This window comes from Bufo gargarizans, chromosome 8 (genome assembly GCF_014858855.1).
Source record: "Bufo gargarizans isolate SCDJY-AF-19 chromosome 8, ASM1485885v1, whole genome shotgun sequence".
Taxonomy (NCBI): Eukaryota; Metazoa; Chordata; class Amphibia; order Anura; family Bufonidae; genus Bufo; species Bufo gargarizans.
In genome coordinates, this window is record NC_058087.1 from 112979722 (window position 1) to 114133154 (window position 1153433).

General features: G+C 44.3%; 2 protein-coding genes across 3 annotated transcripts; one reads left to right on the forward strand and one right to left on the reverse strand.

Moving 5' to 3' along the window:
- The first annotated feature begins 3449 nt into the window (after positions 1-3449).
- On the forward strand, positions 3450-686049 carry LOC122944578 (GPI inositol-deacylase-like). Its single transcript, XM_044303000.1, has 17 exons — positions 3450-3478; positions 16018-16095; positions 52468-52543; positions 75910-75983; positions 76067-76118; positions 91233-91299; positions 108514-108622; positions 242382-242420; positions 320839-320932; positions 474196-474286; positions 504051-504248; positions 535127-535265; positions 650137-650187; positions 651618-651862; positions 676944-677009; positions 678296-678400; positions 685488-686049. The coding sequence occupies exons 6-17, from the start codon at positions 91235-91237 to the stop codon at positions 685624-685626; spliced, it is 1341 nt and encodes a 446-aa protein (XP_044158935.1). The 5' UTR covers positions 3450-3478; positions 16018-16095; positions 52468-52543; positions 75910-75983; positions 76067-76118; positions 91233-91234; the 3' UTR covers positions 685627-686049.
- A 269393-nt stretch (positions 686050-955442) lies between these two features.
- Positions 955443-1040076, reverse strand: FSCN1 (fascin actin-bundling protein 1). 2 transcript variants are annotated; one of them, XM_044304134.1, is made up of 5 exons: positions 1039190-1040076; positions 1005585-1005741; positions 1002144-1002265; positions 961573-961737; positions 955443-957034 (listed from the first exon to the last, which is right to left on the reverse strand). In XM_044304134.1, the coding sequence occupies exons 1-5, from the start codon at positions 1039992-1039994 to the stop codon at positions 956832-956834; spliced, it is 1452 nt and encodes a 483-aa protein (XP_044160069.1). In that variant the 5' UTR covers positions 1039995-1040076; the 3' UTR covers positions 955443-956831. The 2 variants fall into 2 exon arrangements, with proteins under 2 accessions (XP_044160069.1, XP_044160068.1); XM_044304133.1 differs by having other exon boundaries at positions 961573-961740.
- Between the last annotated feature and the right edge of the window lie 113357 nt (positions 1040077-1153433).

Here is a 1153433-nt window from a genome sequence, read left to right on the forward strand (position 1 = left end):
CCCTGAAGGAAGCTGCAAATGAAAATTAATAATTAAAAGCTATCGCTGGGTGAAATGACGTGGTGAAGATTGACAGGTAGAGGGGAATAGTATCCCTAGTTATGCCCTAAGTGGGGGTTACTGCTCTGGCCCTGCTAACTAATGAAAATGTAGCAGCCTAACAGCAGAGCACCCGCCCTGATAAGGACAACCCTGTCAGGAACTTTCCCTGAGATAAAAAGCCCTAGTAAGCCCTGCTCCAAACTGTCCCTACATGCATGTTTCACCTTCCGAGGAAGGACTCGTCAGGGGAAACATGGGGAGCTGAGCACAAAGTGAAATTGAGGTCCCTGCTGAGAGCCGTAATGCACTGGTCCCCAACAGACGGATCCCAAATGGTGTCAGAGCTATATCCAGATATGGAATCAGCTCAAAATGGGCAACAAGGCCTTATCTCCTGCGCTACCAGGCCCCTAGTCTAGGCAGCTTGTGACTATTGTCAAACGCCACCATATTGCCTGATTGTTGCCCATTTTGAGCTGATTCCATATCTGGATATAGCTCTGACACCATTTGGGATCCGTCTGTTGGGGGCCAGTGCATTACGGCTCTCAGCAGGGACCTAAATTTCACTTTGTGCTCAGCTCCCCATGTTTCCCCTGACGAGTCCTTCTTCGGAAGGTGAAACATGCATGTAGGGACAGTTTGGAGCAGGGCTTACTAGGGCTTTTTATCTCAGGGAAAGGTTCCTGACAGGGTCGTCCTCATCAGGGCGAGTGCTCTGCTATTAGGCTGCTACATTTTCATTAGTTAGCAGGGCCAGAGTAGTACCCCCCACTTAGGGTGTAACTAGGGATATTATTCCCCTCTACCTGTCAATCTTCACCACGTCATTTCACCCAGGGATAGCTTTTAATTATTATTTTTCATTTGCAGCTTCCTTCAGGGGACCGTGGTACATTGGAACCCTCCAGGTTGTGGTAGGACATTTGGTTACCTAGGTGTCGCCGTGCACCAATTTCTTTACTACAACCTTTATGTAATGTTTTTGTAAATCATTTATTTTCAGGGACACATTATATTAGTAATATGTATTAAAAGTTATGTTTTAATTCATACATACTCCAACTGATCGCCTCTACAAACCTTCTTTCCTCTTGCCTTGTTCAAAGGAGCCTAGAACTGTACACAGTACTCCTTGTACGCCAAGTTACAGGACTATGTTCTCATCATGGGCATCTATGCCCCTTTTGATGCAACCCATTATTTTATTGATACCACAAAAAATATGTAAGCCAATAGAAAACGTAAAGTGTGAGCCAATGCTCCCATATGTAAACACCATGTAGGAAAATTTCTACATATGCCTATGGTATAGCGCACTACAAATAGCTGGAAAAAAAAAAAATCACCCCCAGATGAAGGTTCGCTGAAACAAGCGTCGAGCCTGGCGCCATCCCAGAGGAAGCACATAATGGGTAATGGATTTTGTGTTATACATGTTTGATATTTTTGGCACTAGGCACTTGCACTGAGCAGTATTTACACCCATTTCAAGATGGTATCAAGAAGTGGGGTGCAGTGGGAATCTAGTGCTGTCAGAACTGCTGTTGCTGGGGATTGGTGAGATGAGTAGAAGTTTTTATATAATTTTTTACAGCATATGCAGCCCCCGGGACAGGATTTTTTCTCGCACTTGAATATCCCTTTAAATATTAGCATATAAACCATCTTTTTATATTTTAAGGTCCACATTGTACCAAATAATGAAAAAATATATTATGAGGCCTAATATACAAGTAGGAACTAGACATAGCTTTGTAAGGAGCAATTTAGTAAGTTTATTAATATGCTCTATATTTATTTCCCAAATCAAAAAGGACATTTTAGAAGCAACAAGGGGTAAAGGGACTTTGGTCAAAAAGAGGGACTGTCCCTTCAATAGAGGGACACATGGGAAGTATGCACAAGCACAGCTCAATTCCTGTACTTTTGTCTCCTAATACAGACCCTAAAGACTCTTCTCTCTCTTCTGTAGGCATGTTGTAATGATGCTGAGGAACATGTTGATATTACTCTCTTCCTGCAGGTCTGTGGTGGGCCCCCTTTCTCACTACACAGCCTGTGTGATTTCTCCCCTTACAGATTCTGAGTCCTCTCTGTTCTGGCAGAGAACAGATTGCTGGAATTCTCCAGATCCAGCACTGCCGGATGCGAACAGAATGTCCACCAGCCTCATTAAAGGGGTTATCCTATGATTAATGTAAAAAATAAAAATCAGACACCATATAGTACATGACAATCTCGTTCTAGCAAAGCTATAACCAGCCCTGTACCTCACATGGATCCAGGGATCTCCCCATTTATTGATCTGCTAGATTTATATCAAGCTGACAGCACAAGAGGAGTGTCTTTTCTGCTGCAGCTCAGATGGCGTGTCCATGCTCTCCCTATCACAGCTCAGGAGGCAGTAAAAGATTAAATTGAGCATGTGCGACCCTCTCTGTGAGCAGGTCGAAACAAGGTTAGTATGTGGTGTTTATTTATTTTTTTACATTCTGTGAGGGGCACAATGTGTGCATATTACTGGGGGGAACAATGTGGGCATATTACTAGGTGCCACAAAGTGGGTATATTACTAGGGGGCACAATGTGGGAATATTACTGGGGGCACAATGTGGGAATATTACTGGGGGCACAATGTGGGAATATTACTGGGGGCACTATGTGGGAATATTACTGGGGGCACTATGTGGGCATATTACTGGGGGGGACAATGTGGGCATATTACTGTGGGCACAGCTGGGAATAATACTGGGGGGACAGCTGGGCATAATACTGGGGGCACATAACTGGGCATATTACGGGGGGCAAATAACTGGGCATATTACTGGGGGCACACCGGGGCATAATTCTGTGAAGGAGGCACAACGTGGGCATAAATACTGTGCGGTGGCATGAAGGGGGAATAATTACTATGTGGGGCATTAAGGAGACTTGGTGGGACTAGGTGTATGTTTTGGGCCGAGTTAGAGGCGTGGCCTAGTGGGGAACAAATTTGTGTTTACAAAGTCGGGAGGTATGCATCCAGCATCACAACTGATGCGCTGAATGTATGTAAATGATCCCATAGAAAACTATGGGATCAGTTCTAGCTCAGTTCCCCTCAGGCATTTTCTGCTTCATGCTGGAGATGAGCCGGATAACCAGGCAAATGTGCAGTGGGCCTTAGAAAATGTATCAATTTTGCATTTAGTCAAATGTCTGTAAAGAATATTCTGACACAATAATTAAATATGGTATTTTCTTTGTTGTTTGTTATTTTCATGTTGTTTAAAAAAAATTGTATATGGATCATTTAAAAATAAAGCCTCCAATATTTTGTTTTCAACTTTCTAAGCAAATTCGGTCTAGTCCTCTGTTTTGATTCAGTTTTATTTATTTTAGTCTAGAGATTGAAGATTTATCCTGGAGAGCAGAGCTGCTACCTACTGCAAAAGTAAGACCAACTTTATAAAATTATCAAATACAGTGCAGAAATGCTTTTATCGGTTTAGTTGTTCATTCATATCAGGTTAATTTCAAACAGCTGCCTTTTAGCATCCACATAAGAGTTCAAATGTTGCAGGAATATATATTCCCTAAAACAGTGGTCCCCAGCCATTCATGCCCGAAGAGCCACATTCAGTACTGAGATATGGTCACAAGCTGTATTAAATACGACCAACATGCAAATGTCCTAGTGTAATTAATAGGACCTCCACACAACACTTGCTGGACATTGGTTAGTTACCTCAACAACTGTCACATTTGGCATCCAGTAGAATTTCTCAATGTCTCAATGCCTCAAACCTCTCATTCAACTGTGCTTGTGCAGCCCCTGGATGTGCAAAAAAATAGTGTTGATACTGTGCATTTTAGTAGAAGGCACTAATGGTGGTTCATGTTCTATGCCCCTGCATCAGTAGCTATTTTCAAGAACATAGGTGTCATTTATTATACTGAAATGCGCCTAAATTAGACAGACATATAGCGGCGCAACTGACTGAGGGTTTAAGGCCCTATTTTGCATTTAACCCCTTCAAGACCCTGCCATTTTTCACCTTAAAGGGACACTGACAGGCCCAATAAGCATATTTAGCTATATATATATGACTGCGCAGGTCTTCTAAAGTGTATTAAAATCATATTATACCCCTGTCCACCTTATAAATACAGTAAACTGATGTTTTATAACTTGGTAGAATCGTCTTCTTTCTTCCCAAGGGGCGGCGTTTCAGCTACACTTCCGCCCAGCCAGCCGGCCCCAACCGCCGTTTTGAAACGCCGCCCAGCTCATCAATATTCACTTCGCTGGGCGGCTTCTGCTGTCCCCGCTCTGAAACGCTGCTCTGAAGAGTGCCCGGCGCAGGCGCAGAACGCAGAGGCTGAAGCGGCCTCGAAGAAGCAGAGGGGATGCAGGCGCGATGTGATCCCAGCCAGTGAGGGTGTCGGGCGCATGCACTGAAGATGCCCATAGCTTTGTATTGGGCATGCGCCGGATCTTGTAAAGTCGGGGACAGCAGAAGCCGCCCAGCGAAGTGAATATTGATGAGCTGGGCGGCACTTCAAAACGGTGGTTGGGGGTGGCTGGCTGGGCGCAAGTGTAGCTGAAACGCCGCCCCTTGGGCAGAAAGAAGACGATTTTACCAGGTTACAAAACATCAGTTTACTTTATTTATAAGGTGGACAGGGGGTATACTTATATGATTTTAATACACTTTAGAAGACCTGTGCAGTTATATATATATATATATATATATATATATATATAAATATGCTTATTGGGCCTGTCAGTGTCCCTTTAACCACTTAAACCCCCCTAGCTGAAACACCCTTAAGGACCAGGCCACTTTTTACACTTCTGCACTACACTATTTTCACCGTTTATTGCTCGGTCATGCAACTTACCACCCAAATGAATTTTACCTCCTTTTCTTCTCACTAATAGAGCTTTCATTTGGTGGTATTTCATTGCTGCTGACATTTTTACTTTTTTGTTATTAATCGTAATTTAACGATTTTTTGGCAAAAAAATGACATATTTCACTTTCAGTTGTTAAATTTTGCAAAAAAAAAAAAACTGACATCCATATATAAATTTTTTGCTAAATTTATTGTTCTGCATGTCTTTGATAAAAAAAAAAATGTTTGAGCAAAAAAAATAAAATAAATGGTTTGGGTAAAAGTTATAGCGTTTACAAACTATGGTTCAAAAATGTGAATTTCCGCTTTTTGAAGCAGCTCTGACTTTCTGAGCACCTGCCATGTTTCCTGAGGTTCTACAATGCCCAGACAGTACAAACACCCCACAAATGACCCCATTTCGGAAAGTAGACACCCTAAGGTATTCGCTGATGGCCATAGTGAGTTCATAGAACTTTTTTTTTTTTTTACAAAGTCTCATATTCCACTAACTTGTGACAAAAAATAAAAACTTCCATGAACTCGCTATTCCCATCACGAAATACCTTGGGGTGTCTTCTTTCCAAAATGGGGTCACTTGTGGGGTAGTTATACTGCACTGGCATTTTAGGGGCCCAGATGCGTGAGAAGAAGTTTGAAATCAAAATCTGTAAAAAATGACCGGTGAAATCCGAAAGGTGCTCTTTGGAATGTGTGCCCCTTTGCCCACCTAGGCTGCAAAAAAGTGTCACACATCTGGTATCGCCGTACTCAGGAGAAGTTGGGGAATGTGTTTTGGGGTGTCATTTTACATATACCCATGCTGGGTGAGAGAAATATCTTGTCAAAAGACAACATTTCCCATTTTTTTTATACAAAGTTGGCAATTGACCAAGATATTTATCTCACCCAGCATGGGTATATGTAAAATGACACCCCAAAACACATTCCCCAACTTCTCCTGAGTACGGCAATACCACACGTGTGACACTTTTTTGCAGCCAAGGTGGGCAAAGGGGCACACATTCCAAAGAGCACCTTTCGGATTTCACAGGCCATTTTTTTTACACATTTTGATTGCAAACTACTGCTTACGCATATGGGCCCCTAAAATGCCAGGGCAGTATAACTATCCCACAAGTGACCCAATTTTGGAAAGAAGACACCCCAAGGTATTCCGCGAGGGGCATGGCGAGTTCCTAGATTTTTTTATTTTTTGTCACAAGTTAGTGGAATATGAGACTTTGTAAGAAAAAATAAATTTAAAAAAATCATCATTTTCTGCTAACTTGTGACAAAAAAATAAAATTCTAGGAACTCGCCTTTTAGGAGGGCATTTTTAGACATGTGGATCCCAGACTTCTTCTCACGCTTTAGGACCCATAAAAATCCAGGGCAGTATAAATACCCATACATGTGACCACATTTTGGAAAGAAGACACCCCAAGATTTTCAATGAGGGGCGAGTTTAATAGAATTTTTTTTTTTGGGCACAAGTTAACGGAAATTGATTTTTTTTTTCACAAAGTCTCCCTTTCCGCTAACTTGGGACAAAAATTTAAATCTTTCATGGACTCAATATGCCCCTCACGGAATACCTTGGGGTGTCTTCTTTCCGAAATGGGGTCACATGTGGGGTATTTATACTGCCCTGAAATTTTAGGGGCCCTAAAGCGTGAGAAGAAGTCTGGAATATAAATGTCTAAAAAAATGTATGCATTTGGATTCCGTGAGGGGTATGGTGAGTTTCATGTAAGATTTTATTTTTTGACACAAGTTAGTGGAATATGAGACTTTATAAGAAAAAAAATAATAATAATTTACGCTAACTTGGGCCCAAAAAATGTCTGAATGGAGCCTTACAGGGGGGTGATCAATGACAGGGGGGTGATCAGGGAGTCTATATGGGGTGATCACCCCCCCTGTCATTGATCACCCCCCTGTAAGGCTCCATTCAGACGTCCGTATGTGTTTTGCGGATCCGATCCATGTATCCGTGGATCCGTAAAAATCATACGGACGTCTGAATGGAGCCTTACAGGTGGGTGATCAATGACAGGGGGGTGATCAGGGAGTCTATATGGGTGATCACCCCCCTGAAATTTATCACCCCCCTGTCATTGATCACCCCCCTGTAAGGCTCCATTTAGATGTCCGTATGTGTTTTGCGGATCCGATCCATGTATCCGTGGATCCATAAAAAACATACGGACGTCTGAATGGAGCCTTACAGGGGGGTGATCAGGGAGTCTATATGGGGTGATTAGGGGTTCATAAGGGGTTGATAAGTGACGGGGGGTGTAGTGTAGTGTATTGGTGTTTGGTGGTACTTTACTGAGCTACCTGTGTCCTCTGGTGGTCGATCCAAGCAAAAAGGACCACCAGAGGACCAGGTAGCAGATATATTAGACGCTGTTATCAAAACAGCGTCTAATATACCTGTTAGGGGTTACAAAAATCGCATCTCCTGCCGAACAATCGCCGCTGACAGGCTGGAGATCTACTCGCTTACCTTCCGTTCCTCTGAAAGCGCTCGCCTGTGTGTGCACGTTCACAGGAAATCTCGCCTCCCGCGAGATGACGCACGGATGCGTCCAGGAGGAATTAAATCGACCGCCTCCCGGACGCATCCGTGCGTTCAGCGGTCGGGAGGCAGTTAAGGACCAGGCAATTTTTGGGGAAATTTGACAAGTGTCACTTTATGTGCTAATAACTTTGGAACGCTTTTACTTATCCAAGCCATTCTGAGATTTTCTCGTGACACGTTGTACTTCATGATGGTAGTACATTTCAGTCTATTTTTCATTTTTATTTTTTTTAAATTCCAAATCTACCCCAAAATTATACCTCATACCAGGGCAAGCACAGTGGCTCGGTGGTTAGCACAACATCTGCATGGAGTTTGTATGTTCTCCCCGTGTTTGCGTGGGTTTCCTCCGGGTACTCCCACACTCTAAAGACATACTGATAGGGACCTTAGATTGTGAGCCTCACTGGGGACAGTTGGATGCTAATTTCTATTTTTTATTTTTTTACAATTTAATGTTCTATTTTTGGATTTTTTTTTTTTTTTTTACTTTTTATTTTGGTCCCACTCTGGGACTTTAACTTCTGCAGTCTGATCCCCTCTGCAATGCATTACAATACATCCAGTATTGTAATGTATTGCCTGTCAGCCTTTACACTGGCAGCCAGCCTGTGAGACCCAGCCTAATGGGCTGGATCTCACAGGCTTCCGTAGAAGGCAAGCCCTGATGCCTATGAAATGCATCAGGCTGCCTTCTCTGCCATCAGGTCCTCATCACTGCAGCGTGGGGACCCAATGGAGATGTGGAGGGCACCCGTACCCTCTGCAAACCCTCAGCTTTGACCGCGGCATACAAGGAGTTAATATGCCGGCATCGGTACATGTTCTTAAGTCACGTCCACCAGCGCCGTACAGTACATGTACGGCGAGGGTCCTCTACGGTTTAAGCAGAAAATAAACAATAAAAAATGTCTGGCAAATTGGTAAATAATATCCTGACATAATAACTAACTTTTTTGGTCACCTTGCCTCACAAAAAGTTTAATACCAAGCAATAAAAAAGCCGTATGTACCCCAAAATGGTATCAATCAAATCGTCATCTCATCCCACAAAAAATGAGACCCTATGTAAGACGATCACTCAAAAAATAAATAAAATATAGCTCTAAGAAAATGGCAACACAAAAACAAGCTATTTTTCTTTTCAAAAATGCTTTTACTGTGTAAAACCTAATGTGTCTATTTTTTTTTTTTTTACAACAACCTGCTCTATAAAAATATCACATGATATGCCCCCTCAGGTGAACGCAATAATAAAAAACAAAAACTATGCCAGAACAGTTATTTTTTGACAACTCTCCTTACAAAATGCATAATATTGAGTGATCAAAAATTCATATATACCCAAAAATTGTGCCAATGAAAACGTCTCCTCACCCCACAAAAAATGAACCCCCGCATAATAAAATTACTCAAAAAATAAAAACCAATGGCACCCATAAACTAATCCATCAAAATCTGCACTGTCAAAGGCATATGGCGCTCCTTCCTTTCTGAGTCCTGCCATGTATCCCCACAGCAGTTTACCACAACATATGGGTTGTGACCGTATTCAGGAGAAAATGGGTAACAAATTATGGGGTGCTTTTTTCCTGTTATCCTTGTGAAAATGAATCATTTGTTGCTAAAGCAACATGTGATCCACTGGTTGGGGATAACTGTCATAAAACATGTCCAAGTAAGAGTACTATTTAAAGGGATTGCCTAGGGGCTGGGGGGGGGGGGAGTAAAAAAAAAAACAAAAAAAAAAACCTCTTACCCCTTTATTCCCCCATTAATCCTGCAAATGTGTTGATGCCAGTAGTAAGGCACATTAGAGCAGAGGACCTTGATTGGCTGTAGCAGTCCTGTGCCAGACCGCTTACAGCTTTCAAACAAAGAGTGATTGGGGAACGCCAGAGCAGCTGTGCTGGATTGCTGGGGGATTGCAAGGGGAAGTACTGTTTTTTCTATTGTTTTTTTTTGTTGTTGTTAACTTCTACATTAAACATTTGCAGCCTTTTTCACAACAACCAAACAACTCTTTTAACCCATTTCATACCAGACCATTCTTAACCAGTTAAGAAAATCCATTTTCATACTCTACTAGAGAAGTTAATAGATGGCCAGAATGAAGGTTAACTACAAAGAGTGTTTCTTGCTTTGTAGGACTTGTTCTATCCTAAATAACATAGACAACCCATTGGTTTGAATGTACACTGTGTATTGCTGTGTATCAACATTATCCATATACAGTATGTGTGGTGGATTTTGGGCTTTTAAAGATAAAGCAAGGCTCAGGAGCTGAGCGAGCACCATACCTGACTTGACTACTGAGCTACACATCAGACGCCCATGAGCAGTGTCTGCAAATAGAAGCAATGGCATCTCGGGATTCATTTACTGGGAGCAGATTAACTTTTCCACCCCTTTCCCTACCTCCTTCCCCTGATGATATTGCGGTAGCCATTCTGCTGCTATGGCTATTGAACTTAATGGGGCTAAATTCTAACACTACTACTAAATCTCCCAGACCTGCCATAGTGAATTCCTATTAAACTCAATAGGGCTGAATAGGAACAGAGAGAGCAGTCTTCACATAAACAGTCTATGGTGGAAGTCCTATTATGATCACATGTTCAAATCACTTATACATTCCCCAAAATCAGTAAATAAAAAACTACAGATCACCCCCACAGAAGAAGAGCCCTTACTCAGCTCTGTAGAAGGAAATATAACAGTTATTGATGTCAAAACAAAAATGGAAGTAATGATGTAGTATTGGCTAACCCGGTACCATACTTTTTCTTTTTTCTGTCAACCAAAATATGGTGATACACAGATGTTTTTTCCAAGTTTATTATTTTAAAATATTAAAACATAACAAAACTATATCAATTTGATATCACTGTGATAGTACTGACCCGCAGAATAAAGATAATTTTGCACACAGTGAACGCCGTAAAAAAATAAGCTCATTAAAACAATAGTTCAGTCGCATCTTTTCCAGTTCCACCCCATTAATAATTTATTTTGGCTTCCCAGTGCAGCTTATGGAATATTAGAAAGTATATTAGAAAGTACAACTTGTTCTGCAAAAAAAAACTCATAATGTGATGGTAGCATAAAGCTGAGAAAGTTATGGAAGGCAGGGAGTAAAAAAATGAACACAAAAAATGAAAATTGTTTACGATGGGAAGTGGTTAATTTCACTTGTGGTGGCACTTCGTGAATATTTTGTACTTTGCTTGTTATGAAGGGAAGCAAGTAGGGATTACCCAAGGAAGCAACATCTTAAAAGCGTCATTAGTACCGGAGAACCAAGAAGCAGTGAAGGCTCTGTACTCATTGCTTCCTGGTCCTCTGCTGTCGTGAGGATGCTATGTGACCTCACGCTGTGAGGTCACAGCACAACCGAGGCAGGAGGAACAAGATTGGGTTGGAGGTGAGGAGTGGTGGCGTCCGGAGTAGGAGAGGTAAGTGTTTTTATTTTATGTCATCTGAGGCTGGGGACTGATCAAAAGAGGCATGGGGGCTGATATGAGGCTGGGAATTTATCCAAATGAGGCATAGGGGCTTATATGAGGCTGGGGGCTGATCAAAAGTGGTATGGGGTCTGATCAAATGAGACATGGGGCTGATCAAATGAGGCATGGGTCTGATCAAATGAGACATGGGGGCTAATCACATGAGGCATGGGGGTTTGATCAAATGAGGCATGGGGGTTTGATCAAATGAGGCATGGGGGTCTGATCAAATAAGGCATGGAGGCTGATATGAGGCTTGGGACTGATCAAATTGAGGCATGGGGGGCTGATCAGATAAGGCATGGGGGCTAATATGAGGCTGGGAACTGGTCCAAATGAGGCATAGCGGCTTATATGAGGCTGGAGCCTGATCAAAAGTGGTATGGAGACTGATATTAGGCATGGGGTCTGATCAAATGAGACATGGGGGCTGATCAAATGAGGCATGGAGGCTGATATGAGGCTGGGGACTGATCCATATGAGGCAGGGGCTGATCAAAAGAGGTATGGGGGCTGGTCAAAAGATGCATGGGGGCTGATGGAATGAGGCATGGTTGCTGATGAAATGAGGCATGGGGGTGATAAAATGAGGCGAGAGGGCTGATAAAATGAGGCATGGAGGGATAATATGAGGCTGAGGATGATATGAGGCATAGGGGAACGCTGTATGGAAAAGGTTAACAGCTCAGGGAGAACCCTCCCTCTCCCATCAGGGGGCTGCTGTGCCTTTGCAGCCCCCCGATGGGAGAGGCAGAGAGCCCCCAGACAGCCCCCCGAGAGCCCTTTCCTTACCCTTCCCCGTCTGCACAGTTGTGGCTACAACTGAGCAGACGGGGAAGGTTCCCATGGTAACAGGATGCCTTCTCAGGCATCCTGCTGTCCATGGTGCTGAAAAGATCTATGCTAAAGGCATAGATCTGTTCAGACAAAGTGTAAGTAAAATATAGTACAGTACCCTATATGGTATACTGTACTGTATTATACAGACATCAGACCCACTGGATCTTCAAGAACCAAGTGGGTCTGGGTCAAAAAAATGTAAAAAAAAAAATAGTGAAAAAAGTTAAGATAAAAAAACACATTTATCACTGAATAAAAAATAAATAAAAAATACACTACACATATTAGTTATCCCCGCTTCCGTAACGACCTGATCTATAAAACAGTCATGTTACTTTCCCCGCACGGTGAACGCCATAAAAATAACAAAATAAAAACTATGAGAAAATTTAAATTTTGCCCACCTTACTTTCCAAAAAAGATAATAAATGTGATCAAAAAAGTCGCATGTACGCCAAAATATTACCAATCAAACCGTCATCTCATCCCGCAAAAATCATACCCTACCCAAGATAATCGCCCAAAAACTGAAAAAAAAACTATGGCTCTTAGACTATGGAAACACTAAAACATGATTTTTTTTTTTTTGTTTCAAAGATGAAATCATTGTGTAAAACTTAAATTAAAAAAGTATACATATTAGGTATCGCCGCGTCCGTATCGACCGGCTCTATAAAAATATCACATGACCTAACCCCTCAGGTGACCCCCGTAAAAAAAAAAAAAAAAAACGGTGTAAAAAAAGCAATTTTTTTGTCATCGTACGTCACAAAAAGTGTAATAGCAAGCGATCAAAAAGTACAAAATCATATGCACCCCAAAATAGTGCCAATAAAACCGTCATCTCATCACACAAAAAATGAGACCCTACTTAAGATAATCACCCAAAAACTGAAAAAACAATGGCTCTTAGACTATGGAGACATTAAAACTTTTTTTTTGTTTTAAAAATGAAGTCATTGTGTAAAACTTACATAAATAAAAATTGTATACATATTAGGTATCACGTGACAACCTGCTCTACAGGGAGTGCAGAATTATTAGGCAAATGAGTATTTTGACCACATCATCCTCTTTATGCATGTTGTCTTACTCCAAGCTGTATAGGCTCGAAAGCCTACTACCAATTAAGCATATTAGGTGATGTGCATCTCTGTAATGAGAAGGGGTGTGGTCTGACATCAACACCCTATATCAGGTGTGCATAATTATTAGGCAACTTCCTTTCCTTTGGCAAAATGGCTCAAAAGAAGGACTTGACAGGCTCAGAAAAGTCAATAATAGTGAGATATCTTGCAGTGGGATGCGGCACTCTTAAAATTGCAAAGCTTCTGAAGCGTGATCATCGAACAATCAAGCGTTTCATTCAAAATAGTCAACAGGGTCGCAAGAAGCGTGTGGAAAAACCAAAGCGCAAAATAACTGCCCATGAACTGAGAAAAGTAAAGCGTGCAGCTGCTAAGATGCCACTTGACACCAGTTTGGCCATATTTCAGAGCTGCAACATCACTGGAGTGCCCAAAAGCACAAGGTGTGCAATACTCATAGACATGGCCAAGGTAAGAAAGGCTGAAAGACGACCACCACTGAACAAGACACACAAGCTGAAACGTCAAGACTGGGCCAAGAAATATCTCAAGACTGATTTTTCTAAGGTTTTATGGACTGATGAAATGAGAGTGAGTCTTGATGGGCCAGATGGATGGGCCCGTGGCTGGATTGGTAAAGGGCAGAGAGCTCCAGTCCGACTCAGACGCCAGCAAGGTGGAGGTGGAGTACTGGTTTGGGCTGGTATAATCAAAGATGAGCTTGTGGGGCCTTTTCGGGTTGAGGATGGAGTCAAGCTCAACTCCCAGTCCTACTGCCAGTTTCTGGAAGACACCTTCTTCCAGCAGTGGTACAGGAAGAAGTCTGCATCCTTCAAGAAAAACATGATTTTCATGCAGGACAATGCTCCATCACACGCGTCCAAGTACTCCACAGCGTGGCTGGCAAGAAAGGGTATAAAAGAAGAAAATCTAATGACATGGCCTCCTTGTTCACCTGATCTGAACCCCATTGAGAACCTGTGGTCCATCATCAAATGGGAGATTTACAAGGAGGGAAAACAGTACACCTCTCTGAACAGTGTCTGGGAGGCTGTGGTTGCTGCTGGACGCAATGTTGATGGTGAACAGATCAAAACACTGACAGAATCCATGGATGGCAGGCTTTTGAGTGTCCTTGCAAAGAAAGGTGGCTATATTGGTCACTGATTTGTTTTTGTTTTGTTTTTGAATGTCAGAAATGTATATTTGTGTATGTTGAGATGTTATATTGGTTTCACTGGTAAAAATAAATAATTGAAATGGGTATATATTTGTTTTTTGTTAAGTTGCCTAATAATTATGCACAGTAATAGTCACCTGCACACACAGATATCCCCCTAAAATAGCTAAAACTAAAAACAAACTAGAAACTACTTCCAAAAATATTCAGCTTTGATATTAATGAGTTATTTGGGTTCATTGAGAACATGGTTGTTGTTCAATAATAAAATTAATCCTCAAAAATACAACTTGCCTAATAATTCTGCACTCCCTGTATAAAATTACCACATGATCTAACCTGTCAGATGAATGTTGTAAATAACAACAAAAAACGTGCCAAAAAGCTATTTCTTGTTACCTTGCCAACCAAAAATCATATGCACCCTAAACTTGTACCAAAAAAACTGCCACCCTATCCCGTAGTTTCTAAAATGGGGTCACTTTTTTGGAGTTTCTACTCTAGAGGTGCATCAGGGGGGATTCAAATGGGGCATGGTGTCAAAAAAACAGTCCAGCAAAATCTGCCTTCCAAAAACCGTGTGGCATTCCTTTCCTTCTGCGCCCTGCCGTGTGACCGTACAGCAGTTTACGACTACATATGGGGTGTTTCTGTAAACTACAGAATCAGGGCCATAAATAATGAGTTTTGTTTGGCTGTTAACCCTTGCTTTGAACCTGGAAAAAAATATTAAAATGGAAAATCTGCCAAAAAAGTGAAATTTGGAAATTGTATCTCTATTTTCCATTAAATCTTGTGCAACACCTAAAGGGTTAACAAAGTTTGTAAAATCAGTTTTGAATACTTTGAGGGGTGTAGTTTCTTAGATGGGGTTACTTTTATGGAGTTTCTACTCTAGGGGTGCATCAGGGGGGCTTCAAATGGGTCATGGTGTCAAAAAAACAGTCCAGCAAAATCTGGCTTCCAAAAATCATACGGCGCAACTTTCCCTCTACGCCCCGCTGTGTGGCCGTACAGTAATTTACGGCCACATATGGGGTGTTTCTGTAAACAGCAGAGTCAGGGCAATAAAGATACAGTCTTGTTTGGCTGTTAACCCTTGCTTTGTTAGTGGAAAAAATTGGTTAAAATGGAAAATTAGGCAAAAAAATGAAATTCTCAAATTTCATCCCCATTTGCCAATAACTCTTGTGCAACACCTAAAGGGTTAAGGGAGTTTGTAAAATCAGTTTTGAATACCTTGAGGGGTGTAGAATGGGGTCATTTTTGGGTGTTTTCTATCATGTAAGCCTCGCAAAGTGACTTCAGACCTGTAGTTGTCCCTAAAAATTGGGTTTTTGTAAATTTCTGAAAAATTTCAAGATTTGCTTCTAAACTTCTAAACCTTGTAACATCCCCAAAAAATTAAATATCATTCCCAAAATAATTCAAACATGAAGTAGACATATGGGGAATGCAAAGTCATTGCAATTTTGGGGGTATTACAGAAGTAGAGAAAATGAAACTTTGAAATTTGCAAACTTTTCCAAATTATTGGTAAATTAGGTATTTTTTTGTGCAAAGAAATATTTTTTTTAACTACATTTTACCAGTGTCATGAAGTACAATATGTGACGAAAAAACAATCTCAGAATTCCCTGGATAAGTCAAAGTGTTTTAAAGTTATCAGCACTTAAAGGGACACTGGTCAGACTTGCAAAAAATGGCTAAGTCCTTAAGTTGAAATAGGGCTGAGTCCTTAAGGGGTTAAACTGTATTATTTTTGTTTTTAGTGGCACAGTTTAACTGATCCTCGCATTTTACTGCTGAATTATTGACACTGGTTATATTATTTTTGTAGAAGCTCTTATATAAAAGTAATAGTATTTTTTTATATATTTTTTTCCAATACAGGCTGTAACCTTAACACTTGAAGATTTTTTTAACACTTCCCATTTTGTTCTTTATCTGCCTGCAACAAATAACAGCAAGGTAAATCATTCAATGTAGACAATTTAGACGCGATGTCATTGCTGTATTAGTTTCTTTCCTCTGTGCCCGATTCACTTCCAAATATATTCAATGTTATTGAGCACGTGTCAGCAGTATCAGCCTTATTAAACCAGGTATATTGCCTAATAAAGTAGAGCCTGCCAATTTAAAATATCTGTCTTGTGAAGTTCAGTTGTGGCAACTTTAATGTTCTTATACACAAGCGAGTTTTCCATATGGATGTGGTGCGTGTTGTGAACAGGTAGCATCCAGACTCAATACTGACCCATTCATTTCAATGGGTATGTGCACATGATCATTCTTTATCACTGATCATCTCTGCATTCAGGAAAAATTGCAGCATATTCTACGCTACTTTCGGGTTAAATGATGACTCATGCTGTTCACAAGCCGATTTATTGTCTGCTGAAACATGGCATTCCACTCTTCTTAAAGGTCGGCCCTCGGGTCATGGAGGTTCTGGGGTACAGAGATAGGCTACTTTCACACTAGCATTTTGGCTTTCTGTTTGTGAGATCCGTTCAGGGCTCTCACAAGCGGTCCAAAATGGATCAGTTTTGCCCTAATGCATTCTGAATGGAAAAGGATACGCTCACAATGCATCAGTTTGCCTGTGTTCAGTCACCATTCCGCTCTGGAGGCAGACACCAAAACACTGCCTGCAGTGTTTTGCTGTCCGCCTGACGAAGCAGAGCCAAACGGTTCCGTCCTGGCACAAAATGTAAGTCATTGGGGACGGATCCATTTTCTCTGACACAATCTGGCACAATAGAAAACGCCATGGCTGTAGAAGACATAATACAACCGAATCAGTTCATGACTGATGCATGCGGTTGTATTATTGTAATGCAGGGGTGTCCAAACTTTTTTCGAGGAGGGCCAGATTTGAGGAAGTGAACATGTGCGAGGGCCGACCATTTTGCCCAACATTCTTTGAACCATTAAAATTACATGCAAATTAACTATTTTATGAAAATGTTATTGCAAACAGCATACCTTTCATTTTGTGACTTGGATGACAAATCTAAACAGGTGTTAAATCACTCTGCCTTCAATATAAAAAACAGGAGGCAGAAATATGTCGAAAACAGTACATTACAAGGTTGTCTGTTAACTTTTGAATTCCAAAAATGTGAACAGGAACAGAACACCAAGTATACACATATGTTCAAATATATTTATAACTGATTGACAAACTGACATTAAAGGGAACCTGTCATCAACTTTATTCCGCCCATACTATTCTAAAGGCAGAATAAAGTAGAGACAGGTGAATTGATTTCAGCACTCTGTCATTTATAAGTTAAAAGTAAGTGGTTGCCGAGAACCAACATTACAATCATTGCAGACTGGGCCTGGAAAAGAGTCACGGCCACCTGAGAAGAGTCATGGTTATTCATAGATTCCTGCTCTCCCGCCCTCCTGCTGATGACTGACAGTCTTCTACCAAGTTCCCTTTCTCTCTAGGAGAGAACTGCCAATCATCAGCAGATGGGCAGGGAGAGCAGGAGATTAGGAATAACCATAACTCTTCTCAGGTAGATTTGTCTCTTTTCAAGGCCTTGTCTGCAATGATTATGATGGTGGTTCTCAGCAACCACTTACTTTTAGCTCAGGAGGGGCACACTGCTGAAATCAGCATTTATGTTACTAATTTATGCTGCCCTCAGTGAGATTAGCATAAATTTGATGACAGGTTCCCTTTAACTGAGATTTTACAACATATTCATCTCAACTGAAAAAAATCTTGCCTGCACTAATGTAAAGGGTGAAACTGAGATCTGGACTGCAGCAGATATGCTAGATCTGGTTCAAAGGCTGTGGTTTTGATGCGCAAAATATCACGCAAGTGAGAGTCACTTAGTCTTGTCCGCATGTGATTCTTGTTAAGGTTCATAACAGAGAATGTCTTCTCACACAAATATGTTGAGCCAAACAAGCTCAGCATTTTCTTTGCCAATGTTCGAATCTCTTCGGCTCTTATCCAGTTGGCTGTAAAATTTCACAAGAGAGAGCTGTTGGTGCCGACTGCGTAACTCACTGTCACAATGCAGGTCAATGAGCTTGAGCTGCAGCTGATCTGGAGCATTGTCGGGGTCAACAGAGAATGGAGAGGAGAAAAGGATGATCTCCTTTTCAATAGCTGCAAAATCTTGAAAGTGCCGTCTAAACTCCGCAGCAAGAGATAATATGTCTGCTGCATACCTGCTAGTTTGCACACTGATATCATCCTGTGGAAAACTGTTCATTATTTACTGCAACGCTGAAAAATGAATGGTATTGGGCGGTGTTTGTGACAACTGCTTTTGGAAAAGTTGCAGCTTTGTTCCAAAGGCTTTGAGGTGTGAATAAATCTGGTTCACTGCTGCATCTTTGCCCTGAAGACTCGTGTTCAGTACATTCAGATGCTTTGTTATGTCAGCTAGAAACCCTAAATCAGCCAGCCAAATAGGATCAGATAGTTCTTGCATCGGTTGTCCCTTTGTTTCCAAGAATTCTCCAATTTCTTTTCTGAGAGAGTAGAAACGCTGCAGTGCAGACCCTCAACTGAGCCATTTTACATCGTTATGATATCAAACATCTTTGTATTCAGCCTGGATATCCAGTAGAAACTGTTTAAACTGGCGGTGGCAAAGGGCTCTAAAGTGAATAAAATGAATGCTCTTTAGCACCGGTTTCATAACATGGTCATATTTGAGATGTTTAGCACAGAGAACTTGTTGATGGATGATACAATGCAGTTTAATAGCTTTGCCTCCTTCTTCGATCACCTTGTTACAGATTAGGGTTGATAATCCACTTCGTTCACCAGCCATGGCAGGTGATCCATCAGTAATTATCCCAGTAACTTTGTTTCAAGGCAGTTTCATGTCATCTATGGCAGAACTAACAGAAACAAATACATATGTTCCTCTTGTTTGGTCCTTAAGGCTCTGGGGGTCAAGTAGCTCTTCAGTCACATTCAACTGAGCTGTGTCGGAGAGGTACATGCTTTCATCACAGTCAAAATCAACTCCTTTTGACGTTAACTGTCTCTTAATATCTGATGAAAATTCTTCTACTTTCCGTGCTACAGTGTTACGAGCCAGGCAAATGTTGGAAAACTCTGACTTTTTTTTTATTGACAATTTTTATTGTTTTTCATTTTCATGGGATAAACATTGTCAAGTACATAACATTAAAAAGCTTTGTACAAAGTACATGTCATGAAGTAAGAAATCTTAAGTACAAAAGGCCTCTAAGTAGCATTGGAGGGTGATAAAGAGGCTTATTAGGCCACATAGATCATGGATAAATGAACACAAACATTCAAATAAGGTAACAATGTGACAGGTATATTGTGACAAGATTTGTGTGACATGAGGTGGAGGGTAATAAGTTTGGGGGAGCCCAGACCCTTAAGGACTAGTCTATGGGTGCTGGGGGATGAAAGCTTAGGAGAAGCCCCTATAGGACCTTCATAGGGACCAGATCTGGAGAAAAACATGTCTAGTGCGTGACTCCCAGTGCGAGATCTCCTCCATTCTGTAAATTTGGTCCACTTTATTAACCCAATGTTCAGTACTAGGGATCTCAGGAGATAGCCAGTGAGTAGGTAGGAGTAGTCTAGCTGCTGCTACTAAGAGAGAAAAGAGTGAAGACTTAAAGGGGCCCACTCCATTTATGCCTAGTGATAACAGAGTAAGATCTGGCGTGCAGAGAAAGGAAGTCTGGCAGATCTGATTGCACAAGGAAATAATATTGTGCCACCATGGGTTGATTAGCTCACATGACCACCAGATGTGTAAAAAGGAGCCTTTGGCCTTATTACATCTCCAGCAGGTGTCGAGGGCATTGGGATTGTAAAGACACGTCTTATCTGGGGCTCTATACCATCTCATGAGGACCTTGTAGCTGTTTTCCTGAATGCGCACACATCTAGATAATCTGTGTGGAGAGATCAAGGTTTTAGGTGATAAGGTACGGTGAAGGTCTTTTTCCCACATACCGATTATAGCAGGCTTAAGTGTTGGAGAGGGAGATATCAAGTGTTTGTATATTGTAGAAATGGTTTTGCGTGGGTATTTCTTGCTGCTTAGCGTTTCTTCAAACCAGCTAGCGACACAGGGAGGGGAAGTTTTCTTTGCAAGAAGGAGGGATTCAGATTTAAGGAATCGCAAAAGAATAGGGTTGAGAGTCTGTATGTCCAGTGCTTTAAAAAGTTCAGAGTCAGGGAGTACACAACCATCCTGACCTAGAATCTGTGTAATAGCCGACTCCGAGGACCTCAGAGCAAGAGGGCAGCTATCTCTAAAATCTCTGGGGGCCAAGCTAATAACATCTTTTATCCACAGCATAGGGGAAGATAGGGTTAGGGCCCCAGAGCGGGACGAGAAACATCTCCAGATTTTTAAGGTGTTGCGAATGAGGGGGTTGGGGATAGAGCTTGGCACAGGAGGTGGTCTGTCAGCCAGCAGAAGGGCCCTGATGGGGGTAGGTAAAAAGGCATTCTCCACTATAATCCAGGATTTATGGATCGGGGTTCTAATCCAATCTACAACTCTAGAAAGTTGTACTGCCTTAAGGTATGTCTCTGGGTCAGGGAGCCCAATTCCCCCTTTAGCTTTAGGTCTAGTCAGGGTGCTAAAAGAAATGCGGGGGTGTTTACCTTGCCAGATAAATTTGCGTATTAGTTTATTTAGAGAGAAGAAATAGGATTTAGGGATTTCAATGGGGAGCACCTGCATCAAAAAAGTGAGTCTGGGAAAGATTAGGGACATAAGTAAATTTTTTCTCCCAAACCAGGAGAGGTATGGGAAGTCCAATGAGTCCAATTGAGTCTGAATGGATGCTAGGAGGGGTTTATAGTTTAATCTAAACAAATCCGGCAAATGGGGGGAGATCTTTACTCCTAGGTACGTTAGTTGTTGGGTTTGCCAATTGAATGGGGAGTTTGCCTGGAGGGATGAAAGACTTGGGGGAGAGAGACCAACATGTAGGATTTGGGATTTTGAGGGGTTAACTTTAAAGTTAGATAAAGAGCCGAATAGGTTGAGTTTTGAGACTATTTTGGGCATGGATCTAAGGGGGTTGGTGGTCAGAATCAGTAGATCATCTGCAAAAGCAGCCAGCTTAAATTCATGACCTCCTACCATCAATCCTCTAATCTCACTATCTTGCCTAAGGGATTGCAGCAGTGACTCCATCACTAGGACAAATATAAGAGGTGATAGTGGGCAGCCCTGCCTCGTGCCATTTCTTATTGGGAAGCGGGAGGACATAAGGCCATTAACTGACACGGATGCTGAAGAATGCGTATACATGGAGAACATTGCATTGATAAACTGTTCAGGTAGCTGGAATTTAGAGAGAACCTGACGGATATATGCCTAGTCCACTCTGTCAAATGCTTTTTCAGCATCCGTGCCAATCATGACTAGAGGGGTGGTTTTGTAAGAAGCGTAATGTAGAACATCTTAATATCTTAGTGGTATTGTCCTTCCCCTCCCGTCCCCTAACAAAACCCACCTGATCTGGGTGGATCAAATCAGGGAGTAGATTCTGCAATCTTGTGGCCAGCATTTTTGCTAAGAGCTTGAGATCCACATTGAGCAGGGAAATGGGCCGATAGTTGGAGCAAGAAGCGGGGTCTTTACCTTCTTTAGGTATAATTGTAATCGAGGCATTCGTCATATCAGCAGAGAGTGAGTGACCTACTAGTGCACGGTTACAAATAGGGAGCAGAAATGGCACTAATAGTTCCCCAAAGGCCGCATAAGATATGGGAAGGCCGTCGGGGCCGGGGCTTTTCCCTTTAGGGGTTGATTTAATGGCAGTTTCAAGCTCTAAGGGGGTGAATGGTTTGGACAAAAATTCCTGCTGTGATGATGTTAGGGATGGAAGGGTAAGGGTGTCCAGAAAGGATTTGATGTTGGCCTCTCTTCCCAGAGAAGGGTTTGGTAGGTCAGAGGGCGGGAGGTTATATAGGGATTCATAGAACAACCTAAATTGCTCAGCAATCTCCTCTGCTTTGAACAGATGAGTGCCCTGAGGGTATTTGATGCATTGTACATATCAGGAATCTCTTCTCTGCTTTATTCTTCGCATCATATATATCAAGGCTTTGTTGCCACGAGCGAAGGTTTTTTGTTGAGCGGACAGAAAAAACTTGGCTGAACGTTCGTTCAACAAATTCTTTAGTTGAGTTCTGAGAGAGGAGAGTTCCGATAATTGACTAGCCAGTAGAGATTGTTTATGGGCCTTTTCCGCCAAATGAATTTTTGCTAATAATGTAGTGAGCTTCTTTTCCGACTCCTTCTTCAAGAAGGAACAAAGGCTAATCAGTCGGCCTCTAATGTATGGTTTATGGGCATCCCAGAGGGTCTGAGGGGATATCTCAGGGGTATTGTTAATTAAAAAATACTCCTCCAGAAAGGAAGCTATTTGTGATTTATGCTTAGTATTGCCCAAAAGGGACTCGTTGAACCTCCAGTTGAAGTGTCTATCAGACTTTAAGTCCGGGCGTATGGTGCAATAAACGGGGGAGTGGTCGGATAAGATGATGTCACCTATAAGGGAGGATGAGCAGAATTGAAGCTTTTCCTTGGGTAGAAGGAAGTAGTCTATCCTGCTATAAGAGGTGTTTGCTGCGGAGTAGAAGGAATAATCTATTGTCTCAGGATTAAGGCAGCGCCATATATCCACCATCCCCAAGTTATAGAGTTTAGTGTGGAACAGTTTGAGGGCTCTCATTGATATGGGAGATTTCCTTTATGAAGTGTCTACAAGGGGGTTAAAAGTCAAATTAAATTCACCAGCTATGATTAAAAATCCCTCCCTATGGGCCTCCACCAAGGAAAGAGTATCAGTAAGCCATTTAACCTGGTCTGTGTTAGGGGCATATAACTTCACAAACGTGAATAAGGATTGTCCCACCTGCCCTTTTGAATTAGGTATCTGCCCTCTGGATCCTGGAAATGGGATTTGTATTGAAAGGGAAGATTCCTGTGAAAGCCAATACTTACGCCCCTCGAGGCAGCACCCCCCGCTCCACAGTGATACCAACTAGAGAATTTAGAGTGGGTGAGGTTAGGATATTTGTCATGCTTGAAGTGGGTTTCTTGAAGGAAAACCACCAAGTATTTTTCCTTATTTAGCATAGAAAAGATCTGACATCGTTTAGAGGAGGATCTCAGCCCCTTGACATTATAAGAAACCAATTTAAGATCAGCCATAATTAGGCATGCGGGGGGATGGATTATGGTCTCTAAATAATATTCTAAAGAAGAGCTGAGTAGCCTATATGGGGAGGAAAAGGAGGGGGCTACCTTGAGGAGAGCATTCCCACGGCCAATTCCCCTGGACGTTCCAGAGACTCCTCCCACTCCGCACTGCCCCAAGTCACATACTGGAAAAGTCGCCAATGGAGTTTTTGAGTACCTGTCAAAACAATAAAGGTAAGATACATAGAACATAACAAATAACAATAACCAAGTGTGATTGTTTAGTCGCAGTGTATAATGGGACCTAACAGATGTAGTACCCTGAATGGGTGGCATAGGTAGGGGGAAAAGTACCTAGTAGTAGCGACTCCCTCTAAGGAGTGAGTAATACTGGAAGTTGCTGGTAGTAATGGGAAACCCTGGGAATTATTGTAGAGTAGGGGGTCATTTTCTTATTCAGGATTATAGTAGTATGGGATGGAGGGGGCGAGGGAGGGAGGCAGGGGGGATATTCTGGCCTTACAAGAGAAGAAATGTTGAGATCTCGCGATGTCCGAGATCTCGTGACGTCAGAGATCTCGTGACATCTGAGATTTGGGCTTTCCTTCTCCCTGAGCCCAAATCCCGCGAGATCTCGGACGTTGTGAGATCTCGGCTTTCCTTCTCTGTGAAGGCAAAGACCAAATCTCGCGTGATCTCGGACGTTGCTGCGAGATTTGGCCTTTGCTGATGCAGCCTCTTCCTGTGAAGCTGTGGGCTCCCAGTGAGTAGCTGGCGGTGACCGGTGAGAGAAGCCAGGGGCCGGATTACCCATGATTTAATCAACCCTCTGGGGAGCCGTTTTATTCCGGACCGCCGGCCGCAATTGGCCCGCGGGCCGGACTTTGGACATGCCTATTGTAACTAAAGCGTTTTTGCAGATCCATGATGGATCCGCAAAAAACTCTATTGTGAAAGTAGCCTTGCAAGCCTCTACATGGCGACTCAGCTGATCCCATGGGTTTTTAATGGGATTCAGGTGTGAAGAAAGACCACTCCATTTGAGGTATCCCATTCTCCAGCAGCCGTTCCCTAATGATGCGATCTCGATGAGCTGGCACATTGTCACCCATGAAGATGAAATTAGGCCTGTGTTGTTCATGCAGAGGCACAAAGACTTGATTAATGATGTTGAGATCGTCTTTTTATTCGGGGGTCATTCTCACAGACTTCTTCCAAACAAAAGCCTTAGTGTCCAAACAGTGCATTTATGTGGCAGTCTTCGTGAACAAACAACAACTAAAACATAAATCAAATCCTCAGCCGTCTGGCCACTGACTAAACAGTATAGTCCCTCTCTAGCAGGATCCGGGTCTACCACCCAGCTCCCCAAAACACTGCAGTGCTTACCCCACACAGGGTCAGAGGGTCCTGGCTCCCACAGACTTTAGCACAGCCTGCTCCTTCCTCAGACTGAGAGCCCCACCCAAGTCCAGGAACAGGATCAAATAGCATCCCTGGACATGGGCATATTCTGAAATCCCGGACTGGAGCATGGGGAACAGGCACCCACCCAACACATTGCCTTTTCCCAGTAAAAGCCAGCCTCTCGACTATCTGAAGCCAGCTAATCTAAGTAGCTTGGTGTCCACCAACTAGCTTAGTGGACACCTATATCTAGGGCCTTTACTACACCAAGGCCAGGCCCTTTGGTGACACACACTCCTGGTGCAAACAACACCCCCTTTTCCGTAGGACTTTTCTCCAGGGTCAAATATCGATAAACATCTATCACAAACTGTACCACCGCACACTCATAACCTCAACTTTGTTGTCATTACAGGCAATCTGGTCTACATTGCTTGCAACATCAGTGACCGGGAGACACATTACATCTGCACCCACCGGACTAATTTTCCCATCCCTTTTGGTGGCTTCCCTCTCAACCTGGGACTGAGTGAGTTCTGCGAGGGTCTCCACTTCTACATTCCACTCACGTCCTGCAAGGGGCAGCATTTCTACTAAACACCCATCTCTGTCATAGACGTCCTCCGTGACATTGTTATACATCAGGTTACTACCAACAACTGACACTTGTAAGGAATTTCCCACAACTATCTCTGGCTCCGGCACATGCTCCTCATGTCCTTTCTTGGACTGCTGCAGCTCTTTACTGAACTGTTTGCAAAGTTTCTCCCAGTCATGGTTATGTTCAGACCCCTTCTCCTTGGCTTTGCGGTGCTCCTTCAGCAGAGCATGCTTGCCCCCGCTCACTTTTTCAGCAGTGTTTTTTTCCGATTTGGTCTCAGTTTCAGGATCTTCTGCTTCTTCAGTGGCTCCCCCCACTTCGGCAGACCCCTCTTCAGCCTTATCCTTGGTCTCTGGAGCATCCGAGGATTTCTCTCATTCCATCTCATCGGCCTTATCTTCTTCAGCCTTTGAGTCCCCTTTGGAGTCTTCATTTACTTTGTTAGCCTTCTCAGACACTGCATCATATACTTCCATTCTGTACTCCTCCTCCGCTTTCTCATCAAGGTTGGAGGTACTGAGGACACCGGGATCTTCACCAGACTCATCGTCTTCTGGCAATCCCTCCAGAGGCTCACCCATTCGTTTAGGCTCTAGGAGAGCCATCTCACAGTCATCTTGCTCCGTAAGCACTTCTGCAAGGGATTGAGCCCAGGAGAGGGCCTCCTCTTGACTCTACTCTGCTGCAGACGATGTAGTAGTATCACCATTCTCTTTTAGACACCCTGTGAGGGTTCCTGAAAGGGATTTTTCATAATCTTAATTTTTGATACATCACAGATTAGAGATATATTATACAAGCCTCATCTCTTGTGGAATTCAGTACCTCGCATTAACATATCTCACACCCTCTGCCAGTCCTGGACACAATAGCAGCCTTCCTGACCAAAAGGCTATTTAACATCTCACCTCACATACATTGACAGGAACCTGTGATTTCCTTTTTAACTTGTTAGCATGGAGAGAAAAACCTGTTCAATTTAAAATAACCCTTTCATGTATTGTGAAAGGGCTGTGTACTGGCTTGTACACACTATGATACCTTTTGGCGCAAAACCACAATAGCAAATGTCGTCTTTTAAGAGATATTTATTTGTTCAGATGACAACGCGTTTCGGAGTGACAATACTCCTTTATCAAGTCTAAAAGAAACAGTGGTGGTCCCAGGGGATAAAGCATAAAGGGAAAGATAAAAGACTGTAGGTGCATATGTAAGGTTCATGATGATAATAAGTCAATAGATATAGGATAAAAAATGGGAGGTAAAAAATATATATATATACCTCCCATTTTTTATCCTATATCTATTGACTTATTATCATCATGAACCTTACATATGCACCTACAGTCTTTTATCTTTCCCTTTATGCTTTATCCCCTGGGACCACCACTGTTTCTTTTAGACTTGATAAAGGAGTATTGTCACTCCGAAACGCGTTGTCATCTGAACAAATAAATATCTCTTAAAAGACGACATTTGCTATTGTGGTTTTGCGCCAAAAGGTATCATAGTGTGTACAAGCCAGTACACAGCCCTTTCACAGTATTCTACATCACTCCTTTGGAGTACTGGCAACTCCTAGGATTGAGAAAGATACCGGCAGCACACCTCATCCGGATTGTACCCCTATTCCTCCCGCCTTTGCAAGTGCTGTGCTTATATAAGCATAGCACCAGAAGGTGAGTACAACTACTGATACAGCACTCTCTCTAAAACGTTTTACCAAACAATACTACCCTATGAGCGCCTTGTCTCTCGTTTATCCCGCCAAAATTGCTGCCTTTCATGTATTGTATATAGCAGATGTCAGCATTGTTTAGCAAAGTTTCAACTGTATATTGACAAACACATGTTTCCCAAGGCCTGCTGAGAACTACCAGGATTGTTGCAGTTGGATCTTGAGGGACATTATGTTCCCACCCCCAATAAGCTCTATAACTATGTGCTGGGAAATAAAGATTTCAGATATTGACAACCTATGTTGAGTCTGGGTGTCTTATCTCTCTGATCAGAAGCAAACCGGATATTCGTTGCACAGGGAAATATTCATGGGTTGGAGGTCTGATGCCTCATTATATAAACCATCATAAACCTGCCAGTGAAAAACCGCTAAGGCTGCATTCACACGGGCGAGATTTCCGCGCGGGTGCAATGCAGTAGGTGAATGTATTGCACCCGCACTGAATCCTGACCCATTCATTTCAATGGGGCTGTGCACATGAGCATTTTTTTTTTTCACGCATCACTTCTGCAATGCTTTAAAATCACAGCATGTTCTATATTCTGCGTTTTTCACGCAGCCCTGGCTCCATAGAAGTGAATGGGGCTGCGTGAATAACGCATTGCATCCGCAAGCAAGTGTGGGTGCGATGCGTTTTTCACTGATGGTTGCTAAGAGATGTTGTTTGTAAACCTTCAGTTTTTTATCACGCGCATGAAAAACGCATCAAAACGCATTGCACCCGTGCGGAAAAAACTGAACAACTAAACGCAATCGCAGACAAAACTGACTGAAATTGCTTGCAAAATGGTGCGAGTTTAACTGAACGCACCCTGAACGCATCCGGACCTAATCTGTCACGCTCGTGTGAACTCAGCCTAACAGTTCCACTCAGGGTCCCTTTAAGCACTTTATGTCTACTGCAGTCTTCTTTGGTGACTCTGTGAAGACAGCTAGTCCCTTCTCTATTATATCTAGGGACAGTGTGAAGAGAGAGAAATCTTCAGGGTTGAAACTGTACTGACGTGTCGGGTCATTTACCCCTGCCTGGATATGGGTCTCAGACAGTATGCTGCCGTCTCCCCACTCAGCTCTCGTCACGTCAGGTATAACTGTCGTCTGGTCGCTACTAGTGACTACCTAAATTTCGCAGGGTCTTGACATGGTAGCCTCACTCTCTGAGTTGCTATAAGTCACAGCACATATGTCACATATACTGCTCATGTCATTATTAATCCTGACCTCTAGGGGCACACATGAGCTAATCCCCACCTTGGACATTTCCCCAGCAACCATAGAACCCTGTGGATACTGCATATCCACTTCTGGTATGGGTGGTACATACTCTAGCCCCACCACATTGTCTACAGTGGGTTCTCTCAGCTGTATGCCCTCAACATTTATCAGCATTTCTACATCATTACATTTTTACCAACAGGGGGAGCTTCTCCCCCCATCACAACCTGCTGCGGAAAAAGCACGTCATTATTATCACATATTTCATATGACATTACATTTTCATTATACAGTTCTGTAAACTTGGTACAATCACCTTACACCTTATCTGCACCATTGTTTCCAATGGTCATTTCACTCACACCACTGTGTGCAATGTGTATCTCCGTCACACTCTCATTTAAAGGGATAGGTTCAGGTTCTGCAGGTGTGTTTCCCTTTCCCCAGAACAACAGGAAATTACGGCTGAACATTCCCTTAGGCATGAGAGTATTTTTAACATCAAATTCATAAGTCCCAGTTGTCACTGAAGTTTCTCCCTCAGTGCGAACCACAGGAAAGTCCTTGCTATCCCTGTCCATGTCCATCACATGGTCCCCAGCTACCAAGCTGGCACGTACCAGGTTCACCTGGCACCTTGCTTCCAACAACGCCTGCACTGAACTGTCATTCACTACAATGTTGCACATTTTTGGAGAAGTCTCTAGTCCCGGTGTCTCCACACCTCCCGGCCCAGCAGGTAGCAACTGCGGCCGGCTCACTGTCACATTATCTGCTATACAAGCAATACCTGGAACGCTCTTACCCATTGTCGTCACAGGTTCAGCACTATCAAGTGCTATAGTGTCACCACCAGACATCTGAGAAGCTCTGACAGACGTCCTTTAGAACCTCCTCCTTGAGGTTCCTTTTGTTTTGCTTTCATTTTCTCATCTAGTTAGCCTCTCTCAGCTGTCATGTAGTTGCACTGATTGCATCCCTTTAAATCCCTTCCCATACTGCATCACTTTGCGGTTTATACAACTTCCTTGAGTGTGAGCATGCTGATGCTACTACTGAGTCTTCTACAGCTAAGTTTTGTTCATTCATTTGTGTTTTCCTGTTTGCTGGATCCCAGGTGACCCTGACTCTCTCCGTATCAAGTGTAGGGAGCCGGTGGTTGTGTCCTCTCACTATTATAGGGTGTTCAGGTGTTATACAGTCGAGGTACAAGGATATGCGATCATCTACCATTGAGATTTTTGCATAGGCTGAGCAGTTAGGGAGAGAGCCAGGTCTGTTGCAGGGCTCTCCCTCTTGTTCCTTAGTTTTGGATCCAGTCAGTCGGATCTTCATTTTGTGTCTTCTAGTTTTCTGTACACCTTCCGTGACATATACGCACAGCTCCCCAGCCGTCACCATCCTTCTTCTTGATGTTAGGAATCTGCAGCCTTTGATTCCTGGTCACCTGACCCTTGACCATAGGACAATCAGGTGCACACTTTCCCACTTGACAACATCTCCAGCAGCACTCTCTCTGTTGTGGGACAGCTGCATGCTGTTGTGGTTGGTCGCTCCCAGCAACGGTCTTATGGCACTTCCTCTCTGGGACTTGGTACACACTGGCCGTAAACACTGGAACTCTTGAGAGCCGCACCGCTCTCCATCTCACTCTCTTCCCATCGGTTGCCCTTGGCAACGGCACACCTCTTGGCCACGAGATCACTAGCCAGTTCCTCAGCACCACTGTTACCGTGGGAAACGCCTTGGGATAGGACTTCTCTTTGTCTGTCCAACTTCTTCATGAGTTTTTTATGCTCCTGTTGCCACTTTACTTGCTCTTGTTTAGCCTCCTCCCTGAGCTTTTCATGCTCCAGATTGGCTTGCACCAGCTGCCATCATCTATCCACCCCATAGCAGCAGACTTTCTCAGCAAATAAGTCCACTTTAATTTGAGACCACAGTCTCCAGGTTTCTCTCTTTCATGGGCCTCTGGCCCTTTAAATCTCCACACAGCAACTTCTTGCAAACACAGTAGAAGTGTCCAGATTAGCAGCACCTGCTGTCTCGTTGTTGCCCCTAGCAACCTGCTGTTGCTGCCTTTTTTCCTGGACAACCGACACCATATGTAAGTGATCGTCTTTTTATTCGGGGGTCATTCTCACAGACTTCTTCCAGACAAAGGCATTAGTGTCCAAACAGTGCATTTATTTGGCAGTCTTCGTGCACAAACAGCAACCAAAACATAAATCAAAACAAATCCTCAGCCGTCTGGCCACTGACTAAACAGTATAGTCCCTCTGTAGCAGGATCCGGGTCTACCACCCAGCATCCCAAAACACAGCAGTGCTTACCCCACACAGGGTCAGAGGGTCCCGGCTCCCACAGGCTTCAGCACAGCCTGCTCCTTCCTCAGACTGAGAGCCCCAACCAAGTCCAGCAACAGGATTAAATAGCATCCCTGCACATGGGCATATTCTTAAATCCCGGAGTGGAACATGGGGAACAGGCACCCACCCAACACATTACCTGTTCCCAGTAAAAGCCTACCCTGGACTAGCTGGAGCCAGCTAAGCTAAGTAGCTTGGTGTCCACCAACTAGCTAAGTGGCCACCTATATCTAGGGCCTTTACTCCACCAAGGCCGAACCTCTTGGTGACACACTCCTGGTGCCAACAACACCCCCTTTACATGCTTTGCCGGGACTTTTCTGTTCTCACCCAGGCTCCTCTGGGTGAGATACACCCTTACAATGGCCGTCATATGGCCCTCTGGCAGCTCCACTGCCACACCACCAAAGGCTCATCTATTGACAACAGTGGCTGATGCATAGCGCTCTCCTTGATGTCTCAGACATTGTTGGCGGCCATCATTTCTGCTCAGCGTAGATGATCCCTGGTCCATGCAAGACGATGATGTCTGTGGGCAGGTACCCTTGTAGGTCGTCTAGCAAATGTAAATGGTTTTGAGTGGTCTGAAGTGACATCTGGGTGTCTCTCAACTCTCCTAAATGTGCCTGGATTTGTGTGAAATTCATCATCCGGTTCCGCAGCACATTGTTCACAATGAAGCGGTCATTAGTTTGGGATGTGGCCAAATGACTTCCATTTCTATGCCTTTCTGTAACTTTTCCAGTCTTTCTGAGTCTCTAAGACACCAAAAAAGAGAAAATAGGGCTCGCACTAAATAGTATTATGAATATATAAATTTTATTAGTGTCTCCATACGAGACAAATCACAATTAAAACACATAGGAAACAATGGATGGTGAAAAATGAGCACACAGAATGACATGGAGCACGACCAAATTACTAAGAATGGCAAATAGATACAAAAATGAGTATATAAATATAGCACAAAGTGTGCATGTAAATCAAATAGAATGTTAGTAATACATGTAATCAGGCAAGGCTATACAGGCTAGGTAATGATATCATACATAGTAAAACCAAAGTCTGCATGTAAAGTGACCAGTGCAAATAGTCAGAATAGATATATAGCCAACACTGAGTAAATCACTATAACGCCATAAACCAACTACCTGTATAGTGCTCCAGGGGTTGCACGGGTACTCACTTTTGTGAGTCATTTTGGTGCTTATTTTCTGAGTCTCTGTTGCAACCTGCTGATGACACTCTGAGACACTCTAAACTCAGGGAACACTTCCGTCTGAGAACATTCTGCTTGAAGCCTCACAATGGCGAAGTACTGTTGATCAATTGTTAGGTGTCGTCTAAGGCCTCATGCACACGACCGTTTTTGTGGTCCGCATCCGAACTGCATTTTTTGCGGCTCGGGTGCGGACCCATTCACTTCAATGTGGCCACAAAAGATGCCGACAGCCCTCCGTATGCTGCCCGCATCCGTTGCACCGTTCCGCGGGCCCGGCAAAAAAATAAAGCATGTCCTATACTTGTCCGTTTTGCGGACAAGAATATGCATTTCTACAATGGGCAAATTTCAGAAGGCAGACGGGCGGCTTCCGTTTTTTGCGGACTGCAAAAAACAGAACGGTCGTGTGCATGAGGCCTTAGTCTTATGATATCGACATGTTAACAGCATGATGAGGAGGAGTGTTTAAATAGCAATTCTAATTGAACTAGGAAATTTATTGGGCGATTCATGGATCAAACACCTGGTGTGAATTTTACCATTAAGCTCCTTGTTAGAGAACAGCAAGTAAAAAGTACTAAAACATTGAACATTTGGACATGTGCATTCAAAAGTTTAGAGAAGGTCGCAATAAGTTGATCTGTAAAGGTTAGAGTGCATTTTAGGTTCATCCTGAAATTTCATCCACAAGGCAAATAACCCTAGCTGTTTGTGTGTAGTGTATAATGTGTGTTTTTCTCGTAGCCCTGGATTAGAAATAAATGGGGCTTGCGTGAAAAATAGAATACATCCAGATGCAAAGAAGATGATTGTGCAAAAACGCATCAAAAACTGATTGCATTCACGCGGAAAGAAATGAAACACTGAATTCAATCACAGACAAAACTGATAAAAGTTTTTCCCTAAACAGATCCTATCTTATTCCGTATATCTAGTGTGAAATAAGTATTTAAAGCAAATGAGGTATTTAGTGCATCAAGGGAAGTGACAGCACTGGGAAAAGGTGCATTCAGTGGCTAGGCCCCGACCCTAATTTGCCATAAGCATAAAAGTTGTTTGTTTTTCATCTCTGAAACGCTAACAAACCATTTTCATGGATCAGCCCTACTTGGCAGTCTTTTTGGTTTAATAGTATTGAACCTGCCAACAGGCATTCAATAACCATGCAGTACATGAGTTGAGCTAAGTGAACTAAAAGCAGATTAAAGGCGTTATCAGAGTCTGGAAATGCCTCTACAAATTACTGGGCCCCTTACACTGATTCTACTTACCTGGCTCCCGCATCGCTCCTGGTCCCCACGCGGCCGCCGCTGCTTCTCCCCATGTGCGGACAAAAATATCCGGTGTTGGGGAGGGGGCAGCCAATGGCTGACTGGGACGGGCCTCCCTAGCGTCACCCGCGATACTAGGGAGGCTCGTCCCTGTCACCACCTGCCATTGACTGCCCCCCAACACCGGATGTGGTAAAGGAACAGAAGATGTAATTTCGTACCTTTGTGCTGTTTATTTTAAGTCATCTGGTCTAAATTGCCAACCTGATTATTATTTTTTTTCCCTTTTTCTATATAACCTATCAAAAAACATGTTCAGCTAATAGATCTCTCACCAGATATGATTTTACCAGGATGGAGGAGTTTAGGACGGAGATATGCAGGAGGACAGCCATGTACTGTGTCCTGGAGACATCTCTTTCCCAGGCTGCTTTGCCCTCCCACAAAGCTTTGCACCACCCACAATACAGCAGTCTTTGAAACAAGAAAAACAAGGTGCAATACAATTTAACACCGCTAGATGGTGCTATTGCAGCCAGCCAGTCGCAGGGGCAACACGTGAGGTGCACGGTGGACCGATGAGGGGCCAAATGATATAAAACACAGTTCATCAGTTTACTCACGGTTAGCAGATAGCCTCCCTGGGCTGACAGCACAGTATCCTCCGGGGCCAGCTCTGTAGTAGGTTGAGGTGCCCTTGATGTTAGGGGTGCTTAGGGTGCTTGTTGCGACTGAGTCCCTTGATGGTTTTTGTCGTGACGCCAGTACCGTTAATGGTGGTACAACCATAGGTAGTAATAATAAGGTAGACAGTGGTAAGATGCAACTCACAACTTTTACTTTGGATGTCTTTTGGTTGCAGCAGTACAAATATGCAGTCTTTAGATGGTACAGAGTTAATTCTGCAAATCCACTGTTTTAGGCTCTTTAGGTTTTGTGGCTTTGGAGCAGTGGGTTAGGTGTACCTGGTTCCTTTAGATGTGCTGGATCCTATTACTTGTCTTTTCCTACAAGCTGAATATTTTGGACAGGAAAACTCAACTGTCTCTTAGAAGTTTGGTGTGGCTGCCTGAAGCTATAAAACCTCCACCATGCAAAGGTGTCTGTGGCTCTCAAATATGGCTCTTACCACTGATGAATTCCTAGGAATGCTTGTTTATTTTCCAGGGAGGCAAACTCTTCTGCTACTGGTCAGGGATGCAAGTCTATAGTCCGGCCACAGAAGGAAAACGCTCTTCTGCGCCTCACATCTGAATATCACCTCCTAGCGAAGTTGGCTCCACTCACTAATCTGTGTCATGAAGTCTTCACTCTATCTTTCCTCCCACTAATCTGATCTGACTACCTCAGATATGCTCTTTTCTGAACTACATTTTCTTATCTGACTAATCTCAACTCTCTCCTGGTCTGAACTCATCTCCCTCTCTAGGCCTGACCTGGATATATATATATATATATATATATATATATATATATATATATATATATATATACCTAATAGGCCCGTTAACAGGGATTTTACAGATAAATACATACAAAATTATACATTACAACCTAGTGCTTTTAATACTGTAAAAAGTGCTTTTAAGCAGTGCCCACACACACGTAGTGGGACACTGCACTATTGCCACATTAATCACCACAGGAATACTAAAATCTGGCTGACGTGAAATAGAATTAAATTCAAACCCTGCTGGTCAGAGCACTCCCCGTCTGGTGTCAACAGATGCCACCACAGAATCCTCCTTTCTTATCAACCCGTTTGGTAAATGATGGGATCAAGCTTCTTTAAAACACTATCCTTGGAGACAGTTTGACCTTTGCTGAGGTAGTCTATTTCCTTAGCATAACATTTTTGTTGTATTAGTGCGAATTATCATGTTTTTGGCCTTTTCTAAATTAGCAGCGGTAAAGGCGTGTTTGCAATGATGCCAACCTTTGCACAGCTTCTGGCTTACAGGTAATGTCGATTTGTAAGACTGAGCTATATGAACTAGACAGGCTATAGCATGAACAAGCGACATCCAGGTGGAGAACCTGTCAAAACGATGAGATTTGAGTTGTTGGTCCGAAATCACCGTACGTAGAATAGATAGTTCAGGTTGGATTTCTTCATCTGCATTTTGGTCTACCTATTCAAACGTGTCGGCTATGGTACTGCAAGACATTGAACAATGCAAGAATGCAGGACCCGTAAACCAGGTTGTGTCTTTAAGGTGGCTCGCTGCAACAGATCTAGTCACGTGGTCCGCAGGATTATGCTGTGTAGGCACGTAGTGCCACTGTTTATGACAAGCGGATTTCCTGATCCTTAGCACCCGATTGCTGACATAGACTTAAAAGCGTCTGGTTCAGTTGCAAATATATCCTAGGACTACCTTGCTGTCCGTATAAAACTCGACTTTCAACTTTGAATTTCCATGGTTCATTCCTGTTGGTATAAGTTCAGCCAACTCTACAAGCACAGCAGCGCAGAGCTCCTGTCCTGGTATTGTGTGTTCGCGGAGTGGCGCCAGTTTGATATGGCTCATGACAAATCCTATGTGGCATTGTTCTTTGATGTCAATGATCTTTAGGTATGCTACGGCTGCAACTGCTTTGACTGATGCATCGCAGAAGATATATAGTCTTTGCATCTTGACTTCAGTAGATGACATGAGAGCATAAGGTTGTGTCACGTGAAGGCTGGTCCTTTTTCTCCTCAGGAAGCGGGTCATCCCAATCAGACGTCTCTGTGGTAAAGTCCCTTAGCATCATTTTACCTTGGATGGTAACAGGCGCTACGAATCCCAGAGGATCATATAAGCTGTTTATGGTGGACAGGACTCCTCTGCGTGTGAAGTGTTTTTCTTCCTTGCTGATTTGGAAGGTGAATGTGTCTGCCCTTAAATTCCAGAGCAAACCGACATGTCGTTTATATTGTATACAATTTTTTAATGTGTTTGTCTTTTGGTGCGATTCAATAAACTTTATATTTTTATCCATGATTACTTTTGGATGTGCATTCATAGAGTGGTTCTTTTGACTCGTTCTTAGGTCTGTTTTTCCTTGATTATTTTAACCACCCACTTGCACTCCCTGGATTATTTGTACCCATCAGTGTGCCCCCTTCTTTTGTTTTTCATACTTGGGTATCTTTGTCGGTGTCTATCTGCCTTACATCATGCTCCCCTGCTTGGGATGATACCTGAGAGGGTCGTCCAGGGTGTAAAGACGTGTTGTGTTCTGTGCTATCATATTCTGTGCATGTCACACTGATCTTACAGTTCCTAGCAAAGTGCAATGTTGTAGTGCAGCACCTGAAGCAGATGTTTTCTTTGATTATTTTTTTACGGTCTTCTAAAGATTTTTCCCTGAAGGCTATGCATTTTAGTAGAGAATGTGGTTTCTTGTGCAGGGGGCATTTTTTGGTAAGATCTTTGAGTTTGTTCTCTTCTTGAGAAGATTCAAATGGCCTGTAAGGAGAACCTGTGGAGGCAACATTAGTTTTGTGGCCTGCCACTGGTGTTTTATGAGGTTTGACACCAGGGGTAGTGGGACATGACAATGTAAAATCAAAACTGGGATCATTCCTAATCCTCGCCTGTTCAGTAACAAAGTCTACAAACACCACGAAGGGGGGAAATGTTACATTATGAAACCGTTTGCAGGTTATAAGGGAGTTTTTGGACAATCGGATTGACACCACTGGCAGTGTCCAGGAATGCTAGCCTCGGCAGATCTTCTTCTGCCTGAGCAACCTGTACCTCTATCAGCAAGTCACTGAGTTCCCTGAGCTTCTGGTAACCCCTGCCGACCATTCTGGGAAAATTATCTTTCTATTTTCTATAGCTTCTATTGACCCATAGCACATTAAGTCTTTCCCACACTATCTTTAGGCCTTTGTCTGGATAGTTTATGTTAATGTCTCTGATTCTTTTGGCGTGTTCAGCAGACTCACTTTCAAGCCACTTTTCCAAGAGATCTAACTCCTCACTATAGGAAAGATCTAAGTCTCTTATGGCGTTCTGGAAGAAGGCTCGCCATGCCCTGTAGTTCTTGGGGTGATCGGTGAACTTTATAAGTCCTTTGGTAACCATCTCCCGTTTAGCAAAGAATTTAGCGAAGTCCATGTCGCTAACAGTGTGGTGGTGTTATGCTGCATGTGTGGTGTATCACCATACCTTTTAGGTCTTTCTGGCTTAGGGACTGTAGAATACAGTTCTAAAGTGACGGGACAACCCCTTTAGGTCGAAGTGAAGTTTGTAGCTTCTGTTCTGTAGGGCGGTAGTTGTGGTTGGCTGTGTTTCTCAGATTCGGGGAACGCCAAGGCTTCTAGGAACTCTGCTTTGGCCACTGCGGCTGCTGTTTTTTTCTCTTTGGCAGGTTTTTCCAGTGATGCTTGCAGGCATGGTATTTATTTTCCCTTTGACGCTTGCAGGCGTGCTGTCTCTTCTTCCAGTGACGCTTGCATCCGCACTCTCTCTCTTTTTTATTAGATGCTTGCAGGCGTGATCTCTCTTTCTTTAGTTGCATCTCTTATGCAGCAAAGGAAGACCTTACTTTTGCAGCTTCAGCACAGGCGAGAGCCACCTTTTCTTTTATTGAGGATTTTCTAGAGCAGCTTGCTTGTGACCTGGTCCTGTATGATGATGCCTGGCTGGCGGACATTATGTGCCTTTTTCTGGCTGCTTAATGTCTCTGTGCGGACTCGGTCTATGTAGAAACTGACTTCAGCGTGGTCTGGATCGTGCTGCGCTTGCTGGGGGCTGCACTCTCGCTTCTTGTGACCGCATGGCAGCCACTGCAATCTTATCTGCAGGACCTCGCGTGATGGCGGCTCTGTGTAGTTAGATCCACTATCGCTGGTGACTAGCATCTGTTTTACTGTTTTGTCTTCATATATGTTCACACAGTGTGCAGTCTGACATTCAGAATAAACCATTCCTGTCTTCCAAATAAGAGGACTGTTCTTTTTAGATTAACTTGTTTATTGGCAAAACAGGAGTATTTGAGATTGGTAAATCTATAAGAATACACATAACATGTATAAATACAGAGTATAGATAGCATGTACTGTAACATTTGCATAACACTGAAGAACATGGTAAAATGGCTGCCTATATATAAGATTACATGTCTAGCTAACAGAATTAACAACTTCCCTGAGAAAAAAATACAACTGACTGAAGGGCTCTGCATAACATAATGTCACTAAAATAAAGATAGATCTCTCACCAGATATGCTTTTACCAGTATGGAGGAGTTTAAAATGGAGATATGTAGGAGGACAGTTCTGTACTGTGTCCTGGAGACGTCTCTTTCCCAGGCTGCGTTGCCCTCCCACAAAGCTTTGCACCACCCACAATACCACAGTCTTTGAAACAAGAAAAACAAGGTGCAATGCAATTTAACACTGCTAGATGGTGCTATTACCACATTAATCACCACAGGAATACTAAAACCTGGCTGACGTGAAATATAATAAATTCAAACCCTGCTTGTCAGAACAAGGTTTGCCCGGAAAAATATATATTTTTTTTTCACATGACACTAAACTGCGTAAGTATTTAACACGAAAAAGGACTGCTGCAGATGGATCTGGATAGATTGGATCTGGGTCTGATAAATGTAGGGTTATGCACATGGGAAGAAAAAATACATGTTACCAGTACATACTAAATGGTAAAACACTGAGTAACACTGACATGGAAAAGGACTTAGGAATTTTATTGGAAAGCAAACTTAACTGTAGAAACCAGCGTCAGGCAGCTACTGCCAAGGCAATAAGATAATGGGTTGCGGGGGGCGTGGCTAGCTGCTAACCGGGATAGACGTCCATCTCAGCAGCTCTGGCAGAGTAGTTCTATTCTAACCCCATCCGTCGCTTATATAAAGTTTTTTAGCCTCATTTGGGCTCTCAGGAGACGCGGCTTAACATCTACCCCATTTTGAGACCTTTCTGGGGCCAAAAGACCGCTCCGATCCGGAGCTTTGAGAGAGGCCTAGCGGAAAAGGAATCCCCGGCCTAGATTTGAGGCAGCGTGGGGCCGTTTACAGCTCTTTTCCTCCACTCCAGCGGGCAAGAATAACTCTGCCGCAATCCCAGTGCATGTTCGCTGGTGCTGCCGAATAACACCTGCCCCTTATTGGAGATCTGCCTGGGATCTACAGACTGCATCGATCCGGAGGGAGTGAGGCCTAGCGGTGTGGAAGTCCTCGGCCTGGACTTGTGGTGGAGCGGAGCCTACTGCAGAGCGCCCTGGCGGCGCCGGTCGGCAAGAGGAGTCGGTACTGCACGCCTGGGACAAGGTAATCATATATACACATCGTGCCTACCTCAACCCAGCAGCATTAAGACTATAGCACCGCGCTACGGCTGTCTCACTGAGCGGGCGCCATCTTAGATACCCGGCCATAGCGATCATATGAACTGTCACCAGCGATTGCTATATCCCTCAGGACAACATAAAAAACGTACCGGTCAGCCAGTGTGAGATCGCTATTGAAGAAGTCTGACTGTCATAAGCGCTGCTGGTCACCTAGCTGTTTTGATTGCAGTCAGCTGCAGTCTTTTTCTACATATTACAGCTTCCCAAAGCCCACAGTGCTTGCTAAGTGTTGGACCTGAGTGATCTTACAGTACAACAGATCCTCCTGAAGATTGGGGCCAAAACTGGATGAATGTCTGATGGTAAAGATTGCCTTTACTGCTTATGCTCATTTAAAGAGACAGTACCCCATCAGTAGCAGCTTGTGAGAACTCTTCAGAACGGCCACTCTCTCTGGCAGCACTGCAAGGAACTTTATACTGTTGATATACATATTACTTTAGCACTGCAGCCAATTGAAGGGTGACTACCTAAAGGAGAGAGGAGGAGAGAAGAGAGAAAAGCTAATTTCAGCTCCCCTTGCTTAGAGTCGCTCCCTCCTGTAGAACCCGTACTGGTGTTAAATGATTATGTGAAGTGCTAGCAACTCCCTCACAGCTCCCTTTTATTAGCAAACCGGACCTGAAGATGGTCAAGATCGGAGGCCAAAAACCCACTGACCAGGCTGGTCCCAACAGATCGCTGAGCCAATCCGGCGAAATGGAGAAATTTATTAAGAAGGCGGCGGCTGTGGCAGTGAGCAAAGAATCCAAAGTGACTCCTGGAACACCTCGCTCCGGCTACAAGCAAGCAACAACTACAGGCGCCGATAAAATAGAAGATGACTCCGGTGACACAGATCGCCTACCCATCTCCAGAGCTTTCCTTAAAGAAGCCCTAGCCGATGCGTTAGGACCCCTCAGCCTGGACCTCTCTTCCATTAAAGAAGATATGCACCATATAGGCCGCAGAGTGGAGGTGTTGGAAGACACCCAGGCCACAGTTTTGCAACACCAGAACCACATCAACATCCTGTACACTGCAATTGAAGATCAGGAGAACAGGGGCAGGAGAAACAATCTCCGCTTTAGAGGCATTCCGGAATCTATTTCTGCATTGGAAGTTCCTGAAACAGTTGTCCAGATCTGTCTTAAACTCCTGGGTCCTGACTCTGCGCACGAGGTTCTAATTGAAAGAGCTCATAGAGCGCTGCGCCCCAAGCCACAAGCCGGTGAGCCCCCTAGAGATGTGATCTGCAGATTTCTGAATTTTCCGGTGAAGGAAGCAATCCTGGCTGGATCTAGGAACTCTGATACTGTGGACTGGGAGGGCAACCCCATTTCTATTTATCAAGACCTGGCTCAAACCACCCTGAAGAAACGAAAGATGTTGAAGCCACTTACTGATCTACTGCGACATTGTAGGATCTTATACAGATGGACATTTCCATTTGGACTTTCCTTTCTCCATGATGGGCGTCGTGTCCACATCGCTTCCTACAGTGACTTGAGTAGAGCCTACGATCTTCTCCAGATTCTGCCGCTGCCTATAGAAAACTGGGACTTGGCCCAAAACTTGTCAACTTTACCAAACCTCCCTACGGTGACTCCGTGGGAACCTCTCCGCACCCCTAAATCTCAAAGATCTAGAAGGGGGAATGCTGCTTCTACTCCTAAACGCCTGTCTTTACCAGATAATTGATACCCTTCTGATCTCTCTTCCTCTACCTTTCTTTATCCCTCCTTCCCCTTTAAATGAGATCACTTAGGTCTCAGCCCTTGAATTTTGATATTTTTGATATTATAATATTATTCTCCACACTACTTGGCTCTAACCCCTGAGTGGTGATCTAGGAATTTGTTAATTTACTGCCCTTGTTGTTACCTTTTCTCCACTCAGGGTGCAAGGGATATACAGTAGGGACTTCCGTCCCATCTGTCTGAAAGCTATTATAGCTTTATTTCTGATTAATAGTTTGTGCTTTACCAGATAACATATCATGTCCCTTCCCTCCCTTCCACTTTCTCTTTCTCATCTATTCCCCCCCCCCCCCCCTCCCCGCATATGCTCACAAAGTTGAAAGCCTAATACTACTGTTGTCTTCTGGCTTGACACAATTCTTAAGTCACTCCGAATTAACCCTCCGGTTCTACTAAATCCTTAGAGGGATTTGCTACCCAATGATATTCTTCCATATTTCCCTCCCCCCCTACATCACATCACTCTTACAGGGAACTATAGTTGTCATGTTCCCTCTCTCTAACTACCTAATTAACCATTTAAGATTGCTTTTTATGGTTTTGTTTTTTATGTTTGGTTTATGTTGTTTTGACAGGTGCTCAAGGTTTTCATTGATTGCTCCCCTCACGAGCGGTTTCGACATGGTGTTGGTTGAGAAGACATGGTCCTGGAATGGCTTGAGATGGTGGTCTCGTATATGCTTCTCTTCTGGTGGTACCCTCCTCCCCCTCCTGTGATCAGCTGGTATCCCCCTAGCTGGTATGCCATTTGGGTTCTGCTCCATTCTTTTCTCCTTACTCAAAAATGTCTGACCTTAAATTGGTATCCTATAATGTTAAGGGCTTAAGATCTCCCGCCAAGAGAAGCCAAATCTTCTCCATGTTGCATAAAGAGAAATGTTCCGTGGTCTTTCTACAGGAGACCCACTTTAAGCATGATAGATACCCCGATCTCTCCTTTTCCAAATTTCCCTGCTGGTACCATTGTGGAGCTGGGGGTGCCGCCTCAAGAGGAGTCAGTATAGGTTTCCGTAGAGGACTCCCTTTCCAGTATATGTCCCATATGCAAGACCCAGATGGTAGATATCTTATTCTCAAAGGCAAAATAGGGCAAGACTTGTACACTTTTGTTAATATTTATGCCCCCAATTCGGACCAGGTCAGTTGGCTCTCTAGTATCTTGTCCCTCGCAGATTCACAAGGAGAAGGATTCATGATCATTGCAGGAGATTTTAACCTGGCCTTTAACCCCCTTATTCACACTTCGTCAAAGAAATCATCTACTTCTACAAAAGCCCTCAGTCTACTGCACACTAAATTATTCAACATGGGTATGGTTGATGTATGGCGATGTCATAATCCTGACTCAGTGGACTTCTCCTTTTACTCCTCGGCCAACTCCTCGTACAGCAGGATCGATTATATTTTAGCCCCAAAAGAGAAACTTCAGCTCTGCTCCTCGGCCCGAATTGGGGACATTACATTGTCTGACCACTCCCCTATCTATTGTTCTATACATCCTGAGGTTAAAAGCAATAGGTACACAAACTGGAGATTTAATGAGTCCTTGTTGGGAAACTCCAAGCATAAGGCACAAATATTATCCTTTCTTGAGGAATATTTCAGATTGAACAATACCCCTGATATATCCCCCCAGATCCTCTGGGATGCCCACAAGCCCTATATCAGAGGCAGGCTGATCAGCCTCTGTTCTTTTTTAAAGAGAGAGTCTGAGAAGTAGTTTAATGCATTACTGGCCAAAATCCATACATTGGAAAAAGTGCATAAGCGGTCCTTGCTCGACCATCAGCTAACGGAACTCTCTTCTCTTAGGACGCAATTAAAGAATTTGCTAAATGAGCGCTCTGCCAAGTTTTACTTGTCGGCGCAACAAAAAACTTTCGCTCATGGAAATAAAGCGTCAAAATTCATGATGCGAAGAATAAAACAGAGAAGAGATTCCCGTTATGTGCAAAGCATTAAATCTCCTCAGGGTACTCAGCTTTTCAAAGCTGAGGATATTGCAGAACAGTTTAAACTGTTCTACGAATCATTATATAATCTCCCTCCTTCTGCCCTTCCGAACTCTTCTTTAGATAGAGAGGCCAATATCAAGTCCTTTCTGGACACTCTCAATCTCCCGTCACTAACCATTACACAGCAGGAATCCCTGTCCAAACCATTTACCCCTCTTGAATTAACATCGGCCATCAAGTCTACCCCTAAAGGGAAAAGCCCCGGCCCCGACGGTCTCCCTATATCATATTACTCTGCCTTTGGGGAATTATTACTCCCTTTTATGCTTCCCATCTGCAACCGTACATTAATGGGTCACCCTCTTTCTTCTGACATGACAAAAGCCACAATCACAATAATCCCTAAAGAGGGCAAAGACCTCACATCATGCTCCAACTACCGTCCCATATCCTTACTCAATGTAGACCTCAAACTCATCGCAAAAATGCTTGCTACGAGACTGCAAAACTTTCTCCCCCAACTGATCCACTCTGATCAAGTGGGATTTGTCAGAGGCCGGGAAGGGAAGGATAATACTGCTAAAATCCTCAATGCTCTGTTCTATGCCTCCCATAAAGCCATCCCTCTGGTCATGATTGGCACGTATGCCGAAAAGGCATTCGATAGAATAGACTGGACATACATCAGGATGACCCTCTCAAAATTCTGTCTGCCTATACAATATATAAATGCCGTGTTTTCTATGTATGAGCATTCTTCGGCATCCGGGTCAGTCAATGGGCTTATGTCTTCCCAGTTCCCAATAAGAAATGGCACGAGACAAGGCTGCCCACTTTCCCCCCTTATATTCGTTCTAATAATGGAATCCCTCCTACAGGCTCTCCGGCAAGACAAGGAAGTCAAGGGTTTGTTGGTTGGGCACCATGAGTTTAAACTAGCAGCCTTTGCAGACGACCTACTGATCCTAACCACCAACCCCCTCACCTCCATGCCCAGAATTATATCGAAACTCTCCTTATTCGGTTCTTTATCCAACTTCAAGGTTAACCCTTCAAAGTCTCAAATTCTCCATATGGGTTTATCTCCCCTAACTCTTTCATCCCTCCGTATAAACTCTCCATTTAATTGGCATACCCAACTATTAACTTACCTGGGAGTCAGGATCTCCCCTCACCTGTCGGAACTATTCAGCTTGAATTTCAAACCTCTCCTAGCATCTATACAAACCCAAATAGACTCGTTAGATTTTCCATACCTATCTTGGTTTGGAAGAAAAAATATTTTAATGTCCCTAATTATCCCCAGACTCACCTACTTAATGCAAGTACTCCCTATAGAAATTCCCAAATCTTTCTTTGCTACTCTAAATAAGCTTATAAGAAAATTTATTTGGAGCGGTAAACACCCACGCATCTCATTCCTTACATTAACTAAACCTAAAGCTAGGGGCGGTATTGGACTTCCCGACCCAGAGACATACATGAAAGCTATACAGCTTTCTCGGGTTGTTGACTGGATTAGACATCCCCCTCATAAATCCTGGCTCATACTGGAAAATGCCTTCTTATCCTCCCCCATTAGGGCTCTTGTACTAGCTGACAAACTACTCCCCTCTCTTGGCTCCATTTCGAATCCTCTTACTCGAAATACATTAAAAGTTTGGAAAAATTTCTCACTCTCGTCTAAGGTTTTAAATTTGCCCTCTCCCCTTCTCCAGATAAGAGATCTTGTTAATTTAGCTCCTAAGGACTTGAGAGATAGCAGCCCCCTGGCTATACGTTCCCTAGACGCTCCTGTGTCTCAGCTCCTGGACCCAAACGGGTGTGTACTCTCAGACTTGGAAATTGGTCAAGTCTTAGGCACTCAGATCCACAACCCTGTCCTTATGAGCTTCATTAAAACCGAATCTCTCCTCCTTGCAAAAAAGACCTCCTCTTCCGACAATATCTGTTGGTTCGAAGAATTGATCAGTAACAAGAAATACCCTCCTAAAATTGTGTCTACAATCTATAGACACCTGATGTCCCCCTCCTCTGCTCCCAAACCTGCGATAATTGGTTTGTGGGAAAAAGACCTCCAAAGAACCCTGACACCTCTTGAAATAGCCAAAGCTCTAAATGCCCCACATAAGCTCTCCAGGTGTGTGCGTATCCAGGAAAACAGTTATAAAATCCTTATGAGGTGGTACAAGACTCCTGATAAGACTTGCCTATACAACCCTACTGCCTCAGATAGATGCTGGCGATGCTGCAAAACCAAAGGGTCGTTTCTACACATCTGGTGGTCTTGCGAGCTGATCAACCCGTGGTGGCTTACCTTGATCGGATTGTGCAACCAGATCTGTCAGACTTCCTTCCCCTGCTCACCGGATATGGCTCTATTATCCCTAGGGCTAGGGGGGGGGGTTAACTCACGTAAGTTCACTCTCTTTTCGCTTTTGATAGCTGCGGCCAGATTAATTTTACCAACTTTCTGGCTGTCCTCTGAAGTTCCTAGTGTGGAACAATGGTCAAATAGAGTTGACCAGATCTACAGAATGGAGGAGATCTCCCATTGGGAATCCCGCACCAGACACACCTTTCTCCAGATCTGGTCCCCTTGGAAAGCCTATAGGAACTTCCCTTAACTCTTCTCCTCTGCCCCCTAGTTCCTGGACCACTGTCTCATTCCAATGTCGCGTTACAATGCCTCAATACCTTGTCTTCTTACTAATGGCTCTCGTTCCTGCACCGTGTCGATATAACCCTCAATAATGTTATTGTCAATACTATTGTCAACACTATTACCTTACCATCCTGTCACAAAGTTTGGTTAACTTAAATTTATTGTTTATCTTTATTTGGCATCTGCTCTTATGCGGCCTCCCAGGCCTTTCTTCGTGTGTGCAAAAGCACAATGTATTTTTTGCATTTTGGAACGTCAATACCACAACTTTCGATATTGTATACTAATCAATGCTCTCTGTTATTATTATAACTATGAAAATATAAAAACAATAAAAATTGTTAATTAAAAAAAAAAAAAGATAATGGGTTGCATGAAAGAAAACAAAAAACTTATGGCAGCACAATATTTAACATACAAACAATACATCTGAGAACTAACGATCATTCTAACTTAAAGTGGTATTATACCTACTATAAATGAAAAAAATAGAAGCTCTTTGCGCGCATTTTTGATCATATGTGTGTCGAGCCCATCTACCAGGCGTCAAGGTGGCTTTTGCAGATGGGTACCTAATACTAACAGAACTGCCTCTCCTGAGCGTGACTAAGCCTACAATATTCAGGGCAGTGTAGAAACCATATATATATATATATATATATATATACATTCTGCTCAAAAGCCCCAGGCAGATGGGTGAGGAGTGCTCAATCTAAAAGAGGCAGATACCCTCAGTATTGCATGTAAAGGGGCATAGATGCTCGTGAGGAGAACATAGTCTTGCCAGTTTTCAAATCGCTAGTCAGACCACACATGGAGTATTGTGTACAGTTCTGGGCTCCTGTGCACAGACATATCAGAACTAGTTACGGTAGGTTCAGAGGAGGGCAACCAAAGTAATAACAGGAATTGGTAGACTACATAATCCAGAAATGTTTCAAAATTAGATTTATTTAGCTTATGAAAAAGAAGACTGAGGGGAGATCTAATATCCATGTATAAATACTCTATAGCAGGTGTTAGTACAGAGATCTCTCTCATGCGCATGACTTTGATGAAGGGACGTCCTCTACATCTAGAGAAAAGAAGGTTTCTATACAAACATAGAAGAGGATTATTATTATTATTTTTTATTTATTTTTTTACTGTAAGAGCAGTGAGAGCCTGGATGCATTTCTGGAGTGGTAATATAGTGGTTATAGATACTAGTTATTCTGACTGCCTGACTGGAGTCAAGAAGGAATTTTTTCTCCTAAAATGAGGAAAATTGGCTTCTACCTCGTGAGGGTTTCTTGCCTTCCTCTGGATAAACTTGCAGGATATCTGGCTGAAATGGATGGACGGATGTCTTTTTTAAAGCTTTAGTTACTATGTTTCTATAAATGTGTATGTATCTGTGTGTTTCTGCATAGAAATTTATGTTTGTCTGTATATAAAAGGGTGTATAAATGTAAATGTATCTGTGTGTGTCTATGTGTTTACATAAATATATATGTATCTGCAGGGGCATAGCTATAGGGGTCTTAGCAGTCTCAATTTAGACCGGTTTCCTAAGTCAGGGGAGCCCAAATGCCCCACTTGTCAGTCGTGCACCAACAATTATGTATCATCGTCGGTGATACAGTTAGGTGCTGCAGCATGGCAAAGGAGCGATGTCTCCTTGCCTCACCTTTTCCTTTAATAGGCTTTAGGAGTGCCTGTAGCTTATTGGAGCCCTGCACAGTCGACAAAATGATGTAATAATCATTGCACCCCCTGAGCCAGGCAGCGTGCAGCTTAGGAAAAAAGCTAGAAAAGGCCTGCACTTCATTGCTTACAGTGGCATGCAGGTGAGTATTTGAGTTTATTGTATTTTCATTTGGCACCATGCTATTGGGCCACCATGGATGGGAGGAAACAGTCTGAGGGCATCTACTGGAGGAGCTATGGCACACATTGTAAGGGGGGATTTATTTATGCTAATGTACTAGTGCACACTAAAAGGAGATTTTTTTTTTGTACTAGCGCACATTGTAAGGGAGTATTTTTGGCACTTTATGCGGAACCATTCACTTCAACGGGTTCGCAAAAAACAGAAAGGACTGTGTGTGCATTCCATGTCCGCTTAGCCACGCTGCAAAAATAATAGATCATGTTCTATTAATGTCCGCATTACAGACAAAGATTGTACTGTTTTATTAGGGGCTTACCATTCTGTAAAATGTGGAATGCATACGGATGGTAACAGTGTTTTGTGGATCCTCAATGGTCCAATAGTTATCCAGTGGTTGTGTGCATGACCCCTAAGTTTCTTTTTTTGTTTTTTTTTGCCCTGGCGCACATTATAAAGGGGTAGTTTTTGTACTGGCACACATTGTAAAGTGGTATTTTTTGTACTGGCACACATATGGGGGTATTTTTGTACTGGCACACATTAGGGGGCATTTTAAGGAGAATTTGGGTTATTATTATATAGGCACTATCGGGCACAATGGGGGATATTATTACTATTGGGGTCATTTTTAACTCTATGTGCACTCTGTTAAATATATATTTTTTTTGGGTGGACTTTGAGGGGGGCCCTGGCACAGTATCAGCTTAGCTCAATTATTTTTGGGGGACATTACGTTTATAATATTTGTGTTAGAGACACTATTTGCTGGGCTCAGTTATTTCTTTATGGAACTGTGTTCCAATAGTAAGTTTAGGGGACACTACCTGCACGTATTTTCAGGGGGACTTTCAGTACCCTGAAAGATTATCAAAATTAGGGTTATTCACTTTAGAAAAAAAACGACTGAGAGGAGATCTAATTAATATGTATAAATATATCAGGGGTCAGTACAGAGATCTATCCCATCATCTATTTATCCCGAGGACTGTGACTGTGACGAGGGGACATCCTCTGCGTCTGGAGGAAAGAAGGTTTGTACACAAACATAGAAGAGGATTCTTTATGGTAAGAGCAGTGAGATTATGGAACTCTCTGCCTGAGAAGGTGGTGATGGTGAGTACAATAATGGAATTCAAGAGGGGCCTGGATGTATTTCTGGAGTGTAATAATATTACAGGATATAGCGACTAGAGAGAGAGCGTTGATCCAGGGAGTTATTCTGATTGCCTGATTGGAGTCGGGAAGGAATTTTTTATTCCCCTAAAGTGAGGAAAATTGGCTTCTACCTCACAGGTTTTTTTTTTGCCTTCCTCTGGATCAACTTGCTGGATGACAGGCCGAACTGGATGGACAAATGTCTTTTTTCGGCCTTATGTACTATGTTACTACTATGTTACTGTTTCTGCAGTATAGTGTTAGGGAGCACAGTGGGTACAGTGTGGCAGGATGATGGAAAAGTAGGAAACAAAGATTTCAGTCAAACTCTGTGGAGACAAGAGATGGTTGAAAGAAATCATCACAGAGAATGTCTACATCAGGGATGCAAGAGGTATGTGGCACTGTATTACGCTTACCCTGTAGCACTGTATGTAATGTTTTCCAAGTATTCTATGTCTTTAAGGCCTCATTTACACGAACATATTTTCTTTCTGTGTGCGTTCCGTTTTTTTTTTTTTTTTTTGTGGGCCATATATGGAACCATTCATTTCAATGGGTCCGCAAAAAAACTGAAGTTACTCCGTGAGCATTCTTTTTCCGTATTTCCGTATAGCAAAAAAAAATAGAACATGTCCTATTATTGTCTGCATTTTACGAACAAGGATAGTACTGTTCCGTTCCGCAAATTACGGAATGCACACGGACGTCATCCATATTTTTTGCGGACCGCAAAATACATACGGTTGTGTGCATGAGGTCTAACAGGCTGGAAGGAAGTGGGAATTTGGCCTGTGGGGGTTGCCATTTCAATTTTTGCCTCAGGCAGCAGAAAAGCTAGCTATTTCCCTGCCCCTTACCACACACCACTGAGGGAAAAGGGGCCCAAGCTGAACTCTTGCACAAGAGCCTATGAGCTATGCCACTGTGTATCCATATGTCAGCTTAGAAATGTATGTCTGTGTGTGTCCGGATATAAATGTGTGTATAAATGTGCCGGTAAATGTATCTGTGTCTGAATATAAATGTATATACTGTATTAATGTGTCTGTATATAAATGTATGTTTGTGTGTGTCTGTATATAAATGTATGTATGTGTGTTTATAAAAGTGTGTGTCAGCACAGAAATGTATGTGTCTGTCTGTATAAACGTATCTGTATGTATATAGATAAATATGTATGTGCTTGTCTGTATATAAATGTATGTCTGTGTCTTGTAGCAATTTAGGACAAGTCCCAAACTAGTGGGCTTTACTTTGCTTGTTCGTGGGATTCAAATTAGTTATTGGTCTTCCCCTGTGCCAAGAATTAAAGAATAAGACAACTTTCTTGTGTAATGGATTCTCTGCCTGGTGTAACCCATGGAACTCTTTTATTAGCTGTAACCTGTGAGGCCTACTTCCCCACTAATTTCAATACAGCAAATTAGAAGCATTTATTAAAGAGTAACTAAACTTTTGAATACAATTTTAATACCCAAAGCGCACCGTTCCCTGTGCGCTTAAAATTCACTTCTCTATACAACGCTGACAGTTCTTGCCCGTGCCCCACAGAGGTTTACTAACTCCTGGCATAGCACATGGGTACCCTGTACTTATGTGTTATGTCAGGATTAGCTGAACGGAGCGGCTCCTGCCTGTGCCTGCTTCACTAAGCTAAGAGCTCACATGCAGGACTCTTAGCATAGCGGAGTCGTCAGGAGCCGCTCCGCTCAGCTAATCCTGGCATAGCACATGGGTACAGGGTACAAAAATACATTTAGACATTACTTGCAGGCGTACATATGAGGCATTGCAAAAACATATTTTCTAAATGTAATTATACTCTATCTTGCTATCTGAGTAGTTCCTCTATTTGCAAATACAGCAAAATTAAAGTTCCTTATAACTGATATTTGCGAAACACAGTGTCTGTGTGTGTGTCTATATAAATATGTGTGTGTTTGTATGTAAATGTTTCTGTGTTTAAATGTTGCTCCTGGAGGCACATTTGCATATTATAATACATCAATTTTCTCAAGAATGTTCAACTATCAAGTCTCAGGTGATCTAGTTTTATTATGACATATGTGATGCCAGAACCCGTTCAGATGACAATGTTAATTAGACCCCCATTCAGACCTCAGACCAGACCCCCAATGTTAAGAACCCTATTCAGACCTCAGATTAGACCCACAATCAGACCTCAGATCATCCCCTCATGTTAAGCAGACCTTAGATCAGAAAAAAAATCAACTCACCTCTCCTGCTTTGGACAATAGCATCACTTCTGAGATCCAGCACTCTTTCTACTGCAATGTTCTGTGAGCTGACATCGCACAGCATAAGATTGGAGTGCATACCGAAGTCATTATGCTGTGCGCAGGTCACAGCACAACGTGTGGAGCCCTGAAGGAGATGACCAGGAAGTTGTCAGTACAAAGCACGTACAGGGAGCGCTGCATTCACAGCTTTCCAGCCCTGCTGTACTAATGACCGCTTCCATAATTAAAGCATTCATTAGTATTCATCCCATAAAATGCACTGATATCCACCCCCCCCCCCCTACTTTAGGTGAAAATAAGTGCGTCTTATAGAGCGAAAAATATGATAAATAACATTTTTCCCATAATAAAAAAAATAAAGATCAAATGCACTGCCATGTCCCCATATGCCCAAACTATAAAAATATAAATATATTTATTTTATGTGGTGAACATCATAGAAAAAAAATAACCAAAATGGGCAGTTTGCTGTTATGTCATCACTTTACCTCCCCCCAAAAATTAATAAAGAGCGATCACAAGCCCCCACCCAAAAATAAATAAAAATTGTATCAGTCCGTAGACATAAATATAATGTTGAAAAAAAATATTTTTTAAGTATTAAATCAGAAGAAAAACTATATAAATGTGGTATTGCTGTAATTGTACCGTCCCAGAGAATCAATTAAATAGGTAACTTATCACATAGGGAACAATGTAAAAATGAAACACAAAAATCTATGGTGCAATTGTGTTTTTTTTCCAATTCAACCCCATTTAGATTTTTTTTTACAGCTTTTTGCTACCTCATATGCAACATTAAATGACTTTAGAAAGGACTTTAGAAACTGCAACTTGTCCTGCATAAAAAAATAAATAAACACGCCCTCTTACATCTCTAAAAACAGAAAAATAAAAAGTTATGGCTGTGGGAAGGCAGGGAACAAAAATAGCTGGCTTAAGAAATGAATATGTACATTCAATAAAGTTTAACTACATGTTGGCTGTCATGCACCGTGTTTTCTTAGGTGGGTTGCATTGACGTTTCATAAGTGCAGCCAGTTATGTATTTTTTTTTTACATACACAGATGTTAACATTGGCAGAAATGCACTAATATGGGGATATAGGGTTGCCATTTTAGGTGGAGATTTTTTTTCAAGTTAATTTTCATTGTATAAAATAGCACACAGTATCATAAAATTCTGTTGTGGTGAACTGCTGTATTTTTGTATAGCTGGTATAGACTTTGGCACAATTATATATTTGTGGGTGTGCATGCTTTGCTAGATTTAATATTTTAAAACATTTTTGTTTCATTAGTTTTCAGTGGAATGTGAATTCCTAAATGAAGAACTGAGAACCACACAGTTGCCTCTTCCATATGCATTTCCATTTGGTATGTACAAGTTATCAAGATTTTAGCATAAATAAGTGCTTGCTAGCAACAAAGGAAAATTGTCCAAGACAATTAAAAATTTCGGACACGCCCTGCAATAGGCTAAAATAAAACTGCAGTGGGGATGTGCCACTATATGGCTGCAGCAATAAGTTCCATACATCAGCATGTCATTGTATCATGTATTTTATATTACTAAAAAGGCTTGTCCGAGATTTTTCATTATCTCAGACAACCCCTTTGAGTACCTTTTACAGAGTTTTCCCAGACTTACATTATTTGTGATCTGATTGGCTGGAGTCCTACACCCAGCACCCCTGCCAATTTAGAGATCTTTGAGGTAGCACAGAAAACGCTGGTTCGTTTACTGCTGCTTCGTCATCTCCTCCTTTGTCCTCCTCTTTCGCAGCTTCTGAACCAACGTGCAATAGTTGGTCACACCTTTTTAAAAAAAAAAGTGTCAACAAAGCACAGACCCGCATATAAATATGTTCCAAATACTTTAATTATACTCACAAGATCGTAGTCTTTGAACATTGTATAAAACATATAGTGCCCGACCCAGGTTTCGCTCATGCGTCAGTTGGGGCATTTTAGTTTCACTTTCAGATATGGGCGTCATTTATCTTCCCATCATAACCTCCCACGCAAAGATAAATACCGCCCATATCTGAAAGTGAAACTAAAACGCCCCAGACGAAGCATGATCGAAACTTGGGTCGGGCATTACCATATGTTTTATACAATGTTCAAGACTATGATCTTGTGAGTATAATAAAAGTATTTGGAACCTATTTGTGGGTCTGTGCTATATCGACACTTTTCTTTAAAGGTGTGAGAAGCAAATCTACTATTGCAAATTTGGTTCAGAGACTTAGAAGCTACAAAGGAGGAGATAAGAGGAAGCAGCAATATAAAAAAACCAGCATTTTCTGTGTTACCTCAAAGACCTCTTGATTATAGTGTGGCCCCCTAACCCCTCTATTTACTGTATTTAGACTAAAGGAGTTTGGGACCACAGCTCACACTAGCACCCATTTAGATGCACTAAATAATTTTTTATAATTGTAATTTTAGATAGGTACACTTCATCTGGGATTATTCAGAGATTTTTGGACATCTATATATAATTTATTTGAGCACCACTTATATGTGGCTTAGCACAGCTGAGTGCATATTTTCATAAAACCAAAAGTATACAACTTATATATCTTTAAAAAAAAAACATATAAAACCATAAGCCGAAAAAAATATATGATATAAAATCTTAAAGACGACATCCTATTCTTCTGTTGTCTGTCAAACACCCACTTTTCGGTTGTTTGTATATATTGTGTGTGTGGCGGACACCTGAACAGCAACTTTGTCTCAATATTGTGGCTTGCTGTTATGAAGATTCCATCAACATGTTTGACAGTGCCCAGAGTCTCTCGAAGTGTCCGTCTTTACAGCTTTTTCTTTTTGTCTTTATTTTTATTCTTTGTTATAGAAATCAAATGTCTATGGATATTTCATCTCCTTTGGCATGGAAGGCAGCCCAATGCCTTCCGGTAGAGAGCCTGTATTGGAATACATTGTAAATGGGATCAGACCCCCCCAAAATTCAAGTCCCAAAGTGGGACAAAAAAATAAAGTGAAAAAAAAGTTGAAAAAAATAAAGTTTCCCCCCCAAAAAAATTAAAAGTTTCAAGTAACATAGTACATAAGGCCGAAAAAATACATTTGTCCATCCAGTTCGGCCTGTCATCTTGTAAGTTGATCCAGAGAAAGGCAAAAAAAAAAACCTTGGGGTAGAAGCCAATTTTTCCCACTTTAGGGGAATTAAAAATTCCTTCCCGGCTCCAATCAGGCAATCAGAATAACTCCCTGGATCAATCACCCCTCTCTAGTAGCTATTGCCTGTAATCTTATTACACTCCAGAAATACATCCAGGCCCCTCTTGAATTCCATTATTGTACTCACTATCACCACCTCCTCAGACAGAGAGTTCCATAGTCTCACTGCTCTTACCCTAAAGAATCCTCTTCTATGTTTGTGTACAAACCTTCTTTCCTCCAGACGCAGAGGTTGTTCCCTCGTCACAGTCCTGAGGATAAATAGATGATGGGATAGATCTCTGTACTGACCCCTAATGTATTTATACATGGAAAAGGATCTAGGAATTTTAATAAACAGCAAACTAAGCTGCAAAAACCAGTGTCAGGCAGCTGCTGCCAATGCCATTAAGATAATGGGTTGCATCAAAAGGGGCATAGATGCCCGTGATGAGAACATAGTCCTACCACTTTACAAATCATTAGTCAGACCACACATGGAGTACTGTGTACAGTTCTGGGCTCCAGTGAACAAAGCAGACATAGCAGAGCTGGAGAGGGTCCAGAGGAGGGCAACTAAAGTAATAACTGGAATGGGGAAACTACAGTACCCTGAAAGATTATCAAAAATAGGGTTATTGGGGGCCGGAGCTAGCGCCGGACAGGAATGGACGTGCGTGTCTGAGCTCTGCAACTCAGACCCGGCTTCACAGCAGCTAACTTTGGCAATTTGGCTCAGAAAATGGGTAAAATAGGCCAGCAAAGAACGGGAGATTCGTCTCTATCACACAAGCAGACTACAAACAGCGGGGACATGGACAAGTTTGTCAAAAAGGCGGCGGCAATATGCGCGGCAAGGGAAGCAAAGATGGTGCCGGATCCCCACAAAGAAACTGAGGAGAGCAATTCAGAGCTCCTAGCTGATGGCAGCGATGCGGAGGATCAGAGACATCGTAAACACCTCCCAATTTCCAGAAAATATCTGGACTCAGCCTTACAAAGAGCAATGGAACCTCTGGTGAGCGAGCTATCTTCCCTCAGACAGGACGTTCAGCGTGTGGGTGGCAGGGTAGAAGCCCTTGAATCTAATCAGGCCGCAATCCTGGACTTTCAGATGGCCACTACTAAAAGCCTACAAAACTGCCAAACGCACCTTAACAATGTATTCAGCGCTCTGGAGGACCAAGAAAACTGGGGGAGAAGGAATAACCTCCGTTTTAGAGGGGTCCCTGAGACGGAAACCCCACAGGACTCTGCTGAAATAGTCAAGGAGATCTGTGTAGGTCTCCTAGGCCCAGAAAGATCCGCCTCAATTATCATTGAAAGGGCTCACCGGGCTCTGTGCCCAATACTTAAAGGCAATGAGCCCCCTCGAGATATTATATGCCGCTTTCTCCATTTCCAAGACAAGGAGGCCATAATCAACAAAGCAAGATTACCGAATGGAGTGAAACATAATGGGGTGCCAATAAGCATTTTTCAAGATTTGGCCCCAATGATCCTCCAGAAAAGGAGGACCCTCAAGCCTCTCACAGATTGGCTCAGAAACCATAAGATTTTATATCGCTGGCAGTTTCCATTTGGATTAGCCTTCTCCTTCCAAGGCAGAAAGATATCTATCAAATCTCACCAAGACCTGGGTCCTGCATTCGACATCCTGGATATTGCTCCCATAGAAATCGAGGACTGGGCCACAGTACAAGACCTCACATTGTTACCGGAGCTTCCTAGGATCCTGCCCTTTGAATTGAGAGGCACACCTAAAGCACAAAGACAAAAGGAGAAGAAGAGGAATCAACCTCTCACCCCAAGATGTATATCTACAGATGTCGCCTGAAACACAAACAGAAAACTTCTCTCATATCTCCGTTCCATATGCTGAGTATATGATGCAAAACTCTCTACTTCTGTATCTCTCCTTCCTACCCCCTTACTTACACCCTTTAGTACTCTGTTTAATTTCTCTCTTCCTTCTATTTCCTTGTATATGTACTTAGCAGTCTCTATTGGTGCTCCTGGCTACACATTGCCTCTGTACTTACCTATGTAGGCGAAGATTTAGTGTATAGCCGGCGGCAAAATATCATTCCTATTCACATTCCCTGGGCTGTATTCCTTATGTACCCAGAGGCCTTAATATTATATGCATGCTATCTTTGCAATCATCTACAAATACTATTTTCGGAACAAGGTAGTTCTGACTGGTATTCAAAGATCCTTGGCGTTACTCCCGACCTCACAGTGCCTCTGTGCTTATATACGTATGCGATGATCCAGTGTGAGGCCGGCAGTATATTATTACAATTATTCGCACAGCCTAGAATGTTGTATTTTATCTTCGTATCCAGCGGCCTTAAGATTATGCGCATGTCATTTCTGCAACCTCTTACAGATACTACTTTCGTGACTAGGTAGTTCTGACTGGTACTCAAGGGTCCTCGGCGGTACTCCCGGCCTCACAGTGCCTCTGTGCTTGCCTACCTACGCGAGGAGCCAGTGTGAGACCGGCAGTTTACTATCATACATATTGTACCCAGCGGCCTTACGCTTATATGTATGACATATTTGGAAACCACATACAGACACTTTTCCTAGAGCAATGTAGTTCTAACATGCAATCAGTGGTCCCTGACGGCGCTCCCAGCTGTGCACTGTCTCTGTGCTTTCATATACATGCGATGATTCAGTGGGCAGCCGGCAGCGTAAGGTCATACCTATTCACGTTGCAGGTGCTCCTTTCAATCTGTTCTCAGCGGCCTTAAGCTTATATTTAAACCATGATTAAACTCACCTATGGGCTATGCAATCAGCAGACATTAACAGTGCTCCCGGCTACACATTGTCTCTGTGCTCTCTATCTATGCGATGATTCCGTTTCAATATATTAGGAATAAGATTCTCAAATATCCCCATTTAATGAGGTTTTAGCTTGTACTTCATAACCACCGGTGATAATACCGACTACACATCATCTTCATGCTCTCCTTTTCTGCGAGGATTTCATGTGTAGTTAGTAACATAATAAGTCATTATCTCATTAACACTTGAGTTCTGTTCTATTTTTATGTATCCAGCGGCCCCAAGCTTCATTTTGAAATTCCTGAATTAATCCTAGGTGCTATGGATACAACCTTTGTTATCCTATTTTCCCTTAATGATAATTGGCTTAACTCTCTGGCTAAGCTGACAGCTATAATTGTGAACCGGGTCTATAAATGGCATTTGCCACTTCCCCCCACTTGATAAGTCATTCAAGACCAGTTTAGTATGATCCTAATAGTTTCTTTTTTGTTCAATTTATATTTGTTCTATTTTGTTCTGCACAAGTCTCTCATTATCCAGCGGGGCATCCATCCGTGGCGGTCCATCCTACCTCTGAGACAATGGCTTTTAATTCATACGTCTCACTCAAAAGCTAAGTACCCTGAGCAACTCACGTTCTTTAAACGCTTCCTCAAGTGTCGGGCACGTCGCTCTGCCACTCCTCGTCACCCCCATAATGGCTATTAGTATTGCCTCTTATAATGTTAAGGGTTGCAATTTGCCTTCTAAGCGGAGCCAGTTCTTTGGGGTGTTGAGGAGAGACAAAGCGAACTTAATCTTCTTACAAGAAACACATTTTAAATTTCAGCACTTCCCCAACTTATCCTTCTCATTTTACCCTACTTGGTTTCATTGTGGTTCCCCCAAGTCAAATTCCAAAGGAGTTAGTATCGGCTTCCCGAGTAAGATACCCTTCTTCTTAGATGACCAGCTATGTGACCCTGAGGGTCGTTTCATTATGATCAAAGGCAAGATAGGCCAACACCTATACACCTTTGTAAATGTCTACGCCCGAAATAGTCGCCAGATTCCCTGGCTAAAGTCAATCCTACTAAAAATAGAATCTTTTAGAGATGGCATCACGGTAGTTGGGGGGGACTTAAACCTGGTCCTAAACCCTTTCATTGACTCCTCATCGCACAAATCAGCCCAATCTCAAAAGGGCATTCGCTCTTTATTGAGGTCACTAGCCAAAGCTCACCTAATAGATGTCTGGCGTACCATACATCCAGATTCTAGAGACTATACTTTCTACTCATCACTACACAGATCGTATCAACGCCTAGACTATTTATTTATCTCAAAGGAACATCTTCACTTGTGTGCTAGAGCTGAAATAGGTTCCATAATCTTATCTGATCATGCTCCCATATTTTTACATATGAATTCCCCCCTTAACCATAAACCCTCTAGTCATTGGAGATTTAATGAGCAACTCACCAATCTACCAACCACTAAATCTAAACTGAAAGACCTTCTTGAAGAATATTTCAACACGAACTGTACCCCCGAGGTATCGCCACAAATAATTTGGGATGCCCACAAAGCATTTATTAGGGGCCACTGTATTAGTTTAGGGGCTCATCATAAAAAAGAAAGACAAAAACAGTTAGACGCCCTCTATGATAAAATTAGTCAGCTGGAGGGTGCCCATAAAAAACCCCAATTGGAATCACACCTAATAGAACTCTCTGCATGTAGGGCTGCCATCAAAAATCTATTAAATACGGCCTCTGCTAAACTATATCTACATTCTCAATATAAAATATTTGCTCATGGAAATAAAGCTTCTCGATATATGATGTCCAGACTAAAACGTAGGAAACTAAATAATTATATACATAAACTAAAGACCCCAGAAGGTGCGCTAACCTTCGAACCAAGTAAAATTGCTTCCCTATTTAGAGACTATTACGAATCTCTCTACAATTTTAACTCGACGCAACCTCCCTCAGGCAATACGGTTGTCCCTCCACCCCTTACTTCATATTTCAGCGGCTTGTCCCTCTCCTCTCTCTCGGAACAGGATAAAGTTTACTTAGCCTCCACATTTTCTTCAGAAGAACTCCTACAAGCTATTAAAAACTCCCGGAAAGGGAAATGCCCAGGCCCAGATGGGTTCCCTATTCCCTACTACTTGTCTTTCCATGAAATACTAATCCCGCACCTTATTCCAGTATACAATAACGCCTTACAAGGTATTCCACTATCGACGGATATGACCAAAGCCCACATTACCCTAATTCCCAAGGAAGGCAAAGACCATTCTTTATGTCCCAACTACAGACCTATCTCTCTTCTTAATATTGATTTAAAACTATTAGCTAAAATGCTCGCAAACAGGTTATCAAAGTTTCTCCCCGCATTAGTCCATAGAGATCAAGTGGGATTCGTGAAAAATAGGGAAGGGAAAGACAACACGGCCCGTATTCTTAACATTATACATTATGCTAAGAGGAAAGGCCTTCCTCTGGTCCTTCTCAGCACAGATGCTGAGAAGGCATTCGACAGAGTCAATTGGCTCTTCATGTATACGGCGTTGCAATCTCGTAACTTCCCCCTCCCCTTTATAGCAGCAATTAAAGCAATGTATCAGCATGCCTCAGCCTCAATAAGGGTCAATGATACCTTATCAAAGCCATTTAGGATTAGCAATGGCACCCGGCAAGGCTACTCCCTATCACCCCTCCTGTTTGTCCTCGCCTTAGAAACCCTTCTACAGACTATTCGGATGGATTCTGACATCTTGGGAATAACTCTAGGTGACCAACAACATAAAATAGCCGCTTTCGCGGATGATCTGCTCTTAATAATAAGTTAATGAAATAATGATAGCTCTCCCAAAAAGTTTATGGCCATTTAGAAACATATGGCTCACTTTCTAATTTCAAGGTGAATCTTAATAAATCACTAATAATTTCCACAGGACTTAAAAAATCTTTGAAGACCCATCTAGAAGCAGATTCGCCATTTAACTGGTCGTCCCCTTTCCTAACCTACCTAGGTATCAAAATGAGTACAGATCTCGATCAACTCTTTAATCTGAACTATATTCCTCTTCAAAATAAATTGGCAGAAGATTTAACTTCCCTTGATATCCCCACACTCTCGTGGTTTGGGAGGAAAAACATATTCATGTCACTTATTATCCCTAAACTTACTTACCTCCAACAAACGTTACCAATTCCCGTCCCCTACATTTACTACTCTAAACTTAAGTCCATGTTCCGCTCCTTTATATAGAATAAGAAAAAGGCCAGAACAGAATGTCATATGTCTTTGTCTTACCCGAGAGAGAGGGGAGGAATAGCGTTACCAGACCCTGAACTCTACGGTAGAGCTATTTTACTCACTAGAGTGATGGACTGGTTGACGGCCCCCAAGCAAAAATCTTGGGTCCCAATGGAGGAGACGCTACTAGGACTTGCGTTCAGAGCGGCTTTACTGGGACGCATGTCTCCACTGCCCCCCCATCCTGATATCACCCCGGTTATGAAAGCCACTTTAAATGCATGGTACACCTTACAAAAATCACCCTTGTGCTCCCCACTCCCATCTCCGATCCTTAAAATAGAGGACATTTTTCATTTAGCCCCCCAGGCCTTACAGAACAGCATACCCACTGAAATTGCTTGGTCTAATTTGAAACTGACGGATCTTTACATAGATGGCAAACTACTTACCGTAAATGAAATGGGCGATCTCTTAAAGAGCTCACGCTCCAGCTTTACTGGGCTCCATTTCTTAAGAGCATACATGTCTCAAAACATACAATTACATACGTCCTATTACTTGGTTTGAACACATCATGAACACATCATCTGCCGAGATCCTACCCCACATAAGCTGATCTCACAATGGTACAACAGATTAAGAACTCCTCCTCCGCCCTAACGCCGGCGTTTATAAGACTTTGGGAAAAAGACCTAAACAAAAATCTCTCTTCGGAGGATACCTGCATCATCTATAACTCTTCACATAAATCCTCAAGATGTGTCAGGGTTCAGGAGAATAACTATAAAATCATCAAGATGGTATAAAACCCCTGACAAGACATGCCTATACTCAGCTACAGCTTCTGACACTTGTTGGAGATGCTCAAAAGAAAGGGGCTCTTTTATCCACATATGGTGGTCTTGTCCAATTTTACTCAGTTGGTGGGAAAAGGTTTTCCAAATCTGTAATAAGATTTGCAATACCAACATCACCCGTCTCCGGAAGTTGCTCTCCTGAATCTTTACCCTCGCAACCCCTTTCCCCCTAATCTACTTCTTCTCAAACATCTAGTGAACGCCGCAAAATTGCTGATTCCTATATTATGGTTGTCAACCGAGGTTCCCTCTATGGATCAATGGTACCAGAAGATTGACCACATTTTCCGACTGGAAGAGCTATTCTCATGGGAACTGAGATCCCATCATAAATTCCTAAAGATCTGGAGCCAATGGATTTCTTTTAGAGGATATTAGATGGAAGTTAGCACAAATAGCATGATCCCTGGTGTTACAGCATTAAGGACCCATATCAGCTAGCTTCCCACCTTCTACTCCTTTCCTGACCCCCCTCACATTATTTAACGTTGAGTTGCTCAGACGGTAATGTTGCTCCTGCTTTGGGCTGTCCCGGATGGATCGTAACACTTAGATTTAAGGTAATTAGCGGATATCTTTATGACAATACTTGCTACCTGGTTATTAAGCATGCTTTTATAAAGTATACCCTTTATCAGAGGCTTTTTCTGCTGATTATCCTTTGAGATTTTGTCTTATCTTACTTGGTGTATAATTAATATCTGACACTGTACTCTGTTTCTCTTGTATGTAAGAGCAAAGGAGTATGTTACTTCTCTTCCGCTCTATTTTTGTATTGTATTGATTTATTCAATAAAATAAAAAAAAAAAAAAAATATCTAAAATTTTTTGGGGGTTATTCACTTTAGAAAAAAGATGACTGAGGGAGATCTAATTAATATGTATAAATATATCAGGGGTCAGTACAGAGATCTATCCCATCATCTATTCATTCCCAGGACTGTGACTGTGACGAGGGGACATCCTCTGCGTCTGGAGGAACGAAGGTTTGTACACAAACATAGAAGAGGATTCTTTACGGTAAGAGCAGTGAGACTATGGAACTCTCTGCCTGAGGAGGTGGTCATGGTGAGTACAATAAAGGAATTCAAGATGGGCCTGGATGTATTTCTGGAGTTTAATAATATTACAGGCTATGGCTACTAGAGAGGGGTCGTTGATCCAGGGAGTTATTCTGATTGCCTGATTGGAGTCGGGAAGGAATTTTTTATTCCCCTAAAGTGGGGAAAATTTGCTTTTTTTGCCTTCCTCTGGATCAACTTGCAGGAAGACAGGCCGAACTGGATGGACAAATGTCTTTTTTCGGCCTTATGTACTATGTTAACCACTTCAATCTCCCTAGCTGAAAGACCCTTAATGACCAGGCCACTTTTTACACTTCTGCACTACACTACTTTCACCGTTTATTGCTCGGTCATGCAACTTACCACCCAAATTAATTTTACCTCCTTTTCTTCTCACTAATAGAGCTTTCATTTGGTGGTATTTCATTGCTGCTGACATTTTAAATTTTTTTGTTATTAATCAAAATTTAACAATTTTTTTGCAAAAAAAAATGTAATTTTTCACTTTCAGTTGTAAAATTTTGCAAAAAAAAAACGACATCCATATATAAATTTTTCACTAAATTTATTGTTCTACATGTCTTTGATAAAAAAAAAAAAATGTTTGGGCAAAAAAAAAAAATGGTTTGGGTAAAAGTTATAGCGTTTACAAACTATGGTACAAAAATGTGAATTTCCGCTTTTTGAAGCAGCTCTGACTTTCTGAGCACCTGTCATGTTTCCTGAGGTTCTACAATGCCCAGACAGTACAAACACCCCACAAATGACCCCATTTCGGAAAGTAGACACCCTAAGGTATTCGCTGATGGGCATAGTGAGTTCATAGAACTTTTTATTTTTTGTCACAAGTTAGTGGAAAATGATGATTTTTTTTTTCTTACAAAGTCTCATATTCCACTAGCTTGTGACAAGAAATAAAAACTTCCATGAACTCACTATGCCCATCACAAAATACCTTGGGGTGTCTTTTTTTTCCAAAATGGGGTCACTTGTGGGGTAGTTATACTGCCCTGGCATTTTAGGGGCCCAGATGCGTGAGAAGTAGTTTGTAATAAAAATCTGTAAAAAATGACCGGTGAAATCCGAAAGGTGCTCTTTGGAATGTGTGCCCCTTTGCCCACCTAGGCTGCAAAAAAGTGTCACACATCTGGTATCGCCATACTCAGGAGAAGTTGGGGAATGTGTTTTGGCGTGTCATTTTACATATACCCATGCTGGGTGAGAGAAATATCTTGGCAAAAGACAACATTTCCCTTTTTTTTTTTTATACAAAGTTGGCATTTGACCAAGATACACGGAGTGCAGAATTATTAGGCAAGTTGTATTTTTGAGGATTAATTTTATTATTGAACAACAACCATGTTCTCAATGAACCCAAAAAACTCATTAATATTGTCGGGTTGTAATAATTCAATTAAGAATTATTAATTATGGTCATAAAAATAATTAACCATAAAAAAAAAAATATTTATAAAATTTGTCATAAATTCTTAAAATCATGACCTGGTGAATCGTAGACAACCTAATTGATACAATTCACATCTGAGGCCGACTATTTCCCCAGATAAATAAGTTATTTTTGACGTGAGATGACGTTAATGATAAAACATGTAGTTCTGCATTATACAATAATACACAGGTTTATAAAAATATGCAGATTTATTGGTTACAAGGTTACAAACATATATAAGTAAATAAACACAATGATACATGCAAATGAATATATATAGCATTGATATAAAGCATTACAAGCTTAACAATACATGTGAGTGGAAATAACTTGTCACGTTATAACCAAGCTATTATTAGGTTAGGATATCAAAGTAGGAACATAAGTTATATACATTACCACTGTTCAGAGAAAGCCTCATGATATCAGGACGGGCATGTCTAATCCTAGACATCAATATGGAATGCTAAATACATTCTTCCCCCTTCTAACCAACTACACATCACATGACTTCAGGCATGGGCAGATCCATTTAAGGATATAACTTAGAAGAGATAACTGTATCCTTCCGCCCCATCCTGGACTATTTTCACATATATAACGTTGGTAAGACTATTAAGACAAATAACAGGGATATAGGATCTTTTCTAGACCATATCTTAAATGGGAAGGACTTGAAATAAGTCTTTCCTGTGGGTATCCATCACTTAGCTTGGCGAAGAATGTTCTATCAATATATATATATATATTTGTGGTCAGGGCTAGGATGGTGGAAGTGGGAAAGGGGAAACCCTTAACCCTGAACCTAGAGGCTGGGGTGTGCCGGGAGCCACGGTCGCGGGTACGCCAAGAAAAGGGGGCATACCCAAGGTGAGAGTGGAGAAAAGGGGAGGGAGGGAGGGGCACGCCGCTGGAACGTCAGGCTGGAGAGGAGGTGAGTGCCGGCCTAAGTACTGCATGCCCCTCCCACAATTACAGGCTGCGCTGCAGCCTTAACTATTTGTGGTCAGGGCTAGGATGGTGGAAGTGGGAAAGGGGAAACCCTTAACCCTGAACCTAGAGGCTGGGGTGTGCCGGGAGCCACGGTCGCGGGTACGCCAAGAAAAGGGGCCAAAGACTCTGAATAGGTGACATAGTTTTATTGAATATCACAAAGCCAGTGTACGGAAGGCCTGAGAGATTTCTGCCTGGGGATTTGGTGTATAGCGGGCGAAACAGGACGAACGCCAACAGCCCCATGCAGCGGATGACATGTGCGGGGACCTGATGCTTGGATGCTGCCGACGCAGCCCTAACGCGGAAGGAATGACCTGAAATGGTACTGGGGTCGTGACCCAACCCCTGCATCAGGGACCGGACGAGGGACATGAATTTTGATGTGGTGAGTGGCTGACCCACGCAAGGCAGAAGAGGGGAGTCTGGTGGAGAGACCGTGAAGCAGTACGATAATTGCTACAGAACCTTGACCGGGCACCAACGGTTACCTGAAGGGAAGAACTTAATCTCCGTGGGAGGACCAGACTGGTGGTTTTGGAGGACGGGAGATGGAGGACAAAATGGTCTGTGGACCAGACTGGGTGGCGTTTCTGGAGGAAGCTATGACGCCCGGAGCCCGACGTAAATTCACCAGGCCTGAGGAAGCCGTAGAACCCGAGGTAAATAGCCGCCTTCAGAACCGTGCTGAGAGAGGGCCCAAAAGGACTGCCGTCTAAGGCCGAGGATAGGGCTCTGAACAATTCCCCCGACACCGGCAGTCTACGGGTGCGCGGACACTTTCTCTTCTTCTGCAGACCCCTGAGTGTTGCCTTGACGGCTTGTGAAGCAAGTATGGAACCCCCATCTGGCTTGGCGATCATGCGATAATGCTGGAGCCCTGCTAAATATAGCTTGATGGTGTTGTGCGACAAGGAGAGGCGAGTGTGGCAAAAATGCAATGAACGCCAAGACATATGAGGCTTCCTCCAGCTGACCCCTTGGGAATTCTCGAGCAAACTTGCTAAAAGCTGTGAAGCCGGCCCGATAATTCCTGGCTGTGCTGAGGGAAAGAGAACCCTTGACCAGTCTCTCTGCCTGGACCACCAGGGATGCTAATCCAGGATGAATGAGCTTAGTGGAGGAACCTGCGTACCGGGATGATCTGCTTCGGGCATTTCCTGAAAGAAAGTGGAAAAACAGAAACGGGAGATGGCGTCAGCGGCAGTATTGGAATCCCCTGGAATGTGAGCACGACGGACGTGGAAGTTGTGGGTGAAGGATATCCACACTAATTTCCGCAGTAGAGCTATGACCCGGAGAGATCTGGACCTGCCGGAATTGATAATAACGACCAGGGACTGGTTGTCCGTGACAAACAAGACTGGCAAGTTGGACCAGGAGCTGCCCCAGACTAAGGCGGCAGCCACGATGGGATATAATTCCAGGAAAGGAGAAGACATGGCAGCTGGGTCTGCTTGGATTTCCGGGGGCCACCTGGCCACCAGCCAGTGGGACCTGAAGATGGCGGCAAAGCCGATGGAACCGGCTGCGTCCGGGAAAATAATCGGGGAAGCCGAGTCCCAACGGGGAACGAAGAGGGAATGCCGTTCCATTCTGAAAGGAAGGTGTTCCACATGGCAAGATCCGAGATGGCGTGGCGGTCGAGGTGGACAACAGAATCCTGGTCACGAACTGTGGAAAGAAGATGCAACAGGCTGGCCAGAAAAGACCGGCCCTGGGGCATGATCCTCGAGGCGTGATTCAGCAGACCCAGTAAGGACTGAAGCTTCCGCCTTGGTCAGGGACAGAGCGCTGACCGCCCGGGAGATGGCAGAGCGGATCCTGGTCAACTTTTCAGGTGGCAGACTGGCCTCCATCTTGACGGAATCTAATGTGATGCCCAGAAGATCACCCTGGTGGCAGGTGTAGCGGGAATTGAAGGGACCGGACGAGGATTCTCAATGAGCAAGAAATCGTCCAGGTAATGAATTACCATGGGAAGACCTCCATGATGCACCAGGATCCAATGGAGAGCCCTGGCAAACTGGTCGAACAGCCAGGGGCTGCTCTTGGACCCAAAGGTTAAGCGGTTGGCAAAATAACCCTGTCCGACCAATTGATACCATAGTACCTCCAAAGATGCGGGTGGACCGGGAGAAGCTTGAAGGCATCAGCTTTGTCTATCTTGGCAAGCCAGGACCCAACCTCCGACTGGAGAATGAGCTGAAAGGCTTCCTCAACTGACGAGTATTGCATGGAATACTCCTCAGAGGGGATAAGGGAATTCAGGCTTGGGATGGATGACATATGAGGCGCTGACGGGTCGTAGATGAGGCGTTTTAATTGGAGGATTGTTTCACAACCAGCCCGATGGGGTTGATCCGCCAGGAATGAAACGGAATGTGGAGAAAGGGACCGATGATGAAACCCTTTTCCACTTCGGATCAAAGGAGGGCATCCACGGCCTCCGGGTCACCGACCTGCGGAAGAATGTAAATGAGAGGAAAAACGAAGCTGCGGACACGAAGGAGCAGCCGAAAATGAAGATGAAAAGCGAGGGAAACGAAACTATTTAAAATACTTACCAGAAGACGCCCAAGACCAAGGAAAAGGAGATCTGAATCCGAACCGGTAAGCTAAAGAAAAATCCAGACCTGCAGACGAGAAGAGGAAAACAAACAAAAAATACGGTCCTCAGAGGGACCGAACAAGACCTGAACTTACCTGAGGAAAGATTTTAAAAACCTTTGACTGACGCGAGCCGAAAAAAAAAACGGACCGAACCTGCGATCTGAAGATAACGCATCTGAGGACCAGATGAGCGACAGCTGGGAAGCGAGATGGGAGGCGAACCCCCAAAGGAAGCGAAGACAGGTAAGACGCCAGAAGAGGAGCAGTCGACCAGACTGGCCCAGGAGATGGGAGAGCCTGAGACAGGACCCAGGGGTACAACGGACAGCCGACTGGAAGCAAGAAGCATGGACAACCCACACCCGTGAATAGCAGAGAGACCAGGTAACCGAGAACTGAAAAACAGAGCTGGGCGATCCAGGAGGAAGGAGGAACCCCGGGCGAACTAGGGTAGAGACCTGGGCGATCCAGGAGAAAGAAAAAGAACCCCAGGCGAACCAGGGTAGAAACCTGGGCGATCCAGGAGAAAGAAGAACCCCAGGCGAACTAGGGAAGAGACCTGGGCGATCCAGGAGAAAGAAGAACCCCAGGCGAACTAGGGAAGGGACCTGGGCGATCCAGGAGACAAACACGCGAACCGGGCGAACCGGAAAAGAGACGACCCTGGGCGATCCAAGGCTTGAGACAGGACGAACACCGCGAGGGAGAGAGCCCGGGGACCCGGGAAGAATAAGCCACGACAGAAAATAAGGCGAGAATGCTGTGATGCGGAACACTCGGAGAGACCGAGGGCCGTGGTGTGATAGAAAAAGGACAACCAGAGATGAGGCCCAGAGACGTGAACTAGCGACTGCGGAAGCCGACATACTCGGAGCATGGAACAAGACTCCGCAGTGGCTGGAGGAAACACATGCTGCAGCTGGGGGACGGCCCGATGGGTTAGGACCTGAGCATTCATGTTGTGTTCTGTAGGCGCAAGCCGCAGGCGTCCAACAGGTGCAGCCTCAGAACAAGCGTGCGTTTATTGTTGTGCGCCCCACCAGACTATGGGAACGCGCGACAATAGCCCCAGAAACACGCAAGTACCTCCAGGGAAGCAGAGAAAAGACCAAGCCCCAGTGGACAGAGGGGGGCAGACAGAAAAGATGAGGAAAGGTAAGGGACAGGCATTCAGACCAGGCAGACGCGGGAAGCGAGTAGTGATGAGCGGCAGGGGCAATATTCGAATTCGCGAGATTTTGTGAATATTTTGGACGAATATTCGCCATGTATTCGAGAATTTGCGAATTCATGATCTCCAGGCATTATCCTCTTGATTGCGAAAATTCGCATAAAATTCGCATACAAATTTTCGCATAAAAATTCGCATGAACTAGTATTTTCGCAAAAAATCGATTATTCGCAAATGCGAATATTTTTTACGATAATCTAAATATTCGCGAATTCTCGAAGTGCCGATATTCGCGAGTAAAATCCGCAACTCGAATATTCGTGAACAACACTAGAAGCGAGACCCTGGCGGCCGATTCACCCAGGCAGCGTGAGGTGGCAGGCAGGAGCTGCGCTAGACATACCTTGAGATGCCGGGAGCGAAAGAAGGCCGACGCCGGAGACGCAGCAGGAGGAAGCTGAGGGGCAGACCTGGAAGTGAGGAGGCCACAGCTGAGGACCGGAGCACACTGCACGTGTGGTGTCCTTGACGCCGGGAGCTGAGGAGAGCCGAACGCTGGAGAAGCAGCAGGAGGAAGCTGAGGGGCGGACCCGGAAGTGAGGAGGCCACAGCTGAGGACCGGAGCGCACTGCACGTGTGGTGTCCTTGACGCCGGGAGCTGAGGAGAGCCGAACGCTGGAGAAGCAGCAGGAGGAAGCTGAGGGGCGGACCCGGAAGTGAGGAGGCCACAGCTGAGGACCGGACTGTACTGCACGCCGCTGGAACGTCAGGCTGGAGAGGAGGTGAGTGCCGGCCTAAGTACTGCATGCCCCTCCCACAATTACAGGCTGCGCTGCAGCCTTAACTATATATATATATATATATATATATATATATATATAAGCAATTATTTAATGCTTTGCTAGATTATGAGTCTTGATTCTTCTGCAGGTAGAATGAAGCCTCACAATATCCTAAAACTACATCTCAATATGGAGATGATCAATTAATTAATGTATTTATTCGCCAATCTAGATGGTATAATGTCACCCACACTATCAAATTAGTCTTAATAAAATGAAATATAATTTTCTGTGTCTCTTACCAAGTCCTAGTAGAAATCTCACTTCTGCTCCTAGGAAAGCTGGGTGGTCCATCATAGCGCATGTAACCATGGCTTTCATCCTGATAGACACCTCTAGAGAGCTTAACTTCTCTTTCCTCTCTTTCTTTCTTGTGTGTCTCTCTCCCCTGTGTATGGTTTATGAACACAAACTTATCAGTTAGACACACCGTCCTAGTTTGGAAGTTTCCAATCATAATCGGATGGGCGTGACTATTGATAAGAAATGACATAACCTTACCCAGAATGCACTTTTGCTACTGTTGTAATGTCACCTACTCATACCTAGGTGGCACTGCTGTGTAAGCTATTTGCATCCTAGTATAAAGGGTTAACTTCTGTAAGTCTGAATAAAGGTATAATATACATTTTGACCTTAAAAGCTTTAATTCAAGGCTATAGGGATTAGATTTGACACTTGTAGCAATTAGAGACAGACCTCTAGGCGTCTCTCTGAATGTTTCTCACATTGTTTATTTGTTGATCGTAAATAACTTTAATGGCTTTGTTTTCTCAGGGATATCAGTACCTCCTCTCATACCAAAGAGGTGAATAATTGTTACAAAACACACATCTTCACAGACACTCTTTTAGAGACAAGGATTCTCCTAATGAGAAATATATATAATATACTGGATACATGTTGTCTTCATAAACTTATAACAGTATAATATATATTATATGTTCTACTGATTGTCTTATGCTAAGGACTAAGGCTCATTAAATGAATACATACATATTATATATTTGCTTCATTGATAAATGCCTAATTGTATAGGTAATTATCACCAGCTGCATAGAGCTTATCTTTGCCTCCCGTCATAAATTTATCAGTAGATAAGGATGCCTCTTCTCAGACTGGTACACTCATGAGAAGAATAACACTAAAGAGCAGAAACCTTTGTATGACCTTACTTTGGCCTTCTCAAGACATACAAAATTGTAACTATAGTTGAGCATGGCTCTTAAAGGTAATGAACATTCATCTTGACTAAAATAATTGGATATCAATGCATTTACCTATGAAAAGGCACAACAATATCAAAGCTGAATATTTTTGGAAGTAGTTTTTAGTTTGTTTTTAGTTTTAGCTATTTTAGGGGGATATCTGTGTGTGCAGGTGACTATTACTGTGCATAATTATGCAACTTAACAAAAAACAAATATATATCCATTTCAATTATTTATTTTTACCAGTGAACACAAATATACATTTCTGACATTCAAAAACAAAACAAAAACAAATCAGTGACCAATATAGCCGCCTTTCTTTGCAAGGACACTCAAAAGCCTGCCATCCATGGATTCTGTCAGTGTTTTGATCTGTTCACCATCAACATTGCGTCCAGCAGCAACACTGTTCAGCCTCCCAGACACTGTTCAGAGAGGTGTACTGTTTTCCCTCCTTGTAAATCTCACATTTGATGATGGACCACAGGTTCTCAATGGGGTCCAGATCAGGTGAACAAGGAGGCCATGTCATTAGATTTGCTTCTTGCCAGCCATGCTGTGGAGTACTTGGACACGTGTGATGGAGCATTGTCCTGCATGAAAATCATGTTTTTCTTGAAGGATGCAGACTTCTTCCTGTACCACTGCTTGAAGAAGGTGTCTTCCAGAAACTGGCAGTAGGACTAGGAGTTGAGCTTGACTCCATCTTCAACCCGAAAAGGCCCCACAAGCTCATCTTTGATGATACCAGCCCAAACCAGTACTCCACCTCCACCTTGCTGGCGTCTGAGTCAGACTGGAGCTCTCTGCCCTTTAACAATCCAGCCACGGGCCCATCCATCTGGCCCATCAAGACTCACTCTCATTTCATCAGTCCATAAAACCTTAGAAAAATCATCAGTCTTGAGATATTTCTTGGCCCAGTCTTGACGTTTCAGCTTGTGTGTCTTGTTCAGTGGTGGTTGTCTTTCAGCCTTTCTTACCTTGGCCATGTCTCTGAGTATTGCACACCTTGTGCTTTTGGGCACTCCAGTGATGTTGCAGCTCTGAAATATGGCCAAACTGGTGGCAAGTGGCATCTTGGCAGCTGCACGCTTGACTTTTCTCAGTTCATGGGCAGTTATTTTGCGCCTTGGTTTTTCCACACGCTTCTTGCGACCCTGTTGACTATTTTGAATGAAACGCTTGATTGTTCGATGATCACGCTTCAGAAGCTTTGCAATTTTAAGAGTGCTGCATACCTCTGCAAGATATCTCACTATTTTTGACTTTTCTGAGCCTGTCAAGTCCTTCTTTTGACCCATTTTGCCAAAGGAAAGGAAGTTGCCTAATAATTATGCACACCTGATATAGGGTGTTGATGTCATTAGACCACATCCCTTCTCATTACAGAGATGCACATCACCTAATATGCTTAATTGGTAGTAGGCTTTCGAGCCTATACAGCTTGGAGTAAGACAACATGCATAAAGAGCATGATGTGGTCAAATATCTCATTTGCCTAATAATTCTGCACTCCCTGTATTTATCTCACCCAGCATGGGTATATGTAAAATGACACCCCAAAACACATTCCCCAACTTCTCCTGAGTACGGCGATATCACATGTGTGACACTTTTTTGCAGCCAAGGTGGGCAAAGGGGCACACATTCCAAAGAGCACCTTTCGGATTTCACAGGCCATTTTATTACACATTTTGATTGCAAACTACTTCTCACGCATATGGGCCCCTAAAATGCCAGGGCAGTATAACTACCCCACAAGTGACCCGATTTTGGAAAGAAGACACCCCAAGGTATTCCGTGAGGGGCATGTCGAGTTCCTAGAATTTTTTATTTTTTGTCACAAGTTAGTGGAATATGAGACTTTGTAAGAAAAAAAAAGAAAGAAAAAAATCATAATTTTCCGCTAACTTGTGACCAAAAAAAAATTCTAGGAACTCGCCATGTGACACTTTTTTGCAGCCTAGATGCGCAAAGCGGCCCAAATTCCTTTTAGAAGGGCATTTTTAGACATTTGGATCCCAGACTTCTTCTCATGCTTTAGGACCCCTAAAAAGCCAGGGCAGTATAAATACCCCACATGTGACCCCATTTTGGAAAGAAGACACCCCAAGGTATTCAATGAGGGGCATGGCGAGTTCATAAATTATTTTATTTTTTTTGGCACAAGTTAGCGGAATTAGATTTTTTATTTTTATTTTCCCTCACAAAGTCTCCCTTTCCGCTAACTTGGGACAAAAATTTAAATCTATCATGGACTCAATCTTTCCGAAATGGGGTCACATGTGGGGTATTTATACTGCCCTGGCATTTTAGGGGCCCTAAAGCGTGAGAAGTCTAGAATCTAAATGTCTAAAAAATTTGACGCATTTGGATTCCGTGAGGGGTATGGTGAGTTCATGTAAGAATTTATTTTTTGACACAAGTTAGTGGAATATGAGACTTTGTAAGAAAAAGATAAAATAAAAAATTCTGCTAACTTGGGCCAAAAAAATGTCTGAATGGAGCCTGACAGGGGGGTGATCAGGGAGTCTATATGGGGTGATCACACCCCTGTCATTGATCACCCCCCTGTAAGGCTCCATTCACACGTCCGTATGTGTTTTGCGGATCCGATCCATGTATCCGTGGATCCGTAAAAATCATACGGACGTCTGAATGGAGCCTGACAGGGGGGTGATCAATGACAGGTGGTGATCAGGGAGTCTATATGGGGTAATCATGGGTGATCAGGGGTTCATAAGGGGTTAATAAGTGACAGGGGGGGTGTAGTGTAGTGTAGTGGTGTTTTGTGGTACTTTACTGAGCTACCTGTGTCCTCTGGTGGTCGATCCAAGCAAAAGGGACCACCAGAGGACCAGGTACAGGTATATTAGACGCTGTTATCAAAACAGCGTCTAATATACCTGTTAGGGGTTAAAAAAAAATCGCATCTCCAGCCTGCCAGCGAACGATCGCCGCTGGCAGGCTGGAGATCCTGTCTCTTACCTTCCGATCCTGTGAACGCGCGCGCCTTCACAGGAAATCTTGCCTCTCGCGAGATGACGCACGGATGCATCCAGGAGGAATAAATCAACCGCCTCCCTGACGCAACCGTGCGTACAGCGGTCGGGAGGCGGTTAAGGAGGCACAGGGAGGCACGCGACGCACGGTGCCAAATAATACCAAACCTTCAGGTCTTGCTGGAGGCAAAGTAGAAAGGATCAGGAAGGGCCAAAAGAAACCCACCATCCCATCGGTCCAGGGAACGCTGGTCCAGGAGCGCAACACCTCCACTCAGCATTGGGTTGTCCAGGCCTCGGGGCAACACATCCAGCTCTCAAAGCAGCTCCGTCACATCAAGGAGCTGGAGCTCTGCATGGTGTGGCAGGAGGAGATGGGGAATGCGCGATGCAGCTCTTCCCTACATCATCATATACAGCTTAATAAGGGTAATTAATGGGCGTTATGGGGTTTGTTTTTACTGTTTTCCCTATGTGTTATAACTGACCTCTTACCTTCATTCTGCAGGTTAGTATGACCTCAGCAATGCCAATTTTGTAAATATCTTCTTTTTTTTTTATATTCATGTCCATGGAGCTGTTTGAGGGCTCATGTTTTGCAGAATAAACAGCAGTTTTTATTGATTGGCAACAGAGAGCAGACCATGGTTACAATTGGCGTTCATGGACATTTCTTCTGAGCAGGCACCATGTTTAAACCAAGGACTTATGCTGTACATGTGTGACTGAGCTCATTAAGGGATTAAATTCCACCCGTAATTGTAAAAATGTTTGTATTTGCACTTATTTCTGGAATATTTGGTGATATAAGATTGTATACATTTTTTACGTCTCTAGGTATTCCAGGAATAATGTTAGTATAGCACTACCTATTTATATTGAGCAGTCCTTCTGTGTCCACCTTGGTAAATATGTCAAGGTGGACAAACATACTTACTCTTGCCTCTCTATGCCACACCAAGAGTTTCTATTGGATTATGGTGATTAATATCACTTTGGTGGCCCTATTTCAACTTTTCACTGTGTATTCAATTGCCGCTTAATTCCACATTTTTGTTCCCTGTGCTGCCTATTTTTACCTGTGCTTAAAATAGGGTTGCTAGGCATGGTCCGTCTATCTGTTGATAGACTGAGCACGCAGAAGCATGCTGCGTGCAGGCTTACATTACTGACAGACAGGGACTGTAAGTAAATGATTAAAGCCAGGTCCTCCCCAGCAGATGATAACAGTGCCTGGGCTGTGTGCACTTCTCCCTGTCCCTGCGCTTGGCAGACGCTCCCTCATTAAGCAGAGTTGAAGAATGCAGAGTTGGAGCAGCACACACCAGGGAAGGCAGATCTGCCATCTGCTCATTTTATAAATGAAATCAACATGTGGTAAGAGGACCCCTTTGTGCTGCAGGAGATTAACCCTTTAGGGGGGAGGGCTCTGGTTACTGACACTTTTGGGGGGCTATTGTTACTGGCTAAAGCAGTGATGGTGAACCTTTTAGATACTGAGTGCCCAAACTTCAACCCAAAGCCCACTTATTTATCGCAAAGTGCCAGCACGGTAATTTAACCTGAATTCTACAGTCAAACATAGTATATCTTCCATGTACTCTATCATTTAGCTATAATAGCCTGCTACACTCAGTGCGCTGCCTGTGCTGTTCATAGCGAGCCCTGTGCTGATGAAGGGCAGGAAAAATCTAAGTCATATTAGTGTGCCATAGACTTTTTCCAGGGTGCTGTTGCCCACAGAGAGGGCTCCGAGTGCCGCCTCTGGCACCCATGCCATAGGTTCGCCAACACTGGGCTAAAGCATATGAGGAGCTCAATGCATTGTGGGTAGTGAGGGCAGGTGGGATTAGCCTCAGGGTGAGGGTAGGGTGGTGGCCATCTTAACTGAATAGTGAAATTGAAGTTTTATGCAGACTGGTTGCTAAGGGATGAGTCTTATAAAATATGGGGTAAGTCAGTCTGATTCTGGAATATCATGTAATTAGTAACTACATATATGATAATTGAAATTAGGGTCTAAATCTGACAGTTATCCTTTAAAGATTGATTGCAGGCAATTCATTGTTTCAAATATTTCATACATAAGTCAAACTTTTAATTGAGTATTTCACATAAGACAGACTATTTTTGTTATGTAAAATGGTGTTCACTAATGCCAGTTTAGCTCCGGAACTACTTTCTGGCACAAATATAATCATCTCATATGATACAGGTTCAGATTTGTGTAGTTGAGTTTAAATGTTATTTCGGATTGGTGTAACTGTTATTAAATATTATTATTTCAGGACTGTCATTAAGTCACATCAAGATTAATTCTTCTGGACTCATTAATGTTTTAAATCTTCAAGGGTTCAATAAGGTACAGTAAGTAATGTAGTTATTGGATATATTTTGAGAAATAATTTTATTGCACGTTATCATTCCAATTTTAATTTCTTGCAGATATACCAGGCTTTTAACATCATAATCAAGAGAAATTGTACTCAATCAATAGGCAAGTAAAGTACAAAAATAAATATGATCATGTTGTTTTCATTTTCTAAACCTAATTGTAATAGAAATGGAAATTGTATTAAGCTTTATGGATTCTACCAGATTTTCAAGCCTTGTGCACTAATGGGGAACAATAAATTGAAATGTTGGAGCATGCTGCTTCATTAGAATTGTTGCTGCATGTTTCAGCACAAAAAAACTGTGTTTGAATCTAAGGCTGGGTTTCCACGTGGAAAAACTGTGATGCAGCAACCACAAACTAATCTTTCCACGCTATTCAATATCAGAACAAATTTGAAGGTAATGTCTCCCTTAAAAGGGCACTAAACCCCTCAAAAAATAAATGTATAAAAATGACCCATGGTCAGTTACAAAAAAAAAAAACTGATATTTGAACAGACTTATGAAAAACAATGAGTGCATGTGCTGTCCGCAGATAACGTGGACAGCACATGTTGGTGAAAACCAGAAATGTGAATTTCCCAGAATGTTTTTTTTTTTGTAGAATATTCCTATACAATGTAAGCAGTATAGAGTGAAAAGATTAGCCACAACACTAATCTTACATTTCATTTGCTGTTAGTTTGTACAAAGCCTGAGTAGGACCTTTTATCCAGAGCGCATTATTTCAGACCCCGCTGGTGGATGTGACTTAAGGACCAGCGCCACATGTACGGCGGTCTGATGAGCTGGGTGCAGAGATTTTGCAGTGTCATTACTGTGCTCTGTGCTATACTGTTTAATTGCATTACATAGTTAGATAGCTTATACATATAATACAGATAGTTAGTGGGAGATAGTGTAGGTTAGATAGTGATATAATGTAGCTGATAGGTTCCAGTGCAGGGTGTTAGGTAGTTCTGCTACAGTCACAAGTTCAAAACAGTACTTAGTGCACCAATCAGTAATATGTGGTCAGACCTGCTAAAATGTGAAGTTGCACGTATTGAGCAAAAATATGTGCATCATTAATTGCCAATTTGCGCAATCGCAAATATATTGGATCACTCTTTTTGCATATAAAGCTATTGTAATTCCGTGCAAACCATTTTCTCTGAAAACTTCTAGCAACTTGAAAAATGTAGCAAGTGACCCTCGTCTGTGTTGCACGCACAATATGCACATATTACCTTGCCGATTTTTGCAATCAAGAAAAAAATTGTGATTTCTTAAATTCGCTAATATATGACGAAGATTTGCCTAAATATTCGCAAAATATTGCAAATTTGAATATTGCCCCTGCCACTCATCACTAATTGCCGCATCTGTAATGACTGGCTCTATAAAATATCACATGATCCACCCCCTCACCTGAACGCAGTAGAAAAACTGCAAATAAAAACTGTGCTAAAACAAAAAATTTTTTGTCACCTTACATCACAAAAAGTGCAACACTAAGCGATCAAAATGGCGTATGCCCCCCAAAATAGTACCAATCAAACTCATCCCGCAAAAAATGAGCCCCTACATAAAACAATTGGCCCAAAAAAAAAAAAAACTATGGCTCTTTTAGAATCTGGAGACACTAAAACATGATTTTTTTTTGTTTCAAAAATGCTTTTATTGTGTTAAAGGTGAAAAAAAAAAGTAGACCTATAAGGTATCGCCATGACCCCAGCAATCAGGTCTATTAACCCTTTCACGCATTTGTACGTTACTGTATGTCCAAATTGCAAGTGACTTATTGCATTTGGACGTACAGTGACTTCCAAACTGCTTATCGGGGCTGTGACACTAATGTGTCCGCTCTATCCTCTGCAGAAACCAATCGGAGCGCAGCACTATAAAAAATGCCGGTTTCAGGCTGCCATCTCCACTCTGGAGATCACAGCCTGAAATAGGGTAAGTGTGCAGCGTTACCCCTGATGATTTCTGTGCCCCCTGGAGTGTCCTCTCAGTGCCCCAAGATGCCGTTATTTCCCCCTTCCCCCTCCTTCTCTGTGCCGGCTGTGGTGGCAGCGGCTCAGGAACGGAGCTGCCGCCATCAGCAGAGGGTGTTAGCTGGAACTTACAACTAACACTCTGCTGCAACAGCCGAAATCGGTGCTGGCACCGATCTTAGACGTTTAACTCCAGAGATGCAGCTACTGACCACGGCATCTATGGGGTTAGCTGGGGTTAATTCACTTGCCAGCAACGATTTTGGCTGTTGCAACAGAGTGTTAGCTGAAAGTTACAGCTAACACTTTCTGCTGATGGCGTCAGCTCCGTTCCTGAGCAGCTTGGGCCGATGGTTACTATTGCAAAGGTGTTCAGGCTCCCATGTATCTAAGGCTGATTATACCCTGAGGGTCTGATCAGCCTTAGGGCTCATGCACACGACCGTTTTTTCAGTGTTTTGCGGGCCATTTTTAACGGATCTTTTTTTTTTTTTTCAGTAGTGTTTCCGGTTACATTCCGTTTTTCCGTATGGCATATACAGTAATTACATAGAAATTGGGCTGGGTATAAAATTTCCAATAGATGGTTCCGCAAATATGGAACGGATATGGAAGACATACGGAGTACATTCCATATGTGTTCCGTTTTTTTTTGGTGACCCATTGACTTGAATGGAGCCACGGAATGTGATTAGCGGGCAATAATAGGACATGTTCTATCTTTGAATGGAACGGAAATACGGAAACGGAATGCACACCAAGACATTTCTGTTTTCTTTGCTGACCCATTAAAAGTACAGCATAGTGAACGCAAAAAACATTCATGTGCATGAGCCCTTAGTGTAGGTGTAGCACTGACTATACAGTGCATTGCAATAAATGACTATTGGAATGCACTGTATAGTGATCAGGCCTACTGGATCTTCAAGATCCAGATGGGTCTTCATAAATAAATAGAAAAAAAAAGTTGAAATAAAAAAAAATATACTACACATAATGGGTATCGCCATGTTCGTAAAGACCTGATCTATCAAAGTATCATATTATGAATCTCGCACGGTGAACGTAAAAAATGATGTAGAAAAAATGACGTAATTGATTGCTGTTTTTGTCACCTTATGTCCACAAAAAAATAAATAACAAGTGATGAAAAAGACATATGTACCCCAAAATGATACCAATAGAAACTACAGCTTGTCCCGCAAAAAAAACAAGCCCCTATACAGCTATACAGCTACATTGGTGAAAACATAAAAATGTTTTGGACTTTAGTATATGACGATGCAAAATCGAATTTATTTTTAACACATAAGGGATTTTATGCTGAAAAAGTAGTAAAAAACATAAAATAAACTATATAAATTTGGTATCGGCATAACCGTATCAACTTCTCCTGTAACCCCCTTGTGAAAATGAAAAATTTGGGGCTAAGGCAACTTTATATTGGAAATAAAAGTTAATTTTTCATTTTTACAGCCATGTGTTTCTAAATTTTATAAAGCATATGTTGGTTCAAAGCATTCAGTTCACCCCTAGATTTATTCCTTGAGGAGTGTAGTTTCTAAAATGGGGTCACTTTTTGACATTTTTGTGGTCTCTTCAAATGTGACATGCCACCTAAAAACAATACCAGCAAAATCTGCCCTTGTTTAACCATACTGCTCTCCTTTCCCTCTGCACCCTGTCATGCGCCCATACTGCAGGTTACAACCACATATGCAGTGTTTTCTGTAAACTGCCGAATCAGGGTAATAAATATTGAGGTTTCTTTTACTTTTAACCCTTGATGTGTCACAGGAAAATTGGAGTTAAAGGGAACCTGTCATCAACTTTATGCTGACCGTACTGATTGCAGCATAAATTAGTGACAGAAATGCTGATTTCAGCGGTGTGTCACTCATGAACTAATAGCAAGTGGTTGCTGAGAACCAGCATCATAATCATTGCAACCCAGGCCTTGAAAAGAGTCAAATGAAGGAGAAAACTAGGTAGAAGACAATCAGTCATCAGCAAGTTGGCAGGGAGAACAGGAATTCATGAATAACCATGACTCTTCTCAGGTGGAAGTGACTCTATTCCAGGCCTAGTCTGCAATGTTTGTGATGTTGGTTCTCAGCAACAACTTACTTTAACTTATAAATGACAGACCACTGAAATCAACTCACCTCTCTCTACTTTATGCTTCCATTAGTATGGGCAGCATAAAGTTTATGACAAGTTCTCTTTAATTGGAAAATATGAACGAAAAAATGAAATTTTCAATTTTTTCCTCCAATTTGCTTTAATTCTTGTGGAACACCTAAAGGGTTAATAAGGTTTGTAAAAATCAGTTTTGAATACCTCGAGGGATTTAGTTTCTAAAACTAGGTAATTCATGGGTGCTTTCTACTATGTAAGTTTCACAAAGTGACTCCATATCTGGATTGATCCTTTAAAAAAGGTTTTGTAAATTTGCTTAAAATTTAAAAAATTAGCTTCTAAACATCAAAGCCTTCTAACTTTCTGAAAAAATAAAATGACATTTAAAAGGGATGCCAACATAAAGTAGACATATGGGAAATGTAAAGTAATAACTATTATATAAGGTATCACTATCTGTTTTAGGCCCCATGCACACGGCCGTTGTTCACGGCCGTGTGCGGGCCGTGGAACCGCGGCCTGGATCCCTTCCTGTGAGCTGGAGCGCACGGCGTCACTGGTTGCTATGACGCCGTGCGCTCCCTGCTGCCGCCACAATACAGTACTACACTGGTATGATCTATACCAGTGTATTACTGTACTGTGCCGGCAGCAGGGGGCGCACGGCGTCATAGCAACCAGTGACGCCGTGCGCTCCAGCTCACAGGAAGGGATCCAGGCCGCGGTTCCACGGCCCGCACACGGCCGTGAACAACGGCCGTGTGCATGGGGCCTTAACCCCTTAAGGACCTATTTCATCTTAAGGACCAGGCCATTATTTGCAAATCTGACCAGTGTCACTTTAAGTGGTGATAACTTTAAAACGCTTTGACTTATCCAGGCCATTCTGAGATAGTTTTTTCGTCACATATTGTACTTCATGACACTGGTAAAATTAAGTAAAAAAAAATAAAATCATTTTTATTTGTAAAAAAATACCAAATTTACCAAAAATTTGTAAAAAATAGCAAATTTATAAGTTTCAATTTCTCTACTTCTATAATACATAGTAATACCTCCAAAAATAGTTATTATTTTGCATTCCCCATATGTCTACTTCATGTTTGGATCATTTTGGTAATGATATTTTATTTTGTGGGGATGTTACAAGGCTTAGCAGTTTAGAAGCAAATCTTGAAATGTTTAAGAAATTTTCAAAAGCCCAATTTTTAGGGACCAGTTCAGGTCTGAAGTCACTTTGCGAGGCTTACATAATAGAAACCACCCAGAAATGACCCTATTCTATAAACTACACCCCTCAAGGTATTCAAAACTGATTTTACAAACAGATTTTACAAACTTTGTTAAACCTTTAGGTGTTCCACAAGAATTAATGGAAAATAATTTAATTTTTTTATGGTTACAAAGCAAGGGTTATCAGCCAAACCAAACTCCATATTTATGGCCTTGATTCTGTAGTTTACAGAAACACCCCATATATGGTTGTAAACCGCTGTATGGGCACACGGCATTGCGCAGAAGGAAAGGAATGCCATACGGTTTTTGGAAGGCAGGTTTTGCTGGACTTTTTTTTTGACACCATGTCCCATTTGAAGCCCCCTGATGCACCCCTAGAGTAGAAACTCCAAAAAAGTGGCCCCATTTTAGAAACTATGGTATAGGGTGGCAGTATTGTTGGTACTATTTTAGGGTACATATGCTTTTTGGTTATATTACACTTTTTGTGAGGCAAGATAACAAGAAATAGCTGTTTTGGCACTGTTTTTATTTTTTGTTATTTACAACATTCATCTCACAGGTTAGATCATGTGATATTTTTATAGACCAGGTTGTCACGGATGCGGCGATACCTAATATGTAGCCTTTTTTATTTATTTATTTTTAAACAAAAAAAAAATCATGTTTTAGTATCTCCATATTCTGAGAGCCATAGTTTTTTCAGTTTTTGGGCGATTATCTTAGGTAGGTTATCATTTTTTGCGGGATGAGATGACGGTTTGATTGGCACTATTTTGGGGTGCATATGACTTTTTGATCGCTTGCTATTACACTTTTTGTGATGTAAGGTGACAAAAAACGGTTTTATTTTTTACGGTGTTCATCTGAGAGGTTAGGTCATGTGATATTTTTATAGAGCCGGTCGATACGAACACGGCGATACCAAATATGTATACTTTTTATTTATTAATGTAAGTTCTACACAATAACAGCTTTTTTCAAACCAAATTTTTTTTTGTGTCTCCATATTCTGAGCCATAGTTTATTTATTTTATTTTTTGGGCAATTGTCTCAGGTAGGGGCTTATTTTTTGCGGGATGAGGTGACTGTTAGATTGGCACTATTTTGGTGGGCAAACACCTTTTTCATTGCTTGCTGTTGTACTTTTTGTGATGTAAGGTGACAAAAAAAATTGTTTATTTAGCACAGTTTTTATTTTCTACGGTGTTCCTCTGAGGGATTAGTTCATGTGATATGTTTATAGAGCCAGTCAATATGAACGCGGCGATACCTAATATGTATATTTTTTTTTACTTTATTTTTGTTTATTTTTACTTGAAACTTAATTTTTGGGGGGGAAAACTCTATTTTTTTCTCAATTTTTTTTGTTTCACTTTGAGACTTGAACTTTTGGGAGTATATTCCTTTACAATGCATTCCAATACTTCTGTATTGGAATGCATTGGCTGTATGAGTAATACAGTGTATTACTCATACAGCTTCCGGGGCCTATGAGATCCAGGCGGCTGCATCTCACAGGCTCTTCACCGGAAGGCAGCAGAAATGCCTCAGGAATGCATCGCACTGCCTTCCATGCCATCTGGTCCCCCCCCACAGCTTGGGGTTTGCGGCGATCGCCGACATGGATGGGTCACGGGACCCCCCCCCCCCCCCCCGTGCATTTAGCCGAGGTGCCTGCTCAATGATTTGAACAGGCACCTGGTTCCGAACACCGGTCGGCAGTGATCGGAACAACACATGACGTATCGGTACGTCATGTGTCCTTAAAGAGGACCTTTCACTACTGTATAAACTAAAAACTAACTAGATCAGTGGGCAGAGTGGCGCCCAGGGGTCCCCCTGCACTTACTAGTATGCCTGGGCGCCGCTCCGTTCGCCCGGTATAGGCTGCGGTGTCTGCGCTCCCTCTGACTGATTTTTGTAGGAGGCGTGTCCCTTGCTGCAGTGCTGGCCAATCGCAGCGCACAGCTCATAGCCTGGCTATGAGCTGTGCGCTGCGATTGGCCAGCAGTGCAGCAAGGGACACGCCTCCTACAAGAAATCAGTCAGAGGGAGCGCAGACACTGGAGCCTATACCAGGCGAACGGAGCGGCGCCCAGGCATACTAGTAAGTGCAGGGGGACCCCTGGGCGCCGCTCTGCCCACTGATCTAGTTAGTTTTTAGTTTATACAGTAGTGAAAGGTCCTCTTTAAGGACTCGGGAAACATGCCGTACCGGTACGTCATGTGTCCGTAAGGGGTTAAAAGCAGAGAATTCGAAATTTGGAAAGTTGTAAATTTTCCCAATTGCTTTTTAAATTTGGTATTTTCTTTTTTTAAATAAAAATGAAAAATATTGACTGAAATTTACCATGGTCATGAAGTACAATGTGTCACGAGAAAACAGTCTCGGAATGGATTGGATAAGTAAAAGCATTCCAAAGTTATTACCACATAAAGTGACATTTCAAATTTCCAAAAAACGGCCTGGTCCTAAAGGGGTTAAACATACTGAAAGATTGCAGGAGTAAATCATATTTCTCCAAAGTTCGGGTCCCCATTCACTTCAATGGGGTTTTGATTCGGGGTCAAGTTCGGGTCCCAAACTCTAACTTTTTTGCAAAATTCGGCTGAACCCGTCGAACCCGAACTTCCAGGTGTCTGCTCAACTCTACTAACTAGGCCTCAGCCCAGGAAAAAATCCCTGATGGTGGAATTTCCCTGTCCTCGTACCTACCCTGTCTAACCCTAGGAGGCCCTACAAGGTAAAAACTCCCCCGGGGTAGAGGATTGATAGAAAAGATAGTGTGTAAATGTCAGTAAAATAGCGTATTGGTGGTCAATAAGGGGTTAATGTCACCCAGCAATATAACAGACGAATTTGTGAAATTTATTCCCCTGTCCGCTATGTAGAGCAGGGGTATATCACAGCCAAAAATTTGTGAATGTCACTCAACAATGTAACAAACAAATTAGTGAAATTTATTTCCCTGTCCGCTATGTAGAGCAGGGGTATATCACAGCCAAAAATTGGTGAATGTCATCCAACAATGTAACAGATGAATTAGTGAAAATTTTATTTCCCTGTCTGCAATGTAGAGCAGGGGTATATCACAGCCAAGTATGCAAATATGTCAACCCCTGAACTCGGAGATGGATTAACTATATTATTGTCCCTGGCACATATAGGTGCAGGTGTACTTTGCAACAACAATTGTTTTGTCCCCCACTTTACTAACAGACAGATTAAGTATTAAATTATTAATATTTATTTTACATGTTGCATAGCGCCCACCAAAAATATGCTGTAGGAAGGTCAGCAACAAATTGAACATACAGATAAATTATCTTTGTGTCACGGGTGTAAACATGGTGTATTGCACATGTGCTCTGGCTGTACAATTGTGTACCTGGCCTATGTTGGTGCAGGAACCCACCATCCAAGCCACTTTTGAATGACTGGCCTGATAACCGTGGAAATGTTACCCAACACGCAAACAGGTGGATTTGCTGAATTTATTGGCCTGGCTGTCACATATGCAGTGCAGGCCGCAGGGTTAGTTGAAAGACCAAACTGTGAATATGTCACCCCACACGCAAACAGATGAATTTAGTGTATTTATTTTCCTGGCAGTCAAACATGCAGCACAGGCCGCAAAGGTATTTTCTGGCCAAAGAATATATATATGAATTTTTTCACCAACAATGAAACAGATGGTTTTAACCGATTTTCTTTTACCAACACAAATACAGCACAGGCCGCAAAGTTTTTTTTTTTTTTGTTTTTTTTTTTTGTTGTTTTTTTTTTGTTTTTTTTTTTGTTTTGTTTTTTCTCCACAAACAATGTCAAAGTTGTAGTTACTGATTATATTTCACTGCAAAAGGCAGCAAAATGTGATTAAGAGCACGGCAAGTGCTCAGCAAACAAATATGGATAGTGAAATGACTTAAAATAACATAAAATATGTAAAAATAATAAACTTGATCTAGGAGGTGGAGGTCCATATGGAGTAGGCAGTTGAGGAGTCGTTAGACGTGGCTGTGTAGGTGGAAGCGGAGGAGGTAACCAACCCTGATAGCCTGTTTTTTTTTTTTTGTTTAAATTAGGGTACACCCCAAAACATTGGAAAATATAAAAAATAAAACAATGAGAAAGTGCGCTGGAGTATAAAAAAGGCTGGGTGAGGCCGGTATACATGACTATTCTGCACAGCACAAAGTACGGACAAGTCCTGTAGGATCCATGCCTGGTTTATTTTAAAAAACGTGAACTTGTCCACATTGGCTGTGGACAGGCGGCTGTGCTAGTTTGTGATAATGCCCCCTGCCGTGCTGTTAAGACAATACACTGGCTGCAGGGCAGGCCAGCACCTCCAACGCGTAAAGTGCAAGCTCAGGCCATGTGCCCAATTTGGAAAACCAGAAGTTGAAGGGGGCAGACCCATCAGACAGTACATGTAGGCGTGTGCACACATACTGCTCCACCATGTTGCTGAAATGCTGCCTCCTGGTAAGACGTTCCATATCAGCTGGTGGTGCTGGTTGTTGTGGCGTGCTGACAAAGCTTTTCCACATTTCGGCCATGCTAACTCTGCCTTCTGAGGTGCTGGCGGTGCCCCAGCTGCGTTGGTGACCTCCTCCTCTGCATTCGCCTTGTGCTTCCACTGTGCCCCCACTGTCAAGTGGGAATGCCATCAGCAGTGCGTCTACCAGTGTGTCCTTGTAGTCGCGCATCTTTAGATCATGCTCCAGTGATGGAATTAAAGGGAACCTGTCACCGGGATTTGGGGTATAGAGCTGAGGACATGGGTTGCTAGATTGCCGCTAGCACATCTGCAATACCCAGTCCACATAGCTCTGTGTGCTTTTATTGTGTAAAAAAAAATTATTTGATACATATGCAAATTAACCTGAGATGAGTCAGAGCTTGAAAATATGACTCTTCTCTGGTCACACAAGTAAGATATGACTCTTATGTTAATTTGCATATGTATCAAATAGTTTTTTTTTTTACACAATAAAAGCACACAGCGCTATAGGGACTGGGTATTGCGGATCTGCTATTGGCCATCCAGCAACCCATGTCTTCAGCTCTATACACAATATCCTGATGACCGGTTCCCTTTAAGGATGGTACGTTGTCCTTGTAATGGGGATATAGCAGCGTGGCCACCCAGTAATCAGCACAAGTTAGAATGTGGCCAACATTCTAGAATGTGGCCAACATCGGCGGTCGTTGCGGAGACACTGCAGCATGTAATCACTCGTGTGCCAGGCTGCCCAGAGGCAACGACAAGCTGTCCTCTGTGGGAGATGTATCGTCTGTGTCCTCTGTATCCCCCCAGCCACGCACCAGTGATGCCCATGAGCTGGTTTGGGTGCCACCCTGTTGTGAACATGGTTCCTCCTCCTCCTCCATATCCTCATCCTCCACCTCGTCATCCTCCAGAACTGTGCCCTGTCTGGACTATTGTGTACCTGGCGTATGTTGGTGCAGGAACCCACCCTCTGAGCCACTTGTGAATGATTGGCCTGGAACCCTTGTAAAGGATCCCTTTTCCTCCTCCTCCTATGCCACATCCTCTTCCATCATCGCCCGAAGCGTTTTTTCAAGGAGACATAGAAGTGGAATAGTAACGCTGAGAACGCCGTCATCGGCACAGGCCATGTTGGTGGAGTACTCGAAACAATGCAGCAAGGCACACAGGTATCGCATGGAGGCCCACCCACTCATTGGTGGTGAAATGGTGCTGTTCTGCAGAGCGACTCACCCGTGCGTGCTGCAGCTGAAACTCCACTATCACCTGCTGCTGCTCGCACAGTCGGGCCAACATGTGCAAGGTGGAGTTCCACCTTGTGGGCACGTCGCATATGAGAGCAGCAGCAGGGTGAGAACGCCGAAAGGACGCACAGACGGCCCGTACTTTATGCAGCAGCTCTGATATATTGGGGTAATTTTTCAGGAATTTCTGCACCACCAAGGGATGATGCGTCAAACCGGCTAGGCCCAGAGCTGCTATGAGATTTCGCCCATTATCGCACACCACCAGGCCAGGCTTGAGGCTCACTGGCACCAACCACTCATCAGTCTGTTGTTCCATGCCCGTCCCAAGCTCCTGCGCGGTGTGGGGCTTGTCCCCCAAACAGATAAGCTTTAAAACTGCCTGCTGTCGTTTACCCCTGGCTGTGCTGAAGTTGGTGGTGAAGGTGTTACGCTGACCGGATGAGGAGGCGGTAGAGGATGAGGAAGCGGAGTTGGAGGAGGAAGCAACAGGAGGCAAAATAAAGTGCCCCGAAATCCTCGGTGGTGGAAGGACATGCGCCAAACTGCTGTCCGGCCCAGCTGCCACTGCATTTACCCATTGTGCTGTTAGGGAGATATAACGTCTCTGACCGTGCTTACTGGTCTACGTATCCATAGTTAGATGGACCTTGCCACAGATGGCGTTGCGCAGTGCACACCTGCTTTTGTCCCCCACTTGGTTGTGCAGGGAAGGGGTGGCGGCTGGGCACAACGTACTGTGGGACAGCCACCGCCATCAGATTCTTGAAACTGTCCGTGTCCACCAGACCGAATGACAGCATTTCAAGGGCCAGGAATTTGGAAATGCTGGCATTCAGGGCAAGAGATTGTGGGTGGGTAGGGGGATACTTCCTCTTTTGCTCCAATTGTTTGGGAGATAGAGAACTGAACTCTTCCATGGGACATTGTGTAGATGCTTGGTGACCCAGGTGGTGGTGTTGCTGGCAGATCCTCTGTTTGCGGGGTGGCAGGTGCCACTGTCACTCCAGATGTGGATGAATAGTCAGAGACTGCAGCAGAAGAGGAAGCAGGAGGAGCCATAGACCTTCCTTAGTTTTTGAGGTGTCTACTCCACTGCAGCTCGTGCTTTGCACTTAAATGCCTGGTCATGCAGGTTGTGCTCAGGTTGAGAACGTTTATGCCTCGCTTCAGGCTCTGATTGCACAGCGTGCAAACCACTCTTGTCTTGTTGTCAGCACATTGTCTGAAGAACAGCCACGCCAGGAAACTCCTTGGAGCTGGCTTTGGTGTGCTCGGTCCCTTGCTGCGTTAGGCAGTAACAGGCGTACTGTCTAGGGGACTGCCGCTCTGATTTTGCACCCTGCTCCCTCTTCTGCTGTGCTGGTGGCTCTGTGCGCCCACCGCCTCTTCCTCCCAACTACACAGGTCACTCGCATGACCTTGATTTCATGTGGGCTCGAGGACCTCATCGTCCTCCACATCATCTTCCACCCAGTCTTGACCCCTGCCCTCCTTTTCGGTCTTCACACTGCAGAAAGCCACAGCAGTTGGCACATGTGTTTCGTCATCATCCAAGACGTGCTGTGGTGGTCCTCCCATGCACTCATCCTGAAACATAAGTGGTTGGGCATCTCTTCCACTTCTGGGGCAGGGCTATGTGGATGGCCATGGGAAACCCTGCCAGCAAAGTCATCAAAAATCAGAAGAGGCTGCTGCATGACTTGGGGCTCAGACTGCTTGGATGATTTGCAAGGGTTGAGGTGAAAGACTGATGGCCATAGGCTGCAGGTGCCAACTCTGATCTTTCAGCAGGGGACTGGGTGGGAGACAATGTGAAGGAACTGGAGGCACTGTTAGCCACCCAATCTACTATCGCCTGTACTTGTTCTGGCCTCACCATTCGTAGAGCCGCATTCGGCCCTACCAAATAACGCTGAAGGTTCTGTCACCTACTTGCAAGAGGAAAGTGTTTCACTTGGGCGTGTAGCTGGCACAGATCGACCATTTCCTCTCCCTGCAACAGGAGCTCCAGCAGCACCACGGCCAGGGCCACTTCCTTGTTTGGTGCTCTCGTCATTTTTTACGGTCACCCACCGAAGTAACAGATATTTTTACTAAATTAAGTTCCTTGTGAACAATGCAGAGCAGGTATTTTTTGATGGCCAAAATGGGTTAATGTCACCCAACAATGGAACAGACAAATTTTAGAAATTTAGATCCCTGTCACCTAGGCAGAGCAGTGGTTTTTGAATGGGAAAAATGGGTTAATGCCACCCAACAATGGAACAGACAAGTTTTTTTTTTTTTTTACTTATTGCGTCTGCTATGCAGTGCAGGCAGCAAAGGTACTTTATTGACAAATTTTTTTTTTCTCACACAATGAAACAGATGGATTTAACTGTATTTCTTTAACTACAGGGCAAAAAGGTACTTTATTTTCCCCTCCCCAATTTTTTTTTTTTTTTTGTTTTACCCTAAATGAAACAGATGGATTTAATTGAGATTATATTTCAATCTCGCAAATTAGGTACAGGTTTTTTTGTACAGGTTTTTTTTTTTTACTTTGTAGGTTATGGTCACCCTACAATGGAACAGATGGATTTAACTGATTATATTTCACTCTCAGAAATGCAGCACAGGGGTACTTTACAGAAAAAAATGGGGATATGTCACACCCTGGGTCCCTGAAGTCACAGACTGTATTATTTTCCCTTCCCCTGGCACATATGCAGTGCAGGTGCGCTTTAAAAATGGGTATATGTCGGCCACTGAACTACAAGAACAGGATTAAATGATTGTCCCTGGCACATATGCAATGCTGGTGCACAGCTGTTGCACAAAATGGCCGCCAACGCCCACCTAACTAACGGATGGATTAAAACTTTTTTTCAGTTTCACTGGGCTCAAGGCAGGGTACAAAAATGTTGCATTGCACCCCCAAAACAAAAAACGCTATATCCTACATTCCTAGATTCCATACACAACACATCAATTTGGAATGTTACTTGCTGCTGTTTATGTTAGCCTGCAGACATGGTGAGTAATATCTGCAGTTACATAGGATGAATCTAAGGCCCTTTCACACAAGCATGACAGATTTCCACCATTTTGCAAGCAAGTTTAGTCAGTTTTGTCTGCGATTGCGTTCAGTTGTTCAGTTTTTTTTGCACAGGTGCAATGCATCTTGATACCTTTTTCACGCACGTGATAAAAAACTGAAGGTTTACAAACAAAATCTCCTAGCAACCATCAGTGAAAAACGCATTTCATCTGCACTTGTCCGGATGCAATGCGTTTTTCACTGAAGCGAGCCCCATTCACGTCTATGGGACCAGGGCTGCGTGAAATACGCAGAATATAGAACATGCTGCGATTTTCACGCAACGCAGAAGTGATGCGAGAAAAACAACGCTCATGTACACAGATCCATTGAAATGAGTGCGGGTGCATTGCGTTTACCTCATGCATTGCACCTGCACGTAAAACTCGCTCGTGTGAAAGGGCCCTAATATGTAACAACAACAAAAATAGTTCACCCCTAATTTGCAGAATAGTACAAATATTGGCCGGTATTACCCTTAAAAAAAAAATTGAGGCACTGTCCTGGTTCCTCTCTTCTGCTATCTGATAGAAAGGAGGGTTAGAGCAGAGGGAGCCGCCTGATCTATATCAGTTTCAGTAGCCCAACTACTCACACTGTAATCCTTCTTCTCACAATAGATGGTTAGGAGTGTCATAATTCTGAGAAAAACTTTGAAGGATCTGTGCTATATCAGCTACACTCTATGGAGCTTCCAGCAGTTATATATTGGGAAGGTCTCTTTAACACAGAAACTGCTATTTCTTCAAAGCATTTATAACAGAAATTTCATAATGTATCTTTGTTTAATTATCTGTTTCCTGTTTTATGCTATTAGAGATTATTCCCAACTGACAGAATTTATGAACAATAGAATGCATGACTAAAAGAATTGCATAATATTTCTTTCTTATAATTTGTACAAATACAGTATTAGTATGTATAGAGATTTAAAAAGATAAAGTAATTACTATTTTTACCAGTGTGCTATGTTTTCATGGATAAGCATTGCTAATGTGTAGTTACTCTTTGCAGAAATGAAATCTACTATTTACAGATTACATGTGCCATGGTCACATGAGGATGTCATTAGAGTACCAAGGTAATTTATTTTCTATTAAGTATATTAACATAATTACAAATCACATATTTAAAGTATTGGAAACTATAGGGCAGTAAGTCTAACATCTTTTGTAGGTAAGCTGATGGTTCCCTAAGAGATACTACCCTGTATCAATGAAAATAAGTGTCTAACACCGTATCGGTGCGGGTTTATGAGGGATCGGTCCTGTCAAACTTATCAAATAAGTTACTGTGAGGAGGTACCTTTTAGACTGATTTGGGATGAGTTTCATAAAGATGAATCAGGCGTGGATCAACCCGGATCTCCAGACGCCTGTGCCTGATGCAAGAGTTGAGCGAATCGAAGCTGATGAAGTGGAATTCGATCAGAATTTCAGGATAAATTCGATTTGCACTGAAGCCGAATTTCCTTGTGATTCGTGGTAACGAATCACATTTTTTCCTAAAATGGCTGCTGCACGTGTGAGGACATGAAGCAAGGAACTCTGGAGGGGCAGGAGCACCCATAATGCCATTCATGTAGCACTGTGATGTCACGGTCCTATAAATAGTCTCAGCCATCTTGGATTCTGCCATTTTCCTGTGTACTTATGGCAGGGAGAGACGTCAGCAGGCGCTAGGGACAGTGCTAGAAAAAACTTCATTGTGCTAAAAAGACGATTTACAAGTACAGGAAAAGATTATTCAAGGTGTAGGGAAAGCATAGGGAGGAATCATTCCACAGCATTTATGTTGAACAGGGTTCAGTAGAGGAGATAATAGGAACAATCCTATTACACCTTGCTGCACTGACTGGGCACCCAAATTGCCATTATACAGCTCTGTAATTCCAGCAAACCGTTCTTATTAGAACGTGCTGTTTGATACAGGCATTAACAGGATTTATTGCAAGAAAATATTTCTACGTCTTATTTGCCCTTGTGTGGTGCAGTTACAGTGTGAAAAAAGGAATTTTTAGCCGTTGTGTTGGTGAAGTGAGAAAATTACAGACTTTTTTGGGGTGTTTTAATTTCCTTTTTATTTATTTATTTGATCTAACAGTATGTCAGATGGAGAAGTGCCAGGCCCTGTACAGAGGAACGGCAGAGGCCTAAATGTTTCTGGCGGAGGCAGAGGTCGCAGCAGAGTAAGGGGCCCTGGCAGCAGGGGTCACTTCGAGAGGCCTGAGCCACCAGTGTCAGTTAGCGGTTGTGTCTTGACCAACAACCCAGCGGTTCTTGAATGGTTGACTCGGCCATCTCTGTTTTGGATCCACTCCTGTTTTTTTGGGGGCATTAGCAATACTGATGGATTACTGACCAAATGCTGACCGAGTGAAGGCGGATGCTCCACAGATAGGATCCGTTTTTTGTGGGTTATTGTACTGACGGATCAGACGAAGGGCAAAATAATCAGTGACGTCAACACAAACTTACTGCTGACACCCTCTCCACTCTGTCAGGGGCTCTACTTGTATGAGCGTTTAATAGAACAGGTTCTGTTGACATCTATGTGGAATCAGCTGACGACGGTGTAAATAGAGTGTGGCTCTTGGCGCTCACATCGACCTGTAAGCCTGAGTTCATACTTGAGTTTTTTGGTCACTTTTGGCCCCGTGACTGCCCAAATAAGTGAAGCGTGCAGTGAATCTAAGAGCGACGCCTGTCATCTGCATGTTATACTGACTCAGAGTATAATTTCACTACCACAGCAGATTCCCTATGCGTGTTACTGCAAGGCACCATGTTCTACACCACCATAAAGGCTCTTTGCAGCCAGGAATATTTTTTTTTTAACGCGATTTGTCACAAAAAAAGTTGGATCAAACCAATTTTTTTTCGGAAAACTTGGCGACCCGGCCGAATCGAATTTTTTAAATAAATTAGCTAATCCCTACCTGATGCAACAGAAATCATTCTGCCACTAAAGATCATACTGTAGTGTGCTGCCATACCTGAACCCAATATTATCCAAATTGGGCTGTTGCCACCATTCTAATACTGCCACCTGCCTGCTGCCTCTACTGCTATTCCTACAATAGGCCTACTGATATGTACATGTTAAATTTTTTAAAGGATATGAATGTTGCTGGGCCTTACTATCACACTGCTGTTTTTGGGTTCTGTTACTACTCTGATCTGCCACCATCTTGTGCTGTATACCACTGCTGCTGTCCCCCTTGGCCACTCTGTCATGGGGCCACTATTGTCCCTGTTAATGCTGCCACCCTCCCATTTGTCATGGGGCCATTACTTGGATCTTGGGGCACTGCATAGTTAAGTCCACCACAGTAAATTAGTCCTCACGGTAACAGTGACATGTAAAAGGGATTGCCAGAACATGCATTAAAAGAACATTTTTTTCTGCACTACTTTTATTGACGCTGCCTCCATTTTTTATTTTTTTTTATTCCACTAAGGAGCCATGTGAACACAGCTCCTGCAAAGGCGCACACAGGTTTTTGGCTTTACTGTACTCTAGGCTTCTAACAGGCATTGGCTATGACTCTTGGTGCACTGCACAGTGATGTAGACGGCGTTAAATTACACCTGTAATACTGTCGGCTAAGTACCTACAGAATGGTTTAACTATGGATGTGGGTGCACTACAATGTAATGCACTTGTCAGTACACTCTCCCTGCAGTTTAAGTTCCAAGGCTTCACACTGAGATTGGGCCACCAAGTGGCATGAATATGATTAGGCAGAGTGGCCTGGAAATGCCTGTTTTATCGCAATTCGTGAAAAATTTATTCATAACAAATCAAATTTATTGTTGAATTTTGGCGAATCGGCCGTATCTATTTTTTCAAAGCTTCACTCATCTCTAGTTAGAAGTATTGATTTACTCTATTGTTATTAAGAGTTTGATTAAAGTGGGGGCAGAGCCTGCGCCCGTTTGACATGGCCACACTTTGCTGAGCTCCTGCACTACAGCCGTCTATATCACTTGCTACCAGAAGCTATCAGCCTCAATATGGTGAAGATTGGTAACCCTAAGCTCGGTGAACATCCGAATCTTCAAAAGACCCTTCCAGTGAGTGGCGAAATGGACAAGTTTGTTAAGAAAGCGGCATCTTTGTTCGTGGTGCGGGAATCTTAGATGGCGCCGACTCGGCCTGCACAGCCTCACAGAGCCAGCGCACAGGAGAAGTCCGATGAGGACAGTGACGCTGACGAGCCGCAAGGTAAAGGGACTCTCCCTAATGGATTCCCTCTCTAATGTCCCAACATGTTTCGTCCCACTATCTGGGGACTCATCAGGGGAGATATTCGATCTTAGAGGGTTAACTAAAGTAAAGAATAAATGGGAAAATATACACCAAGAACAGTCACAATTTGTCCTGATTGTATAAGAAAAAAGGGGGATCACAGTAAATTGATCCAGTATTTACTAACCGCCTCAGTAGTTGTTCTGTTGAACGCGGAAGGTGTCGGATGTATCGACAGATCCGATTTTCAGAGACACTAAAAAGACAGTGGTCCGTGTCCTGATAAGATGCGGGGAAGTGTCACCGGCATCTATGTCTCACCGCCTGTATTTTCTTTTGTCTCAGGAGAGTGGCGCTTGGTATCGCGACGGTTTCCCTATTTAAATCCCCCGCTCTGGTACAGCCCAGCGGCCTTTCCACTCCCACTTCCTGTGCGCTGGAACGCACGTGGAACGCACGCTAGTAACGCGTGCCCGGAAGTGAGAGGGAGGAGCGGCCAACTAACAGTGGGGCAGGTCGGAGGTTCGTGACATTACGAGTGCGCGTCTCTCGTTGCATAGCAACCGGGTGACGCACAACACGCAGTCTAGTCAGATGACTTGACTTATTCTACATCTGAGCATCGTTGTTCGAACCAGGATTTCTTTGACAGGTTTCAGAAGACCAGTACAATTATTCATTTATTTTAGTCCTAGGTGGGGGAGTTTAATATTATTTTAATTTTATTTTATTTTACTGGAACTTGACCTTTACGCATGGGCTCTAATGGTCATATCACATTTGCATCCAGTGCCTACATGTGTCACAATGAGGCTCAAATAAAAGGGCCATAGTTCAGTTGGTCATTAAGGCCGTTAGGGTATACTGTCTGCATATAAAATAATCATTTGGCCTCACATTGCAAAATCTTTTTGTCCCAGTTTCCTCTTCTGCCGGTTTGTTTTATTAGGTCAATTCCCATAAACTCCAGGGAGTCCAGTCTTCTGTCATGTTCAAATCTGACATGCCGGGAGACTGATGTTTCTCTCTCATGTGTAATATCTCCAATATGTTCGCCTATTCTGCGCCTGAACTCTCTTTTGGTCTTGCCGATATACTCTTTTCCGCATTTACAGTTGATTTTGTAGATGACACCCTTTGATTTGCAATTTATCATGTCTCTGATAGTATATACCCTGCCTGTTACATTACTCATGAACGTTTTGCCACGGCGTACATATTTGCAAGAGACGCATGTACCACATTTGTAACAGCCCGTGACCGGTTTGTCTAACCACGTTCTGGGTGCAGGAGGCCCTACAAAGTGGCTTTTCACAACTTTGTCCCGTATACTCATTCCCCTCCTGTAGGTTATACTGGGGTATTCTATAATTACACTCCTTGCATCTGAGTCCATTCTTAAGATGTGCCAGTACTTGGAGATAATATTTTTCACATTTGGGGCTGCCTGGTCAAATGTTCTGATCAGGCGGATTTCCTTTGTATCCTTATTCTCAACCTTTGTACCAGCTTCCAATGCCCTTTCCTTTTTGGTTTTTAAAAGTAATGCCCGGTCTTGGCTATGTGCAAACTGGAAGGCTGGTTTAAGGGTATGTAAGGGATAGCCTCGGTCATGAAATCTATTTTTCAGGTCAGCGACCTGTTTCAGAAAGTCTGATTTCTGTGAACCATTCCTTTTGATCCGAAGGCATTGTCCACAAGGAATACCCTTTCTAAGGGGATATGGGTGACTACTCTCCCATCTCAGGAGAGAGTTTTTGGAAGTTGGCTTCCTGTAAATTGTGGTGTCTAGGGAGCCATTCAAATTTTTGATTATATAGATGTCCAGAAAGGGAAGTTTTGTTTTATCACATTCCGATGTAAACCGTAGGCCAACAGAGTTGTTGTTAAGGCCCTAGGTCCAGGTGGTAAATGTCTCTAAATCACCCTTCCATATCACGAAAATATCGTCTATGAATCTAGACCATATTTGAATGTTCTCACTGCCCTTTGGGGTGTCATCCCCAAACACATGGGTATCTTCCCACCAGCCCAGGAACAGATTTGCGTATGATGGGGCACAAGAACTCCCCATCGCGGTGCCCCTGAGCTGGTGGTAGTATTTTCCATTGAAAAGAAAATAATTTTTGGTTAGAGAGAATTCCAAGAGCTGCAACACCAACTGATTATGTGGAGAGAATTGGCAGCCCCGTGTGGATAGAAAGTACTCCACTGCCAGAAGACCAAACTTGTGGGGGATCGATGAGTATAAGGCTTCCACGTCGATGCTACCCAAAATGGATCCTTCCTCCAAATGGGTCCCCTCCAACTGTCCAATAAGGTCTCCCGTGTCACGCACATGAGACGGGAGAGCTGTGACAAAGGGTGATAAAATTTTGTCCACGTATATTCCCAGGTTTTGTCCTAGGCTTCCAATCCCGGATACAATGGGGCGTCCTTTTATCGGGCTAGTCCCCTTATGTACCTTTGGGAGGGAGTGAAATGTTGCTACCTGAGGGTATTGAGGAAGCAAGAAGTCATGTTCATTCTGGTCAATTAAGTTCTTGGCTTTTGCATTGTCCAGAATGAACTTGAGTTCCCTTCTATATTGGTCTGTTGAGTCATCATGTAAGACTTCGTAACAATCTCAAGATGCTAGTAGTTCCTCACACATAATTTTATAGTCAAGTGTATCTTGGATCACAATATTTCCGCCTTTGTCTGACAGTTTTATTGTTAAGTTTCTATCCTGTTCTAGGTCTTTCAGGGCTGCCAATTCCTCTTTTGTACAATTTGTCGAGGTAAACTTCATTGGCATGCCTTTCAGGTCCCTAGTTACCAAGTTCAAAAATACGTCAATACAATTAGTATCACCACATGGTGGATATTTACTACTTTTATTTTTGAGTGACGTAAAGGGGCCTTCCCCTTCTTGGTAAGGCGAGATTGTGAAGCATCCTGACGTCTTCTAGCATCTCAGTAGGAATTCCTAGCTCATGACTTTGTTTTTTGTCTATGTTCTTGAAGTGTTTAACCCATCTCAGCTCGCGTGCAAACAAATTCAGATCCACTATTGTTTTGAACAGATTAAATCTAGCGGTCGGTACAAATGAAAGGCCTTTTTCAAGAATACCCATCTCAAATTTGTTTAGAGGGCAGGTTGACAGGTTCATTATTTTTGGGCCGGAACTGATGTTGCTGGCGGTTGTGCTCGATTCCGTAAAGGGTATGTCGGAGCTTGGTATAAATAACTTTTATTACCCCTGTTTTGTTGGTTACCCCTGTAATTTCCTCTGCCTCTACCTCTTCCACGTATTGGGTTCTTATTCCTGTTCTGTTCTCGGTCTGAATCTGACTCTTCTGTTTCAGTGGAAGGTATGTCTGTGTCTGGTGTTACAAACCTATTTCCAGTCACTAAGGTGTACACTTTATTCTCCCTAAAATCTGCCAGGTCTCTGATAAATTGTTTATGTTTTCTGTCTTTTAAGTGATATTGGAAACGTTCCAATGTAGCCTGGAGTTGTTTTTCTTTATTATTAAATTCACCTTCTGATACAAAGGATTGAGTAATGTTAATCTGTTCTTTTAATTTGGTGTTTAGCTCCTCTAAGGTAACACGTTCCTGTTCTAATAGGATTTGCATAAGGCGCAGGGAACTACTAGTTGCCTCTTGCTCCCATTTTGTCATTAGAGAAGCGTTTTTGCACCTAGCTGCTGGGGTCAGAGAGATTCTTAGTCCCCTTGGGACAATGCTGTGTTTCAGATAGTTTTCCAGACTCTGCACCTCCCACCAAGATATAATTTGTTCTTTGTATGTCTTTGTTAATTCTTTGAATGCCGCCTTGAAGGACGGTGTATATCTTTTTTGGGAGAATGCTTTGTCTGAAAACACATCCTGCGCTTCTGACAACCAGCTATCTGAATTGAATCCAGTACTTAAAAAACCTGCCATATCCATCTTATATACTATTAATACAAGAACTTTGAGGTGTTGTATATTAATTGAAATACAACTAGTAGGCCTCAGCACAATTATATCACAAGGGTATTCCTCGTGGACAATACCTTCGGATCAAAAGGAATTGTTCACAGAAATCATACTTTCTGAAACAGGCCGCTGACCTGAAAAATAGATTTCATGACCGAGGCTATCCCTTACATACCCTTAAACCAGCCTTCCAGTTTGCACATAGCCAAGACCGGGCATTACTTTTAAAAAACAGAAAGGGAAGGGCATTGGAATCTGGTACAAAGGTTGAGAGTAAGGATACAAAGGAAATCCGCCTAATCAGAACATTTGACCAGGCAGCCCCAAATGTGAAAAATATTATCTCCAAGTACTGGCACATCTTAAGAATGGACTCAGATATAAGGAGTGTAATTATAGAATACCCCAGTATAACCTACAGTAGGGGAATGAGTATACGGGACAAAGTTGTGAAAGGCCACTTTGTAGGGCCTCCTGCACCCAGAACGTGGTTAGACAAACCGGTCACGGGCTGTTACAAATGTGGTACATGCGTCTCTTGTAAACATGTATGCCGTGGTAAAACGTTCATGAGTAATGTAACAGGCAGGGTATATACTATCAGAGACATGATACATTGCAAATCAAAGGGTGTCATCTACAAAATCAACTGTAAATGCAGAAAAGAGTATATCGGCAAGACCAAAAGAGAGTTCAGGCGCAGAATAGGCGAACATATTGGAGATATTACACATGATAGATAAACATCAGTCTCCCGGCATGTCAGATTTGAACATGACAGAAGACTGGACTCCCTGGAGTTTATGGGAATTGACCTAATAAAACAAACCGGCAGAAGAGGAAACTGGGACAAAAAGATTTTGCAATGTGAGGCCAAATGGATATTTTATATGCAGACAGTATACCCTAACGGCCTTAATGACCAACTGAACTATGGCCCTTTTATTTGAGCCTCATTGTGACACATGTAGGCACTGGATGCAAATGTGATATGACCATTAGAGCCCATGCGTAAGGCCAAGTTCCAGTAAAATGAAATAAAATAAAATTAAAATAATATTAAACTCCCCCACCTAGGACTAAAATAAATGAATAATTGTACTGGTCTTCTGAAACCTGTCAAAGAAATCCTGGTTCGAGAAACAATGCTCAGATGTAGAATAAGTCAAGTTATCTGACTAGACTGCGCGTTGCGCGTCACCCGGTTGCTATGCAACGAGAGACGCGCACTCGTAATGTCACGAACCTCCGACCTGCCCCACTGTTAGTTGGCCGCTCCTCCCTCTCACTTCCAGGCACGCGTTACTAGCGTGCGTTCCAGTGCACAGGAAGTGGGACTGAAAAGGCCGCTGGGCTGTACCAGAGCGGGGGATTTAAATAGGGGAACCGGCGCGACACCAAGCGCCACCCTCCTGAGACAAAAAAATAATACAGGCGGTGAGACATAGATGCCGGTGACACTTCCCCGCAACTTATCAGGACACGGACCACTGTCTTTTTAGTGTCTCTGAAAATCGGATCTGTCGATACATCCGACACCTTCCGCGTTCAACAGAACAACTACTGAAGCGGTTAGTAAATACTGGATCACTTACTGTGATCCCCCTTTTTTCTTATACAATCGGGACAAATTGTGACTGTTCTTGGTGTATATTTTCCCTTTTATTCTTTACTTTAGTTAACCCTCCAAGATCGAATATCTCCCCTGATAAGTCCCCAGATAGTGGGACGAAACATGTTGGGACATTAGAGAGGGAATCCATTAGGGATTTAGACCCCTTACAGGGAAAGGTTCCTGACGGGGCGGGTGCTCTGTATTTCTGACAGGCAGGGCCTAATAGCCCCTACCCCAATACATCCATTAGGATTAGATTTAGGGCTAGGTAGGACCCTGTCGCATGGAAGACTCCATTCAGCAAATACAAACCTAACTGCGTACCTAAACCGCTTGGACCCATACATACGGGTGTAGTTCGGACAGAATCGTATCCCCTGATCTGGTAAGAATATTCCATATCATTATAGGGACTGTCCATCCACAGGTACAACAATCTATCACTGATCTGTCACTGTTAATTTTTGAATATAGATAGTGTTTCCCCATTATTTTTAGAACAAACTTAGTAAAAGTTATGTTTTAACCACTTCAGCCCCACTAGCTGAAACCCCCTTCATGACCAGAGCACTTTTTACACTTCGGCACTACACTCCTTTCACCATTTATCGCTCGGTCATGCAACTTACCACCCAAATGAATTTTACCTCCTTTTCTTCTCACTAATAGAGCTTTCATTTGGTGGTATTTTATTGCTGCTGACATTTTTACTTTTTTGTTATTAATCAAAATGTAACGATTTTTTTGCAAAAAAATTACATTTTTCACTTTCAGCTGTAAAATTTTGCAAAAAAAACGACATCCATATATAAATTTTTCACCAAATTTATTGTTCTACATGTCTTTGATAAAAAAAAAAATGTTTGGGCAAAAAAAAATGGTTTGGGTAAAAGTTATAGCGTTTACACACTATGGTACAAAAATGTGAATTTCCGCTTTTTGAAACAGCTCTGATTTTCTGAGCACCTGTCATGATTCCTGAGGTTCTACAATGCCCAAACAGTAGAAAAACCCCACAAATGACCCCATTTCGGAAAGTAGACACCCTAAGGTATTCGCTGATGGGCATAGTCAGTTCATAGAACTTTTTTTTTTTGTCACAAGTTAGCGGAAAATGATGATGTTTTTATTTTTAATTTTTATCTTACAAAGTCTTATATTCCACTAACTTGCGACAAAAAAAAAAAAAAATTCTAGGAACTCGCCATGCCTCTCACGGAATACCTTGGGGTGTCTTCTTTCCAAAATGGGGTCACTTGTGGGGTAGTTATACTGCCCTGGCAATTTAGGGGCCCAAATGTGTGAGAAGAACTTTGCAATCAAAATGTGTAAAAAATGACCGGTGAAATCCGAAAGGTGCACTTTGGAATATGTGCCCCTTTGCCCACATTGGCAGCAAAAAAGTGTCACACATCTGGTATCGCCGTACTCAGGAGAAGTTGGGGAATTTGTTTTGGGGTGTCATTTTACATATACCCATGCTGGGTGAGAGAAATATCCTGGCAAAAGACAACTTGTCCAATTTTTTTATACAAAGTTGGCATTTGATCAAGATGTTTATCTCACCCAGCATGGGTATATGTAAAATGACACCCCAAAACACATTCCCCAACTTCTCCTGAGTACAGCGATACCAGATGTGTGACACTTTTTTGCAGCCTAGATGCGCAAAGGTGCCCAAATTCCTTTTAGGAGGGCATTTTTAGACATTTGGATCCTAGACTTCTTCTCACGCTTTAGGGCCCCTAAAAAGCCAGGGCAGTATAAATACCCCGCATGTGACCCCACTTTGGAAATAAGACACCCCAAGGTATCCAATGAGGGGCCTGGCAAGTTCATAGAATTTTATTTTATTTTTTTCGCATAAGTTAGCGGAATTTTATTTTTATTTTATTTTTCTCACAAAGTCTCACTTTCCGCTAACTTAGGACAAAAATTTAAATCTTTCATGGACTCAATATGCCCCTCAGCAAATACCTTGGGGTGTCTTCTTTCCAAAATGGGGTCAGTTGTGGGGTGTTTGTACTGCCCTGGCATTTGAGGGTCTCCGCAATCATTACATGTATGGCCAGCTTTTGGAGTTTCTGCTATTCTCATTATATTGAGCATACAGGTAATGAGATTTTTTTTTTCCGTTCAGCCTCTGGGCTGAAAGAAAAAAATGAACGGCACAGATTTCTTCATTCGCATCGATCAATGTGGATGAAAAAATCTCTGCCAAAAAAAAAAAAATGGAGGGGAAAGGCGTCTGCCAGGACATAGGAGCTCCGCCCTACATCCATACCCACTTAGCTCGTATGCCCTGGCAAACCAGATTTCTCCATTCACATCAATCGATGTGGATGAATAAATCATTGCCGGGATTTTTTTTTTTTTTTTTTTTTTTACCTTTATAGAACAAACCTCTCCTTCCCCATGGGTCAATGTGCAAAGCGCAAATCGCCCAAAGATGTGGCGAAGTGCGTTATGCACTTTGTCCCATGTGAAAGGAGACGTTTGCAGCAGCTGTGTGAGTGAATGGGCCCTAATAGCCCTGTGTGCCTGTCCTGGTGAGATGATCCCTATGCTAATAGTGTACCTGTGAGTGGTACTTCCGAAACACTCTCTAAAGCATAGGGCAGGGTGGTCAGGACAGTCAGGACAGAAATAGCGGGTGTCACACCTTATTCCACTCCTGCTACAGACACGACATCTTTTTCGGGGTGACGGTTGGGTTGAGGTACCAGGAACGACATTGGGGAAATGTCGCTCGTGTAGACTGCTAACTACACTGGTGGATGGGGCCACGGAACCTCCTGGGTACAGGAGGTTCTTGATGATCTCTTCCTGAAATTTGAGGAAGGATCCAGTTCTCCCAGCCTTACTGTAGAGAACAAAACTATTATACAGAGCCAATTGAATTAAATATACAGACACCTTCTTATACCAGCGTCTGGTTCTGCGGGAAACTAAATACGGAGACAACATCTGGTCATTGAAGTCCACCCCTCCCATGAGCAAATTATAGTCGTGGACTGAGAGGGGCTTTTCAATGACACGGGTTGCTCGCTCAATTTGTATTGTCGTGTCTGCGTGAATGGAGGAGAGCATGTAAACGTCACGCTTGTCTCTCCATTTCACCGCGAGCAGTTCTTCGTTACACAGTGCGGCCCTCTGCCCCCTTGCAAGACGGGTGGTAACGAGCCGTTGGGGGAAGCCCGCGCGACTAGTTTGCGCGGTACCACAGGTACCTAAAGAGGGCCACACTTGTGTAAAAATTGTCCACATAAAGATGGTACCCCTTGCCGAATAAGGGTGACACCAAGTCCCAAACTGTCTTCCCACTGCTCCCCAGGTAGTCAGGGCAACCGACCGGCTCCAGGGTCTGATCTTTTCCCTCATAGATCCGAAATTTGTGGGTATAGCCTGTGGCCCTTTCACAGAGCTTATACAAATTGACCCCATACCGGGCGCGCTTGCTTGGGATGTATTGTTTGAAGCCAAGGCGCCCGGTAAAATGTATCAGGGACTCGTCTACGCAGATGTTTTGCTCTGGGGTATACAAATCTGCAAATTTCTGGTTGAAATGGTCTATGAGGGGCCGAATTTTGTGGAGCCGGTCAAAAGCAAGGTGGCCTCTGGGACGGGAGGCGGTGTTGTCACTAAAGTGCAGGAAACGCAGGATGGCCTCAAAATGTGCCCAGGACATAGCAGCAGAGAACATGGGCATGTGATGAATCGGGTTCGTGGACCAATATGACCGCAATTCATGCTTTTTTGTCAGGCCCATGTTGAGGAGGTTTTTAAAAGGCAGATTTTGCTGGACTGGTTTATTTACACCATGTCCTATTTAAATCCCCCCCTGATGCACCCCTACAGTAGAAACTCCCAAAAAGTGACCAGGTCATTACGGACATGGTGATATCAAACATGTGTAGTGTATTTAATGTTTTTAATTTTTAATCAGTGATAAATGTTTTTTTTTTTTTTTTTTTTTACTTGTTTTTCACTTGTTTTTATTTATTCTTTACCCAGACCCACTTGGTTCTTGAAGATCTAGTGGGTCTGATGTCTGTATAATACAATCCATTACACTATATATTGTACTGTACTGTATTTTTACTTTACACTTTAGCAGAAGTCTGATCAGACTTAGCCTTACCATGGCAAGCCAGAAGCCTGTGAAGGCGTCCGGTTGCTATGATAATCATCACCCGCTGCCACAACAGAGCAGCGGGTAAAAGGACCGCGGCATGGAATGTGTTAAACGGCTGACATCTGTGCCTGCACAGATGTCAGCCGTTTCAAGCAGTGTGTCAGCAATGTGCTGATACTCTACTAACTGCTCGTCCATCCTGGAAATGAGAGAGGGTGGGCGGATGATCGAGCTCCTGCACTGCCTGCACATTCCCCCCTTCCGCACAGCCCGCCGACACATAACAATGAGGGCTGCAGGGGATGGAGTTAAAAATGAAAAGATGTGTCATTTTGAAGTTTCTGATTCCCGCAGTCACGGACCGCGGGGATCATAAAATTCTGAAAGCGCTGACAGGGTCATCTGTCGTGGAGACTGTGAATGGCGAACAATGTATTGTCTTCCGGGTGCTCGGCTTTGGCATATTGCAGATCGGATAAACAGATTGATAGGTGGGGCTGGGGATAACCCTGTCAACCCCGGTCATTGTTGTAGAAGATCACACTAGGGGTGATACTTAGTTGAATCTTATCATTTCTAACAATGCAGAGCTTGTTGGAAATGTTACTGTTCATGAAACAGTAGACAATAGTGATCACAATATAATTATATTCCACCTGAACTATAAAAAGCAAACTCTGGCTGGGTGAGAAAAAAGACAGAATTTTTAAAAGGCTGATTTCCCCAGGTCGAGGGCAGCATTTCAGGGCATAGACTGGGAGCAGATACTATCATAATAGTATTGAGGATAAATGGGATTGCTTTAAATCCATATTGGGTAATTACACTGCAAAATGTATTCCTGTAGGTAACAAGTATAAAAGGCCAAAAAAAATAAACCCCACATGGCTTACAGCTACTGTTAAAAGGGCAATAAATTGGGCATTTAAAAATACAGATCTGAAGTGTCAGCTGTAGCCCCTTTGACATTTACAAAGAGCTCAATAAAATTTGTAAAAAAAAAAAAAGTTAAAATCTTCACAACACAGCAGGTGGCAAAAGAGGGCAAAATAAATGCCCCAAAAATAAATATATAACTGCTAAAAAGCTCAGAGCAGGTAGGTCCCGTAAAAACTGGTAAAAAAGTAGGGGGGGGGGGTCATGAATATAAAGAAAAGGCAGGTTTACTAAATGTTTTTTTTTTTAGCCATGTATCTACAAAAGAAGAGAAAGGAGCTGGTATTGGTGGTGCCAGTGCTGATAATACTGTTAGTATAGTTCAGCAATATACTGTATTGTTCGCCTTATTAGACACACTTTTTTTTTTTTTTCGTCATTGCATTTTATGGGGCAAATACTATGGTGGTCATTATTAGAGGAGGATCAGGAAACGATTAATGCAGTGTTCCCTAGGCTATTTACTCACTGCTTCCTGGTCTTCCTCGGGTGACTGCTATGCTGTGTCCTGCGTACAGAGTCATGGCAAGAAGAACAGGAAGAGCAGGAGATGGGTCTCAGGAGCTGCAGTGTTGAGAGCAGGCGTGGTAAGTTGGTTTATTTTATTTTTTCTTTGATCTGAGCGCTAATTAATATGGGAGTCATTAACATGGAGATCTGATTAATATGGGGGCTTATTAACATTTGATGTCTGTTCTAAGCTCTGATTAACATTGGGAGTCTGAGCTATTTTGTTTCTTATTTTTTATCCTCTAAAACCTAGGTGCGTCTTATGGTGAAAAAATACGGTACTCAATTGGCTAACTGTAGATATGTAGAAGTTAAGTTAAATGTGATCAAGGCTCCAGGTCCAAATAGATTACACTGAAGAGTTCTTAAAGAAGTTAATTTCTTGCTATACCCCTGTTCATAATTTTTATAGATTCTCTAGGGACTGGTAAAGCGCCAAGTGACTGGCACAAGGCAAATGTGGTGCCTATATTCAAAAAGGGCTCTAGGTCCTCCACAGGTAATTGTAGACCATTAAGCTTATCTTGTTGTGGGAAAAATGTTTGAAGGACTCTTAATAAACCATGTACAGGAGTATGTGACTGGTAATAATATCATACATGATAACCAGCATGGGTTTACGAAGAACAGAAGAAGTCAGACTAACCTGATTTGCTTTTCTGAAGAGGTGAGTAAAAGCCTGGACAGAGTGGTGGCTGTGATTTAGTAGTGTTGGATTTTGCAAAGGCATTTGATACTGTCCCTCACAGATGTTTAATTGGTTAAATTAAGTCTATAGGCTTAGAAAGTATAGTTTGCAATTGGATTGAAAACTGGCTGAAGGACCGTGTCCAGAAACTTGTCAACAATGGTTCCTATTCTGAATGGTCCTGTGTTATAAGTGGTGTACCCCAAAGTTCAGTGCTGGATCCCCTATTGTTAAATATATTTATTAATTATATCGAGGAAGGGATTAATAGCACTGTTTTGATTTATGCAGATGACACCAAGTAGTACTGTGGAATCTATGGAAGATGTCCAAAAACTGCAGGCTGACATGGACACTCTGAGTGTTTGGGCATCAACTTGGCAAATGAGGTTCCATGTGGATAAATGTAAAGTTATGCATCTGGGTGGTCGTAATCTACATGCATCATATGCCCCAAGGGAGGTAAAGCCTCATGCACACGTCCGTGGAACATGGACCGTGAGATGCCGGCCTGGATTCCTGCTGAGTGCAGGAGCGCACGGCATCATTGGTTGCTAATGAGGCCGTGCGCTCCTGCACTCAGCAGGAATCCAGGCTGGTATCTCACGGTCCGTTTTCCACGGACGTGTGCATGAGGCTTAACACTGGGAGAGTCACTTGTAATAAAGGATTTGGGTGTACTTGTAGATCATAGAATAAATAACAGCATACAATGTCAGTTAGCTGATTCTAAGGCTAGCAGGATATTGTCATGTATTAAATGAGGCATGGGACACATAGGACAGTTTTTCCGCATATGTTGCCATAAAAACAAAAGCCAAAAACTGTTGCAGATTTGAATTATTTTTTCTAATTTCACCCCATTTGAATTTTTTTTCTAGCTTCCTACTACATTGTATGCAATACTGTATAGTGGAATTAGAAAGTACAACTTGTCCCACAAAATAAAAGCCCTCATACAGCTATGTGAAGTGAAAAGTAAAAAAAAAAAAAAGTTTTGGCCCAGGAAAAGCAAGGACTGAAAAACGAAAACACAGAAATGAAAAAACTAAACAAAAAAAACTCAGGTGGTGAAAGAGTTAAGGGTGTTATCTAAGAATTCATAATGTTGACTATCCTAAGGAAGTAAATGGTTTAAAGCTAAGGACAGTAATAATTAACCATTTAAAAAAAAAAAATAATAGTAGCATATTTTATCTTTTCACTTAACTTTTTTCTTCCTGATGGTTCCCCACTCTAACCAAGGGAGTTTTGTATATGTCGTATGGCTATCACCTGCACCAGTCTGGTCCCATTGATGCCTGTTTGAAAGACTTTTACTGTACATAGCTATTTTGGTCTGCGTGGATACAAACAGCATTGTCAATCTAAGGGTTCTTTCACATTTGTGTTGTTCTTTTCCGGCATAGAGTTCCGTCGTCGGGGCTCTATGCCGGAAAAATCCTGATCAGGATTATCCCCATGCATTCTGAATGGAGAGAAATCCGTTCAGGATGTCTTCAGTTCAGGACCGGAACGTTTTTTGGCCGGAGAAAATACTGCAGCATGCTGCGCTTTTTGCTCCGGCCAAAAATCCTGAACACTTGCCGCAAGGCCGGATCCGGAATTAATGCCCATTGAAAGGCATTAATCCGGATCCGGCCTTAAGCTAAACGTTTAGCTTTTTCTGAATGGTTACCATGGCTGCCAGGACGCTAAAGTCCTGTTTGCCATGGTAAAGTGTAGTGGGGAGCGGGGGAGCAGTATACTTACCGTCCGTGCGGCTCCCGGGGCGCTTCAGAGTGACGTCAGGGCGCCCCACGCGCATGGATGACGTGATCGCATGGATCATCCATGCGCATGGGGCGCTCTGACGTCATTCTGGAGCGCCCCGGGAGCCGCACGAGCGGTAAGTATACTGCTCCTCCGCTCCCCACTACTACTATGGCAACCAGGATTTAATAGCGTCCTGGCTGCCATAGTAACACTGAACGCATTTTGAAGACTGATCTCAGTTCACTTGCGTTTTTCCGGATCCGGCGTGTAATTCCGGCAAATGGAGTACACGACGGATCCGGACAACGCAAGTGTGAAAGAGCCCTAAGATGTTTTCAGTATTAGACCTGTGTGTTTTTTCATTTTAGCAGTTAAAATATATACATATTATATATGCATTGATTTAACTTTTTAATTGTTTTAAATTCTTTCTCTAAGTGATGAACTACCACTTCAGCTGTCTGCCAAGTTGCATGTTCCTCAACCCCAAAATGACAGTAGGATGGTAAAATTAACTCTGTACACATCTAAAGATTGCCATTATGAGGTAAGGAGTGTCCTGTAATTTACAACTTTTCTTCCATTTAAAATGTATCCAAAAATTTCACATATTTTTCATGTTTTTTCTTATATTCCAAACCTATTTAATATTTGCAAGCAGTTCTGTTGAGCTGCGGCACTTGAATTAACAGCTCGATATTGACATGTTTGTTGAGAAGTTATCTTTGCAGAACAGGAAGTGTCATCTTTATAGCAGGGAAGGGTGGCACTCCACTTCTTTAAGCCTCTTGCTCACGACTGTGGTTTGGTTCTGCATCCGAGCCGCATTTTTTTGCGACTTGGGTGCGAACCCATTCACTTAAATGGGGCCACAAAAGATGTGGACAGCACTCCTTGTGCTGCCCGCATCCGTTGCTCCATTCCGTAGCCCCACAAAAATTATAGATCATGTCCTATTCTTGTCCATTTTGCGGACAAGAATAGGCATTTCTATAATGGCCTATTCTGTTCCATTCCGCAAATTGCGGAAGGCACACGGGTGGCATCCGTGTTTTGTAGATCCGCAATTTGCAAAAGGGTAAAAACCCAGTAGACTAAGAATGTAGAGATTCACGGCACTCGAAATTATAATAAAATACTTATTATTCCATCCTTAAGATGCACATACAGAGATTACGGCCAACGTTTCAGTTAGTGACAGACCTTGTTCATGGCCTTAATAGTAGGGAGCAATGAAGTAGTCAGATGGTGTCCTAGGGACGCCATCTGACTACTTCATTGCTCCCTGCTATTTAGATCCGTGATGTACTGAAACATTGGCCATGATCTTTATAGATAAGACATGGATGATTGGAAAAAAAAAAATTACAAAAAAAAATTGTCAACAGTATATATAGTTTTCTGAATATACAGTACATTCTTTTTAAAGTGGACCTATCACACCAAATGCAGCAGGCACCTGGCTGCAGTGACGGAATGGTAAACACGCTGTAATTTAACCCCTCAGGTGCTGCGATCAAAAGTGATTGTGGCATCTGTGAGGTAAGGCAGAGGGATGTGGCTCCCTCTGCTTTCCAATTGTAGCCCCTGCAGTGTCATCGTGGGGCTCCGATCAGTTACCATGACAGCCTTCTGAGGTTTCCCAGGGCTGTCAAAGTAATCTTCCTGCTGAGCTATGTACAAGGCATACCGTAGCTCAGCAGATAGAGTGGCAGAATGCTATTCACCCTAATATATCTCTTTTAGCGTGAATGGGACAAGGGACCAAAAGATCATTGATCAATCCCCCCTCTTTCCCAATTTAACATATAAAAACAAATAATACAAAATTTAGATATTACCGCTTCTGAAAATGTCTGAACTATTAAAACCTCATACAGCTCCATGGATGGAAATTTTAAAAAGTTATGACAGAAAATGGCGATTCAAAGACATTTTGTTTTATTTAAAAGATTTTTATTTATTTAAAAGTAGTCAATAGGGCTGAGCGAACTCAAACTTTACAGGTTCGGATTCAGCGTTCGGGCAGTGGAGGAATCCCGTTATGCCCTTATAATGGAATATATAAGGAATTCTATGACAGAATGCAAAACGGAAGCCTTTAAGAGGCATTCCATTTTGATCTGTCATAATAGAAGTCTATGGCCAAGCATAGCGGATCCGTCTGGTTTCCGTTATGCAGAACGAAAAACAAAGTCTTGCATAATCGAAGATCCATTATGGTTGGCCATAGACTTTTATTCTAATGGGTCAAAACGGAATGCCTCTTAAAGGCTTCCGTTTTGCATTCCGTCATAGAATTCTGTTATATTCTGTTATAACGAAATCCATAACTGGATTCCTCTACTGCCCGAACACCGAACCTGTAAAGTTCGGGTTCGCTCATCCCTAGTAGTGAAATAAAAGAAAAACTATAGAAGTTTGGTATCACCGTAATCATTTTGACCCACAGAATAAGGACGTCATTTTAGCGCACAGTGAATGCCGTAATGTCATAACCTAAAAAACCTTGTTGCAATTTTTTTTTCTTTCAATTTCACACCACAAAAATTTGTATACCGTTTTCCAATACATGACATGATAAATTAACCCCTTCAAGACCAATCCAGTTTATACCATCTGGACCAAGCCACATTTTGCAAATCTGACGTTTTATTTTAGGTTATAATAACTTTTACTTATCCAAGCCATTCTGAGATTGTTTTCTCGTGACACATTGTACTTCATGTTAGTGATGAATGCGAGTCAATATATTTTACCTTTATTTATAAAAAAATCCCAAATGTACAGAATTTTTTGAAAAATTAGCAATTTTCTAAATTTGAATATGTTTGGTTTTCTGACAGATAGTGGTAACTCACAAAATAGTTATTACTTTATATTTACCATATGTCTGCTTCATGTTTGCATCATTTTGTTGAAAGAAAAAGGAAAAAGTCTGGTACCGTGTTAGCCAATAGAAAAATGGTTTAGTGCTCTCATTAAGACAAACAAAATAAGAGTATTGCAGGTTTGATACCTTTTAATGGCTAACAAAAATAGAAGTAATGATGTTACATAGCGAGCTTTCGAGACATCACCAGTCTCTTCATCAGGCGTACTACAAAAATATATGAAGAAACAGCAATATATATACAATAAGAACAGAGGCATGGGGGTAATGAATGGACATTTGAGAGAGAAAAAATAAATAAATAAAAAAAATAAAAAATGAACAACATATTAAAGATCTAGAGAATGAGACCTTAATTATCTTACAGATAAGGGGTGTGAAAGTTTTATGGTCTCTAAGCATTTCTGTAGCCCAGGACACAATGTAGAACATATGAAAGTTCTCATATTAAAAGGTAACTTCAAATCCCAAAAAGCTAGAAGAATTTGGGAATACAAATTTATAACACTGCTTGACACTTTGAATACTGGACTGAATTTGTCCCCGGGATTTATGACACACTACAAGATCTAAAGAGTCTTCTGAAGACATAGTTGGGGCACCAGGTCTCTGAGATAACATCAATTTAGAGACCATAAAACTTTCACACCCCTTATCTGTAAGATAATTAAGGTCTCATTCTCTAGATCTTTAATATGTTGTTCATTTTTTATTTTTTTTATTTATTTATTTTTTCTCTCTCAAATGTCCATTCATTACCCCCATGCCTCTGTTCTTATTGTATATATATTGCTGTTTCTTCATATATTTTTGTAGTACGCCTGATGAAGAGACTGGTGATGTCTCGAAAGCTCGCTATGTAACATCATTACTTCTATTTTTGTTAGCCATTAAAAGGTATCAAACCTGCAATACTCTTATTTTGTTTCTCTTAATGAGAGCACTAAACCATGCATCATTTTGTAAATGTTTTTTTTTTGGACATTAGAAAGCTTAGAAGTTAGAAGGAAATTTAAAAAAAAATTCTGAACGTTTCCAAAACCCACTTTTTATGGACCAGTTTAGGTCTGAAGTCACTTAGTGGGGCTTATATAATAGAAACCACCCAAAAATGCCTTTTAAGTGTTCCACCAGAATTAAATGGAAAATGGAGGTGAATTTTTAAAATTTCACTTTTTTGGAAGATTTTTCCATTTAGATCCATTTTTCCTGCAACCCAGCATGGGTTAACAGCAAAATAAACCTTAATATTTGTTACCCTGATTCTTAAGTTTACAGAAGCACCCCATATGTGGTCATAAAGGGCTATATGAGTGCACAGCGGGGCTCAGAATGGGAAGAACACTGTGTGGCTTTTAGAAGGCATATTTTGCTGGAATAATTTTCAGACACCATGTCACATTTGATGACACCCTGAGGCACCCCAACAGTGAAAAAACCCCAAAAGCAACTCCATTATGGATAATGCACCCACCAAGGAATTTTTCAAGGGGTTCACTGAGCACTTTGGTCCAATAGCAGTTTCATAGAATTTAGAAAGACTTGGCAGTGAAATTGAAAAATGTCATATTTTACAATAATATAATATACAATAATATACAATTTATAATAAAATTTTAATTTTAACAAGGAGTATCAGGAGAAAATGCACCCCATAATCTGTTAAACATTTACTCCTGAATATGCCAACACCTCATATGTGGTTGTAAAGTGCCGTATGAGCACATAGCGGGGCTCAGAATGGGAGGAACACCGTGTGGCTTTTGGAAGGCAGATTTTGCTGGAATAATTTTCAGGCACCATGTCGCATTTGAAGACACCCTGAGGCACCCCAACAGTGAAAACGCCAAAACCGAGGCTCTAGGGGTGCCAGAACATATAAGGAAATTGAAGAAATGCTTCATTTAATAAAATGACACTTTTCAATGTATTCTTCTAGGGGTATAATGGGAATTTTTAAGTAAAAATATATATATATACATATATATATATATATATATATATATATATTTTTTATTTTTATTTTTTTTATTTTTTTGTTTGGGGGGGGGGGGGGGAGCTATTATTGGATAGCCAAATGGAAAATGCTAAACTGAAAAGGTCTTCCCATGGATTAATTAAGAAATTAATGAAATGGACTTAATGGATATCAGTGGAGGTGTGATAAACTTGAAAGCACTCTCCAATGCAGAGGCCCGGTTTAGAGGGGGTAGGTCTGACAGTAGTGAGTGGTGTCTGTCTCAGCTGTGAGGGAGGAGGGGCTGGGGGCCGGCATCTGCTTTTATAATAACAGCGGGCCTCGTGCAGTGACTGTATTCTACTACACGGCACCGCTCACTGTATAATCGTATCTTTAATAGTTAATTATTAGGTATATAATCGCATAATCAGAGCCTGTATACGGTACTTACAACTACAAGCGCTCGGTAGGTAGCAGAGAGAAAGGAGGAGGCAGGCCGGGAGAACGGGCGCCGGCAGCGTGAGTCACTACGTCACACGCCTGCGCCGCCCACTTTATGAATGAAGCAGGCGGCGTGGGCGCATGACGTAGTGACTCACGCTGCCAGTGCCCCGTCCTCCCGGCCGGCCTTCTCCCTCCTCTCTGCTACCTACCGAGCGCTTGTAGTTGTAAGTACCGTATACAGGTGCTGATTATGCGATTATATACATAACAATTAACTGTTACAGATACAATTATACAGTGAGCGGGGCCCGTGTAGTAGAATACAGTCACTGCACGGGTCCCGCGGTCATTATAAAAGCAGATGTGACCCCCACCCCCTGTATTGAGGGTCATTCACTACAGGGACACTGTTATGGAGGGGATCTGTGGATGACACATATCATAAGATGCTATATATGTGCCATCCACAGATCCCCCCCATAAATGTCAAACACAGATCCCCCATAACAGTGCGTCACCCACAGATCCCCCATAACAGTGCGTCACCCACAGATCCCCCATAACAGTGCGCCATCCACAGACCACAATTAGTTCAAAACCCAGCAAAAGCACACCTTTTGGTTCAAAATATTTTTTTTTCTTATTTTCCTCCTCAAAAACCTAGGTGCATCTTATGGGCCGGTGCGTCTTATAGGGTGAAAAATGTGGTACTTCAGGGAAATGCTGCCCATGAAACCCCAGAAGCACTGAAAAAACTGCCCTCTCCTTTTTGAACACCAAAAATCAATTTTTTTAATTATTTTTTTTTCTGAAATTCCAAGAGGGTCCCCCATGACCAGCTGTTCTGTGGATGACAAAGGCATTATATAGTGACACTTGGGTTAGGTATATAGCAATTTTTTGTACCACACCTTAGATTTTCTTAATAGAAAAAGGGAATATCCCACAGCGCAAAAACCACCCAGTGGTTGGATTGATGAGGGTTCTTTTTATTTAAGCAAGCGGTACATCGCGTTTCGGGGATATACCCCTTCTTCAGGTACAATTGACTTGCATACACAAAAGTAAAATTACATACATTTAAATACAATGTAAAAAAACGCCAAAAACAAAGGAGGCGGGTCAGAGCTCAGCAAAGAGGGGGGGGGGGGGAATTGTTAGCTGACTTGGAAAATAGCTTTTAATCAGTCCTCTTTGAGTCCTTATTCTAAAGATCGACCATCACAGTGGTGCGATCTCTGATTCTAAGTAAAACGTAAGGGTGATGATTCCGGGGAGCCTGTGTGGGCGCAGGACCTTGGGGAGTCATGTGATACGATCACATGACCTGTAGCAGCGAGCGCAGTGGCAGTGCGGCCGCATAAGGAGACGGCCGGTCACATGGTCCTGCGGCCGGTCACGTTGTCTGGCGGCTGCGTACGTCACACCCCGTCTCTCAGCAACCAAAAGCTGATGCCACGTCAGAGAGGGGGAGTGTGAGACCGGCTGGCAGGAGGACAGTCCGTTCGTTCATATCATGTAGTTGAAGAGAGAGCTGGATAAAGGAGACTTATTTTATACTGTAATAACCCTGTTGGTGCGATAAAATAAAGTATAAAACAAACGGTACTGGTGTTAGGCTATTTCAAGAAATCCTTGTTAAAATAAAATGTTTTGGGTGCAATACTTGAAAAACAGAATGAAATGTTTGCATATAGCTGTTGCGAATGATAAGGTGATCCTTATGCATAGTGGAGGGTATAAACATGTAGGTACAGTGTGTTATGGCAATAAAACGTGGGTAAAAAAAAAAAAAAAAAAAAAAAAAAAAATATATATATATATATATATATATATGGTGTGATGAAATACAATAATTAGTTTATTAAAACTGGACCAATATCAAAAAGAGACACTTAAAAGGGTAAAATGGGAATGTGTAGAGGATTAATGGATAAAGAGGGATATGTAGAGTATGGTTAAAAATTTAGAATATGGTTAAAAATTTTGCTATAATTCAGTGACCCAATTGGTGCCAGATAGACGTAAACTATATATATTGTTTGATGAAGTACATCGGTTTATTTACTAAAACTGGATCAATATCAATAAGAGACACTAAAAGGGTATGATGGCAATGTAAAAAGGATAATTGGAATAAAAAGAGTATGTTGAATGTGATTAAAACGTCGCTATAATAACGTGGTTCACTTGGTGCCGGATAGAGGTAAACTATATATATGAAATAGCTTACTGAATAATTAATAGATCCTTGGGTAAGTGTCTTGGGTCAGACAGAGGAGGGGGAAGGTATATGGAATTTCATGTGTGCTCGTGGTGACATGAAAAAGAGAGAATTTGGTGAGGGCATAAAGCAAAGGAGGAATTGATTATTGGGCGTGGGTAGTAACGGGGGGGGGGGGCTTCATAAATTGATTTCAAAGGCTTCATTTAGGCCATATGGATTAACCACTTCAACCCCCCTAGCTGAAACACCCTTAATGACCAGGCCACTTTTTACACTTCTGCACTACACTACTTTCACCGTTTATTGCTCGGTCATGCAACTTACCACCCCAATGAATTTTACCTCCTTTTCTAATCACTAATAGAGCTTTCATTTGGTGGTATTTCATTGCTGCTGAAATTTTTACATTTTTTGTTATTTTCAAAATGTAACGATTTTTTTTGCAAAAAAAAATGTAAATTTTCACTTTCAGTTGTAAAATTTTGCAAAAAAAAAACCTCCATAAATAAATTATTCGCTAAATTTATTGTTCTACATGTCTTTGATAAAAAAAAAAATGTTTGGGTAAAAAAATAAATAAAAATGGTTTGGGTAAAAGTTATAGCGTTTACAAACTATGGTACAAAAATGTGAATTTCTGCTTTTTGAAGCAGCTCTGACTTTCTGAGCACCTTTCATGTTTCCTGAGGTTCTACAATGCCCAGACCCCATTTCGGAAAGTAGACACCCTAAGGTATTACACTGATGGGCATAGTGAGTTCATAGAACTTTTTATTTTTTGTCACAAGTTAGCGGAAAATGATGATTTTTATTTTTATTTTTCTTACAAAGTCTCATATTCCACTAACTTGTGACAAAAAAATAAAAACTTCCATGAACTCACTATGCCCATCACAAAATACCTTAAGGTGTCTTCTTTCCAAAATGGGGTCACTTGTGAAGTAGTTATGCTGCCCTGGCATTTTAGGGGCCCATATGCGTGAGAAGTAGTTTGAAATCAAAATGTGTAAAAAATGACCTGTAAAATCCTAAAGGTGCTCTTTGGAATGTGTACCCCTTTGCCCACCTAGGCGGCAAAAAAGTGTCACACATCTGGTATTGCCGTACTCAGGAGAAGTTGGGAAATGTGTTTTGGGGTGTCATTTTACATATACCCATGCTGGGTGAGAGAAATATCTTGGCAAAAGACAACTTTTCCCATTTTTTTTTTATACAAAGTTGGCATTTGACCAAAATATTTATCTCACCCAGCATGGGTATATGTAAGATGACACCCCAAAACACATTGCCCAACTTCTCCTGAGTACGGCGATACCACATGTGTGACACTTTTTTGCAGCCTAGGTGCGCAAAGCGGCCCAAATTCCTTTTAGGAGGGCATTTTTAGACATTTGGATCCCAGACTTCTTCTCACGCTTTCGGGCCCCTAAAATGCCAGGGCAGGATAAATACCCCACATGTTCATAGAAATGTTTTTTTTGGCACAAGTTAGCAGAAATTTTTTATTTTTTTTGTATTTTCTCACAAAGTCTCCCTTTCCGCTAACTTGGGACAAAAATTTCAATCTTTCATGGACTCAATATGCCCCTCACGGAATACCTTGGGGTGTTTTCTTTCCGAAATGGGGTTACATGTGGGGTATTTATACTGCCCTGGCATTTTAGGGGCCCTAAAGCGTGAGAAGAAGTCTGGAATATAAATGTCAAAAAAAATTTACGCATTTGGATTCCGTGAGGGGTATGGTGAGTTTATGTGAGAATTTATTTTTTGACACAAGTGGAATATGAGACTTTGTAAGAAAAATAAAATAAAAATAAAATATCTATTTCCGCTAACTTGTGCCCAAAAAAATGTCTACATGGAGCCTTACAGGGGGTGATCAATGACAGGGGGGTGATCAGGGAGTCTGTATGGGGTGATCACCCCCCTGTCATTGATCACCCCCTGTAAGGCTCCATTCAGACGTCCGTATGTGTTTTGCGGATCTGATCCATGTATCCGTGGATCCGTATCACACGGACATCTGAATGGAGCCTTACAGGGGGGTGATCAATGAGAGGGGGGTGATCAGGGAGTCTATATGGGTGATCACCCACCTGTCATTGATCACCCCCCTGTAAGGCTCCATTCAGTCGTCCGTATGTGTTTTGCAGATCCGATCCATGTATCCGTGGATCCGTAAAAATCATACGGACGTCTGAATGGAGCCTTACAGGGGGGTGATCAATGACAGGGGTGATCAGGGAGTCTATATGGGGTGATCATGGGTGATCAGGGGTTCCTAAGGGGTTAATAAGTGACGGGGGGGTGTAGTGTAGTGGTGTTTGGTGGTACTTTACACAGCTACCTGTGTCCTCTGGTGGTCAATCCAAACAAAAGGGACCACCAGAGGACCAGGTAGCAGGTATATTAGACACTGTTATCAAAACAGCGTCTAATATACCTGTTAGGGGTTAAAAAAAAACGCATCTCCAGCCTGCCAGCGAACGATCGCTGCTGGCAGGCTGGAGATCCTGTCTCTTACCTTCCGTTCCTGTGAACGCGCGCGCCTCTGTGCACGTGTTCACAGGAAGTCTCGGCTCTAGCGAGATGACGCGCCGATGCATCACTCCGCGCAGAGCTACCGCCTCCGGACCGCGGATCTGCGTTAGGCGGTCCGAAGGCGGTTAAGGCAATTCAATTTGTATATCCAGAACATCTTGCGTTTCCTCAGTCTGGATGATATTATATCTGTTTGATCGAACTTGTTCAATCGGAGTGACCGTGAATCCCAGAAAAGATCCTTGATGGTGGACAGTGGCATGGCTAGAGATGCTGTGTTGGAGGAATTTCTTCTTCACATTGGATCTGTGCTTATTGAGCCGATTGCGCAAGGTTTGTATAGTGCGACCCACATAGCGGAGATTACAAGGGCATGTGATGAGATAAATGATGTTTGATGATCCGCAATTCAATTCATCCTTAATTATAAAAGATTCGTTATTTCGGCCCAAAACAGATGTGGTGATGTTTAGAGATCTGCAGCAAAGGCATCTTGATTGATTACACCTATAGCTCTCCGGTGTCCTGGTGCTGACTGGTCTGGCCACTTGTTCCCGTCTATTCTTCAATTTGCTTGGGGCTAACATATTTTTCAGTGATCTTGCTCTTCTAAACACTAAAGAAGGTTGTTTAGTTATTTCTGTGTTCAGAAAGGGGTCCTTTTTTTAGAATATACCAGTGTCTGAGCAGGACTCTCTGGATATCTGTATGGTTACTGTTATAGGTAGTTAAAAAGTTAGTGATATTGCGTTTCGTGTCATTTAGTTTTTTGGTTCATACCAGACATTCTGATTGTGTCAATGATTTAGCTTTATTGAAGGCTGTATCTATAATATCTGTTGAATAGCCCTTTTGTATGAACCTAGACCGAATGACACTACTTTGTGTGATGAAGTCATCATCCCTGGAGCAGTTGCGCCTAGTCCGCTTGAATTGGCTATACGGGATGTTTTTCTTCCATTTTTTAAAATGTTCGCTTGAATAATCCAGGTAACTATTGCAGTCAACTTTTTTTTTTTTTTAAATGTTCATGTGTTGACTGTTCCATTGTTTATTCTTAATTCCAGATCAAAATATTCAGCTGTAGACTTGTCACTTGTGCCTGAAATAGTTAGGCCCCAGTTGGTAGAATTGAGGTGTTCAATAAAACTATTTATTGTTAAAAGATCCCCCTCCCAAATCAGGATCAGATCGTCAATATGACGACGGTAAAAAATGATGTTTCATGCCCAATATTTTGATTTGTAAATAAAAGTATCCTCAAAAGCCCCCATAAAAAGATTAGCGAAACTGGGCGTGAAACACGTACCCATTGTGGCCCCTTTTGTCTGTAGATACAAAGAGTCTTCAAACTTATAAATATTATGAGTAAGAATAAAATGGATACTTCTTAAAATAAAATCATTTTGTTCTGATGGTAATTGGTCGTCAATATCTAAAAAACCTTTTACACAGTTGATTCCCAAATCGTGCTGGATATTTGAGTAAAGGGATGTGACATCTAAGGTCAACCAGTGGTATGTTTCTTTCCATTCAATGTTCTGTAGAAGCTGTATTAGGGTAGTAGAATCTCTGAGATAATATGGTAGTTGTACTACATATTTTTGTAAAAAAAGGTCAACGTAATGGGATAGGTTGCACGTGAGTGATGAAATACCTGACATGATAGGGCGGCCAGGAGGATTGGAAATGATCTTGTGGATTTTTGGTAAGTGATAAAAGGTGGCAATAACTTCTGTAACATGGATGTAATTATATTCCTTTTTGCTCAGAATGTGGGATGCTGAGTTGATGAGGGCCTTGAATGACTGCTGGTGTTCCTTGAAAGGGTTTTCTGCCAGCTGTTGGTAATATTCAGTGTCAGACAGTATCCGTATTGCCTCCTTAATGTAGTTAATCCTATCCTGTAGAACAATGCCACCTCCTTTGTCCGCGTTGTGGATTAATAGATTCGGGGTATCCTGTAGTGGTTTGATAGCCAACTTTTCTTTAGCGCTGAGATTATGTTTCTCGATTTGTATTTTATCAATCGATCTAAAATCATCTAAAACCAGATCATAAAAGGTTTCTATAAAGTTCCCCCTATGATGTAGGGGGTAAAAGTTGGATCGTGGCCTCAGATCAGTATTGATGAACTGTTCTTTAGGTATGGAATCTGCCAGTACTTCCGGTGGGTCCGCCTCTTTTTTATGATTCGCTATGATGTTAAAATGTCTCTTTAGAGTGAGATTTCTGATGAAGTTGTGTAAATCAAGGAAGAGGTTGAATCCATCAACTTTCGCAGATGGACAGAATGAGAGGCCTTTGGATAAAACCTTTGTTTCTTCTTGGTTCAATAGCTAACTAGAAAGGTTGAAGATCTTTATCTCTTTCTTCTGGTTGCGTGCTGACTTCAAATTCTTCTTTTGGGCTTGGCCCCCCTACTACCTCTCCTACATTTTTGCTTTTTAAATTTCTGGTTCCCAGCGGACGGAAATAGTTGGTTATCGTGACCGTGGTTGGGCTTTTTAATATTGGGTACGCTGAGACCGGTGTGAGTAGGGGGGGTAATGATAAAAAAGAAAGCTGGCCTTTTGTCATCTGTAATGAGAGGTCAGAGAGAGCAGTGGTTCCAAGGTCCAGTTCTGTAGCTGAACAGGTTTGGCCTGATGGTGGAGTGATAACTTCTGCAGGAATGGTGCAGAATTGGGTGGGGGACTCAGTGTGTATTGTGAGGAGTGAGTCCAATTCTACCGATGTAGACGGGGATACTGGAGTAGTGGATTGCATGGGCAACGATTTGTGTGTGGAGCTTTTGATGAAATAGGTAGGAGGTAAATTTAAGTGTGCGCATTCGGAAAGCACTTCCTGGCTGAAACAACCCAAGGTTGGGATGGGTGTAGGGGAAGGAAAACCTCCCATATCAATTGTAGTGGAAGGGTGAGCGATCCTGGGGGATAACTCAATGACGGTGGATGGGGTAGCAACTGTAATGTTTGAATGTACAGTATCAGGTGGAGCAGGCGAATAGAGCATGTTGGATGTGTGTTGACTAACGACGGTGGTGCTTCACTGGGTGGGCTTGATACCTGGTAGAGTCTTGCTTCCTAGAGGGTGGGACATGTCTACTACTATGGGTGTACGTGCTTCTATGCTGGGGTTTGGAGCCGCCATGGTGGGCAGTATTAGGTGGATCTCTCGTATTGGGAACTGTAGCCCTTTGGTGAGTGGTGGGTCTCTGGATATTGTCTGGAGGTTGGTTATTAATCCCATAGGGTTTTGTCCAGAATTTGATGTTATCCATCTCAAATTCAGTTCTATCCCTTGACAGTTTGCCTGCCTTTTTGTTCAAAATATCTTTTTCTATCGCCATAGCTTGTGCTGTGATTGATCTCTCATATTTGGTGAAGAGATCGATCACAGAGATCGATCACAGCACAAGCTCTGGCTATAGAAAAATATATTTTGAGCAAAAGGCAGGCAAACTGTCAAGGGATAGAACTGATTTTGAGACGGATAACATCAAATTCTAGACAAAACCCTATGGGATTAATAACCAACCTCCAGACAATATCCAGAGACCCACCACTCACCAAAGGGCTACAGTTCCCAATACGAGAGATCCACCTAATACTGCCCACCATGGCGGCTCCAGACCCCAGCATAGAAGCATGTACACCCATAGTAGTAGACATGTCCCACCCTCTAGGAAGCAAGACTCTACCAGGTATCAAGCCCACCCAGTGAAGCACCACCGTCGTTTCAGTCAACATACATCCAACATACACTATTCGCCTGCTCCACCTGATACTGTACATTCAAACATTACAGTTGCTACCCCATCCACCGTCATTGAGTTATCCCCCAGGATCACTCACCCTTCCACTACGATTGATATGGGAGGTTCTCCTTCCCCTACACCCATCCCAACCTTGAGTTGTTTCAGCCAGGAAGTGCTTTCCAAGTGCGCACCCTTAAATTTACCTCCTACCTCTTTCATCAAAAGCTCCACACACAAATCGTTGCCCAGGCAATCCACTACTCCAGTATCCCCGTCTACATTGGTAGAATTGGACTCACTCCTCACAATACACACTGAGTCCCCTACCCAATCCTGCACCATTCCTGCAGAAATTATCACTCCACCATCAGGCCAAACCTGTTCAGCTACAGAACTGGACCTTGGAACCACTGCTCTCTCTGACCTCTCATTACAGATGACAAAAGGCCAGCTTTCTTTTTTATCATTACCCCCCCTACTCACACCGGTCTCAGCGTACCCAATATTAAAAAGCCCAACCACGGTCACGATAACCAACTATTTCCGTCTGCTGGGAACCAGAAATTTAAAAAGCAAAAATGTAGGAGAGGAAGAATTTGAAGTCAGCACGCAACCAGAAGAAAGAGATAAAGATCTTCAACATTTCTAGTTATCTATTGAACCAAGAAGAAACAAAGGTTTTATCCAAAGGCCCCTCATTCTGTCCATCTGCGAAAGTTGATGGATTCAACCCTCTTCCTTCATTTACACAACTTCATCAGAAATCTCACTCTAAAGAGACATTTTAACATCATAGCGAATCATAAAAAAGAGGCGGACCCACCGGAAGTACTGGCAGATTCCATACCTAAAGAACAGTTCATCAATACTGATCTGAGGCCACGATCCAACTTTTACCCCCTACATCATAGGGGGAACTTTATAGAAACCTTTTATGATCTGGTTTTAGATGATTTTAGATCAATTGATAAAATACAAATCGAGAAACATAATCTCAGCGCTAAAGAAAAGTTGGCTATCAAACAACTACAGGATAACCCAGATCTAATAATCCACAACGCGGACAAAGGAGGTGGCATTTTTCTACAGGATAGGAACGACTACATTAAGGAGGAGATACGGATACTGTCTGACACTGAATATTACCAACAGCTGGCCGAAAACCCTCTCAAGGAGCACCAGCAGTCATTCAAGGCCCTCATCAACTCAGCATCCCACATTCTGAGCAAAAAGGAATATAATTACATCCATGTTACAGATCCAGTTATTGCCACCTATTATCACTTGCCAAAAATCCACAAGAGCATTTCCAATCCTCCTGGCCGCCCTATCATTTCAGGCATTTTATCACTCACGTGCAACCTATCCCATTACGTTGACATTTTTTTGCAAAAATATGTAGTACAGCTACCATCTTATCTCAGAGATTCTACTACCCTAATACAGCTTCTACAGAACATTGAATGAAAAGAAACATACTACTGGTTGACCTTAGATGTCACATCCCTTTACTCAAATATCCAGCACGATTTGGGCATCAACTGTGTAAAAGTTTTTTTTTAGATATTGATGACCAATTACCATCAGAACAAAATGATTTTATTTTAAGAAGTATCCATTTTATTCTTACTCATAATATTTTTAAGCTTGAAGACTCTTTGTATCTACAGACAAAAGGGACCATGATGAGTACAGGTTTTGTGCCCAGTTTCTCTAATCTTTTTATGGGGGCTTTTGAGGATACTTTTATTTACAAATCAAAATATTGGGCACGAAACATAATTTTTTACCGTCGTTATATTGACGATCTGATCCTGATTTGGGAGGGGGATCTTTTAACAATAAATAGTTTTATGGAACACCTCAATTCTACCAACTGGGGCCTAACTTTTTCAGGCACAAGTGACAAGTCTACAGCTGAATATCTTGATCTGTAATTAGGACCAAACAATGGAACAGTCAAAACACAATATTTTTTTTAAAAAGTTGACTGCAATAGTTACCTGGATTATTCAAGCAAACATTTAAAAAAATGGAAGAAAAACATCCTGTATAGCCAATTCAAGCGGATTAGGCACAACTGCTCCAGGGATGATGACTTCATCACACAAAGTAGTGTCATTCGGTCTAGGTTCCTACAAAAGGGCTATTCAACAGATATTATAGATATAGCCTTCAATAAAGCTAAATCATTGACACAATCAGAATGTCTGGTAGAAACCAAAAAACTAAATGACACGAAACGCAATAATACTAACTTTTTAACTGCCTATAACAGTAACCATACAGATATCCGGAGAGTCCTGTCCAGACACTGGTATATTCTAAAAAAGGACCCCTTTCTGAAAACAGAAATAACTAAACAACCTTCTTTAGTGTTTAGAAGAGCAAGATCACAGAAAAATATGTTAGCCCCAAGCAAATTGAAGAATAGACGGGAACAAGTGGCCAGACCAGTCAGCACCAGGACACCGGAGAGCTATAGGTGTAATCAATCAAGATGCCTTTGCTGCAGATCTCTAAACATCACCACATCTGTTTTGGGCCGAAATAACGAATCTTTTATAATTAAAGATGAATTGAATTGCGGATCATCAAACATCATTTATCTCATCACATGCCCTTGTAATCTCCGCTATGTGGGGCGCACTATACAAACCTTGCGCAATCGGCTCAATAAGCACAGATCCAATGTGAAGAAGAAATTCCTCCAACACAGCATCTCTAGACATGCCACTGTCCACCATCAAGGCTCTTTTCTGGGATTCACGGTCACTCCGATTGAACAAGTTTGATCAAACGGATATAATATCATCCAGACTCTGAGGAAACGCAAGATGTTCTGGATATACAAATTGAATTACCTTAATCCATATGGCCTAAATGAAGCCTTTGAAATCAATTTATGAATTCCCCCCATCGCCCCCCTGTTACTACCCACGCCCCAATAATCAATTCCTCCTTTGCTTTATGCCCTCACCACATTCTCTCTTTTTCATGTCACCACGAGCACACATGAAATTCCATATACCTTCCCCCTCATCTGTCTGACCCAAGACACTTACCCAAGGATCTATTAATTATTCAGTAAGCTATTTCATATATAGTTTACCTCTATCCGGCACCAAGTGAACCACATAATTATAGCGACGTTTTAATCACATTCCACACACTCTTTTTATTCCAATTATCCTTTTTACATTGCCATCATACCCTTTTAGTGTCTCTTATTGATATTGATCCCGTTTTAGTAAATAAACCGATGCACTTCATCAAACAATATATATAGTTTACGTCTATCCGGCACCAATTGCATCACTGAATGATAGCGACATTTTTAACCATATGCTAAATACACATTCCCATTTTACCCTTTTAAGTGTCTCTTTTTGATATTGGTCCAGTTTTAATAAACTAATTATTGCATTTCATCACACTATATATATATATATATATATATATATATATATATATATTTTACCCACGTTTTATTGCCATAACACACTGTACCTACATATTTATACCCTCCATTATGCATAAGGATCACCTTATCATTTGCAATAGCTATATGCAAACATTTAATTCTGTTTTTCAAGTATTGCACTCAATTTATCTGCGCCCAAAACATTTTATTATAACAAGGATTTCTTGAAATAGCCTAACACCAGTACCGTTTGTTTTATACTTTATTTTATAGCACCAACAGGGTTATTACAGTATAAAATAAGTCTCCTTTATCCAGCTCTCTCTCCAACTGCATGATATGAACGAACGGACTGTCCTCCTGCCAGACGGTCTCACACTCCCCCTCTCTGACGTGGCATCAGCTTTTGGTTGCCGAGAGACGGGGTGTGACGTACGCAGCCGCCAGACCACGTGACCGGCCGCTGGACGATGTGACCGGCCGTCTCCTTATGCGGCCGCACTGCCACTGTGCTCGCTGCTTCCATCTGACTGTGGTCACATGCTACAGGTCATGTGATCGTATCACATGACTCCCCAAGGTGATGGTCGCACCACTGTGATGGTTGATCTTAAGAATAAGGACTCAAAGAGGACTGATTAAAAGCAATTTTGCAAGTCAGCTAACAATTCCCCCCCCCCCCCTTTGCTGAGCTCTGAGAGCTCACCCAGCACTGCCCACTGACCCGCCCCCTTCCTGTCCCCCTTTGTTTTTGGCATTTTTTTACATTGTATTTAAATTAAATGTATGTAATTTTACTTTTGTGTATGCAAGTCAATTGTACCTGAAGAAGGGGTATATCCCCGAAACGCGTTGAACCGCTTGCTGAAATAAAAAGAACACTCATCAATCCAACCACTTTTTTGCGCCGTGGGATATTCCCTTCTTCTATTTAACTACTGGCTTTCTGAGGGATTCCAGGCATCCTTGAACAGAAGTACCCATCCCGGGCTGCATACCATCCGTTGTGAGGGGCTTATGCCAACTTGATACATGTCTACATTAGAGTTGTGCCTAATCTAGCACAACTCTACCAGGTGAGCCTCCATTTATTGGAGATACTACTTTGTATCTTTTTAAACGTTATTACCCTATGGTGCACCATTTTTTTGTTCTACAGCGGAACGAAGCCTGCTTTTAATATTAGATTTTCTTAAGACACTGTAGTGCTGTAGTACCTGGTTTGAAAGATCCACTCCACCCATGAACTTGCAATCCTGGATACACACAGGCTTGATGTTCTGCTCTGTGGTTCCTCGGACTGGGGTGGACTGATATGCATGGATGGTAGTTAACACTAGAACATCCTGTTTGTCCTTGTATTTTAGAAGCATCAAATTTTCTGAGCTAACAGCCCTGCTTTCCCCACAACTCCCTGCCTGGTCTATAAAATATTTAGGGAGCCCTTTTTGATTTCTTCTAATTGTGCCACATGTGCCTATGCCTCTGGCAGCAAGGCACTTCAGGAGAGGGACACTATTGTAAAAGTTGCCCAAATATAGATGGTATCTGTGGTCCAGCAGGGGGTGGACTAAATCCCATACTATTTTCCCACTTATACCCAGAACCGGGGGACAATCGGGTTGCTCAATTTTGGTAAATACGAAAGCGCAGTGTATACCCGGATACACTTTCACAGGCCTTATACAACTTTACGCCACAACTAACCCTTTTATTGGGCAGGTACTGGCGGAAATGTAATCGGCCTTTGAAGTGGACCAATGATTTATCCACTGAGAGGCATTTTTTGGGGGTATATACTTGACCAAATTTAGAATTGGAGTGGTCAACCACTGGCCTAATTTTAAAGAGTCTGTCATAACTGGGGTCGCTTGGAGGTGGGCAGTCATTATTATTGCTGAAGTGTAGAAATCTATGAAGAGCTTCAAAACGGGCCCGGGGCACGGCAAGTCAGGGTGTGATAAAGAATATCTTTGTTCCAATACGAGCGTATTGTTGTTGTTTTTTTTTATAATGCCCATGCTTAGGAGAAGTCCCCAAAACCTTTGCATTTCAGTCGTATTAGTAGGGGTCCATTTGTGGATCCTTGCCATATAACTATCTGGATTGGAGGCTCTGCATATTAGGGCTGCACAATATGGGAATTTTGTGAGATTGCGATTAGGGCCTTAAAAATTGTGATAACGATATGCGATGCGATCTTTTAAGGGAATTGTGCTAGAGGTCTATTTTCTTGGATTTTCAAGGCAAAAGCACACAGAAATTACTGATAATGCTGAAATTTAGTTATGCTTAACTCAAGAACTGAAATGCAGTGTTTTTCAAAATAAAACATATTTTGCTAAATTAAATAACATTTGCATTATTGCAAAAGTACAAAATACAAAACTTGCCATTTTCTTAATAGCACTGCACAGAACAGATAAATAAATAAAATAGAATAAATAGAAGAACATGTGTTCATTAAAATAACGACTTGCCTCCAGCACCTCCTCCCTCCCCGCACAGTAACTGATGTATCGCCGGCCGCGCTGTATAGCATAGCGGTCGGCGATACATCCGTGTCAGCCACGTAAAAAGTCGACCATCGCTTTATAAGACGCACTGCCATTTCACCCTGTAAGGGATCGCCTCTTATTTGGGGGTCATTCTCACAGATACGACTTTAGGACACCAGGTTTCAGGTACAAACCGTGCATTTATTGTTCACACTCCAACCAATACAGGTTATCATGAAGTCGCAGCTTTACCTAACACATGTGACATCCACATAAAATAATAAACACTTGCACGGCTAGGCTCTAACTAACACAGAGTTTCCTGACTCACCTAAGTCCATGTTCACACCCTGTGAACACGTGCTGCTTTCTGAGCCAATGTCCCACAGCCTCCTAGCTGTACAGAGCACAGTAAGCCCACTGTCTCCAGTCCAGTGTCTCTTGGGGAATCGTGGTCACTCAGCCCTCCTGGCTTGGACCACACTGACAGAGCCTCCAGGCCTCTGTCCACAGGTACCACACTCCCCCCTTTCTGACACTCTGGGAGGTGCCTTATGCCAGGCTGATTACCTCCAGCTTCTCTCACCTGTGGTGGAACAGGGCTGTGGACCGCACTATCCAACCCTTCCTCACCCCCAACCTGCGTGAGACCTGTCACTGTCTCACACCCCCCAAAAAAGTTTGTCTTATAAAGCGAAAAATATGGTAATACAATTGCAGCATTTTTAGGTCGGCCAATTGGCGATTGCGATATGGCGATTGCTTTGGCGATATATTGTGCAGGCCTACAGTAATTAACTTGATGGTGGAACAAACAAATATATATGCAGTAGCATATATATTTGTTTGTTCCACCATCAAGTTAATTACTGTAGGTCATCAGTGAAGAATAATTGGAAAATATAAATTTTACTGAAATCTGTAATATCTACATTGATGCCTGGAGTGCCTGTAAATTCAGGGACCTGGGGCACATAGTTATCTGTGGGGATCCATGAAGAGTCACTTGTACAGGGTTACGACTGCGCACTACCTCTAGGACGCCTACAAGGGGGTTCATCATTAGATGAATCATCTGAGGAAGATGAAACTAAAAATGTCACTTCATCTCCACTGTTGGAGTCAGTGTCCTCAAAAAGCATGGCATATGCCTTTTCGACAGTGAAAAGCTGTTTAGTCATTTTAAACTGTAAACTGATGTAGATAATTTTTTTTTTTTTTTTTTATAGAACAGCAAACTAAAATACTTTATATCCTATAGGATAGGATAAAAACTCCTCGAGTCACTTGGCAGTTATTGACTGGTGTCACAGGTAGCACAGATGGCTGGCGATGAGCCAGGGGTCTAGTATGGAGAACAGAGTAGTGCCAATATTCTTACTGGGGCAGGAAAGGGGTTAATTAATGTATTTTTTTTTTTTACAATTATAGTTGGCACAAATCCACATAGGGCATAAGAGACTTGTATTTTAAAGATTGGTGCCACTCAAGCACCAGACCCAAGTATGTTCACACAGGAGGATGGCACACGTAGTGACAGGGTTATTTATTTTTCATGTAACTGGTGTCTTGACGGACGGACAGGTTGGTGTGACAGGTGACTTGACGAACGAACAGGCTGGTGTGACAGGTGTCTTGATGGACAGACAGGCTGGAGTCACAGGTGTCTTGATGGACGGACAGGCTGAAGTCACAGGTGTCTTGATGGCTGGACAGACTGGAGTGACAGGTGTCTTCATGGACAGACAGAGTGGACTGACAGGTGTCTTTATAGATGGACAGGCTGGAGTGACAGGTGTCTTGACAAATGGACAGGCTGAAGTGACACATGTTTTGACGGACAGACAGGCTGTAGTGACAGGTGTCTGTATGAGGTGATGATGACAGGACTGATCTGTCACTGACTGGGGCAAATCAGGCACAGCAGAGTGGCAAATCGGCACTGAAGGGGTTAATTAGGGGTTAATTTTGTATGAAGCAGGAGATGAGGCACAGAACTGATCTGTGTCACTGATAGGGGCACATAGTCCCCCCCCAACCCTCCCAACCTGTCCCTATGCGCTGCAATTGGTCCCTTTGCAGTAATGGACCAATCACGGTGATCTTGGCCAGGTCAGCGCTCCAATTCCGTTCCCGCCGGCGTCACTGGTTACCTAGCAACCCCAGCACGCTAGCTTTATTGAACTGTTAGCGCACGCTCCGTGCGCTGACAGTGAAACCCGATCACGTACATGCACATGGGGATGTGTTAATGCACCACATTCCCCCACGTACATGTAGGTGATATTGCGGGAAGAGGTTAAATGGTGTCACAAAAAAAATACATCTTGTTTGCAAAAAAAAAAGCCCTCATATGGCTATGTGAACAGAAAATTTAAAAGTAATGGATTTTTGGAATGTGGAGAGGGAAAAATTAATTTTAAATTAAATTAGGCTTGGTCTTGAAGAGGTTAAGTACAGAAGGAGCAGAGGTTTAAATGTATTAAAGACTGTATTTCCCAGAATATAAGATGTACTTTTTACCCTCCATCCCAAAAGAATAAATAGTGTGAAGGTGTCTTTAAACAGATGTTTCTTCTGTCTTCTATTAAGTGACAGAGGCTTACAGGAAGGGTTTTATGCAGCTCCGCAGTGTTCGGGAATGTCTTACGAGGAATTCATAATCCTTCTCTCTGTGCTGGAGGGCAGGTTAGCTCTCCTTCTGCATTGTGTGTGCAGTGAGGTTGGTTGGGGATGAAGTAAGGAGGAATTAGGGCTGTATTAGACCTGCCGATGGTCAGCTAGATCATCGCTATCAAGCGTTTGCAGGAATGCCCGTTAGCGATTATCTGGCTGTGTAGTACAGCCCTAAGACTGCCACGGATTACCCAATGAACGAGCACCTGTTCATCAGAAAATTGCTATTTTTGCTGGCAGCAGATCATGCCGCCTAATCACTGTCTGCTGCCAGCAAATAATGATTTTGTATGGGGACAAGAGATGGTGTTAGCTGTCGCTCCTCTCCATACCATGGAGGAAATCACTGCATGTAATATCAGTGGTCTCCTCCACTGACGAGCAGGTGTTTGCCGAGAAGGAATGCTTCCTTCCTGGCGATCTCCTGCAAAATCTGCCGGTCTATTACAGCACTTTCTCTCCACTCTATGGCCAGCAGTCAGATTTGTTGTGAAAGCATGTCACAGCCAGCTCCAGTGTCAACCAGCTTGCTGCCCCATCCCTGTTATCTGCAGGTTCTAGGAACTCCAGATGTAATACATAGAGAAGCAGTGATGGGCTCTGTTCTCTATTCATTAAAATACAATAAAAGCAACAGGATTCGACGACCTGTAGTGTTCATTGATTGGCCGACCTGCCTGTCTACATACTGGAGGCAGCCATTACAGTAAAGTTGTCCTGATCACATACATAATAGATAGGCAGAGAACAAGAATTATATGCTATCAAGTTCCAAATGCCCATCATGACAGACTGCTGTTGACTAGAGTTGAGCGAACCCGAACTGTAAAGTTCGAGTTCGTACCGGACTTTAGGGTTTTTGGCACCCGAACATTTACGTAAAAGTTTGGGTTCAGTGATTTTTATGGTGCTTTTTGAAAGGCTGCAAAGCAGCCAATCAACAAGCGTCATACTACTTGCCCCAAAAGGCCATCACAGCCATGCCTACTATTGGCAGGTCTGTAATTGGCCAACTGCAGCATGTGACCCAGCCTCTATTTATGCTGGAGTCATGGAGCGCCGCCCGTCACTCGGCTCGGATTAGTGTAGGGAGAGGCTGCAGCTGCTGGGAGGGAGAGATCAGGGAGAAATCTGATCAAGAACTGGTTTATGTACTCTGCGATCTACAGAAAAAGTGTTTTGTGGGTGCAGTGCACAATTTTTTTAAGCCTGTCCTGAGCAAACTACTGCTGAAAACAATGTTTTTTTTCTTCAGTTAGTCAATATCAATACATGATTGGCAGCCATTTTATGCAACGATAGTGCACCAACATAGGCTATCTGCAAGTCCAGAAATACAGCTTTGGCAGACTGGGGTGAAAAAACACTCTAATATACTGCACATCTGGGATTAGACAAGCATAAGTGACTGTCACATTTAGGACAGAAATACAGCTTTTTGGTTAGGGTGAAAAAACCCTCTAATATACTGCACATCTGGTATTAGACAAGCATAAGTGACTGTCACATTTAGGGCATAAATATGGCTTTTTGGTTACTGGGGTGAAAAAAGCCTCTAATATATTGCACATCTGGCATCACACGTGCATAAGTGACTGTCACATTTAGGACAGAAATACAGCTTTTTGGTTAGGGTGAAAAAAACCTCGAATATACTGCACATCTGGGATTAGACAAGCATAAGTGACTGTCACATTTAGGCCAGAAATACAGCTTTTTGGTTACTGGGGTGAAAAAAGCCTCTGATATACTGCACATCTAGGATTAGACGTGCATAAGTGACTGTCACATTTAGGCCATAAATACAGCTTTTTGGTTACTGGGGTGAAAAAAGCCTCTAATATATTGCACATCTGGTATTACACGTGCATAAGTGACTCACATTAAGGCCATAAATACGGCTTTGGAATGCTGCGGTTAAAAAGCCTCTCATATACTGCACATCTGGGCAGTGGCGTTGCTAGGGCTAGTGTCACCCGGTGCGGTAGAAAATTGTGTCACCCCCCCCCCCCCCCCCCGAAGCAATATTTTTTTAGCCATATATGGGGGCTATGGTGGTGCTACTGCCTTCGGGGGCATCCGTTAGCTCAGCAGACCCCCCTAGCAGTCAGAGCCTGGTCTTGGGAGGGGCACTTGCAGATTATTTTCTGTCCGCCGCCACAAAACAATGTGTAGAGGTATACTGTATATTGTGTGGCACAGTGTATGTTATATGTGTATAACATAAACATATTTCATATGAAAACTTACAATTACTTGGCCCTTGGGGATCTCGGACACCACTTCCACACTTTGGCCGGGGGCTCGGCGGATTTCATAATAAGGATTTGGAGAAGAGGCAGAGGAATAGCAGAGCAGAGAGAGGCTGGTGCTGCTACTAGGGGGTCATACCATGTTGGAGTAATAAAGCCCACCATAATGCCCCCCCCCCTAGTAGAAATAATTCTCCTTTTAATGTGACAGTGCAAAAAAATACCCCCTTGTAATACCCCCAGTTGAGCTAATGTCCCCATAGTGCCCCCATAATGTCCCAGTATAAAATACCCCAATATAGTGCCCCCAGTAAATTCCCCCATAGTGCTCCTCTCCCTGCTTCTTGCTAGTGCCCCCCATAATGTACCAGTATAAAATGCCCCATATATAGTCCCCCAGTAGATGCCCTCAGTGTCCGGCCTCTAATAGGCTGCCGGCCTAGTGTCCCCCATAATGCCCCCCAATAATGTGCCAGTAAGTGTCCCCATAGATGCCCATGTGCCAGTATCAAGTGCCTCATTCCTCCCCCCTACTTGTCCCAGCATCATAGTGCCACCCCCCCAATGTGCCAGTATCAAGTGCCTCTCTCCTTCCCACCCCCATGTGCCAGTATCATAGTGCCAAGCCCCCCCCTGTTGCCAGTATCAAGTGCCTCTCTCTTTTCCCTCCATGCCCCGGTATCATAGTGCCATCTCCCCCCCCCCCAAAAAAAAAGTGCCAGTATCAAGTGCCTCTCTCCCCCATGTGCCAGTATCATAGTGCCAAACCCACCCATGTGCCAGTATTAAGTGCCAACCCCCCCCCACATGCCAGTATCAAGTGCCTCTCTCCTCCCCCCCATGTCCCAGTATCATAGTGTTATCTCCCCCCCCAAAAAAGTGCCAGTATCAAGTGCCTCTCTCCTGCCCCCCATGTCCAAGTATCATAGTGCCATCTCCCCTTCCCCAAAAAACATGCCAGTATCAAGTACCTCTCTTCCCCCCATGTCCCAGTATCATAGTGCCCCCCCCCAAAAAAAAAAGTGCTAGTATCAAGTGCCTCTCACCTTCCCCCATGTGCCAGTATCATAGTGCCAACCCCCCTCCCCATGTGCCATTATCAGGTGCCAACCCCCCCCCCCCATGTGCCAGTATCAGGTGCCTCCCGCTCCCCCAACAGTCAGGTATTAAAAAAAAAGCACTTATACCTACCTCCATGTCAGCCTCTTCCTGTATGTCCATATATGGAGTCAGTGCTTGTGTATTCTAATTTAGCCCGTATTTCAGAAACGTTTGGGATCTGCTGGGATTTGAACCCACGATCTTGTGTATCAGAGGCAAAGCACCTAACCACACGGCCATAAGAGCTGCCTTGCCATGACTGAAAAAATATGAGACTTCTACTGTTATAGCTGGCTAAGTGTACATCTATACACATGACTGTTGCCCTAACACACCCAGCACTGCTATATCTCTATATGACAGCTGTCCCAGCACACTCAGCTCTGCTATATCTCTATATATGATGGCTGCCCCAGCACACCCAGCTGGGCGGGACACAGGAAGAGGTTGTGGGTTCGAATTCCAGACACATCTTGCCCTCTCCTGAGGTCGGCAATACACCCCCCCTTGCAACGCCACTGCATCTGTGATTACACGTACATAAGTGACTGTCACATTTAGGCCACAAATACGGCTTTTATGGTTATTGGGGTGAAAAAAGCCTCTGATATACTGCACATCTGTAATAAGACGTGCATAAGTGAGTGTCACATTTAGGCCATAAATACCGCTGTCATATAGAGTTAAAAAAAATTATATATAGGGCAATACCCTACATCAGGGTTTATATTTGTGGTTAATTATTTTTAACATACTTAACCACTTTTTACTTTGCTTTGTGAACGCTAACAATGAGGCAAACATCTAATAAGGGACGCGGTCGTGGTGGTGGTGTTGGTGGAGCCTTTGGTGCAGGGAGAGGATGTGGCCGTTCTGCCACAGCTACACGTCCTACTGAACATACTACCTCAGGTCCCAGTAGCCCCCAGAATCTACAGCGATGTTTGGTCGGGCCTAATGCCGTTCTAAAGATGAAAAGGCCTGAGCAAGTACAGGTGCTAGTCAATTGGGTGGCCGACAGTGTATCCAGCACGTTTACATTATCTCCCACCCAGTCTTCTGCAGAAAGCGCACAGGTGGTGCCTGAAACCCATGCCCATCAGTCTGTCACATCACCCCCGTGCATATCAGGGAACCTGCCTGAGCCTCAAGTCATGCAACAGTCTCCTATGCTGTTTGAAGACTCTGCTGGCAGGGTTTCCCAAGGGCATCCACCTACCCCAGGGGTGGAAGACATAGAATGCACTGACGCACAACCACTTATGTTTCCTGATGAGGATATGGGAATGCCACCTCAGCACGTCTCTGATGATGACGAAACTGAGGTGCCAACTGCTGCGTTTTTCTGCAGTGTGCAGACAGAAAATGAGGTCAGGGAGGAAGACTGGGTGGAAGATGATGCAGGGGACAATGAGGTCCTAGACCCCACATGGAATGAAGGTTGTGCCACTGACTTTCAGAGTCCGGAGGAAGAGGCAGTGGTGAGACCGAGCCAACAGCATAGCAAAAGCGGGAGCAGGGTGCAAAAGCAGAGCAGCCGTCGCCATTCGCCTGCTACTGGCCACCGTCGCCAGGGACCGAGCACACCAAAGGCAGCTTCAAGGAGTTCCCTGGCATGGCACTTCTTCACACAGGCGTTCTGAACCTTAGCACAACCTGCATGACCAGGCATCTACATGCGAGACACGGGCTACAGTGGAGTAAGCGCCTTCAAAAACAAGAAAGGGCTCAGGCCCCTCCTGCTCCCTCTTCTGCTGCTGCCTCGGCCTCTTCCTCCGCCTCTGGAGGAACGTTTGCACCTGCTGCCCAGCAAACAGAGGATGTGCCACCAATAACACCACCTCCGTCACCAAGCATCACCACCATGTCACACGGAAGCGTTCAGCTCTCCATCTCACAAACCTTTGAGAGAAAGCGTAAAATTCCCACCTAGCCACCCTCGATCCCTGGCCCTGAATGCCAGCATTTCTAAACTGCTGGCCTTTGAAATGCTGTCATTCAGGCTGGTGGAGGTGGACAGCTTCAAACAGCTTATGTCGCTTGCTGTCCCACAGTACGTCGTTCCCAGCCGCCACTACTTCTCCAGGAGAGCCGTGCCCTCCCTGCACAACCAAGTATCGGATAAATTCAAGTGTGCACTGCGCAACGCCATCTGTGGCAAGGTCCACCTAACCACAGATACGTGGACCAGTAAGCAGGGCCAGGGACGCTATATCTTGCTAACTGCACACTGGGTAAATGTAGTGGCGGCTGGGCCCCAGGCGGAGAGCTGTTTGGTGCACGTCTTTGCCTCCTGTTGCCTCCTCTTCCTACTCGGCTTCCTCCTCCTCTTCTACCACCTCCTCATCCGGTCAGTGACAGACCTTCAACACCAACTTCAGCACAGCCAGGGGTAAACGTCAGCAGGCCATTCTGAAACTAATGTGTTTGGGGGACAGGCCCCACACCGCGCAGGAGTTGTGGCGGGATATAGAACAACAGACGGCGAGTGGTTGCTGCCAGTGGGCCTCAAGCCCGGCCTGGTGGTGTGCGTTAATTGGGCGAAATCTTGTTGCAGCTATGGGACTAGCCGGTTTGACGCACATCCCTTGCCTTGCGCATGTGCTGAATTTGGTGGTGCAGAAATTCATTCACAGCTACCCCGACATGTCTGAGCTGCTGCATAAAGTGTGGGACGTCTGTGCCCGCTTCCGGCGTTCTCATCCTGCCACCACTCGGCTGTCTGCTCTATAGCGTAACTTTGGCCTTCCCGCTCACCGCCTCATATGCAACGTGCCCACCAGGTGGAACTCTACATTGCACATGCTGGAGAGACTGTGCAAGCAGCAGCAGGCTATAATGGAGTTTCAGCTGCAGAACACACGGGCAAGTCGTACTGTGGAACAGCACCACTTCACCACCAATGACTGGGCCTCCATGCGAGCCCTGTGTGCCCTGTTGCGCTGTTTCGAGTACTCCACCAACATGGCCAGTGGCGATGATGCCGTTAACAGCGTTACAATACCACTTCTATGTCTCCTTGAGAAAACACTTAGGGCGATGATGGAAGAGGATGTGGCCCAGGACGAGGAGGAGGTCATCTCTAACACTTTCAGGCCAGTCTTTTAGAAGTGTCTCAGAAAGAGGATTTTTGCAACAGCAGAGGCCAGGTACAAATTTGGCCAGCCAGGGCCCACTACTGGAGGACGAGAAGGAGGAGGATGGGGATGAAGCATGTTCACAGCGGGGTGGTATCCAACGCAGCTCGGGCCCATCACTGGTGTGTGGCTGGGGGGATACAGAGGATTCAGACGATACGCCTCCCACAGAGGACAGCTTGTCCTTACCTCTGGGCAGCCTGGCACACATGAGCGACTACAAGCTGCAGTGGCTGCGCAACGACTGCAGAGTTGCCCACATTTTAACGTGTGCTGACTACTGGGTTGCCACCCTGCTGGATCCCCGTTACAAAGACAATGTGCCGTCCTTAATTCCCTCACTGGAGCGTGATCGAAAGATGTGCGACTACAGGCGCACGCTGGTAGACGCGCTCCTGAGAGCATTCCCGACTGACGCCGGGGACAAGTGGAAGCACAAGGCAAAGGCAGGGGAGGAGGAAGAGGTCGCCAACGTAGCTGTGTCAGCGCCAGCACCTCAGAAGGCAGGGTTAGCATGGCCGACATGTGGAAAAGCTTTGTCACCTCGCCGCAACAACCGGCCCCAACTGCTGATATGACATTTTACAAACCCCTGCTGTGACATGATCCCCCTTTTGCCGTGAATGAACCCCTGTCGTGCCTGTGTGACAGGGGCCTAAATCTCTCAAAATCCTCTGTTCTATTGCTGGGTGACATGAACCCCCTTTTGCCGTGAATGAACCCCTGCTGTGCCTCGGTGACAGGGGCCTAAATCTCTCAAAATTGTCTGTTCTATTGCTGGGTAACATGACCCCCCTTTTGCCGTGAAGGAACGCCTGCTCTGCATTGCTGACAGGGAACTAAATTTAGTGAAAACATCTGTTACTGATCGGAAGATGCGCGACTTCAAGCGCATGCTAATGATAGCATTCCCACCTGACAGCGGGGGCACAGTGGAAGCACAAGGCGAAGGCACAGGAGGAGCAAGAGGTCGCCAACGCAGCTGGGGCACCACCAGCACCTGAGAAGGCAGGGTTAGAATGGCCAAAATGTGGAAAAGCTTTGTCAGCCTTGGGGGTGCTGACCTGCCCTGCAGCCAGTGTATAGTGTGAACGTGTGTTTAGCACGGCAGAGAGCATTATCACAGGCCGCAGCCAATGTGGATAAGCTTACATTTATTAAAATTAAAATGAACCAGGCATGGTTCCCACAGGACTTGTCCATACCTTGTGCAGAATAGACTTTTCTACCAGCCTCAACCATCCATTCTTGTACTCAAGTGCACTTATTCTTTGTTTTATTTTGTTATATGTCCCAATATTTTGGGGGATACCCCAAATTAAAAATTACACAAATCAGTGTTGCCTACCTATTCCTCCTTAACCGCCGCTTCCACCTACACCGCCACGTCAACCTACCCCGCCAGATCCACCCATCCACCGCCTCCTCAACCTCCTAGATCCAGATTGTTATTTTGAATTTTTCAGTATTTTATGTTATTTTAAGTAATTTCCCTATCCACATTTGTTTGCAAAACAGTTGTCATGCTCTTAAGCACATTTCAATGCCTTTTTGCAGCCCTCTAGCCCTTTCCAGGACTATTTTAGAGCCATTTTAGTGCCCAAAAGTTTGGGTCCCCATTGACTTTAATGGGGTTCGGGGTCAAAATCGGGTCCCGAACCCAAACTTTGGGTGTCTCCCAATAGATAATAAGATGATGTACAAGAGGCATTATTGTGGAAAAAATACATTTCTCAGCTTTTATTTGCATTTGACCAAAAAGTGTCCAGTCCAAAATTATTCATACCCTTCTCAATAATCAATAGAAATGCCTTTATTGGCTATTACAGCAATCAAACGCTTCCTATAATTGCAGACTAGCTTTTTGCATGTCTCTACATATATTTTTTCCCATTTATCTTTAGCAATGAGCTCCAAATCTTTCAGGTTTGAGGGTCTTCTTGCCATCACCCTGATCTTTAGCTCCCTCCTCAGATTCTCAATTGGATTCAAGTCTGGACTCTGGCTGTTGTCTGCTAGCCATTTCTTCACCACTTTTGTCATGCTGAAATATCCACTGGTGCCAAAGGCCAAGTTTCTCTGCAGACTGCCTGGTGTTGTCATTGAGAATCCTCATGTATTGCTCTTTTTTGATGGTGCCGTTTACTGTGATTAGGTTCCATGGTCTATTGGCTGAAAAACACCCCCAATGCATTAGGTTCCCACCACCATGTTTGATAGTGGGGATGGTGTTCTTTGGGTTGAAGGCTTCTCCTTTTTTACTCCAAATGAAGGAAACATCATTGTGAACAATTCAATTTTTGTTTCATCTGACCATAACACAGAAAACCAGAAGTCGTCTTCTTTGTCCAGATGAGCTTTTGCAAAGGCCAAGCAAGCTTTTGTGCGCCTAAGGCTGCTTTCACACTAGCGTTTGCTGGTCCGCTCGTGAGCTCCGTTTGAAGGAGCTCACGAGCGGACCCGAACGAAGCCGTCCAGCCCTGATGCAGTCTGAATGGAGGCGGATCCGCTCAGACTGCAGCGTTCGGGTGTCCGCCTGGCCGTGCGGAGGCGTGCGGATCCGTGCGGATCCGTCCAGACTTTCAATGTAAGTCAATGGGGACGGATCCGTTTGAAGATGCCACAATGTGGCTCAATCTTCAAGCGGATCCGTCCCCCATTGACTTTACATTGAAAGTCTGGACGGATCCGTACTAGGCTATTTTCACACTTAGCTGTTCTATGCTAAAAATAATGCAGACGGATCCGTTCTGAACGGAGCCTCCGTCTGCATTATTATGAGCGGATCCGTTCAGAACGGATCCGCCCGAACGCTAGTGTGAAAGTAGCCTTATCTGGAGAAGTGGCGTCCTCCTTGGTCTGCATTGTGCAGATTCACCAGGATGTCCATGGTGGTGATCCTTGGATTATTTTTTCACCTCTCTAACTATCCTCCTGGCCAGCACAGGTGTCACTTTTGGCTTCCAACCACATCCTCTGAGATTTTCCACAGTGTGGAACATCTTGTATTTTTTGCTCAAATGTAAATAAAAGCTGAGAAATGTTCTTTTTTTCCCCACAATAATGCCTCTTGTACATCGTCTTATTTTCCTTTCCCGTCAAAAAATTACTTGTTGGTTGAATAAAAGTAACTTTAAGTCAAAATTTGCCTGGGGTATGAATAATTATGGGCAACACTGTAACTATATTTTACTCTGCTCTACTCTATAACATGCTGCCTTTATGATTGCATTGTTTTTTTGTGATACAGTAAGTCCTCGTTAACAAGTGTGCAAGACTAGATAGACCACTAAAGAAACAGCAAAGCATTTATATTTGGGAGATAAAGATGAAATCAATCTCTATTCTTGATTTTCTCCATCCTTCTGCACTGTGGGGTTATAAACGGATGTGCAGCTATCAAGAAACTGTAGCTGAGAAAAATAAACAGTCAAAGAGAATACAATTTGCACCAGAACATTGAAACAACACTATATAGTAAAGTTGTTTTATAGATTTTTCTATAATAAAAAAAATAATTGAGATCATTTATGTATGGCACATGGAGATCAGACAATAAAAGGCTCTGATCTGACTTCATTAAAGGGGTTGGCCACCTTATGCATAAAAAAAAATAAAAATAAAAAAAAAATAAAAAAAAATGGCTCCAGATAATAACTAAAGCCAAGATATATTAGTGTAATGATAGATATACTGTGTATGTATAATTGTTCTAATGTGTTCAGCATAGTATGCTCCCATAGATGAGAGGCTGTGTGGGCGGAGCAGCTACAAAGTGAAAGTAAAAATCCCAGCATGCATCACAGCAAGCATCTTCAGAGGAGTGGTCACATGACATCCCTGGCCAACTGTAATACCATAGTAACAACAGCACCTCAGGTGTCATTTCATCAAGTCTGCATCTGTCTGTCTATTTATCTATCTTCTATCTATTTCATATATATCTATCTCATATCTATCTATCTCACAGCTAACAATTTAATTTTTTGGATACTATCTTATGTAAGGGCTCTTTTATTTTTTGAACAATTGTCTTATGTAGGGTCTCATTTTTTGAGGGATGAGATGGCAGTTTAATTGGAACAATTTGGGGGGGGGGGCATATGCCTTTTTGATAGCTTTGTATTACACTTTTTGTGATGTAAGATGACCAAAAATGGCTCATTTTACACAGTTTTCATTTTTCATTTTTTTTTGCAGCGTTCATCTGAGGGGTTAGGTCATGTGATATTTTTATAGAGCAGGTTTTTACAGACGCGGCGATTCCTAATATGTTTTTGTTTTCTACTTTAACATAATAATAGCATTTTATAAAAATAAAAAAAAGTTTTGGTGTCTCCATAGTCTGAGAGTTATTTTTTATTTATTTTTTGGCCGCTGATTCTTTTATTTGTCTCATGTAGGGCTCATTTTTTGCAGGATGTGGTGACTGTTTGGTTGGTACCATTTTGGCGTACATACGACTTTTTTTACCACTTTTATTGCCTTTTTGGGAGTGAGGTGGGCAAACTTTTTATTTCATCATATTTTTTTTATATTTTTTTTATGGCATTCTGGGAAAGTAACATGACTCTTTCATAGATCAGGTTGTTACGGACACGGTGATAAATATGCGGCTATAAGAAGATTTTTTTTTTATTATTTTTATTTTTTATTACTTTTATTCCCTTTTTTTTTTTTTTGACCCAGACCCACTTGGTTCTTGTAGATCCAGTGGGTCTGATGCCTATATAATACACTACAGTACATTATGTAGTGTACTGTGACTTTACACACAGGCTGATCAAGCTGCTGCTGCCTTTATCAGAAGCCTGATCCAGCTTAGCTATACCATGGCAAGCCGAAAGCCTGTGAAGGCGTCAGGTTGCCATGATAACCATCAGCGGCTGCCATAACAGAGCAGCCGCTGATGGGTAAGGGAGGGAGGGGCCCTCCCTCTGTGATTTTGTCAAGTATCGGGCGGCTGCAAAAGCACAGCAGCACCCAATGGGAGAGGGAGGGAGCTCCCTCACTGTTAACCCTTTTCATACGGCTCGGCCATCCTGAAAATTAGAGAGGGAGAGGAGGGGGAGGATTTGGGAATTTTCCCCTAAGTAAATAAAAAAAGGGGGCACATTGAAGGCTGCAGGGGGTAGGATCGGGAAATCACGTGTAGAACTGGTGCAAGGAGTTTTGCCACCCTAGGCAAAAGCTAATTTTGCCACCCCTCTTGACTCCGCCTATTGACCACGCCATTTGACCCGCCACTTTTTTGTCGGCCACCTATTTATACAGACTCTACCCTCCATTGTGGTAAGGCCACGTTTTCTCCCTCCAGCTACATACCATGTCATCCACAGATCCCCCATAAGTGTCATCCACAGATCCCCCATAAGTGTCATCCACAGATCCCCCATAAGTGTCATCCACAGATCCCCCATAAGTGTCATCCACAGATCCCCCATAAGTGTCATCCACAAATCCCCCATAAGTGTCATCCACCACAGATTCCCCTAAGCAGGGGCGTACATAGAAATCATTGGGCCCCATAGCAAGAATTTAGATTGGACCCCCATGCCCGTTTCTAGTCTCCCCCACTATACACCCTGGTTCCTCTCACTACCCTCCCTAACTTCTCGACCTGCCCCATCTCATGCAGCAGTATTTTGTTCTACAAAATGGCAGTACTCATGCCGGAACCCAACAGACCCATTATAGTGAATGTGATCTGGTAGGTTCCGGCGGTGTTCAGCATATTTTAACAAGAATCTGGGTCATTACATGATGTAATACCACCCAACTTTCCTGCTGTCCAGCATGGCACATGTGCAGAGACATGAGAAAAGTTTGAGGAAGTGAGTGCCCCCCTTCCCGTATTGTCTGTGTCATGCAGGACAGCTGGGAGACAGTGACATTACTCGCTATCCTGCATGACACATGTGCAAAGACATGAGTCTCTGGGAAAGCTGAGTGAACCCCTCCACCTGCCTTTCCATGTTCTTATTATCTGCATTTATGCCTTGCAGAAAATCAGCGTGACAGGGGTGTACATACAGGGGTCGCAGTTGCGACCGGGCCCGGCACTCCAGGGGGCCCGGCCACCTGTGGACCCCTGGCCCCGCCCTGCAGTAGTGCTGTGCCTGCCTGTATAATCCCGACGGCTGACCTGGGGCCCGCCACCCAGTGTTGCGTTTCTGCACTGCAGTGCCAGGCCAGGCCAGCCCTACCCTCCTTGAGTGAGAGTCTCCTCCCCCTGATTCTCCTCCCCGTGCGGGTGTGGCGGTGCGATGTGCCTCGTCATTTCCTGTTGGGCGGCCGTATCGGACATGACGTTTCCCTTGGCTGGGCAGGCGCACAACAACGCCGAGACGCAGCAGGGAGAAGGCGCCGGAAAAGCTTTCGGGAGGGCATGAAGAAGCCGGCGCCGGTCCGGAAGTGCAGATAAGATTTGTAAAAAAAAATAGAATAAAAGGTCTTCATAATTGCTCACCACATTTATGGTCAGTGAGTTCAGAGTAGACTCAGAGTAGGGTCTGATAGGGGCTGGCTTTATAACTAACTCTGCTATATTTCTGTAGCCTGCAACCTCTGACTGCCCAGTTGGGCTGAAACTACTACACCCAACAAGTTCTGGCAGTAATAGTAAATGGATATTGGTGCAATTCTGAGCTACTAGTCTATATAATACATAATGTATTATATAGACTAGTATCTCAGAATTGCACCAATATCCATTTGCTATTACTGCCAGAACATGTTGGGTGTAGTAGTTTCAGCCCAACTGGGCAGTCAGTGGTTGCAGGCTACATAAATATAGCAGAGTTAGGCCTCATGCACACAACTGTTTTTTTTTTTCTTTTAAGGTCCGCAAAAACGGGGTCCGTAGGTCTGTGATCCGTGTCCGTTTTTTCTTCCGTGGGTCTTCCTTGATTTTTGGAGGATCCAAAGACATGAAGAAAAAATCTTTTTGGTGTCCGCCTGGCCGTGCGGACCCAAACGGATCCGTCCTGACTTACAATGCAAGTCAATGGGGACGGATCCGTTTGACGTTGACACAATATGGTGCAATTGCAAACGGATCCGTACCCCATTGACTTTCAATGTAAAGTCAGGAGTCCCTATTATACCATCGGATCTGAGTTTTCTCCAATACGATGGTATATTTTAACTTGAAGCTTCCCCATTACCATGGAAACGCCTCTATGTTAGAATATACTGTCGGATCTGAGTTTTCACGAAGTGAAAACTCAGCTCTGAAAAAGCTTTTATGCAGACGGATCTTCGGATCCGTCTGTATGAAAGTAGCCTACGGCCACGGACGCGAATGCCAATCTTGTGTGCATCCGTGTTCTTTCACGGACCCATTGACTTGAATGGGTCCGTGAACCATTGTCCGTCCAAAAAAATAGGACAGGTCATATTTTTTTGACGGACAGGAAACACGGATCATGGCCGCTGATGAACAACGGTGCATTTTCTGAGTTTTCAACTGACCTATTGAAAGTCAATGGGTCCGCAGAAAATCACGGAAAACGGAACAACGGCCAGGGATGCACACAACGGTCGTGTGCATAAGGCCTAAGGCTACTTTCACACCTGCGTTAGGAGCGGATCCGTCTGGTATCTGCACAGACAGATCCGCACCTATAATGCAAATGCTTGCATCCGTTCAGAACGGATCCGTTTGCATTACCACGAAAAAAAAAAAAAGATAATGCAAACTGATCCCTTTTAACTTACACTAAAAGTCAATGGGAGGCGGATCCGTTTTCAATTGCACCATATTCTGTCAGTGAAAATGGATCCGTCCCCATTGACTTACATTGTAAGTCAGGACGGATCAGTTTGGCTCCGCATTGCCAGGCGGACACCAAAACAAATCTGCACAGACGGATCCGCACCTATAATGCAAATGCTTGTATCCGCTCAGAATGCATCAGTATGGCTCCGTTCAGCCTCCATTCCGCTCTTGAGGCTGACACCAAAACGCTGCTTGCAGCCAAACGGATCCGTTCTGAACGGATACAAGCATTTGCATTATAGGTGCGGATCCGTCTGTGCAGATTTGTTTTGGTGTCCGCCTGGCAATGCGGAGCCAAATTGATCCGTCCTGACTTACAATGTAAGTCAATGGGGACGGATCCGTTTTCACTGACAGAATATGGTGCAATTGAAAATGGATCCGCCTCCCATTGACTTTTAGTGTAAGTTAAAACGGATCCGTTTGCATTATCTTTTTTTTTTTTTTGTTCGTGGTAATGCAAACGGATCCGTTCAGAACAGATACAAGCGTTTGCATTATAGCTGCTGATCCGTCTGTGCAGATACCAGACGGATCCGCACCTTACACAGGTGTGAAAGTAGCCTAACTCTGCTGCTGGTGGAGGGGGGGGGGGGGGGACGATGGGGAGGGGGGCCCCATGGTTCAGTTTTGCACCCGGGCCCCATGGATTGTGTGTACGCCACTACAGAGTGACATTCCATGATGTAATAGCACCCAGCTTTTCTGCTGTCCTGCATGGCACATGTGGAGAGACATGAGAATAGTCTGAGAAAGCTGAGTAACACAACTCCCACCTCCCCTCATATCTTCTCATGCCTCTGCACTTGTACCATGCAGGACATCAGGAAAGCTGAGTCACATTACATAATAGCACCCAGCTTTCCTCCTGTTCTGAAGGGCATATGTGAAGAGGAATAGCCTGGGAAAGCTAGGAGGCGGCGCCGGGGGCCGGGTATGGAGGCACATTGAGGGCTGCAGGGTGAGGATCGGGGAATTGCGCGCCCGGTAAAGAAAATGAGGGAGCACATTAAAGGCTGCAGGAGGGGAAAGGACATTATATCTACATTTTAGAAGGTTCTGATCTCCACAGTCATGAACTGTTGAGATCAGAACCTTTCCTTCGTGCACTCTGTGGCAAGCTAGGCATGCTATGGCAGGGGCAGACTGGGCATGCACTGCATTGCGATGTGGAAAAGCAGCGCATGCTCATTTACACAGTAGGCATGGACGGAGCTTCTCCATGTCGCTTGCAGCCATGGACGGACTGGCTGCACATCAGAGCGAGGCTCAGGGTGTGCGGCTTCAGATTGTTTAAAAACTAGGCATATCTACTTAAAGACATATATTAGGAAATATCCTTTTTCCCTGCCTCCCACACAGTTACAGAAAATACCTGGAGAGTGGCCAACCCCTTTAAGGAATTACATAGGTTTTTATAACATAACTGCAACATGTCACAAAAGCTCAAGAACTTGTTTGAGCGTCGGGCGATGTACAGCGCGATCGTACGCGCTGTAAAACGCCCAGGTGAGAACCATTCCCATAGGGAAGCATTGGTTTGTCCTTGTTGAGCGTTTTACAGCGCGTAGGAACGCGCTGTAAAACGCTCAGGTGTAAACTTAGGGTTAATTTAGTATGGAAACACATTTTGATTCACCTGTGGAAAATCACAAATGAGAATCACCTGTGATAAATTGTCGGTGCCGTATGACATAAATTAGCCAATTAATGATAACTTCAGTGTTTAAAAAAGTCCCATGTTAGGCTCTTTTCCTTTGTCACAATGGTGAAGACAAAGGAACTGTCTGAGGATATCAGACCTGCTATTATTAGCAAACACAAGATTTCCAAAGGCCATCTCCAGTGACCTAGGTATCCCAATTTCAGTACGCAATGTTATTAAGAAGTTTGCCAAGCAAGAACCTCCCTGGACGTGCGGGAAAGAAGAAAATTGACAAGAAATGTATTCTAAGGTTGGTGCGAATGGTGGAAAAAACACCACGTCAAACATCCAAAGACCTGAAGGCCAACCTGGAAAAGCCTGGGGTCATGGTTTCAACAACTACCATACGCTGCACACTAAACCAAGCAGAGCTTTATGGGCGAAGGCCAAGGAAGAAACCATTGCTGAAGAAAATACATAAAAAGGAACGACTGATCTTTGCCAAACCACAATCCTTCTGGGAAAATGTTCTGTGGACAGATTAAACAAAAATCAAGCTTTTTGGCAATGCAAAGCAACAGTTTATTTACAGGCGACATAATGACGCTTATAAGGAAAAGAACACCCTACAAACAGTTAAGCGTGGTAGAGGATCCATAATGCTGTGGGGTTGCTTTGCTGAGTCTGGTACTGGAGGCCTTAACCGTATCACAGGAATCATGAAATCAGAGAATTATCAAGAGATTTTAGAGCTAAATGTCCTACCATGATCTTCGACTCAAACCAAGTTTTCTTACACTGGGTACAGTGTAAGAAAACTTGGTTTGAGTCGAAGATCATGGATCCTCCAGCAAGACAAGGACCCAAAGCACACATCCAAAAGTACACAGGGATGGTTGAAATAGAAAAAATAGACTTTTTAAAAATGGACAGCAATGGGTCCTAACCTCAATCCCATTGACAATCTTTGGGGTGAGCTAAATTCTGCCATTGGGAAAAAGAACCCTGCAAACATTCAAGAGCTTGAACAAACTGCAAAGGAAGAGTGGGATAAAACACCAGATGAGAAATGTTTGGAGGCTGTCATCAATGCCAAAGGGTGTGCACCAAGTATTAATTAGGGGTGCCTATTGCTGCACATGCTGTTTATTCTGTTTCTTCTTTGAAATTACAACATGTAAGTTGAAAAACAATATTTTATTGTTGTATTATTTTGGACCACTAATTAAAAAATCACGAGGATATAACTTTGGTACGTTTCCATTTACTTCTGAAGATATTGTGGAGTCTATGAAAGAAATGAATGGGTGCCAATAATGGGATGCAGTGAGAATTTTCTGGGTATTTTGGTACTTTTTTTGGTAGAAAAAGAAAAGTTAAAAAAATAAAACATATTTTTTTTCAAATATGTGTCCTTTGTGGGGGTTCGATCTGATAGGCAGGTTAGCGGACGCAGTATAGAGGCAAAGACTAGTTTATAACTCAAAAACTTCAGTGTTTATTCACACTTGTTGCAAGTACACAGTATGGCAGTTCAATTGCAGTATTGGTGTTCATTCACACCCAGACAGTTCCAAAAGCAAAAACAGTCACCTTTTATCCTGGGTGTTAATCCACACCCATTCGGCATAGCACAGGACAGATCAGTCCTTCCTGGTTCAGGCCTCCATACTGGCACAAGGCTCAGATCCCAGAGAGATTGCCAGAGCTCCAATGTCAGAGAGAGATCATCACCACCACCTGACACTGCTGGCTGTTTTTTAGGCCTCTCAAAACCAGGCCTGGAACGTGGGGAGTAGTCACCCACCCAGCACTTTGACTACTCCCAGTAAAAGCCGTCCCAGATCAGCTATTTACAGCCATACTAGATAGCAAGGTGTCAAACAGAAACTGCTGCTGACACATGAAAACTGGTCAGGAACCTCAGTGTCACGTACTTATCATCCACAATGATTCCATGTACCTTCTTACACCTTTTTTTTTTTTAAATCAGATCATTTTTATTGTACGAAAATACAACAATGCGGCATTGTTACAAATATACGCATATCAAGTCCCACAATGTGACATATAAATTAACACCACTGATGATTATGAGACAACAAGCAGCCATATAATGACAGTGTAACCGCAACATACCCTTCCCACCCCCCCCCACCCCTCCCAACTCCCACTTCAGCACTCAATGGACCTCACCTTTTAATCAGCTCTATACCTCCAACGCCCCCACAATTTCTCAAATTTTTGCGGACATCCTCTCTTCTTAAACACCATTTTCTCATATGCTAGCATCGTGTTTACTTTCCTTCTAAATTCCTCAATAACTGGAGGGCTTGATTGAATCCAGTGTAGGGCAATCAACTTTCTTGCCACATACAATAGTCTACTCGCTACAATCCTATCAGTCCCCTCTTCCCCAATATCTGCCACATATCCCAAGACACACACTTTTGGTTCCCTAGGTATCCGCAGTGAGAAGATATCCTGAATCATTGCCAACACATCTGACCAGAAGCCATCTAGTTGTGAACATTGCCACAGCATATGCAGTAGATCCGCCGATTCTGCCTGACATCTTGGACACTTTGCATCTGCTCTGATGCCAATGCGGTGTAAAAAGACTGGTGTTTTATAGACTCTGTGAATAATGAAAAGTTGAGACAACTTCCCACCTTCACTTAAAGATATTGTTGGTATGGCTTCTAATATATCCTCCCACTGCTCCTGAGATATCTCCCCTATATCTTTTTCCCACCCCTTCATTCTAGAAAGAGGAAACGCTTCCAGATATTTATTCAGTAACATTTGGTATATCAATGAAATAATCCCTTTTTTATCCCCTTTCTCCACTATTAAACCTAAAGCTGCGTCTTTATGTATCCTGGTATTGTCGTTCCTACACATTTCAGTAAATGCGTGCCTTATCTGTAAAAACTGGTAAAAGCAATGCTTGGGTATACCGTACTCCTCCTGTAATTTATCAAACGTTTTTAATCCCTCCTTCTCCATTATATCCCCAAATTTGGTCACACCCCTATCCCGCCAATGTTTGGTAAATCCTCTGAGATGTAAGAATTCAGGTACATTGCGATTATTCCATAAAGGTGTAAGTACTGTAGTACCAACTGCACCCCTCAACTGTTTAACCTTTTCCCAAACCTTCCTCATCAAATTCACCAAATGCGACCGGGTATCTACAAAGGAAATTCCTGCCCCTTCCAATATCCACAATAGCTCCTTACCCCCCAATGCATGCTTCAATATTTGCCCTGTCATGTCCGTCGTGTCACTATTCATCCATCCCTTAAAGTGCTGACTTTGTGCCGCCAAGTAGTATAACCATGGATTAGGCACCGCCAGACCCCCTGCCTCTTTCGAATACTGCAAGGTCTCCAATTTAATTCTAGATTGGCCTTTTTTCCATATCAGGTCCCTAAATATAGAATTGATTTTCCGAAATCGATCAAGTGGTATCCATGTTGGGGCATTGTGTAGTATATACAACAATTGGGGCATCATAACCATCTTGATCAGATTAACCCTACCTATCACTGATAAAAACAGTTTGCACCAAGCCTTGGAGCGAATCCTAAACTTTGTTAGCATTGGGGACAGATTTAGCTCCACAAAGTCCGTCAGTTTGGGTGATATGTTAATCCCTAAGTATTTAATAGTTTTAACACAGGGGATATTGTTTAACGTAGCTATTGTCGAGGATGCCTGTCCGTCTAAGAACATAAGAGCCGATTTGTGCCAATTTATAGTCAGGCCTGATAACCTTCCAAAGCGACCAAGCAGCGTCATAGTCTCGGCCAGGGATGTCGACGTGTCTCCCAGAAACAACAAGGTGTCATCAGCGTACATGGCCACCTTATTGTGCACAGGACCATATTTAAATCCCACTATCGCTTGTGAGCACCTGATCGCAGCCGCAAGGGGCTCAATTGCAAGCGCGAACAACAAAGGAGACAGTGGACATCCCTGCCGTGTCCCCCTAAACAGCTTGAAGCTTGATGACAATTCTCCGTTTACTCTAATACGCGCCCTTGGTGCCGAGTATAGCGTTTGTGCCCACTTAATAAAGCATTCCCCAAAACCCATCGTCCGCAGCGTACACCATAGATATCCCCATTCTATACTATCAAACGCCTTGGCCGCGTCTAGTGATAAAATCGCCCTGTCACCCTCATTATCAGCCGTACACTGTATACTAGCAAAGACTCTTCTTATGTTAATAGAAGTGGATTTTTGGGGCATGAAGCCAGTCTGATCAGGGTGCACTATTGTCAGTATTACCTTTGATAACCTCATCGCTAAAACTTTGGCCAGTATTTTAACGTCCGCCGCTAGCAGTGAGATGGGCCTATAAGAGTCAGGGAACTTGGGGTCCTTTCCTGGTTTAGGCAGTACCACTATAAGAGCATCTTGCATTGTGTCTGGAAGAGTACCCGCTTCTAAGGCCTGCTGGAGAACCTTTAATAACTCCGGAAGTAAAACATCCCTAAATTTCTTGTAAATCTCCGCAGGGAGCCCATCTGAGCCCGGAGCCTTGTCATTTGCCATGGAACCCAGTGCTACATCTAGTTCCTCCAAACTAATAGGAGCATCTAGCATTAAACTATTCTCAGACGACAACTTAGGGAGGTCAATGTCATGCAGGAAATCCATCATCTCCGACTCCACACATCTAGTCTTGGATGTGTAAAGCTCGGAGTAGAAGTCCTCCATAACCTTTAGAATTTCCCCAGTAGTCCGCTTACTCTGACCCTGCACATTAACTAATTCTGTTATACACGTCGAACCCTGTTGATTTTTTGACATAATCGAGAGTAGATGCCCTACACTTTCCCCTTCTGCAAAAAACTGCTGTTTGTAGAACTGTCTCTTCCTATCTGCCACCTGAAGCAAATGACATCTCAGGTCCTCCTGTACTAGCTTTAAATTCCGGCTCGTTACCTCTGACGGATCTAATACATATGCCGCTTCCGCATCCTTGACAGCTGCATGCATACGAACATCAGTCTCCCTGGAGCGAGATTTATGCCTGTTAATCTGTTGAATTAGTACCCCTCGCAGAAACCCCTTCATGGCATCCCAAACTACGTGCAAAGGGGCCGTACCCGTGTTGAAAGAAAAATACTCCCTCAATGCCCCTTTCACATCATCCAACTCTCCCAGCGTCTGCAACCAAAAGGCATTACATTTCCACAATCTGGATCCCATTCTAGCGTCCCTTACTAAAGCTAACTCTATTTTAAGAGGAGAGTGGTCTGAGAGAGATCTGGAGAGATACTCTGTGGAGTGAACCAGAGGAAACGCAGCTGCATTAATCAAGGCTAAGTCTATTCTCGATAATGATGCAAAAGTGGAGGAATTACAAGAATAACTGCGAGACCCTGGGTGTTGTATCCTCCAGATGTCCAACAGTCCCACCTCTGTCATTATATTATTCAGAGGAGACACTCTTTGACACCTACCAACATCATGCACTCTGCATCTGTCCATTCGCTCATCCGGGACATTATTGAAATCCCCAATTATCAACCAAGGGACACTAGAATATTGCGCTAAGATATCTAATATTTTCCTCAAAGGGACCACTGAAAATGGAGGAGGAAAGTAAACTGATACCAGGACCATGCGTACCCCATCTATTTCGCAGAATACACATATAAACCTGCCCTCTTCATCTACATATTCCTGTAAACATAAAAAACGTATACTCCTATGGACCATTATGCTCACTCCCCTGGAATGTGAGGAGAACACCGCGTGCGACGAAAAGCCTGCCCAGGCCTTACTCACAGTGTGCAGTGATTGTTTAGTCAAATGAGTTTCCTGCAAGCAGTATATAGCCGGGTGGGACCGCATCATATAACCAAACACACTTTGACGTTTCGTCGCATCAGCTAGTCCCCGCACATTCCAGCTAATTATTTTAGTCATTGGAGCCATTGACAGTTATGTTCCTAGCAATATGCCACACATTTATTTGAGCATGTAATTTCCCTAACGTTTCTCCTCGCCTCCACCGCCATTTAGTGCTGAAGTATGAGAACCCCTCCCTTCCCCCCCCATTAACTCCCCAATGTAACAACAGGAAAATTGATTCCATATACATAACAACATTTCCCACCCTAGATGGGCAGCTATAGTAACCGCTGCCTAGCTTGCAATACGGCATAGTCTAGCACCGTGTTAACTCCACACAGGCCAGAGTCCTTAGTAAGGTGAAGCACGCTGCTCGCGCTCCTGCAATCAAAGTGACTTCGTCACCAGACGAATAACTGAAAATGAACAGTAAAACTAAACATAGTCCGCACTCCTAGATACCAGAGTTCTCACTCCCATGTTATCAAAAAAGCACAGTAGATAAGGAAAGAATTGCTTCCAAGCCTCACGGGAAAAACAAAACGAGGCCTGCCAGAAGACTGTCCACCCCCTATCAAATGCGGGATCCCGGCCCGCAAGATAACCAGGAGTGCAAACAAAAGAGAAAAAAGGGGATTTCTCTGGGGGACAACGTTACCACCAGCATTGTCCTCTTCAAGTGTCCGGTTCTTTATGCTTCAGACGCTTTTCATGTAGATCCAGCCACTTTAGCGCGTCCTCCGGGTTTTCAAAGAAATGAGTGGCTCCCATGGCCGCCACCCTCAGTTTCGCTGGGAACAACATAGAGTATGGTACTTGGAGGTTCCTCAGCCTCCGCTTGATATCCAGGAAACGCGCCCTGCGCTTCTGAACTTCGGAAGAGTAGTCCGGGTATATTGAGATCGTCGCTCCATTAATGGATAGCTCCGGAAGGTCACGCGCTTTTTTCAAAATAGTGTCTCTGTCTTTGTAGTGCAAGATCTTGGCTAAGATCGGACGTGGGGGCCTCCCCGGAGGAAGCGGTCTAGTGGGCACTCTGTGCGCTCTTTCCACAGCATATAATGGAGACAGCCCTTTATCTTGAAAGTTTTCCAGCAGCCACTTTTCAATAAAATCAGTGGAGTTAGCTCCCTCAGCTTTTTCAGGGATACCCACTATTCTAATATTGTTGCGCCGCGACCTATTTTCAAGGTCGTCCGTTTTAGCAAACAGTTGTGCAATGTCCCGTCCAGACGTCTTGGCAGCCATTTTAAGGGGTGTCATTTCATCCTCCAGGCCAGACACTCTTTTTTCCACCTCAGTGGTTCTTTCAGAGATCTTATGCAGGTCATTTCTGATAATCACCAAATCCTCTCTAAGCCCCCCCACTTGCAATGTCAGGGACTTGAGGGTGCTGCTGCACTGTGTCACTGCTTTCATGACATCCTGGAGTGTTGGCTCTTTATCATGAGGCACTTTTCCCCCCTCAGCTGCATGGCCCTGCTTGCCCGATCTCACTGAAGCCCGGGCTCCCTCCAGACCGCTCTCCCCCTCCACTGAGGAGTCCCCCTCCCCTTCTGAAGATACCTCTGCCTCCTCACAGTCTTTCAGACCCGCTCGCGCTGCTCCCGAATCGCGGGCATATTTGCTGAGCCGCGCCGCTACTTTCCGGCTCATCTCCTCCTGTGGGTCCTCTCCCTCATCCTCATCGGCGCCATATTGCTGCCGTTCCTCCCGCTCCTCTCTCAAACTCATCCGGCTCCCTCTTGACATTTTCGCCGATTTCTGCGAACTCCGGACCATATTCTCCACCTCCAGGCAGCTTTTTCACCACAGCAGGAGTACGGTAAGTGTCCCGGTGACTATATATCAGGATAACCGGCAGGAGCTCTTCACATGTGCGCCTTACTCCATGCCGCGCTAGGCCACGCCCCCCCTTCTTACACCTTTTAAAGACATATTTTTTTGTACAGTGCACATAAAAATGAAAAAAATGTGCCCCATATTTTATCACCCTACTTCTCACATTTTCAGAAATATTCCCGTTTTGGCCTGAATCCTGTGTCAGGGCACATGGCGGGGGCTCAAAAGAAATAGTGCACCCAGTTTCTCTCAGGGCACAAATTTTGCTTAAAAATATTTCAGGCCCCATTGCACACTGGTACAGGCAAAGAGCTGCTAAAACTAAAACAAAAAAAAACAAACATAAACTATCCCATTTTGGAAACTATACCACTCATATTATTCAAAACTATATTTGCAAACGTTAACCTTTTGGATGTTTCATATGAATTAAACAAAATAGAGGCAACATTTTTATTTATTTTTTGCATGTTTTCCATTTTAATCATTTTTCCTGTAACCAAGCAAGGGTTAACAGCAAGGAACCTCGGTGACACATACCTATCATCCACAATGATTCCTTGTACCTTCTTACATACCTCCCCCCTTTGTTCAACTCTGAGGGGGTGAACACATGCCATACATTATACTCGGGACAGGGCATCCACGTTTCCCTGCAACCGCCTGTCCTGTGTTCTACGGAGAACTTAAAGTTTTGTAAGGACAGGAACCACCTGGTGACTCGGGCATTTCTCTCTTTGGCCTGGCTCATCCACTTGAGGGGAGTGGTCAGTCACCAGGCGGAATGTTCTCCCCAACAAATAATAGTGAACAGACTCAAGTGCCCACTTGATAGCCAGAGGCACTCTCTCCACTATACTATACCGGGTCTCGGCTGGTATGAACTTACAGCTGAGGAAGACAACGGGATGCTCCTCCACATTGACTTCCTGAGACAGTACAGCACTTTGGAGGCATCGGTCTGTAGTATAAACTCCCTTTTGAAGTTGGGCGTCACCAAAACCGGGGACCAGCACAGGGCCTTCTTCAAAGCAGAGAAAGCTTCTTCCGCCCGATCATCCCAGCGAACTATCACTGACTTGTGTCCTTTCAGTGGCGCGGCCACCATAGCAAAGTGGGGGGACAAACCACATGTAATAGCCCACCATTCCCAGAAATGACTTTACTTGCCTAGTAGTGACAATTTGGTTCCAATTTCGTTTTGCCTCTATTTTGTTTACTTGGGGTTTGATGACCCCACGCCCAATGACATACCCCAGGTACTTAGTCTCCTCTAAGCCTATCGCACATTTTTTGGGGGTTAGCGGTTAGTCCCGCCTTCCGAAGGGAGTCCAGTACAGCCTGCACTTTGGGTAGGTGACTTTTCCAGTCGGTACTGTGGATGACAATATCGTCCAGGTAAGCTAAAGGGTACCAAAGATGTGGATGCAGCACAATGTCCATGTGCCGTTGAAAAGTGGCGGGGGCCCCATGCAGACCAAAAGTTTGCACCTTGTACTGATACAGCCCTTCAGGTGTGATGAAGGCAGTTTTCTCTTTGGCAGCCTAAATTAAGGGCACTTGCTAGTACCCTTTCGTGAGGTCCAAAACAGAAAAATACTGGGCTTGTCCTAATCTCTCGATAAGCTGATCCACGCGGGGCATGGGATACGCATCAAATTTGGAAATCTCGTTCATACGAAAACCGCAACGTCCCGTTTGGCTTGGGTATTAAGACTATAAGAGTTGCCCACTCACTTTTGGACTCCTCAATGACATCTAGTTGCAGCATTAACTGCACTTCCTCCAACATGGCTTGTCACCGAGCCTCGGGTACCCGGTGTGGTTTTAACCAGACTTTGGCCTGAGGTTCCGTGACAATGTCATGCTGGATTGTGGAAGTGCGTCTAGGGAGGTCCGAGAACACATCTGTGTTCCGACTAACGAACTCCCTGGCCTCCTGAGCCTGTTTAGAGGATAGGCTGTCAGCAACTTTTACAGTAGCAAACGCTTCCCTTGCATCAGACAAGGGGCCCATAACTTCTTCCCCTAGAAAACCCTGATGCATGCAGTCTTCCGTAGAGGTCTTCCTATCCTTCCACGGCTTAAGTAAATTAACATGGTAGATCTGTTCCGGCTTTCGCCGCCCTGGCTGGTGTACCTTGTAGTTCACATCTCCAACTTTCTCGAGTACTTCGTAGGGCCCCTGCCACCTAGCCAGGAACTTACTGCCCACGGTCGGTACCAGAACCAAAACCCGTTCACCCGGGTTAAAGATCCGGACCCGAGCCTGCCAATTATAGACCCGACTCTGGGCTAGCTGAGCTGCCTCCATATGCTCCCTAACAAGAGGCAACACTGGCTCTATCCGATCTTGCATCTGGGTCATGTACTCAATTACACTTTTATAGGGTGTCTGCCATATAGCAGTTTGAAGGGCGAGATTTCAGTAGAGGCCTGGGGTAGCTAACATGAGAGAGAGCAGAAGAAGGTCGCAGTCCTTCCCATCTTTAGCCACCACCCTTTTCAACATATTTTTTAATGTTTGGTTAAACCTTTCTACCCGTTTGTTTGCAGATTGTAAACGGATGTCCGTAGTTGTTTTATGTGCAGCAACTTACAGAGTTCCCTCATCACCTTGGACATAAAAGGGGTCCCCTTATCCATTAGCTCCTTAACTATCAGTTTAGCCGATGTATGTCGCAGTGGCACCGCCTCCGGGTACCGAGTGGCGTAGTCTAGGACGACTAAGATGTGTTGGTGTCCTCTAGCGGACATCGTTACTGGGCCTACGAGGTCCATAGCGATACGCTCAAACGGTACGTCGATGAACGGGAAAGGTACCAAGAGACTACAGAAAAGGTGCTGGGGGCTAGTTGCCTGGTACCTCCCTAAACACATTGGGCCAGTAAAACAGTTGTAGAATCTGGTCCTGTGTTTTCTGCATTCCCAGATTACCCCCGAGAACATGTTGGTGGGCTAACTCTAACACGAGTTTGCAATAAGCGTGTGGCACCACCAACTGTTCATTAGGTCACCCGCAGCTGCTTTACTCAATACAACATATCCTGCTGAACCACAAAATGGGGGAACACCGACTCTGCCCCAGATTGTTGTGGTTCACCATTTACTATTAATATATTTTCCCAGGCTCGGGATAAGGTGGGGTCCCGGTGTTGTGCAGTACCAAAATTATCCCTGGAGACATTGAAGTCTGCCAGCTCAGGCCCCGGCGGCAAGTCCTCCATGTCTCCGACCATTACACTCAGTGGGCTTGGCTCCCCCTCTACCACCAAAGTGGCGGTCACCCCTACGCTGGCAACTTCGGCCTCGGGTTCCCAGGGTTCTGGCCTCCTCCCGGAGAAAGGCCACTCTGCTGTAGTTAACCCCTGTGTCATGGGTATCCTTCACTTTTGTAGCAGGCCACAGTGACGGGAAACCAGGGAAGTCTCTCCCTATTTAAAGTTCGTAGTGTAAGTTTGTGGCAACCGCCACTTTGTGAGTCCAGCTGCCGACCTCCATAGTTAGAGACACCAGGGTGGTGGGATAGTCTTTAAAGTCCCCATGGATGCACATGAACCCCAAAACTTTACGGCCAGTATACTCAGCGGACCGCGGCACTTACTAGGGACACCAGACTCCTTGAGTCCAGCAGGGCCTCTGCTGGAGTGTCTCCCACTTGGCACACGTGATTTAGAGTTTCTTGGGTACCTGCTGCAGACAGCTTCCTGGCATATAACGACTGACAAAAGCCATAGTTCGTGTCCATGGGTTCCACCTTGTGAGGAATATGGATTAATATTTACTGTAGGTCTAGAACCATGAGCCCTAATCGGTTCTGTGGCTCATGTGGTGCCAGCCGAACAGAGGGGGTTAGACCCCTCACATCAGGCCATGTGTTTAGAGGGACCTGCAACCTGCTGACATCACTGCCCTCCATGTGAACATGTGAATACAGCTAACAACTCATCACAACCCAAACGGACTCCTCCTTCTAGTAAAATGACATTTGTTCTGCTTAGCCCTGTTTGTACTGTACCACTTGTATTTGTAACCTCAGACCACTGTATATATTCCTTGTGTGTATAGTGTTATTTCTAGTGAGCCCTTAAGGCGATTAAATATATAATTTAATCTTGTGCTGCCTTGTATCTCGAATTCCCACGTCCGTTTTTTGGCCTAGTAATATGCTACCACAGGTTAGTTTCTTACCCTGTATAATCCCATTAGCAGACCAGGCTTATATCAAACAACAAACTGGTGGCAGCCTTCCCGGGCTGAGAATGTGCTGTTTCACTGAGGCAGTGAAAAGGCTCTCTCTGCTTGTTGCCTCTATGTGGCCGTGTGCACAGTAGGAGTCTGTGAAAACTGTACCAAGACTGACCTTACCCTTTCCTCCAGGAGGGCGTAACGTCAAGCCTTGGTAGCCAGTGACCATACCATATCTTGTGAGCTCGACGTAGTTGACGTCTGATGTCAAGCAAGCACGAGGTGTGGTATTTGTAACACACTTGATGGGGACAGTCAGCTCTTACATGGCCAGGCTCCCGACACCGCCTACAGACAATCAGAGCCGGGTCCATAGGGGATACATCCCAGGCGGTTGGCACCCAGTTTTGGTTGGCATAAGTCTCCGGTTCTGGGGTGGAGATTTATGGGGTTTTACTGCCCACTCCCAAAAGAACCCTCCTTCAGATTCATAGTAGCATCGTAGCACTCCACCAAGTCCACCGTCTCCAGGGCATTTCCAAGAGATACCTGGACGATACAGTGCTGGAGAGTGCCCTCCAAAAGATATCGGCCAATAGTCTATCCAGCATAGCCGTGGGACTCAGCACATCAGGCTGTAGCCAGTTTTGCAAAAGGTGGAGTAAGTCATAATATTGGGGTCTCGTGGGCTCAGCTGGCTCCAACCCCCCGCTGGGCCCGGACCAACACATTCACCCCCAGTCTGGCCAAAATGTCACCCTTTACTTTCCACTTGATCGTCCGGCAAGTTGAAATATACCCGCTGGGAATCGGATACCAGGAATGGAGCGACGACCTCAGCCCACTGGTCGCGGGGTAGCTTCTTCCTTGTTGCCACTTTCTCATACATCGCCAGGTAGGTTTTCTATGTCATCTCTGGGTGTCATCTTTAGGAATCGCTGCACGGACTTCCTTCCGGGCATCGTGGACGCTCGGGGTTGCTCCTACTGTCTGCAAAGCCATCACATGTTGTAGCAGCAACTGGTTGGTCTCTTGCTGATGCTTATTAGCCTCGCGTTGATGCAGGATGGTCTCCCACTGCTGTAGATTAGCCTTCAGGAGGGTCTTAACGACAGCCTCCATTTTGTCGTGGGGCATGAGTTGTAATACAGCTGGTTTAATGTACAACATACAACCGTGCCTGAAAAAATGCAGAAACCAAAAATATTGGGGTTCATGCCAGCCTCACTGCTCGCACACGCATGCTCCACCAATTGTGGGGGTTCGCTCTGATAGGCAGGTTAGCAGACGCAGTATAGAGACACTTCAGTGTTCACACTTGTTGCAAGTACACAGTATGACAGTTCAATTGCAGTATTGGTGTTCATTCACACCCAGACAGTTCATAAATCAAAAACAGTCACCTTTTATCCTGAATGTTAATCCACACCCATTCGGCATAGCACAGGACAGAGCAGTGCTCCCGGGTTCAGGCCTCCAGCCTGGCACAAGGCTCAGATCCCATAGAGGTTGCCAGAGATCCAATGTCAGAGAGAAATCATCACCACCACCTGATACTACTGGCTGTTTTTTATAGGCCTCTCAAAACCCAGCCTGGAACGTGGGGAGTAGTCACCCACCCAGTACTTTGACTACTCCCAGTAAGAGCCTTCCCGGATCAGCTATGTACAGCCATACAAGATAGCAAGGTGTCAAACAGCATGTCATGGTCTTACCTCCTTGCTGTTCTCCTTCGTTTGACATGTGCTGGCGGCCATCTTGGTTTCTGGGTTTCTTGTAGCCTCCCACCCTGCGGCTCCTCCTTCCCACTGGGAGGAGCTGGATGCCTAGCTCATATATATAGGAGGTCTGTGGCTTCAGTTCCCTGCTTGGTCCTCCTGTGCTCACATGCTTCTAAGACTGCTGCTGCTTCTGGTTCCTGATCCTGGCTTCGTCTGACTACCCTGCTGATTCCTGATCCTGGCTTCGTCTGACTACCCTGTTGGTTCCTGATCCTGGCTTCATCTGACTACCCTTCTGGTTCCTGATCTCTGGTTTCGCAAGACCCTGCTTCGGTTTAGCCATCCGTTTGGACTTTTGCCTTACAGCTTTATTTTCAATAAAGCCTTCTTATTTCCACTCATCTCTTGTTGTACGTCTGGTTCATGGTTCCATGACATTAGGACCAAGCCATGAATTCTGACGGTACAGGGCCATCCTCGCTACCTACGCTGGTTGCCAGACTTGATCAGCAGGATCACCTGTTGGGTCGGTTCGCTGTGGCGTTGCAAACCCTGCTTGAACGCACGGCTCATTTAGCTTCCGTTGCCGATGGGTCGGTTGTCGCTCCTGGGCCCGCTCCTACTGCCGCTCCGGTTGTTGCGCCAGAGTCTACCCCGACACCTGTTGCTGCGCCTGCGGTGTTTCGGGGTATGACCGGTTCTGCCCCCCCACAGCGCTTTGGGGGAGAGCCAACTCAGTGCCGAGGTTTCCTTAACCAGGTGGGCATTTACTTCGAGTTGCTGCCACATGCCTTTCCTACTGAGAGATCAAAGGTGGGCTTCTTGATCTCGCTGCTCTCGGACAAGGCCTTGGCCTGGGCCAGCCCTTTATGGGAGAACAACAATCCGGTGGTTGCCGAGTTTTCCGGTTTTGTTGCTTCTCTTCGGAAGGTATTCGATGTGCCGGCTCGTGCTGCCTCTGCTGCGAAGCTCCTTATGTCCATCAGACAGGGTTCACGATCCGTAGCTGAATACGCCATTGAGTTTCGTACCCTGGCAGCAGAGGTGGGCTGGAATAATGAGGCTCTGGTCGCTGCTTTCTCTCATGGTCTCTCGGATGCCTTGAAGGATGAGGTTGCAGCTAAGGACCTACCTGTGGAGCTCGAGTCTCTTATTTCTTTCCTGATTTTGATTGACACCAGACTCAGGGAGAGACCTTCCTTTCAGGAGATCCTGCGGAGGCCTTCTAACAGATTGGCGCCTACGTTTGCTGTCCCACCCGTGCCTCCCTCTCCTCCCACGCCTCCTGGGGATGACTTGTCTGGGGGTGAACCCATGCAGCTGGGGTTTGCTCGCCTGTCCGAGGGGGAGAGGGTACTCCGGAGACGCGAGGGCCGATGCATGTACTGTGGTCTCGGTGGGCATTTTCGGTTGGCATGCCCGAACCGTCCGGGAAACGCTCGCACCTGAGATCCTGTCAGGGGCAGATCTTGGGTGGAGTCTCCTCGTCCCCGGTTTCCCGTGTTGACAAACCACTGATTACTGTTGTCCTCTCCTGGGTCGGGGGCTCGGTGACGACCCAGGCGTTGGTGGACTCTGGTGCTGGTGGTTTGTTCATTGATAGTGTGTTCGCTGCCGCCAATTCCATTCCTCTGCAGCCTCGAGGTTCCCCACTGGCTCTTGAGGCGATAGACGGCAGACCCCTTCTGCCGCCACACGTGACTCATGAGACCCTTCCAGTGGGGATGGCCATTGGTGCCGTTCACAGAGAGTCGCTCTGTCTCCAGGTTATTTCATCTCCACACTACTCGGTGGTCTTGGGGTACCCCTGGCTCCAGAAGCATAATCCGACTTTCGATTGGAGATCGGCCGAGATCCTCTCGTGGTCACCGCAGTGTGGGGCTAGTTGCATCCATGGGCCTGTCAAGTTGCTGTGTACTTCCTCGGACTCTCTGTTGCCTCCTGAATACGAGGAGTACCGGGATGTATTCGATAAGGTGCGTGCGGTTGCCCTACCTCCGCACCGCCCATACGATTGTGCCATAGAGTTACAATCTGGTGCCGTTCCTCCTCGTGGCAAAGTCTATCCACTGTCGGTAGCGGAGAATGAGGCCATGGAGGAGTACGTGAGGGAGGCGCTTTCACGCGGACACATTCGCAAATCCTCGTCCCCGGCAGGGGCTGGATTTTTCTTTGTGAAAAAGAAGGGCGGTGAGTTGAGGCCTTGCATCGATTACAGGGGTCTCAATCGCATCACGATCAAGAACGCTTACCCGATACCCTTGATTTCCGAGCTGTTCGATCGCCTCAAAGGGGCCACGGTCTTTACCAAACTCGACCTGAGGGCGGCATATAACCTGATAAGGATCAAGGCGGGCGATGAGTGGAAGACCGCGTTTAACACCAGGACCGGTCATTATGAATCCTTGGTTATGCCCTTTGGGTTGTGCAATGCGCCCGCAGTCTTCCAGGAATTCATCAACGATGTTTTCCGTGACCTGTTGCAGCAGTGTGTGGTGGTCTATTTGGATGACATCTTGGTATATTCTGAATCCATGGAGGCCCACATTCTGGATGTCAGACGAGTGTTGCAACGGTTACGAGAGAACAAGCTGTTCGGTAAGCTTGAGAAATGCGAATTTCACCGATCCCAGGTAACCTTCTTAGGTTACATCATTTCCGCTGAGGGGTTCTCCATGGATCCTGAGAAGGTTTCGGCTGTCTTACAGTGGCCCCAGCCCAGTGGTCTTGGTGCCCTGCAGCGCTTTTTGGGCTTCGCCAATTATTATCGGAAGTTCATCAGGGACTTTTCCATGCTAGCCAAGCCTCTCACGGATCTGACCAGGAAGGGCAGTAATCCCCAGGTCTGGTCGCCTGAGGCCATCCGAGCTTTTGAGGCTCTAAAGTCCGCCTTTGTGTCGGCTCCGATTCTGTCGCATCCCAACCCTGGGTTGCCGTTTGTCCTCGAGGTGGACGCGTCTGAGACGGGAGTAGGCGCCCTCCTGTCTCAGCGTAGAACACCAGAGGGTCCTCTGCTTCCTTGTGGGTTTTACTCCCGGAAACTGTCTTCCGCGGAGTGCAACTATCAGATTGGTGACAGGGAGTTATTGGCCATCGTGCAGGCCCTTAAAGAATGGAGGCACTTGCTCGAGGGCTCGGTGGTTCCGGTTCTCATCCTGACGGACCACAAGAATCTGACCTACCTCTCTGAGGCCAAGAGATTGACACCACGTCAGGCCAGATGGGCTCTGTTCTTGTCACGTTTTAATTACGTGGTCTCCTACCTACCCGGTTCCAAGAACATCAGAGCGGATGCCTTATCACGGCAGTACTCCGAGCTGTCCGGGGAGGAGTCGATTCCGACTTCGGTCATACCTCCGAATCAGATCCTGGCCGCCATTCGCACCAGCCTGACCTCTCCCCTGGGTGAGCAGATTTTGGCGGCTCAATCTGGTGCTCCCTCTGGGAGACCCAATGGCAGGTGTTTTGTGCCTGAGGAGTTGCGCACTCGGTTGTTGCGAACCTACCATAACTCCAAGGCCGCGGGGCATCCTGGAAAGAATCAGCTGTCCTGGGCTGTTTCACGTCTGTTCTGGTGGCCTTCCCTACGTTCCGACATCGCCGCATATGTAGCGGCATGCTCCGTTTGTGCCCAGAGTAAGTCCCCTCAGCACCTTCCGTTGGGCCTTTTGCAACCCATAGCCACCGGGGAGCGTCCATGGTCACACCTGGGGATGGATTTCATTGTGGACCTCCCTGCATCCCGAGGCCATACGGTCATTCTCATGATAGTGGATCGGTTTTCCAAAATGTGCCACTGTGTTCCTCTCAAGAAGTTACCCTCTGCACAAGAGTTGGCCTCGATTTTTGCCAGGGAGGTCTTCCGGTTGCACGGTTTGCCCAAGGAGATTGTGTCGGATCGGGGGAGTCAGTTTGTGTCCAGGTTCTGGCGCGCCTTTTGCTCCCAGTTGGGGATTCATCTCTCTTTCTCCTCGGCCTACCACCCTCAGTCCAATGGGGCCGCAGAACGATCCAATCAGGCCTTGGAGCAATTCCTTTGTTGCTATGTCTCCGATCACCAAGACAATTGGGTTGACCTCCTGCCTTGGGCTGAGTTTGCCAGGAACACGGCGGTGAACTCTTCCTTTGGGACGTCTCCCTTCATGGCCAATTATGGGTTCCAACCTGCCGTGTTACCGGAGGTATTCTCTCCCCAGGATATTCCAGCTGTGGAGGATCACCTTTCCGTCCTACGTGCTTCTTGGGTACAGATCCAGAGGTCCCTTGAGGTCTCTGCGCAGCGCCAGAGACTCCAGGCTGATCGCAGACGAGCGCCCGCTTCTTCTTACCAGGTCGGAGACCGCGTATGGTTGTCCACCCGCAACCTCAACCTTCGAGTGCCCACTCCCAAGCTGGCGCCTCGCTTTGTTGGTCCCTTCCGAGTGCTTCGCAGGGTAAACCCGGTAGCCTATGCCCTTGCGCTTCCTCCTGGCATGCGGATCTCCAACGTGTTTCATGTCTCCCTGTTGAAGCCACTGGTGTGTAATCGTTTCACTTCCTCGATTCCTCGGCCTCGTCCGATCCAAGTGGGCAATCGTGAGGAGTATGAGGTGAGCAATATCCTGGACTCACGCCTGGTCCGCGGCCGGGTGCAGTTTTTGGTCCATTGGCGTGGTTATGGTCCAGAGGAGCGTTCCTGGGTTCCCTCCGCAGATGTCCATGCTCCTGTCTTGCTCCGAGCCTTCCACGCACGCTTCCCTCAGAAACCGTTCCTTACTCCGCGGAGGAGGGGCCCTTGAGGGGGAGGTACTGTCATGGTCTTACCTCCTTGATGTTCCCTTTGTTTGACATGTGCTGGCGGCCATCTTGGTTTCTGGGTTTTCTTGTAGCCTCCCACCCTGCGGCTCCTCCTTCCCACTGGGAGGAGCTGGATGCCTAGCTCATATATATATAGGAGGTCTGTGGCTTCAGTTCCTTGCTTGGTCCTCCTGTGTTCACATGCTTCCAAGACTGCTGCTGCTTCTGGTTCCTGATCCTGGCCTCGTCTGACTACCCCGTTGGTTCCTGATCCTGGGTTCGTCTGACTACCCCGTTGGTTCCTGATCCTGGCTTCGTCTGACTACCCTTCTGGTTCCTGACCTCTGTCTCCGCAAGACCCTGCTTCGGTTTAGCCATCCGTTTGGACTTTGCTTACGGCTTGCTCTTCAATAAAACCTTCTTATTTTCCACTTATCTCTTGTTGTACGTCTGGTTCATGGTTCCATGACACACTCACGCATCTTACGATCACACTCCAGTGACAGAATTAAGGATGGTACGTTTTCCTTGTAACGGGGATCCAGCAGCGTGGCCACCCAGTAATCAGCACAAGTTAGAACGTGGGCAACTCGGCCGTCGTTGCGGAGACACTGCAGCATGTAATCGCTCATGTGTGCCAGGCTGCCCGGAGGCAACAAAAAGCTGTCCTCTGTGGGAGGTGTATCATCTTTGTCCTATGTATCCCCCCATCAACGCACCAGTGATGGCCATGAGCTGGTCTGGATGCCACTCTGCTGTGAACATGGTTCCTCCTCCTCCATCTCATCCTCCACCTCCTCATCCTCCAGAACTGTGCCCTGGCTGGACAATTGTGTACCTTGGGTTTGTGGGTGCAGGAACCTACCCTTGGAGCCACTTGGGAATGACTGGCCGGAAACCCTTCGAAATTATCCCTTTTGCCCCTCCTTCTGTGCCACATCCTCTTCCATCATCGCCAGGAGGCATAGAAGTGGGATAGTAACGCTGAGAACGGCGTTATCGGCACCGGCCATGTTGGTGAAGTACTCAAAACAGCGCAACAAGGAGCACAGGTCTTTCATGGAGGCCCAGTCATTGGTGGGGAAGTGGTGCTGTTCCGCTGAGTGACTCACCTGTGCGTGCTGCAGCTGAAACTCCTCTATCGCCTGCGGCTGCTCACACAGTCTGGCCAGCATGTGCAAGGTGGAGGCCGAAGTTACGCTGCAGCGCTGACAGGCGAGCAGCAGCAGGGTGAGAACGCCGAATGCGCTCAAAGTCGGCCCGCACTTTACCCAGCAGCTCTGAGATATCGGGGCAATTTTAAAGGAATCTGTGCACCACCAAATTCCGCACATGCGCCAGGCAAGGGATGTGCGTCAAACCGGCTAGTCCCAGAGCTGCTACGAGATTTCGCCCATTATCGCACACTACCAGGCCGGGCTTGAGGCTCACTGGCACCAACAACTCATCGGTCTGTTGTTAAAGGCCCGTCTACAGCTCCTGCGCGGTGTGGGGTTTGTCCCCTAAACAGATACGTTTTAAAACTGCCTGCTGTTGTTTACACCTGGCTGTGCTGAAGTTGGTGGTGAAGGTGTTACGCTGACCGGATGAGGAAGGAAGCAGAGTAGGAGGAGTAAGCAAAAGGAGGCAAACTGAAGCTCCCTGCAATCTGGGTGGTGAAAGGACATGCACCAAACTTCTATCTGCCCCAGGCCCAGCCAGCACTGCATTTACCCAGTGTGCTGTTATGTCAGGTGCACCTTGCCACAGATGGCGTTGAGCAGTGCACACCGATTTTGTCCCCCCACTTGGTTGTGCAGGGAAGGGACGGCTCGCCTTGAAAAGTAGTGGCGGCTGGGCACGACGTACTGTGGGACAGCCACTGCCATAAGGCTTTTATAAAGTTCCGTCTCCACGAGACGGAATTACAGCATTTCAATGGCAAGTAATTTAGAAATGTTGGCATTCAGGGCTAGGGATCGTGGGTGGGTAGGGGGGTACAGTCATGTGAAAAAATTAGGACACCCTTTGAAAGCATGTGGTTTTTTGTAACATTTTTAATAAAAGGTTATTTCATCTCCGTTTCAACAATACAGAGAGATTAAAGTAATCCAACTAAACAAAGAAAACTGAAGAAAAGTCTTTTCAAGATCTTCTGTAAATGTCATTCTACAAAAATGCCTATTCTAACTGAGGAAAAAGATAGGACACCCTCACATGTATTCCCTCTTAAATTGGCTCAGATCTCACACAGGTATATCACACCAGGTGCACATAATTAGTAGATCGTTACTCTGCATGTTGAATGAGGCTTGCCCTATTTAAACCTCAGACATTTAGTTTGGTGTGCTCCTGACTGTTGAAGTGAGAGTGAGCACCATGGTGAGAGCAAAAGAGCTGTCAGAGGACTTCAGAAAAAAGATTGTAGCAGCCTATGAGTCTGGGAAGGGATTTAAAAAGATCTCAAAAGATTTTGAAATCAGCCATTCCACTGTCCGGAAGATAGTCTACAAGTGGAGGGCTTTCAAAACAACTGCCAACATGCCCAGGACTGGTCGCCCCAGCAAGTTCACCCCAAGAGCAGACCGCAAGATGCTAAAAGAGGTCTCCAAAAACCCTAAAGTGTCATCTCGAGAACTACAGCAGGCTCTGGCTACTGTTGATGTAGAAGTACATGCCTCTACAATCAGAAAGAGACTGTACAAGTTTAACTTGCATGGGAGGTATGCAAGGAGGAAACCTTTGCTTTCCAAGAGAAACATCGAGGCCAGACTGACATTTGCCAGAGATAAAGTTGACAAAGACCAGGACTTCTGGAATAATGTTCTTTGGACAGATGAGTCCAAAATTGAATTATTTGGACACAACAGCAGAGGACATGTTTGGCGTAAACCAAACACAGCATTCCAAGAAAAGAACCTCATACCAACTGTGAAGCATGGAGGTGGAAGTGTCATGGTTTGGGGCTGCTTTGCTGCAGCAGGACCTGGTCAGCTCACCATCATAGAATCCACGATGAATTCTACTGTGTATCAGAAGGTGCTTGAAGAACATGTGAGACCATCAGTTAGAAAATTAAAGCTGAAGCGGAACTGGACCATGCAACATGACAATGACCCAAAACATACTAGTAAATCAACCAAAGATTGGCTGAAAAAGAAGAAATGGAGAGTCCTGGAATGGCCAAGTCAAAGTCCAGATTTGAATCCCATTGAGATGCTGTGGGGTGACTTGAAAAGGGCTGTACGTGCAAGAAACCCCTCAAACATCTCACAGCTGAAAAAGTTCTGCATTGAGGAGTGGGGTAAAATTTCCTCAGACCGATGTCGAAGACTGGTAGATGGCTACAAGAACCGTCTCACTGCAGTTATTTCAGCCAAAGGAGGTAACACTCGCTATTAGGGGCAAGGGTGTCCTATCTTTTTCCTCAGTTAGAATAGGCATTTTTGTAGAATGACATTTACAGAAGATCTTGAAAAGACTTTTCTTCAGTTTTCTTTGTTTAGTTGGATTACTTTAATCTCTCTGTATTGTTGAAACGGAGATGAAATAGCCTTTTATTAAAAATGTTACAAAAAACCACATGCTTTCAAAGGGTGTCCTAATTTTTTCACATGACTGTACTTCCTCTTCCTCTCTAGCGTTTGGGAGATGAAGAGCTGAATGCTTACTTGGCACATTGTGGAGATGCTTGGTGACCCAGGTGTTGCTGGCATATCCTCTGTTTGCGGGGTGGCACTGTCACTCCAGAGGTGGATGAAGAGGCCGAGACTGCAGCAGAAGAGTAAGCAGGAGGAGCCAGAGACCTTTCTTGGTTTTTGAGCTGTCTTCTCCACTGCAGCTAGTGCTTTGCACTTAAATGCCTGGTCATGCAGGTTGTGCTCAGGTTGAGAACGTTTATGCCTCGCTTCAGGCTCTGATTGCACAGCGTGGGATCTCCTTGGAGCTGGCTTTGTTGTGCTCGGTCCCTTGTTGCGGTGGGCAGTAGCAGGTGTACTGTCTAGAGGACGGCAGCTCCGCTTTTGCACCCTGCTCCCTCTCCTGGTGTGCTGGTGGCTCTGTGCGACCACCGCCTCTTCCTCCGAACTACATAGGTCACTCGCATGACCTTGATTCCATGTGGGGTCGAGGACCTCATCGTCCTCCACATCATCTTCCACCCAGTCTTCACCCCTTCCTTCCTTGTCGGTCTGCACACTTTCAAAAGCCCCAGCAGTTGGCACATGTGTTGTTATCATCATCAGAGATGTGCTGCCATGGTCCTCCCATGTACTCATCTTGAAAGATAAGTGGTTGGACATCCGTGCACTCAATCTCTTCCACTTCTGGGGCAGGGCTAGGTGGATGGCCCTGGGAAACCCTGTAACAGAGTCATCAAAAAGAAGAGGAGACTGCTGCATGACTTGGGGCTCAGATGCTTGGCTGATTTGCAAGGGGGTGAGGTGAAAAACTGATGAAGATCGGCTGCAGGTGCCAACTGTGGTCATTCAGCAGGAGACCGGCTTTGGAGATAATGTGAAGGTACTGGATCCACTGTCAACAACCCAATCTACTATCGCCTGTACTTGTTCAGGCCTCACCATTCGTAGAGCAGCATTAAGCCGGACCAAATACCGCTGCTGGTTTTGTCGCCTACTTGCACCTGAGGAAGGGGTTTCACTTATGCGTTTAGCTGGCACAGATCGACCACGTCCTCTCCCTGCAACAGCGTCCCTTATTTGACGCTCTCCTCATATTTTTCGAATTTAAGATCTTGCCCTAAATAGGTGTTTGTTTAATAGTTGAATAGAACGACCGTATGTAAAGGGTGCATCTCACACGGTCTGAACCAGTGTAGGTCTCAATTAAAAGTTTCTTTGCACAAAATGGCTGTATTTCAAATGCTTGAATCACACCCCTGTATGTAGAGGATGTCTCTCACACGCACTGAACCAGTGCAGGCCTGAATTAAAGATTTCTTTGCACAAGATGGCTGTATTTCAAATGCCTGAATCAAACCCCTGTATGTAGAGGGTGTATCTCAAATGGCCTGCATCAGTGTTGGCCTGAATTAAAGATTTCTTTGCACAAAATGGCTGTATTTTAAATGCCTGAATCAAACACCTGTATGTAGAGGGTGTATCTCACACGGTCTGAACCAGTGTAGGCCTGAATCAAATATGTATTTGCCCAAAATGGCTGTATTTCAAATGCCTGAATCAAACCCCTGTATGTAGAGGGTGTATCTCACAGGGTCTGAACCAGTGTAGGCCTAAATTAAATATTTATTTGCCCAAAGTGGCTGTATTTCAAATGCCTGAATCAAACCCCTGTATGTAGAGGGTGTATCTCAAACGGCCTGAACCATTGTAGGGCTTAATTCATTATTGGTGCACCAAATTCTCTGAATCTAACCCAAATGTATTAAGGGTGTATCTCACAATGACCTCTGCATCAAAGGCTGCCAACTAAATTTTTAACAACTGAATTTGACAGCAGTATATAAGCCTGTAATTTCACATGTGCTGATGCTGCAAGGCCTGAAAATAGTGTTTTTTGTCAAAAAGTGTGTTCTTAAAACCCCAGAAAATGATGGGTGTTTTTCTAGCTTAAATTTCACACTGACTAATCCAGATGTTGTAGATTGCCCACAAAGTGTTTTTTTTGTTACAGAATATGAAAGCTGTATATATTAAACTTGAATGTAACACTTGAAGATCAGGAAAATACAGTTTTTGACAAAAAAGTGTGTTTTTAAAACCCCAGAAAATAATGGGTGTATTTCTAGCTTAAATTGCACACTGACTAATCCAGATGTTGTAGATTGCCAAAAAAGTGTTTGTTTTTTTTGTAACAGAACATGAAAGCTGTATATATTAAACTTGAATTTAACACTTGCAGATCAGGAAAAAAGTGTGCTTTTAAAACCCCAGGATATGATTGGTGTATTTCTACCTTAAATTGCACACTGACTAATCCAGATGTTGTAGTTTGCCCCAAAAAATTGTATTTTGCAATGTCCCAAAAGCTCAGATGCAGCGCTAGTGCACTGAGCTTGCATAAAATGGCAGCCGCCCACCTAACTGACAGAATTATAAAAGTTAGTTTTTTTTGGTCAATGAGCTCATGGCAGGGTAAAACGATTGTGCCCTGCACCCACACAACTATTTCTCTGTAGATCGCTGAGTTAGATTCTCTCCTATTCTCTCCCTGAAATCACAAGTCCAGCAGCATCCTCTCCCTACACTTGTAACAGCAGAGTGACGTGCAGCACTACGTGACTCAAGCTTATATAGAGCCTGGGTCACATGCTGCTCTGGCCAAGCACAGCCATGCCATTAGTAGGCATGGCTGTGATGGCTTCTAAGGTCAGACAGTTAACCGCTTGTTGATTGGCTACTCTGCAGCCTTTCAAAAAGTGCCAAGAAAGCGCTGAACCCGAACTTTTACTGAAATGTTCTGGTTCGGGTCTAAAAATCCTAAAGTTCGGTACGAACCTGAACTTTACAGTTCGGGTTTGCTCAACCCTACTGGTGACACATGAAAACTGTCTTTTACTCCACAGATACCAGGAACCTCGTTGTCACATACCTATCAGCCACTGTGATTCCTTTTACCTTCTTACACCTTTTAAAGACATATTTCTTTTGTACAGTGCACATAAAAATGAAAAAATGTGCCCCATATTTTATCACCCCACTTCTCCCATTTTCAGAAATATTCCCGTTGTGGCCTAATCCTGTGTCAGGGCACATAGCGGAGGGGGGGGGGGGGGGGGGGGGTTAAAAGAAATGCGCCCAGTTTCTCTCAGGGCACAAATTTTGCTTGAAAATATTTTAGGCCCCATTGCACACTAGAACAGGCATAGAGCTGCTAAAACAAACATAAACTATCCCATTTTAGAAACTACATCCCTCATATTATCCAAAACTATTTTTACAAACTTTAACCTTTTAGATGTTTCATATGAATTAAACAAAATGGAGGCGAAGTGTTTTTTCTTTAGTTTTTTTCAGGTTTTCCATTTTAATTGACATTACATTACAATTATGAATTACAATTACAACATGTCTATAGTGCAGGTTGGATCTAACTACCGTATTTTTCGCCGTAGAAGACGCACTCCCCCCCCCCCCCCAAAAGTGGGGGGGAAATAGCAGTGTGTCTTATACGGCGAATGCTGCTGATTTTGCAGAGTTTTCAATGATACACCCGCCGCGATGCCGTGCGGCGGGTGTATCAGCTGTGAGGGAGGAGGGGCTGGGGGCCGGCATCTGCTTTTATAATGACAGCGGGGCCCGTGCAGTGACTGTATTCTACTACACGGACCCCGCTCACTGTGTAATACACTGTATCTTTAATAGTTAATTGTAATTGTATGTAATCGCATAAGGAGCGCTGTGTATTACCGGTACTTACAACTACAAGCGCTCGCCGTTCAGTAGGTAGCAGAGAGGAGGGAGGAGGCAGGCCGGGAGGACGGACGCTGGCAGCGTGAGTCATACGTCACGTGCCTGCACCGCCCACTTTATGAATGAAGCAGGCGGCGTGGGCGCATGACGTATGACTCACGCTGCCAGCGCCCATCCTCCCGGTGTCACAACCAGACAGCTGAGAAGCTCTGACAGAAGCCTTTCAGAACCCCCTCCTTGAGTTCTCTTTGTTGTGCTGTTCAGTTCCTCATCTCGTTAGCCTCTCTCAGCTGTCATGTAGTTGGACTAATTGCTTCCCTTTAAATTCCGCCCCATAATGCATTACTGGGCGGCTTATACTACTTCCTGGAGTGTGTGTGCATGCTAATCTTGTTTTCCAGTCTGCTACAAAGTTAAGTGCTGAACATTTATCTGTTATTTTCTTTTTGCTGGATCCCAGGTAACCCTGACTCCCTCCGTGTCTGGTGTAAGGAGCCGGTGGTCGTGTCCCCTCACTATTGTAGGGTGTTCAGGGGTTATATAGTCGAGGTACGTGGATATGCAACCATCCACCTCTGGGATCTTTGCATAGGCTGAGCAGCCAGGGAAAGTCTCAGGTCTTGTGCAGGGGTCTCCCTTTTGGTTCTTTAGCTTTGGATCCACTCAGTCATATATGCATGTTGCTTTGTCTTGTTTCCTGTACACCGTCCGTGACATTATAAGCCGCCAAAACCGTCTCATGGATCCGGTTTCACTTTTGGCTGAACGCCTTCAGGGTCTTTCATTGGAGGTAGCTGATCTCCGCAGGACTTTTTCTCAGCTTCAAGTGACCGGTTCAGCTGGCGTTCATGGAGTTTGTTCTGAGCCTAAGATCTCGCTCCCGGATACGTTTTCCGGGGGTAGTTAGAATTTTGTGCGTTTTAGAGAGGCTTGCAAACTCCATTTTCGCCTTCTTCCCCATTCCTCTGGTGATGAGGAACGGAGGGTGGGGATCATTATATCGCTGCTCAGGGGTAACGCTCAGTCCTGGGCCTTTTTGCTGCCGGAGGGGGCACGGCCTCTCCGTTCAGTGGATGAATTCTTTTTAGCCCTGGGTCAGATATATGATGATCCGGATCGTATTACTCTGGCTGAGTCTAGACTACGTCTATTATGCCAGGGTAAACAATCCGCAGAAATATACTGCTCAGAATTTCGGAGATGGGCAGCTGATACTGGTTGGAATGATGCTGCACTCCGAAGTCAATTTTGCCATGGTCTTTCAGAGGGATTGAAAGATGCATTTGCCTTTCATGAGAGGCCTATTTCTTTGGACTCTGCTATGTCTCAGGCCGTTCGTATTGACAGGCGTCTTAGAGAGAGAGGAGAGATGTCCCCTTCCTGTCATGCTCAGTCCCAGGACAGTGCAGCGGTCCCGTTCCTGTGCGCAGGGGTCTCTGTCAGCCCCTTCTGAGCAGGAGCCCATGCAGCTGGGGTTGATTGCTTCTGACAATAGAAGATTCAGCTCGCATGGGAGGGTTTGTTTTTGTTGTGGAGGTATAAATCATTTGGCAAATATTTGTCCCTCTAGGAGATTCAGGCAGTTTTCTGGGAGTAATAAAGAAACAAACAGGAAAAAATCTTTTAAAAATGTTCCGTCTGTTACTATTGGCAGGGTTGAGGCGGAAATTGATGGTTTTCCGTTTGCTTGTAGTTCCCGTTTTGTCCTGCCGGCTAGGGTGGCGCTAGAGAGCAAGAACATTTTTTGTGAGATTTTTGTGGATAGTGGAGCAGCAGTCAATCTCATTGATAATCAATTTGCAATAACTCATGGTTTCCAGGTGCGCACTTTGGGAAAGGATATTCCAGTTTTTGCTGTTGATTCCGCTCCACTTTCTCAGAAATCATTAAAGGGCATAGTTCACAATATCCGTTTAATTGTGAGTGATGCTCATGTTGAGGATGTGTCATGTTTCGTCCTTAGCGGTTTGCCTACCCCTCTAGTGTTGGGGCTACCCTGGCTCACTAAACATAACCCCACCATTGATTGGCAAGAGAGGCAAATAAATGGTTGGAGTGACTTTTGCAGAGAGAATTGCCTCACGACATCTGTTTCTGAGGTTGCTACTAAGACTGTACCATCTTTTCTCTCTGAATTTTCGGATATCTTCTCTGAGAGTGGAGTTCAGGATTTGCCCCCGCACAGGGAGTACGATTGCCCTATTAATCTCATCCCAGGCGCCAAACTGCCTAAATCTCGTTTATACAATCTTTCCCAACCTGAGAGGATTGCTATGCGTGCTTATATCTCCAAGAGTCTGAGAAAAGGACACATACGACCCTCGAAGTCACCTGTTGCCGCTGGTTTTTTCTTTGTTAAGAAAAAAGATGGTTCTTTAAGACCTTGTCTGGATTTCAGGGAGCTGAACAGTATCACAATTCGTGACCCTTATCCGCTTCCTCTGATCCCGGACCTGTTTAACCAGGTTGTTGGGGCTAAAGTTTTTTCCAAATTAGATCTAAGAGGGGCATACAACCTGGTCAGGGTCAGAGAAGGAGACGAATGGAAGACGGCCTTCAATACCCTGAGGGCCATTTTGAGAATTTGGTTTGATGAATGCCCCAGCCGTTTTTCAGCATTTCGTGAACAGCATTTTTTATCATTTGATGGGAAAATTTGTATTAGTGTATTTGGATGACATTTTGATTTTTTCTCCTGATTTCAAAACTCATGAGGAACATTTACGTCAGGTCTTGCTCATCCTGCGGGAGAATAAATTATATGCTAAACTGGAAAAATGTGTGTTTGAGATAAAAGAAATTCAATTTCTGGGGTTTCTTCTCTCCGCTTCTGGTTTTCGCATGGACCCCGAGAAGGTCCGCGCTGTGCTTGAGTGGGAGCTTCCTGAGAATCAGAAGGCGCTGATGCGTTTTTTGGGCTTTGCCAATTATTACAGGAAGTTTATTTTGAATTATTCCTCTATTGTTAAACCACTCACTGATATGACCAGAAAGGGGGTAGATTTTTCTTCTTGGTCAGTAGCCTCTACTGCGTAATCGTAAGGCTTTTTCTAATATCAAGGAGAGTTTTGCTTCCGCTCCCATCTTGGTGCAACCTGATATTTCTTTACCCTTCATAGTTGAGGTTGATGCTTCTGAGGTGGGTAAGGGGGCGGTCTTGTCTCAGGGTTCCTCTCCTGCCAAATGGCGACCGTGTGCTTTTTTCTCGAAAAAACTCTCCTCCGCAGAGAGAAATTACGATGTGGGAGATAGGGAATTGTTGGGTATCAAGTTGGCTTTTGAGGAATGGCGCCATTGGCTAGAGGGAGCCAGACACCCTATTACCGTATTTACTGACCATAAAAATCTGGCCTACTTGGAGTCAGCCAAGCGTCTGAACCCGAGACAGGCCAGATGGTCTTTGTTCTTTTTTAGGTTTAATTTTGCTGCCACATTCCGCCCTGGAGTTAAGAATGTGAAGGCAGATGCCCTGTCACGTTGTTTTCCGGGAGGTGGGAATTTTGAAGACCCGGGTCCCATTTTGGCTGAAGGTGTTGGTGGTCTCTGCTCTTTTTTCTGAATTGGAGGCAGAGGTGCAGGCAGCCCAGTCAGAGGCTCCTGATCTTTGTCCTCCTGGGAGGTTGTTTGTGCCTCTCGCTTTAAGACACAAGATTTTTAAGGAACACCACGATACGGTCCTTGCTAGGCACCCGGGGGCAAGAGCCACACTGGATCTCATCGCTCAGAGATTCTGGTGGCCTGCGCTTCGTAAGTCGGTTGAGGGTTTTGTTGAGGGTTTTGTGGCAGCCTGCGAGACTTGCGCTCGTGTCAAAGTCCCTCATTCACGGCCATCAGGTCCTCTCCTTCCCTTACCCATTCCTTCCCGTCCTTTGACACATCTGTCCATGGACTTTATAAAGGACCTGCCTCGTTCCTCGGGGAAGACTGTGATTCTGGTGGTTGTGGACCGTTTTAGCAAAATGGTGCATTTCATCCCTTTTCCTGGTTTGCCCAATGCTAAGACGCTGGCGCAGGCATTTATTGATCACATTGTCAAATTGCACGGTATTCCTTCAGACATAGTCTCTGATAGGGGCATGCAGTTTGTTTCCAGATTCTGGAAGGCTTTCTGTTCTCGCTTGGGTTTTCGGTTGTCATTCTCTTCTGCTTTCCACCCGCAGTCGAATGGCCAGACTGAGCGCGTCAATCAGAATCTGGAGACATATCTGCGCTGTTTTGTGGCGGAGAATCAAGAGGATTGGTGTTCTTTTTTGTCCTTTGCTGAGTTTGCTTTAAATAACCGTCATCAGGAGTCCTCTGATAAGTCACCATTTTTTGGTGCATATGGGTTTCATCTGCAGTTTGGGACTTTCTCGGGAGAGGGGTCTTCTGGTTTACCTGATGAGGACAGATTCTCCTCGTCTTTGTCATCTATTTGGCAAAAGATTCAGGATAATCTAAAGAGCATGAGTGAGAGATATAAGCGTGTGGCAGATAAGAGACGTGTGCTTGGTCTGGACCTGAATGTTGGTGATCTGGTGTGGTTGTCTACCAAGAATATCAAATTGAAGGTTCCCTCCTGGAAGTTGGGTCCTAGGTTTATTGGGCCTTACAAAATCCTGTCTGTCATCAATCCTGTTGCCTACCGTCTTGATCTTCCTCAGACTTGGAAGATCCATAATGTTTTTCATAAGTCCTTATTGAAACCTTATGTTCAACCCATTGTACCCTCGCCTTTGCCTCCTCCTCCGATTATGGTTGATGGGAATCTTGAATTTCAGGTCTCTAGGATTGTGGATTCTCGTCTTGTCCGCGGTTCTCTTCAGTACCTTGTTCATTGGGAGGGTTATGGTCCTGAGGAGAGGATGTGGGTCCCAGTGATGGACATTAAGGCCTCTCGTCTCATCAGGGCTTTCCATAGGCCCCATCCTGAGAAGGTGGGCTCTGAGTGTCCGGAGTCCACTCGTAGAGGGAGGGGTACTGTCACAACCAGACAGCTGAGAAGCTCTGACAGAAGCCTTTCAGAACCTCCTCCTTGATTTCTCTTTGTTGTGCTGTTCAGTTCCTCATCTCGTTAGCCTCTCTCAGCTGTCATGTAGTTGAACTAATTGCTTCCCTTTAAATTCCGCCCCATAATGCATTACTGGGCGGCTTATACTACTTCCTGGAGTGTGTGTGCATGCTGATCTTGTTTTCCAGTCTGCTACAAAGTTAAGTGCTGAACATTTATCTGTTATTTTCTGTTTGCTGGATCCCAGGTGACCCTGACCCCCGCCGTGTCTGGTGTAAGGAGCCGGTGGTCGTGTCCCCTCACTATTGTAGGGTGTACAGGGGTTATATAGTTGAGGTACGTGGATATGCAACCATCCACCTCTGGGATCTTTGCATAGGCTGAGCAGCCAGGGAAAGTCTCAGGCCTTGTGCAGGGGTCTCCCTTTTGGTTCCTTAGCTTTGGATCCACTCAGTCATATATGCATGTTGCTTTGTCTTGTTTTCTGTACACCGTCCGTGACACCCGGCCTGCCTCCTCCCTCCTCTCTGCTACCTACCGAGCGGCGAGCGCTTGTAGTTGTAAGTACCTGTAATACACAACGCTCCTTATGCGATTACATACAATTACAATTAACTATTAGAGATATGATTCTACAGTGAGCAGGGCCCATGTAGTAGAATACAGTCATTGCACGGGCCCCGCTGTCATTATAAAAGCAGATGCCGGCCCCCAGCGTGTATTGAGGGTCATTCACTACAGGGACACTCATGGAGGGAATCAGTGGATGACACATAGCATAAGATGCTATGTGTCATCCACAGATCCCCCCCATAACTGTCATACACAGATTCTCATAACAGTGCCATCCAGAGACCCCAATAAGAGCCACCCACAGATCCCCCATAAGTGTCACCCAGAGATACCCCATAAGTGTCACCCACAGATCCCCCATAAGTGTCACCCACAGATCCCCCATAAGTGTCACCCACAGATCCCCCATAAGTGTCACCCACAGATCCCCCATAACAGTGTGTCACCCACAGATCCCCATAACAGTGCGTCACCCACAGATCCCCATAACAGTGCGTCACCCACAGATCCCCCATAAGCGTCACCCACAGATCCCCCATAACAGTGTGCCATCCACAGATCCTCCATAACAGTGTGCCATCCACAGATCCCCCATAACAGTGCCATCCACAGACCACAATTAGTTCAAAACCCACCAAAAGCACACCTTTTGGTTCAAAATTTTTTTTTCTTATTTTCCTCCTCAAAAACCTAGGTGCGTCTTATGGGCCAGTAATAAAAATACGGTAATACCATAGGTAGGACTGATTTATTTTGTGCACATATATATAGAGAATAGACAAGTCGCCCGGGGAAGTGATCCATATTGCGATTCTATTACAGCTGAGGCCCCAGAATTCCCTGATGTGATAAAGGAAGGATATATAAGGAAAAGTGAACATAGCTGTCATTACCGCTGAGGAAGGGGCTAGATCCCCGAAACGCGTCGGGTTCATGACAGCAATAATCATCTGTAACAGAAATCCAAGGTGCCGTTATTAATAGGCAGCTACCAGGACCTGAGTTGTGCGATCACAAAGCATACAGTCTGGACTTGGAGACTGAACTCATCCAGCAGTTCCCCAAAGAGCCGTGCCTATTACGTACGACACACTCTTGGTCACGTGGGACACCGCGTTGAGACCTGCAGACCACGCGGGGTGCCGATGTGTGTCGAACAGATTGAATAAGGACTTCTATACGGCAATACAAGAGGGGTAACGTACTCTGCCCCAAGGGGCTGCATTGATTCATGATATTCGTTATACCTGGCGATCGAACACACTTCTATTATATACCATGTTTGGCGATCATAGGCGGCAATAATACCGTACAAAGGGACCGTACATTGATATTGCAGTTATAATCGGATTTTCTAACAGAATCGAATATATTATCCGAACATACCCCGATGCTAATACTCGCATGTGTACACTTTTCTTATAGTGTTGATGTGAATTGTGCATGCGATTATTTTATGTGTATTTTCATGCGAATATTTATGTGAATATTTTTAGCGATTATGTTATGAGTATTAAATTGGTTTATTGACACCCTGTCTGATGTGGTCATGAATAATTGAGTGCCTTCTAACAATTGTTTCTTTTTAGAGTAAATCATTTTTATTGGCATTTTAGTAAAGCATAAAGAATAAGCCATATTTCAAAAAATTATTGACTGAAATAGCATTGTAAATGTTTATACAATAGGCTTGCTCATAGAACAGCGTAATACGTAGATGATTTGCATAGTAAGAACAAAGTACATTAAGGTCTGCAACAAAAAGACCATAACAATCAAGGCAAACGGGGGGGAGGGGGAGAGGGAAGGAAGGGCCTTAAAGTAATATTTGGTATTGTCCAACAGCGTTGAGTAGTACATAGTACATATCCTAAAATTTAGGGTGAGTAATTAGGATTGTGGAGCCAGTGACCCCAGGTAAGTTGCTTGGATTTAAGAGAAATAGTCGTGTATGGTATTGAATGTTCATACCTACAAGACGTGTTAACCTCTTGTATGACCTCAGCTAAGGTCGGTGAGGCTGGTTGTTTACAATGACGTGTAATAATTAGCTTAGCACTAAGTAAAACATGTCCTGTGATATCCCTACATACTGGGTGATAGTGTGTATACCCAGGAACAAGAGAGCCAGCTCAGGGAGAGGTTTTATACTCTGGGCTGCCAACCCTGAGATCAAGTCGAAAACACTGTGCCAATAGGGGGTGAGTATTGCGCAATCCCACAAAATTGAAGTAGCCTTTAGCACTGCATCCTCGCCAACAATGTGGGGAGGATGAGGGGTAAATTATGTTTAGTCTCTGTGGAGTAAGGTACCACTGTAATAGGGTCTTAAGCCCTGCTTCGTAATGGGTGATACATTTTAAAATTAGAAGCCAGAAACCTAATAGCTAGAGTCCAGTCCTCATCTAAGAAGGTTTTCCCCAGCTCTCGTTCCCATTTTTTTATGGGTAAGGTCTTGGTGAACGTGGCATCATGTGGTGTGTCTTTTGAAGAGGGATGGGAATTGAAACAGTCTTAGTATGCAAGAGTTTATTGAAGGTGGAGATTGGATAATTTTTGCAATGAAATGCCGTATTCGCAGATAGTTATAAAATTCTGTGTGTGGCAATGTGAATAAGCTGTGAAGTGAGTGAAAGGGGAGGAGGCGGCCATCTGGCATTATTTGGGATACAGAGGTGATCCTTTTTTCACCCCAATTTGTCAGGTTAATGTCAGTGATGCTGAGTTCCAATGCGCTTATGTCTGCCTGAGGTAAGAGGGTGGAGTTGGAGTCTGTCTGCGTTCTGTGAATTGTGGACCATATATTGCAAACATGCTGTATTGTTAGTAATTCATTGTGCGATTGGGAAGGGTTCCATAACGAATGGATCAGATAATCTTTCAAAGTAGCTAGTTTGATTGTATGGGACTCAATCTGGTTCCAGGCTTTGATATTGTCAGGGATCCACCATTCCCGAGCAAATGAGAGTGTTATGGCTCGAAAGTAGTCTTTAATGCCAGGGAGGCCTAATCCTCCAACATGTTTTTTCTTAGTCAATAATGCTCGAGCTACTCTGGGTTTGGTCGGACCCCAGACATATTTGCCCAAAATTGACTGTGCCTTTTTGAAGAATGTTGCAGGGATCGGGATTGGTAGGGCACAAAATATATATATGAGCTTGGGGAGGGTCATCATCTGGAAAGATGCTACTCTACCCACCCAGGACAATGCCTTCATGGCGAAGCTAGTCAAGTCACGTGACAGAGTGGCTAGAAGGGGATGATAGTTCCTATCATAAAGAAGGGAGCAAGGTGAAGTAATCTTTACTCCTAGATATGGGATTTCTGACGTTTGCCAGTCTAGTTCATGAAAAGATTGTAGAGTGGCCCTTTCCTTCGGGGGTATGTTAATGGACAATGCTTGGGATTTAGTGTTATTGATCTTATAGTAGGAGAGGGAACCGTAATGTGAGATCATTCTAAGGGCAGTGTTTAGTGAGTTGATGGGGTCAGTTAGAGTGAGAATGATGTCATCCGCATAAAGTGTGAGCTTCCCCCTATCTCCACCCCAGCTATTGAAGGTGAGTTTCTTATAGTCTGTGCTAGGGGTTCTAATGCTAAGATAAATAATAGAGGCGATAGGGGGCATCCCTGTCTAGATCCATTGGTAATTCCAAACGAATCTGACAGTACTCCATTGACCCACACTTTCGCGGAGGGAGAGAAATATAGGCAGTGGATGGCCTGTAGTATTTGTCCTGAGAAGCCCATATGACGGAGTGTCAAAAATGCGTAGTCCCAATGCAGGCGATCAAACGCTTTTTTTCTGCATCTAATGTGATCGCGAGCATTGGGAGACAACGCACCTCAGCATAAATGAATAAGTCCACGATTCGTCTGGTATTGTCAGAAGCTTGTCGGCCAGGCACAAACCCGGTTTGGTCCGGGTGGATCAGTGATGGGAGGAGTGGAGCTAATCTGTTAGCAATGACTTTGGCAAAAAAAATTATGTCAGAATTAAGCAGTGAGATAGGTCAGAAGTTCTGGGGTATATCACATGCTTTGCCAGGTTTTGGGATAGTGACAATTAGTGCCTCTAGCATGTCTGGGGGAAAGAAGTGTCCCTCCTGTATTGCATTAAACATTTCCAACATGTAAGGAGCAAGGATATGCTGGAAGTGGCGAAAGTATTCATTAGAAAGCCCGTTGGGGCCTGGGGATTTGCCTATTGGGAGTGATGTGATCACTTTCTTGATTTCTGTGATTGAAAATGGAGCATTAAGTGACTGTAATTGTGACTGGGAAAGAGTAGGAAGGGACTCTTGCGAGAGGAACTCCTCTTCTAAGGCCTCATGCACACGACCGTTGTGTGCATCCGTGGCCGTTGTGCCGTATACCGTTTTTTTTGCGGGCCCATTGACTTTCAATGGGTCCGTGGAAAAATCGGAAAATGCACCGTTTTGCAGCCGAGACCGTGATCCGTGTATCCTGTCCATCAAAAAAATATGACCTGTCCTATTTTTTTAACGGACAACGGTTCACGGACCCATTCAAGTCAATGGGTCCGTGAAAGAACACGGATGCACACAAGATTGGCATCCGTGTCCGTGATCCGTGGCCGTAGGTTACTTTCATACAGATGGATCCGAAGATCTGTCTGCATAAAAGCTTTTTCAGAGCTGAGTTTTCACTTCGTGAACTACAGGGGAGGGGGGGGGGGCCCACTGGCCACCAATGAGTTAACTACAGGGGAGGGAGGGGCTGGCCACCAACGAGTTAACTACAGGGGAGGGAGGGGGGGGGGCTGTCCGTGGATCCTCCAAAAATCAAGGAAGACCCACGGACGAAAAAACGGTCACGGATCACGGCCCTACGGACCTCGTTTTTGCGGACCGTGAAAAAATACTGTCGTGTGCTTGAGGCCTAAGGTAGAGTAGTTCTCAGGTAGTGGAGTGTCATCTCTTAGGTTGTATAGTGCTTGATAGTATGTTTTGAATTGGTTGGCAATGTCTTTGGGATCAATTAATTTCGTCTTAGTTGTAGGATGTACCAGATGTGGGATTTTAGACTTCGACTGTTGGGCTTTTAGCTGTTGCGCCAAAAGTCTGCCCGCTTTGTTTCCTTGGGAGTAGAATTTGGATTGGAGCCTTAGAAGGGATTTGTGGTAGTTTTGGAGTAGTAGGCTACTAAGTTTATTCTGTGCAAGTTCATTAGAAGTCTAAGGGGTGGGGGAGGGTTTATTTATGGCTTCTAGGTCAGCAATGTGTTCTAAGGTTTGTGTAATATCCCACTCTCTGAGTTTCTTTACTGTGGAGTTCAGCTTAATCATAGATCCCTGTATAAACGCTTTGTGGGCTTGCCACAAGACAAACTGGTTTGAAACTGATCCACTATTAAAATGAAAGTATTTATTCAAGTGTGTGTAAAGTTCCAAAACATGCTTCGGGTTATTATAGAGAAATGCATTATTCCTCCAAATAGGGGCTCTTGAAGATTGAAACCGTTCCTCAAGGGCGATAACGATCGGGGCGTGGTTTGACCATTTGATAAGACCAATCTCAGTGGAGAGTGTGTGGAGTAGGGTGGGATGGTCCACCATAAACATGTGTATCCTTGAGTATGTCATATGTACCATGCAGAAGAAGGTATAGTCCCTCTCCAGGCTATGTTGAGCCCTCCATATGTCCGTTAGGCCTTCAGAACACAAGAAGGTAAAGCGGTGTTAAAATCTCCACAGAGGATTACTTTCCCCTGTTTGAGCTTATTCACATTGCGCATCAGTTTATGTAGAAAGGCCAATTGTCGGGAGTAGGGGGGCATACAAGTTAACTAGTGTATATGTAATGTTATTGATGGAGCAAACTAGAATAATGTAGCGACCTTTTGGGTCAAGTTTGGTTTTGATGGGAGTATAGGCAACAGTGTTTTTGACAGCGATCAGGGTACCTCTCTTCTTCCTGTCACAGTGGGAATGCAGAATATTAGGAAACAGGCGGTGACGTACTCTATCGGTGTCTGCTTGTAGTAGATGAGTTTCCTGTATACACAAAACATCAACATTAGCTATTAAAGCTTCTTTCCACATGTGAGATCTTTTCTGAGGACAATTAAGGCCTTTAACATTTAGGGACATAATCTTGAGACCCATGATGTTAAAAGAATATAATTATCCTAGCCCCTGCAAAAATGAAGAAAACACAGTAATAGTATGCAATATCAATACGCAAGATTACAATTACTAAGGCACTATTGAGGGTAAGAGAGGGAGGAAAGAGGGAGGGTGGGAAAAACAACAAACAAGACAGATAAGACGGAGATAGCCATCCAAATCTCAGTAGGCAATAAACGAGACAGTGGTAACCATCTAAGTATAGGTAAGGCGAGAGTTTGGTGCTAGAATCAAAATAAACTGAGCAGAAAAGAGGTATCAGAGGGCCTGCACCATAACATCTGGATTCTTTTAAGACGCCCAAGTAGGATGTCACAGAAAAACCTAGGGGGGAAGAGTAATCAGAGTTTCACCCTTGTGGAAGTCCTGATGTATAGGATGTCATCTGTTGTGGAGGTATCCAGGGCATCAGCCCTCCACTGCAAGGGCAACACTGGAGGTCATGGAGGCAGGGTCAGTATCCGCTTTACTTGAAGGCAGCGGAATTTGCCACAGCTGAAGCAGATGTTTCCCTTCTTCTAGGGTCTTGATGGCATGAGTCTGTCCATTTTTTGGGATAAGAATCTTCAGGGGGTAACCCCATTTGTAGGGGAAATCATTGTCCCGGAGGGCCATCGTAATGGGCAGCAGTGCTTTGCGCCGGCGAAGGGTGATCTGTGAAAAGTTTAATTTTCTAGTAGGGAGCAGGTAGTGGGTTCTTGTTGCGCGCCGCAGCCATAAGTGCTTCTTTAGTGTGGAAGAAATGAATACCCAGGTGTGGGGGGTTTAGGAAGCCTGTGGGCCCTGTCAATAATCATGTCCGGCGTTGGAATCTGTGGTAGGGGCGCTTTTATTAATCCCTTTAAATAGGTTTGCAGCTCTTGGGGGGCAACTTCTTCAGGAATGCCACTGAACTTTACATTATTATGCCTGGAACAGTCTTCTAGGTCTGCCATTTTTAACTTGACAGCTTCCAGCTCATCAGCCAAAGTGTTGTGGGCATCGATGATAGCATTCTGGGACAAGGCAAAATCGCCCATCTTTGTTTCCACATGTTGGATTTTATCTTCTGTTGTCTGCAGTCTAGCAGAGAGAGAGGGTTAATCAACCCTGCAATGTCCGTCTGCAAAGAGGATTTTAAAGCTAGCAGCAGAGGTGGGGAGCAGTTGGAAGGGATCCGGGGTGGCACTATTACATGAGGTGTACTCACTCAGCTGGGTTCTGCTTCCGGTGTGCCCCGAAATCAATTGAGGGTGAGGAAATCTAGGCAGCTGGTCCCGCTGAGCAGGAGGACGGGCGCCATCTTGGATCCTATGGTGAGCTTGTCCTGCAGCCCTGGCCTCCTCCGGTGTTGGTGGAAAGGACGGAGGTGATTGATGTAAGAGGTCAGTGCTGTCGGAGATGTCCGGTGGGGAGAGCGACCGAGCAGTATGTGCTGGAGACATTGCACTTATAGGCGATCTCAGTGCCACTCTGTCTGTATCGTCTGCGCCATCTTTAAGCTTTCCCCAGTCGAAGTAGCTCTCCAGGTTGCTGTCTTGCAGCTTCTGCAGATGCTTTCTTGTTTTCCCCATGATGTCGCCAGGGGTGTTGTGCATCTGTCGGAGCAGTTAGGTCTCTCTGCAGTATGATTGAAGGCAGCAGGCAGGATTATAGTCGCTGAGGTGCAGGAGCTCTTCACTCAGACAGCCATCTTGTTCAGCAGCCTAACCACGCACCCCAATTGTTTCTTTTTTTAAAATTATGTTTTAGTTTCTCCATATTCTGAGAGCCATATTTTATTTTTTGGACGATTGTCTTTTGTAGGGGCTCATTTTTTGTGGGATGAGGTGACGGTTTGATTTGTACTATTTTGGGGTGCATACAACTTTTTGATTACTTGGTGTTGCACCTTTTGTGATGTAAGATGACATAAATTGCTTTTTTTGACACAGTTTTTATTTTTTTATGGTGTTTATCTGATGGGGTAGATTATGTGATATATTTATACAGCCAGTCATTATGGACACAGTGATATCTAATTTGTGTTGTTTTATTTATTTATTATAAGATCAGGGGAAAGGGACAGTTTTCTTTTTTTTCTTACAGTCATGGCCGTAAATGTTGGCACCCCGTAAATTTTTCAAGAAAATTAAGTATTTCTCACAGAAAAGTATTGCAGTAACACATGTTTTATTATACACATTCCCTTTGTGTGTATTGGAACAAAACCAAAAAAGGGAGGGAAAAAAGCTAATTGTACATAATGTCACACCAAACTCCAAAAATGGGCTGGACAAAATTATTGGCACCCTTTCAAAATTGTGGATGAATAAGATTGTTTCAAGCATGTGATGCTCCTTTAAACTCACCTGGGGCAAGAAACAGGTGTGGACAATATAAAAATCACACATTAAAGCCGATAAAAAGTAGAGAAGTTCACTTAGTCTTTGCATTGTGTGTCTGTGTGCGCCACACTAAGCATGGACAACAGAAAGAGGAGAATAGAACTGTCTGAGGACTTGAGAACCAAAATTGTGGAAAAATATCAACTATCTCAATGTTACAAGTCCATCCCTAGAGATCTAGATTTGCCTTTGTCCACAGTGCGCAACATTATCAAGAAGTTTGCAACCCATGGCACTGTAGCTAATCTCCCTGGGCGTGGATGGAAGAGCAAAATTGATGAAAGGTGTCAACACAGGATAGTCCGGATGGTGGATAAGCAGCCCCAAACAAGTTCCAAAGATATTCAAGCTGTCCTGCAGGCTCAGGGAGCATCAGTGTCAGCGCGAACTATCTGTCGACATTTAAATGAAATGAAACGCTATGGCAGGAGACCCAGGAGGACCCCACTGCTGACACAGAGACATAAAAAAGCAAGACTACATTTTGCCAAAATTTATTTGAGTAAGCCAAAATCCTGGAAAAACGTCTTGAGGACAGATGAGACCAAGATAGAACTTTTTGGTAAAGCACATCATTCTACTGTTTACTGAAAACAGAATGAGGCCTACAAAGAAAAGAACACAGTACCTACAGTGAAATATGGTGGTGTCTCCGCTGGCCCTGGGAGAGATCTTAGAAGTTCAGACGGAAGATGTAACATTATCAGCCGCCGAATACCGTTACTGTTTCCCCTGCTCTGTGTTGTCATGGATCCTGTCTCTGCACTGGTGGATCGCATGCAGTGGTTTTTGCTGGAGGTAGCAGACCTCTGTGAATCTGTTGCAAGGTGTCAGCTGTCTGTCTCTGCCAGTGGGGTCCAGACCTGCTCTGAACCTAAGAATACCCTCCCGGACCGATTTGCCGGAGGAAGTGACAACTTTGTTTGGTTCAGGGAGGCTTGTAAACTTTATTTTCGCTTACGCCCGCACTCCTCTGAAGACAAGAGTCAAAAGGTGGGGATCGTTATTTCTTTATTCAAAAATGATGCTCAATCCAGGGCCTTTTCTTTGCCGACCGGATCCCAATCCCTCCAGTCGGTGGATGATTTTTTCAGAGCCCTGGGACTTATTTATGACGACCCAGACCGAGTTTCTCTGGCTGAATCTATGTTGCACGGCTTGCAACAGGAAAATCGGTCTGCTGAGTCCTATTGGTCTGAATTCAGGAGGTGGGCAACTGATTCTGAGTGGAATAACCCTGTTCTCCGGAGTCAGTTCTGTCAGGGGCTACCACTCCATGAAAATCCTGTTATATTAGAAGCTTCCATTTCTCTTGCGGTACAAATTGATAGACGTCTGAGGGAAAGGTGCAAAACTCAGTTATCTCTGGATGTATTACCTGAAGGGAGGTCGGTCCCCTCTGACACTCGGAGTACTGAGACACCTGAGTCCATGTTTAGAGATGAATCTATGCAATTTTTTTATGGTAAAGGGGGTCATTTTGTTAATGTTTTTCCCTATGTAAAATATCAATGCAAGAATAAAAAAATTTAAAAAAAGGAGTTACCAATAAGTTTTGTTCTCTAACTCTTGGCAGAGTAGTTGGGGAATCTGAGAACATGCTCTTGTCTTTTACTGGTAGTACCTGTTTTCTCCTGCCTGCCAGGGTGGTGCTAGATTCCAAAAGTATTGATGTGGAGGTATTTTTGGACAGCGAGGCAGGGGTTAACCTTGTGGATTACCAGTTTGTCCTGATGCATGGTTTTAAATCTAACGCACTGGACAAAGAGATCTCAGTGTTCGCTATTCTTCTCCCCTTTGTCAAAAATCTTTCACATGGTGCAGGATATCCATTTATCGGTGGGGGATTCTCATGTTGAGGGTATTTCTTGTTTTATAATGAAAGGTCTGCTGTCTCCTCTGGTGCTAGGGTTGCCATGGTTGACCAAACATAATCCTATCATTAATTTGCAAGCAAGGCAGATCAAGGGCTGGAAGGATTTCTGTATGGACAACTGTCTCATCACATCTCTTGCTGGGGTATCCACTAAGATGTTACCCCCGTTTCTCTCTTATTTCTCCGATGTGTTCACTGCGAGTGTGGATCAGGAGTTGCCCCCTCATAGAGAATATGATTGCTCTGTCAATCTGATTCCCGGAGTTAAGTTGCCAAAGTCTCGGTTGTATAACCTTTCTGAACGCGAGAGTTATTTTTTGTAAAGAAAAAAGATGGGACATTGAGACCGTGTCTAGATTTCCGAGAGTTGAATCGCATCACTATCCGTGATCCTTATCCCCTTCCCCTGATTCGAGATTTGTTCAACCAGATTGTTGGAGCTAAGGTGTTTTCTAAATTAGACCTTAGAGGGGCATATAATCTGTTAAGAATCAGAATAAATGGAAGACAGATTTTAATACTCCTGTGGGTCATTTTGAGAACTTGGTCATGCCTTTTGGTTTGACCAATGCCTCAGCAGTATTTCAACATTTCATAATGGCATTTTTCATCATTTGGTGGGAAGGTTTGTTGTCGTATACCTGGATGACATATTGATTTACTCGCCCGAGATGGAGAGTCATCAAGATCATTTGAGACAAGTCTTGCTGATCCTCCGGGAGAATAAGTTATATACCAAGCTAGAAAAATGTGTGTTTGCTGTTCAAGAAATTCCTTTTCTGGGTTACCTGCTTTCCGCTTTAGGCTTTCGCATGGATCCTAACAAAGTCTGTGCAGTCTTGGAATGGGATCTGCCCGAAAATCAGAAAGCGCTTATGAGGTTTTTGTGGTTTACCAATTACTACAGAAAATGTATCTTGAATTATTCCACTGTTGTCAAACCTCTGACTGACCTGACTAAGAAAGGGGTGGATTTCTCTGTCTGGTCGGAAGAAGCGTTACATGCTTTTGTCACTATAAAGAAATGTTTTTCTTCTGCTCCCATTTTGGTGCAGCCAGATGTGTCTTAGCCATTTATTGTCGAGGTGGACGCATCAGAAGTGGGAGTTGGTGCAGTTCTGTCACAGGGTCCTTCTCCTGGCAAATGATGCCCTTGTGCTTTTTTCTTCAAAAAAAAACTCTCCTCTGCCGAGATAAATTATGATGTGGGCAATAGAGAGTAGCTGGCCTTTAAGTTGGCCTTTGAGGAATGGCATCATTGGTTAGAAGGAGCGATTCATCCCATTACTGTATTTACCGATCATAAAAATCTGGCCTACCTGGAGTCTGCTAAATGTTTGAACCCAAGGCAGGCCAGATGGTCTTTGTTTTTTACCAGATTTAATTTCATTGTCACTTTTCCCCCTGGGGTCAAGAATGTCAAGGCGGATGCCTTGTCGCATAGTTTCCCTGGGGTGGGAGGGGGGGGTGGGGTGATACTGGGGATCTTGGTCCGATTTTGGCTGATGGGGTGGTTGTATCCACCCTCTATCCTGAACTGGAGGCGGAGGTGTTGGAAGTTCAGGGAGAGGCACCTAATTCCTGTCCCCCACAGAGGTTGTTTGTTCCTTCTGAGCTTCATCACAAGATGTTTAAGGACACACTGGGAGCAGATCCACTGTTGATCTTATTTCTCAGAGATTCTGGTGGCCGGGTTTACGTAAGAGTGTTAAGGGCTATGTGGCAGCTTTTGAGACCTGCGTACGTGCCAAGGTGACTCGTACTCGGCCCTCAGGATCTCTTCTTCCTTTGTCCATCCCATCCCTTGACGCATTTGTCCTTGAACTTTATCACCGATTTGCCCAGTTCTTCGGGGATGACAGTGATTTTGGTGGTGGTCGACCGCTTCAGTAAGATGGCACACTTCATTCCATTTTCTGGTTTACCCGATGCCAAAACTCTGGCTTGGACATTTGTTGATAACATTGTGAAATTACACCGCATTCCCTCTGATGTGGTGCCTGATAGAGGGACTCAATTTGTGTCCAGATGCTCTAAGGCTTTCTGTACTCGCCTGGGGATTTGTTTGCCCTTCTCTTTGGCTTTTCACCCTCAGTCGAACGGACAAACTGAATGCACTAACCAGAATTTGGAGACATATTTGAGGTGTTTTATCACTGAGAATCAGGAGGAGTGGTCCTCATTTTTGTCTTTGGCTGAATTTGCTTTGAATAACTGTCGTCAGGAGTCCACTGATAAGTCACCATTTTTTGGTGCATATGGGTTTCACCCTCAGTTTGGTACGTTCTCTGGGAATAGTTCCTCTGGTATACCTGATGAGGAGAGATTTGCTTCTTCCTTGTCATCTATCTGGTGAAAAATTCAAATCAATTTTAAAAAGATGGGAGATAGGTATAAACATATGGCTGTCAAGAAACATGTCTGGTCTGGACCTGAATAGGGGGGGATTTGGAGTGGTTGTCCACCAAGAACATTAAGTAAAAGGTGCCATCCTGGAAGTCAGGTCCAAGATTTATTGGTCCATACAAGATATCTGCCATTATTAATCTGGTTTATTTTTGCCTTGAACTTCAGCAGGCTTGGAAGATCCATAATGTCTTCCTTAAATCTTTGTTAAAGAGTTTTGTGGAACATGCTGTACCATCTTCCTTGCCACCTCCAGCTGTCATGGTTGACGGCAATCCGGAGTTTCACATTTCCAGAGTTGTTGACTCTCGTGTCCTTTGGGGTTCCCTTCAATACCTCGTTCATTGGAAGGGTTACGGTCCGGAGGAGAGAATGTATGTCCCGGCAACTGATGTGAATGCCAGTCGTCTTCTTAAGGCCTTTCACAGAGCCGACCCTGATAAAGTTGGTCCTGGGTGCCCGGAGGTCACCCGTAGAAGGGGGTTACTGTCACTGCCAGCCCTGGGACAGATCTTAGAAGTTCAGATAGACGGAAGACTCAGGAGTCTATCTGACAGATCTCTCTTGTTTTCATTGTTGCTGACAAGTTTCCACCCCTTCGCAGATGCTGCTCATTATCAGTCAGGTGGCTCTTTATATGTTTCGCCTCTCACTTGTTTCCCTGCGGCTGATAGTTCTTCTGTGGAGTGCTATGCGTGTGTGGTGGGTCTCCTGTTCCAGTTACATCTCAAGCTAGGTCCTTTTCCCTTTACTTGGTGTGTCTGTTCTGACTAGGCTTCAGGGAGACACTAGCTCCTTCCATTTGGAAGAAGCCGGTTGCCTCTTTCCCTGTTCCCTAAGCTGAGGGTTTGGTGCAGTGTTTCAGCAGTCTCAGGTTCCTGTGCATGTGCATTTCTACCTTTTGAGATTTACACATGCTGATAGCAGCTTAGGGAGAGTATCAGGGATTGCTAGGAGGTGTCCTCTTTGTTCCCTAGGTTTGGGGCCTAGTCTGTTGTTGTTTAGTTGTGGTTCCCTTTGGTTGTCTTTCCTTCCCCGTACTTCCCGTGACAGGTGGAGGTTCATTGATGTTTTGGGGTTGTTTTGCTGCCTCTGGCACTGGGTGCCTTGGATGTCTGCAAGGCATCATGAAATCTGAGGATTACCAACGGATTTTGGGTCACACTGTAGAGCCCAGTGTCCAAAAAATGGGTTTGCGGCCGAGATCTTCGGTCTTCCAACAGGACAATGACCCCAAACATATGTCAAAAAGCACCTAGAAATGGATGGCAACAAAGCCCTGGAGGGTTCTGAAGTGGCCAGCAATGAGTCCAGATCTAAATCCCATTAACACCTGTGGAGAGATCTTAAAATTGCTGTTGGGAAATGGCGCCCTTCCAATAAGAGAGACCTGGCGCAGTTTGCTAAGGAAGAGTGGTCCAAAATTCCAGGTGAGAGGTGTCAGAAGCTTATTGATGGTTATAGGAAGCGACTGATTTCAGTTATTTTTTCCGAAGGGTGTGCAACCAAATATTAAGTTAAGGGTGCCAATAATTTTGTCCAGCCCATTTTTGGAGTTTGGTGTGACATTATGTCCAATTTGCTTTTTTCCCTCCCTTTTTTGGTTTTGTTCCAATACACACAAAAGGAATAAACATGTGTATAGCAAAACATGTGTTGCTGCAATACTTTTCTGTGAGAAATGCTTCATTTTCTTGAAAAATTTCAGGGGTGCCAACATTTACGGCCATGACTGTATTTTTATTATTAAAACCTTTTTTTTTTAATTACTTTATTTCTGTCCCACTCTGGGACTTCAACTTTTGGGGGTCTGATCCCCCAAGCAATGCATTACAATACATCTTTATTGTAATGCATTGCCTGTTAGTGTATTACTCAGTGTAATACACTTACAGTTGCCTCAGGCTGCCTTCTCATCTATCTTGTTCCTGTCACTGCAGCATGGGGACCCCATGGAGATCCTCTCTGACCCCAAACACCTTCTATCCTGCGGTCAGCGCTGGCATCAGCCTTTACAGCGACGCCGACAGATACAGCAGTTGCCTGGCTATCAGTGACTGCCAGGCCCCTGCACTGATCAAGCAGACACCGGAGTGGTGCCTGCTCGATCAGCATAACGTAATAGTAGGTCAAATTGCGGGAAGTCACCTGCCTCTATTATATATTATTATGTCATTGGTCGGGAAGGGGTTAAAAAAAACAACAGACTTTAATTTATAAGTAATAATATGAAGGGGAAGAAGACAAAATGGATGTCTGTTAAAGTACAACTGTGTTCAACTCAGACCAATTTCTTTCACAATGACCCAACTGTGAAATAGAATATACAGTTGCAAGAAAAAGTATGTGAACCCTTTGGAATGATATGGATTTCTGCAAAAATTGGTCATAAAATGTGATCTGATCTTCATCTAAGTCACAACAATAGACAATCACAGTCTGCTTAAACTAATAACACACAAAGAATTAAATGTTACCATGTATTTATTGAACACACCATGTAAACATTCACAGTGCAGATGGAAAAAGTATGTGAACCCCTAGACAAATGACATCTCCAAGAGCTAATTGGAGTTAGGTGTCAGCCAATTGGAGTCCAATCAATAAGATAAGATTGGAGTTGTTGGTCACAGTTTCCCTGCCCTATAAAAAACACACACCAGTTCTGGGTTTGCTTTTCACAAGAAGCATTGCCTGATGTGAATGATGCCTTGCACAAAAGAGCTCTCAGAAGACCTACAATTAAGAATTGTTGACTTGCATAAAGCTGGAAAGGGTTATAAAAGTATCTCCAAAAGCCTTGCTGTTCATCAGTCCACGGTAAGACAAATTGTCTATAGCTGGAGAAAGTCCAGCACTGCTGCTACTCTCCCTAGGAGCGGCCGTCCTCTAAAGATGACTGCAAGAGCACAGCGCAGACTGCTCAATGAGGTGAAGAAGAATCCTAGAGTGTCAGACGTCTCTGGCATATGCTAGCATCCCTGTTAGTGAATCTACGATATGTAAAACACTAAACAAGAATCAATTTCATGGGAGGATACCACAAAGGAAGCCACTGCTGTCCCAAAAAAACATTGCTGCACGTTTACAGTTTGCACAAGATCACCTGGATGTTCTACAGCAGTACTGGCAAAATATTCTGTGGACAGATGAAACCAAAGTTGAGTTGTTTGGAAGACATACAAAACACTATGTGTGGAGAAAAAGAGAAACAGCACACCAACATCGAAACCTCATCCCAACTGTGAAGTATGGTGGTGGGGGCATCATGGTTTCGGGCTGCTTTGCTGCGTCAGGGTCTGGACGGATTGCTATAATCGAAGGAAAAATGAATTCCCAAGTTTATTAAGGCATTTTGCAGGAGAACTTAAGGCCATCTGTCCACCAGTGAAGCTCAACAGAGGATGGTTATTGCAACAGGACAACGACCCAAAGCATAGAAGTAAATCAACAACAGAATGGCTTAAACAGAAGAAAATACACCTTCTGGAGGGGCCCAGTCAGAGTCCTGACCTCAACCCAATTGAGATGCTGTGGCATTACCTCTAGAAAGCGATTCACACCAGACATCCCAAGAATATTGCTGAACTGAAACAGTTCTGTAAAGAGGAATGGTCAAGAATGACTCCTGTCCGTTGTGCACGTCTGATCTGCAACTACAGGAAACGTTTGGCTGAAGTTATTGCTGCCAAAGGAGGTTCAACCAGTTATTAAATCCAAGGGTTCACATACTTTTTCCAACTGCACTGTGAATGTTTACATGGTGTGTTCAATAAAAACATGGTAACATTTAATTCTTTCTGTGTTATTAGTTTAAGCAGACTGTGATTGTCTATTGTTGTGACTTAGATGAAGATCAGATCACATTTTATGAATAATTTGTCCAGAAATCCATATCATTCCAAAGGGTTCACATACTTTTTATTGCAACTGTAGATACACTGGGCCATGAAAATAAAAATAATTCTTTTTTTCAATAAAATGTTGCTTTAGCAATATTTATTTTCAGTTTTATAAAGGGCATTATGAAAAAAAGCACCCCACAATTTCTTGCCTACATTCTTGTGAATACAACACCCTATATGTGCTTGTACACCGTTGTATGGGTGCACAGCAGGGCTCAGGAGCGCCATATGGCTTTTGGTGGGAAGATTTCCCTGGAAAAGTTTTCAGGTGCCATGTCGCATTTGACCCTGAGGTTCCCCTACAGTGGAAACAACCAAAATTTCACATTTCATTTCATTTCAGTTTGTAAACTACACTTTTTCAAGATGTAGTAAGCACTTTGACCACACATGTGTTTCATCGATTTTTTTTATTTTTTATTTTTTTATGGGAACATGACATGAAATGAAATGAAAAATTACATTGCATATCAATTATATGTAGTTTTAGCTTCAAATGTTTTTATTTTCACCAGTGGTAGTAATAGCAGTCCAAATTTTGTTACATAATTCCTAGAACGACAATACCCCCTACGTGGTCAGAAACTGATGCTTGGGCACACTGGAGGGTTCAGAAGACAAAGCACCATGTGCATTTGAGGCCTAGTTTTGTAATACAGCACTGACCGACAACTGTAGACGCTCAGAGGTGAAGTGAAAAAATAGAAACTCCCAAGAAGTGACTCTATTTTAGAAACTACACCCCTGACAGAATTTATCGAGGGGTTTTGTGAGCATTTTGACCACACAGGTTATTTACCAGGGCTGTGGAGTCGGTAGATAAATGCTCCGACTCCGACTCCTCAGTTTTTTGTACTTCCGACTCCGACTCCCCGACTCCGACTCCTCTGTATTTAATATGCAAATGTATTTTATACATTCCTTGAAGGAAAGAAAGAAGTTCTTCTAAGCTCTTCTAGCACAGAGAGGTAGTTGGGCAGAAGCTGCTACCTTCTCCTTTGTGTGCTGATCTTCTGCTGAAGATAGGGCAGTGGGAGGATCCAGGAAGGGACATTTATTTTAAAACATGATTTCCCTAGAAGAATCCCATAGTCATGTTTAAAGTTTAAGATAACATTCTGAGTTTACACGTTTTATAGCCTTAGGCCCCATGCACACGGCCGTGTGCGGGCCGTGGAACCGCGGCCTGGATCCCTCCTGAGAGCAGGAGCGCACGGCGTCACTGGTTGCTATGACGCCGTGCGCTCCCTGCTGCCGGCACAGTACAGTAATACACTGGTATAGATCATACCAGTGTATTACTGTACTGTGCCGGCAGCAGGGATCGCACGGCGTCATAGCAACCAGTGACGCCGTGCGCTCCTGCTCTCAGGAGGGATCCAGGCCGCGGTTCCACGGCCCGCACACGGCCGTGTGCATGGGGCCTTAGCTGAATGACAGCAGTTTTTCCAATGGTTTACAGCTTCAGTCTTGAACTATTGACCCTCCATTCCCTTCACTTATACAAGTGTCTCTAGTCCTGCAAAACACATTTACTTAATCCCTTATCAGTGAGAGGCTAGGTAAACCATGGGCATTGTGTTCCCTGTAACATCAGAACACAACACAATGGAAAGTATATGTATTGCCACTCCAAATTGTGCATTGCGTGCCATATAGTGAAGCATATGAAAAGCATGCTTCTTCACATCACTGAACGCGTTTGTTTTGCGGTTACGTGAGGCATGCATTGGCCTTTATTCTTACAGTAGAGAAGTCATTAATTATAACTGTTTATGAATTCGGACATTTAAACTTGCTTTTTTTTTTTTTTTATTCCAATTTAAATTTAGTAGGAGTCGGAGTCGGAGTCGGTTCATTTTTTGCCGACTCCGACTCCGACTCCAGGTACCCAAAATTGACTCCGACTCCGACTCCGACTCCACAGCCCTGTTATTTACAGAAATGAATGCACAGCAGACGGTACTACCACATTTTTTAAGATGCACCTGCCCATACGACGCACCTAGGTTTTAGAGGAGGAAAATAAGAAAACAAATATTTTGCATCAGACCTTAGTCCAGACCCGCATTGTTAATCAGATCACAGATCACAGCCCCAATCAGACCCCAATGTTAACCAGTCCTCAGAACAGAGCCCCAGTATTAATAAGTCCCCAAATCAGACCTCAGATCAGACCTACGTACTGTCTTCTAATCAGACCTCAGATCAGGCCTACATATTAATAAGTCTCCCAATTAGACTTCAGATCAGGCCTACATATTAATAAGTCTCCCAATTAGACTTCAGATCAGGCCTACATATTAATACGTCTCCCAATTAGACTTCAGATCAGGCCTACATATTAATAAGTCTCCCAATTAGACTTCAGATCAGGCCTACATATTAATAAGTCCCCCAATCAGACCTTAGATCAGACCTCCATGTGACTAACCCCCAATCAGACCTTAGATTAGATCTCATTAAGTCCCTCAATTAGACCCCCATTCATACCTGAGGTCAGACCTCGATAAGTCCCCCAATCACACCTCAGATTAGACCTCCATGTAAATGACCCCCAATCAGACCTCCACAAGTCCTCCTATCAGACATCTATGTGAATGATCCATGCTCCTGTCACCCAGCTCCCATATTCTTGCTGGGTGCTGTGCTGTGACCCAACGCATACAGCGTGAGGTCACAGATCGTCAACGTCCTCACTCTATGCGCAGTCACAGCACAGTGAGAGGCTGAGGAAGACCAGAAAGCAGTGAGTACAGAGCCTGGAAAGCACTGCATTCGCCACTTTCCGATCCTCCTGTACTAATGAGCGCTTCCATAATGGAGAAGCTCATTAGTTTTTGCCCCATAATACACACTGATGTTTCCCCCCCTACTTTGGGCAGAAAAAAGTGCATTATATAGTACGTATGCCCAGTGTGAAAAGTCAGCCCTTTTATTATTATGCTGTGTTTCCTGATTTTATAAAAACCCTAGGTGGGGCCCTAATGTTTTGCCTGGATATTCAACAGGGCTCAGGAGTAAAACAACACAATTTGCATTTTGAGGCCCAATGGGGTGAAATAATAAATCGAACCCTGAGAAGTGACCCCATTTTGCAAACTTCAACCCTCAGGGTATTAAGGAGTAGAGTCAGCCTTTTGACACCACAGGTATTTTGCAGAAATGAATGCGCAGTGGACTATACAAAATGAACATTCCTATTTTTCCACAGACATTGCATTTCAGTGCCCAATATTCTGTGTCCAGCATGTGCCATCTGAGACAAATCACGCCCCTTAATTGTTAGCGTAGGATCTAATGGGTACAAAAATGCCTTAAAGGGTTAATCCCATCTCAGACATTGGCGGCATATCGCTAGGATATGCCCCCAATGTCTGATAAGTGCGGGTCCTACCTCTGAGACCTGCAGCTATGCTTAGAATGGAACCCGTAAAGTCCTAGAGGGCACACTGTGCATGTGCGGCCACCCTCTATTCATTCCTTTGATAGCGCTGGCTCTGCTATTTCTGTCAGTCCCTTGGAAGTGAATGAAGCGGTGGTTGGCTTTTTTCGGCGCTCCCATAGGAATGAATAGAAGGCAGCCACGCATGTGTGGTGCGCCCTCCAGGACTTTAAGTTCTAAGCATAGCTGCAGGTCCCAAAGGTTAAACCCACACTTGTGGACATTCATGAGTGGCTGTATTTGACTGTATTGTACACTGGGACTGCTCTGCAAGCTTCATTGTGCTGTGATAACACATTTTTTTTTCCTTCTCCAGGGGTTGCACAGGTGAGTAATTATGGTGTGGCTGTTTAATTAGGAGACTATAAAAAGTCAGCAGTGAGGGCAGCACAGCCTTTTTGAATCCAGAGGGCAAACAAACCAGGCTGGTGTAGTGAGCTTTATTTATATTTATATAAGCAGATATATAACGCGAGTTTGACTGCGACGCGTGGTTGATTAAGTGTGTGGTTGTGTAAGTGTGTGACTTAAGATTAAGTGACTTTAGATTCAGGGACTTCAGTGGGGGACTGCAATTAGCCAGTTTCTTATTACTACATTATATTGTATTTTTCGCTTTTGTGGTGTAATCCCCATTTAGTATGTTTTGCACAATTGACAACACAGTCCAGTGCACATCTTGCATGATGTACGCAGTCCGGGAACAGCCATTCGAGGGTGTATATCTTTGTTCAAGATGTGATCAAATTACCCGTTTGGAATCGCAAATCGAGTCTCTAAACGGGCAAGTTGCAACACTGAGAGGCATTGACAATTTGCAAAAGAGTTTGCTTCTCACTGAGCAAGCACTCTTTGGGGTAGATGACGGGGAGGGTGACAGAGAGGAGGCTGAGGAAAGTGAGGTAGCTAGCTGGGTAACATTTAGAAAGCGGGGTAGAGAGAAGAGTGCCAGGGAGGCTAGCCCTGATCTGACACACCCCAACAGGTTTGCACGTTTGCTGTGTTGGGGGAAAGATGGCTAGAAGGTTGGAGGAGTGTTTAAACTAGGGACTGGGGGGGAGGGAAATTACATTATAGGAGGGAAAGATAGTGCAGATAGAGACCAGGGGCAAGGTAGTGGGACTGGGGGAGAAATGGAAGGAGGGACTAGAACAGTTCAGAAGGAAAGGTGTAGGGTAAAAAATATACATAAACCTCTCAAATGTATGTATACTAATGCCAGAAGCCTGACTAATAAAACTGGGGAACTGGAATTAGTAATGTGTGAGGAGGACTATGACATAGTGGGAATAACGAAAACATGGCTGGATGATAGCTATGACTGGGCAGTTAATGTACAAGGTTACAGTCTGTTTATAAAGGATCGCCAAAACTGGAGAAGAGGAGGGGTCGGCCTTTATGTAAAGTCCTGTCTAAAGCCCACAGTCCGAGAAGATATAAGTGTGGGACAGGAACATGTGGAGTCGCTGTGGCTAGAGATACATGGAGCAAAAACGATAATAAATTACTAATAGGAGTTTACTATAAACCACCTAATATAGAGGAGTCCACAGAAAATATACTACTAAACAACGGCAAATCATAATGAGGTGGTTTTTCTGGGGGACTTCAACTACCCAGTTATAGACTGGGAAACTGAAACTTGGATATCTCATAAAGAAAACAGGTTCTTGGCAATAACCAAAGACAATTACCTCTCCCAACTGGTTCAGGACCCGACTAGAGGGACACCCATACTGGGCTTAGTATTAACCAATAGGCCCGACAGAACAACAGACGTGCAGTTTGGGGGACACCTGGGAAATAGTGACCATAAAGTAATAACCTTCCAATTATCATTCAAAAGAGCTTTTCTACAGGGAGGAACACAAATACCAAACTTCAAAAAAAAAAAAATTTTGCCAACTAAGAGAGGCCATAGGCCTAACTAACTGGGACAAAGTCCTCAAAAGTAAAAATACAGCCACAAAATGGGATATCTTTAAAATCATCCTAAAATCTCATGTTGAGAGGTACATACCGTATGGGAATAAAAGTTTATGGAACAAAAAGAAACCAATGTGGATAAATAGAACTGTATAGAAAGCAATAAATGGCAAAAAGAAAGCATATAAATCACTAAAACAGGAGGGTAGCACGGAAGCACTGAAAAACTATAAGGAAAAAAATTGAACATGTAAAAAATAAAATAAAAGCGGCCAAAGTAGAGACTGAGAGATTAATTGCCAAAGAGAGTAAAACTAACCCTAAAATGTTCTTCAATTATATAAATGTTAAAAAGTATAAATCTGAAGGTGTCGGCCCTTTAAAGAGTAATGAGGGGGGAGTTTCAGAGAGCGACGAGGAGAAAGCAAATTTATTCACTGAGGAAAATAAACTGTCAGATGAAATGCTTAATGTAAAAATAAATTACCCATTAAAAGTGCCCTGTCTGACCCAGGAAGAAGTACAACAGTGACTTAAAAAGATTAAAATAGGCAAATCGCCAGGACTGGATGGCATACACCCCCGTATCCTAAGGGAATTAAGTAACGTCATAGCCAGACCCTTATTTCTGATATTTGCAGATTCTATATTGACAGGGAATGTCCCACAGAATTGGCACATAGAAAATGTGGTGCCAATATTCAAAAAGGGTCCAAAAACAGAACCTGGAGACTATAGGCCGGTAAGTTTAACATCTGTTGTGGGTAAACTGTTTGAAGGTTTTCTGAGAGATGCTATCTTAGAGCATCTCAACGGACATAAGCAAAAAACGCCATGTCAGCATGGCTTCATGAGGGATCGGTCATGACAAACTAATTGAATCAGTTTCTATGAGGAGGTAAGCTGTAGACTTGACAGCGGCGAATCAATGAATGTTGTGTATCTGGACTTCTCCAAAGTATTTGACACTGTACCACATAAAAGGTTAGTATATAAAATGAGAATGCTCGGACTGGAAGAAAATGTCTGTATGTGGGTAAGTAACTGGCTGAGTGATAGAAAACAGAGGGTGGTTATTAACGGTACAGACTCAGATTGGGTCACTGTCACTAGTGGGGTACCTCAGGGGTCAGTATTGGGCCCCATTCTCTTCAATATATTTATTAATGATCTTGTAGAATGCTTGCATTGTAAAATATAAATTTTCACAGATGACACTAAACTGTGTAATGTAATTTACACTGAAGAGGACAGTATACTACTACAGAGGGATCTGGATAGATTGTAGGCTTGGGCAGATAAGTGGCAGATGAGGTTTAACACTGACAAATGTAAAGTTATGCACATGGGAAGGAATAATGCAAGTCACCTGTACATATTAAATGGTAAAACACTTGGTAACACTGACATGGAAAAGGATCTAGGAATTTTAATAAACAGCAAACTAAGCTGCAAAAACGAGTGTCAGGCAGTTGCTGCCAAGGCCAAAAAGATAATGGGTTGCATCAAAAGGGGCATAGATGCCCGTGATAAGAACATAGTCCTACAACTTTACAAATCACTAATCAGACCACCCATGAAGTACTGTGTACAGTTCTGGGCTCCTGTGAACAAGGCGAAAGAGCTGTAGAGGGTCCAGAGGAGGGCAACTAAAGTAATAACTGGAATGGGGCAACTACAGTACCCTAAAAGATTATCAAAATTAGAGTTATTCACGTTAGAAAAAAGACGACTGAGGGGAGATCTAATTGCTATGTATAAATATATCAAGGGTCAGTTCAGAGATCTATCCCATCATCTATTTATCCCCAGGACTGTGACTGTGACGAGGGGACATCCTCTGCGTCTGGAGGAAAGAAGGTTTGTATACAAACATAGAAGAGGATTCTTTACGGTAAGAGCACAGAGACTATGGAACTCTCTGTCTGAGGAGGTGGTGATGGTGAGTACAATAAAGGAATTCAAGAGGGGCCTGGATGTATTTCTGGAGTGTAATAATATTACAGGCTATAGCTACTAGAGAGGGGTCGTTGATCCAGGGAGTTATTCTGATTGCCTTATTGGAGTCAGGAAGGAATTTTTTAGTCCCCTAAAGTGGGGAAAATTGGCTTTTACCTCACAGTTTGTTTGTTTTTTTGCCTTCCTCTGGATCAACTTGCAGGATGACAGGCCGAACTGGATGGACAAATGTCTTTTTTTTTGGCCTTCTGTACTATGTTACTATGTTACTTATCAGACATTGGGGGCATATCCTAACGATATGCCCCCAATGTGCAAGATGAGAATAACCCTTTAAATATGGTTGTAAACTGCTGTATGGACATACAGCAGGGCTCAGAAGGAAAGGAGTACCATTTGGCTTTTGAAATGCAGATTTTGATGGATTGGTTTACAGCACCATTTGCTATTGAACATTGGGGTACAAGTACTGTTCTGGTTCTGATCAATGGTCAGGTAGGTTTTTTTCACTGCTCCAAATTAGATAGATAGATATGTTCATGCTTGGCAAGAGAAATAACCCTAAATAAGTTCAAAGCAGAACTCTAATTTATTAGGTGGGGGCTTTACATTATTTACCCTCCATATTAGTAGGAGGAGTGGGCTCACATGATTGGTCTTTTAGCAAGAAGGAATGTAAACAGGAAATAAGTTTAAGGGCTCTTTCACACTTGCGTTCTTTTGTTCCGGCATAGAGTTCCATCGTCGGGGCTCTATGCTGGAAGAATCCTGATCAGTTTTATCCTAATGCATTCTGAATGGAGAGAAATCCATTCAGGATGCATCAGGATGTCTTCAGTTCAGGACCGGAACGTTTTTGGGCCGTAGAAAATACCGCAGCGAGCTGCGCTTTTTGCTCCGGCCAAAAATCCTGAACACTTGCCGCAAGGCCGGATCCGGAATTAATGCCCATTGAAAGGCATTAATCCGGATCCGGCCTTAAGCTAAACGTCGTTTCGGCGCATTACCGGATCCGACGTTTAGCTTTTTCTGACTGGTTACCATGGCTGCCAGGACGCTAAAGTAGACTCCTGACAGTTTCAAGTGTTTGCTGCAAATAGTTTCAATAATAGAATGCATACTGGGGGTTGTCTCTCGGACAGACACCATTTTGTAAGTGACAAGCAAATATTCCATAACAGTACAGCTGTAACCATACATTTTATTTTTTTCTCAATGGAACTTGTGTGGGGGCTTATATTTTGTGGGATGAGTTGCCACTATCACTGGTTTTTGTTTAGGGTACATACGATTGTATTGTATTTTGAGTTTGTTATTCCAGCATAAAGCATTCAGGAACAATGACATGCTTACATTATTCTGTTGATCAGTACGATTACAGAGATACCAATTTTACCTTTAAAAAAAAAAAAACATGTTTTTTGCTTTGCCATTTTTGAGAGCCATATATTTATAATTTTTCTGATAATGGTCTTGTGCGAAGTACTCGCAACTTTTTTTTTAAATTTTTCAGTAACATTTCGGGGTACATGCAACTTTTTGATTTCTTGATATTATGCTTTTTGTGATGAAAAGATGACTTTTCTCTCACCATTTATAAATATTTTTTACGTCATTCATCTGACGGGGTAGATCATGTGATATTTTGATAGAGCCGGTCGTTATGGACAAAAGCAATACCCAATATGTCTTCTTTTTTTTTTGTACAAACCGGATTCCCAAAAAGTTGGGACACTAAACAGATGGCAAATGTCAATATTTTATTTGCAATAGAACGTAGATGACAGATGAAACGTTTAATCCGAGTAAATGTATAATTTTAAAGGAAAAATACGTTGATTAAAATTTTCACTGTGTCAACAAATCCCCAAAAAGTTGGGACAAGTAGCAATAAGAGGCTGGAAAAAGTAAATTTGAGCATAACGAAGAGCTGGAAGACCAATTAACACTAATTAGGTCAATTGGCAACATGATTGGGTATAAAAAGAGCTTCTTCCCACAATGTTGCGCAGAAAGATAGTGGAGCAATATCAGAAAGGTGTTACCCAGTGAAAAATTGCAAAGACTTTGCATCTATCATCATTCACTGTGAATAACATCATCCGAAGATTCAGAGAATCTGGAACAATTTTTGTCCGTAAGGGTCAAGGCCGTGAAAACATACTGGATGATCTCCGGGCCCTTAAACTACACTGCACCACAAACAGGAATGCTACTGTAAAGGAAATCACAGAAAGGGCTCAGGAATACTTCCAGAAACCCATGTCAGTGAACACAATCCACCGTGCCATCCGCCGTTGCCAGCTGAAACTCTACAGTGCCAAGAAGAAGCCATTTCTAAGCAAGATCCACAAGCTCAGGCGTTTTCACTGGGCGAGGGATCATTTAAAATGGAGTGTGGCAAAATGGAAGACTGTTCTGTGGTCAGTCGATATTTGGATATCTGGGACGCCATGTCATCCGGACCAAAGAGGACAAGGACAACCCAAGTTGTTATCAATGCTCAGTTCAGAAGCCTGCATCTCTGATGGTATGGGGTTGCGTGTGGCATGGGCAGCTTGCATGTCTGGAAAGGCACCATCAATGCAGAAAAATATATTAAGGTTCTAGAACAACATATGCTCCCATCCAGACGTCATCTCTTTCAGGGAAGACCCTGCATTTTTCAACAAGATAATGCTAGACCACATTCTGCATCAATCACAACATCATGGCTGCGTAGGAGAAGGATCCGGGTACTGAAATGTCCAGTCTGCAGTCTAGATCTTTCACCTATAGAGAACATTTGGCGCATCATAAAGAGGAAGGTGCAACAAAGAAGGCTCAAGACGATTGAACAGTTAGAGGCCTGTATTAGACAAGAATGGGAGAGCATTGAGAAACTGTTCTCCTCGGTCCCCAGACGTCTGTTGAGTGTTGTAAGAAGAAGGGGAGATGCCACACAGTGGTGAAAATGGTCTTGTCCCAACTTTTTGGGGATTTGTTGACACCATGAAATTCTGATTCGACATATTTTTCCCTTAACCACCTCCCGACCGCTGTACGCGTATATGCGTCCGGGAGGTGGTTGCTTTATTCCTCCTGGACGCATATACGCGTCTTCTCGCGAGACGCGAGATTTCCTCACAGGAACGGAAGGTAAGCGAGTGGATCTCCAGCCTGCCAGCGGCGATCGCTAGCTGGCAGGCTGGAGTTCCGATTTTTTTTAACCCCTAACAGGTATATGAGACGCTGTTTTCATAACAGCGTCTAATATACCTCCTACCTGGTCCTCTGGTGGTCCCTTTTGTTAGGATCGACCACCAGAGGACTCAGGTAGGTCAGTACAGTTGCACCAAACACCACACTACACTACACTACACCCCCCCGTTACTTATTAACCCCTGATCACCCATGATCACCCCATATAAACTCCCTGATCACCCCCCTGTCATTGATCACCGCCCTGTCATTGATCACCCCCCTGTCAGGCTCCGTTCAGACGTCCGTATGATTTTTACGGATACATGGATACATGGATCGGATCCACAAAAAGCATACGGACGTCTGAATGGAGCCTTACAGGGGGGTGATCACCCATATACACTCCCTGATCACCCCCTGTCATTGATCACCCCCCTGTCATTGATAACCCCCCTGTAAGGCTCCATTCAGACGTCCGCATGATTTTTACGGATCCGATCCATGTATCCATGGATCCGTAAAAAATCATGCGGATGTCTGAATGGAGCCTTACAGGGGGGGTGATCAGTGACAGGGGGGTGATCACCCTGATCATCCCCTGTCATTGATAACCCCCTGTAAGGCTCCATTCAGACGTCCGCATGCGTTTTGTGGATCCGATCCATGTATCCATGGATCCGTAAAAAATCATGCGGATGTCTGAATGGAGCCTTACAGGGGGGGTGATCAGTGACAGGGGGGTGATCACCCTGATCATCCCCTGTCATTGATAACCCCCTGTAAGGCTCCATTCAGACATCCGCATGCGTTTTGTGGATCCGATCCATGTATCCATGGATCCGTAAAAAATCATGCGGATGTCTGAATGGAACCTTACAGGGGGGGGTGATCATTGACAGGGGGGTGATCACCCTGATCATCCCCTGTCATTGATAACCCCCCTGTAAGGCTCCATTCAGACGTCCGCATGCGTTTTGTGGATCCGATCCATGTATCCATGGATCCGTAAAAAATCATGCGGATGTCTGAATGGAGCCTTACAGGGGGGGGTGATCATTGACAGGGGGGTGATCACCCTGATCATCCCCTGTCATTGATAACCCCCCTGTAAGGCTCCATTCAGACGTCCGCATGCGTTTTGTGGATCCGATCCATGTATCCATGGATCCGTAAAAAATCATGCGGATGTCTGAATGGAACCTTACAGGGGGGGTGATCATTGACAGGGGGGTGATCACCCTGATCATCCCCTGTCATTGATAACCCCCCTGTAAGGCTCCATTCAGACGTCCGCATGCGTTTTGTGGATCCGATCCATGTATCCATGTATCCGTAAAAAATCATGCGGATGTCTGAATGGAGCCTTACAGGGGGGGTGATCATTGACAGGGGGGTGATCACCCTGATTACCCCCTGTCATTGATAACCCCCCTGTAAGGCTCCATTCAGACGTCCGCATGCGTTTTGTGGATCCGATCCATGGATCCGTAAAAAATCATGCGGATGTCTGAATGGAGCCTTACAGGGGGGTTGATCAGTGACAGGGGGGTGATCACTCTGATCATCCCCTGTCATTGATAACCCCCCTGTAAGGCTCCATTCAGACGTCCGCATGCGTTTTGTGGATCCGATACATGTATCCATGGATCCGTAAAAAATCATGCGGATGTCTGAATGGAGCCTTACAGGGGGGGTGATCAGTGACAGGGGGGTGATCACCCTGATCACCCCCTGTCATTGATAACCCCCCTGTAAGGCTCCATTCAGACGTCCGCATGCGTTTTGTGGATCCGATCCATGTATCCGTAAAAAATCATGCGGATGTCTGAATGGAACCTTACAGGGGGGGTGATCATTGACAGGGGGGTGATCACCCTGATCACCCCCTGTCATTGATAAACCCCCTGTAAGGCTCCATTCAGACGTCCGCATGTGTTTTGTGGATCCGATCCATGTATCCATGGATCCGTAAAAATCATGCGGATGTCTGAATGGAGCCTTACAGGGGGGTGATCAATGACAGGGGGGTGATCAGGGAGTCTATATGGGTGATAACCCCCCCCCCCCCTGGTAAGGCTCCATTCAGACATTTTTTTGGGCACAAGTTAGCGGAAATTTTTTGTTTGTTTTTGTTTTTTCTTACAAAGTCTCATATTCTACTAACTTGTGTCAAAAAATAAAATCTCACATGAACGCACCATACCCCTCACGGAATCCAAATGCGTAAACATTTTTAGACATTTATATTCCAGACTTCTTCTCACGCTTTAGGGCCCCTAAAAAGCCAGGGCAGTATAAATACCCCACATGTGACCCCATTTCGGAAAGAAGACACCCCAAGGTATTCCGTGAGGGGCATATTGAGTCCATGAAAGATTGAAATTTTTGTCCTAAGTTAGCGGAAAGTGAGACTTTGTGAGAAAAAAACAAAAAAAAATAATCAATATCCGCTAACTTATGCAAAAAAAAAAAAAAATTCTAGGAACTCGCCATGCCCCTCATTGAATACCTTGGGGTGTCTTCTTTCCAAAGTGGGGTCACATGTGGGGTATTTATACTGCTCTGGCTTTTTAGGGGCCCGAAAGTGTGAGAAGAAGTCTGGGATCCAAATGTCTAAAAATGCCCTCCTAAAAGGAAGTTGGGCCCCTTTGCGCATCTAGGCTGCAAAAAAGTGTCACACATGTGGTATCGCCGTACTCAGGAGAAGTTGGGGAATGTGTTTTGGGGTGTCATTTTACATATACCCATGCTGGGTGAGATAAATATCTTGGTCAAATACCAACTTTGTATAACAAAATAGGAAAAGTTGTCTTTTGCCAAGATATTTCTCTCACCCAGCATGGGTATAAGTAAAATGACACCCCAAAACACATTGCCCAACTTCTCCTGAGTACGGCGATACAACATGTGTGACACTTTTTTGCAGCCAAGGTGGGCAAAGGGGCACCTTTCGGATTTCGCAGGCCATTTTTTACACATTTTGATTGCAAGGTACTTCTTACACATTTGGGCCCCTAAATTGCCAGGGCAGTATAACTACGCCACAAGTGACCCCATTTTGGAAAGAAGACACCCCAAGGTATTCCGTGGGGGGCACGGCGAGTTCCTAGAATTTTTTATTTTTTTGTCACAATTTAGCGGAAAATGATGATTTTTATTTTTTCCTTACAAAGTCTCATATTCCACTAACTTGCGACAAAAAATAAAAAAATTCTAGGAACTCGCCATGCCCCTCACGGAATACCTTGGGGTGTCTTCTTTCCAAAATGGGGTCACTTGTGGGGTAGTTATACTGCCCTGGCAATTTAGGGGCCCAAATGTGTGAGAAGAACTTTGCAATCAAAATGTGTAAAAAATGCCCTGCAAAATCCGAAAGGTGCACTTTGGAATATGTGCCCCTTTGCCCACCTTGGCAGCAAAAAAGTGTGACACATCTAGTATCGCCGTACTCAGGAGAAGTTGGGCAATGTGTTTTGGGGTGTCATTTTACATATACCCATGCTGGGTGAGAAAAATATCTTGGTCAAATGCCAACTTTGTATAAGAAATTGGGAAAAGTTGTCTTTTGCCAAGATATTTCTCTCACCCAGCATGGGTATATGTAAAATGACACCCCAAATCACATTCCCCAACTTCTCCTGAGTACGGCGATACCAGATGTGTGACACTTTTTTTATGCCAAGGTGGGCAAAGGGGCGCATATTCCAAAGTGCACCTTTCGGATTTCACCGGTCATTTTTTACAGATTTTGATTGCAAGGTACTTCTCACACATATGGGCCCCTTAATTGCCAGGGCAGTATAACTACGCCACAGGTGACCCCATTTTGGAAAGAAGACACCCCAAGGTATTCCGTGAGGGGCATGGCGAGTTCCTAGAATTTTTTATTTTTTGTCGCAAGTTAGTGGAATATGAGACTTTGTAAGGAAAAAAGAGAAAAAAAAAAATCATCATTTTCCGCTAACTTGTGACAAAAAAAAAAAATTCTAGGAACTCGCCGTGCCCCTCACGGAATAGCTTGGGGTGTCTTCTTTCCAAAATGGGGTCACTTGTGGCGTAGTTATACTGCCCTGGCAATTTAGGGGCCCAAATGTGTGAGAAGTACCTTGCAATCAAAATGTGTAAAAAATGGCCTGCAAAATCTGAAAGGTGCACTTTGGGATATGTGCCCCTTTGCCCACCTTGGCTGCAAAAAAGTGTGACACATCTGGTATCGCCGTACTCAGGAGAAGTTGGGGAATGTGTTTTGGGGTGTCATTTTACATATACCCATGCTGGATGAGAGAAATATCTTGGCAAAAGACAACTTTTCCCATTTTTTTATACAAAGTTGGCATTTGACCAAGATATTTTTCTCACCCAGCATGGGTATATGTAAAATGACACCCCAAAACACATTCCCCAACTTCTCCTGAGTACGGCGATACCAGATGTGTCACACTTTTTTGCTGCCAAGGTGGGCAAAGGGGCGCATATTCCAAAGTGCACCTTTTGGATTTCACCGGTCATTTTTTACACATTTTGATTGCAAAGTTCTTCTCACACATTTGGGCCCCTAAATTGCCAGGGCAGTATAACTACCCCACAAGTGACCCCATTTTGGAAAGAAGACACCCCAAGGTATTCTGTGAGGGGCATGGTGAGTTCCTAGAATTTTTTATTTTTTGTCGCAAGTTAGTGGAATATGAGACTTTGTAAGAAAAAATAAAAAAAATAAAATCATCATCATTTTCCGCTAACTTGTGACAAAAAATAAAAAGTTCTATGAACTCACTATGCCCATCAGCGAATACCTTAGGGTGTCTACTTTCCGAAATGGGGTCATTTGTGGGGTTTTTCTACTGTTTGGGCATTGTAGAACCTCAGGAAACATGACAGGTGCTCAGAAAGTCAGAGCTGTTTCAAAAAGCGGAAATTCACATTTGTGTACCATAGTTTGTAAATGCTATAACTTTTACCCAAACCATTTTTTTTTGCCCAAACATTTTTTTTTTATCAAAGACATGTAGAACAATAAATTTGGCGAAAAATTTATATATGGATGTCGTTTTTTTTGCAAAATTTTACAGCTGAAAGTGAAAAATGTCATTTTTTGGCAAAAAAATCGTTACATTTTGATTAATAACAAAAAAAAGTAAAAATGCCAGCAGCAATGAAATACCACCAATTGAAAGCTCTATTAGTGAGAAGAAAAGGAGGTAAAATTAATTTGTATGGTAAGTTGCATGACCGAGCGATAAACGGTGAAAGTAGTGTAGTGCCGAAGTGTAAAAAGTGCTCTGGTCATGAAGGGGGTTTCACCTAGCGGGGCTGAAGTGGTTAAAATGGTATTTTCTCAGTTTAAACTTTTGTTCTGTGATTTATGTTCTATTCTGAATAAAATATTAGAAGTTGGCACCTCCACATCATTGCATTCAGTTTTTATTCACGATTTGTATAGTGTCCCAACTTTTTTGGAATCCGGTTTGTAATTTGTTGATGAGGGGAAGAGACACTTTTTTTTTTTCTTGAAACTTTATTTTTATAAAACACTTTTTTATAAATATTTTTTACTTTTTATTTGTTTCCTTATGGAAGTCTGATCCCTTTTACAATGCAGTACAATACATATTGTATTGATTATAACAGCACTGACCACCAGTGGCTAATCCACTAACATCTAAATTTTTACCGATGCCAGTGGTTACAGCAGGGGCCCGGCTGCCTCATGCGCGGCTTTACAGGCAGTGTACCATAACAGGCCTGGGATCCTTCAGCAGGCCCCAGGCTGTCATAGTAACCTGTCTGAGACTCCCAATTTTGCTGCAAAGGCTCCGATCGGAGGGCTGTGGGAGCCCACAGATGCCACGATCGCTATTGACTGCAGCATCTGAGGTGGTTAAATAACCAGAGTCATTGTGGCTGGGTGCCTGCTGTATTATACATCTGGCACTCCGCTCCATAAAGTGTCTTACACATTATAATGTACGTGTATGTCATAATGTGTGAAGGAGTTAAAATGTGTAAAGTGTTCTTGTAACTTTGTGGCATACTTTTACTAAGTGTCAAAGCCCAAAGAAGTTAAAAAAACTAAGTCCGTGTGCTCCCCTAGTCGTGGTACATAATGACTATCAGGGGCGGAATGCAGGGAAATTTCCCAGTGGGGCAATACCCTGTGGGAAGCCGGCTAGGTATGTAATGATCTTATTCTCTAAGCGTTAATTAACTGCGTAAGGACACAGCCTTATTTCACCTTAAGGACCAGGCCACTTTTTGCAAATCTGACCAGTATCACTTTAAGTGGTGATTACTTTAAAACACTTTAATTTATCCAGGCCATTCTGAGATTGTTTTCTCATCACATATTGTACTTCATGACACAGGTACAATGGAGTAAAAAAAAATAACATTTTTATTTATAAAAAAAATACTAAATTTGCCAAAAATTTGGAACAATTAGCAAATTTCCAAGTTTCAATTTCTCTACTTCGATAATACATATTAATACCTACAAAAATTGTTATTACTTTACATTTACCATATGTCTACTTCATGTTGGGATCATTTTGGGAATGAATTGTTTTTTTGGGGGGGGGACATTACAAGGCTTAGAAATTTTCAAAAACCAACTTTTTAAGGACCAGGTCAGGTCTGAAGTCACTTTGTGAGGCTTACATAATAGAAATCACCCAAAAATGACCCCATTCTAGAAACTACACCCTTCAAGGTATTCAAAACTGATTTTACAAATGTCGTTAACCCTTTAGGTGTTCCACAAGAATTATTGGAAAGTAGAGATACAATTTCAAAATTTCACTTTTTTGGCAGATTTTCCATTGAAATTTATTTTTTTACTGTTACAAAGCAAGGGTTAACAGCCAAACCAAACTCAATATTCATGGCCCTGATACTGTAGTTTACAGAAACACCCCATATGTGGTTGTAAACTGCTGTACGGGCACACGGCAGGGCGCTGAAGGAAAGGAATGCCATACGGTTTTTGGAAGGCAGATTTTGCTGGACTGGTTTTTTGACACCATATCCCATTTAAAGTGACCCCATTTTAGAAATTACGGGATTGCCTAATATGTATACAATTATTTTATTTATGTAAGTTTTACACAATGATTTAAATTTTTAAACAAAAAAAAATCATGTTTTAGTGTCTCCATAGTGTCTAAGAGCCATAGTTTTTTTCAGTTTTTGGCCGATTATCTTAGGTAGGGTCTCATTATTTGCGGGATGAGATGACTGATTGGCACTACTGCTATGGGGGAGATCCTTGGATGACACGTATAGCATAAGATGCTATATAGTGTCATTTATAGATCCTCCCATAGCATGGTCACCCACAGGTCCCCCTCCCCTTAACAGTGTCATCCAAAGATCCCCTCCATAACGTAGAAAGGCGCGGCGGCATGACTTAGGAAGCGTGAGTGCAGCGGTCCTCCCCGCCCCCCAACGCCGGCCCCGGCACTAGCCCTGGACGCAGCACGGGTAATGCCGCTTTGGGCCCCCTGAGACGCCACTCCGACACTGTCATACTCACCGTCATACTCACCGTCTGAAGCTGCTAAGATACGCTGGCTTCTTAGGAACAGCCCCCTGACATTCTGGGCTCTGTCGCTCCTCCAGAGACACTGACCTAGACGCCAATGCCCCTGCTGCCGGGCTCTCTGGATCAGCCCTCTGTCATCTAGGGCATTGCCGTTTTGCCCGAAGTTTGAAGCTGGCTGTCCGGGGTCTATGCCTGCTCGATTTGCACCACACTTTAACTTCGGAACTGCATGGTGAGTGGACTTTTTGCTCCCCCTCAGCTCTCCCTTTTTGCCTGGCTGACAGGGTCGTGCTGAAGTTGCCATTTTGAAGAGGGGAGGGGGGGCGTCGGATCAAGGAAGTGGCACCTGGTCTCTACCACCGTTTCCACCTTATGTCTCCACTCTATGTCCCACTCTATGTCCCACCCTATGCCTCTCCATTTGCCTGCGGCTCTATATGACTAATACGTGGAGTCGTTTGGATAGCTGTGGGCATAGCCTTGGATGCTGCTCCAGCAGTGTTAGCCAGAATCGGTACTGCCTCCATTTGGACATTGTGATCGTGCTTAAATGCTAAACTTTGTTTCTTTGTCCTTTTGGGCTATGGCCCCCTGAGTTTGTAAGCTTCAGGCAGCTGTTGCGGTCCACTTCTCAGTGAGTGGGTGATCACCGTCGAATAACGTCGGCAGGGGGAAGTGCGACTGAGCGGTGAAGGTGGATCGTGCCGAGGACATCAAGAGAACCCTACTACGAGCCTCCTCAAAATCCAGAAAATTCGGGACTTAAGAAGGAAGAAGGAGAGCGAGGATACGTAAGACTCCCTGACTGTTACTCTGTGTTACAGGAAATCCATGACATTTAATTTAGAAACACACAGATCTTAATAATAGCATCACCTTCCAAATCAGCCTCATACAAGGAAGAAAAGGAGGAGAGAAAAGTAAGAAAAAGGACAGGAGGGGGAGGGGGAAAAAAAATGGCCCCCAAACTACTTAACAGAAAGTCCATTGGTACATCTTCACCCAAAGGGGGCACCGCAAGGACACAGTTAGATAAATATCTTAAATCCCCACCCCCATCAGCTAAAACAAGGAGTAATCAGAAACCAATATCACAAATGGAGGATTGTGAAGAGAATGAAAACCTTGTAAATAGGGCAAGAGAGAACCCGTTATCGGAAGCAGATAACCAGATGAGCAATATCGATCGTAAATTAGCGGGTATACTGGAGGCAGTTCGAACAACCAATCAATCGTGAAGCACACTGGCAACCACAGTAGCAGCAGTGCAGACTGATATATCATTAATTCGAGATGATCTAAACAAAATGAGGCAACGTGTCAAAGAGTATGAAATGCTAACCACAGAATTGCAAAAAGAATCTAGGCAGATTAAAAAAAGGTTGGAAACAGTAGAAAGCGATAATAAAGCACTAAAAGAAAAAATGGCAGACCTGGTGTCACGAGGGTATCGAGAACCACGCCTGACTCCGTTATACCCGGGGTCAGGAAGTCGCAGAAGTTGGCTGCACGCTCTATTTAAGATAGGGTTGTTTTCCTTATGGTAGCTTTCTGAGTTTGCTTTGCAAACCCTTTTGGCTCACTAAGGGATCCGTAGCTCCTTCTCCTCAGCTGTTCCTTGTCCAGCACTCCCAAACCTCCTTATATTCCCCTCTCACACTTTTCTGGTTGCCAGAGATAGAGCTTCCTGCCTGGACATCTATCCTGACCCACTGGAGATGTGTTGCTGCGTTCTCTGACTGTTGATTCAGAACGCTACCCTCCAGATCCCAGTTGGACCTTTGTGGACTGCTGTGGTCGTCCACCTGGGTGTTGTGTTTGTCTGTCCTCTCGCTGGTGTTTCCCTCTTAGTGCAGTGGTGCGGACTAGCGATCCCACCGGCCCGTTCACTATCTAGGGCTCATTTCAGGGAAAGCCAGGGTTTAGGCACGTGATCGCTGCACGGGTGAGGAACCCGTCTAGGGACGTCAGGGCAGTCAGGTGCCAGCCGCAAGGTGAGTTAGGGGTCACCACCTTTCCCTCTCCCTTGGGCAGGGCTTTCCCTGTTTTCCTCCCTGTGCGTGACACCGGTCATTACATTATCTCTGGCCCTTATTTTGTGTAGGTTAAAAAAAAAAAATATAATAATAATTTTTTACCTACTTAGAATCCAGTATGGATCAAATTGCTGCTCTGTCCAAACAATTTCATGGCCTGTCTCTGAAGGTGGTAGGATTGAAGGCGTCGGTCCTCCAGCAACAGCAGCAATTACAACTGACCGCAAGCCCTGCCCAGGTTGTTGCGGAACCCAAGGTCCCTCTCCCTGACAGATTTTCTGGGGGAAGGGACAAGTTTTTGACATTCCGTGAGGCCTGTAAGTTATATTTTAAACTGCGCCCTTACTCCTCTGGTAATGAAGATCAGCGGGTGGGGGTTGTTATTTCCCTGCTGCAGGGGGACCCGCAGTCCTGGGCGTTCTCTTTACCTACTGATTCCCAGGCTCTTCGGTCAGTGGATGAGTTTTTCGGGGCCTTGGGTCTCATATATGACGACCCTGACCGAGTAGCACTGGCTGAATCAAGATTACGGAGACTCTTACAAGGAGAACGGCAGGTAGAGGAGTATTGCTCTGAATTCCGTAGGTGGGCTACGGATACCCAATGGAACGACCCGGCTCTCAGGAGTCAGTTCTGCTCTGGGTTATCCGAAAGGGTTAAGGATGCGCTTGCATTATATGAGACCCCCGTTTCCCTTGATGCGGTTATGTCCCTTTCTATCCGTATAGAGAGAAACCTTAGGGACAGGTTGAAAGAACCGGAGAAATTGGTAACTCCTCCCAAGCAGCAGTTAGTCTGTACGGACTTAGACGAGCCTATGCAGCTAGGAGGAACTACTCGTCAGGTCCGTCCTCCTGAGGCTCGCCGTAGGCGTGGGGTTTGTTTTTTTTGTGGGGAGAGGGGTCATTTCATTAATGTCTGTCCTTCTTTCCTCAGAAACAAAAGACCGTCGGAAAAACTACTAACCCCAGGCTGTGTGGAGGATGTCAGCCGGGGGGTATACGTCTCCTCCATACGTACATCGCAATTTGTGTTGCCAGCGGTTATTATTTTTGGTGATAAGACGGAGACTATTTCTTTCTTTTTAGACAGTGGAGCAGGGGTAAATTTGATAGATGCCCATTTTGCCCGCACTTTGGATTTGTCTCTCTGTACGTTACAGAGACCCATTCCCATATTCGCTATTGATTCTGCTCCCCTGTCTCAGAGAAACCTCACCCACATTGTTCATAATTTACACCTTCGGGTAGGGGACCACCATAACGAGATGCTTTCAGGTTATGTTCTGGAGGGGCTTCCCACTCCGGTGGTGCTGGGTCTTCCCTGGTTGGTAGTGCACAATCCAGTAGTGGATTGGCAGGCCAGGGAGATATTGGAGTGGAGTGAGCAGTGCAGAGAAAATTGCTTAAATAGCAATTGCTTAGTCGCCTCCATAACTACCCTACCTACATTTATTTCTGATTTTGAGGATGTTTTTTCTGAAAAGGGTTGTCAGAAGTTACTACCTCATCGTCCTTATGATTGCCCGGTTAACCTTATTCCTGGCGCAAAATTACCCAAGACCAGGTTATATAATCTTTCGGGTCCAGAGAGACAAGCCATGAAAGATTATATCTCCGAGAGCTTGGCTAAGGGACACATCAGGCCCTCTTCTTCACACGTGGCTGCAGGGTTTTTCTTTGTTAAAAAGAAAGATGGGGGCCTGCGTCCTTGCTTGGATTTTCGCGAATTAAATCGGATAACCATCCGAGACCCATACCCTCTTCCTCTCATTCCTGAACTGTTTAATCAGATTGCGGGTGCTAGATGGTTCTCCAAACTTGATCTTAGGGGGGCCTACAATCTGATTCGTATTAAGGAGGGGGGTGAGTGGAAGACAGCGTTTAACACCCCTGAGGGGCATTATGAAAATCTAGTTATGCCTTTCGGTCTGACCAATGCTCCTGCCGTCTTTCAACATTTCGTTAATGACATTTTTAGTCATCTCGGCAGGTTTGTGGTAATATACCTAGATGATATTTTAATTTATTCGTCTGATCTGAAAACACATGAGGTGCATGTCAGACAAGTACTGCAGGTCCTACGGACGAATGAATTATATGCTAAGATTGAAAAATGTGTCTTCGCCGTTCAGGAAATACAATTCCTGGGTTATTTTTTATCTGCTTCAGGTTTCCGTATGGATCCTAGGAAGGTCCAGGCAATTTTAGATTGGGATCTTCCTGAGAACCTCAAAGCACTACAACGGTTCTTGGGCTTCGTGAATTTCTATAGGAAATTCATTAAAAATTATGGAAGGGGTCTGATTTTTCTAAATGGTCTGACGCCGCTAAAGTTGCTTTTTCCTCTCTAAAAGAGAGGTTTACCTCAGCACCTGTACTAGTTCAACCTGATGTCTCTCAGCCTTTTATTGTTGAAGTCGATGCGTCAGAGGTGGGAGTGGGGGTGGTGCTGTCTCAGGGTCCGTCTCCTGGCAAATGGCGTCCATGTGCTTTCTTTTCGAAAAAACTATCTGCAGCAGAAAAGAACTACGATATTGGCAATAGGGAACTATTAGCTATTAAACTTGCGTTTGAGGAGTGGCGTCACTTCTTTGAGGGGGGAGTCCACCCCGTCACTGTGATTACGGACCACAAAAATCTCCTGTACCTCGAGTCAGCTAAGCGTCTCACCCCTAGACAGGCTAGGTGGTCGCTATTTTTTACCAGGTTTAACTTTGTGATTACCTATCGTCCTGGGGCAAAGAACACCAAGGCTGATGCACTATCTCGTTGTTTCCCTGGAGGGGGTAATGTGAGTGATCCGGTGCCCATTCTACAAAGAGGAGTGGTTGTCTCTGCGGTACACTCTGTTTTGGAGGGGAAGGTGTTAGAGGCCCAGGGGGACGCCCCGGTCTCTTGCCCCTCAGTGAAATTGTTTGTACCGTTGAACCTACGTTTCGAATTATTAAAGGAACATCATAATTCGGCACTTGCTGGGCACCCGGGTAGTAAAGCAACCTTGGAGCTATTGTCTCATCGTTTTTGGTGGCCAAGGTTGCGTCAGGATGTATTGGATTTTGTGGCTTCTTGTTCTACCTGTGCGCGCGCAAAAGTTTCACATACACGTCCTGCAGGGTCTCTATTACCACTCGTCATTCCCAATAGACCGTGGACACATCTGTCAATGGATTTTATCACTGACTTACCTTTGTCTGCGGGTAAAACAGTTATTTTGGTAGTAGTGGACAGGTTTAGCAAAATGGTACACTTCATTTCGTTACCCGCACTACCTAATGCTAAGACTCTTGCTCAGGTATTCGTCAGTGAAATCATGAAGCTTCACGGGGTCCCCTCCGATGTTGTTTCGGATCGGGGTACCCAGTTTATTTCTAAATTTTGGAAAGCTTTTTGTTCCCGTTTGGGGGTACACTTGTCCTTTTCCTCAGCTTTCCATCCTCAGTCGAATGGACAGACTGAGCGTACCAACCAAAACCTTGAGACATATCTAAGATGTTTTGTGTCTGAAAACCAAGAGTTGTGGTCATCATATTTACCGTTAGCTGAGTTTGCCATAAATAATAGTCGTCAGGAATCCACTGGCAAGTCACCATTTCTTGGTGCATATGGTTTTCATCCCCAATTCTGTACTTTCAAAGAGGGGGGGGTCTTCTGGGGTTCCCGAAGAGGAACGTTTTTCGTCATCTCTTTCATCGGTATGGCAGAAGGTGCAAGCTAACTTGAAAAATATGGGAGGTAAATACAAATGCATGGCTGATAAGAGACGGTCGCCAGGTCCGGACCTAGGAGTGAATGACTATGTGTGGTTGTCTACTAGGAATATTAAATTGAAGGTTCCCTCTTGGAAACTGGGTCCTAGGTTTATTGGCCCTTACAAAATTGTAGCCATCATCAACCCCGTGGCTTTTCGCCTAGAGTTACCTCAGACTTTTAAAATTCATAATGTTTTTCATAAGTCGTTACTCTAAAAATATGTTCCACCTCTAGAACCATCACCGCTGCCACCCCCTCCTGTTGTCGTGGATGGTAATCTAGAATTTCAGAGATCCAAAATTGTTAATTCTCGTCGGGTCCGCCGCTCTCTTCAATATCTGGTGCATTGGAGAGGTTACGGTCCCGAGGAAAGAATGTAGGTTCCTGCGTCTGAGGTAAACGCCGACAGGTTAGTTCGGGTTTTTCATGCCTCTCATCCTGAGAGACCTGGTCCTGAGTGTCCGGAGGCCCCTCGTAGAGAAGGGTGTACTGTCACGAGGGTATCGAGAACCACGCCTGACTCCGTTATACCCGGGGTCAGGAAGTTGCAGCGGTTGGCTGCACGCTCTATTTAAGATAGGGCTTTTTTCCTTATGGTAGCTTTCTGAGTTTGCTTTGCAAACCCTTTTGGCTCACTCAGGGATCCGTAGCTTCTTCTCCTCAGCTGTTCCTTGTCCAGCACTCCCAAACCTCCTTATATTCCCCTCTCACACTTCTCTGGTTGCCAGAGATAGAGCTTCCTGCCTGGACATCTATCCTGACCCACTGGAGCTGTGTTGCTGCATTCTCTGACTGTTGATTCAGAACGCTACCCTCCGGATCCCAGTTGGACCTTTGTGGACTGCTGTGGTCGTCCACCTGGGTGTTGTGTTTGTCTGTCCTCTCCCTGGTGTTTCCCTCTTAGTGCAGTGGTGCGGACTAGCGATCCCACCGGCCCGTTCACTATCTAGGGCTCATTTCAGGGAAAGCCAGGGTTTAGGCACGTGATCGCCGCACGGGTGAGGAACCCGTCTAGGGACGTCAGGGCAGTCAGGTGCCAGCCGCAAGGTGAGTTAGGGGTCACCACCTTTCCCTCTCCCTTGGGCAGGGCTTTCCCTGTTTTCCTCCCTGTGCGTGACACCGGTCATTACACCTGGAAGACAGATCCCGGAGAGATAATCTCAAATTAGTGGGCTTCCCAGAAGGAGCAGAAAAAGATGACCCCATAGGCTTTATCCAAAAATGGTTGACATACAACGTTAAAACCGCAGAGGCAGCTATAACACCCGTAGTGGAGATAGCACATCGTATTTCAACAAGAAAACTTCCACCAAGGTCAGCACCAAGGCCATTGTTAATTAAAATGACTTCCTCAAGAGATCGGGACTATATCCTTATAAAAAAGCGCAGAACATAATGTTCTTCTCGGGGTTGAGAACTTTTAGTGAGTCCGGGAAACCAAGTAGACTGGTATCTATGATAGTAGAAAATCAAAGGGGGAGTAATAACATAACTGGAATTAAAACTGATGTGGGAACCATTCTACGAGACCCCGACGATATTCTAAAGGAGTTTTCCCGATATTTCTCGATGCTATATGAAGCTGGGCCCCAAAATCAGAGAGGGAAAATAGATCAATATCTAGATAATATCAAGATCCCTGAATTTGATCAACAAGATATCGATTGGCTGAATAGACCTATTCAACTGACTGAGTTACAAATTACGTTGCTATCCATTAAGGGCAATACCTCCCCAGGGGTGGACGGCTTCCCATTCGAAATATACCGAAAACATGAGGGAATTATCCTGCCCTAAATGTTGGAGGAACTAAATCAATCTTGGATAATGGGTTCCCTTCCCCCCTCATGGATGGAAGCAACCATTACATTAATTCTCAAAAAAGGGAAAGATCCGTTGTCAGTCACATCTTATCACCCCATCTGTCTGTTGAACACAGATTATAAAATCTTGGCCAAACTGCTTGCGAACAGATTAAAAACTGTTATCCACGAAGTCGTCCACGTGGACCAAACCGGGTTCATCCCGAAAAGGAATATACAGGACAATATAAGGAGGGCCTTTCTTAATGTTCAGATGGGGGACGGGGAGGACTGCTCCATCCTGTCTTTAGATGCCGCTAAGGCCTTTGACAGGGTGGAGTGGTCCTTCCTTTGGAGAGTGATGTCTCGGGTCAAAATTGGTGAATACTTCTCTAGATGGGTTTGCATTTTGTATCAAAATCCAGTATCTAGGGTCCGAATTAATGGCGTATACTCTGCCCCTTTCCCCTTGACACGTGGAACACGCCAGGGCTGTCCCCTTTCACCCTTGCTCTTCTCGCTGTTCCTGGAGCCAATGGCGTGTAAGATTTGAGCAGATGGGGAAATATCGGGATTTGGGTGTGAGGGAGAGGATGACAAAATTAGTCTCTATGCAGACGACATGTTATTATTCCTGGGGAGAGGATATATGAACCTGCCCAGGGTTATGGATAGTCTGGATGAATTTGGGTGTCTCTCTGGATATGAGATCAACTGGGAGAAATCCAACTTCCTCCCATTAAAACGTCCGGTTCTGCCCGGTCATAATCTCCGAGTCAGTATACTGAACCCAGCAGATTCCCTAACATATCTGGGTATCCAGATAGGGACTAAATTGGAACACTATACGAAACTGAACATACTCCCAATAATACATAGAGTTAAGGAAAACATGGCTTAAATTTCCCCTGTCACAAATCAATCGCATAGCCCTTATCAAAATGACGTTGCTTCCAATGTTACTATATGTATTTAATGCTAGCCCAATAATGATAGAAGACAAATTTTTCAATAAGCTAGAGTCCCTCTTCAATGAACTAATATGGGGGCGCAAATGAGTCAGAATTAAGTTACAATATCTGTACAAAGATGAGGGTGGACTCTCTATCCCTTTTTTAAAAGGATATTATATAGCCGCCCAACTGAGATGGTGTGTCAGGAATCGAAAGAATAAATGCATCCGGCTTATCTACGGGGAGCACTGTAGACCCTGGGAGGATCTCTTTCACATTCTCGAAACCGGCACGGTGGAGAAGAAAATAATAATGAACCCTTTCGGTAGGATGCTCGGGTATATTTGGCAACAAATTAGATACATGGTTGGAGTAACCCAGGCAGTTCAGTACACCCCACTGTGGGGAAATGCACATCTACCACAAGTTAGGTTACTGGGCGATGTGGAATATTGGGAAAAATATGGGATACGCTTTATTGCACAAGTTTTTCATAAAGGACAGCTTGAGCCATTAAATAAAATCCTTCCAGATATTACATTAGGATTTATTGATAAATTTAGATATGAACAATTACGACACGCTATTCACTACACGGAGAATAAGAACTATTTAAAAATTGTAAGGAACACTTTTTTAGATTTTTGTTATGATATGACTTTTAACACTTCTATATCACACATCTATGCTAAATTAAAATATGAATACACTAAAACAATCACATTTAGAAGTAAGGCTAAATGGGAAAAGGACCTGCGGACTGGGGAACCTATCCCGTGGAACGCTGTCTACAGAAATATTAAAAGATCGACCCATGCCCATGCATGGATCCTTTTGAAAATTATACTCCATCTCTATTATACACCAGCTCTTTTACATATTATTTACAACAATAGAAAACAGAACTGCTACAAATGTAGTAAAGATAGAGGAGACTATATACATCTACTGTGGGAATGCCCAGGGATTAAAGAGTATTGGACTAAAATATTCCGGAAATTGCGGGATAGCTCCCCCATGAAATACGAGGCTTGCATTAATTATGTTATCCTGGGTGTATTCCCAGAGATAGACAAAAATAAAAGTAGATACTCTGGCTTCGGGGTATTTCACTGGCCAAAATATTAATTATTAAATACTGGGGCACTCCGGAATACCCTAATTTTCAGGAGTGGATGGAACGGATGAAAAGGGTTAAGCAATATGAATACATTCTCGCCCAAACAGCAAGAAAAAAGGTAACTTGGATGCGGATATGGGGCAACCTGAAATGATAATATTAGGTGTAAAGACAGTAGCTCCGCGGAAAAAAGGGGGTTGGAGGGAGGGAAGGGGGGGGGTTAGAAAATAAAAGGGAAACTTTGTATATGATGATATTATGTACCATTGTATTATTGTATTGTGACACCAAAATCTAATACTGTAGATTCACTATTTGTAAAATAAAATATTATAAAAAAATAAAAAAAGATCCCCTCCATAACAGTGCCACCCACAGATTCCCTCCATAACAGTGCCACCCACAGATCCCCTCCATAACAGTGCCATCCACAGATCCCCTCCATAACAGTGCCATCCACAGATCCCCCATAACAGTGCCATCCACAGATCCCCCATAACAGTGCCATCCACAGATCCCCCCAATAGCCGTGTCATCCACAGATCCCCCAATAGCCGTGTCATCCACAGATCCCCCATAACAGTGTCATCCACAGATCCCCCATAACAGTGCCATCCACAGATCCCCCATAACAGTGCCATTCACAGATCCCCCATAACAGTGCCATTCACAGATCCCCCATAACAGTGCCATTCACAGATCCCCCATAACAGTGCCATTCACAGATCCCCCATAATAGTGCCATTCACAGATCCCCCATAACAGTGCCATCCACAGATCCTCCATAACAGTACCATCCACAATTTGTTTTAATATGGCCTTTGAACATAATTTTTTAAGTAAAATCATATAAACCCCTTTTTTTTGTCATTTTGGTGTTTTTTCCAGATTAATCGATTAATCAATGAAATTATCAAAACTAATCGATTATTTAAATAATCGTTAGCTGCAGCCCTAATATTTTTTCTTATAATGTGACAGTAGAAAAATGCCCTCTTAAAGTGAGCGCCAATACAAAAAATCCCCGCTTATAATGTATGCCAGTGCAGAAAAATGCCCCCTACTGATGTGATTTAGTACAAAAATGCCCCTGTTCAGTGTGCCAGTACAAAAAAAAAGCCCTCTTAGTATTCCTAGTTGAGCTAATTTCCCTATAATGCCCCCATAATATTTGTCAGTTTAAAATACCCCTATATAATGCCCCATAGTGCTCCTCTCCCCTCTTCCCCATAGTGCCCCCATAATGTGACAGTATAAGATACCCATATATAATGCTCCCATAGTGCTCCTCCCCCTCACTTCTCCATAGTGCCCCCATAATGTGCCAGCATAAAACGCCCCTATATAATTCCCCCAAGTAAATGCCCCATAGTGCTCCTCTCTCTTTCCCCATAGTGCCCCAATAATGTCCCAGTATACAATGCCCCTATACAGAGCCCCCAGTAGATGCCCTCATAGTGTCCCCAATAATTTGCCAGTATAAAATACCCCTTCTTAGTGCCCCCTTTAGATGCCCACATAGTGTTCCTCTCCCCCCTTTCCTATAGTGGCCTCCATAATGTGCCAGTCTAAAATACCCTTTCTTAGTGCCCTAAATTAATGCCCCCATAGTGCCCCCCATCATGTGCCAGCAAAAAAACTACCCTTCTCAGTGTCCTTAGATACCCCCCTAGTGCTCCTTTTCTGCATTGTGTCAAATAAAAAAATATATTTTTACTTCTCATATGCATACAGCATACAGTATACACGTATGCTGCCCGGATCATGCAGCTTGATGATAACGACAGCCAGTGCCAGCCTCTGATAGTCTTCAGACCTATCAGAGGAACGAGGAAGGGAGACGCCTCTCCCCTGCTCTGATGCAGCATCCAAGTGTATCGCTATCCTGAGGACGGCAATACAGTTGGATATAGAGAGATGAGTGTTTCTTCAATAGAAGTGCTAATTTTCCACAGCCCTGCTTCTCCCGCCACCCCCTAATTACCTCCAGGGCTGCGCCGACTGAGGTGATCGCTTCACCTCCCCTAATTGGCAGTGCCTGGGTGTCTTGTATTTTTCCTTCCCGTGTACGTGACCTTACATTTGTCAGCGTTAAACCTCATCTGCCACTTCTCTTTCCCAACCTCCAACCTGTCAAGATCCATCTGTAGCAGTAGACGGTCCTTTTTGTGTAAATTACTTTACACAGTTTGTCATCTGCAAAACTGATATTTTACAGTGCATCCCCTCTACAAGACAAATAGCAGATAAATTTAACTGACTAGGGCCCAATACTGACCCCTGAGGTACCTCACTAGTGACTGTCACCCAAACTGAATATGTATCGTTAATAACCACGCTATGTTTTCTTTCACTGAACCAGTTACTTGCCCAAATACACACATTTTTTGCCCAGTCCAAACATTCTCTTTTTTATATACTAACCTTTTATATTGGCACGGTATAAGATGCTTTGGAGAAGTCAAGATATATGACATCCATTGACTCGCTGAGGTCAAGTCTAGAAATTAGGCTACTTTCACACCTGCGCTTTCCTTTTCCGTTATTGAGATCTGTCATAGGATCTCAATACATATTATCTCAATACCAGAGGAAACCTCTTCCGTTTTGTCCCCATTCATTTGTCAATGGGGACAAAACAGAACTGAAGGGAACGGAGTGCACCAGAATGCATTCAATTCCGTTTCATTGCGTTCCCATGACGCACACAAAAGTGCAGCAAGCAGCGTTTTTGAGTGTGTCCTAGGATGAGGAGCAAGATGGATCCGCCATGACTCGCAATTTAAGTCAATGGTGATGGTTTCTCTGACACAAAAGAAAACGGATCTATCACCTATTGACTTACAATGGTTTTAGAGACGGATCCGTCATGGCTATTTTAGAGATAATACAACAGGATCCATTCATAACAGATGCAGAAGCATTTTTGCTGATCCATGATAGATCCAGCAAAAATTACAGATGTTAAAGTAGCCTTATCTCCTCATAAAAACGGATTCAATTAGTTTGACAGGACCGACCCCTCATGAAGCCACGGTGATACGTCATTATTTTCTTATTTTCATTGAGAAATTCCAGAACAGCATCTCTTAGGAAACCCTCAAACATTTTACCCATGACAGATGTTAGATTTTTTTAACCCCTTTATGAACATTGGCACCACATTTGCATTGTGCCCTGTTATTATAGAGTCCTTAAATATCAGAAATAATGGTTTGTATAATACATCACTCATATCTCTTAGAGTACAGTGGGGTTTGCCCTCTGGACCCTGTGATTTGTCTATTTTAATCTTAAGATGTTGCTTTACTTCTAGTTTGGACAAGCCACATTTGTGGGGGGTTTACTTTGACACTCTGCATTCCATTTGACATTAAATTTTCCTCAGTGAATAGAGAGAAGAAAAAAGTGTTTAATAAATTAGCTTTTCCCTGATTGCTTTCTGCAATTCCTCCCTCATCATTCCTTAAAGGGCCAACACTTTAAGGTTTAAAGTGTAACTGCCATTTCACCACCAAAAATGAAATTCCTAACACATGTGATGCTAAAGGGAAGAGATTCATGAAGCTGCATTTTTCAGCTAATTCTACCTTTCTGATGTCTGTGTTCAGCTCTTAGCAACCATATTTCTCTGTGCCTATATTTCAGCTTCTTCCTAAAATGGCATCTGCTGCACTTCCTGTGGTGATGTTTGCCCTTTCTTGAGGCCGTCCTGTATTTCCCTCACTTCCCATAAGCCCTTGCTCTCCTAGCATGCACTAGCACACAAGCAGGACCAATCAGAATGCAGACAACCTTCTCCACTACCCAAGAGCAGTGTATATCCTGTCACATACAGCTAACCAGAGACTAGCCCTGCATTACATGTAATCAGTAAGCAATTGTTTTTTATAGTCTGCTATTCTAACCTGTGCTGCTTTTTCCACTGCTGCTTTTACTTTACTGACCCTATCTACAGCATGATCCTATTTTTGCAGCCAGGTGTTCCCTAGATCCTATTTTTGCATTCAGTGCTCCCAGACTATATTTTTGCAGCCAGGTGCCCACTATACTTTAGTAACACAGCCAAATAATCACCTAGTACCTCCAGCTGCGCGATGTACACTGTCAGATTGCGCTGCTGTGAAGGAATAGAAGCGCACCGCTGATTCCCTCCAGCAGCGCGATGTACACTTATACATCACACTGCTGTGAAGGAAAAAAGCATTGCTGATTCCCTCCAGCAGCGCAACGTGTATAATGCATTTTCACTTAGGCTATGTTATTAATATGCCATACCTCTTTAAAATAAAATATAGGGGTAGGCATCACAGACTCCTTGCAGGCATTAAGGCTGGAAGGAGTAGCCAGTGCCCTACAACACTATGAACGCGCATCCAGTGCTGAGCTGCTCCTCCCAGAGCTGATCCGTCTCTTGTTTTGAAGATACAAAAGACGGACTGCACATGGCAACGCACTGAGGAGAGGATAGTAAAGTGGCACACATTTGTGGGAGTTTTTATCATGTAATACATAAAAAATTAAACGGCAGTTACACTTTAAATTTTTACCATTTATATAACTGAATAGGGTCTGGTGATGTGAACTGTAAAATGCATGGGAAAGTCCCGGAAAGGGGGTATATCTCTCCCAGGTTCCTCAACTGGCTGAGGTGTGTGAAATCCAGAATGACGCTGGCTTCACTAAATATAATTGGTGGAGCTATTTTATTTATTTATTCAGAGCTGGATTTTACTTGGATTGGGATGGTAGGTTTTTGGCAGTGGGACCTCCCAATCCACCCCCCCCCAGTCCGGGGCAAGTTTTTCCTTAGCAGGAAGGTGATCGCAGGTGAGGCCAGCATAAAGCACCTCCCACGGTGTCAGTCTGAGGAGGGAGAGTGTCTGTGATACTGGAGGCTCTGTGTGTGGTCTCAGTCAGGAGGACTGAGGGGCCACAAGGCTATGTGAAGCCTGATCTCTCCCCTGTGTGGACTGACGCTTGACGAGTGGAACCTGCTAAGGTTTGGAGCCTGAGACCCTGACACTAAGCGGTACTTAGAGATGAGTCACGAAAACCTCTGTTTTTAGGTAGAGCCCTGACGGGCAAAAGTTTATGTTGTATAACTGTCTATGTTTACGCTGACGTGCCACAATAAAACACAGTTTTTGCCCTTAAATCCTGGTGTTTATGACGATATCTGTGAGTGTGACCCGCTGAAAGAGAGCTACCCCTTACAAGGGTTAGTTTTATTCTTTCTGCCTCCACCTTGGTTGCCTTTATTTGTCTTTTATATGTTCTGTTTTTCTCTTTGTGGTTTTTTAGCTTTATGTCGCTACAGTCCTGTTTAAGTAATTTAAAAGCTTTCTTTTTATCATTTATTGCACCCTTTACATTTGTATTTATCCAAATATTTTTTTTTCCTTCCTGACCCTTTTATTCCCATAGGGTATGTATCTCTCGCAATGAGAGTTTAGGATGCTTTTAAAAATATCCCAAGTTACGGCAATATTTTTGTTTTTGAGGACATTGTCCCAGTTAGTGAGGCTAATGGATTGTCTAATCTGGTCAAATTTTGGATTTCGGAAGTTCAGTGTTTTTGTTTGTCAGTTCTACCCAGTGTTTCACCATTTAGTATGTATGGAACTCTTGCATTAACACCACACAACAACAAAAAACTTTTCGTCTGCTACTGGGCAAAAACCATTTGTCCTATGCTAAATCGAGTGTGCAGATTACAAATCCGAAGTCAGAATTGTTGTAACACATCACAAAATTTTAAAAGAGAGAAATAAGGCGGCTCGACTGCTCAATAGAATGGCTGAGGTGCTGAGCTGCTGGTTTGACTCACCCAGTCAAAGAAAAGAGCAGTTTAAAGTAAGGAAGTAGCAGGCACACTCAAAAATGGGATTAAATATGGTAGTTTTTTTTTTAAAATACTTAATTAAAAATACTTAATTAAAATCAGGTAGCGTTTTTTGGGGCATAAGGTGAGTGAGTAAGGGAGTCTCGGCACTTGTGGTGGGTGCCAGATAAGGGGTGGCTGGTACCAGGTTTTTTTAGGATGTATCCGTGGAAAAAATGGGTGATTCTAGTCCATTGGGATAAGTGGTAGACAAAGTGATGGTAAAAATTAAGACATAAAAATCTATAAAAATGAATGGTGAAAAAACATATAATTTGTGGAATGAAAAAAGTTGGAAAAATAGATAGAATGTAGTATTGGTGCTATTGACCACGTAGTAAGTATTTTCTGGTGGACTCCTGTAGATAATATAGCCTTTCCCAGTAGTTTGTGATCAGTCTGTGTCCCTTTATAAATGGGTGGGTATATAGGGCTGCGCTAAAAGGGAAGAAAGTGTTGCACAGTCCTGTAAAATATAGTCATGTACAATATGGTCCCATATGGGACTTTTGCTTGTAAATATATAAGGTTGTGCTGAAAAAGAAAGAATAGCACTATTCACAGTGTATCATGTACAATATGGTCCCAGGTGAAGCTTTAGCTTGTGGAGAAAAATAACCTGTGGGGGAATTGGTGTTTCTGAACCTCGGTACGGCGTCCCGTACTGTCTTAGGTTCAGAAATCACTTACCCACCACGCGGTGATGTCCTCCTTCAATGCTCCAACCCGATGTTGCTTGCGATTCTGTTCTCCGGCTGTCGACGTCCCACGTGGTATCCGAGCGTGCGCGTCTGTTGTTAGTATGTGGCTTGCACGTGACCTAGTGTTGGTCTCGTGATTGGGATCCGCCGGGCCGGTTTGAGAGAGGCAATAGAGTTAGGGGAGCGCTTCTGCTTCCCGTTTTTTCTTTGTATGCTGTTACTGTACATCACAAAATTTTGCTATGCATAAGTATGCCTAAAGGAATTAAGCACTTGGAAAGCATTGAATAATTTTCACCAGAACGAGTTTTGCTCCAACAATTACCTGATCTACATCAAAGCTTGCATAGTAAACAGTGTATGAAAATGCTTACAAGATGTGTATGAAAATGGAATGGAATAACAAAATTTCAAAAAGTCTTGTTTTTCAGTTTAAAAGTCTTACTTGAGCAAGACCCAGTACTGTTAAAAGTGCTTCAGGCATCTGCTTTTGCGTTTGTGAACGGTCATATTTTCCTGTTGCAAAAAACAGCAGTAGTCCCCCATCATCTTGAGATTCCAGCGGCCTTGATACCTGTTCTCCATTGTAGAAATATCTTTATGGAACTGCTCTCCATGTTCGTCACTTATGTGTCCCAAATTGAGTGGGAAAAAAGTCAAGATGGGAATGTAAGAAACACACTTTCAATGACATTCGGCAGCCAAGTTGTTCATATGCTGTAAGCATGTTGTCTACTAATACAGCATAGTTTGCAGCTTGTCTGTTCCCAAGGAAGTTCTGCACTACTAGCACAAATGCATCCCCAAGCTGCACTCACTTTGTTAGATTCTTTCGCTGATCGTAAGTAGTATATTTGCCACATATGTAGCAGAAATTGTCTGGATCGTTAACACATTTACGTTTATCCATCTTAAGTTTCAAAACTGATAGCACTATAACAGATCACTTTATCAAAATCTGTCCAGGTTGCCTTATATACTTACTGCTGACATCAGCCTGAGTGCATCCGAACAGGTCTGGACATGTCCATTGGAATATCTCCAATATAATGCATTTACATTATAACTGAATAGGCTTTGCATGTATAACGTAACCCTTGAACGGCCTCCGCCATACGTGACCCCAAACATGGCGCCTGCTCGCACGTGCAGTGGACGCCATAGCCACCGGGTTTCTACTATTTTAAATAGCAGATACCCACGGCACATGTATGCGATCAGCTGAGATCGGGGAATCTGTTACATTGATCTAATGATTGCCAGTTATTGTCACCCAAGGTGACTTAAAAAAAAGTAAAAAAAAAAAAATTGTTTTTTGCAAATAAAAAAAAAAAAAGTTCAAATCACCCCCCTTTCCTTAAAATTAAAATACTTAAACAATAAACAAATAAACATCATAGGCATCGCCGCGTGCGAAAATGACCATACTATTAACATAAAAATATTAGTGGCATAACGGAAAAAAAAAAAAAATAACACCCAATTTACAATTTTTTGTCTCACTGAAAAGAACAGATCGTCCTGCAAAAAATGAGCCCTCACACAGCCCCGTACACATGACTACAAAAAAGTTATAGGGGTCAAAATATGGTTATAAAAAAAATATATATTTTTCAGTATTAGGCTACATGCACATGACCGTTGTGTGTTTTGCGGTCCAAAAATCGTGGATTCGCAAAACACGGATGGCGTCCGTGTGTGTTGCGCAATTTACAGAACAGCACTGACAGCTTTTAATATAACTGCTATTCTTGTCCGCAAAGCGCAGACAAGAATAGGACATTTTATATATTTTTTTGCGGACCACGGAACGGAGCATCTTTTGCGGCCCCATTGAAGTAAATTGGTCCGCATCCGAGCCGCCAAAACTGTAGCTTGGATGTGGACCAAAACAACGGCCGTGTGCATGAGGCCTAAAAACGCAAGAAAAATTATACAAGTATGGTATTGTTGTGACCGTACTGACCTGGAGAATGAAGATAACAGGCCGCATAGTGTACCATGTGAAAAATAAAAACCTTTATCAGAATTGCAATTTTCCCCCAATTCTACCCCATTTGTTTTTTTTTTCCCACTTCCTACTACATGATATGCAACTGTAAATGGTGCCATTAGAAAGTACAACTTGTCCCACAAAAAATAAGCCCTCATAAGGCTATGTGAATGGAAAAATAAAAACGTTAGGACTATGGGAATGCGGGAAGTGAAAAACAAAAACGCAAAAATGGAAAATCCCAGGGTCCCTAAGGGGTTAAAATCTAGACGTGTCAGGCAAATTCCGAATTCATATTTGGAATCAGCACGCTCATTTTAGTATAAATCACATGTTTTTCTCTCAGTAGCAAAGTCATTGTTACGCAGTGAATTATTCCTTTCCATTTGCATAACATTACATTTCTCAGTGTTCCCTTTCTGCCCCACCCTCCAATCTATCCAGATCCAGCAGTATACAGTCCTCTTCTGTGTTAATTACTTTACACAGTTTTGTGTCATCTGCAAAAGTTGATATGTAACTTATCTACAAGATCATAGATAAATATATTGAAGAGAATAGGGCCCAACACTGACCACAGCAACTGACTCCTCCAAGTGTTAGCCATCTTCTCCCCCAGAACGGCTGCACTTTCTCCATTGTGGTGCAGCTTATCCCTATGATAGAGCCTGTAGCCAACAGAGAAGTCGGCCTAGTTCTCTAGGAACCCAAAATCCTCCATCCCGTCCCTCCTATTCTCCCGATGCCTTTCTGGTGTGGCCGTGGTGTAGATAGTATTTTAGAAAATACTACCTTTGAAGTCCTTGCCCTGAGCTTGCAACCTAAGTCTCTGAAATATTGTTTAAGGACCCTCCGTGTACCTCTAACTAACCCAGTAAACTAGCAACCCGATCCACGATATGTTGAACTCGAGTGCAAGGAAAACAACACACCTTTTGACAGTCCTGATCTGTGACAGTTCGCCCTATCTGTATCTCTAATAATAGAATCTCCCACTACTGGCACCTGTCTGACCTGCCTACCCCTGGTCCCCTCTTTGCTGGACCTGTCATTTTCCTGACTGGCAGAGAGAATGTCTTGCTGCAGATCCCTGATCCGCTCATCTGTCAACTTTTTGGGGTGTGTTAGGTCAGTGCTAGCCTCCCTGGCTGATATCCAGCTAGCTACCAAACTTTCTTGCTCCTCCATAGTACCACTCTCCCCCTCAACTAAAACAGCGAGTGTCTGCTCAGTGAGCAACAAACTCTTTTCCATATTGCCAAGATATCTGTGTTGAAATTCTCTCACTTAGTGCAAACGTGCAATTTGATCATATTTTGCAAAACAATATGCATCCTTAAGTGGCTGTTCCAACACTGCATACTTTACAAAAGATGTACACTGGACTGCATTTTCAATCATGGAACATATACTTGCTAATGGTGATTACACCAGAAAAGGGGGAAAAAGTAGATTATATAGTACATTGCAGTGAAAGTGGAAAAACAAACAAATGAATAAGTACTTCTCTCCTAAAGTCACGTAAACTCAAACAGACACTTGGGACCAGGGGAGCACCCAGGAATTTTGTCTGGGGGGGGGGGGGGGGGGGGTCCAGAAGGCAAAAAATGTGGCACGTGTAGTGCGCTGTGCTAATTCTTTTTCCCGCCCATTTTTCAAAGCCCCCTTCATATTTAAAAATGCAGAAAAAATAATTGTGCTAAAATGACTGTGCCAGGGTGCCCCCCAAAGTAACAGTCCTCCCCAAAATCCCACCAATAGAAAAAATTATCTCCCAGAGCACACTTAGTAGTAATAATGCCCCTATATTGCCCATACCAGTAATCATGTTTCTCATAGCCCCTGTAGGAAAGTGCAAGGGGCTGCCATTGACGGAAGATATGTGTCACCAAAGTTCTTGGCCTCCGGTAATTTTAAGTGTCAGCGGCAGCTAGGAAAGACTGACAATATTGATTGTTTAGTGTGGCTGTAAAGCCGATCCGGGCTGGCTCTTACTGGGAGCAGTCAAAGTGCAGGGTGGGTGGCTGTTCCCCACGTTCCAGGCCGGGTTTTGGTTTGGGATAAAAACCCAGCCAGCAGTCTCAGCTGTGTGGATTATCCTCCATCTGATACTGGAGCTTTGTCAGTCTGGGTGTTGGAGCCTGAGAGTTTGGGCCGGGAATAAGGCCTGCTATATTGTTTGTGAAAAAGCACGTGGACTTTTGCTTCACCCAAGGACTTATGTGATGCAGCCTGGTGTGAACAAACACCAGACTCAAGGTGACTGTTTTTCCTTGAAACTGCCTTTTTGTTGTCACTTATGTGTGAATAAAATATTGCACTGTTTAAGTTAAAGACATTGTCATTGCCTCTCTACTGCGTCTGCAAGCCTGTCTACCAGAGCAAATCCCCACACCCCCCAGTGGTAATAAAGCTCCCCATAATACCCCCTAGTAGTAGTAGTAATTCTCCTTAGATTATGACAGTACATGAAATACCCCTGCTTAGCGCCCGCAGTTGAGCTAATATCCCCATAATGTATGCCAGTATAAAATACCCCTATATAGTGCCCCAGTAAATTTCATCATAGTGCTCCTCTCCCCCTTCCCTATAGTGTCCCCCATAATATGCCAGTAAAAAAATGCCCCTTCCTAGTGCCCCCAGCAGATGCCCCTATAGTGCTCCTCTCCCCCATAATGTGCCAGTAAAAAATGCCCGTTCTTAGTGACTCCAGATGCCCCAATAGTGCTCCACTCCCCCATAGTGCCCCCAAATAATGCCCCATAGTGCTGCTCTCCCCTATAGTGCCTCCCATAATGTGCCAGTAAAAAATGCCCCATTAGTGCCACCAGATGCCATAGTGCTCCCATAATGTGCCAATAAAAGGCCAGTTTAGAGCCCCCACTTCCCCATAGTGCCGCTCTCCCCCATGGTACTCCCCATTATGGGCAAGAAATAAATGCCCTCAGAGTGCCACCCCCAAAAAAATGGGGCTATAAGAAATGCCAGATGCCCCCATAGTGCCAGCCCCCCCCCCCCTTCCCTTCATTAGCAGTGATGCGATGCAGGCCTGTGTCTGCTGCCCGGCTCAGGCGGCGCGATGATAATGACGTCATTGTGCCGTCTGAGCCGGCCTCAAATAGGCCGTAGGCATTAGTGCCTGCGGCCTATCAGAAGAACAGGGAAGGGAGACGCCTCTCCCTCCCCTGCCCCGCCGCAGCACAGCCATTTGTTTGGCTGTCCTGAAGACGGCGATACAAATGTATATGGAGATGAGAGCTTCCACAGTAGAAGTGCTCATCTCCTACTGCCCCCCCACCGCCGTCGGCAACTAGAACCCGAGCTGTGCCGCCTGTGGTGATCGGCGGTGCGGCACTGAGGGATAAAAAAAATAATTCACTGTTTGTTCTGGGGGGGGGCTGGGAACAAGACCCGCTGGACCACCCCTGTCGGTGCGCCACTGCTTGGGACCAAAATGCGCTTGCACACTTGCCTCTGAGTCTGCTTTATAAAGCTGCTACTCCCAATCAGCTGCAATAAACGTAGATTTTTTTCCTCTGGATTCAAAAGTTTAATATTAATTTGCTTAGACCTTTCTGTTCCGCATACTGCATGCAGATAACACTGAATTTCATGGTGACAGGATCTCTTTAACCACCTCAGCCCCCCTAGCTTAAACACCCTTAATGACCAGACCACTTTTTACAATTCTGCACTACACTACTTTCACCGTTTATTGCTCGGTCATGCAACTTACCATCCTAATGAATTTTACCTCCTTTTCTTCTCACTAATAGAGCTTTCATTTGGTGGTATTTTATTGCTGCTGACATTTTAACTTTTTTTGTTATTAATAGAAATTTAACGAAATTTTTGCAAAAAAATGACATTTTTCACTTTCAGTTGTATTATTTTTTTTTAAAAAACAACATCCGTATATAATTTTTTTGCTAAATTTATTGTTCTACATGTCTTTGATTAAAAAAATATATGTTTGGGTAAAATAAAAAAATAGTTTGGGTAAAAGTTATAGCGTTTACAAACTATGGTACAAAAATGTGAATTTCCGCTTTTTGAAGCAGCTCTGACTTTCTGAGCACCTGTCATTTTTCCTGAGGTTCTACAATGCCCAGACAGTATAAAAAACCCACAAATGACCCCATTTCGGAAAGTAGACACGCTAAGGTATTCGCTGATGGGCATAGTGAGTTCATAGAACTTTTTATTTTTTGTCACAAGTTAGCGGAAAATGATGATTTTTTTTATTATTATTTTTTCCTTACAAAGTCTCATATTCCACTAACTTGTGACAAAAAATAAAACCTTCCATGAACTCACTATGCCCATCATGAAATACCTTGAGGTGTCTTCTTTCCAAAATGGGGTCACTTGTCGGGTAGTTATACTGCCCTGGCATTCTAGGGGCCCAGATACATGAGAAGTAGTTTGAAATCAAAATCTGTAAAAAATGACCGGTGAAATCCGAAAGGTGCTCTTTGGCATGTGGGCCCCTTTGCCCACCTAGGCTGCAAAAAAGAGTGTCACACATGTGGTATCACCATACTCAGGAGAAGTTGGGGAATGCGTTTTGGGGTGTCTTTTTACATATACCCATGCTGGGTGAGAGAAATATATTGGCAAAAGACAACTTTCCCCATTTTTTTTTATACAAAGTTGGCATTTGACCAAGATATTTATCTCACCCAGCATGGTTATATGTAAAATGACACCCCAAAACACATTTCCCAACTTTTCCTGAGTACGGCGATACCACATGTGTGACACTTTTTTGCAGCCTAGATGCGCAAAGGTGCCCAAATTCCTTTTAGGGGGGCATTTTTAGACATTTGGATCCCAGACTTCTTCTCACGTTTTGGGGCCCCTAAAGAGCCAGGGCAGTATAAATACCCCACATGTGACCCCATTTTGGAAAGAAGACACCCCAAGGTATTAAATGAGGGGCATGGCGAGTTCTTAGAATTTTTTTTTGGGCACAAGTTAGTGGAAATTGATTTTTTTTGTTGTTTTTTTCTCACAAAGCCTCCCTTTTCGCTAACTTGAGACAAAAATGTAAATCTTTCATGGACTCAATATGCCCCTCAGCGAATACCTTGGGGTGTCTTCTTTCCAAAATAGGGTCATTTGTGGGGTGTTTGTACTGCCCTGGCATTTGAGGGTCTCCGCAATCATTACATGTATTAATGTACCAGCATTAGGAGTTTCTGCTATTCTCCAAAAAAAAAAAAAAAAAAGAGGGGAAAGGCGTCTGCCAGGACATAGGAGCTCCGCCCAACATCCATACCCACTTAGCTCGTATGCCCTGGCAAACCCGATTTCTCCATTCACATCAATCGATATGGATGAATAAATCATTGCTAGGATTTTATTTATTTTTATATACAAAGTGTTTTCCAAAGCATATGAACACCGCTGCCTCCTCAGCTCATATGCCTCGGCAAACGTATCTTTTACTGCAGAGGAGAAATCTCGTCTTGCAGCGCCGCATACACCGACTTTTGTGTAATCTGACAGCAGCGCAATGCTGCTGTCAGAATGCACATCAGTGCTGCAGCTAGTCGATCGGTTGGTCCACCTGGAAGGTAAAAAAAAACTAAACAAAAAAGAAAAAACCAGGCCGCAATGCAATAAATTTATTAACTTTATAATAACATTTGAACGGAACATATAAACTTAATTTAACTTTTTGAACAGAACAGTTAACTTTTTTGCTTACTGGTGATTTATTTATTTTTTTACCTTTATAGGACAAACCTCTCCTTCCCCATGGGACAATGTGCAAAGCGCAAATCGCCCAAAGATGTGGCGAAGTACATTATGCACTTTGTCCCAGGTGAAAAGAGAGGTTTGGAGTAGCTCTTTTTGAATGGGCCCTAACAGCCCTGTGTGCCTGTCCTGTGTAACGTAATCCCTATGCTAATAGTATACCTGTGTGTGGTACTTCCGGAAACACTCCCCTAAGCATAGGGCAGGGTGGTCAGGGCAGTCAGGACAGAAATAGCGGATGTCACGCCTTATTCCACTCCTGCTACAGACACAACATCTTTTTCGGGGTGACGGTTGGATTGAGGTACCAGCAACGACATTGGGGAAATGTCGCTCGTGTAGACGGCTCACTACACTGGTGGATGGGGCCACGGAACCTCTTGGATACAGGAGGTTCTCGATTATCTGTTCCTGAAATTTGAGGAAGGATCCTGTTCTCCCAGCCTTACTGTAGAGAACAAAACTATTATATGCAGCCAATTGAATTAAATATACATACACCTTCTTATACCAGCATCTGGTGCGTCAAGAAACTAAATACGGAGCAAACATCTGGTCATTGAAGTCCACCCCTCCCATGAGCGAATTATAGTCGTGGACACAGAGGGGCTTTTCAATAACACCGGTTGCTTGTTCAATTTGTATTGTTGTGTCTGCGTGAATGGAGGAGAGCATGTAAACGTCATGCTTGTCTCTCCATTTCACCGCGAGCAGTTCTTCATTGCACAAGGCAGCCCTCTCCCCCCTTACAAGACGGGTCGTAACAAGCCGTTGGGGGAAGCCCCTGCAACTAGGTCGCGCGGTGCCACAGCAGCCAATCTGTTCTAGGAACAAATGCCTGAAGAGGGGCACACTTGTGTAGAAATTGTCCACATAAAGATGGTACCCCTTCCAAATAAGGGTGACACCAAGTCCCAGATTGTCTTCCCAATGCTCCCCAGGTAGTCAGGGCAACCGACCGGCTCCAGGGTCTGATCTTTACCCTCCTAGATCCGAAATTTGTGGGTATAGCCTGTGGCCCTTTCACAGAGCTTATACAATTTGACCCCATACCGGGCGTGCTTGCTTGGGATGTATTGTTTGAAGGCGCCTGGTAAAATATATAAGGGACTCGTCTACGCAGATGTTTTTCTCAGGGGTATACAAATCTGCAAATTTGAGTTGAAGTGGTCTATGAGGGGCCGAATTTTGTGGAGCCGGTCGAAAGCTGGGTGGCCTCTGGGACGGGAGGTGGTGTTATCGCTAAAGTGCAGGAAACGCAGGATGGCCTCAAATCGTGCCCTGGACATGGCAGCAGAGAACATGGGCATGTGATGAATTGGGTTCGTGGACCAATATGACCGCAATTCATGCTTTTTGGTTAGACCCATGTTGAGGAGAAGGCCCAGAAAATGTTTTAATTCGAAAACTTCGGAAAGGCTGGGCATAATAGCTTCCCGGGTTGGCGGCTATAAATTGAGTGGCGTACCGATTTGTTTCTGCCACGACTATGTCCAAGAGCTCCGCAGTCAAGAACAGCTCAAAAAATCCCAGTGCCGAACCGATCTTAGCTGTCTCAACCCGAACTCCAGACTGGGCGGTGAAAGGGGGAACTAATGGTGCGGCTGAAGTTGGGGACTGCCAATCAGGGTTTGCCAGCACCTCAGGGACTCTAGGGGGTCTACGGGCCTGTCTGTGTGGTGGCTGCGATGGGGTAACTATTGCACATACCACCGTACCAGCTTCAACTGCCCTTCTGGTGCTCGCCACTTGCACATACCACCGTACCAGCTTCAACTGCCCTTCTGGTGCTCGCCACTTCACCATGTTGTATGTTAGTGCTGGTACTAGGTCGAGGGAGGGCTGCGCTGCTGGTGTATGCCTCACCACGTAATCCGACAGCACCAGCCCCATACTGCTGCCATTGAAGCGGATCCTGCGCAACCTGTGGTCTAGCAACACTGGGCCAAGTACACCTGGTGCTATCAGGGACCTCAACCTCCTCGTCCGAACTTTGGGTCAGACTCCCACTGCTTTCTACAGGTTCATATTCTGACCCGCTAGATTCGTCAGATGAGGGTTCCCATTCCTCATCCGACTGGGTCAGAATCCTGTAGGCCTCTTCAGAAGAATACCCCTTGGTTGACATTTGGACTACTAAATTTAGGGGGTATTCCCTGAGACTACCCAAGAAAAAAGCAAGCATGTCTTACAAATGGGAGGCTAGCGAAGTACCGGATTGATAAAAAAAATCTCATTCTCAATCTTTTATCGCCGCAGCGCTTGGAAAGTGATTGTGCAGTGATCAAAAAAAAAAAATATGTTGTCACTGCAGCGGGGCGGGCTTGGGTGAACGCACGTGTAGGCGACCGATCAGGCCTGATCGGGCAAACACCGCGTTTTGGGTGGTGGGCGCGCTAAGGTGACACTAATACTATTATAGATCTGACTGTGATCAGTTTTGATCACTTACAGATACTATAAAAGTACAAATGCTGATTAGCGATGCGCTAATCAGCGAATCAGTGACTGCGGTGGGCTGGGCGCTAACCGATTGCTAACTACCTAACCAAGGGGCCTAAACTATCCTAAACCTAACAGTCAATACCAGTGGGAAAAAAAGTCACAGTTTACACTGATCACTTTTTCCCTTTCACTAGGTGATTGACAGGGGTGATCAAGGGTTTAATTGGGGTGATGGAGGGTGATCTGGGGGCTAAGTGAAGTGTTTGGTGTACTCACTGTGAACTGTGCTCCTCTGCTGAGACCAACCGACGAAAAGAATCAGCAGAGGAGCACAGCAGCCATTTAACACCTTATATTTATAAATATAAGGTGTTAAATTGCCTGTGATTCGTGTTTTTTAAAAAATCATCAGCCTGCCAGCGATGATCATTGGCTGGCAGGCTGATGATGCAACCCACCCTCTAACTTTTTCCGGCCCGCGATGCGCATGCACGGGCCAGCTGTGAGCGAGCGTCATTTTGCGTCTCCCGAGATGACGCGTATATGCGTGATTCTGCCTGAGACTGCCGCCTCCGGACCGCGATCCTGCATTTGGTGGTCCGGAGGCGGTTAAAGGCTATGTACACCTTAGAGGGCAATTTTTTTATGATTGCATTTTACTCATTTTGTGTTAAAAATCATTTTTTAAATTGGCGTTTTTTTTTAAATATTGAGCTGTTCTGTCACAAAAGGTTAACAGTTTTTCTAGCTGTGTGAATGGTACTTTCACTTTGTGTCATCGAATAACCACGATCTTTAAATTACTAAGAGTTTATAAACACTTATTTAAGCCACATTCTTATCAGTAAGCTAAACACTGAGGGGGGTAATTTACTAACAGATATACAACACTTTTTGGCCTTTATCTATTGCAGATTGCGGCGCAAAGGTTATTTGGGCCACAATCTGCAACTTTTTCCCTCTCAAGCCAGGTCTAAAAAAAGGGACTTGGTGCAGGTGGAGAAGGGGGTGGGCCAGCAGGCCTGTCTCATTTATCATTTTCCACTTCTATTGTACACATAGAAAATGGTCTAAATTTATGCTAGCAAGGAAGCTGGCGTACATGAAGACAGGCGGAGGATACGCCGAAGTTATGTAGAGTCTGATGCCCATCTAAAGGGATATTAAGACCAGTAGGTGAGCTGGCTGACTGAGCAGAGACAAAATTCAGAGCTTGCTACTAGAGAATGTCAGCCCTGTGCAGACAATTTAGAATTTTTAGAGACCAATTGAAAAAATGTTATTTTTTTTAACCCCCAAAGGTGTACATTGCTTTTAAATTAAAAGCGAAGCAACTCTTTAAAATGTGTTTCTACAGCCTCTGTGTAGTCTCAAACAACATATTCTGTGTAGTCCGATACTGAAATGATATTTTCTTCTATTTATCCCCTTCTTCAGGCTGACTTACCATATGTATATATGTTAATTCACTTAAGAGGACAAATGGAAAAAAGTATGAGTCTGCGTGAAAACAAATTACACTACACTAGCATGTAGTGTTAGAAATTAAAGTGGACCTGTCGCTTCTCCTGACATGTCTGCTTTGTAACTGCTTGCATTTTCCATGTAATAAATATTGAGGATCTTTGCCCATAACTGTGTTGTACCATTCCTCTATCCTTGTCTCTAGAAATTTATGAATGTATTGCCAGCAGTTGGGAATAAAGGTACATTTGGACCAGTTGGGTATGTGTCCCTGCACAGTCTGTCAGTATTCTAATAGTGCTGCCAGTGTCAGACTGAGTTGGGACTTGATAGATTCTCTTCATCTATAGAATTTTTTAACCCCTTAATGACCGCCAATACGTGTATATACTGTGGTCATTAATGGGCTTTATACTATGACATCTAAAATAAGAGCTGCACAGGTCCCCTGTGCAGCGGCGAGTTGGAGTTCTGCTCTCATATGACAGCTGGACTCCTGTTCTAACGCCTCGGCTGGTAGAAATGCCGATCCAGTCCGTTTAACCACTTAGATGTTGCAGTAAAAAGCAATCGCAGCATCTAAGTGGTTTAGAGGCAGGGAGCTCCCTCTCTTGGGCATTGGCACACCGCAAATTAGATTGTGGTGTGCCACTTATTTTGCATGGCAGCTGTGAATGAAGGGCCCTCAGTCTATGGCAGTGAGGCTGCACTCCTCTGGCTCAGCCTAATGGATGGTGTCTTTCAATATAACACTGGCAGTATAGTACACTCTACTGCATAAACAGTACAGTGTACTATAGAAGCAATCAAAAGAACATCCATCAAGATCCCCTTGTGGGACTAGTAAAAAGTAAAAAAAAAAAAATATATATATATATATATATATATATATATATAGGGGAAGGTTGAATTGAGACCTTTTATTTCAGATGAAAGTTATATATATGTCTGCCCATATTTTGTATAGTGTAATAGTATTAAAGGGGTTTTCTGATAATCATATATTGACAACCTATCCTCAGGATGAGTGGTGGTCTGACTCCGAGACCCCCAGCCTTTTCAAAAATTGTCAGGTGCAAGGTATTGATGATCTATCCTGTGAATAGGTAATCAATTTAGGAGTCCCATAAAACCCCTTTAAAATATTAAAACTAAACAATTTTTTTTTTTGAAAGAAACCTATCAGTGGTTTTGACCACTAAATGGCAGATGGGGAGAACAGTAAACCATTTGTGAAGTTTTCTCTTAATTCTGCCAGATTTGACTCCTGCATGTGCCCAAAGTAGGAATTCACTGTGAATTCTTCATTGAGCTCCTTCACAGCCTCTTTCATTTGCTCTAACTGACAACCAGGAGACTCCTACATATGACACTCAGAGTAGAGGAAACTTCATAGTAAGGGCTCATGCATATGGCCGTTGGTAGGCCGTTCCATTCACTGGGGACCGCAATTTGCGGGCACGGCCAGGCAACAGCCATGTGCTTGAGCCCTAAAGCTGTGCACCCTGGAAACTTGCAGGAGCAGAATCTGGCAGAATAAATTCATATTCAAAAATAATGATGAGAGAGGCTCCACAGAAGGTATGGTTGTACTGTTCTCCCCAGTCTCTACTCCTGTTAGCAGTTAATGGTAAACTGTGGTCAGACTCCCTTTAAATGCTATTCGAAATATTATTTTATTTTGTCATAATAATATGTCTTATGACGCGTTTTGGCTGTTGAGCCGAAACGCGTCATAAGACATATTATTATGACAATAAAAGAATATTTCGAATAGCAATTGACGGCTGCCGGGATCTTCTCTTGAATTACACGTGGAGTTTCACTCCTTCCCGCTGCAACACGAACGCTGTGGTCGAGTGCCGGCAGATTCCTACTATAAGACTCCCTTTAAAGACTGTTAAACTTTGTGTTTTTGAGCTTTTTTTTATTCTTTGAGCTTTTATCTATGGTATCCTTTATTTTTGTTGTAGGTAACCATTTATACATCATTAGTACAAATGCTCGGACAGGTAAGTTTAAGTTGGAGTTAAACTTTCCTGCATATGTAACGATTGCAAAACATAAAATGTATTATGTTTATTATGGTATATTAAAAGGGAAAGTATACTATTTATCATCAAATGGCTGTATTGTAGACATATTTTACCAGCTGTATTATGGCTACAGTACCTGGAAATCCATTAGTACAATTGCACCTGACTTAAATCACCACAGCATTTTAAATCCAGTTCATTGAAATTGTGGAGAGTTACAGGTGTTGTGGTCATAATACAGACACTAAAGACATAGACAAGTGCTAGTAAAACAAAAATCTAAAGTAAGATGTTAAGCCATAATTTTGAATATATAGTATTTTAAGTTTAAATTTCATACTAATTTAAAACCATTTATTTATGTTAAGCTACACCTTTGTGGGTTTTTTTCTTATTTAATTTCACATAATGTATATTTGTTGTATCATCTCATTACACCTTGTTTAGAAGTAAAACATGTATCTCTTCCAAGGATTATTTTATGCACTTATATAGCCCTGATGTATTCCACAGCACTTTATAGACATTAGCATCAAGCTGTCTCCAAAGGGGCTCACAATCTAAGTTCCCTATCAGTATGTTTTTGAATGTGGGAGAAAACCAGAGTACCCATAGGAAACCCATGCAAACACGGGGAGAACATACAAACTCCATGCAGATGTTGTCTTTGAATTTGAACCTAGGACCCCAGCGCTGCAAGGCACCAGTGCTAACCACTGAGCCATCGTGCTGCCACCTTTCAGTTCTGATGTTTGAACAAACTTCTGATAGGGCTATTTGTCTGTCTATTTCACTGGCCCAACCAATAATGTATTATTATCTGCCATTTTCAATAATGGTCCTTATAAATGGTCCTATAAAGGAGCAGAAGAACGTTAATAAGTAGCGCTGATGTGAATGCATTAAACTTGTCTTTGATCAGTTGCTGTTTAACCTCTTACCAAGCCTGTTTGGGCCTTAATGACCAAGCCAGATGTTGGAAATCTGGTATGTCACTTTAGACGAGAATAACTACGTAAAGGTTTTGCACATTCAAGTAATTCTGACCGTTTTTTTCATCACATATTGTACTTTACATAGGTGGTAAAACGTAACCGATACGATTTGCGTATATTTATTAAAAATTCAAAAATCTATGAAATTTTTAAAAAATTTTTAATTTTCTTGTAAAAATTGTCATTTTAAACTGCAGTATTTCACATACACAACGTTCAAATTTATTATGCAAATTCAATTTGTGTCATAAAGATGTAATATTTTGGTTTTTCAATTAAGCTCATGGGTGGTATTGTCTCAGGGCTATTTAATTCCCTGAAGTAAATCTCAAACACCTGTGATAATTAACCCCTTAAGGACACAGCCTTATTTCACCTTAAGGACCAGGCCATTTTTTGCAAATCTGACCACTGTCACTTTAAGTGCTGATAACTTTAAAACGCTTTGACTTATCCAGGCCATTCTGAGATTGTTTTTTCATCACATATTGTACTTCATGACACTGGCAAAATGAAGTCAAAAAAATAATTTTTTTTGCACAAAATAATACCTAATTTACTAAAAAAAATTGCAAAAATTAGCAAATTTCAAAGTTTCAGTTTCTCTACTTCTGTAATACATAGTAATACCCCCAAAAATTGTGATGACTTTACATTCCCCATATGTCTACTTCATGTTTGGATCATTTTGGGAATGATATTTTATTTTTTGGGGATGTTACAAGGCTTAGAAGTTTAGAAGCAAATCTTGACATTTTTACGAAATTTTCAAAAACCCAATTTTTAAGGACAACTACAGGTCTGAAGTCACTTTGCGAGGCTTACATAATAGAAACCACCCAAAAATGACCCCATTCTATAAACTACACCCCTCAAGGTATTCAAAACCGATTTTACAAACTTTGTTAACCCTTTAGGTGCTGCACAAGAGTTATTGGCAAATGGGGATGAAATTTGAGAATTTCTTTTTTTAGCTAAATTTTCCATTTTAACCCATTTTTTTCCACTAACAAAGCAAGGGTTAACAGCCAAACAAGACTGTATATTTATTGCCCTGACTCTGCCGTTTACAGAAACACCCCATATGTGGCCGTAAACTACTGTACGGCCACACAGCGGGGCGTAGAGTGAAAGGTGCGCCATATGGTTTTTAGAAGGCAGATTTTGCTGGACTGGTTTATTTACACCATGTCCCATTTGAAGCCCCCCTGATGCACCCCTAGAGTAGAAACTCCCTAAAAGTGACCCCATCTAAGAAACTACACCCCTCAAGGTATTCAAAACTGAATTTACATACGTCGTTAACCCTTTAGGTGTTGCACAAGAGTTATTGGCAAGTTGGGGATGAAATTTGAGAATTAAATTTTTTAGCCAAATTTTCCCTTTTAACCCATTTTTTCCACTAATAAAGCAAGGGTTAACAGCCAAACAAGACTGTATCTTTATTGCCCTGACTCTGCCGTTTACAGAAACACCCCATATGTGGCCGTAAACTACTGTACGGGCACACAGTAGGGCGTAGAGGGAAAGGTGCTCCATATGGTTTTTGGAAGGCAGATTTTGCTGGACTGGTTTATTTACACCATGTCCCATTTGAAGCCCCCCTGATGCACCCCTAGAGTAGAAACTCCCTGAAAGTGACCCCATCTAAGAAACTACACCCCTCAAGGTATTCAAAACTGATTTTACATACGTCGTTAACCCTTTAGGTGTTGCACAAGAGTTATTGGCAAGTTGGGGATGAAATTTGAGAATTAAATTTTTTAGCCAAATTTTCCCTTTTAACCCATTTTTTCCACTAATAAAGCAAGGGTTAACAGCCAAACAAGACTGTATCTTTATTGCCCTGACTCTGCAGTTTACAGAAACACCCCATATGTGGCCGTAAACTACTGTACGGCCACACAGTAGGGCGTAGAGGGAAAGGTGCGCCATATGGTTTTTGGAAGGCAGATTTTGCTGGACTGGTTTATTTACACCATGTCCCATTTGAAGCCCCCCTGATGCACCCCTGGAGTAGAAACTCCCTAAAAGTGACCCCATTTTGGAAACTAGACTGGTCAAGGAGTTTTTCAAGGTGTGTATTGCGCACTTTGACCCATCAGGCGTTTCACAGAATTAGGAAACACTTGGCTCTGAAAATGAAAAAACCCACATTTTTTACTTTCACAAGGGGTAACAGGACAAAATGCACCCCAATTTTTTTTAAATCAATTTTCCACTGAATATGGCAACACCCAATATGTGCTCAAAAACTGATGTATGGGCGTAAGGCAGGGTTCAGAAGGGAAGGAGTGCCATATTCTTTTTGGAGGACAGATGTTGCTGGAATGTTTCATTTAGGCTCCATTCACACGTCCGCAAGTGTTTTGCGGATCCGCAAAACATGGACATCGGCGATGTGCGTTCCGCAATTTGCGGACCGGACATCGGCGATGTGCGTTCCGCAATTTGCGGACCACACATCGCCGCCGCTATATAGAAAATGCCTTTCTATGTTCTATTTTTTTCGGGAACGCGATTGCGGACCCAGAAATGCAGATCCGCAATTGCGGACCCGGGCGGGACATCGTCTGTCCCCATTGAAATTAATGGGTGCGCATTTCCGTTCCGCAAGATGCAGAACAGAATTGCGGACGTGTGAATGGAGCAGGCTCCATTCACACGTCCGCAATTCTGTTCCGCATTTTGGAGCAGGCTCCATTTACACGGCCGCAATTCTGTTGCGCATTTTGCGGAACGGAATTGCGGACCCATTAATTTCAATGGGGACAGACTATGTCCCACCGGGTCCGCAATTATGGATCCGCACTTCTGGGTCCACAATTGCGTTCCAATAGAACATGTCCTTTTCTATATAGTGCCGGCGATGTGCGGTCCGCAAATTGTGGAACACACAACGCCGATGTCCGTGTTTTACGGATCTGTGGATCCGCAAAACACTTGCGGACGTGTGAATGGAGCCTTAAATAGATCCTGAGGTACTCCTACAGTGGAAACCCTCAATAAGTGACCACATTTTGGAAACTACTCATCTAAAGGTATAGTGGGTTTTTAGTTTCCTTATAATTTTTACAGTAAATTTAGTTGGAATAATTTAGAGAAGGTGGACTAAGATGTTTTCTAAAATATAAATTCTCATTTGGCAATAGGAAAGGATAAAAAGGGTTTCATGAAAGTAAAAGTATAAAATTATACATCAAAAGTAGTATGGTAAATTTTGAAGCATCTTTTCATACAAAGGCCAGGTTTTGATGGACATGTTTCACATTGATAGCTGGTTTCCTTTCTTATACCATTTTTGTAACATACACGGCAGCGTTTTAGCGGCTTGCTCTTTTTAGCAGTGGGAGAAATTTCACTGGGGAAGTGCTGTCCTGGCACTATCCTTGTTTCCGCACATGTAGAAGTGGTACTGGGGCCTGCCTCCTCCCGGTCCCAATATATGAGCGCCTTTATTACATTTTCTTGAAATTCAAGAAAAGTTCCCTCTTGGCCAGCATTTCTGTAAAGCACAAATGCATTATATAATGCAACCTGTGTAAGGTGCACCACAAGTTTTTTATACCATATCCTGGATTTTCGCATGGCACTGTAGGGTTTGAGTACCTGGTCTGACAGGTCTACCCCACCCATAAATTTATTATATTCTTGAATGCACACTGGTTTAGGGGTTTCAGTGCCAGTACCTCTAACAGGCACAAGGGTGCTGATGTCACAATGTATTGTGGTTAACATAAGTACATCTCTTTTGTCTTTATATTTAACACACAATATATTTTCGTTACAAAGTGCTCTGCTCTCTCCCACCCTAAGCATTTGCCCCAGCAGCGTTTTTGGGAGGCCTTTTTGGTTCTTTCTTATTGTGCCACATGCCACCGTACTTCTGTTAGCAAGGCACTTAAAAAGTGATATATTGGAATAAAAGTTGTCAAGGTACAGGTGGTATCCTTGATCCAGCAATGGGTGAACCAAATCCCATACAATTTTTCCGCTTATTCCAAGGGTAGGGGGACATTCTGGGGGTTCTATTTTAGAATCCTTCCCCTCATATATTTTAAAGCGATGTGTGTAGCCAGTTTCACTTTCACACAATTTATACAGCTTGATGCCATATCTTGCCCTCTTGTTTGGCAAGTACTGTCGAAAATGCAGCCTTCCTTTGAAGTTCACTAGGGATTCGTCAACAACAATATGTTTATCAGGGGTATATAGTTCTGCAAACCTAGAATTGAAATGGGTGATTATGGGCCTTAATTTATACAATCTATCAAAATTGGGATCATCTTGGGATGGGCATCTGGTATTGTCATTGTAGTGTATAAATTTCATTATGGCTTCAAATCTCATTCTAGACATGGCTGCACGATACATTGGATTGTGGTAAAGTATGTCTGTACTCCAGTATGCTCTTATAGATGGTTTTTTTACCAGGCCCATACTTAATACAATGCCCCAAAATGTACGCATCTCCCCAGCGTCGGTAGGGGTCCATTTCTGGGCATGAAATGTTGTAGGATTCATGGCAATAAATTGGTTTGCGTACAAATTGGTTTGCACAACCATCAATGAAATTAAATTATCAGTAAAGAAAAGCTTGAAAAAATCAATTTCTCTAAACCCAGTCGTATTAACATGTGTACCCGCATCAGCAGTAAAGTTGGGTACCTGGGCCACATAGTTATCTGGGTGTGCCCAAATAGATGCATTTGACTGATCATCAACCCTTTGGCGCCTTCTTGGGGGTTCATCAGATTCATTTGAAGATGATGATGCAATAAAATTCATGTCACCTTCACTTGCAGACTCAGTGTCTGAACAAATCATGGCGTACACCTGCTCTGCAGTAAACCGCCTGCCATGCGCCATATTTGAATTTTAGTAAACAGTCCAGTAACTGTAGAAGATAAAACAGTATTTTTTTTTTTCGAATGGTACTGAAATATTTTATATGTGGATGTCAACGGGAAGGAGGGCCTCTAGAAAATATGTAGTTCTGGGTGCGACTGGGTCAGGGCCGCTAACAAAGTTATAAAACTAAACGGCCACTAAATGGGTAAAAAAAAATATCTGCTCTGAAAAAAAAAGTAATGGGTGGATGAGAAGTGTATAGTGATTGTGCAACTTGACAGGAGCTCTGAGTGACAATAACCCTCTCTGATCAACTCTCTGAGAGAACTGAGGTGATCAGAGGGGGTGAAGTCACCTACCAAGAATCCTGTCCTCTGATTGGCCAACCTAGGACCATCTTGATTGGTCCTGGGTTGGCAAACTGTGACTGGTAGCTAATGCCAAAGCTGTCACCATGGCGACAGGTTCGCATCTACAGTGTGGCGAGAGTAGCGATCCTCGATGCCTTTGCCTGTGCCTTTCTGCTCTGATCGGTGCATTTGCGGGACCGATCAGAGCACACCGCTCTGCAATATACTTTGGGTGGCTGTCGGAGCGCCGCTGCAGTCTCCGTTACAGCCCACCCCCCTCAAAACGTGCGCACTAATAACAACTGCGCTGATTGGTCCATGAGACTTCACGGACCAATCACAGCGATCGCCGACGGGGGTGTGCTCTCACAGCTACCAGGCCGGCTAGCTGTGATACTTAGCGGTCCGTGACAGCTGTCATCAGAGCGCTATCACTATATAGTAAAAAATTGTGACAGTTTCTAGCGATGACGGGTATACACGTCATGTAGCGCAAAAGAGCTATGTTTCATGACGTGTATACTCGTCAACGAGCGTTAAGGGGTTAATTTGCCAGGTAAGCCTAATTAAAGTGCTCTTTAAGAAGAACATTCCACATTATTAAGCAGGCCACAGATTTCAAGCAATATGTGAAAGAAAAAGGATCTCTTTACTGCCAAAAAGTGTCAAATAGTGCAATGCCTTGGACAAGGTATGAAAACATTAGATATTTCACAAAAACTTTTTAAGCATGATCACCTTACTGTTATGAGATTTTCCGGCTGATTCAGAGCACAGATGGGTTCATACTTATAAAGTTGCGAAGGTTTCTGTCAGACAATTTCATTGGATTAAGAGAGCAGCTGCAAACTGGTATTTGAAGGTGCTGGTGCCTCTGAATTCCCATGATCCTCAAGGTGTAGGATCCTGGGACTTCTGGGATGTGGTGCAGCGCTCTTAAACGAGCTCCAGACTCACCGCTCAGAGAAGGCTGCCCCACGCTTTCCCCACCGGGTACAGAAGGCGGCCACTGTCCAGATAAGGATAAGGACAAGGGTGAGAACCACTTAGCCCGGCTTTCCTACATCCTTGGAAGCCCCAGAGACACCTTCACTACTGCGGCCTGCGCTGACCCGCCCGCTATTACCTCCATACTTATCATCCAGCGCTGCTGCACTTTCACAACTACATGACTGCTGCCGCCCTCTGGCTGTGCCACAGGACTGGGTGAGATTGAGGGGTATCACAGGGGTCAATAACGCCTCCACTAGCTGGATGGGAATACTGGCAGGCGCACCCCTACTTTTGCACCATTAATATTAGAGCGTGGTCAGGAAGGACTGTTTCTACTCCAGTAGAGTTGGTCTCTGCCTTATATTTTCTGATTTATAGCCACAGGCTGCTTGTTGCCCACGTTGTACTGGCATTATATTAGCAGAGTCTGCACTACCACTATCTACCACTGAACTAGGAGGGAGCTGTATGAAATCCCTCTGATTGTTCAATAGGGCATATATACCTGCATATTGCTGGTCTACCATTTGTACCCAAGTATACGTGACCTAATAAGGGCCCTTGCACACGACCGTATGCCCTCTGAGACATACTGTCTGTGAGCGGGCCATATGTCCTGGAGCAGAATTGATCATGCTCACTGGAGCACACAGCATTATACATGGTGGGCCATTTATATGGATACACCTTAATAAAATGGGAATGGTTGGTGATATTAACTTCCTGTTTGTGGCACATTAGTATATGTGAGGGGGGGAAACTTTTCAAGATGGGTGGTGACCATGGTGGCCATTTTGAAGTCGGCCATTTTGAATCCAACTTTTGTTTTTTCAATAGGAAGAGGGTCATGTGACACATCAAACTTATTGGGAATTTCACAAGAAAAACAGTGCTTGGTTTTAATGTCACTTTATTCTTTCATGAGTTATTTACAAGTTTCTGACCACTGTTCAATGTGCTGCCCATTGTGTTGGATTATCAATGCAACCCTCTTCTCCCACTCTTCATACACTGATAGGAACACCGCAGGAGAAATGCTAGCACAGGCTTCCAGTATCCTTAGTTTCAGCTGCTGCACATCTCGCAATTGTCTATGCTGTGAAGATACGAGATGTGCAGCACCTGAAACTACGGATACTGGAAGCCTGTGCTAGCATTTCTCCCGTGGTGTTGCTATCAGTGTGTGAAGCGTGGGAGAAGAGGGTTGCATTGACAATCCAACACAATGGGCAGCACATTGAACACATTTTATAAGTGGTCAGAAACTTGTAAATAACTCATGAAAGAATAAAGTTACGTTAAAACCAAGCACACCATTGTTTTTCTTGTGAAATTCCCAATAAGTTTAATGTGTCACATGACCCTCTTCCTATTGAAAAAACAAAAGTTGGATTCAAAATGGCCAACTTCAAAATGGCCACCATGGTCACCACCCATCTTGAAAAGTTTCCCCCCTCACATGTACTAATGTGCCACAAACAGGAAGTTAATATCACCAACCATTCCCATTTTATTAAGGTGTATCCATATAAATGGCCCACCCTGTAGATTACAATGATGCTGTGCACGTCGGGCCGCCCGCGGCACTATTGTCCCGCACTCATAAGATCATATGAGTCCGGAACAATAGTCCTGCGGGCGTTCCCGACGTGCACCGCATCATTGTAATCTATCATGCGATATGCTCCCATGCGCACGATCAATGCGGCTCTGGGACATAGGATCCACTCACGGACCGTATGTCTCGGAGGGCATATGGTCGTGTGCAAGAGCCCTTACATTGCCCACCACTGGATCTGCATATCGAGGAACTTAATTCGTATGTGCTATAAGTGTCATATATTCAGCACCTCAGTACTTCTCTTTAGTTGCTTTTGTTTGCGTCTTATTGGAGTTCAAGAATCTGTCCGTCTCAATGAACTCTTAAGGTTCACCTCTAAATGGCTACCTCAGGAACTAAAGTTGAGAGACTCCTCATATAAAATACTGGTGGAACGCACCCACGGAGTGGGCCCCCCACACACTGACAGCTCCTCTAAACCGAGACCTCTTATTTTTCGGATCCTCAACTATCAGGATAAACTCAGAATCTTGACTGCCTTTCGCCAAGCCTCTGCAGTCAACTACGAGAATTCCAAGCTCCTACTATTCCAGGACTTCTCTTCAACAGTGGCGGAAAAACGTAGAGCATTTAAACCTGTCTGTAAGCTTCTACTGGACAAATCAGTCCGATTTCATCTTTAATATCCCACCACCCTCTGATTCTTCATGGGCGACAAAACGTGGTTGTTCAACTATCCCCAGAAGGCTCTAGCCCATTTTCATACTTCAGGTCGAGCTACACCCACCCCTCCTACCGCACCTACTTGAAAGCGGGGTCACTTATGACTTTTGGTGTAAAGTTACTACTTTGCTTGCTTTGATTTGTTTGCCTAATCTGAACTCTGGTCATGGAGTTTGCATTACATTATGTTCTGTTTTATGTTACCATCGTGCTGCTCTCAGGTGCTGACAGGCAGCATGGTGATAACTTGTTATTTTTTGATTGTTCACATAAAGGGAGGGATGCCTGCTCGCTGGGGTGGGTTTTCTTCCCAATCCTTTTCTTCGCATTCATATCAATTTTGGCTGCTTAGTGGTATTGGTTAAATGGCGAGTACTACCAACGTTACTATGTCCACCATCTCCATCTCAACATGGTGTACCTGGAATGTTAACGCCCTTAATACTCCAGTTAAACGTAAAAATGTGTTGAACCATCTGCATAAACTTAAATCACACATTGTTTTTTACCCACTGAGTCAAAGGAAATCATTCTTATTTATGTAGCAAAAGGTTCCCAACCTGTGTTGAAGCTTCATTTTCTAGGAAAATGAGGGGTGTAGCTATCTTGTTTAGCTCACTGATCCAACATGAAATATTGCAGACTTTTGAGGACCCAGCAGGCAGGTATCTCTTGGTGAAGGTTAATATTGAAGGTGCAGTTTATTGTCTAGTAAATGTGTATGCTCCTAATGCTTCCAATATGATCTTCTTTGCATTGCTTCTGATGGCTATAGCCAGCTGGTATGTAAGCAATGTCATAGTGGGGGGGGACTTTAATGATGTTCATGATATGCTACTAGATAGAGCTCAACAGCGTGCATCTTCTCCCATTACTGTAGCAAACGCTATTTAAACACTTATTGATCACCTAGATCTAGTTGATCCCTGGCGATTGTTGCATCCCACAGATTCTAATTACACACATTGCTCACAATTCTCATGCGAGGATAATGGCTGATCCCACATAGCTCCATTCACCTTCGGAAATCATCCCTAATCATGGATATTTTTATCTCAGACCATGCACCTGTTATTTTTGAGTTTACCCTATTCCTCTAAGAGATGGCATTTCCCTTCATACTTATTCCACTCCGAAGATTTTAAAACTATGCTTTCTGATTTCTGGTTGACATATGCCTCTAACAATGGGGCAAGAAAATCAAGAGCAAACAGGCGCCCCCGCCTCCGCCCGACGATTCTGAAACATCAAACATAGCGCTGAGCCTGCAGGGAGAAGCAGAGCCTAAAACACTTTCTTTGGCTCCAGATATGATTGAAGCTTACCGGTGGAACATTCCCAGCTATCACCTGCCACCCATCTGGACTACAAAAAACTTGCCATTGAGGTGGCCACTAATTTGGCCTCTGTTCTGCAGAAAACCCTAGCCGCACTGGTTACTAACGACATGCAGCAAATACAGCATACATTTCCTACACATTGAAGCAGTGGAGGAGAGGATCCAAGTGGTGGAAGATACCACAGAATCTATTTTACACAAGCTACAAGCCACCTTGGAAGACAACAAAAGGCTTTGGGACTGACTTGAGGACTTAGAGAACAGATCCTGCTATAACAGGCATCCTCAAAGTGCGGCCCTCCAGCTGTTGTAAAACTACAACTCCCACAATGCCCTGCTGTAGGCTGATACCTGTAGGCTGTTAGGGCATGCTGGGAGTTGTAGTTTTGCAACAGCTGGAGGGCCGCAGTTTGAGGATGCCTGCGCTATAACAACCTAAGGTTAGTAGGTCTTCAGGAATCCATCCCTCCAGGGGGACTGCTCAAACTATGTGAACAGGAGCTGCCACGTGCACTGGGACTTTCGCTCCATTGTAAAGTGGAGCACACACACAGAGTTGGTTCTGATCTTCGTATCTCAGAAAGATCATCAATTTGACCAAGACAAGTTATAGTACGCTTCCTTGACTATACGGACAAAGAGGCTGTGCTTAGTGTTACAGGGACTGAAGATCCTCTTGTTTGGAGACTTCTTGGCAGAGGTCACTAGAAAACGCAAAATCTATCTGTTCTCAATAATATCGCAAGAACACCAGATTTACTTTACTATATCCAGCTACCCTTAGAATCTTTAACCCAGTAGGTTCGTGGACGATGTACACCAACCCGGAACAGGCATCTAAAGCACTGGGGGATGACCGCATGTAAGGTGCGTCACGAAAAGCCGGAGACCAGACAAACTACCAGTCTTTCCCATCGGGTGGAGTTCGAAATCAGGAGAGAGGGACAAAGGGAGCCACGAACCAATGGAACAAAGGTAGATGAAGATGCATCCCAGGCATCATTGATGTGGCACACTAGGCTGTCCTGCCTAATCTCCCTAAGGGAGATGCTGAAGCCCCTAGATTACACCAGTAACACTGGGCTACAGGATTGGACTTTGTTCAGATTGGTCTGAGGTGAGGCAACTCTATATTGATGTTCGGGGTCTCCTAACAGAATCCTCGACAAGTTAATAGCCTAATTTGGTAAAACGGGAAGTGGGACCGGAGTGGTGGTAGAGGGTCCCTCACTGAATTCTAATCACTTAACTGTTAATTGGTTTACTGGGCGATAGCTAACTCAACATATATCACCTATCATAAAAATGTGTATGCCCAGATCATGAAATAGTCAAAACCAAGTATATAGTTAAAAAATATATATCTTTATTAATATCACATGAAAGTATTAAAAAAACATTTAGAAATCCACACCGTAGATGAAGCAGGGACAACTGGTAAGGGGCTGGCCAAATTTCATACTCTGTACAGTCTTTGCCAAAAGTTTTCAGAATTAGATAAATATTAGAAATTGGAAAAGTTGCTGCTTAAGCTTTTATAATGGCAATTTGCATATACTCCAGAATGTTATGAAGAGTATTCAGATGAATTGCATAGTCCTTCTTTGCCATGAAAATTAACTTAATCCCCAAAAAACCTTTCCACTGCATTTCATTGCTGTCATTAAAGGACCTGTTGAGATAACTTCAGTAATCGTCTTGTTAACTCAGGTGAAAATGTTGACAAGCACAAGGCTGGAGATCATTATGTCAGGCTGATTGGGTTAAAATGGCAGACTTGACCTGTTAAAAGGAGGGTGATGCTTGAAATCATTGTTCTTCCATTGTTAACCATGGTGACTTGCAAAGAAACGCGTGCAGCCATCATTGCGTTGCATAGTTGCATAAAAATGGCTTCACAGGCAAGGATATTGTGGCTACTAAGATTGCACCTCAATCAACAATTTATAGGATGATCAAGAACTTCAATGAAAGAGGTTAAATTATTGTTAAGAAGGCTTCAGGGCGTCCAAGAAAGTCCAGCAAGCGCCAGGATCATCTCCTAAAGAGGATTCAGCTGCGGGTTCGGAGTGCCACCAGTGCAGAGCTTGCTCAGGAATGGCAGCAGACAGGTGTGAGCGCATCTGCACGCACAGTGAGGCGCAGACTTTTGGAAGATGGCCTGGTATCAAGAAGGGCAGCAAAGAAGCCACTTCTCTCCAAAAAAAACACCAGGGACAGATTGATCTTCTGCAGAAAATATGGTGAATGGACTGCTGGGGCAAAGTCATATTCTCTGATGAAGCCTCTTTCCAATTGTTTGGGGCATCAGGAAAAAGGCTTGTCCGGAGAAGAAAAGGTGAGCTCTACCATCAGTCCTGTGTCATGCCAACAGTAAAGCATCCTGAGACCATTCATGTGTGGGGTTGCTTCTCATCCAAGAGAGTGGGCACACTCACAATTTTGCCCACAAACACAGCCATGAATAAAGAATGGTACCAAAACACCCTCCAACAACAACTTCCAACAATCCAACAACAGTTTGGTGAAGAACAATGCATTTTCCAGCACGATGGCACACCGTGCCATAGGGCAAAAGTGATAACTAAGTGGCTCGGGGACCAAAACATTGACATTTTGGGTCCATGGCCTGGAAACTTCCCAGATCTTAATCCCATTGAGAACTTGTGGTCAATCCTCAAGAGGCGGGTGGACAAACAAAAACCCACTAATTCTGACAAACTCCAAGAAGTGATTATGAAAGAATGGGTTGCTATCAGTCAGGAATTGTCCGAGAAGTTTATTGAGAGCATGCCCAGTCGAATTGCAGAGGTCCTGAAAAAGAAGGACCAACACTGCAAATACTGACTCTTTGCATAAATGTCATCTAATTGTCGATAAAAGCCTTTGAAACGTATGAAGTGCGTGTAATTATATTTCACTACATCACAGAAACAACTAAAACAAAGATCTAAAAGCAGTTTAGCAGCAAACTTTGTGGAAACTAATATTTGTGTCATTCTCAAAACTTTTGGCCCCGACTGTACATATCAGTAGTCATTTCCTCTATTGGTGACATAACATTATATAGGTAGTACAGGGCATTTATATCAGGGGTATAGCATACATATCGTGAGTACAAAAGCACAAATACCGTAGCTATAGTATACTTGTCGGACCACCTGAGTATAAAAAATAAAAAAAAGTCCAATTAACCACAAGAGGTAAGTATCGATTACATAAAATGCATTATATTAATGATACAGGGCATTTGTATCAGTGTTATAACATACATATCATAAGTACAAGAGCATAGATAGCTAAAGTATCAAATCTCCTATAAAAAAAAAAGCCCATTCACCACAAAAGGGAAGTACACATTACATAAAGTGCAGGTACATATCCAGCCTTAGGGATACCAAGATCCACCCGACTGTCTCCCATCCCAGTGTCCCTCACCTACCCAACGGGTTTTGCCGAATGGCTTTGTCAAGGGAAAGTGAGTGAGAGTGGGGTGATTGCCAAATTATACAGATAGATAATTTCTAATAACATAAATCACCTGTATGGCGTGCAGTATCCCACAATGTCCCGCGTTCCCGGGTTTCACTAAGCCCACCCCTGATCCTCCTATGTATCCTATCACATCAGAGCCATTTTGTATATTCATTGAAGCATTGGGTATTGCTCACAGTATCACAGGATCGTATATGGGGCAAACACCACTATCCAAAATGGCCCCCGTTCCTGTTAGTGCATGCTCCGTTACCTGACCATCACATGTGTAAGTCACGTGACCGCTATCTTCATACCGGATGACAATCCTTTGAAATATATAACAAAGGAGGCACATAGGGGATGGAAAACTATTACTACCAGAGGACATCATTACTAAACATAATTTTAGATTATATTGAGGTCACCCAATTATTGTAGCCCTATTTCAAAACCATGTCACATGATGCTGTCATGTGATCCTCACTAATGCAGATACCATGTGTTCAAACCACATCATATGACACAGTCATGTGATCTTCAGTAATACAGACACCATATATTATACCCTAAGGGATACTGTAGGGATATTTTAACGCCACACAGGTTTATCCAAACAAATATATCCTATATAAAGTCGGGTCCGACGGCTTAATACATATTTCTAGATGGTAAGAAACTAAACAAGAACCATTATTCCATGGATAGCAAAAAAAGTCATCAATTATGTTGACATATTATCAATAATTATAATATTCCTAAAGTTATAAACCATTGTGACGCAAAACATAATACATATATAAGTTTAATAATTAATCAAAGAATGAAAATGTGAACAAAATCTTTAGGCATGCATACATGCAAATAACCATATGTGCACATATGCATAGCCCCAACTACTTTAAATCAATAGTGAAAAGTGATAAATGTCTGACAAAATAAGTATAAACACGAATACCCATATATCTATTATATTAATTATATACCATGAATGTATACTTAAAATAAAGCAGGATGTAGTGAAAAATAAATAAATAGGTAAATAAATTCATAAAATAAAAAAGTGCATGTTATCTTGCATATATAAAATATTATGTATAATAAATTGCAATTATCCCAAAACAATTGTTTCTTATTATTTATATGTAGCTGTCCATGTATCATAGATTAAAAAAAGTCCTCATAGATTAATCCCATCCATGCCACCAGATTACTACCTATATACCTTTAAAAATACAAAAGACAAAAGAAGAAAATTACTTATATATTATAATAATAAAAAATAAAAAAATACATAACTTAATATGAATAAATAATAAGATAACTAGATAATTGAAACAGACCACCTGAATCGTATAGCAGAAGTGGAGAGATAATCAATTTAAAACTTAACCTTTATTGATAATGCAATAAGAAAAATTGGTTACAATATTAAAGATACTACAATTGTAGGTTCAAAATACACCTATGGAGCGTCAATAGGAAGACCCTTGATTAGTAATAACACTGGGTAGCCCAAAACACTCCAGATGCAAAAATAAAGTGCTTGTGGCACCTAAAAGTGTAACCATTGGTCTACCACTCCAGTATATACGTTTCTTGTACAGCAATAGCCTCACCGTTAGTAGATGATAACAGTCCTCCGAAGCTACAAAGGATGACAAGGAAGGGTTAGGAGAGCTAGCTACCTTGTCCTAAGAATACCCTCCAAGGTCCTACACTAGCCCTGATCACCTAGTCATGGATCCACGCGACCAGGTGCTACAGGAATCTAACCCTGAAATTGGTGCACCCTACTGAGTCCTCTCCTGCCTTATCCCTACATGCAGGTTTTGCTTTATGATGAGTTAAAAGCTCATCAGGGTAAACGCAAGGGAGCTGCGGGCTATTTGGTAACCGGGGCGCATGGAAATAGATACCAGCCGTGCCACTCTGATACCAAAAAAGTTGTCCAAAGCCAGGATAAGGCTTCAATTGGACATAATAGCAATAATACAAGAGAAGGACAATTGATAAGAGTCTCCTTCCTCCTTAAAGAGCAATAGCGCATAGACTTGATATTGTCTAAAATGCCAACCTCATAACGAGGCGTGGCTAGTGCCCCGCCCCTACCACATTGCGCTGGTCGGATATTTCAGCATGACTGAAGGGCGAAGCGCAAGGCGGACGACGGTGAGTATAGTGACATCACCACGTCCGATCCCGCCGATTCAAGCGAGATCCGAATGACCTGTTTGCCGGGCGACCGGGACGCTCTACCCGGCTCCTGTCATAGGCACGGCCGCTGATATGCAATTGCGCCCCCTATGTAAATGGAATTTATAGCAAAATAGATATAATTAGGGTTAGTTGAATATGTTGGCCCAATAGAGCCACATCGAGCGAGATACAGGGCAGGAATAGAAACCACCAGAGGTGCCATAACATTGCAGAGCAGTCATGTTACATCAATACATGTATGCCAAGCAGAGAATGGCACAAGATGGCATCATGTGTGAGAGGGAAGAGGGGAGGATAGGAGACAGAGGTTCAAATAACGGTAGAATCCATCTAAATAAAGCAGCTGAAACTGAGCTGCTCGTTCAGGCCCATGGGTGAAACTGTGCGTAATGTAAAAATTCTGCGGGCTTTCTGCTGGAGTAAAATACAATCCCAGTCCCTGCCATGAAATGGGCGTCCAACTTTTTCAATTCCCATGGCCTCCACTTCTGCTATATGATTCAGTTGGTCTGTTTCAGTTATCAAGTTATCTTATTTTTTATTCATATTTGATTAGTCTTGGTATGGCTGGTTTTTTGGCTGTTGGCCTGAACACAGAGTCATGGTTGGATGAGGCGAGGGAGGTGTTCTCTGAAAAGTCTTATGTGCAGAAAAGGTTCACCCCACCTTTAAAACCGCATTTAAAGAATTAAACAAACTGTAGAAGGAACATCTGTCGAGCTCGTGGGAGGTACAAAGTTTGGGCAACTATATTAAACATGGTATTGTCTCTAGGGGCCTAAGAATTTCATTTAGGAGCCGCAGCTTTGGTAATCGGTGGGAACAACTAGCCACTAGCTCACTAAAATTTATGACATTATTGCTTGAAGAGGAGAGAATTAATCTTGAAAGTCTGGGGGAGAAACTGAAAGCCCAGATTGAGGTTACTAAAACTTTCTCCCAGGATCCTGACTTCATCAAAAAGGAAAAGCAATTACAGACATCTATTGAGAAATACCAATACTATCTGAGAGAAAGTAAGCACAGACAATTTACCAAGGACCTGGCGGAATTTAAGGAGAATAAGGCTTATACCATATTTAAAGGAGAAGGCTACTATAAGAGAGGTTATATCTGAATTGTCTTCTACTGAGACTGACCTCTCAGATAGTGAATGTGAACAAACAGGCACATCTATCAGGAGAAACAAAAATCCATACAGAAGGGGTAGGGGAAGAGGTGGAAGGGGACGAGGTCAATCGCAGAATTTTTTAGACCAAGCGGTCACATACTCTTTAAGAAATCGATCCAAAACGCGGGACCAACAGGCCCTGAAGTAGTAAACCTTTCCCATAGGACATTTATACAGAAATGGCCGTTCTTAGTAAAGGTTTATCATTTGTCCCGACACGCTGCTTTGATGCATTTATTTGGACTAAAGACTTACATCTATTTGTCTTTAAATTAAGATGGCACAAGTTCTTTACAAATAAGGACGAGCGGCTGTGTCAGGAGTTAGGTATCCCGACTAATATGTTGCTTGATGTTAGGCTGCCACACGGTTTGGAGGAGGTTGACAACAGTCTGACAGGTGAGGGTCCGTTTACCTCACTCAGAAATAAGATTACCAAGATGCCAACCTCTAGTGAAATATCTTGTCTGGATGTCTACCTCCAACTCATGACAGCAGACCTTTCCATCTTCTGTAACAGCTAATTGTACCAAGGAAGAATGGGAGGCAATCACTGCCCTGAAGGATGATACCTCAATCACTGTGAAACCTTCCGATAAATTAGGTCACACAGTGATCATGAACTCTGAGGATTACAAAAAAATGTGTGAGCAGATATTACAGGATAGTAACAGTTATGAGTTGCTAACATCAAATCCAACTGAATCACACTTGATAGAACTCAGAGCTATCCTCCAGGAGGCCAAAGTAAAAAGACTCCTCTCCCATGAGTAATATGATTTCCTATACCCTAAAAGTCCACATTTTACAGCCTGCCCAAAATTCACTAAGGGACTAACCCACTAAAAGGTAGGCTGATTGTCTCCAGAATTGGCAGTATCAGCCAGAATCTAGGGGTTTATATAGACAAAATCCTAATGCCTTTCATGGTGTCCCTTCCATCATATGTTAGGCACACCATGGATTTGCTAAGGAGACTAGACGGCATAACCATAGAACGACAGGCTAGCCTAGGGAGTATTCATGTTCAGGCGTTATACTCCCACATGCAGCTGGTCTAAGAGCAGTTGGGTAGTATTTAAGCATGAGGGGACGTTAGTATTCTTCACACAATGACTTCATCATAAGGCTCCTTGCTTACCCATAACTTCTTTTTCGATAAGAAGCTTTACCACCAGCTCAGGGGCACAGCAATGGATAGTTCATGGGCGCCAGCCTATTCTAATTTGCCCCAGCGCTGGTGGGAAGCAACCAGGGTCTTTACAAATACAATGTCGTCAAGTACCGAGCCCGTAACATTGTGGACCCGTTACATTGATGATGTATTTGTCATTTGGAACGATAACAAACTTTCCTTCTCAAATTGTGTGGAGAATCTAAATAATAACGACATCGGCCTGAGGTTTACACAGGGGTGTAGCACAGACAATCTTACAATCTTCCCTTTTTGGATATATCTATTTCCAGAAAGGGGACAGACAAACTGTCAACCACAATTTTTAGGAAGCCGACTTCCACCAACTCCGTCCTACTTTGGGGTAGTAGCCACCCCACCCCTCTTAAGAGGGGCATTCCATGTGGACAATATTTGCGCCTAAAGCGCAACTGCTCCGAGAGGGCGGAGTTTAGGAGACAAGCTCAGGGCCAGGTTTCGTAGTAGAGGATATCCGAACTATGTACTTAGGAATGCCTACCATAGGGGCCGCCACGACAGCTCGCTCAGACCTATTGGTACCAAAAGAGAAAGCTGCAGATGACAAAAAGATTTGGTTGATTGCTACATTTGACGGCTGTGCTGACCGTACAAGAGGGATCCTTATGAAGCATTGACCCATTCTCCTAATGGACCCGGATATACATGAGTATCCGCAGATTACATTTAGGAGGGGTAATAGCTTGAGAGACGTTCTTGTCCACATCCATTTCACCTCCACTCCTCAGCAGGGAACATGGCTGGATCGTAGACCGATTGGCTTTTTTAGATGCAGTGGCTGCATAGTTTGCATTATGGTACGGACAAATAAAACATTCTACAGTTCTAACTTAAAACAAACATTCCTTAGGGACTTTATCAGCTGCAGGACTCAAGGAGTAATTTATAAAATCAGCTGCGAGTGTGGTATTGAATACATAGGGAAGACCAGACGGGAACTTTGTAGCCGACTGGGCGAGCACCTTGGTGACATCGAGAACAGAAGGGACACGGTGGTGTCCAGACATGTCCACAATTGTCACCAGGGTAATCCAAGGTTCCTAAAGGCCATGGGAATTGAAAAAGTTAGACACCCATTCCATGGCGGGGACTGGGATCGTATTTTACTCCAGCACGAATCCCGCTGGATTTTTTAATTACGCACAGTTTCACCCATGGGACTGAACGAGCAGCTCAATTTCAGCTGCTTTATTTAGATGGATTCTACCGTTATTTGAACCTCTGTCTCCTATCCTCCCCTCCTCCCTCTCCTCATGGTGCCACCTTGTGCCACTCTCTGCTTGGCATACATGTATTGATGTAACATGACTGCCTTGCAATAGTTTGGCACCTCTGGTGGTTTCTATTCTTGCTCCATATCTCCCTTCATGTGGCTCTATTGGGCCAACATATTCAACTAACCCTAATTATATCTATTTTGCTATAAATTCCATTTACATAGGAGGCGCGACTGCATATCAGCGGCCGCGCCTATGACGAGGAGAGCGTCCCGGTCGCCCGGCAACTAAGTCATTCGCATCTCACGTGAATCGATGGGATCGGACGTGATGATGTCACTATACTCACCGTCATCCACCCAGCGCTTCGCCCTTCAGTCATGCTGAAATATCCGACCGCGCATGCGCCGGCATGACACGCAGCGTTATGCGGTAGAGGTGGGGCACTAGCCAAGCCTCGTTATGAGGTTTGCGTTTTAAAATGGTGGCGGGACTCACCGCCGCCGTAGACAATATCAAGTCTATGCGCAATTGCTCTTTAAGGCGGAAGGAGACTCTTATCAATTGTCCTCCTCCTGTATTATTGCTATTATGTCCAATTGAAGACTTATCTTGGCTTTGGACAACTTTTTTGGTATCAGGGTGGCACGGCTGGTATCTATTTCCATGTGCCCCGATTACCAAATAGCCCACAGCTCCCTTGCGTGTCCCCTGATGAGCTTTTTACTCATCATAAAGCAAAACGTGCATGTAGGGATAAGGCAGGAGAGGGCTCAGTAGGGCGCACCAATTCCAGGGTTAGATTCCTGTAACACATGGTCAGGTGGATCCGTGAATAGGTGATCAGGGCTAGTGTAGGACCTTGCAGGGTATTCTTAGGGCAAGGTAGCTAGCTCTCCTAACCCTTCCTTCTCATCCTTTGTAGCTTCGGAAGACTGTTATCTACTAACGGCAAGGCTATTGCTGTACAAGGAACGTATCTACTGGAGAGGTAGGACCAATGGTTACACTTTTAGGTGCCGCCGAGCACTTTATTTTTGTATCTGGAGTGTTTTTGGCTACCCAGTGTTATTACTAATCAAGGGTCTTCCTATTGACGCTCCATAGGTGTATTTTGAAACTACAATTGTAGTATCATTAATATTGGGACCTATTTTTCTAAATACATAACTTAACCAGAAGGGATTATTACTCCAAAACAACTAAAAAGGGTACATAGCTGTTATATTCATTAAATTCTTGAGGAAATAAAGTACCTAATTTATGAATCCACATGGTTTCCTTCTGTGCGAGGGTCTTCTTGCAATTTCCACCCCTAATTGTCTGGTATGCCCAATCTATTGCTCTAATCTTCAACCCACTTGAATCGCTGTTATTTTTCAATTTGAAGTGTCTCAGCAGTGGTTTGAGGTGAAATTAACTCCTCATCCGCTGCAGAAGCAATATCCCGGACATGTTCACGTACTCTTCTTTTAAATTCCCTTGTAGTCATTCCAATATATATTCTCCCACATGGGCATGTGGCATGGTATATCACACCAATGGTAGAACAATATATCTTGTGAGTGATTTTGTAAGTCGTTTTTCCCATAGCATCCTGGAAAGAATCACACTTTATTATATTTGAGCATGCAACACATCGCCCACATGAGGAGCATCCCCATTTCGGGCCCTTGGAACTAAAGGCTTTCCCAGGCTTCTCACCTCTGTGATAACTCCGGACCAACGTATCCCTCAGACTTTTTGGATCTTCTGTAGGTTATTGCCGGTTGTGCAGATAAATATTTTCTCAAACACCTATCGGATAGAAGGATCGACCAATATTTCTTCAAGATTTCTCGTATCTGTTCAGATCTAGAATTAAAGGTGGTAGTAAATCTTATCACTTCAAATTGTGTCATGGGTTTCTTCACATGTAATAACTCATCCCGATTAGCACGTGTTGGTCGAATTTGGGCTCTCCTGTTTGCCTTCTTACCATAACCCCTATCCTGAAACCTAATAGATAACTCCTCTGCTTGTCTCCTGAAAGTATGTTCCTCCGAACAGATACGTCTTGGACGTAAGAATTGTCCCACAGGGATGTTATTGATAAGATGTTGTGGGTGAGCTGAACTGGCATGTAGCAATGTATTTGTCGCTGTAGGCTTCCTGAACAGATCTGTCTGAATATGTCCATTTGTATCAATCGTCAACTCGACATCCAAAAAATCTATCTTATTATTACTTTGTTTATGGGTATGTTGATGTTATATGAATTCTGGTTTATTCCCATAATGAATTTTTCCAATTTTCCAACAGAACCCTGCCATATTAAAAGGAGATCATCAATGTATCTTGTCCAAAAATGGACCTTCTCAATGTTTTTAGCAGGGGTTGCCATAAAAATCTCTTTCCCAGTATCCTAGAAAGAGATTGGCATAGGATGGCGCCAAGGCCTCCCCCATGGCAGTCCCTTGTAGCTGGAGATAAAATGTTTAAAAAAAAAATATATATGGGTCAGGGCAAATCTAATAGCTCTTACCAGAAATTTGCAAATCTTAGTATCCAGGTTGCTCATCAGCAAAAATCTTGATACTGCCATGCCATGTTTGTGTCTGATGTGTACAAAGATTCAACATCACATGTTACTAGTAGCATGTCAGATTGAACATGGATTCCATTAATCTTCCCCAACAGATCTGAACTGTCCCGTGTGTAAGACTTACTTTTTCCACCTGCACTGTGAATGTTTACATGGTTTGTTCAAAAAAACATGGTAACATTTGATTCTTTGTGTGTTATTAGTTTAAGCAGACTGTCGTCTGTTGTTGTGACTTAGATGAAGATCAGATTACATTTTATGACCAATTTGTGCAGAAATCCATATCATTTCAAAGGGTTCACATACTTTTTCTTGCAACTAAAGATCTACAGAGATGGAAGAACCTCCCACTGCCCCTTACGGGTAGATGTCATCTACTCAAGATGGTGTGTTTCCCAAATTTACTCTATCGTCTTCAGATGCTACCAATGTTGTTAAAGCACTCTGATATTAAGCCGCTTCAATCCGCTTTTTCAGGCTTTTTTGTGGTTAGGGAAAAGACCACGGATAGCTTTGACTAAACTTATGCTACCTAGAAGCAAGGGGGGACTAAATGTGCCAACCTGAGATTATACAATACAGTATAACCTATTTATTCAGACACTGCATCGACTGTATACATCATACCCATTCCTATTCTAACTACTCTATTGGAACAACGGTGAGCGTCCCCATTGCCATTGTTAAATCTGCTACACACGAGGAGATCTGCTATACCAACCCATTTAAAATCCTTGACAATTATTAAAGATACTATGATAGCTTGGAGAGAGGTACATAAATACATGGGATTGGGATGCCTTTTCTAGCTTTGAGGGTGATAAGTCTCTGGAAACATCCAGAATCTCCCCAAGGGGTGCAGGATAAATTAATAAGTTAAGGAAGCAGTTATCACTAAAGCCTGTCATTTTGGTAAAGTGACCTGGGACAGCCACGATATACAAATCTTCCAGGATCTGGCCCAATCTACTCTGGATAAAAGAAGGGCTTTGGGCCTGCTGACAAGATGGCTCAGAGATCATAGGATTCCCTACAGATGGACATTTCCTTTTGGTCATCATTTATGTATGAAGGCCACATACTTTCAGTCTCCAACTATGCAGACCTGGGCTCAGTCTACGATCATTTACAGATTGAACCCCTGGAGATAGAAAATTGGGATCCCATCCAGGACTTATCCGACATTCCTGACATTCCACAACTAGGCATCTGGGAGCGTCAACGCACCCCGAAACGACAAAAGAGTCCCAGGAACTCCAGAAGAACCTCGTCCAGAAGACTACCTATGGACAATTGAACACCCTCCTTACAAGTTCAACCAGATCTGCCAGATCTTTAACAATATGGTGATTTCTAACATGTTTTCTTCTCATATAGTGACCATGCCTGTCACTATACTGTTTACATTAGCTATACTACTTTCTAGTTTTACTGTTAACCCCTTTGTTTCAGGATGTATAATGACCTGAGGTCCCTTTAAACACTCCGCAGTAAGGGAAAATGTTATGTATTTGTCCGTAATCTCCTTCAAATTTGAGATTGGTGCCCCTGGAGGTGGGGGAGCCCCATTCTGTTTTTAACATAATATGGCAGACATACAAGTCACCTCCTATAATGTAAAATGCTTTAACACCCCTTCCAAACGCTGCCAAATTCTTTCAGAATTAAGGAAAATGGGGTGCTCCGTGCTCCTCCTCCAAGAGACGCACTTCAGGGTAAATCACTTCCCGAACTTATCTCACTCTTGTTTCCCCACATGGTTTCACTGTGGTACTAGCTCGTCCGACTCCAGAGGGGTCAGTATAGGCTTTAGTAAGAATACTCCTTTTACATACATAGATCATATACTGGACCCTGAGGGCAGATTTATTTTCTTAAAAGGTTGCATAGCAAATCAGACATACACATTTATTAATGTGTATGCTCCAAATGTCAACCAGGTTTCATGGCTGCACAATACTCTCCAAACAATTGATCATTTCAGAGAAGGAGTGACCGTTATGGGGGGCGACCTCAATCTCACTCTGGTTCCCTCAGTAGATTCTTCTTCCCAAAAATCTGCTATCTCAAATAAAGCCCTAAGCAAACTGAGGAAGTCTCTCGCCTGGTTGACATCTGGAGGACCTTAAACCCTACAGTTAGGGATTTAACATTTTGTTCACACCCACACTGTTCATATCAATGCTTAGATTATTTTCAGATTTCATCCGACCATATTCAACTATGCTCTAAGGCCCAGATTGGTTCTATTAGCATATCCGACCATGCTCCCATATGGATTAATATTCTCACACCTGATAGACCCATTAACTCATGCAGTTGGAGACTTAATGAGATGTTGATCCAATCCCCTGAAAACAAAGAAAAGGTCCTTAAATGGCTGAGAGACTTTTTCTCTTCTAACAATACCCCAGGTTTCCACCCATATACCCTATGGGACACCCATAAAGTGTATATCTGAGGTCAGCTCATAAGCTTAGGTTCCTATACAAAAAAATTAAGACTTGCCCGCCATGACTTTTTACATACCCAATACAAATATTTTGCCCACAGAGATAAGGTGACCAAATTCATGATGTCCAGAATTAAAAAGAGAAAGGCCCAAAATTTAATCTGCAAAATTCACAATAATGAAGGCGATTTGCTTTCTAATACTGAAGACATAGCCCGGAGGTTCTCTGAGTTCTATCGCTCCCTCTATAACCTTTCTACCCAGAATAATACTTCCACAGACGTCTCACATCAGGATTCAATAAAACTCTTCCTCCGCTCCATTGACGTACCCCGAATGACCGACACCCACATCAAAACCCTAAATTCCCCATTTACTAGGGGGGAACTTCTCTTGGCTATAAAACAACTCCCAAAAGGTAAGGCCCCCGGCCCTGACGGGTTCCCTGCTCTATATTACCGCTCTTTTCAATTAGTCATAGCACCACACCTACTTAATGTCTGCAACCATACCCTACAGGGCGACCCTCTCTCCCATGAAATGGCTAAGGCTAACATCACCATTATCCCCAAAGAGGGAAAAGATCCCACGGATTGTGGCAACTATCGCCCTATCTCTTTATTAAATCTAGATTTATAACTGTTAGCTAAATTGTTAGCTAATCGTCTTGCCCCATTCTCCCTCAACTTATTCACAGAGACCAAACAGGCTTTATAAAGGGTAGAGAGGGAAAAGACAATACCGCCAGAGTCCTGAACGCATTGTTACACGCCTCAAAACACCACCTCCCCCTGGTCTTGGTCATCACCGATGTCGAAAAAGCGTTTGACTGTGTGCATTGGAATTATATGCATCGCACCATGGAACATTTTGGAATTCCTAATACCTTCATAAGCTCTGTCCAAGCCATGTACACTAATGCCTCGGCATCGGTGCTGATCAACAACACTATCTCTCATCCCTTTCCCATAAGAAATGGGACTAGACAGGGGTGCCCCCTGTCCCCCTTAATTTTCGTCTTAGTCCTAGAACCCCTTCTTTCTCTCATACGTAGTAATGATACTATTAAAAGCCCAATATTGGGTGACCAGGAGCATAAAATTGCAGCCTTCGCCGATGACCTCCTTATTATGTCCTCTAATCCCGACAAATCTTTGCAATCTATTTATTCCATTTGGGAAAAATTTAGCTTCCTTTCCAACTTCAAAATAAATATGAAAAAATCCCACATTTTGAGTATAGGGCTCAGTCAGAAACATAAAACTGAATTAGCCCTCTCCTCCCCCTTCAATTGGGATTCACCCCATATATCATATCTGGGAGTCAAGATCCACCCTGATATTACATCACTGTTTAAACTAAATTATACCCCCCTGATTAGGCCTCTTTCACACTTGCGTTGTCCGGATCCGGCATGTACTCCACTTGCCGGAATTGCACGCCGGATCCGGAAAAACGCAAGTGTACTGAAAGTATTTGAAGACGGATCCGTCTTCAAAATGCTTTCAGTGTTACTATGGCAGCCAGGACGCTATTAAAGTCCTGGTTGCCATAGTAGGAGCGGGGAGCGGGGGAGTGGTATACTTACAGTCCGCGCGGCTCCCGGGGCGCTCCAGAGTGACGTCAGAGAGCCCCCGTGCGCATACGATCACGTCATCCATGCGCGTGGGGCACCCTGACGTCACTCTGGAGCGCCCCGGGAGCCGCACGGACGGTAAGTATGCTGCTCCCCCGCTCCCTGCTACACTTTACAATGGCTGCCAGGACTTTAGCGTCCCGGCAGCCATGGTAACCATTCAGAAAAAGCTAAACGTCGGATCTGGCAATGAGCCGAAACAACGTTTAGCTTAAGGCCGGATCCGGATCAATGCCTTTCAATGGGATCCGGCCTTGCGGCAAGTCTTCAGGATTTTTGTCCGGTGCAAAAAGCGCAGCATGCTGCGGTATTTTCTCTGGCCAAAAAACGTTCCGTTCCGGAACTGAAGAGATCCTGATGCATCTTGAACGGATTTCACTCTATTCAGAATGCATTAGGATAAAACTGATCAGGATTCTTCCGGCATAGAGTCCCGGCGACGGAACTTTTTGCCGGAAGAAAAGAACGCAGGTGTGAAAGAGCCCTTACCTCTATTAAATGCCAACTAGAAGATCTAAATCCCCCTTTACTTTCTTGGTTTGGACGTAAAAATATGGTCATGTCCCTCATCCTACCTAGATTAACATACCTCCTCCAGGTCCTCCCCATCCCTTTACCCAACTCCTTTTTTCAATCACTGGGACAATCCATACGTTCCTTCATATGGAATGGTAAAAAGGCAAGGATCAATATTAACACCCTCCAGAGACCCAGAACACAAGGGGGCATAGGTCTTCCCAATCCCCTATTGTATAATAAAGCTATACTTCTCTCCAGAGCCCTGGACTGGTTTAGAAGCCCTGAACATAAATCTTGGGTGGGTATGGAGACCACACCATTTGTTCTCATCCCTTAAGCACAACTTACTGGCGTCATCTACCCTTGAGGCATGGAAATGGTTTCAAAACTCGAAATGGAGTTTTCCATCTCCTTCCCCTCTTGCCCAAGTCAGAGATGTAATAAGTTTAGCCCCTTTGGAGCTTAGACAAAGTGTCCTTAAAAGCCTACGCTCCTCTGATATACCTATAATCATCATTTTATTAAGGAACGGGGAGGGTCCAGTTAACCGAGAAACTCTCATCTCATCTCTTCCTGAGATCAAATCCCATCCTCATATGCTCTCTTTCCTGATGACATACATTAACAAACACATTCCAATGAGTTCCCTTACCAGACCTCTCACATGGTTTGAGAGCCTAATCCACAGTCCTTCTCCCCCGAGGAAAACTATATCCCTCCTATCTAAATATCTTAATACAGTGATCTTGCCTCCCAAACCCAGTTTTATAACCCTATGGGAAAGGGACTTGAATACTCACTTCTCATCTGAGGAACAACACCTTCTTTTTAAAATACCACACACATCCTCAAGATGTACCAGAATCCAGGAAAATGGATATAAAGTGTTGACTAGATGGTACAAAACACCTGACGTCACTTGCCGTTTCAGCAGCAATGGCTCTGACGCTTGTTGGAGATGTGGAGTAAAACGGGGTACAATGTTCCATATTTGGTGGACTTGTCCCCTGATCTTAGACTGGTGGAATAGTATTTTAAAAAAATGCAACGAAGTATTCAAATCAAATGTCACTATTTAAGATCTTAATTGTAGCCGCCCGACTCCTAATACCTAGACATTGGCTATCATCAAATATCCCCCAGCGTTTCTACAGGAAGGAACAAAAATACCAGACTTCAAAAAAGCTAAATTTAGACAACTAAGAGAGGCCATAGGCCTAACTAACTGGGACAAAGTCCTCAAAAATAAAAATGCAGCCACAAAATGGGATATCTTTAAAAGCATCCTAAAATCTCATTGTGAGAGGTACATACCGTATGGGAATAAAAGGTTAAGGACACCAATGTGGATAAATAGAACTGTAAATAAAGCAATAAATGACAAAAAGAAAGCATATAAATCACTAAAACAGGAGGGTAGCATGGAAGCACTGAAAAACTATAAGGAAAAAAAATAAAACATGTAAAAAACAAATAAAAGCGGCCAAACTAGAGACCGAGAGATTAATTGCCAAAGAGAGTAAAACTAACCCTAAAATGTTTTTCAATTAAATAAATGTTAAAAAGTATAAATCTGGTGTTGGCCATTTAAAGAATAATGAGGGGGGAGTTGCAGAGAGCGATGAGGAGAAAGCAAAGCTGTTAAATATTTTTTTCTCTAATGTATTCACTGAGAAAAATTAACTGTCAGATGACATGCAGAATGTAAAAATAAATTCCCCATTACAAGTGTCCTGTCTGACCCAGGATGAAGTACAATAGCGACTTAATAGATAAATCGCCAGGACCGGATGGCATACACCCCTGTATCCTAAGGGAATTAAGTAATGTCAAAGCCAGACCCTTTTTTCTGATATTTTCAGACTCTATACTGACATGGAATGTCCCACAGGTTTGGCGCATGGCAAATGTGGTGCCAATATTCAAAAAGGGTCCAAAAACAGAGCCTGGAAACTATAGGCCGGCAAGTTTAACATCTGTTGTGGGTAAACTGTTTGAAGCTATCTTAGAGCATCTCAACGGAAATAAGCAAATAACGCCATATCAGCATGGCTTCATGAGGGATCGGTCATGTCAAACTACACTCGGTAACACAAAAAGGATCTAGGAATTTTAATAAACAGCAAACTAAGCTGCAAAAAACTGTGTCAGGCAGCTGCTGCCAAGGCCGATAAGATAATGGGTTGCATGAAAAGGGGCATAGATGCCCGTGAAGAGGATTCTTTATGGTAAGAGCAGTGAGACTATGGAACTCTCTGCCTGAGGAGGTGGTGATGGTGAGTACCATAAAGGAATTCAAGAGGGGCCTGGATGTATTTCTGGAGCGTAATAATATTACAGGCTATAGCTACTAGAGAGCAGTGGCATCGCCAGAGGGGGCTACGAAGAGGCCTGCATCACATCGCTGACATGAAGGTAAGTATAATTTTTTATTTTTTTTTACAATCTTGTGACTGGCACAATAAGGGGGGCCTTGTTACTGGCACAATAAGGGGGACTTGTTACTGACACAATAAGGGGGGACTTGTTACTGGCACAATAAGGGGGACTTGTTACTCACACAATAAGGGGGGACTTGTTACTGGCACAATAAGGGGGGACTTGTTACTGGCACAATAAGGGGGACTTGTTACTGGCACAATAAGGGGGACCTGTTTTGGCACAATAAGGGGGGACTTGTTACTGGCACAATAAGGGGGGACTTGTTACTGGCACAATAAGGGGGGACTTGTTACTGGCACAATAAGGGGGGGACTTGTTACTGGCACAATAAGGGGGGGGACTTGTTACTGGCACAATAAGGGGGGGACTTGTTACTGGCACAATAAGGGGGGGACTTGTTACTGGCACATGATGGAGGGCTTATTACAGGCACATGATGGGGGGCTTATTACAGGCACATGATGGGGGGATTATTACAGGCACATGATGGGGGGATTATTACAGGCACATGATGGGGGGATTATTACAGGCACATGATGGGGGGATTATTACTGGCACATGATGGGGGGTTTATTACTGGCACATGATGGGGGTTTATTACTGGCACATGATGGGGGGCTCTTGTTACTGGACCATTGGGGGCTCTTATTACTGGCACGTGATGGGGGATGGGTCTTGTTACTGGCACGTTATGGGGGGCTCTTGTTACTGGCATGTGATTGGGGGCTCTTGTTACTGGCACGTTATTGAGGGCACTTGTTACTGGCACGTTATTGGTGGGCACTATAGGGGCATCTACTGAAGCCACAAAGAAGGGGTATTTTATATGAGGGGCTCTGTACAGTAGCATTTTATACTTGGACACATGGTGGGTACTATGGGGAAGGGGGGAGAGGAGTACTATGGAGTCATCTACGGGGGGCACTAAGAAGGGGTATTTTATACTTGCAAATTATGGGGGACACTGAGGGCATCTACTGGGGCACGATATATGGGGTATTTTATACTAGTACATTATAGGGGGCACTAGGAGGAAGGGGGGAGAGGAGCACTATGGGGGCATTTACTGGGGGCACTATATAGGAGTATTTTATACTGGCACATTACGGGGGCACTATGGGGCATTGGCTCAACTGGGGGCATTATAAGGGGGTATTTTTGGCATTGTCACATTATAAGGAGAATTATTTCTACTGGGGGGGCATTATGGTGGGCTTTATTACTCCCCCATGGTATGACCCCCTAGTAGCAGCACCAGCCTCTCCCTGCTCTGTGACCCCTCTGCCCCTTTGCCAAATCCTTATTATGAAATCTGTCTCATTAGGAGAAAGCACAACATCAGCTCCACGAGCCCCCGGCCAAAGTGTTGAAGTGGCGTCCGAGATGCCCAAGGGCCAAGCCAAGTAACTGTAAGTTTTCTTGTGAAATATGTTTATGTTATACACATATAGCATACACTGTGCCACACAATGTACAGTATGCCTCTACACTGTGCCACACAATGTACAGTATACCTCTACAATGTGCCACACAATGTACAGTATACCTCTACACTGTGCCACACAATGTACAGTATACCTCTACACTGTGTAGTCTGTTCTATAAGCACCCTTGTTCTGTGGCGGCGGACAGAAAATAATCTGGAAGTGCCCCTCCCGAGACCAGGCTCTGGATCTGCCACAGTTTAGAAATGTCAAATGTACACTCCTGTGAGAGGCGAGGAGGGAGATCTATGGATGACACTGTTATGGAGGGGGAAATGGGGATGACACTGTCATGGGGTGGATCTATGGATGACACATATAGCATAAGATGCTATATACGGTATGTGGCATCCACAGATTCCCCCCCCCCCCCATAGCAGTGTAATCCACAGATCCCCCTCCCTATAAAAGTGTCATCCACAGGCAGCTAGGACATGTTGAAATCTGAGTGATTATTTTTATTTTTTTTAAACCACAGACAGCAGGACTTTTCTTCCCTCTTGTGGTTTTAGGTATTGGGTAAAGTATTGCAGCATTTCCAAGCGTACTTGTGTAAATATATCGTTGTTATAGCTGCCCCCCCCCCCCCCTACTCTAGAGATGCCACTGCTAGAGAGGGGACGTTGATCCAGGGAGTTATTCTGATTGGAGTCGGGAAGGATTTTTTACTCCCCTAAAGTGGGGAAAATTGGCTTCTACCTCACAGTTTTTTTTTTCCTTGCAGGATGACAGGTCGAACTGGATGGACAAATGTCTTTTTTCGGCCTTATGTACTATGTTACTATGTTATTAAACATAGCCCTGAGTTCTCCTGTTGTTTTTCTTCAATTTGATTTCACCAAACGTTTAAGTGATTGCCGATCGCGATCATTTAGGATTTTTTTTCCAGCCACATTTTTTCCTCGAATACAATGGGTCCCCACTATCCTTACAGGTTTTAATAATGCGTTTGACAGTTCTTAACCCAATTTTAGTAGTTTCTGCAATCTCCTTAGATGTTTTATCTGCTTCATGCCTGCCAATGATTTGACCCTTCTCAAACAAACTAACTTCTTTTCCGCGAACATGAGATGTGTCTTTCGATATGGTTGTTTAAGAAATGAGAAGCAACTCGTTGCACCAGTTGGGGTTAAATAACTTGTTGCCAGCTGAAAGGTAATCGCACCTGCAGTAATTATCCAAATTCTTTGCTTAGTTAAATCCAGCTGGTGATTTTTTTGGACAGGCAGTGTATAACAGTTATTCAGCCAGTTAATTGAGTTGGTGTGACCTACCTCTTTTTTTGTTTAAAATACACTCTACTTGCCACCGTCGAAGGGAATATATAATAGTTATTCAGCCAGTTAATTGGGTCGGTGTGACCTACCTATATTTTGGGTTTAAAATACCTAGTACTTGCCACTGTCAAAGGGAATATATAATAGTTATTCAGCTGGTTAATTGGGTCAGTGTGACCTACCTTTTTATTTTTGTTTAAAATAAACTGTAATTGCCACTGTCAAAGGGATATATAACAGTTATTCAGCCAGTTAATTGGGTCGGTGTGACCTACTTTTTTTGGTTTAAAATACACTGTACTTGCCACCGTCAAAAGGAATACAGTGGAGGAAATAATTATTTGACCCCTCACTGATTTTGTAAGTTTGTCCAATGACAAAGAAATGAAAAGTCTCAGAACAGTATCATTTCAATGGTAGGTTTATTGTAACAGTGGCAGATAGCACATCAAAAGGAAAATCGAAAAAATAACTTTAAATAAAAGATAGCAACTGATTTGCATTTTATTGAGTGAAATAAGTATTTGAACCCCTACCAACCATTAAGAGTTCTGGCTCCCACAGAGTGGTTAGACACTTCTACTCAATTAGTCACCCTCATTAAGGACACCTGTCTTAACTAGTCACCTGTATAAAAGACACCTGTCCACAGAATCAATCAATCAAGCAGACTCCAAACTCTCCAACATGGGAAAGACCAAAGAGCTGTCCAAGGATGTCAGAGACAAAATTGTAGACCTGCACAAGGCTGGAATGGGCTACAAAACCATTAGCAAGAAGCTGGGAGAGAAGGTGACAACTGTTGGAGCGATTGTTCGAAAATGGAAGGAGCACAAAATGACCATCAATCGACCTCGCTCTGGGGCTCCACGCAAGATCTCACCTCGTGGGGTGTCAATGGTTCTGAGAAAGGTGAAAAAGCATCCTAGAACTACACGGGAGGAGTTAGTTAATGACCTCAAATTAGCAGGGACCACAGTCACCAAGAAAACCATTGGAAACACATTACACCGCAATGGATTAAAATCCTGCAGGGCTCGCAAGGTCCCCCTGCTCAGGAAGGCACATGTGCAGGCCCGTCTGAAGTTTGCCAATGAACACCTGAATGATTCAGAGAGTGACTGGGAGAAGGTGCTGTGGTCTGATGAGACCAAAATAGAGCTCTTTGGCATTAACTCAACTCGCTGTGTTTGGAGGAAGAAAAATGCTGCCTATGACCCCCAAAACACCGTCCCCACCGTGAAGCATGGGGGTGGAAACATTTTGCTTTGGGGGTGTTTTTCTGCTAAGGGCACAGGACAACTTATTCGCATAAACGGGAAAATGGACGGAGCCATGTATTGTGAAATCATGAGCGACAACCTCCTTCCCTCTGCCAGGAAACTGAAAATGGGTCGTGGATGGGTGTTCCAGCACGACAATGACCCAAAACATACAGCAAAGGCAACAAAGGAGTGGCTCAAGAAGAAGCACATTAAGGTCATGGAGTGGCCTAGTCAGTCTCCGGACCTTAATCCAATCGAAAACCTATGGAGGGAGCTCAAGCTCAGAGTTGCACAGAGACAGCCTCGAAACCTTAGGGATTTAGAGATGATCTGCAAAGAGGAGTGGACCAACATTCCTCCTAAAATGTGCGCAAACTTGGTCATCAATTACAAGAAACGTTTGACCTCTGTGCTTGCAAACAAGGGTTTTTCCACCAAGTATTAAGTCTTTTTTTGTTAGAGGGTTCAAATACTTATTTCACTCAATGAAATGCAAATCAGTTGCTATCTTTTATTTAAAGTTATTTTTTCGATTTTCCTTTTGATGTGCTATCTGCCACTGTTACAATAAACCTACCATTGAAATGATACTGTTCTGAGACTTTTCATTTCTTTGTCATTGGACAAACTTAGAAAATCAGTGAGGGGTCAAATAATTATTTCCTCCACTGTATATAACAGTTATTTAGCTGGTTAATTGGGTCAGTGTGACCTACCTTTTTATTTTTGTTTAAAATAAACTGTAATTGCCACTGTCAAAGGGATATATAACAGTTATTCACTCAGTAAATTAGGTCAATGTGTCCTACTTTTTATTTATTTTTTGTTTAAAATACACTCTACTTGCCACCGTCAAAAGGAATATATAATAGTTATTCAGCCAGTTAATTGGGTCTGTGTGTCCTACCAGATACACAATTGTTTGTCTGTCAGGCAATTTTTTGGCTGACTGTAAAAAAATTAGGAGAGCATGGTCGTTATGTTGCTGGTGTTTGTGTTGGTGGAGCTCCTGCTTCAGGGAGAGGACGTTGTCGATCTGTGCCAGCTACACGCCCAAATGAAACACCTTCCTCTGGTGCATGCAGGTGACAGGACATTATGCAACATTTTGTAGCCCCAAATACTGCTCTGAGAATGGTGAGGCCAGAACAACTAGAGGCGGTAGTAGATTGGATGGCTGAGAGTGCCTCCAGTCCCATCGCATTGTCTTCCACCTGGTCCACTGCTGAAAGCGCAGAGTTGGCACCAGTGGCCCATGGGCCTCTGTCTTCCACCTCAACCCCTTGCATATCAGCCACACAGTCTGAGCCCCAAGTCATGCAGCAGTCACTTATGCTTTTTGATGACTGCTGGTGGGATTTTCGTGGGCCATCCACCTAGCCCTGCCCCAGAAGTGGAAGAGATTGAATGCACTGATGCCCAACCACTTATGTTTGAGGATGAGGACATGGGAGAACCACTGCAGCATGTCTCTGATAAAACACAGGTGTTAACTGTTGGGGCTTTCTGTAGTGTGCAGACTGACCAGGAGAAGCAGGGATGAGGAGTGGGTGGAAGATGATGTGGAGGATGATCAGATCCTAGACCTCACATGGCATCCAGGTTATGCCAGTGACGTGTGCACTTCGGAGGAAGAGGAGGGGGGCATGGAGCACCAGCTGCACAGCAAAAGAGGGAGCAGGGTGCAAAAGCGGAGTGGTCGTCAACCAGCCAGTACGCCTACTACTGCCCAATGCGCGAAGAGACATAGTACACCAAATCTGACTTAAAGGAGTTCCCTGATTTGGCAGTTCTTCAGGCAGTGTGCTGATGACAGGACACGGGTGGTTTGCACGCTGTGCAGTCAGAGCCTGAAGCGAGGCATAAATGTTCTCAACCTGAGCAACACTTGCATGATCGAGCATCTAACTGCAAAGCACGAGCTGCAATGGAGTATACACCTGTAGAACCATGAAAAATACGAGACTCCTGTCATGCCCCACTCTGACGATGTGCGGAGGTCGGCCAGGATAGCAGCACGAGTTTAGTATTTGTTTTGGTGCCGTGCTGGATCCGTCTCTCATCAGGTGCACTGGGTGGAGTCATTAGTTTAAATGGCCTCCAGCTAAGTGCTCTGAGCGGATTATATTGATCATTGTGGTCTGGGAAGCTTGGAGGGAAGGTTGGCTGTCAGTTCCTGCTCTCAAAGATAAGTGTCATTTCTAGTTTGGTTGTTTGTGTCATCTATCCCATCCAGGTTCTGTGCGAGCAGGCTGCTCCCACTACACCATCTCAGGGAGTTCAGGGTTTTGTCAGCCCAGGCTGGAGGACCCATCACACCTACCTTCAAGGTCTGCATGTGGGCTGAGCAGTGCAGGGAAAGAGGTCAGGGATAAGCTAGGAGGTGACCCTTCCCCTGTCTCTCGTCCAGAGCCTGGTTGGTGCGTTATCTTTTATACTGAGTGCACGTCCGCCGTGACAGCTCCTCCTGCTCCCTCTTCTGCTCCGGCCTCCTCATCCCCCTCTGGAGCGACAGGGCCACCTGCCACCCTGCAAACAGACAATGTGGCAGCCACACCAGCAGCACCACCACAGTCACCCAGCATGTCCACACTGTTCCATGGAAGTGTTCAGCTGTCCATCCCACAAACACTGGAGAGAAAGAGGAAGTACCCCCTTCCCATGAGCCCTGGGCTTGAATGCCAGCATGCTGACATTCCTTCTGGTGGAGGTGGACAGTTTTAAAAATGTAATTACGGCAGTTGTCCCACAGTACGTGGTTTTCAGCGGGCACAACTACTTTTCAAGGCGGGCTATTCTTGCCCTGCACAAACAAGTGGTGGAAAAAATCTGGTGGGCGCTGCGTAACAGCATCAGTGGAAGGGTTTACATAACCACTGACACATGGACCAGGAAGTACCGGCAGGGACCTTATATCTCCCTAACTGCCTACTGGTTAAATGTAGTGGCGGCTGGGCCTGAGGCAGACAGTGGTTTGGTGCTTGTCCTACCACCACCGAGGATTCCTTGACGTTTCTTGGGGCCTCGTTTTGCGTCCTCCTCTGCTTTCTCCTCCGGTTCCTCCTCTACCGCCTTCTCATCACATCAGAGCAACACCTGCACCAGGACTGGTGGTGTGAGACAACAGGTGAAATCTCGTAGCAGCTCTGGGGCTAGCCAGTTTGGCGCAAATCCCTTGCCTGGCGCATGTGCTGAACTTGGTGGTGCAGAGGTTCCTCAAGAATTACCCAGATAATATGTGAGAGCTACTGTAGAAAGTGAGGGCTGTCTGTGTGCGCTTTTGGCATTCTTAATCTGCTGCTGCTCGCCTGTCTGGGCTGCAGTGTAACTTCGGCCTTCCCGCTCACCGCCTTATATGCGATGTACTGACAAGGTGGAAAACCACCTTGCACATGTTGTAAAAACTGTGCGAGCAGCAGCAAGCGATAGTGCAGTTTCAGCTGCAGCACGCACTGGTGAGTCACTGTGGAACAGCAACATTTCATCACCAACGAGTAGGCCTCCATGCGGGACTTGTGTGCCGTGTTACACTGCTTTGAGTATTCCACCAACATGGCCAGTGGTGATGACTCAGTCATCAGCCTTATTATCCCACTTCTATGTCTTCTTGAAAAAATGCTTCAGTTGCTGATGGATGAGGATGTGGCACAGGAGGAGGAGGAACAGGGATCATTCCAGAGGTTATCAGGCCTGTCATCCACATGTGGCTCTGAAGGTCGGTTCGTGCACCAACAGCGTCCAGGTACCGAACTGTCCAGCCAGGGCACAGTTTTGGAAGATGAGGAGGATGATGATGAGGAGGAGGAGGATCCCCATTCACCACAGGGTAGCACCCAAATTAGCTCACGACATCTTGTCGTTGCTTCTGGGCAGCCTAGCACACATGAGCAACTACATGCAGCAGTGCCTGGGCAAGGACAGTCGAGTTGCCCACATTCTAACCAGTGCTGATTAATGGGTGGGCACCCTGCTGGATCCCCACTACAAGGACAATGTGCCGTCCTTACTTCCGTCACTGTAGTGTGAACGAAAGATGTGCGAGTACAAGCGAATACTGTTAGAGGCGCTGCTGATAGCATTCCCACCTGACATCAGTGGCTCAGTGGAAGCACGAGGCAGAGACGGTGGAGGAGAAAGTCACCAACGCAGCAGGGGCACCGTCAGCACCTCAGAAGGTAGGGTTAGCATGGTCGAAATGTGGAAAAGCTTTGTCTGCACGCTGCAATATACAGCACCACCATCTGATACAGATATCCTTAGCAGGAGGCAGCATTTCAGCAACATGGTGGAACAATACATGTCCACACGTCTGCACGTACTGACTGATGTGTCTGCCCCATTTAACTTTTGGGTCTCCAAATTGGCTTGCCCTTTATGCCTTGGAGGTGCTGGCCTTCCTTGCGGCAAGTGTATTGTCCGAATGCATGTTTAGCACGGCGGGGGGGTGATCACGGACAGGAAAATCTACCTGTCCGCAGAAAACCTGGATAAGCTCACGTTCATTAAAATGAACCAGGCATGGATCCTACAGGAGTTGTCCGTACCTTGGCCAGAGTAGAGAGGTATTCCAGGCCCAAGCCATTGTTGTACTCCAGTGCAGTTTGTGCATTCTCTTTGCTATTTCACAATGTTTTGGGGCCTCCACAAATAAAAAATAAAAATAAATAAATAAAAATAAAAAAAAGGTTGTGACCTCCTCTGCCACATCAGCCTCTTTCGCCTGCACCGCCTTCGGTGGTCATACTGTTTGCTATTATCCAATATTTTGGAACATCCACAAACCCCCCAAAAAAGTCTGCACCGCTACGCCCGCCTCCTCCATCTGCACCCCAACGTCCGCCTCCAGGCTCAAGATTGTTACGTCTTCTATTGCCCTGAGTAGAGAAGTATACTGGGCGCACCTAGTCATTGTTCTACTCCAGATCAAGATCCAAATCAAGTTCTCTTTGCTTTCACAATGTTTTGGGGCCTCCACAAATCACAAATCAAATCAAAAATTAGGTTGGTGATCTCGTCTGCCTCTTCCGCCTGCACCGCCCCATCTGCCTATTTCGCCTGCACCTCCTCCGGTAGTCGTACTCTGGCACAGTTTGTGCATTCTCTTTGCTATTATCCAATGTTTTGGGGAATCCACACACACCACCAAAAAATAAAATGATAAGATCGGTGACCTCCTCTGCCTCTTCGCCTGCGCTGCCACGTCCGCCTCCACCATCTGCACGCCACGTCCACCTCCTCCATCTGCACCCCAACGTCCTCCTCCACTTGGACCTCCGCCTCCAGGCTCAAGATTGTTATGTGTTATATTGCCAGAGTAAAGAGATATACTGGGCGCACCTAGCTATTGTTGTACTCCAGCGCAAGTTTGTGCGTTCTCTTTGCCATCTCCTAATGTTTGGTGGTCGACCGTTACCAAAAATGAAGACTACTAATAAGATGACCCATTTTGAATCTATCCAAATGGGAGAGGAAATTATTCTTTGTAGCGTGTCTGTGAAAGTCATGATTTTTTTTATTTATTAGTAACACCCCTTTATCCAGCTTAACTGTTCTACTGTTGTAGGAGAGTAAATTCTTCTGTTGAGTATGTCTGTGACACTGGCAATTTTTGAAAATTTAGAACACCCCTTTGGCAGCAGTCTTATTCTAGTAGGAGAAAAAATAATTTTGAAATATTGTTCCCAGATAGGGGACGTGCGAGATCTATAACCGAGACAACATTTTTTACCCAGTTTTAATCCATGACATACAAGTACTACACCATGGCTATTAGCATCCTGACAGAATTGATGGACACGTGTAAAAAACAAAAACAGTATTGACTTCCTCTCGCACCTTCGCCGCCTCTTCCACCTACACTGCCATGCACAGCCTCCTCAAGTTCCTACTCCATTTGGACCTCCACCTCTTGGTTCAAGATTGTCATTTTAAATATTTACGTATTTTATGTCATTTTTAGTCATTCCTCTTTTGTTTGCAGGACAATTGTACTGCTTTTCCGCACACTTTAGAGCATTCTAGCCCTTTCTATAACTTTTTTAGAGCCATTTTAATGACCCAAAGTTCAGGTCCCTATTGACTTCAATGGGATTCGTTGTTTGGGGTCAAGTTCGGATCCTGAATTAAACTTTGAAACGAAGTTCTGTCAAACTCATTGAACCAGACATCCAGTAGTCTGCTCACCCCTATTGAGAACCTTTGGAGTATTCTCAAGCAAAATATCTATGTGGGTGGGAGCCAATTGACCTCAAAACAGCAGCTCTGGTAGGGCATTCTGACATCCTGCACAAAAATTCAAGCTGGAACGCTCCTGCAAATTCAACAAATAACCATTTTCAGTTCTTTACAAAAATGTTTTGAAACCCTTGTGCATAATAATTTGGACCATGTGCATTTTAAGTTTTTTAATTGTTGAAAAAAATATCATCATTGGGAGGTTTGATGAATTCAAAATTATACTGACTGTCATTTGCGTCGACAATTTATGACTACTAAGAAATGACTAAGCAGGTGAAAAAATTTAAGTGTAAATTTAAAGACTTTTGTTTTGTACAGAGCACATGAAAATTGAGGAGTACACCCCAAAATCTATCACCTTGTTTTTCCTGTCTACAGGAATATCCCTATTGTAGTCCTAATTTTATGTCTTGACACACGGTAGGGCCAAAACATAAAGAATCACCCAGTGGCTTTCAGAACACAAAATTTGCTTGAAAATGTTTCAGGCCCCATTGCATACTTCTAATGGCGTTGCTGCCAAAATGACACAAAATCCCCATAAATGACAAATGATAGAACAACTAAAGGGCTATTAAAGTTAGTGAAAACAGTTTTTAATAACTTGAGGTATGTAAATTCTAAAACGGGGTAACTTTTGGGTGGTTTGTCACGTAAGCCACCACAAAGTGACCACGTAACTGAATTGGTCCTTAAAGGGGTTAATGGGCAGATAAAAGTTTTGCTGACACATTTCTTTTAAAAACAGAGAGGTGCAATTAAATGACCTTCCATTTCTACAATCAAATTGAAGACACTGCTATTGACAATTTACTTTGGGAATAATACAGTAGTTTAGCACTATGTAGTACTGGACTAGTGCTAGTCTGGTGATGGATGCCATATACCGAGCCAACAAGAGAGCCAAACCAATAACCCCAAAAGAAAATAGGGAAAGCACACATATAAAATATATATCATTTATTGAGACATAATCAAATAACACAAAATATATAACATAAGGCACAAAGGTAGAGGAGCGAAGGGAGACCTCGGGTTTGGGGGTCATCTACAATCTCCCTCACAGAACCCAGCTGACAAGGAAAAGGGTCACAGCCCTGGGTATAGAGCAGCATAGATAGTGAGAACTGTAAGTTCTCTCAAAGTAACATATAGTGCTATATATGCTGCATGCATACAAGGAATACATATGGCACATGGCAGACTAGCCCACCCAGGATAACTGGGATGACCACATACAAGTAGCCAATAGACTGTAATACAGACAGTGCAAGTGAGCCAAGTGCAAGCAATGAGATGAAATAACAAGCTATCCAAGCGTAAAAACAAAATGGAGATTACCCATGATATGCTGGACCCAGAGCAAGTGACCGGAGCTGCACCTCGACGCACATTTCGCCTATAGACGGCTTTGTGTGCTTTCCCTATTTTCTTTTGGGGTTATTGGTTTGGCTCTCTTGTTGGCTCGGTATATAATTATACTAGACCCCAGTGTTATTCATACACTGTATGTTAGTAAGTTTTTCTTGTATAGGTTGGTCTAGATGGATGCCATATAACCTCACCTCAAGCAGTGTCTATAGACAAGTGGACAAATTTGTTGGTACCCTTCCTTTTAAGAAAGAAAACCAACAGTGTTTACTTAACCACTTAAGGACCACAGGTTTATACCCCCCTAGTGACCAGGCCCTTTTTTACAAATCGGCACTTCACAACTTTAACGGTTTATTGCTCGGTCATGCAACTTGGCACCCAAATGAATTTTACCTCCTTTTCTTCCCACAAATACAGCTTTCTTTTAATGGTATTTGATTGCTGCTGACATTTTTAGTTTTTCTGATATTAATCAAAATAGACCGCAATTTTCTAAAAAAAAAAAAAAGTGTATTTTTTACTTTCTCTGGTAAAATTGTTCAAATATAATTACATTTCTATACAAGTTTGTGTCAGAATTTATTGTGCTACATGACTTTGATTAAAAAAAATCCAATAAGTGTATATTTATTGGTTTGCGCAAAAGTTATGGCGTTTACAAACTATGGTACAAAAATTTGAAATTCTGCATTTTTAACGCAGAATTTAACGCAGATGTGCGGTCCGGAGGCGCAGCCCTGCACAGAGTGACGCATATACGCGTCATCTCGCGAGGGCCGAGATTTCCTGTGAACGCGCGCACACAGGCGCTGAAGGTAAGCGAGTGGATCTCCAGCCTGCCAGCGGCGATTGCTCGCTGGCAGGCTGGAGATGTGTTTTTTTTTTAACCCCTAACAGGTATATTAGATGCTGTTTTGATAACAGCGTCTAATATACCTGCTACCTGGTCCTCTGGTGGTCCCTTTTGTTTGGATCGACCACCAGAGGACACAGGTAGCTCAGTAAAGTCGCACCAAACACCACACTACACTACACCCCCCCCCCCTGTCACTTATTAACCCCTTATGAACCCCTGATCACCCCATATAAACTCCCTGATCACCCCCCTGTCATTGATCACCCCCCTGTCAGGCTCCGTTCAGACGTCCCTATGATTTTTACGGATCCACGGATACATGGATCGGCTCTGCAAAACACATACGGAAGTCTGAATGGAGCCTTACAGGGGGGTGATAAATGACAGGCGGGTGATCACCCATATAGATTCCCTGATCACCCCCTGTCATTGATCACCCCCCTGTCATTGATCACCCCCCTGTAAGGCTCCATTCAGATGTCCGTATGATTTTTACGGATCCACGGATACATGGATCGGATCCGCAAAACGCATACGGACGTCTGAATGCAGCCTTACAGGGGGGTGATCAATGACAGGCGGGTGATCACCCATATAGATTCCCTGATCACCCCCTGTCATTGATCACCCCCCTGTCATTGATCACCCCCCTCTAAGGCTCCATTCAGACGTCCGTATGATTTTTACGGATACATGGATCGGATCCGCAAAACGCATACGGACGTCTGAATGCAGCCTTACAGGGGGGTGATCAATGACAAGGGGGTGATCACGCATATAGACTTCCTGATCACTTCCCTGTCATTGATCACCCCCCTGTCATTGATCACCCCCCTGTAAGGCTCCATTCAAACGTTCGTATGATTTTTACGGATCCACGGATACATGGATCGGATCCGCAAAACACATACGGACGTCTGAATGCAGCCTTACAGGGGGGGTGATCAATGACAGGTGGGTGATCACCCATATAGATTCCCTGATCACCCCCTGTCATTGATCACCCCCCTGTAAGGCTGCATTCAGACGTCCGTATGCGTTTTGCGGATCCGATCCATGTATCCGTGGATCCGTAAAAATCATACAGACGTCTGAATGGAGCCTTACAAGGGGGGTGATCAATGACAGGTGGGTGATCACCCATATAGATTCCCTGATCACCCCCTGTCATTGATCACCCCCCTGTAAGGCTCCATTCAGACGTCCGTATGCGTTTTGCGGATCCACGGATACATGGATCGGATCCGCAAAACGCATACGGACGTCTGAATGCAGCCTTACAGGGGGGTGATCAATGACAGGTGGGTGATCACCCATATAGATTCCCTGATCACCCCCTGTCATTGATCACCCCCCTGTAAGGCTCCATTCAGATGTCCGTATGATTTTTACGGATCCACGGATACATGGATCGGATCCGCAAAACGCATACGGATGTCTGAATGCAGCCTTACAGGGGGGTGATCAATGACAGGCGGGTGATCACCCATATAGATTCCCTGATCACCCCCTGTCATTGATCACCCCCATGTCATTGATCACCCCCCTCTAAGGCTCCATTCAGACGTCCGTATGATTTTTACGGATACATGGATCGGATCCGCAAAACGCATACGGACGTCTGAATGCAGCCTTACAGGGGGGTGATCAATGACAAGGGGGTGATCACGCATATAGACTTCCTGATCACTTCCCTGTCATTGATCACCCCCCTGTCATTGATCACCCCCCTGTAAGGCTCCATTCAAACGTCCGTATGATTTTTACGGATCCACGGATACATGGATCGGATCCGCAAAACGCATACGGACGTCTGAATGCAGCCTTACAGGGGGGGTGATCAATGACAGGTGGGTGATCACCCATATAGATTCCCTGATCACCCCCTGTCATTGATCACCCCCCTGTAAGGCTCCATTCAGACGTCCGTATGCGTTTTGCGGATCCGATCCATGTATCCGTGGATCCGTAAAAATCATACAGACGTCTGAATGGAGCCTTACAAGGGGGGTGATCAATGACAGGTGGGTGATCACCCCATATAGACTCCCTGATCACCCCCCTGTCATTGATCACCCCCTGTAAGGCTCCATTCAGACATTTTTTTTGGCCCAAGTTAGCGGAATTTTTATTTTATTTTTCTTACTAAGTCTCATATTCCACTAACTTGTGTCAAAAAATAAAATCTCACATGAACTCACCATACCCCTCACGGAATCCAAATGCGTAAAATTTTTTAGACATTTATATTCCAGACTTCTCACGCTTTCGGGCCCCTAAAATGCCAGGGCAGTATAAATACCCCACAAGTGACCCCATTTCGGAAAGAAGACACCCCAAGGTATACCGTGAGGGGCATATTGAGTCCATGAAAGATTGAAATTTTTGTCCCAAGTTAGCGGAAAGGGAGACTTTGTGAGAAAATACAAAAAAAAGATCAATTTCCGCTAACTTGTGCCCAAAAAAAAAAATTCTATGAACTCTCCATGCCCCTCATTGAATACCTTGGGTGTCTTCTTTCCAAAATGGGGTCACATGTGGGGTATTTATACTGCCCTGGCTTTTTAGGGGCCCGAAAGCGTGAGAAGAAGTCTGGGATCTAAATGTCTAAAAATGCCCTCCTAAAAGGAATTTGGGCCGCTTTGCGCATCTAGGCTGCAAAAAAGTGTCACACATGTGGTATCGCCGTACTCAGGAGAAGTTGGGGAATGTGTTTTGGGGTGTCATTTTACATATACCCATGCTGGGTGAGATAAATATCTTGGTCAAATACCAACTTTGTATAAAAAAATGGGAAAAGTTGTCTTTTGCCAAGATATTTCTCTCACCCAGCATGGGTATAAGTAAAATGACACCCCAAAACACATTCCCCAACTTCTCCTGAGTACGGCGATACCAGATGTGTGACACTTTTTTGCCGCCTAGGTTCCACAAAGACATGTAGAACAATAAATTTAGCGAAAAATTTATATATGGATAATATATTCGTTTTTTTTGTAAAATTTTACAGCTGAAAGTGAAAAATGTCATTTTTTGGCAAAAAAATCGTTACATTTCGATTAATAACAAAAAAAGTAAAAATGTCAGCAGCAATGAAATACCACCAAATGAAAGCTCTATTAGTGAGAAGAAAGGGAGGTAAAATTCATTTGGGTGGTAAGTTGCATGACCGAGCGATAAACGGTGAAAGTAGTGTAGTGCAGAAGTGCAAAAAGTGGCCTGGTCATTAAAGGGGTTTCAGCTAGCGGGGTTGAAGTGGTTAAGCAGCTCAGAATTTCTGAGCACCTGTCATGTTACCCCCCAAATGACCCCATTTTAGAAAGAAGACACCCCAAAGTATTCACGGAGGGGCATGGTGAGTTCATGTATGATTTAATTTTTTTTCACAAGTTAGCGGAAAATGACACTTTCAGAGGAAAAAAAATATATATATAAAGTTTCCATTTCTGCTAACTTCTGGCAAAAAAAATTACATCTCCCACGGACTCACTATGCCCCTCAGTGAATACCTTGGGGTGTCTACTTTCCGAAATGGGGTCATTTGCGGGGTGTGTTTACTGTTCTGGCATTTTGGGTGGGGCTAAATTGTGAGCACCCCTGTAAAGCCTAAAGGTACTCGTTGGACTTTCGGCCCCTTTCCGCACCTAGGCTGCAAAAAAGTGTCACACATGTGGTATCGCCGTACTCAGAAGAAGTAGGGAAATGTGTTTTGGGGTGTATTTTTACACATACCCATGCTGGGTGAGAGAAATATCTCTGTAAATTGACAACTTTGTATACATGTTTTTTTAAAGTTGTCATTTACAGAGATATTTCTCACACACAGTATAAATCCACCCCAAAACACATTGCCCTACTTCTTCTGAGTACAGCGATACCACATGTGTGACACTTTTTTGCAGCCTAGGGCATTTTTGCTCATTTGGATTCCAAACTACTTCTCATACTTTAGGGCCCCTAAAATGCCAGGGCAGTATAAATACCCCACAAGTGACCCCATTTTGGAAAGAAGACACCCCAAGGTATTCAGTGAGGCGCATGGCGAGTTCATAGAAGTTTTTTTTTTGGCACAAGTTAGCGGAAAATGATTTTTTTTTTATATTTTTTTTCCTTACAAAGTCTCATATTCCACTACCTTGTGACAAAAAATAAAATTTTACATGAACTCGCCATGCCCCTCACAGAATACCTTGGGGTGTCTTCTTTTCAAAATGGGGTCACTTGTGGGGTATTTATACTGCCCTGGAATTTTAGGGGCCCTAAAGCGTGAGAAGAAGTCTGGAATCCAAATGTCTAAAAATGCCCTCCTAAAAGTACTCATTGGAATTTGGGCCCCTTTGCGCACCTAGGCTGCAAAAAAGTGTCACACATGTGGTATCGCCGTACTCAGGAGAAGTAGGGCAATGTGTTTTGGGGTGTATTTTTACATATACCCATGCTGGGTGAGAGAAATATATCTGTAAATGACAACTTTTTCCATTTTTTATACAAAATTGTCAATTTACAGAGATATTTCTCTCATCCAGCATGGGTATATGTAAAAATACCCCCCAAAACACATTGCCCTACATCTCCTGAGTACGGCGATACCACATGAGTGACACTTTTTTGCAGCCAAGATGCGCAAAGAGGCCCAAATTCCAACGAGTACCTTTAGGACTTTACAGGGCATTTTTACGCATTTGGATTCCGTGAGGGGTATGGTGAGTTCATGTAAGATTTTATTTTTTGGCACAAGTTAGTGGAATATGAGACTTCGTAAGAAAAAACAAACAAAAAAAAAAATATATCAATTTCCTCTAACTTGTGGCAAAAAGTAGCTAACTAATTGGCGGTGATAAGGGACCCTTAGGCCCCATTCACACGTCCGCAATTCTGTTCCGCATTTTGCGGAACGGAATTGCAGACCCATTCATTTCTATGGGGACAGACTTTGTCCCACTCGGATCCGGAATTGCGGATCTGCACTTCCGGGTCCGCACTTCCGTTCTGCAAAAATATAGAACATGTCCTATTCTTGTCCGCAATTTCGGACAAGAAAAGGCATTTTCTATATAGTTCTGGCAATGTGAGGAGCCGCAAATACGGAAAGCACATTGTTGGTGTCCGTGTTTTGCGGATCCACAAAACACATATGGACGTCTGAATGGAGCCTTACAGGGGGGTGATCAGGGGTTAATAAGTGACAGGGGGTGTAGTGTAGTGTGGTGATTGGTGCTACTTACAGAGCTGCCTGTGTCCTCTGGTGGTCGATCCAAGCAAAAGGGACCACCAGAAGACCAGGTAACAGGTATATCAGACGCTCTTAACAAAACAGCGTCTGATATACCTTTCTGATGCGATTATTTTAACATCTACAGCCTGCCAGCGAATGATCATCGCTGGCAGGCTGTAGTATAACTTCCGAGCAGTGTGCCTTTCGGCGTTAGTGTGACCTGAGAGAGCCGCCGCACTGACGCCTTTCGGCGTTAGTGTGACGGCAAGTGGTTAAATAACTTAAAACGGACAACAGTAATAATACATTTTAAAAAAAACTGAATAATAATAATAAATAAAAAAAACAACAACAAACTAATTAAACTGTCCTGGACAAAAATGATGGTGCCCCTAGAAAAGATTGAAAATAATTTGACCATAGGGACATGTTCAAACTAAGGTATTTCTTGTAATTAGCATCATAGGTGTCTTCAAACCTGTAATCACATAGTCTATTTAAATGGTACTTGCTTTTATAGTGAGTACAACATGGACCAAAAAAAACTAGGGAGTGAGTTTTCTCAGGATATTAGAAAGAAAATTTTGGTGTAGAAGTATCATTGAGAGTTACAGAAATTGCTTGATTTCATTGAGTACCTCAAAAAGGTTGTGCAACAAAATATTAAGTTACTGTAAAGGTACCATAATTTTTTTCTAGTCCAGTTTCATTAGTTTGTTTTATAAATTAGTCTGTTGAAGCACAATTCAAAAGCAAAAACACAAAATGCAATCGCACACTGCAACCAGCACTCTGCCCTGCCTTTATGCTGGATGTTGAATAAGGCATCCAGAGACATCCAGCATAAAGGCAGGGCAGAGTGCTGGTTGCAGTGTGCGATTGCATTTTGTGTTTTTACATTTATATCTCTATTTCGCCATAGCAATCTGCACCTGCTAGGGGTTGTGCGGGCTGAAATTTTCCACAATTCAAAAGCAATGTCTGATTTTCAGTAACATTTTATATATTATTGCTTTTGTCAGTTTCAAGTTACTTTGGTGACCATTATGGGTTGTTCTTTCTTTATTAGCCATGGAGCATCAGGAACAGGTAGCAGTAAAAACAGACCAGGCGGTTTGTTCCTGGAGATTTTATTTTGAGCACAGACGGTGCAGGCAGAGACATAATCACGCACATCCTTGGATAATGTGGGCCACCGGTATTGGTGAGATACCAGTTCTGTGGTCTTGCTAATACCTGGGTGACCGGCCAGTTTGGAGTTGTGGCCCCACATTAGGATACGTTTCCTTCTGGCAGATGGCATGAATGTACTCCCGGGAGGAATATCTCTTACCAGGACAGGAGCCACTGTTATCAGGCAAGCAGGATCTACACTGAATTGGGGCTCCTACTGCTGGTTTGCAGAATCAAATGACCTAGACAGAGCATCCGCCTTGATGTTTTTCTGAGCCGGGCGAAAGTGCCACTCAAAATTAAAACGAGAGAAGATGAGAGCCCACCTGGCTTGGCAAGGGTTCAGATGCTGGGCTGTATGCAGATATATGAGGTTCTTGTGATCCGTGAATATTATCACCAGATGCTGGGCTCTTCAAAGACCAGCCAGAAGGTAGCCAGGAAAGACTGCAGATTAGTGGTCTCTGGACCTCCATCTTCCCAAACACTGTACCACTAACTGGCTATAGTCTGGATGGACATGTCTAAGCAGCTGCCTGGTTTTCACTAGAGCCTCAGATGGTGAGGATAGACTAGAGCCGTTAGTGTAGTTGCCAGGAGCTACTTCAGAGCAATCACAGAGTCAGTAGCAGCTGGTCCAGGCAGACTAGGAGATACCTGGGTAGGTACCAGAAATACAAGAGTAGTCAGTCAGGCGGGTCGTTACCAGGAGCAACAGTGCAGTACCGAAGGATAAGGCAGAGGCATAGTCAGACAGGCAAAAGGTCAGGGCAGGCAGCACAGGTACAGGTTAGGCAATCTGGGTCGGCAGCAAGAGAGACAAGGCAAGCAGGCAAGGATCAAACAATAGAGTCCAGGAACGAAGTATAAATCAGGAGCACACGAGAGTATCGGGAACCTGCAAACTCAAGGACCTTGACACTGAGGCATCTGGGAAGAGGGCTGAGCCACTTAAATACCTGCAGGAGAGCCAGGGTTTGTCAGCAAGGTCACCTGACCTAACCCACACAGCCCAGGAAGTGATGCGCTCCACCTTTAGAGCAGTATACCATGAACCAGCCGAACTCCTGCTGTGTCCAAGGCTGAGTGGAAGCTGTGGAGGGGTATCCTCAAAAGCAATGCCAGCTACAGAAACAGAGCCCAGGACCGCAGAGGTGAAATGGAAAGCACCCTCCGACCACAGGTCACCACTGAGCGCAATGCCTGGGACAGCGGCGTACAAGTCATCTTAGCTCTTTTTAAAACTGCCCACTGTTTCTGCTATGAACCTGCTATGATGTCCTGACATAGACTATTTCACAGATTTACAGTTCTTACAGTAAAGAAGTCTTGACCCCTCTGGAGAACTTTTTTTTCTCTAGAGGCAGTTTTATGGGGATCTTACATGGAACAGCGTTTTACCAAATTGTTTTTTTATGGCCCATTTATATATTTGTATAGGTTAATCATGTTACCCTATCCCCCCTCCCTTCAGACAAAGAGCTGTGTTACACCAAAAGATTATCTTCCAGGTTTTCTGACCAATCATTGGTCAAATGGTTGTTCACGCATACCGATCTTTTGTTATACACATCAACTATTGGTCTGATGGACAGAAATTGGTCCGATAATCTGTTGGTGTAATACAGTCATCAAAATAATGTAATTCTTTTAATCTTTCCTCATAACATAGACCCTCCGTGCCCCTTATCAGTTTAGTTGCTCTCCTTTGTACTTTTTCCAGCATCCTTTCTGTGTACTGGTGTCCAGAACTGAACTGCATTTCCCAGATGAGACTGCACCAAAGCTTTTTTAAAGTGGTACTATATCAAGTTCATGTCTTGTTTAATACATGACAATATCCTGCTATCCTTAGAAGCAGCTGTGCGCTTTTATTTAATCTATGATCTACAAGTACACCTGTTCTGTCTTCATACACGTTCACAACACAGCGCGCAGTCTGACATTCAGCATAAACCTGTCACGGCGGACATACACCCAGTATCAAAGAAAACACACCAACCAGGCTCTGTACGAGAGACAGGGGAAGGGTCACCTCCTAGCTTATCCCTGACCCCTTTCCCTGCACTGCTCAGCCCACAGTAGACCTTGAAGGTAGGTGTACTAGTGTCCTCCAGCCTGGGCTAACAAAAACCCTGAACTCCCTAAGATGGTGAAGTGGGGAGAAAGGAGCAGTCTGCTCGCACAGAACCTGGATGGACAAGAAGACACAAACAACCGAACAAGCAATGACACTTATCTCTGAGAGCAGGAACAGACAGCCAACCTTCTCTCCAAACTTCCCAGACAGAATGAACAGTATAATCCGCTCAGGGCACTGGGCAGTGTGCTATTTAACCTAAAGACCCCACCCAGTGCACCTGAGAGAGGCGGATCCAGCACGGCTCCAAAGCAATCACTAAACTCGTGCTGCTATCCTGGCTGACCTCCGCACATGGTCAGAGTGGGGCATGACAAAACCATTCCTGTCTTCCAAACAAGAGGACTGCTCTTTGTAGTCTAACTTGTTTGTTGGAAAAACAGAAGTATTTCAGGTAAAACTGTAAGAATACAAATAACATCAATAAGTACATAGCATAGCATGTACTGTAAGTAAAATGGCTGCCTAACATAAGATTTCATGTCTAACATCTAGCAGCAATAAAAACTACCCTGAGTAACAACAATACTAGCTGAACAGCTCTGTATAACATAATGTCCCTGAAACAAAGCTAGATCTCTCACCAGATATGCTTTTACCAGGATGGAGGAGTTTAAGAAGGAGATATGCAGGAGGACAGCTCTGCACTGTGTCCTGGAGACTTCTCTTTGCCAGGATGCTTTTCACTCCCACAATGCTTTGCACTACCAACAATACAGCAGTCTTTGAAACAAGAAAAACAAGGTTCAATACAATTTAACACTTCTAGATGGTGCTATTCACATATTAATCACCACAGAAATAGCAAAACTAAAGCAGACGTGAAATAGAATTAAATTCCAACCCTGCTAAGAACAACACCCAAATCCTTCTCTACAAGTGACTTTTCCAGTGCTACCCCCTCCCCACAGGACATTTGATGCAAGTAGATTATTTCTACCCAGATGCATAACATTTCATTAATCCACATTGAACCTAATCTGCCAAGTTGATACTCAAAAACTCAGGGGGTCATTTATTAAGGCCGGTGTTTTAGACGCTGGTCTTAATAAACCCTATCCGTGGCGGTGGATCCGCCGGAGTTATGAAGAGTGGCGTTGGAGCCTATCCCACTTCTAAATGTAAGATAGCTTCCTAGCAAGTGCAATACATAGTATAACTTGCGGTGAAATGCTTAAACAACATTCCATTACAATAAAAAAAAAAGAGAATAACATTACATCAAAAACATAGTAAATGTCTCAGGATTGTTTAGCTACCAGACGCCCGTTTATTTATTTATCTGTCCCTCTATAATGTTCTCATTCAGCATCCGAATGGTTTGCATGAAGAAACTCTTCCTCATTCTCTCAGTGTTAGCTTTAAAAATGCGGTAATGTTTCCAGACTTTAGCAGACGAAACAGACCATTTGGGTGTCTGTGGTCTTTCACCACCTTCATGGTCATGGTCAAGCACCTCTCATTATAAACAAGATGCAAATCAGGAAGATCAGTGCGGATCATTCGCTCGGCCTAGCACACCATCCTATGAAGTGCCCTCATGTCCTGTTTTTTGCTACTACCGAACCAGGCTTTAATGTTTCCTGTTGGGATACTCAATGACACAGGTGTAGAAGTTCTTTAGTATCCTAAGGGGTAGTTTGAAATCCCTCTGGCGTCTGAGATGATAAAGACGCTGACGAGTCTTCTTTACCAACAAGTTAATATGACTAGCCTAAGATAATTATTGTGTAATATGTACAACCAGGTATTTAAAATTGGCCACACACTCCACTATATTCCCATTAATCCTGATGGGATGATGGATCCTCTTTCGCTTCTTGCTGAACGCCACCACCACCTCCTTTGTTTTGCTGACATTCAGACAGAGATGGTTATCTCAGTTGTTATCGGAAATCAGACCTACCACATCAGTGTCATCAGAAAACGTAATAATTATGGAGGAAATGGAGGTGGCCACACAAACATAAGTATATAACGAGTAGAGCAATGGGCAGTACACAGCCTTGTGGGGTGCCAACATTCAAGATGAGGAGGGATGAAACATGTTTGCCCACACATACTATTTGAGATCTACCTGACAGAAAGTTAGTGATTTACTGACACAGTGATCGGTTTAGACCTAGATTTAGGACCCAACTTAGTAGCCAGTATAGAGGAATTATGGTGTTGAAAGATGAGCTATAGTCTATACAAACAGGATTCTAACATAATTCCCTTTCTTAGTGTCCAGATGAGTCAGTACTGTGTGCAATAGATAATTAATAGCATCGTCTGTAAAATTGTAATGGATCCAGGTTCACAGGAAGTGAAGAGATGATAGTCTCTGACCAGCCTTTCAAAGCACTTCATCACAATTGAGGTCAATGCTACAGGGCAATAATCATTCAAACAGGTTGGTTGTGGTTTCTTTGGGACAGGGACGATAATGGCCTTTTTGAAGCATGCTGGGACAGCAGACACTTGCAAAGATTGATTAAATATTGTGGTGAACACTGGGACTAGCTGATTAGCACAAGATCCAAGGACTTGACCAGAGATAGCATCTGGACCTGCTGCCTTCCTTATGTTCAACATCTTAAAAGTCCACCTCACCTCATATTCTGTGATAATAGGGTAGGAACACTGTCTGATCTAGTTGGCTTCCCGACCATCCTACAATTAACAGGTAGGAGATAATTGGCAGTATTAACATGGGCTTCACTATCAAAGCGAACATAGAAAGATTTTAACTCCTCTGCCAGAAATATGTCCGCATGCTCAGTGCTGTTAGTGGATGATTTAAAGTCAGTTATCATTCTTAGCCCATGCCATAGACTATTTGCACCATTTTGTTGAAATTGTATCTCTAACCTCCTCCCATAACAGCATTTTGCTTCCTTAACCGCTCTCTGGACATTATATGATGCAGCCTTATTTCCAGTGATAATCCTACTGTTGAAAGCTGATGAAGGGAGTGACAAAGCATCCTGGATGGTTTTATCTATCCACGGCTTCCGATTCGGGAATAATTTTATGGCATGTTTTTGGACTGTATAATCCAAACCCCACAACTGCGTACCTCTGTGAGCATATTAATGTCATAAGAGCTCTGCCTAAACATATCCCAGTCAACATTATACAGGGCATCTTGCAGAGCAGCCTTTGATCGATCCGTCCACCGCATGACCTCTTTCCTTAACGGAGCTCCCTGTTTGAGTTTTCGTTTATAATTTGGCATAAGAAAAATAGCAGCATAATCGGTTTTGCCAAGTGGTGACTGAAGCTGTGCCTTATACCCCTCTTTAAATGGTGTGTAACAATGTTCTAATATCCTGTAGCCTCTGCTAGGGCATGTTATGTGCTGATACAATGTGTACAGCATCACTGTGTTGCCTCTGATATTGGGAGAGAGCAACATCATTGTTAGTCTGCGATGGAATATAGACAGCGCTAACTACTGTATAACAGAAGTGAACTCCTACGGAAGGTAAGAGGGCTGACATTTGATTGTCAACATCTCCAAGTTAAGTGAGTAGGACCATGTAAGACTTCTCATTGCACAATCTCCTATTCACCGTTAGACTCACTCCTCCTGCTCTAGATTTCCTCGACTCCATCGTTCTGTCCATTCGATAGACGGAGAAAAACCTGGCCAGTTGGATAGCACAGTCTAGAATTGTTGAACTCCACCATGTTTCACTGAAGCAGTAGAGGTTACAGTCCTGGATATCTCTCTGGAACTTAATCCTAGTACGAAGGTTGTCCCGATTTTTCTCTAATAACTGCATGTTAGCCAGGAAAATACTGGGGAGAGGAGGGCGGTGTGCACATACACACAGTCTGTTCTTGACACCGCTCATTTCCCCATATGTGTGAAGGCAGTTTGCCTGGATTTGTGGGAGGGGCTGAGGTCCGCCTCCAGCCTATTTAGGGCACCCCCTTTACCTGGCTCCTGCACCGTCCGAGGTCTGAGCTTTGAAGGAGGAAGTCGCTGGTGGAGTTACTGGAGAGTTACCTGCGAGTTGCTGAGTCTTGGAAGTTGCGTTACTCGGTTCACTGTGGGTCACGTTTGCCCGGTATACTATGAGTCATCCATACGGTACAGCTGGGGCCTCACGGTTGCCCCCTGTACCGGCTCATTTCATTTCACCAAACTTTGCACTCATGTCACAAATTCTCGTTACAAGTCACTATCATTTCATGTCTGCGGTACAGCACAGGGCCTCACGGTTGCCCCCTGTACTAGCTCAATTCATTTCACTATTTTCATTTCAACCATGTCACAGTTTCACTCCAAGTCACGGTTTTCATGTCTGCCTCCATTTCCGGTCATGCATGCACGCGTACCACACCGCATCCCCACGCCTAGCACCACCAGCACGTGTACCAGGTTCCCATGGCGGCCACCAATGCCGTTTCCCCTCCTCACCAACATCTCTCTCACACAAATTCAGGTCACAATTTTCGTCACAAGTCACCATCATTTCATGTCTAGCAGGCATGTTCACATGAAGATTGGTCACACCACACCACCACTCCGGTCTGTACCCCTGCAGCAAGCAGGCAGGTTGTCTCCTGGGCTCACCCCCCCCCCCCCCATTCCTGCTCATTTCACATCATGCCTCCCCTCGTTCATCACAGCGGCATGTTCACAAACACTCACACTTGCCCACAGGTTGGCTCGTTCCAGCAACACCACACATTCTCCCCCTCCACATTCAGCGCTGCTGCTACGGACTTCCTCGTTCTCCCCACCGCTGCACCGGCCCGTCCCGCTGCTTCTCCTGCCGCGCTGCCGATGGCGGCCGCCCGCGTCCCGGTCCCTGGTCTGCGCACGCGCGGCCGGGGTACTGCGCATGCGCGGCGGCGTCGGCGCGTGCGCGGTATCCCGACGGCCGTCCGCTGGTGCGGCTGGTGTGTGGGGAGGGGGCCGCCACAGGTCTGCTCGGCCCCGGTCCAACCACGATACTCTGCCCCAGGCTGCAGCCACTGCCCCCCTCCCACAGGCGGCGCAACCCAGGAGGGGCTCAGACTGTTCCCCATCACACCTACACCCCCCACCACACCAGGCCACAGCCCCCTTCATTATAAAACCCGCCACATCACCCGCGTACCCCGATAAAGGAAAAATAAAAATTATGTAATTAAAGCTCCATAGTGTCATAGGGAGGAAACCCGCCATGTAGTCCCAAAAAAAAATTTAAAAAAATTTCCCTCAGGGTCATAGAAGAGAAACCCGCCATATAGTCCTGGCACAAAAAAAAACAAAAAAAAAAACACACGGTCTGCGAATCACACCTTCCTCCACGTCACGGGGGCTCATTTTGCACCACAATAAAAATCCACACCATTCAAAACGCATCACACAATCACCAAAGAAACCCGCCATATGGAAAAAAAAAAAAAAAAAACGCCATATGGAAGGAAAAAAAAAAAGAAAACAAACCCCCCATAGAAAAAAATTGAAAAAAATAAATAAATAAATAAACCCGCCATATGAAAAGAAAAAAAAAGAAAAAAACCCGCCACATCACCCTCGTGCTCCATGGTCCAAAAAAATAAATAAATAAATAAATAATAATAATAAAAAAAAAAAAATAAATAAATAAATAAACAAAAAAATAAATAAATAAATCAATACATAAAAAAAATAATTTTTTTTTTTTTTTTCTGCCATTAGTCGCCCACGCATGGCTTCTCCGTTTAGTTTCACTCAGAGCACTCCGCCATTTGGTCTCCCACGCGTGTCTTCTCCGGTTTAAGCACGCACCCACGACTCCACCATTAGTCTCCCACGCATGGTTTCTCCGGTTCAGTTGCATACATACGACCCCGCTATTTGAGTCTCACGCCTGGCTCCGCCATTAGAGTCTCTCGCGCATGGCTTTCTCCATTTTAGCGTTTCACATACAAATCCGCCATTAGTCTCACACATGGCTTCTCCGTTTCAGTGTTTCACACATAACTCCGCCATTAGAGTCCCTCACGCATTACTTCGCCGGTTAGTTTCACACACATTTCTCCGCCATTACAGACTCTCACGCATTACTTCGCCGTTTAGTTTCACACACATTTCTCCGCCATTACAGACTCTCACGCATTACTTCGCCGTTTAGTTTCACACACATTTCTCCGCCATTACAGACTCTCACGCATTACTTCGCCGTTTAGTTTCACACACATTTTCTCCACCATTACAGACTCTCACGCATTACTTCGCCGTTTTAGTTTCACACACATTTCTCCGCCATTACAGACTCTCACGCATTACTTCGCCGTTTAGTTTCACACACATTTCTCCGCCATTACAGACTCTCACGCATTACTTCGCCGTTTTAGTCTACACACAATTCTCCGCCATTACAGACTCTCACGCATTACTTCGCCGTTTAGTTTTACACACATTTCTCCGCCATTATAGACTCTCATGCATTACTTTGTCGTTTAGTTTTACACACATTTCTCCGCCATTATAGACTCTCATGCATTACTTCGTCGTTTAGGTCACACTTACAACTCCGCCATTAGAGTCTCACGCATCACTTCGTCGTTGGTTTCACACAATAACTCCGCCATTAGAGTCTCTAACATATGACTCCGCCATTAGAGTCTCTCACGTATGGCTTCTCCGTTTAGTGTCACACACATGACTCCGCATTAGTCTCACGCATGGCTTCTCCGTTCAGTGTTACATACATAACTCCGCCATTAGAGTCTCTCACGCATCACTTTGCCGTGTTAGTTTACACATATGACTCTGCCATTAGTCTCACGCATGGCTTCTCCGTTTGGTGTCACACATATGGCTTCGCCAGTAGAATCTCTCACGCACGGCTCTGCCATTAGAGTCTCTCACGCATGGCTTCTCCGCATTTTACACATATGGCTCCGCCATTAGTCTCTCACGCATGGCTCCGCCATTAAAGTCTCACGCATGGCTTCTCCGTATAAATTTCACACACATGACCCCGCCATTAGAGACTCTCACGCATGGCTTCTCCGTATTATTTTACACGAATGGCTCCGCCATTAGCGTCTCTCACGCATGGCTTCTCCGTATTAATGTTCATACATATGGCTCCGCCATTAGAGTCTCACGCATTGGCTTCTCCGCATATATCTCATACACATGACCCCGCCATTAGAGTCTCTCACGCATGGCTCCGCCATTAGAGTCTCTCACGCATGGCTTCTCCATATTATTTTACACACACGACCCCGCCATTAGAGTCTCTCACGCATGGCTCCGCCATTAGAGTCTCTCACGCATGGCTTCTCCGTATTTAATTTCACACACACGACCCCGCCATTAGAGTCTCTCACGCATGGCTTCTCTGTCAACTTTCACACATATGGCTCTGCCATTAGAGTCTCAAGTATCGCTTCCCCATTCAAATTTCCACACACATAACTCCGCCAGTCGAGGCCGGCTGCGTGGTCCCACAACCAGCAGGTTCCATGTCTTTTCTGCCTTCAGACCCGCTCGCATGGCTCGGTCATCTGTGGCTTGCAATACATTATCTTGTGGTGACTCGCACGCATGGCTTGCGCCATTAGAGTCTCTCTCACGTTATCATTTTCTCTGACTTTTAATTTCTAGGTTGTCAGATTCCTCCTGGGGCACAACATCACGCCCCCTTTTGTCATGTCTTCTCTTCTGGGGTTGCTTCTTTTTGCCACCTTAAACTCAAATGTCATACAACGCCATCATACTCCATCTCACTGGCATTTTACACCACATGCAAATCTTACACCCTAATAACATCAGTTGCGTGGCCTCTCACCAGATCAAAACCATACTCAGAGGTATTCGGAAGCGGAACCCGCACGTCCTGCCCAGAGGCTACCCGTTAACAATCATATTTTCGAGGCATTATCTGAATTACTAGACGCCAAGCCTTCTGAAGCAGATACCATCTCCATCCTCAAAACAGAAATTTACTTGGCCTTTTACGGTTCCTGAGGCCCGGGGAATTCACTACAACTTACACGACCCAAGCCACACCTTGTCTTCTTGTCTCCCACTTGGCAAAACACATGGATCATTACGTCCTGACCTTACCTCACTCCAAGAGTAGTCAGCACTTACCCGTCAACATTTCATATCACCCCACGCACAACAGATGGTGTCCAGTCAGGGTTCTGGATGCTTACAGACAACGTCACAAGTTCTACCCTCTCAACCGCTACTTCACTACATGGTTCGGTACTCACCACCACCACCTTCATGACCCTTGTCAGGTCATCCCTCACACAACTGGGCCTCACGCAGCCAACTACTCAGGGCACTCCTTTCGCTTTGGAGCCGCATCCACGGCCTCCAGTGCCAACGCCCCTACTCATGTCATCGGGAATTGGGGCGCTGGAAGTCATCCGCTTACTCGCGATACATTCCCAATCCAACACAAGAGTTAAGAGATACTTTCCAAAACATGTCGGGTTGAGCTATTCATGTATATTTGACTACAATAACTGGTTATTTCATTTTTGCCCTCTTCTTTCTCAGGCCTACCTCATCCTCGGTTTCGGCACACCACAACCGACTACGCTTATTCCCTGATTTCCTAGGGTTCTTCACTGTACTACCGTAAGCGCCTCACACAAGTGTGAAGGCAGTTTGCCTGGATTTGTGGGAGGGGCTGAGGTCCGCCTCCAGCCTATTTAGGGCACCCCCTTTACCTGGCTCCTGCACCGTCCGAGGTCTGAGCTTTGACCCTCCCACCACTCCACTCATTTACAACTCATTTCTTCCATATCTCTATCCTTGGGTGGGCCCTCTTCTTTCTCAGGCCTACCTCATCCTCGGTTTCGGCACACCACAACCGACTACGCTTATTCCCTGATTTCCTAGGGTTCTTCACTGTACTACCGTAAGCGCCTCACACAAATATATATATATATATATATATATATATAGATAGATATAGATATATACTGTAGATATATACAGTACAGACCAAAAGTTTGGACACACCTTCTCATTCAAAGAGTTTTCTTTATGTTCATGACTATGAAGGCATCAAAACTATGAATTAACACGGGTGGAATTATATACATAACAAACAAGTGTGAAACAACTGAAAATAAATCATATTCTAGGTTCTTCAAAGTAGCCACCTTTTGCTTTGATTGCTGCTTTGCACAATCTTGGCATTCTCTTGAAGGAGTTCCCAGAGATGCTTAGCACTTGTTGGCCCTTTTGCCTTCACTCTGCGGTCCAGCTCACCCCAAACCATCTCGATTGGGAGGGGGGTGGAGCCTGCACCAGAGTCGGATGGTTGTGTGAGGTGCAGCTCTCCTGCTAGCTTATCCCTCATAGCTCTTTATCTTAAGCTAACTGGACTTCAAAATGGTAAAAATTGGTGGCCAAAAACCCGCCTATCAGACTGGTTACGTCCGTTCCCTGAGCCAGACCGGAGAAATTAATTAAAAAGGCGGCAGTGGCTGCTGTAAACAGAGAATCCAAGATGGCGCCCGGGACACCTTGCTCCAGCCACAAGCCAGCTGCAGCTGCAGGCTCCGATAAGGTAGGGGATGATCCCAGTGACACAGACTGTCTACCTATCTCCAGGGCTTTTCTCAAGGAAGCCCTGGCAGACGCCCTGGGTCCCATTTAGCCTAGATCTCTCCTCAATAAAAGAGGATGTACGCCACATAGGCCGGAGGGTGGAAGTATTAGAAAACACCCAGGTCGCAATCCTACAAACCCAGAGCGGGGTGTCCTCCAGCCTGGCCTTAGCTCAGAATCACATTAACTCCTTGTATACCGCTATGGAAGATCAGGAGAATAGGAGTAGGCGGAACAACCTCTGCTTCAGAGGCATCCCTGAGACGATTGCAGCAGTGGATATTCCAGAAACAGTTATTCAGATCTGCCTTAAACTACTGGGCCCGGACTCTGTGCATGAAGTCTTATTAGAAAGGGCGCATAGAGCACTTCGCCCTAAGCCACAGGCTAACGAACCTCCCAGAAATGTGATATGCAAATGTTTGCACTTTCCAGTGAAAGAAGCTATATTGGCTAGCTCCAGGAACTCCAACTCTGTGGAATGGGAGGGCAATTCCATCACCATCTTCCAAGACTTAGCCCAATCAACCCTCAGGAAAAGGAAGGCGATGAAGCCACTCAGGATTTCCTGCGTCAGCACAAGATTATATATAGATGGACATTCCCGTTTGGTCTCTCCTTTCTTCACGCTGGTCGCCGTATCCATATTGCCAACTTTAGTGACTTGGATAAAGCCTATGACCTCCTTCAGATCTCGCCGTTACCCATTGAAATCTGGGACGCGATCCAGAACATGACCACCTTATCTGACCTGCCTTCAGTGATACCCTGGGAACCGCTTCACACCCCAAAACCCCAAAGGTCCAGAAGGGGGAACTTTTCAACCACCCCTAAGCGCTTAGCCCTGGTAGATAAGTAATCTGCTCCCAATCTCTCCCCCTGTGAATGGGGATTCACAGGACTTACTTTATAGGTCTTTTCTATCAACACTACTATATTTAATTGGTCTATGCCACAAAAATCTGCTTTCTATACTGAGTGGTGAAATAGGTACTCACACTTCCATTACACTTTATTATGCCTTTTTTCCACTCAGTATTGGAGGAAGAGACAGTAGAGATTTCTTCCCATCTGTATGTAGGCTAAAATGGTTTTATAGATGAATAGTAGTATATGAGATACACGTGCTACTGCCTATATCCTGACTCCCTCCTCTCCATCCCCCCCTCGTCTCCCCTCTTCTCCTCCATTCTCCGCTATTGCAGTTCTGAATAAGTGAATGCTCCCTGATCTAACACAATCCCCAGGGTTTCCCATTACTGCTATTACTCCAGTAATATTTACTTCTTAGAGGGAGTCGCTACTTCTAAGTACTTTTACCTTTCCCCTCTCTTTATGCCACCCACTCAGGGTACTACAATCGTTAGGTTCCATCATACATGGCGATTAATTATTCGCATATGGTTATTGTTACTTGTTATGTTCTATGTGTCTTATCTTTATTGTTTTGACAGGTACTAACAATCTTCATTGGTGAAGTTCTGGAACGGTCAGGGGAAATGGCCTCTGGAATACTCTCCTCGAGGTAGCACCCTCTTTTTCCTCCTTATGCCGGCTGGTCAGTCCCCTTTTAGTATGCTATTTAGAGAAGACGATACACCCTCTCACATACCTAAATATGTCTGATCTCAAATTGGTATGTTATAATGTTAAGGGACTGAGATCCCCCTCTAAATGATGCCAGATTTTTTTCTCTGTTAAATAAGGAGAAATGCTCAGTGGTTTTCCTCCAAGAAACCCATTTCAAGCATGATAAATATCCTAATCTCACTCTAAATTCCCCAGCTGGTATCATTGTGGGGCTGGGGGTGCTGCCTCAAAAGGCGTTAGTATAGGCTTCCACAGGAGTCTTCCCTTCCAATATAAATCCCACTTACAAGATCCAGATGGCAGATATCTCATCCTCAAGGGCCAGGTGGGACAATCCTTATTCACATTTGTGAACGTATATGCCCCCAACTCAGACCAGGTTATCTGGCTTATTAATATCTTTACCTTAGTGGAAGTTCATAGGGAAGGTTTCCTGATCATAGCTGGAGACTTTAACTTAGCATTCAACCCACTTATCGACACTTCATCAAGGAAATCACCCATACCACTGAGAGCCCTTAAACTGCTTCACACTAAGCTCTACAACCTGGGTGTGGCGTTGCCTTAATCCTGAGACAATAAACTACTCCTTTTACTCCCCAGCAAACACCTCTTATAGCAGGATAGACTATATTCTACTACCCAAAGAAAAGCTACAATTCGGTTCATCCTCCCTTGTAGGCGACATTACCTTATCCGATCACTCCCCCATATATTGTATCATACGCCTGGATTTCAAAGCTGATAAACACTTAAATTGGAGGTTCAATGAGTCTCTGCTGGGCAATACCAAACATAAATTACAAATAGATAAAAAAGTAGAAGTGGGGCACTCACTAAAAGTATAGGGATCTTGTGTTTATTAAGGTAATGACAATAACAATAACGTAATAAAATATCATATGTCGATATTACATTGAAGTATCAGAGTAATCATAAAAGTGGAGCAAATAAAATATGGTACTATCGACAATAAGCAATAAAATGTAGCTGTATAAAAATGCAGTGAAAAAAGGGTTAAATACAGTACTAAGATATATAAATTAATATGGATCCCGATAAATATGGTTAAAAGTTGTGAGTTCATATGTCAGCCATAGGGACATTCACTGATTGAATCCTGAGGAATAGTTCCATGTAAGGTGATCCGTTCCGACAACCAGTCTTTCAAGGGTGCTCTCAAGCAAATAGGTCAGAGTCCCAAGCGTATGCAGCTAAAGAGGTTTTACTGTGTGTCAGTTTAGCTGCTAATACGCACAGCGGCGTCCCGCTGTAAATGCGATCGCTTGTAAGTGGGGTATACAAGTGCTTACCCGAGGCTTCTGGGTAACGATTCCTCGACACGGTGCGTTGGTGTACGGCTCCGGTCTCAAGGATAGATGTCCTGTTTCAAAATTGGCTCCAGTTGAAATGTTTGTTGCACGCGGTATGAGTAACCTGCGTAGTACAACACCGATGGTTCCGGTAATGGCTCTGGCGCACAGGTGATGACTTCCAGGCTTCTCGGACTTGTAGACCCACTTGTCCTGGTGGGGGGGGGGGGGGGGATACCAGACGCGTTTCGGGGATTTACAAGGCAGACCCCTTCTTCAGTGGTTGACAACCCCCTGTTCATGTTCCGTTTTTATAGGGCATGAGAGACAAGAAAGAGCTGGTTCGGAATCCGAATTTTAAGGATTAGGATCAGTTGGAACTGACTGTCACTTTATGTTCAGCTTATCGTCAGATATATCATTCACATAATCAGGTAAATAATGTTAGTTCATCATATAAATAGAAGATATCGAAACAAAGTAAAAATATCAATATAGATCCATATAGACATATGTACAATTACGGGATCTCCATCTATAAAAAACCTACATAGCTTGTTAAAATGCACACTATGACAGTTTCTCTAAAAACACATCAAATAAAATCAAATCAGAACAGTGTCGTTCTTGCAAATAAATCCGTGCGGTTCTGTTGCGTCTTAATGTGCTACTAGGTGTTCTATAGGAAAAAAGTGTGGTCCTTTCAGTATGTGTTAATTATTTAGATACATTCAATACTGATCTGGTTACAGAGGAAAGCGATATCTAAACATAACAGTCTCAGATTTCAAAGGTTACATTGTGGTTACATATAGTCTTTGTAATAATAAAATTCTCATTGAGGGCACATAAAATCATCCAAAGGACCATGTGGAATGTCTGTAAAAAGACAGCAGAATGATTATAGGCAGTTTCCATATATATACAGAGCTGTCATATAAAGTTCCAATATTAATTTTGCAATCTTATCGTATAAAAAGCGCACCAATAGTCGCACATGTTTTTAAGCGTCTATGGTGCGTTTTTTAATATGGCATTTTTATTTTTTTTATTTTTATTTATTAGAAAAGATTTTTTATAAAAAGGTTTTTTATGAGGTTCCTCAAGGTAGGTCCCTTATTCTTCACTAATATGCCATTATGTTCAAAACTGTCTTCAAAACGGTTTATGATGGTATAATGGATGGGGACCAACTGTAGAGGAGGAACAGCACGACTTCAAATATCATGCTGTTGGTCATCGACAGATGGCACCCATCCTATAGGAAACCAAACAATTCGAAATCAGCATTTAGGCCTGACGGTTGTAGTGTGTTTAACTCAAAAATTTGTTTGGTTTCTAAACGTGACATTTTTTCCACGTGATTACCTCCTCTCCAGTCTTTATGTACCTTATCAATCGCTGAAAAAGTCATGCAAGAGGGATCTTGATTGTGTGTGGTTTTAAAATGATATGACAGGGAAAGGGGTTTCAAAACCCTTCTTTATATTGCCAATATGTTCTGCGATACGTTTTTTTTAAAGTTCTTTTGGTTCTTCCTACGTATTGGAGCTTACAGGGGCATTCTATTACGTAAATTACATCCTCTGTGCTGCATGTAAGAAATTCATTTATTTTGTGGCAATGTTTGTTTGTCGTTGATCTAATTTCCGTTGTTTTTTTAGGGAACGAAGTTAATTTGCAATTGCCACATTTACCGCAGCGATAGAAGCCTTGAATATTCGCCCAAGATTGGATATTTGAGGTACGGTTTTTCTTATTCTGAATCGTTGGTGCAATTTTAATACTCAAATTGGGGGCCTTGGTAAAAACAATTTTAGGTTTTACTGGTATCACAGTGTTTAATGTCTTATCGTTTTTCAGTAGATGCCAATGTTTGTTAACAATATTTTGGATTTTCCTAAACTCCCCATTAAATGGTAAAATCAGGCGTAAGTTAAAATCCGTAGGTTCAACCTTTTTATTTATAACCTTCTTATCTATAAAAAATTCTTCCCTGTTCATTTCTTTGACTTTATTAAGTGCCACATTTAAGATCTCCATCGGGTAATCCTTGGCTAAAAATTGGTCTGTCATAATTTTAGCTTTTTTTAGCCAAGGATTACCCGATGGAGATCTTAAATGTGGCACTTAATAAAGTCAAAGAAATGAACAGGGAAGAATTTTTATAGATAAGAAGGTTATAAATAAAAAGGTTGAACCTACGGATTTTAACTTACGCCTGATTTTACCATTTAATGGGGAGTTTAGGAAAATCCAAAATATTGTTAACAAACATTGGCATCTACTGAAAAACGATAAGACATTAAACACTGTGATACCAGTAAAACCTAAAATTGTTTTTACCAAGGCCCCCAATTTGAGTATTAAAATTGCACCAACGATTCAGAATAAGAAAAACCGTACCTCAAATATCCAATCTTGGGCGAATATTCAAGGCTTCTATCGCTGCGGTAAATGTGGCAATTGCAAATTAACTTCGTTCCCTAAAAAAACTACGGAAATTAGATCAACGACAAACAAACATTGCCACAAAATAAATGAATTTCTTACATGCAGCACAGAGGATGTAATTTACGTAATAGAATGCCCCTGTAAGCTCCAATACGTAGGAAGAACCAAAAGAACTTTAAAAAAAACGTATCGCAGAACATATTGGCAATATAAAGAAGGGTTTTGAAACCCCTTTCCCTGTCATATCATTTTAAAACCACACACAATCAAGATCCCTCTTGCATGACTTTTTCAGCGATTGATAAGGTACATAAAGACTGGAGAGGAGGTAATCACGTGGAAAAAATGTCACGTTTAGAAACCAAACAAATTTTTGAGTTAAACACACTACAACCGTCAGGCCTAAATGCTGATTTCGAATTGTTTGGTTTCCTATAGGATGGGTGCCATCTGTCGATGACCAACAGCATGATATTTGAAGTCGTGCTGTTCCTCCTCTACAGTTGGTCCCCATCCATTATACCATCATAAACCGTTTTGAAGACAGTTTTGAACATAATGGCATATTAGTGAAGAATAAGGGACCTACCTTGAGGAACCTCATAAAAAACCTTTTTATAAAAAATCTTTTCTAATAAATAAAAATAAAAAAAATAAAAATGCCATATTAAAAAACGCACCATAGACGCTTAAAAACATGTGCGACTATTGGTGCGCTTTTTATACGATAAGATTGCAAAATTAATATTGGAACTTTATATGACAGCTCTGTATATATATGGAAACTGCCTATAATCATTCTGCTGTCTTTTTACAGACATTCCACATGGTCCTTTGGATGATTTTATGTGCCCTCAATGAGAATTTTATTATTACAAAGACTATATGTAACCACAATGTAACCTTTGAAATCTGAGACTGTTATGTTTAGATATCGCTTTCCTCTGTAACCAGATCAGTATTGAATGTATCTAAATAATTAACACATACTGAAAGGACCACACTTTTTTCCTATAGAACACCTAGTAGCACATTAAGACGCAACAGAACCGCACGGATTTATTTGCAAGAACGACACTGTTCTGATTTGATTTTATTTGATGTGTTTTTAGAGAAACTGTCATAGTGTGCATTTTAACAAGCTATGTAGGTTTTTTATAGATGGAGATCCCGTAATTGTACATATGTCTATATGGATCTATATTGATATTTTTACTTTGTTTCGATATCTTCTATTTATATGATGAACTAACATTATTTACCTGATTATGTGAATGATATATCTGACGATAAGCTGAACATAAAGTGACAGTCAGTTCCAACTGATCCTAATCCTTAAAATTCGGATTCCGAACCAGCTCTTTCTTGTCTCTCATGCCCTATAAAAACGGAACATGAACAGGGGGTTGTCAACCACTGAAGAAGGGGTCTGCCTTGTAAATCCCCGAAACGCGTCTGGTATCCCCCCCCCCCCCCACCAGGACAAGTGGGTCTACAAGTCCGAGAAGCCTGGAAGTCATCACCTGTGCGCCAGAGCCATTACCGGAACCATCGGTGTTGTACTACGCAGGTTACTCATACCGCGTGCAACAAACATTTCAACTGGAGCCAATTTTGAAACAGGACATCTATCCTTGAGACCGGAGCCGTACACCAACGCACCGTGTCGAGGAATCGTTACCCAGAAGCCTCGGGTAAGCACTTGTATACCCCACTTACAAGCGATCGCATTTACAGCGGGACGCCGCTGTGCGTATTAGCAGCTAAACTGACACACAGTAAAACCTCTTTAGCTGCATACGCTTGGGACTCTGACCTATTTGCTTGAGAGCACCCTTGAAAGACTGGTTGTCGGAACGGATCACCTTACATGGAACTATTCCTCAGGATTCAATCAGTGAATGTCCCTATGGCTGACATATGAACTCACAACTTTTAACCATATTTATCGGGATCCATATTAATTTATATATCTTAGTACTGTATTTAACCCTTTTTTCACTGCATTTTTATACAGCTACATTTTATTGCTTATTGTCGATAGTACCATATTTTATTTGCTCCACTTTTATGATTACTCTGATACTTCAATGTAATATCGACATATGATATTTTATTACGTTATTGTTATTGTCATTACCTTAATAAACACAAGATCCCTATACTTTTAGTGAGTGCCCCACTTCTACTTTTTTATCTACTTATCTCTATCAGACTGGGTGCTGTCTGTTAGTGGGTGCACCTCTTCTTGGATCCCCTTCTCATCTTGGTGCGACATTTCCCTTGAAATAAATTACAAATAGCTTCTTTCCTAGAGGAGTACTTTTTCATTAAAAATACCCCTGAGATATCCCCCCAGATTCTCTGGGATGCCCATAAGCCATACATTAGAGGCAGATTGATTAGTCTCTGCTCCTTTCTAAAGAAAGAGTCGGAAAAAAAGCTTACTACATTACTATCAAGAATTCATGTAGTGGAAAAGGCCCATAAGCAATTCCTACTCACCCATCAACTATTGGAACTCTCCTCTTTCAGAACTGAACTGAAACATGTATTGAACGAGCGTTCAGCCAAGTTCTTTCTGTCTGCTCAACAAAAAAACCTTCGCTCATGGCAACAAAGCCTCAAAATATATGACGCGTAGAATAAAGCAGAGAAGAGACTCCCGATATGTGCAAAGCATCAAATCCCCTCAGGGCACTCAACTATTCAAAGCAGAGGAGATTGCAGAACAATTTAGGTTGTTCTATGAATTACCTATATAACCTTCCACCCTCTGATCTCCAAAACCCTTCCTTGGGAAGAGAGGCCAACATCAAATCCTTCTTGTACACCCTCAACCTTCCGTCTCTAACTCCATCGCAACAGGAATCTTTGTCCAAGCCACCTCCTTAGAACTGGCAACTGCCATTAAATCAACCCCTAAAGGGAAAAGCCCCGGCCCCGACGGCCTTCCTATATCTTATTATTCGGCCTTTGGAGACCTATTACTGCCATTTATGCTCCCTATTTGTAACCGTGCATTAGACGGTCACTCACTCTCCTCAGATATGACGAATGCCTCAATCACAATTATAAAGAGGGTAAAGACCCCACATCCTGTTCCAACTACCGACCCATATCCTTGCTCAATGTGGACCTCAAACTTTTAGCAAAAATGTTGGCCACAATATTGCAAAATCTACTCCCCGATTTGGTCCACCCAGATCAGGTGGGTTTTGTTAAGGGACGTGAGGGGAAGGATAATACTACCAAGATATTAGATGCTCTATACTACGCTTCCCATAAAGCCACCCCCCTAGTCATGATTGGCGCAGATGCTGAAAAAGCATTTGACAGAGTGGACTGGACATATATTAGGCAGGTCCTCTCAAAATTCCAGCTACCTGAACAGTTCATTAATGCAATATTCTCTATGTATACACATTCTTCAGCATCCGTGTCGGTAAATGGCCTTATGTCCTCTCACTTCCCAATAAGAAATGGTACGAGGCAAGGCTGCACACTGTCACCTCTTTTATTTGTCTTAGTGATGGAGTCACTGTTGCAATCTCTTAGGCAAGACAGGGAGATTGGAGGATTGATTGTCGGAGGTCATGAACTTAAACTGGCGGCTTTCGCAGACGATCTATTGATCCTGACTACCAACCCCCTTAAATCCATGCCCAAAATAGTCTCAAAGCTCAACCTATTTGGTTCTTTATCCAACTTTAAAGTTAACCCCTCGAAATCTCAAATCTTACATGTTGGTCTCTCTCCTCCAAGTCTCTCTTCCCTCCAGGCAAACTCCCCATTCAATTGGCAAACCCAACAACTAACTGTTGGGTAAGGATCTCCCCCCGCCTGCCACATTTGTTTCGACTGAACTATAAACCCCTCCTAGCATCCATTCAGACCCAGTTGGACTCAGACTCATTGGACTTCCCATACCTTTCCTGATTTGGGAGAAAAAACATACTTAAGTCTCTAATCCTACCCAGACTCACTTACTTGATGCAGGTGCTCCCCATTGAAATCCCTAAATCCTACTTCATCTCCCTGAATAAACTAATACGCAAATGTATTTGTCAAGGCAAACATCCTCGCATCTCATTTAGCACCCTGACTAGACCTACAGCTAAAGGGGGAATTGGGCTTCCTGATCCAGAGACGTACCTGAAGGCCATACAACTCTATAGAGTCGTAGATTGGATTAGAAACCCAACCCATAAATCCTGTCTCATAGTAGAAAATGCCTTTTTACCCTCTGCCAACAGGGCCCTCCTGCTGGCCAACAGACCACCTCCTGTACCAAGCTCTATCCTCAACTCCCTCATTCGGAACACATTAAAGGTCTGGAGGTGTTTCTCGTCCTGCTCCAGGGCCCTAACCCTGCCTTCCCCCCACTGCGGATAAAAGATGTTATCAATCTGGCCCCTAGAGATCTGAGAGATAGCTGCCCTATCGCCTGAGGTCCTCGGAGACCGCTATTTCACAGATCCTAGATCAGGATGGTTGCTTACTCCCTGATTTTGAAATCTGCAAAATACTGGACGCACAGACTCTCAATCCTATCCTTTTGCGTTTCCTTAAATCAGAATCCCTCCTTCTCACAAAGAAAACTTCCCCTACCAATGTTGCTAGCTGGTTTGAAGAGATGTTAAGCAGCAAGAAATACCCACACAAAACCATCTGTGTACGTATTCAAGAAAATAGTTACAAGGTCCTTATGAGATGGTACAGGACCCCAGATAAGACGTGTCTATATAATCCCAATGCCCCTTGATACCTGCTGGAGATGCAATAAGGCCAAAGGCTCCTTTTTACACATCTGGTGGTCATGTGAGCTAATCAACCCTGGTGGCACAATATAATCAACTTGAGCAATCAGATCTGCCAGACTTCCTTCCTCTGCTCCCCGGGACTAACTTTGTTATCATTAGGTATAGGTGGAGTAGGCCCCTTTTAATTCCTCACTCTTCTCTCTCTTAGTAGCAGCAGCTAGACTACTCCTACCGACTCACTGGCTATCCCCCGTGGTCCCTAGTACTGAACACTGGATTAACAAAGTGGACCAGATATATAGAATGGAGGAGATCTCACATTGGGAGTCATGCTCCAGACCCACTTTCCTCCAGATTTGGTCCCCCTGGAAATCTTATAGAAACTTCTCCTAGCTCCCACCCCTCAACATCCACTGACCAGTTCCTAAAATCTAGGATTTTCCTATGCTAGTTACTCTTCACCTCATGTCACACTAATCTTGCCTCAGTATACCTGTCATACTGTTAACTCAATTGAGTGTTTGTGTTCACTCTTCCTTGACACCTGTCTTTTTGTGGCCTTGTAGGCCTTCTTATACATTTTCAAATGCTATTTGTACCTACGACTGTTACTCCCAGGCATTTATTTTGTAAAAGTTTACATATTATGTACTTGACAATACTTAATCCTATGAAAATGAAAAACAATAAAAATTGTCAATAAAAAAACAAAAAAAATCTCGATTGGGTTCAGGTCCGGTGACTGTGGAGGCCAGGTCATCTGCCGCAGCACCCCATCACTCTCCTTCATGGTCAAATAGCCCTTACTTTCAAAGTTTTTACCAATTTCTCAGCTGACTGACTGACCTTCATTTCTTAAAGTAATGATGGCCACTCGTTTTTCTTTACTTAACTGCTTTTTTATTGCCATAATACAAATTCTAACAGTCTATTCAGTAGGACTATCAGCTGTGTATCCACTTGACTTTTCCTCAACGCAACTGATGGTCCCAACCCCATTTATAAGGCAAGAAATCCCACTTATTAAACCTGACAGGGCACACCTGTGAAGTGAAAACCATTTCAGGTGACTACCTCTTGAAGCTCATCAAGAGAATGCCAAGAGTGTGCAAAGCAGGAATCAAAGCAAAAGGTGGCTACTTTGAAGAACCTAGAATATGACATATTTTCAGTTGTTTCAGTTTGTTATGTATATAATTCCACATGTGTTATTTCATAGTTTTGATGCCTTCATAGTCATGAAAATAAAGAAAACTCTTTGAATGAGAAGGTGTGTCCAAACTTTTGGTCCGTACTGTATGTAAAATGGAATCAATATAAAAAATAGATAAAAGCTAATAAATAGTAGATAGGAGCCCCTTACTAAAATAAAGGAGGGGGCGTTGCAATGCTCAGTAATCATATAATAAAGCCATAAAACAGCTGTTGTATAATATCAGATGAAACACATAAAAACATATAAAAGGTGGTAAACACCGAAACGCACTTCACCAGGGAGGGGTGTAAAGGGATAAAACTCAAGACACCCAAAAAACCCACCTCCCTTGCCTGGCTCGCTTGTTGAATATTTGGAAGATACGGCAGTCCACAACTAGGAACTTCTGGTATAATCCTTTAATAGATAAATAGGTCAGGTGGGCTCAACGCGTTTCGGGGATAGACAAACCCCTTCCTCAGGAGCAGAGCAAGTAATAGGCTTATACAAGGTATTAGAACAAACAAACATCTAGATATAGCAGATCCAAATAAAAAAAGGGGGGGCGTGTTTGGCGCCAAAAAGATTGTCAGTGTCATTTCCGGAAGTGACATCACTAGTTACATATAGAGAACCTAAATACAATTAGATACAAAAGAAGCAAAACACACTGTACAGTATACATTAATTATACAGCTGTATAGTCCTAAATTTGCCCTAATTTGAATGGTATAGGGGCCAAAAGGGATATCGGGCTGGATATGAATGAGCGGAGAATGGACTTCCGGTCTGTGGAACGCACCTATTTAGTACTTTGGTATCCCTTTATATATATATATATATATATATATATATATATATATATATTTATTTATTTTTTTTCCACTGATAATTTATAATTTTTCCCCACTGTTAGGGCTTTCTATGGATGCCTGCTTGGCCTTCTACTGTATTTATTTACTAATTTACCTACTTTTTTACATATTCTTATTATACTATATTGTCCTTTTATTATTTACTGTTGCTCATATTTATTCTTTTGTGATTCTTTCATCTTTCATTGATGCCCAGTATCGATTTGTCCTATTTTATATATTATTTTCTCTTTTGTCTTTATATGGAAATGTTCTTATATCTGCCGTTAGATTTTTTTTTCATTTTTTACTTTTCCCTTCCAGATTGTATTATTGTCACTCCAGGAGCTTCTACTCCAAGCATGTCCAAACTGCAGCCCTCCAGCTGTTGCAAAACTACAACTCCCAGCATGCCCTAATAGCTGTAAGCTATCCAGGCATGCTGGGAGTTGTAGTTTTGGAACAGCTGGAGGGCCGCAGTTTGGACATGCCTGTTCTACTCACTCCAACATATCCCTTTTTGTTTTCATTTGTATTTGCGTCCCATTCATATTATTTCCCATCCCACCACCTTCTTCTATTTGCGGCCCAAACTGTTGGAAATCACGATTAGTTTAGGTGGAACGCATTGCCGACCGATGCGTTCCATATACCGGAACTTCCGGCTAATGCGTTCCATATATCGGAACCATTATTATCGTTCTTATTACAATTGATATCAGTCCCCCCTCCGGCCTTTAGGATTCCATATGCTTATTACCACTTCCATTCACCTACAATTCCCTGACATCACCAGCTCCCTCTGTTCACTCTGTGACCGTGATTTGGAATGCACTTCCAGTTGGTGCGTTCCACAGACCGGAAGTCCATTCTCCGCCTATTCATATCCAGCCCGATATCGCTTTTGGCCCCTATACCATTCAAATTAGGGCTAATTTAGGACTATACAGATGTATAATTAATGTATACTGTACTGTGTGTTTGGCTTCTTTTGTATCTAATTGTATTTAGGTTCTCTATAATGTAACTAGTGACGTCCCGTCCGGAAATGACACTGACGATCTTTTTGGCGCCAAACACGCCCCCCTTCTTTTATTTGGATCTGCTATACCTAGATGTTTGTCTGTTCTAATACCTTGTATAAGCCTAATACTTGCTCTTCTCCTGAGGAAGGGGTTTGTTTATCCCCGAAAACGCAATGAGCCCACCTGACCTATTTATCTATTAAAGGATTATACCAGAAGTTCCTAGTTGTGGACTGCCGTATCTTCCAACCATTCAACATGCGAGCCAGGCGAGGGAGATGGTTGTTTTGGGTGTCTTGAGTTTTATCCCTTTACACCCCTCCCTGGTGAAGTGAGTTTCGGTGTTTACCACCTTTTATATGTTTTTATGTGTTTCATCTGATATTATACACCAGCTGTTTTATGGCTTTATTATATGATTACTAAGCATTGCAACGCCCCCCTTCTTTATTTTAGTAAGGGGCTCCTATCTACTATTTATTAGCTTTTATCTATTTTTTATACCGATTCCATTTTACATATATATATATATATATATATATATAGATATATATGTATCTATAACCTCTATTATTGGTGTACATCTTATTTAAGTATATACAATATCTTATTAGCATATTGGCGCCACGTGGTGATTTTTTCCTTTTTATTCACTCCAGTATTACTATATCGCATTCCTGCATATAGTCCACCACCTAGGCTGCCCTGCTTTGGGTCTATTACCTCACTGTTCAGTGCAACCTGAACTCTATCCTACCTTCTCCTCCACTTTGGTCTTTACCTCTGGCGCCCTGTGTGTTTATCCCATATTTCCTATCTCAGGAGTTCAGGATTGACCCTCTTTTTTTCATCGCTTACCTCGATTCGTTAGTGTTGAGCAAAGTAAAAAAAAAATTGATTTGTCTGCTTTGCCAAATTTCACAAAGAAAATCGCTTTGGAGGATTTCTTTGTAGGCAGCGGGCGCAATGATGGGGATCGGCTATTGCACCGCCTCCCGTCATTGAACCCCTTAGATGCCGCCTACATCGCTGATCGCAGCATCTGAGATTAAAATGAGGGCTTTCATGGGTTATTCGGTTAAAAAAAATACTACTACTCACCTGCTATCGTGGCCATCTTGAACTGCTCGAAATCTCGTCATACGTCACTGCGCACAAGATTTTGCTTGGGATCTTCAATCAAGATGGCTGCTGCGACCACTCCAAGCTCAAATGGATGAGGTGAGTATGATTTTTTGTTTTTTAATGCCATTTCAGGGAAAATGGATTTGTTACCACAAAGCACAAGGAAATTTAGCTTCGCCACAAATCTAATTTGCCCTGAAATTCAGATCAAAGTCCACTTTGGATACTTTGATTCACTCAACCCTACTTCCCATCCATATACTACATGTAGATATGGCCAAATAAGCAATATACATAGCAATTTAATATATAACATAACTTTTTACACTTGTAGTGCCCCAGGTCTGGGTACTACACTTAACTTAACCTCCCTGTACGTTCAAAACAGTGCCAACTGTGCCCTCTGTCAGTTCTTGTAACTACTTCTTTTCATCCACCGCACCAAAGGTCTTGGCTTGTGTGGCCACCTAATCTTGATGCTCTGTCAACTATTCTCTCCACTGCTCACTTGGTCAGTCTGGTTTATAAGCACTAGAACAGCAGGCAGATCTTCTTAGCGTCTGGTTTCCAAGGATACTGCTGCGGTTCTGAAAGGGAGGGCAGTTCCAAGCAGCAGCAAATCCCCACACTTCACTGAGCTTGTGAGAGAAGAAACATGGATGGACACACACAAGGAAGAAGAGAGACAAGACCAGGCAGCCACACACAAGGAGTAGTGTGTTCATTACACAGGACAGGGAACACAGGAAAGACACATACATTCAAGCTCATGACCGAACTGATGGAAAGCAGATCAGAATTGACATCTATCCTGTTAATGAGTGCAGTCTCTTGACCACAGTCATTCAATCTTTCTGCCATAGGTGCTGGGATAGCCATGTCCCATTTCAGCTGAACTGACTATATTCCCTTATTGATCCCATGCACTGTTACTGACTGATCACTCACTGGGCCCAGTTATGATAACTGAGCAGGTGTGTTGAGCTAAAGATTGAAGGCCATGCGCAATTACTTTTATACCTCTTTATATACACTACTTTATATACACATACTATGGATTGGTTTTGCATGTGAGCACAATTAGCCTGCTAGTTCAGATATTACTCATAAAAAAGTAAGGGATATTTGGCTTGTGGGTGAGATTTCAGGATGAACTTAAAATGTACTCTAACCTTTATAGGTGAACTTAGTGTGACCTTCTATAAACGTTTGAATGCACATGTCCAACTGTTCAGTGTTTCAGTACTTTTTGCACAACTTGCTGTTCTCTAACAAGGAGCTTAAAAGCAAAATTCACAACAGGTATTTGATCCCTGAATCACCCAATAAATTTCCTGGTTCAATTAAAAGTGTTTATTAAACAGTCCTCCTCATCATGCTGTTCACATTTTGACATCATGAGACCAAGATGACACCTAAAAATTGATCAACAGTATCTTGCAATTGCATGGCTTTGAGCAGGATGTTATTAGACGAAAGTGGCCATTGAGCTTAGAGTGTCACAGAGTGTCATCAGCAGGTTGCAACAGAGATACAGAGAGAATGCAAGAGTCACAGAAAGACATATAAGTGGACGTCCTTTGGCCACATCCCACACTGATGACCACTTTGTTGTGAGCAAGTCCCTGTGGAACCAGATGATGAATGCTTTTATATATACATTTAGTCATAGACTACTGATTGCCTGCTCTTGACATGTGCACTTGTATTTATTGGTTTAAAATTTAACTTTTATTTGTGTATTGTTAATAAATGATGAACTTTTTATCTAACCTACTTAATAAAACTATCTCTGGACATCTAGAGTATGCTTGATATTTTATTATTTCTTTTGACACTGTGGCTGCAGTAGTGGTGATTGATTTGCAGTTGCTGTTATATGGTTAGCCTTTATTTGTATATACTGTTAGCTATTTGGATACTTTGTTTGTACCCTTAATCTGATTAAGTATAATCAGTTTTTTGCTGATGTTAGATACTTTGTATCTGCTAACTCTGCTGTCTGTTGTCTCACTACTACCGGCTAATTACTATAGCCGTATATTGCAACATTCACTGCCTTGGATGACCTATAGCTAATTTTGTAATGCTGATGATGAATGCCACACAATTCCAGGCACATTCAAGGGAGGTGAGAGGTACCTAAGTGTCACGTCAGACCATTTGAAACCGTTTACATCAGCGTGGTCTGCGTGCTAGGTGACCTGCAAGGGTACCTGACCCCCACAGCACCAGGCACAGGCGTGATCATCTTGCATGGACCAGGGAGCATCTACGCTAGATGAGGGGCCAGTGGGCCTCAGTGCTGTTCACTGATGAAAGTCGATTCATGCTGAGCAGAAATGATGTCCGCCGATGATGGAGACATCAAGAAAAGCGCTAACTGTTGTCACCAGATAAGCCTTTAGTGTTGGTGGCGTACATGTAGAGACTCGTGACTCTGTACCCCAAGCTGTAATTGATGCTCAAGGCCACATGACAAGTTATTGCGACATTTACATGTTTTGTGGCGGTATACCCACCACTGTTCTTGGCTTTGTTTCAATAAATAGTTTGAGATGAGGAAATTACCATTGCATGCTGTTACTTAAATGCCCTACTTTAATGATATAAAATCAGTGGAGCGTGAACTTTTTTAGTTTTCCATAAATTTCACCCGAAAGCCAAATATCCCTAACTTTTTGTGAGTAGTGTATAGTATTTGTAATTACACATGTAGCGAGCATGTTTGGCCAAAGTACAGTGTTTGGATTTTTTGCCAACAAATACAGCAAAAAAGCGTGCAGATTTACAGATGACTGCATGTCTGCACAGGTTCAAAGTGCAGCAGAGCCGCACGTATGCTGATGCTTCATCTGACTTTACCCTGTTGTTGTTTTTATAGTTTGATTTTTATTTCATTTTGCACTTGCAAAATACATTTTAAAATAGAAACTGTTTCACTATTCATGAGATTTGATTCTTTTTCGTAACCCTTTTGTTTTTAAAGGGGCTTTAGAGATAATTGTAGGGCTTGTCCGAGAATTCTAATTATCTCAAATAAAAATAAAAATCACGTCATACTTATCACAGTGACGTGCAGGTGTGCAGCTTGTAACTACTGCAATCAATCATTGACGTCAGCATTAGACCACTGAGGACAGTAGTTTGCTGCAGCAGTCATTTGGTACATACCAGCACATCACCACTGCAGCAGGAGGACTGAATTAGCACTACAGAGAAAGGTGCTAAAGAAATGGGTGAGTGTGACATGATTTTTTTCAGATCCACTATGTTAAAGTCACATAGATATGCTATGCCAGGCTTTAGCGGTGTTGGCTCCAACAGGAGCAGCAGTGAGCTATGCAAAGCTCCTGTCTGCACCTGCTCGCTCTGCTCTGCTAAAAGCAGGAGCTCTGCATTGTACTATGCTGATGTTCTTGCCTTTGTCCAAAACTTGGCATAGCACATCTATGTGGCTTTAGCAGAGCAGAGCTTGCACAGGCAGGAGCAGAGAAGCGTGCTCCTTCCGATACATTATTCATTGCGGCCGGTATGGAAACCATACACCAGTACACCACTGAGATGTCAGCGGAATATGAATGTACGGATTCCAAAGCACGATAGGCACCTGAACACAAAGTGTCTGTTTTAGGTTAAAGGGGAAAAAGAGGAAAGCAGAATAATGGATGTTAGAATTGCTTAAAAATGTATAATTTTATTATTGAAAACCTATTTTTACATTTTTTTCTAAAATTATCTTATTTTTTATGTTTTGTTTGCAGATCATCAGATGTCATTGGCCATCACTTCATGTTTATATTGTTTCTAACCTGCTTCTTGCGTTTGGTGCACAACTGTATACAATATCCAACAAAGGTAACACAACAACACCAGCTTTTAGCAGGCCTATGGTACATTGTTTGACTCTGTTGAATAACCAGGTCAGTCTTATTAATTTCACAATAGCACGGATTTCGTTTAACACTGGCTTTGGTGTGGAAATCCAGAGTATTGACTAGATACAAATATTCCTGATATCTCTTTATTACAGTATGTTAACATTGTGAAATGTATTATTACTAACACAGTCTAAGTACAAAAGGGGTATTCCTACAATGCACATTGATCACTTATTCACAGGATAGGTGATAAATCTGATTGCAAGTGCCCCTTCCCCTGGAACCTCAACTGATCACTAGAATGGGGGTCCTGAGATCCTTGTTCCTCCACTTGCACAACTGTAATGAGGAGGAATTTTAACAGAGCTTAAGGCCTCTTTCAGACGGGAAAATGTGCGGGTGCGTTACGCTAACACCCGCGATTTTTCTGTACAAGTGCAAAACATTGTAATGTGCTTTGCACTCGAGTTAGAAAAATTGCGCGGTGTTCGGGCTTGGGATCAGTATTCTGTATATTGTATTATTTTCCCTTATAACATTCTGAATACAGAATGCATAGTCAAATAGCGGTGGAGGGCTTCTCGTCTGTCTCCTTTGCTGAACAGGACCTGTGGTGAGCATTCATAGCAGGAATAGGACCTGTGGTGATGTCACTCTGGTCATCACATGATCTATCACATGATCCATCACCATGGTAAAAGATCATGTGATGACCGGAGTGACGTCACCACAGGTCCTATTCCTGCTATGAATGCTCAACACAGGTCCTGTTCAGAAAAGGAGACAGACGAGAAGTCGGGCTGAGCGATCAACTGGACTAAGGTGAGTTAAATTATTTTCTATTTTTTTTAACCCCTCCAGCGCTATTTGACTATGCATTCTGTATTCAGAATGCTATTATTTTCCCTTATAACCATGTTATAAGGGAAAACAATAATGATCGGGTCTCCATCCCGATCGTCTCCTAAAAAACCGTGCTTGAAAATCGCACCTCATCCGCACTTGCTTGCGGATGCTTGCGATTTTCACGCAACCCCATTCATTTCTATGGGGCCTGCGTTACGTGAAAAACGCACAAAGAGGAGCATGCTGCGATTTTCACTCAACGCACAAGTGATGCGTGAAAATCACCGCTCATGTGAACAACCCCATAGAAATGAATGGGTCGGTATTCAGTGTGGGTGCAATGCGTTCACCTCCCGCATTGCACCCGCGCTGAATACTCCCCCCGTGTGAAAGGGGCCTAACAGTAGTCAAGCATTCACACCGTCACTCCATCCAAATTAGACTTGCAAAGATAGCTCACAGCACTGAGCTTGGCATCTTAAGGCCGCTTTCACACGAGCGTAATGGATTGGCTCTTCGGGGTGTGCTCAGTGAAAATCGCACCATTTTGCAAACAAGTTCAGTCAGTTTCATCTGCAATTGCTATTAGTTCAGTTTTTTCCTCACGGGTTCAATGCGTTTTGATACGTTTTTCACGTGTGTGATACAAAACGGAAGGTTTACAAACAACATCTCTTGGCAACCATCAGTGAAAAAATGGGGCTTCAGTTAAATACGCATTGCATCCGCAAGCAAGTGCAGATGCAATACGTTTTTCACTGAAGCCCCATTCACTTCTATGGGAAGGGTGAAAAACACAGAATATAGAACATGCTGTGTTTTTCAAACAATGCAGAACTGATGTATGAAAAAAAATGATCATGTACACCAGGCATGTCCAAACTGCGGCCCTCCAGCTGTTGCAAAACTACAACTCCCAGCATGCCTGGATAGCTTACAGCTTTTAGGGCATGCTGGGAGTTGCAGTTTTGTAACAGCTGGAGGGCCGCAGTTTGGACATGCCTGATGTACACAGACCCATTGAAATGAATGTGTCCGGATTCAGTGCGGGTGCTATGCGTTCACGTAACTCATTGCACTGTGCAGAAAACTCGCTCATGTTTAGAGAGCAAGGGGACTATCTTTGTCAACCCATTTGTTCCCCCCAACATTGCAACTGAGGGGTGCCATTGCCGTTGCAGCTGGAGTACTCAATGTGAGCCCTAGGTTTGTCATGTGCGTAAGCCTATTAGGTCCTGTCAGAGGCAGGGCTTAAAGGGAGTCTGTCAGCAGATTTACCCCTTTTTAACAGTTGCCATTATGCTGTAGCCGCAAAACAGACGATTAACACGGTACCTTTATATGCTTTGGTGGACTTTTAAATCTGCCAAAAACGAACTTTGATGAGGGCTCGCAAGTGCCCAGGGCGGAGTCCACCGGGTTGGAGCCCAGGCAGCTCTGCCTCTTCGGCTCTTATCCCCGCCCAGCCTCCTCCTCTGCTCGCCTATCTGTTGTCTCTCCCCCTCAGCGAGATCCCGCGCCGACGCGATAACTTCCTTGGCCGGGGCATGCGCACTGCAATGCCCATTGCTGGCACGGCATCGCAGTAGCTTATGCGCATGCCCCGACCAAGGAAGTCATCGCGTCGGCGCGGGATCTCGCTGAGGGGGAGAGGCAACAGATAGGCGAGCAGAGGAGGAGGCTGGGCGGGGATAAGAGCCGAAGAGGCAGAGCTGCCTGGGCTCCAACACGGTGGACTCCGCCCTGGGCACTTGCGAGCCCTCATCAAAGTTCGTTTTTGGCAGATTTAAAAGTCCACCAAAGCGTATAAAGGTACCGTGTTAATCGTCTGTTTTGCGGCTACAGCATAATGGCAACTGTTAAAAAGGGGTAAATCTGCTGACAGACTCCCTTTAATAGACTTCCTGTCAGTGTAACACTCAGAGGCACAATAAGCTACATTGCAGGAGTTTAACAATCAGAGTATTGCATGGTCATAAAAAGAAAATATCAGCATCCTTAAAGGGCTTCTGTCACCCCACTAAACTCTTTTTTTTTTTTTGGGTACTTATATGATGATCTTTTATAATATGCTAATTACCCGTCTACCAGCAAGTAGGGCGTCTACTTGCTGGTAGCAGCATCAAAAAAACGCCCCTCCTCCTGTTGATTGACAGGGCCAGCCGCGATCTCCTCCTCCAGCTGGCCCTGTCAGCATTTCAAAAAACGCGCGCCTGTCTTGATTCGGCGCAGGCGCTCTGAGAGAAGGAGGCTCGCCTCCTCAGCACTCCCTTAGTGTGCCTGTGTCGATGACGTCTTCTCTTTCGGTGACGTCATCGGCGCACTGAGGGAGTGCTGAGTAGGCGAGCCTCCTTCTCTGAGCGCCTGCGCCGAATCAAGACAGGTGCGCGATTTTTGAAATGCAGACAGGGCCAGCCAGAGGAGGAGATCGCGGCTGGCCCTGTCAATCAACAGGAGGAGGGGGCTGTTTTTCGCGGCTGCTACCAGCAAGTAGACGCCCTACTTGCTAGTAGACAGGTAATTAGCATATTATAAAAGTTTGTTTTTTGCTTTATCTACAGAACGAAAATGATAATAACATAATGAATAGATATATCGCAGGATAGGGATTATAAGTACCCAACATTTTTTTAAAAAAAGAGTTTAGTTGGGTGACAGAAGCCCTTTAAAGGTGTTGTCTCACTTAAGCAAACAGCATTTATTATGTAAAATAAGTTAATACAATGTACTTACAGAATGTTATTGTCCATTGTTCGTCCTTTGCTGGCTGAAATTTTTTTTTCATCACGTTATGCACTGCCCGTTTCCATGGTTATGACCACCTTGCAATCCAACAGTGGTGGTGGTGCTTGCACACTATAAGAAAAAGCACTAGCCTTTGTGCAGTCCCATGGTCCCAGCCGCAAGAAAGGCTGGTGTTTTTTCCTATAGTGTGCAAGTACGGCCACCTCTGATGGATTGTAGGGTGGGCATAACCAGAGGAAACGAGCTGTGCATAATGTGATGGAAAAATGAATCCAGCCAGCAAAAAAAGCAATATGGTCAATCATAATACATTAGTAAGTGTCTTCTGTTAACTTTCTCTACATGATAAATGCTATTTACTGAAGTGAGACAACCCCTTTAAGCCCCAAATTAGGCCACATCTTTAAGAAGTTAATTCTTGCTTGAAAAGTCTGGAAACACCAAGCCGGATAATTTACTTTATAATACAAGAATTTAAACCATACCTTCAATATTTTTATCTTTACTTGTATACAAGTAACCCTCTTTAAACTTGTTGAACAAGAGTATTTTTTATTAATATTGCCAGTTACTAAAGTGGTAATATAAACCATAATGTCATCCTTGCTACGTTCCCCTTTATTTATTTTTTTGCCAAAACTTGCCATGTAATTGTGCATTCAATCACCAGATCAACATAGCAGTTACCGTGTATGCTGGTACCTTAACAAATTTCCCTGTGCTACCTTAATAATCCCCCTTCCTAAGTTTGTCTTTTTTTTTTTTTTTTTGTCTTTTCTGAGATCTGATAAAGATTGGGGGTCTTATCTGAGGTCTGATGAAGATCACGGGTCAGATTTGGAGATCTGATCTGAGGAGTGATGAAGATTGGGGGTCTGATGTGAAGTCTGATTAAGGCCTCTTTCACACTACCATTTTTTTTTCAGTTTTGCGGGCCGTTTTTTTTTTTTTAACTCGTTTTATTGCAAAGTAACATGACAAGCATGGCACATAGAAAATCACAGTGACCCTCGCAGGGGCCATTCATAAATGCAAATGCAGTGCACAGTGAAGACTACGGACACATTTGATCAACTGTGGTCGTCAGAGCACAATATGCAGAATATCAACACAGACTGTATTGTCGAGGTACAGAGACATGCGGGTATATAACAAAGATAGGCCAACACTGTGAGCCTAAGAAGGTCAGACAGAGCTGTCTCTCAAGCCCAAGTGCATGCCCATAGAGAGGCTATCAAGAACCGTCGGCCACCAGGTACCGGCTCGAGTCGTGCATGGTGAGTGAGGACGAGCACCAGGCCCCCCATACCCTGTCAAACTTTTGCGGGCATCCCCTATGCTTGTAGACTATATTCTCCATAGATACCGCGGCGTTCACTAGGGAAAGCCATTGACCCCTGGAGGGGGGAATGTCCCCCATCCAAAGCAGGGCGATTGCCTTTCTGGCCATAAACAGTGTTCTTTCCAAGAAGATCTTATGATAGTGTGACCAAGATTCTTCTGCCATCCTGCCCATCTTGTGAAGCCTGGTGGGAGTTAAATAGCTGTAATGCAAAATGAAGAGCTGCGTCATCCTGTTGTTAATAGAGGGAGACACTCTAGTTGGTGCCAATAAAGCCTCCTCCCACTCCTCAGAGGTCAAGGAGGGTATGAGCCTCTTCCACCTATCCTCTACAGCCAGCGGGGTCACCAGCATACGGCAGTCAAGCAAGTGAGTATAGAGGGCCGACACAATCCCCCTAGGGCCTTGAGACCTCAGTATTCCGATGATGGGATACTTGGATATACTTCTACCACCGCCTCTAAACTGGGTCTGAAGTGCATGTCGCAACTGGAGGTACCTATAAAACAGGGTGCTTGGTACTAGGAATTTGTCCTGATTCGCGAGAATGCGAGTAGCTTACTATCCTCATATATGTCCCCCAACGCTTGAATCCCATGTCGTCTCCACTCCCCTGCCCCCTCTAATCCCAACAGGTGAGGAAACATACAGTTATCCCAGATGGGGATGTCGCAAGGGAGATCTTTATATGCATTCAGCTTGGAGGCCTGCCATGTCTGATGGGCTAGCTTGTGTAGCGGGAGAGTAGCTTTTTGTAGGCCCCCATCCCTTCCAGCACAGGCCATAATGTAGTAACCTGCATATACTCATGCAGATAATATTCCGCATTGGGCCTTGAGGTCTCAGTAACCCAGCTCCTCAGAAATCTCAGCTGACTGGCGATAAAATAGAGAAAGAAATCAGGCAGGGCGGCGCCACCTTGCAACTTCGACCTCTGAAGGACCGGGAGCGAGAGCTTCCTTCTAGCCTTCCCCCAGACAAAAGCAGTGACCAAGGAATGTATGCGTTTAAAGAAGCTCTGGGGAATCGGTGTACAGGCGTGAGACAATACATATAAACCTTTAGGTAACAGAACCATTTTCACCAAGTTCAGCCTGCCCATAACAGACAATGGGAGGGACTCCCATGTTTTCATTTTATCCTGAAAAAGAGTTTCCAGGGGCTCGACATTCAGATCATAGGAGAGTTGCGGTGCTCTAGTGATCACCACCCCAAGATATTTGAATCTATCAACTACCGGAAGGTTTTTATGGTAATCCGCCCAGTCGTGATCCCACAGAGGCATGATGGCAGACTTACCCCAGTTTATGTGTAGTCCGGAATAACGTCCAAACAGCGCAATTACCTCAATCGCCCTTGGCAGGGACACCTCCGGACTAGACATAAATAGTATCAGGTCATCCGCGTACAGCCCTATTCTCTCCTCCCTACAACCCATTGACACCCCTGCGTACACTGGATCTTGCCTGATTCTGATTGCCAGGTGTTCTATCGCAATTGCAAACAAAAGAGGTGAGAGCGGGCAGCCCTGCCTCGTACCCCTACGCAGAGAGATCTTTTCGGAGTGAGAGCCATTGAGCTGAATACTTGCAGAGGGGTTATTATAGAGTATAGTGATCCATTTAGTAAACTTGGGGCCAAATCCAAAGCTCCTCAGCACAGCTATCAAGAAGGGCCATTCCAGGGAATCAAAAGCTTTGGCCGTGTCCATTGAGGCCAAGGCCCACCTTTCCTTCCCTGCAGAGCCTATTTGCGCAACCACCTGCGTTCTCCTGATATTATCCGAAGTGGATCTTCCCGGCATAAATCCTGATTGATCAGAGTGAATCACCGAGGTTATCGCCTTATTGAGTCTGTTGGCTAATATCCTAGTCAGGATTTTATAATCCAAGTTCAGTAGCGAGATTGGACGATAAGATCCACAGTCCAGCGGGTCCTTGCCAGGCTTCAAAATCAAAACAATGGAAGCATCATACATAGAATCTGGCAATGATCCGCCGGAGTGTACCTCCCCATATAACCTCACCAACCGTGGCGCCAGTACCTCCTTATACCTAGCGTACACTTCCACCGGGATGCCATCAGGACCCGGAGCCTTCCCCGAGGGGAGGTCCGAAATGGCTCTCTCCACTTCCTCCAAAGTAATGTCCTCTTCCATAATACCCCTATCCAGATCGCTAAGTCGGGGATAGGTGACCTCAGTGAGGTACGCCTCCAGGTCCTGCTCGGTATAATTTGATGCAGACTTATATAGGTCCGCATAGAAAGCGTGAAGACATTTTAATATATCACGAACCGTTTCCACTATGCGACCATCAGTCTCCCTAAGATGGAGTACTGGTGGAGCCATACTGTTAGCCCGCGCTATATGGACCAGCAACTTCCCTGCCTGATTGCCCGCCTCAAACGCCTGCTGCTTAAGGAAAAAGAGTTTCCTTTTGCTCTTCTCCTCCAAATGCATGGTATATTGTCTACCTTTGGTCATCCACTCCCCTCTATGTTCTTCCGTGGGGGACTCAACAAATATCCTCTCTGCTTCCTTACAGCTCGCAAGTAATTCTTCCTCTTTACGCTGCGCTTCCCTCTTGACATATGAAATGGAAGACTTAAGGCAACCTCTGAGGTATGCCTTCAGCGTCTCCCAAAGTATTAAGGGATCAGTGGAGGCATCCTGAGCTTCAAATAGAGTGAGCCAGAGAGTGAGCCAGAAAGGGTGGATGCGCAGTTTACTGCCTATTCCGGGAGAGTTAGAGGGTTCCAGCTCAGCCAATACCGGAGCATGATCGGAGGGGCCTTGCGGTCCATGCCGGATGTCTACCAAATCAGTGTAGGCTGTGGGATTGCCGAATAGGTAATCAATTCTAGAGAGGGCACCCCGAGAGGGCGTGAAACAGGAGTATTCTCTGAGATTTGGGTTCCTAACCCTCCACATGTCTATCCACCCCATCTCCTGAGAAATCCTAGCAAGGGGCGTATCTTCACTACCCATCCCCAGGCTATCAGACCTGCGTCTAAATCTGTCCATGTCCTCGCTCATGACCTGGTTAAAATCCCCCATACATAATAATCGAGCATTGGGATAGTGAGTTACAAAGCCCACAACTGACTGCAATAGAGAGACAGAGGCAGGGTTGAGTTATACAGGTTGACAATCACATATGGGACACAGTCGACATGAGCACATAAGAAAATGTATTGACCTCCTGGGTCAATCATGGAGTGGTGAATCTCACATCTCAAGCTCCTATGGAACAAGAGCGCCACTCCCCTAGAATGCATGCTACCATAGGCGTTAAATAGATGCTGGGCCCAGGGTTTTTTAAGCCTATGTCCCGTTTCCGGGGTAAGATGGGTCTCCTGAAGTCCTAGAATGTGAGGACTAAAAGACCGTATCTGAGAGAACACTGCAATCCTCTTCTTTGGGTCTCCCAGTCCCCTGACATTCCACAACATAACTCTCAAGGGGGCCATAAGGGCGTAGCAGCTATATCCAGGACAAGTAACCCCTCATTCACTCCGCGCCTCAACATAGTGTGCATCTGCTTGCGACAATACAACAACCCTACTGCAGGGAGGTGATAGACATTTGGCCATGCTTGATACGAGTGTACATGAGCGTGCAATAAAAAAACGTGTAACATTAACATGAAAGACCTGAGTGTGTCAGGTACAGGACCAACAAACAAAGTGGTCCTAAACTCGGGGACCTGTATGGCGTAAATAGTTGGTAATACCACACAGGTGCTGCTCCAACCCTCATTACAAAATAATCGTGAAAACTGCTGCCATTTGTTTAATGGAGCAGAGCTCAATAACGCAGTGTCCTGTCATGCGGTCATAGAGCCCCCCCTCTAGGAGGGAAACTAACTTATAAGGTCCAGAACGTCATGGAATGCATAACACGTCACTGTAGCAGGATTACTTGCCAAAACGTCATTAAGCTCTAATATCGTCCCTCTCAAATGGGGGAACAGATAATACTTGCTGTGTCCCTGGGAGCCATCTCAACGCAGGGGCGGACGAGCAGCCGCTCTCGAGACCCAGTCCTCAGCCTCTTTGGGATCGTTGAAAAAAACGGTCTTCTCACCATCTATCACTCTAAGGCGGGCAGGGTATGCCATAGAGTATTGCAGATTCAGCTCCCGGAGACGACGCTTGACCGCCACGAATGTAGCCCTTCTCTTCTGGAGATCCGCCGAGAAATCCAGAAATAAAGAGATCGTCACGTTGTCATGCCTGATGTCTTGCTTGTGTCTGGCTTGACTGAGGAGTAGGTCACGGTCCCTCCAGTTCAGGAGACGCGCCAGAAGTGGCCTCGGAGGAGCTCCTGGTGGCGGCGGCCTAGCAGGGACACGATGAGCCCTCTCCACTGCATAGGCCGATGTGAACGGCGCTTCAGGAAACTGCTCCTTGAACCAGGCCTCCAGGAATGCTGCCGGATCTCTTCCCTCAGCCTTCTCAGGTAGGCCCAGGATCCTCACGTTGTTGCGGCGCGATCTGTTTTCTAAGTCGTCGCATTTCTGCTGCCACTGACCCACCGCTCTCTCCAGGTCCTGCACTCTCCCCTCGATTGGTCTTGTTAGGTCTTCTAGGGCCGAGACGCGATCCTCAGTGGTTTTGACCCGGTCACGCAGCTGCTGCATATCATGGCGGAGTAAGCTGACATCCACTCTCACCTCCTCCAGCTTCCCGGTCAGCGAGGACTGGCACGAGGAAATCGCCACTAATAGCTGGTCATAAGCTGCCTTGAGGGTAAACTCCGGTTCGGTTGGTTCATCCGCCTCAGCTTGTTGAGCAGCCTGTCCCCTAGTGACCGCCGCGCGCGATGGTGATGCGATCGCGGCGCCATTCTCGGCCTCAGACCTGGCAAATTCTTTTAGCCTCTCTGCCGCATTCTGAGCTTTGCTGGGCCCCATCGTCGGTGTGCGGGGTCTTCTCTTGCGTCTGCACACCCTCCAGTCAGTGCCTGGGGTTGGCAGTTTGTCAGGATGGAGCAGGATTATAGAGGGTTAGCGGAGCTTCTCTCAAACGCGTGCTCTCATGCCGGCAGTTGGCCACGCCCCCCCTTGCGTTCCGTATACGGAACCATTCATTTCAATGGGTCTGCAAAAAAAAAACTGAATGTACTCTGTATGCATTACGTTTCCGTATCTCCGTTCCGTGCAAAGATAGAACATGTCCTATATTTGGCCGCAAATCACGTTCCGTGGCTCCATTAAAGTCAATGGGTCCGCAAAAAAAATGAATGCATACGGAAATGCATCTGTATGTCTTCCGTATCCGTTCTGTTTTTTTCGGAACCATCTATTGAAAATGTTATGCCCAGCCCAATGTGTTCTATGCAATTACTGTATACTGTATCTGCCATACGGAAAAACGGAACCGAAACAGAAACAAAAAAATGGAACAACGGATCCGTAAAAAACGGACCGTAAAACACTGAAATAGCCATACGGTAGTGTGAAAGAGGCCGAAGGTTGAGGCTCTTATCTGAGGTCTGGTGAAGGTTAGAGGTCTGATCTGAGGTCTTATAAAGATTTGGAGTCTCATTTGGGAGTCTGATCTGAGGTCTGATGAAGATTAGGGGTCTGATCTGAAGTCTGAGGATAATTGGAATTCTGATCAAAACCGTAATTAGACTTACCGGTCATTCTGTTTCCTTGAATGAACCATGATGGCTACGGATGAGAGATTGACCTATGTAGGGGCAGGAATACACAAAGATAGAGAGTTTAAAAGCCCCCACCCACTCTCACCCTTCTGTGTTTACGAATTACCAAAGTGGGTGTTATTAAGTATACTACTATATATACACTAAAGAGAAATATACAGTATATGTATATATGGGAAGGAATATACGAGCCGTCATGGTGGATTCGAGGAAACAGAATTACTGGTAAGTCTAATTACGGTTTTCCATTTCATCCACCACGACGGCAACGGATGAGAACTAACAGATTACACTGGGGGTGAGGGGTCTACTGCTTGCAGAACTTTTTGGCCAAAGGCCAAATCTGTAGAAGCAGAGATATTTAGATGATAATCTTTAATAAATGTATTGATACTAGACCAAGTGTCTGCCTTACATATCTGACACCCCAGCTTTCTCTGCCACGAATAAGACATAGCTTTAGTGGAGTGGGATTTTATTCCAGTAGGACAAGTGTGACCCATTAGGGAGTAGCAGCATGAAATAGTAGATTTTATCCAGTGACCTATGGATGCTTTGGAGAGTTTTTTCCCTTATTGTAGCCTGCAAACAGGATTAATAAATTATCATCTTTCATAAAAACTTCTGTGGCCCTCAGGTAAGAGATTAAATTGTTCTTCTGTGTTTTTTTGGGGGTCACTACAGAAGGATGGTAAGACAATTTCCGGGTCTCTATGGAAGTTTGAAACCACCTTAGAAAGGAATCCTGGGTCTAATTTTAATACTATCCTGTCAGGAAAGCGGGTCCCGGGAGCTTCAGGAGCTTACATGTTACTGGAGTCAGGGGAGACTGTTTTCTGAATCGCCGCGCTTCTTTTCATCTGTAGTGGCATCTGATGTCATCAGCCCGTATCCCCAGCATGACGACGCGTCTCCCCACATGACTCCAAGCTCTGCCCCCTCCGGACCTCGCTGGGAATCCGAGCTGTGCATCTGGCTACGCCCCCCATTCGGTGTGTGGCTCTGGCAGGTCTGCTTTCTCACCAAAGGGAAGGGAGACCGTACAGCAATATGTGATAACAAGCCCCCAACACAGGGACGAGAATCACGCTGATCTCCTCTGCCCAGCTTTAGCAGTGGAGAAGATTGGTAAGCCAATCTCAGTTTTCTTATAACGGAAAAAGATTCTTGGGGGGACGTGGCTTGCTGCCGAACAGGGAAGACTGCTTCTAGCCTGGCTCTGCACATAGGAGAAGAATCCTTTCCCATCCTATCGTCATTTTGGGTTCCAGACCCTTGGAATCCTGCCTAAATACCTCCTCTCCCCTCAAGCTACAGTTTAAGCCAAATCTGGGACTTTACGTCAACTAAGACCCTAGTTCCTAATTGTGGTTTACAAAGTACTCAAGATCCCCGACCTCAATTATGGGTCCCGGCTCATCCCGGAAGCGGAACTTTTCCATCTTCACAAAGATTGACGATTGTGGACACTCCGCCAACCTCCTAAGGACCCAGAGCCGCGAGAGATAGACCCGATAATTTGTGGGTAAGTCATCGATACCCATCGAGATCTGACGGGGAACGTGAGGCTCCGGCTGTCTTCCTGAGCGACGGTGAGGGTGGCAGAACGATCATCGGGTGGAGGGTCTGGATTACCTCGGATACCTTCATCACCCGAACGTTGCCCTTATGCTGTGCGGACCACGTCGAGTTCTGAAAACATAGCCTGATCTGTGAAAGCACTGAACAATTAGTCTCCACAACCCGATCCGTGACTGATCACACACCGGAGTACACAATCCTGACTAGCGATCCCGCCCGGCCCTGCATAAGTTTGCGAACCTGCAGTGCAATAAATGCTCCATCTGACCCGTCTGTCCCTCCACCTGAAGACCTATATCACTGCAGTCTGGCCACATGGCAACTGGCGTCCACAAATCCTACACACCCTGAGCCGGAAACCATCATTACAAACCAAAGGGCAACTCCGCTTTTAGATATACCTGAAGCACATCCTTAAAATCCTCTGGAATCTTCCCGGGGCTCCTCCCGAACTCTATCATAAAATAACCTCTACCTGGTATAGAGGAATACCGCCACACACTACCTTATTTCCTTCTCTGAACTGAGCGGCATCACCCAGACCTTCAACGACTCGTCCAAAGCACACACAGGGTCAGTATAAAGTGGAGGAGGCATAATGATGCTGTAAACCACCATCCCAGCCGACAAGGGTCACAAGCCGAGGGGTCATCTACACTACCCTCACCCTATTATCTGCTCCTGCTAAGGAAAAAAATAAATAAAAAAAGGCTAAAAAAACTTCTCGTCTCTCTCGCTATGGTTTCCAGAGATGAGAAGTTTTTTTAGCCTTTTTTTTTGGCCCTGGCAAGTCAAGGTCCTCATCTACCACACGTATTGCAGGCTCCTTAAATTCCTTCGTACAGAAGAAACAAGCAGCTGCATCGGCCAAACTAAATCAATCACACAGATCTCCACAGACCGAAGAAACAGAACGTGAATCTCCACCTCACGGACTCCCGGAGATGGAGACTGACCTAGAATACGCACAGGAGGAACGTAGCCTCCCAATTTTGAGAGGCTTTTTAGGCAAGGCCCTCTCCAAAGCTCTTGAACCAGTAATTAAAGAGCTACAAGATATCAAACAAGATGTGAGGAATATTGGAGGTAGAGTGGAACAGCTTGAAAATGTACAGACACAGCTTGTCTCGTACACAGAAGCCTCATCCTCCACCTTTGCTTTGTGCCAAAGCCACATGAACAATATGGTCAACTGGATGGAGGACCAAGAGAACCGAGCCAGACGTAACAATCTGCGCCTCAAAGGTATTCCAGAATCCATCTCCCCTGAGGCTCTTCCTGACACAGCTAAACAGATCTTCTCTGGAGTCTTAAGAGAAAACTACCATCTTGAAATAGTCACAGGTCTCTAAGAGCTAAACCATCACCAAAAGAGCCTCCTAGAGACGTTATATGCCGACTTTTCCATTCAAGGGTGAGACACGACGTCTTACGCGCACAAATCATCCTGCCAAACTAGAAGGCTCGACGATATCAATATTCCAGGACTTAGCGAGAGTTACTTTATCCAAGAGAAACATTCTGAGACCCCTGACCGAGGTCCTGAAGAAAAGAAACATCCCATATAAATGGCTATTCGTGTTTGGGCTATCGTTCTCCTCAGAAGGGAAAAGATACTGTCATGGTCTTACCTTCTTGCTGTTCTCCTTCGTTTGACATGTGCTGGTGGCCATCTTGGTTTCTGGGTTCTTGTAGCCTCCCACCCTGTGGCTTCTCCTTCCCACTGGGAGGAGCTGGATGCCTAGCTCATATATATAGGAGGTCTGTGGCTTCAGTTCCTTGCTTGGTCCTCCTGTGTTCACATGCTTCTAAGACTGCTGCTGCTTCTGGTTCCTGATCCTGGCTTCGTCTGACTATCCTGCTGGTTCCTGATCCAGGCTTCGTCTGACTACCCTGCTGGTTCCTGATCCAGGCTTCGTCTGACTACCCTTCCGGTTCCTGACCTCTGGCTTCGCAAGACCCTGCTTCGGTTTAGCCATCCGTTTGGACTTTTGCCTTACAGCTTGATTTTCAATAAAGCCTTCTTATTTCCACTTACCTCTTGTTGTACGTCTGGTTCATGGTTCCTTGACATTAGGACCAAGCCATGAATTCTGACGGTACAGGGCCATCCTCGCTACCTACGCTGGTTGCCAGACTTGATCAGCAGGATCACTTGTTGGGTCGGTTCGCTGTGGCGTTGCAAACCCTGCTTGAACGAACGGCTCATTTAGCTTCCGTTGCCGATGGGTCGGTTGTCGCTCCTGGGCCCGCTCCTACTGCCGCTCCGGTTGTTGCGCCAGAGTCTACCCCGACACCTGTTGCTGCGCCTGCGGTGTTTCGGGGTATGACCGGTTCTGCCCCCCTTCCACAGCGCTTTGGGGGAGAGCCAACTCAGTGCCGAGGTTTCCTTAACCAGGTGGGCATTTATTTCGAGTTGCTGCCACATGCCTTTCCTACTGAGAGATCAAAGGTGGGCTTCTTGATCTCGCTGCTCTCGGACAAGGCCTTGGCCTGGGCCAGCCCTTTATGGGAGAACAACAATCCGGTGGTTGCCGAGTTTTCCGGTTTTGTTGCTTCTCTTCGGAGGGTATTCCATGTGCCGGCTCGTGCTGCCTCTGCTGCGAAGCTCCTTATGTCCATCAGACAGGGTTCACGATCCGTAGCTGAATACGCCATTGAGTTTCGTACCCTGGCAGCAGAGGTGGGCTGGAATAATGAGGCTCTGGTCGCTGCTTTCTCTCATGGTCTCTCGGATGCCTTGAAGGATGAGGTTGCAGCTAAGGACCTACCAGTGGAGCTCGAGTCTCTTATTTCTTTCCTGATTTTGATTGACACCAGACTCAGGGAGAGACCTTCCTTTAAGGAGAGCCTGCGGAGGTCTTCTAACAGATTGGCACCTACGTTTGCTGTCCCACCCGTGCCTCCCTCTCCTCCCACGCCTCCTGGGGATGACTTGTCTGGGGGTGAACCCATGCAGCTGGGGTTTGCTCGCCTGTCCGAGGGGGAGAGGGTACTCCGGAGACGCGAGGGCCGATGCATGTACTGTGGTCTCGGTGGGCATTTTCGGTTGGCATGCCCGAACCGTCCGGGAAACGCTCGCACCTGAGATCCTGTCGGGGGCAGATCTTGGGTGGAGTCTCCTCGTCCCCGGTTTCCCGTGTTGACAGACCACTGATTACTGTTGTCCTCTCCTGGGTCGGGGGCTCGGTGACGACCCAGGCGTTGGTGGACTCTGGTGCTGGTGGTTTGTTCATTGATAGTGTGTTCGCTGCCGCCAATTCCATTCCTCTGCAGCCTCGAGGTTCCCCACTGGCTCTTGAGGCGATAGACGGCAGACCCCTTCTGCCGCCACACGTGACTCATGAGACCCTTCCAGTGGGGATGGCCATTGGTGCCGTTCACAGAGAGTCGCTCTGTCTCCAGGTTATTTCATCTCCACACTACTCGGTGGTCTTGGGGTACCCCTGGCTCAAGAAGCATAATCCGACTTTCGATTGGAGATCGGCCGAGATCCTCTCGTGGTCACCGCAGTGTGGGGCTAGTTGCATCCATGGGCCTGTCAAGTTGCTGTGTACTTCCTCGGACTCTCTGTTGCCTCCTGAATACGAGGAGTACCGGGATGTATTCGATAAGGTGCGTGCGGTTGCCCTACCTCCGCACCGCCCATACGATTGTGCCATAGAGTTACAATCTGGTGCCGTTCCTCCTCGTGGCAAAGTCTATCCACTGTCGGTAGCGGAGAATGAGGCCATGGAGGAGTACGTGAGGGAGGCGCTTTCACGCGGACACATTCGCAAATCCTCGTCCCCGGCAGGGGCTGGATTTTTCTTTGTGAAAAAGAAGGGCGGTGAGTTGAGGCCTTGCATCGATTACAGGGGTCTCAATTGCATCACGATCAAGAACGCTTACCCGATACCCTTGATTTCCGAGCTGTTCGATCGCCTCAAAGGGGCCACGGTCTTTACCAAACTCGACCTGAGGGCGGCATATAAGCTGGTAAGGATCAAGGCGGGCGATGAGTGGAAGACCGCGTTTAACACCAGGACCGGTCATTATGAATCCTTGGTTATGCCCTTTGGGTTGTGCAATGCGCCCGCAGTCTTCCAGGAATTCATCAACGATGTTTTCCGTGACCTGTTGCAGCAGTGTGTGGTGGTCTATTTGGATGACATCTTGGTATATTCTGAATCCATGGAGGCCCAGATTCTGGATGTCAGACGAGTGTTGCAACGGTTACGAGAGAACAAGCTGTTCGGTAAGCTTGAGAAATGCGAATTTCACCGATCCCAGGTAACCTTCTTAGGTTACATCATTTCCGCTGAGGGGTTCTCCATGGATCCTGAGAAGGTTTCGGCTGTCTTACAGTGGCCCCAGCCCAGTGGTCTTCGTGCCCTGCAGCGCTTTTTGGGCTTCGCCAATTATTATCGGAAGTTCATCAGGGACTTTTCCATGCTAGCCAAGCCTCTCACGGATCTGACCAGGAAGGGCAGTAATCCCCAGGTCTGGCCGCTCGAGGCCATCCGAGCTTTTGAGGCTCTAAAGTCCGCCTTTGTGTCGGCTCCGATTCTGTCGCATCCCAACCCTGGGTTGCCTTTTGTCCTCGAGGTGGACGCGTCTGAGACGGGAGTAGGCGCCCTTCTGTCTCAGCGTAGAACACCAGAGGGTCCTCTGCTTCCTTGTGGGTTTTACTCCCGGAAACTGTCTTCCGCGGAGTGCAACTATCAGATTGGTGACAGGGAGTTATTGGCCATCGTGCAGGCCCTTAAAGAATGGAGGCACTTGCTCGAGGGCTCGGTGGTTCCGGTTCTCATCCTGACGGACCACAAGAATCTGACCTACCTCTCTGAGGCCAAGAGATTGACACCACGTCAGGCCAGATGGGCTCTGTTCTTGTCACGTTTTAATTACGTGGTCTCCTATCTACCCGGTTCCAAGAACATCAGAGCGGATGCCTTATCACGGCAGTACTCCGAGCTGTCCGGGGAGGAGTCGATTCCGACTTCGGTCATACCTCCGAATCAGATCCTGGCCGCCATTCGCACCAGCCTGACCTCTCCCCTGGGTGAGCAGATTTTGGCGGCTCAATCTGGTGCTCCCTCTGGGAGACCCAACGGCAGATGTTTTGTGCCTGAGGAGTTGCGCACTCGGTTGTTGCGAACCTACCATAACTCCAAGGCCGCGGGGCATCCTGGAAAGAATCAGCTGTCCTGGGCTGTTTCACGTCTGTTCTGGTGGCCTTCTCTACGTTCCGACATCGCCGCATATGTAGCGGCATGCTCCGTTTGTGCCCAGAGTAAGTCCCCTCGGCACCTTCCGTTGGGCCTTTTGCAACCCATAGCCACCGGGGAGCGTCCATGGTCACACCTGGAGAGGGATTTCATTGTGGACCTCCCTGCATCCCGAGGCCATACGGTCATTCTCATGATTGTGGATCGGTTTTCCAAAATGTGCCACTGTGTTCCTCTCAAGAAGTTACCCTCTGCACAAGAGTTGGCCACGATTTTTGCCAGGGAGGTCTTCCGGTTGCACGGTTTGCCCAAGGAGATTGTGTCGGATCGGGGGAGTCAGTTTGTGTCCAGGTTCTGGCGCGCCTTTTGCTCCCAGTTGGGGATTCATCTCTCTTTCTCCTCGGCCTACCACCCTCAGTCCAATGGGGCCGCAGAACGATCCAATCAGGCCTTGGAGCAATTCCTTCGTTGCTATGTCTCCGATCACCAAGACAATTGGGTTGACCTCCTGCCTTGGGCTGAGTTTGCCAGGAACACGGCGGTGAACTCTTCCTCTGGGACGTCTCCCTTCATGGCCAATTATGGGTTCCAACCTGCCGTGTTACCGGAGGTATTCTCTCCCCAGGATATTCTGGCTGTGTAGGATCACCTTTCCGTCCTACGTGCTTCTAGGGTACAGATCCAGAGGTCCCTTGAGGTCTCTGCGCAGCGCTAGAGACTTCAGGCTGATCGCAGACGAGCGCCCTCTCCTCCCTACCAGGTCGGAGACCGCGTATGGTTGTCCACCCGCAACCTCAACCTTCGAGTGCCCACTCCCAAGCTGGCGCCTCGCTTTGTTGGTCCCTTCCGAGTGCTTCGCAGGGTAAACCCGGTAGCCTATGCCCTTGCGCTTCCTCCTGGCATGCGGATCTCCAACGTGTTTCATGTCTCCCTGTTGAAGCCACTGGTGTGTAATCGTTTCACTTCCTCGGTTCCTCTGCCTCGTCCGGTCCAAGTGGGCAATCGTGAGGAGTATGAGGTGAGCAATATCCTGGACTCACGCCTGGTCCGCGGTCGGGTGCAGTTTTTGGTCCATTGGCGTGGTTATGGTCCAGAGGAGCGTTCCTGGGTTCCCTCCGCAGATGTCCATGCGCCTGCCTTGCTCCGAGCCTTCCACGCACGCTTCCCTCAGAAACCGTTCTTTACTCCGCGGAGGAGGGGCCCTTGAGGGGGAGGTACTGTCATGGTCTTACCTTCTTGCTGTTCTCCTTCGTTTGACATGTGCTGGCGGCCATCTTGGTTTCTGGGTTCTTGTAGCCTCTCACCCTGTGGCTTCTCCTTCCCACTGGGAGGAGCTGGATGCCTAGCTCATATATATAGGAGGTCTGTGGCTTCAGTTCCTTGCTTGGTCCTCCTGTGTTCACATGCTTCTAAGACTGCTGCTGCTTCTGGTTCCTGATCCTGGCTTCGTCTGACTACCCTGCTGGTTCCTGATCCAGGCTTCGTCTGACTACCCTGCTGGTTCCTGATCCAGGCTTCGTCTGACTACCCTTCCGGTTCCTGACCTCTGGCTTCGCAAGACCCTGCTTCGGTTTAGCCATCCGTTTGGACTTTTGCCTTACAGCTTGATTTTCAATAAAGCCTTCTTATTTCCACTTACCTCTTGTTGTACGTCTGGTTCATGGTTCCTTGACAGATACGTCTTATGTGACCATATTGAGCTACCAGATATCCTAGCTTCACTTCAAATCTCAGACTTGGATATCCCTGATTGGTCCCCAATACAAGATCTAACGGGACTCACGGCGATCCCACCGCCTACACCTTGGGAAACAGTCGGCTCCGAGAAACGCAACCGTAACCGAAGACGTCAGGGGAAGATGACTCCTAGAAGAATTGATGTGAACCCACTTGAAGATTGCAGAGACAGGGTGATAAAAGACTCTGTTGTGATCACTATGTCTAACTGTTAGGATGTTTTAAGTTTTGTTTTGCTTAGAGTCAATTGTGATTCACATAGATTGCTGGTGGGTTGAGCCATGATGCATGGAGTCCCACTGCTTTCATATACAGCAGTTCCATCCTCATTCCAACACCCCCTCTGATCTTAGGGGTGTGGCCGTGCGTTCTGGTTCTCCCCGTCTTTCCCTCTTCACTCCAACAAGGAGTGATTACATCACTCTTTGTTTGACAAACAGGCTGAATTTTTTTTTTCAGCACTACTCTCTACTTACATCCCGCATTTTGCTGAGAAACAGCCCTTAAGACTGTCGGTTCATGATGGTTACACCGTTTTTTAGGATGTGTTTATTAACTGATGGTTCTCACCAGTCCTTACACTTGTGCAATGTTACCTTCTGCACTTTTTAAAACATGTATCGTTCGAACTTAACCATATACAGAAAGATGAAGATAGTAGAATATTGATTCTCGTTGGTAAACTGAATAGTAACTTAGTCACACTAGCTAACTTCTATGCCCCCAATACTCAACAAACCCCCTGGATCTGCGACAAAATATCATTACTGAATGGTATTACGCAGGGCGAGTTATTGGTTGGAGGAGACTTCAATGTGGTTTTAGACCCACTCCTAGATACATCTACCGGCAGATCCGCTCTTTCATACAGAGCGCTTAGACATATTAAGTATTCTCTAAAACTTCTGACACTGAGAGATGTTTGGCGCTTTGTACACCCCTCAGGGAAGGATTATACAGTATTCTTTGCCCCACATAACTCGTACCACAGGATTGATTATTTCTTCCTACAACACTCCTCCCTTCACAAAATTCGATCTGTGACTATCGGCCCTAGCATCCACTCGGATCACTTTCCACTGGAATTGGTCCTGCAATTATCGGATTCCGCCCCAACTAAATCACCTTGGAGATTAAATGAGACTCTTTTGTCTATCCCTTAGATGCATACTTTCAACAAAATGTAAACAATGGCGTCTTTGTTCCAATGGTCTGGCCCACAAAGCCACAATAAGGGGCAAATTTATATAGGCAGGCACATATAAAAAACAAAGGGAATTACAAACACTGTTATTACAAGATGAGATCTTACGATTAGAGAAGCTCCACAAAAAATCGTTAATCGCATCCTACCTTCAACAACTCACTGAAGCCCGCCTCCAATTAAAAGACATTCTAAACAAATCCTCTGCTAAGATTTTCATGTCGGCCAAACACTCATTCTATACGCACTGCGACAAAGCCTCAAAATTAATGATGTTCCTCATTAAAAGGAAAAAACCCTGAACGCACATCACTGAGATCAAGTCAAGTACAAGTACCATCACATCACTCCTGGTAGAGATTGAAAATGAGTTCATAAAATTCTACTCTTCTCTTTATCAAATACATCACCCTGACCGAAAATCAGATTCGCCAGAACACCTCTCGACAGTCTCAGACTTTCTAACACAAGCAAATCTCCCAAAAACTGCATCCTGAAACATATCCTTCCCTATTGAAGCCATTTTCATTAGATGAGGTCTGATCTGCCTCGGGCCCAGGCGGCCTTCCATGCTCATATTATGAGACTTTCTCATCGATTCTCCTCCCTCAACTGGCAGACACATATAATGCTTATCTGTCAGGCTCTGAATTGCCACAGCAATCACTGGAGGCGTATAGCACCCTCATTCATAAAGAGGGTAAAGACCCCGCTCAATGTGGCAGCTACAGACCTATTTTGCTATTAAACGTAGATTTGAAGATATATACGCTAGTCTCCTCGTGGATAGACTTAAACCTTTAATTCCTAAATTAATCCCTCCGGATTAGGTGGGGTTTGTGTCTGGCAGAGAGGGAAAGGACAACACTATGAGGGTCTTGTCTCTGATAGAAATTGTGTCATGCAGCAAATTACCGTTGGTGTTGCTGGGGACAGACGCAGAAAAGGCCTTCGACAGGGTAGATTGGACTAAACTTCGGCTTCCCACAAACTTTTATAGATGCCATTTTTATCATGTTCTCACGTCCCACGGCTAGACTACGTATAAATCAATCCCTATCAGCCCCTTTTTAGATTAAAAAAAATGGTACCTGTCAGGGATGCCCAGTTTCACCGATCTTATTTGTTCTCTCTTTAGAACCCCTCTTAGCCTCGATCAGAGTTCACCCAGACCCATCACCTGGTTTGATGATGGAAAATACATACACAGTTTTATGGTGTCCTAACTAAGGGCAACATAAATGACTGATTCTCTTATCAAAATGCTGGGTCACTTTCTTTAATTGACCCAGTCAATCTGCCAACATCTTGTATTGAAAAGCTCCAGCTAAAAATGAATATTCATGAGCTCCTGCCTCTCCCCGCCTACCTGCTGCTGATTGACAAGTTATTTTCCATATGAATCAGCAGCAGGTGCGCAGGGGAGTGGCTATAGCTGTTAATTAAATAAACGCTGGACTCAATGACATCACGCTGGACTCAAATCAGCTCATTGGCTTGCGGCATGTGGCCTCCTTGTGTGTATATTATGAGGTAACCATCTGTCAAACCAGTAAGTTTGACACATGACAGGTTCCCTTTAAACTCAGCCCTGTCTGGAATGAACTGTACTCCCTTAACTATGCCCCTATCCCACAGATATTCAAACGAATGCTAGAATCCTGGTCCTTCCCCTTTTTATCTTGGATGGGACGGAAGAATCTCATAAAAGCAATACTACTCCCCAAATTGCTATATCTATTTCAAACTCTCCCAATCTCCCTCCCGGCTCAATTTTTTACAAATGTTAGGAGATTAATAAGCAACTTTCTTTGGCACGGCGGCATACCTAGACAATGTCATAACCTCCTGGTTCAACACAAACGGAGGGGTGGTATGTCTTTGCCAGACTGGAAACAATATTATGAGGCAGTCCATTTGTCAAGAGTAATTTACTGGCTAAGTAAAGATACTAACACTAGAGGAACACTTAGCGAAATGCCCACTGAGTTCTCTCCTATGGCAAAAAGACCAAATGGATCGTAAATCTCCTGCCCACCTTACACAAAATGCCATCACTCAAACCACATTGAAGATTTGGCACACATATGCAGAAAATATTAGCCCTAACCTCTTTCCTCTAATGTCGATAGCTGATATACCACAACTATACCAAAGAAAATCACCAGAAATTAGCCTCAATATCCAAGATATGAAATCCATTTTACTATACTCCTTTTTGAGCATTGACACATTGGATGACCCTCTAACAAATACCACTTTCCACTTTTTACAAAGGGCACACATACGCTCGTTAGTACTGCCTTACTTATCTCAAGGAAATGTCCCTAGGTATCTCACAGCCTTTGAAAAATGGTAGCTTCAAAGAACATCCCTAAACATATACTCTCAAAAGTCTACGGAATCTTACAAATGATTAAATCACCTTTAGACAGGGGATATGTTTCAGAATGGGGTAAGGACTTTGGGACTACTTGGACACCACTAGAGGTTAAACAAATATATTTGGAATGAGAAGTAATAGGAATAGCTACTATGTGACAGGGACCAGGTGCTCTAGGCCAAAAACTGTATTACCCGTACAAAGAAAATTATTGGAAATAAATAGATAAAATGGACTGGCACTCTGTATGTGGGGTAAAATATAGATAATAAAAAATAATATGCAATATAAAGTGATCACACAGTTTTAATATACAAAACTCAAATTACAATAAAATCACCAAAAATATAGACCAAAATACATAACAAAATACGTGACTTGTTGGCGTTTGTTTGAACAACGCGGGATCACACACGCAACAGCGGATCTAAAGTCGGGTATGTCATACCACCATATGCATTGAACTGCAACTTACCTAGGTTAAGGTAAGATCCAGATATTCCTCCTTTTAGTGCACACTAGCACTCTATCCATCAACATCTATAATTAATCGGGTCTGGACAGACTCTATAAAGAAAATCTTGGGAGTTCATATCTCCACTAAGTTCTCTCAACTTGCGGACATTATTGATGACCATATAATTAAGTGGTATTCACACATATACTTTTTGAGCGGAATGATACTAAAGTCAGTTTTATTTCTGCATGAAAGGAACCCTATATAAAAGGGAACTTTTATTTGATTCACTCGATAGAAGGAACTCAATATTATTGGTGCATCATTTCCTATAAAGTATCCCATACCATTGTCGCGTTTTACCAGCTTGTTTCAAAGTTTATCTTTTACATTTAGGTTTTATAACTATGTATTTTGGTCTATATTTTTGGTGATTTTATTGCAATTTGAGTTTTGTATATTAAAACTGTGTGATCACTTTATATTGCATATTATTTTTTATTATCTATATTTTACTACACATGCAGAGTGCCAGTCCATTTTATCTATTTATAAACAAATATATACAGCAAATCTCACGGTATATCCCGATGAACCCGTCTCCAAGAAAATTCATTTAAACTAACTTCCAGGTGGTACCGCACACCAATGAGGCTTAAACAGATGAACTGTCTCAGCTCTGATATATGTTGGAAGTGCCGGCTTTCCCAAGGCTCTTATTTCCACATGTGGTGGTCCTGTCCCGTGCTGACACCCTTTTGGTCGGATGTGATAAAGCTAACCAAGAGAGTATGCTCTTTAGACAAAGATCCCTCCCCTATCTCTATCTTACTAAACATAAGATTACAAGATATACCGTGCACAAAATGGATATTATTCCAACATCTCACGGCAGCTGCGATATCTCTAATCCCGCTGCGATGGAATCAGCAGAGCCTTCCCAGTATTTCTAAATGGCTACAAAAGGTCAACTATATGGAAAGATTGGGTTATCTTCCGCTCAACCTCATTTGCCCTCCAACAATTAGCTGATGAACCTCAGGATAAAACCGATTAACTATTCTAAGATCTCTATTCATTATGAGCCCCCTCTCCCCTCCCCCCCTCCCAAGCTGTCCTCTTCCCACCTCTCCTATTAGCACCCCCCCTTCACCCACAACATCTATTACCTTTAACATTTTGGTACAATATGTCTATTATATCTGTGTGCATTGTCAACATACTTAGATACATGATGTCTTTGTTACTCCTGCCACCTGTCCATCCTGGAAACAATGTAATAAAATCAATAAAAAGAGAATTGAAAAAAAAAAAAAAGGAAAAACATACTTGAAGAAAAAAAAAAAACACTCTTCACCTACCCTTAGGGAGGCCTCACTGTGCAATGTCCCTGTAGGGACAGGAAAACATTGAATTGTAAGAGTGGGTGGGGGCTTTTAAACTCTCTATCTCTGTGTATTCCTGCCTCTACAGAGGTCAAAGGGTCAATCTCTCATCGTAGCCGTCATGGTGGCTGTCAGAAATAAGGACCACTTTATTCCTAGTTATTATAATATTTTCTGTGATAATATATGTTTTATGGTTATGTGTTGTGGTGTAACATGTTCTGGTGTGATGATTCACATATATATACAGTATGTATTTAAGTATTTTTGTTGCCAGGCCAGCAGCCATTGATGAATTAGTTTAACCCCTTAAGGACTCGACCCTATTTCACATTCTGGACTTGGCCATTTTTTGCAAATGTGACCAGTGTCACTTTAAGTGCTGATAACTTTAAAACGCTTTGACTTATACAGGCCATTCTGAGATTGTTTTTTCGTCTCATATTGTACTTCATGACACTGGAAAAATGAAGTAAAAAAATTCATTTTTATTTATAAAAAAAATACCAAATTTACCCAAAAATTGAAAAAAATTGCAAATTTCCAAGTTTCAATTTCTCTACTTCTATAATACATAGTAATACCTCCAAAAATAGTTATTACATTCTCCATATATCTACTTCATGTTTGGATGATTTTGGGAATGATATTTTATTTTTTGGAGGCTTAGAAGTTTAGAAGCAAATCTTGAAATTTTTCAGACATTTTCAAAAACCCAATTTTTAGGGACCAGTTGAGGTCTGAAGTCACTTTGCTAGGCTTACATAATAAAAACCTCCCAGAAATGACCCCATTCTCGAAGCTACACCCCTCAAGGTATTCAAAACTGATTTTACAAACTTTGTCAACCCTTTAGGTGTTCCACAAGAATTCATGGAAAATAGAGATACAATTTCAAAATTTCCCTTTCTTGGCAGATTTTCCATTTTAATAATTTTTTTTTCTAGTTACAAAGCAAGTGTTAACAGCCAAACCAAACTCAATATTTATAGCACTGATTCTGTAGTTTGCAGAAACACCCCATATGTGGTCATAAACTACTGTACGGGCACACGGCAGGGCGCAGGAGGAAAGGAATGCCATATGGTTTTTGGAGGGCAGATTTTGCTGGACTGGTTTTTTTGACACCATGTCCCATTTGAAGCCCCCCTGATGCACCCCTAGAGTAGAAACTCCAAAAAAGTGGCCCCATTTTAGAAACTACGGGATAGGGTGGCAGTATTGTTGGTACTAGTTTAGGGTGCATATGATTTTTGGTTGCTCTATATTACACTTTTTGTGAGGCAAGATAACAAGAAATAGCTGTTTTGGCACCATTTTTATGAATTATTTACAACATTCATCTGACAGGTTAGATCATGTTATATTTTTATAGACCAGGTTGTCACGGATGCGGCGATACCTAATATGTATACTTTTTTTTATTTATGTAAGTTTTACACAATGATGATGTTTTAGTGTTTCCAAAGTCTGAGAGCCATAATTGTTTCAGTTTTTGGGCGATTACCTTGGGTAGGGTATGATTTTTGCGGGATGAGATGACGGTTTTATTGGCACTATTTTGGGGTGCATATGACTTTTTAATCGCTTGCTATTAACCGCCTCCGGACCGCCTAACGCAGATGTGCGGTCCGGAGGCGGCAGCGCTGCGCACAACGACGCATATACGCATCATCACGCAAGACGCGATATGCGGCCCGCGCATGCGCAGTTCGCGCCGGCATTTCGTCAGGGACCATTTCGTCATCAGCTTGCCAGCCAATGATCGCGGCTGGCAAGCTGATGATTTTCAAAAAAGCCAATCACAAAGCCATATATCAGATCACATTTGTAAATATGATCTGTTATATGGCTGCCTGCTCCTCTGCTGGTTTTTTTCGTTGGTTGGATCCAGCAGAGGAGCAGGCTTCACAGTGAGTACACTAAGCAGCACACTTTAGCTTTTCACTGTCACTTTTTTTTTTCACTGGTATTGACCGTTAGGTTTTAGGTATAGTTTAGGCCCCTTGGTTAGGTAGTTAGCGATCAGTTAGCGCCCAGCCCACCGCACCGCAGTCCGTTATTCGCTGATTAGCGTATCGCTAATCAGCATTTGTACTTTTATAGTATCTGGAAGTGATCAAAACTCCACCCAAAACGCAGTGTTTGCCCGATCAGGCCTGATCGGTCGCCCACACGTGCGTTCGCCCACACCCGCTCCACCGCAGTGACAAAAAATGTTTTTTTTTGGATCACTGCACAATCACTTTACACGCACTGCGGCGATAAAAAAATCAGTTTTGATAGTTTTTATCAACCGCAGCAGCCTCTGGTACTTCGCTAGCCTCCCCTTTGTAAGACAGGCTTGCTTTTTTTTTCTTGGGTAGTCTCAGGGAATACCACATGTCTAACAGGGGGTATTCGTCTGAAGAGGCCTACAGGCTTCTGACCCAGTCGGATGAGGAGTGGGAACCCTCATCTGATGAATCCAGCGGGTCAGAATACGAACCTGTAGAAAGCAGTGGCTCTCTGACCCAAAGTTCGGACGAGAAGGCTGAGGTCCCTGATACCACCAGGCGTACCCGGCCCTGTGTCGCTAGACCACAGGTTGTGCAGGATCCGCTTCAAGAGCAGCAGAGTGGGGCTGGTGCTGTCGGATTACGTGGTGAGGCATACACCAGCAGCCCAGCCCTCCCTGGACCTAGTACCAGCACTGCCGTACAACCTGGTGAAGTAGCGAGCACCAGAAGGGCAGTTGAAGCTGGTACGGTGGCAAGTGCAGTAGTGACCCCGTCGCAGCCACCGCAAAGACGTGCCCGTAGAGCCCCTAGAATCCCAGAGGTGCTGGCAAACCCTGATTGGCAGTCCCCAACTTCAGCCGCACCTGTAGTTTTCCCTTTCACTGCCCAGTCTGGAGTTCGGGTTGAGACAGCTCAGATCGGTTCGGCCCTGGGATTTCTTAAGCTGTTCTTGACTGCGGAGCTTTAAGACATAGTTGTGGCCGAAACAAACAGGTATGCCACACAATTTATCACCGCTAACCCGGGAAGCTTTTATGCCCAGCCTTTCCGGTGGAAACCAGTCCAAGTTTACGACATTAAAACTTTTCTGGGCCTCCTCCTCAACATGGGCCTGACAAAAAAGCATGAATTGCGGTCATATTGGTCCACGAACCCGATTCATCACATGCCCATGTTCTCTGCTGCTATGTCCAGGGAACGTTTTGAGGCCATCCTGCGTTTCCTGCACTTTAGTGACAACACCGCCTCCCGTCCCAGGGGCCACCCTGCTTTTGACCGGCTCCACAAAATTCGGCCCCTCATAGACCATTTCAAACAGAAATTTGCAGATATTTATACCCCTGAGCAAAACATCTGCGTAGACGAGTCCCTGATACATTTTACCGGGCGCCTTGGCTTCAAACAATACATCCCAAGCAAGCGCGCCTGGTATGGGGTCAAATTGTATAAGCTCTGTGAAAGGGCCACAGGCTATACCCACAAATTTCGGATCTATGAGGGAAAAGATCAGACCCTGGAGCCGGTCGGTTGCCCTGACTACCTGGGGAGCAGTGGGAAGACAGTTTGGGACTTGGTGTCACCCTTATTCGGCAAGGGGTACCATCTTTATGTGGACAATTTTTACACAAGTGTGGCCCTCTTTAGGCATTTGTTTCTAGAACGGATTGGCGCCTGTGGTACCGCGCGAACTAGTCGCGCTGGCTTCCCCCAACGGCTCGTTACCACCCGTCTTGCAAGGGGGCAGAGGGCCGCACTGTGTAACGAAGAACTGCTCGCGGTGAAATGGAGAGACAAGCGTGACGTTTACATGCTCTCCTCCATTCACGCAGACACGACAATACAAATTGAGCGAGCAACCCGTGTGATTGAAAAGCCCCTCTCAGTCCACGACTATAATTTGCTCATGGGAGGGGTGGACTTCAATGACCAGATGTTGTCTCCGTATTTAGTTTCCCGCAGAACCAGATGCTGGTATAAGAAGGTGTCTGTATATTTAATTCAATTGGCTCTGTACAATAGTTTTGTTCTGTACAGTAAGGCTGGGAGAACTGAATCCTTCCTCAAATTTCAGGAAGAGATCATCGAGAACCTCCTGTACCCAGGAGGTTCCGTGGCCCCATCCACCAGTGTAGTTAGCCGTCTACACAAGCAACATTTCCCCAATGTCGTTCCTGGTACCTCAACCCAACCATCACCCCGAAAAAGATGTAGTGTCTGTAGCAGGAGTGGAATAAGGCGTGACACCCGTTATTTCTGTCCTTTCTGTCCTGACCACCCTGCCCTATGCTTTGGAGAGTGTTTCCGGAAGTACCACTCACAGGTACACTATTAGCATAGGGATCATCTCACCAGGATAGGCACACAAGGCTATTAGGGCCCATTCACTCACTGCTGCTGCAAACGTCTCCTTTCACCTGGGACAAAGTGCATAACGCACTTCGCCACATCTTTGGGCGATTTGCGCTTTGCACATTGACCCATGGGGAAGGAGAGGTTTGTTCTATAAACGTAAAAAAAAAAAAAAAAACACACCAGTAAGCAAAAAGGTTAATGTTCAGTTAAAAAAGTTAAAGTTACATGTTCTGTTGCAAAGTTAATAAAATTATTGCGTTGCGGCCTGTTTTTTTTTTTTTTTGTCTTTTTACCTTCCAGGTGGACCAACCGATCGACCAGCTGCAGCACCGATGTGCATTCTGACAGAAGCATTGCGCTGCTGTCAGATTACACGCAAGTCGGTGTATGCGGCGCTGCAAGACGGGATTTTCTCCTCTGCAGTAATAGATATGTTTGCCGATGCATACGAGCTGAGGAGGAGGCGGCGTTCCTATGCCTATCGATTGATGTGAATGGAGAAATCTGGTTTGCCAGGGCATATACGAGCTAAGTGGGTATGGATGTAGGGCGGAGCTCCTATGTCCAGGCAGACGCCTTTCCCCTCCCTTTTATTTTTTTGGCAGAGATTTTTTCATCCACATTGATCGATGCGAATGAAGAAATCTGTGTCGTTCATTTTTTTCTTTCAGCCCAGAGGCTGAACGGAAAAAAAAAATCTCATTACCTGTATGCTCAATATAAGGAGAATAGCAGAAACTCCTAATGCTGGCCATACATGTAATGATTGCGGAGACCCTCAAATGCCAGGGCAGTACAAACACCCCACAACTGACCCCATTTTGGAAAGAAGACACCCCAAGGTATTTGCTGAGGGGCATATTGAGTCCATGAAAGATTTAAATTTTTGTCCTAAGTTAGCGGAAAGTGAGACTTTGTGAGAAAAAACAAAAAAATAATAAATTTCCGCTAACTTATGCGGAATTTTTTTTTTCTATGAACTCGCCAGGCCCCTCATTGGATACCTTGGGGTGTCTTCTTTCCAAAGTGGGGTCACATGTGGGGTATTTATACTGCCCTGGCTTTTTAGGGGCCCTAAAGCGTGAGAAGAAGCCTGGGATCCAAATGTCTAAAAATGCCCTCCTAAAAGGAATTTGGGCACCTTTGCGCATCTTGGCTGCAAAAAAGTGTGACACATCTGGTATCGCCGTACTCAGGAGAAGTTGGGGAATGTGTTTTGGGGTGTCATTTTACATATACCCATGCTGGGTGACAGAAATATCCTGGCAAAAGACAACTTTTCCAATTTTTTTATACAAAGTTGGCATTTGACCAAGATGTTTATCTCACCCAGCATGGGTATATGTAAAATGACACCCCAAAACACATTCCCCAACTTCTCCTGAGTACGGCGATACCAGATGTGTCACACTTTTTTGCTGCCAAGGTGGGCAAAGGGGCACATATTCCAAAGTGCACCTTTCGGATTTCACCGGTCATTTTTTACAGATTTTGATTGCAAAGTACTTCTCACACATATGGGCCCCTAAATTGCCAGGGCAGTATAACTACCCCACAAGTGACCCCATTTTGGAAAGAAGACACCCCAAGGTATTCCGTGAGGGGCATGGCGAGTTCCCAAATTTTTTTATTTTTTGTCGCAAGTTAGTGGAATATGAGACTTTGTAAGGAAAAAAAAGAAAAAAAAATCATCATTTTCCGCTAACTTGTGACAAAAAAAAATAAATTCTAGGAATTCGCAGTGCCCCTCACGGAATACCTTGGTGTGTCTTCTTTCCAAAATGGGGTCACTTGTGGCGTAGTTATACTGCCCTGGCAATTTAGGGGCCCAAATGTGTGAGAAGTACCTTGCAATCAAAATGTGTAAAAAATGGCCTGCAAAATCTGAAAGGTGCACTTTGGAATATGTGCCCCTTTGCCCACCTTGGCAGCAAAAAAGTGTGACACATCTGGTATCGCCGTACTCAGGAGAAGTTGGGGAATGTGTTTTGGGGTGTCATTTTACATATACCCATGCTGGGTGAGAGAAATATCTTGGCAAAAGACAACTTTTCCCATTTTTTTATACAAAGTTGGCATTTGACCAAGATATTTTTCTCACCCAGCATGGGTATATGTAAAATGACACCCCAAAACACATTCCCCAACTTCTCCTGAGTACGGTGATACCAGATGTGTGACACTTTTTTGCTGCCAAGGTGGGCAAAGGGGCACATATTCCAAAGTGCACCTTTCGGATTTCACCGGTTATTTTTTACACATTTTGATTGCAAAGTTCTTCTCACACATTTGGGCCCCTAAATTGCCAGGGCAGTATAACTACCCCACAAGTGACCCCATTTTGGAAAGAAAACACCCCAAGGTATTCTTTGAGGGGCATGGTGAGTTCCTAGAATTTTTTTATTTTTTGTCGCAAGTTAGTGGAATATGAGACTTTGTAAGAAAAAAATAAAATAAAATAAATTATCATCATTTTCCGCTAACTTGTGACAAAAAATAAAAAGTTCTATGAACTCACTATGCCCATCAGCGAATACCTTAGGGTGTCTACTTTCTGAAATGGGGTCATTTGTGAGGGTTTTCTACTGTCTGGGCATTGTAGAACCTCAGGAATCATGAGAGGTGCTCAGAAAGTCAGAGCTGTTTCAAAAAGCGGAAATTCACATTTTTGTACCATAGTTTGTAAATGCTATAACTTTTACCCAAACCATTTTTTTTTGCCCAAACATTTTTTTTTATCAAAGACATGTAGAACAATAAATTTGGCGAAAAATTTATATATGGATGTCTTTTTTTTATAAAATTTTACAGCTGAAAGTGAAAAATGTCATTTTTTTGCAAAAAAATCGTTACATTTTGATTAATAACAAAAAAAGTAAAAATGTCAGCAGCAATAAAATACCACCAAATGAAAGCTCCATTAGTGAGAAGAAAAGGAGGTAAAATTCATTTGGGTGGTAAGTTGCATGACCGAGCGATAAACGGTGAAAGGAGTGTAGTGCCGAAGTGTAAAAAATGCTCTGGTCATGAAGGGGGTTTCAGCTAGCGGGGCTGAAGTGGTTAAACTTTTTGTGATGTAAGGTGTCAGAAAAAGGTTAATTTTGCACAGTTTTTATTTTTTATTTTTTACAGTGTTCATCTGAGGGGTTAAGTCACGTGATATTTTTATAGAGCTGGTCGATACGAACGCGGCAAATACCAAATATGTGTACTTTTTTTAAATTTATTTAAGTGTTACACAATAACTGCTTTTTTAAAACAAAAAATGTTTTAGTGTCTCCATATTCTGAGCCATAGTTTTTTTTTAGTTTTTGGGCGATGAGCCCCTCAGGTAGGGGCTCATTTTTTGCGGGATGAGGTGACGGATAGATTGGTACTATTTTGGTGGGCAAACGCCTTTTTGATTGCTTGCTGTTGTACATTTTGTGATGTAAGGTGACAAAAAATTGTTTATTTAGCACAGTTTTTATTTTTTACTTTTTACAGTGTTCATCTAAGGGGTTATGTCATGTGATATGTTTATAAAGCTGTTTGTATTTTTACCTCCTATTCAGTGAGCTGGATCTCACAGACTCTTCACCGGAAGGCATCGCGCTGCCTTCCATGCCATCGGTTCCCCCCCACAGCCCCATGGGGACCCGATGGCACCACCGCTGCCGCCGCACCAGGTAGCAGTCGCAAACCACAGGTCTGAATTGAGGATTCAGACCTGAATTGAGGATTCACAGAACCCCCCCACATTTAACCGAGGTGCCTGCTCAATGGCGTGAGTTGAAATGACCTGAAGGGCTTGGGCAACCCTTGTCACGTGACGCGGTGGACCGGTCTGGTCCCCGGTATGTGACAGTGGATGAAATGGAAAAATGTTTGTTTCATATTTTCCTCCTCTAAAACCCTAGATATGTCATATGGTGCAGGAAATATGGTACTGTAAGCTTGATTGTGTTTATTTTTGTCCAATATATTAAGTTATTGAGGACCATTTTCACTAGGCTATTAGCATTATGATTACTGTTGAGTGAATTGAAGTTGACAATGTGGAATTAGATCCAAATTTCAGGAAGAATTAGATTAGTCACAAAGCCAAATTTTTGGGAGCTTCATGGTAATGAATCAGATTTTTTCTAAAATGGCTGCTGCACATGTTACAAAGAGAAAGTAAGAAGCCTGTGAATGAGGCTGTGCAGCCAGCCAATTAGCAAATAGCCAGCCCCTGTGATTTCACAGCCCTATAAAAAGCCTCATCCTGCCTGCCTGTATTGGGCACATAATTGAAGCGGAGCCTACGGACCCCATAGACTATACTGCATGCTTTTGTCTCCGTTCCAAAATCATCTTCTGAGCGTAAACCTAACAGACCCCATTATAGTCTATGGGGTCCGTAGGCTCCGCTCGGCTCAGTTATGTGCTCAATCCGTCCTTTCCGTTCTCCTGCTCCTATAATGGAGCAGAACAGAAAGGCTGAACGCTGGTGTGAACGAAGCCTTAGAGATAGTGTAGGGATATAATAGGAAGGCATAATCCACATTATTTGGAGAGATCAGGGGCCAATTGAACAGTGTAAAGCTTGTCAAAAAGAGAAGCTATTCTGGCACAGAGGGTGAGAAACCATCGACTCCTATGTCAAATGTATGCAAGACTGCAGCCAAGGACAAAAAAGATAAAGTGAAGTCTCAAAGGAAGCAGCTGTTGCTGGGTGATTCAATCATAAGAAGTGTGGAGCTTAAAGAAAATGGTTTTGTGAGATGTCTCCCTGGGGCTACTGCTAGAAGAGATAGAAGACGTATTATCAATATTGTTAAGCAAGCAAAGCAGGAAGGGGACGTGGATGTTCTTGTCCATCTAGGGACAAATGACCTGGCTTGCAATGAAGTGTCAGAGGTGAAAAAATCTTTTATCACACTTGGTAATGACGTACAGGATTTTGCATCCACCATTTCATTTTCTGAAGTTCTGCCTGTGCATAATGTTCAGAATGATAGGCAGAGGCGCATAAAGGAGTTCAACATATGGCTTGGTAAATGGTGTCAAGAGCAAGTATTTGGCTTTGTTTCTCATGATAGCTCTACTTGGAATAGAAAGGAACTGTACAAGAAAGATGGTTTGCATCTTTCTCTCAAAGGAACAAATGTACTTAGTGAACAACTCCAAGAATTTGCGAAAGAGTATTTAAACTAGGAGGGGGGGGGGGGCAAAAGAGTGAAAATAAAAGAGTCCAATTGCCCCCCAAAACAATGCCAGAACAGGTTAGAAGCACAGAGGTTAAGAAATGATAAGCTCAGAGTCCTTTCTACAAATGCTCGCAGTTTAGGTAAAAAAATAAATGAACTTGGGTCAATAATGGCATCTGAGAATGTAGATTTAGTGGCTGTTACGGAGCCATGGTTTAATGAAAGAAATGACTGGGACATAACCATACCAGGGTACTCTTTATACAGAAGAGACAGAGAAGGCAAGAAAGGAGGAGGAGTGGCCCTGTATGTGAAAGATAGCATTAAATCTAACCTAATACAAGTTAGTGAGGCCAACATAGAGTCAGTTTGGGTTACGTTGCAGTTTGCTAATTATGCAGTAACTCGTGTAGGTGTGATATATAGACCACCTGGTCAAGTTAAAGAACTAGATGATCTACTAGTTGAAGAAATAGCTAAAATGACAATGAAAGGAGAAGTTATCATTATGGGAGATTTCAATCTTCCAGATATAAACTGGAAAACCAAAATAGCAAGTTCTACCAGGAGTACAGATATTCTAAATTCCCTACTGGGGTTATCCCTACAACAAATGGTTGAGGAGCCAACCCGGAGGGAGGCCATTTTGGATTTGGTATTCACAAATGGGGATTCGGTATATGATGTCATTGTAGGCGAAACCTTGGGATCTAGTGATCACCAGTCAGTGTGGTTTAATATAAGAACTGTGAAAGAGTCCCACCACACAAAAACAAAAGTTTTAGATTTTAGAAAAACAGACTTTTCAAAAATGAAATTAGTCATAAATGAGTCCTTATCAGACTGGAACGGATTACATGGAGTCCAGGAGAAATGGGACTACTTAAAAGGTGCATTATTGAAGGCAACAGAAAATTGCATTAGACTTGTCAGTAAAAGCAAAAAAAGGAAGAGACCACTGTGGTACTCAGCAGAAGTGGCCCAAATCATTAAAAATAAAAAGCTAGCATTTTGTAATTATAAAAAAAAACAGAGCAATGAAGATAAGGAAATCTACAAGATTAGGCAGAAAGAGGCCAAGCAAGTTATAAGAACTTCTAAAGCGCAGGCAGAAGAAAAACTAGCTCAGTCTATGAAAAAAGGAGATAACACATTCTTCAGATATATAAATGAAAAAAGGAAATTAAAACAAGGAATAACTAAATTAAAAACAAAGGACGGAAGGTATGTAGAAGAGAATAAAGGGCTAGCCAACTGCCTTAATGAATACTTCTGTTCAGTTTTTACAGAAGAAAAAGCAGAAGGACCTCCACTAGAAAGGATGACTAATAAATCGTTTGATGCATGTGTCTTTACAGAGGAAGATGTTCTAAGTTTGCTGTCTAAAGTGAAGACAAATAAGTCACAGGGGCCTGATGAGATACACCCAAAATTATTAAAAGAGCTTAGTGGTGAGCTGGCAAAACCGTTAGCAGATTTATTTAACCAATCATTAGTAACAGGAGTCGTCCCGGAAGATTGGAAATTGGCAAATGTCGTGCCCATTCACAAGAAAGGTAGTAGGGAGGAATCGAGCAACTATAGACCAGTGAGTCTGACATCAATAGTAGGCAAATTAATGGAAACCCTATTAAAGGATAGGATTGTGGAACATCTAAAATCCCATGGATTGCAAGATGAAAAACAACATGGGTTTACTTCAGGGAGATCATGTCAAACTAATCTTATAGATTTTTTTGACTGGGTGACTAAAATAATAGACGGTGGAGGTGCAGTAGACATCACATATCTAGATTTTAGTAAGGCTTTTGACACTGTCCCACACAGAAGACTTATCAATAAACTGCAGTCATTGAGCATGGACTCCCATATTGTTGAGTGGATTAGGCAGTGGCTGAGTGACAGACAACAGAGGGTTGTAGTCAATGGAGAACATTCAAAACAAGGTCATGTTACCAGTGGGGTTCCACAGGGATCTGTACTGGGACCAATTTTGTTTAATATCTTCATAAGTGATATTGCAAAAGGCTTCGATGGTAAGGTTTGTCTTTTTGCTGATGACACAAAGATATGTAACAGGGTTGATGTTCCTGGAGGGAAATGCCAAATGGAAAAGGATTTAGGAAAACTAGAAGAATGGTCAGAACTCTGGCAACTGAAATTTAATGTGGATAAGTGCAAGATAATGCACCTGGGGCGTAAAAACCCAAGGGCAGAATATAGAATATTTGACACAGTCCTGACCGCAGTATCTGAGGAAAGGGATTTAGGAGTAATTATTTCAGAAGACTTAAAGGTGGGAAGACAATGTAATAGAGCAGCACGAAATGCCAGCAGAATGCTTGGATGTATAGGGAGAGGTATAAGCAGTAGAAAGAGTGAAGTGCTTATGCCACTGTACAGAACACTGGTGAGACCTCACTTGGAGTATTGTGCGCAGTACTGGAGGCCATATCTCCAGAAGGATATAGATACTCTAGAGAGAGTTCAGAGAAGAGCTACTAAACTAGTACATGGATTGCAGGATAAAACTTACCAGGAAAGGTTAAAGGACCTTAATATGTATAGCTTGGAAGAAAGAAGAGACAGAGGGGATATGATAGAAACTTTTAAATACATAAAGGGAATCAACTCGGTAAAGAAGGAGAGCATTTTTAAAAGAAGAAAAACTACCACAAGAGGACACAGTTTTAAATTAGAGGGGCAAAGGTTTAAAAGTAATATAAGGAAGTATTACTTCACTGAGAGAGTAGTGGATGCATGGAATAACCTTCCTGCAGAAGTGGTAGCTGCAAATACAGTGAAGGAGTTTAAGCATGCATGGGATAGGCATAAGGCTATCCTTCATATAAGATAGAACCAGGGACTATTCATAGGATTCAGATATATTGGGCAGACTAGATGGGCCAAATGGTTCTTATCTGCCGACACATTCTATGTTTCTATATTACACCTTGCTGCAATAATTGGGGTAAAAAAGTGTTCTAATACTACTGATTTTAGGTTGTTTGCATTCTTTTATACATAACTAATTCCATTAATCATTGATGCTTATTGGGGTGAAATTGCAGTCTGATACTACTAATTTTGCTGGGTTCATGTTCTTTTATACATAAATGAATTTGTTAATCCTTTGTGTAATTAGAGTAAAATTGCTGCCTGATACTACAGACTTTGGGGGGTTCCCGATCTTTTGTCTATAAGTAAATCTGTTAATCCTTGAGTATGTAATTGGGGCAGTGGCGTGCCTAGGGTGTTTGGCAGCCGGGCGGGTTCTTTCTCCGCCCCCCCCCCCCCCCAATACTTAACAAAATATCGTACCCCCTCACAGTAGTATTACCCTCATTATACAACCTTCACAGTAGTTTTGTACAGCTGTGTGCCCCCTCACAATAGTTATTCCCTCTCTTAACCCTTTCACAGTTGTAATGCCCTCTTTGTGCCCCCTTTACAGTAATAATCCCCATTGCGCCCCCTTCACAGTAATAATCCCCATTGTGCCCCTTCACAGTAATAATTCCCATTGTGCCCCCTTCACAGTAATAATCCCCATTGTGCCCCCTTCACAGTAATAATCCCCATTGTGCCCCCTTCACAGTAATTATCCCCATTGTGCCCCCTTCACAGTAATAATCCCCATTGTGCCCCTTTCACAGTAATAATCCCCATTGTGCACCTTTCACAGTAATAATCCCCATTGTGCCCCCTTCACAGTAATAATCCCCATTGTGCCCCCTTCACAGTAATAATCCCCATTGTGCCCCCTTTACAGTAATAATGCCCACTGTGCCTTCTTCACAGTAATAATGCCCACTGTGCCCCCTTCACAGTAATAATGTCCGCTCTGCCCCTTCACAGTAATAATGCCCACTGTGTCCCCTTCACAGTAATAATGCCCACTGTGTCCCCTTCATTGTAGTAATGCCCTCTGGCTCTGTGCCCCCGCCATAGTAATAAACTCCTCTGTGCCCCCTCCATAGTATCGCTTAATTGAATATTGGATTGTCTAAAAAATATATCTTTAATGATATCAATTTAAAATGATAGGCTCAACAACAAATGTATATATATCACAAACCTCTCATGGAGGTAAAAAATCCCTGCCAACTACAGTGAACTGGTCGGATTTGAAAAAATGTGAAGCCAGGAGGTGTGTACACTGGCCCACTCGGAGGAGTGAGTTAGGAAGACAACAGGGATAGAAAAAGAGAGAGGGAGACAGATACTGGGTCTCAACCCCTACACATATCCCTGTGTTCTATCATAAGGTGAAACTCCATCTATCTGACCGTAGATGGCCCTTAGACCTATTTTTTGACTGCCCAGCTTCGTCGGAAGTAAAAGGACCAGTCACCTCTAAGGAAGTCAGATGCAAAAAAGAAAAACAAAAAACTGTGTCCCTACGCGTTTCACTGGCAAGCGCCAGATCATCAGGGGACTCAAATATCATCAGGACCAAAGGCAGATAATGACAGGCAGTGTGTGCCTATCTCAGCATACCATATAAAGCTGAGGCAGTCATAAACACAATCCAAGACAAAGTGTGAGGATGTACTTAACTTGCTTAGTCCTCTGCTCGGGTCCAGGGTCCGCACCTATCCTGCGTGCCGCATCACTCAAAGGTGATTGGTCACGCGGTATGAGGGGGCGGGTCTTTGGGTTAGACTAGTGGCGATGCGGAGATAAACCAGTCCCATTGCCCACCAAAAACCCATATTCCTGGCTAATCTAGCCAGATGGAGGTGCGTCGCTCCTTAATATCGTAGGAGGTGCTACCTAGGATATTAAAAGGCAAGTTTAGAAGCTTACAGACTGAATGGCCATATATAGGTGGTGTAGAGATGATGACCAAAAGATTATACTATATGTAAACATACAGTATGGACTAAATAGTTAATGACTATGTATATACATTAAACAGCCATACATCTGTAGTCATAGACTACAGCAGTTAATGTCTATGCATATACATACTCAGTATAGTAATACAGAAGGAGGGATCTCTGGTGACAATTGCAGATATGTCAGTGGGAATATATATATATAGTGGAGGATGCCAATGCAGTGGACCTCGTAGCATAGTATAATCATCATTACACTCAATAGACATGATGGATTTAAAACGGTCAGCATGGGTCTGTGAGTCACTTGGGAAGTGGGAGATAGTTGGAGCTAGTGCGTGGATCTTGATTCCTCAATAAACGAGCTAAATGTATGTTTACATATAGTATAATCTTTTGGTCATCATCTCTACACCACCTATATATGGCCATTCAATCTGTAAGCTTCTAAACTTGCCTTTTAATATCCTAGGTAGCGCCTCCTAGGATATTAAGGAGCGACGCACCTCCATCTGGCTAGATTAGCCAGGAATATGGGTTTTTGGTGGGGAATGGGACTGGCTCATCTCCGCATCGCCACTAGTCTAACCCAAAGACCCGCCCCCTCATACCGCGTGACCAATCACCTTTGAGTGATGCGGCAGAATTAGCATGGACGGCCTAAGACCGCCCTCGATCATGTGACGGTAGTGAGTGACGCGATCCGATACGTCACATGACCGATCACATGGTACGGGGGGAGGAGCCTAAATGACGCGCGTGGTTTAAAAAGGACACCAGCGCGAATAATCTGCTCCCACTGCCACACGCAGGATAGGTGCGGACCCTGGACCCGAGCAGAGGACTAAGCAAGTTAAGTACATCCTCACACTTTGTCTTGGATTGTGTTTATGACTACCTCAGCTTTATATGGTATGCTGAGATAGGCACACACTGCCTGTCATTATCTGCCTGTGGTCCTGGTGATATTTGAGTCCCCTGATGATCTGGCGCTTGCCAGTGAAACGCGTCGGGACACAGTTTTTTGTTTTTCTTTTTTCTTTTTTGCATCTGACTTCCTTAGAGGTGACTGGTCCTTTTACTTCCGACGAAGCTGGGCAGTCAAAAAATAGGTCTGAGGGCCATCTAGGGTCAGATAGATGGAGTTTCACCTTATGATAGAACACAGGGATATGTGTAGGGGTTGAGACCCAGTATCTGTCTCCCTCTCTCTTTTTCTATCCCTGTTGTCTTCCTAACTCACTCCTCCCAGTGGGCCAGTGTACACACCTCCTGGCTTCACATTTTTTCAAATCCGACCAGTTCACTGTAGTTGGCAGGGATTGTTTACCTCCATGAGAGGTTTGTGATATATATATACATTTGTTGTTAAGCCTATCATTTTAAATTGATATCATTAAAGATATATTTTTTTAGACAATCCAATATTCAATTAAGCGATTATATACTTTGGGCGTCATTGTATTTAAGTGTGACCAGCTTTCTACTTAGGTTGTGTTCATATACCCCCTCCATAGTAATAAACTCCTCTGTGCCCCCTCCATAGTAATAAACTCCTCTGTCCCCCCTCCATAGTAATAAACTCCTATGTGCTCCTCCATAGTAATAAACTCCTCTGTACCAGCTCTGCATTAAAAAAAAAAAAAAAAACACAGTAACTACTGACCTTGTCCAGTTCCTGAAGCTCACATTCCTCTCTTTCCTGCAGGCACAGATCAATCTCCAGCACTGTGTGGGTGGAGCTTATGCAGATTGCCAGGCTACAGGCTCCACCCATACATGGCAGCAGCGCGATCCGTGCTTGCAGACGGAATGGTGGAGCAGGGAGAAGTCTTCCTGCTTCACCATTCTGTACTCCACCAGCCTGAAGGGAGCTGAGCGCTAGGAGCTGAGCGGTGAGTGACAGGACCCAGATCCCAACGCTCCAGCAATGATCGCTTCCATCTGTATTGATGGAAGCACTCATTGCTTCTGGCACCCCCCTGAGAGCCGGCACCCAGCGCTGACTACCCCCCCCCCCCCCCCCCTTAGTACACCACTGAATTGGGGTGAAATTGCATCCTGATACTACAAATTTTGGGGGTTCTATGGACTTTTATACATACCTTAAGTAAATTCATTCATCCTTGATTTTGGGGTGAATTTACAGCCTTATAATAGAGATTTTGGGGGTCGCACATTATTATTTTAAATAAATATTTCCATTCATCCTTGATTGTGTAATTGGGGTAAAATTGCATTAATTTTGGGGGTGAAATTACAGCCTGATACCACAGTTTTTTTTTTTTTACAGCTACTGTTATGTTACAGTACAGTATGTCCGACATACAGGTGTCTGGAGCTGGCAGAAGTAACAGCAGAAGAAGTGGGAGGGGGAGGTGGTAGCAGCAGTTGCAGCTACCAATAACCCAGCTGTCCTTGAATGGTTGAATCAGTCTTAACCATTATCTCAACTGACATCAGACACCCCCATCCGGGAGTCAGTGGGTTCCTCTGACGCCACGCTTAGTTGGCATGGCCCAGGAACAAGTTCTGTGCTCCCACCTGTCCCAAACCTGCCTCTTTTATTTTCTGTTCCTTCTGCTCAGAAAGTATTTTATTCTGTCGGCTCTGCTCCGCTTTTCAGCGAGGACGAGCTTATTGAGGACAGTCAATGGCTACTGCCCAGCCAAGATTTGGAAGAGAGGTCCGCTGCTTCCTCTGGTAGGCGGGCAAGTAGCGACAATGAGAGTTGCATTGGAGCAGGTATTAAGAGCGGTCAGGCACGCGGCCCTGAGACTGGTAAGGGTGACATCAGTGACGTGCACAGTAGTGGATGATGATGTAGCTGATCACACGTGGGAGCTGGGTGAAGAGGGGACTTCATAATCAGGGGTTGAGGGTGGCAGTTTGCACATGAGACAGCGGCTGAGCCAGCATGGTGGTAGGCTGGCAGTGACTCGGACACAGGCCTCTCACCCAGTTAAGCCAGTACTCTCTGCTCTGCACCGATGAGGGGCAATCACCCCGAAACAGCGGTCTGCAGATGAAGTGCTGGCTTATTTAATATCCAAGTCATGTCTCAAGGCTTATTTTAAATGCTGAAAGGCTCCAAAGAAAGGAATATACTTCTGCTCATGCGCATGCGCCCAAACACTTCGGTGGATGAAGAGAAGAGTTAGACGTCTTTTGAACAGCCAGCGGAGGACATGGGCAAGTATTATTTGTAAATGCCCCACCAATCAAGAGCATCATCAATGGGGGCATTTTTCTTCTTAGGGGCACTAATGGGGGCATTATTTTTCCTGGGGGCACAACTGGAGGCATTATTCTTACTGGGGGGCACTAATGGGGGCATTATTTTGCCTGGGGGCACAACTAGAGGCATTATTCTTACTGGGGGGCACTAATGGGGGCATTATTTTCCCTGGGGGCACTAATTGGGCAGTATTCTTCTTAGGGGCACTAAAGGGGCATTATTCTTCTTAGGGGCACTAATGGGGGTATTATTCTTCCTGGGGGCACAACTGGAGGCATTATTTTTGTTGAAGGGGCACTAATGGGGGCATTATTCTTCCTGGGGGCACAACTGGAGGCATTATTCTTACTGGGGGGACACTAATGGGGGCATTATTTTTCCCAGGGGCACTAATGGGGCAGTATTCTTCTTAGTGGCACTAATGGGGGCATTATTCATCTTGGGGGCACTAATGGGGGCATTATTCTTCCTGGGGCAAAACTGAAGGCATTATTTTTAATGGGGGGGGGGGCACTAGTGGGGCATTATTTTTCCTGGGGGCAATAATGGGGCAGTATTCTTCTTTTGTAGCACTAATGGGGGCATTATTCTTCATGGGGGCATTATTCTTCTTGGGGGCACTAATGGGGGCATTATTCCTCTTGGGGGCACTAATGGGGGCATTATTCTTCCTGGGGGCACAAATGGGGGCATTATTCTTCCTGGGGGCAAGAATGGGGGGAATTATTCTTCCTGGAGACACTAATGGGGGCATTATTTTTCTTAGGGGCACTAATGGGGGCATTACTCTTCCTGGGGGCACAACTGGAGGCATTGTTCTTACTGGGGGCACAACTGGAGGCATTATTCTTACTGGGGGCACTAATGGGGCAGTATTCTTCTTAGTGACACTAATGGGGGCACTAATGGGGCAGTATTCTTCTTAGTGGCACTAATGGGGGCACGATTGGGGGCATTCTTCCTGGGGACACTAATGGGGGTATTATTTTTCCTGGGGCACTAATGGGGCAGTATTCTTCTTAGTGGCACTAATGGGGGCATTATTCTTCCTGGGGGCACTAATGGGGGCATTATTCTTCCTGGGGGCACTAATGGGGCAGTATTCTTCTTAGTGGCACTAATGGGGGCATTATTCTTCTTGAGGGCACTAATGGGGACATTATTCTTCCTGGGGGCACATTTCTGGCAATAAATACTGTGAGGGGGCACATTTCTGGCAATAATTTCTGTGTGGGGGCTCATATCTGGCGCAAACTAATTTTAGGTGGCACATAGATGGCAATAAATGCTAGTGCTGGAGGGTGAGACAGATGTAGCAATGCTGTATAAGAAGTTGATCAGCCACAGTGCTAGTGGTGGAGACCGATGTAGTAGAGCTGTATAGGAAGCTTTTCACCCAAAATTCTAGTCGTGGAGGGGGAGACAGATGTAGCAAAGCTGTATAAAAAGTTGTTCAGCAACAGTGCAAGTGTGAAATTGACTGTATAGATGTAGCAGAGCTGTATAAGCGGATGGTCAGCCTCCGTGATGGTGGAATAAAGAGTTGTAGCAGAGCTTTATATACGGACCGTCAACCTCAAGGATGGTGGGAGAGTATAATAAAGATGTAGCTGAGCTGTATAGGAAGCCCTTGAGCCAAACTTATGATAGGAGACTGGAGAAGAAACATGTTTCTGAGCTATATATGCATCTATACATATACATAGTGTAAGGTTTATACACAATTGTAGTACAGCTGTGATAGAAAGATATCTGCATCAGTGCTGGTGGGTGGGGGATGGTCATGTTTTATGGGAATCAAATGCACAGATTATAAGTCTACTGGCTGACAATCTTTAGAGCTAATGTATAATATGGAATTATAGTGTTTGCTGCACTGAATGGGTTTGTAAAAGATCAGACTGAGATTGTGTGTAAAACTGTGTATGACAGCCACATGTTACTGCACACTGAGCTCACTTATCACAGCTCTCTGAGGATTCCCCAGCAGGGGGGAGCAGCCTCACAGACACTGCAGGCTGCCAGACGGATGACTCATTCTGTTCACATGAACTAGCACGCAAGGACTGAGTTGTCAGTGTGATGTCATAAGGAGGCGTGGCTGGACTGCATTTAAACTGCCTAAGCCTGCCCAGCCTTAGCAGCAGAAAACCAGGAAGTGAACAACAGAGTGACTGCAGGTAAGGATGAATAAGCAAGATGCGAGTACCCCTTTAAGAGCTCATTTGCATCCCTTCCATCCTTTATACCTGACAATAACATTAACCTGTAAGGCTGAGTTCACATTTCAGTTATTTTGTTAGTTTTGACCCTGTAACTGACTAAATAAGTGGATTGTGAACTGCTTCTAATAGTGACACTGCCTACTGACGTACAGTAACTGTTTCACTACCTCAGCGGACTAGCTGTGCATGTTTCTGCAATGCACAGTCAGTAATGTACAATGATGTACAGTCTTTCTGCAGCTGGGAAATAGCAGATTTTTAACGTGCTTTTTCGCAATCTAATTCATACCGAATCAAGTTCAATCAATTATGATCCATTTATTTGCAAGAAATGATAATGCTTATTGACCAATGTAAATTAAGATAAGAATAAGCCATACATCATACTTATTTGTAGTTGATAGTGAATGCTTAAACCACCATAAAATAATTAGGTAAACGTTAATGCTGCCTATGGTGACATTTAACCCCTTAGTAACCAAACCGATCTTGGGTCTTAAGTAGTGTTGAGCAAATCTAGGTTAACAAGTTGGAATTCGATCAGAATTAAAAAAAAAAAAAAAAAAAAAAAAAGATTCGCTATGAAGCTGAATTTCCTTGCGCTTTGTGGTAACAAATCAGATTTTTTCCAAAAACAGCTGCTGCACATGTTACAAAGTGAAAGTAGGAAGCCTGGGAATGAGGGATAACCCATAATGCTGTGCAGCCAGCCAATCAGCAGATAGCCAGCCCTTGTGATGTCACAGCCCTATAAAAAGCCTCATCCTGCCCGGTCTCCACCATTTTCCAGTGAACCGAGCATAGGGACAGATGTGACAAGTGCTAAGGAAAGTTATTTTACAGCTGGGTGACAGCGTGCCGATGAGCCAGCAGGGTTGAAGCAGTGTGAGATCTGGAGCCAAACGTGCCTGGGGTATACCGTTGGCTACTCAGGAGCTACCTGTCTGGAAACAACCAGTGGTTCATGGCTTGATAGACGCAGCAGCAGGCAGTCTGCATGGGGGTAAAATGCTGAAGTCACTGGTGTGGGAATTTTTCATCAAGTCGCTTGAGAACGTCAGAGTGGCCATATGTAGGATCTGTGGGCAAAAGGTGAAGAGTGGCCAGGGTGCCTTCTGATCTGTCAGAAGAACTGAAAAATGAAAAACACAATGGATCCTGTGTTTGGAGCATCCATAAGGCCTCTATCACACAGTCAGTATTTTGCATCTGGATTTGATGATGATTTGGAAGCCAAAAGCAGGAGAGGGTTAAAATCACAGAACACGTGCAAATATTAACATCAAGTGTCATAATTATTTTTTTTTTTTTTTAGCCTTACCAATACTGATCAAATACTGACCGTGTGAATGCAGATGCTCAAAAGGCAGGATCCCTTTTTTTTGCAGGGGGGGGGGGGTTTCTGAGGGACCAAAAGAAGGAGAAAAATTGACATGAACACAAGCATTTTTTGTTTATACGTTTTCATTTTTCTTCCCTATCTTCCTTGAGCCTTAACTTTTATATATTTCCGTTTACATAGCTGTATGAGGGCTTATTTTTTGCAGGACAAGTTGTACTTTCTAATGCCACCATTAATTATGGCATACAATGAATTGGGAAGTTGTAAAAAACATTCCAAATGGGAAGGTTTTGTTCGCACAGCGTTCCGTTTGTGGCAAAACTGACCCATGCCCTACATTCTCTGGGTCAGTATGATTACAACGATACCCAATAGTTGGTGTATAAATAAATGTAAACTTTGAAAAAAAAAGATTTATTTTTTTATATTACAATATTCTGACCCCCATAACATTTTAATAGTTACCGTATTTTTCTTCTCATAAGACGCAATTCCCCGCCCCAGAGTGGGCGAATACTTATAAAGTGCAAAGTGGGCGAATACTAATAAAGCGCAAATTGGGCATTTAGACCCTTTTTTCCTTTGCGCCATTTGCCATATTGGAGAAATATTTTTATATTTTAATAGTATGGGCGTTTTCACTCACGGTGATACCCATGATGTTTATATTTTTTGTTATTTAGGTATTTATTTTTTTATTATATGGAAAGGGGGCGATTTATATTTTTTAAAATAAATTATATTTTTTTAAGTTTATTTTTATTTTTTTATGATTTTGAAGCTCATATATGAGCATATAAAATGCATTTTAATTTTTTTAATTTTGAACAATCATAGATTTTTAAACTGGAATTATTACTGAGAATTCCTCATTTGTGGCAGTTGGCAGTTGAATTGCAGTAGCGAGGCTGAGCACATTCAAACCAATTTCCCCAAGTACCAGCATCCCCTGCCGCCCCTTTGGCGCGAGCTTCGGGGTTTTTGCGCATTTAGATGCCGTGATCTCACTTGACCACGGCATCTAACGGCTTTAACTCCTTAATGACTCAGCCCTATTTCACCTAAGGCCCCATGCACACGGCCGTTGTTCACGGCTGTGTGCGGGCCGTGGAACCGCGGCCTGGATCCCTCCTGAGAGCAGGAGCGCACGGCGTCACTGGTTGCTATGACGCTGTGCGCTCCCTGCTGCCGGCACAGTACAGTAATACACTGGTATAGATCATACCAGTGTATTACTGTATTGCGACGGCAGCAGGGAGCGCACGGCGTCATAGCAACCAGTGACGCCGTGCGCTCCTGCTCTCAGGAGGGATCCAGGCCGCGGTTCCACGGCCCGCACACGGCCGTGAACAACGGCCGTGTGCATGGGGCCTTAAGGACTTGGCCATTTTTTGCAAATCTGACCAGTGTCACTTTAAGTGCTCATGACTTTAAAACACGTTTATTTATGCAGGCCATTCTGAGATTGTTTTTCCGTCACATATTGTACTTCATGACACTGGTAAAATGAAGTAAAAAAAATAAATAAAAAATACCAAATTTACCCAAAATTTTGAAAGATTTTCAAATTTCAAAGTTTCTCTACTTCTGTAATACATAGTAATACCCGCAAAATTGTGATGACTTTACATTCCCCATATGTCTACTTCATGTTTGAATTATTTTGGGAATTATATTTTATTTTTGGGGGATGTTACAAGGCTTAGAAGTTTAGAAGCAAATCTTGAAATTTTTCAGAAATTTACAAAAACCCAATTTTTAGGGACCACTACAGGTCTGAAGTCACTTTGCGAGGCTTACATAATAGAAACCGCCCAAAAATGACTACATTCTATAAACTACACCCTCAAGGTATTCAAAACTGATTTTACAAACTTGGTTAACCCTTTAGGTGTTGCACAAATGGGGATGACATTTGAGAATTTAATTTTTTTGCCTAATTTTCCATTTTAACCCATTTTTTCCACTAACAAAGCAAGGGTTAACAGACAAACACGACTGTATCTTTATTGCCCTCACTCTGCCGTTTTTAGAAACACCCGATATGTGGCCGTAAACTACTGTACGGCCACATAGCGGGGCGTAGAGTGAAAGGTTTTTGGAAGCCAGATTATGCTGGACTGTTTTTTTTACACCATGTCCCATTTGAAGCCCTCCTGATGCACCCCTAGAGTAGAAACTCCATAAAAGTGACCCCATTTTAGAAACTACGGGATAGGGTGGCAGTTTTGTTGGTACTATTTTAGGGTACATATGATTTTTGGTGGCTCTATATTACACTTTTTGTGCTGCAAGGTAACAAGAAATAGCTGTTTTGGCACGTTATTTCTTTTGTTATTTACAACATTCATCTGACAGGTTAGATCATGTGGTAATTTTATAGAGCAGGTTGTCACTGACGCGGTGATACCTAATATGTATACAATTTTTTTTAATTTATGTAAGTTTTATACAATGACTTAATTTTTAAAACCCAAAAAATGTTTTAGTGTCTCCATAGTCTAAGAGCCATAGTTTTTTTTCAGTTTTTGGGCGATTATCTTAAGTCGGGTCTCATTTTATGCGGGATGAGATGACGTTTTGATTGGCACTATTTTGGGGTGCATATGACTTTTTGATCGCTTGCTATTACACTTTTTGTGACGTAAGATGACAAAAAATTGCTTTTTTTACACCGTTTTTTTTTTTTTTTATGGTGGTCACCTGAGGTCATGTGATATTTTTATAGAGCCGGTCGATACGGACGCGGCGATACCTAATATGTATACTTTATTTTTATTTTTGTAAGTTTTACACAATGATTTCACTTTTAAAACAAAAAAATCATGTTTTAGTGTTTCCATAGTCTACGAGCCATAGTTTTTTAAGTTTTTGGGTGATTATCTTGGGTAGGGTATGATTTTTGCGGGATGAGATGACGGTTTGATTGGTACTATTTTGGCGTACATGCTACTTTTTTTATCACTTTCATTAACTTTTTTGGGAAGTAAGGTGGGCAAAATTAAAATTTTCTCGTAGTTTTTATTTTTTTATTTTTATGGCGTTCACCGTGCGGGGAAAGTAACATTACTGTTTTATAGATCAGGTCATTACGGACGTGGCGATACCTAATGTGTAGTGTATTTTATTTTTTATTCATTGATAAATGTGTTTTTTTTTTAAATCTTTTTTCACTTTTATTTTTATTTTTTTGACCAGACCCACTTGGTTCTTGAAGATCCAGTGGGTCTGATGTCTGTATAATACCGTACAGTACACTATATAGTGTTTTGTACTGTATTTTACTTACACTTTGTCTGAACAGATCTATGCCTTTAGCACAGATCTGTTCAGCACCATGGACAGCAGGATGCCTGAGAAGGTGTCCTGTTGCCATGGGAACCTTCCCCGTCTCTCAGTTGTGGCCACAACTTCGCAGACGGGGAAGGGTAAGGAGGGGGGCTCCCTACTTCTGTCACCCCATCCTGTCTGGGGGCTGCAAAGGCACAGCAGCCCCCCGATGGGAGAGGGAGGTAGCTCCCTGACCCTGACAGTTAACCTTTTCCATACAGCGGTCCGTACAGACCGCGGTATGGATAGGGTTAAACGGCTGACATTTGCACAGATGTCACCCGTTTATACCAGAGTGTCGGCACCAATGAATTTTCAAGAAGAGGCGGACGGGGGATCGCAATCCCGCCTGCCGCACCGCCCCCACCGCCCACAACCCCCCCCTACCTGCACCACCCACCGGTATAAAATCATGCAGGGGTGCAAAATCGATATTTTAGGCACACTAAAGTTTCTGATCCCCGCAGTCAGGGAACGCGAGGATCAGAAACTGCAGAAAGCGCAGCAAACCGCAGGTCTGAATTGACCTGCGAATTGCATCGATCGCTGATACGGGGGGGGGGGGGGCAGTTGCTAAACTAGTGAAAAATATTTTAATTTTTTTACACAAAAATTCAGTTTTAAAGTTCTTTTTTTTTTTTATAGAGCACATGAAATTGAAGTACACCTCCAAATGTATCACTCCATTTCTTCTGTCTTCAGAAATATCCCAATTGTTACACTAATCTTATGTCTAAACGGCAGGGCCCAAACATAAAGGAGCACCCATTGGCTTTCAGAACATAAATGTCTCAGGTCTCATTGCATATTTTAAAACCTGAATAAATGCGTTAATAGTGGTTGTATAAAGAATAATCTATCACAGTGAACAACCGCCTAAAAAATAACTTTTATTAGAAAATATTAAAAATTACCATAAATCCCTCACGTGGGGAAAAAAATAGAAAGACAAATAAACATACAAACACAATTGGGCTGGATCAGTGGCCAGTACGAAGGATAGTATAACAGGGAAAATGACAGGCAAGAAGGGTCCCTAGTATAACCCTAAGGTATCCCTTCCTGGTGCTCAGCCCAGAGATACACCCTGATGGTGGGAGCACTCCGTCCCCGTACCTACCCTATCTGTCCTTAAACCAGCCCTACCACACACAATAGACCCTTATGGATGCCCGGGTTATATGATACAATAGGATATAAATACCAGAATGATTGTAAAATTCAATTAAGGCTTCTCGTCTCTACGCGTTTCCCCATTTGACTTGGTTCGTCAGGAGACAACTAGAGAGAAACCAACGCAGTGCATATACACCGCTATGTCTATACAAATACAATTTAAACTACAATTCAAACAAGGGATATAAACCAAAATACTGGAGCACCAAAGGAATTCCCCTTCAAACCGCCCGACACACGGCCAAAAATACAAGGACAAAGCAACACACAGGATGATGTAAATCCGAGGCATGCGGTAAAAGAGTACAATAATCCAACAGTAAATTAGTCAACGGTGCTGTAAAAGTCAAATAAGCAGAGCATGCGGCGGAAGAATGCACTTATGAACTCCGAAAAAGAGAAAGAAAAAGTTGTGCTGTACTTATCTTTGTGAAGTGTGTCCAGGCGGTTTGAGGTGCTCCAGGGGGCACTAAGATGAGGCTCCAGAGTGTGTATCCGTGCCATTGCTTTTAAACCCATTTCCCCCCTCTCCCCCCTTTTTATTACTGAATGGTACTGTCTTTGAGATTTGGTCCTATTTAATAATATTGGTATTCGTGGGAATGGTCATCCAATTAGTATTACTGTATTTTGAACATCTACATATTCCCTAGATATCCTCAAGAAGAAGAAATAGAATGAACCTTTTTGATGGTGCTGTCAGCAGGAGTCAGAAACAGGTAGGTATTGTTAACACAATACTTTTTTATTTTCAGTCAACGCGTTTCAGGGGCGAAGAGCCCCCTTCATCAGGACAATATACAGCATAAAACAGCATTCACATGTGGCAGTTATTTAAACTGAAAAAAGGCGCGTGGGGCCAAACGAGCGTGGAGCAGGGGGAGGAGAAGAAGGCGGGGGATGAGTCTGTGTCTTAAAGTTATGGAAGGCTATCATCTGGTATTCAGTCACTTATTCAGTCCCTTATTGGTCCCTTTAAAATTATATATAGTGTGGACCTGATTCATTTTAGAAAGAGGGAAATAAATAAGATAAAATGGTTATATATGGATATAGCTGCAATGGTTGGATTTAGCCATATTTTGGAAAGGTTGTAGTTGGATTGATCTAATGTCAGAAAAAAAAAAAAAAAAAGTGTAAAGCATTGTGGTGATTTGGTGGGTTGATTTTGAAATTGAAAAATTTGTAAAATGATAGATAATACATGGGACTGTAAATTAATAGTAAAAGGTGTGGAGAATGGTATAAAGTTTGGTAGTTGTATTGGTTAGGGATAAAGGATTTTTTGAAAAATTATATAAAAAATATAAAATACATATATATATATATATATATATATATATATGCAGATAGATAGAATAATAATAATATATATATATATATATATATATATATATATACATACAGTGAGGAAAAGAAGTATATGAACACCCTGCGATTTTGCAAGTTCTCCTACTTAGAAATCATGGAGGGGTCTTAAATTCACATTGTAGGTGCATTCCCACTCTGAGAGACAGAATAAAAAAAATAAAAATCAGGAAATCACATTGTATGATTTTTAAAGAATTTATTTGTCTTGCACTGCTGAACATAAGTATTTGAACATCTGAGAAACAGCAAAAATTCGGGCTCTCAAAGACCTGTTACTGTGCCTTTAAAAAGTACACTTCTACTCTACTCATTAATCTAATTTAGTAGAACCTGTCTGAGCTTTTTAAAGACACCTGTCCACCCCACAGTCAGTCATACACCAACTACTACCACGGTCAAGACAAAAGAGCTGTCAAAAGATACCAGAGACAAAATTGGGCACTTCCACAAGTCTGGAAAGGGCTACGGGGCAATTGCCAAGCAGATTGGTGAAAATAGATCAACTGTTGGAGCAATTGTTAGAAAATGGAAGAGGCTAAAGATGACTGTCAGTCTCCCTCGGACTGGGGCTCCATGCCAGATATCACCTCATGGGGTACTGATGATAAAAAAAAGGTGAGGAATCAGCCCAGAACTACAAGGGAGGAGCTGGACAATGGCATGAAGAGAGCTGGGACCACAGTTTCAAAGGTCAATGTCGGTAGAACACTACGCCGTCATGGTTTCAAATCATGCATTGCACGCAAGGTTCCCCTGCTCAAATCATCACATGTCCAGGCCTGTATGAAGTTTGCCAATGACCATCTGGATGATTCAGAGGAGGCATGGGAGAAAGTCATGTGGTCAGATGAGACCAAAGTAGAACTTTTTGGTCTCAACTTCACTTGTCGTGTTTGGAGGAACAAGAAGGATGAGTTGCATCCCAAGAACGGCATCCCTACTGTGAAGCATGGGGGTGGTAACATCATGCTTTGAGGGTGCTTTTCTGCAAAGGGGACAGGACGACTGCACTGTATTAAGGAGAGTATGAATGGGGCCATTTATTATGAGATTTTGAGCAACAACCTCCTTCCCTCAGTCAGAGCATTGTAGATGGGTCGTGGCTGGGTCTTCCAACATGACAACGACCTGAAGCACACAGCCAGGATAACCAAGGAGTGGCTCTGTAAGAAGCATATCAAGGTTCTAGAGTGGTCTAGCCAGTCTCCAGACCTAAATCCAATAGAACATCTTTGGAGGGAGCTGAAACTCTGTGTTGCTCAGCGACAGCCCCGAAACCTGACAGATCTAGAGGAGACCTGTGTGGAGGAGTGGGCCACAATCCCTGTTGCAATGTGTGCAAACCTGGTCAAGAACTACAGGAAACGTTTGACCTCTGTAATTGCAAACAAAGGCTTCTGTACCAAATATTAACACTGATTTTCTCAGGTGTTCAAATACTTATGTTCAGCAGTGCAAGACAAATACATTCTTTAAAAATCATACAATGTGATTTCCTGCATTTTTTTTAACGTTCTGTCTCTCAGAGTGGGAATGCACCTACAATGTGAATGTCAGACCCCTCCATGATTTCGAAGTGGGAGAACTTGCAAAATCACAGGGTGTTCAAATACTTCTGTTCCTCACTGTATATATACAGACGTGGACAAAATTGTTGGTACCCTTTGGTCAATGAAAGAAAAAGTCACAATGGTCACAGAAATAACTTTAATCTGACAAAAGTAATAATAAATTAAAATTCTATAAATGTTAACCAATGAAAGTCAGACATTGTTTTTCAACCATGCTTCAACAGAATTATGTAAAAAAATAAACTCATGAAACAGGCATGGACAAAAATGATGGTACCCCTAGAAAACACAGAACATAATGTGACCAAAGGGACATGTTAATTCAAGGTGTGTCCACTAATTAGCATCACAGGTGTCTACAACCTTGTAATCAGCCATTGGGCCTATATATATGGCTCCAGGTAATCACTGTGTTGTTTGGTGATATGGTGTGTACCACACTCGACATGGACCAGAGGAAGCAAAGGAAAGAGCTGTCTCAAGAGATCAGAAAGAAAATTATAGACAAGCATGTTAAAGGTAAAGGCTATAAGACCATCTCCAAGCAACTAGATGTTCCTGTGAGTACAGTTGCACATATTATTCATAAGTTTAAGATCCATGGGACTGTAGCCAACCTCCCTGGACGTGGCCGCAGGAGGAAAATTGATGACAAATCTAAGAGACGGATAATCCGAATGGTAACAAAAGAGCCTAGAAAGACTTCTAAAGAGATTCAAGGTGAACTTCATGCTCAAGGAACATCAGTGTCAGATCGCACCATCCGTCGTTGTTTGAGCCAAAGTGGACTACATGGGAGACGACCAAGGAGGACACCATTGTTGAAAACGAATCATAAAAAAGCAAGACTGGAATATGCCAAACTACATGTTGACAAGCCACAAAGCTTCTGGGAGAATGTCCTGTGGACAGATGAGACAAAAATCGAAGTTTTTGCCAAGGCACATCAGCTGTATGTTCACAGACGAAAAAATGAAGCATATCAAGAAAAGAACACTGTCCCTACTGTGAAACATGGAGGAGGCTCTGTTATGTTCTGGGGCTGCTTTGCTGCGTCTGGCACAGGGTGTCTTGAATCTGTGCAGGGTACAATGAAATCTCAAGACTATCAAGGAATTCTAGAGAGAAATGTACTAGCCAGTGTCAGAAAGCTTGGTCTCAGTCGCAGGTCATGGGTCTTGCAACAGGACAATGACCCAAAACACACCGCTAAAAACACCCAAGAATGGCTAAGAGGAAAAAATTGGACTATTCTAAAGTGGCCTTCTATGAGCCCTGACCTCAATCCTATTGAGCATCTTTGGAAGGAGCTGAAACATGCAGTCTGGAAAAGGCACCCTTCAAACCGGACACAACTGGAGCAGTTTGCTCATGAGGAGTGGGCCAAAATACCTGCTGAGAGGTGCAGATGTCTCATTGACAGTTACAGGAAGCGTTTGATTGCAGTGATTGCCTCAAAAGGTTGCGCAACAAAATATTAAGTTAGGGGTACCATCATTTTTGTCCATGCCTGTTTCATGAGTTTATTTTTTTACATAATTCTGTTGAAGCATGGTTGAAAAACAATGTCTGACTTTCATTGGTTAACATTTATAGAATTTTAATTTATTATTACTTTTGTCAGATTAAAGTTATTTCTGTGACCATTGTGACTTTTTCTTTCATTGACCAAAGGGTACCAACAATTTTGTCCACGTCTGTATATATATATATATGTGTGCGTGTGCACATACATATACATAACATTTAGATATATGTACACCCATATGTCTCTTCTTACACGTGCAATTGTACCGTAATTTATATGAATGGATGATTTTTCGTGGGGGAGGATAGGAGAGAGCAACCACAAAAAGTTAACATATTTAAGATACAAGGTTAGTGGCTGTTGATACAATGTTATAGTTGTTTTGTAAAGCTGTATCAATTGTGAATCATAGACACTGTTTTGCAAGTATAGCTAGCAGAGTGTTCTTAAACAATAGTGTGGGAATGCAGAGGTTTGTTACATGAGGATGGTATTGGGACTATAACGGTGGGGCCACCCTATTCTGTTGCATGGGCCCCTTGGGGGAAAAAACAAACAAACCAAAAACAAAAAGGACATTACAAATTCTTGAATGTCAGGCGACACAAATGTTTGGTGTCCTTTCGAGAAGTTTACATTAGAAGATGGTCTCATTAATTTCATTTAGCCCATGGGGCGCAAGAGTATCCAATTGGTACATCCAGTAAACTTCTCGTCGCTGTAGAGTACAGAACCGGTTGTATGGGTTTTCTGGTATAAAATCAATTGGTGTAATTCTGATTGGATGTTTTTGTTTCTCTGGTGTGGAGGCACAATGTCTGGAAAGGCTATGTTTTTGGTAATATTTTTGGATGTTGTGCCTATGTTGGTTTAGCCTACAGTGTAACTCCTGGGTGGTGCGCCCTACGTATTGAAGCCCACAGCTACACTCAATTAAGTAGATTACATAACTGGATTGACGTGTCAAATGATGCTTTATCATGAAGGTGGACCTGTTTTTGTTGGACGAAAAATGTGTACTTTTATTAGTTATAGTATTGCAGCATAAACACCGGCTCTTTCCACATTTGTAGCTTCCTAGTTTTTTAGATGGTAAAAATGGGCCAACATAACTGGTTTTCTTATTATGTTGTTTCGGCTTGCTAGGGGCAAGAAGGTTCTTAAATGTTGGGGCTCTCCTGTAAATTATTCTAGGCTTGAGCGGTAAGAGTTTTGCAAGGTATGGATCTTGGAGTAGAATATACCAGTATTTTGAAAGAATTGTACGTATACTGTTGTTGGATATATTGAACTGTGTAACGAAGTTCATATTCATTTCTATGTTTGTCCCTTGTCTGTTTTTGGGCTGTAGGCAGGTTTCCTGTGTATCAGTGATGGTTCTACCGTAAGCGTTTTTTATAAGTTTCCTCGGATAGCCTTTCTCGAAAAATCGTTTTTTGAGGATTTTTGCCTGATTTTTAAAGTCACTATCAAGGGTACAGTTTCGTTCGTCGGATCCGTTTGTATTGTACTCTTGAGAGTGACTTTAAAAATCAGGCACTTCCTTTTTTTTTTTTTCTGACATTAGATCAATCCAACTACAACCTTTCCAAAATATGGCTAAATCCAACCATTGCAGCTATATCCATATATAACCATTTTATCTTATTTATTTCCCTCTTTCTAAAATGAATCAGGTCCACACTATATATAAATACCAGATGATAGCCTTTCACAACTTTAAGACACAGACTCATCCCCCGCCTTCTTCTCCTCCCCCTGCTCCACCCTCGTTTGTCCCCACGCGCCTTTTTTCAGTTTAAATAACTGCCACATGTGAATGCTGTTTTATGCTGTATATTATCCTGATGAAGTGGGCTCTTCGCCCCTGAAACGCGTTGACTGAAAAAAAAAAGTATTGTGTTAACAATACCTACCTGTTTCTGACTCCTGCTGACAGCGCCATCAAAAAGGTTCATTCTATTTCTTCTTCTGCAAACGATGCCTCTCCCCGACGATTGCTTTCAAGGCACGGGGCTGGAACCTAGGCAGCAGTGCAGGCACCCCACATGCTGATCGGGCAAATCAGCACAAGCTACATATAGGTGTTGTGACTAGAGTTGAGCGGACACCTGGATGTTCGGGTTCGAGAAGTTCGGCCGAACTTCCCGGAAATGTTCGGGTCCGGGATCCGAACCCGATCCGAACTTCGTCCCGAACCCGAACCCCATTGAAGTCAATGGGGACCCGAACTTTTCGGCACTAAAAAGGCTGTAAAACAGCCCAGGAAAGGGCTAGAGGCGTGCAAAAGGCAGCAACATGTAGGTAAATCCCCTGCAAACAAATGTGGATAGGGAAATGAATAAAAATAAAATAAATAAAAAATAACCAATATCAATTGGAGAGAGGTCCCATAGCAGAGAATCTGGCTTCACGTCACCCACCACTGGTACAGTCCATTCTCAGATATTTAGGCCCCGGCACCCAGGCAGAGGAGAGAGGTCCCGTAACAGAGAATCTGTCTTCATGTCAGCAGACAATCAGTCTGCATGTCATAGCAGAGAATCAGGCTTCACGTCAGCCACCACTGTAACAGTCCATTGTCATAAATTTAGGCCCTGGCACCCAGGCAGATGAGAGAGGTCCCATAACACAGAATCTGGCTTCATGTCAGCAGATAATCAGTCTTCATATCATAGCAGAGAATCAGGCTTCACGTCACCCACCACTGTAACAGTCTATTATCATAAATTTAGGCCCCGGCACCCAGGCAGAGGAGAGGTCCCATAACACAGAATCTGGCTTCATGTCAGCAGATAATCAGTCTTCATATCATAGCAGAGAACCAGGCTTCACGTCACCCACCACTGTAACAGTCCATTATCATAAATTTAGGCCCCGGCACCCAGGCAGAGGAGAGAGGTCCCATAACACAGAATCTGGCTTCATGTCACCAGAGAATCAGTCTGCATGTCATAGCAGAGAATCAGGCTTCACGTCAGCCACCACTGCAACAGTCCATTGTCAGATATTTAGGCCCAGCACCCAGGCAGAGAGAGGTCCCATAACACAGAATCTGTCTTCATGTCAGCAGAGAATCAGTCTGCATGTCATAGCAGAGAATCAGGCTTCACGTCAGCCACCACTGCAACAGTCCATTGTCAGATATTTAGGCCCAGCACCCAGGCAGAGGAGAGAGGTCCCATAACACAGAATCTGTCTTCATGTCAGCAGAGAATCAGTCTGCATGTCATAGCAGAGAATCAGGCTTCACGTCAGCCACCACTGCAACAGTCCATTGTCAGATATTTAGGCCCAGCACCCAGGCAGAGGAGAGAGGTCCCATAACACAGAATCTGGCTTCATGTCACCAGAGAATCAGTCTTCATGTCATAGCAGAGAATCAGGCTTCACGTCAGCCACCACTGCAACAGTCCATTGTCATATATTTAGGCCCAGCACACAGGCAGAGGAGAGAGGTCCCGTAACATAGAATCTGTCTTCATGTCAGCAGAGAATTAGTCTGCATGTCATAGCAGAGAATCAGGCTTCACGTCAGCCACCACTGCAACAGTCCATTGGCATATATTTAGGCCCAGCACCCAGGCAGAGGAGAGAGGTCCCGTAACAGAGAATTTGTCTTCATGTCAGCAGAGAATCAGTCTGCATGTCATAGCAGAGAATCAGGCTTCACGTCACCCAACATTGGAACAGTCCATTGGCATATATTTAGGCCCCGGCACCCAGACAGAGGAGAGGTTCATTCAACTTTGGGTAGCCTCGCAATATAATGGTAAAATGAAAATAAAAATAGGATTGAATGAGGAAGTGCCCTGGAGTACAATAATATATGGTTAAGGGGAGGTAGTTAATGTCTAATCTGCACAAGGGATGGACAGGTCCTGTGGGATCCATGCCTGGTTCATTTTTATGAACGTCAGCTTGTCCACATTGGCTGTAGACAGGCGGCTGCGTTTGTCTGTAATGACGCCCCCTGCCGTGCTGAATACACATTCAGACAAAACGCTGGCCGCCGGGCAGGCCAGCACCTCCAAGTCATAAAAGGCTAGCTCTGGCCACGTGGACAATTTAGAGACTCAGAAGTTGAATGGGGCCGAACCATCAGTCAGTACGTGGAGGGGTGTGCACACGTACTGTTCCACCATGTTAGTGAAATGTTGCCTCCTGCTAACACGTTGCGTATCAGGTGGTGGTGCAGTTAGCTGTGGCGTGTTGACAAAAGTTTTCCACATCTCTGCCATGCTAACCCTGCCCTCAGAGGAGCTGGCCGTGACACAGCTGCCTTGGCGACCTCTTGCTCCTCCTCTGCCTTGGCCTTGGGCTTCCACTTGTTCCCCTGTGACATTTGGGAATGCTCTCAGTAGCGCGTCTACCAACGTGCGCTTGTACTCGCGCATCTTCCTATCACACTCCAGTGCAGGAAGTAAGGTGGGCACATTGTCTTTGTACCGTGGATCCAGCAGGGTGGCAACCCAGTAGTTCGCACACGTTAAAATGTGGGCAACTCTGCTGTCGTTGCGCAGGCACTGCAGCATGTAGTCGCTCATGTGTGCCAGGCTGCCCAGGGGTAAGGACAAGCTGTCCTCTGTGGGAGGCGTATCGTCATCGTCCTGCCTTTCCCCCAGCCACACACCAGTGATGGGCCCGAGCTGCGTTGGGTGCCACCCCGCTGTGACCATGCTTCATCCTCATCCTCCTCCACCTCATCCTCATCCTCATCCTCCAGTAGTGAGCCCTGGCTGGCCACACTTGTACCTGGCCTCTGCTGTTGCAAAAAACCTCCCTCTGAGTCACTTCGAAGAGACTGGACTGAAAGTGCTAAAAATGACCCCTCTTCCTCCTCCTCCTCCTCCTGGGCCACCTCCTCTTCCATCATCGCCCTAATTGTTTTCTCAAGGAGACATAGAAGTGGTATTGTAACGCTGATAATGGCGTCATCGCCACTGGCCATGTTGGTGGAGTACTCGAAACAGCGCAACAGGGCACACAGGTCTCGCATGGAGGCCCAGTCATTGGTGGTGAAGTGGTGCTGTTCCGCAGTGCGACTGACCCGTGCGTGCTGCAGCTGAAACTCCACTATGGCCTGCTGCTGCTCGCACAGTCTGTCCAGCATGTGCAAGGTGGAGTTCCACCTGGTGGGCACGTCGCATATGAGGCGGTGAGCGGGAAGGCCGAAGTTACGCTGTAGCGCAGACAGGGCGAGCAGCGGCAGGATGTGAACGCCGGAAGCGCGAACAGACGGCCCGCACTTTATGCAGCAGCTCTGACATGTCAGGGTAGTTGTGAATGAACTTCTGCACCACCAAATTCAGCACATGCGCCAGGCAAGGAATGTGCGTCAAACCGGCTAGTCCCAGAGCTGCAACGAGATTTCGCCCATTATCGCACACCACCAGGCCGGGCTTGAGGCTCACCGGCAGCAACCACTCGTCGGTCTGTTGTTCTATACCATGCCACAACTCCTGTGCGGTGTGGGGCCAGTCCCCCAAACATATGAGTTTCAGAATGGCCTGCTGACGTTTACCCCGGGCTGTGCTGAAGTTGGTGGTGAAGGTGTGTGGCTGACTGGATGAGCAGGTGGAAGAAGAGGAGGAGGAAGCCGAGAAGGAGGAGGTGGCAACAGGAGGCAAAGAATGTTGCCCTGCGATCCTTGGTGGCGGAAGGACGTGCGCCAAACAGCTCTCCGCCTGGGGCCCAGCTGCCACTACATTTACCCAGTGTGCAGTTAGGGAGATATAGCGTCCCTGGCCGTGCTTACTGGTCCACGTATCTGTGGTTAGGTGGACCTTGCTACAGATGGCGTTGCGCAGTGCACACTTGATTTTATCGGATATTTGGTTGTGCAGGGAAGGCACGGCTCTCTTGGAGAAGTAGTGGCGGCTGGGAACAACATACTGTGGGACAGCAAGCGACATGAGCTGTTTGAAGCTGTCTGTGTCCACCAGCCTAAATGACAGCATTTCATAGGCCAGTAGTTTAGAAATGCTGGCATTCAGGGCCAGGGATCGAGGGTGGCTAGGTGGGAATTTATGCTTTCTCTCAAATGTTTGTGAGATGGAGAGCTGAACGCTGCCGTGTGACATGGTTGAGATGCTTGGTGACGGAGGTGGTGGTGGTGTTGGTGGTACATCCCCTGTTTGCTGGGCGGCAGGTGCCAACGTTCCTCCAGAGGTGGAGGAAGAGGCCGAGGCGGCAGCAGCAGAAGAGGTGACTTCCTTGGTTTTAAGGTGTTTACTCCACTGCAGTTCATGCTTTGTGCCTGGTCATGCAGGTTGTGCTAAGGTTCAGAACGTTAATGCCTCGCTTCAGGCTCTGATGGCACAGCGTGCAAACCACTCGGGTCTTGTCGTCAGCACATTGTTTGAAGAATTGCCATGCCAGGGAACTCCTTGAAGCTGCCTTTGGGGTGCTCGGTCCCAGATGGCGGCGGTCAGTAGCAGGCGGAGTCTCTTGGCGGTGGGTGTTCTGCTTTTGCCCACTGCTCCCTCTTTTGCTACGCTGTTGGCTCGGTCTCACCACTGCCTCTTCCTCCAAACTGTGAAAGTCAGTGGCACGACCTTCATTCCATGTGGGGTCTAGGACCTCATCGTCCCCTGCATCGTCTTCCACCCAGTCTTGATCCCTGACCTCCTGTTCAGTCTGCACACTGCAGAAAGACACAGCAGTTGGCAACTGTGTTTCATCATCATCAGAGACTTGCTGAGGTGGTATTCCCATGTCCTCATCATCAGGAAACATAAGTGGTTGTGCGTCAGTGCATTCTATGTCTTCCACCACTGGGGAAGGGCTAGGTGGATGCCCTTGGGAAACCCTGCCAGCAGAGTCTTCAAACAGCATAAGAGAGTGCTGCATAACTTGAGGCTCAGACAGTTTCCCTGATATGCATGGGGGTGATGTGACAGACTGATGGGGTTGGTTTTCAGGCGCCATCTGTGCGCTTTCTGCAGAAGACTGGGTGGGAGATAATGTGAACGTGCTGGATCCACTGTCGGCCACCCAATTGACTAATGCCTGTACCTGCTCAGGCCTTACCATCCTTAGAATGGCATTGGGCCCCACCATATATCGCTGTAAATTCTGGCGGCTACTGGGACCTGAGGTAGTTGGTACACTAGGACGTGTGGATGTGGCAGAACGGCCACGTCCTCTCCCAGCGCCAGAGGGTCCACTAACACCACCACGACCATGTCCACGTCCGCGTCCCTTACTAGATGTTTTCCTCATTGTTATCGTTCACCACAACAACAAAAATATTATTTGGCCCAATGTATTGAATTCAAATTCAGGCCTTTTTTTACAGACACCTAACACTATCTGGCTATCTATTTAGGTACCGTATTACACTAATACAGGCACAGCAGTAACCACCGATTTAGCTGACTATGAATTTGAGGCCTAGTATTTAGGCGCTGGGTGACAGGTATACGTTTTACGGACAGAATTAGACTTGGAAATGCACAGTAGCGTGTGTGTGAAGTTATTCAGAATGACCCTATGTGCACCTTGAATATTATATACCCTTTTAGGGATGTATTTAAAGTTGGCCTGATACAGCAGAAACCACTAAATTAGGAAATTGCTAAATTGGGAATTGTATTTCAACCCAGAACAAAAAATGTGCTTTGACGGACACTAAATAACTTGCCCAGCCACAACAGTACAGCAGTAACGACAGATTTAGCAGGATATAAATTTGAGGCCTAGTATTTAGGCGCTGGGTGACAGGTATAGGTTTACTGACAGAATTAGACTTGGAAATGCACAGTAGCGTGTGTGTGAAGTTATTCAGAATGACCCTATGTGCACCTTGAATATTATGAACCCTTTTAGGGATAGATTTCAAATAGCTCTGATACAGCAGAAACCACTAAATTAGAAAATTGCTAAATTGGGAATTGTATTTCAACCCAGAACAAAAAATGTGCTTTGATTGACACTAAATAACTTGCCCAGCCACAACAGTACAGCAGTAATGACAGATTTAGCAGGATATAAATTTGAGGCCTAGTATTTATGCGCTGGGTGACAGGTATAGGTTTACTGACAGAATTAGACTTGGAAATGCACAGTAGCGGGTGTGTGAAGTTATTATGACCCTATGTGCACCTTGAATATTATATACCCTTTTAGGGATAGATTTCAAATAGCTCTGATACAGCAGAAACCACTAAATTATGACATTTCTAAATTGGGAATTGTATTTCAACCCAGAACAAAAACTGTGCTTTGACGGACACTAAATAACTTGACCAGCTACAGCAGTAACAACAGATTTAGCTGGATATAAATTTGAGGCCTAGTATTTAGGCGCTGGGTGACAGGTATAGGTTTACTGACAGAATTAGACTGGGATATGGCCAAAAAATAACCACACTATTGCTGGTTAAATGCACTTGGTGTGACAGCTTGACCAACCACACTACTGAGGGTTAAATGCACTTGGTGACAAGCGCAGCTTGCCCCTGATGTAGTATATGGCCAAAAAATAAACAGACTATTGCTGGTTAAATGCACTTGGTGTGACAGCTTCACCCTGATGTAGGATTTAGCCAAAAAACAACCACACCATTGAGGGTTAAATGCACATGGTGACAGCTTGCCCCTGATGTAGTATATGGCCAAAAAATAACCAGACTATTGTTGGTTAAATGCACTTGGTGTGACAGCTTCACACTGATGTAGGAATTTGCCAACAAACAACCACACCATTAAGGGTTAAATGCACTTGGTGGCAGCTTGTGCTGCCACACCACAAGACACAAAATGGCCGCCGATCACCCCAGAAAAAAGTGACTGACAAACGGTCTGGGCAGCCTAAAAACAGTGAGCAATTGAGTATCAGCAGCTCAATGATCCACAGCTGTAGATCGATCAATTAAGTCCTTTGGAGGAGTTAATCTGCCTAATCTCGCCCTACTATCGCAGCCGCAACCTCTCCCTATGCTGATCAGAGCAGAGTGACGGGCGGTGCTATGTGACTCCAGCTTAAATAGAGGCTGGGTCACATGGTGCTCTGGCCAATCACAGCCATGCCAATAGTAGGCATGGCTGTGATGGCCTCTTGGGGCAAGTAGTATGACGCTTGTTGATTGGCTGCTTTGCAGCCTTTCAAAAAGCGTCAAGAAAGCGACAAACACCAAACCCGAACCCGGACTTTTACGAAAATGTCCGGGTTCGGGTCCGTGTCATGGACACCCCAAAATTCGGTACGAACCCGAACTATACAGTTCGGGTTCGCTCATCCCTATATGTGACTCATCACAACATCATCCGGTAAGAGTTTCCACTTACTTTTTTTTATCAATCATTTTACTACACCACACATGAGGCGCTGCCTCCTATCTCTCTTTTATCTAGATATCCTCAAGGCATCCCCTCCGGTTTCAGGGTGGTTAGGGAGTGCCCATATATGCCCATATACCCACCTACTGGTACGCCTCTGCCCAGGCACACTAACACTGTGCTTTGGGCAGATTCAGCACAGTGGAACGCATGGCAATATTGGACCTCGGCGTGCGTTCCACACGTCATACTAACGCGGACGGACCACTAATTACCACATCGGCAGGTCCATGGTGGAACGCATGGCCATCTTTGACACTTGGCGTGCGTTCCACCTGGACATTCTATTCAATAGTAAGTTTACATCCTTGTTTTTGCCCCACTAATGCCTGCCCTATACTATATCTATCAACCTGGGGGACCCATCTACTACCAACCCATATTAAATAAAGTTATATCACACCAACTCTACCTACTGGATATATATATGTGGGGCATATCATGTGACTTAGCCTTCACTGTGATTGGGGGAAGCGCCTACAGGAACCTCTTACTCAGGGTTTAAAAGCAATGGCACGGATACACACTCTGGAGCCTCATCTTAGTGCCCCCTGGAGCACCTCAAACCGCCTGGACACACTTCACAAAGATAAGTACAGCACAACTTTTTCTTTCTCTTTTTCGGAGTTGATAAGTGCATTCTTCCGCCGCATGCTCTGCTTATTTGACTTTTACAGCACCGTTGACTAATTTACTGTTGGATTATTGTACTCTTTTACTGCATGCCTCGGATTTACATCATCCTGTGTGTTGCTTTGTCCTTGTATTTTTGGCCATGTGTCGGGCGGTTTGAAGGTGAATTCCTTTGGTGCTCCAATATTTTGGTTTATATCCCTTGTTTGAATTGTAGTTTAAATTGTATTTGTATAGACATAGCGGTGTATATGCACTGCGTTGGTTTCTCTCTAGTTGTCTCCTGACGAACCAAATCAAATGGGGAAACGCGTTGAGACGAGAATCCTTAATTGAATTTTTACAATCATTCTGGTATTTATATCCTATTGTATCATATGACCCGGGCATCCATAAGGGTCTATTGTGTGTGGTAGGGCTGGTTTAAGGACAGATAGGGTAGGTACGGGGACGGAGTGCTCCCACCATCAGGGTGCATCTCTGGGCTGAGCACCAGGAAGGGATACCTTAGGGTTATACTAGGGACCCTTTTTTTTTTTAGAAATGTGTAACTCTGTTACTTAGAAATATGCCACCATCTTATCTTTGTGGGACATAAAGTGGGATGTGAAAGTTTGGGCAACCTTGTTAATCGTCATGATTTTCCTGTATAAATCGTTGGTTGTTACGATAAAAAATGTCTGTTAAATATATCATCTAGGAGACACACACAGTGATATTTGAGAAGTGAAATGAAGTTTATTGGATTTACAGAAAGTGTGCTATAATTGTTTAAACAAAATTAGGCAGGTGCACAAATTTGGGCACTGTTGTCATTTTATTGATTCCAAAACCTTTAGAACTAATTATTGGAACTCAAATTGACTTGGTAATCTCAGTGACCCCTGACCAGTGGCGTACCTACCATATAGGCAGACCACGCTGCTGCTATGGAGCCCATGGCATGGGGGGGTCCCGGAGTGCATGGAAGGCCCCGCCCCCTACATCTGCAGACAGTTTATCGGGCATTGAGGAAGCACGCCCACTTGTCCTCCGTTCAGTCCTGGCCGGGCCCTGCTTGCTTCCTCTATGCTCAGAGCCCCCACCGAACCTCTCCCCCCCAATCTGTACACAATAGAGCACACTCTGCTGATGTCCCGACCCTCCGTGTGAGGCTCAAGCAGACAGAACTTCACCGACCACGCCCACATCCATAAAGCCACGCCCTGTCTCGTGAAGCCATGCCCCAACGCCAGTCGCAAAAAAATACTGCAGCAGTAAAGAATCTCAGGTAGGACACTAGCTGTTTGCCACCTCCCTCTATCCTGCTGTTACCTATTATCTCCCTCCTGACCCCCACAGAACCTCCCTTGTATGCCCCTCTACTACTGTGCCCACAGAATAGCTGCATCCATCTGTGGCCTCCAGCCACTATCATCTCCTATGTTCCCTGAAGTCCCCAGAGACTCCTTTGCCTTCTGTGACCAAAAGAACATGTACAAGCTTCTGTGCCCCCTTCTCATAACAGAGCCCCTGCCACTTTTTGTATTCCTTGTCACCACCACCCACTCACAAAGCCCATGGAACCCTCTGGCCTTCTCCAATCTGTGTCTGTCCACTCATCAGTAACTGAACCCCTATCACCTATTGGACTTGATGTGCCCAATCCCTTAGCACAAAGCCCTTGTCAACTTCTGCCCCCTGATCTATCAGAGTCCATGCCACCTGCTTCTTTCCCCTTTCATATAAAAGAGCCCATGCCAGCTGCTGCTACCCTCCCTCTATTAACAGATCTCCATCACCTTTAGTCTTTTATGTTCAGAATACTATACCTTATCAGAATGCTATACCCTTGTCACTTCCGGTGACGCGGCCGCACCTGAAGTGACGAGAATCAGTTCGAGGAGGGGGTGTGCGGCGCTGCGCAAGCGCAGATCCACGGTCAAGTCAAAAGAAGAAGTGCCCGCTTAATGTGCATGCGCGAAACCAGCCGGGACACACTGCATCTGGAGCCACGGCTGGGTAGGAGATGGTGCGCACGTGCGGCTATATACTCCGGTCCAAATTTACCTACCCCTGAGTGCGCACGCGTGGTGTAATCCTGATGTGTGTGGCCGACGGGAGTATATAGCCGCACGTGCACACCCTCTCCTACCCAGCCGTGGCTCTGAGCGCAGGCGCAGTGTGTCCTGGCCGGTTTTGCGCATGTGCATTAAGTGGTACCTGATCAGGTATAGTATTCTGACAGAACACACTCCCCTCATAGAGCCTCTAGCAGCTTCTAATCTCCCACCCACTGCAGTGTCCCTGACATCTGCCACCTCTAACAGTGCCTAGTGGCACTGGCTCTGTGGCAATTATGGGACAAAAAATTGCTAATAGCTGCCCTATCCCACTGTCTGCAGGATATGGTGGCTTTATCTGTGCACATTGTATAAGGGTCCATTCAGACGTCTGTTGAATGGGTCCGTATCCGTTTTTCGCAATTATGTGGAACGGATGCAGACCCATTCATTTTCAATTCAGCTGGAAAAGATGCGGACAGCACATAGTGTGCTGTCCGCATCCGCATTTCCTGTCCACTGCCCCGAACTTCCGGTCCGCGGCTCCGGAAAAAATTAGAGCATGTCCTATTCTTGTCCGCAGCTGCGGACAAGAATAGGAATAATCTATTAAGTGCCGGTGATGTGCGGTGTCAGTGTTTTGCGGTCCGCAATTTGTAGACCGCAAAACACTATAGACGTCTGAATGGACCCTTAACAGGATTATTTATCTGCATAGCATATTATGTTATTATTTGTGCATAGTGTATGGTAGAGGCACTACAATGGGAACGAGCCTCCTTAGCATCATGGGTGACGCTAGGTAGGCTCATTTCCTTCACGGCCTGCTATTGGCAGCACTCCCCCCACCCCCCCCCCCCCGAGCATAAGTATTACCTGTATGCAGTGGCCAAGCATTTTGGGGGCATAATAGGGGTTGGATAACCCATTTAACAGGATACCAGAGGTTTTTTTCTTTTTTTCTTTTTCATTTTTCTTCCCTATCTTCCTTGAGCCATCATTTTTTTATTTTTCCGGTCACATATCCATATGAGGGCTTATTTTTTTCGGTACAAGTTGTACTTTCTAATGCCACCATTTAGTATGGCATACAATGTAGTGGGAAGCGGGCAAAAAATTCCAAATTGGGTGGAATTGGAAGAAAAAAAAACTGGGTTTTGTTCCTACAGCATTTCCTTTGCGGTGAAACTGACCTGTGCCTTTTATTCTCTGGGTCAGTAGGAATACAATGGGGGTGTGGCAGGGGAGGAGCCAGGGTAGGTAGTGGGATGGGCCAGGGGTGGGTATTGGGCGGAGTTAGGGGGCCCAATTCAGATTCTTGCTATGGGGCCCAATGATTCCTATGTATGCCCCTGCCCCTGACCTACATACACAGGTGAATCAAATTATGAGAAAGAGTATTTAAGGGGGTCAATTGTAAGTTTCCCGCCTCTTTTAATTTTCTCTGAAGAGTAACAACATGGAAGTCTCAAATGACCTGAAGACAAAGATTGTTCACCATCATGGTTTAGGGGAAGGATACAGAAAGCTGTCTCAGAGATTTCAGCTGTCTGTTTCCACAGTTAGGAACATATTGAAGAAATGGAAGACCACAGGCTCAGTTCAAGTTAAGGCTCGAAGTGGCAGACCAAGAAAAATCTCGGATAGACAGAAGCGACGAATGGTGAGAACAGTCAGAGTCAACCCACAGACCAGCATCAAAGACCTACAACATCATCTTGCTGCAGATGGAGTCACTGTGAAACGTTCAACCATTCGGGGCACTATACACAAGGAGATGCTGTATGCGAGAGTGATGCAGAGGAAGCCTTTTCTCCGCCCACAGCACAAAAAGTGCCTCTTGAGGTGGGCTAAAGCACATTTGGACAAGCCAGCTTCATATTGGAATAAGGTGCTGTGGACTAATGAAACTAAAATTTAGTTATTTGGCCATAACAAGGGGTGTTATGCATGGAGGAAAAAGAACACAACATTCCAAGAAAAACACCTGCTACCTACAGTAAAATATGGTGGTGGTTCCATCACGCTGTGGGGCTGTGTGGCCAGTGCAGGGACTGGGAATCTTGTCAAAGTTGAGGGACGCATGGATTCCACTCAGTATCAGCAGATTCTGGAGACCAATGTCCAGGAATCAGTGACAAAGCTGAAGCTGCGCCTGGGATCTTTTAACAAGACAACGACCCTAAACACTGCTCAAAATCCACTAAGGCATTTATGCAGAGGAACCAGTACAACGTTCTGGAAAGGCCATCTCAGTCCCCAGACCTGAATATAATTTAAAATCTATGGTGTGACTCAAAGAGAGCTGTCCATGCTCGGAAGCCATCAAACCTGAATGAACTAAAGACGTTTTGTAAAGAGGAATGGTCCAAAATACCTTCAACCTGTATCCAGACTCTCATTGGAACCTACAGGAAGCGTTTAGCAGCTGTAATTTCTGCAAAAGGAGGATCTACAAAATATTGATTTCATTTCTTTTTTGTGGTGCCCAAATTTGTGCACCTGCTTAATTTTGTTTAAACAATTATAGCACACTTTCTGTAAATCCAATAAACTTCATTTCACTTCTCAAATATGTGTGTGTGTTTCCTATATGATATATTTAACTGACATTTTTTATCGTAACAACCAACGATTTATACAGGAAAATCATGATGATTAACAAGGTTGCCCAAACTTTCGCATCCCACTGTATATATATGTGAAGCTGTGTACTGTACTTATAAAGGAGGCAGATTTCTAACAAGGGATTTGCCTGTACATACGGTATGACTATGTATTGTAAAAAAAAGCAGTTATACCACATTTCTGATGCCGTTTTAACCCTTTCGCTGCCAGTGCCGTACATGTATTGCGCTGGTAGCGCTGTGCAAGCATGACGCCCGCTCGCGCGTGCAGCGGACATCATGGCCGGCAAGTCTCTGCTGTTTCAAACCAAGAATCTGCCTCCATCGGGGCACACAAATAACTCAGTGCCCGTATTTAAAAGGGGACATACCCCCTGAGGCACCTATGGTAGGAGAACGCCACCTGACATCACCCCAGGGTCCGTGGCTGTAAGCCACATGACCTATATGTAGGCTGCTGGAAGGTGCGGCTGAGGCCTACTTTCTCTCCCTGACGCCGGCTCCCTTCACACAGCTCGGCATCTGGCCAGCAGCAGCACACAGACCTGCCCAACAATACCCAGCAGGAGAATCCACACAGGGAGAAAAGCACACAGTTGCAGCAGCCATAAAACAACAGGGATGCCTAGAACTGCACTCTCACCACCGAAGGCCCTCACCCCCTCCTACTCTGTACCACAAGTAGTATGGCTAAGACAAGCCTGCCAGCAGCATCAACGATCCAACGCTGACCCCCTCACCCCCTTCCATGTTGTGGGGAGTAAAGCAAGATTGCTAGCTGAGGCAGTAGGGTGAATATAATTATAGCAAGCACATAGAAAATACTGACCAAGCAGCTATAGTATACCGTACAGCAACACCACCGGTCCACTCCCCAATGCACGTTTCGTCTACAGCTTTTTCAAGGGGTACTCAAACCCCTTGAAAAAGCAGTACGCGAAACGTGCGTTGGGGAGTGGACCGGTGGTGTTGCTGTACGGTATACTATAACTGCTTGGTAAAAATTATGTAAATAAAAAAAAAGTATACATATTAGGTATCACCGCATCCATAAGAACCTGCTCTAAAAAATATCACAGGACCTAACCGCTCAGGTGAATACCGTAATAAAATAAACATAAAAACTGTGTAAAAAAAGCAATTTTTTGTCACCTTACATCACAAAAAGTTTAATAGCAAGCGATCAAAAAGTCATCAGGTCCCAATATTCAGAGGTTTGGATGCTGTCTTATCTGTAGACAGCTCTCCATAATGCAGCAGGAAATAGCATTTTTGAAATCTGAGATTTGTAAATTAACTGTTAAACAAACTCAGGCTGAGAACCTTGCAATGCCACTGCCACAGAGGCCTCCTAGAAATGGAAGATGGGCTATAGCAGGTTCTGGTAGAGTTGTTGATAGAAGACATGTCCCACAGTCTGTGGCTCTCCATAATTCATTTGCAGCACTTTCAGAGTGCAAGAGCAACATGGAGGATGGCTCAAGCACAGTGGGTGAGAAACAATCATCTCCCATGCCTAAAGTATGCAAGACTGCAGCCAAAGACAAAAAGGAGATGAGGACTGATAGTAAGCAGCTGTTGGTGGGCGATTCCATCATAAGAAGTGTGAAGTTTGAGGAAAATGGTCTTGTGAGATGTCTCCCTGGTGCTACCGCTAGTGTGGATAGACGGCGTATCCTTAATATTGTTAGGCAAGCAAAGCAGGAAAGGGAGGTGGATGTCATTGTCCATCCAAATGATCTGGCTTGCAATGAGGTTTCAAAGGTGAAGGAAGCTTTTCACACACTTGGAAATTATATACGAGAGGTTGCATCAACTGTTTCATTCGCTGCAGTTTTGCCTGTGCATAACCTTCAGCTTGACAGGAACATGCGCATTAACGAATTCAATGTATGGCTTGGTGAATGGTGTCTGAACCAAGGGTTTAGCTTTGTGTCTTATGTTAGCTCTCGTTGGAATGGAAAAGAACTGTACAAGAAAGATGGTTTGCATCTTTTTCTCAAGGGAACGAATGTCCTCAGTGAACAGTTCAAAGTATTTGCTAAGGAGCATTTAAACTTAGGAAAGGGGGGCAAAAGTGTTACAATCCAGCAGTCTGACTGCCCCCCAGAACAATGCCAGAAGATGCCAGTAGCACATAGGTTAAGAAATGACAAGCTCAGAGTCGTGTCTACAAATGCTTGCAGTTTAGGGAATAAGATCAAGGAACTTGAGGCTATAATGGCATCTGAGAATAAAGATTTAGTGGCTGTTACTGAGACGTGGTTCAATGGAAGTAATGACTGGGATATGACAATACCAGGGTTCTCTCTATATAGGAAATACAGAGAAGGCAAGAAAGGTGAAGGGTTGGCCTTGTATGTGAAAGATGGCATGTAATCGAGTTTAACACAAGTTAGCAAGACCAATTTAGAGTCAGTTTGGGTTACCTTTCAGCTTGATAATCATAAGGTAACTCGTGTAGGTGGGATATATAGACCACCTAGCCAAGTCAAAGAGTTGGATGATCTACTAGTTGAGGAAAAAACTTCCCCTTTCAATGTCATTTTAGCTATCATTATGGGAGACTTTAATCTTCCTGATGTAAACTGGAAAACCAAAATAGCTAGTTCTGCCAGGAGTACAGATATTCTAAATTCCTTACTGGGACTATCTCTACAGCAAGTAGTTGAGGAGCCAACCCAGAAGGAGGCCATTTTAGATTTAGTATTTACAAATGGGAATTTGGTATCTGATATTACTGTAGGGGAAAGCTTGCGATCTAGTGATCACCAGTCAGTGTGGTTTATTATAAGTACAGTGACTGATTCACACCACACAAAAACAAAAGTTTTAGATTTGAGAAAAACTGACTTTTCTAAAATTACATTAGTGGTATACGAGTCCCTATCAGATTGGAACAGTTTCATTGAAGTTCAGGAGAAATGGGACTACTTAAAAGTAGCACTATTGAAGGCAACAGAAAATTGCCTTAGGCTTGTCAGTAAAAGCAAAAAAAAAGGAAGAGACCACTGTGGTACTCAGCAGAAGTGGCCAAAATCATTAAAAACAAAAAGATAGCATTTACTAATTATATTTAAAAAAAAAAAGAGGATGACAGGCTTATCAATAAATTAAAATCTTTGGGCTTGGACTCCCATATTGTTGAATGGATTAGGCAGTTGCTGAGGGACAGACAACAGAGGGTTGTAGTCAATGGAGTATATTCAAACCATGGTCTTGTTACCAGTGGGGTACCTCAGGGATCAGTTCTGGGACCCATATTGCTTAATATCTTTATCATCAAAATTGCAGAAGGCCTCGATGGTAAGGGTCTTTTTGCTGATGACACAAAGATTTGTAACGGGGTTGATGTTCCTGGAGGGATACACCAAATGGAAAAGGATTTAGGAAAACTAGAGGAATGGTCAAAAATCTGGCAACTAAAATTTAATGTTTATAAGTGCAAGATAAAAGCAGAATATAAAATCAGTGATACAGTCCTAACATCAGTATCTGAGGAAAGGGATTTAGTGGTCATTATTTCAGAAGACTTAAAGGTAGGCAAACAATGTCATAGAGCAGCAGGAAATTCTAGCAGAATGCTTTGGTGTATAGGGAGAGGCATTACCAGTAGAAAGAGGGAGGTGCTCATGTCGCTCTACAGAGCACTAGTGAGACCTCATTTGGAGTATTGTGCGCAGTACTGGAGACCATATCTCCAGAAGGATATTGATACTTTGGAGAGAGTTCAGAGAAGAGCTACTAAACTAGTACCTGGATTGCAGGATAAAACTTACCAGAAAAGATTAAAGGACCTTAACATGTATAGCTTGGAAGAAAGACGAGACATAGGGGATATGATAGAAACTTTTAAATTTATAAAGGGAATCAACAAGGTAAAAGAGGAGAGAATTTTTAAAAGAAGAAAAACTGATACAAGAGGACATAGTTTTAAATTAGAGGGGCAAAGGTTTAAAAGTAATATCAGGAAGTATTATTTTACTGAGAGAGTAGTGGATGCATGTAATAGCGTTCCTGTAGAAGTGGAAACTGCAAATACAGTGAATGAGTTTAAGAATGCATGGGATAGGCATGAGGCCATTCTTCATATAAGATAGGGCCAAGGGTATTCATAGTATTCAGTATATTGGGCAGACTAGATGGGCCAAATGGTTCTTATCTGCCATCACATTCTATGTTTCTATACGCACCCCAAAATAGCGCCAATCAAACTGTCATCTCATCACACAAAAATCTTACCCTACCTAAAATAATCGCCCAAAAACTGAAAAACTATGGCTCTTAGACTATGGAGACACTAAAACATGATTTATTTATTTTTTGTTTCAAAAATGAAATCCTTGTGTAAAACGTACATAAAAAAAGTTGATATATTATGTATCGCCGCGTCCGTAATAACCTGCTCTATAAAAATAACCAACACGACCTAACCCCTCGGGTGAATACCGTAATTTTAAAAAAATAAAAACGATGTAAAAAAGCCATTTTTTGTTACCTTACATCACAAAAAGTGTAATAGCAAGCGATCAAAATGTCATACGCACCACTAAATAGTACCAATCAAACCGACATCTCATCCCGAAAAAAATTAGCCCCTACACAAGACTAATTAATAAAATTAATAAAACTACGGCTTTGAGAATGTGGAGACAAAAATGCTTTGTTATGTAAAACTGAAACAAACATATTTGATATTGTCGCGTCTGTGAAAACCTGCTCTATAAAAATACCACATAATCTAACCTGTCAGATGAATGTTGTAAATAACAAAAAAAAAAAACGGTGTCACGGGTAATTAAGGTAGAGAGGAAGTGCACCCCCTGAACTGCCACCCTCAACCTTGTGCCTGCCTACTTGCACCACCCGCCCTAGGTGATGGAGCGCAACTGGGCGACGGTCCCTGACCTACGTAAGTGTAGAGCAGAGCGAACAGATAAAGAGATGAACAGACAGCCAAGGCAGAAGGCAGTCCACAAGACTAAGGCAAACGGATAGACAGGGAGGTAGATAAGACAACAGTACCCAGTGATGGAAAAGGCAATGACGGGTCAACTAGCCGAGGTCGGTCTGGGAGGTCACGTCAATACAAGGGATGAGGCAGGAGACGAAATCCGAGAACGAGCCGAGGTCAAATCCGAGAGATAGCATAGGAACCAAGGGAGCGGGCAAAGCGAGGTCAGAAAACAAACAAGGTCGATACCAGAGGTCAAGTAGGAAGCAATAATAATAGTACACACAGCCCTAGAGACGAAAATCACAGGCAACCAGTAGCCAGCAGACCGCCTGTATTTATAGTGGGGAGTGAGGGTCATGTGACATGGCCAACGTCACATGACCGACGGACAAGTTGAGCACCGAGTGATCAGCTCGACGCTCAAGGCAGACCTAGAAGCAGGGAGCCTCCCAGCTAGCAAAGCTGTTCTGGTAACTGCAAACCGGATTCCAAAAAAGTTGGGACACTATACAAATCGTGAATAAAAACTGAATGCAATGATGTGGAGGTGCCAACTTCTAATATTTTATTCAGAATAGAACATAAATCACTGAGCAAAAGTTTAAACTGAGAAAATGTACAATTTTAAGGGAAAAATATGTTGAATCAGAATTTCATGTTGTCAACAAATCCCCAAAAAGTTGGGACAAGGCCATTTTCACCACTGTGTGGCATCTCCCCTTCTTCTTGCAACACTCAACAGGCGTCTGGGGACCGAGGAGACCAGTTTCTCAAGTTTAGAAATAGGAATGCTCTCCCATTCTTGTATAATACAGGCCTCTAACTGTTCAATCGTCTTGGGTCTTCTTTGTTGCACCTTCCTCTTTATGATGCGCCAAATGTTCTCTATAGGTGAAAGATCTGGATTGCAGACTGGCCATTTCAGTACCTGGATCCTTTTCCTACGCAGCCATGATGTTGTGATTGATGCAGAATGTGGTCTGGCATTATCTTGTTGAAAAATGCAGGGTCTTCCCTGAAAAAGATGACGTCTGGATGGGAGCATATGTTGTTCTAGAACCTGAATATATTTTTCTGCAGTGATGGTGCCTTTCCAGACATGCAAGCTGCCCATGCCACATGCACTCATGCAACCCCATACTATCAGAGATGCAGGTGTCACGGACGGTGTACAGGAAACAAGACAATGTAACATGCATATATGACTCACTGAATCCAAAGCTAAGGAACCAAAAGGGAGACCCCTGCACAAGACCTGGCACTTTCCTGGCTGCTCAGCCTATGCAAAAATCCCAAAAGTGGATGGTTGCATATCCACGTACCTCGACTATATAACACCTGAACACCCTACATTAGTGAGGGGACACGACCACCGGCTCCCTACACCAGACACAGAGGGAGTCAGGGTCACCTGGGATCCAGCAAACAGAAAATAACAGATAAATGTACAGCACTTAACTTAGTAGCAGACTGGAAAATAGGATCAGCATGCACACACACTCCAGGAAGGAGTATAAGCCGCCCAGTAATGCATTATGGGGAGGAATTTAAAGGGAAGCAATCAGTCCACCTACATGACAGCTGAGAGAGGCCAACGAGATGAGGAACTGAACACCACAACAAAGAAAACTCAAGGAGGAGGTTCTGAAAGGCTTCTGTCAGAGCTTCTCAGCTGTCTGGTTGTGACAGTACCCCTCCCTCTACGAGTGGACTCCGGACACTCAGAGCCCACCTTCTCAGGATGGGACCTATGGAAAGCCCTGATGAGACGAGAGGCCTTAATGTCCGTCACTGGGACCCACAGGCAGATGATGGCTGGCAGAAACCTCTTCATCCACTAAAGGATAGCATACCTTTTGACCCTCTCACGGAGCCCTCTCACAAAGGACCCTAACCATCTAACCGAGGGGGAGGGAAAAAAAAAGGTTTCTTTCTCCACGTCCCCCCCACCCACATCCCCTATATACCCTCCCATCTAAATAGTCCCCCCCTTCTGCTGGTCGGCAGTTCGGGCGACTCCATAACTTAGCATATTGGCTCCTATCGCCTCCTCCCCCCCCCCAGCCTCAAAGGCCCTCCCCATCCGCCCATTCGCTAACTTCCTCCGGAGTCTGAAAAAAGGCAAACTTGCCATTATATTCCACCCTTAGTTTTGCCGGAAAAAATAGGCTGTACTTTATACCTGCCTCCCTTAATCTTTTTTTGACCGATATAAACTCTCTTCTTTGTGCGTTAGTACTAAATGAATAATCTGGAAAAAGTTTAATCTTTACACCCTGTATATGGTATTTTTCTGAGATTCTAGCGTCGGCTAATATTCCATCTCGGTTCTTAGATAATAGGCATTTCACCAATATCGGTCTAGGGTAATCCCCTGGCACCCTATTTTTGTGGGGACCCTATGTGCTCTTTCGATAGAAAACAAGGGGGAAAGAGTACCTTTCTCTACTATTCTCCCTTAACCATCTCTCCATAAATTCAGTACAGTTTTCTCCCTCCGCTCGCTCTGGGATCCCCACGCATCTTATATTTGACCTTCTTGATCTATCCTCCTGGTCTACCAATTTTTGTTCCATCTTGACATTTATCTGTTTTAGGAGTGTCACCTCCTTCTCTAATTTCTGGACGGATTTCTTTAGGGTAGGAATCCTTTTTTCCATCTCTTGCAACCGCTGCCTTACTTTTTCCATCTCAGCTCGTATAACCATAACATCCGTCTGCACTGCCCCGAGCTGGGTTACCAAATTACCCATTAGGTTTTCCATCCGTGAAACCGTACCAAGTATATCCTGCACCATTTTTACGTCTGTTTCTGTATATGTCACTGGGGTTCCCCCTTCAACTGACGTCTCATGTGTCAGACCCTGCAGTCTGGCATCCACAGTTTTTTCTTTTTGTGGGGATCTAGGCCCGGGTGAATTCGGGAACAAATACTTTTTTAGACCCGATTGTTTTTACCCACTTTCCAACCCTACTCCTGATCGCCTGGCGGTGCTCCCCGTAGGGCCGCGCTGTTCCTCCCTTTTTTTAGACTGCATTTTGAGTTCTCCACTCTTTTCCTTTTTTTTTTTTTTTTTTTCCTTTCCTTTTCTCTTCTCCGCCTTTTTTCTTTTTTTTTCTTTTTTTTTTTTTTTCCTTTTCCTTTCCTCCTTCCTTTCCTTCTTCTTTTTCCCTTTTTCCCCCCTTTTTCTCCTTTTGTTTCTCTCCTTCTCTCTTTCCCTTCCCCCCTTCTCTCCCCCCCCCCCCTCAGTACGGGGACAGCTTATAAATCCAGCAAAACCAAATATAGTCCCCTTTTTAAATTAGTCACAAACAATCAAATACAAACAGTGAATTATATCCACATTTAAACACAGAAGTCAGTTCAAAGGGGAAAAAAGAAAGTTAATGATGTTAGTCAGGACCTTGACCCGAAAAGATAAATTCCTTAAAGAATTATGACTAACAAGCAATTAGTTAGTTAATTCAGAGAAGTATGATGCTGTTAATTTAAGACCTGAGGGCGGAAAGGATTGTCTCAAACGGGGTTGTTAGGGGTTATGCTCCAGGATCCAGACCCCCCCACTCTTTTCTCTCCACATTCAATTAACTGTGGTACCATCCACGCTCAATAGCTGCCTCTAATTCCAACCAAGTGTCTCAAGGCAGATATCATTTATCCTTTAGTCTGCAATGGCCTCAAACTGTATACCCGTAGTCACAACCACAGTCACAGTGGCGAACAGACCCTCTGTCAGCTGCCATCTCCGGGATATTACCCCTACTATTACCCATCTTCACAGTGGGAGCAGACATATGGACAGGAGCTGAACGTGGGTCACAATAAGAGACAGAACCAGCTGCACCCCCAGAATTAATCACCTCTACCGATCTCAAATCCAAAAGCCTAAGGGACCCGTCCTTCAGATGGGCATTCTGTAGGGTCCATAATCGGTGGTGTTCTGTAGTTCACAGTGTAATACATCGGAAAACCATGTCTGTAGGGCAGATTCCAGCAATCTGGGCCCAAAAGCCTAAGGGACCCGTTCTTCAGATGCTACGGACGGGGTCGGCCTCTCCAACAGGGGTCAGCAAGGATCCACAGAGCAAGACTTCAGGAGCAAACGGCAGCACCCCCAAACACCATTTCTGTGAGATCGAACATCCAGCCCATAACAGGCAACGGTCAGCCGGTGCTCTCCCTTAACACTAATGATTAGTGCACATGCCAAGCACACGTCTCTTATCTGCCACACGCTTATATCTCTCACCCATGCTCTTTAGATTATCCTGAATCTTTTGCCAAATAGATGACAAAGACGAGGAGAATCTGTCTTCATCAGGTAAACCAGAAGACCCCTCTCCCGAGAAAGTCCCAAACTGCGGATGAAACCCATATGCACCAAAAAATGGTGACTTATCAGAGGACTCCTGACGACGGTTATTTAAAGCAAACTCAGCAAGGGACAAAAAAGAACACCAATCCTCTTGATTCTCCGCCACAAAACAGCGCAGATATGTCTCCAGATTCTGATTGGCACGCTCTGTCTGGCCATTCGACTGCGGGTGGAAAGCAGAAGAGAATGACAACCGAACCCCCAAGCAAGAACAGAAAGCCTTCCAGAATCTGGAAACAAACTGCGTACCCCTATCAGAGACTATGTCTGAAGGAATACCGTGCAATTTGACAATGTGATCAATAAATGCCTGCGCCAGCGTCTTAGCATTGGGAAACCAGGAAAAGGGATTAAATGCACCATTTTGCTAAAACGGTCCACCACCACCAGAATCACAGTCTTCCCAGAGGAACGAGGCAGGTCCGTTATGAAGTCCATGGACAGATGTGTCCAAGGACGGGAAGGAATGTGTAAGGGAAGGAGAGGACCTGATGGCCGTGAATGAGGGACTTTGGCAACGAGCGCAAGTCTCGCAGGCTGCCACAAAACCCTCAACCGACTTACGAAGCGCAGGCCACCAGAATCTCCGAGCGATGAGATCCACTGTGGCTCTTGCCCCCTGGTGCCCAGCAAGGACCGTATCGTGGTGTTCCTTAAAAATCTTGTGTCTTAAAGCGAGAGGCACAAACAACCTCCCAGGAGGACAAAGATCAGGAGCCTCTGACTGGGCTGCCTGCACCTCTGCCTCCAATTCAGAAAAAAGAGCAGAGACCACCACACCTTCAGCCAAAATGGGACCCGGGTCTTCAAAATTCCCGCCTCCTGGAAAACAACGTGACAGGGCATCTGCCTTCACATTCTTAACTCCAGGGCGGAACGTGACTACAAAATTAAACCTAGAAAAGAACAAAGACCATCTGGCCTGTCTCGGGTTCAGACGCTTGGCTAACTCCAAGTAGGCCAGATTTTTATGGTCAGTAAATACGGTAATAGGGTGTCTGGCTCCCTCTAGCCAATGGCGCCATTCCTCAAAAGCTAACTTGATGGCCAACAATTCCCTATCTCCCACATCGTAATTTCTCTCTGCGGAGGAGAGTTTTTTTCAAGAAAAAGGCACACAGTCGCCATTTGGCAGGAGAGGAACCCTGAGACAAGACCGCCCCCACACCCACCTCAGAAGCATCAACCTCAACTATGAAGGGTAAAGAAATATCAGGTTGCACCAAGATGGGAGCGGAAGCAAAACTCTCCTTGATATTAGAAAAAGCCTTACGCGCCTCTACTGGCCAAGAAGAAAAATCTACTCCCTTTCTGGTCATATCAGTGAGTGGTTTAACAATAGAGGAATAATTCAAAATAAACTTCCTGTAATAATTGGCAAAGCCCAAAAAACGCATCAGCGCCTTCTGATTCTCAGGAAGCTCCCACTCAAGCACAGCGTGGACCTTCTCGGGGTCCATGCGAAAACCAGAAGTGGAGAGAAGAAACCCCAGAAATTGAATTTCTGGAACCGCAAACACACATTTTTCCAGTTTCGCATATAATTTATTCTCCCGCAGGATGAGCAAGACCTGACGTAAATGTTCCTTATGAGTTTTGAAATCAGGAGAAAAAATCAAAATGTCATCCAAATACACTAATACAAATTTTCCCATCAAATGATAAAAAATGCTGTTCACGAAATGCTAAAAAAACGGCTGGGGCATTCATCAAACTAAAAGGCATAACCAAATTCTCAAAATGGCCCTCAGGGGTATTGAAGGCCGTCTTCCATTCGTCTCCTTTTCTGACCCTGACCAGGTTGTATGCCCCTCTTAGATCTAATTTGGAAAAGACTTTAGCCCCAACAACCTGGTTAAACAGGTCCGGGATCAGAGGAAGCGGATAAAGGTCACGAATAGTGATACTGTTCAGCTCCCTGAAATCCAGACAAGGTCTTAAAGAACCATCTTTTTTCTTAACAAAGAAAAAACCAGCGGCAACAGGTGACTTCGAGGGTCGTATGTGTCCTTTTCTCAGACTCTTGGAGATATAAGCACGCATAGCAATCCTCTCAGGTTGGGAAAGATTGTATAAACGAGATTTAGGCAGCTTGGCGCCTGGGATGAGATTAATAGGGCAATCGTACTCCCTGTGCGGGGGCAAATCCTGAACTCCACTCTCAGAGAAGACATCCAAAAATTCAGAGAAAAAAGATGGTACAGTCTTAGTAGCAACCTCAGAAACAGATGTCATCAGGCAATTCTCTCCCTGCAAAAGTCACTCCAACCATTTATTTGCCTTGCTTGCCAATCAATGGTGGGGTTATGTTTAGTGAGCCAGGGTAGCCCCAACACTAGAGGAGTAGGCAAACCGCTAAGGACGAACCATGACACATCCTCAACATGAGCATCACTCACAATTAAACGGATATTGTGAACTATGCCCTTTAATGATTTCTGAGAAAGTGGAGCGGAATCAACAGCAAAAACAGGAATATCCTTTCCCAAAGTGCGCACCTGGAAACCATGAGTTATTGCAAATTGATTATCAATGAGATTGACAGCTGCTCCACTATCCACAAAAAATGCTCTTGCTCTCTAGCGCCACCCTAGCAGGCAGGACAAAACGGGAACTACAAGCAAATGGAAAACCTTCAATTTCCGCCTCAACCCTGCCAATAGTAGCAGACTGAACATTTTTAAAAGATTTTTTCCTGTTTGTTTCTTTATTACTCCCAGAAAACTGCCTGAATCTCCTAGAGGGACAAACATTTGCCAAATGGTTTATACCTCCACAACAAAAACAAACCCTCCCATGCGAGCTGAATCTTCTATTGTCAGAAGCAATCAACCCCAGCTGCATGGGCTCCTGCTCAGAAGGGGCTGACAGCGACCGAGACCCCTGCGCACAGAATGAGACCGCTGCACTGTCCTGGGACTGAGTATGACAGGAAGGAGATATCTCTCCTCTCTCTCTAAGACGCCTGTCAATACGAACGGCTTGAGACATAGCAGAGTCCAAGGAAATAGGCCTCTCATGAAAGGCAAATGCATCTTTCAATCCCTCTGAAAGACCATGGCAAAATTGACTTCGGAGTGCAGCATCATTCCAACCAGTATCAGCTGCCCATCTCCGAAATTCTGAGCAGTATATCTCTGCAGATTGTTTACCCTGGCATAATAGACGTAGTCTAGACTCAGCCAGAGCAATACGATCCGGATCATCATATATCTAACCCAGGGCTAAAAAGAATTTATCCACTGAACGGAGAGGCCGTGCCCCCTCCGGCAGCGAAAAGGCCCAAGACTGAACGTTACCCCTGAGCAGCGATATAATGATCCCCACCCTCCGTTCCTCATCACCAGAGGAATGGGGAAGAAGGCAAAAATGGAGTTTGCAAGCCTCTCTAAAATGCACAAAATTCTCACTACCCCCGGAGAACGTATCCGGGAGCGAGATCTTAGGCTCAGAACAAACTCCATGAACGCAAGCTGAACCGGTCATTTGAAGCTGAGAAAAAGTCTTACGGAGATCAGCTATCTCCAATGAAAGACCCTGGAAGCGTTCAGCCAAAAGTGAAACCAGATCCATGCTTGAGACGGTTTTGGCGGCTTATAATGTCATGGACGGTGTACAGGAAACAAGACAATGCAACATGCATATATGACTCACTGGATACAAAGCTAAGGAACCAAAAGGGAGACCCTGCACAAGACCTGGCACTTTCCCTGGCTGCTCAGCCTATGCAAAAATCCCAAAGGTGGATGGTTGCATATCCACGTACCTCGACTATATAACACCTGAACACCCTACAATAGTGAGGGGACACGACGACCGGCTCCCTACACCAGACTCGGAGGGAGTCAGGGTCACCTGGGATCCAGCAAACAGAAAATAACAGATAAATGTACAGCACTTAACTTAGTAGCAGACTGGGAAATAGGATCAGCATGCACACACACTCCAGGAAGAAGTATAAGCCGCCCAGTAATGCATTATGGGGAGGAATTTAAAGGGAAGCAATCAGTCCAACTACATGACAGCTCAGAGAGGCTAACGAGATGAGGAACTGAACACCACAACAAAGAAAACTCAAGGAGGAGGTTCTGAAAGGCTTCTGTCAGAGCTTCTCAGCTGTCTGGTTGTGACAGCAGGCTTCTGAACTGAGCGTTGATAACAACTTGGGTTGTCCTTGTCCTCTTTGGTCTGGATGATATGACGACCACAGACCAGTCTTCCATTTTGCCACACTCCATTTTAAATGATCCCTGGCCCAGTGAAAACGCCTGAGCTTGTGGATCTTGCTTAGAAATGGCTTCTTCTTTGCACTGTAGAGTTACAGCTGGCAACGGCGGATGGCACGGTGGATTGTGTTCATTGACAATGGTTTCTGGAAGTATTCCTGAGGCCATTCTGTGATTTCCTTTACAGTAGCATTCCTGTTTGTGGTGCAGTGTCGTTTAAGGGCCCGGAGATCACAGGCATCCAGTATGGTTTTACGGCCTTGACCCTTACGCACAGAGAATGTTCCAGATTCTCTGAATCTTCGGATGATGTTATGCACAGTTGATGATGATAGATGCAAAGTCTTTGCAATTTTTCGCTGGGTAACACCTTTCTGATATTGCTCCCCTATCTTTCTGCGCAACATTGTGTGAATTGGTGATCCTCTACCCATCTTGGCTTCTGAGAGACACTGCCACTCTGAGAAGCTCTTTTTATACCCAATCATGTTGCCAATTGACCTAATTAGTGTTAATTGGTCTTCCAGCTCTTCGTTATGCTCAAATTTACTTTTTCCAGCCTCTTATTGCTACTTGTCCCAACTTTTTGGGGATTTGTTGACACCGTGAAAATTTTAATCAACGTATTTTTCCTTTAAAATGATACATTTACTCGGATTAAACGTTTCATCTGTCATCTACGTTCTATTACAAATAAAATATTGTCATTTGCCATCTCCACATCATTGCCTTCAGTTTTTATTCACAATTTGTTTAGTGTCCCAACTTTTTGGGAATCCGGTTTGTAGGCCAAACACAGATCCTCGCTCCCGAAGCTAAGCAGCAGATCTGCGGCTGATTGGAGACCGAGTGCGCCTTCGGCGCCCTGTTACATACTGTGCCAAAACAGCTATTTCTTGTTACCTTGCCTCACAAAAAGTGTAATATAGAGCAACAAAAAATCATATGTACCATAAAATAGTACCAACAAAACTGCTACCTTTTCCCATAGTTTCCAAAATGGGGTCATTTTTTTTTATTTTCTACTCTAGCAATGCATCAGGGGGGCTTCAAATGGGACATGGTGACAAAAAACCAGTCCAGCAAAATCTGCCTTCCAAAAACCGCATGGCGTTCCTTTCCTTCTGCGCCCTGCCGTGTGCCCGTACAGCAGTTTACAACCACATATGGGGTGTTTCTGTAAACTACTGAATAAGGGCCGTAAATATTGAGTTTTGTTTGGCTGTTGGATTCAAATGGAAAATCTGCCCAAAAAGTCCCCAACGTCATAAAGCTAGAGCGCCGTAACCTTGCGATGCGTGAGCTAGCGCATGCGCAGTGTTGGCATAGTGTTCCTTCTCTGTGTTGACATCAGCCCCAGGGAATGAACTGCACATGCGCTAGCTCGCACATCGCGAGATTACGGCGCTCTAGTTTGTGACCTCGGGGAGCAAGGAGGAGAATGCTAGGCGGCGCTGGGCTCCTTCACTCTGGACTCATCTCATCGACAGACTATACGTCTAAAGCCAGAGGGATGGCCATATTATTTCGTAGAGGTTTAGGGGTAACAGTAGAGGAGGAGTTGGAGGATAGAGGGGGCAGATATTTACTGCTGCGAACACAAATAGCGTGGAAGTCATATACACTTTTAAACATATACGCCCCTAATCAAACGAACACAGATTTATTTGTTAGGCTCCATGCCCTACTCTTATCCAGGTCAGATCCTAACCTAATCATTGGGGGCGATTTTAACACCACTATATATCCACGTTTTAATAACTCTGTTTTACAAACATGAGCTATAACATCCTCTAGAGATCTCACTAATCAAATGGAAGCGGTCTCCTTATGTGACCCATGGAGAATCCAACATACAACCGCCCGAGTATGTACTTTCTATTCGCAGCACATGCTAGCTTTTCAAGACTCAACTATCTATTAACATCAGCATCCCTTTTTCACTCTTTTACTGACACCTTGATCATAGCAATTGCAATTTTGGATCATGCAACCATCACCATGATTATACAAGGCTTAGAACCACAAATCAGAACTAGGTTATGGAAATTTCCCACATATCTACAAGTCAGATGAGTTCCATGAATACCTCAGAATACACTGGGCCAATTTTGTGGACGATAATATTGAACACTTAGATAACCTGCCACTTTTATGGGCAACCTTTAAGGCGATCATCAGAGGTCATATCATCAACTACAAACTCCTGAAACACAAAAAGGCGGTTGAAAATTTTTCCTTCCTACATAGAGATCTACTTAATAATTTATACATTCCCCTTCCTCTTACACTAAACGAGTATATGAAGAAACCAAACTGGTACTAGAATCATTTGTCCAAAGCCAGACAGTTTGGCTGACTCGGCTGGATCAGAATAGATATTACAGAGAAGCAAACAGGCCGGGAAGTCTCCTGGGACGTCTAGCCTAAAACCGTTTTAAACATGTACATATTCACTCCCTGTATGACCCTACCTTTGTACCACCACTGAGATGATAATTTCACTCGTACTATGAGGATCTTTACAGGGCTGCCCCAACAGATCCGGACAAACTAGCCTCCTTTCTCGATTCTCTTGACCTTTCCACTGTTACTGAGGACTAAAGGGCAGCCCTAGACGTAGCTATCACAGAAACTGAGGTGCAAAATGTGATCTTCTCCTCACCCAATAACAATGCCCCAGGCTCTGTAATGAATATTACAAAATGCTCAACCCTGAGATCATCCCTATACTGACTCAGCTGTATAAAGCCATACAGTATATACACAACATGCCATGGAGGACTTGTTTCCAGACTCCAGAACAATTCTGATTCCCAAGCCCAACAAGGACGTATCACTACCACAGTCTTACAATAGCGATGACAAATTCTTGGCGAAAATTCTATCTAACAGACCACAAAACATTCTCCCCAGAATCATACACCGCTCCCAGAGAGGATTCATTAAATCTAGACAATCTGTTAAAAACATCACCCTTGAGACACAAGATAATAACGGCCCCCTCATCCTGCTACTAAGTCTAGATGCCAAAAAGGCATTCAACAAGGTGTCATGGCCCTTTTTTAACACTGCTTTATCTCTCAGACTGTTTGGCCGTGTGTTTTCTGACTTTATCTGTTATCTTCAATCAGATGTCCACACCACACTCACAATAAACGGCTACAACACCCCCTATCTAGACATTTTTAGGGGTACCAGGCTCGGATGCCCTCTTTCCCCTCTACTTTTTAATATCTCTTTAGACCCTCTTCTACATTATCTACAACCACTCAACACCATCTTCCAGCCCTGGCCGCATTTGCCGACGATATACTGTTAATCGTTAAAAACACCCAGAAACCATACTCCCACAAACACTACAAGACCTTATGGATATTGGACAGCCTTTTGTTTACACCCTTAACCTGGATCAATCCGAAGCTCTGCTCCTTAAAAGGGCCCACAAGACCGAGATGGACTGCTCCTTTCCCCTTTCAGCACTCTATATCATACTTGGGGGTAGCGATCACTAAATCACCTGGTAACCTATCTAATGCAAATATTGCACCCTATGTGCAAATGCTGGAGGACATGCTAGCAGGCTGGCGACATCTTTCTTTGTCCTAATTGGGGTGGGCGGGCACCCCTCTGGACTATGGTACGGGTGAATGGACAATAGCTAAATGGCTCAAGGACATCCCACAGTTAACGATGTCCACCCTATATCAGGCTCTGGAACGCAATCTTCGTTGCTTGCCATCCAGCCACTACAGGGAGATGAACCTACAGGTTTATTACCGGGGATATATATCTCCAGTTCGGGGCCACTGTATGGGCATCTTCGAATCTGACAGCTGCTTTCAGTGTAAAGACATTTTCCACGGTTTGTGGCTGTGCCCGGTGATACAATCTTTCTGGCATAAAATCCACACGTTAACCACCACCCATTTTACGACAGCAGCACCGCTGGACCCTATATGGGCCATCTTTGAATACATTGACCCAACCAGTACACGATGCACCCCAGGTAGTAGGAAATGATTATGTCTGATAGCAGCAGTAGGAATCAAGACTATCCTCCACACGTGAATCGACCCCACACCCCCATTGTTTAAGCTATTTCTTGAGAAATTCTCCTTAATGAAGATGGACTGGGTAGAGGTGTCTTCCAGGAAGGAGATCCATGTGCAGCAATTCTTCTCGTGCTGGGTGAGCTTCATAGATATACTGCCCCTCCAGGTTAGAAGATGCATCCAGGAATGTTTTCAACTCACTTTCTGGTATCAGACGCGTGTCTTGCTAAACGATCCACCAATCTCAGGAATATGATCCTATTTGAGGATTCAGTGGGGGTCCCTGCGTGCCACGTGCTTGGATTCCAACTCCACTATCTGTGGAGCAGAGGTGAACATGTTGGGCTACTGTTATGTTATATTCACCTTGCGGTTTGCAAGGAGTCAAGTTATGGTTTCTGTACTACTAATCCCCCATAACTCATCTTTTCCCCTCCCCCTCTCCTTTCTCCCTCACCCACCTTCTAAAAACCGACTGATGTCGGAAGGTTCATGTAATAGCGCCTATATACTACTCTGATTGTCTATGTTGGGACCTTTACCAAAGACTTGCTGTAAACGATGCTGTAAAGTACTACTTATCACATCACACTGTATGTACTTTATTATGTCAACCTGAAATAAAAACATTTGAAAATATAAAAAATGAAATAAGGAAAATTAGGAAAAAATCATGAAAGGTAAAATTTGTTTCAATGTCTGAAAAAATATGCTTCATAGCCCATCTCAAATGGATTTCTCCCTTCCTAGAAAGCCACAAACTCAACATAAAATGAGAATAAATTGACTTCCCCACCATTTTTGGTATTAAAGGCTATGTACACGTTTGTGGGTAATTTTTTTATGATTGCATTGTACTCATTTTTAGCTAAAAAAAAACATTTTAAATTGTTCTTTACATAGTAACATAGTACATAAGGCCGAAAAAAGACATCTGTCCATCCAGTTCGGCCTGTTATCCTGCAAGTTGATCCAGAGGAAGGCAAAAAAAAAAAAAAAAAACCCTGTGAGGTAGAAGCCAATTTTCTCCACTTTGGAACCCTTTTTTCCCTGGCACCTCCCCAAAGGAACTGAAAGGAGGCTGTCCCCTCCCCTGTACAGGAAACAACACTGGAGCTCCAGATTAAAAAAAGGTCTCCTCTCCTTACCTAAACCAGTGTTGTTTCCTGTACACGGACAGCGCGGATGCTCCTCCCAATACTGTGAAGATTCCTCACGGCCTTGCTGTTTTCCCCTGTATTGGGACGGCCGCTGCAGAATTCGGGGGCTCCAGGGATGCAGTGGCTTCCTTCTCCAATCTTCGGCATAAACCCTTCTGTGGAAGGCAGCCCCGGGATGTAGACCTCTCCTCTTTTACAAGTGCACTTATAGGTGTCTGGTAAATTTATTATTTTGAGGCAGAGAAACCTCCACTACCAGGACACAGGGTGGGGACTCAAGACGCCATAAGTGTGCTATATGCAGGAAGTCTCAAAATCAAAGAAACTATCAAAAGAGTCTCCCTCCTTTCTGGACTCAATGAGGGACATGATTAGAGAGGAAGTAAATGCGTGGGGAAATCTAGGCTACCTTCTTTAGCTCCACAATCTTCCACCACTCAAAGATCCCATAGCTCCCAATTATACGAAATTGAGGATGAAGGGGAGATCCTTGATGACAGCTTTGTCTCCTCGGAAGATGGCTAAGTGAGACCGTTATTCCTTCCAGAGAAATCGCAGAGTCTTCTAAAAACAATCTAGGCTACTATGGATATAGAAGACCCTAAAGAAAGCCAGTCAGTACAGGATCAAATGTTCCAGGGTCTGGGGAAGAGAGGAAGACACGTATTCTCAGTACATAATAGTCCGTATATCAAAGAAATCCTCCCTTCCGTTTGAGGATAAGGGCTTACTACGTGACCCCATGGATAAGAAATGCGAGAACCTGCTTAAAAAAGCATGGGAGATCAATCCTGCGATTCTTAGACCCATTATTTCTTCCCCCTGCACGGTTAGATCCTTGTTGGTATGGCTAGGAAAATTGGAAGATCACCTGGCAGCTGGAACTCTAGAGAGGACATCCTAGCATCTATACTGAAGTTGAAACAAGCAACACATTTTTTAGCCAATGCTTCAGCTAATTTAGTAAGACTGTTGGCTATATCAGCCGCCTTCTCCAATGCGACTAGAAGAGCCATCTGGCTCCGTTCCTGGTCAGGGGATACGGCATAAAAAAAATTGCCTATGTTCTATCCCCTGTGACGGAGACCATCTTTTTTGGATCATTCCTTGACGAAATCCTTGAAAAGGCCTGATAGGAAAAAAGGATTCCCTACAGAGAGTAGATTTTTTTCCAGCAGAGGCGGTCCTTTCGAAAAGCAGAGAAACAGACAGAAGACGGATCAGAAAAGGAAGGATTGCTCAGGCAATTGGCAGTCCTCAAGAGGAAGAGGGAAAGGATTCCTCCTTAATACAGACCGGACAAGCTGGCAAAATCTACTCAATGACACCAAAAGCCCGATTGGAGCAAGGTTAAAAACTTTTGCTCTAGAGTGGGAAAAAATTGTTACCTCCCCTTGGGTTCAAAATGCCATCCAAAAAGCCTAGAGTTCGATACCTGTCCAGAAGATTACTATGTAATCAACAAGCCACTGCCTCCGAGAGAGAAACAACTATCCCTGGAGGCAGAAATATCCGTCCTTCTCCAGAAGCAAGTATTGATTCGCTTTCCAAACAACCAACAAAAAAGGGGATTCTATTCTCCTGTATTTCTAATCAAGAAACCAGAGAGTTCATTCAGACTTATTATAAATCTAAGGAAGTTGAACAGATATTTAACTTAGAAAAAATTCTAAATGAAAACCATCAAGTTCACAATAAACCTCCTTCCTCAGAGTTGTTATATGGTAACTATGGATTTACAAGATGCCTATTATCACATGCCAATCCTCAAAAATCACCAGAAATATCTGAGAATCGCTGTCCATATAGGAACTCGCCTGTGTCATTTTTAGTTCCAGGCCCTTAGCTTTGGGCTATCCTCTGCTCCAAGGATATTCGCAAAGATAATATCTAAAGTAATAAGTTACCTCCATCTAAAGGGTATTCTCATAATACCCTATCTGGACGACTTCGTAATTTCAGCCAAAACAGAAAACGAGCTGCTGTTTCATCTAGAACAAGTAAAAGAAGTCTTCCTTTCTTTAGGATAGATTGTAAATCACAAAAAATCTGATTTCGTCCCAAGTCAATGAAAGATCTTCTTAGAAGTTCTACTGGATTCATGTTTTCAGATGTCCTTCCTCCTAGAAGAGAAGCAGTTGACCATATATTAAAAGATCTCTCAATTCTGCAATCAGAAACATCATGGCGGTTTTAGGGTACCTAACATCCTCGATACCTGCAGTCAGATGGGCACAGAGCCATACGGGTTCTACAATCATTTCTTCTAGATTCCTGGGATGGTACTCAAACCTACTTAGAAAGGAAGGTAGGCCTTCCATCAAGAATATTACAGTCCCTAGCCTGGTGGAAAATATGAAACAAATTGCAGACAGGAGTCTTCTGGCATCATTAAAATCTATCAGTAGTCACTACAGATGCCAGCAGCAGAGGCTGGGCTGGTCATGCGGCAGTCCTGATGGTTTAGGGAGTTTGGAACAACTCAATGGCAACTGCCTCGTCAAATCAAAGAGAGCTTTTGGCAGTTTTCAAGGTTCTTCTAGCACTACTTTAACGATGACTCTGCGCCATGTAAAGATCTTATCCGACAACACAAACACGGTTGCATACATAAACAGACAAGATGACAAGTTTCTAGCCGCCATCACAAAGAAGATTTTTATATGGGTAGAGAGACATCTGACTTCCTTATCAGCAGTCCATTTAAAAGGAAGCAAGAATCAAGTGGCCGATTTCTTGAGCAGGCAGAAGATAAGAGAAGGAGATTGGGCCTTGAAATCCTGAAATATCCTAATTGATTACTGCAAAATGGGGCGTTCCAATCCTGGACTTATTTGCAAACCGGAGCAACAGGTACAAAAGGTACAAAAATTCTGTTCTCTGTCCCCGCAGGACCAGCCAGAGTTTCTAGATGCCCTGTCTCTCCCTTGGCCAAAGAGGGCTGCTATATGCGTTCCCCCCCACCCCCCTCTCCTTCAGTTTAATTCAGAGGATCCTAATGAAGGTAGTGGAAGAAGAGGTGCAGGTAATTATGATTGCTCCTTATTGGCCAAGAAGAGCCTGGTTTTCCCTGCTTCTCAATCTGTCAGGAGGAGATTAATGGACTCTCCCAGCATTGCCAGATCTTTTATTCCAGGGTCCAATTCACCATTCAAGAGTCTATCAACTCAGACTGATGGCTTAGAGATTGAATGCCTAGCTATAAAAGGAAAGGGCCTTTTAGATCCAGTAATCTCCACTATTCTAAAGGGTAGGAAAACCGTGACATCGTAAATGCAAGGAAGGCCTTCCAGGTCCTAAGATTTATTTTTGAAGAACAGAAATTGTCAATAATCCCTGCTAAATCTGCCCATTTTTTGGGATTTCCTACAGTTGGGGTTGAACCACGGTCTCAAACCCTCTACCCTCAAAATTGGCAGAGCAACCTTTAGTCAAGCAATTTTTTAAAGGTGCTGTCAGAATCTCACCAACTGTACGATCTACCATTCCAACATGGGACTTAAATTTAGTTCTTACAGTTTTAATGGAGTCGCCATTCGAACCCATTGATAGCATCACCATGAAGCTTTTATCACTAACAACATAACAACTGCTAGAAGGGTGGGTGAGATCCAGGCATTCTCTTGCCATGCACCGTATCTGAAAATTTTAGATGACCATTGTAATCTGAAAGTTGTTCCGCCGTCCTTCTGTGATTCTTCTACCATGGTCCAAGAGATGAAGTTCCACAATCCTGATGTAAGATGTTGCCTACTTTGTTATCTGGAGAGAACAAAGCCGTTCAGACAGACAGACCACCTCTGTGTGCAGTTCCAGGGTCCAAATACGGGTCTAGCAGCCAGGAAGCCTATGATCGCTCGGTGGATAAGAGACGCTATATCTCTGTTATTCCAACAGGAATCTTGTTCCCCCAGCAGGACTCAAGGCCCACTCAACTCGGGCTATGTCAGCCTCCTGGGCAGAAAACACAGCAAAGCGTTCTGCAAACAGATCTGCAAAGCGGCTGCCTGGGCTAATCCTATGACCTTTTTTAAGCACTACATGTGACCCATAATCAGGACTTGTCCTTTGGGTTTTAGAATTCTTTCTGCAGTAGTCCCTCCCTAAAATATGTTCTTTCTCTGTTAATCATCCTGTCAGTGCCATTGGGGAAGCGACTGGGAAAAGGGTAAATTACTCTTACCGGTAATTGGATTTCCATTAGCCTCCCCAATGGCATTGGGAGTTTTTCCCACCCTTATTTGTTGTTTTTGGTAAGAGTATAATTACCTTGGTGGATTGTATTATGTTGAATTAATAATAGTAATATTTTCCTGCATCATTTTCCATGTCCTTGGTTATTATTTGGCTTAGTTAAGGAGGGGAGGCCTTTTTAATCTGGAGCTCCAGTATTGTTTTCTGTCCAGGGGTGGGGATACCCTCCTGTCAGTGCCATTGGGGAGGCTAATGGAAATCCGATTACTGGTAAGACCCTTTTCTGTACATAACTGAGATGATGTGATAGAGAGATATGAATTTTCTCTCTGCTCCATTAGCCAGCTAATCTGACGGGCCCCTTCTCTTTGATCTCTGACCTTATAAACACTCATTATAGCTCAATTCTTATCTTAGTGATAACAATGTGGCTTAAATAAGTTTTTATGACCCATTAGTAAATTAGAGATAAGGGTTATTAGATGACCTGGCACAAAGTGAAAGTAAAAAAGTACAATTCACACAGCTAGACAAACTGTTAACCCTTTGTGACAGAATGGCTCAATATTTTTTTTAGTAAAGACTAATTGAAAAAATATATATTTTTAGGCCAAAACGAGTAACATGCCTCTGAAGGTGTAGATAGCTTTTAAATAAAATTAACAATTGGAAAAGATATGGTATGTTTCAAAACATGTGAAATTGCAAAGGCCTGGGTGTGATGGGCAACTCTGGCAGTAAAAACATGTTTCCCTCCTCCTTCCATGCCATACCTGACATTGTTTCTGAGGAAGGAAGTGGAAGTAAAGGAAGTGCTATTCTGATAGCCTTCGCACATCCTCAGATTTAAAGGCTTGTCCAGGTGCGGGGGACTCAAACAGGAGTTTGAGTCCCCACACCTGTGCTCTGCTTGGCTGGAGAACCTTGATCACATGACACTGACATCATGAAAGGTCCTGCAGCTTCTGCTTGCTGTAGATGTGGAGCTGTGCCTCGTCTTCTGCATGTAGAGGCATCCAGTGCGGGAGAGGGGAGCTATAGAAGGAGAAATTTATGTAGTGCACAGCAACACAGAAAACAGGCTGTCATGTTGAGGCAGCAGTTTTATCTCTCACCTGACAGCCTGCTGTCTGCAGAAAGCATATGTGCTGTGGCACCACCTTCACAGCCAGGAGTGATTTGCCCTGTGCGATTGCACAGGTCGCGTAGCCCTAAGGACGGCCCTGTGTGCATAAGCCCTAACTTGGAGAGGGGAGGCATAAGGGGCATGCTTGCTGCAGATAAAAAGGGAAAGGAAAGTGCTGACAGATATACACTACGTGCAGAATTATTAGGCAAATGAGTATTTTGACCACATCATCCTCTTTATGCATGTTGTCTTACTCCAAGCTGTATAGGCTCGAAAGCCTACTACCAATTAAGCATATTAGGTGATGTGCATCTCTGTAATGAGAAGGGGTGTGGTCTAATGACATCAACACCCTATATCAGGTGTGCATAATTATTAGGCAACTTCCTTTCCTTTGGCAAAATGGGTCAAAAGAAGGACTTGACAGGCTCAGAAAAGTCAAAAATAGTGAGATATCTTGCAGAGGTATGCAGCACTCTTAAAATTGCAAAGCTTCTGAAGCGTGATCATCGAACAATCAAGCGTTTCATTCAAAATAGTCAACAGGGTCGCAAGAAGCGTGTGGAAAAACCAAGGCGCAAAATAACTGCCCATGAACTGAGAAAAGTCAAGCGTGCAGCTGCCAAGATGCCACTTGCCACCAGTTTGGCCATATTTCAGAGCTGCAACATCACTGGAGTGCCCAAAAGAACAAGGTGTGCAATACTCAGAGACATGGCCAAGGTAAGAAAGGCTGAAAGACGACCACCACTGAACAAGACACACAAGCTGAAACGTCAAGACTGGGCCAAGAAATATCTCAAGACTGATTTTTCTAAGGTTTTATGGACTGATGAAATGAGAGTGAGTCTTGATGGGCCAGATGGCTGGATTAGTAAAGGGCAGAGAGCTCCAGTCCGACTCAGACGCCAGCAAGGTGGAGGTGGAGTACTGGTTTGGGCTGGTATCATCAAAGATGAGCTTGTGGGGCCTTTTTGGGTTGAGGATGGAGTCAAGCTCAACTCCCAGTCCTACTGCCAGTTTCTGGAAGACACCTTCTTCAAGCAGTGGTACAGGAAGAAGTCTGCATGGTAAGAAAAACATGATTTTCATGCAGGACAATGCTCCATCACACGCGTCCAAGTACTCCACAACGTGGCTGGCAAGAAAGGGTATAAAAGAAGAAAATCTAATGACATGGCCTCGTTGTTCACCTGATCTCAACCCCATTGAGAACCTGTGGTCCATCATCAAATGTGAGATTTACAAGGAGGGAAAACAGTCCACCTCTCTGAACAGTGTCTGGGAGGCTGTGGTTGCTGCTGCACGCAATGTTGATGGTGAACAGATCAAAACACTGACAGAATCCATGGATGGCAGGCTTTTGAGTGTCCTTGCAAAGAAAGGTGGCTATATTGGTCACTGATTTGTTTTTGTTTTGTTTTTGAATGTCAGAAATGTATATTTGTGAATGTTGAGATGTTATATTGGTTTCACTGGTAAAAATAAATAATTGAAATGGGTACATATTTGTTTTTTGTTAAGTTGCCTAATAATTATGTACAGTAATAGTCACCTGCACACACATATATCCCCCTAAAATAGCTAAAACTAAAAACTACTTCCAAAAATATTCAGCTTTGATATTAATGAGTTTTTTGGGTTCATTGAGAATATGGTTGTTGTTCAATAATAAAATTAATCCTCAAAAATACAACTTGCCTAATAATTCTGCACTCCCTGTATGGGCAAAAATATGCAGTGTCTGTGCAGATAAAAAATAAATTAATTCATTAGTAAACCAGTGTACCCCATAAAAGGGGTTGTCTCATCTTGTTGTTACTAGGGCGGGATGAGACACAGGCCTAACCACTTCCTTGCCAGGAAACATTAGAACGCTCATTTCCGTGCATGTAGCACAACAAGCTATGCTGTTTCTGAGTTCGAGAGACAGCATAGGTTGCTGTGCTACGTTATTTCCGTAGCTCTCATGCATGACAATGATACCGAAAAAGCAGAGTGCCAGAGCTGTTTTCCAGCCGGGAGGTGTTCAGGACTGTGTCTCATCTCTCCTTAGTACAGGTGAGATAAGACAACCCCTTTAAATAGGTTAATAGCCCCTTTTATATCAAGAACCTTACATCCTACCAAATCAAATTCAGTTCTCCAATTCTTCTTTCCCATTGCAAGGCCATGAACTAGATAGCTCTAAGCCTTCTCATTTGGTAGTTCATTTGTTGTGTAGTTGCTCAATATCTCTTTCTTGCTTTGAAGGGAATCTGTCAGCAGATTTGTACCTATAAAACTGGCTGACCTGCTGCCATATATGCCTGCAGTGCTAAAAAAACAACAACAATGTTTTACTATATGCAGGGGCATGGCTATTACTCGTAAAGGTTCTTGCCGCACCATCTTCACTTTGGTTTACAGGAACAAGTGTTCTGTTTTCTGTTACTGGCTCTGTCAATCAAAGTGGGGAGGGCACACCAGTTGCAGAGAGAGAGCGGAACCACTAGGTGTAACGGCAATGCCCCAGTTGCTCCTAGAGGCTCATTTCCATATTTTAAAATATATTTTTTCACAGCCATACAGGCACATAAGAACATGGGACCAACATAGATGCATTCAGTTGCCAAACACACATGTAACAGGTCAGCCAGTTTCATAGGTACAAATACGCTGACTGATGCCTTTTAACCGCCTCCGGATCGCCTAATGCAGATCTGCGGTCCGAAGGCGGCAGCTCTGCGCAGAGTGACGCATATACGCGTCATCTCGCGAGAGCCGTGAAGGTAAGAGACAGGATCTCCAGCCTGCCAGCGGCGATCGTTCGCTGGCAGGCTGGAGATGTGATTTTTTTAACCCCTAACAGGTATATTAGACGCTGTTTTGATAACAGCGTCTAATATACCTGCTACCTGGTCCTCTGGTGGTCCCTTTTGCTTGGATCGACCACCAGAGGACACAGGTAGCTCAGTAAAGTACCACAAAACACCACTACACTACACTACACCCCCCCTGTCACGTATTAACCCCTTATGAACCCCTGATCACCCATGATCACCACATATAGACTCCCTGATCACCCCCCTGTCATTGATCACCCCCCTGTAAGGCTCCATTCAGACGTCACTTTGATTTTTACGGATCGACGGATACAAGGATCGGATCTGCAAAACACATACGGACGTCTGAATGGAGCCTTACAGGGGGGTGATCAATGACAGGGGGGTGATCACCCATATAGACTCCCTGATCACCCCCTGTCATTGATCACCCCCCTATAAGGCTCCATTCAGACGGCCGTATGTGTTTTGCGAATCCGATCCATGTATCCGTGGATCCGTAAAAATCATACGGACATCTGAATGGAGCCTTACAGGGCGGTGATCAATGACAGGGAGGTGATCAATAACAGGGGGGTGATCAGGGAGTCTATATAGGTGATCACCCCCCTGTCATTGATCACCCCCCTGTAAGGTTTTTGCCCAAGTTAGCGGAAATTGTTTTTTTTTTTTTGTTTTTTTTTTTCTTAAAAACTCTCATATTCCACTAACTTGTGTCAAAAAATAAAATCTCACATGAACTCGCCATACCCCTCACGGAATCCAAATGCGTAAATTTTTTTAGACATTTATATTCCAGACTTCTTCTCACGCTTTAGGGCCCCTAAAATGCCAGTGCAGTTTAAATACCCCACATGTGACCCCATTTCGGAAAGAAAACACCCCAAGCTATTCAATGAGGGGCATATTGAGTCCATGAAAGATTTAAATTTTTGTCCCAAGTTAGCGGAAAGGGAGACTTTGTGAGAAAATACAAACAAAAATAAAATAAAAATTTCCGCTAACTTGTGGCAAAAAAAATAAATTTGATGAACTCGCCATGCCCCTCATTGAATACCTTGGGGTGTCTTCTTTCCAAAATAGGGTCACATGTGGAGTATTTATAATGCCCTGGCATTTTAGGGGCCTGAAAGCGTGAGAAGAAGTCTAGGATCCAAATGTCTAAAAATGCCCTCCTAAAAGGAATTTGGGCCGCTTTGCGCATCTAGGCTGCAAACAAGTGTCACACATGTGGTATCGCCGTACTCAGGAGAAGTTGGGGAATGTGTTTTGGGGTGTCATTTCACATATACCCATGCTGGGTGAGATAATATCTTGGTCAAATGCCAACTTTGTATAAAAAAATGGGAAAAGTTGTCTTTTGCCAAGATATTTCTCTCACCCAGCATGGGTATATGTAAAATGACACCCCAAAACAAATTCCCCAACTTCTCCTGAGTACGGCGATACCAGATGTGTGACACTTTATTGCAGCCTAGCTGGGCAAAGGGGCACACATTCCAAAGAGCACCTTTAGGATTTTACAGGTCATTTTTTACACATTTTGATTTCAAACTACTTTGCACACATTAGGGCCCCTAGAATGCCAGGGCAGTATAACTACCCCACAAGTGACCCCATTTTGGAAAGAAGACACCCCAAGGTATTCCGTGAGGGGCATGGCGAGTTCCTAGAATTTTTTATTTTTGTCACAAGTTAGCGGAAAATGATGATTTTTATGACAAAAAATAAAAAATTCTAGGAACTCGCCATGGCCCTCACGGAATACCCTGGGATGTCTTCTTTCCAAAATGGGTTCACTTGTGGGGTAGTTATACTGCCCTGGCATTTTAGGGGCCCATATGCGTGAGAAGTAGTTTGCAATCAAAATCTGTAAAAAAATGAACGGTGAAATACGAAAGGTGCTCTTTGGAATGTGTGCCCCTTTGCCCACCTAGGCTGCAATAAAGTGTCACACATCTGGTATCGCAGTACTCAGGAGAAGTTGGGGAATGTGTTTTGGGGTGTCATTTTACATATACCCATGCTGGGTGAGAGAAATATCTTGGCAAAAGACAACATTTCCCTTTTTTTTTTATACAAAGTTGGCATTTGACCAAGATATTTCTCACCCAGCATGGGTATATGTAAAATGACACCCCAAAACACATTCCCCAACTTCTCCTGAGTATGGCGATACCACATGTGTGACACTTTTTTGCAGCCTAGATGCGATAAGGTGCCCAAATTCCTTTTAGGAGGGCATTTTTAGACATTTGGATCCCAGACTTCTTCTCACGCATATGGGCCTCTAAAATGCCAGGGCAGTATAACTACCCCACAAGTGACCCCATTTTGGAAAGAAGACACCCCAAGGTATTCCGTGAGGGGCATGGCGAGTTCCTAGAATTTTTATTTTTTGTCACAAGTTAGTGGAATATGAGACTTTGTAAGGAAAAAAAAAAAAAAAGAATCATTATTTTCCACTAACTTGTGACAAAAAAAAATTCTAGGAACTCGCCATGCCCCTCACGGAATACCTTGGGGTGTCTTCTTTCCAAAATGGGGTCACTTGTGGGGTAGTTATACTGCCCTGGCATTTTAGGGGCCCATATGCGTGAGAAGTAGTTTGCAATCAAAATCTGTAAAAAATGACAGGTGAAATCCGAAAGGTGCTCTTTGGAATGTGTGCCCCTTTGCCCACCTAGGCTGCAATAAAGTGTCACACATCTGGTATCGCCGTTCTCAGGAGAAGTTGGGAAATGTGTTTTGGGGTGTCATTTTACATATACCCATGCCCTGGCAAACCAGATTTCTCCATTCACATCAATCGATGTGGATGAATAAATCATTGCCGGGATTATTTTTTTATATACAAAGTGTTTCCCAAAGCATAGGAACACCGCCTCCTCCTCAGCTCATATGCCTCAGCAAACGTATCTTTTACTGCAGAGGAGAAATCTCGTCTTGCAGCGCCTCATACACCGACTTGTGTGTAATCTGACAGCAGCACAATGCTTCTGTCAGAATGCACATCAGTGCTGCAGCTAGTCGATCGGTTGATCCACCTGACCAAAAACAAAACAAAAAAGAAAAAACCAGGCCGCAACGCAATAATTTTATTAACTTTTGAACAGAACATATAAACTTTAACTATTTGAACTGAACATTAACCTTTTTGCTTACTGGTGATTTTATTTATTTTTTTACCTTTATAGGACAAACCTCTCCTTCCCCATGGGACAATGTGCAAAGCGCAAATCGCCCAAAGATGTGGCGAAGTGCGTTATGCACTTTGTCCCAGGTGAAAGGAGAGGTTTGCAGCAGCTCTGTGTGAATGGGCCCTAATAGCCCTGTGTCCCTGTCCTGGTGAGATGTGATCCCTATGCTAGGTGTACCTGTGTTGTACTTCTGGAAACACTCCCCTAAGCATAGGGCAGGGTGGTCAGGGCAGTCAGGACAGAAATAGCGGGTGTCACGCCTTATTCCACTCCTGCTACAGACACAACATCTTTTTCGGGGTGACAGTTGGGTTGAGGTACCGGCAACGACATTGGGGAAATGTCGCTCGTGTAGACGGCTAACTACACTGGTGGATGGGGCCACGGAACCTCCTGGGTACAGGAGGTTCTCGATGATCTCTTCCTGAAATTTGAGGAAGGATCCTGTTCTCCCAGCCTTACTGTAGAGAACAAAACTATTATACAGAGCCAATTAAATAAAATATACAGACACCTTCTTATACCAGCGTCTGGTGCGTCGGGACACTAAATACGGAGACAACATCTGGTCATTGAAGTCCACCCCTCCCATGTGAAGTTTATAGTCGTGGACTGAGAGGGGCTTTTCAATTACACGGGTTGCTCGCTCAATTTGGATTGTCGTGTCTGCGTGAGCATGTAAACGTCACGCTTGTCTCTCCATTTCACCGCGAGCAGTACTTGGTTACACAAGGCAGCCCTCTCCCCCCTTGCAAGACGGGCGGTAACGAGCCGTTGGGGGAAGCCCGCGCGACTAGTTTGCGCGGTGCCACAGCAGCCAATCTGTTCTAGAAACAAATGCCTGAAGAGGGCCACACTTGTGTAGAAATTGTCCACATAAAGATGGTACCCCTTGCCGAATAAGGGTGACACCAAGTCCCAGACTATCTTCCCACTGCTCCCCAGGTAGTCAGGGCAACCGACCGGCTCCAGGGTCTGATCTTTTCCCTCGTAGACACGAAATTTGTGGGTATAGCCTGTGGCCCTTTCACAGAGCTTATACAATTTGACCCTATACCGGGCGCGCTTGCTTGGGATGTATTGTTTGAAGCCAAGGCGCCCGGTAAAATGTATTAGGGACTCGTCTACGCAGATGTTTTGCTCTGGGGTATACAAATCTGCAAATTTCTGGTTGAAGTGGTCTATGAGGGGCCGAATTTTGGGGGGCCCGTTAAAAGCTGGGTGGCCTCTGGGACGGGAGGTGGTGTTGTCGCTAAAGTGCAGGATGGTCTCAAATCGTGTCCTGGACATAGCAGCAGAGAACATGGGCATGTGATGAATTGGGTTCGTGGACCAATATGACCGCAATTCATGCTTTTTAGTTAGACCCATGTTGAGGAGCAGGCCCAGAAAAATTTTAATTTCGCAAACTTGGACTGGTTTCCACCGGAAAGGCTGGGCATAAAAGCTTCCCGGGTTGGCGGTTATTAATTGTGTGGAATACCGATTTGTTTCTGCCACAACTAAGTCTAAGAGCTCCGCAGTCAAGAACAGCTCAAAAAATCCCAGGGCCGAACCGATCTGAGCTGTCTCAACGGTGAAAGGGGAAACTACAGGTGCGGCTGAAGTTGGGGACTGCCAATCAGGGTTTGCCAGCACCTCAGGGATTCTAGGGGCTCTACGGGCCTGTCTGTGCGGTGGCTCCGACGGGGTAACTACTGCACGTGCCACCATACCAGCTTCAACTGCCCTTCTGGTGCTCGCCACTTCACCATGTTGTACGGCAGTGCTGGTACTAGGTCCAGGATGGGCTGCGTTGCTGGTGTATGCCTCACCACGTAATCCGACAGCGCCAGCCCCACTCTGCTGCCCTTGAAGCGGATCCTGCGCAACCTGTGGTCTAGCGACACGGGGCCGGGTACGCCTGGTGCTATCAGGGACCTCAGCCCGAGGAGCCCGAACTTTGAGTCAGACTGCCACTGCTTTCTACAGGTTCATATTCTCACCCGCTAGATTCATCAGATGAGGGTTCCCATTCCTCATCCGACTGGGTCAGAAGCCTGTAGGCCTCTTCATAAGAATACCCCCTGTTTGACATTTGGGCAACTAAATTTAGGGGTATTCCCTGAGACTACCCAAGAAAAAAAGCAAGCCTGTCTTACAAATGGGAGGCTAGCGAAGTGCCGGAGGCCGCTGCGGTTGATAAAAAATATCAAAACTTTATCGCCGCAGCGCTTGTGAAGTGAATGTGCAGTGATAAAAAAAAAAAAATGCACGTGTGGGCGACCGATCAGGCCTGATCGGGCAAACACTGCGTTTTGGGTGGATGGCGAACTAAGGTGACACTAATACTATTATAGATCTGACTGTGATCAGTTTTAATCACTTACAGATACTATAAAAGTACAAATGCTGATTAGCGATACGCTAATCAGTGAATCAGTGACTGCGGTGCGGTGGGCTGGGCGCTAACCGATCGCTAAACTACCTAACCAAGGGGCCTAAACTATCCTAAAGCCTAACGGTCAATACCAGTGAAAAAAAAAGTGACAGTTTACACTGATCACTTTTTTCCTTTCACTAGTGATTGACAGGGGCGATCAAGGGGTGATCAAAGGGTTAATTGGAGTGCAGGGGGTGATCTGGGGCTAAAGTGTAGTGTTTTGGTGTACTCACTGTGAAGCCTGCTCCTCTGCTGGAACCAACCGACCTACAGGACCAGCAGAGGAGCAGGGAAGCAATATAACACATCATATTTACTAATATGATGTGTTATATGGCTTCTGATTCAACATTTTAAAAATTGCCAGCCTTCCAGCCACGATCATTGGCTGGCAGGCTGGTGACAAAATGGTGCTTGTAATTTTGCCGGCCCGCGATGCGCATGCACGGCCGGCTCAGTCCGAAATCTCGCGTCTCGCGAGATGACGCACGGATGCGTCCAGGAGGAATAAATCAATCGCCTCCCGGACACGTCCGTGCGTTACATGGTCGGGAAGCGGTTAAATATTTGATGGATAAATGGGCGTATATGTCCCTTAAAAAAAATTGGGAAGCTTCTACTTCAGCTTTCAAAGTTATCATTGCTACCACATCAGTTGTGAGGTAATTAAAAATCTACTTAGGTTAACTTCAGTCACACATAATTAATAAGACCGCAAGAGATCAATTATTGATGGCTATGCCAGCAATGTATAAAGTGGTGGACTTTATATTTGATGCTTCTGCTGATGCTCTAAGACTGAGCTATAAGAGCGCTGTGGGTAAAGAGCTGGTAGTGTGATGTGGCTTTAAAATCCAAGCTTTGTGCTTTACCGTGTGAGGGGCAATTTATTTTTGGAACATCTTTGGACGACATACTGGAAAAGGCATATGATAAAAAGAAAGGTTTTCCAGTAACAACATTTCACAGACAGAATAGGTATTTTTGTCAAAGAGAAAAGAAAGAGGAGTTTAGGAATTACAATAAAAATAGAGAGTGGAAAAGAAATAGCAAAGCTAAAGGATTTCTTTTTAAGACCAAGTCAAAAGCTGGAAAAACTGCACAGCAATGACGCGAGACCCCAGGTGGGGGTTGCCCTACTCTTTTCTTTCAGGTCTGGGAAGAAATCTCCGCAAGTTACTGGGTCAAAAGTATAATAAAAGAAGGATAAAGATTAGACTTCAAGGACCCCCACCAAGAAGATTGAAAATCACGGATTTTAAGTCGGACACAAAAAAGTCTGCAGCTTTATAAAAAAAAAAGTAGAAAACCTTATTTTCAAGAAGATTTCGGTTCTGGTGCCGGAAAAAGAGTGGGAGGAAGGTTACTATTCAAAGCCAAACAGAACCTTTCGCACAATCCTAAATCTAAAGGACTTAAATACCTGTCCTATCAGAAGTTCTGAGAGGATTCCATAAATTAAACAATCCAGTACCTGTTTCACAACTGTGTAATGGCATCAATAGATATGAAGGACACATACTACCAGTCCACCAATCCTCCTAAAAACATTTCATTAACAATTCAAATAGCAGACTCAATTCATAATTTCCAATATCAAGCCCTTTCATTCGGTGTGTCTCAAGGCCCTAGGGTCTTTACAAAACTGATGGCAGAATAATGGCACATGTCAGAAGATAATACATAATAATTGTGCCATACTTGGACGATCTCCTCTTAGTGGAGCATTTAAAACGCGCTAAACACCCAGATTCAGGAGGTCCTAAAGATACTGTTTTCCCTGGTGTAGGAAGTAAATTGGGAGAAGTCAAACCTATTCCCGAGTTACCAGTGTATTTTTCTGGGGGTTTGTCTGAATTCTGTAACTCAGACCTGTTTTCTCCCAGAGGGCAAAAGGGATCTAATCTTATTCAAAGTGAGAGAGTTTTCTCAGTTAAAAAGGGTAACAGTGAGGCAGGCAATGTCTATATTAGGGAAAATGACTTCTTGCATTCCGGCAGTAAAAGTGGTCACAGTTCCATTTCAGGGTTCTTCCGAACCATGTACTGGCTTGTTGGGACAGTTCCCCCACTTCACTAGACAGGAAAATTTGAATACCACAGTCAGTGATAGATTGGGGAGTGGAATAGTAAAAAGAAAACTCACTTACTACAACGACAGATGCGAGTCCCCAAGGTTGGGGGGCTCACTCGATCCTGGGATATGTTCAAGGATGTTGACCTCTAATTTTCTCCCTAAGTTCTCAAAATGCCAGGGAACTAACGGGGGCGTTGCAAGTGCTTCAGTCTTAGGTCCCTCAGATAGAGGGGAGGCACATAGGGATTCTGTCAGACAATCACACTGTTGTAATATATTTAAGCAAACAGCTAGCAACCAGGTCAGAGTCTCTGATGACAATTTCTCCGGAGATTCTGGAATTTGTAGAAAACAGTTGTCTGTCCCTTTTAGCTGTACATCCAAAAGGGACAAAGAATGTATGTGCGGACTTCCTGAGTCAATCAGTCAAGCAGAATAGTGTTTAAACCAGGAGGTTTTCAATCAGATAGTAATGTTGTGGGGAGTGCCCAAAATAGACCTCTTAGCGAATCAAAAAAACAGGAAATGCAGAAGGTTTTTCTCCCTGAATTCCAAAGATCACCCTTCAGGAGTAAATGCTCTATCCCAAGATTGGTGAGAGGAGCTATGTCATGCTTTTCCTCCACTTTGTCTCCTCCCCAGGGTGATTCAGATGATTCTGCAGGAGACCAGTCATCTTGATTGCCCCATTTTGGCCAGAGAGGATATTGTTCACCTGGCTCAGGATCTTGTCACAGGCAGACCTATGGGTTCTGCCAGACAGAAAGGATTTGTTGTTTCAGGGTCCTTTTTTCCATCCAGAGGTGGAGAAATTACATCTTACGGCATGGCTATTGAGAAGCAGTTTTTGATATCTAGAGGCCTTTCAGAGAAGGTAGTTTCTACCCTTTAGAAGAATAAGATTTATGTGAGTGTTTGGAAAACATTCCTGGATTTTATTGGTAAACCGGTAGATATTTCTAGCCCACCAGAAATTCCAGTAGTCATAGATTTTCTCCAAAGAGGTTTAAATAAAAATCTTAAACCTAGTACTTTGAAAGTGCAAGTTTCATCCCTTAGTGCCCTTTTTGATTATAGATTAGCCGATCATGCTTGGATTAAGAGATGTATTACTGCCGCTGTCAGAAAGCATCCCTTTTTGAAGATTAGAACTCCACCTTGGGATCTAAATTTGATTTTATCCAACCTTTCTCAAGCCCCGTTTGAGCCTCTGGATTCTATTCCTATCAGGCTTCTGTTATGCAAAACAGTGTTCTTAGTGGCTATTATGTCGGCAAGGAGAGTGGGTGAAATTGCTGCATTATACAGGTCCTTCTCAAAAAATTTGCATATTGTAATAAAGTTCATTATTTTCTGTAATGTACTGATAAACATTAGACTTTCATATATTTTAGATTCATTACACACCAACTGAAGTAGTTCAAGCCTTTTATTGTTTTAATATTGATGATTTTGGCATACAGCTCATGAAAACCCAAATTTCCTATCTAAAAAAAATAGCATATTTCATCCGACCAATAAAAGAAAAGTGTTTTTAATACACAAAAAGTCAACCTTCAAATAATTATGTTCAGTTATGCACTCAATACTTGGTCGGGAATCCTTTTGCAGAAATGACTGCTTCAATGCGGCGTGGCATGGAGGCAATCAGCCTGTGGCACTGCTGAGGTGTTATGGAGGCCCAGGATGCTTCGATAGCGGCCTTAAGCTTATCCAGAGTGTTGGGTCTTGCGTCTCTCAACTTTCTCTTCCCAATATCCCACAGATTCTCTATGGGGTTCAGGTCAGGAGAGTTGGCAGGCCAATTGAGCAGAGTAATACCATGGTCAGTAAACCATTTACCAGTGGTTTTAGCACTGTGAGCAGGTGCCAGGTCGTGCTGAAAAATGAAATCTTCATCTCCATAAAGCTTTTCAGCAGATGGAAGCATGAAGTGCTCCAAAATCTCCTGATAGCTAGCTGCATTGACCCTGCCCTTGATAAAACACAGTGGACCCACACCAGCAGCTGACATGGCACCCCAGACCATCACTGACTGTGGGTACTTGACACTGGACTTCAGGCATTTTGGCATTTCCCTCATCCCAGTCTTCCTCCAGACTCTGGCACCTTGATTTCCGAATGACATGCAAAATTTGCTTTCATCCGAAAAAAGTACTTTGGACCACTGAGCAACAGTCCAGTGCTGCTTCTCTGTAGCCCAGGTCAGGCGCTTCTGCCGCTGTTTCTGGTTCAAAAGTGGCTTGACCTGGGGAATGCGGCATCTGTAGCCCATTTCCTGCACACACCTGTACACAGTAACTCAGTCCACTGCTTCCGCAGGTCCCCCAAGGTCTGGAATCGGTCCTTCTCCACAATCTTCCTCAGGGTCCGGTCACCTCTTCTCGTTGTGCAGCGTTTTCTGCCACACTTTTTCCTTCCCACAGACTTGCCACTGAGGTGCCTTGATACAGCACTCTGGGAACAGCCTATTCGTTCAGAAATTTCGTTCTGTGTCTTACCCTCTTGCTTGAGGGTGTCAATGATGGCCTTCTGGACAGCAGTCAGGTCGGCAGTCTTACCCATGATTGCGGTTTTGAGTAATGAACCAGGCTGGGAGTTTTTAAAAGCCTCAGGAATCTTTTGCAGGTGTTTAGAGTTAATTAGTGTATTCAGATTATTAGGTTAATAGCTTGTTTAGAGAACCTTTTCATGATATGCTAATTTTTTGAGATAGGAATTTGGGGTTTTCATGAGCTGTATGCCAAAATCATCAATATTAAAACAATAAAAGGCTTGAACTACTTCAGTTGGTGTGTAATGAATCTAAAATATATGAAAGTCTAATGTTTATCAGTACATTACAGAAAATAATAAATTTTATCACAATATGCTCATTTTTTTTAGAAGGACCTGTATGCTGTTCCTCCTTATATATCTATTTTAGAGGATAGGGTAGTAATAAAACCAGGCCCTGGCTGGTTCTCACTTCATTCTTGGATTCGCGTCCCTGCCTATCCCTTGGTTGAACTTGATGGACTTATGTATTTTTTTCAACCGTATCAACTACATATATTTTATGAATTTTTCATCAGTCTCAAGAGATTATTTTGCCTTCCTTTTGTCAAAATCCATCCAATTAGAAGGAAAGAGCTTTTCACAATTTACATGTCAGAAGATGCCTTATTAGATAGCCTTGGAGATTAGATTCTCAATTATTTGTTCACTTTCAAAGAAATAGCAAAGGTAAAAAGATTACTAGTCGCATATTCTTCCAAAAATATTCAAATTCCTGAAGGATTGTCAGCACACTCCACTAGGGCTATGTCCACCTCCTGGGCTGAGAAATCTTCAGCTTCGATTGAGCAGATTTGCAAGGCAGCCACATGGAGCTTTCCTAACTAGAGTTGAGCGGACACCTGGATGTTCGGGTTTGACGGATTCGGCCAAACTTCAGAAAAAAGTTCAAGTTCGGTACCCGAACTTAACCACGAACCCGAACCCCATTGAAGTGATAGGGGACCCTAACTTTTGAGCACTAAAATGGCTGTAAAAATGTCATGGAAAGGGCTAGAGGGCTGCAAATGTTGTCAAAATGTGGTTAAGAGCATGGCAAGTGCTCAGCAAACAAATGTGGATAGGGAAATGACTTAAAATAACATAAAATACATAAAAATAAAAAATAATAATCTTGATCTAGGAGGACCAGGTCCATATGGAGTAGGAGGTTGAGGAGGTGGTGGAAGTGGCGGTGGAGGAGGAGGAGGTAGCCTACACTGCTTTTTAAATTAGGGTACACCCCAAAACATTGGGAAATATAACCCTCCAGTCGTGCTAAACACACGTTCAGACAATACACTGGCTGCAGTGCAGGCCAGCACGTCCAAGGGGTAAAGGGTAAGCTCAGGCCAAATGCCCAATTTGGAGACCCAGAAGTTGCAGGGGCTGGCCCCTGTCAGTCAGTTCATGTAGGTGTGTGCATACTTACTACCCCACCATGTTGCACGTCCCCGTGATGTTCACGATCCAATTTGATATCTGCTCTATCAACTTTCGATGTTTTATGCGTCTATCATGGTGATCACAGGTGGTGGGGAATCAGGGTTCCAGGCCGGAGAGGGAGCGTGAGAAAAAGAGACCAAATTTAAGTGAGATAAATTTATTTTAAAAAATTGTGATCAAGCAGAAATGTGGGAAAAGCTATTGAGGCGCAAATGTTGTATAAATTACAGAAGCCCAAATATGGGCCAAAATAGTCAAGCGGACATGTGGGAAAAGCTATTGAGGCACAAATGTTGTACAAATTACAGAAGCCCAAATGTGGGCCAAAATAGTCAAGCGGAAATGTGGGAAAAGCTATTGAGGTGCAAATGTTGTACAAATTACAGAAGCCCAAATGTGGGCCTAAAGAGTCAAGCGAAAATGTGGGAAAAGCTATTGAGGAGCAAATGTTGGCCATAAGAGTATAGCGGAAATGTGCGGCACATTATTGAAGTGCAAATGTGGTACAACTTGTTAAAGTTTAAGCATTGAATCAAAGGAGGTGGCTCGCATCAATTAAAGAAGCATTTCAGAAATGTTATTCCCTGTCACCTATGCAAAGCAGGGGTTTATTCCCTTCTAAAAATGTATAATGTCAACCCAAGAATGTAACAGAAAAATTGCAAAAATGTATTAACCTGAAAATGTAAATGACAATTTTTTTATATTTTTTTAACCTGTCTACTAGGTATAGCAGTGGTACTATACACCCAAAAATTGGTGAATTTCACCAGAAAATGTAACTGACAAAGTAGTGACATAATATGAAATAAAATACGTAAAAATTGGAAAAATAATATTTGATTTATGAGGTGGAGTTCCATATGGAGTAGGAGTTTGAGGAGGCGATGGATGTAGCGGTGTAGGTGGAAGCGGCGGTGGAGGAGGACGAGGTAGCTAACACAGGATTTTGGTTTTGTGCTGTTATGGAGATATAACGTCCCTGACCATCCTTACTGGTCCACATATACGTAGTGAGGGGCACCTTGCCACAGATGGCGTTGCACAGTGCACACCTCATTTTGTCCCCTACTTGGTTGTGCAGGGAAGGGATGGCTGGGCACGACGTACTGTGGGACGGCCACCGCCATAAGGCCTTTAAAACTATCCGTCTCCACCAGACGGAATGACAGCATTTTAAATGTCAGTAATTTAGAAATGCTGGCATTCAGGGCTAGGGATCGCGGGGTGGGTAGGGGGGTACTTCCTCTTCCACTCCAGCGTTTGGGAGATGGAGAACTGAACGCTTCTGTGGGACATTGTAGAGATTCTTGGTGACCCAGGTGTTGCTGGCAGATCCTCTGTTTGCGGGGTGGCAGGTGGCACTGTCACTCCAGAGGTAGATGAAGAGGCTGAGACTGCAGAAGAAGAGGAAGCAGGAGGAGCCAGAAACCTTTCTTGGTTTTTGAGGGGTCTACTCCACTGCAGCTTGTGCTTTGCACTTAAAGGGAGTCTGTCACCAGCATTTCACTTTTGTAACCTTTCCCACTGCTCCCTAGCATGCTTACAATTAATCAAAATGTTACCTCTGGCATCTTTCCTGCTGTTATAAATCCATCAAAACGATCTTTATAAGATATGCAAATGAGGGCTCGCAAGTACCCAGAGGTGACGTTACTCTCTTAAGTGCCCTGCTTGCCCAGCGGCGGAATAACAAGCTATGAGAAAGGCGGTCAGAGGGAAAGGATAGGCGGGCGGGGGGATGCAATGAAAAGCCTGGGCAAGCAGGGCACCTAAGAGCGTAACGCCGCCCCTGGGTACTTGCGAGCCCTCATTTGCATATCTTAAAAAGATCGTTTTTGATGGATTTATAACAGCAGGAAAGATGCCAGAGGTAACGTTTTGATTAACTGTAAACATGCTAGGGAACTGTGGGAAGGGTTAAAAAAGTGAAATGCTGGTGACAGACTCCCTTTAAATGCCTGGTCATGCAGGTTGTGCTCAGGTTGAGAACATTTATGCCTCGCTTCAGGCTCTGATTGCAGAGCGTGCAAACCACCCGTGTGTTGTAGTCAGCACATTGTCTGAAGAACTGCCACACCATGGAACTCCGTGGAGCTGGCTTTGGTGTGCTCGGTCCCTTGCTGTGGTGGGCAGTAGCAGGCGTACTGTCTAGAGGACGGCCGCTCCGCTTTTGCTCCCTCTTCTGCTGTGCTGGTGGCTTTGTGCGACCACCGCCTCTTCCTCCGAACTACATAGGTCACTCGCATGACCTTGATTCCATGTGGGGTTGAGGACCTCATTGTCCTCCGCATCATCTTCCACCCAGTCTTCACCCCTACCTTCCTTGTCGGTCTGCACACTTTCAAAAGCAGTTGGCACCTGTGTTTAGTCATCATCCGAGACTTGCTGTGATGGTCCTCCCATGTACTTATATTGAAAGATAAGTGGTTGGGCATCCGTGCATTCAATCTCTTTTACTTCTGGGGCAGGGCTAGGTGGATGGCCCTGGGAAACCCTGCTTACAGAGTCATCAAAAAGCAGAAGAGACTGCTGCATGACTTGGGGCTCAGACTGCTTGGCTGATTTTCAAGGGGGTGAGGTGATTTGTTTGCCCAAAATGGCTGTATTTCAAAAACCTGAATCAAACCCCTGTATTTAAAGGGTGTATCTTACACGGCCTGAACCAGACTAGGCCTCAATTAAAGATTTGTTTGCCCAAAATGGCTGTATTTCAAATACCTGAATCAAACCCCTGTATTTAAAGGGTGTATCTCACACAGCCTGACCCACAGTAATCCTGAATTAAAGATTTGTGCACCAAATGGTATTTCAAATATCTGAATATAAGCCAAATGTATAAAGGGTGTATCTCACAATGACAAAGGCTGCCAACTAATTTTTGTTTCTCCAAACGGGTGTTTGTTTAATAACTGAATTTGACAGCAGTATATAACCCTGGAATTTCACACGTGCTGATGCTACAAGCCCTGAAAAATAGTGGAATCTGGCAAAAAAGTGTGTTTTTAAAACCCCTGAAAATGATGGCTGTATTTCTAGCTTAAATTGCGCACTGACTAATCCAGATGTTGTATGTTGTCAAAAAAGTGTTTTTTTGTTAACAGAATATGAAAGCTGTATATATTAAACTTAAATTTAACACTTGCAGATCAGGAAAATAGTGTTTTCTGGCAAAAAAATTTGTTTTTAAAAACCCAGAAAATGATGGCTGTATTTCTAGCTTAAATTGCACACTGACTATGCCTGCAAATGCACCAGATGTTGTAAATTGCCCCAAAAAATTGGGATTTTCAATGTCCCAAAAGCTCAGATGCAGTGCTAGTGCACTGAGCTTGCATAAAATGGCCGCCGCCTCCCACCTAACTGACTTATTAAAGTTTTTTTTTTTTCGGTCACTGGGCCCTGCACTCACAAAACACAATGTATGTAGATCGCTGAGTTAGATTCAGATTTTGAGCAACGATTCAGTCCTATTCTCTCCCTAATTTTACCAGCAGCATCCTCTCCCTACACTAAGCACAGCAGAGTGACGTGCAGCGCTATGTGACTCCAGCTCATATAGTGGCTAGGTCACATGTTACACTGGCCAATCACAGCCATGCCATTTGTAGGCATGGCTTTGATGGCTTCTAAGGTCAGACAGTTAACCGCTTGTTGATTGGCTGCTCTGCAGCCTTTCAAAAAGTTCCAAGAAAGCGCCGAACACCAAACCCAAACTTTTACTGAAATGTTCAGGTTCGGGTCCGGGGTCCAAAAATCCTAAAGTTCCGTACGAACCCGAACTTTACAGTTCGGGTTCGCTCAACTCTACTCCTAACACTTTCTTTAAACATTATAGACTGGCTTTGTCTTTTGACAATGACTTATCCTTTGGTCGTAAGGTGCTACGACCAAAGGTCCCACCCTGATCGTTTCTAGTCAAATGTCTTACAGGTGCTATCATTGGTTGAAAGGGAAATACCAAGATTACTTACCGATAATCGGTTTTCCATGAACCCATGACAGCACCTCAATCCCCCCAAAAAAAACAAAACAAAAACAAATATAAATGTGTAAGGCGCTTACGGTAGTACAGTGAAGAAACCTAGGAAATCAGGAAATAAGCGTAGTCGGTTGTGGTGTGCCGAAACCGAGGATGAGGTAGGCCTGAGAAAGAAGAGGGCCCACCCAAGGAAAGAGATGTGGAAGAAATGAGTTATAAATGAGTGGAGTGGTGGGAGGGTCAAGCTCAGACCTCGGACGGTGAAGGAGCCAGGTAGAGGGGTGCCCTAAATCGGCTGGAGGCGGACCTCAGCCCCTCCCACAAATCCAGGCAAAAGCCTTCACACTTGTGTAAGGCGCTTACGGTAGTACAGTGAAGAATCCTAGGAAATCAGGGAATAAGCGTAGTCGGTTGTGGTGTGCCGAAACCGAGGGTGAGGTAGGCCTGAGAAAGAAGAGGGCAAAAATGAAATAAACAGTTTATTGTATTCAATATACATGAAAGCTCAACCCGACATGTTTTGGAAAGCATCTATTAACTCCCGTGTTGGATTGGGGATGTAACGTGAGTAAGCGGATGACTTCCAGCGCCCCAATTTCTTGATGACATGAGCCGGGATGTTGGCACTGGAGGCCGTGGACGCGGCCCCAATGCGAAAGGAGTGCCCTGAGTAGTTGGCTGCGTTGAGGCCCAGTTGTGTGAGGGATGACCTGACATAGGTCATAAAGGTGGTGGTGATGAGTACAGACCCATGCAGTTGAAGTAGCGGTTGAGAGGGTAGGAACTTGTGACGCTGTTTGTAAGCTTCCAGAACCCCGACTGGGCACCAGCTGTTGTGCGTGGGGTAATATGGAATGTTCACGGGTGAGAGCTGACTGCTTTTGGAGTGAGGTAAGGTCAGGATATAATGATCCACGTGTTTTGTCAAGTGGGAGACAAGAAGACAAGGTGTGGCTTGGGTTGGTCGTGCGGGTTCTGTCTTCTGAATACCTTTGAGTATGGTTTTGATCTGGTGCGAGGCCATGAAACTGATGTTGTTGGGGTGTATGATTAGCATATGATGTTGAATGCCGGTGAGATAGAGTTTGATGGTGTTGTATGACATTTTGAGTTTAAGGTGGCAAAAGGAAGCAAACCCCAGCAGAGAAGTCATGACAAATGGGTGCGTGATGTTGTGCTCCAACAGGAACCTGTTGAATAGCGCGAACGCTCTGTTGTACGACCTGCGTGTGTTGTCTGATAGTGCCAAATGGGACAATGACTGGCTATGGCGCATGATGACATCTAATCCAGGATGAGCTGATGAAATGACGGGGCGATGGAGGCCGTGGGTGTCGCTGACGGGAGAGCCTGATGAAATGCCTGAAATTTGAAGCGAGACAGATTGTCAGCTGCCATATTGCACCTCCCTGGGACATGGAAGCAGTGTAAGAAGAAATTATTGCAACTGCCAACCAAGTAAGCCTTCGCAGGAACCTCATGATTGTGATGGATTTGGACCGACCCTTGTTGATGATCTGGCAGGTCGCCTTGTTGTCTGAATAGCATCGGACCGACATGTTTGCCCATGAATGACCCCACGCCACGGCAGCTGCCACGATGGGGTAGATTTCGAAAAGAGCTGAGGTAGTGGAAAATCCTTCCAAATCCCGGACCGCAGGAGGCCAGCTACCCCACAGCCAATCGTTCCCGAAAATGGCCGTGAAACCTGTGGTAGATGCCGCATCTGACCAGATAGAGGGGGAAGAGTCTGATAGCTGAGGGAGGAACATGCTCCTGCCATTCCAGGTGGACAGAAATCTCCTCCACATACCTAGATCTGCAGTGGCGTGGGCATCCAGGGGCAGCCTGTGAGAGTCGTGAAGAAAAAGAGGGAAGAGGTGCAGAAGCCGTGAAATGAACGAGCGACCCTGGGGAATAATGCGCATGGCAAAGTTCAGGGAACCCAGCAGGGACTGTAGTTCTTTGCGGTTGCATGTGCCGAGTTGAAGGTAGTTGTCTATGTGGCCGAGAATAACCTGGATCTTCCCGGATGGCAAACTGGCTTGCATTAAGGCTAAATCCAACTGAATGCCCAAGAAGGTGATGACCGTGTCCGGCCCCTCTGTTTTCTTAGTGGAGATGGGTACCCCAAGTTCCCTGAACAGCTTGATGGTGGCTCTGAGGCTGGCGGGAGGGGAGGTGTTTTCTTCCACGAGTAGAAAATCATCAAGGTAATGCAATACCATCGGGCATCTTGCTACGTTTAAGAGCAACCAGCATAGTGCCTCCGCAAATGTGTCAAAAATGGCCGGGCTACTCTTGGATCCAAAGGTCAACCGGGAGAAAAAATAATAGTTTCCGGACCACTTGATGCCATGAAGGTGCCACAGCGACGGGTGAATTGGTAGCAATTTGAACGCGTTGGCGATGACGGTTTTGCTGAGCCATGCTCCGACCCCTGCTTGCATGATGGCGTGATCTATGGTGGTGTATTGTAGTGAGAATTCCTCCGAGGGAATGAGGGAGTTGAGACTGGGGTTGGCTGAACCGTGTGGTGCCGACAAGTCGATGATTAGCCTCTGTTTCTGGGAAGATTTCCCAGTGACGATACCAATGGGATTGGTGCGCCATGTGGCGAATGGGGGGGGTTTTGAAAGGTCCTAGCACGAAGCCCTCTGCAACTTCCTGGGCTATGAGGGCGTCAATTGCGGTGGGGTTGCATTGGGCGGATAGGAGATTAGGACACTTCAGGGTGCCTGTTGGCATGTGCAGGATGCCCGTGTGGAAGCCTTCTGTCAGCCCTGCCATGAGGAAATCCGTGAGATGCCTGGATGGGTGCTGTGACATGAATGCTATAAAAACTGGCATATTGACGGTCGATAGATACGGCTTCGCAAACATTTTATTTGGACACATGGATTTGGCATGTGCCCGGAAACATCTTTTTTTTTTTTTTTTGGGACTATATGGCGGGTTTCTTCCTGTGACACTATTGGAGCCATTGAAAGTTTTTTTTTAGTTTTTTTTTGGGACTATATGGCGGGTTTCTTCCTGTGACACTATTGGAACCATTGAAAGTTTTTTTTTTTTTACAGTATGGCGGGTTTATTCCCTAATGACACTATGAAACAGTTTTTTTTAATCTTTTTTGACTATATGGCGGGTTTATTCCCTATGATACTATGAACTATGTATTTTTTTTTTTCGGGCACGCGGGTGGTGTGGCGGGTTTATGATGCCGGGTCTTTTGGCCCGGCGTGGTGGGGGGTGTTGGTTTGAAAAAAGGATGGGGGGGAGGGGAACGTCTGCGCCCCTCCTGAATTGTGCCGCCTGATGGAGGGGGGCAGTGGCTGGAACCCTAGGGCGGGACACTGTGATGCCTGGAGCCGAGCAGACCATGGCGGCCCCAGCGGACGGCCGCCGGGATACTGCACACGCGCCGATGCCGCTGCGCATGCGCAGTACCCCGGCCGCGGTGCGTAGGCCAGGTACCGGGATGCGGGCGGCCGCCATCGGCAGCGCGGCAGGAGGACGGAGGGACGGGCCGGTGCAGCAGTGGGGAGAATGAGAAAAACTGCAGCAGCAGCGCTGACTGTGGAGGGGGAGTGTGTGTGGAGTGGCCGGAATGAGCCAGGCGTGTGGCGGATGTGAGAGTGCGGGCATGCCACTGAGCTGGACCCGGGGGTTGGGGGGGGGGACATGTGTGAGAGAGGTGCCGTGGTGATGGAGGGAAAACTGAAATGGTGGCAGCCATGGGAAATAGTACCCGTGCTGGCAGGTGACATGGAGTGGGGATGCAGTGCAGTCGTGTACTTGCATGAGCCGAAGTATGACAGACATGAAACCAGTCACTTGTGAGCGACAAAATAGCGTGACATGAGTGAAATGAAATGGAGAAATTAATTGAGCTAGTACAGGGGACAACCGTGAGGCACCGTGCTGTACCGTATGGATGACTCACAGTTTAACGGGCAAACGCGACCCGCAGAGAACCAGGTGAAGCCGGACGGATAGAACCGGAATGCTCCAAATCCTGGACCCGATAGCAACGAACTTCAGAAACTCTGCAACTCGTAAGTAACTCTCCAGTTAACTCCACAAGCGACTCTCTCTCTCAAGCTCAGACCTCGGACGGTACAGGAGCCAGGTAGAGGGGGTGCCCTAAATAGGCTGGAGGCGGACCTCAGCCCCTCCCACAAATCCAGGCCTTCACACACATATATATGTAGATAAGGCTGCCGTGCAGCCTGAATTTGTGGGAGGGGCAGAGGCCCCGCCCCTTTGCCATATATATTCCTCGGTTCACAAGGGACGGGACGTGCAGCCAGGTACTTCCGGTTACGTCTGGTTCCTGCACGTCCCGCACCTTTAAGCCAGGGTTTGGGTGAGTATCAGGACAGGTCGGCGTCCAGCGGCTCGTGCGGTCTCAGGTAAGTTAGGAAGCCGGTGCCGGGCAGCGGCAGCAGAGGCGGGCGCGCGGCTCGTGTTGTACCTACCCCGGTGCGGTGGAAGCTGATGTCCGTTGGGGGGAGTGCCTTGGCCGGCTCACATCCATGTCGGGCGGCGCTGGCCAGTCTCGTGCAGGCGCATGTTCAGGGGGCGGCCGCGAGTGCCGGTTGCTAGGCACGCGCGGCGGCCCCGCCCCCCGGCAACACACGCGCCGTACCAGTGGGCCCCTCCTGCAGCCGGGGGAGCCGCTGTCATTCATGGTCATACGCATTGAGCTACCACATTCACAGTATGATCTCCTACAAGGCGTGATCAGGGGGGTCCGGTTGCATCATTGTCCTATTTAACTCTCGCTTGGCCGTGCTCCATTCAGTTTTTCTTTCAGCAGCACGGGTGTCCCCGCATGACAGGTCATCACCCTGCTTCATACGGCAGGGCATATGCACAGGCTCCTTTCACGGCGCACATTAGGTTCCTGGCCAGGGAGGCAGCATCCTGGTGCATCGCACGGCCTTTTTTGGTGGCATAGTATTAGGTATGTGCGCAAAAAAAAAAAAAAAAAAGTGTACATTCGCCACTACGGTTCCACTGTCCAACTATACCACTTAGATCTGCTTCTACGGTACTTAACCAGCGGCCTCACTGAGCTGTGATTGTCAGATATGAAGACCCCAAGCTTCTATATATTTTTACTTTACCTGCTCTAGAGTGGTGTTGTGGGGCTCTCCGTGCGGGAACAGCAAGGCCGGCGTTCTGTGGAAAGCTTGGTTGGAGCCAAAAAAAAAATATATATATATATTTATTGTTGTCATGCTTCATCATATTGCAGTGTCTGCCTCTGGTCAGTTATCTGACGCTCCACTTCATGCCTAGGATTCCTTACTTGCAGTAGGTGGTACGTCCTGATTTCCATACGGGTATGGTAGGGTCACGGGGGTTTGGCCGCAGGCACGTTCACACGTCCCATATGTGATGTCCGCCGCACCAGTGGCAGGTGGTCCCTCTTGGCATGTTCAGGTTGTCATACCCGTCTCTCTCTCGTTGCTCGTCTGCTTGAAACGTTCAGGCACTATTCTGTCGGCCACCCCGGTGACGCATGATTCTGCCTGGGACGTCCAGGTTGTCACTTGTCTATTGTGGTACGTCTGCTTGAAGCGTTCAGGCATTGTTGCGTCCGCCACGCCGGTGGCATGTAGTCCTGCCTGGAACCCCAGGTTGTCATTTTGTTTATTGTGGTGCGTCTGCTTGAAGCGGTCAGGCAATGTTACGTCCGCCACTCCAGTGGCACATTGTCCTGCCTGGATCATCTGGGGCAGTGATGGCGAACCGTTTACAGACCGAGTGCCCAAACTGCAACCCAAAACCCACTTATTTATCACAAAGTGCCAACACAGCAATTTACCCTGGATACCCATATAGTGTATCTTCTATGTACTTTATCATTTAGCTATAATATCCGGTCTACATTCAATGCACAGCCGGTTCTGTTCATAGTGCACCCTGTGCTGATGAATGCAGGAAAACTGTAAGGCATATTGGTAGACCATAGACCTTTTCCAGGGTGCGGGTGCCCACAGAGAGGGCTCTGAGTGCCGCCTCTGGCACCCGTGCCATAGGTTCGCCACCACTGATCTAGGGTGTCTTTTCGTCTCATGTGGTACGTCCGCTTGAAGCGTTCAGGCGTTATTATGTTGGTCACTCCGGTGACGCGTGGTCCTGCCTGGAACGTCCAGGTTGTCATACTCGTCTCCTGTTGCACGTCTGCTTGAAGCGTTCAGGCAAAGTATGTCTGCCACGCCGGTGGCACGTGGTCCTGCCTGGAACATCCAGGTTGTCATACTCGTCTCCTGTTGCACGTCTGCTTGAAGCGTTCAGGCAAAGTATGTCTGCCACGCCGGTGGCACGTGGTCCTGCCTGGAACGTCCAGGTTGTCATTTTCATCTCCTGTTGCACGTCTGCTTGAAACGTTCAGGCAAATGTTACGTCCGCCACCCCGGTGGCACGTGGTCCTGTCTGGTACGTCCAGGTTGTCTTACTCGTCTGTTGTTACACGTCTGTCTGAAGCGTTCAGGCAATGTCACGTCAGCCGCCCCGGCGGCATGGTGTCCGGTCTAAGTACGTCCAAGGGGTCTTTTTCACCAATCTTGGCACACATCCGCCCATAGCAGCATGCATGACCTAGCAGCACGCCCGGGGGGGGGGGGGGCATGTCATCCTGGTTTGTTGGCTCATCATTGTTTTGCCTGAAGCATTTAGGCCATGTTTTCTTTTACCCTTGGGGGCAGACTGTACGGCTTGACACAACCAGGTTGGTAATATTCCCAGTGCATTTAGATTTTCATACATTGTTCTTTGTTTGTACAGCAGCACGTTGGAGGGTCTCAGTGCCTTCGGCCTTCCATAAACAAGGCCTCCACCTCGGTCGGTGGTGCCAGCCTCCAGTATGGTATCTATTCAAGTTTCATCAAATTCCATAACCAGGTGAGTATCAATTTCTGGTCCGTCAGGCCCGGCCATAGTCTAGGGTCGGGCTTACCTGCCCGTCCGTGATGCCACTTCCGGTTTTGCGTCCTCGTGGAATCCAGACCGCGGCGCCTCCGGTAAGTGGTCCCGGCTGGGTAGCCGAGCCCAATTGCAGTGCTGACGCACCGCCACTTCTCTCCCTGCAGACTAGAGCAAGTCCGGTCGGGGGACCCGCACAGCGTCTCCTGCGCCCCCCCCCCTCCGTCAGGTGATGGGCTTCACTGGTACGGGGGGGGGTCGGTACGGGGGCACTAGTCGACGCCGCGGTCCTCAGGTGAGGGACATGTTCTCTGTGGATATGGCCTCCTAACTATCCCGTCAGGGTCCCGGTCACCCCCTGTCTTCCTGGGCTTGCGCCGCTCCTGCTGGCCATGCCTGGTCCTCCAACGAGCACCCCAGCTGTCCCTGCCACCGAGGGTCAGCATGGGGGGGGCAGGCTGTTCCCGGGGAGCTTGGGGTGGCTAGCAAGCGGGAAGTGCCCGGTGTCCCCAGGCACTGAGGTCGCCAAATTGTGCAAGGGTGCGTTTTGTGTTTTATTCCAGGGTTCTTTCGGTATGCGCATTCCTGGAATCAGTCAGGGGCCATACGTCCCCTGAACCGCTCAGGCGCTTGTGTTTTTGTTTGCGGTATTTCTTGAAGCACGCCGGTGGTCTGGCTTCCCTGAATCACTCAGGTTTTTGTTCCTTGTTTCGCTCAGGTGTCATGTTTCTCCGAATCACAGGTTTCACGTCCCCAAGAATCGCATGTGTCATGTCGTCCCTGAATCGCTCAGGTTATGTTTTCTCCAAATCACAGGTGTCATGTCCCCAAGAATCGCAGATGTCAAGTATTCCCTGAATCGCTCAGGTTATGTTTTCTCCAAATCACAGGTGTCTTGTCCCCAAGAATCGCAGATGTCAAGTATTCCCTGAATCGCGCAGGGTTATGTTTCTCCATTCACAGGCGTCATGTTCCCAAAATCGCATGTGTCATGTCTTCCCTGAATCGCTCAGGTTATGTTTTCTCCAAATCGCAGGTGTCATGTTCCCAAGAATCGCATGTGTCATGTCTTCCCTGAATCGCTCAGGTTATGTTTTCTCCAAATCACAGGTGTCTTGTCCCCAAGAATCGCAGATGTCAAGTATTCCCTGAATCGCTCAGGGATATGTTTCTACATTCACAGGTGTCATGTTCCCAAAATCGCATGTGTCATGTCTCCCCTGAATCGCTCAGGGTAACGTTTATCTCCAAATCGCAGGTGTCATGTCTTCCCTGAATCACTCAGGGTTGTGTTTTCTCCAATTCACAGGTGTCATGTTCCCAAAATCGCATGTGTCATGTCTTCCCTCAGTGGCTCAGGGTTCAGGTTCCCTGAATCACTCTGGCGTCTGCCTCCCCTTAGTCACTTAGGGGTAACGTTCCAGGTCTGGGGTGTTCCCTGAATCGCTCGGGTCTGGTGTATTCCCTGAATCGCTCAGGTCTAGTGTATTCCCTAAATCGCTCAGGTCTGGTGTGTTCCCTGAATCGCTCAGGTCTGGTGTGTTCCCTGAATCGCTCAGGTCTGGTGTGTTCCCTGAATCGCTTAGGTCTGGTGTGTTCCCTGAATCGCTCAGGTCTGGTGTGTTCCCTGAATCGCTCAGGTCTGGTGTGTTCCCTGAATCGCTCAGGTCTGGTGTGTTCCCTGAATCGCTCAGGTCTGGTGTGTTCCCTGAATCGCTCAGGTCTGGTGTGTTCCCTGAATCGCTCAGGTCTGGTGTGTTCCCTGAATCGCTCAGGTCTGGTGTGTTCCCTGAATCGCTCAGGTCTGGTGTGTTCCCTGGATCGCTCAGGTCTGGTGTGTTCCCTGATTCGCTCGGGTGTTGTGTTCCTGTTTTGCTCAGGTGTGGTGTTCCTCCCACATTCAGGGTTCCAAGAATACTACTGCTGATGCGCTGTCCCGGTTTAACGTTGATATCTTCTTTCTGAACATGCCACTCGCAGACGCAGGGGGGCAGGCGTTCCGGCATACAGCGACCTGGTGGGGGACTAACATCATTGTTCAGCTGAGCAAAGGACCTGTCGCACCAGAGCCTGTCTGAAATACAGTCAGGAACTATCATACGGGCTGGAATCTGTATAGAAAAATTTGCCGAGAGGCATCCACAGGGCAACGTGGATGACGTGTCATTCATTATGGCCTTCATCATGCATTGCCATGCCAACCTCGGACTCGCTCACAATGCCATCCGCCTGTAGTTGGCGGGGGTGCAACATCAGTTCACGTTGGACAATCCGGCCCGGATCTCTTTCTTTACATCGCAGGCCATCAAGGCCACGCTCCGGGGCATTGAGAAAGCCGGTGCAAGTAGGCTGGTGGTCCGGCAACCCATGTCCGGCTCCTGGTTCAGGCAGTTGTCCTTGGCTCTGGATGGTGATCTTTTTGGGCCCTTGGTTAGCACCATCATTGAAGCCGCCCTTTACCTAGGGTGTTACGGGTTCCTTCGTCCGGGGGAATTCACCGCCTCCGTCCGGAACGTCCGTCGTCTCCAAAAGCAGCACTTGACCTGGCATCAGGACCTGTTTGTGCTGAGCATTCCATCTACCAAGACTGCTCAGACAGGGCCTCCAACCCTGGTTTCTTTCTACCCCTCGCATAACGCCTGGTGCCCGGTCAAGGTGCTGCGTTGGTTGTCTGTGGCCCTGCAGGCAGCAGCAGCAGATAGTACCCCTACTCCCCTTCAAAGGAGGGCCGTGGTCCACGCCTCAGTTCATGTCACATGTACGCTCATTAGGGGCAGGGTTAGGTCAAGACCCGAAGGCAGCTCGGGACACTCCTTTCGTATTGGGGCAGCATCAAGGCACCAGATACCTCCTCATGTCATCAGGTGCATGGGGCGCTGGGTGTCGTCATGTTTTGCTAGGTACGTTCCGAATCCCCAATCAGAAATCCGTAATGCTTTCTGTTCTCTTGCCCTGTAACGGTACAATAAGTATCTGTCTGTACAATGGTGTCTCCTTTTTGGCCCCTTTTAGGCCTATCCTCGTTACAGGCTTCCAGCATTCACCAGCCAGAGGTCGGCGCTAGCTCCTTCTTCCAGGGACCGTCGCCCTGACCACAAGTAGATAAGGCTGCCGTGCAGCCTGAATTTGTGGGAGGGGCAGAGGCCCCGCCCCTTTGCCATATATATTCCTCGGTTCACAAGGGACGGGACATGCAGCCAGGTACCCCTCCCTCCCTTCCCCTTTTCATAGCTCTTCCTTTAGGATAGGCCCCCTTTTAGGCCTATCCTCGTTACAGGCTTCCGGCATTCACCAGCCAGAGGTCGGCGCTAGCTCCTTCTTCTAGGGACCGTCGCCCTGACCACAAATATATATATATTATTATATATAATATAATAGAGGTTTGGTCTGGGAAAACAGGTATTTTCCTCCCAGCATGTGCTGCTGGGCTGATTTACAGCCAGGTGAGGTCAAATACCGGACCGGATTTTAAATGGCGGTCCGGGTTTTGGCAGCAGCTGGCTGTTCTTAAATAGGCAGCTGGGCTCAGAAGTGAGGTCTCTGTGTTTGGATCTGGGTGCCTTGTGTCTGAATGAAGACTTGCTACCTGTTTGGCGCGAAAACAGGTGGGTGCTGCTATGCTCAAGGACTCTTTGAGGCAGAATTGCCGCATTGTGTGAATTACCCCCAACACCGCAAGGTCACTTTTTGCTTGTTTATGACTGCTTGTTTTGTCACTTGTCTAAAGTGTGAATAAAACACTGAACTGTTTGATTCAAAGAACTTGTCGTTGCCACGATGTGCTCTGTGCATGGTTCCAGGAGGCGGGACGGCCAAGGCGCGCTCGCGTCATCATATGAAGGTCTTGCTGGTGGCCCACCCTATTTAAGGATGTCAAGTCCTATGTGTCAGCCTGCGAGTTGTGTGCCAGGTCTAAAACCCCTAGAACTCGCCCTGCTGGTGAGTTGCGACCCCTACCCATTCCCAGTAGACCCTGGTCTCATATTTCTATGGATTTCATTATGGACCTGCCACCTGCAGAGTGTAAAACTGTGGTTTGGGTAGTGGTCGATAGGTTCAGTAAGATGGTACATTTTGTTCCTCTTGCTAAGCTTCCTAATGCTAAGACCCTGGCCTCTGTATTTGTAGAGCAAATTGTACATTTGCATGGTATTCCCGAGAACATTGTATCTGATAGGGGTGTCCAGTTTTTGTCTAGATTTTTTATTTGTGAGGACTTTATCCCATTTAGTTAGGCCTATGGCCTCTCTTAGTTGGCTAAATTTAGCTTTTTTGAAGTTTGGTATTTTTGTTCCTCCCTGTAGAAACGCTCTTTTGAATGATAATTGGAAGGTTATTACTTTGTGATCACTATTTCCCAGGTGTCCCCCAACCTGCACGTCTGTTGTTCTGTCAGGCCTATTGGTTAATACTAAGTCCAGTATGGCCGTCCCTCTAGTCGGGTCCTGAACCAGTTGGGAGAGGTAATTGTCTTTGGTTATTGCCAAGAACCTGTTTCCTTTATCAGATATACAAGTTTCAGTTTCCCAGTCTATATCTGGGTAGTTGAAGTCCCCCATAATAACCACCTCATTATGATTTGCCGCCTCGTCTATCTCGTTTAGTAGTAGATTTTCTGTGGACTCTGGTATATTAGGTTGTTTATAGTAAACTCCTATTAGTAATTTATTACTGTGTAAGGGCTATTTGACCATGAAGGAGAGTGATGGGGTGTTGCACCAGATGACCTGGCCTCCACAGTCACCGGACCTGAACCCAATCGAGATGGTTTGGGGTGAGCTGGACCGCAGAGTAAAGGCAAAAGGGCCAACAAGTGCTAAGCATCTCTGGGAACTCCTTCAAGACTGTTGGAAGACCATTTCAGGTGACTACCTCTTGAAGCTCATCAAGAGAATGCCAAGAGTGTGCAAAGCAGTAATCAAAGCAAAAGGTGGCTACTTTGAACCTAGAATATGACATATTTTCAGTTGTTTCACACTTTTTTGTTATGTATATAATTCCACATGTGTTAATTCATAGTTTTGATGCCTTCAGTGTGAATCTACAATTTTCATAGTCATGAAAATAAAGAAAACTCTTTGAATGAGAAGGTGTGTCCAAACTTTTGGTCTGTACTGTATATGTATATGTATATGTATATATATATATATATATATATATATATATAAAATATATTTTGATTTAGGAATTAGGAACTGTACTGATTACACAGGGTCTAGAGACAATACACTTTATTTCCTTTGAAATGCAGGGTTCAAGAGTGCTCTTAAATACAGCATGCAAACACATCCCACACCCTACCAGATATTGACACTACAAAAAGACAGACAGGCATCACTTGAAAATATACTAGCACCTCTCCATTACCCTCTGAACAGGGTTATTAGAGATTACAGCACATAACTAAGATGAAAGGAACCTCACATACATGATTGCAAACTGTAACAAAGTAATTAACTTAGCTGATATGTAAAATAATCCTTTCATGTATACAAACAGATTGTATATAGCAAAAAACAGTATTGTCTAAAGGAGCTGTTTTACTGTTTCGAATAACACATGTGACTCATTCCAGTTTCATCTGGAATTTCCCACCATGATGTCTCGTAAATACATGTACTGTTGAATAAAGAAATCAGATGTTTGTCCATTCAGGCTTCAGTGCAGAGTGGTTGCATATCTCCCAGCTGGAAGAGAAAATATTCACTACAAGGGAGTGAAAATTCAAGGGTGGAGGTCTGGGATCTCAGTGTGTAACTATCTCAAAGCCACCTTGGAGCTGAACAAGCTTTCAAGAGGCAACAAGCATTATTTAAGAGCAGTAAGGGCTGTGAATCTCTCGAATAGCCTGCCGCAAGAGCTGATCACAGCAAATGATGGTTTCAAAAAAGGTTTAGATTACTTTAATTCAAAATAACATTAGGGCTTATGACAATGTATAGAAATCATGTTCTACACATCCTTTCCTGTTGGCTGAACCCTTTTTTAAAAGAAGGATGTACATTGATCCAGGGATTTGTTCCGCAGATCAATATAGCCGGATTACAGGTTGGACTTAATGGACTTTTGTCTTTTTCCAACCTTAACAACTATGTAACTATGTAAATACTAATGCAAAATACTGACCGTGTGAAAGAGGCCGCCTTCTCAATTTGAATCTGTTTTGGCCATTTTTGTGTGAAATCAGTTGTTTTTTTTAACAAGGAAAAAAAGTTCTGCATGCAGGACTTTAACCTCTTAAGAACCCTGCCATATTTCACCTTAAGGACTAGGCAATGTTTTGCAAATCTGACATGTGTCACTTTATGTGGTGATAACATTAAAACGCTTTTATTATCCAGGCCATTCTGAGATTGTTTTCTCGTCACATATTGTACTTCATGACAGTGGTAAAATTAAATAAAAAAAAACTGTATTTTTATTTATAAAAAACATACCAAATTTACCAAAAATTTGGAAACATTAGCAAATTTCCAAATTTCAATTTCTCTACTTTTATAATAGATAGTAATACCTCCAAAATAGTTATTATTTCACATTCCCCATATGTCTACTTCATGTTTGGATCATTTTGTGAATATCATTTTATTTTTTAAGGATGTTAGAAGGCTTAGAAGTTTAGAAGCAAATCTTGAAATTTTTATGAAAATTTCCAAAACCCACTTTTTAAGGACCACTTTTTTTTCCCACTAACAAAGCAAGGGTTAACAACCAAAAAAACTCAATATTTATTGCCCTGATTCTGTAGTTTATAGAAACACCCAATATGTGGTACGGGCACATCGCATTGTGCAGAAGGAAAGGAATGCCATATGGTTTTTGGAAAGCAGATTTCACTGGGATAATTTTAAGCTGCCATGTCACATTTGAAGACCCCCCCTAATACACCCCTAGAGTAGAAACTCCAAAAAAGTGACCCCATTTTAGAAACGACACCCCTCAAGGTATACAAAACAGATTTTTACAAACTTTGTTGACCCTTTAAGTGTTCCACAAGAATTAATGGAAAATGGAGATGAAATTTCAGAATTTCCTTTTTTTGGCAGATTTCCCATTTTAATCAATTTTTTCCCACTAACAAAGCTAGGGTTAACAGCCCAAAAAAACTCAATATTTATTGCACTGATTCTGGGCGATTGTCTTAGGTAGGGGCTCATTTTTTGTGGGATGAGGTGACGGTTAGATTGGTACTATTTTGGGGGGTATACGCCTTTTTTATCGCTTGGTGTTGCATTTTTAGTGATGTAAGGTGACAAAAAAATTGGACAGTTTTTATTAAATTTTTTTGACGGTGTTCACCTGAGAGGTTAGGTCATGTGATATTTTTATAGAGACTGACGCGGTGATACCTAATATGTCTACTTTCAATTTTTTTCCCTATTTAAAAAAAAATATGTAATCCCTTTATTTTGCCAAAAGGATATGTTTTATTTGTTTTTTTTCTTAATTTTTTTTTATTGTAACTATTTTTTTCACTTTTTTTTTTTGTCCCACTCTGTGACTTTAACTTTTGGGGGTCTGATCCCATTTACAATGCATCGCAATAATTCTAATGTACCTTGACGCACATGAAGTTCTCTGGTCCTTAAAGGGTTTATGTCTGCCTGCGGCGTCCTTTTTAGTATTCAGCGCAGGCGCAGTGAGTGAAGGACACGCTCCTGCTGCCGGCTTCCTCACTGCACCTGCGCCAAAGGATGGAAGCCGGCAGCAGGAGCGCGTCCTTCACTCACTGCACTGTGCCGAATACTAAATGGGACGGCGCAGGCGTGGGATTTACGAGACACTGAGGGGAACTCGAAAGTCAATCAACTGGACCTGGGAGTGCCAAAGGGTGCGTAGACCGAGCTTCTAGGTGCTGAAGCAACGCCTTAATAGCACCTAGAGGCTCATTAGCCTGTTTTAAAAGTCTTTATTTTAAGAGAACGGCGGCAGGCAGGGAGTTATAAAGCATACTGTTATGTACTGATGACATTAGCACATCGCTAATGTCAGTCAGCTACATAACGTTATTTCTCATGACAGAAACCCTTTAAGTCACGGCCAGAGATGACGTACATGTATGTCATGGGTCCTTAAGGGGTTAATAGCCTCTTTCACACCATCAGTATTTTGCATCAGTATTTGTTAGCCAAAAACAGGAGTGGGCCCAAAACATATAAAATGTAATGGAAATATATGCATCCCATCTGTGTTTTGGATGCACTCCTGCTTTTAGCTTGCAAATACTGACTGTATAAAAGAGGCCTTACTGATGCTCAAAATACAGAATCCTTATTTTTTTCTTTGTTCTTCTGACATATCAGAGGAACAAAACATAAACAGTGATTTCAACACAGACAAACAGGGACAATAGTGGCCCCATAATAGAGTGGGCATGGGGGCTGACAGTAGAGATGAGCTTATCGAAGTTGACAAAGTGGAATTCGATCTGAATTTTTAGGAAAAATTTGATTTGCAACGAATGCGAATTTCCTTGCGCTTCGTGGTAACAAAATTTTCCCAAAATGGCTGCTACAGGGGTGAGGATATGGGGCAAGCAACTCTGGGAAGGCGGGATGACCCATAATGCCATGCATGCAGCCAATCAGCAGCCAGCCAGCCCTGTATACTAACAGGGAGTGTTCAACAGGATTCAAGCATGGCAAATGTGGTGGCAATATTCAAAAAGGGTCCGAAAACTGAGCCCGGAAAACTATAGGCCGGTAAGTTTAACATCTGTCGTGGGTAAACAGTTTGAAGGTTTTCTAAGATATGCTATCTTGGAGTACCTCAATGAAAATAAGCAAATAACGCCATATCAGCATGGCTTCATGAGGGATCAGTCATGTCAAACTAATTTAATCAATGAGGAGGACTATGACATAGTGGGAATAACGGAAACATGGCTGGATGATGGCTATGACTGGGCAGTTCATGTACAAGGTTATAGTCTGTTTAGAAAGGATCGTCAAAACTGGAGAGTGGGTGGGTATGCCTTTATGTAAAGTCCTGTCTAAAGACCACACTCCGGGAAAATATAAGTGAGGGACATGAACATGTGGAGACACTGTGGTTGTAGAGATACATGGAGCTAAAAACAATAATAAATTACTAATAGGAGTTTACTATAAACCACCTAATATACCAGAGTCCACAGAAAATCTACTACTAAACGAGATAGACAAGGTGGCAAATCATAGTGAGGTGGTTATTATGGGGGACTTCAACTACCCAGATATAGACTGGGAAACTGAAACTTGTATATCTCATAAAGGAAACAGGTTCTTGGCAATAACCAAAGACAATTACCTCTCCCAACTGGTTCAGGACCCGACTGGAGGGATGGCCATACTGGACTTAGTATTAACCAATAGGCCTGACAGAACAACAGACGTGCAGGTTGGGGGGGACACCTGGGAAATAGTGACCATAAAGTAATAACCAGATAGGAGGGTAGCACGGAAAAACTATAAGGAAAAAAATAGAACATGTATAAAACAAATAAAATTGGCCAAACTAGAGACCTAGAGATTAATTGCCAAAGAGAGTAAAACTAACCCTAAAATGTTCTTCAATTATATAAATGTTAAAAAGTATAAATCTGAAGGTGTTGGACCTTTAAAGAGTAATGAGGGGGGAGTTGCAGAGAGCGACGAGGAGAAAGCAAAGTGGTTAAATATTTTTTTCTCCAATGTATTCACTGAGGAAAATAAACTGTCAGATGAAATGCTGAATGTAAAAATAAATTCCCCATTAAAAATGTCTTGTCTGACCCAGGAAGAAGTACAACAACGACTTAAAAAGATTAAAATAGAGAAATTGCCAGGATTGAATGGCATACACCCCCGTATCCTAATGGAATTAAGTAATGTCCTAGCCAGAACCTTATTTCTGATATTTGCAGACTCTATACTGACAGGGAATGTCCCACGGAATTGGCACATAGCAAATGTGGTGCCAATATTCAAAAAGGGTCCAAAAACAGAGCCTGGAAACTATAGGCCCGTAAGTTTAACATCTGTTATGGGTAAACTGCTTGAAGGTTTTCTAAGAGATGCTATCTTAGAGCATCTCAACGGAAATAAGTAAATAACGCCATATCAGCATGGCTTCATGAGGGAACAGTCATGTCAAACTAATTGAATCAGTTTCTATGAGGAGGTAAGTTCTAAACTTGAGAGCGGCGAATCAATGTATGTCGTATATCTGGACTTCTCCAAAGCATTTGACACTGTACCACATAAAAGGTTAATATATAAAATGAGAATGCTTGGACTGGAAGAAAATGTCTGTATGTGGGTAAGTAACTGGCTGAGTGATAGAAAACAGAGGATGGTTATTAACGGTACATACTCGGATTGGGTCACTGTCACTAGTGGGGTACCTCAGGGGTCAGTATTGGGCCCTATTCTCTTCAATATATTTATTAATAATCTTGTAGAAGGCTTGCATAGTAAAGTATACATTTTCACAGATTACACTAAACTGTGTAAAGTAATGTACACAGAAGAGGACAATATACCACTACAGATGGGTCTGGATAGATAGGAGGCTTGGGCAGATGAGTGGCAGATGAGGTTTAACACTGACAAATGTAAAATTATGCACATGGGAAGGAATAATGCAAGTCACCTGTACATACTAAATGGTAAAACACTCGGTAACACTGACATGGAAAAGGATCTAGGAATTTTAATAGGCAGCAAACTAAGCTGCAAAAACCAGTGTCAGGCAGCTGCTGCCAAGGCCAATAAGATAATGGGTTGCATCAAAAGGGGCATAGATGCCCGTGATAAGAACATAGTCCTACCACTTTACAAATCGCTAGTCAGACCACACATGGAGTACTTTGTACAGTTCTGAGCTCCTGTGAACAAGTCAGACATAGCAGAGCTGGAGAGGGTCCAGAGGAGGGCAACTAAAGTAATAACTGGAATGGGGCAACTACAGTACCCAGAAAGATTATCAAAATTAGGGTTATTCACTTTAGAAAAAAGACGACTGAGGGGAGATCTAATTACGATGTATAAATATATCAGGGATCAGTACAGAGATCTATGCCATCGTCTATTTATCCCCAGGACTGTGACTGTGATGAGGGGAAAAGAATGTTGGATAGGTTGGTGGAGCGCCCAAGGTCAAGGAAATGTAGGCTTTGCCAATTCAAATTCAATTGGTTGGATGACAGGTACAATGAAACTGTGACACAATGCAGGTATCTAACTCGCCAAACCAATGTGCAAAGAGTGGCTTGTGGTCTGTCGACGGTTATGCGGTCCTTCAACCAACAAAAATAAAACAAGATATCCTGTGCATTGGAAGGATGATCACAGTGAACAATTTTATGTGCTATTCACGTCACTAGGGGGGGGGGGGGGTTTGGCGCAAGATACCCACAAGACACTTGACGCCAAACAAGACCCCCCCCCCCCTCGCCGAGGTCGCCTGTAGTATGGTAGTCTCCTCATGTTCTCAGTTAAGGATGACCCGCTGGACTGCTCATGTATTACAGTAAGACTTTAATATAAAAGAGCTTGACGCGTTTCAGGGTATCAGCAGTGACCCCTTCCTCGGGAGCATTGCATGATACAATAAATCAACAATATATATAGCTTCATAACAGAACAGATAATGATTTCCTTCACCTGAAGCATGCGCTTTCCGAACCATGGTACCCGGAACTGGAAGTGTCCCCCCCCCCCGTGGAGTCCAGAAATAGAACACAGCTCAGGTACTTAAAAAAAAAAAATCATTTTTATAAACTCTGGTGTCCATAAGTGGACCTCTGTGTACTTATAACGGCATCTGTCAAAAGGAGAAACATTTTAGTCCCACCAGCTACATTACTATCGCGCCGGTATATTCACTTCCGGTTCTCCACCGGAAGTTGGGAATGCATTCCACCCGTGGAGCGCACGCTGAAAATTTTCGACGGAAGTTGAAGATGCGTTCCAGTCGTGGAACGCACACTGGAATGATGGGTAGTGATAAACCCGCTAAGACATATTTCCGATGTGGTGTCAAAGGCCAGATATGCGCTTCACCCTGGAACGCATCGGCACTAATGGGACTTCCGGTTATCGATGCTGAAGATACAGTAGAAACAGGATTATATTGAATTCTGAGAACATGGGCCTTATTGGAAAACGCCCTACTTCCCAGAGTATAGTTCATAATACGTAGCAAGTAGTGACATGCAGTTTCACATAAAACAATATCTGTACAAGTATAAATATATATAAAAACAAAAACAAATTATCCATATAAATAAATAAAAATGGATAGATCACTCAATGGAAGTACATATAAAATTAATACATAAGTGGATCAATACATAAATATATTATAAATATAAATAAAAATGCATATTCGTTAAAAATTCTATCAAAGTGCGAAACTATAAGCTGATGCCTACAGACACATCGACCGTGAATATCCCAATGCAATCAATAACTATATATGTCATGATTGATCAATGAATCAATTATATAACACAATTCAATTGATAACTGTATATGTTATACGTAATGATCAGATAAATAAATAATCAATAATCACTCAATGATCAACTTGATAAAGAATAAAAGGGTAAGCCTAAGTTCCTTTCAATCATTGGTCACTATATTCCTTGGAAACATAAATAAATTAATAGGACTATATTGTATTAATGGAATTATATGCGTGTCTGTATGGCCAAAATAATTCCCTGTGTCTCATCTGTGGATCTTGATAGGGGAAAATGGTAACGGGCGAAGGTGGAAAAGTGTATTTTGTATACTGTGTACTGACAGTTATGTACAGTGGATACTTCATTATACTGAATTGAAATATCAGACTTATACCGACCCCACACCCCCTCATTGTGGAGAGAGAAAAAAAAAATATATAGTGTTTATGTATATTTTTATTTTATTAAATTTATTATCTATTTCACTATTTATTTGTTCACGGGCCCCCATTTTGTTGATGTCAATGAAATATTTTGTCAATGATATTTTTCTGGGGTGCACCGGATTGCTCATTATTCACAATGAAAAAGGGCAATCCGGTGCACCCCAGAAAAATATCATTGACAAAAAATGTCATTGACATCAACAAAATGGGGGCCCGTGAACAAATAAATAGTGAAATAGATAATAAATTAAATAAAATAATAATATATATAAACACTATATATTTTTTTTCTCTCTCTCCACAATGAGGGGGTGTGGGGTCCAATCACACGTCCGCAGAATGGGTCCGCATCCGTTCCGCAATTTTTGCGGAACTGGTGCGGACCCATTCATTCTCTATGGGGACGGAATGGATGCAGACAGCACACAGTGTGCTGTCTGCATCCGCAATTGCGGAGCGCATCCCTGATCTTCGGGTCCGCAGCTCCGCAAAAGATAGAACATGTCATATTCTCGTCCGCAGCTTGCGGACAAGAATAGGCATTTCTATGGGGGTGCCGGGCTGGTGTGTTGCGGACCCGCAATTTGCAGGTCCGCAACACATCACGGACGTGTGAATGGAGCCTAAGGCCCCATGCACACGGCCGTTGTTCACAGCCGTGTGCGGGCCGTGGAACCGTGGCCTGGATCCCTCCTGAGAGCAGGAGCGCACGGCGTCACTGGTTGCTATGACGCCGTGCGCTCCCTGCTGCCGCCGCAATACAGTAATACACTGGTATGATCTATACCAGTGTATTACTGTACTGTGCCGGCAGCAGGGAGCGCACGGCGTCATAGCAACCAGTGACGCCGTGCGCTCCTGCTCTCAGGAGGGATCCAGGCCGCGGTTCCACGGCCCGCACACGGCTGTGAACAACGGCCGTGTGCATGGGGCCTAAGTCTGATATTTCCATTCAGTAAAATGAAGTATCCACTGTACACAACTGTCAGTACACAGTATACAAAATACACTTTCCCACCTTCGCCCGTTTCTATTTTCCCCTATCAAGATCCACAGATGAGACACAGGAAATTATTTTGGCCATACAGACATAATTCCATTAATACAATATAGTCCTATTTATTTATTTATGTATCCAATGAATATAGTGACCAATGATTGAGAGGCACTTAGGCTTACCCTTTTATTCTTTATCAAGTTGATCATTGAGTGATTATTGATTATTTATTTATCTGATCATTAAGTATAACGTATACAGTTATCAATTGAATTGTGTTATATAATTGATTAATTGATTAATCATGACATATATAGTTATTGATTGAATTGGGATATTCGCGGTCGATGTGTCTGTAGGCATCAGCTTACAGTTTCGTACTTTGATAAAAATTTTAACGAATATGCATTTTTATTTATATTTATAATTATATTTATAATATATATATATATATGTATTGATCCATTTATGTATTAATTTTATATTTACTTCCATTGAGGGATCTATCTATTTTTATTTATTTATATGGATAATTTGTTTTTTTAATATATATATATATTTATACTTGTACATATTTTGTTTTATGTGAAACTGCATGTCACTACTTGCTACGTATTATGAATAGAGTTGAGCGAACACCTGGATGTTCGGGTTCGAGAAGTTCGGCCGAACATCCCGGAAATGTTCGGGTTCGGGATCCGAACCCGATCCGAACTTCGTCCCGAACCCGAACCCCATTGAAGTCAATGGGGACCCGAACTTTTCGGCACTAAAACGGCTGTAAAACAGCCCAGGAAAGGGCTAGAGGGCTGCAAAAGGCAGCAACATGTAGGTAAATCCCCTGCAAACAAATGTGGATAGGGAAATGAATTAAAATAAAATTTAAATAAATAAAAATTAACCAAAATCAATTGGAGAGAGGTTCCATAGCAGAGAATCTGGCTTCCCGTCACCCACCACTGGAACAGTCCATTCTCAGATATTTAGGCCCCGGCACCCAGGCAGAGGAGAGAGGTCCCGTAACAGACAATCTGGCTTCATGTCAGCAGAGAATCAGTCTTCATGTCATAGCAGAGAATCAGGCTTCACGTCACCCACCACTGTAAGAGTCCATTTTCATAAATTTAGGCCCAGCACCCAGGCAGAGGAGAGAGGTCCCGTAACAGACAATCTGGCTTCATGTCAGCAGAGAATCAGTCTTCATATCATAGCAGAGAATCAGGCTTCACGTCAGCCACCAATGCAACAGTCCATTGTCAGATATTTAGGCCCAGCACCCAGGCAGAGGAGAGAGGTCCCGTAACAGAGGATCTGGCTTCATGTCAGCAGAGAATCAGTCTTCATGTCATAGCAGAGAATCAGGCTTCACGTCACCCACCACTGTAAGAGTCCATTTTCATAAATTTAGGCCCAGCACCCAGGCAGAGGAGAGAGGTCCCGTAACAGAGGATCTGGCTTCATGTCAGCAGAGAATCAGTCTGCATGTCATAGCAGAGAATCAGGCTTCACGTCAGCCACCACTGCAACAGTCCATTGTCATAAATTTAGGCCCAGCACCCAGGCAGAGGAGAGAGGTCCCATAACAGACAATCTGGCTTCATGTCAGCAGAGAATTAGTCTGCATGTCATAGCAGAGAATCAGGCTTCACGTCAGCCACCACTGCAACAGTCCATTGTCATAAATTCAGGCCCAGCACCCAGGCAGAGGAGAGAGGTCCCGTAACAGACAATCTGGCTTCATGTCACCAGAGAATCAGTCTGCATGTCATAGCAGAGAATCAGGCTTCACGTCAGCCACCACTGCAACAATCCATTGGCATATATTTAGGCCTAGCACACAGGCAGAGGAGAGAGGTCCCGTAACAGACAATCTGGCTTCATGTCAGCAGAGAATCAGTCTTCATATCATAGCAGAGAATCAGGCTTCACGTCAGCCACCAATGCAACAGTCCATTGTCAGATATTTAGGCCCAGCACCCAGGCAGAGGAGAGAGGTCCCGTAACAGAGGATCTGGCTTCATGTCAGCAGAGAATCAGTCTTCATGTCATAGCAGAGAATCAGGCTTCATGTCACCCACCACTGTAAGAGTCCATTTTCATAAATTTAGGCCCAGCACCCAGGCAGAGGAGAGAGGTCCCGTAACAGACAATCTGGCTTCATGTCAGCAGAGAATTAGTCTGCATGTCATAGCAGAGAATCAGGCTTCACGTCAGCCACCACTGCAACAGTCCATTGTCATAAATTCAGGCCCAGCACCCAGGCAGAGGAGAGAGGTCCCGTAACAGACAATCTGGCTTCATGTCACCAGAGAATCAGTCTGCATGTCATAGCAGAGAATCAGGCTTCACGTCAGCCACCACTGCAACAATCCATTGGCATATATTTAGGCCTAGCACACAGGCAGAGGAGAGAGGTCCCGTAACAGACAATCTGGCTTCATGTCAGCAGAGAATTAGTCTTCATATCATAGCAGAGAATCAGGCTTCACGTCACCCACCACTGTAAGAGTCCATTTTCATAAATTTAGGCCCAGCACCCAGGCAGAGGAGAGAGGTCCCGTAACAGAGGATCTGGCTTCATGTCAGCAGAGAATCAGTCTGCATGTCATAGCAGAGAATCAGGCTTCACGTCAGCCACCACTGCAACAGTCCATTGTCATAAATTTAGGCCCAGCACCCAGGCAGAGGAGAGAGGTCCCGTAACAGACAATCTGGCTTCATGTCAGCAGAGAATTAGTCTGCATGTCATAGCAGAGAATCAGGCTTCACGTCAGCCACCACTGCAACAGTCCATTGTCATAAATTCAGGCCCAGCACCCAGGCAGAGGAGAGAGGTCCCGTAACAGACAATCTGGCTTCATGTCACCAGAGAATCAGTCTGCATGTCATAGCAGAGAATCAGGCTTCACGTCAGCCACCACTGCAACAATCCATTGGCATATATTTAGGCCTAGCACACAGGCAGAGGAGAGAGGTCCCGTAACAGACAATCTGGCTTCATGTCAGCAGAGAATCAGTCTTCATATCATAGCAGAGAATCAGGCTTCACGTCAGCCACCAATGCAACAGTCCATTGTCAGATATTTAGGCCCAGCACCCAGGCAGAGGAGAGAGGTCCCGTAACAGAGGATCTGGCTTCATGTCAGCAGAGAATCAGTCTTCATGTCATAGCAGAGAATCAGGCTTCACGTCACCCACCACTGTAAGAGTCCATTTTCATAAATTTAGGCCCAGCACCCAGGCAGAGGAGAGAGGTCCCGTAACAGACAATCTGGCTTCATGTCAGCAGAGAATTAGTCTGCATGTCATAGCAGAGAATCAGGCTTCACGTCAGCCACCACTGCAACAGTCCATTGTCATAAATTCAGGCCCAGCACCCAGGCAGAGGAGAGAGGTCCCGTAACAGACAATCTGGCTTCATGTCACCAGAGAATCAGTCTGCATGTCATAGCAGAGAATCAGGCTTCACGTCAGCCACCACTGCAACAATCCATTGGCATATATTTAGGCCTAGCACACAGGCAGAGGAGAGAGGTCCCGTAACAGACAATCTGGCTTCATGTCAGCAGAGAATCAGTCTGCATGTCATAGCAGAGAATGAGGCTTCACGTCAGCCACCACTGCAACAATCCATTGGCATATATTTAGGCCTAGCACACAGGCAGAGGAGAGAGGTCCCGTAACAGAGGATCTGGCTTCATGTCAGCAGAGAATCAGTCTGCATGTCAAAGCAGAGAATCAGGCTTCACGTCAGCCACCACTGCAACAGTCCATTGTCATAAATTTAGGCCCAGCACCCAGGCAGAGGAGAGAGGTCCCGTAACAGACAATCTGGCTTCATGTCAGCAGAGAATTAGTCTGCATGTCATAGCAGAGAATCAGGCTTCACGTCAGCCACCACTGCAACAGTCCATTGTCATAAATTCAGGCCCAGCACCCAGGCAGAGGAGAGAGGTCCCGTAACACAATCTGGCTTCATGTCACCAGAGAATCAGTCTGCATGTCATAGCAGAGAATCAGGCTTCACGTCAGCCACCACTGCAACAGTCCATTGTCATAAATTCAGGCCCAGCACCCAGGCAGAGGAGAGAGGTCCCGTAACAGACAATCTGGCTTCATGTCACCAGAGAATCAGTCTGCATGTCATAGCAGAGAATCAGGCTTCACGTCAGCCACCACTGCAACAATCCATTGGCATATATTTAGGCCTAGCACACAGGCAGAGGAGAGAGGTCCCGTAACAGACAATCTGGCTTCATGTCAGCAGAGAATTAGTCTGCATGTCATAGCAGAGAATCAGGCTTCACGTCAGCCACCACTGCAACAGTCCATTGGCATATATTTAGGCCCTGGCACCCAGACAGAGGAGAGGTTCATTCAACTTTGGGTAGCCTTGCAATATAATGGTAAAATGAAAATAAAAATAGGATTGAATGAGGAAGTGCCCTGGAGTCCAATAATATATGGTTATGGGGAGGTAGTTAATGTCTAATCTGGACAAGGGACGGACAGGTCCTGTGGGATCCATGCCTGGTTCATTTTTATGAACGTCAGCTTGTCCACATTGGCTGTAGACAGGCGGCTGCGTTTGTCTGTAATGACGCCCCCTGCCGTGCTGAATACACGTTCAGACAAAACGCTGGCTGCCGGGCAGGCCAGCACCTCCAAGGCATAAAAGGCTAGCTCTGGCCACGTGGACAATTTAGAGACCCAGAAGTTGAATGGGGCCGAACCATCAGTCAGTACGTGGAGGGGTGTGCACACGTACTGTTCCACCATGTTAGTGAAATGTTGCCTCCTGCTAACACGTTGCGTATCAGGTGGTGGTGCAGTTAGCTGTGGCGTGTTGACAAAAGTTTTCCACATCTCTGCCATGCTAACCCTGCCCTCAGAGGAGCTGGCCGTGACACAGCTGCCTTGGCGACCTCTTGCTCCTCCTCTGCCTTGGCCTTGGGCTTCCACTTGTTCCCCTGTGACATTTGGGAATGCTCTCAGTAGCGCGTCTACCAACGTGCGCTTGTACTCGCGCATCTTCCTATCACGCTCCAGTGCAGGAAGTAAGGTGGGCACATTGTCTTTGTAGCGTGGATCCAGCAGGGTGGCAACCCAGTAGTCCGCACAGGTTAAAATGTGGGCAACTCTGCTGTCGTTGCGCAGGCACTGCAGCATGTAGTCGCTCATGTGTGCCAGGCTGCCCAGGGGTAAGGACAAGCTGTCCTCTGTGGGAGGCGTATCGTCATTGTCCTGCCTTTCCCCCCAGCCACGCACCAGTGATGGACCCGAGCTGCGTTGGGTGCCACCCCGCTGTGACCATGCTTCATCCTCATCCTCCTCCACCTCCTCTTCATCCTCGTCCTCCTCGTCCTCCAGTAGTGGGCCCTGGCTGGCCACATTTGTACCTGGCCTCTGCTGTTGCAAAAAACCTCCCTCTGAGTCACTTCGAAGAGACTGGCCTGAAAGTGCTAAAAATGACCCCTCTTCCTCCTCCTCCTCCTGGGCCACCTCCTCTTCCATCATCGCCCTAAGTGTTTTCTCAAGGAGACATAGAAGTGGTATTGTAACGCTGATAACGGTGTCATCGCCACTGGCCATGTTGGTGGAGTACTCAAAACAGCGCAACAGGGCACACAGGTCTCGCATGGAGGCCCAGTCATTGGTGGTGAAGTGGTGCTGTTCTGTAGTGCGACTGACCCGTGCGTGCTGCAGCTGAAACTCCACTATGGCCTGCTGCTGCTCGCACAGTCTGTCCAGCATGTGCAAGGTGGAGTTCCACCTGGTGGGCACGTCGCATATGAGGCGGTGAGCGGGAAGGCCGAAGTTACGCTGTAGCGCAGACAGGCGAGCAGCAGCAGGATGTGAACGCCGGAAGCGCGAACAGACGGCCCGCACTTTATGCAGCAGCTCTGACATGTCGGGGTAGTTGTGAATGAACTTCTGCACCACCAAATTCAGCACATGCGCCAAGCAAGGGATGTGCGTCAAATTGGCTAGTCCCAGAGCTGCAACGAGATTTCGCCCATTATCACACACCACCAGGCCGGGCTTGAGGCTCACCGGCAGCAACCACTCGTCGGTCTGTTGTTCAATACCCCGCCACAACTCCTGCGCGGTGTGGGGCCTGTCCCCCAAACATATGAGTTTCAGAATGGCCTGCTGACGTTTACCCCGGGCTGTGCTGAAGTTGGTGGTGAAGGTGTGTGGCTGACTGGATGAGCAGGTGGAAGAAGAGGAGGAGGAAGCCGAGAAGGAGGAGGTGGCAACAGGAGGCAAAGAATGTTGCCCTGCGATCCTTGGCGGCGGAAGGACGTGCGCCAAACAGCTCTCCGCCTGGGGCCCAGCTGCCACTACATTTACCCAGTGTGCAGTTAGGGAGATATAGCGTCCCTGGCCGTGCTTACTGGTCCACGTATCTGTGGTTAGGTGGACCTTGCTACAGATGGCGTTGCGCAGTGTACACTTGATTTTATCGGATACTTGGTTGTGCAGGGAAGGCACGGCTCTCTTGGAGAAGTAGTGCCGGCTGGGAACAACATACTGTGGGACAGCAAGCGACATGAGCTGTTTGAAGCTGTCTGTGTCCACCAGCCTAAATGACAGCATTTCATAGGCCAGTAGTTTAGAAATGCTGGCATTCAGGGCCAGGGATCGAGGGTGGCTAGGTGGGAATTTACGCTTTCTATCAAATGTTTGTGAGATGGAGAGCTGAACGCTGGCGTGTGACATGGTTGAGACGCTTGGTGACGGAGGTGGTGGTGGTGGTGTTGGTGGTACATCCCCTGTTTGCTGGGCGGCAGGTGCCAACGTTCCTCCAGAGGCGGAGGAAGAGGCCGAGGCGGCAGCAGCAGAATAGGCCGAGGCGGCAGCAGCAGAAGAGGTAGCAGGGGGAGCCTGAGTGACTTCCTTGGTTTTAAGGTGTTTACTCCACTGCAGTTCATGCTTTGCATGCAGGTGCCTGGTCATGCAGGTTGTGCTCAGGTTCAGAACGTTAATGCCTCGCTTCAGGCTCTGATGGCACAGCGTGCAAACCACTCGGGTCTTGTCGTCAGCACATTGTTTGAAGAAGTGCCATGCCAGGGAACTCCTTGAAGCTGCCTTTGGGGTGCTCGGTCCCAGATGGCGGCGGTCAGTAGCAGGCGGAGTCTCTTGGCGGCGGGTGTTCTGCTTTTGCCCACTGCTCCCTCTTTTGCTACGCTGTTGGCTCGGTCTCACCACTGCCTCTTCCTCCGAACTGTGAAAGTCAGTGGCACGACCTTCATTCCATGTGGGGTCTAGGACCTCATCGTCCCCTGCATCGTCTTCCACCCAGTCTTGATCCCTGACCTCCTGTTCAGTCTGCACACTGCAGAAAGACGCAGCAGTTGGCACCTGTGTTTCGTCATCATCAGAGACATGCTGAGGTGGTATTCCCATGTCCTCATCATCAGGAAACATAAGTGGTTGTGCGTCAGTGCATTCTATGTCTTTCACCGCTGGGGAAGGGCTAGGTGGATGCCCTTGGGAAACCCTGCCAGCGGAGTCTTCAAACAGCATAAGAGACTGCTGCATAACTTGAGGCTGAGACAGTTTCCCTGGTATGCATGGGGGTGATGTGACAGACTGATGGGGTTGGTTTTTAGGCGCCATCTGTGCGCTTTCTGCAGAAGACTGGGTGGGAGATAATGTGAACGTGCTGGATCCACTGTCGGCCACCCAATTGACTAATGCCTGTACCTGCTCAGGCCTTACCATCCTTAGAACGGCATTGGGCCCCACCATATATCGCTGTAAATTCTGGCGGCTACTGGGACCTGAGGTAGTTGGTACACTAGGACGTGTGGATGTGGCAGAACGGCCACGTCCTCTCCCAGCACCAGAGGGTCCACTAACACCACCACGACCATGTCCACGTCCGCGTCCCTTACTAGATGTTTTTCTCATTGTTATGGTTCACCACAACAACAAATATATTATTTGGCCCAATGTATTGTATTCAAATTCAGCGGGATATAAATTTGAGGCCTAGTATTTAGGCGCTGGGTGACCGGTATGGATTTACTAACAGAATTAGACTTGGAAATGCACAGTAGCGTGTGTGTGAAGTTATTCTGAATGACCCTATGTGCACCTTGATCGATCAGTTAATCAAGTCCTTTGGAGGAGTTAATCTGCCTAATCTCGCCCTACTGTCGCAGCTGCAACCTCTCCCTACGCTAATCAGAGCAGAGTGACGGGCGGCGCTATGTGACTCCAGCTTAAATAGAGGCTGGGTCACATGGTGCTCTGGCCAATCACAGCCATGCCAATAGTAGGCATGGCTGTGACGGCCTCTTGGGGCAAGTAGTATGACGCTTGTTGATTGGCTGCTTTGCAGCCTTTCAAAAAGCGCCAAGAAAGCGTCACAAAAGCGCCAAGAAAGCGACGAACACCGAACCCGAACCCGGACTTTTACGAAAATGTCCGGGTTCGGGTCCGTGTCACGGACACCCCAAAATTCGGTACGAACCCGAACTATACAGTTCGAGTTCGCTCATCCCTAATTATGAACTATACTCTGGGAAGTAGGGCGTTTTCCAATAAGGCCCATGTTCTCAGAATTCAATATATTCCTGTTTCTACTGTATTTTCAGCATCAATAACCGGAAGTCCCTTTAGTGCCGATGCGTTCCAGGGTGAAACGCATATCTGGCCTTTGACACCACATCAGAAATCCGTCTTAGCGGGTTTATCACTACCCATCATTCCAGTGTGCATTCCATGACTGGAATGCATCTTCAACTTCCGTCGAAAATTTTCAGCGTGCGCTCCACGGGAGGAACGCATTCCCAACTTCCTGTGGAGAACCAGAAGTGAATATACCTGCGCGATAGTAATGCAGCCGGTGGGACTTAAATGTTTCTCCTTTTGACAGAAGCCGTTATATTAAGTACACAGAAGTCCACTTATGGACACCAGAGTTTATAAGAATTTTTTTTTTTAAAGTATCTGAGCTGTGTTCTAATTCTGGACTCCATTCGCTCATCCCTAGTAAAAATCGTGCACAGACATCTTTGGGTAGGGGTATGCAGCCCCCTCTGCCATGTAAAAACACCTGGATTTATAAATGGCACATGGTACAGATTTTACATTAGATCCCAGGAGATTAGGTTACACCTCTGACTTCACTCATTGCTTTTGACGTCCATCCCCACCCTCTACAGCAAAGAAACCACCTATACAGCTGCCCTTTTAACATGCCCATCCTGTAGCTTCCACCAATAATGTGCCCGCTTCTGCCCTGTGGGCCCACATTATTGTACTGACAGTGTTGCCTTAAGCCCCCAATTACTGCACTACCGGTCCCCAAAATTAATACAGACCTTCTAACAGACCCTAAAATTAATACACACCCCAAGTAAATCACAAATTCATACACCAGATAAGACCCCAAATTTATACAAATTCATACAGACCCTAGGATCATGTGGCCCCCTATAAACTTTCCCTTAAATGCAGACCTCAGATCAGACCCCAAATTTATGTGGCTCCCTATAACCTCCACCCCACCATCCCTTAAAGGGTATCTGATCTTAGATCAGAACCTAAATTCATGTGCCCCCTTAGATGTGTGCAGACCTCAGATCAGACCCCAATACTCACGTGCCCCCCTTAGATCTGTGCAGTCCTAAGATCAGACAGCATTATTCATGTGCTTCCTCCTCTCCTCCATCAGATCTCTGCAGACCTCAGATCAGACCAAAAATGAAATAAAACAACTTACCTTTCCAGCTCTGGATAGCTCCTCCACTCCTCTTGCCGCTCTGCACTATGACCTGAAGTCTGCACAGCGTCAGATCAGAGGGCACGTCTGTGTCTGACCTGGCTCTGTACAATGTCAGGACATGGTGTGGCTGCCAGAAGAAGAATAAGGAGAGGTGAGTGATAACAGACACACTCGTGGATCCCAGGCTTGCAGCTGCAGTGTGCTAATGAGTGCTTCCACAACAGAAGTGCCCATTAGTAACGATCTGAAAGTTAGTTCTTTTCACTGTCAACTTGCCCCCCCCCCCCCCCCCCAGTGTCAGTAGCAAGGTGGTGCCCTAGGTGAACACCTACCTTCGACTGTTTGTCATCCTGTCCCTGTCAGGCATCATCAGAGTGGTGGCAGCAGCATCTGGCCAGAAGTAAGAGGCCATTTTGAACAATATTCCAGTGTGGCAGGACAATACAGTATGATCATTAGTGGCAGAATGATCTATTCTGTTGCATCAGGCACCTGTGTCTGGAAATCCTGGTTGATTCACGTCTGATTCATCTATGTAGGTTAGTCTCTCAACATTTTGGAAGGAAAGGTGAGTTCTCTTAGGGGTAACTATGCCACCGCCGCACTCAATACCCGTTCTGATGAGCCACACTTCAATTTTGCATGCCCAGTAGGCATGGGAATCTTGGATCATGGGTGACAAGGTGAAGTCCAACTATGCCACCACTTGCTTTTTGAGGTTCTGCTGGATGTCCAGCTGCTGCTGGATAGTTTCTTCAGTAGGTGGCTGAAGAATACTGCTCATCATAGACTCCAGACTGAAGTTCCTGCATATGAAGCTGGTGGTGCTCCTGCTTGCCCCTTCCCCCACTATTCATGGCAGTGGACCGGGAGCACAGAGTATTCCCCCGGTCAGACCTTCCTAAGGACATGCAAAGACGCTTATAGGCAGCAACCAACTGACTACACAGCATCTCTCTATAGTAGTCAATTTTTGCATCCCTCTCAGAAGGTCTAAAAAAATGCCCCCATTTTTCACTGGCAGCAAGTGTCTAACAATGTGGAAAGCTATTAGTCATCCCTGTGCTGAAACCTGACCATGTGGCTGTCACTACACAAACATGACAGCATGCATCTGACTATTTGCGCAAGGGCCTCCCTGCCTCCACTGCATACTGTCTGTCGGGATCATCTGCGTTGTTTTTGTTGTCTCCCTCCAGCTTCTGATGATTGGGTGGATAAAACACCTAGTTGTGTATAGAATTCTTGAGCGTTTATGTCCTCCTCTTCCTTTTGTCAGTTCATCCTCCTCAGGGCTCAGGTGGCCATGAGATGTAGGTTCCACGTCTTCTATCCCCTTGCCAATCAGACTTGTCGGCATCCCTTCCAGGATGTGAAGGAGTGGAATGACATCATTCATCTCCTAGTTCTGACAACTGACAAATAAAGTGGCTTTCTCAAAGGGCTTCACTAGCTGCCACTGGCTAACGTTACATCAGGGGGTAGACCTGTCCATCTGCTGCATTAAAAAATCGATGACCACCTTTCACTGTTTGAAAAGGCGATCATAATATGGATCATGGAGTTCCAATGGGTGGAAACGTTGCATATTAGGTGATGTTGGGGAAGAGCATTTTGCCTTTGCAGCTCAAGAGCAAAGGGTACCTCAAAATTGTGACTTTGTGGTTTCATAAGCTATAAGCCATAATCATCCAAATTATAACAAATAAAGACTTGAAATATCTCGCTTTGCATGTAATGAGGCTATCTCATATGTTAGTTTCACCTTTTAAGTTGCATTACTGAAATAAATTAACTTTGCACAATATTCTAATTTTTCGAGTTTCACCTGTGCCATAGTCAGGAGGAAGCCAGTGGTCAATGCACGAGATGGAGCATCCGTATTTGCAGCAGAGCAGAAGAGACTAGCTTTATTACAGGCTGAGAGCACAATACAGTGATACCTCGGTTCACAAACTTAATTTGTGAACTGACTCTGGTCGCGAACCGAGGCACATTTTCCCATAGGGTTCAATGTAAATCCGGTTAATCCGTGCTGACCTTTTTTGGGGTTTTTTTGAAGCACAAAAATATGAAACTAATTACAATACACATTGTCACTTGCATTTCCACTTTGCACATTGTCACTTGCATTTCCACTTTGCACATTGTCACTTGCATTTCCACTTTGCACATTGTCACTTGCATTTCCACTTTGCACATTGTCACCTGCATTGCTGTTCTTGTCACCTTCATTGCTGCTCCGCACTTTCTTCTTTCCACTATGCTTCTTGGGAGCCATATTGGGTATCCAGTGAACTGTACAATACAGTAAGTACAGTATTGTAGTACAGTACTGTATGTGCTAAAAAGCACACCAAAAATAAAAAAAATCACTTAAAATGTTTGCAGAGTACTCACAGTACTTCTTTCTGTGTCTCTTCTTCTCTCCACGGTCTTCCTACAGGAAGTCACGACCATGTGACAGCCTGGAAATAGCATTAAAATGGCCGCGGCTCCTGTTCGTGAACCGGAGCATATTTTTATGAACTTTTCTGTTCGTGAACCGAGTTGTTCGTGAACAGAAGCGTTCGTGAACCGAGGTATCACTGTAATCTTGCAAGGCTGGCTAAATAGGATGTTCAATCAGGGAACAGAGTGGAGTAAACCAGGGAGGCGGGAACTGAAACTAGAGGCACAGGGAACTAGGCCTCAGTTCAGCACAAGAGCTGTCCAGAAAGCGGAATAGCTCAGTTGGAAGAGCTGCGGCCTGGGACACAGGTGTCTTTGGTTTCAAGTCCTGACAGTAGTCCCCTCCTTTCAGGATGGCTTCTGGACATCTTAGGAACTGGTTTCTCTGGATGTCTGTGATGAAAAGGTCTTGTAAGTCTAGGGGCGTGAACATTGTTTTCTGGTTCCCATGAATTCTCTTCTGGTCAATTACCCTACCATTGCACCAGATATTGCGCTCGACCCCTGAAAATTCTGAGTCCAAAATTTTTTCAACAATGTATTCTTCCTCCCCTTTGACTTTTACAGGTGCAGGAGGTGGCTGATTTCTCCCTGGAAAGGGGTTTTCATTGAATGGCTTGAGCAATGACACGTGGAACACAGGGTGTATTTTCAATCTGTGAGGAAGTTTAAGATGGAAGGCAACTTGGCTAACTTGTGCAGAAATCTGGAAAGTTCCTATGAATTTTTGGCTCCATTTTGGAAATGGAACATGTGTTTTCAGATTTCTAGTACATAGCCAAACCTTATCACCAACTTTAAAGGTAGGAGGAGCTTTGCGATGTTTATCAGCTGCTTTCTTATAGTCTTCTTGGGCTTCTTGTAGCATCTCTATTAGTTTCTTCTGGGTTTCTTGCAATTTCATTAGTCTGTGAGTTACAGCAGGAAAAGGTGTACTAAGAGGGAGGTTAGAAATAAATACTGGATGTAAGCCAGAGTTAGCAAAAAATGGACTTTCAGATGTAGAACTGTTTTGAGTTGTTGTAAGCAAATTCTGCTGTTGGTAAATACTACACCCAATCATCCTTAAGGTAGGAAATAAATCAGCGGAGGTATTGTTCAAGAGTTTGGTTTGTCCTTTCTGTCTGGCCATTGGACTGAGGATGAAAAGCAGAAGACAAATTAACTGTAATTCCTAAGGCTGTACAGAAGTTCTTCAAAAATATTGATGTGAATTGAACACCTCTATCTGAAATTCCATGCAACCTAAATATCTCCTTAATCATTCATTCTGCAGTTCGTTCTGCAGTAGGAATTCCTCGAAATGGAATGCAATGGGCCATCTTTGTGAGTCGGTCCACAACAACAAGGATGGTAGTCATGTCTTTAAAAGGAGGATGGTCCACAATAAAATCCATGGACATTGATCCTCAAGGCCTAGATGGAACTGGATGTGGTTGAAGAAGAAACAGGAGAAAACACTTTTCTTACATCGTTCTTACAATTTGGACATATATTCTGTTTTCCTGCTTCCAAAAACCTTCTTTAACGGATAGGCCCACATCCTTTAGAAGGATGGTTGAGAAAAGAGTCATTCTGGTATCCCTCTTTGAGCATGGTTACAAGTTCTTTAAAATCCAGTATTCCTACAAAATTTTAGACTCTTTTTTTTTTTTTTAGACCCCTCCTGTGGTTCAGCAAGATTCCTGGACAAAGCATCAGCCTTGCCATTTCTTGAACCTGGCCGATAAGAAATAATAATTAAGGACTGAAATATGAGGGTCCAAAACGCGTAGACTGTATTCTTGCTTATGAGGATTGGAAAGTTTTTACTGCATCAATAAAGTGTCTCCTGTTGTTAAATTGTTTTCACTAGTTTGCAGCAACAGCCGTGTCAAGGCTGGTGTCTGTGCTTACAACAGGTGCAACAGGTGAGAGCTGCTATTTTCTAATATATTGATTGTTTCTGGCCTTTAAGAAAGAATGAAATTAAATTTAGAGAAAAAAAAGGCCCATTTTGCTTGTTTTGCAGACAGTCTCTTAGCTGTACGGATGAACTTTAAATTTTTGTGGTCAGTAAGGACAGTCACTGGATGATTCACTCCTTCAAAACAGACATCTCCATTAGGAGAAAGCAACTTTAATGGCCAACAGTTCTTTGTTTCCTATGTCGTAATTTCTTTCTGCCGATGAAAGCGGAATAGCTCAGTACCGTTTGACACGCCGAAACGCTCGTCGGGGTAACGCCATCCCAGCTATCCAGGTCAAATTCATTTTTGGTGAGTCCTTTTTCTTGTACTATCCAACTTTTGGTCTGGCCCTCTGTTACACAGATACGACACAGGTCCAGTTAGGCCACACCATCGCCTGGTGCACGGGCTGAATGTGTGTGTGGATTATCCTCTGGTCACTGTCCATATCATTTTTATAGTTTAACCTTAACCTATACTTGGACTCATATGTAATTCTATCAATGTTCAATTTAACTGTGATTTTCCATGTCGACACTGGAATGGCGTCTGTGCTCCTTATTTCCCCTGTTTTTATGGCATTTTTATGATTCACTGACTGAATATTCAATAAAGTATATATCTTTTTCACTATTGGACGTTTAAGAGCTTTTAGTTCTTAGTTTTTTCTTGCATGTACAAAGCTTGTCCAGTTACATTGGGACATTGGGTAGTCTCTCTTTATGAAGCCGCACCATTGTGTGTATATATAATTGGCCATTGACACCCTCGGTTGTGTTTTTGTTTTTTTGTTTTTTATTGGTAAAAATGTTAGCGGAGCACAGTCTTTCCAGCAACACAGGAATTAGGGGAAGAGCGTAACGATTTTTAATAATAATCTTATTTAGTTCTCTGTAGTCAATACATGGTCTCAATGTTGAGTCTTTCTTTTCTACAAAAAACAAAGGTGCCCTCGCTGGGGGTGAGGAGGGTCAAATCAAACCTTTCTTTAAATTTTCATCCAAGTATTCTCTGAGCATTACGACAATCGTAAGGATGATGAGGAGGTAGATGATCAGCTTTTTTCTTGCTGTAGACATCACTGAACTGTTGATACTGAGGTGGCAAAATATCATAACTCTGATGAGGAATTTTAGAAACTTTTATTTGTTTTTGGATGGATAAACTTATATGACAATTGTCCTTGCAGTATTCAGAAGGAAAAATAACAGTCCTTTATTCCCAGTTGATAGGATTATGGATAGCAAACCATGGAGTTCCTAAAATGACTGAAAACTTGGGAGAAGAAATCAGATGAAAACTAATAGTTTAATGATGATCAGGTTCAATACAGATTCCAAGTTCAATTGTCTTGTGAGTTGCAGGTCCAGATGATAAAGGTGATCCATTAACAGTTTCCATATCAATTGGCATGGATTTTATTCTACCCACAATGTTATTATCAAGTGCAAATTGTAAGTCCATGAAATTTCCCTCTGCACCAGAATCTAACATGACAGAGCATTGTAGTTTATGGCTCCCAACAATGACCTGTATCGGAATGACAAAATGAGAAGATAATTAATAAATTTTGTTTTGGGTTACAGATGAGATGGTCTGCATAACTGAATCCGGCAGTTCAGAAAGTTCAAAATTGCTATCTGCCTTAGCACTAGTGCTGGCTATAGACCTTTGAAACTTGTTAGGACAGTTAATGGCATAATGTCCTGAGCCCCTATAATAGAGGTATAGATTTTCTTTGTCTACCGCACTATGAGGAGGTGAGTAGTAGCCAGAGGGGCGTCTGTGGATGTAGTGTTTCTGGATTTTGCAAAGGCTTTTGATACTGTCCCTTATAGACGCTTAATAGGTAAAGTAAGGTCTAGAGGCTTGGAAATTATAGTTTGTAATTGGATTGAAAACTCGCTGAAGGATCGTGATTCCTATTCAGAATGGTCCCAGGATATAAGTGGTGTACCCCAAGGTTCAGTGCTGGGCCCTTTATTATTTAATGTATTTATTAATGATATTGAGGGGGGGGGGGATTGATAGCACCATATCTATTTTTGCAGATGACACTAAGCTGTGTAGAACTGTACAGTCTATGGAAGATGTCCATAAACTTCAAGCTGACTTGAACACTCTGAGTGATTGGGCATCAACTTGGCAAATGAGGTTCAATGTGGACAAATGTAAAGTCATGCATTTTGATAGTAATAATCTCTGTGCTTTATACGTCCTAGGTGATGTAGCGCTGAGAGAGTCACTTATAGAGAAGGATTTGGGTGTCCTTGTGGATGGTAGATTAAATGACAGTATACAATGTCAATCAGCTGCTTCTAAGGCCACCAGGATATTGTCATGCATTAAACGAGGCATGTACTTGCGGGCAGAGATGTAATATTACTATTTACAAAGCATTGGTGCGGGCTCATCTGGAATATGCAGTTCAGTTCTGGGCACCAGTACATAGAAAGGATGCACTGCAGCTGGAAAAAGTGCAGAGGAGAACGACTAAACTGATGAGGGGAATGGAGGGTCTTAGTTATGACGAAAGATTAAAATAATTGAATTTATTTAGTCTTGAGAAGAGACGTCTAAGGGGGGACATGATTAACCTATACAAATATATAAATGGGCCATACAAAAAATACAGTGAAAAGCTGTTCCATGTAAAATGCGCTCAAAAGACAAAGGGGCACTGCCCCCGACTGGAGTAGAAACAGTTCAGTCTCTGGAAGCATCAAAGCTTCTTTACTGTAAGAACTGTGAAGCTGTGGAATAGACTTCCTCAGGACGTGGTCACAGCAGGAACAGTAGACAGTTTCAAAAATAGTTTAGACAAATTCTTAAAAGTAAAAAACATTATTGCTTATGAAAACGTGTAGAAGTCTCACTTCCTTTTGGGATTCGCGTCCCCACCTATCCCTTGGTTGAACTTGATGGACGTATGTCTTTTTTCAGCCGTGTTAACTATGTAACTATGAGGTTTTTTGGATGACATCAATCTGCATAGATTCTGGTAAGGATTCAGTCTTTTGCTGTGTGTTCAATGCTGATTGACTGAAGGAGTAGGTAAGTTTATTTCAAAATATCCGCAGTCTCGCTTTTCTACATTCAGTAAGTCTCTGATCAATTTGGATGCACAGTTGTATAAAATCCTCCAAATTATCAAGAGCCCCAACTCTGGCAAGCTCATCCTTCACTAGCTCTTTCATCGAAATTGACTCCTTTGGACTGCTAGATTTCATGTGGTGTTAGAAACCCAATGACGAAATTCTGCTGTGTATTCAGCAACTGAGCATCGTCCTTGTTGAAGATTATGCAATTTGGTCTCAGCTGTAGCACAAAAACTAGGGTCATCAAAAACTTCCATAGCAGTGATAAAGTTATCTAAATCATTGAGGAGGTCATGGTTCTTTTCCACATAAGGGGAGGCCCATGCAAGAGCTTCATTTGTCAGAAGATTTGTGATAAATAGCACTTTTTTTTTGGAAATATATGCAGCATTGATTAAGGAATCCTCAGTAATCGTGACGATCCCCACTGAACTTTGATGGCAGAGGCATACTGGTATTTCAATCTGAGCCTGAGTTGCGCATATCCAGAAACTGTTTTGGCAGTTCAATTATTTTATTTTATTGTTGATCCAGCACCAGGGTTTGTAACTTAGAAAATGTTTCTTGGTAAGTTGCACCAAATTCTTGAAGCTCAGCCATTTGTTGCCTCAAGGTGGTCATAATAGACTAAATTTTTGGAGGAGAGACTAGCTTGATTATAGGCTAAGAGCACAATATCTTGCAAGGAAGGAAGTGCAAGGCTGGGCTTAAATAGGGTTTTCAATCAGGGAACAGGGTGGAGTAAACCAGAGAGGCGGAAACTGATACTAGAGGCACAGGGAACTAGACTTCAGTTTAGCACAGGGAGCTGTCCAGAAAGCTTAATAGCTGAGTTGGAAGAGCTGCAGACTGGGAAACACAAGTCCCTGGGTTCAAGTCCTGACAATAACAGATTAACTATTAATGTGACAGCAGTTGAACAAGATGCATGTGGTGATATATTAGACTGTCCTTTAATCCGTAGTCTGATGCACAATAAGGCTTCATTCATACGACCATATGAATGGTTTCACATCCATTCCAGAAATTTGCGGAACGGGTGCAAACCCATTCATTTCAGTGGGGCCACAAAGTATGCGGACAGCACACAGTGCCCTGGGAAAGCATGTCCTATTCTTGTCCACAATCTAGGACAGGAATAGGCATTTTCTATAAGCACCAGCCCTGTGCGTTCCGCGAATTGCAGAACACAAACGGCCAGTATCCATGTTTTGCGGATCCGCATTTTAGCAATTTGCAGACTGCAAAACATGGCACAGTCGTGTGAATGTAGCCTAAGTCTATGTATAAAATAACAGATTAAATATGAATGTGGAAGCAATTGAACAAGATACATGTGGTGATATATTAGACCGCACAGTCTGACACACAGTAAGTCTATGTATAAAATAACAGATTAACTAGGAGTTCCACAGCAGTTGAACAAGATGCACATGAAGATTACATTTAACCTGCAGTGTCCCTGCTGTCGCCCTATGCTCTCCCTACAGTCTCAAAAAACTTTCCCTACGATCTCCCTGCACTGTCCCTGCACTATCACTATTCAATATTCTTTGTTAAATAGTTTTCTGCAACACTGTCCTTAGTGCATAAGCGTTTGTCACATTTCTCCCTATTCTCAGTTAGCAGTGAAATGGCGTAGACTGCGCTGGATGTGGCTTTTATAAGGCTTTGACATCACAGGGAATGGTTATCTGCAGATTGGCTGGCTGCAAGACAGTATGGGTAATTTTGCATTCCTGGGCTTCGTACTTTCACTTTGCAACACATGCAGATGTCATTTTACATAATAAACAATTCGTTAATACGAAGCACAAGGAAATTCAGCTACGTGACAAATCAAGTTTTTCCAAATCTTTGGATCAAATTCCACATCGGATGCCTTGATTCAACTCAACACTAGTCATCAGTATCTGATCGGTGGGGGTCCATCTCCCAGGACCCCTGCTGATCAGCTGTTTGAGAAGGCACCAGCTCTCCTGTGAGCGGCCTTCTCCATGCTTACCAAGCACAGTGTATAGTGGCTGTGCTTGGTATTGCAGTTCAGCCCAAATCACTTGAATGGGACTTAGCTGCACCTAGACTACGTGACTGATGAACGTGTGGTCACTGGTCTAGGGAAAGTAGAAAGAATGCTGGTGCGTTATTGCGAGAGCTGCCTTCTCAAACAGCTGATCATCAGGGGTCCCAGGTGTTTCGCACCAATCAGATATTGAAGACCTACAGTATCCTGAGGATAGGTCATCAGTAAAAAAAAATAATAATTCAGAAAAGCCCCTTAAGGCACCTCACAGTCATTCTTTCTTTTCACCACACTGTATTAACACTTATCTCCATTAAATCCAGTTTTACGCATACAAATTCTATACTATAAAATATTATTTAATTTTTATATGCTGAAAAATATTAAAGATTTTCTATTATCTATAATGTTAATATTAATCGAAAATATGTTTTTTGCTGCATTATTCACAGTAAATGAGTTTCTGGGAATATTTCACTATTTACTGTTGGCCCCTAGTCTGCATTTCCTGTTGACAGATTTATACTTACCTGTTCCCCATCGCTCCAGCCCTGTGTGCTTCCTCCTGTTCATCCATCTTCCTCTCCCTGGTATGTTTTCATCCAGACACCATGTGCTCAGCTGCAGCCGACGATTGGCATCAGTGATGATGTGCCTTACTATGGGGCTACTGTACTGTACTCACATAATGCCATTAGTACCTGTGGTCTGTGAGTTCAGGTCAGAGGAACAGTGTTTGGTCCAGGAAATAAAGCCAGTGTCTTTCCTGAAGCAAATACAGTCATGTGAAATTAGCCTAAAAGAGGTTTTGTAACACCCAGCTATTAGACCTTTCCAGAAGAATTACAACACAGCGTTCTAAAAAAGCATGGTCCAGAATTCAGGATACTGACTGGTGAATTTATATTTTCTCTTTTTATGCACAAAAATCCATAGCGGAATACAGTACCAGCCATATTGGTGAGATTTTATCAAATCATATCTACATCTTATGGAGATTTTTCACAGAGTAGATTTTCACAGAGAATATCACCACCTTCAGTTGAAAATTGTGAAATCCATAGCAAAATCTGCATGTTATATATGTGAATTTTGCTGCACATTTTCTGCTGATTTGTGGTGAAAACATCTGCCACATGTGTAGGTGACTAAAGAGGTTTAAATAAGTAAATACAGTTTGGCAGCTGACAGAAATACTGTAGACTCATTCTGCTCTATTTTAAGTTTTCACTATTTCTTTCCAGGGTGCAGTTTAGAATTTGATGCATCATTGGATGTTGCTGCTAAACCATACAAGGTTGATCCTGTTGTCAATATTTGTCGAATTCTTCTCAGGTAAATTGTTCATGTTTCGTTTTTATAGAGTGTGTGTGTGCGCATGCATGCAAGTGTATTGGTCGGACCCATTTAGATATATGTATACTTCACAAACACTTTGTGAATCTGTCAGTACTGCAGGCATGGAAATTTAAAGGGGTTTTCCAGGATTTTCATGTTGATGACCTATCTTCAGGATAGATCATCAATATCAGATTGGAGGGGGTCCGACAGCTGGTTGAATATAAGGCATGGGCCGTGCCAGAGCTGCCTTCCATTTATTCTTTACCTGCTCGCCATCGACATTGGAGTGGCAAGCAGGTGTAGTTACAAGAAGCTGTCCCATTCACTTCTATGGGATGGCTCTGTAGTATTCAATTGTATGGGAAGGAGCCGTCCTATAGTAGTAAATGGGACGGACGGCTTCTTGTAATTACACCTGCTCAATGCTATGATGTCTACGGCGAGCAGTTAAACAATGAATGGTAGGCAGCTGTTGCACCAGCACAACCTTCTCTTCAAGCAGCTGATCGACAGGGGTGTTAGACCCTATCTTGAAGATAGGTCATCAATATAAAATTCTCAGAAAACCACTTTTCTTCCTTTCAAATATAAAAAGCAATAATTCATAGTATACAGCCAACGTAGCATACAGTTAAGGCTAACTTCACACTTACGGCAAAGCCATCTGGCAGTTTGTCCCAGCAGGGAGCAGCCTTCCAGTGTTCTCTGGGTTTAGTATAGCCAGATAGTGCCGTGTGCCCACCGGACCCCACTGACTATAATGAGATCCGGTGTGGATCCAGCTGCCCCATTACAGTCAATGAGGTGTGGCAGACACGCGGCACTATCCGTCCATGCCGGATCGGGAGAACACCGGCAGGCTGTTTACTGCTGAAACTGCCTGCTTGATAGCTTTGCTGCAGGTGTAAGGCTACTTTCACATTAGCATTTAAGTTTTCCGATATTGAGTTCCGTCACAGGGGCTCAATACCAGAAAAAAACGCTTCAGTTTTGTCTTCATTCATTGTCAATGGGGACAAAACTGAACTGAACAGAACAGAATGGTCCAAAATGCATTCCATTCCGTTTAGTTGCGCTCCTAGACCGGAGAGCAGACCGCAACATGTTGTAGCTTGCTTTCCGTCCTGGGATGCAGAGCAAGACGGATCCGTCATGACACAATCTGACACAATAGAAAACGGATTCCTCCCCCATTGACTTTCAATGGAGTTCATGACGGATCCGTCTTGGCAATGTTAAAGATAATACAACCGGATCCGTTCATAACGGAAGCAGAAGGTTTTATTATCAGCTACCAGAGTTTTTTTTTTTTTGCTGAACCCTTCCGGATCCAGCAAAAACGCTAGTGTGAAAGTAGCCTTAGTCTATAAGTATTTGGACATTGACCAAAGTAGCAATAATTATTAGAATTCAAAGTAATAATTCATAGATGGTATACAGCCAAAAGTAGCATACAGTTAAAGGGGTTGTCTCACTTAAGCAAGTGACATTTATCATGTAGAGAAAGTTAATACAATCGACTTACTAATGTATTGTGATTGTTCATATTGCTTCCTTTGCTGGCTGGATTCATTTTTCCATCACATTATACACTGATAGATTGCAGGGTGCTCGTAACCATGGAAACAATCAGTGGTGGTCGTGCTTGCACTCTGTAGGAAAAGTGTCTGCCTCTCTGGTGGCCAGGACTGCGGGAGCACAGTTAGGCTAGTGTTTTGTCCTATAGTGTGCAAGCACAACCACCAGTGGATTGCAGGGTGGTCTGTAACCATGGAAATAAGCAATGTATAATGTGATGGAAAAATGAATCCAGCCAGCAAAGGAGTCAATATTGACATTCACAAAACATTAGTAAGTGCCTAGTGAGACAATCCTTTTAAGGCTAAATTCACACTTGTGACAAAGCTATCTGGCAGGTTGTGCTGGCAGGGAGCAACCATCCAGTTTTCTCCCGGTCTCGTATAGCCAGATAGGCAGAAAGAAAAAATGTAGGCGTGCTCAAACCCTGTCACACCGAGCACGGACCATGCCAGGAACCACGGCGTTACTTGAGTAAAAAGAGAAAAGGGTCCAGCTCGATTAAAATGTTACCTTTATTTTTCAGTGCAAATAAAAGCCAGTTACACTCCAGTCAACTGGAGTGTAACTGGCTTTTATTTGCACTGAAAAATAAAGGTAACATTTTAATCGAGATGGACCCTTTTCTCTTTTTACTCACATATAGCCAGATAGTGCTGTGTTGCCACCGAACCCCACTGACTATAATGGGATCCAGCTGCTCCCTGCATACAGCGTTTTTATCCGACTGAATCCTGGCATATATGCCAACGAGTGACCGGATCCCATTATAGTCAATAGGGTCCTGCGGACATACGGCACTATCTGGCTATGCTGGATCTGGAGAACACCCCCAGCCTATTCACTGGCAAAACAGCCTGCTGGATAGCTTTGATGCAAATATAAAGTTAGCCTAAGTCTTTGGACATTGACCAGATTTTTATTTCAGTTATCACAAAATATTGGAGCTGAACCCTGCCATATTTCACCTTAAAAGGGTTTATCCAACTTCCCCCCCCATGTGCTCGGCCCATCACAGGGTATATACTTACCCTGCTCCACAAAAAGTCATATGTACCCTAAAATACTACCAAACTGCCACCTCATCCTGCAAAAATTGAGCCACTACATGAGACAATTGCCCGAAAACATATTTTTCTAAAATACTTTTATTGTGTAAAACTAAAATAACTAAAGACATATTGGGTATCGCTGCATCTGTAATTACCTGCTCTATAAAAATATCACATGATAAAAAAATGCCAACACAAAAACAAAAAATTGGGGTCAAAAAGTGTAATATTGAATGATCAAAAAAATATCATAAGTACCCAAAAATGGTACCAATAAAACAATTAACTTTTCCCACATAAAATGAGCTTTTTGTGATGTAATGTGATGACAAAAAAATGGCAAAGGTTTTAGCACAGTTTTTATTTTTTTACGGCGTTCAGGTGACTGGGTGGCTCATGTAATATTTTTATATTTTTATAGAGCAGGTTGTTACGGATGTGGCAATTACTAATGTGTCTTTTTTAATTTTTTTTATTTCAGTTTTGCACAATAAAATCTTTTTGGACAAATATGTCTTCATATTCTGAATGCCATGTTTTTTTTTAATTTTGGGCGATTGTCTTATGTCGGGGCTCATTTTTTTGCAGGATGAGGTTACAGTTTGATTGGTACTATTTTGGGGTACATATGACTGTTTGATCACTTAGTATTACACTCTTTGTGATGTAAAGTGACAAAAAAAAATTGTTTTAGCACAGTTTTTATTTTATTTGTTTTACGGCATTCAGGTGACAGGGTAGATCGTGTGATATTTTTATAGAGCCAGTCATTACAGACGGCAATACCCAATATGTCTTTATTTATTTATTTTTACTTTTCTTAACTTTATGTTTTTGTCCCACTCGGGTACTTCAACTTCTGAGGGTCGAAATTAGACATTACAACAGTGGGACACTTCCTTAACCACTTTAACCCCGCTAGCTGAAACCCCCTTAATGACCAGAGCACTTTTTACACTTCTGCACTACTCTACTTTCACCGTTTATTGCTCGGTCATGCAACTTAACACCCAAAGGAATTTTACCTCCTTTTCTTCTCACTAATAGAGCTTTCATTTGGTGGTATTTCATTGCTGCTGACATTTTTACTTTTTTTGTTATTAATCGAAATTTAAAGATTTTTTTGCAAAAAAATGACATTTTTCACTTTCAGCTGTAAAATTTTGCAAAAAAACGACATCCATATATAAATTTTTAGCTAAATTTATTGTTCTACATGTTTTTGATAAAAAAAAATGTTTGGGCAAAAAAAAAAATGGTTTGGGTAAAAGTTATAGCGTTTACAAACTATGGTACAAAAATGTGAATTTCCGCTTTTTGAAGTAGCTCTGACTTTCTGAGCACCTGTCATGTTTCCTGAGGTTCTACAATGCCCAGACAGTAGAAAACCCCCACAAATGACCCCATTTCGGAAAGTAGACACCCTAAGGTATTCGCTGATGGGCATAGTGAGTTCATAGAACTTTTTATTTTTTGTCACAAGTTAGCGGAAAATGATGATTTTTTTTATTTATTTTTTTCTTACAAAGTCTCATATTCCACTAACTTGCAACAAAAAATAAAAAATTCTAGGAACTCGCCATGCCCCTCACGGAATACCTTGGGGTGTCTTCTTTCCAAAATGGGGTCACTTGTGGGGTAGTTATACTGCCCTGGCAATTTAGGGGCCCAAATGTGTGAGAAGTACTTTGCAATCAAAATGTGTAAAAAATGTCCTGCGAAATCTGAAAGGTGCACTTTGGAATATGTGCCCCTTTGCCCACCTTGGCTGCAAAAAAGTGTCACAGATCTGGTATCGCCGTACTCAGGAGAAGTTGGGGAATGTGTTTTGGGGTGTCATTTTACATATACCCATGCTGGGTGAGAGAAATATCTTGGCAAAAGACAACTTTTCCCATTTTTTTATACAAAGTTGGCATTTGACCAAGATATTTTTCTCACCCAGCATGGGTATATGTAAAATGACACCCCAAAACACATTCCCCAACTTCTCCTGAGTATGGCGATACCAGATGTGTGACACTTTTTTGCAGCCAAGGTGGGCAAAGGGGCACATATTCCAAAGTGCACCTTTCGGATTTCGCAGGCCATTTTTTACACATTTTGATTGCAAAGTACTTCTCACACATTTGGGCCCCTAAATTGCCAGGGCAGTATAACTACGCCACAAGTGACCCCATTTTGGAAAGAAGACACCACAAGGTATTCCGTGAGGGGCACGGCGAGTTCCTAGAATTTTTTATTTTTTGTCACAAGTTAGCGGAAAAATTATGATTTTTTTTTCTTTTTTCCTTACAAAGTCTCATATTCCACTAACTTGCGACAAAAAATGAAAAAATCTAGGAACTCGCCATGCCCCTCACGGAATACCTTGGGGTGTTTTCTTTCCAAAATGGGGTCACTTGTGGCGTAGTTCTACTGCCCTGGCAATTTAGGGGCCCATATGTGTGAGAAGTAGTTTGCAATCAAAATCTGTAAAAAATGACCGGTGAAATCCGAAAGGTGCACTTTGGAATGTGGGTCCCTTTGCCCACCTAGGCTGCAAAAAAGTGTCACACATCTGGTATCGCCGTACTCAGGAGAAGTTGGGGAATGTGTTTTGGGGTGTCATTTTACATATACCCATGCTGGGTGAGAGAAATATCTTGGCAAAAGACAACTTTTCCAATTTTTTTATACAAAGTTGGCATTTGACCAAGATATTTTTCTCACCCAGCATGGGTATGTAAAATGACACCCCAAAACACATTCCCCAACTTCTCCTGAGTACGGCGATACCACATGTGTGACACTTTTTTGCAGCCTAGATGCGTAAAGGTGCCCAAATTCCTTTTAGGAGGGCATTTTTAGACATTTGGATCCCAGACTTCTTCTGACACTTTAGGGCCCCTAAAAAGCCAGGGCAGTATAAATACCCCACATGTGACCCCACTTTGGAAAGAAGACACCCCAAGGTATTCAATGAGGGGCCTGGCGAGTTCATAGATTTTTTTTGGCATAAGTTAGCGGAAATTGATTTTTTTTTTGTTTTTTCTCTTAAAGTCTCACTTTCCGCTAACTTAGGACAAAAATTTCAATCTTTCATGGACTCAGTATGGGCCTTCTCTTCACTTTTTCCTTCACCCCTGCGTATTCTATCTACTAGTTTATATTACAAGTAATGTATAAACTTACATTTATGTATACATTCATATGTAATTTGCTAGTAAATATTCCAAATAATGTATAGACCTCCACTTATTTATACATTTCTTAACTGTTAACTGTGGAAGGCTTCTCCATAATTTCGGACTACTTTTTCTTCTTGGTGTGAGGAGACTTATAGGCCATACATGCTCCTCTGGATTTCTTGGAAGAAGGGATGCAAATGAGCTCTTAAAAACCTCTGTGTCTAATGCCACCTGATGTAAGGCACTTATCCAAAAAAAATCTATGTTCAACCCTTTAAATAGGCCTTGAGACATGACTTGGATAATAAATAAGCCAGCACCTCATCTACAGCCAGCTGTTTTGGGGTGATTGCCCTTCATCAGTGCAGTACTGGCCAGTTGAGGGGCAATCACCCCAAATCAACTGTCTGCAGATGATGGTCAAATATTGACTTATAGGATAGCTGCCTTAAATCTAGTGGCATTAGAGGCAGAGCTTACCAAGAGCTCATTTGCATCCCTTCTTCCTATGCTTCTCCATGGTGACACTGCTTCAGCAGTCTTCTTTTATCAACTTTATTATAAGACAAATGAGCTGCTTGATGATCCCTATTAGTACCTGTGACATGCTGTCACTGAGCAGGGTGGACCACTGGAAAATAAGTATTGGGGTGTATCTATCCTCAGAGCAGTCTCATGTTCTGTGAGACACACCTCCAATCTCCAATTTACCCTCAGTGGAAGCACCCACTCTGAGGATGGACGCACCCCTATAAAAATGATCTACGGCCAGCAGGTGTGCTGCTGCCATATTAGCATCGGTGATCTGGCTTTATGCCATCACTGCAGCCAGCGTCCTGATTAATCTGCTGTACAAGGAGAAAGTGATATTTAGCAGTCTGGCACCTGGATAAGACACTCAAGCAATAGCACTGAATTTAGATTTGCAGTGCCTGGAACTTGAACTTGATATTGAGTGCAAAGACGTGAGATAGTTAGTATGGAAGAATTTGCTACCTTTGCTATTACAAAGCAGCCCTGAATCCCATCTGCCTGGTTTGATAAATCACTACAGGATGGTTGTTCGACTTTTTATATAGCAAAAACAGTGGCAGCACTGGACAAAAAACTATGTAATAAAAAAAGAGAAAAGCAGTGGTGCAAGCCCATGGGGTCCGAACCTGACCCAAAGTACAAAAAAATATAAAGCAGGCAGCACACTCACATGAAAAAAGTGTTTATTCACCCATGCTGGAAGCGCGACGTTTCGGATCTATACTACATCCTTTCTCATATATATATATATATATATATAATTATAAAGATTTTCATTTGAGGCAGTGATTGTGAGCTACATGGTTACTTTGAAATTGAGGCTTTGAATGTCATATGACACTGTGACGATCATGGCACGTGGAGTTTAGACACTACCAATTACAAGGCAGGGGAATGGTGAAGCAGGGAGCTGAGGGGTTGACAGCTGTTTGCAGCTGCATTTGGGAGGAGGGGTCTGCCAGTTGGGTACTCCTGCTCTATACCTGCTCTATACCTGTCTAGCCCTGCCTGTACTACCATCCCCTACCTACTTGCTAGACTGTCCTTCCGGGTCTTAGGGGCAGTAGTGGCAGCTATGGCTGCCATTTCTAAAACGGACACCCTTGCATTATCCCACAACTTGACAATGTTACTTGGGCGCAAAGAAACAGAGGTGCTTTTCTACTCCCCCTGACTACATTAGCTCAGATACTTGCCTGCGTTTCCTGACCCATATCACCAACCTCCATTTCTACCTAGGTATTCATTTTAGCTATATTTAGTATAACAGGGTTTTATTTATCCCTAAAATGTACAAACGCACGCATTTTTTTTTTCTCTTAAAAAGTAAAATGAATTAAAAAAATATTCCAGTCTAAATTTATATAGCGCCTCTACATAACTTTGGCAGATCTACCACCAGCTATATGGGGTATTAAGACCGACATCTAAAACATTTTGGATGCCAGTCTTAATAAATGATCCCCTTATTTATTTATTTTTAACTTAACTTAGGCTAGTTTGTCATCTTTAAATGATCTGTTTAAAACTGATCCGTTAAAGAAAACAAGAAAAGTATTCTGCCAGAAAGCTCAGTTGGTATCTTACTGATAAGAGTGTGACTTAAATAAGTGTTTATGGCCTCTTAGTAATTTAGAGGTAAGGTTTATTAGATGATGGCACAAAGTGAAAGCGAAAGTACCCGTCACACAGTTAGAAAAACAGTTAACCCTTTTTTGACAGAATAGTTCAATATTTTTATTAAAGGCCAATTAAAAAAATTATTTTTAGCCAAAAATGAGTAACATTCAATCATAAAAACAATTGCCTCCAAAGGTGTACATAGCCTTTGAGAGCTTGGACTTTTATAGTATTGTTCATTCCTGCTCTTTGTTTGAGATCAGATAATGCACTCAGCGTCGATGGAAGATACCTAGTCGCTGTTATTTTTTTTTTTTTAAATCATCCCTGCATTGTACTGAATGTGGTGGAGAACATGGGCCACTCCTTGCAGTTGTTTTTTTGTGGTATAGTGCTCACCATCATGGACACCTGGAGCAGCGTTTACAGGCAGGGACTATAAACATCTTTCACAGACCCCTGGGTCAATGTTTTTTGTGGCAGCAGTGACACAGCACCAGAGCAACTGGGTCAGGTCAGATCGACATTCTCCATGTTTGTCTCAACCTGGTTCCCACACCGGTCACTTATCTGCCTCCTTCACATCCTTTTCAATGGACATCCTCCCATCCACAACAGAAACAGGGCAGTTCCCCTCCCTCCTATTGTCAGGGCAGTTCCCCTCCCTCCTATTGTATGTATTAAGTGAAGTTTTGCCATGCTGTGTTAAAGCTGATCAGTCTAGGCTAGGCAAGAGTAGCTACACAGCCGATCAGTTGCTAAAGTGCATCACGCATCAAATATCCACTGGCTTTCTTCCTGCCAGCTCCAATGGGGTAAGATGGTCAACGATAATGCAGGAACATCTTAGCTGTGCTACATTTGGGGGGAAACAACACAGAATCCTTGCATGGCGCACATGACAGATTTAGTGGTGCAATGTGTTTTGAAAAAGTACCGTGGCTTGCAGAAGGTGCTGGTCATGTCCAGGAGACTGTCCTTGTATTTCAGTCATTCTTATGTGCCAAGGAACTCCCTCTTGGTCTTGCCGTGACAGAACGGTCTGTCATTGATCCTCAATATTCCAACTTGAAATTCTACCTTGCATATGCTGGAGTGTCTGTATGAGCAGCATAAAGTGGTGAATTATTTCATCATGCAGCAGACCACCTCAGCAGGGAGTATAGGTAATTTCGAGGTCAGGCAGTGGCAGCTCTTCAGAAAGTCGCGTACTGAGGCCCCTCGAAGAGGTCACCAGATTTGTCAGTAGGGACAACTGCGGCATCAACAATGTCATCCTGCAAATATTTATATTAGTGCAAATGCTCAGCAGAGAGCAAGGTATTGAAAGATATACGTCCCTATAATTAATATCAGAACAAATATTTGATGGAAAGGACGTTAAAATGGAGCAAAAATAATAAATTATTTATTAGTGCTAATCGTGGAAAATTGAGTGGGGGTGAAAAACCTACAATTATTATAACAAGGCACTATGCCCTAAGGGTACCTAATCCTGTAAAGACTGTGACCTTCACAACTATGGTGTATTAGAGGAACACTGTGGGTACCAATTAAAGATAAAACGGACTAATAAATATATGTACACAAAACCACCGCACTAGTGGTCGGTTACGGTACTCCGAAAGGCAGGGTTCTGCCTAATAACTAAATATGTGCTGGTGGAATGGATACTGAAAGTGTGGTATATCCTCTGGGAGATATAACTATATTTGAATTCCCAGAAACAATGAAGGAGATACCACACGCAGCATACAAACTAACTGACCAGTGCCAGGCGTATCACTGGACAGTGACGGCTAGTGAGAGGAGCGGCAGTGCACTATGCCGTCCCTCACACACTAGCCCCCATGTAGGTGCATAGACAACGCAGGTCAATGCTGGTGTCAGTGATAGTGCATTCCAACACACAGCCGACCTGAACACACTAAGCTACGGCTACATAAGGATTTTGCTAAGGCTACTTTCACACTAGCGTTCGGGCGGATCCGTTCTGAACGGATCCGCTCATAATAATGCAGACGGAGGCTCCGTTCAGAACGGATCCATCTGCATTATTTTTAGCATAGAACAGCTAAGTGTGAAAATAGCCTAGTACGGATCCGTCCAGACTTTCAATGTAAAGTCAATGGGGGACGGATCCGCTTGAAGATTGAGCCACATTGTGGCATCTTCAAACGGATCCGTCCCCATTGACTTACATTGAAAGTCTGGACGGATCCGCACGGATCCGCACGGCCAGGCGGACACCCGAACGCTGCAAGCAGCGTTCAGCTGTCCGCCTGTCCGTGCGGAGGCGAGCGGAGCGGAGGCTGAACGCCGCCAGACTGATGCAGTCTGAGCGGATCCGCCTCCATTCAGACTGCATCAGGGCTGGACGGCTGCGTTCGGGTCCGCTCGTGAGCTCCTTCAAACGGAGCTCACGAGCGGACCAGCGAACGCTAGTGTGAAAGCAGCCTAAGTTGCACCGAATCCTGGTGTGGGAGACGGTGTGCTGCTTTACACAAACATAGCCCCGGCACTGTGATGGCCGTGAAGCGGCCAGCCAGACGCCGTGATTTAAAGGGCAAACACCACCCCCTCTTGAACACGCCTCCTATCAGCAGCCAATCCACCACATGAATTCTTCATACTGGGCTGGTCAGCTGACGACAAAGGAAGGACAAGGGTGTGTTCCGGAGGTCAGCGCACTAGCGCTGCATCGTAACAGTGTAGCAGGGAATTAAAACAGCGACCTTATATATAAATCGTATGAAGAAAAAAGAGGGATTTTGTCCAGCTTGTAGTTGTGGTAATCCAAAGGTTTTTATTCAATAATCACGTGAGTATAAAATCCAGGTACAAGAAAGCAGGTCTACATGTTTCGGGCACAATTCAATTTTAGCCCTTACTACTGAGTAAGGGCTAAAATTGAATTGTGCCCGAAACATGTAGACCTGCTTTCTTGTACCTGGATTTTATACTCACGTGATTTTTGAATAAAAGCCTTTGGATTACCACAACTACAAGCTGGACAAAATCCCTCTTTTTTTCTTCATACTTCGTATTTCTCCTGATTCGGGTGAAGGAGTTGTTCCGTGCTACACAGTGGAATCCTCGGCAGGTGAGAGCTGCTCAAATCTTTGACGTTTTTTTAATATATAAATCGGCAGCAGTGATAAAAGAGCAAAAGGGGGATCATGAAACTTCAGCAATCTGCACCAGTGACAAAGACAATGTGGAGGTGGCAGATGGTAAAATATAGACTTATGACCTTCTGGGTCATAAGTAAACTATCATGAGATAATACAGTCACTATTTATATACCATTAATGGAAAGAGAATGTCTACATTTACCCATATAGAGCAAATTAGGTAGCCTCTCCAAAATAATTATATCTATATAAGTACACGGGAGAAACAGTAGCGTATAAAGCTTCTCCAGATAATGAACAACACTTCACACTTGTCAATATCATCTACCAAAGAAAGATAAGGAGAAGTATACTGATGGTACCGAGGAGCAAGGGGTAGCAATAGTGTTCTTGAATGGATAAAAGACGCATCAAATAAACGGAACAAAGGAAATGATATCATTGAGACCATTGGGTTTAATGGTCCCAAGCCTAAAGATCCATTTAGCCTCCTTTTGTAGGAGAATGCGGTCTAAATCCCCTCCTCGCAGTGTTCTCTTCACCATATCAATGCCCTGAAATTTGATAGAGGAAGCATTTCCACTGTGGCAACGTGAGCATGGTGAGCGATCGGTGTATCCTGGGATTTATTGATATCAGACACGTGTTCCCCTATACGTCATCTTAGCTCCCGTATCGTTTTCCCAAATAGACCACGCCAGTCGATTTACAGTTCACAAATGGTCTGATAAAGAAAGTTTTGTCAGATACGTTTCCGGTAAATGATTTGTTCTTATTAATGTAACCACAGAACTTACACGTCCCACAGGGAAAGGTACCTGAGACAGGGTTATGTAACCAGGTATGTTGTTTCGGACTCTGATACATACTGTGAACTAAGATGTCACGTAAGTTCTGGCTCTGACGGAAACTGATTCCTGGTTTATCAGGGATTAGGTGACCAATATCCATGTTGGATCTGAGAATATCCCAATGTTCTGATAGTACATGACGTACTTGATCATGGGCACTATCAAATGTCCCAATGATCCGCACATTATCAACCCCTTGTGGATTTTGTTTGGGGGATAATAGCGAATCTCTATTCAAGCTCAAGGAATGTTGGTTGGCTTGTTTAAGTAGTTTGGAAGGATATCCTCGAGATAGGAATCTGTCCTGCAAGTCAGCAGCAGCTTTTCTAAAATCCGACAGTTGGGAGCAATTCCTACGGGCTCTTAAATATTGCCCCTTAGGAATACCTCTTTTGAGAGCTTTAGGATGACCACTTTCCCATCTCAATAAACTGTCTAAACTAAAGACTTGTCTTTAGCAGAAAGTGAACGAAAGGAGAACATCGAAGTAGTTAGAAAATTCAACAGTCACTCTGATTTTGTAAAAAAGGAAGCCCTCCTTCAGTCATCTATTGAAAAATATACTGCCCAACTTAAGGAGAAAAAACATTCTCTTTTCAATAGAGACACAAAAGATTTTAGAGAGGGCAACGTTTTTGATTACAGTGTCAAGCACTCAGATGCATTAGAACTGGACACTGATATATCATCATCAGAGTGCGAGACTGAACAGGAGACATCAGTCAGGGGTAACTCCACTCAATTCTACAGGAGGCAAGGAGGTGGTTGGGGTAGAGGTAGAGGTAGAGGATGAAGAGGTAGGGGAAGCAACACTGGTGGTAGGGGTGTTTTTTTAGACAATACTCCTCCGGTGTCTCAATACCTACTTTGAAACAAAAATTCTGCATAAATCAGTCCTTAGCCTTACCTCATACTTCCTCCTCCATAAATATGGAAGAATTGCAAGTTACTAATCTTTCACCCCGCCCCCTTACTACTTTGGAAATTCAAGTGCTTCACAAGGGACTGTCCTTTGTGCCCATCCGCAGATTTCATCTGTTTGGTTGGGTGAAGGATTTGCACCTTTTCGCTCGTAAGTTGAAATGGTGAAAATTCTTTGCTACTCACGATCGACATAAATGTGAAGAATTAGGGATAGATCTGAATGATCTCCCGGATGTGCAAATTCTGACACATCTATACTCTGAAGCCTTGCGTAACCCGGATGAGGGCCCATTTACGGATGTCAGGAAGCAGGGGGTGTTACCCCTACTCTGGGACCACGGGCACGGCGCAGGGCACGGGTTCCCCTTCAGCTCGGTAGAACACCTGGTGCCCGAGGTGCGGGTGCACGGCGTGTGCGCAGTACACAGGCTGCTCGCACATTTCCGGGTGCATAGAGTTCCTGCATTATCCGGCTGTCGGGTGTGAGCCTTGCTGAGGGAGATTCCCAGTACACACCTTCCACCTTCCTCGCCTGCCATTGGTTCCTGGGGAGGGTGGTTCCTACCTTCCCTGGCTATAAAGCCCTGGCCTGAGCTCTGGTTCATTGCTGAGTTATTCCACCTTATGGTGAACACCTAGCCTCCCTGCAGATCCTTCTATTGCCTGTTGTTTCTTTGTATCCTTCCCGGCTACTGACCCCTGGACTGTCTTCCGCCTTGAACCTTCGCTGCCTGCCTCGACCCGGATTGGACATTGACTACCCCTCTTGGATTATCCCTAAACTTGTACTGCATTCTGGGCTGTCAGCTGCTTACTGCCAGTGGGTTCCTCATCCCACTACTGGCTCCCTGGGAGATTCTGACATAATAACTCAGCCTTCACCATGGAACCCGCAAAAGCAGTGGATCCCATGACGGCCATGACCCAGCAACTTAACCTCATGACGCAGGCCTTTCAGGAGATGCAAGCGAGTCATGAGCACCTGCTGCAGAGGGTTGCCACACAGGAGCAGCGCATCGCAGAGCGCACCGCGCTACCACCCTCGCCTCCCCCTACGCGCACCCTGATAGTGGTCTCTAGCGAGCCGTCAGTCAGCCTCCCTGAGCGGTTTTCAGGAGATCGGAGGAAGTACCGCTCCTTCATCATCTCCTGCGAGCTGTTGTGTTCCCTGAAGCCACGTACATATGCCACGGACTTCGTCAAGGTACGCACGGCAATTTCCTTGCTCTCAGGGCCTCCCCAGACCTGGGCGCACCAACTCCTACTAGCCGATGACCCAGTGCTGGCATCTTGGAAGTCCTTTGCCGCAGCTATGCAAAGACTTTATGATGACCCCCTGCGTTCTTCAACCGCCAGGGGTACCTTGCGCACCCTCCGCCAGGGCAGACGTCCAGTGGAGGATTACATCATGGAATTCCGTGAGGTAGCCCCGGATACGGGCTTGAACGAGGTGGCCTTGATTGACCAATTCCGCATCGGTTTGTCCGAGCAGCTCAAGGATGAGCTCGCCCGCATTGGGGTGCCGGGCTCCTTGGGGGGCCTGATGGACTCAGTAACCCACCTGGATCGCCGCTTCCGGGAAAGACGACAGGAGCGACAACAGACCCCGCCTCTAACGGAGCGCCGGTCGGAACCCTTAAGGCTTCCTGTTCCTGTGGCAGCAGACGGTAACCAGGAGGAGCCGATGCAGATCGGGGCTGTTCGGGGTCCCCTGTCCACGGTGGAGAGAACCAGGAGAAGAACCTTGCATCTGTGTTTATATTGCGCAAAAGCGGGCCATTTCCTGAAGGACTGTCCCATCAAACCTCCCGAAGGTAGGCCGGAGACACCCACGGTATGCATTAACCTACCTATGTATAACAACTCGTCTCATCTCACCATCCCTGTTTCCCTGCAGCTGGGCAACAACAATATTGATCTCTCTGCCATCATTGATTCGGGCGCAAGCAGCTGTTTTATGGACAAGGATCTGGCTTCCCAACTAGGCATCCCGTTGCGCCCTAAGAAGAACCCATCCCAGCTGCATCTGGTGGATGGCAGCACCCTAAAGACGGGACCTATCGCCATGGAATCACATCCCTTGTTCCTCCGCATCGGCCTTTACCATTCCGAGAAGATCGTGTGGGACATCGTGCCTTCCCCCTTGTTTCCAGTCATTTTAGGCATCCCCTGGCTTAGGAGACACAACCCCACGATTAACTGGACCTCTGGCTCCATCACCTTCACGCCTCCCTCCGGTTCTCCTGTTCACGCGTCTCCGGCTCCAAGCCCTCCTGCGGTTCTGGGCACCGTTGAACACAGACTACCTGACAAATATCGGGAATATGCAGACGTTTTTGAAAAAAAAGGAGCAGACGCCTTGCCGCCACACAGGCCTTATGATTGCCCCATTGACCTGCTCCCTGGAGCCCCACTGCCGTACGGGCGCTTGTACAATCTGTCCGAACCCGAGACCAGGGCCCTGAAGGACTACATAGAGGAGAGCCTAGCGAAGGGGTTCATCCGTCCCTCGACCTCTCCAGTTGGGGCCGGCATCTTCTTTGTGGGGAAAAAAGATGGGGGTCTCCGGCCCTGTGTCGATTACCGGGCCCTGAACGACATCACCAAGAAAAACCGGTACCCACTCCCTCTCATTCCCGACTTGCTGGACAGAGTCAAGGATGCCCGTTTCTTCACCAAGATCGACCTCCGTGGGGCCTACAATCTGATTCGTGTCAGGGAGGGGGATGAGTGGAAGACAGCATTCCGCTCACGGTTTGGGCACTACGAGTACCTTGTCATGCCCTTCGGGCTCTGTAACGCCCCTGCCACATTTCAGTGCTTCATCAATGACGTCTTCCGTGACCTGTTGGATACCCATGTTGTGGTATATCTGGACGATATCCTTGTCTTCTCCAGATCACTGCCACAACACGAACGGCATGTCAAATCGGTGCTCCAGCGTCTGCGGACCCACAGTCTCTATGGCAAGCTTGAAAAAAGCACCTTCGAAGTCCGTCCATTGAGTTCCTGGGCTACATCCTATCCCCAGGTCGAGTGGAGATGGACCCCAGGAAGATCCAGGCCGTCCAGAATTGGCCTGTCCCCCGCAATCGGCGGATGGTGCAGCAGTTCATTGGTTTTGCCAATTTTTACCGCCGATTCATTCGGAACTTTTCAGCGATCTGCGCTCCCATCACTGCTCTGACCAGGAGCAACACCCTGTTTGAATGGACCCCGAAGGTCCAACAGGCATTCCAGCACCTTAAGAGGCTGTTCACACAGGCACCTATACTAGTACAACCGGACGCCTCTTGCCCGTTTTTTCTGGAGACCGATGCCTCCGAGGGGGCTATCGGGGCTGTTCTCTCCCAGGTCCAAGGGGAGAAGCAGCTTCTCCATCCCGTTGCCTTTTATTCCCGCAAACTCACCGGGGCCGAACGCAACTATGATGTGGGTGAGAGGGAGCTGCTCGCTATCAAGGACGCCCTGGAGGAATGGAGACATTTGCTGGAAGGAGCCGAAAACCCTGTGGTGGTGTACACCGACCATCGCAACCTCGAATATCTCCGCAGTGCCAAGCGACTGCGTCCTCGACAAGCCAGGTGGGCTCTCTTTTTCTCCCGTTTTCGCCTCCAGATTACCTATCAACCGGGATCCAAGAACGGCAAGGCTGATGCCTTGTCCCGTATGTGCTCCTCCGAGGCCGATCCTGCACCTCCGGAACCGATCCTGCCAGCCGCATACTTTCTAGCCACCCAACACTCCTTGATCGAGAGGATCCGACGGGCCAGCATGCCAGCTCCAGAGGAGGCAGCCCATCTGCCAATGAAGCAGGGGCTTTGTTACCACCAACAGTGGATCTACGTCCCAGTCTCCCAGCGACTGCCTGTACTACAGCATCACCATGACCACCCCACAGCAGGCCACCGAGGTAGGCGCAACACCATGGAATGCATCCTACGTCAGTTTTGGTGGCCCTCTTTGGCAGCCGACGTACGCTCCTTCATAGAGTCTTGTTCCGTGTGTGCACTCTACAAACGTCCCACCTCAAAACCTGTTGGGTTATTACAGCCTCTGCCAGTGCCAACCCTTCCATGGCGCAACATAGCCATGGATTTCATTGTGGACTTACCGCCTTCACAAGCCTGTACCACCATCATGGTGGTGGTGGACAGATGTACCAAGATGTCCCACTTCATTCCGACCTCCGGTCTCCCGACGGCCCAAAAAACCTCAGAGTTGTTCCTCCAACACGTGTTCCGGTTGCACGGGCTCCCTGATTCCATCGTCTCAGACCGGGGCTCACAATTCACCTCCCGCTTTTGGACCCAGTTTTGCCGTAGCCTTCATATCACTCGCAGCCTGTCTTCTGCCTATCACCCCCAGTCCAATGGACAGACCGAAAGGACCAACCAAACTCTCGAACAGTTCCTTCGCTGTTACACATCCCATCTACAAGACGACTGGGTGAGCCATCTCCCCTTCGCGGAATTTTCCTTCAACAATCAGCTTCATTCCTCCACCGGGCTCTCACCATTCTATGCCAACTATGGCTATCATCCCGCAACTCTCCCGGATCTCCCCCTTGATGTCCCAGTGCCTGAAGTGGCTCAACGGCTCCGGCTCCTACGAGAACTGAGGCGGACCCTAACGCAACAACTCCAGGCCGCTCAGCAGCGGCACAAGACGCAGGCAGACCATAGACGCACAGAATTCCCCAGGTACAAAGACGGGGACAAGGTGTGGCTTTCCACACAGCACCTCAAGCTGTCCTGTCCCTCCCGAAAACTGGGACCCCGTTACATTGGTCCCTTTGAGATCGTGAGTATGGTCAACAACGTTGCAGCCAAGCTCCAGTTGCCTACTTCCCTGGGAATCCACCCGGTATTCCACGTGTCCTTGTTGAAACCACACCGTGCCAACCCATTCCCGGACCGGGCACCTGCTCCACCACCTCCCATCCAGGTGAATAACGATGATGAGTATGAAGTCCAGGAGATCCTGGACTCCCGCCGCCGGCGTGGGGTCCTGGAGTATCTCATCCACTGGAAGGGGTACGGTCCCGAGGAGCGTTCCTGGGAGCCCTTGGGGAATGTCCATGCGGCCGCCAAGGTGCGGGCGTTCCATCGGGCTCACCCCGAGAGGCCTTCCCAGGGTCGCGTCCGGAGGCCGCTCCTTGGTGGGGGGCTCTGTCAGGAAGCAGGGGGTGTTACCCCTACTCTGGGACCACGGGCACGGCGCAGGGCACGGGTTCCCCTTCAGCTCGGTAGAACACCTGGTGCCCGAGGTGCGGGTGCACGGCGTGTGCGCAGTACACAGGCTGCTCGCACATTTCCGGGTGCATAGAGTTCCTGCATTATCCGGCTGTCGGGTGTGAGCCTTGCTGAGGGAGATTCCCAGTACACACCTTCCACCTTCCTCGCCTGCCATTGGTTCCTGGGGAGGGTGGTTCCTACCTTCCCTGGCTATAAAGCCCTGGCCTGAGCTCTGGTTCATTGCTGAGTTATTCCACCTTATGGTGAACACCTAGCCTCCCTGCAGATCCTTCTATTGCCTGTTGTTTCTTTGTATCCTTCCCGGCTACTGACCCCTGGACTGTCTTCCGCCTTGAACCTTCGCTGCCTGCCTCGACCCGGATTGGACATTGACTACCCCTCTTGGATTATCCCTAAACTTGTACCGCATTCTGGGCTGTCAGCTGCTTACTGCCAGTGGGTTCCTCATCCCACTACTGGCTCCCTGGGAGATTCTGACAACGGACTTGCACCCTCCCGCAAAAAAGATGCCTTCTTTAAATGACAATACACCTATTGACATTTTTGTGTCCGTGGTGACCAACAAGCTCCGGCATTTGGACACACATCAGGGTGGTGCTGAGAACTTGGATGGCCAGAAAGGGAAGCGTTGAAAAAACTACAGATGGATAATGAACTGGTTATCAAACCATCTGATAAAGGGAGGAATATTGTGGTGTTAGGACATGAGAAATATCATAAGATGTGTTTGAACATCCTTAGTGATGAATCCACATATAGAAAACTCCCCTCAGATCCTACAGTGGGGTTCAGACTCGAACTACGAGACATCCTAACGAGGACTTTGATCAATACATTTATTGACAAAGCTGAATTTGCTTTTATGCTCCCTGACCATCCGGTTCTGGCTACTTTTTACAGCCTACCCAAAATACAAAAGGGCTATGACCCATTGAAAGATATGCCAATTGTATCCGGTACAGGCAGTCTTACTGCAAATATCAGCACATATGTGGATGCCATTTTGAGACCGTTTGTTATCAACTTGCCGTCCTATGTTAGAGATACCATGGACGTGCTAGCAAGGTTAAATAGTATCCAATGTGATAAAGGTACACAGCTGGCCAGTTTAGATGTTGAGGCCCTCTACAGCTCTATTCCTCACCATCTGGGCTGTAGAGCGGTTCTCTCATTCCTACAACAATGGGTGAACATCTGCTGGGTCATAATGCATTCATTATGGAGCTTCTTGAGTTCATTTTGACACATAATGTGTTCTTATTTGACGGGAAGATCTTCCACCAGCTCAGGGGAGTCGCAATGGGTAGTCCGTGTGCCCCTACTTTTGCGACTCTCTTCCTGGGCTGGTGGGAGAGGGAATAGGTTTTTTTTGGACGATATGGAGCATTTTACGGTAGCTATCCCCCTGTGGATTAGGTACATTGATGATGTGCTGATCCTCTGGGGGGCTAGCACTACTTTGTTCCAGGAATTTGTGGCTGCTTTGAACAACAACGAGTTGGGCCTATTTTTTACCTCTGAAATCAATGAGAGTCAGATCTCTTTCCTTGATTTGACCATTGCGCTCAATACTTCTGAGGATATTGTAACCAGTATGTATAGAAAATCAACTGCTACAAACAGTTTATTGAGATGGGAAAGTAGTTATCCTAAAGCTCTTAAAAGAGGTATTCCTAAGGGGCAATATTTAAGAACCCGTAGAAATTGCTCCCAACTGTCGGATTTTAGAAAAGCTGCTGCTGACTTGCAGGACAGATTCCTATCTCGAGGATATCCTTCCAAACTACTTAAACAAGCCTATCAACATTCCTTGAGCTTGAATAGAGATTTGCTATTATCCCCCAAACAAAATCCACAAGGGGTTGATAATGTGCGGATCATTGGTCTATTTGATGACATGTAAATGTGGCCTGAAATACGTTGGGAAAACGATATGGGAGCTAAGACGACGTATAGGGGAACACGTGTCTGATATCAATAAATCCCAGGATATACCGATCGCTCGCCATGTGGTTGAATGCCACACTGGAAATGCTTCCTTGATCAAATTTCAGGGCATTGATAGAACACCGCGAGGAGGGGATTTAGACCGCATTCTCCTACAAAAGGAGGCACAATGGATCTTTAGGCTTGGGACCATTAAACCCAATGGTCTCAAAGATGCCATTTCCTTTGTTCCGTTTATTTGATGCGTATTTTATCCATTCAAGAACACTATTGCTACCCCTTGCTCCTCAGTACCATCAGTATACTTCTCCTTATCTTTCTTTGGTAGATGATATTGACAAGTGTGAAGTGTTGTTCATTATCTGGAGAAGCTGTATACGCTACTGTTTCTCCCGTGTACTTATATAGATATAATTATTTTGGAGAGGCTACCTAATTTGCTCTATATGGGTAAATGTAGACATTCTCTTTCCATTAATGGGATATAAATATTGACTGTATTATCTCATGATCGTTTACATTCTGGTCATAAGTCTATATTTTACCATCTGCCACCTCCACATTGTCTTTGTCACTGGTGTTTTGCTACAGATTGCTGAAGTTTCATGATCCCCTTTTGCTCTTTTATCACTGCTGCCGATTTATATATAAGGTCGCTGTTTTAATTCCCTGCTACACTGTTACGATGTAGCGCTAGTGCGCTGACCTCCGGAACACACCCTTGTCCCTCCTTTGTCGTCAGCTGACCAGCCCAGTATGAAAATTTAATTAGTTGGATTGGCTGCTGATAGGAGGTGTGTTCAAGGGGGCGTGGTGTTTCCCCTTTAAATCACGGCGTCTGGCTGGCCGCTTCACCACCATCACAGTGCCGGGGCTATGTTTGTGTAAAGCAGCACACTGTCTCCCACACCAGGATTCGGTGCTACTTAGCAAAATCCTTATGTAGCACGCCGATTCCCAGTTTAGGGTGTCGACCTAGGCAGTTGGGTGCAGTAGCTACGTTGGCTCCTGATGAAGTGCACCAACCAGTTGCACGGAAACGCGTAGAGCCGTAGATTAGTGTGTTCAGGTCGGCTGTGTGTTGGAATGCACTATCACCGACACCAGCATTGACCTGCGTTGTCTATGCACCTACATGGGGGCTAGTGTGTGAGGGACGGCATAGTGCACTGCCGCTCCTCTCACTAACCGTCACTGTCCAGTGATACGCCTGGCACTGGTCAGTTAGTTTGTATGCTGCGTGTGGTATCTCCTTCATTGTTTCTGGGAATTCAAATATAGTTATATCTCCCAGAAGATATACCACACTTTCAGTATCCATTCCACCAGCAGGTATTTAGTTATTAGGCAGCACCCTGCCTTTCGGAGTACCGTATCCGACCACTAGTGCGGTGGTTTTGTGTACATATATTTATTAGTCCGTTTTATCTTTAATTGGTACCCACAGTGTTCCTCTAATACACCATAGTTGTGAAGGTCACAGTCTTTACAGGATTAAGTGCCCTATTTTGGATAGACAGCACGGGCATAGTGCCTTGTTATAATAATTGTAGGTTTTTCACCCCCACTCAATTTTCCACGATTAGCACCAATAAATAATTTAACGTCCTTGCCATCAAATATTTGTTCAAATGCTCAGCAGATCCAAAAAGGGATGGTGGATGAAGAACAGATTCCACAGCTTGCTCGCCACATCCTCTGCATCATTTTGGCCCATAGCAAGAATCTGAATTGGGCTCCCTTGCCCTGCCCCCTCCTACTACCTGCCCTGGCTATGCTGGAACAGAAAATCAGAATCTGATCGTAAGTGGGCACCCACCCGTTAAACCGCACCTTCTGTTTTTTATGTAGTGTGCAATCCTTCCCCATGGAGTTTGGCAACTGATGATTATTATATAGTGTGCCATACACCCCATGAACTATGCCTACTGCTGTTTCTCCCCCAACCCCCACCTCCCTAATGCTGACTTACTGTTTTTGCTGCTGTAGCTTGCAGCCACTGTGGCAGAGTGCAGTCAGGGCCTGTGACAGACCTTCACAGTGCTGGACTGGAATTTGGACTGGTGCCATTGTTGGATCATGTCAGGTCTGGACAGTCAGGTCACAGTACGACGTGCTGGCAGAGGAACAGTGTCAGGACAAGGTATTTTGGTGTCTCAGGCAGAATAAGAAAATAGCTCCCTCTTTTTAATGTTGAAACATTTTATACGGTGCAGACAGAATAATAAAATATTTAAACTGATGTTTCTCTGCTGCAGAAAACATCATGATACATATCATATCTGCTGCAGAACCTCATAATACAGACCTCAACAGCTGCAGAACATCATAATACACACCTCATCTACTACAGAACCTCATAATACACACTTCAAATGGTGCAGAACATGATATTCTGATGCTACAGAAAACACAAGGCTTTGATCAGATCTGTTTTAGGGGCCTCAGTCGCAGATCAGGTCATAAATGCTGGACCCAATTTTGCACCCTGCCAGGCTCCATGATGGAAACCCATCAGATCTCATCATAGTTTGCAGGATCCATCAGGTGTTGTCATACATGATGTACCAGATCAGGCACCTCCATGATTTTTGTTGTTCTCCTCCTATGACACAGTGAAACCGCGAAAGTCACTAGTGCAGATGTGAACAAAACCTAATACACACCTCAGGTGCTGCAAAATATCATGATAGTGAAAAGAGAACTACAAGTCTCGTCATGACCTGATTATTATTGGAAATCAGAGGACAATACATGGAGGGGTAAAAGATGAGATAACTACAACTCTCATCATGTCCAGGCTGTTATTATTGGATATAAGTGGACATTACAGGGACAGGGTATAAGAGGAGGGAACTACAAGTCCTAGAATGTTTAGATTGTTATTATAGGGTTAAAACCCTATAGATGAGAGAACTGTAACCCCCAACATGTCCATACTATTATTATTGGGCATCAATATTTATTTATTATTTAGGGAGAGGGGTATAAGAGGAGAGAACTACAACTCCCATCATGTCCAGACTGTTATTATGGGCCTCTGTAGACATGATAAAGAGAGGGGTATAAGAGAACAGAGTAGGGCATCAGTTGAAATAACACAAAAAGGCATATAATAAGACAGAACTACAACTCACAGCTTTTCTAGTATGTTATTATGGGTTATCCCAGGATACCCCTAACCTCTCCTCCATGCACAGCACAGGAGCTTTGCCCCCTCACATCAACATCCTACAGGTCTAGGATGTATATTCTGTTCTACAGGTCATTTTCTCTGCACTGGTTATCTAATGATGACATCACAGGTTCCTCAAACGTATCCTCTGCACTGCGATGTTCTGGCTTCCTGCACTTGTCACATGGTAATGACATCATCAAAGGTCCTACTCCATATCCCATTTTCTCTTCTGCACTGGGAGCTATTGAAGTGTAATTAGGGGACTGGTATTTCTCCAATCGGCCCCATAGCAGCTGCTTGCTTTGCCTCCATTGGGGGTACGCTACTGCTTTTAGACCCCCGCTATCAAAGCAAAATGGGAGAATAATTTTCTGTTGCCAAGAGAGAGGTAAGATTGCTATATTATCAGGGTACATTTTGTACATAGCTTGTCACAGCTTTTGATGAGCAGATGAAAGGCACCTGTGTATCTGTTCAGGAGGCCTCAAATACCACAAGTAGCAAAAATCACAGCAGCAGCCATTTCAGCTTCATGAATGTTATAGAGCAGTTTTTTAAGATGTCACTGACTCAAATTAGGAAATGGAGACATACCACCTGAACAACCAGGTTCAGTCCTACCTGGACTGTGGCCTTTCTCCGACACTTACCATGTTCCCTGACTCTATGGCCATCTGGGTAGGCAGTGGCCTGAACTGGCCCAGTTTGCACTCGCTGTACTGTTTTGTCCAGCCTCTGGTGTCATATCAAAGCAGGTTTTCAGCACAGCAGGTGGCGCTGTCGCACCCAAATGGACAAAGTTTTCCTCTACGAGTGTACAAAACACATTTATCAAAATGAATAAGGCATGGATCTGTGAGGATTTTCACACACTTCTAGTTGAGGCTGATAAATAGATCTGCCCTATCATGCCGCTGTCTGCCTACCCTCCATCATGTTCCATAATGTATGGCTGCTGGTGCTGCTTTAACTGTTACCTCTCCTACTGCCCCTACTATTACCCCTACACACCTCCCACCACTACTGCCACCCTACATAGCCACACACATAGAATTCTACTGCCTTGTTTCATGCTGTGCTGCTACTGTTGCTGCTACTATTGCTGTCACATGCCTTACCCTTTCCATATCCACATTGTATTGCTGCTGCCTCCAAATAAAAGGGAGAATTTTTCCAGGCTTGCTCAGAACCAGCCATTGTTTTTATTATGTTTTTGTGTAAAACTGGGATAGGTATCTGCCTTGGTTAAGGCATAATTTTTGAATGCTTATGTTTTTCTGACATTACCCTGTGTGTGTGTATAAACACAGGAAAGCACCTGCCCCTGTTAAAGCATAATGTTTCTCAGACAGCAGAGGCTCAGTGCTAATGTCGCAGACACTTATCCCTTTAGATGACGTGGTCAAATGTGAACATGGCATCTAAATGCTGAAAACCTGTAAGCTTGCACTTCTGTGCCAGGAACCGCTCCCACATGGTGCAATCTGGGGAGCTGTTCCTTCTCCCTGATCTGCTGGGTTTCTGTGAATAGACCTAGAGTATCAGAGCTGTAATTTCTATGGAGGCCTGCAAGTGGCAGTACTTTATAGGATAACCGCAACCAGGCTTACATTGTAGTTCTATTGAACTACAATGTAAGCTAAAAGCGATCTGAAGATTGCATATTCTGCCCTCCTAGGGGGCTAAAATAAAAAAAAATTCTAATCACCCCCTTTCCCCAGAATATTTTTTTTGCCATCTCTTCACCTACCGAAAAATTTAATAAAATGTGATTGAAAAGTCATACATACTCCAAAACGGTATCAATTTAAAAAACACATAGCTCCAAGGACAAATGGTAAATATATTTAAAAAAAAGTTATGGGTGTCAAAATATGGTATTATTTTTGGTATTTAGTATTTATGGTATATATTTTTTTCAGTATTAACACAAATAAAAAACTATATACAGTGGCTATAAAAGGTCTACACACCCCTGTTAAAATGTCAGGTTTCTGTGCTGTAAAAAAAAATGAGACAAAGATAAATCATTTCAGAACTTTTTCCACTTTTAATGTGACCTATAAACTGTACCACTCAATTGAAAAACTTAAATCTTTTAGGTGGAGGGAAGAAAACAAACAAAAATAAATAAATAATGTGGTTGCATAACTGGATGTAGCTGTGTTCAGAATTAAGCAATCACATACAAAATTATGTTAAATAGGAGTAAGCATACACCTGCCATCATTTAAAGTGCCTCTGATTAACCCCAAATAAAGTTCAGCATCTCTAGTTGGTCTTTCCTGAAATTTTCTTAGTCGCATCCCACAGCAAAAGCCATGGTCCACAGAGAGCTTTCAAAGCATCAAATTCTTTTGTACCCTTCTCCTGACTGATACCTTTTGACAATGAGATCCCATTGTCAAAAGGTATCAGTCAGGAGAAGGGTACAAAAGAATTTCTAAGGCATTAGATATACCATGGAACACAGTGAAGAAAGTCATCATCAAGTGGAGAAAATATGGCACAACAGTGACATTGCCAAGAACTGTGGACGTCCCTCCAAATTTGATGAAAAGACGAGAAGAAAACTGGTCTGGGAGGCTACCAAGAGGCCTACAGCAACATTAAAGGACCTGCAGGAATATCTGGCAAGTACTGGCTGTGTGGTATATGTGACAACAATCTACCGTATTCTTCATATGTCTGGGCTATGGGGTAGAGTGGCAAGACGAAAGCCTTTTCTTATGAAGAAAAACATCCAAGCCAGGCTACATTTTGCAAAAACACATCTGAAGTCTCCCAAAAGCATGTGGGAAAAGGTGTTGTGGTCTGATGAAACCAAGGTTAAACTTTTTGGCCATAATTCCAAAAGATATGTTTGGCGCAAAAACAACACTGCACATCACCAAAAGAACACCATACCCACAGTGAAGCATGATGGCGGCAGCATCATGCTTTGGGTCTGTTTTTCTTCAGCTGGAACTGGGGCCTTAGTTAAGCTAGAGCGAATTATGAACCGTTCCAAATACCAGTCAATATTGGCACAAAACCTTGAGGCTTCTGCTAGAAAGCTGGACATAAAAAGGAACTTCATCTTTCAGCATGACAACAACCCAAAGCATACATCCAAATCAACAAAGGAATGGCTTCACCAGAAGAAGATTAAAGTTTTGGAATGGCCCAGCCAAAGCCCAGACCTGAATCCGAGGGCTGTACACAGGAGATGTCCTCGCAATCTGACAGATTTTTACTGTTTTTGCAAAGAGTGGGCAAATCTTGCCAAGTCAAAATATGCCATGCTGATAGACTAATGCCCCAAAAGATTGCGTGCTGTAATAAAACCAAAAGGTACTTCAACAAAATATTAGTTTAAGGGTGTGCACATTTATGCAACTATATTATTTTATTTTTATATTTTTTCTTCCCTCCACCTAAAAGGTTTCAGTTTGTTTTTCAATTGCGTTGTACAGTTTATAGGTCACATTAAAGGTGGAAAAATTTCTGAAATTATTTAGCTTTGTCTAATTTTTTTTTTACATCACAGAATACTGACATTTTAACAGGGGTGTGTAGACTTTTTACATCCACTGTAAATATGGGTTTGTTGCAATTGCTCTTACCCAGAGAATGAAGGTAAATGGTCAGTTTTACCGCATAGTAAAACTGTATTGGAATTGCATTTTTTAAATTTTATTTTACCCCATCTGGTATATTTTTCATGCTTCCCACTACATCATATGAAATATTAAGTGGTGCCTTTAGAAAGTACAGCTTGTCCCGCAAAATACAAGCCCTAATACGGCTATGTAAGTAGAAAAGTAAAAAAAAAGTTATGGCTCTGGGAAAGCAAGAAGGAAAAAAAAAATATTCTGTGGGAGAGGTAAACTGATGACCTATCCTTTAGATAGCTTACCAAAATCTGATTGGTGGAGGTCCGATACCTGAGACCCCATCCGATAAGCTGATTGAGAAGGGACTGACGCTTGCAGTAGCACCGATGCCTTCTTGCAGCTTTGCCTAGGACATGTGATGTCATGTTCATCAATCACATGGCCTAGACACAGCTTAGGTTGCAAAAATAATGACAGATTTGCTGCTTTTTGCTTATTCGCCACCAAAAAAAATAGAATAAAAAGCAATCAAAAGTCTCCCGATCTGACCCCCTTAGACTTTTATCTTTGGGGTCATCTGAAGGCAATTGTCTATGCTGTGAAGATACGAGATGTGCAGCACCTGAAACTACGGATACTGGAAGCCTGTGCTAGCATTTCTCCTGCAGTGTTGCTATCAGTGTGTGAAGAGTGGGAGAAGAGGGTTGCATTGACAATCCAACACAATAAGCCGCACATTAAACACATTTTATAAGTGGTCAGAAACTTGTAAATAACTCATGAAAGAATAAAGTTACGTTAAAACTAAGCACACCATTGTTTTTCTTGTGAAAATCCCAATAAGTTTGATGTGTCACATGACCCTCTTCCTATTGAAAAAACTAAAGTTGGATTCAAAATGGCCGACTTCAAAATGGCCGCCATGGTCACCACCCATCTTGAAAAGTTTTGCCCCTCACATATACTAATGTGCCACAAACAGGAAGTTAATATCACCAACCATTCCCATTTTATTAAGGTGTATCCATATAAATGGCCCACGCTGTATATGTATTTGGTATCGCTGTAATCATACTGATCCAGAGAATCACATTATCCTGTTATTTATGCTGTAAAATCAAATAAAAATTTAGAACGTAATAAATTAGTATCAGTATTGCAGTTTTTTTCCTATACCCCTCCCAGAAAGAGTTAGTAAAAGTTAAGCAGTAAGTTATGTGTACCCCAAAATAGCTCAAACTACAACTTGTTCTGCAAAATACAAGTCCTCATACAGCTACATAGACAGAAAAATAAAAAAGTTATAGCTCTTGGAAGGCAACAATGAAAAAAATAAAAAAAATCGCTTGGTCAGTAAGGCATACAAAAGGCTGGTCAATAAGGGGATAAAAAGTCTGATTGTTAACACAATCAGCCATGCTTTTACCTATAGCTAGCTATATGTGACATTATTTACTATTTCTGTCATTATGTTAAAGCCTCATTCACAGGTCAGTGTTTGGTCAGTGATTTCCATCAGTGATTGTGAGCCAAAACTAGGACTTGGTGCCTCAACAAACATAAGGTAAAGATGTGCTCCTGTTCTTTGTTTAGAGACGTACCTGGTTTTGGCTCACAATCACTGGTGGAAATCTCTGACCGAACACTGACTGTGTGAATGCGTATGAACTTGTGCTGCCCGTTGCCATATTGCAGACCCGCAATACACGGGCTCCGTTCCGTTCACGGATGCAGACTCATTCACTTCAATGGGTCCGCAAATCCGGAGATGCAGAATGAAAGCACGGAACGGAACCCTACGGAAGCACTACGGAGTGCTACCGTGGGGTTTCGTCCCATACTTCGGTTTGGCAAAAAGATAGAACATGTCCTATGGGCGGATCGTGGACCCATTGAAGTGAATGGGTCCGTGATCTGCTGCAGCCGGCCTACGGTCGGTGTTCGTGCATTGCGGGCCACAGCATGGCCACAGGTTGTACACGTTCGTGTGCAGGAGGCCTAACGGAAATGTGTCTCTAAAATTTAGCTAGCAACACATGCTTTTTTTTACAACTCTGTTTTAATTTTCTGATGGCATATTCCTTTTTTATATTTCTTAAATATGATTGTGAGGGCTGCCATCTTGCCTGAGCAGAATTAAGAAAGCATTTCAAAAATGGTTTCACTTCAGCCCCATGGTCCATAGAAACAGTGGTCAGGAGGTGACATCATTGACTTCTATGGGAGAGTTTTCCAGGCATCCTGTGACCTGTAGTAGGGTCAGGAGAAAGATGATAAGCTGTGATATCACCTATTGTGAATGCTGGTTCCTCTGTTATCTGCACACAGAGGTGCTATAATGAGGCTGCAATGATAAGAGCAGTAAAGTGATCTGTACAGATCAAGAAGTACTGCCTATTATTAGGCTTAGTGGCCTCAGTGAAAACAGTATTTTTTGTAGGATTTATGGTTTTTGTTTAAATATAGATATTGACATGTAAAGTTAAAAATAACATCACCAAAAACTTGTTTAGGTCATTTTCTGATGACATTTCTTTTTTTTAAAGAGGTTGGGGAGCAAGAGCAAAGATTAGAAAAAAATAAAAGAATAAAAGAAAAGGGGAGAAAGGAGGTATGGGTCCTAACAGACTTTAGAGCAGGCATCCTCAAACTGCGGCCCTCCAGCTGTTGCAAAACTACAACTCCCAGCATGCCCGAACAGCCTACAGGTATCTGCCTACAGCAGGGCATTGAGGGAGTTGTAGTTTTACAACAGCTGGAGGGCCGGAGTTTGAGGATGCCTGCTTTAGAGTGTCATATACCAATTTTCTGGTCAATTGGAGCATCATTGATTTAGAGTCTGTTCACTTGCATGAACTATAGTTAGGAAAAAAATGTTGTGTGTAGCTACAGTAATTGTCTTACTTTTTTATTCAGTTATGATTGGCTCAGAGATATCTGGGATAGCTTATTGCTTCCACGTCTTGATTCATCAGAGTTATATTCCATGAATCTTCTGTTTCCTCTGGGATCTGTATTCCTTTTCATGCTTGGTACTGGTATAGCATATTGGAGTGGAATATTGTTAAAGTCAACAATTGGAATACTTTCATCAACGTGGAACACATTGAAAAGGTTTGATGCAATTTTACTCTTATTTACTGTACTTAGAACTATTTAAAGAGGATATTTCACCAAAAAAATGCAATCTGACAGCACCATGTTATAGAGCAGAAGAAGCTGAGCAGATTGATGTATAGTTTTGTGGGAAAAGATTCAGGGAAACCTGTAATTTTTGCATTTATAGTTCTGCTTTTTCTACCTTCTGTAAACAGCTTATCAGTACAGGAGGGAGGAGTTATCAGTGATTGATATCATTGTGTTTATAGAGAGATAGCTGTCAGTGACTGATAAGACCTCCTCCCTGTACCAATAGCACTTTACAGGGCTGAATAGATATGCTGAATCTTTTTCCAAGCTATATATCAATCTGCCCAGCTTCCTCTTTTATAACGTACTGCCTGCAGATTACCGTGCATTGTCCTGGCACAAGGGTTCTCTTTAAGCTCGACATAGCCTATCTTTGCCAGGCTTTAGGAGAACAGTGCTGGCAGTAGCAGCAATGTGATATGGAGCTCCTGCCTGTACAGTGCTCAGTATGGACTTACAGCAATGTACAGGAGTATAGATGCTAATGTATAATAGGCACACAAACTTCTGGTAGCTATTTTGCTAAGAAAAGTAAAAGTTCAATTTTTTTTTGTGTGTGTGTGTAATTTGTAGGTGCAGTGATGTTAACTATTTTTGTAATATACTTTAATTACTGAAATTATACATTTCTATTAGAAAAATAGCTCTAAAGTGGCCCATTTTGAGCCTCAGCAACACCCGTCTGTCTTCTGTTTACATAAGGCCAAATGCGAGTGTAATACTGTAGTACAGTGGCGGCTTGAAGCGCACAGCGTCATAGCAACCAGTGACACCGTGCGCTCCTGCTCGCAGCCGGAATCCAGGCCGTGTTGCCGTGTGCATTCGGCCTAACAGTGAAGACTTGCTAACACTGACTGTGTTATGTAAACAGAAGACAGAGGAGCGTTGCTACGGCTCAAAATGGGCCACTTTAGAGCTATTTTTCTAATATAAATGAATGTTTTTAGTAATTAAAGTATATCACAAAAATGGTCAGTATCACTAACCCTATAGATTACACAAATAAAAATAGAACGGAAGTTATACTTTAAAGAGTAACTAAACTTTTCTAAAACCTTTTTTTAAATGTTCTAAATAGCCTAAAATGATTTTTGTAATGTACTGTATGATCAATAATACTGTTTTTCTAATCAAATAGGCACTAAGACTATCAGATCTTAAAATCATTATCCTAGTACAGTGCTGACATGTCAGCACTGTACTGGTGTACGGATTTCACTGGACTGCGCAGGCTGAAGCACATATTGCTACTTCTGCCTGTGCTCTCCTCAAGCTTAACTAAATTCTGGCACAGCACATCAGTACCCCACTCCGCATAGCTCAAGGCTGTCTATAGTACATTCAGAGGTAAAAAAGAAAGAAGAGGCAGTAATGTCTGTAAAATTAGATGGGTCAGTATGGTAGTTTGTGTTATTCATCATTGGTCAATGACATGTTTCTGAACCGTACTGGGCCCTTCCTCAGATTATAACGAAGTTAAAGAGGTCTCCAAATACACTTATTTAAAATACAGATACTCGCTCTAATTTTGTTACAGGGGGCGTGTCTACCTGTCATGTGAAATTCATTCATAAAAAGCAGATAGTGACGCTGAGAGTATAATAAAAAGTCTGTGGTAATATCCAAATATAAAAATATACAAACATTTGTTTAGAGGAGGACAATAAGCAAAATATATTTTTCATTACACCTCAGGTCAGACCACCAATCAGACCTCAGCTGACAGCTTCAATCAAACTCCCAATGTTAATAAGACCTCAGATCAGACCCCCAATCAGACGTCAGCTCAGACCTCAATGTAAATGACCTCCAATCAGAGCCCCATGCGTTTTATTAGCCTCCATGCCTCTCATCAGCCCCCATATCAGCCCCCATGCCCTCTCATCAGCCCCATTATCAGCCCCATGCATCTCATCACCCTCATATCAGCTCTTATGTCTCTCATTAGCCCCCATTATCATCACTTATGCCTCTTATTAGCCCCCATTATCAGCCATTAGGCCTCTCATCACCCTCATATCAGCTCTTATGGCTCTCATCAGCCTCTATGCCTCTCATCAGCCCCCATATCAGTCCTTATGCCTCTCATCAACCTCATATCAGCCCTTATGTCTCTCATTAGCCCCCATTATCACCACTTATGCCTCTTATTAGCCCCCATTATCAGCCATTAGGCCTCTCATCAGACCCTATCAGCCATTATGCCTCTCATCACCACATTACTTCAGATCAGCCCCAAGAAGCCTCATGTCTTATAAAATAAAAAAGCTATTAACTCTCCTGCTGCTGGACGCCGTAAATCCTCACCGCCCACGATCTTCTTCCTCCTGCTGTCGGCTGTGCTGTGAACTGTTGCACAGCATGAGGTCACAGAGCGCTTTCATGCTGTGCTCAGCCACTGCACAGCCGACAGCCGAGGACCAGGAAGCGGTGAGTACAGAGCCTTCACCGCTTCCTGGTCCTCCAGTACTAATGAGTGCTTCCATAATGGAAGCGCTTGTAACGGCACCATTTCTGCAGACAAGGGGTTAAAATCCGTTTAGGCGATATGCCCCTTTCCGAGAGACAGGCACAGCTACTGCAGAACACCAACCTCCCGAACTGGATACAAAATAGCACTCCAAACTGGAACCTCGCAAGTAGCTGTCAGCAGACGAACAGGAAAAGCGTATCCGTCAGCTTACACTCCTGGCAATCAGTCTCTAACAGCATACATGGAATCCCCCCAATAACGAGACAAGGCTCCGTGTTGAGGGTCAAGCAGTGATCTGACGCGCTGGCACAACCAGCCCGGCCCTCACTAGCCTTGCAAATACAGAACAGACACAACACATCCCCACAATGCATCACGGTCTCCTCCTCTCTGTCCGGGAGACAACCGATGGCAATCCAACCATCCCCCAGGACAAAGGGGAGAGCACCAACACACACGTGGAGACAACAGGACAGGAACCACCACCCAAACACACAACGGCACACCCCCACAGCAAACACAGACATCCAACACATCCCCAGATAGCTCAAGTCTGAGTGCACATCACTAGGCGAATGGCACCCAGAACACACGAATACAACAATACCAGCCATCTGGGTGCCCCCACACAACACACAATCCAACCGAACGCACAACAACACAAAATACAATTCTACAGACAGACCCAAGCTGCGCGGCCGGTCCGTCCCCTCCCCCACAGTCACCATGGGCCACAATCCCGAGGCAAGAGGCCTCCAAACAGCCCTCTCCAAAACCCAGTGGCGAGGCCGGCCCCGCCACACATCTCCCCCCCCCCAGGGAAGACTAACCAGATACCTGACCTCACGCCGGTCGGTACCTGAGTTAGTCTGGCAGCCCACCCACAACCCAATACTGGACCTGCTGAATTTCGTAGCCTGTCTCTGTCCAGTAAGTCCACCAAGGTGATGTTGGAAGCTGGTACTCCCGGTCTCTGTGTTGCTCCCTGGCTTGGAGTGGAGGTTGCTTTGTGGGCAGGGATCAGCGGTACTCAGCCCTGGTGCCAGCGCTACCACGGAAGAAGCCTGGTTGGAGCCTGGTTGTTGGAGGGGGAGACTGACTGTCTCTACCCCCTGTGCTGTAAGTGCAGAGACCACGGTCCCATCTGCACAGTTGTGGGGCTTACTGTCTCCCCCTGGTGCGTTAAGCTGCCGCTGGGGAGAGGGGGTAACAAGCTCCTCTCCCATACATACTTCCAGCCGCTGGGGAGGGCGACCGACCGCCTCCGCTCCCAATACAGTGTCCTGCTGCTGGGGAAAGGAGACTGGGCTCTCTATTCCCTGTAGGACACTCTGCCACTGGGGGACAGGACCGACTGTCTCTGCCCCCTGTAACTCCGTCTGCCGCTGGGGAATGGAGACTCGGCTCCCAATTCCCAAAAAATCATGCTGCCGCTGGGGGGCAGGAACAGCTACCTCTGCCCCCTGTAACTCAGCCTGCCGCTGGGGAGGGAGGCCGCTGCTCTCCTCTCCCTGCACTTCACACTGCCGCTGGGGAATGGAGACTGGGCTCCCACTGTCCCGCAACCGTAACTTCTGATGGAGGTCCACCCAACGTGGCAGCTGACCGTCACCTTCTGCCCGGTATAGTAGGGTCTTAGACACTAGATTCCTCACGAACTTCACGTATTTCTCAGCTGGATTGGGTCCGAAGAAGTTCAGCCGCAACCACATCATACGGTCAAATTCCTCCACAGAGTATCTGTACTCCACTGCTGGTTCCATCCTGGTGCTTTTAGGGTCACTGTACTGAGACATGCGTTGCCCTTAAATTGTAGAATCCACAGAAATGGTGTCTCCTGTAGCTGTCCTTCTGGCTGTAGGAACGATCCCGCTGCTTGCCACCAATGTAACGGACCGTTTCAGCAGACAAGGGGTTAAAATCCGTTTAGGCGATATGCCCCTTTCCGAGAGACAGGCACAGCTACTGCAGAACACCAACCTCCCGAACTGGATACAAAATAGCACTTCAAACTGGAACCTCGCAAGTAGCTGCCGGCAGACGAACAGGAAAAGCGTACAGTCAGCTTACACTCCTGGCAATCAGTCTCCAACAGCATACAGGGAGTCCCCCCAATAACGAGACAAGGCTCCGTCTTGAAGGTCAAACAGTGCTCTGAAGTGCTGGCACAACCAGCCCGGCCCTCACTAGCCTTGCAAATACAGAACAGACACAACACATCCCCACAATGCATCACGGTCTCCTCCTCTCTGTCCGGGAGACAACCGATGGCAATCCAACCATCCCCCAGGACAAAGGGGAGACCACCAACACACACGTGGAGACAACAGGACAGGAACCACCACCCAAACACACAACGGCACACCCCCACAGCAAACACAGACAGAGTGCACATCACTAGGCGAATGGCACCCAGAACACACGAATACAACAATACCAGCCATCTGGGTGCCCCCACACAACACACAATCCAACCGAACGCACAACAACACAAAATACAATTCTACAGACAGACCCAAGCTGCGCGGCCGGTCCGTCCCCTCCCCCACAGTCACCATGGGCCACAATCCCGAGGCAAGAGGCCTCCAAACAGCCCTCTCCAAAACCCAGTGGCGAGGCCGGCCCCGCCACAGCGCTCATTAGTATTTGCCGCAGGATGCATTTTTCCCCACTTTTGGGAGGAAAAAAATGTGTCTTATGGGATGGAAAATACAGTATGTAGTTTTGTGGGAAAGGATTCAGTATATATTTATAGTGTATCTCAGCTTTGATTCTACCTTCTGTGAGCAACATCAGTACAGGAGGGAGCTGTTATCAGTGAATGATAGCATTTTGTGTATGTGTGTGCATATAGAGATAGCTCTCAGTCACTGATAACACATCCCTCCTGTACCTATAGCACTTCAGAGGGCTGCAGATGTAAATGTAAACGTTTTACTGAATTTCCCACGTAAATTTATATATATAGGGGAGGAACACTAGAATGACAACAGAAGGAAAATTACCAGGAACTTGGCCTCAAGGCTAGGGAAAGGGAAACGGTAACAACCTATGAAAACCCTAAACCTAGCCCTGACTCCTGTCAGTATAAATAGACCCTGAAGGTGGGAATATTCATACACCGGAAACCTAGACCCTACTAACCCTTAATAGCCCTAGGAGTAGTGACAGGGATTGAGACTATTCGTTAGTTCCCAGATGAACGAACAAGTGTCTCCCTGAGGCCTAGTTATTCAACGAGCAAATGGGAACAACACAATACCAAGAGAAGTAACATAGTAACATAGTACATAAGGCCGAAAAAAGACATTTGTCCATCCAGTTTGGCCTGTTATCCCGCAAGTTGATCCAGAGGAAGGCAAAAAAAAAACCCTGTGAGGTAGAAGCCAATTTTCTCCACTTTAGGGGAATATAAACTTCCTTCCCGACTCCAATCAGGCAATCAGAATAACTCCCTGGATCAACGACCCCTCTCTAGTAGCTATAGCCTGTAATATTATTAAGCTCAAGAAATACGTCCAGGCCCCTCTTGAATTCCTTTATTGTACTCACCATCACCACCTCCTCAGGCAGAGAGTTCCATATTCTCACTGCTCTTACCGTAAAGAATCCTTTTCTATGTTTGTGTACAAACCTTCTTTCCTCCAGACGCAGAGGATGTCCCCTCGTCACAGTCACAGTCACAGTCCTGGGGATAAATAGCTGATGGGATAGATCTCTGTACTGACCCCTGATATATTTATACATATTAATTAGATCTCCCCTCAGTCGTCTTTTTTCTAAAGTGAATAACCCTAATTTTGATAATCTTTCAGGGTACTGTAGTTGCCCCATTCCAGTTATTACTTTAGATGCCCTCCTCTGGACCTTCTCCAGCTCTGCTATGTCTGCCTTGTTTACAGGAGCCCAGAACTGTACACAGTACTCCATGTGGTCTGACTAGCGATTTGTAAAGTGGTAGGACTATGTTCTTATCACGGGAATCTATGCCCCTTCTGATGCAACCCATTATCTTGTTGGCCTTGGCAGCAGCTGCCTGACACTGGTTTTTGCAGCTTAGTTTGCTGTTTATTAAAATTCCTAGATCCTTTTCCATGTCAGTGTTACCGAGTGTTTTACCATTTAGTATGTACGGGTGACTTGCATTTTTCCTTCCCATGTGCATAACTTTACATTTATCAGTGTTAAACCCCATCTGCCACTTATCTGCCCAAGCCTCCAATCTATCCAGATCCCTCTGTAGTAGTATACTGTCCTCATCAGTGTAAATTACTTTACACAGTTTAGTGTCATCTGCAAAAATTGATACTTTACTATGCAAGCCTTCTACAAGATCATTAATAAATATATTGAAGAGAATAGGGCCCAATACTGACCCCTGAGGTACCCCACTAGTGACAGTGACCCAATCTGAGTGTGTACCGTTAATAACCACCCTCTGTTTTCTATCACTGAGCCAGTTACTTACCCACATACAGATGTTTTCTCCCAGTCCGAGCATTCTCATTTTATATACTAACCTTTTATGTGGTACAGTGTCAAATGCTTTGGAGAAGTCCAGATATACGACATCCATTGATTCGCCGCTGTCAAGTATAGAACTTACCTCCTCATAGAAACTGATTAAATTAGTCTGACATGACCGATCCCTCACAAAGCCATGCTGATATGGCGTTATTTGCTTATTTCTGTTGAGATGCTCTAATATAGCATTTCTCAGAAAACCTTCAAACAGTTTACCCACAACAGATGTTAAACTTACCGGCCTATAGTTTCCAGGCTCTGTTTTTGGCCCCTTTTTGAATATTGGCACCACATATGCCATGTGCCAATCCTGTGGGACATTCCCTGTCAGTATAGAGTCTGCAAATATCAGAAATAAGGGTCTGGCTATGACATTACTTAATTCCTTTAGGATACGGGGGTGTATGTCATCCGGTCCTGGTAATTTGTCTATTTTAATCTTTTTAAGTCGCTGATGTACTTCTTCCTGGGTCAGACAGGACACTTTTAATGGGGAATTTATTTTGGCATTCTGCATGTCATCTGACAATTTATTTTCCTCAGTGAATACATTGGAGAAAAAAATATTTAACAGCTTTGCTTTCTCCTCATCGCTCTCTGCGACTTCTCCCTCATTACTCTTTAAAGGGCCGACACCTTCAGATTTATACTTTTTAACATTTATATAATTGAAGAACATTTTAGGGTTAGTTTTACTCTCTTTGGCAATTAATCTCTCGGTCTCTAGTTTGGCCGCTTTTATTTGTTTTTTACATGTTCTATTTTTTTCCTTATAGTTTTTCAGTGCTTCCGTGCTCCCCTCCTGTTTCAGTGAATGGTATGCTTTCTTTTTGTCATTTATTGCTTTCTTTACAGTTCTATTTATCCACATTGGTTTCTTTTTGTTCCTTAACCTTTTATTACCATACGGTATGCACCTCTCACAATGAGATTTTAGGATGTTTTTAAAGATATCCCATTTTGTGGCTGTATTTTTATTTTTGAGGACTTTGTCCCAGTTAGTTTGGCCTATGGCCTCTCTTAGTTGGCTAAATTTAGCTTTTTTGAAGTTTGGTATTTTTGTTCCTCCCTGTAGAAATGCTCTTTTGAATGATAATTGGAAGGTTATTACTTTGTGGTCACTATTTCCCAGGTGTCCCCCAACCTGCACGTCTGTTGTTCTGTCCGGCCTATTGGTTAATACTAAGTCCAGTATGGCCGTCCCTCTAGTCTAGTCCTGAACCAATTGGGAGAGGTAATTGTCTTTGGTTATTGCCAAGAACCTGTTTCCTTTATGAGCTATACAAGTTTCAGTTTCCCAGTCTATATCTGGGTAGTTGAAGTCCCCCATAATAACCACCTCATTATGATTTGCTGCCTCGTCTATCTCGTTTAGTAGTAGAGTACACTTATCTTCAATAGAAAATGGATGAGCAGGAACGCAGATGAGGACCACACATAAGCTCTTCCAATTCTAGGCAGAGAATATCAACTGCATTGTATGAACTGTGAGTCCAGAATAAATAGAGGAGCAGTAATGACCACAAGCTGCACCTGAGACGAGAGGTGTGGTCGTTACCAACAACACTGCAACAAGTGAAAACAGAGAGATTGTCAGATAACTTCACGTGCGGCCAGTCTCTCAGAACTTCTAACCTCTTTCATGGGAGGGACCATAACAGTACCTTTTATGGGTGGCTTCCTGACACCCACGACCGATCTTATCCGGATGAGCCCTGTGAAAGGCTTTCACAAGGTGACTAGCATTAACATCGGCCGCTGAAACCCGCATTCTATCTTCTGGACCATAACCCTTCCAGTGAACGAGATACTGAAGGGATCTACAGAGAATTTGGGGGTCCACTATCCTGGCGATCTGAAATTCAAGATTACCGTCCACCATGACAGGAGCGGGAGGCAAGGAGGATGGTTCAGCAGGTTCGACATATCTCTTCAGCAATGATTTGTGGAAAACATTATGAATTTTTAAAGCCCGTGGAAGTTCAAGACGAAACGCTACCAGGTTAATAATGGCAGAAATCTTATATGGACCAATAAACCTTGGACCCAACTTCCAAGAAGGTACCTTCAACTTAATGTTTCTTGTGGACAGCCACACAGAATCACCCACTCTCAGGTCTGGACCACTCATACGTCTCTTGTCAGCCATACGTTTATACTTTTTAAAAAAAATTATTTAGAATTTTCTGCCAAATAGATGACAAAGAAGAGGAAAATATTTCCTCTTCAGCTATACCAGAAGTCTCAGTACCAGAAAATGTGTCAAACTGCGGATGTAACCCATATGCCCCAAAAAACGGTGACTTTAGCAGTGAACTCCTGCCTACAGTTGTTTATGGCAAACTCGGCCAAAGCCAAAAATGAAGACCACTCTTCTTCATTCTGTGAAACAAAACATCTCAAATAAGTCTCCAGATTCTGGTTAGTGCGTTCAGTCTGTCGTTTCGACCGAGGATGAAAGGTTGAAGAGAAGGATAATTGTACCCCCAATTGAATACAGAATGCCTTCCAGAATTTGCAAACAAATTGAGTCCCCCTATCAAACACCACATCAGAGGGAATACCATGTAGCTTTACAATGTTATCGACAAATACTTGAGTTTTAGCATTAGGTAGACCTGATATTGCTATAAAGTGTGACATCTTGCTGAAGCGATCAACAACCACCAGAATCAGTGTTTCCTGAGGAATTCGATAAATTCCATTGATAAATGAGTCCAAGGTCAGGATGGGATAGACAACTGAAGTAGAGATCCTGAAGGCCGAGTATGTGTAACCTTGGTACGTACACAAGTCTCACAAGCTGTCACATAGCCCTCAACACGTTTATGCCAGCCTGAGCCACCACAACAACTTCCCCGGAGGACAGGAATCCCACCCCTTCAGCTAATATCGGTCCAGGGTCTTCCAAATCACCCCCAGGATAGTTGACAACGAAATTTAATCTGGTAAAAAACAACAACCATCTGGCCGTGGGTTCGGATGTTTAACTGAATCCAGGTAAGCCAGATTTTTGTGATCGGTAATTACTGTAATGGGATGAATCGCTCCTTCCAACCAATGACACCATTTCTCAAAAGCCAACTTAATGCCCAGCAACTCTCTATTACCTACTTCATAATTTTTTTCAGCAGTTGAGCGCTTCATAGAGAAGATAGCACATGGGCGCCATTTACTAGTTGAAGGACCCTGCGACAAGACTGCTCCTACCCCCACATCGGATGCGTCAGCAGAAGCAAAACATTTCTTCACAGCTCAAAAGTCTTGAAATGCCACATCAGACCAGACTGAGATATCCAAACCTTTCCTAGTCATGTCTGTTAAAGGTTTAACAACAGTCGAGTAGGTCAAAATACATTTATGGTAGTGAACCCCAAAAATCGCAAGAACGCTTTCAGATTTTAGGGTCGATCCCAGTCGAACACAGCATGGACGTTATCAGGATCCAAGCGAAAACCTGAAGATGAGAGTAGGTAACCCAGGAATTGCACTCCTGGAACTGCAAATACACACTTCTCCATCTTAGCATAGTATATTCTCTCTTAGGATCTGTAACACTTGTCTGACGTGATCCTGATGCGTATCCATGTCAGGATAATAAATTAGAATATCATCCAGATACACCACAACAAACCTGCCCACCAGATGATGAAAGATGTAATTGATGAAATGTTGAAAAAACGCAGGAGCATTGGTTAACCCAAAAGGCATGACCATATTCTCAAAATGACCTTCAAGGGGATTAAAGGCTGTCTTCTATTCGTTCCCCTCCTTGATCCTTACCAGATGATATGCCCCCCTCAAATCCAACTTAGAGAACACCTTGGCACCGACAATCTGTTTGAACAAATCTGGGATCAAAGGAAGGGGATAAGGATCACGGACAGTAATGTGATTAAGCACACAGAAGTCCAAACATGGCCTAAGAGTTCCTTCATTTTTCTTAACAAAGAAGAACCCTGCATCCACTGGGGATTTGGATGGTCTAATATGACCTTTAGCCAAACTCTCGGTGATATGTTCTTGTTCTCGAATGGCTGCTCTTTCGGGTTCAGATAGATTATACAACCGAGACTTGGGCAACCTAGCTCCAGGAACAAGGTTGATGGGGCAATCATACTCCCGAGGTGGAGGTAACTCCTGGTCTCCACTTTCAGAGAATACATCAGAAAAATCTGAAATAAGCGAAGTTACAACTTTAGTGGTTACAACAGAAAGCGATGTGCTAAGACAGTTGTCTATGCAATAATCACTCCAATCAAGAATCTGTCTCACTTGCCAATCGATGATAGGCTTATGTTTGCTTTACCATGGTAAACCTACCACCAAGGAAGCAGGCAAACCCTCCAGCACAAAACACGAAATGGATTCTTGATGAAAATCACCCACCTTTAAACAGATGTCCTGCACTATTTGTGACAAACATTTCTGCGTGAGTGGAGTGGAATCAATTGCAAACACCAAAATATTTTTGTCTAATGCACTTGTCAACCCATGCATACGGACGAACTGGCCATCAACTAGGTTAACCTCTGCCCCACTGTCAATAAACACTTCAATTCCCACAGTTTTGGAATCTAGCACCACATCGGCAGACAGGAGAAATCAGGTACTACCGGCAAATGACAAAAGTAAATTCTTAGATTCCCCACTCACACCACCAAGAGTGAGATGAGGACTAAACATCTTTTTTTCTTTTTCACCTTGACGCTGAACATAAGGACATACGTTAACAAAATGTCCACAGAAAAAGCAGAGTCTTTTATTAAGCCTAAAGTTCTTATCACCAGGTCCAGGGGTAGCCCCCCCAGCTGCATTGGCTCATCACCAGATATGAACTCAAGTGTCTCTCTACCCAAAGTGTCAGAGGAGGAGGCCGGTACCCCTTATGATAGTACGTCCTGAGTGTGAGGAACCTTAGATCTCTCCTTCAGTCGTCTATCAATACGTACAGCAAGAGACATGGCCGCTTCCAATGACTCAGGATATTTGTGAAACACCAACTCGTCCTTCAGTCTCTCGGATAAACCTTGACAGAATTGACTACGGAGAGCTGGGTCATTCCACTCCGTATCTGTAGCCCATCTCCTAAATTCAGAGCAATAAGTCTCCGCAGAACGCTCTACCTGCCGTAAGCCACGCAACTTATTCTCGGCCAGGGAGATCTGATCTGGGTCATCGAAGATAAGACCTAGAGCTCTGAAAAAATCATTTACCGACTGGAGGGACTGTGATCCGAAAAAGCCCAAGACTGAGCGTCACCTTTTAGTAATAAAATGATTATACCCACACTCTGACTCTCGTCTCCAAAAGAGTTAGGACGTAGTTTAAAATATAATTTGCACGACTCCCTGAACCAAATAAAGTTGTCACTTCCCTGGGAAAATCTATCCGGGAGAGCGACCTTAGGTTCAGAACAGGCCTGGTTCCCACTGCCGGAACCAGCCGCCTGTAGTCTCTGGATCTGTGAGACAGTCGTGCGGAGGTCAGCTATCTGGAAAGACAGCCCTGCAGTTGTCCAACCAGTGCAGAAATAGTATCCATCGCTTCAGTGACACAAACAAAATGGCGTTTTTTTTTGGGTGGTTCATAATGTCGCGGTGTAAGGGGAGCGGAGGAACACCAGAATGACAACAGAAGGAAAATGACCAAGAACTAGGCCTCAAGGCTAGTGAAAGGGAAACAGTAACCACCTATGAAAATCCTAAACCTAGCCCTGACTTATAGTTAAGGCTGCATGCAGCCTGTAATTGTGGGAGGGGCCGGGTCCCCTTCTTAAACCCCCTGCTCCCTGACCTCGATGCCGCGTTCGCTCCTCCGTTGGTTTCGTCACTTCCGGTAGGTGTCACTCTCTGGTAAGTATGCCGGCCGCCTCGCACCGCGTCTCCCTGGTCATCCGCTCCCCCCCTCCTCAGGCTCGCCATCTCGGGTCGTCGGCGCCCAGCCTCGCACACCGCCCCGTTCCCGCGGGCTCCCGTCCGACCGCATCCTCGCGAGAGGTCGGGCCTGCCGCGGTCGGGTCCCGAGCACAGCGGCCGGCGCCGTTCCCTGCGCCGGCGGCGGGGAGGTGGAGAGGGGGGGCGGGGAGAGCGGAGGAGGAGCCCCGACCGCTGCCATGACTACCATGACTCCCGTACACAGCGGGCGGCACGCCAGCCGCCCACGCCGCCCCAGAGACAGCGTGCAGCCTGCACCAGGCCTTCATCCCCATGCGGCACCACCTGCTCACTCAAGTCCCACTGTAGGAACACCTTCTACTCCCATGCTGTCATGTACATCGTCATACTATACTCCCACTACTCACCTCATTGTCCTGGTCCATGGCATCACCCGCCATGCCATCCGGACGAGGGCGTCCTGCGAGCAGGCGCCATGCCACATGCCGTCGGGGTGGTATGTTGGGGGGCCAGTTCACTTCTCACCCGCAGGCCACCCCGTGCATGCCATCTCATTCCCCTCATCCCATCCGCACACGTGCCAGTTGCATGGGCCCATTCGTTCCCCATGTCCAACATCTCCTAACCTTGGTTCCCAGCACCGTCCATGCACGGCGCTGGCCGAGTCTCCATCGTGGCACTTGCCCGCGCGCACGGGGGCCAGCATAGCCAGCGGTCCTCAGGTGGTCCCTGCGAGCCTGCGACCGGCCATGCTGCCATGCACGGACGCTCGGGGTACTCGATGGAGGCAGGACGGCACTCTCCACGTGCCTCGGCTCCACCGTCCACTCATCCATGCCCCCCGCACCGGCCAGGCAAGCGGCACACACCCACCGCCATGCCTCCCAGGTCCGGCCTTGGCCTCCCAGGCCTTCCACGCCCCAGCCGGCCTCGCTCCTTCCCTGCACCCCACGACCTTACGGCCGGGTCTCACGGGACCCCCGGTCATCGCCGCCCCCATCCTCACATCTTCTTTTCTTTTTAGGTACCAGTAGCGTGCGTGGTTCCCGCCGTGTCTTGTCGCAGCATTCTGACAGCAGGTTTAGGTATTAGGCGGGGGTATTGTGGTCACACAAAAAAATAAAAAAATAAAAATAAAAAAAAGGAAAGTGTTTATCTTTCAACAGGTTGCAGAAGGTTGCTACCAACCACTCGCGGGAGTTCGTTAGTGCAAAGGTTCCGGTAAGTATTTACGGCTGTACCGTCCACCATAGCCTGAAACGTTCAGGTGTCTTCTCTGTCCTCCTTAGCCTGAAGCGTTCAGGTGTCTTCTCTGTCCACCTCAGCCTGAAGCGTTCAGGTGTCTTCTCTGTCCACCTTAGCCTGAAGCGTTCAGGCGTCTTCTCTGTCCACCTTAGCCTGAAGCGTTCAGGTGTCCTCTCTGTCCACCTTAGCCTGAAGCGTTCAGATGTCTTCTCTGTCCACCTTAGCCTGAAGCGTTCAGGCGTCTTCTCTGTCCTCCTTAGCCTGAGGCGTTCGGGTGTCTTCTCCGGCCACCTTAGCCTGAAGCGTGCAGGTGTCTTCTCTGTCCATTTAGCCTGAGGCGTTCAGGTGTCTTCTGTGTCCAGGTTCCGGCAGCTGCAGGTGTCTTCTCTGTTGTCCTTCCACCCTGAAACGTCTTTTTAGGTACCAGTAGCGTGCGTGGTTCCCGCCGTGTCTTGTCGCAGCATTCTGACAGCAGGTTTAGGTATTAGGCGGGGGTATTGTGGTCACACAAAAAAATAAAAAAATAAAAATAAAAAAAAGGAAAGTGTTTATCTTTCAACAGGTTGCAGAAGGTTGCTACCAACCACTCGCGGGAGTTCGTTAGTGCAAAGGTTCCGGTAAGTATTTACGGCTGTACCGTCCACCATAGCCTGAGGCGTTCGGGTGTCTTCTCCGGCCACCTTAGCCTGAAGCGTGCAGGTGTCTTCTCTGTCCATTTAGCCTGAGGCGTTCAGGTGTCTTCTCTGTCCACCTCAGCCTGAAGCGTTCAGGTGTCTTCTCTGTCCTTTAGCCTGAGGCGTTCAGGTGTCTTCTGTGTCCAGGTTCCGGCAGCTGCAGGTGTCTTCTCTGTCCTTCCACCCTGAAACGTTCAGGGATTTTCTTTGGCCAGGTGCCCCGGGGCCCAAGGGTACCCTCCGTCCCCCGTTGCCAACACCGTCGGGGTCTCGTCTTGGTTGCTTCTGCCTACTGCTCACAACCCTTATGACGGTCGCAACCAAGACGTCAGGTATCCTCCGGGTCCACGTTCCTGGCAGCTCCCAGGCAACCCTGCTTGCGCTCCCGTCCCGGAACATCCAGGTCACTCCTCACCACCAACCCCGGTACCTTCAGGCCGCCTCCTTTCCGCTGTCATCAACTCCGTCTCCGGGCTCACCCGTCATTCCTCCGTTCCTTCAGTGTTCTTTCTCACCCCACTGTGTCCAGCCTTGAGCTGGCACAGTGGCGGGTCCGTCCGCATATGCTTTGCTTTCGTGTCCACCCCGCTACTTTCTCACGTCGCTCCTAACTTTTCCAGTCCTCAGGGCAAGCCGGGTCGTTCTCGTGGTTCCTTAGACGGTAAGGCAAGGGTCTCGAATCCCAAGCTTTCAGGTACGTCATCCATACGTTCACCCTCGTCTGCAGCAGCCACGGTACTCGGTCCCCTTATCCGTTCCAGCGGCCATATTGTTGTCTCTAATTCCAGGTCTCGCTTAAGTCTCGTCCGGCGGCGAAACCATGTCTCAAGTCTCAGATGTGGACGACGCGTTGTCCCTCCCGGGTACTTCGGTCTCTGGCCAAGGTGCGCCCGAGTCCCTCCGTAGATGGACCGTACCGAGGCTGGTGGCAGAATTAAGCAGAAGGGGCATCAGGCACCCAGCCTCAGCCAGAAAGGCGGAGCTGTACAGGTTGTTGATGACGGAATCCGGTCCTCCTGAGAGAGAAGATCCGACCCCGTCCATCCAGCAAGCCTTGGTGCAATTGCAGGCCTCAATGGATTCTCTGGTCTCATCCGTGGCCGACATCAGGTCCAGGGTGGTGGACTTGGAGGCCAGGGCGCCGGCTCCATCTCAGGCAATGGTCCCTCTTAGCGATCCCCCGCTGTACCAGCTACCAGCTCCAGGTACGACCCCTGCCGCTCCCGTGGTGGCTCCGGCACACTTCGTGCCGGACAACATCAGGAAGGACATTTTGGCGGGCAAGGACGTGAACCTCGCGTCCATCCTGATCGCGTCCCACGATGCGGCGGACAACAAGACCTTCGACTGCGGGGAGATCTCGGTGGTCCTCCGGGCTAAAGATGGGCGCCTCAACCGCAAACTCACGGTGCCTGAGTTTGTCTTGGCCTTCAGCCTGTATAGGGATGTGATCTGCTCCGCGTACCCAGCTCGCCGGGAGGAGCTGGACACATACCTATACAGGGTCACCGATCTGGGGCACAAGTATCAGCTGGGCCACCTTGGACATGGAATTGTTCTGCCGACACTTCGCCGGTCTCCGGGCCCCCGCGTGCTCAACATGCCAGTCAATATTCCATGCCACCGAGTGGTGTCCCCAAACGGTCACGACCCAGCCTGACAGGGCCATCCCAGGCCCCTCCGGGGCTTCCCGCAGCCCCTCCGCCACCGATAAACTGGGCAGACCCATCGTATATCTTGGCAACAGTCAAGTATGCAATAACTTCAACTACGGGTCATGTCTGTTCAGCGGGTGCAGGGCCCTGCACATCTGCTCCATTTGCTTCAGGGCTCACCCCAGGTCCACTTGTCCCAAGAAGGCATCAAAGCGCCTATGACTGGCCGACTGCAACATCGACCTCCTGGCCCTCCTGTTACGGGAGCATCCGGTGCCGGGTTTTGCGGATTTCCTGATCGCGGGCCTCTGCTTTGGTTTCGACACAGGGTTGGTGGCGCTCCCCCATTCCAACTGGGAGTGCGACAATCTGCAGTCGGCCAGAGCAGATCCTGCCTCGGTTCAGGAACTCCTGAACTCGGAGGTAGAGAAGGGGTTCCTCCTGGGCCCTTTCAGCCAAATTCCCTTCTCTCGCTGGTGGATCAGCCCCATAGGCATTGTGTCCAAAAAGGACTCAAATAAAAAACGTTTGATTTATGACCTCTCCGCCCCCCATGGTTCTGTCATCCCCAGCATCAACTCGCTGATTCCTTCTGAGGAGTTTTCAATGTCTTATGCCTCCATTGACGAGGCCATCGCCCTCATCCTCAGCGCTGGGAGGGGCGCCTGGCTGTCCAAAGCTGACATAGCGGACGCTTTCAAACTGCTGCCTATCGCCCCGCACCTATGGCAGTTTTATGGTATCCAGTGGGAGGGCAGGTTCTACTTCGCCAACCGGTTGACCTTTGGCGCCAAAAGCAGCCCGTGGCTGTTTGACCGGTTGGCGCAGGCCTTACATTGGATCCTGCTTCAGCACGGCAGCACCCCGGCGGTCATCCACTACCTGGACGACTTCCTCCTCATAGAACCTCCGCTATGTCAGCCAGCCGGGCTGCGCTCCCTCCTGGACCTGTTTTCCGGCCTTTGCATTCCCATCTCGCAGGGGAAAACCGCGGGGCCTGTCACGTCCATCACCTTCCTGGGCATCGTCCTGGACTCCGACCGGATGGAGGCCAGGCTGCCAGAGGCAAAGCTGTCCCAGATCCGGGAAGTCATGGCAGGGGCCATCACCTCGTCCCAGGTAACAAAGGTCGAGCTCCAGTCCATCCTGGGCCGGCTGAACTTTGCCTTAAGGGTGATGCCCCAGGGCAGGGCCTTCATCTCCCGCCTGCTCTCTCTTCTTCCGGCGGCCTCTGAACCCAGCAGCATCATCCACCTGGACAGAGCTGCCATGGCTGACTTGCGCATGTGGGACAGCTTTCTCTCCACCTGGAACGGGGTCAGCCTGTTTGTGTCCCCGTGGTCCCAGTCGTCCACCAGGGTGTTCTCTGATGCCGCGGGGTTTCGCGGCCATCTGCGAATCCCGATGGTTGGCTGGGCCATGGCCGCCTCAGGTCAGTGCTGATCCTCAGTCCCTCAGGTCATCCCCGTTCCTGGAATGTTACCCCATCGTGGCAGCCGCATCGGTTTGGGGTCATCTCTGGGCCAACACCAGCGTAATGTTTGTCACCGACAGTCAGGACTTGGTGGACATCGTTTCCAAAGGCCGAGCCAAATCCGCCAGGGTCATGTCCTTGCTGCGAAAAGTAGTCTGGCTGGCCATGGTCAATAATTTCCATTTTACTTGTGCCCATATTCCAGGTGTCAGCAACACGGCGGCCGATGCTTTGTCCAGGTTCAACTTTCAAACCTTCTTTCAGGTATGTCCCGATGCAGACCAGACCGGGGCCCGGATTCCCGGTTTCCACGACCTGATGTTGGATTGAGGTCCCTGCTGGCTACCGCCAGGGTACTCATGCACCGATCCCTCTCGTTCAACACGGCCCGGAATTACAACACGGGTTGGAACCTGTACCAAAAGTTTTCAAAAGATCATCCGCAGCAAGATACCACCTTCGTGTCATATATCATGGCTTTCATGGCCCATTGCCATGTCAATCTCAAACTGGCACCCAGCACCATCCGTTTGTATCTGGCCAGGGCTCAACATTTCTTGGTTCTACGGAATCCTGAAGTTCGCACAGCTTTCACTTCCCAAGCCGTCAAGGCCACTCTCAGGGGTATCGAAAAGAGCAGCAAGGAATCAGGTCCTTCCCGTCGACCGGTCTCAGGCGAACTTTTCAGGCAACTATCCGCATCCCTAGATGGTAACCCTTTTGGCCCTTCCGTTAGCCTTGTCATCAAGGCCGCGATGTACCTGAGCTTCTACGGATTCCTGCGCCCAGGTGAATTCTCCGTCTCTTCCCAGAAGTCGACCTTCCTGAAGAGAAAACAGCTGTCCTGGAACCAGGACCATCTGGTGTTAAGTCTTCCATCCACCAAGACGTCGCAAACTGGTCCTCCCACTCGGATCCGCTTCTTCAAATCCAGTAACGCCTGGTGCCCTGTGGTAGTACTCCAGGGTCTCATCGATTCCACGCCTTCTCCAAACCCCGAGGCTCCGTTGCTCTCCTGCCAAGGGAAACCCCTATCCACGCCACAGTTTGTGCCTTACATCCGGTCCCTGGTCGCTGAGTTAGGGGTGGACCCCAAAACCATATCAGGTCATTCCTTCCGCATTGGGGCGGCCTCCGCAGCCTCCAAGCACGGGACACCTCCGCACGTCATTCGCCACGTGGGTAGGTGGAGATCTGCCTGTTTTTCCCGGTACATTCCGGATCCGCTGACTGAAACCCGCCAGGTATTCCGTTCCTTGGTTTTGTAATCTGTGTTGCACGCATTAAACAGCACCTTCCCTACCCTGTGTCTTTTGGCCCTCTTTTAGGCAGGCCCACGTCCCGTGGCTCCAGGCACACACCAGCCACCGTTAGGACCCCCTCCTGTCACACCTCTGACCGTGGCCGCGGCCACAACTGTCAGTATGAATAGACCCTGAAGGTGGGAATATTCATACACCTGAAACCTAGGTCCTAGTAACCCAGAATAGTCCTACAGGGTCTGAGACTACTCGTTCCTTCCCAGATGAACGAATCAGTGTCTCCCTGAGGCCTAACAATGAGCAAATGGGAACATCACAATACAAAGAGAAGTACACTTATCTTCATTAGAAAATGGATGAGCAGGAACTCAGATGAGGACTACACACCAGCTCTTCCAACTCTAGGCAGAGAATATCAACCGCATGGTATATAAGTGTGAGTCCAGACTAAATAGAGGAGCAGTAATGACCACAAGCTGCACCTGAGACAAGAGGTGTGGTCATCACCAACAACAACAACACTGCAACAAGTGAAACAGAGAGACTGTCAGACAACCTCACGTGTAGCCAGTCTCTCAGATCTTCTAACCTCTGTCATGGGAGGGACCGTGACAAAAAAAAAATATATTGTAAGAAGGAACAAGGAGCCGTCATTGATGGAAGATACGTGTCAACGAGGTTCCTGGCCTCGGTGAGGTAAGAACCAGATTTTTTTCCTGAAGTGTCAGGTCTGTTGTGCAATCTGACACTTTAACTGTTAGAATGGCTGTAAAGCCAATCCGGGCCGGTTGTTATTGGGAGCAGCCAAAGAGCAGGGTGGGTGGCTGTTCCCCACGGTTCCAGGCCGGGTTTTGGCTGGAATATAAAAACCCAGCCAGCATGTTCAGGTGGTGTGGATTATCCTCCATGACAGAGGAGCCGTGGAGTCTGTGGTTTGAGACACTGAGGCATCTATTTGTGAGAGCCATTACCTGGGGGAAACAGGCCACTTAAGCCTGCTGCGGACTGTGGGTGAAAATCATCTGCTGACCAGGTGAAGTCTTTTTGCACTGTGAACTTTGTGTGGTGTGAACAGGCACCAAAACTGAACACTTACTTTTGGCTTGTTTTCTTGCTATGTGTGAATAAACACTGAACTTTGATATACAACCTTGTTTTTTGCCTCTGTACTGCGTCCGCTTACCCTGCCTACCAGAGCGAATCCCCACAATATATATATATATATATATATATATATATATAATAAATAAAAAAAATCAACCTAGGAAGTATCCCCATTGTGACCAGTAGGTGGTAGGAAAAACATCAATTAAACTTGTTTCAAATGTATTATACATTGTAACTTTTATAATACCCTCGCTACTAATGTTTCTATTACAGAATACTGTAGTTTCAGTAATCTCATTCAAGCAATTCGGATTTATAGTGTTTAATTTATAAATAAAAAACTTCTATTCTGGGGGCGTGGCCTGACCACTGATGGCGCCGACTGTATGAAGTGTGAGCTCCGTCTGAGGAACATATCTTAAGCGGCTAAAAGCAACTATTCTGACTGGAATCAGTGCTGGGTAGAGTCCCAATCACGATGCCTCCTGGTAAAGTGGTCGTGCGGGGCCCCAACTTCTGGGCCTTCTTCTGCTCCAGATCCTCTACACCTATGACCACTTGCGCAGCCCTCTTCCTCTTCGTGCGGAGACTGTGCTGAGCAATCTTCTGAGACATCGGATGGTGAGTCGCCTGAGTGCTCCCTCACTAGACAAACCATTGAATTTATGCTGAACTCCGTGTGTGCCTCCCTATTAGTGAACTTTAAATCCATGCTTAACAAACTAAATCGGGAGATATCAGACCTGGGAGACCGCACCACTCACATGGAATCTAAGATGGTTGAGTACTCTGCATCACATAACGCTGTGATAGATGCGCATTATGAGTTGTCAGAAGATATTTCCCGCATGAAAAACAAGTTATATGACCTGAAAGATGGGTCTAGAAGGAACAATATACATATTTGAGGGATCCCAGAAAACATTCAGGACTCTCAATTGAGAGAAATTTTCCATGGGTTCCTTTATGGGAACCTGTCATCACCTTTCTGCTGACCTCATTGAGGGCAGAATAAAATAGTGACAGATATGCTGATGTCAGCGCTGTGTCACTCATCAGCTAAAAGTCTGTGGTTGCCGAGAACCAGCATCATAATCATTGCAGCCCAGGCCTTGAGAAGAGTCCCATCCGCCTGAGAAGAGTCCTAGTTATTATAATCTCTTGCTCTCCCACCCATCTGCTGATGATTGGCAGTTGTCTCCGAGAGAGAAAGGGAGATAACTATATAGAAGTATTAATCTAGAGTTTTGGACCCTTTAAAATATAGCTTTTATTGGTTCAATTAAAAAGTAGAATACTGTGATAATTGGGTGACCTAAAAAGTATCAGGACAGGATGTCGCCCAGCTACCACCGTGAATTGGTGAAATTAATACCATGTAGATAGTGCAAATTCCACAAGGGCACTTGTGATGTTGGTGATAGGTATAGGTTAGGGCACTTTGATAAGTGCTGGGGATGATTCTCTCCCTGTACCCGCCCTAGGTTAACCTTTGCCCAGGGAGGCTCCCCGATGGTGGGATCTCCCTGATCCCCATACCTACCCTGTCTGTCCCTGTACAGCCCTGTACGTTGGGAATATCACACAGGTAATGATGTCAGTAATTTTTTTAACCCCAACGCATTTCCCCAGGTTCATCAGGGGGTCGGTTGGAGGAAGATAATTATTGTAAATAACATCAAGGATCAAAGCAGGATAAATAGATAAAACATGTACTATGTCCTGGATGAAACAGTGAGGCAGACCATGCTCAGGGCTGGATAAATCACTCAGGCGCACAGATTGGTGAAGTGGGATGTCACCTGGAAATGAATAACAAAAATGTGTATTTGCTTACTGGATTGCCAAAATCTTGGCGTCCCACAGGTGATAAAAACTTACTGGTGATGTGCCCCAACGATGTCCGGACTGCCACCTGCCATATTTGGTTAGGCATTGGGGTTTCGCTGCGCTGTCTCTGTTTAAATAAGCAGTCCAGCGCGCGTTCCCACTCTCGGGAGGTTGATATCCGGTGAGTGGAACGCACGCCGGGCCGTCCACATCGACAGTTGCGCCTGTGCATTTGCGTCCCTTTATCCCTCCTACTACATCCTCACCCTCTTTTTTTAGGACAGGGACAACTCCCCTACCAATTACTGGGGAGACCCAAGTAAATATAATGACCGAAAAAAGAAGATCTGGAGGTCATAAATCTCTCCGCATGGAATCGAAATACTTTGGAGATCTCGGTATTGAAAAAGGGACTATCATTTGTCCCCACAACCGAGTTTAGGATTTTTACTTGGGTCAAGGATCTTGACCTATTCTGTAGGAATCTTAGATGGAGGAAGTACTTTGATATCTCAGACCAACAATCGTATGACAGACTAGGGATACAAGAAAGTGACCTAACAGATCTCGCAATCTTGATGGATTTATGGGAGGAGGGCTCAAGAAAACCGGGGGAAGGCCCCTTCACAAAACCCAAAAGCACTAAAATGCACCCACTATCGAACTAAGAAAATATCAACATTTTTCAGCAATTGGTAATTTCTGAATTGGAACAACTAAAAATGTCCCCCTCATACCCTAGAAACCTAACCAGATGAGAATCTGAGGCCTTGAGGACACTGGTAAAAGACGACTCCATTGTTTTCAAGCCATCGGACAAGGGTGGAAACCTGGTGATCATGAATAACGACATGTACAAAAAAATGTGTATTGATCTCCTGAGGGGCAAAAGTGGCTATCAGATCTTACCTGGTGACCCCACTGATCTGTATCTAACAGAACTCCAGCAAATCCTGAGGGCAGGAGTGGAGAGTAGGGTCATCGGTAAGTCAGAATACCACTTTTTACTACCCAGTACACAACAAATTGCAACTTTTTACGGGCTTCCCAAGGTCCACAAAGGGACAACTCCCTTAAAAGGTTGCCCTATAGCAGTGATGGCGAACCTATGGCACGGGTGCCAGAGGCGGCACTCAGAGCCCTCTCTGTGGGCACCCGCGCCTTGGGAAAAGTCTATGGCGTACCAATATGCCTTAGACTTTTCCTGCCATTTATCAGCACAGGATGCACTATGAACAGCACAGGCAGCACACTGAATGTAGGCTATTAAGCTATTATAGCTAAATGATAAAGTACATGGAAGATATACTATATTGGTATTCAGGTTAAATTGCTGTGTTGGCACTTTGCGATAAATAAGTGGGTATTTGGTTGCAGTTTGGGCACTCGGTCTCTAAAAGGTTCACCATCACTGCCCTATAGTATCTGGCATGAATTCTATCATGCAAAATTGTGAACTATATCTTGACCAAGTACTGAAAGAGTTTGTGCAATCTCTAGAATCATATACAAGGGACACCATGGATTTTCTGGAAAAAAAAAAAAAAAAAAAAAAAAAAAAAAGATCAGTTTTATAGTGTTTTTTTTTTCCTCGTTTGCATCTTCTTTGTCTCTTTTTACCTACTAACGACCTCTTTAACTTGTGCTGTGATGGCTAACCTCTGGCATTCCATCTGTGGTAAAACTACGACTCCCAAGATTCCCCCTTGCTTGCTGCTCTCAGAACTCCATATAAATGAATGGAGCATGCTAGGAGTCGTAGTTTCACCACAGCTGGAGTGCCGGAGGTTAGCCATCACTATTCTAGTGCAACCAGTCAAGCTCAGCACCCTAACTGTGGCATCCATCTCCTAAATCAATTAGTACTACCAATGCACGTTCCTTTATTCTTTCTTTATTGCACATTAGTACTGCTGTAGCTCAGGCAGGAGCCAGCTCCACTCGGCTACATCCTGGGACAGCACATCTATACAGGGTACTGATGTGCTGTGCCAGAATTTAGCCAAGCTTAAGGGAAGCACAAGCAGGAGCAGCAATCTGTGCTCTGGTCTGTGCAGCAATCCCTGTGGCCCCCAGTGAAATCCGTGCACCGGTACAATGCTGTACTAGTGCAAGGATTTTAAGACGCGATAGCACTCAGGACTTTTGTTGCCTATTTCATTAGGAAAACCGTATTATTGATTAACTCTTTCCCGACCGCCCAACATAAATTTACATTGACGGCCGGGCAAATGGGGCCTGCTGGTGAATGCCTAAACAACAAGCACCCAACAGTAGCGGACATTTAACACTTCAGATGCTGTCTTCAAATCTGGCCACGTCAATTTGGATTCGCTAATACACGGAAGCGTGTGCTTCAAACCCCCCCTTCGCCCTGGTAGATAGGCGGAGCCAGATGCATTGTGCGGCAGCTGTTGTCCTGAAGCGGACGCACATTAGTTCCTATGAAGCCCCTGTCTGTGGCAGGGCTCCATAAGCACATATGGGGTCATTTATCAAACTGGTGTAAAGTAGAACTAGCTTAGTTTTCCATAGCAACCAATCAGATTCCACCTTTAATTTTCCAAAGGAGCTGTCACAAATGAATGGTGGAATCTGATTGGTTGCTATGGGCAACTAAGCCAGTTCTACTTTACACCAGTTTGATAAATAACACCAATAGTGTATTTCTCATACATTCCAATGCTTATGCATTGGAGTGTATGAGAGAAGCAATCTAATGATTGCTTGTTCTAGTTCCCTATGGTAACTATTAAAAAGTGTATAAAAATATTTAAAAAATAAAAACAATATAAAAATTCAAATCACACACCTCTTTCCCCAAAATGTAAATAAAAATATCTAAGCAATAAAAAAAAATGCACATCATGGGCATCGTCTGTACTATTGAAATATAAAGATCGTTTTCCCATATGGCAAACCGCGAAACAGAAAGTCAAAATAATAGACCATTTGCAGTTTTTTTGTCAATTCATCTCACACAATTTTTTTTATAAAAAGTGATCAAAAAGTCATACACTGAAAAGTACAGATTGCCCCTCAAAAAATGAGCCCTCACACAGCTCCGTACACATAACTACAAAAGATATATAGGTCAGAATAGTGCGATGAAAAGAAAAAACATTTTATTTTAAAAGTTTTTTTTATTCAGTATTAACCGCCTCCGGACCGCCTAACGCAGATGTGCGGTCCGGAGGCGGCAGCCCTGCGCTCAACGACGCATATACGCGTCATCTCGCGAGGGCCGGGATTTCCTGTGAACGCGCGCACACAGGCGCGCGCCGCTCACAGGAACGGAAGGTAAGCGAGTGGATCTCCAGCCTGCCAGCGGCGATCGCTCGCTGGCAGGCTGGAGAGCCGAATTTTTTAACCCCTAACAGGTATATTAGACGCTGTTTTGATAACAGTGTCTAATATACCTCCTACCTGGTCCTCTGGTGGTCCCTTTTGTTAGGATCGACCACCAGAGGACACAGGTAGGTCAGTAAAGTCGCACCAAACACTACACTACACTACACCCCCCCCCCCCGTCACTTATTAACCCTTTATAAACCCCTGATCACCCATGATCACCCCATATTAACTCCCTGATCACCCCCCTGTCATTGATCACCCCCCTGTCATTGATCACCCCCCTGTCAGGCTCCGTTCAGACGTCCGTATGATTTTTACGGATCCACGGATACATGGATCGGATCCGCAAAACACATGCGGACGTCTGAATGGAGCCTTACAGGGGGTGATCAATGACAGGCGGGTGATCACCCATATACACTCCCTGATCACCCCCCTGTCATTGATCACCCCCCTGTAAGGCTCCATTCAGACGTCCGCATGTGTTTTGTGGATCCGATCCAAGTATCCATGGATCCGTAAAAATCATGCGGACGTCTGAATGGAGCCTTACAGGGGGGTGATCAATGACAGGCGGGTGATCACCCATATACACTCCCTGATCACCCCCTGTCATTGATCACCCCCCTGATCACCACCCTGTAAGGCTCCATTCAGACGTCCGCATGTGTTTTGTGGATCCGATCCATGTATCCATGGATCCGTAAAAATCATGCGGACGTCTGAATGGAGCCTTAAAGGGGGGGTGATCAGTGACAGGGGGGTGATCACCCTGATCACCCCCTGTCATTGATAACCCCCCTGTAAGGCTCCATTCAGACGTCCGCATGTGTTTTGCGGATCCGATCCCTGTATCCATGGATCCGTAAAAATAATGCGGACGTCTGAATGGAGCCTTACAGGGTGGGTGATCAGTGACAGGGGGGTGATCACCCTGATCACCCCCTGTCATTGATAACCCCCCTGTAAGGCTCCATTCAGACGTCCGCATGTGTTTTGCGGATCCGATCCATGGATCCGTAAAAATTATACGGACGTCTGAATGGAGCCTTACCAGGGGGGTGATCAATGACAGGGGGGTGATCAGGGAGTCTATATGGGTGATCACCCCCCTGTCATTGATCACCCCCCTGTCATTGATCACCCCCCTGTAAAGCTCCATTCAGACATTTTTTTGGGCACAAGTTAGCGGAAATTTTTTGTTTGTTTTTGTTTTTGTTTTTTCTTACTAAGTCTCATATTCCACTAACTTGTGTCAAAAAATAAAATCTCACATGAACTCACCATACCCCTCACGGAATCCAAATGCGTAAACATTTTTAGACATTTATATTCCAGACTTCTTCTCACGCTTTAGGGCCCCTAAAAAGCCAGGGCAGTATAAATACCCCACATGTGACCCCATTTCGGAAAGAAGACACCCCAAGGTATTCCGTGAGGGGCATATTGAGTCCATGAAAGATTGAAATTTTTGTCCTAAGTTAGCGGAAAGTGAGACTTTGTGAGAAAAAAACAAAAAAAATCAATATCCGCTAACTTATGCAAAAAAAAAAAAAAATGTCTAGGAACTCGCCAGGCCCCTCATTGAATACCTTGGGGTGTCTTCTTTCCAAAGTGGGGTCACATGTGGGGTATTTATACTGCCCTGGCTTTTTAGGGGCCCGAAAGTGTGAGAAGAAGTCTGGGATCCAAATGTCTAAAAATGCCCTCCTAAAAGGAATTTGGGCCCCTTTGCGCATCTAGGCTGCAAAAAAGTGTCACACATGTGGTATCGCCGTACTCAGGAGAAGTTGGGCAATGTGTTTTGGGGTGTCATTTTACATATACCCATGCTGGGTGAGAAAAATATCTTGGTCAAATGCCAACTTTGTATAAAAAAATGGGAAAAGTTGTCTTTTGCCAAGATATTTCTCTCACCCAGCATGGTTATATGTAAAATGACACCCCAAAACACATTCCCCAACTTCTTCTGAGTACGGCGATACCAGATGTGTGACAGTTTTTTGCAGCCAAGGTGGGCAAAGGGGCACATATTCCAAAGAGCACCTTTTGGATTTCGCAGGCCATTTTTTACAGATTTTGATTGCAAGGTACTTCTTACACATTTGGGCCCCTAAATTGCCAGGGCAGTATAACTACGCCACAAGTGACCCCATTTTGGAAAGAAGACACCCCAAGGCATTCCGTGAGGGGCGCGGCGAGTTCCTAGAATTTTTTATTTTTTGTCACAAGTTAGCGGAAAATGATGATTTTTCTTTTTTTTTCTTTTTTCCTTACAAAGTCTCATATTCCACTAACTTGCGACAAAAAATAAAAAATTCTAGGAACTCGCCGTGCCCCTCACGGAATACCTTGGGGTGTCTTCTTTCCAAAATGGGGTCACTTGTGGCGTAGTTATACTGCCCTGGCAATTTAGGGGCCCAAATGTGTAAGAAGTACCTTGCAATCAAAATGTGTAAAAAATGGCCTGCGAAATCCGAAAGGTGCACTTTGGAATATGTGCCCCTTTGCCCACCTTGGCTGCAAAAAAGTGCCACACATGTGGTATCGCCATACTCAGGAGAAGTTGGACAATGTGTTTTGGGGTGTCATTTTACATATACCCATGCTGGGTGAGAAAAATATCTTGGTCAAATGCCAACTTTGTATAAAAAAATTGGAAAAGTTGTCTTTTGCCAAGATATTTCTCTCACCCAGCATGGGTATATGTAAAATGACACCCCAAAACACATTCCCCAACTTCTCCTGAGTACGGCGATACCAGATGTGTGACACTTTTTTGCAGCCAAGGTGGGCAAAGGGGCACATATTCCAAAGTGCACCTTTCGGATTCCACCGGTCATTTTTTACACATTTCGATTGCAAAGTTCTTCTTACACATTTGGGCCCCTAAATTGCCAGGGCAGTATAACTACCCCACAAGTGACCCCATTTTGGAAAGAAGACACCCCAAGGTATTCCGTGAGGGGCATGGCGAGTTCCTAGAATTTTTTTTTTTTGTCGCAAGTTAGTGGAATATGAGACTTTGTAAGAAAAAAATAAAAATAAAAAATCATCATCATTTTCCGCTAACTTGTGACAAAAAATAAAAAGTTCTATGAACTCACTATGCCCATCAGCGAATACCTTAGGGTGTCTGCTTTCCGAAATGGGGTCATTTGTGGGGTTTTTCTACTGTCTGGGCATTGTAGAACCTCAGGAATCATGACAGGTGCTCAGAAAGTCAGAGATGCTTCAAAAAGCGGAAATTCACATTTTTGTACCATAGTTTGTAAACGCTATAACTTTTGCCCAAACATTTTTTTTTTATCAAAGACATGTAGAACTATAAATTCAGCGAAAAATTTATATATGGATGTCGTTTTTTTTGCAAAATTTTACAGCTGAAAGTGAAAAATGTCATTTTTTTGCAAAAAAATCGTTACATTTCGATTAATAACAAAAAAAGTAAAAATGTCAGCAGCAATAAAATACCACCAAATGAAAGCTCCATTAGTGAGAAGAAAAGGAGGTAAAATTCATTTGGGTGGTAAGTTGCATGACCGAGCGATAAATGGTGAAAGGAGTGTAGTGCCGAAGTGTAAAAAGTGCTCTGGTCATGAAGGGGGTTTCAGCTAGCGGGGCTTGAAGTGGTTAAAAAGCAAGAAAAACTATACATATGTGATATTGCCGTAATCGTAGTGACCTGTAGAATAAAAGTAACAATCTGTTGTACTGCATAGCAAATAGTGTAAAAAGTACAAATAAAAACTATGGTGCAATTTGAAATCCTTCAAATAGCAAGCCCTCAGACAGCTATGTGAATGAAAAATGTCAAAAGTTAGGCCCCATGCACACGGCCGTGTTTTCACAGCCGTGTGCGGGCCGTGGAACCGCGGCCTGGATCCCTCCTGAGAGCAGGAGAGCACGGCGTCATTGGTTGCTATGACGCCGTGCGCTCCCTGCTGCCGCCGCAATACAGTAATACACTGGTATGATCTATACCAGTGTATTACTGTACTGTGCCGGCAGCAGGGAGCGCACGGCGTCATAGCAACCAGTGACGCCGTGCGCTCCTGCTCTCAGGAGGGATCCAGGCTGCGGTTCCACGGCCCGCACACGGCCATGAACAACGGCCGTGTGCATGGGGCCTTATGTCTTTGGGACGGCTGGGAGTAAAAAAATAAATAAAAGGAAAATCCTTTTTAGGCTATTTAGAACATTTTAAAAGAAGGTTTTAGAAAAGTTCAGTTACATTTCAATAAAAAAAACATATTGCGAAAATTAATTTAGTCACATTTAGCATTGGTTTCCATAAAGTAAATTTGTGTTTAGGTACACTTTAAGTATGATTATGTTATAAGTCTGGTATTAATATTATAGCTTCCATTATAAATTTTTCCCTAATTATTTAGACTTTATGATAGGTGAAGTTTGAAACATTTGAAGGAGTTCCTCATGTATTTATATCTAACATGAAATATAACTGTACAACTTAACTGTATACAGATATTTTTTTGCTAACAAATTTAATACTTCAATAGGCTCATGCCCAGTATACATGTCCTAGTACAGACAAACACCGAACAAAAAGACGATTCTCAATTGTCCAATTATGGTTAAATAATACAATTTATTATATCAATAAGGCTGTGTTCAAAGTGTCTTCATGGCTTGTGTTTTTTCAATAGTCATATTTTGTGAGGGATCTATTTTTCAACATAAAGAGTTATTGCAATGAAATTGTATATTTTTGAAGGCCACAGCACTCATCAATTATATACAGTATATGACATTCACCAGGTGCTCGTCTTATTCTGACCCTCTCTCCACCCCGGGTCCATTTCTTCTAGATATACAATATATAGTCAGCACTCCAGCATTCAATGATATAGTGAAGACTTTATTCAGCCAGACATAGTCGTGCACATCAATATAATTATAGCAACGTTTCGGGCTATTTGAAGCCCTTCATCAAGCCCAATTGAGTTACGTATGTGTGGACTCTGGCCTTGATGAAGGGCTTCAAATAGTCCAACACATTGCTATAATTATACTAATGTGCACAACCATGTCTGGCTGAATAAAGTCTTCACTATGTTATTGAATACTAGAGTGCTGTCTATATATTATTGCAATGGTGCATGACTATCAGGTTTCTTTCCTGATTTTAAGGAAATAATTATGCAGTAGCTTATGACATTCTGGTTGGTAGAGAACTATGTAAACCTAACATAACAGACCCTAATTCTAGTAAGACCATATGTAAGCACTTTAAACACAGTAATGTTTCTGATTGATATTTTGCTGATTTTTTTATATTTATCAGCAGAAGCACTCATTTTCCGAAAGAGACCAAAATTTGGACAAACAAGCTGCTTGCAGAAGCTTTGGTCTTCTCATTTGTTGCTTGGAGGACCTGTGGTGCATTTGCTATTTTATTTTTGTTTCTTCGTTATATGATTAAGGTAAGATTTCAATTGTTTGACTTACATGTGAAAATACTATTCCAATTTTGGGACATTCATTAAACTTGCTATAACTAGCTTAAATGCTACTAGATTTGGCATTACTTCTTGTCTTGGTTGGGGGTATTTCAGCCCTTTGTCCATGGCAATATTTTAGCTTGTGGATTGTGCAGTCACATTTCAGTTGGAGGCTCCATGCTATGACAATTTGACAAAGCAAAAAAAAATTAATTTTAATATGTGAACAGAAACTTAAAGGGGTTATGTAATCTAGGACTTTGATAGTATATCACCAAAATATTCTAATAAAGTCACACTGATCTCTAAAATGGGACTCTGAAAGTGCATGCGCGGCGTGCTCTCCATTAATATCTATGGGAGTTCCAAAAAAAAACTGAGCGAGCGAGCTTGGCTTTTTTAAGAAGTCCCATAGAAATGAATGAAGAGCATCCACCTCTCCATTCACTTTTATGGCACTTCCGGAAATAATTGAGCCAGTGCTCGGCTATTTTCGGAACTCTGATAAAATTCAACGGAGGGCAGCCTGAGCTCTCCGCTCACTTCTGGGGATACGATCTGGAGACAAGTGCAGGTCCCATGCTGTGGATACCTTTTCGGGACAATTTTTAGCATTGCATTTTACTCATTCAGTGCTAAAATCATTTGTCTTTATTAAATATTTTTGATGGTTTCTGTTCTACAGACTTGACTTCAGTTGTTTTTGCAGACTATGTTGTTTTCTGTTTTACAAAGAATTTGTCAGGCAGCTGCTCTGACAGTTCCATGTGAGTAGTCTTTATCTCTGAACTCCTGACAGCTCATAAACACTCATATAAGCCATATTTCTCCATTCACATGGTTCCCTGTCTCTAGGTAACATAGTATATAAGGCTGAAAAAAGACATTTGTCCATCCAGTTCGGCCTGTTATCTGCAAGTTGATCCAGAGGAAGGCAACAAAAACCCCTGTGAAGTAGAAGCCAATTTTCCCCACTTAAGGGGAAAAAAATTCCTTCCCGACTTCAATCAGGCAATTCGAATAACTCCCTTGATCAATTACCCATCTCTAGTAGCTATAGCTTGAATATTATTACACTACAGAAATACATTCAGGCCCCTCTTGAACTCTTTCAATAAACTCATCATCGCCACCTCCTCAGGCAGAGAGTTCCATAGTCTCACTGCTCTTATCGTAAATGAACCTTCTTTCCTCCAAACGCAGAGGGTGTCCCCTCGTCACAGTCACAGTACTGGGGATAAATAGATGATGGGAGAGATCTTTGTACTGACCCCTGATATAATTATACATAGTAATTAGATCTCCCCCTTTTTTTCTAAAGTGAATAACCCTAATTTTGATAATCTTTCAGGGTTTTGTAGTTCCCTAATGGGTGGTCTGACCAGTGATTTGTAAAGTGGTAGGATTATGTTCTCATCAAGGGCATCTATGCCCCTTTTGATGCAACCCATTATCTTATTGGCCTTGACGGCAGCTGCCTGACACTGGTTTTTACAGCTTTTTTTTTATTTTATATATTTTTTATTTTTCACATAAATTATCCTTTACATTACAATAGCCATTTACAATATTTTTCAATCAAACATTTTATTTTTCCCATCCCCACCCAACCTCCCCTTAACCTCATCAGAAAGGAATAGAGGGAGAATACAGAGAAGAGAAAAAAAATAAAATGAATTGGTACCTTCCTCTCCTCCTCCCCCGGCCCCACCCCACTTCTCCGACGCCAATCACTCCATCCACTTCTTCCAAATATCTCTTTTTTACTGTGGGAACCAATGCTGTATTCACACTTAACCATACATTTAACTTGATTTTCCCATTCTTTTAGTGAGGGGACTCTTTTGTTTACCCAGTATTTAATTATAGTGCATCTGACTATCATGATCGGCGTAACTGTCACATACGTGACACGGAGGGAGGAAAAGAGGGAGGCCCTGCCCTAGTGAGAGGGAAGGTGGTGACCCCTGACTCACCTTGCGACTGGCGCCTGGCTGCCCTGTCGTCCCTAGACGGGTTCCTCACCCGTACGCCGATCACGTGCCTAAAACCCTGGCTTTCCCTAGGATGAGCCCTAGATAGTGAACAGGGCGGTGGGAACACTAGTCCGCACCACTAGCTCTAAAGGAAAACACCAAGGGGAGGACAGACAATACAAACTAAACATATAATTCCAGGAGGGCAACAACAGGAGACAACAAAAGCCCAACAGGGATCCGGAGGGTAGCACTCTGGAACAACAACCAGATTCTCAGCTCCAGTGGGTCAGCATAGATGTCCAGGCAGGAAGCTCTATAACTGGCAACAAGAGAAGTGTGAGAGGAGAATATAAGGAGTTTGGGAGTGGCAGACAAGAAACAGCTGAGGAGGAGAAGCTACGGATCCCTGAGTGAGACAAAAAGGATAGCAAGGCAAACACAGAAAACAAACACTAAGAAACACCGTGATCTTTAGACATAGAGCGCGCAGCCACCCGCTGCGACTTCCTGACCCCGGGTATAACGGAATCAGACGTGGCTCTTGACACCCTCGTGACAGTACCCCCCCTTTCACGAGGGGCCTCCGGACACTTAGGACCAGGTCTCTCCGGATGAGAGACATGGAAAGCCTGAATCAACCTGTTGGCGTTTACCTCTGACGCTGGAACCCACATTCTTTCCTCGGGACCGTAACCCCTCCAATGCACCAGATACTGAAGAGAGCGGCGGACCCGACGAGAATCAACAATTCTGGATATTTGAAACTCCAGATTACCATCCACAACAACAGGAGGAGGTGGCAGCGGTGATGGTTCTAGAGGTGGAACATACTTCTTGAGCAGCGACTTATGGAAGACGTTATGGATCTTAAAAGTCTGAGGTAGCTCCAGGCGAAAAGCCACAGGGTTAATGACGGCTACAATTTTATAAGGACCAATGAACCTAGGACCCAGTTTCCAAGAGGGAACCTTCAACTTAATATTCCTAGTAGACAACCACACATAGTCATTCACTCCTAGGTCCGGACCTGGCGACCGTTTCTTATCGGCCATGCATTTGTATTTACCACTCATATTTTTCAAGTTAGCTTGTACCTTCTGCCATACCGATGAAAGAGATTAAGAAAACCGTTCCTCTTCGGGAACCCCAGAAGACCCCCCCTCTTTGAAAGTACAAAATTGGGGATGAAAACCGTATGCACCAAGAAATGGTGACTTGCCAGTGGATTCCTGACGGCGATTATTTATGGCAAACTCGGCTAACGGTAAATATGATGACCACACCTCTTGGTTTTCAGACGCAAAACACCTTAAATATGTTTCTAGGTTTTGGTTGGTACGCTCAGTCTGTCCATTTGACTGAGGATGGAAAGCTGAGGAAAAGGATAAGTGTACCCCTAAACGGGTACAAAAAGCTTTCCAAAACTTAGAAATAAACTGGGTTCCCCGATCCAAAACCACATCGGAAGGGACCCTGTGAAGCTTCACGATTTCACTGATAAACACCTGAGCAAGAGTCTTAGCATTAGGAAGTGCGGGTAGCGCAATAAAGTGTACCATTTTGCTAAACCTGTCTACTACTACCAAGATAACTGTTTTACCCGCAGACAAAGGTAAGTCAGTGATGAAATCCATTGATAGATGTGTCCATGGTCTATTGGGGATGAAAAGTGGCAATAAAGACCCTGCTGGACGTGTATGAGAGACTTTCGCGCGTGCACAAGTAGAACAAGTAGACACGAAATCTATTACATCCTGACGCAACCTTGGCCACCAAAAACGACGAGACAATAGCTCCAAGGTTGCTTTACTACCCGGGTGCCCAGCAAGTGCCGAATTATGATGTTCCTTCAATAACTCCAGACGCAGGTTTAACGGTACAAACAATTTCTCTGAGGGGCAAGAGGCCGGGGCGTCCCCCTGGGCCTCTAACACCTTTCCCTCTAGAACAGAGTGTACAGCAGAGACAACCACTTCTCTTTGTAAAATAGGTACCGGATCACTAACATTACCCCCTCCAGGGAAACTACGAGACAATGCGTCTGCCTTGGTATTTTTTGCCCCAGGACGATAGGTGATTACAAAGTTAAATCTGGTAAAGAATAGCGACCACCTAGCTTGTCTAGGGGTGAGACGCTTAGCCGATTCTAGGTACAGAAGGTTTTTGTGATCCGTAATTACCGTGACGGGGTGGATTGCTCCCTCTAAAAAGTGACGCCATTCTTCAAACGCCAGTTTAATCGCCAACAGTTCCCTATTTCCAATATCATAGTTCTTTTCTGCTGCAGATAATTTTTTGGAAAAGAAAGCGCAAGGACGCCATTTGCCAGGAGACGGACCCTGAGACAATACAGCCCCCACTCCCACCTCCGACGCATCAACTTCAACAATAAAAGGCTGGGAGACATCAGGTTGAATTAGGACAGGTGCCGAGGTAAATCTCTCTTTTAGAGAGGAAAATGCAATTTTAGCGGCGTCAGACCATTTAGAAAAATCAGTCCCCTTCCTAGTCATGTCAGTAAGGGGTTTAACGATCACTGAATAATTTTTAATAAACTTTCTGTAGAAATTTGCGAAACCCAAAAACCGTTGTAGAGCTTTAAGGTTCTCAGGAAGATCCCAATCTAAAATTGCCTGGACCTTCCCAGGATCCATACGGAAACCTGAAGCAGATAATAGATATCCCAGGAATTGTATTTCCTGAACGGCGAAGACACATTTTTCAATTTTCGCATATAATTTATTCGTTCGTAGGACCTGCAGTACTTGCCTGACATGTACTTCATGTGTTTTCAGATCAGCCGAATAAATTAAGATATCATCTAGGTATATGACTACAAACCTGCCGATGAGATGACTAAAAATATCATTAACGAAATGTTGGAAGACAGCAGGGGCATTGGTCAGACCGAAAGGCATGACTAAATTTTCGTAATGCCCCTCAGGGGTGTTAAAAGCTGTCTTCCACTCATCCCCTTCCTTGATACGAATCAGATTGTAGGCCCCCCTAAGATCAAGTTTGGAGAACCACCTAGCACCCGCAATCTGATTAAAAAGGTCAGGAATGAGAGGAAGAGGGTATGGGTCTCGGACGGTTATCCGGTTTAGCTCACGGAAATCTAGGCAAGGACGCAGGCCCCCATCTTTCTTTTTAACAAAGAAAAACCCTGCAGCCACGGGTGAAGAAGAGGGTCTGATGTGTCCCTTGGCCAGACTCTCGGAGATATAATCTTTCATGGCTTGTCTCTCGGGACCCGAAAGATTATACAACCTGGACTTGGGTAATTTTGCACCGGGAATCAGGTTAACCGGGCAATCATAAGGACGATGAGGTGGTAGCTTCTGACAACCCTTTTCAGAAAAAACGTCCTCAAAGTCCGAAATAAATGTAGGTAGGGAAGCTATGGAGGCGATTAAGCAATTGTTATTTAAGCAATTCTCTCTGCAATGCTCACTCCACTCCAATATCTCCCTGGCCTGCCAATCCACCACTGGATTGTGCGCTACCAACCAGGGAAGACCCAATACCACAGGAGAGGGAAGGCCCTCCAGAACGTAACATGAAAGACGCTCCTTATGGTGGTCCCCTACCCGAAGATGTAAGTTATGGACAACGTGAGTGAGGTTTCTCTGAGACAGAGGAGCAGAGTCAATAGCGAATATGGGAATGGGTCTCTGCAGCGTACAGAGAGACAAACCCATAGTGCGGGCAAAATGGGCATCTATCAAATTTACCCCTGCACCACTGTCTAGAAAAAAAGAAATAGACTCCGTCTTAACACCAAAAACAATAACCGGGGGGCGTGGCTAGCGGCCGACATGAGCGGTCGCACATGATCTGAGCTCCGGCTCCCGTATACCATCCTGAGCCATCCTGAGTGCTAGAGCAGCTTTGTATTCCATCTGAAGCGGCAGGCGACAGCTCGGATCCTTCTTACAGTCCGTGATGGGCCCCAGCAAAGCGCAAGCCGCCGCGGACCGGCTGAAAGAATTTGCGCGCCAGGACACCCAACATGGCGCCGCGACGAGCGGAACGCCCCGATCTCAGCACACCCGAGGTCAGGCGGCATTGCAGGCGGCTGCGGACGAGCCAGAGGCGGTGGAACTTACCCCAAAAGAGGCGCATAACCAGCTAATGGCCGCGATATTGGTGTGCCAGACCTCCCTCACGACTAAGATAGAGGAGGTGCATGTGGATGTGGGCCTCCTCAGGCATGATGTCCAGCAACTGAGGGACAGAGTGAGAGGGACGGAGGATAGAATCTCCGAGCTGGAGGATTTTACACGCCCGCTACCTGCCAGGATCCAAGCTCTGGAGGGTTCAGTCTCTTTATGGCAGCAAAAGTGCGACGACCTGGAGAACAGGGCCAGGCGGAACAACGTGCGCATACTGGGCCTGCCTGAGAGGACGGAGGGGCAGGATCCTGCGGCATTTCTGGAGGCCTGGTTTAAATCGACCTTTCCTGAGGCGGCGTTTTCTATGGCGTATGCAGTTGAGAGGGCCCACAGGGTACCGGCGCGTCCGCCGCCTCCGGGAGCCCCGCCTAGACCGCTCCTGGCCCGCATGCTGAATTGGAAAGACCGGGATTTGATCCTTACCCACGCCAGGAAAAAGCAGACCGTCATGCACGAGAATGCCAAGGTGTCTTTGTTCCCTGATTTTTCCGCTGACCTGCAGAAGAGGAGGGCGACCTTCGTTGCTGTGAAAAGGAGACTTCGGGACATGAACTTACCATATTCTATGGCATACCCCACCAGGCTGCGGGTGGTTGATGGCGACAGATCAATCTTTTTTACGGATCCCAAGGAGGCGGATGACTGGGTCGCAAGGAAGAGGCGAAGATCACCGCCGCCGCCATGAAGCAAAGCAGCACTTCAGCAACCCACCTTTGCTGTACCCAAGGGACCTTAAGGGTCGGCCGGGACGTATTCTATACATACAGGTGGTGCTTAGCTGCCCAAACGAGGCATCGGGCTGACATTATGATATTGGCGTGAGTTATGCTGGTCCACTGTTTATATGCATATGATGTTAGCTGCAAGCACGACCATATCGTGCTAAGGGAGTTGGTCAGATACCGGCATGTTCTGTTTTCCACCTCGTGACATGCTGGTCCCTGAACACGTAGCCACACAGGAGATATTACCTGTCTTTTGGCATTATACATTGTTTTTCAATGCTAGTTTATGGCATGGTTGGTTCACACTTATGTTGTTTTATTGTGTATGGGCACTGTATGGTATGACATTGCTAGTGGGTGGCAAGATATATGTATGTAACATGATGGGGAGGAGTTTGCACAGAGGTCCCTGGAGGGTAGACAGCCTTGTTTGTAGCCGGATGACACAGGAGAAATGGCTGCCTTTATGTTGATGTCGTGGAATGTGAGGGGTCTGGGAGCTCCGGGTAAGAGGATGTCCGTGTTTGCACATGTCTGTAGATATAACCCACATTTGCTTGGCTTACAAGAGACCCACCTCACGGCCGAAACGGCGTCTAGATTACAGAAACCCTGGGTCCAATGGGCTAGTCACTCTTTTGGTACTTCCCATTCAAGAGGAGTGTCCCTGCTTGTTAACCGTTCTATTAGGTGGGAACCGCATGTAGTTGAGTCTGATGCAGAGGGCAGGTATATTTTTGTCCATGCGCATGTGAATAATATGCCGTTTGTGATTTTAAACATCTATTGCCCCCCACCTGCTAACATGTCACTTCTGCAGACCGCGGCTATTTTTGTAGCTCAGTATCCGCATGCTGGGCTGCTGTGTATGGGGGATTTGAACATGGTTATGGACCTGCGGTTGGATCGTCTTCATGCTAATCTGGCTTCCCCGCCATCTGGTGCGCCGAGTTTATTGGCGTCTTGGATTGCGGAGATGGGATGGTTGGACCTGTGGAGGGAGAGACATCCGGACTCCATAGAGTATTCATGTTTCACTCCTTCCGCCGGTGCAATGTCTAGGATAGACTACGTGTTTGGTTCCCCTGAGGTGTGCCTGGGATTGTCGGATATTTCTTATGGTCCCAGGAGCGTCTCGGATCATGCACCAATACTAGTTAGGCTGAATGATTCACGGGAGAGGAGGCCGGGGACGAAGCTGAGAATTCACCCTTTCTGGCTCACGCTCCTGAAGGATCAGGACAGGATTCCTGATCAGTTGCGTGTGTTTCTGGAGGTGCAGGATGTGGAAACGAATCCGTTATTATTGTGGGATACCCTTAAAGCATACCTTAGGGGATGTCTTAAATCTTCTATATCTTATATCAAGAGGGAGACCAGGGAGAAGGAGGATTCCTTTAACATATGTGTTAGGGAGGCTGAAGCGAGATTTGCAGCGGATCCCTCTGAGGTGAACAGGCAGGACTGGTTGCAGAAGGGCAGGATGTATCTGGTACACTTGCATGAAAAGAGTAGTCGGAAGATGTTCTTTTATAAACAGCAGGCTTTCGAGGTGGGGGATAGGGCTGGGAGAGTATTAGCGCAGATTGTCCATAGGAATTCGGCAGCCCCGCCGGTTCTGCGTATTAAGGCCACGGATGGCGATGTGAGGGACTCCGTGCCAGATATCCTATCGAGTTTTGCTGACTTTTATCGCGATCTATACAGGTCACGAGCGGAGCACTCGGAGGTAGAATTGGAGGCTTATTTAGCTGAGATAGACCATCCGACTTTATCAGTGGAGGATAGCCAGGTGTTAGAGGAGGACATAACTGTTGAGGAGATACAGGAAGCTATAGCAGACCTGGCAAATGGGAAGGCCCCTGGCCCTGATGGCCTGCCATTAGAGATTTATGCTAAATATGTAGATATACTTGGGCCTCAACTTAAGGTGATGTTCCAGGAGGCGTGGAGGTTGGGTAGGCTACCTGATTCGTTGTATGAAGCGACTATAGTAGTGCTTTTGAAGCCGGATAAGGATCCAGTGGAATGTGCCTATCGGCCGATATCTTTGCTGAACCTTGACTATAAGATTCTGACAAAGATCTTCGCCAATAGGTTGAACAAGATGATAGCCAGCATAATACATAGTGATCAGACTGGGTTTATACCTGGACGCTCGACCTCTAGCAATATACGTAGGACTCAGGTCGTAGCCCAAATTGGTACTCAGGATGGCAGGCAGTGGGCCTTGGCTTCGCTTGATACCGCGAAGGCATTCGATTCGCTAGAATGGCCCTATCTGATGAAGGTAATGGAGAAGTTTGGCTTCGGTCCTGGGTTTCTGCAGTGGATTCGAGTATTGTATAAAAGTCCCAGAGCCAATGTCTTGGTGAATGGTACCACCTCAGCTTATTTTGATTTACAAAGGGGGACGAGGCAGGGTTGCCCTCTTTCCCCTCTCCTGTTTGCAATAGCCATTGAACATCTGGCTCTTCGCATTCGACGGGATCAAATATATGAGGGTGTAGAGCTGGGGGGGAGGGAGGACAGAGTGGGCCTATACGCAGACGATCTCATATTGTTCATCAGCAGGCTGGAGGTGTCTTTGCCGCGGGCGATCAGTATTATAGAGACGTTTGGGCGGTATTCGGGTTTGCATATCAATTGGACCAAGTCGGCACTCATGCCTTTATGGAGCGCAGACTGGCCCAATGATTATCATAATCTGAAGATTGTAGATCATTTTAAATACTTGGGGATTTTCATTACCAAGGAGCCGAGGGAGTCGTATGCCAGAAATATTGCCCCTTTGGAATCTGTTTTTTCTAGCAAGTTTGCAGTCTGGAAAATGTTGCCTATATCTATTATGGGTCGGATTAACTTGATAAAGATGATCCTATTACCCAAGGGGTTATATTTATTGGAACATGCCTGCACTCCAATACCTAGGAATTTTTTTGACAGGCTTCACTCCTTAATGGTGCAGTTTATCTGGGGCAAGGCCAGACATAAATTAGCCTTACACACGTTACAGCGGTCCAGGTTGTCGGGAGGCGCTGCTCTCCCGGATTTTCACTTGTACTTCTTAGCGGGTCAATTGAAATTTTTAGCCGGTTGGGTTAATGGGCAGCCTCTTGTGAATATGGAATATTACCTGCAGCAGTACTTGGGGTTGTCCAGTTTATGGCCAGTGTTGGAAGGGGCAGGGTCGATATCGGGGAAACTATCGGGGAAACTATTGCAGATTCACAAGCTGGCACATCAAGTATGGTGGCTGTATGCTAGCAGAATCTGGGGCTCTGCTAACCCAAACAAGCCGGTTGCTAGGGAACTGAGGCGCAGGCTGAGCCCAGCGGACCGGTCCGCTCCACCTGAAGCGCCGTGGGTGCCGGTCCCGCCGAACCCCCACTGCGGACAAGAAAACACACCTGTAGTGAGGAGGCTCCCCCGGAGCTGGAGGGGAGAGGAAGACTGGCCGGGCCCGGCCGGGGGGCGGACGAACGCTGCCCCCAGCTGAGGAAGCCTAGAGCGCCGAGACTTACCCGGAAGTGACGTGGCCGTGAACCGGAAGTGACGGGCTGGACCAAGAAAGAGCAGCATGAAGCGACCGTCCTCAGGGGGAGGTCGTGTGAAAAGATATAGCCAGCAGCCCCGCCCACAAATACAGGCTGTAACCAGCCTTAATACATGTTGCACCGTAGTTATCTGACTCCTACCAGGCTACATAAGATGGGGAGGATGCCTCAGCCTAACTGCCTTAGATGCTTACAGACTAACGCGGACTTCTGGCACATGATGTGGGAATGCTCCCATATCAGATTATACTGGCAGGATATCCTTAGAGTTTTGTCGTCACTGGGTATGGGCCCGATTCCGCTGTGTCCCAAGGTATGTCTGCTGGGTATATTTGACAATGACGGGTGGTCGCACTACAATAAAATACTACTCAGTGAATCCCTGTTTATGGCCCGCAAAGTGATTGCCCTTAAGTGGATGGCGGAGGATCTTCCTACTGTGGGTATTTGGAAAAGGCTAGTTAATCAGATCGTCCCGTACGAGAAAGTACTATATGTGAATAGGAAGTGCCCTGACAAATTTCAGAAAGTTTGGGGTTTATGGTGCGATTCTTCTTTAACCATTTCGCCCAATTCTGTAAGGTCAGACAACCCCTGAGCGGGGTATAGCGCCTCTGAGTGTTCTCCCATATACTTTGATTGTCCACACTGTGCTCATGAAGGAAATAACGACATCTGTATGACTGTATACTCTTTATTTATTGTACTGTACTGTATACTACTCCGGTATGTCTGCATTATTCTTGCTGTAACCTACTGCATGTGATCTTACGATATGCATATGTCTATGCCATGTATGTGCCTTGTTACTCTTTTTCAATAAAACGAGTTTAAAAAAAAAAAACAATAACCGCTGGCAACACAAATTGAGATGTTCGTATGGAGGAAACGTATACCCTCCGGCTGACATCCTCCGCACAGCCTGGGGTTAGTAGTTTTCCGACGGTCTTTTGTTTTTGGGAAAAGGAGGGACAGACATTAATGAAATGACCCTTCCCCCCACAGAAAAAACAAGCCCCCCACCTACGGCGAACCTCAGGAGGACGGACCTGACGAGAAGTTCCTACTAGCTGCATAGGCTCATCCAAGTCAGTACAGACTAACTGCTGCTTGGGAGAGGTTACCGATTGCTCAGGAATTTTCAATCTCTCCCTAAGACGTCTATCTATCCTGATAGAGAGGGACATAACAGCATCAAGGGAAAGGGGGGTCTCATACAGCGCCAGCGCATCCTTAACCCTTTCAGATAACCCAGAGCAGAACTGACTCCTGAGAGCCGGGTCGTTCCACTGAGTATCCGTAGCCCACCTGCGGAACTCTGAGCAATATTCCTCTGCTGGCCGATCTCCCTGTAGGAGTCTCCGTAACTTCGACTCAGCCAGGGCGACACGGTCAGGGTCATCATATATGAGACCCAAAGCCCCAAAAAATCCCTCCACTGACCGGAGAGCCTGGGAACCAGGGGGTAACGAGAACGCCCAGGATTGCGGGTCCCCCTGAAGCAGGGAAATAACAATCCCCACCCGCTGTTCTTCATTACCTGAGGAGTAAGGGCGCAGCTTAAAATATAATTTGCAGGCCTCACGGAACAACACAAATTTGTCCCTTCCCCCAGAGAAACTGTCAGGAAGAACAACCTTGGGTTCTGTAACAACCTGGTTACCCATAGCAACCGCTGGGCTTACGGTCTGCTGCATTTGCTGCTGCTGTTGGAGGACAGACGCCTTCAATCCCGCCACCTCCAAAGACAGGCCTTGAAGCTGTTTTGCCAAAGCAGCAATAGGATCCATATTGGATTCTAAGTAGAGAAAAAAAAAAATTTATATATTTTTTTTTTATTTTTTATTTTTTTATTTTTTTTCCTAAAAAAAAAATAAGGGCCAGTTATAATATCATGATCGGCGTAACTGTCACATACGTGACACGGAGGGAGGAAAAGAGGGAGGCCCTGCCCTAGTGAGAGGGAAGGTGGTGACCCCTGACTCACCTTGCGATGAGCCCTAGATAGTGAACAGGGCGGTGGGAACACTAGTCCGCACCACTAGCTCTAAAGGAAAACACCAAGGGGAGGACAGACAATACAAACTAAACATATAATCCCAGGAGGGCAACAACAGGAGACAACAAAAGCCCAACAGGGATCCGGAGGGTAGCACTCTGGAACAACAACCAGATTCTCAGCTCCAGTGGGTCAGCATAGATGTCCAGGCAGGAAGCTCTATAACTGGCAACAAGAGAAGTGTGAGAGGAGAATATAAGGAGTTTGGGAGTGGCAGACAAGAAACAGCTGAGGAGGAGAAGCTACGGATCCCTGAGTGAGACAAAAAGGATAGCAAGGCAAACACAGAAAACAAACACTAAGAAACACCGTGATCTTTAGACATAGAGCGCGCAGCCACCCGCTGCGACTTCCTGACCCCGGGTATAACGGAATCAGACGTGGCTCTTGACACCCTCGTGACACTGACCTGGAATAATAATTTAGCGACAATCTCCTGAGTGAAGCTATCGCCCTGTTCTCCTATCACTCCCAAGATACATGATGCTATATTTCTAGGGATTTTAACTGGGTAGTCTTTCTCTATCCGTAAGATCACCTTCTCCCAAAATGCCTGTATCAGAGTACACTCCCATAGGATATGTACATCGTCTACTCCAGTTTTACCACATTTGTGACATTTAAATTCTTTATTTTTATAAAACCTCATAAGCTTTTTGGGCGAATAGTATAATTGATGCAGCACAAAAAATTGAGTCGTTCTGTGGGATGGGTTTCTTAAAGTTCTTCTTCTGTCCCCTATTATAGGCTCCCATTTTTCTTCGGTCATTTGAGCCACTATTGTCTCCCAATTACGCTTTACATTTAAAATCCCTATTTCTTTTGATCTTTGGGCTATTAATATGTTATACACTTTTGAGATCTGCTTCTTCTCTATTGTTAAATTTATTATTCTTATTAGTATTTGGGGTAACCATTTAAATTCCCCTGTCCCTATTAACTTATTCAGAGCGTGTCTCAGCTGGAGATGGTAGATAACTTCGCTATCCAGAAATCCATACTTTTCTTTAATCTCCTGGTAGTTTATCATCTGCCCATTTTTCCAGATCTGACCTAATCTAAGAACACATTTCAACCAGATATTTTCTGGGTTGTACCATAATAGTGTATCATCATGTATCTCGCTCTTTTCCCATAGGGATTTTATCTTTGCCAGCCTTTTACCATTACTTTTGTTGTTAAAACTTCTGAGAACTGTTGCTTCTGTAATACCCCTGCCTCAATATTAAGCACATTTTACATTCTAATAGATTTTTATTTACCTTTATCATATTGTAATGACTGGCGTCACGCAAAGGGAGGGAAAAGGGAAGGCCCTGCCTAAGGGAGAGGGAAAGGTGGTGACCCCTGACTCACCCTGCGGCTGGCACCTGACTGCCCTGACGTCCCTAGACGGGTTCCTCACCCGTACGCCGATCACGTGCCTAAACCCCGGCTTTCCCTAAGATGAGCCCTAGATAGTGAACACTAGTCCGCACCACTGACACTAAGAGGAAAACACCAAGGAGAGGACAGACAATACAGACAAACATATAATGCCAGGTGGGCGACAACAGCAGACCACAAAGGCCCAACAGGGATCCGGAGGGTAACGTTCTGGAACAACAACCAGGGAACGCAGCAACACAGCTCCAGTGGGTCAGTATAGAAGTCCAGGCAGGAAGCTCTATATCTGGCAACCAGAGAAGTGGGAGAGGGGAATATAAGGAGGTTGGGAGTGCTGGACAAGGAACAGCTGAGGAGAAGGAGCTACGGATCCCTGAGTGAGCCAAAAAGGGTTGAAAAGCAAACCCAGAAAGCTACCATAAAGAAACAGCCCTATCTTTCTATTAGAGCGTGCAGCCAACCGCTGCGACTTCCTGACCCCGGGTATAACGGAGTCAGCCGTGGTTCTTGACACCCTCGTGACAGTACCCCCCTCTCTACGAGGGGCCTCCGGACACTCAGGACCAGTTCTCTCAGGATGAGAGGCATGAAAAGCCCGAACTAGCCTGTCGGCGTTTACCTCAGACGCAGGAACCCAAATTCTTTCCTCGGGACCGTAACCTCTCCAATGCACCAGATGTTGAAGAGAGAGGCGGACCCGACTAGAATTAACAATTTTGGATATCTGAAACTCTAGATTACCATCCACAACAACAGGAGGGGGTGGCAGCGGTGACGGTTTTAGAGGTGGAACATATTTCTTGAGTAACGACTTATGAAAGATGTTATGGATTTTAAAAGTCTGGGGTAACTCCAGGCGAAAAGCCACGGGGTTAATGATGGCTACAATTTTGTAAGGGCCAATGAACCTAGGACCCAGTTTCCAAGAGGGAACCTTTAATTTAATATTCCTAGTAGACAACCACACATAGTCATTCACTCCTAGTTCCGGACCTGGCGACCGTCTCTTATCAGCCATGCATTTGTATTTACCTCCCATATTTTTCAAGTTAGCTTGCACCTTCTGCAATACCGATGAAAGAGATGACGAAAACCGTTCCTCTTCGGGAACCCCAGAAGACCCCCCCTCTTTGAAAGTGCAGAATTGGGGATGAAAACCATATGCACCAAGAAATGGTGACTTGCCAGTGGATTCCTGACAACGATTATTTATGGCAAACTCAGCTAACGGTAAATATGATGACCACAACTCTTGGTTTTCAGACACAAAACATCTTAGATATGTCTCAAGGTTTTGTTTGGTACGCTCAGTCTGTCCATTCGACTGAGGATGGAAAGCTGAGGAAAATGACAAGTGTACCCCCAAACGGGAACAAAAAGCTTTCCAAAATTTAGAAATAAACTGGGTACCTCGATCCGAAACAACATCGGAAGGGAACCCGCGAAGCTTCACGATTTCACTGATGAATACCTGAGCAAGAGTCTTAGCATTAGGTAGTGCGGGTAACGCAATGAAGTGTACCATTTTGCTAAACCTATCCACTACTACCAAAATAACTGTTTTATCTGCAAAGGTAAGTCAGTGATAAAATCCATTGACAGATGTGTCCATTGTGAATGACAAGTGGTAATAAAGACCCTGCAGGACGTGTATGAGAGACTTTCGCGCGCACACAAGTAGAACAAGAAGACACAAAATCCATTACATCCTGACGCAACCTTGGCCACCAAAAACGACGAGACAATAGCTCCAAGGTTGCTTTACTACCCGGATGCCCAGCAAGTGCCGAATTATGATGTTCCTTTAATAATTCGAAACGCAGGTTCAACGGTACAAACAATTTCTCTGAGGGGCAAGAGACCGGGGTGTCCCCCTGGGCCTCTAACACCTTACCCTCCAGAGCAGAGTGTACCGCAGAGACAACCACTCCTCTTTGTAGAATGGGTACCGGATCGCTCACATTACCCCATCCAGGGAAACAACAAGATAATGCATCAGCCTTGGTATTTTTTGCCCCAGGACAATAGGTAATAACAAAGTTAAACCTGGTAAAAAATAGCGACCACCTAGCTTGTCTAGGGGTGAGACACTTAGCTGATTCGAGGTACAGAAGGTTTTTGTGGTCTGTAATCACAGTGACGGGGTGGATTGCCCCCTCTAAAAAGTGACGCCATTCTTCAAACGCTAGTTTAATAGCTAATAGGTCCCTATTGCCAATATCATAGTTCTTTTCTGCTGCAGATAGTTTTTTAGAAAAGAAAGCACAAGGACGCCATTTGCCAGGAGACGGACCCTGAGACAGCACAGCCCCCACTCCCACCTCTGACGCATCGACTTCAACAATAAAAGGCTGGGAGACATCAGGTTGGACTAGTACAGGTGCCGAGGTAAACCTATCTTTTAGAGAGGAAAAAGCAATTTTAGCGGCGTCAGACCATTTAGAAAAATCAGTCCCCTTCCTAGTCATGTCAGTAAGGGGTTTTACAATAACTAAATAATTTTTAATGAATTTCCTATAGAAATTCGCGAAGCCCAAGAACCGTTGCAGGGCTTTGAGGTTTTCAGGAAGATCCCAATCTAAAATTGCCTGGACCTTCCTAGGATCCATACGGAAACCTGAAGCAGATAATAAATAACCTAGGAATTGTATCTCCTGAACGGAGAAGACACACTTTTCAATTTTAGCATATAATTTATTTGTCTGTAGGACCTGCAGTACTTGTCTGACATGCACCTCATGTGTTTTCAGATCAGACGAATAAATTGAAATATCATCTAGGTATATTACCACAAACCTGCCGATAAGATGACTAAAAATGTAATTAACGAAATGTTGGAAGACAGCAGGAGCATTGGTCAGACCGAAAGGCATGACTAGATTTTCATAATGCCCCTCAGGGGTGTTAAAAGCTGTCTTCCACTCATCCCCCTCCTTGATACGAATCAGATTGTAGGCCCCCCTAAGATCAAGTTTGGAGAACCACCTAGCACCCGCAATCTGATTAAACAGGTCAGGAATGAGAGGAAGAGGGTATGGGTCTTGGATGGTTATCCGGTTTAATTCGTGAAAATCTAGGCAAGGACACAGGCCCCCATCTTTCTTTTTAACGAAGAAAAACCCTGCAGCCACGGGTGAAGAGGAGGGTCTGATGTGTCCCTTAGCCAAGCTCTCGGAGATATAATCTTTCATGGCTTGTCTCTCCGGACCCGAAAGATTATATAACCTGGCCTTGGGTAATTTTGCGCCGGGAATAAGGTTAACCGGGCAATCATAAGGACGGTGAGGTGGTAACTTCTGACAACCCTTTTCAGAAAAAATGTCCTCAAAGTCCGAAACAAATGTAGGTAGGGTAGCTATGGAGGCGACTAAGCAATTGCTATTTAAGCAATTTTCTCTGCAATGCTCACTCCACTCCAATATCTCCCTGGCCTGCCAATCCACCACTGGATTGTGCGCTACCAACCAGGGAAGGCCCAGCACCACCGGAGTGGGAAGCCCCTCCAGAACATAACATGAAAGCATCTCGTTATGGTGGTCTCCTACCCCAAGGTGTAATTTATGGACAACGTGGGTGAGGTTTCTCTGAGACAGAGGAGCAGAATCAATAGCGAAAATGAGAATAGGTCTCTGTAGCGTACAGAGAGACAAACCCATAGTGTGGGCAAAATGGGCATCTATCAAATTTACTCCTGCTCTACTGTCTAGAAAAAAAGAAATAGTCTCCGTCTTAGCGCCAAAAACAACAACCGCTGGCAACACAAATTGCGATGTTCGTATGGAGGAAACATATACCCCTGACATCCTCCACACAGCCTGGGGTTAGTAGTTTTCCGACGGTCTTTTGTTTTTGAGGAAAGAAGGACAGACATTAATGAAATGACCCCTCTCCCCACAGAAAAAACAAACCCCACGCCTACGGCGAACCTCCGGAGGATGGACCTGACGAGTAGTTCCTCCTTGCTGCATAGGCTCGTCTAGGTCCGTACAGACTAACTGCTGCTTGGGAGGGGTTACCAATTGCTCCGGGTCTTTCAATCTGTCCCTAAGACGTCTATCTAAGCGAATAGAAAGGGACATAACCGCATCAAGGGAAAAGGAGGTCTCATATAGCGCAAGCGCATCCTTAACCCTTTCAGATAACCCAGAGCAGAACTGACTCCTGAGAGCCGGGTCATTCCACTGGGTATCCGTAGCCCAGCAATAGAGGAACTGGCCGCTCTCCCTGTAGGAGTCTCCGTAATTTTGATTCAGCCAGTGCAACTCGGCCAGGGTCGTCATAAATGAGACCCAAGGCCCCAAAAAATTCATCCACTGACCGGAGAGCCTGGGAATCAGTGGGTAAAGAGAACGCCCAGGATTGCGGGTCCCCCTGCAGCAGGGAAATAACAACCCCCACCCGCTGTTCTTCATTACCAGAGGAGTAAGGGCGCAGCTTAAAATATAATTTACAGGCCTCACGGAATGTCACAAACTTGTCCCTTGCCCCAGAAAATCTGTCAGGGAGAGCAACCTTGGGTTCCGCAACAACCTGGTTACCTGTAGCAACCGCTGGGCTTGCGGTCAGTTGTAATTGCTGCTGTTGCTGAAGGCCTGATGCCTTCAATCCTGCCACCTCCAAAGACAGGCCATGAAATTGCTTTGACAAAGCAGCAATTGGATCCATACTGGATTCTAAGTAGGTAAAAAAAAGAATTTTATTTTTATTTTTTTACCTACACAAAATAAGGGCCAGATATAATGTAATGACCGGCATCACGCAAAGGGAGGGAAAAGGGAAGGCCCTGCCCAAGGGAGAGGGAAAGGTGGTGACCCCTGACTCACCTTGCGGCTGGCACTTGACTGCCCTGACGTCCCTAGACGGGTTCCTCACCTGTACTCCGATCACATGCCTAAACCCTGGCTTTCCCTAAGATGAGCCCTAGGTAGTGAACGGGGCGGTGGGATCACTAGTCCGCACTACTGACACTAAGAGGAAAACACCAAGGAGAGGACAGACAATACAGACAAACATATAATCCCAGGTGGGCGACAACAGCAGGCCACAAAGGCCCAACAGGGATCCGGAGGGTAACGTTCTGGAACAACAACCAGGGAACGCAGCAACACAGCTCCAGTGGGTCAGTATAGAAGTCCAGGCAGGAAGCTCTATATCTGGCAACCAGAGAAGTGGGAGAGGGGAATATAAGGAGGTTGGGAGTGCTGGACAAGGAACAGCTGAGGAGAAGGAGCTACGGATCCCTGAGTGAGCCAAAAAGGGTTGAAAAGCAAACCCAGAAAGCTACCATAAAGAAACAGCGCTATCTTTCTACATAGAGCGCGCAGCCAACCGCTGCGACTTCCTGACCCCGGGTATAACGGAGTCAGGAGTGGTTCTTGACACCCTCGTGACACATATTTGATCCGTAAATCTGAAGAGTATTGAGGGTCTGGATCTTTTTTTTATCTGTGCTGCTAAATAATACAGTCTTAGATCTGGGACTGACATACCCCCTTTTCCGTCTGGACACTGCAATATCTGTCTCTTAATTCTAGGTATCCGTCCCCTCCATATTAGTTCGCTCAGCAATTCCTCTATTATCTTAAAGACACTTAGAAACATAGAAACATAGAATGTGTCGGCAGATAAGAACCATTTGGCCCATCTAGTCTGCCCAATATATCTGAATCCTATGAATAGTCCCTGGCCCTATCTTATATGAAGGATAGCCTTATGCCTATCCCATGCATGCTTAAACTCCTTCACTGTATTTGCCGCTACCACTTCTGCAGGAAGGCTATTCCATGCATCCACTACTCTCTCAGTAAAGTAATACTTCCTTATATTACTTTTAAACCTTTGCCCCTCTAATTTAAATATGTGTCCTCTTGTGGTAGTTTTTCTTCTTTTAAATATTCTCTCCTCCTTTACCGAGTTGATTCCCTTTATGTATTTAAAAGTTTCTATCATATCCCCTCGGTCTCTTCTTTCTTCCAAGCTATACATATTAAGGTCTTTTAACCTTTCCTGGTAAGTTTTATCCTGCAATCCATGGACCAGTTTAGTAGCTCTTCTCTGAACGCTCTCTAGAGTATCTATATCCTTCTGGAGATATGGCCTCCAGTACTGCGCACAATACTCCAAGTGAGGTCTCACCAGTGATCTGTACAGCGGCATAAGCACTTCATTCTTTCTACTGCTTATACCTCTCCCTATACATCCAAGCATTCTGCTGGCATTTCGTGCTGCTCTATTACATTGTCTTCCCACCTTTAAGTCTTCTGAAATAATTACTCCTAAATCCCTTTCCTCAGATACTGAGGTCAGGACTGTGTCAAATATTCTATATTCTGCCCTTGGGTTTTTACGCCCCAGGTGCATTATCTTGCACCTATCCACATTAAATTTCAGTTGCCAGAGTTCTGACCATTCTTCTAGTTTTCCTAAATCCTTTTCCATTTGGCATTTCCAAATGGCGTTTCCCTCCAGGAACATCAACCCTGTTACATATCTTCCACTTCTTGGAATTTCTATTGGGGAGTTCCAGAGGACATAATTTATCATCGGTAATAAACACATTTTAATCAGAGAGATCCTCCCGGCCATGGAGAGAGAGATTCCTTTCCATACCTTAATCTTGCTTTTGACTTTAGCTATAAGCGGGATAACATTTAGTCGATTGTAATCCTGTGTTTTAGCGGAGATATTTATACCAAGGTATTTTATGCTCCCACCTTCTTCCTTTATTTCTAATGGTCCTGGTATAAAACTACTGTTTTTTACAGCTTAGTTTGCTGTTCACTAAAATTCCTAGGTCCTTTTCCATGTCAGTGTCTCCCAGTGTTTTACCATTTAGTATGTAAAGGTGACTTGCATTATTCCTTCCCATGTACATAACCTTACATTTGTCAGTTTTAAACATCATCTGCCACTTCTCTGCCCAAGCCTCCAATCTATCCAGATCCATCTGTAGCAGTTTACTTTCCTCTTCCGTATCAATTACTTTACACAGTTTAGTGTAATCTGCAAAAATTTATATTTTACTGTGCAAGCTTTCTACAAGATCATTAATAAATATATTGAAGAGGATAGGGCCCAATACTGACCTCTGAGGGAACTCCGCTAGTGACAGTGTGAGTATGTACTGATAACCACCCTCTGTTTTCTATTACTGACCCAGTTACTTACCCACATGCAGACAATTTCTCCCAGTCAAGGTGATGTTGTAAAATGAATGTATGATTCTAGGTAATGTTTAAAATGGCTGTCTGTCTCTAATCAATGTTGTCATGTTGTTAATAAAGTTAAAGAGGACCTTTCACCTAAAAAAAAAAAAAATTAAACTAAGACCATAGCTTAACTTACATGCCCCCATGAAGTCTTGATCGTTTTTTCTTTTTTCAAACTGTGCCCCCGTTTGTCCGCTATGCCCCCCGGAATAAATTCCGCTGTCTATGCTAATGAGCCAGCCTCAAATGGGCTGGCTTTAAAAGTTCTCCTCGGCGTGCCTTCCATCTTCTCCCTGGCACGGAGAGCATCCAATCAGCGCGCTCCGCTCTTAGCCGGATAGACGAAATCGCTCCAGTTCTCTGAAGTCTCGCGAGAACTGGAGCGTCTTCTCCCTGGCTAAGAGCGGAGCGCGCTGATTGGATGCGCTCCGTGCCAGGGAGAAGATAGAAGGCACGCCGAGGAGAACTTTTAAAGCCAGCCCATTTGAGGCTGGCTCATTAGCATAGACGGCGGGAATTATTCCGGAGGGCATATCGGACAAACGGGGGCACAGTTTGAAAAAAGAAAAAACGATCAAGACTTCATGGGGGCATGTAAGTTAAGCTATGGTCTTAGTTTAATTTTTTTTTTTAGGTGAAAGGTCCTCTTTAACAGAATGTGTTCACATGACGTGTGGGGGCTCACATGGCTGATGCAATGTTTAGTATTATTCAGCTCTCCTAAGGAAGTATTTCACAGGACTAAAATGGGCCGTACCATTTTTTTTCTATTTCAAAATTTTTGGGAAAGTGTGCAAGTACACATAGAAATAAACAAGATAGAAAATACAAACATCTCTCCCGTTGATACAGAGACACAGCATACACAATGTTGACAAAGGTTTAACCAAACTTATCCAACGTCCATCTGTGGCTATACAGAATAGAACTGAAAAGAAAACATCTTAATGCCACTGACACTCATTGCTTATAGTACAAAATTAGTGTGGCCAGGAGATCAAACACAAGCATAAAACAAACGGTGGTATGAACAGAAGCACAACAATGCCATGGTCTTATACAATGTGATAGGAACTCTTTTTTTGTGTCATTTTCAGGTACACACAACTTTCTGATTAACTTTTATTAACTCTTTCTGGGAGGGAGATAGTAGAAAACAGCAATACTGCCACTGAGTTTTTACAATATAAATTTTACGGCTTTAATTTTTCGGTATAAATAACATAATATCTTTATTCTTTGGGTCAGTATGATTACAACGATACCAAATAAATATAATCTTTTTTACGTTTTACTACTTCTGTTCATCGCCGCTTCTCAGGATCTATAACTTTATTATTTTTCTTTCTATGGAGTTGAGTAAGGGCTTAATTTTTGTGGGCCGACTTGTAGTTTTTATTCGTATAATTCTGGGGTAAATTGCGCTTTTTGATCGCTTGTTATTTTAAAAATTTCGGTGGCAACTAAGAATAAATTAGCAATTATGCCATTTTTATTTTTTTTACAGTGTTCACCGTAGGGGATAATTTTTATGATATTTGTGTAGTGTTTGTTGTCCTGATACACCGCTACCAAACGTGGGGAAGATTTTATTTTTGCACATTTTTTTTCATTGAAGGGCGTATTTTCAATGAAAAGAAAGCATTTTTAGCACTTAATAGTCCCACAAGGGGACTATACCAGCCAATATTTAGATTTATTTTAAAATACAATGCGCTATCCCTATAGTACATTGCGTTTTAATGTCAGTGCTATACTAACGTTGACCACCAGACTGTGCTAGAGAAACACAGCCTGCTGGAAAACACTCAAGGCAGGCTTGGGGCCTACCAGGCCACAGTCAGCCTTTACACACATCAGCACCCCACAATCGCATTTGCAGGGTGCCGATTGGAGAAAGAAGGTGTCTGCTCCCACTTACATGTGGCGGGCGCCTTTGCAATAGCCATCTCTCATCCTCATACTGTGAAGGAAATCACTACATGTAAATGCAGCTGTCTTCTTCACTTAACGAACAGTCGACTGTCGGGAAGGAACACTTCCTTCCTATCGGCTGTAACACTGTGCGGTGTAAACCTGCCTTTACTTTTTATACAAACCCTTTATTCAACCCCCAACTGCGTACATTAAGTCACGTACAGATACCCGGCCCCTATTAACATTTATTGAGGCACACATCTGGGATGCCCCCTTTCTCCTGTCCCTTTTGCTATTGAACCGTGTCCATTATGATTCGTACCAAACCACTGAATATTAAATTGGGTCACGCAAATATAAAGTAAATCTTTTTGCAGATGATATGCTTCTTACAATCATGAGACCTTTAATGACATTGTCTAATGTAGTGATTCGTTTGTCCATGTTTGGTTACATTTCTGGCCTATGGATCAGTACTTCTAAATCACAGATTTTATATTGCACTTCCTCCTATTCAGATAATTGTGTATAATTTTAGTTTCAAAATCTGTGACTATTACCTTCCCTATTAAGAGAGTAATTTTTAAATGGAATTATGCCTGACTAATCCCAAAACTCTGCCAGGAATTGATTACCTGGAACTTCCCTACCCTTTCGTGGATAGAAAGACTACACACTATTAAAATGGTCACATTATCTCGAATGCTGTATTATTTTGGTTGCTTCCCGTGGCAATCATGGGCTCAGCTCTCAAGTCTCTACAGAATAACATTTTTAGGTTGGTGCGGGCGTATAAACAACCCTAAATATACAAGTCTATAATACATTTACATAAAAGGGTGGGTGGTCTTTCAGTGCCTCATTTATATAAATATTATTTAGCAGGTCGGCTATCCCAATTAGTATCTATCCGCAGTGGGTTATACAGGGAGTGCAGAATTATTAGGCAAATTAGTATTTTGACCACATCATCCTCTTTATGCATGTTGTCTTACTCCCAAGCTGTATAGGCTCGAAAGCCTACTACCAATTAAGCATATTAGGTGATGTGCATCTCTGTAATGAGAAGGGGTGTGGTCTGATTACATCAACACCCTATATCAGGTGTACATAATTAATAGGCAACTTCCTTTCCTTTGGCAAAATGGGTCAAAAGAAGGACTTGACAAGCTCAGAAAAGTCAAAAATAGTGAGATATCTTGCAGAGGGATGCAGCACTCTTAAAATTGCAAAGCTTCTGAAGCGTGATCATCGAACAATCAAGCGTTTCATTCAAAATAGTCAACAGGGTCGTCAACATCACTGGAGTGCCCAAAAGCACAAGGTGTGCAATACTCAGAGACATGGCCAAGGTAAGAAAGGCTGAAAGACGACCACCACTGAACAAGACACACAAGCTGAAACGTCAAGACTGGGCCAAGAAATATCTCAAGACTGATTTTTCTAAGGTTTTATGGACTGATGAAATGAGAGTGAGTCTTGATGGGCCAGATGGATGGGCCCGTGGCTGGATTGGTAAAGGGCAGAGAGCTCCTGTCCGACTCAGACGCCAGCAAGGTGGAGGTGGAGTACTGGTTTGGGCTGGTATCCTCAAAGATGAGCTTGTGGGGCCTTTTCGGGTTGAGGATGGAGTCAAGCTCAACTCCCAGTCCTACTGCCAGTTTCTGGAAGACACCTTCTTCAAGCAGTGGTACAGGAAGAAGTCTGCATCCTTCAAGAAAAACATGATTTTCATGCAGGACAATGCTCCAACACACGCGTCCAAGTACTCCACAGCGTGGCTGGCAAGAAAGGGTATAAAAGAAGAAAATCTAATGACATGGCCTCCTTGTTCACCTGATCTGAACCCCATTGAGAACCTGTGGTCCATCATCAAATGTGAGATTTACAAGGAGGGAAAACAGTACACCTCTCTGAACAGTGTCTGGGAGGCTGTGGTTGCTGCTGCACGCAATGTTGATGGTGAACAGATGAAAACACTGACAGAATCCATGGATGGCAGGCTTTTGAATGTCCTTGCAAAGAAAGGTGGCTATATTGGTCACTGATTTGTTTTTGTTTTGTTTTTGAATGTCAGAAATGTATATTTGTGAATGTTGAGATGTTATATTGGTTTCACTGGTAAAAATAAATAATTGAAATGGGCATATATTTGTTTTTTGTTAAGTTGCCTAATAATTATGCACAGTAATAGTCACCTGCACACACAGATACCCCCCTAAAATAGCTAAAACTAAAAACAAACTAAAAACTACTTCCAAAAATATTCAGCTTTGATATTAATGAGTTTTTTGGGTTCATTGAGAACATGGTTGTTGTTCAATAATAAAATTAATCCTCAAAAATACAACTTGCCTAATAATTCTGCACTCCCTGTACTTCTGTTGACACCAGTGACTCCATTAGCTTTAATTTGGTCCTGATGCATCGTTAGTAGAGATGAGCGAATTTCTCAAAGATTCGGTCGGTTCGACAAATTTTACGGAAAGATTTGATTTGATCCGAATTTATTTGTGGCGAATCGCGTTGAAAAACAGCTATTTTCTGGATGCAGAGAGCCTGTATAGTGGTGTAGATCACTGTGCCTTGCAGTAACACGCATAGGGAGTCTGCTGTGGTAGTGAAACAATACTATGATTCAGTATGACACACAGATGACAGGCATCACTCTTAGAATTGATGCATACTTCACTTATTTGGGCAGTTATGGGGCCAAAACTCAACAAATAAATCAAGTGTGAGCTTACAGGTCGATGTTATAGTCAAGAAGAAGCGCACTCTTTTTACACGGTTGTCAGCTGATTCCACATAGATGTCTACAGAACCTGTTCTATTAAACACTTCTACAAGTAGAGCCCCCCCAACAGAGTGGAGAAGGTGTCAGCAGTAAGTTTGTGTTGACATCACAGATTATTTTGCCCTTCCTCTGATTCGTCAGAACAATAAGCCCCAAAAAACGGATTCTTTCTGTGAAGCATCTGCCTTCACTTAGTCAGCATTTGGTCAGTAATCCATCAATATTGCTAAAGCCCCCCAAAAAACTGGAGTGGATCCAAAACAGAGATGACACGTGAATGGAATCTTTGCATGTCTCCTGCTTTTGGCTTCAAAATCATAAGCCAATTCTGATGCAAAATAGGGACCATGTCATATAGGCCTTACAGCCATTACATAGACAGGATCCGTCGTGCGTCTCATTTTTCCTTCCTTCTGACCAAACAGAAGAAGGATCAAATAAATGATAATGTCAACCAGGCCAAAAAGGAAAAATAGTGGCCCAGTCATGGAGTGGGGAGGGTGGGAAGAACATGAGAAGTCCACAGGGTGGCCCAATGACAGAGTGGTGAGGTGGCAGCAGCATTAGGAGACCACAGAGTGGCCCAGTGACATAGTGTTGAGGTGGCAGCAGCATTAGGAGACCACAGAGTGGCCCAGTGACATAGTGGTGATGTGGCAGCACCATAAGGAGACCACAGAGTGGTGAAGTTGCAGCAGAATGAGGAAATCACAAAGTGGCCCAGTGACATAGTGTGGAAGTGGCAACAGCATGAGGAGACTACAGAGTGGCCCAGTGACATAGTGGGAAGGTGGCAGCAGCATGAGGAGTCCACAGAGTAGTCATATGGCAGCAGCATGAGGACACCACAGTGTGGTGAGGTGGAGGCAGCATGAGGAGACCACAGAGTGGCCCAGTGACAGTGGGGGGCAATACCAGTACCAGCTAAAGATGGTGGCTGGCAGTAGGAGCACCTGGCAGCAGGTGTGACATCAGGCAAGTGGCAGCATCAGAATATTAGCTTAAGCAGATAGCCAGGATGGATGATCTAGTCTGATGCATCAGGCAACGGTGTTTGAAAATCCTGGCTGATCCACGCCTGATTCATCTTCACAAAGGTCAGTTTCTCCACATTTTGGGTGGAAAGCTTGTCCAGGGAAAACTCGGCCAGTTGCGGCCACAAATTGAGTTTGGCTGCCCAGTAGTCCAGGGGATCTTCGATGTGGGGTGGCAGGGTGCACTCCAAGTATGCCACAACCTGCTGGTTCAGGTTCTGCTCTGTGTCTATCTGCTGCTGCTGGTGAGTAGTTTCTTCAGTAGGCAGGTGAAGAAAACTTGCTCATCAGTGATTCTAGACTTTTGTTGTTGCTGATGGAGGTGGTACTGCTCCTACCTCCCCCCCCCCCCCCCCAGCAGCCATGGCAGTGGAACATGAGTGCAGAGGGCCACCCGTTCAGATCTGCTTGAGGATGGGCCATGGCGCACATAGGCAGTGGCCAACTAAATACATAGGATGTTTAGATAGTAGTTCAGTTTGTCCTCCCTCTCAGCGGTTGTAAAAATGACCCTCATTTTGGACCGGTAAAGAGGGTCTAAGATGGTGGAGAGCCAGTAGTCATTCCTTTGCCGAATGGTGACAATTCGGCTGTCACTAAGCAAGCAAGTGAGCATGCATAGGGTGATTTGCGCAAGTGACTCGGAGGGACTCCCTGCCTCCATCTCCATACTGCCAAGCCATGCCACAGTGTGTCTGGGTCCTCTGCTTCATCTTCCTCATCACCCTGTAGCTCCCCTGGCTGGTCCTGCTCCTCCCACCTGTGTAGAAAAAACACCCATTTCTCTACACATTGCTTGTGCTCGAATGTCCTCCTCCTCTAGTTCAGCCCCCACAGGGCTCATGTAGCCATGAGATGTGGTCGCCACATCTATCCCTTGGCCAGACAAACTTAGCAGCATCTGTTCCAGGACATGAATCAGTGGAATGACATTGTTCATCCCATAGTCCTTTCGACTGACAAATAAAGTGGCCTCCTCAAAGGGCCCAAGCAAATGGCAGGTGTCACGCATGAGCTGCCACTGACTAACATCGAAGTTACACAGGGGTGTACCCCTCTCCGCCTGTATGATCAAGAAATCGTTTATGGCCTTTCTCTGTTAATACAATCAGTCCAACATATGGAGGGTGGAATTTGAATGGGTGGAAACATCGCAAATCAGCTTATGTTGGGGGATGCCGTTCTGCCGCTGCAAGGAGGGTGTGCTTTGTGGTGCACGAGTGGCTGAAGTGCATGCAAAGTTTCCTGGCCATTTTCAGGATGTCTTGCAGATGGGATGAAGACTTCAGGAACCGCTTTACAACTAGATTGAATGTGTATGCGCCATGCAGGTCGCATGGCTTAGCCCTCCTTGACGCAGCATCGACACCATGTTCTTCATCTTGTCGGTCACCATGGTTCCAATTTTGAATTGTCGAGGAGAAAGCCAGCATTCGATTTTTTTTTATTAAGAACGGGGAGCAGTTCCTCCCCTGTGTGATTCCGTTTGCCCAGTCAAACTAGGTGCAGAACAGCGTGACATCGCCGTGGCCTGCACATGTGATATGCTGGAGGGGCACTGTGAACTGGCACAGCAGTTGAGGCTAAGGACACGGTGCAGGATGAGGAGGCAGAGCCGTACATTGTCGCATGACCAACAGCGTGAGAACGTGGAGGCGGAAGCGGCGTCACCTGGCTAAGTTGCTGGTGTGACTGGGCAGGAACCACATTTACCCATTGGGCCGTAAAGGACATATATTGTCCCTGACCGTAATAACAGCTCCACGCGTCGGCACTGCCGCGCACTTTGGCAGACACCAACAGGCTCAAGGACTGGCCCACCTTCTGTTCTACATATGTGTGCAGGGCTGGTACTACCTTTTTGGTAAATAAATGACGGCTTGGGAGACTCCACCTCAGCTCGGCACAAGCCATCAATTCTCTTAAAGGTGCAGAGTCCACCACTTAGTAACATAGTACATAACATAGTACATAAGGCAGAAAAAAATACATTTGTCCATCCAGTTCGGCCTGTTATCCTACAATTTGATCCAGAGGAAGGCAAAAAAAAAAAAACTGCGAGGTAGAAGCCAATTTCCCCACTTTAGGGGAATAAAAAATTCATTCACGACTCCAATCAGGCAATCAGACTAACTCCCTGGATCAATGACCCCTCTCTAGTAGCTACAGCCTGTAATATTATTACGCTCCAGAAATATATCCAGGCCCCTCTTGAATTCCTTTATTGTACTCACCATCACCACCTCCTCAGGCGGAGAGTTCAATAGTCTCACTGCTCTTACCGTAAAGAATCCTATTCTATGTTTGTGTACAAACCTTCTTTCCTCCAGACGCAGAGGATGTCCCCTCGTCACAGTCCTGGGGATAAATAGATGATGGGATAGATCTCTGTACTGACCTCTGATATACTGTATGTATACATTTTAATTAGATCTCCCCTCGGTCATCTTTTTTCTAAAGTAAATAACCCTAATTTTGATCATATTTCAGGGTACTGTAGTTACCCCATTCCAGTTATTACTTTAGTTGCCCTCCTCTGGACCCTCTCCAGCTCTGCTATGTCTGCCTTGTTTACAGGAGCCCAGAACTGTACCCAGTACTCCATGTGTGGCCTGACTAGCGATTTGTAAAGTGGTAGGACTATGTTCTTATCACGGGCATCTATGCCCCTTCTGATGCAACCCATTATCTTATTGGCCTTGGCAGCAGCTGCCTGACACTGGTTTTTGCAGCTTAGTTTGCTGTTTATTAAAATTCCTAGACCCTTTTCCATGTCAGTGTTACCGAGGGTTTGACCATTTAGTATGTATGGGTGACTTGCATTATTCCTTCCCATGTGCATAACTGTACATTTGTCAGTGTTAAACCTCATCTGCGACTTATCTGCCCAGGCCTCCAATCTATCCAGATCCCTCTGTAGTAGTATACTGTCCTCTTCAGTGTTAATTACTTTACACAGTTTAGTGTCATCTGCGAAAATTTATACTTTACTATGCAAGCCTTCTACAAGATCATTAATAAATATATGGTAGATAATAGGGCCCAATACTGACCTCTGAGGTACCCCACTAGTGACAGTGACCCAATCTGAGTGTTTTCCCCTTAATAACCACCCTCTGTTTTCTATCATTGAGCCAGTTGCTTACCCACATACAGACGTTTTCTCCCAGTCCGAGCATTCTCATTTTATATTGTGGTAATGTAAACAGTGCTTGAAGATGTTTTGTCCCACTTTAGGTACCTCAGCAACCCAGAGCAGAGATAGAGGATCTCATGAGCTCAAACGATGATGTTGGGAAGAACGTCTATGAGTTGGAGAAGACTAAGCTTGACGGGTTAGAGGCAAGAGCTTCTCGAGATGACAGGTTGGCTCAATCAAAGGAAAATGAGAAACCTGAAGAGGAGCAGCCTCTGAAAGATTCCAAGAAGTTAGATCCTGTTAACAATGGGCCTGAAGATGGTGGTACTGCACTGCCGGCCGAGGCAGATAAGATGGAGGAAGTTTCTTCTGAACAAGTTGATGAAGCTGATGTGGAGGCAGAAGTCAAGAGACTCATGGCAATGAGTAGCCAGGACCGGGTCATGAAAGATGTCCCCTCTGCCGTCAATGCCTTCCAGAAAGCCAGCGGTCTGCTGGGGAAGAAATATGAGGAGACAGACGGCCGGCATACAAATGTTGTCTACTACTGTGAGATGGCTCTCCTAGAGCTGCCCGAAACGAGAACAATATCTTGGGTGACCCTCTGGAGGGAATGCCAGAAGATGAAGAGTCTGATGAGGACCCTGGTGTCTCCAGTACCTCCAACCTTGATGAGAGAGAGGAGGAGGGATTAAGAATGCAAGTATATGCTGTGTCCGAGAAAGATGAGAAGGCCAACAAAGGGAATGAAGACTCCAAAGAAGACTCAAAGGCTGAAGAAGCTAAGGCCGATGAGTTGGAGTGGGAGAAATTCTCAGATGTACCAACGACCAAATATAAGGTTGAAGAAGAGTCTGCCGAAGTGGGCAGAGCTACTGAAGAAGCAGAAGACTCTAAAACTGAAGCTAAACCTGAGCTAAACCCTGTGATGAGTAAAGAAAAAAGAGAAGTGTTATCTGTTGATAGACGAAAGAAACAAAGCGAGTGTGAACACCAGGTGACATCAGAGCGGCTAAAGGGTGGTATAAAACTGACCAGCCGGATCTCCAACAAAAGGAGGAGGCGGGAGCTCCTCATGGAAAACACGGCTGTAAAGATTGTGGAAGTTAGAGGTTGTGGACCTAAGAAGAAATCTGGAAAAGGAGCAAGCCAGAAAGCTAAGAAAAAGTTCTCCAGCGGAGAAGCAGGAGTCCCTTAGACACTGTCTGTTAGGTAGAAAGTCAGTGTTTATGAAAAACCAAGCTCTGCTAGCCTGGGGGTGGCAGAATAGAGAGAAATATGTGACACTGACCATATCTTCCAGAGGGCATGGTACGATGTGGGAAAATCCCCAGACCTCCGGTCTGAAGAAGTGGGGGGGGGGATATATGGTAATGTGAACAGTGCTGGAAGGTGTGTTGTCCCACTTCAGGTACTTCAGATGGGTGAGACAGATAAAATCCAGAGAGTGGCAGTAGTCTCAGCAAGGCATACTTTGCTGAGACATTTTTGTATACATTTTCTGGGCTGGATTTTACTTGGACTGGTGGCTAGGCTTGGTAGAGGGAGTTGCCAGTCCACACCCTTCCAGTACGGGTTTTCCTTTCTACCTGAGGTGATCGCAGGTTAGGCCTGCTGTAATCAGGCTGGCATAAAGCGCCTGAGAGTAGGTCAGTCTGGGGAGGGAGAGCGAGACTGTTTTGTGAAGCAGAGGCTCTGTGTGTGGTCTCAGTCAGGAGGACTGAGGGGCCACAAGGCTTTGAATAGCCTGAGGTTTGGAGGACCTAGCGTCACCTAGGGAACGAGGGTTGCACGCCCAGCTTTTGGAGGACTACTGGGCCACACTCCCCCGAAAGGTACTGGAGTTGCCACAGCCTGGAGGCTGCAGTATTGATGTTGGCTGAGGAAAGCTGCATATAATGTCCATGCGTGAACTGTGCTCTATGAGTGAGGTAGGGGCGTATTTTGTTTAGGTAGTGCCTAGACGGGCAGGAATTTATTTGTGTTTTAAGTGATGTATAACTGGACCATCCATTATAAGAATACTGTCGAAATAAATGCACAGTTTGGACATGAAAATCCGTTGTCTGGTGAGATATCTGTGCGTGTGACCCCCTGAAAAGAGACGATTTCTTACATATGGTGTCAGATGCGGGCAAGTTGTCCATGAGAGAAGGGCAATGGTCAGTTGCTAGGGGCAACAACAAGAGAAAGAGCAGGTGCTGCTGAATCCTGCCGTGCTGCAGTTTAAAGGGCTGGAAGCCTGTTTATTCAGTGGAGCAAGGGCTGCTCATGCTTTTGTGGACTATTTTTGATGTGGTGCAGAGATTTAAAGGGCCAGAAGACCAGAAAAGAGATTGACTTTTTTTTTTCTTTCCCTTTTGCTGTGTTGCTAGAGAGGACTATCTGTTGCTATGGGGTGGATGTATGATTTCACCAAGCAGCTGATGTGGGCCAATCTGAAGGTTAGCCAAAGGCAAATGATGTGGCAACAGGAGCAGGAAAAGCTCATGTGCGGGTTGGACAAACCAAGAGACGTCCTAACCCAAGGCGTCTTCCATGGTAACCGCTGTGCAGAGGAACTGGGCAGTGACCTTGTGACCAGGAGCCAAGAACTACAGGTTCTCAGGATGCAGTTGGATGCAGAGGTGGTGTCTGTAGTTGCCAAGGGCAACCGACGGGAAGAGAGTGAGATGGAGAGCAGTGCGGCTTTCAAGAGTTCAAGTGTTTTCTGCCAAGGTTTACAGAGTCCTAGAGAGGATGTGCGACGATGCCGTAATGCTGTTGCTAAGAGCAACCAACCTCGACAGCCTGCAGCTGTCCGGCAACAGAGAGAGTGCTGCTGGAGATGTCGCCAAGTGGGAAGGTGTGCACCTGGTTGTCCTATGACCAGGAATCAAAGATGCGAGGTTCCCGACTACCTGGAAAAGGATGATGTCTACTGTGGAGATGGACGTATCGCACGTGAGAGGGACGAACCCGAGGCGACAATGGGTCAGATCGTTCCTGTAATTGCTGTTGTAGCAGACCACGTGACGGTGAGCACGGCTCTGGAGGTTGGGCATGTGACTGACCAGGGCCCTGGTAACCTCAGGGACCGTGAACTGTGGTGTGAGCCGGTGGCAGTTGCTATATGCTGGGCCAGGAGGTGTTGAGACACGGGGACTAGAGACTGCGCCGTAAAATCTTCAGCATTGTGGTGAATGGCAGTTCAGTCCAGGCGTTGTTGGACACAAGGTGCCAGGTGAGCCTGGTACATGCCAACTTGGTAGCTGGGGACTATGAGCGGAACAATCATGCAGATAGTAAGGACCATCTGGTGGCTCTCACTGAGTGTGAGACTCCAGTGGGAACTGGGACTTATAAGTTTGGGGTTACAAACAAGCTTGCGCATGATGTAGTTTGGGGCCGTGATTTCCCCTTCTTTTGGGAGTTGTAGAGTAATGGAAACACTTCTGCAGAGAGTGCAAAAACTCCTGCAGAACTTGTACCTGTCTGTCACGGCGGACAGGATCTCAGATACACAGAAAAACCAACCAACAAGTTTCTAGGCGAGAAGCTGGGGATAAGGTCACCTCCTAGCAAATACTTAACAGCTCTCCCTATACTGCTAAGCCCACATTCAGACCCTAAAGGTGGGAATAATGTCTCCTCGTACCTTGGCTGAAAATACCCTAGAATCCCTGAGATGGTGAAAGGGGAATAGGGCAGCCTGCTCCCTCAGAACCTGGAGGGGACAGACGTAACACAAACAGCCTACACAGCAAACCACAAAAAACTGAAACCAAACTTATCTGAGCCGGAACAGACAATCCTTCCTTCCTTGCTTCCAAGGCCAGACTGATTTCTATAACCCGCACGGAACACTGGGAGCGAGTGTAATTCAAACCAATGACCCCACCCAGTGCACCTGAAGGGAGGCAGATCTAGCACAACTCCAAAACAAAAAAATTAAACACGTGCTGCTAGTCTGGCCGTCCTCCGCACATAGTCAGAGCAGGGCATGACGGGTGACCTCCGGACATCCCGGACCAACCTTATCCAGGTGGGATCTGTGAAAAGCCCTCACCAGTCGGCTGGCACTGACATCCAGCGCCGGAACCCACATCCTCTCCTTAGGGCCGTATCCCCTCCAGTGTACCAGGTACTGAAGGGAACCCCGAATAACTCTAGAGTCGAGAACCCTGGAGATCTCAAACTCTAAATTTCCATTGACCAGAACAGGAGGAGGGGGCAATGGCGATGGTTCCACCGGTTTCACGTATTTTTTCAGTAACAACCTGTGGAGCACATCATGGATACTCCAAGTCTGCGGAAGATCCAGCCGAAACGCTACTGGATTGATCACCGCAGATATTTTGTACGGACCAATAAATCTTGGACCCAGTTCCCAACTGGCACTCTCAGTTTAATATTTTTAGTGGACAACCACACCAGATCATCCACACACAGGTCCGAACCAGTCACACGTCTCTTGTCAGCCATTCGCATATACCTCTTACCCATCTTCTCCAAATTTACTTGGATCCTCCGCCAGATAGAAGACAAGGCAGAAAAAAATCTCTCCTCCTCTGGCATCCCAGAGGAACTAGTCCCAGAAAAGGTACCAAACTGAGGATGAAAACCGTATGCACCAAAAAATGGCGACTTACCCGTGGACTCCTGCCTACGGTTATTCAAAGCAAATTCTGCTAGGGACAAGAATGAGGACCAGTCCTCCTGATTCTCAGCCACAAAGCACCTCAAGTAGGTCTCCAGGTTTTGATTAGTATGCTCTGTCTATCCATTCGACTGCGGATTAAAAGCCGAAGAGAACGAAAGTTGAATGCCAAGCCGAGAGCAGAACGCCCTCTAAAACCTGGATACAAACTGCGTGCCCCTATCAGAGACCACATCCGAAGGAATACCATGCAATTTCACAATATTATCAACAAAAATCTGCGCAAGAGTCTTGGCATTAGGCAGACCAGTTAATGATATAAAGTGAGCCATTTTACAAAAACTGTCAACTACCACCAAAATTACTGTTCTCCTGGAGGAACTCGGCAGATACGTAATAAAGTCCATGGACAAGTGCGTCCAAGGACGAGACGGAATAGACAAAGGAAGAAGTGAACCAGCCTTTCGGGTATGAGCAACCTTTGACCGAGCACACACAAGCTGCCATGTAATCCTCAATGCTCTTATGTAACCCTGGCCATCAGAACCTCCGGGACACCAGGTCACAGGTGGACTTACCACCAGGATGTCCAGCAAGGACAGTATCGTGATGTTCCTTGAATACCTTGTATCGCAGACCTTCAGGAACAAACAAGCTCCCTGGGGGACAAGAACCAGGAGCCCCCTCCTGGGCTCCCAACACCTCCATCTCCATTTTGGGGTAAAAAGCGAGGCCACCACCGTATCAGCTAAAATCGGAGCAGGATCCTCTGAATCACCTCCCCCAGGAAAGCTGCGAGACAAGGCATCTGCCTTGACGTTTTTAACCCCCGGGCGAAAGGTAACCACAAAATTGAACCTGGTAAAAAACAGTGACCATCTGGCCTGTCTAGGGTTCAGACGCTTGGCAGATTGCAGGTAAACCAAATTCTTATGATCTGTATATACTGTAACAGGACGCCATTCCTCAAAGGCCAACTTGATGGCCAGCAACTCTCTATCTCTTACATCATAATTCTTCTTGGCGACCGATAGCTTCTTGGAGAAAAAAAAGCACACGGGACCCATTTGACAGGAACCCTGCGACAGCACCGCTCCAACCCCGACTTCTGATGCATCAACCATCAACCTCCACAACGAATGGCTGAGACAAATCGGGCTGCACCAGAATGGGAGCAGACACAAAACACTCCTTAATAGCCGAAAAGGCCTGCAATGCTTCATCCGACCAGACAGAGATGTCGGCGGCATTCTTAGTCATATCAGTGAGAGGTCTTCCAATGGTAGAATAGTTCAAAATAAATTTTCTATAATAATTAGTAAACCCCAAAAACCGCATCAAAGCTTTCTGATTCTCTGGTCGGTCCCATTCCAGAACCGCCCGGACCTTTTCGGGGTCCATACGAAAACCAGAGTCAGAAAGCAGATATCCCAAAAACGGAAGCTCCTGCACCAAAAACACACATTTCTCCAATTTGGCATATAATTTATTCTCCTGAAGGATCATCAAAACCTGTCTCACATGATCCTGATGGGTCTTCAGATCAGGAGAGTAAATTAAAATGTCATCCAAATAAACCACCATGAACCTCCCCACCAAATGATGGAAAATGTCATTGATGAATCGCTGAAATACTGCTGGCGCGTTCGTCAACCCAAAAGGCATAACCAGATTTTTAAAATGACTCTTGTGCATATTGAAGGCCGTTTTCCACTCATCCCCTTCCCCGATTCTGATCAGATTGTAGGCCCCTCTCAAATCCAACTTGGAGAACACCTTGGCTCCAACAATCTGATCAAAAAGGTCAGAGATCAAAGGTAGGGGATACGGATCCCGGACCGTAATACGGTTCAATTCCCGGAAATCCAAACAAGGTCTCAGTGATCCATCCTTCTTTTTTTACAAAGAACAAACCTACTGCCACCGGAGACTTAGATGGCTTAATATGACTTTTTGCCAATCTCTCGGCGATATACTTCTGCATGACCTCTCTTTCGGGTTGAGAAAGATTGTAAAGCCGAGACTTTGGCAACTTAGCCCCTGGGATGAGATTAACTGGACAATCATAGTCACGAAGAGGGGGCAATTCCTGAGCCCTACCCTCTGAAAAGACATCCGCAAAATCTGAGAGATACTGAGGTAAAGCCATAGTGGACACACCAGAGATAGCTGTGCCAAGACAATTATCCGAACAAAATTCACTCCAACCAATGATTTGTCTTGCTTGCCAATCTATAATTGGGTTATGCTTAGTCAACCATGGTAACCCCAAAACTATAGGAGACGGCAAATCCTTCATGAAAAACAAGACAAAATCTCAACATGTGAATCACCCACCCTTAAAGGGTTTCTACCACTTCGTTTTCACATAATTAGCTTTCAGACACTAGCGATCCGCTAGTGTCTGCTCTACCAAACAATCCTAATATAATAGCTTTTTGTGCAGCCGTTTCGCTAAAAAAACGAACTTATATTGATATGCTAATGAGCCTCTAGGTGCTATGTGGGCGTCTTTTCAGCACCTAGAGGCTCGGTCTACCTTCACAAAATGCCGCCCAGCGCGTCCCTCCAGCCCGCCCATCTCCTCTGGAATGCGATCCTTCCTCTGAGCCAGCAGACGAAATCTCGCGCCTGCGCCGTACGCGTCTGTATTCGGCGCAGGCACTGTGACTGTCTGAACGCTCCCTGCGCTGGCATCTCCACTGCAGTGGAGATGTATGAGCAGGGAGCGTTCAGACAGTCACTGCACCTGCGCCAAATACAGATATGCACGGCGCAGGCGCGAGATTTCGTCCGCTGGCTCAGAGGGAGGATCGCATTCCAGAGGAGATGGGCGGGCTGGAGGGACGCGCTGGGCGGCATTTTGTGAGGTAGACCGAGCCTCTAGGTGCTGAAAAGACACCCGCATAGCACCTAGAGGCTCATTTGCACATCAATATAAGTTTGTTTTGTTAGCGAAATGGCTGCACAAAAAGCTATTATATTAGGATTGTTTGGTAGAGCAGACACTAGCGGATCGCTAGTGTCTGAAAGCTAATTATGTGAAAACAAAGTGGTAGAAACCCTTTAAGTGAATACCATGAGCAATATGAGTGAGACTCCTTTGAGAAAGAGGGGAAGAATCAATTGCAAAAACCGGAGTCTCTCTTTCTAAAGTGCAAGTACTTAGACCCAGATTTTGAAGAAAAAGAAAGTCAATAAGGTTTACCCCAGCACCACAGTCAAGGAATACTTCAACAAAAAATTTTTTGGGAGTCTAGCGCCACCGTAGCTGGAAGGAGAAAATGGGTATTACAGAGAGCTTGCATACCTGCTTGCTCCACCACGCCATTCACGCTACCAAGAGTCAGGAAAGTTTTTTATTTTTTTTTTTTTTATTTTTTTTTTCATCAACATTCGGTTTCACAAAAGGACATGCAAAAATAAAATGACCACTTTTCCCACAGTAGTAACATAGTTTATGCAATTTCCTAAAGTCTCTACTACCAGAACGGAAAGAAACCTGACCCAGCTGCATGGGTTCCTCCCCTACCCCAGAGTTACCTGTAACATCAACCTGGGAAGCAGTAGAGACGAAACCACTCACAGAAGGGATCCCTTGCGTGGTGGGAGCCCTACACCTCTCTCTAATACGTCTATCTAACCATACTGCCAAAGACATAGCATTCTCCAAAGAATCTGGGTACTGATGAAAAGCAAGGGCATCTTTCAATCTCTCAGATAACCCCTGACAAAACTGACTGCGTAACGCGGGATCATTCCACTCTGACTCAGTAGCCCATCTCCTAAACTCAACACAGTAAGCCTCTGCAGTATTTTCACCCTGTAATAATACGTAATTTCGATTCCGCCATCAAGACCCGATCTGGGTCATCGTAGATTAATCCCAGGGCCTTAAAAAATTCTTCCACCGACCGGATTGGCGCATCGGTGCCCCTAGTGGTCAGAACTGATAATGATGACACGAGTAATATAAGTGACGCATGTGTCGTAGCCGATAGCAACTCAGAGATAGAGGCTGCCATGTCGAGGTCTTGCCAAATTGACATAGTTACGGGTAGAAACCAGACGATAGTTGTACCTGACGTGACTAGAGTTGAGTGGGGAGATGTCAGCCTAGTGACTGAGACCTACACTCACCTAAATAATTATTAGGAACACCATACTAATACGGTGTTGGACCACCTTTTGCCTTCAGAACTGCCTTAATTCTACGTGGCATTGATTCAACAAGGTGCTGATAGCATTCTTTAGAAATGTTGGCCCATATTGATAGGATAGCATCTTGCAGTTGATGGAGATTTGAGGGATGCACATCCAGGGCACGAAGCTCCCGTTCCACCACATCCCAAAGATGCTCTATGGGTTGAGATCTGGTGACTGTGGGGGCCATTTTAGTACAGTGAACTCATTGTCATGTTCAAGAAACCAATTTGAAATGATTCGAGCTTTGTGACATAGTGCATTATCCTGCTGGAAGTAGCCATCAGAGGATGGGTACATGGTGGTCATGAAGGGATGGACATGGTCAGAAACAATGCTCAGGTAGCCCGTGGCATTTAACTGATGGCCAATTGGCACTAAGGGGCCTAAAGTGTGTCCAGAAAACATCCCCCACACCATTATACCACCACCAACAGCCTGCATAGTGGTAACAAGGCATGATGGATACATGTTCTCATTCTGTTTACGCCAAATTCAGACTCTACCATTTGAATGTCTCAACAGAAATCGAGACTCATCAGACCAGGCAACATTTTTCTAATCTTCAACAGTCCTATTTTGGTGAGCTCGTGCAAATTGTAGCCTCTTTTTCCTATTTGTAGTGGAGATGAGTGGTACTCGGTGGGGTCTTCTGCTGTTGTAGCCCATGCGCCTCAACGTTGTGCGTGTTGTGGCTTCACAAATGTTTTGCTGCATACCTCGGTTGTAACGAGTGGTTATTTCAGTCAACGTTGCTCTTCTATCAGCTTGAATCAGTCGGCCCATTCTCCTCTGACCTCTAGCATCAACAAGGCATTTTCGCCCACAGGACTGCCGCATACTGGATGTTTTTCCCTTTTCACACTATTCTTTGTAAACCCTAGAAATGGTTGTGCATGAAAATCCCAGTAACTGAGCAGATTGTGAAATACTCAGACCATGCCATGCCACGTTCAAAATTGCTTAAATCACCTTTCTTTCCTATTCTGACATTCAGTTTGGAGTTCAGGAGATTGTCTTGACCAGGACCACAACCCTAAATGCATTGAAGCAACTGCCATGTGATTGGTTGACTAGATAATCGCATTAATGACAAATAGAACAGGTGTTCCTAATAATTCTTTAGGTGAGTGTATACCCAGGCAGTGGTAGATGACCAGAAGTGTCAGTACAGCTAAAATCAGAAAGAGATGAGTGAGCTGAAGGATCTACTGCCTGATATACAGGTGAAGAGTAAAGACTGCAAGGAAACACAGAAAACTGAAGTAAACATGGACAATGTGCTTAAAGAGACTCTGGGTAGAACTTCCACAGGGTGTCCAAAAGAGAATAGTGGTACTCCTACATCTGCTGCTGCACCAGAGCAAAGCGGGGAGCAGCAGGAACAGGAAGCCAAAGAGCGGGGCGCTTCCATAACGTTTGTGCGCAAAACCAAGAACAAACTTCAGCTAGAATTGGATGATCTGATGGTGGACCTGGACCACCAGAGGCAAATTATGTCTCATATAGAGAAATACGGCTCGGCCCGATATGCCGGAGAATATGACCAATATGAGGCTAATGCTCGGGAGAAGGAGACCAAGGCCCTCTCCTTGGTTAGAGCCCTTGAAGAAGCTTGAGGAGTGAGGTGAATGTGAGAGGCTGAATAAGCAAACCAGAGCAGAGATGGAGGATCTCATGAGCTCAAACGATGACGTCGGGAAGAACGTCTATGAGTTGGAGAAGACTAAGCTTGACGAGTTAGAGGCAAGAGCTTCTCGAGATGACAGGTTGGCTCAATCAAAGGAAAATGAGAAACCTGAGGAGGAGCAGCCTCTGAAAGTTGCCAAGAAGTCAGAGCCTGTTAACAATGGGCCTGAAGATGGTGGTACTGCACTGCCGGCCGAGGCAGATAAGATGGAGGAAGTTTCTTCTGAACAATTTGATGAAGCGGATGTGGAGGCAGAAGTCAAGCCAGCGATCTGCTGGGGAAGAAATATGAGGAGACAGACGGCCGGCATACAGATGTTGTCTACTACTGTGAGATGGCTCTCCTGGAGCCTGCCCGAAACGAGAACAATATCCTGGGTGACCCTCTGGAGGGAATGCCAGAAGATGAAGAGTCTGATGAGGACCCTGGTGTCTCCAGTACCTCCAACCTTGATGAGAGAGAGGAGGAGGGATTAAGAATGCAAGTATATGCCGTGTCCGAGAAAGATGAGAAGGCCAACAACGGGAATGAAGACTCCAAAGGAGACTCAAAGGCTGAAGAAGCTAAGGCCGATGAGTTGGAGTGGGAGAAATTCTCAGATGTACCAACAACCAAATATAAGGCTGAAGAAGAGTCTGCCGAAGTGGGCAGAGCTACTGAAGAAGCAGAAGACTCTAAAACTGAAGCTAAACCTGAGCTAAACCCTGTGATGAGTAAAGAAAAAAAGAGAAGTGTTATCTGTTGATAGACGAAAGAAACAAAGCGAGTGTGAGCACCAGGTGACATCAGAGCGGCTAAAGGGTGGTATAAAACTGACCAGCCGGATCTCCAACAAAAGGAGGAGGCGGGAGCTCCTCATGGAAAACACGGCTGTAAGGATTGCGGAAGTTAGAGGTCGTTGACCTAAGAAGAAATCTGGAAAAGGAGCAAGCCAGAAAGCTAAGAAAAAGTTCTCCAGCGGAGAAGCAGGAGTCCCTTAGACACTGTCTGTTAGGTAGAAAGTCAGTGTTTATAAAAAACCAAGCTCTGCTAGCCTGGGGGTGGCAGAATAGAGAGAAATATGTGACACTGACCACATCTTCCACAGGACATGGTACGATGTGGGAAAATCCCCAGACCTCCGGTCTGAAGAAGGGAGGGGGGATATATGGTAATGTGTAAACAGTGCTGGAAGGTGTGTTGTCCCACTTCAGGTACTTCAGATGGGTGAGACAGATAAAATCCAGAGAGTGGCAGTAGTCTCAGCAAGGCATACTTTGCTGAGACATTTTTGTATACATTTTCTGGGCTGGATTTTACTTGGACTGGTGGCTAGGCTTGGTAGAGGGAGTTGCCAGTCCATACCCTTCCAGTTCCTTTCTACCTGAGGTGATCGCAGGTGAGGCCTGCTGTAATCAGGCTGGCATAAAGCCCCTGAGTATAGGTCAGTCTGAGGAGGAAGAGCGAGACTGTTTTGTGAAGCAGAGGCTCTGTGCGTGGTCTCAGTCAGGAGGACTGAGGGGCCACAAGGCTTTGAATAGCCTGAGGTTTGGAGGACCTAGTGACTCCTAGAGAACAAGGGTTGCACGCCCAGCATCTGGAGGACTACTGGGCCACACTCCCCCGAAAGGTACTGGAGTTGCCACAGCCTGGAGGCTCCAGTATTGATGTTGGCTGAGGAAAGCCGCATATAATGTCCATGTGTAAACTGTGCTCTATGAGTGAGGTAGGGACGTATTTTATTTAGGTAGCGCCTAGACGGGCAGGAGTTTATTTGTGTTTTAAGTGTTGGCGGTGCGGGAACCTCACCCCACCCAGTGATGTATAACTGGACTATCCTTTATAAGAAGACTGTCAAAATAAAGGCACAGTTTGGACATAAAAATCCATTGTCTAGTGAGATATCAGTGAGTGTGACCCCCTGAAAAGAGGCGATTCCTTACAATATACTAACTTTTTATGTGGTACAGTGTCAAATGCTTTGGAGAAGTCCAGATATACGACATCTATTGATTTGCCGCTGTCAAGTCTAGAACTTACCTCCTCATAGAAACTGATTAAATTAGTTTGGTATGACCGATCCCTCACTAAGCCATGCTGATTTGGCGTTATTTGCTTATTTCCATTGAGATGCTCTAAGATAGCATCTCTCAGAAAACCTTCAAACAGTTTACCCACAACAGATGTTAAACTTATCGGCCTATAGTTTCCAGGCTCTGTTTTTGGACCCTTTTTGAATATTGCACCTCATTTTCCATGCGCCAATTCTGTGGGACATTCCCTGTCAGTATAGAGTCAGCAAATATCAGAAATAAGGGTCTGGCTATGACATTACTTAATTCCCTTAGGATGCAGGGGTGTACCCTAAGGGAAATTGGCCAGGAGCAGATGAGTGCACGCATACTGTTATCTCTTGGCAATCGCTACGCTGATTGATTGCTGACAGAATGACTGATGAGTAGTAGGGGGAGGAGGAGTAGGAGCATCAGGACCAGCAGATGATGGGAAGGACGGGCAGATCCCTTCGGCTGAGGTGGTGGAGCCTTGACTGCATGAAATTGGGTGATGTAGAGATTGCGGCGGTAGGCTGGACCACCACATCAAAGCCACGGTTCCCCCCAACTCTGCTTTGACTGCCTGCTACCGCTGCCTTCATGAACCCCTGCACCGCGACTTTCCAGGCGGGTAGCATCCTTGAAGCGGGTGGTATATTCCGGGCATGTTTGGCTCCCGACCTCTCACTGCTGCCACCCTGCTGACTCCCGGCCACGCTAGTGACTGGCTGGCTCTGCCGCTGCCTCACGGGCAAGCTGCCACCCTCTTCTCCCAATGATGACGAAGCCCCTAATTCACCAGGCTCCCAAGTGCAATCAGCTACATCATCATCATCGAGTACTGTCTGCACGTCACTAATGTCCCCCTCAACGGTCGCAGGGCCAGGAGCCTGACTGCTCACAATACCTGCTCCCACAGATTTTCATCATCACTGCTTTCCCGTCTACCAGAGGAAGTGGCGGATGTCTCCTCCAGATCTTGGCTGGACAGTAGCTGCTGATTGTCCTCTAGTAGCTCGTCCTTGCTAAAAAGTGGAGCTGGGCCTACGGCATATAATACTTCTTGCGCTGAGGGAACTGAAAATGACAGAGGAAGGTTCAGGACAGTTGGGGGCACAGGGCCTGCTCCCGGGCCATGCCAACTAGGTGTTGTGTCAGAGGAACCCACCGAATCTTGCCTGGGGGTGTCTGATGTCACTTGCAACAAAGTTGAAGACCGAGTCAACCATTCAAGCACTGCTGGGTTGCTGGTCAAGACACGACCGCTAGATGACATCGGGGGCTCAGTCCTCTCGCTGTGACTCCTGCTTCCACCCCACCCCCCTTCTTCTGCTGCCTGCAACAGAAAATTTTTGCCCACTTCCCGTTTCCTTTGAAGGGCCTGTCACCTGTCTGACATACTGTATAATAAAAAAAGTTTTAATTAAAATAATACCCTCCAAAAAAGGCTGAATAGCAAGTAAGACATATATTAAGATTAAAAAACTCCCCCCCCCCAAAAAAAAAATCAAGAATAATCACAATTCACTGCAGAAGGTCAATTATGACATTCTTTTTCCTCTAACTACACCCCAAAAAAAGAAATATAACAATTACAATTCACTGCAGAATGGCTAATGGGGTGTAGGTATATTTACTTTTTCTACACCATGTAAATGGCTCTAGTACAATGTAACTTCCCTTCTGAACGGCAATTAACATAGAAACATAGAATGTGTCGGCAGATAAGAACCATTTGGCCCATCTAGTCTGCCCAATATACTGAATACTATGGATAGCCCCTGGCCCTATCTTATTTGAAGGATGGCCTTATGCCTACCCCATGCTTGCTTAAACTCCTTCACTGTATTTGCAGCTACCACTCCTGCAGGAAGGCTATTCCATGCATCCACTACTCTCTCAGTAAAGTAATACTTCCTGATATTACTTTTAAACCTTTGCCCCTCTAATTTAAAACTATGTTTTCTTGTAGCAGTTTTTCTTCTTTTAAATATTCTCTCCTCTTTTACCTTGTTGATTCCCTTTATGTATTTAAAAGTTTCTATCATATCCCCTCTGTCTCGTTTTTCTTCCAAGCTATACAGGTTAAGGTCCTTTAATCTTTCCTGGTAAGTTTTATCCTGCAATCCATGTACCAGTTTAGTAGCTCTTCTCTGAACTCTCTCCAAAGTATCTATATCCTTCTGGAGATAAGGTCTCCAGTACTGAGCACAATACTCCAAATGAGGTCTCACTAGTGCTCTGTAGAGCGGCATGAGCACCTTCCTCTTTCTACTGGTAATTCCTCTCCCTATACACCCAAGCATTATGCTAGCATTTCCTGCTGCTATATGACATTGTCTGCCTACCTTTAAGTCTTCTGAAATAATGATCCCTAAATCCCTTTCCTCAAACACTGAGGTTAGGACTGTATCACTGATTTTATATTCTGCTCTTGGGTTTTTACGCCCCAGGTGCATTATCTTGCACTTATCAACATTAAATTTTAGTTGCCAGATTTTTGACCATTCCTCTAGTTTTCCTAAATCCTTTTCCATTTGGTGTATCCCTCCAGGAACATCAACCCTGTTACAAATCTTTGTGTCATTAGCAAAAAGACACACCTTATCCCTGAGGTACCCCACTGGTAACAAGACCTTGGTCTGAATATACTCCATTGACTACAACTAGTGGTGTCACATATATTTTGTGCATAATATTAAATTGTACAACAGTGTGGTTAAAATTATGCAAAACCAAATTTAAACTTTCCTCTATATTCTCCCAATCTGGAGGGCCCACCTCTAAAAGTAAGGTAGACCAAGATCTCTGTCCTGGAGAGAGAACTTCCCCCCAAAAAAATTTCATTAAGTGTCTATAACAATGTGATACTTTACCTTTCATACCACCTTTCTTACAAATTAAATTGTGTAAAAATTCAGGAGTGTCTACAGTAAATAAGTGACTATTAGAAGTGCTAACCTCAATTGAAAATATGCGTACCAAGCCACCTCACCTACATTTTCCTTTTGCTTTAGCTCCATAAGGGACAGAATTTGTCCACCTCTTGGTCCTCCAATATTGCCGACAATTTGGATCATCTAGATTCAAAAGCTTTGAATTGTACCATAATGGGGTGCACATAAGTGATGCCTTAACTTTAAACCAACTCCTTATAACCAGCCAAGCTTTTGTAGCCATTCTGCGGAAAAATTTATAACCAGTCTGTATATTTAATAAATAATCAGACTCTAATACGGTAAAAAAAATCCAAGAAACCTGAGTCTTTCACCAGTTTTCTACAGAGATGGCTATTTTCCCAATCATTAAAAAGGCAAAGCTGGGAGGCCATAAAGTAACCCCTAAAATAGGGGAGGTTAAGACCTCCCCGATTATAGGGCATAGAAAAATAAAGAACCTTTAATCTCACGCGCTTCCTCCCCCATAATAAATCATTAAGCATCCGCTCTATCAATCTAAAATATAGAGTTGCGCAGGACATAAAGAACCTGGGGCAGCACTACCATTTTTATTAACGAAACTCTGTCCACTCTTGCAGGCAGGATTTTTTGCCATATCTTAGTTTTAGCTCTCAACTTTATCAACAAAGGAATCAAGTTGAGTTGTAGATATTCTTGAGTTTTGGCGGAAACTGTTATCCCCAGGTGCTTTATTGAGTCAGAGATCAATAGCTGGTTATTCCAATCTCCTCGCAACTTGTCTATAGGGTGGAGAACAGTCTTCTCCGAGTTAACCTCCAGGCCAGACGAGTCGGAAAAAAGACTAACCAGCTCCATTATACGAGGAAGAGTATTTTCTGTTTGATGAATAAAGAACAGGATATCATCTGCATAGAGGGATCAGGATCATGCTTCCCCATTATACCAAAACCAGCCACTCTCGAGTACTGCCTTATGCTGGCTGCTAGGGGTTCAATATAAATGTTAAATAAAAGAGGGGAAAGAGGACAGCCTTGAAGGGTGCCTCTTCCTAGTACAAAACTCTCTGTCATCATATCGTTAATCCTGATCCTAGCAGCTGGAGAATTATATAACAACTGAACCATCGCCATGAACCTGGGGCCAAAACCCATTTTTTTATCACCTCCCAGAGAAAAGTCCACTCCACCCTGTTGAAGGCTTTAGTGGCATCCTACGACAGGATGGAGCGGGCGTCACACCCAGGAGACTGAATATTCGTAAATACCCTATGCAGATTGTGATGAGTGCCCCTTTTTGGCATAAAGCCATTTTGATCTGGATGGATAATGAAAGATATAACCCGAGAGAGCCTCCTAGCCAGAACTTTTGATAATAACTTAACATCAGTATTTAGTAGGGAAATTGGTCTGTAAGAACTCAATTCTAACAGATCTTTATCTTTTTTTGGAATTAGGACTTTCAAGGCCTCCATCATGGGATGTGGTAAACCCCCTCCCTGTAATGCTTGAGAAAAAACTTCTAGCATATGAGGATGGATCACATCACTGTACTTTCATCACTAAAATTCGTATGGAAGGCCATCTAGCCCTGGCGATGAGTTCCCAGAGATAGACCTCAAAGCCTCCTGGAGCTCCAAAAGAGACAAATCCTCTTCCAAGTATTTTATTTGAGCTTCCTTTAAGGTCGGAAGTGGAATTTTCTCCAGAAACCGCCTCGCCAGGTCAGGTGGCAAACCGGGAGAGGCTCCATATATCTAAGCAAAGTATTGTAGAAAAGTATCTCTAATTCCCTCTGGATCTGATATAATTTCCCCATCTAAATTGCAAATCAAGGTAATAGATTTATTTTTCTTATCTTGTTGTGTAATTATTCTGGCTAAGAGCTTGCCAGGGCGTCCAGACTCCCAAAAATACTTTTGTCCCTTAAAAAATACTCGCTCCGTTGTAAATGTGACAGTCTTAACCAGTTCCTCCTGTTTTTTCTTAAATGTTCTCCTTACTGCAGCAATATCACTTATAAAGACCCCCCTCAGATATGCTTTCAGGGCATCCCAGGGCATCCCATACTGAGTTGATGTTAGCAGAGGGGAGATTCACCTCCCAAAAGGAGGATATGAGTGATTTAGTAGACTGGTGGTTGTCCATAATGGTAAGCCAATATGGATTCAACTTGAATCCTAACCTCCTATTATCCTTATTCTCCCCAGTGCGAACCTCAATTGATACGGGTGAGTGGTCTGAGACTGTTCTTACTCCATATTGTATCCTTCTAAAATTCTTCAAATTGCTCTCATTAGTGAATGCTAAATCGATCCTAGACATTGCTCTACCACCCCTGCTAACACAGGAATATACTCTCTTTCCTCCACCAAGATGTTCCTATATATCCACCACTCCAACCTCTCAACAGAATTGGGGCAATGGGGAATTGCAAAAATTCCTCCCCAAGTCTGAATCTAATGTCAATCTGTCTTTTTTAGGATCCATAACAGCGTTAAAATCCCCCATCAGAACAAGCCGACATTCTGGTCTCTTTTCCAAAAAAAAGCAGTAGCTGGATAAGTGGATACATCGAAAATGGCGGAGGTATATAAAAAAAAAGCGAGAATATAGCTATAGCCATGGAGCTTACCATACCATACAAAAAATAATAATCTGCCCTGATCATCTATATGGGATTCTATCAAGATAAAATCTACAGAATTATGGTTCAGGACTGAAACGCCCCTAGAGGCACTACTGAAGGTCGAGTAGTAAGATTGAGAGTGCCATACCGTTATCAAACGGGTCACGGTCTCTTTGGTAAGGTGAGTTTCTACTATGCAAATAATTGCAGGAAGATATCTTTTTAGTGCATCCATAATAGCTTGCCTTTTAACCCTTTCCCCAAGACCTCTAACATTCCAAGAAACGATTCTAATGGACATCAATTAAAACAAAGAAAAAAAAAAAAAAACATTCCTGCAAGGTGGATTCCCCCTCCCCCCCTCTCCGTTGGTCCACCCGATCTAGTCAGCGAACCTCTACCCTCCGGCCATTCTCCCCCCACTAGCCCCACCTCCCCTCCATCCCCTCGATCATAATGTTACAAAATTTCAAATGCCCAGTTGCTCCATCCAATCCAGCGCTTGTTGTGGTTTTTCAAAAAATTGGGAAGTCCCATTATAAATCACTCTTAGTTTTGCTGGATACTGTAGGGAGTATTTAATATCCTTAGACGCCAAGGGTTTCTTTATCTCTATAAAATTTCTTCTTTTTGCTTGGGTCTGCCGAGCAAAATCAGGGAAAAAAAGCAATTTAATGCCCTGAAGAGCAAGAGGTGTACATTATCTTGCTCTTCTCAGTATCATGTCTCTGTCCATGGACAATAACAGTTTCATTAGGATTGCTCACGGTGGCCTCCCTGGAATAGGTTTCCCTCCTAGGATTCGGTGGGCTTTTTCTATTTGAAACATAGAAGAGAAATGTTCGCTGCCAAGATGTTTCAAAATCACATCCTTAAGTTGTTCCACTAACTGTCGGCCTTCAACTCCTTCTGGAAATCCAAATATGGCAATATTATTCCACCTTGATCTGTTTTCCAAATCCTCCAACTTATTTTGTAATAATTGGTTTTCTGAAGCAAGAGACAGAGTCTTAGATTTTAACATGTCCGTATCAGATTGCAGAGAGTCGACTGTCCTTTCCACATTGAGGACTCGATCATGGATTTTTGCCAAATCTTCTCTTATTACAGATATGTCACTCTGCACTGACCCCAATTGAGTGGACATCCCTTGCACTAGAGTGCCATTATTTTCCAGGGCACACAGGATTTTCCAGAACTAAAGGGTCATGTTCAATTCCTGTTTGTGCCAGGAGACCTATCTCTCCTGCTTCCTGGCCTGCCTCTGTTGATCCATCCTCATTTTTTGTCAATTTTACTCTCTGGAGTCTTAGACCCCAACTTTGTTCCAGAGGAGTCCACTGACCGTCGCTTTGGGGCCATTCCCTTCCCCCTTTTTTTTTTCCTTCCCTCTCCTTTTCCTTTATTTCCCCTCTATCCCCCTTTCTTTAGACACCACATGTATGCTGGAAAAAACACAACGGTGCAGAGGGGAAACTGAGAAAATGACAACAGTACAGTCACAGATTTGCAGTTCTCTCACGTGTTCGGCGTCCTCACTGGTCACCAGCAGAGGGCAGACGGTCCAACACAAGCAGCCGAGGTCCAAGCACACGCCGCCAAACAGAAGCAGGAGGATCGAGGCCAACAGAGGGAGAAAGGAAGGAGTCTTCAGACCAGTCCAAAGCCGGAGCAGGAGAGCAAGGAGCAAAAGGGAGCACACCACAGACGCGACAGCGGGCACCAACCAGGAGGAGGGAAGCGACCAGGCCGGCAGGAGGCCACAGGGGATCAAGCACTCCGCTCCCAAGACTACAGGAGGGGGTGAGATTCAGCATTGCGGCGCTCAAAGCGTCAGCTGCTCAGATGGAGCAGGGGAGCACAGAAGGGAGGAGGAGGACGGGAGGGGGAGAGCGAGACGTGACGTGTTCACGTCATCACGCCGTCACTGCAGCCAATCCATGGGATTTTAGATGTTCCACCATCCTCTCCTTAAGTATGGTTTCCATTAATTTTCCCACTATTAATGTCAGGCTTTCTGGCCTATAGTTGCCTGATTCCTCTCTACTACCTTTCTTGTGAATGGGCATAACATTTGCTAATTTCCAATCTTCTGGGACGACTCCTGTTGCCAGGGATTGGTTAAATAAATCTGTTAATGGTTTTGCTAGTTCACCGCTGAGCTCTTTTATTAGCTTTAGGTGTATCCCATCAGGCCCCTGTGACTTATTTGTATTAATTTTAGACAGCTGAGTTAGAACCTCTTCCTCTGTAAAGACACGTGCATCAAAGATTCATTAGTTTTCTTTCCTAACTGAGGTCCTTTTCCTTCATTTTCCTTTGTAAAAACTGAACAGAAGTATTCATTGAGACATATATATTTTTTTTCTGATTAATAAATTCCCCCCCCCCAAAAAAAAAAAAAAAGAAAAATCACTATTCACCGCAGAAAGGCAGTTAAGACATATTCTTTTTCCTATTTCTACACCCCCATATAAGAAATATAACAATCACAATTCACTGCAGAACGGCTAATGGGACATACGTATATTTCCTTTTAATACACCACGCAAATGGCTGTAGTACAATGTAACTTCACCGCTGAACAGCAATTATGACATATATTTTTCCCTTTTTTTCCCTATTAATACACCCAAAAAAGCAACAATGTAAAATCAATGCAGAAAGGCTTATGGGACATAATTATCTTTCCTATTAATACACCCCTTCAATGGCTGTAGTACAATGTAACTTCACCACCGAACGTCACAATTTTTTTCTTTTTCCTATTAGTACACCCCCCAAAAAAAGTAATACAATGTAAAATCAATGCAGGACGACTAATAGGACATATGTATCTATCCTATTACTACACCCTATAAATGGCTGTAGTATAGTGTAACTTCACCGCTGAACGGATGACATGTATGTTTTTCCTATTAATACACCCCCAAAATAAAATATAAAAAATGTAAAATCAACGCTGAATGGCTAATAGGATGTACGTATCTTTCCTATTAATACACCCTATAAATGGCTGTATTACATAGAACTTGCACACCAATCTTGTGATTGGGGTGCAAAGCAGGAAGGTTTGCTGGAATTAGTGATGTATCATATAGTGCAAACAACCTAAAAGCAGCAGTATAACACCAATTTGGATCCCCAATTAGTGTAGCAAGGTGTAATAGAATCGCTCCTATTACCCAGGCTGTACACTCTCCTATTGCAGCCTGTTCTCCTTTTATAGTGTAGATGATGCCTCCCTATCCTTTCCCTTTTTCTAAATCGTTTTTTCAGCACAATGAAGTCTTTCCTAGCACTGTCTTTAGTACCAGCTGTTGTCTCTCACTGCACTAGGCACACTGGAAAATGGCAGAATCCAAAATGGCTGAGGTTATTCATAGGGTTGTGACATCACAGGGCTTGCTGCTGATTGGCTGCATGCATGGCATTGTGGTTGATCCCTCGTTCCCAGTGTTCTTTGTGCCATGTCCTAACACGTGCAGCAGCCATTTAAGGAAAAAATTTGATTCGTTACCACAGAACGTGAGGAAATTCGGATTCGGTGCAAATCTAATTTTTCCAGAAATTCGGATCGAATTCCACTTGTTCGACTTTGATTTGCTCATCTCTAATCTTTAGGGGTCATTGACCTGGCAGAAATACCCTACTACTATAGAATGAAAGTTCACTTTAAAAAAATCTCACCTATTCTAACTATATTTAGAAACTCATATAAATTATGAAAAGAGGGGGCACACTGATAAATGCAGATAATCCAAGGAGTGCAAGGGGGTAGTTGAAATAATACAGAGCAAGCCAGACCCAAGAAGTAGTCAAAAGAACCACCCTATTAATGTATGCAATATAAACAGCGTGTCCGTAACAGAATAAAACCGACACATACAGAATCCACTGAACGTCCCCTGATAAGGACATGCAATCTACACCAGCTATACCAGCTGACATTTTTGTATAGCTGGTATAGATTGCATGTCCTTATCAGGGGACGTTCAGTGGATTCTGTATGTGTCGGTTTTATTCTGGTACCGACACGCTGTTCATATTGTATACAATTTTCTAATGTGTCTGTCTGTTGGTGTTGTTTAATAAACTTTATATTTTATTTTTTTATCTATGGACATTGTTGGATGTGCATTAAAAGGGTGGTTCTTTTGACTCCTTCTTGGGTCTGGCTTGCTCTATATTTAGAAACTCCCTTTTCTGACCTGGGGTGTCACCAACCTTGTTCGTTTGGTGAAAACATTCAAAGCTATGCCAAGATGGTGACTTCCTGTTAATTCCAAGTTCATGTCCAGGGCATATTTTCCTTCTAGCTTTTGATCTCCAACAGCTGAACTCTTTAAAGTTACCCAAGTCTTCCATTTTTTTTTTACCTCCACTAACTCTGAAAGATGTCAAATACACAATGCTTGAACACTCTGCAAATACAGAGCCTTAGAGAAGAGTGTCCTCTCCCTTATTTATAAAATTTTAAACTCACCCCTTTCTGATACTAAGTTAGCTTTTATGCATGGCTGGTAATTAGATTTGGGGAAGAACCTTACTCTGGTACAATGGCATTAGTGTTGTACAGAAATCAGCAAGTGGAGCTGGCAAGTAATTAATGGAAGCTTCTTTAAAAGTACTTCATAGAGTATAGATAGTGCTTTCCAGACTACACCTTATTTATTCAATAGTTTCCCTTTTATGTTTTAGGGGCTGCCAGGAGGTTAGTAATACCCTCCATTTATGGTGGACCTGTGCCATAGTAAGACAGTCTTGGACCAACATTCAGAGAGGACTATTTAAAGTATTTGGGAGAGATCTTCTCTTTTCAGCACTGCTGGGGCTTAAACCACCAGAGTTTAATAATGCACCCTATAGGCTAATACAATATATCCTGATGTCCACAAGAATACATATTGCTTCAAGATGGAAATCTGTTGGGATTTAATATTATTACAACTATTCCTGTCCTCTAAGTCTTTTAGCTTGACCTGAATTGCCTCATATTTGTAATCTTAAGAGTTTTGAGAGTCCACTAACTCATTATGAGCCAATGCAAATATCTCCATCTTGTTTTCCACATGAGATACACGATCTCCTATTACGGAGGTGTTTGAAATGGCTCCACTAATTTGGAAAAGTGTAGAGAGCTGCAGACGGCTGACAATGTCTTCTGCCGAGTGTTTTCAGACACCTCCTTGTCCAATGTCTGAAAGTGCACAAATAGATCAGGTGTTTCCAGTGTGTCCTCTTCACAAGCCTGAGCCCCACGATTGCCCCACATCAGCATTGGCATGTTTGGTTTGTTTCTTGGGGCCCCCCAAATGAGACCATACTGCATCTGAAGTCCTCTCAAGACACAGAATGTCCTGTATTTCTCAGTAGGTAATTACGTTGTCCCAGGTTCAGAATGTCTGGATTCTCTGAATTCTGCATATTCGGTGCCATCTCATTAGCAAAGTGAGAGATGCTATCTTTAGTGTGTACCATGTCAGCTGCAAAGAAGTGGCAAAACAGCTTGTCTGCCGTGTCCTTGGCTGTTTTGCTCCTGCCCATGCTTAGCAGTAGCAGAAACAATTTAGCTTTAGTGAGAGATTACTGTACAGATTAGGGATGAACGAACTTGTGTTTGAAGTTTGGTGTACAAAGTTCGGGTTATCTAAGAGTTCCGTTATGGATTCCGCTACCACAGACCATAGTTATAGTCCGTGGTAGCGGAATCCATAACGGAATTCTTAGATAACCTGAACCTTGCACAGTGAAAATGAAACACAAGTTCACTCATCCCTAGCACAGATATAAATAGATGTATATTATAAAATAGTTCAATGTCCTGTTCTCCGACAAACAGATTCAATAATTAAAACCAGAATACCTCTTTAGTTTCTTAAAAAACAATACATTTTAAGGGCTCAGGCAATCACACGTGTATTACTGTGGATTATGTGTGATATTGAAAGAGGCAATATTAATGCTCAAACAGAACTGACTTGATTATCAATAAAATTGTTTAATAAAAAAAATATCAGATATAATTATTTAAATAGCCTAGACAAAAATAATCTACTCAGTACAAGTAATAAAGTGGGAGGTCATACTAATAAGGGGGTAGATAGTGTAGATAGAGAGTGGGTTATAGAAGGGGACAGTGGGGATTTAGTGAGGGCTGGGGTTAGCGAGGAAAATAGGGAGAAGACTGGGCATAACTATACATTTGTGGAAAATAGAACTGCTGGTAACAAGAACCTGTTACATACAAAAATCAACCAAGGTAACTAGAAAATCCTGCATATTCACTTTACAGGTAATAGTAATTTAAAATGTATTTTCACAAATTCCAGAAGTATAGCTAGAAAAATGGGGGAGCTGCAGGCTATGGTACTAGAAGAACACATAGATGTTATTGGTGTGGCTGAGACATAGTTGGACTCTTCGCATGACTGGGCTGTTAATATTGAGGGTTTTACACTATTTAGGAAAGACCAGGTCAATAGAAAAGGTGGTGGTGTGTGCCTGTATGTGAAGAGTGATCTGAAGACAAGTGTGAAAGAGGCAATTGTGGGTGCAGATGGTGAGGATGTGAAAACCTTATGAGTGGAAGTTCAAAGGAATATAAACACTAAAAAAATAATACTTGGTGTAATCTATTGACCCCCTAACATCACAGAAGAGATAGAAACGCAACTGTGTAACCAAGTAGAACGGCACAGGCTGGTACAGTGGTCATAATGGGAGATTTTAACTTTCCAGATATTGACTGGGGTCATGGTTCTGCCTCAACTGCAAAGGGGAGAAAATTCCTCAACTTGCTGCAGGACCACTTTATGGGCCAGTTTGTAGAAGCTCCCACTAGGGGCGATGCTCTGTTGGATCTGGTAATTTCTATGCAGAGCTTGTTGGTAATGTTACTGTTTGAGAAACACTAGGTAATAGTGACCACAATATAATTATATTCCCCCTAAACTATAAAAAGCAAACTCTGTTAGGCAGAGCAAAGAAACATAATTTCCCTGGGTTGAGGTCAGCATTTCATGGCATAGACTGGGAGCAGCTACTGTCACAAAATAACACTGGGGATAAATGTGAGAGCTTCAAATCCACATTGAGTAATTGCACTAAAAAATGTATCCCTTTAGGTAACAGAATATTTCAAGAGAGGAATATTTAGGTATTCCTCTCTTGAGTGGCTCTGGGGGCCAGCTCGTCCAGTGTAAATAGTTTGTAGAAGTTGGCTTCCTGTGTACCTCCGTGTTAAGGCGTCCATTCTCCATAATCCTAATTTTTAGGTCCAGGAAGATTATCTCTCGCTCCTGAATTTTGTATGTATATTTCATCCCTATATTGTTATTGTTTAAAACTTGAGTGAATTCTCTAAATAGTGAATTCAAGTCCGAGTGCATGCGTCCGGGAAATATGAGCTTGAAAAGTCAAGCTTCTATAATGCCTTGGCTGCCATTGAAAGAGAAATTGAAGTGTTAACACATGCACTCTATAATAGAATATACAAACCGGATTCCAAAAAATTTGGGACACTAAACAAATTGTGAATAAAAACTGAATGCAATTATGTGGAGATGGCAAATGTCAATATTTTATTTGTAATAGAACGTAGATGACAGATCAAACGTTTAATCCGAGTAAATGTATTATTTTAAAGGAAAAATTCGTTGATTCAAATTTTCACGGTGTCAACAAATCCCCAAAAAGTTGGGACAAGTAGCAATAAGAGGCTGGAAAAAGTAAATTTGAGCATAACGAAGAGCTGGAAGACCAATTAACACTAATTAGGTCAATTGGCAACATGATTGGGTATAAAAAGAGCTTCTCAGAGTGGCAGTGTCTCTCAGAAGCCAAGATGGGTAGAGGATCACCAATTCCCCCAATGTTGCGCAGAAAGATAGTGGAGCAATATCAGAAAGGTGTTACCCAGCGGAAAATTGCAAAGACTTTGCATCTATCATCATCAACTGTGCATAACATCATCCGAAGATTCAGAGAATCTGGAACATTCTCTGTGCGTAAGGGTCAAGGCCATAAAACCATACTGGATGCCCGTGATCTCCGGGCCCTTAAACGACACTGCACCACAAACAGGAATGCTACTGTAAAGGAAATCACAGAATGGGCTCAGGAATACTTCCAGAAACCATTGGTAGTGAACACAATCCACCGTGCCATCTGCCGTTGCCAGCTGAAACTCTACAGTGCAACGAAGAAACCATTTCTAAGCAAGATCCACAAGCTCAGGCATTTTCACTGGGCCAGGGATCATTTAAAATGGAGTGTGGCAAAATGGAAGACTGTTCTGTGGTCAGACGAGTCACGATTCAAAGTTCTTTTTGGAAATCTGGGACGCCATGTCATCCAGACCAAAGAGGACAAGGACAACCCAAGTTGTTATCAACGCTCAGTTCAGAAGCCTGCATCTCTGATGGTATGGGGTTGCATGAGTGCATGTGGCATAGGCAGCTTGCATGTCTGGAAAGGCACCATCAATGCAGAAAAATATATTCAGGTTCTAGAACAACATATGTTCCCATCCAGACGTCATCTCTTTCATTGAAGACCCTGCATTTTTCAACAAGATAATGCCAGACCACATTCTGCATCAATCACAACATCATGGCTGCGTAGGAAAAGGATCCGGGTACTGAAATGGCCAGTCTGCAGTCCAGATCTTTCATCTATAGAGAACATTTGGCGCATCATAAAGAGGAAGGTGCAACAAAGAAGGCCCAAGACAATTGAACAGTTAGAGGCCTGTATTAGACAAGAATGAGAGAGCATTCCTATTTCTAAACTTGAGAAACTGGTCTCCTCGGTCCCCAGACGTCTGTTGTGTGTTGTAAGAAGAAAGGGAGATGCCACACAGGTGAAAATGGCCATGTCCCAACTTTTTGGGGATTTGTTGACACCATGAAATTCTGATTCAACATATTTTTCCCTTAAAATGGTACATTTTCTCAGTTTAAACTTTTGTTCCGTGATTTATGTTCTATTCTGAATAAAATATTAGAAGTTGGCACCTCAACATCATTGCATTCAGTTTTTATTCACGATTTGTATAGTGTCCCAACTTTTTTGGAATCCGGTTTGTACTATCTATGTGGAGTGCCGGAATTAAAAGTATTAACATATGCGCATATGAATGCGGGATACAGATAGACCTAAAGATAAGTATGAGTACAGTGCGCCAATAGAGGAAAGGAGGAGAAGGGTCCAAGTTGGGACGGAGTCCATACGATATTGATGGATCCAAATCGTTTTGAAGATCTAAGTCCCGGCGCATGCCCTGTGGACTTTTGCAGCGAAAAAATTCCTAGCGCACGAGCATGAGACTGAGTAAGAAGGATGGCCTTTTGGTTTTAAGTCCCAGCACATGCGTACATTACGGAGGAGACGGACCTGAGAAATAATCTAAGTCTCTAAGCATGCGCATTAAAGGTGCTGACCCGGAAGTTATTCTCGGATACCAGATGCAAACGCAAGTTCTCCCCTCAATAAGATGGATGTGATTGGTCCTATTAGGACATCAATCAACACGGGGAAGTACGATGATAGGTAAGCCACAATGTGAGACTCACCTTTCTAAAATAAAGCTTTTGAGACAGGAAGCACTCGTGTTGATAGTAGCTCCATCCCCCTGAAGACGCTGCATCGCGGTGAAACATGTTGGGGGAGCTGTGTCTTTAACGTTTTAATGATTATGGTAGGGCTAAGAAAGGACTAGGGATAGGTGACCTGCAGGCGCCGAGCCCACTGAGGGTCAGTTAGGATAGGAGAGCACAAGTAGTGCAGAGACTGAGAGATTATCAGTTAGGGATACATGTATATAACAAAAGGAAGCCCTTTAGGAGAGTGTGTAGCCAAATAAAGGTGCCGCTTAGATGAATAACGCCGGCTGACACTAAGGATAATAAAAGTGTAACAACACAGGGTAGATACAAGTGTATCAAAACAGATAGATACAAATAGTCTGCACTTGGCCTTTAGTGATACATATCCCTGTATCTAGAAATTAGAGGAACTGCCTTCAAAAGTCCAGCCCTCCATATGTATTTTTAATAATACACTTTATGTTTTTTGTGGTATATTGTTTATTAAAAATAAAGGTTATATTTTAAACACAATACCAGAAACAGGACTTGTAGTCGGCAGACTATTGAAATATTCAATTTGATCTCCTGGGTTAGCGGGTCATTTTAAATGTTGTACCTTAAGGTAACACGTATAAACGGCTTAAATTAAACCCCCCATGGCTTACAGCTACTGTAAAAAGGACAAAAAGAGCATTTAAAAAATAAAAATCTGAGGGGTCAGCTGTAGTGTTTGAAGATTACAAAGGGCTTAATAAAATCTGTAGAAAGGAGATAAAATTAGCGAAAATACTAAATGAACAGCAGGTATCAAAAGAGAGCAAAACAAATCCCCAAAAATTATTTAAATATATAAATGCTAGAAAATCTAGGTCCGAGCAGGTAGGTCCACTAAATAATGGTAAAGGGGGGTAGTCACTGAAGATAATGAAAAGAGTTACTAAATTGGTTTTTAGCTCTGTATATACAAAATAAGAGAATGAAGCTGATATCTGTGACACCAGGGCTGTTAGTTCAGTATGGTCCCAGGTTATAAGTGGTGTACCCCAAGGTTCAGTGCTGGGCCCTTTATTATTTAATGTATTTATTAATGATATTAAGGAGGGGATTAATAGCACTATATCTATTTTTGCAGATTACACTAAGCTGTGTAGAACTGTACAGTCTATGGAAGATGTCCATAAACTTCAAGCTGACTTGAACACTTTGAGTGATTGAGCATCAACTTGGCAAATGAGGTTCAATGTGGACAAATTTAAAGTTTTGCATCTTGGTAGTAATAATCTATGTGCTTCAAATGTCCTAGGTAATGTAGCACTGGGAGAGTCACTTATAGAGAAGGATTTGGGTGTCCTTTTGGATGGCAGATTAAATTACAGCATATAATGTCAATCAGCTGCTTCTAAGGCCACCAGAATATTGTCGTGCATTAAACAAGGCATGGACTCATGGGGCAGGAATGTAATATTACCACTTTACAAAGCGTTGGTGTGGCCTCATCTGGAATATGCAGTTAAGTTCTGGGCACCAGTACATAGAAAGGACGCACTGCAGCTGGAAAAAGTACAGAGGAGAGTGACTAAACTGATTAGGGGAAAGGATGGTCTTAGTTATGAAGAAAGATTAAAAGAATTGAATTTAGTTAGTCTTGAAAAGAGACATCTAAGGGGAGACATGATTAACCTATGCAAATATATAAATGGGCCATACAAAAAATACAGTGAAAGCTGTTCCATGTAAAATGCGCTCAAAAGACAAGGGGGCACTGCCTCCAGTTGGAGAGGAAAGAGTTCAGTCTCTGGAAGCGTCAAAGCTTCTTTACAGTAAGAACTGTGAAGCTGTGGAATAGATTTCCTCAGGACATGGTCACAGACAGTTGACAGTTTCAGAAAGGTTTAAGATGAATTCTTAAAAGTAAAAAACATTAATGCTTATAAAAATGCGTAGAAATCTGAGTCTCAATTCCTTTCGGCATTCGCATCCCCACCTATCCCTTGGTTGAACTTGATGGACATATGTCTTTTTTTCAACCGCATTAACTATGTAAATATATTTCATCTATATCATTTAATGTTTGTGTGTCTCGTTAAAAGATATCGACCGTATGCCTTATAACAGTGACATCTACAGTACCCCACCCCCTTAACAGTGACCTTCACAGCCCCACCCCTTAACACTGACCCTGCCACAGTGCCCTGCCTCCTTAACCACTTCAGCCCCCCTAGCTTAAACACCCTTATTGACTAGACCACTTTTTACAATTCTGCACTACACTACTTTCACCGTTTATTGCTCGGTCATGCAACTTACCACCCAAATGAATTTTACCTCCTTTTCTTCTCATTAATAGAGCTTTCATTTGGTGGTATTTCATTGCTGCTGACATTTTTGCTTTTTTTATTAATCGAAATTCAACAAAATGTTTGCAAAAAAATGACATTTTTCACTTTCAGTTGTCAAAAATGACATCTATATATAAATTTTTCTCTAAATTTATTGTTCTACATGTCTTTGATAAAAAAAAAATGTTTGGGTAAAAAAAAAATGGTTTGGGTAAAAGTTATAGCGTTTACAAACTATGGTACAAAAATGTGAATTTCCGCTTTTTGAAGCAGCTCTGACTTTCTGAGCACCTGTCATGTTTCCTGAGGTTCTACAATGCCCAGACAGTAGAAAAAACCCACAAATAACCCCATTTCGGAAAGTAGACACCCTAAAGTATTCGCTGATGGGCATAGTGAATTCATAGAACTTTTTCTTTTTTGTCTCAAGTTAGCGGAAAATGATGAATTTTTATTTTTTATTTTTTTACTTACAAAGTCTCATATTCCACTAACTTGTGACAAAAAATAAAAACTTCCATGAACTCACTATGCCCATCATGAAATACCTTGGGGTGTCTTCTTTCCAAAATAGGGTCACTTGTGGGGTAGTTATACTGCCCTGGCATTTTAGGGCCCCAAATGCGTGAGAAGTAGTTTGAAATCAAAATCTGTAAAAAATGCCCTGTGAAATCCGAAAGGTGCTCTTTGGAATGTGGGCCCCTTTGCCCACCTAGGCTGAAAAAAGTGTCACACATGTGGTATCGCTGTACTCAGGAGAAGTTGGGGAATGTGTTTTGGGGTGTCATTTTACATATACTCATGCTGGGTGAGAGAAATATCCCCGCAAAAGACAACTTTTACCATTTTTTTTATACAAAGTTGGCATTTGACCAAGATATTTATCTCACCCAGCATGGGTATATGTAAAATGACACCCCAAAACACATTCACCAACTTCTCCTGAGTACGGCGATACCACATGTGTGACACTTTTTTGCAGCCTAGATGTGCAAAGGGGCCCAAATTCCTTTTAGAAGGGCATTTTTAGACATTTGGATCCCAGACTTCTTTTCACGCTTTAGGGCCCCTAAAAAGCCAGGGCAGTATAAATACCCCACATGTGACCACATTTTAGAAAGAAGACACCCCAAGGTATTCAATAAGGGGTATGGCGAGTTCATAGAAAAAAATATTTTTGCCACAAGTTAGCGGAAATTGATTTTTGGGGGGTTTTTTCTCCCAAAATCTCCCTTTCCACTAAGGCCTCATGCACACGACCGTTGTGTGCACCCGTGGCCGTTGTGCCGTTAGACGTTTTTTTCTGCGGCTCCATTTACTTTCAATGGGGCCGTTGAAAACTCGGCTTGTGCACCGTTTTTACACCGCGCCCGTGACCCGTGTTTCTAGGCCGTGAAAAAAATATGACCTGTCCTATTTTTTTCATGGCCAACGGTTCACGGGCCCATTCAAGTCAATGGGTCCGTTAAAATCACGGATGCACCCAAGATTGTCATCCGTGTCCGTGATCCGTGTCCGTTTTTTCCTATCATTTCAATGGCAAACTTGACTTAGAATTTTATTTTATTTTTCATGTCCGTGGATCCTCCAAAAATCACGGCAGACCCACGGAAGAAAAAACGGGCACGGATGACGGTACAACGGAACCACGTTTTGCGGGACGTTAAAAAATACGGTCGTGTGCATGAGGCCTAACTTGGGACAAAAATTTAAATCTTTCATGGACTCAATATGCCCCTCACGGAATACCTTGGGGTGTGTTCTTTCCGAAATGGGGTCACATGTGGGGTATTTATACTGCCCTGGCATTTTAGGGGCCCTAAAGCGTGAGAAGAAGTCTGGAATATAAATGTCTGAAAAATTTTACGCATTTTTATTCCGTGAGGTTCATGTGAGATTTTATTTTTTGACACAAGTTAGTAGAATATGAGACTTTGTGAGGAAAAAAAAATATATCAATTTCCGCTTGTGCCAAAAAAATGTCTGAATGGAGCCTTACAGGGGGGTGATCAGGGAGTCTATATGGGGTGATCACCAACCTGTCATTGATCACCCCCCTGTCAGGCTCCATTCAGACGTCTGTATGTGTTTTGTGGATCCATGGATCGGATCCGCAAAACACATACAGACGTCTGAATATATCAATGACAGGGGGGTGATCAGGGAGTCTATATGGGGTGATCACCACCTTGTCATTGATCACCCCCCTGTAAGGCTCCATTCAGGCGTCCGTATGTGTTTTGCGGATCCGATACATGGATGCGTGGATCCGTAAAACACATACGGACGTCTGAATGGAGCCTTACAGGGGGGTGATCAATGACAGGGGTATGATCAGGGAGTGTATATGGGGTTATCACCCCCCTGTAAGGCTCCATTCAGACGTCCATATGTGTTTTGCGGATCCGATCCATGGATGCGTGGATCCGTAAAACACATACGGGCGTCTGAATGGAGCCTTACAGGGGGGTGATCAATGACAGGGGGGTGATCAGGGAGTCTATATGGGGTGAACAGGGGTTCAGAAGGGGTTAATAAGTGACAGGGGGGGTGTAGTGTAGTGTGGTGCTTGGTGCTACTTTACAGAGCTACCTGTGTCCTCTGGTGGTCGATCCAAGCAAAAGGGACCACCAGAGGACCAGGTAGCAGGTATATTAGACGCTGTTATCAAAACAGCGTCTAATATACCTGTTAGGGGTTAGAAAAAAATCACATCTACAGCCTGCCAGCGAACGATCGCCGCTAGCAGGCTGTAGATCCAGTCTCTTACCTTCCGATCCTGTGAACAAGCGCGCCTGTGTGTGCACGTTCACAGGAAATCTCGCCTCTCGCGAGATGACGCACGGATGCATCCGGGAGGAATTAATCGACCGCCTCCAGGACGCATCCGTGAGTTAGGTGGTCCTGGAGCGGGTAAAATGGGACCTCCACAGCATCCCACCCTCTTAACTTTGACCTTCACAGCAGCCCTGCCCCTTTAACCTGTTACGGACACAGAGCGTACAGGTGCGCCCTGATGTCCTGGTACTTAAGGACACATGGCATATCTGTATGCCCTGTGTAGTTCCGATCACCGCGGGCGTTGATCGGAACTGGGTGCCGGCTGAAATCAATCAGCAGGCACCCTGGGTCAATGTATCCGTATCGGCGATCGCTGCAAACCGTAGGTCAATTCAGACCTGCGGTTTGCAGTGCTTTCGGAAGTTTCTGATCCCCGCGGTCAGTGACCGCAGGGATCAGAAACTTCAAAATGCATTTTTTTTTTATGTTTAACCCCCCCATGCACATTGCTGACACTCTGCTTGAAACGGCTGACATCACCACACACGTCAGCCATTTAACCCCTTACATGCTGCGGTCCGTAGGGTCACTTTTTTTGGAGTCTCTACTCTAGGGGTGCATAAGGGGGCTTCAAATGGGACATGGGGCCAGATTTATCATTAGCTCGTCAGAATAATGGAGTGAAAAAGTCGAAAATTTTTGCGCAATCACTGAAACTGCGCAAAAATGTGCGACTTTTTTCTGCTCTGCACTATGCTCGCCAGTTTTCTGAAAGTGGGCGTGTTTTCTTATGTAAATTAATCTCTAGACAGATTTACTATTGAGACTATTTAAAAAATTGCAAAAAAGTCGCAAAAAATTGCGCAATTTCACTCCAGTGAGGACCATGCTTATCTTATGAGACTTTTTAATAGAATATGCGACTTTTTCGTAAAGACGTGCAATTTTTTCGTAAAGATGTGCGACTTTTGTAAAGCTGCTTACTGACGGATAAACTGCTACCGTCAAACCACATTTATTACAGTCTTAAAGGGCCGTTCATAAATCTGACTTGGCTAAAACTGACTTTAGCCATATGTTAAAGTGGAGTGAGCTGTCAGAGTCGTGATAAATCTGGCCCATGGTGTCTAAAAACCAATCCAGCAAAATCTGCCTTTCAAAAACGAAATGGCGTTCCTTTCCTTCTACGCCCACATATGGGGTGTTTCTGTAAACTGCAGAATCAGAGTAATAAATGTTGAGTTTTGTTTGGCTGTTAACCGTTGCTTTGTTATTGGAAAAAAATTATTAAAATGGAAAATCTGCCAAACAAGTGAAATTTGGAAATTCTATCTCCATTTTCCATTAAATCTTATGGAACACCTAAAGGGTTAATAAAGCTTGTAAAATCAGTTTTGAATACCTTGAGGGGTTACGTTTCTTAGATGTGGTCACTTTTATAGAATTTCTACTCTAGGGGTGCATCAGGGGTTCTTCAAATGGGACATGGTGTCAAAAAAAAAGGCCATCAAAATCTGCCTTCCAGAAACCATATGGCGTTCCTTTAATTGTGCGCCCTTCTGTTTGGTCATACAGGAGTTTACGACCACATATGGGGTGTTTCTGTAAACTACAGAATCAGGGCCATAAATAATGAGTTTTGTTTGGCTGTTAACCATTGCTTTGTTACTGGAAAAAATTAATTAAAATGGAAAATTTGCCCAAAAATCTTAATTCTGAAATTTTATCTCCATTTGCCAATAACTCTTATGGAACACCTAAAGGGTTAACAACGTTTGTAAAATCAGTTTTGAATACTTTGAGGAGTGTAGTTTCTAGAATGGGGTCATTTTTCGGAGGTTTCTATTATATAAGCCTCACAAAGTGACTTCAGACCTGAACTGATCCTTAAAAAGTGGGTTTTTGAAAATTTCTGAAAACGTTCAAGATTTGCTTCTAAACTTCTAAGCCTTGTAACGTCCCTAAAAAATGAAATGTAATTCCCAAAATGATCCACACATGAAGTAGACATATGGGGAATGTAAAGTAATAACTATTTTTGTAGGTATTGCTATGTATTATAGAAGTAGAGAAATTGAAACTTGGAAATTTGCACCCATCCGTTAACACTGACCATAGGTTACAGTCCCCTTAACTGTGGCCTCCACCATTCCTGGCCCTCTTAGTAGAGACCTCCACAGTGACTGCCACAGTACCCCACTCCCTTAACAGTGACCTCCACTGTACCCCACCCCCTTAACAGTGACCTCACAGTCCCCCACTGCCTCTTTAATAGTGGCCTTCACAGTCCCCTCCTTCCTTAACAGTGACCTCAACAGTGCCCGCCCCTTTAACAGTGACCCCCACACCGGCTGCCCCTTTATTAGTGACCTCCACAGTACCCTGTCTCCTTAACAGTGATTTTAACAATAGCCTGCCCCCTTAACAGTGACCTCCACAGCAGCTGCCCCTTAACGCTGACTTCTACAGCAGCCTGCCCCCTTAACTGTGACCTCCACAGCACTTTGCTCCCTTAACAGTGTTATCCACAGTCCCCTGCCTCTTTAAACTATAGCAGTGAAGAAAAATTACTGGGTTGTTATAGTAACCTGGTATAAAACTGTGTGTATGTGAAAGACTAAGGTTTCTATTGGCTGATAAGGGTCACGTAACCGTGTGTATGGCAGTTGGGATATGAGGAGTATAAAGGGGGAATATTAATTACCAATATTTATGCAAATATCAGTAATTAATATTCATAAATAAGAGGAACTGACTACCGATGACTCTGCCTATTTATACCTTAAATAAAGAATAATACTTTCACTTTGCCTTATGCTTATCACTAAGCTAGCTGCAAGCGCCTAAGGCTACTTTCACACTTGCGTTCGGGGTTCCGCTTGTGAATTCCGTTTGAAGGCTCTCACAAGCGGCCCTGAACGGATCCGTACAGCCCCAATGCATTCTGAGTGGAAAAGGATCTGCTCAGAATGCATCAGTTTGGCTCCGTTCCGCCTCCATTCCGCTCAGGAGGCGGACACCCAAACGCTGCTTTGGTGTCAACAAATCCCCCAAAAGTTGGGACAAGGCCATTTTCACCACTGTGTGGCATTTCCCCTTCTTCTTACAACACTCAACAGATGTCTGGGGACCGAGGAGACCAGTTTCTCAAGTTTAGAAATAGGAATGCTCTCCCATTCTTGTCTAATACAGGCCTCTAACTGTTCAATTGTCTTGGGCCTTCTTTGTTGCACCTTCCTCTTTACGATGCGCCAAATGTTCTCTATAGGTGAAAGATCTGGACTGCAGACTGGCCATTTCAGTACCTGGATCCTTCTCCTACGCAGCCATGATGTTGTGATTGATGCAGAATGTGGTCTGGCATTATCTTGTTGAAAAATGCAGGGTCTTTCCTGAAAGAGATGACATCTGGATGGGAGCATATGTTGTTCTAGAACCTGAATATATTTTTCTGCATTCATGGGGCCTTTCCAGACATGCTAGCTGCCCATGCCACATGCACTCATGCAACCCCATACCATCTGAACTGAGCGTTGATAACAACTTGGGTTGTCCTTGTCCTCTTTGGTCCGGATAACATGGCGTCCCAGATTTCCAAAAAGAACTTCGAATCGTGACTCGTCTGACCACAGAACAGTCTTTCATTTTGCCACACTCCATTTTAAATGATCCCTGGCCCAGTGAAAACGCCTGAGCTTGTGGATCTTGCTTAGAAATGGCTTCTTCTTTGCACTGTAGAGTTTCAGCTGGCAACGGCGGATGGCACGGTGGATTGTGATCACTGACAACGGTTTCTGGAAGTATTCCTGAGCCCATTCTGTGATTTCCTTTACAGTAGCATTCCTGTTTGTGGTGCAGTGTCGTTTAAGGGCCCGGAGATCACGGGCATCCAGTATGGTTTTACGGCCTTGACCCTTACGCACAGAGATTGTTCCAGATTCTCTGAATCTTCGGATGATGTTATGCACAGTTGATGATGATAGATGTAAAGTCTTTGCAATTTTTCGCTGGGTAACACCTTTCTGATATTGCTCCACTATCTTTCTGAGCAACATTGTGGGAATTGGTGATCCTCTACCCATCTTGGCTTCTGAGAGACACTGCCACTCTGAGAAGCTCTTTTTATACCCAATCATGTTGCCAATTGACCTAATTAGTGTTAATTGGTCTTCCAGCTCTTCGTTATGCTCAAATTTACTTTTTCCCGCCTCTTATTGCTACTTGTCCCAACTTTTTGGGGATGTGTTGACACTGAAAATTTGAATCAACGTATTTTTCCTTTAAAATGATACATTTACTCGGATTAAACGCTTGATCTGTCATCTACGTTCTATTACAAATAAAGTATTGACATTTACCATCTCCACATCATTGCATTCAGTTTTTATTCACAATTTGTTTAGTGTCCCAACTTTTTGGGAATCCGGTTTGTACATTAGCAGCCCACCCAACCTGGCTCTAAACTATCCCTATGTGGTAGAAAGGGTATGTAGCCATGAGTACAGGTTCAGGGAATACAGGTTCAATACAGCCCAGCAATGCAAGGGTTAAAGCGGGGCTGTAAACCACACAACCCCTGCAATGTAGGGATAATCACAGTGCAGGGGATGATAGACATAAAGGGGTTAACCCAGGGTTGGACATCCGGGGTTACCTGGACAGGGGTATTGGGGCTATTACAGAGGACCAGGATATCAAGGGTAAATACAGCCCAGCAAGGGTATGCTGGGGCTGCACACAGGGAATGCAGGAGAACTGGGGTGCAGTGATTTCAGGGGTTAAAAATATGGGCAGAAGGGGTTAGCAGGGGTAAAAGACCTGCAGGACAGTGCAATAGGGGTTAATGATACTTAGCCAGTGCTCGTCTCTAGGGAGTTACTCTCGTCCCAGGAGAGTTCCTCGCCTGCATATTTTCCTGGGAATGGCTCTCCCTCATCCATCAGGCTGCATGCATTCCACTTCTGTTCCCTCTACCAAATGTCTCTCTCTCTTTATCACCAAATCCCAAGAGTCCTTCCCCCTAGTCCCAAAATGCTGGAAGTAGGGGGATGGAGTTTAGCCATGGGGCAAAGGTGTGGAAACAGGTTCATGATGTCTCTGGTTAGAATGCCCCCTGACAAACGGTGCCAGAGAGTCTGCAATCTCAATTTCCTGAAGTGACCAGCAAACAAGACCATCCTACTGTTATCTTACAGGCCATCAGCACAAGTTTTCTCTAAACATGGGGGATGAACTGTTGATATGAGTTGATAGGGAATATTTAATCCACTTCCCTCTACATATACAGTCCTGATCAAAAGTTTAAGACCACTTGAAAAATCGCAAAAAATCCTATTTAGCATGGCTGGATCTTAACAAGGTTCCAAGAAGAGCTTCAACATGCAACAAGAAAAAATGGGAGTGAGAAAAAAACATTTTTTGAGCATTCAATTTAATGAAAACAGCGAATAAACTGAAACAGGCAGTTTTTCAGCTGATCAAGTTTAGGACCACATGCCTTTAAAAGGCCAAATCTGTGCAAAGATGTGCATTCATTGTCATTTTCTGTCAGGTAGTCACATGTTGTGATGGCAAAGGCAAAACAAACTCCCCCTTTTTTAACATGGTCGGGTTGTTGAACTGCATAAGCAGGGTCTCTCACGGCGCGCCATAAATTCTTATATGATCCTGAGGGTTATGGAACAAAAAAGTCAAGTGGAAGACACAAAATTTTTTCTTCAGAACTGAGCCGGAGGATCCAATTCGCTGTCCATCAAGACACTAGACGATCCTCGACCCAAATTAAGACCCTTACTGGTGCCGACTGCAGCCGCATAACCATCAGACGGCATCTGAAACTAAAGGGCTTCAAAAACAAAAAACGTCTTCAAAGACCTCGTCTCCTGGAACGCCACAGAACTGCTCGTTTGGACTTTGCAAGAGAGCACCAAACATGGGACATTCAAAGATGGAAGAAAGTTTTATTCTCTGATGAGAAAAAATTTAACCTCGATGGTCCTGATGGTTTCCAACGTTGCTGGCATGACAAGCAGATCCCACCTGAGATGTTTTCTACACGCCACAGTGGAGGGGGCGCCATAATGGTCTGTGGTGCTTTTTCCTTCAGTGGAACACTGGAGCTTCAGGAAGTGCAGGGGCGTCAAATGGCCGCTGGCTATGTCCAGATGTTGCAGAGAGCATTCCTCATGACTGAGGGCCCTCGTCTGTCTGGTAACAACTGGGTTTTTAAACAGGACAACGCTACAGTACACAATGCCCGCAGAACAAGGGACTTCTTCCAGGAGAATAACATAACTCTTTTGGCCCATCCTGCGTGTTCCCCTGATCTAAATCCAATTGAGAACCTTTGGGGGTGGATGGCAAGGGAAGTTTACAAAAATGGACAACAGTTCCAGACAGTAGATGGCCTTCGTGCGACCGTCTTCACCACTTGGAGAAATGTTCCCACTCACCTCATGGAAACGCTTGCATCAAGCATGCCGAAATGAATTTTTGAAGTGATAAATAATAACTGGGGAGCTACTCATTACTGAGTTCATGTTTGGAAGTTGGATTTCTGTTTTGGGGTTTGTTTGTTTTTTGGAGCTGTGGTCCTAAACTTTTGATCAGCTGAAAAACAGCCTGTTTCAGTTTATTCGTTGTTTTCATTAAATTGTATGCTCAAAAATGTTTTGTCTCACTCCCATTTCTTCTTGTTGCATATTGAAGCTCTACTTGGAACATTGTTAAGATCCAGCCATGATAAATAGCTAAATATGATTTTATAGTGCATTCCGTTTCATTCAGTTCATTTTTGTCCCCATTTACAATGAATGGGGACAAAACTGAAGCGTTTTCTTCCTCCACTATTGAGATCCTATGACGGATCTCAATAGCAGAATTAAAAATGCTAGTGTAAAAGTAGCCTAAGGTGAGAAGACGGCAATCCTGGAGAGCTAAAGGACCCTGAGTTGTCACATACAGTCGAGGATGCAGGCATGAAAATGGCAAATGAAGCTGGGTGCTACAGAGCTTAAAGGGCCAGAAGCCTAATGTGAAAAAGCTGTGTTTGGAAGGAATTGCTGTGAGGGAGCTTAAAGGGCCAGAAGCCCAATTTAAAGAGACTGTGACCTCTGCTAAGACTGTGATGTCTGCGGTGCCAAAGAAACGTGTATGTTGAGTTTGTCTCTAAAGTGAGAGAGACACCTGGAGGCTGTGATCTCTGATTAAGTGGACTTGCTTGCTGAAAGGACATTACCATGGGTCTCATGGAGGAATATGCCAGGTGGTTGTGGCAGATAAAACGGCGGGAAACCCTGGCCAAACAGATGGGTTATACCCAAAGTAAAATGGTGTGCTTTGATGCAGAGCGGGAGGCTTTGAAGGTGCAACTGCAGTCGGCCCTGGACAGAAAGTCTTCAACACTGAGTGGACACTTTGTAAAGGTCCAAGGTGTCGGTGATGTACCTGGAGGGCCAGAAAAAAAGATGTTGGCCATTGTTAAGGGCAACCAACAGGAGAAAAATGAGATGGATAGAGGTTCGGCTCTCAGGAGTTCATGTGTTCCCTGCAAATGTGTACAGAGTCCTAGACAGGATGTGTTGAGGTGCCGTAATGCCGTTGCTAGGAGCAACCAACTACTACAGAATGCAGCTGTCCAGCAACAGAGGCAGTGCTGTTGGAGATGCTGTCTCGTGGGAAAGTATGCACCAGATTGTCCTTTGGTCAGGAGGCCAGATGAATTGGGTTGAGCTGGATTGTCGCCAAAGAGTGTCATGGTTACTTCCAGAGGTACTGTTATTCCTTAAGACGGGTCCAGAGACTGGTAAGACTGCATTTCTCACTTTTTTGACTGATTATGGAAATGTACAACATGAACTGTTAAAGTGTGCTGAGCTTAGAGCCGAGTTCAGACTGGGCAGCGACTTCCCATGTTTCTGGCAGTTGTGGCATGGGGAAAAGTCTCCTGCAGAGCATGCTGTTCAGCTACCTAAAAGGGAAAACCCAGAGTAGTCTCAGCCAAAAGACCGTAAGGTGATGGTGGCTGGAGTCTTACTGGCGGTTGTGGATAACACTGTTAACAATCTGAATTGTGACCAGACAAAAGTGCAACCAGAGAAGTTGCAAGGAAAGAGTCCTGACCGTGGTGAGACCATGCTGGTTTCTGTGTGTTGAGACTGTGCAACATGGACTTAAAAGGTCTAATGGACTCATAGACAACAATGGGGTAAATGAGAAGGTGTCTGATGGAAAAGAGACCGTTATGTGGAAACAGTAATGTGATGTTACATACTATGTATAAGGGTACTTTCACACTAGTCTTGGGGTAATTTGATTCCAGCTCACCCGCCTTCTCTTTGAAAGGTGCACGGAAAGAAAGGATGAAGCCTTGTTGTAGTAATTTTGTAAGAAGGAAATCCGGCACTCAAATTGATGGAGTCGTGGGTTCCTTTATTTGGTCATGCGTTATAACAGGTACAGAAGTACAAAGTCATTTATAACCAGTGATGCCCTTGTCAGTCTACGTGTTTCAAACGACAACGTTCTTATTCATGACTGAGGAGTATTCTGAAGTTGCCACTTTTATAGGAAAAGAAAAGAAAGCATCGGCCTCCACCCCTGGCCGCTCCCATAGGAGTGGGTTAACAGGTGCGGGGGTGATCACACATCATTGTTTATGGCAACAAATTAAAAACTCCGAGGTCTTGATTTTAACCCAATACATTGCAAATTTTACTTTCTATTTGGATAAAAAACAAAAAAATTAAAATTTATTGTCGCAGTAAAAATCCAAATAAAAATAAAAAAATGAAACGTAAAAAAAAATTATATAAATTTAATAAAAAAAATATATAGACTGGGCGGCAGAACCCCAACTGTTCTATATATTGAGAGAGAGAGAGATGTGTGTCTGGGCATCGTAAGGTACTCTATATGCCCAGTGAAACAAACCGACACAATTAACCACTTCAGCCCCGCTAGCTGAAACCCCCTTCATGACCAGAGCACTTTTTACACTTCTGCACTACACTACTTTCACCGTTTATCGCTCGGTCATGCAACTTACCACCCAAATGAATTTTACCTCCTTTTCTTCTCACTAATAGAGCTTTCATTGCTGCTGACATTTTTACTTTTTTTGTTATTAATCGAAATTTAACGATTTTTTTGCAAAAAATGACATTTTTCACTTTTAGCTGTAAAACTTTGCAAAAAAAAACGACATCCATATATAAATTTTTCACTAAATTTATAGTTCTACATGTCTTTGATATAAAAAAAATGTTTGGGCAAAAAAAAATGGTTTGGGTAAAAGTTATAGCGTTTACAAACTATGGTACAAAAATGTGAATTTCCGCTTTTTGAAGCAGCTCTGACTTTCTGAGCACCTGTCATGTTTCCTGAGGTTCTACAATGCCCAAACAGTAGAAAAACCCCACAAATGACCCCATTTCGGAAAGTAGACACCCTAAGGTATTCGCTGATGGGCATAATGAGTTCATAGAACTTTTTATTTTTTGTCACAAGTTAGCGGAAAATGATGATGATTTTTTATTTTTATTTTTTTCTTACAAAGTCTCATATTCCACTAACTTGCGACAAAAAATTCTAGGAACTCGCCATGCCCCTCACGGAATACCTTGGGGTGTCTTCTTTCCAAAATGGGGTCACTTGTGGCGTAGTTATACTGCCCTGGCAATTTAGGGGCCCAAATGTGTAAGAAGTACCTTGCAATCAAAATCTGTAAAAAATGGCCTGTGAAATCCGAATGGTGCTCTTTGGAATATGTGCCCCTTTGCCCACCTTGGCTGCAAAAAAGTGTCACACATCTGGTATCGCCGTACTCAGGAGAAGTTGGGGAATGTGTTTTGGGGTGTCATTTTACATATGACCATGCTGGGTGAGAGAAATATCTTGGCAAAAGATAACTTTTTCAATTTTTTTTATACAAAGTTGGCATTTGACCAATATATTTTTCTCACCCAGCATGGGTATATGTAAAATGACACCCCAAAATACATTGCCCAACTTCTCCTGAGTACAGCGATACCAGATGTGTGACACTTTTTTGCAGCCTAGATGCGCAAAGGTGCCCAAATTCCTTTTAGGAGGGCATTTTTAGACATTTGGATCCCAGACTTCTTCTCACACTTTCGGGCCCCTAAAAAGCCAGGGCAGTATAAAGACCCCACTTTGGAAAGAAGACACCCCGAGGTATTCAATGAGGGGCCTGGCGAGTTCATAGAATTTTTTTTTTTTTGCATAAGTTAGCGGATATTGATTTTTTTTTTGTTTTTTTCTCACAAAGTCTCACTTTCCGCTAACTTAGGACAAAAATTTGGACTCATTATGCCCCTCATGGAATACCTTGGGGTGTCTTCTTTCCGAAATGGGGTCACATGTGGGGTATTTATACTGCCCTGGCTTTTTAGGGGCCCTAAAGCGTGAGAAGAAGTCTGGAATATAAATGTCTAAAAATGTTTACGCATTTGGATTCCGTGAGGGGTATGGTGAGTTCATGTGAGATTATATTTTTTGACACAAGTTAGTGGAATATGAGACTTAGTAAGAAAAAACAAAAACAAACAAAAAATTTCCGCTAACTTGGGCCAAAAAAATGTCTGAATGGAGCCTTACGGGGGGGGGGGGGGTGATCAATGACAGGGGGGTGATCAATGACGGGGGTGATCACCCATATAGACTCCCGGATCACCCCCCTGTCATTGATCACCCCCCTGGTAAGGCTCCATTCAGACGTCCGTATGATTTTTACGGATCCATGGATCGGATCCGCAAAACACATGCGGACGTCTGAATGGAGCCTTACAGGGGGGTGATCAATGACAGGGGGGTGATCACCCATATAGACTCCCTGATCACCCCCCTGTCATTGATCACCCCCCTGTAAGGCTCCATTCAGACGTCCGTATGATTTTTACGGATCCATGGATACATGGATCGGATCCGCAAAACACATGCGGACGTCTGAATGGAGCCTTACAGGGGAGTTATCAATGACAGGGGGTGATCAGGGTGATCAGCCCCCTGTCACTGATCACCCCCCCTGTAAGGCTCCATTCAGACGTCCGTATGATTTTTACGGATCCATGGATACATGGATCGGATCCGCAAAACACATGCGGACATCTGAATGGAGCCATACAGGGGGGTTATCAATGACAGGGGGTGATCACCCCCCTGTCACTGATCACCCCCCCCTGTAAGGCTCCATTCAGACGTCCGTATGATTTTTACGGATCCATGGATACATGGATCGGATCCGCAAAACACATGCGGACGTCTGAATGGAGCCTTACAGGGGGGTTATCAATGACAGGGGGTGATCACCCCCCTGTCACCGATCACCCCCCCTGTAAGGCTCCATTCAGACGTCCGTATGATTTTTACGGATCCATGGATACATGGATCGGATCCGCAAAACACATGCGGACGTCTGAATGGAGCCTTACAGGGGGGTGATCAATGACAGGCGGGTGATCAATGACAGGGGGTGATCAGGGAGTGTATATGGGTGATCACCCGCCTGTCATTGATCACCCCCCTGTAAGGTTCCATTCAGACGTCCGCATGTGTTTTGCGGATCCGATACATGTATCCATGGATCCGTAAAAAATCATGCGGACGTCTGAATGGAGCCTTACAGGGGGGTGATCAATGACAGGGGGTGATCAGGGAGTGTATATAGGTGATCACCCGCCTTTCATTGATCACCCCCCTGTAAGGCTCCATTCAGACGTACGCATGTGTTTTGCGGATCCAATCCATGTATCCGTGGATCCGTAAAAATCATACGGACGTCTGAACGGAGCCTGACAGGGGGGGTGATCAATGACAGGGGGGTGATCAATGACAGGGAGGTGATCAGGGAGTTTATATGGGGTGATCATGGGTGATCAGGGGTTCATAAAGGGTTAATAAGTGACCGGGGGGTGTAGTGTAGTGTTTCGGTGCGACTTTACTGACCTACCTGTGTCCTCTGGTGGTCGATCCTAACAAAAGGGACCACCAGAGGACCAGGTAGCAGGTATATTAGACGCTGTTATCAAAACAGCGTCTAATATACCTGTTAGGGGTTAAAAAAATCAGATCTCCAGCCTGCCAGCGAGCGATCGCCGCTGGCAGGCTGGAGATCCACTCGCTTACCTTCCGTTCCTGTGAGCGCGCGCGCCTGTGTGCGCGCGTTCACAGGAAATCCCGGCCCTCGTGAGATGACGCGTATATGCGTCGTTGAGCGCAGGGCTGCCGCCTCCGGACCGCACATCTGCGTTAGGCGGTCCGGAGGCGGTTAAATAAAATTCATATGTGTGTTGGCTATCATGGTTAAATAACCGCTAGGTCTGCTTACCAGTCCATATATAAAAGAGTTATATAAAATCAAGTATTGACAAAAAAAATGTGGCATATAGAGACTCTATTTGAACCACTTTGTACCGCTGTACCTGTTATAACGCATGACCAAATAAAGGAACCCACGACTCCATCAATTTGAGTGGCGGATTTCCTTTTTACAAAATTAATACAACAAGGCTTCATCCTTTCTTTCCGTGCACCTTTCAAAGAGAAAGCAGGGGAGCTGGAATCAAATTACCCCAAGACTATACACGTGAAGTTTTTCCATTGTCTCCCCATGAATAACATTTGGAAGCCGGTTCTGGTGGTCGGGTACAGGTGCGTACTTACTATCATTCACTTACCAGTGACTGTTCCCTTTGGCATCATTAAATGGCTTATGCATTAAATCCAGACTGAAAAACCAAAGCGAACAAGGTCTTTTCAATAGATGATGTTTCATCACAGGACATTTTTCACCTGAAGGATAAAATACATAAATTAGAGACCCTAATGACTAACGAAATACGAGTCTGGTGGGATCATACTACCCTTACTAAGTATCTAGAGAATACGATGATACCTAGGGGGCTTAGACTGAAAAAAATACCCAACACAATATTTTCAGACTCATTTGTTACACGCTGGAATTAGATCCTTTCAGCCAGCTCAATGAAACTAATGGCTCTCATCATAGAGGAAGAAGCACTGAAACTCGCCGAGCTGCAATCACAGATTGACGTAGTCAAGTGCAGCATCAGCCAATATGAAGGTACTTTAGATCATGAGACTTTGTACAATAAAATTACTGCTACAATCACCGCTTTAGAGGAAAAAATTATTGATATTAACCCATTAAGGACTCAGCCCTATTTCACCTTAAGGACTTGGCCATTTTTTGCAAATCTGACCAGTGTCCCTTTAAGTGCTGATAACTTTAAAACACTTTGACTTATCCAGGCCATTCTGAGGCCATTGTTTTTTTGTCACATATTGTACTTCATGACACTGGTAAAATGAAGTAAAAAATATATTTTTTTTTTTGCATAAAAAAATACAAAATTTTCCAGAAATTTGGAAAAATTTGCAAATTTCAAAGTTTCAGTTTCTCTACTTCTGTAATACATAGTACTACCCCCAAAAATTGCGATGACTTAACATTCCTCATGTGTCTACTTCATGTTTGAATTATTTTGGGAATGATATTTTATTTTTTGGGGATGTTACAAGGCTTAGAAGTTTAGAAGCAAATCTTGAACTTTTTCAGAAATTTACAAAAACCCAATTTTTAGGGACCACTACAGGTCTGAAGTCACTTTGTGAGGCTTACATGATAGAAACCGCCCCAAAATGACCCCATTCTATAAACGACACCCCTCAAGGTATTCAAAACTGATTTTACAAACTTCGCTAACCCTTTAGGTGTTGCACAAGAGTTATTGGCAAATGGGGATGAAATTTGAGAATTTCATTTTTTTGCCTAATTTTCCATTTTAACCCATTTTTTCCACTAACAAAGCAAGGGTTACCAGCCAAACAAGACTGTATCTTTATTGCCCTGACTCTGCTGTTTACAGAAACACCCCATATGTGGCCGTAAACTACTGTACGGCCACATAGCGAGGCGTAGAGGGAAAAGTGCGCCATATGGTTTTTGGAAGCCAGATTTTGCTGGACTGGTTGTTTGACACCATGTCCCATTTGAAGCCCCCCTGATGCACCCCTAGAGTAGAAACTCCATAAAAGTGACCCCATCTAAGAAACTACACCCCTCAAGGTATTCAAAACTGATTTTACAAACTTTCAAAATTTCACTTTTTTGGCAGATTTTCCATTTTATTTTATTTTTTTCCAGTTACAAAGCAAGGGTTAACAGCCATACAAAACTCAGTATTTATCGCCCTGATTCTGTAGTTTATAGAAACACCCCATATGTGGTCGTAAACTGCTGCACGGGCACACGGCAGGGTGCAGAAGGAAATGAATGCCATACGGTTTTTGGAAGGCAGATTTTGCTGGACTGGTTTTTTCGACACCATGTCCTATTTGAAGCCCCCCTGATGCACCTCTAGAGTAGAAACTCCCAAAAAGTGACCCCATTTTAGAAACTACGGGATAGGGTGGCAGTTTTTTTTGGTACTAGTTTAGGGTACATATGATTTTTGGTTGCTCTATATTACACTTTTTGTGCTGCAAGGTAACAAGAAGTAGCTTTTTTGGCACGTTTTTTTTTGTTATTTACAACATTCATCTGACAGGTTAGATCATGTGGTAATTTTATAGAGCAGGTTGTCATGGACATGGCGATACTTAACCCCTTAAGGACACAGCCCTATTTCACCTTAAGGACCAGGCCATTTTTTGCAAATCTGACCACTGTCACTTTAAGTGCTCATAACTTTAAAATGCTTTGACTTACCCAGGCCGTTCTGAGATTGTTTTTTCGTCGCATATTGTACTTCATGACACTGCTAAAATTGGGTCAAAAAAGTTAATTTTTTTTGCATAAAAAATACCATATTTACCAAAAATTTTGAAAAATTTGCAAATTTCAAAGTTTCAGTTTCTCTACTTCTGTAATACATAGTAATACCCCCAAAAATTGTGATGACTTTACATTCCCCATATGTCTACTTCATGTTTGTAGCATTTTGGGAATGATATTTTATTTTTTGGGGATGTTACAAGGCTTAGAAGTTTAGAAGCAAATTTTGAAATTTTCAGAAATCTTCAAAATCCCACTTTTTATGGACCAGTTCAGGTTTGAAGTCACTTTGTGAGGCTTACATAATAGAAACCACCCAAAAATGACCCCATTCTAGAAACTACACCCCTCAAGGTATTCAAAACTGTTTTTACAAACTTTGTTAACCCTTTAGGTCTTCCCCAACACTTCATGGCAAATGGACATACATTTTTAGAATTTAGATTTTTTGGAAAATTTTCCAATATAATCAATTTTTTCCTGGAAAAAAACAAGGGTTAACTGCCAAACAAAACTCAAAATGGGTTGCCCTGATTCTGTAGTTTGCAGAAACACCCCATATGTGGTCGTAAACTACTGTTTGGCCGAACGGGAGGACATAGAAGGAGGGGAACGCCATATGGGTTTTGGAAGGCAGATTTTGCAGGACTGGTTTTGTTTATACCATGTCCCATTTGAAGCCCCCTGTTGCACCCCTAGAATAGAAATTTCAAAAAAGTGACTCCATCTAAGAAAGTACACCCCTCAAGGTATTCAAAACTGGGTTCACAAACTTTGTTAACCCTCTAGGTGTTCCACAAGAGTTATTGGCAGATGGAGAAACAATTTCGAAATTTCTATTTTTTGGAAAATTTTCCAATATAATCAATTTTTTCCAGGAGTAAAACAAAGGTTAACTGCCAAACAAAACTCAAAATGGGTTGCCCTGATTCTGTAGTTTACAAAAACACCCCATATGTGGTCGTAAACTACTGTTTGGCCGAACGGGAGGACATAGAAGGAGGGGAACACCATATGGGTTTTGGAAGGCAGATTTGGCAGGACTGGTTTTGTTTATACCATGTCCCATTTGAAGCCCCCTGTTGCACCCCTAGAATAGAAATTTCAAAAAAGTGACTCCATCTAAGAAAGTACACCCCTCAAGGTATTCAAAACTGGGTTTACAAACTTTGTTAACCCTTTAGGTGTTCCACAAGAGTTATTGGCAGATGGAGAAACAATTTAGAAATTTCTATTTTTTGGAAAATTTTCCAATATAATCAATTTTTTCCAGGAGTAAAACAAGGGTTAACTGCCAAACAAAACTCAAAATGGGTTGCCCTGATTCTGTAGTTTGCAAAAACACCCCATATGTGGTCGTAAACTACTGTTTGGCCGAACGGGAGGACATAGAAGGAGGGGAACACCATATGGGTTTTGGAAGGCAGATTTGGCAGGACTGGTTTTGTTTATACCATGTCCCATTTGAAGCCCCCTGTTGTACCCCTAGAATAAAAATTTCAAAAAAGTGACTCCATCTAAGAAAGTACACCCCTCAAGGTATTCAAAACTGGGTTTACAAACTTTGTTAACCCTTTAGGTGTTCCACAAGAGTTAATGGCAGATGGAGAAACAATTTAGAAATTTCTATTTTTTGGAAAATTTTCCATTTTAACCCATTTTTTCCAGCAATAAAGTAAGGGTTAACAGCCAAACAAAACTCAATATGGGTTGCCCTGATTCTGTAGTTTGCAAAAACACCCCATATGTGGTCGTAAACTACTGTTTGGCCAAACGGGAGCACGTAGAAAGAGGGGAACGCCATATGGGTTTTGGAAGGCAGATTTTGCAGGACTGGTTTTGTTTATACCATGTCCCATTTGAAGCCCCCTGTTGCACCCCTAGAATAGAAATTTCAAAAAAGTGACTCCATCTAAGTAAGTACACCCCTCAAGGTATTCAAAACTGGGTTTACAAACTTTGTTAACCCTTTAGGTGTTCCACAAGAGTTAATGGCAGATGGAGAAACAATTTAGAAATTTCTATTTTTTGGAAAATTTTCCATTTTAACCCTTACTTTATTACTGAAAAAATGGGTTAACAGCCAAACAAAACTCAAAATGGGTTGCCCTGATTCTGTAGTTTGCAGAAACACCCCAAATGTGGTCGTAAACTACTATTTGGCTAAACGGCAGGACATAGAAGAAGGGGAACGCCATACGGTTTTTGGAAGGCAGATTTTGCTGGACTGGTTTATTTACACCATGTACCCTTTCAAGCCCCCTGATGCACCCCTAGAGTAGAAACTCCATAAAAGTGACCCCATCTAGGAAACTATGGGATAAGGTGGTTGTTGTTTTGGTACTATTTTAGGGGTAAATATGATTTTTGGTTGCTCTATATTACACTTTTTTGAGGCAAGGTAACAAAAAAATAAAATTCTAAAATTTTTCTACATTTGCTATTTAGTTTTGTGGAACACCTAAAGGGTTAACAAAGTTTATAAAGTAACTTTTGAATACCTTGAGGGGTGTAGTTTCTTAGATGGGGTCACTTTTTTGGAGTTTCTAGTCTAGGCTACATCAGGGGGGGCTTCTAATGGGACATGGTGTCAAAAAAAAAACTGTCCATCAAAATCTGCCTTCCAGAAACCATATGGAGTTCTATGCCCTGCCGTGCGGCTATATAGCCATTTACGACCACATATGGGGTGTTTCTGCAAACTACAGAATCAGGGCCATAAATATTAAGTTTTTTTTGGCTGTTAACCCTTGCTTTATTACTGGAAAAAAAGGATTCAAATGGAAATTTGGCACCGTTTTTATTTTATATTTTTAACACCGTTCATCCGAGGGGTTTGGTCAAATGTTATTTTTATAGCGACGACTTTTACGCACGCGACGATGCCCAATATGTATGGCTCTCAGACTTTGGAGACACTAAGCAGGCATCCTAAAACTGCGGCCCTCCAGATGTTGTAAAACTACAATTCCCACCATGCCCTGCTGATGGCTGTAGGTTGTCTGGGCATGCTGGGAGTTATAGTTTTACAACATCTGGAGGGCCGCAGTTTGAGGATGCCTGCACTAAAACTAATATTTTTTGGGGGAAAAAAATTGTTTCTGTGTCTCCAAAGTCTGAGAGACATAGTGTTTTATGTTCTCTAGGGGACTGTTGGAGATTATAAAAATTTAGTACTCCATGGAAGTGTGATACTCCCTGAAGCAATCGATAACGCAGAGGCCCGGATGATCGGGGCAAGTGTCACACTGAGTAGTGGTGTCCTTCCGTATCCCCCTCTTGTGACACACTCTGCATCTTTTTTGGGTTCGTCCCTTCTTTCCAGTATGGGGGACCACACCTGGAAAGTGTTGGCCAGGGACAATCCGGGCGCCTCCAGTTCCCGAGGTACTCCGGCCTGCTCTTTCCCGGTCCGAAAAGATCAGGTCTTTGAGGACTGCCTCATAGAATTGGAGGAATGTCCCTGTGCTGCCAGCGCTTCGGGATAGTACAAAAGAGTTGTACATGGCAACCTGCACCATGTAGACCGCAACTTTTTTGTACCCCCGGGTTTTGCGCATGGCATTATATGGCTTGAGGACTTGATCAGAGAGATCAACTCCTCCCATATACCGATTGTAGGCGACGATACAATCGGGCTTGAGGACCGTTGCCGTGGTACCTCGCACAGAGACTGGGGTGGTGCTGTTACCGTGGATTGTGGACAGCATAAGGACATCCCTCTTGTCCTTATACCTGACCAGCAACAGGTTTCCACTGGTAAGTGCACGGGTCTCACCCCTGGGGATAGGTACCTGGAGGGGGTGGGCAGGGAGGCCGCGTTGATTTTTCCGCACGGTCCCACAAGCGAACGTGGATCTGGCGGCAAGGGACCTGAACAAGGGAATGCTGGTATAAAAGTTGTCCACGTACAAGTGGTAACCCTTATCCAGCAGTGGGTACATAAGGTCCCACACGAGTTTCCCGGTAACACCCAGAGTGGGGGGACATTCTGGTGGTGGTTGCGGGGGGGGCAAGTGGCAGGGGGGTCTGGGGTCTGGTAGCTGGAAAAAAAAAGTTTGGAATAAATGTGCTTTTTTTTTTTTTGCTTTTTTTTCTAACTTTTCCCTTCTATCCCTGCCTAAAGGTGCCTCTCCCTCACTGACCCTAACCTACCTGGGTGGCGATGGGTGCAGGAGGGTGATGGATGGCGATTAGGGGGACACAGGAGCTGGTGCTGGACGATGCTGCACGGTCAGGGTGCTGGACAGGAAGAGGAGGGGAGAGAGGAGCGCAGGAAGTTTGAATCTCGCGCCTCTCTCCCCTGCACCAATCAGCACCCTGGACAGCGGCGTTCAGCACCAGGGCCAGCTCTGCCTCTGCAAATCCTCGGACTGCGATTGGTGGTGTAAAATTACGCCACCGATCGCAGTCTTTTTCCGGTTCATCGGGTCACAGGACACCCGAATGGACCGGAAACACAGAAAACCGCAGGTCTGAATTGACCTGCGGTTTTCTGCGATCGTCGATGCGGGGGGGTCAAATGACCCCCCCCTGCATTGTTACAGGATGCCGGCTGAATGATTTCAGCCGGCATCCCGTTCCGATTAACCCCCGCGGCGCCGGCATCGCTATTTAAAGCCATGACGTACCGGTACGTCATGTGTCCTTAAGGACTCGGGAAACATGCCGTAGCGGTACGTCATGTGTCCTTAAGGGGTTAATATGTATAAAAAATGTTTTATTTATGTAAGTTTTACACAATGATTTCATTTTTAAAACAAAAAAAAATGTTTTAGTGTCTCCATAGTCTAAGAGCCATATTTTTTTCAGTTTTTGGGCGATTATCTTAAGTAGGTCTCATTTTTTGCGGGATGAGATGATGGTTTGATTGGCACTATTTTGGGGTGCATATGACTTTTTGATCGCTTGCTATTACACTTTTTGTGACGCAAGATGACAAAAAATAGCTTTTTTTACACAGTTTTTATTTTAATTTTTTTACGGTGGTCACCTGAGGGGTTAGGTCATGTGATATTTTTATAGATACGGTCGATACAGACGCGTCGATACCTAATATGTATACTTTTTTTTATTTATTTAAGTTTTACACAATGATTTCATTTTTGAAACAAAAAAAATCATGTTTTAGTGTTTCCATAGTCTAAGAGACATAGTTTTTTTAGTTTTTGGGCGATTATATTGGGTAGGGTATGATTTTTGCGGGATGAGATGACGGTTTGATTGGTACTATTTTGGTGTACATGCAACTTTTTTGATCACTTTTATTACCTTTTTGGGGAAGTAAGGTGGGCAAAATTTCAATTTTCTCATAGTTCTTATTTTTTTATTTTTATGGCGTTCATCGTGCGGGGAAAGTAACATGACCATTTTATAGATCAGGTCGTTATGGACGCGGAGATACCTAATATGTGTAGTGTATTTTTTTAATTTATTTTTTATTCATTGATAAATGTTTTTTTTTTTATCTTACCTTTTTTCACTTTTTTTTACTTTTTTTGACCCAGACCCACTTGGTTCTTGAAGATCCAGTGGGTCTGATGTCTGTATAATAAAGTACATCATACTATATAGGGTACTGTACTGTATTTTACTTACACTTTTTCTGAACAGATCTATGCCTTTAGCATAGATCTGTTCAGCACCATACATAGTACATAAGGCCGAAAAAAGACATTTGTCCATCCAGTTCCGCCTGTTATCCTGCAAGTTGATCCAGAGGAAGGCAAACAAAAAAAAAAACCCTGTGAGGTAGAAGCCAATTTTCTCCACTTTAGGGGAATATAAACTTCCTTCCCAACTCCAATCAGGCAATCAGAATAACTCCCTGGATCAACGACCCCTCTCTAGTAGATATAGCCTGTAATATTATTAAGCTCCAGAAATACGTCCAGGCCCCTCTTGAATTCCTTTATTGTACTCACCATCACCACCTCCTCAGGCAAAGAGTTCCATAGTCTCACTGCTCTTACCATAAAGAATCCTTTTCTATGTTTGTGTACAAACCTTCTTTCCTCCAGACGCAGAGGATGTCCCCCTCGTCACAGTCCTGGGGATAAATAGCTGATGGGATAGATCTCTGTACCTACCCCTGATATATTTATACATATTAATTAGATCTCCCCTCAGTCGTCTTTTTTCTAAAGTGAATAACCCTAATTTTGATAATCTTTCAGGGTACTGTAGTTGCCCCATTCCAGTTATTACTTTAGATGCCCTCCTCTGGACCTTCTCCAGCTCTGCTATGTCTGCCTTGTTTACAGGAGCCCAGAACTGTACACAGTACTCCATGTGTAGTCTGACTAGCGATTTGTAAAGTGGTAGGACTATGTTCTTATCACGGGAATCTATGCCCCTTCTGATGCAACCCATTATCTTGTTGGCCATGGCAGCAGCTGCCTGACACTGGTTTTTGCAGCTTAGTTTGCTGTTTATTAAAATTCCTAGATCCTTTTCCATGTCAGTGTTACCGAGTGTTTTATCATTTAGTATGTACGGTTGACTTGCATTTTTCCTTGCTATGTGCATAACTGTACATTTATCAGTGTTAAACCTCATCTGCCACTTATCTGCCCAAGCCTCCAATCTATCCAGATCCCTCTGTAGTAGTATACTGTCCTCAACAGTGTAAATTACTTTACACAGTTTAGTGTCATCTGCGAAAATTGATACTTTACTATGCAAGCCTTCTACAAGATCATTAATAAATATATTGAAGAGAATAGGGCCCAATACTGACCCCTGAGGTACCGCACTAGTGACAGTGACCCAATCTGAGTGTGTACCGTTAATAACCACCCTCTGTTTTCTATCACTGAGCCAGTTACTTACCCACATACAGATGTTTTCTCCCAGTCCGAGCATTCTCATTTTATATACTAACCTTTTATGTGGTACAGTGTCAAATGCTTTGGAGAAGTCCAGATATACGACATCCATTGATTCGCCGCTGTCAAGTCTAGAACTTACCTCCTCATAGAAACTGATTAAATTAGTCTGACATGACCGATCCCTCACGAAGCCATGCTGATATGGCGTTATTTGCTTATTTCTGTTGAGATGCTCTAATATAGCATCTCTCAGAAAACCTTCAAACAGTTTACCCACAACAGATGTTAAACTTACCGGCCTATAGTTTCCAGGCTTTGTTTTTGGCCCCTTTTTGAATATTGGCACCACATATGCCATGCGCCAATCCTGTGGGACATTCCCTGTCAGTATAGAGTCTGCAAATATCAGAAATAAGGGTCTGGCTATGACATTACTTAATTCCTTTAGGATACGGGGGTGTATGTCATCCGGTCCTGGCGATTTGTCTATTTTAATCTTTTTAAGTCGCTGATGTACTTCTTCCTGGGTCAGACAGGACAATTTAATGGGGAATTTATTTTTGCATTCTGCATGTCATCTGACAATTTATTTTCCTCAGTGAATACATTGGAGAAAAAAATATTTAACAGCTTTGCTTTCTCCTCACTTTCAGATTTATACTTTTTAACATTTATATAATTGAAGAACATTTTAGGGTTAGTTTTACTCTCTTTGGCAATTAATCTCTCGGTCTCTAGTTTGGCCGCTTTTATTTGTCTTTTACATGTTCTATTTTTTTCCTTATAGTTTTTCAGTGCTTCCGTGCTCCCCTCCTGTTTCAGTGAATGATATGCTTTCTTTTTGTCATTTATTGCTTTCTTTACAGTTCTATTTATCCACATTGGTTTCTTTTTGTTCCTTAACCTTTTATTACCATACAGTATGTACCTCTCACAATGAGATTTTAGGATGTTTTTAAAGATATCCCATTTTGTAGCTGTATTTTTATTTTTGAGGACAGCAGGATGCCTGAGAAGGCGTCCTGTTGCCATGGGAACCTTCCCCGTCTGCTCAGTTGTAGCCACAACTGCGCAGACGGGGAAGGGTAAGGACGGGGCTGTCGGGGGGCTCTCTCCCTCTCCATCGGGGGGCTGCAAAGGCACAGCAGCCCCCCGATCTGAGAGGGAGGGAGCTCCCTGAGCTGTTATCCTTTTCCATACAGCGGTCCGTACGGACCGCTGTATGGAAAGGGTTAAACAGCTGACATCGCATCACCGATGTCAGGCGTTTATACCAGGGTGTCAGCAATGTGCTGACACCCTGGTATAACCACTGTCCACCAACGATTATTCAAGGGGAGACGGGCGGGGGATCGCGATCCCGCCTGCCACACCGCCCGCCTCCCGCACCGCCTGCGACCCCCCCCCCCCCCCCGCACCACCCGCCCACATAATTTCATTCAGGGGTGCAGGGGGGTTAATAAAACGTTATTTGGGGCATTTTAAAGTTTGATCCACGCAGTCAGAGATTAGAATCGGCTAAAAGCGCAGCAAACCGCAGGTCTTAATTGACCTGCGGTTTGCTGCGATCGCCGATACGGGGGGGTCACATGACCCCCCCCCGGCGTTGTGACAGGATGCCGGCTGAATGATTTCAGCCGGCATCCCATTCGAATTAACCCCCGGGGCGCTGCAGTCTTATTTTATACTCATGACGTACCAGTACGTCATGGGTCCTTAAGGACTCGGGAAACATGCCGTACCGGTACGTCATGCGTCCCTAAGGGGTTAAACACACTAAGTTCAAAAGGGATGTTTTTGATTACAAGCAAGATCAAGTGTATGAGTGGGGAAGAAGAGAGAGACAACAACGTACTCCAGAAAACAAAGAAAAAAGGAATACACCAAAATCCAGAACACGAGTCAGCTTTTCTTCAGATTCAGATGTGTCGCAAGCTCACACAGATCATCAGGATTATATGGGACAGGGATCTTCTACGGATCAGGACTGTGATTTAATCCCTAATAGAAGATCCTATTATAAAAAAGGGAAAAATACTAAAATAAAATAGAAGCATTCTAAATGAGCAGTCAAAAAACGACCAAGACGGCGGGGAGGTCGTAAACATTAAAAAAACGCACATTAAAAAAACGCACAAGATGGACACACGATATCAGAAGAAATAGATTTTTCTGCACAGTCGGTTTTTGATGTAATTCATTTAACAGAATCCAATCGATTTGCTCAGTCTAGGTCTAAATTTTGCCCCTACTTATGAGTCTGATCTGTTTTCCACTTTGATGTACGTTAATAAATTCATCAGAGATCTCACTGTGTACAAGCATTTCTGGCAGGTGGAGAACAGTTCAGACTCTGCAGTTCCTGTCCCTTCTGTTTCTCCTGTCCAGAATGAATACAATAATTTGTCCTATCTTGAACAGTTAACAGTGGTAAATTTAAAGGAATTGCAAACAGTGACAGATGATACAGGCGTGGACTCTGCAGGCATACAGCCTTTGAGGTTGTGAAATCCACGCTTTTATACACTCAAATCAGTTCTTGAAAAACAACTTCTTGCAATGTATGATGTGAGTGCTGGGACAGCTCAGAAACACAATCTGAATTATGAATAAAGGGTGGCTTTGAAAGAATTGAAATATAATGAGGAAATTGTTGTGAGGATGGAGGACAGTGGTGGTTATGACTAAATCAAGTTATCAAAAACAAATTTTGGAACTGATAACAGACGAGTCCACTTATAAAAGATTGATGTGTAACCCAAGCTAGAATTTCCAGACCCAATATCTGGATCTTCTTTGCCAAGGTCGGGATCAAGAGTTCTTTAACCACAGATAATTTACATATCTCAATATACATTTGGACACGTCTGTTATTCCCATTATACATGCCTTGCCTAAAGTGCATAAAGGCACTAATCCACCACCCCCATTGTGTCTGGTCTGGGCTCCTTAACAGAAAAATTAGGAGAGTGGCTAGATGGAATCTTGCAACTGATGGTTAAACGTACACCAGGGTATTTGAGGGATACAGGAGACGTCCTAAGGAATATGCATAACAAAAAATGGTTACCAGGATTTACTTGGTTAACCATGGACGTTGTCGCCCTGTATCCCTCAATACCACATAGAGTTGCACTGTTGGCACTGGAGTTTCACTTACATAAATATAGTCCACATGCAACAGAATTCATACAGTATATTTTGATTGTTACCAGTTTTTTACTGACACATAATTTTTTATGTTTGACCTTAAATTTTATTTACAAATACGAGGCGTATCGATGGGAGCAAAGTTCTCCCCCTCCCTTGCAAATCTGGTTATGTCATACTGGGAGGAAGCGTATATTTATATGGTTGATAACCCCTTTTTGCGGGATATAGAGTGGTATGGCAGATACATCGAAGACCTGCTGATCATCTGGTCGGGTGATGTGTCTGCCATACCACTTTTCCAGGACTATCTTAATGCCAACTCCTACAATTTAAAATTTACTGGCAATTGTGATGTTTCCATGATCCACCTCTTGGATTTAACCCTGACTGGAGCGATAGATAAAACAATAAATACAGCAACATATCGCAAACAAATATCGGGCAACACATTGTTGCGAGCAAACAGTTATCATCCGTTACATACGGTGAAATCTATACCAGTAGGGAAATTACATTATAGGAGGGGAAGATAGGGCAGATAGAGACCCGGGGCAATGTAGTGGGACTGGGGGAGGAATGGAAGGAGGGACTAGAACAGTTCAGAAGGAAAGGTGTAGGGTAAAAAATATACGTAAACCTTTCAAATGTGTGTATACCAATGCCAGAAGCCTGAATAATAAAACTGGGGAGCTTGAATTAGTGATAACTGAGACATGGCTGGATGATAGCTATGACTGGGCAGTTAATGTACAAGGTTACAGTCTGTTTAGAAAGGATCGTCAAAACCGGAGAGGGGGAGGAGTTTGCCTTTATGTAAAGTCTTGTCTAAAGCCCACACTCCGTGAAGATGTAAGTGAGGGAGATGAACATGTGGAGTCACTGTGGGTACATGGAGATAAAAACAACAATAAATTACAAATAGGAGTTTATTATAAACCACCTAATATACAAGAGTCCACAAAAAATCTACTACTAAATGAGATAGACGAGGCGGCAAATCATAATGAGGTGGTTATTATGGGGGACTTCAACTACCCAGATACAGACTGGGAAACTAATACTTGTATATCTCATAAGGGAAACAGGTTCTTGGCAATAACCAAAGACAATTACCTCTCCCAACTGGTTCAGGAGCCGACTAGAGAGACGCCCATACTGGACTTAGTCTGAACCAATAGGCCTGACAGAACAACAGACGTGCAGGTTGAGGGACACCAGGGAAATAGTGACCATAAAGTAATAACCTTATTTCACTTTAGAAAAAAGATGACTGAGGGGAAATCTAATTAATATGTATAAATATATCAGGGGTCAGTACAGAGATCTATCCGATCATCTATTTATCCCCAGGACTGTGACTGTGACGATGGGACATCCTCTGCGTCTGGAGGAAAGAAGGTTTGTACACAAACATAGAAAAGGATTCTTTACGGTAAGAGCAGTGAGACTATGATACTCTCTGCATGAGGAGGTGGTGATGGTGAGTACAATAAAGGAATTGAAGAGGGGCCTGAATGTATTTCTGGAGCGCAATAATATTATAGGCTATGGCTACTAGAGAGGGGTAGTTGATCCAGGGAGTTATTCTGATTGCCTGATTGGAGTCGGGAAGGAATTTTTTATTCCCCTAAAGTGGGGAAAATTGGCTTCTACCTCACATGTTTTTTTTTTGCCTTCCTCTGGATCAACTTGCAGGATAACAGGCCGAACTGGATGGACAAATGTCTTTTTTCGGCCTTATGTACTATGTTACTATGTAGTAGGGGAGCTTACCCGAGCTAAAATAAATTGTAGTGATATGGTAAGCTATAACAATGAAAAATAAATTATTGATATGCGATTGTTGGCTAGGGGTTACCCAAGGTGGATGGTGCAAAGAGCGAAAAATATAGTTGATAAAAAAAAAAACGTGAAGAATTGTTGTTTGGACTTAGGACCAGACAACCACACGGTTGTCAATTGACAACAATGGATAGGAAAAAAGATCAAAGTAAAATCCCAACGCTTATACTTACCTACAGTAAACCGTTTCAACAGGTGAAACGAGCTGTGGCAGAGTGTATTTCTATCCTCTATGAGGATGAGGACCGCTACAAATTGTTGGAGGGAGGTTATAGGGTTGTACTAAAAAAATATACTTTGTACCTCTGTACCTGTTATAACGCATGACCAAATAAAGGAACCCACGACTCCATCAATTTGAGTGGCGGATTTCCTTCTTACAAAATTACTTTCACACTAGCGTTGTTAGAATCCGGCACGCAGTTCCGGCAATGGATCTGGCAAACCGTATACAAACTGATAGTTTTTTTTTTCCGGTATTTACATTTTTTTAGAGATCAAAAGCGAAAGTAGCTCCTCCTATATCCTGGCGCATGCGCAGACTGGAAAACCGGATCCAGCGATGCAGCAATTTCCGAAACACTTTGTACCGGATCTGGCATTAATACATCTCTATGGAAATGAATGCCGGATCCAGCAAGTGCTGTATTGTTCCGGGATTTGGGCCGGTCAAATACCATTCAAGGGGTGTAAGGGAAGACATCCTGATGCTGTCACGTACGTTCCCATGGCAGGTACCAGGAGATCAGAGAGCCTGGCAACATGTGGGTTAAATTGACAAGTTCCTTGTGGATCTTATTGTGTCTGTGTTTTGGTGAATGCCACACCCCTTGCTTCAAGTGTTGCTTGTTGGTAATTTACCTTCCCCATAAGAAGCCGCTTCTCACAGGTGTGGTTTATAGATTTTCTTCCTGTCTTCTTACTAGCTGGTTGGTTGTACTCTGTGGTGCTTCTGGAGTTGCCAGTTTTCTACTTTAAGCTAAGTCTTGTCTTTTCCTATTGTATTGTGTATGTTATTTTCCCTGTTGTTTTAATCTGGGCCTGAGACAGAGACTTCCATTCGTCCATCTAGGGAGGAATGGGTTGTCTCTGGTCCTAACCTTATTCCAGAGTCTTATAGGGAAATAAGGGCCTAGGTATACAGCATATGAATATTCCTACCTTCAAGGTCTATTCATAATGATAGGTAGTTAGGGCCCGGATTAGGGTTGTTTAGGAGGTGACCTCTAGTTTACATTCCCAGTAACTGTTCCCCTTCCCTCCTGTGTTCAGTGTGGAGTTTTCCCCCCACACGGACTGTGACAAATGCATTCTGAACGGATTGCTTTGCATTCAGAATGCATTAGAACAACATTTTTTTCCCCAGTATTGAGACCCTTTACCGGATTTTAAGACCAGGAAATAATAACACTAGTGTGAAATTACCCTAACCTGCCCTTTCAGGAAATAGGCACAAAACCTGCAGTGTGTGAACTGGCAGGTAAGCCAGCTGAGATGTCTCCCCCTCACAGGTGGCTGCAGGAGAGATATTCACTGCTTTACCTGAATTGACAGTTACAAGAGGTAACTTTGGGATGGCTAAACTCAGGGATCCTATGTTAACCTGTGTAAGAGGCAGTAGAATAGCGAAACCTGAGGTTTACAAAACTATTGTAAAATCTGAAGCAGATGTGGTTACTGAGGAAATGTCCAATGTGGGGATTAGCTCATGTGTGCCCCTAGAGTAGATGCTTGTGCTGTGACTGTTAGCAGCTCAGAGAGTGATGCTGCTAGGTCAGTTTCCTGTGAAACTAAGGTTGTTGCTAGTGGCAACCAGAAGTCTGTTGTACCTGACGAGATGAGTATCAAGTCGGTGAGCTTTATGTGGGAAGAGAAAATATCTGGTAGTGACTGTATGCTGGAATGGTGTACAGAACCAGCGTTGGATCATGGAGGGACCTATGTACTTGGAGGCCACTGATAAAGTGACTGTGTGCAGCAGGAATAAATGCTGAAAAGGGACTGGATTCTCTCTTGGATAATGGTGAAGAGATGTGTGATGCTGAACACTATATGTCGGGTGCTGTGCTATGTACTGACACTTCAGAACTAATTCAGTCAAGCAGTGATATGCTGCAGGATATAGAGGATCAAACTGGAGTGAATGTAGCTCAAGATAATACATTTGAGTGCCTTGATGATAAAATCAGTAAGTTCTGCACACTGATGGATGTGGTGTTGTTCGCTGGTAATGAGCCAGAGATATTTGTGGAAAATTCAGCTGTCAGTTGTTGGTAGTAACCTGGAGTATAACACCACCAAGGAGGGTGTCTATGGTAGAGAAGTGTGTTTAGTAGAAATTCTGCCCCCTGCAGTTCGTGCATGGAATGTAGAAGCTGAGACCCCCGCAGAGCTCACTCATTCCTAGGTTGAGAGGGAAGCCACCGAAGGGGATGGCAAGACTGGTCCTGTGGGTGCAGATGTAATGTGTGTCCTGGTCACTGATGTTACAAGTGATGTAGACCAGGTTGCCTGTGGTAACAACGAAGATTAGGTTATGAAGAGTGATGTGGTACAGGTTGTGATGGATGCCCCAAAATATGAGCTTGAATGGGATGACCCTCAGATTTTAGAACTCGGGGTGAGTCTTACTGAGTGTAAAGAGCCAAGTGAGGATAGAGGCTCAGCATTGTCAGTGGTCAAAGAGTTAACTACTGAATGTCTGTTTGCAATTGCTGAAGTAGCACTTTCACAAACCCAGGGTGATGAGCTGTGCGATAATGATGGAGAGAGAATAGATGACAGACCTTCCAGAGAGAAAGTTGAACAACCTCAGGTAGAGGAGATGCTCATAGATGGTGATATACATGATATGCTTACTGCTGAGGTGACCCCAGATGTTTCCAAACGTAGGACCCTTGACCCTGGAGAAGGTTTATGTAATGTTAAAAGTCCTGCGGCCTTTATCAGGGGAGGGGATATCTCAGGAATGGTATGTGCTGGAGAGCTGAGACCCAGTCTAAAACCTTCCTGGACACCTGATGTACCTGTGTGCCAAATTTCGTGAGTGTAATTGTGACCGTGTGGATTCCTTTAACTGACATACATACTGTGGCAGTGGAGCTGCCAGAGGTCCATTAAAATAGTGTTTTTTTTACTCTTTGTGCAGCAGCTAGGCTGGTAAGTAAGATAATTAGCAGCCAGCTGAGGAGCTCAGGTAAATGTGGGCTGAGCTTCTCAATCAGGGCTTCCAGTCTGGGGAAGAAACAGGGTGCGCCAAGGCTTGCGGGAGCCGGAACCCTCTAAGGGTCCATTCACACAACTGCAACTGTTTTGTGGCCCGCAAATTTCTGATCCACAAAACACGGACACCGGTCATGTGCGTTCTGCATTTTGCGGACCGCACATGGCCTGCACTATAATAGAAGTGCCTTTTCTTGTCCGTGGCTGTGGACAAGAATAGGACATGTTCTTTTTTTTTTGCGGGGCCGCGGAACATAGGTGCGTAACGGATGCGGACCCATAATGCGGACGTGTGGATGGACCCTAATCCTGGGTAGGGTAAGCACTGTGTTGTGTTTTGAGGAGTTGGGTGGTAGAAATACTGTGTTGTCAGTGGCCAGACACCCTAGGATTTGTGTTTATGATTTATTTTTGGTCTGCTGTAAAAGTGACAATAAAGCTGGTTGTGTCCAGTTTGAAGCGAAGTCTGCAGTGTTGAAGTGGCTTCTTGAGGTGTGCCAACCGTCTAAGCTGAGAAGACGGTGATCCTGGAGAGCTGAAGGACCCCAAGTTGTCACAATTAGAGTTGAGCGAACACCTGGATGTTCGGGTTCGAGAAGTTCGGCCGAACTTCCCGGAAATGTTCGGGTTCGGGATCCGAACCCGATCCGAACTTCGTCCCGAACCCGAACCCCATTGAAGTCAATGGGGACCCAAACTTTTCGGCACTAAAAAGGCTGTAAAACAGCCCAGGAAAGGGCTAGAGGGCTGCAAAAGGCAGCAACATGTAGGTAAATCCCCTGCAAACAAATGTGGATAGGTAAATGAATTAAAATAAAAATTAAATAAATAAATAAAAATTAACCAAAATCAATTGGAGAGAGGTCCCATAGCAAAGAATCTGGCTTCCCGTCACCCACCACTGGAACAATCCATTCTCAGATATTTAGGCCCCGGAACCCAGGCAGAGGAGAGAGGTCCCGTAACAGAGAATCTGGCTTCATGTCAGCAGAGAATTAGTCTGCATGTCATAGCAGAGAATGAGGCTTCACGTCAGCCACCACTGCAACAGTCCATTGGCATATATTTAGGCCCAGCACACAGGCAGAGGAGAGAGGTCCCGTAACAGACAATCTGGCTTCATGTCAGCAGAGAATCAGTCTTCATGTCATAGCAGAGAATCAGGCTTCACGTCAGCCACCACTGCAACAGTCCATTGGCATATATTTAGGCCCAGCACCCAGGCAGAGGAGAGAGGTCCCGTAACAGACAATCTGGCTTCATGTCAGCAGAGAATTAGTCTGCATGTCATAGCAGAGAATGAGGCTTCACGTCAGCCACCACTGCAACAGTCCATTGGCATATATTTAGGCCCAGCACACAGGCAGAGGAGAGAGGTCCCGTAACAGACAATCTGGCTTCATGTCAGCAGAGAATTAGTTTGCATGTCATAGCAGAGAATGAGGCTTCACGTCAGCCACCACTGCAACAGTCTATTGGCATATATTTAGGCCCAGCACACAGGCAGAGGAGAGAGGTCCCGTAACAGACAATCTGGCTTCATGTCAGCAGAGAATTAGTTTGCATGTCATAGCAGAGAATGAGGCTTCACGTCAGCCACCACTGCAACAGTCCATTGGCATATATTTAGGCCCAGCACACAGGCAGAGGAGAGAGGTCCCGTAACAGACAATCTGGCTTTATGTCAGCAGAGAATTAGTTTGCATGTCATAGCAGAGAATGAGGCTTCACGTCAGCCACCACTGCAACAGTCCATTGGCATATATTTAGGCCCAGCACACAGGCAGAGGAGAGAGGTCCCGTAACAGACAATCTGGCTTCATGTCAGCAGAGAATTAGTCTGCATGTCATAGCAGAGAATGAGGCTTCACGTCAGCCACCACTGCAACAGTCCATTGTCAGATATTTAGGCCCAGCACACAGGCAGAGGAGAGAGGTCCCGTAACAGACAATCTGGCTTCATGTCAGCAGAGAATTAGTCTGCATGTCATAGCAGAGAATGAGGCTTCACGTCAGCCACCACTGCAACAGTCCATTGGCATATATTTAGGCCCAGCACACAGGCAGAGGAGAGAGGTCCCGTAACAGACAATCTGGCTTCATGTCAGCAGAGAATTAGTTTGCATGTCATAGCAGAGAATGAGGCTTCACGTCAGCCACCACTGCAACAGTCCATTGGCATATATTTAGGCCCAGCACACAGGCAGAGGAGAGAGGTCCCGTAACAGACAATCTGGCTTCATGTCAGCAGAGAATTAGTCTGCATGTCATAGCAGAGAATGAGGCTTCACGTCAGCCACCACTGCAACAGTCCATTGGCATATATTTAGGCCCAGCACACAGGCAGAGGAGAGAGGTCCCGTAACAGACAATCTGGCTTCATGTCAGCAGAGAATTAGTTTGCATGTCATAGCAGAGAATGAGGCTTCACGTCAGCCACCACTGCAACAGTCCATTGGCATATATTTAGGCCCAGCACACAGGCAGAGGAGAGAGGTCCCGTAACAGACAATCTGGCTTCATGTCAGCAGAGAATTAGTTTGCATGTCATAGCAGAGAATGAGGCTTCACGTCAGCCACCACTGCAACAGTCCATTGGCATATATTTAGGCCCAGCACACAGGCAGAGGAGAGAGGTCCCGTAACAGACAATCTGGCTTCATGTCAGCAGAGAATTAGTCTGCATGTCATAGCAGAGAATGAGGCTTCACGTCAGCCACCACTGCAACAGTCCATTGGCATATATTTAGGCCCAGCACACAGGCAGAGGAGAGAGGTCCCGTAACAGACAATCTGGCTTCATGTCAGCAGAGAATTAGTCTGCATGTCATAGCAGAGAATGAGGCTTCACGTCAGCCACCACTGCAACAGTCCATTGGCATATATTTAGGCCCAGCACACAGGCAGAGGAGAGAGGTCCCGTAACAGACAATCTGGCTTCATGTCAGCAGAGAATCAGTCTGCATGTCATAGCAGAGAATCAGGCTTCACGTCACCCAACATTGGAACAGTCCATTGGCATATATTTAGGCCCCGGCACCCAGACAGAGGAGAGGTTCATTCAACTTTGGGTAGCCTCGCAATATAATGGTAAAATGAAAATAAAAATAGGATTGAATGAGGAAGTGCCCTGGAGTCCAATAATATATGGTTAAGGCGAGGTAGTTAATGTCTAATCTGGACAAGGGACGGACAGATCCTGTGGGATCCATGCCTGGTTCATTTTTATGAACGTCAGCTTGTCCACATTGGCTGTAGACAGGCGGCTGCGTTTGTCTGTAATGACGCCCCCTGCCGTGCTGAATACACGTTCAGACAAAACGCTGGCCGCCGGGCAGGCCAGCACCTCCAAGGCATAAAAGGCTAGCTCTGGCCACGTGGACAATTTAGAGACCCAGAAGTTGAATGGGGCCGAACCATCAGTCAGTACGTGGAGGGGTGTGCACATGTACTGTTCCACCATGTTAGTGAAATGTTGCCTCCTGCTAACACGTTGCGTATCAGGTGGTGGTGCAGTTAGCTGTGGCGTGTTGACAAAAGTTTTCCACATCTCTGCCATGCTAACCCTGCCCTCAAAGGAGCTGGCATTGACACAGCTGCCTTGGCGACCTCTTGCTCCTCCTCTGCCTTGGCCTTGGGCTTCCACTTGTTCCCCTGTGACATTTGGGAATGCTCTCAGTAGCGCGTCTACCAACGTGCGCTTGTACTCGCGCATCTTCCTATCACGCTCCAGTGCAGGAAGTAAGGTGGTCACATTGTCTTTGTAGCGTGGATCCAGCAGGGTGGCAACCCAGTAGTCCGCACAGGTTAAAATGTGGGCAACTCTGCTGTCGTTGCGCAGGCACTGCAGCATGTAGTCGCTCATGTGTGCCAGGCTGCCCAGGGGTAAGGACAAGCTGTCCTCTGTGGGAGGCGTATCGTCATCGTCCTGCCTTTCCCCCCAGCCACGCACCAGTGATGGGCCCGAGCTGCGTTGGGTGCCACCCCGCTGTGACCATGCTTCATCCTCATCCTCCTCCACCTCCTCCTCATCCTCGTCCTCCAGTAGTGGGCCCTGTCTGGCCACATTTGTACCTGGCCTCTGCTGTTGCCAAAAACCTCCCTCTGAGTCACTTCGAAGAGACTGGCCTGAAAGTGCTAAAAATGACCCCTCTTCCTCCTCCTCCTCCTCCTCCTCCTCCTGGGCCACCTCCTCTTGCATCATCGCCCTAAGTGTTTTCTCAAGGAGACATAGAAGTGGTATTGTAACGCTGATAACGGCGTCATCGCCACTGGCCATGTTGGTGGAGTACTCGAAACAGCGCAACAGGGCACACAGGTCTCGCATGGAGGCCCAGTCATTGGTGGTGAAGTGGTGCTGTTCTGTAGTGCGACTGACCCGTGCGTGCTGCAGCTGAAACTCCACTATGGCCTGCTGCTGCTCGCACAGTCTGTCCAGCATGTGCAAGGTGGAGTTCCACCTGGTGGGCACGTCTCATATGAGGCGGTGAGCGGGAAGGCCGAAGTTACGCTGTAGCGCAGACAGGCGAGCAGCAGCAGGATGTGAACGCCGGAAGCGCGAACAGACGGCCCGCACTTTATGCAGCAGCTCTGACATGTCGGGGTAGTTGTGTATGAACTTCTGCACCACCAAATTCAGCACATGCGCCAAGCAAGGGATGTGCGTCAAATTGGCTAGTCCCAGAGCTGCAACGAGATTTCGCCCATTATCACACACCACCAGGCCGGGCTTGAGGCTCACCGGCAGCAACCACTCGTCGGTCTGTTGTTCTATACCCCGCCACAACTCCTGTGCGGTGTGGGGCCTGTCCCCCAAACATATGAGTTTCAGAATGGCCTCCTGACGTTTACCCCGGGCTGTGCTGAAGTTGGTGGTGAAGGTGTGTGGCTGACTGGATGAGCAGGTGGAAGAAGAGGAGGAGGAAGCCGAGAAGGAGGAGGTGGCAACAGGAGGCAAAGAATGTTGCCCTGCGATCCTTGGCGGCGGAAGGACGTGCGCCAAACAGCTCTCCGCCTGGGGCCCAGCTGCCACTACATTTACCCAGTGTGCAGTTAGGAAGATATAGCGTCCCTGGCCGTGCTTACTGGTCCACGTATCTGTGGTTAGGTGGACCTTGCTACAGATGGCGTTGCGCAGTGCACACTTGATTTTATCGGATACTTGGTTGTGCAGGGAAGGCACGGCTCTCTTGGAGAAGTAGTGGCGGCTGGGAACAACATACTGTGGGACAGCAAGCGACATGAGCTGTTTGAAGCTGTCTGTGTCCACCAGCCTAAATGACAGCATTTCATAGGCCAGTAGTTTAGAAATGCTGGCATTCAGGGCCAGGGATCGAGGGTGGCTAGGTGGGAATTTACGCTTTCTCTCAAATGTTTGTGAGATGGAGAGCTGAACGCTGCCGTGTGACATGGTTGAGACGCTTGGTGACGGAGGTGGTGGTGGTGGTGGTGTTGGTGGTACATCCCCTGTTTGCTGGGCGGCAGGTGCCAACGTTCCTCCAGAGGTGGAGGAAGAGGCCGAGGCGGCAGCAGCAGAAGAGGTAGCAGGGGGGAGCCTGAGTGACTTCCTTGGTTTTAAGGTGTTTACTCCACTGCAGTTCATGCTTTGCATGCAGGTGCCTGGTCATGCAGGTTGTGCTCAGGTTCAGAACGTTAATGCCTCGCTTCAGGCTCTGATGGCACAGCGTGCAAACCACTTGGGTCTTGTCGTCAGCACATTGTTTGAAGAAGTGCCATGCCAGGGAACTCCTTGAAGCTGCCTTTGGGGTGCTCGGTCCCAGATGGCGGCGGTCAGTAGCAGGCGGAGTCTCTGCTTTTGCCCACTGCTCCCTCTTTTGCTACGCTGTTGGCTCGGTCTCACCACTGCCTCTTCCTCCGAACTGTGAAAGTCAGTGGCACGACCTTCATTCCATGTGGGGTCTAGGACCTCATCGTCCCCTGCATCGTCTTCCACCCAGTCTTGATCCCTGACCTCCTGTTCAGTCTGCACACTGCAGAAAGACGCAGCAGTTGGCACCTGTGTTTCGTCATCATCAGAGACATGCTGAGGTGGTATTCCCATGTCCTCATCATCAGGAAACATAAGTGGTTGTGCGTCAGTGCATTCTATGTCTTTCACCGCTGGGGAAGGGCTAGGTGGATGCCCTTGGGAAACCCTGCCAGCGGAGTCTTCAAACAGCATAAGAGACTGCCCAATTGTATTGTATTTGGCCCAATGTATTGTATTCAAATTCAGCGGGATATAAATTTGAGGCCTAGTATTTAGGTGCTGGGTGACCGGTATGGATTTACTGACAGAATTAGACTTGGAAATGCACAGTAGCGTGTGTGTGAAGTTATTCTGAATGACCCTATGTGCACCTTGAATATTATATACCCTTTTAGGGATAGATTTCAAATAGCTCTGATATAGCAGAAACCACTAAATTATGAAATTGCTAAATTGGGAATTGTATTTCAACCCAGAACAAAAAATGTGCTTTGACAGACGCTAAATAACTTTCCCAGCCACAACAGGACAGCGGTAACGAGAGATTTAGCTGAATATAAATTTGAGGCCTACTATTTAGGCGCTGGGTGACCGGTATGGATTTAGTGACAGAATTAGACTGGGATATGCACAGTAGCGTGTGTGTGAAGTTATTCTGAATGACCCTATGTGCACCTTGAATATTATATACCCTTTTAGGGATAGATTTCAAATAGCTCTGATATAGCAGAAACCACTAAATTATGAAATTGCTAAATTGGGAATTGTATTTCAACCCAGAACAAAAAATGTGCTTTGACGGACACTAAATAACTTGCCCAGCAACAACAGTACAGCGGTAACGACAGATTTAGCGGGATATAAATTTGAGGCCTACTATTTAGGCGCTGGGTGACCGGTATGGATTTAGTGACAGAATTAGACTGGGATATGCACAGTAGCGTGTGTGTGTGAAGTTATTCTGAATGACCCTATGTGCACCTTGAATATTATATACCCTTTTAGGGATAGATTTCAAATAGCTCTGATATAGCAGAAACCACTAAATTATGAAATTGCTAAATTGGGAATTGTATTTCAACCCAGAACAAAAAATGTGCTTTGACGGACACTAAATAACTTGCCCAGCAACAACAGTACAGCGGTAACGACAGATTTAGCGGGATATAAATTTGAGGCCTAGTATTTAGGCGCTGGGTGACCGGTATGGATTTAGTGACAGAATTAGACTGGGATATGCACAGTAGCGGGTGTGTGAAGTTATTCTGAATGACCCTATGTGCACCTTCAATATGATCTACCCTTTTAGGGATAGATTTCAAATAGCTCTGATACAGCAGAAACCACTAAATTTTTAAATTGCTAAATTGGGAATTGTATTTCAACCCAGAACAAAAAATGTGCTTTGACGGACACTAAATAACTTTCCCAGCCACAACAGGACAGCGGTAACGAGAGATTTAGCGGGATATAAATTTGAGGCCTTGTATTTAGGCGCTCGGTGACCGGTATGGATTTAGTGACAGAATTAGACTGGGATATGGCCAAAAAATAACCACACTATTGCTGGTTAAATGCACTTGGTGACGGGCGCAGCTTGCCCCTGATGTAGTATATGGCCAAAAAATGAACAGACTATTGCTGGTTAAATGCACTTGGTGTCACAGCTTGACCAACCACACTACTGAGGGTTAAGTGCACTTGGTGACGGGCGCAGCTTGCCCCTGATGTAGTATATGGCCAAAAAATGAACAGACTATTGCTGGTGAAATGCACTTGGTGTCACAGCTTGACCAACCACACTACTGAGGGTTAAATGCACTTGGTGACGGGCGCAGCTTGCCCCTGATGTAGTATATGGCCAAAAAATGAACAGACTATTGCTGGTTAAATGCACTTGGTGTGATAGCTTGACCAACCACACTACTGAGGGTTAAATGCACTTGGTGACGAGCGCAGCTTGCCCCTGATGTAGTATATGGCCAAAAAATAAACAGACTATTGCTGGTTAAATGCACTTGGTGTGACAGCTTCACCCTGATGTAGGCTTTAGCCAAAAAACAAACGCACCATTGAGGGTTAAATGCACTTGGTGACAGGCGCAGCTTGCCTCTGATGTAGTATATGGCCAAAAAATAAACAGACTATTACTGGTTAAATGCACTTGGTGTGACAGCTTCACCCTGATGTAGGCTTTAGCCAAAAAACAAACGCACCATTGAGGGTTAAATGCACTTGGTGACAGGCGCAGCTTGCCCCTGATGTAGTATATGGCCAAAAAATAAACAGACTATTGCTGGTTAAATGCACTTGGTGTGACAGCTTCACCCTGATGTAGGCTTTAGCCAAAAAACAACCACACCATTGAGGGTTAAATGCACTTGGTCGCAGCTTGTGCTGGCGCACCACAAGACACAAAATGGCCGCCGATCACCCCAGAAAAATGTGACTGACAAACGGTCTGGGCAGCCTAAAAACAGTGAGCAATTGAGGATCAGCAGCTCAATGATCCACAGCTGCAGATCGATCAGTTAATCAAGTCCTTTGGAGGAGTTAATCTGCCTAATCTCGCCCTACTGTCGCAGCCGCAACCTCTCCCTACGCTAATCAGAGCAGAGTGACGGGCGGCGCTATGTGACTCCAGCTTAAATAGAGGCTGGGTCACATGGTGCTCTGGCCAATCACAGCCATGCCAATAGTAGGCATGGCTGTGATGGCCTCTTGGGGCAAGTAGTATGACGCTTGTTGATTGGCTGCTTTGCAGCCTTTCAAAAAGCGCCAAGAAAGCGTCACAAAAGCGCCAAGAAAGCGACGAACACCGAACCCGAACCCGGACTTTTACGAAAATGTCCGGGTTCGGGTCCGTGTCACGGACACCCCAAAATTCGGTACAAACCCGAACTATACAGTTCGAGTTCGCTCATCCCTAGTCACAATACATACACTTGGCTTTATATATTAGATAATTAGGAACCTCCTGCATAGTGAGCCATATCAGAAATCACAGATAACAGTATAATAGAACAAAAATACTTAGCTAAGTTTTTCTTCTTAATTCTGTTATTCCGGGGAGCCAGAACAGAATAGCAATGGTAAAGCACCAGATGTAGACTCTTTCATGCTCTAAAATGAACTCAAAATGGCGGTGGGAGGGAGGCTTATTAGTAATTATCTGCCGAAAAATCTGCAAGTGTACTATACAGTAGGCTTTGGAATAGGTTTAGTAAATTCTGCAATAGATAGATTGACATACAAAATGGAAGGATATATACATACACTACAACAATTCACATTCATGGACATGAAAATAATCAAAACACAGTATTAGTTGTTGCCGTAAAAACATAGGTAGAAAAGAAGAATGATTCTTGTTTGTAAACACAAATGATGCTTGTTTGTAAACGGTCAGTTGATAAACAGGACTTGTTCATATTCCATGTATGAGTGTTGGTAGATTACAATAAACAAAAGAGAATGAGCCTCAGTGGGTGAGAGCTCCGGCCCCATGGTAGGCTAGTTTCACACTAGCAGTAAAGAGATCTGACCGGCTATTTCGGCAGGGTACAGCCTGCCAGAGCTGTCTGGATCCATCATTGCCAAATGCTACCTGAATGCCCACCAGCCCTGCAGCAGTATTCGTCCGGCCAATTCTCTGCATATTTGCTGGATTGCGGTTGGCCAGTCTCTGCATATTTGCAGATAGGGATGAGCGAACCCGTGAATGTTCGGCTTTGACCCAAACTTGACCCCGAACCCCATTGAATTCAATGGGGACCCAAACTTTATGGCTGTAAAATAGTTGCAGAAAGGCCTAGAGGGCTGCAAAAAGAAGCAAAATGGGGGTAAGAGCAGGAAAATTGCCCTGCAAACAAATGTGGGTAGGGAAATTATTAAAAATAAAATAGAATACATTAAAAAAAATTATAATCTTGAACCAGGAGGTGGAGGTCCAAGTAGAGTAGGAGTTTGCGGTGGACGTGGTGCTTTAGGTTAAAGAGGCGGAGGAGGAAGCAAACACTGTTTTTGTGTTTGTTTTTGGGGAGATTTGTCTGTTAATTTTGTGTTTGACCTTTAGCCATTTTTTTGGGGGTGCGGCTGGTATATTTCTCTACTCTGCCAATATAACAAATAATAATCTTGAACCAGGTGGTGGTGGACATGGCAGTGTAGGTGGAAGAGGCGGAGGAGGTAGCCAACACGTATTATTTTTTTTGAATTTATATATATATTTTTTTCTTTATATTTTTTTCTTGGTTTGCGGAGGTTCCAAAACATTGGGAAATGACAAACATAATGCACAAACTGTGCTGGAGTAGAACAGTGGCTGGGTGGAGGCGGTATACTTCTCTGCTCTTCCCAAGGTATGGACAAGTCCTGTGGGACCATGCCTGGTTCATTTTAATGAACATGAGCTTGTCCATGTTGCCTGTCCATGATCACTCCCCCTGCCGTGCTAAACACACATTCGGATAATACACTTGCCACAGGGCAGGCCAGCAACTCCAAGGCGCAAAGGGCAAGCTCAGGCAATGTGTCCAATTTGGAGACCCAGAAGATTAATGGGGCAGACACATCAATCAGTACGTGCTGACATGTGCACACTTACTGTTCCACCATGTTGCAGAAACACTGCCTCCTGCTAAGACGGTCCATATCAGATTGTGGTTCTGGATGTTGTGGCATGTTGACAAAGCTTTTCCATATTTCGGCCATGCTAACCCTCCCTTCCGAGGTGGTGGCGGTGCACCAGCTGTGTTGGCTACTTCTTCCTCCCCCTCATGCTTCCACTGAGTCCTCACTGTCAGATGGGAATGCTGTCAGTAGTGTGTCTACCAGGGTGCGAATGTGTTCACGCATCTTTCAATCATGCTCCAGTCACGGAAGTAAGGACGGCATGTTGTCCTTGTAATAAGGATTCCAACATGGTGGCCACCATGGTAACATAGTAACATAAGGCCGAAAAAAGACATTTGTACATCCAGTTCGGCCTGTCATCCTGCAAGTTGATCCAGAGGAAGGCAAAAAAAAAAACTGTGAGGTAGAAGCCAATTTTCCTCACTTTAGGGGAATAAAAAATTCTTTCCCGACTCCAATCACTCAATCAGAATAACTCCCTGGATCAACGACCCCTCTCTAGTTGCTATATCCTGTAATATTATTGCACTCCAGAAATACATCCAGGCCCCTCTTAAATTCCTTTATTGTACTCACCATCACCACCTCCTCAGGCAGAGAGTTCCATAGTCTCACTGCTCTTAACGTAAAGAATCCTCTTCTATGTTTGTGTACAAACCTTCTTTCCTCCAGACGCAGAGGATGTCCCCTCGTCACAGTCACAGTCCTGGGAATGAATAGATGATGGGATAGATCTCTGTACTGTCCCCTGATATATTTATAAGTACAGCAGGCTGGATTTCCAGCCTGCATTTGTGGGAGGGGCATAAGGTACTTATCCTGCCGCACGGCCTCTCCAGGCTGTCGGCATCGCGTTGTGCATCTCGTGTTGCGGTGACGTCATCCGGGTGCGACTTCCGGTTCCGGCCTTCCCTGTATCGACGAGCAGCGGCGGCGGCAGCGGTACTCCTCTCCTGCTCAGCGATTATTGGTAAGCTAAAATCGGACTCGTTCGCTCTGCCACCTGTCGGCATGTCCGGGCGGCCGCCGCCAGCCTCACGGTCCCTTCAGTTCATCCATGCTCACTGCGCTCCCTCCGCACGCCACGTGCATAGCGGCTCCTGCTGATTCCCGAGTTGGTCCCACACACATATACGGCAGTGGCCAGCAGCTGGGTATTCAGGGGCCGCGGGCAGCAGCACGCGTTTGTTCAGGCAGCAGCACGCTGCGGAGACATCCACCGGTGAACACAGGCCGCTTCTCCCAGCCCAACGCTACTTGCAGGGGGCGCTGCGCGGTCTCCTCCTCCCTCCTGCAGTTCTCATTGCCGCTGTCGGAGGCAGAGACAGCAGCAGACGGGGACGCGGAGAACTGCGCTTCCAACCTGTGAATAGATCGGGACACTGCCATAGCATAGGCACAGCTCTTCTAATGTGCAAAGCAGTCTCCTGCAGTGTTAGTGCCTGCTGGAGCACGCCATTACTCTACAGAGGAGCTTCCCTTTACCCACCTCTGGGGGCTGAACTCAGACACAGCATGCGTGAGAGTGTGGTGCCAGGGTCCTCTGCTCGGGGCAGGTCCGCTCTGCCGCAGCTCCCCCAGGTCTTGGTAAATTTCGATCATTTAACCGATCCTGTGCCGGAGCTGTGGTGGGGGGAGCTCGTGAGATTGTGAGGCAGGTCAAGGCCCATTCCTGGCTCCTGGCCCGCTGCACGGTGCAGGCATGTCATTCACTCTTCACCAGCTCCCCCCCCCCCCCTCGTCTGTTTCTAGATTTTCCTTGTATTCTATTGCCTGATCCGTCATGGTTTTCTCCTTCCGGGTACGTTCAATTTGTCTTCATTTCCTGTTTTGCACTGATACGTGCGTTTTTTTTTGTGTCCTGTTGCCTGATACGTTCAGGTTCTCTTCGTGTCCTGTTGCCTGATACGTTCAGGTTCTCTTCGTGTCCTGTTGCCTGATACGTTCAGATTTTCTTCGTGTTCTGTTGCCTGATACGTTCAGGTTTTCGTCATGTCCTCTTGTTTGTTACGTTCAGTTTTCTTCATGTCCTCCCTCCTGATACGTTCAGTTTTTCGTGTCCCATTTGCCTGGCACGTCCAGGGTCACTCCGTGTCTTCTTGCCTGTCACGTTCAGGTTTTCGTCATGTCCTGGTCCTGAGACTCAGGCCCTCTTTTGTCCTGTTTGTCTGATCTGCTAGTTTTTCATTTATCATTCCAAATCCTTTTCTTTGTCTACTCACGCCACTCACGTCGAACTCCTCTCCTACTGTCCTGTCACACTTCTTGTCTTCTTGCCTCATAAGTGTACCTATCACGGTCAGTTCATGCTTCTTTACCTGTCACGCTGGGGTCCTGTTGCTCTCCGTTGCCGTCACACGCGGGTCATGTCACCTCACTGCCTGCCACACTGGTAAATTCCACGCTGGCATCCAGTAGGGGCTTCGTCACCAGATGAGTCTCAGCCCTCGGTCTTGTTTACAAGGCCCAACGTTTCAAAATCACCTGTCACGCCAGGTCATGTTCATTCACTACCTGATACACTCAGGCCACATTGTTTTTCCCTGATTCCTTCAGGTCTTGTCCTTCCGTCGCCTGATACCATTCAGGTTATTCCACGTTTCTTCTGCCTGACACGTTCAGGTCAGTTTCGTTGGCCCTGGGCATACTTTCTGTCCACTCATCACGGCACCTGGCATGTGCCTCTCGTCTACACAGCACCATCTTTCATCTCCTTCAGAACCAACTCCTGGCGCACCCTGGGTCTCCAATCCGATCATTCTGCACAGTCTATTAATTTTTCGTAATTTCCTGACACGCTCAGGTTGTCATTTCTTTTCTCCTTATTCAGGTTTCGTTCTTCCTGATCATCATCTACTTAAGTTCTGTTTCAGAATATTTTTGGTGTACCTCTTCACGCAGGTACCATTTAAGTTTCTTCCTCACTTACCAATCCCAGGTTCGCGGGGTGTGAAGTTTTCACCCTCTTCGCGGACATACCCGGGCATTTCGATTGCGCCCAGTGTTCCATTTAAATTCCATCCTAACCCTTCTTGGCTCCAGGTAATTTTCAAAAATAAAATAAAAAATAAATCTTGCATGGGGTTTGTCATTTCACTTCAGATACTCCCAACAGGGTCCGGCTCGAACGGTGTGCCCATATTCAGCGGTATCATGTCCCACATATCCGACATAGAAGACTCGATGTCTATCCCGGAGTCAGCGATCTCCGAAGCAGCCAGCCGCGCTTCATACAGACATTGGACCATCCCCAGGTTGATCACTGAACTCAAAAAGAAGGGGATCCGCCACTCTGCATCAGCGCTAAAGGCCGAGCTATACCGTCTGCTCTTTCCCGAATTGCCCAGGGCTCCCGAACCACCCAGAGCCTCCGAAGACCTGGTCTCCATGTCTACTATTCAACTATCCCTGACCCAACTCCACGCAACCATCAACAATTTAGCGTCATCAATTTCAGACATCGATTCCAGGATCCAGGCCATCGAGAACAAGGGTTCCACGTCTCCTCCTTCCCCAGAACCCGAAGCCGTTCCTTCCACTTCCCGATCCAACACCCCAGGTACAAGTCTTGGCACTCCCGACATCGCCCCCGCTTTCTTCGTGCCAGAAAATATCAGGCGTGATATTCGGGCAGGAAAGGACATCAACTTAGCCGCCATCCAGATCTCCACCCACGACACAGTCAAAAACGGACAATTGCCTGCGGTGATGTATCGGTGGTGCTCAGGTCTAAAGATGTCCGCTTCAATAGGAAGCTTACCATCCCCGAATTCATGCTGACCTTCAGCCTATACCGTGACATTGTGTGCTCCGTGCATCCCCACCGCAGGGAGGAACTAGATACGTACCTGTACAGGATCACCGAGTTAGGGTACAAATACGGCGGCTCCGCCTTCTATGAATACCACCGGTCATTTTCCGCAAAGGCAGCAGCTGCGCTCCTCCAATATCAGCACCTCACCAACTGGGCTGTCTTGGACATGGAGCTCTTTTGCAGGCATTTTGCCGGCCAGAAAGCCCCAGCTTGTTCCGGTTGTCAATCAGTCCTCTATTCTTCCGATTGGTGCCCCCAAGTCTCCAACCTACCCCGTGCCAGGCCAATAATCCACAACGGAGCGCAAAAATCCAACCCCTTCATGGACAAACTCGGCCGTCCCATCACCTTCTTAGGGAAGAATCAAATATGCAATAATTTCAACTTGGGCTTCTGCAGTTATAACAAGTGCAAAGCATTACACATTTGCTCCATCTGTTTTAGGGCCCACCCTCAGTCCTCCTGTTCCCAACGAACGGCCAAACGCTCCTGACTAGGCGGGGTCAACATTGACCTGTTACTCTCCCTCCTCCAACAGCACCATGACCCCAATTTCGTCCTGTTTCTCAAACAGGGTTTTTCCCAGGGTTTCCATACAGGGTTAGTCACCCTTCCACAGGTCACTCATGAATGCCCCAACCTTCTCTCATCTTTGGCGGACCCCGTGGCGGTGGACGAATTGTTGGAGGCTGAATTGCAGAAAGGCTTCATGATTGGTCCATTTGCCGAATCTCCTTTCCTTGTGTACCGGGTCAGCCCCATAGGCTTAGTTGTTAAGAAATCCTCAAATAAAAAAAGATTAATCTACGACTTGTCTGCTCCTCATGCATCCAGCACCCCCAGCCTAAATTCTCTGGTCCCGTCAGACGAATTCTCCATGCAGTATTCTTCTCTGGATGAGGCCATAGAACTCATCTTACAGGTCGGAGCAGGAGCTTGGTTGTCGAAGGCTGACATTTCAGATGCCTTCAAGTTGCTGCCAATTCTGCCTCACCTGTGGAAGTTCTATGGCATCAAATGGAGAGCAAAGTATTATTTTGCCACCCGCTTGACGTTCGGGTCAAAGAGAAGCCCCTGGCTCTTTGACCAGTTCGCCCAAGCACTTCACTGGATTCTGGTCAACCATGCCCATTGTCCTAGGGTGATCCATTACTTGGACGACTTCTTGCTCATCGAGCAGGCCGAACACGTCCCGGACAGGCTGGACAGCCTCCTCAGCCTGTTCAGTCACCTGAACGTCCCAGTGGCCCCATCAAAGGTCGAGGGCCCCTCCAGGGTAATCACCTTTTTAGGTATCACCCTGGATACCATCAAAAAGGAGGCCAGCCTTCTCCTGGACAAGTTAATTAGGCTAAAGGACACAGTGGCCAGGCTTGTGGGTACCCGCACGGTGTCAAAGTTGGAACTCCAATCGTTGCTGGGGTCTTTCAACTTTGCCGCCAAGATCATGCCCCAGGGCAGATCGTTCACCTCCGGCCTACTCAGACTCCTCCCAACAGCCTCAGATCAGCATGCCCTCATCCACCTCGGACGCAATGCATTGGCGGATCTGGCCATGTGGTCAGTTTTTTTGTCCAGCTGGAACGGCATCTCCCTCTTTGTTCCCCAGTGGAACGATGCCTCCCCCTTGGTGTTTTCCGATGCTGCCGCATCCCTCGGTTTCGGAGCCATCTGCGGGGACCAGTGGTTTGCAGGTCCTTGGCCCGCGCAGGTCTCTTCAGACCAGGAGGCCGCCAAGTCCTCTCCCCTGCTCGAGGTATACCCCATCGTAGCAGCAGCTCTTGTCTAGGGGCAGTCATGGAGAAACAGGCCGGTATGCTTCATGACGGACAACCAAGCGGTTGTCGACATCCTCGCTAGGGGTAGGTCCAGCTCCCCCAAGGACATGCGTCTAGTTCGCAAACTCACCTGGCTATCTTTGCAACACAACTTCCACGTCATCTGCAGGCACATAGAGGGCAAAAAGAACACAGCAGCCGATGCCCTGTCCCGATTAAACTTTAATTTATTTTTTCAGGTCATGCCAGGAGCTCGGAAAGTCGGACTCAACCCTCCAGGGTTCGAAGCCCTGATCATGGACTAGATAAGTACATTTCCGCAGCCCACGGTCTCATCCGCAAGTCGCTCTCGGCTAATTCTGCCCGGAACTATCTAACGGGGTGGAACACCTTCAGACGGTTTTCACGCCTTCATCCTAGGGGGGACAGGGATAAGGTCTCCTTCCTGGAGCTCCGGTTATCCCACAACACCATCAGACTTTACCTAGCAGACATCCAGCATCACCACATGATCAATCATCCCAGTCATATCTCCTTCTTTTCTTCCCAGGCGGTCAAGGCAGTCTTGAGAGGCATCCAGAAGCTCTCCTCTCCGTCCACTCCCACCAGACAACCCGTCACAGGGGATTTATTTTAAAAAAAATTCTGCCGCCCTAGATGGTAGTCCTTTTGGCCCATTCAAAAGTTTGATCCTCAAAGCTGCCCTCTACCACAGCTTCTATGGGTTCCTCAGGCCAGGGAAGTTCTGCTGCACCTCAGCCCAAAACTTGGGGCCAGCAATTAGTCAGCTCCACCGTAGTCTCGACCGTTATATTTTCCTCCTACCTTCCTCTAAAACTTCCCAAGTTGGTCCACCGGTTCAGATCGAGTACTTCAATTCCTTCAATCCTTGGTGCCCAGTGGCAGTGTTCAACCAACTGCTCTCAACTCTCCGTGACAGAAATCCCGACAGTCCCTTACTGCCATTTCCCGTGCTCTCACTGACTTCTGCGCAGTTCATCAGACACATTCACACTCTAGCTTCGGGTCTAGGGTTTCACGCTGCCTCCATATCCGGGCATTTCTTCCGAATCGGGGCCGCGTCCGCAGCTTCCAAACATGGCGTCCCAGCTCACATTATACGGAAGATGGGACGGTGGCAATCTTCATGTTTTTCCCGTTACATCCCACATCCATGGGTCGAGATCGCCAAAGCTTTTTCTAGTTTGGTTCTGTAATTTCTCAATCAATAAACTGCCTAAATTCATGTTTTGCCCCCTGTTCTGGCTTACCCGTGTACATGGCTAAAGGCACACCATTAGCCAAGTTAGGTTCAACCGTGTCCAGTTTCTCTCACCTTCATCCAGCGCTCCCCCCGGAGCCTTGACCACAAGTACAGCAGGCTGGATTTCCAGCCTGCATTTGTGGGAGGGGCATATGGTACTTATCCTGCCGCACGGCCTCTCCAGGCTGTCGGCATCGCGTGGTGCCCCACCCTACCCTCCCTCATTTCCAGTCTCGCTTCAAGCTCAGACTTCTTGGGTTTGCCCCCCTTTTCTGGCTTACCCGCGTACATGGCTAAAGGCACACCACTAGCCAAGTTAGGTTCAATTGTGTCCAGTTTCTCTAACCTTCATCCAGCGCTCCCCCCGGAGCCTTGACCACAAATATTAATTAGATCTCCTCTCAGTCATCTTTTTTCTAAAGTGAATAACCCTAATTTTGATAATGTTTCAGGGTACTGTAGTTGCCCCATTCCAGTTATTACTTTAGTAGCACAGGCACTGCAGCATCTACTCACTCATGTGTGCCAGGCTGCCAAGAGGCAAAGACAAACGGTCTCGGTAGGAGGTGTATTGTCTGTGTCCTTTGTGTCCCCCAGCCATGCTCCATTGATGCCCATGAGCTGATTTGGGTGCCACCCTGCTGTGAACACTGTTCCTCCTTCTCATCATCATCATCATCCTCATCCTCCAAAACTGTGCCCTGGCTGGACAGTTGTGTACCTGGCCACTGTTGGTGCAGGAACCCACCCTCCGAGCCACCTGTGGACGACTGTCCTGATAACCATGGGAATTATCCCTTTTCCTCTTTCTCCTGTGCCACTTCCTCAGCCATTAAAGATAATTACAAACAGTAAGATCCCACAGGAGGTTGCCACGCTATAAATTACAGGAGAAGAGAAAAAATTATTATGTGGTCACTTGTGGTCAGCGTGTTTCTGCTGCAACCTCTCTGATAATATTGTTTAAAATTAACTCTTTATTATAATCACTTTAAAACACATATAGCCACTAGGGATCAAAGGTTAAAACTCTCAGGAAGGTGAGTTCAGGGATATAATATCTTGTGCTGATATGTGTTTCACATGTTAATCCATGTCCTACCCCAAAGGGTTAACTGCACTCTGGATACTTGATTTTCTATATTATAGATACCCTGTCTAAACTTCCTGCCTAAAATCTGAAGCCTGTTTCCCTACATGTTTCGCCGAACGATTCGGCGTCTTCAGGGGATACTGTAAGATCCTCACCTGCTTTGCACTCCAGGGAAACCAAGAGGGGTCCTCGTGGAGTTGCGGGACAGGTTATGCGTGTCTCTGATGCACCAGCGCTGACCCCTTTGCGAGCCAGTGCGGAGATGCGTTCGCGTGGACATCGGAGGGGAGGACCGTCGGAGTCCCGGGGACAGAGTGGCCAGGCGAGTGACAAGACGCCGCGGCCAGGGTTGTCTCCGGTGTCTCCTGCGACTTCCGTTTCCGCATCTGGGTCCACGCGCTCGCATACTCGCGCTGAGTCAATCATGCGTCCGTGCGTACGCACGAGGGCAGGTTCGCAAAGGGATACACGGTCGCGAGTACGCGCTTCTTATGCACTTCGTCGACCAGTGGCGCATATTATACTGACTCACAAGAGCAAAGTGGATTAGGGAGCCAGCCATGGGTTAATCAACTTGTGATTGCCTTAGGCCTTGTACTCAGGTGCAGGGCAATTTGTTCACCTATGGTAGTGGACACTTGGCACCCTGGGATTGGTCAGCAGGCATTTAAAAGGAGGTCTCTCAGGGTGATCAGTGCCCACTGTTATTTTCCCTCAACCAGGTATAGGTCACAACTCCTAGTGACTGAAGACTGCCAGGAACTTTGTCCTTACAGCGGACCCAAGATCTGGAGTGACTCGACTGCCAAGTGCACAGCATCATTCAGCACTGGTTGGGACTATTCCTGGAATCTCCTTGCCTGTTTTTTTGTTATTATTCCTTGTTACCAGCAAGTGTCCTGGACGTTTATGTTTCTGGTGAATAAACACCTTTTTGCTTTCATCACTGGTCTGTTTGTTGGTGCCTTGCATTACAGATACTACACACTTCCTCAGCCATTATCGCCTAAAGCATTTTTTCACAGAGGCATAAAAGTGAGCTAGTAACACTAAGGATGGCGTGATCAGCGCTTGCCATGTTGGTGGAGTACTTGAAACAGCGCAACATGGCACACACATCCCGCATGGAGGCCCACTTGGTGGTGGTGAAGTGGTGCTCTTAAGTAGAGAGACTCACCCGTACGTGCTGCAGCTCCACTATCGCCTGCTGCTGGCACAGTCTCTCCAGCATGTGCAAGGTGGAATTTCACCTTGTGGTTACATCGCATATGAGGCGTTGAGCGGGAAGGCAGAATTACGCTGCAGTGTAGACAGGCGATCAGCAGCAGGCTGAGAATGCAGAAAGCGTCCACAGATGGCAGTGTTTGGAACCTCAAAAAATGGCTTTACATGTATATCACCGACACAATTAACAGACTGATTAACTCTCCTGTTACAGTAAGACGGATGCAAAGGTGTAGTTTGGAACCCAATACAATGTATTTATGTCACTGACTTAATTAACAGATTGATTAACTATTGTATTACAGTAAGACTGATGAAAAGGCGGAGTTTGGAACCCCAAAAATGGCTCTGTTATCAAGACAATTAACAGACTGATTATCTATTCCAGGCATGCTCAACCTGCGGCCCTCCAGCTGTTGTAAAACTACAACTCCCACAATGCCCTGCTGTAGGCTGATTGCTGTAGACTGTTCGGTCATGCTGGGAGTTGTAGTTTTGAAACAGCAGGAGGGCCGCAGGTTGAGCATGGCTGATCTATTCTATTACAGTAAGACAGAGGATGCATCTAGCCTTTCTGCTCCCTGAGGCGTAAACTTAAACAGCCCCCCCCCACTCCCATACCAAATTCTTAACCTTACCCCTCCTAACATTATGTATATCACTATATATAAACATACAGGGTAATACAGCGCCACATACCTCTTACATCCAGTGACGTCTCTTCTGATGTAGATGTTTTCTTTCCTCATCTTCTTCTTTTAGACCAGACCACCATGATGATTTTTAAGCCACCTCTTATCTCCGCAGTTTGACGGGGAAAAAATCTTAGTTTACAACTTCTCCATCATCCTTCCATCTTCTGGAGAAATCATCCTACCTCCCCCCTAATATTGTGCTGCTGTGCTCCCCAATACTTTACTGCAGAAACAGATTACCTCCCTGATAGTACTAGTACCACGCAGATAGTGCCCTTTAATAATTATTGGCACACAGTGTCCTAAAATAATTGTGCCCAGCAAATAGTGTCCCTGACACTAATAGTGTAAACATAATGTCCCCCAAAAATAACTGTGCTAAGCTGATACTGTGCCTGGGGCCCCCCCACAGTTATAGTGTTCCCCAAAGTCCCACCAATGGTAATAATTCTCTGCTAGAGCACACTTGATAGTAATAGTGCTCCTAAAGTGCCAACATGTCCCCACTGTGCTCCAGAAGTAATAATGCTCCCATTGTGCCCATACTAGTAATCATGTTCCCCATAGTCCCCCAGTAGTAATAAAGCCCACATAATGCCCCCCAGTAGTAATAATTCTCCTTCTAATGTGACACTAGGAAAATGCCCCCTTATAATGTATGCCAGTACAAAAATCCCCCCTTTTAGTGCTCCCAGTTGAGCTAATGTCCCCATAATGTGTGCCAGTATAAAATACCCCTATATAATGCCCCCAAGTCAATGCCCCTATAGTGCCCCATAATGTGCCACTGTAAAATGCCCCTATATAGTGCCCCAGTAGATGTCCTCAGTGTCCCCATAATTTATCTTTACAAAATACCCCTTTTTAGTGCCCCCAATAATGTGCCATTAAGTGCCCCACAATATGCCAGTAAGAAGTGCCCCCATAGATGCCCCCCAATAATGTTCCAGTAAGACGGGCTCCATAGTGCCCCCCAATAATGTGCCAGTAAGTGCCCCCCAATAATATTCCAGTAAGTGCCCCATAGATGCCCCCCAAGAATGTGCCAGTAAGAAGTGCCCCCATAGAGACCCCCAATAATGTGCCAGTAAGTTTCCTCATAGATGCCCCAATAATGCCCCCCAATAATGTGCCAGTAAAAAGTGCCCCCATAGCACTCCTCTCCCGCATTGTGTGCCAGATAAAAAAATAAACACATATACTATCTTTCATGAAGCTGTCAGAGATGCAATGGAAGCCTCTTCCAGCCTGTGTCCTGGACAGTACAGCTCAGGCAGTGCGATTACGTCATCCCACCGCCTGCACTGGCCTCTGGTAAGCTGTTGGCCTAGTGCTGGCCTAGTCAGAAGAACAGGGAAGGGAGACTCCTCTACCTTCCCCGACGCACCATTCATCTGTATCGCTGTCCTTGGAACCGAACCCGAATTCAGGAAATGTTTATTTTTACAGTACAAACTAATTTATGAAGATATTCTCGCGAGACTTTGCAAAGCAATAACTTCGGCTCATCGGAGACAATACATTCTAATACTGTACAGAGCTCCTGCTCCGTAAAGTATTGGAACAAAGTTTTCTGCGAATCGACTTTGGATGTTTCATCTGAAGTCGATTCGCTCATTCTTGCACACTATAGAAAAAAGCACCATCAATGTATGAACTTCAATGTAGTTTTATAAATAAAATATGCTTTGTTTATTTGTAGGTTGTCAAGTTGCAGTCTAATCTGTGGAGACTACTAAATTCTGAAAATGTTGTAAGTATCATGTAACCACTGTCAGCTATACAGGCAGTATTCTACCTATCGCTATTTCCACACACAGTGCTATACAACATGTGCCCAAACCATCAGCAGCGATTATATCAATCCAGGCCATTTAAAAGAGTTCTTCACCTTTGCTATCTTGATGACCTATTCTCAGGATAGGTCAAGATCATCATTAGTTTTGTTTTGTTTGTTTTTTCCGTTCACATAAACATATGAAGCTATTTTATTTTTTTTGCTGGAAAAATGTACTTTCTAATGTTGCCATTTTATATTGCATACAGTATAGTGGGAAGCTGGAAACAAATTCCAAATGGGGTAAAATTGAAAAAAAAATAATGCAATTGTGCCATAGTTTTTTTTATTTTTTGGGGGGAGGGGGTGCTTTTATGGTTTTCCCTATGCAGCAAAACGAACCTGTACCCTTCATTCTCCAGGTCAGTATTATTACAGCAATACCACATTTATATAGTTTTTCTTGTGTTTTAATACAGAAAAAAAAACATTGGAATTTTTTATTTATTTTTTTGCATTGCCATATTCTGATCCACCCATATATTTTTTTTTAATTTAATTTCCATCTATGAAGCTGTGGCAATCTTTAGTTTTTATTGATACCACTTTCGAGTGTGTGACTTTTTGAGAACTTTTAATAAAAAAATTTGGGAAGCAATAAAAAAAAACCCAGCAAATTGGTCATTATTTTTATTTTTTTTCCTTTACAGCATTCAATAAGCAATCTTTAGATCTTTAGTCCCTTGCACTGCAGTGAATTGATTTGTATTGTATGGTACAGTAAAAAAAAAAAAAAAAAGCATAAAAAAATGCATACCTGCGTTTATGGTGTTTTTCCTTCCAGCAGATTGACTAAAGCAAATCACACAAAGCAAAACCAAATTATATTAATTACAAAACTGAGTTACACTAATGTAATTTAAGTCTGCTGTGTGTTTTCACTTGCTGGAAGAAAACACATCATAACAGCAGATATGTTGTGTATGAGGCTTTTGAAAACCGCATGTGCTTTTTAATGCATTTTTTTTTGCATCTAAAATGCAACACAGCTGCAACATATGGCAGCACCCTCACATATAGCCCCAGAGATACATATAGTATGTTGTGCTTCTAGAATTTTCTTCTCTGCGGTCTATAGAGAGAGATAGCTGCATGAGTTTAGAAGTAGGGATGAATAATAGAAAGGTGTCTGGACCACATTTTTATAAGATCACTATGCTGGTAGTGAGGAGATGAATTGGGCAGGGAAGCTACTGAGCATGTTAGCCAACCACTAAATGCAGCAGCATGTGGACCAAAAGGATACTAGTAAAAGATTCTTGTATGGCAAATGAATTATGCTGCTTTGACTTTGGAAAGGAAAATAACATCATTTGATTAAGATATGGTATGCTTTTTTTTTGCAGGCTACAAGTCATATGTCTGCCAGCAAACCCACAATTTCCCGAATTAAGGAGAGTTCTAATACAGCAGAAAATGTTGTTGAATCAATCCTTAGTCCACAGAAAGAAGCACTAGATGTTCCACTTCATACTTCTGATTTAAACACAGCTTCTGAAACCATAAAGATGCACGTTTCAGTCTTGAACTTACTGTTATGGCTAACCCTATTGACTTTACCTTGCTTTATTTACTGGTTCAAGAATTTAAGGTATGTTTTTGCGTGAAACAATAATTAATAGCATTATTGCATTTTGGTTACTTGTTAGGCATGAAAAAGGAAACAAGAAACAATACTGTCTCAGAAAGAATAGCTATTACTAAATGTCACCAAATATAGCACAAATTCCTATAGTATCCAAAGCATATAATAAAAAATACAAATGCCACTATATAAATAATGAGGGTCTTTCATAAAAGGACCTGCAACTATTTTAGTTGTAAAAATAGTTGCAAGTCCCCTTTTTGACTGGCTGGTATCGAAAAGTTTTCAACAGTTGGGCAGAACGGGGGAACACAAACATTTTCGGAGCCATGTTGGGGCTGGAATTCTAGCCCTGGCAAATTTACTAACATGTACATCTGGAAACAGTTGTATTTGTTTGCGAACAACGATGGCAGCACGGACTACCACAGAATAGATTAGCTTCAGTTTTGACGCACAAGGCACACGCCTCATCCTAAATTAGGCTAATCCTCTGGCAGCACAAGGGGAACAAGACACTTCTCTTTGTAAATGTGCTCAATATATTTATGAATGTTTTTTTTTTTTAAAGAAAGGCAGGGAGAATGTTAAAATAATTTCAATGAAATTAAAATTATGCTCTCCATCCGAAAGCCCCTCCATTGCAATGATGCACTCTGTCCTCTGGAGTGTAGCAATGATGTGCCTGTATACCACATGCGACAGTTGTAGCCAAAATTTTACATCATGACCGCAGAAGTGGGGAGGTGAGGAGGAGTGGCATTGGGATGAAGGGGTTTCGGGATGGTGAGTATAATTTTTTATTATTATTGTTACCTACCTTTTTTATAAAAAAAAAAAGAGCCCCTTTAATTCAAACTAATAATACTACTCATCACAGCCTAATGCTCCTTTCAGACGAGCCAGTTCCACGCATTGGACTCAGTGTGACATGCTTTCAGTGTTATCCAATACATTCCATAACTGTAAGAGTTACATAGCATCATAAATCAATATAATGCTATGAGACCCCATCAGTGCTGCAAGGTCAGGACGGGAGTTGCCGCATACTCACTCTGCAAGTCCAATGCATAGAAATCGCTTGTGTGAAAGGTGCTTAAAACATTTAAAAGACCATAAAACCAAGCACCATGGTTGTGGGCGGCAACTGTCACGTGATCAGTGCAGGAGGGGGCAGATCTAAGCAGTGGAAAGGACAAATGGTGATGACCACATACTTATCAAGTTTCAGTTGGTAAAATCGTTGCATCTAAGCCTCACCCCCCTGGGAACACCCACTTATGGGCGATGTTTGTATTAGCCCCACCAATTTTCAGCCCAGGACGAATTTGCTGGGACTGTCTTTGAAAATTGGGGACCGTCGCTCCAAATTTGGTACCGTTGGCAACTATGGACCTGTGATGATGTCATATAACATGAGGGGGCTGAACTTGTGTGGAGAAGAACGTGGTGAAGCATGGATTCAGTGTAGGAGCCAGGGATATGCTGGGAGTAGAAGTCCTCTCCTCTTATACCTCCTCCTTGTAGTGACCTCTGATATGACATAATAACTGCCTTAACATGCTGGTGGTTTTAATGCTCTCCTGTATCTCCTACCTGTAATGTCCAATAGCAAACATTTGGAGGCGGCGGGGAAAGAACAATTTATTGTTTAGATTTCTAGTTTCATTTAGTTGATGCCGTTATATAGGTTATTGGGATCATTTATAAAACTGGGGTAAAGTAGAACTGGCTTAGTTGCCCATAGCAACCAATCAAATTCCACCTTTTATTTTTGACGATGCAGTCTAAAGTTCTACTTTAGACTAGTTTGATAAATTACTCCATATGTTTCCATTCTACGTATCTTAGTATTGTGCCCAACTGTCCAGGGTGTAATGTTCTTTTTGGTGGTGTGATGTCTTCCTTTTTAGAATTCTGCCAGTACAACGTAAAAATTATTACTGTGTCTGATTACTGTGGGTGTCTGTCATCTATTATGGCTGGGGCCTCATTTTAAACCATACTCCAGCAGACGCAATGCAGTGACATAGTAGCATAGTTTGTAAGGCTCATATGCCCATTCAGTTCAGCCTGTTATCCTACAAGTTGATCAAGAGCAAGGCAAAAAAAAAACGTGAAGTAGAACCCAATTTTCCTCATTTTATGGGAAAGAATTCCTTCCTGACACCAATCGGGCAATCAGAATAACTCCCTGGATCAATGACCCTTCTCCAGAAATCTAATAACCATAACCTGCAATATTATCACCCTCCATAAACACATCAAGAACTCTTTTAAACTGTTTTGGTGAGTTCACCATCACCATCTCCTCTGGCAGAGAAAGGGGTGCACCTGGCCTTTCTACTGCCTGAGACACAAATTGGAACAGGACCCCCCATTCTCAACCTAACTTCTTCCCTCCAGTCCTACTGTTAAAGACATACTTGGAAAACATTACATACAGAGCTAGAAAATATACAGGGTAAGGCCTCATGCACACAGGCCTCTGTGTCCGTTCCGTTTTTTTGTGGACCGTATGCAGAACCATTCACTTTAATGGGTCCGCAAAAAAAGAAGTTACTCCGTGTGCATTCCGTTTCCGTATGTCCCTATTTCCGTTCCGCAAAAAACTAGAGCATGTCCTATTATTATCTGTATTACGGACTAGGATAGTACTGTTCTATTAGGGGCCAGCTGTTCCATTCCGCAAAATAAGGAATGCACACGAACGTCATCTGCATTTTTTGCAGATCCCTTTTTTTCGGACCGCAAAATATTTACGGTCGTGTGCATGAGCCCTAATACAGCACCACATATCTCTTACATCCAGTGATGTCTCCGCTGATGTAGACATTTTCTTTCCTCATCTTGACAACATTGTCATCCTGCTGCTACCCTCAATACTGTATCCGCTGTTTCTCCAATGCGCCCAATTACTGTGCAGAAATGATACTTACATACAGATAGTCCCCCTCCTCCCAGTTCTCTCAGACTGCTATAGTAATGGTGCCACCTACACCTATAGTACATTCTGTAGTGATAATGCTCCCCAAGAGCACCCCCAGTAGTATCAAAGCCCTTGATAATAGTTTAGGCATTTTGGGACACGGCTAAGGCTACTTTCACACTAGCGTTCAGGGCTCCGCTTGTGAGTTCCGTTTAAAGGCTCTCACAAGCGGCCCCGAACGCATCCGTCCAGCCCTAATGAATTCTGAGTGGATGCGGATCCGCTCAGAATGCATCAGTCTGGCAGCGTTTGGCCTCCGCTCCGCTCAGCAGGCGGACACCTGAACGCTGCTTGCAGCGTTCGGGTATCCGCCTGGCCGTGCGGAGGCAAACAGATCCGTCCAGACTTACAATGGAAGTCAATGGGGACGGATCTGTTTGAATTTGACACTATATGGCTCAATTTTCAAACTGATCCGTCCCCCATTGACTTTGAATGTAAAGTCTGGACGGATCCGTCTGAAGCTACTTTCACACTTAGATTTTTTTTTTACAATATAATGCAGATGGATCCGTTCTGAACGGATCCATCGTCTGCATTATATGAGCGGATCCGTCTCAGACGGATCCGCTCTGAACGCAAGTGTGAAAGTAGCCTAATACCAATGTGCTTTATTTTTTATTTTTAATATTGGGAAAAGGGCTGAATTAAAAAAAAAAAACTTTTTTAAACATATTTTATGTCCCCCTAGGAGACACTAACATGCTATCATCTGATCATGTGATTTAACATTACAGCCTATGGGAGATTATTCACTGTGTTGCTATCTGCCACAGGCAGGGCTCCATAGGAACAGAGATGTGGCACGCCTCAGATCCTTCAGAAGGCCTAAGGCTGCCATAACAATCTAACGGCTCCCTCAATTTTGGCGCAGGGGAGCCTTTTGATTTTCAGAGAAAGATTACTCAGATGCTGTGGTCCAATTTGACCATGGCACCTGAGGGGTTAAATGTCCAGAAATTGCCTCTGGGTGTATGCTCTGTAAAAAAAAAAAAAAAAAAAAGATCAGGTGTGTGCAATGCTCAGTTTCTGAGTAGGTGCAATGTTTAACCACCTCAGCTCCCCTAGCTTAAACACCCTTAATGATTAGACCACTTTTTACAATTCTGCACTACACTATTTTCACCGTTTATTGCTCGGTCATGCAACTTACCACCCGAATGAATTTTACCTCCTTTTCTTCTCACTAATAGAGCTTTATTTTGGTGGTATTTCATTGCTGCTGACATTTTTACTTTTTTTGTTATTAATCAAAATTTACCGAAATTTTTCCCAAAAAATGAAATTTTTCACTTTCAGTTGTATTTTTTTTAAAAAAAAAACGACATCAATATATACATTTTTCTCAAAATTTATTGTTCTACATGTCTTTGATAATAAAAAATGTTTGGGTAAAAGTTATAGCGTTTACAAACTAAGGTACAAAAATGTGAATTTCCGCTTTTTGAAGCAGCTCTGACTTTTGAGCACCTGTCATGTTTCCTGAGGTTCTACAATGCCCAGACAGTAGAAAAACCCCACAAATGACCCCATTTCAGAAAGTAGACACCCTAAGGTATTCGTTGATGGGCATAGTGAGTTCATAGAACTTTTTATTTTTTGTCACAAGTTAGTGGAAAATGATGATTTATATTATTTTTATTTTTTTCCTTACAAAGTCTTATATTAACTTGTGACAAAAAATAAAAACTTCCATGAACTCACTATGCCCATCACGAAATACCTTGAGGTGTCTTCTTTCCAAAATAGGGTCATTTGTGGGGTAGTTATACTGCCCTGGCATTTTAGGGGCCCTAATGCCTGAGAAGTAGTTTGAAATTCAATGTGTAAAAAATGCCTTGTGAAATCCTAAAGGTGCTCTTTGGAATGTGGGCCCCTTTGCCCACCTAGGCTGCAAAAAAGTGTCACACATGTGGTATCGCCGTACTCAGAAGAAGTAGGGCAATGTGTTTTGGGGTGTATTTTTACATATACCCATGCTGGGTGAGAGAAATATCTCTCTAAAAGTCACCTTTTCCCATCTTTTTATACAAAGTTGTCATTATAGAGAGATATTTCTCTCACCCAGCATGGGTATATGTAATGAAAAACAAAACAAAAAAAAAACACATTGCCCTACTTTTCCTGAGTACGGCGATACCGCATGTGTGACACTTTTTTGCAGCCTAGATGCGCAAAGGGGCCCAAATTCCTTTTAGGAGAGCATTTTTAGACAATTGGATTCCAGACTTCTTCTCACGCTTTAGAGCCCCTAAAATGCCAGGGCAGTATAAATACCCCACATGTGATCCCATTTTGGAAAGAAGACATCCCAAGGTATTCAATGAGGGGCATGGTAAAATCATAGATTTTTTTTGGGCACAAGTTAGCGGAAATTTTTTTCTTTTTTTTTCTCACAAAGTCTCCCTTTCCGCTAACTTGGGACAAAAAGTTCAATCTTTCATGGACTCAATATGCCCCTCAGCGAATACCTTGGGGTGTCTTCTTTCTGAAATGGGATCACATGTGGGCTATTTATACTGCCCTGGCATTTTAGGGGCCCTAAAGCGTGATAAGAAGTCTGGAATATAAATGTCTAAAAAAATTTATGCATTTGGATTCCGTAAGGGGTATGGTGAGTTCATGTGAGATTTTATTTTTTGACACAAGATAGTGGAATATGAGACTTTGTAGGAAAAACAAAAAAAACTAAAAAAATCAATTTCCGTAAACTTGTGCCCAAAAAATTTCTGAATGGAGCCTTACAGGGGGGTGATCAATGACAGGGGGGTGATCACCACCCTATCATTGATCACTTCCCCTGTAAGGCTCCATTCAGACGTCCGTATGTGTTTTGCGGATCCGCAGTGTCCGTGTTTTGCGGATCCACGGATACGGACGTCTGAATGGAGCCTTACAGGGGGTGATCAATGACAGCATATAGACTCCCTGATCACCCCCCTGTCATTGATCACCCCCCTGTAAGGCTCCATTCAGAGGTCCGTATGTGTTTTGCGGATCCATGGATCAGATCCGCAAAACACATATGGACGTCTGAATGAAGCCTTACAGGGGGGTGATCAATGACAGGGGGGTGACCAGGGAGTCTATATGGGGTGATCAGGGGTTAATAAGTGACGGGGGGGGGTGTAGTGTAGTGTGGTGCTTGGTGCTACTTATTACAGAGCTGCCTGTGTCCTCTGGTGGTCGATCGAAGCAAAAGGGACCACTAGAGGACCAGGTAGTAGGTATATTAGACGCTGTTATCAAAACAGTGCCTAATATACCTGTTAGGAGTTAAAAAAAATCGCATCTACAGCCTGCCAGCGAACGATCGCCACTGGCAGGCTGTAGATCCACTCGCTTACCGGACGATCCTGTGAACGCGCGCGCCTGTGTGCGCACGTTCACAGGAAATCTCGCGTCTCGCGAGATGACGTGCCAATGCGTGACTCTGCCTGAGACAGCCGCCTCCAGAACGCCATCCTGTGTTAGGCGGTCCGGAGGCGGTTAAGGGGAATCTGTCAGCACATTTGTACCTATGAAACTGGCCGACTGGTTGCATGTGCGCTTGACAGCTGAAGGCATCTACGTTGTTCCCTTGTTCATTTTTGCATGCATTGCTGAGAAAAATTATTACTGACCCTGTCAATCAAAGTACAGAGGACTCTGCAGAGAGAGCAGAGCCTCTAGGTGTAACAACAACACGCCTGTTGCTCCAAGAGGATCATTTGCATATATAAAAGCATAATTTTACTCAGATGCCTTCAGCTGTCATGCACACATGCAACAGGTCCCATGAAGGGATTAAAGCACTTTGCACTAGTTTCACCCTGCTTTTTAGCCATCTGCCAGATGGAAAGCCCTGAGGAAGGCTAAAAACTATTTGTGAAGACACAAATGAACTACACCAACAGGAAGAAATGAAACCACCATTAGAGACGGCCTTGCGGTTCGCCCGGCAGTCGTTTTGCGGCGAACTTTGCTCGTTCGTGGTTCGTCGAACGGGCGAACATATGGCGATGTCCGCCGGCGCCATATTCTTTTACATTGTGAAGAACTTTGACCCGTGACACATCCATCAGGTGGTACAATTGAGATGTTTCAGCACATGGACATACCCCCTACCTTAAAAATAAACCTGATCTGGCCACCATTTTATATTCAGTCTTTTGCCAGTGTAGAGAAAGGTTGCTGTGTGGAGCAGGGACAGACTGTTAGGGACACCAAACGCTAGCTAATAGGGCCACAATAGTCCTTTTTAGGACTGATTTAGGTGTGCTAATGATAGGTGTGACTTACTGAGGGGTGTAATATACTTATAATATACTTTCTAATATAGAAAGTATATTATAGTGCATTTGTATTGTGCAGCAGTTGTGTGCGGTTCTGCTGCGATACTGCAGCTACACAGAGTGCCAAAAGCTATTGGAACAATTAATTTCTACTACTGGTGTGATATACCAGTTGCCCCCCAAAAAAACTGTCACGCCCTGCCCTTTGGGTGTTCTGAGGAGATCTGTCAGAGTTGCTGCACATGACTCGATCTGAGAGTTTGTTTTGTTGTGGGTTTGAACAGAATCCCACCTCCTCCCAGGTGGTGTTCTTTAGGTAATTGGTGAGGCTATTTATTCCTCCCTCTCCCTATAGCCTTTGCGGGTTATAGTTCTGCCTCGTGTGAGCTCTGCAAGTTTGGTGGATAGTCTGCTCCAACAAACACATCTCTAGATTAGTCCTTTTCCCTTTTTCCTTCTGTGTCTGTTTTTACTAGGCCTCTAGGGTGTCACTAGCTCCTTCGGGTGTCTTTTTCCCTCTTCCCTACAGCTGAGGGGTTTGGTTCAGTGTGTTATAGTCTTAGGTACATGGACATGTGCATATCTACCATCGAGATTTGCATATGGGCAAAGCAGCTTAGGCAAAGTGTTTTAGGGATTGCTAGGAGGTGACCTTTTTGTTCTCTAGCATTTGGGGCCTAGTCAGTTGTTGTTTGCTTTGCCGTGTTCTGTTTCCTTCCCTTATCTTACCTACCGTGACAAAAACTGATTGAGGCAGGGGTGTTATATACCAATAATATAGTTTCTATATAGTGCATTTAGGTAGTGCAGCATTTGTTTGTGGTTTTGCTGCGTTACCTCCGCTACAGATAGTGACAAACGACATTGGAACAAATAATTTCTACTGGTGTGATATACCAGTTGCCCCCCCAAAAAAAACTGATTGAGGCAGTGGTGTTATATAACTATTATATACTTTCTATTTTGTGCATTTTGGTAGTGCAGCATTTGTTTGCAGTTTATCTGCATTACCTCAACAACAGATAGTGACAAACGACTTTGGAACAAATCATTTCTACTGGTGTTCTGTTTCCTTCCCTTATCTTACCTACCGTGACAAAAACTGATTGAGGCAGGGGTGTTATATACCAATAATATAGTTTCTATATAGTGCATTTAGGTAGTGCAGCATTTGTTTGTGGTTTTGCTGCGTTACCTCCGCTACAGATAGTGACAAACGACATTGGAACAAATAATTTCTACTGGTGTGATATACCAGTTGCCCCCCCAAAAAAAAACTGATCGAGGCAGTGGTGTTATATAACTATTATATACTTTCTATTTAGTGCATTTTGGTAGTGCAGCATTTGTTTGCAGTTTAGCTGCATTACCTCAACTACAGATAGTGACAAACGACTTTGGAACAAATCATTTCTACTGGTGTGATATACCAAGTGCCCCCCCCCCCCCTCCAAAAAAAAAGTGATTGAAGCAGCAGTGTGATATACCTTCTTTCACAAATACTCCTCTTCTATAGGGAATTTTGTCACAGGGTCATTTTGAAAATGACAGGCAGAGGAAGAGGCAGGCCATTCCCCAGGGGTGCTAGGGGTCGGGCAGGTGCACCAGGCCGGAGCCTAAGTGGGAAGTTGCAGAAGATGCGTGTGATTACGTCAAAGGAGGCACCAGACTTGGTTGAGTGGCTCACTCAGCCTTCCGCTTCTTCACCCTCCTCATCCTCGCTATCTGCACCCTCTTCACTCTCTGCTGTGTCCACCCCCAAAGACACCACCACCATAGTCAGAGGAATTATTTTCCCATTCATTACAAGACCTTACCGATGTACAGCCATTCTTGGCATAGGATCAGGAAGAGGAGGTATCAACGGTCGCCACCGAGCAGTCTGATGACAGTACCCAGATCAGCCCAAATAGGGTGGTCCCCACTGTTGCTACCTACTCCGAGATCTCTGATGTCAGTGGTGGTGAAGGGGACGATGATGATGTGTCTATGGACGTCACATGGGTGCCCACAAGAGAGGAAGTTGAGTTCAGCGGGAGAGATGGAGCAGCATATAGGATGTCTTGGAGATGGGTGGAAGACTTCAGGAACCGCTTGACAACCAGATTGACCACGTGTGTCATGCAGGGTGCATGGCACAGCCCTCCTTGACGCAGTGCCGACACCATGTTCTTCCCCTTGTCGTCACCATGGTTCAGATTTTTTATTTGTTGCGGAGAAAGCCAGGATTCAATTTCTTGATGAAGGACACGGAGCAGTTTCTCCCCTGTGAGACTCCGTTTGCCCAGGCAAACGAGGTGTGGAATAGCATGACACCGCCATGCCCTGCACATGTGGTATGCTGGAGGGGCACTGTGAATTGTCCCTGCAGTGCAGGCTGAGGACACGGTGGAGGATTAGGAGGCAGGGGCGGACATTGTCGCTGGACCAACGACGTGAGAACGTAGAGGCGGAAGTCACCTGGCCAAGTTGCTGGTGTGGCTGTGCTGAACCACATTCACCCAGGGGCCGTAAAGGACATGTATTGTCCCTCACCGTAGTTACAGCTCCACACATCGGCACTGCCTTGCACTTTAGCAGATACCGACAAGCTCAAGGACTGGCCCACCTACATACGTGTGCAGGGCTGGTACTGCCTTTTTGTCAAAGAAATGATGGCTTGGGACTCTCCACCTTGGCTCGGCACAAGCCATCAGTTCTCTGTAAGGTGCAGAGTCCACCACTTGGACAGGCAGGGACTGCAGCACCAGAAACTTGGCCAGGAGCACATTCAGCTTCTGTGGCGTTGGATGAGAGCATGCATACTGTTGTCTCTTGGCAATTGTTTCGTTGATCGATTGCTGACGGAATGACTGACAAAGAGGAGGAGCAGGAGCATCAGGACCAGCAGATGATGGGAAGGGCAGACAGCTCCCTTTGACTGAGGTGGTGGAGCCTTGACTGCCTGAAATCAGGTGCGTCAGGTGCATCAACATATTAAGCGTCACCATAAAGTGGCCTGGGAGAACCGGGGCTCCGATGTGGAGGTCCAGCCTGCCGCAGCAACCGCTGCATCACCCAGTGGCACACTGGCTCGAGCATCGCTATGCTCGGCATATGGCGGTACTCGGCCGAGTACCACATCTGCTCGAACGCCATGCTCGAGTCTTCTCCCCGCACGTTTCGCGGCTGCTAAGCAGCCAATAAACGCGCAGGTAAGTACTGCCATCACTGTAATGCCAGTAGCCACGTTGGCTGCTGGATTACAGTGATTGGCTAGCCGGAACGCGTCATCGGGTGCTATATAGCACCCGATGACGCGGGTTCGGCTCATTGAGAGTCAATGAGAGAGCTGCTCTTAGGAAGGGACAGATAGTGTAGGGAGTTTGTGATCACAATTTATTCAATTTAAAACATTTTTAAAAGCCCCAAAAGACTATTATGTGTGGCGGCAGCAATTTAATAGTGCAAAGTTGTACTTGAATTATTATAATTTTTTTATACTTTTCGAAATTTTGCTATATAGAAGGTGTCTGCAGTGACTTATGAAATCTGTGCAGCAATACCTTCTGTGTGTCAAGGGGCAGATATAAGAAAAATATTAGTGAAAATAATATACATTTTTTTTTCCCATAATCCACATTTTTGCTGTCAATAATGCAATCCTTTAATTGTGTGATCTGCGCTTCAATACATTGTGTGGTTGTCAGGCCGAGATATAGGGAAAAAAACTTAAATACAGAAAACAATTTTTCTCCCATAATCTATCCACATTTTTGCTGTCAACGGTGTAATCCGTGAATTGTGTGATCTGCGCATTGTGTGGTTGTCAGGCCCAGATATAGGGGAGAAATTATAATACAGAAAACAAAAATATAAATATAAACTACATCAGAAAACAGTGCCTGTACCGCAGATTCCAATAATCTGGGCCAAAAATAGTGTCCATATTCTGTGTGTTTCTGTGGCATATACTGTTCTGCATCCAAAAACTGAGTTTGTTTTGCAAATTCCAAAATTCTGGGCCTAATCTAGTGTCCATATACTGTGTGTTTCTGTGACATATACTGTCCTACATCCGAAAACTGAGTTTGTTTTGCAAATTCCAAAAATCTGGACCTAATCTAGTGTACATATTCTGTGTGTTTCTGTGACATATACTGTCCTGCATCCAAACAGTTTTTTTAGGGCAAATTCCCAAAATCTGGGCCTAATCAAGTGTCCATATTCTTTGTGTTTCTGTGACATGTACTGTCCTGCATCCGAAAACTGTTTCTTTAGTTCAAATTCCAATAATCTGGGCCTAATCCAGTGTCTATATTATGTATGCTTCTGTGACATATACTGTTCTGCATCCAAAAATCTGGGCCTAATCTAGTGTCCATATTCTGTGTGTTTCTGTGGCATATACTGTTCTGCATCCAAAAACGGAGTTTGTTTTGCAAATTCCAAAAATCTGGGCCTAATCTAGTGTCCATATTCTGCGTGTTTCTGTGACATATACTGTCCTGCATCCGAAAAACTGTTTCTTTAGGGCAAATTAGAAAAATCTGGGCCTAATCTAGTGTCTATATTCTGTGTTTCTGTGACAGATACTGTCCTGCATCCAAAAACTGAGTTTGTTTTGCAAATTCCAAAAATCTGGGCCTAATCTAGTGTCCATATTCTGTGTGTTTATGTGACATATACTGTCCTGCATCTGAAAACTGTTTCTTTAGGTCAAATTCCAATAATCTGGGCCTATTCTAGTGTCCATATTCTGTGTGTTTCTGTGACATATACTGTTCTGCATCCAAAAACTATTTCTTTAGGGCAAATTCCAAAAATCTGGGCCTAATCTAGTGTCCATATTCTGTGTGTTTCTTGGCATATACTGTTCTGCATCCAAAAACTGAGTTTGTTTTGCAAATTACTAAAATCTGGGCCTAATCTAGTGTCCATATTCTGTGTGTTTCTGTGACACATACTGTCCTGCATCCGAAAACTGTTTCTTTTGGGCAAATTCCAAAAATCTGGGCCTAATCTAGTGTCCATATTCTGTGTGTTTCTGTGGCATATACTGTCCTGCATCCAAAAACTGAGTTTGTTTTGCAAATTCAAAAGATCTGGGCCTAATCTAGTGTCCATATTCTGTGTGTTTCTGTGACATATACTGTCCTGCATCCAAAAACTGAGTTTGTTTTGCAAATTCCAAAATCTGGGCCTAATTTAGTGTGTGTTTCTGTTACATATACTGTGCAGCATCCCAAAACTTTTTTAGGGCAAATTCCAAAAATCTGGGCCTAATCTAGTGTCCATATTCTTTGTGTTTCTGTGACATGTACTGTCCTGCATCCGAAAACTGTTTCTTTAGTTCAAATTCCAATAATCTGGGCCTAATCCAGTGTCTATATTATGTATGTTTCTGTGACATATACTATCCTGCATCCAAAAACTGAGTTTTTTTTTGCAAATTCCAAAAATCTGGGCCTAATCTAGTGTCCATATTCTGTGTGTTTCTGTGACATATACTGTCCTGCATCCAAAAACTGTTTCTTTAGGGCAAATTACAAAAATCTGGGCCCAATCTAGTGTCTATATTCTGTGTGTTTCTGTGAATTATACTGTCCTTCATCAGAAAACTGTGTCTTTAGCGGACTGTAAAACAATCTGCACCACATCTAGTGACAAAACCATTAATATGATGAAGGCAAGCACTAAGAGACGGGGAAGTGGGCGTGATGCTGATGGTGCACGCAGAGGCTGTGGCCATGGGCGCAATGAAACTGTGCCTGCTGCCAGTGCACAAGAAGAAAACAAAAACATCCACCGTACCCAGCTTCATGTCAAACTTAGCTGGGCAGCGCAGGACAACACTTTCTAAGTCGGACCAGTGCGAACAGTTGGTCGGTTGGATTGCTTAAGATAATGCTTCCAGTCAGTTAAGCACCACCCTCTCTTCCACCAAGTCCAGTCTCTGTAGCAAAGAGTCTGGTCAACCAAATGCTCTCTGTGATCATCCTTCCTCCCACCATGGAGGGGCTTGCCAAACGAGTGATCCCACACTCGGATATTCCGAGGAGCTCTATCCAGCGCCACTATGACATTTGGCCCTCGCGCCCAGCACGCTCTAAGAGGGACCTGAGATATTGTGCCCTGATTCTCAACCTCTTGAGCCTTCACAGTCTCAAGAAGATGATGGTGGCGAACGGCAATCATTCATTCACAAGGTGGATGATGATGACACACAGTTACCAATCACTGAGGTTGTGGTTAGGTCAAGTCAGGAGGATGAGCAGAGTCAGGAAGTGGAAGAGGAGGTGGTTGACAATGAGGTCACTGACCCAACATGGGAAGATGAAAAGCCGAGCAAGGACAGCAGTACCGAGGGGGAGGGATCCCCAACAGGCTGGAAGAGGCAGTGGGGTTGGAAAAGGGAGAAGTCGGCCCACCCCAAACAGGCCCATAACCATTACACCAAGCACCCCCATGCGTAAATCTACCTTGGCAAGGGGTAGATGTTCTGCAGTATTGCGCTTTTTTGAGGAAAGTGCAGACGACAAAAGAGTGGTAGTTTGCAACCTGTGCCGTACCAAAATGACACGGGGCGTGAACACCACCACCAGCATGATCCACCACATGGCATTCAAGCACCCTAACAAGTGGGCCGAACACCTGGGTCCACAATCTGGGTCTGCGGGTTAAACCACTGCCTCCTCTTCCTCTGTGTTAAGCACTGCTGTCCAATCCCCTGACAAAGGCACAGGCACAGGCACGGATGCCCCTCGCCCTGCACCTGCACCTGCACCTTTGCATGAACCATCAGCAACAACATCCACTTCCCTGACCCAGCGCAGCATTCAAATGTCCATAACACAGTCATTTGAACACAAGTGCAAATAACCACCCACCCACAGGCCATAGCACTAAATGCGCAACTTTCGAAATTACTGGCCGTTGAAATTTTGCAATTTAGGCTTATGGACACTGAGGCCTTCCGCAGCCTGATGTTGGCGGCCGTCCCTCAGTACGCAGTCCCCAGCTGCCACTATTTTTCACTGTGTGCCGTGCCCGCCTTACACCAGCATGTGTCCCAGAACATCACCTGTACCCTGACCAATGCAGTGACTGGGAAGGTCCACTTAACCACGGACACATGGACAAGTGCTGGTCGCCAGGGACGCTGGATTGGGGGCCCTACGTCCATCAGGGTCTCCGCCAGCAGCTATCTTACTGGCTCCATCCCCTACTTCTCCTCCTCTGCCACCTCCTCCTCCACTTCCACTTCCAGCAGCAGTCAGCCATCAGTCACTAGCTGGAAGCAGTGTAGCACTTCTGTGGGTAAGCGCCAACAGGCCGTGCTGAAGTTGATCTGTTTAGGGGACAAACAGCACACTGCTGCAGAGCTGTGGCAGGGTATAAGGGACCAAACCGAGCTGTGGCTCTCTCCCCTCAACCTACAACCAGGCATGGTTGTGTCTGACAGTGGCCGTAAATTGGTGGTGCCTTTGGAGCTCGCCAACCTGACACACATCCCATGCCTAGCCCACCTCTTAAACTTAGTGGTTCACCAGTTTATCAAAGCCTACCCCAATTTGCCAGAGCTACTAGTGAAGGCCGGGTGTGTGCCCATTTCCACAAGTCGTCCACCGCTTCAGCCGGTCTGTCAATGCTGCAGCAGTGCTTGCGGCTTCCAGCTTACCGACTGTTGTGTGACGTGAGCACGTGCTGGAACTCTACATTACACATGTTGGCCAGGCTTTGTGAGCAGCAGAGGGCAGTTGTGGAATACCAGCTGCAACATGGTCGTCGCCTTTCGAGTCAATTGCCACTATTCACAAGCGAGGAGTGGGCATTGATGTCAGTCCTCTGTGAGGTTTTAGATGGTTAGTGGCAATGACACTATTATCAGCATAACCATCCCACTGCTGTGTCTACTCAAATGATCGCTGCTCACAATTAAGGAGGATGCTCTGAATGTGGCAGATGAGGAAATGGGGTGGACATTACACAGGGTGATAGCCGGTCACAACTGCAGCAGACACCACCACACTGGGTCTTGCCACACAGTGCGCTAACAGCCACTCTTGACCGCAGCCGCAAACGAAGCGTAGTCAAGGTCTGACTTATATGAACACGCAGCCCCGTGTCCCCTGAAGAATCTTGGGGCTCTAAACTGAAGAAACGCGTCGGGACTATATAGGTATGCACTCACTCTGATCTCTTACATTCAGGTGGTGTCATACCCCTTTTTCTTTATTGTATTGTGTTCACTTGTACCCTTCAGTATCCCAAAGTGGGAACTCCACCTATTTTTTCTGGCACTGCTCTAATAGGGCTTTACCAGGGAATTGTATCTAGGAACAGAGTTCCTGTCTGGGCCACCCCTTGCGGGGTTTTTTGGACCCCGTCACTCGGATACTTATAGGGTGTCACAGGTCAAGCAGGGAGGTACTAGGGCTAGTGGTCTGTGTTTACCTTTCCGCCGCCCGTCTATCAACACACCCCCCCCTGCCTGTTTTACCAGTGGCATTTTTTGTTCGGTGCTTATACCCACCGGGCACGTCTTAATCGTTGTTTGTCTAGTAGGGGCTTTTTTATCTCCTGATGTATTAAAAGTAAAGTTTTATTTAGTCTACTGCCCCTTCAGTTCTTTTGTTTGCATTTTTGAGCAGTATACCGGGAGGCCTTAACGGCCCTTCCTGCTAAGACCACCATTTATTGTGATAGCCAGCCCACCCTTAGTTTGTCTTCTCAGCGTGAATTGGACCATGAAGAGGAGGAGGGGGAGGAGCTGGAGACAGTTGCCTCTGCTACAGAGGGTAGTACCCACGGAACTTTAATTCCATCTGTTTGGCGTGGATGGGCAGAAGAGGAGGAGGAGATGGAGAGTCATCCTGATTTCGACATCAACGTCTTGCCTGTTGGTACTCTGGCACACATCGCTGACTCTATGCTTACTTTCCAGCGATCCCTTGCGTTATACACATTTTAGATAACACAGGTTACTGGGTGTTCACCCTTCTCGAACCCCGCTACAAAGAGAACTTCTCATCTCTCATTCCTCTGGTGGAGAGGACAAGCAAAATGGTGCAATACCAGAAAATCCTTGTTGGAAAATTGCTCCAAAATTTTCCATCTGACAATGCTGGTGGCAGAGTTCGTACTTCCTTAGGCAACCGAGGAAGGGAGACAAGGGGAACACACAGCAGTTCCAACAAAGGCAGGGCAACACTCTCCAAGGCATTGGACACTTTTTTTTGACACCCCACCAGCAACCTCGCCCTGAAGCACGGCCTAGTGGTACAAGGAGGGAAAAGTTTGGGAAGATGGTGAAGGAATACATAGCAGACCATGTCAGCGTCCTAAATGATCCCTTAGTTCCTTAAAACTACTGGGTGTCCAAGCTGGACACATGGCACAAACTTGCACTCTACGCCTTGGAGGTGCTGGCCTGACCTGCCTCCAGCGTTTTGTCTGAGCGTGTATTTAGTGCTGCTGTTGGCATTATAACAGATAAGCGTATCTGCTTGTCCACTGGCAATGCTGACAGGTTGACTCAGATAAAAATGAACAAGGCCTGGATTGCCCCTGACTTCTCAACTCCACCAGAGAAGAGCTGAGCTGATGATGAACATAAAGGCAATTTCAATATATCATTTATAATGTACTCAATCTACTGTAGTGTATTCCCATGCACCTTTTCCACCACAAAAAAAAGAGTATATGTTTGAATCTTGTTTTCTCCTCCTCCTCATCCAGATTGTCTATATTCCCTCCACTCTAATAGTTTTAATAGGGTCAGCTCAACTGCAGGCCCTCAACTCACATTTTTTATAGGGTCAGCTCACCAGCAGACCCTCGCCCCTAATGTTTTAGAAGGTCAGCTCAGCAGCAGGCCCTTGCCCCTAATGTTTTACAGGGTCAGTTCAACAGCAGGCCCTCACCCCTAATGTTTTAAAGGGTCAGCTCAGCAGCAGGCCCTTGCCCCTAATGTTTTAGAGCGTCAGCTCACCAGCAGGCCCTCGCATATAATGTTTTAGAGGGTCAGTTCAGCAGCAGGCCCTCACCCCTAATGTTTTAGAGGGTCAGTTCAGCAGCAGGTCCTCGCCCCTAAGGTTTTAGAGGGTCAGTTCAGCAGCAGGTTCTTGCCCCTAAGGTTTTAGAGGGGCAGCTTAGCAGCAGGCCCTCGCCCCTAATGTTTTAGAGGGTCAGCTCAGCAGCAGGCCCCCGCATATAATGTTTTAGAGCGTCAGCTCAGCAGCAGGCTCTCGCCCCTAATGTTTTAGAGGGTCAGTTCTGCAGCAGGCCCTCGTGCCTAATGTTTTAGAGGGTCAGCTTAGCAGCAGGCACTCGCCCCTAATGTTTTAGAGTGTCAGCTCACCAGCAGGCCTTCGCCACTAATGTTTTAGAGGGTCAGCTCAGCAGTAGGCCCTCGCCCATAATGTTTTATAGGGTAAGCTCAGCAGCAGGCCATTGCATATAATGTTTTACAGGGTCAGCTTACCAGCAGACCCTGCCCTAATGTTTTAGAGAGTCAGCTCACCAGCAGGCCCTCACATATCATTTTTAAGAGCATCAGCTCACCGGCAGGCCCTCGCCCCTAATGTTTTAGAGGGTCAGCTCAGCAGCAGGCCCTCGCCCATAATGTTTTAGAGGGTCAGCTCAGCAGCAGGCCATCGCATATAATGTTTTACAGGGTAAGCTGACCTGCAGGCCCGCAACTCAAATCTTTTACAGTGTCAGATCACCTGCAGGCCTGCAACTCAATGTGAATGAGGCCCTCCTTTATGTGATATACAGGTTGTATCGGAATGCCTCTTCATTGTAAATATACAGGAAAGAATGTTTTCAATCAATTTTTCCTATAAAATCGTTTTTTTTACTTTGGTTTTGTGCGTAAAACCTTAATTAGTTTGTGGGCCTGGTGATCACTTTATGCCCTTTTAAGCTGCATCAGCAGCAGCATGGTGATAACAAATGAGTGGCAAGGTGACATGGTGTGGAGATGGCAGCATGAGGAGGCCACATAGTGGCACAATAACTGAGTCTGGATAAAAGACTAAGGCCACAGATTGCTTAGAAGATGCAGATGGTAACAATCTGTGGAGCTGTATCACCGTCACCTGCAGAATAATGCAGCCATCAAATTCAAGTTGGGTTTGTCGGTTCCACCTCAGCTCACCAGCAGGCCCGCACCTAAAATCTTTTAATGGTTCAGCTCACCTGCAGGTCTGCAACTCAATGTGAATGAGGTTGTATTGGAATGCCTCTTCATTGTAATTTTTGGCAGGACTTGCACTTTATATACAAATAAATATACAGGAAAGAATGTTTACCATAAATTTTTCCTATAAAATTGATTTTTTACTTTGGTTTTGTGCGTAAAACCTTAATTAGTTTGTGGGCCTGGTGATCACTTTAAGCCCTTTTAAGCAGCATCAGCAGCAGCATGGTGATAAAAATGAGTGGCAAGGTGACTTGGTGTAGAGATGGCAGCATGAGGAGGCCACATAGTGGCACAATGACAGAGTCTGGATAAAAGACTGAGGCCACAGATTGCTTCTATCTGCATCTTTCTAAACAATCTGTGGAGCTGTATCACCGTCACCTGCAGATTAATGCAGACCAGGGCCGTAGCTATAGGGGAAGCAGGGGAAGCTGCAGCTTTGGGGCCCTGAACCAGAAGGGGCCCATCCAGAAGGAGGAGGACTAAAGGATTTGGTCAGGATTTCCTCAACAGTATTACACAATGAAATTAGATACAGTAACAGTATAGGCAGTGTATAAAACTGATGGAACAGCTGCTGGCCCTGGTCTGAGAGAGTGATCTTTACTAGCCACAGGAATGGGGGCGGCATGAAAGGAAGGGGTCACAAAAAAATTACTGTGGGATGGAGCCCCATTCAAAATTTGCTGTGGGGCCCAGTCAATTCTAGCTACGCCACTGATGCAGCCCACAAAAGCAAGTTGGGTTTGTCGATTACAAAACCTTAATTAAATTGTGGGCCTGGTGATCAGTTTAAGGCCTTTTAAGCAGCATCAGCGGTGATAAAAATGAGTGGCAAGGTGACATGGTGTGGAGATGGCAGCATGAGGAGGCCACATAGTGGCGCAATGACTGAGTCTGGATAAAAGACTAAGGCCACAGGTTGCATAGAAAGATGCAGATGGTAACAATCTGTGGAGCTGTATCACCGTCACCTGCAGAATAATGCAGCCATCAAATTCAAGTTGGGTTTGTCGGTTCCACCTCAGCTCACCAGCAGGCCCGCACCTAAAATCTTTTACTGGTTCAGCTCACCTGCAGGCCCACAACTCAATTCTTTTCCTGGGTCAGCTCACATGCAGGCCTGCGACTTAAATCTTTTACAGGGTCATCTTACATGCAGGCCAGCAACTCATGCTTCCTTGCTTTGAATTAGTAGCCATAGCCGTTTATCAGGCTCCCTCTCCCAAATTGAACAATGATTCCCCGTTACCGGTGGTCACAATGTTAGGCGCATAAAAGAACATCGAAAGTTGATAGGGAAGACATTTTTTGTCAGTCTGTAAAAGTGGCATACAACTCGGACAACATGGTTTCCAGCAGCGACCTGGGAGTCTAAGATGCATCCAGACATCGTCCCCATGGTGTTCCCGATCCATTTCGGTGGTGTTTCTGTCACTTTCTGACCATTTCTAATGGACCAGGCACCCTCCCCTCTTCAGAGCAGGGGGTGCCTGGATTGCTCCCATTGACCATTATACTCGGGTGCTCGGCCGAACACACAAATATAGCAATGTGTTCGGGTCGAACACCCAAATACTTTAGTGCTCAATCATCATTAGTCCCCACCTGACCCTCGTCTCACAGATATAAACCACAGTTTGTATTCCTGGGTCTGGTAAGATCTTTTCATTTATTATCCAGCAGTCTTTGCTATCCAGGTGCATATGAGATTATTATGTATATTGTATTATATATCTTTCTCTCACCTTATTATTTGAGCACATTTTGCATTTTCTCAATTTTTATTCTTAACAACTAAAAGTTACATTTAAGTATATCGGGCGCACCTAGCTATTGTTGTACTCCAGCGCAGTTTGTGCATTCTCTTTGCTATTTCCCAATGTTTTGGGGCCTCCATAAAGCAAAAAACATAACCAAAAATTAAAAAAATAAGTTAAAAAACGGTGCCTCCGCCGCCACGACCACCTCTTCCGCCGCGTCTGCCTCGCATCTTCCGCCTGCACCACCACCTCCTCCTCCTCCAGGCTCAAGATTATTATGTCTTATATTGGCAGAGTAGAAAAGTATGTCCGGCGCACTTAACCATTGCTGTACTCCAGCGCATTTGGTGCGTTTTCTTTGCCATCTCCCAATCACCCAATGTTTGGTGGTCGACAGGTACCAACCCCCCCCCCCCCCCCCCATTAAATCCAGATTTTTTTTAATTAACACCCCCTTCATCTGTCTAACTGTTGTAGGGGAGGAAATACTTCTGTGGAGTGTGTGTGTGTGTACGACATTAATTATTTTAAAACATCCGTCTAACTATTGTGGGAGAGTATATTCTTCTGTGTATGTGACACTCTGGCAATTTTTTAAAATTAAGAACACCCCTTTGGCATCCATCTTACTGTAGTATATATAATATATAGTCCCCAGATAGGGGACGTGTGAGATCTATAACTGAGACAAAATTTTTTACCCTGTTTTAACCCAAGACATAGAAGCACAAAACTGTAACGCCGTGGCCCTTAGCAAACTGACACAGAATTCACGGAGACATGAAAAAAAATAAAAACAGAAACAGTGTTGGCTTCCTCCTTTGCCTCTTCCCCCTAACCCTCCACATCCTCCTCCTCCTCCGCTCAGACCTCCATCTCCTGGGTTAAGATTATTATGTCTTATATTGGCAGAGTAGAGAAATATAGCGGCCACACTCCCAAAAATGGCTAAAGGTCACACACAGAATTGATACACATTTAAAGAAAACGAAATAAAAGTGTTGGCTTCTTCCTCTACCTCCTCCGCCTCTTCCATCTACACCACCACATCCACAGCCTCCTCAGCTTCTCACTCCACTAGGACCTCCGCCTTCTTGTTCAAGATGGTTATTTTTTATTTATTTTATTTTTGCTCTTACACCCACTTTGGAGCCGTTTGCTGCCCTTTCTATGGCTTTTTTTTTAGCCATTTTAGTGCCCCAAAGTTCTGGTCCCCATTGACTTCAATGGGGTTTGTTGTTTAGGGTCAAGTTTGGAACCCAAATCGAACCTTGAAACAACGTTGGGCCGAACCCCTTGAACCCAGACATCCAGAGGTCTGCTCATCCCTAGATGAGATTTTCAGATATCATCAACACCTAAGGATTTCACCATTTGCAACACCATTACCATACAATATTTATTAATACATGTGGGTTTTGCTGTTTTTTTTTTTGTAGTTTTTATTGCTGAACTGCAGTAGAAACTGCAGTTCACTTTTTCACTGTATTTTCAGTCACATGATGACGTAGCCTAAAGGCATCTAATACTAAGTGGTATGAAAACACATCATCAAAGCATGTTCTGACTTTATGCAGCAGCTGATTGGCGTGTTGGATCTTCAGCAGCAGTTAAGAAGTCTATAATGAGGTTTTACATTGATTTCTATGTGTTTTATAAGCTTTTCCATCAGCTGCAAGTTGTATTATGAGGTTCCCAAGTATATGACATATGTCTTTTAAGGTTCTGCAGCAGCTGAGGTGTGCATTATGCATTTTTGAAGAAGCAGCAGAGGTCTATGATGTTCTGCAGCAGCTGAAATATATATTATGAGGTTCTGCCACAACAGACATCTAATAATTTGTGCAGCAATTCCGCAATAATCTGCAGGGAAATCTTTGTGTGGTTGGTTGGGACTGATTTGCTTGCAGTTTTCAGCTGCACACCTGTAGACCAGAGAGAAATATTTTTTTAAAAAGCTTGATTCCCCTGGCACCCATGTCTGATCCCATGTGAGTATCAGTAGAACCTTATCTCCTTGGGATCGCATCTCATCGTAGCGGTTGCATGGGACAAGAAGTTGGCCCAGGAGACCAGTTTCTATATAGTTCATTTGATATCTTAGAAATCACCAATATTGGTACAATGGGGGTCATTTATCAAACTGGTGTAAAGTAAAACTGGCTTAGTTGCCCATAGTAACCAATCAGATTCCTCCTTTCTTTTCCCAAAGGAGCTGTCCAAAATGAAAGGAGGAATCTAATTGGTTGCTATTGGCTACTAAGCCAGTTCTACATTACACTAGTTTGATAAATGACCCCCAATGTCTTGCCGAAAAGTCATTTTTACTAGATTTCTCCTTTAAATGTCGATCTCATTTTACATAATTTTATATTTCTATTTTTTTCTTTTTAAATAAAATGTGATTTAAAAAGATGATCCTACGCAACAAAAAAACTTTTCGTCTGCTACTGGGCAAAAACCACTTGTCCTATACTAAGGCCTCATGCACACAACCATTTTTTTTAAGGTCCGCAAAAACGGGGTCCATAGGTCCGTGATCTGTTTTTTCGTCCGTGGGTCTTCCTTGATTTTTGGAGGATCCACGCACATGAAAAATGAAAAAAAAAAAATATAAGTCAAGTTTGCCATTGAAATGATAGGAAAAAACTGACACGGATCACGGACGCGGATGACAATCTTGTGTGCATTCGTGATTTTTCACGGACCCATTGACTTGAATAGGTCCGTGAACCATTGGCCGTGAAAAAAATAAAACAGGTCATATTTTTTTCACGGCCAGGAAACACGGATCACGGATGCGGCTGCCAAACGGTGCATTTTCCGATTTTTCCACGGACCCATTGAAAGTCAATGGGTCCGTGAAAAAAAAAGGAAAACGGCACAACGGCCATGGATGCACACAACAGTCGTGTGCATGAGGCCTAAATCGTCAGAATTGTTGTAACACATCACAAAAGTTTGCTATGCATAAGTATGCCTTAAGCACTTGGAAAGCATTGAATAAGTTTGAACAGAACGAGTTTTTTTTTTTTTTTAAATATCTTTTTATTAAGTTTCGTGAGATTCCATACAATGTCAAAACAACAGCATGACAATAAGCAAACAGGAAGTGTTACATTTTCTTCCATTCAGTATTGCAATAAATCAAATAAAGCAATGATAAAGCAAATCACATATTACAGTTGGAATCTCATTTTCTATTTTCACCCCCCCCCCTTCAATCACCCTTTCCCGGAAACTGATATACCCCCCCTTCTCCCCCCCCCCCCCCCACTTATGTTGCTTATTGCCCCATAAATTTCCAGAGGAACATGTGTCCAATAGAGGTGTCATCCCCTAGGCAAGAGAAAAGAACAAAGTGTTATCTCCTGTCAGTACTTCCGACTTCTAATGATACCTACTGGGCCTCACCCGGATACTTTAAAAGGCCCCAAATCTCCCTTCAGGTCCTCCTTAAGATACCACTCCGTCAACCTAAATGGGCTAATTATTTTTGTGTATTCTGAACTTGGCACATACGATAATGTAAACAGTTTCCAATTTTGAAAAAAACGCCGACCCAGTGCCTCCTTGCAGTTCAACGCTTCCAGCCATTCCAAATGAAATAGATTACGCATTTGTGCCACTACCATATCCCTAGTGGGGACCTCAGTTGACAACCACAGTTTCAGTAAGCATCTTTTAGCAGCCATTATCAGTTTATGACCCACCAATGATACCTTGGATAAGTCATCTCCTTTCTCCTCTGAACTCTGATTGGCAACTTGGTTACCCACATCACAGTGTAGTATTGCCAGCGATGGTGTAATTGCAGTGCGCACTCCACTAATCTTTCTTAATATCTGGCTGATCTCATTCCAATACCTGTTTAGTTTCTGACAGGCCCATAGACCATGATATAAGTCAGTCCTGGGAGTGTCGCATTTGGGGCATGCTGTTATTCTCTCTAGATTGGTTGGAGTAGTAGGTATGTCAAATCCGTAAACGGCATGATGTAAAATCTTCACATGTGTTTCCCTCCAAGTTTCATTAATTATGGCCTTGCGCAAACAGAACGAGTTTTACTCCAACAATTACCTGATCTAAGTTTGCGTAATAAACAGTGTATCAAAATGTAATGGAATAGCACAATTTCAAAAAGTCTGGTTTTTCAGTTTAAAAGTCTTATTTGAGCAAGGCCCAGTACTGTTAAAAGTGCTTCAGGCATCTGCATTTGCGTTTGTGAACGGTCATATTTTCCTGTTGCAAAAACCAGCAGTAGTCCCCCATCATCTTTGAGATTCCAGCGGCCTTGATACCTGTTCTCCATTGTAGAAATATCTTTATGGAACCGCTCTCCATGTTCGTCACTTATGTGTCCCAAATTGAGTGGGAAAAAAGTCAAGATGGGAATGTAAGAAACGCACTTTCAATGACATTCGGCAGCCAAGTTGTTCATATGCTGTAAGCATGTTGTCTACTAATTCAGCATAGTTTGCAGCTCGTCTGTTCCCAAGGAAGTTCTGCACTACTAGCACAAATGCATCCCCAAGCTGCAAGTTCCAGAGGGTTGAGTTTTGTTCTGAATGTGTCAATGTATTAGTTTGTTGATTTTTGGGGCCAATAAAAATTCCCGTCTTTATTTTAGCTTCAGTTTTCTGTGTGCTTAACTTCTCCTTCAAATACTGGAAACCATTTCCATCACGATCAAGTGCAATTACCAAATTTTTCATTAAATCAAGTTTCATGTGAAGTGAAGTGGTGGAAGATAAACTTGAAGTGGATCGACCAGTGATTTGTGTTGTACATTGTACTGACCAACTGTGTGCTCGACTTTGAGAGGCCGCTGTCTCATTTTGTAATGATTGTTGTCATCACAATTGTTCCATAGGCACAAGAAACACATATGCTTTCTGTACCCTAACTGTAGGCCAAGCAGCAATGCTACTACTTTCAGGTCAGCACAAATTTTCCATTTATGTTCTGAGTGTTTGATCATTTTCAAAATTAACTCCATAAAAGCATGGGTCTCTTTCATTCCAACCGCATGAGCGAATGGAACAGATGGTTTTTCGTTACCATTGTGCAACAAGACCGCTTTCAAACTTGCTTTGCTAGAGTCTATGAAAAGCCTCTATTCATTGGGAACATGTTTACCATCTAACTCCATAATAAGACCATTTACATCAGTACAGAAACAGACATCACTTTCCATTGCATAGTATGCAGCTAACATGTGTGTCGATGACTAAAGTGTGAAGTTGTGGTGCCTCGTTGTAGCAAATTCCTGAAATCTGGAAGCTAGCAGTCCTGATTTTTCTTTAGATAATGACAGATCTCTTACCAGAGATCATCTAAATCTGATTGGCTCAGCAAGTGCAGCTGACCCTCCAGTTTTTCTGGATCAGGAAATACATTGTGACAATCAACATCTTCATCATCAGAACCGTCTGTTTCAATTGCCGTTCCTGCTGTGGGAGGGGCAGGCACTGAATTCTCTACATCGTCTGGTACTGGTTTAAGAGCAGACTCACAGTCAGGATACACAATTTGTGACTTAATTCTCTTTGAATATCCGGCAATTTTAGTCATGCAAAAGTAACAGTCTGAATGGTGATTCTTCTGCTCACGCGAAACCAAAGGCACTGCAAAAGCCGTTCCTTTCCTTTTACCATTCAACCACTGTGTTGGCCCAGAGTAACACACAGTGCAACAAACATGAAGTGCCCAGCTTTTATCTTGATCTCCAATTTTACAGTCAAAGTAATACTTGTAAGCAAGACGCACTCGCTTTGTCAGATTCTTGCGCTGATCATAAGTAGTGTATTTGCCACATATGTAGCAGAAATTGTCTGGATCGTTAACACATTTGCGTTTATCCATCTTAAGTTTCAAAACTGATAGCACTATAGCAGATCACTTTATCAAAATCTGTCCAGCTTGCCTTATATACTTACTGCTGACATCAGCCTGAGTGTGTCCAGGCAGGTCTGGACATGTCTATTGGAATATTTCCAATATAATGCATTTATATTATAACTGAATAGTCTTTGCATGTATAACTTAAAATCTAGACGTGTTCAGGCAAATTCCGAGTTCATATTTGGAATCAGCGTCCTCATTTTAGTATAAATCACATGTTTTTCTCTCAGTAGCAAAATCATTGTTGCACGGTGTGTTTTGGTGGTATTTCTGTAGGTGACTGTTTTTATTTTATATTTTTTGGTGTTTCTGATCTTCTAGAAATAATATTCAACTGGACCCTGATCCTTTGAGAATTTTGGCAATAATACTCATCTTTACAGTACAGATTTTGATGAACTCCACGTTATTTTCAATAAAATCCAGGTATGCATATTTATGTGAAATGCAAGTTATATTTAAATTTGTATACTAATTGTATTTTTAAATATATGTAATATACTGTTTGTATTTATAATATGTTTTGTGGAAAAAACACCATAAGAATCTAATGTGTTGGAAACCATGCAATAAGCCACCGATGTACAGTATATTTATTAGAGAGAAACAGCCAAGGGGACATGAATCTGTATTTACTACATTAATGGCCAAAGGTTTTGAGACTGACAAACTTTGGTTCTCACAAAGTTTGCTGCTTCAATGTGTTTATATCTTTTTGTTAGATGTTTCTATGATATACTGAAGTACAATTATAAGCATTTTAAAGGTTTAATTGACAAATTCATTATGATTATGCAAAGACTCAATATTTACAAGACTTCTGCAATTCATCCTGGCATGCAGGTTATCAGCTTCTGGTGCAAATACTGTCTAATAGCAATCCATTCTTGCTTAAGTGCTTGGAGTTTTTCACAATTTCAGTGTTTTAGTTTGTCGTCGTCGCCCCTCCCCCCCCCCCCCCCCCTTTCATCACCAAATTGCTCCTGGGTCATTGGGAGAAGTTTATTTTGGAAGATGTTTTGATACCATTCTTTATTCTTAGCATTCTTAGGCAAAATTGAATAAAAGAGAAGCAACTCCACACATGAATGGTCTCTGGATGCTTTAAAGGGAACCTGTCATGTGGATATTTGATTATAATCTAACTAATTATATGCAATCATTAACTACTAAAAAGTACCTTAGATGTATTCACTTACTGGTGTAACAGATGGTTACTTCATAATATACACACAAAGATGCCGCATGCTAATGAGCTGATTTGAGTCCAGGGAGAGTCAGGAGCTCATGAATATTCAGGACTCATCATTATCAGCTGGAGCTTTTCAATACAAGATGTTGGCAGATTAAATGGGTCATTTAAAGAAAGTGACCCAGCATTTTGCTAAGAGAATCAGTCACTTATTTATGTTGCCCTTAGTTAGGACACCATAAAACTGGTGACAGTTGGGGCAGGAGCAACCCCAATAGATTGGCCTTGCCCAGGGGTGAAACCGGAACCTGAGACCTAAGGGCTAGCAGTAAGGGTGGCCGCCACTGCTTGGGAAGGGGGGGAGCCAACCCCACTGAATGTAATGGTGGGAGAAGTGGAGGATTTGCCGCCGGGTCCATAATTGGCAGACCTCAACGTGTTTGGAGACAATTTTGGTACAGCACAGCACCAGGACCGGACTCTATCTCGGGCCTGAGAAAATTTGGTAGTAATTGACAGGGAGCCAGAACAAACGGGAGCCGGGTCTATCTTCCCCCGTTTTGTGGTTCAACAAGAGATGCTGTCCGGGTAAATCAACTATGGGGTGAGCATATTGAACAGCTGGTGGTACCCAAGGCGTATAGCAAGCTCGTGTTGGAGTTAGCCCACCAACATGTTCTTGGGGGACACCTGGGCCAGCAGAAAATGCAGGACAGGATTCTACAGCGGTTTTACTGGCCCAGTGTGTTCAGAGAGGTGGAGGAGTTTTGCAAGTCTTGCCCAACCTGCCAGATAACCAGCCCCCAGCCACTTTTCTGTAGCCCCGTGGCCCCCCTCACGATTATTGAGGTTCCATTCGAGTGGATCGCTATGGATCTCATAGGCCCAATACCCAAGTCTGCTAGAGGGCACCAACACATCATGGTAGTCCTGGACTATGCCACTCGGTACCCAGAGATGGTGCCTCTGCAATATACAGTACAGACCAAAAGTTTGGACACACCTTCTCATTCAAAGAGTTTTCTTTATTTTCATGACTATGAAAATTGTAGATTCACACTGAAGGCATCAAAACTATGAATTAACACATGTGGAATTATATACATATTTTGAATAAATCCCCAACAGTGTCACCAGCAAAGCACCCCCACACCTCCTCCTCCATGCTTCACGGTGGGAACCAGGCATGTAGAGTCCATCCGTTCACCTTTTCTGCGTCGCACAAAGACACGGTGGTTGGAACCAAAGATCTCAAATTTGGACTCATCAGACCAAAGCACAGATTTCCACTGGTCTAATGTCCATTCCTTGTGTTTTTTAGCCCAAACAAGTCTCTTCTGCTTGTTGCCTGTCCTTAGCAGTGGTTTCCTAGCAGATATTCTACCATGAAGGCCTGATTCACACAGTCTCCTCCTAACAGTTGTTCTAGAAATGTGTCTGCTGCTAGAACTCTGTGTGGCATTGACCTGGTCTCTGAGCTGCTGTTAACCTGCGATTTCTGAGGCTGGTGATTTGGATGAACTTATCCTCCGCAACAGAGGTGACTCTTGATCTTCCTTTCCTGGGGCGGTCCGCATGTGAACCAGTTTTTTTTTTTTGTAGCGCTTGATGGTTTTTGTGACTGCACTTGGGGACACTTTCAACGTTTTCCCAATTTTTCGGACTGACTGACCTTCATTTCTTAAAGTAATGATGGCCACTTGTTTTTCTTTACTTAGCTGCTTTTTTTTTTGCCATAATACAAATTCTAACAATCTATTCAGTAGGATGATCAGCTGTGTATCCACCTGACCTCTCCACAACGCAACTGATGGTCCCAACCCCATTTATAAGGCAAGAAATCCCACTTATTAAACCTGACAGGGCACACCTGTGAAGTGAAAACTAATTCAGGTGACTACCTCTTGAAGCTCATCAAGAGAATGCCAAGAGTGTGCAAAGCAGTAATCAAAGCAAAAGGTAGCTACTTTGAAGAACCTAGAATATGACATATTTTCAGTTGTTTCACACTTTTTTTGTTATGTATATAATTACACATGTGTTAATTCATAGTTTTGATGCCTTCAGTGTGAATCTACAATTTTCATAGTCATGAAAATAAAGAAAACTCTTTGAATGAGAATGTGTGTCCAAACTTTTGGTCTGTACTGTACCTCAGCCAAACTCATAGCCAAAGAGTTAGTGGAGATGTTTTCCCGAGTGGGCCTATCGAGAGAGATTCTGAACGACCAGGGGACCTTGGTAAACTACTACAGATCAAACAGTTATGGACGTCCATCTATTACCCACAAAACGGACGTCCTGGTAGAAAGGTTTAATCAAACCTTGAAAAACATGTTAAAGCGGGTGGTATCTTCTACTGCCCTCTCTCATGTTTGCAGTGCAAGAGGTACCCCTCTACTGGGTTCTCGCCCTTCGAACTACTGTATGTCCGACATCCGCATGGTTTGTTGGACATAGCCAAAAGGCGTGGGAACAACAACCCACACCGCATAAAAGTGTGATTGAGTATGTCACTCGGATACAAGAACGGATGGAGACAGTATTGCCGCTGGTTAAGGAACATATAGAGGCAGCCCAGCGAGCCCAGGGTAGGGTCTATAATCGCCAGCCTCTGGTTCTGAATTTTATCCCGGGAGATCGCTTTTTGGTTCTGGTGCAGACGGTGGACAGTAAGTTCTTGGATAGGTGGCAGGGTCCCTACGAAGTGCTTGAAAAAGTTGGGGAGGTAACTTAAATGGTACTCCAGCCCAGGCGGAGAAAGCCGGCGCAGGTGTACCATGTAAACTTACTGAAACCGTGGATAGATAGGGAGACCAGTACGGACAACAGCCCCCGGACGGGTTTTCTAGGGGTAGAGTTTCCAGTCCCACGGCCTGATATGAGGGAAGCAGTTGCCGCAGTAAAGATCGCTGACAACCTTTCCTCTTAATAGACTCAGGAGGCCAGGGAGTTCATCAGCAGGAACATGGATGTGTTTTCGGACCTCCCTGGATGCACTTCTATCATCCGACATGACATTGTCACTGAGCATCAGGCCAGAATCTGGTTGAAACCATACACAGCGACAAGCCATCTGAGAAGAAGTGCAGCTGATGTTTCAGCTGGGTGTCATCAAGAAGTCAAAAAGTGAATGGGCCAGTCCGAAAGTCTTAATACACAAGCCGGACGGGACGTTACGATTCTGTAACGACTTCCGCAAACTTAATGAGGTTTCCAAGTTTGATGCATATCCCATGCCTCGAGTGGATGAGCTTATTGAGAAGTTAGGCCAAGCCCAGTATTTTTCTGTTTTGGACCTCGCCAAAGGGTACTGGCAGGTATCCTTGACGGAGGCTGCCAAGGAGAAAACGGCTTTCATGACACCAAAAGGGCGTATCAGTACAAGGTATTACCCTTTGGTCTACATGGAGCTCCCACCACGTTTCAAAGGCTAATGGACATTGTACTCCGTCCACATCATTGGTACGCTTCGGAATACCTGGATGATATCGTTATCCACAGTACCAACTGGGAAAGTCACCTACCTAAAGTACAGGCTGTAGTGGACTCCCTTAGGAAGGCTGGCTTAAACGCTAACCCAAAAAGTGTGCGATAGGGTTAGAAGAAACCAAGTACCTAGGGTATGTAATTGGGCACGAAGTTATCAAACCTCAGGTGAACAGAATTGAGGCAATTCGGAATTGGCCTTGACCTGTCACTACTCGCTCGGCAAGTAAAGTTGTTCCTGGGTATGATGGGATACTATATGAGGTTTGTCCCCCACTTTGCCACAATGGCCGCACCATTGACAGGCCATTTAAAGGAACGCAAGTCAGTGACGGTCCACTGGAATGAGCAGGCGGAAAAGGCTTTCTCCGCTTTGAAGTCGGCCCTGTGTGGGTCCCCGGTTTTGGTGATGCCCAACTTCGAAAAGGGAATTTATAGTACACACCGATGCCTCCGAGGTGGCTCTCGGTGCTGTACTGTCTCAGGAGGTCAACAGGGAGGAGCATCCCATTGTCTTCCTCAGCCAGAAGCTTACCTCAGCTGAGACCAGGTATAGTATAGTGGAGAGAGAGAGTGCCTGGCTATTAAGAGTCTCTCCACTATTATTTGTTGGGGAGAACGTTTTGTCTGGTGACCAACCACTCCCCTCTCAGATGTATGAGCAAGGCCAAGGACAGAATGCCCGGGTCACCCGATGGTTTCTGTCTTTGCTAAATTTTCGTTGGAACACAGGGCGGGCCGGTTACTAGGAAATGCAGAAGCCCTCCACTGTTTAATGTGTGTCCACCCCCTCAGGGTTGAACAAAGGAGGGAGTTTTGTAGAAAGGAACAAGGGGCCTTCATTGATGGTTAGTACGTGTCACTGAGTTCCCTGGTCTCGCTGAGGTAAGAGACATTTTTTTTTCCCCTGAAGGATCATTATTGCAGATTGCAGTCTGACACTTCAGCTGTTTAGTATGGCTGTAAAGCTGATCCAGGACGGCTCTTTCTGGGAGTAGCCAAAGTGCTGGTTGCAGGCTGGGTTTTGGCAGGCTTATAAAACCAGTCAGCACAGCATCAGGTGGTGTGGATTTTCCTCCATTGGACAGTGAAGCTGTGGAGTCCTCTAGGCTGAAGACTGCAAACAGGCGTGCAGGCCGCCTGGAAGCCTGTCAGTGAACTATTCTGTGGCTGAGCAGTCAGCCAGGTGTGAACTGACACCTTGGATTCCAGGTGAAGATTGTTTTGTTTTTGCTGAGTGTGAATAAAACACTGAAGTTTGATTTACAACCTGTTTCCATGCCTCTATATTGCGTCCGCTAACCGGTCTACCAGAGCAAATCCCCACACCATATATTGAACCGTTCTGTCACAAAAGGTTAATAAATATTTACACTTTCTTAGAAATAAAAAAAATATATAAAAAAGTAAAAAATGGTATGCATGTATCCAGGGGTGTTCAAGTATATCATAGAAAAACTCAGTAAGGGCCTACAGTAATATTTCTGATAAACTTACAAAACATTTATTTATGTTTGAATCTTTTATCAGTAATTAAAATAAAAAGTCTTGCTTTTGCCCACTTAACCTAATTTCTATGTCGCTAAAAGTAGAACAGGTACTTTGATAAGACATTGATTTTGAACTCAATATTTCTTTATGTATTTATACAAAAGACTTTAGATAAATACAGTGATACATCTTACCAATATGTAGCTCTAAATCCTCTGCCTCCCTTCATACATTATATTATAAATCTGGCAGCTTGTGGTCTCAGGGTAGCTCTGCCTAGGAATTTATATAATTTCAATTAAATGCAATGAAAACTGTAAAGTTCTCTATGGATTGAGCTCCCCTGGCTGAGGATAAATGTTTTACTATATGCTAGGAAGCGTTAGGAAGAGTTCAACACCAGGCCTTCCCTCAACACAGAAGTGGAGTTGGCCTGCCTCCATGGAAATTATACCACTGCATATTTTTTATTTTAGCATAAAGTTCGATGATATAAGTAAAACAAGGCATCCTTGACATATTTCATAAAAACATTAAAAAAAGGAAAAAGTATAGGGAAACAATGTGGTATCAAAGAGGCTTAAATGATGAATAGACCTACTGTAGATAAGATATACAATTAGATCTGGCTTCAGCTAGCCTTGAGTGCCATAAAAGAGTTAATATATTGTATACTAGGACAGTCTTATCAGAAGAAAATCATTTATTTTTATGTTTAGAGTTTGAAATTAAATAACAAAAAAAAATTGTCATTATCATATTGTTTGGCCATATTTTGTCTTCTGGCTTTGAGAGGATCCAGATTTCCAATAATACTGATTTAAAAAAATCTATATACAAAATTCTCACATGCTAAACATGCTGCTCTATAAGGGCTCATTCAGACGGCCGTAAGAATGAGTCTGCATCCGTTCCACAATTTTGCGGAATGGGTGCGGACCCATTCATTTCAATGGGCTGCAAAAGATGTGGACGGCACGCTGTGTGCTGTCCGCATTCGTGGTTCCGTTCCACGGATAAAGCATGTCTTTTTCTTGTCCACACTCACAGTATCTGTGTTTTGCAGATGCGCATAACACTACGGTCGTGCAAATGTGCCCTAACTCTATCCCCAAGAAATAAGCAATATGAACACACAGGAAAACCCTTGTACATTTTATGCAATTTAGTGGGGCATCTAACTTTCACTCAGAACACTAATTACTGAATGTTGAATGCATACTTTTACTTGCACGTACAAGTAAAATGAATGGCCAGAAATGATGCACAAATACTATGATTTGTCATTTATCCATTCTGTAGTTTATTTTTTCCCATAATCTTTTTTTTTTTTTTCTGCAGCAAACTCTTGAAGATTACAGCTCGGCTTCAACTCCCCTTTTCAGTATTAGCTGTGGCATTTGGACAGCTGCATTTATACAGAGTACCTTATTTTATTACTTTATCGCTTTTTCTACATTCATTGTCATGCTTTATATAATAGAGATGCTGTTTGAGTCTAAGCTTAAATTTTTGCAATATGTTAAATAAATTTACCATAGAACTACCGGTATATAATTTCTATTTCAATTTTCCAATTTTCCTAGGATTTCGTATTTGTATATTAATAATTTAGGAAAATACTATATAAAATATTCTGTTGAAAACTAAATAATCTCTTTGAGGTTTACACAATTTGTATACAGAATGTTTTAATTGCATTTTGTAGCACTGTTTATTGTACACATAAGGGTTCATATTGTGGTGTACTTTTGTCGCATATTCAGTCGCAAAGGAGATTTGTGGCTCAATCTGCGACTTTTCCCTGTTCGGGTGGCTGAGGTGGCGGAAATGTGGCTGGGTAAGGACATGTTATTTATCATTTTCTACACCCATTTTTGGTGTAGAAAATTACTTAAAGGGATTGTCTAACTTCAGTTAGTAGCATTTATCATGTAGAGAAAGTTAATGCAAGGGACTTTCCAATGTATTGTTATTATCCATATTGCCTCCTTTTCTGGCTGGATTCATTTTTCCATTACATGATACACTGCTCGTTTCCATGGTTACAGACCACCCTGCAATCCATCAGTGGTGGTCGTGCTTGCACAATATAGAAAAAAACACTGGCCTATGTGCACTACCATGGTCCCAGCCACCAGAGAGGCTGATTATTTCCTTTAGAGTGCAAGCATGACCACCACTGATGGATTGCAGGGTGGTCTGTAACAATGGAAGCAATATGGATAATAAAAATACATCAGTAAGTGTCTTGAATTAACTTTCTCTACATGATAAATGCCACTTACTTAAGTAAGACAACCCCTTTAAAGAGGACCTTTCACCAGAATTAAACTTCTAAAGTAACTATACAGGCATGTAGAGTGGTGCCCAGGGACCCCCCCTGCACTTACTGTTATACCTGGGCGCTGCTCCGTTCTCCCGTTATTGCCTCCAGTATCTTCACAGTTAGGCTCCACCCAGGGGAACCTGCCGGCGCCTCCTTCTCCCATGCTGCAGCGCTGGCCAATCACAGCACTCATCTCATAGCCTGAGAGGCTTTTTTCTCTCTCAGGCTATGAGCTGAGCGCTGTGATTGGCCAGCGCTGCAGCATGGGTGAATGAGCCGACGGCAGGTTCCACTGGGTGGAGCCTAACTGTAAAGATACCGGAGGCAATTACGGGAGAACGGAGCGGCGTCCAGGTATAACAGTAAGTGCAGGGGGGTCCCTGGGCGCCGCTCTACATGCCTGTATAGTTACTTTAGAAGTTTAATTCTGGTGAAAGGTCCTCTTTAAATCTACTCCAACATGGGATCTGGCATAGATTTAAGCAAGTCGCATGGCCAGCACCTAAGTTATGTAGAGGCCGTGGCCATCCAGCCCAGCAGACATTGACTAAGACCGGTGTCTTAATCGCCGGTCTTAGTAAATGTTCCCCATAATGTTTTCACTTAATCTGAATGCAACAATGTGTTATTTGCAACTTTCTTGTGATACTTTTGCTCAAAACCTGAAAACACTGTAAGCAAGTCCATAAATGCTAAACCTTTGGTGCCTTAAAAAAGAACTGTCAGCTCCCCTGGCATGTTGCTTTTAGTAAATACTAGTATCCTCACGAATAAATCCTTTCCCAACCCTGGTATTTTCCGTTTTTGAGCTTTCGTTTTTCGCTTCCTGCCTTGTCAAAACCATAGCGTTTTTATTTATCCTTTCACATAGCCGTATGATATATATTTTTTTTTTTGAGGAAGTTGTACTTCCATTTAATATTGAATACAATGTGGGAAGCTGGATAAAATTCAAAATGGGGTGAAATAAAACACAATGAGGCTGAGCAGTAATATTACATACAACCTGTGGACGGATGTGGTGCTGTTTTTTTTGTTTTGTTTTAAGAAGGCTGACATCTTTTTGTAATCCTGGAGAACTCCTTTACAGGGGTTTTCTGGGATTTTAATATTGATGACCTATTTTTTTATTTTGGCAATTAAACAAATTATTCCATGTAAATGGAGATCAAATAATGCCTTGATCAGGATGTCCTGGGTAGTGGCAGTTGATACAGTTAAACGCATATAGGAACTCAAAGCCATAGGTCATAACCCAACCTCAGCCTTTCTCTAGGTTTGGATTCTCGGTCTTAGTTTAGACACTCCTCAGTGTTCCTTGATTGGTTCAAAAAGGGTAGTCTCCCCACTCCTGAATCATTTATGTCTAGTCCTTGTCAGTCTTTTCTAGATATTCCTTAGGTTGTTTTTTTTTTACTTACAAATGTATGTGATATTGTTTGCTCTCTGACTTATTCTTATATGACTTAACATTGTATTGCCAACTCTGGTGTAAAATACATGTTGGAGTTTATCTGATGTGTTAAATAAAAACTGTTTGAAACATAAAGTGTACCTCCAAATATTTCCCTAATACTTCAGATACCCGTATCAGACTAGGAAACTTCAGTGCTCTATATTTCCACTCAATACCCAGCCCTGTGTGATGCTGGAGACAGATGCAATACAACTAGTAGATGGAGGGAAAGGCATCTCCTCCCTGCACAGTTCTGATTGGCTGTGTATACTAAAAAGAGTGTGTTTATTGTGGAAGCAGGAGATACTATAGCTCCTTATGGAGAGTGCCTTAATCATCATGAAGAGTCTTATAGGTCATGCACGCTCATCTGAAATTATGAGAAGATGGTATGCAAATGGAATGAACTGTTAGCAGGCTCTGCATCTGATACCACCAAAATTGAGGTACATATGTAGCCGCGCTAGCGATCACAGTGGAATCGCATGAGCGCAGAGCCATATCCTGGTTCATTAGATACGAAGTGCGTAAAAAGAATAGTAAGAAAATTCAGGGTACAATTTGGATTTGTAACCAGCAGATGGTGCATGGAACTGCAGTTTCAAAAGGTAGTATTTGTATGTAATGAGGTAATGAATGAATGGCCCCTGTGACTTCCCCATCTGAAGCTATCCGTAGTTGATCAACATAAAAATGAAAAACAGAAATATATAAAAGGAGTAATAAAATCTTTTAAAAAATTAGAATAAAAACAAGAAATTGTAAAACTGGCGTTATTCAGTGGGAATAAATAAAATATCTAAGAGCTACAGTATAACATAGATGTATACTAAACATATCGCCGGCTGAAAGGTTCTGATCCCCGCAGTCCGTGACTGTGGGGATCAGAACCTTGTTAAATATGTATATATATATATATGTATAAGGCCCTATTTCAGAGTGATCCAACGCCCCCCCCCCCCCCCCGTCCCTTCCCCCATTTTCAGGATGGCCGGAGCGGTTAGCAGAGTGTCAACATACAGCTGATACTCTGCTTGAAACAGCGGACTACAGTGCTGGCACTAATGGCAGCTGTTTACCCCTTCCATGCCGCGGTCCATAGGGACCGCTGTATGGAAAGGGTTGACAGGGAGGGAGCTCCCTCCCTTTCCTATCAGGCCCTGCGCTTCACAGGCTTCCAGCTTGCCATGGAATAGCTAGCCTGATCTGGCTAAGTGTAAAGTCACAATACACTGCAGTACACTATATAGTGTACTGTGGTGTATTATGGAGGTATCAGACCCACTGGATCTTCAAGAACCAAGTGGGTCTGGGTAAAAAAATTATAATAAATATATATTAATAAAAATTGTAAAATGAAAATGCATCACACTTTCTCGGTTGGGTGCAAAATCAGGCCAATATGAACCAGCACCAAGGTCCCATTCAATAAGACGGAAGAAGCCAGCATCAAACCATTAAGATAAAAAAAACACGTGCGGTTTATTCACCCAGTGTCATGTAGCAGTGACGTTTCAACCGCTTGTTACAGTCTTTCTCAAGCTATGTGCACATGTGTTACAACCACAATATATATAGGTGTATCAATTCATAATACAAAAAAATGAATTAACAATAAAAGTGAAAAATTTCATAATAAATCATATTTAAAAAGTATAAAAATTCATCCATATCAATGTGAAAAATACATAATTGGAATAAAGTGACAATGCCTTGTGAATAATACATAATTATACAGTGACAATGCATAGTAGGGTATAATTGATAATTACAAAATACAGGTGTACCCATTGCAAAATGTGTATTAAAAACTCACACAATCAGCTGATAGACTGCGCACGCCGAGCATAGTGGTCTTAATACTAAAACACGGGGGGCACACCAATAGTCATTTTAACAGAGTGCTGGCCTGGTATATATATGACATGAAGACAACCAGAAAAAGAAATACCATATAATGGCCGCACATCAAGAAGAAAATAGAGAATATTTTATTTAAATATCAAAGTTAAAAACAACAAGTACATGGGGCAAACCCCAAGGATGGTTCAGTAAGAATTATCACAATGATTATATCAGCATATAATAATGTCCCACAAAGAAGACAATAAATAAGCGGGAAAACCATAAAATCACTATCAAAATTATATCCCTCAATCCTGTAGTGGAAACATGATCAGTGGTAACACACAAGGCATACAAAACCCATCCAGGAGGAGTGCACTGAAGCCTAACGCGTATCGCTGGTTCCTAGACCAGCTTCCTCAGAGGTCCATGTGCATTGTGATCCTAAAATCTCATCTTATATAGTCAATGTCGTTAATTGAATAAATATTATATAAATTGTAATCATACCTGTTGAAAAGAAGCTAATGTTAGGTGGAGGGGCCGACAGGTATCACCTGAATGTGTCCCGGTGCATGGTCCACGTGCACCCGTGGACGCCAGCCAAGCCGGCGTGTTGACATCGCGGGTGCGCATGCGCAAAATGGCTCCCGGAAGAGACCCCAGCCCCACGATGCGCTCCAAACAGCGGAAGCGCAGCGAGGAGCCCGACGTCACATCCGCGAGCCACATCGCAACTTAATCCCCACGAAACGCAAAGCGCAAGCGAAAACATCCACAGCAAAAATATTAATACAAGAAACATATGTAATATTCTTAATCATGATTAAATCCTTAATATACATAATAATAAAACAATATATAGGAAAAAGTACATTTCCAGATTTGCCTCCTAATTATATGATTGTTATATGCCACAATAGATATACAGTAGTGCAGAAGTACATTAAAAATATATTATGTGACCCCCAAAACCTCAAAATCCTGACCAATAATAATGTAATTTATAAAGCCAAATTCATAAATTTTTAGGATATCGCATATCATACATGATTGGAGGAAAAAATCACAATTCATAATCATGATGTCTAAACACATGAAAATATATATATATATCTCACATAGCATACATGATTAGAGAAGAGAACCATAATTCATATCCATAATATCCGAACGTCCAGTCTCTATCCAACCACAATGTAATAAATAAAAACTAATTCATAAGTTGAAAATATAGACATTTCATAACATACATGAAATAAGAAAATCACAATCCATATCCATAATATCCATTGGCATATTATAATCCACTAAAATACTAAATCAAAAAGCTGAATCCGAGGGGATTGTGGACCATGCACCGGGACAAAAAGGCCAGACGAGCGCAAGCGCATATATGAGCAAAAAAAGGGCAAACCTGGAGCACTCATAAAAGGACGAATAGTACATGTCTCAATTAATAATTATAGGTCCCACTATTTTTATATCAAAAACCAACTTATCAGCAGTACATACAGCATATAGATGAAGATATATGATACAAATAAGAACCCGGTTAATCACCAGGAACGGGTTAAAAATGAGGATATTGTGTGTACAACAAAGAAATGTGACCTAGGGTCTTTGGAGTCGCACGAGAACCTAACAAGTCCAAAGATCCGGGGTCAGTGAAAATATTAGAAGTGTCCTTTTGATAGGTCATCCCTCTGTTGTAGGGTCAGTTAGACGAAAAAAATCCAGAGGAGAAGAGTATTCGTGTTACGGTGAGTCCTGTGTTGCAGTGAGCTTTAATCCTGTGATCCTAAATATAAAAAAATAGAAACTATTCAATAAAGTGAAAAGAAAAAAGAGGAAAAGCAGACAAAGTAATATATAGACCCATGAAATAGAAGGATGGGTCTACATATAAAAGCCAGTGAAAGTGAGTTCCTCATTGAGCCCCCTGGCGATTGTGAACCAAGGTTGTATATCCATCTTGCTTCAGACCGGAGCAAACACCTAGAGATATGTGTACCCCTAATGTTGCCCCGGATCAAGTCCAATCCCACCACCCGTAGGTCATCATAGCTACCATTGTGGTGGTCCAAAAAATGAGCTGCCACTGATGTAAGTGGTTTCTCGCCCTTGCTTCTATCTCTTGCTGCCAGTCGAATATTTGATGTATGTTGTTGCACTCTTTTCCTCAATTCCTGCATTGTCTGGCCCACATAGATCTTCTCACAGGGGCACAAAAGAGCATATACTACGTTCCTAGAACGGCAATTAATATACTGTTTTAAGTACACTCTAGAGTTGTCCCCATGGGAGAAAATATTTGAGTTCAGCATTAGTTGACATGTATTACAGTTCCCACAGGAATATGTACCTTTCAGGGCAGTACCCCTGCCCGTAGATGTTACCGGGCGTTGAAAATGGCTGGATACTAACGTGTCTTTTAGGTTAGTTGCCCTTCGTGCTATGATCTTAGGTTTATCATCAACATATGCCGCCAATTTATCATCTGATTGGAGTAAAAACCAGTGGGTGTTCAAGATTTTATAGAGGTCCGACCATTGATTGTTGTATTTAGTAATTAGCCGTACCTTGCTATCCCTTGGTTTAAGTCTGGGTACAAATAGATCCTCACGTGTTGATCCTTTTGCATTCTCAAATGCCCGTGATATGACTTTTTTTGGGTAACCCCTCTCATGAAGTCTCATGGATAAATCTTCTGATGCCATCTTAAAATCATTCATTTCCGTGCAATTACGCCGTAAGCGTAGGAACTGGCCCCCAGGTATACCCATCTTTAGATGTTTAGGATGGAAGCTTGAGAAATGCAATATATTATTGGTTGCTGTGTGCTTTCGAAAAAGAGAGGTTACCAATCTGCCATCATTTACCTTGATTTGAAGATCCAGGAAGTCAACTTTAGACTCCGAAATATTAGCTGTCAAGGTTATGTTTTATTGGTTGTCATTAAGTTGGTTGATGAAATCTTCACATTCTTGTCTTGAACCCTGCCAAAAAAACAAAATATCATCTATAAAGCGATACCAGCCCACCACATGGTCCCTGAAGCCGTCCATTGGGTAGACTCGTGTGGCCTCCCACCAACCTAGGAATAGGTTGGCATAGGAGGGCGCACAACGTGCCCCCATGGCCGTGCCCGAGACCTGCCTGTAAAACACCCGGTCAAAAACAAAATAATTGTGAGAAAGAACAAATTCCAATAAACTCACCAGGAAGGTGTGGTGGGCTGGATCGCCTGTAGTAGAGCAGGACAAGAAAAATTCAACGGCAGTGATCCCATGGTTATGGGAGATATTAGAGTATAGCGACTCAACGTCGCATGTAACCAATAGAATATCTGATGGCAAGGTAATCTGCTTAAGTTGTTGGATAAGGTGCATAGAGTCACGAATGTAAGATTTCAATCCCAGGACGAACAGCTACAAGAAGAAATCTAAATAAATAGATGCTTGCTCACATAGTCCCCCAATCCCCGCCACAATTGGCCGACCTGGTGGGTCCTCTAGGTTTTTATGCACCTTGGGTAGCATATAGAAAGTTGGTGTTATGGGACAACTCACCTCCAAAAAATGGAGTTCCCGTTTTGTTATGATTCTCATGTCAAGGGCCCTTTTTAGGAGTTGGTCCAATTTTTTCTTAAAGGTGGTCTTGGTAGCGTCCACATTCGGTTACTGCGCACATGTGTGCATGCTTACGCAATAGAGGCCACCCACAAATAGAACCAAATAAACAAAACAATAAGGATGTACGGATCTGGGCGGCAGAATACAGGTCAGGATCGCACAAACGGCCCAAGGTTCCCCAATGATCAGCGGTGAAACCGCTGCCATGGAAACCCAAGGTCAGGCGTCCTACTAGACTTCCTACCGCTATACAGACCCATTCATGAAATACACAATGTGGGAAAGGAAAGTGTCTCACAGTCAGGACCAACTGGATCAGCAGTAAAGTCATCACTTCAATAGGGCAACAGTGGCGTCGACACAGGTCACCGTGTCAAACCGCCACTGCATCCCATGAGACACTGAACAAATCCACACACGTGTCCTACATAAATGGAACCAAAACTGGCGTATCCCTTTAGCAAAAAAAGGGGAGCAACACCTTTTTAGATATAACCTAATGCAAAAACATTCAATGTGCAAGTGGACCTAAAATTGCCATATGCAACGCGTCACATGTGTGGCACAATACAGACATGGCCATCATAAAGGTTGTTTAGCAAAATATATAAAACAGAATGTGGATAGCCAATGGGGACAGAGATGCTCTTGTCTTCATGCAGAGTATCAGCCGTGATCGTGATTAGTAGCCAAATCTAAAATTAATACAAATAAAAAGAAAATATTAAAAACTATTTATATTTCAGCTTGGTTGTATTATACACATGTTCACTATACACAATATCAGGGAATGTGGACAACACAGTACACGGGGAGAGACACCACTAATCCACCCTGAAGTCAACATTTAAACCATTTGGCCTGAGGGTCTTCAAGGTAAAAATCCAAAATAGCTCTCGCTTTTTAGGGAGAGCCTTAAAGTATTTAATTTCCCTACTCTTTCAGGGAGGGAGCCTGGAGCAGGACACCCAGGGTCAACTTAAAAAATAAAAAATATTACAAATGAGAAGGGCTCACCATGTTATGTACAGACTCATCTTACGAGTGGCGATTTTATATGTTATGTGTAGACTGGTATAAGTGGTGGTGGTATTACAGTACTGTATATGTTATGTTACTGCCCCCTCCTCCATCAACGCTTATATGTATATGTGCACTATATCATTATAAGTGTATGCGCACTATATCATTAGCACAGGATTGTCCCCTACAAGAACGGCTATCTGCTAAATTACAGCAACTGTTATATGCCATTCATGTAATTTGGCATGTAGCCTTTTATGTAGTGGACAATTTTGTGAAGTTAATAATATAATGTAATGCACATATCTATATATATGTGGGAATGGCTCAAGTTCGGCCATTCATATACTGTAATTTCACAGATAGCCGTTCTTGTGGTGGACAAATCTGTGCACATATAAATATAATATGCACATATAAATATTGGAATGGCTCAAGTTCAGAGTGTACATACAGTATATCTATATGTATGTGTGTGTATATATATATATATATATTGTGTATATATGTATATATATATATATATATATATACATACAGTGGCGCACCGACAGGAGTGGTCCAGCGCACCGCCGATCACCAAAGGCAGCGCGGCCCTGGTTCTACTTGCCGACAGCAGTGGGTGGGCGGTAGGAGATGAGCACTTCCATTGTGCAAGAGCTCATCTCCATATTAATTTGTATCGCCATCCTCAGGACAGCGATACAGATGGCGGTGCAGGGGAGGGAGAGGCGTCTCCCTCCCCTGTTTTTCTGATAGGCCACAGGCACTAATGCCTGCGGCCTATCAGAGGCCGGCTCAGGCGGCTCAATGACGTCATTATCATTGCGCCGCCTGAGTCGGGCAGCACACAGTGGGGGACACAGGCCGGAAGAGGCCTATATCGCATCACTGCTGATGAAGGTAAGTATTAGTGTTTTTGTTTTTTTTTGGTGTGGAGCTGGCCTATCAGGGGGCATGTGGCATTTCTTAGAGCCCCATTTTTTTGGGGGTGGCACTCTGAGGGCATTTCTTACTGGCACATTATGGGGGGACACTATGGGGGCATCTGGGGGCTCTAAAGGGGCTTTTTTTTATTGGCACATTATTGGGGGCTCTATAGGGGAGAGCATCACTGGTGGCATCTGGTGGCACTATAGGGGCATTTTTTGGGGGCACTATGCGGAAGTGGGGGCTCTAAAGGGGCCTTTTTTATTGGCACATTATGGGGGGCATTATGGCATCTGGTGGCACTAAGGGGGAATTTTTTAATGGCACATTATGGGAGGCACTATAGGTGAGGTGGCACTGTGGGGCATTTTTTTCTGGCACATTATGGGGGAGAAGAGCACTATAGAGGCATCTGCTGGGGGTACTAAGAAGGGGCATTTTTTTACTGGCATATTATGGGAACACTATGGGGAAGGGGGAGAGGAGCACTATGAGGGCATTTACTGGGGCACTATATAGGGGTATTTTATGTTCTGCACAATTATTTAAAATTAACATTTTTAACTTTATACTATTAGTGACTGGGCGCAGTTATTTTTTAGAGCACTGTGTGCCAATAATTGTTGAATGAGGGCACTATCTGTGCGGCAGTAGTATTTCCAGAGGGACTGTTTCTGCAGTATAGTATTGGGGGTGGCAGGAAAGGGTGTTCAGAAGATGTGAAGATGATGGAAATGTGGCAAACGAATGTCTGTCTGTCAATCTCTGCAGAGACGGGAGATGGCTGAAAAATCATCATGGCTGTCTGGTCTGAATGGAGAAGATGAGGAAAGAGAACGTCTACAACAAAGGTGATATCACTGGATGTAAGAGGTATGTGGCGCTATGTAGGGGAGGAGATGCTCCGGCTCCTCCCCCTGCCATTTATAGAAGGAGGATTCAGAACTGGGTGAGGACGGCCAAGGGGGGGGCAGCAGGCCACGGGCGGGTGGCAGATGGTGGGGGGAAACACAGGCCTTGAGCAGGATCTGGGGAGGGAGGAGAGCGGAGGAGCTTCCTGGCTGTAGCCTGCTGTTGTTTATTGTATAATGTGAAGCAGGCAGTGCAGCCAGGACACGCCCTCCCCTCTCCGTATGATGTGTAGAGACAGGCCTCAGCAATAGAATTTTTGCTGTACAGTGTTTGTTGGGAGTGGCCTATTATATGTAGGAGGGGCTATTAATAATGGGCGGGGCTAAAATGAGATGGGAGTTCCCTGTCACCACCAGACATCTGAGAAGCTCTGACAGACGTCCTTCAGAACATCCTCCTTGAGGTTCCTTTTGTTTTGCTTTCATTTTCTCATCTCGTTAGCCTCTCTCAGCTGTCATGTAGTTGCACTGATTTGCATCCCTTTAAATCCCTTCCCATACTGCATCACTTTGCTGTTTATATTACTTCCTGGAGTGTGTGCATGCTGATGCTACTACTGAGTCTTCTACAGATAAGTTTTGTTCATTCATTTGTGTTTTCCTATTTGCTGGATCCCAGGTGACCCCGACTCCCTCCGTATCAAGTGTAGGGAGCCGGTGGTCGTGTCCCCTCACTATTATAGGGTGTTCAGGTGTTATACAGTCGAGGTACGAGGATATGCGATCATCTACCATTAAGATTTTTGCATAGGCTGAGCAGTTAGGGAGAGAGCCAAGTCTGTTGCAGGGCTCTCCCTTTTGTTCCTTAGTTTTGGTTCCAGTCAGTCGGATCTTCATTTTGTGTCTTCTAGTTTTCTGTACACCTTCCGTGACATTCCCAGGCAATTAAGGTTAACAATATGAAACTTTTGTTTTGACAACCTGTCATCACCAATTAACCTTAATTGCCTGGGAACTTCCCTCCTATTGGCTCTCATGACCGTGGGAACTTTAATGTCATTGGCTTACTATGCCATATTCTTTGAATGAAACCTAGTTTTATTAATGTGAATGGCCAGGGAAGGGCATGTGACTTGTGGAACCAATTAAGACATACCTCCTGGTATAGAAAGATCAGGCAGAGAAGAAAATGGCAGTCTTTTTTGTTAGGACACTGGGATGCCGCCATATATTTTTTTCTGTTTATTTTTAACACCAATTGATTAATTAAAAGTCAGGCTCATAGCAGGAGTTTCTACAAAATAGAGAAGCGACAAGACTTTTTTGAGGGACTGTATATGAACTATGGACTAAACCTTAACATCTCTGCTGGGAACGAGTATCCAGCTGGTTGCTAAACTGTGTGGAGCCGTGTTTGTGAGGTCTTACAGTACTGTATATATTCATACAAAGGGTGTGGAGCTGCAGCTCTGAGCTCTAAATACATATAGGGACTAAGTACAGATCTATTGGCACATGCATCTAAATAGAATATATGCAGATGTGGTGGACTCGGAAAATACTGGATATTCTGAATACTATACTGAAATCCTGACTATCCGGGATATTCTGAATACTATACTGAAATCCTGGATATCAGCCCATTATAATAGTGTGTAATCAGTATATATACTGTAGATACAGAGTCTCATAATTGTTATCTAGACATTACAGCTACCTGGCTAATAGTATCTGTAACTTTCTGTATTATTGCATTTATCTGTATTTTTATTCTTCAAGTACCGTATATCAGATACACAATCTATATTATTGCATCCATCTGTATTTTTATCCTTTAAGTGTATATAATATTTTTTTATTAATATTTTTTATTTTTTTGTATTTTTAGGTTTCTTTTTTTTTTTTTACTATATGTAACAGTGATACCATGCATAAAGCAGTTCTGTGCTAAGCACCGCTACATCTCCAGCCTTGGCACTAATGTACATACAGTGATGCCAATCACAGAGCAGCAACATGCTGAGCACCACTACATCTCCAGCCTTGGGAGTAATATACCCACGGTGATGCCATGCACAGAGTTTATGGGTCTTACACGGAAACACACCACACCCTCTGGTCAGGATATTATTGCTTAACTCTGAGGTGTGAACACAGATCGCCATACTGGATAGTGTTCTGATGGTTGAGCAGAAGTCTTGGATTGGTCAGCCATGAGCTGGCCAGCCGCATCTATGAATAGATCTAGGGATGCGCAGGCGGCATATGAATGGTGCCCAGGGCTGGGTGCACTCACCAGTGTATTGGAGGATTACAGAGGTCTGCTGTATTGATCTACTAGTATATAATTTATCATTTATTCCCTGATCATTTATTCCCACAGGAAATAAGCTGTTACCAGAGGTGTTCGGCAGTTTCCTATTCCCCTTTGTCCATTAAAAGCATGGACACAGTTAGCAGAGTGTGCATAAGGGGTGTCGGGAGGAACAGCTCTATGCTGAATGAGACAACACCTATGGTATACTGTATGGTGCACCTTACAACTGCTGGGTGCGTGAGCAGTATCCACATTTAAGAATTAGTGGATTTCTTTGTATTATTGTTGGTATTTAGTGAGAGACCTAAATAGAACTGTACATATAGAATATTTGAAGGTACAGTAAGTTATACAGTGCCAAAGTAAAAAAAAAAAAAAAATCTGTGTATGTGTGTGGAAGGGAGGAACTATAAAGTCTTAATTATGGCAGACAGTACTTTGAAGGTAGATTTTTGGGGTTCCAATCAAGCATGATGAATGCTTATCAGAGCTGCTTGTATGAAACGCTTAGGCTACTTTCACACTTGCGGCAGTGTGATCCGGCGGGCAGTTCCGTCGTCGGAACTGGCTGCCGGATCTGCCGCTGAATGAAAGCATTTGTGAGACGGATCCGGATGCGGATCCGTCTCACAAATGCATTGCAAGGATGGATCCGTCTCTCCGCTTGTCATGCGGACCGACGGATCCGTCTTGTACATTTTTCTCATTTTTACCGATCTGCGCATGCGCATGCCGGAACGACGGATCCGGCATTCCGGTATTCTGAATGCCGGATCCGCCGCTAATACATTCCTATGGGAAAAAATGCCGGATCCGGTGTTCAGGCAAGTCTTCAGTTTTTTCCGCCGGAGAGAAAACTGTAGCATGCTACGGTTTTCTCTTTTGCCTGATCAGTCAAAACGACTGAACTGAAGACATCCTGATGCAAACTGAACGGATTTCTCTCCATTCAGAATGCATGGGGATAAAACTGATCAGTTCTTTTCCGGTATAGAGCCCCTGTGACGGAACTCAGTGCCGGAAAAGAAAAACGCAAGTGTGAAAGTACCCTTAGGCATTTTTCTTTTCCGGCATAGAGTTCCGTCCCGGGGGCTCTATACCAGAAAATAACAGATCAGGCATATTCCCATGCATTCTGAATGGAAAGTAATCCGTTCAGGATGCATCAGGATGTCTTCAGTTCAGTCATTTTGACTGATCAGGCAAAAGCGAAAACCGTAGCATGCTACGGTTTTATCTCCAGCAAAAAAAACTGAAGACTTGCCTGAATGCCGGATCCGGTATTGCAATGCATTTTTCTGACTGATCAGGCATTTTTCAGACTGTTCAGGATCCTGATCAGTCTGAAAAATGCCTGATCAGTCAGAAAAATAACATGCGTTTGCATACAGTTTGCCTGATCAGGCAAGCAGTTCAGGCAACTGAACTGCCTGCCGGAATCAAACAACGCAAGTGTGAAAGTACCCTTATTCTTTCTGGGGTTATTTGCAATATTCGCTATTTGACATTTCAACATTGAGCACTATACTAGAACCCTGGATATTAACTCATAATACAGTAGTTGAGCATGTGCAGTGGTTCAGCATTTTGATTTGTATATTGTGATTTTTTTTACTTATTATTATTATATGATCGCAGAATCTTAGATATGGACTGAATATTGGAAGTCAATTGTGAATCCCAAAACAACTATATCTGATACTCTGTGACATGTATTTTTTTTTTCTATACGAATATACTAAACTCATCTGTATACAAATACTGTATTTATATTGTATATTTTTATATTTTTTCTTTTTTCTTCATTTTTTATATTTATATTTTTATGATTTTTTTTTATACTGTATGTTTTATGTACAAAGATCAGCCTTTGTCTCGTCTCATTATCACATTCTCAGGACATCTCGGAGATACTGTAAGTGGTCCTCGCTAAATGATATACAGTACCGCCATCTATTTTTGTCTGCCCCTTCAGTCGTGAACAACTGCTGCTTTATACAGTACATGAAAAATCCTCAGGCACATGTCCATAAAATCTAATGTTTAAAAAAATAATAATAATAATAATAATGTATGAACAGATCAGATTTCAGCTGATATAGAAGGATTTACGCAGTGGTCCTGTGTGTGGAAACCTTGTGTGTGGGGCTTTATTTTCATGTAATTTTTATTTCAGCATTCTTCGGTTTTTATTCTAGGATTTTTTTTTTTTTCTTTTTATTGTGATCCCTTTCTATAAACAGTTGTTTTACTATAGGGTGATATATGGTTTAGTGTCGCTGAGAGCAGGGATAGCTGGTGCACATTAAACTGTGATGCTCTGCTTTTTCCTTTCAATGTGCCGACACAAGTGATTCAAAAAAGTTTCATTAGAAATTTCCGAAAATACTGTACTTTACTGTACTGTATGGTCAGGACCATATAAGAATAAATACTGTATAGTTGCAAGCATTTATTATGCATGTCATTTTATTGGTACCTAAATAGGATCATATCCATCGATCTTCACTTGGATTGAATATATATTTATGGACATTGATTGATTAATTGATATCTATTTATTTTTATCTTGATATAGTTTTCCATATACATTTTTATTTATTATTTGTTCTTCTCTATATACATCAATATATATTTAGCAAACCAATTATTTTTAATATTTATTTACGAGATCATAAGGATATTAATTAATTTATCATCATCTAGTTGGTGTAACATATAGTAACATAGTACATAAGGCCGAAAAAAAGACATTTGTCCATCCAGTTCGGCCTGTCATCCTGCAAGTAGATCCAGGTGTACATATATCTACTTCTACTGTATATATTTTATATATATTTTTATTCTTATTTTTAATTTTAATGTGTGTCATTTATGATTTATCTGTTGTACAATAAATGATTAGTGTTGCATGCGGAACTAGTAAGAGGAGTGCCTACCGTTTTGTATATATTTATTTGCTATTTTCCTATAGAGAAATATATGATCAATGGCCGGCTCTGTATATAAAATACCTATGTATTTATTTAAAAAAATAATATACCGTGCATAAAAACACAAGTATCCCTGTATCCTTAGTAAAATAAAAAATAAAAATAGAAAAAGATAACAAAAAAATTGAAAAATACAATTGCACATGTTATCACTACCATGAAATAGTACTATAGTTAGCAGATAACCACTGTACAAGATCCACGATTGCCAGGTACATATATATATATATATATATATATATATATATATATACATACAAATAATGAAGCAAAAGAAGGCAGCACTCCAGATGATTGTGAAAAAGTGGGCGGTTTATTCACTCATCAGCAACGTTTCAGCTCTCTCTATGGAGCCTTTTTCCAGCTGAGTAACATGTGCAAAATTACATTTATATATAATGCAAGTGATTAACAAAATACAAATTGATAGATCATATAATAAAGTGCAAATGCATAAATATTACAACCATATTACAAGAGTGGTCAGTGTACCATCGTGGTTCAATATAGCAGCATTATGAATATATTCATGAAAATTTCATAGTTTAATAAAAACAATATAAAATCACAAAAAGTCCATAATTACTAATCACAAGTGATAAGTGAACAAGTGTGTTTAACATAATGTATCAATAAAAGTAAAAAACCTTTGAATGAATCACTTCAGGCAGAGTAGACATGGTGGGAACTTGTTGGCGTCCGGAAAGGAAGACTGCGCATGCGCCTCTCCAGTTGCTATCGCGAGATTCACAGTGGTAGTACGGGACGTGCAAACCACATCAAAGATGGCCACTTTGGAACATTGCTTTAGGGCGCATGCGTATGCCAAAACACTGCCCATATAGATTTGACAGGCACTTATAAAGTGCCAGAGCACTGCAGCATCTAGCAGACTAAGTTGATCCAAGCATCGGGGACCGGCGGGTCAACGTCGGTCACCAATAGGATATCTGTATCTGCGGGGCGATACGGTAATCACACCGTTGTCACCCCGTAGTCCAGGATGACAGCAAATCCGCTCCATGTCACTCACAGCCGTAAAGTGGGCAGGATCCACATTTCGTGTCCAAAAACCACTGGCCGCTGGAGAGGCACGGACCAAACTGCATCGGGGCTCATGATATATCCATATTTTCTTTATATTAAATAGGGCAGCAACTCCCGTCTGTGTAGATGCCACCCAAGTCCCAGAAGGGGGCTGGAGTCGCACCATCGCACAGACAGTGGCTGTCCTCAAGCATTTGTTTATACATACTATAAAATAAAAAATAAATAAAAAAAGAGTATAAAAAAAGTGAGAAGGATCGCCAACAGTCATCGCCATATGTGAACATTCGTATGCTGTATTTCAAAGTCATATCCTACAGAAAAAAGAGAAAGAAAAAATATTTTCAATTGTTATATAGCACATGTTGTTTTCCATATACGTCATCGGACCAGGAGAGAAAGCACATTATCAATGACTAGACAACCCTGAACTCCACATTTAAGCCATATGGCCTTAGGGTGCCAAGTGTGTAAATCCAGTAGAGCTCACGTTTTTTAAAAAATTTTATTCGATCACCACCTCGCCTTGAGAGAGATATTTGCTCCAAGATTCTAAAGCGTAAATCATTCTGTGTGTGTTTAGCTTCAGTAAAGTGTTTGGACACAGGGAGATCCATTTTTGGTTTTCTAATGGAATACCTATGTTGATTGAGACGAGTCTTGACGTCCCATGTGGTCTCCCCAACATATAGGAGACCACAGGGGCACATCAACATATAGATAACATAGGAAGAATCACATGTTAAAAACTGTCTGATCTTAAACCTCTGTCCCGAGGTAGGGTGCACAAAAGAGTCACCTCTCAGCATCAATTTACAATTGATACAATTGTAGCAAGGATAGCACCCTTTACAGGTAGAACCAAAATAGCTTTCACATGTCTCCCTGTTAGAACCAATATCAGATTTCACTAATCTATCACCTAAGTTGGGACTGCGTCGATAGGAACATAAGGGTGGCAATTTAAACTCCTGCACTTTCTCAAAGTTGCTAGTGAGAATTCGCCAATGTTTTTTAATTATAGCTGCAATCCTGCCACTATTTGTGCTAAACTCCGACACAAAGGAAATTCGAGCCTCGGAGCATTTATGGTCACCTAGTCCCTCTCTAATGATTTCTGTGGTGAGTGGTTTAACTCTATTGATCTGTTCTTGAATAAATTTTTTGGGGTACCCACGTGTCTGAAATTTGGACCCCATTTCTTGCAGTCTATTCTCTGCTTTTACCGGATCTTGGACAATTTTTTTGACCCTAAGGAGCTGACTGAAAGGAAGAGACCTTATCATAGGTTTGGGTGGTGACTATCATAACGCAATAAAGTGTTTTTGTCTGTCTGTTTCACATATAAGTCCGTCACTAACTTGTCATTGTGAATACTAACTTGAGTGTCCAAAAATTGCAGAGAAGCCACTGAGTGTGCTAATGTAAACTTGACACTGGGATCAATAGTATTCAACATATACCCATATAGGTTCCGCCCTTTGGTCTGATTAAAGTTCCCTATAAGGTCTGGTCAGGAACTCATGGGATTTGGAGTTTATATCCTTCATTGCTCATATACGAAAATATTCTTATACAATTTTCGTCTGATTATAAAATCATCGCATGATTATAAATATTCTTTCCTATGATTATAATATTCTAAAATTATCGTACGTTTATACATTTCCCTCCTTATACACGGATTGTTATGTCTCATATATAAATATCTCATATATACAGTGCACATGTTTATATTGTAATATTAAAATACCTAAAAAAAAGCAACAGATATTGAGTGCCTACTATACATTACCTTCATGTTGGAGTTAGCCCACTAACATGTTCTTGGGGGACACCTGGGCCAGCATAAAACGCAGGACCGGATTCTACAGCGGTTCTACTGGCCCAGTGTGTTCAGAGAGGTGGAAGAGTATTGCAAGTCTTGCACAACGTGCCAGATAACCAGCTCCCATCCACATTTCCGTAGTCCCCTGGTCCCTCTCCCGATTATTGAGGTTCCATTAGAGCGGATCGCTATGGATCTCATAGGCCCAGTACTGAAGTCCACTAGAGGGCACCAACACATTTTAGTCGTCCTCGACTGCGCCACTCGGTACCCGAAGGCGGTGCCGCTTCGTCGTACATCAGCCAAACTCATAGCTAAGGCGTTAATAGAGATGTTTCTCGAGTGGGTTTGCCTAAGGAGGTTCTGACTGACCAGGGGACCCCGTTTATGTCCAAGGTCCACATAAAACAGCTACGGACGTCCGTCTATCATCCGCAAATTGATGGCCTGGTAGAGAGGTTTAATCAAGTGTCTAAGGATGGCAGGGACTGGGACCTTCTGCCCTATCTTATGTTTGCAGTGCGAGAAGTGCCCCAGGCCTCTACTGGGTTCTCGCCCTTCGAACTGCTATATGGCAGACACCCTCGTGGTCTGTTAGAGGTGGCCAAAGAGGCGTGGGAACAACAGCCCACACCGCACAAAAGTGTTGTCGAGTACGTCACCCAGATGCAGGGACGGATGGAAACAGTGTTACCTCTGGTTAGAGAGCATATGGTGGCAGCACAGCAAGCCCAGAGCTTGAGTCCGGATCTTTAACCCGCGTGATCGGATGTTGGTCCTGGTACCGACCGTAGACAGTAAATTCCTAGCTAGATGGCAGGGGCCCTAAGAGGTACTTGAAAAAATTGGAGAGGTAGATTACAAGGTACATCAGCCAGGGAGGCGGAAGCCGGAGCAGGTGTACCATGTGAATCTGCTCAAACCCTGGAAAGATAGGGAAACCTGTACAGAAGACCAGGGTTCCTAGGGGAAGCGGTTTCGGACCCTCTGTCTGAATCAAGGGAAGCGGCTGCCACAGTGAAAATTGCTGACAGCCTCTCCTCTAAACAGGCTCAGGAAGCCAGGGAGTTCATTAGTCAAACACGGATGTGTTCTCGGACCACCCTTGGCGCACGTCCATAATCCGGCATGACATTGTCACGGAGCCTCAGGCAAAAGTTTAGTTAAAACCATACCGGTTACCCGAGGCTCTGCGACAAGCCATCGCGGAGGAAGTGCAGCTAATGCTCCAGCTAGTTGTCATCGAGGAATCAAAAAGTGAATGGGCCAGTCCGATAGTCTTAATACCCAAGCCGGATGGGACATTGCGGTTCTGTAACGATTTCCGCAAACTGAATGAGGTGTCCAAGTTTGACGTGTATCCCATGCCCCGAGTGGATGAGCTTATTGAGAAGTTAGGCCAAGCCCGGTATTTTTCTGTGTTGGACCTCACCAAAGGGTACTGGCAGGTACCATTGACAGAGGCTTCCAAGGAACAAATGGCTTTCATCAGAGGGGCTGTATCAATACAAGGTATTACCCTTTGGTCTACATGGCGCTTTCACCACGTTTCAAAGGCTAATGGACATTGTACTCCGTCCACATCGTCGGTACGCTTTGGCGTACCTAGACGATATCGTTGTCCATAGCACCAACTGGGAAAGTCAGCTACCTAAAGTACAGGCTGTAGTTGACTCCCTTAGGAAGACTGGCTTAACTGATAGCCCAAAAAAGTGTGCGATAGGGTTAGAAGAGACCAAGTACCTGGGGTATGTAATTGGGTGCGGAATTGTCAAACCTTAGGTGAACAAAATTGAGGCAATTAGGAATTGGCCCTGACCTGTCACTACTCGGCAAGTAAAGTTGTTCCTGGGTATGGTGGGGTACCATATGAGGTTTGTCCCCAATTTTGCTACAGTCGCCACACCATTGACAGGCCTTTTGAAGGGACGCAAGTCAGTGACGGTCCAGCGGAATGAGCAGGCGGAAAATACTTTCTCCGCTTTGATGTCGGCCCTGTGTGGGTCCCCAGTATTGGTGACGCCTGCCTCCAAAAGGGAGTTTGTGGTACAGAGCGATGCCTCTGAAGTAGGCTTCGGAGCTGTACTCTCTCAAGACATCAATGGGGAGGAACATCCCGTTGTTTCCCTGAGCCAAATCTTACCCCAGCCGAAACTAGGTACCGTATAGTGGGGAGAGAGTGCCTGGCCATCAAGTGGGCACTCGAGTCCACTAGTTATATCAGTCTGCACATAACATATATCTTTACTAGTTTTACTAGTCTCCACATAACATATAATATTGCCACTAGGAAGATGAGTCTGTACATAACATGGTGAGCCCTTCTCATTTGCGATATTGTTTCTTTTTTAAGTTGACCCTGGGTGTCCTGCTACAGGCTCCCTCCCTGAAAGAGTAGGGAAATTATATTGTAATTCTTTATATATTTTTTCAAATTTTTTGGACACAGACCCACTTGGTTCTTGAAGATCCAGTGGGCCTGATGCCTCCATGATACACCACAGTACACTATATAGTGTACTGCAGTGTATTAGTGTACAGTGGCGTAGCTAAAAGCTCATGGGCCCTGGTGCAAGAGTTCAGATTGGGCCCCCGTCCCTCAGTGCTTGTTGGCAAGGGGCAGGGGAGCACATATCCTTCCTGCTGCCTGAGGCAAACATTGAAAGGGCACTCCTTCATGCCAAATTCTTAACCTTACCCCTTCCCTCCAGCCAGTGTTGTAAATTGACCAGTATGCACTTTCTATAATGCCAGTGTGGCACAAAGGTCTTTGGGCCTCCTCAGGCTCCTGGGCCCAGTAGCGACTGCTACCTCTGCACCCCCTATAGCTACACCCCTGTTAGTGTATATACTATAAAGTGTACTGCAGTGTATCAGACGGCCGTATGCTATCTGCAAAAATGCTGATCTGTTTTTATTTTTGCAGATTATATGCTGACACATTCACTTCTATGGGGCCCTTTTCTATTCCTCGGTTCCGCAAATCAAATGAAACATGTCCTATACTTGTCCGTGAAAATCAGGACATGGCCCCCATTGAAGTCTATGCTATCCGTTTTTTTTACGGACATGCTGAAGTGCCCGCAAAAAAACGGATCCACATTTTTGCGGACAGCATACAGCCGTCTGAATGAGGCCTTAGCCAGATCTGGCTAGCTATGCCATGGCAAGCTGGAAGCCTGTGAAGGCATCTGGTTGCCATGGTAACCATCAGGATGATGCTACGGCAGCGCAGTGCCTGATGGGGAAGGGAGGGAGTTCCCTTTTACCTCTTTCCATACAGCGGTCCCTATGCAATAAAATGAAATAAAATGAGTCACTAGGTTTCAACGGTACTTGCGCTGCTGGTTTCCCGAAATGAAGTGGGTTATAACAAATGCAAAGTGTTAATGTAGTGGGACCACGCTGCTCCTTGTTCACACAAGGCGTTTTTCCAGGAATGCAGGTAATCACTTTCTCTGGCTCGAGACAGACACCCTTTAGTTGGATAGTGGTGTGCTTCAACCCAGATTGAAGCTCAGCAAATCTATGCTGGATCGTTAAAGGCTTTTCTGCAAGATGTCATAAATCACACAATAGTGAGAGTACCTCCGGCACAGTAAAAACTTTCTGTTTTATTATACTCACAGAAGTAAAAAAGGTTATTCAGCATATCAATAGGATAGTATTCTTTCCGCACAGCCCAACCCGGGTTTCACATAAAGCTTCGTCAGGGGTGAGAATCTACCATGCCTAGGGTAGGCGGCTATTTAACCCCCTTCCCCCCACATGGCACACCTGATGATTGCATTACTAATCTAATTGCTCCAGGGATTTCTCCTCTCCAAAGTGCTCATTTTCCAAATAAAATACATAAAGAATAAATAAATAAAATGCTAATAAAATATACTCCATCAAACATTAAACTTTCACTCAAAAAATGTTTATTTTGTAAACAATTATTTTTTTTAAATCTTAATTTATTTTATTTTTTTATACCAACAATTTTTTCACAATAAATCGCAATGGTTTTTTCATGCTGACTCTCCCCTTTGGGAGTTATATTCTAAATACGGCTAGATCAACCAATGACTGACTACAAAAGTGCTTCATTCATGAATTCACTGGTCCAGGTGAGTGCCCTCCCCTTCTGGACAATTCCTTATTCCACTACTCCGGCACTCACCTGGACCAGTGAATTCATGAATGAAGCACTTTTGTAGTGAGTCATTGGTTGATCTAGCCGTGTTTAGAATATAACTCCCAAAGGGGAGAGTCAGCATGAAAAAACCATTGCGATTTATTGTGAAAAAATTCTTGGTAAATTTTTTTTAAAAAATTTAGATTTTGTACAAAAACATTTTTTTTTTTGTGAAAGTTTAATGTTTGATGGAGTATATTTTATTTGCATTTTAGTTATTTTTTCTTTATGTATTTTATTTGGAAAATGAGCACTTTGGAGAAATCCCTGCAGCAATTAGATTAGTAATGCAATCATCAGGTGTGCCATGTGGGGGGAAGGGGGTTAAATAGCCGCCTACCCTAGGCATGGCAGATTCTCGCCCCTGATGCAGCTTTATGTGAAACCCAGGTCGGGCTGTGCGGAAAGAATACTATCATATTGATATGCTGAATAACCTTTTTACTTCTGTGAGTATAATAAAACAGAAAGTTTTTACTGTGCCGGAGGTACTCTCACTATTGTGTGATTTATGACATCTTGCAGAAAAGCCTTTAACGATCCAGCATAGATTTGCTGAGCTTCAATCTGGGTTGAAGCACACCACTATCCAACATAGGCTACTTTCACACTAGCATTCGATCGGATCCGTTCTGAACGGATCCGCTGATATTAATGCAGACGGTGGCTCCGTTCAGAACGGATCCGTCTGCATTATAACTTAGAAAAAATGTCTAAGTGTGAAAGTAGCCTGAGCGGATCCGTTCAGACTTTACATTTAAAGTCAATGGGGGACGTATCCGCTTGAAGATTGAGCCATATGGTGTCATCTTCAAGCGGATCCGTCCCCATTGACTTACATTGTAAGTCGGAACGGATCCGCTCGCCTCCGCACGGCCAGGCGAACACCCGAACGCTGCTTGCAGCGTTCAGGTGTCCGCTCACTGAGCGGAGCGGAGGCTGAGCGCTGGCAGACGGATGCATTCTCAGTGGATCCGCCTCCACTGAGAATGCATTAGGGCCAGACGGCTGCGTTTAGGGCGCTTGTGAGCCCCTTCAAACGGAGCTCACGAGCGGACACCTGAACGCAGGTGTGAAAGGGGCCTAAAGGATGTCTGTCTTGAGCCAGAGAAAGTGATTACTAGCGGTCCCTATGGACTGCGGCATGGAAGGGGTAAAAGGCGGACATTAGTGCCAGCACTGATGTCTGCCGTTTCAAGCAGAGTGTCAGCTGACACTCTGCTAACTGCTCCTGCCATTCTGAAAATGGGGGAAGAAATGGAGGGGGGGCTTTGGATCGCGAGCCGGCTCGGCCATCCTAAAATAGGGCATAAAAAAAAAAAAATATATATATATATATATATATATATATATGTATATACATACATACACACACATATTTGTAAAGGTTCTGATCCCAACACTCATGGACTGTGGGGATCAGAACCTTTCAGCACATGAGAAATTTTTACACAAAACAGTGTTGCGATTTTCCCACATTACTCATTCATATCTGTGAAAAAAAAAAAAAAGAGCATGGAAGTAATGCTTAATAAAAGAAAGTATAAATTCACTTTCAAGCATTCCTCTTCCCCAGGGAGCAATCCTGCTGTCAGACAGCGGACTGCAAGCCTGGGCTGCAATGATCTGACATCGTAAAAACTGATGCCAATCAACTTAACCTAATAATGCTGTGATTCCTTTTAATAGGAAAGGAGTAAGAGTGGGGAAGATCTGGAGAAAGGTTGCGGGGGTGTCTCGGAACGTGTACAGAAAACTAGAAGACACAAAATGAAGATCCGACTGACTGGATCAAAAACTAAAGAACCAAAGGGAGAGCCCTGCAACAGACCTGGCTCTCTCCCTAACTGCTCAGCCTATGCAAAAATCTCAATGGTAGATGATCGCATATCCTCGTTCCTCGACTGTATAACACCTGAACACCATATAATAGTGAGGGGACAAGACCACCGGCTCCCTACACTTGATACGGAGGGAGTCAGGGTCACCTGGGATCCAGCAAACAGGAAAACAAATGAATGAACAAAACTTATCTGTAGAAGACTCAGTAGTAGCATCCAGCATGCACACACTCCAGGAAGTTGTAAAAAACCGCAAAGTGATGCAGTATGGGAAGGGATTTAAAGGGATGCAATCAGTGCAACTACATGACAGCTGAGAGAGGCTAACGAGATGAGAAAACGAAAGCAAAACAAAAGGAACCTCAAGGAGGAGGTTCTGAAGAACGTCTGTCAGAGCTTCTCAGATGTCTGGTGGTGACAGGGGGAGGATCAGGCGTAGTGTAGTGTAGTGTCATTACGATGACTCCAGTGGAACAAGACTGTTATTAGACCGTTATGAGAAAATTAGGCGATGGGAAATGTACTGGATTTATAAGTTAAACTCCCCTTCATCCCTTGGCCTTAATGAAGTGCTAAATAGCATTTATGATGGCTTGATACACATCCACTTGTGCTGACTATGTTTCTAGTTCACTGGTGGCTTTGTAGCAATTCCTGCCCCATGCCAACATAGTTGATTCTATCAAAATGATTTTACATTTATTTACCCTTGTTGTGCATTTAAATACATATGCAATATTATCTAATGACATTATAATCAAAATTAATGCTCATCTCATTGCCTTGAAGAATAAAATCAGCCTGAACCAAAGTTCTATTATGTGGCTGAGGAAGCCAAGATGAGTTCAAGGCAAGTTCAGTTTATATAAAAATAATTGTGAACATAAACAGACATTGCATGGGCGTAGGGATCACCATAGCAGCCATAGCAATGGCTATGGGGCCCTACGCCACTGGGGGCCCGGGCTGCTGGCTGAGGAATTTTTATTTTTTAAATTCATGCGGCGTTGCTACAGGGGTTGCAGGCCCCTCCAGGACAGACAGAGAAAGCGCTATCTGCAGGGCCTGCAGGCTGTGGGCGGTGCGATAGAAGGCGGCTGCAGGCAGAGAGGTGTACCTGCAGTGAGGAGAGGGAGTGGTCGCGCTCCCAGTGTGGGCGGCAGTCCTACTGGCTAGAAGTGGAGGAGCTGGAGCGTACAGCGAAGCTGCTGGGCCTGGCAGCGCTGCTGGAGTGTGGGCGTGCAGACGTTCAAGTGGCTGTGTGGTGAGGGCTGGCTGACTCTGGGACTGGTGAAACTTACTCTGGAGTCCTGGACCATTATATCTGGGGAGGAGGGGGGAGCAGTACCCTGGAGGTCTGGACCAGTACATTTAATGAGAAGGGGGAGCAGGACCCTGGAGGTCTGGACCAGTACATTTAAAGAGAAGTAGGGAGCAGGACCCTGGAGGTCCGGTCTAGTCCATTATATAGGGGGAACAGGACACTGGAGGTCTGGAACATTATATCTGGGGAGGAGGGGGGAGCAGGACCCTGGAGGTCTGAACCATTATATTTAAGAAGTGGGGAGCAGGACCCTGAGGGTCTGGAACATTATATACGGGGGAAAAGGACACTAGAGGTCTGGACAATTCTATTTAGGGGGAGCAGGACCCTGGAGGTCTGGACCATTATATTTAGGGAGGAGGGGGTAGCAGGATCCTGGATGTCTGGACCATTATATAGGGAGGAGGGGGGAGTAGGACACTGGAGGTCTGGACCATTATATTTAGGGAGGAGGGGGGAGCAGGACCCTGCAGGTCTGGACCATTATATATGGGGAGTAAGGGGAAGGAGGATCCTGGAGGTCTGGACCATTATATAGGCAGGAGGGGGGAGCAGGACACTTGATGAAGAGGGGATATCTGTGACATCAGGGGGTTGTATAGTATATGAGGCTATTATATGTCATGGTATTATACACGGATATTTGGATACAGTTTTAAGTAAGTATAAAAGAATAGATGGGTAGTATTGTGTGTTTAGATTAAATCTTAAAGGGACACTGACAGGCCCAATAACCATAATTAGCTGTACATATCCATGCACAGGTTTTCTAATGTGCATTAAAAACATATAAGTATCCCCCCTGTCCACATTATGAATACAGTAAACTCATGTTTTATAACCTGAAGTAATCGCTTTTCTTTCTGTCCAAGGGGCGGGGTTTCAGCTTCTCTTGCGCCCAGGCAGCCTCACCCCAACCGCCATTTTGAAGCACCGCCCAGCTCATCAATATTCACTTCGCTGGGCGGCTTCTGCAGTCCCCGACCTTCCGAGATCCGGCGCATGCCCAATAGAAAGCTATGGGCATCGGACTCACTTTCAGCTTCTGCGCATGCGCCCGGCACCCATAGCTTTCTATTGGGCATGCGCCAGATCTCGGAAGGTCGGGGACTGCAGAAGCCGCCCAGCTAAGTGAATATTGATGAGCTGGGCGGCGCTTCTAAACGGCGGTTCGGCTGATGCTGGCTGGGCGCAAGTGGAGCTGAAACCCCGCCCCTTGGGCAGAAAGTACAGCGATTACTTCAGGTTATAAAACGTGAGTTTACTGTATTCATAATGTGGACAGGGGGGATACTTATATGTTTTTAATGCACATTAGAAGACCTGTCCATGCATATGTACAGCTAATTATGGTTATTGGGCCTTTCAGTGCCCCTTTGAAGCTTTCCTCTTTCCCCTCTCCTTTAAAAGGTAACGTTTAATGATGACACGTCAGGAAGTAAAAAAAAAATGCAAGTCTGTGAAGAGGACACCTCACAACTAGTGAACGTACAGGTCTTACAATTAAGTCTAATTTCCCCCGCCCCCCACCACACACACACTTCACTTTAAAATACAATTACTAATTATTCATTTTTTTTCAATTCTTCATGTTTATCAGATTTGTCACTTTATCATTTTCTGAATGTTTTTCAATTTTGACTAAAAATGTTCAAATTGTTCAAATATTTGAAATATTTAGTTTTTCCTCTGACTTTTCTATGCTAATGGCGGTGGGAGATTTAGGATGGGTGTGGGGGTAGGAAGTCTAGGAGGGGTGTTTGGGTGGGAGCTCTGGAAGGGGTGGGAGGTCCGAGAGGTATGTGGGGGTGGGTGATCCGGGAGGAGGGCCCATAAATTTTTTTGCTATGGGGCCCAGACATTTCTAGTTACGCCTCTGAGACATTGTATTTAAAAGTTATTGCTAAAGATATGGGACTATCTAGAGGAGTGAACCAACTTCCTAAGACATGTCTGTCTGAAGGGAACAAGGTTATTTGATAAGCAATGACTTGATAAGGGTTCATATCCTTGAGGCACACCTGCTGTATGAGGTTCAATTTATATATTCATAATTATATATATCTCTGTATGGTATATTTAGTTTACAACATATGTTAATCAATAATTCATATAATGTGTTATCTATGTGTAACAATGTATCGATTTATATATATGTATTTATCATTTAGAAGGTATTGTAGAAGGTACAAAAAACATTGAAGTAATTTTATGTTAAATGGATTTCTGAGCAAGAGTACATGTTATTTCAAAACAATAGTTATTCATGGATGTAGATAAGTGAAATGTAAACGTTCCAATGCCAAGCATCAAAGCTGTTATATAAAATTTTCATCAAGTCAACCTATATTTCAAAAAGATAGGAGAAGACAGTCTAATCCAACAAGTCCAGGATATAGGTAATTAGAAGTGTCAGGAAAAGACCTTCCTCAATGATTTATATTTAAATAGGTCAAAGAGGTCATGAGAACATATTATTAGATATTTAATTTTAATGCTTAAAAGTTGTGATGTTCATCTGCAATACCGCAGTGCCATCTGGAGGGGGGAATAATTACTCGTGTGCAGAGTAGCAAGAGAGAGCCATATAGATCCAAAGATCCATAGATCCATGGATCCATAGATCATTCAATCAAAAAGAAAAACTTTGACAGAAAAAACTTGTATTATTCTTTTTGGATTACTAGGAAAGTTCTTCAGAACTGGTCCTATCTGAACTCTGTCTACCTTTGACCTGGTAACGTATATTTTGTTTACTACTCGTGATATTAATAAGATATTTCTCTCTGTATATAGCCAAGAGTTCCCATGCTGTGGGAATATATAGTGTTAGGTGCCTCCATAATGCTGATTATTCTCTTAGCAAAGATGCATATTGTTAATGGAAGATCTGACATTATTTGAAAAGAGGACTAAACCCTTGAAAAGTTATTTTCCATAGTCTGATTGCCAAGCTGAATATTATATCATATATTTTTGATTGGTCATAGGAAAACAGAGTCAAGGGATAACTGTTATTTTCCTGTATATCCGTGTTTTATTGTTATAACCTGTTTGACAACAGAAGATCCTAAGTTTCTCTTGGTATATGAGTTTATGACACTGGTTGTCATAAATCATTAAATCATACTGTGCTGATCACATAGGGGTGTGTTTACACCACCGTGTGGTACATTTTGGATGTTACTTTGTAACTTCATTATTTGTTTTGCAGTTGTATTGTTTTTATATTCTTTGTTTTTATAATAAGCGATTATATATTTTGCATATACAATTGTCCCTTTGTTTCACTGCTTGCACAAATCAAATTAAGATACTTGATAAAAAGAACTTAGAGGCGTTTTTTATGTCCGCCTGAAGGATAATATAATTTTTATATAATTTTTTTTTATCCTCTCTTTTATATGAAGATTCTTTCATATAGAAGATATATGACATAAATGGAGGTCCCACCGAGATCGAGTAATTCTTTAATTGATTGTGCATATAGTGAAAGGTTCCACATTTCTTCTTGGCTAGCCAGTGTGGTGTTACATCTGTGTATTGATTATTGATCAGAAAGATGAGTGCTACAGGCAGCGACCTGTGTAGTGGCTATGCTACAGCAGGAAGTCCACCCAACTTAACGCAGCTGATCCATAATGTTGTTGAATATATACACTCACAGAACAAAATTGATAAAGATATAAATGAATGGATTAATGAGCTACAGGGAAAAGCCAAGGAAGGAAGTGGGGATATGTGGCATGATTGAAAAATACCTGACATATATTGATGTGTTGCAAGATAAAAATAAAAAGGACCAGCACCTTTTATGCACATTGCCACCTGTTTTGTATGCATTACTGGCAGCCAGTACTCATTCACAAAAGAGACGTGAATCTGTGCAGGGAATGGAGATCTATATAGCCCAGCTAGAAGCAGATCTCAGATTCGCACAGACTGATATTAAGGATAAAATACAAATTTGATCACAGCCATGATGCATATCAAAGGGCAAAAAGTGACTTAGAGGAGTTACATCTCTGGCATTCCAAAATTCAGCAGACAGGCAAATCAAGCCATACTATAATTGATATTGATCAAGATCCATCTGATACTGAGGGATTTCCAGACCCCCCAAATCTTACACCCAACATCTAGACATGTCATCACATGCTTTTAAAGCAGACTCCATTCCAGACCACAAGTCACCAAGAAATGATGTCATGATTAACCCAAGGAGGCATTAACCCAATGGAATCGGGCATTCCAGACTGTAACCTCCTTACTAGGTCCCAGCAACACAGAAGCCCCTAGAAGTTTCTCTCCACACATTCCCCTGAGAGAGATGCAAGGGTTAAATCCCCTGCGCCATATGTGTCTCATGGAAGTGATCAAAGTGCATGTAATTCTGACAGTGATACAGGAAAACGTGTGTCTTATTCCCTACCACGTAGGCATGAGTTTGCCCATAAGAAAGATCAGGGTCCCAGGTGACCAACATATGCTGAAGTGGTCTCTAGGAAGCAAAATCCTCAGTATTCAGAATAGGATCAGAGTTCCTCAAGCATCATTAAGTTTCTGAATGCCACTGTGCCCAAGTTCTCTAAGAAAGGTTCTCCTCAAATAGCAAACCACTTAGAACTGTACGAGTCCACTATGGATTCTTTAAAGTTGTACTCTGATGTTGACAGGATCAGATTCCTACCATGGGCATTTGATGATAGGTACCGTCATTATTTTACTTCCTTTAGGGACAGAGGAATTCAAAATTGGCAAGATGTTTTGCATGAAATTAAACTAGAATTCGGACCTTACCGAACCATTACTGCTGCAAAACGTGAGCTATATAAACTTACATGTAGGCCCAATTGGAGTCCCCGTGAATTCCTCTCGGTCCTTAAAAATGCCTATGGGTTAGCATATAGGTCCCCAAATTGGGAATCTGAAGAGTTTAAACAGCTGTTCTATGATGCAATGCCAACCCAAATCAAACTTAGCCTAGCTAGAGATTTTGATATTGAAGCTCCCTTGGATAGGTTGGTGACGGCTGCCACCACACTATATAATATCAGTGAGTGCCACGAAACAGGTGAGAGGAGGTTCAAAAAGTCCCCAGAGCAAAATGTAGAGTAAACCCTAGCTTGGGACTTGAAACACAGACACGTAAATACCCTCAATCTACAGGACCTGTCCAACAAACCCAGCGACAACTGGTAGGACCCAAACAGATAAAAGGACCCAAGTAGGACCCAAACAGATAAAACCCCAAAACCTTAATGGGTCAGAGGGAGATAATTCTGGTGCTGAAAGGTCTAACTACCGTCCCTATTACAATAAGGGTCCCCAGGGATCTAGGCCCTTTAACAATAGGGGTTCCCAGGGATACAGGAACTGGAACAACAGGCCCAGACAACAAAGGGAAGATAGGCAGGAACCCTCAAATTCACCTAGGAGTAGGTCACCCACCAATAACCAGGCAGCCCCACAAAATCAAAATGTGCGCATACCAAACAGGTTTGATCAACTGGCTGAACAAATGACCCAGCTGTATGACATTGTAAGTAAGTCGTCCCAGGGGTCCCAAGGAAAACAACCTGAACCTTTTTTAGGGGCAACTCCAGGTCCCAGTTCAGCCCCATAAAACAAATAGGGCAGGGTCAAAGCCCTTTATATTTAAATAGGTCAAAGAGGTCATGAGAACATATTATTAGATATTTAATTTTAATGCTTAAAAGTTGTGATGTTCATCTGCAATACCGCAGTGCCATCTGGAGGCAGATGGACAATATTATATTATTTCATTATTTGTTCTATACCATATTAGCAGTTGATATGACATCATGGTGTTATTAGCATGCGAATACACCCACCTTACCTGATTGGGAATCCCTAATCTAAAGAGGATGATTCTTAGATAAGGGGTGAATAATTACTCGTGTGCGGAGTAGCAAGAGAGAGCCATATAGATCCAAAGATCCATATATCCATAGATCCATCCATTCATTCAATCAAAAAGAAAAACTTTGCCAGAAGAAACTTGGATTATTCTTTTTGGATTACTAGGAAAGTTCTTCAGAACTGGTCCCATCTGAACTCTGTCTACCTTTGACCTGGTAACGCATATTTTCTTTACTACTCGTGATATTAATAAGATATTTCTCTCTGTATATAGCCAAGAGTTCCCATGCTGTGGGAATATATAGTGTTAGGTGCCTCCATAATGCTGATTATTCTCTTAGCAAAGATGCATATTGTTAATGGAAGATCTGACATTATTTGAAAAGAGGACTAAACCCATGGAAAGTTATTTTCCTTAGTCTGATTGCCGAGCTGAATATTTTATCATATTAATATCATATATTTTTGATTGGTCATAGGAAAACAGAGTCAAGGGATAACAGTTATTTTCCTGTATATCTGTGTTTTATTGTTATAACCTGTTTGATAACAGAAGATCCTAAGTTTCTCTTGGTATATGAGTTTATGACACTGGTTGTCATAAATCATTAAATAATACTGCGCTGATCAGATAGGGGTGTGTTTACACCACCGTGTGGTACATTTTGGTTGTTACTTTGTAACTATATCATTTGTTTTGCAGTTGTATTGTTTTTATATTCTTTGTTTTTTATAATAAACGATTATATATTTTGCATATACAATTATCCCTTTGTTTAACTGTTTGCACAAATCAAATTAAGATACTTGATAAAAATAACTTAGAGGCGTTTTTTTTTTATGTCCGCCTGAAGGATAATATAATTTTTATATTTTTTTTTATACTCTTTTATATGAAGAATCTTTCATATAGAAGATATATGACACCCTGAAGCCTACAAAGTATTTTTGATGGTACATTCCCGAATGGCATGAAATGCTATGCTTAAGGTAAACATTTGTTACATTTGATCTGTGTTTATTTATTCTGTCTCTTAACCCCTTAGGGACCGGGTTCATTTTCACCTTAAGGAGCCACCTCACTCTAGTTTTTATCACATGCTAATACTGGAAAATATTTTTTGATAATGTTGCAAATCTGTGTGTACTCACTGCTGAACTGCGTAACAAAAAAACACTTTTTTTTGTGTGATTCGTCCTGTAGTTCTTTTGAGTTTTTTTGACATCTATGTTTAGCAATGCGGTTCAGCAATGAATACACACAAATTTGCAACATTATCAAAAAACATTTTCCAGTATTAGCATGTGATAAAAACCGGAGTGAGGTGGCTTTAACTGGCATAAAATATTGCAGCACGTAGAGCTCCCACAATCGCAAATACAGTTAGCCCAAGTATGTTCCCAAAAAATAAAACATCACCTCTTCAAAACACTTGGTTATCCACCAAGGGTAATTACAAATGTGGGCACCCTGTGTGTATTTGCTGAAGATACATGAAAATATCCAAATCATTTGAATCCTGTGTCACTGGCCAAGGTTTTGTGATAAAATCATTCTTAAATTGCAATACAACGCATTCCATCTATTTGATTACATGTACTAAATGTTCAGTTCAATATGTGGGATGTACCACAAATACTATAAAAACCCGGATAAGAAAACACGTATCTGATATACCGCACCATGAAAGCCGCAATGTTTCTGCGGCTAGCCTTCATTTTGCGGTAGTTCATGGTGGCGATACATCGGATATGCTTGTGCAAGGTATTGAAAGGGTCAATAAACCAGCAAGAGGCGGCGATAGAAGAAGAAAACTTCTAAATAGAGAATCCTCTTGGATTTTTAGATTGGAAAGCCGCCAACCCCTAGGTTTAAATAAAAGGTTGGATTTGATCCTTCAATACTAAACGCTTGATTCCCTGCATTCTCCATATTAAGTATGAGATTATTTTAAGTTTAACTAGTGTTTTATTGTTATATATTCGTATAGGAGGGAGTGGCTGCATGACCCCTTGATTAGTCCAGATGCGGTTTCCTCCTCCTATAAATGTGAAGATTTAATGTTTGTTCAATGGTCATGAGTAAGGGCTGTAACTGTTTTGTTGCCTGAAACGCGTAGACCAATACTACCACGACAAAATACGGAACGTGAACGGACCGGCTCAGAACCAAGAGAGCTACGCAGTACAAAGGGTTAAGCAAAGAATGGTCAGGAGAAGCCGGGGTCAAATACCAGGAGAGTAGAGAAGTACCAGAGGAGTCCGCAAAGAGTAGTCAGGTGGGAGCCACGGTCACAATACCAGGAGGGATACGCAGTATAGGAGGAGCAGGCAAAGGATCGTCAGGAAACAGGATCAGGTGAGTATTCAGTAGTCCAACAAACACCCAGGAATCTAGAATTAACAGGCAACCTGTGGCCAGCAGGCTGCCTGTATTCATAGTGGGGTCTAAGGGTCATATGACGTGGCCAGCGTCACATGACCGACAGACAGTCGAGCACTGAGTGATCAACTCGGTGGTCAAGGCAGAGCTAGGAGCAGGGATCCTCCCAGCTAGCAAAGCCGCCCTGGGAACGAGGCCAAACACAGATCCTTGCTCCCGAAGCTAAGCAGCGGGTCTGCGGCTGATGGGAGACCGAGTGCGCCTTTGGCGCCCCGTGACAGTAACCCCCTTTTTTGAGGGGCCACCGGACCCAAGACTTCAGGAGATGGCCTTTCAGGGTGTTCTAAATGAAATTTTCGAACAAGTCTAGGAGCGTGAACCTTCCTGGCGAGTACCCAAGATCTCTCTTCGGGTCCATACCTCTTTCAGTGAATCAGATACTGTAAGGAATTACGCACTCTCCTGACATCCACTATCTTAGACACCACATACTCGACAGCATCACTAACAAGAACCGGCGGAGGCGAGGCTTTCAACGGTACAACAGGTTCAAAATACTTTTTAAGTCGAGATTTATGAAATACATTATGAATGTGGAATGATTCGGGCAGCTCCAACTTAAACGATACCGGATTAATCACCTTTATGATCTTATACGGTCCAATAAAACGAGGAGCAAATTTTCTAGAAGCTACCTTGAGAGATAGATTCTTGGAGGACAACCATACTTTATCCCCAACCTGAAAGTTAACACCCTTGGAACGTCTCCTATCGGCCTTGAGTTTTTGAGAACTTTGAGCCTTTTCTAGGCCCAAACTGTGCACAGTTCGGAGGAGAGTTTATCCACTTCAGGGTTAGAGGAGGAGACGGACGACCAGAATGAAAATGGGGATGAAAACCATGGTTGCAAAAGAAAGGGGAGACCCCTGCAGAAGAATTGACACGGTTATTCAAAGCAAATTCAGCCAACGGAAGGAATTTGACCCATAATTGCTGGTCATCAGCAACATACAACCTCAAGAATTGTTCTGATTAAGGCATTCAGTCTGCCCATTGCTCTCAGGATGGTAGGCGAAAGAAAAAGACAATGAAATTTTACATCTTTGACAGAAGGCCTTCCAGAATTTGGACACAAACTGCATTCGGAAGTTTAGACAGGGGAATGAAATGAACCATCTTGGTCTTACCCTCTGCCAGCGGAAGGTCACTTCTAAAGTCCATCAAGATATGGGACCAGGGTCTACTGTGAATGGGTAGGGATCGTAGGTTACCAGCAGGGCGAGTCCTAGGTGTCTTAGACCTGGCATAAACCTCACAGGTTGACACGTAGGACTTGACATCCCTGGTCAGAGTGAGCCACCAATAAGATCTAGAAACCAGATCCTTAGTTCCCTCAAAACCCGGATGTCCACAAAAGGCAGAATCGTGACACTCCCCCCAACAGCTGGATATGAAATTGTATGGGAACAAACAACTTATCTGTTGGAGTGGATGCTGGTGCCAGATATTGTTCAGCCTTAATGTGAGCCGAGATATCCTGGGTTAGAGCTGCTAAGAAGATGTTTGCTGGTAGGATGGATTCAGGCGGTGCCTCAGTGGGTTGAAAAGCATGAAAGCTCAGAGATAATGCATCTGCCTTCACATTTTTACTTCCCGGCCTGAACGTAATGGAGAAATCAAAACAGGTAAAAAACAGAGCCCATCGGGCTTGCCAGGGATTCAACCTCTTAGCAGACTCGAGAAACATTAGGTTTTTATGGTCAGTGACAACAGTCACCCGATGCCTTGCCCCCTCCAAAAAATGCCTCCACTCCTCAAATGCCTATTTAATAGCCAACAGCTCCCTATTCCCTATGCCGTAGTTGCTCTCCGTGGGAGAGAATTTCCTGGAGAAGAAGGCACACGATCTCAGGTTAGTGAGGTTAGTGAGGCTAGCAGGACCATGTGAAAGGACTGCTCCTGTGCCGTCCTTGGACGCATCCACATCCACAATAAAGGGTCTCTCCTGATCAGGCTGGATCAGAATGGGAGCGCTACTAAATGCCTTTTTTAATGTTTCAAATGAAGAAATGGCCTTGGTAGACCAATTCTCCAAATCCCCCCCTTTCTTAGTAAGGTCGGACAATGGTTTAGCAATTACAGAACAATTCATGATAAATTATGATAGTAATTAGCGAAACCCAAAAACCGTTGTAAGGCCTTTAAGGATGAAGGCTTTCCCATTCCTTAATTGCCAAAACCTTACCAGGATCCATCTTAAAGGTGTGAGGAGTCAGAACATGCCCTAGAAACAGTATCTCCTGTACACCAAAGATACATTTCTCTTGCTTAGCGGATAACTGGTTCTCCCTCAACACCTCTAATACTTGTTTGACATGAGACACACGAGATTCGAAATCGGGAGAGAATATCAAAATGTCGTCAAGATAGACAATAATAAATTTACCTAAGAACTCCCTAAGAATATTGTTCCATAAGTTTTGTAACACAGCTGGGGCATTGCTGAGTCCAAAAGGCATCACCTGATATTCAAAGTGTCCTATCTGAGTATTGAACGCTGTCTTCCATTCGTCTTCCTCCTTGATTCTGATTAGATTGTATGCCCCTTTCAGGTCAATCTTGGAAAACCAGGTTGCCCCCAGAACCTGGTTAAATAAATCCGGAATCAATGGGAGAGAGTATCTATTTTGGACAGTGATTTTATTTAATCTCCGGTAATCAATACAAGCCCTAAGACCACCATCCTTCTTAACAAAGAAAAACCCTGCTCCCATAGGAGAGACTGATTGTCTAATATGCCCTTTAGCAAGGCTCTCCTTAATATAATCTTCCATAGCCTTGCATTCGGGCTTAGAAAGATTATAAATTCACCCTTTAGATAATTTGGAACCCTCTATTAGCACTATGGCGCAACCATAAGGTCTATGGGGGGGGGGGGGGGGTAGAACCTCTGGAGTAGGGATGAGAATACATCAGAATATTCCTTAATAACTGAGGGTAATGTATTTGACCTTACTGAAACCCCAGCCTAGACCACGGATAAGCATGAGTCACACTTAGGTCCCTATTTCACCAACTCTCCTTTGGACCAATCTATTGTGGGGTTATGTAAACGGAGCCACGGCAACCCTAGTACCAGCTCAACCAGTAGGTTCTCCAGGACTAAAAGAGAACATCTCTGAGTGGCACACACCCACGGTTAAAGAAATTTCAGAGGTACATGTCCTCACCGTACCACCAATCAGGGGAGTAGCATCAATAGCCATGACATGGATAGGTGTAGGTAAAGCAAAAATTGGAATACACAATTTACTAACATATTCAAAGTCCATAAAGCTGGCCGCTGAACCGGAATCAATAAAGGCCTTTCCCGGCCACTTATTAACCCCCAGAGAAATTGTTATAGGTACAAAAAGCTTACATTTAGAAAAATCAGGGTGTACCTGGTCTTTAGGTTGTCTTGCCTTAGGAGACTTGTCATAGAGGACCCTCTTAGGACACTTGTTGATCCAATGGCCAGGATCTCCACAGTAGAAGCACTCTCCGCGTCTGCGATGAAGATTACCCCGGGTCATGCCAACCTGCATGGGTTCCTCAGTGGAGACCTCAGTGTTGTCCCTGGAAAAGGCCTCTGGCTGGACCACCCTTTTTTTTTTTATATTTAATCTTTATTAATTTTTTCACTTTAAAATGACAACATTAGGGCCATTTTCCCCATGTTTGACAAAGTATGCAAGACATTGTGTCTGCATATTATATAGGAGAGTACACAGACCCTATTGACATTTGCTAGGAATCACAATGTTTAACGAGAACATTTTAACATTTCAGAAAAATCTATGGGATACCACTGAATGCATCCTAAAGCAAGCTACCAAGATATATTCCTGATATACTGTATTGCTACAAGAAATAAAATCGAGACATCTGTAATTTAAGGAATGACTTCTATTAGAGATCGTATCGACAGTCAAGTTGTGCTCTCATTTCCTTCCTGGACCTGTAATCTACCCAGACTCCCCCGCAGCTGCTCCAGCAAGTACCATTCCGTCATAGTAAATGGTTGCATAATAGCCCTTAGTTCGGCATCAGACATATGTTTGACAATATATCTTCTCCACTTCTGGAACAATTTCTTAGCATGTTTTTCCTTAGTATGAAAAGTTGCCAGTTTCTCCAGATTAAAAAGAGCTTTAATTTGTATATGTATATCGGCAATTGTCGGTAACTCCGACCATAGCCAGTGGTGTAATATTTGGCGTTTGACGACCAAGCAGAGTGAGTGGAACAACTGAGGGGGATTCCCTTCCCTATCAGTATCTTCAACCCAGTCAAATAAATACAAGGGATGTAATGGAATCTCCACCCCCATATTTCATATGCCACCTCACCCACCGCTGACCATAGGTGCTGACTTTTAGAACAGGACCAGAGACCGTGAAAAAGATCCGTGGAACCTTGACCGCATTTTTGGCAATGTGTCATACGATCCGGTTTAAGTGGGTGAGGTGGTATATTAAAACCATAAATAGCCTTGTGCATTATGCGCAATTGGGTGTCCCTCCACACCTCATTAATAATGTGTTTTCGTACCTTCATCCATCCCTTCAGCAATACCTGAGAGACATTTTCAACTCCCAGGTGAACCTCCCATTGACTAAAGTCTCCCATTTTATTATATTGCGAGTCTTCTTGCCGTAAGCCGTGATAGAGACGAGAGACTGATTTCCTCCCACCTGCCAGCCCCAAGAGCTTATCTGCCACATTTTGCCCAATCTCCTTGTGTACTATGACTAAATTGGAATGTATGGCCGCTTTAACTTGCGCAAATTGTATCGTTTGGAACCTTCTAAGGGAGTATGTCACTACCAGTTCTTCCTGACTCAACCAGCGAGGTTCTGAAGGATGTAGTAAATGCTTAGTCTGCAGAATCCCTTTTATCTTTCCATTCTCTAAAAAGACTATTGGTTCGGCCCAGAGGGAATCCAGGATTCTTCCATAACGGTAGATGTTTAGACACCTGAAAAGATAACCAGTACTTCCTGCGTAAGATGCGCCAGGTCGCTATGGTATCTTTAAAAAGAATTGAGGATTTGATATGAGTTGGGACACAGGACCATCTGGCATGTAGCAGGGCGGTTAAGGACCATGGAGCGCAGAATGAACTTTCTAATGATAAAGCAGAGAAATAACTGGTTCCGTTGACCCAATCTGCTATATGCCTAGCCATGCATGCCAAGTTGTAACGTCAAACATCTGGGAACGCAATGCCTCCCAACTTTGTGGGGGCTATAAGCTTCTGCAGGTCTATTCTGGGACGTTTGCCATGCCATAAGAATCTAACAAACGCTGAACGCAGTTTATTCACGTCCTCGTGTTTTAATAAGAGGGGAATCGTCTGCAGTAATAGTAATTTTGACATGGACATCATTTTTAATAGGTGGTTGCGACCCATTAATGATAAAGGGAGGTCGTGCCACCTCTGTAGCTTGGTAATAATCTTCGCTATTAATGGGGTATAATTTAGTCTATAAATGGATTCCATATTCTTTCCTATTTTGATGCCTAAATATGTGATGAAGGACCTAGCAATTGGTATTCCCTCTATCTTTGCTCCCATGTTTCCGCTGGCCCCACCATGTAGAAAAAGGATTTCACTTTTGGCATTGTTCACCTTAAGACCCGAAAAGGAGCCGAAATTTGACAAGAATTGAAGAACATTGGGTAGATGTAGAATCGGATCTTCCATAAATAGCACTATGTCATCTGTGAACAACGCCAAACGCAAATTTTGGGAACCCACCTCTAACCCCTTGAAAAGACCGGGAGAATTAAGGTATCTGGCTAAGGGTTCAATGGCAAGGTCGAATAAAAGGGGGGACAGAGGGCAACCTTGCCGTGTACCCCGTCGTAATGCAAATCTTGGGGACATGAAACCTGTCAGATATCCTGGCTGTGGGATTACAGTAAATCTGAGATAATATGGTGCGAAAACTACCCCTAAACCCCAAGACATCCAACACCAGGTTAAGCCAGCCCCAACTAATACTGTCAAACGCTTTCTCAATATCATGCGTGACTATGGCTGGTGTCTTTTCTTTATATTTAACCGTTTTCGCTACAGAAAGGGCCAATAAAACCTTCTGAATGTTAGTCACCACGGATCTCTCCTTAACAAATCCCACCTGTAGCGGAGAGACCAGTGAAGGGAGGATCCCCGCCATCCTATTTGCCAGAATCTTAGAAAGTATTTTTATGTCTTGATTAATAAGGGAAATAGGTCTATACGACGAGGGATCTTCAGAGTCCTTGCCCTTTTTATATATGAGGGAAATCAAAGTCGCATTCATTTGATCTGGGAGCCCCTGCCCCTCCATAATAGAGGAATATAGTGTAGTCAATGTCTGCGTTACTTGTTGACTTAAAATTTTATAAAAATCGGGTGTGTAACCATCTGGACCTGGAGCCTTTCCTGTAGGGAAAGATTTGATAGTGGTTTCAATCTCCACCGCAGAGATTGCCGCGTTAAGTTCACTCAGTTGTTCCTCCGATAATTTTGGTAGAGACAAGCCCTCTAGGAAATTTCTTCCCAGCTCCTCATCCCCTTCCCTGCTTTCATAAAAGTGGGCAAAATATTCCCCCAGTACATTGGTGATTTGTTGGGGAATAATACATAAGTACCCTAGAACCATCACTAGTTTGAATACTATGTATATGTGTAAGTTGTCTCTTCCCTTTCGCCAGGGACGCCAAAAGTTTACCAGATTTATTTCCAAATTTGTGTAACTCTATGTCCAGTTTGGTTTGCTTGAATTGTTCCAGTTTGTCCGCCCACTCCTCAAATTCCCTCTGAGCCGATACCCAATGCTCTTTATGGGTGGGGTTTTTCTCCAACTGAAAGTCTCTATACGCGCAACTTAATGCCTCACTAGCAACCTGATAGCGTTCCCTCGCTATTTTCTTGATCGAGGATACATACGCTATTAGGCACCCCCTTAAAACTGCCTTCCCCGTCTCCCAAAACAGAGCTGGTGAATGTATATGCTCCCAGTTATCCCAAAAGTATTCCATCTACCAACCCTGTACAAGCTGATGGAAGTTATCATCAGGCAAAAGGAAGCTTGGGAACCTCCAAATATAATCCTGCCCTCTGGGGAAGATGTCTAGTAGGTCTAACAGTATCGGGGCATGGTCCGAGATTACCAGGTCCCCAATAGCTATCTTGGATATCTTCCCTAAAACACTAGGGGACAGAAACATGTAATCTATTCGCGACCAGCTATTATGGGCATGAGAAAAATGCGTATACTCCCTACCCTCGGGGTGTTTAATCCTCCAGCTATCCTTAAGGCCAGTGGAGGCTGCAAAAGTAGGCAAGGTCCACACTTGTTTTGTATTGCCATCGCTTCTCCTATCCTCGAGAACATGCATCGTTAAATTAAAGTCTCCTCCTACGATTTTGAAGGAATGAGGGTCACTTAATATCATGCTTCCTACCTTATCTAAAAAAAAACTTTTGTTCCTGATTTGGTGCATAGATATTATAAGTAGCAAGGCCGATTTATTGGCCTGTATTTGTGGGAGGGGCGTCCCGGCCTATATCTGGCTCACACCCCTCTCCATGTAACGTCGGACGGCAGCGGTGTTCCTGTTACAGCGTCTCCTAGGTAACACATCGTCACTTCCGGTCGGCGCTTCCTCTGTCAGTTCGGCGTCCTGGTCTGCATCGTGCGGCGGGTAAGTAGCTGCTGCCGCAGCGCAGCTTCGGTTCTTCAAGTCCGGTCGGTGGGGTCGGTCCCTCTAAGGTAAGAGAGGGACATCCCCACACCGGAGCGGCAGTCTGGCAGCACGCCCCGCTCCCACGTGACTCGCACGCAGTTGGCAGGAGTCAGCGAGACTCCGATTCCTTCGGCGGTTCCTCCGTTCAAGTTTCATTTTCTCAGGAGCATGTTGTTCAGAGGCGTGTGTGAGACTAGTCCAGCGGGAGTTGTTGCATCAGTATTGGATTGATATGGGGCCATTCATATATGTGTATGTGTGTGATCTACTATTTATTAGACTGGAGTAGACATATTGTACTATATCAGTTATAAATTAGCTATAGCTCTGCTTTTAACTTATTTTAGCAGAATTTCAGAAGCGATAAAGAGTGTGGGCGCCACACTGGCAGCTGATTGGACCACGATTATATTCGTTTTATTATTCATTTTTTATTACATTATGATCATTATTGTGGTATACTGATGTACCTATAACATTATGTGTGATATTACTGTGTTGCCCGCACAAAGTGTGTTACTGCATTGCCCGCAAAGTGTGTGTTACTGCATTGCCCGCATTGAGTGTATGTTACTGCATTGCCCGCATTGAGTGTGTGTTACTGCATTGCCCGCATAAAGTGTGTGTCACTGTATATTTGCTGCTCCTAACTGGACGGCAAGGGGTACTGATAGCGTTTGGTGGGGGGCAAACTCTGGCACGGGCCGTCGTGCTCTTAGCTAGGTAGGGGGGGGGGGGTAGCTGGGTCATACATCTAGCTTACCACTTAGTTAGCCGTGTTTTCTGGCGCTGGGTCATCAATCGTTCAGCCAACTCCACGATTTCTCCCGGTAATCAGACAGTTGTACCTCGTTACCCAGCCTGGGTTTATTGTACACTGGTACTAGCGTTTATGGAAAAAAAAAAAAAAAAAAAAAAAAAAATTCTGTTTTTATGCGTACAGGTCTACTTCTGCGGTTGATCCCCTTTTTTGTTCCTTTCATACCAGCGTGTTGTCCTGTCTCGGTAAGGTCTTTTGGTCAATTCATCCGCTGTCGCACATCTCCTCTTCCTCCGTACCTCTGCTGTCAGGTGGTCAACAGGGTCAGGTTTCTTTGCATGACGTTTCTGCAGTGACGGTGGTGGTGTCAAAGCACGGGGGTTAGTCGGTCTTGGCACTCAACAGTGGTAGTGACGGTTCGTCGTTTTTGCTTGTTTCCACAGTCCGGTCATGTCTCACGGGTCAGATATTGTGGATGCTTCTGGCGAAGACCTGGGTTCTAGGGCATCGGAATCCGGCAGTATTCCATCTCTGCGCAATTGGACTGTGCCGAAACTCATGTCTGAGTTAGCCAAAAGAGGAATTCCTTTCCCGGCCGCTGCCCGGAAGGCGGAATTGTATAGGCTACTGGTGTCCACCCCGGCAGAACCTGGTCAGCAAGAGGTCTCCATGGCCACGGTTCAGACCTCGTTAACTCAGCTCCACGTCATGCTGAATAGCCTCACCTCCTCCGTGTCCGGGGTACAGTCCAGATTGGAGTCGGTAGAGGCTAGGGTCGCTGGCTTGTCCTCACCCGCCACTCTGTTACCAGTCGTAGCGGCACCCGTTGCCAGTACTTCAGGTAACTTTGTTACAGTGCCCAACGTCACTCCAGCTCATTTTATTCCGGCTAACATCAAGAAGGATATCCTCGATGGCAGAGACGTGAACTTAGCCTCCCTTCTAATTGCCACTCGTGATTTATCAGACAACAGGATCATTGCGTGCGGCGATGTTTCTGTCGTCCTGAAGGGGCGCGATCTGAGGCTTAGCAGGAAATTAACGATTCCAGAGTTCGTACTTGCCTTTAGTCTCTACCGAGACATCATCTGTTCAGTGCGACCAGATAGGAGAGAGGAGTTGGACCTGTACCTCTTCTGGGTCACTGAGTTGGGCTACAAGTACGGAGGCTTCGGTTTTTATGACTACCATTGCTCCTTTTCTGCCAAGGCAGCAGCTGCACTCAGTCAGTTCCAGTTCACTACCAACTGGGCCAACATAGACACAGAAATATTCTGTAGGCATTTCGCTGGACTGAAAGCACCGGCATGCTCTTCATGCCAGTCTATCTATCACACTGGAGAGTGGTGTCATAATGCCGCAAGCGCCCCCAGGTCCAACTCTTCTCCTCCTGTTCCTGGTCCATCTACTGGCATCCAGCAAAATTTGGCGGTTGATAAACTCGGCCGGCCAATCAAATATCTGGGCAGATCACAGATCTGCAACAACTACAATTTTGCCACTTGCAATTATAGTCAGTGCCATCTGTTACACATTTGCGCCAATTGTTTTCGGGCCCACCCGAAAGTGGCCTGCTCATTAAAGACCGACAAACATTGCATGAGCGTGGTAAATGTAGATCTCTTGCAATCATACTTACAAGGGCATCAGGATGCTGCCTTCTGCGACTTTCTTGTGTCAGGTTTCACCCATGGTTTCCACACAGGTCTCGTGGCTTTACCGGATCACACCCATGAGTGTAGGAACTTGCAGTCCGCATCCCTCAACCCCGGGTCCATAGACAGACTCCTCCAGTTGGAGCTAGACAAGGGGTACATCATCGGCCCCTTCTTGTCCTCCCCATTCGAGCGCTGGAGGATCAGCCCCATAGGGGTGGTCACGGGAAAGTTCAGCCACAAAGAGCGATTGATTTTCGATCTATCAGCTCCTCACGGGTTAGCTACTCCCAGCATGAATTCACTCATTCCGGCGGAGGAGGTCAGCATGGTGTACGCCTCCATCGATCAGGCTATTGCACTCATCCTTGCCACAGGCACCGGGGCGATCTTGTCCAAAGCGGACATATCAGACGCCTTCAAGTTGATGCCTATCAGGCCAGAACTTTGGCAGTGGCACGGGATCAAGTGGAATTCCCATTATTATTTTGCCACCAAATTGACTTTCGGATCCCGTAGCAGCCCTTGGATTTTCGATCAGCTGGCAAAAGCCCTACACTGGATACTCGAGAACAGGTTTGGTTGCGAACACGTGATACATTACTTGGACGATTTTTTGTTGATCGAATCTCCACAGGGCTCGCGTTGCGATCTTCAGAACTTGTTAGCTTGTTTCGCTCAGCTAGGGGTTCCGGTTTCCCCCAAGAAGGTTGATGGTCCAGCGACCACCATCACCTTCCTGGGCATCGTGTTGGACACAGAGACCATGTCAGCAAAATTGCCAGAAGACAAGTTGGCTAGGGTCAGGGCAGTCATTCGCAGTTTCGTCACAGGGAGGGTCACCACCAAGGTGGAACTACAGTCATTGTTAGGCATGTTAAATTTTGCCATGCGCGTCATTCCCCAGGGTAGATCTTTTGTGGCCAGATTGTTACCACTCCTCTCAGCAGCTCCCTGTCAGGATAGTCCAGTATTCCTGGATAGTCAAGCACAAGTGGATTTGAGCATGTGGGACCACTTCTTGAGTCATTGGAATGGCGTGTCCATGTTTGTCCCGGCGGTCTCGCATAGCTCCCCCGTCATATTCTCCAGCAGCGGGGTCAGCCCTGGGTTCGCTGCTATTTTTGGCCCCCATTGGCTGAACGGGGCATGGCCGGGGGAGATTTGCGAGACCACGGGAGCCCCCCAGACGACGGAGGTCAGGGACTTGTATCCCATAGTGGCGGCAGCTCGTGTTTGGGGCTACCAGTGGACAGGCCGCACTGTGGTCTTCGCCTCTGCTAGTCCTTCCTCCCTGGCCATCCTTGACAGTGGCAAATCCAGGTCTCAACTGGTCATGTCTTTGATGAGACGTCTGGTACAGTTGTCGCTCCTACATAACTTCTTATTCTGTGGTTCCCTTATATGTGGTGCGCAAGTAGTAGCAGTTGACGCTTTAGGTAAGATGGATTACTCTTTATTTTCCCAGGTTTGCCCCGAAGCCGACGCGTCGAGAACCCCGTCTCCACGTCCGGCCACGCTCTTTCTCAACTAAACAAATACCTGACCACGGCCCATGGGCTGTTTGCCAGGTCGCTCTCGGCTAATACCACCCGAGCGTACAACACTGGCTGGCGGTTGTACTGCAGATTCCAGCAGGAACACCCCCGAGGCGGCCTGAGCCACATAGACTTCATATTGGCGTTCATCGGGTACTGCCATGAGCACATGCACCTTTCTCCCGGTACCGTCAAAACTTACTTGGCAGGGGTACAGCATCATCTGTCGCGCTTGCAGCCAGAAAGAACGTCATTGTTTTCCAGTCACGTGGTCAAGGCCACGTTGAAAGGTTTACAGAACTGTACCCCAGGTGTTACCCCCCGTAGACAGCCGGTGTCTGGCCCTATCTTCAGAGACATGTCCGATTTGTTAGACCTTAGGCCCTTCGGGGTTCTCCAGAGCTTAGTACTCAAAGCCGCCATTTATTTGGCCTTTTATGGCTTCATGAGGCCGGGGGAGTTCACGTCGCTGTCACTCAGCAGCCCCTTCCTTTCCCGCCGACAGTTGGTTCCCAGCCCAGAGGGCTTCGTCTTGTCTTTACCCGTGACCAAAACCTCCCAGTCGGGTCCCCCTACCCAGATTAGATTCTTCCCCACATCACACAAATGGTGTCCGGTCCACGTTCTGCAGGAGTTATCCGAGGCACTGGCCAATCGCGGCGCTGATACCCCACTATTACCCTTCGGGGCAGCAGCATTGTCCACATCCCAATTCGTAGCGCACGCACGCACACTGGCGGCCAATTTAGGTTTAGACCCCCTCACCGTGTCAGGGCATTCGTTCAGGATAGGAGCAGCCTCGGCCGCTTCCAGGAATCAGGTGCCAGCTCACATCATTCGTAAGTTGGGCCAGTGGCGCTCTTCTTGTTACAGTCGGTATGTTCCGAACCCGGTCAGTGAGATTCGTTGTGCCTTTCAGAATTTGGTGTTGTAAATATGTCAATAAAGACGTCTGTATTTTCATGCTGGGTTTTTGGCCTCTTTCAGGTGTACTCTCGACGGAAGCGGTTATGCCACAACTCAAGCCGCCAGTACTGTTTGGGGGGTATTTCAGGGCAGTAGGTTCTTTCACACATAGCCCCGGCCACAAATACTGTAGTCTCCAAAAGGACCAGATATGTGGGTATGTAACATTCTGCCTTCAGTATCTGGGACATTCGCATGAAGAACATGAGGCACTTGTTGCCCTATCAACGTCATCACCCCTGCTTTTCTCTCCACTGCCTCAGAGCCATACACAGTTCCAACCCACAACTTTTCGATTCGTGTAAAATCATCCCTGGTGAGGTGGGTCTCCTGTAGCAACACCACATCCGCTTTAAGCCGTTTCAATTGTCTTAGGATTTTCATGCGTTTGTTGGGGAAACACAGTCCCTTTACATTCCATGATATAATTCTCATGTAACTCCGCTACAGAAGACCGCATATTTCCAGCTAAACCATTTACTTCCACTAGAGAAGGAATGTATCCAGAACCTACAGAGGGGTTGCCTCCCAGCCGAACATCCCCTCCATTGTACAAATATCTCTTGTCTCTTACTTTCTTGATATACAGTGATGAACCCCATACACTCAAAGAACAACATGAACTTAAAAAGAAATAAAAATAACGGTAACATCAATATAAACCAGTAATACTGGGTCACTAACCCAGGTAAATAGATTATCCTTTCTTCTGGTATAAACGGCAATCTAGTATACAGCATTTTCTCACCGTTAGTGAACTATAGGTAATAGAGCAAAGTCCTCCTCTATGCGCTGTCAAATATACAGAGAAGTGGACGCATCAGTCACAGTGTTTCTTGATGCTGTCTGGTCGTGGACCTTTGTTCTTTAGGCGAACCGCGAACCCTGGAAAAGGAAGCAGATAGCACTCGAATCCAATTCCGGCTGTCATCCGAGTCTTCTGGGGTCTTCTGCCTTGACTCTTTTGGCAGTATCTCTGCTCCGCCGTAACGATGTAGATAGTTCTTGGCAGTCTTCGGGTCCGAAAATTGGCTAAATGTGCCATCCTCATGCTTTATCCTAAGTATGGCAGGGTAAATCAGTTGAAATTTAATTATTTTTTTGTACAGTTCAGAGCATATGGTACTAAAGGCTCTGCGTTTCTTTGTGGTTTCTGCCGAATAGTCCGCAAAAACTAGCGCTTTGTGACCACGAATAATTAACGGCTCCTTTCTCAGCCTGTATGCTTTTAAAATGTCCTCTTTGTCAGTGTAGTCTAGATACTTGCAAATGACCTGACGTGGTCGAGGATTCACAGATTCACAGAAGGCAAGGAGGGTGGTTCCCTCTGGGGACCCACACGGTGTGCTCTTTCTATTCTTCGTTTCCCAGGAAGACCAAGTGCTTGGGGCAAATCCGACTCAAATAATCAGCGCAGATCTTGTGGCGGCAATGACTCAGGTATCCCCACCAGCCGTATGTTACTCCTTCTGGACCTGTTTTCAAGGTCCTCAACTTTTTCATGGAGCTTTGCCACTGATTAAGCAAGATCTTTATTCTTAGTTGTTGCCTCCGTTGAATCTTCCCCTATACAGGCCACTCTCTGCTCCAGCTCTTGAAACCTGTGATCATGCAGGGCCACCTCCTCTTTCAGCTTATTCAACGCTGCTTGAATTGTAGAGGATAAGGAGGCTATGAGATCTGGGGCGAGCTGTTTGGCTACTTCTATAGCCAATTGCTTTATGTCGGCTGTCCCCCCCCCCCGGGGCAAACATATAAGCCTGTGTACTCACTACATCGTTGCTCACCGCCCTCTGGTCTCCGCTCTGTGGCATCTGTGTGGGAGTCGGCGCTATTTTAGAGGGCTCCCTTGTGACTGCGGGAGCTGCACAACTGGAGGGAATTGCTTTGTGCCCACTCCTGAGCAGGTACCCCTCCATACAATCAGCGGTGGCCGCTGACAATCGTCCGGTGTCACAGCTAGCAGAGGAGGTCTGCGGAGTGGGTCTGCTATAACTAACAGTGAGGAGCTGCAGTCGCTGCATCCTCACATACCAGCGCCGGAACCGGAAGTGTGGACCACCATTTGAGAACAGAAATGTCATTCTTGTCGTCTCTCTCTAACTCGTCGGTCAAGTTGGACAACTAGGGTCATCATCTCCTCTAAGGTCTCTGGAATTTGATTACTGACTAATAGATATTTTAAATTATCAGACAGACCAGACCTAAACTGACTCTTCAGGGCTGGTTCATTCCATCCTGAGGGGACACACCACCGTCTGAATTGGGTGCAATACTCCTCCGCAGGAAGATGGCCCTAAACCAGTGCCCTAAGAGCCATCTCGGCTACCAGGGCCCTGTCTGGTTCATCATAGAGGGTACCCAGGGCCTGAAAAAAAAAACTCCACAGAAGTTAGACAACTGTCCCTAGGAGGTAACGAGAATGCCCAGTCCTGGGGATCACCCTGTAGTAGAGAAATGATAATACCCACGTGTTGGCTCTCGGGACCTGAGGACACGGGGCGCAAACTGAAGTAGAGTTTGCAACTCTCCTTAAAGGAGAGAAACCTCTTCCGGTCTCTAGAAAAGAGTTCTGGGAGCTTGATCTGGGGCTCAAAATGTGGACTGGAGGGCTGAGGAGTGGAAGAACCTTTCCCTAACTCAAAAGAACTGAGTTTCTCTCCTAGCTCCTGCACCATCTGTGTCAGGTTAGAGACATGGTCAGTCAGGGTCACAAGAGGATTCATGATAGAGTGGTTATTGGGCCTGTTAATCTGTAACGGTCACATCCACACACACACAGGGGGAAGGATAGTGACTCCTGGCCCTGCCTACTTGCCTCACGAGTCCTGATGACAGAGGACAACTGTACAACAGTCCCTTACTTAGGATATGTGCAGGAAAGACAGACAAGACAAAATGCGGAATATTGAACGGACCGGGTCAGAACCAAGAGAGCTACGCAGTACAAAGTGTTAAGCAAAGAATGGTCAGGAGAAGCCGGAGTCAAATACCAGGAGAGTAGAGAAGTACCAGAGGAGTCTGCAAAGAGTAGGCAGGTGGGAGCCGAGGTCACAATACCAGGAGGGATGCGCAGTACAGGAGGAGCAGGCAAAGGACCGTCAGGGAACAGGATCAGGTGAGTATTCAGTAGTCCAACAAATAGCCAGGAACCTAGAATTAACAGTCAACCTGTGGCCAGCAGGCTGCCTGTATTTATAGTGGGGTCTGAGGGTCATGTGACGTGGCCAGCGTCACATGACAGACAGACAAGTCGAGCACTGGGTAATCAGCTCGGCGCTCAAGGCAGACCTAGGAGCAGTGAGCCTCCCAGCTAGCAAAGCCACCATGGGAACGAGGCCAAACACAGATCCTCGCTCCCGAAGTTAAGCAGCGGGTCTGCGGCTGATGGAAGACCGAGTGCGCCTTTGGTGCCCTGTGACAAACAGCTTTTTTAAAACAAAAAAAATGATGTTTTAGTGTCTCCATATTCTGAGCCATATATTTTTTTTTTTTTAGGGCGATTGTCTCAGGTAGGGGCTAATTTTTTGCAGGATGAGTTGATGGTTAGAATAATACTATTTTGGTGGGCCTACACCTTTTTGATCGCTTGCTGTTATACTTTTTTTTACGGTGTTCATCTGAGGGGTTAGGTCATGTGATATGTCAACTTTTTTTTCCCTATTTTTGACCATTTTTTCTTAACTTTATTTGGGGGAAATTGCGTTTTTGTTTATTTTTACTTGAAACTACATTTTTTGGGGGGTCTAGTCCTCTTTACAATGCATTCCAATGCTTCTGTATTGGAATGCATTGGCCGTATGAGTAATACAGTGTGTATAACTCATACAGCTTCCTGCCTGTGAGATCCAGGGGGCTGGATCTCACAGGCTCGTCACCAGAAGGCAGCGCTGATGCCTAAGGAAAGCATCTCGCTGCATTCCATTCCATCGGGTCCCCCTTGCAGCCACACGGGGACCCGGTGGCACATCCGACTGCCCGCCACAACTCCCCTAAAAGCCGCAAACCGCAGGTCTGAGTTGACCTGTGGTTTGCAGCGATTGGGGGGTCACGGGACCCCCCACGCATTGTCCCAGTGTGCCGGGCGGCGTTGATCGGAACTACACATGACGTCCCAAACAGGATAAATATATAGTTGTCCGTTCTACATATTGTTGTTCACAGGGGCATTATAGCAAATAAATACCATAAGAATAAGAACATGCGGTTAACTATGGTTAAATGTGGTTAACTGGAAGACTTCTTTAGTGTTGTTACTCTTGAACACTTTCACTTTTTTGTTCAGATTTGAGCCACACTTACAGTGGCTGGTATTGCACCTATAGCTCCCAGTTAGAGTGTAGTGGATAGAGATAGGTGGTCTTGAGCTTTGGTCCTATTTTTTTATCTACTATACTATCGAGAAGGGACGATGCTTCACATTTAGTGGGAGTGCCTGGATGTTGCTCCGTTATGGCATGAGATTTTCTCCTCACACAACTTGGACATCAGTACCTGCCTTACCTGAGATTGCATTGTTGTCTGTGCTCCCTAGCCCTATATCCAAGATCAAGAAAGGGATCCTCCAATTTTTAATTGAGATAAATTATTCCATGTAGATGGAGATCAAATGAGACCTTGAACAGGATATCCTGGTTAGTTGCAGTAGCCCAGAGCCAAAGACCATAACCCAACCTCAACCTTTCTCAAGGTTTGGGGTCCTTGGTGTCCGTTTAGACATTCCTCAACATTCCATGATTGGCTCAAAAGGGTAGTGTCAGGACTTGAACCCAATAATCCAAATCAACAGCTCACGTTCCTGTTACGGCTGCACGGGGAAAGGGGGAAGGATCCCAACACGAAATCCAATTTATGAAATTCCCAGCTGCCTTGTTTGCTTGCTTACTTCAATCTTTATTTTTCAAATAACAAAAGTCCTCAAATGGGATGCGTTTTGGCATCTGTTGCCTTCCGCAGCCACATATACAAATGACTATATGTCTCAACGCGTCCCATTTGAGGACTTTTGTTATTCGAAAAATAAAGATTGAAGTAAGCAAGCAAACAAGGCAGCTGGGAATTTCTTAAATTGGATTTCGTGTGGGGATCCTTCCCCGTTTTCCCCTGCAGCCGTAACAGGAACGTGAGCTGTTGATTTGCATTATTGTGCTTTGTTTGATACATTCCCCGTTCCGAATTATGACACACATTTCTTCTACCCTCAGTTTTAATGAGGAGGATGCAACGAGGATCCTATCCCAGGTGACATCCTCTAATGACTCAACATGCAAATTACAGAAAAGACACTGGGAACGTGAATTGCGAAGAAATGCTTCCGATGAATTACACGCTACGACCCTGGCTGAGTACTTTAAGTTAAATAGTATTCCGAGGGGAATGCGGGAGCATTTGCGCCCGACTTTTTTTCCTGATGATCAGGTATATTGCTCAGACTTTGAGAGAATAATTAATAAATGCTCACTGGACCTGATATTGTTAACTGTGGATAGATTACAGAAGGCAATTGCGGAGATAAAAGGCAAAATTGCCGTTCTGGAATTGCAATTGCAAGATAATCTTCCAGCTGAGGAATTTTCTAAACTGAAAGAGAAACTAGAAAATCAAATTGCAACCTATCGGAGTGAAAAGAAACTATCGAAGTTTCTCCGCGATAGCGAGGACTATTCGCTTAATAGAGTGTACCACTGGCAGGATCTCTCGCAGAGACGGTGACCGGATTACAGGGGCGGTGCAAGGCCCAACTACTACAGCTCAAGTTCCGGGAGTGAGACATGTGACTCCTGAGACACACGCCCTTTTCCCAGGCGAGGCAGAGGACGGCGTCCACCACGAAGCAACGCCGGGCGGGCCGCAAACATCGCCGATCCGGACATGCCCCAGTTTCCACAGCCGGTACTGACACGGTTTCAGTAGGCAATCTTCACTAGTTATTAATCTATCCTCAAAGTGTCTGCCCCATGGAGTCAATTTTGACGAGGGTTATCAGAGCTAGTAAAGGATGAGCTTGCCAGAGTTGAGGCTCCTGATAATTTGGAGGATTTTATTAAACTTTGCATCCAAATTGATCAGAGACTTACTGAACGTAGAAAAGAGAGACTGCAGATATTTGGAAACAGAGCCACCTACTCTCTCAGTCACTCAGCATTAAACACACAGCAAAAGACTTAATCCTTACCAGAACCTATGCAGATTGATGTAATCCGAAAACTTCTTAGGGAGGTTGAGAAAGAGAGGCGCCGTACAGAAAATCTATACCTCTATTGTGGGGGCTCAGGACGTTATGCCATTAACTGTAACAACAAGTTTCAAAGGTCTATAGCTTGCACTAGTGCCAGGGCAGATAGCAATTTTTAACTTTCAGAACTACCAGATTCAGTTATGCAGTCCATCTCATCTGTAACCCAAAACAAAAACAAAATGTATTCATCATCTTCTCATTTTGTCATTCCGATACAGGACATAGTTGGGAACCATAAAATGCAATGCTCTGCCATGTTAGATTTTGGGTCAGGGGGAAATTTCATGGACTTACAATTTGCGCTTGATAATAACATTGCGCGTAGAACAAAATCTGTGCCAATTGATATGGAAACTGTTGATGGATCACCTTTATCATCTGGACCTGTAACTCACGAGACAATTGAACTTGGAATCTGTATTGAACCTGATCATCATGAAACTATTAGTTTTCATTTTAGTTCTTCTCCCAAGTTTCCGGTTATTTTAGGAATTCAGTGGTTTACTATCCATAATCCTTCTGGGAATCAAGGACTGTTACATTTCCTTCTGAATACTGCAAGGACAATTGTCAAATCAGTTTATCCATCCAAAAACAAATAAAAGTTTCTGAAATTCCTCATCAGAGTTATGATAAATTCCCACCTCAATATCAACAGTTTAGTGATATCTGCAGCAAGAAAAAAGCTGATCAACTAACTCCTCATCATCCTTACGATTGTCCCATCGAGTTGGTTCCTGGAGCTACTATTCCTTATGGCAGAATTTACATCTCTCTGAACCAGAATTAAAAGTGCTCAGAGAATACTTGGATGAAAATTTAAAGAAAGGCTTCATTTGACCTTCCTCATCCCCAGCTGGGGCACCTTTGTTCTTTGTAGAAAAGAAAGACTCAACCTTAAGACCATGCATTGACTACAGAGAACTAAAGAAGATAACTATTACAAATCGTTATGCTCTTCCCCTAATTCCTTAGTTACTGGAAAGACCCCACTCTGCTAATATTTTTACCAAACTAGATTTAAGAGTGGCCTATAATCTCATACGCATTCATCCAGCGGATGAGTTGAAGACCGCCTTTAGAACTGGATACGAACATTTTGAATATCTGGTTATGCCATTCGGCCTCTCTAATGCTCCTGCAACATGTGTTTCGAAACTTCTTAGACCAATTTATTGTTGTGTACCTTGATGACATCCTTATATTTTCAGACACTTTGGAGGAACATCGCAGACATGTTCAGTTAGTCTTGGAACATCTACTGGAGAATAATCTTTATATCGAACTGGAAAAATTTGAATTTGAACAAACAAAAATCCCATTTCCTGGATATATCATCTCCCCAGAAGGTCTGGTGGATGGTATAGATCCTAATAAAATCAAAGCTGTAATAGATTGGCCCACTCCAAGAAATCTTAAAGATGTTCAGCGATTTATAGGGTTTGCAAATTTCTACAGGAGATTCATAAAAGACTTTTCTAAAATCATCTTACCAATCACTTTATTTACAAAGCAAAAACAAGTATTTTCATGGTCTCCAGAGGCACAAGTTACTTTTGACTAGCTAAAGACTCTTTACTGGTCAATCCAAATCCTAAATTGCTTTTTGTTGTTGAAGTAGACGCCTCTGACTCTGCTGTGGGAGCGGTCCTGTCTCAACAAGTTGGAGACAAGATGCAACTCCATCCATGTGCTTTTCTTTCTCATACCATGTCATCAGCAGTAAGAAATTATGACATAGGAAACAAAGAACTGTTGGCCATTAAAGTTGCTTTCTCTGAATGGAGACATCTTCTGGAATGAGCTAATCATCCTTACTAACCACAAAAATTTAGAGTTCATCAGTACATTTAAGAGACTGTCTGCAAGACAAGCAAGATGAGCCTTGTTTTTCGGTAGATTTAATTTTATTATTTATTATCGGCAAGGTTCGAGAAATGGCAAGGCTGATGCTTTGTCCAGGAATCTTGCTGAACCACTGGAGAGATCTAAAACAGAGTATACTATTTTATCTTCCCAAAATTTTGTAGGAATACTGGCGTCCAAAGAACTTTTAACCATCTTCAGAGAGGGATACCAGAATGACTCTTTTCTCAACCATCCTTCTAAAGATGTGGACATTTCTTTTAAAGAAGGGTTTTTAAAGCAGAAACACAGAATATATGTCCCTGAATCTGCTCGACTTGAAGTCCTCAAACTGGTCCACGATTCTAAACTTGCAGGACATCTTGGAGTCATGAAAATTTACGACCCATTGCTCCGTTCATTTTGGTGGCCTAACTGTAAGAACGACGTTAGAAAATAAGTTTCCTACTGTTTCCTCCTCTTCTTCAACCACTTCCAGTTCAATCTAGGCCTTGGGGATCAATTTCCACGGATTTTATTGTGGACCTTCCTCTGTCTAAAGAAATTACTACAATCCTTGTTGTTGTGGACCAACTCACAAAGATGGCCCATTTCATTCCAATTAGAGCAATTGCTTCTGCAGAACAAACTGCAGAATTAATGATTAACACCTTAAGGACCCGGCTCATTTTCACCTTAAGGACCAGGCCATTTTTAGCAAATCTGACCAGTGTCACTTTATGTGGTGATAACTTTAAAACGCTTTAACTTATCCAGGCCATTCTGAGATTGTTTTTTCGGCACATATTGTACTTCATGACACTGCTAAAATGAAGTAAAATAAATAAATTTTTATTTATAAAAAAAATGCAAATTTCCAAGTTTCAATTTCTCTACTTCTATAATACATAGTAATACCTCCAAACATATTTATTACTTTACATTCCCCATATGTCTACTTCTATATTTAATATTTTGGGGATGTTACAAGGCTTAGAAGTTTTGAAGCAAATCTTGAAATTGTTCTGAACTTTTCAAAAACCCAATTTTTTGGGACTCTGAAGTCACTTTGTGAGGCTTATGTAATAGAAATCACCCAAAAATGACATCATTCTAGAAACTACACCCCTCAAGGTATTCAAAACTGATTTTACAAACTTTGTGTTCCACGAGAATTAATGGAAAATAAATACAATTTCAAAATTTCACTTTTTTGGCAGATTTTCCATTTTAATAATTTTTTTCCAGTTACAAAGCAAAGGTTAACAGCCAAACAAGACTCAATATTTATGGCTCTGATCCTGTAGTTTACAGAAACACTCCATATGTGGTCATAAACCACTGTACGGGCACACGGCTGGGCGCAGAAGGAAAGGAATACCATAAGTTTTTGAAAGGCAGATTTTGCTAGACATTTTTTTTTTTTACACCATGTCCCATTTGAAGCCCCCCTGATGCACCCCTAGAGTAGAAACTACATAAAAGTGACTCCATCTAAAAACTGATTTTACAAACTTTGTTAACCCTTTAGGTGTTCCACAAGAGTTATTGGCAAATAGAGATGACATTTCAGAATTTCAATTTTTTTCGGCACATTTTCCATTTTACAATTTTTCTTCCAGTTACAAAACAAGGGTTAACAGCAAACAAAACTCATTATTTATGGCCCTGATTCTGTAGTTTACAGAAACACCCCATATGTGATTGTAAATCACTGTACGGGCACACGGTAGGACACAGAAGGAAAGGAATGCCATACGGTTTTGGAAAGGCAGATTTTGCTAGACAGTTTTTTTTGGACACCATGTCCCATTTGAAGCCCCCCTGAAGCACCCTAGAAAAGAAACTCCATAAAAGTGACTCCATCAAAGAAACTACACCCCTCAAGGTATTCAAAACTGATTTTTACAAACATCGTTAACCCTTTAGGTGTTCCACAAGAGTTATTAGCAAATAGAGATTACATTTCGGAATTTAAATTTTTGGGCAAATTTTCCATTTTACTATTTTTTTCCAGTTACAAAGCAAGGATTAACAGCCAAACAAAACTCATTATTTATGGCCCTGATTCTGTAGTTTACAAAAACACTCCATATGTGGTCGTAAACCGCTGTACGGGCACACAGCAGGGCGCAGAAGGAAAGGAATGCCATACGGTTTTTGGAAGGCAGATTTTGCTAGACAGTTTTTTTGGACACCATGTCCCATTTGAAGCCCCCCTGATGCACCCCTAGAGTAGAAACTCCAAAAAAGTGACCCCATTTTAGAAACTATGGGATAGGGTGGCGGTTTTGTTGGTACTAGTTTAGGGTACATATGATTTTTGGTTGCTCTATATTACACTTATTGTGAGGCAAGGTAAAAAGAAATAGCTTTTTTGGCACCGTTTTTTTTGTTATTTACAACATTCATCTGACAGGTAAGATCATGTGGTATTCTTATAGAGCAGGTTGTCACGGACGCAGCGATACCTAATATGTATAACAATTTTTTATTTATGTAAGTTTTACACAATGATTTCATTTTTGAAACAAAAAAATCATGTTTTAGTGTTTCCATAGTCTAAGAGCCACAGTTTTTTCAGTTTTTGGGTGATTATCTTAGGTAGGGTATGATTTTTGTGGGATGATTGGTGCTATTTTGGGGTGCATATGACTTTTTGATCGCTTGCTATTACACTTTTTGTGATGTAAGGTGACAAAAAATTGTTTATTTAGCACAGTTTTTATTTTTTATGGTGTTCATCTTAGGGGTTAGCTCATGTGATATTATTATAGAGCTGGTCAATACGGACGCGGCGATACCTAATATGTATACTTTTTTTTATTTATGTAAGTTTTACACAATAATATCATTTTTGAAACAAACCATGATTGTTTGTATGTGGGTTCATGTGTATATATACGCAGTCTGTTTGATAAGTCTTTTATGCAACAATATTCACCTGAAGAAGGGGAAGTGGTCCCTGAAACTCGTAGTGATTCTGGAATAAACATTTTTGAAGATTCTTCATCTGCAACTGGTTGCTTCTTTGCACCGAGGGATGTATTTTCCTTCTACTCTGTGCTGAACTAAAGCCTAGTTCCCTGTGCCTCTTGTTCTGTTCCAGCCTCCCTTCTTTGTTCCACCTTGTTCCCTGATTGGACAACCTATTTAAACCCAGCCTTGCACTTCCCTTTTTGCGAGATTATTGTGCTCTCAGCCTGTAATCAAGCTACTCTCTCTTGCGCTGCTGTTAATCCTGACGCTCATCCTGTGCATCGACCATTGGCTTCCTCCTGACTATGGTATTTGTCTACTCCTCTAATACTGACACTCATCCTGTGCATAATAGACTACTGGCTTCCTCCTGACTATGTTATTTACCTAATCCTCTAATACTGACGCTCATCCTGTGCATCGACCACTGGCTTCCTCCTGACTACATTATTGGCCGTGCAATTACCCCAAGTATTCGCAATAAAAGACTCCGAACCAGACCCAGACCATTGCAGGTAGTCTCCCCACTCTTGAAGCATAAGTTGGTCACAATATTTTTTTTTACCACCACTCTCAACCCTTTGTTTATGTCCAGTGCTTGTCAGTCTTTTTTAGATGTTTTTCGGTTGTTTTATTTGACTTGCATATGTATGCAATATTCTGTTAGCTCTATGACTTATTCTTATTGTTTTGAAGATTTCTTATATGACTTAACATTGTTCGACTGGAGTCACCCTGAAGCCTGCAAATTCTTATTTATGGTACATAGCTCCCAGTTAGTGGTGTAGTGGATATGGATAGGTGGACTTGGGGTTTGGCCCTATTTTTTTAATCCATTTGGTGCTAGGGCATTCTTCAAGGTTTTGGCTCTTCTGAAAGTGATCCAAGTGGTCCAAAAAGGCAGATGGCTTCATAAAACTGGATGATTTAATAATACATGCCAGTGTATGACCAAGAAGAATGTGGCGCGTCGTCTTTTTTAGACGGGTGCTCGGCCACCGGACGGTCCCAGACATCGAAAGGACAGGTTACAACCTGCGTACTTCAGCAAAGAAAAGGAAATATTGGAACGGGAATGGCAGAGGGAAGAAAGTAAAGAATTAAAGATAATTAATCTCTCTGATATTCAATTGACCACACCACAGCAGCAAGTCCTACAGAGGGGTCTATCCTTCTCTCCAGTCAGTAAATTTGACTATTTTGAATTATTTGCCTGTAAGTTGTTGTTCAAAAAATACTTTAGCCGAGGTCACGGGACGACAGCACTCATGTCACCTGCTGAGAGGCAAGCAGTTAGGGACTTGGAATCCCTGTTAGACGACCAGGTCGAGACTAGGACCAACACCTCTCCTATGCATCTGCACCGGCATTCGTGTACGTTTCCCCCTAAAACCTTATGTCCTGCGGTGGATGTCTTTGTTAAGCTGGTCAAACGCGATTTGAATGTCGGAGACCTACATATATGGGGAGATAATTTGACCAGATTGCAGAGGCAGGCGCTGCGTGAAATACAGGAATTTAGCGATATAGTGATCAAACCTGCTGATAAGGGGGGTAATGTCGTGATATGACCGGTGCAGATGTATGAGAAGGAAGCCTTCTGGCAACTCAACAACAAACAATGTTATAGGAGAATTGATAGAGATCCTACTGCTCTCTACAAAAGAGAGTTGGATGATATCATGAGGGATGCCCATGATCAAGGCATCATTAGTCTCAAAATGATGCAGGGTTTACAGGTGGATTTTCCCATCAAACCAACTCTCTATCTGCTCCCAAAGGTCCACAAAAGTCCAACCTATCCCCCCGGGCACCATATAGTATCAGGGATTGGGGTTTGTGTACCAATGTGGGCAGATTTATTGATTTTTTTTCTCCAAAAGAGTGTGGAGATCCTCCCTTCCTTTGTGAAGGACACTGACATGTTGAGACGCCTCAATGGGATTCACGTCGATCAGGACGTGGTGCTCGTCGCGTGCGACATCGAGTCCCTATACACGTCTATATACCATGACCAGGGAGTGCGGGCATCTAGATCCTCTTCATCCATGACAGACTATGACAACAATATGGTCGAATTTATTTTGGCGTTATTAGAATTTATGCTTACGCATAATTATTTTCTTTTTAAGGACCGCCTCTTCCTACAGCTCTAGGGAACAGCAATGGGGGCATCTTGTTCCTGGGGCTGTGGTAAAGAGAGATTGTCCATAACATTCCTGGATACAATGCCTCAATCCTACGGTCTAGGTATATAGACAATGTATTCTTCTTGTGGCAGGACTCTGTTCCTGCCCTTGAGGAATTTTTGGCCCGTCTGAATACCAATAAACGTAACATCAAACTCACCTGGAAATACAGTCTAACTAATGTAGAATTTTTAGACATTATGATCACGAAGGGTCCTGATGGATATCTGTCCACTAACCTTTTCAGGAAGATCACAACTGTCAATGCCCTTCTCCACGCCTCCTCTGCACATCACCCGAAAACAATTCAGGCAATACCTACAGGGCAATTTTTACGAACACGCAGGATTTGTTCCAGTGATGAGCACTTTGAACAGCAGGCATCATACTTGTCACAGCGATTCCTTGAAAGCGGATATCAACCTAACATGATTCAGCAAGGCTATGAGAGAGCCAAAAAGACAGCAAGAGATTCCCTGCTGGTAAGTAAAATTAAAACAAAGGACAACAGAGACTCAGGGGTCCGATTTATTACCCCATTTAACAATAAATGGCAGTTCATCCAAAACATCTTGCGCAAGCACTGGCTGGTCCTGCAAACAGATGGAGACCTGGCAGTGTGCCTTACACTACACCCCCAGATTACATGGAGAAGGTCTCGCAATTTGCGGGACATCCTGACCAAGAGCCATTATGTTCCTAAAACAGCAGGAGGCATATTTGGCAGTAAGGGCCCTAGATGGGGATCATTTTCTTGTGGGTCATGTGCTGCATGTAAATATATGGTCCGATCTACTGCCTTCTGTGATTCATCTGGCAATAAGAATTTTAAGATCCTGCATAACATCATTTGCAACACAGAGGCAGTTATATACTTGATTACATGCCCTTATTTACATTGGCATGACAACTAGGGCTCTCAAGGTTCGGGTGTTGGAAAACGTTAATAAGATTCAAGCAGCCTCAGCGGTACCGGAAAAAGCTTGTGATACATTACAAGCAGTTCCACAGCATTTCCGTAGATTCCATGGGTCTGATCCACAGGGTCTTACAGTGAGAGGTATTGATAGAATCCACTTAGGATCCAGGGGTGGTAATGTCAAATTAGCTCTGCTTTGCAGAGAAACAAGATGGATTGTCATCTTGGACACTGTTACCCCATATGGCCTGAATTAATCTAATAGCTTCTCCTCCTTCCTATAAGGATAGCGCAAATTTTAATCAACAGGGTATAGTAGGTTTTATCTGTTATTATAATATTCTCTTTCTTTCTTTGAGATTACCTATTTAGTACACCTGGGATGTGGCTGTGGATTCAATCATCTACTAGGAGAAGACACGTTTGGGATGAATTGCAGTACCCTGGATGAACACTCAATTTCATGCATGCAGGAAAATGTATCATATGGTGTATTATATGTATCTAGTGTATTGGGGTGATATTTGATGTTTCATCTTCGCTGGGTACTATCTATGCATGCATTATTGAGTTGGGTCGGGAGTGTCTCGGTCGACCCCATTGGCAGCCTTTGCCGCCGGTGGTGCCGCCCCGGACACTCTCGCCCCTATTCTTTGTTGTCTTGGGATTGTTATTTTTTCTGCTGTTTGCAAATGCTGGCGATTGTCCCTGTAGAGAGCATTATATTATATATACTATGGGTCTGTGGTTCTCCTTCTTATGTGACAGGTCGGGAGTGCCATTGTTGTACTCCCATAGTGCGTCTCCTCTCGTCTCACATCATGTAACCTTTGTATTGCTATTTTTTGATTCATGATTGCCGGGGATCGTACCAATGGCCTGGTGGGTTGGGGATGCCTCGGCTGACCCCGTGGGCGGCTTTTGCTGCCGGCCGGGCCACCCTTGACATCCCTACCCCACATGTTGAAGTTCTATATGCGTTTACCGCATCCTTCTGGGTGTATATATCACCTTGATTGGTACAATCACCTTCCTGTGATGTATTAATCTTATTATTTACATTTTGACTAGTATGATGCACTCTTTTATTGACAATGACTAACATTTTTTATTAATATTATTGAACTATCATATGAATTATTACACATGGTGCTCACTTGGTGTTACAATGTGGTTCTCGTGGGTTCATGGTTCTTCGTGAATGTCACGGGAGCCGTTGTGACATTGACTGATTACGTACTTTTATAGCACTATTCTCAGTGCTTCTTATGATATATGTTATCCATGTATTTATCCACACATATATTTGTTCACCAATATCTCGAATGGGACACTTAATTACGGTTGAATATGTATCATATCACCATGTCACTATGGGTACTGGCGGTCAGGACTTCATTGGATATACCGCGGTACTTTTTGTTTTTCGGTTTGTGGATATCTGGGTGTATGTAGAGGATCGTGGGCCTAATATGGATGTTTTCCCTAGATATACGATCTGAATATGTATCATATCACCATGTCACTATGGGTACTGGCGGTTAGGACTTCATTGGATATATCATGGTACTTTATGTTTTTCGATTTGTGGATATCTGTGTGTATGTAGAGGATCGTGGGCCTAATATGGATGTTTTCCTTAGATATACGATCCGTTTTTCCCCATCTTTTGAGACTACTCATACATATTACATGATTTGCAGTCCTCCCCTTTACAAGATCCACCCCACGCGATTTGCGGTTCACCTGCGTTCCACTGGGTCGCGGACCACGCATGCGCTGCACGGCGTCATCTCAATGTGTTCCGTGATGTCTGTATGCGCCGCGCATGCACGGTATGCAGGCAGAGACGCGCTGAGAGATGGCTCCGGGGGTCATGATGTTTCCGCGCCCACTTTACCGGATCACAGGTGTTCGCAATCCAGGTAATCAAATTGTGCTTTTTCTTAGACTGTCACTCTGTTACTTAGTACCTCCTGACGAAGCCGCTGAGGTGAAATGCGCGTCGAGGTCTTGTGCTTTGGGCTTATCTATTTGTGTTAATCATGTCCTCAGGTACGTTCCATGTATAGCACTATGGTATCTCTATACATGGCTTCACATCACATCCATATTAGGCCCAGGATACTTTCCGGTGGGGCATCATTATATCTATTTGTGACATTTTATTATATATGTCTCGGTCTTGGATGTCCATCTTTTCTTGATGTGAGGTTCACGGACAACCAGCGATTTATTTATTCTGCTTTATAGTATATACCCTCCCTTTGGGTTAACTCTACTACTTGCTATGCAGAATTGGCTGTCCGTGCACCATAATCATTTTTACCTGTAGGTCATCCATGCTTATCCCTGCATGGACACACATGGTTATGCAATTGTGTATATTGCCCTGTGTTTCTCTGTATACTGTCTACCATCCTGTCTTTTCCCCAATTTTATATTTGAGAATAAAGTGATATTTTGGTATATTATCTCCACTTGCTTTTTCGTTTATATGACCAAGATCTGTCTGATATTATTATGGGAGTGTTTAAATGTGATGATGAAATTGGAACTGAATGGGTTTGATAGAAAACCTAAAAAGTCACACACATATATAATTGATAAATCTTTATTAGTAGAAAGACACAAATAATGGGTACTACATATACAACGGTTACAATTAGTGGTAAAAAAAATGCAGGAGGATAAAGTGATGAGTGCACGGAGCCACCAAAACAATCCTAAAACTGGTAAGGCCTCTTTCACACTTGCGTTGTCCGGATCCGGCGTGTACTCCACTTGCCGGAATTACACGCCGGATCCGGAAAAACGCAAGTGTACTGAAAGCATTTGAAGACGGATCCGTCTTCAAAATGCTTTCAGTGTTACTATGACACCCAGGACGCTATTAAAGTCCTGGTTGCCATAGTAGGAGCGGGGAGCGGGGGAGCAGTATACTTACAGTCCGCGCGGCTCCCGGGGCGCTCCAGAGTGACGTCAGAGCGCCCCATGCGCATGCATGACGTGCCATGCGATCACGTGATCCATGCGCTTGGGGCGCCCTGACGTCACTCTGGAGCGCCCCGGGAGCCTCACGGATGGCAAGTATGCTGCTCCCCCACTCCCCGCTACACTTTACCATGACTGCCAGGACTTTAGCGTCCCGGCAGCCATGGTAACCACTCTAAAAAAGCTAAACGTCGGATCCGGCAATGTGCCAAAACGACGTTTAGCTTAAGGCCGGATCTGGATCAATGCCTTTCAATGGGCATTAATTCCGGATCCGGCCTTGCGGCAAGTCTTCAGGATTTTTGGCCGGAGCAAAAAGCGCATCATGCTGCGGTATTTTCTCCGGCCAAAAAACGTTCCGTTCCGGAACTGAAGACATCCTAAAGCATCCTGAACGGATTTCACTCCATTCAGAATGCATGGGGATAATCCTGATCAGGATTCGTCTGGCATAGAGCCCCGACGATGGAACTCTATGCCGGAAGATAAAAACGCAGGTGTGAAAGAGCCCTAAGTCAGATAAAATGAGACAGGGTGTTATCTAAACTGATGTGATGGATGGTTATAATACCAATGAATAATCACACAGAAAGCAGAGCATCTCTATTACGCCACCACAAGTCACAACAATTATTTTATACATAAAGTCGCAATAATATTGCAGGGAGGTCAGCAAAAGTGATCACAACACGGTGATCAAACGCTGTTCCACCTGCAACAAGCAATACAGAATAAAAATGACAGTGGAACAACCTATACTGACCAGGAAGTATGGTGTGATGGCTCCTTGCCCAATACACGTTTCGCCTTGCTAAAGAAGGGCTGGACATATCATATGTTTTAGCTACACCATGACTTTAATTTATCTGAAAAACACATTTTTTTTAGATATTTATGTGGTGGTTATGGTTTATTTTAGAAATAATTAATAAAAGCTATATTTTAATAGGGGTATATATTTTCGTTCTGTGATTTGTGAAATACTTTTTTAAATGTACACTACTCACAAAAAGTTAGGGATATCTGGCTTTCGGGTTACATTTATAGAAAACGTAAAAAGTTGTATAATGAAGTAGGGCATTTAAGTAGAAGCATGCAATTGTGATTTTCTCATCTCAATTTATTGAAACAAAAGCTAACAGTGATGGGTATACCCCCACAAAAAATGTCAATGTTTCAAAAATGTGTCATGTGGCCTTCAGCATCAATTACAGCTTGACATTAACGTATCATGCTGTTCACAAGTCGACCTACTGTCTGCTGAAGCATGGCATCACACTCTTCTTGAAGGGCAGCCCTTAAGTAATTGAGGTTCTGGATTACAGAGTTACGAGCCACTACACGACGACTCAACTGATCCCATAGGTTTTCAATGGAATTCAGGTCTGGAGAAAGAGCAGGCCACTAAATTTGAGGTACCTGAGTCTTCAGCAGCTGTTTCCTGATGATGCAACATCAATTAGCTGGCACAGTGTTGTCCATAAAGATGAAATTAAGCCTGTGTTGCAGAGGTGCAATAACAGGATTAATGATATTCTTCTAGTATGGGCTTATCATTGTACCATTCGCAAAATGTAGGACAGTTTTGTATTGACAAGACACACATCCCACACTGTAACACCACCACCAAAGGATTGTCTGGTGACAACAGTGGCTGATGCATAGCGCTCTCGTGCTATCTCCAACATTATTGGTGGCCATCATTTCTGCTCAGCGTGACTTGAAATACGCTTAAAAAAATATCGGTACAGGGAGTAAAAAAGCTCAAAAACAAGAAAGTAGCCTCCCTACAGCAAACTATATAGAAACATGATAATCACACATATGGATGAATGAAACAGAGTATCAGAGGGCCAGATATTTGTCTTTATTACTCACTGTTTGATGACTACTGGATAAGGGTGCAAACAATTTCACTTTGATGATTCTGGAACATCGAGAACTTTCCCTGTGATGTCTCTCGAACTGTCCTGCCTACAGACAGAGCACCTGCCCAAAAGGGGCGACTCCACCTCTCTGTAATCCCGGCATATACCCCGATTTAAAAAAATGGATGTCCCAAACATCAGAGGTCCTGAAGCTGCATTTCCCCAACACTCGGTTGGTTTGTCATGGTAAAAAAACATTTTAAAAAATGGCCTAAAAGAAATATGCAAATGCCCCAAAAAATCCCCATAGATATGAAGTATATGAATGCAGAGGCCCAGATGTGAGCTCTACTTGATACAAGGCATCTGTCTGAGCTTCAAGTCAGGTGCCTTAAAAAAAACACACCTCCCTATGTCCCTCCTCTTGACTTCCTGTGACAGAGATGCCAAGCGAAAAAAAAACAGTGCCAAAAGCCCTCAACAGTAAAATTTCTGATAGAAAGCAGGGTTTGAGAGTGGAACGCAACAGACCCGGAAATTGATGAAGTGTGGAGTGAAACCAATATATAATATATTATTGGATTACTATTCAAGATCATTCTTTATTATTGTGCAAACTAATGTAATATTCCATTGGTAGAGCAATATAAATCTGTAATCCACCCCAAAAAATTAATATAATATAAACACTTTGTATATTTAGACTACATTTTATTGTATATTTAGACTATATTTAGTAGGAGGGATCATAATGAGGAGGAAAAAATAGCTCAAAAGCACACATTGATAAAACAAGGGGGATTTTACCCTAATATATATGTTATTTGATTTATACACATCAACATTGACAAATTAATAATTAGTCATATTGGTCATTTCCAACCAAATTGTAGCTGGCTGCTCAGAGAAGGGAAACTAAATATTAGTATGGTAAATCTGAAGTCAAGAAAATCTATAAGAAGCAACTAAAGGATAATTGTTCATTGAGACCTGTTGGATTGACTGTTTTCAGTCTGAATATCTATTGAGCCCCCTTCTGCAAAATTCCATTTTATTCTCCGAGGTGAGGGACAAACTACTTCAATAGTCTGAAAGCTAAGGACACCTGAGTTTCTATTATGATATTCCAAAACATGACTCGTTTGTGTTTGATATCTCCTATTCTCCTTCTTAGCTCACATTTGGTTTTCCCTACGTAGTTAAGGGGACAACTGCAGGTGACACCACTTGTTTTGCAATTTGAGTAATCCCTCATAGTATATTCTTTACCTGTCCAGACACTTTTGAATGTTTTTGACACCAAAATATATGGGCATGCTATGCATCCACTACATCTTAATGTGCCCAATGGTTTTCGGTCCATTGGTGTAGGTTTTTCATATACTGTAGGCTATGAATCAAATGGTCCCTGATGGTAACAGAGAGATACGGAGTGAGAATATCTGTGAGATTCTGATCAGTATGGAGAATATCCCAATGTTTTCTAAGGATCTCAAAGATTCTCATATTAGCAAAAAGTCCCTATTATTCTTATTAGGTTTTTAGTATTATCCTGAGATTGGAGCTTTAGCAACTTCCTCCTATCCAGGGATAAGAAATGCTTGAACGCGTTCTTAAGGGTTTCATCTTTTGGAGAAATCTTTTCCTCAGGTCTCTTGAATGTTCCAGGAATTTAGTTGTTTATGAACAATTCCTTCCAATTCTAATGTATTGACCTTTCTTGAGGGGACCTGGATGATAACTGTCCCAATGAAGTAGATTATTTGTCGCAGTGGGTTTACGAAAAACTTCAGTATGTAGCGTACCTGCTTTTAAAAAAAAATCTTAACATCAAGAAAAGAGATTACATCTAAATCCGCTTCCCATGTAAAGTGGAGTGTATCGATACATTCCCAAGTACCAGGATGCCATCAATATATATCCCCCAATAGAGAATCCAATTGGTCCTCTACATCCCCAAACACAATCCTGTTCACCCACCAGCCCAGGAGTAAATTTGCATATCTCGGTGCACAGGGGCTCTGTACTTTGACATTTGCCTATATCCCCTATGCAAAGTTAAAACTTCTTACTTTATTTCATCTAAAAGGGTTAACTTGCACTGTTTAATACTGTGCGTTTTATATATATATATATATATATATATATATATATATATTTATGTTTAATACTGTGCATTTTATATATATTTTGTGATATATATCACTGTATTTACATGGCTCTGTGAAAGGGGTAATGAATACTGAGACTGTTAGGGTTTTGATTAAGAAACTGGTAATTTTTCACAGCTGCCATAGGGTTTAAAGAAGACTATGTTTTGGAGGGAAAATCCCAGACTTGTTTACCACCAAAAAGGAGACAGCCCGACCTTTTAAATGTCTGGTTTTAGCTATGGTGTTATGTCTGGAAACTTGTTTTTGTCTGGAAAACCTGCTGTATCATTGCCATTGAGTATCATTGAAGCTCTTAATGTAAGTCTCTACCAGACGGGAGCTGAAGCAATGTATCTATGCTGAGTTTCTCCACTCCACCCCTCCCACTAGAAAGTTCTAGTCTACCAAACACTGTATATAAGAAGAGTAGGTATAGGAGAAAAAAAATAAGTAGATGGTTAATCACCAGACTTACTTGGAAGCCAATCCAAGAAGTCTGTATGATTAATTGCAGGGTGCCAGAGGAAGAAAGAATAAGAATAAATAGGACGAAGAGTTAGGTCAAGTAATTGATAGGCAGCCAGATGTGGTCGGTAGTGTGAACTAGTTCAACACATACATGAAGTAAAGGAGAAGAGAAAAACGGTGTGTGACCACAGTGTGAGGCGCCAGTCAAGCCAAGGGAAAATTATCAAGAACAAAATCCGTGGGATCTATATATTCGACCCGTACGGACCAATGCTGATACACGTACTAGAAGTGTAGAGGATTAGGACCAATTCCTGGTCACTAATTAACGGTGATAACAGTAGCAGTAGTATAAAACGGGATTAGACCCTGAACAAACAGATCCTGAGTGGGTATCGTATAGCTAGTAGTAAAACCGTTGTAAAAAACACACTGGTTTTACCAGGTTTTAGACCCATACAGGGCCAATGTATATAAAAGGATGTAAACGTATACTGTGTATACAATCAATAAAATCAATAAATAATAATCGTCACCACTCACTTCACGGGGAGGAAATTTTGAGGGATGAAGCTCAAGACACCCAAAAAATTTTCCTCCCAATCCTGGATCGCTTCAAAGATCTTAGGAAGAGGCGACAGTTCCAAGCCAGGTACTTGCAAATTCCTTTATTTTCAAAAACAGCAGGAAAAGAGAGCTCTACGCGTTTCGGGGTACAGGCTGAGTCCCCCTTCATCAGGAGCAGAAGATGAAGGGGACTCAGTCTGTACCCCGAAACGCGTAGAGCTCTCTTTTCCTGCTGTTTTTGAAAATAAAGGAATTTGCAAGAAGTACCTGGCTTGGAACTGCCGCCTCTTCCTAAGATCTTTGAAGCGATCCAGGATTGGGAGGAAATTTTTTTGGGTGTCTTGAGCTTCATCCCTCAAAATTTCCTCCCCGTGAAGTGAGTGGTGACGATTATTATTTATTGATTGTATACACAGTATACGTTTACATCCTTTTATATACATTGGCCCTGTATGGGTCTAAAACCTGGTAAAACCAGTGTGTTTTTTACAACGGTTTTACTACTAGCTATACGATACCCACTCAGGATCTGTTTGTTCAGGGTCTAATCCCGTTTTATACTCCTGCTACTGTTATCACCGTTAATTAGTGACCAGGAATTGGTCCTAATCCTCTACACTTCTAGTACGTGTATCAGCATTGGTCTGTACGGGTTGAATATATAGATCCCACGGATTTTGTTCTTGATAATTTTCCCTTGGCTTGACTGGCGCCTCACACTGTGGTCACACACCGTTTTTCTCTTCTCCTATAAGGAGAGCAGTCAGAGTCCCTAGTGTGCTGCAGTTAGGGAACAGTGCTTTCAAGAAGAGACTCTGCCAGACTACTGAGTTAACAAAAGACGACTCTGAGACGGGGATACGCTGCCACAGACCGTGGGCCTCCAGCCTTGAACCAGGGTACCAGCCTTCTGAAGAAAAAAGACGGACAGCTACAGTAGCTCAGGCCTTTCCTCAGTATCAAACCCTTCTTTTGCCAGGGAGGAAACTGGAGAATCCAGCCCAATGTCTTGCCTGTATTGTTTATACCTGAATTCCTCCAGTAAAGAAGCACCCTGGTTTACTTCAGACTCTCTGGACGTATTTCCCATTGGGGTGCACCATGCCTTACCATCAGTTCCAGAGAGCAGCAACACGTTGTGACATGTTGACAGTGTCCAGGGAACCCAGCGTAGTCACCCCAAACCCGGTCACTGCAATTTGGCATCACAAACAGGATTGGGTCCAGCACCAGCAGTTATTGTGGCTCCAGCTCCAGTGGATCAAGACAACCAGTGGCAACTATAGGAACACACTAGCCCGTATGTGAGGCGAACCAGCAACATATAAGCATCTGGACTGTAAGTGTTCCCTTTGTGGGATCTGCCACAAGCCAGTGACTGTGCTAGTGAGACTGTGTCCTGCATTATTAGCAAGAGATTTGAGGGACTGGGTTACTGCTTCATAGCACTACTATACTTTGCTGCCATATCATTAGATGGAGACTGGGGTTTCTAGCCCTTCTCCAACAATACCCTTGTCAGTTCCATATTTTTTTGGTGCACCACGAAATATAGAGGAGAACCTACAGGCCTCAAAGATTTTAGGGATCAAATGAGTGCCATTTACAAGATGATTTCCCTTAATAATGACCAGAAAGTCCCTATGTTGATTGGCCAATTGAAGGGAGCAGCCCTAAGGGAGGGTAAGTCATGGCCTAGTACTGAAAAGCGTACTGTTGACAACATTTTAGACATACAGGTCCTTCTAAAAAAAATTAGCATATTGTGATAAAGTTCATTATTTTCTGTAATGTACTGATAAACATTAGACTTTCATATATTTTAGATTCATTACACACAACTGAAGTAGTTCAAGCCTTTTATTGTTTTAATATTGATGATTTTGGCATACAGCTCATGAAAACCCCAAATTCCTATCTCAAAAAATTAGCGTATCATGAAAAGGTTCTCTAAACGAGCTATTAACCTAATCATCTGAATCAACTAATTAACTCTAAACACCTGCAAAAGATTCCTGAGGCTTTTAAAAACTCCCAGCCTGGTTCATTACTCAAAATCGCAATCATGGGTAAGACTGCCGACCTGACTGCTGTCCAGAAGGCCATCATTGACACCTTCAAGCAAGAGGGTAAGACACAGAAATAAATTTCTGAACGAATAGGCTGTACCGAATAGACTTCCTACTGAGGTGCCTTGATACAGCACTCTGGAGTGCTGTATCAAGGCACCTCAGTGGGAAGTCTGTGGGAAGGAAAAAGTGTGGCAGAAAACGCTGCACAACGAGAAGAGGTGACCGGACCCTGAGGAAGATTGTGGAGAAGGACCGATTCCAGACCTTGGGGGACCTGAGGAAGCAGTGGATTGAGTCTGGAGTAGAAACATCCAGAGCCACTGTGTACAGGCATGTGCAGGAAATGGGCTACAGGTGCCGCATTCCCCAGGTCAAGCCACTTTTGAACCAGAAACAGCGGCAGATGCGCCTGACCTGGGCTACAGAGAAGCAGCACTGGACTGTTGCCCAGTGGTCCAAAGTACTTTTTCGGATGAAAGCAAATTTTGCATGTCATTCAGAAATCAAGGTGCCAGAGTCTGGAGGAAGACTGGGGAGAGGGAAATGCCAAAATGCCTGAAGTCCAGTGTCAAGTACCCACAGTCAGTGATGGTCTGGGGTGCCATGTCAGCTGCTGGTGTTGGTCCACTGTGTTTTATCAAGGTCAATGCCAGTGGCGTACCGCCCATAGAGGCAGACCACGCCACTGCTATGGGGCCCGCGGCACTGGGGGGCCCGTAGCACAGATAAGGCTATGCGGCTGCTTTTCTCCCCAGGGCCCCCCCCCCCATGTTTAGCTGAATGCGCCGAGCCCAGTGACGATGTTGAAGCTGTTGCCCTCAGCCGTATTATCAGAGCGCAGGCGCAGGCAATCGCCGGCACTGCGCCTGCGCGGGATTTGGGACGCCGACGAGAGGAGGATCGGGTGTTTCAGAGCGCAGCGCTGAGGAGGGGGGCGGGTGTCTAGGACTTAGCCGCGCCTCTGGGAGGCGATTCAGCTAAATGATGGAGGCGTTAGTAGTTTTCATATTTAGGCGGGCACGGCACTAATCAGAGGGGCACCGTGGAGAAAGAAAAACGCCCCTCTGGGCTCCAGTCCTTACAGCAAGAATCGATTTTTAGAAGAAAGGACAAGACTGACATGGAAAAGAAGAACACAGATGGAAAAAAGGTACTTTATTAAACATGGATCCATGAGTACCTTTTTTCCATCTGTCTTGTTCTTTGGATTGTGAGTCTGGTCATTTCTTCAAAAAATAGATTCTTATGATATGTAAATGACGCTGTAAGGAGCCCAGAGGGGCGTTATTCTTTCTCCACTGTGCCCAGGAACGCCCCTCTGAAGTGCCGTGCCCGGCTAAATTTGAAAACTAATAACGCCTCCAAGTTCATCTAAATCGCCTCCCAAATCCGATCCTCCTCTCGCTGGCATCCCAAATCCCGCGCAGGCGCAGTGCCGGCGATTGCCTGCGCTATGATAAGATGACTGACGGCACTGCGCCTGCGCGGGATTTGGGATGCCGGCGAGAGGAGGATCGGGGTGTTTGCCGCAGAGCGCGGCACTGAGGAGGGGGGTGTTGAGCACTTAGCCGCGCCTCTGGGAGGCGATTTAGATGAACTTGGAGGCGTTATTAGTTTTCAAACTTAGCCGGGCACGGCACTTCAGAGGGGCTTTCCTGGGCACCGTGGAGAAAGAATAACGCCCCTCTGGGCTCCTTACAGCTTCATTTACATATCATAAGAATCGATTTTTTGAAGACATGACAAGACTCACAATCAAAAGAACAAGACAGATGGAAAACAGGTACTCTGTTAAACATGGATTCATGAAAAAAAAATTGGGGGTAAATTGCTAGTGACAGATTCCCTTTAAGGCTACTTTCACACTTGCGTTCAGAGCGGATCCGTCTGGTGTCTGCACAGACGGATCCGCACCTATAATGCAAACGCTTAGATCCGTTCAGAACGGATCCGTTTGCATTAACATGAACAAAAAAAAATAGTGCAAACGGATGATAGTGCAAACGGATCCGTTTTGACTTTACATTGAAAGTCAATGGGGGACGGATCCATTTGAAAATTGAGCCACACTGTGTCAACTTCAAACGGATCCGTCCCCATTGACTTACATTGTAAGTCTGGACGGATCCGTTTGCCTCCGCACGGCCAGGCGGACACCCGAACGCTGCAAGCAGCGTTCAAGTGTCCGCCTGCTGAGCGGAGGACAGACGGAGCCATACTGATGCATTCTGAGCGGATCCGCATCCACTCAGAATGCATTAGGGCTGGACGGATCCGTTCGGTGCCACTTGTGAGAGCCTTCAAACGGAACTCACAAGCGGAGACCCGAACGCAAGTGTGAAAGTAGCCTAACATGGCACCCCAAATAAGGAGACCTGCAGGCTGCAGCAGATATCCCATGTGACAGGTCACCCCCAGGAAACCCCTAACAGTTTCTGTAGGTCATGTATAAATTTATTTAATGGGGGTGTGGCATGGGAGAAGCAAAGTCAGGAAGTGGGAGGGGTTAAGGGGCCCAATTCAGATTTTTGCTATGGGGCCCAGTGATTCCTATGTACGCCTCTGGTCAATGCAGCTAGCTATCTGGAGATTTTGGAGCACTTCATGCTTCCATCTGCTGAAAAGCTTTATGGAGATGAAGATTTCATTTTTCAGCACGACCTGGCACCTGCTCACAGTGCCAAAACCACTGGTAAATGGTTTACTGACCATGGTATTACTGTGCTCAATTGGCCTGCCAATTGGCCTGCCAACTCTCCATAGAGAATCTGTGGGATATTGGGAAGAGAAAGTTGAGAGACGCAAGACTCAACACTGTGGATGAGCTTAAGGCCGCTATCGAAGCATCCTGGGCCTCCATAACACCTCAGCAGTGCCACAGGCTGATTGTCTCCATGCCACGCCGCATTGAAGCAGTCATTTCTGCAAAAGGATTCCCGACCAAGTATTGAGTGCATAACTGAACATAATTATTTGAAGGTTGACTTTTTTTGTATTAAAAACACTTTTCTTTTATTGGTCAGATGAAATATGCTATTTTTTTTAGATAGGAATTTGGGGTTTTCATGAGCTGTATGCCAAAATCATCAATATTAAAACAATAAAAGGCTTGAACTACTTCAGTTGTGTGTAATGAATCTAAAATATATGAAAGTCTAATGTTTATCAGTACATTACAGAAAATAATGAACTTTTTCACAATATGCTAATTTTTTTAGAAGGACCTGTAGTTGCCAGTATGTTTGACAGGCGCACATATCAGAGTTAAAAATGCATTTCTTTAGCCGCAAACAAAGGATGTGTGAAAACCTGTGAGAGGGAGCTCTGCATACCATCTAACACATGGGTTCACATGAGGTACTTAACCCAGGCCGGACTCTGAAAGACCAGTTTGTAAAGGGTTCCAGACTAGATGCTGTAAAAACCCAGCTGAGAGTTCTTGCATTACAACACCCTGATATGCCATTCCTTCACTTTAAGGAGCTTGCAGTAAAGGTAGTGGGTTCTAATTCAGACCCAGGTTACAATTGTTCCATTATGTCTGAACAAAGGAGCACACCAATAGAGTCTAATGTTAAGAAATGTGATGAAAATACCGGAGTTAACTTTTTTTGTCAACTATGTTTTTATTGACAGTGAAAACAATAGTTACATCTTACATTTGATCAGCCAGTAAGAGGCCAGTAAAGGTGCAATAAAGGAGTTCGCAGACTCCCTAAAAAAAACATCAGTGTCAGGCATTTGCATAATATAACGTTTGCAAAAGGACAATCTCTTGTCTCTCTGTCAACAGGTACTTATATTGATCAATGCGAGTAACAATTTACATGTGTAACAGCATAATCAATGGGGACCAAAAAACTCTATGGGCCGTTATTGTGCAGTGTAAATGCTATAATAGTGAGATTTGGTATTGAAGAGCTTCCTAGTGTGGAAAGTAAAATAAGATTAAGATTAAAATGAAAATTATAGTGGAGAGTAAAAAAAGAAAAGAAAAGAGAGAAAGAAAGAAAGCGGTGCATAAGGGTGAGGGGGAAGTAGAGGGGGGGGGGGGGGGGGGGGGAGAGGATGAGCACATCACTTATTTCTCAAACCGTGGTGGGATGATAGCCATGGAGCCCAGACTGAGAGAAATTTGTGGTGCGATCTGGATGCTCTGCTACACATCTCCTCAAATCTACATATGTGACCTATTTTCTCCAACCATTGATCCAACGTGGGGGGTGAGGTATCTAGCCATCTCAGGGGGATCAAGGACCTGGCTGCCATCAACATGTGAGTTATCAAGTTTGAGACAGAAGGTCTATAGTTTTCCGAGACACCATCCAGCAGAGCTATAATAGGGGTTAAAGCTAAGTGTTTATCTCTGAATTCATTTATCACTCGCTCCACATCATTCCAAAAGGGTTTAACCTCGGAGCAAGACCACCATATGTGAGTGAGCGAGCCAATCTCTGTCTTACACCTCCAACATAAGTTTGTGGGCGACAAACCATGTGTATAAAGGAATTCAGGGGTTTTATACCATCTTGAAATTACCTTATATTGAGTCTCTTGCAGCCGGACACACCGTGAGTGACCATGTGAATTTTGAAGTATATGCTTTTTATCTGTATCTGAGAACTTGACTCCTAATTCCTTTTCCCATGAGGCTATGTATCCCGGGAAACCCGTGTCTGTTGCTTCTCTGTATATAAGCAATAGTTTTGATAATTTCTTCACTCGACATTCAGGCCTGGATATTAATAACTCAAACTCTGTCTTTTCCCGTAAGGGGAAGAAGCTGCCAATAAATTCTTTGCAGCACCTGTTGAAGTGGGCTACATGCAGGAATGTGAGTGAGAAGTTTGATAGGTATCCTTTCAAGGTCGTCAGGTCAGGAACCACTCCGCCTGCAAGGAACTCCCCAACCGGCACGTGGCTGAAATGTTCCCACATTGATTCAAAGGACGGCGAGTCTCTCCCCACAGCCACAGGTATCAGGCTTGCCGGAAGTAGTGGGGAGGTGAGAGGGGCTAAATGTGGGGAAAGTGAGTGCCAGGTTTGTGAAGGTCCTCCCCTCAACAAGTCTATTTTTGATTTGTTGATTCGGCTGCCATGTTTGGGAGGAAGCCATAGATTCCTGAGAGAACTCCCCTTCAAAGTGTCTGACAACTCCATTTTGTTTGGACTATAATCCTGAGGAAAAGCCATAGTCAGCCAACGCCCCAGTTGTATTGCCTTATAGATGGTCTGGACGTCAGGCAGTCCGAGTCCACCTCTATCCTTAGTTTTGGTTAGGAGCGAGTGAGCTAAGCGCGGTTTCTTCTGTTTCCACAAGTACCCTGAGAAGGCAGTTTTCACAGCCTTGAAGAAGGCCTGCGGAAGAGCAATTGGAAGCATCTGTAACTTATAGGTTATTTTGGGGATTACATACATTTGTATGACATTTTTTCTACCTATCCATGATATTAAAGGTATGTCATACTCTGCCAAGGTGGATTTTATTTCCTCTAATAAGGGTTTAAAGTTGGTATCATACAACTGAGCTAGTTTGGATGGGATATGGACCCCCAGGTATTTAATAGTTGACTTAGCCCAAGCAAATGGAGAGCTATTTTTGAGCAACTCTACACGCCGTCCAGTGTTATATTTAAGATCTCTGATTTTGACACATTCACCTTGAAGTTAGAAGCATCACTAAAGCTATCAAATATCTGTACTAGCTCCGGGAGGCCCTTTAAAGGATCTGTAAGGAGGAATAGCAAATCGTCTGCGAACGCTAACATCTTGAGTTCCCCCTTAAGTGTACGAATTCCACTAATGATGGGATTCTGTCTAATGCTTTGCAACAATGCTTCCATCGCTATGATGAAGAGTGAGGGAGACAATGGACACCCTTGGCGTGTGCCATTAGTGATTAAGAAGGGGGCAGAAATGTGTTCGTTCACAATTATAGAGGCTGATGGTTGGGAGTATAAGGTAAATATTGCATCTAAAAATATGGTTGGGAAACCTACTTTGAGTAGAACAGATTTAAGGAATGCCCAACTCACCCTATCGAACGCCTTCTCGGCGTCTACACCGAGAAGAACCATCGGAATGTTTGAGGAGTGTACATGTTGTACTGCTGTAAGGAGTTTCGCGGTGTTGGCTCTGCCTTCCCTGCCATGAACAAACCCGGACTGTTCCTCACCAATCAGATGCGGTAGCAGCACCTTGATCCTAGTCGAGAGAAGCTTTGCCCAAATTTTAATATCTAGGTTGAGGAATGAGACAGGTCTATAGCTTCCGCAATCCACGGGGTCCTTACCCTCCTTTGCAATAAGTGTGATGTGAGCCTCTTGCGACTGTTTGGGTAGGGATTCCCCTCTCATTAGAGATTCACACAATTTAGTGAGCTGAGGGACCAATATTGCATTAAACTTTTTGTAGTAAAGCAGAGGCAGACCGTCAGGTCCGGGGCTCTTGCCCGGGGGGAAGGACGAGACAACCGCTCGTACCTCCTCTTCGGTTATAGGAACTATAAGCGAATTCGCCATTGCCTGATCCAGATCCGGCATATTTAAGTTCTTCAAAAAGCTATCAATGAGCTCTTGTTTTTGATTTGTTATGTTTTTGTTTTGTTTTGGTAGGGTTTCGTCTGGGGGAGACTCCTGTTCTAGGTTGTACAATGCTGAATAATATTGACGAAAAGCTTCCGCCATCTCCAGGGGGGATGAAGTCATCAACCCTGTTGTTTTCCGAATTCCATGAATGTGTTGCCTAGCTCTTTCCTTTTTTAGTAAGGAGGACATAAGCTTCCCCCCTTTATTCCCATGCGCATACAACCTGTGCCTATAGTGTAGGTATGCTTTCGCTGATTTATCCTGTAAAGCCGAGATAAGTCTTTCCCTTAGAATTTTTAGTTCAGACTGTGTACTAAGTAATCTGGTACATTTATGTTCCTTTTCTAATTCTGCTATCTGGTTGAGTAAGTTGTCTATTTCTTTTTGTCTATCCTTTTTTAGTTTCGAGCCCCAGGAAATAACAATACCTCTTATAAAAGCTTTGTGGGCTTCCCAAATATACGGTATTGAAGGGCCTGAGTCATTGTTATATTTAAAATATTCTATTAGCTGGGATTCAACATCTGCTGAGGCCACCGCATTCTCCAGAATGCATTCATTAAGTCTCCAACGACACACTTTTTTCGGGAGATCTGCCATACTGAGGGACAAGTGTACTGGTGCGTGATCAGAAATGGAGATGACCGAGATACCTGTGGCTGTGATACATGGAAGGAGCGACTTGTGTACCAGTAAATAGTCAAGTCGTTGATGAGAATTGTGAACCTGCGAGAAGAAGGAGTAGTCACGGGTGGAGGGGTTCCAGGTACGCCATGCATCGTCAAGGGAAAGATCAGACAGTTTAGAGCGTAACTTTGCTAGAGCAGTCATAGAGGTAAATGATCTTGTAGTAGATGAATCTAATAAAGGATTAAGTAGTGTGTTGAGGTCTCCACCTAGTATGATTGGTCCTTCTGCAAATAGTTGAAGGGAATCTAACGCCTTTAACAGCCAGGGGACCTGGTCCTGGTTGGGAGCATAAATATTTGCTAGCGTGATTTTTGTTGTGTATATCTGAGCCCTTAAAAAAAGTAGTCGACCTTCGGAATCAGAGAATTGACCTGTCACTTTTAGTGGTAAAGATTTGTGTATGGCGATTGACACGCCTTTGGAGGCTGAGGTAGGGTGACATGAGTGGAACCAGCTATTGAAAAGTTTCATTGGCAATTTGGGTATTTTAGTCTGCTTGAAATGTGTCTCCTGTAAGAAAACCACAGATGCCTTCAATCTTTTGGCAATATCCATTACATGATACCGTTTGTTAGGAGTATTCAAACCCCTAACGTTAAAGGAAACTATTCCTAGGCTACTCATGATTTCACTGCCTTCTATCCCCCTGAGATGGCAGATAATGGGAAGGTGACTTCTTAATGTGAGGGGAGGAAAAAGAGAGGAGAGAAAAGGACCAGCTATTTATTGTTAAAGGTGTTCCGGATTTTTGTGTGGCTACCACTCTTGCCCAGCATCACGCTCTCAGATGTGATGCTGGGCAAGAGGGAAGAATAAGGGAGGAGGGAGGGGTTGCTAAGATAGTTGGAAAAGAAAAAGAAAGAAAAATAAAAAATAAAAATAAAAGATTAACAGAAGGTAGAAAAATAAAAAATTTCACTTGACCTGTAGAGGTCAGATAGGAGCTGATTCTGTCTTGAACCTGTGTGTTTGTTCAAAGAATGAAGTGTGAAATGGCGAGGAGGGGTTGGTCAAAATTAGTTTGTGCTTTGACCTGTGGCACACACTCATAACAGCGCTACAACTAGGGGCAAAGCCCTAGAGTATGGGTTCAGTGTCATTTATGACATTATGAAGAATAAAAGGTATCTTATCCCGTTCGAGTTTTGGGTAGTTTTCTGATGAGAACCTTGCATGTTACTCTAGCTCCTCCAATCCAATTAATCGGCTTTAATATGCGACTGAGCACACTACCTCTGGATTCGTAGTTATTTGTGGCTCGACCAACGTAGATAGGTTGGAGCTCTAAGTTGACTCGCCAGAAAACATCTAATTATTCATGTAATTATTCATGTAGGCTCTGGCTGAACATCTCTACACATTTAATATTACAGTCAGATGTATATTTACTAGTGTCAAACAGTATAGACCCTATCTCGTATCCCTGATGCCCATCAGGACTCCAGTGAGAGTGCCTGGTGAGGTCCAGCAAGCGGATAGTTCACACTGGGGATAATTAGGCAGTTTTTATAGCTTCAATGAATAAAGGTAGGCTAAACCATGCACATATCAGTGGCATTAACTACTACTTAGTGGCTATCATGAGGGGTAGCGAGTGAAGAAGAAAACAGCGAATAATAACTTAACCATTATATAGCTATCAGATAACATCCACTGTGATGTATTCTCTCTGGTAGCACATTTCTGCACATTTAACATTGCAAACAAATGTACCTCAATTGCAAGATACATAAACATGAACCTCTCAATGAACATTTCTGTAACATGAACTATCCCTCAGTTACTAACCACCATCATGAGGGTTAATATAAAAGAGCACAACAATTCACAACTTGGCCAGCATATGACCTATACTGCAGCGCATTATCTGCCTATGAAATAGAACTGTACGTGTCACCCATACAATCTCTAACAAGGTGGGGGGGAGAGAGGATAGAAACGTTCGCATCAGTATGGTGTTATGATACTATACGTGATTCGGCGCTTTAAGGGTGAACAGTTCTGCTCCTTCTATAGGCGATCTGCAGATTAAACGTCCTCTTGACGAAATGTAGGTCGCCTTCTTGGCAAACTTCTTGGGTGTTCATCACAATCATGAGGGAAGAAGGTACAACTCATCCGCGCTCTCTTCAGCGATGTGGTGCAGACGTAGCTCCTCTGTAAGGCCTGGATCTCTGCGGTTTAGGACGCGTCACAGTGGTCCACTCTTCTCTTGCTGGCAGGGAGGGTAAGGCCTCTACATCCATTTCCAGCGACCAAGAAGGTATGTCAATCGGAGTCATCTCCAGCTTCTGCCAGGCATCTTCAAGGTCTGCAGGAGTTTTTATTACTATGCGCTTATTTTCTTTAAGGATCGACAATCCGAAAGGGAATAGCCACGAGTACTGCAAGTCTCTTGCTCTAAGTTGATCCAACAGCGGTTTTAGTATTCTGCGTTTTTGCAGTGTGGACGGTGCTATGTCCTGGTAAAGGGCCACCTCTGCTTCTCCATAGTGTATTAGGGCTTGTTCCCTTGCACTTTGTAATATAAGAGCAGTGTCCACATATGATAGCAGTCCACAGATAACATCTCTGGGAGCTTCATTTTGTCTGGGCTTGGGCCGTAGGGATCTGTGAATGCGTTCAATGGTTACCTTTTCTGCGCGCTCTGGGCCTAACAGGCCGGCAAATATTTCTAGAGCCACTTTAGGGAGAGCGTCTTTTGCCCAGGATTCAGGTAAACCTTTAAATCTTATATTCCTTCTACGACTCCTGTTCTCCTGATCTTCTATCAGGGTGAGGGCAGTATTCACATGTATCTCTAGTTGATTCGATCTGGCCGCGAGGGTCTCGGCGTGAGAAGTCAGGCTGAGGCATGTATTTTCCAGAACCTCTGTGCGGGTGCCTATGGCTTGCAGATCTGCTTTTATTTCTGCTAGATCATCTCTAACCGGCTGTAGTGCCTGCCGCAGAGTCTCCTTCAGGACCGCTGCTGTGAGAGCCTGCTCGCCGGCCGTTTCCTCCTCGTCACTCGAGGTTTTCTCCTCTTCCCGCTCTGGCTGCGCCATCTTGGAGGGAGACGCGGGGACCTGTTTGTGCCGCTTTTCAAAGAAATCGGTGACATCCCCCTGGTTCACAGGCGGTTTGCCCGATGCTCTGCTTTCCCCTTGTGGAAAACGTCCAACTTTGCCCATCTTTAAGCTGAAAATAAGGTATTCCAGGCTGTACGAGTGTGTGTATGGCGGGAGAGCTCCAACTCACGCAGCCATTCCAGTCCGCGGTCAGGCTCCGCCCCCCAATACGGAGTTAACTTGAAGGAGTTGGTGTTGCAGCTTGCACATTTTTTTGAGGTGTTACAAAAAGAGGTATAGGGCATGAAACAAAGCCGCCAGCCTGATAGAGGTACTTGGTACCCTAGAAGTAGACTGAGATATGGTTCTAATTGTAATTCTAGTAATTATGGTTGATTACCCAATGACCAGTTTGATGCCAGTGTGCCAGTGACTAACTGATATGTCGTAAATGTAAAAAATTTGGTCATGTGGAGCGGGAATTCAAGAAGTTAAACTAGTGTCTCCTGGGGCAATGGACCAACTGCTGGGGAGACTGCTTGGGTGCAAACTTTTCTGCATATATTGGTAAATGTCCTACAATTACTGTCAGAATGAATGCTTTAGTGGACACTGGAAAAAGGGGTTAGTCAGCACCTCCCAGTGCGCAGGTGCACGCTGCCATGGCAAAGACCTTTGAGGGAAAAAAAAGGAGACAATACAGCAGCACCCTGCAAATCAAGTACAATAATGCCAAAAATTATAGTGCTAATGCTATGCTTATTTATAAAGTGAGATGCTTGGCCAATGCATTTTGTACAAAACCATCTGAGCCCGTCTGCCGAACGCCAAGGCGATCTCTGTTAGATGGGTCCTAACACTAAATACTACCTTTAATGCGCCATAATGGCCGCCATAAAGTTCAGGGAGTGTTGGATCCACATACATGCTGGATCCACTCTGCCTTTTACCATTTTTGGGGCCATAATGGCCTCCATTACAAGGGATGCAGGTACCAACATGCATGCCAAGCCCACTCCACACCTTTCCTTGTGCCAGACAGCTTCCAATGAACCTAGTGAGAGCAGGCTACAGCTTTATACTGAAACTAATTAAAATCAACCTATGGGACAGACAGGCTAATCAGGAGTGCACAACTCGCTGGAGTGCCACATCTCCAGCATTGTAAATCTGCAAAAAAAGGGGGTTAGTCAACACCTCCCAGTTCGCAGGTGCACGCTGGCAAAGACCTAGAGGAAAAAAAGGAGATAATGCAGCAGCACCCTGCAAATCAGTACAATAATGCCAAAAATTATAGTCCTAATGCTACGCTTATTTATAAAGTGAGATGCTTGGCCAATTCATTTTGTACAAAACCATCTGAGCCCGTCTGCCGACCGTCAAGGAGGCAATCTCTGTTAGACGGGTCCTAACACTAACGTTCTCGGCGGGGAAGGCTGAGGTATAGGTGTCTTGAGCTTTATCCTATGCCCTCCTCCCCGGTGAAGTAAGTGCAACTTCTTGCCAAGATACTAATAGTGCAATCCACTATAATTGTATAATTTTATTGGTAACACTGGAGTTTATGCTGTGCCCCCTGGGTATCATCAGGACCCCTGAGACACCCGGCTCAACAGCAATTTTACCTTCACCTCAGTCCACCAGTTGGTACTGAATTTCCCTCTTTGTTTAGGGGGGTTCTGGGGGAGCTGCCTATTTTTCTCCACCATATACATTTTTTATTCTAAACTATTTTTTAGCAGTCTTCTCTGCCCTCCTTCCACACCAATCTGTGGTTATCCCCTGGCGCCTTATTCGTTCCACTTCCTGTCAACCTTTTCTGTACTTCTGTGCAGAATACTCGGTCTCCTTTTTTTCTCTTTGCATAATCCACATACTAAACATTAGTGACCGACCTATTCAGTTGATCAAAAACAACTGAGATGTTAACCAATTTCCCCCAAACTTCTCATCCTACTAGATTCTCTCTATGCCAACATATTCTGAAGATTTTGGGTCATTTGATAAAACATACCAAAAGTTATTCATATTAAACTATTTTATTCCTTGACTGGACGTGGTCACACATTTTAATGTAATCACGCAGAGTTTTTTGGTGGTGGAATGTGTGACCGCCACTAGGTCAAGCATTCCAACACTTTGTCAGCTGTTCCAGGGCAGATCATTATTGAAAATCGTATTGTAGGAGAACTGATCCTGGAACTGCTGTTCTGAAATGTCACTTCTATCTGACTTGGTTAGTAGGGTGGAATGTAAGATCGCACTCACAACGTAAAATAGAGGTGACATTTCAGGACTGAACAAGTAGGGGTATATTGGTTTTGGCCACAATTTTTTTTTGATGCTATAGATAAGAATATGCATACTAATTACCCTCACTACCTCCTCTGTGATGGATTTCTCATGTATTCTTGATTCCAGATGGTGCTTTCTATATAGGGACATACCGAAAGGTTATGGATACAGGCTGAAGTTTGCATCCAAGATCACTTTTATGTTTTGGATTATATAGTTTCATAAATAAATAAATAATTGTCTTCTTGCAAACTGAGTTATTGCAATATAAAGGTAATGTTGACAATAAACAAGGGATATAAAGTCATGTCCCCAATGTTATATTTAAAAAAAGTGTGGCTGCCTCCTCAGTCATGCACTCCTGACCACCTTGTCTGCCCTATAGGCTGATTTTAATTAGTGTGAGTATATAGTCAGGCCTGCTCCCCCTCACTCACTGAAGCCATTTGGCACCAGGAGTGGGATAGTTTGTGGACTCTCACTGCAGTCTTTGGTGGCCATTTGGCACCGGGAGTGTTGTGGAGTGGGCCTTAGAGTGTTCTTGATCTGGCCAACGGTTGTGAAGGCTGTTTTCTTCACCAGGGAAAGAATTATTCGGTCATCCACCACAGTTGTTCTCCGTGGTCTTCCGGGTCTTTTCCAAACAGTTGTTTTGGCCACCTCTAATGTTTTTGCTATCTCTCTGATGGGTTTGTTTTGTTTTTTCAACCTAATGATGACTTGCTTCACTGATAGTGACAGCTCTTTGGATCTCATTTTGAGAGTTGACAGCAACAGATTCCAAATGCAAATAGCACACTTGAAATGAACTCTGGACCTTTTATCTGCTCATTGTAATTGGGATAATGAGGAAATAACACACACCTGGCCATGGAACAGCTGAGAAGCCAATTATCCCATTACTTTTGGTCTCTTAACAAGTGGGAGGCACATATGCAAACTGTTTTAAATCCCTACACCGTTCACCTGATTTGGATGTAAATACCCTCAAATTAAATCTGACAGTCTGCAGTTAAAGCACATCTTGTTTGTTTCATTTCAAATCCATTATGGTGGTGTATAGAGCCAAAAAATGTTAGAATTGTGTTGATATCCCAATATTTATGGACCTGGCTGTACGTTAAGCCACATTAAGGTCCCCAATAAACAAGCTTAATGTCACTCATTTGCCTTGTGGGTAGCCAAAATCCATTAAACTTTGGGAAGCTGTGAACTTAGGTTGTGCAAAATTTCAAGGCAATTAATTGAGGTTTAGAAACATTATGATACATAATGATACATTAAGCTCTTTTTACATTAAGCTGTTCACATTAAATGTTTTAGGATTGGAATAAAACAGTTCAATGTGAATAACTTTGGTATGTTTTCTCAAATGACCCAAAATCTTCAGAATATGTTCGCATAGAGAGAGTCTTGTAGTGTGAGAAGTTTGGGGGAAATCAGTTAACATCTTAGTTGTTTTTTGCATGTTAAGCAACATTAAGCTCCCAAAAAACAAGCTTAATGTCACTCATTTGCCTTGTGCTTAACTGAAATCCATGAAACTTCCAGGATAGGTTTGGGAAGCTGAGATCTTAGGTTGTACAAAGTTTCAAGGCAATTGATTGAGGGTTAGGCACATTGTGGTACATTAAGCCATTTTCACATTAAATGTTCTAGGATGTTCCCCCTTTGGGCGCACCCTTACTGCTTGTGCGTAAAATGGACGGTCTAATACGATTCTGTGTAGACTACCGCAATTTAAATAACATCACCCATAAAGAAGCGCACCCTTTGCCTAGAATAGAAGAGTCCCTATCCGCCCTACGCTCTGCAGCTTTCTTCGCTACTTTAGATTTAACTAGTGGGAACTGGCAGGTCCCCATGGCACCCAACGATCGGAAAAGACAGCTTTTACCACACCACATGGGACTTATTGAGTTCAATTATATGCTGTTCGGCCTGTGTAATGTATGCTCATGGACTATTGCTTAGGTCACAAAAACCTTGAGACTGTGTATTGTAACTGGATGATATTATTATATACTCTAAATCCTACAAAGACCATTTACAACACCTGTCTGAAGTATTTGCTATACTCATAAAACATAGAGCACCTCAGACTGCAATAAGTGGCACTTGGATGGCTTTACTTTGAGTCCATCTAGGTCATGTGGTCAGTGCTCAAGGAGTCCTCGCTGGCTCCAATAAAATCGATGCAGTAAAAAATTGGCCCGCACCTACCAATATCTATGAGGTGAAGAGATTTCTAGGCTTTGCTGGATATCACAGGCGATTTATTCAAGATTTTACTAAGATTGCAGTCCCTTTGCGGGACTTGTTAAAAGGCCAGCCTAATAAAAAAAAAAAAAGTGGTTCAAATAAGACAACTATTGTATGGACTGATGTTCAGGAAAAAGCTTTTAATGATCTGAAATGAAAACTTACCGAAGCTCTATTCTTGCTTACCCAGACTATACTAAACCCTTCAGACTGTATGCATGTAAAGAGGGCTTGTGAGCAGTGTTGGCTGAAGTGCAAGACCAATATGAACGAGTCATTGCATACGCCAGTCGATCACTTAGGCCTGCTGAGAGGAATGATTTTAATTACAGCTCTTTTAAACTAGAATTGCTCGCCTTGGTCTGTGCGGTTACAGAAAAATGTAGGGAATATTTGACCGCTACTGAATTTATGGCCTATACAGACAACAACCCGATGGTTCATCTTTCCACTGCACATATAGGTGCCATAGAACAGCGCTAGGTCTCTAAATTAGCTAATCACAAATTTACCATCAAATACCCTTCTGGCAAATGTACTATTAATGCAGATGCACTGTTGAAATTTTCTATAGGTGCACCAGCCAACCTGCCTGATGACTACTGGGAAGACATTGAAATGCCAGCCTTTTTCGTCTTGGGGCTCAAGCAGGATTCTATCACTGCCAGAGGGGCCAGTCAACAAAATCCCATCCATCCACATGCAGCCAGAATGGATTGGACCCAATTACAACGTGAAAGCAGAGTGGTACAGGAACTATGGACTGTTCTACAATCTGGTAAGAGCCTTACACCACGTCAGCGACAAACAGCCGACCCTGAAGTACTCAAACTGTTGAGACAGAAGGAAACACCTCTTTTATGAGAAGGGTCAGCTTAAACGTCGAATTTGATCCTCTGACACAAGACCGTATTAAACAGATTGTGGTACCCAGACAGGATATCCATCTGATCCTGGATGCATACCACAATCAATCAGGACATTTTGGGTGCCAGAAAACAGAGTCATTAACTCCTTAAGGACACAGCCCTATTTCACCTTAAGGACCAGGTCATTTTTTGCTAATCTGACCAGTGTCACTTTATGTGGTGATAACTTTAAAACGCTTTGACTTATCCAGGCCATTCTGAGATTTTACTTTACATTCCCCATATGTCTACTTTATGTTTGGATCATTTTGGGAATGATATTTTATTTTTTGGGGATGTTACAAAGCTTAGAAGTTTAGAAGCAAATATTGAAATTTTCGAAAACCCAATTTTTAGGGACCAGTTCAAGTCTGAAGTCACTTTGCGAGGCTTACATAATAGAAACCACCCAAAAATGACCCTATTCTAGAAACTACACCCCTCAATGTATTCAAAACTGAAAAGATTTTCCATTTAAATAATTTTTTTTCAGTTACAAAGCAAAGGTTAACAGCCTAACTAGACTCAATATTTATGGTCCTGATTCTGTAGTTTACAGAAACACCCCATATGTGGTGGTAAACCACTCTTCGGGCACACGGCAGGGCGCAGAAGGAAAGCAATGCCATACAGTTTCTGGAAGGCAGGTTTTGCTGGACTGTTTTTTTTGACACCATGTCCCATTTGAAGCCCCCCTGATGCACCCCTAGAGTAGAAACTCCATAAAAGTGACCCCATCTAAGAAACTACACGCCTCAAGGTATTCAAAACTGATTTTACAAACATTGTTAACCCTTTAGGTGTTCCACAAGAATTAATGGAAAATAGAGATCCAATTTCAGAATTTCACTTTTTGGGCAGATTTTCCATTTTAATATTTTTTTTTACTTTTACAAAGCAAGGGTTAACAGCCAAACAAAAGTCAATATTTATGGCCCTGATTCTGTAGTTTACAGAAATACCCCATATGTGGTCGTAAACTACTGTACGGGCACACGGCAGGGCGCAGAAGGAAGGGAATGCCATACGGTTTTTGGAAGGCAGATTTTGCTGGACAGTTTTTTTTGACACCATGTCCCATTTGAAGCCCCCTGATGCAACCCTAGAGTAGAAACTCCAAAAAAGTGACCCCATCTAAGAAACTACACCCCTCAAGGAATTTTAAAACTAAAATTTTTACAAAAGTCGTTAACCCTTTAGGTGTTCCACAAGAATTAATGGAAAATACAGATACAATTTCAAAATTTGACTTTTTTGGGCACATTTTCCATTTTAATCCATTTTTTCCAGTAACAAAGAAAGGTTTAACAGCCAAACAAAACTCAATATTTATTGCCCAGATTCTGTAGTTTACAGAAACACCTCATATGTGGTCGTAAACTGCTGTATGGGCACACGGCAGGGCGCAGAAGGAAAGGAATGCCATACGGTTTTTGGAAGGCAGATTTTGCTGGACTGTTTTTTTTTTACACCATGTCCCATTTGAAGCCCCCCTGATGCACCCCTAGAGTAGAAACCCCAAAAAAGTAACGCCATTTTCGAAACTACGGGATAGGGTGGAAGTTTTTGGGTACTAGTTTAGGGTACAATGATTTTTGGTTGCTCTATATGACACTTTTGTGAGGCAAGATAACAAGAAATAGCTGTTTTGGCTCCGTTTTTATTTTTTGTTGTTTACAACATTCATCTGACAGGTTAGATCATGTGGTATTTTTATAGACCAGGTTGTCACGGACGTGGCGATACCTAATATGTATGCTTTTTTTATGTAAGTTTTACACAATGATTTTATTTTTGAAGCAAAAAAAAATCATGTTTTAGTGTATGGAAACACTAAAACATGATATTTTTTTTTGCTTCAAAAATAAAATCATTGTGTAAAACTTACATAAAAAAAGCATACATATTAGGTATCGCCACGTCCGTGACAACCTGGTCTATAAAAAGTCTGAGAGCCATAATGTTTTTATTCTTTGGGCGATTACCTTGGGTAGGGTCTAATTTTTTGCAGGATGAGATGACAGTTTTATTGGCACTATTTTGGGGTGCGTGTGACTTTTTGATCGCTTGCTATTACACTTTTTGTGATGTAAGGTGACAAAAAATTGTTTATTTAGCACAGTTTTTCTTTTTCCTTTTTTACGGTGTTCATCTGAGGGGTTAGGTCATGTGATATTTTTATAGAGAAGGTCAATACGGATACAGCGATACCTAATATGTATACTTTTCTTTTATTTATGTAAGTTTTACACAACAACAGCTTTTTTAAAACCAAAAAAATGATGTTTTAGTGTCTCCATATTCTGAGCCATATTTTTTTTTATTTTTTGGGCGATTGTCTCAGGTAGGGGCTCATTTTTTGCGGCATGAGGTGGTGGTTAGAATGGTACTATTTTGGTGAGCAAACGCCTTTTTGATCGCTTGCTGTTGTACTTTTTGTGATGTAAGGTGACAAAAAAATGGTTTCTTTAGCACAGTTTTTATTATTTATTTTTTACGGTGTTCATCTGAGGGGTTAGGTCATGTGATATGTTTATAGAGCCGGTCTATACGAACACGGCGATATGTAATATGTATACTTCCCCCCCCCCTTTATTTTTTACCAATTTTTTTTAACTTTATTTGTGGAAAATGACGTTTTTGTTTATTTTTACTTGAAACTTTAAATTTTTGAGGGGGAAAACTTTATTTTTTCAACTTTTCTTTCACTAAATTTTTTGTCCCACTTTGGGACTTGAACTTTTGGGGGTCTAATCCTTTACAATGCATTCCAATACTTCTGTATTGGAATGCATTGGCTGTATGAGTAATGCTGTGTGTATTACTCATAAAGCTTCCGGGGCCTGTTAGATCCAGGGGGCTGGATCTCACAGGCTCATCACCAGAAGGCAGAGCGATGCCTTGCTTAGACATCGCGCTGCCTTCCATGCCATCAGGTCCCCCCCACAGCCGCATGGGGACCCGATGGCACCGCCACACGCCACCACCTCAAAAGATAAAAGCCGCAAACCGCAGGTCTGAATTGCCCCCCCGGGCATTTAGCCGAAGTGCCTGCTCAATAATTTGAGCAGGCACCGGCTTCCGATCACCGCCCGCTGCGCAGCTGTGATCGGAAATACACAGGGCGTACAAGTACGCCCTGTGTCCTTAAGTACCAGGACATAAGGGCGTACCTGTAACTGGAATCAGACAGAGATTTTTTTGAGTTGGAATGCGAGATGACATAGAAAAATGGTGTCGTGAGTGTCTTATATGTGCCATCAGTAGGGATGACCAGCCCAGACAAAAAGCACCACTGCACCCAATTGAGAGCCATAGGCAATTTGAGCTTGTTGCCTTGGGCCATGTTAAATTAAGACCCTGAACGTGCTCCTGTCCAGTAAGAGACTTATCAGCACAAACCACTGTGGATGTGTTTGAAAATAGGTTTATTGAGGTCCAAAGACCACCAGAAAAGATTCTGACTGACCAGGGCTCAGCATTTGAGTCTCAATTAATACAAGAAATGTGCACATTGTACAATATAAAAAAATACGTACTACTGCCGCGCAATGATTTATGTGAAAAAATGAACCAAAACATAATCTATCTATTGCGTAAATTGCCAGAGTGTGAGAAAGCTAAATGTGCTATATAACCATACACCGCACTGTTCAACTAAACAAAAACCCTATACATTAATGTCTGGACATATAAGTTGTTTGCCGGTCGACATATTGCTAAGTGTGCCAACTGACCATGATAACAACTCGTTACCACAAACTGACTGGGCAAAAGAGCAACTGAAGCTCCTCAAAATGATCCAACAAATATCCAATGAAACAACCCAGGAGGCCAAAAAACAAACAAATGGATGACTATAATTAGAGATGAGCGAATCAAAGCTGTCGAAGTGGAATTCAATCCGAATTTCCAGAAAAATTTGATTTTCACCGAATCCAAATTTCCTTGCGCTTCGTGGTAATGAATAGCATTTTTTCCTAAAATGGCTGCTGCACCCATAATGCCAATCAACAGCCAGCCAACCCTATAAATAGCGACAGCCATCCTAAATTCTGCTATTTACCAGTGTACTTAGTGCAGAGAGAGACATCAGCAGGAAAGACTTGATTGTGGAAAAACGATTTACAAGTGCAGGGAAAGGATCGTGAGGAATTGTTCCACAGCATTTGTGTAGAACAGTGTTCAGTAGGAGCAGTTACAGACTGGGTAATAGGAACAATCCTATTACACCTTGGTGCACTGATTGGGGATCCAAATCGCCATTGTACAACTCTGTAATTCCAGCAAACCAAGTGTTGTTTGATAAATATTTGATAAATATTTCTACATTATATCTTATTTGCCCTTGTGCGGTGCAGTTATATGTTGTGAAGCCCTTTTTGCCATGTATTAGTGGCAAAAGAAAAATATATTTGCCCTAAAGTTCTGTTTGTCATAAATTAGTGGTGAAATAAAAATATATTCGCTGTTCAGCGTTGCACTTATCTGTTGAAAAGCCTTTTGTGTTGTGTAAAAGTAGAAAAACATTAGGACCTAATTGCCGCTCAGCGGTGCAGTGATATATTCTAAAGCCCTGTTTGCCGTGTATTAGTGGAGAAATAAAAATATATATATGTGCTGTTCAGAGTTGCACTTCTCTGTTGAAAAACCTTTTGGTGTTGTGTAAAAGTAGAAAAAATGAGGGCCTAATTGCTGTTCAGTGGTGCAGTGATATACTCTAAAGCCCTGTTTGCCATGTATTAGTGGCAAATTAAAAAATATTTGTTCTAACATTTGGATATTTGATCTAACAGTATGTCAGACAGAGAAGTGCCAGGCCCTGCACAGGCGAGTGTCATGGGAAGTACGAGGAAGGAAAGACAACCAAAGGGAACCACAATGAAACAACAACAGACTAGGCCCCAAACCTAGGGAATAAAGAGGTCTCATCCTAGCATTCCGTGATACGCACCCTAAGGTGCTAACAACTTGTGTAAATCTCAATAGTAGAAATGCACATGCACAGGAACCTGACACTGCTGAAACACTGCACCAAACCCTCAGTTTAGGAAACAGGGAAAGAGGCAACCGGCTCCTTCCAAACTGAGGCCTAGTCAGGACAGACACACCAAGAAAAGGGAAAGGACTTAGCTTGAGATGTAACTGGAACAGGAGAACCACCACTCAAGCAGAGCACTCCACAGAAGGACTATCAGCCGCAAGGTAACAAGCGAGAGGCGGAACATATAAAGAGCCACTTGACTGATACTGAGCAGCATCTGCGAAGGGGTGGAAACCTGTCAGCAACAATGAAAACAAGAGAGATCTGTCAGATCTATAAGATCTCTCCCAGAGTCGGCGGTGTCAGGGAGTGGCAGAGGCCTATATTTTTCTGGCACAGGCAGAAGTCACAGCAGAGTAAGGGGCAATGGCAGCCTGGGTCACAGCGAGAGGCCTGAGCTCCCGGTGTCATTCAGTGGTCGTGTCTTGACCAGCAACTCAGCGGTTCTTGAATGGTTGACTCGGTCATGCACTTCATCCCAAGTGACATTAGACACCCCCATCCAAGAGCCAGTGGGTTCATCACTCCTCAACCTGCCTCTGTCCTTTTCTGTTCCCTCAGCCAGAGAAGGTTTATATGCTGTGGGCTCAGCTCCACTATACAGCAAGGACAAGCTACTAGAGGACAGTCAGCAGGAGAGTGGTGTGGGAGCTGGTGTTGCGAGCGGTCAGGCTCCTGACCAAGAAACCGTTGAGGAGGACATCAGTGATGTGAAGACAGTACTTGATTATGATGATGATGATGTAGCTGATCGCACTTGGGAGCCTGGTGATGAAGGGGCTTCATCATCATTGGGAGAAGAGGGTGGCAGCTTGCCATTGAGCCAGCAAGTCGCTAGCATGGGCGGGAGTCAGCAGGGTGGCAGCAGTGGATGGCCAGTTGCCAAACATGCCCGGTGTAGACCACCCACTTCGCGGGAGCCTACCTGCCCGGGAAGTACCGATGCAGGGGTTCAAGGAGGCAGCGGCATTAGGCAGTCAGTCAGTGCGTAGTGTTGGGGGTAAAATCACCTACTCAGTGGTGTGACAATTATTTGTTAAAGCGCCGGAGGAGGTGAACATGGCCATATGTAAAATCTGTGGGCAGAATGTGAAGCGTGACCAGAGTGCCAATGTTGGCACTACTGCCCTGTGTCAACATATGCAGCGTCACCATAAAGTGGCCTGGGAGAACCATGGCTCCGATATGGTGGTCGAGCCTGCCGCAGCAACTGCTGCATCACCTAGTGGCACACACTCAGGCAGTCAAAGCTCCACCACCTCAGTCAAAGGGAGCTGTCTGGCCTTCCCTTCATCTGCTGGCCCTGATGCTCCTGCTCCTCCTACTCCTACTCCTCATCACTCATTCCGTCAGCAATCGATCACTGAAGCGATTGCCAGGAGACAACAGTATGCGTGCACTCATCCAACTGCGCAGAAACTGAACGTGCTCCTGTTGCTGGTGCTACAGTCCCTCCCTTTCCAAGTGGTGGACTCTGCACCTTTCAGAGAACTGATGGCTTGTGCCAAGCTGAGGTGGAGAGTCCCAAGCCATCATTTCTTTGCCAAAAAAGTAGTACCAGCCCTGCACACACATGTAGAACAGAAGGTTGTCGGGTATATAAAGCAAATGCTTTATATAAATATAAAGAGTTCAATCGAGAACCTGATTATTTTGTGCAATCAGTAAAACAGGGTACAAGCGTCTATGCAAAAATATAAATGGTTTATTATACAATAGGTTACAATACAAACGAAAATGAATCAACATAAATTTCAATAATATACAATGATATGCAGTACCCAGAATTCACCACTATATGATACCAACAAAACACTACTCAACCAACACAAGAATATTATGCAATACAGCTTTAAATCTGTGAGAGATATACAATCAATGGATTATGCGGAAAACTCAATCAAGAAGATGACAGATACGAGCCCTTGCTCCGCCCAAAAATGATGACCAATCTTTCAGATAATGGTAGTATTGCACCAAAACTTATAAATTATTGGCTTGATATCAAACTAGGGAATATAAAGATTCCCAACAAAGAGTTTCTCCAATATTGTCTCCTTTATTCAGTTATATGCATCGTAACTGAAATCAGAGAAAATACTGCTGTAGCAACTAACGTTACACGTCCGCAAGTGAGCGGGTATCTGGCTAAGTGTCAAGCCAATTAATTTAGAGCAATACTACATAAAAACAAAATATACATTACCCAAGGGTCAAGTGATGTGCAGAGTCTTGGGGCAGCCAGCTCTCAAGAGTTTTTCCCGATAATCCAAATGATTCTCCAGAGATCTATAATCCAAATGTTTGTTTCTTTTTCTTTTTTTTTCTCCTCCCTCCTTTTTTCTTTCTCTGGTAACTGGTTTCTTAACCCAAAACTTATCAGATGAACACGCCCTCCGAGTTTGGAACTTTCCAATCACTGTTGGAGGGGTGTGTGCATTGATAAGGAGCATGACGTCATAATACTACCCAGAATGCAATTTTGCTACTGATGTAGTATTAACCACTTATATCTAGATGGCACTGTTGTATAAGCAATATGCATCATACCATTAAGGGTTAACTCATACATGCCTAATATTTTCACTACTTCACACCTCTGACATCTGGGGCCTTGTCTCAGGGCTGAGGGACAAACTTTGATACATGAATATATACTTTGAGGAACATCTAGACCATTCTCACACTGTGGAATTCATGTTCAGATAGGAAAAACAATGAAGCCTCAGAATCTGCAGGTGCGGTGTATCTTCCAACTTTCTAAATGTATAATATATTGTTACAATAACACTAGTTATGAACAGTACAGTAATCTTCTCATGGACTTACTTTGGCCTACATGAAACTTCATACAAAACAGTGAATATAAATCAACATTGCTCTTAAAGGCAATGAATACCCATTATAACTAAAATAAGTAAGTATAACTGTTTAAACTTATGAAAAAGCACAACAAAATCCCCCTTCATTACAATGTAATCCAATAGAGAAGTTGGGTTACATTGGAATGTCACAAAGGGCTTTTCATTCAGAGTCTTCAGAGACATTAGTTCTTGTTTAAACTGTTCGTGACTCTCATGAAGATTTATTGAATGAGTCAATAACTTTGAGTGTAAGTCGGCGGTAACGACAGTATCCTCTGCAACGGAATATAAGTCAGATAAATGTTTTTTTTCTGATCCTCCATCTCTGCATGAATACTCATTAGGTTCCTTTTCAGTGAACCGATCTCAAATTCCAATGTCTTAATGGAGATGGAATTAACAGCTGATACACCGGTGGCAATGACAGTGCCCACTACGGCAAAGATTATGGCGGCTGTAATTGCAGAAATGAACCGCTTTGGTCGTCGACTTGTTGAAAACTGTTCTCTGGTCATGGTTTTCCTTGTCTGTTCCAGGATCTGTGTAACTCTTTCTTGGGAATAGCCGATGTGCATTTGATACCAAATCTTTATCTCCGGAGACGAAATCTCAGAAATGTTGAACTGTCTCTCGACGAAGATACGTGGGTCCAAACTGACGTAGATCTTTTGGGATAGAATCCTCTTATTCGTCAAGATGAATCCCGTGGTATCCTGTAGCATGATCCCAGATGAAGGGCCTGGTACAGCAATCGGCTCGGCCTGGAACTCTTTCCCCAAGATCAGGACGATGTAGACAACGGCAACAACCCTCTGTGCCATCTTACACCTGTAATACATTGTATGACAAATATAAGTACATACATCTTCCACTTTTTATCACTCCTGCAAGAAAAGAGTTAATACTACCATGCATCTTTGATTTGGTCTCGTTTCTTTTCTTGGACAGAGCGAGTTCTCGATACAAAAGTGAGTCAAGAGATAATTAGTTACAGAGGAAAATACATTAGGATAGGTTAGTACATTTGTATGTTCATACTATACCAATCCTGGGTTTCCATCTTTAGCTGGAACCTTGTTATCTCTTTACTCTTCATCATCCGGCAATCCTTCCATTTGGCGAAGTTGCGACCTAGGATGACAAACACGTAATTGATTAATGTGCACCCATTTCTCTATAATTTCATCCCCCTTAGGAATTTTGATCTTGTAGACCGCAGGTGACAATTTGTCAGTGACGACATAGGGTCCCTTCCAGGAAGGCAGGAACTTCCTTTCCTTCACCTGATCCCGGGTGAAGTTATAGAGATAAACCTGATCGGAAATTTGGTACTCCTTTTGAGTAGTCTTCAGATCATAGTAGGTTTTTGCGCTTACTGCTGCTTTCTCCAGATTCTTCTGGGCAAATGCAAAAGCATGCTGAAGGTGCTTACGTAGATTCTCTATGTACTGATGGGCTGTTTATCAAATTTTGGTCTGTTGTCCGGTAGAGTAAATGCTGGGGTAACACCATCTTCCTTCCTGTGATCATTTCGAAGGGAGAAAGTTTGGTTGCTGTGCTTGGAGTGGCTCTGATGGCCATGAGAACCAGAGGCAACTTTACATCCCAGTCCTTACCGGATTCATTGACAAATTTCTTTAGAATGTTGACAATTGTTTGGTTGTAGCGTTCCACTCCACCACTAGAGGCTGGCCGGTAAGCTATATGTAGCTTCCTTTTTACTCCCAGTATCTCCCACGTTTTTGTCATCACCTCACTAGTGAAATGACTTCCGCGATCAGACTCGATGCGTTGGGGAAGACCGAACCTGGAAAACACGTGGTTAATGAGTAGAGACGCACACACACTTGAACTGCAAGTCTTGCAAGGCAAACATTCTATCCATTTTGTGAATAGACAAGTCACGGTTAACATATATCTGTTGCCTTTTGATGAAGTTGTTACTGGTCCAATAAAGTCAATCTGGATATCTGACCATGGCATGGACATCCCCCTTTTCATCAGCGGTGCCCGATGAGTTGGTGCTTGCGGCTGGAATTGAGGGCATATTAAACATCCTTGACAATATGTGCGAACGTCTTGCAACATATGAGGCCAATAAGCGTAATCCCGTAATAATTCATACGTTAACTTCTCACCTCGATGACCAGCCGTTGGGGCGTCATGGGCGTGTTGTAACATCAAACCTCGGTATGCTGTGGGCACTACCCATTGTGAGATACCATTCTTTGAGGTTCTTACCAACAATCCATCCTGTAACGAGAATTGGGACTTACCCTTCATCAAAATTCGTAACTCTTCTTTGCCTGCACAGTCTTCCATAGTGATGGGACAATTCTGTGGATCTTCAATGTGTTTGTAAAACATACCGATAACTGGATCCCCCTTCTGACTCGCGATAAGGTCCTCACTTGGGGAATCTTGGCTCCATTGGGCCACATTGGCTTCGGTTTCCTTTTGGGCCTGTCTTCTTGTCATTGCATCCACTTGAATAGTTCCCATGAGGTCGTCCACGTCCAAAACGTCTCCATTAATGGCTGCTTGTTTAGCGAGGGAATCTGCCAAATCATTCCCCTCCTTATCTATACCTGGAGATTTTGAGTGACCTCTTACCTTTTTCCAGTAAATGGTGAGACCATGGGTGGTAACCATCTCGTCGACCTTACAAAACATTTTACCATGCTTGACAGGCTTATTGTTACTTCTTGCCATATTAGACCTTTTCCATCCAGGGAAGTACTCCACGAAGCTACTGTGAACATAATTAGAATCTGTGATTATAACAAACTCTTTAAGACCAGAATCAATAGCCATTTGTATAGCTTTATACACAGCGGTGAGCTCCGCGAACTGGCTACTTTTGGGACCAATTTTGTATCCGACGGACATGTCTGGGAATGTGTTATTCCATACGATTCCGATACCTGCAACCAATGTGCGTTCAGTTCCTATATCGGTATGGAAAGAACAGCCATCAACATATACACATGGTAAGGATTTGCAGTATTCTTCTTCATAAGACTTGTATGGAGATGAAGATTGCTCTTCCAGGAAATCATTTTGTGGTAATTCACCTTCATGTCCTGAATTGGAACAATCATGCAGTTCGGCTAATCCTTGAGCAACTGGATTCTTATTATTTTGTTTGTACCTGATTTCCAATGGCCATCCCATTAAGGACATCGTCCAGGCGGTTATCCTGCTGTTTGATAAATTCCCATCCTTGATTCTATCACTCTGCAAATATTGCAGGGGTTGGTGTGCAGTTTCCACAATGATCTTTTCGCCCTGGATAAAACTCCTAAAATATTGCAAAGCCCACACAGTTGACAGTAATGCTTTTTCACAGTCATTGAACTTTACCTCAACCGGCGATAAGGAATTGCTGGCATAGGCGATGATCTTGTTTAGGATGTCCTGTTTTTGGAAAAGGACTGCACTCACGCTTTTGTTGGTGAAGCCTGTTTCAATGTAAAAGGGTTTTCCACCTTCTGGATAGGCAAGGCATGGGGCCTGGATAAGTCTGGTTTTGAGCTCATTCACGGCTTGCTCGTGACATTCACTCCATTTCCATTCTACTCCTTTCTTCAGCAACTGCAAAAGAGGTTTTGTAATCTCGGCATAATTATCTATGAACTTACGTGAATAGTTCATCATGCCCAGGAAGGATCTCAACTCCTTGGTATTTGTAGGTGACTTTGTGTTGATCACTGCTTCCACTTTCTTCTTCTGTGGGTTAATTCCATCGGCAGTGATTTCGTGACCTAAAAAATTTACTTTGGTACGACACCATTGAGCCTTCTGTAAAGAAAGTTTCACACCAGCGTTTCTTAGTTGGGTTAGTACATGCCTCAGTTCCGCAATATGCTCCTCAAAAGTTGTACTTTTGATTAGGATGTCATCCACATAGGATAAGGTACCTCGTTCAGTGGCATCAGGCATTGCCTTATGCATGAACACAGCAAACTCATGACCCGCATTTATGTACCCGAAAGGTAATCGGGTCCATGCATATTGTTGCTTTCCAAATGTAAAGGCCAGTTTGTATTGATCCCTCTCATCCACTTTAATTGTCCAATATCCTTGCGCACAATCCAGTGCAGTGAAAATTTTGGATCCCTGTATTTGCGCTAAACTCTGGTCAATATATGGTACGGGCCATCCGGACATGTATACACGTTTGTTTAACTGCCTTAGGTCCGAACAGAGCCGGAATTGACCATTGGGTTTGAGAATCCCAAGCACAGGATGGTTGAACGAGCTGTGCACTGGACGGATGATCCCCCGCTTCTCCAAGTTTTTGACGATTTCCGATAGCGACTCATATGCCGCCAGCGGAAGTCGGTACTGTTTAACATATACAGGGGGTGCATTGGGATCCGTTTGGATTCTTGCAACGTGTAGGTTAGTTTCCCCACAGTCGTAAGAATCCTTAGCAAACATGTCCTGGAATTCGGCGAAGAGCCCCTTTAGCTGTTGACGCTCCGATTCCTCAGAACATGCATCAGCCACAGAGATTTGCTCTTCCACCCGTTCCTGAAATTCTGGAAAGATTTCAGGTTGACTTAACTCGTAAGCTTCTTCAAGCTCACTAGTTAAATCGTTGTGAGTATTGCGTACCTTATCCTCTCCTGGTTGGCATGACTCGTACTCCTTCTCATCAATCTCATGGTTGAAAATCAATGAAGATTCTTCAATGTGGCATGTACCTTCTTCAGAGCTGAAAGGATAAACAGAGTGGATATTAAATAACCCCTCAGGTGTTGAGGAAAAATGTTGCTCCACTACCTGTTCTTCTGTCAGGTATTCATCAGGAATCAGTCCAATAACATCATTTTGGAAACCAAAAGTGTAATACTCCGAATCCATAGCCAGACCAATGATGGTGTCTTTTTGCAGAGATATACTATGGGGAGCCATGTTATGAATTACCATATGCAATGGATCCTGATGGATGTTTATCATAGGAGTTGGCTTTACCTTCAGGCCGAGTTGCTGCATCCGGTTGGACAAACAGATCAAAGCATCTGCATTCTTCAGTCTTTGTCCCTTCTTTATTTGAATGGGAAGAAGAAATGGTTTACATCCTTCAGGGATTTTAACCTCGTCTGCAACCATGATACTCACGGCATAGGGCATCTGTTGTCCCCATCTCAAGGCTTGCTCTTCATCTTGGAATCCCTCCGGGTTCCCAGGTAATCTGGACCATAGAGTATTGTTGACCAGATCAATCTGCACGGCAAATCGGTGTAGAAGGTCATTACCTATGTACAGCTGGTACCGTGGTTCATTCAACACAATGAATAAATGTTCTGTGGTTTTATCTCCTATGGAAATAGACAAAAGACATCTTGCAATCACATTATGACTCTGGGAATCTCCATCCAGATCATGAACCCATTGATCCTGTGGAGAGGAAACTTTAATCATTTTAGGATTAGCGATCTGTTTCAACAGACTAAGGCCTCATGCACACGAACGTATTTTTTAACGTCCCGCAAAACGTGGTTCCGTTGTACCGTGATCCATGCCCGTTTTTTCTTCCGTGGGTCTGCCGTGATTTTTGGAGGATCCACGGACATGAAAGATGAAAAAAAAATCTAAGTCAAGTTTGCCATTGAAATGATAGGAAAAAACGGACACGGATCACGGACACGGATCACGGACACGGATGACAATCTTGTGTGCATCCGTGATTTTCACGGACCCATTGACTTGAATGGGCCCGTGAACCGTTGGCCGTGAAAAAAATAGGACAGGTTATATTTTTTTCACGGCCTCGAAACACGGGTCACGGGCGCGGTGTAAAAACGGTGCACAAGCCGAGTTTTCTACGGCCCTATTGAAAGTCAATGGAGCCGCAGAAAAAAACGGAAAACGGCACAACGGCCACGGGTGCACACAACGGTCGTGTGCATGAGGCCTAAGGCTTATGTAACTGGCTTCGGATTTCAGATCCATCTTGGCGTATTTCACCCGGGCCATATTGTTCACCTGTACAGGAATCAATAAGTTATCATTAACCTTCTCAATCCGTACCATGGATTGAGTATGCCTAGTCAGGTCCGCGACTTCGTAACTTCTCCCTTTAAGAGAAATAGTTAATGCATCCCCATCCAGGGTTACCTTTTCAATTCTGTCCTTCTGGATGGTTATGGTATGTGCGGCACCGCTGACGGCTTCCTCGGGCTTACCATTTTTCAGGATCGTGACATCCGGTGTTTGATTGTTCCTAAAATGAACTTCAACAGAGTTAAACCTTTCCTCAATCACATGACAATTAGTTTGGGATTGTGCATTGCAAGAGTACTCATAGGCAATGGGTGCCTTCACCTGAGTCCAGACGGCTTCATTGATGAAGTCTACTATGGAACTCAATCTTCTCAGGAGGTCAATTCCTATGATCAGCCGATCATAGGGAAGGTCCACGATCAGTGTGGGATGTCTAATTATCTTCTTGCCAATTTTGAATTTTAACCATGATGTACCTTTTACCTGCAAAGCGTCTCCGCCGACACTTATCAAAGAGCCATCAAATGATTTCAGTTTCGGCTTCTTTGCGGTCACCTCTAATACTTGTTGGAAGTAACTATATGACAATATAGTGGCTTGTGATCCTGTGTCAAGTAAACCCCTGATTGGTCCGATAAGTTCATCTTGGAGATAGGAATCAAGAAAATATCGGCCTTCTATCTGAAACAAATCACATAAAAAATTAGGGTGATCACTTATTTGACATTTGTTAAGGATTTGACCTTTCTGCAGCGTCGCGACCTCTGATGAATTCTTGGAATTCTTGCTGCTCGCGGTGGCAGCAGCAGCCCCCACCTTCGGAGAACACTGGATCACACCACAGCTTACAGACGGCAGCTCGCAGGTCGACACTGAGATGATAGGATCACTCACTGGAGAAGACACATTAGTGTAGGAATCATCATGATTAGACTGTAATATAGACAACATGTTAGACATCTCCTCCTTGGCCTCAATTTTAGGGACAAGAACACTGCAAGGCAAAGTAGGATTAGAAATCACATTAGATTCTTTTACAACCATCTCAGTAGCCTTGCACCGGCCTGGGCTCTGACCCTGCCCTGCCTGCATTATGGGGCTGAGCTGGGTCCTGCAGTTGCCCCTAAAAAAGACTCAGGCTGTTTTCCAGTTGACACCTGGGACATTTTACTAACGATCTCCTGTAATTTGGCCACTTGATCTGCCAACTGATCCAAACGATTGATTGGTTTGCGCACAGTTTGGACCTCTGGTGTGCCCTTATTAGAAGTGGGTGACCGACCTCTAGGTGAGGTAGGGGATTCAGGCCTATTTTCCTTCTGTTGTCTGGGCCTGTTGTTCCAGCGCCTGTATCCCCCCTGGGGACCCCTATTGTAATATTGGGGACGGTAGTTAAACCTGCCAGCACTGGAGTTATCCCCCTCTGGCCCATTGGGGCTCTGAGGTCTTGTTTGCTTGGGTCCTAACTGTTGTCGCTGGGTTTGTTGGACAGGTCCTGTAGACTGAGGGTACTTACGTGGCTGCGTTTCAAATTTGAAGCTAGGGCTTACCTTAGCCTCTGCTATGCTTTGTTCTGGGGACTTTTTATATCTCCTCTCACCTGTAGCATGGCATTCACTGATGTTATACAGTGAGGTGGCAGCCGTCACCAACCTGTCCAAGGGAGCTTTGAGATCAAGATCTCTAGCCAAGCCAAGTTTAATTTGCATGGGCATTGCATCATAAAACAGCTGTTTGAACTCCTCAGACTCCCAGTTTGGGAATCTATACGCCAACCCATAGGCATTTTTAAGGATAGGGAGGAATTCACGGGGACTTTGATTGGGTCTACATGTGAGTTTATAGATATCACGTTTTGCAGCAGTCACAGTACGGTAAGGTCCGAATTCTAATTTGACCTCATGTAAAACATCCTGCCAATCCTGAATTCCCCTCTCCCTAAATGAAATAAAGTAGTGGCGATATTTACCATCAAATGCCCATGGTAGGAATCTGATCCTGTCCGCATCAGAATACAATTTTAAAGAATCCATGGTGGACTGGTACAGTTCTAAGTGATTGGCAATTTCAGGAGAACCCTTTTTAGAGAATTTGGGCACAGTGACATTTAAAAACTTAATAATACTCGAGGAGTTCTGATCCTTTTCTGAACACTGGGTATTTTTCTTTCTAGAGACCACCTCAGCATATGTTGGTCGTCTGAGACTCTCATCCCCCTGATGGGCAATCTTATGCCTGCGTGGTAGGGAATGGATCACACGCTTTCCCACATCACTGTCACAATCACTCATGCTCCGCTCACTTCCATCAGACCCATTTGGCACAGGTGACTTAACCCTAACATTCCTCTCTATAGGAGGAGGACGTGGAGGGGCACTTATGTGTCCTTTTGCGTCGCTAGCGCCTAGTAAGGCGGTTACAGCTTGACACGCCTGACTGAAATGGGTTAAGACCTCCTGTGTAATCATGCCATCACCCTCAGGGGGCTTAAGGTCTCGGATGGATTGCGCTTTAAGAGCATGTGGTGATGACATATCTACATTTTGGGGTGTGAGAATTGGGGGGTCTGGATATCCCTCATGATCAGACAGATCACCTTGAACATCAGCTACAGTTTGGCTTAGTTCATTTGTTTGCTGCAGACTGCTATAACAGATGTGCAGCTCCTCTGCCTCACTTTTTAATTTGTGATAGGCAGCATGGCGGTGATCCAGCTCGCATTTTAATTCCTCGATCGATGCATTTGCAGATTCTAATCTTTCTTCCATATGGGATATATATGCTTTCATTTTTGTTATATGCATATGTCTACTCTCTGAGAAAATGCTGACCTAATAATGCATACAAAATTGATGGCAACATCTTTAACCACTTCAGCCCCGCTAGGTGAAACCCCCTTCATGACCAGGCCACTTTTTACACTTCGGCACTACACTCCTTTCACCGTTTATCGCTCGGTCATGCAACTTACCACCCAAATGAATTTTACCTCCTTTTCTTCTCACTAATAGAGCTTTCATTTGGTGGTATTTTATTGCTGCTGACATTTTTACTTTTTTTGTTATTAATCAAAATGTAACGATTTTTTTGCAAAAAAATGACATTTTTCACTTTCAGCTGTGAAATTTTGCAAAAAAAAACGACATCCATATATAAATTTTTCGCTAAATTTATAGTTCTACATGTCTTTGATTAAAAAAAAATGTTTGGGCAAAAAAAAATGGTTTGGGTAAAAGTTATAGCATTTACAAACTATGGTACAAAAATGTGAATTTCCGCTTTTTGAAACGGCTCTGATTTTCTGAGCACCTGTCATGTTTCCTGAGGTTCTACAATGCCCAAACAGTAGAAAAACCCCACAAATGACCCCATTTCGGAAAGTAGACACCCTAATGTATTCGCTGATGGGCATAGTGAGTTCATAGAACTTTTTATTTTTTGTCACAAGTTAGCGGAAAATGATGATGATTTTTTTTTTTTTTTTTTTCTTACAAAGTCTCATATTCCACTAACTTGCGACAAAAAATAAAAAATTCTAGGAACTCACCATGCCCCTCACAGAATACCTTGGGGTGTCTTCTTTCCAAAATGGGGTCACTTGTGGGGTAGTTATACTGCCCTGGCAATTTAGGGGCCCAAATGTGTGAGAAGAACTTTGCAATCAAAATGTGTAAGAAATGACCGGTGAAATCCGAAAGGTGCACTTTGGAATATGCGCCCCTTTGCCCACCTTGGCAGCAAAAAAGTGTCACACATGTGGTATCGCCGTACTCAGGAGAAGTTGGGGAATGTGTTTTGGGGTGTCATTTTACATATACCCATGCTGGGTGAGAGAAATATCTTGGCAAAAGACAACTTTTCCCATTTTTTTATACAAAGTTGGCATTTGACCAAGATATTTTTCTCACCCAGCATGGGTATATGTAAAATGACACCCCAAAACACATTCCCCAACTTCTCCTGAGTACGGCGATACCAGATGTGTCACACTTTTTTGCTGCCAAGGTGGGCAAAGGGGCACATATTCCAAAGTGCACCTTTCAGATTTTGCAGGGCATTTTTTACACATTTTGATTGCAAGGTACTTCTCACACATTTGGGCCCCTAAATTGCCAGGGCAGTATAACTACGCCACAAGTGACCCCATTTTGGAAAGAAGACACCCTAAGGTATTCCGTGAGGGGCACTGCGAGTTCCTAGAATTTTTTATTTTTTTGTCACAAGTTAGCGGAAAATGATGATTTTTTTTTCTTCTCTTTTTTCCTTACAAAGTCTCATATTCCACTAACTTGCGACAAAAAATAAAAAATTCTAGGAACTCGCCATGCCCCTCACGGAATACCTTGGGGTGTCTTCTTTCCAAAATGGGGTCACTTGTGGCGTAGTTATACTGCCCTGGCAATTTAGGGGCCCATATGTGTGAGAAGTACTTTGCAATCAAAATCTGTAAAAAATGACCGGTGAAATACGAAAGTTGCACTTTGGAATATGCGCCCCTTTGCCCACCTTGGCATCAAAAAAGTGTCACACATCTGGTATCGCCGTACTCAGGAGAAGTTGGGGAATGTGTTTTGGGGTGTCATTTTACATATACCCATGCTGGGTGAGAAAAATATCTTGGTCAAATGCCAACTTTGTATAAAAAAATGGGAAAAGTTGTCTTTTGCCAAGATATTTCTCTCACCCAGCATGGGTATATGTAAAATGACACCCCAAAACACATTCCCCAACTTCTCCTGAGTACGGCGATACCAGATGTGTCACACTTTTCGCTGCCAAGGTGGGCAAAGGGGCACATATTCCAAAGTGCACCTTTCGGATTTTGCAGGCCATTTTTTACACATTTTGATTGCAAAGTACTTCTCACACATATGGGCCCCTAAATTGCCAGGGCAGTATAACTACGCCACAAGTGACCCCATTTTGGAAAGAAGACACCCCAAGGTATTCCGTGAGGGGCACTGCGAGTTCCTAGAATTTATTTATTTTTGTCACAAGTTAGCGGAAAATTATGATGTTTTTTTTTTTGGTTTTTTTTCTTACAAAGTCTCATATTCCACTAACTTGCGACAAAAAATAAAAAATTCTAGGAACTCGCCATGCCCCTCACGGAATACCTTGGGGTGTCTTCTTTCCAAAATGGGGTCACTTGTGGGGTAGTTATACTGCCCTGGCAATTTAGGGGCCCATATGCGTGAGAAGTACTTTGCAATCAAAATGTGTAAAAAATGGCCTGCAAAATCCGAAAGGTGCACTTTGGAATATGTGCCCCTTTGCCCACCTTGGCATCAAAAAAGTGTCACACATCTGGTATCGCCGTACTCAGGAGAAGTTGGGGAATGTGTTTTGGGGTGCCATTTTACATATACCCATGCTGGGTGAGAGAAATATGTTGGCAAACGACAACTTTTCCCATTTTTTTATACAAAGTTGGCATTTGACCAAGATATTTTTCTCACCCAGCATGGGTATATGTAAAATGACACCCCAAAACACATTCCCCAACTTCTTCTGAGTACGGCGATACCAGATGTGTCACACTTTTTTGCAGCCTAGATGCGCAAAGGTGCCCAAATTCCTTTTAGGAGGGCATTTTTAGACATTTGGATCCCAGACTTCTTCTCACACTTTAGGGCCCCTAAAAAGCCAGGGCAGTATAAATACCCCACATGTGACCCCACTTTGGAAAGAAGACACCCCAAGGTATCCAATGAGGGGCCTGGCAAGTTCATAGAATTTTTTTTTTTTCGCATAAGTTAGCGGAAATTGATTTTTTTTTGTTTTTTCTCACAAAGTCTCACTTTCCGCTAACTTAGGACAAAAATTTCAATCTTTCATGGACTCAATATGCCCCTCAGCAAATACCTTGGGGTGTCTTCTTTCCAAAATGGGGTCAGTTGTGGGGTGTTTGTACTGCCCTGGCATTTGAGGGTCTCCGCAATCATTACATGTATGGCCAGCATTAGGAGTTTCTGCTATTCTCCTTATATTGAGCATACAGGTAATGAGATTTTTTTTTCCGTTCAGCCTCTGGGCTGAAAGAAAAAAATGAACGGCACAGATTTCTTCATTCGCATCGATCAATGTGGATGAAAAAATCTCTGCCCAAAAAAAAAAATGGAGGGGAAAGGCGTCTGCCAGGACATAGGAGCTCCGCCCTACATCCATACCCACTTAGCTTGTATGCCCTGGCAAACCAGATTTCTCCATTCGCATGAATCGATGTGGATGAATAAATCATTGCCGGGATTTTTTTTTTTATATATATATATATATACATACAAAGTGCTTGCCAAAGCATAGGAACGCCGCCTCCTCCTCAGCTCGTATGCCTCGGCAAACGTATCTGTCACTGCAGAGGAGAAAATCCCGTCTTGCAGCGCCGCATACACCGACTTGCGTGTAATCTGACAGCAGCGCAATGCTTCTGTCAGAATGCACATCGGTGCTGCAGCTAGTAGATCGGTTGGTCCACCTGGAAGGTAAAAAGACAAAAAAAAAAAAAAAAAGAAAAAACCAGGCCACAACGCAATAATTTTATTAACTTTGGAACAGAACATGTAACTTTAACTTTTGGAACTAAACATTAACCTGTTTGCTTACCTGTTTTTTTTTTTTTTTTTTTTTTACCTTTATAGAACAAACCTCTCCTTCCCCATGGGTCAATGTGCAAAGCGCAAATCGCCCAAAGATGTGGCGAAGTGCGTTATGCACTTTGTCCCATGTGAAAGGAGACGTTTGCAGCAGCTGTGAGTGAATGGGCCCTAATAGCCCTGTGTGCCTATCCTGGTGAGATGATCCCTATGCTAATAGTGTACCTGTGAGTGGTACTTCCGGAAACACTCTCCAAAGCATAGGGCAGGGTGGTCGGGACAGTCAGGACAGAAATAACGGGTGTCACCCCTTATTCCACTCCTGCTACAGACACGACATTTTTTTCGGGGTGGCGGTCGGTTTGAGGTACCAGCAACGACACTGGGGAAGTGTCGCTCGTGTAGACGGCTAACTACACTGGTGGATGGGGCCACGGAACCTCCTGGATACAGGAGGTTCGCGATGATCTCTTCCTGAAATTTGAGGAAGGATCCAGTTCTCCCAGCCTTACTGTAGAGAACAAAACTATTGTACAGAGCCAATTGAATTAAATATACAGACACCTTCTTATACCAGCGTCTGGTGCGTCGGGAAACTAAATACGGAGCCAACATCTGGTCATTGAAGTCGACCCCTCCCATGTGGAGGTTATAGTCGTGGACTGAGAGGGGCTTTTCAATGACACGGGTTGCTCGCTCAATTTGGATTGTCGTGTCTGCGTGAATGGAGGAGAGCATGTAAACGTCACGCTTGTCTCTCCATTTCACCTCGAGCAGTTCTTCGTTACACAGTGCGGCCCTCTGCCCCCTTGCAAGACGGGTGGTAACGAGCCGTTGGGGGAAGCCCGCGCGACTAGTTCGCGCGGTACCACAGGCGCCAATCCGTTCTAGAAACAAATGCCTAAAGAGGGCCACACTTGTGTAAAAATTGTCCACATAAAGATGGTACCCCTTGCCGAATAAGGGTGACACCAAGTCCCAAACTGTCTTCCCACTGCTCCCCAGGTAGTCAGGGCAACCGACCGGCTCCAGGGTCTGATCTTTTCCCTCATAGACCCGAAATTTGTGGGTATAGCCTGTGGCCCTTTCACAGAGCTTATACAATTTGACCCCATACCGGGCGCGCTTGCTTGGGATGTATTGTTTGAAGCCAAGGCGCCCGGTAAAATGTATTAGGGACTCGTCTATGCAGATGTTTTGCTCTGGGGTATAAATATCTGCAAATTTCTGGTTGAAATGGTCTATGAGGGGCCGAATTTTGTGGAGCCGGTCAAAAGCAGGGTGGCCTCTGGGACGAGAGGTGCTGTTGTCACTAAAGTGCAGGAAACGCAGGATGGTCTCAAATCGTGTCCTGGACATAGCAGCAGAGAACATGGGCATGTGATGAATCGGGTTTGTGGACCAATATGACCGCAATTCATGTTTTTTTGTCAGGCCCATGTTGAGGAGGAGGCCCAGAAAAGTTTTAATTTCGGAAACTTGGACTGGTTTCCACCGGAAAGACTGGGCATAAGAGCTTCCCGGGTTAGCGGTTATAAATTGTGTGGCATATCTGTTTGTTTCGGCCACAACTAAGTCTAAAAGCTCCGCAGTCAAGAACAGCTCAAAAAATCCCAGGGCCGAACCGATCTGAGCCGTCTCAACCCGAACTCCAGACTGGGCAGTGAAAGGGAAAACTACGGGTGCGGCGGAAGTTGGGGACTGCCAATCAGGGTTTGCCAGCACCTCTGGGATTCTAGGGGCTCTACGGGCACGTCTTTGCGGTGGCTGCGACGGGGTCACTACTGCACGTGCCACCGTACCAGCTTCAACTGCCCTTCTGGTGCTCGCTACTTCACCAGGTTGTACGGCAGTGCTGGTACTAGGTCCAGGAAGGGCTGGGCTGCTGGTGTATGCCTCACCACGTAATCCGACAGCACCAGCCCCACTCTGCTGCTCTTGAAGCGGATCCTGCGCAACCTGCGGTCTAGCGACACGGGGCCGGGTACGCCTGGTGCTATCAGGGACCTCAACCTCCTCGTCCGAACTTTGGGTCAGAGAGCCACTGCTTTCTACAGGTTCGTATTCTGACCCGCTGGATTCATCAGATGAGGGTTCCCACTCCTCATCCGACTGGGTCAGAAGCCTGTAGGCCTCTTCAGAAGAATACCCCCTGTTAGACATGTGGGCAACTAAATTTCGGGGTATTCCCTGAGACTACCCAAGAAAAAAAAAGCAAGCCTGTCTTACAAAGGGGAGCCTAGCGAAGTACCGGAGGCCGCTGCGGTTGATAAAAAATATCAAAACTGATTTTTTTATCGCCGCAGTGCGTGTAAAGTGAATGTGCAGTGATCAAAAAAAAAAATTTTTTTTGTCACTGCGGTGGGGCGGGCGTGGGCAAACGCACGTGTGGGCGACCGATCAGGCCTGATCGGGCAAACACTGCGTTTTGGGTGGAGGGCGAACTAAAGTGACACTAGTACTATTATAGATCTGACCGTGATCAGTTTTGATCACTTTCAGATACTATAAAAGTACAAATGCTGATTAGCGATACGCTAATCAGCGAATAACGGACTGCGGTGCGGTGGGCTGGGCGCTAACTGATCGCTAACTACCTAACCAAGGGACCTAAACTATACCTAAAACCTAACGGTCAATAACAGTGAAAAAAAAAAAGTGACAGTTTGCACTGATCACTTTTTTTCCTTTTCACTAGTGATTGACAGGGTGATCAAAGGGTTAATTGGGTGCTGGGAGGTGATCTGGGGGCTAAGTGTACTGTAGTGGGTACTCACAGTAATGATGTGCTCCTCTGCTCCTCTCCTGGAACCAACCGACCAAAAGAAGGAGCAGAGGAGCACAGCAGCCATATAACCCCATCATATTTACTAATATGATGGGTTATCTGGCTGCTGATTCGTTTTTTTGAAAATCATCAACCTGCCAGCCAATGATCGTGGCCGGCAGGTTGATGACGAAGTTCTTCTTTGAATTTTGCCGGCCCGCGATGCGCATGCGCGGGCCGGCATACCCGGAAATCTCGCGTCTCGCGAGAGGACGCACCGGCGCGTCCACCCAGAACAGCACGACCGCCGCGAAGACGCAATCCTGCGTACGGCGGTCGTGAGGTGGTTAAGAGGTGTCGGTTTTTACCGGCAGTATTTTTAAGCACATCAAGATAAGTTAGTTGTCTCCTGACTGTGCCAAGTGGCGTCCATACATCCACACATTCTCTCTTGGCTTCTGCCTGCAACTCACTTATCCATGCAGCCACATCATGATCCAAATCTAAATGTGAATTTACATATTCAACAACGTTATGGATTAACTGCTCCGGGCTAGATGGACAATCTCCTGTTGCAACATCACAACCGGCTTCACTACCGGCTGCACTCATTTTCTTACAATAAAGTTATACACAGATCAATGAATAATCTGGTTAGCCAAGAAACGTATGGAACGGTTTACTATTTGCACAAACAATCAAAGAATTAACTCGATCTCGCTACCGGGGCCTCCATTTTATGTCGGGTATATAAAGCAAATGCTTTATATAAATATAAAGAGTTCAATCGAGAACCTGATTATTTTGTGCAATCAGTAAAACAGGGTACAAGCGTCTATGCAAAAATATAAATGGTTTATTATACAATAGGTTACAATACAAACGAAAATGAATCAACATAAATTTCAATAATATACAATGATATGCAGTACCCAGAATTCACCACTATATGATACCAACAAAACACTACTCAACCAACACAAGAATATTATGCAATACAGCTTTAAATCTGTGAGAGATATACAATCAATGGATTATGCGGAAAACTCAATCAAGAAGATGACAGATACGAGCCCTTGCTCCGCCCAAAAATGATGACCAATCTTTCAGATAATGGTAGTATTGCACCAAAACTTATAAATTATTGGCTTGATATCAAACTAGGGAATATAAAGATTCCCAACAAAGAGTTTCTCCAATATTGTCTCCTTTATTCAGTTATATGCATCGTAACTGAAATCAGAGAAAATACTGCTGTAGCAACTAACGTTACACGTCCGCAAGTGAGCGGGTATCTGGCTAAGTGTCAAGCCAATTAATTTAGAGCAATACTACATAAAAACAAAATATACATTACCCAAGGGTCAAGTGATGTGCAGAGTCTTGGGGCAGCCAGCTCTCAAGAGTTTTTCCCGATAATCCAAATGATTCTCCAGAGATCTATAATCCAAATGTTTGTTTCTTTTTCTTTTTTTTTTCTCCTCCCTCCTTTTTTTTCTTTCTCTGGTAACTGGTTTCTTGTCTTTCTTATCAGATGAACACGCCATCCGAGTTTGGAACTTTCCAATCACTGTTGGAGGGGTGTGTGCATTGATAAGGAGCATGACGTCATAATACTACCCAGAATGCAATTTTGCTACTGATGTAGTATTAACCACTTATATCTAGATGGCACTGTTGTATAAGCAATATGCATCATACCATTAAGGGTTAACTCATACATGCCTAATATTTTCACTACTTCACACCTCTGACATCTGGGGCCTTGTCTCAGGGCTGAGGGACAAACTTTGATACATGAATATATACTTTGAGGAACATCTAGACCATTCTCACACTGTGGAATTCATGTTCAGATAGGAAAAACAATGAAGCCTCAGAATCTGCAGGTGCGGTGTATCTTCCAACTTTCTAAATGTATAATATATTGTTACAATAACACTAGTTATGAACAGTACAGTAATCTTCTCATGGACTTACTTTGGCCTACATGAAACTTCATACAAAACAGTGAATATAAATCAACATTGCTCTTAAAGGCAATGAATACCCATTATAACTAAAATAAGTAAGTATAACTGTTTAAACTTATGAAAAAGCACAACAAGGTGGGCCAGTCCTTGAGCCTGTCGGTGTCTGCCAAAGTGCACAGCAGTGCCAACATATGGAGCGGTAACTACAGTCAGGGACAATACATGTCCTTTACGGCCCACTGGGTCAATGTGGTTCCTGCACAGCCACACCAGCAACTTGGCCAGGTGACGCTGCTTCCGCCTCCACGTTGCCATGCTGTTGATCCAGCGACAATGTCCGCCTCTGCCCCCTCATCCTCCACCGTATCCTAAGCTTCCACTGCACGGACAATTGACAGTGCCCCTCCAGCAAACCACATGTGCAGGGCACAGCGGTGTCACACTGTTCTGCACCTCGTTTGCCAGGGCAAACAGAGTCATGTAGGGCAGGAACTGCTCTGTGTCCTTTAGCACTAAATCGAATCCTGGCTTTCTCCGCGACAACTCAAAATCAAAACCATGGTGACAACGGGAAGAACATTGTGTCTGTGCTGCGTCAAGGAGGGCTGAGCCATGCGCCCTGCATGGCACACTTGTTCAATCTGGTTGTCAAGCAGTTTCTAAAGTCTTCCACCCATCTGCAAGACATCCTAAAAATGGCCAGGAAACTTTGCATGCAACGTAAAGCACACCCTCCTTGAGCTGCAGCAGCAGAATGGCATCCCCCAACATAGGCAATGTTTCTCCCCGTTGGAATTCCACACTCCATATGTTTGACCGACTAAGAGAACAGAGAAAGGCCATAAACGATTTCCTGATGATCCAAGCGGACAGGAGTACTCCCCTATGTAACTTCAATGTTAGCCAGTGGCAGCTCATATGTGACACCTGCCGTTTGCTCAGGCCCTTTGAGGAGGCCATGTCATTTGTCAGTCGCCAGGACTACGGGATGAACAATGTCATTCCACTGCTTCATGTCCTGGAACATATGATGATAAATCTGGCTGATCAGGGGACTGGAGACGTGGCGCCTAGATCTCATAGCCACATGAGCCCTGTGGGGGCTGAACTGGAGGAGGAGGAGGACATTGGAGCACACGCAATGTGTAGCGAAATGGGTGGTTTTGCTACACAGGTGACAGGAGAGGAGGAGCAGGAGCAGCCAGGGCGGTGATAAAGATGAGGCAGAGGACCCAGACCCCCCGGTGACATTATGCAGTGGAGATAGAGGCAGGGAGTCTCTCTGAGTCACTTGCGCAAATAGCCCGCTGCATGCTCACTTGCTTGGGTAGTGACAGCCAAATTGTCACCATTCGACTGAGAGATGACTTCTGGCTCTCCACCTTGTTGGACCCTGCTACCTGTCCAAAATGGGGTCCTTTTTTTTACACCCACTGACAGGGAGGACAAACTGAACTACTATAGAGGCATCCTATGTAGTCAGTTGGCCGCTGCCTATCTGTGCCATCGTCCATCCTCTCGCAGGTCTTACCGGGGGGGGCCCTCTACACTCACGTTCCACTGGGGAGAGGTTAGGTGGCAGGAACAGTACCATCAGCAGCAGCCTGAGTTTACAGTCGCTGATGAGCAGCTTTCTTCATCCGCCTAGTGAAGAAACTACTCACCAGAAGCAGCATCTAGACCTGAGCAGAACCTGAACCAGCAGGTGGTGGAATACTTGGACAGCACCCTGCCACCCCACAATCAAGATCCGCTGGACTACTGGGCAGTCAAACTGGATTTGTGGCCGCAACTGGCTGATTTTGCTGTGTAAAAGCTGTCCTGCCCGGCCAGTAGTTTTGCATCAGAGTGTGTGTTTAGTGTCCACCCAAAATGTGGAGAGATTGACCTTTGTCAAGATGAATTACCCAGAAAGGGCAATCTGTCACAAAGACCGTGATCGCCGAACAGTGTCTTCCTGGCGCTAGAGTATGACACATCGCGGATCGGGTTGACAGATTACTGGGAGGGGCTGGAGAAGATCCAGCGATCATGGTCCATATCGGAACCAATGACAAAGTTAGAGGAAGGTGAAGAATCCTTAAAAATGATTTCAGGGATTTAGGTCAAAAGCGTAGGGCAAGGACCACAAAGGTAGTGTTTTCCAAAATACTGCCTGTACCACGAGCCACACAAGAAAGGCAGTGGGAGATTAGGGAGGCTAACAAGTGGCTGAAGAACTGATGCAGGAAGGAGGGGTTTGGGTTCCTGGAGAACTGGGCCGACTTGTCTCTCAGCTACAGGCTCTATCGTAGGGCTGGGCTGCACCTCAATGGGACACGCTTACATATCATTAGACACGCACTCTATTTTGTGCGTATTATTTTTCACCTTATTGATTCATGAGATATATGCAACATAATATAATTATATCTCCACCTACCTTGAGATATAGGACTCTGCCCTTAGTCACCCTTTTGATAGGGTCACCTAGGGATTCCACATCAGGGCAAGGTTCCGGACGGGGCCACCCCTTGCGGGGCACGGACCCCGTGTTAGGTCACTAGGGCTGGATAGGTCAAGCAGGGAGGTACTCGGGTGAGTTTATTTTCTGAGGCCATTCTAATACCAGGTTGTATGGATACTTCGGATATCCTTCCCCCCCCCCCCCCTTATGGACATCTGATGAAGTACCTACCTGCTGCATGTGACCATCTCCTGCACTAACCCATAACACGCGGTTACTAAGTGAGGCCCTCTTAAGAACTGGTAAGACCTTTCCATTTCTTATCCATTTGATCCTTATACTACCTTAAGGGATCCAGATACTAGGGATCATATGGTCCTTCCACCATAGGCCCTTGTGATAATCAACATAGGCCTAGGAAGGACGACACCTGTGTTGGTGTGCAGCGCTACCTACACTGCGCACCCCCCCCCCAGGGGTTATGTCTGTCTTTTTGTGTGTTTTTTGTTTGTAAGGGGTCTTTTACTCCCTACCTTGGGAGAATAGACACATTTAAAGCTAAGTTTTAAATTGTCACTGCTCCCCTTCTTTTCATTCCTTACTTTCCTGAGCGGCACCCAGGTGAACTGCTCTTGCAGTCAAATATCCTGGGAGGACACCACATATTTTTTTGCAGCTGTGTTGAGGGAGAAGATGGCTAGAAGGTTGGAGGAGTGTTTAAACTAGGGACTGGGGGGGAGGGTAATTACGTTATAGGATGGGAAGATAGTGCAGATAGAGACGGGGGCAAGGTAGTGGGACTGGGGAAGGAATGGAAAGAGGGACTAGAACAGTTCAGAAGGAAAGGTGTAGGGTAAAAAATCTACATAAACCTCTACATTAATTGTATGTATACTAATGCCAGAAGCCTGACTAATAAAACTGGGGAACTGGAATTAGTGATGTATTATGACATAGTGATTATAACTGAGAAATGCCTGGATGCTAACTATGTCTGTTTAGAAAGGATCGTCAAAACCGGAGAGGGGGAGGGGTCTGCCTTTATGTAAGGTCCTGTCTAAAGCCCACAGTCCGAGAACATATAAGTGAGGGACATGAACATGTGGAGTCACTGTGGGTTGAAATACATGGAGGCAAAAATAATAATAAATTACTAATAGGAGTTTATTATAAACCACCTAATATACCAGAGTCCACAGAAAATCTACTACTAAACGAGATAGACAAGGCAGCAAATCATAATGAGGTGGTTATTATGGGGGACTTCAACTACCCAAATATAGACTGGGAAACTGAAAGCTGTACATCTCATAAATGAAACAGGTTCTTGGCAATAACCAAAGACAATTACCTTACCCAACTGGTTCTGGACCCAACTAGAGGGACGGCCATGCTGGACTTAGTATTAACCAATAGGCCTGACAGAACATCAGATGTGTACGTCGGGGGACACCTGGGAAATAGTGACCATAAAGTAATAACCTTCCAATTTTCCTTCAAACAAGCATTTCTACAGGGAGGAACAAAAATACCAATCTTCAAAAAAGCTACATTTAGCCAACTAAGAAAGACCATAGGCCTACCTAACTGGGACAAAGTCCTCAAAATGGGATATAAGCATCCTGAAATCCACCTTATAGGAATAAAGGGTTAAAGAACAAGAAGAAACCAATGTGGATAAATAAAACTGTAAAGAAAGCAATAAATGACAAAAAGAAAGCATTTCAATCAGGAGGGTAGCAAGGAAGCACTTAAAAACTAGGTGAAAAATAGAATATGTAAAAACAAATAAAAGCCGCCAAACTAGAGACCGAGAGATTAATTGCCAAAGAGAGCAAAACTAACCCTAAAATGTTTTTCAATTATATAAATGGTAAAAAGTATAAATCTGAAGGTGTCGGCCCCCTACAGAGCAATGAGGGGGCAAGTTGCAGAGAACGACGAGGAGAAAGCAAAGCTATTAAATATTTTTTTCTCCACTGTATTCACTGAGGAAAATAAACTGTCAGATGAAATGCAGAATGTAAAAGTAAATTCCCTATCAACTCCTTAAGGACTTTTTTAAAGGGAACTTGTCACCAGTTTTATGGTGTCCTAACTAAGGGCAACATAAATAAGTGACTGATTCGCTTATCAAAATGCTGGGTCACTTTCTTTAATTGACCAAGTCAATCTGCCAACATCTTGTATTGAAAAGCTCCAGCTGATAATGATGAGTCATGAATATTCATGAGCTCCTGACTCTCCCCTCCCACCTGCTGCTGAGTGACAGTTTGTTTCCATAGGAATCAACAGCAGCTAGGCAGGGGTGTGGCTATAGCTCTGAATTAAATATACGCTGGACTCGATGACCTCACGCCGGACTCGAAACAGCTCATTAGCATGCGGCATGCGGCATGCGGCATCTTTGTGTGTATATTATGAGGTAACCATCTGTCACACCAGTAAGTGAATACATCTAAGGCACTTTTTAGTAGTTAATGATTGTGTATAATTAGTTAGATTATAATCAAATATCCACATGACAGGTTCCCTTTAAGGATTTTTTGCAAATGTGACCAGTGTCACTTTATGTGGTGATAACTTTAAAACGCTTTGACTTATCCAGGCCATTCTGAGATAGTTTTTTTTGTCACATATTGTACTTCATGACACTGGTAAAATAGAGTAAAAGAAACATTTTTATTTATAAAATAAATACATACCAAATTTACCAAAAATTTGGAAAACTTTGTAAATTTCCAAGTTTCAATTTCTCTACTTTTATAATACATAGTAATACCTACAAAAATAGTTATTACTTTGCATTCCCCATATGTCTACTTCATGTTTGGATCATTTTGGGAATGACATTTTATTTTTGGGGACGTTAGAAGGCTTAGAAGTTAAGAAGCAAATCTTGAAATGTTTCTGAAATTTTCAAAAACCTAATTTTTAGGGACCAGTACAGGTCTGCAGTCACTCTGCGAGGCTTACATAATAGAAACCACCCAAAAATGACCACATTCTAGAAACTACACCCCTCAAGGTATTTAAAACTGATTTTACAAACTTCGTTAACCCTTTAGGTGTTGCACAAGAGTTATTGGCAAATGGGGATGAAATTTGAGAATTACATTTTTTTGCCAAATTTTCCATTTTAACCCATTTTTTACACTAACAAAGCAAGGGTTAACAGCCAAACAAGACTGTATCTTTATTGCCCTGACTCTGCGATTTACAGAAACACCCCATATGTGGCCATAAAATACTGTACGGCCGGTCACACAGTAGAGGGAAAGGTGCGCCATATGGTTTTTGGAAGGCAGATTTAGCTGGATTATTTACACCATGTCCCATTTGAAGCCCCCCTGATGCACCCCTAGAGTACAAACTCCCTAAAAGTGACCCCATCTAAGAAAACTACACCCCTCAAGGTATTCTAAACTGATTTTACATACGTCGTTAACCCTTTAGGTGTTGCACAAGAGTTATTGGCAAATGGGGATGACATTTGAGAATTTAATTTTTTTTGCCAAATTTTCCATTTTAACCCATTTTTTCCACTAACAAAGCAAGGGTTAACAGCCAATTAAGACTGTGTCTTTATTGCCCTGACTCTGCCATTTACAGAAACACCCAATATGTGGTCGTACACTACTGTACGGCCACACAGCGGGGCGTAGAGGGACCGGAGCGCCGTGTGGTTTTTGGAGGGCTGATTTTTATGGACCTGTTTATTTACACCGTGTCCTGTTTCAACCCACCTGATGCACCCCTGGAGTAGAAACTCCCTAAATGTGAGACCATCTAAGAAACTACACCGCTCAAGGTATTCAAAACTGATTTTACAAATGTCATTAACCCTTTAGGTGTTGCACAACAGTTATTGGCAAATGGGGATGAAATTTGAGAATGTCATTTTTTTTGCCAAATTTTCAATTTTAACCCATTTTTTCCATTAACAAAGCAAGAGTTAACAGCCAAACAATACTGTACGTTTATTGCCCTGACTCTGCAGTTTACAGAAACACCCAATATGTGGTCGTACATTACTGTACGGCCACACGGCGGGCGTAGAGGGAACGGAGCGCCGTGTGGTTTTTGAAAGGGCTGATTTTTATGGACTGGTTTATTTACACCGTGTTCTGTTTCAACCCCCCTGATGCACCCCTGGAGTACAAACTCCCTAAAAGTGACCCCATTTTGGAAACTACAGGATAAGGTGGCATTTTTTGGGGGATTATTTTTAGGTTACATATGATTTTTGTTTGCTCTATATTACATTTTTGTGAGGGAAGGTTACCAAAAATTGAAATCCAAAATTTCATCTCCATTTGCCATTAACTGTTGAGGAACACCTAAAGGGTTAATAAAGTTTGTATAATCAGTTTTGAATACCTTGAGAGGTGTAGTTTGTTAGATGGGGTCACTTTTAGGGAGTTTTTACTCTAGGGGGGCATCAGGGGTGCTTCAAAAGGGACATGGTGTCAATAAAAAAGGCCATCAAAATCAGCCTTCCAGAAACCATGTCGGTCCTTTCCTTTTGCGGCCTCCCTTTTACTGATACAGCAGTTTACGGCCACAAATGTGGCGTTTCTGTAAACTGCAGTATCAGGGTAATAAATATTAACTTTAGTTTGGTTGTTAACCCTTGCTTTGTTACCGGAAAAAACGTATTGAAATGGAAAAGTGCCAAAAATAGAGGTTTTGGCACAGTTTTTTTTTTTTTTTTTTGACCGTGATAATCTGGGGGGTTAGGTCATGGGGTAAATTTTATAGGGGAGATTCTTACGGACGCGGCAATACCTAATAAGTTATTTAGGTTTTAGACTATATTATTCTTTTTGATCGATTATCTTATGTGGGGGCTCATTTTTTGCGGGATGAGAGGACGGTTTTACTGGCACTATTTTGGGGGCTATATGACTATTTAATCGCTTGCTATTAAACTTTTTGTTATGTAAGGTGACAAAAAAATATAATATTTTTTTTTGACCGTGTTAATCTTGGGGGTTGGGTATTTTTATAGAGGAGATTCTTTCCGACGCTGAGATACCTAATTTGTATACTTTTAATAAATTATTTTAGTTTTTACTATTTTTTGGGGTGTCTCAAGTCTGAGAACCAGTTTTTTTTATCCGATGTCAGTGCTAAATTGGGATATAAATTTAGTACTCCATGGAAGTGTGGTACTCCCTGAAGCCACCAATAATGCAGAGGCCCGGATGATCGGGGCACGTGTCACATTGAGTAGTGGTGTCCTTCCGTATCCCCCTCCTGTGACACACTCTACACCTTTTTGGGGTTCGTCCCTTCTTTCCAGTATGGGGGACCACGCCTGGAAAGTGTTGGCCAGGGGACGATACGGGCGCCTACAGTTCCCGAGGTGCCTATGATGTGACACTCACACAATGCACCAAATTACATAGATTAATTTATTTGGATACTGTGTCATAATCATTACTTATCGGCAGATGCTATGGTCTGACTTGACATGGAATGGCGTGTACACATTTCTATATATTGAGGCGATTATTGTAACTCTACACATTCTATGGGTGTCTTACCCTACCCACGTAACATGGTGAAGTGAATGGGGGGGAGGTGAACGTGTGGAGAGTCCATAAGTCCCAGTGCAAGTGTATCAGGGAGAGAACCTAAAAGATAAAAACAAAAGTTAAGCGCAGAGAAATCCTGAGCCTTTTTTAGGCTCAGGACACAAGACCGGACAACCAACAGAAATCGCCCCTGGAGAAGAGGAGGAACGAAACACAAGAGACGCAATGGGACCATCTGCGCAAACAAGGAAACCACCATTCCGAAGATACCCCGCGAGACAGAAGAGGACAACTTAGTCGTTAATATATCATCATGCTCCCTGACCAGTGAGACAGCGATCCTGAATAAAGGTATGTCTTTTGTCCCTGATCCCAAAATCGACTGGTTCACCACTGACATTCAACTTAAATTTTTTTTCCGTCTTTTAAGACTCAAAGCATTTTTTGCTAATAAGGCCCGATCAGACGACCATGCATTCACCAGAGAAACTATACATACAAATGGGGTTACATTGAGAGAATGTGGGTTAAGAAATAGGAGCTCCTTCACGCCACCAACAACTGATCATAGTGTGGAAACATACATAGATGTGGTTACAACGCAAATACACAATTTGCGTAACAACAACACATACGAGAGGCTCCATAGGAACATAACAAAGGAGGAAGAAAAAGCCATTCACAATCTGAAGAAAAATAATGCCATCATAATAAAAACGGCAGACAAAGGTGGAGCTAGTGGTTCAGAACAAAACTGATTATATAGCTGAACTAAAACGTCAACTAACAGACACAGCAGTATATGAACCACTCACAGGAGACCCAAAATTCAAGATCATGGATGAGATAAACAAATTACTTACTGAGGCAGTGACCAATAATGTGATCAATCAAGATCTATTTGAATATCTGCGAGTGACTAACCCAGCCACTCCAGTCATATATTGCTTACCGAAGATTCATAAACGACTACAGAACCCACCAGGACGCCCGATTGTGTCAGGAAATGACTACCTGTTCACACCAATGGCAACTTTTTTAGACAAAATGTTGAGACGATTCGCCACACAATCACGATCATTTATACGTGATACTACAGATTTCCTGAATAAATTACAGGAACTGAAAATCACCTCTACAGCGATCTTAGTCTCCTTCGATGTTGTGAGTCTGTACACATCGATATCACGCACCAAGGGTATACATGCCGTCAGTAATGTGTTGGGGAAATCTGACTTTTCCTCCCTTCTGAATGAATTCCTTCTGAATTTACTCAGGATTGTCCTGACAGAGAATTATTTTCTATTTGGCAATGACTTTTATAAACAGCGACGGGGGACCGCTATGGGATCAAACGTAGCGCCCACTTGCGCAAATATTTTTATGAATCAGTTTGAGGAGGAGGTGGTGTATAAATCCGCAAAATTTTCACACATACAATGTTGGTGGCGGTATATTGATGATGTGTTTGCAATCTGGAATGGCGACATTCTAATCTTACAAGAGTTCTTGAAAGAACTCAATGAATCGGATCCGGATCTTCAATTCACTATGGTACATTAATATTCGGAATTGCAATTTCTTGATGTCTCAGTGTGCAAAACTAATGAGAATACTCTAACTACAGATCTCTTTACCAAAACAACGGATAGGAACAATTTATTGCGATTTGAGAGTTACCATCCGAGGAGTATGGTGAACACACTACCCCGATCGCAAGTCATGAGAGTTAGATGGATAGTGGGTGAGGAAACGCTCTGCACACATAGAATGGAAGACATGAAAAACAAATTTCTTGCCAGAAGATATCCGGCTCCGCTGTTGAATGAGCATGAAAAGGACATTTCAAAAATACAGAGAGAACAGCTACTAACCAGCACCCGCAAGAAAGATATATCCAGAATACCCTTTGTCACCACCTATGGGCACCATAGTAACAAAATTGGACAGATCATACGTGAAAATTGGGATATTATTCGCAGAGGCCATCCAGATATAGACACATTGAAGGAGCCCCCTATCATGGCCTTTAAGAGACCAAAAAACTTAAAAGATTTCCTTGTGAAATCTGATATAGGTCCCCTAGGGGGTCTGACGCAGACCTTTTTGGCACCCCAGAAGAAGGGCTGCTATCCATGTCTCAATTGCAGTAACTGTAATGCCATGATGAAAGGCCCACACTTCTCTCATCCCAGAACAGGGAAACAGTATGAAATCAGACACTTTCTAACCTGTCAGTCGTCATATGTCATCTATACCCTGCAGTGTCCATGTGGCCTCCTCTATGTAGGAGAGACCACTATGGAATGCAGGGAACGGATTACGAAACACAAATCCACCATCAGGAAAAAGAATGTGGAACAACCAGTTCCAAGGCATTTCTTGGAGGCTAAACACAATATTAGCCAATTACGTTTTCGTATCATAGACCACATACCAAGGCAAAGAAGAGGTGGCGACCGAGAAAAACTTTTGAAAAGATGTGAACTCAAGTGGATAGATGAGTTGGACACGTTAACACCGAAGGGCATGAACATTGACTTTGCAATAACCCCCTTTCTCTGAACTACATGTATTTACTTTTCATAGGTGTATAAGCACCATTGGATTTCTCTGCGCTTAACTTTTGTTTTTATCTTTTAGGTTCTCTCCCTGATACACTTGCACTGGGACTTATGGACTCTCCACACGTTCACCTCCCCCCATTCACTTCACCATGTTACGTGGGTAGGGTAAGACACCCATAGAATGTGTAGAGTTACAATAATCGCCTCAATATATAGAAATGTGTACACGCCATTCCATGTCAAGTCAGACCATAGCATCTGCCGATAAGTAATGATTATGACACAGTATCCAAAAAAATTAATCTATGTAATTTGGTGCATTGTGTGAGTGTCACATCATAGGCAGCTGGGGCACACGCAATGTTTGATTTCTGCGCTCAGATGTACTTATTGTATGCATAAGGGTAGGCTTATCCTATTGCGCACATGCCCATTCCCCCCCCCCTTTTTTCCTGCCTGGTCCCCTGCATTCAGGGACACCACAGATATTGCACCCAAACGTTACTGCGCATGCGCACCACATAACATTTGAGTTTTCCATCCGGAATTCGTGCCATTTATCATTATCTTCCCCCACATAGTGCGCCCAACACTAATCCTCTGCATAAATAGAGTGTACTACATAGAGCACACCTCTCCTGGCTCTCACACCACAAGCAGAGTTGGGTTGGAACGCATATGCGTTCCACATATGATCGGCACTGGAATCCGGAAGCCGTCCAACCGGAAGTGCTGCTTTGGAACGCAGGTGCGTTCCACGGAGGTCCGGAACCGGAAGTGACGACCACGGCGGCTCGCTACTGGAACGCAGATGCGCTCCATCTACACCTGACTTTTGTAGGCGTCCCTCATGGCTTCACACATGGCTGCAATATCATACACCATGGCGGCACTCATGGCTCCAACACCTCAGGCTACCCGCCCAAGTTCACTGGCACATCAGGGTTAAGGTATGTTTTTACAAACTGCTGATAATAATGAAGTTAATTGCATCACAGGTCACTCCCCCTTTTGTTTTTGTATGTGGGTATTTAAATCCCACCTTTGAATGTATATGCATGCTTGAAAAAGGCTAACACGCAGCCGAAGCGTTTCATCCGGAATAAATTCCACTTTTTGCACCTTTTTGGACGTGTTGTCTCCGTTTTTTTATTTTTCTGGATATCTACAAGTTGAATCCTGGCATTGTCATCTTGTAATATGCCCGTGCCATCAAGGAAGACAAAATCCCTTGATGGAATAACCTGGTGATTCAGTATGTTCAGGTAGTCAGCTGACCTAATTCTTGGAGAACATACTGTTGCTGTACCTAGACCTGACCAACTGCAGAAACCCCAGATCATAGCACTGCCCCCACATGCTTGTACAATAGGCACTAGGCATGATGGGTGCATTACTTCATCTGCCACTCTTCTTACCCTGATGCACCCATCACTCTGGAACAGAGTATATCTGGACTCATCAGACCACATGACCTTCTTCCATTGCTCCAGAGTCCAATCTTAATGCTCCCTAGAAAATTGAAGCCTTTTTTCTGGTTTGCCTCACTGATTAGTCGTTTTCTTACAGCTGTTCAGTCCCAATCCCTTGAGTTCCCTTCACATTGTGCGTGTGGAAATTCTCTTACTTTCACTATTAAACATAGCCCTGAGTTCTACTGTTGTGTTTCTTCAATTTGATTTCACCAAACGTTTAATTGATCGCCGATAACAATCATTCAGGATTTTTTTCCCGCCACATTTCTTCTTCGAATACGATGGGTCCCCACTATCCTTCCAGTTTTTAATGATGCGTTTGACAGTTCTTAACCCAATTTTGGCAGTTTCTGCAATCTCCTTAGATGTTTTCTCTGCTTGATGCATGCCAATGATTTGACCCTTCTCAAACAGACTAACATCTTTTCCATGACCACGAGATGTGTCTTTTTACATGCTTGTTTAAGAAATGAGAAGCAACTCATTGCACCAGTTGGGGTTAAATAACTTGTTGCCAGCTGAAAGATAATCGCCCATGCAGTAATTATCCAATAGGAGGCTCATAACTATTTGCTTAGTTAAATCCAGGTGGCGACTTGTTTTTTGGACAGGCAGTGTATATAAACAATAAAAAATAAACATATCAGGTTTAGCTACATCTAACAATGTCTATTAAAATATTTTTAAAACTTTTCTTTGCAGTGAACACTATAACTGAAAAAAAAAAAACGCGATTTGCAGTGAACACTATAAAAAAACAAGCGATTTACTGTTTTTTGACATTTTTACATGCAAAAAATTGAAAAAAAGCGATCAAAAATGTGTAGGTACCACAAAAATAGTACCAATTAAAACTACAGTTTGTCTTGCAATAAACAAGCTCTCATACAGCGGAAGGAAATACTAAACAGTTATGACAAATGTCTTTGTTCAGCCTTATGTACTATGTTATGTACTATGTTACTGTCAGAAAATGGTGATGCAAAGATTTTCTTTTTCAAAGTTTTTTTATTTTATTTGAACCGCCTCTGCTCCTCTAGCTTAAACCCCCTTAATGACCAGAGCACTTTTTACAATTCTGCACTACACTACTTTCACGGTTTATTGCTCGGTCATACTTACCACCCAAATGAATTTTACCTTCTTTTCTTCTCACGAAGGCTAGGTCTACACAACGACATTTGTCGGGCACCAATGTCGCACGTCAATTTTTATAATGGCAGTCTATGGTGTCGCACTGCAACATGCTACATGCTGCGACTGCGACGCAACAGTCGCAGAAAAATCAATCTCAAATGGATTTTCTGTGATTGTTGCATGTTGCAGTGCGACACCATAGACTGCCATTATAAAAATTGTTGCGCGACATTGGTGCAACAAAATGTCGAGTGACAAATATCGCCGTGTAGACCTTGCCTAATAGAGCTTTCATTTGATGGTATTTTATTGCTGCTGACATTTTAACTTTTTTTGTTATTAATCGAAATTGACCGAAATTTTTCATTTTCTGTTGTAATTTTTTTTAAATAAAACTAAATTTCTACATAAATCTTTCTCTAAATTTATTGTTCTACATGTCTTTGATAAAAAAATGCAATAAGTGTATATTTATTGGTTTGCGCAAAAGTTATAGCATTTACAAACTATGGTACAAAAATGTGAATTTCCGCATTTTGAAGCAGCTCTGACTTTCTGAGCACTTTCCATGTTTCCTGAGGTTCTACAATGCCCAGACAGTAGAAACACCCCACAAATGACCCAATTTCGGAAAGTAGACACCCTAAGGTATTCGCTGATGGGCATAGTGAGTTTATGGATGTTTTTATTTTTTGTCACAAGTTAGCGGAAATTTTTCTTTTTCTTTTTCTTTTTTTTTCTTAGAAAGTCTCGTATTCCACTAACTTGTGACAAAAAATAAAATTTTACATGAACTCACCATACCCCTCACGGAATACCTTGGGGTGTCTTCTTTCCAAAATGGGGTCACTTTATACTGCCCTGGCATTTTAGGGGCCCTAAAGCGTGAGAAGAAGTCTGGAATCCAAATCCGTAAAAAATGCCCTGTGAAATCGTAAAGATTCTCTTTGGAATTTGGGCCCCTTTGCGCACCTAGGCTGCAAAAAAGTGTCAAACATGTGGTATCGCCATACTCAGGAGAAGTAGGGCAATGTGTTTTGGGGTGTATTTTTACATATACCCATGCTGGGTGAGATAAATATCTCTGTAAAAGACAACTTTTCCCATTTTTTTATACAAAGTTGTCATTTTACAGAGATATTTCTCTCACCCAGCATGGGATATATGTAAAAAGACACCCCAAAACGCATTGCCCTACTTCTCCTGAGTATGGCAATACCACATGTGTGACACTTTTTTGCAGCCTAGGTGCGCAAAGGGGCCCACGTTCCAAAGAGTATCTTTATGATTTCACAGGGCATTTTCTACGCATTTGGATTCCAAACCACTTCTCACGCTTTAGGGCCCCTAAAATGCCAGGGCAGTATAAATGCCCCACAAGTAACCCCATTTTGCAAAGAAGACACCCCAAGGTATTCCGTGAGGGGCATGGCGAGTTCCTAGAATATTTTGTTTTTTGGCACAAGTTAGCGGAAAATGATTATTTTTTTCTTCTTACAAAGTCTCATATTCCACTAACTTGTGACAAAAAATACAATTTTACATGAACTCACCATACCCCTCACGGAATACCTTGGGGTGTCTTCTTTCCAAAATAGGGTCACTTGTGGTGTATTTGTACTACCCGGGCATTTTAGGGGTCCTAAAGCGTGAGAAGAAGTCTGGAATCCAAATGTGTAAAAAATGCCCTGTGAAATCATACAGATACACTTTGGAATTTGGGCACCTTTGCACACCTAGGCTGCAAAAAAGTGTCACACATGTGGTATCGCTGTACTCAGGATAAGCAGGGCAATGTGTTTTGGGTTGTATTTTTACATATACCCATGCTGGGTGAGATAAATATCACGCTTTAGGGCCCCTAAAATGCCAGGGCAGTATAAATACCCCACATGTGACCCCATTTTGGAAAGAAGACACCCCAAGATATTCTGTGAGGGGCATGGAGAGTTCATAGAAGATTTTTCTTTTGGCACAAGTTAGCGGAAATTTTTATTTTATTTTTTCTCACAAAGTCTCCCTTTCCTCTATCTTGGGACAAAAAGTTCAATCTTTCATGGACTCAATATGCCCCTCAGTGAATACCTTGGGGTGTCTTCTTTCCAAAATGGGGTCATTTGTGGGGTGTTTGTACTGCCCTGGCATTTGAGGTTCTCCACAATCATTACATGTATGGACAGCATTAGGAGTTTCTGCTATTCTCCTTATATTGAGCATGTGGGTAATGAGATTTTTTTTTTCCGTTCAGCCTCTGGGCTGAAAGAAAAAATGAACGGCACAGATTTCTTCATTCGCATCGATCAATGTGGATGAAAAAATCTCCGCCCAAAAATGTGCAAAAAAAAATAAAAAAGGAGGGGAAAGACGTCTGCCAGGACATAGGAGCTCCGACCAACATCCAAACCCACTCAGCCCGTATGACCTGGCAAACCCGATTTCTCCATTCACATCAATCGATGTGGATGAATAAATCATTGCCGGAATTTTTATATTTTTATATAAAGTGTTTGCCAAAGCATATGAACACCGCCCCTCAGCTCATAAGCCTCGGCAAACGTATCTTTTTTACTGCAGAGGAGAAATCTCGTCTTGCAGCGCTGCATACCCTGACTTTTGTGTAATCTGACAGCAGCGCAATGCTTCTGTCAGAATGCACATCAGTGCTGCAGAAGGTAAAAAAAAAAAAAAAAACGCAACGCAATAAATTTATTTTAACTTTATATAACATTTGAAACAGAATATTAACTTTTATAAACTTTATTGAACTTTTGGAACATTAACTTTTTTGCTTACCTGTGATTTTTTTTTTTTTTTTTTATAGGACAAACCTCTTCTTCCCCATGGGAAAATGTGCAAAGGGCAAATCGCCCAGAGATGTGGCGAAGTACATTATGCACTTTGTCCCAGGTGAAAGGAGAGGTTTGCAGCAGCTCTGTGTGAAAGGGCCCTAAGACCCCTGTGTGCCTGTCCTGTGTCACGCAATTCCTATACTAAGTGTACCTGTGTGTGGTACTTCCAGAAACACTAAGCATAGGGCAGGTTGGTCAGGGCAGTCAGGACAGAAATAGCGGGTGTCACGCCTTATTCCACTCCTGCTAAAGACACAACATCTTTTTCAGGGTGACGCTTGGTTTTAAGGTACCAGCAACGACATCGGGTAAATGTTGCTCGTGTAGACGGCTCACTACACTAGTGGTTGGGGCCACGGAACCTCCTGGATACAGGAGGTTCTCGATGATCTCTTCCTGAAATTTGAGGAAGGATCCTGTTCTCCCAGCCTTGCTGTAGAGAACAAAACTATTGTACATAGCCAATTGAATTAGGTATACAGACACCTTCTTATACCAGCGTCTGGTCCTGCGGGAGAGTAAATAAGGAGCCAACATCTGGTCATTGAATTCCCCCCCTCCCATGAGCAAATTATAGTTGTGGACACAGAGGGGCTTTTCAGTGACTCCAGTTGCTCGTTCAATTTGGATTGTCGTGTCTGCAGGAATGGAGGAGAGCATGTAAACGTCACGCTTGTCTCTCCATTTCACCGCGAGCAGTTCTTCGTTACACAAGGCAGCCCTCTCCCCCCTTGCAAGACGGGTGGTAACGAGCCGTTGGGGGAAGCCCCGGCGACTAGGTCGCGCGCAGCGCAGCCAATCTGTTCTAGAAACAAATGCCTGAAGAGGGACACACTTGTGTAGAAATTGTCCACATAAAGGTGGTACCCCTTGACAAATAAGGGTGACACCAAGTCCCAGACTATCTTCCCACTGCTCTCCAGGTAGTCAGGGCAACCTACCGGCTCCAGGGTCTGATCTTTACCCTCATAGACACAAAATTTGTGCGCATAGCCTGTGGCCCTTTCACAGAGCTTATACAATTTGACCCCATACCGGGCACGCTTGCTTGGGATGTATTGTTTGAAGCCAAGGCGCCCGGTAAAATGTATCAGGGACTCGTCTATGCAGATGTTTTGCTCAGGGGTATACAAATTTGGTGTTAAGGTGGTCAATGAGGGGCCGAATTTTGTGGAGCCGGTCTGGATGGCCTCTGGGACGACGAGAGGTGCTATTATCACTAAAGTGCAGGAAACGCAGGATGGTCTCAAATCGTGTCCTGGACATGGCAGCAGAGAACATGGGCATGTGATGAATTGGGTTTGTGTACCAATATGACCGCAATTCATGCTTTTTTGTCAGGCCCATGTTGAGGAGAAGGCCCAGAAAAGTTTTAAATTCGGAAACTTGGACGGGTTCCCACCGAAAAGACTGGGCATAAAAGCTTCCCGGGTTGGTGGCTATAAATTGAGTGGCATACCGGTTTGTTTCTGCCTCGACTAAGTCCAAGAGCTCCGCAGTGAAGAACAGCTCAAAAAAAAAAAACGTGCCGATCCGATCTAAGCTGTTTCAACTCCAGACTGGGCAGTGAAAGGGGGAACTACTGGTGCAGTTGAAGATTGGGGCTGCCAATCGGGGTTTGCCAGCACCTCAGGGACTCTAGGGGCTCTATGGGCCTGTCTGTGCGGTGGCTGCGATGGGGGAACTACTGCACGTGCCACCGTACCAGCTTCAACTGCCCTTCTGGTGCTCGCCACTTCACCATGTTCTACAGCAGTGCTGGTACTAGGTCCAGGATGGGCTGCGCTGCTGGTGTATGCCTAACCACGTAATCCGACAGCGCCAGCCCCACTCTGCTGCCCTCAAAGCGGATTCTGCGAAACCCCTTACCTGCCATTTGGGGGGTATTCCCTGAGACTACCCAAGGAAAAAAAGCAAGCCTGTCTTACAAATGGGAGGCTAGTGAAGTACAGCAAGCCGCTGCGATTGATAAAAAATATCAAAACTGATTTTTTTATTGCCGCAGTGCTTGTGTAGTGATTGTGCAGTGATAAAAGAAAATAAAAAATTTGTCACTGGGTGAACGCACATGTGGGCGACCGATCAGGCCTGATCGGGCAAACACTGCGTTTTGGGTGGAGGGCGAGCTAAGATGACACTAATACTATTATAGATCTGACTGTGATCAGTTCTGATCACTTACAGATACTATAAAAGTACCAATGCTGATTAGCGATATGCTAATCAGCGAATCGGTGACTGCGGTCCAGTGGGCGCTAACTACCTAGTTTACACTGATCACTTTTTTCCCTTTCACTAGTGATTGACAGGGGTGATCAAGGGGTTAATTGGGGTGATGGGGGGGTGATCTGGGGCTAAATGTGTAGTGTTTGGTGTACTCACAGTGATGTGTGCTCTATTCTGGGAGAAACAGACGAAAAGGAACTAGCAGAGAGCACAGAAGCCATTTAACATATTATATTTACGGCTATGCTTGTAATCTCACGTCTCGCGAGATGACGCGTATATGCGTCTACGAGAAATAAACCGCCCGCAGGACGCATCCCTGCGTTAGGCTGTCGGGAATTCATATTGAGCTGAACACTGTGATGTCAAACCCCTCAAAATCTTGGCAGAATTGTGTTTTGTTTTGTTTTTCTATTTAACCCCACAAAGAGTTATTTTCCAATAACAGACATGATAAGACAGCATACAGGAGACATCCTTGGAGGAGAGAAGACCATAAACACAGGAGAGGCATCCGGCAGGAGCAACACTACCAAGAAATCACCACGCAGCAAACGTTATTCCTCTCATGTTAACAGGCCACATGAGCATTGTAGGATATATATCATGAAGTTCAATAAGCAGGTAGAATGCAAAGCAAGGACTACCAAACATAATTCTACCATATGCACTGAACGTATGGATCTTCTGGTATCCAAGCATTTCAAAGATGCTTAACACAATTTCATCAGCTGAGGTTCTGTATCATTGATCAAGTCCCCAAGCATCGCAGGGGTGGAGATAGATTAAAAAAAACTTAAAACAGAAAGGTGAATCCATGAACTTGATGTTCTGGCTCCCAGAGGTCTTAATATTCATTAAGTCCATTTATCTGATTCCATCTTTTGCCTCCTATAGCATGCTGCAATATAAGATTGTGCCAATAGATGACACTACTCACAAAAATGTAGGGATATTTGGCTTTCGGGTTGAATTTATGGAAAATGTAAAAAGTTCACGCTACAGTGATATTATATCATGAAAGTTTAAGTAGAAGCATGCAATGGTGATTTACTAATCTCAAACCATTTTTTTTTAAACAAAAGCCAACAACAGTGGTGGGTATACCCCCACAAAAAATGTAAATGTCTCAATAACTTGTCATGTGTCCTTGAGCATTAATTACAGCTTGACAACAACGTCTAATGCTGTTCAAAAGTCGACTTATTGTCTGCTGAGGCATGACATCCAGCTTGAAGGGTGGCCCCCAGATCATTGAGGTTCTGGGGAACAGAGTTACAAGCCTCTGCACAGAGACTCAGCTGATCCCATAGGTTTTCAATTAAATTCAGGTCTGGAGAAAGTGCAGGCCACTCCATTTCAGATACCCCAGTCTTCAGCAGCTGTTCCCTAATGATGCAACCTCAATGAGCTGGTACATTGTCGTCCATGAAGAAACTGGATTCATAATTCTATTCAATCAGTATAGGCTTGTCACTGTAGCATTTACAAAGTGTCGGGCATTTATTAACTAGACACACCTGCCCACACTGTAACACCAGCACCACCAAAGGCACTTTTGGTGACAACAGTGGCTGATACACAGCGCTCTCCTTGATGTCTGCAACATTGTTGGCGGCCCAAATTTCTGATCAGCATGAATTGACTTTCAAAAGTGAACTGCATTGAGGCCCAATGGTCTCTCATCCAGCGTAAATGCTCCCTGGCTCTTGCAAGATTATGATACCTGTGAGCACACAGATCACGCTGATGTAAACAGTTTTGAATGGTGTGATGTGACGCTTGGGTGCCTTTCACCTCCCTTAAATATGCATGGAGTTGTGTGGCATTCATCATCCGGTTCTGCTGGGCAGATGAAGCCGTCATCAGTGTGGGATGTGGCCAAAAGACGTCCACTTATATGTTTTTTTTTTTTTTTTTTTTAACTCTTCCAGTCTCTGTATCTTTATTGCAACCTGATGACACTCTAAGCTCAGTGGCCACTTTCGTCTGAGAACATCCTGCTTGAAGACTCGCAATGGCGATGTACTGTTGATCAATTGTTAGGTGTCATCTTGGTATTACAGTGGATATAAAAAGTCTACACACCCCTATTAAAATGTCAGGTTTCAGTGATGTAAAAAAAATTAGACAAAAATAAATCATTTCAGAACTTTTTCCACCTTTAATGTGAACTATATACTGTACAACTCAATTGAAAAACAAACTGAAATCTTTTAGCTAGAGGGAATAAAAAATATAAAAATAAAATAATAGGGTTGCATAAGTGTGCAAACTAATACTTTGTTAAAGCGCCTTTTAATTTTACTATAGCACTCAGTCTTTTGGGGTATGAGACTGAGTCTATCAGCATGGCACATTTTGACTTGGCAACATTTGCCCACTCCTTCCCGTGTGGCAATTGCACCTTTTGTAAATTTGTACCTAGAGTGAAGAAATTCAAAAATCCAACAGATGGACGTGAATACATAAGAGAATTTTTCAACTGCCATAGTAGCGGCATCATTTATGTTGCATCGTGCAATTGTCCAAAATTATATGTGGGTAAAACCACACAGGAACCTAAGACGGAGAATATCAGGCCATATCAGCGCCATAAATACAGAAAAAGATACGTCACTCTATAGGCATATTACATATGCCCATGATGGTAATCTTGAAGTCCCAACATTTTGGGGACTGACCAAGATTAATTTGGGACCAAGAAGTGGCAATCTAGATCAGAAGCTACTGCAGGAAGAAGCTAAATGGATACATAGAATACAGACCATGAGTCCAAAGGGCCTCAATGAAGGCTTCTCCTACACGGCCTTCATTTAACATTAAAAAGTACATTTAACATTAAAAAGTACAAATGAAAGACTATTATTATAAGACTAGACAATAAGGGACGTAAATAGACCCTCTTATATCTGCGAAGGTAGCACCCCCCATCCGGCACATTATTAATTCAATAACAGTGCATATATACTTTCTGTGTACTGTTGAGTACATATTACATTTCTGTGTACTGCTGAGTGTCTGCAGATCTTGCAGACTCCATAACCCATGTCCTATCAAGTAAAATGGTCCCTAAAAGTAGGTCTCTAAAAGTAGAGCGCTACGAGGCCAGCAGAAATCTACAGGGGGGTTCTTTTGGTAGGGGGCCAGTCAAACACTGGAAATCTCCACCCCAGACTTGGCGGCCGGTGCCAGCCAAACCCGCCCGGGACGTATTCCCTATAGACCCAGCCCCAGTGGTCTGCTGGCAATGTTAGGAGCCTGGACACATAAGGGCCGACTGCCCCATTGGGATGAACCCATGGACACCAACTATGGCTACCACCACTCATTATATGCCAGGAAGTTGTGTGCCACAGAAACCTCAGAGACTATAGACAATAGCCACCTGTGCCAGGTGAAAGTGGGGGATACTCTGGCAGTGGCTCTGCTGGATTCAGGGAGCCTGGTGTGCCTGGTGTCCCTGGTAAGAGCTGCCCTGCTATGGCCTGCCAAGTATGCTGGCCAAAAGGTCGGCGTAGTGTGTATTCATAGAGACTTAAAGGACTATCCTACCGCCCTGGTCTCTCTATCAACGGTGGATGGCAGGTGGACTCATGAGGTGGCTGTCGACACAAAACTACAGTATGAACTCATAATTGGGAGAGACTTCCCCGGTAGCCCTAGCAGAGTGGCCCAGCTCAGGGGGAAGACCAGAACCCTGGGAACCTGAGTCCGAAGGGCCAGCAGTAGGGGTGACTGCCACTTTGGTGGAAGAGGGGGAGACGTGTGAGACTAAGTGTGATGGTGGGAGACGTGGAGAACTTGCCACCGGGTCTGGAGTTGGCAGACCTCAACGTCTCCGGAGATAATTTTGGTACAGCACAGCACCAGGACCCGACTCTATCCCGAGCCTGGGAGAATGTGGTAGTAGTTGAGGGTGAGCCGAGTCCATGTTTCCACATTTTGTGGTTCAAACAGGAGATGATGTACCGGGTAAATCAACTACGGGGTGAGCATATTGAACAGCTGGTGATGCCCAAGGCGTATCGCAAGCTCATGTTGGAGTTAGCCCGCCAACATATTCTTGGGGGACACCTGGGCCAGCAGAAAATGCAGGACCGGATTCTACAGCAGTTCTACTAGCCCAGTGTGTTCAGAGAGGTGGAAGAGTATTGCAAGTCTTGCACAACCTGCCAGATAACCAGCCCCCAGCCACATTTCCGTAGTCCTCTGGTCCCTCTCCGATTATTGAGGTTCCATTCAAGCGGATCGCTATGGATCTCATAGGCTCAGTACTGAAGTCCGCTAGAGGGCACCAACATATCTTGGTCATCCTCGGTGCCCGGAGGTGGTGCCACTGCGTCATACATCAGCCAAACTCATAGCTAAGGAGTTAATGGAGATGTTTTCTCGAGTGGGTATGCCCAAGGAAGTTCTGACTGACCAAAGGACCCCGTCTATGTCCAAGGTCATGAGAGAACTCTGTAGGTTGCTCCACATAAAACAGTTACGGACGTCTGTGTATCATCCGCAAACGGATGTCCTAGTAGAGAGGTTTAATCAAACATTAAAAAATATGTTAAAAATATCGGTGTCTAAGGATGGGAGGGACTGGGACCTTCTTCTGCCATATCATCTCATGTTCGCAGTGCGAGAAGTGCGCCAGGCCTCTACTCGGTTCTCGCCCTTCTAACTGCTATACGGCAGACACCCTCGCGGTGTTGGACGTGGCCAAAGAGGCGTGGGAACAACAACCCACATCGCGCAAAAGTGTTGTTGAATACATCACCCAGATGCAAGGACGGATGGAAACAGTGCTACCTCTGGTTAGGGAGCATATGGAGGCAGCACAGCGAGACCAGAGTAGGCTTTATAATCGGCAGGCTCGGGTCTGAAACTTTAACCCTGGTGATTGGTTGTTGGTCCTGTTACCGACTGTAGATTGTAAGTTCCTAGCTAGGTGGCACGGGCCCTACGAGGTACTTGAAAAAATTGGAGAAGTAGATTACAAGGTACACCAGCCACGGAGGCAAAAGCCGGAGCAGGTGTACCAGGGGAATCTGCTCAAACCATGGAGAGATAGGGAAACCTGTACAGAGGACAGCCCACGACTAGGGATCTTTTGTCTGCAGCCCCTCTGTCTGCAGCAAGGGAAGCAGCTGCCACAGTGAAAATTGCTGACAGCCTCTCCTCTAAACAGGCTCAGGAAGCCAGGGAGTTCATTAGTCGGAACACGGATGTATTCTCGGACCTCCCTGGATGCACGTCCATAATCCGGCATGACATTATCACTGAGCCTTAGGCAAAAGTCCAGTTAAAACCATACCGGGTACCCAAGGCTCGGCGACAAGCCATCGGAGAGAAAGTGCAGCTAATGCTCCAGCTAGGTGTCATTGAGGATTCAAATAATGAATGGGTCAGTCCGATAGTCTTAATACCCAAGCCGAATGGGACATTGCAGTTCTGTAACGACTTCCGCAAACGTGTATCCCATGCCCCGAGTAGCTGTAGATGTGTGTCCCATTCCCCCAAGTAGATGACCTTATTGAGAAGTTAGGCCAAGCCTGGTATTTTTCTGTGTTGGACCTCACCAAAGGGTAGGTCCTTGGAGGCTGCCAAGGAAAAAAACGGCTTTCATCACACCAGAGGGGCTGTATCAGTACAAGGTATTACCCTTTGGTCTACATGGCGCTCCCGTCACGTTTCAAAGGCTAATGGACGTTCTACTACACCCACATCGTCTGTATGCTTTGGTGTACCTAGACAATATAGTTATCCATAGCACCGACAGGGAAAGTCACCTATCTAAAGTACAGGCAGTAGTGGACTCCCTTAGGAAGGCTGGCTTAACCCTTAACCCAAAAAAGTGTGCGATAGGGTTAGAAGAGACCAAGTACCTGGGGTATGTAATTGGGTGTGGAATGATCAAACCTCAGGTGAACAAAATTGAGGCAATTAGGAATTGGCCCCAACCTGTCACTATTCGGCAAGTAAAGTCCTTCCTAGGTATGGTAGGGTATTATATGAGGTTTGTCCCCAATTTTGCTACAGTCACCACACCATTGCCAGGCCTTTTGAAGGGACACAAATCAGTGACGGTTCAGTGGAATGAACAGGCAGAAAAGGCTTTCTCCACTTTGAAGTCTTCCCTGTGTGGGTCCCCGGTATTGGTGACACCTGACTTCAAGAGGCGATTTGTGGTACAGACCGATGCCTCTAGAGTAGGCCTCAGAGCTGTACTCTCTCAGGACATCAATGGGGAGGAACATACAGTTGTTTTCCTGAGCAGAAAGCTTACCCCAGCCAAGACTAGGTACAGTATAGTGGTGAGAGAGTGCTTGGCCATCAAATGGGCACTCGAGTCTCTCCGCTATTATCTGTTGGGGAGAAAGTTCCGTCTGGTGACCGACCACTCCCTTCTCAAGTGGATGAGCCAAGTCAAGGAGAGGAATGCTCAGGTCACCAGATGGTTCTTGTCGTTACAGAACTTTAAGTTCTCAGTGGAACACAGGGCACTGTCCTGGTTATACTGTCTGGCAAGTGTTCACCCCCTCAGGGTTGAACAAAGGGGGGAGTTATGTAGGAAGGCGCAAGGGTCCGTCATTGACGGAAGGTATGTGTCACTGAGATTCCTGGCCTCGGTGAGGTAAGAGCCGGTAATTTCATGTGTCAGCGGCAGTATGGCTGTAAAGCCGATCTGGGCCGTCTCTTACTGGAGCAGCCAAAGTGCAGGGTCTTGGCCAGGTCGGGTCTTGGTTTGGGCTATAAAACACAGGCAGCACTGTCAGGTGGTAGGAATTTACTCCTCTCTGACAGTAAACACGGTATTATTATACCAACACACTGTGAAGATGCGTTTGCGGTATATGTTCACACCCAAATATAACTGAATTGTATTGTGAATAGGAATTTTTAAAACATAACATTTACTAGATCATTTAAAATAAATGCCACTTGGTGAGAAACATTAAGGACAAACACCTCCGCTGTAGCATAAACAAATAAAGGGTGGATCTTACCCCGTTTGATGAATTCCACAGCCTGTGGAGAACGGTTCAGGTAGTGGGTGGACCACCGGAACCTGTGTGATCCTATTCCTATTCACAATACAATTCAGTTATATTTGGGTGTGAACATATACCGCAAACGCATCTTCACAGTGTGTTGGTATAATAATACCGTGTTTATTGTTTATATTTTTGGATATGGCAGGATTTTTGAGTACTGGCTTCGACTCTGGTAGTTGGTTGACAGAGGCCAAGGAGGTTTTTTCTGACAGGGCCTTCTGTCAGAAAAAATATATTCCATCTTACGGGGCATCTTTTAAAGAGCTGGAAAAAGTGTATAAAGAGCAGATAGTGTCCTGGTGGGAGGTACAAAGCCTCGAACACTACCTAGAAAATAACATTGTCCCACGAGGTCTACGAATCAACTTGACCCCAGCAACCCGATGTAAAAATACCTCCCTAATGAGCAAATGGGAGCTGGAGGCCACTAATAGTTCATTGAGATTTATGAGACTACTAATTGAACAGGAACGGCAGACTTTGATTAATTTGGACACTAAATTGCGTGATCAGATTGCCATCACCCAGTCTTTTTCACAGGAGACGGACTTTGGGGCAAGGGAGAAACAACTTCAGACCTCTTTGGATAAATTCCAATATCACCTCAAAGAGCGAAAACATAAACAATTTAACCGTGATTTGGCCGATTTTAAAGAAAATAAAGTATATGTACAAACATTTGATAGAAGAAGGTTAACTGAAAGAGACACTGACTTTTCATCAACAGAAACAGACCAGTCAGAATCAGATAAAGAACAACATACAGGGAACCGAAAAAATATAAATAGAGGTAGAGGCCGAGGTAGAAGAAACCAAAACCGGGAGGCTCATATAATAGAGGAGGATCAGGTTTTTTAGACCAGAGCACGACCTATCCCCTAAGGAATCGACCACAACAGCAACCTCAGGGAGTGGGAATCACACCGGCCCAAAAATAATTAACCTATCATCCCACATTCTAACAAACACGGAAACAAGGGTCCTTTGTCCCAACGTCCCAATATAATCCTTTCAAGACCACAGTGGACTTGCACCTCTTTGCACGGAAATTGCGGTGGTATAAGCACTTCTGCAATCTTGAAAGGAAACAAAGCATAGAGATGGGTGTCCCTGTGGAAATGCTGGCGGACGTAAAGCTTTTACAAAGTTTAACTACTGATAACGAACCAGCTCCAGGTGAGGGACCTTTCTCAGGTCTAAAGAACAAGAGTAAAAGGATGCCCCCCATAGGTGAGATCAACTGTGTGGATGTGTTCCTCAAATTGGTTAGTACCGACCTTGAGACCACTCACCTGTACTCAGCACCAAGCAATTGTACTCAGGATGAACTGGTTGGATTGGACAATCTGTCCAAAAATAAAAACATTGTCATTAAACCATCAGACAAAGGTGGGAACACCGTCATCCTGAATACAAAGGCTTATGAATCGATGTGTATGAACTTATTGGCCCCTCGCGATTGTTATGAGGTACTTCATGTGGACCCTACTGTGGTCTATAAAAAGGAACTTAAAAGTATTCTAGATAAAGCCAAACTTGCTAAATTAATTAATCAGGAAGAATACGAGTTTTTGTATCCCCAGTGCCCACAAATCGCCACGTTCTACAGCCTCCCGAAGGTTCACAAGGGCTGTGTGCCCCTCAAGGGGCGACCTATAGTTTCGGGGGTGGACAGCCTCAGTCAAAACCTGGGAATATATATTGACAGAATCCTGGCCCCGTTTGTCCTCTCCCTCTCCTCCCATGTAAAAGACACGGGTGATCTCCTTAGACAACTGGAAGGTATCCATCTCGATGAGGGATGTATACTAGGTAGTGTAGATGTAGAGGCACTATACTCCTCCATCCCACACAAGTGGGGTCTGCATGCTGCATCATACTTTCTATCCACAAGAGGAAGACACTTCCAGGCCCACAATGACTTTGTAATTGAACTACTTGAGTTCTCATTGACAAGGAATTACTTCCTGTTTAATGGGCAATTCTACCACCAGCTCAGGGGCACTGCGATGGGGAGTCCCTGTGCCCCGTCGTATGCCAATTTGTTCCTGGGCTGGTGGGAGAATACCATAGTATTCAAAGATGAGTCTATGCTAGAACTGCAGTGTGTTCAAAAGTGGGCACGCTTCATAGACGACGTGTTCGTCATCTGGAAAGGGAGTATGGAAACTTTCTCTGATTGGGTCCTATTATTAAATAAGAACGACATAGGCCTACACTTTACATCAGAATGTCATCCAACTCAACTTCCATTCTTGGACATCTGTGTGGTCATAAGTCCGAGTGGGCATTTGGAGACTACAATCTATCGTAAGCCCACCTCCACTAATTCTCTCCTGAGGTGGGAAAGTAGTCATCCATACCCCCTCAGGAAGGGAATACCGCGGGGTCAATACCTGCGATTAAGGAGGAATTGCTCCAAACGCTCGGACTTTGTCACACGGGCCAGAGACTTGAGAACTCGATTTCTGGACCGGGGTTACCCAGCAAGTGTGTTGACACCAGCATACCAGAATGCTTTAGGAAAGGATAGAGTGTCACTTCTCACCCCCCAAAAAGAGGTCCCCACGATTGAAGGAAGTAAGGAAGACAGAGAGATCCGTCTCATTAGCACATATAATGGCTGCTCATCTGCAGTTAGAGACATTATCTCGAGACATTGGCACATACTACGAATGGACCGTGATATCTGCAAGGTCACAAGGGAGCACCCCAGCATTACCTACAGGCGCGGCAGAAGTATCCGTGACCTTGTGGTACATAGCCACTATACACCAGCAGCCCCCGGAAAAACTTGGCTTGAGAGAGGGATCAGTGGTAACCACAAATGCGGATTGTGCGTGGCGTGCCCCTTTGTGACCAAGACGAAAATCTTTAAGAGCAATAACACCGGAAAAATATACAATGTAAGTGATTTTATTAACTGCAAAAGCAGGGGAATAATTTATAAAATCACTTGCATTTGTGGGAAAGAGTACGTCGGAAAGACAATCAGAGAGTTTAGGAGGAGAATAGGAGAACATGTCGGCGACATTAAAAACGCCAGAGATACACCCGTGGCGAGACACGTGAATACCGAACATGATGAAAGAATTGAATGTCTCTCCTTCATCAGTATTGAAAAAATTAAACCGGGCATCAGACGAGGGGACTTCGATAGGAGAATTCTCCAATGCGAAGCAAAATGGATTTTCTACCTAAAGACTGTCCATCCTGCGGGTTTAAATGAGCAACAACACTATAGCTGTTTTTTGTGAATATGTGCAATACATACATATGGTGCAACATACTCAGATTATGCGCAAGAATTAGGGTTGTATCTATCTAATGTGTTGATATCTAGTTGTTCATTCTCACCCATTTGCGCACGTGCTTTCGAATTTGAGCGCGTTGGGCATTTTGGGGTTAATGAACAGGTAGATGTCACCCAAACAAAATACTGCTACCATTAGCAGAATAGTATTTCCTCTTTGACTTGCTGCTATAATTGCAGTGGAGCCGGGGTATGTGTTTAAATGTCCTGCCAGCTAGTATCCATACTGCGATCCAGCAGAGATGAGAATCGCTTGCAAGTCATCATTTGCGGCATTCAGGGCCGTGTTTCAGGTGTTGCCATGCAACCGGCGACGCTTGGAAGCAGGTCCTTACCTCACTTCCGGTTCGCCAGTACCATGTGATGACAACTTCCGGTCCGGTGGAACGCACGCGAGCGGCGTGCGTTCCACAGGCAATCACACAGGCTGTGATCGCTATGGACAGGTGAGTCGGATTTACAGGGTGGCGTACACCCACTAGGAAGGGGGGTAATATAAGAAGGTGAGCAACAACCACAAATTGCTCACCCAAATCGCCACTATTTGAGGTGAGACACTTGCTTGGGACACCTCTCATGTCAAGGCTCGGATACTATACACCATAGATCCGGATTGAAAGTAGGAGGCTACAAACGATCTTCTTTCAGTAAGTAATCTGAGTGTGAATCCAATTTATGAACATTGGCAACTCAGTTTTATATGTGACTTATACTTAGTGTGTGTTTGTTAATTTACTTCTAGTTACCCCTGAATACGTCTATGAAACCCCTGAGGAGGTCTGGAGTCTAGGACCGAAACATGGCATGTAGGGTTTTGTATTAGGGAAAAATAGCACAAGGCCCATACTGAGGGACAGGATTGGTATGGGGTCGCCCCTGTCGGGGCGGGTGCTCCATGTGTGTTAGGCAGCTGCTCAAGTAGCCCCCCACCTATATGTAGGTAGGAAAGACATACCAGGGCTATATAGGAGTGCCATATTGCCTATAGACATCAGCACCTTGATCACACAGGTTCCGGTGGTCCACCCACTACCTGAACCGTCCTCCACAGGCTGTGGAATTCATCAAATGGGGTAAGATCCACCCTTTATTTGTTTATGCTACAGCGGAGGTGTTTGTCCTTAATGTTTCTCACCAAGTGGCATTTATTTTAAATGATCTAGTAAATGTTATGTTTTAAAAATTCCTATTCACAATACAATTCAGTCCTCTCTGACAGTGAAGCTCTCCCAGTCTCTGTGTTGGGACCTGGAAGTTTGGGCCTGAGTAAAGGCCTGCTACCTTGTTGGCGTGAGAGCAGGTGGTTTCTGCAATATAGTTAAGATATTGTGTTACCCACTCATTCTACTATAGAGTGAAAGAGCGGTCTAATTTTCCACCATCTGCTGTTTCCACATAGATTGCTAGAATCTATCTTTTGCCGTATATTGCGGATCACAGACCTTGATTGATTTGTGACATTTCAGCCTACTGGCCCTTTTCAAGCATCCATAAACTGATCCAATAGCCCAAGTATACACTGATGATCAAAAGAATAACAATGTTTTGAACTTTTGACTTTCAGGCTCCATAACTCACCATCCACTACAGCTTGAAACATGGGACTACCATCATTTTATAGACAATAATCTTGGCTATCTTGGTTGATTCTAAAGTGAAACGTTACTGGTTCGAATCCAGGAGCAACCATGAAGAAGGTGTCCCAAGAAAAGAGAAACCGCATCATCCAAATCATTGATAGCGGTATCTCGGCCAAGAAAATTGCCAAACTGCATCATGTGAGTGCCATCACTGTTGGAAGAATACAAAGCCAAGAGGTGGACGTCCAGGCAAAATATTGGAGTCAACAATTCGGTTCATAGCAAGGTCTATCAGTTCTGGCATGACAAAGTGGGTGGCTCATAAGCTTCAAGATCACGGACATCCATGCAAATTCCATGCAACACACATTACACAAGTCAGGAACGGTCGCCTAAAAAGAGGTGAAGAAGCCTCGACTTCAATATCATCATAAGAAGCGTCGGCTTGAGTTTGCAAAAAAGTACGAACAGTGGATGGTAGACGGGTGATTTGGAGTGACGAGACCAAAGTCAATAGACTGGGCCCTGATGAGTGCAAATGGGTGTGGAAGAAATAGGGCTAACAGATCGAGAAATTGAATGAACTATCAAATGGTAGTCTCAATGCTGAGCTGTATGCGAGTATACAGTCGTGGCCAAAAGTTTCGAGAATTACATAAATATTGGAAATGGGAAAAGTTGCTGCTTAAGTGTTTATAATAGCAATTTGCATATACTCCAGAATGTTATGAAGAGTGATCAGATGAATTGCATAGTCCTTCTTTGCCATGAAAATTTACTTAATCCCCCCAAAAACTTTCCACTGCATTTCATTGCTGTCATTAAAGGATCTGCTGAGATCTAGTGTTGAGCGCGAATATTCAAAAAGCACATTTTTATCGCGAATATCGTCACTTCGTGATTTCGCAAATATTTCAAATATAGTGCTATACAGGTCCTTCTAAAAAAATTAGCATATTGTGATAAAGTTCATTATTTTCTGTAATGTACTGATAAACATTAGACTTTCATATATTTTAGATTCATTACACACCAACTGAAGTAGTTCAAGCCTTTTATTGTTTTAATATTGATGATTTTGGCATACAGCTCATGAAAACCCAAAATTCCTATCTCAAAAAATTAGCATATTTCATCCGACCAATAAAAGAAAAGTGTTTTTAATACAAAAAAAGTCAACCTTCCAATAATTATGTTCAGTTATGCACTCAATACTTGGTCGGGAATCCTTTTGCAGAAATGACTGCTTCAATGCGGCGTGGCATGGAGGCAATCAGCCTGTGGCACTGCTGAGGTGTTATGGAGGCCCAGGATGCTTCGATAGCGGCCTTAAGCTCATCCAGAGTGTTGGGTCTTGCGTCTCTCAACTTTCCCTTCCCAATATCCCACAGATTCTCTATGGGGTTCAGGTCAGGAGAGTTGGTAGGCCAATTGAGCCCAGTAATACCATGGTCAGTAAACCATTTACCAGTGGTTTTGGCACTGTGAGCAGGTTCCAGGTCGTGCTGAAAAATGAAATCTTCATCTCCATAAAGCTTTTCAGCAGATGGAAGCATGAAGTGCTCCAAAATCTCCTGATAGCTAACTGCATTGACCCTGCCCTTGATAAAACACAGTGGACCAACACCAGCAGCTGACATGGCACCCCAGACCATCACTGACTGTGGGTACTTGACACTGGACTTCAGGCATTTTGGCATTTCCCTCTCCCCAGTCTTCCTCCAGACTCAGCTTTCATCCGAAAAAAGTACTTTGGACCACTGAGCAACAGTCCAGTGCTGCTTCTCTGTAGCCCAGGTCAGGCGCTTCTGCCGCTGTTTCTGGTTCAAAAGTGGCTTGACCTGGGGAATGAGTCACCTGTAGCCCATTTCCTGCACACACCTGTACACGGTGGCTCTGGATGTTTCTACTCCAGACTCAGTCCACTGCTTCCGCAGGTCCCCCAAGGTCTGGAATCGGTCCTCTCCACAATCTTCCTCAGGGTCCGGTCACCTCTTCTCGTTGTGCAGCGTTTTCTGCCACACTTTTTCCTTCCCACAGACTTCCCACTGAGGTGCCTTGATACAGCACTCTGGGAACAGCCTATTCCTTCAGAAATTTCTTTCTGTGTCTTACCCTTTTGCTTGAGGGTGTCAATGATGGCCTTCTGGACAGCAGTCAGGTCGGCAGTCTTACTCATGATTGCGGTTTTGAGTAATGAACCAGGCTAGGAGTTTTTAAACGTCTCAGGAATCTTTTGCAGGTGTTTAGAGTTAATTAGTTGATTCAGATGATTAGGTTAATAGCTCGTTTAGAGAACCTTTTCATGATATGCTAATATTTTGAGATAGGAATTTTGGGTTTTCATGAGCTGTATGCCAAAATCATCAATATTAAAACAATAAAAGGCTTGAACTACTTCAGTTGGTGTGTAATGAATCTAAAATATATGAAAGTCTAATGTTTATCAGTACATTACAGAAAATAATGAACTTTATCACAATATGCTAATTTTTTGAGAAGGACCTGTATATTCGTAAAAACAAATATTCGTTTTTTTTTTTTATTTCTTTCACAAAATTACAGTTTCCCAAAAGTCCAAAAGCTTAGATCTTATTCACATTGCCGAGTAAGTGATTCAGGCGCGAATCTTTGTAATGCGATAATATTAGAACTTCGAAAAATTTGATTTACGACTATTCGTATTTTTTATTTTTGTTTCCACCGTACAGATTACATTAATCTGTACTCTGTAAACTACTGTCATCATCTCCCACTGTATCTCGATTGTGTCCCAAAAGTCCAAAAGCTCAGATCTTACTCACATTGCTGAGTAAGTGATTGAGGCGCAAATTTTCGTAATGCGATTATATTAGCGCACATGCGAATATTGGCTCTTCGTGAGGACACTAATCCCCCCTTATTTTAGATTGTGGGCCAATGAGAAGGAGTCAAACAGGTTAGCAACATCCCTAGCAACCAATCAGAAAGTTTCCCACCCCATTACTATATAAGATTTTGTCACGGCAGCCATTTTGTGCAGTTTCATGTGGTGTTGATTGAGAGAGGAACAGGAAACCGTGCAGTGCTTTGCTTTTTTAAAGTAAATTCTAAATCGAATTTATTATTGAAGTGAATCTGATAGTGTTAGATAGAGTAGTTTAGTGTAGCTGATAGGTTAAAGTTTGGCCTCATGCACACTACCGTTTTTTTTACAGTGCGCAAAAACGGGGTCCGTAGATCCGTGTCCGTTTTTTCTTCCGTAGATCTTCCTTGATTTTTGGAAGATCCACGGACATGAAGGAAAGTAAAAAAAAAAATCATTTTGGTGTCCGTCTGGCCGTGCGGACCCAAACGGATCCGTCCTGACTTACAATGCAAGTCAATGGGGACGGATCCGTTTGACGTTGACACAATATGGTGCAATTGCAAACGGATCCGTCCCCCATTGACTTTCAATGTATAGTCAGGAGTCCCTATTATACCATCGGATCAGAGTTTTCTCTAATCCAATGGTATATTTTAACTTGAAGCGTCCCCATCACCATGGGAACGCCTCTATGTTAGAATATACCATCGGATTTGAGTTAGATGTGAAACTCAGATCCGACAGTATATTCTAACACCTCTGTGTTCCCATAGTCATGGGGACGCTTCAAGTTAGAATATCCTACAAACTGTGTACATGACTGTCCCCCTGCTGCCTGGCAGCACCCAATCTCTTACAGAGGGCTGTGATCAGCACAATTAACCCCTCAGGTGCCACACCTGTGGGGTTAATTGTGCGTATCATAGCCACCTGTAAGATATCAGGGGCTGCAAGGCAGCAGGGGGCAGACCCCCCTCCCTCCCCAGTTTTAATTTCATTGGTGGCCAGTGTGGCCCCCCCCGGCCCCCCTCCCTCTACTGTATTAATTTCATTGGTGGCCAGTGCTGCCCCCCCTCCCTCTACTGTATTAATATAATTGGTGGCCAGTGCGGCCTCCCCACTTCCCCCCCATCATTGGTGGCAGCGGAGAGTTCCGATCGGAGACCCAGTTTAATCGCTGGGGCTCCGACCGGTAACCATGGCAACCAGGACGCTACTGCCGTTCTGGCTGCCATGGTTACTTAGCAATATTAGAAGCATTATACTTACCTGCTGTGCTGTCTGTGACCGGCCAGGCGCTCCTCCTACTGGTTAGTGACAGGTCTGTGTGGCGCATTGCTTAAAGCGCACCAGGTAAGTATAATGTTTCTAATATTGCTAAGGCTGCACTGGCCACCAATGAAATGAATACAGTAGAGGGAGGGAGGGGGGGCCGGGGGGCCGCACTGGCCACCAATGAAATTAGTACAGTAGAGGGAGGGAGGGGGGGGAACGGGGGGGCGCACTGGCCACCAATGAAATTAATACAGTAGAGGGAGGGGGGGGGGGCCGCACTGGCCACCAATGAATTTAAAACTGGGGAGGGAGGGGGGTCTGTCCCCTGCTGCCTGGCAGCCCCTGATCTCTTACAGGGGTTAATTGTGCTGATCACAGCCCTCTGTAAGAGATCGGGTGCCGCCAGGCAGCAGGGGGCAGTCATGTACACAGTTCGTAGTATATTCTAACTTGAAGCGTCCCCATCACTATGGGAACGCCTCTGTGTTAGAATATACTGTCGGATCTGAGTTTTCACGAAGTGAAAACTCAGCTCTGAAAAAGCTTTTATGCAGATGAATCTGCGATCCATCTGTATGAAAGTAGCCTATGGACACGGATCACTGACGCGGATGACAATCTTGTGTGCATCCGTGTTTTTTCACGGACCCATTGACTTGAATGGGTCCGTGAACCATTGTCCGTCAAAATAATAGGACAGGTCCTATTTTTTTGACGGACAGAAAACACGGATCACGGCGCGGTTGCATTTTCCGAGTTTTCAACTGACCCATTGAAAGTCAATGGGTCCGCAGAAAATCACGGAAAACAGAACAACGGCGACGGATGCACACAACGGTCGTGTGCATGAGGCCTTTAGGGTACAGTGTTAGTTAGGTAAAATATAAATATCATTTAGGTTAGTGAATAGATAGCTGATAGTTTCTAGTGCAGGGTGTAGTGTAGGGTACAGTTAGGAGAAATATAATCATTTATTTAGGTTAGTGAATAGTTAGCAGATAGTTTCTAGTACAGGGTGTAGGTTAGTTAAGGCTCATGCACACGACCGTTGTGTGTATTTGTGGCCGTTGTGCCGTTTTCCGTTTTTTTTTCGTGGACCCATTGATTTTCAATGGGTCCGTGGAAAAATCGGAAAATGCACCATTTTGCAGCCGAGGCCGTGATCCGTGTATCCTGTCCGTCCAAAAAATAGGACCTGTCCTATTTTTTTGACGGACAACGGTTCACGGACCCATTCAAGTCAATGGGTCCGTGAAAGAACACGGATGCACACAAGATTGGCATCCGTGTCCGTGATCCGTGGCCGTAGGTTGCTTTCATACAGACGGATCCGAAGATCCGTCTGCATAAAAGCTTTTTCTGATCTAAGTTTTCACTTCGTGAAAACTCATATCCGACAGTATATTCTAACACAGAAGCGTTCCCATGGTGATGGGGACGCTTCTAGTTAGAATACACTACAAACTTTGCACAAAACTGCCCCCTGCTGCCTGGCAGCACCCGATCTCTTACAGGGGGGTATGATAGCACAATTAACCCCTTCAGGTGCGGCACCTAAAGGGGTTAATTGTACTATCATATTCCCCTGTAAGAGATCAGGGCTGCCAGGCAGCAGGGGGCAGACCCCCCCCTCCCCAGTTTGAATATCGTTGGTGGCACAGTGTGCGCCCCCCATCGGGCCCCCCCTTCCTCCCTCTAATGTTAGAAATCGTTGGTGGCACAGTGTGCACCCACCATCGCCCCCCCTTCCTCCCTCTATAGTTAAAAATCGTTGGTGGCACAGTGTGCGCCCACCATCAGCCCCCCCCTTCCTCCCTCTATAGTTAAAAATCGTTGGTGGCACAGTGTGCGCCCACCATCAGCCCCCCTTCCTCCCTCTATAGTTAAAAATCGTTGGTGGCACAGTGTGCGCCCACCATCGGACCCCCCTCTCTCTATAGTAGTAACAACCATTGGTGGCAGTGTGCGGCCTCCCATTCCCCCCCCCCCCATCATTGGTGGCAGCGGAGTTCCGATCGGAGTCCCAGTTTAATCACTGGGGCTCCGATCGGTAACCATGGCAACCAGGAAGCTACTGCAGCCCTGGTTGCCATGGTTACTTATATTTTAATAAATGTTTTTATTGGTTATAGACATCTGTGTATACACCAATAGGCATAATAAAGTTAACAATTCACAATGCAAAAACACCTCAGTACGCCTGTACAGCATTATAAATGTTGGAGACATATATAGAAATACAACCTGTAGAATACAGTGTTGCCATGGTTACTTAGCAATAGTACAACAGTAGAAGATTCATACTTACCTGCTTGCTGCTGCGATGTCTGTGAACGGCTGGGAGCTCCTCCTACTGGTAAGTGACAGTTCTTTAGCAATGCGCCGCACAGACCTTTCACTTACCAGTAGGTGGAGCTCCCGGCGGGTCACAGACATCGCAGCAGCAAGCAGGTAAGTATGAATCTTCTACAATTGTACTATTGCTAAGTAACCATGGCAACCAGGGATGCAGTAGCTTCCTGGTTGCCATGGTTACCGATCGGAGCCCCAGCGATTAAACTGGGACTCCGATCGGAACTCCGCTGCCACCAATGATGGGGGGGGGGGGGAAATGGGAGGCCGCACACTGCCACCAATGGTTGTTACTACTATAGAGAGAGGGGGGCCGATGGTGGGTGCACACTGTGCCACCAACGATTTTTAACTATAGAGGGAGGAAGTGGGGGGGCCGATGGTGGGCGCACACTGTGCCACCAATGATTTATTACAATAGAGGGAGGGGGGGGGGCGATGTGGGGCACACACTGTGCCACCAACGATTTATAACAATAGAGGGAGGAAGGGGGGGGCCCGATGGTGGGCGCACACCGTGCCACCAACGATATTCAAACTGGGGAGGGGGGGGTCTGCCCCCTGCTGCCTGGCAGCCCTGTAAGAACAGGGGGATATGATAGTACAATTAACCCCTTCAGGTGCGGCACCTGAGGAGTTAATTGTGCTGATCACGGCCCCCTGTAAGAGATCGGGTGCTGCCAGGCAGCAGGAGGCAGTCATGTACACAGTTTTTCAGTATATTCTAACCTGAAGCGTCCCCATCACCATGGGAACGCCTCTGTGTTAGAATATACTGTCGGAAATGAGTTTCACGATGTAGCTCATATCCGACAGTATATTCTAACGTAGAGGCGTTCCCATGGTGATGGGGATGCTTCAAGTTATGTTCGGGTGTCCGCCTGGCCGTGCGGAGGCAAGCGGATCCGTCCAGACTTATAATGTAAGTCAATGGGGACGGATCCGTTTGAAGATGACACACTGTGGCTCAATTTTCAAACGGATCCGTCCCCCATTGACTTTCAATGTAAAGTCTGGACGGATCCGTCTGAGGCTATTTTCACACTTAGAAATGTTTTAACAATATAATGCAGACGGATCCGCTCTGAACGGAGCCACCGTCTGCATTATGAACACAAGTGTGAAAGTAAAGGGACTCCTGACTTTACATTGAAAGTCAATGGGGACGGATCCGTTTGCAATTGCACCATATTGTGTCAACGTCAAACGGATCCGTCCCCATTGACTTGCATTGTAATTCAGGACGGATCCGTTTGGCTCCGCACGGCCAGACGGACGCCAAAACGACTTTTTTTTCATGTCCGTGGATCCTCCAAAAATCAAGGAAGACCCACGGACGAAAAAACGGTCACGGATCACGGACCCCGTTTTTGCGGACCGTGAAAAAAAACTGTCGTGTGCATGAGGCCTTATGTGTAGGGTTAATTATCTTTTTTTTTTTGTTTTCTAGTTTAGTGTCTGTAATAAAAAAAAAAAACTTAAGTAGTTTTCGTTTATTACTGTTTAGTTTGTGTCGTGTCTGCGTTTTTGTCTACGCCCTTTGTTAGTTAAAAAAAAAAAAGTTTATTAGTTTTAGTGTTTTTTCTTTTACTGGTTATTAGGTGTATTGTCAGCGTCAGTGTCTACGTCCTTTGTTAGTTTTTATTTTTACTGTCTAGTTGTTGTAGTGTCTGCGTCAGTGTCTGCGTCTTTTGTCTGTTAAATAATAAAATAAAATAAAAATATTTTCTTTGATTTATTATATATAATTTTGGTTTTATTTATTGTACCACAGTCCCCATCCCAATAAACTTTTTCCCTAATTTACGTTTTATAATTTAAGTTTTGTCTAAAATCGAAAAAAAAATGAGGTCTTCACGGGGCCAGCACGGGGCCAGCACGGGGCCGCTCCTCTACCCACCGAGGTGCGGACGCAGGTTTCAGGGGCGTCCGCCTCACTCGCGATTTTTTTGCAACTGGCAGCAGGAGAATTACCTCTAAGGATGTCGAGGAAGTTGTGTCTCTCGTCGCACAAGCCACATAGTCCTCTGCCGACAGGACCTATCCATCCTGTGCCCGTCTGAGCACAGAAGGCACTGATGAGGCAGCTATCCTCGGCCAGGGTCTTGAAGTGTCCCCTGCTCATGCGCCTGGATTAGTTCACCTTCTCATCATCGAAGACTCAGCTGCGTTCCCCTGGCTGCTGTGGGTGTCCCATGCGTTTGGGTCCAATGCGCATCCTGGATTAACTATTGCACGCGTCATGGTGCAAAATAATACTTAAAATGTGAGGCTTGTCTACAACCCGGGGGGGGGGGGGGGGTCAAACAGTATTTGCGGAACAGCAATACACAGCTGCCGTTCCGTGATCATTCCGCGGCTGCCGTTCCGTGGTCACGGATGCGGACACATTAATTTCAATGGGTCTTCAAATTTGCAGATGCGGAACGGAACCCTACGGAAGCACTATGGTCTTTTTCCGTGTGTTTTCGTCCAGGAATTCCATTCTGCTACCGATTAATGTGAATCTGTCTGCGATCCACTGGGGCTGCCCCACGTACTGGGCTTGTGTACTGTGGACTGCATTTTGCGAGTCCCAGCACGACAAGGGGGCACACACGCACGTGGGAAAGAGGTATTTAAGGTGTCATTCTGCAGAGTGCATTTTTGATTGTCACGTTTAATAGAGTAACATAAAACTGCCGTTAAACTTACCGCGCATTATGAATGAATTCATTTTAATATCAATTATTATTCCTTTCAGTTCAAGATAAACATACATGAATCATGTCCTATAAAATGTTGATGTATGGAGGAATAGAATGATGCCGAGCTTCCCGGTAGAGATGGGGTAGATAGAGATATGACGGTGGTCTGTACTGCTATAATATATTTCTCTAACCCATTTCTAAATGGAAGCCATCAAAATTTCTCCCCCTTCAGATATCAGCATTATTGAGGACAAAATTCATGCATGTTTTTCTTGAAATGAAAGGAATAATAATTTACAATAAAAGTAAAACAAAAATAAGCACAGCTGTATTTGTAATGTGATGAAAGTTTCATTGTAGTTCTATTTTGCTCCATTAAACATAGTGCCTTTGCAAGAGACTCTGAAATGCACTCTGCTGAATGACAGAGAAGGTGCTCCACTTTGCCTATCATCCCCTTAACTGTGAAGTCTGATACTGGTTGTACGGTACGGTATGGGGTGTACCGTTACCCGTGGTGCACCCTGGGTAACGCTAAATGAACCAGCAAATAATGGCAGGACATATTTTTTAAATTTTTCTCTATACCAATAAGACATGGGGCCAGATTCATCATTAGCTCAAGTCAGAATAATGGATTGAAAAAGTCGCAAAAAATGCGCAAACGCTAAAAGTGTGCACAAATTTGCAACTTTTTCATGCTCTGATTTCGTACTTGCCAGCTGAAAGTGGGTGTGTTTTCTTATGTAAATGAATCTCTAGATAGATTTACTATTGGGACTATTTAAAAAGTTGCGAAAAAGTTGAAGAAAAAAGTGCCATTTCACTCCAGTGAGGACCATGCTTATCTTATGAGACTTTTTAATAGAACATGCAACTTTTTCATAACTACGTGCGACTTTTGTAAAGCTGCTTACTAACGGATAAACTATTACCGTCAAACCACATTTATTACTGTCTTAAATGGCCGATCATAAATCTGACTTGGCTAAAACTGACTTTAGACATATGTGAAAGTGGAGTGAGCTTTCAGAGTAATGATAAATCTGTCCCTATGTGTTTGTGTGTGGCATACAGTGTGTGGCAGGAAAATGTATATGAAATGTGCATGTGCTTGATATTTCTATGCTGTCCATACATACATACATACTTGCTACAAACAAAGTGCTGTGATGTCAATACAATACTTCTTACAACAATGATGAATATCTAATCAGACATGATAAAAGATGGTTATATTTAGAGAGCAAATATATTTGCATTCGCGAATATTTAAATACACTATTGCTTACTAATTACTATGCTATACAGATATGGTTCGAACATGCATTCAAAATGTTATCACATAAAGTGTTGTACTTACAGTTAGCAGGAGTTCATCCTCTTCATCGTGGAATTTGCTGCCCACCATTTTCTCTTCTCTTGTCAAATTCGCTTTTAAAATGAAACTAACGTACTCACGATTAACCACGCCTATAATTCGCGCGCACGCACGTACACATCACACTATTATTAACTTAGGTGGTGGAGCGAATAAAAGAATAAGTGAATAATCGAATTATCGAATATATCGAATAGGCAAATTATCAAACAGCGATTAGGCGAATATTTGAAAAATGCTATTAACCCTGCCGCAGTAGTTAGAATATACCGTCGGATATGAGTTTTCACGAACACATGGAAACCTCAGATCCGATAGTATATTCTAACTACACAGTGAAGTGACGCTTGTCGGGGAGGAGTATGTTAAAAACTGTAAAAATGTATAACTAATAATTTGAATATTCTAAATAAATAATATATTCGCATTAGGGTGATATATATATATATATATATATTTTTTTTTATATTCATAATATTCTAGAACAAGAATATATTATAATTGAAGAAAGTTGTATTATGCAATTAAAAAATTTGAATATTCGCGAATATTTTATGAATATTCATTCGAATATTCGCAAAATATCGCAAATTCGAATATGGGACATGCCGCTCAACACTACTGAGATCATTTTAGTAATCGTCTTGTTAACTCAGGTGAGAATGTTGACGAGCACAAGGCTGGAGATCATTATGTCAGGCTGATTGGGTTAAAATGGCAGACTTGACCTGTTAAAGGGAGGGTGATGCTTGAAAACATTGTTCTTCCATTGTTAGCCATGGTGACCTGCAAAGAAACGCGTGCAGCCATCATTGCGTTGCATAAAAATGGCTTCACAGGCAAGGATATTGTGGCTACTAAGATTGCACCTCAATCAACAATTTATAGGATTATCAAGAACTTCAAGGAAAGAGGTTCAATTCTTGTTAAGAAGGCTTCATGGCATCAGGCCCAGTTCATTGGAAAGTCCAGCAAGCGCCAGGATCATCTCCTAAAGAGGATTCAGCTGCGGGATTGGAGTTCCACCAGTGCAGAGCTTGCTCAGGAATGGCAGCAGGCAGGTGTGAGCGCATCTGCACGCACAGTGAGGCGAAGACTTTTGTAAGATGGCCTGGTGTCAAGAAGGGCAGCAAAGAAGCCACTTCTCTCCAAAAAAACATCAGGGACAGATTGATCTTCTGCAGAAAATATGGTGAAAGGACTGCTGAGGACTGGAGCAAAGTCATATTCTCAGATGAAGCCTCTTTCCGATTGTTTGGGGCATCTGGAAAAAGGCTTGTCCGGAGAAGAAAAGGTGAGCGCTACCATCAGTCCTGTGTCATGCCAACAGTAAAGCATCCTGAGACCATTCATGTGTGGGGTTGCTTCTCATCCAAGGGAGTGAGCTCACTCACAATTTTGCCCCAAAACACAGCCATGAATAAAGAATGGTACCAAAACACCCTCCAACAGCAACTTCTTCCAACAATCCAACAACAAATTGGTGAAGAACAATGCATTTTCCAGCACGATGGATAACTAAGTGGCACAAAGGTGATAACTAAGTGGCTCGGGGACCAAAACGTTGTTATTTTGGGGCCATGACCTGGAAACTCCCCAGATCTTAATCCCATTGAGAACTTGTGGTCAATCCTTAAGAGGCGGGTGGACAAACAATCAGTCAGGAATTGGCCCAGAAGTTGATTGAGAGTATGCCCAGTCGAATTGCAGAGGTCCTGAAAAAGAAGGGCCAACACTGCAAATACTGACTCTTTGCATAAATGTCATATAATTGTCGATAAAAGCCTTTGAAACGTATGAAGTGCATGTAATTATATTTCACTACATCACAGAAACAACTGAAACAAAGATCTAAATGCAGTTTAGCAGCAAACGTTGTGAAAACTAATATTTGTGTCATTCTCAAAACTTTTGGCCAGGACTGTACATTCCAAAGTTTAGAGAAGGTCACATTAAGTGCGCCTGTAATCCCTAACTTTTTGTGAGTAGTGTAGTTTTACCTTGCAACCTTTTAGTTGTAATGGATTTCACAGACATTAGCAACTATCAATACCTTAATGGTAAGGGTAATGTATGGCGCACATTACTACCATATAAAAGTATATCGTACTGTGTTTAATTAATGACAGAGACTGTATATTGTGTTCCAGTTAATTGATGCCAATTATTAACATTTCCTTATACATATCTTAGTTTCATGTCCATTAGGACTCAAAAATCTTTCTGTGTTGCACGTCAACGAGATTCATGTGGGCATTGATGTCCTAATATCTACAATGTCTTTTTCCCATACGTTATAATCCTTTTGAAAGACACAGAGCCCAAGTGTTCAATTTGGTTGAGGTCTGGGGACTGTGAGGGCCAATCCAGCCCCTCTACTTCCTTGTCATTGAACCATTTCTTCACCAGTCTCAACGTATGCTTCGGGTCATTGTCCTGCTGGAACACTCCGGAACAAACGTAAGGCCATCTCCAAGGCATTACCCGTAAACACCTGGCTGCATCCAGTGCTGGAGGGGGTACGACAAAGCCCTCTAGAACACATCCGCAAAGAAACGGTCCAGCATAGCAGTGGGGGGTCAGTACGTCAGGCTGCAGCCATTTTTTCAAGCGGTTTGGCGGTTCAAACCGGGTTAAATTCGCACTGATGCACTCGCTGGGCCCGGACCAACACAATCACCCCCAGTCTCGCCAGGATCTCACCTTTTACGGTCAGGTAGTCGGCCGCTTGATCATCAGGGAGATCGAAAAAAACTTGCTGGGGTCCAGACGCCAGGAACTCAGCCCACTGGTCTCGAGGTAACTTTTCACGGCCACCTTTTCGAACACCGCTAGATAGGTCTCTACGTCATCTGAGGGGCTCATCTTAGGGATCGCCGCATGGACAGCTTTCCGGAAATCGTGGACGTTCAGGGATGCTCACATGTTGCAATAGCTGCTGGTTAGTTTCCTGCTGCTTCTTGTTAGCCTCCCGCTGTTGCAGGTACCCTCCACGAGGGCCTTCACGATCGCCTCCATTTTGTCAGGGGACACAATGTAGGACATGCCGACTTAATGTAGGACATGCACTTGTGCCGAGGAAAACAAAAACTTTTCGGCTTTCAGGCCTGCCTCACTGCATTTGCCCGCATCTGACACCAATTGTGGGGGTTTGCTCTGGTAGACAACATCTTTAACTTATACAGTTCTGTGTTTTTTCACACATGTGGAAGGCTGCTTGCAGCCTGTAATTGTGGGAGGAGCGTGCGCACCCTTTATAAACCCCCTCCTACAAACAGGAAGGGCGCCCGTTGTTGCTTACTATTCGTGGATTGAGCAGCAGAAGCCCAGCGCCTGACATCACTTCCGGTCGTCTCGTCGGTGTGTCGTCGTACAGCCAGCCGCATCTCCCTGTGGTAAGTATAGCCGCTCTGCGGCTGGCCAGGCGCGCCGCCACCGGCACCTCGTTTCCTGGGTCAGCGGCGCTCTGCCCGTCGAGCCCCGCTCTGCCCTCCGCTGCAGCCCCAGTCTGTGCTCATTGCGGGGGGGCTCCCCGCCCCCCGCTCCCCGCTCCCTGTGCTGTTTCTCCGACGCTTGGCGTCACGAGATGACGCACCGCCGGGGGGCGGGGGGAGGGCGGGGAGGCTGGCCGGCGGGCGGAGACGGCTCACGGCCGCTGTGCCCATGCATCCACGCCATACTGGCCGATGCTTCCTTTGTGTGTATACGGTGTTGGGGAATCGCTCCCCCAGTGCGTTGAGGCTGGTGCAACAAAATGCTATTATTCTATCCCTATAGTGCCAGGAGCCCATTGCGGGGGTGTCGGGATCAGCGGCGCCCGGCGTCCGGGTGTCGGCCGGCGGCAGATTAAAAAAAAAAAAATGGAGTAAGGATGTCTGCAGGTGGTTGCCCATATTAACCCCTGCAATGCCAAGGGAAAAAAAAAAAATTGGAGTAAGATGTTCGGCAGGTGGTTGCTCATATTAACTCCCGCAATGCCAAAGCGGAAAAAAAAAAAAAAAAAAATCTAAATGATGTAAACAAGCTGAATCGTTTCAATGACGGGCAGGCCAGCTGCCGCCCACACCAGGCCATTGGCCGGTCTCACCCCCTGGGTGACTGGGGGCGGTTGTTCCGGGGGCCTGGGGTCCGGCGGTGCCTGGGCCTCCCCCCGGTGTGGCCGCCCTTGGGTCTCCCAGGGGGGAGAGAGGGGGGGGCCGTTTCCCCGGTTCTGCATCTCCGATACTGGTCTACCTGGTCACTCAGAGGTAAAGGCCTCCCCGATTCGCCCCGGGCGCAATGTCCCCCTGTTTCGCTCAGGTGTGTTTTTCCTGGATCACTCAGGCAATGTCTTCTGTTTCACTCTGGTGTAATGTTTTCCTGAATCGCTCAGGTGTAATGTCTTCCTGAATCGCTCAGGTGTAATGTCTTCCTGAATCGCTCAGGTGTAATGTCTTCCTGAATCGCTCAGGTGTAATGTCTTCCTGAATCGCTCAGGTGTAATGTCTTCCTGAATCGCTCAGGTGTAATGTCTCCCTGAAATCGCTCAGGTGTAATGTCTCCCTGAAATCGCTCAGATGTAAATGTCTTCCTGAATCGCTCAGGTGTAAATGTCTTCCTGAAATCGCTCAGGTGTAAATGTCTTCCTGAATCGCTCAGGTGTAAATGTCTTCCTGAATCGCTCAGGTGTAAATGTCTTCCTGAATCGCTCAGGTGTAAATGTCTTCCTGAATCGCTCAGGTGTAAATGTCTTCTTGAATCGCTCAGGTGTAAATGTCTTCCTGAATCGCTCAGGTGTAAATGTCTTCCTGAATCGCTCAGGTGTAAATGTCTTCCTGAATCGCTCAGGTGTAAATGTCTTCCTGAATCGCTCAGGTGTAAATGTCTTCCTGAATCGCTCACGTGTAAATGTCTTCCTGAATCGCTCAGGTGTAAATGTCTTCCTGGATCGCTCAGGTGTAAGGTCTTCCTGAATCGCTCGGGTGTAATGTCTTCCTGAAGCGCTCATGTGCAAGGTCTCCCCGATTCGCTCTGGTGTCATGTTCCCTAAGTCATTCGGGCATGGTGTCCGCCGGCCCCATGTCTGGGTCACGTGTTCCCTGGGTCATGCAGGGGCCGGGTGTTCCTTGTTCGTTCAGGGTCATGCGTGCCCTGTTCGCTCGGGTAGCATGGATCCCCGTGGTTGGCCGGGCTTCTAGTGTCCCTATGCGTTCAGGGCATGGGTTCCCTGTCCGTTCAGGGGGCATGTGTTCCCTGGGTGTGTGGGTCAGGGGGCATGAGCAGTACAACCTGGGGGTCATGTGTTCCCAGGGTCACTCAGGCGTGATTCCGGCCCAAGTTCACTTGGGTCAGGGTCACGCACCCCTTTTCGCTGCTTAAGGGTCCAGCTGTTCGTATCCCTCGCCGGGTATCGGTCCAAACACAGCTTGTTTCTTCACGTACAACAGGGTCTCGGCCTCCAGGACTGCGAGCTAGCTACTTCGTTACGCCAAAGTCTCCTCCTTGTCCAGGTAAGATCCAGCCACGAGGCTGCTGTACACCTTGCCGCTGCGTTACATATTCGTTGTCACAAACTCCCGTTCATAGGTCTCCATTTCACCTCGGAAATCAGTAGCGCGGTTCACTCCATTTCAGGTAAGTAGCGAGCACCTCCACGCGGTCAGACCATTCTCCGGCAACGCGTCTTCGGTCATCTGGGGGAGGGGGATGGAATCTCATCTGTTACCTTCATGCCTCCTCCATGCAGCTTGAAGATGTCGCAGGCCCCGGAGTCGGATGACAACTTATCGTTACCCGGGACCTCCGTATCAGGTCTGCAACAACTTTAACGCCGGGGGTTGTGGTTTCAACAGCTGCAGGGCCTTGCACGTCTGCTCCCTCTGCTTCAGGGCCCACCCCCGCTCCAGCTGTCCGAAAAGGCAGCGTAAGACGCTATGACTGGCCGACATCAATATTGAGCTCTTGGGCATCCTGTTGCGGGACCACCCCGATCGCCAGGCGGTGGAGTTCCTTCTCGCCGGCTTCAAGGGGGGCTTCGATACCGGCATGGTGGCCCTCCCTCAAGTGTCCTGGGAGGGGAGGAACCTGCAGTCTGCCATTCAAGACCCAGAAGCGGTAACCACCCTGTTGCAGGACGAAGTTCGGAAGGGTTTTCTCCTAGGCCCGTTTAAAGTCATCCCATTTGCTACTTGGAGGATAAATCCTATTGGCCTGGTCTCCAAGCAGGCCTCAAATAAAAAACGTTTGATTTACGACTTGTCTGCGCCTCACATGTCACCGATTCTCAGCCTCAACTCCTTGATCCCGTCAGAAGAGTTCTCGATGTCCTACGCATCCATAGACGAGGCCATTCAATACATCCGGCTGGCTGGGGAGGGTGCTTGGTTGGCCAAGGCCGACATCGCGGACGCCTTCAAGCTGCTCCCCATTCTTCCTCGGCTATGGCGATATTATGGGTTGCATTGGGCAGACGGGTTCTATTTTGCTGACCGGCTCACCTTTGGGTCAAAAAGCAGCCCGTGGCTGTTCGACAGGTTCGCCTGCGCGCTGCACTGGATCCTTGTCCATCATGGGGGGCTAGGCATGGTCATACATTACTTGGATGATTTCTTGATAGTCGAGAGGCCCGAGAGCCCCCTTGGGGTTGGCGAGTTTGCTCCAGCTGTTCCCCGGCCTCGAGGTCCCTGTGGCATCCGCCAAGACAGAGGGTCCAGGCACCAGGGTTACCTTCTTGGGCATCACCCTGGATTCGGTCCGCATGGAGGCCAGCCTCCCCGCGGTCAAGCTGGCAAAGATCAAAGCCGCCGTTTCATCCGCGGCCTCTTCCGGGGTTTTGTCCAAGCGGGAGCTCCAGTCCCTGTTAGGGTTCCTCACCTGCGCATTCAAAATCATGCCGCAGGGCAGATCCTTTATTTCCCGGCTCCTCAACCTCCTGCCAACCGCTCCGGATCAGGACTCCACCGTCCGGCTGGACGGTCACGCCATGGCGGACCTTCGTATGTGGCGAGCTTTCCTGACCGGGTGGAACGGTATCTCGTTATTTGTACCATCCCCGGACGCGGCATCCCCCACGGTTTTCACCGATGCCGCGGCCTCCCGCGGGTTCGCAGCTATCTTCTACCCACAGTGGTTGGTCGGCAGTTGGCCGATGCAGCTCCTGTCCGAGGCTGAGGCCATGAGGTCCTCGCCGCTGTTGGAATTGTACCCCATAGTGGCGGCTGCCCACATCTGGGGTCCGCTCTGGGCAAACAGGTCAGTAGTATTTAGAACAGACAGTCAGGTCCTGGTTGAGGTCATTTCAAAGGGAAGGGCAAAATCCCTCAGGATCATGGCCCTGCTGCGTAAGCTTGTCTGGCTGTCCCTGGAGTTTAACTTCCACGTTTTCGCCTTCCATGTCCAGGGAACGCAGAACGTGGCGGCCGACGCCCTGTCACGATTTAACTTATTTTCTTCCAGGAACTCCCGGAGGCGGATCCCGTCGGCATTCCAGCTCCGCCGTACAGCGCCCTCCTGCTGAACTAGAGCCCCTAATAGCGACCGCACGGTCATTAGTCCAGCGGTCACTAGCCGCCAACACCGCCAGGAACTACGACGCCGGGTTCAGCTTGTTTAAGCGGTTCGCGGACACCCACCCACAAGGGGAGGTGGACGAGGTCACCTTTATCATGGCCTTCATAGCCCATTGCCACACCCACCGCCACCTCTCTTTCAATACCATCAAGCTGTATTTGGCTGGCATCCAACACCACCGGATGCTCAGCGACCCTTCTGCCAGATCCATCTTTTCTAATCAGGCCATCAAAGCCACCCTCAGGGGCATTCAGAAGGTTAGCACGGCAGTCCAGGTGCGCAGGCAGCCGGTGTCAGGTGAGCTCTTCCGCAAGTTATCCGCAGCCCTAGACGGTCTTCCTTTTGGGCAACCAGCAAGCATCATCACCAAAGCAGCCATGTACCTCGGGTTCTATGGGTTCCTCAGGCCCGGGGAGTTCATCTGCAGCGCCATCTTCCGCACAACCCTGCTCAGGCGGCATCTCACCTGGCACTCTGATCATTTCATCCTATCCATCCCATCCTCAAAGACCAGTCAGACCGGTCCTCCCACAGAGGTGGAATTCTTCCCGACGGCCACCTGCTGGTGTCCTATCAAGGTGCTCAAGGAGCTCCTGGCCTCCCTTCAGTCTTCCAATCTAGACGACCCGTTGCTCCCGATCAACGGTAGGCCCCTGTCTTCTACCCTGTTCATCTCCAACATCCGTACCCTGGCCACAGGGCTGGGTTTCAACCCTAGCACGATATCCGGGCACTCCTTCTGCATAGGGGCCGCATCCGCAGCATCAAGTCACCAGGTACCAGCACATGTCATCCGCAAGATGGGTCGTTGGCGGTCGTCCTGCTTCACAAGGTACATTCCTAATCCACGGGCGGAGATCTCCAGAGCCTTTTGTTCCTTGGCGTTATAGTTCACACTATGCTTCAATAAATGCTTCACTCCCTACTACGTACCAGTTCTCTTTTTGGCCACTATTTCAGGCCGTACCTCGTCACTGGCGCCGGGCACACTCCAGCCAGTTGGGTTAGGACAATCGGTAGGCATGCCTATTCTGTTCCTCGCTTAGCTCCTCCCACAAATAAGGATAAGCAAAACAGAAAGTCAGTTTCAAGGAAAACAGTCACCTTGAGTCTGGTGTTTGTTCACACCATGCAGCAATGCAGAAGTCCGTGGACATAGCAGAAACCACCTGCTCTCACAAGGTAGCAGGCATTTACCCAGGCATAAACTTCCAGGTCCCAACACAGAGACTGGCAGAGCTTCACTGTCAGAGAGGAGTAAATTCCTACCACATGACAGTGCTGCCTGTGTTTTATAGCCCAAACGAAGACCCGGCTTGGAACATGGGGAGGAGCCACCCACCCTGCACTTTGGCTGCTCCCAATAAGAGCCGGCCTAGATCGGCTTTACAGCCATACTAAATAGCAAAACCATGTCAGCCAGCACTAGCTGCCACTGACACATGAAATTACCGGCTCTTACCTCACCGAGGCCGGAAATCTCGGTGATACATACCTTCCGTCAATGACAGACCCTTGCGCTTTCCTACACGCCCCCAGTGAAATGAGACCGCTCTTTAGTAGAATCAGTGACTAATAGGTTAACTAGCAATCTATGTGAAACAGCAGACGCTGTAAAATGAGACCACTCTTTTAATCTATAGTAGAATCTTGGGCCACTGCACGGTCAAGTACATTATACCTGATGCAAAAATTTAACTCTAAGGCTGAGTTCATACTTCAATTATTTAGTCAGTTAATTCCAGCAGTTTCTGTATGGTGAGCCAAAATCAGGAGCCAATCCTACTCGCAGATTACGTATTATGAAAAGATCTGCACCTGTTCTTTGTTTTGGATCCGTAACTGACCAAATAAGTGAAGTGTGAACTGAGCCTAATAGTGACATGCGCCATGTATGGTGTGAACAAACACCAGACTCAAGGTCACCGTTTTCCTTGAAACTGACTTTTTGTTTTGCTTATCCTTATGTGTAAATAAACACCAAACTGTATAAGTTAAAGACGTTGTCGTTGCCTCTATAGTGCATCCGCAAGCCTGTCTACCATGGCAAACCCCCAAAATTGGTGTCGGATGCGGGCAAATGCAGTGAGGCAGGCCTGAAGGCCGAAAAGTTTTAGTTTTCCTCGGCACAAGTGCATGTCCTAACTTGCCTGTCATACTGACGCACAGTACGTGTTTGACTACCAGAAAGGACTAGCTATGAATGTTGCCGCAATGCACAGTGATGTACACTGAGATATACTCTTCCTGCAGGCTGGGATATAGTTGATTTAACATGTTCATGATGAATTACCATATTTTTCGCACCATAAGATGCATCCCCCCCCCCTAAAAGTGGTGGGGGGAATGCCCCTGCGTCTTATGGGGCGAATACTAATAAGACCACTTCCTGGTCCTCGGCTGTCGGCCGTGCAGTGGCTGGGCACAGCGTGAGGCGTTCTGTGACCTCACGCTGTGCGCGCCAGTTCACAGCACAGCTGGCGGCAGGAGGAAGCAGATTGCCAGCGGCGTCCAGGAACGGGAGAGGTAAGTAGGTTTTTTATTTTATAAAACATGGCAATATGGGGCTGATCTTTACTACTGATCTTTGGCAATATGGGGCTGATGTGTGAGGCAATATGGGGCTGATGTGAGGCAATATGGGGCTGATGTGAGGCAATATGGAGCTGATGTGAGGCAATATGGAGCTGATGTGAGGCAATATGGGGCTGATGTGCGGCATTATGGGGCTGATCTGAGGCAATATGGGGCTGCTTGGGCTGATCTGAGGCAATGGGGACTAATATGAGAGGCAATGGGGGCTAATGGGGGCTGAAATGAGGCAATGAGGGCAAGAGCCCTGATTGGGGGTCATTCACATTGGGGTCTGAGCTGAGGTCTGATTGTTGGTCTGACATGAGGGCTAATAAAAAAAAAAAAAATCGTATTATCCCCCTCTAAAACCTAGGTGCGTCTTATGGGCAAAAAAATACGGTAATTTGGACAGAAGCACATTTTTGGGAAAAATTAGGCAAATATCTACTGATAACAATTTTTTTACAATTATTAAGCGGGCATAAAAAAGTTATCAAATAATTTCCAGTCTCTTCCTTGCCGGGGCTTTAATATTTAAATCATCCCCCAAGAACTATATGACCAGTGGTGAGAAATTCACTTTAACCCCTTAAGGACGCATTTTGGGGATGTTACAAGGCTTAGAAGTTTAGAAGCAAATCTTGAAATTTTTCAAGAAATTTTTAGGGACAAGTTCAGGTCTGGTCACTTTGTGAGGCTTACATAATAGAAACCACCCAAAAATGACCCCATTCTAGAAACTACACCCCTCAAGGTATTCAAAACTTATCTTACAAGCTATGTCAACCCTTTAGGTGCCCCACAAGAGTTATTGGCAAATGGAGATGAAATTTCAGAATTTAATTTTTTTTGCCAAATTTTCCATTTTAACCCATTTTTTCCCACTAACAAAGCAAGGGTTAACAGCCAATCAAGACTGTATCTTTATTGCCCTGACTTTGCCATTTACAGAAACACCCCATATGTGGTCGTACAATAATGAGGGAAATGGGCGCCGTGTGGTTTTTGGAAGGCTGATTTTTATGGACCGGTTTATTTACACCATGTCCTGTTTCAAGCACCCCTGATGCACCCCTGGAGTGAAACTCCCTAAAAGTGACCCCATTTTGGAAACTACGGGATAAGGTGGCAGTTTTGTTGGGACTATTTTTAGGGTACATATGATTTTTGGTTGCTCTATATTACATTTTTGTGAGGTAAGGTTACCAAAAATTGAAATTCAGAAATTTCATCTCCATTTGCCATTAACTGTTGATGAACACCTAAAGGGTGAATAAAGTTTTTAAAATCAGTTTTGAATACCTTGAGGGGTGTAGTTTCTTAGATGGGGTCACTTTTAGGGAGTTTCTACATTAGGGGTGCATCAGGGGGGCTTCAATAGGGACATGGTGTTAATAAAAAAAAGGCCATCAAAATCAGCCTTCCAGAAACCATGTCGGTCCTTTCCTTTCTACTCTAGGGGTGCATCAGGGGGGCTTCAAAAGGGACATGGTGTCAATAAAAAAAGCCATCAAAATCAGCCTTCCAGAAACCATGTCGGTCCTTTCCTTTTGCGCCCTGCCTTTTAGTGATACAGCAGTTTACGACCACAAATATGGAGTTTCTGTAAACTGGAGTATCAGGGTAATAAATATTAAGTTTTGTTTGTTTGTTAACCCTTGCTTTGTTGCCGGAAAAAACAGATTGAAATGGAAAAGTGCCAAAAATAGCTGTTTTGGCACCGTTTAAATAATATTTTTTTGGACCGTGTTAATCTGGGGGGTTAGGACATGGGGTATTTTTATAGAGGAGATTATTACTGACGCGGCGATACCTAATTTGTATACTTTTTTTTATTATTTTAGTGTTACAAACTTTTTGAACAAATTTTTTGGGGTGTCTCAAGTCTGAGAACCATAGTTTTTATCGATTGTCAGTGGCTAAATGGAAAAGGGGATTATAAATTTAGTACTCCATGGAAGTGTGGTACTCCCTGAAGCAACCGTCAATGCAGAGGCCCGGATTATCGGTGCACGTGTCACACTGAGTGGTATCCCCCTCCTGTGACACACTCTGCACTTTTTTGGGGTCCGTCCCTTCTTTCCAGTATGGGGGACCACACCTGGAAAGTTTTGGCCAGGGACGATCCGGGCGCCTACAGTTCCCGAGGTACTCTGGTATGCTCTTTCCAGGTCAGAAAAGATCAGGGCCTTGAGGACTGCCTCATAGAACTGTAGGAATTTCCCTGTGTTGCCAGCGCACTGGAACAGTACAAAAGAGTTGTACATGGCAACCTGCACCAAGTAGACCGCAACTTTTTTGTACCATGTCCGCGTTTTGCGCACGACGTTATATGGCTTGAGGACTTGATCAGAGAGATCAACTTCTCCCATATACTGATTGTAGTCGACGATACAATTGGACTTGAGGACCGTTGCCGCGGTACCTCGCACAGGGACAGGGGTGATGCCGTTACCATGAATTGTGGACAGTACAAGGACATCCCTCTTGTCCTTATATCTGACCAGCAGCAGGTTTCCACTAGTAAGGGCACGGATCTCACCCCTGGGGATAGGTACCTGGAGGGGGTGGGTAGGGAGGCCGTGTTCATTTTTCCGCACGGTCCCACAAGCGGACATGGATCTGGCGGCAAGGGACCTGAACAAGGGGATACTAGTATAAAAGTTATCCACGTAAAGGTGGTAACCCTTATCTAGCAGTGGGTGCATAAGGTCCCACACAAGTTTCCCGCTAACACCCAGAGTAGGGGGGATATTCTAGGGGTTGAATATGGGAATCTCGCCCCTCGTACACACGAAACTTGTAAGTGTACCCTGAGGTACTCTCACAAAGTTTGTACAGCTTCACTCCATACCTCGCCCACTTTGAGGAAACATACTGCCGGAAAATGAGTCTCCCCTTGAAAGCAATGAGAGACTCATCAACCGCGACCTCCCTTTCAGGTACGTAGGCCTCCAAAAATTTGGCCCCGAAGTGATCGATGACCGGCCTGATTTTGTACAGGCGGTTATAGGCAGGATCACCTCGGGAAGAGGGGGGGGGGGGACATGCTGCATTATCTGCATAATGCAGGTTTTCCTGGATAGCCTCAAACCGGGAGTGTGTCATGGCTGTACTGTAGAGTGGGGTCTAGTAGAGGACGTCCCCACTCCAGTACAGCCTGGCACTAGTTTTTTTGACTAGGCCCATGTGCGGCACGAGGCCCCAAAATGTCCTCATCTTGGCTGCACTGACCGGAGTCCAGCCACCGGCCCTAGCCAAAAAGGAGCCCGGGTTTTGAGTCACTAACTGTTGGGTGTACAGGTTCGTCTTCTCCAACATTATATTTACCAGTTGGTCATTGAAAAAATGACTAAAAAAGTCGTATTCAGTGAAGCCCACTGTGTAAATCTGGATTCCTGGTTGTCCAACAGAAATCGCGGGCTCAAAGTTCTCTGAGATACACCAGCCAAGTTCACCTGCAGGTTGCTTAGGTAAACTGACCTGGTGGGCCAGGAAAACTAGTACGAGCCCCAGAGCTGCTCGTACTAGGGTTGGCCACAGGGTCCCTAGCATGGGGGTCCACTCGATCCGCCTGGCGGCGTCTCCACCGCCTTGGAGGCTCATCATCGCTTGATGATGAGGAGGACGCAGATGACAAAAGCAACATGGGGTCATCCTTGTCCTCACTGGGGCTCGTGGACTCGGGTGTGTGTGCGTGTAAATCTTTATTAGGTGTGCGTGGGCACGGGTGTTCCCGGACTTTTCCCTAAACCTAGCAGGGAAAAATAACAAAACAAAAAAAAGAGCTAAAAAAAGTTAAAAAGAAAAAAAAAGCAGCAGTGGGGTAGGCATTTTTCAAAAATGTTTGTAAATTTGGGATTTTCTTTAGAAATAAAAGTAAAACATATTGACTCAAATTTACCATTAACATGTTGTACAATGTTTCACGAAAAAAAAAATAATGCTAAAGTGTGCCGGCCACTGTCAGCGTACACACAAAAGAAAAGCTTGAGCCCCCCCCAAAAAAGGAACTAAACCTTTTCCTACCCTGTCCCTAGCCTACCTTTTAGTGCCAGATGCACAGTGGAGGATCAAAAGAGGGGGTGCTGGGCACAGATCAGGGGGTGCAGGATCTGGAGATCGGGCAGCAGGCTGCTCTCTCTGCTCTCTCCAACGGCCGAATGGAGGAGGAGAGGAGAGCACGAGGAAGTTAACCGCCGCCCGCCCGTGCAGCCAATCAAAAGAGATCCTGTGAGGAAGATGTCACCATCACCTCACAGGATCTAAGGATGGTGATTGGTGGTGTATTAACACACCACCGATCACCATCCTGTTCCGGGTTATCGGGTCACCAGAGACTCGATCTGAATTGACCTGTGGTTTGCTGCGATCGCCGATGCGGGGGGTCACAGGACCCCCCTAGGCATTGTGCCAGAGCGCCTGCCGAATGATTTCGGCAGGCACTCTGTTCCGATCGCCGCCCGCCGTGCGACGGTGATCGGAACTACACAGGAAGTACAGGTACACCCTGTGTCCTTAAGTACCGGGATATCAGGGCGTCCCTGTGTCCTTAAGGGGTTAAATTTCATTATAGCAGATATTTTTTTCTAATATCTCACCCCAGAAACTCTAAAGTACCAAGCAGTTCCAAACCATGTGAAAAAAGTCATCATCACTCCTCCCACATCTAGGACAGTTTCTATTTGTCCTCAGTTTTATCCTGAATAAAATTGAATGTGTCTGGAGTTGTGTGGCATTTATCATCCTGTCCCACAGGGCATTGTTCACAATGAAAAGGTCAGTCTGCGATGTGGCCAAAGGACATCCACTTCTATGCCTTTCTGTGACTCTTCCAGTCTCTCTCTGATGAACAAGCTTTCTGTATAAACAGAAAAACAGGGCGCACCATAGGGTGAAAACGTATGGGAAATTGAATAAACTCCAATTTAGGAGGCTCACCTTGAACGGTTATGCATATATAGGCACAACGCTGTGTCAGAGATAAAATCAATCCCTAATAAGTAGGTAGGTATGCAGGTGTCCTCAGATGAGCGTGCCAAGGCCCACATGAAGGATTAATGTAAAGTGGAAGAAAGGAACATCCCTCGGCGCAAGGAACCAACCAGATGCGAATGGCGTATCTTCAGAAGTATTTATTGAAAACAATAAATTCTATTGCAATAAATACTTCTGAAGATACGCCATTCGCATCTGGTTGGTTCCTTGCCCCGAGGGATGTTCCTTTCTTCCACTTTTAGTCTCTCTCTGACATTCTTTTATTAGAATGTATAAAACTGTGAGCTCTAAATAAAGTGTTTTAAAATAACAGTTTTGTTTCACAGTTAATGCCCAGGGTGGGGATGTGCACTGTCTCCTTTCTTTAGCAATGGTGCTGCCAGCCTTACAACAGTGGCCAGTGACCTCCCTGACCTACTGAAAGATCTGGACTATTTGCGATCTACTAACATGCTGATTCATGAAGCCGAACTGAACTGTACTAAGGTGAACACATCTAAAACCTAAACCCAATGAAGTCATTTAATAATTGTTAAAAATAGAAAAAAAAAAAAACATATTTGGTATTGCCACATCTGCAACAACCGGCTCTAAAAAGATCACATGATCTATTCCATCTGGAGAACAGTGTAAAAAAAAGAAATACAAATTATGCCAAAACAGCAATTTTTTTTAGTCACCTCAATTCCGAAAAAACAAAATATCAAGCAAACAAAAAGTCTTATGTACCCCAAAATGGTACTGATGAAAATGTTACCTCATCCAGCATAAAAAATGAGACTTTATCAAGACCAAAGCCAGAAAAACTTTAAAAAAATATGGCTCTAAGGAAATGGCAACACAAAAATACTCTAATTGTGTAAAACAAAATTTTTTTTTCATATTTCTGTAACAAACCGGCTCTGCCCCATCAAGTGTATGTCATAAAGAAATAAAAATGACGCCAAAACAGCTTTTTTTGTCACCTTGCCTAAAATCGAGTCATCAAAAATTTTTATGTACCCGAAATTGGTATCAAAAATATAAATGTCATGGATGTTTGTATATGAAAGGCCAAAATATAACAGATTTTTAATAAAAAGCAATTTTAGTATGCAAAAGAATCAAAACATAAAAAAACCTATATAAATTTGGTATCACTATAATCATATCAATCTGAAGAATAGTTATCCTAAGTTATCATACCAAATGGTGAACATCATAAAAAATAAAAATAAAAAACATTGACAGAATTAAAATTTTTGCCCACCTCAGTAAGCCAAATTTACCCCAAATTGTGCCAAAAAAACTACAGCTTGTTCAGCAAAAAATAAGCCCTCACACAGCAAAGGAAAAAAAATACAATTATGGCTTAAAAACCATTTCAGCAAATCCCCTAGTAAGAATATCCAGATGCCTCTCCTTCCCTTCTGAGCCTTGGTGTACTGTATGTGCAAACAGCAGTTTACGACTACAAATGAGGTGTTACTGTGTCCAGGAGAAAATGGGTAGCAAATTGTGGGGTGATATTCTCCTGTTATTCCTTTTAAAAAAGGACGTTTGGGCCATTTTCTTGTAAAAAAAAAAAAAAATGTATGTAATTTTTCATTTTCACAAGTGTTATAAGTTCTATGAGGCACCTGTTGGATCAAAGTGCTCACTACACCCCTTAAAAATTCCTTGGATGGTGTAGTTTCCAAAATGTGGTCTCTTCAAATGCAATATGGAGCCCAAACACCATAACAGAAAAATATGTCCTCCAAAAACAATATTGCTTTCCTTGCTTCTGAGCCCTGCTGTGTGCCCATACAGCAGTTTACGATTCTATGTAGGGTATTTAAATGTAAAGTACAGAATCAGGGTATAAATATTGAGGTTTGTTTTCTTGTTAACCCTTGATGTGTTACAGGAAAAATAGGAAAAAAAATTGAAAATCTGCAAAAAAAAGTGAAATTTTTAAATTTCACCTCCATTTAGCTTTGATCTCTGAGAATACCTAAAGGGTTAACAATGTTTTTAAAATCAGTTTTGAATACTTTGAGGGGTGTAGTTTCTAAAATGGAGTAATTTATGGGTAGTTTTTATTTCTATTATGTCAGTTCCTCAAAGTGACTTCAGACTTGGTCTATAAAAATTGATTTGGGAAATTTTCTTGAATTGTTTCTAAAATTCTAAAACTTCTAACGTCCCAAAAAATTAAAGTAACGTTACAAAAATTATACCAAAATAAAGTAGACAGATGGTGAATGTTGATAACTATTTTATGAGATCACTTAAAAACTGAAAAAATTACATTTAGAAAATAGTGTATTTTTCAAAAATGTTTGTAAATTTGGGATTTTCTTTAGAAATAAAAGTAAAACATATTGACTCAAATTTACCATTAACATGTTGTACAATGTTTCACGAAAAAAAAAAATCATTCTCAAAATGGCTTGGCTAAGTGAAAGCATTCCAAAGTTATTACCACATAAAGTGACATATGTCAGATTTGCAAAGTTAAGCCTGGTCTGGAAGTGGTTAACAACAAGAGTATCATTGACTTTCATTGATCTGGGAAGGCGGCCCTCAAGAATAGATGATTGAAGTACCCTTAAGAGTGATGGAAGGAGAAATTGCCTTTGCTTTCTGTATATCTCGAAGGGGAACCAATCTTTGCCTTGTGATGTGTTACCTTTAGTGCTTCACAACAAAATTATCATTAACTCTGTCATTGATCTGGGAAGGCGGCCCTCAAGAATAGATTATTCAGGAACTCTTAAGGGCTGTTTCACACGAGCAGATGCCGTGCATGACATCCGCTCCGTGAAACAGTGCCAAGACCTGATGCAGACTCCAGAGGCACTGAGCATTAACATGACTGATAATGCTCCGTGCCTCTCTGTGATCTCTTTACTACAAAATCACAGTGACAACTGTGATTTCGTAGTAAAGAGATCACAGAGAGGCACGGCGCATTATCAGTCATGTTAATGCTCCGTGCCTCTGCAGTCTGCATCGGGTCTTGGCTGTCATTCACGGAGCGGATGTCACGCACGGCATCCGCTCGTGTGAAACAGCCCTAAGAGTGATGAAAGGAGAATTTGCCTATGCTTCCTGTATACCTCGAAGGAGAACCCATCTTTACCTTGTGATGTGTTACCTTTAGTGCTTCATTTAACATCAATGGATCATGAACATTTCTCTTCAATAATTCTAGGAAATGTTACTTGCGCCAAGTAAGTGTTTAAATCCCATTAAATTGAAATAATTCTGATTCATATAATTCTGAGAAATAAACAGCAAATTCTTGCAAGATGATGTCTGTATTATTGCTAATCTTCCCATTCCTTAGCCTAACAGAAGCATCTATTAGGCTTACCTGTCTCCCAATATTTACCATGTCCTTGAAAGGACTTGTTTTTACTTTTTCCAGATAATCATAAAGCTGTTTCTGTTCTTTTACCAAAACCTCTTTATTACCCTCTGATGGATCCAGAGTGTAAACGTCTTCTGCTCTTATAACAGCTGCTTTTATATCTTGCTCTGCAGTATGTTCTGTTACCTGTTGATACAAGTAGTGGCTCCATGACAAAGTGGGGTAGGGTGTCAGCAGTAAGTTTGTAACGACATCAATGTTTATTTTTCCCTTCTTTTCATCCGTTAGAAGAACAACCCCCAAAAATGGATCCTGTCTTTTGAGTCTCCACCTTCATATGGTCAGTAATTGATCAGTATTGGTAAGTGTTGGTAAGGCAAAAACAGGAGTGGGTTCAAAACAGAGATGACACGTGAAGGAAATATTTGCATGTCTTCTGTGTTTTGGACTCACTCCTGCTTTTGGCTTCCAAATCATGGTGTTGTGATATCAACAAGTCACAGATTGGGGAGGTGGGGGGCAACAGCAGTGGCAGTGTCGTGCCTTTTCATAGGTAAATACATTGATATCCAATTCATTTTTAGTCAAGATGGATGTTCATTACCTTTAAGAGCCATGCTCCACTATAGTTACAATTTTGTATGTCTTGAGAAGGCCAAAGTAAGGTCACACGAAGGTTTCTACTTTTTAGTGTTATTCTTCTCATGAATGTACCAGTCTGAGAAGAGGCCTTCTTATCTACTGATAAATTTATGACGGGAGTTAAAGATAAGCTCTATGCAGCTGGTGATAATTACCTATACAATTAGGCATTTATCAATGAAGCAAATATATAGTATTCATGTATTCATTTAATGAGCCTTAGTCTTTAGCATAAGACAATCAGTAGAACATATAATATATATTATACTGTTATATGTTATGAAGACAACATGTATCCAGTATATTATATATATTTCTCATTAGGAGAATTTTTGTCTCTAAAAGAGTGTCTGTGAAGATGTGTGTTTTGTAACAATTATTCACCTCTTTGGTGTAACAGGAGATACTGTTATCTCTGTAAGAAAACAAGGAGATTCAAGTTATTTATGATCCATAAACAAACAGTGTGATAAACATCCAGAGAGATGCCTAGAGGTCTGTCTCTAATTGCTACAAGTGTCAGAGTTAATCCCTATAGCCTTGAATTAAAGCTTTTAAGGTCAATTGTATATTATACCTTTATTCAGACTTACAGAAGTTAACCCTTTATACTATGATGCAAATAGCTTACACAGCAGTGCCACCTAGGTATGAGTAGGTGACATTACAACAGTAGCAAAAGTGCATTCTGGGTAAGGTTATGATGTAATTTATTATCAATAGTCACGCCCATCCGATTATGATTGGAAACTTCCAAACTAGGAAGGTGTGTCTAACTGATAAGTTTGTGTTCATAAACCATACACAGGGGGGAGAAAGAGGACATAGACAGAGAAAAGGAACACACAAGAAAGAGAAGTAAAGCTGTCTAGAGGGGTCTATCAAGATGGAAGCCATGGTGAGATGTGCTATGATGGACCACCCATCTTTCCTAGGAGCAGAAGTGAGATTTCTACTAGGACTTGGTAAGAGATACAGAAAATGATATTTCATTTTATTAAGACTAATTTGATAGTGTGGGTGAAATTATACCATCTAGATTGGCGAATAAATAAATAAATTAATTAATTGATCATCTCCATATTGAGATGTAGTTTTAGGATATTGTGAGACTTCATTCTACCTGCAGAAGAATCAAGACTCATAATCTAGCAAAGCAGTAAATAATTGCTTAGATATATATATATTGATAGAACATTCTTCGCCAAGCTAAGTGATGGTTATTTCAAGTCCTTTCCATTTAAGATATGGTCTAGCAAAGATCCAATATCCCTGTCATTTGTCTTAATAGTCTTACCAAAGTCATATGTGTGAAAATAGTCCAGGATGGGGCGGAAGGATACAGCTATCTTTTCTAAGTTATATCCTTGATTGGATTTGCCCATGCCTGAAGTCATGTGATGTGTAGTTGGTTAGAGGGGGGCGGAATGTATTTAGCATTCCATATTGATGTCTAGGATTAGACATGCCCGTCCTGATATCATGAGATTTTCTCTGAACAATCCTAACCTAATAATAGCTTGGTTATAATGTGACAAGTTATTTCCACTCACATGTATTGTTAAGCTTGTAATGCTATATATATTCATTTGCATGTATCATTGTGTTTATTTACTTATATATGTTTGTAACCTTGTAACTAATAAATCTGCATATTTTTATAAACCTGTGTATTATTGTATAATGCAGAACTACATGTTTTATCATTAACGTCATCTCACGTCAAAAAGAACTTATTTATCTGAGGAAATAGTCGGACTCAGATGTGAATTGTATCAATTAGCTTGTCTACAATTCACAAGGTCATGATTTTAAGAATTTATGACAAATTTTATAAATTTAATTTTTTTATGATTAATAATTTTTATGACCATAATTAATAATTCTTAATTGAATTATTACAACCCGACAGCAGTAACAGCACAAGATGGTGTCATTAAGATAAGATTGCAGCAGAGGTTACAGGTGTGTGGCATCAGAATAGTGGCGGAAGCATGTGGCCAGAAGTAAAGGGCCTTTTTTCACAATGTTCTGGTGTGTGCAGTCAGAAAATTATAGCCAGAATGATCTAGTCTGATCTAGAATCGGGCACCATTGTGTGGAAATCCTGGCTGATCCATGCCTGATTCATCTTTATCAAAGCTAATTTCTCAAGATTTTTTATTGAAAGGCGAGTTCTCTTTGGGGTAACTATGCCCCCTGCCGCACTAAACACCTGCTCTGATATCATACTACTGGCTGAGCTGGAAAGCTTGTCCAGGGCAAACAGCCAGTTGTGGCCACAAATAAAGTTTGGCTGCCCAGCAGTGCAGGGGATCTTATATGTCGGGTAGCAAGGTGCAATCTAAGTATGCCACCACCTGCTGGTTCAGGTTCTGCGCCATGTACTGCTGCTGGTGGCTGGTTTATTCAGTAGGCGGGTGAAGAAACATGCCCATTAGAGACTGGAGACTCATGAGGATGGGAGATGCTGTTGGAGCTGGTGCTGCTCCTGCTGATTCAGTCATGGCAGTGAAGCATGAGTGCAGACTGTCCCCCCAGTCAAACCTTTATGAGGATGGGAGATGATGCACATTGGCAGCGCCCAACTGACTACATAGGATGTTTCTATAGTAGTTGAGTTTATCATCCTTCTTAGCAGGTGTACAAAATGCCCCCATTTTGGCCAAGTAGCAAGGGTCTAACATCATGGAGAGCCAGTAGTCATCCCTTTAATCCCTTTGAATGGTGATAATGCGGCTGTCACTACGCTGTCAGAATGCATCTGGCTATTTGTGCAAGGGACTCGGAGGGACTACCTGCCTCCATCTCCAGTGCATACTGCCACAGTCAGTCGGGGTCATCTGCCTAGTCTTCCTCATCGCCCTCCAGCTCCTCCTGCTCTTCTCCTGTCACTTGTGCAGATAAACCACATATTCCTATATACACTTCCTGGGCATTACTGGCTTCCTCCTCCACCAGTTCAACCCCGACAGGACTCAGGTGATGTAGCCTTGAGATCTAGGCGCCATGTCTTCTGTCCCCTGGCCAGCCAGATTTATCAGTATCTCCTCTAGGACTTGAAGGAGTGGAATAACATCATTCATCCAGTAGTTCGGGTGATTGACAAATAAAGTGGCCTCCTCAAAGAGCCTGAGCAAATGGAAGGTGTCACACATCAGCTGCCACTGGCTAACATCGAAGTTACACAGAGGAATATCCCTGTCTGCCTGTGCCATTAAGAAATTGTTCATGGCCTTCCTCTGTGTCCAACGTGTGGAAACATTGCATATGAGGCGATGTTGAGGTACACTATTTTGCCTTTGCAGCTCAAGGATGGCAGATTTTGCACTGTAAGAGTGACTGACGTCCATGCACATTTTCCAGTTTCCATGACGTCCATGCACAGTTTCCTAGCCAATTCAGTCATGGCAGTGAAGCATGAGTGCAAACCTTTATGAGGATGGGAGATGATGCACATTAGCAGCAACCAACTGACTACATAGGATGTTTCTATAGTAGTTGAGTTTATCATCCTTCTTAACAGGTGTTGAGTTTATCATCCTTCTTGCAATTGGGTAGAAGACTTCAGGAATGGGGTTACAACCAGATTAAAAACATGCGCAATGCAGGGAGAATGCATGAGCCCCCCTTGACGCAGTATTGATAGAATGTGCTTCCCATTATCGATGATCATGGCTCTGATGTTCAGTCGGTGAGGAGACAGCCAGCGTTTTATTACTTGGTTGATGACGAGGAACAGTTCCTCCCCGGTGTGACTCCTTTCACAGGTGCAGAACAGAGTCACAGCATAGGTGGTATGCTGGAGGACCACCCCAAACTGTGACTACAGTGGAGGCTGAGGACAAGGTGGAGGATGAGGAGGCAGAGGAAGACACTGGTTCAGCAATCACAGCATGAGAACGTAGAGGCGGCATTGCCATCACCTGGCCAAGTTGCTGGTTTGTCTGGGCAGGAACCATATTTACCCAGTTGGCCATAAAGGTGGGCCATTTCTTGAACATAGTTACAGTGCCACACGTCGGGGCTTTTTTAGAGAAGTAATAACGGGTTAGGACTTCTCTTCTCACCTTCACTTGGCACAAGCAATCAGTTCTCTGAAATGTGCAGTCAACCACACGAAAGGGAGGGACTGTAATACCAGCAACTTGGCCAAGGAGCACGTTCAGCTTCTGCGCCATTGAATGAGTGCATGCATACTTTTGTATCTTTGCAATCGCCTCAGTGATCGATTGCTGGTGAAATGTGTGACGAAGAGCAGGGGAAGCATCAGGACCAGGAGACGATGGGAAGGATTTCCTTGTGGATATATTCTAAACTACCACCCGTCTAGATCTAAGGTTCCATCAGCATCACATTTTACACTTTTCTTGTGAAACAATCTCGCACCTACTGACTATCCATCCAGAGACATGGCAGATTCCTGTGCAACTCTTCTCCCGACTTGCCCACTGCCACTGGGGTTCCAGATAGCATTGACTGCACTGACCCTCCACCGCTATAAAGACTTTACTGGAGTTGTGCCCAGTCATGCACAAATACAGGTGAGCAGACTACAGACCCACCAGGGTTCTTGCACCTGTACATACTTACCCTATGAGCACCTTCTCCTCTCTCATGTTCTCTGCTATCTATTAAACCAAGAGGCCACCCCAATAACAGTTAAATTACGCTACTTATTCACCCCAATTTAAGAATTAAGGCGTCATAAATCTGCTTATCTATTTAACAAGGGGGACACCCCAATAACAGTAAAATTACACAGCTTATTCACCCCAATTTGAGAAACAAGGTGTAATAAAGCCCTAAACTGGTGGTGGATCCGCCGAAGTTACACCGGTTCTAAATGTAAGACATCTTCTGAGCGGTCTTACATTTAGACCTTTATCTATGTCTAAAAGAGGCGTAGAAAATAAGTGAATAAGACAGGCCTGCGGGCCGGTCCCCAAAGTAATTTTAGAACTGGCATGAGCGAGGTGAAGTCACAAATAGCGGAGCTCTATCTGCACCTGAAATACGCCTAAATTAGGCGTATTTCAGAATAGTAAATGACCCCCAAAGTTTATTTAAAAAATTGAACATACTACTTTTCAATGTAATCCCCCTTGACTTCAACACACTTATTAAACTTCACCTCCAGTGATCGGATGCCCTTAGAATAGAAGGAGACTTCTTGCTGCTGCAGGAACCCTGTTACCACCTCTTTGACTGCATTATCATCAGGAAATCTTTGCCCATGCAGAAATTTCTTCAGGTTCCGAAAGAGAAAGTAATCCCTGGGAGCCAGGTCTGGACTGTAGGGTGGATAAGCTCCATGAAGCCATATTTCCTGATAGAAGCTTGCATTTTGCGAGACTTGTGAGCTGGCGCATTGTTGTAAGGCAGTAACACATTATTCAGAAAGGGGCCTTCTTGCACTAATGAGCGACTTATCTCATTATTGTTTTTGGACAATTCCGTGCTGCTATTATTTTATGATCTGTTTATTTTTATTTTTTTTCATTGTGCCACCAATAATGGCTTTACTGATGGAAGACCTTCACAATATTTATTTGCTAATGCCATAGGCCATTCTCTGTTGTTGCACCATTGTCCAGGTGTCTATTTAATCATGTTTTAATGTCTCAATATTCTGAGAGCCATAGTTATTTTTTATTTTCTGGGCGATTGTCTGAGTTAGGGTCTAATTTTTTGCGGAATGAGATTACAGTTTGATTGAAATGATTTTGAGGTGCTTATGACTTTTTGATTGCTTGTTATTACACTTTTTGTGATGTAAGGTGACAAAAAAATGGCTTTTTTGACACCGTTTTTTATTTTATTTAAATTTTTGACCTGAGGGGTTAGTTCATGTGATTTTTTTTTATAGAGCAGGTCATTACGGACATGGTAATATGCAATATGTACAGTTGCAAGAAATAGTATGTGAACCCTTTGGAATTATATGGATTTCTGCACAAATTGGTCATAAAATGTGATCTGATCTTCATCTAAGTCATAACAATAGACAATCACAATCTGCTGAAACTAATAACACACAGATAATTAAATGTTACCCTGTTTTTATTGAACACACCATGTAAACATTCACAGTGCAGGTGGAAAAAGTATGTGAACCCTTGGATTTAATAATTGGTTGAACCTCCTTTGGCAGCAATAACTTCCACCAAACATTTCCTGTAGTTGCAGATCAAACGTGCACAACGGTCAGGAGTAATTCTTGACCATTCCTCTTTACAGAACTGTTTCAGTTCAGCAATATTCTTGGGATGTCAGGTGTGAATCGCTTTCTTGAGGTCATGCCACAGCATCTCAATCGGATTGAGGTCAGGACTCCTCTGTATTTTCTTCTGTTTAAGCCATTCTGTTGTGGATTTACTTCTATGCTTTGGGTCGTTGTCCTGTTGCAACACCCATCTTCTGTTGAGCTTCAGCTGGTGGACAGATGGCCTTAAGTTCTCCTGCAAAATGTCTTGATAAACTTGGGAATTCATTTTTCCTTTGATTATAGCAATCCGTCCAGGCCCTGACGCAGCAAAGCAGCCCCAAACCATGATGTCCCCACCACCATAACTCACAGTTGGGATGAGGTTTTGAGGTTGGTGTGCTGTGCCTCTTTTTCTCCACACATAGTGTTGTGTGTTTCTTCCAAACAACTCAACTTTGGTTTCATCTGTCCACAGAATATTTTGCCAGTACCGCTGTGGAACATCCAGGTGCTCTTGTGCAAACTGTAAACGTGCAGCAATGTTTTTTTGGACAGCAGTGGCTTCCACTGTGGTATCCTCCCATGAAATCCATTCTTGTTTAGTGTTTTACGTATCGTAGATTCGCAAACAGGGATGTTAGCATATGCCAGAGACTTTTGAGAGTCTTAAGCTGACACTCTCGGATTCTTCTTCATCTCATTGAGAAGTCTGCGCTGTGCTCTTGCAGTCATCTTTACAGGACGGCCACTCCAAGGGAGAGTAGCAGCAGTGCTGAACTTTCTTCATTTATAGTCAATTTGTCTTACCGTGGACTGATGAACAGCAAGGCTTTTGGAGATACTTTTATAACCCTTTCCAGCTTTATGCAAGTCAACAATTCTTAATCGTAGGTCTTCTGAGAGCTCTTTTGTGCAAGGCATCATTCACATCAGGCAATGCTTCTTGTGAAAAGCAAACCCAGAACTGGTGTCTGTTTTTTATTGGGCAGGGCAGCTGTAACCAACACCTCGAATCTCATCTCATTGATTGGACTCCAGTTGGCTGACACCTCACTCCAATTAGCTCTTGGAGATGTCATTAGTCTAGGGGTTCACATACTTTTTCCACCTACACTGTGAATGTTGACATGGAGTGTTCAATAAAAACATGGTAACATTTAACTCTTTGTGTGTTATTAGTTTAAGCAGACTGTGATTGTCTATCGTTGTGACTTAGATGAAGATCAGATCACAATTTATGACCAATTTGTGCAGAAATCCATATAATTCCAAAGGGTTCACATACTTTTTCTTGCAACTGTATATATTTTTTTATTTATGTAAGTTTTACACAATGGTATCATTTTTTAGACAAAAAAAAAAATCATTTTTCAGTTTCAGTGTCTCCATAGTCTGAGAGCCATAGTTTATTTTTATTTTTTAGGCGATTGTCTTAGGTAGGGGCTCCTTTTTTGTGGGATGAGTTGACAGTTAGATTGGTACTATTTTGAGGGGCATACGCCTTTTTGTTCGCTTGGTGTTGCACTTTTAGTGATGTAAGGTGACAAAAAAATGTTTTTTATGTCACTGGTCGTTAAGGGGTTAATACTTATATGTTCTATTTGTATTCTTATAGTTATACCAATTAAAACACTCTCAAACTCCTGCACACCAAGCAGAGAGTACAGCCTGTTGAACAATAAACAAATTAGACTATAAAGAACAGTCATCTTATTTGGAAGCCATGAAAGGTTTATGCTGTATGTCAGCACACTGTGTGAACGTGTATGCAGACAGATACTAGTCACAAGCGATAGTGGATTTGATTATACAGAGACGTCCACATTCACGCGGTCCTGCGCACAAGATTGCAGTGGCTGCCATACAGTCACAAAAAGCAAGAGTGCATAAAGCGCAGCATGATCCAGACTACGCTGAAGTCCTTTCCTACCTAGACAGGGTTTACACAGAGACACTAGCCAGGCATCATCAGTTAGGAAGAGGTCGCAAGCAAGCCGCTGTAGCAGGTCGTCAATAAAAGAAATCGCTGCTCTCGCCCGTGCAGAAGCTGAGGTGGCAAAAGTACGGTCTTCGTTTGCCGCACAAGAGATGCAACTTAAGCTAATTGTAAGAGGAAGCACTCGCAGGGGTCAGCACAAACCAAACGCACCATCTCTGCAAAAGCGTTATATTTCCTAAGCGCTTGGCAGTTAATCGTGGCAGTTAGACAGGGCAGGAGATGGAGATGCTGTATGAGCTACTCAAACAAAGTGAAACACAGCACAGGTATGTTGCAGTATTGTTTCACCCAGTGTTTTGCAACAGTTACAGCTGTCTACTTTCAAAATCACCCACAACTTCCACGCTCTGTCCCTTCTCTCCACATCAGCCCCTCACTCCTTCCCTCACCCATGCTCAGTTCACACACACTTTTTACCCTCACATACACTTTTTACCCTGACTAATCTTCCTCCATGATGCAGTAAAAAAAAACACCCGTTCAAATCCTTCAACCACTTGCTGTCTCTTTCTATTCTCCTGCTACTAGCTGCAGGGGATATTTCACCAAACCCTGGCCCTCCCTCTATTGCCAACTTCAGTTTCTCATCTGCCGCACATAGAAACCCTGGAAATCTTATCAATATTTCCTGTACATATTCTGTAGTCTCTTAACTGTGCACTCTGGTTTGCAACAAACCACCCACAATCCACGATTCTTCCTCTCAAACTATCTGAACTTGCTGGCACTTGGGGAAACCTGGCTTCAACATTCTGACACTGCTTCCCCTGCCAGCTTATCACTTCCCCTGCTTCACTTCTCCCATACTCCCAGACCAGATGAGAGGCATGGTGGAGGAGTAGGCATGCTACTTTCTTCTCAGTACACGTTTCAGGTCATTCCTCCTGTACCCTCTCTCACTTTCCCCTCTTGTGAAATACATGCCATCAGACTCTTACGCCCATTCCCCCTGCGAGTTGAAATTGTGTGCAGTCCCCCAGGCTCCCCCCGCCAATTCTTGGATCACTTTGCTGCTTGGCTTCCTCACTTCCTATCTTCTGAATCACCAACACTTATGGGTGATTTTAATATCCCCATTGATGATCCTATCTCCCCATCAGCCTCTCACTTTCTTTTTATTACCTCCTCTCTCGGCCTATCACAACTTACTTCCTCTGCCATGCACGAACAGGGCAGTATACTTGATCTAGTCTTCTTCCGTCACTGCTCAATCTCAAACTTTATTAACTTATCTTTCTCACTTTCTGACCACAATCTTCTTTAAATTACTATTAAAACCTGTCACTCTTCTCACACCAGTCCTACTTTTCACACTTATAGAAACCTACACACCATAAACTGCCAGCAACTCATTGACACCCTACAGTTAGCTCGTACTCCAATCCCTTCTCTCTCATGAACAGGCTTCCAATCATTACAACCGTACCCTCAAAACCACCCTAGATGAATTAGCTCCAATATCAGTCCAACCCTACCGACACAGAACAAAGCAACCCTGGCACACAACTGAGACATGGTTTCTCCAGCGGTGCTCCAGATGTGCGGAACGCTTATGCAGAAAATTAAGAATATTAGCAGACTTTCTCCATTATAAATTTATGCTCAAAACATATAATTCGGTCCTCTACATTGCAAACAGAAGTTCACCTATCTCATCTCCTCACTCTCCAATAACCCAAAATGACACTTTTCATTCCCTTCTAAGCCCTAAAGAACCCACCACTGACCTCTGCTCTGATGACATGACCACATATTTCAGAGATAAAATTGGCAATATCCGGAAGGAAATTATCTCCCTGTCTCCAAAAATATTAATCCTCCTCCTCCCCTCACTTCCACATGCTCTTGTTCCTCTTCTGACCCTATAACAGATAAAGAAGTCTCCAGGCTTCTTTATTCTTCTCAACCCACCAACTGCAGCAGTGATCCTATTCCCTCACTGTCAGGCTGGACAGGATACAAGATACAATAGACAGCCTGCTTCCTCAGGACCTGGAGGGGGCAGGCATCTCTCTAACAGCCTAGACAGAAAACACAAAGAAAACAAAACCAACTTATCTTATTACTGAGCAGAAACAGCACATCCTTCCTTCCTCTGAGCAAGGTAGAAGCTATAACCCGCACAGGACACCGGGAAGGGGGGTAATTTAAACTCATACAAATGACCCTGTGCAGTCCACCTGAAGGGAGGCGGATACAGCTCAACTCCAAACCCAAAAGAAAAAACTACACACATGCTTCTAACCTGGCAGACCTCCACACATAACCTGAGCAGGGCATGACCCTCACATCTTCTTCAGTCCCTCTCCCCAGCTATCATCACTCATCTTACTACAATATTCAACCTCTCTCTCTCTCTGTTCTGGTATCTTTCCATCCTTTCAAACATTCTGTTATAACTCCACTACAAAAAAAAACGTCTTGACCCGACCAGTGCTGCTAACTACTGACCCGTTTATAACCTCCCCTTCATCACTAAACTTCTGGAAGGTCTCGTCTACTCTCGATTAATAAGCTATATCTCTGCTAATTCTCTTATTGACCTCTTACAATCTGCCTTTTGCCCTCTCCACTCTACAGAAACTGTCCTTACTAAATTGCCTAACGATCTTCTGACAGCTAAAAGGAATGGCAGCTATTGATCTTCGGGATCTCTCTGCAGCATTTCATACGGTAGACCACAAACTCCTCCTCACCATGCTCCACTTAATTGGCCTTAAGGACACTGCTCTCTCAATTTTCCTATCTCTCTGGCCACTCCTTTAGCGTATCATTCACTGGCTCTACTTCTTCTCCTCTTGATGTTGGGGTTCCTCAGGGTTCTGTCCTAGGTCCTCTACTCTTTTCTCTCTACACAGCCTTCATTGGACAGATTATCAGTAGATTTGGCTTTCAGTATCATCTTTATGCTGACGACGCCCAACTATACACTTCATCCCCTGACATCACCCCTGCTTTAATACAAAATACCAGTAATTGTCTGGTAGCTGTCTCAAACATCATGTCCTCTCTGTATCTAAAACTAAATCACTCAAAAACAGAACTTCTTGTCTTTTCCCCATCTATACTTGATATTTCAATTTTGGTCTGCGGCACTATCATAACTCCTGGGCATACGCCCACTGTCATGGCGTTATGTTTGACTCGGATCTTTGCTTTGTTTCCCATATCAATCACTTGCTTGCTCTTGTCATCTGCAACTCAAGAATATCTCCAGAATCTGCCCTTTTCTTACGATGAAAATGGCCAAAACTTAGTAATTCATTACTAATTGGTCTCCCTCTCACTAAACTCTCCCTCTGTTAGTTTATTCTAAATGCTGCAGCCCGGCTCATCTATCTGTCCACCCGCTATACTGATGCTTCTAGCCTATGCCAGTCAATTCAATGGTTGCTAGTGTTTTTCGAGCACCAAAGTGCTTGGGTGCTCGAGTAGAACACCTCAGGATGCTCGGGTGCTCTACCAAGCACAATGGAAGTCAATGGGAAAACCCAAGCATTAAACCAGGCACCCCCTGCTCTGAAGAGGGGAGGGTGTCTGGTTCATATGAAAAGGTAAGAAATTGATGGAAACTCAACTGAAATGGTAAGGGAACAGCATGGGGAGGATGTCTGGATGCATCTTGGATGCCAAGGTTGCTGCTGGGAGCGATGTTGTTCGAGTAGTATGGTACTTTTGCAGACTAACAATAATACGCACAAAACCGAAGATAAAATAGATTTTAGAGGAAAACTTGTTAGTAAATATTCTTTCCTGTATATTTACTTGTATATAAAGTGCAAGTGCTGCCAAAAATTACAAGGAAGAGGCACTTCGATACAACCTGTATATCACATAAACGAGGGCCTCATTCACATTGTGGTACAATTGTTCCGGTAGTGGGACTCCTACACTCTTAAAGCCTATGCACTAAGTGAAAGGGCTGTCAAAAATTAGAAGGAACCGGCACTACAATACACCCTTTATTACAAATAAAAGAGGGCATCACCTGCTGGTGACCCTCAAAAACTATTTGAGCAAGGGCCTGCTGATCTTACCATCTAACACATAAGGGGCAAGGGTCTGCTGCTGAGCTGACCCTCTAAACATTAGGGGCGAGGGCCTGCTGCTGATCTGACCATCTGAAACATTAGGGGCTGAGGGTCAAGTGTCTGTTAGGGGCAAGTGCCTGTTGCTGATCTTGTAGCTGGCCAGCTATCCTAGGTTGCTAGTATAGCTTATATGTGTATACAGCTAGACCTCCCTTAATACAGTTCCTATGTTTATGTGCTAAAGACAAAAGCAGAGTTATTTACTTTGACATCATGTTTTGGATGTCCTATAACTGTTATATTTTCTGTTCACAGAAACAGAAAAAGATAATATGCCTTTAAGATTCATTTTGTAATGTAATGTAAGCTCAGTGACACAGCAGAAACAATAGAAAGCATAGTGTTAATATATTGTTGCGGGGCAGAAGTCTAGACCAATCACAGCCAGCTTCTAACACAGCAAGAGTTTTCACCAATCACAGCCAGCCTCACACAAAGCCTGTCTGGGAATTCCCCCAGCTCCTGCTGCTAGAACCATTATTCACCAGAGACAGGAGCTGAAGAGACATTCACTCCACTGAGAGCTGAGTTTTATGGGAACAAGAGGCTAAAATAGGCATTTTAAAACAGTTATATAATGTTCCTATTGTTAGTATTGTATTTAGAACTGTATACTAAACTAGATATACATGTGTTTACTTACAGTTCCACCAAATTCAATTGCAACCATACAATTGCAAATACAAATTGCAAGCATTCAGACTCCATATTGCAATACAAATTGCATACAACCATACCAGATCATACTCAACCAATATGCAAATAGTCACTGCTAACTGCATACTGCAAGTAGAACTATTAGTTAGACCTCAGATATACCTCTCAGAGAGATCATAAAGTGCTTAAATAATAGAGAAATATATCCACCATTTATGTTGAATGACAAGATTGAACAGTTGAACCAGCATCTTAATCATACTGCCATTTTATGATACTTTATTCAACACGTCTTACAGTGGGATGCGAAAGTTTGGGCAACCTTGTTAATCGTCATGATTTTCCTGTATAAATCGTTGGTTGTTACGATAAAAAAATGTCAGCTAAATATATCATATAAGAGACACACACAGTGATATTGTCACGGCTGAGGATGGGGGATATCCTCAGCCGTGTGATGTCAGAGGATGTCCGGTTGCTGCTCAGCCAGGACCACAGCATTAGGGAGCAGGTCACCTCCTATTGCGTCCCTAACGCTGACCCTGTCTCCTGTCTGTCTATTACTCTGTAATTCCTCTAGCACTGTTCTATGGAAACAGTAGGTTAAAAGAGCACACCAAATGCTTGAAATAACTTCTTTATTAACTTCAACTTCTCTTCATATAACACTGCCGCCTCCGCAGCAGTGGGATGCGAAAGTTTGGGCAACCTTGTTAATCGTCTTGATTTTCCTGTATAAATCGTTGGTTGACATTTTTTATAAAAAATGTCAGTTAAATATATCATATAGAAGACACACACAGTTATATTTGAGAAGTGAAATGAAGTTTATTGGATTAACAGAAAGTGTGATATAATTGTTTAAACAAAATTAGGCAGGTGCATAAATTTGGGCACCACAAAAAAGAAATAAAATCAATATTTAGTAGATCCTCCTTTCGCAGAAATTACAGCCTCTAAACGCTTCCTGTAGGTTACCATGAGAGTCTGGATTCTGGTTGAAGGTATTTTGGACCATTCCTCTTTACAAAATATCTTTAGTTCATTCAGGTGTGATGGCTTCCGAGCAGGAACAGCTCTCTTTAAGTCACACCACAGATTTTCAATTATATTCAGGTCTGGGGACTGAGATGGCCATTCCAGAATGTTGCACTTGTTCCTCTGCATAAATGCCTTAGTGGATTTTGAGCAGTGTTTAGGGTCGTTGTCTTGTTGAAAGATCCAGCCCCGGCGCAGCTTCAGCTTTGTCACTGATTCCTGGACATTGGTCTCCAGAATCTGCTGATACTGAGTGGAATCCATGCGTCCCTCAACTTTGACAAGATTCCCAGTCCCTGCACTGACCACACAGCCCCACAGCATGATGGAACTACCACCATATTTTACTGTAGGTAGCAGGTGTTTTTCTTGGAATGCTGTGTTATTTTTCCTCCATGCATAATGCCCCTTGTTATGGCCAAATAACTAAATTTTAGTTTCATCAGTCCACAGCACCTTATTCCAAAATGAAGCTGGCTTGTCCAAATGTGCTTTAGCCCACCTCAAGCGGCACTTTTTGTGCTGTGGGCGGAGAAAAGGCTTCCTCTGCATCACTCTCGCACACAGCATCTCCTTGTGTAAAGTGTGCCGAATGGTTTAACTCCATCTGCAGAAAGATGATGTTGCAGGTCTTTGGTGCTGATCTGTGGGTTGACTCTGACTGTTCTCACCATTCGTCGCTTCTGTCTATCCGAGATTTTTCTTGGTCTGCCACTTTGAGCCTTAACTTGAACTGAGCCTGTGGTCTTCCATTTCCTCAATATGTTCCTAACTGTGGAAACAGACAGCGGAAATCTCTGAGACCCCCATGTTGCTACTCTTCAGAGAAAATTAAAAGAGGAGGGAAACTTACAATTGACCCCCTTAAATACTCTCTCATAATTGGATTCACCTGTGTATGTAGGTCAGGGGTCACTGAGCTTACCAAGCCAATCTGAGTTCCAATAATTAGTTCTAAAGGTTTTGGAATCAATAAAATGACAACAGTGCCCAAATTTATGCACCTGCCTAATTTTGTTTAAACAATTATAGCACACTTTCTGTAAATCCAATAAACTTCATTTCACTTCTCAAATATCTGTCACGGCCATGCCCATGACCGTGACTCCTTGACCGCATGCGGTTGCCTGCGGTTTTGTATGGGTATTCAACCATGGGTGAGGGCCGCTGGTGTGTGGCCTCACTTGTGGTTGCCGCAGGCAACTAGCGTGGTATTTTGCAGCAGAGCAGCTTGAGCGTCGCTAGGCAGCTTGCTGCCCTGGCATGCGGTCTCACCTGACTCCCTTTTTGTTAGGTGTGTGTGTTGTGTGCACGGTGTATTATGTTTTGTGTGCACTTCCCCTTATATGTGTGTTTTCCCTTCTGTGTGCTGGAAGGGTTAACTTCCTTCCCAGTGTGTGTGATGTCACTGGGTGTGGTTGACCGGTGGGTGTGGCCACTTTGGCCTATATAGCCTGAGTCTCTTGCATGGTTCAGTAGGTTGCTTCAGCTCTGCTAGCTGGAGCAGCCTCCTGTGTATTTGATCTGCCTGTGAGAGCCACCACTGTGGTCATATGTTTAAGTTCAGTTTGTCTTTGTCTGTGTGATGTTCGGTCTATGTTTTCTGGTATATTTCTGTGCTGCCATGTATCTGGGTTCCGGTGTGTGGATGAGTTTGTGCTGACTTCAGTTTGTTATTTGTGGACTTTCCTGCACACGGATCCAGTCAGCAGGGCTGTGGCAGGTGGCTGGAACTAGTGCAGCGCCTGCCATATACATTGGTTTGCATTCGTGTTCCCCTTTTCCCTACTGCTTGGCCATTGGGACTCCTGCTCCTCCCTGTCTTGGAGGAGTGGGTTGTCCTACTGTTTCCTAGGTCAGGGCCGACTTGAGGGCTTGTAGGGACTATTAGGTTCCAGCGTATGAGCCCTCCTACCATCAATGTGGTGCGAAGGTCCAGGTGCATGGTGGGAGGCATCCGGTCCTGTGTCTTGGACAGGGGATTGGCCAGCCCGTAACACAGGGGAAGAGGAGGCAGTGGTGTGACTCGCAGACACTGATTGTGGACCCAGGCATTCAGCCCACCTATTAGGGTGCTTTGATGTCATGTGGGTGAGGTTGCTAGTGTTCACAGGTTGCAAATGACAATTATTATATCGTCCACACTTTCCTCAAAAAAGCGGCAGACTGCGGAACACCTACCCCTTAGCAAGGGAGATTGCCGCAAGGGGGTGCTCCGGGGAACAGTTGTAGGCCTGTTTGGTGTGGCCCGCCTTCTTCCTTTTGTCACCCCACTACCTCTTTCAGCCTGTTGCGGTGTTGCGAATCCCTCCCCCTCTGTACTGCTGTCCTCGCTCGGCTTGCCACCTTCCCAGGTTAGATCAGTGACTTCATCGTCCACCACCTCCTCTTTCACTTCCTCACTCTGGTTATCCTCCTGACTTGTTGACCTAACAACAACCTCAGTTATTGACAACTGTGTCTCATCCTCATCATCAACCTCTTGAGACACTTATTGCCAACTGTCTCTCATCATCATCATCCACCTCATGAAACACTAATTGCTGTTCCCCACCATCCTCTTCTTGTGACTGTGGATGCTCAAGAGCTTGGGAATAAGTGCAGAAGATCTCCTTTGGCGAGAGGTCCAAATTAAGGAATGGCGCTGAAAAGTGTTCCTCGGAATATCCGAGTATGGGATCATTTGTTTTCCAAGACTCTCCATGGTGGGAGGATTCTGTTGACCAGACTCTTGGCTACTGAGATTGGACTTTGTGGAAGACAGGGTTGTGCTTAACCGACTGGAAGCATTATCTTCTGCAATCCAACCAACCACCTTGTCGCACTGGTCTGACTTCAAGAGTGGTGTCCCGCACCACCCTGCAAACTGGGACATGAAGCTAGGTATTATGGATGAGTGTGTTTCTTGTGCTCTGGCAGCAGGCACAGTTTCACCAGGGCCACTGCCTCTACGTGCACCATCAGCAGCACGGCCACTTCCCCATCCCTTACTGCTTGGTATATATGCTTGCAAGTATGTCACACGTACAGAAGCGCAGGTTTTGTAAGTGTATGCGCAAATAAAGTACACAGAATGTCACGGATATTTTAAGGAGGCGCACGCGTTAAAAAGGAGATGTAGCACAGATAATGTCGCTGTCCGCAGCGTCTATGAAAAAAGTACAAACGTTATACAGGAGGCATAGCGCAAGTAATGTCGCTGTCACCATCGGCTAATAAAAAATGACACTGAATGAATATCACTGATATTTAGGTTGCAAAAACGATATAAAAAATTACACTGAATGAATGTCACTGATATTTAGGTTGCACAAACGATATACAGGAGGTATAGTGCAAGAAATGTTGCTGTCACCAGCGGCTAATAAAAAATTACACTGAATTAATGTCACTGATATTTAGGATGGGCAAAAATTATACAGGAGGTTTAGCGCAAGTAATGTCGCTGTCACCAGCGGCTAATAAAACATTACACTGAATTAATGTCACTGATATTTAGGATGGGCAAACGTTATACAGGAGATGTAGCGCAGGTAATGTCACTGCCATCAGCAGCAAAATTAAATTAGACAATGTCACTGATATTTCAGATCCGCAAACGTTATACAGGAGATATAGTGCAGGTAATGTAGTTGTCTGCAGCGGACACCGACTACAGAAAACAGTACACTGGATGTCGCAGCTACTTTTACGCTGCACACATGTTACACCAGAGATGTAGCGCAGATTATGTCGCTGTCACCAGTGGCCAAACAATTGCAAGATATTTAGCGCAGGTTGCGCTAAAAATATATATTGCTGCCAGATACTACTATAGTCCTTAAAAGGAGTTTTGGATCTTTAACAATTCCACGCAATTTAGCACAGGTTGTGCTAATAATTATATTGCTGCTAGATACAACAATAGTCCTTAAAAGGACTTTTGGGTTTCTAACAAGTTTTTTCAATAAAAATATTAGTATTTCACTCCCTACACTATCTGTCCCTTCTTCAGCACAGCTCTCCCTGACTAAGACTGAGCCAACACGTGACGCGTTCCGGCCAGCCAATCATTGTAATGACAGTAGCCAACCTGGCTACGGCATTACAGTGAATGGCAGTACTTACTTGCGTGTTATTGGTTGCGTAAGCAGAAAACAAACATGCGGGGAGGAGAATCGCATGCTCGCCCAACACTACTGATTGCCCATCCACCACAGAATACAGTTCAAACTTCTCACCCTCACCCACAAAGCACTCCACAGTGCTGCACATCTCCTCCCTAATTTCCATCTACCAACCAGACTCATGCTCTCCATTCTGTTAGTAATCTAAGAATAAAATCCTACATAATTTGTACCTCTCACCTCTCATCTTCAAGACTTTTCTCGAGCTGCCCCTACTCTTTAGAATCAGGTTAATTCCCTAACTTCAAACGTGCCTTGAAAACACATCTTTTCAGGCAGGCTTATTATGCTTCTTAAACTATGTTCTCATCTTCAAGACTTTTCTCGAGATGCACCTACTCTTTAGAATCAGGTTAATTCCCTAACTTCAAACGTGCCTTGAAAACACATCTTTTCCGGCAGGCTTATTATGCTTCTTAAACTATGTTCCTCGAGTGAGTTACCCCCCAACTCCTCAGACCTGAACTCGATCCTCAGATCGGCCTACACCACTGCATTCAGTACAAAAACGTCTCAATTACTACATATCGCAATCAACAATCTATTTCCTCATAGATTGTAAGCTCTTGCAAGCAGGGCCCTCACTCCTAGTGTTTCAGTTGTATATTAGCCAGTTATGTTGTGATGTCTTTTGTTTTTTACAGAAACCCTCTGAATCGTAGAGTGCTGCGGAATATGGTGGCGCTATATGAAAAAATTCTTATAATTATTAAGGCAAGCAGATCAAGAAACAAAAAGCACACCTGCAAGCGTCACTGGAAAAATTTACTGCAGAGAAAGAGGCAGTAGCCAAAGCAGAGTTCCTGGAAGCCATGGAGTTCCCTGAATTTGAGAAACACAGCCATGTAGTTGGGCCAGACCTGGATCAACAAGATACAGCAAAGCGTGTCTCAGAATATGTCCATCAGCATCCCAGAATAGATGACAACCATGATCCATTATATCAGCCAGCTTATACAGAGTGCCAAAATATCCTACCTTGAACTGCAGTACCTCAAGCAGGACAGTATGCGACAAAGCGATGCTGGCCACAACTACCATTCTACAGAACAGAAGCTACAACCTTCGCTTTGACTTAAAAGGGCACCCTTCCTGTCAGAACGGTATTATACACACTGCCCTAAGCCAGAAACCCCTAAAAGGTATGGTGATACACCACTCACGCACAGGGGCGGATTAAGTGCATCAGGCCCCTCCCTCCATTTTAGTAAAAAATATAATTCGTATGAAGAGGCTGCGGTGCTTAATGAGCGCCACAGTCTCTTCCTAGGGCATATGACATCATATTCATCATTCACATGGTCTAGGTGCAGCTCTGTCCCATCTGAGTGATTGGGTCTGAGCTGCAATACCAAGCACAGTGCTATCAAATGGACAGTGCTGTGCTTGGTAAGGAGCAAAGAGGCTATGGTGTTCACTGGAACATCGCGGTCTCCTCAAACAGTGGATCGGCGAGGGTGCCAGGAATCATACCCACACTATCTCTGAGTACAGATGTCATAGATGTTACCTGCAGTCCTATGTAACACAGTGAATTATTGTGTTATGTTGGGTGCTACATAGGACTGCAGGGAACATCTCCTACGTTATCTTCTACACAGAAAGTTTTCACTCTTATCTGGGCTGTTACAAATTTGCCAAATTCAAAATACATATGATTATGACAAAAAAGACTTGGAGGAGAATATAGCACCACATACCTCTTACATCCAGTGACATCTCCTGGCATGTAGATCTTCTCTTTCCTCTTCTTTCAGCCGCATCTAGTCTCTACAGAGTTTGATACACAGACACATTAGATTTCTCAATTTTTCCATCAACTTCCCCACCCTGGTGTCCCAACAATGTCATCCTGCTGCCACTCCTAATACTGTGCCCACTGTGCTCCCCAATGTCCCAGGTACTATACTGCTGAAAAAATAGTGACCCCAGTAGACATAATGGGGTCATTTATCAAACTGGTGTAAAGTAAAACTGGCAGCCAATCAAATTCCACCTTTCATTTTCCAAAGGAGCTGACAAAAATGAAAGGTGAGATCGGATTGGTTGCTATGGGCAACTAAGCCGGTTCTATTTGACAGTATTAGTAATTTCCCCCATTGCCCCATATAGTAATCTCCCCCACATTGCCCCATATAGTAATTTCCCCCACATTGCCCCCATATAGTAATTTCCCTCACATTGCCCCCATATAGTAATTTCCCCCACACTGCCCCATATAGTAATTTCCCCCACACTGCCCCATATAGTAATTTAGCCCACACTTCCCCATATTGTACTTTTCCCCACAGTGCCCCTCTATAGTAATAATTACCCCCAAACTGCCCCATGTAGTAATTTCTCTCACAATGCCCCACATAGTAATTTCCACCACACTGCACCATGTAATAAGTTTCCCCCACAATGAAATTTGCACCCACACTGCCCCATGAAGTAATTTTCCCCATGTAATAATTTTCCCCATGTAATAATTTGCCCCCACTGTCCCTGCAGTAATATTACCTCCCCTGCCCCCCAAAGTTGACACACACACAAAAACAAAACAAAAAAGGCTAATACTTACCTGTGTCCGTGATGGTGAGGCAGGTGTGCATACATCAAAGTCCTGCACCCCGCCACAGGCGCGCGATGACGTCATAACGCACGTGATGACGTCATAACGCACACCTGTGCCGGGCTTTTACTACCACATAGGCTTCAGGCATAATAACAGCACACCGGCTAGTATCGGCGCTAACCAGGCTGACATGAACTTCGCTAAGTTCTTTGCTAAATGGGAGCTGGTTACCAAAGGACTTGTAAAGTTCACTGATTGGGCCAATAACAGGGCATGGCGAGCCTCCTTCCAGAATGTCACAAGGGACTTAGATCTTTCCTATATTGAGGAGTTGGATCTCTTGGTAAGGTGGCTCGGAAGCGAGTCTCCTGAACATGCCAAAAGAATCAGAGACAGTAACATAAATTATCTGGCACAGGCCTAAAGGGGGTGTGGGAAAGACTTGACAAGTGTTATGGGTCAATAGAAGCTATAGATAATTTTCCCAGAATAGTGGGTAGGGGTTACCAGAAGCTCAGGGAACTCAGTGACTTGTTAGAGGTACAAGTTGCTCAGGCATAAGATCTGTCAGGGCTAGCATTTCTTGACACCACCAAAGGTGTCATTCCGATTGTCCAAAAACTCCCTTATAGCCTACAGGAGAATTGGATCATGCATAGTTCTCGTTATAAACAGGCTCATAATGTACTATTTTCCCCCTTCGTGGTGTTCGTAGACTTTGTTGCTCAACATGCAACGATCAGAAATTATTCCAGTTTTGACTTTATTCTGTCGTGTCCCACTACCCCTGGTGTGAAACCTCACAAAAACACCAGTGGCAGTCCACAAAACTAATGTTGTCTCCACAGGTTCTCCTTACAGGCCATTTAAGTCTTCTCAAGAAGAGAAGAAAATCAAAGATCTTACCAAACGATGCGCTCTGCACAAGAAAACACATTCTCTACTAAAATGCAGATCCTTCATAGAGAAGTCTTTAGAGAATTGCAAAGATTTCCTTAAAGAAAACATTTGCTTCAGGTGCTGCACTACAACATCGCACTTCGCATGGAACTGTAAGGTCAGTGTCACATGCACAGAATGCGGTAGTACCAAATACAACACTGCTTTACACCCTGGACCACCCTCTCAGGTATCATCCTAACTGCGGTAGTCACTTCTCAGTGTATGGAGATCTGTAAAGGACTCATAGGAGGGAAGTCCTGCACAAAAATCTGCCTTGTCAGAGTTTATCCGGTCGGCCACTGAGGTAAGGCAATTAAGGTATATGCAATCTTAGATGATCAAAGCAACAGCTCTTTAGCTGAATCTACCTTCTTCGACACCTTCAACATTGTAGGGCCCAGTTCTCCCTACTCCATGTGCTGGTACCGTTGAGATGGCAGGGAGGAAAACTGGGTACAAGGTAGAGTCCATGGATTTGCTTGTTCCTGCAAACCTGACAACTCACCCCCACCTGAGGCATCCACCGGAACTGGATCCAGAACCCCCGATAGTCTTACTCCTTGGAAGAGACATACTACGAATTCATGAAGCTAGACAGATTAATGGCCCCTAAAACGCTCTATACACCCGGAGACTTGACAGGATGGGTCATCATAGGAGACGTCGGTCTAGGAAGAGCACACAAGCCAACCTCAGTCAACAGTATGCTCACCAACACACTTGAGCATGGACGTCCTTCCCTATTCCAGCCATGTCAGAGCAGTGTCCTGATAAAAGAATTGCCACACAGCGCTCTTTTGCCTTGTCCTTTCGCAGATTGTTCTTGCGAAGACCACGCCTGTGATGGTGAGCAAGATCACTTAGGGTACACAGTCTTCCACAGGTCAAGAGATGACAACAGAGTCACAATGTCCATAGAAGACAGGATGTTCTTGGATATCATGGATCAAGGACAAGTAAAAAAGCTGGGTCGCACCTTTACTGTTTAAACCCTGAAGACGATGCTTACCCAACAACAAAGAACTTGTCTACAGTCAATTTATCTCCCTCAAACACAAACTTCAGAGGACACCAGGGATGAAAGAACATTTCTTTACCTTCATGGAAAGAATATTCCAGAACAACTATGCAGAAATGGCACCCGTGCTCCAAGACTCCGAAAGGTTTTGGTACTTACCCATATTCGACGTATATCATCCAATAAAACAAGGGCAGATAACAGTAGTATTCAACTCGAGTGCCAGGTGTGAAGACATCTCACTAAACAATGTCTTACTGTTGGGTCCAGACCTCAATAACAGACTTCTGGAGGCACTTCTTCGCTTCCAGAGAGATGCTGTAGCATTTATGGCCGACATTTTGCACTTCCACTGCTTCCTCGTCAAGAAAAATTACAGAAACTACTTGAGGTTCTTCTGGTACTGCAACAATTACCCCAATGTAGACATTGTAGAGTACCTGTCACGGTTCCTCCTGTGACAGAGGTTAGAAGATCTGAGATACTGGCTGCACGTTAGGTTATCTGACAGCCTATGTGTCTGTGAAGGTTCTCATTTATCCAGGTCATGGTATATATCTGTAAAGAATAAATCAAGGCAACTGTCACTACCAGAGCTTTGAGACGGTCTCACAGCTCTGTGTCTCCACCCCTGTGATGATGTCACTTAGAGTTTGGAGGTGTTCTCACTGTTCTGTCTCTCCGCCCCTGTGATGAGGTCTTTACTCCCAGCTGTTCCTCCTGCCTTTGATTTCCCTGCCTTTAAATCACCCCTCCTCCTATTGCAGGGCGTGGATTATATTTCTCTTTTCAGTTGTAGCTCTGCCTTGAGTATCTTCACTTGTTAAGCTATTAGTTCTCTGGACCTGTGTTCTGTTGCTGCAAGCACTCCGGATATTGCCAGCGGCCCTTGGATCCGTCTTCTCTGCGGCTGCAGCTCCATCAGCTAAGTGTGCAGACATGCAGACATTGTTGTGTACCTGGTGATTTTCTGACTGGATCTGAGGTGGCCACGGTTCCCTCCATATTCTGAGCAGGGCATCGGTGGCCGTGCCCCTTCCACTATTGTAGGGGTTACAGGGCTCATCAGTCTTAGGCACGCAAGCATGCCTCGTTCCACCACATGGATCCGGGCATGTGCTTTAGCAGCATAGGGAGAGTGTTGATGGTCTGACAGGGGTCACCCTTTCTCTTCCCTAGTTTGGGTCCGGTCAGTAGCTCTTTTTACTGTGTATGCTCTTGTTACCCTTAAACAGCCGTGACAGCAACTGGACGTACTGTAGATTTCTTGAAAACGTTTCACTCGTTCTTCCAACGAGCTTTCTCAATTCTGAGTGATTGTACAAAAAATTCTGGGAATAAATATGTAACTGAATCCACATCTGGTAATTAGACCCAGCATTGGGTCAAAGGTGATGAATCCATTATCCTAATTGGAGTCAGTAGGTGATAAAGACTTCCCAGAAAAAGGTGTCAAGACAGCATTATACGTGGCAGACCTCTATTCAAGCTTGGCTTCTCCATGAGTAATGCTAAGAACTGTATATTGGCGAAACAAAACAACTACATCAGCGTATGGCCCAGCATAGAAGAGCCAAAACCTGTGGTCAAGATTCAGCCATGTACAAACAAGGCGTGAAGGAGGCCATCTACTTAAAATAGAGAAGCCAAGCTTGAATAGAGGTGGGGGGGTTAGACATCTATTGTCTGCCACGTATAATGCTGTCTTGACACCTTTTTCTGGGAAGTCTTTATCACCTACTGACTCCAATTAGGATAGTGGAATCAACACCTTTGACCCAATGCTGGGTCTAATTACCAGATGTGGATTCAGTTACATATTTATTCCAAGAATTTTTTGTACAATCACTCAAAATTGAGAAAGCTCGTTGGAAGAATATTTGACAGCCTATGTGTTTTCACTTGTGTGCTTGTTGGTAATGACCACACCCCTTTACCTAGCCATGAGGCCTAGTTTCTGGTCATTTTCCTTCTGTTGTCATTCTGGTGTTCCTCCCCTCCCCCTACGCTGTGACATTATCACCCGCCGAAAAACCTCCATTTTGTTTGTGTCAGTGGATGGATATTATTTCTGCACTGGTGAAGCAACTGCAGGGGCTGTCTTTGGAGATAGCTGACCTCTGCACGACCGTCTCACAGATCCAGAGACCACAGACGACTGGTTCCGGCAGCGGAAACCAGGCCTGTCCTGAACCTAAGATTTTCAGGGGGAAGTGACAATTTTATTCGCTTCAGGGAGTCGTGCAAATTATATTTTAAACTACGTCCTAACTCTTCTGGGGATGAGAGTCAAAGAGTGGGTATAATCATTTAGTTACTTAAAGGTGACGCTCAGTCTTGGGCTTTTTTGTTGCCAACCAGATCACAGTCCCTCCGGTCAGTAGATTAATTTTTCAGAGCTCTAGATCTTATCTACAATGACCCAGATTGGATATCCCTGGCCGCGACCAAGTTACGTGGCTTAAGGCAGGGAGAGCGTTCTTCGTAGACCTATTGCTTTGAATTTAGGAGATGGGCTATGGATACAGAGTGGAATGATCCAGCTCTCCGTAGTCAATTCTGTCAAGTGTTATCCGAGAGCCTGAAGGACGCGTTGGCGTTTCACGAATATCCTGAGTCATTGGAACCGGCCATGTCCCTTGCTGTACGTATTGATAGACGCCTGAGGGAGAGATCTAAGGTTCCTCACTCACAGGACGTTGCGGCCTCCTCCGATACTTTAGAGACACTTGAGGCTTAACAAGGGACTTTGCTTTTTCTGTGGAAAAAGGGGACTGTCACAATACTAGTGGAATACTGCTGGAATCCAATGGCGGGGACAAGGCCTGTACACAGGAAGCACAGGGGTATTGAACAGGAGGTTGCAGGACTGAAGGATGAAGCAGAGCCAGGCAGGCAGAGCCATTACCAGTAGCAATGGTGCAGAACCGAAGGATGCAGCAGGGCCAGACAGGCAGAGCCGTTACCAGTAGCAAAGGTGCAGGACCGAAAGATGCAGTAGAGCCGAGGTCAGACGAGCAATGGGTCAGGACAGGTGGCACAGGAAAGTAGTCAGGCAATCCGGGTCGGCAACAGAAGGTAGCAGGATGCCACAGAGTAGCAGGGTAAACTGCAAGGAGGAGGAACAAACCAGAGAGCTAGTTCCAAGCAAGAGGACTGCACAAGCATGCTAAAACACAATACTCAAGCAATTAGTGACAGGCTTGATAGGTTTAAATGTGAAACAGGAAGTAAGTTGGCACCCAGCTGAGACACAATCCACCATCTTAACTGAGGGAGAACTTGAGGGCAAGACAATCTGAACTAAACAGACATAGCAGGACATTCCTGACATTACTCCCACCTCAACAGTGGCCTCTGGATGAGACCTGACTTGGTCTCCCAGGATGTCTTTGATGAATCTGTTTGATCAGTCGGGGAGCATTAATATTATTCACCGGTTCCCAAGAATTCTCTTCAGACCCATAACCCTGCCACTTAATGAGGTATTGTAGATGGTTCCTGAAAATTCTAGAGTCCAAGATTTTCTCTATAACAAATTGTTCTTGCCCATCTATCTCCACTCCATCGGGAGGAGGACAGATACGTTCCGGAAAAGGATTGGTTATGGCAGGCTTAGGTAGGGACACATGAAAAATGGGATGAATCTTCATAAATCGTGGGAGCTTGAGCCGAACAGCTACTGGACTAATTATCCAGATGATCTTATAAGGCCCAATAAATTTCTGTCCAAGTTTTGGTGAAGGAACCTTAAGTTTCAAATTCCTAGTGGAAAGCCATACTTTATCCCCTGTTTTAAACATTGGTGCTGGTCTATGAAATTTATCTGCCGCCTTCTTGCAATTCTTTTGAGCCCTCTCTAATGCTCCTTTTAGTAGCTCTAAATTTTGCTGCAATGCTCTGTGACTACTGGAATAGGTGAAACAGCAGGGAATTTGGGAATAATATTTTGATGATACCCTAAATTTGTAAAAAAAGGAGTCTGCTTGGTGGAGGCATTTTGGGAGTTATTGTAAGAGAACTCAGCCACAGGAAGATCGACCCATTCATCTTGTAAATGGCAGATATAGCCAGGGCCGTCTTTAATATTGATTGGACCCTGGGCAAAAATTTACTTGGGCCCCCTGGATCCCGCCTTCCCACACCTTAGCAGGCGATCACGCCCTCCACCATAACACACACACAAAAAATCCACACATCTGGTAGAGTCCAGTGAATGACTGTAAATACTTCCAGTTCTGAAGACTCCAGCGGCTCAGGATCAGTGCTCTGGGCAGCCGGGCTCAGGCTGGAAGTGGGCACCGCTCTGCAGGAAGGAGACCATGGCTCGGCTCACCCTAGTGTTACAGTGCACCCCAGCACCCCACAGTATGCAGTATAGCACCCTATAGTATACAGCACCACACAGTATGCAGTTTAGCACCCCACACTATACAGTACCGCACAGTATATAGTAGAGCAGTATAGCAGCCCACAGTATACAGCACCCCACAGTATACAACACCTCACTGTATACAGCACCCCAAACTATACACAATACAGACCCCCACACTATACAGTACAGCAGTATAGCACTTCACACTATACCGCACCCACAGTATACAGTATACAGACCCCCACAGTATACAGTACAGCAGTATAGCCCCCCACACTATACAGGCCCCCACACTATACAGCCCCTGCCACTATACAGGCCCCCCACACTATACAGCCCCCCCCAACACTATACAGGCCCCCCAGAGTATACAGCCCCCCACAGTATACAGCCCACCCCACAGTATACAGCCCACCACAGAGTATACAGCCCCAACACAGTATACAGCCCCACACAATATACAGCCCCACACAATATACAGCCCCCCACAGTATACAGGCCCCCACACAGTATACAGCACCCCACTATACAGTAGTTTAAGGTATATTAACATAACAGTCCCTGTCACCTTTTTCTGATATAATCTTCACACAAAAAAGCTCCACAGTTAACTTCTGCAACACTCCACAGGACCTGTGATGACCTCATAGCCATGTGACCAGTAATTGCTAGGTTACTGGTCACATGGTGATGATGTCATTAAGGTCCTAGATCAAAACTTTAACACAGTACGATCATGATGCCTGGACTCAGTGCCAGCTTGACACCCGGGGCAGTAGCTAGCAGGGCTTAAGAGGCAGCTATCTTGGGCCCCCCAGGAGCAACTGGGCCCTGGGCAGCTGCCCCTTTTGCCCCTTGGTAAAGACGGCCCTGGATATAGCATTGAAGATACTGTTCCAGAGTCTGATTTGTGCGTTCAGTTTGTCCATTAGATTGTGGGTGAAAGGTGGTTGATAGATTAATATCAATCTCAAGTGCTGTGCAAAAACGACACCAAAATTTTGATGTAAACTGCACCCCACGATCCAGAGATTACTTTATCAGGGACTCCATGAAAACGAAATACATTCTGAACTACAAGGTCAGCAGTATCTTTAGCAGAGGGTAGACCAGTGCATGGAATGAAATGTGCAGCCTTGGTGAGCCGGTCAACTACTACCAAAATTGTGTTTTTTCCTTTAGAGGTAGGTAGATCTACAATAAAGTCCATGGAAATAGAACCCCAGGGATGAGAGGCGACCGACAAAGGCCGTAATAGACCAATGGGTGAAGAGCCTGGAGTTTTGCATCTAGCACAAACTTCACATGACATGACATATTTGCATCTTGTTGATAACTGGGCCACCAAAAGAAACAGGATAAAAATTCCTGTGTCTTCTGCACTCCTTTGTGACCCGCAATCTTAAAATCATGGACTCATTTTAGAATTTTCAGTCTTATTGTTTTGGGTATATATAGCTACTGCCCATAGGTCCACACCTTGTTCTTAAACAGCAAATGCACATCATCAGGTGGTCAAGACAGCAAGGAGTCGGTGCTATATATTAGTTTTTTTATAATATTCAACTTTTTTTTCCATCCGAAGTGAACAGTGTTCAGTGTTCACTCCAGATGGAAAAAAATGACGAATATTCTAAAAAAAAAACCTAATATATGGCACTATATTCAATATAGTGCTATATATTCGTTTTTTAGAATATTCGTAATTTTTTTTCCATCTGAAGTCATGATTCCTCCCTGCTTCTTGCTTGTGGGCCAATGAGTCATTAAGCAGGGCGGAATCATGACTTCAGATGGAAAAAAATGCTGAATATTCTAAAAAACGAATATATACAGTAGCACTATATTCAATATAGTGCTATATATTAGTTTTTTAGAACATTCATCTTTTTTATTAGAAGTGAACACTGAACACTGTTCACTTCAGATGGAAGAAAAAGACGAATATTCCCAAAAACAAATATATAGCAATTTTTTACATCTGAACACATGATTGGCCCAAAAGCAATTTAAGCAGGGAGGAATCATGACTTCAGATGGAAGGATGGTAGACAGAGATGAGGAGGAGATGTAGGAGGTGCAGCATTGTGGAGAGCACAGGTAGGATGGTAGACACTGTATATTAGTTTTTTAGAATATTCGTCATTTTCTTCCATCTGAAGTCATGATTCCTCCCTGCTTAAATTGCTTTTGGCCAATCATGTGTTCAGATGTAAAAAATTAAGAATATTCTAAAAACAAATATATAGCACTATATTCTATAGTGCTATATATTAGTTTTTGACCCATGCCTGTATTGATCACACAATATTCGCATATTACGCGATTATTACCTTGCCGATTTTCGAGTAAAAAAAAGAATGTAGAATATAATAAATATTCAATGAATATTCTACAAAATATTTGCGCAATATCGCAAATTCAAATATTGCCCCTGCCGCTTATCACTATTTTTCCATAGAGTTAGAGAAGATCAAGATATTGTCCAAATAGATGACTACGAACTGGTCCATAAGATCTCTGAAGATATAATTGACGTGATGTTGAAAAGTGGCCGGGGCATTGCAAAGACCAAAAGGCAAAACAAGATATTCAAAATGTCCATATTGTGACCGAAAATTCGTCTTCCATTCGTCTCCAGATCTGATATGGACCAGGTTATAGGTGCCTTGCAGATCTAACTTGGTAAAAAATTTTGCATATCGCACTCTCTCCAAAACCAAACCAAACAAATCAATGGTAAAGGATGACGATTTTTGATTGAAATTTTGTTAAGTTCTCGGTAGTCAATGCAAGGTCTTAGAGAACCGTCCTTCTTCTTAACAAAGAATATGGGAGTCCCGGCCGGTGAGGAAGGATAGGACAATCGTAGGTTCAGTGTGGGGGGAGCTTGTCCGTATTTTGTTTATCGCGAACATCCCCAAATTCCTTATATGCAGAGGGTAACTCTATTGCCTTATTATCTTGAGCCAGATTTTCTGAGCCTAGTTCAGACTGAGCTGTCGAAAGAACATCCTTGGCATCCTTGGCTTATTTCTTTGGTCTCACAGTTGATAACAGGGTTCTATGCTTGCAATCAAGAATAACAGGAAAATGTGGAGAAGAGATCAATAGAAACAATAGGACTTCATGGTGATTAGGTGTAATAATTATTTCACGTGATTCTGTCTCTTGATCCACCGGACCTGAGCTCAGTGGGAATCCATTTACTGTCTCCAATACCACTGGTGAGAGTTTTTTTTTAATTTAACCCCATGCCTTTGCGCAAAAGAAAGGTCCATGAAATTGCCACTAGCCCCAGAGTCCACCATAGCAGAGGTGGATATCCACTGAGAGTTAATCAAGAACTTAATGGGAAGGAAGCAATGGGAGTCGTTATTCTCTTTCTCAATATGAGGGGCCACAGATGAAATGGAATGGATGATTGCTTTCTCAGATAATTCTGTTTCCGAAGCAATTGATTCTACATCTGAAAAGTCAGAATCTGTAATGGCTGCCACCAACCTCAGCGGACAGCTAGAGCAGTTGATAAGAAAGTGGTCAGACTTTCCACAGTAAAAATATAGACTTTCCCGGAGCCTGTGCTCCCTTCAATCAACATTTTCATGTCTTAGTATGGAATCTACAGTCATGGCCAAAAGTTTTGAGAATTACATAAATATTGGAAATTGGAAAAGTTGCTGCTTAAGCTTTAATAGCAATTTGCATATACTCCAGAATGTTATGAAGAGTGATGGCTACTAAGATTGCACTTCAATCAACAATTTATAGTATCATCAAGAACTTCAAGGAAAGAGGTTCAATTCTTGTTAAGAAGTCTTCAGGGCGTCCAAGAAAGTCCAGCAAGCGCCAGGATCATCTCCTAAAGAGGATTCAGCTGCGGGATTGGAGTTCCACCAGTGCAGAGCTTGCTCAAGAATGGCAGCAATCATGTGTGAGCGCATCTGCACGCACAGTGAGGCAAAGACTTTTGGAAGATGGCCTGGTGTCAAGAAGGGCAGCAAAGAAGCCACTTCTCTCCAAAAAAACCCCATCAGGGACAGATTGATTTTCTGCAGAAAGTTTGGTGAATGGACTGCTGAGGATTAGGGCAAAGTCATATTCTCAGATGAAGCCTCTTTCCGATTGTTTGGGGCATCCGGAAAAAGGCTTGTCCGGAGAAGAAAAGGTGAGCGCTACCATCAGTCCTGTGTCATACAGTAAAGCATCCTGAGACCATTAATGTGTGGGGTTGCTTCTAATCCAAGGGAGTGGGCTCACTCACAATTTTGCCCAAAAACACAGCCATGAATAAAGAATGGTACCAAAACACCCTCCAACAGCAACTTCTTCCAACAATCCCACAACAGTTTGGTGAAGAACAATGCATTTTCCAGCACGATGGAGCACCGTGCCATAAGGCAAAAGTGATAACTAAGTGGCTCGGGGACCAAAAGGTTGACATTTTGGGTCCATGGCCTGGAAACTCCCAAGATCTTAATCCCATTGAGAACTTGTGGTCAATCCTCAAGAGGCGGGTGGACAAACAAAAACACACTAATTCTGACAAACTCCAAGAAGTGATTATAAAAGAATGAGTTGCTATCAGTCAGGAATTGGCCCAGAAGTTGATTGAGAGCATGCCCAGTCGAATTGCAGAGGTCATGAAAAAGAAGGCCCAACACTGCAAATACTGACTCTTTGCATATTTGTCATGTAATTGTCGATAAAAGCCTTTGAAACGTATGAAGTGCATGTAATTATATTTCACTACATCACAGAAACAACTGAAACAAAGATCTAAAAGCAGTTTAGCAGCAAACTTTGTGAAAACTAATATTTGTGTCATTCTCAAAACTTTTGGCCACGACTGTACTTGCATAGGCTAACTTCCTGAATCTCTGTAAATATTTCCTTGGGGTTCCTTGGAAGTGGAGACAGGAAAAGAGGGAGACTGCTTAGTATCATAATTCAAGGTAGCCTATTTCTCTTGTCGTCGTTCAGACAGTCGGGTATCGATTCGAATGCAATGGTTATTAAAAGCATCCAAACCTAAAGCCTTTGCACGAGCTTTGCATAGTACTTTCCTAAAAAAAGATATTTTCGCTGCGTTGTTCCAATCACTGTCGACAGCCCATCTCTTGAACTCAATTGCATACTCTCTGACAGGGCATCTGCCCTGGCGCAATGCTAATAATGCTGCTTCAACTGTTGCACCTCGATTGGGATCATCAAACATTTGACTCATGGCATCGATAAAGTCCTCTAAGTGATTTAGCTGGGTGTCTTGAGTCTCAATCAATGGACTAGCCCAGACAATGGCTTTATGTGTTAGCAGCATAATAATACATACAACTTTAGATCTATCAGTAGAAAACTGAGTTGAATTTGCATCAAAGTATAGCCTACATTGATTAAGGAACCCCTGGAACTTGTTGCGGTCTTCATCAAATCTGAATGATGGTAACTTAGGTACAGAAACTTGATTCTCCAAGTGGACTATCCGGTCGGATAATGTCTGCACTGTACCACGTAGCTCGTGAATCGTTTGTCCATAAATTTGGCTGTTGTGGGAAGTCTATTTCGTTTATTTCGTCCGGTAAAATCCCTCAATAATGTGATAACACCATAACGCTGCACAATTGATGACCAGAGGCTAGGGAGGAGGGAGACTAATACTGGGTCTCTAAAAACTATTTTTACTATTGTTGGTTAAAATAATACCCCATCTTAGTATGTATGTTAGGCTACGTCAAATGAATAGACAAGGCCTTACTTGGACGTATCAGGATAGTAAAGTCCGATATATAGAAAAGTTTACGGCAAATTACAGTTAGATGACTGTGGACCTGGCCAAACGGTGAAAAGAGAGGTGGTGGATAAGGGGAAGGGAACAATATTCCTAATACAACCCTCAATGTACCCCTGCCTACAGGCGGAGCACCCGCCCCGAAAGGGGCGACCCCACCTCTCGGTGGCTAAGCCCTCCCTGTCGCCTAATGTTACCCTGCCTGTAAGGATCGATGATGTTCGTCCCTTCTTTAGCAGTTTGCCCCAACGCGTTTTCCCAGACGTAATAAAGGCTGGTTCATCAGGGGACTCAGGATAGTTGATAGGTTCTTGCAGATTTCATTAGATGAATGCCCAACTGATAATGGTGGGCAAAACTCTGATAATTGCATAGCAGACCTCCTGGTATAGTAAGGTGCATTGGTATTGCTGGGTAGGTGATTCAAATACCTGTTTTTGGAGCCTAGAATTGAGCCCCGCCTCCTAGATAACCCTATTAATGCCTTGGGATCGAAAAAAGCACCACTTCCGGTGTTTGGAACGCAAATTACATATAGACGTGGACGCTCCTTAAAGGACAGATTGGTACACAGTCACTACCAAAAACCAACAGGAATCACCACATGGCTCAATCCCAAACCAACTGGTACTTTTAAGTGTGGTGGGAACTGTGTTCCCTAGTGTTAGCACTGGAATAACATACACTATACGGGACTTTGCCAACTGCCGTACCCAAGGGGTGATCTACCTTTGTACTTGTAGTTGCCCTTTAAGTTACGTGGGAAAAACCAAACGTGAGCTTAGGAGACGGGTTGGGGAACACCAAGGTGATGTCAGGAACCGCAGAGACAAACCGATCGCGCGTCATGTGCTTGAGGTACATGATGGCGACGTGAGTACACTCAAATTCCAGGTCATTGAAGTTATATGACAGTCACCAAAGGGTGGCGACTGGGATAATAGGATTCTCTGCAAGGAAGCCCAGTGGATATACCGCCTCAAAACAGTGTTTCCAATGGGACTAAATGAACAGATTTTCTATGGGTGTTTTATTTAGTCTCCCTCACTTTATTCATGCAGTAGCCAGCACTATGGTTATCCTTTATAAATGTAAATCAGCCTTATATTGGACCAGAATTGGTCCAGTTATATATATATATATATCAATATGGGGGGCCTGTTCCTTTGACATAACTTTATGTTAATACAGTTTATTATATCCAGCCTCTCTACACATCCCCTCTATATGCATGTGGGATGATTGCTTCAAAGATGAACAGTTTTATAATATATGGCCCAAGAACTTATATACCTATTATTACTCCCCTCCGCCTTTATAATCATGGTGGCAGTATTGTTATCTGCCGTCTTGATTCTCCTCCCACTTACCTGCCTGCATTTCACAGGCAGGATATGATGATGCGAGTGAATGCCGGCTCACTTCCGGTTTTGGAATCACATGTATGTTCCACCTGGCGCCGAGTGCGTTCCAAACACCGGGAGTGGTGCTTTTTTCAATCCCAAGGCATTAATAGGGTTATCTAGGAGGCAGGGCTAAATTCTAGGCGCCAAAAACAGGTATTTGAATCGCCTACCAAGCAATACCAATGCACCTTACTTTGGTCTGTTATGCAATTATCATAGTTTTGCCCTCCATTATCAGTTGGGCATTCATCTAATGAAACCTGCAAGAATCTATCAACTATCCTGAGTCCCCTGATGAACCAGCCTTTATTACGTCGGGGGAAACGCGTCGGGGGAAACTGCTAAAGAAGGGACGAACATCATCGATCCTTACAGGCAGGGTAACATTAGGCGACAGTGAGGGCTTAGCTACCGAGAGGTGGGGTCGCCCCTTTCGGGGCGGGTGCTCCGCCTGTAGGCAGGGGCACATTGAGGGTTGTATTAGGGATATTGTTCCCTTCCCCTTATCCACCACCTCTCTTTTCACCGTTTGGCCAGGTCCACAGTCATCTAACTGTAATCACTTCTATATCACTTCACTATCCTGATACATCCAAGTAAGGCCTTGTCTATTCATTTGACGTAGCCTAACATACATACTAAGATGGGGTATTATTTTAACCAACAATAGTAAGAGTTATGTTTTATATGAAAAGTCATTTTTCTCTGTGATTTCTATATTGATATATATATATATAGCAGAAAAGGAGATTTGGCGGCACCAGTCTGTTGGCTCAGGTGCTATGTCCAAAGGAATGAGCTTTCCACCTTGTAATATATGCAGAGAATCGGACAGCACTCCAAGACTTGAAAAAAGTAGAAATCTTTATTCACCCATGTGAAAAATAATTGCAACGTTTCAGCTCACAATCGAGCCTTTCTCAAGCAATGAAACACAAGACTGTGCATGTCTTAGGCTGGTTTCACACGGGCGTTGCGGAAAAATGTGCGGGTGCGTTGCGGAAACACCCGCGATTTTTCCGCGCGAGTGCAAAACATTGTCATGCGTTTTGCACTCGCGTGAGAAAAATCGGGCATGTTTGGTACCCAAACCCGAACTTCTTCACAGAAGTTCGGGCTTGGGATTGATGTTCTGAAGATTGTATTATTTTCCCTTATAACATGGTTATAAGGGAAAATAATAGCATTCTGAATACAGAATGCATAGTATAATAGCGCTGGAAGGGAAAAAAAAAAAAAAAAAAACGTTAACTCACCTTATCCCCATGATCGTGTAGTTCCCGGTCGGTCTGTTCTTTAGCTGTGGGCTTGGGCTGAATGACCTTTGGTGATGTCAGATCACATGCTCCAATCACATGGTCCATCACCGTGGTGATGGAGCATGTGATCTGACATCACCACAGGTCCTTTAGTCACAGCTAAAGAAGAGACCGACCGGGAACTAGGCGATCATGGGGATAAGGTGAGTTAACTTTTTTATTTTTTTTAACCCTTCCAGCACTATTATACTAAGCATTCTGTATTCAGAATGCTATTATTTTCCCTTATAACCATGTTATAAGGGAAAATAATACAGTAAATAGACTGTCACCTAGAACCCATGCGTGAAAATCGCACCGCATCCGCACTTGCTTGCGGATGCTTGCGATTTTCACGCAACCCCATTCATTTCTATGGGGCCTGCGTTACGTGAAAAACGCAGAATATAGAACATGCTGCGATTTTCACGCAACGCATAAGTGATGCGTGAAAATCACCGCTCATGTGAACAGCCCCATAGAAATGAATGGGTCAGGATTCAGTGCGGGTGCAATGCGTTCAACTCACGCATCGCACCCGCACGGAAATCTCGCCCGTGTGAAAGGGGCCTTATACAGCTTTTTCAAAAATCAGACAACCAATGAATTTTACAAATCAAGACATGTGACTGGTGAACATGTGAAAGTAGTTCACCTCATTAGATCATGTGAACAATTACTTATGCAAAGTACCATACTGCTGGATACACAGGGATGTGTCCATTAGTGTTGTATCCAAGCTTGTAACATTTAAATAATGTATACTACAAAGTGCATATGTGCATAAATAAAGTGCATGAAGATACAAAAAAATTAAATCATGTATTAATGTTTAAAATCATACACCACAGAGGCTGAGGGAAAACAGTGAAGGTTTGATCATGTTCGACAAAACCGCATGTTCATGTGAATACTGGCCAAAAACAGCCCTGTTAACTAATACTGTCAAAACCACAGCATGTCAAAGACAAACCTCCACCCACAATGTGCGCTCGCAACTGCGCTCCAATATATCCTCGGCAGCCAGATATCATACTTTTGCCGTGTGGGAGCTATTGCATACGCACAATGTGGCATTATTAAAGGCATCGTCTTTGTAGCAAAGCGCTTGACACTGTATATGCTTCACTGTCAGGACCAATCAGAGAGGGATCCAACCTTCCGGGTAGATCAACCCCTCCAAAGTTATGGTCAGGTAAGGGGGACACCACATGCAAATGTAGTGCACCCCAAACCGTCCCATTATAACGGTCCATAGACAGTGTAATGGGGATCTCCCATATAAATCACTTGATAGCAGAAAAATGGTTTTGACACATCGTGGATGCAGTAACAGAAAAAATTCTATCCAGTTAAATTCATACACATAGAACATCACAAGCTGTCGCATGTATCCAGACTTCTATGTTCACTGTTTCCGCATCAGTCTGTGTGGTGTCTAAAAAACAAATAAGAGAAAATTACTCATATGCTTGTGAATCTTATCTAAATTCCATCATCACAACAGGGATCATGCCAGAAAGCATAAAGAGTGGGATATCAGGCAAACAGTAATCTAGAAGCATCCAGGATTATATTCCACATTTAACCCTTTAGGTTTTAGGCTATCTAAAGTGTAGATCCACCACATTTCTTTGTTTTTCAATATTTTTATTCGATTGCCCCCTCTCCTGGGGGGAGGTACATGATCTACAATCCAGCATGTTAATTCACGTTCTGAATGTTTCTGCTCAGAAAAATGCTTCGGTACTGGTAAATCATGTCGTTTTTGGCGAATTGAAAATCTATGGTTATTTAACCTGGTTTTCAAATCAGTGGAGGTTTCTCCCACATACAGAATTTTACATGGGCAGGTTAACACATAGATTACAAAATTAGAATTGCACGTCAAATGAAAATTAATAGGATAAGTTTTACCAGTGGCAGGATGTATAAAGCTGCGTCCCTTGCCTATGTATTTGCAATTTACGCAGCTTAAACATGGGAAGCTGCCCAATCCATATTTTGACAATTTCATTTGACGTGCTCGCTGCCTTGAGCCACAATCTGCTCTCACCAATTGGTCTTTCAGACTGCTAGCTCTCCGGTATGAAAACAGGGGAGGCAGTCTAAATTCTTCAATATCACTGAAGGTATTGCCCAGTATACTCCAGTGTTTTCTAATAATCTTGCTGATAGCTGCACTTTCCTCCGTATGAGTAGAGATAAAAGGAATCCGACGTTGGGGATTTTCCTTATCTTTCCTCACTAAGGTCAACTCTCTGTCCATCTCCAGGGCCTTATATTTATGTGTCTGTAGCAACTTTGGCGGATAACCCCTATCTTCAAACTTCCTTGACATATCCTCAAGGGCCTCCGTCAAATTGCTCTCCTCTGATGTTATTCTACGCACCCGCAAAAATTGCGAGTACGGTAAATGCCTAACCATATTTTTCGGGTGATTACTATCATACCTTAATATGGTATTCTTGTCAGTAGGTTTAGTGTATAGTTTAGTAAGGAACTTTTCCCCAGACCAGACAACCGTGGTATCAAGGAACTGTACCTCAGTGTGTGAGAAAATCAAAGTGAATTGGAGATCACTATCAATGCTATTCAAATACATATGGAAGTCAATTAGTTCCTTCTCCGTGCCAGTCCAAATGAGGAAGACGTCATCGATATAACGCCACCACCGCAGAACATGTCTGAAGTGGTGTGAAACATAGATGACGTCTTCCTCAAATTTTCGCATAAAAATATTTGCGAACGTTGGGGCCACATTCGACCCCATCGCTACTCCCCTTAATTGCTTATAAAAGGAATCTTGAAACAGAAAATAGTTCCAATGTAGAACAATGCGCAAAAGAGATAAAATGAAATGTATAGCTGATTCAGTCATTGAGGAGAGTGCCAACATACATTCAACAGCCGTTATGCCCAACGTGTGGTCAATTGAGGTGTAGAGAGAGACTACATCGAAAGATGCAAGAATATATGTCTGCTCTCTATCCACCTCAATTGCGTTGAGTTTACACAAAAAATCGGTCGTGTCTTGAATGTATGAGGTCGCCCCTGTCGCAAAATTGCGAAGTATCTTGTCCAAAAAAATTGCAATGTTGCTGAATATTGACTCAGAGCCAGATACTATCGGCCGGCCAGGGGGATCAACCAGAGATTTGTGGACCTTGGGAAGCACATACATCACTGGTGTGACTGGATGTGTCACCACAAGGTACTCACAAAGATCCCGGTCGATCACCCCTGCCGCCAATGCATCAGTAAGACACTGTCCAATAATCCTAGCAATCTCAAATTTTGGGTCATAATTAATCAACAAATACACATTTGTGTCACCAAGCTGACGTTCTATTTCCGCAATATATTTATGTTTATCCAGGATGACTACCCCCCCACCCTTATCGGCAGGTTTAATTACCAAATGGGGATCATTCCTTAATTGATCTAAGGCGGCTATTTCAAATTTCGTCATGTTAGGACGGGTAAATCTATGAGTAACAGATGATTTCAGAGCGGACAAATCCTTTTTAACCACATTCATAAAGGCCTCCAACGCAGGGTTGTCAACCACTGGTGTGAAGGTACTTTTCCCTGGTAGACTGAGTCTCCTCATGCAAAACTCGCTCGCAGGAGGGGAGTCAGTCTGCACTTTATTGTGAAACCATATTTTTAATTTTATAGATCTAAAAAAACCACACATATCTGTCTCAAGATTAAACCAATTAACATGTGCATTTGGACAATATGATAATCCCAATATTGTCCAAATGCACATGTTAATTGGTTTAATCTTGAGACAGATATGTGTGGTTTTTTTAGATCTATAAAATTAAAAATATGGTTTCACAATAAAGTGCAGACTGACTCCCCTCCTGCGAGCGAGTTTTGCATGAGGAGACTCAGTCTACCAGGGAAAAGTACCTTCACACCAGTGGTTGACAACCCTGCGTTGGAGGCCTTTATGAATGTGGTTAAAAAGGATTTGTCCGCTCTGAAATCATCTGTTACTCATAGATTTACCCGTCCTAACATGACGAAATTTGAAATAGCCGCCTTAGATCAATTAAGGAATGATCCCCATTTGGTAATTAAACCTGCCGATAAGGGTGGGGGGGTAGTCATCCTGGATAAACATAAATATATTGCGGAAATAGAACGTCAGCTTGGTGACACAAATGTGTATTTGTTGATTAATTATGACCCAAAATTTGAGATTGCTAGGATTATTGGACAGTGTCTTACTGATGCATTGGCGGCAGGGGTGATCGACCGGGATCTTTGTGAGTACCTTGTGGTGACACATCCAGTCACACCAGTGATGTATGTGCTTCCCAAGGTCCACAAATCTCTGGTTGATCCCCCTGGCCGGCCGATAGTATCTGGCTCTGAGTCAATATTCAGCAACATTGCAATTTTTTTGGACAAGATACTTCGCAATTTTGCGACAGGGGCGACCTCATACATTCAAGACACGACCGATTTTTTGTGTAAACTCAACGCAATTGAGGTGGATAGAGAGCAGACATATATTCTTGCATCTTTCGATGTAGTCTCTCTCTACACCTCAATTGACCACACGTTGGGCATAACGGCTGTTGAATGTATGTTGGCACTCTCCTCAATGACTGAATCAGCTATACATTTCATTTTATCTCTTTTGCGCATTGTTCTACATTGGAACTATTTTCTGTTTCAAGATTCCTTTTATAAGCAATTAAGGGGAGTAGCGATGGGGTCGAATGTGGCCCCAACGTTCGCAAATATTTTTATGCGAAAATTTGAGGAAGACGTCATCTATGTTTCACACCACTTCAGACATGTTCTGCGGTGGTGGCGTTATATCGATGACGTCTTCCTCATTTGGACTGGCACGGAGAAGGAACTAATTGACTTCCATATGTATTTGAATAGCATTGATAGTGATCTCCAATTCACTTTGATTTTCTCACACACTGAGGTACAGTTCCTTGATACCACGGTTGTCTGGTCTGGGGAAAAGTTCCTTACTAAACTATACACTAAACCTACTGACAAGAATACCATATTAAGGTATGATAGTAATCACCCGAAAAATATGGTTAGGCATTTACCGTACTCGCAATTTTTGCGGGTGCGTAGAATAACATCAGAGGAGAGCAATTTGACGGAGGCCCTTGAGGATATGTCAAGGAAGTTTGAAGATAGGGGTTATCCGCCAAAGTTGCTACAGACACATAAATATAAGGCCCTGGAGATGGACAGAGAGTTGACCTTAGTGAGGAAAGATAAGGAAAATCCCCAACGTCGGATTCCTTTTATCTCTACTCATACGGAGGAAAGTGCAGCTATCAGCAAGATTATTAGAAAACACTGGAGTATACTGGGCAATACCTTCAGTGATATTGAAGAATTTAGACTGCCTCCCCTGTTTTCATACCGGAGAGCTAGCAGTCTGAAAGACCAATTGGTGAGAGCAGATTGTGGCTCAAGGCAGCGAGCACGTCAAATGAAATTGTCAAAATATGGATTGGGCAGCTTCCCATGTTTAAGCTGCGTAAATTGCAAATACATAGGCAAGGGACGCAGCTTTATACATCCTGCCACTGGTAAAACTTATCCTATTAATTTTCATTTGACGTGCAATTCTAATTTTGTAATCTATGTGTTAACCTGCCCATGTAAAATTCTGTATGTGGGAGAAACCTCCACTGATTTGAAAACCAGGTTAAATAACCATAGATTTTCAATTCGCCAAAAACGACATGATTTACCAGTACCGAAGCATTTTTCTGAGCAGAAACATTCAGAACGTGAATTAACATGCTGGATTGTAGATCATGTACCTCCCCCCAGGAGAGGGGGCAATCGAATAAAAATATTGAAAAACAAAGAAATGTGGTGGATCTACACTTTAGATAGCCTAAAACCTAAAGGGTTAAATGTGGAATATAATCCTGGATGCTTCTAGATTACTGTTTGCCTGATATCCCACTCTTTATGCTTTCTGGCATGATCCCTGTTGTGATGATGGAATTTAGATAAGATTCACAAGCATATGAGTAATTTTCTCTTATTTGTTTTTTAGACACCACACAGACTGATGCGGAAACAGTGAACATAGAAGTCTGGATACATGCGACAGCTTGTGATGTTCTATGTGTATGAATTTAACTGGATAGAATTTTTTCTGTTACTGCATCCACGATGTGTCAAAACCATTTTTCTGCTATCAAGTGATTTATATGGGAGATCCCCATTACACTGTCTATGGACCGTTATAATGGGACGGTTTGGGGTGCACTACATTTGCATGTGGTGTCCCCCTTACCTGACCATAACTTTGGAGGGGTTGATCTACCCGGAAGGTTGGATCCCTCTCTGATTGGTCCTGACAGTGAAGCATATACAGTGTCAAGCGCTTTGCTACAAAGACGATGCCTTTAATAATGCCACATTGTGCGTATGCAATAGCTCCCACACGGCAAAAGTATGATATCTGGCTGCCGAGGATATATTGGAGCGCAGTTGCGAGCGCACATTGTGGGTGGAGGTTTGTCTTTGACATGCTGTGGTTTTGACAGTATTAGTTAACAGGGCTGTTTTTGGCCAGTATTCACATGAACATGCGGTTTTGTCGAACATGATCAAACCTTCACTGTTTTCCCTCAGCCTCTGTGGTGTATGATTTTAAACATTAATACATGATTTAATTTTTTTGTATCTTCATGCACTTTATTTATGCACATATGCACTTTGTAGTATACATTATTTAAATGTTACAAGCTTGGATACAACACTAATGGACACATCCCTGTGTATCCAGCAGTATGGTACTTTGCATAAGTAATTGTTCACATGAGTAGATAGAGGGTATATGTTTCGTCAAAGTGACAGGTACCACGCCCCTTTTACACGCCCCCTTTTATATAGCTTGATACCATTTTATATCGCTTGATACAGCCTGATAGCAGTTTTATAGAATATTTATATCGCGATACAGGCAAGCAGATGGTTTAATTCATGAGGTTCCCACAAGGGCATGACCTCTGTCAGGGATATCTTCGGACACAGCATGCCCTCGAGCAAACAGGTGGTTTAATTCAAGAGTCTTCACAGACCACATATCAATCAATCTGCTTTACAATGGCATGACAGTTCCCAGGGGGGTTACAAGGGCATGACCTCTGTCAGGGATATCTTCGGACACAGCATGCCCTCGAGCAAACAGCTGGTGTAATTCAAGAGTCTTCACAGACCACATATCAATCAATCTGCTTTACAAGGGCATGACAGTTCCCAGGGATATCAAAAACACAGCTTTTAGGCCGGACACATCAAAATGCTTTTATAGCAATTTATACAGAGTATAATTAATAATATGCTACATTTAAATAAATGCAGAAAACAATGCTAAGTCCTTTTTTATAACACCTGATAAGCTTTTGATATAAATTAAGATACATACATAAAAAGACCTATAATAAACATATAAATTCTTATAAAACATAATTTAACTAGGTATTATAAATGACATTTTTGTAATTCTATAACATTTGATATAAAAATCTACAATATTTTAGAACATTTTTAAATAAAAAGCTAACCACATTGATATGTCTTTTATAGCAATTTATACAGAGTATAATTAATAATATGCTACATTTAAATAAATGCAGAAGACACTGCTAAGTCCTTTTTTATAACACCTGATAAGCTTTTGATATAAATTAAGATACATACATAAAAAGACCTTTTTGATATGTCTTTTATATCAATTTATACAGAGCATAATTAATAATATGCTAATTGATACCACCTGACTGGGGTTTACAACACGGCACCGCCTATATAAACAGGTCTCATGCTCTGCAGTGCCAGCACAGAGACAGTCGGCCACAGAAGCAGCGACCAGCAAGGCATAATACATTTACTTTTACAAAGGTAAGAACCACGCATTATGTTATCTGTAGCTATGCAACTTTACTAACTGGCTTTTTTTCTTTCAGCACGTACAAAATGAGCTTATATTTTAACTAGCAATATCTTTCACTATTTATTCAATATGTCTTATGTTATCTGAATCTATATAACGTATATCTATCTATCTAGCTATCTAGCCATTTTATTTATGTGTACAGGCCGCCAAATAACCATAATTCGTAAGTCCTATCTAGCTGTCTATACATCTATCTATGTATCTATCTATGCTACCCGGGTATCTATGTATCTATGTATCTATATCTATCTATCTAGCTATCTAGCCATTTTATTTATGTGTACAGGCCGCCAAATAACCATAATTCGTAAGTCATATCTAGCTGTCTATACATCTATCTATGTATCTATCTATTCTATCCGGGTATCTATGTATCTATGTATCTATCTATTCTATCCGGGTATCTATGTATCTAGCCATCTATTTATCTATTCTATCTATCTATCTATCTAACTAGCTACCTTTACATCGCTCTGTTATCTAGATACCTAGCTATCTATGTATACATACAGACAAATACCACAACGACAATTTAGCTATCGAACGCGGCAGCTATATAGTTATAATTTAACTAACAATATACATTGCGTTTAGATGGATTCGTACCAAGATTTATGGGGGGATGACAACATGCCCGATGCGCAGCTGCTTATGGCGACCGATGATTTCTATGAGTCGTACATTAGAGGCGGTGGTGCGCAATTGTTTTCAGACGATTCGCCCACTATGGGACTAGTTCATACGTATATTTCAAGCGAACCCGATTACAATCCGACATCACCTTGCCTACCCGGTAAGTATAACTAGCTTAGGCTTTTTATTACATATGTGGTTTTAGAGCTCGCTATATTTCATGTACATTTATTACAGACACGCAAATCCGCGACATTTTAGGAATTGCGAACAGAGACGTTGATCCTCAAAATACAGGACATTCAAACATTCAAGTTACTAGCAACAACAATTCGGACGAGCTAAAGGAGAACGAGCCGTCGCGCGTTATCGATCTCACAACCCCCGGGCGAACTGAAATGAACCAGACGACCAGGCTAGCCAGAACACGTAAGTCTCGATCGACTTCTTTGATGTTAACTGTTTTAAACATTATCTATATTGCTAATACACTTTTTTAAAACACAGCGCTGGAAAGAAAGGTGTATACAATTGATGACATCGCGACACTCTCCGAGGAGGCCGTACAAAAGCCGCGCAAGCGGTGCAAAGAGCGTAAGGAGCAAAATGCATTGAGGCTGTAATATATTTTAAACAATGGCTATAAGTCTAATACTATCTTTAAATGCAGCGTTGAAAAGAAAAATGGCCACGACCGACGGCGCCAAAACGGTATCAAAGAAAGCTAACACAAAGGGTAAGGATCCAGCTACAGCGGCTCAAAAACAATGTCTATAGCTTTTAAACGGTTATAAAACAATGATGTTTAATCAAACCTTGTAATTTAAAGTTTTTCAGCTGCCGGGTAGTAGCGCACGTACCAGCAGAACTGTTTCGTTCCCCGAACCACCAGAGGCGATCACTAACGCCCGCGACAGTTGGCTGTCTGAAAATACCACAATGGCGGTTATCCACTGTCCTGATGCCCGTAAGTTAATATTACACGGTTTGCTCTGTTGTAATTAGAGCCGCTTCTTGTTCTTAATACATACAGCTGGCTGCTCGTCTTTAAATTTTTAATAAAAGGCATAATGACATATATAGTTATCAATCTAGCTATCTATACACCCATTTATCTAGCTATGTAGCTATACATCCAAATAACACAACTATATAAATTCGAGCTTTTTATTCTATATTTTTATAATAGCTGTTTAATTATAGCGCTTTAAAATTCTTAATGTTTGTCTTTAATTTTCAGCCAAAAGAAAACAAAACAACAAAGCCCGAATCGCTAAAGAGAGACAACGCTCGACCACTAAACAGCATCAGGAGCAGTTTTCACAGATAGCGGGCGTTCTAACAACGCCTCTGCCGTGTCTGCAGAGTGGTGAGCCAAATAGCGTAATAAATGATATTACAGTTTTATGCGACATAACGCCAACACCCAATACACAGGATGTAGGCCCTTGTAAAAAGCGCATCACATTTGATACGCCAGACACAGGCAGCAACATGCAACAGATAAGCGAACCCCAACAGCGAAACGCGCCTCTTGTCCATTCCTGCTATTGTCGGGGTGGAAAGACGTACGACGCGTTGAGGGATATCGCTAAATGTAATGACAAAATGGCACGCGTGGCGTTGCATTTAAAATGTTACGTTAAAGACTCTACGTCTCTAGCGTTTAACAGTCCCAACAAAAATACTGAGGGACAAATACACGCTACGCGTGACAAATGCACACGACTGATTACGCATCTTGACGCTCTTGAAAAAGAGCTGCTACGCCGAGACTGACTAGTGATGACTGGTGGAGGTGGACGCCCTTTTAAAAGCACAAAAACAACTGCTATGGTTAGAAAGTTAAAAAAGGCTATAAAAATCTGTTTTTCCGTTAAACGTTCTAAAAGAGCTAGAGAAATAAGGCGTCGCCGGCGTAACAATGGGCCGCCGGCTCGTCCGAACAAAATAGTTAGCAAAAAAAGACAGGAGGGTCGTAACAAGACTGGTGCGTCGGCTCGTCTGAATGCTGGCCAAACACATCAGCAACCGCAGACCGCGCAAGCGGAGCACAGTCGGTCAAACAGCTCGCCCCCTAATAGACCTTCAAACACGCAATCAAAGCGCAGTCATTCAGGTGACAGGCCCTATAACACGGCTATTACAGACGACCCCCCTGAAATACAAAATGTTAGATCCGTTTATCTAGAACGTGTATATCAGCAACAGCGTGACTTAGCGAATTTTAACAGTACCATGTACACGGAACATTTCAGATTCGCTAACCTCGAAGCCATTCGCTCGTTTGTAGACGCTCTTGATGCAATACACGCTGCTATACAGACATTGCTAGATAGGATTTTACGGGACGCCGATCCGGGTGATTTCATACAACTGCGTTTAGACGGCGGCGAAACGTTTGATTCGATTTTTTCTAACAGGTATTCTAGAGATGGATTTAGAGCCGAAACATTTCTGGACAATATCGCTAACGCTTTACAGAGTAACGCGGAGTGCATAGCCGGTAATACACTTAAACTAGTTGTTATCATTGTCAGGTGCCGCCGTGGTGGGGCCAGAAGGCGTTTGGGCGGTGTAGCGTATAGTCGGATTATTGAACGTAAAAAACAACATTTATACGATTTTAATAATTACGATAATAACGTCTGTCTGGCCGCTAGTGTTTACGCTATTTTGGAGGGGGGTGCTTTGGGCGATGCCGCCTTGTTAGAGAAAGCGCGCCAACTGCATAGCGACTTACAAATACCCGAGGGGTATTTGGTGTCTTTTACTGACGTTGCTGAATTTGAAAAAAAATTAAACATCACAATTAAAATTTTGTACCACAATAGGGGACAGTGGCGTTATTATCACACAGCAAGCACCGCTAAAGAAAAGACCGTCTATATATTGCACCATGAAAAGCATTATTATGGCATAAAAAATCTAAAAGCCTTTATCGGCTTTGATTATTTTTGCGATGTTTGCTGTACTGTATACAAACATAAATACCGACACGGTTGTATGCAGTTTTGTAAAGCGTGCCAGAGCCCGAATTGTTCGGAGCAGGCTAATAATACACGTTGCCCGATATGTAGGACGTATTGCCGTTCAGCGGCATGTTTTGAAACACATAGAAACCTGGCACTTAGTGATAAAGCTCTTTGTAAGAAAAAAACTTTTTGCGGATTTTGTTACAGCTATATAGACAACGGCGATGAACACAAATGTAGCGGTTTAAAATGCACCATCTGCAGCGGGCAGGTTGACAAATTTGACGACCATGTTTGTTACATGCAGCCATACAACCCCCCAAAAATGACTGACAAGTACATCTTCTACGATTTTGAATGCATGCAAGAAACAGGCGTGCACATACCCAATTTCATTTACGCAACCGCACTATACGGCCCCAACTCCTGGCAGTTTAGCGGGAAAACCTGTACGTTTGACTTTGTACGATTTTTTGCCGACGGTAAGTTTTCGGGTTTCACGTTCATAGCTCACAATGCAGGCCGCTACGACGCTTATTTTGTTTTACAGGCGCTGATTAATGAAAAATTTAAAATTGATATTATAAATCAAGGCGGTCGGTTAATGTGCGTTACCCTGAAGGATTTAAAAATTAGGTTCATAGACTCTCTGAATTTCATGCCTATGAAGCTCAGCAAGATGCCCGAGGCTATGGGTTTTTCAGGCGCCAAGGGTCACTTCCCGCATTTTTTCAACACGGCCGAAAATCAAAACTACATAGGCGCCCTACCGGCCGCTAGCTATTATGGCGTCGAATACATGATGCCCGGTGAGAAAAAAGATTTCACAGATTGGTATGAGAAACATAAAAATGATACCTTTAATTTTCAAAAAGAGTTAAAAGCTTACTGTAAGCAGGATGTTGAGGTTTTGAGAAGGGCTTGTGAGTGTTACAGGGACACGATTATGGCCATGACTGAGCAAAAAGTGCTGCAATACATTAAACGTGAAAATAAATACAGAACGGTCACTAAATGTATTGATCCACTCCAGCTTATCACACTGGCATCCGTGTGCATGGCCATGTATCGGTTTAAATTTCTACCCAAAAATACCATAGCGATTGTACCTGCAGATAATTACCACAAGACCCAGAAACGCTTTTCAACACCCGCTATACAATGGCTCATGTACCTTGAACATGCTGAAGGCATTTCTATACAACACGCGTTAAAGGGCGGTGAAAAAAAGGTCGGTAAATATTTTTTGGACGGGTATGCTTTTGTTAACGGTAAACACACCGCTTTTGAATTTCAGGGGTGTTTTTATCATGGGTGTCCTGTGTGTTATAACGAGCGGGACAGCAATGAGCTTACTAAAACGTCCTACGGGCAGCTGTACCAATCTTTCCTAGTCAGGAAAAGTCGACTACAGCAACAAGGCTTTACGGTCCGTGTCCTGTGGGAGCACGAGTGGCGCAAAATGATTGCAAACGATTCGTTGGTCAAAGACTTTCTGATTAAAATGAAATTCCCGACTCCCTTGGATCCTCGTGACGCGCTTTACGGAGGGCGCACTAACGCCATTAAACTTTACCACAAGGTGCAGGCCGATGAAACAGTGCATTATTACGATTTCACCAGTCTGTACCCTTTTGTTAATAAAACGAAGACTTACCCTGTAGGACATCCAAAAATCATTTATGATCATTTTGGATACATCAAAAAATACTTTGGCATTGCACGAGTTAAAGTGTACCCGCCCAGAGATTTATTTTTTCCGGTCCTCCCTGTAAAGCTAAATAAAAAACTAATGTTTCCACTATGCTACACGTGCGCATTGAGCTGTCAGAAAGATATTTGCAGTCACACAGACGATGAGCGGTCCCTAACCGGTACATGGTGCACTATAGAGCTAGTTTTAGCTGTTGAAAAAGGTTACAGGATTGCCGAGATCTACGAGATCTGGCATTTTCCAAATACAACAGACGATTTGTTCGCCCCGTACATCAAATTACACCTCAGAGATAAACAGGAGGCTTCCGGTTATCCCAGTTGGTGTAAAACGGATTCTGAAAAAGCCGCTTACATAGCGGCATTTTTAAAAAAAGAGGATGTCTGTTTGCGCTCTGATAAGATAGCTGTAAACCCCGCAAAAAGACAAATTTCAAAACTGTTCCTAAACTCTTTGTGGGGTAAGTTTGGCCAGCGTTCTAACTTGTCACGTACCAGCATAGTCACGGACCCTGACGAGCTTTTCAAATTAGCTTTTGTGCCGTACTACGACCTCTCCGAGGTTAATTTCATCGATGACGATACGGCCTTAGTCAATTGGCGCTATGTAAAAGAGCGCTACACACACAACAAAAACACAAACATTTTTATAGCCTGTTTTACAACTGCCTATGCCAGACTCGAATTATACACGCTCCTAGACAGGCTACAGGAACGTTGCCTTTATCACGACACAGACTCCGTCATATTCGTGAGTAAGGGGTCTGACTGGACGCCAACCTTGGGTGATTTTCTCGGTGAACTAACTAGTGAAATACCCGACGATGCCCACATTACCGAGTTTGTATCCGCCGGCCCAAAGACTTACGGCTACAAACTTAACAACGGGAAAACCGTATTGAAGGTTAAGGGTATAACACTCAATGTCGCTAACACACGGCTTGTTAATTTTGACAGTTTAAAAGACCTTGTGTTGGATTACTCACACAACAACGACCCCGAGACGCAGAAAACAATAGGTATCGAGCAAGACGGCATTTTCAGAAATAGGAAGCGGTTGACCATAGAGACAAGACCATTACGTAAAACGCAAAAGTGCGTCTACACAAAGAGACAGCTGACGTTTGACTTTACAACGCTGCCTTTTGGCTATTAAACATGACTGCACAATTTCAACACCCTTTTTCGTGTATTCTAGCAGGACCTTCAAATTCCGGAAAGAGTTTTTTTGTTAAAAATATATTAATGCACAAGGATACGTTAATGTCGCACAAACCTGATAATGTCATTTGGTTTTACGCCTGTTGGCAGAAATTGTATGATGAACTAACCCGTTTGTTTACAAATATCAGGTTTATCGAGGGGGTCCCGCAAAATTTTACAGACTCTGATCTATTTCCAACGGACAAGGTAAATTTGGCGGTTGTTGATGATCTTATGGAGGCGGCTTGTGAAAATCTTGAAATACAAAACGCATTCACCAAATACGTACACCACAGAAATTTGAGCATTATGTATCTCGTTCAAAACGTTTTTTGTCAGGGTAAGAAAAGCCGAACCATAAATTTAAACACTAAATACATGGTCCTTTTTAAGAACCCTCGTGATAAATTACAGGTTATTACGTTGGCTCGGCAGATGTACCCCGGTAAAACACGTTTCTTTTTAGAAGCTTTTGAAGATGCTACACACAAGCCTTACGGTTATTTACTTGTAGATTTAAGATCTGACACGCCTGAGGACCTGCGACTCAGAACCGGTCTATTCCCGCCAGATCTGCCTGTAGCTTATGTGTGCAAACAGAAGCTCTAAAATGCGGTATCTCACATCTTTACGGTTATTTTTGTTAGTTGCGCTGGTGCTGTAAGGATGTCGAACAGGATCCGGCGTAATTGGGACCTTTTAAAAGCATTAGTCAAAACAAATCTGAAGGCCCGCAAATCAATATTACGTAACGCCAGTAATGATTTGATATCGGCTATTGGCGAGATAGCGCTCAACATCCTTAAAGGAAAGATCCCCCTTAAAGAGCGTCAAAAAAATATATTGAAAAAATGGCGTAGGGCTATAAAGAAATTAAGCGATAAAAAGTACTCCATTAAAGGAAAGAAGCGCATTGTGAACCAGAGCGGCGGTTTTATAGGAGCTTTGCTAGGCTTTGCTATACCTTTAATCACTAGCCTGATAGCTAATACAGCCGGTGGTTCATAATGCAGTATGCAGAGAAAATGTTCCTGGTTTCCAAAAATGAAATGGACAGGCTTAAAAATACCTCCGTAGATTCAATAGATATACGCCAAACAGCCATACGGCGCTTAGATGCTGAGATTAGCGAAATACTCCACAGAAATGACCTTTCAGATGATGCAAAAATTAAGAGCTACACCGTCGTGTTACAGAGGTACTTAATGCTCAACAAACAATCCGGTAAAGAAATGCCTGGTATAACCCTGATTACACAGCCGCAAACCGATCAACAACAATTGCCAAATGCAACCTCGAGCAGCCCCGATACTAACGAGATACTTGACAGTATTAACACACGTTATAGAAAAAATGCCGAACTATTGTTAAGTAAACTGTACCGCTCTGGTAATAAGCCGTACTGGAACGCTATGGGTGAGTTCATTTACAAAGAACAAACTGTGCCCGGATCCAACATTATTGACCTGATTCGAACAGCTACCCAGAGTCACGGCTTGCCTAATATTAAACCGCACGGTTGGGACTATTTTATGGAGACTATCGCACAGCTGAACGCACCTTCAACTGTTATCGGTAATACAAGAACAAGAGAACTTTTCGATAATTTGAAAAAGCGGTCGCTGAGTGAGCCCTTTGACGTTGCTCGAAGCCCTTTTACACCCCCGGGGTTATTAAGATCATCTACTGTATCGCCGCGTGGCTCATTACTACCTAAAAAGAGGCTATCGCCCTTGTTGCAAGCTGCTTGGTTAACGTTGTAAATTTTCTTACTTTGGCGATTGTATATAAATTTTGTTTGTATTAAACATCTTATAATGTTTTTATTTGTTTTACATAAATTTTTACTTTGTATGTATATAAAATGTATTTGTGTGTAATGTCTTATAATGTTTATTTTACCATACATAAACTGTTTAAAATAAAAATGTATTCAGTTTTTTCTTTTTACAATAAATATAATAGCTTGAGTATTTAAAATTGTATAAACAGTTAGGACGTGTTGTTGAGTAGACGCTGTTTAAAATACCGCTAAAATGACAGCAAAAAGCAAAATATTGCGAAAACAGTACTACACGCCAAAAGCTGCCGGCTCTTATGGGGGCATTGACGCCTTATTCAGAGAAGTACGGAAATTTGGAATAAGAAAAGACGCTGTCAAAAACTGGTTGAGTAACGAGGATACTTACACATTGTACAAGCCTGTTAAAAAAACCTTTACAAGAAACAAGGTTATGGTGTCTGATATAGATGCTCAATGGCAGGCAGATCTTGTGTCGATGATGGATTTTTCTAAAGAAAATAATGGTGTAAAATACCTGCTGACGGTCGTTGATATTCTATCTAAATATGCCTGGGTGGAGTGTCTTTCAAATAAGGCCGGGGCTACCGTGGCGACCGCTTTTGAGCAGATATTTAAGTTAAGCGGTCGAACTCCCCGAAAGCTACAGACTGATCGGGGCCGTGAGTTTATAAACAAACCTATGATGCGTCTTTGTGAAACCTATAAAATACATCATTTTTTAACTACAAACGCTGTTAAGGCAGCGTTGGTCGAGCGTTTTAATAGAACGCTTAAAACTAAAATGTGGCGCTATCTTAGAGAACAAAACACGTACAGGTACATCGACAAGTTGCAAGACTTGGTGTATAGTTATAACCACACATACCACAGAACTATAAGGCGGCGCCCCGTCTATGTGACAAAAGAGAACTCTTTAACCGTTTGGAAAAATATCTACGGGTGTTACGATACTATTAAAAAAGTTAAACAGGTATTAAAAATAGGTGATCACGTCAGAATTGTTCGTTATAAGGGTGTTTTTACAAAGGGTTATGAACAAACCTATACGGACGAGATATTTAAAATTCACGCTGTAAACACAAGGGGCCTCAGACCCCTTTATAAGCTGAAAGACCTGGCCGATGAGTTCATTGAAGGATCGTTCTACCCGGAAGAAGTCCAAAAAGTAACTCTCGACAAGCTACGCGTTTACAGGATAGAAAAAATACTGAAAAAGAAGAAAACTCGGGGTAAAACGTTGTGTTTTGTAAAGTGGATAGGTTACCCTGACAAGTTTAACTCCTGGGTACCTGAAAAACAGTTGATGCGTCTGTAAACTATGGAGGACGGATCGTTTTTTATCACGCTACCTTGCAACGCCTCCGCCAAACTTTATCCCGAAAACAGCATAGCCGATTACACCACTAAGTTAGCAAAAGCGGTGCATCTTCGCGGCCCTTACGAAGTAGCTTTAGTGGAGATTCAGTATCCACATACGTGGGAAACCTTTGGCCCCGGAGATGGTGTATTCTACGTCGCACAGAGCGACGCGCCAATCAGCGAACTTTTTGTTAAATCGGGTTATTACGCCAATATGCACGATCTCATCAAAGCCATTAATAGCAAACTTGAATCTATAAAAATACCTCCCGATCAATTGCGCCTAAGATACGACGATATTGACCGAACCGTTTATGTACTGAATTCACCAGCTTACAAGTTCATGCCTTGTGTGAAGTTGGGGAATATTTTGGGGCTGTCGGGGTATTCGAAAACGCCGCTTCTCAAGAATGTCGACACCGAGCACATCACTCTCCGCTTCAAAGGACCCAGCTTACCTGTTTTAGAACATAATGTTGGTGGTATAAAGGGGCTCGCTCTAGTTTCATCAAAAGAGAAAAAAATTAATTCCGATATTAAAGCCGGTTTTTACACATTATTTGTATGCTCCGATATCGTCCAACATCAACTTGTTGGCGATAGTTATGTACAACTTTTAAGAACTGTCGAGTTAGGCGGCAAAAATGGTGATATAGTCACGCAAAAGTATCACAGGCCGGACTATATACCAGTTTGTAAACATCATTTTGACACGGTTACAATATCAATACTGACGGATCAGGCTAAACCTGTTAAATTCAAATACGGTAAGACTATTGTGCGATTACACTTTAGACCGCGCGCGGTGACGACACACTAAAATGTTGTCCCAGAGAGTGTACGGTGACCCGGACGCTTATACGCATTATTACATAACGCAAGCCGGTCATGGCTTGGACGGCTTTCACGGTACTGAATTCATGCATGGTTCTGGACTCGCCGGGTTATTTCGGGGCCTGTTCCGACGTGTCGTTCCCCTATTTAAGAAAGGTATTGAGCTTGCAAAACCCCATGTGAAAACAGCCGCCCGTAACATCGCTAAAGACGTTGTCACTACGGCTTCGACCGCCTTTATGGATCGTATAAATAGGTCGGCTCAGAACCAGGAGGGCTCTGGTGTCGTGCAAATACGTAAAAAAACGCGTAAAAGAAAACGTGAACGTGCTGCCATTGTCTTACCAGCTTTTATGAATAAAGTAGCACAACCTAAGAGACGTCGCCGCCAGAAAACAAGAAGTCGCTCACCGAGTGACATCTTCTAGGCAACCGCTATGGCTTTCGTGCATGACGCATCCGCCGAGTACGCCAAATCAGAGCTGGATATCTTTCAAATACCCCCTACTCAAACAAGCATTGAAAAATCGCTTTATGTGGAGGTGCAGCCAATCGCCGCAATCACTGACAATGCCCCTTTGGAATTCTACATCACGGGCAGCGGTGAATATTATTACGACCTTAATAACACATTGCTACACGTCGTTTGCAAAATCGTTAGTCCTGATAACACACCCATACCGGAAGGATCCCGCGTTGCACTTATTAACTACCCTATAGCGAGTCTTTTTAACCAACTGGATATAACGCTCGGCGACACGCTGATTTCAAGAAGCGACAACCTTTATACGTACCGAGCGTATATAGAGTCCCTAATAAATTATAATTCACAAACTTTAGCGTCCCAATTTACAGCCGGTTTGTTCTATAAAGACACAGCGGGCCATCATGATGACCGGGTTCTCGACGGGCGTAATGAAGGCTTCAGCAAGCGAGCAAAGTATTCAGCCCGCTCTAGGAGTGTTGAATTAATGGGACCCATTTACGCCGATATATTTAATCAACCGAAGTTAATACTGAACGGTTTAGATCTAAAGATAAAATTGACAAGAAACAAAGACACTTTCTGCCTTATGTCGGCCGAGGCGGCACATTTTAAAGTACAAATCCAGCACGCGTCCTTGTTTGTCAAAAGAGTACAAGTATCGCCAGCTGTAAGAATCGGGCACAGTCGCGCTCTGCTAACCGCTAACGCAAAGTACTCGATCGATCGGGCAGCTCTTAAAGTGTATAGCGTACCCGCAGGTACACGCATATGTAACCACGAGAATCTTTTCCTCGGCAACCTACCAAAAACAGTAATACTAGCGTTTGTGGATAACGAATCATTTTCCGGGAGTTACCAAAGAAACCCTTTGTGCTTCAACCACTATAATGTGAATTATATCAATTTGATATAAAATGGTATCAAGCGATATAAAAGGGGGCGTGTAAAAGGGGCGTGGTACCTGTCACTTTGACGAAACATATACCCTCTATCTACTCACATGATCTAATGAGGTGAACTACTTTCACATGTTCACCAGTCACATGTCTTGATTTGTAAAATTCATTGGTTGTCTGATTTTTGAAAAAGCTGTATAAGACATGCACAGTCTTGTGTTTCATTGCTTGAGAAAGGCTCGATTGTGAGCTGAAACGTTGCAATTATTTTTCACATGGGTGAATAAAGATTTCTACTTTTTTCAAGTCTTGGAGTGCTGTCCGATTCTCTGCATATATATATATATATATATATATATATATATATATATATTTATATATACTTTTCATAACCCTATAAATTCCACTGTGATTTGTCTCTAAAAACTAGTCTCCCCCTAAACTGGATGCACCTTGGGTGAAAGGTTCTACCAAATCCCCCAGCTAGCTGGTGGACACTTCGCTGTCCCTGTGCAGCAATGGAGACTGCCCAGCTTCGTCTTGCTGTGGTGGGGGCCCTGTCACCAATTTATCATTGATGAAAAATAGCACTAATGTTACACCCAACGCGTTTGAGTTGGACATGGGTCCAACTCATCAGGGGACCTATTCGTCAGTATCCAGAGGTGAGAATACCTTTAGTCACCTCTTACCGCTGATTAACAGTTCACAGTGCATAAAGTAACGTGCTGTTTTGCAATAGTGCATTCATGTCACTTATCTTATGCCTCCCATGTCTCGGTCCACACGGATGTAGGCTGTGTTGTGGCTTGTGGGAAGTCTGTCCTTCAAAGGCGTCATATTTATTTTTTAAAGTCTGGATCTCGGGGCGCATATTAGCGATAGCAGTCTGCAGTTACTTAATGCTGAACTCCCAGTCCCGGCGGACTCAATTTTTGGCTTGAGTATTCTGTCAGGATACTAGTGGAATACTACTGGAATCCAATGGCAGGGACAAGGCCTGTACACAGGAAGCACCGGAGTCTTGAACAGGAGGTTGCAGGATCATAGGGACTCACAGTATTATATCACTAAGGCACAGTGTTCTACACCACTATAAAGGCTCTCTGTAGCCAGGAAATAGCCTTTTTTTAACGTAATTCACCGCAAATTTATTCGGATTGAACTACATTTTTCCCAAAAAATTCGGCAAACCGGCAAATCAATTTTTTTTTAAATTTACTCATCTATAGTCACAAGCTTAGGGCAAGAACCTCAAAGGTATTGGTTTCCGAAATACTACCTGTACCACGAGTCAGATCAGAAAGGCACCGGGAGATTAGGGAGGTTAACAAGTGGCACAAGAACTGGTGTAGGAAGGAGGGGTTTGGGTTCCTGGAGAACTGGGCCGACTTATCTGTTGGCTACAGGCTCTATCGTAGGGATGAACTGTATCTCAATAGAGAAGGTGGCTGGAAGGTTGAAGGAGTGTTCAAACTAGGGACTGGGTGCTGTTTTGCAATAGTGCATTCATGTCACTTATCTTATGCCTCCCATGTCTCGGTCCACACGGATGTAGGCTGTGTTGTGGCTTGTGGGAAGTCTGTCCTTCAAAGGCGTCATATTTATTTTTTAAAGTCTGGATCTCGGGGCGCATATTAGCGATAGCAGTCTGCAGTTACTTAATGCTGAACTCCCAGTCCTGGCGGACTCCATTTTTGGCTTGAGTATTCTGTCAGGATACTAGTGGAATACTACTGGAATCCAATGGCAGGGACAAGGCCTGTACACAGGAGGGGCCTGTACATGGGAGGGGAAAATAGAGCAGTCAGTGAACAGAGGCGAGGTAATGAAACTGGGGGAGGTGTGGAAGGGGGAATTAGAACACTTTATAAGGAAATGTGTTGCCTAAAAAATATACAAAAACATCTTAATTGTATGTATACTAATGCCAGAAGCCTGACTAATAAAACTGGTGAACTGGAAGTAGTTTTGTCTGAGTAGAATTATGATATAGTGGGAATAACTGAGACATGGCTGGATAATAGCTATGACTGGGCAGTTACTGTATAGGGTTACAGTCTGTTTAGAAAGGATTGTCAAAACCGGGGAGGGGAAGGGGTTTGTCTTTATGTAAAGTTTTGTCTAAAATGAACATGTGGAGTCACTATGGGTACAAATACATGGAGGCAAAAACTATAATAAAATACTAATATACCACAGAAAAGGAGATAGATGAGGCAGCAAATCATAATGAGATCATTATTATGAGAGTGACCCAATCTGAGTATGTACCATTAATAACCACCCTCTATTTTCTATCATTCAGCCAGTTACTTACCCACTTACAGACGTTTTCTCCCAGTCCGAGCATTCTCATTTTATATACTAACCTTTTATGTGGTACAGTGTCAAATGCTTTGGAGAAGTCCAGATACACGACATCCATTGATTCGCCGCTGTCAAGTCTAGAACTTACCTCCTCATAGAAACTAATTAAATTAGTTTGACATGACCGATCCCTCACAGAGCCATGATGATATGGCGTTATTTGCTTATTTCCGTTAAGATACTCTAACATAGCATCCCTCAGCAAACCTTCAAACAGTTTACCCACAACAGATGTTAAACTTACCGGCCTATAGTTTCCAGGCTCTGTTTTTGGACCCTTTTTGAATATTGGCACCACATTTGCTATGCGCCAATCCAAAAATTTCAGAAATAAGGGTCTGGCTATGACATTACTTAATTCCCTTAGGATACGGGGGTGTATGCCATCCGGTCCTGGCGATTTGTCTATTTTAATCTTTTTAAGTCGCTGTTGTACTTCTTCCTGGGTCAGACAGGACACTTTTAATGGGGAATTTATTTCAACATTCAGCATGTCATCTGACAGTTTATTTTCCTCAGTGAATACATTGGAGAAAAAAATATTTAACAGCTTTGCTTTCTCCTCGTCGCTCTCTGCGACTCCCCCCTCATTACTCTTTTTTTTTTTTTAAACATATTTTTATTTATTTTATTCATAATAAATCCTCTTACATGACCTTTTCATTACACATCACATATTACAGGAATATAGACAAATTGCAGATATTGCAGTTATATCAAGGTAGCGCGATAAGTGCATAACACATCTGGACAGAAGAAAATACATGCAAGTAGTAACCCCCCCCCCCTCCCTAGCCCTCCCACCCCACCTTAAAGGACCCTCATTACTCTTTAAAGGGCCAACACCTTCAGATTTATACTTTTTAACATTTATATAATTGAAGAATATTTTCAGGTTAGTTTTACTCTCTTTGGCAATTAATCTCTCGGTCTCTAGTTTGGACGCTTTTATTAGTTTTTTTACATGTTCTATTTTTTTCCTTATAGTTTTTCAGTGCTTCCGTGCTCCCCTCCTGTTTTAGTGTTTTATATGCTTTCTTTTTGTCATTTATTGCTTTCTTTACAGTTCTGTTTATCCACATTGGTTTCTTTTTATTCCTTAACCTTTTATTCCCATACAGCATGTACCTCTCACAATGAGATTTTAGGATGCTTTTAAAGATATCCCATTTTGTGGCTGTATTTTTATTTGTGAGGACTTTATCCCATTTAGTTAGGCCTATGGCCTCTCTTAGTTGGCTAAATTTAGCTTTTTTGAAGTTTGGTATTTTTGTTCCTCCCTGTAGAAATGCTGTCTTGAATGATAGTTGGAAGGTTATTACTTTGTGGTCACTATTTTCCAGGTGTCCCCCAACCTGCACGTCTGTTGTTCTGTCAGGCCTATTGGTTAATACTAAGTCCAGTATGGCCGTCCCTCTAGTCGGGTCCTGAACCAGTTGGGAGAGGTAATTGTCTTTGATTATTGCCAAGAACCTGTTTCCTTTATGATATATACAAGTTTCAGTTTCCCAGTCTATATCTGGGTAGTTGAAGTCCCCCATAATAACCACCTCATTATGATTTGCCGCCTTGTCAATCTCATTTAGTAGTAGATTTTCTGTGGACTCTGGTATATTAGGTGGTTTATAGTAAACTCCTATTAGTAATTTATTATTGTTTTTAGCTTTATCTCTACCCACAGTGACTCCACATGTTCATGTCCCTCACTTATATCTTCACGGAGTGTGGGCTTTAGACCGGACTTTACATAAAGGCAGACCCCTCCCCCTCTCCGGGTTTTGATGATCCTTTCTAAACAGACTGTAACCCTGTACACTGCCCAGTCATAGCTATCATCCAGCCATGTCTCAGTTATTCCCACTATGTCATAGTCCTCCTCACACATCCAGTTCACCAGTTTTATTAGTCAGGCTTCTGGCATTAGAGAGGTTTATGTATATTTTTTACCCTACACCTTTCCTTCTGAACTGTTCTAGTCCCTCCTTCCATTCCTCCCCCAGTCCCACTACCTTGCCCCTGGTCTCTATCTGCACTATCTTCCCATCCTATAACATAATTTCCCTCCCCAGTCCCTAGTTTAAATACTCCTCCAACCTTCTAGCCATCTTCTCCCCCAACACAGCTGTCCCTTCCCCATTGAGGTGCAGCCCGTCCCTACGATAGAGCCTGTAGCCGATAGAGAAGCCGGCCCAGTTCTCCAGGAACCCAAACCCTTCCTTCCTACACCAGTTCTTGAGCCACTTGATAATCTCCCGCTGCCTTTCTTGTGTGGCCCGTGGTACAGGTAGTATTTCGGAAAAGACTACCTTTGAGGTCCTTGCCCTAAGCTTTTGACCTAAATAGTTCGTAAAAATTCAGGTTCGGTGTTCGGCGCATTCTTGACGCTTTTTGAAAGGCTGCAAAGCAGCCAATCAACAAGCGTCATGCCTACTATTGGCATGGCTGTGATTGGCCAGTGCAGCATGTGACCCAGCCTCTATTTAAGCTGGAGTCATGTAGCGCCGCACGTCACTCTGCTCTGATCAGTGTAGGCAGAGAAGGCAGCTGCTGTTAGAGATTTGGCAGGGATTTACTCAGCAAAAACACTTAATGAAGTGATTGATCTACAGCTGTGAATCATTCAACTTCTGCTAGTTAATTGCTCACTGTATTTTGGCTGCCCAGAGCGTTTTTCTGTCACTTTTTTCTGGGGTGATCGGCGGCCATTTTGTGTCTTGTGGTGCGCCAGCAGAAGCTGCCACCAAGTCCATTTTTTGCTATATCCTACATTAGGGGCTTGGCTGTGCTTATTGTCACCCCTTAAAACTCAGGATAGAATTTTCTATATTTTATTGAGGGGTGAAATTCACTTGCAAAAATAGCAATCCCCTAAATCTGGTGTTCCAGCTGTGGCTAGCCAAGTGTAATACTGTCTGCTGTCTGGCAAATTATATATTTTTTTCTGGGGTGAAATACAATTGCCAAAATAGCAATACCCTAAATCTAGTGTTCCAGCTGTGGCTGGACAAGTTTTTTTGTGTCCGTCAAAGCATAGTTTTTGTTCTGGGTTGAAATTCAATTTCCCAAAATAGCAATACCCTAAATCAGTGGTTTCTGCTGTTGCAGGCCAAGTTTAAATCTGTCCGTAAAAGGGTATATTACACTCAGTGTGCATCTCCAATTGTATTTTTGATCCATAAAAGGGTATATTACACAAACAGTTAAATTACAATTGCTGAAAGCATAAGCCTTTTAATTTGCACGCACTATTATGCATCTCACATAGTGTATTTCTATCCGTAAAAGGGTGTATTACATTCAAGGTGCAAATTCAAGTGCTGATAGGGTCATCCTCAATAACTTCACATGCTACCGTGCATCTCCAAGTTTAATTCTGTCCATAAAAGTATGGCCTCTTGCACACTGCCGTGTTTCACGGCCGTATGCGGGCCGTGGAACCGCGGCCTGGATCCCTCCTGAGAGCAGGAGCGCACGGCGTCACTGGTTGCTATGACGCCGTGCGCTCCCTGCTGCCGCCGCAATACAGTAGTACACTGGTATGATCTATACCAGTGTATTACTGTAATGTGCCGGCAGCAGGGAGCGTACGGCGTCATAGCAACCAGTGACGCCGTGCGCTCCTGCTCTCAGCAGGGATCCAGGCCGCGGTTCCACGGCCCGCATACGGCCGTGAAACACGGCAGTGTGCAAGAGGCCTATACCTGTCATCCAGGGCCTAAATACTAGGCCTACAATGGGGCCCCCCAGGAGATAAACAGTAAATCCCTGACCCGGGTAGTTTACAACACTTGCGCGCCGCAGGCGGCGCCGGCGGCTAAGTTCACAGAGGGGCGGAGGCTCAGCCAGAGGAGAGAGGAGGTTTTTTCCTTGTTGCTATGGTGACGGGGACGCTTCTGCAGTGCAGTCCCGGCTCCGCCTCCTTGAACCCGTGCGCAGGACGTAGCCATCTGATGTAAACGGATTGGACGCTGCAGGCAGCACATATTCGGCCGCACGGGATTTGGCGGCAGGCCTGAAGCAGGAAGCGACGAAATGGCGGGTGACTTGGTGATCTGCTGGAGGGCTGGAGCATTTTCGCGGTGGTGCTACTGGTTCAGGTAGCCAAACGGCTAATGGTTTCCCGTTTAAGGTCAGATTGTAAAATATAACATTTATTAGGTATTCTTTAAAAATGAACGGGAATATAGAAAAGAAAAAGGTATTTAAAATTACAGTGTTCTGGTGCTTGGTAACAGTATACACTTATTTTTGTCAATAGGTTTCTGCTTTTCTTTTTTATTGCAGTCTTTCCCTTAGTGTATTCAAGTCCTGAGGAGTAGATCCTATTATATTTCCCTCCTTCGATCTAATAGAATTGTGACGAGATATATGCTCTCTGTCAGTCCTGCACCGGGATGAATAGAGTGCTTATAACTCTATCCTTAAATTCCTCTTTAAGGACTAAGTAAACTGTTAGGATCGGTTAAACCTAGTGTCTGCAGCGCACCAGGGTCCGATCACAAAGCACACTACACTGCTCTAAAACCTAAGATTGCAGCTCCCCCGACATGTTTCACCACGGATGTGGCGTCTTCAGGGGCAATGGAGCTACTAACAACACGATCGCTCTGCAAATCGGCCTTTATATATCATATGGGTGGTTCTTTCAGATCTCTTTTTGCCAATGAATTGCAGGCGGTCTGTTGATAGTCACAAAAATTGGCCAATTGTAATCCATTGTCTGTCATTAGCGGATTCGCCGCTATTTGTGACGTGTATATGCCTGGGTATGGACTTGCAACTTGATTCCGCCTACCTTGTTCGAGTTCCGGTGTGTATCTGATTGAGAAGATTCCTCCGTCCCGATGTTAAGTCTTGACGCATGCGCCTACATCTCCAAGTTACTTATCTCCAGATACTAAGTCTGGGCGCATGCGCTCCGATCTCCATACCATTCTCTCATGGTTTTACTCTACTGCGCATGCCCACACACTTGGTTAATAAATCTACCGAATTAATTCATCACGGACTCAGTGCGCATGCGATTTCTATTGCATTTTGTATTCAGCAGAGAAAATACACCAAGTCGATTTAAATAGATATACTTCCATTAGATTTAATAGGTACATGAGGATCACATTCCCAAAACAGACATATATAGTCACAGTCCCAGCCAGGCATAATTTAATGTATCTTTTCACATGGATTAATTAATTACTGGCAATCCTGTATATGTCAACAGGCTTGGTAGCAATTGGCCATTATTCCTTTCTAAAATGCTTCCTTTTATTCCTTATATTTTAATTTATTTAAATACTTATATATATATTAACGTATATTAGGTTTCCTTTTTTATATATATGAATTTATGCTAAATGAATGCTGCGAATGAAAAACCTTCATTCAGTCCATGAGGGCTCATGGTGTTTAATCTGTCTATCCATCGGGCTTCAGATTGTAACAGTTTTTTATCTAGATTTCCTCCTCTTGGTCCCATGGATATTTTTTCTATTCCCCAGAATCTTAATATTGAACTCTGGTTCCCATGTATATATTTAACGTGTCTTGCCAAGGGGGTATCTTTATCTGTTTCAATCGTGCTTAGGTGACCCGAGATCCGGCGTCTCAGCTCTTGTATGGTTTTGCCCACATACAGTTTTGGGCATGGGCAGGAAGCTATATAGATAGCTCCTTGTGTTCTACATGTTATCAGTTGTCTAATTTCATACTCCTTTTTGTCTCCAGGGTTCGTTAATTTTTTGATGCGAGGTATATATTTACAAAAGGAACAGCTACCGCACGGTGATGATCCCTTATATTTTTCTTTTTCCTTTGTAGGTTGGATTTTATCCTCTCCCAGGTGACTATGGACCAACTGATCCTTGAGATTTGGACCCCTCCTGTATGTTATAGATGGATATGAGGTAAGAACCATCTCTAGGTCTCTATCAGATCGTATTATATGCCAATATTTTTTAATTATACGGCATATCTCATCATTATATCCATCATAGGTACCAATACACCTAATAAATTCACTTTTTTTGTGAGTTGTTATTTTCAATAATTCTTCCCTGTTCAGGCTTTTAGCTCTATTGTAAGCCTTCTTCAGGGGTCTGGTCGGATAGCCTCTTTTCTTAAACCTCTGAAATAGCTGTTCACTTTCTCTGTCAAAAGAGGTTTCATCCGAGCAGTTTCTGCGTGCTCTCAAATATTGGCCAGTTGGTATCCCTCTTTTTAGGGGAGGTGGATGCCAGCTGCTCCAATGTAAATAGCTGTTAGTTGCCGTCGCTTTTCTATGGACCTCTGTAAGGAGATGACCATCTTCTGATTTTTTTATTTTAAGATCTAGAAATATTATTTCCTCATTCTGAGCCTCAAAGGTGTATCTCATCCCTATGTCATTGTTATTGAGTTTCTGAGTGAATTCCTGAAACAATGCGTGACCGCCATCCCACAAAATGAGGATGTCGTCAATATATCTGCCCCAAAATAAGATGTGGCAGACATATGACGACATCTCATCTGTGAATACAAAATTATTTTCCCACCACCCTAAAAATAAATTTGCGTACGTAGGGGCACATGACGTCCCCATCGCGGTCCCATTTACTTGGTGATAATAGTGTTCCTGAAAAACAAAATAATTGTGCTCTAAAATAAATCTAAGTGCTAATACAACAAACTCATTATGTTTTTGGAAATTTTTACTTTTAGTATTCAAATAATATTCCACCGCGTGTATTCCTAGTGAGTGCTGAATATTACTATAAAGTGACTCGACATCTAAACTTGCTAGGATAGTATTAGATGTAACAGTGATGTCATTAATTTTTAAAAGTAAATCTTTTGTATCCCTTATATATGAGGGTAGGGCGGTCACGAAGGGTCTCAATATTTGATCTACATATTCACTCAGAGCTTCTCAATCAGATACCCACCGGAACTCGAACAAGGTAGGCGGAATCAAGTTGCAAGTCCATACCCAGGCATATACACGTCACAAATAGCGGCGAATCCGCTAATGACAGACAATGGATTACAATTGGCCAATTTTTGTGACTATCAACAGACCGCCTGCAATTCATTGGCAAAAAGAGATCTGAAAGAACCACCCATATGATATATAAAGGCCGATTTGCAGAGCGATCGTGTTGTTAGTAGCTCCATTGCCCCTGAAGACGCCACATCCGTGGTGAAACATGTCGGGGGAGCTGCAATCTTAGGTTTTAGAGCAGTGTAGTGTGCTTTGTGATCGGACCCTGGTGCGCTGCAGACACTAGGTTTAACCGATCCTAACAGTTTACTTAGTCCTTAAAGAGGAATTTAAGGATAGAGTTATAAGCACTCTATTCATCCCGGTGCAGGACTGACAGAGAGCGTATATCTCGTCACAATTCTATTAGATCGAAGGAGGGAAATATAATAGGATCTACTCCTCAGGACTTGAATACACTAAGGGAAAGACTGCAATAAAAAAGAAAAGCAGAAACCTATTGACAAAAATAAGTGTATACTGTTACCAAGCACCAGAACACTGTAATTTTAAATACCTTTTTCTTTTCTATATTCCCGTTCATTTTTAAAGAATACCTAATAAATGTTATATTTTACAATCTGACCTTAAACGGGAAACCATTAGCCGTTTGGCTACCTGAACCCTATAACTTTAAATCCCGGGTCCAAAGGGTCCCTGAAGGGAAATGTTGAATGGAGGTTAACCCTCCGATGACTTAGACCCCCATATAGTGAGGTTACTCACTGATAGGTTTTCCTATGACTGAATGAAAGCTGAAACACAATCTATAGAGTTGATGAGCAGTGAGCATTGCATCGCCTGTAAAAGTGTTAATATATGACCTAGGAGATCAATAGCAATTATCAGGGTATGGCAGGTTTCTTGAAACAGAAACTAAGTTTGGAGAACCTTACTTTAGAGGCAAATCAGGTTTTTTCCAATGCTCACATTCCTCTGGGTCAAACAGACATAAGTGGAGCATTTAGAAATCTCAATAACACATACAGTAAGCATATTAGATCATGGTGGGAAATAGCTAGCTTAGAAACATACATCCAACAGGGGATGATATATAGAGGACTACGTATCCCTCTAAGACCTAACGTGCATTTAGAGGACACACAGTTCACTAAGGGCTTGGAAAGCCTGTTAACAGAGTGTTCATTAAGACTGTTAAAATACCTGGTAGACTACGAAAAAGGTTTCTTTCAAAAGATAGATCAACAACTAGAAAAAGAAATACACGAAATACAAGATTTCAATCAGCATCCTGAGTTCCCTGATCCAGAACAGAAAATAAAGAAAAACATAGATCTATTGCAAAACGAGATTAAGGAAAGAAAGCATAGAAAATATATTAGGGACCGTACTGATTTTGAGACGGATCGAGTATATATTTGGAGAAATAGAGGGGCAAATAGGACCCCACAACACAGGTATTTTGAAAACTCTGAAACAGAGACTTCAGGCACAGAGGGATCAAATTACGGTTCAAGTACACAGGGAAATCGAGGTAAGGGGACCAAACGAAAAACCAAAAAAAGACAGTATCCTCCTAAAAAACAAAAAAATCTTTGGAGAGACGAGAATCTTTTCAATCATGCTCGGAAGGGGTGATAAGGAAACCAACTACCACAAATTTGAGCACCTCAACGATAAATACAAATATAAATCCTATGCTGACTTATTCATCGTTACCCTCACAACCATTCTCCTTTGGGTTGTCTCAGGGGCCAAGTATTGGCCAGAATCAAATGGCGTATCAGCCTCCTGGCACATCTCGTCAGATCCCTACATTTCCATCACAGTCCAACATGGGTGCAAAGGAGAGAGATCCTCCTATTGCCCCCCTTTTTTTAGGACAACCTGGGGCCCAATCGAGGGACAAAGAAAAATGGGGCTACAGCAAGTAACCGAATCAACATCAGAAATGGGTTCAGAGGATAAACAGATTATCAATTTATCTACCTATATGATTACCACCTCAGAACAGGCACTTCTTAGTAAGGGTCTTACCTTTGCACCAGTCCATCAGTGTGACAAGTTTCTTTGGGTCAAGGATATAAACCTTTTCGCTCGCAAATTAGCCCTACACAAAGCACACAAACAAGAACAAAATGATGTGCGTAAGACATTTGAAAATGAAAAAAGATGTGTAGAGGTCCTAGAGGATTTACTAAAAGAGAGTGAGGGCTATCAAATTATCCCAGATCCACCTTTCTCGACATTGAAGCCTAAATCAAGGATTACTTCACACTGTTTCAGGAGATAGAAACTTTTGTACAACTAGTCACCCATGATATAAAATCTCTCAAAATGAGGAGGGATCATATAAACACCAATTTGAGCAAACAGGAACAAGAAGCCCTAGAGACCCTAAAGGAAAACGGAAACATAATAATAAAACCGAGTGATAAGGGGGGTAACATAGTGATACAATAGTTTCAGGGAATGAAAACCTGACACAAGCTCTGAGTGAATATGTAGATCAAATATTGAGACCCTTCGTGACCGCCCTACCCTCATATATAAGGGACACAAAAGATTTACTTTTAAAAATTAATGACATCACTGTTACATCTAATACTATCCTAGCAAGTTTAGATGTCGAGTCACTTTATAGTAATATTCAGCACTCACTAGGAATAGACGCGGTGGAATATAATTTGAATACTAAAATAAAAATTTCCAAAAACATAATGAGGTTGTTGTATTAGCACTTAGATTTATTTTAGAGCACAATTATTTAGTTTTTCAGGAACACTATTATCACCAAGTAAATGGGACCGCGATGGGGACGTCATGTGCCCCTACGTACGCAAATTTATTTTTAGGGTGGTGGGAAAATAATTTTGTATTCACAGATGAGATGTCATCATATGTCTGCCACATCTTATTTTGGGGCAGATATATTGACGACATCCTCATTTTGTGGGATGGCGGTCACGCATTGTTTCAGGAATTCACTCAGAAACTCAATAACAATGACATAGGGATGAGATACACCTTTGAGGCTCAGAATGAGGAAATAATATTTCTAGATCTTAAAATAAAAAAATCAGAAGATGGTCATCTCCTTACAGAGGTCCATAGAAAAGCGACGGCAACTAACAGCTATTTACATTGGAGCAGCTGGCATCCACCTCCCCTAAAAAGAGGGATACCAACTGGCCAATATTTGAGAGCACGCAGAAACTGCTCGGATGAAACCTCTTTTGACAGAGAAAGTGAACAGCTATTTCAGAGGTTTAAGAAAAGAGGCTATCCGACCAGACCCCTGAAGAAGGCTTACAATAGAGCTAAAAGCCTGAACAGGGAAGAATTATTGAAAATAACAACTCACAAAAAAAGTGAATTTATTAGGTGTATTGGTACCTATGATGGATATAATGATGAGATATGCCGTATAATTAAAAAATATTGGCATATAATACGATCTGATAGAGACCTAGAGATGGTTCTTACCTCATATCCATCTATAACATACAGGAGGGGTCCAAATCTCAAGGATCAGTTGGTCCATAGTCACCTGGGAGAGGATAAAATCCAACCTACAAAGGAAAAAGAAAAATATAAGGGATCATCACCGTGCGGTAGCTGTTCCTTTTGTAAATATATACCTCGCATCAAAAAATTCACGAACCCTGGAGACAAAAAGGAGTATGAAATTAGACAACTGATAACATGTAGAACACAAGGAGTTATCTATATAGCTTCCTGCCCATGCCCAAAACTGTATGTGGGCAAAACCATACAAGAGCTGAGACGCCGGATCTCGGGTCACCTAAGCACGATTGAAACAGATAAAGATACCCCCTTGGCAAGACACGTTAAATATATACATGGGAACCAGAGTTCAATATTAAGATTCTAGGGAATAGAAAAAATATCCATAGGACCAAGAGGAGGAAATCTAGATAAAAAACTGTTACAATCTGAAGCCCGATAGATATGTGGGGGCCCATAAATTTTTTTTGCTATGGGGCCCATGCATTTCTAGCTACGCCCCTGCACCTAGCCACCATCGATCCCTGGCCAGCATTTCTAAACTACTGACCTATGAAATGCTGTCATTCAGGCTGGTGGACACAGACAGCTTCAAACAGCTCATGTCGCTTTCTGTCCCACAGTATGTTGTTCCCAGCCGCCACTGACATGAAGCCTGATTCTCTGCTATGACATTAAGCCTGATTCTCTGCTATGGGACCTCTCTCCTCTGTCTGGGTGCCGGGGCCTAAAAATATCTGACAGTGGCCTGTTCCAGTGGTGGGTGACATGAAGCCTGATTCTCTGCTATGGGATTTCTCTCCTCTGTCTGGGTGCTGGGGCCTAAAAATAACTGACAGTGGCCTGTTCCAGTGATGGGTGACATGAAGCCTGATTCTCTGCTATGGGACCTCTCTCCAATTGATAGTGGTTAATTTAAATTTTTTTATTCATTTGCCTATCCATATTTGTTTGCAGGGGATTTACCGAACATCCAGGTGTTCGCTCAATTCTAGTTATGATGTCTCAGTCTGGTCTGATGCGGCATTACAAGCCTTTTTCTGCGATGAAGGAGTGTTTTGCTTCTGCTCCTATACTGGTGCAACCTGATGTATCATAACCCCATTCATTGTAGAAGTTGCCGCATCCGAGGTAGGGGTAGGAGCAGTTTTGTCGGCTGCAGAGAGGAATTATGACGTGGGTAATAGAGAGTTGCTGGCTGTTAAGTTAGCTTTTGAGGAGTGGCGTCATCTGTTGGAAGGAGCAATTCATCCGATTACGGTGATTACCGATCACAAAAATCTGGCTTACCTGGAGTCGGCTAAATGTCTGAACCCAAGGCAGGCCAGAATTGTCGTTGTTTTTTACTAGATTTAATTTAGTTGTCACCTATCGCCCTGGGTGGACGTCAAGGTGGATACTTTGTCGCATAGCTTTCCTGGGGGGGAAGGGGTGATTCTGAAGATCCCAGTCCGATATTGCCTCAAGGGGTGGTAATATCTGGCCTTTATCCCGACCTTGAGGCAGAGGTGTGGGAGGCCCAGGGAGATGCACCAAAATCCTGTTGTCTGGTGAAGTTGTTTGTTCCTTCTGAATTATGACACAAAGTGTTCGAGGAACAACACTTTACAGTTCTTACATGACACCCTGGGAGCAGATCCACGGTCGATCTCATTTCTCGTAGATTCTGGTGGCCAGGGTTGTGTAAATGTGTTGAGGGCTATGTGTGGTTTTGGTGGTTGTTGATCGCTTCAGCAAGATGTCGCACTTTATAGCATTATCAGGTCTACCTAATGTTAAAACTCTTGCACAAATGTTTGTCAATAAGATCGTGAAGCTAAATGGTATTCCTTCTGATGTGGTGTCTGATAGTTTGTTTCCAGATTCCGGAAAGCATTCTGTACTGGCCTGGGTGTACAATTATCCTTCTCTTCAGCCTTTCATTATCAGTCGAACAGACAGACTGAACGCACTAACCAGAATCTGGAGACTTATTTGAGATGCTTTGTCTTAGAGAATGAAGAGGAGTGGTCTTCATTTTTGTCTTTGGCAGAGTTTGCCATAAATAACCGTAGGCAGGAGTCCACTGATAAGTCACCGTTTTTTGCGGCATATGGGTTCCATACGCAGTTTGGCACATTTTCTGATACCGAGATTTTCCTCTTCTTTGTCATCTATTGGGCGAAAATTCTAAATAATAAAAAAAAAAATGGGCAACAAGTATAAACGGATGGCTGACAAGAGACATATGAGTGGTCCGGACCTGAGAGTGTGTGATTCTGTGTGGCTGCCTACAAGAAACATTAAGTTGAAGGTACCTTCTTGGAAGTTGGGTCTAAGGTTTTTTGGTCCATATAAGATCTCTGCTATTATTAACCGGGTAGCCTTTTGTCTTGAACTTCCACAGGCTTTAAAAATCCATAATTTTTTTCCACAAATCATTGCTGAAGAGATATATCGATCCTGCTGAACTGCCCTCCTTGCCTCCCACTCTTGTCATGGTGGAAGGTAATCTTGAATTTTAAATTGCCAGGATAGTGGACTCCGAATTCTCCGTAGATCCCTCCAGTATCTCGTTCACTGGAAGGGTTATGGTCCAGAGGTGAGAAGTGTCAATTTTGACGTAAATTTGTTTTCCCTTAGTCCTAACAGCAGCACAAGTGGGGTATTCGTCCCTGTGAAGCTGGTCAGGACAGGCGGAATTTTTGCTGAATAAAATTCTGCATCTCTAGTAATTAATTAATTAACTCCCCCCTCCTTATATAGGCCGCCCTCACACAGGGCTAGTTGCTTTTTTAACAAGTAACCATAACAGCATAGAGGGAGGGATATTTGTGTGCTGCTGTTAGGACTAAGGGAAAAAAATTTACGTCAAAATTGACGCTTCCCTTTCGTCCTAACCAGCAGCACAAGTGGGGAAGTAGCAAGGAACCTCACACAAATCTTGGGAGGGCAAAGGACTAGCACTAAGTAGCTAATAATCCCACAGGAGTTAGAGAGCTGACCTATGGACAAGCAGCATCTAACACGGACCGTCCAAAGGCTGTTCCCTCAGAACGCCTATTCTCTAGGCGGTTATGGGCAATAAAGGTGTTTTGCATGCTCCACGAGGCAGCCACACAAATTTGCTCTAAGGGGATTAGCTTCCTTTCCGCATATGATGTAGAAACTGCCCTTGTAGAATGGGCAGATAAGAAAGATGGCGGTGGTAAGTCTTGGGACGTAAAAGCCAGCTTAATAGCGTCCTTAATCCATCTGCTCAAGGTGGGCTTGGAAACCTTGAGCCCTTTATTGTTCCCTGAATAAGAGATCAGCAGATTTTCTGATCTCCTAAACTCTTCCATTCTATTCAAATAAATTCTAAGGACTCTTGGGATGTCCAAGGAAAGTAATCTCTCCTCCTCAGGAGAGTTAGAGGTAGGAGACAACACCGGCAGTGTTATCGTCTGGTTGGTGTTCGCAAACGAAGGAACCTTTGGTAAAAAGGTAGGCAGAAATCTTAGCAGGACCTTGTCCTGCAGAAAACTTAAGTATGGTTCCGCTGCCCCCAGAGCCTGGAGCTCCCCAACCCTCTTGGTCTGGTCTTGCTTGATCTTCATCAATACCCTTGGTATCATGGAAATTGGAGGGAATACATAGGCCAGCCTGAACCTCCATGTTATGGACAGAGCATCTATCGCTACCGGATTGTCCTCCTTGTACAAGGAGCAGAATTCCCTACTTTGGCGTTCAGACGGGTTGCCATCAAATTGATCTCTGGAGTCCCCCAGCGTTGGACTATCCTGGAGAAGATGTTGTCATTCAGGGACCATTCTCCTGGTACTGGAAGGCCCCGACTTAGGCGATCTGCTACTATATTGAGATCCCCTCTGATGTGAACTGCCACTAGATGAGATAGATTGCTCTCTGCCCAAGATAAAATCAATCCCACCTCCCTCAGGAGGGTCCGGGATCTCGTACCTCCCTGTCTGTTTAAATAAGCCACCACAGTCGTGTTGTCGGTCCATACTCTCACGGCTTGACCCTGAATGAGAGGTGAGAAGTGATTGAGGGCTAACCTCACCGCCCTTAGCTCCCTCAGATTGGACGACAGGAGTCTCTCCTGAGGCTTCCAGGTATTCTGAACTGTATTGCGTCCCAGATGGGCTCCCCAGCCCAGAAGGGAGGCGTCCGTGGTCAGGATCAACCAAGTAGGTTGGGTTAGAGGCATTCCATCCACTAGGTTCTTCCACCACCTGAGGGAGGAACGGACTTCTGCAGACAGGGAGTGGTTCCGATCTAGGTCTCTGGGTTTGCGATTCCAAACCGCTAAGACTTCCTCTTGTAGTGGCCGAAGATGCCACAAGGCCCAAGGTACTGCCTCTGCAGACGCTGACATGTGGCCTATCATCCTCATGAGAACCCGAATAGACACCCGCCTGGGGGGGTAGGAGAAACTCTGCAGCTCTTATTACTTTGTCTCTCCTCTGAGGAGATAGATATAGGGTAATTAGTTGTGAATCTATCACAAACCCCAGAAACCGCCTTGTAGTAGAGGGGACCAACTCTGATTTGTCCCAATTCACGAGTCACCCTAGGTTCTGCAGAGTGTGGAGAGCTTGTTGAAGCTGGGCTTGTAAGATGCCTGCGGACGCGGCTTTTAAAAGCCAGTCGTCTAAATAAGGGACGACCTCTAAGCCGAGGAGCCTTAAGTGGGTGACCACAGGAGCCACAACCTTTGTGAAGGTGTGTGGAGCAGAGGAGATGCCAAAGGGCAACAAAGCAAACTGGTAGTGCTTCACTACCTCCTTTATGCAGACAGCAACTCTGAGAAATTTCCTGTGGGCCGGACAGATAGGAACATGAAGGTAAGCGTCCTTCAGATCTATCGTCACCATCACGTCTGCCGGGTTCAGGATGTTGAGGACTGAGCGAATGGTTTCCATCCGGAAACGCTTCTTTCTAATAAACCGATTTAGGTAATGCAGATCGATAATCATGCGCCAGTCTCCTGACGGCTTTGGAACGAGAAAGATGGGAGAATACACTCCCTGACCGAGCTCTTGAGGAGGAACCTCCTCTAAGGCCCCTTTGACAATGTACTGGAGTACAGAGTCTTCCAGGATCAGTTGTCTGCTGGGTGTTAGACGTCCTGTGAGGACGAACCTCTCTTGAGGTTGGGAACTGAAATCGATCCTGTAACCGGTGCTGATGACCTGCAGCACCCAAGGATCTGGAATTATTTTCTCCCAAAAATTTCTGAACAAAAATAAACGACCTCCTACTGGAGGATTCAGGCAGGGAGATTCGTGTGGGAGTGAGGGGGTTGGGGATGGGGAGGTGACGGGCTGCCGAGAGTCATTGCTCAGCCCTGCGGTTCCCGCGACCGCGACCTCTTCCTCTCCTGTTATTTTCGGAACGTCTCTTGTTCCTCTCTCTTCCTTGGAATCTTCCCCCTCTGCCTCTCCCACGTCCTCGAAAGGATTGCTGAGGGAGTGATTTTCCCTTCTTGTCTGCTAGACTCTCCATGAGGCGGTCTAGCTCGGAGCCGAACAACCTGCCAGGCTCGTATGGGAGGGAGCACAAATTAAATGTTGATATATTGTCCGCTACCCAGGGCTTCAGCCATAAGGGCCGTCTGCTGGCAGCAGACAAAGCCATTGACTTGGCAGCTAGCCTTAGCTGCTGCTGAGACGCATCCGCCCAAAAATCAATGCCTAATAGAAGGGTCTTGAATTGATCCAGGATGTCATCTCTGGCGATTCCCGAGTCTATGTCTGCCTGGATCTTCAGTGTACGGGCGCGAATGAACTCAGACACCTCGGTACCGGCTATGGCCACAGAGGCAGAGGCGGACGCCGCAGCATAGTTGCGCCTAAGCGAACATTCTGCACGTCTATCCAGGGGATCCTTCAGGTTACTCCCGTCATCGGAAGGTACCAAAGTTCTTCTAGAAAGCTTGGCTATCGCCGTATCCACCTTAGGCGGAGGGACCCAATCCAGGGAGTCCCCGTCCTGTAGGGGGAATATCAGCTTAAACCTCTTGGTTAAGACCGGTCCTTTTTCTGGATGTTTCCATTCGGTCGCCATTAGTTTTTTAAGTGACTCATCCACTTTGAAGGCCCTTGGCCCCCTAGCCCCAACATCCTGGTCCCTTGACCTGATGGAGCACAGTAATCTTTGTGTCTTCTCCGCCGGAAAAGAAAAGACCGACTCCTCTTCCTCAGAGGAAGAATTCTCGCCAAGCGAGATCACGTCTTCTGACATAGGAACAGGCCCAGGCGAGGCCTGCCTGGGTCTCTTGTTGGAGACCGCTCCCTTGATCTCCGCGACGGAGGTGTCCAAGAACTCCTTCATCCAGGAAGACATTTCAACAACCGTCGGCTCAGGATTGGCTAGCCTAGGGCGGCAGCCTGGACATCGATGAAACTCGTAGCTGTCGGGTAACGGGGTGCCACAACTGGAACAAGCCAGGTACTTCTGCTTGTGGGTGACTTTTCCTAGAAAAGAAGTAGGCACTATTAAAACTGGTTTCAACGCGCCCAAGGGGTCAAGCCCAGACGTCAATCTTACCTTGAGATGGAGACGTCATGACTCTAAGAATTCTGAGCAACCTAGAACCTTCTGATCAGAGTAGGTACTCTCACGGCTCTAGCACTGGATCAGCAAAGTCAAGGTCAGCTGCACACAGGAACTGAGTGCAACACTGACTCAGCCAGCAGCCTGGCCTTATATAGCAGGAAGGGGAAGGCCAGGGGGAGGAGGAGCAACAGCTCCTCCCCCAAAAATCTCCAGGCTCCCCACTGAGGGACCCACTTATAAAAAACGAAGTCTTATAACTACTAATCGAATTCGCTCCTCCCCCCCCTCCTCCACGAGCCCCATGCGCTAATTTGCGCTAATTTTTATCGCGGCGGCGATTTTTTTATTTTTTATTTTTTTGGGGGGTTGCGGACCGGAAGTGACAATGATGCACTTCCGGTCTCGCGTCCGATACACCGGAGCTGAGAACCGATCTCAGGGCCGGCAGCAGATTACAGAGGAGGTAGGAGGGGAGAGGAGGTAGGAGCGGAGAGGAGGTAGGAGGGGAGCGGCAGGAGCGGAGAGGAGACAGGGGGGAAGGGAGCTCACAGCTCCACTTACTGAGTACACCCTGTCTGAACATACCGGCTACCAGTAGCCAAACCGTCTCCATACTTGCGCTCCGGCCAGGCAGGAGACAGCCGTCTTACGCCAGCACCTGAAAAGAGAAAATTGTAACATTAAGACAAAATAAAAGTGCAGAAATTCAGCGAATTTCTCCCCCAACTACAGGGGAGAGACTCTGAATAGAGTCAAGCCTGTCAGACCAACACACAGGACAAAATAAAAGCAACTAACCCTGTGTGAGGGCGGCCTATATAAGGAGGGGGGAGTTAATTAATTAATTAATTACTAGAGATGCAGAATTTTATTCAGCAAAAATTCCGCCTGTCCTTACCAGCTTCACAGGGGCGAATACCCCACTTGTGCTGCTGGTTAGGACGAAAGGGAATGTGGGTTCCAGCGACTAACGTTAATGCCAGTCTCCTTGTGAAAGCCGTTCACAGGGCTCATCCAGATAAGGTCTGTCCTGGGTGTCCGGAGGTCACCGTAGAAGGGGGGGTACTGTGACAGTACCCCCCCTTATATGGGTGACCTCCGGACACCCTCTGGTAACAGAGGTTAGAATATCTGAGAAACTGGCTGCATGTTAGGTTATCTGACAGCCTATCTGTTTGCACTTGTTGCCGTGTTACTGTTGGTAATGACCACACCTTGTTGCAGGTGTAGCTTGTGGTCATTACTGCTCCTCTATTCAGTCCGGGCTCACACTTGGAGTTGGAAGAGCTGGTCTGTTCCTGCTCATCCATTGTCTATTGAAGAGAAGTGTACTTCCCTTTGTATTTTGTTGTTCCCATTTGACCATTGTTTACTAGGCCTCAGGAAGATGATGGTTCATTCATCTGGGAAGGAACCAGTGGTCTCAGACCCTGTCACTACCCCTAGGGATATTCAGGGTTACTAGGGCCTAGGTTTCCGTTGTATGAATATTCCCACCTTCAGGGTCTATTCATACTGACAGGAGTCAGGGCTAGGTTTAGGGTTTCCTAGGCGGCGACCTTTTCCCTTTCCCTAGCCGTGAGGCCTAGTTTCTGGTAATTTTCCTTGTGTTGTCATTCTATTTGGAGGAAGAGGAATTCTCTGAGTCGTATGTTTCTAATACCTCTTCACTATCAGCTAAAGAATCCACTTCTGACCCCCAGTCTTCTACTGATCTCTTTTGGCGTTTACATGACTTTAGAGAAACCTTCACTTCTGATCTGATGTTCTTCAAAAACCCGGGTGATTCTTCTACTACTGTTTTCTCTATAAACTGCTGACACAGCTTCTTATAATATGAGGAAGATAGAGAACATCTACACAATGCGCATTCTTTATTCTCTCTCTTAGCCAAAACTTTCTTAGGCCCTGTCTAGAGAAAGAATTTCAGTATCATTGTCAGTAAGGCTACTTTCACACTTGCGGCAGCACGGATCCGACATGCTGTTCACAATGTCGGATCCGTCCTTCCGCTATTTCGCCGTGCCGCCGCTCCGTCCCCATTGACTATAATGGGGACAGGGTAGAGTTCCGGCGCAGCACGGCGGTGCACAGCGAAAGCCGCCGGACTAAAAAGTCGGACATGCAGGACTTTTAGTCCAGCGGCATTTCGCTGTGCACCGCCGGAGCTCCGCCCCGTCCCCATTATAGTCAATGGGGACGGAGCGGCGGTCCGGCGAAATAGCGGAAGGATGGATCCGACATGGTGAACAGCATGTCGGATCCGTCCTGCTGCAAGTGTAAAAGTACCCTAACATTTCAGTATCATGTCAAATGTTGGGCACTTACCCACTCCAAAGCAACCCAGTACTGGCTCTGGGATCTCTGCACCAAAGTGTAGCCCTGATATTGAGGAACACAACTCCTCACCTAGAGGATTTTTAATGATGTAAGAGGAATAGCAGATAACAAGACCTTCAACATATATATAAAGTCAAGTGAAGTCCCCCCTTCTGTACATAAATGCAAAAGAGAAGGGAAGCAGGAGTATACAGCTATTCAGAGTCAATGCAATGCAGACGGAGAAACCCTGCCGACATCGCTCGGCGCTTCACCTGCTCCTGCCGTCCACCTCTCGCGCCATTTCCGCCTCTGGACCGCATGCAAGGAAAAATGGAGCTTGGACGACCCAAATTCATGCTGGGTCCAGGCCGCATGCGGCAGAATACAACACGCCCCCATGGGGCTGTTTCCATTTCATTGCGCTCCAGCGTGGCCCCACTCCCATTGAGGAGTGCACACGCACCTGCCGCAAGAGCCAGGTGGAAGCCCTGGACCATTACCGGCTCCTAGAGTCCTGCCAGCCCAACATATGGGCGATAGACCACAGCAGGTATGTGCAACATAGCCCTCCAGAGCATTTCTGAAACTTCCAAGCTATGGGTAAGAATCTGAAGGAAACTGCAGGTCTCCCACTCCAGAGACAGGAAACCACTGAGGTGGGAGAGAGGATCCACCTTTTTATTCTGCAGATTTCCTGTCCCTGGAGGCAGATCTCTCTGTGGTGCTGTCATGGGGGAAGGGAAAAGAAATGTTTATAGAGGAAACATTTACATTTGGAAGGAGGCTGTAGCAGTTGCACTGCCTGAAGCCAGGATTCCAGATGAGACACGGTTCTGTATGGTATCCTGTTGTACATTTGCACCCAGATGCTCTTTTGTTTTAGTTTTTTTTAACCAAAAGCTGACATTCAAGCTGGTCACATAAACACCAGATTGTTAAAAAATCTAGCAACAGCCAGGGCAAGGGAGTGTTGTAATGTGGCAGAGACATTCCTGGAAAACCCTTGCGGTGTTGGAGAGCATTATCCTGAATTAGTCACAAAAGACAATATGGTTCTTGTCCTTTGCAGTCCATGTTTATCATTCACAACACCTCTGCAAACAGAGGCAGAGGTGGCTGTCAATGGCAGGGTCACAAAATTTCACACTGATACATGGCTGGAAATGGTCCAGTCACAGATGGGGCCTGTACTGAAAGTGCTACTGATGGAGATGTGGACTACATGAATTCAGCTAAGAAAGCTTCCACATACTTTAGCTCTCAGACAACACCTTCTTCTCCAGAGCCCAAAGGTCCCATCCTACCAAAGAGAACACGCCTCCTTGCTGCGTCATATATTCTTTTCTGTTGTTAGTACAGACTCCATTATATGATGGCCGCTATAGCTAGATATTTACATACCAGAGTTAGTAAAACAATGCACACTGCACAGATGCCAATTCTTATCTCCTTTCTTATTTTCATATTTCAGCCAATGTATGAAACAGTCCTTCCCCTGCAGTCGCTATCTATGGTCTCAGCTATATAGCCTGAGAGGTTGGGTTGGGTGTCTGGTCCTTTGTGGAAAAATATTTCTATGTGGACAACTGCTTGAAATCCACACTGCAATCAGTCTCCTGAAAAGGGCTCAAAATTGCTTCCAACAGCCGTGATTTAATGGATGCCTTCTTTCCCCAAGACCATTCAAATTATCTCAAGAAAAATGTTAGCCCTCAAAGGGATATTTCCTTTTAAACCCTTTGGTAATGAAGGCTTTCTTATCCAGGTTCTTCCATTCTCTGTCAATTAGGCTTAACACACTTTTATGCAACGGGAAACATCTATGTCTCTTCTCCTGAAGGCCCTCAAACACCGATTTTTTTAACTTGAACATATTCTAAGTCCAGAGTGGAACGAATAGCCTTTAATAACTTGTCAGTGTCTTTAACCGGAAACAATGGTCTACCCTCCATCTCATCTTTGGAGGAAGAGGAATTCTCTGAGGAAGAGGAATTTTCTTCCGTGCACGTAAAACCCTTGGGTTAAATAGTAACCCAAGGGTTTTACGTGCACGGAAGAAAATAACTATGACACACACCATGGAGTCAAAGCAAATTCTTGTTTATTACAGGAAGTACAGCAGTTTATATTGACACCAGAGAGGCATTCCCCCTGAGGCATGTGGCATTGTTACATTGGCTGAAATATGAAAATAATAAAAGAGATAAGAATTGGCATCTGTGCAGTGTGCATTGTTTTACTAACTCTGGTATGTAAATATCTAGCTATAGCGGCCATCATGTAATGGAGTCTGTACTAACAACAGAAAAGCATATATGACGCAGCAAGGAGGCGTGTGAAGTTGATGTAAAATTCTGAGTTCCTAGAATTCATATTTTGAGTTTGCTCTCCTGTGTTTGTGTTTTGTCTGTGTGGTTTGTGTGAGGTTAAGCAGAGCAAGATATTTCCCCTGGCAGGGGTGGCTACAGTTGATTTCTGCTGGACCTGGACTGGGGTATCTTAACAGATCTCCCCTTAAGAGGCGGCAGACCTGCTGGACCTGGACTGGGGCATCTTAACAGATCTCCCCTTAGGAGGCAGCAGACCTGCAGGACCTGGACTGGGGCATCTTAACATATCCCCCCTTAGGAGATGGCAGGTGGATTAGTCCCGGCTGGCGGCCCAGACGTGGGAGCCTGAGTGTATGTACTGCGTAGGGGTGAGTTCTGCTTGGGAGCGTAAAGTTGAAGGTGCCAGCTTCTGTCTTGGTTGTGTATGTGAAGTGAGTGAGTAAATCCATGGGAATCTTAACCCTAGGAGTACTAGTACGCTGGCACTAGTGAATCTGGCAAAGATTCAGAAAGACACATTGTGTGTATGTTATAAAGAATCATGGATGTGAATATTTTAAATGGAGAATTGAATACGTGGAAGTAAGTATGGGAAGCATTGTGTCTTGTGTGCATATGTGCCCCACACCGTGAATATAGAGCATTTTTCAGGAACATCATATGAAAGACAGAAACAAACTGAATCTGTCCAGGCTTAAAGCTACAGTTTACCACAGTTGAGACTACGTCCATCGCAATCCCCTCCTTTTGTAGTTCTCGCAAATGGACAGGAGGGGGGACTTCACTTGACTTTACTTGACTGAAAAACAGAAACATAGAAGTTAAAACATTTCATCTGAATAAAGAATTAAACAATACTATCGGTCATGACTAATTATAGGTATATGTGTATCCTTCATGTACTGACTCAAGTGAGAAGCCCTTGTGGTGCTACTTGGATCTATGTGTATTGTTTCACAATTGTAGCCATATCTGGAGAAATACCAGTAACTAAGATGGCTGCTGGGCAGGAAGTTCCCTCAGTTAATATGGCCGCTGGGCCAGCCTAAAGTTATAGGAGTTAAGATGGCAGCTAGGCCATAGTCTCAACTGTGGCAAACTGTAGCTTTAAGCCTGGACAGATTCAGTTTGTTTCTGTCTTTCATATGATGTTCCTGAAAAATGCTAACCTTGAGATAAGAAGTACTAAACATGTAAACAGGTAGTGAAAAACATCAGCAAGCTAATGAAAGGTGTAAACATGCCCCCCACCAGCTCCGATGGTAAACAGAGTAGTAGTGAGAAAAAGCATGTAGGGAAATAAAGGGTGCCTGAAAGATAACAAGCTTACAGAACAGACAGAAGTCTTCCTGCGAGAGTCTGCAGGACCCAGAACCCAGATGAGAGAGAGTTGTGCTGTGTGTGGTACTCTTCATCCACACCACACGATTGTCTGGATCACTGTCCATCCCCACAGACACCCATGTTTTTGTCACTAGGATGGCACAGGTGAGGGGGGAAAGTTAGACCAAGATTAGAAAACAGACAATCCAGTACCTCCAGTATCGGCTGTGCTTTTAAACATTTAGCAGATTCAAGTCTGGTCCCAATGATATTCCTCACTCTGGGTGATGAAGAAGTAGTCCCATTTTTGATTGATATTGGAGCAGCCAAGACAATTGTGCACAGCAAATATGGCCTCCCCTGACTTAATCTCCAAGAACACCAGTCCTTGGGTAGAAGTGGATGGGAAAGTAGTACACTTCCCTTTTTAACAGAACCTATCTGTGTTAGATTTGCCCTTACCCAAGAAGTACTTGCCCGGTCAGTGATAACGCCCCATGTTGCCTCCTGGGTACAGACTTGCTTGCAAAAGTACGTGCCAGAATCTCATACCATGAGCATGGCACTGTAAAGCTACCAGGTGCCCTCAATGTTCAGGAACTTTGTTTATTAGCCGTTAGTGATACAACTCTCTGGTCCATCTTTTTGTTCAGCACTCCTGGAAGATGAGAAGGAAGCCCTGCTTGCGGGAATGTCGGGCCATCTGTGGGCTATTGGACCCACGGATGTTGGCAAGCTCCCAGTTCCTCCTGGAAGTGGTGATGAAACCTGGTGCCCCACTTCCCAGGAAGATGCAGTATCTATTGAGTATGGCACAGTCAGATGCCAAATAGCTTGCTGCATTATAGCTTGCAAGTGCATTTGAGATATTCAGGAGATACCCAGGAGGTAATCTGGAGGTGGATACAATCTAAAAAAAAAAAAGTAAGATTTGTTTGTTTAAAATCTTTCCCCTCTTTAAAATGGCAGACCTGGTTCTGTGCAGGGATTATTGCGCTTTTATTTCAGGTTCCACTCTAGACTGAGAGTTGTTGATAGAAGACATGTCCCAAAGTCTGTGGCTCTCCATAATTCATTTGCAGCACTTTCAGAATGCAAGAGCAACATGGAGGATGACTCAGGCACAGTGGGTGAGGAACAATCATCTCCCATGCCTAAAGTATGCAAGACTGCAGCCAAAGACAAAAAGGATAAGGTGAGGACTGATAGTAAGCAGCTGTTGGTGGGCGATTCTATCATAAGAGATGTGAAATTTGAGGAAAATGGTGTTGTGAGATGTCTCCCTGGTGCTACCGCTAGCAGGGATAAATGATGTATCCTTAATATTGTTAGGCAAGCAAAGCAGGAAAGGGAGGTGGATCTTATTGTCCATCTTGGGACAAATGATCTGGCTTGCAATGAGGAAATGATATATGGGAGGTTGCATCAACTCATTCTCTGCAGTTTTGCCTGTGCATAACCTTCAGCATGACAGGAAGATGCGCATTAAGGAATACAATGTATGGCTTGGTGAATGGTGTCTGAACCAAGGGTTTGGCTTTGTGTATCATGTTAGTTCTCATTGGAATGGAAAAGAACTGTACAAGAAAGATGGTTTGCATCTTTCGTTCAAGGGAACGAATGTCCTCAGTGAACAGTTCAAAGTATTTGCTAAGGAACATTTAAACTATGAAAGGGGGGCAAAAGGGTGATAATCCAGCAGTCCGACTGCCACCAGTAGCACATAGGTTAAGAAATGACAAGCTCAGAGTCTTGTCTACAAATGCTTGCAGTTTAGGGAATAAGATCAATGAACTTGAGTCTATAATGGCATCTGAAATTGTAGATTTAGTGGCTATTACTGAGAGATGGTTCAATGGGAGTAATGACTGGGATATAACAAGGCTTGAGAAAGACCTTTACGGTCGAAACGTCGCATTTTTTTTGCTGGTGAAATAAATTCCACTGAATTGAAGACAGGAGAGTGCTGCGGTTTCTTCTATATGACGCATCCAAGGGGGAACTTCTGACTGGCTCCCAACACGGCTGGCACCACCACAAGATAAGACTTTAATTTTTCGTTGTGCTGCTATACGCATTTTTTCCTATGGGATATAACAATACCAGGGTTATCTCTATATAGGAAAGGCAGAAAAGGTGGCCCTGTATGTGAAAGATAGCATAAAATCTAATTTAATACAAGTTAGCAAGACAAATTTAGAGTCAGTTTGGGTTACCTTGCAGCTTGATAATCATAAGGTAACTCGTGTAGGTGTGATATATAGACCACCTAGCCAAGTCAAAGAATTAGATGATCTACTAGTTGAGGAAATAGCTAAAATGACATTGAAAGGGGAAGTTATCATTATGGGAGACTTTAATCTTCCTGATGTAAACTGGAAAACCAAAATAGCTAGTTCTGCCAGGAGTACAGATATTCTACATTTCCTACTGGGATTATCTCTACAGCAAGTAGTTGAGGAGCCATCCTGGAAGGAGGCCATTTTAGATTTAGTATTCACAAATGGGAATTTGGTATCTGATATTACTGTAGGGGAAAGCTTGGGATCTAGTGATAGTGAAGTACAGTGACTGAGTCACACCACACAAAAACAAAAGTTTTAGATTTTAGAAAAACTGACTTTTCTAAAATTAGATTAGTGGTATACGAGTCCCTATCCGATTGGAACAGTTTCAATGGAGTCCAGGAGAAATGGGACTACTTAAAAGTAGCACTATTGAAGGCAACAGATAATTGCATTAGGCTTGTCAGTAAAAGCAAAAAAAGGAAGAGACCACTGTGGTACTCAACAGAAGTGGCCAAAATCATTAAAAACAAAAAGATAGCATTTATTAATAAATAAAAAAAAACGAGGATGACAGGCAAATCTATAAGATTAGGAAGAAAGAGGCCAAACAAGTTATAAGAGCTTCTAAAGCACAGGCAGAAGAGAAATTAGCTCAGTCAGTGAAAAAAGGCGATAAGACATTCTTCAAATACATAAATGAAAAAAGGAAACTAAAACAAGGAATTAACAAATTTAAAACAAAAGAAGGAAGGTATATGGAAGAAGATAAAGAACTAGCTGACTGCCTCAATGAATACTTCTATTCAGTTTTTACAAAGGAAAATGAAGGAAAGTCAGCTGTCTAATACAAATAAGTCACAGGGGCTTGACCCATACACCCAAAGCTATTAAAAGATCTTAGCGGTGAACTAGCAAAGCCATTAACAGATTTATTTAACCAATAACTGGTAACAGGAGTCGTCCCAGAAGATTGGAAATTAGCAAATGTTGTGCCCATTCACAAGAAAGGTAGTAGGGAGGAATCGGGCAACTATAGGCCAGTAAGCCTGACATCAATAGTGGGGAAATTAATGGAAACCATACTTAAGGAGAGGATTGTGGACCATCTAAAATCCCTTTGTGCTTGGACTCCCATATTGTTGAATGGCTGAGGGACAGACAACAGAGGGTTGTAGTCAATGGAGCATATTGAGACCATGGTCTTGTTACCAGTGGGGTACCTCAGGAATCTTTTCTGGGACCCATATTGTTTAATATCTTTATCAGCGAAATTGCAGAAGGCCTCCATAGTAAGGTGTATGTTTTTGCTGATGACACAAAGATTTGTAAAAGGGTTGATGTTCCTGGAGGGATACACCAAATGGATTTTGTCACGAGGGTGTCAAGAGCCACATCTGATACCGTTGTACCCGGGGTCAGGAAGTCGCAGCGGGTGGCTGCGCGCTCTATGTCTAAAGATCACGCTGTTTCTTAATGATAGTTTTCTGTGTTTGCCTTACTATCCTTTTTGTCTCACTCAGGGATCCGTAGCTTCTCCTCCTCAGCTGTTTCTTGTCTGTCACTCCCAATCTCCTTATATTCTCCTCTCTCACTTCTCTGGTTGCCAGATATAGAGCTTCCTGCCTGGACTTCTATACTGACCCACTGGAGCTGTGAATCCTGGTTGTTGTTCCAGAGTGTTACCCTCCGGATCCCTGTTGGGCTTTTTGTTGTCTTCTGTTGTCGCCCACCTGGGATTATATGTTGTCTGTCCTCCCCTTGGTGTTTTCGTTTAGAGTTAGTGGTGCGGACTAGTGTTCCCACCGCCCTATTCACTATCTAGGGCTCATCTTAGGGAAAGCCAGGGTTTTAGGCACGCGATCGGCGTACGGGTGAGGAACCCGTCTAGGGATGTCAGGGCAGTCAGTTGCCAGCCTCAAGGTAAGATAGGGGTCACCACCTTTCCCTCTCCCTTGGACAGAGCCTTCCCTTTTCCCTCCCTTTGTGTCACGTATATTATAGGCACGCCGGTCGTGATAGATTTAGGAAAACTAGAGGAATGGTCAAAAATTTGGCAAGTAAAATGTAATCTTGATAAGTGCAAGATAATGCACCTGGGGCGTAAAAACCCAAGAGCAGAATATAAAATCAGTGATACAGTCCTAACCTCAGTATCTGAGGAAAGGGATTTAGGGGTCATTATTTGAGAAGACTTAAAGGTAGGCAATGTCATAGAGCAGCAGGAAATTATAGCAGAATGTTTGGGTGTATAGGGAGAGGCATTACCAGTAGAAAGAGGAAGGTGCTCATGCTGCACTACAGAGCACTAGTGAGACCTAATTTGGAGTATTGTGCACAGTACTGGAGACCATATATCCAGAAGGATATTGATACTTTGGAGAGAGTTCAGAGAAGAGCTACTAAACTAGTACATGGTTTGCAGGATAAAACTTACCAGGAAAGATTAACCCCTTAAGGACACAGCCTTATTTCACCTTAAGGACCAGGCCATTTTTTGCAAATCTGACCTTTACATTCCCCATATGTCTACTTCATGTTTGAATTATTTTGGGAATGATATTTTATTTTTTGGGGATGTTACAAGGCTTAGAAGTTTAGAAGCAAATCTTGAAATATTTAGGGACCACTACAGCTCTGAAGTCACTTTGCGAGGCTTACATAATATAAACCACCCAAAAATGACCCCATTCTATAAACTTCACCCCTCAAGGTATTCAAAACTGATTTTACAAACTTTGTTAACCCTTTAGGTGTTGCACAAGAGTTATTGGCAAATGGGGATGAAATTTGAGAATTTCATTTTTTTGCCTAATTTTCCATTTTAACCAATTTTTTCCACTAACAAAGCAAGGGTTAACAGCCAAACAAGACTCTATCTTTATTGCCCTGACTCTGCCGTTTACAGAAACACCCCATATGTGGCTGTAAACTACTGTATGGTCACACAGTGGGGCGTAGAGTGAAAGGTTTGCCTTTGGTTTTTGGAAGGCAGATTTTGCTGGACTGGTTTATTTACACCATGTCCCATTTGAAGCCCCCCGATGCACCCCTAGAGTAGAAACTCCATAAAAGTGACCCCATCTAAGAAACTACACCCCTCAAGGTATTCAAAACTGATTTTACAAACTTTAACACTCTAGGTGTTGCACAAGATTTAATGGAAAATAGAGATACAATTTAAAAATTTCACTTTTTTGGCAGGTTTTCCATTTTAATATTTTTCTTCCAGTTCCAAAGCAAGGGTTAACAGCCAAACAAAACTCATTATTTATGGCCCTGATTCTGTAGTTTACAGAAACACCCCATATGTGGTCGTAAACTGCTGTACGGGCACACGTCAGGGCGCAGAAGGAAAGGAATGCCATATGGTTTTTGGAAGGCAGGTTTTGCTGGACTGTTTTTTTTGGACTGACAGGTTAGATCATGTGGTAATTTTTTAGAGCAGGTTGTCATGGACACGGCAATACCTAATATGTATACTTTTTTTATTTATTTATGTAAGTTTTACACAATGATTTCATTTTTGAAACAACGTTTTAGTGTTTCCATAGTCTAAGAGCCATAGTTTTTTCAGTTTTTGGGCGATTATCTTGGGTAGGGTATGATTTTTGCGGGATGAGATGACGGTTTGATTGTTACAATTTTGGTGTACATGCAAATTTTTTGATCACTTTTATTACCTTTTACCGCGGGGATCAGAAACTGCAGAAAGCGCAGCAAACTGCAGGTCTGAATTGAACTGCCGGTTTGTTGCGATCGCCGACATGCGGGGTCACAGGACCCCCCCCGCGCATTTAGCCGAGGTGCCTGCTCAATGATTTGAGCAGGCACCTTGTTCCGATCACAGCCGGCCGGGCGGCAGTGATCGGAACAACACATGACGTAACAGTACGTCATGTGTCCTTAAGGGGTTAAAGGACATTAACATGTATAGCTTGGAAGAAAGATGAGACAGAGGGGATATGATAGAGACCTTTTGAAAAAGGGAATCAGCAAGGTAAAAGAGGAGAGAATATTTAAAAGAAGAAAAAAATTTGAGTGGCAAAGGTTTAAAAGTAATATCAGGAAGTATTACTTTACTGAGAGAGTAGTGGGTGCATGGAATAGCCTCTCTGCAAAGGTGCAAATACAGTAAAGGAGTTTAAGCATGCATGGGATAGGCATACGGCCATCCTTCATATAAGATAGGGCCAATGGCTATTCATATTATTCAGTATATTGGGCAGACTAGATGGGCCAAATGGTTCTTATCTGCCGACACATTCTATGTTTCTATATCTCAAACAGCCTGAAACTTTTTGAAAAAGGGGTTATCAAGGATATTGTAGCCCCTTCTAACACTCTTTTCTACCCTGTGAAAAGAAAAGTGAGAAGGGCAAACCAACCCAATACCAGATGGTACGTGACCTACATGCTGTCAATGAAGCCGCAGTTTGTAACAGCCCCATTGTGCCCAATACACACCTTGTTGGATCAGGTTCACACTACCCCTACCCACTCCACTGTGATTGATTTGACAAATGTTTTCTTTTGAGTACCAGTACATTCAGACAGTTGGTAGTTGTTTGCCCTCACACTTGAGGGTAAACAGTACACCTGGGGGGTGCTGCCGCAGGGAGCATAGAACTCACCTAGTATGTGTACTGCAACCATGTCACTCCTGTCCTTTTTTACAACAAAGCTGCAAGTGAGAGAAAAAATAGAAAAATTTCAGTTTTGTTGCATTACTGATGCCTTGCTGGGGTGAAACATCTCATTTCTGAATGGAAGAAGACTGTGGAGGACATCCCTTTGCCCAGAAACATGAATCCCCAGAGGACATCATTTTTAGGCTCTGTTTCTTATAGCAGACCGTGGATACGCACGTTTGATGCAGTTTTCTTTATAAATATTTGTCTTTTAGTCCTTTCCACCTTACAGATGAGGTAGTAGATGCATTTTATGCCTAAATATGACCAGTTGCTCTCCCCACACTGGGTCTATCAGATTACCACATTTAGATTGTATTATACAGAAGTGAATGGCCATGCCTCAGCTGTCCTCACCCAACTGCATGGCCAGCAGCAACAACGCCCTGTGGCATATTATTCAGCTAGACTTGACCCCGTGGCCAGAGGTGCCCCTTTCTGCATCAAAGCTGTAGCAGTTGCTTGATAAAGGTTCTGAGATAGTCCTGAACCACAAAGTGACAGTCATATTACGTCTATCCTCAAGAAAGCACAACCCAAGAACCTTTTTGTTGCCTGCAGAGTTAGATCTGATAACTTACAAAGTGTGTGGATTAACTCTGCTAAATCCTTATGTGCCGGAAGGCCACAGTCTGGTTCGGACTGAACCTCAGTATATCTCTGCTTGCTGATTTGAATGTTCATATTTATCCTGACTAAGGATAAGTGAATTGGTTCTCACATAGTTTTATAGGGCTTAGAAAAGGCATCTGCCCATCCGGCTCAGCTTAGGAATTCAGTCCAAATTTCTCAAAAAGGCAAGAGAAAGACAACGACTAGTACACAAATGTATGTTTCTCAACGGTATATATATATGTGTTTTAGTACACCAAAAAGTTACTAAATTAACAGTTAATAACTGATCCCGACCTTATGCTTATTGTGTTTATTTCTTAACCTACTACTAACACATAGGATCATGTCATGGACTTTCATTCTAGATTGTCTTACCTATCTTGGGTTCTCACAATTGACACTGTTACAGACGATCATGACGTATCACAAAGTTATTTCCTGAAGCTTATAGATCAAGTGTTTTAAGTACTATCATGTTGATTATTTGTCCTAACTACTAATATATGGCACCATTCTAGATATTATCATCTTTATAGAATTGTTTCTCTACCACAGAATTCCAGCTATTGTAACTTTTTCCATCAATCTTGCGCTTATCAGGGATATTATTGTGTTGATGTATGATCATCCACTTTATTTGATTAATGTAAAGTGTTTTGTTTGGCAAAGGGTATTCATATGACATCTGAAATGTTCAAAGTTGTAATATTTTGGATCCAGCCACCCTGTTGCCTCTAGAGCAAGGGGAAAGGGAAGAGTTAGGGGACTTACATTTTTCTTCCAGATCCAGAGGAAGCGGCTCATGACTGTTTGAAGATAAATGGCACAAGGGACAGCGGTATTTGGTAAATCAGCTATTAGATAATCCAGATCATGTGCTCTTTGTGGATGGATCGAGGAATGGCGAGGATGGCAGTTACTCCACAGTTTGGGCAGTGGTGATTAAACATGACACTATATAGCAGAATCCTTACCACCACACGTGTGCCCAAGAAGCAGAGCTAAGGGCTCTAGAGATGGCTTGCAGATGGAAAAACAGCCAACATTTACGCTGATTCCAGGTACAGCCCATGACTATGGGCCCATTTGGAAAGCCAGAGACTTCCTGACCGCTTCAGGTAAACCCATCAAAATGGGGAAGCAGTGATGTCTCTTATAGAAGCCCTCATGTCGCCAACTTGAGTGAAGGTGATAAAAACAAAGATTACTGTAAAACTGACTCAGAGGAGGCAAAAGGGAAAAGCCAAGGCAGATCAGGCGGCAAAAATTGCTGCCAAATTGCCTAGGCAGACCGCTGCCTTAAGTGGCCACAGCTGAGGTCCCTGAAAAAACTCCTATCTCGCTGGAAGTTCTTAAGACCTTACAGAACCAAGTGGGGAAGGAGGAACGGGACCGGTAGATGAAAAAGGGGGGGGGGGGGGGCCACTACAAATGAGGAAGGCCTAACACAGTTCCAAGGGAAACTCTGCCTTCCCAGGTCCCTCTAATCCACGATGGCACAGGCAACCCATGGGGTGAAGCACCAGTCAGAAGCTGCTGTGTTTGATTTAGTACATGGTATGCCCCAGGGTTCAGCACTGTAGCAGTTAGATATACTCAAGGATGTATGATTTTTGCCCAGAACAACGTGAGACAAGGTGGTTAAGGTACCCCAGAAACACATGTCTTGCCCTTTGTATCTGTTTCAACACTTGCAGACTACCCTCAACTACCCAAGGTGGGCATGTATGAGTATGTATTGGTGTGTGATGACTTGTTTTAAGGTTGGCCAGAAGCATAGCCGGTAGCTAAGACCACAGCAAAGAAGATTATGGCCGAAGTTGTATGCAGGTATGGGGTTCATGAGACCATTGAAAGTGACACAGGTGAAGTGATGCAGAAGATAATGAAGGTTTTGGGTATAGAACAGGCCTTACATGCTTCGTACCATCCACAAAGCAGCAGTAGAGTAGTGAAAAAAGGAACTGAACGGGACACTAAAGGTAAAAATGAAAAAAGCCATGGCAGAGACTGGTAAGCTATGAACAGAGTGCCTGCTGGTAGCCGTATTTTCCGTAAGGTATACCCCTAACTGTGAGACAGGCCTTAGTCCCTATAAGGTCCTTTGTGGGTCAGGCCCTAGGACAGGATTGTATTTCCCACAGTGGCTCCAGCTGCAACATGGTTGTCTGACAGATTATGTGATCAGTTTGCACAAGCATTCGAGTAAAATACATTCAAGTTTTTGCTTCACTTCCAGATGTTGATAAAGCACCAGGAACCCACCCCACTTGTGTCTGGAGATTGGGTGGTGGCAAAAAGGCACGTTAGAAAAGTCCTGTCCTCAAATCCTGGTATATGGTCCATTCCAAGTGTTCTTGACCACAAGCACATCAGTGAAGCTTTAAGGAAAGCCTAATTCGAGTCATTTCAATAAAGTATTGAGTAGGGGGACTTGAAAGGATGTTTCTTGTTCCCCCTTGTGACTGCTGATCCGGACTAAAAGAAAATGGATTCTTATTGAGATAGTAAAAATAGGTTTCTGGGCTGGGGAAGAGGTGTGCAAAAGGAAGAACAAAGTTGTTACAGTCCAATACTTCTAGCCCAGTGACCCATTAATAGTATAGGCCAAAGACTCCCAGTATTGATAGTTCTTATGTTCACAGTAATCAATGACCAGGTCATGAATGCCCTAAAAGGACTTACTTCCTATTCATGAATTTTATCTTCAATTCTGCTATTTGAATAAATTTTTTGATGAGTCATCCCCAGCATTAGAAGGTTTTTGATCAAAGTCTTAGCTGAGGCTACCCCGGAGATGCTAATGGTAGACCTCCATAAGGATGGGAGACAAAGTCCACTTAGCGCTGTTGTCCCCCTTCCTGCTGGAGATCATCGACCATAGGGACTGACATCTGACTTTCCCATGCTAAGTCCAGTGTCATGGAAGGCTATACACTAGGCTAGGTTGTCATGGAAGCTGGCAAAGAGGATTTGAAGCATGGGGGACAGATGTGCTAGGCGTTGGGAAAGAATGAGGTCTAAGGGGGGACTGATAGAGATGTGGACTACATTCTTTGAATTCAGCTAAGAAAGCTCCCACATCCTTTAGCTCTCAGACAACACCTTATCTTCTCCAGAGCCTAAAGGTTCCATCCTACCGAAGAGAACACGCCTATTGAGCGTCATATGTTTTTCTGTTAGTACAGACTCCATTACAAGATGGCCGCTATAGCTAGATAGTCACATACCAGAGGTAGTCAAACAATGCACACTGCACAGATGCCAAGTTTTATCTCTTTTCTTATTTTCATATTTCAGCCAATGTAACAATGCCACATGCCTCAGGGGTCATGCCTCTCTGATGTCTATATAAACTGCTGTACGTCCTGTAATAAACAAGAATTTGCTTTGACTCCATGGTGTGGGTCAGTTATTTTCTTCCGTGCACCAAAAACCCTTGGGTTACTATTAACCACTACAGGACCGCAGTACGCAGGATTGCATCGGCCCTGTTATTCCTCCTGGACGCGCCGGGGCGTCATCTCGCAAGACGTGAGATTTCCTGTGAACGTGCGCACACAGGAACCGGAGGTAAACTAGCTGATCTACAGCCTGCCAGCGGCGATCGCTCGCTGGCAGGCTGTAGATGCGATTTTTTTTTTTAACCCCTAAAAAGGTATATTAGACGCTGTTTTGATAACAGCGTCTAATATACCTGCTACCTGGTGGTCCCTTTTGCTTGGATCGACCACCAGAGGACACAGGCAGCTCTGTAATAAGCAGCACCAACCACCACTACACTACACCCCCCCCCCTGTCACTTATTAACCCATGATCACCCCATATTAGACTCCCTGATCACCCCCCGTCATGCTCAATTCAGACGTCCATATGCGTTTTATGGATCCGCAAAACACATAGGGACGTCTGAATGGAGCCTTACAGGGGGTGATCAATGACATATAGCCCATATAGACTCTGTGATCACCCTCCTGTAAGGCTTGCTCCATTCAGAGGTCCGTATGTGTTTTGCAGATCCATGGATCAGATCCGCAAAACACATACGGACCTCTGAATGGAGCCTTACAGGGGGGTGATCACCCCATATAGACTCCCTGATCACCCCCCTGTAAGGCTCCATTCAGACATTTTTTGGCACAAGTTAGCGGAAATTCGATTTTTTTTTCTTCTCTTACAAAAGTCTCATATTCCACTAACTTGTGACAAAAAATTAAAATCTCACATGAACTCACAATAGCCCTCATGGAATCCAAATGCGTAAAGTTTTTTAGACATTTATATTCCAGACTTCTTCTCACGCTTTAGGGCCCCTAAAATGCCAGGGCAGTATAAATACCCCACATGTGACCCCATTTTGGAAAGAAGACTCCCCAAGGTATTTTGTGAGGGGCATGGAGAGTTATGTAAAATAAAAAAATTTGTCGCAAGCGGAAAGTGAGACTTTGTGAGGAAAAAAAAAGAAAAATATCAATTTCCGCTAGCTTGTGCCAAAAAAAAAAATTCTATGAACTCTCCATGCCCCTCACAAAATACCTTGGGGTGTCTTCTTTCCAAAATGGGGTCACATGCGGGGTATTTATACTGCCCTGGCATTTTAGGGGCCCTAAAGAGCGAGTAGTCTGGAATATAAATGTCTAAACAATGTGAGATTTTATTTTTTGTCACAAGTTAGTGGAATATGAGTCTTTGTAAGAAATAAAAAAAAAAAATAATTATTTCCGATAACTTGTGCCAAAAAAATGTTTGAATGGAGCCTTACAGGGGGGTGATCACCCCATATAGACTCCCTGATCACACCCCCTGTAAGGCTCCATTCAGACGTCCGTATGTGTTTTGCGGATCCGATCCATGGATCCGCAAAACACATACGGACCTCTGAATGGAGCCAGCCTTACAGGGGGTGATCAGGGAGTCTATATGTCATTGATCGCCCCCTCTAAGGCTCCATTCAAACGTCCGTATGTGTCCACATATGGACGTCTGAATGGAGCCTTACAGGGGGGGGGGGGGGTGGGGGTGATCAGGGAGTCTAATATGGAGTGATCAGGGGTTAATAAGTGACCGGGGGGGTAGTGTAGTGTAGTGGTGTTTGGTGGTCGATCCAAGCAAAAGGGACCACCAGAGGACCAGGCATATTAGACGCTGTTATCAAAACAGCGTCTAATGTACCTTTTAGGGGTTAAAAAAATTGCATCTACAGCCTGCCAGCGAACGATTGCCGCTGGCAGGCTGTAGATCAGCTAGTTTACCTGCAGTTCCTGTGAACGCGCACGCCTTCACAGGAAATCTTGCGTCTCGGGAGATAACGCCCCGGCGTGTCCAGGAGAAATAACAGGGCCGGCGCAAAGACTCAATCCTGCGTACAGCGGTCCTGTAGTGGTTAAATACTCTCTCATAATTGGATTCACCTGTGTATGTAGGTCAGGGGTCACTGAGCTTACCAAGCCAATTTGAGTTCCAATAATTAGTTCTAAAGGTTTTGGAATCAATATAATAACAGTGCCCAAATTTATGCACCTGCCTAATTTTGTTTAAACAATTATAACACACTTTCTGTAAATCCAATAAACTTAATTTCACTTCTCAAATATCACTGTGTGTGTCTCCTATATAATATATTTAACTGACATTTTTTATCATAACAACCAACGACTTGTACAGGAAAATCATTTAATTTAACAAGGTTGCCCAAATTTTCGCATTCCCACTGTATTCCCTGCTAGGTTATACTGGCTGAACATCCTGCATCTCTCAGTCCAATGAAGTGTCCCCTCTCAAAGTCTGTTCTCTGGGAAACATTTCTCCAAGTGTGTCGAAAGTAGCCTCAGAGGCTTTTCATAGGGCAGCAGTTGTATGCCCTCTTGTGGAAAGACCCAATGTCTAATCAGACCATGTCTGTAATCATTTACATATCTGACTGCAACATAACTGTTATGGCCAATAAAGCCTGTTTTTCTATGTGCAAGTTTATAATTTTTTTGCTAATGAGTGTATCATGCAATAACACTAAGCCACAAATGATACATGTAATCCACATCAGGTACTCCTCCACACAAGTGTGCATATGGGAACCCATAATCATATATGTATGCATTTTTGTTCTCTAGTGTGGATCTGGGATAGTGGAGGACATAGTATGGGAGGTTAAACTAGCTATGGTTTTGAGAGTAGCATTCAAATTTTATTGGAAGCAACCTTTTACTTATTCTCAGTAAGGGCAAACTAGTGCAGCAGTTCTGTAGAGAGAAATTGTTTATTTTGACTAAGAAATGCCCTTCTATCTTCATTGTTCTATCAAGTCATTGATTCGGTAGCTTAGGACAACCTGCACATTACACCCCACATTGTCTGCGAAAAACACAATGTGCAGGTAGTTATTGTGGAGAGATTTGCAAGTTACACAGTATAACCAGTCTAGGTTTACTTATAAGGGCGGGTTCGCACTTGCGTTCGGGTATTTCATTATAGGTTCCGTGTAAGATGGAATGCAAAAGGCTTCCGTTTAACAGGCATTCCGTTTTGATCCGTCATAATAGAAGTCTATGGGCAAGCATAACAGATCAGTCTGGTTTCCGTTATGGAAACCTAGCCCCCTCTAGGTTAATTTAACAGTTCATCATCTGATTGGATCTCTCAAATGCTGTAATGTCAAATCTTTGCATTCTATGGGAGAAGCAAAGGCAGAGCTTGATAGGAACTTTACTATAGTGCTCCAAGAAAAAGACTGCTCAGATGGTTAAAGGGTTAAATGTCCATGATCAGCATCACCACTGAACATGGATTCTACCTCCGGGTATCTGCCTTTTAAAAGCCACCTGGTAGCTACAGCGCTCACTCAGCTCAAGTCCTTAAAGGGTTAAATAGGGTTAGCCCTGCCTGCTTGCCTAATGTGGCTAAGCAAGAATCAGGGGTGTGCACTTCTACTACATATACACAATGACTCAAATAGGATGCGTACTTAACCCCAGTTACTTATGCTGCAAGAGGTGTGCTTGGGCTCTAAGGGAAGGCGGGCTGGGCACTGTACGGGGGAGTTCCGGGGCTCCAGATTAGGATAATAACGCCCCTCTGGGCACATTGGACACTCATTTGCGTAACAAAAAGCGAATTTTATCGCTAATGAAACCTTGAAACAAAGAATAAATACTACAGCAAGGTATAAGGTACATGGCAGTAGTAACACCTTAATATGCTCAAACCAGGTGACAGATTCCCTTTAATAGAAACAGAAAACAAATTGATCCACTGTACTTATTTTATTTAAATGTAGCCAGTATGTAGCAAATTCACAAACCAAACAATAATACATGGTTAAAAGTAAAGCTTGGGATAGTTAAATTTTAACCTTCAAAACAAAAATCCTTAAAGGGAACCTGTCACCGGCATTTGATGTATAGAGCGGAGGACATGGGTTGCTAGATGGCCGCTAGCAAATCTGCAATACTCAGTCCCCATAGCTCTCTGTTTTTATTGTAGAAAAGAAGCGAGCTAGCGCATGTGCAGTTCCTTCCGCAGGGAAGAAACACTATGAGGACACTGCGCATGCGCTAGCTCGTGCATCGCGGGATTACAGCTCTCTGACGTCAGGGAGCAAGGAGGAGATTCTGAAAATGCGGGGCGGTACTGGGCTTCTTCACGTTGGACTCGTCTCACGTACAGGACACATCTCAGGGTAAATTACATATGGATCAAATCGCTTTTTTCCACAATAAAAACACACAGAGAGCTATGGGGACTGAGTATTGCAGATGTGCTAGCGGCCATCTAGCAACCCAAGTCCTCAGCTCTATACATCAAATCCCGGTGACAGGTTTCCTTTAAATCACACATGGAATGGTTTAATAGCAACTGAGAGGCAAAAAAAAAAATATATTCAAATTCGAGATCTCTAAAAATCTAATTTCAGTATGCATTATTTGTCTTTCATATAATTTGCTACACAAGTACAAAAGAATTATATCAAATAAGAAACAGTCAAAAAAATAATTCCATACATAATACTGTTTGGCACTCCCCCCCAAGTTAAAGAAAAGGTTTAGCACTCACTTACTAGATAACATACATTTGAAGCATAGACTTATGTGTTGGTTTTATTCCTAGCTACCAGTTTTTCCATGTATATTTAAACGTTATAGTCCGAGGGGAAAAACACGACAACTACATTATGCTGCAAACTACTGTTTCAATGTTAATACTGCAGCAACAAAAACACCAATATGAAGTAATGAAAAGCTTACAGAACTGCAACAGAACTTTCCTATAAAAAATAAAATAAAATAAATGAATAATTAAAACCTGGGCCTGCCCTTTCTTTCCAGAAACAAAAACACACAGTAGTTCTGCATTAAAGGGCTTCTGCAGTTCTTTTTAACTGATAATCTATCCTTATCAGCAACTGATCTTCAGGGGTCAGACACCCAGGGCACAAGCTGATCAGTTGTCTGAGAAGGCAGAGGCTCTACGGGACTGCCGCATCCCTCTCGTTTCCTTCAGGCCCAGTGCTGTCACGACTAGTATTACTGGATGAAGCTTAGCCCCACCCAGGCCAGTGATACTATTTGTGACATCACTGGACCTGAGGGAAATGAGAAGGCTACATCGGTCGCCCCCCGGAGCGCCTCTGAATCTTAAACAGCTAATCAATCATTGGGGCCCCGGCTGTCAGACCCCTGCCGATTGGATGCTAAAGATCTATCCAGATCAACAGTTAAAAAGAACTGCAGAACCCCTTTAAAGAGTTACAACACATTAGAAATGATGACTCAAGAAATGCCATATACTACCTTGAATAATTACAGTGCAAAATTTTACAGTTTCAACCCTAGGCACACATGCAGTAGATATTGTCTACAGCCAGAAATCTACTTCTTTTTGCATGCGGATTTTGCTACAGATTTCAAGAATTACAAAGCAAAGAATGAAATCCAATGTAAATGTGAAACAAATCTGTAGCAGAATATAGGGTTTCACAATTTACCTCATGCTCTGAAATCTGAGGTTTTCCCCCATGCCAAGAGGGAATTTATAAACCTCATTTGTATGCATAAGGCCTCATGCACACGACCCTCAGTTTTCTGCGGTCCGCAAAAAAAAAGAAGCCTTCCGCAATTTGCGGAACGGGCGGCCTATTGTAGACATGCCTATTCTTGTCTGCAAAACGGACAATAGGACATGCTATATTTTTTGGCGGGGCCTCGGAACGGAGCAACAGATGCGGACAGCACACGGAGTGCTGTCAGCATCTTTTGCGACCCCATTGAAGTGAATTGGTCCGCACCTGAGCCGCAAAAATTGTGGCTCTGATGCGGCCCCAAAAAACGGTCGTGTGCATGTGGTCTTATACTGTATAAATCCACTACATCTGCACATAGCCCAAGCTGTGTTTTATGTATATGGATTTACACAGATTACAACTACTATATATTAAAGGGGTTCTCCGGGCTTTTAATATTGATGCCTCAGGATAGGTCATCAATATTAAAAGCCGGGGGAACCCCTTTAATTCATCAGCACTTCGCTCCAATTTCCCCCTAGTGGTGTCTGCACCTGAAAACATTATATAATAGAAAGTATGTCAATATACCAGGATCAAAGAAGTTTTTCACCTCTAAAGGGTTTGGCGATCAGAAGATAACACTACATTTCATATTGCCTGAGCCAAGAATACCAGTTGATAATCTACAGAATATTGGATTTTTATAACTCAGTCAAAAATTTGAAGCTAATAAAGAGAAAAAATGTAGTTCCATCAATATTTAGCACCGGCATATTGAGCATATCTAATGCATGAACAAAATAGCAAATTATAATCAACAACGAACGGTATTATTTGTGCCTGCATTTAATATTTTTAAAAGCTTGGCACCAGTGTTTAGAAGACTAGGTGTTAATATTTTTAAGTGATATTATTCTGACAAGTTGCACTATACCTGTATATTTGCACTAGTTGCACTATACCTGTATATTTAACCAGAACTGCCTCACCTGTGTGTGAGGTATTTATTTTTTAAACATATTTTCTAATTTGTACTTGTGTTGCACATTATAAAGTTAAGAGAATAGCTCTAGTTCCTGCAAAGCTTGACACAAACATTGGATCTTTGCTTGCTTTTTTTTAGCAATACTGAGTGTTATTTTGAGGTCTGTTTCTTCTGATAAACTGCATATGACAAATCTTCAAGAGTATGTCAGTGCTTTACAAACTAAAGTGTTTCTAATTATGTTGACCATATAACACTAAATGTAAGAGCACTGGGGTCTCTTTAAACAGTGTTTTACTTTATGGAATAAACTGTTGCAAAACAGAAGTTAATGGAAGAAATTATAATCGGATTTATATAAAATAAAATACACAGCATCCGGTTCATAAATTTTATTTGACAGATTAATTTTGGTAAATAAAATACATCTGCAAACAAGAGCTCACCTTTCAACAACCAAAGCGTTATGCATATGCAATGTCCTGCTGAGAAAGACATAGGCACAAGAAACACAGGATGTGTATTGCAAGACCAGAGAAAAACTACAGATTTAGGCCACAGGTTTACAGGTGCTTAATACTCCCATAATGTAGAGGAATCAATGGACTCTGCATTGGCTTTAAGAACACCAGCATGGTCTCCCTTCAGATAGAGGCCATTCACCTTGATTGCAATCTTGTTCTGGTCAAAGAACTCAAAAAAGAAATCTACCCGAGATGGGCTACTGCTAGTAACAGAAGTATCATTTCCCACGGTCCAGTATTTTTGTGTGGAATCTAAGGACAAAAGAAAAAAAACACGTGAACAAAAAACACACATGAGAATAAATAAATAAGCCTCCCATGAAGTAGAAACAACATTTTGCAGGTTGGTGCTTCAGAAGCATAGGTAAACAGACTAAGGCCAGTTTCACATCTGCTTAAAGCAGATGTGAAACAGGCCTATGTCTTCAGCGCTCATGCACACAACAGTATCTGTATTTTGGTCCACCAACCAAGAATTTGGGTGAGATTTGTCCAGGCTAGATTCGCATCTGATCCATCAGAGAACAGCCTGCTGGAATTTATAGGATCTGGCCTAGCTGGATACTGTTGTTCACCACTTGACCCCACTTACCAGAAGGCGTCCAGATTCCATTATAGTATTAACCGGCACTCATGTGGGAAACTGGCCTTATTTCTGCATGATACCTACCATTATAGTCAATGGTTAAACAGAGTTGTGAACCTACTCTTAACTGAAAATATATATAAGTGATATTGGTAGTATATTTACAAAATGGCTCTAATATTAAGAAAAAAAATTGTCCCTCTAATCTAAATTACAGTTGGTTATCCTGTAAAGCATCTTTTACAACCAAATGTTTCTGATAACTGATCAGCGCAGATGAGGTCTGCATTTACATACAGCAATCACCTCCATGTATGAGGATAAGCAATCACTACAGTAATTGCAACCTCAGATCAAATAATTGTTTCTGGGCAACAGGTAGATCTTCATATAGCATCATCTGCTGCTCAGAAATGATGATTTTTAGATGCTGGCTGAAAGACACGAACACTCAAATTTGTGTTTCTTTCTACAATCACCCGATGAACAAACATTCGTTCACAATAACTGTTCAGTGTAAAAGGTGCTGTCAAAAACGTATTCCTCCCGATAATTGGCCCGATGTAAAAAGGACCTTTAGTCAATGTTACCCTTTAACCACTTCAGCCCCGCTAGGTGAAACCCCCTTCATGACCAGAGCACTTTTTACACTTCGGCACTACACTCCTTTCACCGTTTATCGCTCGGTCATGCAACTTACCACCCAAATGAATTTTACCTCCTTTTCTTCTCACTAATGGAGCTTTCATTTGGTGGTATTTTATTGCTGCTGACATTTTAACTTTTTTTGTTATTAATCAAAATGTAACGATTTTTTTGCAAAAAAATGACATTTTTCACTTTCAGCTGTAAAATTTTGCAAAAAAAAAATGACATCCATATATACATTTTTCGCCAAATTTATTGTTCTACATGTCTTTGATAAAAAAAAAATGTTTGGGCAAAAAAAAAAAAATGGTTTGGGTAAAAGTTATAGCATTTACAAACTATGGTACAAAAATGTGAATTTCCGCTTTTTGAAACAGCTCTGACTTTCTGAGCACCTGTCATGTTTCCTGAGGTTCTACAATGCCCAAACAGTAGAAAACCCCCACAAATGACCCCATTTCCTCACGCCCCTCACGGAATACCTTGGGGTGTCTTCTTTCCAAAATGGGGTCACTTGTGGGGTAGTTATACTGCCCTGGCAATTTAGGGGCCCAAATGTGTGAGAAGAACTTTGCAATCAAAATGTGTAAAAAATGACCGGTGAAATCCAAAAGGTGCACTTTGGAATATGTGCCCCTTTGCCCACCTTGGCAGCAAAAAAGTGTGACACATCTGGTATCGCCGTACTCAGGAGAAGTTGGGGAATGTGTTTTGGGGTGTCATTTTACATATACCCATGCTGGGTGAGAAAAATATCTTGGTCAAATGCCAACTTTGTATAAAAAAAATGGGAAAAGTTGTCTTTTGCCAAGATATTTTTCTCACCCAGCATGGGTATATGTAAAATGACACCCCAAAACACATTGCCCAACTTCTCCTGAGTACGGCGATACCAGATGTGTCACACTTTTTTGCTGCCAAGGTGGGCAAAGGGGCACATATTCCAAAGTGCACCTTTCGGATTTTGCAGGCCATTTTTTTACACATTTTGATTGCAAGGTACTTCTCACACATTTGGGCCCCTAAATTGCCAGGGCAGTATAACTACCCCACAAGTGACCCCATTTTGGAAAGAAGACACCCCAAGGTATTCCGTGAGGGGCATGGCGAGTTCCTAGAATTTTTTATTTTTTGTCACAAGTTAGCGGAAAATGATGATTTTTTTTCTTCTCTTTTTTCCTTACAAAGTCTCATATTCCACTAACTTGCGACAAAAAATAAAAAATTCTAGGAACTCGCCATGCCCCTCACGGAATACCTTGGGGTGTCTTCTTTCCAAAATGGGGTCACTTGTGGCGTAGTTATACTGCCCTGGCAATTTAGGGGCCCAAATGTGTAAGAAGTACCTTGCAATCAAAATATGTAAAAAATGGCCTGCGAAATCCGAAAGGTGCACTTTGGAATATGTGCCCCTTTGCCCACCTTGGCTGCAAAAAAGTGTCACACATGTGGTATCGCCGTACTCAGGAGAAGTTGGGCAATGTGTTTTGGGGTGTTATTTTACATATACCCATGCTGGGTGAGAGAAATATCTTGGCAAAAGACAACTTTTCCAATTTTTTTATACAAAGTTGGCATTTGACCAAGATATTTTTCTCACCCAGCATGGGTACATGAAAAATGACACCCCAAAACACATTCCCCAACTTCTCCTGAGTACGGCGATACCACATGTGTGACACTTTTTTGCAGCCTAGATGCGCAAAGGGGCCCAAATTCCTTTTAGGAGGGCATTTTTAGACATTTGGATCCCAGACTTCTTCTCACGCTTTCGGGCCCCTAAAAAGCCAGGGCAGTATAAATACCCCATATGTGACCCCACTTTGGAAAGAAGACACCCCAAGGTATTCAATGAGAGGCATGGCGAGTTCCTATAATTTTTTTTTTTTGCATAAGTTAGCGGATATTGATTTTTTTTTGTTTTTTTCTCACAAAGTCTCACTTTCCGCTAACTTAGGACAAAAATGTCAATCTTTCATGGACTCAATATGCCCCTCATGGAATACCTTGGGGTGTCTTCTTTCCGAAATGGGGTCACATGTGGGGTATTTATACTGCCCTGGCTTTTTAGGGGCCCTAAAGCGCGAGAAGAAGTCTGGAATATAAATGTCTAAAAATGTTTACGCATTTGGATTCCGTGAGGGGTACGGTGCGTCCATGTGAGATTTTATTTTTTGACACAAGTTAGTGGAATATGAGACTTAGTAAGAAAAAACAAAAAACAAACAAAAAATTTCCGCTAATTTGTGCCAAAAAAAAAGTCTGAATGCAGCCTTACCAGGGGGGGTGATCAATGACAGGGGGGTGATCAATGACAGAGGGGTGATCACCCCTGTAAGGCTCCATTCAGACATCCGCATGATTTTTTACGGATCCATGGATCGGATCCACAAAACACATGCGGACGTCTGAATGGAGCCTTACAGGGGGGTTATCAATGACAGGGGGTGATCAGGGTAATCAGGGTGATCACCCCCCTGTCACTGATCACCCCCCCTGTAAGGCTCCATTCAGACATCCGCATGATTTTTTTCGGATCCATGGATACATGGATCGGATCCACAAAACGCATGCGGACGTCTGAATGGAGCCTTACAGGGGGGGTTATCAATGACAGGGGGGTGATCAGGGAGTGTATATGGGTGATCACCCGCCTGTCATTGATCACCCCCTGTAAGGCTCCATTCAGACGTCCGCATGTGTTTTGTGGATCCGATCCATGTATCCGTAAAAATCATGCGGACGTCTGAATGAAGCCTTACAGGGGAGTGATCAATGACAGGGGGGTGATCAATGACAGGGGGTGATCAGGGAGTGTATATGGGTGATCACCCGCCTGTCATTGATCACCCCCCTGTAAGGCTCCATTCAGACGTCCGTATGCTTTTTGCGGATCCGATCCATGTATCCGTGGATCCGTAAAAATCATACGGACGTCTGACAGGGGGGTGATCAGAGAGTTTATATGGGGTGATCATGGGTGATCAGGGATTTATAAGGGGTTAATAAGTGACGGGGGGGGGGGGGGGTGTAGTGTAGTGTAGTGTAGTATGCGACTGTACTGACCTACCCGAGTCCTCTGGTGGTCGATCCTAACAAAAGGGACCACCAGAGGACCAGGTAGGAGGTATATTAGACGCTGTTATGAAAACAGCGTCTAATATACCTGTTAGGGGTTAAAAAATTCGGATCTCCAGCCTGCCAGCGAGCGATCGCCGCTGGCAGGCTGGAGATCCACTCGCTTACCTTCCGTTCCTGTGAGCGTGCGCGCGCCTGTGTGCGCGCGTTCACAGGAAATCTCACGTCTCGCGAGATGACGCATATATGCGTGACTGTGCGCAGGGCTGCCACCTCCGGAACGCGAATCTGCGTTAGGCGGTCCGGAGGTGGTTAAAATGCTCTGAAACAAGATGCACTGTCCTAATGAGTCTAGATTTCTGCAATGAGAATTAGTACTTTTCAAAAGGCATTTTTTAAATAAGTTATCTGAATTCAGAAAATATTACTCTCGTCAAAAATATAGGATACAAGCACTTCACATTTTATCAATACTAACCTTTAAGGTTGTATGCCCCATCATTAAATTCCAGTTGAAAAACATCATAAATTGATCGGTTACAATCTAGGGTACCAGTCATTTTACGACACCCAATGAATCCATGTTCTCCTCGAAGGACAATTAGAGGACGGTTAATGAGTTTCATCAAGAATTGTTCCGATTCTGCTGCATACAAAAAAATAAAAAAAATAAAATAATAATATACAGTCAGGTCCATAAATATTGGGACATCCACATAATTCTAACATTTTTGGCTCTATACACCACCACAATGTATTTGAAATGAAAGAAACAAGATGTGCTTTAACTGCAGACTGTCAGCTTTAATTTGAGGGTATTTACATCCAAATCAGGTTAATTTGCATATGTATCAAATGTTTTTTTTTTTTTACACAATAAAAGCACACAGAGCTAGGTATTGCGGATGTGCTAGCGGCTATCTAGCAACCCATGTCCTCAGCTCTATACACAAAATCCCGGCGACAGGTTCCCTTTAACTCCTTAAGGATCAGGCTCATTTTCACCTTAACCTCCTCAGGACCGCCAAACGCAGGATTGCGTCCTGGCGGCGGCCCTGTTATTCCGGGTGGACACGCCGGTGCGTCATCTCGCGAGACGCGAGATTTCGGGCAAAGCCGGCCCACACATCGCGGACTGGCAAAAGTTAGAGTTGTATTTCGTCACCAGCCTGCCAGCCAATGATCATGGCTGGCAGGCTGGCGATTTTCAAAAAAAAAAATCAAATCAGAAGCCAGTTAACACTTTAGATTTATAAATATAAGGTGTTAAATGGCTTCTCTGCTCCTCTGCTGGTCCTTTTCGTTAGTTGGTCTCAGCAGAGGAGCAGGCATCACAGTGAGTAGCCACCAAACACTACACTCAGCCCCAGATCACCCCCCAGCACCCCAATTAACCCCTTGATTGCCCCTGTCAATCACCTAGTGAAAAAGGGAAAAAAGTGATCAGTGTAAACTGTCACTTTTTTTTCACTGGTATTGACTGATAGTTTTAGGATAGTTTAGGCCCCTTGGTTAGGTAGTTAGCGATCATTTAGCGCCCAGCCCACAGCACTCACTTTGCTAATCAGCATTTGTACTTTTATAGTATCTGTAAGTGATCATAACTGATCACAGTCAGATCTATAATAGTATTAGTCTCACCTTAGCTCACCCTCCACCCAAAACGCAGTGTTTGCCCGATCAGTTCTGATCGGTTGCCCACACGTGCGTTCAGCCACGCCCGCCCCGCTGCAGTGACAATAAAAATTTATTTATTTTTGATCACTGCAGAATCACTTTACAAGCGCTGCGGCGATATAAAAATAAATAAATCAGTTTTGATTTTTTTTTTATCAATCGTAGCGGCCTCCGGTATTTCGCTAGCCTTCCATTTGTAAGACAGGCTTGCTTTTTTTCTTGGGTAGTCTCAGGGAATACCCCCTAAATTTAGTTGACCAAATGGCAAACAAGGGGTATTCTTCTGAAGAGGCCTACAGCCTTCTGACCAAGTCGGATGAGGAATGGGAACCCTCATCTGACAAATCTAGCGGGTCAGAATATGAACCTGTAGAAAGCAGTGGCAGTCTGACCCAAAGTTCGGACGAGGAGGTTGAGGTCCCTGATAGCACCAGGTGTACCCGGCCCTGTGTTGCTAGACCACAGGTTGCGCAGGATCCGCTTCAAGGGAAGCAGAGTGGGGCTGGCGCTGTCGGATTACGTAGTGAGGCATACACCAGCAGCGCAGCCCATCCTGGACCTAGTACCAGCACTGCCGTACAACATGGTGAAGTGGCGCGCACCAGAAGGGCAGTTGAAGCTGGTACGGTGACACGTGCAATAGTTACCCCGTCGCAGCCACTGCACAGACAGGCCTGTAGACCCCCCTAGAGTCCCTGAGGTGCTGGCAAACCCTGATTGGCAGTCCCCAACTTCAGCCGCACCATTAGTTCCCCCTTTCACCGCCCCCAGTCTGGAGTTCGGGTTGAGACAGCTCAGATCGGTTCGGCCATGGGATTTTTTGAGCTGTTCTTGACTGCATAGCTCTTGGACTTAGTTGTGGCAGAAACAAACAGATATGCCAGTGAATTTATAGCCACCAACCCGGGAAGCTATTATGCCCAGTCTTTCCGGTGGAAACCTGTCCAAGTTACCAAATGTAAAAATTTTCGGGGCCTTCTCAACATGGGCCTAACCAAAAAGCATGAATTGCAGACATATTAGTCCACGAACCCAATTCATCACATGCCCATGTTCTCTGCTGCCATTTCCAGGACACAATTTGAGACCATCCTGCGTTTCCTGCACTTTACTGATAACAGCACCTTCCGTCCCAGAGGCCACCCAGCTTTTGACCGGCTCCACAAAATTCGGCCCCTCATAGACGACTTCAACTAGAAAATTTGCAGATTTGTATACCCCTGAGCAAAACATCTGCGTAGACGAGTCCCTTATACATTTTACCGGGCACCTTGGCTTCAAAACAATACATCCCAAGCAAGCGCGCCAGGTATGGGGTCAAATTGTATAAGCTCTGTGAAAGGGCCACAGGCTATACCCACAAATTTTGGATCTATGAGGGTAAAGAACAGACCCTGGAGCCGGTCGGTTGCCCTGACTACCTGGGGAGCAGTGGGAAGACAGTCTGGGACTTGATGTCGCCCTTATTCGGCAAGGGGTACCATCTTTCTGTGGACAATTTCTACACAAGTGTGGCCCTCTTCAGGCATTTGTTCCTAGAACAGATTGGCTGCTGTGGCACGTTGGAACCTAGTCGCAGGGGCTTCCCCCAACGGCTCGTTACCACCCGTCTTGCAAGGGGGGAGAGGGCTGCCTTGTGTAATGAAGAACTGCTTGCGGTGAAATTGAGAGACAAGCGTGACGTTTACATGCTCTCCTTCATTCACACAGACACTACAATCCAAATTGAACGAGCAACCAGTGTCATTGAAAAGCCCCTCTGTGTCCACGACTATAATTCGTTCATGGGAGGGGTGGACTTCAATGACCAGATGTCGGCTCCTTATCTCCTTTCCCGCAGGACCAGATGCTGGTATAAGAAGGTGTCTGTATATTTTTTTTTTATTAAACTCGTTTTATTGGATATAAAGGTGCAATATCAAAGTACATGACATTTTGGCATGTCAATAAATCCACTAAAAAAAAAAAAAAATCAACATACAGATTGACTTAAAACAATCATAAAAAAAAAAAAAACACATTTTAAAACATTTTGTGGTACATTATTCTTGATGCAATTACAATTTCCTCTGGACGCAGCAGGGCTTCTGACAGTATACCAATACAATTCCTAAACAGTTTCACGCATGCCAGATCATGGATTTTATCCCAGGTGGCTATTGACTACAGATATTCTACATTTCCCATCAAAGTCTGCACATAAATATGAAATCTCATCGAGAATTTAGCGTATTGGTGGACGCACACCACTCCCCCCACACTTTCTCAAATTTCTGAGGGCATCCCCTGTGAATGTAGACTACTTTTTCTAGAGGAATAATCTGATTTACTACCCGTTTCCAGTGGTCAACATTAGTCATGCTATCAGCCATCCACCTAAGGGCTATAGCCTTCCTAGCCAGAAATAAAGTTTCTTCCAAAAATATCCTATGATGGTGAGACCACTGTTCCTCATCTATAATTCCCAACAAGCACATCTTGGGACAAAGGGGAACATTTCCTGGCACTAAACCTGACAATAATTTTGTATGAGTCTACAATCCCACATCATGTGCCAGAAGTTGGCACCGGCCAGATGACATCTAAGGCAGTTGTCGTTCTCAGTCCTACCCATTTTAAACAGCCTACTAGGAGTGAGATAGCTTCTATGAAGTATATGTAGTTAAACCATCTTATTATTGACCGAGGGAGACACTCTTGTAGGAGCTGCTAACGCCTCGGTCCATTCTGTCTCAGAAAGAGATGGAATGCAAATCCTCCACTTATCTTCTACGGTCAGAGGGGACATGTTCATTTTCGTGGTTATGAGGTGTGTGTAGATAGCCGATATGAGACCTATAGGGCCTTGTGTGGAGAGCACTCCAATCAATGGGTAGTTAGAAATATTTCTAGAACCTCTACCAAACTGTGCAGAGAGGGCATGTCTAATCTGTAAATACCTGAAGAACATGTGTCTTTGAGTACCAGATTTTTCCTGGATCTGAGAAAAGGATCTCAAGGATCCTCCCTCATATAGGTCACCCAGGGTCAGAATTCCATCCTCCTTCCACATCGCAGCGCCATCATGCCTACTTAAATGCTGAAACATAGGGTTTTCCCACAAGGGCACTACGTCCGGGATATCGTTCTAAGATTTTAGCTTGGCTGCGTCCCAAACCTGATGGGCTAACCTATGTAATAGAAGGGCTTTTCCGTGGAACAGACTAATATCTTCCAAAACTGGCCATAGGGAATGTAACTGGAGGAAATCCTGTAGATAGAACTCCGCATTGGGGAGAGGCTGTGAGGACACCCAAGAAACGAGGTAACGCAGCTGCCCTGCTAGGAAGTACAGAATCAGGTCTGGAAGTGCTGCCCCTCCCTGCAATTTAGGCCTCTGCAAAGTACGGATCGCCAATTTTCTTCTAGCCGCTCCCCAGATGAAGGCGGACATCATAGAGTAAAGGTGATCAAAGAACCTCCTCGGGACGGTCGTGCTTGCATGTTCCAACACATATAAAGCTTTGGGGAGAAGGACCATCATTATGAGGTTCAGGCGCCCCCATCAGTGAAATAGGGAGAGATTGCCATGCTGCAAATTTCTTAGTGAATAAAGAGATTACGGGCTCTGTGTTCAAAGTATATGCTGGGGGGGGGGGGGGGGGGGATCTCTAGTTATTATAATACCTAGGTATTTAAACCGATCCACCACTGGAAGATTGCAATATATCGTAGACCATCGCTCATGCTTAAGAGGCATCAGAGCCGACTTGGACCAATTAATATGCAATCCAGAGAAACGGCCAAAAGTTTCAATCAACTCAAATCGCTCTAGGTAATGACTGTTCCACCCTATCCATAAAAAGGATCAGATCGTCAGCGTACAGCCCAACTCTGTCCTCTCTACCCCCTAAGGAGATACCACTATAGACCCCATCCTATCTCAGTCTAAGTGTTAAATGCTCTATTGCGACTGCAAACAGGAGGGGAGACAGAGGACATCCTTGCCTTGTCCCTCTACCTAGTTCAAAGTGACCTGAGTGTGAGCCATTCACCAGTACATTCACTTTAGGCTGCTTATATAACATTTGTACCCATTGGGCAAATACCGGGCCAAAACCAAAACATTTTAGTGCCTCCAGTAAATACGGCCATTCCACCGAGTCAAAGGCTTTGGCTGTATCCAGAGAAGCGGAAACCCATGGTTTATCTAAGGCTTTACCAATTTGCGTGATAACTTGCACCCTCCTAATGTTATTGGATGTGGATTTCCCAGGTATGAATCCGGATTGATCCAGGTGTACAATAGATGCAACGACCCTATTGAATCTATTGGCAATTATTTTCGTGAGAACCTTATAATCTAGGTTTAGCAAGGATATATATACAGTCATGTGAAAAAATTAGGACACCCTTTGAAAGCATGTGTTTTTTTGTAACATTTTTAATAAAAGGTTATTTCATCTCCGTTTCAACAATACAGAGAGATTAAAGTAATCCAACTAAACAAAGAAAACTGAAGAAAAGTCTTTTCAAGATCTTCTGTAAATGTCATTCTACAAAAATGCCTATTCTAACTGAGGAAAAAGATAGGACACCCTCACATGTATTCCCTCTTAAATTGGCTCAGATCTCACACAGGTATATCACACCAGGTGCACATAATTAGTAGATCGTTACTCTGCATGTTGAATGAGGCTTGCCCTATTTAAACCTCAGACATTTAGTTTGGTGTGCTCCTGACTGTTGAAGTGAGAGTGAGCACCATGGTGAGAGCAAAAGAGCTGTCAGAGGACTTCAGAAAAAAGATTGTAGCAGCCTATGAGTCTGGGAAGGGATTTAAAAAGATCTCAAAAGATTTTGAAATCAGCCATTCCACTGTCCGGAAGATAGTCTACAAGTGGAGGGCTTTCAAAACAACTGCCAACATGCCCAGGACTGGTCGCCCCAGCAAGTTCACCCCAAGAGCAGACCGCAAGATGCTAAAAGAGGTCTCCAAAAACCCTAAAGTGTCATCTCGAGAACTACAGCAGGCTCTGGCTACTGTTGATGTAGAAGTACATGCCTCTACAATCAGAAAGAGACTGTACAAGTGTAACTTGCATGGGAGGTGTGCAAGGAGGAAACCTTTGCTTTCCAAGAGAAACATCGAGGCCAGACTGACATTTGCCAGAGATAAAGTTGACAAAGACCAGGACTTCTGGAATAATGTTCTTTGGACAGATGAGTCCAAAATTGAATTATTTGGACACAACAGCAGAGGACATGTTTGGCGTAAACCAAACACAGCATTCCAAGAAAAGAACCTCATACCAACTGTGAAGCATGGAGGTGGAAGTGTCATGGTTTGGGGCTGCTTTGCTGCAGCAGGACCTGGTCAGCTCACCATCATAGAATCCACGATGAATTCTACTGTGTATCAGAAGGTGCTTGAAGAACATGTGAGACCATCAGTTAGAAAATTAAAGCTGAAGCGGAACTGGACCATGCAACATGACAATGACCCAAAACATACTAGTAAATCAACCAAAGATTGGCTGAAAAAGAAGAAATGGAGAGTCCTGGAATGGCCAAGTCAAAGTCCAGATTTGAATCCCATTGAGATGCTGTGGGGTGACTTGAAAAGGGCTGTACGTGCAAGAAACCCCTCAAACATCTCACAGCTGAAAAAGTTCTGCATTGAGGAGTGGGGTAAAATTTCCTCAGACCGATGTCGAAGACTGGTAGATGGCTACAAGAACCGTCTCACTGCAGTTATTTCAGCCAAAGGAGGTAACACTCGCTATTAGGGGCAAGGGTGTCCTATCTTTTTCCTCAGTTAGAATAGGCATTTTTGTAGAATGACATTTACAGAAGATCTTGAAAAGACTTTTCTTCAGTTTTCTTTGTTTAGTCGGATTACTTTAATCTCTCTGTATTGTTGAAACGGAGATGAAATAACCTTTTATTAAAAATGTTACAAAAAACCACATGCTTTCAAAGGGTGTCCAAATTTTTTCACATGACTGTAGATCTGTACGAACCACATTCCAAAGGGTCTTTATCTGGTTTCAAGATGACCACTATGGTGGCATCATAAAATGAGTCTGGGAGTTTCTGTTGAGTCTTAGCCATCTGCAGCATGTTTTTCATTCTGGGGGCCAAAATGTCACTATATCTATTGTACACCTCAATTGGGATGCCATCCGGGCCGGGTGCCTTACCAGTCGTCAGACCTCGCATGGCGTCTTGCATTTCTTCTAGAGTAAAATCCCCCTCTAGCATTTCTCCATCCTCAGCACACAGTTGGGGATGGGTCACCTCCTGTAAGTATACTGCAAGCTCCTTGGGGTGAGTAATGTATCACTGAACTATACAATTCTTGATAGAATTCCTGGAATCTAGCAATAATGTCTGGCGACTTTTCTTTTATCTCTCCATCCGATCCTTTGATGCGAAGGACTGGCGGGACTGAGGAATTATTTCGGGCAATATGGGCCAGTAGCTTACCTGCCTGACCCCCCTGCTCAAAAGACTGTTTAAGAAAAAAAAGTTTTCGGTCGCTCTTTTCCTGCAGGTGTTGCATGTATTGTCGCCCCTTAAGGAGCCAGTCTAGCCTGTTAACCTTAGAAGGGTTTCTAGTAAAAGCAGTCTCGGCTACCTTGCAAGTCTCTTGAAGCTCTACTTCCCTACGGTGATACTCTCTTTTAATAAATGCTATGGATGATTTAATGCACCCCCTTAGGTAAGCTTTTAACGTTTTCCAAATCAGTAGCTCGTCTGTGATGTCTCCCTGCACTTCAAAAAACATATGGAGTTGATCCGGGATTCGATCCTATTAGGGTTAACCAAAGGGGATGTATACGCATCTTGTTCCCTCTCTCCCAGCCATCAGACAGTAAGAACTTTGCTAACAGCGGAGCATGGTCAGAGGGCCCCTGCGGGCAGTACTCAATACTCTCCAGTTCAGTAAGGGTCAGTACGTTACCCATGATGTAATCTATCCTGGATAAGGCACCTCTAGAAGGGGTGAAGCAAGAGTACTGCACCGCTAGGGGATGTCTCGCCCGCCATAAGTCGAGCCATCCCATCTCAGTGGCCACTTTCAGAAGTGCTGAAGTTGAGCTAGTTGTCACCTCATCTCTTGCTGGGCCCCGAAATCTATCTAATTCCGAGTTCATTAGCATATTAAAGTCCCCCATACATAATAATCTGACCTTCGGATACTGTACTACAAAGCTCACCACGGCCTGTAGGACAGATGTGCTGGCCGGCGGAGGATTATATACATTAATGATGACATATGGAGTACAGTTGACATATGCATACACAAATATGTATCGTCCATCCGGATCCACAACAGACCTCTGCAGTTCCCATCTCAGGCTACTATGTATTAGAACCGCTATCCCTCTTGAGTACGAGTTCCCATATGCATTGGCACTCCACTGTACCCATGGCTTCTTTATCCTGTTACCCGATTCTAATGTCAAGTGGGTCTCTTGCAACCCCAGGATATGTGGCGCAAGTCGACGCACATGCAACAACACCGCTATTCTCTTCCTAGGCTCGCCCAAACCGCTTACATTCCACGATATGACTGTTAGAGCCGCCATGCTATCCTAAATTCCATGAGTGGCATAAATGTCCCCTTGAATAGGTTCTCGGATCTCTCTTCGCTGCCACCCACCCTACATAACTGCGTCATATTGTCCCAGGAAATGTGTAAGTACCACCATAACAAACATATGAAAAGAAAAAAAAAATATTGAGTACCATTATCCACTGTTCCCATTACTTTAGAGAGTGCCCCACTGTTATTTATATATTTATTGATACTTTTAACCACCTCAGCCCCCCTAGCTTAAACACCCTTAAAGGGAACCTGTCACCGGGATTTTGGGTATAGAGCTGAGGACATTGGTTGCTAGATGGCCACTATAGCACATCCGGAATACCCAGTCCCCATAGCTCTGTGTGCTTTTATTTAGTAAAAAAAAAACGATTTGATACATATGCAAATTAACCTGAGATGAGTCCTATCCCTGACTAATCTCACCATACAGGACTCATCTCAGGTTAATTTGCATATGTATCAAATCGTTTTTTTTTACTAAATAAAAGCACAGAGCTATGGGGACTGGGTATTCCGGATGTGCTAGTGGCCATCTAGCAACCCATGTAATGGGAGCTATGGGTATTGCGGATGTACTAGCGGCCATCTAGCAACCCATGTCCTCAGCTCTATACACAAAATCCCGGTGACAGGTTCCCTTTAATGACCAGACCACTTTTTACAATTCTGCACTACACTACTTTCACCGTTTATTGCTCGGTCATGCAACTTACCACCCAAATGAATTTTACCTCCTTTTCTTCTCACTAATAGAGCTTTCATTTGGTGGTATTTCATTGCTGCTGACATTTAAACTTTTTTGTTATTAATCGAAATTTAACAACATTTTAGCAAAAAAACAAACAAAAAAAAAACAAAAAAAAAAAACATTTTTCACTTTGTTGTAATTTTCATTTTTTTTAAACAACATCTATATATACATTTTTCTCTAAATTTATTGTTCTACATGTCTGATAAAAAATAAAATAAAATGATTTGGGTAAACGTTATAGCGTTTACAAACTATGGTACAAAAATGTGAATTTCCGCTTTTTGAAGCAGCTCTGACTTTCTGAGCACCTGTTATGTTTCCTGAGGTTCTACAATGCCCAGATAGTAGAAAAACCCCACAAATGACCCCATTTCGGAAAGTAGACACCCTAAGGTATTCGCTGATGGGCATAGTGAGTTCATAGAACTTTTTTTTTGTCACAAGTTAGTGGAAAATTATGATTTTTTTTTTATTTTTTCCTTACAAAGTCTCATATACCACTAACTTGTGACAAAAAAAATTAAAACATCCATGAACTCACTATGCTCATCATGAAATACCTTGGGGTGTCTTCTTTCCAAAATGGGGTCACTTGTGGGGTAGTTATACTGCCCTGGCATTTTAGGGGCCCAAATGCGTGCAAAGTAGTTTGAAATCAAAATCTGTAAAAAATAAATAAATAAATGGCCTGTGAAATCCGAAAGGTGCTCTTTGGAATGTGGGCCCCTTTGACCACCTAGACTGCAAAAAAGTGTCACACACGTGGTATCGCCGTACTCAGGAGAAGTTGGGGAATGTGTTTTGGGGTGTTCATTTTACATATACCCATGCTGGGTGAGATAAATATCTCGGCAAAAGACAACTTTTCTCATTTTTTTTTATACAAAGTTGGCATTTGACCAAGATATTTCTCTCACCCAGCATGGGAATATGTAAAATGACACCCCAAAACACATTGCCCAACTTCTCCCGAGTACGGCGATACCACATGTGTGACACTTTTTTGCAGCCTATATGCGCAAAGGGGCCCACATTCCTTTTAGGAGGGCATTTTTAAACATTTGGATCCCAGACTTCTTCACACGCTTTAGGGCCCCTAAAATGCCAGGGCAGTATAAATACCCCACATGTGACCCCATTTTGGAAAGAAGACACCCATCAATGAGGGGCATGGCGAGTTCATAGAAAAAAAATTTTTGCCACAAGTTAGAGGAAATTTTTTTTTTTTTTGTTTTTTTCCCTCACAAAGTCTCCCTTTCCGCTGACTTGGGACAACAATTTTTCATGGACTCAATATGCCCATCAGTGAATACCTTGGGGTGTCTTTCCAAACTGGGGTCATTTGTGGGGTGTTTGTACTGCCCTGGCATTTGAGTTGAGGGTCTCCGCAATCATTACATGTATGGCCAGCATTAGGAGTTTATGCTATTCTCCTTATATTGAGCATACAGGTAATGAGATTATTTTTTTCCGTTCAGCCTCTGGACTGAAAAAAAAAAAAAAAAATGATTTCTTCATTCACATCGATCAATGTGGATGAAAACATCTCTGCCAAAAAAAAGAAAAGGAGGGGGAAAGGCGTCTGCCAGGACATAGGAGCTCCACCCAACATCCATACCCACTTAGCTGGTATGCCCTGGCAAACCCGATTGCTCCATTCACATCAATCGATGTGGATGAATAAATCATTGCCAGTTTTTTTTTTATTTTTTATATATACAAAGTGTTTGCCAAAGCATATGAACACCACCGCCCCCTCAGCTCATATGCCTTGGCAAACTTATCTTTTACTGCAGAGGAGAAATCTCGTCTTGCAGCGCCACATACACCGACTTTTGTGTAATCTGACAGCAGCGCAATGCTTCTGTCAGAATGCACATCAGTGCTGCAGCTAGTTGATCGGTTGGTCTAACTGGAAGGTAAAAAAAAAAAAAAAAAAAAAAAAAAAAAAAAAAAAAGAAAAAACCAGGCCGCAACGCAATAAATTTATTAACTTTATAATAATATTTGAACGGAACATATAAACTTTATTTAACTTTTTGAACTGAACGTTAACTTTTTTGCTTACCGGTGATTTTTTTTATTTTTTTTTTGTTTGTTTTTACCTTTATAGGACAAACCTCTCCTTCCCCATGGGACAATCTGCAAAGCGCAAATTGCCCAAAGATGTGGCGAAGTACATTATGCACTTTGTCCCAGGTGAAAGGAGAGGTTTGCAGCAGCTCTGTGTGAATGGGCCCTAATAGCCCTGTGTGCCTGTCCTGTGAGATGCAATCCCTATGCTAAGTGTACCTGTGTGTGGTACTTCCAGAAACACTCCCCTAAGCATAGGGCAGGGTGGTCAGGGCAGTCAGGAAAGAAATAGCGGGCGTCACGCCTTACTCCACTCCTGCTACAGACACAAATTTTTTTTCGGGGTGGCGTTCGGTTTGGGGTACCAGCAACGACACTGGGGAAATGACACTCGTGTAGATGACTCACTACACTGGTGTATGGGGCCACGGAACCTCCTGGATACAGTAGGTTCTCGATGATCTCTTCCTGAAATTTGAGGAAGGATCCTGTTCTCCCAGGCTTACCGTAGAGAACAAAACTATTATACAGAGCCAATTGAATTAAATATACAGACACCTTCTTATACCAGCGTCTGGTCCTGCGGGAAAGGAGATAAGGAGCCAACATCTGGTCATTGAAGTCCACCCCTCCCATGAGCGAATTATAGTCGTGGACACAGAGGGGCTTTTCAATGACACTGGTTGCTCGTTCAATTTGGATTGTCGTGTCTGCGTGAATGGAGGAGAGCATGTAAACGTCACGCTTGTCTCTCCATTTCACCGCGAGCAGTTCTTCATTACACAAGGCAGCCCTCTCCCCCCTTGCAGGACGGGTGGTAACGAGCAGCTAGGGGAAGCCCCTGCGACTAAGTCGCGCGGTGCCACAGCAGCCAATCTGTTCTAGGAACAAATGCCATACTTGTGTAGAAATTGTCCACATAAAGATGGTACCCCTTGCCAAATAACGCTGACACCAAGTCCCAGATTGTCTTCCCACTGCTCCCCAGGTAGTCAGGGCAACCGTCTGGCTCCAGGGTCTGATCTTTACCCTCAGATCCGAAATTTGTGGGTATAGCCTGTGGCCCTTTCACAGAGCTTATACAATTTGACCCCATCCCGGGCGCGCTTGCTTGGGATGTATTGTTTGAAGCCAAGGCGCCCGGTAAAATGTATAAGGGACTCGTCTACGCAGATGTTTTGCTCAGGGGTATACAAATTTGTTGTTGAAGTGGTCTATGAGGGGCTGAATTTTGTGGAGCCGGTCAAAAGCTGGGTGGCCTCTGGGACGGGAGGTGCTGTTATCACTAAAGTGCAGGAAACGCAGGATTGTCTCAAATCGTGTCCTGGACATGGCAGTAGAGAACATGGGCATGTGATGAATTGGGTTTGTGGACCAATATGACCGCAATTCATGCTTTTTGGTTAAGCCCATGTTGAGAAGGCCCAGAATTTTTTTTAATTCGGAAACTTGGATGGGTTTCCACCGGAAAGACTGGACATACCGTATTTTTCGCCCCATAAGACGCACTTTCCCCCCCCAAAAAAAATCGGGGGGAAATGCCCCTGCGTCTTATGGGGCGAATGCTGCCAATTTAACATCGCTGGATGCGATGTAGCGTGAGCGGGGGCCGGGGGAGGGACTGGGAGGAGGAGCTGGGGGCCGGGAATAGCAGCAGGGCGGTGCAATCAATGTACTATAGCCCCGCCGGTATACTAATATTAAATGTCTTATTCAATTAAAATGTATTAGATATGCCCCCTCACTCCTAAATTGCTAATCGTACCTTAAATCCTATTCCTAGGTGCTGTAATGCAGGCCGGGCGGGCGGCAGCGTAACTCCTTGATGTCACGTGCCTGCGCCGCCTACTTTATGAATGAAGCAGGCGGCGCAGGCAAGTGAGGTCAGCGAGTGACGCGCCGGCCGCCCTGCCTGCATTACAGAAGCTAGGAATAGGATGTAAGGTACGATTAGCAATTTAGGAGTGAGGGGGCATATCTAATACATTTTAATTGAATAAGACATTTAATATTAGTATACGGGGGGCGAGCTGATCCGTGGATGGCACAGTTAAGGGGGGGGGGGTCTATGGATGCCACTGTTATGGGCTGGGGGGCTGTGGATGCCACTGTTATGGGCTGGGGGGTCTCTGGATGGCACATATATAACAGTGCCATCCACAGATCCCCCCCCTGTAACAGTGTCCCAGTCATCCACAGATCCCATCCCCCCATAACAGTGTCCGTCATCCAAAGATCCCCCCCATAACAGTGTCCATCATCCACAGATCCCCCCATTACAGTGTCCGTCATCCACAGATCCCCCCCCCATAACAGTGTCAGTCATCCACAGATCCCCCCCCATAACAGTGTCCGTCATCCACAGATCCCCCCCCATAACAGTGTCCGTCATCCACAGATCCCCCCCCATAACAGTGTCCGTCATCCACAGATCCCCCCCCCCATAACAGTGTCCGTCATCCACAGATCCCCCCCATAACAGTGTCCTTCACAGATCCCCTGTAATAGTGCCACCCACAGACCACCATTAGTTCCAAACCCACCAAAAGCACACCTTTTGGTTAAAAAATAATTTTTTTCTTATTTTCCGCCCCAAAAACCCAGGTGCGTCTTATGAGAAACATCTCTTTACCACTTAGGTGAATAAACGGTGTTCTTTTTTACTTTGGAATATATATTGGGAATTTTGTGTGATTGCGATTAGGGCCCTAAAAATTGCGATAACAGTATGCGATGCAATATTTTAAGGGAATTGTGCTAGAGGTCTATTTGCTTGGATTTTCAAGGCAAAAGCACACAGAAATTACTGATAATGCTGAAATGTAGTTATGCTTAACTCAAGAACTGAAATGCACAGTTTTTCAAAATAAAACATCTTTTACTAAATTAAATAACATATTTGCATTACTGCAAAAAGTACAAAATACAAAAAACTTGCCATTTTCTTAATAGCACTGCACAGAACAGATAAATAAAATAGAATAAATAAAAGAACATTTGTTCATTAAAATAACGACTTCCCGCCAGCCCCTCCTCCCTCCCCGCACTGTAACTGATGTATTGCCGGCCGTGCTGTGCAGCATAGCGGCCGGCAATACATCCGTGTAAAAAGTCAACCATCGCTTTATAAGGCGCACTGCCAAGTTTGTCTTATAAAGCGAAAAATATGGTCTGAGTATTTCACAATCTGCTCAGTTACTGGGATTTTCACGCACAACCATTTCTAGGGTTTACAAAGAATGGTGTGAAAAGGGAAAAACATCCAGTATGCGGCAGTCCTGTGGGTGAAAATGCCTTGTTGGGGCTAGAAGTCAGAGGAAAATGGGCCGACTGATTTAAGCTGATAGAAGAGCAACGTTGACTGAAATAACCACTCGTTACAACCGAGGTATGCAGCAAAGCATTTGTGAAGCCACAACACGCACAACCTTGAGGCGGATGGGCTACAACAGCAGAAGACCCCACCGGGTACCACTCATCTCCACTACAAATAGGAAAAAGAGAGGCTACAATTTGTACGAGCCCACCAAAATTGGACTGTTGAAGACTGGAAAAATGTTCCCTGGTCTGATGAATCTCGGTTTCTGTTGAGACATTCAAATGGTAGAGTCCGAATTTGGCGTAAACAGAATGGGATACATGTATCCATCATGCCTTGTTACCACTGTGCAGGCTGGTGGTGGTGGTGTAATGGTGTGGGGGATGTTTTCTGGGCACACTTTAGTCCCCTTAGTGCCAATTGGCCATAGTTTAGATGCCACGGGCTACCTGAGCATAGTTTCTGACCATGTCCATCCCTTCATGACCACCATGTACCCATCCTCTGATGGCTACTTCCAGCAGGATAATGCACCATGTCACAAAGCTCGAATCATTTCAAATTGGTTTCTTGAACATGACAATGAGTTCACTGTACTAAAATGGCCCCCACAGTCACCAGATCTCAACCCAATAGAGCATCTTTGGGATATGGTGGAACGGGAGCTTCGTGCCCTGGATGTGCATCCCTCAAATCTCCATCAACTGCAAGATGCTATCCTATTAATATGGGCCAACATTTCTAAAGAATGCTATCAGCACCTTGTTGAATCAATGCCACGTAGAATTAAGGCAATTCTGAAGGCAAAAGGGGGTCCAACACCATATTAGTATGGTGTTCCTAATAATTCTTTAGGCGAGTATATATATTATTATATATACACACATACACACATATATACATACACACCAGATTTGATGGACAGTGGAGCAACTTCCATTAGAATCGATTCTGGTCTGAACCAAACTTTCTGAAAAATTCTGTGAACCTGAAACAAAATCTGAAAATGTTCGCTCATCTCTACTTTATCAGTACCTTTTCCAAAAATTCCAGAGCATTATTTTTATGAATGGTACATGTCCTTCCATAGTGGGAAAAGTGTTTTAAAAAATTAAATAAAAATAGTTTGAGCTTCAAACCACAGAAACTGGAAGCTAGGTTTGTGAGTGTAGCAAGGGTTTGCCAAGTACTGCAAAGTTACAGAGAAATTTTGAAATTACAGATAAGTGTTTTGGCCATAGTTCAACACAAAGATATAGGAACCAAGGTTTGATAGATTTCCCTTGTGCATCAAATTCTTAATTCTAGTAAGTTCCCCAATTACAGCAGTCAGGTGTTTAAATTCATATTTACTGTTTTTTCTTTGCCGTTCATGCCCATTTAAACATGTGTTCCATGGATAATGCTACTAACTTTTCAATGAATGCATGCCTTGAAGAGACATTTGAGGGTGAATACATTTGCACTAGATGAAAGCATGCTGCATATCTGGAAGCCCAAATTCTATATCCAAATGTGCAGCTTGAAGCTCGCAGAAGCATTGCAAACCTGGAGAGAGGCTTAGACTCCACCGTGCAGGCAATGGCTGGGGTCAATGAAATGGAGGTGGGTGGAGGGGGAAAGATCAGGACTAGGAAGCTAGTAGTTGGGTTAAAGTTACAAGAGAAGTGCCAAGGAGGTTAGTCCAGAGCTGGAATGCCCTAGTAAATATGCTAGTTCGGCTGATATTGGGGATGAAAGCCCAGGGCCAGCAAAACTGCAGCAGGGCATTTCTCCTAGCAACCAGAGGATGACTGCTGTATGAAGGAGGGGAAGAGGAGTGCAGCAAAGGTCAGGCAGATGCTGGTGGTAGGGGACTCTATTAGGGAGGCAGACAGGGTCATCTATGATCAAGATTGTGAATGCTGAACAGTATGTTGTCTTCCGGGTGCAGCATACTGCGGGTTGTATACACAGGGGCCGAGGAAGATACGGCGGTCATGGTAAATATTGGTACTAATGACAAGTCAGGGGGAGGTGGAAGGTTCTTAAAAATGATTTTAGGGAACTAGGAGAGAAGCTCAAATCAAGGACCTCCAACAGAGGAAACTTAGGGAATTAAATGAGTGGCTCAGAAGCTGGTGCTGGAGGAAGGGTTTGGGTTCATGGAGAACTGGGCTGACTTCTCTGTTGGCTACAGGCTGCACCTTAACCACTTCAACCCCCCTAGCTGAAACCCCCTTAATGACCAGGCCACTTTTTACACTTCTGCACTACACTACTTTCACCCTTTATTGCTCGGTCATGCAACTTACCACCCAAATGAATTTTACCTCCTTTTCTTCTCACTAATAGAGCTTTTATTTTGTGGTATTTCATTGCTGCTGACATTTTTTGTTATTAATCAAAAAAAAAATAAAAAAAAAAAAACCGACATCCATATATAAATTTTTCGCTAAATTTATTGTTCTACATGTCTTTGATAAATAAAAAAAAAAAGGTTTGGGTAAAAGTTAGTGTTTACAAACTATGGTACAAAAATGTGAATTTCCGCTTTTTGAAGCAGCTGACTTTCTGAGCACCTGTCATGTTTCCCGAGGTTCTAAAATGCCCAGACAGTACAAACACCCCACAAAATGACCCCATTTTGGAAAGTAGACACCCTAAGGTATTCACTGATGGGCATAGTGAGTTCATAGAACTTTTTATTTTTTGTCACAAGTTAGCGGAAAATGATATATTTTTTTTCTTCTTACAAAGTCTTATATTCCACTAACTTGTGACAAAAAAGAAAAACTTCCATGAACTCACTATGCCCATCACAAAATACCTTGGGGTGTCTTCATTCATGGTGCCCACATTCCAAAGAGCACCTTTAGGATTTCACCGGCTATTTTTTTACAGATTTTGATTTCAAACTACTTCGCACACATTAGGGCCCCTAAATTGCCAGGGCAGTATAACTACCCCACAAATGACCCCATTTTGGAAAGAAGACACCCCAAGGTATTCCGTGAGGGGCATGGCGAGTTCCTTAAATTTTTTAGTGGAATATGAGACTTTGTAAGAAAAAAAAAACACATCATTTTCCGCTAACTTGTCACAAAAAAATAAATAAAAAAATTCTAGGAACTCGTCATGCCCCTCACGGAATACCTTGGGGTGTCTTCTTTCCAAAATGGGGTCACTTGTGGGGTAGTTATAGTGCCCTAATGTGTGGTAAGTAGTTTGAAATCAAAATGTGTAAAAAATGACCTGTGAAATCCTAAAGGTGCTCTTTGGAATGTGTGCCCCTTTGCCCACCTAGGCGGCAAAAAAGTGTCACACATCTGGTATCGCCGTACTCAGGAGAAGTTGGGGAATGTGTTTTGGGGTGTCATTTTATATATACCCATGCTGGGTGAGAGAAATATCTTGGCAAAAAGCCAACTTTTCCAATTTCTTTATACAAAGTTGGAATTTGACCAAGATATTATCTCACCCAGCATGGGTATATGTAAAATGACACCCCAAAACACAGTCCTCAACTTCTCCTGAGTACGGCGATACCACGTGTGACCCTTTTTTGCAGCCTAGATGCGCAAAGCAGCCCAAATTCCTTTTAGGAGGGCATTTTTAGACATTTGGATCCCAGACTTCTCACGCTTTTGGGCCCCTAAAATGCCAGGGCAGTATAAATACCTTACATGTGACCCCATTTTGGAAAGAAGACACCCCAAGGTATTCAATGAGGGGCATGGCGAGTTCATAGAATTTTTTTTTTTTTCGGCAGGAAATTGATTTTTTTTTTTCCTCACAAAGTCTCCCTTTCCGCTAACTTGGGACAAAAATTTCAATCTTTCATGGACTCAATATGCCCCTCACGGAATACCTTGGGGTGTCTTCTTTCCGCAATGGGGTCACATGTGGGGTATTTATACTGCCCTGGCATTTCAGGGGCCCTAAAGCTTGAGAAGAAGTCTGGAATCTAAATGTCTAAAAAAAATTACGCATTTGGATTCCGTGAGGGGTATGGTGAATTTATGTGAGATTTAATTTTTTTACACAAGTTAGTGGAATATGAGACTTAGTAAGAAAAAACAAAAACTAAAACAATTTCCGCTAACTTGGGCCAAAAAAATGTCTGAATGGAGCCTTACAGGGGGTGATCAATGACAGGGGGGTGATCAGGGAGTCTGTATGGGTAATCACCCCCCAGTCATTGATCACCCCCCTGTAAGGCTCCATTCAGACGTCCGTATGCGTTTTGCGGATCCGATCCATGTATCCGAGGATCCGTAAAAATCATACGGACGTCTGAATGGAGCCTTACAGGGGGGTGATCAATGACAGGGGGGTTGATCAGGGAGTCTATATGAAGTTATCAGGGGTTCATAAGGGGTTAATAAGTGACAGGGGGGGGGGGTGTAGTGTAGTGGTGTTTGGTGCTACTTTACACAGCTACCTGTGTCCTCTGGTGGTCGATCCAAACAAAAGGGACCACCAGAGGACCAGGTAGCAGGTATATTAGACGCGGTTATCAAAACAGCGTCTAATATACCTGTTAGGGGTTAAAAAAAAAAATATCGCATCTCCAGCCTGCCAGCGAACGAACGCCGCTGGCAGGCTGGAGATCCACTCTCTTACCTTCCGATCCTGTGAACGCGCGCGCCTGTGTGCGCGCGTTCACAGGAAATCTCGGCTATCGCGAGATGACGCGTATATGCGTCGTTGAGCGCACAGCTGCCTCCTCCGGTGTGGCGGAGTGACATAAAGCTGTCAGTATGATTCTGTAGAAATAAGGTCAAGCAGAGGCACATAGCATTATAAATCATGATAATGCTGTGCGCTCCTGCAAGTCCAGAGCAGAGTTCCACACACACACACGGAGCGCGATTCCCGCAATGGACTCGCTCGTGTGAAACAGCCCTATTAGTAGAATTACAAAAGGGAACTGAACTCTGAAAAAAATATTTCACAGAGGAGACAGAAGTTCAGCTGTATAACTGTAGAGTGGCTGCACAGGCTGGTACAGTTGACATAATAGGAGAATTTAACTTTCCAGATATTGACAGGTGTCCTGGTTCTGCCTCAACTGCAGAAGGGGAGAAAATTCCTGAACTTACAGCATTATAGGCGAGTCCAAGCTGTTTAGAACACAAAAAGAAGTGCACATCCTAAGCAATATTTTAGGTGACTAGTACAAAATTGGGGCTCACTTGGAGGTTTGTGCTATAGATAGGCGCAACCCTATTGTAGGCTTGTATGGTAATAACAATCCGGATACCAGGTATGCTGCTGCAGGAGTGTCTCCTTTATGAAGCGAGGCCTAATCCCTCAACGAAATATAATAGAAGTGGATGACCCTGACTTTGGCGCAAAGAACACTGGTACAAATGGATTGTACATCAAACAATTCTTTATTATAAGTGCCCTTCAGCCGGTAAGTACATTCTTATGGACAAGTTGAACCCACTTGAGTATATAATCTAAAAAAGTGGTGGGACTGACCTCAGATGCTTTGACATTTACATAAATCAAAAGAGAAAGCAAAATAAAATAAAAGGAACCTTTAAGTAAAAATACTGAGCCATGTGATTCAAAGGATTAAGCATAATTCTATTTTTTTTAATTGTTAATAGAGTGATGATTCTTATGAATCGGACCTCTAGGGTCACGTGATCGCATGTCCCGCTTTCACCTGACCATCTCCATCGTGAAAGGAAGCTAGAGGCTGGGTTTGTGTGGAGTTACGTGATCGCAAAGCATGCGGTAATGTGACCCGCTACCTGGATACCAGGACACTATGGGCAGTGACAGTGAATCCCGGTCACGCGTTCACAGTCCCTCGGCGCTAGCAGCCTCTTTTTCTGGACTTATTTTAAGTTTATAAACCCATGTGGGTGCAACTTGTCCATATGAATGTACTTACCTGATGAAGGGGACTTAAGTTTCCCCGAAACACGTTTAATTCGGTATATACTATACATTCCACAATAAAGAAGAAGAATCGTTTGGCGCAAAGAACACCTGTACAAATAGATTGTACATCCAAGTCAGAATCATCTGCTTCTATTATATTTCCATGAGAGATTGGGTCTCTCTTCATCAAAGAAACACTCCTGCGGCAGCATACCTGGTATCAGGATTGTTAGTCACCTAAAATATTGCTTAGAACGTACTGTGCACTTTTTTGTGTTTTAAATCCGCCTGGACACGCCTATAATAACCAATACTGTACCCGACCCTACATGAACTCACTGGACAAAAATTATGCTAGATGTGATTCAACACCATCTCAACGCCACGTTTCAAGAAATTTTTACAGGGAAAAAAAAATTGTCCCACCCAGCCTCAGGTTAAGGGTACTTTCATACTAGCGTTTTTGTTTTCCGGTTTTCAGTTCCATCACAGGAGCTCAATACCGGAAAAAAATGATTTGTTTTATCCTAATGCATTCTGAATGGAGAGCATTCCGTTCAGGATGCATCAGTTCAGTCCCTTTTACGTTTCTTGGACGGAGAAAATACCGCAGCATTCTGCACTTCTCTCTGGCCAAAAATACTGAACACTTGCCGGATTGCCACATCCAGCATTAAGTGTTCTGGCAAAATGGATCCGCAGACCTTTAAAAATGCACTGGAGACACGGATCCGATATTTCAATGCATTTGTCAGACTGATCCGCATCCGGATCAGTCTGACAAATGCCATCAGTTTGAGTCCGGATTTCTCTGCCGCAAGTGTGAAAGTACCCTAAGGTTTGAAAACTCATTTAAAGAGGACATTGATTTTTGTAATGACTGAGACTTATTTATTTGAATGTGCTAAAGGGCTGATTACTAGACTCCGAAAAAAGAAGGTTGCTCTGTCTAGAGCTAGCTAACAAGATACGTGAATGCTATACAAAATTATGTCACTATAGATCATGTGCTTCCTTTATGAAATTTGACCGTATGATTACAACCAGAATATTATCCTATGAAAAAAAAATCGTACATAAAAAAAAGCAATAAGTTAACCAGAGATTGATATTATTGGAAGAAAAATCTAATCTAATACTGGCTTAAAATCAGAACAACCTACCATTCAGGATATCCACCCTGGCTCAAATAACACGAAACAAACAGAAGTCATTAAAATAGATACAATGAAACAAAGTTATAGGTCAGTTGCGCACTAAAAAAAAAAAAAAAAAAAAAGAAAAGAAGAACTCATTCAGTTGGCAATAGACACACCTACAAAACTAAATCACACTTCCACCAACAGTAATGGGTCCAAATTTTCCACACAGACTAAACAAACCTCAATTCCAAGACACTACCAGTAATACCGACCATACTGAAATGGGCGCCTCCCCTACAAATTTCTACTAGATTCCAACATACGTTACAAACTCCTACCAATACACTGACTGGGAATCCAGCTCATATTACTGCTCCAAGTGGTAACACCACATCTGAAGATTACCCCACAGCTGGCACTTCTACATCGATTTATGTTTTTAACCCTACCTCCCATCATTACCCCCACCTCAATATATCTCATCATGAAGAGTCCAAATACAACAACCATTACCAATTATTTCCACCTGCTAGGCTGGAAGCCATCATCCAAAAGAAAACATTTTTTTCGAAGAGGCTGTATTTTCACTACTAGCCAAAAGGGCTTTCTTTTTGCCAGCCCCCAAAAAAATATTTAAATTAAATTTGACCTATTCCAAGATCTCAAATATATAAGAAATAACTCACAAGACATTTCAAAATCCTTGAAAAATACATCAAAAAGGACTACAAGTACCAGCAAATAACACTGTCTGGACAAGTAGTACCGACAGCTATTCCATCTGGCCTCAAGCAGATTTTTACCCAACACACCATAAAGGGAACTTCATTGATACCTTTTATTCGGTGTTTCCAAACAAAATCTTAAACCATATGAAAAAACACCTTTAAAAAAAAAAAAAACACTTCAGTCGAACATAAACCACAATGCTGATAAAGGGGGCAGAAAAGTCATTCAAGATGAGGTTGACTAATAGAGATCTCTCTCTCTCATATATATATATATATATATATATATATATATATATATATATATATTTATTAATGTTTACCACGCACAAATGTCACGTGACAATGTAGTGGGTGATCATGTGACCCGATTGATGACGTGTAATCACTGATTGTAATTGGTTTGTAATGAACTGTGGGTATATATACACCTGTTAATATGCACTGTTATGTAGCTTGATAAAGGCCTCATTGAGTAGGCCGAAACATTGCTGGATTAAAGTTGTTTTGGGGTCTTCACCCTATCACTTGATAGAGAGAGATAGAGAGATCTCTATCTATCTCTATATAGATATATCTATATAATCACACCACACACTTTTAATCCAAAAGGATAAGTACCCATTTATCTTACCCAAAATGTGACATTCAAGCTTTTTAATCTATTGAATCTTATTCACAATTATGTACCTATTGATTCAACTTATTTCATTTATATCTATATTAGGTGCACTTTTTAAACATTAGTATTTAGCCAACATAATATTTTCTCTGGTTTTAATAATCAATCTTTCCAAGTTTCATATTTTCCTCAGCCACATTGCCTTTGGTACAGCACAGCGTCAGTGGCTCTATGACACCGGATCACGTGACCGCACATCCCAATGATGACCAAAGGCTCCTCCTCCCTCCTCTTTCCACTTCAAAACACAGCCAATGGCATTTCTCCCACCATCTATTCTGCCCTCCTCTATAAAGCCTAAAAAGCGGCTGCTAGCACAGGAAGACAGTGAACACGTGAATGCACAAGCGCAGATCACATGACGAGAATTCACTGTCAATGCCCACAGCGTCCTGGTATCCAGGTAGCGGGCCACGCGGCCGTGGGCTTTCCAATCATGTAACTCCGCACAAACCCAGCCTCTAGCTTTCTTTGGATCCACAGGATTTACTTTATGCTGTTAAAAACAAAGCAGGGCGCACCAAAGGGTAATACCGTTGGTAGACAGATAAAATAAATGGTTCCAGTACAGGGCTCACCTTTTGTGGTTGTGCTATCTGTAGGCACAACTCTAGTAAGAGCTTGTCAATACATGTGGAGTCACGATTCGCTGGTGGATCTGCAGCCGCGGAGGGATGACTTCTTGTCGGAGATCCCTGAAGTCTCCAAGAAGTGGTAGGATACAGAGGTAAATAGATAAAATATCCCAGGGCGCAAGAATCCAGTCCAGATAGTGATAGTAAATAGAAACGTATTTATTGCAGAAGTACAAACGCGTTTCGGGAAGTAGTTCCCCTTCAGCAGGTACATAACACTGCATATGAAATTACACAAACATACAGCATTTAAACACACACCAAAAAACCGCCAAAATGAAAAGTAGGCGGGGCTAAGGGGGAGTGGTTAGTGGGGATGAGTCTCCAGCAGATGTGCATAGGTTTGGTGTTCAATATATAATGATAAAGTAACAATGCAGGGGTACAATCATTGGTGGTGTGGTGAGGCCAGAGAAGTAGGAACGTCGTGCTCCAATCAATTTATATGCCTCTGATCAAGGAGCGCTCGCACTGAAGGGGGAGGTCACGTGATCGAACCCGGTCACGTGATCACAGCTTGCCAGCAGTAGATAGTAACCTGGTTGCTGGGTAACCAGGACGCTAAGTGGCCGCACTGGTGTATAGCGGACACGAGTGCAGCGAGGATGGCAGGGGAGGGAGGTGGAGGTTGGTTACATCTGAAGCTGCCAGGTTGTTCGGAGTGTTGGGTTCTCGTGGGGGAAGGTTTGTGGTCAAATCTGTCGGCACGCAGTTTACTTGGAGCTAATAGATTTTTTAAAGTTTTAGCTCTCCTGAACGTCAAGGGAGGATGGCTGGGTAGCGATTTGGATAGAAATGGATAGCTTCTTAGGATATGCCAGTGTTTGGATAGTATGCTCCTAATATCCTTATGGTTATTGCTGTATATCATGATAAAGTTAGTACTCCACTTGTTTTCAGATTTCTTGGTTTTATTGATATTTTTAGTGATATCTGTATTATCGTTTTTATTGGTGGGTAGGCAGTTTTCTTGTGTGAGGGTTTTTGCTTTGTTGAAGGCCGCTTCTATGATTGGGAGAGGATAACCTTTTTGTATAAACCTCTTACGGATGATCTCACTCTGGGTCATGAAGTCTTTGTCTAGGAAGCAGTTCCTTCTAATTCGTTTAAACTGGCCGAAGGGAATATTGGTTTTCCATTTTTGTGGTGTGAACTGGTGAAGTCCAGGTAGCTGTTGCAGTCCACCTTTTTGAAATGCGTGCGCGTTTCTAAATTTATTATTGATGACGTTCAGTTCCAGGTGCAGGTCCTCAATTTGCGTCTGATTGTGGGTTCCGGACAAGGTGATGCCCCAATCAGTGGAATTGAGGTGTGCAACGAAATTATTAATAGAGCAAATGTCACCGTTCCAAATAATTAACAGGTCGTCAATGTACAGTCGATAAAAGAAGATGTTTTGATCCCAAAAAGCTAGTTATATATGAATCTGGTTTCGAAAGCCCCCATAAACAAATTTGCGAAACTCTGTGCGAAGCGCGTGCCCATGTCGGTCCCCCTGGTTTGCAGGTAAAGTTGATCCTGGAAGCGAAACAAGTTGTGCGTCAGAATAAACCTAATGGATTCGAGAATAAAGGATTTTTGGTCGGTGGGCAAGAGATGGTCGTTATCCAGATAGTTTGGTACAGTTGATATCCAATTCATGTTCGATGTTTGAATACAGTGCAGTGAAGTCTAATGTCATCAATCTGTAGGTGCCTTCCCACTTGATGTCCTTGAGTGATTGTAACAAGAAGGAGTCGTCTCGGAGGTATGATGGTAAAGTGGTGACATACTTCTGTAGGAGAATGTCAACGTAATGTGATAGTTTTTTTTTTTTTTTTCTTTTTATATATTTTTTTTTCTTTTTCATCTTAGTCATTATTTTGTCATGATCAATATTTAGCATTCATCATTTAATATATATATATAATTTTTTTTTTTTATCCATTATTATACCCATTATTATTTTCATTATTTGTGTAATGAACAATATGCACATGCATCACCATGGATCAATACCTTCTAATTCATTCATTACCCCCTCCTCATTATCTAATCATTCTCCTATCAAATCATTAGCCCTTGATTAATTATTGGATGATAATTACTCTATTTGTTGACTCATCTATTACTAATTATGTATCACTAATCCATTACCCATTAATGGATGATAATTATATGTTATGATATTACATCATTATCAGAAGTGATTGATCAAATCTTTTTAGCACCGATTTTATCTGTTACGAATGTCTCTTCTTTCTACCCCCTGCAGCCCCTCACCCAGACACAACGATAGAGTCCTCCTCCTCCCTCTTGCTATCAATATATTTCACATCACAGGTCCGCCCTCCCTACAACGCCCACTCCACCTCCCTCCCCTGCCATCCTCGCTGCGCTCGTGTCCGCTATACACCAGTGCGGCCACTTAGCGTCCTGGTTACCCAGCAACCAGGTTACTATCTACTGCCGGCAAGCTGCGACCACGTGACCGGGTCCGATCACGTGACCTCCCCCTTCAGTGCGAGCGCTCCTTGATCAGAGGCATATAAACTGATCGGAGCACAACATTCCTACTTCTCTGGCCTCACCACACCACCAATGATGGTACCCCTGCATTGTTACTTTATCATTATATATTGAACACCAAACCTATGCACATCTGCTGGGGACTCATCCCCACTAACCACTCCCCCTTTTCTTAGCCCCACCTACTTTTCATTTTGGCGTTTTTTGTGTGTGTATTTAAATGCTGTATGCTTGTGTAATTTCATATGCATATGTGTTATGTACCTGATGAAGGGGAACTACTCCCGAAACGCGTTGTACTTCTGCAAAAAATACGTTTCTAGCTTTCTTTCACTATGGAGGGGTCACGTGGACGCGGGACACGCGATTACGTGACCCTAGAGGTCCAAATCCTAAAAATAATCACTCTATTAACCAATTAAAAAATTAGAACTATGCTTAATCCTTTGAATCACATGGCTCAGTGTATTTATACTAAAAGGTTCCTTTATATTTTATTTTGCCTTCTCTTTTGATTATGTAAATGTCAAAGCATCTGGGGTCAGTCCCCCCACTATGGGACAACCCCCAAATGCGTTTTTTTTTTGAGTTTATAAACCCATGTGGGTGCAACTTGTCCATATGAATGTACCGTATTTTTCGCCCTATAAGTCGCACCAGCCCATAAGACACACCTAGGTTTTTGGGGAGGAAAATAAGAAATGTTTTTTTTTTTTTTTTTTTAACCAAACTGTGTGCTTTTTGTGGGTTTGGAACTAATGGTGATCTGTGGATGACTGACACTTATGGGGGGATCTGTGGATGACGGACACTGTTACAGGGGGGGGGGGGAATCTGTGGCGGTTATCCACAGATTCAGTGATCCCCCCCCCCCCCCCCCCCAGTATACAAATATAAAATGTATTCAATTAAAAGTTATTAACCTTTTCAAAAGTCCAAAAGCCAAAAGAATCAAGGAAATATAGGAATATTTAATCTAAGTGATCACACCCTAACGGAGGGAGAGAAGAGTGTTCTGAGTAGGGGCCTAAAATATGCCCCTAATCAGAAGATTAACAAGTTTGAGGCATTTCTTGATATCCACAAGTTTATTCGGAAAATTAATATGACCAAATATTGGATCAATAACCCTGCACCACAAAGTAGAAATTCTGTAGAACTACCTACACAAATTGAAGAGAAAGAAGGGATTGTACATACAAATATGAAAGGAAAATCAAAGTTTTTCCCAAAAAATCGGAATAATGAATGTGTAGAGGCCTTTAAAACAGGCCTGCTAGAAGAATTAGAAGAGATGGATACAAATACGGTAAAACAGAATCTCAGTTATAAAGAAAGAAAAGCCCTTAAAGACCTGGAAAAAAACCCAGATTTAATATTTAAGCCGGCAGACAAAGGGGGGGGGGGGGGGGGGGGGTGGTCGTAATGAATAAAGAGAAATATGAGATAGAAATGGCAAGATTGGTATCGGACGCAACAACGTATAGAAAATTGAAAAGTAATCCCACCCAAGAATATAAAAAGATCCTTGATAATATCTTGAAAGAGGGCTATAAAAAGGGGATACTAGATAAAAAAGAATATGAATATCTTACCGTTCCCTTTCCGGTAGTACCAGTGATATATCACTTGCCAAAAGGTACATAAGAGCTTAATCGACCCCCCGGGAAGACCAATAATTTCGGGTCTTAACTCATTAACATGCAGGGTTACTGAATATATAGATTTCCATCTGCAGGGATATGTGGTACAGAATCCCTCGCACCTGAAAGACACCGGGGCAGTATTGCAACTGATTAAAGAACTAAGTCCCCCTACTATTAATACCTGGATGGCCACAATTGATGTGGCATCCCTATATACTGTCATCCCAAAGAATCTAGGGATGGAAGCTGTGGAAAACAGGATTAAAAAAGATGTGAAAATAGGGGAACTACAGGGAGCTTTTATCATGGAATGCCTCAGCTATTGCCTTGATCACAACTATTTCTGGTGTATTGACTCACACTATGTACAGTGCATTGGTACGGCGATGGGGGCGAAATTCGCCCCAAGCTTTGCCAACATTTTTATGGGGGCATGGGAAGAGACCACTATCCTTCCCACACTAGGAGCAGATACCCCAGGAGGAAGATTGACCTTCTGGAGGAGGTATATCGATGACTGTCTCCTAGTGTGGGAAGGAGAGAGAGAAGGCCTTGAGTCCTTCATCTGTCAACTAAATAACAACCACTGGAATTTGAAATTTGTGGGGGAAATTAGTAATAGTTCAGTGAATTTCCTTGATCTATGCATACGGATAGAAGACGGCCAGTTCCTAACCAGTTCATACTTTAAGGAGACTGACGTCAACTCCTATATTGATGTGACTAGTTGCCACTACGGGCCTTGGCTCAAGAATATCCCAAAGGGACAGTTCAAGAGGATGGCCCGTAATTGCACAAAAACGGAAGAATATAGAATACAAAGTAATATACTAAAAAACTGATTTATTGAAAGGGGTTATGATGAGGCGGATCTGGACGTATGCATAAATACTGTGGAAAAAGAGAAAAAGGAAAAAAGTGATGGCACAAAGAAAATAGTGAAGAAAAAAGAGAATAGGGACTATAAGTTTTCATTTGTGACAAAGTATTGTTCCATGTCCGATAATATTAAGAAAATGGTAAAAAAGAACTGTGGGACACTGAAGAACGATCCGGTTTTAGGAAAGATCATACCTGAAAACCCTTCCTTTATTTTTAAAAAAGTGGCCAATATTAAAACCAAGCTTGTACACAGCGCTATTCCACCAGCAAATATTAAAATAAATAGAGAGGGAGGAAAGTTTACTTGGTGTGGTTTCTGCGCAGGTTGCAGAAACCGGAACACAAAGGAACACAAGAGAAACAGTAATAGCATAATATCTAGCAAGAATGGAATGGAGTTCCGCATAAGAGGGAACTGTTCATGCGAAAACGAGAATGTCATATACGTACTGGAGTGCCCATGTGGGCTCCAGTACGTAGGTAGAACAATAAGGAAGCTAAAAGTTCGAATACAAGAACATATACGAAATATTAAAAAAGGTCTTATCACCCATAGTGTATCAGCCCATTTCAAACTTGCGCACGGGAAAAATCCGCGGGGTTTGAAATTTGCTGGAGTTGAGACTGTTAGACCACATTGGCGAGGAGGGGATTCACTGGCACAAATAAACAAGAAAGAGGTAGAGTGGATCTACCAGCTAGGGACTCTGCAGCCAGGTGGATTAAATATTGAATTTGATCTGAAACCGTGTCTTTTGTGATATAACTTTACCTGGCGCGCTATTTGATTCTTCCCCATCTCGCCTCTTGAGGACCTTCGAGTGACGTCAAGGGGCTGAACTGCCCTGATAGGGCAGCGTCATGATGTGACGTGGCTGAAGGGAATGAGGGAGGCGGGATTGGGCAGACTCGAATGACGCTCTAGAAGGAGGTGGGGTGAAATGACGGTATTATGAATATTGATAGACAAAAAAAGATATTAGGAGATGACGAACAAGGTTATGAGATGTGAAAATAATGTGTAACAACTTTTGGAAAATGTGTTTAAAATGTGGCTATTAGTAGGAATTGTTGTATTAGATAAATGTGGTCATGGATTAAGATTAGGCTGACTATAATGATATTGTGACATAAGAGAAGAATGGTCATGATTTATGATCAGGTTGATGATAACAACTACGATGAAAATAATGCTGTTTTAAAAGTATATAATGCAAAAGTTTGCTGTGTAATTCCCGGATACGATCCGGTTAAACATTGAATGTAACGAGGCAGCTGGGGTATTTAAAGAGCCCGATTGCGCATATGCGCAGTTCGCCCCTGAAGAAGCGAGGCAGCGAAACCTGGGTCGGGCAGGAACGAGACGATTTAAAGTGATATTACTATATGCCTTTTGTTGAACAACTCTTGTGAGTAGATTAAAACCTTTTAAAACCATCTGACAAAGGGTACTTCACTATTTTGCCTATCCTTTTGAACCTCAGAGGCGATTGTGTGTGGAAGACCGGACCCTGCTGGGGTGATAAAGAAAAGGCTTGTGGAGCCCAATGCCATCCATCAGTGACCGGGGAATCTAGTCTAGAGCAGCACGGTTCCAAACTTTCTATTATTTGCATTGAGTGTGAATACCTACCACACTACTCCGGAGCCTGCAGCAGCGCAAGTATCTGCCCTTATTGGGACACAGGACTGACTTTTATTGTATTGCTTTTCTGAATTGATGCCACAGTGTCCAGGTCAAAATTTACAAATCTGACATGCGTCACTTTATGTCACTTTTAGTTCAGGTCTGAAGTCATTTTGTGGGACTTACATAGTGGAAACTCCCATAAATGACCCCATTGTAGAAACTACACCCCTCAAGTTACTCAAAACAGATTTTAAAAACTTTGTTAACCCTTCAGGTGTTCCACAAGAATTAAAGGAAAATGGAGATGAAATTTCAAAATTTCACTTTTTTGGCAGATTTTCCATTTTATAATTTTTTTTCTTTAACACATTGAGAGTAAACAGCCAAACAAAACTCAATATTTATTACCCTGATTCCGCCGTTTACATAAACACCCCACATGTGGTCGTAAACTGCTGTACGGGCACATGGCAGGGCGCAGAAGGAAAGGAATGCCACACAGTTTTTGGAAGGCAGATTGTGCTGGATTGGTTTTCTGAATCCTATATGTTTTTAATTTTTCTGCCGATAGTCTTGTGCAGGGGCTTGTTTTTTTTGCAGAAAGTGTTGAGGTTTTTATTGGTACCATTTTTGGGTACATAGGATTTTTTGATCATTCATTATTACACTTTATGGGGCAAGGTGTATTATATTTATTTTTACAGCGTTCATCTGAGGAGTTAGGTCGTGATAGCTTTATAGAGAAGATAGTTACGGACGTGGCAATACCTAATATGTATACTTTTTCTTATTTATTTAAGTTTTACACAATAATAGCATTTCTGAAACAAAAAATAAATAAATGATGTTTTAGTGTCTCTATAGTCTGAGAGCCATATCTTTTTTATTTTTTGGGCGATTGTCTTAATTAGGGTATCAGATTTTGCGGGACGAGGTGACGGTTTGATTGGTACTATTTTGGGAGGTCATACGCCTTTTTGATTGCTTGCTGTTGCCCTTTTTGTGATGCAAGGTGAGAAAAATAGCTTTCTTGGCACTTTTTTTATTTTATTTTTATGGTGTTTATCGGACGGGGTCTAGCATGTGATATATTTATAGAGACGGTCGTTAGGGACGCGGTGACACCTAATATGTGTATTTTATTTTTTCATTTTTTATTTATTTTTACTTTTATTATTTTCACTTTTTTTTTTTATCAGTTCCCTCTTGGATCTTGAAGATCCAGTGGGGCTGATAGTTGTACTATACTTTGCAATACTCTTGCATTCCAAAGTATAATACTTCCAGATGTCCTGTAGGTGGCAGCACTGGACGCCTTTGCCATGGCAACCGGACGCTTTTGCAAAGCGTATGGTTGCCATGGCAACCATCGGGTGCTGCAATCACAGCGCTGCAGCCCCGATGGTTGAGAGAGGGAGCTCCCTGTATTAACCCCATGGATGCCGCAACCGCGGCATCTATGGGGTTACTGGAGAGGGTCAGCATAGAGCCGACACTCTCTGCTGATGGCGGCGGCTCAGTAATGGAGTCGCCGCCATCACACACAGCAGGGGGATCGGGGGCAGCGCTGGAAAGGCATTGAACAGAAGCTATTCGGATATACGGTACTATTAGGAGTGAGGGGGGCATGTTTAATAACTTTTAATTGAATAATACATTTTATATTTGTGCAGCACTGGAGCGGCGGGGATCTAGTACAGTGACTGCACCACCCCGCCGCAATTGCCGACCCCCAACTCCCCCTCCCAGTCCCTCCTCCGCTCGCACATCACAGCCAGCAATGTTAAACTGGTCAGCATTCGCCCCATAAGACGCAAGGGCATTTTCCTCCCATTTTTCATTTTTTTTTTTGGGGGGGGGGGGAGTCTTATGGGGCGAATGAAGGGAACTTAAGTTTCCCTGAAAAACATTTAATTCTGGATATACTATACAGTCCTGGCCAAAAGTTTTGTGAATGACACAAATATTAGTTTTCAGAAAGATTGCTGCTTTTAGATCTTTGTTTCAGTTGTTTCTGTGATGTAGTGAAATATAATTACACGCACTTCATACGTTTCAAAGGCTTTTATCGACAATTACATGACATTTATGCAAAGAGTCAATATTAGCAGTGTTGGCCCTTGTATTTTTAGAACCTCTGCAATTCGACTGGGCATGCTCTCATTCAACTTCTAGGACAATTCCTGACTGATAGCAACCCATTCTTTCATAATCACTTCTTGGAGTTTGTCAGAATTAGTGGGTTTTTGTTTGTCCACCCGCCTCTTGAGGATTGACCACAAGTTCTCAATGGGATTAAGATCTGGGGAGTTTCCAGGCCATGGACCCAAAATGTCAACGTTTTGGTCCCCGAGCCACTTAGTTATCACTTTTGCCTTATGGCATCGTGCTGGAAAATGCATTGTTCTTCATTACTGAGCAAGCTCTGCACTGGTGGCACTCCGATCCCGCAGCCAAATCCTCTTTAGGAGACGATCCTGGCACTTGCTGGACTTTCTTGGATGCCATGAAGCCTTCTTAACAAGAATTGAACCTCTTTCCTTGAAGTTCTTGATGATCCTATAAATTGTTGATTGAGGCGCAATCTTAGTAGCCACAATATCCTTGCCTGTGAAGCCATTTATATGCAACGCAATGATGGGTGCACGCGTTTCTTTGCAGGTCACCATGGTTAACAATGGAACAATGATTTCAAGATTCACCCTCCTTTTAACAGGTCAAGTCTGCCATTTTAACCCAATCAGCCTGACATAATGATCTCCAGCCTTGTGCTCGTCAACAATCTCACCTGAGTTAACAAGACGATTACTGAAATGATCTCAGCAGGTCCTTTAATGACAGCAATGAAATGCAGTGGAAAGTTTTTTTGGGGATTAAGTAAATTTTCGTGGCAAAGAAGGACTATGCAATTCATCTGATCACTCTGCATAACATTCTGGAGTATATACAAATGGCTATTATAAAAACTTAAGCAGCAACTTTTCCAATTTCCAATATTTATGTTATTCTCAAAACTATTGGCGACGACTGTACATTCTACAATAAAGAATAAGCATTTGATGTGCAATCCATTTGTACTGGTGTTATTTGCGTCAAGTCAGGATCATCCGCTTCAACTTGCAGCATGACCACTTTATGGGTCAGTTTGTAAAAGATCATATTAGGATAAGGATTTGTTGGATCTAGCACTTTCTAGCAATGCAAAGCTTGTAAAAAATGTTACTGTTTGTGAAATACTAGGTAACAGTGATCACAATTAGGGATCGACAGATTATCGGTTTTACCGCTCTTATCAGCCGATATTCAATATTTTGAACATCGGTATCTATTTTGCCGATATACCGATAACGTATGGGGAACAAGGATCGCGCTGCTGTCAGCGCTCTCAGTGTTCCCTCAGCATAACAGGGGAGAAGGAAGCAGTGTCTCCCTCCCCCCTGTGCTGCCACCAATGAGAGGAGGGAGGACAAGAGGAGGGGAGGGGCTGTGGCCAGTGCGCCTCCAATGAAGATAACTCTCATTAATTCATATACAGGAGGCGGGAACTGGCTGCAGAATCACATAGCCGGCTCCCGACCTCTATGACAAGTAGCTGCGATCTGCGGTAGTTAACCCCTCAGGTGCCGCACCTGAGGGGTTAACTGCCGCAGATCGCAGCTACCGCTCAGAGTTCGGGAGCCGGCTATATGATTCTGCAGCCAGTTCCCGCCTCCTGTATATGAATTAATGAAAGTTATCTTCATTGGAGGCGCAGTGCGCCCGCCCCCCCCCCCCCCCCCCCAAACCCCAGTATTAAAGACATAGGTGGTGCAGGGCGTCCCCCCACCCAAGCCCCACAGTATTAACTATTGGTGGCAGTGGCCACAGGGTCCCCTCTCCCCTCCTCCACAGTTCCGATCGGAGCCCCAGCAATGTAAGCCTGGGGGCTCCGATCGGTTACCATGGCAGCCAGGACGCTACTGAAGCCCTGGCTGCCATCGTTGGCTCCCTTGCTGCTGTGTGCATTATGCACAGGGCAGCAGGGAGAGTGTGAGGTTCTATTCACCCTGATAGAGATCCATCAGGGTGAATAGGACAAGGGTTCTAGTCCCTAAGGGGGCTAAAAGTTAGTTAAAAAATAAATAAAAATAATATCTCTATATCTATATCTATACATACACACACCCTCACACACATATATATATATATATATATATTTTTTTTTTTTTAAGTATAAATGAAAAAGAAAGATTTACAAAAAATAATACACTTTAACAAACATTAATTTTCAGCAGATTTGTATAGGATTTTTTTTAATGAAAATTCACAGAATATCGGTATAAAAAAAATATATAAATAGAGATATCTATCTATCTATCTATATCTATCTGTCGATCCCTAATCACAATATAATTATATTCGCCCTGAACTATAAAAAGCAAACTCTGTCTGGGAGACTAAAAACACAGAATTTTAAAAAGACCAGTTTCCTCAGGTTGAGGGGCATAGACTGGGAGCAGCAACTGTCACATAATGAGGATAAATGGGAGAGCTTTAAATCCAAATGAGTTAATTACACTGCAAAATGTATTCCTGTAGGTAACGAGTATAAAGGGCTAAAATTAAACCCGATGTCTTAAATCCCAAAGGGCAAAGACAAAAATAAAAAATAAAATAAAGTCATCTGTAGCCTTTACAAATTTACAAAGGAATTAATAAAAATCAATAAAAAAAAAAAAAAAAAACAGCGAAAGACAGCAAAACAAAATCCCCCAAAAATATATTTTTATAAATAAATGCTAAAAAAAAACAAGGTCAGAGCAGGTGGGCCACCTAAATAATGGAAGAACGTAATTGAAGAAAAGGCATAGTTACTAAATGGGTTTTTTAGTTCAGTATATACAAAACAGAAAGAAGTTGATATTGGTGGTGCAAGCGCCATTAATACATCCAGTAATAGACTCAACTGCCTAACTGTCCAAGCTACGTTAAATAAGGGAAAGTGTTAACAAGGTTCCAGGTCCAGATGGATCACACCCAAGAGTTCTTAAAGAACTTAGTTCAGTTATTGCTGCGCCCCCGTTCATAGTTTTTAGAAATTATCTAGGGACTGGCACAAGGCAAATGTGGTACTCAAAGGGGCTCTGGGTCCTCCACAGGTAATTATAGACCAGTAAGTTTAACTTCTGTTGTGGGAAAAAGTGAAGTACTCTTAAGGTACTATATACACAGTTGACTAAATAATATGTGATAACCAGCATGGGCTTAATAAGGACATAAATTGTCAGAATAACATAGAAACATAGAATGTGTCGGCAGATACGAACCATTTGGTCCATCTAGTCTGCCCAATATACTAAATACTATGGATAGCTCCTGGCCCTATCTTATATGAAGGATGGCCTTATGCCTATCCCATGCATGCTTAAACTCCTTCACTGTATTTGCAGCTGCCACTTCTGCAGGAAGGCTATTCCATGCATCCACTACTCTCTCAGTAAAGTAATACTTCCTGATATTAGTTTTAAATTAGAGGGGCAAAGGTTTAAAAGTATGTCCTCTTGTAGCAGTTTTTCTTCTTTTAAATATTCTTTCCTCTTTTACCTTGTTGATTCCCTTTATGTATTTAAAAGTTTCTATCATATCCCCTCTGTCTCATCTTTCTTCCAAGCTATACATGTTAAGTTCCTTTAATCTTTCCTGTTAAGTTTTATCCTGCAATCCATGTACCAGTTTGTAGCTCTTCTCTGAACTCTCTCCAAAGTATCAATATCCTTCTGGAGATATGGTCTCCAGTACTGAGCACAATACTCCAAATTAGTTCTCACTAGTGCTCTGTAGAGCGGCATGAGCACCTCCCTCTTTCTACTGGTAATTCCTCTTGCTATACGCCCAAGCATTCTGCTAGAATTTCCTGCTGCTCTGTGACATTATTTCAGAAGACTTAAAGGTAGGCAGACAATGATCCCTAAATCCCTTTCCTCAGATACTGAGGTTAGGACTGTATCACTGATTTTATATTCTGCTCTTGGGTTTTTACGTCCCAGGTGCATTATCTTTCACTTATCAACATTAAATTTTAGTTGCCAGATTTTTGACCATTCCTCTAGTTTTCCTAAGTCCTTTTCCATTTGGTGTATTCCTCCAGGAACATCAACCCTGTTACAAATCTTTGTATCATCAGCAAAAAGACACACCTTACCATTGAGGCCTTCTGCAATTTCGCTGATAAAGATATTAAACAATATGGGTCCCAGAACAGATCCCTGAGGTACCCCACTGGTAACAAGACCTTGGTCTGAATATACTCCATTGACTACAACCCTCTGTTGTCTGTCCCTCAGCCACTGCCTAATCCATTCAACAATATGGGAGTCCAAGCCCAATGACAGCACTTTATTGATAAGCCTTCTATGTGGGACAGTATCAAAAGCCTTACTAAAGTGTAGATAAGCGATGTCTACTGCACCTCCTCCATCTATTATTTTAGTCACCCAATAAAAAATAAATAAAAAATAAAAAAACACAACTATAAGATTAGTTTGACATGATCTCCTTGAAGTAAATCTATGCTGTTTTTCATCTTTCAATCCATGGGATTCTAGATGGTCCACAATCCTCTCCTTAATTTCCCCACTATTGATGTCAGGCTTACTGGCCTATAGTTGCCCGATTCCTCCTTACTACCTTTCTTGTGAATGGGCACAACATTTTCTAATTTCCAATCTTCTGGGACGACTCCTGTTGCCAGTGATTGGTTAAATAAATCTGTTAATGGTTTTGCTAGTTCACAGCTGAGCTCTTAATAGCTTTGGGTGTATCCCATCAGGCCCCTGTGACTTATTTGTATTAATTTTAGAGACAGTTGACTTAGAACCTCTTCCTCTGTAAAGACACATGCGTCAAAAGATTCATTAGTCTTCTTTCCTAACTGAGGTCCTTTCCTTCCTTTTTCTTTGTAAAAACTGAACAGAAGTATTCATTGAGGCAGTCAGCTAGTTCTTTATCTTCTTCCATATACCTTCCTTCTTTAGTTTTTAATTTGGTAATTCCTTGTTTTAGTTTCCTTTTTTCATTTATGTATCTGAAGAATGCCTTATAGCCTTTTTCCCCTGACAGCTAATTTCTCTTCTGCCTGTGCTTTAGAAGCTCTTATAACTTGTTTGGCCTCTCTCTGCCTAATCTTATAAATTTGTCTGTCATCCTCATTTAGTTTTTTTTTTATAATTCCTAAATGCTATCTTTTTGTTTAATGATTTTGGCCACTTCTGCTGAGTACCACAGTGGTCTCTTCCTTTTTTTGCTTTTACTGACAAGCCTAATGCAATTTTCTGTTGCCTTCAATAGTGCCACTTTTAAGTAGTCCCATTTCTCCTGGACTCCAATGAAACTGTTCCAGTCTGATAGGGACTCGTGTACCACTAATCTAAAACTTTTGTTTTTGTGTAGTGTGACTCAGTCACTGTACTTCTAGTAAACCACACTGACTGGTGATCACTAGATCCCAAGCTTTCCCCTACAGTAATATCAGATACCAAATTCCCATTTGTGAATACTAAATTTGGTTATTTCCAGTTTATATCTGGAAGATTGAAGTCTCCTATAATGATAACTTCCCCCTTCAATGTCATTTTAGCCATTTCCTCAACTAGTAGATCATCTAACCCGATTTGTTTTTAATGAGATGAGCACTGTAGAAGCCTGGACAGAGGGGCACTGTGGATGTAGTGTTCTTGGATTTTGCAAAGGCATTTGATACTGTCCCTCAGACATTTAATAGGTAAAATGAGGTCTATAGGCTTAAAATACAGTTTGGAAACGGTTCTTCAGCCAGATTTCAATCCAATTACAAAGAGTTGTAGTCAATGATTCCTATTATGAATGGCCGTGGGTTATAAGTGATGTACCCCAAGGTTCAGTGCTGGGTCTCCATTATTTTATTTGTGATATTGAGGATGGGGTTAATAGCACAGTTTCTATTTTGCAGATGACATTAAGCTATGCAAAACTGTGCAGTCTATGGAAGATGCCCCAAAACTACAAGGTGACTTGGAAATTCTGAATGATTGAGCATGCACTTTGCAAGTGAGGTTCAATGCAATTATTCACATGCATATGGATAGTAATAATTTATGTGCATCATCTATCCCTTGGGGAAGTAAGGCTTCATGCACACAAATTGCTGTCAGCAATGCACGGGCACCGACCATGGGGCAGCTGCATGCGGATTGCGGACCCATTCACTTGAATGGGGCCTGCATTTCGCATCCGACTGTCCACACCGCAAAAAAGTTGTGCACTCCATAGTGCTTCCAATCCATGCCTCTGTTCCACATCACATCTCCCAGATTGCGGACCCATTCAAGTGAATGGGTCCACATCTGTGATGCAGGGTGCACACAGCTGGTGCCCATGTATTGCGGAGCCGCCGTTTGCGGGCCGCAATATGGCCACAGCCTGGCAACAGCCGTGTGCATGAGCCCCAACTCTGGGAGAGTCACTTTAGAGAATGATTTTGGGGTACTTTTAGATCATAGATTAAATAACAGCATACAACGTACATCAGCTATTTCTAAGGCTACCAGGATGTTATCACGTATTACAAGAGGCATGGACTTGCGAGACAGGGATGTAATATTATCACTTTACAAAGCTTTGGTGCGGCCTCATCTGGAATATGCAGTTCTGGGCACCAGTCCATAAAAAGGATGCCCTGGAGCTGGAAAAGTACAAAGGAGAGCGACTGACCTGATAAGGGGCATGATTATGAGGAAAGATTAAAAGAATTACAGTTAGTCTTGAGAAGAGAAGACTAATGGGTGGGAACATGATTAACCTATATAAATCGTCCATACAAAAAAATATGGCGAAAAGCTGTTTCATGTAAAAATCCCCTCAAAAGACAAGGATGCACTGCCTCCGCCTGGAGAAGAAAAAAAAGTAGTCTCCAGAGGCGTCAAGGATTCTTTACTGCAAGAACTGTACGTCTGGAACAGTCTACTTCAGGAAGTGGTTACAGCAAGAACAGTGCAGAGTTGTAAAAAGGGTTTAGATAAATTCTTAGAAGTAATTTACATTAATGCTTATGAAAATGTCAGTCTCCCTCCCATTTTTCTAAAATTCATGTCCCCTCCCATTCCTTGGTTGAACTTAATGGATTTGTGTCTTTTTCTCAACAGTATTAGGCTACTTTCACACTAGCGTTCGGGTGTCCGCTTGTGAGCTCCGTTTGAAGGGGCTCACAAGCGGCCCCGAACGCTTCCGTCCAGCCCTAATGCATTCTGAGTGGATGCGGATCCGCTCAGAATGCATCAGTCTGGCAGCGTTCAGCCTCCGCTCAGCAGGCGGACACCTGAACGCTGCTTGCAGCGTTCGGGTGTCCGCCTGGCCGCGCGGAGGCAAGCGGATCCGTCCAGAATTACAATGTAAGTCAATGGGGACGGATCAGTTTGAATATGACACACTGTGGCTCAATCTTCAAACGGATCCGTCCCCCATTGACTTTCAATGTAAAAGTCTGGACGGATTCGTTCAGGCTACTTTCACACTTAGAAATTTTTATTAAAATATAATGCAGACGGATCCGTTCTGAACGCTAGTGTGAAAGTATGGATGCTAGATGTAGATTGTTTTTCTTTATGCACGTGAAAAATGCATCAAAACAGCGCGGGGGGGGGGGGAGCAACCACACACACTCACCACAGTTGCAGACAAAAACACTTTGTATGTAGATTTTTGAAAAATCACTATATACGCTCAACATGCGGCCCTCTAGCCGTTTGAAAACTACAACTCTACAACAAGCCTACAGCTATTAGGGCATGCTGGGAGTTGTAGATTTGCAATAGCTGAAGGGCCACAGGTTGAGCAACACATGACTGCAGCTTTTAGCAAAAAAAAAAAAAAAAAAAAACACAACTCACCAGGAGAATCCACAGATGCAGCCAGCTGTCCATTTTTCTTGGCAATGACAAACTTTCCATTTGCTGCCTTCAAAGTAATCCGCCGATCACACCAATCAATGCTAAAGTAACAATTGTCATTCCTATTAACAAGAACAGATTTGAATTGAGATGCATACACAACATTTAGTGAATAAAGAACTAATATATTAGGCTACTTTCACACTGGCGTTTTGGCTTTCCGTTTGAGATCTGTTCAGGGCTCTCAAAAGCGAAAAATGGATCAGTTTTGCCGTAATGCATTCTGAATGGAAAAGGATCTGCTCAGAATGCATCAGTATGCCTCCATTCAGTCACCATTCCGCTCTGGAGGCAGACACAAAAACACTGCCTGCAGTGTTTTTCTGTCCGCCTGACAAAGCGAAGCCAAACGGATCCGTCCCGGCACACAATGTAAGTCAATAGGGACGGATCCGTTTTCTCTGACACAATCTGGCACAATAGAAAATGGATCCGTCCCCCATTGATTTTCCATGGTGTGTAAGACAGATCAGTCATGGCTATAGAAAACATAATACAACCAATGCATGCATGCATGCATGCATGATCTTAGGGATTTAGGTCAAAAGCGTAGGGCCAATGCTTTTAATACTGGGGAAGGAGGGGGGTCTGGCCGATCAGGGGGGTTGTGATCAGCACAATTAACCCCTCAGGTGTGGCACCTGAGGGGTTAATTGTGCGGGTCACAGCCCCCTGTTGAGAGATCGGGTGGTGCCAGGCAGCCAGGCAGCAATGTACACAGTTTTTAGTATATTCTAACTTGAAGCGTCCCCATCACTATGGGAACGCCTCTGTGTTAGAATATACTGTCGCATCTGAGTTTTCACGATCTAACTCAAATCCGATGGTGATGTGGACGATTCAAGTTAAAATATACCATCGGATTGCAGAAAACTCCGAACCGATGGTATATTAATAGGGACTCCTGACTTTACATTGAAAGTCAATGGGGGACGGATCCGTTTGCAATTGCATCATATTGTGTCAACTTCAAACTGATCCGTCCCCATTGACTTGCATTGTAAAGTCAGGGCTGATCCGTTTGGCTCCGCACGGCCAGGCGGACACCAAAACGCTGCAAGCTGCGTTTGGGTGTCCGCCTTTTGAGCGGAATGGAGGCGGAACGGAGCAAAACTGATCCATTCAGAATGCATTGGGGATGAACGGATCCGTTCGGGGCCGCTTGTGAGAGCCTTCAAACGGATCTCACAAGTAGAACCCCAAAACGCAAGTGTGAAAGTAGCCTAAACGGTAAAAAACAGTGTCAGGCAGCGGCTGCCAAGGCCAATAACAAAGGATTGCATCTAAAGGGGCATAGATGCCCGTGATGAGAACATAGTCCTACCACTTTACAAATCACTAGTCAGACCACACATGGCGTACTGTGTACAGTTCTGGGCTCCTGTGAACAGGGCAGATATAGCAGAGATGGAGAAGGTTCAAAGTAATAACTGGAATGGGGCAACTACAGTACTCTGAAAGATCATCAACATTAAGGTTATTCGCTTTAGAAAAAAAGACGACTGAGGGGAGATCTAATTAGATGTATAAATATATCATAGGACATTACAGAGATCTCTCCCATCATCTATTTATCCCCAGGACTGTGACGAGGGGACACCCTCTGCATCTGGAGGAAAGGAGATTTGTACACAAACATAGAAAAGGATTCTTTACGGTAAGAGCAGTGAGACTATGGAACTCTCTGCCTGAGGTGGTGGTGATTGGGAGTACAATAAAAGAATTCAAGAGGGGCCTGGATGAGTTTCTGGAGTGTAATATTATAGGCTATAGCTACTAGAGAGGGGCCGTTGATCCAGGGAGTTATTCTGATTGCCTGATTGGAGTCAGGAAGGAATTTTCCTCCTAAAGTGAGGAAAATTGGCTTCTACTTCACATGTTTTTTTTTGCCTTCCTCTGGAATAACTTGCAGGATAACAGGCCGAACTGGATGGACAAATGTCTTTTTTCGGCCTTATGTACTATGTAACATGAAGTACAGGGAGGAGGTACAGTCCTAATTAAAAGTTTAAGACCACTTAAAAAGAAAATGGCAAAAAAATCATTTTGCGTTGTTGGATCTTAAAGTTCCAAGTAGAGCTTCAACATGCAACAAGAAGAAATGAGTGAGACGAAACATTTTTTGAGCATTCAATTAATTGAAAATAACGATTAAACTGAAACAGGCTGTTTTTCAGCTGATCTAAATTTTAGGACCACATGCCTTTAAAAGGCCAAATCTGTGCAAAGATGTGGATTCATTGTCATTTTGTGTCAGGTAGTCAGTTTTGATGGCAAAGGAAAAAAAAAAAACTAAATTTTTGAACGTGGTCACGTTGTTGAACTGCATAAGCAGGGTCTCTCACAGCACGCCATCGCTGCTGAGGTGGGACGCAGTAAGACAGTCATTTGGAATTTTTTAAATGATCCTGAGGGTTATGGAACAAAAAAGTCAAGTGGAAGACCCAACAAAAATGTCATCAGCACTGAGCCGGAGGATCCAATTGGCGGTCCGTCAAGACTAAGGCCCTTACTGGTGCTGACTGCAGCCCCATAACCATCAGACGGCATCTGAGACTAAAAGGACTTTAAAAACAAAAAACTTCTTCAAAGACCTCGTCTCCTTGAACGTCACAGAACTGCTCATTTGTACTTTTCAAGAGAGCACCAAACATGGGACATTCAAAAGGTGGAAGAAAGTTTTATTCTCTGATGAGAAAAAAATTTAACCTTGATGGTCCCGATGGTTTCCATCGTTACTGGCATGACAAGCAGATGCCACCTGGGGGGGTTTAGGGAGGTTTGATCAGCTGAAAAACAGCCTGTTTCAGTTTATTCGTTGTTTTCATTAAATTGAATGCTCAAAAAATGTTTTGTCTCACTCCCATTTCTTCTTGTTGTATGTTGAAGCTCTACTTGGAACCTTGTTAAGATCCAGCCATGCTAAATATGATTTTGTGCTATTTTCAAGTGGTCTTAAACTTTTGATCAGGACTGTATTTGGGAATATATTTATAATAAATATTTCTTTAAGTATTTTTATTTTTGAAATTCCTGGAGAACCCCTTTAAGCTGCACAGGCACTTTGGGTGGCCATTGGGGATTCTACAAAAGAAAACAAAACAATTTATTTTCATTCATGCCACGTGTGGACTAAAAACATATGGTTTGGAAGCAGCAATTTGGGAGAGGTGGGGTGGAAATTTCATTAAACACTTCTCTTCTACTACAGATGGTAATGATGCCCTGATGGCTGAGCCTGAAAGGAAAATGCACCAATATGTAGCAAAAGCACCTTGCAATCCTGTTCAGAGAGGTTGCTGGCAGTCATTTTTAATCATTTCTGGAGAATCCATTTAACATAAATGATACAAATGGATGTGGATAGGTTTACAAACTCACAAAGTTGAAGCAGTTGCTTGGATTCCACCATTACTTGACAATGTCCAGTATTTCCCAGTATGAGTCCGAAAGGCACACTTCTTTGTGTCCGTATTGATTTCCAGTTGGAATGTCTCTTGATCGCTCTCTTCATCTTGGTTCGCAGATAGATCAATCCCTATAAAAGTAAGGCAATTTGTAATTCAGTTTTGGAAAGAGTTCCTGAAAGCTAAGAACACTTGAAAATTTAATTTGGTTGCTCCATACTAGACATATTGGTCCAGATTTACTAATGTCTCTGCGCCTAAAATCTGTCTAAAATGTGCAACTGAGCAATTATGTTTTCTACACTTTTGCCCGCACAACTTACTGAAAAAGTGGGTTTGGTTTAGTGGATAATAGGGCAGGGCTTAACTGGAAGGGGCATGGCCTAAAATGAGCCATTTTGTGCCAAAATTCTGTCTTAAAGTAAGCTAATTAATAGTAAGCATAGAGTGCCCAGACCTCCAGCACATTCCTCATTCAGCCTGAGCCACTGAAATTTGGTACTGGTCTATATAGCCTGATAATATTTACATCATCTACAGGATTAGTAGAATCAAAGCCACACAGATTTTTAGCATAACTATTTCAAATCAAAGCTAAACCACTCGAAATTTGACACTGGAATGATTATTTTTTTAAACACACACACAGATGAAGCTTTAATATGGCGTAAACTAAGGCTAGTTTCACACTAGCGTTCGTCGGTCCGCTCGTGAGCTCTGTTTGAAGGAGCTCACGAGCGGACCCGAACGCCTCCGTCCAGCCCTGATGCAGTCTGAATGGAGCGGATCCGCACGGCCAGGCGGACAGCTGAGCGCTGCTTGCAATGATTAATACTGGGGGGGCTGCACTGCGCCACCAGAGATTAATACTGGGGGGGCTGGCGCACTGCACCACCAAGGAAGTTAAATCTCTAATTTATTCATATACAGGAGGCAGGAGCTGCAGAATGATATAGCTGGCTCCCGACCTCCTATGAGCGGTAGCTGCAATCCACGGCACCTGAGGGGTTAAACGAGGATCGCAGCTACAGCTCATAGAGGTCGGGAGCCGGCTATGTGATCCTACAGCTCCCGCCACCTGTTCAATTTGAATAAATGAGATTCCTCTTCATTGGTGGCGCAGTGGCCACAGCCCCTCCCCATCTCTTGTCCCCTGCCCTCCCATTGGCTGCAGCGGCAGCAGCAGCACAGGGGGGGGGGGGGGGCGGGGGGGAGACTCTGCTTCCTTCTCCCCTGTGCTGCTGAGGGAACACAGAGAGCGCTGACAGCAGAGCGATCTGTGTTCCCCATAAGTTATCGGAATATCGGCAACATAAATGCCGATACCGATAACAGTCAAAATCCTCAATATCTGCAAAACCGATAATCGGTCGATCCCTATCCGTCAGATCTTTTAGACTGGAAGGAACCTTCTTTTTTAAATTTTCAGAAAGTGAAAACTTCCTTTTTTTGTTTCACGGGGAAATTATATTTTAGAATCAGACGCTTTTTTTAAATACTCTCCAAATCCTGACCAAACATTAGGTTACCGTGAAAAGGAAGACTACATATGTTGTTTTCATCTTTGAACGGATGTCACCTGTCCAAGATTTTAACCATAGAGCCCTTCTGGCCACAACCGCTAAACCAGTGGTTCTTGCCGCCATCCTTACCGACTCCGCATCTGACAAGAAATCCACTGCCTTCAGTAAAAGAGGGAAAGAAAGTCTTAATTAATGAGTCATAAGGGGAACCTTCTTTCATATGGGATTCCAACTGTTGTAACCATCTTTTAAAGAGATCTGGCGACAGATGTGGCAGCCAGATTTGGTTTGAAAAAGGCAGCACCAGACTCCCAGGTTTTCATTAGACCTGAATCTACTTTATTCATGGGGTCTTTTAGGGATCCCATGTCCTCAAAGGGAAGAGCATTAGACCCTTTAACCAATTTTGAAAGGGACACATCTACTTTTGGACAGGAGGTTAACAATACATAGTCTTCTTCACTAAAGGGAAGTCTACGTCTGTTTTTAGAATCAATAGCTTACTATCTGGAGCCTTCCATTCCCTTTTATCATTTCATGCATGTTTTTATGGACTGGAAAACTTTGTTCTAGTCCACTAAACATCTCGTCTCGGACTGACCTATGGACTTTCTCATCTGAGAGGTCCATGGTTGCCCTGACTGCTTTTATCAATTCTTTTGCATCCTCCAAGGAAAAAGGAAAGCTTTTAAATTCTGTATCAGATCCAGAGGAAAATCGATAGAATAGAAACTCTCCAACTCAGAGTCTTCCTCTGAGTGTGAAGAATTTGAGTAGACCATTTTTGGTTCCCTACGCTTTGATGTAGTGCAACCAGGAACAGCTATAGGATTTTCAGATAGGGCCGAATGCATCTCCTCTCTGATCACATCGCTTAACTCTTCCCTGACAGAGGAAATCAAATCTTTTGCCATATTGGCAGTACATTTTTTGCATAGTTTCTTATTACATGCATCTGGTAATTTTACAGAACACACTTCCTATTTTTAGGACTGTTTTTTGAGCACTATCCTTATCACTCTGCATGCACACAGAGAGAAGGGGTGACAAAGGTAATACGGGGGTTAGCATACGTAAATATATACCGCAAACCAAAAATAACTAACAGTAGGCCGCACAGAGGTCTGAATCTGGCTTGTACCCAGTTCAGACACTGTCCGGCCTCTAACCTCAGTCCCCTTTAAATAACTCTTACCCGCAGACCTCAGATCAGAGGGCGATTCCCACCTTGATCCGCACGCCAAATTAAGCTAGTCCCCTCTAAGCGCATCACACATGCCGGAAGTTCTTGCTGGAACGAATGTGGAACGCATCCAACTTACTGTGACGTCATTGCAAGCACCAAAAGAATTGGGCTGCGACGGGGAGCGCTCACAAGACTGGAGGAACTCTGAGTGTCCGGTCACCACATGGACCTCCACGCCCAACATGCAGAGTGGGAGGTAAGGAGCAGGGTCCCCTACCTACAGACTCCCCACCACCTCAGAAACCAAAATAGGGAACGGGTGCTGCCTTCTTCCCTCATGTGGTTAAGGCTTAAGTAAAATGAGAAACAACCGCCTCTGTCTGGGGGGGGGGGGGGGGTGGACAGGTAGACACAGGCGCCGGAGCTGGGTCTAAATTATTCTTCCTGTCCCTATCTGGATGGAGGTGGGTCATCTCTCAAGATATGCCATCATTGAGGATGAAAGGGAAAAAATGGACTAGAAATCTGCCAAAAAAAAAAAGTTTGTAACATCAGTTTTGAATAATTTGAGTGGTGTCGTTTCTAAAATGGGGTCATTTTTGGGCGATTTCAATACGTAAAATTGCATTTACAAAATGATGCAAACATGGGGAATGTTGACTGATAAAATTTAGGAGGTATAACCGTCTTAAAAGTAGAGAAATTCACATTTAGAAAATTGTAGTTTTATTCTGGCCGCCTCTCGGTATGTTTGCTGTGCAGCAGCCGGAGCTCTGGCTCGTCCCCATTATAGTGAATGGTGCCGGAGCGGACCTCCGGCAGTACGGTGCACTGTGAAAGTAGCCTTAGACAAGTAAAACCATTCCAAAAGGCATTACCACAAAGTAGAAGGGGTTAAAAAGGGTTTTGCCAATATTTTAATATCCAATGAAGGGTCCAATTCAAAGAAAGGTTATCATTATCTTATCGGAGGGGGTCCAACACCAGCGCTCCTGTGAGCACAGGGGCCTTTTTGGGGCTGAGCTGCGCCTAGGCCACGTGACCGATGAACTGGCCTACGGAAAGCTGTGAGCAGGCTGGGGTGCTATTACAGGCGCCTCTGTCTTCTCAAGCAGCTTATCAGCAGGAGTCCCAGGTGTTGCATTAACCCCCCTCCCCCCAAATCAGATACGGATGGCCTATGAGTATTAAAATGTGGGGGGGGGGGGGGGGGAGATTAGTGTTACAAATGCCCTAATAATTTTTCTAATATATTTGATTGTTTCGCAAGCAAAGAGGTCCCCCAAAGTGGAGAGCTTCTGAAGAGCTGTTCACGACACCACATACAGAACCCATACACTATCTTGAAAGTGATATTACAGAGCTGACTCTGCGTACAAAAATGCTGAAGACCAGGTGTTCTAAAGAAAGGCGTAGTCACATTATGTGTAAAAACAGGACATCAGTGCTTCCTCTTCCTATCTGGACAAAGGATCAGCAATAGAACACATATTGGATATGTGCATATTGCCCCAGAAAAAAAAAAAAAAATTAAGAAAAGTGCCTGCCAGATAACCTCATAGAAAGTCTGCAGCTAACAGGAAGGGCAACCATAAACACTGCTATTCAGCATTGTTAAATTCAATAACAAAGTACTTGCACAAATTTTCTAATATATACCCAGAATGATTAGAAATATACACCATAAGCCCATCGAATAACATTTGGGGACCTTTCCATAGTCCGATTCCAAATACATTTGTTTGTTGTCGGGCAGATATAAAAAAACAAAAAAAAACAAAAACACACAACAAAAAACACACACACACACCACTTCAGAAAGGGAACTAATGGAAGGATTACTTAAATTTACTTTGTCTTGGCTTGAGACGTAGGCATGTGGAGATGAGATGGGAAATGGAAAACAGGGGCACGAAGCAGCTTAACAACGGCAGCAGACTGATGCAAGCGAGTACTGCTTTTGTTGTATTTTGATCCTTTGTGGCTTCTTAAAAAGTTATATGCCTGGAAAACCCATTAAAGGGACCCAGCCTAACTTAGTTTGCATTAACACTTCAGTTATTAGATCAGTAATTTACATCAGTTATTGTCAAAACCAGGCATAGGTCAAAAACACAGAACAGTTACATATCTTTCCCTTATACAGTCCTGATCAAAAGTTTAAGACCACTTGAAAAATGGCACAAAAAAAAAAAAAAAGCATATTTAGCATGGCTGGATCTTAACAAGGTTCCAAGTAGAGCTTCAACATGCAACAAGAAGAAATGGGAGTGAGACAACATTTTTTGCGTCTCTCCAGCCCATTGCGTCTCTCCAGCCCGCCCATCGCGTCCCTCCAGCCCGCCCCGATCCTGTTGATTGACGTAAAACTTCTCAGTATCTAGTACCAATTCCCGCGCCTGCGCCGTGCTTTCTGTATTCTCCCGGTGCCGGCTTCCTCACTGCGCCAACTACGTTACAGTGAGGAAGCCGGCACCAGGAGCGCGGCATTCACTCACTGCGCCAAACACAGAAGCGCACGGCGCAGGTGCGGGAATTGGTACGAGATACTGAGAAGTTTTACGTCAATCAACAGGAGCGGGGCGGGCTGGAGAGACGCAATGGGCGGCTGAAATTGTTAGTTTTCCAGAGCCCTCTAGGTGCCAATGACGCCCGCATAGCACCTAGAGGCTCATTAGCATATCTATAAATATACGTTTTTAAGGTGAACGGCAGCAGACAGATGATAAGAACACTGTTATGGTATGGACTACTGACACTAGCACATCGCTTTGCGGACAAGAATAGGCAGTTATATTAGAGACTGTCCATGCCGTTCCGCAAATTGCAGAACGCACATGGACACCAGTGTTTTGCGGATCCGCTGTTTGCGGACCGGAAAACACACAACAGTCGTGTGCATGAGGCCTTAGGAGGAAGAGAGATTCATATAGAACTCTATATTACTGGACAAATAGGGCAGGGAGTGTAACTTACATGACCCTGGACAGGGGAAAATGTACTAGCCTCCCACTTTCCAGATACCTGGACCTCCATGATGTACAACTGACCCTTCAGCCATCATCACTTAAATGGACTTACCCCATTTGGTCCGCCTCCTCTTCCAGGGGGAATCATTCCAAAGAAGAGTCGACACCCATGTGAGGCTTTAGATTACCAAGGCCCCCAGCATGTCATGATGTGCGCGCCATCTTCTTCTGACGTACGCGCACTTCGTCACGCTGTATGATCAGCAATCATGCACCGGGCCGTGCATAAAGAGGAGCGCAGGAGCCGAGCCAGGAGCTCCCACAGGAGAAGCGGCACCGGCATCCCCGTTACCGCGCCAGTGCAGACAGTAGAAAGCGCTTTGGATCCAGCCTTCTAAAATGGTATCGGAGAAGAGCTAGGGGACCCCTTTCCAAAGAGGTGCTAGCCAAGGCTACTGGTAGCTGAGAGAAGAGGCATACCCCCCCCTCCACCCCCAGCCTTTTTCCTAAAAACATTTTCTCTCTTCATCCCCGAGCAGGGATTTCTCTCTGCTCCTATCCCCGTATGGACAGGAAGAACACTGAAGAGTGGGGGTGGGAAGCGGCCTTTTAATCTCTCGCTTCCTGTCCCTACAGAGATCAATAGGACATCCTTCCGTGGGTGCTGTCATAAAGGGACGTCCTGGCAAAACAATTCTGTTAAAGGTTTTTAATACATTTTTATTACACTGTACACTATGAGGTCAAATTGACCCGTTACCTTTATTCTTCAGGTCAGTATGGTTCTAACAATACCACACTTGTATAATTTTTCTTGCTTTTTAATAATTAAAACATTTTTTAAACCTTTGAGGAAAAAAATTATACCGTATTTTTCGCCCTATAAGACGCACCTGCCCATAAGACGCACCTGGTTTTAGAGGGTGAAAATAGGAAAAAAAATAATTTTGACAAAAGGTGTGTCAAAACTTTTAATAAAATAACAGACCAATATTTTAACAATGTAAACATTAACAGTAGTAACCAGCAGCATTAATAACCATCATTATTGACTTAAATGTCCAGGTACAGTACTCCTCTATTCATCATGGAACCCCAAAACTCCTCATCACTACTGTCCAGGTTAATCGCACTTTGTGGCTCAGTATCACTAGTATCGCTGCCTTCAGATTCGTCGTACAGCATATTGTCCTCAGTGCCATCCAAGGCATTGCTAATGCCACACTTTTTAAAGGATCTGACGACGATTTCCTCGTTAACTGCCTGCCATGATGTTTTCACCCACTCACAGACTTGGGTGATGGTGGGCCTCTTCATCCGTCCAGTGGGAGTCAGGTCATGGTTCCCGGCTGCCATCCACTTGTTCCATTCCTCCCTCGTGAACACTTTAAATGGCTTATTAATGGAAACGTCCAGAGGTTGTAGCTGGCTGGTAAGCCCCCCCAGGAATTACCGCTAGATGGGTGTTCACTTCCTTAAATCTTGTTTTTGTGGATTCGGTGATATGTGCCCTAAACTGGTCAAGCACTAGTAGGGCAGGTTTCTTCAGAAGTCCTCCAGTGCGTTTGGACCACACCTTTTCGATCCATACTTTCATGCCATTTTCGTCCATCTACCCTTTGTCGTGAACATGGACAATCACTCCTCGTGGGATCACCTCTTTTGGCATGGTCTTCCTTTTAAAACTCAGCATTGGTGGCAGTCTGGTGCCATCTGCGCAGCAGGACAAGACAACCGTGTAATGCGTTTTCTCGTGTCCAGAGGTCTTCACAGTTATGGTTTTTGCGCCTCTCACATCGACGGTCCTATTCGATGGAACATCGAAGGTTAACGGAACTTCATCCATGTTCCCAATCTGGCCTATTTCATAGCCATGTTTCTTTCTTGAGTCCAGCACAAATTTATGAAAAGAAAGAATCTTGGACTCATATTCTTTGGGCATTTTTTGGGCAATTCTTGTTTTGGTGCGCATAGCAAGGCCACATCTCCTCATGAATCTGTAGCACCATGATGCCGATCCAGTGAAGTCGTCAATGCCTTTCTCTGCAGCAAGACGTTTGGCTTCATAGATGATCATTTTTGTGGATACTGAGAAGCCGTTGTTCCTGTGACATGTGATCCACTCTTTCATGCCCACGTCTAGCTGTGGCCACTTTGCAGCACATCCACGAAGAGTGCGTTTACTTTCCTCCGCTTTCTCCAACCGATCCTCTTGTTTCCTCCATGCACGAATCATCTTTTCAGTTGGAGGTGGCCCAAAATGTCTCTCTGCTGCCCTGTTTCCATGCTCTTTGGCGTACTTTATCACCTCTAGTTTAAAAGGAATTTTATAAGAAAGCCTTTTCTGCTTTGACATCGCTCAGAAATGTACGGTACAATATGCAGCAGGAGACTACCGTAATTTTCTGCAATAGAATACAGTAATGGAAGAACTGTTAGCATTACAATTATGGGGGTACTGTAGCTAAGAACATCAGTGGATGACAATGTTAAGGGGGGGGGATCTGCCACTAACACAATGTTATGGGGGAGATATGCTGCTGACATACGGTACCATACTTATTGGGAAAGGGGGGGGGGGAATCCAATGACACTTTAAGGCATCATGCAGACATCCATGGAGCATGGTCCGTGAAATCCCGTCCTGCTGAGTGCACAAAGGGCAGGGCGTCATAGCAACCAATGACGCCATGCGCTTCGTGCACTCAGCAGGGTGGCAGGCTGGGATATTATGGACAGTGCTCCACGGATGTCTGCATGATGCCTTAATAAGGGGGTCACTTTATTAGGAGTGAGCTCACCTTATTAGGAGTGAGCTCACCTTATTAGGAGGGGGGGCACTTTATTAGGAAGGGGGGGCACTTTATTAGGAAGGGGGGGCACTTTATTAGGAAGGGGGGGCACTTTATTAGGAAGGGGGGGCACTTTATTAGGAAGGGGGGGCACTTTATTAGGAAGGGGGGCTGTCAAGTTTGGTGTTATGCACATTTCCTTCCCCCCACTTCACATTTAAAATGCTGAAAGAAATCCCTAAGAAATCCCAGTGTTAATAAAGTGCCACCCATAATAATAAAGTGGTGTGCCCTGCCAGAAAGACATCCCTAAGGACACCACTGTTAATAAAGTGCCCACTTTATTAGGAGGTGGGCACTTTATTAACAGTGGGGTCCTTAGGGATGTCTTTCTGGCAGGGCACACCACTTTATTATTATGGGTGGCACTTTATTAACACTGGGATTCCTTAGGGATAAAGTGGGGGGAAGGAAGTTAGCAAAACACTGCAGGCATTAACAAGTCATACCGATCCTCCAGCGATCCTGACGACTGAGCGCAGTGAAGACTGAGACGAGGGGCGGAGCAGACTTCCCTGTCACACATGCCAGCTCCACCCCTTGTCTTCCCGCTCCTGCTGCGCTCCATTTCCTCCGTCATAACAAGCTGTTTGGCCGGCCGGTCCCTACAACCCAGCAGTTACTGAGGCCGGCCGGCCCATACCAGACCCTCTATGCCACCATCTGCTGCGGATCGCAGCATCGGACTCCCGCACCGCCGCCTGCCACTCACCGCCCGCCGGACATGTGAGCGCTGCCAGGGCTGCAAGCGCTACAGGTACAGTCCGCACAGTAAAATATAAGCGCCCGATATGTTTTTTTTACCCCAGGTTTCACCTATATTCACCCTATAAGACGCACTAACTTTTCCCCCCCATTGTGGGGGGGGGGAGAAAAGTGCGTCTTATAGGGCGAAAAATACGGTAATTTTACAACCATATTCTGACCCCTATAACTTTTTGGTAGTTATGTGTACGGGATCATTTTTTGCGGGATTTTTTTTAAAATAAAGTGATCAAAAAGTCGCACACACTTCAAATTGGCATCACTGAAAAACATTTCAGTGATGCCAATTTGAAGTGTGTGCGACTTTTTGATCTTAAAAAAAATATATATAATTTATCTCCCGTTCCGCCATTTGCCGAAAGCCCTAAATATTGTAATATTTTAATAGTATGGGCATTTTTCGCACGCGGCAATGCCCAGATTAGATTGCATATTGTGTTCTCTGATGGCAAAAAAATAAAAACCACACACACACTGAACACTTCATTTGGAAAATAACAGTACAATGCAGCCCCCTAGCGGCCTGTATTGATATATTCCCGAAATAGGCATCAAAGCCTGCTTGAGGCTTCGGTGTATTTCAGTGAATTAACAGGTTCCCCGATCTCAGTCGGGGAAGGCTGTTACCGGACCGAAGGCGCGCAGCTTCCGGACTGATCACATTTGACCATGGCATATGAAGGGTAAAAATGTATGCGATCAGCCTTATCAATGTGCCGCAGGTCTCTGCATTTCAAAGTAGCAGAAACCCAGCGGCTATGGCGATCTGGCATGAAGCGGTTAAAAACTGATGTATGGGCACACAGGCTTCAGAGTGGAAGGAGCCATATGGCTTTTGGAGAGCAGATTTATTTGGAATAGTAATTGGGAGCTGTCGCATATGAAGACACCCCGAGGTGGCCCTACAGTGGAAACCCCCCAAAAAACTGACCCCATTTTGGAAAGTGCACCCCCGTACGAACATTTTAAGGGGTGTAAAGGGTACTTTTCAGCAAACAGGTGTCTCACAGAAGGCAGAAACACTTATCAAAAGGATTCAAAAGCACACGGCTATAAATATGAAAAAATTAGACCCCAATTTTTCACTTTCGCAAGGGGTTAAAGGAGAAAATGCACCCCACATTTTGTTCCGTATTTTCTCCCCATGCAGGAAACACCCCGTATGTGCTTTTAGCCTGCTGTATGGGCGCACAAAAGGTAAACCAAAACATATAGATTTTAGGTGCCATGTCACATTAAAAAACATTCTTGAGGTCCCCAGAAATTAATAACCCCAACAAGTGACCTCATTTGAGAAGTGCACCCCCATACAAAACATTTTAAGGGGTGGAAAGGGCACTTTTGACGTAACAGATGTTTCACAGAAACGAATATGTAGTGGTTGGTGAAAAGTGAATATGTAAGCTATGCGGACTAAATCAGTGATAAGGTGGTAAAACTACAGGGTACATAGAACTATGAAATTAAATTAATACGCCATGGATAAGTGGTAGATTCTGAAACACTCCTGCATGCACAGGCTAGGTTTCCTTATCCCCCTTTTAGAACACACCCTGCATATTTTTGGGGTCCTTCCCTCCCACTGTCTGGAGGACTTTACCTGGAAAATGTTGCCCTGATACAACACGGGCACCATGACTTCCTGAAGTACTGGGACCCTCCCTGGCCTGGCAATACTAGGGTCTTGATAACCACCTCTTGGAACTGAAGGAAATTTCCTGTGTGGCCTGCATATTGAAATAGCACGTACGCATTGTACATTGCCGTCTGTATGATGTGCACGGACAGCTTTTTTGTACCACACTTGTTTTTCGTGTCGCACTGTAGTGCTTCGGAACTTGATCTGAAAGACCAACCCCTCCCATGTGCCTGTTGTAGTCCAGGATACAAACTGGTTTGGGGTTAGTAGTTGTGGTACCTCATACAGGAACAAGGGGAGCTGGTGTTAGGGTGAATGGTGGTCAGTAAAACTACATCCCTCTTGTCCTTGTACTTAACCACCAGCAGGTTCTCATGGAGGAGAGCGCTGCTTTCACCCAGTCTCAGTGGTTGGCCTACCAGGGATTTTTGCACACTGTGCCGCAAGCCACAGTACCTTTGGCAGTTAGGGACGTAAATAGGGGTATGCAGGTATAATAGTTATCCACAGAGGTGGTAACCCTTGTCCAGCTGTGGGTGCAGGAAGTCCCGCACAATCTTCCCACTAACTCCTAGGATAGGGGGGCATTCTGGGGGTTCTATCCGGGTATCTTTCCCTTCGTAAATGTGGAACTTGTGGGTGTATCCTTAGAGACTCAAAGTTTATATAACTTTATGCCATACCTTGCCCATTTTCTAGCCAAGTACTGGCGGAATCTAACCCTCCCTTTGAAAAGTAATAGGGAATCACCTACACAGACAATTTTATCAGGGGTGTACACCTCAGCAAACTTGGTATCAAGGACAGGCCTAACCTTGAACAAGACGGTCAAATGTAGGAATTTCCGAATTGACTCAAATAGCTTCAGGGCCATGGCGTTACTGTAAATTGGAGTCTGGTAGAAAATATCTGAACTCCAATATTGTCTAACTTCTTAACACCCACATGCAGCACGAGTCCCCAAAACTTCATCTCTGCTGCATTTACTGGGGTCCAACCTAGGGGTCTAGCGTATGGTGATGTAGGGTTCTGAGCAATGAATGTATGTATAAAGTTGTTTGGGCCACCATTAAAATTACAAAATCTTTTGAGAAAATAGGAAAAATTACAGTTGCAGGACGCACGCACAAGGATATTGATATTGCAAAAATCTACACTAACACTATTTAACTAATAAAATTCTATATTATATAACAGTTGTCTCACAGAAAAGAATAAGTAGTGGTTGGAGAAAAGTGGATATGCAAGCTATACAGACTAAGGCCTCTTGCACACAAACGTCCCCCCCCCCCCCCCCCATTTCTGGAACCATTCACTTCAATGGGTCCGCAAAAACAGAAGATACTCCGTATGCATTCAGTTTCATTATTTCCATTCAAAAATGGAACGGGTCCTAATATTACCCACAAAGCACGTTCCGTGGCTCCATTCAAGTCAATGGTTCCACACAAAAAAGGAATGCATCCGTATCCGTTCAGTTTTTTGCTGAACCATCTATTAAATATTTTACACGGCAGGGCACAGAAGGAAAAGGAATGCCATACGGTTTTTGGAAGGCAAATTTTGCTAGACTGGTTTTTTTGACACCATGTCCCATTTGAAGCCCCCAATGCACCCCTAGAGTAGAAACCCCATAAAAGTGACCCCATTTTAGAAACTACGGGATAGGGTGGCAGTTTTGTTGGTACTATTTTAGGGTACATATTTTTGGTTGCTCTATATTACACTTTTGAGGCAAGGTAACAAGAAATAGCTGTTTTGACGCATTTTATTTTTTGTTATTTACAACATTCATCTGACAGGTTAGACCATGTGTTTTTTTTTATGCAGGATGTCACAGACGCGACAATACCAAATACTTTTTTTGGTTGTTTCAGTTTTACATAACAAAGTGTATATGTATAAGCCATAGTTTTATATATTTTTGGGGCGACTGTCTTATGTAGAGGCTAATTTTTATTCGGAATGAGATGACTATTTGATTGGCACTATTTTGTGGTGCGCATGACTTTTTAATCGCTTACTATTACACTTTGTGATGTAAGGTGACAATTGCTTTTTTTTTTTTTTAACACTTTTTATTACGGTATTCAACTGACGGGTTAGGTAATGTGATATTTTTATAGAGCAGGTTATTACAGAGGCGGTGATACCTAATATGTATACTTTTTTTTTTATTTATGCAAGTTTTACACAACAGCTTAAAAAAAAAAAAAAAAAATGATGTTTTAGTGTCTCCATATTCTGAGCCATAGTTTTTTTATTTTTGGGTGATTGTCTTAGGTAGCGGCTGATTTTTTGCGGGATGAGGCGACAGATTGGTACTATTTTGGTGGGCATACGCCTTTTTGATCACTTGCTGTTGTACTTTTAGTGATGTAAGGTGACAAAAAAAAGTTTCTTTTTTAGCACAGTTTTTATTTTTTACGGTGTTCATCTGAGGGGTTAGGTCACACTTTGGGACTTCAGCTTTTGGGGGTCTGATCCCCTTTACAATGCATTCAAATACTTCTGTATTGGAATACATTGGCTGTATGAGTAATACTGTGTGTATTACTCATACAGCTTCCGGCCTGTGAGATCCAGGGGGCTGGATCTCACAGGCTCTTCACAGGGAAGCAGCCCCGATGCCTAAGGAAGGCATTGGGCTGCCTTCCACTCCGTCGGGTCCCCAATACAGCAAAACGGCCACAGCACTCGCCCTCCGAACCACCCGTAAACACCGCAAACCGCAGGTCTGAATTGACTCAGCATTGTCGCAGAGTGTCTTCTGAATGCTTTTAGCAGGCACTCTGTTCCGATCACTGCGCGCCGGTGATAGCAAATACACAATGACGTACCGGTACCTCATGTGTCCCCATCAGGTTAAACCAGACCGCAAAATACAGAACACATCATACGGTCGTGTGCAAGAGGCCTAAATCAGATACAGTGGATATAAAAAGTCTACACAACCCTGTTAAAAATATCAGGTTTCTGTGATGTAAAAATAAAAAAAAATAATGATACATCATTTCAGAACTTTTTCCACCTTTAATGTGACCTATAAACTGTACAACTCAATTGAAAAACAAACTGAAATTTTTTAGGTAGAGGGAAGAAAAAATAAAAATATGGTTGCTTAAGTGTGCACATCCTTAAACTAATACTTTGTTGAACCACCGTTTGATTTTATTACAGCACTCAGGTCTTTTGGGGTATGAGTCTACAGCGCTCCAGACAAAAAAAAAAAAAAAGGAGGCATTGGCTCCCAACCTGAAAAATTTAGGAGCCAAATTACATTTTTAGTCGCCAAATTTAAAATACATAAATATAGCTGGGATGCTCAGGAGCATGGGGTTTTCTAAGCTACAGCCCACACAGTTAAAGGGGTTGTGCACTCATTTCCATGACCTGTCAGACTAGCCAGATTCGCATTGGTAATCCGTGTGCTCTCTGCATCTGTATGTCTGTTCCACGGCCCCCCCAAAAAATATAGAACATGTCCTATTCTTGTCCGCGCTACGGACGTTCAGTAAAAACGCAGTTGTGTGCATGAGCCCTTACAAAAGGGTGACATTTGCAACATAAATTGACATGATGTAGATTTTCCTGTGGAAAGCGTCTGCAGAGAGTGGATGAGATTTATTAAAGGTTAAAAAGGGAACCTGTCACCAGTTTTATGGTGTCCCAACTAAAGGCACCATAAATAAGTGGCTGATTCTCTTAGCAAAATGCTGGGTCAACTTTCTTTAATTGACCCAGTCAATCTGCCAACATCTTGTATTGAAAAGCTCCAGCTGATGATTAGTCCTGAATATTCATGAGCTCCTGACTCTCCCAGGAACTGCTGCTGATTGACAGTTATTTTCCATATGAATCAGCAGCAGGTGGTCAGGGGAGTGGCTATAGCTCTGAATTAAATAAACGCTAGACTCGAATCAGCTCATTAGCCTGCGGCATGTGGCATCTTTGTGTGTATATTATGAGGTAACCATCTGTCACACCAGTAAGTGAATACATCTAAGGTACTTTTTAGTAGTTAATTGTATATAATTAGATTATAATCAAAATATCCACATCACAGGTTCCCTTTAAGTAAACTTTCCTAAAAGCCCTAAAATGTATTTTCGCAATGTCCTGCAGGAAGACTGTTGCGCTCATTACAGGAACAGGCGCCAGTGTCAGATCAGGCCTGGCGGAAGCACATCGCTGCCCCTGCCCGCTCCATAAAGCCTGCGTCTCCTGTACTGACAGGTGATGCAGAGATTTAAGAAAAAGCGCTTTTTGGCATCAGTTATTTTTTTTTTTAACACACTGGCCTAGATTTACTTATCCTGTAGATGGCGTGAATTTAGACCGGCGGCCCAGACCTGCACCAGATCTATCACGGGGGTCAGGCTATAGAATAAATCTGGTGCAGGCAGAGACCCTTAAGGGTCCATTCACATGTCCATAAGTGTCTTGTGGATCCGCAAAACATACAAAAACTGCACAATGTGAACCAGCCCTAAAAGGAGATTTTTTGACTTGCTGGCACTGACCTATTAGATTCTGCCTCTCCGAAATGACCGATAAAAATAGAATGAAGTGAAGATTTGTGCGGTTCCCCAGCACCCGTGGCAAATATCCCCAGCACCCATGGTACTATAAGTACCACAGAGCCTGGCGCGAGCCTAGCTAATCACATGTGAAATCTGACTGACTGTACAACCCCCGCTAGTCGCCCGGCAGCAGAAAATGTGCCACTTATCTGTGACCACTCCAGCTCCCTCACCTTCACACAAGTGCCCCTGATAGGCTGCAGTATACGGTCACTATCAGCGCTGTTCATCAAAACGCCCGCCATCCTAAGCCACGCCCACCCATCGTCGACAGCCTATCGCAATGCATGAGTGTCAGATTAGCCAATCAGTGAGCAGAATCAAAAGTCTTTCGCCTGCATGTGCCCGGACACCTGATTGGAGGATGAGGTTTATTGCTATTCCAGGCTGGTGATTGAGATTGGATGTGTGAAGTGCAATGTTTACTCGACCTGGAGTAGCAAGATGGGCACGACTGAAAAAGCATGTGGAGCTCAGAAGCTTTGCCCTCGAAGTGTTGAAAATAAAAACATACAGAAAAAACAAGATGTGGGAACCCAAGCCACGCCCACCCTCTATGCCGGGTAGTGCGAGGGGCGGATCTTCACCCAGCAGACGTCTGCAGCATGTGTCTTTCTTAAAGAGGCAGACCAGACGAGGGTCTTAGGCGCATTTCGGTCGCCATCTGGAGCCCTGGTCTATCAGCAAGGCACATTTTGACTTTGCAAGATTTGCCCTCCAAGACCAGTTTTCTTCTCGTCTTTTCATCAATTTTGGAGGGACGTCCACTTGATGATGACTGTCTTCACTGTGTTCCATAGTATATCTTATGCCTTGGAAATTCTTCTGTACCCTTCTCCTGACTGATACCTTTTAACAATAGTGGACCATGGCTTTTGCTGTGGGATGCAACTAAAAATTTCAGGAAAGACCAACTAGAGCAGCTGAACTTTATTTGGGGTTAATCAGAGGCACTATAAAATGATGGCAGATGTATGCTGACTCCTATTTAAAATTATTTTGAATGCGGTTGTTTAATTCTGAACACAGCTACATCACCAGTTATAAGAGGGTGTGCACACTTCTGCAACCACATTATTTTAGTTTTCTGTTTTCTTCCCTACACCTAAAAGATTTCTGTTTGTTTTTCAATTGAGCGGTACAGTTTGTAGGTCTTTTTTTTACATCAGAGAAACCTGACATTTTAACAGGGGTGTGTAGACTTTATATCCACTGTATATACGATGGTAAAACTACAGGGTACATCATGGATGAAATTAAATTAATACTCAATGGATGAGTGGTAGATTGTGAAATACTCCTGCATGCACAGGTCAGGTTTTTCAGGTCAAGTTTCGCAGTGGTAAATCCTATCTTTCCTTATCCCCCTTTTGGAACACACCCTGCATCTTTTTTGGGTCCTTCCCTTCCTTGCTGTCTGGGGGACTTGACCTGGAAAATCTTGCCCTGGTACGACACGGGCACCATGACTTCCAGAAGTACTGGGACCCTCCCCAGCCTGGGTTTGAAAAATTGGGGCCTTGATAACCACCTCTTGGAACTGAAGGAAAGTTCCTGTGTGGCCTGCAGATTGAAATAGCAGGTACGCATTGCACATTGCCATCTGTACAATGTGTACGGCCAGCTTTTTGTGCTTTCGTTTTTCGTGTGGCACTATAGGGCTTCAGAAGTTTTTCTGAAAAGATCAACCCCTCCCATGTGCCTGTTGCAGCTTAGGATACAAACTCGTTTGGGGGACAGTGGTAGTGGTACAGGGGCAGGGATGCTGGTGTTAGTGTGAATGGTTGTCCGTACAAGGACATCCCTCTTGTCCTTGTACTTAACCACCAGCATGTTCTCACGGAGGAGAGCGCTGCTTTCACCCATTCTCAGTGGTTGCCCTACCAGGGATCTAGGGAGGCCTCATTGATTTTTTTTTGTGCACCATGCCGCAAGCCACAGTACCTCTGGCAGTTAGGGGTATGCAGGTATAGTTATCCACATAGAGGTGGTAACCCTTATCCAGCTGTGGGTGCAGAAAGTCCAGCACAATCTTCCCACTAACTCCTAGGATAGGGGGGCATTCTGGGCGTTCTATCCTGGAATCTTTCTCTTTGTAAATGCGGAACTTGTGAGTGTATCTGGAGCTACTCTCACAAAGTTTGTATAACTTTATGCCATACCTTGCCCATTTGCTAGGCAGGTATTGGCAGAATCTAATCCTCCCTTTGTAGACGAGTCCCTATTAGGGTCCATTCACACGTCCGTTTTTTCTTTCCTGATCTGTTCCGTTTTTTCAGGAACAGATCTGGACCAGATCTGGACCCATTTATTTTCAATGGGTCCTGAAAAAAAACAGACAGCACAATGTCAGATTTTTTTCAGGACCCATTGAAAATGAATGGGTCCAGATCTGGTCCAGATCTGTTCCTGAAAAAACGGAACAGATCAGGAAAGAAAAAACGGACGTGTGAATGGACCCTTACTCTTTACAGACTTTATCTGAGCTGTACACCTCATCAAACTTGGTGTTAAAGTGGTCATTGACAGGCCTAACTTCGAACAGACGGCCAAATGTTGGGTCGTTTTGGGGTGGGCACTGAATTGTCATTGTAGTGTAGGAATTTCCTAATCGACTCAAGTCGCTTCCAGGTCATGATGTTACTGTAAATTGGAGTCTGGTAGAAAATGTCCGAACTCCAATATTACCTAACATTTGGCTTCTTTACAACGCCCATATGCAGCAGAAGTCCCCAAAACATCATCTCTGCTGCACTTACTGGGGTCCAACCTAGAGGTCTAGCGTACGGCGATGTAGGGTTCTGATCAATACATTTTTAGACGCATAAATTGGTTTGGGCCACCATTAAACTTACAAAATCTTCAGAGAAGATTTATAAAAATAAAATAAAAAAGGTTTCTGTGAAGCCCGCACAGTTTATCTGAATTCCCGAGTTGCCCACAAACTCAGGAATTTGGGGCTGATAATAGTCAGGCGGTGGGGTCCATAAGGCTTCACTCTGGAGGGGTGCCTCCGATGCTACCCTGGGGCACCTTCTAGAGGGTCCTTCATTAGCAGATGAGGGGGTAGAGGAGTGGAGGAAAGTGGAATCCTCTCAGTATCGGAGGCAAGGATTGCGTATGCCCCTTCAGCTGAGTAGACGGGATGAACTGGACATTTTTATTTTATTGTGTTGCGACGTGTGAAATGTGTAAACCTTTATTTAGTGTGAGGGGTGTGTATGTAGTGTTTTCACACATGAAGGGGCTTTAACAAATTTGAAATTAAATTTAGAAGTAAAAAAAGATATTTGCAGTATAAATTGAGCAGTAATGGACACTGATTGGTGCTCAGTGGTTGCAGAACACACGTACACAGATGGTGCGTTCGTGCAAAAACCTAAACTGACACTAACTGAAAGTTCTCTCTCTATATTACACTCACTGGTAATCCGGTTTCCTGGAAGTCTCCATGACAGCACATCCTGAGATTGACTTCCTCTGATAGGACTGAAAAAAAAATAAAAAAAAAATATAAAATAAAATAAAAATAATAATTATGTTTAAAAACCCCCACGGCACAAGGAAAAAGAGGGGTAGAACATACATTAAAGTGAAATTATCAACAAAAAAGGGTGGAAATATATGTACTGTCATGGAGACCTCAAGGAAACCAGATTACCGGTGAGTGTAATACTCATTTCCCCAGTCTTCGCCATGACAGCACATCCTGTGGGGGGGGGGGGGGGGGGGGCAACAACAGCACCTAGGACCTTGCGTCCAGAGGCCATGTCCTCATAATGCTAGGTGAAGTTAAGAGCCCTCTTCAAGTGGCCGCTCTGCAAATTTGTTCTAAAGACACAGAGGCTCTCTCGGCCCAGGAAGTAGACACGGATCTTACTGAATGGGCTCTGAGGGACGGCGGAGCTTCTTTACCGGAGGCTCTACAGGCCTCAGAAATGGCACACCTAATCCAGCGGGATATAGAGCTTTTTGCTGCTTGAAATCTTGTTTCCTGCTCGTTTTTGGGGTTGGCACAAAATGAGGGAATAACAATGTCTTGTGACCTGTGGAAAGTAGGAACCACCTTAGGGAGAAAATTGGGATCTAATTTGAATACAAGCTTATCTTCAAAACACTCTCTAAGGAAGGGCTCCTGGAGAGAAAGCCTGAAGCTCACAATTTTTTTTTGCAGAGAATATTGTCACTAAGAAAATGGTCTTAAGAGTAAGCTAACTTAATAGTCGGAGTCTAGAGGCTCAAAATGGGGAATCTGAGAAACTTGCAAGAACAGTATTCAGGTTCCATGGAGAGACCATATTTTTAATTCTGGGTTTCAATATATCAGCCGCTTTTAAAAACCTAGACACCTGCGAGACAGCAAACTAGAGTTTTTGCAATACCAAAACTTTTGATTAGATACCATAAAAAAAAAAAAAAAAAAAGGATTGCAAAACACCTGCATTACTTATTTTTCAAAAAGTGCCAAATCGCTGTTCATTTTTTGCTTCTGTTCTAGCGTTCACCTTCACCGCATAGATTTTTTAAAAATATCTAATAGTTTAGACTTTTCAGGCGTGATGATGCGATATGTTTATTGTCTATATATTTTATATTGGGAAAGGGGGTGATTTCCACTTTGTGTTTTTTTTTGTTTTTTTTTTCATTTTTATAACCATTTCCCCCCTTAGGGGCTAGACCAGGGATCTTTTGATCCCTTGTTCTATTCACCCTAATAGATCTCCATTAGGGTGAATAGGACTTCACATTCTCCCTGCTGCTCTGTGCACACAGTATCAGGGAGCGGACTATGGCAGCCAGGGCTTCAGTAGCGTCCTGGCTGCCATGGTAACCGGTCAGAGCCCCAGGATTACACTGCTGGGGCTCCGATTAGGAACTGCCACCAATGAGGGGGGAGGGGACCCTGTGGCCACTGCCACCAATGATTTTAATACTGGGGGAGAGGGGGGCGGGGCACACTGCGCCACCAATGATAATTAACCCTTAATACAGGAGGCGGGTACTGGCAGAAGATCAGCGGCAGTTAACCCCTCAGGTGCTGCACATGAGGGGTTAACTGCGGTTGATCGCATCTCCCTGTCAGAGGCAGGGTGCCGGCTATGCGATTCTGCTGACGTCACCCGCCTCCTGTATTAAAAGTTAAAGAGTACTTTTGATGAGCAGGCTACACTGTGCCCCCATTACAGTCTCCTGCTCCGTATGCTAATTACTACTATCAGAGCAATAGGCAGGAGACATCAGCTTCTCTCCTGGGCGTTCCTTCTCCCTGCTGTGACGTTCTGTGCTGCGATTGGACAGCGCTACAGCAGGGAGAAGAAACGCCCAGGAGAGAAGCTGATGTCTCCTGCCTATTGCTCTGATAATAGTAATTAGCATACGGAGCAGAACACAGTAATGGGGGCACAGGGGGGCGAACAGCGCGGTGCCCAAGAATAACAGTAAGTGCAGGGAGATCCCTGGGCGCCGCTCTATGTAGCCTGGTAACTTAAAGTCTGGACCCATTTAAAGTCCTGCTATGCGGCGGCATGGGGGGGGGGGGGGGGGGGGAGACTGCTTCCTTCTCTCCTGTGCTGCTGAGGGAACATGAGTGCGCCAACAACAACAACAACAACAGAAATCCCGCTATTGTATCGATACCGGGACAAAAGTATCGATTGGGTATCGAAATTTCGATACCCGCAACAACCCTACCTCAAAGTGTTATATAGGGAACCTAAATGTGGAAACCTGTACCTTAAGGGTATTCGGGGGGAGACCCATATCCAAACCGTCCGGGAGAAATTAAAGGATGCACATTTTTTCCAAACCTTAAGATGTGTCAGAGGTATTGGATTTTCTACTGAGCAAAAGGGCATTTACAACACTCTGTGATAGACTTAGACCTAAGAGGATGGAATGCTCAGTAACCAGGCTGGCCGCTTGAGAAGACTGGGGTTTGGATGAGAGATTTGACCCTGCATTAGTAGATCTTAACATTTGGGATCATCAGGATTGGGAGAAAGGCGTAAACCAGTCCCAACGTCCAGTCCTGGGTGAAGGCATCTACTGCCACACAGGGATCCCTTGGATTGAGCGAGAAGTAATGCAGTACTTTGTAGTTTATTCTTGAGGCAAAAAGATAGACTCGGAACGATCCATTGATTTTGGATCCTCTGAAAGGCCGACTGGGATGGGGACCACTCGGAATTGTCAAAGTGGACTAGTACATGACAGTTCTTGGATTGGGCCAGAGTTGCTTTGAGGCCTTCCCATATAGCTTGAAGTTCTTTGCAGTTGGACAACATCCTCCTCTGATCTTTGGACCAAGTCCCCTGAAAGGAACCTGTGGCAGTAAGTGCACCCCAGCCCCAGGAACTGGCGTCTGTTGTCAACGATAGCACTTCCTCCTGGCTCCAGATTCCGGTCTCTGAGCCACCACTGTAAGGAGGACTTTACCTCTGGTTACGGACATCCTCTGGTCTATAGGGTTAACTGAGATCTGTTCCATTTCCTGAGGCTGAGGTCCTGTAGAGGCCTCATGTGGAATTGGGCCCAGGCAACAGCTGGAATGCAAATAGATAAGCCATTAAGATTTTAGGTTGCCTGATCGAACAAAACGGGCTTTGTTAATTATTGGATCCCCAACTTTAGCTCCTGGACCTTTGGAGATGGAAGAAAGGATTTTTGGAGGACAGAATCCAGTAAGTTGCCAAAAAATATTCTTTGATGGTTTGGGATAAGATTGGATTTCTCCCAGTTGACCATCCAGCCCAGGTTCTGAAGGCGAGAGAGGACCACCTGAAGATGAGCTTGTAGGAGATCCGATATTTCTGCTGTAACTAACAGATTGCCCATATATGGAATAAGAAATATTACCTTTTGGCTTCTCGCATCTTCTCCAAGAATATGGCAGAAGATATTCCGAAAGGGAGACAGTTGAATTGAAAGTGATGAAACCAGATATTTTCTAGATAGGGGATGGATTGGGAAATTAGGCGTCCTTGAGGTCCATTGTGGCCATCATAGCCCTCTTTTTCATGAGTGTCACGGCGGATTTGACAGTTTCCATTTTGAACTTGCAATAGGTTATGGGTCTGTTTAGTGGCTTCAGATTTATAATTGCCCCTAGGCATAATAATTCACCTATGCCTTCGGACAAAGGACCTCTGAGGCCAGGGGAGTTGGGTTATCATGAATTTTTGTGGGGTGGGGGAGAGAATCCAACTCTATAGCATAAATGTTTTTTACTATACTGATTAAATATGGGTCTGTGTGATGATTTGCACCCAGGAATTTATGAAGGAGCCAAGTCTTCCCCAACACGAATGGAGTCATTGCTTGGAAGAGGAGGAGGAAGGATCTCCCTTGTTGGGGCCAACTAGAAAATTCCTTCTTTTACCGCCCTTTGCATAGCTCAACCTTCCCGATTTTCCCTCATCTGATCTGGTATCCTGCCATCTATTTTTGGATCTGACTTCGGGAAAACCTTTCTTGTGGTCTGTAGCATTTTCTAAGATCTGATCCAGATCAGGGCCGAACACACACTGCCCATGGAATGGTAAGGATAGCAATTTGTTTTTAGACGTCATATCACTGGACCAGGCCTTCAACCACAGGACTCTTCTGATGGTGTTAGAGAGTACTGCTGTATGGGCAGAAAGTCTTACAGACTGAATGCGGAGGCATCTGCCAGCAAATTAGTGGCCTTTCTAAGCAGGGGAAGGCTGTCCAAGATCTGCTCTCTTGGGTTCTTGTTAAAGGGCTTCTGTCACCCCCCCCCCCCCCAAACACCAATTTTCAGTTTTGGAGGACGAGGACGCTCACTGGCCCTGTCAATCAAGTGGAGGAGGGGGCGTTTTTTCAGACAGAGGATGCAGCGACTTCCAGCAAGTCCACCTAACTTGCTGGTAGTAAAGAAATTTACATATCACTAAAGTCTGATTTTTACTGAAATTACACTACAGCCCGAGGTAAGAGGGGTATATATATCGAATCTGTAAACATTAGCAAATATATTAAGTCCAAAACTGAAAATAGGTGTTTGGGGGGGGGGGGGGGGGGGGTGACAGAAGCCGTTTAAGTGAAGCTCTAATTGCTCTAGCCACACATGTCGCCGCCACTCCAGGTTCTAAAAGGGTGGCCGTAGCTTCCCACTTTTTTTTTTTTTTTTTTTTTTTTTTTAAAAGGAGGCTTTCTGCCTTTCATATCCCATTTTGCTCTCTCCCCCAAAACCCCAAATATTTCCTTCTGAACAGATCTGGGCTTCCTGTGAAGCTCCATTCAGATTGCGACTCTTATGGCTTTGATTAGCTCCTCAATATCCTCAGGATTAAAAAGGATTTTTTTTATATTAGTTATCTTCATCGGATTCTTGACATTTTTCCAAGCTCTCAGGATCCAATAGTTTAGGATTCACAGAATCGGAATCACTTCCCACATATACAAGATCTCTAGAAGAACCCGGTCTATGGGGAGGGGGGAGGGGGGAGGGAGGGTCCCAGGCAGCTAGGGCAGATTGAACGTTCACTTTAACTATGGACTGAATATCCTCCAGCAGACTAGATTAGGACTTGACAGACGCGGTACACTCCTTGCATAAAGTTTTAGACCCAGAGGAAGGTAGATGTTTAGAACAGAGACCACACTTCCTGGGTTTAACCTTGGCAAAAGAGGAAGACTCCTTTTCTCCCTGCAACATACAAGGGAGAGAAGGGTCAACCACTACAGGTAAGTATAACAAAGGAGGGTGCCTGAAACAAGCTACTCACAGGACCCAGGGTAGTGGGGGGGGGGGGGGGGGGGCTCAGATACAGAGCAAATGGTGGTAGGGGCACTCATGTTTCCAGTTCCTGTCCACAGGAACGCCAGAGACTGCAGGCAGGGTGAAAATGCTGAGCGCCATGTTGGGACCAGCATTGCCCTCTTTAAACACTAGCCATGTGCCAGCCACGCGCCGTCATGACGCAAGCCACGCCCCCTCGGCATCTGACGTCATCACCCGGCGGCTGGAGGGAAACGCGTCCTAGCGTCGCTTCAGCCGCCTTTCCACTCCGCATTAAGCCCTCCTGGACTGTCGCCGGAGGAAGCTTAGCCAGGGCCACCATACAATAAAGGGGGACCGGGTGCAAACACAGGAGGAGGGAAGAGCCAGAACGCACCACCGGTTTGTAGAGCAAGATGATCCAGGTATCGAATTAGGAGAGAGACACACACACACACACACACACTTCCTTGACAGGACAAGAAAAAACACTGGCGATGAGGGGAAGGGGTGGGGGTTTTAAACCTCTTTTTTCCTGTCCTATCAGAGGAAGTCAATTTTCAGGACGCGATGTTATGGAGACAACTGGGAAAATAGAGATATACACTGTATTTTTCGCTTTATAAGACTTTAGGAGGTTTAAAGAGGACCTTTCACTCTTATACAAACTAAAAACTATCTGTGGGCAGAGCGGCGCCCAGGGGTCCCTCTGCACTTACTAGTATGCCTGGGCGCCGCTCCGTTTGCCCGGTATAGGCTCCGGTGTCTCAGCTCCGTCTGTTGTATTGGACTGATTTTTTGTAGGAGGCGTGTGCTGGCCAATGAGCTGTGCGCTGCGATTGGCCAGTGCTGCAGCAAGGGACACGCCTCCAACAAAAAAAAAAAAACAGTCCAGTACAACAGACGAAGCTGAGACACCAGAGCCTATAACGGGCGAACGGAGCGGCGCCCAGGCATACTAGTAAGTGCAGGGGGACCCCTGGGCGCCGCTCTGCCCACAGATAGTTTTTAGTTTGTATACGAGTGAAAGGTCCTCTTTAACCACAGGTTTATACCCCCCCTTTTTTACAAATCGGCACTTCACAACTTAACCGTTTTTTTGCTCGGTCATGCAACTTGACACCCAAATTAATTTTACCTCCTTTTCTTCTCACTAATAGAGCTTTCATTTGGTGGTATTTCATTGCTGCTGACATTTTTACTTTTTTTGTTATTAAATCGAAATTTAACGATTTTTTTTGCAAAAAAATGACATTTTTCACTTTCAGCTGTAAAATTTTGCAAAAAAAAAAAACTACATCCATATATAAATTTTTCGCTAAATTTATTGTTCTACATGTCTTGGGTAAAAAAATAAAATAAAAAAAAAAATAAAAAAAAAAATGGTTTGGGTAAAAGTTATAGCGTTTACAAACTATGGTACAAAAATGTGAATTTCCGCTTTTTGAAGCAGCTCTGACTTTCTGAGCACCTGTCATGTTTCCTGAGGTTCTACAATGCCCAGACAGTAGAAACCCCCCACAAATGACCCCATTTCGTAAAGTAGACACCCTAAGGTATTCACTAATGGGCATAGTGAGTTCATAGAACTTTTTATTTTTTGTCACAAGTTAGCGGAAAATGATTATTTATTTTTTATTTTTTTCTTACAAAGTCTCATATTCCACTAACTTGTGACAAAAAATAAAAACTTCCATGAACTCACTATGCCCATCACGAAATACCTTGGGGTGTCTTCTTTCCAAAATGGGGTCACTTGTGGGGAAGTTATACTGCCCTGGCATTCTAGGGCCCCTAATGTGTGGTTAGTAGTTTGAAATCAAAATGTGTAAAAAATGGCCTGTGAAATCCGAAAGGTGCTCTTTGGAATGTGTGCCCCTTTGCCCACCTAGGCGGCAAAGAAGTGACACACATCTGGTATCGCCGTACTCAGGAGAAGTTGGGGAATGTGTTTTGGGGTGTCATTTTACATATACCCATGCTGGGTGAGAGAAATATCTTGGCAAAAGACAACTTTTCCCATTTTTTTTATACAAAGTTGGCATTTGACCAAGATATTTATCTCACCCAGCATGGGTATATGTAAAATGACACCCCAAAACACATTGCCCAACTTCTCCTGAGTACGGCGATACCAGATGTGTGACACTTTTTTGCAGCCTAGGTGGGCAAAGGGGCCCACATTCCAAAGAGCACCTTTAGGATTTCACCGGTCATTTTTTACAGATTTTGATTTCAAACTACTTCGCACACATTAGGGCCCCTAAATTGCCAGGGCAGTATAACTACCCCACAAGTGACCCCATTTTGGAAAGAAGACACCCCAAGGTATTCCGTGAGGGGCATGGCGAGTTCCTGGAATTTTTTATTTTTTGTCACAAGTTAGTGGAATATGAGACTTTGTAAGAAAAAAAAAAAAAAAAAAACACACCACACCCCAAAACACATTGCCCAACTTCTCCTGAGTACGGCGATACCAGATGTGTGACACTTTTTTGCAGCCTAGATGCGCAAAGGGGCCCAAATTCCTTTTAGGGGGGCATTTTTTTAGACATTTGGATCCCAGACTTCTCACGGTTTCAGGCCCCTAAAATGCCAGGGCAGTATAAATACCCCACCCCACATGTGACCCCATTTTGGAAAGAAGACACCCCAAGGTACTCAATGAGGGGCATGGAGCGTTCATAAAAAAAAAAATTTGGGCACAAGTTAGAGGAAATTTTTTTTTTATTTTTTTTTTCTCACAAAGTCTCCCTTTCCGCTAACTTGGGACAAAAATGTCAATCTTTCATGGACTCAATATGCCCCTCACGGAATACCTTGGGGTGTCTTCTTTCCGAAATGGGGTCACATGTGGGGTATTTATACTGCCCTGGCTTTTTAGGGGCCCTAAAGAGTGAGAAGAAGTCTGGAATATAAATGTCTAAAAAATGTTACGCATTTGGATTCCGTGAGGGGTATGGTGAGTTCATGTGAGATTTTATTTTTTGACACAAGTTAGTGGAATATGAGACTTTGTAAGAAAAAATTAAATAAAAATATTTCCGCTAACTTGGGCCCAAAAGAATTCTGAATGGAGCCTTACAGGGGGGCGATCAATGACAGGGGGGTGATCAGGGAGTGTATATGGGGTGATCACCCCTCTGTCATTGATCACCCCTCTGTCATTGATCACCCCTCTGTCATTGATCACCCCTCTGTCATTGATCACCCCTCTGTCATTGATCACCCCTCTGTCATTGATCACCCCTCTGTCATTGATCACCCCTCTGTCATTGATCACCCCTCTAAAAGGCTCCATTCAGACGTCCATATGTTTTTACGGATACATAGATCGGAACCGCAAAACACATACAGACGTCTGAATGGAGCCTTACATGGGGGTGATCAATGACAGGGGGGTGATCAGGGAGTGTATATGGGGTGATCACCCCCCTGTCATTGATCACCCCCCTGTAAGGCTCCATTCAGACGTCCGTATGCGTTTCGCGGATCCGATCCATGGATGCGTGGATCCGTAAAACACATGCAGACGTCTGAATGGAGCCTTACAGGGGGGTGATCATCCCATATAGACTCCCTGATCACCCCCCCTGTAAGGCTCCATTGAGACGTCCGTATGCGTTTTACGGATCCGAACCATGGATGCGTGGATCTGTAAAACACATACGGGCGTCTGAATGGAGCCTGACAGGGGGGTGATCAATGACAGGGGGGTGATCAGGAAGTCTATATGGGTGATCACTCCCTTGTCATTGATCACCCCCCTGTAAGGCTCCATTCAGACGTCCGTGTGTTTTGCGGATCCGATCAATAGATGTGTAAAACACATACGGACATCTGAATGGAGCCTTACAGGGGGGTGATCAATGACAGGGGGTGATCACCCCCCTGTCACTGATCACCCCCTGTAAGGCTCCATTCAGACGTCCATATGCGTTTTGTGGATCCGTAAAAATCATACGGACGTCTGAATGAGCCTTACAGGGGGGTGATCAATGACAGGGGGTGATCAGGAAGTCTATATGGGTGATCACTCCTCTGTCATTGATCACCCCCCTGTAAGGCTCCATTCAGACGTCCGTATGCGTTTTGCGGATCCGATCCATGGATCCGTAAAAATCATACGGACGTCTGAATGGAGCCTTACAGGGGGGTGATCAGGGAGTCTATATGGGCTGATCAGTGGTTTATAAAGGGTTAATAAGTGACAGGGGGGTGTAGTGTAGTGTAGTGGTGTTTGGTGCTACTTTACACAGCTACCTGTGTCCTCTGGTGGTCGATCCAAACAAAAGGGACCACCAGAGGACCAGGTAGCAGGTATATTAGACGCTGTTATCAAAACAGCGTCTAATATACCTGTTAGGGGTTAAAAAAAAAAAAAAAAAAAAATATCACATCTCCAGCCTGCCAGCAAGCGATCGACGCTGGCAGGCTGGAGATCCACTCGCTTACCTTCCGTTCCTGTGTGCGCGCGTTCACAGGAAATCTCGGCTCACGCGAGATGACGCCTATTGGCGTTAGCGTAGCCTGGGAGAGCCGCCGCGATGACGCCTTTCGGCGTTAGCGCGGCGGCAAGTGGTTAAGGAGGAGGAAAATAAGAAAAAATATTTTTTAGCAGACCTCATATCAGACCCCCATAAATATCAGGACATCACATCAGCCCTTCATGTCAGAACCCCATAAGACGTTATATCAGCCCACATAGCGAGAGACACGCCCCCCCCCCCCAATCAGCCCACAGACCAGCTCAGATAGCGAGACCCCCATCAGACCTCAAATCAGCTTAAACGAAAAACCATGTCTTACCTTTCTCCACCTCCGGCAGAAGTCGCACTCCCCTGTCTTCCCGGACTGCGCTGCTCTGCTCGGTCACTGCATCCTGATGCTGTACGCAGTCGGGACAGTGCAGAGCCGGGCCCAGCAAGGAAGACCGGGCAGGGTAAATCTAACAAACGCTTGAGGTGCTTTGCTCCCCTCTCCCGGCACCCAATTCATACTAGTGAGCGCTTCTATAATAGAAACACTCACTAGTATTCGGTTTATAAGATGCACGGCCATCCCCGCCCCCCCCCCCCCCCCTCCGACTTTTGAGGGGGGAAAAAAGTGCATCTTATAAAGCGAAAAAATACAGTATCTCTCTCTCTCCTACTACCACTAACTGCTGATCGGTGCTCTGCAGCACGCACATATCGTGCGTGCAGCAACTGTAGTACAAAAATTCATTTGTGTTAAAAAGTGAACACTGGCTAAAAATTTTACATATATCCATCGCTATATCTATAGCTACATCTATTTAGATAAAAACCCCAACTACAATATTTTTTTTTTGTTTAAAAAGGCGGCGGAGGGTGGTTTAGGGATCGGGAACCAGGGTGGATAAAAATCTATGATTTTTAAATAAAAAAAAATTAAGTTTTGATTTAAATCAGATTTTTTTTTTTTTTTATATAAAATGCTTTTTGAGGAAACTATTACCATCCAAAGGTTATTCCATCATGAAAAAGATTTGTTGTTTGAATTATGTAGAATAAGGCTACTTTCACACTTGCGTTCGGGGCTCCGCTTGTGAGTTCCGTTCAAAGGCTCTCACAAGCGGCCCCGAACAGATCTGTACTGCCCCAATGCATTCTGAATGGATAAGGATCCGCTCAGAATGCATCAGTCTGGCAGCCGCTCAGCAGGCGGACACCCGAACGCAGCTTGCAGCGTTTTGGTGTCCGCCTGGCCGTGCGGATCCGTTCATAGTTACAATGGAAGTCAATGGGGACGAATCCGTCTGTCCTGGCTCCGCTTTGACACGGATTCGTTCATGTTTCTGCACATGCCCAGTAACTTCCTGTCCCTCCCCCTCATCGTCGGCCATTTTGGATCATCGACTTGGTGAGACTGGTAAGTGTATGAAGTTTTGTCTGTTTGTCTATCTTTCTTTTTTTTTACTATCTATTAGGGATCGACCGATTATCGGATTTACCGATATTATCGGCCGATATTCAGGATTTTGAACGCTATCGGCATTTATTTTGCCGATATTCCGATAGCGTATGGGGAACACAGATCACGCTGCTGACAGCGCTCTCCATGTTCCCTCAGCAGCAGCACAGGGGAGAAGGAAGCAGTGTCTCCTCCCCTTGTGCTGCTGCCAATGAAAGTACAGGGGACAAGAGGAGGGGAGGAGCTATGGCCACTGCGCCACCAATGAAGCTTAATCTCTTATTTATTCATATACAGGAGGCGGGGGCTGCAGGATCACATAGCCGGCTCCCGACCTCTATGAGCTGTAGCTGCAATCCGCGGTAGTTAACTCCTCAGGTGCCGAGGATCGCAGCTACTGCTCATAGAGGTCGGGAGTCGGCTATGTGATCCTGCAGCCCCCGCCTCCTGTATATGAATAAATAAGAGATTAAGCTTCATTGGTGGCGCAGTGCGCCCCCCCCCCCCCCCAAGCCCCCCAGTATTAGACATTGGTGGCGCAGTGCGCCCCCCCCCCCCCCTAAGCCCCCCAGTATTAAGCATTGATGGCGCCAGAATTTGAGTTCAGACAGGGCCAGCCAATCAACATGAAGAGGGGGCGTCTTTATGAGAGGAGGATGCGGCTGCTACCAGCAAGTAGCCGCCCTACTTGCTGGTAGACAGGTAATTTGCATATGATAAAAAAGTCCTTTTTTTTTTTTTTATCTACCGAACCAAAATGATTAATAAAATCACAGTATAGGGATTATAAGTAGGCCCAAAAAAAAAAAAATGTATGACTTTAGTGGGGTGACAGAAGTCCTTTAATAAAATTAGGGAGGGAAGGAAGGAAGGAAGGAAGGAAGGGAGGGAGGGACTCTATCCTGGTATGGAGCCCAAAAGGAGTGCGGACATGCTAGCGGCGATCTAGCCATGCATGTCCACATCTCTATAGGGTAAAAAGAGGTGACAGAATCCCTTTAAAAGGATATTTAGAGAAGCTCCACCAGCAAACTACTGGAGCCCAGCCTGTCAGTTACCAGCTGAACAGAAAGGAGTGAATCAATAAATCAATCAGGCTGGCTCACAGTATTTTTGCATACATAAGATTTATTATCCCAATAAAATATTAAACATAACCTAGTTTTATGTCAACATATCAACGTAAATATATATATATATATATATATATATATATATATATTATATATAGACGTATGCGTGAGCTCCGCATTGTATGCATCTATATATATTTACGCTGATATGTTGACATGAAACTAGGTTATGTTTAATATTTTATTGGGATAATAAATCTTATGTATGCAAAACGACTGTGAGCCAGCCTGATTGATTTAGAATCTCTTTAAAGCTATTGCCCTCAGGAGCTTCTACATCGCGCAGGCAGTCCGCGGTACTGAGCCTGCATGAGATTTCACATAGCGGAGGGGGGCGGTGGCAAAGAGTTCGGGTGTGGGCAGTTATGCTGGAAAAGGAGTCCTTGGGATCTAAAGGAAGGTGGGCTGGGCACTGTACGGGGAAGTTCCTGGGCTCCAGATTAGGATAACAACGCCCCTCTGGGCACATTGGACACTTATTTGCATAACAAAAAGTGGATTTTATCGCTAATGAAACAAAGAATTAAGACTACAGCAAGAAATAAGGTATTTTATTGTACATGGCAGTAGTAGCACCTTAAGTAGCACCTTCCAGCAAAAAATAAAATGCATGGTCTCATCCTATGGGTTTGTAAAAGAATGAAACCTAAAATATGTCCCTCAGGGTTTAACAACCAATATCAAAGTACCCCTAGGGCTATGCGGATGCTGCCGTTTTCTCTGCTGAAAGCATGAGACAAGTGCCAATACGCCACAGAGATATATGGACGGGGGAATTCTGCATTGCTACAATTTGCACAATGTATAATAAGGCTCCTTTCACACTTGCGCTCGTCGGTCCGCTCGTGAGCTCCGTTTGAAGGGGCTCACGAGCGGACCCGAACGCCTCCGTCCAGCCCTGATGCAGTCTGAATGGAGCGGATCCGCTCAGACTGCATCAGTCTGGCGGCGTTCAGCCTCCGCTCCGCTCGCCTCCGCACGGACAGGCGGACAGCTGAACGCTGCTTGCAGCGTTCGGGTGTCCGCCTGGCCGTGCGGATCCGTCCAGACTTACAATGTAAGTCAATGGGGACGGATCCATTTGAAGATGCCACAATATGGCTCAATCTTCAAGTGGATCCGTCCCCCATTGACTTTACATTGAAAGTCTGGACGGATCCGTCCGAGGCTATTTTCACACTTAGCTTTTTTTTGCCATTTTAATGCAGACAGATCCGTTCTGAACGGAGCCGATCGAACGCTAGTGTGAAAGTAGCCTAAGTTTGGTGCATTTTAAAATTCTAAACATTCACAAGACCATGTGAATTTCCACTCCTTTTTTAAGGGCCATTTTTAAACAATTTTGCTCACATTTTTAAAAAGCTGTGAAAAAAAATGCAGTTGAACGCTCGGTGACACTCGCTCCACACTGGTTGCCCAGGACAGGACCTGTGCCCCCAGCGTGATGATGTATTGTAAATACTGTTGCATCCAGTGATGAAGTTTGAGTTTTTTTTTTTGTTTTTTAACACTAGTGTACCCCTTTCTAACAGCTGTTAGGCTTTCACACTAGCGTTTTTTTGCGGATCCGTCATGGCTATGCAAAAACCCTTCCATTACAATACAACCGCATGCATCCGTCACGAACAGATCCGGTTGTATTATGTCTTCTATAGCCATGACAGATCCGTCTTGAACATCATTGAAAGTCAATGGGGGATGGATCCATTTTCTATTGTGCCAGAGAAAACGGATTCGTCCTCATTGACATACGTTTGGCTCCACTTTGTTTTGGTGTCTGCCTCCAGAGTGGAATGGTGACTGAACAGAGGAAAACTGATGCATTGTGAGCGTATCCTTTTCCATTCAGAATGCATTAGGGCAAGATTGATCCGTTTTGGACCGTTTGTGAGAGCCCTGAATGGATCTCTCAAACGGAAAGCTAAAATGCTAGTGTGAAAGTAGCCACATCCGTTCACTGCATTTCAGGAAAAATTCAGGACAGCTAGGAGTCCCGAGAATGAGACAGCGCCCTCATCATATGTGACTGATCAGCAGTTGGGAGGGAAGCAGGGTACCTCTGGATTTGGTCAGCCCTTTTCATGGGCTTATTATGGGTGGGGAGCAACAGCAGACAAAGACTCCATTCTCCACAGAGATCACTGATGGTACTAGACCTTAGCAGAAGAAAGCCTGAGCACACTCTCCACACCGCATCAGGCTCATAACATACAGCAGATAACGGGATGATGCGGATACAGGATCTTTTCACTCACCTTGCCGGGTGGAAACGTTCCGCCCGTTGCCAGCTGTGAGCACGACTTGCGGGCAGCTCCTCTCCAATACGAACAACTCATCCCTGCCAACCTTGCTGTTCTTACCGGCTTTCAACGTGCCGCTTGGTCCGGAGGGAGTTAAATAGCGGCCATCCCTAGCCCTGAAGGCAACTTTCCCCGCCGAAATGTCCAGAGTGTATTTGGTGTCGGGCCCCGGCTCACTGCTCAGACTTCCGTCCATAGCCAATAGGCGGTGGTCAGGGGTCTGGATGCTGTAGCGGTTCTCCTGGAAGAGGAGCGTGATGAGGGAGTCTAGACCCCAGGGCACATCCCGCTCTACCGACAGTTCTTCCCCACTGCCCCCCAAGTGAGCGTATCTTTTGCGAGTCACGCTAAATATGGTCACCTGGGGGTGCATGGCCAGATGAACAGCCCATTTCTCGGCTGATGATATAGAGGGCGAGAAACAGCTGATTCGGTCTTCCGAACCGCCTAGGTATCGGCCGTACACCTCAGACTGCAGCACCCAACGGCCATCACCCTGTGCGCTTACTAGGAAGCGGCACTCCGAGTCAGGGGCTTCGGTCTCGCCGGATACGCGTCCGTCCTTGTCCGCGGAGAGGTATCGGCCTAAGTGGCTCCGCAGCAGCACTGCCTCTTCACCCACGGGTTCCAGCAGCCACACTTGTTTCTTCTTAAGGCTGGAAGCTGAGGCGTTAATCTTGAAGCCGAACATCTCGGCAGTGAGATATTTATTGTTGCAGTTAATGAGCCCGAGCTGCAGGGATCCGGAGCCACTCATCATGGACTTGGGGTGAACCGTTATTTACGAAGAAAGAGAGAGCCGCTGTGCTGCTGTCCAGTTGGCGTCTGCAGCATTTAAACACTCTATTACCTCACTACCAGGGGCGGATACCTCAAATCTTGGGGGGGAAAACCAAGGGGTGGGGAGGGAGGAGACTACAGGACAATGGAAATCGGATGTCCTAGTGCACTGCAGCTGTATCCTGTCTGTGTGTGAGAGCGGCTGAGATTCTGGAGACAAAGCTTCCTATAACCAAATCCAAAAGCCATGCTTTATATACCTGTGATCTACTGTGTCCTGCTGAGCTGTATCTGACTCAGTATTCAGCCCCCTAAAATGTCAACAGCTTGTTTTTAAAAATGGGGCACTTATTTTAGACCATGTTTTAATCCAGTATTTTGCTTTTCAAAAACGAAGACACTTGGGGCAGGATGGTGGAATGGGGCTGCCAGACACCTCCATACACACACTATGTCCTGATGCTGTATGCGGTGAGGACACAAGTAGCCAGTGTCGGACTGGGGTACCTAGGGACCACCATTAAAATTTATTTTGGGGGCCCACCGTACGGATACATTCAAATATAATAAATAATCTAACAAGTTTTTTTATATGAACATAAGCTGGTTGAGGTGTTGTACATTGAATATATGTATGTAATGTACTAAATCTAATGTGTTATGTGCCACTTGTGCAGGGGGTGGGAGACTAGGGGCCCACCTTGCTCAGAGGCCCACCGGGGGATTCCCCTGTGGGCCAGTCCGAGCCTGCAGGTAGCTCCTGCACGGGTGGAAGAGGTCATGGGAGCGGTGAGTAAAGGCTCGTGCACACAAGCATGTGTGCCCTGTGTCCGTGCTATGGACTGTAAATAGCATGTGCACACTGTGGATGCAGACCCACTAACTTGAATGGGTCTGAGATCCATAAGAGACAGTCCGCACAGCAAAAAAAATTTTTATTTGCAATGCAGAGGCACAGACCGAAATCCCATGGTAGTGCTTCTGATCCATGCCTCCGCTCCTTATCTTGAGGATTGTGGACCCATTCAATACCTCCCAACTTTGTAAACATTCGCGTGACGCAGCTAATTTTTTTTTGCACTAGGCCACGCCTCTAACTCTGCCCAAAACATAACTGTACATCTAATCCCACCCAGTCCCCTTAATGCCCCCACATTATAATTATTCCCCCTTCATGCCACTGCACAGTATTTATGCCCACATTGTGTCTTCACAGAATTATACCCACATTGTGCCCCCCAGTAATATGCCCACATTGTGCCCAAAGTAATTTGCCCACATTGTGCCCAAAGTAATTTGCCCACATTGTGCCCAAAGTAGTTTGCCCACATTGTGCCCAAAGTAGTTTGCCCACATTGTGCCCAAAGTAGTTTGCCCACATTGTGCCCAAAGTAGTTTGCCCACATTGTGCCCAAAGTAATTTGCCCACATTGTGCCCAAAGTAATTTGCCCACATTGTGCCCAAAGTAATTTGCCCACATTGTGCCCAAAGTAATTTGCCCACATTGTGCCCAAAGTAATTTGCCCACATTGTGCCCAAAGTAATTTGCCCACATTGTGCCCAAAGTAATTTGCCCACATTGTGCCCAAAGTAATTTGCCCACATTGTGCCCAAAGTAATTTGCCCACATTGTGCCCAAAGTAATTTGCCCACATTGTGCCCAAAGTAATATGTCCAGTTATGTGCCCCCCAGTAATTTGCTCACATTGTGCCCCTCACAGAAAGTAAACACAGCGTACTAGCAGCAGCAGGACCTAGTCTGTGAAGGAGGTGGAGCCGAGGCTGACTGCCAGCTGCCCCGACAACCCCCCCTCAGACCAGAGGTGCGGAGAGATGGTGTTCCGGAATTTTCTGCTACCCACGTCACTTCCGGGAGTGACGTGGGAGGTGTGTCTCTCACCTCGGCTCCTCATTGGCTCTGCCGGCGCAGGCGCGGAGGATTCACCAGTAGCGTGATTGCACCGAAGGTAGCAGAAAATTCTGGCCCGGAATTTTCTGCTACCTTCGGCGCGTTTAAGCTACGGGTGAATCCTCCGCACCTGCGCCGACAAACCCCAGGCAGAGCCAATGAGGAGCCGAGGTGAGAGACACACCTCCCACGTCACTACCGGAAGCGACGAGGGTAGCAAAAAATTCCGGAACACCGGCAGGGTGTAGATATGATGAAGCATCAAAACTGCTTTATGAAACCATGAGAAGAGTACTTGCAACCGTCTCGCCATATATATATATATATTTTTTTTTTATGCTTAACACAAGATTTATTGAGAGCAAAACAAAAATCATAAATTACTGCTTAAACTGCTAAAAGTCGCAGGCAGAGTGGTACAGGAGAACTGCAGTATAAAGGAAGGCAATACTTAGGCCCCCTTCACACAGGCAATATTTCAGCACGGGTGCAATGCATGAGGTGAACGCATTGCACCCGCACTGAATCCGGACCCATTCAATTCTATGGGGCTGTGCACATGAGTGGTGATTTTCACGCATCACTTGTGCGTTGCGTGAAAATCGCAGCATGCTACTCTTTGTGCGTTTTCTACGCAACGCAGGCCCCATAGAAGTGAATGGGGTGCGTGAAAAATCGTATAGCATCCGCAAGCAAGTGCGGACGGGGACCCGATCTTTGTTATTTTCCCTTATAACATGGTTATAAGTAGGGATGAGCGAACTCGAACTGTATAGTTCGGGTTCGTACCGAATTTTGGGGTGTCCGTGACACGGACCCGAACCCGGACATTTTCGTAAAAGTCTGGGTTCGGGTTCGGTGTTCGTCGCTTTCTTGGCGCTTTTGTGACGCTTTCTTGGCGCTTTTTGAAAGGCTGCAAAGCAGCCAATCAACAAGCGTCATACTACTTGCCCCAAGAGGGCATCACAGCCATGCCTACTATTGGCATGGCTGTGATTGGCCAGAGCACCATGTGACCCAGCCTCTATTTAAGCTGGAGTCACATAGCGCCGCCCGTCACTCTGCTCTGATTAGCGTAGGGAGAGGTTGCAGCTGCGACAGTAGGGCGAGATTAGGCTGATTAACTCCTCCAAAAGACTCCATCCAGTGATCGATCTGCAGCTGTGCATCATTGAGCTGCTGATACTCAATTGCTCACTGTTTTTAGGCTGCCCAGACCGTTTGTCAGTCACATTTTTCTGGGGTGATCGGCGGCCATTCTGTGTTTTGTGGTGCGCCAGCACAAGCTGCGACCAAGTGCATTTAACCCTCAATGGTGTGGTTGTTTTTTGGCTAAAGCCTACATCAGGGTGAAGCTGTCACACCAAGTGCATTTAACCAGCAATAGTCTGTTTATTTTTTGGCCATATACTACATCAGGGGCAAGCTGCGCCTGTCACCAAGTGCATTTAACCCTCAATGGTGTGGTTGTTTTTTGGCTAAAGCCTACATCAGGGTGAAGCTGTCACACCAAGTGCATTTAACCCTCAGTAGTGTGGTTGGTCAAGCTGTGACACCAAGTGCATTTAACCAGCAATAGTCTGTTCATTTTTTGGCCATATACTACATCAGGGGCAAGCTGCGCCCGTCACCAAGTGCATTTAACCCTCAGTAGTGTGGTTGGTCAAGCTATCACACCAAGTGCATTTAACCAGCAATAGTCTGTTCATTTTTTGGCCATATACTAAATCAGGGGCAAGCTGCGCCCGTCACCAAGTGCATTTAACCAGCAATAGTCTGTTCATTTTTTGGCCATATACTACATCAGGGGCAAGCTGCGCCCGTCACCAAGTGCATTTAACCCTCAGTAGTGTGGTTGGTCAAGCTATCACACCAAGTGCATTTAACCAGCAATAGTCTGTTCATTTTTTGGCCATATACTAAATCAGGGGCAAGCTGCGCCTGTCACCAAGTGCATTTAACCAGCAATAGTCTGTTCATTTTTTGGCCATATACTAAATCAGGGGCAAGCTGCGCCCGTCACCAAGTGCATTTAACCCTCAGTAGTGTGGTTGGTCAAGCTGTGACACCAAGTGCATTTAACCAGCAATAGTCTGTTCATTTTTTGGCCATATACTAAATCAGGGGCAAGCTGCGCCTGTCACCAAGTGCATTTAACCAGCAATAGTCTGTTCATTTTTTGGCCATATACTACATCAGGGGCAAGCTGCGCCCGTCACCAAGTGCATTTAACCAGCAATAGTGTGGTTATTTTTTGGCCATATCCCAGTCTAATTCTGTCACTAAATCCATACCGGTCACCCAGCGCCTAAATACTAGGCCTCAAATTTATATCCCGCTAAATCTGTCGTTACCGCTGTCCTGTTGTGGCTGGGAAAGTTATTTAGTGTCCGTCAAAGCACATTTTTTGTTCTGGGTTGAAATACAATTCCCAATTTAGCAATTTCATAATTTAGTGGTTTCTGCTATATCAGAGCTATTTGAAATTTATCCCTAAAAGGGTATATAATATTCAAGGTGCACATAGGGTCATTCAGAATAACTTCACACACACGCTACTGTGCTTTTCCAAGTCTAATTCTGTTAGTAAATCCATACCGGTCACCCAGCGCCTAAATACTAGGCCTCAAATTTATATCCCGCTAAATCTCTCGTTACCGCTGTCCTGTTGTGGCTGGGAAAGCTATTTAGTGTACGTCAAAGCACATTTTTTGTTCTGGGTTGAAATACAATTCCCAATTTAGCAATTTCATAATTTAGTGGTTCCTGCTATATCAGAGCTATTTGAAATCTATCCCTAAAAGGGTATATAATATTCAAGGTGCACATAGGGTCATTCAGAATAACTTCACACACACACTACTGTGCATTTCCAAGTCTAATTCTGTTAGTAAATCCATACCGGTCACCCAGCGCCTAAATACTAGGCCTCAAATTTATATCCCGCTAAATCTCTCGTTACCGCTGTCCTGTTGTGGCTGGGAAAATTATTTAGTGTCCGTCAAAGCACATTTTTTGTTCTGGGTTGAAATACAATTCCCAATTTAGCAATTTCATAATTTAGTGGTTCCTGCTATATCAGAGCTATTTGAAATCTATCCCTAAAAGGGTATATAATATTCAAGGTGCACATAGGGTCATTCAGAATAACTTCACACACACGCTACTGTGCATTTCCAAGTCTAATTCTGTTAGTAAATCCATACCGGTCACCCAGCGCCTAAATACTAGGCCTCAAATTTATATCCCGCTAAATCTGTCGTTACCGCTGTCCTGTTGTGGATGGGCAAGTTATTTAGTGTCCGTCAAAGCACATTTTTTGTTCTGGGTTGAAATACAATTCCCAATTTAGCAATTTCATAATTTAGTGGTTCCTGCTATATCAGAGCTATTTGAAATCTATCCCTAAAAGGGTATATAATATTCAAGGGGCACATAGGGTCATTCAGAATAACTTCACACACACGCTACTGTGCATTTCCAAGTCTAATTCTGTTACTAAATCCATACCGGTCACCCAGCGCCTAAATACTAGGCCTCAAATTTATATCCCGCTAAATCTCTCGTTACCGCTGTCTTGTTGTGGCTGGGAAAGTTATTTAGTGTCCGTCAAAGCACATTTTTTGTTCTGGGTTGAAATACAATTCCCAATTTAGCAATTTCATAATTTAGTGGTTCCTGCTATATCAGAGCTATTTGAAATCTATCCCTAAAAGGGTATATAATATTCAAGGTGCACATAGGGTCATTCAGAATAACTTCACACACACGCTACTGTGCATTTCCAAGTCCAATTCTGTTAGTAAATCCATACCGGTCACCCAGCGCCTAAATACTAGGCCTTAAATTTATATCCCGCTGAATTTGAATACAATACATTGGGCCAAATAATATTTTAGTTGTTGTGGTGAACCATAACAATGAGGAAAACATCTAGTAAGGGACGCGGACGTAGACATGGTCGTGGTGGTGTTAGTGGACCCTCTGGTGCTGGGAGAGGACGTGGCCGTTCTGCCACATCCACACGTCCTAGTGTACCAACTATCTCAGGTCCCAGTAGCCGCCAGAATTTACAGCGATATATGGTGGGGCCCAATGCCGTTCTAAGGATGGTAAGGCCTGAGCAGGTACAGGCATTAGTCAATTGGGTGGCCGACAGTGGATCCAGCACGTTCACATTATCTCCCACCCAGTCTTCTGCAGAAAGCGCACAGATGGCGCCTGAAAACCAACCCCATCAGTCTGTCACATCACCCCCATGCATACCAGGGAAACTGTCTCAGCCTCAAGTTATGCAGCAGTCTCTTATGCTGTTTGAAGACTCCGCTGGCAGGGTTTCCCAAGGGCATCCACCTAGCCCTTCCCCAGCGGTGAAAGACATAGAATGCACTGATGCACAACCACTTATGTTTCCTGATGATGAGGACATGGGAATACCACCTCAGCATGTCTCTGATGATGACGAAACACAGGTGCCAACTGCTGCGTCTTTCTGCAGTGTGCAGACTGAACAGGAGGTCAGGGATCAAGACTGGGTGGAAGACGATGCAGGGGAAAATGAGGTCCTAGACCCCACATGGAATGAAGGTCGTGCCACTGACTTTCACAGTTCGGAGGAAGAGGCAGTGGTGAGACCGAGCCAACAGCGCAGCAAAAGAGGGAGCAGTGGGCAAAAGCAGAACACCCGCCGCCAAGAGACTCCGCCTGCTACTGACCGCCGCCATCTGGGACCGAGCACCCCAAAGGCAGCTTCAAGGAGTTCCCTGGCATGGCACTTCTTCAAACAATGTGCTGACGACAAGACCCGAGTGGTTTGCACGCTGTGCCATCAGAGCCTGAAGCGAGGCATTAACGTTCTGAACCTGAGCACAACCTGCATGACCAGGCACCTGCATGCAAAGCATGAACTGCAGTGGAGTAAACACCTTAAAACTAAGGAAGTCACTCAGGCTCCCCCTGCTACCTCTTCTGCTGCTGCCGCCTCGGCCTCTTCCTCCGCCTCTGGAGGAACGTTGGCACCTGCCGTCCAGCAAACAGGGGATGTACCACCAACACCACCACCACCACCTCCGTCACCAAGCATCTCAACCATGTCACACGCCAGCGTTCAGCTCTCCATCTCACAAACATTTGAGAGAAAGCGTAAATTCCCACCTAGCCACCCTCGATCCCTGGCCCTGAATGCCAGCATTTCTAAACTACTGGCCTATGAAATGCTGTCATTTAGGCTGGTGGACACAGACAGCTTCAAACAGCTCATGTCGCTTGCTGTCCCACAATATGTTGTTCCCAGCCGCCACTACTTCTCCAAGAGAGCCGTGCCTTCCCTGCACAACCAAGTATCCGATAAAATCAAGTGTGCACTGCGCAACGCCATCTGTAGCAAGGTCCACCTAACCACAGATACGTGGACCAGTAAGCACGGCCAGGGACGCTATATCTCCCTAACTGCACACTGGGTAAATGTAGTGGCAGCTGGGCCCCAGGCGGAGAGCTGTTTGGCGCACGTCCTTCCGCCGCCAAGGACCGCAGGGCAACATTCTTTGCCTCCTGTTGCCACCTCCTCCTTCTCGGCTTCCTCCTCCTCTTCTTCCACCTGCTCATCCAGTCAGCCACACACCTTCACCACCAACTTCAGCACAGCCCTGGGTAAACGTCAGCAGGCCATTCTGAAACTCATATGTTTGGGGGACAGGCCCCACACCGCACAGGAGTTGTGGCGGGGTATAGAACAACAGACCGACGAGTGGTTGCTGCCGGTGAGCCTCAAGCCCGGCCTGGTGGTGTGTGATAATGGGCGAAATCTCGTTGCAGCTCTGGGACTAGCCAATTTGACGCACATCCCTTGCTTGGCGCATGTGCTGAATTTGGTGGTGCAGAAGTTCATACACAACTAACCCGACATGTCAGAGCTGCTGCATAAAGTGCGGGCCGTCTGTTCGCGCTTCCGGCGTTCACATCCTGCTGCTGCTCGCCTGTCTGCGCTACAGCGTAACTTCGGCCTTCCCGCTCACCGCCTCATATGCGACGTGCCCACCAGGTGGAACTCCACCTTGCACATGCTGCACAGACTGTGCGAGCAGCAGCAGGCCATAGTGGAGTTTCAGCTGCAGCACGCACGGGTCAGTCGCACTACAGAACAGCACCACTTCACCACCAATGACTGGGCCTCCATGCGAGACCTGTGTGCCCTGTTGCGCTGTTTCGAGTACTCCACCAACATGGCCAGTGGCGATGACGCCGTTATCAGCGTTACAATACCACTTCTATGTCTCCTTGAGAAAACACTTAGGGCGATGATGGAAGAGGAGGTGGCCCAGGAGGAGGAGGAGGAGGAGGAAGAGGGGTCATTTTTAGCACTTTCAGGCCAGTCTCTTCGAAGTGACTCAGAGGGAGGTTTTTGGCAACAGCAGAGGCCAGGTACAAATGTGGCCAGCCAGGGCCCACTACTGGAGGACGAGGAGGACGAGGATGAGGAGGAGGTGGAGGAGGATGAGGATGAAGCATGGTCACAGCGGGGTGGCACCCAACGCAGCTCGGGTCCATCACTGGTGCGTGGCTGGGGGGAAAGGCAGGACGATGACGATACGCCTCCCACAGAGGACAGCTTGTCCTTACCCCTGGGCAGCCTGGCACACATGAGCGACTACATGCTGCAGTGCCTGCGCAACGACAGCAGAGTTGCCCACATTTTAACCTGTGCGGACTACTGGGTTGCCACCCTGCTGGATCCACGCTACAAAGACAATGTGCCCACCTTACTTCCTGCACTGGAGCGTGATAGGAAGATGCGCGAGTACAAGCGCACGTTGGTAGACGCGCTACTGAGAGCATTCCCAAATGTCACAGGGGAACAAGTGGAAGGCCAAGGCAGAGGAGGAGCAAGAGGTCGCCAAGGCAGTGTCAATGCCAGCTCCTTTGAGGGCAGGGTTAGCATGGCAGAGATGTGGAAAACTTTTGTCAACACGCCATAGCTAACTGCACCACCACCTGATACGCAACGTGTTAGCAGGAGGCAACATTTCACTAACATGGTGGAACAGTACATGTGCACACCCCTCCACGTACTGACTGATGGTTCGGCCCCATTCAACTTCTGGGTCTCTAAATTGTCCACGTGGCCAGAGCTAGCCTTTTATGCCTTGGAGGTGCTGGCCTGCCCGGCGGCCAGCGTTTTGTCTGAACGTGTATTCAGCACAGCAGGGGGCGTCATTACAGACAAACGCAGCCGCCTGTCTACAGCCAATGTGGACAAGCTGACGTTCATAAAAATGAACCAGGCATGGATCCCACAGGATCTGTCCGTCCCTTGTCCAGATTAGACATTAACTACCTCCCCTTAACCATATATTATTGGACTCCAGGGCACTTCCTCATTCAATCCTATTTTTATTTTCATTTTACCATTATATTGCGAGGCTACACAAAGTTGAATGAACCTCTCCTCTGTCTGGGTGCCGGGGCCTAAATATATGCCAATGGACTGTTCCAATGTTGGGTGACGTGAAGCCTGATTCTCTGCTATGACATGCAGACTGATTCTCTGCTGACATGAAGCCAGATCCTCTGTTACGGGACCTCTCTCCTCTGCCTGGGTGCTGGGCCTAAATTTATGAAAATGGACTCTTACAGTGGTGGGTGACGTGAAGCCTGATTCTCTGCTATGATATGAAGACTGATTCTCTGCTGACATGAAGCCAGATTGTCTGTTACGGGACCTCTCTCCTCTGCCTGGGTGCTGGGCCTAAATATATGCCAATGGACTGTTGCAGTGGTGGCTGACGTGAAGCCTCATTCTCTGCTATGACATGCAGACTAATTCTCTGCTGACATGAAGTCAGATCCTCTGTTACGGGACCTCTCTCCTCTGCCTGGGTGCTGGGCCTAAACTTATGAAAATGGACTCTTACAGTGGTGGGTGACGTGAAGCCTCATTCTCTGCTATGACATGCAGACTAATTCTCTGCTGACATGAAGCCAGATTCTCTGTTACGGGACCTCTCCCCTCTGCCTGGGTTCCGGGGCCTGAATATCTGAGAATGGACTGTTCCAGTGGTGGGTGACGGGAAGCCAGATTCTCTGCTATGGGACCTCTCTCCAATTGATTTTGGTTAATTTTTATTTATTTAATTTTTATTTTAATTCATTTCCCTATCCACATTTGTTTGCAGGGGATTTACCTACATGTTGCTGCCTTTTGCAGCCCTCTAGCCCTTTCCTGGGCTGTTTTACAGCCTTTTTAGTGCCGAAAAGTTCGGGTCCCCATTGACTTCAATGGGGTTCGGGTTCGGGACGAAGTTCGGATCGGGTTCGGATCCCGAACCCGAACATTTTCGGGAAGTTCGGCCGAACTTCTCGAACCCGAACATCCAGGTGTTCGCTCAACTCTAATCACGACCCCACCCCCCTCTACCAGCAAGACCTTCTGCCTCTGTTGTCTCTTGGCCAGGAGAAAAACTTTCTAAGCCAGAAACAATTATATTATATTATAGTGCAACATCATATCATTCCTATATTGCATTTGCTCTGAAAAATACACAAGGGAGGTTTTCACCCGGCCATGAGACCAATAGTTGCAAGCATAGGTTCTTTTTCATAAAGGCTTTCAACATTGGTTGACAGCATTTTGCAACCACTAGTACAATGCATTACAGTTTTTCGCAAGGACAACCACGCAGTGATGCAGGCATTTTATGATTTGTAATGGCAGGAAGGTTTTTGATGTATTACAGCTGATGTCACTTCACTTTATACGGTCATCCCTCATGATTTAGCACTTCTTGCCTTGACTTTGTTTTGAAAATATACAGTATACCAATTTTTCCCTGGAATTTTGGGAATATGTCTGCCATGTGGTCTTTTATCTACTGAGACATAATTATTATTTCATGGTCGATCATTGTTTCTTCTTGCAGCGTACCTGTGTGTCCATGGGGGCGAAGTTTTTCGCCATCCATGGACAATATTTATATGGCGTGGTGAGAGCAAGACTAATTATTCTCGGATGAATGTCCTTGGGTGTCTTCCATGAGGTGTTACGGCCACTACATCAACGACCTGCTGTTTGCACGTAACGTTTTTTGTTGACTTCCTCGGTGACAACAAATGCCATCTCAAATTTACTATCCATGGTGATCCTTTCACCATACCACTTTTACGTCTCACTTTGGTTGGGGATGTTGCAGCTAATACTGTATCCTCTTATACTTATCGCAAGGACACTGCTGGTAATGCAACGCTACTAGCGACATCATGCCCCCCTTCACATGTGGTACACAATTTTCAAAAGGGCGAATTGATCAGAGCAAGATGCAACAGCTCGGGTGATCAGGCCTTTATTAAGGAAACAGCAGTGGTGGCATCCATACTGTCCTTGCATAAGTTTACACCATGAACTATTAACCGTGTGAAAATATTTGTGGCATACAAATCTAGAACCGACCTTGTTTTCTCTGATAAGTCTCCATCCGCTGCGGGTAGAAGGAGAAATTTTGACAGTCAAAGGGATCTGTCTGTGTCTTTTGTCACCAGCTATAGTCCTGAGTACCCGGAGATATGTAGGATTGTCAAGAAACACCTGGCGGTTCTAACTTTCAATGATCAGTGGACTAATATTGCTCAGTCAGGTGTGAAATGTATTGCTCGACGGGCACCTACTTTGGCGCAATAAATTAGCCCCAGTCTATATACAGAAACATATCGCAATTCATCCACCTGGCTGAGATATAAGGGGACTTACAAATGTCGACATCATATCTGCACGTACTGCAATTTTATTCAGAAACAAATGAGAAGAGAGCTCATATTACCAAAAATATATAAATTTTATTACAATATGTTAAAAATAACAGAAAAAAGAGAGAGATAGGTTAATACATGAGATGCCGTGAAGCAAGGTGATGAGAGCGGAGAACAAAAAGAGCGCCACCCTGGGAGGAAAAAGCACACGGATATAAAAATAGAAAGATCTAATATACAATGATATCTAACATGGGAAAAGAGAATCTTGGGTACAGTGCCCAACCCATGAAATAAGTAGATGGATAATGAAACCATACAATATCAGGTAAAGCGAGGTCAGCTCATGCACCCCCACTGGGAACAAATGCAGACGCATAAAGATGGAAGTATATAGCATGAGAGGCAAAGTGCAGGTGGACAAAAAAGACCACACAGCCAGCGGGGGGCAATGGGGGACAAGAGCTCACCTGAATGAACCGAGTGCAAAGAAACCCAGGGTGGCGCTACCCCAACGCGCGTTTCGGCGTGCCTTCGTCAGGGGGTAGCGCCATCACTGTGAACCAGGTTTAAATAGGCTCTCTTAGCCAATGAGAGTGAGTACTTACTCGTCCCCAGGTGTACATGTTGAAGAGGCGCGCAGGAATCCTGGCGATCCGCATCCGGCCGCCCCACAGCCGGCGTCCCGCCGGCACGCCTACACCATGTGATAAAGTCACATGATCGGGCGGCTCTGGCGTAAGGACGCACGGGTGTGAGGCGCCGGAGCATGAGAAGACCAGCGGATAACCCAGAGAAATTGCCTTTCAGTTATAAAGCCAATAACCAGGCCATATTAGTAAATAGTACTACAAATATGCCACATCAATCCATCGGTGCTGCATGTGTAGCTCTGTAACAATATATATATCCATACACGATACAGAAAATAATGATAATGTACAAGTACAATATAATGCATAATTGGAATTTCATATATATTTTGTAAATACAGAATAAATAGTAATAATATTAGTAACAAATGAAATGTATATGCATACAGCAACATGATTAGGGATACCAAACATGATTGTAATCACGTGTGATTAAAAAGCATAAGTCATGATTTAGATCAATAAATAAATAGATATGTGGATAAATAAATAAATAAATAAGCAAAAGAATAATGATCAAAAGAAAAGAAACAAAAGGGGAACCTGCTAAAGGAAGGGTAAAAAGGAGGGGAGGGGAAAAAAGATTGTGAGTGTAAAATGTATGTGATGGTGCGAATAAAGAACTAATAAAGTTCATAAATGGTGAATGGAAAATGTGTAGCTTATATAATGGGTGACTGATTGTTAATAAAGAAAGCCCTGGTGTGATAGGAAAAAAGGGAAGAAAAAGTGAAAAGGGGATTAAGCCTCTGTAAAGGCCACTGTAATTGTGTACTGGCATATAACCGCCAGTAGTGTCAGTGTAAGAGACAACAGCTAGTGTCGACATAAAAGCAAATATGTATGGCTGATGCCAAAAAAGGTAAGTGCAAGCAAGGTGCTGCGTGGAAGAAATGAGGACAAAATAAAAAATGGGAACAAGTGTAAAAGGAAACAAGCCAATACATGTATGATGGCTATATCCATAAGTCGGTCCCACAAACGAACCACACAAAAAAAAAAAAAAGCAATAGTAGCATCATGTTGGAAATAATCCATTCCTGAGAAAATCAGAGAGACATAAGGGCGCTGGGTATCCATCAATTGGGAGGCTAAAGAGAGAAGAAGGAAAGAGTAATCAATAATAAAATATGAAAATATGAAAGACTCATAAGAATACGAATCAGTGGAATTATATACAGACCACAGTTAAAAGAAAAGGAATAAGGTCCACAGTAGTGGGCCCAGCGGCTAAAGGAAAGAAGAGAAGCCCAGATTCTCATTAAGGCCCTTAGGGCGCAGTGTCCCAAGGGTCCATATCCAGCGGCTCTCCTTTTGAGCAAGCCGCTTAGATGTATTGCCTGCACGTAGGTCTACCTGGATGCAATCTATGCCTCTAACTCTGAGGCATCTTGGATTACATGAGTGAAATTCCTTGAAATGTCTAGGGATGGGTTTTAAGGTCTCAATCTCCTTCACCTCCTGTGCATAAATAATACCTCTCACGTGTTCCCGCACACGGACCCTCCGGCGCCTCACACCCGTGCGTCCTTACGCCAGAGCCGCCCGATCATGTGACTTTATCATATGGTGTAGGCGTGCCGGCGGGACGCCGGCTGTGGGGCGGCCGGATGCGGATCGCCAGGATTCCTGCGCGCCTCTTCAACATGTACACCTGGGGACGAGTAAGTACTCACTCTCATTGGCTAAGAGAGCCTATTTAAACCTGGTTCACAGTGATGGCGCTACCCCCTGACGAAGGCACGCCGAAACGCGCGTTGGGGTAGCGCCACCCTGGGTTTCTTTGCACTCGGTTCATTCAGGTGAGCTCTGGTCCCCCATTGCCCCCCGCTGGCTGTGTGGTCTTTTTTGTCCACCTGCACTTTGCCTCTCATGCCATATACTTCCATCTTTATGCGTCTGCATTTGTTCCCAGTGGGGGTGCATGAGCTGACCTCGCTTTACCTGATATTGTATGGTTTCATTATCCATCTACTTATTTCATGGGTTGGGCACTGTACCCAAGATTCTCTTTTCCCATGTTAGATATCATTGTATATTAGATCTTTCTATTTTTATATCCGTGTGCTTTTTCCTCCCAGGGTGGCGCTCTTTTTGTTCTCCGCTCTCATCACCTTGCTTCACGGCATCTCATGCATTAACCTATCTCTCTCTTTTTTCTGTTATTTTTAACATATTGTAATAAAATTTATATATTTTTGGTAATATGAGCTCTCTTCTCATTTGTTTCTGCTATTTCACTCGGGAGCTTTTACCGAGTTACACTTTAGGTGTATCCCCTGTGGCTATCAAGGGTGGGCACTGTTCCTTACCCGCCCTGGGGATACCCTGGGTCATTTTTGTTTATCTGCAATTTTATTCAGACAGGTTCCTGAATAAAAAAAAAAAATTGTATGCAACACTCATTTGAGCTAAAACTATATGTCAATTGCAATATCAGCCATGTAGTTTATTGCATTGCGTGCTCAATTTGTCAATTACAATGTGTGGGCTGTACTACCAACAGCATAAAAGTCAGGATTCATAGACACCTCTCAGACATACCCCTTACCAAAGTCAGGAATGTATTAGCAGTTAGTCTCCATTATGATGTAATCCACCAGGGCAACACTACGGGTTTCTAGGTACAAGCCCTGAAAAAAAAGGGTATATTCCCCCATCAGGAGAGGTTACCATAGGCGTAAGTTACTAAACAGAGACATATTTTTGATCGTTTTCCATAGGTACCTCTGTACCCAAGGGTCTGAATTGAAAACAAGATTTAATTTTACATTATTGATTCCTTGTTCTCATTTTATTTTTATATTGATGTATGCATTTTATTTTTTCTAATGTTATTCTTTTGACAATGTGGAAAATGTTAGTGAATGGCAGATGGGCGTATGACATGTAAATTGCATCCTCCTGGAAATTAGTGGCCCTGCCTACTTAAAAGGATTCTGTCATCAGAAATTAGTCCTATAAGCTAAACATATGGCGATGTCCCTTGTAAAACACTGAATCCTAAAGTGAGTTTATCAAATGCCACTGTGGCTCTATATTCATAAAAAAGAGGTTTATATCACCTGTCAATCACTTCAAAATGTGTCCAAGGGGACGTCTCATGATGAAAGGTGCCAGGCTGCAGCCATCTCATTTAGGTGCCTAGCGCCGCCTTCTGAGCGGAAATCGCCGCCCTCCCTTTCATTCGACCCGCCTACCTCACGTTATCACTGCATCTCTAACCACCGCTCGCTTCATCCAGATCCCGCACGTGCGCACTAGGTTGGATGGCTGGGATGGGCTGTAATAGGGCAGTCAGTGGAGGTTCGAGCGATGTGCGCTGGCCGGCGCATGCGCACTTCGCTAAACGAGGCCTCTGCCATTAGTCCGCAAGGGCGCATCAGGTTATACCTAGTGCGCAAGCGCGGGATCTGGATGAAGCGAGCGGTGGTTAGAGATGCAGTGATGACGTGAGGTAGGCGGATCGAATGAAAGGGAGGGCGGAGATTTTAGCTCAGAAGGCGGCGCTGGGCACCTAAACGAGATGGCTGCAGCCGGGCACCTTTCACCATGAGACGTCCCCTTGGACACATTTTTTATGAATATAGAGCCACAGGGGCATTTGATAAACTCACTTTAGGATTCAGTGTTTTACAAGGGACTAGTGATGAGCGGGAGGTGCCATATTCGATTTCGCGATATTTCGCGAATATTCGAATGAATATTCGTGTTATATTCGTCGAAATCGAATATTCGTAATTATTCCAATTATCGCGAATAATATCCGAATTTTTTTTTTTCGCGTATTGCGATTATTTATCTTGATAGTATAAGGCAACGTTCCTATGCTAATTGACTATGGCTAGGCTAATATGTGTATTTTACGAAATTTCGTGATTTGCTCTAACTTCGTCTCTTAGAATATTACGAATATTCTAAAAGACGAAGTTAGAGCAATATTACGAAATTTCGTAAAATACACATATAGATTGTAATTTAGCTAATATACTGCTATAATCCCTTTTTTTGCCTCTAATTTTTTTTTTGCCTCTTCTGAACTTAAGTTTTGTAAAATATGTACACTATTAAAAAATATTACTATAGCAGTATATTAGCTTAAATACAATCTATGTGTATTTTACGAAATTTCGTAATATTGCTCTAACTTCGTCTTTTAGAATATTCGTAATATTCTAAAAGACGAAGTTAGAGCAATATTAAGAACATTTGCAAAAGCCGAAATTGCGATGCGAGTAATATAATACGAAATAATCGCATGAAGATTTCAACTTAGCACTGCTATATTCCATATTCTAGCCCAATATGGAATATAGCTGTGCTAAGTTAGCACTGCTATATTCCATACTAGGCTAGAATATGGAATATAGCAGTGCTAAGTTGAAATCTTCATGCGATTATTTCGTATTATATTACTCGCATCGCAATTTCGGCTTTTGCAAATGTTCTTAATATTGCTCTAACTTCGTCTTTTAGAATATTACGAATATTCTAAAAGACGAAGTTAGAGCAATATTACGAAATTTCGTAAAATACACATAGATTGTATTTAAGCTAATATACTGCTATAGTAATATTTTTTAACAGTGTACATATTTTACAAAACTTAAGTTCAGAAGAGGCAAAAAAAATTAGAGGAAAAAAAAAGGGATTATAGCAGTATATTAGCTAAATTACAATCTATATGTGTATTTTACGAAATTTCGTAATATTGCTCTAACTTCGTATTTTAGAATATTTGTAATATTCTAAAAGACGAAGTTAGAGCAATATTAAGAACATTTGCAAAAGTCGAAATTGCGATGCGAGTAATATAACACGAAATAATCGCATGAAGATTTCAACTTAGCACTGCTATATTCCATATTCTAGCCTAGTATGGAATACAGCAGTGCTAACTTAGCACAGCTATATTCCATATTAGGCTAGAATATGGAATATAGCAGGGCTAAATTGAAATCTTCATGCGATTATTTTGTGTTATATTACTCGCATCGCAACTTGCGAAATTTCGTAAAATACACATATAGATTAGATTGTAATTTAGCTAATATGGAATATAGCAGTAAGTTGAAAACGCCACTGACTGGAGCAGCCAGGAAGCCAGGAATCCAAAGGACAGGTAAGAACAACTTTAGAGAAGTGGGAAAGAAAAAAAATATAATAATAAAAATAAAAAAAATACGAATATTCGAATTCGCGAATATATAGAACGATATTCTAAATATTCGCGAAATCTCGAAATTGCGATATTCGAGAAAAAAATTCGTAATTCGAATATTCGCGCTCAACACTACAAGGGACATCGCCATATGTTTAGCTTATAGGACTAATTTCTGATGACAGAATCCCTTTAAGCAAGAGTGTAAGTGCTCACCTTTGTCATGAGGAAGGATCAGAAATAATTGACCCAAAACACGTAGAAGTGAACATAGTAACATAGTATATAAGGTCGAAAAGACATTTGTCCATCCAGTTCGGCCTGTCATCCTGCAAGTTGATCCAGAGGAAGGCAAAAAAAAAACTGTGAGGTAGAAGCCAATTTTCCTCACTTTAGGGGAATAAAAAATTCCTTCCCGACTCCAATCAGGCAATCAGAATAACTCCCTGGATCAACGACCCCTCTCTAGTAGCTATAGCCTGTAATATTATTACACTCCAGAAATACATCCAGGCCCCTCTTGAATTCCTTTATTGTACTCACCATCACCACCTCCTCAGGCAGAGAGTTCCATAGTCTCACTGCTCTTACCGTAAAGAATCCTCTTCTATATTTGTGTACAAACCTGCTTTCCTCCAGACATACTGTTGTTTTTACTGCAACACTAAGAATAAAAGCTGTCACTGAATAGAAGCTGGAGGTCTGTATCTTAAATTTTCCTCTCTTTGATGTCCTCCATACATAAACCCCTCCTCCCTCTTTTCTTGTTTCCTTCATCATTCTTCTCTCGATTTCTATTTAGACCTTTAGACAGTGATTACTGTCATGCAATTATAACATTTAACAACAAAGAGATATTTTCATGGTTAACGGTCCCTGCTTGTAGTACCCTTGCTTGCATTTCCAAATAAGAACACAGTTGGCAAAGAAACAAGCCATATTGGATTTCACATGTAACATTTTAATCCATTTCAATTTTATTAATTTTTTTAAAGGTTTTTGAAAAATAAATGTTGAGACTTTTAACCACTTCCTGGCCGTGTAACGTATGGATGCGTCCGGGAGGCGGTCGATTCATTCCTCCTGGACGCATCCGTGTGTCATCTCGCGAGAGGCGAGACTTCCTGTGAAAGCGCGCACACAGGCGCGCGTGTTCACAGGATCGCAAGGTAAGAGACAGGATCTACAGCCTGCCAGTGGCGATCGCCGCTGGCAGGCTGTAGATGCGATTTTATTTTAACCCCTAACAGGTATATTAGATGCTGTTTTGATAACAGCGTCTAATATACCTGCTACCTAGTTCTCTGGTGGTCCGTTTTGTTTGGATCGACTACCAGAGGACACAGGTAGCACTGTAAAGTAGCACCAAACACCACTACACTACACCCCCCCTGTCACTTATTAACCCCTCATGAACCCCTGATCACCCCATATAGACTGCCTGATCACCCCCCTGTCATTGATCACCCCCCTGTAAGGCTCCATTCAGATGTCCGTATGTATTTTACGGATCCACGCATCCATGGATCGGATCCGCAAAACACATACGGACGTGTGAATGGAGCCTCACAGGGGGGTGATCAATGACAGGGGGGTGATCACCCCATATACACTCCCTGATCACCCCCTGTCATTGATCACCCCCCTGTAAGGCACCATTCAGACGTCCATATGTGTTTTGCAGATCCGATTCATGGATCTGTGGATCCGCAAAACACATACGAACGTCTGAATGGAGACTGACAGGGGAGTGATAACCCCATATACACTCACTGATCACCCCCCTGTCATTGATCACCCCCCTGTCATTGATCACCCCCCTGTAAGGCTCCATTCAGACGTCCGTATGTGTTTTACGGATCCACACATCCATGGATCGGATCCGCAAAACACATACGGACGTCTGAATGGAGCCTTACAGGGGAGTGATCAATGACAGGGTGGTGATCACCCCATATAGACTCCCTGATCACCCCCCTGTCATTGATCACCCCCCTGTAAGGCTCCATTCAGACATTTTTTGGGGCACAAGTTAGCGGAAATGTGTTTTGGGGTGTCTTTTTACATATACCCATGCTGGGTGAGATAAATATCTTGGTCAAATGCCAACTTTTTATAAAAAAAATGGGAAAAGTTGTCATCTGCCGAAATATTTCTCTCACCCAGCATGGGCATATGTAAAAAGACACCCCAAAACACATTGCCCTACTTCCTTTAAGGACGGCGATTCCAGAATTGTGACACTTTTTTGCAGCCTAGGTGGGCAAAGTGGCCCACATTCCAAAGAGCACCTTTTGGATTTCACAGGCCATTTTTAACCAGATTTTGATTTCAAACTACTTCCCACACATTTGGGCCCCTAAAATGCCAGGGCAGTATAACTACCCCACAAGTGTCCCCATTTTGGAAAGAAGACACCCCAAGGTATTTTCATGATTGGCATAGTGAGTTCATGGAAGTTTTTATTTTTTGTCACAAGTTAGTGGAATATGAGACTTTGTAAGGAAAAAAAATAATAATAATTTTCCGCTAACTTGTGACAAAAAATAAAAAGTTCTATGAACTCACTATGCCCATCAGCGAATACCTTAGGGTGTCTACTTTCCGAAATGGGGTCATTTGTGGGGGTTTTCTACTTTCTGGGCATTGTAGAACCTCAGGAAACATGACAGGTGCTCAGAAAGTCAGAGCTGCTTCAAAAAGTGGAAATTCACATTTTTGTACTATAGTTTGTAAACGCTATAACTTTTTACCCAAACCATTTTTTTTTTTTACCCAAACATGTAACACCACCTCCTCAGGCAGAGAGTTCCATAGTCTCACTGCTCTTACCGTAAAGAATCCTCTTCTATATTTGTGTACAAACCTGCTTTCCTCCAGACATACTGTTGTTTTTACTGCAACACTAAGAATAAAAGCTGTCACTGAATAGAAGCTGGAGGTCTGTATCTTACATTTTCCTCTCTTTGATGTCCTCCATACAATAACCCCTCCTCCCTCTTTTCTTGTTTCCTTCATCATTCTTCTCTCGATTTCTATTTAGACCTTTAGACAGTGATTACTGTCATGCAATTATAACATTTAACAACAAAGAGATATTTTCATGGTTAACGGTCCCTGCTTGTAGTACCCTTGCTTGCATTTCCCAATAAGAACACAGTTGGCAAAGAAACAAGCCATATTGGATTTCACATGTAACATTTTAATCCATTTCAATTTTATTAAATTTTTTAAAGGTTTTTAAAAAATAAATGTTGAGACTTTTAACCACTTCCCGACCGTGTAACGTACGGATGCATCCGGGAGGCGGTCGATTCATTCCTCCTGGACGCATCCGTGTGTCATCTCGCGAGAGGCGAGACTTCCTGTGAAAGCGCGTACACAGGCGCGCGTGTTCACAGGATCGCAAGGTAAGAGACAGGATCTACAGCCTGCCAGTGGCGATCACCGCTGGCAGGCTGTAGATGCGATTTTATTTTAACCCCTAACAGGTATATTAGATGCTGTTTTGATAACAGCGTCTAATATACCTGCTACCTGGTCCTCTGGTGGTCCATTTTGTTTGGATCGACTACCAGAGGACCAGGGGCGTAGCTAAAGGTTCATAGGCCCTGGTGCAAACAGGGGCGTAGCTAAAGGCTCATGGGCCCTGGTGCAAGAGTTAGACTTGGGCCCCCCCTTCCCTCAGTGCTTTGTGTGTCTTCTTATGCAGCACAAGGGTATTTGGGCCCCCTCAGGCTCCTGGGCCCGGTAGCGACTGCTACCTCTGCACCCCCTATAGCTACGCCCCTGCAGAGGACACAGGTAGCACTGTAAAGTAGCACCAAACACCACTACACTACACCCCCCTGTCACTTATTAACCCCTCATGAACCCCTGATCACCCCATATAGACTCCCTGATCACCCACCTGTCATTGATCACCCCCCTGTAAGGCTCCATTCAGATATCCGTATGTATTTTACGGATCCACGCATCCATGGATCGGATCCGCAAAACACATACGGACGTGTGAATGGAGCCTTACAGGGGGGTGATCAATGACAGGGGGGTGATCACCCCATATACACTCCCTGATCACCCCCTGTCATTGATCACCCCCCTGTAAGGCACCATTCAGACGTCCATATGTGTTTTGCAGATCCGATTCATGGATCAGTGGATCCGCAAAACACATACGAACGTCTGAATGGAGACTGACAGGGGAGTGATCACCCCATATACACTCCCTGATCACCCCCCTGTCATTGATCACCCCCCTGTCATTGATCACCCCCCTGTAAGGCTCCATTCAGACGTCCGTATGTGTTTTACGGATCCACGCATCCATGGATCGGATCCGCAAAACACATACGGACGTCTGAATGGAGCCTTACAGGGGGGTGATCAATGACAGGGTGGTGATCACCCCATATAGACTCCCTGATCACCCCCCTGTCATTGATCACCCCCCTGTAAGGCTCCATTCAGACATTTTTTGGGGCACAAGTTAGCGGAAATGTGTTTTGGGGTGTCTTTTTACATATACCCATGCTGGGTGAGATAAATATCTTGGTCAAATGCCAACTTTTTATAAAAAAAATGGGAAAAGTTGTCATTTGCCGAAATATTTCTCTCACCCAGCATGGGCATATGTAAAAAGACACCCCAAAACACATTGCCCTACTTCCTTTGAGTACGGCGATTCCAGATGTGTGACACTTTTTTGCAGCCTAGGTGGGCAAAGTGGCCCACATTCCAAAGAGCACCTTTTGGATTTCACAGGCCATTTTTTCCAGATTTTGATTTCAAACTTCTTCCCACACATTTGGGCCCCTAAAATGCCAGGGCAGTATAACTACCACAAGTGTCCCCATTTTGGAAAGAAGACACCCCAAGGTATTTTCATGATGGGCATAGTGAGTTCATGGAAGTTTTTATTTTTTGTCACAAGTTAGTGGAATATGAGACTTTGTAAGGAAAAAAAATAATAATAATTTTCCGCTAACTTGTGACAAAAAATAAAAAGTTCTATGAACTCACTATGCCCATCAGCGAATACCTTAGGGTGTCTACTTTCCGAAATGGGGTCATTTGTGGGGGTTTTCTACTCTCTGGGCATTGTAGAACCTCAGGAAACATGACAGGTGCTCAGAAAGTCAGAGCTGCTTCAAAAAGTGGAAATTCACATTTTTGTACTATAGTTTGTAAACGCTATAACTTTTTACCCAAACCATTTTTTTTTTACCCAAACATGTATTTTTTATCAAAGACATGTAGAACAATAAATTTAGTGAAAAATGTATATATGGATGTCGTTTTCAAAATTTTACAACTGAAAGTGATTGAAAAGGAAGTCATGGCATCTCTGGCATACAGTGTTTGGGCAAGGGTCCATCTGACCACTGATACCTGGTCTGCAAAGCACGGTCGGGGAAGGTATATCACCTACACTGCACATTGGGTAAACCTGCTGACGGCTGCCAAGCATGGAATGCGTGGCTCTGCAGCGGAGTTGGTGACACCGCCACGACTTGCCGGCAGGCCTACTGCCACCTCCTCTACTCCTCCTACTCCATCCTCTTCCACAGACCGCCAATGACATCAGTGAGGAGGAGGAACGGGAAATGAGTAGCTCGGCATCCAACCTTGTGCAAATGGGGTCTTTCATGCTGTCATGTCTGTTGAGGGACCCTCGTATAAAAAGGATGAAGGAGAACGACCTGTACTGGGTGGCCATGCTACTAGACCCCCGGTATAAGCAGAAAGTGGCGGAAATGTTACCAAATTACCAGAAGTCAGAAAGGATGCAGCAGTTCAAAACCAAACTAAAAAATATGCTTTACACAGCTTATAAGGGGGATGTCACAGCACAACGGGAATCTAACTGGGGAAGAGGTGAAAGTAATCCTCCTCCTACCACGACCACGGCGGCAAGGACAGGACGCTTTACAGATGTGTTGTTGATGGAGGACATGCAGAGCTTTTTCAGTCCTACACATCGCCACAGCCCTTCGGGATACAGCCTTAGAGAACGACTCGACCGACAGGTAGCAGACTACCTCGTCTTAACTGCAGATATCGACACTCTGAGGAGCAATGAACCCCTTGACTACTGGGTGTGCAGGCTTGACCTGTGGCCTGAACTATCCCAGTTTGCGATAGAACTTCTGGCCTGCCCCGCTTCAAGTGTCCTGTCAGAAAGGACCTTCAGTGCAGCAGGAGGCATTGTCACTGACAAAAGAAGTCGCCTCGGTCAAAAAAGTGTTGATTACCTCACCTTCATTAAGATGAATGAGGCATGGATCCCGAAGGGACTGACAGTGGGGGATACGTTTGACTAACAAAAGGCCTGATGACATGCCTTGGCCTCAAAATGGTCCCCACGCTGCTGTATTTAATGTCTGCATACCAGGTGACTTTTGTGAATTCTCCGCCACCAACTAGGGTTCAAGCCGCAATGTTTTAGTCACCTTTCTGCCTGGAAAACATCTATTTTTCCGTTCGCTGCTACAGCAGTGGCTGCAAAAATACCTAATTTTTCAGGCATGTGCACATGCCTAATTTTTCTGGCCTCTGGTGCTGCACTGTGGCTGCAAAAACAAAACAAAAAAAAGGCACATACATGTGTCAATTCCCCTTCGTAATCAGTACCTTGTTGTGGTGAAGGGGCTTGCGTATCACAATGAAGCGATCATCACCTCTAAGAGTGTGTTGGCAATGTTGCCACACCCCAATTATCGGCTGGATAATTTTTCATAGAAAAAACTTTTTTAAATTTTTTTTTTAAGTTGTATGGGTTTTTAATACATAAAATAAACTATTAAGAGACTTTATTATGATTTTTTTATTAGAAATAATGCAGACAATTTAAAAAATCCCCATCAATTCCAATACAAAGCAAGTACAGAGCTCAGAACAAAATTATTTCAGGATGTCGTTAATTCGACAATGATTAATCAATTCGACACACGTCCCTGGATAGGGGACGTAACAGGGATTAAACTGATGAGAATAGTACTACAGAAAATACCACTCATATCGGGTGTGACAGTAAATTGCACAGCGCAGACGCAGTAACCGTGGATTAAAACAAAGGGGAGGGAGCCAGCGTTTTTTTTAACCATATCCCCGTTCGAAAAATCAATTCAATTCACCTTTCGGGGACCCTTGGTGTTGTACGTGGCTGGGTGGAGGAAGAAACCTTCAATGACATCAACAGGACATGGCTAGCTTGGTATCCAACCTTGTGCAAATGGGAAGTTTGCGGTTGGGCAAATGGACTGTTTGCGGTTGTTTGCGGTGCATTAAAAGGGGCTTTTGGTCTGTCAATGTCTGTGAAGCGGGCGTAACCCTTACACTACCTGATCGATACAACATCATATCTGATTGTATACACACACTGGATGTTTTAAACCACGTTGTTCAAAAAAAATTTGGATTGTTAGGTGATTTATGCCCTTTATAGATTAAAATCCAACTCTGCGTCAACTTGGGATTTTTGCCATGGATCCCCCTCCGGCATGCCACAGTCCAGGTGTTAGTCCCCTTGAAAGAACTTTTCCATCACTACTGTGGCTAGAAAGAGTCCCTGTGGGTTTTAACATTCGCCTGCCTATTAAAGTCAATGGCGGTTCGCCCGGTTCACCCATTCGCAAGCATTTGCAGAAATTCGCGTTCGCCATTTGCGAACGGAAAATTTTATGTTCGCGACATCTCTACTTGTTGAATCAATGCCACGTAGAATTAAGGCAGTTCTGAAGGCAAAAAGGGGTCCAACACCGTATTAGTATGGTGTTCCTAATAATTCTTTAGGTGAGTGTATATGTGTATATATATATATATATATATATATATACACAGTGGATATAAAAGTCTACACAGCCCTGTTAAAATGTCAGGTTTCTGTGATGTAAAAAAAATGAGAAATCATTTCAGAACTTTTTCCACCTTTAATGTGACCTATAAACTGTACAACTCAATTGAAAAACAAACTGAAATCTTTTAGTTAGAGGGAAGAAAAAATATAAAAATAAAATAATATGGTTGCATAAGTGTGCACACCTTTAAACTAATACTTTGTTGAAGCACCTTTTGATTTTATTATAGCACTCTCTCGTCTTTTTGGGTATGAGTCTCTCAGCATGGCACACTTTGACACTCTTCAGGTCAAATCTGTCAGATTGCGAGGGCATCTCCTGTGCACAGCCCTCTTTAGATCATCCCAAACATTTTCAATTGGATTCAGGTCTGTGCCCTGGCTGGGCCATTCCAAAACTTTAATCTTCTTCTGGTAAAGCCATTCCTTTGTTCATTTGGATGTATGCTTTGGGTCGTTGTCATCCTGAAAGATGAAGTTCCTCTTCATGTTCAGCTTTCTAGCAGAAGCCTGAAGTTTTTGTGCCAAAATTGACAGGTTTTTGGAACTGTTCATAATTCCCTCTAGCTTAACTAAGGCCCCAGTTCCAGCTGAAGAAAAACAGACCCAAAGCATGATGCTGCCACCACCATGCTTCACTGTAGTGATATCCTGAATAGTTTGCCTGCGAATAGTTCCCGGCGAACATAGCTTGTTCGCGTTCGCCGCTGCGGGCAAACATATGCAATGTTCGGTCCGCCCCTATACATCATTATTGAGTAAACTTTGATCCTCTACCTCACAGTCAGCAGACACATTCCAGCCAATCAGCAGCAGACCCTCCCTCCCAGACCCTCCCACCTCCTGGACAGCATCCATTTTAGATTCATTCGGAAACTGCATTCACAGAGAGAGGAGGGACAGTACTGCTGCTGCTGATTCAATAGGGAAAGCGTTAGCTAGGGCATTGTTCTGTGTCCACAGACTCATCTGCTGTAAGGACAGCGTCCTGACAGCACCCCAAAAAGCCCTTTTCAGGGCTGGTACATCAGTCTGCTTTTTTTTATTTATTTTTCATATATATATATTGCAGTTGCCTGGCTGCCCGTGTGTGAGAGGCTGCAGGCTCAGTCATAGACAGCACTGTGTGCACAGTGCACACCATTCATACAGGGTGTGACAGAAAATACCTTGCAGATAAAAAAAATCCATTGAATATTTTTCTGTGATCTAATCACATTTGCAAGCCTGTGTGTGTCAGGCCCACACAGACTGTATTGTGGCCACTGGCTAGTGGCTGGCTAGGCCTGCACTCATACCGTTACAGGGTGTCATTCACTCAAATACCTTGCAGATAAAAAAAAAAAAATTTTAAATTTAACTGTGATCTAATCACATTTGCAAGCCCGTGTGTGTCAGGCCCCCACACATACTGTATTGTGTCCACATTGCTAGTTTGCTGGCTAGGCCTGCAGACTATTACAGGGTGTCATTCACTCAAATACCTTGCAGAAAAAGAATTATATTTAAAATATAACTGTGATCTAATCACATTTGCAAGCCTGTGTGTCTCAGGCCCCCACAGATACTGTATTGTGGCCACTTGCTAGTGGCTGGCTAGGCCTGCACTCATACCGTTACAGGGTGTCATTCACCCAAATACCTTTCAGATTTTTTTTTTTATATTTTAAATTTAACTGTGATCTAATCACATTTGCAAGCCCGTGTGTGTCAGGCCCCCACACATACTGTATTGTGTCCACATTGCTAGTTTGCTGGCTAGGCCTGCAGACTATTACAGGGTGTCATTCACTCAAATACCTTGCAGAAAAAGAATTATATTTAAAATATAACTGTGATCTAATCACATTTGCAAGCCCGTGTGTCTCAGGCCCCCACACATACTGTATTGTGGCCACTGGCTAGTGGCTGGCTAGGCCTGCACTCATACCGTTACAGGGTGTCATTCACCCAAATACCTTTCAGAATTTTTTTTTTTATATTTTAAATTTAACTGTGATCTAATCACATTTGCAAGCCCGTGTGTGTCAGGCCCCCACACATACTGTATTGTGTCCACTGGCTAGTGGCTAGGCCTGTACTCATACCGCTACAGGGTGTCATTCACTCAAATACCTTTCAGATAAAAAAAAAAATCTATTTTAAATTTAACTGTGATCTAATCACATTTGCAAGCCCGTGTGTGTCAGGCCCCCACACATACTGTATTGTGTCCACTGGCTAGTGGCTGGCTAGGCCTGCACTCATACCATTACAGGGTGTCATTCACTCAAGTACCTTTCAGATAAAAAAAAATATATTTTAAATTTAACTGTGATCTAATCACATTTGCAAGCCCGTGTGTGTCAAGCCCCCACACATACTGTATTGTGTCCACTGGCTAGTGGCTAGGCCTGCACTCATACCGTTACAGGGTGTCATTCACTCAAATACCTTGCAGATAAAAAAATTCTATTGAAAATGTTTCTGTGAAATAATCACATTTGCAAGCCCGTGTGTGTCAGGCCCACACAGACTGTACTGTGCCCACTGCCCACCACTTATATAGGGTGGCAGGCAGAGGCAGGCCACGCCGCAGGGGCCGTCGTGTTCGTGGTGCTGTGATTTCCACTGGCCCTGGAATAATGCCCAGTGTTCAGAGGCCACATACCCTGAACCCAAAAAATTCTGAGAAAATAGTTGACTGGCTTACACAGGACACCCAATCTTCAACAGCTTCCGCTAAGAACCTTGACACACCATCCTCCTCCAGCTCAGCTTTGGTCACCACTCTCCCACCCGCCGCCACCACCACCACTACCACCACAGCCACCACAGCCGCTTCACTTGATCCCTTAGAGGACTTATTTACACATCAGTTGGATGAAATTAGTTATGCGCAACCATTATTGCCAGGGGATGTGGATAACAGGGATATGTCTCAGTCAGACAGCTATACACACATGGTTGTACAGTGTGATGATGATTATGATGATGTTGTACCCGCTGCTGCTTCCTTTGCTGAGGTGTCAGATACAAGTGAAGTGGTTCATGATGACGATGTGTCCGTGGATGCCACATGGGTGCCTGCTCGAAGAGAAGAAGAAGAGGGGGAAGTTCAGAAGGGGAGACAGAGAGAAGGAGGAGACGAGTTGGAAGCAGGGGGAGGTCGTCGCAAGGAGCTAGTGGCACAGTCAGACAGCATGTATCGGCACCCGGGGTCAGCCAGACAGCAAGCCAATCAACGCATGCTGTTGCCACCACCAGAATGCCGTCATTGCAAAGCTCAGCAGTGTGGCATTTTTTTGTGTTTCTGCCTCTGACAACAGCAATGCCATTTGCAACCTGTGCCAAAAGAAACTGAGTCGTGGGAAATCCAACACCCACCTAGGTACAACTGCTTTGCAAAGGCACATGATCGCACATCACAAACGCCTATGGGATCAACACATGATGATGAGTAGAAGCAGCACACAAGCTCAAAGCCACCATCCTCCTCCTGGTCCAGCATCTTCAGCCACGTCAACCACTGCTGTCCTCCTTGCCCCCTCTCAACCACCCGCCACTCCACCTATCACCTTGAGCAGTTCCATCTCATCTGCCCACAGTCAGGTGTCTGTAAAGGAAATGTTTGAGCGTAAGAAGCCAATGTCACAGAGTCACCCCCTTGCCCGGCGTCTGACAGCTGGCTTGACGGAACTCTTAGCCTGCCAGCTTTTACCATAACAGCTGGTGGAGTCTGAGGCCTTCAAAAAATTTGTCGCTATTGGGACACCACAGTGGAAGGTACCCGGACAATTTTTTTTTTCTAATACGGCAATCCCAAACCTCTACTCGTGATTGAAAAGGAAGTCATGGCATCTCTGGCATACAGTGTTGGGGCAAGGGTCCATCTGACCACTGATACCTGGTCTGCAAAGCACGGTCAGGGCAGTTATATCACCTACACTGCGCATTGGGTCAACCTGCTGATGGCTACCAAGCATGGAATGCGTGGCTCTGCAGCGTTGTTGGTGACACCGCCACGACTTGCAGGCAGGCCTACTGCCACCTCCTCTACTCCTCCTACTCCATCCTCTTCCATAACCTCCTCGGCTGAGTCCTCTTCTGCTGCGGCGTCTGGCTGCACATCAACTGACCCCCCCCCCCCCCCAGGTCCCTAGGGGCTATTCCACATCCCGGATACGACAGTGTCACGCTGCACGCTGTCTTGGGGTTGACTTGCCTGAAAGCAGAGAGCCACACCGGACCAGTACTCCTGTCCGCCCTGAACGCACAGGTGGATCAGTGGCTGACCCCGCACCAACTGGAGATCGGCAAAGTGGTGTGTGACAATGGAAGCAATTTGTTGGCGGCATTGAATTTGGGCAAGTTGTCACATGTGCCGTGCATGGCACATGTGTTGAATCTCATCGTACAACGCTTTGTGTCTAAGTACCCAGGCTTACAGGACGTCCTCAAGCAGGCCAGGAAGGTGTGTGACCATTTCAGGCGTTCCTACACGGCCATGGCGCACTTTTCAGACATTCAGCACCGAAACAACATGCCAGTGAGGGGGTTGATTTGCGACATCCCGACACATTGGAATTCAACACTGAGGAGGAGGAACGGGAAATGAGTAGCTCGGCATCCAACCTTGTGCAAATGGGGTCTTTCATGCTGTCATGTCCGTTGAGGGACCCTCGTACCTGGTATAAAAAGGATGAAGGAGAACGACCTGTACTGGGTGGCCACGCTACTAGACCCCCGGTATAAGCAGAAAGTGGCGGAAATGTTACCAAATTACCAGAAGTCAGAAAGGATGCAGCAGTTCCAAACCAAACTAAAAAATATGCTTTACCCAGCTTATAAGGGGGATGTGTCACGAGGGTATCGAGAACCACGCCTGACTCCGTTATACTCGGGGTCAGGAAGTCGCAGCGGTTGGCTGAACGCTCTATTTAAGATAGGGCTGTTTTCCTTATGGTAGCTTTCTGGGTTTGCTTTGCAAACCCTTTTGGCTCACTCAGGGATCCGTAGCTCCTTCTCCTCAGCTGTTCCTTGTCCAGCACTCCCAAACCTCCTTATATTCCTCTCTCACACTTCTCTGGTTGCCAGAGATAGAGCTTCCTGCCTGGACATCTATTCTGACCCACTGGAGCTGTGTTGTTTCAGAACGCTACCCTCCGGATCCCTGTTGGACCTTTGTGGACTGCTGTGGTCGCCCACCTGGGTGTTTGTGTTCGTTTGTATTTGTCTGTCCTCTCCTTGGTGTTTCCCTCTTAGTGCAGTGGTGCGGACTAGCGATCCCACCGGCCCGTTCACTATCTAGGGCTCATTTCAGGGAAAGCCAGGGTTTAGGAACGTGATCGCCGCACGGGTGAGGAACCCGTCTAGGGACGTCAGGGCAGTCAGGTGCCAGCCGCAAGGTGAGTTAGGGGTCACCACCTTTCCCTCTCCCTTGGGCAGGGCTTTCCCTGTTTTCCTCCCTGTGTGTGACGCCGGTCATTACATTATCTCTGGCCCTTATTTTGTGTAGGTAAGAAAAATATATATATATATATATTTTTTTTTTTTTACCTACTTAGAATCCAGTATGGATCAAATTGCTGCTCTGTCCAAACAATTTTGTGGCCTGTCTTTGGAGGTGGTAGGATTGAAGGCGTCGGTCCTCCAGCAACAGCAGCAATTACAACTGACCGCAAGCCCAGCGGTTGCTACTGGTAACCAGGTTGTTGCGGAACCCAAGGTCCCTCTCCCTGACAGATTTTCTGGGGGAAGGGACAAGTTTTTGACGTTCCGTGAGGCCTGTAAGTTATACTTTAAACTGCGCCCTTACTCCTCTGGTAATGAAGATCAGCGGGTGGGGGTTGTTATTTCCCTGCTGCAGGGGGACCCGCAGTCCTGGGCGTTCTCTTTACCTACTGATTCCCAGGCTCTTCGGTCAGTGGATTAGTTCTTCGGGCCTTGGGTCTCATATATGACGACCCTGACCGAGTAGCACTGGCTGAATCAAGATTACGGAGACTTTTACAAGGAGAGCGGCCGGTAGAGGATTATTGCTCTGAATTCCGTAGGTGGGCTACGGATACCCAATGGAACGACCCGGCTCTCAGGAGTCAGTTCTGCTCTGGGTTATCCGAAAGGGTTAAGGATGCGCTTGCATTATATGAGACCCCCGTTTCCCTTGATGCGGTTATGTCTCTTTCTATCCGTATAGAGAGACGCCTTAGGGACAGGTTGAAAGAACCGGAGAAATTGGTAACCCCTCCCAAGCAGCAGTTAGTCTGTACAGACTTAGACGAGCCTATGCAGCTAGGAGGAACTACTCGTCAGGTCCGTCCTCCTGAGGCTCGCCGTAGGCGTGGGGTTTGTTTTTTTTGTGGGGAGAGGGGTCATTTCATTAATGTCTGTCCTTCTTTCCTCAGAAACAAAAGACCGTCGGAAAAACTACTAACCCCAGGCTGTGTGGAGGATGTCAGCCGGGGGGTATACGTCTCCTCCATACGTACATCGCAATTTGTGTTGCCAGCGGTTATTATTTTTGGTGATAAGACGGAGACTATTTCTTTCTTTCTAGACAGTGGAGCAGGGGTAAATTTGATAGATGCCAATTTTGCCCGCTCTTTGGGTTTGTCTCTCTGTACGTTACAGAGACCCATTCCCATATTAGCTATTAAACTTGCGTTTGAGGAGTGGCGTCACTTCTTAGAGGGGGCAGTCCGCCCCGTCACTGTGATTACGGACCACAAAAATCTCCTGTACCTCGAATCAGCTAAGCGTCTCACCCCTAGACAGGCTAGGTGGTCGCTATTTTTTACCAGGTTTAACTTTGTGATTACCTATCATCCTGGGGCAAAGAACACCAAGGCTGATGCACTATCTCGTTGTTTCCCTGGAGGGGGTACTGTGAGTGATCCGGTGCCCATTCTACAAAGAGGAGTGGTTGTCTCTGCGGTACACTCTGTTTTGGAGGGGAAGGTGCTAGAGGCCCAGGGGGACGCCCCGGTCTCTTGCCCCTCAGAGAAATTGTTTGTACCGTTGAACCTACGTTTCGAATTATTAAAGGAACATCATAATTCGGCACTTGCTGGGCACCCGGGTAGTAAAGCAACCTTGGAGCTATTGTCTCGTCGTTTTTGGTGGCCAAGGTTGCGTCAGGATGTATTAGATTTTGTGTCTTCTTGTTCTACCTGTGCGCGCGCAAAAGTTTCACATACACGTCCTGCAGGGTCTCTATTACCACTCGTCATTCCCAATAGACCGTGGACACATCTGTCAATGGATTTTATCACTGACTTACCTTTGTCTGCGGGTAAAACAGTTATTTTGGTAGTAGTGGACAGGTTTAGCAAAATGGTACACTTCATTGCGTTACCCGCACTACCTAATGCTAAGACTCTTGCTCAGGTATTCGTCAGTGAAATCGTAAAGCTTCACGGGGTCCCCTCCGATGTTGTTTCGGATCGGGGTACCCAGTTTATTTCTAAATTTTGGAAAGCTTTTTGTTCCCGTTTGGGGGTACACTTGTCCTTTTCCTCAGCTTTCCATCCTCAGTCGAATGGACAGACTGAGCGTACCAACCAAAACCTTGAGACATATCTAAGATGTTTTGTGTCTGAAAACCAAGAGTTGTGGTCATCATATTTACCGTTAGCTGAGTTTGCCATAAATAATCGTCACCATTTCTTGGTGCATATGGTTTTCATCCCCAATTCTGTACTTTCAAAGAGGGGGGGTCTTCTGGGGTTCCCGAAGAGGAACGTTTTTCGTCATCTCTTTCATCGGTATGGCAGAAGGTGCAAGCTAACTTGAAAAATATGGGAGGTAAATACAAATGCATGGCTGATAAGAGACGGTCGCCAGGTCCGGACCTAGGAATGAATGACTATGTGTGGTTGTCTACTAGGAATATTAAATTGAAGGTTCCCTCTTGGAAACTGGGTCCTAGGTTTATTGGCCCTTACAAAATTGTAGCCATCATCAACCCTGTGGCTTTTCGCCTGGAGTTACCTCAGACTTTTAAAATTCATAATGTTTTTCATAAGTCGTTACTCAAAAAATATGTTCCACCTCTAGAACCATCACCGCTGCCATCCCCTCCTGTTGTCGTGGATGGTAATCTAGAATTTCAGATATCCAAAATTGTTAATTCTCGTCGGGTCCGCCGCTCTCTTCAATATCTGGTGCATTGGAGAGGTTACGGTCCCGAGGAAAGAATGTGGGTTCCTGCGTCTGAGGTAAACGCCGACAGGTTAGTTCGGTTTTTTCATGCCTCTCATCCTGAGAGACCTGGTCCTGAGTGTCCGGAGGCCCCTCGTAGAGAGGGGGGTACTGTCACGAGGGTATCGAGAACCACGCCTGACTCCGTTATACCCAGGGTCAGGAAGTCGCAGCGGTTGGCTGCACGCTCTATTTAAGATAGGGCTGTTTTCCTGATGGTAGCTTTCTGGGTTTGCTTTGCAAACCCTTTTGGCTCACTCAGGGATCCGTAGCTCCTTCTCCTCAGCTGTTCCTTGTCCAGCACTCCCAAACCTCCTTATATTCCTCTCTCACACTTCTCTGGTTGCCAGAGATAGAGCTTCCTGCCTGGACATCTATTCTGACCCACTGGAGCTGTGTTGCTGCGTTCTCGGATGGTTGTTTCAGAACGCTACCCTCCGGATCCCTGTTGGACCTTTGTGGACTGCTGTGGTCGCCCACCTGGGTGTTTGTGTTCGTTTGTATTTGTCTGTCCTCTCCCTGGTGTTTCCCTCTTAGTGCAGTGGTGCGGACTAGCGATCCCACCGGCCCGTTCACTATCTAGGACTCATTTCAGGGAAAGCCAGGGTTTAGGCACATGATCGCCGCACGGGTGAGGAACCCGTCTAGGGACGTCAGGGCAGTCAGGTGCCAGCTGCAAGGTGAGTCACCACCTTTCCCTCTCCCTTGGGCAGGGCTTTCCCTGTTTTCCTCCCTGTGTGTGACGCCGGTCATTACAGGATGTCACAGCACAACGGGAATCTAACTGGGGAAGAGGTCAAAGTAATCCTCCTCCTACCACGACCACAGCGGCAAGGACAGGACGCTTTACAGATGTGTTGTTGATGGAGGACATGCAGAGCTTTTTCAGTCCTACACATCGCCACAGCCCTTCGGGATCCAGCCTTAGAGAACGACTCGACCGACAGGTGGCAGACTGCCTCACCTTAACTGCAGATATCGACACTCTGAGGAGCGATGAACCCCTTGACTACTGGGTGTGCAGGCTTGACCTGTGGCCTGAACTATCCCAGTTTGCGATAGAACTTCTGGCCTGCCCCGCTTCAAGTGTCCTGTCAGAAAGGACCTTCAGTGCGGCAGGAGGCATTGTCACTGACAAAAGAAGTCGCCTCGGTCAAAAAAGTGTTGATTACCTCACCTTTATTAAGATGAATGAGGCATGGATCCCGAAGGGACTGACAGTAGGGGATACGTTTAACTAACAAAAGGCCTGACATGCCTTGGCCTAAAAAATGGTCCCCACGCTGCTGTATTTAATGTCTGCATACCGGATGACTTTCGTGAATTCTCCGCCACCAACTAGGGTTCAAGCCACCAACTAGGGTTTTATTCACCTTTCTGCCTTGAAAACATCAGTTTTTCCGGCCGCTGCTACAACATAGGCTGCAACAATAACATCGTTTTTCAGGCATGTGTACATGCCTAATTTTTCTGGCCTCTGGTGCTGCACTGTGGCTGCAAAAACAAAACAAAAAAAAAGGCACATACAAGTGTCAATTCCCCTTTCGTGATCGTTACCTTGTTGTGGTGAAGGGGCTTGCGTATCACAATGAAGCGATCATCACCTCTATGAGTGTGTTGGCAATGTTGCCACACCCCAGATGAGAAGGCCGTTGCTTCATTATGATCAGACCAAAAGCGATTGGGACGGCTGGATGTTTTTTCATAGAAAAAACTTAATTTATTTTTTATTTTTTTAAGTTGTATGGGTGGGTTTTTAATACATAAAATAAAAAAATCATAATAAAGTCTCTTAATAGTTTATTAGAAATAATGCAGACAATTTAAAAAATCCCCAACAATTCCAATACAAATCAAGTACAAAGCTCAGAACTAAATTATTCCAGGATGTCGTAATGGTTCGTTAATTCGACAATGGTTAATCAATTCGACACACGTCCCCGGATAGGGGACGTAACAGGGAATAAACTGATAGGAATAGTACTAGTTAAGATGCCACTCATATAGGGTGTCACAGCACATTGCTCCGTGCACGCGCAGTGAGGACCGACCAAGCTGCTTTTTCCATCTCCCGGTTCCTAAAATCAATTCAGTTTGGTGTATCAGAGTTTGGTCTGTCACTGTGAAGGCAGTCGAAGGTACCCGGCCTAAATTTTTTTTCACAAAAGACAATCCCACCCTGATATGGGATGTAACAGGGATTAAACTGATGAGAATAGTACTACAGAAAATAGCACTCATATCGGGTGTGACAGTAAATTGCACAGCGCAGACGCAGTGACCGTGGCGTGGATTCAAACAAAGGGGAGGGAGCCAGCAATTTTTTAACCATCTCGTTCGAAAAATCTATTTAATAAATGGACCCCAGATTGGGGACGTAACAGGGATTAAACTGATGAGAAGAGAGAACTACAGGAAAAACCACTCATATCAGGTGGGACAGTAAATTGAACGGCGCAGACGCAGTGACCGTGGCGTGGATTCAAACAAAGGGGAGGGAGCCAGCATTTTTTTTACCATCTCCCCGTTCGAAAAATCCATTTAATAAATGGACCCCAGATTGGGGACATAACAGGGATTAAACTGATGAGAAGAAAGAACTATAGAAAATAGCACTCATATCGGGTGGGACAGTAAATTGCACGGCACAGACGCAGTGACCGTGGATTCAAACAAAGGGGAGGGAGCCAGCGTTTTTTTAAACCATCTTCCCATTCGAAAAATCTATTCAGTTCACCTTTCCGGGACCCTTGGTGTTGTACGTGGCTGGGTGGAGGAAGAAACCTTCAATGACATCAACGGGACATGGCTAGCTTGGTATCGAACCTTGTGCAAATGGGAAGTTTGCAGTTGGGCAAATGGACTGTTTGCGGTTGTTTGCAGTGCATTAAAAGGGGAGTTTGGTCTGTCATTGTCTGTGAAGCGGGTGTAACCCTTACACTAGCTGTTCGATACACGCACTGGATGTTTTAAACCACGTTGTTCAAAAGAAAATTTTGGATTGTTAGGTGATTTATGCCCTATGACTATGTAATTTTCCATGGGAGTTTTGCCATGGATCCCCCTCCGGCATGCCACAGTCCAGGTGTTAGTCCCCTTGAAACAACTTTTCCATCACTATCGTGGCCAGAAAGAGTCCCTGTGGGTTTTAAAATTCGCCTGCCTATAGAAGTCAATGGCAGTTCGCACGTTCGCGAACATTTGTAGAAATTTGCGTTTGGCGTTCGCAAACGGAAAATTTTATGTTCGCGACATCTTTACTTCACTGTAGGTATGGTGTTCTTTTGGTGATGTGCAGTGTTGTTTTTGCGCCAAACATATCTTTAGGAATTATGGCCAAAAAGTTCAACCTTGGTTTCATCAGACCATAACACCTTTTCCCACATGCTTTTGGGAGACTTCAGATGTGTTTTTGCAAAATGTAGCCTGGCTTGGATGTTTTTCTTCGTAAGAAAAGGCTTTCATCTTGCCACTCTACCCCATAGCCCGGACATATGAAAAATACGGGAGATTTTTGTCACATGTACCACATGTACCGCTGGTCCACACCTGGGCCGCCCTACTCCCCAGCCTGTGCAGCTGATGTTATTTTGCAAGTCGGCAATAAAGCCCTCCTGAAGACAAGACCCTGGTGAGTGCCGCGTATCTTTTATCTACTACCCATACCACATGTACCACACAGCCAGTACCTGCCAGATATTCCAGCAGCTCCTTTACTGTTGCTGTAGGCCTCTTGGTAGCCTCCCAGTCCAGTTTTCTTCTCGTATTTTCATCCATTTTGGAGGGACGTCCAGTTCTTGGTAACGTCACTGTTGTGCCATATTTTCTCCACTTGATGATGACTGTCTTCACTGTGTTCCATGGTATATCTAATGCCTTGGAAATTCTTTTGTACCCTTCTCCTGACTGATACCTTTTAACAATGAGATCCCTCTGATGTTTTGGAAGCTCTCTGTGGACCATGGCTTTTGCTGGTCAGGAAAGACCAACTAGAGCAGCTGAACTTAATTTGCGGTTAATCAGAGGCACTTTAAATGATGGCAGGTGTATGCTGACTCCTATTTAACATGATTTTAAATGTGATTGCTACATCTTCAATTATAAGATTTTTTTTTTTACTTCGCTCCACATAAAATATTTCAGTTTGTTTTTCAATTGAGTTGTACAGTTTATAAGTTCTGAAATAATTTCTCTTTGTCTCATTTTTTTTACATATCACAGAAACCTGACATTTTAACAGGGGTGTGCAGACTTTTTATATCCACTATATATATATATATATATATATATATATATTGTGGTAAGGTGCAGGGTACCGTAATGGATGGCAGATATGTGTCACTGAGGTTCCTGGCTTCGGTGAGGTAAGAGCAGTATTTTGTGTGTTAACAGTAGAAGCTGTTCACACCTGTAATACTTAATATGGCTGCAAAGCCAATCAGTGCCGGCTTTTATTGGGAGTAGGTAAAGAGTTGAGCGGGTGCCTACTCCCCACGTTCCAGAACCAAGTTTTGGAGCTGGGATTTAAAGTCCCAGGCAGCAACCTTAGCTGGGAGGAGAAGGAAGAAAAATCACTGAGTCTGGGTGGTTTTTGCAGTGTGTGGAGCTGAGGCCTGGACCCCGACACAGGTGTACAGAACACCCAGCATCCTGTGAGGAAACTTTATGTGGCTGTGCGATCAGCCAGGACAGAACTCATTCCAGTAAAGGAGCCAGGTGAAGCTCTCTGTTATTTTGTGTATGAATGTTGAGGGAAGTGTTGGATTTAAATATATATGTATATATGCCCTTACATATATGCATATTTGTGCTAGGATCGGCTGAACGAGAACAACCTAGCTGTACCTACCTGAAGCAGTAGAGTTATGCCGGAACTGCCGTATTAAGGGTAGCCTGAAGGGAGCTACCCCAGTGAGGATTATGTGAAAAAGGGGGGGGTTGGGTGGGCAGACGTGCCAGCGAACGTGCAGCAGGTATCGGCCGCTGCCTTTTTAACCCTATGTGGCCCCGCCTCCCCTAGCACAAACACAGCAATGAAATCATTGCTTAACACTTGTGCTAGGATCGGCTGAACGAGAACAACCTAGCTGCACCTACCTGAAGCAGTAGAGTTATGCCGGAACAGCCGTATTAAGGGTAGCCTGAAGGGGCCAAAAACCACGCGGATGCAGGGAAGGATTGAATCTGTGTATTCTAGGTGATATTTACAACAGCAGATGATTGAATGCAAGTGACATTTCCTGTTGAGGGTCAGGAACATACCGTGCGTAGCATGCAGATTTCCATCTGCCCAATTTCTGGATGACGTGTGCCGGAACATTATTTTTGGAGGCTGCGGAGGCGGCACCTATGCGGAATGAATGCCCTGTGATTGCTAATGGGTTGACCCCCGAAGAGGAGACTAGTAGGCGAACGTACTTGAGGAAAGTCTGGATGTTCAAGGGAAACCCATCCAATTGGAACAGGGGGGACTCCGCGGGCACGTTCCCGGTGTACTGCAACCACTCACGTAGGACCGTTACTGGGCACCATTTGTTGTTGGTGACAAAGTACCTTACCTGCATGGATTCCCCAGGTCGGCCCGTCTTGCTGGAGTCCAAGCTGAGGGTGAGCAGCGTGCCGTCCCAAAGCAAATGGTTCCTCCGCAAGAACTTGCTTGAAGATTTAGCACAAGTGAACTCGCCTGGCCTGAGGAACCCGTAGAACGCCAGATACAATGCCCTCCTGACAAGAGAGCTGATGTACTGCCCGAACGGGTGATTGGCCAGTGCGTCGGACACGGTCCTAACCATGTTGCCGGTGAATGGACGCCTAGTGGGTCTTCTTCTGATGGACTGTTTCTGGATGCCCCTCAACAAGGATTTGATTGGATGAGCCATGAACAGTGATGGTTGATCCAGAAACTGCACATACCAATGATGCTGTATGCCAGCGAGGTACAGCTTGATGGTGCTATAAGATAGATTTAGCTGTGAGTGGCAAAAAGCTGTAAACGCCAGCAGGTACGTGATAGGACCTTCACCAGCCGGAGGGTATGTGACTTTGAATCTGTTAAACAATCGCCAGGCCGTCCTGTACGCCTTTCGTGTGTTGCTGGACAGAGAATCAGACATGAGACTTTTGGCCATCTCGAGAAATGGCGCTACTCCATCAATAGTTGGCCATGAGACGGGGCTGGTGTTTGGGAGAGATCTGCCTCTGGAAAGACCTGAAAGAAGAGGGGAAAGTTAAACCGAGATAGAGCATCGGCTGTGATGTTACGTTGCCCACTTATATGTGTGTAAATGAAATTGAAATTATTTTGCAGGGCCAGCCACACGAGCTTCCGCTCAAACGCCATGATGTCCCTGGAGGCTGGAGGCTGACCTCCCCTTCTTTAGGATGTCAGCGAGAGCCTCATTGTCAGTGAGGAACAGGACTGTCTGGTTTCTCCACCGAGCCCCCCATGTTACTGCCGCTGCTACTATGGGATATATTTCAAAGAGTGAGGAACTCCTTGAAAAGCCTGTTATGCTGGTGATGTCTACCGGCCATGGTTGAGCGAACCAATGGGTGCCATGTATGGCTGCAAAGCCGGCAGCGGGCGAGGCGTCTGTGTGGACCACAGGGGAATTACTGGATGCCACTGGAATGAACAGGGAAACCCCATTCCATTGGGAGAGGAAGTTGTCCCACATCAGCAAGTCAGCGATTGCGTTCTGGTCCAGCTGGACTGGGCTGTCCTGGCAGGGTGCTTGTGGGAGGAGTGCCAGGAGCCTTGAAATAAAGGACCTACCCTGTGGCATGATACGCATAGCAAAATTCAGCATGCCAAGGAGTGACTGAAGATCTGCCCTGGTAGTCACCCTCACTCGCGCTAGTCTGTGAACAACAGACTTGATTCTGGCCAGCTTGTTAGGAGGCAGGCTGGCCTTCATGTCCACTGTGTTCAAGCAAATGCCTAAAAAGGTGATCTCTGTGCTGGGTCCCTCCACCTTGTGCGAGGCCAATGGCACTTTGAGGTCTGAAAAAGCCGTGCGCAGGACCTGTAGATCTTGAGGCACTTGATCTGGGGATTCTAACAGGAGAAAGTCATCCAGGTAGTGGATGACATGATTTACCCGGAAAGTGTTGGTCAAAACCCAATGCAGCGCGCTGGCCAGTTGGTCGAACAACCAGGGGCTGGACTTTGACCCGAAGGTCAATTTGCTGGCGAAATAATAAGCACCCTGCCATTTCATGCCATGCCACTGCCATAGTAGTAATTTGAAAGCATCCGTGATGTCCGCTTTTGACAGCCAGGTGCCCTTGCCTAATTTGATTATGACCTGTATAGCCTCATCTATTGATGCATATCTCATGGAAAACTCCTCGGATGGAATTAAGGAGTTCAAGCTTAGTATGTGTAAAGAATGTGGGGCGGACAAATCATAGATTAGGCGTTTTTTATTGTTGAACTTGCCAGTCACAATGCCAACTGGATTGACTCTCCAGCATGCAAAGGGAGGTTGATTGAATGGCCCTATTAAGTACCCCCGGTCTAGTTCGGTGTGGATTAATTGCGTTACCGCCTCTGGGTCTCTGGCTGCCGACTGCAAATTATCACATTTGAATGTGGTTTGAGGGAGCGCGAGAAGCCCTGTGTGGTAACCGTGTGTCAAGCCGTGGATGACTAACTGCACCCAGGCCGGGTGTGGATGCTCAGCCAAGAACAATGCCAGCAGATCCACGTCAATCACGCTTAGTCACGCCGGGCCTTGATTCCTTTGAGGGCATGCTGCGCGTGGATGGGCCCTGAAACAGATCGCACACAGATGTAGTAACCTGCACTGATTGTAATGACAAATGGCGTAGTTGTCATTGTTGCATATCTGGCTTCAACCAAGGTATTTTATGGGACGACCTAGCTTGTCCACCCCGGATGCTGGTTTGATGTTTGATGGACCTGGCGCAGAATAAGGTTGTGCTGGATCTGCTACGTGGCCTGTATTGGAACACCCACCCATAGTGTGGGAGTAGGAGTTGCAGATCGTGCACGTCGGGGCTTTTAGCCCTGCAAAATGGCGGCAGAATAATTCCGTGTCGATGTTGGACCAATCCAGAACGTGCTGGCACTGTATCAGGGCAGCTGCTGCTTTGGCTGAAAATGAACGGTGGTAGTCGAAGAATGCTGTGCCGCCATATTTGTATCCTAATTCCACCACCTTGTACATGTACAAGTCTAGCTCGGCCCTCCTATGCGGGTTGGCTGTGCAAATCACGTCCCGGTATAAGCTAAATGCTAGGACAAATTCCGTGACGTTCAGTTTCCTGTTAAGCCTAGCATCTTTAGACTTCAGGATGACCGAAACCTCCCCACATGCAATGGTTCTATTGTCCGGGGCCTCATGTGTAGCAATGAGCAGGGATGCCAGGTTGACGTCTTTGCCTTCCAATATGTCCTGCCTGATATTGGCCGGAATGAAATGGGATGGGGCGATTGTGGGAAACTGGGATAACCCACCAGAAGCACTGGATTGCCCCGTTGCAGGTTCCGCGGGTGTTGGTGCCGTCAATGCTGCCGCCGCAGACCTGGCTTCCACTGATTCTATTCTGGCCTGTAGGTCTGTCATGGATGATGCCATGCTGTTGATCACGGCGTGTAGTTGGGTGAGTGAAGTCTGAATGGTTCCCATGGATACTTCGTCCTGGCTCACGGGTGGTACGTCTGACATCAAAAGGCGATACAATTATGCTTTCCTTGCTGAGGCTGGAAAGGGGATGCCCCTTCGGCGCAGCTCGGCGGACAACTTCGGGATGGTCCAGGAACGTAAAGATGGTTCCACGCTTTGCTCCGACTGGGTGTCCCCGCTATCCCGCGACGCGGAAGAGCCTCCAGGCATAAATTCTTGCGACATCTTCCTACTGGTCATTAATTGAGAGCCATTAGTACCCCCCCTTTTCCCGAGCTGTGAACTGTGACCTTCTACCCGTGTGCCCAACCCCTAGTGGGACCAGTCCGCCCTGCGGTTGCAGTTGCGGACGTGCGTGCCACCGCCACCTGCGTGACAGCGCCCAGTGGCCTCCCGGGGCTGTGAAGCCTGAAGACGTGACAGGCCCTGGCCTGTGTCTGTAGTCGTGACAGATTTGACCAGGCGGCACCTGTGGTGTGACCCTGACTGAGATGACGTCCCGGTACGTGTGCCTGTGGTCGTGACAGGACTTTGTGCTGACGTGAGGACTTGTGGATGAGCAGGTGGTGTGCCTGTAGGCGTGACAGGACTTTACCCGGCCTGTGTACGCGAAAAGACGTGTGTCGCAAGACTGCCTTTTTTTTTTGTTGTATCGAATGCCTGTAGTCGTGACAGGATTGTATAGCAAGTCTGAAGACGTGACAGACGCGTATGAATGCCCGTGGTCGTGACACGACTTATGTGAGTCTGAGGTCGTGACAGACTTTTTTTTTTTTGTTTAGATGGGGCGTGGCGCCATGGATGTCTGACTGCTTGTGGCTGCGTTGGAAGCTGATACGTACCTTATTTGCCGTTTATTTGCCTAAGGTGCCACGGAAGGTGACACGAACTGTGGAAACATAAAACTTTTTTTATTTTTTTTGAAGCTTGCAGATTACTCTGTTCCCCACAGCCCAGAACCGCTGATGACAGGGACAGGCCGATGAACCGCACCCCTGGCTGCTGCCTCTGTGCCTGCCCGTGGTAATTTGAATGTGACCTGTCTCTGCGAGAGGCGTGAACAGACCTGACGAGTGGATATGTGTGACCCCCGTGAACAGAGTGTAGCCTGGAGTCGCTTAGTGGGGGGGGGGGTGACAGGTTGAGCCTGAAGAAACACGCAAAAGCACCTGGCCCTGGGGGTGCCATGGGAATGAGCCCCAGTGTAACAATGTGGCGTGACTATTACTGTGGTTGCGACATCCCCCCTTTTGTGTGCCACCGCAGGTGTTTAAATTTCTCCTTTTTTTTTTTTTTTATGGTGACCATTACGCATTTAAATCATGACATGTAGATGCAATCTCCTGAGAACATGAAACATTGCTGGTGAAACAGTACAAAATCTATGCATGTAAGGACCCAGACTACCAGTTTGTACTGTAATTACTTTGTCATTATTATTTTTGGAATCCGATGTAATAGACTTGGCAATTCATGAATAATCCCAGCAATTTGAAGATTATATCTAAACCCCTGTTGATCATGCCAGTTCCATGGCCTGCTGCCGCGCTAGTGGCCACCAGGTGGCACTGTGTGGTGAGAGACTCGCCGGCTGAGTGGTGCGGCCGGGGACTGCAACTTAAACTATAAATATATATATAGATATAGCGTGTAATTAGACTTGTATTATTGTAATTGTAGTTAGATCCTGGGGAGGACTTAGGACTGTGTTAGCGTCGTTAGGACCGTATTAGTGTGTGGTTATAGTGTGTTTACTTATATTGCTGTGTGCTGCTATAAATATATATATCTATTCCATTGATATAGATATATATATATATATATATATATATATATATATTTATAGGCAAATATTAGACTGTAACGTATTATAGTGTGTTAATAAATATCTTTTTATTTAAGCACAGTGTGTAGTCTTTTGTAGCATAAGGCGCCGCAGCAATAGCCACCGGTAGTTCAGTGGAGTGTATAGGTAACAGAGGTAGTTAGCTTGTTAACATAGCTAAATAAGTATATATATATATATATATATATATATATATGATTTAGGCATAAATAGGCGGAGTCATCACTAGACGACTCACGCCTATTTATGAATATTAATTATTGAGATTTGCATAAATATCAATTGTGGTCACGGCTGCGAAGACCTTTGTGTGCTCCTAAGTCTGCCTTGAGCGCCGAGCTGATCACTCGGTGCTCGACTGGTTGGTCTGTCGGTCATGTGACGCTGGCCACGTCACATGACCCTCACTCCCCACTATAAATATAGGCAGCCTGCTGGCCACAGGTTGCCTGTTAATTTAGGTTCCACCTGTGATGTTGTATTTCCTGGCGTACTTACCTCCTGCTGTTTCCTGACGATCCTCTGCCTGCTCCTTGTGTACTTTGCTGCTCTCCTGGTATTCTGACCCCGGCCTCCTCCTGACGATCCTCTGCTTACTCCTTTGGTACTTCACGACTCTCCTGGTATTTAAGACCCCGGCTTCTCCTGACTATTCTCTGCTTGCTCCATTTGTACTTTGTACCTTTCCTGGTATTGACTCGGTCCGTTCACGTTCTGTTGTTTGTCTGTCTGTCATCCCTGCACTTAGTTCAAGCTAGGGATTGCCGCCCAGTTGTCCCCTGTCATTAGGACTCGTGAGGCAAGTAGGCAGGGCAAGGGGTAAGGGTGGAGCGCAGTGGTCACTTCCCTCCCCCCTGTGTGTGTGTGTACGCGACCGTTACAGATTAACAGGCCCAATAACCACTGTATTATGAATCCTCTGGTGACCCTGACTGACATGTCTCTAATCTGACGCAGATGGTGCAGGAGTTAGGGGAAAAACTCAGTTATTTTGAGTTAGGGCAAGGTTCTTCCACTCCTCAGGCCTCCACTCTGCATTTTGAGCCCCAGATTAAGCTCCCAGAACCCTTTTCTGGAGACCGGAGGAAGTTTCTCTCCTTTAAGGAGAGTTGCAACCTTTACTTCCATTTGCGCCCCGTGTCCTCTGGCCCCGAGAGTCAGCGCGTGGGCATTATCATTTCCTGACTACAGGGTGATCCCCAGGACTGGGCGTTCTCTTTACCTGCTGGCGCCAGTTGTTTATCTTCTGTGGAGGGGTTCTTTCAGGCCCTGGGTACCCTCTATGATGAACCAGACAGGGCTCTAGTAGCTGAGACGGCTCTAAAGGCACTGGTTCAGGGCAATCTACCTGCAGAGGATTATTGCACCCAATTCAGAAGGTGGTGTGTCCCCTCAGGTTGGAACGAACCAGCCCTGAAGAGTCAGTTCAGGTCAGGTCTGTCTGATTGTCTGATAATTTAAAGGATCTGCTGATCAGTTATCAACCTCCAGAGACCTTAGAGGAGATGATGACCCTTGTTGTCCGACTTGACCGACAGGTTAGAGAGAGACGACAGGAACAACAGTTTTCTTCCCAGTTGGTGGTCCAGCCAGAGGCCTATCCTAGAGACAATGCCGAGGTCTCCACCGAGGAACCCATGCAGGTTGGCATGACCCGAGGGAATCTTCGCCGCAGATGTGGAGAATGCTTTTACTGTGGAGATCCTGACGATTAGATCAACCAGTGTCCTAAGAAGGTCCTCTCTGTCAAGTCTCCTAAGGCAAGGCAACCTAAAGACCAGGTACACCCAGATTTTTCTAAATATAAGCTTTTGGTACCCATTACGATGTCTCTGGGAGTAGATAAATGGCCGGGTAAGGCCTTTATCGATTCTGGCTCAGCGGCCAGCTTTATTGACTCTAAGTATGCTGTAAGATTGGGTATTCCAATGTTTGCTTTACCAACTCCTATCCATGTCATGGCTATTGATGCTACTCCTCTTATTGGTGGTAAGGTGAGCTCATGTACCTCAGAGATTTCTCTAACCGTGGGTGTGTGTCACTCAGAGAGATGTTCCCTTTTTGTCCTGGAGAACCTACCGGCTGAGGTGGTATTAGGGTTGCCTTGGCTCTGACTACATAACCCCACTATAGATTGGTCCAATGGGGAGTTGGTGAGATGGGGGCCTAAGTGTGACTTATGCTTGTCCGTGGTACAGGCTGGGGTCTCAGTAAAGTCAGATACTTTACCCACTGTTGTTAGGGAGTATTCTGATGTATTCTCATCACCAACCCCGGAGGTTCTACCCCCCCCCCCCCCATAGACCTTATGATTGTACTATAGAGCTAGTAGAGGGGGCCAAGTTTCCTAAGGGGCGAATTTATAATCTTTATATGCCCGAACGCAAGGCCATGGAAGATTATATTAAGGAGAGCCTTAGTAAAGGGCATATTGGACCTTCTGTCTCTCCTATGGGGGCGGGGTTTTTCTTCGTTAAGAAAAAAAGATGGTGGTCTTAGGCCATGTATCGATTACCGAAGATTAAATAAAATCACTGTCCAGAATAGATACTCCCTCACATTGATTCCGGATTTATTTAACCAGGTTCTGGGGGCAACCTGGTTTTCAAAAATTGACCTGAAAGGGGCATACAATCTAATCCGAATCAAGGAGGGAGACGAATTGAAGATGGCGTTCAATACTCCGGTAGGACACTTTGACTATCAGGTGATGCCTTTTGGACTCAGCAATGCCCCAGCTGTGTTCCAAAACTTCATGAACAACATTCTTAGGGAGTTCTTAGGTAAATTTGTTATTGTCTATCTTGACAACATTTTGATATTCTCTCCTGACTTAGAATCCCATGTGTCTCATGTTAAACAAGTATTAGAGGTGTTGAGGGAGAATCAGCTATCCGCTAAGCAAGAGAAATGTGTCTTTGGTGTACAGGAGATTCTGTTTCTAGGGCATGTTCTGACTCCTCACGTCTTCAAGATGGATCCTGGTAAGGTGCTAGCAATTAAGGAATGGGTAAGACCTTCATCCTTAAAGGCGTTACAACGATTCTTAGGTTTCGCCAATTATTATCGTAAATTTATTATGAATTTTTCCGTAATTGCTAAACCGTTGACCGACCTTACTAAGAAAGGGTCGGATTTGGAGAATTGGTCTATTGAGGCCATTTCTTCATTTGAAAAATTAAAAAAGGCATTCAGTAGCGCTCCCATTCTGATCCAGCCTGATCAGGAGAGACCTTTTATTATGGAGGTGGATGCGTCCGAGGACGGCGCAGGAGCAGTCCTTTCACAAGGTCCTGCTAGCCACACTAACCTGAGACCATGTGCCTTCTTCTCCAGGAAATTCTCTCCCACGGAGAGAAACTACGACATAGGGAATAGGGAGCTGCTGGCCATTAAATGGGCATTTGAGGAGTGGAGGCATTTTCTGGAGGGGGCAAGGCATTGTGTAACTGTTGTCACTGACCATAAAAACCTTATGTTTCTCGAGTCTGCTAAGAGGTTGAATCCCCGTCAAGCCAGATGGGCTCTGTTTTTTTTTACTCGTTTTGATTTTTCCATTACGTTCAGGCCAGGAAGTAAAAATGTGAAGGCGGACGCATTATCTCGGAGCTTCCATGTTTTTCAACCTACTGAGGTGCCACCTGAATCCATCCTAACAGCAAAAATCTTCAAAGCAGCTCTAACCCAGGATATCTTGGCTCGCATTAGGTCTGAACAACATCTGGCACCGGTATCCACCCCAACAGATAAGTTGTTTGTTCCCGTACAATTTAGTCTCCAGCTGTTGGGCGAGTGTCACGATTCTGCCTTTTGTGGACATCCGGGTGTTGAGGACACTAAGGATCTGGTTTCTAGATCTTATTGGTGGCCCACTCTAACTAGGGATGTCAAGTCCTACGTGTCAGCCTGGGAGGTTTGTGCCAGGTCCAAGACACCTAGGCCTCGCCCTGCTGGTAACCTACGACCCCTACCCATTCCCAGTAGACCCTGGTCCCATATCTTGATGGACTTTATAACTGACCTACCGCCAGCGGAGGGTAAGACTGTAGTTTGGGTAGTGGTCGATAGGTTTAGCAAGATGGTCCATTTCATTCCCCTGGCTAAACTTCTGAATGCCAAAACCCTGGCGTCTATTTTTGTTTAAAGAAATTGTTCGATTGCATGGTATCCCAGAAAATATTGTTTCTGACAGGGGTGTGCAGTTTGTGTCCAAATTCTGGAGGGCCTTCTGTAAAAAATGTCAAATTTCATTGTCTTTTTCTTCTGCCTACCACCCTGAGAGTAATGGGCAGACTGAACGCCTTAATCAGTCTGTGGAACAATTCTTGAGGTTGTATGTGGCTGATGACCAGCAATTATGGATGAAATTTCTTCCAATGGCTGAATTTGCTTTGAATAACCGTGTCAATTCTTCTGCTGGGGTTTCACCTTTCTTTTGTAACCATGGTTTCCATCCCCGTTTTCATTCCGGGTCATCAGCCTCCTCCTCTAACCCTGAGGCGGATAGGCTCTCCTCTGAACTGTGCACAGTTTGGGCCCGGGTTCAATCGAACTTAGAAAAGGCTCAAAGTTCTTAGAAACTCAAAGCCGATCGGAGACGTTCAAGGGGGGTGAATTTTCAGATTGGGGATAAGGTATGGTTGTCCTCCAAGAATCTCTCTCTTAAGGTAGATTCTAAAAAGTTTGCTCCTCGTTTTATTGGACCATATAAGATCACGGAGGTGATTAGCCCGGTCTCATTTAGGTTGGAGCTGCCCGAGTCATTCCACATTCATAATGTGTTCCATAAATCTCTACTTAAAAAATATGTTGAACTGGTAGTACCATCGAAAGCCTCGCCTCCACCTGTTCTTGTTAATGATGCTGTCAAGTATGTGGTGTCTAAAATAGTGGATGTCAGGAAGGTGCGTAATTCCTTGCAGTACCTGATTCACTGGAAGGGGTATGGACCTGAAGAGAGATCTTGGGTACCTGCCAGGGAGGTTCATGCTCCTAGACTTGTTCGAAGATTTAATTTAGAACACCCTGAAAGGCCATCGCCTGAAATCTTGGGTCCGGTGGCCCCTCGTAAAAGGGGGGGTACTGTAACGGGGTTCCAAAGGTGCACTCGGTCTCCCATTAGCCGCAGACCTGCTGCTTAGCTTCGGGAGCGAGGATCTGTGCTTGACCTTTTTCCCGGGGCGGCTTTGCTAGCTGGGACGTTCCCTGCTCCTAAGTCTGCCTTGAGCGCCGAGCTGATCACTCGGTGCTCGACTGGTTGGTCTGTCGGTCATGTGACGCTGGACACGTCACATGACCCTCACTCCCCACTATAAATACATGCAGCCTGCTGGCCACAGGTTGCCTGTTAATTTAGGTTCCACCTGTGATGTTGTATTTCCTGGCGTACTTACCTCCTGCTGTTTCCTGACGATCCTCTGCCTGCTCCTTGTGTACTTTGCTGTTCTCCTGGTATTCTGACCCCGGCCTCCTCCTGACGATCCTCTGCTTACTCCTTTGGTACTTCACGACTCTCCTGGTATTTAAGACCCCGGCTTCTCCTGACTATTCTCTGCTTGCTCCATTTGTACTTGTACCTTTCCATGTATTGACTCGGTCCGTTCACGTTCTGTTGTTTGTCTGTCATCTCTGCACTTAGTTCAAGCTAGAGATTGACATCCAGTTGTCCCCTGTCATTAGGACTCGCGAGGCAAGTAGGCAGGGCAAGGGGTAAGGGTGGAGCGCAGTGGTCACTTCCCTCCCCCCGTGTGCGTGTGTATGCGACCATTACAGTGCCCTTAGCCATGAACGAGGTTAGGCCTATAAGGGGGCATACCCTGGTAGAAGTAGAAAATAAGGGAGGGTGGGAGGGGCACAGATAGCTCACGGGCAAGGAGGGACGCGCGCCCTGGCTATTTAAAGGCACCTGTGCCCCTCCCACAAATGCAGGCTGACATGTCAGCCTTAACTACTTGTGGTCACGGCTGTGGATGCGAAGACCTTGTGTAAGAAGAGGGGGACAGGCCTGCCCTGTTTACTTACCTCATACCTGGACTTAATGGCCGGTGGTGTGCCCTTAGCCATGAACGAGGGTAGGCCTATAAGGGGGCAAAGAATAAGCCAGGTAGCGTAGAAAAGGGAGTTTATTATACATGCAGAACATCATAAAACCAGACTACAGAAGGCCTCGGATATCTCTCGGTGTGGATTATGCCAGCGACCCATTTTTTGGATGATGTGAGCTGGGACATTATGTTTTGATGCTGCGGATGCAGCCCCAATGCGTAAGGAATGCCCCAAAATGATTTTGGGATCATGACCTAAACCCGCCACTAGGGAACGGATGTGTGAAATGAACTGGGATGACGTGATTGATCTGACATTGAAGGGAAGCAACGGGCTGTCTTGGGCCGAAATCACCCAACACCGCCAGAAGCTGCTGGAGGACCTGAACCGGGCACCATTCGTTGAAAGTGGGGAAGCACCTGATCCCCACTTGTGGACCGACTTGGGATGTCTTGGATTAAGCGAGGTACAGGATGAACTGGTCGCCCTGCCGGACCAGCTGGCCCCTAGTTAAACTTTTGGTTTTAGCAGAGGAGCTGGTGAACTCCCCTGGCCTTAAAAAAACATAAAAGCTGAGGTACATGGCCGCTTTGACCACGGTACTAGCAAGGAGCCCAAAAGGATTACCATCTAGGGAGGTGGATAACTTCCTGAAGAGTTCTCCTTACACCGGCTGTCTAAGAGAGCTTGGCCCCCCGCTACTTTTTTGAATGCCCCTAAGGGTGGCTTTTATCGGCTGTGACAGGAAAATCGACCTACAGTCCGGATCTTTTAATAAGAGGAAATGCTGTACCCCGGCCAGGTATAACTTTATGGCGTTATAGGACAGTTTAAGCTCCAAATGGCAGTATGCCAAGAAAGCCATGATGTATGCAGTCTTGCAGGTATCATGTCTTGGGTGAAGGAGCGTGAACTTGTGGAACACATTCCAGCCTGTTCTATAGTTTCTGGACGTGTTGACCGATAAAGAATTTCTCACCAGACTTTCTGCTGAATCAATGTACGATTTTAATCCAAAATCAGAGTTTGGAACGCAGGAGGGGATAAACCCACTTGGTCCGCCTCCGGCATTGCCTGGAAAAAATTATGAAAATGAAATTGCGACAAGGCATCTGCGGCGATATTTTGTGTACCCTGGATATGCCTGCAAGTTACATGAAAATTGTGACGGAGGGAAAGCCAGACCAACCTACGGACAAATGACATGGTGAACAGAGATTTAGATCTGCCTTTGGCGATTATGTCTACCACCGCCTGATTGTCGGTGACAAAAATTACAGATGAATTGGCCCATTGACTGCCCCAAACTTGAGCCGCCGCTACAATGGGTTACACCTCTAGTAAAGGGGAAGATTTTAAAGCTTGCTGCACCAAAGACACCTCTGTGGGCCAGGGACCAGCAAACCACTGATTCCCGCTGATTTTTGCGTAACCTGCAGAGGCCGCGGCGTCCGTGAAGATCGTGGCCGATGTGGGACCCCATTACGGAACAAACATGGAGACGCCGTTCGAGCTGGCGAGGAACATGTTCCACATGGAAGCCTAGCTTGCATTTTAATGGAGTCCAAAACTATCCCTAGAAAGGTGATTACCGTCAAAGGGCCTTCTACCTTTTGAAGAGGCGACGGGAACACTGAGCTCGGAGAAGACCCGGAGAAGGGACCTGAGCTTGCTGGGTCTGTTGCCTGGAGATTCCACCAACAGGAAATCATCCAGGTAATGGATGACCAGCGGGCAATCGCAGGAGTTGACTAGAATCCAATGCAGGGCCTGCGCAAATTGGTCAAACAGCCAGGGACTGCTCTTGGATCCGAAGGTCAGATGGCTAGCAAAATAATAAAGATTTTGCCATTTGATGCCATACAACCTCCAGAGCTGCGATATCCGCCTTAGATAGCCAAGCCCCTCTGCCTACCTGGAGAATGAGATGTATGGCTTCATCAACTGAGGAGTACCTCATGGAGAACTCTTCGGAGGGAATCAGGGAATTTAAACTCGGGATGTCAGAACCATGAGGAGCAGAAAGATCATAGATGAAACGTTTTTTATTTGAAAACTTTTTTGCCACAATGCCAATAGGGCTGACCCTCCAAGAATCAAAGGGGACAGTGGAAAATGGCCCTATGAGGAATCCTTTCTCCAGCTCCGATTGTATGAGGACTCCTACCGAGTCGGGATCCTTGGCTGCTGAGAGGAGATTGGGGCCCTCCCAAGTGGACTGGGGAAGTGCGACCAGACTCGTATGGAAACCCCTTGGAAAACCCGAGTGTGAGAAACTGAACAAAACGGGGATTGGGATGGTTGTGTAGGAGAGTTGCCAGGAGATGCACGTTGACTCTGACTAGTCAGGAGGTCCTGGAGGAACGCTGTGGGCATGTTGTAATGGGGTGGGGTCTAAAGCAACCAGAGCAAATGTGCAGGGCTCTACATTTATTATAGTTGCATATGGCCATGTTGTAATTGTTGCATAATTGACTATTACCCAGGAAAACTATGTGGCGGCCTAATTTATCGGTGGATGGAGTGGGTCTTTGTGCGAAACCAGAGGTGCTGGGAAGGAACCTGCCCTGGGAGATGGGAGGGACCACGTTGGGGCACCAATCTGACGAGTGAAGGATGGAATTGCACAAAGCACAAGCTGGAGCCTTGAGAACAGCAAAATGGCGATAAAAAAGCTCCATATCCATGGATGCCCAATTGGTGGTGTGGTGGAACTGGGCCAGAGTGGCAGCGCCTTAGCAGAAAACGAGCGATGGTAATCATAAAAAGCGTGCCCGCCATACTTGTGGCCCAGACTCGTGACCCTGTACAGGTAGGTGTCCAGTTCCTCCCGTCCATCAGGGCAGGCGGAGCAGATGATGTCACTATATAAGCTGAAGGACAAATTCGGGGATAGACAATTTTTTGTTGAGGCGGACGTCCCTGGCTTTTGGAGTGATAGAAACGTCGCCGCAAGCAATGGTCCTATTGTCGATGATGTCATGGGTAGTAATGAGAATGCTAGCTAAATTGACGTCCTTGCCGTCCAGAATATCCCTCCTGATGTTATCTGGGACAAAGTGTGCCGGAGCTACCTCAGGTGTAAATGAAGCCCTACCTGGGGAATGGGAACAAGAAGCAGCGACCAATGGGACCGGAGGGACGTAAGGACTAGGTGACCGTCCTCTGGATTCTACCGCAACCAATCTGGCCTGCATATCTGAGACAGAAGTGGCAATGTTGTTGATTGTGGCATGTAACTGTGCCAATGATAGTTGAATAGTTGACATGGGCACTTGATCCACTGGAGGGGCCGTTGGCTCGGATACCAGAAGTAGGTATAGCTCTGCCTTCCGAGCCGACGAAGGGTAACAAATGCCTCGGCTGTTGAATTCTTTGATCAATTTTGGAATTGTCCAACTCCTGAGCGACATGGTGCTGCCGTGGGCGGAAGCGGAAGACTCAGGGATTGATATGGAATCCTTGTTGTCTGATAGATGAGACATACTGTGGGAGTGAGAAATGATGACAGAGTTAAAGGTCGGAAGACCCTGGAGTAAATAGTGCCCAATGACAGTGAAAATGTTTTTGTTTTTTTTGTGTTTTTTCTCGGAAGGCAGAAAACATGACCACTACAACAGGCCATGGATATGTGACAAACAGAGAAAACATGGGCCCACGTGAACGGATAGATAATGGCAAGTTTTAAAAACGTAAGCCTGAAAACGAACCAGGCAACAGAATTATTTAATTAAAAACGTAAGCCTGCATGACGTGACATGCAACAAAATCAAAGATAAAAACGTAAGCCCGACAACGTAAGCCAGGCAACAGAAATGATTGAATTAAAACGTAAACCTGCATAACGTAACAGGCAACAAACTTATAGACAGAGTTAAAAACGTAAACCTGGATGACGTGACAGGCATCATGTTAAATTTAAAAACGTAAGCCCGACAACGTAGCTGGCAACAGAAATTTTTGAATTAAAAACGTAAACCTGCATGACGTAACAGGCAACCAAATTAAAATCCGAGTAAAACGTAAACCTGGATGACGTTACAGGCTGCATATTTAAGTTAAAAACGTAAGCCAGAGGATGTGGCAGGCAACGGTAAATTATCAAATTAAATATGTAAGCCTGCATGACGTAACAGGCAACAAAATTAATCCGAGTACGAACGTTAACCTGGATGACGTTACAGGCAGCATATTTAAGTTAAAACGTAAGCCCAAAGACGTAGCAGGCAACAAAATTAAGCATACATGGATGTATTAAAGACGTAACCTGGACGATGTCGCAGGCATCAACATGAAATAATTGTCAGTTAAAAACGTATGGACGGGAAAAAGTGACAGGCCACAAACATTTGCAAATAATTAGTTTAATTAAGAATTAAGATTTTTTTTTTTTTTTTTTTTTTTTTTTTCAGGTTTGGTGGTTTTATGTATTTATTAATAATTATTTCCCCTAGGTTTTTTTTTTACTTTTGTAACTTTATTGTCCTCCACGTGTCTCCATGCTGCCAGCCTGGGGAAGACTCTGAGCAGCAGCAGGAGTAAGAGGAAACGAATGTTGACCGGGCAGAAGCGGGGAGGTAGTGCCGAGCTATCGCGGGACTTGCGGCACCTGGGAGAGAGAGCGAGGGACACAGTGATGGGGAGACAGAGCCTGGTATGGGATCCGACGCCCAAGCTCAGCCGCATAACCCAGGCGGGCAGCGCTGAACGAAGCCGACGGTGGCCAAGGTACAGGGGGCAGCAGGCAGGGACTGGAATGCCTGAACCTGGAAAAAAGGGGGGCGGCTATGTTACCTGAGCGTTCGGCTGCAGCGCACCGGAGCAGCTTGTCAGTTGTAGGGAGCAGCATACTTATGAGTGGCTGAATGAGCGCGTGTGTTGGCGACGTGAGCTCGGCGGGATATTTAAAGGCATCTCCTGGATATTTAAAGGCACTGGATATTTAAAGGCACCTCCGCCCCTCCCACAAATGCAGGCTGACATGTCAGCCTTAACTACTAATTAATATCCCCTTTAACATTGGCGAGTCAGGCCCACTGCTAGAAATTTGTATCTGTGTTTGGTTTTGGTGAGAAAAATCGTTTACGCTGTGAACTAGTCAGGTGGGAGGGATGCGGTCAGTGGATTCTGAGCATCCATAGCCTGATAGTTCGGACAGGTAAAGCGGATTTCTCAATCAGAACTAAACACAAGACAATTTTTACAGCAGAGAACCTGAAATCTTTTCTGATTTTTGTGTATTAACGATTTTCTGATTGCCTTGCACGCCCACTGAACACTGGAGATAAGTCGTCACATGCGTGACTGAAGAGAGGACAATCACCATCGGAGCTGAACAGAGAAGTCCGGCTGGACGGGAGAAGGCGTTAAAGGACCTCCTCCACGCAGCACAAAAGGGACAACAAAGGACAGCACCAAGGAAGATAGCCTCTCATCAAGACGTAAGTATGGACTTCTCCACACTACAACACCTAGCTAAACACAGCACATTTAACCCAATCCTCCCCACCACTTACAAGTCAGCAGAAATGCTGTGGTCCGATTTGTTAGCACAGGCTTGCAGTTATGACAAGCTATGTGTTAACAAACAGACGGTATTGAACAAGGCCACCAGATGGCTTCGAAAGCTAGCCAAATTTGTGCAAACATTTAAGGTTAGCATCTGCAAGCCAAAGGAAGTTGCGCTGGTGTCTCGGTCAACGGAGACAATTCCTCCGAACATTCACTGCCAATGCTGTGCCAGTAATTTGGACCAGGTTTCGGCATTGCGGGCACGGCTGGCAGATAATGTGCAGTCTACTGTTAACCGAGATGCGCAGGTGGCTAGGATAGAGTCACAGTTAGTAGAGCTGAAGAGGCAGAAGGAGGAAATTGAGGCTAAGTTGACTCAGTCTTATACTGAGGTCAAGGCCTTCAAGGAGTGGACTGCCTCTACTGACGTGACGGTAGCCAAATTGAAGGCTGAGGTTGCTGTAAGGTCCCAGCTAATGTCTGGCATGCAACAGGTTATCACCAATTTGGTGCCGGCCCTTTCTTTTTCCGTAAAGTCAGGGTCTGAATCCCCTAAAACTTTGCCCTGTACAGGGCAAAAAGGGGGAGAGTAGTCTGTGACCGGTGAAATCATCAGACCAAGCCGGTTCAGACTAACAGAGATTTTTCCCTGACTTTGGGAAAAAGAACTGTTGTGAAGAGTGCGTCCCTTAGGATGGAACAATTCAGGAGAAGAGAGCACGGCTGCAGTGTAGAGGGACCTAGGCCATGCAGAGCAAACATCAGATGTTTTGCATGTGGTGGCCTAGGTCACATAGCAAGACACTGCAACGCAGATAGGAACATAACACACAGGACAGGAAACCAAGTCACATGTTTCAGGTGTGGGAACAAAGGACACATTGCAAGGAATTGCCCTTGTGCAAGTAATTGCAATGTGTCCAACAGTATTAGCCAGGTGTCACGAGGGTGTCAAGAGCCACGTCTGACTCCGTTATACCCGGGGTCAGGAAGTCGCAGCGGGTGGCTGCGCGCTCTATGTCTAAAGATCACGTTGTTTCTTAGTGATTGTTTTCTGTGTTTGCCTTGCAATCCTTTTTGTCTCACTCAGGGATCCGTAGCTTCTCCTGCTCAGCTGTTTCTTGTCTGCCACTCCCAACCTCCTTATATTCTCCTCTCACACTTCTCTAGTTGCCAGTTATAGAGCTTCCTGCCTGGACTTCTATACTGACCCACTGGAGCTGTGAATCCTGGTTGTTGTTCCAGAGTGCTACCCTCCGGATCCCTGTTGGGCTTTTTTGTTGTCTCCTGTTGTCGCCCACCTGGGATTATATGTTGAGTCTGTATCGTCTGTCCTCCCCTTGGTGTTTTCATTTAGAGCTAGTGGTGCGGACTAGTGTTCCCACCGCCCTGTTCACTATCTAGGGCTCATCTTAGGGAAAGCCAGGGTTTTAGGCACGTGATCGGCGTACGGGTGAGGAACCCGTCTAGGGACGTCAGGGGTCACCACCTTCCCTCTCACTTGGGCAGGGCCTTCCTCTTTCCCTCCCTCTGTGTCACGTATGTGATAGTCACGCCGATCGTGATATTATAACTGGCCCTTATTTTTTGGGAGAAAAAAATACAAAAAATAAAAATAAAATTTCTCTCTACTTAGAATCCAATATGGATCCTATTGCTGCTTTGGCAAAACAGCTTCAAGGCCTGTCTTTGGAGGTGGCAGGATTGACGGCGTCTGTCCTCCAACAACAGCAGCAAATGCAGCAGACCGCAAGCCCAGCGGTTGCTATGGGTAACCAGGTTGTTACAGAACCCAAGGTTGTTCTTCCTGACAGATTTTCTGGGGGAAGGGACAAATTTGTGACGTTCCGTGAGGCCTGCAAATTATATTTTAAGCTGCGCCCTTACTCCTCAGGTAATGAAGAACAGCGGGTGGGGATTGTTATTTCCCTGCTTCAGGGGGACCCGCAATCCTGGGCGTTCTCGTTACCCCCTGGTTCCCAGGCTCTCCGGTCAGTGGAGGGATTTTTTTGGGGCTTTGGGTCTCATATATGATGACCCTGACCGAGTCGCCCTGGCTGAGTCGAAGTTACGGAGACTCCTACAGGGAGATCGGCCAGCAGAGGAATATTGCTCAGAGTTCCGTAGGTGGGCTACGGATACTCAGTGGAACGACCCGGCTCTCAGGAGTCAGTTCTGCTCTGGGTTATCTGAAAGGGTTAAGGATGCGCTGGCGCTGTATGAGACCCCCCTTTCCCTTGATGCTGTTATGTCCCTCTCTATCAGAATAGATAGACGTCTTAGGGAGAGATCGAAAATTCCTGAGCAATTGGTAACCTCTCCCAAGCAGCAGTTAGTCTGTACTGACTTAGATGAGCCTATGCAGCTAGGAGGAACTTCTCGTCAGGTCCGTCCTCCTGAGGTTCGCCGTAGGTGGGGGGCTTGTTTTTTCTGTGGGGGGAGGGGTCATTTCATTAATGTCTGTCCCTCCTTTCTCAAAAACAAAAGACCGTCGGAAAACTACTAACCCCAGGCTGTGCGGAGGATGTCAGCCGGGGGGTATACGTTTCCTCCATACGAACATCTCAATTTGTGTTGCCAGCGGTTATTTTTTTTGGTGTTAAGACGGAGTCTATTTCTTTTTTTCTAGACAGTGGAGCAGGGGTAAATTTGATAGATGCCCATTTTGCCCGCACTATGGGTTTGTCTCTCTGTACGCTGCAGAGACCTATTCCCATATTCGCTATTGATTCTGCTCCTCTGTCTCAGAGAAACCTCACTCACATTGTCCATAACTTACACCTTCGGGTAGGGGACCACCATAATGAGTGTCTTTCATGTTGCGTTCTGGAGGGCCTTCCCTCTCCTGTGGTATTGGGTGTTCCCTGGTTGGTAGCGCACAATCCAGTGGTGGATTGGCAGGCCGGGGAGATATTGGAGTGGAGTGAGCATTGCAGAGAGAATTGCTTAAATAACAATTGCTTAATCGCCTCCATAGCTTCCCTACCTACATTTATTTCGGACTTTGAGGACGTTTTTTCTGAAAAGGGTTGTCAGAAGCTACCACCTCATCGTCCTTATGATTGCCCGGTTAACCTGATTCCCGGTGCAAAATTACCCAAGTCCAGGTTGTATAATCTTTCGGGTCCCGAGAGACAAGCCATGAAAGATTATATCTCCGAGAGTCTGGTTAAGGGACACATCAGACCCTCTTCTTCACTCGTGGCTGCAGGGTTTTTCTTTGTTAAAAAGAAAGATGGGGGCCTGCGTCCTTGCCTAGATTTCCGTGAGCTAAACCGGATAACCATCCGAGACCCATACCCTCTTCCTCTCATTCCTGACCTTTTTAATCAGATTGCGGGTGCTAGGTGGTTCTCCAAACTTGATCTTAGGGGGGCCTACAATCTGATTCGTATCAAGGAAGGGGATGAGTGGAAGATAGCTTTTAACACCCCTGAGGGGCATTATGAAAATTTAGTCATGCCTTTCGGTCTGACCAATGCCCCTGCTGTCTTCCAACATTTCGTTAATGATATTTTTAGTCATCTCATCGGCAGTTTTGTAGTCATATACCTAGATGATATCTTAATTTATTCGGCTGATCTGAAAACACATGAAGTACATGTCAGGCAAGTACTGCAGATCCTACGGACAAATAAATTATATGCGAAAATTGAAAAATGTGTCTTCGCCGTTCAGGAAATACAGTTCCTGGGATATCTATTATCTGCTTCAGGTTTCCGTATGGATCCTAGGAAGGTCCAGGCAATTTTAGATTGGGATCTTCCAGAGAACCTTAAAGCTCTACAACGGTTTTTGGGTTTCGCTAATTTCTATAGAAAGTTCATTAAAAATTATTCAGTGATCGTTAAACCCCTTACTGACATGACTAGGAAGGGGACTGATTTTTCTAAATGGTCTGACGCCGCTAAAATTGCATTTTCCTCTCTAAAAGAGAGATTTACCTCGGCACCTGTTCTAATTCAACCTGATGTCTCCCAGCCTTTTATTGTTGAAGTAGATGCGTCAGAGGTGGGAGTGGGGGCTGTATTGTCTCAGGGTCCGTCTCCTGGCAAATGGCGTCCTTGCGCTTTCTTTTCCAAAAAGTTATCTACAGCAGAAAAGAACTATGATATTGGAAATAGGGAACTGTTGGCGATTAAACTGGCGTTTGAAGAGTGGCGTCACTTCTTAGAGGGAGCAATCCACCCCGTCACGGTGATTACGGATCACAAAAACCTTCTGTACCTAGAATCGGCTAGGTAGTCGCTATTCTTTACCAGATTTAACTTTGTAATCACCTATCGTCCTGGGGCAAAAAATACCAAGGCAGACGCATTATCTCGTAGTTTCCCTGAAGGGGATAATGTTAGTGATACGGTACCTATTTTACAAAGAGGAGTGGTTGTCTCTGCTGTACACTCTGTTCTAGAGGGAAAGGTGTTAGAGGCCCAGGGGGACGCCCCGGCCTCTTGCCCCTCAGAGAAATTGTTTGTACCGTTAAACCTGCGTCTTGAATTATTAAAGGAACATCATAATTCGGCACTTGCTGGGCACCCTGGTAGTAAAGCAACCTTGGAGCTATTCTCGTCGTTTTTGGTGGCCAAGGTTGCGTCAGGATGTAATGGATTTCGTGTCTACTTGTTCTACTTGTGCACGCGCGAAAGTCTCTCATACACGTCCAGCAGGGTCTTTATTGCCACTTTTCATCCCCAATAGGCCATGGACACATCTGTCAATGGATTTCATCACTGACTTACCGTTGTCTGCGGGTAAAACAGTTATCTTGGTAGTAGTAGACAGGTTTAGCAAAATGGTACACTTTATTGCGCTACCCGCACTTCCTAATGCTAAGACTCTTGCTCAGGTGTTTATCAGTGAAATCGTGAAGCTTCACGGGGTCCCTTCTGATGTGGTTTCGGATCGGGAAACCCAGTTTATTTCTGAGTTTTGGAAAGCTTTTTGTTCCCGTTTGGGGGTACACTTGTCCTTTTCCTTAGCTTTCCATCCTCAGTCGAATGGACAGACTGAGCGTACCAACCAAAACCTAGAAACATATTTAAGGTGTTTTGTGTCTGAAAACCAAGAGGTGTGGTCATCATATTTACCGTTAGCCGAGTTTGCCATAAATAATCGCTGTCAGGAATCCACTGGCAAGTCACCATTTCTTGGTGCATACGGTTTTCATCCCCAATTTTGTACTTTCCAAGAGGGGGGGTCTTCTGGGGTTCCCGAAGAGGAACGGTTTTCTTCATCTCTTTCATCGGTATGGCAGAAGGTGCAAGCTAACTTGAAAAATATGAGTGGTAAATATAAATGCATGGCCGATAAGAAACGGTCGCCAGTTCCGGACCTAGGAGTGAATGACTATGTGTGGTTGTCTACTAGGAATATTAAGTTGAAGGTTCCCTCTTGGAAACTGGGCCCTAGGTTCATTGGTCCTTATAAAATAGTAGCCGTCATTAACCCTGTGGCTTTTCGCCTGGAGCTACCTCAGACTTTTAAGATCCATAAGTCGTTACTCAAGAAGTATGTTCCACCTCTAGAACCATCACCGCTGCCACCTCCTCCTGTTATTGTGGATGGTAATCTGGAGTTTCAAATATCCAGAATTGTTGATTCTCGTCGGGTCCGCCGCTCTCTTCAGTATCTGGTGCATTGGAGGGGTTACGGTCCCGAGGAAAGAATGTGGGTTCCAGTGTCAGAGGTAAACGCCAACAGGTTAATCCAGGCTTTCCATGCCTCTCATCCTGAGAGACCTGGTCCTGAGTGTCCGGAGGCCCCTCGTGAAAGGGGGGTACTGTCACGAGGGTGTCAAGAGCCACGTCTGACTCCGTTATACCCGGGGTCAGGAAGTCGCAGCGGGTGGCTGCGCGCTCTATGTCTAAAGATCACGTTGTTTCTTAGTGATTGTTTTCTGTGTTTGCCTTGCAATCCTTTTTGTCTCACTCAGGGATCCGTAGCTTCTCCTCCTCAGCTGTTTCTTGTCTGCCACTCCCAACCTCCTTATATTCTCCTCTCACACTTCTCTAGTTGCCAGTTATAGAGCTTCCTGCCTGGACTTCTATACTGACCCACTGGAGCTGTGAATCCTGGTTGTTGTTCCAGAGTGCTACCCTCCGGATCCCTGTTGGGCTTTTTTGTTGTCTCCTGTTGTCGCCCACCTGGGATTATATGTTGAGTCTGTATTGTCTGTCCTCCCCTTGGTGTTTTCCTTTAGAGCTAGTGGTGCGGACTAGTGTTCCCACTGCCCTGTTCACTATCTAGGGCTCATCTTAGGGAAAGCCAGGGTTTTAGGCACGTGATCGGCGTACGGGTGAGGAACCCATCTAGGGACGTCAGGGCAGCCAGGTGCCAGCCGCAAGGTGAGTCAGGGGTCACCACCTTCCCTCTCACTTGGGCAGGGCCTTCCTCTTTCCCTCCCTCTGTGTCACGTATGTGATAGTCACGCCAATCGTGATACCAGGTAACAAATTGTGTAGTAGGGTCTAGTCAGCTTGGCCATAAAGGGTTTATCTCTCGGCAGCATCACCAGCTGCTGAGGGGTCAGAATGGCCGAGCTAGGCTAGGCAACATTTGACACCCTTGTACTATTTGTTACACCATTTGTTCCCTGTGTATGTTCATGTTGTGTGTTTTTGTTATCTGTTTGTAAGTTTTTCTTGATGTTGATGGTGGTAGTCCTTGCTACGAATGTGTTGCACCATGCTGATTTTAGCAGTTTACATTCCTTGCTGTAAGTCCAGTCGCTGCTGTTTTTGATTCATTCTTGTGTCCCCTTTGAGTAGAACTTTGTTATACTGTGGATTGAGAAAATTTTTGGTTTGCGGAACAGGTGACATTGGAACACAGTTAAGTGGGATGTCACGATGAGCAACCAAGGTCTCTGATCGATACAGGTAACACTGTTTTGCTCAAGGTTTTCGGTAGAGCTGTGTTACACTGGGGACTGGGGCGGACAGACAACATTGGTGTAATGTTGTGCTGCGCACTTAACTCTAGTCCAAACAGGTAACACAGCTCTGATGAGGATTGGACACAGAATGATTGGCAGCAGAGTGTGGACTGTGTTCTTGTGTTGTGGAGTCCTGGAGAGCCAGGGCATGACCCCTGCCATTGATTCTGCAGGCCTCCACAAGACAAGATCACATGGGGAAATCAGCCTGGGTGCACATGAGTGAACGGGGATACGGTGCCATCAATAACAAGATGGTGCTTTGTCCACAGCTCACCTCAGATATCCTAACCTAGTAGGATGGCCATCCTTATCTGTTGGTGCAGAGGGATGTGTAGCAGAGGACGCCAGTGTTAGGATAACGAGTGGTCCTGTGAGATAAAGGGCAGCCCAATACCTTTCTCTACTCATGGGTCAAAGGTATTGGTGCTGGGATTTTGACATCTAATTACACCGTGAGGGGAGAAATGCCCCCAAGAGCGCCTGGTATTTTCTTCTGTCATAGGTGTGCTCACTATGGAGCAGAGGAAAAACCCAAATGACACCACAGAAGAGACTAGCTATCCCCCCCTGACACTCTTGTGAGGCTCCAGAGGATCCCACTGGATTCTGGCAAACAAAGCGACCTTTGTTCAGAGGTTTTCAAGAGATGGAGGACTGTGCCACAATCCAGCGGGAGCATTATCTCAGGCTCTGGAGAAAGACTTCGGGTGGAAGAGCTTATTCAGCTACGATCTCTTGTTTCACCCAGTGAAACTTCTTCTGGTTCTGGTCATCATCGTCTACTTGGGACTGTGTTAGCGTAGTTAGGACCGTATTAGTCTGTTTGTTTACTTATATTGCTGTGTGCTGATATAAATATATATTCCATTGATATAGATATATATACTGTATTTATAAGCAAATATTAGACTGTAACATGTAGTGTGTTAATAAATACCTTTTATTTAAGCACAGTGTGTAGTCTTTTGTAGTAGTAAGGCACCGCAGCAATAGCCACAGGTAGTTCAGTGGAGTGTATAGGTAACAGAGGTAATAGGTATATATATTTGATTTTGTATGTTGGTAGATTGTGTACTCATAAACACTCTAGGTACAAATGTGTGACAGCCTATACCCAGGGAAACTCGCCCAACACACTGCGGTGAGTTATAATTTGGCTGTACACATTTGCATCCTATAGTCATTTCCCATTGACACGGGGGTCTGTGACCTACCTGTGTCTTTGGAGGTGTAGAGAGATAAGCCAGGTTGCATGAGTCTCTATGGGTACGCACATTAAATGGAATTTGGTGGTGTTGGGAGGGATGTGACCTGTTTTTGTGTAAATGGGGAAAAGAGTAGATTCCCTAGGGACAGGCCCCCCTCCTTTGCCAAGTTATTTGCAACTTTAGCCCCAAGAATGGTGAAGTTTGTAAGGGTTGGACTGAATGTCAGTGAGTGCAGTGTTCTTTCCCGCAGTTAGAATTTAGGTACCATGACATCACTTCTTTCCAGGAATTCTGACCTGCCTTGTAAAGACCTACGTATCCGTCCATGGGAGAACCTCCCCAACAACTGATTCTTCAATCAAGATGGAAGAAGTAGTGTCGGAAGAAAAGTTGTGCCGTTACTAACAGGAGGCTATTGCACGGTTGATCATACTACCTGGAAACCGTGAGGGTGAAGCTATCCCAGAGTTTGACTAAAAAAAGACGACAATGGGGGCGGTGGCGGGTACCTGAAGATCGACACTGACACCAGAAACGAAAGGAGGCTAGTCCACGGTTGCTACGTGGATCGACCCATAGACTGTGGGGGTGAGGCCATTCCAGAGTCATTGGGAGTGGCTGATTCCTGAAGATCGACACTGACAGACCGCAGACCAAGAAATTTCCAGAGAAGAAGACTGTGCATTCTGTGGATGGAGACACCTGGTCACGTTGATAGGTAGGTCGGAGATGTTAGTGCACAATGGGTGATGACTAGGTACCTAAGGGCCATATTACTTCAGTCCTTCCTGAACTGTCACCAAGATTGCGGTTGAGGAGGCAAATACATCCCAACCCTTCCCCCAAGAAGTTGATTGTCGTATTTCCAACAACAGTTGAGGGAAGTGTTGGATTTAAATATATATGTATATATGCCCTTACATATATGCATATATATTGGCCCTTTTGCATGGGCTGGTCCAGGTGCTATGGGTGTATACATGGAGCTGTATGTATGCCCCCTTGTCAGCATACATTCTCATTCAAAGAGTTTTCTTTTTTTCATGACTATGAAAATTTTAGATTCACACTGAAGGCATCAACAATATGAATTAACACATGTGGAATTATATACATAACAAAAAAGTGTGAAACAACTGAAAATATGTCATATTCTAGGTTCTTCAAAGTAGCCACCTTTTGCTTTGATTACTGCTTTGCACACTCTCTCTTGATGAGCTTCAAGAGGTAGTCACATGAAATGGTCTTCCAACAGTCTTGAAGGAGTTCCCTGAGATGCTTAGCACTTGTTGGCCCTTTTGCCTTCACTCTGCGGTCCAGCTCACCCCAAACCATCTTGATTGGGTTCAGGTCCGGTGACTGTGGAGGCCAGGTCATCTGGTGCAGCACCCCATCACTCTCCTTCATGGTCAAATAGCCCTTACACAGCCTGGGGGTGTGTTTGGGGTCATTGTCCAGTTGAAAAAAAAATGATGGTCCAACTAAACGCAAACCGGATGGAATAGCATGCCGCTGCAAGATGCTGTGGTAGCCATGCTGGTTCAGTATGCCTTCAATTTTGAATAAATCCCCAACAGTGTCACCAGCAAAGCACCCCCAAACCATCACACCACCTCCTCCATGCTTCACGGTGGGAACCAGGCATGTAGAGTCCATCCGTTCACCTTTTCTGCGTCGCACAAAGACACGGTGGTTGGAACCAAAGATCTCAAATTTGTACTCATCAGACCAAAGCACAGATTTCCACTGGTCTAATGCCCATTCCTTGTGTTCTTTAGCCCAAACAAGTCTCTTCTGCTTGTTGCCTGTCCTTAGCAGTGGTTTCCTAGCAGATATTCTACCATGAAAGCCTGATTCACACAGTCTCCTCTTAACAGTTGTTCTAGAGATGTGTCTGCTGCTAGAACTCTGTGTGGCATTGACCTGGTCTCTAATCTGAGCTGCTGTTAACATGCGATTTCTGAGGCTGGTGTTTTGGATGAACTTATCCTCCGCAGCAGAGGTGACTCTTGGTCTTCCTTTCCTGGGCAGTCCGCATGTGAGACAGTTTCTTTGTAGCGCTTGATGGTTTTTGTGACTGCACTTGGGGACACTTTCAAAGTTTTCCCAATTTTTCAGACTGACTGACCTTCATTTCTTAAAGTAAAGATGGCCACTTGTTTTTCTTTACTTAGCTGCTTTTTCCCCTGCCATAATACACATTATAACAGTCTATTCAGTAGGACTATCAGCTGTGTATCCACCTCACTTCTCCACAACGCAACTGATGGTCCCAACCCCATTTATAAGGCAAGAAATCCCACTTATTAAACCTGACAGGGCACACCTGTGAAGTGAAAACCATTTCAGGTGACTAACTCTTGAAGCTCATCAAGAGAATGCCAAGAGTGTGCAAAGCAGTAATCAAAGCAAAAGGTGGCTACTTTGAAGAACCTAGAATATGACATATTTTCAGTTGTTTCACACTTTTTTGTTATGTATATAATTCCACATATGTTAATTCATTGTTTTGATGCCTTCGGTGTGAATCTACAATTTTCATAGTCATGAAAATAAACAAAACTCTTTGAATGAGAAGGTGTGTTCAAACTTTTGGTCTGTACTGTACATGCAGGTAGATGTGCCCCAAACATCTACATGGATGCATATACCTGAATGTGGGCCCAGGCCAGTATATGGATCTGTCCAGGTTGTGTGCATGTATATACATGTATACCTAAGTGCGCCTAGGTTTTGTGGGTATAGATGTATATACTGATATGATCCCCAGGTTGTGTAATATATATATATATATATATATATATATATATATATACTCACCTAAAGAATTATTAGGAACACCATACTAATACAGTGTTGGACCCCCTTTTGCCTTCAGAACTGCCTTAATTCATTGATTCAACAAGGTGCTGATAGCATTCTTTAGAAATGTTGGCCCATATTGATAGGATAGCATCTTGCAGTTGATGGAGACTTGAGGGATGCACATCCAGGGCACGAAGCTCCCGTTCCACCACATCCCCAAAATGCTCTATTGGGTTGAGATCTGGTGACTGTGGGGGCCATTTTAGTACAGTGAACTCATTGTCATGTTCAAGAAACCAATTTGAAATGATTCGAGCTTTGTGACATGGTGCATTATCCTGCTGGAAGTAGCCATCAGAGGATGGGTATATGGTGGTCATGAAGGGATGGACGTGGTCAGAAACAATGCTCAGATAGCCCGTGGCATTTAAACGATGGCCAATTGGCACTAAGGGGCCTAAAGTGTGCCCAGAAAACATCCCCCACACCATTAGACCACCACCACAGCCTGCACAGTGATAACAAGGCATGATGTATACATGTTCTCATTCTGTTTACGCCAAATTCGGACTCTACCATTTGAATGTCTCAACAGAAATCGAGACTCATCAGACCAGGCAACATTTTTCCAGTCTTCAACAGTCCAATTTTGGTGAGCTCGTGCGAATTGTAGACTATTTGTAGTGGAGATGAGTGGTACCCGGTGGGGTCTTCTGCTGTTGTAGCCCACCTTTATTTCCCATTCTGACATTCAGTTTGGAGTTCAGAAGATTGTCTTGACCAGGACCACAACCCTACATGCATTGAAGCAACTGCCATGTGATTGGTTGACTAGATAATCGCATTAATGAGAAATAGAATAGGTGTTCCGAATAATTCTTTTGGTGAGTGTATATCAGCCTAGTTCTGTTTAGGGATTGTTATGACATAGTGTCATGGTCTTACCTCCTTGCTGTTCTCCTTCGTTTGACATGTGCTGGCGGCCATCTTGGTTTCTGGGTTTCTTGTAGCCTCCCACCCTGCGGCTCCTCCTTCCCACTGGGAGGAGCTGGATGCCTAGCTCATATATATAGGAGGTCTGTGGCTTCAGTTCCCTGCTTGGTCCTCCTGTGCTCACATGCTTCTAAGACTGCTGCTGCTTCTGGTTCCTGATCCTGGCTTCGTCTGACTACCCTGCTGATTCCTGATCCTGGCTTCGTCTGACTACCCTGTTGGTTCCTGATCCTGGCTTCATCTGACTACCCTTCTGGTTCCTGATCTCTGGTTTCGCAAGACCCTGCTTCGGTTTAGCCATCCGTTTGGACTTTTGCCTTACAGCTTTATTTTCAATAAAGCCTTCTTATTTCCACTCATCTCTTGTGGTACGTCTGGTTCATGGTTCCATGACACATAGGCATTTGAGGTGCTATGTTGTGGCATCTGGGGGGATGCTCTCATTTACACCTTGGGCAGGAAGTCTTTTGATTCCTGAGCTAACCTCAGGGGGGGCCAACTGGCAGTTCAAGGATTCCATCACACGCCCACGATGAGGTCATCACCCTCCTGCTGAAGGAGGAGGGGGCTGCTTTTGGGCTATATTAGCACAAGCCAGGACAAAGGCACGGTCTCTTGGAACTGGACTACAAACAGGGACACATGGGAACAGCTCCCTGAAGGAAGAGAGGCCATATGCCCCTGGAGATGGCTGAGTAACCTTTTCCCTCCAGCACTGCATAACCCCTGCATTACCCTTGCTCCACCAACTATCCCCTAACCCTGGTGGCTGACCTCCTGCAGCATTATCCTCAGCCCTGTACCTTTGAGGTAGCCCCAGTTGCCCCTGTAGCTGCCCTTTTATCCTTTACCCCTTTACTTCTGCCTGCTTACCCCAGCAGCAGCGGAGTGTGTGTTAACCATGGGTGTAGGAAGCGGGGGGGGGGACGGTTCCCCCCCAGGAAATAATGCGGGGGGGACAGGTTTGTTCAAATCCCCCCCCCCCCAGCGGCAGTGTGTGCGGCGGCGGCACGGGGCAGGCAGAAATGAGCGCTTCCATTGTGGAAGCGAAGCGCTCATCTCCATAGTGATCTGACTGTTTGTATCGCCATCCTCAGGACAGCGATACAAACAGAAGGCTGCGGAGGAGCAGGGCAGGGAGGTGTGTCCCTTTCCTATTCCTCTGATAGGCTGCCAACACTACTCTTTTAACTATATACTATATACAATAATTAGTTTTTTTTTACTGGCACATAATGGGGGGGGGCCCGGTTATTACTGGCACATGATTGGGGGGGGTTATTACTGGCACATAATGGGGGGGTCCCTGGTTATTACTGGCACATAATGGGGGGGGGCCCGGTTATTACTGGCGCATAATGGGGGGGGGGGCCCGGTTAATACTAGCACATAATGGGGGGGCCCGGTTATTACTGGCACATAATGGGGGGGCCCGGTTATTACTGGCACATAATGGGGGGGCCCGGTTATTACTGGCACATAATGGGGGGGGCGGTTATTACTGGCACATAATGGGGGGGGGCGGTTATTACTGGCACATAATGGGGGGGGGGCACGGTTATTACTGGCACATAATGGGGGGGGGCCCGGTTATTACTGGCACATAATGGGGGGGAAACCCGGTTATTACTAGCACATAATGGGGGGGCCCGGTTATTACTGGCACATAATGGGGGGGGCCTGTTATTACTGGCACATAATGGGGGGGGGCCAGTTATTATTGGCACATGATTGGGGGGGGCCCGGTTATTACTTGCACATGATTGGGGGGCCCGGTTATTACTTGCACATGATTGGGGGGGCCCGGTTATTACTTGCACATGATTTGGGGGGGGGGGGCCTGTTATTACTGGCACATGATTTGGGGGGGCCCTGTTATCACTGGCACATGATTGGGGGGGGCCCTGTTATTGCTGGCACATGATTGGGGGGGGCCCTGTTATTACTGGCACATGATTGGGGGGGCTGTTTTTACTGGCACATGATTGGGGGGGGGCTGTTATTACTGGTACATGATTGGGGGGCTGTTATTACTGGCACATGATTGGGGGGCTGTTATTACTGGCACATGATTGGGGGGGCTGTTATTACTGGCACATGATTGGGGAGGCCCTGTTATTACTGGCACATTATTGGGGGGCCCTGTTATTACTGGCACATGATTTGGGGGGGCTGTTATTACTGGGACATGATTGGGGGGGGCTGTTATTACTTGGACATGATTGGGGGGCCCTGTTAATACTGGCTGATGAGAGGCACTGGGGGGCTGATGAGAGGCATTGGGGGCTGCTGTAGAGGCACTGGGGCTGCTATGAGGCATGGGGCTCTTATCTGAGGTCTGATTAGGGGTCATTCATGTTGGGGTCTGAGCTGAGGTCTTATTAACATTGGGGATCTTATTGGGGCTGTTAGCTGAGGTCTGATTAACATTGGGGGTCTGATTGATGGTCTGACCTGAAGTGTAATGAAAAATATTTTTTTCTTATTGTGCCCACTTCCAGCCCGGAGCCCAGAGCTGCCCAGAGCACTGATCCAAAGCAGCTTGGATAAAAAAGGCATCACAGTCTCCCACTCTCCTTCTGCCTGGCCAAGCCAGCCAGCCAGCACCCCTGAGGCCAAGCCAACCAGCACCCCTGAGTCTTTAGAACTGTAAATAAATTATATATAAGGGGAGATTATTTTTTCGGCGGGTGGGGGATTTTTCACACACACTTAAAATTTAACGATATAAACAACTCGCAGTTTACTGAATCAGAATATACCTGGCGAGCAAAAATGCTGTCCCCCCCCCAGATTTTTTGGGGTTCCTACACCCATGGTGTTAACCCTTTGTCTACCCCGTAGGGACAGTGAGTAGCCAGGCGGGTGGGTTGCTGCTAATGAATGTAAGTGTATTGTATAGCTAGTGTGTGGGGTGGAATGGGGAATTGTGTATTGTCTTGTGTAGTTAGGTTTGTATTGTGTTTTACTGTAGTGCTATTACTGTACTGTGGTGTGTGTGTCTATGTATATATATATTTATAACCATTGATCTATTAAAATATAGATATAGCATGTAATTAGACTTGTATTATTGTAATTGTAGTTAGAGCCTGGGGTGGACTTGGGACTGTGTTAGCGTAGTTAGGACCGTATTAGTGTGTTGTTATAGTATGTTTACTTATATTGCTGTGTGCTGCTATAAATATATATATATCTATTCCATTGATCTAGATATATATATTTATAGGCAAATATTCGACTGTAACATATTATAGTGTGTTAATAAATACCTTTTATAGGCAGGTTGCTTGAGAAAGGCTCTGGATTTTGAGCCGAAACGTCGCCTCACTGTGCCACTGTGGCCCAATAAATAATCTTTTTTGGTATTATTGGAGTTGCTGTCCTTTTCCGAATATATATATATATATATATATATATATATATAATGATTTAGGCATAAAAAGGTGGAGTCATCACTAGACGACTCACGCCTATTTATGAATATTAATTATTGAGATTTGCATAAATATCAATAATTAATATCCCCTTTAACAGTGAACTAACACAAGTGACTGTTCTGCTTTTTCTGTTTGAGCAAGTGTGAAATAAACGCTCTTTTGCTTCATTACCCGGACTCCATTTGCCTCTATACTGCACCCGCACCCCACATTTGGTGGAGGATGCGGGCATGTGCAGTGAGGCTGGCCTGAGGGCTGGAAAAGTTTTGTTTTGCCGGTGGATGTCATACATTAAGCTGGCAAAGCTGCGCCCTGAGCTCCCTGACAAGGTGGAGGCTGTTGTGAAAGCCCTCGTGGAAGCTAAACTGCAGCAGCGGGAGGCGAACAAACGGCAGCAAGAAACTAACCTGCTGCTGTTACAACATGTAATGGCGTTGCAAGCAGCAGGAGCAACCCGAGCACTTTTGATACCAGGAAAGCGGTTCGGGCTGCCATCCCAAAGATGGGTTCCTCTGACGATATCAAGACCTACCTGGCGGTGTTTGAGAAAGTCGCCATCCGGGAGAAGTTGCCCCGAGACCAATGGGCTGAGATTCTCGCTCCTTTCCTATCGTCTGGACCCCAGCAGGTTTTCTTCGATCTGCCCGAGGACCAAGTGGCTGATTACCAGGTCATCAAGTGTGAGATATTGTCCAGACTGGGGGGGTGAACATTTTGGTACGGGCTCAGCGGGTGCATCAGTGGGAGTTTAACCCGGCTGAACCTGCCAGACCTCAGTACTATGACTTGTTGCATCATTTACAAAAATGGCTGCAGCCAGAGACACTGAGCCCCACTGCTATGCTGGACCGGTTGTTGGCTGACATCTTCTGGGGGGCTTTACCATACACTCTCCAACACTGGGTAGGCCAGGTAATGCCGGGTAACGCCCTAGAGATGGTCAACCTCGTGGAGCATTTTGAAGCCACTAAAAATATACAAGGGGGTTCTTTTGGGAGGGGGCCGGTTAAAGCCAGGAAAGCCCTGCCTTCGACCCGACGGCCGGTTCAAGCAAAGCCTGCTCGGGACGTGCCCCCCGCAGACCCGGCTCCCATTATCTGCTGGCGGTGCCAGGAACCGGGTCACATAAGAGCTGACTGTCCCCGTCAAGACAAACCCATGGACACCAACTAGGGCTATCGGCAGTTGTTGTATGCCAGGAGACTCTGTGCAGCCGGTGCCCTTGAGACCTTAGACATAATCCACCTGTGCCAGGGAGACCCTAGTTAGCACTGCCCTGGTGCTGCCCGTCAAGTACACGGGTCGAAAGGTGGGGGTGGTATGTATTCATGGGGACTTGAAAGATTATCCCACCGCCCAGGTGACCTTGTCCACGGTGGCCGGCAGGTGGACTCACAAGAAGGCCATAGCCACCACCCTCCCACACAAACTAGCAATAGGGAGAGAATTCCCTGGTTTCCCATCCCTGTGGCCAGAGGTTAAATCTGATGATACACACAGGTCAGGGGTAGCCCCACCAGAGTGGCCCTGCTCAGGGGGGAACCCAGAGCCCTGGGAACCTGAGGCCGAAGGGCCCGCAGTGAGGGTATCCACCTCTGAGGAAGAGGAGACAACCCCACTAAATGTGATGGTGGGAGACGTGGAGGAGTTGCCATCAGGACCGGAGTTGGCAGACCTCAACGTCTCTGGTGAAAATTTTGGTACTGCACAGCACCGGGATCCCACCCTGAATCGGGCCTGGGAAAATGTGGTGATAGTAGAGGGTGAGACGCAACAAATGGGAGCGGAATCTATGTTTCCCCAGTTTGTCGTTCACCAAGAATTGCTATATCGGGAAAATCTGTTACGGGGGGAGCAAATTGAACATTTGGTGGTGCCCAAGCCTTACCGTAAGCTCGTATTAGAATTAGCCCACCAACATGTTCTTGGGGGTCACCTGGGCCAGCAGAAAACATAGGACCGAGTTCTACAGCGCTTTTACTGGCCCAGTGTGTTTGAAGAGGTGGCACGGTATTGTGAGTCTTGCCCAACTTGCCAGATTACTAGCCCCCAGCCCCATTTCCGTAGTCCCTTGGTACCCCTCCCGATCATCGAGATACTGTTTGAGCGTATCGCAATGGACCTCGTAGGCTCCATCCCGAAGTCCACTAGGGGTCACCAACACATCCTGGTAATCTTGGATTATGCCACACAGTACCCTGAGGCGGTGCCGCTTCGTCATACGTCGGCTAAGTTAATAGCCCGGGAGTTAATAGCCCTTTCTGGTCCAGACATCACCACCTTACTATCAAGAATCCCACAATGTCTATCTTCTATATCATCCTTCTTCGCCTTTCGCTTTCTTAAACTTAACATGGATAAGACAGAATTCAAAATCTTTCCCCCATCTTGTTCAACCCCCCCAACAGACCTATCTATCACGATCAATGTCTGCACATTATCCCCAGTCAAAAAAGCCCGCTGCCTTGGAGTGACCTTAGATTCTGCCCTTTCCTTCCGACCGCACATCCAAGCCCTTTCCACCACCTGCCGCCTCCAACTCAAAAACATCTCCCGCATCCGTGCTTTCCTTAACTTCGAATCTGCAAAAATGCTCGTACATGCCCTCATTATCTCCCGCCTAGACTACTGCAACATTCTCCTCTGTGGCCTTCCATCTAGCACCCTCGCACCCCTCCAATCTATCCTCAACTCCGCTGCCCGACTAATCCACCTCTCACCTTATTACTCCTCTGCCTCTCCCCTCTGCCAATCCCTTCACTGGCTCCCCATTGCCCAACGAATCCACTTCAAAGTACTGACAAACACATACAAGGCCGTCCATAACCTGTCCCCTCCCTACATCTCTGAGCTACTTTCCCGATACATCCCCACACGCACTCTCCGATCCTCACAAAACCTCCTTCTCTCCTCTCCTCTTATCGCCTCTTCCCACAATCGACTCCAAGATTTCTCCCTTGCATCCCCCATACTCTGGAACTCGCTACCCCAACATATCAGACTCTCACCTACAGTGGAATCCTTCAAAAGAAACCTGAAAACCCACCTCTTCAGACAAGCCTACAACCAATGACCCTGCTGCCTCTATACCGCCATGACCAACTCAACCCGCACCTACTGTGTCCTTCTCCCATACCATGTAGATTGTAAGCCCTCACGGGCAGGGCCCTCTCTCCTTCTGTACCAGTTTGTAACTCATCTTGTTTATGATTAGTACAATTGTCTGTTATGTATGTGCACTGCTTATCATATGTACAGCGCTATGGAATGAATGGCACTTAAATAATAAATAATAATAAATAATAATAATGTTCTCCAGAGTGAGGCTCCCTAAAGAGGTATTGACTGACCAGGGGACCCCGTTTATGTCCAAGGTCATGAGGGAGCTATGTAAATTGTTCCTCATAAAACAGTTGCGGGACAGACGGCCTCGTAGAAAGGTTCAACCAGACTCTAAAAAATATGTTAAAACGGGTGGTATCTAAGGATGGGAAGGATTGGGATCTTATGTTGCCCTATCTTATGTTCACGGTGCGAGAAGTGGGTTCTCGCCCTTCGAACTGTTGTATAGTCGGCATCCGCGAGGTCTGCTGGAATTAGCCAAAGAGACCTGGGAACAACAACCTACTCCCCATAAGAAACAGTTGTGGTGGTGGCTCACTCCCTATTACCTATGGTATGGTGCTACCAGCTGTATTCAAATACATTTCACAAGTAATACCATCATTCAAAGCTGATTGCGATTGTTATTTGTGGACTTAAAACCTACTTCTTTAGCCTTATTAGGCACTAGAAAACAAGAACAACATTCACAATTGCGATTTATTTTTGCCGATTTTTGTTGAATATTTTTGTTGAATATTGTCGACTAAGCTGAGGATATAACATCAAGCCTCATAAGGTACTTAAAGCATTATATGGTGAAAGAGATCCCTATCTGCACCGCAGACTTTCACAGTAATATATATCAGTTGCTCCATTGTGGGGATTGCCATTCAGTTGATATTGATGCAATTTTATTCATTTTATGTATTTGTTTTTACTTATCTGACATTGTATCTTTTTGAATAAATGTGTGCTTTATGTTAGAGTGCTCGCCCTATACATATTCTTACTCCCCATAAGAGCCTGATTGAGTATGTCACCCAGATGCAGGAACGGATAGAGACAGTGCTGCCACTGGTAAGGGAACATATGGAAGCCGCCCAGCGAGCCCAAGGGGGGGTATATAATCGCCAGGCTCGGGTGCGGAACTTTAACCCTGGAGACCGGGTTCTGGGACTGGTCCCTACAGTCGACAGTAAATTCTTAGCTAGGTGGCAGGGTCCATAGGAAATACTTGAGAAAATGGGAACGATGACCTACAAGGTACACCAGCCCGGACAGAGGAAGCCGGAGCAGATGTACCATGTGAATTTATTAAAGCCCTGGCGAGATAGGGAGACCAGTCCGGACGGCCGTCCTCGGCCGGGGTTTTTAGGGTTAGAGTGTCCAGTTCCCCGGTCTAACTCGGGGGAAGCTGTTGCCACGATAAAGGTTGCTAACAATCTGTCTTCTAAACAGGCTCAAGAGGTCAAGGAGTTCTCTGACCTTCCGGAACGCACCTCTGTCGTCCACCATGACATTGTTACAGAACCTCGGGTCAGTGTCCGGTTGAGACCATATCGGGTACCTGAGTCCCACCGACAAGCCATTTCGGAAAAGGTGCAACGGATGTTACAATTAGATGTCATTGAGGAGTCAAAAAGCAAGTGGGCTAGTCCAATAGTCTTGGTGCCCAAGCCGGAAGGGACCCTACGCTTCTGTAACGACTTCCGCAGACTAAATGAAGTCTCTAAATTTTACGCGTACCCTATGCCCCGTGTGGATGAGATGATTGAAAGACTAGGACAAGCCCGGTATTTTTCTGTGCTAGACCTCACCAAAGGGTACTGGCAGGTACTCTTAACGGAGTCTGCCAAAGAAAAAACGGCTTTTGTTTCACTGCAAGGCCTGTATCAGTATAAGGTATTACCCTTTGGTCTGAATGGAGCCCCCGCCACTTTCCAAGGGTTAATGGATATTGTCCTGCGACCCCATCGTCAGTACGCCTCGGCCTACTTGGACGATATCCTCGTCCACAGTACCGACTGGGAGAGTCATTTACTTAAGGTGCAGGCTGTAGTGGACTACCTTAGGAAAGCAGGCTTAACCGCGAATCAGGAAAAAAAGCGCAGTAGGGTTAGAGGAGGCCAAGTACCTGGGATATGTAATTGGTCACGCAGTTATAAAACCTCAGGTACAAAAAATTTAGGCAATCGGAAATTGGCCCCGGCCCGTCACTACTCGGCAGGTAAAATAATTCCTGGGAATTGTAGGATATTATATGAGGTTTGTGCCCCACTTTGCCACAATAGCTATGCCACTGACAGGGTTATTAAAGGGGCGTAGGTCAGGGACGGTCCGCTGGAATGAACAGGCGGAAAAGGCTTTCTCCTCCTTAGAAGTCGGCCCTGAGTGGGTCCCCGGTTTTGGTAACCCCCGATTTAAAAAAAGAGTTCATAGAGGGGCGTGGCTTGACCGTCCGGCGAGATGGCAGCTTAGGGCAAGAGCTCCGCCGCCTTGAGCTATCGCAGGAGATTTATCAGCCTGGTGTCGGAGCCCCATGGGGAAATTGCTGCCCTCAAAGAGACCTAGAGGCAGTCCGGCACCCAATTTGCAAAACAGCAGCATCGCAGCTTACCTCAACCGCCGCGCTCCAGCACCGACTGCTCCGGAGGGCCTGAGGCGCGAAACTGCTACAGGCGCCATTACCAGTGGAGACAGAGGGGAGAATCTTCGGCCGCAACGGCTGGATCGCAAAGACCTGCAGCAGGTAACCAGCTCCCTCTTGTCCCCGCTAGCGGAGGAATTTGTATATCAGCCGGCATCGCAGGGGGAGAACTTTGACATAGTGGGGCATTCACAAGGGCCCATAGTAGCTGCTGGCATGCCACCAAAAATGGCGCCCAAGCGCAACAATAATCCGGCCACACCGTCTCAGCGCAGAAAAGATTGGGCTGAGTCCCCTGAGGACCCCTTGGACCACCTTCAAACAAGGGGGAGATTAGGGGGAGAGGATACCCCATGGGAATCGCAATCAGACATAAATGAGGACACTGATGATGGGATAATGCAGTCATCACAACCGTCAGCTTCCTTACAACAGTCCCTGCAGCACCTCCCTACTTAAGAGGATTTTAGAAACCTTATTAAAGAAGTGAGAGCTGCATGTAAGACAGAAATTTCGTCTTTGCGTCAGGACTCTCAACAAGTTGCGGCCAGGGTAGACTCCCTAGAAACTGAGCATGATGTCACCCGCAATTATATTACTCATCTTCAATCTACTATATCGAGTTACTCCCAGGTTATTCAAGATAATACCAGGCATTTGGAAGACCTTGATAACAGGGGTCATAGGCACAATATTAGAGTGAGAGGACTGCCTGAACAGGACTCTGAAGAAAATGTGCAAGAAGTCCTAAATGACTTATTCAATGCTATATTAGGGTCTCCACCTTCCACCATTATTAAAATGGAGCGTGCCCATAGGGCCTTGCGCCCGAAAAATGCTTCAGCTCAACCCCGAGATGTCATATGCTGTATCACTGACTTCCAGCTTAAAGAAGCTATAATGTCTAAAGCTTGCACGCTTCGAGCTATTGATTTTAGGGGTGTCCAAGTACAGCTCTACCAAGACCTGTCATGGCTGACCTTGCAAAAAAGGCGAATACTGCAACAGCTCCTAGCTTCCATGAGGCAGAAAAAAATTCCCTACCGGTGGGGATATCCATTTGCGCTTATAGCTAACAAGAATGGGAAAGCGATACCCTTGAGGACCCATGCGGACTTACCTGCCTTCTGTGAGACACTGGGGGTTCCTATACCCCCCATCGATGACTGGGAGATCTCGGATCCGATGTTGGCGCCTGCACCTGTCTGGGAGCAAGTCCGGAGCAAGAATCGTAGATCCCCGGCGGGAGGGGACACCAGGAGATCCACAATGAGAGATGAACTGACCTGATTTGCTGTGTCCTAAGTAGTATCTTATTGCTCGTCTCCTAAAAGTTGTCGTCATTTTTGAATAGCGGCAAATGTTCTCCATGTGTTTTTCATACCTTACAGTTTGAGTGTACCATTTTGTGGAGCTTCCTTAGAGCTCAACTTTTATGCATACAGTTCTACCACTGTGTTATTCTCTGTGCCAGATACGTTCAACCATGTCACCACAGAGGGGATTGATCTTATTTGCCTCTGTGCACCCCAACGCCCTCTTGTGGTCGCCACTACCGACCACTTATACTGCCCAATTGCTGGGTCCTATGTCCTTAACATATAATGTTTGGAAACAGTGCAGGCAGAGATTTCCGTTAGTGTCCGATTAGTCCTCCATGACCTCGTTTTTATTTAACCCGGTATTCCCGTTAGGATCGCAGTACACACCCTGTAAGCCGTGGTTCTCCAACAAATTATTCAGACTTGCTGATATAGTGGAGTATAGAACCCTTGAAATTATACAGTTCGATTCGCTCAGGGATAAATACAACCTACCGGAGTCCTCTAGGTGGAAGCATATGCAAATCCAACACTTGGTCAGAACCTTATTTAAAGATAAGAAGGTATCTACTCTAAAGCTGTTTGAACGTCTTTGTAAACTCTCCACCTCCACCAGGGGTCTTATTTCAGATATATACGTTCTTATTTCAACCCCAGAACCCCCGCAGGTCATGCAACATGCATATATGGGAGAGATACCTAGAGAAAGAAATACCGCCGAGCAATTGGCAGCTTATATGGCGGAGAGCAGCAATGTTATCTACCTGTGTGACCTATAGAGAAAATGCTTATACAGGGAGTGCAGAATTATTAGGCAAATTAGTATTTTGACCAGATCATCCTCTTTATGCATGTTGTCTTACTCCAAGCTGTATAGGCTCGAAAGCCTACTACCAATTAAGCATATTAGGTGATGTGCATCTCTGTAATGAGAAGGGGTGTGAAAAGTCAAAAATAGTGAGATATCTTGCAGAGGGATGCAGCACTCTTAAAATTGCAAAGCTTCTGAATCGTGATCATCGAACAATCAAGTGTTTCATTCAAAATAGTCAACAGGGTCGCAAGAAGCGTGTGAAAAAACCAAGGTGCAAAATAACTGCCCATGAACTGAGAAAAGTCAAGCGTGCAGCTGCCAAGATGCCACTTGACACCAGTTTGGCCATATTTCAGAGCTGCAACATCGCTGGAGTGCCCAAAAGCACAAGGTGTGCAATACTCAGAGACATGGCCAAGGTAAGAAAGGCTGAAAGACGACCACCACTGAACAAGACACACAAGCTGAAACGTCAAGACTGGGCCAAGAAATATCTCAAGACTGATTTTTCTAAGGTTTTATGGACTGATGAAATGAGAGTGAGTCTTGATGGGCCAGATGGATGGGCCCGTGGCTGGATTGGTAAAGGGCAGAGAGCTCCAGTCCGACTCAGACGCCAGCAAGGTGGAGGTGGAGTACTGGTTTGGGCTGGTATCATCAAAGATGAGCTTGTGGGGCCTTTTCGGGTTGAGGATGGAGTCAAGCTCAACTCCCAGTCCTACTGCCAGTTTCTGGAAGACACCTTCTTCAAGCAGTGGTACAGGAAGAAGTCTGCATCCTTCAAGAAAAACATGATTTTCATGCAGGACAATGCTCCATCACACGCGTCCAAGTACTCCACAGCGTGGCTGGCAATAAAGGGTATAAAAGAAGAAAATCTAATGACATGGCCTCCTTGTTCACCTGATCTGAACCCCATTGAGAACCTGTGGTCCATCATCAAATGTGAGATTTACAAGGAGGGAAAACAGTACACCTCTTTGAACAGTGTCTGGGAGGCTGTGGTTGCTGCTGCACGCAATGTTGATGGTGAACAGATCAAAACACTGACAGAATCCATGGATGGCAGGCTTTTGAGTGTCCTTGCAAAGAAAGGTGGCTATATTGGTCACTGATTTGTTTTTGTTTTGTTTTTGAATGTCAGAAATGTATATTTGTGAATGTTGAGATGTTATATTGGTTTCACTGGTAAAAATAAATAATTGAAATGGGTATATATTTGTTTTTTGTTAAGTTGCCCAATAATTATGCACAGTAATAGTCACCTGCGCACACAGATATTCCCCTAAAATAGCTAAAACTAAAACCAAACTAAAAACTACTTCCAAAAATATTCAGCTTTGATATTAATGAGTTTTTGGGGTTCATTGAGAACATGGTTGTTGTTCAATAATAAAATTAATCCTCAAAAATACAACTTGCCTAATAATTCTGCACTCCCTGTAATCTTCTGATGTTTTGGTATCGTAGACCTCAGATGCTGAGACACTTGAACCCTACTATCTGATGCTTGCTGGCGATGTGACTCAAGCCGAGGGTCGATATTTCACATTTTTTGGGATTGCCATATCATCTTTACTTTATGGAGAGAGGCCCAGCAACTTCTATTGCAAATTACTAATATAAAATTCACACTAGACCCGTATATGTTTTTACTGAACATGCCCCCAGTAGTACTAAAGAAACACATGCTTTGCTTGGTACTACACATATTGTCGGCTACTAGACGCCTTATAGCTAAATACTGGAAGAGACGAGACGCGCCGACTAGATCTGACCTGTTCTCCAGTGTTATGGAGGTTAGACGTATGGAATATCTTTCCTCACTTATCAATAATTCTATGGATAATTTTCATAAGGTTTGGCAGTCTTGGGACATGCTCACAGAGACAGCTGAATAGTTTCCTTCCTACCGCCCCCCCAACCTTCTGTCTACCCTCTTGTGTCTTGTCCTGTCCTATGTTCATGATACTGATACTGTTTTTTACATTACGGCTGTTTAGAAGTAAGCAGTTATTGCTCAGTTATGTCATTACCTGACTTGTAATTGATGAAATTGGAATTATTTGTTCTACATTTATGTGGCTTATTGGAATCGTTCAAGCCTGTATATTTATTGCTCTCTTGATGCCTGGCGGATTCCTTATGTAACTGTGTATGTTTCTTCTACTTTTATATATACTTTAACCCCTTAAGGACCGAGGACGTACCGGTACGCCCTATTTCCCGAGTCCTTAAGGACCGAGGACGTACCGGTACACCCCCGCCGCGGGGGTTAATCGGAACGGGATTTCGGCTGAAATCATTCAGCCGGCATCCCGTAACAACGCAGGGGGGGGGGTCATTTGACCCCCCCGTGTCGGCGATCGCAGCAACCGCAGGTCAATTCAGACCTGCGGTTTGCTGCGCTTTTTGCAGTTTCTGATCCCCGCGGTCCCTGACCGCGGGGATCAGAAACTTCAGAGTGCCTAAAATCAAGATTTCACCTTCCCCCTGCACCCCTGCACGATTTGATGGCGGCGGGTGGTACAGGGGGGGGGGGGGGTGTCGCAGGCGGTGGGGGCATTGCGATCCCCCGCCCGCCTCCTATTGCGTAATCGTTGGTGTACAGTGGGTATACCAGGGTGCCAGCACATTGCTGGCACCCTGGTATAAACGGCTGACATCGTTGATGCGATGTCAGACGTTTAACCCTTTCCATACAGCGGTCCGTATGGACCGCTGTATGGAAAGAGTTAACAGTAAGAAGGAGCTCCCTCCCTCTCCGATCGGGGGGTTGCTGTGCCTTTGCAGCCCCCCGATGGGAGAGGGAGAGAGCCCCCAGACAGCCCCCCGAAGCCCCGTCCTCACCCTTCCCCGTCTGCGAAGTTGTGGCAGACGGGGAAGGTTCCCATGGCAACAGGACGCCTGCTCAGGCGTCCTGCTGTCCATGGTGCTGAACAGATCTGTGCTGAAAGCATAGATCTGCTCAGTGTAAGTAAAATACAGTGCAGAACCCTATATAGGTTCTGTACTGTATTATACAGACATCAGACCCACTGGATCCTCAAGAACCAAGTAGGTCTGGGTCAAAAAAAAAAAAAAAACTGAAAAAAGTTAAGATTAAAAAAAAAACATTTATCACTGAATAAAAATTAAAAAAATAAAATACACTACACATATTAGGTATCGCCGCGTCCGTAACGACCTGATCTATAAAACGGTCATGTTACTTTCCCCGCACGGTGAACGCCATAAAAATAAAAAAATAAAAACTATGAGAAAATTGAAATTTTGCCCACCTTACTTCCCAAAAAAGGTAATAAAAGTGATCAAAAAAGTCGCATGTACGCCAAAATAGTACCAATCAAACCGTCATCTCATCCTGCAAAAAATGAGACCCTACTCAAGATAATCGCCCAAAAACTGAAAAAACTATGGCTCTTAGACTATGGAAACACTAAAACATGATTTTTTTTTGTTTCAAAAATAAAATCATTGTATAAAACTTACATAAATAAAAATAAGGTATACATATTAGGTATCGCCACGTCTGTATCGACCGGCTCTATAAAAATATCACATGACCTAACCCCTCAGATGACCACCGTAAAAAAAAAAAAAAAAAGGTGTAAAAAAAGGAATTTTTTGCCATCTTACGTCACAAAAAGTGTAATAGCAAGCGATCAAAAAGTCATATGCACCCCAAAATAGTGCCAATCAAACCGTCATCTCATCCCGCAAAAAATTAGACCCTACTCAAGATAATCGCCCAAAAACTGAAAAAACTATGGCTCTTAGACTATGGAGACACTAAACAATTTTTTGGTTTTAAAAAAAAGTTATTGTATAAAACTTACATAAATAAAAAAAAATTGTATACATATTAGGTATCGCCGCGTCCGTGACAACCTGCTCTATAAAATTACCACATGATCTAACCTGTCAGATGAATGTCGTAAATAACAAAAAAAAACACGTGCCAAAAAAGCTATTTCTTGTTACCTTGCCGCACAAAAAGTGTAATATAGAGCAATAAAAAATCATATGTACCCTAAACTAGTACCAACAATACTGCCACCCTATTCCGTACTTTCTAAAATGGGGTCACTTTTTTGGAGTTTCTACTCTAGGGGTGCATCAGGGGGGCTTCAAATGGGACATGGTGTCAAAAAAACAGTCCAGCAAAATCTGCCTTCCAAAAACCGTATGGCATTCCTTTCCTTCTGCGCCCTGCCGTGTGCCCGTACAGCAGTTTACGACCACATATGGGGTGTTTCTGTAAACTACCGAATCAGAGCCATAAATAATGAGTTTTGTTTGGCTGTTAACCCTTGCTTTGTAACTGGAAAAAAAAATTCAAATGGAAAATCTGCCCAAAAAGTGAAATTTTGAAATTGTATCTCTATTTTTCATAAAATCTTGTGCAACACCTAAAGGGTTAACGAAGTTTGTAAAATCAGTTTTGAATACCTTGAGGGGTGTAGTTTCTTAGATGGGGTCACTTTTATGGAGTTTCTACTCTAGGGGTGCATCAGGGGGCTTCAAATGGGACATGGTGTCCAAAAAACTGTCCAGTAAAATCTGGCTTCCAAAAACCATACGGCGCACCTTTCACTCTACGCCCCCGCTGTGTGGCCGTACAGTAGTTTACGGCCACATATGGGGTGTTTCTGTAAACGGCAGAGTCAGGGCAATAAAGATACAGTCTTGTTTGGCTGTTAACCCTTGCTTTGTTAGTGGAAAAAATGGGTTAAAATGGAAAATTAGGCAAAAAAATGAAATTCTCAAATTTCATTCCCATCTGCCAATAACTCTTGTGCAACACCTAAAGGGTTAACGAAGTTTGTAAAATCAGTTTTGAATACCTTGAGGGGTGTAGTTTCTTAGATGGGGTCACTTTTATGGAGTTTCTACTCTAGGGGTGCATCAGGGGGCTTCAAATGGGACATGGTGTCCAAAAAACTGTCCAGTAAAATCTGGCTTCCAAAAACCATACGGCGCACCTTTCACTCTACGCCCCTGCTGTGTGGCCGTACAGTAGTTTACGGCCACATATGGGGTGTTTCTGTAAACGGCAGAGTCAGGGAAATAAAGATACAGTCTTGTTTGGCTGTTAACCCTTGCTTTGTTAGTGGAAAAAATGGGTTAAAATGGAAAATTAGGCAAAAAAATGAAATTCTCAAATTTCATTCCCATCTGCCAATAACTCTTGTGCAACACCTAAAGGGTTAACGAAGTTTGTAAAATCAGTTTTGAATACCTTGAGGGGTGTAGTTTCTTAGATGGGGTCACTTTTATGGAGTTTCTACTCTAGGGGTGCATCAGGGGGCTTCAAATGGGACATGGTGTCAAAAAAACTGTCCAGCAAAATCTGGCTTCCAAAAACCATACGGCGCACCTTTCACTCTACGCCCCGCTGTCTGGCCGTACAGTAGTTTACAGACACATATTGGGTGTTACTGAGGTTCCAGGCCTCGGCGAGGTAAGAGCCGGATTTTGTGTGTTAACAGCAGAAGCTGTTGACACCGTTAATACTTAATATGGCTGCAAAGCCAATCCGGGCTGGCTTTTATTGTGAGTAGGTAAAGAGTTGGGTGGGTGCCTACTCCCCACGTTCCAGAACCAGGTTTTGGAGCTGGGATTTAAATTCCCAGGCAGCAACCTCAGCTGGGAGGAGAAGGAAGGAAAATCACTGAGAGTCTGGGTGGTTTTTGCAGTGTGTGGAGTTGAGGCCTGGACCCCAACACAGGCGTACAGAGCGCCCAGCATCCTGTGAGTAAACTTTATGTAGCTGTGCGATTGGACAGGACTCATTCCAGTAAAGGTGCCAGGTGAAGCTCTCTGTTATTTTGTGTGTGAACTAACACCAAGTGACTGTTCTGCTTTTTCTGTTTGAGCAAGTGTGAAATAAACGCTCTTTTACTTCATTACCTGGACTCCACTTACCTCTATACTGCACCCGCACCCCTGTCTACCAAAGTAATTCCCCACTAATATATATATATATATATATATATATATACAGAAAAAGGATGGGCAGCACTCCAAGAAGTAAAATAATGCAAAAAACTTTATTTACCCCGGTAGGACATGCTACATGTCCTACCGAGGTAAATAAAGTTTTTTGCATTTTTTTACTTCTTGGAGTGCTGCCCATCCTTTTTCTGTTTTGTATTTACCGGATTGGCTTTAATCCACATTGGGCCAGCTACACCAACCAGCCTACATCAGGGACGGTGCTGCCACTGTTTTTCTTATATATATATATATATATATTTGTGGTCAGGGCGACGGTCCCTGGACGAAGGAGCTAGCGCCGACCTCTGGCTGGTGAATGCCGGAAGCCTGTAACGAGGATAGGCCTAAAAGGGGGCATATCCTAAAGGAAGAGCTAATAAAGGGGAAGGGAGGGAGGGGTACCTGGCTGCACGTCCCATCCCTTGCACTCCTAGGAATATATAGCAAGGGGGTGGGGCTTATGCCCCTCCCACAAATACAGGCTGCACGGCAGCCTTATCAACTTGTGGTCAGGGCGACGGTCCCTGGACAAAGGAGCTAGCGCCGACCTCTGGCTGGTGAATGCCGGCAGCCTGTAACGAGGATAGGCCTAAAAGGGGCCAAAAAGGAGACACAATCATACAACAGATACTTTATTGTACCGTTACCAACTGGTTCAGGACCCGACTAGAGGGACGGCCATACTGGACTTAGTATTAACCAATAGGCCTGACAGAACAACAGACGTGCAGGTTGGGGGACACCTGGGAAATAGTGACCATAAAGTAATAACCTTCCAATTATCATTCAAAAGAGCGTTTCTACAGGGAGGAACAAAAATACCAAACTTCAAAAAAGCTAAATTTAGCCAACTAAGTGTCACGGACGGTGTACAGGAAACAAGGCAAAGCAACATGTATAAACGACTCGCTGGATCCAAAAACTAAGGAACCAAGGGAGACCCCTGCAGAAGACCTGGCACTTTCCCTGGCTGCTCAGCCTATGCAAAGATCCGAATGGTGGAGGTTTGCATATCCACGAACCTTGACTATAAAGCCCTGAGCACCCTACAATAGTGAGGGGACACGACCACCGGCTCCCTACACAAGATACGGAGGGAGTCAGGGTCACCTGGGATCCAGCAAACAGATAATAACAGATAAAGGTACAACACTTAGCTTTGAAGCAAACAGGAGGACAGAGTCAGCGTGCACACACACTCCAGGAAGTAGTATAAGCTGCCCAGAAAAGCCTTCTGGGGAAGAATTTAAAGGGAAGCAATTAGTCCAACACATGACAGCTGAGAGAGGCTGACGAGAGGAGGAGCTGAATACCACAACACAGAAACTCAAGGAGGAGGTTCTGAAAGGCCTCTGTCAGAGCTTCTCAGCTGTCTGGTTGTGACAGTACCCCTCCCTCTACGAGTGGACTCCGGACACTCAGAACCCACCTTCTCAGGATGGGACCTATGGAAAGCCCTGATGAGACGAGAGGCCTTAATGTCCGCCACTGGGACCCACATCCTCTCCTCAGGACCATACCCCTCCCACTGAACAAGGTACTGAAGAGAACCCCGGACAAGATGAGAATCCACAATCCTAGAGACCTGAAATTCAAGATTCCCATCAACCATAATCGGAGGAGGAGGCAAAGGCGAGGGTACAATGGGTTGAACATAAGGTTTCAATAAGGACTTATGAAAAACATTATGGATCTTCCAAGTCTGAGGAAGATCAAGACGGTATGCAACAGGATTGATGACAGACAGGATTTTGTAAGGCCCAATAAACCTAGGACCCAACTTCCAGGAGGGAACCTTCAATTTGATATTCTTGGTAGACAACCACACCAGATCACCAACATTCAGGTCCGGACCAAGCACACGTCTCTTATCAGCCACACGCTTATATCTCTCACTCATGCTCTTTAGATTATCTTGAATCTTTTGCCAAATAGATGACAAAGACGAGGAGAATCTGTCCTCATCAGGTAAACCAGAAGACCCCTCTCCCGAGAAAGTCCCAAACTGTGGATGAAACCCATATGCACCAAAAAATGGTGACTTATCAGAGGACTCCTGATGACGGTTATTTAAAGCAAACTCAGCAAGGGACAAAAAAGAACACCAATCCTCTTGATTCTCCGCCACAAAACAACGCAGATATGTCTCCAGATTCTGATTGACGCGCTCTGTCTGGCCATTCGACTGTGGGTGGAAAGCAGAAGAGAATGACAACCGAACCCCCAAGTGAGAACAGAAAGCCTTCCAGAATCTGGAAACAAACTGCGTGCCCCTATCAGAGACTATGTCTGAAGGAATACCGTGCAATTTGACAATGTGATCAACAAATGCCTGCGCCAGCGTCTTAGCATTGGGCAAACCAGGAAAAGGGATGAAATGCACCATTTTGCTAAAAAGGTCCACCACCACCAGAATCACAGTCTTCCCCGAGGAACGAGGCAGGTCCGTTATGAAGTCCATGGACAAATGTGTCCAAGGACGGGAAGGAATGGGTAATGGAAGGAGAGGACCTGATGGCCGTGAATGAGGGACTTTGGCAGGAGCGCAAGTCTCGCAGGCTGCCACAAAACCCTCAACCGACTTACGAAGCGCAGGCCACCAGAATCTCCGAGCGATGAGATCCAGTGTGGCTCTTACCCCCGGGTGCCCAGCAAGGACCGTATCGTGGTGTTCTTTAAAAACCTTGTGTCTTAAAGCGAGAGGCACAAACAACCTCCCAGGAGGACAAAGATCAGGAGCCTCTGACTGGGCTGCCTGCACCTCTGCCTCCAATTCAGGAAAAAGAGCAGAGACCATCACACCTTCAGCCAAAATGGGACCCGGGTCTTCAAAATTCCCGCCTCCCGGAAAACAATGTGACAGGGCATCTGCCTTCACATTCTTAACTCCAGGGCGGAACGTGACAACAAAATTAAACCTAGAAAAGAACAACGACCATCTGGCCTGTCTCGGGTTCAGACGCTTGGCTGACTCCAAGTAGGCCAGATTTTTATGGTCAGTAAATACGGTAATAGGGTGTCTGGCTCCCTCTAGCCAATGGCGCCATTCCTCAAAAGCCAACTTGATGGCCAACAATTCCCTATCTCCCACATCGTAATTTCTCTCTGCGGAGGAGAGTTTTCTTGAGAAAAAGGCACACGGTCGCCATTTGGCAGGAGAGGAACCCTGAGACAAGACCGCCCCCACACCCACCTCAGAAGCATCAACCTCAACTATGAAGGGTAAAGAAACATCAGGTTGCACCAAGATGGGAGCGGAAGCAAAACTCTCCTTGATATCAGAAAAAGCCTTACGCGCCTCTACTGACCAAGAAGAAAAATCTACCCCCTTTCTGGTCATATCAGTGAGTGGTTTAACAATAGAAGAATAATTCAAAATGAACTTCCTGTAATAATTGGCAAAGCCCAAAAAACGCATCAGTGCCTTTTGATTCTCAGGAAGCTCCCACTCAAGCACAGCGCGGACCTTCTCGGGGTCCATGCGAAAAGCAGAAGCGGAGAGAAGAAACCCCAGAAATTGAATTTCTGGAACCGCAAACACACATTTTTCCAGTTTTGCATATAATTTATTCTCCCGCAGGATGAGCAAGACCTGACGTAAATGTTCCTTATGAGTTTTGAAATCGGGAGAAAAAATCAAAATGTCATCCAAATACACCAATACAAATTTTCCCATCAAATGATAAAAAATGCTGTTCACGAAATGCTGAAAAACGGCTGGGGCATTCATCAAACCAAAAGGCATAACCAAATTTTCAAAATGGCCCTCAGGGGTATTGAAGGCCGTCTTCCATTCGTCCCCTTCTCTGACCCTGACCAGGTTGTATGCCCCTCTTAAATCTAATTTGGAAAATACTTTAGCCCCAACAACCTGGTTAAATAGGTCCGGGATCAAAGGAAGCGGATAAGGGTCAGGAATTGTGATACTGTTCAGCTCCCTGAAATCCAGACAAGGTCTTTCTTAACAAAGAAAAAACCAGCGGCAACAGGTGACTTCGAGGGTCGTATGTGTCCTTTTCTCAGACTCTCAGAGATATAAGCACACATAGCGATCCTCTCAGGTTGGGAAAGATTGTATAAACGAGATTTAGGCAGCTTGGCGTCTGGGATGAGATTAATAGGGCAATCGTATTCCCTGTGCGGGGGCAAATCCTGAACTCCACTCTCAGAGAAGACATCCGAAAATTCAGAGAGAAAAGATGGTACAGTCTTAGTAGCAACCTCAGAAACAGATGTCATGAGGCAATTCTCTCTGCAAAAGTCACTCCAACCATTTATTTGCCTCGCTTGCCAATCAATGGTGGGGTTATGCTTAGTGAGCCAGGGCAGCCCCAACACCAGAGGGGTGGGTAAACCGCTAAGGACGAAACATGACACATCCTCAACATGAGCATCACTCACAATTAAACGGATATTGTGAACTATGCCCTTTAATAATTTTTGAGAAAGTGGAGCGGAATCGATAGCAAAAACAGGAATATCCTTTCCCAAAGTGCGCACCTGGAAACCATGAGTTATCGAAAATTGATTATCAATGAGATTAACCGCTGCTCCACTATCCACAAAAATCTCACAAAAAATGTTCTTAATCTCTCGAGCGCCACCCTAGCCGGCAGGACTAAACGGGAACTACAAGCAAATGGAAAACCTTCAATTTCCGCCTCAACCCTGCCAATAGTAACAGACGGAACATTTTTAAAAGATTTTTTCCTGTTTGTTTCTTTATTACTCCCAGAAAACTGCCTGAATCTCCTAGAGGGACAAATATTTGCCAAATGATTTATACCTCCACAACAAAAACAAACCCTCCCATGCGAGCTGAATCTTCTATTGTCAGAAGCAATCAACCCCAGCTGCATGGGCTCCTGCTCAGAAGGGGCTGATGGCGACTGACACCCCTGCGCACAGAGCGGGACCGCTGCACTGTCCTGGGACTGCGTATGACAGGAAGGAGACATCTCTCCTCTCTCTCTAAGACGCCTGTCAATACGAACGGCCTGAGACATACAGACGTGGACAAAATTGTTGGTACCCTTTGGTCAATGAAAGAAAAAGTCACAATGGTCACAGAAATAACTTTAATCTGACAAAAGTAATAATAAATTAAAATTCTATAAATGTTAACCAATGAAAGTCAGACATTGTTTTTCAACCATGCTTCAACAGAATTATGTAAAAAAATAAACTCATGAAACAGGCATGGACAAAAATGATGGTACCCCTAACTTAATATTTTGTTGCGCAACCTTTTGAGGCAATCACTGCAATCAAACGCTTCCTGTAACTGTCAATGAGACATCTGCACCTCTCAGCAGGTATTTTGGCCCACTCCTCATGAGCAAACTGCTCCAGTTGTGTCCGGTTTGAAGGGTGCCTTTTCCAGACTGCATGTTTCAGCTCCTTCCAAAGATGCTCAATAGGATTGAGGTCAGGGCTCATAGAAGGCCACTTTAGAATAGTCCAATTTTTTCCTCTTAGCCATTCTTGGGTGTTTTTAGCGGTGTGTTTTGGGTCATTGTCCTGTTGCAAGACCCATGACCTGCGACTGAGACCAAGCTTTCTGACACTGGCTAGTACATTTCTCTCTAGAATTCCTTGATAGTCTTGAGATTTCATTGTACCCTGCACAGATTCAAGACACCCTGTGCCAGACGCAGCAAAGCAGCCCCAGAACATAACAGAGCCTCCTCCATGTTTCACAGTAGGGACAGTGTTCTTTTCTTGATATGCTTCATTTTTTCGTCTGTGAACATACAGCTGATGTGCCTTGGCAAAAACTTCGATTTTTGTCTCATCTGTCCACAGGACATTCTCCCAGAAGCTTTGTGGCTTGTCAACATGTAGTTTGGCATATTCCAGTCTTGCTTTTTTATGATTCGTTTTCAACAATGGTGTCCTCCTTGGTCGTCTCCCATGTAGTCCACTTTGGCTCAAACAACGACGGATGGTGCGATCTGACACTGATGTTCCTTGAGCATGAAGTTCACCTTGAATCTCTTTAGAAGTCTTTCTAGGCTCTTTTGTTACCATTCGGATTATCCGTCTCTTAGATTTGTCATCAATTTTCCTCCTGCGGCCACGTCCAGGGAGGTTGGCTACAGTCCCATGGATCTTAAACTTATGAATAATATGTGCAACTGTACTCACAGGAACATCTAGTTGCTTGGAGATGGTCTTATAGCCTTTACCTTTAACATGCTTGTCTATAATTTTCTTTCTGATCTCTTGAGACAGCTCTTTCCTTTGCTTCCTCTGGTCCATGTCGAGTGTGGTACACACCATATCACCAAACAACACAGTGATTACCTGGAGCCATATATATAGGCCCAATGGCTGATTACAAGGTTGTAGACACCTGTGATGCTAATTAGTGGACACACCTTGAATTAACATGTCCCTTTGGTCACATTATGTTCTGTGTTTTCTAGGGGTACCATCATTTTTGTCCATGCCTGTTTCATGAGTTTATTTTTTTACATAATTCTGTTGAAGCATGGTTGAAAAACAATGTCTGACTTTCATTGGTTAACATTTATAGAATTTTAATTTATTATTACTTTTGTCAGATTAAAGTTATTTCTGTGACCATTGTGACTTTTTCTTTCATTGACCAAAGGGTACCAACAATTTTGTCCACGTCTGTAGCAGAGTCCAAAGAAATAGGCCTCTCATGAAAGGCAAATGCATCTTTCAATCCCTCTGAAAGACCATGGCAAAATTGACTTCGGAGCGCAGCATCATTCCAACCAGTATCAACTGCCCATCTCCGAAATTCTGAGCAGTATATTTCTGCGGATTGTTTACCCTGGCATAATAGACGTAGTTTAGACTCAGCCAGAGCAATACGATCCGGATCATCATATATCTGACCCAGGGCTAAAAAGAATTCATCCACTGAACGGAGAGGTCGTGCCCCCTCCGGCAGCGAAAAGGCCCAGGACTGAGCGTTACCTCTGAGCAGCGATATAATGATCCCCACCCTCCGTTCCTCATCACCAGAGGAGTGGGGAAGAAGGCGAAAATGGAGTTTGCAAGCCTCTCTAAAACGCACAAAATTCTCACTACCCCCGGAGAACGTATCCGGGAGCGAGATCTTAGGCTCAGAACAAACTCCATGAACGCAAGCTGAACCGGTCACTTGAAGCTGAGAAAAAGTCTTACGGAGATCAGCTACCTCCAATGAAAGACCCTGGAAGCGTTCAGCCAAAAGTGAAACCGGATCCATGCTTGAGACGGTTATGGCGGCTTATAATGTCACGGACGGTGTACAGGAAACAAGGCAAAGCAACATGTATAAACGACTCACTGGATCCAAAAACTAAGGAACCAAGGGAGACCCCTGCAGAAGACCTGGCACTTTCCCTGGCTGCTCAGCCTATGCAAAGATCCGAATGGTGGAGGTTTGCATATCCACGAACCTTGACTATAAAGCCCTGAGCACCCTACAATAGTGAGGGGACACGACCACCGGCTCCCTACACAAGATACGGAGGGAGTCAGGGTCACCTGGGATCCAGCAAACAGATAATAACAGATAAAGGTACAACACTTAGCTTTGAAGCAAACAGGAGGACAGAGTCAGCATGCACACACACTCCAGGAAGTAGTATAAGCCGCCCAGAAAAGCCTTCTGGGGAAGAATTTAAAGGGAAGCAATTAGTCCAACACATGACAGCTGAGAGAGGCTGACGAGCGGGGGAGCTGAATACCACAACACAGAAACTCAAGGAGGAGGTTCTGAAAGGCCTCTGTCAGAGCTTCTCAGCTGTCTGTTTGTGACACTAAGAGAGGCCATAGGCCAAACTAACTGGGACAAAGTCCTCAAAAATAAAAATACAGCCACAAAATGGGATATCTTTAAAAACATCCTAAAATCTCATTGTGAGAGGTACATACCGTATGGTAATAAAAGGTTAAGGAACAAAAAGAAACCAATGTGGATAAATAGAACTGTAAAGAAAGCAATAAATGACAAAAAGAAAGCATATAATTCACTGAAACAGGAGGAGAGCACGGAAGCACTGAAAAACTATAAGGAAAAAAATAGAACATGTAAAAACCAAATAAAAGCGGCCAAACTAGAGACCGAGAGATTAATTGCCAAAGAGACTAAAACGAACTCTAAAATGTTCTTCAATTATATAAATGTTAAAAAGTATAAATCTGAAGGTGTCGGCCCTTTAAAGAGTAATGAGGGGGAAGTCGCAGAGAGCGATGAGGAGAAAGCAAAGCTGTTAAATATTTTTTTCTCCAATGTATTCACTGAGGAAAATAAATTGTCAGATGACATGCAGAATGCAAAAATAAATTCCCCATTAAAAGTGTCCTGTCTGACCCAGGAAGAAGTACATCAGCGACTTAAAAAGATTAAAATAGACAAATCGCCAGGACCGGATGACATACACCCCCGTATCCTAAAGGAATTAAGTAATGTCATAGCCAGACCCTTATTTCTGATATTTGCAGACTCTATACTGACAGGGAATGTCCCACAGGATTGGCGCATGGCATATGTGGTGCCAATATTCAAAAAGGGGCCAAAAACAGAGCCTGGAAACTATAGGCCGGTAAGTTTAACATCTGTTGTGGGTAAACTGTTTGAAGGTTTTCTGAGAGATGCTATATTAGAGCATCTCAACGGAAATAAGCAAATAGCGCCATATCAGCATGGCTTCGTGAGGGATCGGTCATGTCAGACTAATTTAATCAGTTTCTATGAGGAGGTAAGTTCTAGACTTGACAGCGGCGAATCAATGGATGTCGTATATCTGGACTTCTCCAAAGCATTTGACACTGTACCACATAAAAGGTTAGTATATAAAATGAGAATGCTCGGACTGGGAGAAAACATCTGTATGTGGGTAAGTAACTGCCTCAGTGATAGAAAACAGAGGGTGGTTATTAACGGTGCACACTCAGATTGGGTCACTGTCACTAGTGGAGTACCTCAGGGGTCAGTATTGGGCCCTATTCTCTTCAATATATTTATTAATGATCTTGTAGAAGGCTTGCATAGTAAAGTATCAATTTTCGCAGATGACACTAAACTGTGTAAAGTAATTTACACTGATGAGGACAGTATACTACTAAAGAGCGATCTGGATAGATTGGAGGCTTGGGCAGATAAGTGGCAGATGAGGTTTAACACTGATAAATGTAAAGTTATGCACATGGGAAGGAATAATGCAAGTCACCCGTACATACTAAATAGTAAAACACTCGGTAACACTGACATGGAAAAGGATCTAGGAATTTTAATAAACAGCAAACTAAGCTGCAAAAAACGGTGTCAGGCAGCTGCTGCCAAGGCCAACAAGATAATGGGTTGCATCAGAAGGGGCATAGATTCCCGTGATAAGAACATAGTCCTACCACTTTACAAATTGCTAGTCAGACCACACATGGAGTACTGTGTACAGTTCTGGGCTCCTGTAAACAAGGCAGACATAGCAGAGCTGGATAAGGTCCAGAGGAGGGCATCTAAAGTAATAACTGGAATGGGGCAACTACAGTACCCTGAAAGATTGTCAAAATTAGGGTTATTCACTTTAGAAAAAAGACGACTGAGGGGAGATCTAATTAATATGTATAAATATATCAGGGGTCAGTAGAGAGATCTATCCCATCAGCTTTTTATCCCCAGGACTGTGACTGTGACAAGGGGACATCCTCTGCGTCTGGAGGAAAGAAGGTTTGTACACAAACATAGAAAAGGATTCTTTACGGTAAGAGCAGTGAGACTCTGGAACTCTCTGCCTGAGTAGGTGGTGATGGTGAGTACAATAAAGGAATTCAAGAGGGGCCTGGACGTATTTCTGGAGCTTAATAATATTACAGGCTATAGCTACTAGAGAGGGAGGGAGTTATTCTGATTGCCTGATTGGAGTCGGGAAGGAATTTTATATTCCCCTAAAGTGGAGAAAATTGGCTTCTACCTCACAGGGTTTTTTTTTTTCTTTGCCTTCCTCTGGATCAACTTGCAGGATAACAGGCCGAACTGGATGGACAAATGTCTTTTTTCGGCCTTATGTTACTATGTTACAGGGCAAGAGAACAGAAAGCATCACAGATTTCGGATTGGGGATTCAGAACGTACCTAGCAAAACATGATGACCTCCAGCGCCCCATGCACCTGATGACATGTGGGGGTATCTGGTGCCTTGATGCCGCAGAGGCCGCCCCAATACGAAAGGAATGTCCCGAGATGCCCTTCGGGTTGTGACCTAACCCCGCCACTAATGAACGCACATGTGACATGAACTGGGGCGTGGACAACGGCCCTCCATTGAAGGGGAGTAGGGGGCTGTCTGCTGCAGCAGCCTGCAGGGCCACAGATAACTGATGCAGCACCTTGACCGGGCACCAGGCGTTGTGTGAGGGGTAGAAAGACACCAGGGTTGGAGGCCCTGTCTGAGCGGTCTTGGTAGATGGAATGCTCAGCACAAACAGGTCTTGATGCCAGGACAGGTGCTGCTTCTGGAGATGACGACCTTTGCGGACGGAGGTGGTGAATTCCCCTGGACGAAGGAACCCGTAAAACCCTAGGTAAAGGGCGGCTTTGATGATTGTGCTAATCAAGGGCCACCATCCAGAGCCAAGGACAATTGCCTAAATAAGGAGCCGGACATGGGTTGCCGGACCACCGGCCTGCTTGCACCGGCTTTCTCAATGCCCCGGAGCGTGGCCTTGATAGCCTGTGATGTAAAGAACAAAATCCGGGCCGGATTGTCCAATGTGAACTGATGTTTCACTCCCGCTAAATACAGGCGGATGGTATAGTGAGCGAGTCCGAGGTTGGCATGGCAATGCGCGATGAAGGCCATAATAAATGACACGTCATCCACGTCGCCCTGTGAATGACTCTCGGCAAATTTCCTAAACAGATTCCAGCCAGTACGGCAGTTCCTGACAAGCTCTGGTGCAACAGGTCCTTTGCTTTGCTGATCAATGATGTTAGTCCCACACCCGGTCGCTGTATGCCGGAATGTCTGCCCCTGTTGCGTCGGTGAGTGGCATGTTCTGAAAGAAGACATCAACGTTAAACCTGGACAGCGCATCAGCAGCCGTATTCTTAGAGCCCTGAATGTGGGAGCACGCAAAGCAAAAATTGTGTACTATGGACAACCAAACCAGCCTACGCATAAGAGACACGATCTTAGGGGATTTGGCTCTACCATTGCGGATGATGTCGATCAAGTCCTGACTATCGGTAATGAATAATACCCTTGAGTTTGACCAAACGTGACCCCATACATGGGCTGCTGCCACCACTGGATAAATCTCCAACAAGGGAGAAGACCGAAGGGCCTGCCCGTCCAGCATAATCTGGGACGGCCAGGCACCGGCCAGCCAGTGGTTGCCAAAAATGGCCGCAAAGCCCTTGGATGCGGCTGCGTCAGATTAGACCGTGGGAGAGGACAGGTCCCGGGGGGGAATAAACAACCTGACGCCATTCCATGAGGACATGAACGTGCTCCACATGGACAGGTCTGCCATGGCCTGCTGGTCCAAACGGACGACACTGTCCTGTTCCGGGGCTGATGGCAGGAGCAGCAAGAGCCGAGACACAAAGGTGCGCCCCTGGGGCATGACCATCATGGCGAAGTTCAGCCGGCCCAGCAAGGATTGGAGACTTGTCTTGGTCAGGAAGCAGGATTTGGCTGCCTCCTCGATGGCTAACCGGATCTGTTGTAACTTCTCCTCTGGGAGACTTGCTTCCAACTTTACAGAATCCAGAATGACCCCCAGGAAGGTGATCATTGAGGAAGGACCGACCGTCTTCCCCGTGGCGACCGGAACCTGAAGTGCCGAAAAACAACTCCAGCAGGGATGATAAACCGGAGGGCTGATGGGAGGGGTGCTCCACCAGCAGGAAATCATCCAGGTAGTGGATACACATAGGAGCCTGCCCATGTTCAACCAGAATCCAGTGCAGGGCCTGGGCCAGCCGGTCAAACAGCCAAGGGCTGCTTTTTGAGCCAAAAGTTAGACGATTGGCAAAGTAATATCTGCCTGCCCATTTGATGCCATAATATTGCCACAGTTGCGGGAGGATCGGGAGCAATTTAAAGGCATCGGCAATATCAGTTTTAGACAACCAGGCCCCCCTGCCTGCTTTGAGAATGAACTGAATGGCCTCATCGATAGAGGAGTGTGTCATGCTGAACTCTTCTGACAGTATGAGAGAGTTGATACTAGGGATGTGCGAGGAATGAGGAGCCAAGAGATCGTAGATCAGCCTTTTTTATTTGAGCCTTTCTTAGCCACCACTCCAATCGGGTTGACCCTCCAAACTTCAAAGGGGATCGAGTTGAAAGGGCCGATGATGAAACCTTTATCCAACTCCAAGGATAATGCCGCTTGCACCGCCTCAGGATCTTGTCTGGCAGAGAGGAGGTTCTCACACTCCCAATTCGAATGTGGCAGGGCCACCAATCCCGTGTGGAACCCTAGAGACAGGCCAGTGATCAAGTGTTGCATGAACTGCCGATCGTCATGACCTCCCAGGAGCGCCTCCAGGAGATCCACGTTGACGTCGGTCAGTCATGCCTGCTTGGCAGATTTTTTGGGACAGGTGGACCTGGGATGTGCCCGAAAGCAGACCGCGCACACGTGCAGGGCCCTGCACCCACTGAACATGCAGTGACCGAAGTTGAAGTTATTGCATATCTGGCTCTTGCCCAGATACACAATAGGCCTGCCAAACTTGTCTATGAGGGCCGGGCCCCTGGGTACACCCAACGTTCCTCGTTGGGGTACCATTCCGTGGCATGGAAAATGGACTGGCATGCACCACCAGTGGGGGTTCGGAGACCAGCAAAATGCCTGCAGAACAGCTCCATATCCAGCACAGCCCAATTGGTCATAAATTGGAACTGTGCTAGGGAGGCTGCGGCCTTAGCCGCGAAGGACCGGTGATAGTCATAGAACGCCGAGCCCCCATACTTGTGACCCAAATCAGTGACCTGGTACAAATAGGTGTCCAGCTCCTCCCTTCTATTAGGCTGAGCCGAACAGATGACGTCTCTGAATAAGCTGAATGCGAGGACAAACTCCGGTATGGACAGCTTGCGATTTAACCGGGCATCCATTGACCTCATCACCACTGACACCTCCCCGCAATCAATGGTTCTGTGCTCGCTCGCATCGTGGGATGCTATAAGGATAGATGCCAGGTTGACTTCTTTGCCTGCCAGTATATCCCTCCTAATGTTCTCTGCCACAAAATGAGCTGGGACAATGGCCGGCGGCGTAGAAGACATACCTGGGGAACCCGCCAACGGCCCTGATACTGCCGTCACGGGCGCCACTGACTGTGAAGAGGTGGAGGCCCTGGACTCCAGCTCCATGACCCTCTGCTGGATGTCCGCTACCGAGGCAGCCAGACTCCCCATAGTGGCATTCAACTAAGCCAGTGATGACTGGATAGTAGGCACTAACAGCTGCTCGCTGGATGGGACCAGGCTAGACACCAGCAGCCTATAAAGTTCAGCTTTCCTGGCCGAAGCCGGGTGACTGATGCCCCTCCTATTCAATTCGGCCACCAGTTTCGGAATTGTCCAGTTCCTCAGGGATCCATGACCAGCCAGACCGGAAACCACGGACCCGGAGATGGAAGAGGCATCGTCGATGTCTGAGGCCTAGGACATGTTGACCGCGCTGCAATCACTCTATGCCCTGGATAACACCTGAGGACAAGACCTTTGTTACTTGTGCGGACACCAGGCGTGTCTTGGACATCCCGATGGCCCCCCCCCCTTTTTTTTTTTGCCCCTACCAGAACGACTGCCCCTGGATTATGGCCGGTCTGACGGACCTGAATTGATACTCACCTGGATATGGATTTTGATGAAAATGGTAATGATACCGTACTGGAGGCCTGTACCACCGACCGAGGTGGAGGCCTAGTTTATGGGGAACCGAAGGTACTGAGACCCGAAACGCGCTGCCGTATAAACAAAGAACAAGTAAGAAAATCTAAATGTACTAAAAAGATAACCAACCTGGTTGCGTCAGGCCGTAGGCAACAATGATGGGAACAGAATAGCCAACAACCCAGGATGACGTGCCCTCCCCGGGCGTGCTGCTAGGTCATGCATGCTGCTATGGGTGGATGTGTGCCAAGACTGGTGAAAAAGACCCCTTGGACGTATTAGACAGGACACCATGCCGCCGGGGCGGCTGACGCGACATTGCCTGAACGCTTCAGACAGACGTGCAACAAGAGACGAGTAAGACAACCCAGACGTGCAGGTAGAACCACGTGCCACCGGCGTGGCAGACGTACATTGCCTGAACGTTTCAAGCAGACGTGCAACAAGAGACGAGTATGGGAACCTGGACGTTCCAGGTAGGGCCGCCTGTCACTGGAGTGACCAACCTAACAATGCTTGAACGCTTCAAGCGGGCATACCACATGAGATGCAAAGACACCCTGGAGGTACAGGCAGGACACTGTGCCACGGAGTGGCGGACGTAACATTTGCCTGAACGCTTGAAGCAGACAAACCTGAATAAACAAAATGACAACCTGGAGTTTCAGGCAGGACCACATGCCACCGGAGGCGCGAACGCAACAATGCCTAAACGCTTCAAGCAGACGAACCACAATAAACAAAGCGACAACCTGGAGTTCCAGGCAGGACTACATGCCACCGGCGTGGCGGACGCATTGATGCCTGAACACTTCAAGCAGACGTACCACAATAGATAAGTGACAACCTGGACGTTCCAGGCAGAATCATGTGACACCGGGGTGGTCGGCAGAATGGCGCCTGAACGTTTCAAGCAGACGAGCAACGAGAGAGAGAAACGAGCATGACAACCTGGACGTGCCAGGGGGGACCCCATGCCACTGGTGCGGCGGACATGACATATGGGATGTGTAAACGTGCCTGCGGCCAAACCCCCGTGACACAAACCATACCCGTGTAGAAGTCAGGACGTACCACCTACTGTAAGCAAGGAATCCTTGGAATGGCGAGGAGCGTCAGATAACCGACCAGAAGCAGACACTGCAATGATGATGCATGACGACAATGTAAATGTAATATTTTTTTTTTTTAACAGGCCCCCAACCCAGCTTTCCCACAGAACGCAGGCACTGCTGCTCCCGCACGGAGAGCCCCCGCAACACTGCTCTAGAGCAGGGAGAGTAGAAAATCTCCCCCCGTACCGTGGCAAGGATCCGACCGGCCTGCTGGCTTCGGATGCCCGTTGCTTACCTGACCGGGACGAGGCGAAGCCGATCCAACTACTTACCCGGATCGAGGCTTAAGGGAGCGGGACGTGCAGGAACCAGACGTGACCGGAAGTACCATGTACCTGGCTGCACGTCCCGTCCCTTGCACGCCTAGGAATATATAGCAAGGGGGCGGGGCCTATGCCCCTCCCACAAATACAGGCTGCACGGCAGCCTTATCTACATATAAATATACAGGCTCGGACTGGCCCACAGGGGCACAGGGGAATCCCCCGGTGGGCCCTTGAGCAAGGTGGGCCCCTAGTCTCCCACCCCCTACACAAGTGGCACATAAGACAGTAGACTTACTGGACTACATACATATATACAATGTACAGCACATCAACCAGTCTATGTTCACATAAAAAACTTGTTAAATTATTTATTATATTTGAATGTATCCATATGGTGGGCCCCCAAAATAAATTTTACTGGTGGGCCCTAGGTACACACATATATATATATATATATATATATTATATATATATATATATATATGTATATATATATATATAGATATATATGTGTAAGCTTCTAACTATTACTTCTAACCAAAAAGTGTTAGCCCATGTGTTGAACAGTGAAGTACGGATTGATCAGCCCTTGGCGTCCACAGCTCGCACACAAAAAAAGTGGTGCAGAGCAGAAAAAAAAAGAGCCAGATAAAAGTGACAAAAAAGTCACAATTTGTTTGCTGTCCACAAAAGAAGACAAGGAGGAGGGTGGAATAGGGATTAGGGCTTGGCAAGCTTGCACACAGAAAAAGTGGTGCAGAGCAGGGGGAAAAAAAGTGAAGCAAGCAGATACAGCACAGAGGGGCATAGGTCCTCTCTACATGCAGTCGCCAGCTAGAATGGCTGCATGCAGAGGGATTCTTCTTGTTCCCTCTGCTGCTGTAGCGATGAAAATTGGCTGAAGCGTTGATCCAGCCAATTGCAGCTTGTAGGTTACCCCAAACACTGGAGTCCCCTGCCTGACCTCGGGGGAGATAGATGCTGACTAGTTCAGCACTAGTGTTGAGCGCGAATATTCGAATTACGAATTTTTTTCTCGAATATCGCAATTTCGAGATTTCGCGAATATTTAGAATATCGTTCTATATATTCGCGAATTTGAATATTCGTATTTTTTTATTTTTATTATTATATTTTTTTTCTTTCCCACTTCTCTAAAGTTGTTCTTACCTGTCCTTTGGATTCCTGGCTTCCTGGCTGCTCCAGTCAGTGGTGTTTTCAACTTACTGCTATATTCCATATTAGCTAAATTACAATCTAATCTATATGTGTATTTTACGAAATTTCGCAAGTTGCGATGCGAGTAATATAACACGAAATAATCGCATGAAGATTTCAATTTAGCACTGCTATATTCCATATTCTAGCCTAATATGGAATATAGCTGTGCTAAGTTAGCACTGCTGTATTCCATACTAGGCTAGAATATGGAATATAGCAGTGCTAAGTTGAAATCTTCATGCGATTATTTCGTGTTATATTACTCGCATCGCAATTTCGACTTTTGCAAATGTTCTTAATATTGCTCTAACTTCGTCTTTTAGAATATTACGAATATTCTAAAAGACGAAGTTAGAGCAATATTACGAAATTTCGTAAAATACACATATAGATTGTAATTTAGCTTATATAGTGCTATAATCCCTTTTTTTTTCCTCTAATTTTTTTTGCCTCTTCTGAACTTAAGTTTTGTAAAATATGTACACTGTTAAAAAATATTACTATAGCAGTATATTAGCTTAAATACAATCTATGTGTATTTTACGAAATTTCGTAATATTGCTCTAACTTCGTCTTTTAGAATATTCGTAATATTCTAAAAGACGAAGTTAGAGCAATATTAAGAACATTTGCAAAAGCCGAAATTGCGATGCGAGTAATATAATACGAAATAATCGCATGAAGATTTCAACTTAGCACTGCTATATTCCATATTCTAGCCTAGTATGGAATATAGCAGTGCTAACTTAGCACAGCTATATTCCATATTGGGCTAGAATATGGAATATAGCAGTGCTAAGTTGAAATCTTCATGCGATTATTTCGTATTATATTACTCGCATCGCAATTTCGGCTTTTGCAAATGTTCTTAATATTGCTCTAACTTCGTCTTTTAGAATATTACGAATATTCTAAAAGACGAAGTTAGAGCAATATTACGAAATTTCGTAAAATACACATAGATTGTATTTAAGCTAATATACTGCTATAGTAATATTTTTTAATAGTGTACATATTTTACAAAACTTAAGTTCAGAAGAGGCAAAAAAAAAATTAGAGGCAAAAAAAGGGATTATAGCAGTATATTAGCTAAATTACAATCTATATGTGTATTTTACGAAATTTCGTAATATTGCTCTAACTTCGTCTTTTAGAATATTCGTAATATTCTAAGAGACGAAGTTAGAGCAAATCACGAAATTTCGTAAAATACACATATTAGCCTAGCCATAGTCAATTAGCATAGGAACGTTGCCTTATACTATCAAGATAAATAATCGCAATACGCGAAAAAAAAATATTTCGGATATTATTCGCGATAATTGGAATAATTACGAATATTCGATTTCGACGAATATAACACGAATATTCATTTGAATATTCGCGAAATATCGCGAAATCGAATATGGCACCTCCCGCTCATCACTATTCAGCACCTGTCACCTCCACATGACCCCCACCCACGGCCCCCACTGCAGCTCCATATCGCAGCCATCGCACCCCGGTTCCCGAGTGATTATTCCCGGGGGCCGGTTGTTCGTCCCGCCGTAGTAGTACGGCGCTGGTCAGCAAGTCACTTCTCGCAGCGCCATGGTATTACGGCACTGGTTGGAAAGCTGTTAAAGAAGACCAGTCACTACAAAATGCATTGCAAACTGAAAGCACCATGTTATAGATTAGGAGAACCTGAGCAGATTAAAAATATATATTTTTGTGGGAAAAGATTCACTAAAACCTGTAATTTATACATTTATATCTTAGGTATTCATAGGAAGTGAAAAAAGCTATCAGTACAGAGAGGAGGTATTATCAGTGATTGATAGCATTGTGTATATATGTGTGCATAGAGAGATAGCTGTTGGTCACCCACCCTCCTGTACTGATAGTTTTTCACAAGGCAGCAACAAAGCAAAGATACAAATGTATACATTACAAATTTTACTGGATGTTTTCCTAAAACTATATATCAATCTGCTAAGCTCCTCCTGCTTTATGACAAGTCTTTTTTAATGTCACTGCTCTATGCTGTAGGTGCCCCTGCTGTAGGTATCCCACCCACTATTACCCCTGCTCCAGATGTCCCACAATTCCTTGCTCTAGGTGCCCCCCATGCATTGGCTTCAAGTGCCGTCCACAGGTGCCTGCCAGTGCCTCTGCCTTAGGTATTGCTTAACCCATAGGCGTAGCTATAGGGGGTGCAGAGGTAGCAGTCGCTACCGGGCCCAGAAGCCTGAGGGGGCCCAAATACCCTTGTGGTGCATGAGAAGACACCAGTATTATAGAAAGTCCATGCTGGTCAAGTTACACCTCTGGCTCAAGGGAAGGGGGTTAAATAAAGAATTTGGAATGGGGGCAGGGGTGCTGTTTCAATTTTGGCCTTGGGCAGCACGAAGGCTATGCGCTTATTGCCCTTGGCCACAAAGCACTGAGGGAAGGGGGGCCCCAAGCTGAACTCTTGCACCAGGGCCTATGAGCCATTATCTACGCCCCTGGCTTAACCCCTTTGTGACATATGACAAAATAGTACATCATATTGGAAGGTGACTTCCAGCCATTTGACGTACTATTACGTCATGCTGATCAATGCGGGGGCCTGGCAGTCACTGATAGCCGGGCCCCTGCTATATCTGCTGGAATCACTGTAAAGGCCAATGCCGGCGGGTTTAACCCTTTCTATGCCGCGGTCAGCGCTAACTGCGGCATAGAAGGTGTTTGCATTATTATTATTTATTATTAAAGCGCCATTAATTCCATGCCGCTGTACATATAAGAAGAGGTATACATACAGAATACAGACAATTGCATTAATCATAAACAAGACGAGTTACAAACTGGTACAGAAGGAGAGAGGGCCCTGCCCATGAGGGCTTACAATTAGGGTTGAGCGAACCCGAACTGTAAAGTTTGGGTTCGTACCGAACTTTAGGATTTTTGGACACCGGACCCGAACATTTCAGTAAAATCAACAAGCGGTTAGCTGTCTGACCTTAGAAGCCATCAAAGCCATGCCTACTAATGGCATGGCTGTGATTGGCCAGTGTAGCATGTGACCCAGCCTATATCTGGAAACCATACTTAAGGAGAGGATTGTGGACCATCTAAAATCCCATGGATTTAAAGATGAAAAACAGCATGGGTTTACTTCAGGGAGATCATGTCAAACTAATCTTATAGATTTTTTTGATTGGGTGACTAAAATAATAGATGGAGGAGGTGCAGTAGACATCGCTTATCTAGACTTTAGTAAGGCTTTTGATACTGTCCCACATAGAAGGCTTATCAATAAAGTGCAGTCATTGGGCTTGGACTCCCATATTGTTGAATGGATTAGGCAGTGGCTGAGGGACAGACAACAGAGGGTTGTAGTCAATGGAGTATATTCAGACCAAGGTCTTGTTACCAGTGGGGTACCTCAGGGATCTGTTCTGGGACCCATATTGTTAAATATCTTTATCAGCGAAATTGCAGAAGGCCTCAATGGTAAGGTGTGTCTTTTTGCTGATGATACAAAGATTTGTAACAGGGTTGATGTTCCTGGAGGGATACACCAAATTGAAAAGGACTTAGGAAAACTAGAGGAATGGTCAAAAATCTGGCAACTAAAATTTAATGTTGATAAGTGCAAGATAATGCACCTGGGACGTAAAAACCCAAGAGCAGAATATAAAATCAGTGATACAGTCCTAACCTCAGTATATGAGGAAAGGGATTTAGGGATCTGAATCTGGGATTATTTCAGAAGACTTAAAGGTAGGCAGACAATGTCACAGAGCAGCAGGAAATGCTAGCAGAATGCTTGGGTGTATAGGGAGAGGAATTACCAGTAGAAAGAGGGAGGTGCCCATGAACTCATTTGGAGTATTGTGCTCAGTACTGGAGACCATATCTCCAGAAGGCTATTAATACTTTGGAGAGAGTTCAGAGAAGAGCTACTAAACTAGTACATGGATTGCAGGATAAAACTTACCAGGAAAGATTAAAGGAACTTAACATGTATAGCTTGGAAGAAAGACGAGACAGATGGGATATGATAGAAACTTTTAAATACATAAAGGGAATCAATAAGGTAAAAGAGGAAAGAATATTTAAAAGAAGAAAAACTGGTACAAGAGGACATGGTTTTAAATTAGAGGGGCAAAGGTTTAAAAGTAATATCAGGAAGTGTTACTTTACTGAGAGAGTAGTGGATGCATGGAATAGCCTTCCTGCAGAAGTGGCAGCTGCAAATACAGTGAAGGAGTTTAAACATGCATGGGATAGGCATAAGGCAATCCTTCATATAAGATAGGGCCTGGGGCTATCCATAGTATTTAGTATATTGGGCAGACTAGATGGGCCAAATGGTTCTTATCTGCCGACACATTCTATGTTTCTATGTTTCTATCTTCGCCTCTCACTTTCTAAAACTTAACATGGATAAGACAGAATTCATAATCTTTCACCCATCTTGTTCAAACCCCCCAACAGACCTATCACGATCAATGGCTGCACACTCTCCCCGGTCAACAAAGTCTGCTGCCTTGGAGTGACCTTGGATTCTGCCCTTTCCTTCCAACCGCACATCCAAGCCCTTTCCACCACCTGCCGCCTCCAACTCAAAAACATCTCCCGCATCCATGCTTTCCTTAACTTTGAATCTGCGAAAATGCTTGTACATGCCCTCATCATCTCCCGCCTAGACTACTGCAACATTCTCCTCTGTGGCCTTCCATTTAATACTCTTGCACCCCTCCAATCTATCCTCAACTCTGCTGCCCGACTAATCCACCTCTCACCCTATCACTCCTCTGCCTCTCCCCTCTGCCAATCCCTTCACTGGCTTGTCGTGCCTTTTCATAGGTAAATACATTGATATCCAATTCATTTTTAGTCAAGATGGATGGTCATTACCTTTAAGAGCCATGCCCCACTATAGTTACAATTTTGTATGTCTTGAGAAGGCCAAAGTAAGGTCACACGAAGGTTTCTACTTTTTAGTGTTATTCTTCTCATGAATGTACCAGTCTGAGAAGAGGCCTTCTTATCTACTGATAAATTTATGACGGGAGTTAAAGATAAGCTCTATGCAGCTGGTGATAATTACCTATACAATTAGGCATTTATCAATGAAGCAAATATATAGTATTCATGTATTCATTTAATGAGCCTTAGTCCTTAGCATAAGACAATCAGTAGAACATATAATATATATTATACTGTTATATGTTATGAAGACAACATGTATCCAGTATATTATATATATTTCTCATTAGGAGAATTTTTGTCTCTAAAAGAGTGTCTGTGAAGATGTGTGTTTTGTAACAATTATTCACCTCTTTGGTGTAACAGGAGATACTGTTATCTCTGTGAGAAAACAAGGAGATTCAAGTTATTTATGATCAATAAACAAACAGTGTGATAAACATCCAGAGAGACGCCTAGAGGTCTGTCTCTAATTGCTACAAGTGTCAAATCTAATCCCTATAGCCTTGAATTAAAGCTTTTAAGGTCAATTGTATATTATACCTCTATTCAGACTTACAGAAGTTAACCCTTTATACTATGATGCAAATAGCTTACACAGCAGTGCCACCTAGGTATGAGTAGGTGACATTACAACAGTAGCAAAAGTGCATTCTGGGTAAGGTTATGATGTAATTTCTTATCAATGATCACACCCATCCGACAATGATTGGAAAGCTCCAAATTAGGAAGGTGTGTCTAACTGATAAGTTTGTGTTCATAAACCATACACAGAGAAAAGGAACACACAAGAAAGAGAGGAAAGAGAAGTAAAGCTGTCTAGAGGGGTCTATCAAGATGGAAGCCATGGTGAGATGTGCTATGATGGACCACCCAGCTTTCCTAGGAGCAGAAGTGAGATTTCTACTAGGACTTGGTAAGAGATACAGAAAATGATATTTCATTTTATTAAGACTAATTTGATAGTGTGGGTGAAATTATACCATCTAGATTGGCGAATAAATTAATAAATAAATAAATTAATTGATCATCTCCATATTGAGATGTAGTTTTAGGATAGTGTGAGACTTCATTCTACCTGCAGAAGAATCAAGACTCATAATCTAGCAAAGCAGTAAATAATTGCTTAGATATATATATATTGATAGAACATTCTTCGCCAAGCTAAGTGATGGTTTCCCACAGGAAAGACTTATTTCAAGTCCTTTCCATTTAAGATATGGTCTAGCAAAGATCCTATATCCCTGTCATTTGTCTTAATAGTCTTACCAAAGTCATATGTGTGAAAATAGTCCAGGATGGGGCGGAAGGATACAGTTATCTCTTCTAAGTTATATGCTTGAATGGATTTGCCCATGCCTGAAGTCATGTGACGTGTAGTTGGTTAGAGGGGGTGGAATGTATTTAGCATTCCATATTGATATCTAGGATTAGACATGCCCATCCTGATATCATGAGGTTTTCTCTGAACAAAAGTAATGTATATAACTTATGTTCCTACTTTGATATCCTAACCTAATAATAGCTTGGTTATAATGTGACAAGTTATTTCCACTCACATGTATTGTTAAGCTTGTAATGCTTTATATTAACGCTATATATATTCATTTGCATGTTTCATTGTGTTTATTTAATTATATATGTTTGTAACCTTGTAACCAATAAATCTGCATATTTTTATAATACCTGTGTATTATTGTATAATGTAGGATTACATGTTTTATCATTAACGTCATCTCACGTCAAAAAGAACTTATTTATCTGAGGAAATAGTTGGCCTCAGATGTGAATTGTATCAATTAGGTTGTCTACGATTCACCAGGTCATGATTTTAAGAATTTATGACAAATTCAATAAAACATTTTTTTTTTATGATTAATAATTTTTATGACCATAATTAATAATTCTTAATTGAATTATTACCACCCGACAGGCTCCCCATTGCCCAACAAATTCACTTCAAAGTACTAACAAATACATACAAGGCCGTCCATAACCTGTCCCCTCCCTACATCTCTGAGCTACTTTCCCGATACATCCCCACACGCAATCTCCGATCCTCACAAGACCTCCTTCTCTCCTCTTATGGTCTCTTCCCACAATCGACTCCAATATTTCTCCCGTACATCCCCCATACTCTGGAAGTCGCTACTCCAACATATCAGACTCTCACCTACAGTGGAATCCTTCAAAAGAAAACCCACCTCTTCACCTCTAAAAACCTCTAAAAACCCACCTCTTCAGACAAGCCTACAACAAGTGACCCTGCTGCCTCTATATCGCCATGGCCAACTTCACCCGCACCTACTGTGTCCTTCTCCCATACCATGTAGATTGTAAGCCCTCATGGGCAGGGCCCTCTCTCCTTCTGTACCAGTTTGTAACTCGTCTTGTTTATGATTAGTGCAATTGTCTGTATTATGTATGTGCACCCCTTATCATATGTACAGCGCTATGGAATGAATGGCGCTTTAATAATAAATAATAATAATATAAGCTGGAGTCAAGTAGCGCTGCATGTCACTCTGCTGTGCTTAGTGTAGAGAGAGGATGCTGCTGGTGATTTCAGGGAGAGAATAGGAGAGAGTCTTTGCTCAAAATCTGAATCTAACTCAGCGATCTACATACAGTGTGTTTTGTGGGTGCAGGGCACAATTTTACCACATGACAGGAGGCGAGTATTTTGCTTATAACTCTCTTTACTTACTCCACATAGCAGTAAAGAAACTGTTAAAAACGGTACCCAATCAAAATGCAATAGGAGATATATTATGCACAGCCGTGAAACTCCTCCTCCTCTTTCTTTACTGCTCCATCAGCAGACAGGTCAGAGTTTCCAGCTCTTCATTTTATGTGTGAGATTGGATGTATGTTTTTTCACTTAGGGTTTCTCTAACCTATTCGGTACCTCACAGGTCTTATACTCTACTTGGGGGGGTTCTTTCTCCCTGTGAGAGTGTTTTCCGCGGCAGGGTCTCCCATTCCTGCCCCCCCCTTTTTGTCTCTCCCGCTTCTCGGCGAGTTCCCCGACCGGTCCGCCTGGTCGGGGAACTCGCGAGATCTGAGGCCGCCATCTTGGATACTCGGGACTCTGTTCACGGCGCTCGGCGGCAGTTGCCTCTGTTGTTTTGGACCGGCTAAGTCTGTCAGGCGGACCAGGCGGGGGTCTCCAAGTCAGTGGCCGTGTGTCCTGACCTCAGCACTATAGGGCTCTCTACCCTGTGCTTTGGGGTGCGGCCCCGGAATTACTGCTGCTGCAGAGGTGTGATCCATACATCCTCCATTCCTGGGTGTGGCCCAGTGGCTGAAAATCCCAATATACCCTGCTGGGGTTATAGGTACTGCTGGTACCACCTTCATACATACTGACCCCTAGCCGACCCGCCCTGTGCCAAGTGTGCTGTTTGACAAGCGCGGCCATGGATCAGAACGCTGCGCATTTCCAGGCCATGATTAATGAGGCCATTGCCGCCTCGATGGAGAAGGCTTTCTCCAGGGTTATGTCAGCCTCTGCCGATCGGCTTAATGACCCCGCTGAAGTCCAACACCTGGACTGCGATTCCGAGGCTTCGGAGTCACAGACTCGTACCGAAACTCGGCCATCTAAACGCCACTGGAAAGGCAAGAAGGGGACCGACAACCCAGTCAGAGGCAAGGCCCCCGCTAAGCGGGACAAACCGACCCTTCCCGCCACCTCGCCTGGGCACCACTACTCCTCGGACGAGGAGGATAAGCTGTCACCCTCCATGGATATAGTGGATTTGTGGCAGGCCGCGGATTCCGACATTCCTGAGGACGCCTGGGGTTCGGAGGATGGGTCTCTCGCCGGTGGCCGACGGGGCACCTTTCTCGATAACGTTCATCTACCAGACGACCCGACACCAACGCTGGACGAAGCCATCCTGGACCCCTCGGGCCAACGTCTTTTCGATCTAAGAAACATCCGGCATCCACGTTCAGGAGACTGGACACCTCCGGATCACCTCACGAAGTTCATGCATCTATAGCTACGCAAGCCTATGGACAAGACGGTGCGCAACCGTTTACGCTCCGAGTGCCCTCGCCCTTCACTACCCGACTTCGTGGCGCAGACTCCGGAGTTCGACCAGATCATGACCACCTTTATGTCTAGGGGTGGTCGTGACCCCCGTAAAGGGGTTGAGAGGGCATTCCATGGCGTACAAGATAAATTGCTGGACTCCATTGGCCCACTTTCCCGCATCCTATATCTGGCGGATGACGCCAGGTCCAACACGTTACGTTTACCGGCGACAAAGATCACGGCTATCAAGAAGGAACAGAGTCATTCGCTGCTTCTCCATCCCACTCTGTACTCTGGCTCGGATTGTGGGTCTACTATCCGCTTCCATTCAGGCCATATTCCCGGGACCACTCCACTACAGGGCGATGCAACGCCTGAAGACCTCCTTCCTCCACCGGAATCCTTCCTACGATCAATCAATCAATCCCGATAACGGAAGAGGTCAGGGAGGAATTCAGATGGTGGCTCGACAGCATGGAGGCTTGGAACGGCCGGGCCATCTTTGGGAGCTCTCCCGACGTCGTTCTGGAATCGGACGCCAGCCTTTGGGGCTGGGGTGCGACGGGCGAAGGCAGGTCAACAGGAGGCGCCTGGACCTCTCAGGAGAGTCTTCTCCACATCAATTGCCTGGAACTTCTGGCGGGGTCATTCGCTATCCGCAGTCTGGCGAAGGACAGGTCGCACTGCTGTATTCTCCTACGGATGGACAACGTCTCAGCGGTCCGCTATATCAACTGCCTGGGCGGAGCCCGGTCCCGGCTCCTATCGGAGGTAACGAAGGAGATCTTCGACTTTTGCTTACCCCGCAATATTTCACTCATGGCGGAATATCTCCCGGGAGAAACGAATCTGACGGCAGACTGGTTCTCGCGTCATTGGAGGGACAGCAGCGACTGGAGACTGGACCCTCGGATCTTCCAAAGGCTCTCGGTCAGGAGGGGTCCCTTCCGACTGGATCTGTTTGCCTCCCGCAACAACAGACAGACTCAAGTCTACTTCAGCTGGCTCCCGGACCCAGAGAGCATGGCAGTGGACGCGTTTCTCCAACAGTGGCCAGCCGAGGGAGAGTACGCTTTTCCCCCATTCACCATGATAGCGCGGACAATTCAATACCTGAGGAATCAACGCGTTTCTCTTCTACTCATCACTCCCCTATGGTGGGGTCAACCATGGTTCCCGGACCTCCTGGCGCTGTCCTACATCGATCCGTTGCTCCTACCATCTTTCCCGATGCTCCTCACGGATCCGAAAGGGAACCCGCATCCCCTTGTACTCGAGGACCGTCTCATTCTGGTGGCTTGGACTCTTTCAGAGGAGCCTGGCAGACCAGCGACTTATCGCAGACAGCTAGAGACCTCATATGGGACTCCTGGGCACCCGGAACCAGAAGATGTTACCTATCAGCTTGGGATTCCTGGTCCTCTTGGTGCAGTGAACGGGACTTCGATCCATTTACTGCACCTGTGACCGCCATCCTGAATTTTCTTTCACATCTATTCTCTTTGGGTCGCTCCTATCGTTCTCTCAACGTTGTTCGCTCCGCGATTTCGGCGGCCCACGTTCCCTCCTTGGGGATCCCGGTTGGGAAGGATCCGCTGGTTTGCCGTCTACTGAGGGGTATACGGTTGCAGAGGCCACCGGGACCCAAATATTCTCATCTCTGGGATGTAGAGTTGGTTCTACAGTTCCTGAGAGATTGGCCGACTAATGACAATCTGTCTCTCAGACAACTGTCGGCCAAATTGACTCTGTTACTATGCCTCGTTTCTTTCCGGCGGGTTTCGGATGTTCGGGCTTTCGACGTCGACGCCTTTTCGGTCTCTCCGGAGGGAGTGACCTTTCGGGTGTCAAGACGTACCAAATCGGACTCTACGTCAGTTTTTTATCCCTTCTTTGCCTCTGAACCGCAACTGTGTGTCGTTTCTGCCCTATGTCGCTACGTAGAGATCACGTCCGCGCTTCGGGTCTCTGCCTCGGGACAGCTTTTAGTGTCCTACGTTAGACCGCACGTTCCCGTCTCGACTACCACGCTCGCCAGATGGATACGATGGATTCTATCCCTGGCGGGGGTGGACCCCATTTTTGGAGCACATTCGGTTCGTGGGGCGGCTGCTTCGTCGGCTTTCTCGACGGGCGCTTCTCTGACGGACATCCTTCATTCGGCGGACTGGTCGAGAGAGTCTACCTTCCGGACGTTCTACTTCCGCCCGAGTGCAGGTGCGGCTATGTGTCTTCTGAATCAGCGTTAAAAATGCAAAATAGGAAGCCTCCTGTCATGTGGTAAAATTGAAGATTATGCTAGCGTTAGTGTACTTATAATCTATTTATTGTATTTTCCCACCTCTTTTCCCACCCGCAGGTTAGTGGTCGCATGTAAGTATATTCTTTCTCGCGGATTTCGCATCATTCTTGTTCCTTTCCCTTTCGGGTTGGAGGTTGGGTCTGTGTTGTGTTTTATTTAGTCATTGTTCATTAAACTGAGGAGTCGTTGCTGGTATTATGTGTGGGTCATTACTGCAAACAGGTTCATAATCGGTTCCTAACCCATTTCACGTTCTTTTTCAGTATAAATCCACGAAGTTAACGGCTAGGTTCCAGGAGGGTCTCGTGTGGATCGGCTTTCGTTTCCTGAGGATCTTTATTCGTGCAAGTGGCCCTTTGATGCTGGTTACAGGTTATCGGATACGGATCTTCCTTCATGCCTTGACGCTCCAGGGGAAGGGACTCATTCGTTGGTTCGTGTTTTAAGGGACGTTGACTTATGTTTGTCTAGTTTTCTGATGTCGCTTACGAAAGAGGAGGAGGAGTTTCACAGCTGTGCATAATATACCTCCTATTGCATTTTGATTGGTTACCGTTTTTAACTGTTTCTTTACTGCTATGTGGAGTAAGTAAAGAGAGTTATAAGCAAAATACTCGCCTCCTGTCATTATTAAAATTAAGATTATAAGTACACTAATGCTAGCATAATCTTAAATTTTTTTATCCTGCCCCGAGTCCAGTGACCGAAAAAAATTTAATAAGTCAGTTAGGTGGGCAGTGGCGGAGGCCATTTTATGCAAGCTCAGTGCACCAGCACTGCATCTAAGCTTTTGGGACATTGAAAATCTAAAT

What these genes read in the sequence shown, in the direction of transcription:
- FSCN1 (XM_044304133.1), bottom strand. Translation starts at nt 1,039,994, where the DNA reads ATGATGAGTGGCTCCGGATCCCTGCAGCTCGGGCTCATTAACTGCAAC. An exon ending in GAACGTTTCCACCCGGCAAG is followed by an intron (nt 1,005,742 to 1,039,189) that starts GTGAGTGAAAAG and finishes TTACTTTTATAG; the next exon opens with GGATTGATCTATCTGCGAAC. An exon ending in CAAGCAACTGCTTCAACTTT is followed by an intron (nt 1,002,266 to 1,005,584) that starts GTGAGTTTGTAA and finishes TCTTGTTAATAG; the next exon opens with GAATGACAATTGTTACTTTA.
- LOC122944578 (XM_044303000.1), top strand. Translation starts at nt 91,235, where the DNA reads ATGAAATCTACTATTTACAGATTACATGTGCCATGGTCACATGAGGAT. An exon ending in AGCAATGCTACTACTTTCAG is followed by an intron (nt 677,010 to 678,295) that starts GTCAGCACAAAT and finishes CTGATCTTCTAG; the next exon opens with AAATAATATTCAACTGGACC. An exon ending in TTATTTTCAATAAAATCCAG is followed by an intron (nt 678,401 to 685,487) that starts GTATGCATATTT and finishes TTTTTTCTGCAG; the next exon opens with CAAACTCTTGAAGATTACAG.